Here is a 1,153,433-nt window from a genome sequence, read left to right as displayed (position 1 = left end):
TTTCGGTGACTGATATTCTACCATTTCCGAAAAATGAAAAGTGTCGTAAGAACTAAATCATTGTCAGAGTTGGTGGACAAATTTGCCATTTTATTGCTAATTTCTTCTATTTGCTCTGTTATTTCAATAAAATGTTCAGTGTGCGTATGTTACAAGGTTTGCAAACTTTCTACTTGGGCAGTTACCTTGTCGACCTCTTCCTGTAGTTGTGTGATACGTTACTGTACTTGTTTTACCATTTCATTAGGTACAACGCCTGTAATTTTGCCAAGAATCTCATAGTATTCGCTCTGTTGCCTGTTTTTAATTTAATCGACTTCCGGCTCCCCTTTGAATAACAGGAGTTCATACTGAATGTCTTTTATTCCAGGGGCCTTGTTTCGACTTAGATCTTACAGTGCTCTGTCAAAGTCTTTTCGCAGTATGATGTCTCTCATCTCATCTTCATCTACGTCCTCTTCCTTTTATATACCACTGCTTTCAAGTTCATGGCCATTGTATAGTATCTCTATATTCTCCTTCCACTATTGGTTTTCCATCCAAGCCCTTGATTTCATATATCTGCTTTTCTTGTCTCCAGAGGCCTCTTTAATTTTCTTTTAGGCGACATCTATCTTCGCCCCTTGCGATATAAGCTACATCGTTACATTTGTCGTCTAACCATTCCTGATCAACCATTTTGGATTTTCTGTCAGTCTTGTTTTTTGACGTTTTTATTCCCTTTCGCCTGCTTCATTCACTGAATTTTTATATTATCCCCTTCCATCAGTTACATTTCATATTGCCCGCGATTAACGCATACTCGCCACACACAGTGTTTTCAAGTTTCGTTCACACATCTACACGACTCCCACACTGCAGCAAAAAAATCAATAAATATGTACCATCTGATGATGAACCGCTAGGCGGTTCGAGACCAATAATTGGATAATAAATATGAAATATGCTATTCAATACCGGTCAACCGCACGCGAGCTATGTGTCGGACATCCGTCATGTTGGAAGTACATCGCCATTCTGTCATGCAGTGAAACATCTTGTAGTAACATCGGTAGAACATTACGTAGGAAATCAGCATACATTGCACCATTTAGATTGCCATCCATAAAATGTGGGCCAATTATCCTTCCTCCCATAATGCCGCACCATACATTAATCCGCCAAGGTCGCTGATGTTCCACTTGTCGCAGCCATCGTGGATTTTCCGTTGCCCAATAGTGCATATTATGCCGGTTTACGTTACCGCTTTTGGTGAATGACGCTTCGTAGCTAAATAGAACGCGTGCAAAAAATCTGTCATCGTCCCGTAATTTCTCTTCTGCCCAGTGGCAGAACTGTACACGACATTCAAAGTCGTCACCATGCAATTCCTGGTGCATAGAAATATGGTACGGGTGCAATCGATGTTGATGTAATAGTCTCAACATCGACGTTTTTGAGATTCCCGATTCTCGCGCAATTTGTCTGCTACTGATGTGCGGATTAGCCGTGACAGCATCTAAAACACCATCATTTGTTGCAGGTCGTGGTTGACGTTTTCCATGTGGCTGAACACTTCCTGATTCCTTAAATAAGGTAACTATCCGGCGAACGGTCCGGACACTTGGATGATGTCGTCCAGGATACCGAGCAGCATACATAGCACACGCCCGTTGGGCATTTTGATCACAATAGCCATACATCAATACGGTATCGACCTTTTCGCGATTGGTAAACGGTCCATTTTAACACGGGTAATGATTCACGAAGCAAATACCGTCCGCACTGGCGGAATGTTACGTGATACCACGTACTTATACGTTTGTGACTATTACAGTACCATCTATCACAAAGCGAAAAAAGTGGTCCAACTAAAACATTCATATTTCTTTACTTACTACACGTAATAAAAAATGGGGGTTCCTATTTTTAAAGAAACGCAGTTGATATCCGTTTGACCTGTGGCAGCGCCATCTAGCGGGCCAACCATAGCGCCATCTCGTTTCCCCCTTCAAGCTAGACGAGTTTCGTTCTTTGTAGTTTTTTCGTTTGATGCTTATTTCGTGAGATATTTGGCCCGGTCACTATCAATGTACGACCCTGTATATAAACATTACCCGTCTTTCAATATAGCGTACGCCCGTGTTTTTCACAGTGTCGAGGATATTGCACCGTTCGATATTGTCGATTGCTTTTTCCAGATCAACAAATCATGCGAAAGTACGAAATAAAACCAACACGAGGATTATGGTAGCGTCTGCATGCGACGCCTATAAGGTCAAAACACATACGTTTAGGCGCATAGTGCTCAAATAGTTATATCTAAAACAGACAATCTAGTAAAATGAGCGAATAATATCCTCTCAAACCGCTCATAGTATCATTTTTCACCGTTTTAGACCTCCTTGGATACGAAAAACGAACTAATTCGGCAATGGTGAAGCCCTCAAAGTCAATATACGTATGTTTAGATACATACTGCTCATAACTGCTGTACCCGTAATAGAAAATCTAACGACATAAGTCACTTGCACTCTCCCAAACTTTTCACAGGATTATATTTCACCGTTTAAGCTCCATGGATATGAAAAACGAAGTAATATTGGCAAACGTGCGAATATATCCGAAGACGTGCATACATTATGCAATTGTCAATACCGCTACACAAGAACGATAATATTCAAGCTTCCACCCATGGCGTAAGAAGCTCTCTGACTACCCTCTTGCCAAAAATAGTGGGGGCATGACTTAGGAAAGAGTTGAAAAATGTGACTGTGTGAACTGATATGGTTGTAAAATAATGAGCTATCACTGAGTTAAATTAGTGCGACTCAACTGGCTTAGAAGCTCTCTGATTGGCCTGTTTCCTAGAAAGGAGCGTGGCTAAGGAAAGGCGACGTTGTTTAAGAGGGATGGCGCACGATGACACCAAACGTTTACACCTACCCCTGCAGGTAGGCAACCCAACTTTCGAAAGTCAGATTTGATCTAGAATGCTTGTTTTCCTCCCCCCATTGTCCAGAATTCCCATTTCTGTCCTAGTAACGATCATATAGGCTTAGTCGCAGATAAGGTTGTTCCCAGACTTTAGTTCATTGGCAGGATACTGGAAAAGCATATTGGGCTGCAAAGTAGACCGCTTACAGATCATTTGGCTCCCATCTCTGAATAATGGTCAAGTTCATGGGACGCTTCTCAGGTAGGACCTACAGAGGATGTCGCACGTAGACAGAGAAGGACGAAGCTGATGGTTGCAGGTTTATTTGACTGATATGAATGTTGAAAATTTGAATTTTCAGATACTTGAAGATAGTCGCCAATCAGCCCGCGAAAGCATACTCACAAAGTTTCACGAAAGAGCGTTAAGTGAAGAACTTAGAGATATTCTTCATCCCCTTACATATGGCCCCCGTGGGCACCATGACGACAAGATTATCATAATTACAGCACGCTCGGAGGTATTTAAGCTTTCTTCCCGGACTCCATATGCGATTGGGACGAGAAGTACCCTCCACGGTGTATATGTAGCTGTATATGCAGAGCAGAAAATGGTCACACGGCGGGGTTTAGTGAACTAACATCAACGAAAAAATGTTAGTGGAGCGTTCGTCGCTATGTGATGGAATAATTTCATAATTCGTGACGTAAACTACTGGTAACTGCGATTGTTTCACTAGTATTTGTGCACTAAAAACCTATTTTCGCTTTAAGCCGTAATCTTGACCTAATAAAACGAAAAACCGTTTGTCACACGTACACACTTCTGAATCAAAAAGCAGTTTATGTGGTTTTCAATTGCTGACATAACGTGGTGTGTCTATATTTCCAACTGTTTCTAGTTACCTCGATGTAGACTAGACCTTAAATCCTAATGCCCCGTTTCCAAGTACAAAATTATACGAGTCAGAAATTGTGAGTTTTATTAAATTCTGCTTCTATGTGCAGTTTTATTTGACGTCGTAAAATTCATGCCAGCTCTGTTGAGATACATTCCACCGTTCAGTGTCTTCAGTATAATGTATATAAAGGTCTGGAATGATAGAGGTAATTGAAAGTGCAGCACGTTTTACGTAAATCACAGAGGTTATATGGAACGTTTGCTGAGAAAGCTAAGCGGCGGGTCTGAATTATAACTACTAAAGGATTACAGACCTAGAATTTATAGGTGGCGTGATTAAGAAGAATATGTTGTAATAAAGATCATTTTAATGGATGCGCTACCTCCATTACACCGTTACAAACTGCATGTTATACAGCGAGGGGAGTAAAAATGACCATTACATACTTCCTATCCGCGTAATACAAGATTTACACCGACAGCGAAACGAAATAGCACTTCAATGTGTACCAGTATTTGTTCTACTTTACTGTTCTGCTCCTACACGTATACTCCGCAAGCCACTGTACACTGCACGGTCGAGAGTGCTTTGCACCACAGCTCGCCATTACTTTTCCTATTCCACTGGCAAATGCAACCAAGGACCATCGATTGCCGTATATGCCGGCCGCAGTGGTCGAATGGTTCTAGGCGCGTCAGTCCGGAACCGCGCTGCTACTACGGTCGCAGGCTCGAATCCTGCCTCGGGCATGGATGTGTGTGATGTCCTTAGGTTAGTTAGGTTTAAGTAGTTCTAAGTTCTAGGGGACTGATGACCTCAGATGTTAAGTCCCATAGTGCTTGGACCCATTTTTTTTAATTGCCGTATATCTAGGTACTGGTTCTACACCGAGGTGAAGAAAGTCATGGGATATCTCCTAATACTGTGTCGGAAAAGATTTGCCTGTCGTAGTGCAGCAGTTCGACGTGGCATGAACTCCAGAAGTCGTTCGAAGTCCTCTGCAGAGTTATTCAGCCATGGTGCCCCTACAGCCGTCCGTAATTGAGAAGTGTTGCCGGTACAGAATTTTGTGCAAGAACTAACCTCTCAATTTTGTATCATTTCGGACCATCTGGATGGTCAGATCATTCGCTCGAATTGTCCAGAATATTCTTGAAACGATTCGCCAACAATAGGTGCCCTGTGACATGTCACATTGTGATATATGTAATGTGTCGCTGGCACAAAATGGTTCAAATGGCTCTGAGCACTATGGTACTTAACATCTGTGGTCATCAGTCCCCTAGAACTTAGAACTACTTAAACCTAACTAACCTAAGGACATCACACACATCCATACCCGAGGCAGGATTCGAACCTGCGACCGTAGCGGTCACGCGGTTCCAGACTGTAGCGCCTAGAACTGCATGGCCACACCGGCCGGCCTCGCTGGCACAGAGAATTTTTCCAGACTGATTGAAATACAGAACTGTCATACCTCTCCATAAGAAAGGGAACAAGAGTGACTTAAATAATTATAGACCAATCTGATTGCTGACTTCATTTTCTAAAATATTCGAAAAAGTTATGTATTCAAGAGTAGTCTCACATCTAACTGAAAATAATTTACTCAGCACGTCACAGTTCGGATTCTGGAAGGGTTACTCGACTGAGAATGTTATCTACACATTTACCCATGAAATAGTACAATCCCTAAACAACAAATTATCGCCAGCTGATTTTTTTGTGATCTTTCCAAGGCATTTCACTCTGTGGATCATGTCACACTCTTATAAAAACTCGGGTTTTATCGAATTGAAGGCTATACACACAGCTAGTTTGAATCATACTTAACGAACAGAAAGCAAAAAGTTGTACTGAATAACACAAATAATGTTGGGAGGGTGGTAAATTCTGGTGAATGGGGAGTTATCACAAAGGGAGTCCCACAGGGTTCAATTTTAGGTCCTCTGCTGTTCCTTATTCATGTGAATGATCTCCCACTTAACGTTCAGCAAGCAGAACTAGTACTTTTTGCAGATGACACGAGTGTTATAATAAATCCCATTCCAGAAAAAGCAGCTGGAGATCTTGTTAAGGATGTCTTTCAAAGAATTATTAAGTGGTTCTCAGAAAATGAACTCTCCCTTAATTATGAAACAACTCAGGATATCCAGTTCTGGACACCGAATGGAGTCATACTGACAATTGATGTAGCATATGAACAGGGCTCAGTTAACAGGGTAGATTTCTCCAAATTTTTGGGTGTTCACATTGATGACAACTTGAATTGTAAGAAGCATATTACTGAGCTTCTCAAACAGTTAAGTTCAGCTTCTTTCGCTCTTCGTATAATCGCTAGTCTTGGCAATAAACAGATCAGCCTCCTAACGTACTATGCATATTTCCACTCAATAATGTCTTATGGAATAGTTTTCTGGGGTAACTCACCACTTAGACATAAATTATTGATTGCACAAAAGAGAGCAGTGAGAATAATTGGTGGTGTTCACCCAAGAACGTCACGTAGGCACCTGTTCAAGGAGTTAGGTATTTTAACTACAGCATCAGAGTACATACAGTCGCTAATGAAATTCGTTATAAATAACCCATCTCAATTCGCAAAGAACAGTGATGTCCATACGTACGACACTTGAGGGGAAAAATGACCTTTCCTATCCGTTATTGAAGCTGCCAGTTACTCAAAAATTAGTAGATTATTCAACAACAGAAATCTTCGATCATTTTCCCGACAACATAAAGTGCTTGGTAGGTAGCAGATCAAGTTTTAAATCTAGCTTAAAATAATTTCTTTTGGACAAGTCCTCCTATTCCATGGACGAGTTTCTGTTTTAGAACTGGTAAAAAAGAGAAAAAAAATTGTACCTCTAAACGTAGTTGCATGTGTAGAACTAAAAATGTCAGTAATATTAATATTAGCAAAATTCATGTGTGTATCTATATATCTTGTAATCTGACTTGTTCCACATCATATCGATAAAATAATCGTGAAAATGATCTACGGAACATGACATAACTAAACTAAACTAAACATCCATAAAAATTCCATTGTTGTTTGGGAACATGAAGTCCATGAAAGGCTGCAGATGGGCCCGAGGTAGCCCAACATAACCATTTACAGTTGAAGATCGGTTCCGTCTGACCAGAGGACCCAGTAAATACAGCCCATACGATTATGGACCCACCACAGGCTTGATAACTTGGGTTCATGGCTTATGGGTACTCGAACCACACTGTGAGCTTTTACCAACTGAAACTGGGGCTCATCTGAACAGGCCACGGTTTTCCAGTCATCTAGGGTACAGGGACATGGTCACTAGGCCAGGAGACACGCCGCAGACGATGTGTGCTGTTAGCAAAGGCACTCGCATCGGTCGTCTGCTGCCATAGCCCATCAACGTCAACTTTCGCCCTGTCCTTGTGGACAAGATCGTCATTCGTCTCACATTCATTTCTGCGGTCATTTCACGCAGTGTTGCTTGCCTGTCAGCACTGACAACTACGCGCAAACACAGTTGCTCGCGTTGGTTAAGTGAAGGCCAACGGCCAGTGCATTGTCCGTGGTGAGAGGTAAAGCCTGAAATCTGGCGTTCTCGGCACACTCTTGACACTGTGGATTTCGGATAATTGAATTCCCTACGAATCTCCGAAATGGACTGTCCCATGCGTCTAGCTGCAACTATCTTTCCGCTTTCAAAGTCTTTTAATTACCATCATGCGGCCGCAATCACGTCGACCACCTTTTCACATAAACCACTTGAGTAAAAATGACAACTCCGCCAATGCACTGCTGATTTATATCTTGTATACGCGATAATATCGCCATCTGCACATATGCCTATCGCTGTCTTAGGACTTTTGTGACTTCAGTGCAATCCTCCTTATTTTGTCAGCTGCGCATCCTGACCATGACACGCCACTACATTTTTCTGACTTATGTGCCTTGTCAACAAGAATCGTACCGTTTATTAAATTAATTGTATATACGGTGATCGTGATACAAAAGATTAAATATGTTCTTCACAAAGGTATAAAAATCTCAGCATGGTACTGGTGGGAGTATACAGGGTGGTCCATTGATCGTGACCGGGCCAAATATCTCACGGAATAAGCGTCAAACGAAAAAACTACAAAGAACGAAACTTGTCGAGCTTGAAGGGGGAAACCAGATGGCGCTATGGTTGGCCCGCTAGATGGCGCTGCCATAGGTCAAACGGATATAAACTGCGTTTTTTTAAATAGGAACCCCCATTTTTTATTACATATTCGTGTAGTACGTAAAGAAATATGAATGTTTTAGTTGGACCACTTTTTTCGCTTTGTGACAGATGGCGCTGTAATAGTCACAAGCACATGGCTCACAATTTTAGACGAAAAGTTGGTAACAGGTAGGTTTTTTAAATTAAAATACAGAAAGTAGGTACGTTTGAACATTTTAATTCGGTTGTTCCAATGTGATACATGTACCTTTGTGAACTTATCATTTCTGAGAAGGCATGCTGCTACAGCATGATTACCTGTAAATACCACATTAATGCAATAAATGCTCAAAATGATGTCCGTCAAGCTCAGTGCATTTGGCAATACGTGTAACGACACTCCTCTCAACAGCGAGTAGTTCGCCTTCCGTACTGCTCGCACATGCATTGACAATGCGCTGACGCATGTTGTCTGGCATTGTCGGTGGATCACGATAGCAAATATCCTTCAACTTTCCCCACAGAAAGAAATCCGGGAACGTCAGATGCGGTGAACGTGCGGGCCATGGAATGGTGCTTCGACGACCAATCCACCTGTCATGAAATATGATATTCAATACCGCTTCGCCGTCCGGGGTGGCCGAGCGGTTCTAGGCGCTACAGTCTGGAACCGTGCGACCGCTGATGTCCTTAGATTAGTTAGGTTTAACTAGTTCTAAGTTCTAGAGGAATGATGACGTCAGAAGTTAAGTACCATAGTGCTCAGAGCCATTTGAACCATTTTTTTCAATACCACTTCAACCGCACGTGAATTCTGTGGCGGACATCCATCCTGTTGGAAGTACATCGCCATTCTGTCATGCAGTGAGACATCTTGTAGTATCACTGGTAGAACATTACGTAGGAAATCAGCATACATTGCACCATTTAGATTGCCATCCATAAAATGTGGGCCAATTATCCTTCCTCCCATAATGCCGCACCATACATTAATCCGCCAAGGTCGCTGATGTTCCACTTGTCGCAGCCATCGTGGATTTTCCGTTGCCCAATAGTGCATATTATGCCGGTTTACGTTACCACTTTTGGTGAATGACGCTTCGTAGCTAAATAGAACGCGTGCAAAAAATCTGTCATCGTCCCGTAATTTCTCTTCTGCCCAGTGGCAGAACTGTACACGACCATGCATTTCCTGGTGCATAGAAATATGGTACGGGTGCAATCGATGTTGATGCAATAGTCTTAACATCGACGTTTTTGAGATTCCCGATTCTCGCGCAGTTTGTCTGCTACTGATGTGCGGATTAGCCGCGACAGCATCTAAAACACCATCATTTGTTGCAGGTCGTGGTTGACGTTTTCCATGTGGCTGAACACTTCCTGATTCCTTAAATAAGGTAACTATCCGGCGAACGGTCCGGACACTTGGATGATGTCATCCAGGATACCGAGCAGCATACATAGCACACGCCCGTTGGGCATTTTGATCACAATAGCCATACATCAATACGGTATCGACCTTTTCGCGATTGGTAAACGGTCCATTTTAACACGGGTAATGTATCACGAATCAAATACCGTCCGCACTGGCGGAATATTACGTGATACCACGTACTTATACGTTTGTGGCTATTACACCGCCATCTGTCACAAAGCGAAAGAAGTGGTCCAACTAAAACATTCATATTTCTTTACGTACTACATGAATATGTAATAAAAAATGGGGTTCCTACTTTTAAAAACACAGTTGATATCCGTTTGATCTATGGCAGCGCCATCTAGCGGGCCAACCATAGCGCCATCTGGTTTCCCCCTTCAAGCTAGACGAGTTTCGTTCTTTGTAGTTTTTTCGTTTGATGCTTATTTCGTGAGATATTTGGCCCGATCACTATCAATGGACCACCCCGTATTATTCAAGCGCAAAGCTGTACAATATACTTCCATTTCATGTCAGATCTGTCACTGGGGATCTGACTGAATTCATTGACGAGCTAAAACTTTGTCTTTTGGATAGCTCTTTTTATTCTTTACTGGAAATTTTTGACGGTGTGTAATAGTTTAAAAACTTCGTTTTAATTTTAAGCATTTTAATGTGAATTTACTATGTAGCACTTTTACATCACTTATTCACAGAACGCTTTACATATTAATTGCAGAAATTGTTATCTGAACACTTGGACCTCACTTTTCATTTCTATGTTTACATATAACTTAGATTGTTAAGCCTTATGATCATTTACGTACGGTTATTACTGTAATGATCTGCCACATTCTACATCCTTGCGTACACTAGCCTCAAGGATCCGTTGAAGTCGAAAATAAATAAAACAGAAAATAAATGTCCTTACGGGCCTTACGCCGGATGAATGTTAGCAGTATCCTTCTCCAGTATATAGCACATGCTGGTCCTCTAAACTTTTTCAATAGCGTTTTGCAAAAATATCGTTTTCTTTCCTCCTACGTTACCCATCTAAGCTCGCGGAGCATACCCGTAATATTCCCACACTGATCGCACCGGCCAGTAAGAAGTCTAGCGGCAGGCTTCAGAATTGTTTAGCCGCCTTTCCTAAATCCGAGCTAGTGCGGATCCTAAACTTGCTTGGAGCTCCTATGGATGCTGTTTAACAGTCACGTGATGACACTAGGATCCTCTCCCGCCTCCTACTGTTTCCTCCAACCAGAAGAACACGAACACTTATCGATATTGTGTATAGACTCATAACCGTCACCGTTTGCCTTTAACATTTACACTCGACGTACTTCCTCACTGATATTCCACCACAAAAGCTAGCAACTTCTTTCCTGTCCTGAGCCCTTTATGCCGCGAATGTCCGGTAGGTCTGGTATGGCATTCCATCAATCTCTTAGAGAACCTATTATACCCGCGTATACACTATTATTATGCCACTCCCTAGCGCATTTTATATCTACTGCCAGCTCTCCCCTACCCCTCCCCTCCCCGCGAGAATGGAGGAATCTGGGTAGCCTTTCTATCTGTATCTTGTGTAATAGCTTGGTCATATTTGACATCGTCGTTCAGAGTGTTTGCTCATTGTGTATCTGAGGCGAAGCGTGGAAACCAGCCCACTATTTACTTAGGTGTATGTGGAAAACCACCTAAACAACAACATTCAGGCTGGCCAGCACACCGGCACCTGTCGTTAACCCGCGAGGCGGATTGGATCAGGGGCCGGTGTTCTTTCCCGTGTTCTGGAAATGCAGGTTTCAATGAACTCGGCTATCCAGGTGGAAACGAAAGCTTGCCAATTGCGAGCGAGAAAAAAAATTTCTTTCTTATTGAGAGTGTGCAGAGTACAAACTTCTTGTTACCATCCGCAGTCGAACGGCACATTGGAAAGGTCGCACCGGACCATAACGGAAATCCTAAGACACTATATCAACAGAAATCAAACAAACTGGGACGACTGGCTTCAATTTGCTGTCCTCGTGTTCAATACCACACCCCATAAAAATGGCTCTGAGCACTATGGGACTTAACATCTGTGGTCATCAGTCCCCTAGAACTTAGAACTACTTAAACCTAACTAACCTAAGGACAGCACACATATCCATGCCCGAGGCAGGATTCGAACCTGCGACCGTAGCGGTCACGCGGTTCCAGACTGAAGCGCCTAGAACCGCACGGCCACACCGACCGGCCCCACACCCCATAGTGCAACCAATTATACACCCCATGAGTTGTTTTTCGGTAGAGAATGCAACATACCTGGAACATTGCAAAGAGATCCCACTTGTGTTATGAATAATTACGATGCTTATGTTCTTGAATTAAACGAGAAAATGAGGCAAATCCACCAGTGCGCAAGGGATCATAACAAACAGTGTAAACAGAGAAATAAGGAATACTATGAAGAAAGAAGAAGAAACAGGTGATCAGGTTCTGTTGTACGATGGAAGTGACAGAAGAGGCAGAAGTCGTAAGCTAGACGCCTAGTGGCGTGGTCCTTTCACTGTATCTGTATCTGTAATGAAATCCTAAACTCAGATTGGAATGTATACCGCAGAGACAGGCTTGACAGTGAAGGGGGAGGCGTGTTTATAGCGATAAGAAGTGCAATAGTATCGAAGCAAATTGACGGAGATCCGAAATGTGAAATGATTTGGGTGAAGGTCACGGTTAAAGCAGGCCCAGACATGGTAATTGGATGTCTCTATAGGCCCCCTGGCTGAGCAGCTGTTGTGGCTGAGCACCTGAAGGATAATTTGGAAAATATTTCGAGTAGATTTCCCCACCATGTTATAGTTCTGGGTGGAGATTTTAATTTGCCGGATATAGACTGGGAGACTCAAACGTTCATAACGGGTGGCAGGGACAAAGAATCCAGTGACATTTTTTTAAGTGCTTTATCTGAAAACTACCTTGAGCAGTTAAACAGAGGACCGACTCGTGGCGATAACATATTAGACCTTCTGGTGAGAAACAGACCCGAACTATTTGAAACAGTTAACGCAGAACAGGGAATCAGCGATCATAAAGCGGTTACGGCATCGATGATTTCAGCCGTAAATAGAAATATTAAAAAAGGTAGGAAGATTTTTCTGTTTAGCAAAAGTGACAAAAAGCAGATTACAGAGTACCTGACCGCTCAACACAAAAGTTTTGTCTCAAGTACAGATAGAGTTGAGGATCAGTGGACAAAGTTCAAAACCATCGTACAATATGCGTTAGATGAGTATGTGCCAAGCAAGATCGTAAGAGATGGAAAAGAGCCACCGTGGTACAACAACCGAGTTAGAAAACTGCTGCGGAAGCAAAGGGAACTTCACAGCAAACATAAACATAGCCAAAGCCTTGCAGACAAACAAAAATTACGCGAAGCGAAATGTAGTGTGACGAGGGCTATGCGAGAGGCGTTCAATGAATTCGAAAGTAAAGTTCTATGTACTGACTTGGCAGAAAATCCTAAGAAATTTTGGTCTTATGTCAAACCGGTAGGTGGATCAAAACAAAATGTCCAGACACTCTGTGACCAAAATGGTACTGAAACAGAGGATGACAGACTAAAGGCCGAAATACTAAATGTCTTTTTCCAAAGCTGTTTCACAGAGGAAGACTGCACTGTAGTTCCTCCCCTAGATTGTCGTACAGATGACAAAATGGTAGATATCGAAATAGACGACAGAGGGATAGAGAAACAATTAAAATCGCTCAAAAGAGGAAAGGCCGCTGGACCTGATGGGATACCAGTTCGATTTTACACAGAGTACGCGAAGGAACTTGCCCCCCATCTTGCAGCGGTGTACCGTAGGTCTCTAGAAGAGCGTAGCGTTCCAAAGGATTGGAAAAGGGCACAGGTCATCCCCGTTTTCAAGAAGGGACGTCGAACAGATGTGCAGAACTATAGACCTATATCTCTAACGTCGATCAGTTGTAGAATTTTGGAACACGTATTATGTTCGAGTATAATGACTTTTCTGGAGACTAGAAATCTACTCTGTAGGAATCAGCATGGGTTTCGAAAAAGACGGTCGTGTGAAACCCAGCTCGCGCTATTCGTCCAAGAGACTCAGAGGGCCATAGACACGGGCTCACAGGTAGATGCCGTGTTTCTTGACTTCCGCAAGAAGTCGATACAGTTCCCCAAAGTTGTTTAATGAACAAAGTAAGAGCATATGGACTATCAGATCAATTGTGTGATTGGATTGAAGAGTTCCTATATAACAGAGCACAGCATGTTATTCTCAATGGAGAGAAGTCTTCCGAAGTAAGAGTGATTTCCGGTGTGCCGCAGGGGAGTGTCATAGGACCGTTGCTATTCACAATATACATAAATGACCTTGTGGATGACATCGGAAGCTCACTGAGGCTTTTTGCAGATGATGCTGTGGTGTATCGAGAGGTTGTAACAATGGAAAATTGTACTGAAATGCAGGAGAATCTGCAACGAATTGACGCATGGTGCAGGAAATGGCAATTCAATCTCAATGTAGACAAGTGCAATGTGCTGCGAATACATAGAAAGATAGATCCCTTATCATTTAGCTACAAAATAGCAGGTCAGCAACTGGAAGCAATTAATTCCATAAATTATCTGGGAGTACGCATTAGGAGTGATTTAAAATGGAATGATCCTATAAAGTTGGTCGTCGGTAAAGCAGATGCCAGACTGAGATTCATTGGAAGAATCCTAAGGAAATGCAATCCGAAAACAAAGGAAGTAGGTTACAGTACGCTTGTTCGCCCACTGCTTGAATACTGCTCAGCAGTGTGGGATCCGTACCAGATAGGGTTGATAGAAGAGATAGAGAAGATCCAACGGAGAGCAGCGCGCTTCGTTACAGGATCATTTAGTAATCGCGAAAGCGTTACGGAGATGATAGATAAACTCCAATGGAAGACTCTGCAGGAGAGACGCCCAGTAGCTCGGTATGGGCTTTTGTTAAAGTTTCGAGAACATACCTTCACCGAAGAGTCAAGCAGTATATTGCTCCCTCCTACGTATATCTCGCGAAGAGACCATGAGGATAAAATCAGAGAGATTAGAGCCCACACAGAAGCATACCGACAATCCTTCTTTCCACGAACAATACGAGACTGGAATAGAAGGGAGAACCAATAGAGGTACTCAGGGTACCCTCCGCCACACACCGTCAGGTGGCTTGCGGAGTATGGATGTAGATGTAGATGTAGATGTAGTTTGGACAAAAGGACCGAATGTAGTTATCCGTTTAAGAAGAAATAAATTTTTAACAGTATATGCCAACAGATTAAAGTAATTCTACTAAAACCGGGTTTTCTTGTAATTACAGGTAAGGAAACTGATGGGAGTGTTGTACCTAGTGAGCTGTATCACCGCCGTGTACACCCTCTGACACTATCACGATTTTAGTGTGGAAAAGATTCCTTCGTCCCCAGCCTTGTATTATGACAGCAATGGCAAGGTACAGATCTACAGTGTGACGTGGAAATTCGTGAGTTATATTCATTTAGGAGAACTCCAAGCTAAAGCTGATGAAACAGAGAGATTTGCACATTTGTCTATAAGTTATTGTAAACGGAAATTAACCAGTCTGAGAATTGGTGATCGGGAATGCACGGCAGTGGAACAGGCTTTACAATCGCATGTTCGAAAAATACGAATTGCACAAGGTCTAAATGGGCAATTAACAAGGCATGAGACACTTAGAAAAAGAGGTGTCTTGAATTTTGTGGAAGAAATCAGTAAAATTCTGTTTGGAACCTTAGACGAACAGGATGCCTCGATTTTCAAATCAAAGATTGGTTTAACTGAAAGCGAACAGAGGCAGCTGCTTAAGCTGACAAAAGAGCAAGTTACCGTAGTCAAAGCCACTTTGACAAGTTTCAATCACACAGTATCTAGCCTTGCACGTAACGAAGAAATTATTGTCAAGAACATGGAGAAACTTCATAGACACATGAATGAATATGCTAATAGCACAGATCAAAAAATACAACACTTAGCTGTTCTTACTACCATTAACGAACAACTCATACAGTTGGTATCAATATTTATGGAATCAGAACGGGAATACGAGTTGTTAATTGCCGCAATTGTAAATGCACAAAAAGGAATACTGGAACCTCATATAATTAATCCAGTTCAAATAGTTAAATACTTACAATTAATTCGAGGTGACATTAAAGATAAGAAGTTCCCAACTGCGCTCACAGAACGGAGTGGGAACCAGCTGCTACGCACAATTGATGTTGATCCTTTCTTGTCAGGCAATATACTAAGTTATGTACTAAATGTTCCATTAGTGGAAAATGAGTTGTTCAATTTATGCAAAGCGTTACCTTTACCTTCAGAAGTTGATGGAAATCAGAATTTATTCAAGTACATACAACCCGAGAAAGATTATTTGTCAATTGACGAAGCTAAGCGGCACTATGTCAAACTGAGTAGCGAACATCTATTGTATAAGGAAATAGATCGTGTTCGAAAAACTTGTAAACAAAAGTTTGTTTTAATGTCCACGTACGATCATGAAACGTGTGAAGCTAGAATGTTGCAGCCCATACAGGAAATTCCTAGCAACTGCATTAAAAAGTTTGTGAAATTGAATGATAGTATCTGGACTCCCTTGAGTCAGGATCAATGGTTGTTCGCCGGCCTGAGTGGCCGTGCGGTTCTAGGCGCTACAGTCTGGAGCCGAACGACCGCTACGATCGCAGGTTCGAATCCTGCCTCGGGCATGGATGTGTGTGATGTCCTTAGGTTAGTTAGGTATAATTAGTTCTAAGTTCTAGGCGACTGATGACCTCAGAAAATAAGTCGCATAGTGCTCAGAGCCATTTGAACCATCAATGGTTGTTCGTTGCCCCGAAAGAGGAAGGGTTGACAGTTTTGTGTAACGATAACAAGCCCACAGATGTACTAGTAAAAGGTACAGGAAAACTGACCTTTTATGGCAGGTGCAAGGGATACGGAACATTAGTGTTCATACAGTCTGAAAAAATCATAAGAACTAACGTGGCCAGTTAGTATATAGTGCCCGCTCTAAACATGCAGATTGATTGTTGTATAATTAACAAAGAACAAAGAAACGTATCGGAGCTGAAGTCAGACATGCCGTTAGAGCATGTAGTAAAGCATCTAGACGACCTCAAGGTCAATTGTCATAAGATAGCCGAAATAGAGGAAGAGACAGCATTCCAAGAACAGCACAGTTTCTCGGAAATCTCTTGGTATCATTACTCGTTCTGGTCTTACCTAGGAGCTATAATACTGACTATTTTGTTTATATGTTGTTTGTACCGATATTGCAAATGTTTACGAGATTGTTTCAAATACGTGTGGAAAGGCATTGTAGATGATTGTTGTGGTTGAATATGTGTGCGAACAACAATAGTACATATGTGCGAAGGGTCAGAAATGACATGCATCCAGAGTAGACGACCCCTCCGAAACAGCAGTCGAAGTAGTGACGAGCGAAATGAGGACTCTGTTACTTCAGCACGCAATGAGGAAAGTATCCCGCTACCGATGCCAGTTCCGCGTTGGGATCAAAGATAAAACACGACACTGCAGAAAAAAAACCTTAGTACACAAGAAACCAATATTTTAATACATGTCACTCTATATAAACTGAATAATGTAAAAATGTATACTATTTTGATATTGCTTATATTAAATGTAACATACAACTTCTGTATTGTTGTGTATCTGTGATGAAAAAAAATGTTATGGAATGACTAAAAACAATTAACCAAGAATAGCAATTAAGTAAGTAAATGTATTAAATTTTGGATGTGTATGTATATGTGATGTATTTTTAAAGTGAACATTTTGTAAAACAATATGTGACAATGATGTTTTCATGTAAAGTATATTGGACAAAAGAGAACCATTTTACAGTGATGATCTATGTGAGCAGTGAAAAGTGTTTTATGTTGCGACAAGACAATAAAGGACTGTTCATAGACTGAAGTGTTTACAAAAAAGTGAATATAATTAATATCATTTCTAGAGATAAGATGTTTTAAGCACAACAGAAGCCAGTTTACAAATTTGTTGACAAGTTATTGTCAACAAATTTCTTCCACGAGGGGAGGTGTAATATATTGATTATTCCTTGTTACTGTAGTGTTATCTTGAAGCTGTGAGAAAGGAGGACAGGCGCTCCAAGGTGCGGAAGCAGAGACGGTGCTGAGAGCAGACGAAACTAGGAGAGATATTGTTACATCAAGTAAACCGTAAGGGGAGAGCCTTGCGAAAATGCAGACGCCCCCAGATGCGGTCCCAGGGCGCCAATTACTCTTCAAGGAATTAACATATAACTTCATATGCCGTCTAGACGCTGTGGTAGGTTGCCACCGTAGAACTTTGTAACCAATATAGCAATGTAGCATATAAAGCCAGCTTGATGCCAGTCCTGAGAACAGCAACGTCAGTAGGCTCACAAGGTTTAGGAAGAGAGTGAAAACGCGAAAAAACTGCTGACCTAGCAGTCCCTTCTCCGGGGAGCCCGACGGGCGGGGCTAAATGACGTATAACAATAATGTTGCAAGCCTTATTTGGCAGAGCAGTTACGTTTAGCTTTCAGCTGAACAATGTTGATACCAAATACGGACTTAGTGCAACTGCATTAAAACATCCCCGCCTTAGGAGCATTCGAGGGGACCTAACTAATCCGTGATTGGCAGGCGCCTGCAAGAGACCTGACGGATTGGCTGGGTGGCTTTAAGTGGGAAAAGCAGTGCCCCCACGCGACTCTTTAAAACCCCTAGACTCCACATTTTGGTGGAGTTCTCAGTCAGACGATCTGGGCGCCGAATCCGCTTCCGTCGACTCCAGCCTCGGTCCAGCTCCTCGTGAATCTGCTGTCTCACTTGGAGTGCCTCAGTGAACAGTGTCACATTCAGTATGTTTTGTTTTGCAACTAAGTTGTTGCCTTAAGATGCTGCTAGTGTTTGCTACTGCGGTTAGCATCCACTCCTGGAACTTCTGCGCTGGCTTCTGTTGTAACAGTGTTATTCATCTTTTTCTAACCCTAGAACTAGCCTCCAGTGTATTAGTTAGTCCTGTCTGGAATAAACAACTATTTCAAAACCCTGTTTGTCCAAGAGTCTCCACAACGAGTTCCCCAAGTCTCACCACCTGCATTTCTAGTAAATGCCTGTACAAGTGTTGGCTCAGATAGAAGAAAACAATCAAATGCCTTCACTGTGAATTGTCCTTCTGCATTCTGCTCTGTACCGCTCGGGAGCGCATACTCACCAGTAACCCCTTTTCTCCCTCTACCACTTATATCAGGACACGACAAGATATCTCTGACTGTGGTATACATGTACTGGTACTGTCATTGCAAGATTGTAGAATAGGCAACTACAGCGAATAGGCAAAATAATGTGAACACCTCTACTTACTTGAGAATGGTTTATTAATAAGGCGTTGTATCCTCATTTGCCTGTAATACAGCTGCGATTCTTCTTGGAATACTGGCATGTAATCATTGTATAGTCTCCAGTGGGATGTTATGCTACTCTTTTGTCAGAATATCTTCTAACCCCTGTAGTGACGAGGGAGGTAAAAATCTGCTCCAGAGTCTGCGCTCCAATACCGCCCACATGGGATCGATAATGTTCAATTCCGGGGACTGTGCTGCCCAGGGAAGGCGCTGCAGTTCAGTTGCGTGGTCCTCATATCACGCTTGTGCTGTCCTGGCTGTGTGAATGGGTGCATTATCTTCCTGAAATATGGCATCATTGTTTGGAACAATTTTTGAATCATGGCGTACACTTGATCACTTAAAATGTTCACATAATCCTTGGCTGTAACACGGCCTTTGAGAGTAATGATGGTAGCATCAGAATACCATGATATGGCTGCTCATACCATCACAATTCAACCTCCATGCTTAACCGTTGGAATCAAGCAATCAGGAGTCTAGGCTTCTTTCGGCGTTCTCCAGACGTAAAGCCTGCCTGATGTTGGAAACAACGAAAACGTTGACTCGTCGGACCGTATGACGTGTTTCCACTGATCAGCCGTCCAGGATTTATTCTCCTGACAACATGTTTTACGCTTCTTTACGTTGGTTGTCGTCACTAGTGGTTTCGGTATGGCAGCTCGTCCATGAATATTCACTTTATGGAGTTCTCGGCAATGTCGATAGATACGGGGTCTCGAAGATGGCTCTTGAGCTCTGCAGTCACTTTAGCCGCCGTAGTTTTGTGTTGTTTTGACACAGTTCGTGTTAGCCTACGACGATCTCTGTCATTTAGTTTTGATTTCCGCCCAGTATTACGTTTACACGATGATATCTTTCCATGTTTTCGTGTAGGCTGTAATGACTTTTGAAACAGTTGCTCTTGAAACAGTCAATAAGTTGACTGTCGTGGTTACTGATACTCCAGCTAATCGGGCTCCCCACAGTCTGCCCTCTCTGGAACTCCGTTAGGTCTTTCATTGCACGTCGACCTCGGGCTCTGAATGCAAATACGGAATGTGCACTACTCGAAAACAACCTGCACTGATGCCTAGTCTGTACTGAACATGCACAGTCCAGCGCGACACGTGCCTTACCTGCGTTGTTGACCATCAGACACAACCATCACGTTACTACCACTGTCCACATTATTTTGCCTATCCCCTGCATCAGAGGTGGTAGTATGGGCCAAAACAACAAAACAATGTCCAATAATTATGGGCTCTAAAATGTACACCTTGGGAGGTACGAGCAATTATTCACTTTCGCTACTGTGAAACACATTCCTTCTATTGGACAAATGTCCATAGGTCTTAAAGTACACATTTTAGAGGCCATATTTACTGGACATTTTTACTTGTTTTGGTACGTACTACCTTCTCCAAAAATATGGAAATCAAAGATTTTGCAGCAGAAGAGATGTGTTTCGCAGTATCGAAGATGAACAAGGGTTCATAGCTGTAAACGTATGCATTTTAGAGCCCATATTTACTAGACTCTACTAGAATTTTCTAGATTTTTCTCGTTTTTGTCCAAACTACCATCTCTGAAAGTTGCCTGCCCTACAATCTTAGCAACAAAGGCACCTGTCAGAGGTGTCAGAACGATTTTCGCTCGTAAATTTCGACCCGGTCATTTCTGCACCAGGGTCCCTTATCTCACTTTGATATATTTGCCCATCTCTTTCAACCCCGAAAGTTTGCAACATTATCAGGAATCACCCTGCATGCTGAAGAGAAGGTCGAGGGAGGATATGGAAAACTATTGCCCCATTCCCACTCTACCAATCCTGTCAAAAGTCCTGGAAAAACTAGCTGCCGTCCAGATTCAAAATATTATTTTCAAAAAATTAGATTATTATAAGTAACCAATTTTGCTTTCCATCAAGGCAAAAACGCTGGATACAGTGAACAAATTTATTGAAAAGAAAAACAAAGCATTATACTATAAGAGAAAAGTTGCAGATATCTTCTGCCACATTATAGGATACGTTGATTCAGTGAACCAAGCCTTTCTTGTCGACAAATCAGAAAATATTAAATTAATAGCAATGTTCTGAAATAGCTTACATCATTTCTGCATAACTCAAAACAATGCATAACTGTCACTTCAAATGCAGCGGATTATTATTCTAAATAGAGTATAGCATAATAAGGTACTTCTAAAGGATCTATTCTAGGGCAAATACTTCTCATGTTCTTTGTAAACGACTTACCCAAAAATATAAATTATCCGTCAGTTATGTTCGCAGGTGGGACATCTGTTTTAATTGCATCTGATAATGTAGAAAAAATTCCGAGCTCTACTGTAAGTGCACTCAGTGCACCAAAAAAATCGGTTCCGTTTAAATGAGTTGGTACAAAAACTAAAGTGGTAAATTTCAAAATCAAACATTCGCAATATGTGAAACTTAAAATATAACATAACAATGAACTTACTGAAGAACCGGATACGATAAAATTCCGTGGATCAAATGCGGGCAAGAAATTGAGCTGAAATATTCAAATTGATTTCCAGTCAAATAAATTAAACAGTATTGCGTTTTCAGTGCAAACAAGCTTACTAGCAAATATTGCAGGCATGAGTACACGAAATACAGAAAATCGTAGCCATTTTGAACCCCGCATTAGGAACAATATAGCTTTCTGGGGAATTTCAAGTAGTGTATCTCGAATACTGAAGCTACCAGAAGAAATTGTTAGATACATGTTTATTACACAGCAAATAGAATCTTGTCGTCCATTACTTCGGAAACTACAAAATTTTAACTTTTCCCTTCCCATACATTTACGAGATTAAAATTTTTGCACACATAGACTAAAATTTAGAAAAATCATTTTTTCCATACTTGTAACACAAGAAGTAGACAATTTTATGATTCCCACCCACCTATTCAAATTATATGCAAAGTCTCTGCAGTACATGGGGATGAAAATCATCACCATCTTCTTCTTCTTCCTATTTCATCCCTCCTCGTCCCATGTGGGGTAAGATATTTGCAAGTGAATTTAAAAAAAGTTAAATGTGAAATTAATTGACATTTTTATATACAGAAAAATAGCTATCTTCATTATTTAATTTGAAACAGAATAAAAAAAATGGTTCAAATGGCTCTGAGCACTATGGGACTTAACTACTGTGGTCATCAGTCCCCTAGAACTTAGAACTACTTAAACCTAACTAACCTAAGGACATCACACACACCCATGCCCGAGGCAGGATTCGAACCTGCGACCGTAGCAGTCGCGCGGTTCCAGACTGCGCGCCTAGAACCGCTAGACCACCGCGGCCGGCAACAGAATAAAAGGTAAAACTAAAACAATAAGATCACATTTCAAATATTTAAAACACGAGGTAGAACACTGATCTCAAAAAGAAGCACTTCACAGTCACTAAAACTAGAAGGACTTGCCCTAGGAACGATCGTCTGTTGTTGAAGGGGGAGAGTGTAGGGCGTGGGTGCCGGTGGGGGGGGGGGGGTGTACCGCATCGCACCCAGTCTTTGAAGAAAATACACACATAAAACAATGGGGAAATAAAAATTTTATTATATATTACAGTCGTGTTCAGAAAAAAACAGAACACATTGAACGACGAGATATAGAACGTTCATATTTACAGAATAAGTACTGCGTCCTGTTGCCTGGTAGAAACAGGGTCCGTCATGGGCTCTGGAAACTTGTTCCATGCGTGATGGCATCGACGCGTATAAGGCGCGAATTGCACCCTATGGCATAGCCATACATGCTGCATTCACCGGTTCCAAAGTTCATCTGTGGTGGTTGGCACTGGGTAACAGCGCTGCACCTGTCGTTTCGTTATATCCCGGACATTTTCGATTGGCAACAGGTCTGATGATCTGGTAGGCCACGGCAGAAGGCCGTGACCCGAAGATGGCACGTGATCGTGCATCAGTATGTGGTAGTGCATTGTCTTGCTGAAAAATTGCGTCTGGGGTGTTGTGCAAAAAGGATATGGCTACGGGTCGCAGGGTGTCATTCACGCAGGTCAAAATTGTCAAAGTGCCCTGGACACGCGCTAACTGTGATTTGTGTCTGTACCCAATAGCACCCCATACCATAAGGCCTCGAGTTGGTACTGTATGTCTTTCGCGAATGCAGTCACTGTGCTGCTGCTCCCCGTGTCTGCGGCGAACAAAATGCGGGCATCATTTTCAAACAAACAGAACCTAAATTTGACGGAAACACTGGCATGGCATGTTTCTGTACATTCGTCAAAGGTAGGCGAAGAAGTGGACGACTAGCACGTAATCCATGCCGCAATAAACAGCGACGGACTGTCACCCTTGATAATGTACGATGTGTTATACTGTTGCACCAGAGCCAAGGAGGTCGCAAATCTGTACAGCAATGCCATTCGAATGGGGTATGGAGCTTCTCGGGGGTTGTCTGGGCGGTGCGATCTGATTCGTCTCGTCGTGTTCTACCGCCTTTCGTGAACCATTCTGCACACACTTGTTGCAGTACAGAAACACTTCGTACCACAAGAGCGGCAATTTCCCGGATGACAGCTTCATGTTCTCTCAAGCCAATAATACGACCTCTTTCAAACTCACCTCACTGATCTGACGGTATGGTTCGCGCATACGTCTGCGAGGCATCCCACATGTCTGCTCAAATCACACTGATCCACTACGTTCGGTTTATAGTAACAACGAGAGGCAGAGGTACATTTTACCGGTAGATGGTGTTGCGCCGCGATATCGATGTTGATCTTGAATTTGAGGGCCGATATAGTTCAAATTCTGATCATTTCTGCAGATTATACTTATGTACATGTTCTCTGAATATGAACGTCCTATCTCTAGTCGTCCAAGGTGTTCTGTTTTTCCTGAACACGAGTGTATCAAAGAAATAATTATTTCCGCTACGGTCGCAGGTTCGAATCCTGCCTCGGGCATGGATGTTTGTGATGTCCTTAGGTTAGTTAGGTTTAACTAGTTCTAAGTTCTAGGGGACTAATGACCTCAGCAGTTGAGTCCCATAGTTCTCAGAGCCATTTGAACCATTTTGAAATAATTATTTCAGTATAAGCTTTGGGGACAATCATCGTGCGAATAGAAACTTCAGGCGCCAAGGCTGTCGTCCAAAACTGTTCATCTACATCTACATCTATACTCCGCGAGCCACCTTACGGTGTGTGGCGGAGGGTACTTATTGTACCACTATCTGATCCCCCCTTCCCTGTTCCATTCACGAATTGTGCGTGGGAAGAACGACTGCTTGTAAGTCTCCGTATTTGCTCTAATTTCTCGGATCTTTTCGTTGTGATCATTACGCGAGATATATGTGGGCGGTAGTAATATGTTGCCCATCTCTTCCCGGAATGTGCTCTCTCGTAATTTCGATAATAAACCTCTCCGTATTGCGTAACGCCTTTCTTGAAGTGTCCGCCACTGGAGCTTGTTCAGCATCTCCGTAACGCTCTCGCGCTGACTAAATGTCCCCATGACGAATCGCGCTGCTTTTCGCTGGATCATGTCTATCTCTTCTATTAATCCAACCTGGTAAGGGTCCCATACTGATGAGCAATACTCAAGAATCGGACGAACAAGCGTTTTGTAAGCTACTTCTTTCGTCGATGAGTCACATTTTCTTAGAATTCTTCCTATGAATCTCAACCTGGCGCCTGCTTTTCCCACTATTTGTTTTATGTGATCATTCCACTTCAGATCGCTCCGGATAGTAACTCCTAAGTATTTTACGGTCGTTACCGCTTCCAATGACTTACCACCTATGGCATAATCGTACTGGAATGGATTTCTGCCCCTATGTATGCGCATTATATTACATTTATCTACGTTTAGGGAAAGCTGCCAGCTGTCGCACCATGCATTAATCCTCTGCAGGTCCTCCTGGAGTACGTACGAGTCTTCTGATGTTGCTACTTTCTTGTAGACAACCGTGTCATCTGCAAATAGCCTCGCGGAGCTACCGATGTTGTCAACTAAGTCATTTATGTATATTGTAAACAATAAAGGTCCTATCACGCTTCCCTGCGGTACTCCCGAAATTACCTCTACATCTGCAGATTTTGAACCGTTAAGAATGACATGTTGTGTTCTTTCTTCTAGGAAATCCTGAATCCAATCACAAACCTGGTCCGATATTCCGTAAGCTCGTATTTTTTTCACTAAACGTAAGTGCGGAACCGTATCAAATGCCTTCCTGAAGTCCAGGAATACGGCATCAATCTGCTCGCCAGTGTCTACGGCACTGTGAATTTCTTGGGCAAATAGGGCGAGCTGAGTTTCACATGATCTCTGTTTGCGGAATCCATGTTGGTTATGATGAAGGAGATTTGTATTATCTAAGAACGTCATAATACGAGAACACAAAACATGTTCCATTATTCTACAACAGATTGACGTAAGCGAAATAGGCCTATAATTATTCGCATCTGATTTATGACCCTTCTTGAAAATGGGAACGACCTGCGCTTTCTTCCAGTCGCTAGGTACTTTACGTTCTTCCAGCGATCTACGATAAATTGCTGATAGAAAGGGGGCAAGTTCTTTAGCATAATCACTGTAGAATCTTAAGGGTATCTCGTCTGGTCCGGATGCTTTTCCGCTACTAAGTGATAGCAGTTGTTTTTCAATTCCGATATCGTTTATTTCAATATTTTCCATTTTGGCGTCCGTGCGACGGCTGAAGTCAGGGACCGTGTTACGATTTTCCGCAGTGAAACAGTTTCGGAACACTGAATTCAGTATTTCTGCCTTTCTTCGGTCGTCCTCTGTTTCGGTGCCATCGTGGTCAACGAGTGACTGAATAGGGGATTTAGATCCGCTTACCGATTTTACATATGACCAAAACTTTTTAGGGTTCTTGTTTAGATTGTTTGCCAATGTTTTATGTTCGAATTCGTTGAATGCTTCTCTCATTGCTCTCTTTACGCTCTTTTTCGCTTCGTTCAGCTTTTCCTTATCAGCTATGATTCGACTACTCTTAAACCTATGATGAAGCTTTCTTTGTTTCCGTAGTACCTTTCGTACATGATTGTTATACCACGGTGGATCTTTCCCCTCGCTTTGGACCTTAGTCGGTACGAACTTATCTAAGGCGTACTGGACGATGTTTCTGAATTTTTTCCATTTTTGTTCCACATCCTCTTCCTCAGAAATGAACGTTTGATGGTGGTCACTCAGATATTCTGCGATTTGTGCCCTATCACTCTTGTTAAGCAAATATATTTTCCTTCCTTTCTTGGCATTTCTTATTACACTTGTAGTCATTGATGCAACCACTGACTTATGATCACTGATACCCTCTTCTACATTCACGGAGTCGAAAAGTTCCGGTCTATTTGTTGCTATGAGGTCTAAAACGTTAGCTTCACGAGTTGGTTCTCTAACTATCTGCTCGAAGTAATTCTCGGACAAGGCAGTCAGGATAATGTCACAAGAGTCTCTGTCCCTGGCTCCAGTTCTGATTGTGTGACTATCCCATTCTATACCTGGTAGATTGAAGTCTCCCCCTATTACAATAGTATGATCACGAAACTTCTTCACGACGTTCTGCAGGTTCTCTCTGAGGCGCTCAACTACTACGGTTGCTGATGCAGGTGGTCTATAGAAGCATCCGACTATCATATCTGACCCACCTTTGATACTTAACTTAACCCAGATTATTTCACATTCGCATTCGCTAATAACTTCACTGGATATTATTGAATTCTTTACTGCTATAAATACTCCTCCACCATTGGCGTTTATCCTATCCTTGCGGTATATATTCCATTCTGTGTCTAGGATTTCGTTACTGTTCACTTCCGGTTTTAACCAACTTTCCGTTCCTAATACTATATGCGCACTATTTCCCTCAATAAGAGATACTAATTCAGGAACCTTGCCCTGGATACTCCTGCAGTTTACCAACATTACGTTGACTTTTCCTGTTTTTGGTCTCTGAGGACGGACGTTCTTTATCAACGATGATAATGTCCTCTCTGGTAAGCCGTCAGGTATTTTATCGTTTCGCCCAAGGGGGGGTCCCTCTAACCTAAAAAACCCCCGTGTGCACGCCACACGTACTCTGCTACCCTAGTAGCTGCTTCCGGTGTGTAGTGCACGCCTGACCTGTCTAGGGGGGCCCTACAGTTCTCCACCCAATAACGGAGGTCGATGAATTTGCAACCATTATAGTCGCAGAGTCGTCTGAGCCTCTGGTTTAGACCCTCCACACTGCTCCAAACCAGAGGACCGCGATCGACTCTGGGCACTATGCTGCAGATATTAAGCTCAGCTTGCACTCCGCGTGCGATGCTGGTTGTCTTCACCAAATCAGCCAGCCGCCGGAAGGAACCAAGGATGGCCTCAGAACCCAAGCGGCAGGCGTCATTCGTTCCGACATGTGCTACTATCTGCAGCCGGTCACACCCAGTGCGTTCAACAGCTGCCGGAAGGGCCTCCTCCACATTACGGACGAGACCCCCCGGCAAGCACACCGAGTGCACACTGGCATTCTTCCCCGACCTACCCGCTATTTTCCTAAGGGGCTCCATAACCCGCCTAACGTTGGAGCTCCCTATAACTAATAGGCCCGCCCTCTGTGACTGTCGGGACCTTGCCGGAGAATCGGCCACTGGCCCAACAGGCGAGGCATCCTGTGGTGGCTCGGAAACGATGTCATCACCACTAGGAAGCACCCCGTACCTGTTGGAAAGGGGTAAGGCAGCTGCCACGCGGCCAGATCCCACCTTCGCCTTTCGGCCAGGCACGCGCGAGCCCACCACTGTCCGCCATTCACCCTGGAGTGATGGCTGACCGGTAAGATGCTCACTGCCGGAAGACGCAGCGACATCAGGGGTTCCATGCGATTCCAAGGCCACCGAAGTAGGCATAGGTCTCACCACAGTTGCCCCAACGCCACTACGAGCCGACGCCTGCGCCTCGAGCTCGATGAGCCTAACAGACAAAGCCTCCACCTGCCCCCGAAGAGTGGCCAATTCTCCTTGCGTCCGCTCACAACAACCACAGTCCCTACACATGACTATGTTTACCCTACAAGCGAACGGTGTACTCGCCTTATTAGCAGCAGGAAATCGAAGTGCTCTCTCATTGACGGTCTAACCGACACTGAGCTGTTCTAACCAAACAAACAAAAGCCTGTACGATACGAGGGTCGATAGCAACGGCGATACTGTACACTACACTGTTATTAAAATAAAAGGTTGTGTCTAGTAGGCACTCAAACACGCAAGAAATTACAAAAATAAAATAGTAACTACCCAGATAACTGAAAATAAGTTGTACCTGTTTGAAGCTCGTAAAAATGTGTAACAAGCGAACGGTGTACTCGCCTTATTAGCAGCAGGAAATCGAAGTGCTCTCTCACTGACGGTCTAACCGACATAAATCACTTTGTCAATTAATTCCATCTCCTTCGCCGTTTTCCTGTGAACACTGATCACTCCGGGCCTCTGCGCCTTGCCTCTCTCATCGCAGACCGATCCCACAGCCGGCCGCGGTGGTCTCGCGGTTCTAGGCGCTCAGTCCGGAACCGCGGGACTACTACGGTCGCAGGTTCGAGTCCTGCCTCGGGCTTGGATGTGTGTGATGTCCTTAGGTTAGTTAGGTTTAAGTAGATCTAAGTTCTAGGGGACTGATGACCTCAGAAGTTAAGTCCCATAGTGCTCAGAGCCATTTGAACCGATCCCACACCTTAACACTTCGTAACGTACTAAATGAACGTTCAGTACTACATGTTGTCGCTGGAATAGTGAGGCCGATCTCGAATGCCTCGCACACTGATGGGTGAAACGGAGTAGCTTGGTCGATCAAATCTGCGTACACCATGGATTTATTTAAGGTCACATCACTCGCATGGTATTAGAGGGATCTGTAGAAGCTAAAAACTGTAGAGGAAGACAGAAATTGGTCTAAATCCAGCAAATAATTGAGGACATAGGTTGCAACTGCTACTCCGGGATGAAGAGGTTGGCACAGGAGAGGAATTCGTGGCGGGCCGCATCAAACCAGTCAGAAGAGTGAGTACTCAAAACAGACAACACTCGCATTATTTGCCTTAAACGTTTCTTAGCACGTGGTAGTCTCGGGAATAAAATTCTGTAAAAAGCCTCTTTAAAAATTCTGTGTGTCTTCCGCAACGAACAAAAATGAATATTTGTCAAATTTTGTTCTATTTTCGGAGTGGAACTGCTTCAACGAAAATAATTTTCTGTGTGCAGAAGAAAATCGATCTCTCAAAGAGGAAATTACAGAGTGTAATTATGGGATGAAGACAGAAATTCTGAATAATTCCTCTGCATTTTCAGATGATTGATTTGCCTGTAAGTGTGCCTTGCCACCAATCAAGGGCGTTTAAATTCGACATTCAGTTCTTCGTAATTTTTTTTCCTTTTTTCTTGTTTTCTTTCTTCTTTTTTTGCATTCTCGAAGCTGTGTCTGAAATCCGACAAGGCATTATCGCGGTGTGATTTGAAGCACATTCGTTAATTTATTTACGTGGTCGTGAACTGCTTTTGTGTTTATATTTACTTGTTTTTGCTGGTTGCACGCGGGTTCGAGTTTGGCTTAACAGGTAGCAGTGACTAAGAGCGTCACAATATATGCAATATATGTTAGACTTGTTGCTGTCGTGTAGGGCTGATACGCTTTGATTTTCGTTTTCGAGTTTTGATGCATTATGCGAAATCTCTTCTAGAGCTCGTACAATATTAATAAAGTTCTCAGAAAATTTTCTAATACTCTTGTACTTTGCTGTTCAACGTGTTTCACAGAAGAGAGAGATATTTGGGGGTTAATGTTGCCCCATTGTGCTGTTTACCAGAAGATATGTCATCCGGTCGTGAAAGCCTTCATACTATGATCTTCACAAACTATTAGCGTTTTGTTACCTTGATGACAAAGCATATAGCGCGCTCTAATCGCTAACTGTTGTGTACCACTAACATCGTTACAAGTTTCGATCAGTTCATTTTGAGTTTGATTGGATATGTACGAGGAGCTCTTACCACCACCTCTGAATGTTTATTCAAGATCTCGTCGCCAGAGTCAGCTCGAGAGTGTTGCAGACCTGTGAAAACAGAACCGTCATCGACCTTCTCGCGAAGTGGAAGATCATGTTGTGCGCAGTATGAAATTGTTGATACGACTGACCGAAGTTTCGCATGATTTTCTTCAACGTCCTTGTGATATGCTGTATTTAATCGTTGGTGAACACTCAGTCCCTTTTTGTCCATGGCCTGTTCAAATGTTTTTGAAGAAGCCAAAGCGTCACGACTCACCATAGCCCGTTCACACTTTTTAAAGTAAAACCAGTATACTAGGAAACCAAACATGACAGTGGCAAACAGTCAATACGCGTGATATACATCGCGTACACGACGCCCGTCAAATTACCAACTATTTCACTAATAAATATTTGGAGAGAAGACGTGAAGAAACAACAAAACACACAGGAATTTGTTTGGGTACAAATACAAACATACCTGGACTGGTACTGCAATATGAGAAGTACCGCCGGCCGGTGTGGCCGAGCGCTTCTAGGCGCTTCAGTCTGGAACCGCGCGACCGCTACGATCGCAGGTTCGAATCCTGCCTCGGGCATGGATGTGTGTGATGTCCCTAGGTTAGTTAGGTTTAAGTAGTTCTAAGTTATAGGGGAAGTACCTTCATTATCAATGTTGATCTTGAGCTTTTTACACAGAAAAGTCTTATATCACTCATAATTAAGAAACCGAACGACTGTACACAAAAAACTACACGCAGTCACTAGGCCGAGCAACGTATTGTTCAGTTCTTGTGGAGTGCCCTCCTCTAACACCACCTCCCCCCCCCCCCCCCCCCACACACACACACAAACACACACACACTGCGCATCGCGCGAGGCACTAGCAGAAACGTGTTCGAGAGATACAGATTCAAATACAAGATAGAGATGCATACTCACATTCATACTGGAATATCACGGGATTTAAACTCAGCATACATGCCTAATTTTATGCACTGAAGCGCCAAAGAAACTGGTACAGGCATGCGTATTCAAATACAGAGACAGGTAAACAGACAGAATACGGCGCTGCGCTCGGCAACACCTATATAATACAACAAGTGTCTGGCGCAGTTGTTAGATCGATTACTGCTGCTACAATCGCAGGTTATTAACATGTAAGTGAGTTTGAACATGGTGTTATAGTCGGCGCACGAGCGATGGGACACAGCATCTCCGAGGTAGCGATGAAGTGGGGACTTTCCCGTACGACCATTGAAAGGTGGCTACACTGAGTCACGTCGCCTCCACTGGCAGTGCTTGTTCAGAAGTGGTGGTGGTTAGTGCTTTGCTGAGAGGATGTTGATAGCTGTATTATTTGAGGCCATGTCGTGTACAGTTGTTTTGATGGGCTAGACAGCAGATGTTGTTCGAATGGAGATCTTGTAGTGATCAGAGTGTATTTTTAGTCAATATATATATGAAGGTAAAAAACATTTTTTTAGATTGCCTAACTAACTATGCCTCTTGGTCACAGGTTCAGTCAACAAAGCATCTGGCTTGTGTTCATGTATTAGACTGTAATTCGGGTTTCTATGTGCAATTATAGTATTTCAGTTTTATTTAGTTAATTCAGTTTAAATGGTATTTAAAATATCTTGTCTTATTGAGGAAGAACCGTGCCAGATGTGTACGTTGAATCACACTTCCACACACAGAACAGTTACACTTCTCCTTGTTGTTCGTAGTTTTTGTTTCGTAGCTTTTATAGTTGCTGGGGACTTAATTAATTAATTGTGGTAACGGAAATTTCCTTTCATTCTTTGTTGTTATTCTATGCAGTCAGATTGCGTACTAATACTAATCAGGGCCAACCGGTTACGAGACTTCATAATCGGACAGTCAGCTACTAAAATTAAAATTATTTGCATTGTAGTTAATTAAGCCCCCATGCACCATTTCACGAGCCGCGCGGGGTAGCCGTGCGGTATAGTTCGCCTCGTCACGGTTCGCTCGGCACCCCCCGTTGGAGGTTCGAATCCTGCCTCGGGCATGGGCGTATGTGTTGTCCTTAGCGCAAGTTAGTTTAAGTTAGATTAAGTAGTGTGTAAGCCTAGGGACCGATGACCTCAGCAGTTTTGTTCCATAGTCCTTACCACAAATTTGCAAAATTTTCATTTCACGAATGTACCATGAATATCACCAATCCGGTAAAACATCAAATCTCCCACCTCCTGCAAGAATGGAACCTACGACGACTGAAGAGAATCGTTCAACGCGGCAGAAGTGCAACCCCTCCGCAGATTGCAGCAGAGTTCAATGCTGGGCTATCAAGAAGTGTCAGCGAGCGAACCATTCAACGAAACATCATCAATATGGGCTTTCGGAGTCGAAGCACCACTCGTATACCTTTGACGACTGCACGACTCAATGCTTTACGCCTCGCCTGGGCCCATCAACACCGACATTGGACTGTTGATGACTGGAAACGTTTTGCTTGGTCGGACGAGTCTAGTTTCAGAATGTATCGAGTGGGTGGACGTGTGCGAGTATGGAGACAGCTTCATGAATGCATGGACCCTGCATGTCAGCAGGGGACTGTTCAAGCTGGTGGCTGGTGGAGGCTCTGTAGTAGCGTGGGGCATGTGCAGTTGGAATAGTACCGCTGATACCTTTAGATGCAACTCTGACAGGTTACATGTACGTAAGCATCCTATCTGATCACCTGCATCCATTCATGTCTATTGAGCATATCTGGGATGCCTTGTAACGTGCTCTTCAGAAGAGATCTCCACCCCTTGTACTCTTTCGGATTTATGGACAGCCCTGCAGGATTCATCGTGTCAATCCCACGCAGCATTACTTCAGACATTAGTCGAGTCCATGCCCCGTCGTATTGCGGCACTTCTGTGTGCTCACTTGGGCCCTGTACGATATTAGGCAGGCGTACCAGTTTCTTTGGTTCTTCTGTGTATTATTCGGTACAAGAAAGCTACTTTGGGTAGACATTAATGCTGCTTTACCCGAAACACACTATGCATAGTGGAACCGTTATAGGAAAATGATGAGTTAGACACAGCATCATTTGGTAATAGGTACATACTAACGATTATAGTTCATTTCTCAACATGTCTAACCATGGTAAGTGTCCCTGATCAAGAGACCGCGGAAACGGAAGACTGCTGATCCACCAACACAGAACACGTACTCGGCCCCATATAACCTTTGGCCACGAGAAGCCAATTACGCATCCACAATACGAAATCTACCATTATAACGTAAATGCAAATAAGCTTTATATACTACAGATTCTAGCGATAATGTACTAACGGGTAATCAGGTACAGAAAAGGGAATTAGCAAAGTACAAAAAGGGGAATTCTGGGTTTTAAGTAATAGGAAGTATCGACATATTATTAGACCCCCTGTGCTAAAATAAATATAAGTCGTTCAGTGGAATATATTGATAAGGTTATCTAGGTCATACGAGGGTTGGAACTTAAATAGTGCCGGTGGTCTCGCGGTTCTAGGCGCTCAGTCCGGAACCGCGCGACTGCTACGGTCGCAGGTTCGAATCCTGCCTCGGGCATGGATGTGTGTGATGTCCTTAGGTTAGTTAGGTTTAAGTAGTTCTAAGTTCTAGGGGACTGATGACCGCAGCTGTTAAGTCCCATAGTGCTCAGAGCCATTTGAACCAACTTAAATAGTGGCAACTATTTATTCACAGCCGATACATAACAGTTACATGTTTGCACCTGTTACTGTCCTTCAAAGTAGTCACCAGCGTTGTGTAGAACCCGTTGACAGCGATTTGGAAGGCGTAGTATATAGTTAGCAGAGCCCGTTCTGTTGATGGTGCGAAAGGAGCGGTCTACTGCCTGTCGAATCTCTGGAACAGTTCTGAAGCGAATGCTACGAAGTGGTTCCTTCAGATTCGGAATCAAATCAAAGTCACAAGGACTTAAGTCCGGGGAGTATGGTGGATGGTGCAGTACTTCCCAGTTCCATCGCCCGAACAGAGCAGCCACAGCTTGCGCAGTATGCGCCCGCCCATTGTCGTGCAAAATGATGGGAGGGTTGCGCAGAAAGTGTCGCCGCTTCTTTCGCAAAGCTGGCCACAGGTGATGCTCCAAAACCGAACAGTAATACTGTGCATTGACGGTCTGCCTTGGAGGAATGTAATGCGTAAGGATAACACCATCACAGTCGTACAAGAGAATCATCAGAACTTTCACCATACTGGGGCTCTGACGCACTTTCGACTTTCGCGGCGACCCATAATGACGCCATTCGTTGGATTGACGTTCCTGTTTTGGGTCGTACGATATGGCCCATGTCTCATCCAGTGTTACGATACAGCTAAGAAAGCCTCACAGCGCTCCAAGTATGAATGAGCAGCGTCGTAACGCATCCATTTCTGCATTTCCGTCAAGTCATGCGGAACCCATCGTGATGCAATTTTTCTTTCAGGATACGAAGCACAGTCGTATGCGCTAATCTGGTTTCGTGGGCGAGCTCACGAATCGTATGGCGTCGATCACTGTCCACTAACGCGGCAACAGCATGCACTTCTTCTGCGCCGGCCGGTGTGGCCAAACGGTTCTAAGCCCTTCAGTCTGGAACCGTGCGACCGCTACGGTCACAGGTTCGAATCCTTCCTCGGGCACGGGTGTGTGTTGAATCCCATAGTGCTCAGAGCCATTTGAACCATTTGAACTTCTTCTTCAGAGACGCTAGGACGACCTGCCCGATCCATGTCTGCCACAGTTTGCCGACCGTCGTTAAAGGCTTTTACCCAACGTGCCACTGTTCTGTACGGCAATGCCGATTCCCCGGACGCCTCTTGAAGACCTTGATGACACTGTCGTGCGGTACGACCACTGGCGCATTCAATTTGATCCAACTCCGTTGTTCCTGTTTCGAAACCATAGTGACACCGTTACGTTAGACCGCTCGCTCACAAGTGATTGTGTTTCCCTCGATTGTGCGCACGCCTGTGACTTGGGACAAGCGAGTCCATTTGCTCGGAGGTAAGGTAGGTAAGTAAACAACGTGTGCTATCAGAGACAATAGTAGATTCCATTGCATAGTGTCTCCACAGCAGTGTTGCCACTATTTAAGTTCCAACCTACGTACAAAGTGCTCAATAATTTTTCTTTTGCCATGAAATCACAATTATGTAAGATGCGCATAGCAATATTAATTTCCATATTACAGGTATCACCTTCTATCACAGTGGGGTCCTACATCATTGCAGCACTGCTTTCCTCGTTTGCAGGTATGAATAACATGAGCTGTGGATTACAGGAGCACCAGTTGAGGAGTGGCGTCATTATTGTTAGACAGGACATGGTAGTACTAACTTATCATCAGTGGACAATTGTATTGGAATATAATCTGTGGCAGATATGCAATGAACTTAGAGTTTACAGCTAGAATTTAGTACCTTAAACTCAGCAGCAAAAAAATTGGAAATAATGATGAGGTAGCAAGGGAATATAAAACTCTGCAGTACTCATATGGCCAGTTACGAGGTCAATTGCGTCAAATTAGTGCCAGATACAGTCAAACGATTAAACGAGAGTGGATGAATGCACGTGGTAAATCATTTAAAACATTTTTCAGCACGGCAGACGATGACGATATGAAGCAGTTAAATAATACATTACAGGATGTTACAGTTAGAACAGGTCTCAACAAGGCCACTATTGCCTGGCACACCACGAATTTGAATGACTTAGAACAAGCAGTACTCAATAACACTAAGGCCATTAGGAATATTACACAGGAATTGAACAAGCATCTCCAAGCTACCACCGCGGCATCGAATACCAGTTTAAAGACAATACAAACCAGACTAGATATAAAGGATAAGATCTCAGTAGCGATGTTACTTTGATTACTCACAGATCAGTTAGTGGATGCATGGTTAACAGGAGAGGATCTCAAGGTAGCCATCCACCACGCAGCATAGGGATGTTTGTTGCCAATTTTACTGTCGCTGACAAACTTTATATTCGTACTGACTTATATCCATAAACAGTTACCGGAGTCACTACAGTTAAACTTCCCTCTGGATAAGCAACACATGCCGCAGTACTACTACTTACCTAAGGCACTTATGGACACAGATGATTTAAGATTATCAACTCATATTTCCTTCCCGGTGACTGGCAAAACAGATGTCTATGACTGTTATACAATGCATTCCTTCCCAGTGAAATGGGTCCAACTTCAGAAATTTGTACAATTTCGAACAAGTCAAGTATTCCTAATCTCCAAAACTTCGAATGCTACTGCAGTAATGACAGCTGCGGAATTAAGTAATTGCATACATGAGCTGTTTACCGTATGCCCAACATGTGTCACTGAAGTGAACACCGATATTTGAGAATCCCAGCTATTTTTTTGAGAAAAACAAAGCCAGAAACGTTCTGCGGGACATTCTAGCTGATATACCATACTTTTTCGAGCAAGCAGGAGAACACTGGCTTTATACAGGGTGGTCCATTGATGGTGACCGGGCCAAATATCTCACGAAATAAGCATCAGACGAAAAAACTACAAAGAACGAAACTCGTCTAGCTTGAAGGGGGAAACCAGATGGCGCTATGGTCGGCCCGCTAGATGACGCTGCTATAGGTCAAACGGATATCAACAGCGTTTTTTTTTAAAAAATAGGAACCCCCATTTTTATTACATATTCGTGTAGTACGTAAAGAAATATGAATGATTTAGTTGGGCCACTTTTTTCGCTTTGTGATAGATGGTGCTGTAATAGTCACAAACATATGGCTCACAATTTTAGAGGAACAGTTGGTAACAGGTAGGTTTTTTAAAATAAAATACAAAACGTAAGTACGTTTGAACATTTTATTTCGGTTGTTCCAATGTGATACATGTACCTTTGCGAACTCATCATTTCTGAGAACGCATGCTGCTACAGCATGATTACCTGTAAATACCACATTAATGCAATAAATGCTAAAAATGATGTCCGTCAACCTCAGTGCATTTGGCAATACGTGTAACGACATTCCTCTCAACAGCGAGTAGTTCGCCTTCCGTATTGTTCGCACATGCATTGACAAGGCGCTCATGCATGTTGTCAGGCGTTGTCGGTGGATCACGATAGCAAATATCCTTCAACTTTCCCCACAGAAATAAATCCGGGAACGTCAGATCCAGTGAACATACGGGCCATAGTATGGTGCTTCGACGACCAATCCACCTGTCATGAAATATGCTATTCAATACTGCTTCAACCGCACGAGAGCTATGTGCCGGACACCTATCATGTTGGAAGTACATCGCCATTCTGTCATGCAGTGAAACATCTTGTAGTAACATCGGTAGAACATTACGTAGGAAATCAGCTACATTGCACCATTTAGATTACTATCCATAAAATGGAGGCCAATTATCCTTCCTCCCATAATCCCGCACCATACATTAATCCGCCAAGGTCGCTAATGTTCCACTTGTCGCAGCCATCGTGGATTTTCCGTTCCCCAATAGTGCATATTATGCCGGTTTACTTTACCGCTGTTGGTGAATGACGCTTCGTCGCTAAATAGAACGCGTGCAAAAAATCTGTCATCGTCCCGTAATTATTTCTTGTGCCCAGTGGCAGAACTGTACACGACGTTCAAAGTCGTCGCCATGCAATTCCTATTGCATAGAAATATGGTACGGGTGCAATCGATGTTGATATAGCATTCTCAACAACGACATTGAGATTCCCGATTCTCGCGCAATTTGTCTGCTACTGATGAGCGGATTAGCCGCGACAGCAGTTAAATCCCTACTTGGACGTCATCATTTGTTGCAGGTCGTGTTTGACGCTTCACATGTGGCTAAGCACTTACTTTTTCCTTAAGTAACGTAATTATTCGGCGAACGGCCCGGACACTTGGATGATGTCGTCCAGGATACCGAGCAGCATACATAGCACACGCCCGTTGGGCATTTTGATCACAATAGCCATACATTAACACGATATCGACCTTTTCCGCAATTGGTAAACAGTCTATTTTAACGCGGGTAATGTATCACGAAGTAAATACCGTCCGCACTGGCGGAATGTTACGTGATACCACGCACTTACACGTTTGTGACTATTACAGCGCCGTTTATCACAAAGCGAAAAAAGTGGTCCAACTAAAACATTCATATTTATTTACGTACTACACGAATATGTAATAAAAAATGGGCGTTCCTATTTTAAAAAACGCAGTTGATATCCGTTTGACCTATGGCAGCGCCATCTAGCGGGCCAACCATAGCGCCATCTGGTTACCCTCTTCAAACTTGACGAGTTTCGTTCTTTGTAGGTTTTTCGTTTGATGCTTATTTCGTGGGATATTTGGTCCGGTCACTATCAATGGACCACCCTGTATAGTTATCGAACCGACCGATATCTTTGCACTCTGTTTCGACCACGGTGCCGCTGTTACAATTGAAAATGTTGAACACCACGGTAGTGGACTGATATTTAATGGTCCATTTTGTTCTCTCTCAGGCACGAAATTTTACTTATCCGCTACCGTAACCTGTTCGACCATTGTCACCTCATTGTACCCACTGATTTACTGGCCAGAAACACCTATGCAACTACTGGCTCCTCAAACTTTGTGTTACCTAAACAACTCCCTTGTTTCCTCCACCCTGCAGTCATTAGCTGTTCTTATCACTGCACAACAAGGCAAGATTGATTTCAACGCTTTGATGCAGCATATTGTACGGTTGTAAGAGGAACGTAAAACACGAATTATGATTTTGGTTACTGGTATTTCTGGAACCTTTTTGTTCATAAATACACTTTGTATTGATTATCTATGTATCAGACGAAAACCCAAGACACACAATAACATCACTACATCAAATTACAGGTAAATAGCTACAAAATTCCTGAGCATACATGTGTACTGCTAAAATGTACATAGAGATAATTGTTGCTTGGTAGCTAATTGTATTGTTAGTAATCGTCGTTCTACCATATTTCTAACATTACCTCCAGAAGTTTTCTTAATGCTGATGTATTTTAAGCTATTACGGAATCGATGTATTATATAATTTTCCTGACAGACTAAGGCTTCCACTTTGTTTTTGTTTCTTGTTTGTTAGTCATTTATAGATGGACACAGACAAAAAACAGAAGAAAAATTTTTCTGGAGGGCAGAGGAATGTAGGATGTATAATAATTATGTGTTACTTATGGTTGTGTATAATAATTATATCTTATTTTGATTGTTTAAAGCAGAGGGCCAATAGAAAAATACGTAAAGACTTATTATAGGATAAGTGAACATTTTAGAGACTTCGACATGTTAAGCCACAATATTCGGAAGTGGCAGCAGTCGAACAAGGAGTCCAGTGACCAGCGGAGTTTGTGCAGCAGCACTCAACACTTCCATAGATCAATTACCGAGCAGATGGGCAATGCTTCCAAGGCGAACAACGACCAGCGTATTTCGCACATCAGCTGTCAATGCTCCAGGAACTGTCAGCATACTGAATTAACGTGCGTGATGAAGCTGGCGATGCGGTGGAAGACGACAGGGCAATGCCCGACCACTCCAGCATAGAGGTAAAACAAGGAAAGCCGCCACATGTGTCGACATTGGTCGCGTTTCTATCCAACGTGAGAAGCATAGATCAACGACCGAAGAGTCAGTCGCCTCCCTAGAAACTTCGCGACATTGGCAAAAACACTGAATAAATACCTCCGACAAGTGGGCATGATGTGGCCTTTCGAGGGGAGAAAGAAGAGACGAAGAAATGTCGCCTGGACAGACGAACCGTCATATTTCGCTGCAACGAGTTAGCTGCTACGCTGCTCGACAGAAGATATCGGTACCTCGCCAGTAGGTCAACACGAAAATGCCATCCCAGATGTTACCAGAAAGAAGTTCGTCTGGTACTTACCCAGGTGGCTGGTGAGGACGAAGGGACTGCAGCCTCACCAAATGGGTCACCTGTGAACCTAGAGGGTAATAAACTCTGACAGAAGATGCCAAACCTGAGGGTCGCTGGTTCGATTACGGGACGAAGCACTCGGCGCCACGCCATAGCCGCTTCATTCTAACACAACGAGCGAATTCACTAGGAGACGACAACCGCTGCAACACGACCATCGCCGTATCAGCGGTCACTGCAATCTACCTGTTATGACTGCGCCGCACCACTGCCACGAGGAAGTGACCGAGATAAACACAATGTATTGCTCTGTTTGTTTAAAGGGTCTTACATGTCAACAAATGACTGATCGTGGAACCTCCAGTTTTTCACTCACGCCTCACCCACTGAGCTAATGGAAGAAACCCATGAGGAACCCATTTCACTGCCCACAAAGTTTCGCATTCCCTCCCGCCATCGCTGACAAAAGAATGACCTTTGTTCCTTTCTGTCATTGAGCTCAGTGTCTAGTGTCACAAAATCCCAACCCGCTACACAACTACTACCGCTGTCCGCCCTTTCACTTGAGCTGTGATTACCTGCTTCTTGGTTACTGTAGCAATGACATGTCTGACTGCTCCTCCTCGAACAGTTTCTCGCATGCCATACATCTACTTCTACATTTCCATCCACATTCATACTCTGTAAACTAGTTACATGCATGCACAGAGCGCTTTCAATTCCACCGCATTCTAAGATTTCATCCCTTTCCATTCACATATGGAGCATGGGATAAATTGCATCTTAAATGCCTCTGTCCAAGCTGTAATTAGATCAGTCTTATATTCGCGATCACTGCAAGAGTGATACATAGAGAGACATCGTGTGTTCCTAGATCTCTGACTTAATAATGGTACTTGAAATTTTGTAAATAGTCTTTGGAGAGATAGTTTGCACCTACTTGTTGCTCTGCATCTCCATTATTCAGTCTTATGGATCAAACAAATATGTAACCATTGATGCTATCTTTCTTCATATACTTTAAATATCTGTTGATGGTCTCATTTGGTATGGATCCCACATACTTGAGTGATATTCTAGGATCGTCGCGTGAGTGTTGACTAACTTCATTTTCCCAATTCCCAGTATCCTACGGATGAAACCCCCATACACAGACATTCATGTTTTGAGAACTAGAAGTGATGATTTTAAAAACGTACTTCTTTCAGATGTTTTTGGACACAAAGCTATCTAGGACGCAGGCATACAGATCATAAATGCTTCAAGATGGGATAGTATTAGGTGTAATAAATTTTGGATATTAGTTCCTCTGTTACACTTAATTTATCGTCGCCAGCTCATGGCCTTTTGATTAGTACTGAGAACGTTCGAGCACGTGGTTCCAGGTTCGATTCCCGACTACATTGGGGACTTTCTCTGCTCGGAACTGGGTGTGCGTGTTGTCCTCGTCATCATATCATCATAATCAACGCACAAGTCGCTAAAGTGGCGTCAAATAAAACAATATGCACCACCCTTTTTTTTAAAAAAAAATATCATTAAGAAAACCTACAAGTGGGACATGCAGTACATGGAGTAGATGACGACAAAAGTTCACGAAATGTTACCTCAGAATGAGTATGCTTACAAAACACTCTTCACCTGAAATTATATTAATACACACATCAAAAAACATTTTGCATCACCCCGGTTCCTAGAACTCCTGAAGATAGACGTTAACTGTGGATAATGTATCACAGACACAATTCCTTTGACTCTTCACAAATTCACTAAACCCGCCTAAGGATGTAAACAACCATGCATGAGTAGCGCCTGTTAGACGGAGGGGGTCCGACAGCCGATTAGTTCCAGTCATTCCACCAAGAAGGAGTCCGCCCCCAGTAGCTGAGTGGTCAGCGTGACAGAATGTCAATCCTAGAGGCCCGAGATCGATTCCCGTCTGGGTCGCAGATTTTCTCCGCCCAGGGACTGGGTGTTGTGTTGTCCTAATCATCATCATTTCATCCCTATCGACTCGCAAGTCGCCAAAGTGGTGTCAAATCGAAAGACTTGCAGCGGCGAACGGTCTACACGACTGGAGATCCTAGTCACACGGCATTTTATTTACCAGGAAGGAGGTACACGGCTCGTGTTGTCTGTAGTTCAACCATGCCTAGTCGGTCAATACCGCGCTTCGATCGCGTCCGCATTGTTACTTTGTGCCAAGAAGGGCTCTCAACAAGAGAAGTGTCCAGACGTCTCGGAGTGAACCAAAGCGATGTTGTTCGGACGTGGAGGAGATAAAGAGCGACAGGAACTGTCGATGACATGCCTCGCTCAGGCCGCTTCACTCCAGATGTCCATGGCGAGGTCCGTCTTTGCAACCACGACACCATGCAGCGCGGTACAGATGGGCCCAACAACACGCCGAATGGACTGGCTAAAAATGGTTCAAATGGCTCTGAGCACTATGGGACTCAACTGCTGAGGTCATTAGTCCCCTAGAACTTAGAACTAGTTAAACCTAACTAACCTAAGGACATCACAAACATCCATGCCCGAGGCAGGATTCGAACCTGCGACCGTAGCGGTCTTGCGGTTCCAGACTGCAGCGCCTTTAACCGCACGGCCACTTCGGCCGGCCCGAATGGACTGCTTAGGATTGGCATTACGTTCTCTTAGTGTCTCATATGCCTTCCACCAGACGATCGTCACAGACGTGTTTGGAGGCAACCCGGTCAGGCTCACACACATTGTTCAGCGAATGCAGCAAGGTGGAGGTTCCCTGCTGTTTTGGGGTGGCATTATGTGGGGCCGACGTACGCCGTTACTGGTAATGGAAGGCGCCGTAACGGCTATACGATAGAGGAGTGCCATCCTCTGACCGATAGTAAAACCATATCGGCAGCAGATTGGCGAGGCATTCGTCTTCATGGACGACAATTCGCGCCCCCATCGTGAACATCTTCTGAATGACTTCCTTCAGGCTAACGACATTGCTCGACTAGAATGGCCAGCATATTCTCCAGACATGAACCCTAACGACAGGCCTCGGATAGATTAAAAAGAGCTGTTTATTGACGACGTACCCACCAACCTCTCGGAGGGATCCACGCCAAACCGCTGTTGAGAAGTGGGACAGTCTGGACCAACAGTGCCTTGATGAAACTGGGGATAGTATGCGACGACGAATACAGGCATACATCAATGCAAGAGGACGTGCTACTGGGTATTAGAGGTGCCGGTGTGTACAGCAATCTGGACCACCACCTGTGAAGGTCTCGCTGTATGTTGGTACAACATGCAATGTATGGTTTTCATGAACAATAAAAAGGGTGGAAATGATGTTTACGTTGATCTGTATTCCAATTTTCTGTACAGGTTCCGGAACTCTCGGAACCGAAGTGAAGTAAAACTTTTATTGATGCGTGTAATTTTGCGTCGAATTTTCATGTTTTCAACTATTCTGGTTCGATAACATTTAAAATAATATGGAAAATTTGTTGTGATATTCAAAAAGTGGTCGTGATAGTTGTTAAAACGTGAACGTGACTGAACTGTGTGCAGTCTACATTCAAAGGATGCATCCATACCTCTTCTTCTTTCTCGATATCAATAATCACATTTCTTTGTGCGGATGAAACACAACTATCGTCATCAGACGATGCACAGAACATATTTTTAGCTTCACGCACCGCACATAATCCATTCAAATTGCGATGTGAACAGCTGCAGCAAGAAGCGAGATGCCTTCCATGACCAGCGAGATGCGATGTGCGATGTGCTGGCAGCAAGACGGAAGCCTCAAATGTAGTAACGCTCCTGGTGAGCAGCTAAGCGCATTGTGCCCGCACGGAGGAGTGAGGTGACAGCAACGAGCTGCTATATAAGCATACCGCAATTAGAATCAGCTGCTGACGGGTGTTGATATATATCAACGGGGACAGGTGAATATGTGTGCCCCGACCGGGACTCGAACCCGGGACCTCCTGCTTACATGACAGACGCTCCATCCATCTGAGCCACCGAGGGCACAGAGGATAGTGTGACTGCAGGGACTATCTCGCGCACGCCTCCCGCCAGACCCACATTCTGACCTTGTATGTCCACACACTACATCCGTAGTGTCCCACCCCAACACACTCATTACTTGTGGAAGACATTCTTACCAAGTTCCGCAAGAGTTCGGGGAATACGTGTGCATCCGCACAGAAGAAGAAGGTCATGGCTGGTATTGCCAGAACTATGTACTGATATGGAAAAGGTGTCTGTTCTTTCGGACATGTCCGAAAGAACAGACACCACATCCTTATAAACATACCGTAAGTCTCACATCGAGCCAGAAGGACTAGACCATCTACGAGCCTTGGCATTGATACATCTTCTCCTTTCACTTTGATTCCTCTTCTGAAAACTTCTTTCACTTTGTTTATTGCTTCTTTGATGTAAAAGTTGTACAACAACATTTTGTAAACATTTGAGATCATGTCTCACATTTAGAGTTGTAAAACTACCGTCGGATAGACTCTCACAAGTAAACTTTGCCCAAGGTAGTTACCTAGTAGCTTTCGTCAGTTAAGGTTGGGCCCACATTATCCTTACATTAAGTGTGTTGCATACCTATCGGATGTTACCTCATAATGATAGTTTTCTTTATGTATGCGATCAGTGACCTGAATGAGGATATATAAAGGCCTGTATAATCTACAGAACATTTTTGTTCTGGATGGTTATCCTCATTTCTATTACTCAAAAATAAACAGTATTCATTGCAAAAGTGAATTTGTAAATGTTTAATTTTTGGTAATGTGAAACAGAGGGATGCTGTAGCAAAAATAAAGAAAACATTACAGATTTATCATATAGCGCTAGAAAATGCAACTCACTCAACAAAAAGGTAAAATAAGAGAAACCGGAAAACAAAAATAAATTAAACACCGCTTCAATACTTCCTCAAACGTATGAAAAACATGTTTCTGTAATTCATAAACAACTTTCGCATTTATCAATAATAGTAGAAAATCCTTTCCTTTGATCATGATGAAGAACGTTCTATTCAGTAGAACGCAACAATATTAATTATATATATTTATATGTTTGCGCATATAAACTGTACTTGCATCAAAAGTTATTGCTTTGCTTACATAACAGCGCAGAAGTTACGCGATTTTTATTGCTTACAAAGTGCAATTTGCAGTCTGTAAAGATACACAACGGACGAAAACTGAATTATGTGCAGAACAAACAAACAACCAAACAAACAAAAACAGAGAAAAAGTCAGCGTACAGTTTCTCTCTCACACACTTATTTATGTTTCTTTCCCTACAAATCCTACCAAGAGTGCCGGTAATCTTACTCTTTACTACGTCATTTATGTACTGGTAGAGCGCAAGCATTTAAATATAGCTATGATTACTGTTATTAATCAATCAATCATCCGCTCATGTACACAAAACAACAACACCTCATCGGGCAATTACAGTCTCACAACTCTTGCATCACAGGGTGGTAGCAACTTGAAATAAGGGAACAGTTGACACTAAATGTTCTGAGTGGCGTTGACTTTTAACGATCAATTAATAATAAAGAATACTCTGTTCAAGAATCACAAGAGGAGAAGGCATACTTGGAAAAGGCCGGGAGGTACGTGTAGATTTCCGTTTGATTACGTCATGATCAGGCAGACATTCCGAAATAAGATACTGGTTTGCAAGGCATACCCAGGAGCAGATATAGACTCAGATCACGATTTAACAATGATCAGGAGTAAGCTGAAGTTTAAGACATTAGTCATGAAGAATTAATGCACAAGGAAGAGGGATACAGAAGTATTAAGGAATGAAGAGACACGTTTAAAGTTCTCTGAGGCTATAGATACTGCATTAATGAATAGCTCAGAAAGCGGTTCACTTGGAGAGGAATGGACACCTCTAAAAAGGACAATAACAGAAGTAAGAAAGAAAGCTGTAGATATATGGAAGGTAACTGCAAAGAAACCATGGATAAGAGAAGAAATACTTCAGTTGCTGGACGACAGAAGGAAGTACAAAAATGTGGAGGGAAATTCAGGAATACAGAAATACACATCACTTAGGAAAGAAATATATAGGAAGCGCGTGGAAGCTAAGGAAAAATGGCTGCATGTAAAATGTGAAGAAATCGAAAAAGAAATGTTTGTCGAAAGGACTGACTAAGACTATAGAAAATTCAAATTAAGAGGAAGGGCGGCAACGTTAAGAGTGTAATGGGAATTCCACTGTTAAATGCAGTGAAAGAACAGATAGGTAGAAAGAGTATATTGAAGGCCTCTACGAGGAGCAACACTAGTCTGTTGATGTGATAGAAGGAGAGACGGGAGTCGAGAGGGAAGAGAAAGTAGATCTGATATTAGAATCAGAATTTAAAAGTCCTTTAGACAACTTAAGATCAAATAAGGCTGAGTGGATAGATGATATTTCATCGAAATTTCTGAAATCATTTGGAGAAGTGGCAGCAAAACGACTATTCACGTTGGCGTATAGAATGTATGAGATTTCCGATATACCGTCAGACTTTCGAAGAAACATCATCCATACAACTCCGAAGATAGCAAGAGCGAGCAAGCGCGAGAATTATCGCTCAATCAGTTTAACAGTTCATGCATCCAAGTTTCTCATAACAACAATATACAGGAGAATGGAAAAGAAAACTGAGAATCTGTTAGATGGCGATCAGTGAGGCAGTTCCGACATTGCGGTTGATAATGGAAGCAGGACTGAAGAAAAATCAGAACACGTTCATAGAATTTGTCAGTCTGGAAATAGCGTTCGACAATATAAAATGGTGCAAGATGTTCGAAATTCTGAGAAAAATAGGAGTAAAGTCGCGACCGTACCTAATACTTTTCTGCTAGGGTAGTGGCTCTTCCGAACAGCATCCCATACGAGCAAACCTGTTGCGTCTTTACCTGTGATTACTCGTACTTTAGGTATCTGGGCTCTGCACAGCTCTGTTTAAAAAGTATACAAGCCCTGCAGCTAATTTGCTGCAAATAATAACCTGTAGCTGTGATCCTTCAGTCAAATAGTCTGTGCATTGCCTAGAACAGCTAGTTAATAAAATACACAGAAATACAAAATAAAAGTTAAATTAATAATTTAATAACATCGGTTCCATTCTAATGTCTATAATTGATGCAGTCGACAGAGAATTATGTTGAATAATGTTTATTCAAGAGAGGACACCTCAGGTAAAGGGGAAGTTGTCCCACGATATTCAGTTAAAACACAGACCTTATCAAATTCAGTAAAGTTACGTTGAGAGCATTGTCAGAATGGTAGCAAAATCCTGAAACTAAATTAAAACCAAAGATACGCAAAACCAATTCCATTTCATAATCACAATACACGAAATATTCACCAGCTCAAAACAGTTCGGAGTTCAAGACGATGATTAACAAATTAACACACATGACACAAAGGACAATAACTCATACCAAGTCTATCTTCAGTTCCGTAATACATGCGGAAAATGTTAAGAGTCCTATCCTGGGCACATTCAGATATCTCGAAACATAGAGACCCTTCAGAATTTAAAGTAAAGTAGCAGCTGTTCACCACCCAGAGTCAAACACATCCACAATTGAATACCACTCCTTACTAGAGACAGGTCTGCCTCCTTCCAGAACTCGTGTAAAAGTGCACCGAATCGCCCCTTGAGCTCTTAATTCAAAAAGTCCCAGTCTCCACTTGACTCCCGTACTGTTCCGCTACTGTCTGCTTTTCCATTGGCTGAAGGCTGTCCACACCAAAGATCATCATTCTTAGGTTTTACAGACGTGATTTGACTTAGCTTGACCACTTCTGATTGGGAATTAATTACATGGGGTGAACAAAATGTTCTCGTGTTTCCAACCGCGTCAATTGCTTAAACCTACACGAGCTTTCGGCCAAGCACTCCTTGGCCATTGTCAAGTGATATGACTGCCAGTGGGCTGTTGGTGCGCCCTTATATACGCTAGCTGCCGGCTGTGACGTCACTGGTGCCTGTGACATTGCCATATATGGGCATGTTTTGAGTCGCGTTCGATGTGCCCTCGTCAATTGCGCGATCGCTGGATCCCATGCAGCGCTGAGCTGCAAGCCACCGTCTCTATTCAGGGTGTTTGCGGTAATTTTTATTTCAATAGCTTCCTGACCTGGAGTCTACGAAATATCTTGTGAGTGTGGCCAGAAGTACATCGGACAAACAGTGGAACAACGCAGGAAAGAACATGAGAGGTATTATCGCCTACGCTATCCAGAGATATCTGCGTTAGCTGAGCATGCGTTACAAAACGGTCACCACATAAAATTTGACGATACCTCTGTCGTGGCTTGCACTAACGGCTTCTGGGACAGTTTAATAAAGGAAGCTATTGAAATAAAAATTATCGTTTGTCAGTTTATGTCTGCAGTTCACTATGGATGTTTGAGTTTACATATTATCATCTGGTTATTTGTAGATAGTGAGTTGAGCTATGGACGCTAGAAAATGAAGTACCAAGAGGATAAATCGGAATATTTCCTACATATTCTTCTGTTTGAGTTCAGTAGAGAGGAGACAGCAACGGAGGCAGAAACATTTGCACCGTTTACCGAGATAATGCCATTGCACATAGTACGGCAAGAAAATGGTTTTCTGGTTTTAAGGAGGATCGTTTTGACATTAGTCACTCTCCACATTCAGAAAGACCTTCACGGTTTGATGCAGACTGTTTAAACGCATTAATACACATCAGTGTGCTCAAGAATTTGCAGATGTGATGAACTGTGATCGTTCTACAGTGGTGCGACATTTGCTTGCAATGGGGAAGATTCAAAAATAGGATGTATGGGTACCGCCTGCTCTATGACAAAATCACAAAAATCAGCAGGTGGCTGTTTGTGTATCTCTAGTTGCACGCCGTCAATTGGCTCGTGAACAACACTGACCATTCCTATCCTGTATCGTTACTGGTGGCGATAAATGGTGTCTTTATGCTAACATAAGGAGAAGGGAGGATTGGATGAGCCCAAACAAAGCGGTAACTCACCATACAAAGACCTGCGTGCATCCACAAAAGATAATGTTATGCGTCTGGTGGAATAGCGACAGTGTCGTGTACTACAAATTGCTTTCCTGAGGTGTAACCATCGTTGCGGACATTTATTGTCAACAACTGAGGCGTGTTGCAGACGTAGTCCAAGAAGTACGTCCAGGAAGACTGCCTGAAACAATGCTACTCCACGGTAAAGCTCACTCCCGTTCTGCTAGACTGACAAGAAACGCTATACCCGAGTTGATTTGAGAAGTCATTCCGCATGCACCTTATTGACTTGATCTTGCGCTCTCAGATTTTCACCTTTACCGCTCTCTATCGAACAGCCTTCAGGGGCCTTCTGCATGCAAATGTGCTCCAAACATGGATCGACGAGTTCTTCGCTCAAAACCACGTGATTTCTTCAGTTGCGGGATTGAAAAGTTACCACAGCGGTGGCAGACTGTTATAAATAGTGAAGGAAAATATATTATTCGTGACTAAAGCTCCTGTTATGTGTGTCTGTTGCGTTTATTAAACTTGCGGAAAAACGCTACAAGCTTAGGCAGTAGCCTAATATTTTTTTGTTTGCTTGCAGGTACATATCTGCAGTCGAAATTTATGCGCAGCAGTACCAAAGCACGCCGTTAGAGAGCCAAAAAAAGATGGCACTGACAATCGATAAAGTGTGATATCGTGTGGTAATTACGAGGCCTGTTCAGAAAGTAAGCTCCGATTGATTGCCAAATTGAAACCACAGTGAACATCAGAAATGTTTTACTTGTAACAATTAGCTACACCTTTCAGCTACTTCTCTACGTAGTCGCCGTTCTGACTTAGACTTTTGTCATAGCGTTGTACCAACTTTTCAATAACCTCATCATAGAAGGCAGCCGCCAGTGCTTTCCGCCAATTCTCCACGCTGCCCTACATCTCGTTGTCTGTATCAAAATGTTGTCTTCAAAGACAGCGGTTCATGTGACCAGAGATGAAACTCAGGGGGAGACAATTGCGGACTGTATTGTGGGTAATCTAACATTTCCATTTGAAAACGATGCAGGAGCATCTTCATTGCCCCTGCAGAATGCGGCTGAGAATTGTCGTGAAGACGAAACAGCACGACAGTTATGTAATGTTAGCTGCATAGCTTCAGGCGAAATTTCTCACCAGGCCCTCGTACTTGGCGGCAGACACTATTTTCTAGACATCTTTACGCACTCACTGCGAGCTCAGAAATGAGAAGAGCGACGTGATGCTAACTGGGGTTATACTAGAGACACTACCCAACACATCTGTGCAAAGCTTTATCGGATTTCCATAGTCGTTTCCATTTCGCGACCGATCGGAGCTTACTTTCTGAACGCCCCTCGTATTTTTGTGTATTTGAAGGGAAAAACGCTGTTACAGTCCATACTGAGTTGATGAGAGTGTACGACAGTAATGCACCATCTTATAATAACAGTGATTGAGCCTCGCAGAGGCTTTTGGTGTGGTCCAATAAGTCTGAATGACGAAGAGCAAAGTGACGGACCATCTCACTGTGAAGAATCGGGACTCTTGAAGAGAAGAGGAGGCCGACGTATCACAATCGAGGCAACAGTGGAATAAAATCAGTCACGCTTCAGTTTTCAACATCTAACACGGCGTTTTGAATTCCTCAAAATTCGCCGCTTGCTGGGTTCCGCAACTGCTTGCAAGTATTCAAAGAGCTCACCTAACTGAGGCAGCAGCAGAAAGGTTCTAGATGAGTCATGACGATTCAGATGGGTTTTTTAGCCACCTAATCACCACTGATGTGGTCTGCACACAGTGGCGGCCATATTAATGTGCTACAGCACACTGTAAATATTGTACCAAAATTAAGCCATTTCTCTTCGAAAACGAGCCTAAAATCGCACTAAAATTACGCAAATAAAACGGACGAAAACATGTTTTGGGGCACTCTCTCTGCGATTACTAGAAACCAGTGCAAGAGTATTAGGGATTCTTGGGAAGCAGTTGGCATTATTGCGCCATAACTGAGTAGTCTGGTATTAGCATAGTCATAATAATAGATACTTACCCTTAATTATGGGACAGTGGGAAGCTGTTCCAATATTACTATTACCCGTCTTTATGTTCCTCCGGCAGCAGCTATTCACTTATCAGCTGTTGGTAGTCTTGTGGTTTGCATTCTTCAATCTGCCTTCGGCAGTAATGAAGCGAGCATGTCTTCCTTGTGTCCGCCTGTTGTGTTGCTTGCGAACGATCGCGCGTTTGTATACTTCCGCGAGGCATCTTGTCTTAAAGTCTGACTTCACCGACCAGCATGGCGTTTTCATTCCGCCACACCACAATTAAATTTACTTTTCCTTTAAATCATGCACGACCGAAGGTGTATGAAGCAGAGCAGTTTAGACGGGACAAAATGCTTTTCGGAGTTCATTTTTCGATCCTCAGTACTAATGTGTACATAAGATTGAGAATGAAGAGCTGTGCGCCGATGTTGTGCAGTGCAATGTTAACGATCTCAAGTTCCGATACTCTGACGAACATATAGGTAGTGTCATGGTTGATCACGCTGGTATTGGCCTCTGAACGTTGAGTCTTTTCGAACTCCCATTTGAGGTATCGTCCAATGTTGTGGTGGCCGCCTGTAAACCTTATGGCAATGTCGTCAGTCACGGTGCTGAAACGTGGAAGACGTTCGAAACCTACCGTATCCTCAAGGTGTCTGTCGCTACTGGTAGTCGAATGGCAATCTCCTCCATGATGGTATCCATGCTTATGCAGTTGCCTATCTCCCTGACACCATAGATAAGGCTCTCATGTTTATTGGTGTCAGAATCATCAACATCTGTGCGCCATCTGATTCTGGTCGCCATCATGAACATTCCACTTCCTTCTACGAGGCCGTTACACCTCTCTTCCTGGGCCAGCAGTATGTATTGGCCTTGGGAGGCGACGTCAACTCCACTTTGGTGCCCAAAGACCAACTGCCACGTCACTCTCCACGCACCGCACAGTAATCTTGGCAGCAGGACACTCCGCTGGCCATTCAGGAGGACGACGGTTCAATCCCGCGTCCGGCCATCCTGATTTAGGTTTTCCGTGATTTCCCTAAATCGCTCCAGGCAAATGCCGGGATGGCTCCTTTGAAAGGGCACGGCCGACTTCCTTCCCCGTCCTTCCCTAATCCGATGAGACAGATGACCTCGCTGTCTGGTCTCTTCCCCCAAAACAACAACAACAACTCCGCTGGCGCCACTAACTACTTGGGTTGCCGATATCGATCTGATCCTATGTCACGAGGTTTATTTACTTATTTTATTTATTTTATTTTTTATTTAACCATCCGTGGACATTTTAAAATGTATGGATGTCGTCAGGTAGGATCTTTGGTCGAGATGTGTGTTGTTGGTTTGGCAGGGCCTGGTATAGGACTTGGCTAGAGGGCACATGGCCAGCATGTTGTTGCTTTTGGAGGGGCCTCCACCTGTCAAGTACAGACCTCAAGAAGCCGCAAGTCGTTAAATTGGTCGAGACAAGCCTTGCCGGCTCGCTTAAGGATTGGTAGTGGCGTTGCGAGAAGAGCAGCTGACGTCACGTGCAACCCGGTCGGCAAGTGTCAGACCTACTCTGCAAGCTTAAATTTTATGGCACCTCGAAGATCACCTGTAAGTATTGGAGGCAATAACACCCCGGCCCGAAATCATTCAAGCCATGGCTCCTTCACATCTGAGGGAGTTAAGTGTTGTTTCCTTATTTTTTGGGTACTCGATATTGCAAGGCCACATCTGTGTTAAAGTCGAATTGGACCTGTTATTTTAATGTGCCTCCGAGTGATTGTACCATCATCAGTCAGTGGGAGTGATTGTACCATCATCAGTCAGCGGAACTGATTGTAATTTTTTGTTTCATGCCATATTCGGTACGAATGTACAAGTATTATCTGTTATAAACTGAATAAACGAAATTAAATTTGTAACATAATCTGTGTCGGAGGCAAAGCACCTTTCGTAGATGATCTTAGTCATTGCGTCAGCAGGAGCCGATATTTCGTCTTTTAAGGAGTGTTAGGCTTGTAAGTCGTATGTGTAGTCACTTTCGCAATACGTTGAGATTTCCTACATCTTAGGTATTCTCGTCTGTAGGCTTATTAGGGACAGATTACTATTCCCTTCTGATGAGTGTTGGCACGGTGGCTTTGGCAGCGGACGATGCATTCCTGTTCTTTGGGCCGAGAGCAGAGACGAGTTTGCTTTCCGCTGTGGTGGCACTTTTGTCGTTGCAGGACGTCTGGGTTGGATTCTACCGGCCATAGCACAGTTGCTCAAGTTAAGTACAGTTGATGGTTTGATGCCTGCCATCGAGGAGTGTAGCTATTTAACCGGGAACCACTAGTCCGTCCTGAATGGTGAATTCAGTAAACTCCTGAAGTTTAAAGCGTTTTCTGCAAGCCCAAAGTTCCTCCTCACTGAACTTGATCTTTAAATACTCGTTAAACCTTGCATCTTAATTGATACTTGTGGAGTGCATTAAATTTTAAGGCCTTTTACTTTTCAGTATAAACTGTTGAACATTTTCTTTGATCTGCAGTCATTAACTAACTCCACTCATTGTGAAACTTGCCTGCTAAATTCTTGTTGGCTGCGATAACCGTCTGCTGTAGTTCTCAGCTTACCTTGTATTTTGGCCAATTGTATATTTATGAAAGGTCAGAGTTAACATTTCTGCTGGTGTGTACCAATTGGCATCACATTTAAACTGTGTGCTTTCCCAGCCGTCCCTGTAGTTTGGGAGTTGTGTATTTTATTGCTTAAACGATTTTTTTTAATGCTCATACATTCTTAAGGGTTTTCCGAGAGGCACAATCAGTGGCGTGTCTTGTTAGCCTTTCTGTATTTTGGAAGGGCGCTGTCCTCTTGCGTAACATGTTATCCATGCCTGGAAATTGTTAGTACATTTAGTGGCTGCCATTGTAATTCATTTTACTGACAAAATTGTTTGTCGAACCCGCTTGCAGCCACGCCTAGTTGGTGTCACTTCTTTCTTGTACTTGGGAACTACACTACTGGCCATTAAAATTGCTGCACCAAGAAGATGACGTGCTACATACGTGAATTTTAACCGACAGGAAGAAGATGCTGTGATACGCAAATAATTAGCTTTTCAGAGCATTCACACAAGGTTGGCGCCGGTGGCGGCACCTACAACGTGCTGACATGAGGAAAGTTTCCAACCGATTTCTCATACACAAACAGCAGTTGACCGGCGTTGCCTGGTGAAACGTTGTTGTGATATCTCGTGTAAGGAGGAGAAATGCGTACCATCATGTTTCCGACTTTGATAAAGGTCGAGTTGTAGCCTATCGCGATGGCGGTTTATCGTATCGCGACATTGCTGCTCGCGTTGGTCGAGATCCAATGACTGTTAGCAGAATATGGAATCGGTGGGTTCAGGAGGGTAATACGGAACGCCGTGCTGGATCCCAACGGCCTCGTATCACTAGCAGTCGAGATGTCAGGAATCTTATTCGCATGGCTGTAACGGGTCGTGCAGCCACGTCTCGGTCCCTGAGTCAACAGATGGGGACGTTTGCAAAAAGACAACCATCTGCACGAACAGTTCGACGACGTTTGCAGCAGCATGGACTATCAGCTCGGAGACCATGGCTGCCGTTACCCTTGACACTGCATCACAGACAGGAGCGCCTGTGATGGTGTTCTCAACGACGAACCTGGGTGCACGAATGGCAAAACGTCATTTTTTCGGATGAATCCAGGTTCTGTTTACAGCATCATGATGGTCGCATCCGTTTTGGCACATCGCGGTGAACGCACATTGGAAGCGTGTATTCGTCATCGCCATACTGGCGCATCACCCGGCGTGATGGTATGGGGTGCCATTGGTTACACGTCTCGGTCACCCCTTGTCGCATTGACGGCACTTTGAACAGTGGACGTTAGATTTCAGATGTGTTACGACCCGTGGCTCTACCCTCCATTCGATCCCTGCGAAACCCTACATTTCAGCAGGGTAATGCACGACCGCATATTGCAGGTCCTGTACGGGCCTTTCTGGATACAGAAAATGTTCGACTGTTGCACCGGCCAGCACATTCTCCAGATCTCTCACCAACTGAAAACGACTGGTCAATGGTGGCCGAGCAACTGGCTCGTCACAATACGCCAGTCACTACTCTTGATGAACTGTGGTATCGTTTTGAAGCTGCATGGGCAGCTGTACCTGTACACGCCATCCAGGCTCTGTTTGACTCAATGGCCAGACGTATCAATGCCGTTATTACGGCCAGAGGTGGTTGTTCTGGGTACTGATTTCTCATGATCTATGCACCCAAATTGCGTGAAAATGTAATCTCATGTCAGTTCTAGTATAATATATTTGTCCAATGAATACCCGTTTATCATCTGCATTTCTTCTTGGTGTATCAATTTTAACGACCAGTAGTGTACGTACCCCTGGTTTCAAGTGCTGCTCTTAATAGCAAAAATTGTCAATGTTTGTTACTAATGAACTAGCCTGTTCAAGTTTTTAAAATGATTGCGAGTGTTGTTATTCTTTTAACAAGGTGTTTTTAAATTGTAATTATAATATTGTTATTAAGCAATAAAGTGTATTCCATGAAACAGCAAATGACGAGATATGTGGGTTTACCTTCCATGAACTTTTTCGTTAAAGTTACGCTAACCCCAGTTATGAAGTATCAAATGGCATCCACAGAGCATCTTTACTTCCTGTGTGGCAGGGAGGGTTAGAGTTCTTTACCCTTTGATATCATTTATTGTTTCTTGTGATTTCTATAGTAATATATTTCTCCTTTTCAAGGTATTGTACTTATATGTTGTCATTGTTTTCAGGGGACCGTTACTTATCACGGATTCCAGGGTGTCCCAGAATTTCGCATATGAAAAAGGAATTCTTACAATATGATAAAAAAGTCCGTAAACATGCAACTGAAGGTAGCGTCCCGGAATTGGCGACCAGGTTGTGTGCGGCGTTGGACAGGCCACTGAGTCTTTCGGTGGATATCATTCCAGGGGTAGATGCCTCTCTTCATATCAATTCAGCTGCATTGGATGAGGTACAGCGAAATCTTTCCTTTCTGGAGGATAGCCAACCCACAACTATGCAGGTCGGTAGGATTCAAGCGCATCTGGTGCATTTAGAGAATCGTTCTTTGGACTTGTGCCGTGTGAGCTTAACGATCATGAGAGACTGAATCTTAAGCAGTTGTGTGATCAGGCAAGAGATTTGTGGGCTATGGCAGCATCCCTTTGTTTAGAAAGCGAGGATGTAGGCTCAGGGCAGGTAATTTCAAGTCATTATCAACTCAGTGACGATAAGCACACTAAGGCCTGAAGTCTAGGTAGTTTGCCCTCTGATCACTTGCTCAGTTACCCAATACGATTATGTGTCTCCTGACGGGTATTTCAGAGCTCTCTGTTGACAGTTTAAATCAAATGGAGCAAAGTTTGTGGCTGCTTGTGCGGTTTGAGTTTCATGCAGATGCTTTACGCATACCGCACGACGTGATTCTATCCTCACTTTATCCTGTATTTAAAGGGACACTGGGTACCTTGGTCTCAGAAACCTTGAGACGTCAGGGCTCTATAGGGCAGTTCAGGGCTCTTATTATATGCAGAAAGTTGTCAGTGTGTACGTCCAGTTAGGTTGAGTGGAAGTATTATTGGCAGGTAAAGGCATCCTCAGAGATGTTGAGCCAATATATGGAGCGAATGCACACGGCCGTGCTAGCCTTTGGTATGACCGTTGCGCAGTTTGATAGGATCTGTAACATCTTTGAGGATATGTGCGCCAAGGGTCAATCACATTTGGTGTTTGCTCGCCTTCCCATCAACTTTGATGGATTGCAAGAACTAGTAGATTCTATTGAGGCTCTCATTTTTGCTAATGAGTAGCACAGGGTAGATGTAGGTTCAGCAACAATGCCTTCTGCCTTCAGTTTTTAGGAGTGACAACCCACCCCCCCCCCCCCCCCCCCACCCCTTAAATTTGATTCAATCGCTTGCAGGCGATATTTTCGTCGTGTCACACACAATCATCTCGTACACGAGTGTCCAGTTTTGAGGGTCCCAAAGCCTGACAGCTGGCGCTATGGGGGAGGGGAAGGGTTCGTATGTGTCAGAGAAGGTCAGCCCCTTGGTTTGCATGTATTCATGCTGCGACAAGATCGACCCTCCCTTACGTTTGTGTGCGTGCCAAACAGGAACCTCTGTGCACATTATTGGACTATGGCAGTTATGCCTCGTTACTTGACTATAAGCGGTATTTGGAGTTCGGAAATTTGTGTAAATTATCTCCTGTGTGCCTCTGCTCTCAGAGATGTCGTGTGGCCAATGGGCAAGAGTTGCCCATGGTTGGGGAGGTGCGTGGTAGCTTGTTCATTTGCAATTTTTCCTGGTCCGTTACTCTCCTGGTTTTAAAGGACCTAGCGGTTAATTTTTTGCTCAGCTGCAGTTTTATTCAAATAACCCCTCTGTTCTTGTCACCACACATGTCTGAGCGTGATTAATGTTAAAAGTTGCGAAACTGGGGAATCTGATGTTGCTCATCTTCAATCGAATCAGTCCACTCATTTGTTCTACATCTACATCTACATACATACTCCGCTAGCCACCAAGCGGTGTATGGCGGAGGGCACAATTCGCGCCAAAGTCATATTCCCTCCTCTCTTCCACTCGCAGATCGCGCGAGGGAAAAACGATTGTCTGAACGCCTCAGTACGACGCTCTTATTTCCCTTATCTTTGAATGATGATCATTACGCGATTTGAAAGTTGGTGGTAATAACATATGCTCTACATCCTCGACGAAGATTGCATTTCGGGATTTAGTGAGCAGCCCCTTCTATTTAGCCCGTCGTCTATCTGCAAATGCGTCCCACTTCAAACTTTCTATGACATTTGTAACGCTCTCGCGAAGGCTAAATGTACCAGTCGCGAATCTTGCCGCTCTTCTTTGGACCTCTCAGACCCAACTGGTAAGGGTTCCATACAGACGAACAAAACTCTAAGACTGGACGAACTAACGTATTGTGAGCTATTTCCTTCAGGATTCTACCAATAAACCGCAATCTAGAGTTCGCCTTACCCGTTACTTGTATAATCTGATCTTCCCATTTGAGATCATTTCGAATAGTCACACCCAGATACTTGACTGGTGTTACCGCTTCCAAAGATTGATAATTTATTCTGTACACATACATAATGGGGATTTTCGCCTTGTTATACGCAGTAGATTACACTTACTAATATTGAGAGATAACTGCCAGTCATTACACCACGCATTAATTTTCTGCAAATCCTCATTGATTTGTTCACAACTTTCGCGTGATACTACTTTCCTGTAGACTACAGCATCATCGGCAAACAGTCTAAAGCCGCTGTCAACACCATCAACCAGATCGTTTATGTAAATCGTAAAAAGCAGAGGACCTATCACGCTGCCCTGAGGCACATCAGAAGTTACTCTTGTTTCTGTTGAAGTTACCCCGTTCAGGACGAAATACTGCTCCCTGTATGTTAGAAAACTTTCTATCCAACCGCATATGTCATTGGGTAGACCGTAAGCGCGCACTTTTTGTAGCAAGTGACAGTGCGGAACTGAGTCGAACGCCTTTCGAAAGTCGAGAAATATGGTATCAACCTGGGAGCTGGTATCTAGAGCCTGTTGTATATCATGCACAAAGAGGGCCGGCTGTGTCTCGCATGATCGCTGTTTCCTAAAACCCTGCTGGTTCCTGCAGATGAGCTTCTCAGAGTCTAGAAAGGTCATTATGTCTGAACACAAAATATGTTCCATGATTCTACAACAAATCGATGTCAGTGAAATTGGCCGGTGTTACGTGCATCCTATTTTCTACCCTTTTTATAGATTGTTATGACCTGGGGCTCCTTCCAGTCCCGTGAAACTTTCCGCCTTTCCAATGAACTCTGATAGATAACGGATAAGAATGGTGCGATATTTGTAGCATAGTCAACATAAAATCTTACCGGGATACCGTCTGGGCCAGATGCCTTTCTGGCGTCTAAGGATGTCAACTGTTTTACAATCCCAGACACACCAAGCACTATGTCAGCCATCCTTTCGTTTGTTCGGTAATTGAAAGGGGTAATGGTGCTGTAGTCCTCTATCGTAAACGAGTTATTGAAAGCTAGGTTTAGAATTTCGGCCTTCTGTTTATCATCATCGGTTACATAACTCATACTGTCAGCAAGAGAAGGTATTGAATTATTTGTAGCGTTCATATTTACGTACTACCAAAATTTTTTGGGGTTATTTTTAGAATCTGCAGGTAAAATATTGCTTTCAAATTCGTTAAAACAGTCTCACATTGTCCTTCTGACAGCTGCTTTCATTTCGCATAATTTCTGTTTGTCAGTGGGGCAGTGACTACGTTTAAAACGACTGTGCAAAATTCTCTGCTTTCTCAGCAACTTCCTAATATGTTTGTTGTACCAAGGTGGATCCTTTCCTTCCCCTATACTCTAGCTGGGCACATACTTCTCTAGCACATGGTGGACAATACCTTTAAATTCCGACCAAAGATGCTCAATATCTTTGTGTCCCGCGGTGAAAGCTTGGAGCTATGAAGATATTCATTAATGACACTTTTATTTGCTTTCCCAAACAAGAAAACTCTACGCCCTATTTTTTTTTTTTTTTTTTTTTTTTTTTTTTTTTTTTTTTTTTTTTTTTTTTTACACGAAGCCACAACGACATTATGGTCGATGATACCTTCTTCTAGATTAACTTCCTCAGAAGGTCAGGTCTGTTTGTCAATAACTTCGCACAAATCTTTGCTTCTGGGTCTGTTGTGGGAGTTTCCTGATGTTTTGTCTAATAAGCTAGGAGTGATTAGTGTGATCCAGTATGATACATGTATGATTGGTGATGTTTCTGTTCGGCAGTCTTCTTATCAACTTTCGCCCCCTGAAATGAAAATCTTGAGGCATAAGCCGGCTAATACGTTACAGTATGGGGTGATCAGGCCTTCTACTTCTCGTTCTGACTCGTCGATTTTCCTTGTCGCGAAGTCTCAGAGTCAGGACTATACGCCAGTCGTGGATTATAGGTCGCTGGATAAAAAGGTTGTTTTAGAGCCAATCCCCTTTCCTGATATTCACAACTGTTTTACGTGGTTCTCGGAGGGTAAGTGGTCACTGTCCTTGACTTGAATCAAGCCTATTATCAAAGCCCTCTCATGGAAAAATCTAAGCACGTCACAGACTTTTGCACTGACTGGAATCTCTAGGAGTTCAGTTGGGTTGAATTTGGGTTGGCCACCAGAACCGTTGTTCTCTCTCGTTTGTTCGATCATACCCTGGGTAATTTGATATTCATCTGTGTATTTAAGTATCTGGATGATGTGGTCATTTATAGGGGTTCATTTGAGGAACACATTTCCCATCTTAGACAGATGCTGTTGAAGCTTCGCAATCCTGGGTTAACTGTTAAGCTGTCTAAGATTACTCCTGGCAGATGTCAGGTTTCATTCTTGGGGCATCTCGTTTCTGGAGATAGCGACCAAGGGCGAACAAAGGACTTGAAGGGGTTTCCCCAACAGAGAACTAGGAAGGAGCTAGCTAGGTTTTTTGGAATGGCCAACTGTTTCCACAGGTTCACTCCCAGTTTTGCTCAGCTTGTTGCTCTCTTAATGATCTGCAAAGGAAATGAGAAAATTTTGTAGGGGGCGAAAGCCAACAGTGCGCCTTTGAAGCTATTAAGACCGCCATCACAAACATCCAGTGTTGGCTGTGCCCAACATTGGCAAGAGATTTGTTGTATAGGCCCCCGCTTCCAATGCAGGGATTGCTGCAGAGTTCCTCTAAGAGGATCACCGTCAAAGACACCCTTTAGTTATTGCGTCAGGAAGGCTGTGAATTATTCTATGTTTGAGTGTGAGGCAAGGGTCATTCTGTTCACCTTAGAAAAATTCCAATTCTATCTCGAACATAGGGAATTTGATTTAGAGACCAGTAATTAGGTGTTAAGTTGGGTCCTGCCCAGGCCCAGGAAAACTGGTAGAATCAGAAGGTGGTTGGTCTGGATGTCGGCATTTCATTTTAAGGTGTGCCACGTTAAAGGCTCCAAAAATCAGCAGGCTAATGCTCTCAGCCACATGTCTGAATAGAAAGATAGCACTGAGGGAGTTCGAGCCCACAGCTCCAATGATTTTGCTTGTACTGTTCTGAATGAAGTACTCCAATTTTTTGCTGACCTTAAAATTAAGCAGAACCAGGATCTGTTGTGGGGACCGATAAGGAGACAATTGCAGTCCAGGAAGGAGGTGCCAAGGTTTTCTTTGAAGAATGATATATTGTGTAAACAATTGGGCAAATCCAGGAAATTCAGGATTTGCTTGCCTCTTGAGTTAGTCCCCTACATCTTTCATTACTTCCACAGTGCGCTGGTGGATGGGCATTTACACTGTACCCAGCCATCATTGTACAGGGTGAGTGCAACTCTTGTAGAAGGGGAAACTCACTAAAACCCCGCCGAAGGCGTTATTGTAGTCCGAGCGCCAACAGTCCCCTATGGATAAAAGCTAGCTTTATTGATTTTGTGGTACCCCTTCCCCATACTAAGACAGGAAACACTTATATCCTTGTGGTCATTTACGAGCTTTCGCGATTTGATTGGCTCGTCCCTAGCCGAGGTTTTACTGCAACTATTACTTCGGTCACGTGACCAACATCTTCTCATGGTCTGGCCCTCCTAAAGCTCTGGTGAGCGATAATATTAAGGATCGTCATCAATGTTTCTGCTGGTGTGTAACAGGTGGGAGTCACATTTAAATTTTATGCCTTCCCTGCTATGTCTGTAGTTTGAGGGATTGTGTACTTTATTGCTTAAGCGATTCTTACTAACACTTATATGATGTTAAGGGCTTTCCAAGAGGCACAAATTAGTAGTGTGACTTGTTAGCCCTACAGTATTATGGATGGGCGCTGTCCACTTGCGTAACTTGTTATCCATGCCTGGAAATTGTTAGTACATTTAGTGGCTGTCATTGTAGTTCATTTTACTGATAAAATTGTTTGTTTGACCTGCCTAGTTGCTATGACTTCTTTCTTGTCTTAGAAACTGCGTACACCTGGTTTCAAGCCCTGTGCTTAATGGTAAAAGTTGTTAAAGTTTGTTATTAATGAACTCAGCGTATTCAAGTCTTTAAAATGATTGTGTTATTCTTTTAACAAAGTTTTTTAAATTGTAATTATAATATTGTTGTTAAGCAATATGTGTATTCCATGAAAAAACAAATGACGAAATATGTGGGTCCACCTTCCATGTGTTTTTTTCTTTAAAGTTATCCCAACCCTAGTTGTGAGGTATCAGGCGCTAGTAGCAATTCTCCAGCACCTCAACCTTGTGGACTCTTGGGAGCATGCTTATGGTGATCATTCAAGTTTACACATTTCACTAGCCATTCTTCCAGTCGTCTCGGCTGTGTTTATAACTCCTGTGATATTTTCAGTGGTCTGAAAGCTGCTGAAGTCTACTCCATTGCATTCTCTGACCATGACATGTATATATTTGCCATCAATCTCTGCCGCCAAAGGGTGTGGCATGCCAGGTACCATGGAAACTGAACATGATTCATCTTACTTCACCCAACTGCCAGCAGTTCATCGAGACCACGTGGACAGCTTGTAAACAACACTGTAATGCACATCAGTCTACCCTGTAATGGTGGGTCCTCTGCATAAAGCCTGACCTCCACAAGGTCTTGATTGGTTATGGAAGGGAGGTTGCAGGGTGGTGGCAATGAACCCAGGATTTCTACTTCACCAGTTTCTGAGTTGGGTTGGATTGATTTGGGGGAAGAGACCAAACTGCGAGATCATCGGTCTCATCGGATTAGGAAGGGATGGAGAAGGAAAATGGCCAACCCCGTCAAAGGAACCATCCCGGCATTTGCCTGAAGCGATTTAGAGAAATCACGAAAAACCTAAATCAGGATGGCCGGACACAGGATTGAACCGTCATCCTCCTGAATGCAAGTCCAGTGTGCTACCACTGCACCACCTCGCTCGATCCAGTTTCTGGAAATGTACTGTGATGGCGTATTTGCCAGAACAACAGGCGTTGGTGAATCAGGCCAAGGCACAGCTCTCAATGTCACCTTGATGGAGCTATGGTCAGGACACACACACATGATAGGTTAGCACAGGAGCATCCATCTACATACCATGTGATAATGGAACTGCGCCACAGTTGGAGGACTTTGATTTTTCTTACAACCGATGATGGGCAGTGATTAGATACCCAATGCGATATTGGATCTGCCCTCCATGAACGTCATATTCTGCTGTACTCTGTGCAACATCACCACCCTGTCAACATCATAGCAGTCTCCCAACTTTCATTTGGCTTGATTCCTGCTGATGCAACAATAGATCTGCTTGCCGACATAACAGAGGACGAAGTCCATGATGCTATCCAGGCAGGTTCTACAAACAAGTCATCTGGCTCTGACGACCTTCCATTAGAGTTTTACCAGACATTTCATTGCCTATTAGAACTGCTGTGGACAGAAATTCGTCGGTATCTTATGTTGCCTCTTGTGCAGATCCCAGACAGTTTCCTTGATGGTTTCACCATTCCCATTCACAAGCCTTGAAGTACATACATCATGGATACGTGATTACCACTCCTTGACATTACTCAACAGCAACACAAAGATATTGACCCAGCTGTTGGCTGCAGAGCTTAAGCAGACGTCCCAGTATGCAGTTTCCCCTGATCAAACTTCTTCAGGTGGTGCCAATAACATCTGCACTGCCCTCTGTCACTATTGGGACTTGCTACCTCTTGCTCACAGTCATCATGTGCCTGGAGTTTTGGCAGCTCTTGACTTCAGATAGGCCTTCGATCAGGTTGATCAAGACTACCTGGAAGGGGTGCTCTGCAGTGTGGGCTTCCCTGACACTACAATCACTGTTGTGACCGTCAAGCCTGTCTGGTACATCTCTCAGTGGTCATGTATTCAGCTGCATTGCTTATGCAGTGATCTCAACATCGTTCTCTGTAGCAGTGCTGAGGTCAGGGTTTCACTGGCATGGATTACCACCTACAGTGAAGCTTCTGGTAGCTGCCTTAACGTCTGTAGGTCAAGCACCATGGCTATAGGTGCAGAGCTTCCTGCGGACAGTGCTGCTCTATTGCATGTAGCTGCTACTATCGATTGTTTATGGCTCAATTTTGTAAGTGATCTGTGGCACATGATTGCCCTCAACTGCCAGTGCCTACTGTCCCAACTAGATCACTGTCTACAAGCACTCGATCTTCTACAGTGGACACAATATTTAAATGTCTCGTATCCCCCATGCAGCACAGACACTTCCTATTCTGCCATCCATGGCTCGCTGCATGCTAGCAGCACTGAGTTCATTTGTTTACCATGGCTTGCTGTTCAAGATAAGGTACAAGACACTCACCCTCCCACAGTGCAGGGGTGGTTTAGATCTCTATCATGTCCCTGACAGAGCAATAACCCTCTTTATCAGCTCTCAAATGATGCTGTGGTGCCATTGTTCCACATGCTTTACCAGCCTGTTGCTGGAGGCCCTTGCACCATGCTCTCTCTCTGCCCCTATACCACTTTCAGATGACCTGCCATCCTTCTTTTACTTCTGCCAGTTTTTCCACAAAATAGGCTATATCCATACTGTGATACTGCCGGTGGGTTTGATATCCATGAAGACAATCTATAGCTTTCTTCAGCGACACGGTTCACCAGGTGTGGTTGAAGGGAAGCATCCCCAAATCAGCTGGTGTGCTGTCTGGTGATCAGTAAGTGCTACTTATTTTGCCACTGACATCCAATCTGCATGGTACCTTATGGTCAACAGGAAGCAAGTATGCTGGTTATACTTTCAAGGGATTCAACTTGCAGACACCCCATTTTATGTTGCCTGTGATGTTCTGGACACAGATGAACATCACCTGGTGTGTGGATCGATGACAGGTGTCTGCTTCTTGGTGCAGTGGATGCTAGCCCTAATTATTCACAAAACATCTCGTCAGATACCCCCTCACTTGCTCCTCTTTCCAGACTCAGGATATTTCCCACAAACGTAGACAAACTCTGTGAAGTGGTTGTTTGCTGATGGCGAGAAAAATGTCCTTGGTTTTTGGTACTTGCTTAGTGAACACCATTGTCTGTAATGCCAAATACAGACAATTTTTCTCCAGTTTCCTTTGTAGTGTCTTCCTTGACCCACCCCAGAGCTAGTGTGTTCTTGAAATGAGGAGCTGAGCCATGTCTGTTCCACTCTCAGAACCAGTATATTCTCTGGACAACAGAATGCTCTTCTCTGAAAAACTGTATGTTGATAGTCTCACTGAGTCTGTCAACTTGCTGTGCCCTCCTCCTCGCAGCTTGATTTTTTTCCGACTTGACAATCAGAACTTTATGACTACACCTCATTACCAAGCCAAGAGTGTCCAAACTTGGAGAGGGGGTGGGTGGTTGCAGCCTACCCCACAGCTCTCAGGGAAAGGGAAAAACATGGTGTAGTCAGGTGTTTTTATTTCAAGAAAATGATTGAAAAGTTGGTCTTATGCAGTTTTTTAACAGGGTCAGAACTTTAAAATTTTTATGGCTACAAGTTGCTATTCATATTTCAAAATATTAAAAATACTCCTTACTCCCAGGTCCTGACCCCGTCCCCACCCCCTACAAACTATCACTATGGGCACCCTTGTACCAAGCATTACATCAGGACAGCTCCTCTGGTATGTCCTCTCCTTTAAGCAAACTGGTCTTTGCCCCTTACATTGCAGTTTTGTTACCATTTCCTCCTAATATTATTCAGATTGGCAGTTATAAAGCGTGACTTTGTTTACTGATCACCTGATAATTTTCACATTTATTCAGTCATGCCTTCTTTTCCAGTGAGACTTTTTCAGAACATGGAAGAGGGCCATATCCTATGGTCACTAATTTCTTATAAGCATATTGCCCACTTCTGAAGATGTTGTAGCATTTACGACATATTTCAGCCCACATTTTATCGTATTTAATCATACAATATATGAAAGTTCAGCCTGCTGTAAGTTAGCAAGCACTCAGGATTGGTAGACCTATGCACCCCACAAAGCAGCAGATGGTCATGAAGCGTGGTGAAGGTGCTGTGAGAACAAGCAATACCATACTGGAAAGAACAGAAAGAGTAATGACTCACCTATTTCACTTGACACCAATCACCTGATAACTTTCACATTTATTCAGTCATGCCTTCTTTTACGGTGTGACTTTTTCAGAGCACAGAAGAGGGCCATATCCTACGATCACTAATTTCTTATAAGCAAATTGCCCACTTTTGAAGATCTTGTATCATTTATGACATATTTCAGCCCACATTTTATCATATTTAATATGGTCATGAAGCATGCTGAAGGTACTGTGAGAACAAGCAATACCATACTGGAAAGAACAGAAAGAGTAATGACTCACCTACTTCACTTGGCGCCAAGCACATAGCTTACTGCTCAAATGTTTCTGGAGAGTTCCAACTCTGCTGGTGACATTGGCTACACTGACAGCTTTCTAATTATGAATACAATAACTCTAAATTCACACCAAAAACTTATTAATTCAATATTTCTATTAACATTATTAACCATTGGCTGACTGAACTGACCAATCATAAGTGTGCACTGAACAAGCAGGCATGAAATGGTACACTAGTTCACTACACTAGTTCAGTTAGTATTCTGACGGGCAATATGTGTGCACTGTGTGAGATTCTCAAGTCAGCATGAAAGTGAATTAATTCTTGAATTGCCTCAGAAAGCATATGTGCAAAATACTGTAAAGTCATCAAAGATGTGTCAAGATACTGTTTGAACTTTTATGCTGCTCAATAAGTGATAATTATAATCCAGGGTCTTTGATGAATTCATTGCTTTCAGACGGGCTTTCAAATGATTTATTATTATAAAAAATCATTTCCCTGATTTTGAGACTGAGGGGGAGGCTGTTTGTCTCTTACTACACTACGGCAGTAACCTTTCACTCATTCACAAACAGTGGTACCAACACATTGTACATCTTCCTTAGGTCCTCAGTTTCAGATGTCGGATGTACGATGTCGAAGTGTTAATGGTGAGATTATTTTAGTGGTAGAAAGTGTTGCTCTTTATGTTAAAATTAAATGGTTATGTTCGCCTGTTCAATTTACCATTATATGGGGGTCGGTTTTGTGTGTCATTCTTGAGTGTGATTTTCTTACAAAAACGGGTTGTCTATTAGATTATGTTGGCACTGCCATTTGGCTTAAATTTCAAGCTAGTGTTAAATATATTTGGTGCTAACATCAGTTCCAACCTGAGTATGTGTAGTGGCCTGTTCTGAAGTTTTGTCCTGGCAAATGTACAGTGGCGTACATATGTTCCATGCAGTGGCAGTTTCAAGCTGTATTGATGCAGTTGCCCTTTGGTTGACTTTTCTGTTTGATATTCCATGCTTTACATTGTGCATGCATTCAAGTTTGTATAACTGTAAGCTGTTATCAAGTATACATGGTAATCAATGTCTTTCTTTCTCCATTACCCACACATGTATCATCTAAACCAGCAATTCCAAATTTGACACCTCGGACTTGGGTCCGGAACAGAGGGAGGCAATTTCCCGAAGTACTGATGGACCATTGTTAGATAAGATGCCAATCTGTCACTCTCCCTATTGTTTATCTCCACCTAAGATGAGGGAACTGAAGAAGCTTATAGATAAGATGCCTGTGGAAGGAGTAATTAGACCATCCGTAACCCCCTATGCCTCGCCAATGTTTTTGGTGGTGAAATCCCAAGGGCAGGGCTACTGGCTGCTGGTGGCCTATAGGGCACTCAACCAAAAGTTTGTTCTCAAGTATTTTCTGCTTCCCGATATGCACAGCTGTTTTGCTTGGTTTTCTGGGGTGAAGTATTTTTCCATCCTTGATTTAAACCACGCATATCATTAAATACCTTTAGCAGAGAATCTAAACCTGTAACTGCATTTACAACAGATTGGAACTTGTTCGAATACAACCAAGTCCCCTTTGTTGTTGCCACAAAAGTAACTCTGTTATCCCATTTGTTGGATTTGGTATTGGGAGATCAGTGTGTGTACAACTACCTCAATGACATTGTTATTTACAGTAGTAACTGTGAGGATCATTTGTTGCATATCGCTCAGGTGCTTGAGCAGCTATGTGAAGATGGTCTTACCATTAAGCCCCAATGTTATCTTAATGTGCACAGAAATTTCATTACTGGATCATGCTTTTTTTCTGCTGAGGGATTGCACATTGATTAGTAATGAACCCTAGAAACAAAACGGCTATTGCAAGAGTCATAGGCATGGTGAATTTTTTTCAGAAATTTGTTCCAAATTCTGTACAATTAGCCACTCTCCTTGATCAGTTGCAATGGTAAGGTGAACCTCTTGGTTTGGGAAGTGTTGCAACAGACTTCATTTGATGCACACATTGCCCAGGCTAGTGTGCCTGTTTTACGGATTCTGAATTTGGACAACCAATTCCTACCACAGACTGAGGTATCAAATGCCAGTATTGCAGCAGTTCAGCTTCAGGAGAATGGAAATGAAAGGAAACATATAGCTTACATCTCTCAGGCATTATATGAGACAGAAAAAAATGTTCATTCTATGATTTGTAGGTTTTGGCAGTTTTTGGCCTTGAAAGGTTCAAGTTTTATTTGGAATATGGGCAATTTTTGTTAAAAAATTTGTTAAAAACTGATAACCAAGCATTATCCTGGGCATTGGCATGTCCTTGGAAGACATGGAGACTGGCAAGGTGGGAGGTTGGAATATGTGCTTTCCATTTTGAGGTTTGGCACATCAAGGGAAGTGATAACCAAGTTGCTGATTCCCTAAGCTGCCTGTCTCATCCTGAGCAGGAACCTGAGGAACTGCAATCCGATGTAGTCAATTAATTTTGTGATGGAGCTGTCCTGTTGAAGTTCCCCAACTGTTTGATAATCTGGGTGCTAAGCAAGATAACGGCCCTCAATTGGGTGTTACTAAGAGTCAACTGGAGCTGGGAGAGGTGATTCCAGGACATCTGCTGACCAAGGGATTTGTGTGTTACAAAAGCAGGTACGACAGGAAACCTAAGATTTGTGTACCACGTGATTTAATTCTAGCTACATGTATGTATTTTCATGAGACTCTTTGCACCTAGATACCTTTAAAACTGTTATGAAAATTAAAGGGAGCTTAATGTGGCCTACCTTAAATGAGGATGCTAGTTGGTTGGTTGATCAGTCGGCATCAGGAGTGTCTCAGAGGTAAGCCTAATCCTAATTCCAAGACAGAGCAGAGCTTCACTTTACGAGGGGGATAACTGACCCATCAAGCTTGCTTTATCAAATTCTTTTTTGGTGGTTTTGCTGCACCTTCTAACTTTTGGGGTAATTTGATTGTTTTAAAGAAAGTTTCCCTTTGGAGGGTTTCTTGTGCAGTGAGCGTGAGGCTACTTGGGCTTTTGTATGTTGCCATGGGCTCCTTTTGGGAGCAGCGCCATGGGTTTTGGGGTCACGATTCATGAAGCTTCACTGGTGATGCAGACTGTGACTGTGACGACAGGTACCATGGCACTCAGCTGTAGTTTGTCTATGGTGTCTGTTACTTGTGTAGTAGCTTCGTCTGGCTTGCCACTGCTAGAGGCATGTATCTATTGCAGGACTCCATTAGCATCCTGAAGAGCAGATCACGAGACAGGCGCCATGGCACTCAGCTGTAGTTTGTCTATGGTGTCTGTTACTTGTGTAGTACCTTCATCTGGCTTGCCACTGCTAGAGGCATGTATCTATTGCAGGACTCTATTAGCATCCTGAACAGCAGATCATGAGACTATATGCTATTTTGGGATTCTGTGGAGCGGACTCTTGTGGAATCTGTAATGAACTGGTGGCATTGTGGCAGATTATTGTGGGAGGTTTTATATAAACATTCCACGTGGGAAAAATATATTTAAAAACAAAGATGATGTGACTTACCATACGAAAGTGCTGGCAGGTCGATAGAAACAAACAAACACATACATACACACAAAATTCTAGCTTTCGCAACCAATGGTTGCTTCATCAGGTGTGTATACCTGTCCTTTTTTCCCCCTAAGGTAAGTCTTTCCACTCTCAGGATTGGAATGACTCCTTACCCTCTCCCTTAAAACCCAAATCCTTTCGTCTTTCCCTCTCCTTCCCTCTTTCCTGACGAGGCAACCGTTGGTTGCGAAAGCTAGAATTTTGTGTGTATGTTTGTGTTTGTTTGTGTGTCTATCGACCTGCCAGCGCTTTTTTTATATATATATATATAAAAAGGCGAAAAAGGGTTGGTTGGGCTGGGCTATGTTGATCCCAGATTTAACCAAACAGCCTTTTTTCACCCCAGATCTCCATTTGCTTTCTAATTTTACCTTTATCTCTCCCCATATATTTTTTCATATTTATTCTCATTTTCATTTCAGCCTCGTGTTCCACTTTCCACCTTCTAGTACCATGTCACCCTCACAACACCTTCACAATGACCCCATTAAGTTTTATTTACATTCCCTCCGCAAACATGCCTTCGCCCTAGCCAGATTACACTCCCATATTTTATTTTCTCAGGCTTGTCTGACATTTGGCATCACCCCCAAAGGCCTCACACTTAAAGTTCCCATCTCTGGCTGCAACCCTTCTTTCCATCAGTCCCTATACCAGTTCCAAACCAAACAATCCATTGCCCTCACCCACCTAATCCTTCACCTACACATCCACTCAGCCAATCAACACGCCCATCAACTCCTATCCTTTATAAAAATCCTCAATCTTTCCTCTCCCACATCCACACCTGTTGTTCAGAGCATCCTCCTACAGGCCAACCGCAAATTAGAGCAGCATGCCACCCTCCACCTTAAAAAACTATCCAATCTCCTGGTTTCCCACCTCCGGAAAGGCAACTCACTCACCCTTCACAACCTTTCCAGCAAACCTCAACCTCCTCTCATTGCACACAAACCCAGTCTCTCCCATCTACTCAATCTCCCACTTCCAGCTCCACTCCCTCCAAAACCTCAAAATTCCAATCAACGCAATCTGGAACCACAACACCCCAATTCAGTAGTTAACCTTTCCTCCAAACCTCTCTCCCAATCCGAAACCTCTGTCCTATCCAAAGGCCTCACCTTCAGCCCCACTCCCAGATTTAACCAAACAGCCCTCGTCAAAGATTTACTGTCCTACACCCGTACTCTCTGCTGGAAATATCACTTTGCCACGAAGAAAAATGATCCTAATCCTACTCCTAAGGATCCAACTCCCCAAGACACTATCCAAATTGAACCATGCCTGGAACAGTTCCGTCCTCCGTCACAGCGGGACCCACCTCCTCTTCCTCAAAATCACCCTCTCCTAACCTTCCAGGAATTTCTGACTTCCAGCCTTGCCTCTCAATCCTTTTTAAAAAACCTTAATCCTACTCCCAACATCACCACTGCTGAAGCCCAGGCTATCCGTGATCTGAAGGCTGACCGATCCATCGTCATTCTTCCGGCGGACAAGGGTTCCACAACTGTGGTACTTGATCGTCGGGAGTATGTGGCTGAGGGACTGCGTCAGCTTTCAGACAACACTACTTACAAAGTTTGCCAAGGCAATCCCATTCCTGATGTCCAGGCGGAGCTTCAAGGAATCCTCAGAACCTTAGGCCCCCTACAAAACCTTTCACCCGACTCCATCAACCTCCTGACCCCACCAACACCCCGCACCCCTACCTTCTACCTTCTTCCCAAAATTCACAAACCCAATCATCCCGGCCGTCCCATTGTAGCTGGTTACCAAGCCCCCACCGAACGCATCTCTGCCTACGTAGATCAACACCTTCAACCCATTACATGCAGTCTCCCATCCTTCATCAAAGACACCAACCACTTTCTCAAATGCCTGGAATCCCTACCCAGTCTGTTACCCCCGGAAACCATCCTTGTAACCATTGATGCCACTTCCTTATACACAAATATTCCGCATGTCCAGGGCCTCGCTGCGATGGAGCACTTCCTTTCACGCCGATCACCTGCCGCCCTACCTAAAACCTCTTTCCTCATTACCTTAGCCAGCTTCATCCTGACCCACAACTTCTTCACTTTTGAAGGCCAGACATACCAACAATTAAAGGGAACAGCCATGGGTACCAGGATGGCCCCCTCGTATGCCAACCTATTCATGGGTCGCTTAGAGGAAGCCTTCCTGGTTACCCAGGCCTGCCAACCCGAAGTTTGGTACAGATTTATTGATGACATTTTCGTGATCTGGACTCACAGTGAAGAAGAACTCCAGAATTTCCTCTCCAACCTCAACTCCTTTGGTTCCATCAGATTCACCTGGTCCTACTCCAAATCCCATGCCACTTTCCTTGACGTTGACCTCCACCTGTCCAATGGCCAGCTTCACACGTCCGTCCACATTAAACCCACCAACAAGCAACAGTACCTCCATTATGACAGCTGCCACCCATTCCACATCAAACGGTCCCTTCCCTACAGCCTAGGTCTTCGTGGCAAACGAATCTGCTCCAGTCCGGAATCCTTGAACCATTACGCCAACAACCTGAAAACAGCTTTTGCATCCCGTAACTACCCTCCCGACCTGGTACAGAAGCAAATAACCAGAGCCACATCCTCATCTCCTCAAACCCGGAACCTTCCACAGAAGAACCCCAAAAGTGCCCCACTTGTGACAGGATACTTTCCGGGACTGGATCAGATTCTGAATGTGGCTCTCCAGCAGGGATACGACTTCCTCAAATCCTGCCCTGAAATGAGATCCATCCTTCATGAAATCCTCCCCACTCCACCAAGAGTGTCTTTCCGCCGTCCACCTAACCTTCGCAACCTCTTAGTTCATCCCTATGAAATCCCCAAACCACCTTCCCTACCCTCTGGCTCCTACCCCTGTAACCGCCCCCGGTGTAAAACCTGTCCCATGCACCCTCCCACCACCACCTATTCCAGTCCTGTAACCCGGAAGGTGTACACGATCAAAGGCAGAGCCACGTGTGAAAGCACCCACGTGATTTACCAACTGACCTGCCTACACTGTGAAGCGTTCTATGTGGGAATGACCAGCAACAAACTGTCCATTCGCATGAATGGACACAGGCAGACAGTGTTTGTTGGTAATGAGGATCACCCTGTGGCTAAACATGCCTTGGTGCACGGCCAGCACATCTTGGCACAGTGTTACACCGTCCGGGTTATCTGGATACTTCCCACTAACACCAACCTGTCAGAACTCCGGAGATGGGAACTTGCCCTTCAGCATATCCTTTCTTCTCGCTATCCGCCAGGCCTCAATCTCCGCTAATTTCTAATTTCAATTTGCCGCCGCTCATACCTCACCTGTCTTTCAACTTCATCTTTGCCTCTGTACATCCGCCCCGACTGACATCTCTGCCCAAAAAATGCCCAAACTCTTTGCCTTTACAAATGTCTGCTTGTGTCTGTGTATGTGTGGATGGATATGTGTGTGTGTGCGAGTGTATACCTGTCCTTTTTTCCCCCTAAGGTAAGTCTTTCCGCTCCCGGGATTGGAATGACTCCTTACCCTCTCCCTTAAAACCCATATCCTTTTGTCTTTCCTTCTCCTTCCCTCTTTCCTGACGAGGCAACCATTGGTTGCGAAAGCTAGAATTTTGTGTGTATGTTTGTGTTTGTTTGTGTGTCTATCGACCTGCCAGCGCTTTTGTTTGGTAAGTTTCATCATCTTTCTTTTTAGATATATTTTTCCCACGTGGAACGTTTCCCTCTATATATATATATATATATATATATATATATATATATATATATGGCTGGAGCAGTAACTACAGGATGGAATCTTCTTGTAGAAATAATAAACAGCTGATCAGTTGCAAAATGGGAGGTTTTAAATCTCTTTACCATGCTTTCAACATTTATAAAACCATCTTTGGAAGGATATATTAACAGCTTGGGTTACCTGTCATGGCAGAGGTATTTTAAAATACAGCCGAAAGGCATCAGTCATGTATAAAAATTTTTCCTCCATTATAAGTACAACATGCACAACATGGTTGTTGTCATTTTGGTATCCAGCTCTACATTGATGGATACCAAATGACAATTACATTGCGCTTGTTGTAATTATACTTGGAGGTGAAAAATTTTATATTTGAATGACTCCTTTCAGTTATGTCACAACATGCAACCCATTTGTCAATATTTCCTTCAGAAGAAGATGCTTTATAACATTGAAAACCTGGTAAAGGGATTTAAACATGAGTAAATCTTCCATTCTGCAATTGATCAGGTATTTATTATTTCTGCAAGAAAATTTTGTGTGAATCTTCTCAGTTCTTCTTTCTGGTGTCCTGTCATCACCATGTTAATTCTAGCTGTTCTAGAGAGCTAAGCTATGTGCCAGTGGTTTCCTTCTACTGAGTCCTCCAGAAAGCAGTGAGAATTTTGGTACTACTTACACCGTTCACATGCCCTAGTTACGTCTGAAAGCAGCATTGCATTCATTTTCATGTCAGTGTTTGAACAGTGCTGTGACCTCACATTGGTTGTATTTTGTTAACATTCTAATAAATAGCTGTGCATGTAACAAATGTATAAGTGTCATCCTTTATGTTTTATGTTGGTTGCTTGTCAGGAAGCAGCCATTCGGCAGTGGGGCTTGTATCTGTGTGTCATTAAGGCTCTTAAGTTCAGTAACCAGGGTTTTAATTTGTCACACTGTAAGTTAGTCATAGCTTTAACTTGTCATGCTGTAAGTTAGTTACAGAAAATTGCAATTTAATTCTAACCTATCACAGCTATTTTCTTGGAATTAACACCATTTCTAATGAGATGCATCAGCTCCTATAGACAGATACTGTTTGAAATGTCTGCATGATTGAGATTTAAATTATTTGGTATTTGTGTATTTAATCTTTAAATTTTAAAGTGTTCACTGGCTGATGTTACGTAATAATTGTTGCTCCTTTTAAAATCTGTTCACTGCAGTGAACTGTACTATTACCCCTTTTACATGTTTTACAAATTTATTTGGTAATTGCACATTCATTCTTCTGGAACTGAATTACATGAAGGCGGAGCTAAGATTTCTAACTCAGACCTTAACTTGTACAGCTATCACCTAAACTGTATGAAACTGATGTCCGTTTTGAACCCTTCTTTTCCTAAGCTATAGATACACGTAAAATTTGTTTCAGCTTACTTTCATGTGGACCACCATCACACTTTTAAACTGTTATTTCTTGCACCACGACGTCATCATAAATTATAATATGAAGTACACAGAATATGTTATTTACCCTGTGAAAGTAAAAACAAAGATTGTTTTTATTTTTAATGTTGAAGTTCAAATTTCTGCGTAACACATTATTTTAAGCAAGATGTGTAATATAATTTTGGACCACCACCTTACCAGTTCCTCCCTGCTCCTACCACTACAAATGGTAACAATCATAAACTGGTCCACACAGCCTTGTCAACAAATGAAAGAAAGTGAGACAGGCAAGAAATGGACAAACTGTCGTGAGCAGAATGTGTACTATGTGAAGAATGTCACTGACCGAATTGGCACACATCTTCATTGGGTTAGTGTCCAGCCACAAGATTCAGGGTGTGCTAGGCTCCACCAAGGACAAAATAAATGCTTTACACACTGCAGGTGTGTACAAGATGAAATGTAGTGTGGAAAAGTATGCACTGATATGAACAATTGGTGAGGCCAATAGCAGTGTGCATATGCAAACACAGCAAATCTGCAGTGGCCAAACACCAGAAAGACTGCAGCTAGGAAAACAAATTAATGAAACCTTCATACTTGTAAAGCAGCCAGATTTGGTAAAATGCGGAATCAGAGTAGTCACTGAAATACGAAAACACACTAACAACATGAATAGAGAGGATGGGCTCAGGCCTGCCCCATCTGACTGCCAGCCCTCAAAATCCAACAGGCCGCATCGACAACATGAGACACGAGTGCTACTGGCAAGTGAAACAGGAACCACACCTACATCTACATCTATGCAAACCACCATGAGGTGCATGGCAGAGGGTACATACTAGTTATCAGGGTTTCTTTGTGTTCCATTCACATACGGAATGTCAGAAAAATGATTGAGTGAATGCCTCTGCTTGTGAAGCAATAATTCTAATCTTATCCTCACAATCCCTATGTGAGCAGTTTATAGGGGATTTTAGTATTTTCCTACACACATAATTTAATGCTGGTTCTTGAAACTTTGTTAACAGACTTCCTCAGGGTAGTTTACGTCTATCTTCAAGAGTCTTCCAGTTCAGTTCCTTCAGTATCTCTGTAACATTCTCCCATGGATTAAACAACCTGTGACCATTCTTGCTGCACTTCTCTTATGTACGTTCAATATCCGCTGTTGGTTCTATTTGGACAGGTCCTACACACTTCTCAATATTTTAAAACTGGTCACACAAGTGATTTGTAAGCAATCTTCTTTGTGGTCTGATTGCACTTTTCCAGTATTCTACCACCTGCTTTACCCATGACTGAACCTATGTGATCATTCCATTTCATGTCCCTACAACGTGTTACACCCATGTATTTGCATGAGTTGGCCGATTCCAACAGTAATTCATTGGTGTTATTGTTACATGATACTACATTTTTTCCTCTTGTCAAGCACATAATTTTACATTTCTGGACATTTAAAACAAGTTGCCAACCTTTGCACCAATTTGAAAACTTATTTGGATCTGACCGAGTGTTTATGCAGCTTCTTTGATGTAAAAGTTCATTACGGATAACGGCATCATCTGCAAAGAGCCTAATGTTACTATTAATATTGTTTGCAACGTCATTAATATACAACATAAATAGTAAGGCACACAACACACTTCTGTGGGGTACACCTGAAGTTACTTCTACATCTCATGATGACTCTCCATCCAAGATAAGTTACTTCTACATCTCATGATGACTCTCCATCCAAGATAACTTGCTGTGTCCTCTGTACCAAAAAGTCCTTAATCCAGTCACAAATTTCACTTGATAACCTATATAATCATACATTTGACAAAAGTGTAGGTTTGGTACTGACTCAAATGCATTTCAGAAATCAAGAAATAATGCATCTTCCTGATTGCCTTGATCCAAAGCTTTCTGTATGTCATGTGATAAAAGTGCAAGTTGGGTTCCACATGATCAATGTTTTTGGAATCCATGCTGGTTGGCATTGAGGAGGTTATTCTCTTCAAGATACCTTATTATGTTTCAGCTCAGAATGTGTTGTAAGATTCTACAACAAACTGACATCAAGGCTATTGGATAGTAGTAGTTGTGTGGATCACTTTTATTATCTTTCTTGTAGACAGGTGTGACTGTACTTTTTTTTCCCCCCAAGAAGTGTGCATGGCTTTTTGTTCGAGGGATCTACATCTACCAACTACAGTTAAGTAATTTCTCTGCTATTCAGAATTAAGTGTCTGGCAGAGGGTTCAATGAGCCACCTTCAAGCTATCTCTAGCATTCCACTCTCGAACGGTGCGCGGGGAAAATGAGCCCTTAAATTTTTCTGTGCGAGCCCTGATTTCTCTTATTTTATCATGATGATCATTTCTCCCTGTGTAGATGGGTGCCAACCAAATGTTTTTGCAATCAGGGGAGAAAACTGGTGATTGAAATTTCATGAGAAGATCCCATCGCAATGAAAAACGCATTTGTTTTAATGATTGCCACTCCAATACACGTATCATGTCTGTGGCACTATCTCCCATATTTTGCGATAATGCAAAACAAGCTGCTCTTCTTTGAACTTTTTCAATGTCATCTGTCAGCCCCACCTGACGTGGATCCCACACCGCACAGCAATACTCCAGAATAGAGCGGACAAGCGTGGTGTAAGCAGTCTCTTTAGTAGATCTGTAACACCTTCTAAGTGGTCTGCCAATGAATCACAGTCTTGGATCTGCTCTACCCATAACATTATCTGTGTGATCGGTCCAATTTAGGTTACTTGTAATTGTTATCTCTAAGTATTTAGTTGAATTTACAGCCTTCAGATTTGTGTGACTTATCGTGTAATCGAAATTTAGTGGGTTTCTTTTAGCACTCATGTGAATAACTTCACAGTTTTCTTTTTTCAGGCTCAATTGCCACTTTTCACACCATATAGATATCTTATGTAAATCATTTTGCATTTCGTTTTGATCATCTGATGACTTTACAAGATGGTAAATGACAGCATCATCTGCAAATAATCTAAGAGGGCTACTCAGATTGTCTCCTATGTCGTTAGAATAGATCAGAAACAACAGAGGGCCTATAACAAATGGTTCAAATGGCTCTGAGCACTATGGGACTTAACATCTGTGGTCATCAGTCCCCTAGAACTTAGAACTACTTAAACCTAACTAACCTAAGGACATCACACACATCCATGCCCAAGGCAGGATTCGAACCTGCGACCGTAGTGGTCATGCGGTTCCCGACTGAAGCGCCTAGAACCTCACGACCACACCGGCTGGTGGCCTATAACAATTCCCTGGGGAACACCAGATGTTATTTCTGTTTTATTCGATGACTTTACATCTATTACTATGAACTGTGACCTTCCTGACAGGAAATAACTAATCCACTCACACAACTGAGGCAATATTCCATAGGCACGCAGTTTGGTTAGAAGGTGCTTGTGAGGAACGTGTCGAAAGCCTTCTGGAAATCTATAAATATGGAATCAATTTGACATCCCCTGTCGATAGCACTCATTACTTCATGAGTATAAAGAGCTAGTTGTGTTTCACGAGAACAACCTTTCCTGAATCCGTGCTGACTATGTGTCAATAAATTGTTTTCTTCGAGGTGATTCATAATGTTCGAATACAGTATATGTTCCAAAACCCTACAGCAAATTGTCGTTAGTGATATGGGCCTGTAATTCAGTGGATTACTCCTATTTCCCTTTTTAGGTATTGGTGTGACTTGAGAAATTTTCCAGTCTTTAGGTACAGAACTTTCTGTGAGCAAGCAGTTGTATATAATTGCTAAATATGGAGCTATCACATCAGCACACTCTGAAAGGAACCTGACTGTTATATAATCTGGACCAGAGGTCTTGCCTTTATTAAGTGATTTAAGCTGCTTTGCTACACCGAGGATATCTACTTCTATGTTTCTCATCTTCGCAGTTGTTCTTGATTGGAATTCATCTTCTTTGGTGAAGGAGTTTCGGAAAACCACGTTTAATAACTCTGCTTAGTGGCACTGTCATCAGTGACTCACCATTGTTATCACGCAGTGAAGGTATTGATTGCGTCTTCCCACTGGTGTGCTTTATGTTTGATCAGAATCTCTTTGGGTTTTCTGCCAGATTCCGAGACAGATTTTCATTGTGGAAATTATTAAAAGCAGCTCACATTGAAATACGTGCATTATTTCAAACTTCTGCAAAACTTTTCTGATCTTGGGGATTTTGCGTTCTTTTAAATTTGGCATGCTTTTTTCATTGCTTCTGCAACAGTGTTCTGACCCATTTTGTGTACCATGGGGGATCAGTACCATCACTTATTAATTTATGTGGTATATATCTCTCAATCTCCATCGATACTATCTCTTTAAAATCATTCCACATCTTTTATACACTTACATTATCAGATTGGAAGGAGTGGAGACTGTTTCTTAAAAAGGTATGAAGAGCATTTTTATCAGCTTTTATAAATACATGTACTTCGCGTTTCTTTCTGATAGTTGTGGGCGTTATGGTATTCGGCTTCGCAATAACTGCCTTGTGGTCGCTAATCCCTGTATTCATCATGATACTCCCTATTTGCCCATGATTTTTTGTTATTAAGAGGTCAAGTATACTTTTGAAACCATTAACGCTTCGAGTGTGCTCATGAACTAATTATTCAAAATAATTTTCTGAGAAAGCATTCAGTACAATTTTGGATGACTTTTTAAGCCTGGGACCAGCTTTAAACATTTAATTTTTCCAGCATATTGAGGGTAGATTGAAGTTGCTACTGACTATAATTCTATGAGTGGGATACCTATTTGAAATGAGACTCAAGTTTTCTTTGAACTGTTCAGCAACTAATCTTCTGAGCCAGGGGTCGGTAAAACAATCCAATTAATAGTTTAGTCTGATTGTCAAGTATAACCTCTCCCCATACTATTTTGCAGGAATTATCTAATTCAATTTCACCACAAGGTAAACTACTTCTGACAGCAATAAATTTTCCACCACCAACCTTTTTGAACACTGTTAGGTCCTTAGAAAAAATTTTGGATGAACTTATTTCCAGCTTTAGCCAGCTTTCCATACCTATAACTATTTGAACTTCAGTCCTTTCTACTAGGGCTTGGAACTCTGGTTCTTTCGCAACACAGCTACGACAATTTACAACTACAATACTGATCATTTCTACAACTACCTCACCTGCCCCCTTTTAGACGGACACTCTTTCTGTGGTTTCCTGAGAGTCTCTAACATAAAAAACTGCCCAGTCCCTTCTACACAGCCCCCACTACCCATGTACCTGCTTCCTGTCTGTAACGGACTCCTGACCTATTAAGCGGAACCTGGAAACCCACCACCCGATGGTGCAAGTCAAGGAATCTGCAGCCTACATGGTCACAGAACTGCCTGAGCCTCTGATTCAGACCCTCCACTCGGCTCTCCACCAAAGGACCACAGTGCGTTCTGTTGATGATGCTGCAGATGGTGAGCTCCGCCTTAATCTCACAAGCCAGTCTTTACCATTTGCGCTAGCTGCCCGAAACCAGAGAGAATCTCCTCTGATCCAAAGCGACACACGTCATTAGTACCAACATGGGCCACCACCTGTAGTTGGCTGCACCTCGTACTCTTCATGGCATCCAGAACCACCCTTTCCACATCTGGAATGACTCCCCCTGGTATGCACACGGAGTGTACACTGGCTTCCTTCCCCTCCTTGGCAGCCATGTTCCTAAGGGGCCCCATTATGCACCTAACATTGGAGCTCCCAACTAACAGCAAACCCACCCTCTGTGAATGCCTAGACCTCGCAGGCTGAGAAGCTACCTCCGGAACAGGGTGGACGATTGCATCCGGCTCAGAGACTTCATCAGCCACAGATAATGCCCGAAACCTGTTCGTCAAATGGACCAGGGAGGCCCAACGATCAGCCCCTCAGAAAGTCTTTCGCTGCCTGCCAGACCTTGGAATGATCTCCCACTCTACCACGGGTGAGGGGTCAACCTCGGTGCAGGCAGTACCCGTGGCGGTCACAGCAGTGGACCAATCTGGGGACATGTGGGTCATGCTCGACGTTCCTCGGATCCCCGCGTCCAAAGCCCCACAGTGATGCCCCTCGGCAGCAGCCTCTAACTGTGTGACGAAAGCCAACACTGCCTGGAGCTGTGAACGAAGGGTCACCAACTCAGCTCGCATCTGTACACAGCAATCACAGTGCCTATCCATTACTGAAGTCGCTCCTGTTTGAAACTCATAAAAATATGTAATAAATGAACGGTGTACTCACCTTATTAGCAGCAGGAACTTGAGCGGCTTTGTCACTGATGGTCTAACTGACAATGAGCTGTTCTAAGCAAGACAAACAATAGCCTGTACAGTATGAGGGTCGATAGCAATGGCAGAACTGTACACTACACTGTTTTTAAAATAAATACAGGTTGTTCCCAGTAAGCATTCAAACACTCGAGAAATTACAAAAAAATACTAGTAACTACACAGGTAACTGAAAATAAGCTCCTTCTCGAAGCTCATACAAATATGTAATAATCGAACGGTGTACTCACCTTATTAGCAGCAGGAACTCACATTGTTCTCTCACTGGAGGTCTAACTGACACTGTGATGGATTTCAGCAACAGGAGGGGCGAACACAGCAAAAAATTCAGTATAGAATCTGACAGGCCCTGGAGCTTTGCCCAGTTTTAACGATTTCAGTTGTTTCTCAATATCACTGACACTAATATTTACTTCATTCATCTTTGCAGTGGCATGAGGATTAAATTTTTCTCCTGGGTTTGAAAACCAATTTCAGCATTTCAGCTTTTGCTTTGTTACCATAAATTTCAGTTACTTATTCGCTGGGGACTGCACACTATCTTTGGTGCCACTTTACATGTGACCAAAATTTATTTGGGTTCTGTGAAAGACCATTTGACAGTGTTCTGCTAAGGTAGTCATTGAAGGCATCATGCATAAATCTCTTGACAGCCAAACACATTTCACTCAACATCTCTCTGTCTATTTCCCTATGTTTGTTTTACTCATATTATGCAGTAATCTCTGCTTCTTTAGAAGTTCCTTTACAGTGACTATATACCATGGATGTTCCCTCCCATTATAGACTGTTCTGCTGGGTACATATCTATCCAATGTGTAATCAACTATTCTTTTAAGCTTGAGCCATAGTTTCATTACATGCTCCTGCCCTGTGTTGAAAGTTTCAAGTTCCTCACTAAGATATGACACCACTGATTTTTCAACTAGTTTACTAAACATATATACCTTTCTGCTTGTTTTAATTGTCCTGTGGACTTTGGTAACCATTGTTGCCACAACTGCATCATGGTCACTGATACCTGTTTCGATGTGGACATCCTCAAAGAGGACAGGTCTGTTTATTGCCATTAGATTCCATATATTTCCATCATGAGTAGGGTTCCTAACTATGTTCTATGTAGTTTTCAGAGAAGGCATTTGGTAATGTTTCACATAATGTCTTATCCCACCCACCACTAACAAAACAGTAAGTTTCCCAACTAATTGTTGGATGATTAAAGTCTCCATCAATGATTGCAGAATCATTGGAGAACTTATGTACAAGTGAACTGAGGTTTTCTCTGATATTTTTGGTTACATCAGAAGATGAGTCTGGTGGGTGATAGGATCCCATTATCATTTACTTTTGTCCAATCAATCTCACATGCAGCTTCAATTTCTATCTCAGTGGTTTGAGTTTCTTGTCTACTGTGACAAATATACCACCTTCATTTCCCATTACAGAACAATTGTTTTGAACGAGGTTAGGCCTACTGTTCTCAAAAATTTTAAAAGAGCTAGTTTAAGCCTATAATTGACAGTAACAGCACAAGTTTATCACAGTTCTCGCAAATGTTCTAAATTTCACAGTAGATCACAATAAAAATGTGTATTAATATAATCAATAACAAATTATGCAGAAGTGATGTGAACAGAAAAATATGCGAATCTAGAACTTCAAATTGGTACACACGAATCTTGTACATGCGGTCTCACATAAAAGGAAAATTCTGAAGTTGGTTTCTATATATAAACAAATGTGTGTGTGCAACAGATTTTTCACTCAGCTGATTCTCTTTGCACATCTACACTAGCATACCGAATAAGAACACTGCAGCACGTGTTTATCTCGGTCAAAATCGCTAAAATGTGCAATGCCCACAAAGCGCGTCTCTTGCCTGTTGCAGCTAACAATGCTTACAATGTTAACAATGCACCTCATTCGCTGATGAACACCAATCATGCACAATGCAAGGAGCAGTAGACAACAGCTGATCCCCTATACCGCCACCGTTATAAGCTATTACGGTAACATTCTCAATCCTCCCACCTTAAGAGGCCAATTATAACAATGATATTTTAGAACTGTAACATAATTTCATGCTCAGTGAGCAGTAATGACAAAATATAAGTGACTCTGCACAGGTAAAATACACCAAAAGACCCAGAGAAATGCCACATTTTTTTACATCTTGAAACAGTACCATAATAAGAAAACTTTCGTGTCAACTTACTCTGGTCCCAGAAGCCTATGCAGTTATCAACAGGTCCCATCCATGCTCAATTCAATTGCATTCATGTCTAGGGGCTGTGCTGGCCAATGAATTCGGCTGATGTTGCATCTTTGAAGATACCGAGACACTGCTAGAGTACAGTGCGGTCTTGTATTGTCATCAACTAGGATGAAGTTGTCACCGACTTCACGTATGTAGGGCATAACAATCATTTGTAGGACCTCTTGAGAGGCATTAGGGAATAGTCAAATTGCTATATATGTGAATTAAGAGGATCCCACCATCGCATCATTATTGCCTCCCAGAACATTACATTGCCACCTGCAAACAAATGGACTTTCTGAATGTATCAACATTCCTGGTGTTGTCTCATGCTTTTCCAAATGCTAATACACCTAGTGTCTGGTCGCAAACCAATCCTGGTCTCATCAACAAACATGACATTACTCTGTCTTGCAATCATCCAATGGTGATGTGCAAGAGTCTAGGTCTTCTCTTGCTTTGGTTCTATTGGTTCAGTACAAAACTTCTCATTCCTCTTTTAGAATGAAGACCGCTTCTGATACAATCTTCTACACACTGTTTGGTCTGAGATACGAATCCCTGCTGCCCGGGAGAAGTCAGTTCCAATATTTCTGGCAGCTGATGATGGGCACCCTCGAGCCGACAGCTGGAGCAAACAATCCTGCATTGGTGTTGTCATATGAGGACAACCGCTGTGATGTCTGCCATTCACACTTCCCATCTCTCTGTACTTTTCTCCACACCTTCAACATGGCACTTTCTGAGTGACTTGTAACCCATTGGCAACATCCTGCTGAAAGTAAAGCCACTATCCTGACTCTATCAAAGTGTTGTCTGCCTCTGTGTGGCACATTACTGCAGTGCTGAACACATGTGGTACTGAATGAAGTTGTTGTTGATACTAGACTGCTCACAGTGTGCTGTTGTGGCAGGGTATGTTTATATGACTGGGAAACAGCCACAAAGCATGCCAGTAGTGAACACTAGAGAGTATATTGGCTCCAAATGAATATGTATGAAGCACCTGGGTCAGTGAGACCTCTAGCATCATAGACTACATTTTACAATATCATTCCAAGCTATTGTTGAACAGTGTGTATGTCATATGACATTACATCACTGAGCGGTTCTAAGCACTTCAGTCTGGAACCGTGCTGCTGTTGCGGTCACAGGTTCTAATCCTGCCTCGTGCATGGATGTGTGTGACGTCCTTAGGTTTGTTAGGTTTAAGCAGTTCTAAGTCTAGAGGACTGATGTTAAGTCCCGTAGTGCTTAGAGCCATTTGAACCATTTGAATTACAATCACCAATGGTTGTAGTTTTGAGAAGAGGATCACCTGAACAATATTCAGAATACTTCGGTATTTTAGCTCTTGCCATGAGAAGAGTTACTGCCAGGAAACAATAGCAGTAGTGTACACCAGAAGATCCTGTGGAAGATTCCAGCAGAGGGATCAAAACATCGATCATTTTAGAAGGAATATGACGCAGCCCAATAACCCAGAAGATTTGAACTTTAGTGACAATGGCTATGAAAGCCTGCAGACTTACAGGAAACAATGTGTTTCTACTATACACCTATCTTTCCAAGCCTTCAAACAGCTTTTCTCACAAAGAGTAGTACTCTGAACACTATTAGTAACTATTAGTCTTGTCTACAATAACCGAGACTAATTACTCTGTGAACAATGTCTGAAAGACTTGTAGTGCACTAGAGTTTTCCAGAAGTATAAGAGTCACACTTGAATATACACGGTAACAAAATAATGAACCATGGTATTCAGTTCCTTCCTGTACCACTAACATTTATCCACAAACTTGTCTTTCTTCACTGGGGGCACATTATTTTCATCTTAATTATTGTTGTCAGTCGTACTTCCTTCCAGAAGATGTGCAATGAGAAAAATGACTTTCTAGTCCCTGATGTATTGAAGGACAAGAATCAAGAGCCACAGTGCCCTCTGTTTCAGACAAAGAAAGAGAAAATTAACTCCCATTAACATTTTCCAAAAGAATACGTTCTATTTCCTCAGCAGACAGCATGAGTTTACACATTTTGAAATACAATGAAACAATACAAAACAAGCCACAAGGTTGATGAACTGCTGCTTCTACCATCTGAGTTGCATCAAGGAACCACTGGTAATCCTACAAACGGCTTGGAGCTCTATAAATGGTGTTGTGTTACTACGATGCTAGCTCTTACTAAGAAAACATCAAAACATATACAAATCTGATATTAGCACTCTTGGCTCCTGTCACAAACATAAATTGTTAGCACTGGAGACGCACTGGGCACAAATCTATATGCTGCAACCAGTTAAAGGGTTAATTGTGGATCTGCCGCAATTGGATACATTCCTCCAACCTTACAATTTAAGAATACATACAGTTACGAATATATGAAGTATAAAACAAAAATACATAAATAAAACATAAAGTTAGTTTTTAATGCCCCATGTAATCACTCAAAAAACTCATAGCACCTGTAATCCCAGGGTCCACAAAACAATCACAGAATGTTACTGTAATTTAAAAAAAGATTTTGATGAAAATTAAAACAACAATTTATAAATACTGAACAAAGATAAACAGCCTTCTTCCAGGATGGATCATCCAAGAGGAATGAAAAACAGATTGCTTGAAGAAATAGACAGTGTAGAAGTTTTTGATCACTAATTTGAAACAGAAAGTTATGTGCAAATAATGCAAAAAGTGTGCAGAATAGACCAATGGGTGTGAACAACACAATTTTAATGTTTCTATTTATTCCTTGCCAATAATTCAAGTTTTTCTTCTTTGTATTTCACTTAAGTGTAATTTAACAGATATATTCTCAAAATAGTTTGATGAAACACATACCATATTTCCCCAAGTATAAGATGACTCCGAATATAAGATGACCCACTTTTTTTTTTTTTCAAAGGCTCCTTGAGAGAGATTTATTTTTAACACATTCTGACTAATCAAAATCCCAAACTTTTTACTGCCATAAAGCACCTGCTTGAAATGACAGCACTATGAGGGGCATTTGAAAAGTCTGTGAAAAGTCCGAGAGATGGCACCACCGGTGCGTATCGAGGTCATGTTTAGTTAGTAGCATCTTTGGAAAGAATGCACACCAAGTTTCAGCCATATTGGTCTATTTTTTTGTGTTTGTCATTCATGTGAATCAAGGAAGTTGAGTGATTGTCAAAAAATGGACAAAAAAGAATTTTGTGTGGTAATTAAACATTAAGAGAAGCTTGATAAACATTACGGTGACTCTGCACCTTCGATTAGAACAGTTTATAAGAGGTTTCAAAATTTTCGGAGTGGCCATAGGGGCACAAGTGATGCTGAACATTCTGGACGCCCTGTGGAGGTTATAACTCCCGAAATCATTGATCAAATCCATGAATGGTGATGGATGACAGAAGAGTTAAGGTGCGTGAGATTGCTAGTGCTATGGGCATCTCAAATGAATGGTTACATAATATTTTGCATAAACATTTGGACATGAGAAAGCTATCCGCAAGATGGGTTCAGAGACTGCTCCCGCTTGAACAAAAACAGAATCATGTGAAGTGCTGCAATGATGGTTTCCAGCTATTCAGGAAGAATCCACAGGACTTTAAGCGTCGCTTCAGCACTGTGGATGAAACATGGATACATTACTATACTCCTGAGACCAAACAACAATCTAAACAATGGTTTACCAAGGGAGAATCTGCACCAAAAAAAGGCGAAGACCATTCCTTCAGCCAGAACGGTTATGGCGACTGTCTTTTGGGATTCGCAAGGGGATAATCCTCATCGACTATCTGGAAAAGGGAAAAACTATTACAGGTACATATTATTCAACGTTACTGGGCCGTTTTAAAACCGAGCTGCAAGAAAAGTGCCGACGATTGAACAGCAAAAACGTCCTTTTCCATCATGACAATGCACCAGCACACACCTCAGCAGTTGTGGTCGCAAAATTAATGGAAATAGGATTCCGACTCATTTCACATCCCCCCTATTCTCCAGACTTGGCTCCCTCTGATAACTATTTGATCCCCAATTCGAAGAAATGGCTGGCGGGACAAAGGTTATATTCAAATGAGAAGGTGATTGCAGCAACTAATAGCTATTTTGCAGACTTCGACAATTCCTGTTATTTGGAAGGGATCAACAAATTATAACAGCGTTGGAAGAAGTGTATAAGTCTAAAAGGAGACACTGTTGAAAAATAAAAAAGGTTTACCCCAAACACGTAAGTAGTTTTTATTTTTGCACGGACTTTTCAAATGCCCCTCATACACACATTCTGAACTTAGGCCATTTATTGATCACCTACAATTTGATAATACAAGGGGAAATAAAATAAACAAAAATAAATGGTTTACAGTAATTTTTATCTTCACTACCTTTAAGCCTGTCGTCTGGGATTTCACTATTTTTACTCACCACCATCATCCTAACAAAACAGCTGTTAAATTTATATCTTTGTTGTCACAAATATTTGACTGTTCCCTCCAAATATATTGTGATTTCTGAGGTTGTGGTTAAGGTGGATCTGAGAATGCAGCTTCCCCCCCCCCCCCCCCCCCCCCCCCCCCCCCCCCCCGCCCCTAATACATATCGGATTTTGCTTCTGTACTGAAGTGAGAATGCAAACATCCCATTGGCTGCATAAAACCAGCAGGTGATACACCCTCTTTCTTTCTCATCATACCTCACAGTGAACGTTGAAACACTGCTGCAGGAAACACATTAAGTATGCTACTGGCTCCCATCTAGACTTTTACCACATCCTGCAGAAACGTATACTATTCTTAGATATTTGTCTAATTTTCAAGTCAGTTCAAATGGATTTGGGCAAACTGTATGCAGTATAGATTCCCTTGGTTGGCAGCACAACTAAATTTGCAGCCCACTCACCATTTCCCTTCCCTTTCTGATCTGAGCTGTCGTCACTGTTCCCCCCTCCAACACTTGCACAATTCTTTGCTTGAGCAACTGAAATGCAGACTGCAATGTCTTCTAGGGTGCAGATCACATGCAACAGCACCAACCAATATATAAATAAAAGTTCACAATCACATTCTCAAACTTTTGCTCTTTCGCGATCTAGTGACATCTGTCGGTACTATCTCCAGAACTGGTCTTTGTCATGTTATTTATTCTCACAATAACAATTACAATCAGTTTAATATGATTTGTTTCATTTTTTAGATGTTTAATTCTAGATTAATTTTCTCTCTTACTTCATCTGAATGTCATCATGTTGTTTTAAAGCTGATGAAGTGTCACACTCATGCAAGCTTATTATGACCCCATAGCACTGATACTGGGGATGTGAAGAAACAAGCAAACTGGATAATTAACAACATGTGTAAGTTGGCACCAGAGAATCGAACAAGACAATATGACCGATGACCTATCCCCTCCCCTCCCATCACCACCCTAGCTCTTGTAAGCTAGGCACATGCATTGCTGGGCTGTGATTGCCTTGATATGATTGTGCAACACACAGCAAACATTTCAATAATTTAAAAACAAGCAATTTGTTACAAAATTGTTCACAAACATCTCATCTTGTTGCTCTTTGAAACATGCACGTACACTGTGAGCTGTGTGTCACATTGCATCATCCTGCTGGTAATGTCATAATGCCTAAGAAAAACAAACTGAATGTAGGGTGGACATGGTCCCCAAGGATAAATGCACACATGCGTTAATCTAATGTCCCTTCCACAATAATGATGTCACCCATGGAATCTTACAAAAACATTCCCCAAACCATAATGCTCCCTCTTCCAGACTGGAAACTTCCAACAATTCTTGCAGGGCAGTACATGCCAACAGCCATCTGCCCGATGGAGCATAAAATTGAAGAGGCTGCCTGCCACCACCCATCGGATGATCAGTTTCAGTACTGGCTTGCAAATTCTAGCCTTTTTCACTGCTGAACAGTGGTCAGCATGGGTGCACAAACCAGGTGCCTGCTGCGGAGGCCCATACACAGCAACACTAGGTGAACAGTCTTTGAGGAAACACTGTTGGTACCCCATTGGTTCATCACGGTTGTCAGTTGCTCAACAGTGTGTGCCTGTTCACCCACACACATTCCAACAGGTGTCATTCACCCGTCATCTATGACCCATAATGCATTTCATTTACCTCACTGCCAGTTTTGCATAGCGTCATTTAGCCATGCACAGTACACGTTAACCACAGCAATGCACGAACAGTTTACAGACTTAGTCATTTCGGCAATGCTTCCAATGTTGGCTTGAAAGATAAATCACTGCATTTCTGCATTATGACAGAGACTGCAACTGTTTCGTGCGTCTCCCTGACATGCTTTATACACTCTCCAGTGCTGGTGCTGCCACCTAATATCTGCAAGTGGTTCTTGCATGCTGATGTCAAACATAGGTGATGGTCACATTAACGGGAGTGGACCGTGCATTTAGAAAATCATACAAGTCACACTTATTGGAATAGAAAAAATTTAAAGAGCATATTCTTTAAACATTTGTCTACTGTAGGAAAAAGTCAGGAACTAGACATAATCCCAATACAGAGAGTTATTATGAATTTAATGAGGCAAAGGGTTCTTTTCAAGCACAGAGTTGGGTGTGATGACAGTCAAGAATTGCATGTTCTGTTTACTGTCTGCACCAAGGACAAATAAGCAACCCCGCCTTAGCTGCATTTTACTGACCTCCCACACCTACCCTCCTATCCCTCCCCCTCCCCACCCCATCCTCCTTATCCCCACCCAACTGCCTCTCCCACCACGCACTGCTGCTCATAGTTTGGGTACAGCCGCCAGAGACTGAGGTCTGGTGTGTGTGTGTGTGTGTGTGTGTGTGTGTGTGTGTAACTTAGCATCTCCGCTATGTAGTGCGTAGCAACTATTCTTTTCATAATATTGTTGGCACAAGTGAGATGCTAATAACTTGCAGCTGACTTTTAATCTTGTTAAACACAATTCCTCAACAATGAAGCAAAATTTTAGTGTTAGGTGAATCATGTTGCATAACAGTGCTCATTGAGGATGCATTGTGCCATTGTTAACACTGCAAAAACTCATTTTATGTCCCTCTCTTGTGCCTTTTCCCCAGGTAATATTAACATAATGCAATGCCTTTTATAAACAACTACTACTTCACTGGCATTACTTTGTTTTCTACAATTTGGTGAGAATTTCAAATGGCACTATTAATTTAGAAATACTGCTGTTATAAAAACTGAGAGTTAATAACTATACTGTTGCCAAAGTATATTACTGTTCTCTCATGCATGTTACTGTCACAGAAATTTTATTAAAATGTCGTCAATGAAACATATCTATTAACATCATCTCTTAGCGTGTTTCTTTAAAAGCTGTTGTTCAATGGTATATTTCAAGATCTCTTGCATAAATCTCTCTATTGGAAATATCATCAACTGTATGTGTTTTATTTTTTAGAGAATTTGCAATTTTTAAATAAATTAAATGTCCTTTACTGTTTACAAGACAAGACAATTCCACTGTGATTCATGTTCCTTTTTTAGAATGATCCCTATAAATGTTTGTGAAAGTACTTTCAAACAATGACAAATCATTGACTGCACAAGATTTGATGATGAAGCTTCGTTCCTTGTAAATCTTGGTGTTAGGAGAAAGAAGAGAATGTGCGTAGTAAACAGTAGTAAAAATCTACGCCAATTTATAATCCAAAGCAATTCTTTTTATTGATGAAGAGTTTCTATAAACATATTTTACCAACAGCAATATGTGGGTTAACATTTTCAGTTGAGGGCTAAAGCAATTACAATTGTAAACAAATGCAAATAAAGTACTGGTTACCAAATAATTCAATGTTTTGCAGATATGACTCCAACTGGAATTCAATAATCTCAAAAAATTATGACTAGGGATTATATCCAGTAGTATACAGCAATAATTGCCAAAAATTCATACATGTGTCAAACACCTGAAGAGGAGAAACAAAGTTTAGAAAAATAAATGTGCAAGAACAGGTTATATATTCACACATACATAATTCTTTTCACAGTTTTTATAAATGACAATTAACATCAAAATAAAGATCCAATCATATTACAACTGTTCCCTTTAAAAGGAACAACATCTGAGAACACATAGTTCAAGTTCTTTACATTTTGGAATGTGAAAAAAAAACATCGCTTCTTGGGAAGGAGACTTAAACATCGATAAGTATTTAGCATAAAATTTCACACCCTGTTCGATTTGCCACCTACTGCAAAAGGACACAGCACCCCAAGAGAAATAGGTTTTAGCAGTACAACAATAAACAAGCCCACAATCCCTCCCTATAAACTTTCATCAGATCTTTCTGAATATGGCTAAAAAAATACAATGGCCTTTTAAAGCTTACTCTGCTACATTCTTAAATTAGTATGTAACATAAATTTCACACACATCCACACAATACACATGCAAATCACAAGTTTTATCAGTCAAAATGATGCATCACAATCCAGTAAAACAAAAACAGAATTATCGCCAAATAATTTCTGTTATTAAAAAAAAACCCAAGCAACTCTCACTGTATCAGTGCATTAAAGCCAATTTACAAAGAAAAAAAGGGGGTTATCCCAAAGTCCCAGCTCAGTTGCTATCTGGCGTCACACGCTTCAAATACAATGTAAAGCACACAACTGTTCAAAGCCATCTTCTTGCTACAGGTTTAGTGTGAAGACAACTCAAGCTAGCATCAGTTTATATGCAGCAAAAACAAGATTATAGCACACACATGCACCCACGCATACATTCATTTTGACACTTTCTCACTTTAGTAAAATGTTACACTCAGTGGGCCAGGTAATGTTAGGAACAGAGACCTGATGTAAAACTCTGAACACATCACCAAGTCCTTACACAGAAAGAAGCTAGTTTCCAACAAGTAACAGTAGAGCTGGAAAGACATTTCAAACATCTTTTCATCAAATGCTGCACTCAATGGTTAAGAAGCAGAGGGGAACATATTTTTGCCTTATATCTAAAAATTTCATATTGTAACAGCAGTAAATCAAGAAAATTTAACATGAGAAACTGGGAAAACTTTCCACAATGCATTCCTCAAAGAAATTTCCTTCTCATACACAGAATGCGGATATGTTACACATCCCATTATTACCAAACAACGTTACACCAATAACTTTATAGGAAAACCAACTGCAACTGAGAAATCAGCTACAACAATAGGATTACTATTTTTTGGCTGGAAAACCTCTTAACATGAAAAAAAGAGAGACAATAATGTATTGGCCTCAGCATTCGAAGTGTGTTGTAAGGACCAACACTAACTCTTTCCCAACTCCATAGGCAGTGGTGACGAGTTGCGTGGAGGTTGCTGTGCTTGATTCTGTGCTTGTTGTGCCTGCAACGGAATTGGAGTGGGAGCTGGACCACCGACAGCTACTGTTGGCACAGTCGGGACTGGCACAGCAGGTTTTATAAACCGCTCAGAAGGCCTCCGTCCAGCCTGAAGCACAGAAATAATTTTTAAGTTATTGGGATTTGTAAGTAGGAATTTAAAAACCTGTGGAAGAAACGGAATAATCAATAGCAAATACAAATACCAAGAAAAGAAATGATCAACACGACATACAAATACCAAAACAGTGCTACTTAAAATTAATACTGAACTTGAGGTTATAAGTTGGCTGACCCTACTTCCATAAAGCAAGAATACGAGGAACTGATTAAAAAAAAAAAATGAGGCAGCAATGAACTGTGATGAAGAAAGATAATTAAAATATCACAGCAGACACGTTAACATCAGACAAGCTGTGGTTGTGATTAGCTGTTGTACAATTGTATAAAGATGTTTTATATCTAACTGTAATAATTTAGTTTATTAATAATTTCTGCAGGACACAGTATGAGATTCGGTGCCTCATCTTCAGTTGTACATCGTAGGCTACAAATGAACTGAGGTGATAGTGCTTTATTTAATGTGTGCTCTTGAAATAAACTAACTATTGGCACTAACTCCAGTTTTACATTCCTGGATGAACCAATGTAAACAATAGCATTGCACACACTTAAACTCTGAACACATTTGGCAACAGATTACTTTACCCACAAGAACTTGAGTATGGGAAACTGAATAGTAGTAAGAACACAAAAATTTACACTTCAAATGAAAATAATAGCAAGTTTTCTAAGTGCAGCAACAGTTATAAAATTAATTCCTCGACAAAGTGTCATAGCATTGGTTCGTTGGAAACTTACACAGATTTCAAAGACAATGTATCTGAAACTCCGTAAGATACTTCTGCATAGTAACATGATGAAAATGTAAAGCTTTATGTCTTTCCATCTGTACTCTTTCTTTCTTTCTTTCTTTCTTTCTTTCTTTCTTTCTTTCTTTCTTTCTTTCTTTCTTTCTTTCTTTCTTTCTTTCTTTCTTTCTTTCTTTCTTTCTTTCCATTACTGATATGAAATAATTAAAAATTAAGGAAATTTATGTCTACAATCCCCCCCCATGAACCATGGACCTTGCCGTTGGTGGGGAGGCTTGCGTGCCTCAGCGATACAGATAGCCGTACCGTAGGTGCAACCACAACGGAGGGGTATCTGTTGAGAGGCCAGACAAACATGTGGTTCCTGAAGAGGGGCAGCAGCCTTTTCAGTAGTTGCAAGGGCAACAGTCTGGATGATTGACTGATCTGGCCTTGTAACAATAACCAAAACGGCCTTGCTGTGCTGGTACTGCGAACGGCTGAAAGTAAGGGGAAACTACAGCCGTAATTTTTCCCGAGGGCATGCAGCTTTACTGTATGATTACATGATGATGGCGTCCTCTTGGGTAAAATATTCCGGAGGTAAAATAGTCCCCCATTCGGATCTCCGGGCGGGGACTACTCAAGAGGATGTCGTTATCAGGAGAAAGAAAACTGGCGTTCTACGGATCGGAGCGTGGAATGTCAGATCCCTTAATCGGGCAGGTAGGTTAGAAAATTTAAATTCAGAAGGATGTAGGTTGCAGTAGGTACTGGGAGATGAAAAAGCTTGCACAGGATAGAGTAGCATGGAGAGCTGCATCAAACCAGTCTCAGGACTGAAGACCACAACAACAACAACATGTCTACAATGACATTTTTCCCAAAAGTGTCTACTAGCGAGCTGGCTGACATACATTTGATGACTGTGTTTGGTTTGTGGGGCGTTAAACTGCACAGTCCTTTGCACCCATACAAAGTTCCAATTGTTTCACAGTCCAATTTTTTTTTATTTTTTATTTATTTTTTATTTTTACACAGTCCTATCTAGCCACTGTCACGAATGACGATGATAACAAAAACACCTAGCCCCTGGGCATAGAAAACCCCCAACCAAGCTGGCATATCTACTTTGATCTCTAACTTTCAGGATTACTGTATACATTTGTTTTAATTGGCCAGAAGAAAGACATGAAATAGAAGAGTAACAGTAAGAAAGGTGCAGCTGAGTAAGAAATGTCAATTTAAACTTTGGGCTGTAGGGAAAATGGGTAGGAAATGTTTGAAAAAGTAATGACAACAACGATTCACATTCTGCAGCACCAACATTCTCCACGAGTTGCCTCAGACACCTGATGAACCCACGTGACTTGAGACATTGTGTACCGTGTGTCACGCAACCATGATTTGACCACAATCAACTGGTGATTAGATTTTTTTATCTACACATTTATATTATATTATCAATAATTGATTATTTTCGTTGTTATTACACTCCATATAATGTTATTTTTAGTAGTTCAGCACCGTCAACATCCAAAGATACCAGATTAGCGGGTTTCTACTGTAATACTCATTTGTATGAAGAGAAATAGATATAAAGTGAACTCAACACATATGGAAAAATCTGGTTGACAAGCTGTTAACCTCTTGTTTCTAAATAATTTGGAAAGAGTGCCTGCGTGAAAAAATTACTATTTCGCCACCATATGGCATAACAGTATTCCCTTGCCACATTCTGTGCTAAATTGTGAAAAATCTTTCCCTTTGATCCAGAGTTAAAACAAGTCAGTAAGTTTCAACTATTTTATTTTATTTTCCCTTCCACTGTTAAACACCACTACTATAATGTTGCTATGGTTTTAAATATTTGTAGAAGGTCCCTGAAGAACATGTTGCCAAAACTTTTTGTTTTAGGTTATGGGAAGGAACAATTTCACCGAGAAAACATGGAACAACATTAGCCATTTACAAGATGTAAAACTTTGCTTCGACCGTTCTTCCCCCCCCTCAAAATTTGAGGCTTTAATGAAACAAATTGGTTACACATTTATCATTCAAAGTATTTTTCCATCGCTGGCCACTACTTTCTCCCATCTTTCAGGCAATGCACGAATCCCGCATCGAAAAAATTGTTCATCTTTTGAAGCGATCCACAAATCTATCCAATTTGTGACTTCTTCATGAGATGGGAAGTGTTGGTCAGCCAGGCCATGCACAATTGCTCTAAACAGGTGATAGTCAGAGGGAGCAATGTCTGGAGAATACGGTAGGTAGGCTAGGACTTCCCATTTTAACATTTCCAAGTATGTTTTGATGTTTTGCAACGTGGGCTCAAACGTTGTTGTGCTGCACAATCACTATATTGTGCCTCTCGCTGTATTGCGGACGTTTGTCTTTTAATGCTCTGCTCAAACGCATTAATAGCATTTGATAACGAGCACCTGTGATTGTTTCACTCGGTTTTAACACCTCATAGCACACAATGCTGAGCTGGTCCCACCAGATGCAGAGCATGATCTTGGAGCTGTGATTATTCGATTTGGCCGTCAACGTGGAAGCATGGCCAGGATACCCCATGATATTTTTGCATTTAGGGTTATCGTAATGGACCCATTTTTCGTCCCCGGTCACAATTCGATGCAGAAATCCCATCCGTTTCTGCCTCTGAAGCAACTGTTCACAAACACGCAAACGCCATTCAACGTCTCTTGGTTTCAGCTCACACGGGAACCAAGTTCCTTCTTTCTGAATCATGCCCATAGCCTTGAGTGTTTTTGAAATGGGTTGCTTTGTCACTCCCACTAATCATGCCAATTCTTCTCGAGTTTGATGCAAGTCTTCAATCAGCAACGTCTCCAATTCTGCATCTTCGAAAACATCCTCTCTTCAACCATTACGCCAGTCTACAACGTTAAAATCACCGTTCTTGAAGTGCTGAAACCACTCACAACATGTTCTTTTACTAATAGCATCCTTACCAGACGTACATGATAGCATTCGATGAGACTCAGCCGCTGTTTTCTTCATACTGAAACAAAACAGTAACACATCCCGCAAATGATGAGAATTGGCCTCGTAAACTGACATTTTCAAACAAGAGCAACTTTATGATTCAGACACAAATCGACTAACGTTTGAATGAGATTATGTTGACCAAGGTTGAAGCTAACTGCCTGACATCTGCAATCTGTTTCTTTCGACCACTGCTTACCGTTGTCGCCACCTATTGGCAAACGGCGGAAGTAAAGTTCTACACCTTGTAATAATAATAATAATAATAATAATAAAATAAATAAATAAATAAATGCAAGAAATTCAAATGCAGAAATGGAAAAGAAACTATTCACTTATCACCAAACAGCAGGAAATATTTTTAAGCAGCAGAGTGTTGTTGTTGTGGTCTTCAGTCCTGAGACTGGTTTGATGCAGCTCTCCATGCTACTCTATCCTGTGCAAGCTTTTTCATCTCCCAGTACCTACTGCAACCTACATCCTTCTGAATCTGCTTAGTGTATTCATCTCTTGGTCTCCCTCTACGATTTTTACCCTCCACACTGCCCTCCAATACTAAATTGGTGATCCCTTGATGCCTCAGAACATGTCCTACCAACCGATCCCTTCTTCTGGTCAAGTTGTGCCACAAACTTCTCTTCTCCCCAATCCTATTCAATACTTCCTCATTAGTTATGTGATCTAGCAGCAGAGAGATACTGGAATATCAAGCTTCTAACACAGATGTGGTCATAAGAAGAACAAGTCTCTGACTATGCAGTTCAGTAAATATCCCAGCAAATAGAGAACAAAGAGTTCACATCAAATTCCTTCCAAATTTGAAGAGGATGTTTAGAAGCATATTTCACATTGAACACTGCTTAAGACAACTTTCAGAGTTTAATGAAAGCACAAGAAAGCTAAAACCCCTACGAAAGCCATCTCAGACAGGCTTCAGGCCATCTCAGACAGGCTTCAGTGCATATGAAGGTACTGTGGAAGACTGGGACAGGGTAATTTTCTCTGTCAAAAAGGAGTTTGTGTGGTAGTGATGCTGGCTTATAGACAGGAAAGTATTGTGAGTGTGTTATTCAAATCAAAAAGTTCTGACAGTGTTATAGTGTGGGGTGCCTTTTGTTCCAAAGGAGATGGAAGGATAAAAATATGTACAGGTGCAGTCAGTGGTACACTGTAGTGTAAAATAATTGAAAAGGAAATAATGAAGAATGCTAGGGACTATTTTACTGGTGCACATTTGGGCCATTTAATTTCCAAGGTGACAATGTCAGTTGCCATTGATCAATTATTACATGGTAATGTCTGGATGATCAAAGTTTCCAGAGACAGTAGTGGTCAGCATAGTCTCCCAACATGAAATCTATTGAGAATATCACGTTGGTAATGTCAAAAACAGCTATGCCAATAATACTCTGCATCCAAAATAGAGCTGAAAGAGAAGATAGTTCATGTCTGGCAGCAGACAATTGGGCCTACGGGGTGTCAAAGTTTGGTTCATTTAATGCTGTGTACAATCAACTTTCTCCAAAACAGTGAAAGTCTCTAATTCAAATACTTATGAGTATTTACAAAGATTTATTGAAAAGTAATGCTTCTAAATTTGCTATGTGAAAACTCTCAAGCTTTTTAAATAAAACAAACTTCATTAATATTCTACATCTTTTTACTTCATGCTTACTTGTTTATGTCTCAACATAGTTACCCGGGCGAGGAACACATTTCTACCAACGAGAAACCAGTTTGTTAATACCATACTGCAGATGTCTGACTATTGCCAGAGCCACTTCACCTCTGCCACCTCACTTCTACTTCATCACTATGAAAGCAAAGTCCTCAAAGGTGGTATTTCTGTAAGTTTTGGAAACAGATGAAATAGGATGCGGCCAAGTCGGGACTATAAGGAGGATGGCTGACAATACTGAACCAAATGTGTCCGATTGTTGCAGATGTCTCAGTTTTCATGTGTGGTCCGGCATCGTCATGATGGAGAGGCTGCTCCATGTGTGTACAAACTCTTCAAATTCTTATCTCAATTACAGCACACTGTTTCTCACGCACCAACATAGTTATTCTACACACCGCCATGTTATACACAACAATTCAGAGCCCTCTAGTGGCAGAAGGTTGCAACATGCATCAGCCTAGTTGAAAAGTCAAGCAAGTGATATGCAAGACATTTAATAACTCAACCAATATTGTGAGCAGAAAAAAAAATTCTGAGGTATTACTTTTCGGCTTGCCGCACCCCCCCCCCCCCCCCCCCCCACCTTTTTTTTTATGAAAGGCAATCAGAAAAAACGTTTTACTCTGATTTACAGTCAGACATTTCCACAAGCATGTTGCCTATTGACGTTAATATATTAAAAAATTAAATTTATAAGTGAACCTCTCTCTGGACCCCCTGGAGGAGACCATCTCATCATGTAAGGAAATTTAATTAATATGAAGTGCATGACTACAGGAGAAATTGAGGTATTTTCTCTTCTACCACTGTTCACGTCACACAATTGCTTTTCATTGAATAATCACATTTGTAATCAATTTGATGGACTCGCTATGGATAGCTGCCTGGCTGGGCCGGTTTTCTAATAGACATCCTTGTGAACCACCACAAATGAAAATTTTTTCAGTCAAAAGTCACCAGCGGGTCATAAAATCCTTTTTTATCTGAGCTATGCTGATGATATTATAGTTATCTTTAATGACGGTGCTTCTGAGACTGTTACACTGACCAATGAATTCAATGCGCTCCATCCAAAAATGGTGTCCATCCATGAGAACATAGACCAAGATGAAGTGCTAAATTATCTTCATCTGTGGCTTCATTTAATAGGTAATAAATTTCATGTTGACATTTTGAGAAAATGAACCACGAAGCACTTCATTATTCACGCATCACCCCACCTCCGGCAATATAAACTCAGCTATTTTAAAGCAACGGTTCCCCGGGTATTAGAGTTCTCTCTTAGTGACTAAGCCAACATAAAGGAACGTAAAAAGCTCAAACATATTGTTATTAAGAATGGCTACAGCACTTCCATTGCAAACCAAATCTACGGAGCAAAAATGTGTGAAGATCACATTAGTTATCGTAACAGCCCTTCTGATGCAGATACTATTATGTACACTTGCCCTTTTTAGGAAACTTTTATATGATCTGGCTGGACTCTTCCGGGGGATAGATTTTCGAATAGCTTTCTCTGGAGGTATCAATATTCAGTATATGTACATACGAAATGAGCAAATGACCAGAGATAAATACATAAGCTCAGATGTGTACTTGCTCGAATGAGACTTAATGTCACGCTGTGTACATTGGCCAAAATGGCAGGTTACTGAAAGCCGGATTTCAAAAAGACCTATTAAATAAAAAAGGCCAAACTCTGCCTTTGCAGAACATCTGAAATCCAGTGGACACCCTCTCCCAAGTTGCAAAATTTAAAAATACTCCACTAAGCTCAAACAGGGAAAAAAAACTTAAACAGCCTGGAAGAAAGGGAAATAGCTAAGCACATAGGAGAAACCATATTGCAGTGCCTGTGTTACTCTGATTACAATGCAAAGTTGTTTTGGACATGCAAGGAACAGGCACTGCAGTGACTACAGCCATTATGAAATACATTAAATGCATTTGCAATTGCAAATTAGAACAACCACCAGCTGCAGAATGTAATGACAACAATGAAAATTTCTGCCGAACCAGGACTTTAATCCGGATTTCCCACTTATCGCAAACGGTCCCCTACCATCTGGCTATCTGTGCATGACTCATGGCCAGACCCAAAAGTGCCTGTTCCTTTGGATATGCAGGCACGCATGTCAAAAGGAACTTTGCATCACAATGAGAATAACACAGACACCGAGACATCATATTTATCTGTTGATACCGGGCAAGCAATTTTCAAGTACAATATCTGACCTGTGTGGGAATATACATAATGGATGTATGAGTACGGATTGTAGACGCATGGTTGGTAACATATGGAAGTTCGGGACTGGCCATGACGGCCACTTGCGATAAGCAGGGTTAGAGTCCCGGTCCGGCACAAATTTTCATTGTAATCATTCCATTCTACAGCTGATGGTTGTCCTTATTCACAAGTGCGAATGTATTTAATGCATCACAAAAGGAAAACAGACAGGCAGCTCCAAAATGATCAGTTGGCTGGAAAGACCCAAGTGTATTATGTCACTATGAGAGCAATGTTTAATGATAATAGCTAAGCCCTGGATGCTTTATAATTGAATTGTGCCACCTACTACTTTTTTCAAAAAGTTATCTTTTTAAATTTCTAATTTTCTAAGTTTACTGATTTTTGTATTTACACTCAATGTAAACTGTGACATACAACTGATACTGGCACTCTTGCTCTTGCGCCGATTTAGCTAAGTTTTCAACAGAGGGGTCATACGCATTAGTTTGTAATTTTCATTTGCCCTGATTATTCTGGCTACTAATGTAAGCATTATGTCAGCAAATATTTAGAACACTAGTCATTTATAATAACTGTCATTGATTGTTGTTATGACAAGATTTAGAAACTGAACACTATCTTAGCTTACAGCCTGCAGGCACCATCAGCTAAGAGCTGTGTGCACTAGCCTTAGGGGCCTTCTATGTTTTCATATCCAGTGAGATGTGTGCAACCTGAATATGCACACCTCCAGCATATTTATGATTTAAAGATTTACTGTAGGCCTAATACCATTTGGTTTGCACTGGACTGTGTCACGTGCTGTAATAAGGTAATCTGCTGCTTCATTCTTATTTCCAGTAACGGTTGTCAATTTAGGGACAAAACAGGTGGTTTTTTTTTTTTTTTAATACCCTTCAGTCATCTTCTGTTTTATTCTATTTTGTAGGACACCACATAGTGTTTTTAAAGATTTGACAAGGGGTATTTACTTACCGGAATATTCTATGTGTGATATCTACCAAATACTGCCAAATATCAGTTCTATAATATTTTATTGATAATCAAATCTCACTAAATGGGGTCATGCCACTACTGTGAATTTTTTTTATTTCTTCGCAAGCCAATTTGAAAATGCATAAATAGAGGTGAAATGTGTCAATGGGAAATAATAATAAAATATTCACACTGCAACGAAGACTGCTTGTTTCTTCATATCATGCATACTGGTTGCTGTACCAACCCCGTTATTAACTGGAAAAGTTTCACTGAAATCAAGATTGGGCTGCACGATAAGCTTTTGTCAGCTAATCATGTCACATTATCCTGCCAGCCAATGACAGCAGCTCTTCAGCTCATCGGACACTTTGTGTAGTCAGGCAACCAACACCCCTATAAGTAGTGCGAACATTCAAACGAGAAAAGTTTGTGGCTTAAATTAGTATAGTAGACAATCACCCGTAAGTGGATTATCTGCGGCCTATTTCTCCACACACTTTTGTGTGCACTGTGTTTTGCTGTTTTAAATGGTGCATTTTCTTTGCAACTAACATTTTATTTTTGTATAATTCTCTCATTTATATTTTATTCTGCAGTAGTGAGCTGAAGTAAAATTCTTCGTTAGAGTATCAATTCTTACTGGTCAAAGTAACAAAAATTTCTCAGAAATCTAAAACAATGAAAAATTCCCAAAATTCTAAAAAATTCTTGAGTTTCTCCAAGATTTTCTGTTTTTCCCTGGGCATATACACATTGAACTAACCTGGTCATTTGTAAACAATGTAAATTAAGAGACACATAGCTGAAGTTTATACAAAAAGTTTCAGATTTGATAGATAAAGAACTAGAGAAGGCAAAGCTTCATTGTTAAGAACCAGAAATTTTTTTGTGAGAGGAACTGGGGCCATTTAAATTTTAAATATTGAGAAACTGGAAGTCTACAAGGTTAGGTGACAATTCATTCAAAGACCGTTTTCATTTAATATCAATGCACTTACTACTATGTTTCTCCAATGAATAGAACACATCCTTGGAATGAGATTGTGAGAAGTCTGCAAAGAGTATATAGTAAAACTTCACTTTTACACTTTACAAGGGACTTTAAAGAAATGGTGTAAAATGTGGGAAAATGTAAAATGTGGGAAATAAATTTTTAAACAGTGACTTTTAAACAGTGAAATTGCCATACAAGATCCTCCCTTGCATTTCCACAGTTAATGTATTATATAGTAATAATAATAATAATAATAATAATAATAATAATAATAATAGGCATCAAAATACTAGTTGGGGACACATTTATTATCCAGTAAAGGTTATCTCAATTTTGTACTATGTTTTGCCACTGACATAACTGGAACCGGTAATTATCTGGGAAGTAGAAACATTTGACTTAATTTCATTCATTATCGGTGTTTTGGGAAACCAGATAAAAGAAATAGCAATGTGTCATTCATCATTTAAAAAATGATACGCTACATCACTTATGTATTTTTTCACACTTCGCTTGATGCATTTAGAGAATTTATTCCGATTATCAAATACAAATATATACAGAAGTATTTTATGTGATGTTTGTACATGTGTTGTTCCACGTCTCTACACTGTTGTCATCTTTTTGAGGTTAAAAAGTACTGCGCCTCAGGTGGGAAAAAAAAAACTACCGTAAATATTTGCATTTGAGAGTGGGAATAAATTCTCGAAACTTGCATTGTTATGCATTTAAAAAAAAACAAAAAAAGAAACGTAACTGGTGCAGTGTTTCATCATTTAAACCAGACATCTGACCAACACAACGAGGACCACAGTGTCAACTAGCACAACAAGTGGTCAAACAACAAAACATGGGAAATATGCATTCAATCACAAAGCTGCACATCTGCAGTAGAGAAATCCTGAAAACAGTTGAGATTGGTCATGATACCTTTATTCAAACGAACCTAATTACTCCCATCAGCTGCCACAATGAGTACAACTTAAAGAAAGACTGGAATACAGCTACCTGTCGCAATATCATTGGTTTTTTTTTTTTAATTATTCTTGCATGTCCAGATTGCAGCTACATACAGCCATCTTCAGTGCATTTGAGAGAATTATAATACAACAAACTCTCAGCAATACATGACTCTCTACAACTTCACTGGTGTACAGGCAGTACACAACATATACTGATGAGAGTATACTGAAGATGGCTATTTATAACTGAAATCTGAACTAGAGCCTGGCAGCAGGAGGAGATAACGAATGGTTCTGACTTCTACCAATTCACCTGTAGAGCAGAGCACCCTGGTGTCAAGAAACTAACCACATAATTTTTGTGTACACTACTTGAAGCAAATGCCATGCTAGCATCTTTTTATGCCAGTCCCCCCTCCACAAACACTGATTAATAAAGCAAAATTGGGTGCGAATTAATATTGTGATAATAGCAAATTTCATAGCAGTGATAAAAAAAAAATGTCATAAATGGCAGGAAAACTTTAATTCTGGGAAAATAAAAGTGGGTTTATACTGTATCTGAGGCTAGCACAACCTCTTTTTCGTACTCAAAATGTTTTTCAGTTATGAAGCTCTTTAGATGTAGGAGTAGTTTGAAGTTAAGAGGTTACCATGTTAAATATATAGGGAATATGTTTGCGCACTTCATACATAAAATATCTCAGTTTTGCCAATATTAAAGCACCTTTGCCAAAAAGAGAGCACGTGTTGGAAATTCATCACTTTTTTTTCTTTTACAGTCTAGTCCCCTTCCCCTATTATACTTACCAGTTACCTATACTAGGTGTGTTGAAAAAGTACCATTCATGAATTTTATAATTTCATACAATTTCTTGTCACTGTGTTGTTGGTATACACATCTGAAAAGTATTTGTACAGTGTTAGTTGTATCATGTATTCAGCCTGTTGTCAGCTGCCAAAAAGGTTACATATGTAGTATTATTTTATATAAAAATCAATCACAAAATTTTACTAAATTTTGCAATAATGATGGAATTAGGTGCAGCAAATATTTAGAAATTTTATGCATTGCTTTTGGTGAATCTGGTATGAGAAAAGCAAGGGTTTATGAGTGGTGTACACATTTCAAAGAAGGATGTTTAAGATGATAAGGCACCCTGAATGCTCCAGTACATCATCATCAACATCAAATAAAGGGCCATTGTTTGACAAGCATGGGCAAGAGTAAAAACACATCACAGTGACAGCTAAGAGCTATCACCAATACTTAATTGGGGATTGGAGAAAGCTGTAAGAAGTGAATAATGGCTAATGGGGATTATTTTAAAGGGGACAACACAGAGAAGAATAGACCAAATTCTTTCCAAAAAGCAAATAACTTCATTTTTTTTTGAGCACACGTTGTGTGTACAAAGTAATCAACAAAAATTTCTTTTAAATGCCAGAAGACACTGACCATAACACTTCTAGTCTTTACCATGTAAAGTAACTACTGCTTCTATCGACTGCCTTCACATTTCATTTCTGGTGTTAAGCGGCAGACTCAACTTAGCCATGGCCCACAAAACCGGTGGATTCTTTTTCGAATTATCTGAAGATCTGTTTTAGGTTAGCTTTCAGAAAAAGTGGCACCCTTCATAGACAAAGCTTTATTAGTTATTCTTCAAGTAAACTGTACCATCCTTTTTATTCTGATTTGCTATGGTGTCAGCCATTTCATATCAGTGCTCATTGCTGAATACTACATTGCGCCCACATGTGGTTGCAGTTAAGGGACATCCTTCATGGGCACAACTAAATTAAGTTGTCCATTTCTTAACTGTTTTAAATGAAGGAGCAGACTAATGTACCTTCATCAACTTAAGAATAATTGTGTGATGACTACAAAGTTAGTAAAAACAAGAAACTTTAATAATACAATTCTGATCTCTCTGTCAGGCCAAGAACTTCAACCATACCTTTTAATTTTAAAAGTTCTTAAATAATATAATTCTATGTTTACACTAATAAGTTGTACTAAACAAAGAGAGCTTACCTGGGGTCCACCAGGTACAAGGGGCGTGGATGAGGCTATGACACCTGTTGAGCAGACAGGTAATGGAGCAAATGTGGGCTGGCCACACACGTAGCAGCATCGCCCTGCGGGAGTGGATCCTGTAGTTGAAGTGCCTCCAAAGGAATTGTCATTTCGAGACCCCACCAAACTTGTCACACCTATAGAAACAGCAAATATTTAGAGCCATTCAGAGTGGGTCTTTGGCACTGAAATTAGTCACAATGTCCATAAAAAATCCCCAGATAACACAAAATCTGTGAATGAAAAATTACATAAAATACATGGGAGGCATAAGAGACATCCATGATGTAACCTACTATGACCTGTTCACTTCCAAGAAGCCTCAATATGCAGCTGGCACAAATCACTGACACTTTCAGTCTGTAATAAACAGAAAAAGAACAGCATGTGCAAAGACAATATGATAAAGGATAAGCTACAGCAACTGGAGATGGGAAAGAAGCAAGGAAGAAATACATTTAACTCTTCAGTGGGTACATTGACATATAAACAACAGATTATGTTTAATTTTTGTGAATTTAGATCTATTATTGGGTCTGTGCAAACAGTTATTCCTTCATTAATGCTTTGGATACTTTACTGATAAGTTCTTTTTCCCCATTGTTGAACACCTATAGTGCACCTCGCATCTGTAAGAAGTTTGAAAGTCAATGTGTCACATTTGGCATAAAAAAATACTCCATGTAAGTAAAATTTGTACTTAGTTTTTCTACTTATACTTTCAATAATATAGCTACTGTTCTGCGTCTAATTTTGTGAGCACATGGTCTGTAAATTACATGTGACTCTTCTTCTGGACACACAAAAATGTGACAACAGCCAAACATTATGGGCTATCCAATACAAATTCCGATGCTGAAATAAAGCCACTGAACATAAGAAGATAGCAGGAAGACGATTGTAGTGGACATAATATTTTCTTGTTTATTATAATAAACATAGAAATTGTGATTCTGAACAAGAAAAATTAATTTAAATAATAAGACAAAAATGCTTTATCTCACAAAGTTAGCAGGTTTTTGTATATTACAGACTCCTAAACACAATTCTACTAAAATGGTGTCAGTATCAAAGACTGTCAGTTAAACAACATGAAATAATAATAAAATATTGTGTTGGCACCCAAGTTCGTAGAGTTTTCCAAAAGTTTAATAAACACAACAGATACACATAACAGGGTTTATGTCATCAACTATATACTCTCCTTGACTATTTACAACAGACTGCCAGTGCTGGGGCCACTTTCCAATCCCATAACTGGAGAAATCATGTGGTTTTGAACTCATCGAGCCATGTTCAGAGGGCATTTTAGTTCAAAAAGGAAGTTCCTTGAAGTTGATCGATAGAAAACTGAAAAGATGGAGAGCTAGGTATACAAGATCAGGTCAATAAGGTGCATGTGGAAAGACTTCCCAACCCAACTCCTACGTAGTGCTTATTGTCAGTCTAGCAGAATGCGGCGGGCATTACTGTGGAGTAGCATCACTTAACACAGTCTTCCTGGTTGTTGTTCTTGGACGGAGTCTGCAAGACGTCTCAGTTGTTGACAGTAATGTCAGCAGTGATGGTCACACTTCAGAGAAGCAGTTCAGCAGTGATGGTTACATCTCGGGGATGCAATTTGTAACACACCACACCTTTGCTGTTCCACCAGATGCATCTTTTGTGTATGCACACATGTATTTGTATGGGGAGATGCTGCTTTGTCTGGGTTCAACCATTCCTCTCTTTTCCTTATGTTAGCGTAAAGACACAATTTCTCATCACCAAATAACAATATCGGATACAAGTGGTCAGTGGTATTCAAAAGAAAATTGATTACGAGTAAGCAGAGATGCACATTTGCCCATCCATTTATTTTTGTGATTTTGGCATACAACATGCAGTACCCTTAAAACAGATTTTTGGAACTTTCCCACTGCATGCAAATGTCGCCCGACACTAGAATGATCACAGTTCATCACATCTGACAGTCCTTGAGCACACAGACATGGATCATTGTGGATTAATGCGTTTAAATAATCTTCTTTAAACCCCAAAGGTCTTCCTGAATGTGGAGTGTCACTAATGTCAAAAAGATTCTCCTCAAAATGAGAAACCATTTTCTTGCCATGCTTTCCTCCAGTGGCATTAACCCCCTACATGTCACAAATGTTTCTGCCTGCTTCCAGTCCTGTCATACCTCTATTGAACTCTAACAGAAGAATATGTCAGATATGTTCTAATTTCTCCACTTGGCACTCCATTTTCTAGTACCCACAGCTTCACCCACTATCTCCAAATGACAATATGATAATATGTAAACTCAAATAGCAACAGTGAATTACAGATAAAAACCGACAATCGATAAATAAATCAACAGCAATCTGAATACCTTCATTCAAAACAAAAACACTATGAACTTACGCAGCAAACTAGTGCTAATAAATGAGGTATTCTTCAAATATGGTTCTCTTAAGTTGTGTATATGTGACAGACTGGCGTGGAGTACGAAGAAAGCCACATGCCCGCTACCAGAAAATGACTGCACGCAGGGTCATTCCATGTCAAAGGGACCAATATTAAAACGTTTCCCCACTCTACCATCTCCAAATCTAATGAAATTTGATGTGAAGGTCCCATTTGATGGTTATATACCAAATTTCTGTCCAGTATCTTCAGTGGTTGAATTTTTAAGGGATTTTAAAGAGAGGCTACTCACCTTCGCATCATGTACGAAGTTGCAGATGTGCCAAGTTTGCAAGGCTATTTTTAAAAGTTCTAGCACACATTTGGTCATTTGCTTGAACATACATTGACCCACCACTGCTACTGCTCATATGAACCAACAACACCAAAACTTCAGGTGGTTATTCCTACCTATGATGTCTGTAAGTGGATCATATTTAACTAACACTGGATCCCTAGAAGAAAAGATATGCACCTGGCACAATTTTCTATATGCAAATTTTAAGGGTTTTTTTTTTTTTTTTTTTTTTTGGGGGGGGGGGGGGGGGGGCGCAATATCTCAACTGTGTCTTGTTCAACCTTCTTTTTCTTACAAAAGCTGGAAATAGCATGCTTTAAGCTTTCAAAATCATATTGTTTAATTTCTGGACCTTGCATATTGATGTAAAAATACCTACCCAAAAGTAGGGACAATGGATTATCGGTAAATACAAAAAAAATAATACAATTTGAAGTTTTAAATCAAAAAATGTGTAATTATAGTGTCTTTTAATAGTATAAGATTTTCCTGCAGTTTAGGGAATGTAACTGTGCTAACAAGTGCTTTTACATTTCTTTTTTTATTTTACAGTATAGAATATAAATATAATGTTCTTTCGAAGTACTGCCTCTCTTCAAAAGAACAAAGCCTTCAGAGAATGGTTCGAGACCCGAACAGAGGAAGCTAGGGTAAAATATAAGGGAAGCAAGAAAGCGGCACAGACCATAGTAAGGGTGGAGAAGAAGAAGTGGATGGAAAAATGGACAAGAATGTTAGAAGAGGACAGTGAAGGGAACAAAAAAGTACTTTACACCATGGTAAGAAATAAGAGGAACGACAGAAGCGAGTGCCTGAGGATCATGGATAATAATGGAAGAGTTGTGGAGGAAATGCATGAGCTCAAAAAGATTTGGAAGGAGTACTTTGAAGATCTGTTGAATGCCATCAAGCGGGTAACTAACAGCGATGGAGAGCCTAAGGCAGCAGACGATTATAATAGTGGGGAAATTGATGATGTAACTTGGAATGAAGTGGAAGAAGCCATAAAGAGGATGAAAGGGGGCAAGGCACCAGGTTGGGACGAAGTAACAGTGGATATGATACGAGCAGCAGGAGAAGTAGGAACCCAGTGGCTATACAGAGTGCTGAGGGTGGTGTGGAAGGAGAACAGAATTCCTGAGGATTGGAAGAAAGGAATTATAGTCCCGATCTTCAAGAAAGGGGATAAAAGGAGATGTGAGAACTACAGAGGAATCACCCTGCTGTGCCACTGTGGAAAAATCTATGAAAAGATCCTGGAGAAGAGAATAAGAAGCAGTATTGAAAGTAGACTGCAAGAGGAGCAGTATGGTTTCAGACCAGGAAGATCAACAACGGACCTCATATTTGCGGTAAGGCAGCTGCAGGAAAGGCACTATGAGTACGGGAAGGACTTAATCATGGCCTTTTTAGATATTGAGAAGGCGTATGACAGTATCTATAGGGACAAGCTCTGGGATGTGCTGAACGCAAAAGGGATAGATGAAGAGATAACACGAAAAGTCAGAAAAATGTATGAGGGAAGTGAGAGTTGTGTGAAAGTGGGGAGGGAACGTACTGCATGGTTCAAGCTGGAAAATGGGCTGCGACAGGGAAGTGCACTTTCGCCTTTATTGTTTATTATTGTTATGGATGAAATCCTACAGCAAGTATCAGATGCAATTGGAGATCATAAAATGAAAGCAGTGCTTTTTGCCGATGACCTGATGTTATGGGGAAACTGGGAGGAGGTGGTGCAAGAGCAGTTAGATGTATGGGAGGCAACGGCAGCACAATATGGAATGCATTTCTCTGCAAAGAAAAGTGAAATAATTGTCACAACAAGGAAGAAGAATAGGCCAAATGTGGATATAACTTGTGGAGGGGAAAAACTACAAGTGGTAGAGAACTTCAAGTACCTGGGAAGCATGATTGAAAGTAAGGGGGGAAACGCAATGGAAATAAATGAAAGGTGCAGAAAAGCAGGGCAGTTCTTCAAATGCATTAGGGGGCTTATTTGGAGCAAGGAGGTGCCACAGAAATCAAAGGGAATTATATACCGAACCTACTTTGTCCCCATATTGGCATACAGAAGTGAGACATGGGTAATGCACAAAAGCGACAAAAGTAGAATACAAGCTAGTGAAATGAAGTTCCAGAGGAGCAGGTTGAGTGTAACAAGACGAGACAGATTGCGAAATGTGTATGTGAGGGAAAGACTAAAGGAGGAACCAGTACAGGACAGGATAGAAAAATCAAGACTGCAGTGGTATGGACACATGAAGAGAATGGATGAGGGAAGAATTCCAAAGAGGATGTTTGATCTGCAACTGGAGGGGAAGAGGCCCAGGGGAAGACCAAGAGATAGATGGGTGAAGGGAGTGAAGGAATGTGTGACGAGAAGGGGAGAGAACTGGACGAAGGTGGAAGAGGGGGAATGGTGGAAAGACAGAACACGATGGAGAGGCTTGTGTTCCCGACAGACCCAGCCAGTGGCTGGAAACTGTCCAAGATGATGATGATGATGATGAATATAAATATTATAAAATTTCAGAAAATGCTCTTAAGATAATAAAATCTAAATGATCATAATGGAATGTTATGTTGTCTAGAATGTTTTAACCCTACAATGCTTGGTGGTGTATATATATGCATTGTCACTTCAGTTGCCATTGGCATTGTAAAGCAGCCATAGTTTTTTAAGGCTCTATCCACACAGCAGTGATACATTGCTGAAATACTGCTTTCAGTTGTTGCTTCCATCACTGGCAATTTTCACTGTGTCAGTCTCCTGTGAGGTGTAATCTTTGTTGTTGGCATTGTCCAGTCGTAGTGTTGAGTACTGAGTGTTTGAATAATCAATAATTATTGTTGTTGCTGAAGGTAAGCACTAAATCAATATGTTTTGATGGCCTAATTTGTATACTTTATACACAAACAAGACTGAATCTTCTATGCTTTCAACGTGAATATTCATAAGCTTTCAAAATTGCTTGTTACAGGTTAATAAACTATTGTATAAAATTAACCAAGAGACCCGTTCATCCAGCTACTTTGGTGGATCAGATCGAGCCGATTGTTGTTTTGACTAAAATGGAGTATAAACAAACTCAAAAATTCTATCTCGATGCATCTAAATATGAACAGTTTAGCAGGAAAATGTCCAAATCTAGGTTACTCTAAAACTGATGAACTGCAAGTTATACTTTCTGAACTGGCAAACATAAAGATAGTCTGCTCAAACGAACACTGGCTCACAAAAAATGTGTATATATTCTAAATAGAATTAGTAATTTCAAACCAGCCAGCAGCTTTTGTAAAAATAAGAAATCTCGTGGGGGCTCTTGCATCTTACTGCATGCCTCCTTATACTTTAAAGTGAAAGAAGATTTTAGTTATCTGAATGAAGAATGCATTTTTGAAAGCTGTTGTGTAGAGCTGTGCGATTTAAATACTGTGATAATATCAATTTGCAGAATTCCTGGGAAATCTGCTACTAAATTGTTCTTAGAAAAATTTCAACATATCTTAGATAAACTTAAAAAAGAAAGCAAGAGAAATATTGTGATTGCAGGAGACTTCAACTTAAATACATTAATTGAAAGCAGTGATTACTATGTGCACTAGAGAGAACTTACACTCAGCAACCTGCATAGATAATATTATTACAAATTATCAGTTTGATGATACAAGGAAGTTCTGCCTAGATCTATGGATATCTGATCACTCAATTTTGTTTACAGGGCTCCCCGAAACAGAGAAACTAAAACCTGACTCCTATATAAGAAGGAATTTTAGCAAAGAAAATTTAGAATTGTTTTGTGATAAGTTGTGTTATAAGCTGGCCTTTAGACCACTGTGATTCGAGCAACAAAAATTTTGATAAATTTCTAAATTTTTTTTGGGTGCATTCAATGAAACATTTCCCCCAAAATCTTATCAAAAGCAAGCCAGGAATAAACGAAATTGGATTACACCAGGCATAAAAATTTCAAGTGCCAGAAAAAGACAGCTGCACAATGAGCTCAAAGTAAACAGAAAACCTAATTTTGTAACTTATGTTAAGCGCTATAAGACTATATTTGGAAAAGTGATACTGGCAGCAAATAAGTGGCGAATAGTATAATCATAAACAAACAAAGAAATAAAACAAAGGCAGTCTGGTCTGTTGTGAAATCAGGGTTGGGGGTCAATGTTAAAAGTCAAGACATTTCTCAAATTAGGTTTCAGGGTGATATTATTGTAAATCACGTTCAAATGTCGAACTGCTTCAATGATTTCTTTGTCAATATAGCAAAATCTGATGTAGACATGACAGCCCATCAGGACAATATGATTTTCAGGCACAGAGATGACATACAAAACATTTGTTTCAAAAAATTCAGAAAAATCACTCAAAGATGTGGAAGACACAATATTATCATTAAAAAACAAAAATTTAGCTGGATGGGATGGAATACCTTCCATGGTAATAAAGGCAGTACGCCATATTGCTTCATACCCACTGACTATTATTGTAAATCAGCTCTGTGAACATGGGTCTTTCCCAGATGTCCTAAAATGTGCAGAGAGATGGCATTATTTAAAAAGGGATCACCATATGATGTGGGAAACTACCGGCCTATCTCTCTCCTTTCTCTTTTTTCTAAAATATTTGAAAAACTTGTGGCAAAACACATAGAACAGTTCCTTACAGTAAATAACATTATTTGTAAAAATCAGTTTGGTTTTCAAACAGGAAAAAGCACCATAAATATTTACAGAAAAAATAAGCACATCACTAGACCAGAGTACAAAAGTCTCAGGAATATTCTGTGATCTAACAAAAGCCTTTGACTCTGTTAACCACTCATTATTACTTCACAAACTGAAGATCTATGGGATCGAAGATACTGCATTACAGGGAACCAACTCTTATGTGACAGAAAGTAAACAAAGAGCTATTTCAACATCAAATTCAGTTAACTACCACTCTGAATGGAAAACATTTTCCCAAGGAGTTCCACAGGGTTCAATACTGGGATCTTACCTGTTCTTGCTGTATATAAATGATTTACCATTAAATATCGATGCTCATTCAGTCTTGTTCACAAATGACACCTAAGTCCTGATAGAAAATGATACAATAGGAAAGATTCAGGATAGTACAGAAAATGTTCTGGGGAAACTGGAATTCTGGTTGCATACAAATGGACTAAAGCTCAATGTCACTAAGACTCAGATAATGCAATGTCGAACACTCTAAATTGTCCAGCAATATGTACTGTACAAATAGGCCATAATAATCAACTGATGACAGAAGTGAGCCACATGAAATTCTTGAGCCTAAACCTTGACAAAAGTTTAAACTGGAAGACACACACAGACTTCCTGGCAAATGAATTCCCTAGCTTTTGCAATGTTCATTTTATCTGGTGCCACTGATACGGACACAAGAAAGACAGTCTACCATAGTTATTTTGTATCTGTTATTCGGTATGGGATAATTTTCTGGGGAAACTCTGGAAGCAGTACAAGGCTAATTCTTCAGAAGAAAATCATTAGAAACATGTATGCTGCCCACAAAAGTGGGTCATGCCACTCTTTGTTCAAGAAATTAAAAATACTAACAATTACTTCATTGTACATTTTTGAATTTTTGATTCATTGTACATCTTCGAAATTTTGATTTTTGTACATAATAATCAACATAATCTTGAAAAGTTCCATTTTAAGCATAGCTACAGTACTCATCACAAGGAAAACTTCAAACTTCCTTTGCACCACTTAAAGCTTTATGCTCTGACAGCACTGTACATGGGGCTAAAAATATATAACAAATTAAAAGGAAGAAACATATTAACAATGGACCTTGGTTCATTGAAAAGTTTACTCCAACATATTGTAATAGAGAAATGTTAGTACATCATTGAAGAATTCATGGAAGGCAGTCCGACACTTTGAACAATAAAAATCTATAGCTAATACTGCAGTGCTGTCTGTGTACAACAAAGGAAATTGGTAAACTGTTAATTTATAGTACATACTGCAGTGTTGCATTTATTGGCATTACTCTTAAAAGTGTACAAATAATTTCTGTAAATCATTATACATTACATTTTTGCTAAACTTGACATGTCTCCTGAACAAAAGATCATATGATCTGTACAATGCTTGTAATGAGACTAATAAATCACATTTTACATTTACACAACTCTAGGAAACAAAAGATAGAAGATGGGATTTTGGCAACACATGCAAACTGAAAAGGGAAAAGGCTCAATGATGAAATAAAACAAAATGTCCTCACTTTGTTTTTTGAGATGAGTTTTCTTGTTTATGCCAAAGCTAAAAGGATTGTATTGCAGTAAAAATAAATGGGAAAAAGATTCACAAGCAGAAACATCTCCTCCTTTGAAGCCTGGAAGAAATGTTCATTGGTTATTGTAAGCAATATAGTTATCATCTAAGCTTCTCAAAATTTTGTGAGTTCAGGCTGAAACAGTGAACTACAGTTGGTGCTTCTGGATCACATTCAATGTGTATTTGCAACTCGTCAAAGTGTCAAATTAATGTTGGCTTCACAAACATCCATCCAAGATGACTACAAGGTTTTGAGGGAAAAAAACTGTATGCAGTTTGGAATCAAAAGATTGTATGCTGCAACTTTGTGAGGAATACCCAGAAAAAATACAACTACAGGCTTTTCTCGAAGATGCTTTTAAAGACTATGACCCTGAAGAAACACTGTAATACCAAAAATAGGTCCATACTGATACACACACACACATTGGAGACATGTCAGAACTGTTGAAAATTTCATGGAGACACTGATTTTGAAAATTACTGGTTTAAGAAAAGCCCTCACTTAGTGACAAAACACTAAAGTTTCTATCTTAAACAGCAAAAAAGAAATCTTACATAAAATGAATTAATTGTATTGATGTACTTTGCGGAGAACTATTCATTTGTTGAAGATGCTGTGCAAAGATTTCATTGGGAAACAGTCAGGCCACATTACATCCATTTGTTATCTATTTTGGTGGCAAAGGAATGTCAGAGTATTAGCATTTGTATGATCAGCGACTGTCTCCATCACGATATCGTTGCTGTCCATGCCTTTCAAATAAAGTTAATAGCATATTTCACATGAACAAGAATATGTCCTCATCAGCATTCTGCTCGTTCCTTCCACTGGCCAACTGCTAAAGACACATGCTGGATTCCTGAGCAAAATATTTTCATGTCTTTAGAAGCACAATCACCATCATCACGATGACAATACAGTTTTCCCCAATTTGCCCTTGGCAAAATTTAACCAAAAATGAAACTGGCTATTTAGTGTCTTTGTTTTGTAAATTTGCTGTGTTGTGTATTATACTTGGTTTACAGCACATGTTAATGTTTGAAACTGATTTATGTACTCAAAAAAATTAACTGTGGGACTTAATGAGCAAAATACTGCACTTTTCAATTTTCTTGAAGTGCTAAAATAATAACTTTTGAAATGTATTTTTACCCATCAATATGCTAGAGCAAGAAATTAAACAATACCTTTGAAAGCGCCAAGGATGTTCTTTCAGGTTGCGGCAAGGAAAAGAGGATTGAACAAGACACAGCTGAGGTATTGCCCCCAAAAATACCCTAAAATTTGCATGCAGAAGATTTTGGCCAACTCTGTAGATGCATATCTTTTCTGCTAAGCATCCAATGTTAGTTAAATCAAACCCATATATAGACATCATATATAGGAATAACCCTCTAAAGTTTTGGTGTGGTTGGTTCATATGAAAAGTAGCAGAGCTTAGTCAAACCTTGGCTCTCAGAATATATGGCGAATTTTTTTGCCACTTGAGAGGCTTGTATCTGTATTTAGGTGTGATTAAATCCTAAATTTTTGTCACGGTGTGATTCAGTCTAAAAAGTTGTCACTATATGCTAAAGCAAATGACCACATGTGTGCTAGAACTTAAAAAAAAACACCCTAGCAAACCTGGCACAATTGCACCTGCGTACATGATGCGAAGGTGAGTAGCCTCTCTAAAATCCCCTGAAAACTCAACCACCGAAGATACTGAACTGAAATTTGATATGTAAGAATCAAAGACTATATAGAACCTTCAGACCAAGTTTCATTGGATTTGGAGATAGCTGAGTGGGGACCCCTGGTCCCTTTGATGTGGAATGACCATGCAACCAGAGAGGAGGAGGGGCCGGACAACACCAACACAACAAATGCCCTCCCCTTTCCCAAAGAAGAATCAGTCAAACTGAACCATTCTTGTAGCATGATGACCAACAATTTATTCTATGATATCTTCCCTTCTCAAATACTCCCACCATTTCATGTCCAGCTACTGTAGATATACTTCAAGGTGTGTGCGTGGGGAGGGGGGGGGGGGGGGGCAGATATGGTTTACAGATACTGAAGTGAACTGGTAAGATAGGAAATGTGGAGGTCCTCAGCAGATCTGAGTATTAAACCTGAATGTGCGAAACTCTAACTAGAGGAAATCTGGCATAGGACTGGCTCCAATAGCTGACATAAATAAGTCTCTTTCCAGAGTGCCTGTTTGCTACTCAGTGTCTCATGGTGTGAGGTGAGTAACCATCTATCCATTTCATATTTTAACTGCAAGAATAGACAGGATAAAACAATGGAAACTCCAGGTAGAGCCAACTCCAGCATCTCGGGCCAGAAAGCAACATCGCATGGGATGCAAGCAGCAGTCTGAAGGGGAAGGTGAAGGGGATAGTAGTGTACAGTTGGGGGAGAGAGATGAACGCTGCCTGGTGGAGTGTGCAGGGACTAGACTGCCGACGAGTGCAGTGTCAGGAGTATGTGGGGCAGAGATGGTGGGGTGGAGGGGGGGTAGGGGGGGGGGGGGGGGGGGGAAGGAGAGGAGTGGGGAAAGATGGGCAGATGATTTGGGAGAGGGCTGCAAATAAACAGGGTGGGAGACGCGAATGGGGAGGACATGATAGGACGGGGGGAGGGGGGAACGACTGTTGGGTGGAGGCAGATGGGAGTTATCCTTACAACACATTCTCCATTCCAGTGATTATCCCAGCCTCAACCTACAGTAACGTCTCCTTCCCATTCTCGTCTCCCACTCTATTTGTATCCCTCTGAGAATGCATCCACCTATCTTTCATCACTCCTCTCCTTTTTTCCCCACACCTACCTGCTCCACAATCTCCTGACACTGCACCTGTTGGCAGGCTAGTCCCTTCACCATCCACCAAGCAGCGTCTCTCTCTCTCTCTCTCTCTCTCTCTCTCTCTCTCTCTCTATATATATATATATATATATATATATATATATATTACACACACTTACCGAACAAAAGCACTGGCAGGTCGATAGACACACAAACAAACACAAACATACACACAAAAGTCAAGCTTTCGCAACAAACTGTTGCCTCATCAGGAAAGAGGGAAGGAGAGGGGGAGACGAAAGGAAGTGGGTTTTAAGGGAGAGGGTAAGGAGTCATTCCAATCCCGGGAGCGGAAAGACTTACCTTAGGGGGAAAAAAGGACAGGTATACACTCGCACACACGCACATATCCATCCACACATACAGACACAAGCAGACATATTTAAAGACCAATATGTCTGCTTGTGTCTGTATGTGTGGATGGATATGTGTGTGTGTGTGTGTGCGCGAGTGTATACCTGTCCTTTTTTCCCCCCTAAGGTAAGTCTTTCCGCTCCCGGGATTGGAATGACTCCTTACCCTCTCCCTTAAAACCCACTTCCTTTCGTCTCCCCCTCTCCTTCCCTCTTTCCTGATGAGGCAACAGTTTGTTGCGAAAGCTTGAATTTTGTGTGTATGTTTGTGTGTCTATCGACCTGCCAGCGCTTTTGTTCGGTAAGTCACCACATCTTTGTTTTTTATATATATATATATATCCCACCCACCCATACACTACTATCCCTTCCCCTTCACCTCACCCTTCAGATTGCTGCTACCATCCCACATCATGTTGCATTCCGGCCCGAGATGTTTAAGTTGGCAGTCATGCGTGCATGAGGGGTGTGTGGGTGACAAAGGCTGTGGCTGAAAGCTATAAGTGAGTGAAAGCTATACGTGAGTGTCATTTAATCGTGCCTGTCTGCATCTTGACGTGTCTTCTTTACGGCAAGTAGCAATCTATGTTTTTCTACAGAATAGACAGGATGATAGATTCTGCGAATAATTTCCATGGTACCAGAGGCGAGTAACTTCCATGGTACCAGAGGGAGCTGCAGATGGTAATACTGAACAGGAGGAAAGATTAGAATACATCAAGTGAGTACACTGGGTGTAGTTGTTACCATGAAATGAAAAAAACTGTTACAGAAAAGGAATCTTGGTGGACAACAACAAACCAGTCAAAATAATATGGTTTGTATCTCTGAAAACCGTCCCTTTCATAACTGAATGGATAAGTCACCACAAAAGGTTCCATAACAATATGAGTACAGAGTGGTGTGAAAAACTGTCTTAGAATACCCCAAAATAAAAAGGTACGAGTTTCAGATGGTCTGACGGACTAGTACAAGAGGCATATTGATAGACGAAGGTTTGATGGACTGTTGCCTTGATGGGAAAATTTACCTCTTGATATTCAGTGACTGCCACTAACCTTCAGCAACCCACAACAATGTGGAATGATAATTTCCATGTGATTGGCAACAACAAAAATTTAGATGAAATCTTATGTACAAATGGTTCACTCCCAGTAAAGTCTGCCTCATTTTGATCTTGCACCGATTTATAAAATTCAAATATAAATGAAATTCTCTTTAAGCTGAAAGCTCCTCCAGGCATACACTGTGTTTACTGGAGAACGTTCAACACTATTTGTTGACACCAAGTAGATTTTTTTTTTTTTTTTACAGCTACGACAGCTTTTAATCCACCTGTGTGTTTCCATTTCAGTATGATTTCCGTATTCTCCTCCTGCCCACAATCCTGGGCATTAAATGTAATGTTTAAGTCCCCACATACAGTGAACCATGTCTCTGTCCCCCTTGATTCTCTTACACTGTCACATGCACGTGAGTCACGTTTCTTCCTGAAAGTTGCACTGCAACTGCAATTTTTACTCTGGTGCATGCAGACAAAAAAATCATTATGCATCTTCAATATTTATGAGAAAATCCGAGAACCAAGAAATGACATACGTGTTCTTTGAACTCTAGTTAGCTGGGTCATAGGCTAATTTCATCTTTCAAGTGATGCAATACTTAACCATGTATTAATAACTAGTCACACCACTACACCATCTAATGGCCTAATTTCCTCTTCCTACCGAGTCTCCAGCAAACTTTCTGGTTCCGAGCCCTGAATGGCTGTTTTTCTGCTATAAGCAACTTTACGGATGTTTCTTCCAAAATAGAAGACTGTGTCAATATTGGAAGGCTTATTAACAAATACTTACCACTGCATTCTACACTCACAAAGCTCATGACACCAACATAGCTGCATACAGAAAGTGGAAAGAAAGTAATATAAAAAAGCACCAAATTTAGTTTCTGCAATAGGAAATAGGCATACCTGGACTGAGTGGGCGTGACGAGCTCGGCGAGGGTGTGTACGGTACAGGACTGGACACGGTGCGAGACCGCACGTTGCCTCCCGACATAGCGATCTCGTTGTAGTGCCGCTCTTCCTCCATCTCTAGACTGCAGGATATCCCGATACTTTCATATACATACTTGGTCTATTTTTTTAAACTGCTGCCACACACACACACACACACACACATATGGCAAGGTAAGTATTATACATATTAGCATAAAAAAAAGACTTATTAATGGAAAGTCGAGTGAAATTTAAGGCTGTGATTGTGTCACTATTTCGTAGTAATGGGAAAAATTATATTTGTTATAACATGAACAAGAAGATATTGTTAAAAATGACTTCCAAGTATTAATACTGTACAAAGACCTTTATACTTGTGGAATCTAACACGATGGGCAATGCAGGTAAATTCCCAAGGATAGTAGATATTATGTGGCATTAACTGCAAATACTTTCAATACTGTGTGTTGATAAGGAAACTAAAGAAATCCTTGCTCTGCTGATAACAGAAGCATTCCACACAGGGAGGACTATACAGCAAAAGGTGAAGGCATTGAACAGTTTGCAATAAAAGCAATGCAGAACACACAACACCCACTCACTCACTCACATATTAGAAGAAAAATGCAGGAGATTTGCTCCCAACAAATCTTTTTTTCTAATAATTTGAATAACTCTTTCATTGTTATGTACTTGACTGGACCATATTTTGACCTCTGATGGCCTGAAGACATGGCTCAATATTTCTGAATGGCACTTCCTACAACTCGAGTTCATTTCATGTCAAGTTGTTACACTATGCCAGACAAAAGGAGGTCCAACACAATATTAGGAGATATCTCATAACTTTTATCACCTCAGTATACTTTATATGAAATACAAAATGACCGCTGCTTCAGCAACAAGTTCTCAGTTCCTGGAGAACTACTTTCAATACTTATGATGAAACGTGTCTTAGAAACTATTCCAAAATACCTCACTTAGCTGTAGTATTAATTACGAATATAAATGAAGAAACTCAACTTTCATTTATTTACTGACAGGGAATCCATTCTGAACTTACATTATTACGAAACAGGTAACATTACAATTACAGCAGCTCATTTAACCACACAAAATATATAGCTTTGTTCAAAGTTCAATTACTTTATTTTGTGTTTTCTTTGTAGTTTCAAGGATTTTTTTCTTTTTGAGCATATTGAACATGCTTTTACATCACCATAATTTGCAATGCCTGTTAACTATGAACTACATAATTGACGCACTGAGAAGCAGAAGGGTCTAAAGCACATCATCGTCAATTCTGACAGTATAGCATTTATGCAAGTTTCTGACATCCATGTTTTTATGGTGAGTCAATTATCTGTGCTGTAAGCCCACACTGTATATATGAACATTACAGAAAAGCTGTCTCATTGATTTCTCCGATATTCACTTCAGTATGGGGCTGACAACAGTGCGCTTTAGGTCTCTATGGTGTAAGGTGAGTTATTTTTCCCTCTTGAGCTTCCAAAATTTCTTGCCCATTCAATGAATGTGACTTATTTGTACCAGAATTACAGCAAACTGCAAAATAATGCATAAACACATGAAATTACACCAATGTGATCATATTGACTCATCCATTTGTGACAACAGCTGTTAAGTTCACTAATGTTTGTTTCAAAATAATTCTATAAACTGACAACAGAATGCACCATCCGACAAGGTACAGGTAGTGCGGCATTTATACATTGTTCTCACAATAAATGAGAAAGTTTTCAAGCAATAGGTGGCTCGCACATCGAAGTCGCAGCTCTATAATTGGGTGTGGTCTTTTTAACACAAAGTTTTGGCCCGAGCAAATTTTGGGCTTGGTTGCAAAGTGCTTTTCCCGACCTGGTTGGCACATTGAGCAACAAGTCACGGATTGCACTACATTCTTTTGAGGTATTCCAAGTCAACTATGTACAAGGAAGAAATATCAACAGACCGTTTTCAAATATTTTCACATCACCCCTTCGCATCCTCACCTGCAATCCTATGGGGTAGTGCAGTATTTTATTCACAGTACTGTTGTATAAAAAATGAGCCATGTATATACAAATTTGGTTGAAGTTGCTCCAAGCATTTCTGGTGCATTCTTTTATGTCACCTCTTTTCACCGCCACATTAGCTGTAAGAGTGCTAGAGTTGTCTTTCTGTCACAGTATTTTTTTCCAAATGTCAAGTCTTACAGGTGCCAAGTTTCGTAGAAACCATCAATAGGGCCAACATCAATGAGCCTAGTGACCCCGAAAGTATAAATGCAATATGAATGTTGCCACTGAATATTTGTTTTGTGTCATGGCTTCTCATGACTGCTTCCATCCAAGGGATGGTAGAAGTATACCACCAACACAGCGTTTTCATGCAACTAGTTATAACAATAAGTCATGTATGCTCAAAATTTGGTTGAAATTGCTCCAGATGATCCAGAGTTTTGTTTTACATCACCCACCACTCTCTCCTACACGAGAGAGGACCTACATGTATCCATTCTGAGACGAGCAGAAACTCTTTGGAGTGCTAACGGATTTCCTACACCATATTAAGCTTGATAATGTATTGTGCTTTTGGTGATTCCGTATTTTTGCCCATCTTTTGTACTAGGCAAATCACTTTTTTGGGTTTTTACAATTAATGTAGAAATGCTGCAAAGACAACATTATGTTTTTTCTACTTTCTTGACAGTATTTCATTTTCCTATCTAAGTAAGTTCAGCTACAGTAAGAAAAAGTGTTAAAAAAACAAAAGGACAAATACCTCCCTTTCAACAACCATAATTACAGGCTACAGTGTGATAGCATTCTCTCTCCTGAAATCTTGATGGAGGTGACAGAATGATTTGTAGTATAGTCCAAGGTCTAGGTTATGTTGGAAGTTGACAATGTGATTGTGAGGTAGCAAAGCATAGACACGCGAATGGAAAATAAATGTTGCAGGAACAGACTGATCTGTATTATTCTGCACAATAACACTCATTTGGAAACCAAAGCTATTGTTTTCAGCTGCCACAGCCAACCTCAGATCATAAAACAGATGCCATGGTTCACTACCATCACTGCGGAAATGACTGTTTTCCCCAATGGTGGTAGTGAACCACAGCATCTATTTTATGATTTGAGGTTGATCACTGATGGCTAATTTTGTTTCGAATTCAGAGTAATTGTGCCAACTAATACATTATTTTCAAGGTATACTATCAATGTGTGTCTCCAGTTTGAATGAAATATCATTCTTTTCAAGACTGATCTACAGCACAGCCTAATAGGTATTTTCATACCATACTTGGCTCACTTTTTGTTATAAAAACAAGCTGCATGGTAAATTCAGAACAGCTGCATTATACATGTATCAGAACAACTTGACAGCTACTTGTTTACAGGACCACTACCATAGCAACAACCAGAGCCAGAGTTTGGTCACACCTTCTACCCTGTGCACAGTATTCATTCTCCTACCCTAGCTGTCAGTCACCTGTCAGTTGCTGATGAGATTACAGTCCACAAAATAATTATTGTGATATGACCTTATATGCTTCGTTCCTCAGTGTGGTACGCTTCTTTTATGGAAAATGTGACGAGAACTAAGTTCTTGCAGAGTGGATTCAATACTGCATGTTAATGGGGAATCTATCAACATACTCCGTATGGAATCGCACAGCTGCTGCTATCAGAGCCACTTTGAGCTGGCACATAATGGTGACCTGGTTACCATCCCCTCTCCCCTTTATGCCCAACTATCAATTACTGTTATTCTGATCCTGGTGACGACAGCAGATAAATCTCCAACAATTATCTTGGTATATTTCATGTACATGTATCTCCAATAAACTACAAAAAACGCATGGGAGTGCATTCTTCCTATAACCACAACTCCACAGACACTACAGAAACAATCTGGAATAGAAGATAAAATGATAAGATGGGACAATGTTTCATCTTTTATTATTCACATCAAATAATCACTACAGAAACTATAGATTGGACACCTAGAGTGCTTTACTGAGCTTCATTATGTAAATGAAAAATTCTACCCTCAAACTACTAAGTCACTTTACAAACCTAGTAACTGGGTAGGGAAGGAAGGAGAATTTCAAATGGGGTACATATCACAGTACGACTTCATATTTTCACAAAAGCAATGCTTTAGCAACCGGTATAACATGCCAAATATAGAGCCCCTAATGACATCCCTTTTGACAGCAAAAGATATAAAAATTAGTCATCCTAACCTTGACAGTATCTACTGGCAACAAAATATTAACACTATTGAAAGTTTGACCAACAGAAATTCTAGGGAACAAACATCTATTCCACAGAAGGAACTAAATGAAAGATTATCAGATGATCACTTAATCTACGAAGCATGAAACTCTAAACAAAGAATTCAAAATATATTCTTTACGAAGATTAAACCCCAGGCAAAATAAAGAGATCAGAGATAACATTTATCCAAGAAAAGAGTTGTAGCCGCACCGAGCTGCAAGTTCACTGCGACTGCAATTAAAAACTTCAATGGAGATGTTAATTTGCTCTCTTGTATACACTTTGATAGAAGCACGCTTACTGACCGATACTAGATTGTTTCAGACCGATCTGGAATTTTAAAGTTTTTTCAAGTATTAGTCAAAGTTCTGAAGAAAAGTAGAACATTTACAGTTTTGCCACACAACAGAAAAGATATTATACCTGAGGGAAAACTAACTCTTCTGATACTTAATCAATTCTGGGACTTGGTCGTCATGATCTGTGATCACCACGAACATTGAGCGACACAACAATATACCAAATGTCGACAAAGTCTACAAATAGACTCGAGTAGGAAACATATACACACAATCATGAAGAATTCACAGGTATGCTGTGTTGTTGGAAGCTGTAGTCAATGTCAGAATTGCTGATGTAAATCGTAGCTTCAATTCCTTGAATTGAAGATCGGTGTGCTTTCTAGTGCAGTGGTTAGATAACTCAGAAGTTCCAATAAACTCAGTTATAACTTTAATACTTTGTGTCGTCTACATCATTTAATTGAACTTTATTGTGTAACTGTGAAATAATTATTTTCTTGATAGAAGGTTGAAGCTTAAGGTGATTGAGTGACATTATTAACAGTGAACAGTAATTGAACATTTTATTATGACGCTTTCAGTACTTTATTTAGAGAACACATTATCTCCGGATTTATGACGTAGGAGTTGTTGAATTAGCACCGTAGCGCCGCATTAATGACACTATAATACTTCCCAAATCAACATCCTTGTAGGGCTATAATGTGACATCGGTTTGAATGGTAGAACTTATAATTCAGGATATCATATTATCTAAGTTTGAACATTCATTTGCAAATTTCAGATAAAGGGAGTTGTTGCGGTACCAAGTGGTGCAGTCACTGTGTGTAGCAGTAAAGAAGACAGACATCCTTCGAACACTATTGCTTCAATTATAAGCGAGAGCCGCTTATACATTTCGGCGTGCTGCTCTATCAGTAAGCAGATATCTGTTAAAGGGAGATAGTATCTGAAACTAACCAAACAAAGTGAGAAGTTTGTTTTAACAGTTACAGATCGGAGTTGTCGCGATCGACGGAGGCCAACTTGTGTCAACCAGACTTTAAAAACCATCCCCATCGAGCCGAGCCGAGCCGACACACACACACACACACACACACACACACACACACACACACACACACACACCTGGAGTACCAGCATATTAGTATGGGAAAAATGTTCACACATTGCTTTGAAATTTTATCTTTTGTGACTGCCTTCATGCTTAATCAAAATCCCAAACTTTCTATATTTCTTCTCTGTACTATTCCCTATCTTCAGAGAAAAAGACATTCTAGTTCAAAAAGTTTTACATTTTACCCATTCTGGTTGAGTACGTGTTTATTTGCATTTGTACTAATTTTTTCTACATGGAAATAAACAATGAACCCACTAATGAAAGTTTCTTCTCTGAAAGGAAAAACACAGAAACAGTAAAAAATGAGACGAAATAACATATCCAGATTTTGTAACATGTTCTGCATGAACCTCAAACCAAACAGAAATATTCAAAAATTGTATTTTTACTAATAGCAACACTAGATTTACTGCTAAATCAGTAGAAAAGATTCACAGGAAAGAGAGAGACTGAAATGCTCAGCTACAACACTGCAACATACAAGCAACAATGTTTTTATCATCACTTTAAAGAAGTTACGTAATTCATTTTGCTTGTGGCTACATGTCTGCAACTCAATTCCAGTACAAATTAAAATCCCCACACCACAGCACCATACCATACCAAATAGAGGAGCCAAAACAAAATGCCACAATCCATATCAACTTCAGTACCAGGCTTATTCATTTTCTTTTGGCTCCTCTAGCAGCAACCTACAGTACTGCTGTGTGGTCTTTTTAGTGTACACCACAAATGATGGCATGTACCAAAAATTAATTTGCTCGTATGTAAGACGCACTTTTCCCTTCAAATAAGCTCAAAACCCAGATGCATCTTGCATGTGTGTAGCAACTTAAGTAAGTATAAGCTCTATTTCTTAAAAAAAAAAAATTATTTTTCAGATAGATGCTATTCATTGTTAGCTTCCTTGTGAATTTTGAGCATTCTAGTCGTATAGAGTCCAGCGGATGCATGTTCGCCGTCACTAACAGTTTTTATACTGTTCACTCAAGCTTCAGTTATTGTTGTGTCTAGTGCGGAGATCCACTTGGGTCATACCTATATTGTGGTTTTATTTGTGAACTGTGGCTAAAGCCTACTTACAACTGCCTCTGGATGATGATCCCAAACTTGTCCTCATAGTGAATACTCCCTTCTGTTTATATTAATACCAGCACCTGCCATGTGACTCAGCTAGTGCCCCTGCCCTCTTCCAACAATTTTTGAAGCAGCTCACGGCTTCAGTGCTGGGTACATTAACAGCCTGGATGATACTGTGGTCTCAGGTTCCTCAATAGATGAACATTTGTGGAACCTTCACGCATTGTTCATGACTCGACAGGCCGCCGGTCTGACATGTAACTCTGACAAATCACAATTATTTCAGCCCCCTATCCTCTATTTTGGTTTTGAAGTCTCACATGCTGGCATCAAGCTTCTACACCAGTACATCGATGCCATTAAAGCTTTGCCGCATCCTAGAAAAGTCAAAGAGTTGCAAGCCTCTTGCAGAACAACTGCTTACGACCATAAATTTCTTCCTGGTGTAGACAATGGCCCATTCACTTCACACTCTCTTACATAAAGATGTTCCTTTTCACTGGTTTCCTCACTGTGAGGGTGTTTTTACTTTATTAAGGCCTTGCTTGCTTATCTTCCAACCTGGCAAAAACCTTGTTTCAGCCACAGCTGCCTCCTAGTATGGCCTTTGGACCATTTTCAAACACAAATATGTGGACAGTTTTGAACACACTACAGTGTACACTTCCGAAACTAAATCAGAAGCACCAGTGCAGAGAGAAGAACCCTTGCTATTGTGTAAGTGCTCAAAACATTTCATGTTTTCATAGATACTTCTAAGTTTCATATGATTGCTGATAAAGAGGTGTATTGGAAGAGCTGAGAGTCACGTGTCTGTGGTACCAGTACCTAAAATATCTCAGTATTATCCACTCTTGTGGATCAGTCTCCTCTGCAGAAAGTAGGGATCTGTCATTAGGTTAGGTTAGGTTGGTGTTTAACGTCCCGTCGACAACGAGGTCATTAGAGACGGAGCGCAAGCTCGGGTTAGGGAAGGATGGGGAAGGAAATCGGCCGTGCCCTTTCAAAGGAACCATCCTGGCATTTGCCTGAAACGATTTAGGGAAATCACGGAAAACCTAAATCAGGATGGCTGGAGACGGGATTGAACCGTCGTCCTTCCGAATGTGAGTCCAGTGTGCTAACCACTGCGCCACCTCGCTCGGTTATCTGTCATTACCAATCACTTGGCTGTAAGCAGTGTTTCAATGGTAGATTTAGGTGTCCTGTGCAATGCAGATAGAGACCAGGGAAGACTCAGGGTGTTACACTGACCTCCTAAGCATCAAGTTCAAGGTGCTGTCTCTCACTGAAACCGAGTCAGTGGAACTTATTTCATGTTTTGGGGAAACAACGAGAAATTTTGAAAGTTCTGTGACAAGCTAGACTGAAGTTTCCTGGACTTGTGCCACTGGGTTGAGAGCTGTAGGGCACCCCTAAATTGGTCGGTGTGCACGACACATCAAAGGCTGCTGCCCAAGTAGCTGGCTGCATGTGGGTTACACACGTGGATTTCTTAGGTTAGGTAATTCTCCATCCAATCCAGATATTGACAGCTGTAGGAAACCCAGAGGTATCAATGTAAGACGAAAGAAATGCCTCCCACAGATGAAATCATTAAAATCCTAACCGTTCATTGTCGAGGCATTCACAACAAAGCGTCAAAGTTTGAAGTGCTCCTGAACAGCAGTGAAGCACACACAAAACTAAGTACAGAAAGTTGGTTGAAACCTGAAACTGATACTAGGGAGATTAATGCAAAAAATTTAAGTGAATATTGAAAGGACAGGCTAATGAGGAGTAGAGGTGGTTATATTTGTCACAGCAGGTAAGAAACTCAAATCCACTGAGACAGAAATTGAGGCTACATGTGAGATTGAGTGGGCTAAACTCAGTAGCAGCAGTGGGCAAAATAATAAGGGGATCCTTCTATTGTCCACCAGACTTGTCTCATGTAATCAAAAACTTTACTGAAAACCTCTGTTCACGTGTATGTAGTTCCCAAATCATACTGTAAAATTAGGTGGAGACTTTAATCACTCAACAATTAATTGGGATAATTACAGTTTTCTTAGTTGTTGGTGTGATAAGGCATCTTGTGAAACATTACTAAATGCATTCTCTGAAAGCTACACAGAATACATAGTTCGGAACCCCACTAAGGATGGAAATATATAGGACCTAGTTGCAACAAACAGACCTGTTCTTTTTGGGATGTCCACAATGAAACTGGTATCAATGACCATGACTTGGTTGTGGCAACAATGATTAACGAAGTACAAAGGACAACTGAAACAAGCGAAAGATGTACACGTTCAGTAAACTAGACAAAAAAAAAAATGAGAAGTGTCAAAATCTCAATGAGGAACTTTAAACTTTCAACACATGGCAGGAGCATATAGAAGAACTATGGTTCAAGTTTAAAAGAATAGTAGACAATGTTCGGGTACATACAAGGTAACAATTACTGAATTATATGAAACCAAATTGTTTTAACTTCTGAACGGTTTAATTTAGGACATTCAAACTGCACAGTTGGCCGCAGGACATGATGGGAATTGTATAGTTTGGTTTAGCGAAGAAGCCCACTTTCATCTTGATGGGTTCGTCAATTAGCAAACAATGGGTGACAGTGTGGTGTGCGATGTTCAGCCACGGAATAGTCTGTGCAATATTCCTTGATGAAACGGCGACTACCAATCAGTACATGAAGGTTTTGGAAGATGATTTCAACCCCATTATCCAAAGTGACCCTGATTTCGACAAGATATGGCTCATCTGAGATGGAACTCGACCCCATCGAAGCAGGAGAGTGTTTGATGTCCTGGAGGAGAACTTTGGGGACCATATTCTGGGTCTGGTGACCCCAGAGACCACTAGCATGGGCCTCAATTGGCTGGCATATTCTCCAGATCTGAACACAGGCTATTCCTTTCTGTGGGGCTACATTAAGGACAAGGTATATGCCATTCATCTGCGCCACATCATCGCCAATGATGGCAGGCACATCGAACCTGTCATAACGTAAATCTGAATATCTGTAGTGACATTTACATGTTGAATAAAGTGTGTGCACACCATAGTTTGTAACCAGTTTACGTTTTTTCCATATAGTTCAATAATTTTCATGTCATCCTCAATGTACTCAGCAGAACAATTCATAATGGTAGGTACCCTCCACAGTACACAGGCACTGTAAAGACACTTCAAAAAGAAATGGAGACTACTGTATAACAAATGTAAAACAAAGAATATGACCACAGACAGATGCTAAATGAAATGTGTTTGGCTGTCGAGAAGGCAATGCGCGAAGCCTTCAGTGACTACCCTAGCAGAATATTGTCAAGTAATCTTTCACAGAACCCAAAAAATTCTGGTTTTATGTAAAGGCTGTTGGTTGGTTGATGTAGGGTATAAAGGGGCCAAACTACAGAGTCATCAGTCCCTTTTTCCTCATGCAGACAAAGCTTAAGTTTTGACCAATTCCCAAAAGGAGTAGGGGAAAGAAAAAGAACGGAAAACTAAGAGGAACCACCTGGAACGGAAAAACTGAAGAAGCTAACCAAAAGGGGAAAAACATACACTAAAAAGAAAAGTAGTGGAAGGTATTAAAATACTATAGCAGGTGGCCAAGGCTGGCTGATCACAACAATAAAAAAGGATGAGCCAGCCACTCTGCAACACACTAAAATTTCCAGCCTAAAAGAGAAGGCAAGATGAACACATACAGGGACAAGAAGAACACCAAGGCAAACAAATGGCAAAGAAAGAGTGAGGAACAGAAAAAACAGAGAGGGAGGGGGGGGGGGGGGGAGGGAGATGGAGGTCTGGGAGAGAAGGCCAGGCTCCCACCCTTAGATTGTGCAGTAAACCCCCCCCCCCTTACGAATAAAACGTATAACCCCACTAGCCATTGAGACATTGTTACCCAACACCAGATGCAGGATAGGTTCAAAGACTGCCACAAAGTGGCTAAAATACGTTATTCAAACAAGATGTTGACGACAGTCATGTGGGAGCCACAGCAACACCCAGGTGAATCCTCGCGATGGAGGAAATGACCACGTATTAGCCAAATATGGCGGATGTGGAGCCAGCAAAGGCCAATGGAGTCCCTGTGAGTAGCTTGAATCGATGACTGCCATACATTCGTTGTCTCCTTGATAACGGATGAAGTGAAGGCCTGTCATTCCAAACTGGCACGTAGCTCATCATTGGACTGCAACAGGAGGTCGCGATGAAAAAATTTCTTGGTCCATGTTGAGGCTTTTATGGGGAGTGACCAAAATAGGACTATCATCCTACTCGTCACAGATGAGTAATGCCTGGGACATGGATGGAGATGTCAACTGAATCAAAACCGACCCATTGTGCATTCGGGGCAGCACTGCCACTTCCCCAAACTTGTCCTCCAGATGCTAAAAAAAAAAAAAAAAAAAAAAAAAACACAGAGGCTTCATATCTCAAAGGAGTTCCCACGAGTTCTGTTGCACACTAAATAACAAGGTGAATATGACTCTCTTCACTCTATAGCCCTATGTTCCTCCCATGGTGTTGCTATGGAGGGAAATGATTTAGAGTCATATTTGTCAGCAATGTAATCACCCTTCCCTTTCTCAGAGGCTGCTCGGGTAATTCGGTCCCAAGCGAAAGATGACTTTGTTGCAGGTCATCCGCCCTGATACCACCCCCTCCCATCAAGAGTTTCTCCAACAGGCACCACCCAGCCATAGCAAAGGCCACCTGGCACGCCAGCCATAGCAAAGACCACCTGGCATGATAGCTGTTGCAGTGAGTCCTGATGCCCCACGAAGATGGGCATCTACTCCTTGGCGTACGTGGGCAGTTTGCAGCTCTGACATCAGCAGTGCGAGCCCTGTGTTGTCAGCGGGCTACCACCAAATGGGTACATGGTGGCCCCACCACAACGGACTGGCAAACATGCTGGATATTGAGTGCGGAGAAATCCAGTAGTGTCATGGAGGCGAAAGAGGACAGCAAACAACGGAAAAAGAAGACGTACCCCAGAAGGTACCCTCACCAAAATAGTTGAGTTGCAGGTGGAGATGCATAGCCATGACAATAAGAGGTGCAAGAGATCTAACCTAACAGCACTGTGGATAACTGGTGCACAATACAAGACGTCCTTCCCCAAATGGCCCACACTTCTGTAGAATCTGGAAAGTGGGAAGTCAAACCATAAAATGGGACCTGAACTTATTGGGCTGAAAAGTGGGAGACCCCTTTTAGTTGCATCTTACGACAGGCAGGAAAACCTTGGGCCTATTGTAACCCATGAACCCGTAGGTGGGTATAAAGGCTGTTAGTGGCACCATAAGTTAGCGTCCAGACCCTATCGAATGAGACAGGAACTGAAATTGAGGGTAGCAAAGTAAAAGCTGAAATACTTAATTCCGTTTTCAAATATAACTTTACAGAGCAAAACCCAACAGTATTGCCCCAATTTAATCTTTGTACCACTGAAAAGATGAGTGAAGTAAGTAGTAGTGTCAGCCATGTTGGGTCAGTCCATACCAACTGGTCCAAGAAAAAAAATTGCTTGACCATCTCAGAAAAATTTCATTATTTGCTGGGTGAATTCCCCAATTTTTAGTAGTCACAAATATATTTTTTAAAAAATTTTATTGTTTATTATTTTCAAATGGCAGCCATATTTATTCCAGGCCTCATGCGATTTTTCGTATTTGCAAGCATCTACATTTTTTAGAATTATTTAGTAGTGGATTGTATTAAGCCTTTCAGATAAAATGCATTTAGTTCAACACACTCTGGGCTACAAATTATCATCACCACCACTTAGCTGAACGTATTCTTTAATATATTTTTAATATTTGAAAGTTATCAGCCACAAAAAAAAAAAAAAAAAAAAAAAAAAAAAAAAAAAAAAAAAAAAAAAAAAAAAAAAATTCTAAGCTTTAATATTTTTCTGGTATTACACTGTATAGTTTAGTTACTGTTTATAGAGTATCAATGGTGAGCAGCTTACACTTTAGAAAATACACTATTTTAAAAAATTGATTTTTTTAATTTTTCCATTTTGTGGCCTGTAGTATCTTTGTTGGGGGACCAGATAAAAATCAGAAACTTCACAGTTAATAGACCTTTATGATATCAAACTTCAGTATAATTGCAACTTTGAGTTATGAAAAAAAGATTACAAACACGAGTCAAAAATACGTTTAACATCTGCGATATCTGGTAGGCTAATCAAATAAATTATACCAATTGCATAATGTAACACACCACATTACACTAGCTACTGATTATTTGTCGAAACAATGCTGCGGTAATTGTACCAGCAGGCTAACAATTACATCTGCAAGCCTATACAAGTCTGATTGTTGTCTTCCCCCTTATGCAAACAATTGTCTACTCACACTTATTTAGCTTAAAGTTCTTGAAGTGTGCAGTTGAAAAATGGTGTCTCAGTGTTCTGTTGGTGTTGTTATTAATGAAGCACGTCATAAAAGTGTGTATGGAGTGTACCCTAAAGACATTACTTTAATCGAAGATTACAGTGCAGAAGAGAAAGTGTTGTTTTACTTACAAGTCGGCCCAGAGGTCAAATCAACATGCAAGTACCATGAAATGAAATACTTAAAAAAAATTCATCACCTTTTTGGTCAGTCTTGCATGGACCCTTTTCAGAAACATAAAACACCTATAACAAAAGGTCTGCGAGAAATAACATTTGATCACTATTCTAAAAATAAAAGCCCTATTGTCAATCTCATACCAGGAAAATCATTGTGTCCAACGTGTTATTCTAAGATATTTGTAATTCACAAGAGAGAGGATAGTGAAACCTCAGATACAGAATTTTGTGACTTATCAGCAACCATTAAAAAAGTAGATACAGCTTGTGAAATCCTGAGTATATCACCTGCTAGTAAAATTATAAAACTAAGTCAAGATAAAAGACCAAGTACCTTTAATACAAAAATTGAGAAAATGACATCTACAGTCAAAAAGAATTTGGAAGTTTCAGTTCAAAATACAATTTGTACTAAAACAGATGGAAGTTCTAAAACTTCACCAACCAAATATGATGATTTGATAGGAAAACTAAAAACTAAATGCAGTACTTCAAACAAAGAGAATAAAATTAAGATTATCAGTTTACTGCCGAATTCTTGGAGTTGAGCAAAAGTTAGTGAAGAATTTAATATGTCAGAATGTATTGTTAAGTTAACAAGGCAATTAGTAAAAGAACAGGGAATTTTACCAGCATTACAAAAGAAAAGTGCATCTAATTTGGTAGATGAAAACACAATCATAAGTAATATGAACTATTCACTGAATTTAAAAAAAGAAAATCCTGACATTAAAACTGGAAGATCAAAGTTTTGCAAGTTGAGACCAATATTGGTGTATTGTTGCAGGGGCATCTGGCACCCATAACATTTGTGTTTGTATCATCAGAACGTGAAGTTGATGATAGATGGGGCCAATCTTAGAGTTTACTATAAAGACCTTTAGGAAGTTATGGTATGCAATACTGACAGTTACAATTGTATAATCAAGGGAAAATGTGAAGATTGTCCAGGCAAACAAGCCTTACTTGACATGTTTGAAGAATCCAAAGACGACAATTTGATGCCTGACAATATAAAATACAAACAATGGGTGACAAGACAGAACTGAAATGGTGACAGTCATAATATCATGAGAAGAGTTTTTTGAAGTGTTGGTGGCTAACCATGAAAATCTGAAAATGCATCATTTTATTGCTAAAGATCAAAGCAAATTTTAGAAAGACAAAAAGCAAATCTTGGCAGCTGATGAATGCTTAGTTCTTGCTGACTTTTTGGAAAATTATTCCTTTGTTGTTCAAGATGAAGTACAAGGGCACCACTGGGTAAACAAACAGGCCACAGTTCATCCATTTGTATTCTACTATAAAGACGAAAATAAACTAATGAGCCACAGCTTTTGTGTCGTAAGTGACTACCTTGAACACAACACTACAGCAGTGCACATTTTTCAACTAAAATTAACAAACTACATCGAACAGCACCACCCTTCTATAAAAAAAACTGATTTACTTTTCGGATGGGGCAGCAAGTCAATATAAGAACAAAAAAAGTTATTAACATCTCCTTTCATAAAGAAGATTTTGGGTTTGATGTAGAATGGCACTTTTTTGCTTCATGCCATGGGAAGAATGCTTGTGATGGTGTTGGGGGTACAACAAAGCGAGCTGTCACAAAAGCAAGTCTGCAGCGGACCGATGACAATCATATCATAACACCTCAAGTAATGTTTGAATTCTGTAAAAAAACATATCAAAAGAATTACCTATGTTTTTGTACAGTGCGAGGAAACACTAGAAGTCTATGACAGTGTCTTGGGGGAAAAAAGAGGTACACCACTTGTCTGAAGATTAAAGGCACTATCTTTTCATTGTTTTGTACCCCATTCATAGAACTTACTGAAGTGTAAGATCACATCAACTTCGCCTGATAGTGAACTTCATCAGTGTGGAAAACTTTTACAACTGGTTCTTCAAAATAAAGACATAGTGGCTTGTGTTTACGATGAACAGTGGTGGATTGGCGAAGTTGATAATATTGACTGTCAAAACCAAGATGTACATATTGTATTTTATCACCCTCCAGGACCAAGGACATCTTTCAAAACAATTGAGAAGGATTAAGTTTGGATGCCACTTAAAAATTTACTAAGGAAGCTGTCTCATGGAATTTAGTACTGTGACTGGGTGAACTTATAATTTAACACCCAAACTGAGTGAAAAAATTTCTCAAATGTTCAATGAGCGATATACTAAAAACAAATAACAAGAGAACAATATAATGTAATTAGTAGGCTTATTTTCAATAAAAAAGGTAATCATAGATATGATACTGTAACTGATATATTTTATTCCATAAGCCTAGATATTGCAGATGTTAAAAAACATATTTTTCCCACATGTTTGTAATTTTTTTCCATAACTTCCAATTGAATCTCAAAGTTGAAATTTATACTGAAGTTTGATATCATAAAGGTCTATTAACTATGAAATTTTCTGATTTTTATCTAGTCCCCCAAATAAAGATATTGCAGGCCACAAAATGGAAAAATTAAAAAAATAAATTTTTCAAAATGGTGTATTTCTTAAGTGTAAGCTGCTCACCATTGATACTCTATAAAAAGTAACTAAACTATACAGTGTAATACCATAAAAAATATTAAAGCTTAGAAATTAATTTTTCTTTGGAAAACTACTGTACAAAAATTGAGTTTTTTAAATTTATGGCTGATAACTTTGAACTATTAAAAATATATTAAAGGATACATTCAGCTAAGTGATGATGTTAATTTGTAGCTCAGAGTGTGTTGAATTAAATGCATTTTATCTGAAAAGCTTAGGACAATACACTACTGAATAATTGTAAAAAATGTAGATGCTTGCAAATACGAAAGAAACGCGTGCAGCCTGGGACAAATGTGGCCGCCATTTGAAAATAATAAACAATAAATTTGTTTAAAAAATATTTTGTGACCACTAAGCATTGGGGAATTCACCCAGCAAATATAAAATTTTTCTGGGATGGTCAAGCAACCAATTATTTTTTTTCTTGAACCACTTGGAATGGATTGACCCTGTTGAGAAATGGCTGAAATAGTTGAAATTGAACAAAGCTCCAGAGCCTGATGGAATCCTTCAGATTCTATATTGAATTTGGGATTGAGTCACTCCTCTTCTAAGTATAGCCTATCATAGATCCCTCCTCAAACATAAAACTGTGCCCAATAGTTGGAAGAAAGCAGAGGTAATGCCTGTCTACAAGAAGGGTAGAAGAAATGATCATCAAAACTACCGTCCAATATCTTTCACATCAATTTGTTGCAGAATCTTAGAATATATTCCAAACTCAAGCACAATGCAGTATCTTGAATAGAATGACCACCTCCATGCTAACCGGCATGGAATTCGATAACATTGATCATGTGAAACCAGGTCGAAATCGCCCTTTTCTCACGTGATATACTGAAAGTTTTTGATCAAGACAGTCAGGTAGATGCAGTGTTTCTTGATTTCTGCAAAGCATTTGATCAGTATTGCATCTTTGTCAAAAGTTGGATCATATGGGGTATCAAGTGAAATTTGAGACTGGATTGAGGACATTTTGATAGGGAGGACACAGCAAGTTATCTTGGAAGGAGAGTCATCGTCAGATGAAGTAACTTCGGGTGTATCCCAGGGAAATATGTGTTGTATAATAATGATCTCGGGAACAATATTATTAATAACCTCGAACTTTTTGCAGATGATGCAGACTGAAAAAGGCTGCATAAATAGTCAGATCTTTGTGAGATTTCAAAGTGATGCAAAGACTGACAACTTGCTTTAATGTTTAGAAATGTAAAACTTTGCACTTCACACACACACACACACACACACACACACACACACACACACACACACACACACACAAACCACCATAGTGTCCTATGACTATAATATCAATGAGTCACTGATGGAATTGGGCATCTCATTCCAATACCTCGGTGTAACACTCTGTAAGGTTATGAAGTGGAATGATCACATAGGCTCAAATGCGGTTAAAGCCTGTTTCTTCAGTTTACTGGTGGAACATGGGGGAAGTGCAATCAGTTTATAAAGGACAGTGTTTACGTATCACTCATGCAACTCATTCTAGAATAATCCTCAAGTATGTGGGACCCATACCAGATAGGACTAACAAGGGATATTGATCACATACAGAGAACGGCAACACAAACAGTCACATGTTTGACCCATGGGGAAGTGTTACAGAGATGCTGAAGAAATTGAACTGGCAGACTCTTTAAGAGAGATGTAAACTATCCCGAGGATGTCCACTCACATAGGGATCATGAGGACAAGACCAGTTTAATTAGAGCACAAACACAGAGGCATTCAAACAATCATTCTTCTCACATTCCATATACCCTAATAACTGTTACAATGAGAAGTACCCTCTGCCATGTGACTTGCAGTACTTTGCAGAGTATGGCTGCAGATAAACCTTCGGTTTCTCTTTTCATTCTTTCAGCGTCCTTACTGGACGAAGCAGTCCATTGTCTGCAATGATTGCCTGTGTTTTTGTCATGCTATAACTATTAGATTCATTTCAGACCCACAGTGCAGCATACTAATGCAGATGCTTTTACTCGACTGCCAACTGACACTGATCCAACATCTGATCAGGATGAAGTGCTGCATTTCCAATTACGACACCGAAGCCCAAACACCATGGTTTTCTCATTAGCATTTCTCAGATTTCGGTGGCTGTCACAGCTGATCCTGTCTTATGTCACAGTGTTCAATTTGTAGACCACGGCTACCCAAGCCAGGTAAACCACGAGACTAAGTATCAGACTCTTTGTGTAACTATTATGCGCTCTGCCACTGCCTCTCCATTCTTGATGGTGTGTTAGTGTTGGCTACTGACGAGTCAGCACCCAGGGTTGTGATCCCATCCGTACTGGGGTGGGACATCACACACTTTCTCCACTTGGACCACTGGAGTGTTTCTCGTACAAAATACTTGGCCCGCCGACGCCCGTTCTGGCTTAGTGTGAGCATTGTGATAGCCTTCTCACAGTGCGCCACCAATCAAACATCATCATGGGCCTCTCTTCCCCATGAGCCCCCCCCCCCCTTCCCAGTGCCCCTGAGAGTGTGTTCATGATGGTTTTGCAGCTCTGTCCTTTAATTACTTTTGGCCCTCTGCCCCTGTGGCCACCTTGACCATCTGTGCCGGCCCCTGCAGTGAAATCCACATCTCCTCCGGTTCCTGCGCACTCTTCACTCTGGATGCCATCACCATCGGCTGCCGAGTAGCTAGTGGCGGGCTGCCTCCTTGTCTGTAGACCCTGACACTGCCATGCCATCTCTGCTGCCTCCATCACTTAGTGCCTACCCAGATGTGCACATGCATACAGCACCATCACCATCTGTGCTCCCCTAAGGCCTCTCGCAGGGGAGTGGGTGCTGCACATGTCCATGCCCATGCCATTTCAGATCGTATTCTCCTGTCCCAGCACCATAGCTGCTACAGCTGTCATTGCCTACCAATGAAGACATGAACATCTCCACAGGAGTGTTGCAACCCTATAATGCAAGGTCACAAAAATCAAACAGCGCACAGTACAAGTGCCTCCATGGTCAGGCTAGAGAAGTCATCTTGCAACCTGGACAGATGGTACAGCAAGTGATGTACCGTATGCAGTGACCCAACATAAGCCCGGCACGCTGTGCCTTCGGTCTATCTTATGTTTACTTACTTATAAGTAAGTATGCTCACGTATGAGACTGTATATTGGTATATTCTATTGTTATGAAACTTTGTATCATTCTATACTTCATCCAGTGTTATTGTGAACCCCTTCATGTGGAAGCAGAAGAAAACTTGGTTGGTGTTACTTCTGATACTGCATCTATAGAACATTACAAGATGTATGCTGAAGTTTTATGGATACCTTCGTACTGAGTGAAAAACACACCCATGTCACTATGAATTGGAGTCACATGCATATTTTTTTTTTATTTCACTGTGCTGCTAAACATTTCAGTGCAGTAACTACCTAGTCCCCAATTTAACTGCTAAAGAACAAGAGTTCATGTCCAAGTTAGTGTACAAATAATAAGTATTCCTTATCTTGTGGAAGAAGTCAGAAAACACAGAACTGAACCACCAACTAGCACTGCGTCAGAAATACTTCAAAAGTGTATATGCTGTATACCAAAGCAAATCCTGGAAATTCAGGAGGTTCATTCTGAACAACTGTTTCTCACACAGGAATAATATCTAATCTCACAGAAACAGAAGGAAAGACTATGAACATTACAAAAACTGTGAATTATAGAAAAACTGGAAATAGAATTTGCTATACCTGCTCTCCGATTCTGAAAGATGCCGACATAACGCTTCTCTCCTCTCCACTTCCAACTGCAGCTTCCGCTGTAGTCTTAGGTTCTCCTCACGGATGCTCTTTTCTTCATTTACATACCGCTGCATTTTTTCGGTGTCTGTGTAAAAAATTTAACACTATAAAGACAAAAAATTAAAGTGTTTGGAATCATTGCCAATATTAATATCAATGGACAACTGACAGACACAAACTAATGATTAAAAAACTACCAGACTGACGACTTATGGAAGACATGAAGCAAGAAATTCAGTGACTCACGGAAATGGTATGTTCTATCAATGAAGACATGAACATCTCCATCATCATGAACATCGTTTTTGTAACTTCCAAACTGATCTATTTTGAAAGGTTGTTCTCCAGGGGAACAATTGTCTTACTGGAGAATGTAATTTCAGATGATTATTATGATGATGATGATGATGATGATGATGATGATGACAGCCAATGAGCAGCAGCTACTAATGTGCACGTAACTTACAGTTTTCCAAGATGCCTCGTGCAACAACCATTTAACACAACGTAACTCCCACTGACAAGCACAGTTTTTTGTGTATGTGAAAACGGAACATTGTTAAATGTATATTTATCAGTCTGTTTTCCTCTGAGTAAAAAAGAATCCATTTCAATCACTCCACAATAAGATCACAATATACACAAGCCAAACAAAATTTTAACTACACCAGTAGCTCAACAATGAAAACGGTAGGCAAAGTAATATTACAATTGCTACTCAACATGCTACTCCTGTATCAATTACTCAAGAAGTTCACTTAAACTGCTTAAAAACCTATCAAAGAAGGAGTATGGAAAAGAAGATCAATCGCCGCATGGGCTGGATCCCAGACATCACAACATGAGGGTTCAGGAGGCACTGACCCACTACTGAAAACTTTAATGTGTGGGAAAGGCTGCAAAGGATGGTCTTTTCTAGAAGCGAAATACAATGCACACACTTTTTTTGACACTCAAGTGACATAAGGTAGTACTTGTCAAGAGAATATTCTAGGGCAGCAGCATAGTTGGGGCTTCCACTATCTGCTCCCTATATCCACGTATCCCCCCATTTGATCATGTATATACTTTGAACTTCATCAGGATGCTTTCTAGCCCCTCACTGCTCCAACTACACAGCTAATGTCTCCCACAGCTCTTCACTGCTTTATCAAAACTCCATGTAGCCACATACATAAATATTATAAATAAATTAAGCATAGTGTACTCACTCTCCTGCTGTGCTATGGCCAGCTGATTCCGCAGTCTTGCCACTTCACTACGTAGAGTTTGTATATGGGTGCTCAGATTTGCAGCTGGATCACCGTTGCTTATTTCTCGAGGTGATGCAGGATCTGATACTGGCTGGTCCAGTTTTATCTGCAACATCCTGCACAGCAAACACTTACAAATACACATTTCTTGAAACAGTTTCAAAACCTCAATATTCACATTCATTTTCTGGAAATTAATGAAGCACAAAATTTAACAATTATCCTCCACTTTGAGAACAATGACACTTCCTCACTAACCCTTACACTGTATGTCAACTAATATGGAAAGGATAGAGTGCTAATCACCATAAAGATGACACGATGTGCAGACAGGCACAACAAAAGGACTGTTACCCATCAACCTTTGGCCCAACCCTTCATCAGAAAAGGGGGCGCACGCACATGCACACACAGCCGCTATTTACGGGCACTCAGGCCAGACAAACTTAAGGGGATGACACTGTGGTTCAGGTTGGAGAAGAAACAAAAAAAAAAAAATAATCTGATTTTCGGTCTTCTTCATATTTCGATAAATTAAGGTTTTATTTAAGTACTCTGAAAAGGATTTTGCTGAAAAAAAAATTTTTTTTTTTTTTCGAGCACTTAAAGAGCATTTTGCTACCACATGTGTTTATATGCCACACCCACTTTTCTGCATATGTTTCAGATCTTTATATCCCCTACACTGAACATTAAGGATTTTTTTTTTAGTCCAGTGTGTGTTGGCTATCCTTGGAAAGCAACGGTCGCTATCCTTTTGTTTCTGCTGTTTGTAAACAACACGCTTTCAAACACGCAGTTAGTTTTGTTCAAGTGTGATTGCGAGTAGTTATTATACTTACGTTTGCAGTGCTAGGTTACGTGTGTTTTGTTGTGTTTATTGAATGTGACAAAACGTAAAGGCACTTTCAAGAAACAACAATTTAGAGGAAACAAGTTTAGAAAGCTTTCTGTACACGAGGTTATGTAGCCTGGCAATGATGTTTCTAGCTGAAATTCTTCACCAAGTGCATCATCAAAGAAGCTCTCAGCATTTCAAGAGCGTTACAACAAATTTACTGTAAGTGACAAGTGGTGCAGTAACATTATTAAAAATCTGAGAATATTATCAGATATAATTTCTAAATTGTACAATGTAGACAGTGTGGTGAGTCACAGAGTGTGAAAATTTGTGAGAGTGCCAGTGAGAGAAAAGGCCTGCCAATTGCATTGGGTTTAATTTGCACGAAATGCACAGCTGTGATTTCATTTACGAGTTCTTCAAAACCAAATGCAAGTGGCCCTTATGAAATCAATACTAGATTAGTTTATGCGTTACGATCCATTGGCAAGGGCATGGATGCAGTGAGAACATTTTGTTCAGTGATGAATTTACATCAACCACCACATAAATTTGAAAACCTGACTGCAATATTAGACAAAGCTGTATTTGAGGTCAGTGAGGAAAGCGTGAAACTGGGTGCTAGGGAAACAGTGAAGAAAATGATGAGCGTTCAGATATTGCAGTTGCACTTTATGGAAGTTGGCAGAAAAGAGGACATACTTCTCTGAATGGAGTAGTGACTGCCACGAGTGTAGACACCGGTAAAGTGTTAGATGTGGAGATAACGTCTAAATATTGCAAATGTTGTAAAGTCAATGAACATAAAGAACACAACTGTGTGGCTAATTTTCGAGGAACAAGTGGTGGTACGGAAGTTCATGGAGTACAACAAATATTTCATCGCTCCGTAGAAACAGAAGCGTATGGTACACCAAATATGTGGGTGATGATGGCAGTATGGCATACAACAATGTTGTTAACTCTAAGCCATATGGAGATGCCATTATTAGCAAAATAGAAATGTGTAGGTCATGTTCACAAACATTTGGGAACAAGGCTGAGAAAAGTAACTGCCGATATGAGAGGAACAAAAATTAGAAAATGGAAAATTGTTGACTGGACAGGGTCGGTTAACTAAAACTGAAACATAAAACTTGCAGGTATACTATAGGCAGGCAATTAGGAGAAATAAAGAAAATCTGGAGGCAATGAAGAGACATGTTTGGGCCATATTCCTCCATAAGTCCTGAACTGATGATAAGCAATGTTATGGATTGTGTCCATCAGGAGAAAATTCGTGGTGCAAATACAATAGAGCTCAGGCAACTGGAGACTCTTATTCTCACCAGCATTCTCTTCCAGCTGCTGTTATTACAGCAATTAAACCTAATTTCAGGGATTTGGCTCACCCTGACCGTCTAAGGAAATGTCTGCATGGGCAGACACAGAACCCAAATGAATCTTATAATTTGGAACTGCCTTCCTAAAACTGTATTTGTAGGCATGCATACAATGAAACTAGGAGTTCATGATGCTGTTATTACATTCAATGGTGGTAATATTGGAAAGTGTGGGGTACTGAAAAAGCTAGGAATTAATCCTGGTGAAAATATGATCACTGGGTTACAACACTGTGATAAAATGAGAATAGCAGATGCAGACAGGTCTGCATCTAATATGGCCAAGAAAGCAAGACAATCATCCAGGAAGGTGAACAAGAAGCTGGAAGACCTGCTAGAGGCCAAAGAAGGGCCATCATATGCAGCAGAACAGTTTTAATTAACTGTAAGTAACAAATTTCAAAAGTTTTTTTCTTTAAAGTCAATTTCTCGCAAACTAAAATTTTCAGTACATTTGCCCCATTATATAAGAAACTATCATAGATAAATGAATGAAATTTTCAGTAACTCCGCATAACAAAAAGCCACCTCTGGTACTACATTCACTAATATTTCCCCATTAGGAAGTTCACAAAAATATATTTTCTGCAGAAAAAGCTTAATATTTTTTGTTAATAAATTTAAAAAAAGTATTTCTTAAAAACTATTAAATGGATGAAGTAGATTTTAGTACAATTGACTATTAGCATCATGTAACATACAGTAAAAATATTAAGGTCCTGCGTCCAATAATTTTTTCAGAAATGGATCAAATACTTGCCTAAATTAACATGGGTTAGATGGGCAGGGTGTGGTCCCCTTAAATGAAACCAGCGGGAACAACAATCCTACCTTCGAAGGAAAGGTATACAAACAAATCCGCCATTTTCACCCATATGGCAACCTCCAATGCCAACCTGTTTATGGGTCGACTAGGAGAAACCTTCCTAAGCCACCTAAACCCTGATCTGGTTCACATTTATTATTGACATCTTCATGATCTGGACTATATCTGGACTCAGAGCCGGGGGGGATATCCTATCCCCATTCCTTCATAACCTTAACACCTTCTCTCCCACCTACTTCAAGTGGGCCTTCACAGCCCAGTGTGCCACCTTCCTAGACATTGACTACCTTCTCTGCAAGGGCTCCATCCACACCCTGGCCCTGTTAAACCCAGCAACAACCAACAGCACCTACATTTAGGACAGCTGCCATCCCTTCCACATCAAAAAAATCCCAGGCACACCACATAGCCACTCAGGAATGGCATACCTGCAGTGCCTGCAGCTCCCTTGCCCAGCATGCTGAAGGTCTCACAAATGCCTTCATATACAGACACTATCCGCCAGACCTAGTCCACAAACAGATTTCCTGTGCCGTAGCTCCCCCCCCCCCCCCCCGGCCGAGAAAAAAATAAAAATAAATCCTCCCACCACCCCCACGAACCATCTACAAAGGAGTGCCCCCCCCCCTTTCATCACCTAATAACACCCCAGACTGGAACACCTTAAACACATCCTTTGTCAGGGCTTTAACTATTATGTCCTGATACAAGGTACAGCCTACCTAAGAACCTCCCCAACCATCGTAAGCTGGTGTCCCATTGCCCATCCAATCTCCAAAACATCCTAGTCCATCCCCATGGCACTCCGAATCCTAACATTTTGCCATAGGGATCATATCCCTGTAGAGAATCTGGGTACAAGATATGTCCAACCCACTTGCCCAGTTCCAATCCACAGGCCTATCCTATCAGAGCCGGGCTACCTGTGAAAGCAGCCATGTTCGTGTCAGTTTTGGTACAATCATTTCTCTGCTTTTCATATTGGTATGACTACTGACCACACATCCACCAGGCTGAATGGCCATTGATAAACTGTGGCAAAGAGAGAAGTGGACCACACTGTTACACAGCATCCAGCTGAACATAAAATGCTTTATTTCAATGGCTGCTTCAGAACCCAGGCCTTCTGGATCCTTAGTCTTTTTTATGAGCCATTCTGCAACCCAATGTCTCATTTTTACAGTGAGTATCAATCTGTCCTTTTCCTAATTGCACATATTCCAACCTGTACATTCCACTGTATGTCAACTAGTTACAGTTCTTCCTCGATTAGATCGGTTGACAGATTTTTATTTGCATTTCAAGCACTTTTCTAATGATTAACTCAGTTATATTCATGTGCTGGTTAAAATAAATTATTGAATGACGACATTAACCAAAGGCAGAAGCAAAAATGAGCATACTGAATGACATTACACATTTTAATAATAAAGTCACTTCTAGATAAGTGAAATAACAGAACCTATGGATCACCTTGTATCATTTATTTTCACAAATTTAAAAAAATTGTGGGGGGGGGGGGGGGGGGGGCGGGTGTAAGCAACAAGTTTTAATTGCCTATCAGAAAAGAGATCATTGCACCATAGGGAGTATAACTGTAGAGCATATTTTAGAATCTGTTTGGCACCAGCATTTTCACTTAATGGATAGTTATTGGTGTCACCCTTTTCCCCACAATAACTTGATTGTGCTAACCTTAACCAAAAACAACAGAAAAACATTAGAAGTTTGGGTAACAGTAACTAGTATGTGCGTGCAATCTGATCTAAGCACAGCCTTTCCCCCGTAAGACAAAATCCCATCTTTCAACGACAACTGGGACAGAAAAGTATCAAAGTCAGGCTATTTCGAATCATTACTTTACTTCAGATTGTACCTGCTTGCACTGAGAAAGACTGCCCTATGGTGTGGCATACATTTTTGTGGACAAAGTGCATTTCTGCGAGTGCCACATTTGCTTTTATACAAGCACAACACATGGGTAATGGAATTAGCACTGTGACAAAGAAACGGTGCTGACTTCCCCTCAATGGCCCTAACCCCCCCTCAAGAAGTCCTAATGCGGGGGGCAACACGCATCCATTTCTGTTCTCCGACAGCCACCAAGTGATCGGTCAACTTATGACGGCCAAATAGTATTTCAGTAACTATTTTATGTTTGGAAGTCTGCTTTCCCCATTTTAAATTATTTCACTATATATGTTACTCAATGTATCGACATCTCTGGATGGCAGAAAAGTAAGGAATAGTCAACGATACTTATTAGCACAAATTAGCATGTTCGCTAACCTCTTTTCAGCTTCAAGCTTGTCCATTCGCTTCCACAGTTTATTAACCAGTGCCTCTTGTTCTTGCTCCAAGGTATTCTCTAATTCAACCTTTTCTCGTCTTAGCTGTTCCAAGTTGCTTTGTTTTGCAAGAGTTTCTGCTTCCAATTTTTCAATTTTTCTCATAAGCTTATTAACCAAACATTCCTGCTCTTGCTCCAGAGTCTGTTCCAGTCGACATTTCTCTTGCCGTAACTGAAAAAGAATAGAAATAAATTCCACTTGTAATTTCATGTCTTCTACTACCATCCTTTGTTTTCCCTATTCAATCATTTGAACAAACCAATACATGCACAGTGTGACCTCTTCAGAGCTCAGCAAACATTCAGTAATTTACTTGTCAGTATTTCCTATAACACCACATAAATCAATTTAGCTCTTAATTTTAGTTATCAATTTACAAGTCTTTTCTCCAAATTGCAAATCACAAAAATAAAGTTTACAAACTATTCCCTCACAATCAACTTAATAATATCAACAACAAGGTGGATTCACAGTTAGTCCAATAATTAATTCCCTCCATTTTTGAATGTTCTGACCCCCTTCTATCTTGGCTGTTGAATGGAATACACTCCGACATTCTGAATACAGTAGGGAAAGAATGCAGAGAGTGAAAGGTTCTTTACCAGTTGTACAGAAACCAGACTGCAGCTATAAGTGTCAAAGGACACAAAACAGAGGCAGTACTTCAAAAGAGTGTAATACAAGATTGTAGCCTCTCCCAGATGTTATTCAATCTGTACACTGAGCAAGCAGTAAAGGAAGGAAAGAAGTTTGGACAGGGAAATAAAGGTCAGGCAGAATAAAAAACTATGAGGTTTGCCAATGATATTATAATTGGATAATTTCCAAGAATTATTACCTATAAAAGGTGCAGGCAACTAGTGATATACATCAAAAAAGCGATTTTGGTGGCACGAATTATGGATACTGTTTATAGTGTTCAATCAAGCAATGGCAAAAGATGAATTACTACGTTACAATTAATTACAAATGAGAGTAGTAACTTTACTCACTTTAAATGTCAGCCGCATCATCTTCATACGCTATTCCCCATGTCGTATAACCTTACAGCAGCAATCCTTTTTCCCCATAACCCAGGAACACTTCTTGCTTGTCAGTCAGAAATACTGAGTAACAGGAGGGTCAATTTCTCCATGAAACCTCAAATTGTGGAAATGTAAATATTGCAAGAGGTAGAGTCCGTCCATATCTCCTGGATGTCCATCTCCTCTTATATACAATTTGACAGGTTTGGATCATCCGACAACATAAATTCAACAGACTGATCCACGATTTCATGTTGAAATCACTGCTTTTAAGGTGTTCATGACATCAAGCCACCTGTTACCACTTTTGTGCCTACTAATATACAAACACCAAGAAAAGTTTTGCATCAGATCGGCTCCAAGAGTACCGGAACCTGTACAGAAAATTGGAATCGAGATCAACATAAACATCATTTCTGCCCTTTTTATTGCTCATGAAAACCACACATTGCATGTTGTACCACCATACAGCGAGACTTCAGAGATGGTGGTCCAGATTGCTGTACACACAGGTACCTCTAATACCTAGAAGCACATCCTCTTGTACTGATGCATACCTCTATTCATCGTGGCATACTATCCACACGTTCATCAAGGTACTGTTTGTCCACATTGTCCCACTCCCTTCAATGGCGATTCGGCATAGAACTCTCAGAGTGGTTGGTGGGTCACATCATCCATAAACAGCCCTTTTCAATCTATCCCAGGCATGTTCAATAGGGTTCATGTCTGGAGAACATGCTGGCCACTCTAGTCGAGCGATGTCATTATCCTGAAGGAAATCATTCACAAGATGTGCACAATGGGGCGCGAATTGCCATCCATGAAAACTAATGCCTCGCCAATATGGTTGCACTATTGGTCGGAGGATGGCATTCACATACCGTACATCCGTTATGGCACCTTCCATGACCACCAGCGGCGTACGCGGACCCACATAATGCCACCCCAAAACAGCAAGGAAACTCCACCTTGCTGCACTCGCTGGACAGTGTGTATAAAGCGTTCAGCTGACTGGGCTGCATCCAAACATGACTCCGATGATTGTCCGATTGAAGGCACATGCAACACTCATCGGCGAAGAGAATGTGATGCCAATCCTCAGCGGCTCATTCAGCATGTTGTTGGGCCCATCTGTACCGTGCTGCATGGTTTCATGGTTGCAAAGATGGACCTCGCCATGGACATCAGGAGTGAAGTTGCATATCATGCAGCCTACTGCACACATTTTGAGTCTTAACACGACATCCTGTGGCTACATGAAAAGCATTATTCCACTTTGTGTCATTTCTGTCAGGATTCCTTCGAGCCATAATCCGTAGGTAGTGGTCATCCACTGCAGTAGTAGCCATTGGGCGGAGTGAGTGAGAAATGTCATTGACAGTTCCTGTCTCTCTGTGTCTCCTCCATGTCTGAACATCACTTTGGTTTGCTCAGAGACACCTGGGCACTTCCCTTGTTGACAGCCCTTCCTGACAAAGTAACAATGCAGATGCAATCGAACCACGGTATTGACCATCTAAGCATGGTTGAACGACAGACAACATGAGCCGTATACCTCCGTCCTGGTGGAATGACTAGAACTGATCGGCTGTTGGACCCCCTCTGTCTAATAGGCACTGCTCATGCATGTTTACATCTTTGGGCGGCTTTAGTGATACCTCTGAACTGTCAAAGGGACTATGTCTGAGATACAATATTCACAGTCAATGGTTATCGTCAAGAGTTCTGGGAGCCAGGGTGATGCAAGACTTTATGATATGTATTAAGTGCTTGATCAGAGAGACTAGAGCTTTCTTTCCCCTTGACGGAAAGCACTTGCAGGACTATCTCTCAATGGCACCAAATACCAAAATATGTTCAACTTCATTTTTCCAATGGCCGTCCTCTCTGTTTTGTCCTCCGATTGGAACAATCTCATTCATACTATGACCAACAGACTTCTTGGCAGAGGCCACAGCAGTCTCACACAGTGTTCATGGACAATCGTGCTTCAGAAGCTGTTGCCTGTAGCATACAGTACAAGAAATTAAAATGATGTTCTTCTCAATGGATAACTTTGAATTGTTAAACAATGTGTTCTTTCTTGTTGATGTTCTCTTGTAACACTGTGCACACTACAACGGCGAAGGCAAATAAGCTTCTGCACCTTTCTTACAAAGTTACACATAGCTGACTTCATGACATTCTATACACTTCTTGCTATCCTCATTTGGAAGCAATTTGGGTTCCAACAAAATTTCGAACAACTTCCCACACTACATAACCAAGGAATTAGATTTCATTATGAGACTATCGGCACTTGAAACTGCAACACATTCACTTATTGCTATACAAAAACAAACTAATAAGCTGTGCTCCCCTGCCAATGTACTAATCATTCACCACAATTCATGCACAAAAGTCATGTGGATGACACTGAGTTGCACAATTGATACACATTACTAGGGACCTGCACATTCGGCAGGCAATAATTCCTAGAAATTACTCATAGTTGTGCCAGACACTGCAAAGGGCTTGGAGGATCACAGGAACGGAGTGATGCCTTGAAAAGAGGTTATATGATTTGGTGGTTTATAATGAGAACAATTTCAAGTGGTTATTACACTTCCAGGTAGCGCAATTACTCAGTTTTGTGCAGTTCATAGTACAACTATGGCAAATGAAATAATATAAACTACTTGTCAGCAAATTAGTCGCATGTCAAAATGAAATCATATAAAACATGTCTCTAAAACAGCTTCCAATTGTTTCGTGTATTTCATGAAGATATAAAAATGAAAAATTACACATTATCCATATCCTGAGGAAATATAAGATACCAAAACAGATAACAAAGCTGATATCAAAACATTTCTGAGACACTAGCTTTTATTGCCATACAGAAGAGGGTAGAATTTTACTTATGGCAGCAGGAGATGCAGCAGCGGCACAGTGCAGCGACTTTGGCAATGACTGGCCATTAAGTGAATAATTAATGCTATCCTTGTTCTGTGATTGCCAGGTTCTTGTATGTACCCTTCTCAGCTCAGTAAATTAATCATCATCATAAAGCAACATTTTATAACAAAATGTTTCCGTTAATATGAACAGCATTCAATTCTCAGCATTCAAAAGTCATTGCCCACATCAACGCACCACACCGCCACTGCTGCAAATAAAATTTAAAACAGAATAGTACGGCAGAGCAAGATCAATCAAATCAATTAAAATAGTTTTACAATTTAGGGATGAGCAAAAAGAAGGTTCACGAAAAAATATATATCAAAAACTACGTAAACGCATGTTTGTACTTAGTAATATTATGACTTGGGCTGTGTATATGTTTCAAAACACATAAATTCATATTGACTGTGTCAGGCATTAAAATATATTCAGCTGGTGAGGAGGAAAATGACACTTATAGGCAACAGCTCTACATATCAAGAGAGCTAGAAACCTGAAATGAGAATTACAATATTCGAAATGTGAAAATTTCAAGAAGTTGCTGAACCAGCAGCTTATGCAGAACTGTGCGTACCCTACAACATAACATGGACGTGAAAGGGAACTACCATAGTGCTACTGTAATTACAAGTTGTACTTAGAAACAGATTTTCTCTTTTTTTGTGAACAACTAACACTTATGTACACAACATTGGATTTCTCGTATCTCCAATAACGCACTTTACCACAAGAAGGGAATTTTAAAAGAAACAAAAATATTTTTAGTGTCCCCGTCATGATGCACATTTGCACAAGTAAACAAAGCCAGGACGTGGAGCGTAAGCTATGTCTGCCAACACAGTTAATTAGGCCTACCCCAATAAAAGTTAAAAATTTATGATAAAATGCTTACCTGGAAATCCATTCCGTTTTATGAAGTGAAAACGTACGACAAAACATTTGGTCTGCACTGATTATAACCAAACCCTGCAATACCCTGTGCAATATCTTGACAGAAGACAAACTTAAAACAGTTCGTTGCGTACGTACTTATGAAGTTGGTTGACGTACACAAATATTCTCACAAAATTATTGTTGCTCTTTTGATAACTGCTAGATACAGGCAGCTACCAAATCCATACATTCAGCACGAAACACGTTTATAACCTCACCTGGTTGAGCTTTCTTGACAGGTCATTCGTAAGACACTCTTCTTCTTGTTCATAATGATGCGCCAAAGTCTCTTTCTCCTTCTTCAGGGCCTGAATCTTTTTCAAAAGCGTGTTACTAATAAATTCTTCCTCTTGTTCTGCTTTAGCTTGCTGTGAACATGGATGCACGCCAGAGGTGTTACGACGTAATATTATGGCTAATAACCATTTTACGCCAATAATATGTATTTTCAGTAATGTGCTGCGTTCATAGTACTAGCGCAGACTATCAAACACTAATTCAAAAACGCCAAACTTACGATTATCACAGATGCTTGCCGCAGTCCTCTGTTCTCTTCTTGCAACGCCTTCACTCTTAATTTATAGGTCTCCAATTCCACTTTAAGCACTCTGTTCTGCTGCTGCAACGACTCTATTCTTTTTTGTAACTGTTCCCGTGTTACGGGGGACGGTGGCATCATTATTGGACCTCCATCGATGGAACTTGAGTCACTCTCACTGGCACTATCCGCCATGTTTGCTTAATCTCAACGTGGGCCTGGATCTTAAAGCACATAAAAATGAATATAGTACAATAACACCGCAAAAATACACATATACGGAACAACTTCATTTGTTTGGACATTACTCACATAACTTACATGGCCCAGGGTCCGGTGTTTTTCTTACCTTCAGCTCTATCTTCTAATACCTTGTCGGCTTTTAAACAAACTACAACCTTCGCGTTATTCAAGTTTTTACGTGTTTTTATTCGGGGAGAATAAACGCTATCTGGCAATGACTATAGAAACTACGAGTACTGCTGCAAAGAACTTCACAAGAGTTACATCCAGTTCCAGTGGCAGTAGCGTTGTGGTGACGACTTTAGGGGAATAATTAAACGTTGCCCCTCCCAAAATATTTAAGGCAAAACAATCGCGAGACATTTTATGAAATGAAATTACTGTACTCGCCACGCTACTACTCAGTAAGACATTGGAAACAACGATAACTTGAGAGTACACAGATGTCAATTTAAGTCTTAGTTGTGCGTAATTGTTGAGTCAAATTATATTGAAAATCATGCATAAATAGCGAAGAATTGGAAACAGAAGCAGTCGAATATATTTACGTTTGACAGAGCAGTTATTGTGTAGCTGCAGAAGTTTTCCTTGCAGATTAAACTCAAGCCCGTTTTTGTCTTGGATATGATTTCCGAACACCAATAATTGCACACGGAACGTATGATGTATTCTGTTCTTGGAACATAATTTTCATCTCAAAGACGAGCGGTGCTTGAATCCAACTAGGTATGCATACATTAAGAAATCGCTCGCAGCACTTCAGAAAGTAAAACTTGTATTGAGTTCAATGGCGTATGTGGTTCCACGCAATGTTTATGTTCACCACATAGGCGCCCTCAAAAATTAACCCAAAAGGGCCAAGACTAAAATTGGCATCCTTTTTTAACTGAATTTGGGCATGAGTCATAGGACAAGAATCAAACTGCACAGGAGAAAAAGAAAACTTTTACCCTAGAGAACTGGTGGCTACCCTCTGTGGCTCGTACAGCTCCAAGGCGCCCGTTGGTTTCTAAAGTGTAGGTCAAGAAAAGCGAGTATAATAACAGAATTTTTAATTTACAGCGAGAAAATACCATCTTCTTTATTAGAAAAAAGCAAGAAAGGATGTAACAAGGCATTCAAGCGCAAGCTTTATTTTTTGTGATTTGGTATAAATCATGTGTCACCAAGCTACGGCCCACAGGCCGGATGCGGCCTGTGACATCAGTTGAACCTACCCGCCGACGCTTCTAAATAAGCATGATGAAACGTATGGAAAACAGGACATTGTGATACAATTTGTTTAAATATTATTTTCAGAAGAAAAAGGAGATCTTAAATATTATTTTTTGAATAATAGGAGACCTCCTGGCTGCTGTGTACCTGAAACTTAACATTATCATTTTAAATTATTGTACAAAATAATGGTGCAGTCCGCGCTCGTCATTTTGTCAGTTATCCTGCCAGCTGTGAGAAAACAGTGGTTTATGGTCCAAATGATGGAAGGCTGAAGACAGAAAACAAAGCCACTCTCTTGAGCCATACCGATTTCCATTACTGCCTGCCGGCTGGAGTGGCCGTGCGGTTCTAGGCGCTACAGTCTGGAGCCGAGCGACCGCTACGGTCGCAGGTTCAAATCGTGCCTCGGACATCGATATGTGTGATGTCCTTAGATTAGTTAGGTTTAATTAGTTCTAAGTTCTAGGCGACTGATGACCTCAGAAGTTAAGTCGCATAGTGCTCAGAGCCATTTGAACCATTACTGCCTGCTTTGACGTTATGTTGTTTCAAGGTGACTGCGAGGCGTAATCCAACTGTTGTAGTAGTCATATTACTCACACTGTAAATCGCTAAATAATAATGTAAAACATGCATAGGACCTACATTCTATAGCCTATGCTTTTCTCAGGTATAAGCTGTTGACTGCGAAGGACCCCACAAACGAGCGACGGATCGCAGCGATCTGTCACATGGACGATCGATCGTTCCGCAAATCGGACATGTGTGGACAAATCGCAACCCGGAAAACTTTGACATCACAATTTACAGAATATAAAATTGTGTAGTACTCTTAGCATTATCAGTCTTTCATTTAACCATACGTAACACTATTGTTGTGAACACAGGTGTGTAGACTATAGCTATGCTTCCATGTAGGTGAGGGGAATGCTGACTGATTCTTCCATGGTTTCTTGGCAGAGGAACGTAATTATAAATGAAAAACACAATATCGTGTACCGTTATGCTGTACATGCATATTCCCTCAGCTCTTCCTGCCTAAATTCGGGAAATCACGCGTGGTAGCCGTGCGGTCTAGGCGCCTTGCCAAAGCTGGCGCGGCTCCCATCGTCGGAGGTTCGAGTCCTCCCTTGGGCATGGGTGTGTGTTAAAATTAAAATTTAAAAGAGTCTTGATTGTGATTAAAACTGCTTTAAATTTTAATTTCAATGAATTTTAAGAGCGCTGACTATGTTTTCAAAAATTTTATGCGTTTGTGTGTTGTCCTTAGCGTGAGTTAGTGTGTTAAGTAGTGCGTTAAGTAGTGTGTAAGCCTAGGGACCGATGACCTCAGCAGTTTGGTCCCACAAAACTTACCACAATTTTCCAAAATTTCGGGAAATCAGTTTCTCTGTTATTATTTTCTTAGTGAAGGCCCTTTCCTGTTCCTTCTTGCCTTACCCATCTTACTGGGCCAGTTCTAGCTATAGACTCACTGTGTAGGTTCTTTTTTACTAAGAGCAACAATGGTCAGCATGAGACTATATGTCTTTTCGTGTCAAGAATGCTATCTACAGCCAGTTACACAATACTATCCATGTGGCCAGCCCCTCTTCACTTTCGTTCTGTTTTATTCTACGAAAGTTATCTGTGAAATTGGTAATTTAGATATGTGAAAATATGACCTCCCCCACTCCACACCACTTGTAGGTTGTGCTGAAGATATTGTTTCAAAATCGAGGGACATGAAATGATATCGATCGTTATTAAATGATTTCTGAGTGCTGCCAACGTGAACTTTAGTGCATATACATCTACGGAAGCAGAAGTAATACGTTGACTTAACTATCTAGATTGGTAAAGTGCACACAGAGCAACGTGGCCTATGGCCATTAGATGTGCAGTTGGCAGGGCACATGAGAGCAGAGTGGTAGCAGTGGGGGTTGTAGGCACGCACTGCAGGGGGAAACGCCGAGCACTGGAAGGTAAGTGCCTTCCTAAACCGAAGCCTACACTCACATTTTCGGTAAATATTAAAAGAAACCACTCCACATCCGCACTTGCATGGTGACCGTTCAAAAAGATCTACCGTTAGTATCTGAAAAGAACTCCGCTGAAAATGCAACAAAATCAGCCCTTTGTTTTCCCCTGACTTGTTAATGATTTCTAACTTTTAGAGAAGCATTGTGAGTAGCGAATTTTGAGTAAAACCTACATTTCTCTTGTTGCCATGTTAACAGTTGCTTCTTTTGCCAAAACACAGCGGAGTTTGCACAATGTCACCTCACTGACGTGTTGTGCAGATACTGTTGCTAGAGAATTCTGAAACAGTGGTTTATTTGTTTCATTAAGTAGGGAACTGAGGAAAAGTAAGGTAAGTAACTTATGAAAAAGCACATCCTCAGTACAAAAATAAACGTTTAATATCTGCACTTACTTTATTTCAAAACCCCCAGCGTTTCTCGTTTCACCAGCTATGGATGGTCCTTGTAAATTACATTCGTTCATCGAAAACGTCTGTAGTTAGCGGAATAACATTGTAGAAACGAAGTTTTGCGTAATAACTGTATGCAAAATACTCTTTTCTTTGCGTGCTGTAATTTACCAAAATCTCGTTTCGATATCTCAAACCGTTTATCAAATATGAGCACCGATGTGGTTATTTCATTCTGCCTACATCGCTAGTGCGCGCGATCGCAAATGAATGTGCTACATCAAATTAATTTTCCCGGGATTGGCGACAGACAAGGCGGGACCTCCACCCAAGTCTAAAGAAAATTTCAATATGTTAGCTAAATTTCACATGCAGCAACACATTATGTACTACGCAACGAACGCTAAATCATAGCGGTCCCTATTTTTCAATGCAAACTTTTTCGAACTTTTTACAGTATCTCACTTACATGTAAATATCACAATAACTATGAACATAAACAAAATGATGGTCACGTCATCACGAAGCTAACATATAAAGCTATAAGTACCCAAACATGAATTTTTTTACCGAATATTTTCTGTAAAATCATTTGGAAAGATTTCAGTGTGTGCGCCTCGATTCTGACATCGCAGCTTGTTGCTGACGGGCCAAAAGCGGGCAAGCAATGTCTTCCCCTCCTTCCGAGCAAATGAATGAATTCGCCCAGTTTTGGACGAAAACTGGTCACTGCATCCTGCACGAACTCTGTTAAATAATTTATGAGGGCTGCGAACGTGAACTGTAACAGATCTTAGTGCATATACATCTACGAAAGCAGAAGTAACACCCAGAGTTAACAATCTCGTAAATGTTCCGTTTATCGGTAGTTGATTTAAGCATAATCTTATTAATTAACACGTTGGATTCAGAATGCATAGTTTTGTTTCTTCCGTAAAGTTGTCGCAAGAGAAAAGAACTCTGTCAGATTAAACCAGCATTCGATTTCAATCAGTGCAACTACTTCTGCCAGCAACTACTCTGACAGTCTTCTTACAAGGGCAGGCCCTGACTTACAGGGGCGCCTAGACTACATTAGGTAGCCCTATATTGTTAGTATCAAATGGCTTTAATCTACATCCATGCTCTGTGAATCACAGTGATGTGCGCGGCAGAGGGTACTTCCCATCATGTCAGTTATTATGGCTTTGCGCATTCCATTTGCAAATCGAGCGCTGGAAAAATGATTGCTTAAACGTCTCTGTTGCGCGCTACAGTCTAATATTGTCTCCACGATCCCTACAGGAGCGATACGTAGGTGTTGTAGTATATTCCTGGTTTTCCAGACTTGCCAAGTAAGCTTTCATGGCACAGTTTGCATTTACCTTCAAGCGTTTTCCAGTTCAGTTTTTTCAGTATCTCTGTATTTCTCTCCTGTGGGCAAAACAAACCTGTGACCATTTGTGCTGCCCTTCTTCGTATACTTTCATTATTTGATATTACTCCTCTTTGGCACAGGTCCTATGCACTTGAGCAATATTCTATAATGAGTCACACGCGTACTGTGTAAGCAGTCTCCCTTGTAGGCTAATTGCATTTCCTTAATATTCTATCAATGAACCGAATTCTGCCCAGCTGCTTTACCAACAACGATATGTGATCGTTACTTTTATATCCCCACAAACTGTTACACACAGGTATTTGTAACAGCTGAGATTCCAACTATGACTCATTGATACTGTATTCATAGCGTACTACATTTTTTCGTTTTGTAAAGTGCAAAATTTTACGTTTCAGGGGATATAAAGCAAGTTGCCCATTTTCCCCTCTCTCTGAAATGTTATAAAGATCTGAATGAATGTTTTTGCTTTTTTTCAGGTTGTACTTCCTTATACATAACTAACTGCTATCACATATCAAGAGTCTGAGTTTACTGTTAACATTACCTGCAAGGTCATTAATATACAACCTGAACAGCAAGGGTCCCAGCACACTTCCCTGGAGCATACGTAATGTTACTTCTACATCTCTCAATGACTTTCCATCCAAAGTAACATCATGTACAAGAAATCCTCACTCCAGTCACAAAGTTTGTTTGATACCCCATATGATCATATAACTTCGATAATATGAGTACGTGTGGTTAAATGCTTTCTGAGAACCGAGAAGTATTGCATCTATCAGACTGCCTTGATCCATGGTATTTAGAATGTCACGGCAGAAAAGCAAGAGTTGGGTTTCAGGAGATCAGTGCTTTCGGATGCCATGCTGATTGACATTGAGGAGGTCATTCTCTTCGAATTCTCCTATTACATTTAAGTTCAAAACATATTCTATGATCCTACAACGAATGGATACTATCAAACAGAGGTTTTATCGAAATTACTGTTTATGTCCCAGTTACTGGGCTTAAAAAAGATTAACGAAGACATGGAATACTTTTTGTGCTTAAGTCAGAAAACATAATGAGATCTACCATGGGAACCATCCTCTTATTAGCGTATATGAATAGTACATAAAGCATAAAAATCAAACGATTATACTCTTTTAAAAAGCGAAAACGCCTTAAATATTATACTAAAGCCAGATACATACTGTGGATTATAAACTACATTAAAATGTACTGTATACATATTAAAGTCTCAGAAAATATGTCTTATCTTTTATACGACCGACGATTTTGCAGAAAGACTTTGTTGTAACTGAAGTACGTACACCCACTGTACGTACGACTGCATTCTATAAGGTCCAGTCCAGCGATCTGCCAAGTGAAACTGAATTGTCTCCCCTTGTCGGGTCTGTACTCAATAATAGCATGTATGGGTAATAGACAGAAAAAAAACTGGGGGCTCTGTTTCAGCATCATTCTGCAAAGTTGTGTCTGTCTTGAGCTTAGGTCAGCGCAAAAACACAGCTGGAAAATGGCGTAATTTCCCTTAAGCAGTGTAACAATTACCAAACAAACAAAAGTTACCAGCACATAGAAACTTCTAAGGTCACAGTATTTCTCACTGCGGTCGTCTACGTTATGCTACAACGGCGTAAACCTGTGGTTTATCGTAATCATAGATTATTATTTTTGGGAATATATGAGAATTCTGTAATGAATAAAGAGTCTGTACTCCAGATGCCAGTAGGATGGTGGGGACAAGCACACCCTTTGTCGATGTAAATATTCTACCTTAATGCATTTTGATTTTCAGGGCGTTCCAAAATTAGCTTCAAATTATGATGGCATATATTTTAGAAATCGGGACAGATAAAAAGTTGCAGTTTGCACCATGACTTTGTACATGCTAAAATTTTAGTAGCCATTTAACAGAGTTCAAAATGTGTGGCATCTGTAGCACACATGATAGCTAAGTGATACTCCAGTTCCTCACGTTTCCGGTTATCATGTCCACATGTATTAAAGATCACATTAATGTCTTACCTACTTTTAAATGTAAATTGAGAGAATACCTAATGGTAAATTCCTTCTATTCTCTTGATGAGTATCTACAGATAAAGCAATGATTTCTTATACTGATAAAAATTTGTTTGCTATAGATCACATTAACTGTTTAATTTGGAAAATGTACTATATTTCCTTTTTAGGTATTGTTTTATATTACTTGAGCTATACCTTTGATTTGATTTTAACCTACAAACTTATTCATAATCTTATGGTACATTTTTGTCATTTTATATATGTGTATTATTTGTTTAATTTGGAAAATGTACTATATTTCCTTTTTAGGTATTGTTTTATATTACTTGAGCTATACCTTTGATTTGATTTTAACCTACAAACTTATTCATAATCTTATGGTACATTTTTGTCATTTTATATATGTGTATTATATCTGTTGTATGTAATCATGACTCATTCCACATCCTTGTGATTTATCACAATACGGATTAATGGAATACGAAATAAATAAATAATAAATAAATAAAAACATTAACATGTGGAATTTCTGCTCTAATGCGAGCTTGCAGTTCCTGCGGGTCCTGTACTGGAGCCTGGTAGACAGCATCTGTCACAAAGCCCCAAAGAAATAAATCTAACTGGGTTATGTCTGGAGATCTTGGGGGACAGGAAATGGGTCCTCCACTGCCAATCCAGCGACCTGGAAATCTGTCGTCCAAAAACTTCTCAGTGATCGAGACTCAGTGTGGAGGGGCATCACCCTGCTGCAGCATGATGTTAGGATGTAGTTCTTTGACCTGAGAAAACGCAGACTGTTCCATCACGTCCAGATAAGCAGTCGAGGTTATTGACGCCACTACAAAGAAAACTGCTCCCAGCACATAGTCATGAAGCAGACCACATGACATAGTTGTATTGTACCTTTGGACTGTTGCACTCAGTTTCCATTGCACTCAATTTCTACGCTAAAGTGCTGGTCATCAAAGCCCTAGGCCCTCACAGTGTGTCGGTTTACCTTCCCAGACACATGAAAGTAAGCTCTGTTTGTGAGCATTGCAGTTTTCAGAAATCCTGGGTAATCATCAATGCGATTCAGAATCTTAATTGCAAATACTTTTTGCTTCAGACTGACATCATGTTGAACCACATGCAGCAGCTTCACCTTGTACACATGAAGTTTAGTCTCTTGTGCACCATGGTTGATAGCTGCAACTGTCGAGATGCTTGATGGATTGATTTGGTTGGGCGCCAGATATATGCCTGCTGCATCCATTCCACATATGCAACACTCGTGTGTGGATGCTCAGAATTCGTCCTCTTCGTGACACTTCTGGATTCCTTAAACCTCATGTACCACTGTCTGATTATAGATTGTGATGGTGGTTTGCTTCTGCCATGTATCCAGAAGTTCTGCTGGATCTGGGTGTCAGGCTTGGTCTCTATCAGTCATACCACACAATGTGCTATCTCCTGGGAGTGGCCATTTTCGTGCATAACTAAGCTGCAAAAACGAACTAAGGAAACTATAGGTGTGTGTGAAAATTATGCCACAAATCACACCTTCCTACCTATCCTCACTTCTGAAACATGCATGATCTAAGTTGTAAAGATCATTTTTGGAGCATCCTGTGCAAACTAATGGCAAATATTTGGACAGCAGTTTTCGCAATATTTGCTGATTAATTGTCAGGATTTTCTTTTTGTTGTAAATTTTAGTTTCTTTCCAAAACATCATGGAATCCATTAAGCAGATTTCACAAAATTATCCATGGAATCTCTTCTCGAATGACAGCCTGCGGTTTTTACTACATATCTGAGTAAAACATGATGCAACTAACAAGAAGACATTTTTCCGATGTGCCTGTGAAACAAACAGTGTGTACAAGTTGTTATTCAGTATCATTTCAAGTGTAGATAACGATCTTATCACTTCTGGTGTCGAGTTACACATTTGGCCAACTTATATTCAGATTCACCCCCTACTCCCCTCCCCCTGATGAATCATCAGGAAATGACCAAGATCGCCCAGGGGAACCCTGCCCCATCTCCTGAACCACTGAGATTCAAGCAACCCCTCCCCATCTTCTTTTGTTATATCTGTGGTGTTTGAGCGGGTAGGGTTTATTCTGGAGCTGGCCAGCATAGGGAGAGGATGAGGCTGTGATTATTTGAGATCTATTTGTTAATAACAATTTAATATTATACGATTTTCATCAGTCAAGGCATCAGTAGAGACCACATGCAGGCAGAGGGTTAAGTACTCCCATTTTCTCATATTTTCCACAATTTTACAAAATTTGTCACATTTTCCATATATTTACCAATTTTACGAATATTCCTATATTTTTCACAAGCTTTTGTATTTTCCAGAATTTTGTGTATTTTTCCAAAATTTTATTGAATTACGTGACTTCTACCTCAACTACCCCTAATGTTATGTTGACGTCATGAAGCTCTCAGCCAATCACAGTGCAGCATGTGTTCAAATCATTTATCATCACTAAGCCACAATTACATTACTAATGTGGTGTGTGTGTGTGTGTGTGTGTGTGTGTGTGTGTGTGTGTGTGTGTGACAGAGAGAGAGAGAGAGAGAGAGAGAGAGAGAGAGAGAGATGGATGAAGAGAGAGAATGAGAGAGAGAGAGAGATTATATTATGTGAATTGTAGACGATCACATTGGTGGTAATAATGACATCACAGCAAATTCTATTAGCATTGCAGTATTTTGATTTCCAATGGAAGATACAGTATGTATAGGAAATACCAGGCCATGGTAGATAATCCCTGCTAAGCCAGCACTACATTATTAGGTTGTGTGGCACCATAGCAAAATTCTGATGCTTCCAACAAAGATACTGTATGTATAAGAGCTACACAGCACTCCAAATGTGCATCTAGAGAGCATGACATTGTTCCTAAATTTTATTCTTGCAGATTGTTAGTCTGGTAATGCATCTAGGTGAATTGTGTGCGTTCATCACCTTAGTGAGGTTAGCCTGGTGAGAACACTCAGCAGAAATACCGCAGCTCGATATATAAACTCCCTTAAGTGCTAGGGCAGGTTAAAACAAGCTCGTTCTCATATTAATAACATCAGGAAAAGAACAGATCGCTACTTACCAAACAGAAGATAAGAGAGTTGCAGACAGTCACAGTGGAAAGACTGTAATACATTAAGCTTTCGACCAAACCCTTCTTCAGAAAAGGAAACACACACATTCGTTCACACAAGTAAGCACACCTCACACAAACCTGACCGCCACCTCCAGCAGCTCGCACTGGAATGCAATTGTCATGTAGAACGAATGCAACAATCTGGATGGGGCGTGGAAAGGGGAGGGATAGAAGGGTATGTGTGGGAGGAGAGAAAAACGCTGTTTGGCAGAGCAGGTGGGGACTAGATGGAAGCATGACAAGACAGCCACCAGTCGCAGCATCAGGAGGCTGTGGGGCAGGTAGCAGGAAGGTGAGGGAGAGGGTCATAAATACAGAGTGGAGAAGGAGAGGAGTGGTGAAGAGGAACGACAGGGAGATGCACTGGCAGAGGGTGGCATGCAGTGAGGGTGGGGGATGTGATTAAGGAGGAAGAAGTAGGACAGAGGAGACACGAACTGTCGGGTGAAGGTTGTGGTGACAATAGGTTACCATTGGTTGAGGCTAGGATGATTTTGGGAACAGAGAATTTGTTGCAACGATAACTCTCATCTATGCGGTTCAGAAAGGCTGGTGGTGTAGAGGAGGACTGAGGTGGGCCAAGTTGTGAAGCAGCCATTCAAATCAAGCAGGCTATGTCCACCTGCATGTTGTGTCACTGGGTGGTCTACTTTTGTCTTGCCACTATTGAAATCTACCTTTCCTGACATCTTTCAGACTCCAAATACAGTACTTCATTCCTCACACATAGCCACAGGGACCATATCCCTACAGAAAACCTAGGTGCAAGACCTGCGCAATCAACCAACCCAGCACTTCCTATTAAAGTTCTGTCACAGCCCTATCTTACCCCATCAGAGACTGGGCCACCTGTGAAGGCAGCCTTGTCATTTATCAGCTCTGCTGCAACCATTGCTCAGCTTTTTATATTGATATGACTACTAACCAGCTGTCCGCCAGGATGAATGACCACCACCAAACTGCGGCCAAGAGCAAAATAGACCACTCTTTGGCACAACATGCAGCTGAACATAGCGTGCTTGATTTCAATGGCTGCTTCACAATCCTGGCCATCTTGATCCTCCCCTCCACTGCCAACGTTACTGAAATGCACAGATGGTAGGTATCCTTACAACACATTGTTCAATCCTGAAGTTATCTTGACCACGACCTGTGGTTATCTATTGTGCACACACCATCCACTCACATTCCCCACCCTCGTTGTGTCTCCCCCTCCTCCAGTGCTATTGCCCATCTTTCCCCTTCTCTCTGCTCCTCTCCTTTTCCACTCCCCCCCCCTCCCCCTCCCAACTTTCAACTTACTGCTCCACAGCCTCCCGACACCACAACTGGTCGCAGTCTTGTCATGCCTTGCCTCCATCTAGTCCCTGCACGCTCCACCAGAGAGTGCCCTTTTCTACCCCCCCCCCCCCTCCCCATCCATGTCCTGCTATCTCTTTACCTTCCTCACCCCCTCCAGATTGCTGCTTTCATTGTATGTGACAGTTGCATGTCAGTCTGAGCTGCCGAAGATGGCAGTCATGTGTGCATAAGGTGTGCTTGCTTGTGCGAATGAATGTGTTTGTGTTTTCATTCTGAAGAAGGGCCATCTGTGGATGGCATATCTGCAGTAACAAGAGGTCCCTTGCCCACTGTGCTGGAGGTCTCACCAAGGCCTTAACAGACAGGCATTATCCCATGGAATTGTCCACAAACAGGTCACCTGTGCCATTTCCCCACACACCCTAATCGTCCCACTGTCCCCAAGAACCAGCTACGAAGGAGTGCCCGCTTTAACTCCCAATACCACTGCAGACTGTAGTAACTGAACCACATTATTTGTCAGGGCTTTGATTACTTATCATTATGTCCTGAAATGAGGGACATCCTACCAAAAATCTTTCCCAACCCTCCCAAAGAAGAGTTCCATCACCCACCCAACCTTCACAACATCTTAGTCCATCCTGATACCACTCCCAGTCCCAACCCCGTTCCAAAGGATGATATCCCTGTGGAAGATCGTGGTAGGGGGGGGGGGGGGTAGGGTGGAAACCGGGGTATGTGCCCCCAGTGGCAGTTTCGGTGTGCGCCAAACTCAAACTCTTGAAGAAAAAAACGCTATTTCACGAAATGCCCAGCATCCAGCGCACGTTGGTCTACCGATTTCTCACATGATTTTGAAACGCATCGCTATTGGTCTTTAAACATTTTTGAACACATTCTGAGTTGATGTCTGAACGAATCGTAAGTCGATTTTTGAATGTGTGGATAGTGTACGTGATGTCTCTGCCAGGGGTATCCCCGTCGCGTCTAGAAATTAAAAAAAATAAAAAATAAAAAAAAACTTTCCCGCACACAAAAGGGGACTGGCCTATAAAAGCTGGATGTAAACTTGAGCGGGTGAATGCCTATAGCTGTGTGTTTATGTGGTTGTGTGAATGACAAGCGTTGTTATGATTGTTGCCGAAATCCATAGATTCAGACTACCAGAGCGAAAACAAAGACTTACAGGAGTAACAGGTAAGAAAGATTACGTATTGTCTTCTCGGCATATCCAAGAAAATGAAATTTTGACAAAAAAAGATTTTGCCAGATCGCTATACTACAGTTGTTCAGTCCCCAGTTAGCAGCCGCTTAATTTTGTTCTCGGGATAGCGCGGAAAACGCGTTGTACGAACACGTGTTAACGCTTGACAGGAGAATAAACGCTGGATAAATAAATCTGTGATTATGGCAGGATAAGTTAACCGGGGAATAAGTTTTGACAATGGCAAGAATAGTACAGAATTAGTGATGACAAGATTGTTTGTTGGAACGAGAAAGGAGAAGGAACGGGGACATCCCACAACTTATATGGATTTATATAAAAATATCATACTACTGCTACTTTTAGATCTCATGCTTGAGAAACTGGAGCATGTGAATGAAATGTGAAACTATTTCGTAACATAAACATTTTTGCTTGTAACAGGCCAGATAGGCATTTGATATTGGTACTTCGCGAATTAGGCCTATATTCTGTCGGTTTACTTATTTAAATGAGGTAGATAAACATGATCATTTGTGCCATAACAGTCTCCCTTATTTGGCGTACATTACAACTGCTGTAATATTAAGAGGACAGTTTCGTTTTATCTAGCAGATACACAGTAGACTTAATCATATCAAGAAACAACACCAGTCTTGGGTTCTATTCGTATTAACACGACATTTTGATTTTTCATGGAGCAAAACGTTTGACAAACTTCGATGATGCCGCAGAAAGGAAAGCACGCCGTGTAAAGACTAGAGAGGAAAAAAATGCTGGGACCTAAGGATTGAAGAAATGTGTACTGCCTTGATTGTTTCTTGTCTTTGCTGGTTTTATCCTTCCTATATTTAATTTTATGTCACAGAAAAGAGGAAGTTATTAGCCAACACGCAATAAAGAGTGCAAATTTTTGAAGAGTTCTTATTCACCAGTCACAAATATCCCATTCAATATCAGTTGTGAGATTTTTTTTCAGGAGAGGCACCACAGGACATTCTAATTTCCACTGTCCTGAATATATGTTTGATGGCTTCCCTTACAAAACATACACGTTTTAACTCCATAGAGCGAAATACAGCGACGTGCGACAGAAGAGTGCTGTGTGAAGAGGATTGTCACTGCGCTGTGGCACACTTAAGACCAAATAACATGTCTTACATAACCTCGGACATATATATTTTATATCTCAAACTCTTAAGAAAGTGAACATACCTTTTAAAAATCGATTTTTTTTAAAAAAAATTGTCATCCTATCTCAAATGCTCGAGTGGGAAGGGTGGGGTGGGGTTGGGGGACGCCTCTATCAAGTTTTTGCCACGTTTCGGAATATTGTAGATCCGGGGCTGCACCCACCACTCCCTGGTACAGTTCTATCACAGACTTATTCTACACCACCAGAAGCCAGGCCACCCCGCGAAAGCAGCTATGTCATTTACCAGTTCTGCTGCAATCATTGTTCAGCTTTTTAAGTTGGTGTGTCTACCAATCAGCTGTTCACGAAGATGAACGACCACCACCAAACTGTGGCCGAGAGCAAAATAGACCACTCTTTGGCACAACATGCAGCTGAACATGGCATGCTTGATTTCATTGGCTGCTTCACAATCCAGGCTATCTTGATCCTCCCCTCCACCACCAACTTATCTGAAATGTGCAGATGTCCTTACAAACATTCCCCACTTCTAAAATTATCCTGGGTACAACCCACAATAACCTAATGTGCAGCCGGCCGGAGTGGCCGTGCGGTTCTGGGCGCTGCAGTCTGGAGCCGAGCGACCGCTATGGTCGCAGGTTCGAATCCTGCCTCGGGCGTGGATGTGTGTGATATCCTTAGGTTAGTTAGGTTTAATTAGTTCTAAGTTCTAGGCGACTGATGACCTCAGAAGTTAAGTTGCATAGTGCTCAGAGTCATTTGAACCATTTTGCACGTAATGTGCATACACCCTCCATCCAACAATTTCTGCCCCTTCTGTCCTGTAACCTTCAACCTACTCACATAGCCCACCCGTATTGTGTGCCGTCCTCTGCCGATGCACCCCTTCTGTGCTCCTCTCCTTTTTTGCTCCCCATTCCTCCCTTACCTGCCCCCCCCCCCCCCAGCCCCCCTAGACTTTATGCCCCACAGCCTCCCGACACTGGTTCTTATCATACCTCCAACCAACTAGTCCATGCACACTGCCAGACAGCCTCTTCTCCCCCCAATCCCACCTGTACCCTGCTATCACTTCTCCTTCTCCAGCTGCTCCAGATTGCTTCTTTTACTCCATGTGGCAGTTCCATTCCAGTCTACCTTGCCGAAGGTGGCAGTTATGTGTGCATGAGGTGCGCTTGCTTGTGTGAATGAATGTGTGTGTGTGTGTTTTCTTTCCTTTCCTGAAGAAAGCTTCAGCTGAAAGCTAAGTGTGTAACCTTCTTTTCATTGTACCTTTCTTCAACTCAGTACAGCATCTTTATCGTGAGTAGCAACTTATTATTTTTTTTATTTTGTTGATGTTCCAACCTGGAGCTCCTGTGGTTTGTTCTCATAGTGATAGAAATAATGTCATCACAGCAAAATTTTGATGCTTGCAACTTAAGATATCATGTGTATAAGAATCAGCACAGCTCTCAAAATACACACCTAGAGAATGAGGTCACCAGTATCTGCAACATCCCCAGAAAAAAGTGTGTTGCATGCAGGATAGCCTGCCATTCAAGCATTGACGTTTAGGGTATAGTCGTGAACACTGCACCAGCAATGACTGAGATAGTTGCATTATTTTTATATGCTCTTCACGGACCCAATTGCTGCCACTAAAGACACTACTGGAATATCAAGTGAGGGGCTTCCCACCCACTGTAATAATGAGAAACGGGTCCCAGAATGTCAGTGGAAATATGTGTGCTGCATTCCAGATAACCTCCAGGCACTCCCCTTCCCTTCTTTCTATCTATCTGGACCAATAAGAATGAAAATTTGAAAACTCGTGCTTTTGTGCATGCAGCATAGCAATGTAACAGAATCCAAACTATTGCATTATTATATTAGGGAGTTGGTGACATTGCTAGAAAGCACATAAAAAAATTCAGGTATGAGAGCTACCAATTCTTATGTGTCCTTCACATTGGTAAGGTTAATCTGGAGTTCCCCTCAAATACTGGCACAACTGCTATATTCCCCACTCCTGCGCATGAACCATACTTGACATATCGGAAAAAAATTTAGTGACAAACTAGAGCTAACAATCCTTCTGTCTATCACATTGGTAAGTTTAGTTTGGCAGGACTAGTGCAGCTGCCTCAAAATACAGACACTGGTTGACAGTAATCATCAGAAAATGTCCTAAGTAAACTGGTAAATAAGGGGAAACTCTGACCTGTGTGTCTGCCTAGTTAATAGTCCAGAATTCCTTTCAACAGCTCACAGCATGTGCAGCTGTTTTTGTCAGGTTACTCACCACACTTCTTAAGGCAGTTGCCAGATAGAGGAACCCAAACACTTCTGTAGGGGTGCTTGCGGGCTTCCCGAATGCTGTATGAAGACAATCTTAAAATGTTCTAAAATTATTTTTATTACACATCTCCTGTATGATGTGAAACATGTTTGTGAGCTGCTGGATTTACCCATACGGTATATGTCAGTATCCTGTGTTAAACAAAACTGATTATTTTGTAGCAGTAATGCCGTTAGCTGTATCAGATACAGTAAAATCATTCAGTGAAAAATGTTGAACATTAAGATTTTACCATGGACCCACATCTCTCCTTGTTCTCAGATAGGAGCTCTGCCACTATCCTGGCTATGACATCATCATTGAAGATGAAGCACAAATCAGCTAAGTTCAGAACCTGATGCTTCTGTGAGGAGAAGGCTGTAGATAGTGTGGTGTCACCGCCAGACACCACACTTGCTAGGTGGTAGCCTTTAAATCGGCCGCGGTCCGTTAGTATACGTCGGACCCGCGTGTCGCCACTGTCAGTGATAGCAGACCGAGCGCCACCACACAGCAGGTCTAGAGAGACATACTGGCACTCGCCCCAGTTGTACAGCCGACTTTGCAAGGAAAGGTTCACTGACAACTACGCTCTCATTTGCCGAGACGATAGTTAGCATAGCCTTCAGCTACGTCATTTGCTACGACCTAGCAAGGCGCCGTATTCAATTGATAATTAATATTATGAAGCATGTACCGTAACGAGAGATGTTCTACAATTGTGGATTAAAGTTAAGTATTACAAGATTTTCGTACTTTATTGCAATTCTCAAGATATTGTCCTGTTCCAGACCTCACGCCAGTCAGCGTGTAATTAAACGCATGCATTTCGGCCTCCTCTAGAAAAACAGTGTTGGCTCTTCTGCCAACACTACAGATAGGATGTTAGTAATCTTTAATTTTTTATTCTCTTGCAAGGCAGTAAATACAACAATTCATTTGCAAAATACCAGTAATCCTTGAATGTGATGTTTTCTTCTTATAGCACTCTGCCGGATAATTTGTTTTGGACCATTGTTTAAGACAGGTTCTGTGGTAATTATATCATATATCTATTAATCCAGTGTGGCATGGGTCTCATACTGATGAGAAAATCCTGTAATGTGTTTTTATAAAAGTGCTAGGCACATTTAGTAGCAGTGAATCTTTTGTTGCTTGTGGAAGTGCTGTAATATCCCTCTTACTAAGTAGAAGAAAAAAGCCAACAATGCTGGTCTTGTTATGGGTAGGATCTGTCAACAAGCTAATGTCATGTGAACTCAAACTGGACAACACTCATTTCGCAGAAAGTCTACTGAGAACTGACATTTTTAAACAGTGTAACATGATTGCTACTGGTAGACATTTTCCTACCTCCACTTTTGTGAGTGTCACAAGGTACCATGCAGAATGTGTGTGTGTGTGTGTGTGTGTGTGTGTGTGTGTGTGCGCGCGCGTGCGTGCTTGCTTGCACTCTAAGAGGCCTCATTTAGGTTTCTATGGAAGAGTCACAATATAGTTCTGGCAATAATTATAGCCCATATCATTTAATACAACCTGATAAGCATCTCAGATTGATGAGCAAATCTGGTATATTTGTTGCAACACACTATGAAAACCCTAAACATGTTATGCATATGATAAATAATTACAGATTCGATGAGTAATCATAGGTACTTACTTACAACACCACCCTCGCATTAGTATGGAACTGGAACACATCTGGGAAAGCTATGACTCTGCCAGCGATAGCTGTGAGACCACAATAAAGCATGTTCCCAGTCTTGGTTCTATAGGAAGTAGCTGATTCTGGTAAAATGGCAGATAAATTAATGTCAGTCATCCAGAAGAGTAACTTGGAATTCCACCATTAGATCATCTACAAAACAGGTGCTGGGATTGCTGTTTTGTGTAATCGATTTGCACGTTAAGACTATAAGCATACAGTGCATAAAATCCTCCCCACTCCACCAAGAGTGTCTTTCCGCCGTCCACCTAACCTTCGTAACCTCTTAGTTCATCCCTATGAACCCAAACCACCTTCCCTACCCTCTGGCTCCTACCCTTGTAACCGCCCCCGGTGTAAAACCTGTCCCATGCACCCTCCCACCACCACCTACTCCAGTCCTGTAACCCGGAAGGTGTACACGATCAAAGGCAGAGCCACGTGTGAAAGCACCCACGTGATCTACCAACTGGCCTGCCTACACTGTGACGCATTCTACGTGGGAATGACCAGCAACAAACTGTTCATTCGCATGAATGGACACAGGCAGACAGTGTTTGTTGGTAATGAGGATCACCCTGTGGCGAAACATGCCTTGGTGCACGGCCAGCACATCTTGGCACAGTGTTACACCGTCCGGGTTATCTGGATACTTCCCACTAACACCAACCTATCCGAACTCTGGAGATGGGAACTTGCTCTTCAATATATCCTCTCTTCCCATTATCCACCAGGCCTCAATCTCCGCTAATTTCAAGTTGCCGCCACTCATACCTCACCTGTCATTCAACAACATCTTTGCCTCTGCACTTCCGCCTCGACTGACATCTCTGCCCAAACTCTTTGCCTCTGTATATGTCTGCTTGTGTCTGTATATGTGTGGATGGATATGTGTGTGTGTGCGAGTGTATACCCGTCCTTTTTTCCCCCTAAGGTAAGTCTTTCCGCTCCCAGGATTGGAATGACTCCTTACCCTCTCCCTTAAAACCCAAATCCTTTCGTCTTTCCCTCTCCTTCCCTCTTTCCTGACGAGGCAACCGTTGGTTGCGAAAGCTAGAATTTTGTGTGTATGTTTGTGTTTGTTTGTGTGTCTATCGACGTGCCAGCGCTTTCGTGTGGTAAGTCACATCATCTTTGTTTTTAGATATATTTTTTCCCATGTGGAATGTTTCCTTCTATTATAAAAATATTTTCTTATATATTTTCATCCCCCATATCACCCCCTTATGGGCTGAATTTATGAAAACACTGAAACATTTTTTTTTTTTTTTTTTTTCCAAACAAGAAGTCACATACCAATTTTCATAGATGTAGCTTTAAAAATGTTTTACTAGTTCTTTAACAATGATTTATTTAAAAAAAGCTTTCATCCACTGTTTAACCCCTTAGTGGTTGAATTTCCACCTTTCATCTCCTACTTTACCGCCTTAGGAGTGGAGTTAAGAACAATCCCTTACTAAACGATGTCTATGGTATAAAATCAACACTCCATCCAAATTTCTATTCTTAGCCGTTTCGGGTGGGCAATAATGAGTCAGTGAATCAGTCAGGCCCTGTTTCACCTTCTTAGTGGTTGAATTTCCAAAAACATGTAATTTTCTATTTCTAACTGAGAAGCCAAATACAAATTTTCATAGATTTAGCTTTCAAAATGCTTCCATAATGAAATATTTTCATAGAAGATTTCATCCCCCAATTCACCCCATTAGGGGTTGAATTTGCAAAAACTCTGAAAGATGTATTTTTTTAATTTCTGACTGAGAAGTCAAATATCAATTTTCATAGGTGCTGTAGCTCTAAAAATGCTTTAGTGGTTCTTTAATAATGATCTATTTTCAAAAATATTTTCACCCTCTATTTCACCCCCATAGGGATTAAATTTCCAAAAGTGCTGAAACACATATTTATTTCTTCATTTCTTATCAAGAAGCAACTACATTTTCGTAGTTTTGTAGAAAAGTGTATTTGAATCAAATACAGGATGTTGTTAATACATTTGTTACCAATTTTGCTGTGTAACAGCCATCCTGTTCAGTGCATATGTTTAGCTGTGACACAAACTTCATTACGTCCTCCTCGAAGAACTCCCCTACCAGCTCCTTCCCTCACTTAAGAACCTCTTTCTGCACCTGGCTCTCGGTTGAAAATTTAATTCCACTTATGTGCACCTTCAGGGGAGTTAAAAGATGATAATTTGAAGGTGCTGAGTCTGGGGGATATAGGGACTGGTTCAAAACATCCCAAAAAATTAGTCCAAGATTCTGTTGGTGGCTACGGCTGTGTGAGAAAGAGCATTGTCATACAACAAAAACACTCCTTTTGTGAGCATTCCCCTCCTGTTGTTTGAATGCTCCTTATGATTCTTTTTTTTAGGGGGTTGGCAGGTGGTCTCACAGTATCATTGTGGATTGATGGTGTCCTCCTGAGGCATTTGACCAAAATGATGCCTTTTTGGTTCTGAAACTATGAGGCCATGATTTTTTTGTCTGAAATTGTCTTTTTGAATTTTTTGGAGTATTTGCGTGACACGACTGTAATGACTTTGTTTTTGTTTCAGATGTTTAATGAGCCACCCACGTTTCATCTCCAGTCACAGTAGAGCTCAGAAAATCCTCACCTTCCAGTTCCAGTAGCTCAATAATCTTGCGGGCGTGATTGATCTAATTTTTGTTGTGCTGCTCTATCAGCTGTTCTGCACACTGTTTCTGGTATCCCAGCTTTTCTGTGAGTGTTTCATATGTGAAAGCTCTGGAGAGTTGTGGAAACATTGCATAAATTTCATCCACTGTCAACTGATGGTCTTTACGGACAGTTCCCTCAGTTTTTTACACCAACTCATCAGTAAAGGCGAAAGCTCTTTTCATCATGAACGTTTGTTCTGTCTCCATTGAACTCCCTACAACATTTAAACACACCACACTCATTCTGTTCATAACACCTTTGCTGTAAACTACTTCGAGTCATGAAAAAATTTCAGTGGGTGTTATTCCTTCCGCGAGAAGGAAGCTGATTGTAGCACATGGCTCACACTTAGCGGGATTTCCTACCAGTATCTTTCACACAGTTGGACACTACTACCCGAGTTTATGTGCTTCTGTTTTCTCACAGACATAGCGTTCCTGTGAGGCTCACTCTGTTCAGAGTCATGCAGGTCAGATGTTCCCACCTCAACATCTTTAAACTTACTTACCCAGTGATGCACAGTGCTCACATCAACACAATCACCATAAACTGATTTCATTCTCTGATGAATCTCCTTGGGGTGACACCGTCTGCTGTCAAGAATTCAATGACTGCATGTTGCTTAAATCACATTGCGTAGGGTTCCAAACGTCACACTGTAACAACACAACCGATCAATGCACTGGAGCTGTAGAGAAGAGGCTACGGAACAAGCCAGCACCTGCCGCATACCAATGCTGCCAACTGTTGAAGAGTTAGGTGGAGGCATTACCTTTCAGTCAACCCTTGTACATGCTGTAATGGTTGTGAGCGTTAGTTACCATTGAGACTGGACATGGTGAGTTGATGTTAGTGAAAAATGACTTTTAGGTGTCAAAAGATGACATTATCAACACCTTGAACTAGGTCATGTAATAGAGCTTTGAGAAGCTGGATGTTCCTTCTGTAATATTCCAGAAATACTTGGCAAGAATGTAGCCACTGTACATGACTGCTGGCAGCGGTGGTCATGGGGATGTACACTTAGCAGTGTATATTTGTTGAAGTGTCAGCCCCAATGGCTATAAATATATGTGATGTGTCACTGCCGAAGTCTGACAACCATGTGGAAGGATGTGATAATGCTATCCTAACTTTGAGGGTCTTATATTGTATGGATGACTTTGATATCTTTTTAAGTAGAACTAAGATATGAATTTTGGTAAGATAATATGTGCAATCTAGACTTACAATCTCAATTCTACACCTTTGCATCCTCTATAGTAGGTAGTAGTAGTAGCAGTAGCAGTAGTAAAAGTAAATGTGTCAGATTACATTACTTTATACAAGCACAATTATGGTTTTTCAGGTTAAATATTTAAAATTGAAGACACATAGAGCATAGCTTTATAGCGAGTTATCAGTACAAACTATCTGGAATCTATGTACATCACACAAGTCAACAGTATGTACTTTAACTCTCCAAAAGACACTGGTTTGGACCTCACATCATTCTGCCCTAGTATTTGTAAATGTGCAGGACAAACACCAGAATGTGTCTTAGCATAGTAGTATGAACGGACTGACTTCCAACAGCAAATGCTTTTTACTAATGATGATTATTCATAGTGATAGCAAAAATTTTCGAGTAAAGGTCATGATGACAACACTACAGTCACATGATCTTCTGGCCATAACTTCTTAATGTGATTGGACTTACAATCCAACTACACTACTTTGTGAGTGTGACGTAACGTGGATACCCCAGGACCATGGTGTGGGGTGTGAGTCCACCAATGACAAGCAACATGGGTGCAAGATGGCAGGGCTTTTGGTCACACCCTCTCTCTAAGTGCGGATGTAATCACACACTATTGTGTGTGTGTGTGTGTGTGTGTGTGTGTGTGTGTGTGTGTGGGCGTGCACACGCGCGGGCATATGCACTGCAATGTAGACCCCCCCGGGCCAGGAATAGAGTGGATGTGATCCCTTTTTTTTTCTCTGTGTGTGAAATTATGCAAAGTAAACTCAATTTAAAGCCATCCAGGCCACTTTCTAACAAGAATGTAGTTGCTTATTTAAATAATAATGTATGATGGTAAAATGTTAGATAGAAGTTGTGACAGGAGGTCGTAGACTGGCAGATCGAGCTGTCAGGCGATCCTGACGATTCAGCTGTAAGAGAGAAACGTAACCTATCGCAGCATGACGAAATGTGATATGGACAATATCAGAGCTGACAGCATTTGGACCATCTCTCTCCCCAACATGTGCTCACTTTCCTCCAAAATGGTCGATGTTACACAAGTTGAAAGCAGTATTTATCCCACAGATGATACTGGTACTGCCAGGGAGAACAATAAAAAATGGTTAAAAGCAACATGAGTGTTTTAAAACAATTAGACATGTGCTGAGCTGTAGTATTAAGAGCTAATGTAAGTCATGTAGATAAAATGTATGTTTTCCCTGTTGTGCACAGAGACCTCTTTCCTCTATTGGCAAATTTTAGTAGCATCAATGTATGATCAACATGTATTGCTTTACCCTAAATGCAAATATTTTATGATTCCAAATACTTACAATTTGGAACTCACATGTATTGGGTGGAAATATTGCAGCATTCAAAATAAAGAAAACTTTACTGTTCATTCACACACACAGAACTAGTGAGAGTTTGACAGTGTCATCTTGTGTCGCTATGTCTTCTCTCTCTCTCTCTCTCTCTCTCTCTCTCTCTCTCTCTCTCTCTCTCTCTCTCAAAAAATGATTTGATTTGATTTCTTTTTTTTTATTGGTCCAGTTTTATCACACAGCACAAATTGTACAATTGTTATTGGACGGGTCAAAGATAATTTACAGTAATACATAGTATTAGCAAAATAGTAGGCAAATTAAAAATAGGTACCTATTACAATTAATTTTGTTACATATTCAGAAATTATCTGACAGAATAGAAACAGTGCTTTATTAGAAATGCCTTTACTTTAGCTTTAAATATTGGATGAGTAGCATTTTTTATTTCCTCTGGTACCTTATTGTGTAGTATTACACCAATGTTAATTATGCTCCATGGATAGGTGGCTGTTCTGTGATATTTTTGATGTATATTTGATTTACCTCTGGTACTATAGCTGTGTACATTTTTGTTCTGTGGCAGTTTGCCTGTTTTTGGGAGGTAGTCCCTAGTGAACAAGATAGTTTCATAAATGAATAAACTTGGAACATGTAGAACATCAAGCTCAGTAAAATGGGATTTACAGGACTCCATGTTTTTAAGGCCACAAATTATTCTTAAAGCTCTTTTTTGCATTCTAAAAACCTTTACACTGCGAGTTGAGTACCCGCAGAAAATGATCACATATCTGACAATGCACTGTCTTATTACTGCTGAAGCATATGTGGTGTCATATCCTCTCTTTTATCTTTTATCTAGTTGTTACAGCCCTTCTCTACCAATAACTCCATCTATACAGTGATTTTTAAAAAATCAAACAATGGAAAATCCAGGATGGAATGTAGCAATATTATGAAAAGGAAAGTTGCTACTCACCATATAGTGGAGATGCTGAGTTGCAGATAGGCACAACAGAAAGACTGATTTTTTTTATCTATGTGTATGACACAATGTTTCTCCTTCTTACAAATAACAAACTCCATATATTTTTTCCAAGGGGTGGCTGTGAACACATTCTCAAACAATAGTGCAGATCTCTCAGTCAATTTTGGACCAGATGGTGCTGTGATTCTAATTGTTCTCTTCCTCATAACTTTCAAGGAAAGTGTCCAAGAGATCTCCAGAACTTTAATCTGGTGCTTTTGATACAAATGATTTTTGACTACTTCGTATGTATAAATATAGAGATCTTGTATGACCATTTTTTGTGTTTATTTTTTATATATTTTTCCACATTCCATATGTAAGTGTTCATATGTATGTATGCTTACACCACCAGGTGTAGCTTTATATTTTTTTACCATTAAACTGCAATGCAGAGCCCCTACCCAGTTAAGGTATCTGCAAACTATACTTCTTCCTCCAAATGTCAACTCTAAGTGCTAAATCCTTTGCTAAAACGCATCCAAACATACGTGGTTTGCTGTGGGAGTGGAGTGTTCACATTATCCCAATGTAAACACGCACACACACATGCATCCGCACAAGTGCGCACCCCGCCCCCCCCCCCTCTACACACACACACACACACACACACACACACACACACACACACACACAGCACCGTTACTCTAATTTGTGTGTTGGCTTTCCACAGGGGCCACCATTCCTTCCTCTTACCAACACTGGATGTGGCGTTGGGGATGGAGGGCGACAACAGGCATCAGCAATGTCACAGCATCCTTGGGTGGGTTTGGAGCAGTGTTCAAAAGGTATGGTATATTGTTTGTGGTGGATCCACAACACACTATGATCGGGAATATTATTACAGATGGATCCACCATTTGCTACAGCTGGGATCACCGTTTGGAGTGGATTCACCTGGGCAAAGCCCTAGATAAAATTTGGGGCAGATCCATCTGCACAAAATTAGATAAAATTTGGGGCAGATCCATCTGCACAAAATTACTAACATGCAATCCCCCCTCCAAATCCCTGCCCCCCTCCTCCCCTTTATCAGTTTGTGTAGTATGTTTTCCTGTGGTTACTGTCAACCATTGTCCACACCCTGGATACACACGTGTGGATATAATCACACACTATTGTGTGTACTGGTTCTTCCCTGGTGTAGACACTTCACTTGTGCAGTGAGCACTGTTGTGATGACAGCTGTATTTCACTGACCTACCTTGAGCCATGTGGTGGTGGAGGCAACATTCACTTGATGGGGTTGCAATGATCGAGAAGAAATGGTGGTGCTTCTACTGTTATCAGGTATGCGCAGTCCATTTTTCCAGCAATCATTGTGCATGTATTGTTCATAAGTTAATTTCTGTTTGTGGTGCATCTTTAGAGACTCAATTCATTGACATTGTGTGATCTATGCAAATCTGTAAGGTCACATTTTATGATATGTTGAGAGCTGTGGTGTGACCACCATCAGTCAGTAACTTCACATGTAGGAATATTTTATTTTTTATGCACTGTGGCAAATGCACAGTCTCATATGGGTGACTGTAATCTGTATATATACTCAGTATTTATGTACAGATCATACAGTGACATCACACACAAATATTGCAAAAGTTACACATCTTTTTATTTTGCCTTGGAGCACTGGCAGATCTCATACACCATTAGTATTCTTGCAGGATTATTTTTAGTCGCTAATTTTTTCTGGATGCGCCCAGCATGGTTCATGTGTAGGGGTGGGGAATATAGGAGTTGCACCAGTCCTGCTAATGTTTGAAGGCAACTCCAGACTAAACTTTCCAATGTGATGTGAGATGGACACAGAATAATTGGTAGCTTTCCTACTACTCACCTTTTTTCTTCTTTACCTGTATTCTAGCAATGTACATAGCAATGCCCATACCGAGTGAACTTTGGCTTTCCTTCTAGCCCTGAACGCTGTTTCCCTAAGGGGTCACATAACACGGCTAGTGCTGGAGCTCCTGATAACTAGCCAAGCACTGCTCCCTTGTGCCAGCTCAGATCCTGCTGAAGGAATGGCTACCTGCCCACTCACTCCGCGAATGGTGAGGCCAGGCAGCCAGTCTCCACATTGGTCCTCCACCTCAAGTAATGCGAACACATTATCATTTGCCACTAACCCTGCTGTGAGAGCAGATCCACCATGTTGGGTATTCTAGGAGGTGCCTCAGCAGTAGAGCCCTTGGGCAAAGCATTTGACAACTGAGATGTCATGTGCAATGCACCAGATTCTCCACTTAATAGATCAGGGGCTCACTACACACAGGAAGTGGCTGCATGGATAACAGGGGGTATGTGGAGGGGACTGTGTAGATTTTTTGGTTAGAGGGTCTTCCGGAACTACAGAAAGGATGTCATTATAAAAGGATGCAGGGCAAACACAGACCTAAAAACAATTGGTACTGTAGTCATAAATTCTCGTAGCTGTGTTACAAAAGCACCAGAGCTCTAAGCGCTAATAGAAAGCACTTAAGCTCAAATCATTATAGGTATAGAAAACTGTCGACATACGTGGTTTGCTGTGGGGGTGGAGTGTGCCTGAATTGGCCAGTGTATTTACTGTGATGAAAATTTCACTTGAAGGTTTGGACTGCCACACAAATCAAAATTGAATTGGAACTCTGCACCATCACATGGCACAATGTACATTTGGATTAATTAGTTTAAGTGTGGGAAGACAAGCACTGAAGATGAAGTGAGCTCCAGCCATCCAATGTATTTCCCCACAAAGGAAACCCCTGGCAAAATCCATAATATGCTAATGCAAAAGTGACAAATAAAAATTCATGAGATTGCTGAGACTGTAGGCATCTCAACTGTGCAAGTGCATAATATCCTGCACAGAGCATTGGCTGTACCTACAGCTGGAAATAAGTTCATCCACAATCTTTACAAAGGACCAAACCATGTTCAGAAAGGATGGTTAAAATGCCGTCGGTGATGGAGTGTTTATTGCTGCCAGAGGTAGTTTACCTTGTAGTGAAATTAAAGTAGATTTAATACTGTTTTTCGTTTTACAGACTGCCAACTCAGATGATACAGGTGCTGGACTGTTCTAAGAAAACTTCATTTCAAATCGGTACTGCACTCATACGATTATAGTTGGTGGTGACTTCAATCTACCCTCGATATGTTGGTGAAAATACACTTAAAAAGTCACTGGTAGGCGTAAAACATTACCCAAAAATATTCTCAACCCTTTCACAGAAAATTATTTTGAACAATTAGTTCAGGAGCCCACTCCAAGTGTAAACAGTTGGAAAACATACATACTTGACCTCTTCGCAACAAATAATCATGAGCAAATAGGGAGCATCATAATGGATACAGAGATTAGTGACGTTAAGGTTTTGTAGTGAGACTAAATACTGTAACATCAAAATCCACCTAAAATAAACACAAAATACATCAATTTAAAAAAGCAGATAAAAATTCGCTTGATGTATTCCTACGAGACAGTCTCCATTTCTTCCAGCCTGACTAGTAAGTGTAGATCAGATGTGGTTTAAATGCAAAGAAATAGTATTGACAGCAGTTGAGAGAAATATACCAGAACAGCTAATGAGAGATGGTGCTCATCCCCCAGGGTACACAAAACAAGTCAGAACACTGTTGCAGAAGCAATGGAAAAAGCATGCCAAATGCAAAATTCCAAAGATTGGCAAGTTTTACAGAAGCTTGAAATGTAGCATGAACTTCAGTGTGAGATGCTCTTAATAGTTTCCACAATGAAGCCCTATCTCAAAATCTGGCAGAAAATTCAGACATTCTGGTCATATGTAAAGTATGTCAGTGGAAAGACACAATCAATATCATCACTGCGCAACAAGAGTGATGGTGTTACAGCTGACACTGCCATTAAAGAAGAGTTACTAAACACAGTTTTCTGAAATTTCTTCACCAAAATAAGACGAGATAAATATTTATGAATTCAAATCAAGAACAACTGCCACCATGAGTAACTTAGAAGTTGATATCCTCAGTGTATCAAACCAGCATAAATCACTTAATAAAGGTAAGGGTTGCAGTCCAGATTGTATAGCAGTCAGGTTCCTTTCAGAGTATGCTGTTGCGGTAGCTCCATTCTTAGCAATCATATACAACTGCTCACTCATCGAAAGATCTGTACATAAAGATTGGAAAGTTGTGCAAGTTACACCAATATCCAAGAAAGCAAATAAGAGTTATTCACTGAATTAAAGACCCACATCACTAACATTGATTTTCAGTAGGGTTTTGGAACATCTACTGTGTTTGAACATTATGGGTTACCTTGAAGGAAATGATCTATTGCCAAACAGCCAACATGGATTTAGAAAACATTGTTCTTGTGAAACTCAGCTAGCTCTTGATTCTCATGAAGTAATGAGTGTCATTGACAGGGGATGTCAAATTGATTCCATATTTTTAGATTTCAAAAAGGCTTTTGACATCATTTGCCACAAGCAACTTCTAATCAAATTATATATTCTAAAGAGTATCGTCTAAGCTGTGTGACTGGGTTCATGACTTTCTGTCAGGAATGTCACAGTTCATAATAACTGATGGAAAGTCATCAAGTAAAACAGAATTAGTATCTGGAATTCCGCAGGGAAGTGTTATAGACCATCAGCTGTTTCTGATCTACATAAATGATTTAGGAGACAATGTGACAGCCCTCTTAGATTGTTTCTGGATGATGCTGTCATTTACCATCTTATAAAGTCATCGGATGATCACAGCAAATTGCAAAGTGATTTGAAGAAGATATCAGTATGGTGCAAAGAGTGGCAATTGACTCTAAATAACGAAAAGTGTGAAGTCATCCACGTGAGTAGTAAAAGGAATCTGCTTCAACAGTTGTCTAAAATCACGCCCTAAAATGAGGTCTGTTCTTTTGTCCACCACACCTAGAATAGCTTTTTGTTGCCCTCCCAACCTCCACAATATCCTTGTCAGACCCTATGTTCCTTGCCGGCCGAAGTGGCTGAGCGGTTCTAGGCACTACAGTCTGGAACCGTGCGACCGCTACGGTCGCAGGTTTGAATCCTGCCTCAGGCATGGATGTGTGTGATGTCCTTAGGTTAGTTAGGTTTAAGTAGTTCTAAGTTCTAGGGGACTGATGACCTCAGAAGTTAAGTCCCATAGTGCTCAGAGCCATTTTTTGAACCTATGCTCCTTCTGCATCCATCTTCCTATCCTATGGCTCCTACCCTTTGTGGTCACATAACCTATACCAGCCCTATAACTGGCAAAACATTTACTACCAAAGGGAGAGCCACCTGGGAAACAACATGTCATAAATGTGCTGTTACATAAACACCATTCAGCCTTTTACATTGGCATGACTACTACCAAGTTGTCGGTTACGATGAATGGGCATGGGCAGAGGGTGTATACTGGCAGCACACAATATCCCATTGCAGAGCATGCTCTACAACATGACAGTCGTGGCCTAGGTGCCTGTTTCACCACACATCCCATCTGGGAACTAGTGCTACAAAATGTCCATGGTTCTTGCCACCCACTTGGTCTTAATTTACATTAATTCCTTCCGTCTCAGCATTTATTCACAGTAATTGCTACTTTCTTTACTCCATTTTAGTTTTCTACATCTTTCATTTTCTGACCTGCCTTTTTTCGCCGTCCCCCTCCTACCTCTAGTTACATATGATGAATTTAATTTTTTATTCTTATTATCTTGTGCCCAATGTTAGTAATCTCTGTCTTGCATATTACCCTGTCTTCCACTTTTAAGCTCTCTGCTTTTCAAATCTCATCGGGTGCAGTGTCCAACAGTTGCTCTTTCCTTCTCATCCCACCCGGTAAGTCTTCCCTGACCCTGGGTTGTGAGTGACTTTTCCTAACTCTATCCTTTTACTAAATCTCTCCATTTCTTGTCCTTGACCCCTCTTCATTCGCCTTCAATCTTTCTGCCAGAAGAAGGAGCTATTGGCCGCAAACATTTGCATACATCAAACGTTTTTTATATGTGTGTTCGTCTGCCTCAGGTTGTTGAGTAGATTTTATCTATCCAGTTACAGTATATTGACAGCTAAATACTTAAGGATTAAAATTATGAAAAACTTAAATTGGAACTCTCACATAGATGTTGTTGTAGGGAAAGCAAACCAATGTCTGCAATTTATTGGAAGAACACTTAGAAAATGCAAGTTCAAAGAAGGGCAGCCAACAAAACCACTACAGATCATCTCAATAGACATTACAGAACCTTTACCCTCAGCTAGAGGTGGAGTAAAGTATGTGGTAGCACTATGTGATATTTTTGCAAAGTATGCTTAACTATGCGCTGTAAAGTGTACTGCAGCAGGTCCAATCATTAAAAGAGTAATAATCTGTTATATACCAACACTTGGCAAACCTGCTGCTTCACTGTTAGGTAACATATCAGATTTCACCTGTCAAGTGTGGGAAACATTTTACATTGATATGACAGCATATAAATGGACATCAAGGGAAGACTAGCAGTGGGAATGAAATGCAAGTATTCACTATCAGTGAATATTAAGATGAGAATCAACAACACAGTGATATGCCCTGCAGTCATGTAGGGTTCAGAAACTTGGAGCATGACAAAACGCAAAAGGAAGCACTATTAATAGTTGAAAGAAGAGTAATGAGGAAGATAAGGGGACCAATCCGAGATAAAGGAGAATGGAGAAGGAGGAAGAATGAGGAATTCTATGTCTTAATGCAAGAAACAACAATACTACAGAAGCTGAAGAGCCAAAGAATCCAGTAGGCAGGCCATGTAGCCCGTATGTCAGAAGAATGACAGGTGAAGAAAGTATTTGAGGGGAAACCAAACATCAGATGTCACACAGGATGACCTAGGTAATGCTGGAAGGACAACTTGGTGAATGGTCTGGCAGCCCTAGAGATTGAAGGCAGGTGGAGGAACTGAGCACAAAGCAGGAAGGAATGGAGGTAGTTTGTAGAAGCAACGCGTGGTCTGCAGGGATTGATAGCTGATATGTATATATGTATGTATGTATGTATGGCATTAAAGAGATCCTGGGGGAGATCCCACTGAATGTATCTTTCAAGAATTTAAGCATTTCATCAGAACCTATGCACACAGTATTCTAACAAAATGGATAGAATATTTAGAGCTTTTTGAATAGGTAGTGAACAATTTGCCTCTGTACAACACACAGTTCACTCCAGCTGAATTCATAAGTAGGACAAAGAGTAGAATGAATAGAAAAATCCACTTTCATATCTACAAAGAGAAGAGTATTTCTGGGAAGAGAAGGTACAAAAAAGTCTTAGTCTCACTGATGGAGCAAGATGCTTGAGAAAGATATTTTACGATAGAAGATTTCCATAAATGCAAAAATATCAGTTAGCAGAATATATTCTATTAAAACTTGCCCAAAATCTTCACTTCTTTGTAAAAGAAATTGTAAATGGCAACCTTTGTACACAGATCCTTATAAAATAATGAGGAATCATACAAAGCAAGTTAACAAAATTTCTGGGGATGCACACTGATGCTCAACTAAAATGGACTGAACATATTAATGCCCTTGGAAAGTGAATATCATCAGCATGCTATGCCCTTAGAATAATAAAATCAATGTGTAGTAACTCATCCACCAGAGCAACTTACTTTGCATATGTTCACTCAATCATTTGTTATGGAATAATCTTTTGGGGAACAAATACTCAGAATATGCAAACAATCTTCAAACTACAAAAAAAGAGCCATCCGAGTTATGACAAATAGTAACAAGAGAATGCACTGCACCGAGTTGTTTAAATCTATGGGAATCTTGACTGTTCCCTGTGAATACATTTTTCAAACAGTGATTCACATAAAGAAAAACATCAATCAGTACCCAACGAACAGTTCCCTACACGAACATGAAACCAGATCAAATCACCACCTACATCTGAGCAGAAAAACAAAACGAAAACACAGAATAGTGTACTATACAATGGACTTAACTATTCAACAAACTTCCACAGAATATAAAAGATAGAAGCGAAACACATGCCTTCAGGCATAGCCTAAAAAGTTATTTTTTAGAAAAGTGTTTTTATTCTGTCAAACATTACCTGGAAAGTAGGTAAAATTTTGTCAACAACGTGACTGATTAAGTACTGTAACTGGGGGCTTTCTTTAGTATGTTCAATAATAGAGTGGTACATCATGTACAATCATGAAATACAATAAGACAAATAATTGTAGTTTATATTTAGGAAATGCAATTGTACTTTTATATACCCTTGTTTCTATATCATATATATGTATTTATTGACAATGTATTGTTGACATGTTGACAATATGACTGATTAAGTACTGTAACTAGGGGTTTTCTTTGGTATGTTCAATAACAGAGTGGTACATCTTGTATAATCATGAAACACAGTGAGACAAATAATTGTAGTTTATATTTAGGAAATGCAGTTGTACATTTATATATCATTGTGTCTGTATTATATATATGTATTTGTTGGCAACATACATACAATCTATATTTTCTACCGATGGATAGAAAAAATAAATAAAAATTAATAAATAAAAAAATCTCCTGACCTATCCTAAAACTAACAGAATTAAGGAATTATATGCCCACCAGGACCTAAAGGAATACTTGCATAAATAATTGGTCTTATTTGTATTATATGTGATGTTTTATATTTAAGTGTGATTCTTAATTATGATCTGGAATTGGCTTAAACAGTGTTGTCAGTAGAAATCTTGATGCCATATGCAAGAAAAATATCTGTATGGACTGAAGGTATACTATGAGATCAATACTCTCAATACTTGGACATTCATTAGAAGGGGGAAGTTTAAGATGCTATTATCTAGATGAAGCTAGGGCTTACTTATTAATTATATATTTTGGATGAACTACTTGCTAGGCAATGTACTTCCTTGCACACTCCAATAACTATTGACATATACAAGCATGTAAATAGTTGTTATAAGAAGAGTAAAGCAAAATACACTAAAGCATTAGTTTGGGTACTCTGAAATAGAGAAGCTAAGTGCTGTGGTGATCAAAGAAGAAATACTTTGATGTATGAGCATAATGAGAAAATTTACTACTTCTGATTATTAGGTTAAAATAATATCATACTATCCTATGGGGATTAGTTTACTTGTGTTAGGAGAAGGAAACAAAGATGCTAGCACATTTACATGAGTTAACTTTCATAATGTGAACAGTCTGTTTTGATATTTGCAGTACTAAGAAATTAGCTGAATATGTTACAACTATAATATTTTTTCAGTATTTCTGGAACACACAGGAGGAAAATTTAGCACAAGAAGAAAGTGCTTTGATTGCTAACCTTTTGTAAATTTTAATATGTCATGTTACTAATAAGGTAGCATCAAGAAGTTGGCTTAGTTTCAGTTTTATTCAAAGCCATGTAAATATTAGCTTAGAAATGTAAGCTGGCTTGAATAAGTAGTCTTCCTAGCTCCTCACTAGTCATAAGTATGTGTTCTGCTCAGCCTTGAGCATAAGTTTTTTGTGCTTTCATTTTGCTTTTGCAAGCTCCACGTAAGGATTTGATTTAGCATTCTATGCATAGGTTGAGCTTTTTTTCTATAAATAGACTGTGTTATCAGCCTACAAAATGTGACTTACACAAAGAAGAACAGAGCCGTCCAGAGTGATCCTGCTATTCAGTCCTAGGTAATGATCTTCTTCATTGTGTGTGGGTCCTCTTCCCTGAAGATTGCATGAATTTGTTGGAAAAAGAGCTGATTTCTCTCCTCAAACAACATGAAGCATTCATAACCAGAGTACCATCATTTCTACCATATGATGTCAAATTAACCATTTTCAACCATATATTGTCAAATTAACTATTAATACAATGTACTGTACAATGTGCACCAGGCTCCTCCTTCTGTCTGGTCTAGGTACAATAGAGTAAGTCCAATACATTACATTTTAAATAATGTTCATTTCTAATACAGGCTCTTTGGTTATTCATTGGTGGTCCACCATAACACCTTCCAACAGCGGCTGCATGGAATAACACATCCGCGATGGCCAGTGATGACTTCCAGTCACAACTAATGCCTGTGGGAGCTGCAGCTCCAGTGTATATTCTTGGCTCTGTGTAAAGAATCCCAGTGACAGTGTTTTGCTCCACTCTAGTTCAGTTAACTAGAAATAATAGTTTTTCTCCCTACATTCATGTGAATATCTTACTTCTCAAAGAGCCTAAGAGTGTACACTGGCATTTCCTAACAAAACCTCACGTCACACTATACTATGAGCACTCGAGATCCATGGGGGAGACACAAACACATGGACTGTAAATAGAAGATTAATAACCTCTTATGTTGAGAATAATTTCTAAAGAAAGTGTTACTATGTTAGTGAATATGTGATGAGTATATGGGACAGTGATGAACACACATTGATAACATTAATTGCTCAGTCAAACTAACACTGTATTAGGACATGCTGTCATGGACCACAAACTGAAATGCTAATGCGCACTCTTTGATGAATTTTGTGCTTACATGCGGATGAACTCAGCTACATATTGTCCACTCCTGGTCTAGTGCAGGGTGATGGAGTTTCTGCGTGTGAGATGCAAAGCTTGTTCACATGCTTCGCAAATATTCCTACTTAAGAATTTACAATTCTGACATGCAAGAGTCAACATTACACTGATGTGTTCCAAATGTCCTGTGAGGCGGGACACCAGTCCTGAGTGTCATTGGAAACACTTGGTGCACCATCGTTGTTTAGTTGAACTATGTGTTAAAAAACTGCACAGTAGAGACATTCATATTGTGCATGTTGTGAACATTAATTACAAAAGTGGTGTCAACTTAATACGCTCACTCATCACAACCTTTACTATTTTAAGTCGCCACAGAATGGGCAATCAGTAATGCTTTATAAATGCTAAACTCTGGTCCATTTAATATATTAAAGCTATCTGTTGTAATTTATGTTTATGTAAAATTTTTGCTTGTATCTTTGAGTGTAATCTGTGTAGGTCATACATTACAAAGTAGTAACTCAAATGTATCTGTTTCATGTAAACTGGTAATTCTGAACTAACAGAAGTAAACTTGAGATGCCAGGAGAGCTGATCAGATATTTCCCGCCTGCTGTTATGGTTGATGACCTTCTGTTCAGAAACTGATCACTAACATGGATCCTACCACAGCCAGTGATGTCACGTGCACCCTATCCTTGGATCCACTGGACTTGGTCATCACGTAGCGCAACATCCAACCAGTCCTACAACTCAACATTTAATGAACTGTAACTATTTATTTGACAAAAAAAGCAACAATAACCTTCCTTTTATTGTGACCACTTTGTATGTGTATATGCTGTGTGGTGTGGGATCCACATCAGATAGCACTGATGGAGAACATTAAAAATGTTCACATAAGGGCAGCTCATTTTGCATTATTGCAAAATAAGGGAGAGTGCCATAGATATGATTCATGACCTGAGGTGGCAGATGTTACAACAATGGAATTGTTCACTGCAGAGAGACCTTTCCATGAAATTCAATCACCAACTTTTTCCTCAGATTGTGAAAATATTTTTTTGGTGCCCACCTACTTATACAAAAAATCACATCTCACACAGAAATCTTTAAGTGTTCGTTTTTCCCATGCACTGTTCAAGAGTGGAACGGCAGAGAAGTTGCTTAAAGGTGGTTCAGTGAAACCTCTATCAAGCACTTAATTGTGAGTTGCAGAGTAATCATGTAGCTGTATTTGTAGAGTAGATTTGCATCACAACCCAATGACAATGTTGTTTACAGAAATGGCTGAACTGATAAATACTCTCACCATGATAACAAACCGCATAGAGCATTTGTAGTGAACAAAGATTCACTGCAAGAAATTAAATGGCTAAATTGCAGTGTTAATTTATGTCAATAATTATTAATCGCATATTACAGCAACTTGTCTTTGAAATATTCACCTAAACAATCTCGAGCTCAACTAAAATTATATGAAACCTTGACACCTAATTTTCTATTACCAATGTATTAAGCGATGATTATCATGTTTAACGAAATGTCATAGTAAAAGACACATGTTCTCCATTAATTATCTGAAACTCTTTACATAAAAGAGAAAACTATAATATAACAACTTCCAAATACTTCCAGAATGAGATTTTCACTCTGCAGCGGAGTGTGTGCTGATACGAAGCTTCCTGGCAGATTAAAACTGTGTGCCAGGCCGAGACTCGAACTCCGGACCTTTGCCTTTCGCGGGCAAGTGCTCTATCAACTGAGCTACCCAAGCATGACTCACGCCCCGTCCTTGGGTAGCTCAGTTGGTAGAGCACTTGCCCGCGAAAGGCAAAGGTCCCGAGTTTGAGTCCCGGTCCGGCACACAGTTTTAATCTGCCAGGAAGTTTCATACCAGCCTACACTCCACTGCAGAGTGAAAATCTCATTCTGAAAACGCCCCCAGGCTATGGCTAAGCCATGTCTCCGTAATTTCCTTTATTTCAGGAGTGCTAATCCTGCAAGGTTTGCAGGAGAGCTTCTGTAAAGTTTGGAAGGTAGGAGACGAGGTACTGGCGGAAGTAAAGCAGTGAGGACGGGGCGTGAGTCGTGCTTGGGTAGCTCAGTTGGTAGAGCACTTGCCCGCGAAAGGCAAAGGTCCCGAGTTCGAGTCTCGGTCTGGCACACAGTTTTAATCTGCCAGGAAGTTCCAAATACTTGTTGATAAAGCAATTTTATACTTGATTAAATGTAAGTAAGTAATTACTACTTATGTACTAAAATTGTAATTAAAGAACAGCCCCTGGGCAGTGTAGTTGAATGGCTCCTCCAAGACCTGTATTGCCTTTTTATACACATCTGCTGTGGGTGCTGTGATATTTCCCACTTCGAAACAATTAGCTTTTGGAGGGTTAAAGTTCAGTGCAATGGAATGGCTCTTCCAAGATCTGTATTGTCTTTTTATGCACATCTGCTGTGGGCCCTGTGATATTTCCCACTTCCAAACAATTAGGGTTTGGAGGATTAAAGTTCAATCATTTTATTATACATTCATTCTGTAAAAGATACATTACACAATGTCACTCCATCATTTTTTATTGTTTAGAGAAAGTAATGTACCCTAGGGTTGTTACCCGCCTGTGCAATAATGGGATACTTAACCAGTCACAGTGTCGATTTTGAAAATGTTGCTGCACCGAGTCACCTATTTCAAAAGGGTCTCTTTACAGAGTCAGCTATTTCAAAAGGTGTTTTCTAGTGAGTCAGCTATTTAAACATTTACTGAGGATGTAGTAAAATGTTTAAATGTTAAAATGTCACCAGTTTGGATCTTCTGTGATTTAGATGCAGTTCAGTGCATGCCCGGTTTAGTTTTTATTTGAGAAACAATGCAGAAAATTATCCTAGGCTTTTCAAGTAATACAAAAAGAGATGCCTCATCATCTGCATAGGGAGAAATTACAATGGGAACCCTGTAAGGTTGGATCATTGACCCACTTTCTTCTTGCTTTATGCTAATGATTTGCTATTTTAATTTGAATTGGGAGGCATAATTAGCCCTGTTTGCAGGTGTCACAAGCATTGTTGTGAAGTGGAGCAAAGAAGCATCACTGGAGAAATAGTTAAATATGTTTTTGTGAAAGTTACTGATTGGCTTGGCACAAATGGCCTAGCTTTAAACTCTGAAAAATCACAGCTCATCTAGTTTTGTACATTCAGAAATATCTCACCTCCTCTTAACCTAGTATACCAACATGAAATAATAAACAAGGTAGAAAATTTTAAGTTCTTAGTTGTCCATATTGATGAAAACTTGAAAGGAAAAAAATCAAATAGTATACCAGCTACAAAGTTTGGTTTGCTTTACCTTTGTCAAAAGTAAGGATTTAAAAGACAGTAAGTTGACATATTTTGCGTATTTTAATTACTGATGTTTTATTGGACAATATTCTGCACTAAAAAGAGGAATTTGAATTATGTATTGAGTCCACTCATGTACATATTGCAGGTATCTCTTTAATCAGCTCAGAATATTAACCAGAGCCTCACAGTACATCTATTCATTTCTCTTTGTTTTCAGCAATCCATCTGAGTTTGAAAGTAACAGAGATATTCACAAGTACTGCACCAGAAGGGTAAAGGTCCCACATTACCCTTTAACATATCTACCTTTTCCACAGAAAGCAGTGAAATATGTCGCTATAAAACTCTTTGATAATTGACCAATGGCAGTAAAAGTCTGAAAGACAGCATTAATGTTTTCAGATGTAGATTAAAGATACTTCTCCATGACAAGTTCCTCGGTGTGTGTGTTTTCTGTGTTTGTTCTTTGCTAACCAGCATTATGCAGGGATGGAGGTAACTCTCAATAGTGAACACATAGCTCAAAGCTGTCTCAGTGCCCTTGATTACTACCACAGGTCCTGATGATCCAAGGTGAATGCCCCTATAGCATAGTTTTGTCCACACCAGCTTGTGTATGTGGTATGATGAGTGGTTCTCCACCACACGATGGACAGCTTATCCAGATATGACCATTGATCTGTTATAACACCATGATTCATCTGGCCAATTGGCTCTTTTCCATTGATCCACAGTCCATTCTTGATGATCCCATGCTCACTGCAATTGCTATTGATGATATGTTGGGTTATCATAGGAACATAAAGGGGTCACCTGCTGTGGAGTCCTAAGTTAACACTGTGTGTACCAAACCACTTGTGCCTGCACCAGCATTGCACTACATCATCTGATCTGCCACAGATCACTGCCTATTCTGCTTTACAGAGTGAACAAGACTCAGGCTTTTTTGGCCCTCCCACCATTTCTAACACTCAAACTCTCCTCTCTTGCCAAAATAAATCCCATCACATATTACATCCATCCTTTTTGTAAACATGCTCTTGCACTATCAAAATCATCGTCCCAAATTCTGTTTCCTGAAACCTGCTTGTCTGTTGGAGTTACTCCCAAGACCTAACATTGAAAGTCCCTACTTCTGGATTTAATCCTACTTTATATTAGGCTCTTTTACAGTTTCAAATACAGCAATATCTTGTACTTACCCACCTAATCTATGGCCTAATGGCTCATCTGTCAATTTCCACTCCACCGGGTTTCCCTCCTTCTACAAAATCCTGCAATTATCTGCTTCTCGTTTTCTTGGATGGTATCATCTGTCAAGCCAACTTCAGACTTCTCTTACACATAACTTCAACTGAAAATATCACTTTGCAACCCAATCCCAGAACTTTTCCAACAGCAAACCTGACATTGAACCCTGCCTTGAACAATTCCAGTCATGATCCCAACTTGATCCACCACCGCTACATGAGTGTAATCCCTTACAAGCCCTCCAAAAATTCCTCACATCCTGCATTGCCTCACAATCCTTCCTCAGGTCCCTACAACATGATGCTAACCTGTCCCCTGCAGGCTCTGTGTTCCCTAAAGGCTGATGACTCAATCATTATCCTCCCAGCAGACAAAGGATCTACCACTGTGGTACTTGACCAACAGGAGTATGTTAGTGAAGGTTTACACCAGTTGTCTGACACCTCTACATACAGCATTCACCATCAAGATCCCATCCCTGTGATTCAAACTGACCTGCTATCTTCTTTTTAAAACCTCAAGCCTCTCATAAGGACTAACACCTCAATCCATAGAACTTCTTGTCCCACCCAAACCATGCCCCTCCCCCTTTTTACCTTCTTCTTAAGATCCACAAACCCAATCATCCTGGCCATCCTATAGTTGCTGGCTTCAAAGCACCCAGGAAACATATATCTGCCTTAGTTGATCAGCACCTGCAATCCACAGTACAAAGACATCCCTCCTATGTTAAAGACGCTAATCATTTCGTAGATTGTCTGAAATCTGTGCCGCTCCCAGTCCTACCAAACACCTTGCTTGTTACAATTGATGCCACTTCCCTCTGTACCAACATCCCCCACGTAAATGGTATGTCTGCTGCTAAACACTTCCTCAGACAGTGCCCACCTGATTCCAAATCTATGACATCCTTCCTGCTCACCTTAATCAACTTTACACTCACCAACAAATACTTCACCTTTGAGGGGCAGACATACAAACAGATCAGGAGTACAGCCATGGGAACCGGGATGGCTCCCTCCTATGTCAACCTTTTCATGGATCGCTTGGAGGGGGCTTTCCTGTGATCCATAAGCCTTCAGCCCCTCGCTTGGTTTAGATACATTGATTATATCTTTGCCATATGGACTCAAGGTGAGGCTGACCTGTTAAAATTTCTGGAATCGCTAGATTCCTTCCCCAATTAAATTTAACATGGTCTTATTTCAAATCCCATGTCACTCTCCTTGATGTTGAACTCATCCTCTCCTAAGGCCAGCTACACATTTCTGTCCACATTAACCTACTAACAACGACAGTACTTACAATTTGACTGGTGCTATCCTTTCCATGTCAAACATTCCCTCCCAATACAGCCTTGGCATTCTAGGCAAATGTATTTGTTCGGGTGCAGACTCTTTACATCAATACACCCCCATTCTCATCTCAGCCTTCACTGGATGAAATTGCCCCACTAGCCTAGTTCAAAAATAGATTTTATGGGCCATCACATACAATCCTGGTACTGTTGATCCCTAAAAACCAACTTTGGAGCACATCACTTGTTGTCACTCAATATTATCTTGTCTTGAATTTATTAATCAGCTACTTTGACAAGGCCATGACTTCCTAAAATTAGGCCCTGAAATGGGATCTTTTCTGTCTGAGATTTTGCCCACCACACCTAGAACAGCTTTTTTAACCCTCTCAATCTCTGCAGTGTCCTTAACAGACCCTACACTGCTTTTGCACCCACCTCCCTATCCTATGACTCCTACCCCCAGGATCATCCGTGATGTAGGACTTGCCCTACACACCCTCCTACCACCATCTATACCAGCCCTGTAACCGGCAAAACATATACTATCAGGGAGAGCCACCTGTGAAACAACATGTCATATATGTGTTGTTACGTTCCTGAAGAGGGGCAGCAGCCTTTTCAGTAGTTGCAAGGGCAACAGTCTGGATGATTGACTGATCTGGCCTTGTAACACTAACCAAAACGGCCTTGTGGTGCTGGTACTGCGAAAGGCTGAAAGCAAGGGGAAACTACGGCCGTAATTTTTCCCGAGGGCATGCAGCTTTACTGTATGGTTAAATGATGATGGCGTCCTCTTGGGTAAAATATTCCGGAGGTAAAATAGTCCCCCACTAGGATCTCCGGGCGGGGACTACTCAAGAGGACGTCATTATCAAGAGAAAGAAAACTGGCATTCTATGGATCAGAGTGTGGAATGTCAGATTCCTTAATCAGGCAGTTAGGTTAGAAAATTTAAAAAGGGAAATGGATAGGTTAAAGTGGGAATTAGCGAAGTTCGGTGGCAGGAGGAACAAGATTTTTGGTCAGGTGAATACAGGGTTATAAATACAAAATCAAATAGGGGTAATGCAGGAGTAGGTTTAATAATGAATAGGAAAATAGGAATGCGGATAAGCTACTACAAACAGCATAGTGAACGCATTATTGTGGCCAAGATAGATACGAAGCCCACGCGTACTACAGTAGTACAAGTTTATATGCCAACTAGCTCTGCAGATGACGAAGAAATTGAAGAAATGTATGATGAAATAAAAGAAATTATTCAGATTGTGAAGGGAGATGAAAATTTAATAGTCATGGGTGACTGCAATTCGGCAGTAGGAAAAGGGAGAGAAAGGAAACGTAGTAGGTGAATATGGATTGGAGCTAAGAAATGAAAGAGGAAGCTGCCTGGTAGAATTTTGCACAGAGCACAACTTAATCATAGCTAACACTTGGTTCAAGAATCATGAAAGAAGGTTGTATACATGGAAGAAGTGTGGAGATACTGACAGGTTTCAGATAGATTATATAATTGTAAGACAGAGATTTAGGAACCAGGTTTTAAATTGCAAGACATTTGCAGGGGCAGATGTGGATTCTGACCACAATCTCTTGGTTATGACCTGTAGATTAAAACTGAAGAAACCACAAAAAGGTGGGACTTTAAGGAGATGGGACCTGGATAAACTGACTAAACCAGAGGTTGTACAGAGTTTCAGGGAGAGCATAAGGGAACAATTGACAGGAATGGGGGAAAAAAATACAGTAGAAGAAGAATGGGTAGCTTTGAGGGATGAAGTAGTGAAGGTAGCAGAGGATCAAGTAGGTAAAAAGACGAGGGCTGGTAGAAATCCTTGGGTGACAGAAGAAATATTGAATTTAATTGATGAAAGGAGAAAATATAAAAATGCAATAAATGAAGCAGGCAAAAAGGAATACAAACGTCTCAAGAATGAGATCGACAGGAAGTGCAAAATGGCTAAGCAGGCATGGCTAGAGGACAAATGTAAGGATGTAGAGGCTTATCTCACTAGCAGTAAGATAGATACAGCCTACAGTAAAATTAAAGAGACCTTCAGAGCAAAGAGAAGCACTTGTATGAATATCAAGAGCTCAGATGGAAACCCAGTTCTAAGCGAAGAAGGGAAAGCAGAAAGGTGGAAGCAGTATATAGAGGGTCTATACAAGGGCGATGTTCTTAAGGACAATATTATAGAAATGGAATAGGATGTAGATGAAGATGAAATGGGAGATATAACACTGCGTGAAGAGTTTGACAGAGCACTGAAAGACCTGAGTCGAAACAAGGCCCCGGGAGTAGACAACATTCCATTAGAACTACTGACAGCCTTGGGAGAGCCATTCCTGACGAAACTCTACCATCTGGTGAGCAAGATGTATGAAACAGGCGAAATACCCTCATACTTCAAGAAGAATATAATAATTCCAATCCCACAGAAAGCAGGTGTTGACAGATGTGAAAATTACCGAACTATCAGTTTAATAAGTCACAGCTGCAAAATACTAACGCAAATTCTTTACAGGCGAATGGAAAAACTGGTAGAAGCCAACCTTGGCGAAGATCAACTTGGATTCCGCAGAAATGTTGGAACACGTGAGGCAATACTGGCCCTACGACTTATCTTAGAAAATAGATTAAGGAAAGGCAAACCTACATTTCTAGCATTTGTAGATGTAGGGAAAGCTTTTGACAATGTTGACTGGAATACTCTCTTTCAAATTCTAAAGGTGGCAGGGGTAAAATACAGGGAGCGAAAGGCTATTTACAATTTGTACAGAAACCAGATGGCAGTTATAGAGTCGAGGGGCATGAAAGGGAAGCAGTGGTTGGGAAGGGAGTGAGGCAGGGTTGTAGCCTGTCCCCGATGTTATTCAAACTGTATATTGAGCAAGCAGTGAAAGAAACAAAAGAAAAATTCGTAGTAGGTATTGAAGTCCATGGAGAAGAAATAAAAACGTTGAGGTTCGCCGATGACATTGTTATTCTGTCAGAAACAGCAAAGGACTTGGAAGAGCAATTGAACGGAATAGACAGTGTCTTGAAATGAGGATATAAGATGAACATCAACAAAAGCAAAACAAGGATAATGGAATGTAGTTGAATTAAGTCGGGTGATGCTGAGGGAATTAGATTAGGAAATAAGACACTTAAAGTAGTAAAGGAGTTTTGCTATTTGGTGAGCAATATAACTGATGATCTTCGAAGTAGAGAGGATATAAAATGTAGACTGGCAATGGCAAGGAAAGCGTTTCTGAAGAAGAGAAATTTGTTAACATTGAGTGTAGATTTAAGTGTCAGGAATTCGTTTCTGAAAGTATTTGTATGGAAGTGAAACATGGACGATAAATAGTTTGGACAGGAAGAGGATAGAAGCTTTCGAAATGTGGTGCTACAGAAGAATGCTGAAGATTAGATGGGTAGATCACATAACTAATGAGGAGGTATTGAATAGAATTGGGGAGAAGAGGAGTTTGTGGCACAACTTGACTAGAAGAAGGGATCGGTTGGCAGGACATGTGTTGAGGCATCAAGGGATCACCAATTTGGTATTGGTGGGTAGCGTGGAGGGTAAAAATCGTAGAGGGAGACCAAGAGATGAATACACTAAGCAGATTCAGAAGGATGTAGGTTGCAGTAGGTACTGGGAGATGAAGAAGCTTGCACAGGATAGAGTAGCATGGAGAGCTGCATCAAACCAGTCTCAGGACTGAAGACCACAACAACAACAACAACACGTAAACATCATTCGGCCTTTTACATTAGCGTGACTACCAGCAAGTTGTCAGCTATGATTAACGGGCATAGGAAGAGTGTGTATACCGGTAACTCACAGTATCCTGCTGCGGAGCATGCTCTGCAATGTGACAGTCTGACCTCGATGCCTGTTTCACCACATGCACCATCTGGATTCTTCCCCCAACACCAGTTTCTCAGAACTCCACAAGTGGGAATTAGCGCTACAACATGTCCTTGGTTCTCACCGCACACCTGGTCTTAATTTACATTAATTTCTCCTGTTTCAGCATTTCTTCACAGTAACTATCCCTTTCTTCACTCCGTTTTAGTTTTCTACATCTTTCATTTTGTGATCTGCCTCTTTTCACTGTCCCCCTCCCACCCCTGTTACATGCAATGCAATTAGCTTTTCATTCTTTTTAACTCATGCTCAGTATTTTAGCAGTAATCTCTGTCTTGCATACTACCCTGTCTTCCACCTTTAAGCTCTCAGGTTTTCAGATCTCATCTGGTGCAGTGCCCAACAATCAGTCTTACCTTCTCATTCTGTCCGCTGAGTCTCGTCTGACCGAGTGGGTGACTTTTCTCAACTCTACCCCTTTTCCTAAACCTCTCCATTTTCTTGCCCTTCACCGCTGATCCTCCCACTTCAACCATTCATCTGGAAGGCTCTGAAAGCTTGCATAAGTAAAACCTTTTTTTAAGTGTGTGTGTTCTCCTGATGCCACTTGGTGAGGAGATTTTTTTTATCTATTCAAGTACATTATAAGGGCTTATATACTGTTATCAGAGAGGGTTGTGGCTCAGTACACGAAGGGCTAGTCATGGGAGGGCATTGCATCATGGTACATTCAAGGGCACCCTCTCACTGCTAACAACTTACATCACCAATAGCATCTCTGATTGTGTGGTTATTGATAGAATTGGCAAACACCAAATCTTTCTCTCTTATGGGAGGCACATAGGGCTGGAAGGTTTCAGGTAATGGTGACTCAGGGATGGTAGAGGCACGGGTTCATGGGTGTCCAGCATTAGAGTTTCATCGGGACCATTAGTGTCCAGCCGGCCGCGGTGGTCTAGTGGTTCTAGGCGCTCAGTCCGGAACCGCGTGACTGCTACGGTCGCAGGTTCGAATCCTGCCTCGGGCATGGATGTGTGTGCTGTCCTTAGGTTAGTTAGGTTTAAGTAGTTCTAAGTTCTAGGGGACTGATGACCACAGATGTTAAGTCCCATAGTACTCAGAGCCATTAGTGTCCACATGCATGGCAATGTCATCATGGTATTTACACAACTGGCTAGCAGCCCCACAGGACTGCAGTCCTATAGGACCTACATGAAACATGAAAATTTTCCTGTATGGAAATAAGAGGGTTGGAACTTTAATAGAGGCAACTATTTATTTACAGCTTGTACAAAATAGATACGTGTTTCAAAGTTTTACTGACCTTCAAAGTAGTCACCAGCATTGCGCATAACCTGTTGACAGCGATTTGGAAGTCGTAGGATACTCTTAGCAGTGCCACTGTGCTGACAGTTCAAGCGGCGCGGTGTGTTGCCCAATGAATTTGTAGCAGTTCTGAAGGGAATGCCAAGAAGTGTTTTCTTGAGCTTAGAAATTGAGTTGAACTTAAAGAGGGCTTAAGTCAGGTGAGTGCAGTAGGTGGTATAGCACTTAGCAGCCCCATCAGTCAAACAAATCAGTAATAGCTTGCACTGTATGTGTTTGAGCATTGACCTGCAAAATGATGGCCGGGTCCTGCAGAAAGTGTCATCACCTCTGTCTCTGTGCTGTTCATTTTTGGAACAGAACCTATGACCAGCTTAGAGCTGCCGCTATTCTAGTTCCAACCCTCATACATTGGTTGTATATAGGCTACACTACTTGGTGGCTGTGGTATGCATCATCCATCCACAGATTACCTCCATCATCGCTGATGTCCATTGCAGTGATGTCCCACACATCTGGCCCCATATTTAAGTGGCAAGCCTGAAATGAAGGGTGTTTGGAGTGCAAGCTGGAATGAGCTGGTGGGTGGAAGATGTGTTGTAACATTCTTGGTTGACGCCCATGAAATATCTCTGCGAAATATCTCTGCTGAGTTTTTTCAGTTATTGACATTGTCTAGTGTGTGCTAAGGAACAGGTTCAGTGTTTCTTATGCATGCTCCAGAGGTATGCTCATTTGATACCTGAGTGTTCACACCACTCTCTCTGATTCTCCTTTAATCTGTGGGCAGAACAATGGTGATGTTACGTGTTTGAGTGCAGAATTCTCCGGAACAATTTGATGAACTGTGGTCCATTGTCTTTCAATTGTGACAATATTTTGTGGGGCATGGACTGTGGCATCTATGGTGGTAGATCGCTTGTTAATGACATACAAAAAAGGAGACAGTTCACAATCCTCTCTACGGCTGCTATAAACAGAGTGTCCATAATTAAAGTTCCCAATCTAAAAAGCTGTAGAAAGAGAAACACTGCTCAGAAGGACATCAATCTTGAACAGCTTATTATTGATGCAAGGGGAAACATCATGAAACAAAAAAAGAAAATTTAATTTTTTATCAATAGATGGTAAGCGTCTTAATGTAAATAAGATAAGCTACAAATGACAGATGAATTCCAATATGATGGCTATGGTTTGAGTTGCATATTACATCATTTGCACAGTCCAATGTGCACGACTGAACAAGTTTGTCAATCAACAGTTGTGGCACTGATAGTTAGGTAAGCCCATTCACCACAGCAAGGCCATATAACATCGGATGGCAAAAATCAGTTTTTAACTGTCCTGAGGCCACATAAAAAGTAAAATGACACGAGTTTCTAGTTGTTGTGAGACTGGTGCAAGACATATTCAGTATGCTGTTCACCATTTTCTGCCACAAGTTGAAATCAAGAAACAGCATGTTCCACAGATCAGAGTGTTCAGGGATCATCTTTAGAATGTGTTGTGCATTGTGTGCCTACAATTCAGTTACATTCATAACTGGAGCAATGAAAACATCTTTTAGATAACCCCACAACTAGAAATCACACAGGTTAAGATCAGCTGATCTAGATGGCCAGGCTGCAGGGAAATGATGGCTAATAATTCTAGCAATTTTTAAAATGGCGCTGCAGCTGCTGCTGCACTGGCTGTGTAATTTGTGGAAGAGCACCATCTTGCATAAAAATGATTCTATCCACACACCCATACTGTTGAAGGGTTGGAATGATGATGGTGTGCAAAAGACTCTCATAGTGTTTACCAGTGATGGCATAGGTAACAGGACCTGCAGAACTCATCTCCTTGAAAAAATACAGCCCTTCAATAAATGATGCCATCAACCCACATCCTACAGTCACCGTTGTCAAATTAAATGGTGCCAGTTGATGTGCCTGTGGATTTTCCATTGCCTATATTCTGCAATTCTTCATACTGACATGTCCTTGGAGATAGAAATGGACTTCGTCTCTCCACAGAATTGTCCTTGGCCAGTCATTGTCCACCTCCATGCAAGCTAGAAATTCCAGGGTGAATGTTTGTCTTGCTGGCATATTGGCAGTAAGCAGTTCTGGAATATTGGCGATTTTGTGTGGATAGCAACACGGGATGTCTGGTAGGTTTTTATGCTCCATGCTCACAGGCATGTCCAATGTTTGGGTGATTCCCTTTGCATTGGATGTTTGCACACATATAGGTTACTTGACCCCTCCTACAATGCTGTTGCCACATCTTCAACATACATTAGAGCAACTGTTTTCCTTCCCCTACCACAGTGCACTTCAAAAGGACCTGTGTTTTCAAATTTTTTAATCGTTTTCTCCACACCCTTAGCAGACATTGGACCAAAGTCATTTTTCATACTTTTGAATGTCTGGCAGTTCTGCAGGGTTACTGGTGCACAGTCACTGTTCTAGTGAAATAGCTTTACCAGTACTCAGAAACAAATTGAGGAACAGCCATATGCTGCTTGTCTGTTGGTGTGCATATTCTGATGCTTACAGCACCATCTATTGGCCATTTCCCACCCCCTGTGACGTTTCCCCTTCATCAATGATATACTGTTCAAATTTGATGTTATTCTGAGCAGTTCTTCTCTTTCTTCAGTGTTTTGAAATTGAGACTTTAATTATGGACATCCTTATATGGGCCAGTAAACACACTGCATAGTGAACACTATTTCATCTGGGTCATCTTCCAATGGCTTCGGTGTAGTACTGGATATGATTTGCTGTTGCAGTTAATCTGGAGTGTCCACCTGGTGCTTTTCTTAATCTGGTGACAGCATCAACATTCCAGTAATTAATGACAGTTGGACTCACTGCATGAAGAACGCCTGCAGCACTGCGTTTTTGAACCATCCTTAATACTTCCATTAGGCCCCTGTTGCTAGGCTGGGGTTCTTGACGATAGCTAGAGCAATTTTCTGAGCAGTTACTGGGATGTTAGCTAATGCCTTTTGCTATTCTAATTTGAGAAGTTGCTTGTAATGATAAAACCCAGAAGGCACATTAACATCCACCATATGCTGCAATTCCTTGTCTAAAGGCAACAATTAACATACTGAGTGAGTTCCAAGTAAGCCAACTTCCATTACCTCCAAAAGTTCTCATTACTCCTACTTTTAACTCTATATTGTTGGCCTAGATTTTTTTCTGCCATAAACACATGGTACTGTAACTACCTTGGCATATCCTTGGTCATCTGAGCAAAGATCTTGCTCAGTTTTAACTTGCTACACTTCAAAGTATCATTATATACAAAGAGTTCGAAACAGGCCTTTCCTGAGTGTTCTAAATTGTAATTAATGCCTTTGGCACATTAATAAGTAGAACACAGTTAAAAATGACATGTGTTTTATGATAAAACCATTACTGTTACTGAATCATTGCTATCAGCAGCAACACACAATTGCTATGCTGTAAAATATAGCAACAAATTCCAAAGATTTCAGAGGTAATGCAGACAGGGAATACAATTTCCACAGCCCTATGATGCACACAGCAACTTTTAGAATACATGAACATGAACTGCTGAATACTTGTGCAGATATTAAATACTTTTTTATTGTCACATCTCTTCAACCACTCGTCCTTTCCCACAATCTACATCAGGGTATAGTCGGTGGAGGTTCGACACAAAATTTTCCATAATTTGATATAGTGCTGTTCATTTGTAGCAGATCTTCCAAAAAAGAATACATCCATAATTTATCTTTTAGATACTGGACACAGCATTGTTAACTCTGAAACATAGTTGCATTGGCTCAAATTGTCAGATAAGTAAAATATTCATTATCTTGACTAACATTCAGAATTCACTTGCAAAGCTAGATATTGAAAGAGGTATTTAGTGTGATGCATTGAGGGAATACTGTGTGCATAGACCAGACATGGCCTTTAGCTTCAAATATGTTTCTATCTTATTGTCTTTTTTATTAATACTCTCAACACTCAAAGAATGTGAAAATTTTTTTAAGACTCTCTCTATTCAGAACAATTATCTAAATTGTGGCTCTTAACTGCAATTCTTACTGGAGAATGCTGTATCAAATAATCAGAGCTGCTGGATGTACCCAAAAAAGCTACAAAATGTGCTGGTTTAGCAGTTCTATCTGTTGTGACTCGCTGATCTTTCAAAGTGCCGCCGCGCAGCTACGTGCGTCCTCTCTTGGACTCAGTTATGATTTGACTGTTAAAGTGTACACATGTCTTACTCTGTTTACTTGATCTGTGACTTTCATGTATTGCATCTTCCTTGAAATATAATAGTTCAACTTGAAGTTATTACGATTGGTGACGAGGTAGTGATTTTTCTTTTCCATCGATGAACCACATGTGTCCATGGCTACTTTAGAGCAACTATTGCAAGGTGTCATAGAACAGCAAACGCTTCTCACAAATGCAATTCGTGATTTCATTGCGGCATCAAATGCGGGGCGTCTCTCGTCGTTGTCTCTACCTACTTTTCCTCCTTACGACGAGACAGCGGAAGACTGGTCTGATTACGAAAAACGTCTTCGACAGCACTTCTTGGCATTTCATGTCGCGGGTGAACAAACATGTAAGTCTCTCTTCCTTTCATGGATTTCATCTCAAATGTATCGGTTGTTGTCGCAAGTGGCTCCTTTGAAAGACCCTGTGTCTCTGTCCTTTGCTGAAATATGCTCATTTCTGTCCATCTATTTTCAAAAGCAAACGCATGTGGTAGCCTCTCACGTTGCCTTTTATTGTTGTCAAAAACAACCGAATCAATCCTATCACGCTTGGGCTGCTGAACTTCACGGCCTCAGTAGAAAGTGTCAATTTGTTACTGAAGTTCACAAAGAATCCTACGCCGATTCCATGGTACAGGATGCTATTATCCGATCGGCGCCCGACAAAGAAGTTTGGCAATGTGCCCTTCAGTTGGCAAATCCGACTCTAGATGAAGTCCTCTCCATCGCTCAGTCTTTTGAAATTTCTCACGCTGCTGGAGCGCAAATAGAGGCGTGGGGTGACGTCGGGGAAATACAACCTCTGTGCGATGTTGACGAAGCATGTGGCGTGTCCCCGCCAGCCAATGTGGCCGCAGTATGCTCCCAAACGCAGCCTCGGCCTAACCGTAAACAAACCTCTAAAAAAAAAACTGCAGCAAAACCCACGGCAACTTCCTTCATGTCTGCGGTGTTTTAGGAAACATTCGCGAGAAGATTGTCCACAACGTTGGACCGTGTGTCACCAATGCAAAAAAAAGGGTCATGTGTCATCCGTTTGCAAATCCAACCGCTTACATGATGTTCATGAACATGACGCTGATTCTGATTCTGTGTTGTCTGTCAATTGTACTTCTTCCCTTTCAGGGAAATTATTCCTCACTGTCCAAATACTTGGTCAAGATGTTCGCATGCAGGTGGATACTGGTTGTGCTGCCACTATCATCAATTCTCAGACATATCTTCAGTTGGGTTCTCCAATCCTGCCACCTGTCACTAGGCAATTACGGACTTACAATAAACAGAAGATTTCTCTCTTGGGACAATTTGATGCTGAGGTATCTTACAAATCTGTCGTTCGCACTGTTCCCATATTTGTGGCAGACCATAGTAATGCAGAGAATCTTTTTGGTTTCGATGCCTTTCGCGTTTTTGGGTTCTCCATAGATGACTCTGTGTATATCGTCTCCGATGCTATTCCTTATGCTCAATTGGATTCCTTGTCAACGACATTTTCGTCCCTTTTTTCTCCTGGGCTAGGCCGTGCAAATGACTTTGGAGCTCATATCATGCTCAAACCCGCTGCTCGGCCTAAGTTTTTTCGGGCTCGGGCCATTCATGTGGCCCTTTGTGATCAGGTCAAACGGGAGCTGATCGTCTCACTGCTTCAGGGGTCTTGCTTCCTGTCACTTCCAGTGAGTGGTCCTCTCCTGTCATTGTCGTTGTTAAGCCAAATGGTGATATTCGTCTCTAAGGAGATTTCAAAGCTACTGTAAATGCTCAATGCCTTATCGACACCTACCCTATGCCTCGACCTGAAGAATTGTTCACTAAACTTGCTGGAGGCCAGTATTTTTCTAAACTTGACCTGTCAGAAGCTTATCATCAACTTCCTCTCGACGCTGCTTCCCGGCAGTTGCTGGTCCTTAACACGCCTTTTGGCTTCTATCAATACCAACTATTACCATTCGGGGTTGCCAGTGCCCCTGCTCTCTTTCAGCGATTCTTGGAACAATTATTGCTCACTGTCCCTAGGTGTATAAATTACCAGGACGACATTGTTGTCACTGGCTCTACCACTGACGAACATCTTCAAAATCTCTGCACACTTTTTCATGTCTTACATACTGCCGGTCTTAAGTGTGATCTTTAGAAATCAAAATTTTTTCAGGCATCTATCACGTACTTGGGGTTTCAACTCTCTCGGGATGGTATTTGTCTGCTTCAGCAAACTGTCGCTGCGATCGATGCCCTTCCTCGCCCTACACCTGTTAAGGGACTGCAGGCCTTCTTGGGGAAAATAGCATACTATCACAAATTTTCACTGTCTGCTGCTTCGGTGGCTCAGCCGTTGCATTGCCTGTTGCATAAAAACGCGCCTTTCCGCTGGTCCACATCATGCGATGCGGCTTTCCAGAAATTGAAGACTACGCTTAAACAGACCCCGTGCCTGGCTACTTATTGACCTGGCCAACATTTTGTTCTTGCCACGGACGCCTCTCTATACGGGGTCAGTGCAGTCCTTTTGCACCGTTTTTCTGACGGTTCTGAACAACCCATTGCTTATGCCTCCGAAACGCTCACGGATGCCCAACAAAAGTATTCTCCAATTGATAAGAAGCTTTGGCCATTATTTATGCTCTTCATAAGTTTGGTGTTTTTCTCTATGGATCCAAATTTCATCTTGTTACGGATCACAAACCACTTGTTTCCTTGTTTCATCCATCAACATCACTTCCCGACAAGGCTGCATACCGCCTCCAGCATTGGGCTCTTTACTTGTCTCGTTTCAATTATGAGATTCATTTCTGGCCGACGGCTCAACATGCAAATGCTGATGCACTGTCTTGCCTTCCCATGGGTCCTGATCTGGCATTCGATAGGGACGAACTTTTGTGTTTCCATTTGGATGTTGCCGAGCAGCGGGTTGTGGACGGGTTCCCCATCACCAGGCGGCTGCTACGGGTCCTGACCCTACCCTCTCCTGGGTTTTACGCTGTATTCAGAAGGGTTGGCCAGATCGTCCATCCGCTAAGATTTCTGATCCGTTGCGGAACTACTACGCTTTGCGTTACCACCTCAAGGCTAGGGATGGTGTTCTTCTCCTTTCCACCGAAAATGCTTCGCCGCGTGTTGTGGTATCTGCGTCTTTGCGTGCTTCGGTCTTGCGCCTCCTTCACCAAGGGCACTGGGGTGTCTCTCGCACAAAATCTCTGGAGCGCTGTCTTGTGTACTGACCCAGCATCGACTCTGAAATCGCACACATGGTCGCTGCCTGCAGCCCTTGTGCGTCACAGGCCACCGCCCCGAAGTCATCTTTGTCACCGTGGCCTTCGCCTGAGAAGCCCTGGGAGCGTATTCATGCTGACTTCGCAGGACCTTTTTTAGGTACTTATTGGCTTCTCGTTATTGACGCCTACTCTAGCTTTCCTTTTATTGTCCGTTGCATGTCACCTAACACCGCGGCGACCACCAATGCTCTAGCTCGCATTTTCTCTTTGGAAGGCCTTCCCTCTACACTTGTTACTGATAATGGTCCACAATTTGCCTCTTCTGATTTTGCAGATTTTTGTGCCCGTCACAGTGTCATGCATGTCACGGCCCCTCCGTTCCATCCACAGTCAAACGGTGAGGCTGAACGACTGGTCTGCACATTTAAGGCTCAGATGAGGAAATTCGGGAGGACGACGGTTCAATCCCGTCTCCGGCCATCCTGATTTAGGTTTTCCATGATTTCCCTAAATCGTTTCAGGCAAATGCCAGGATGGTTCCTTTGAAAGGGCACGGCCGATTTCCTTCCCAATCCTTCCCTAACCCGAACTTGCGCTCCGTCTCTAATGACCTCGTTGTTGACGGGACGTTAAACACTAACCAGCACCAGATGAGGAAACTCCTGACTTCTGCTGATGATGCACTTCTCCAATTTCTGGCTTCTTACCGTTTCACCCCCATGGGCGACCACAGCCCGACTGAGCTCTTACATGGCCGACAGCCCCGCACGCTACTTCATCTTCTGCGGCCTTCCACCTGACAGCCGTGGGTGCCTTCGCTTGGCCAGTTCACCGCCGATGACCTTGTATGGGTACGGGGATATGGAAGACGGCCAAAATGGAGTCCTGGCCGCATCTTACGACACCATGGCCGACGCCTGTATGAAATCAAAATGGACACAGGTGTTGCAGTGCGTCATTCGGACCAGCTTCGGCCTCGTGTGCTGGCAACGCCTGTTCCGGATGCCGCTACGCCATCTTCGGCTCTACCTGACGCTTGGGATACTGGAATCTCTCATTACTCACAACGCAGTCATCTCACCACCATATCGGTGCCAGCACAAGAACTGACGCCACCAGGAGGCATGCCCATGCAGGAACCAGATGACCATCATCTGTCGGAGCAACTCTATTCGCCTCCTTCTCTTACGGATGCGGACACATCGCCCATGTCTCCTGTTATAACAACCGGACTTGCCGCAACGGGCAGATTAGTGCACAGGGCCCCAGCAGATTCGACCCCCACGTCTCCTGTCATCTCGACTCGTTATCATCGGGGACACTTCCGTTCGTACGGGAAGCCTCCTCCTTGAGATTTTACAGTCAGTCAAACAACACCTATGGACGTTAGCAATCTACAGGCCACCTCCATCAAGATCTGTGCAAAAAATTCAAAGGGGGGGGGCAGGGGGGGGGGGGGGGGAAGGTGTTGTGACTCGCCGATCTTTCAAAGCGCTGCCGCGCAGTTACGCTCGTCCTCCACATGCGGCGCTGTCTGCCAGCCACGCAGCAGCAGCGCCACCTAAGCGGCCAGCCAGCCAGCGGCCGCTAGACTTGGACTCAGTTATGATTTGACTGTTAAAGTGTACACATGTCTTACTCTGTTTACTTGATCTGTGACTTTCATGTATTGCGTCTTCCTTGAAATATATTTGTTCAACTTGAAGTTATTACACCATCCCTATCCTCAATTACTCAGACACTTCTCAGCAACAAATTATGAGTTCTTACATGGTAGCTGCAAATTCTTTGGGAACCCCGAAAGCTCCTTATCATGGCCATCACTGGTAACATATTGTAACTTTAAATTCTTTACGGCTAAGTAAATTGAATACCAGAAGTAAAGTACCCACACCAAATCATAGCATGTGTCTTGTAGCATTCCTACCTGATAATTGCTCTGAGTTCACTGGCAACATGGATATTTTGCTGTTTTTGACATAATGTTAACTGACATACCACACAATCCACTTATAATAAACTCTATACATGGAAGTTACACTAGGAACTCCTACCCTGTGAAACTCACATTTTAAGTAATAACACAACAGTATCAACCCACAAGTAGGAACACTGAAGCAAACGCTACTACTACATTGTTCCTTACAAAGTTCTTAAGTCTATTGTAGGCAACTACTTCTGAATACTCAGTGTGGTTCAGGGAAACTAAGACTACTCAGGCTACAACAAAAACCTATGATAGATAGCCAACCTGGACAGCAGAGACAACAGTTAAGCTGAACCATTGTTATCATGCAGGTCACCGTTACAGAACTGCAGTGCAGTGTGACGTTCAAAACGACGACATACCTACAGACCACAATGGAAGTACAACTGATGTACATGCTTCACACTGTGTGACTTTTGTGATCAGTATATACTTCTCTCTCTCTCTCTCTCTCTCTCTCTCTCTCTCTCTCTCTCTCTCACACACACACACACACACACACACTCTCTGTCTCTCCTTCTCCTTCTCCATGACATTGTGTTGTGGCTTGAATCGACTATTATATCTCCTTTAGAAAATTGTCTATTAAGTTTGAGTTTTCTTACTGCATTTTCAATAGTAATGTATTCATTTCTTGGTTGTAGAAGCATCTCAGAACAATTGAAATTCTTGATAAACTTCCAGCATACTGGAGTAATTATAGGTCAGAAATTTCTGTTAATCAGTACAACGAGTTATCTGTATGTGCTTTAACTTGCGCTTCATAAAATGTGTTTTTTTTTTTCGTGGTATTTGAACTCTTATGATGGTTTGAAAATGGGTCCCGCCATAAAATAGCCATCAAGTAAATAAAAAAGTGAAATTTGCAACTTTTGGTGGTTTTTCATTCTACTGAAATTCTTGACCCTGTTCTTGCTGCAGTGAAATTATCTCTCTCTGTCACTTACATGATATGATGCCAAATGTAGCATAGACAGTTCAAGAATTCAAGTGTCAGATACAACACACTCCTTTCTACGCACAATTTACCATTCCCTCATTCCATGACAACTGTTCCTCTTTATCCTTTCACACTATATGATCATTTATTGTCACACAGGGTAGATAGATTAAGTGTTCATTTCTTTTGATGGATTGAAAGTAATTCAGCACCTTTAGAATATCATATGTGGTATTCAGGTCAGTATGTTTATCACAGTCTACTGGATTCAACTAGGAGGCACATGTATTTTATCTGAAAGTTGATGGTCACATACGTCCTCTGCAACAACAGAACATTAGAAGAAAAAATTAACAGATTTCTATAAATTCTTTTATTGATAATATTTTTGTAAAAGGCACTACACCATTTTTGACAATAACATGTATTCTGAAATAACAAATATAACACAAGTCATAATTTAATTTGAAATGGCATGTATTGCACGCAGTGGGGAGGATTAAAAATTACATAAAATATACAAACAGCACATAGCACCATAATTCACATTGTTAATACAGATGTCATCCTTCCTTCATGGCAGATGCAATTGTACAGACATATAAGCTGAGAAGTGCAAAGTTAATTTTTCTTAACTAACAGATATCATATGATACAGCTCTTTGGAATGTACAATAAAAATCTGGTGAGTATATGTGCCCCCTTCTTCCCTTCAGCAGCAGTGTGGAGATATACTGTAATGCTTCACAGAAAAGAAAATCTTCTGAGAATCAGCGCAAACCACTCATAGATATTGAGGTTATCTGTCCCAGATACATTGCCTGCCCTTTTCTTCTCTTACCTCAGTATTTCATATCCTTTCAGGTACATGAAACAATGCAGTAGCAACATCCCACAGTCGCTCAATGAATAACAATTGTTCTGTGAGCTTTACAGCTAAATGCAACTTGTTTTGAAATACAGACTTGACAAGTAACATACTTACCAAGTAACTTAAAATTGGTAATGTTACAGTTAAAGGTAAAATGCATATTTTCATTTTAAGATACAGTGAATATCTTACTTGCAGAAACACATGTGTTTGGAATGCTCTTTTTACATTTAACATTAAAAAATAATAATGTGCAGTCATTGTAAGACGTTTGTGACTTTAAGGGAATATTAGGGCTCTACTCCAGTTAACAATATTTACATACATGTGGTTTCCACAATGTTTCTGAATGCAAAAGATCCTTAGTCATACATTTTTGCAGCTGACTGAAACAGCCAGCATTGTACTATCACAGTAATACTGTAGCTCAAGTACTTAATTTAGAATTGAAGCATTAATTCTTTCTTCAAGCAACAGCTACAGTTCTGCACAACAGAACACCCATTACTTGCTCTGAAGTGACTGGTAATATCCTGACAAAACTTTCCATGCTTTTGGGGCCATAAACCCATCTGGTGGAAGCTGTCCAGAACGAGCCAAACCTGTAACGACAGAAAAAATGTATCTGTACCACACAGGATGAGAGAAAAGTGAAAAATGACATGCCAGCAAAAGAACAGATCTGCAAATATGAAAAGTTAAAAGCACCGAAGGAAGAGCTAAAAAATGCATGAAGATATGAAGAGACTGAAAACAGAAATGTAGTTGAGATAAATACAGATGGTGCTGGAAAGAATAAAGGTAGGCAAAAGCAAAGAACAAATTAGATAAGATACAAAGAACATCATCATTCTCATTAGCCAGTTATTTTAAATGAGTACATTATTAAGTGTTATGGCCAATCTCAAACAAGCACCCATTTTCACTTACAGCTAAAAACATAATTTCACATCATAACTACATGGAAGTCAAAAGTCTCTAACACCAAATTGGATGTAGACCCTTTTATGTCTTTTTTACTGCCATTCACTGTAAATGTATTATAATGTTATAAATTTGTAGGTCTTCTTGAAAATGAGCACACACTCAAATGCCTTCTCTGAAACCTAGCTAGAACAGAAAATTTGGAACTCCATTATGGAAACATATTGTATCTAATGGCAACAAACAGACCTGATCTCTTTGAGCATGTCCACTTTGAAACTGGTATCAGTGACCATGATGCAGTTGTGGCTACAATGATTACCAAAGTACGAAGGACAACTAAGCCTAGCATATAAATATGTTCAGTATGTTGTTGTTGTTGTTGTTGTGGTCTTCAGTCCTGAGTCTGGTTTGATGCACCTCTCCTTGCTACTCTATCCTGTGCAAGCTTCTTCATCTCCCAGTACTTACTGCAACCTATATCCTTCTGAATCTGCTTAGTGTATTCATCTATGTTCTATGTTCAGTAAGCTAGATAAAAAAGCAATAGTATCATATATCAATGAGGAACTTGAAACTTTCAGCACAGGGAAAAAGCATGTAGAGGAACTGTGGCTCAAGTTTAAAAGAATAGTTGACCCCGCACTGGATAGATATGTCCCCAATAGAACAGTCCATAATGGGAGGGAACCTCCATGGTATACAGTCACTGTAAGTAAATTTCTAAAGAAGTGGAGATTATTTCATAATAGGTGTAAAACAAAGCATAAGGCTATAGATTGAGAGATGCTGAATGAAACATGTTTGGCCTGTCAAGAGAGCAACGTGTAATGCCTTCAGTGTCTGCCATAGCAAAATAATGTCAAATGATCTTTCACAGAACCCAATGAAATTCCGGTCATATGTAAAGGCCGTTAGGGTCACCAAAGGTAGTGTGCAGTCCCTAGTGAATAAGACAGTAGCTGAAACTGAAGGTAACACAACAAAAGCTGAAATGCTTAACTTGGTTTTAAAATGTTTCTTTACAGAGGAAAACCCAGGAGAATTGCCCAGATTTAATCCTCGTGCCACTGGAAAGATGAATGAAATAAGTATTAGTGTCAGCAGTGTTGAGAAACAGCTGAAATCATTCAGACTGAACAAAGCACCAGGACATGATGAAATCCCTATCAGATTCTACATTGCATTTGTGGCTGAGTTAGCCCATCTGATTATTACAATGTATCATACATCCCTTAAAAACCTGAGGCCAGTCTTTGGAAGAAATCACAGGTAACACCCATCTACAAGAAGGGTAGTAGAAATGATCCATAAAACATCTGTCCAGTATCCTTTACAACAATTTTTTGTGGAACCTTAGAACATATTCTGAGCTCAAACATAATGAGGTATTTTGAACAAATGATCTTTTCAATGCCAGCCAGCATTGTTTCCAAAAACATTGATAAAGTGAAACCCAACTTGCATTTCTTTTCTCACATGACATACTGAAAGCTTTGGATCAAGGCAATCAGGCAGTTGCAGTATTTCTTGATTTCCAATAAACATTGGACTCAGTACGACATCTACACTTATTGTCAAAAGTTCGATCATATAGGGTATCAAGTGAAATTTGTGACTGGATTGAGGACATTTTGGTAGGGATGAAACAGCATGTTATCTTGGATGGAGAGTCATTGTCAGATGTAGAAGTAACTTAATGTGTACCCCAGGGAAGTGTGTTGGGTCCCTTGGTGTTCATGTTGTACAGACTCTGCCCGAACAATGTATACAATCTTTGTCAGGCTCTATCGAGATATCGATATTGTCGTTCAATTTCAATTAAGAGTGTGTTGTAGAATGGTCTTTGGCTCAACAGATATTAGTACTTTCATCTCAGTATTGAGAAAACAAAATGGCTGGAGCATGCTTGACATTTGAGCAACAAAAATTATTGGGAAGTGGTTTTTCAAGTTTGATAATGCCATCGAAGTGCAATGTCAGTGGAGGTGGGAGTTTGAAACAGAACCACTAACCCGACTAACAATTAAGCACATCATTAACAAGTTTGAATTGCATGGAATGATTTGTGATATTCACAAAGGAAGATCAGGAAGACAGTGTACAGTTAGAAGTCCTGCTTCGTTGGCTCTCGTTTTGGAAATGTTTGTTAATTCTCCTCAAAAGTCTTCTATGCAATGAGCACGTGAAGTGGGGGTTAGTAGTACAAGTGTACGAAGAATTCTGAAAGCTGCAAAGTGGAAAGTTTACATTCCATGATTACTGCACATAATTAATGATGATGATCCTCATCACTGATTGCAATTTTGCAAATGGTGTGAGCAAATGGTAACCAATGATGAACAATTTGTGTCAAAGGTAGTGTGGAGTGACGAGGCACAATTTAAACTTAATGGAACCGTGAATCAGCATAACAGTGTGTACTGGGCACTGCTAAATCTACATGTTTATGTGGATAAAGTGGTCAGTCTATCAGGGGTTCAAGTGTGGTGTGGACTATCATCTAGGAGCTTAGTAGGACCCTTTTTCTTTGATGCTACTGTCACTAGAGAAGTGTACCTGGAAATGTTACACACACATCAGTTTTGCCAGATATATGTGTGCTTTATGGAGCTGATGAAGAAGTCTTCTACCAACAGGATGGGGCACCACCAACACTACCACCTAGCTGTACGAGTTTTCCGGGGCATTGGATTGGACAAAGAGGGCCCATTGAGTTTCCTCCACAGTCACCAGATCTAACACTTATCGACTTTTACTTGCGGGGAACTGTGAAAGATAATGTCCATTGATGTAAGCCACACTTGCTGGAGGAACTTCGCCAGGAGATTACGACCGCTTGTTGTTCTTTTATGTGTATAACCACCACTGGTGAACATTTTAAACATTTAAATTAACCATGTGCTAAATTGAAGGTTGTAAAACATGTGATCAATTATTAAATGTAAAATAAACACATAAGTAATACTTTTCATTCCTTAAAGTGTGTATAAGTTTTTCTGGCAGACACTGTGTATTAATGACCTCACAGACAATCTTAATGGTAACATCAAGCTTTTTGCAGATGATGCAGTTATCTATGATGAATTATTACATCAGAAAAGCTGCATAAATATTCAGCCAGATCTTGAAAGGATGCAGTTATCTATGATGAAGTATTACATCAGAGAAGCTGCTTAAACATTCAGCCAGATCTCGGAAGGATTTCAAAATGATGCAGAGATTGGCAGTTTGATTTAAATGCTCAGAAATGTAAAATGGTGCAATTCACAAAACGAAAAATCATAATGTCCTGTAACTATAATATCAATGAGTCACTGTTGGATTTGGCCATCTCATACAAACACCTGGGTGTAACACTCCGTAGGGATACAAAATGGAATGAACACATAGGCTCAGTCATGGATAACGGAGGTGGCAGACTTCAGTTTATTGGGGAAGAGCAATCACTCTACAAAGGACATTGCTTACAAATCATTTGTGTGACCCAACCTAGAACATTGCTAAATCATTTGTGTGACCCACCATAGAACATTGCTCAAGTGTATTGGATATGTACCAAATAGGACTAACAGGGTATATTGAATGCATATAGGGAAGGGTAGCATGAATGGTCACATGTTTGTTTAATCCATGGGAGAGTGTCACAGGGAAACTAAGAAAATGAACTGGAAGACTACTCCAAGAAATTCTATTAACAAAATTTCAAGAATAAGCTGTAAATGGTGACTCTAGAAATATACTATAATACCCTATGTATCACTCACATAGGGATTGTGAGAATAAGATTAGAACAATTACTGCACACACAGAGGCATTCAAACAATCATTCTAAATGGAATAGGAAGAAACCCTAATAACTGATACAATGGGACATAGTCTCTGCTGAGCATCTCTTGGTGGTTTGCAGAGCATAGCTGTAGATGTAGATGTGGACTTAATAAAATACTCATTCAAACTAACAGCTTGATGAGAATGATATTGCTTCTTGAATTTACCAAGGCTCTGGTCCCCACCCAGATGATATCAAGTAGGAACATAAAAATGCAAAACATAAAAATGAATTTACAGTGATCAGGGCAATTCTGAATGGAATGTAAATAATGAAAAAGTGGACAAACTACCACTCATTAACATGACAGAGCATATAGTGGACGGGTACCCGAAAAGTAATGATGTATTCCAGGCTTTCAGATCTTTGTTTTTCTTCATAGGGCTAGTAACGATCACATATACTATGGTGAGCACAGTAACATTTGTTGTCAACTTGATCTTGTAATGTAATAGACTGAGATGCACAAATAGTAGTACAGTGTAAATTAGTACGCAGCTCGTGGTCTATTGGTTAGCATTGCTACATCTGGATCACAAGGTCCCGGGTTCAATTCCCGACGTGGTTGGGGATTTTCTCTGCCTGGGGAATGGGTGTTTGTGTTGTCCTCATCACTGCATCATCATTCATGGGAATGATTAGATTGGACTGTGTACAGATTGGGAATTTGTATGGGTGCTGATGACAGTGCAAGTTGAGTGCCCCACAAGCCAAACATCATCATCATCATCATGTGTAAATTAAGAGAAAGGCATTAATACAGCAGTACTGTAAATTGCAAATACTGTAAGAATTTTACATGAGGGTCAGTGTTAGGTCAAAGCAGTAGCAGTAATAGGAGAACTGTCGACTTGTGGTTTGTGGTGGAGATGACAAGTTGCAACTTTGTTTGGCAGAAATAAATGAAGAAAATTTACAGGATGTGTGTTGATTTATTTTTATTTCAAACTGCAAAAACCAAAAATTTGCTTGGCTCAGAAAATCAAGAAAGATACAACCTCAGACTTCTATAGTGAATGTGAATGATTTAAAATTGCAATAACATCATTTATGGACACCAATAAGTCAAGAATAGTGTCAATGCAATAGTGAATTGTTACATGCTAAAATAACTATTTTCTAAATTTATGTGTTACGTGTGTGAACAGAAATATATCAATCTGCAGAATACTTTTGTTTACATAGGGTGTTTCACAATTCCTATTACGAGCTTGTAGGGATTGTAAAGGGGACTTAATAGATAAAAGTTCTGACAAGAAACCTATGCCCAAAAATCTACCGTTTGTATATAAAACAAGTTTGAAGATCAGATCACTTTCAAATCTCCTGATTCAGAGTAAGCCTAAAAACTGAAAAGAAGGTGTCATCATCAGCCCCTGTTGTAGTTATGATATCACGTACAAAATCATCTGCAAGAAGCTGGTACATTCACAACTAGCAGGATTGGTTGTGGTGCGCCACAGGCGTGCCACATTCTCAATTTTCAAGGTCACACCCTTCATCATTTAGAAGAGAAGCCGACGATGAGTATTCAAAACACTGCTGTAGTGTTTTGAGAATTTCTGTGTAAATTCTACAACTGCTCAGCCTTTTACCATCTCGAACACACAGTATTTCAGAAGTGAGTGTGGGATGATAGAATCCTATCTACTGTGTGTCACATGTTTGTGTGTGCAGGTTTGAGATTCGGTCGGGAGAAGAATGTAGACGCGGCAGTCGAACGGCAATGACAAGTACTTGTCGGGCGATCCATGGAAGTTTTAGTGAAAGTGAACAGAAAAACCATGGAGCTTCTATGTTATTCTGTGCTAATTATGTCAGTGACCATTGTTATAATAACGAGAACAGTTGAGAAGGTAATCTTGAGGAAAAACTCTTGTCTTAGCCTTGTTGAAGGGAAGACATGTATCCTGATTCATGTTGAGACTGGACATGGTGTTTAAGCCAACTTTCTCTTATATGTAAATTAGTTTGTTTCTAAAGTTTGGAGACATGAGAGACATACTAAACAGTATATATTTTTGTGAAGAGTGGGATTTGTAATATGTCTGAAGTTCAAATATACATTGTTAGTTGAAGCAAATGAAACTTTGTATGTCTACTTATTTTTATAAGTAGAAAGAGTCTTAAGAGATTCCTGTACCTAGCAGCATACTTTGGAGAATAATTGAAAGAGAATTTGCAGCAGCAGGCTAGCCAGCAAGGAAGGTCAGCCGAGAATGTCAAGTACGCCATCTCGTACAAGAAGTGGAAGTTAGTATATTTACTTTGCTCTTAAACTGTCATCCAAAGCCGTTAGACTGCCCATGCCATGGGCTCCTGTGGAACACACAGGTCTGAGCTCATTGTGTGGTGATGGTACTCACGATTCCAGAGAGTACTGCATAACAATTGATAAGTCATGCTCAAAACACTTGTAGCATAGCAGCTGTATGGGTTGGCAGCATGTCAGGGCCCACAGTTGCCAACCCAAGGGCATCACACCCCATTAAATACCGGAGCACTAAGCTACAGCAGACCGTTCTCTTCAGTGCACTGAGTCGTGTACAGTCTCGAGTTACTGCCGAGTCATCCATCATCTCCGAGACTTAGTGTCCATAGGCATCTTATGCCAGCTCTGGAGTCTCTATAGGCATCAACAAGAGGCACAGCGACAGGACTGTAATATTTTAGAGAACTTGTAATAATTTCAAATGTCTAATTGTGATGGACATTTCACAAGTAGAAGCACAGTTTAAGTTGAGTATTTCATATGCCAACTAGCTCTGCAGATGATGAAGAAATTGATGAAATGTATGATGAGATAAAAGAAATTATTCAGGTCATGAAGGGAGACGAAAATTTAATAGTCATGGGTGACTGGAATTCGAGAGTAGGAAAAGGGAGAGAAGGAAGCATAGTGAGTGAATATGGATAGGGGCTAAGAAACGAAAGAGGAAGCCGCCTGGTAGTATTTTGCACAGAGCATAACTTAATCATAGCTAACACTTGGTTCGAGAATCATAAAAGAAGGTTGTATACATGGAAGAATCCTGGTGATACTAGAAGGTATCAGGTAGATTATATAATGGTAAGACAGAGATTTAGGAACCAGGTTTTAAATTGTAAGACATTTCCAGGGGCAGATGTGGACTCTGACCACAATCTATTGGTTATGAACTGTAGATTAAAACTAAAGAAACTGCAAAAAGGTGGGAATTTAAGGAGATGGGACCTGGATAAACTGACTAAACCAGAGGTTGTACAGAGTTTCAGGGAGAGCATAAGGGAACAATTGACAGGAATGGGGGAAAGAAATACAGTAGAAGAAGAATGGGTAGCTTTGAGGGATGAAGTAGTGAAGCCAGCAGAGGATCGAGTAGGTAAAAAGACGAGGGCTAGTAGAAATCCTTAGGTAACAGAAGAAATATTGAATTTAATTGATGAAAGGAGAAAATATAAAACGCAGTAAATGAAGCAGGCAAAAAGGAATACAAACATCTCAAAAATGAGATCGACAGGAAGTGCAAAATGGCTAAGCAGAGGACAAATGTAAGGATGTAGAGGCTTATCTCACTAGGGGTAAGATAGATACTGCCTACAAGAAAATTAAAGAGACCTTTGGCGAAAAGAGAGCCACTTGTATGAATATCAAGAGCTCAGATGGAAACCCAGTTCTAAGCAAAGAAGGGAAAGCAGAAAGGTGGAAGGAGTATATAGAGGGACTATATAAGGGTGATGTTCTTAAGGACAATATTATGGAAATGGAAGAGGATGTAGATGAAGATGAAATGGGAGATACGATACTGCGTGGAGAGTTTGACAGAGCACTGAAAGACCTGAGTCGAAACAAGGCCCCGGGAGTAGACAACATTCCATTGGAGCTACTGATGGCCTTGGGAGAGCGAGTCCTGACAAAACTCTACCATCTGGTGAGCAAGATGTATGAGGCAGGCGAAATACCCTCAGACTTCAAGAAGAATATAATAATTCCAATCCCACAGAAAGCAGGTGTTGACAGATGTGAAAATTACCGAACTATCAGTTTAGTAAGTCACAGCTGCAAAATACTAACGCGAATTCTTTACAGGCAAATGGAAAAACTGGTAGAAGCCAACCTCGGCGAAGATCAATTTGGATTCCGCAGAAGTGTTGGAACACGTGAGGCAATACTGGCCCTACAACTTATCTTAGAAAATAGATTAAGGAAAGGCAAACCTACATTTCTAGCATTTGTAGATGTAGGGAAAGCTTTTGACAATGTTGACTGGAACACTCTCTTTCAAATTCTAAAGGCGGCAGAGGTAAAATACAGGGAGCGAAAGGCTATTTACAATTTGTACAGAAACCAGATGGCAGTTATAGAGTCGAGGAGCATGAAAGGGAAGCAGTGGTTGGGAAGGGAGTGAGGCAGGGTTGTAGCCTGTCCCCATTGTTATTCAAACTGTTTATTGAGCAAGCAGTGAAGGAAACAAAAGAAAAATTCGGAGTAGGTATTGAAGTCCATGGAGAAGAAATAAAAACGTTGAGGTTCGCCGATGACATTGTTATTCTGTCAGAAACAGCAAAGGACTTGGAACAGCAATTGAACGGAATAGACAGTGTCTTGAAATGAGGATATAAGATGAACATCAACAAAAGCAAAACAAGGATAATGGAATGTAGTTGAATTAAGTCGGGTGATGCTGAGGGAATTAGATTAGGAAATAAGACACTTAAAGTAGTAAAGGAGTTTTGCTATTTGGTGAGCAAAATAACTGATGATCTTCGAAGTAGAGAGGATATAAAATGTAGACTGGCAATGGCAAGGGAAGCGTTTCTGAAGAAGAGAAATTTGTTAACATTGAGTATAGATTTAAGTGTTAGGAATTCATTTCTGAAAGTATTTGTATTGAGTGTAGCCATGTATGGAAGTGAAACATGGACGATAAATAGTTTGGACAAGAAGAGAATAGAAGCTTTCGAAATGTGGTGCTACAGAAGAATGCTGAAGATTAGATGGGTAGATCACATAACTAATGAGGAGGTATTGAATAGAATTGGGGAGAAGAGGAGTTTGTGGCACAACTTGACAAGAAGAAGGGACCGGTTGGTAGGACATGTTCTGAGGCATCAAGGGATCACCAATTTAGTACTGGAGGGCAGTGTGGAGGGTAAAAATCGTAGAGGGAGACCATGAGATGAATACCCTAAGCAGATTCAGAAGGATGTAGGTTGCAGTAAGTTCTGGGAGATGAAGAAGCTTGCACAGGATAGAGTAGCATCGAGAGCTGCATCAAACCAGTCTCAGGACTGAAGACAACAACAACAACAACAACAACATTTCTTCATATTTAATAAATATCATTTCATTACTCATTATTGGGAATCTTTCTGGTTGAAGATAATCTACGCAGTCGTCCATTCCCAACACATTGTCCCTCTGCGTGCTTATTGTGAAGCCAGAAATTTGAAATTGATCCAATCTTCAAACTTATTTTACACCCAAACATGAGAGCTCTGGATATGGTTACCTTATAACAAGCTTATCTACTTAGCCCCTCGGCAACTCTTAAAAGTCTGTAATCCAAAGTTAGTAAAATTTACAACTCGGTTCGTTCAAGTTCAACAGTTATGAAACATGATACTGTAATTAAATGTGAGCATACTTCCCTTGCAGTTACAGATGCAGACATAAGTAAAAAGCACAATGTAGGACTATCGGATGAGAAATTCAAAGTAGATGTGCCAGGATGGTTATGTCCATAGTTAGTGCTATCTGAACTGCAAAATTAATTCATCTTATTGGTAACAATGCAAGAGGAACAAACATTAACTGACAAATATTGCACAGTTCTTTTCAATGCAATAACCGGAGAAAAAAAAATTGTAAGAAGAGGTCTGGATTCCAAAAAGAAAAGGAAGTATGTCACCATTCATCAGGACAACATAACTGCATTCAAAAGTTTTTTGACAAATGGGAAATTGAGGAATTTGAAGTAAAAACTGTCAGAACATCTACTTTATTCACCATACTTAGCAGACAAAAATTTTTGGAACATTGTTATAGAGAAAACAGCAATTTTATGATATTACAACTTACTTCAGTAAACACAGTTGTGATCACATTTAAGTTGTTTATTTCTTTTTTTAGATGTTTGATTTTGATCTTCTCAGAGATTATCCTCAGATCTTACACTCCTTGATGATCATAGGAACTATTGGCATGGAGCAGGTCTGTCTGTACAGGCATGGAGAACAGCAGTGAGAAGCTCAAAACTGATCATCAAAAAATAAACAATTTTAATGTGATCACAACTGCATGTACTGAAATAAGTTATAATAGTTAGTAGACCTTCTACAGTTAGTAACCCTCCTAGTGCCACTGGGGTCAATATGACCCCATAAGCACACTTTGAAGTAAAATATCTCCCTTGTTTTCAAAACGATTATTTTCAAAATTTGACTTTGTCTCTCTAAGATGCTTGTATGCAATGACATTGTTCAGTTTTACATTTACAACATATTAAAATTTATTCATCAGCTATGCACTGAGTACAACTGAAATCAGCATGACCCCAATCTAAAATTTTTGTTTTGTTTCTTGAATGTAACATTATGAAAACAGTACGGCGAATGTTACGTTGAGCAGATGTTAGACGAAACACCTGCAACAACAAAACTAACATTTCCCACTTATTATTTATACCCATTGTTGCCATTTCTTGCCTCAGTGTGTGCATGTACTACATTATGACTAGAAAACATTTGAGTAGTGCTGAAATACAAGCAATTTTCAATGAAGAAGAGGAATTAGGAGATATGCCATCTGATGACGATGAAGAAATTTATGCTATGATTTCTGGAGGTTAAAATCAACTGAAGATTCTGATGAAGATGGAGATTTGGAAACTCTACTTCCTGAAGTTGCTGGCATCTCAGATCAGAATGTTTTCAAGTAAGTATGCATAATCTACCATAGGTCTGCAAAAACTTTAATAGTAGTACTACTAATAATTTGTAAGTATATATGTAAAATAATAATCCCATTTTTTTCAGGTCAAGAAATGGAAATGAAACATGGGGAAAAATCCTGTTAGATTACATGGGAGACAGCCAGCACAAAATATACTGAAGATGGCTCCAAGTGCCATGAGGTGTACTGTAAGGAACATAAATACTGTGCAGTCAGCATTTGAATTATTTATGAAGTCCAGCATTTTCCAGATAATTCTGAAGTGGACCAACAAAGAAGGTAGCATTACTTTCAGCAACAAGTGGACAGATAGATATTGATAGAGAAGAATTCGAATGCTTTCTTGGCCTGCTTATTCTTGCAGGAGTGTACAAAGGTAACAATGAGGGCATAGTGAATTTATGAAACAAAGAGCATGGCTGACCTATTTTCAATAGTTATATATGTAGGAACTGCTTTACAGAAATATCACGCTGTATTCGGTTTGATGATGCTCAGCACCAGCAACAGAATCGTAGCCCTGATAAATTGGCTCCTATAAGGGATTTATTTGAACAGTGGTTATGCACATTAAATGATGCATATGAACCACATAAGAATACTACAGTTGATGAACAATTGGCAACTTTTAGGAGTAAGTGTCCATTTCGCCAGTACATCCCCTCAAAACCTGGAAAGTATGGTATAAAGATATGGGCTGCATGTGACAGCACTAATTACTACGTCACACACGTGCAGGTGTACACAGGAAAGGGCGAAGGCCAACCTAGAGAAATAAATCAGGGAAAAAGAGTAGTGTTAGAATTGACAGGACATTTATCCAGAGTGGTAGAAATATCACAAAAGATAATTTCTTTACAAGTTTGGAGTTGGTAAAGGAACTAGAATGAAAACAAATGACACTGTTAGGAATGCTAAGAAAAAGTCATCATGAACTACCTACAGAATTTATAGAAGCAAGAGGAAAAACTGTAGCTCCATGTCTTTTTGGAATCCAGGCATCAGCCACAATTGTCTCCTATTGTCCAAAAAAGGGGAAGATAGTGACATTGCTCAGTATTATGCATTTCAGAGAGGAAATAGGTGACAGTGATGTAGCAAAACCTATTATAATTCTAGACTATAATGCAACTAAATCAGGTGTAAACACAATTAGCAAGTTAGTCAGGACCTACGCCACAAAATGTATGACAAGAAGATGAACCATGGTTATTTTTTATAATATTTTGGATAATAGGGCCCTAAATGCTTTCATAATTTGGCTGGACTTAAATCCTGACTGGAATAAGAAAAACCAATTACAGAAGAAGAGAATTTCTTCTGGAACTGGAAAAAAGTCTAGTACAGAAAAACAGAAGTCGGCGCAGCAAAACTTCTCTTCCTCGTCCTCCTCCTTCAGCAGAAGTGCACAAAGGGGCAAAACATGGACGGTGCTCCCCACGCGAATGTTCAGTGGATAGGAAACATTCAGAAACGTGCATAAGATGCTTTCTTTTGTCTGTAAACAACATTCAGAGATTCTTTGTTTTAAATGTAAAGAGTTGCTTTGTTTTAAATGTAAGCATCTATGAGATCAAGGATTAAGACAAGACGTGTAAGTGCTGATGCACGTAGTTCACCTGGTTTCAAAAATGGTTCAAATGGCTCTGAGCACTATGGGACTTAACATCTGAGGTCATCAGTCCCCTAGAACTTAGAACTAATTAAACCTAACTAACCTAAGGACATCACACACATCCATGCCTGAGGCAGGATTCGAACCTGCGACCGTAGCGGTCGCGCGGTTCCAGACTGAAGCGCCTAGAACCGCATGGCCACTGCGGCCGGCTCACCTGGTTTTAATCAGTAATGTATGCTTTTATGTAAATTCATTAAAATAAATAAAATTCTGCCAATATATCCTGGGTTAATTACTTGAGGTGCTATTTACCCCACTCAGTGTAACAAAAAAATTCTGGTAGTAGGAGGGTTAAGTGGCATAATTTTTCCTTTTATTAGACTGCCTAACACAGTCAGCTACATATGCAAAATATGAAATTACTTTAACAGAAAATACACGTCCATATTTAATCACACAGCTACTGGTGAGGCAGCATTCAGATAATGACTCAGCCAGAATCAAATTTCAGAGATGGAATCTACTCCATGATGAAATGACCTGTATGAGACTATGCTGATAAATAAGTGCATCTTTTCATCTAAGATACAGTCTTTCAATGCTGAGTTGATAAATGTCCTCCCTGCCTGTGTAAGTGCCATAAACATATATCACTGACCAGGAATCAAACACTAGGTTTGTAATCAAATACAAAACATTTAGATTTGTGGTGACACTTGCTAAATGGAACAACAAACAATATAGAAAAAAGGAGTGAGGCAATAAAAAGCTGATACTCTTAATACTTAAACTGGATATCATTTACCTCTCATCTTTGTTCCTGAGATGAACTCAAAGTCCTCTTTACGCTGAGGTTCAAAGAACGCCATGCGTCCAGCTTTCTTGTCATATGCAGCTACTCTGAAAGGTATTATTTCAAGTGCAGACAGCCCAGGAGCCATACGCAGCACACGAGCTCCATGTGTTGCATCGTACAGGTCTCCTTTTTCACGCTCTGGATGAGGCATGCCAGCTGGATCTCTGCCAACTATGTAAAAGTTTGCTCCAGCATTCTGAAAAAAGGAAAATACATACAATGGTTAGTGGAAATGTTGACTTTTAAGGAACTGTATCAAAAGGAAAAGTCACCTGAGCAAACTATAAAATTATGACACTGAATTTCTGGTCATTACTTACCTCCAAGATGCAAAACTTTTGATACTGCTAATAAACACTGATAAAAGTATATGAAACTACCCTGGTGTTCAGAACTATAGTTCCTTCCTTGGAGAGGAGAGAGGGCTGGGTTGGGGTCTGAGTGACTTGTCCTTGATTTTTAACCTTCCCTAAACTATACCTACTTCTTTCTGTGGAGGAAACTAATATTTTCATAAGCCAGAATAGTTTGTGGACTTCTATATGTGTCTACCGGCAGTACTAAAAATTTTGACTCATAGAGACAGGTATTGGCTGTAAATTCCCTCACATAGATGTTGAAAAAAAATCTAGATAAGTATTCTGCAAACTGTTCTGAAGTGCATGACTTTTAAAAAACTAACATAGCAGAGATGCTAGGTCATAGATACACAACAGGAAGATAGTCTTTTTGTTGTGGCTATCTGCTACTTAGCATCTCCACTATATGGTGAAGAGCAACTAGCCTTTCCATAATAAGTCAAATCTATTATAATATATAAAAGTGATGAATATAATTGGCAGAACAACTTTTTCTTTCAAAACAGTGTTGCGCTTATAGTTATAAGACTCAAATGCTGTTCACCTATTAGTACGCCACAAGCATTGAAGCCAATTACAATTAACAAGTGCATTTCGGGCTCTAGAGAACGGAGAAACTAAAGAGCTAAATATGAGAAATGCAGCTTTGACAAATATTAAACTGGAAACAGATATGTTGCAAAAGCAAAGAGGAACAAAGGAAACATAATTTCAGGAAACAAGGTAAGTGACAAAGAAGACATGAGATGTGCCATACTGTTATAACAAAACTGGAGACCATACTGAAGGTACCGTTATCTATATAGTACAAGTAAGGAAATGAACACAAAGATTATAGTGTGAGACTGGGCGCACTGTTGAAGTTCTACCACAAGAAGTAGCAGTTAGTTGTATAGAAAGAGATCAATGGGAATGATGGAATAATAAAAGAAATGACAGAATCATGTGAAAGGTGAAGCAAAATGCACCCAGTTGTTCTCATTATATTTGCACAAGGATATGATACCTAACAGTTGGAACAATTCTTTAATTATTATACTTCACAAGAAAGGGAGCTGGGAAGATGTAAAGAACTACAAGTCCATTAGTCCTTTGTACATAAAATAAGATTTTTACAAAAATAATTACTAATTGTCTGGTAAAATCCTTCAGACTTTAGTGATGGAAGAGAAACAAGCTGACTTTAGAGTGGGTATATCAACAGGTTGTCAGCAAAATTACAGAGAGAGTAGCAAATATCAGGTACCATTTTATAGACTGCGAGAAAGCATTTGACTCTGTTACAATAAAATCTGTGCTCACACCATTTGAGAACCAAAGGGTAGAACCCACCTACACCTTTTTTTGGAGAGTATGTAGAATAAGGGTACAGCTTCCATTCAATTACATCCAGAGAGTAAATAGGAATGAGAAAGGAGTTAGGTAAGGTGAATTCATTTCAAATCTAGTTTCTGCTATCTTGGAAAAGGAATCCTAATCAATAAGCTGGGATGAATAACGAATGAACAAAAATTGATCTTCTCTGAATGACCTTCAGTGTGTAGATCTTTCTTTTACTTGCTTGAAATCTAGAACAATTCAGCAAAGGAAGAGGAATTGAACAGAGCAAGTATGACAGAAGGGCTGAAGATGAATTACAGTACAACCAGAATAATGCACAATCAGTACACTGATAGCAAGACAGTAACAATTAATGAAGAAGTTATTGTAATGGTTAGTCAATTTATACTACTCAGATAAATGAAAACATCAAGTCAATAGGCACTTAAAGAAATAAATAGGAGGGTAAAATGGCTTGGAATTCATTTAGGAAACTGAATACTATGTTCAGATGTGTATTCCCAAGGTGCCTTAAACAAAATGTCTGTAACCTGTGTTAGAGACGCCAAACTAGGGCTCCAAACTGAAAGGAGTACTTTAAGATTACTTCATAGGGCATATAATTAGCAGCAGACACTTAGCGCACCAAGCTGTGGGGTGTGCCCAAGTGCAGGATTTGCATACAGTGTGTGTCACAGTTAGTAGCGAAAACTGACAATGGAGAAAGTGTACGAGGGAAAAATAGAGGAGCAGGATAGCACCAAATGATAATTCACTTTTGTGGAAATATGTTCTCGAAGTGTCCAGTACATACATATACATATTCAGATGTATTTTGAGAATAACAACGTACTGAATGACAAACCGTTTGAATTTAGACTACACCAATGAACTATAAAAGCTATTTAAAGCCTGTTAACTCCAATTTACAATGGTTATGAAAAGGGAACTGGCACCTGTGCCGCATTCATAGACTTGGTGAAGCTTTTGATTCTGTATCACATGAGATTATTGCAAAAACAAAAAAGAGAATACTATGACACTGTAGATAAACCACTAAATTAAGTTAGGTTTTAGGTCAACGAAGATAAAGAGAGGAATCCCACAGTGCTATGCTCTTGGACCATTTCTCTGCAATGTTGATGTTAATGGCTTCACAAACTATGTGGCTTGCAAAAATGTCCTATATGCTTATGGTATGACTACGACTTCATCCAGTGAGAATATGCAGATAGTAATAGACAAAAGTACGGAACTATTCGAAGAAAGCAGCCACTGGTATAAAGCTTATCAGATAAGTGTAAATAAAACAAAAACAAAAGAAATTTATTTTAGTCTAGAGGCATGAAAGGAAGGGAGTTAAAGCGTCAAACTGTTGAACCCCATAATAGACCAGACTCTCATGCGATGAGCATTACAGGTAAACTTACATGTGTGATTTATCTACTTTATAAACTAAGAAATTCTAGCACTATAAATTTATTAGTTATCTGTTGCTATGTGTTTTCTCAGTCACAGCTGCAGTATGGGGTTCTATAATGGAGAAATTTATCAGGTACAAACTGTGTATTCTTATGGCAGACAAAGTAATCAGATGTATTCAAGGGTTGGGTCCTAGAGAATCCTGTAAAAAACATTTCAATCAACTCAATATAATGACAGTCTCAAGTCTCTATATGTATAAGTGCTTAATATATGTCTAAGAAAATATATAGAAATATAATAGAGGGAAACATTCCACGTGGGAAAAATATATCTAAAAACACAGATGATGTGACTTACCGAACAAAAGTGCTGGCAGGTCGATAGACACACAAACATACACATGAAATTCAAGCTTTCGCAACAAACTGTTGCCTCATCAGGAAAAAGGGAAGGAGAGGGAAAGACGAAAGGATGTGGGTTTTAAGGGAGAGGGTAAGGAGTCATTCCAATCCCGGGAGTGGAAAGACTTACCTTAGGGGGGAAAAAAGGGGTATACACTCGCACACACACATATCCATCCGCACATGTGTATGTGTGTGTGTGTGTGCGAGTGTATACCCCTTTTTTCCCCCTAAGGTAAGTCTTTCCGCTCCCGGGATTGGAATGACTCCTTACCCTCTCCCTTAAAACCCACATCCTTTCGTCTTTCCCTCTCCTTCCCTTTTTCCTGATGAGGCAACAGTTTGTTGCGAAAGCTTGAATTTCATGTGTATGTTTGTGTTTGTTTGTGTGTCTATCGACCTGCCAGCACTTTCGTTCGGTAAGTCACATCATCTGTGTTTTTAAAAATATATAGAAATTTACTCTGAGAATAAATTGACATTTTCATAGTTCCAGAAACAACTGCATGCTAGGCGCACCATTTTAAAATCTGCCAAAGGCAAACACATAAGACTTAAGACCATTTTACACGAGCGGTTCCCTTAAACACTTTGGCTATTGGAGCATGTGTCCCATCCAACCCAAATCTCCATATACCACACACTACAGAGGAGTGCCCCCGCCCATGCATGGAAGTCCGAAGGAACAGACACCACACTAATTTATATGCACCTGATAGCATAATGATCTTTCAATGCAGATGCACAATTATGTCTGACCACTCATAGGAATACAGTAGTGCTGTGAGCAAAAAGGAATAATAGACAAAGGACATTTCCCTTTAGTGTGTGGCCTAAAGCAGGAAATCTGGGTTTGAATCCCACTCTAGCGCAAATTTTTATCTGACATCACTGAGTTACTCCACTGCCCCATTCCAGCAAAAGTCAGATACTTCTATTGTCAAGTGTCATAATCAGTAAAAATACTTATTCTAAATAAGTTTAAGTTAGAATTAGAGGAATGGTTTAAAAATAAGGCAAGTTATTCAAGTGAAGAATACCTTCAAAGTAACTTGAAGGACGTGTATAATAAGGAAAATGTGGTGACCACTACCATTAAATCTTCATGCCAAGCAGTGGTGCACTCCATTAAGCATGGCCAAGAAATACATCGTTGATGCGCTCATCTGTGTCGGTGCCCCCATGCTAACATCGCATGGCGCCTTCAAGCGCATTCACCTCAAAACACAGTGATTGGCCACCTAGAATATACAACAACCCAGCTCCATTAACTATGGAGCTTTATTTAACATCATTCCTGATGTCTGCAAGCCAGTTCTCATCATGTTGTATTTCTACTCCACAACTCAGAAGCGCTATGCTGCGGTGGACCTGCTGTATGATGTTGATTTGACTGCGCTCTGGACTTGGAATCCGAATGCTATATTGTAACTTGGACTTCAATGTCTACTAGACTTAGTATGTCAATGGAATTGTGATTTCCACCCAAATTCTGCACTTCACTTGCACTTCCTGGACATTGGTACAACCACCATCAATTTATATAGTTTTCCATAAAGTGTTTATCTACAACTTGGCACTTGGTAACAGAATTACACACATCAAAAAAAGTTTTGCATCATCACGGTTCCTGAACTCCTGAAGATAGACACTGACTGTGGCTATTGTATCACAGACACAGTCCCTTTGGCTGTTGAGAGCTGTAAACAACCACGCATAAGCAGCACCTATTAGACGCAGGGTGTCCAAAAGCCGATCAGTTCCAGTCATTCCACCAGGAAGGAGGTACACAGCTCATGTTGTCTGTAGTTCAGCCCAGCCTAATTGGTCAATACCACAGTTTGATTGTGTCCAAATTGTTACTTTGTGCCAGGAAGGGCTCTCAACAAGGGAAATGTTCAGGCGTCTCAGAGTGAACCAATGTGATGTTGTTCGGACATGGAGGGGATACAGAGAGACAGGAACTGTCAATGAGATGCCTTGCTCAGGTTGCCCAAGGGCTACTACTCCAGTGGATCACTGCTACCCACGGATTATGGCTGAGGAACCCTGACAGCAAAGCTACCATGTTGAATAATGGTTTTCGTGCAGCCATAGGAAGTCGTGTTATGACTCAAATTGTGCGCAATAGGCTGCATGATGCGCAACTTCACTCCTGACCTCCATGGTGAGGTCCATCTTTGCAATAACGACACCATGCAGCATGGTACAGATGGGCCCAACAACATGCTGAATGGACCGCTCAGAATTGGCATCATGTTCTCTTCACAGATGAGTGTCGGCCCCATCGTGCACATCTTGTGAATGACTTCCTTTAGGATAATGAAATCGCTTGAATAGAGTGGCCAGCATGTTCTCCAGACATGAACCCTATCGAACATGCCTGGAATTGATTTAAAAGGGCTGTTTATGGACAATGTGACCCACCAACCACTCTGAGGGATCTACGCCGAATCGTCGTTGAGGAGTGGGACAATCTGGACCAAAAGTGCCTTGATGAACTTGTGGTTAGTATGCCATGATGAATAGAGGCATGCATCAGTGCAAGAGGACGTGCTACTGGGTATTAGAGGTACTGGTGTGTACAGAAATCTGAACCATTACCTCTGAATGTCTCACTGTATGGTGGTACAACATGCAATGTGTGTTTTTCATGAGCAATGAAAGGGGCAGAAATGATGTTTATGTTGATCTCTATTCCAATTTTCTGTACCTGTTCCGGAACTCTCGGAATCGAGGTGGTGCAAAACATTTTTTGATGTGTGTATTTATATCAGCGTTGTGTCAATAATCCATAGAAGAGTGATATATTTGTTGTGTTATTCCTAGTTATAACATGATAAAATGCTGATGAGCCAGCAGCCCTCTACAATGGAAGCTCTACTCCTGCAACTTATTCATCAGTAGGACGAGAACCAGAAGCTGCTACAGAACACCTTCCAGCCACTTCTTCAAAGCTTACTGCAGGCGCAAACAACACAGCAAGTGCTGGCTTTTCCTTCCTTTGATGAGGCTTTAGAGGATTGGGAAGCCTATGAATCAAGATCACTGGGGCATTTCCATGCATTCAGGGTAACTGACACTAGGCTCGTGAAATCTTTGTTTATGTCTTGGTCAAAACCTGAGGCTTACCAGTTACTGTGCAAAGTGGCCCCCTTATCTAAGCCTTCAGAGCTAACCTTTTCAAATATTCATTTGTTGCTGACTAAATATTACCAGAGGCCTACCCATGTTATTTCCTCATGGGTAGCATTTCATCAATGCAAGAAACAGCCAGACCAGACTCATAGAGAACGGGAAGAGTTGAAAGGTTTAGGGCAAAAATGTTGTTTTGTTCCCCTAAAAGTGAGGAGTCATATGCAGAAGAAATACTCAGGGACATGATCATCCGGGGTATGCCAGACAGGGATTTCCAGCACAAGGCACTTCAACTTGAAGACCCAGGCGGGATGCCATACTACTAATCAACATCGTCCTCCACCTCGCATGAGCTGATCAAACCGGTCTTGGATTCTGAAACAATTGCCATCATGTCTGGATTGTTTAAAAAAAATCAACGTGAAGACTGTCCTAAGAGATGGGCCTATTGGCAAAATTGTTCTGCCAATGGCCATTTTGCTTCTGTATGCCAGAAGTCCCATGAGGCAAGACAGCCTCCTGCCCAACAGATGGATGTTAATCTGGTAGCCACTATAGACCACCAAGAGACCTCCAATAACCTTTTCATAGAAATGCAAATTACAGAGACACCAGTTCAATTACAATTAGACACCGGCACAGCTGTGAGCATTTTGAATTACGGTACCTATTTGATACTTGGAGCTCCTCCCTTGCAAGAAACGAAGAGATGTCTAATGGGGTATAATAAACAAACAATTCCAGTCAACTGCCAATGACATATAATGTTACCCACCACATTACCTTCTTAGTTGTTTACAGTGATTCCGCTGAGAACTTGTTTGGACTTCTGCTGAGAACTTGTATGGACTTAAGTCTTTTCAGAAATTTGGATTTTCAATATACGATTCTGTGAATTTGGTATCCAAAGATGTTCTATACTCAAACCTAGAGACACTTTGCCAGGGTTATGAGGACCTGTTCACCCCAGAACTTGGCACCACAAAGGATTTTGAGGTGCACATTGCACTGAAACATGATGCACAGCCTCGGTAGTTTTGAGCCCGCACCATTCCATCAGCTCTCAGACACCAAATAAAGGAAAATTTGGATTGCCTAACTGCAATTGGGGTTCTAGAACCTATTCCTTCTAGTCAGTGGGCTACCCCATTAGTCACAGTGCTAAAGCCATCAGGGAAGATTCGCCTGTGCGATGATTTTAAAGTAACTGTCAACGCCCAATCAGAGATTAAGACATATCCTATTCTGAAGCCAGATGATTTACTGTCAAAATTGAAAGGTGGAAGCTTCTTCTCTAAAACAGACTTAGCATATGCATACCTCCAATTTACCCTTGATGCAGAATATCAACAGTTTCTTACACTTACCATGCCACACGGGCTTTGATTCCGCTGAGAACTTGTTTGGTAGGTACACCTTCACAAAGTGAAATCTTTATTCAGCGCCTCCAGCCTGAGATTGAATATCTCAGCCACATCATTTCCAGCTCAGGCATTTGACCTCTGGATAAACATGTTGAAGCCATAATCAAACTTCCCAGACCATCAGTGCTTAAGCAACTTCATTCCTTTCTGGGGAAGATATTGTATTACTGTAAGTTCTTACCCGCAGCAGCAACAGAAACCACCCCCTTGTCCCAGTTATGCAAAAAAGGAGTGTGTTTCCAGTGGACACCAGCTTGCGGGTGCACCTTCCACAGGTTGCAATCCCAGCTGGTGACTGTCTTTTGCGTCGCACGTTTTGATCCAACAAAACAGATAGTTACTGCAATGGACGCATCTGATACTGGCATCGGAGCAGTCCTGGCACACAGGGAGGCAGATGGCTCTGAGTACCCTGTGGCCTATGCATCAGAAACATTGACTGACACTCAGTGCAGTTACCCCCAAACAGGAAAAGAAGCACTGGCTATCATCTTCAAATGAAAAAAATTCCACATTTTTGTTTATGGCCCAAAATTTCACCTCATCACAGACCATAAACCACTAATCTCCTTATTCAGTCCAGCAGCGAAGATTCCAGACAGGACTGCTTACTGTCTCCAGCACTGGGCTTTATTTTTGGCATGCTACCAGTATGAGGTTCACTTCAGCAACATGACTGAGCATGTCAACACTGATGCGCTCTCCCAGCTATCATGGGGACTCAAGCCAGAGTTTGACAAAGAAGCAATTCCGTGTTTTCACATCAATGAAGAAGCAGAGGCTGCTGTAGATTCTTTTCCCATTACCAGTTCCCGGGTTGCAGACACAACCGGTAGCGATGAGGTACGTCAACAAGTCCGGAGTCACAAACTTCATGGATGGCCTGAATGACAAACTCCCAAGACTTCCACTGCCTTTCTCAGACTATGAGACATTGTCCAGTCACCAAACACAAGTAATTCTGGATGAAGATGAAGACATTCCACTGGCTCCTCCTGCTCCACCAGCTCCGTTGCTGAGTTCCACACCATTCAACCTTCACCCTGCAGCTGGGGTCCTGAGTCACCAACTCTGCTGAGGACTCAGGCGAGGACCCCACGGATGTGGCGTTCATTCACAACAGATGCTTCCCTGCTTCCCCAAGGGGAAGGGGTGTGGTACCTGCCACTATTAAATTCCCGCACCAAGCAGTGGCGCAATCCATGATGTGCGGTCAAGAAATGCATCATTGGCCGCACTTGTTCATGCGAGGCCTGCTGCTAATATCGCAGGCCACCTTCACATATGCACACTTCAAAACACAGAGATTGGCTACCCATAACACTCAGCGATTGGCCGCCCAGAATATACACTGACTCCAGCCACCAGCTCCATTAACTATGGAGCCTTATTTAACATTGCTCCTAATGTCCACAATCCAGTTCTCATTGTGTTATGTTTCTACTCTACAACTCGGATGTGCTGTGCTGCGGTGGACCTGCCGTTTAACGCGGATTCAGCTGTGCTCTGGACTTAGAATCTGAATGCTATACTGCAACTTGGCCCTTCACTGTTTACTAGGCTTAGTGTCTCAACAGACTTGTGATCTCTGCCAGAATTCTGCATTTCACTTGCACTTCCTGGACGTTGATGTAATCACCATCAATTTAAATAATTTTCCATGAAGTGTTCATTTACAACTTGGTGCTTGGTAACAGAATTGTTTGTATCACTGTTGCATCAGTAAACCATAGAAAGGTGATACATTTATTGTGTTATTCCTAGTCGTAACAGAAAACATCCTAATTAGAGTGTATTTATTCAAATAACGTGTGTAATCATAATATACTTTCTCATTCATGTAAAATGTAGATACTCACATATAATGTGAAACAGGAAGGAAGCGTGTGTACTTCTGTAATTAATATGGTGATACACAATGGAAGATATGGTGTAATTATTCACTTATAGTTAATATAATAGAGGGAAACATTCCACATGGGAAAAATTTATCAAAAAACAAGGATGATGTGACTTACCAAACGAAAGCGCTGGCAGGTCGAAAGACACACAAACATACACACAAAATTCAAGCTTTTGCAACAAACTGTTGCAGGAAAGAGGGAAGGAGAGGGAAAGACGAAAGGATGTGGGTTTTAAGGGAGAGGGTAAGGAGTCATTCCAATCCCGGGAGCGGAAAGACTTACCTTAGGGGGAAAAAAGGACGGGTATACACTCGCACACACACACATATCCATGCGAGTGTATACCCGTCCATTTTTCCCCCTAAGGTAAGTCTTTCCGCTCCCAGGATTGGAATGACTCCTTACCCTCTCCCTTAAAACCCACATCCTTTCGTCTTTCCCTCTCCTTCCCTCTTTCCTGATGAGGCAACAGTTTGTTGCGAAAGCTTGAATTTTGTGTGTATGTTTGTGTGTCTTTCGACCTGCCAGCGCTTTCGTTTGGTAAGTCACATCATCCTTGTTTTTTGATAAATTTTTCACTTATAGTTATGTAGATGTGTAATGATATATACTATAATGTAAACATGAATGCTTGTGTCTGTATATGTGCGGACTGGGATGACTCCTTACCCTCTCCCTTAAAACCCACATCCTTTCGTCTTTCCCTCTCCTTCCCTCTTTCCTGATGAAACAACCGTGGGTTGCGAAAGCTTGATATTTGTGTGTGTGTGTGTGTGTGTGTGTGTGTGTGTTTTTTTTTTTGCCCCCCCCCCCCCCCCCTATCTACCAGCACTTTCCCGTTTGGTAAGTCACAGCCCTTTTTTAATATACTATAAAGTAAATTATGTAATGAAAATCATCAATTTGCAAATTCCTTAAAAACTGTATGTGTTTAACTAAAAACTACATGTAAATGTATAATTTAAATTGGTGAAGCTAACTGCATGAGGCTGATAAACAAACATATCACTTCTAAACAACTAAATAAATGGATATGAGAAGGACACAAGTTGAGGGCATTATAGCAGCTCTTACAAAACTGAAATAGAGGCAGGATGGACTTACAGTGAGAGAAAATAATGGTTGATGGACTAACAAGATTTTGTATTGGGTTCCTCATAATGAGAAAAGCCTCAGAGAATGATAACATGGAAAATAGATTTACAACATAAAGAAACAAGCAGTTCAAACTTGGCTGCAAAAAGCTGAATATTATAATGCATGGAGAAGTTTGGATGAGGCTTCTATGCAGCAGTGCATGACCATTGGCTTAGGACGGTGACGATGAACAATTTTGAACAGTTTTGAAAGTGTCTCATTTACAACAACTATCAACTTTATTGTGGATGTTCTAAAGGTGCTCAGGCAGTGCAGTTTTACCTCCAACAGATGTCTTCAGATTCAAGCATACAACTCCAAATGCAGTTAAATAAATAGTATAATTTAAGTGTGACAGTTTATCATGTTACTGTGGTGTACTGGGTAAGACATTAAAAGAGCATGCAGGCTTGGCCAACTAACTTTTGTATAAGTTTTGCAACAGATCCGCAAGAGCAGATGATCTCCAGGTGGACAGAAACAGAGTGGAGTGATGATGGTACAGAAAGACAAGTATCAAACATGTAATTAGTAATTTAATTTCTGTCAGTATTTTTCCGCAACACACATTGAAAATTTTATCATGTGTTCATATGTTTTGTCTTTATTGTGTCTGCCAGATTTTGCAGTTAGAAGTAACCAAACTTAACTTATCAACCATCAAATGTAATTTGCTGTGGCCTTTTCCTTTTGGTGACTAGCGTATGTCAAATCATATTCCACTGGCTTGGGGAAGGAAGAGATATGTAAGTCTTCGTATGATAATGAACTGAGATGCATGCAGATAACATGTCTGATAAAGACATAGCTACTGAGGAGTAAAATAGGCTGTTGGAAAGAAACTGAAATTCATGGAGATATAGTGTGACAGGAAGCTGATAAATAACCCAGATAATGGCAAGATTTCACATTTTCCTTGCTGATTGCAGATTAAATGGAGTGATAATGTTGTCATGTCATAAACAGAATCAAGTCCAATTCTGTGTCATCAGTGAAGTACAAACTTGGCACTGAAAGCAAATTTATTATGAACGTGAACGTACAGCCAAAACAGAACCGACATCCTGGCTATAGCTTGCTGGTGGCTGTGTTCGAATTGGTGACCTGCAGCATGCCAGCCAGTGATGCTAGCTGCTATGCCACACTGCATGCAGCACAGCCCCCAGCATTCCACTCTCTGCTGGAGAAACAGTGACCACTATTTCAGAAGTTCTCTTTGGAGCCAGCAGTAGCAACCTGGATCCAGATCTTGTCACTGGTCTTCTGTGTGGCAGTGCTGGTGGGTCTGTGCATCCTGGTCATGTTGTCACATCCTCCTCACTATCATGAGGATCGAAGCTTCATGGTCACTGAGCGGGTCTTCTGTTTGCTTGAACAAGAATTCCACATAGTCAATTTGCAGCTAGGACTGTAATAAGGCTTCAAATGGAGGACATGAACGATTTCTCTGCAGTTTTGTCTTTGTGATGAAGGGTCATAATCCTTGACTTTGTATCTGATCTCTGACAAGTGACAAAGGATACGATATGGTCCAGAATAGCAATTTAGTAGCTTTTATGGTAGTCCCACTTTCTACACAGACATAAAAATCTATACAAAGTTTCCAGGCTGTATCTCACTGACCAGTACTAGGCATTATAACACTCTCAGTTTTTCTTCTGGGCATCCAGGATCCATATGTGAGCCAGGTGTTTTGCTTCTACAGTTTTGATGACAAGACATTTCATGTAATCATCCTGATTATCATCCAGTTGAAACGGGAACAGTGTATCCGTTGTTGCATCAGCATCACAACCGTGGAGCAGAAAGAACAGGGTGGAGCCTGTACTGCCTTGCTTCATTGTTTTGTATGTGAATGTCACAATAGGCAGAATTCTATCCCAATCTCCCTGTTCAACTCCAACATTAGTGTCAGTTAGAAAACTTTTCCATTGTCAGAGATGATCGCATGGAGTGATCCATGCTTGAAATTGATGTCTTCTACAAGGAATCTTGCAAGTTTTTCAGCTCTGGCAGTCAGCACAGCTTTGGTGACAGCACAGTGGGCGAGGTAGTGAGTGCAAATTATTATCCATTGATTCTGATTTGTCAACTTCAGGAACCTCTCGAAGAGGTTGATTCCTATTTGGTGAAATGGTACTGCTGCAGGCAGAACTAGCACTGCAAGCCTTTGAGATAATTGCAGCACATGCATTCCATTGCTGGTATTCCTTACAGTGGCTCGCATAGTATCTAACAGATTGGTAGAGACCTGACCAGTGGTATGTGTGTCTGATTCACTCCAGAGTCTTCATATGCCCCAGGTAAACTGATGTTGCAGCATTGTGGAAATACTTCGGGATAGCTGGCTGTAGATGAGCTGGGATGATAAGCAACCACTTCCACCCCATCAGATCATAGTCCCTCTTATAAAATGTTCCATTCTCCTTTGGTCAGTTCCTCATTCTTCAAGACTGTTGTGGTTTTCAGAAATGCTGAACCTCCTCTTTGTTCAGCAGTAATGTCATGTAATGCAGTGATGACTGAGATTTCATCCACACTGCTGTCTTCCACCAAAGGAACCACTGAAAGGCAGTCAGTGTCCTTGTGTTCGCATTCGTTTTTGTATATCAGTGTGACGCTGTATTCTTGGAGCCTCAGTGCTCACCTTCCCAGCTCACTCAAAGGATCACTTAGGCCAGTCAGCCAGTGTAGATAATGATTGTCTCACATAAAGATGGTTTGCCAAACAAATATGGATATAATGAGTTGATGGCCCAAACAACAGAAAGGCACTCTTTGTTGGTTGTAGAGTAGGTCCTCTCAGACTTGAGGGTACTCTGAAAGTTTAAGCTATCACCTTTTCCTGAATTTGTACAGTAACTACACCTATCCAGTACCTGCTAGCATTGGTGTGAAGGTCAGTCTCAGCATCCTCATCATAAACTGCTAGGGCTGGAGAAGAGGTTTGTGCACCCTTAAGGACAAGAAAAGACATTTAAAAAAATCATTTCAGGAAAATGTGACATCAAAGTCCTGTATGAATTGCTGGTTGTACAAGCACATTCCCAGAAAACTATTGATCATGGATGTGGCAAGGTGTCAGAACATTTGTGCTTGCTCTTATTTTCTCTGGATTGGGACAGACTCTCCCATCTCCACTAAGAAGGTGCCCTACAATTTTCTATTTCTTGAGTAATGAAGAGGCACTTCTTTGGATACATGTGGACACCTTTCAACATAATTTTCAGGTGGCTTAGATGATAATCAAATGTCTTTAATAAAAAATGACAGTGTCCTATAGACAGCAAAGACACAACGTTCATTTAAGGTGTCAAAGGTGTTCATCACACTTTTGAAGCTGGCAGGAGCCTGCAATGCTTATGGTTGTTGCTGGCATGTAAATATTTCCTGTGAGCCTGAGTAGCTTTTTGAAATCAACAAAAACTTCACAGTTTAAATGACTGTAACTTGTCTCGTTGATGATGGGGAAGCAACATTTTCAATACCAAACAACTGCCCAGAGCAGTGTTTGTTACATGTGCTTGTTAAAAATAACTTTTATCAGTCTGGAGATCTAATATTCCAAAGTCTTTGATTGCTTGTGATGCCTGCAAGAAGTACCATCCAAGAATAGCATTATGATTTCACTGGTAGTTACTCTTCCAGTACAAGTTCCTTTCAGCTGCAAGTATTTCCCATTTGTGACTTTTAGTACAATCACTTTCATATAATGGAACACAATCTTTTTTAGCTGTCAATGATAAACATTTGACAATACAGGAAAGAAAGCTCTTGACTCGACTAGTGCTCAGACAGGGTTGCCAGCAATGATAATCGTGATGAGGTTCCTGACATCTTGGTAAGTGTCACATATGAAGGATTTTCATCTGTGGTGGACTCATCTCAATAGATGGTTGCCTCACTAAATCTTCCTGAATTCAGTGACTAGGCGAGAGGCTGGTAACTTTGTACGATGATGGGGAACAGCTATGGCATGTAGGTGAACAGCCTTATCCGGGCTACAGTTGCGATGGTAGTGTAGCAGTTGTAGTCAAAAACTCATCTCCTTTCTCTGTAGTAGAATACAAAGTGTCCAGGACATCCAAAAGTGAAAATATACAAGTGTGTTTTCCTCTGTCCTCCAATATCTCTTCTTCTGTAAGGTCTTATACTTGGCGGAGCAGCTGATTTTACATGCACTAGTTGGGTACGAGGGTGTCATTTGATGGCTGTGGCTTAAGTCTGATCTGGCTGAGTCCATTCTGCCTGGTGTTTTTGACTGCTGGAAGAGATTGATTCTAAAGATATTTACACCTCTTTTTCAACATTCTCTATTACTGCCTGATGTATGAGGTTGACATTCATAGCTGCTACCTCTTGCTTACTCAGTCTGATATTTATAACTGCCAAAAAATGCTGTACCTCTTCTCTTACAATATGGTGTATGAAAGAGATGAGGCAAAAATCATCTTCCATAGCTGCCATAGGGGTCACATTCAGAAATCAGTCATACCCGTTTCATCCAACTCTTTCTGTCGCATTTTCTCAATCTGCTGGCATCTCTTGATGAATATCTCTGTTGTTGTGATATCACTCATCAGAAGAGTTGGGTAAATCTCTTCTGTGACTCCTTTCATCAAATGTGTAATTTTGTCAGCAGTCATATTCAGACTCTCAATGTAGCAGAGGATCAAAACATTCTGTATGTAGGACCAGGTCATTTCTTCATGATGTTGGATCCTTTCTTTCAACTGTTCTTCTGCTAAGCTTACTTGCTGCTGACTTTCACCAAACTTTTCTTCAGTTCAGCATTGAATTTATCCCAGATTTTGGGCTTCTCTTCATTTTTCTCACACCACTACTTGACTGTGATGTCCTGGTAAAATTATAGATTTTCCAAACACACCAAGTCCTCAACCTGTTATATTTGGTGACTCAGGCAAATCTTTTCAGAGATTTCATTGGATTCTGACTGGCACGTCTGGAAAACACTCTAAGGTGCCTAATGTGCAGCTGACTTACTGCTGTTTTAGTATCCGTTAGCCTCCTGAATGTACAGACCTTGAGAACAATATACTGGTTTGTATTCTGGTTCCTCTCCTTGTAGGTGATGCCTTTTACATTGTCTGACTGGAACCATGGTGATGTAGACATTTTGAAGAGCCTGATGTCTCACAAAACAGAATCATGTCGTAACTAAAATCAAGCCCAAACCTGAAAGCAGGGTCGTAAATGGAGTACAACACTTGGCACTGAAAGCACGTTTATCATGAATATGAACTTAAATCCAGAACAGAGCGGAAATGACCTCTTGGATGAATATTTCACAATATACAAACATAAGAAACTTTGAAAAACTTCCAGAAATGATAACTTCTTCTTCTTTTCCTTCAGTATTTGTCCCGCGTGCCTATGGGGTCCACTACATGGGTCCATTGTCTCCATTTTGCTCTATCATGGGTTGCATTTGAGTGGATGTCCACACATTTAAGGTCTTTACGAATCGTGTCAGCCCAACGTTGCTTAGGTCTGCCTTTGGGTCTTCTGCCTACGACTTCAAGTGTGTAACCTGCCTTGGCACTAGAGTCATCACCAGCCTGTAAGACAGGCCCACACCATTGAAGATGACTCTCACACATCTTGTCTTAGATTAGTGCAACACCAAACTGTTTCCTGATGCTGTCATTGGAAACATGATCTAACTTAGTTAGGCCCACTGTCCACCTTAGTATCTTTGTTTCCAGTCTTGACCTCTACGACTGCAATTTCTCTAGCGGGCCCTTCAACAGCATGGGTGATGGGTATTGGTGGATGGGGAAACTCTTCTGTTAAGATCTTCTTGAAGGAGCTGCGCCATCATCCTCTGCCCTTCTTCCAGTCAACTAGCAGATTACTGGTCTCATCACAGACTCTGTAGAACTGATGAACATCTTCTGAATTGTGATGTCATGCTTCAGTGAGTCGATATAAGTCCCGCTCTCCTTCACATGTGTCAAGTTTCGCATGTAGATCTGTTTTGCATCTCTTCAGGCTGTTCTGTATGCATTCCATCGCCCCACAGTTTTATCAGCAAGAAACTCTGGATACAATCATTTCTTTGTGTGTACCGTGTCTTTGACAGTGTAATTCCAAAGCCACATATCTTTATCCATCCTCCGTTGTCCTGGTTTTGTTGTCCCAAGAACTGCCTGTGTTGCCCCAAGAACTGCCTGTGCAGCTTCGTGAGCAGACTCTTTCAGTTTCTCCAAGATTTCTTCAACTGTAGTAACTGGTGGCAAAGTAATGTGGGCTATGATCCTCGAATTTACACCATTTGATTCTTGCAGGTCCTGTGTGATCTAGGTGCTTGTTTGTTGGTAGCTTGATTCGTAGCTTGCAAATAAATGGATCGTGTTGTGTCGAAACTGTTTCATAGGGAATGACCTTTGCATCAAGCTCATCTTTGAGATCACAGTGTCTCATGAGGATGTAGTCAACCTGTGTGGCATGAGTGCTGCTGTAATACGTGATTAGATGTGAGTCACACTTTTTGAACCATGTGTTCGCAATTGCCAGGTTATGAGCTTCTGAGAAATCAAGGATACGCTCACCGTTGTTATTCTTTTCTCAGAATCCATGCCCACTGTGAGCAGTATGTTCTTCCTTTCTGCACCCTATGTGCCCATTCACATCACCAGCAATGATGATGTAATCTTCTGGGGGCACTCCAACGATCTTTGCATCAAGCATCCTCCAAAAGGTGTCCTTGATGGAAGTTGCTTGGCCAGTTTGTGGAGTGTAGGCCCTGAAAAAGTGGATTTTTCTGCCATCTGTGATGTACATGATCTTCATCAGGCAATCATCATATCTTTGCACTTCAGAGACATTACCATCAGACTTGGATGACACTATAATGCCAACGCCACTAGCTGTTCCGCATGTGCCCTTATACGTCAGCTTGTAACCGCATCCAATGTCGTACGATTTGCTTCCGCTCCACCGTATTTCTTGAACCACACAGATGTCTATGCATCGGGTTTCAAGGACTTTAGATAGCTCATTGTACCATCCAGTCATGGTGCCAGTGTTGAGTGTTGCAAGACAGGATGTGAGGGCTAGCTTGTTTAGCCGTCAGCACCCGTGCGATGGTAACACTTGCATATTTCTCATACTGACCAGGCCATGCCAACACGCGTTGCCTACAGGGTATGCCCTAGCCTTTGTACCAGATCCAGAAGACAACATTTTCATAAACGTGACAGAATTTTTATGGTCAGCTCATCACATAGCCTGTCACCAAGCATTTTAGAGCTACTGCCAGCAGAAGGAAAGGTCGCTCATAACATGGAGAACAGATGCCTGTTGCAGCCACTCCTAACATGGAATACAGATGCTGCTGAAGTTGGTTCTTCCACCTTCTTTGCCATTGGGTCTCCAGACCTCATCCACCATTGAAGCTGTTGACTAACTTCAAGAGAAATGGAAAGAGAAAGAGCTCTGACAGTCGAAGAATGAGCTATCAGAAGCACTACTAAACCTTATCATCAGTAATCTGAGAACTATCCTGTGGATGATAAAATTTTGTGAAATACAGATGACAAAGAAATTAGTTTCTTCGTGTCACTATCACATAAGCACTAAGAATGAAAAGATATTCAGCAAAGGGGAAAATATAATACTGACATCAGGACTGGTATAAGAACAAGTAGGATAGCCCCACCTTGCCCTTGCCCTGCTACACACTGTCAATCCAGTATTCAAAGCCAAAGAGAGATTATTCGACAGGACAGAGGGTTATAGCAACTATTCTCAGAGTTCAAAAGTCTTACATAGAAGAAGCGCCACAGTGGGTCGAGTTACCAGCTTCTGCCATGACAATTCCCATAACAAGGATTGAACTGGAGGGAAGATTGTCACTTTTGATATAATGTTATAAAAGTTCCTTGTCCATATTTTAAATGCTTTCAGTCAAATATTATGATGGTTATGGGCCTGCTTTCACCTTTCATACTGGTAAGTGAGGATCTTAACAATCTTTTTCTGTTGAAGAAATATCTGTATTACGTAAAGGACTCTCACACAGTACTTACCATTCGAGCCTTTGCATGCCACTGAACTTCAGTGGGTCCTGCATACTGCATTGGAGATGGGAAAATCGCCAACAGGGTAGACTCTGGATCGAGTACTCCTTCATCTAATACTGCTTTATGCTGCTCCATTCTCACTGGCAGGGGTACATCATCATCCTTTGTCCAACCACCCAAAGGATGCAGAAGCAGCACTGGTTTCCGGAAGCCATGCTCCTCCAAGAGCTTTCGTTTTGTGTCCTTTCACAATGGAAATGACATTATCACATTGTGAATGCATAATACTAAAAGTGTATACAGTTATTGTTTATATGAGAATGGTGTGACTATAGATAAATGATTCTAAACTACTACAATATTTAATGTAAGGAGCCTAGTGTACAATAAGTCAGACAGGAAGGAATCAAATGTAGCACATCTCTATAAAAGACCTAATATAGCAGAAAAACTCTACAGACAGTTCAATATATTGCATAAACTTATTCTTAGATGATACAATGTTATGGTAAAAGGAAGTACAGTGTTTAGTTCATGACAGAACAGTTAGAGAAAAAGTTACTTCTGTATACCTCACTAAAGATGACTGCCGACAATCTGACAGGCACAATACAAGTTTTAAGTCTCACATGATAGAGGATTTTGTGACATGGCAAAGGAGAATATGGAGGTCTGTTAGGTGAAGAATAGAAACTGACAATACAAAATAGGTTACATTTATTATACTCAAATCTTAACTGCTGAGAAGAAAATGGACCCAGAAACCTCTAATTATATGACAGTTGAAAAATCACAGTGTTATAACATGTTTTGCAACAATATATCCTCTCTTCCACATTCTATATCCTCCATTGCATAACCACTGCTTCCAATTCACCATGAATTAAGTAATTCCTCACTAATTTTCCTCCTACACAAATTGATCTTATTTTCCAGACTGTTTGTAGTCATCATGCACTGCCTCACCCTGCCACATAACCCACACTACATCGTTACTCGGTGGAAATTGTCACTGATTCTCCTTATTTATAGTTTTATATCAGCATATTAGGATGTATAACTAGAAAACTGTTTTTAGAAATACAGTTATTTACAAGAGAAATTCAGGAAATTCTGCACAGATGCCTCCCAGTGAGCATCTTTATAGAAAGAAAATTAAGTGACTTATAAGAAAAATAATGTAGAATATTGCTATTTCTAAGCTGCATATGATGTCCCACTAAAATATGTTACATTTTTTGAATGAGCAAAAAACAAAAAAAAGGATTTCTATGTATAAAAATAATAAAAATGAAAGGTTTGCAGTCATAAAGATGTCTACAGTTGCAGTAAAGTAGAATATTTTTATTAAATTATGAAACATACAGCTTTTATGGAAAATCTAATTTACCCCTTAAAACTCTGAATTTGCATATAAAAAATTAAAAGTTGGCATAATATTACAACTATTTACAATCCGATAACTGACAAGTCTTATATTAGAGAAAGAAAGAAAGACATACCTGCATAAGTAATGCATGTCCATTGTGGATTGGGTTTCGAAGCTGGAATGCAAAAACAGCATCTGCACCCATTTCCCTAAACCTTGCTCGAAGTTCAAGTGGCGTTAGACGATAGCTGTCTAGCCCGTCATTCCATCGGATCCTTTCAAGTACCTCCAGGTCACCACCGACTAACCAGTCACCACTTTCATAAATCATCTGCAACGAATTGCTTGCATGATTTCAACATAGTGAGAAAGCTGTTATGTATGCAAAAGACTAATTACACAACAAAAAAAAAAGGGCAAAAGGTTGTGAAAATTCAAGTGATTCAATCTCTTATAAATATCTGTCGTGAAAGACAGATTTTGATGAGTTAAGGTTAACATTAATTGGACAAAATCCTTATATATTACAAAGACATACTACATTTTTAAATCTATGCCATAACATATCTAAAACTGTATGATATGTAATAACATTAGCAATACAGAGAGGAGTGGCCTGCTTCAACGTTCGTTGATGGGTACTGACACTTGTACAGATTTTTGATACCAGCCAAATTTTGAAATATTAAGCAGTGAATTTATGACAATGTTAGAGCAATGACAGCTCTGTGTAAGTAGAAATTACATTGGTAAAGCAGTGGGTAATATTCTGGATGTTTGTTTGGGATGCTGATGACTTCCGATCCTGACATGGTCATATAGACTTATTTTTCTGATAGCTTCTCTTAATGTACCTAAATGCACTCATACAACTGCTGAAATAGTTCATTTTATGATTTCATTCCCATCTGTCAAAATGTAAAAAGCCAGTATGAAGGAGAGGACAGGAGACTCAAATAAGTAATAGGAACATGATAGAGTTACAGAACACAACACAATTAATCACAAATGTCTTCAAGAGAATGTGGGAAAGTAGAACGAGAATCTGATAAGAGAAATTACTGAAAACAAGAATATAAAGAAAACAAATCAGAATCTTGTGTTGAGCAGAAATTGAATTCTGTCATTAAGTTGGCTACTAACACAATGAAAAACATAGAAAGAACTGTACAAGGATTTAAAGATGTCTTTAAATGTTTTTATGCTTCAAGAAATAAATACAAACGTAGATACTGCAGTTAGTAATGAATATACTAACACCCTGAAAGTAATGTCACATGAGTGTGTCGAGTCATTCAAGTTACAAATTAATGAGATATACGTGTACATAGTGTCTCAATAAAAACAGCTTAACATAGAGGAATCCTTATAAAAAAAGGAACTCACAACATTATTTATGGAAGGTTTGCAGAACAAGACAATTCCCCAAAACTGGTACAAAGATGATATTACTCAATAAAATGTTCTCAGTCTTCCAACTGCATCAGGTGGTTAAAATGCCACAGGCTTTTCACCAAGTACTCGACCATTGTCCAATGGAAATGACTGCTGTTGGGCTGCTGGTAATATTCTTATGTACTCATATGTGTCATGACTATTATTCATGGTATTGGCATATGTGTGCATATTGCCTCTGAGCTCACTGCTTGGAATGCTATCTGATAAAATTACAAATTGCATAGGAAAAGTATTGGATTTAAATCAAACAGAGGAACAAACTGGCTTTAGAAGTGGGATTTATGAGGATGAATTACCACTTGCCTGAGATTCACTGATTTTGAGAAAAATTTTAGTTTTCAACCAAATCTATATTGACAGCCTTAGAGAACCCAAATAGTGGAAAATTTAGAATTGAAAGAGGAGTCAGGCAAAGAGATTCTCTCCCACCAAAACTACAGTTTATACACGTCCTTAAACTGAGAATATGTATTAATTGAACATGCCAAAACAACTTTAAGTTTACTGATGACATTGTTCTGTTTGCCTCTAGTCCTGATAAACTACAACAACATATGGAATAACTTAATAGACCAAGTTTGAAATCAGGTCTGAAAAATCAATTAAAAGGAGATTAAAATAATGTACAAACTACACACTGAACAGAAAATGGTACAAGTTTACAATAAGTTATAGAATGAGCTGAAGAATTTTTGTCTCTAGAACAGCTGAAACCAGTTACTAGATAGACAAAATAAAAGAGTAAAAATGATCTAGTTTGCATCTGCAAAAAATTTTGTAGTATGCAAATTTTACTACCAGTGTTCTTTCCAGTCCTGACTTGCAACAATGAGGACTTTTAATGTGAAAACCACTGAAAAGCAAAGGGTTACAAAGCAAGTAGTGGAGTACGCATGTTTGGAATTACTAGAAAACCCCAGAAAGCAGACAGATATATTGGTGAAAGGCTGGAATGGAATAAGTAATTATTTAGATGTACATTTGACTGTAATGAAAATGAAATCTACATATGTGGGACATGTGTGTGCAAATGAATGGTTGATATACCAAGAAAGGTATTCCTGAATTTCAGGAAATATCATAAAAACAACAAAAAGATGGGTAGGTGACATTAGAAAACTTGTTAGAGCAGCAATCAAAATGCATAGCTAAAGACTGCAATGGACAGAAAGCTCAAGGGGGGGGGGGGGGGGCGCTTCCTTAGTCCTTAGCAGTAGTTATTAATGGGTCAAAGATGAAGGTGATGGTGATGGTGGTGGTGGTGATAATGATGATGATCTAATGATATTACCTTTGGAATGTATAGTAATAGCTATAACAAAAGAAATTTGCTATCAATGAAGGAAAAGACAGATCGGTACTTACAGTAAAGAAGACATTTAAGTTGCAAACAGGCACCATTAAAAGACACTTACATAGCTTTCAGCCACAGCCTTCATCAGCAAAAGAAAAACATGCACTGCTCATACACACGAGCAAGCACACCTCATGCACACATGACTGCCATCTCCAGTATCTCAGGCCAGAAGTGTCTTTTAATTGTGCCTGTCTGCAATTTAATGTGTCTTCTTTATGGCAATTAACAATGTGTACTTTCCTACATTGTTGATATCCTGCCTGGAGTTCCATTGTTTGATAAGCAATTTGCTGTAGTTTTGGGAACAGTATCTTACTACTAGTCAAGAGCTGCCCCAATTATAAACCACTTAAATGCCTCGTGCATGTTAGACCTTGTCACAAGGAGTTATTTTGCATACTTCAGTGATTCAGAGAGCCATACCATAGGTGGATCACATCAGAAGGGTATGTGTGGAGGGGCCAGACAACAATATTGCTGCTGAAGAGGAGAAGTACCCTTTTCAGCAATCAGAGGGGCAGTAGTCTAGGTGACTGCCTGATCTGGTCTTGTAAAATGAGCTAATATGGCCTGCAAAGAGTTGAAAGGGCTAACCACAGCTGTTGATTTTACTCAGGACATGTCGCTCTACTGTATGGTACAATGATGGTATCCTCCTGAGTAAAATATTCTAAGAGTAAAATATTCTAAGAGTAAAACAGTCCTCCATTCACATCTCTGAGCAGGAATACTCGGAGGATTCTGTCATGAGAAAAATATCCTGATGCATCAAGGAAAAGTCAGTTTGGTTATGGAGGAAAGTATGGGGGATACAAATTTTAGAGGGAGACTGAGGCTTAATAATAGTAAACAGGTTCAAGTGAATGTAGCATGAAGATAGATATGAAGAGGCCTGCACAGGATAGTCTAACGTGGAGAGCTGCTTTAATTATTAATGGAGAGCTGGCTTCATACAAGGAAGACTGATGCATTAAGTTGCGTAACTGAAAACTGAATACTGGGTGCTGAACAAGAGTCAAATTTTCACTTTTATGATTTTAAGAAATTAACTAAAAGTTGCGCCCAGTGTGGAAAAGATGACATACATAGTGAATTACTCTCTAAAGCATTCCAAGAAACAAATAGTTTAGGGGAATAAATTGATATTACACATTTTTTGTAAGGGACTGAGTTTCTTTGTATTCATAAATAGTGGTTGCCTTGCAAAATAGCTGGTGAAAAATTGTGATTTTGGCAGAGACCAGTTCTGACAATTTCCTTACGTCAGAAATGATAAGTGAACTACCTTGAAACTAATTTAAATGTACTTGTCTCATCCTAAACTGGTTCTGTAATGGATGAAATAAAATTCACTGGAAGCTGACAGCTACAATAACCTCATGATCAGAACATTATAAGAGATACTAGGATGATTGTAACTTGACATTATAGGAATACCTGACCTGGAGAGATGATGTTTCCTGTGCAGTGCCATAATGACAATAAGTTCAAAAAAGATTCAATTTTGTACAACAGAAGAATTCCAAGTGTTATTGCAATTCCAGGATAAGAAGAAATTGGATTTTATAATGGTATTAACATGTGAGTAAATTAATAGCTTCAGTTTTCAAACATAAGCTTTCTTTTTAATGCTAAGTGTCCAAACAGAGGAATACAACTTTTTTATAACTAAGAATTCTCTTGCTGTGATAAAATGAAATGTTTCCCAAGATGTACGGTCAGCAACTAGAGAAACTTCTATGAATTGAGTTTTCACTTACGTCAATGCATAGGGGAAAAAATCCTGTAGCCTTACACAGATCTGACAAAAGTTTATTTTAAGTTAATAAGAAAGTTTTCTGCCTTCCTACATAGTTTCTTCTCGTTACAAAGAACAAAGCCTGAAGCTGAAAATTTTTGTTTTCTGTGTTTGCTAGCAGGACAAGACTTCAAAGGCAAGGATATACCGTACTTTCCCAGCCTGGAGTTTTCTTGCTGCAGTGTAAACGTATATGAAGCTGAACAGCTGGGAAACTGCTAGGACTCATTCAAGGGCACAAGACGGGGAGTAAAAAGAAGTTCCAGTACATAATCTACTGTTTCTGAACAGTATCAAGGGAATCATCAAGCTTTATGTCATGATGTAATGGATCACCATTAACACAATCACATGCCCTCACACCATGATATGTTACAGTGAAGTTTCAGATTTAATGTTGGTCGCTGGTACATGCCCTGGCACTTAAGAACTTTAGGTCTCAACATCTTTTCCCTTTCCAGCCAAATACTGTTGTTGAAAATTTCTTCCACTACAATAAGTTAAATCAGCTATCTGTAAGTACATTAATATGGCATGCTGGTGCGATAATACACTGTAAATCTGTCAGTTCTAGAGATGTACAAAACTAATGCACCGGCTTGCATAAAATGTCCTTTTCTTTAACATTATTATTGTAATTACTTATGTTTTTATTTCCTTACCTTAATGTAAGGGTGTCCTCTGTGGGATGTACCAAACTGACGGCAGACACGTTCCTCCTTACGGTGACCATAGAATTCTGGCTTACGGAGAATAGCTACCCTCCTTCCCTCATAGGATAAAGCAAAGGCTGACATCCCATCAAGTCGTTCCTTGTCTTCTGTATGTACTGGTAGTACAATTACAACAGACTGGTTAATTCCAGCTTTCTCAGGCAGGCAGTTGAAGTGAATGGCCTAAGACATAACAAAAGTGGTAGGTTTTATATTTGGAACACAACTAAGTTTTCATTCTGGCAGCATCAGCATACTTAATTTAAACATTTCAACCTGTATTCAACAATTTTTAAATCATATAAACTGCAGTCAAGTGTGGTTTCTATACTGTCACTATTTATGAAACAAAAGACTACCAAAGATATCAAAGGCAATAAAAATAGCGATTTTATTGCCAAGTTGTTTTGTTATCATTATCACTGTTTTCTATTTTACTATTGATAACTGAATGTCGCAGAAGAAGACAGAACAGCAGAAAATGGCTGGATACATTCGCTCTTTGTAGTTGCCTCACCTTTGTATCCTGTAATTTCTCTACATCAGATCACATTAGGGCAGGATACTAATCTCTAGCTTTTCTTTTTTCCTTTTCCCACCATCACAGCAATTTTTTTATCTATCACAACCCAGTTTTGTTGAGCAGACACTCTTGTCTTTCCACAAGATATACCATTATTTTTTGATTTTGTAATTTTGGTTTACAGTAATGCTAATATATTCTCATTATTCTGTTTGGTAATTCGATTTCCAGTGATCATGGTATCAGATGGTTGACTTTTTTCTTTAGATGTACCTGAAAACTACACAAGTCTGCAAAATTGAGAGTCATGGACAGATAATCAGTGACACAATGAGCTCTTTACAGCTTTAATAATCACTGGTTAAATGGAATGAGCTTATTTGTAAAATGCTCTAAAAGTAAATTCAGCATGTTTTGCCTTAACAGCTATTTCATACTTTGTTGACAGAAAACTGAAATACTAAGCATATTTCCATTCTCTGGTGTCTTTCAAAACAAAAACTGGTATAGTTCTTACACTATGGACCTAGTAAGCAATTCTTCACTTGGTAAGCCTATTGCAATTTAAATGACTTAATTAGATCATCAGATAGGTCTTACAATTAATTACCTAGCACTTGAGGGATTAACCTAAAAATACTTTATGTGAAAATCAACACTTCATGTAGGAAGGACATGGTGCAACATTTGAAACTAATCTGTAACTGATTTGATGTTTTTTTAGACACAGAATTAAACAACAAAATAATTATGCAACAGAGAGCAAAAATAAGTCAAAGAGATATTGTATCAAACATAATCACTGCACGAAGTAATCACTTGTGAGTGTAGCACTACATTTCACTTAATGCTGCACTTCAAAACTCCCCTCTTCAGTCTCAATTATGTTTCCTATTCAATCAGGCATGTTGTCCAGACTCGGTAACAGCATGTTTTGCACATGCTGTGTCATCAGAGGTAGTCTCTAATGTCCATTGTGGCTTATTTGTGACAGATGGTGGAGTGGCTGGTGCATTTGTCAATACCACATTTAGAGTCTCCATGGATGAGCCTGTACCAGTGCAGGGGGCACTGATAGCTAGTTTGAGTCTGTTGGTGGTGATGGTGGTTGGTGTATCCATCACATCAACCTTGAACATCTTCTCCTCCCCACTGATAACACAAGAAGTTTCCCCATAAGGTGGCTGCAGTGGCTTGTGCACTGCATCATGCCATACAAAATCATAATGACATCTTTGTAGCTTGTTCAAAGCAAAGGGGCAACACATCTGCTTGTCTCTCAGAACAACATGACACAGCTGCCAGATTTGTGCATGTAGCTTGTAATGAAGTCTGATGGCTCAATGTGGTTGTCTGCATTGCGCAGTTGTATTGGCTGACCACAAACAAGTTCCAAGGTTGTGGCTTTCAGATCATCTTTCAACAAAGTGCAGAGACCCAGGAGAATGATGGGCAATTTCTGTGTCTGCTGCTATGATTCATGACACTGAGAAGACTCTTTCAATTGTTGGTGCATTTGCTCAACTAAGCCATTTGCTGCCATGTGGTACGTTGTGGTTCTAATACACTTCATATCCAATACGTGTGCTTTGAACAGACATGACTGGAATTGCCTTCCTTAGTCTTTTGTAACTCATAGTGGTACACCAAAATGAGTGCTCCATCCCCAGAAGAACGTGGCCGCTACAATGCTGGTAATGTCGACCATAGGGAACACCTCTGGCTAGAGTGTGAATCAATCATTGGCTGTAAGACATTAGGGATACCTTTCCAATGGTGGGAGTGGCCTGACAATATCCACACGCATATGCTCAAATCATTGGTTTGATGGAACAAATGTGCCAGGAAGTGTCCTGACATGCTGGCTAACTTTGTTCTGTTGGCAGGCCACGCGCTGGAGCACATATTTCTCACAATCTTTGTCCACGTTTGGGCACACAAAAGTTCGCTTCACCATGATGTAGTGCCCCATATTCTAGGGTGTGACAGGTCATGTACAGAGCGGATGCCTGCTGCTGAAAGTCAACAGTCACAAACTTTTGTGGTTTGGTGGTTGCAACACCACAATACAGTAGCATGTTTGATGATGGTACTGTAACATGACAGCACTGTAGGCCTGACAGTTGTGTCAAAAAGACTCACAGCTCACTTGTTGCACTGAAGTGAGAGCTTCGAAATCAACTGCACAGTGATCACATTGATCTGAGAGAGAGCATCTGCTGACATTTTCAGGTCTCCTTTGACATGGACTATGTGAGTGGTGGACTGCCCAATATAGTCTAGATGGTACAGTTGATGCTATGAAGCTCTCTCTGGCCGCTGGCATAAGGGCTGCTATGTCTCTAACATGTGGTGCAACTTCTTAATGGAGGCATATGCAGTGTACAGTTCATGATCATACATGGACCAGTTCAACTGCAATGGTGATAACTTTTGACTGAGAAAGGCCATGGGCTGCCAGTGTTCACCTACTCGCTGCTGCAAAGTAGTACCGACTGAAGAGGCAGACACACTTACCATTAGGGTGAGAGGCACCTGTGGAACTGGGTGTGCTAACACAACAGTTTCTGCAGTTGCAGTCTTCACCTTGGTAAATGCTAGATCAGCCTCATTATCCCACAACAGTTCGTCCTTTGGCCTCAGAATGCTATGCAGGAATTCATTCAGTGATGCACAAGGATGGCAGGGTTATGTACTAAATAATGACAGAAATTGGTGACATCAAGAAATCATCATAATTCTCTAACGACTGCAGGCTTTGACTTTCTCCCGTAGCGGTCATACACCTCGAGCATTGATAGAGTGTAGGATCTGAACCTCAGCAGCACTTAAGGTGCTCTTCAACATGTTAATAAGCAGATTGTGTGCACAAAGATGAGAAAAAAATCTGCTGTTCTGCCTCACAGCTGGACATGACCAAAACATCACTGATATACACATAACAAAAATATAGATCACATGTAACCTCATTCTTGAGTTGTTGAATCATTTGGGCAGCACTAAAAATTGCAAAAGGCATTCTAGTTGTAGGGAAGCAGCCTACTCACACCGTATAAAATTCACATCAGTCTTTCCATTGTGTGCCAGCCTAGTCCGCTGTAACTAGATCTGATGTCATAAATGTTGCGCAATACTTTAACAATCAAGTAAATAACCTGAAACGTTTCTAGCATATCAGGAGAAATACTAAATCAATATATGTTGAATATCAGTTCAATAACTTTAACCATTTTCGAAACTTGGATGTTTTTCTGTACAAATCATTGGCGCAACAGAAAAGAGCTAGAAACTTAAAAATTTGTATTTAGATTCCTTTTGCATAATAATTTAGTAGAAACAGTATTCTGGATCTCACAAATTAAAATTTTAGTTGAAATTTGTGATTTTCTGGTTTTTGTCTTAAAAATTAAGGAAGCAAGATAGATTAAGTAGGTGAATCAATAAAGCTAGGATGTTTAAATTTAAGTAGAAGGGAGATCCGCTATAATGTGAGGAGTTTCAACTGAATAACTATAAAACTATAGTGATAGCGTATCTCCAAAGGGCAAATTCAGAGCTTGTCTACTGTGTGTAGTGTAATTAAATTAATTCTCTCGCCCAAAATATTTGACTCAGCCACGTCAGACCGCAGCTTTATATATAAGAACGCTGCGCGAGAAAGAAAGGCCCCAGTTCTTTCCAGACACTGATTAGCGCACCATCTGTGCCGGAGTCGCGTCGCATCAGTATCATTGCTATAAACAGCCTCGGATGCTGTAATAAGTTACTCGGGATACGCGTAACCGTGAAATCGTTTTCGAGCGAAGTGTTAATTCTGGGATGACTTTAATGATCTATCTTCAATTTGCGTATGTCGTATTTTCAAGTGCCGTCGCGGGACAGACATTCTACCATTATTTAGCGTGGCGTTTGATGAACATTATCATCAAATTATGGCGAGCATTCACTTAAAACTTTAATTTGAACAGTTATAGTTGCATCAGCGCATTAGACTCTGAACTGCTCTGGTAGTTGGATTGTGTGGATTCTTTTTTGCTCTGTGACTTTCAGAATATAGTGAACATTTTAGAGAGAATCGTTTTTGATTATGAATCCCAGACAATCTCCTAATTCCTCAGAGCTATAAGCTGTAGCTATAAGTGTATTTCTCAGATGAAGTGGGCACTAGGAATTCTAATTACAGGCTTCACATTTTGCTAATCACTTTCTGGTTGCCAGTATTGTAGTTAGAGAGCCAGTGTTGAGAACGGCAAACAACAGCAATAAATAGTAGGAACATTTTATAACAAATATTTCCACTCGCCGCCCCACATATGGTGCATCGGCCGGGAAAGCATCTTTTCTACATTACATTCTACAGTTAAGAACAATAACTCTACCCGCCGCCCCACATAGTGAATTCAAATGTCCAAATGGTGTGCAGATGGCAATCTTTGCAACACTGTCTGGTGCCACAGATATCTGGTAAAACTCACATAGTAACTGTGTGCTTACCATGGATGTTCAATTGAAATCTTGGATAAGCGGTATTGGATACCAGTCAGTGATGGTTCTGGCACTGAGCTATCTGTAATCTTCACATTTATTCCATTTTTCTTCTTTGGGACCACATGCAGTGGAGATAACCAATTATTACTCGATGGGTGGCAGATTCCCTATGTGAGGATGAACAAGAATTCCTGCTTCGCTATTTCAGTTTCTCTGGTGTGGTTCACATATAGTCTACCCTCAAGTGCTGCACGAGCACTAGTGTAGGTGTCTGGTATGAAATATCTGAGAACTGCTTAAGGAGCACTATGGATGGAGAGTCACTGTTTATCATCCCCACTGCAGTATCATCCACATGACATACCTGCCTTTTGCTTACCAAGTTGGTAGTGGTATCAAGGAGATGTCGATAACAGAAGTAAGGCAGTAGTCCATAAAATGATAGGAAGTCTGCTCTGAGTACAGAGTATGTTATATCTGCTATGAAGAGTTGCCTCTCAAATTTGCATCGCAGGCGTAAGTTTAATGTTAATGAGGCTTGACCCTGTGTTAAGATCATAGAATCATTGGTGGCAAGAAGGCAGCAGTCATTACAGTTGCAGTACAGCAGATGGGCAGATGGATAAATTGACACATCAACACCTGTGTCTACTAGGAACTGTATCTTTGTATTATGTTCTGTCACAAACAGTTGATGGCTGCCATCTGGAGAGCCAGTGACCATTATCATTCACTTTCTGTTGAGTATTTCTTCTCACATGGTGGACTGTACTTCTGCATCTTGGAGCTGACCTGTCAGTGTCACCAGCAGACTCTTGCTAATCAGAATGAATGGTTATGCTTTCCTAGTGGGTGGTGGTGACAGAATTGGCGACAGGTACTCCGAGCTTGTAAGGCAGCAATTTGTGTGGTGAGCTTCGTGATCTGCACTTGTAATGCACTGAGGGTTTTATCTGCCTGAGGCTACAGGCAAACTGTGGTGATGCTCACGGACGGATACATCTCCACTATGCGATCTACGATTTGCACGAGTGCATCGCATCAGCACACACTGTTAATATCTTCTGTGCATCATCTGGCAGGCATGGTAGCCAAATATTGTGCAGGATTTCTTCATTAACAGCATTGCTCACTAACATATTCGGGGTGGTGCAGTAGCTGTGATGGAGTGTGATCCCCAAACTCTTCAGTTCAGAGTGGCTCTTCCAATCTCTTCACTTCAGATTGAAAGAGGAATGTTACCAGGGCATTCTTGCTAGCTGTGTAGTGCTCAGTACTCAGTGATGACACCAGAGTGCTTTGTACCTCCATGGCCATTTCTTCGCTGAGTTTTGCAACACTGCAACTATAATTCGCCTCATCTGCAGTTCTTTCTAACTGTATGAATCATAGGACATGATTCTGTTGTCGAAATAGTAGTGGTTTTACCAACACACAATTGATTGCTTCACCTTTAGGCACATCTGTGGTTGCTAGCATGTTTGACGTCACAGAGTTACAGTAACAAGGCCACAAAAGGTGCATAACATGATTGGTGCAAGTGCTCCTTTCTTGGCAAAATGCACAGTTCGACATGTCAGTGACCATCAAACATCACATTGCGGTCACCAATTATTGCAGGTTGAATAAATTCACTTAATTGCAAATGAGAAACTGTTCTGTAACTCATTTGATTTTTTTTTTTTTAAACAGAGAATCAAACAATAGAATCATTACAAAACAGAGAACAAACACAAAGCAAAGAGAGAGTGTGTCAAAGTTAACCATTGCAGGGAGTAATCACTTATGTAGCACTACACTTTACTTAAAGCTGCATTTCAGGTGTACAGAACACATTCAGAAAATGTCACAAGCAATTACCTAAGCTGTGGGAAATATTGACAACAACCTACAACACCAAAGGTGCTGTTTGTATGCAAATGAAATTACATTTTCCAGGCATTAGCTATGTGTAGTAGTAGTAATAGTAGTAGTAGTAGTGACCAATATTGATCCACACCCGAGACTTGGGCATGCAGTCATGAGGCGCACCATAGAAGTCATCAGACGCAACTAGAAGTTAGACAGCTGTCAGAAGCCGCCACTCATGTGCACACAGCTTCTTATCTGTGCACTCTACCAGCGACAGCTCTTATAGATGGCCTTGGCCAGCTCTAACTCAGTTACATGTTTACTTCTGCATATGTGTTATTGGACTGTTCTCGTGAGCCACTCTATGGCAAATGTACCTATTATAATAAGTTATTTTCTAGACTTAATAATTTTTATTGTGTCAGTCATTGTGTGGTGTTCTCTCTTCTGGGACTAGAAGATATTGGTGATGAGTAGGCTCATATCTTCATGTGTTTTTTGTTGTGCAGCTGCTTTTCACATTTTGTGGTGATTGGAGTCTCTGAATCAAACACTGGTGCAGCAACAGAAGGATCTCATCATGATGATGCAACAAGCTGTGCTGGAATTGCTCTCCGAAAATTCATCTCGGGCTCCATTTCCTCCAAAGTTCCTGACAAGCAACAAGGCACCAGAAGATTGGGAGGAGTATGAACACCACCTATGGCAGCATTTTCATGCATTCCATGTTACAGTTGTGGAGGTATCTCATGCTCTGTTTTTGTCATGGATTTCTCATATCAGGTGTTGTGGCAGTTGGTCCCATTGCGGGAAGCTTCCTTGTCGTTATTTGTCACCTTATGTTTGTTGCTGTCTTCCTATTACTGCCACTGCATACATATCATGGCCACTAAAGCTGAATTTTACCAACACAAGAAACAGCCCCATCAGTCGTATTACGCCTGGGCCTGAACCCTTGACAGCCTTAGTCACAATTGTCATTTTGTCACAGTCTAGTCAAAAGAGTAATACATGGACATCATGGTTCATGAAGTTATCATCTGCTCCACCTCAGACAAGGATGTCGAGCAATGGACCCTTCAGTTAGAGGCCTCATCCATTGAAAAGGTTTTGTCCATTGCCCAGTTGTATGAGGTCTCACATGCCGCTGGTCAGCATCTGGAAGCCTGTTGTGATGTTACAGTGGCACATGGTGGCACAGTTATGATCACTTCATCTGGGTAGGACAATGTCATAGTGATGCAATCCGGCTGATTCAGCAGTTCCCACACAGTGCTCATGAGTTCAGCTGCTGCTCCCTGTTGACATCATGTTGTGAGCATACAAACTGTGATGGGAGATTAGAGCGGCAGTTTCCCACCACAGAACACATGGCTTGCAGTTGCTATGGGGCTGTGGTGAGTGGCTAGCATTTACGCGGCTTTGGAAAAACCCGAGTGCTTGGCAAGGTTTTATTTCTACAGAAAAATTGATAGAAACAGACCTAAGGGTGACACGAAGGTGTGGGTTGGCACTTATGGACAGAAAAATATGTAAAACTAAATTATCTGGATGTGCCACAAAAATATATAATAATTTAAAAGTTATTGTTGTCTTCAAAATTGTAAATTTATGAAAGTTCCAAAGCTAATATTTCAGTAATGCTTTGGCGATTAATTTAAACATAGTGTCTACGGATGCAGCTAGTAGAGCTGCATCGAGCAATCATAGCTGATTTAGCATAGCACTTACCAATTTGGAATGAGAGGTCAGAATATGGGATTCACTGAGAAAAATTGTGTTTTTGGTAATAAATAAATTTAAAGAGACAAAACTAGTGGCAGCATTCTAAAATTTAAAGAGGTAGATGAGTAATTAAGTATGTATTTTTATTTGTTTATTTATGTTAAATATCAGAAATCTGGGAAAAGCAATATCACGCGCCACAAGAACATTATTTGTGAAAAAATGGTGGCAGATACATAAAATTGGACTTTAAATTGTTATTGCGTGTAAATTTTACATAATTTTCAATGTGTAAGATGTGCTTTTGTGTCTAGTTTTAGAATATTCATAATTCTTCTTCTTCTTCTTCTTCTTCTTTTTTTTTTTTTTTTTTTTTTTTTTTTTTTTTTTTTTTTTTTTTTTGTCAAACATTATTTTGATTTTTGCAGTCATTTTGAGGGTGCATAGGGTGGCCATCTTTGATGATGGGGAGTTGGTTTTGAGCGACACTAAGAGCTGGACGTGCTGCACATCAGGTGGTTGTAGTGGGTTGGTAGCTACTTTCGGGAACAAGTATGTATGTAGCGATGTTCAAAAATGATCAAGTTGAGCACAATATAGTAATTTAGGACAGCAGACAAGAGCGTATTTTGTGAATTGTGAATAGACTGTCGAGTGCCGTGATCGTGACATATGAATTTTATAGTGAAGTGTTGTTGCATCAGTTATTAACGGCCGCCCTTATGTAAGAGCCCCTCAGTCTGCATTTTAAGTGTATAGTGAATATACTGAAGAAAAATAAACTACTTGTTCAAATTATAAATCAACAAGAGTGACTCAGTATTTTAAATTTCACCACAAGACCTGCCTGCATTGTTTTGTTATATTTTATTTCAGCTTACGACAGGTGTGAGCTGGCACCCAATGACGAAAAACATAGCCAAACATTGAGACCAGCCACATCTATGGGCCACTCAATTAAGCTGAGTGTAACACACACACACACACACACACACACACACACACACACACACACACACACACACACACACATACTGTACCGTAGCACGTGGGGGCTCGAGTCAAATTATTCAAACTTCAGCATGTAGTGCCCAGTAGTGTCGTAATGTGTGCTGCATTGCTCCATATATGACAGATCAGAATGTCCCTATTGTTGGGCCGTCTACTGTATATGTTTGAAAAAGGCCATATTGTGGTAGTCTGCCACTCAACTGCACAGAATGCAGCATCAGAGATCACAGAAAGGATATGTAGGAAGTGTTGCCATTAGGGCAGATTACCGATCATGATTCCAATAAGCTTTTTATATAGACTTTCGTTCTCACATGTCAGCTGCACCTGCTTGTAGACACAGGTGCGGCAGTTTCCCTGCTTAAACGCCATTTAGACCTCGGCTCTCCACAGTTGTCACCAGTAAACAGGCACCTTACAGGATATGGGAAACATCAAATCCCCTTGCGTGGCCAATTCATAGCTGAAGTCACCTATAACTCAGTGACTTGACCTATTACCTTTATTGCCATCCTTGACAATAGTTTAGCAAACATTGTTGGGTTTGATACCTTTTAGGCCTTTGGCATTTCGGACATGGGCTCCATACAGATAGTATCTGCTGAGGTCCCCTATCACTCACTGGAATCTCTGGGCTCAAAATTTCTGCAGAACAGCTAGGATGCACCACAGACTTTTCAGCCCACATACCTTGTAGCAGTCAGCTCATCCTAGATTTTTTCGTGCTAGAGACATTTCCTTGGCCCTTCACTTCCCAGTCAAGGTGAAGCTGGACTGGCTCACTCTCCATTTCCTCTAGTGAATGTGCCACACCATGTGTCTTCATTAAGAAACACACTGATGAATTAAGCAATTTTGGCAATTTTAAGGCCCCTGTGAATTCACAGTCCATGGTCAACACATTTCCTTTGCCACATCCTGATGAACTGTTCAGACACACACTCCTGAATAAATTATTCTCCAAAACTGGTCTCTCCAAACCATGTCACCAGTTACGCTGGAATTTGGAATAGGTCACATACAATATTCCACACTGCTTCAACTACCTAGATTACCTCATCATTAAAGGACATACTATGATAAATCACCTGCACAACCTCCAGCACTCTTTCAAAAACTCTGGCCATGGGTCTGCACTGCAGTCTGCAAAAGTCCAAATTTTCCCAACCATCTCTTGAGGACCAAGGCCACATCATCTCGAGGCAGGGTATCTGACCCATGGAGAGTCTTGTCACAGCCATTATTGACTTGCCATGTCTCTTTTGTCATTATGTGAACTGCAGGTTTTTTTTTTTTTAGGTAAAATTGCCTATTACCATCAGTTCATTCCTGGGATGTCCACATTTGCACACCCACTGCATCTCCTTCCATGCAAAGGTCCTCCATTTGTCTGGTCTCCAGGGTGTGACCAGGCCTTCACCATGCTGTTGGAATGCCTCTGGTCAGCACCACATTCCAACATGCCATTGGTTTTGGCTACAGATACCACATAGCATGGCATGGGGGTGGTCCTCTCCCATTGGAATGCGGCAGCTATTTGTGTTTTCATCCAAAACTCTCAGTCCAGTAGAGGTACTGAGAAAGAGGTTCTGGCTGTTGTGTATGCAGTCCCTAATTTCATGGTTTCTTGTATGGCACCAAATTCCAAATAATTAAGGATTTTGTTATTTAGTCCATCTGCATGGGTCCCTGATAAGGTAGCACAAAAGTTGTTGCAGTGGGCCTTGATACCCTCCAAATACAAATATGACATTCACATCTGCCCTATGGTGTACCCCACCAATGCATAAGCCTTATTCCACCAGCCTGTTGGCCTGGACCTCAAGTTTGTTTGGGAGGAGATTGTGTGTTTTCATGGATGTCTCTTCCTGCCAAGCAGTAGATGGTTTTCTGATTACTAGTGCCTGAGTTGCCAAGGCAAAATTGGCCAAGCCTGTTTTCAGGCAGGTAGTCTGCCTCGTCCAACAGAGTTGGTTTTCTTGTCCTCCAGGCACTGTTCCAGTCCAATTTCTAACTACTTTGTCTTGCAGCATCACCTGTCAGTCTTCAATGGGGTCCCCCTCATCTCCACAGATGATGGCATCTCCCTAGGTGGTCAATCCCGGAAGTTTGCTGCTGGGGGTTTTACAGCTGTTACATGAGGCACACAGAACAATGACCTAGTAGCCATGATATCCATCAATAAAGCCCTGGATTGTTGATTTCTTGGGTCCATTTCTGAATGTGTTCTGGCTAATTTTCATTGATGCGTTTTTGAATTTTCCACACATGGTCCAGAGCTCCTTGGCTATTCAAGCTGTCTCAAAATTTTTTTCTGTTGAAGGTCTTGCAGTTACCCTTGTTTCTGGCAATGAACCCAAGTTCCTGTCTCAGGCATTTTGTGAGTTCTGTGTGTAGTCAGGCATTCACCATGTTTGTTTCCTCCAATTCAGTCATAATCTAACAGAGAAACAGAGTGCATGGTCCACTCATTTAAGACCCAGATGCAAAAATAACTGAAAGACTTCCACACTGAAGAGATGTTAAATTTTTTCTAGCGACCTACCTGTGACTCCTACTGGTTCCCTTAGCTCAGAGGAGCTTCTCCACGAGTGCCAGTCTCTTTGGTATTTCCACATGTTCTTTATGGTCAACAAGTTCTTTAAAAATGTTTTCTGTTATTTGTTAATCTAGTAGAATACTGATAGTAATTATTGGGTTTCCTCTGATCTCATTATGCTGTGATTTTCCTGTCTGATCATTGAATGATCCTGTTTATCCCAAAGTTTTCTTCTGTTTTTCATAGATAAATAAAGCTCTGATTCAACTACTTAATTTTCTGTTAATGTTCGTTCACAGACATATTCTCTGTCAACTTCTTAATAGACACCCTTTTTCAGTGATTTTCCTACCTCTAATAGAGCATAGTTCCATGCACAAGGTCATAACATTAATAACTGATTAGGGGCAATCTTCATGCATCCACTAGATTTAAAAATATTAAGAAGAGACATATACAAAATAAAAGTTAACTGTTTTCAGACACTTGCAAATGTCTACTTTACCTGCAAAAATTGGTCTTCGCGCATGAAGCCTTCAAGGGGTGAAGCCCATCCTTCAGATAGAACCTGCAGCCACTGAAGATCTAGTGTTGTGATTTCCAAAGCAGGCAAATGCTCTGCTTCCTCTTTTGCTGCTGCTAGCCTATTCTCAGGTACAAACAGCTCATGGACCTCATCACTCGCTTTTAATGTTGGTGGAATTATACCCTTAAATGTTAACACATTATGTCATTATGCCATTATGTACATATTTAACAAACAACTTAGTGTACTACTATGTTTAACTTACATGCTCCTGCAAAAATTCTACAACTTGCATTGTACTTTCTTCAACACTCGAGTTAACTGTCTTCACTACCAAGTCAGGATTTTCAGGTTTTTCATATGCCTGATCAACTCCAGTGAAACCTACAACAGACAAACAACAAATACATAGTCTCAGTCCCACACTCTGTATCAAATAGTTAATCTTTAAATGTCAACACATTGCAGTTAACTGAAATACAGATAAAATGTCTGTAACTGGTTAGATTATCTGGAATATTTTCTGGGAATATTAATTGATGCAGTTCACTTTTGGCTGATTCTTTAAATATGTTTTGTTGAAAGTACTGTATATCTTAAACTTAATGTTTTATTCACTTTCCTTTTACTTATTTATTGCTGTCAAGAATTTTGCCTACTCTGTCTCATACCTTTTTTCTTTGTGTTAATGCATTTTTGCATATTTATTTATAATTTTTGCACTTGCCTTTACACTAGAGTTATACTTATTGTAATTTTCTCTGTCACTCATCCTAACAGTCTGGAATGAACATAAAAATTGTGTGTTTCGGGACTGAATGAGCCATTTCCACACAAATTATGAGTCATGAAATGGAAAGCCATTGGCAATATCTAGATGAAATACATATCTAAACAAGAAACATAGCAATCAGCTCTTCAAAAAATAGAAAGATGTCTGCCTGTCAGAATACAGTCTTCCCATAGTTATATCTCTAGTTTTTCTGCTCTTTCGTAGCATCCAGTTGGGTAAAGATATTCTAATCCTTCCTAATTAAGGGAGACAGAGTGTTTCCCCTCCAAAAATGGGACGGTGATCAATTCTGGTGTCAAATACTCTCAAAATTAGTGTTAGTGAATATACAAAACTCAGTCACAATTATCAACTATATCTTTCATATTCTTCTTCTCTTTAGTTTTATTTTTTTCTTGTTTACACATTTTTCTCTTATGGTCTCTTTTCATCAATATTCTGTGATTTTTTCTGCTTTTTTGATATCATCTCTGACATATGGTATTCATTATTCACAATTCAATATTAGTAATCTGAAAATTGAAAGTAAACTATGCAATATCATGTTATTCCCAAGTCGTACCCTTGATGTTTTGCCTTCCCTTATCCAAAGTTTAACTTTTTATCCTCCAATTGTAAATCTTTCATCTATCTCTTATTATTTTCCAACAATTTAATAAGACAAAAACTTCAATTTCAAAATGTGTTTATTCCCATTCTCTTTAAGCTGTTTTAGTTTTGGTGAAAATAAAGAAGCATTCTTCTGCTGTCTTATAACTTTCTTCATTTTAAAATGATATAGCTTACATTGAAATACATCAAACAATGGAGAATAATAATGCGACACATGCAGACAGAAAAAAATTGAAGCTGGAAAGTTAAAGTAAACACGTAATTTGATGTATTACCTTTAATGCTTCCCTGTCTAGCTTTCTTGTATAAGCCCTTAACATCACGTTGTTCACATACATTCAGCGGTGTGTCAACAAAGACTTCAAAAAATGGCAAATCACTTTCCTTGTGGATTTTACGTGCCATTTCTCTGTCCTGTAATGTACGGTAAAAAAGATGCTAATATATTTTTTGAAATTTCCACATGAAAAAGTCATGTACTAAACACACTGGTAGAAACTGAATACACCAGACCCTTGCTATGAACACAAAAATTAATAAAAAATAATGCATTTCAGAACTTCACACATAAAAAGAAGTTTTTGATGTCTTCATTGTACCTTTGTCACCACAGAATTGTCTTACAACAATGGAAACAGTATTGTATTTTAATAACATTTTTCCTTTTTATAAAAACTTTTGTTTTAAAAAGAAATTAAGTTTTAAACTTACAGCAGCAAATGGAGAAACAAAACTGCATAGTGCAACAACTCCACTGTCAGCGAACAACTTCGCCACTTCAGCCACCCTACGAATGTTCTCTTCACGATCTTCCTTGCTGAAGCCTAGATCTTTATTGAGGCCTGTTCTCACATTGTCTCCATCAAGACCATATGAAGGTATACCTCGTGAGATGAGGTATGCTTCCAGTTCAAATGCAATAGATGTTTTTCCTGCTCCAGACAGTCCTATGGGAAAGAAATTTATATTAGTGTGACAGCAGACTAAAACTAGGAAAAACTCAACATTAGTAACAGGGTTATTGAAGACATGTTCCTGTATTAAAGTCAGAATATCATTCATGTTCAAGATTAAATTACAACAATAACAGTATAAAGACAACACAGCCAGATTTTTAAATTGAGCTATTTGGAGTGGCTGTTTTTCAATTATGAAGTTCATTTTTGAGGTGAGCAATAGGCTGCTTCTATTACAGCTAAACACATCTCCTACAGAAATCTTGGCTGTTACAAATATGTTATGATGGAGTTGAAAACATGTGAAAATGAAGAAATCATTAATTTGTATGGAATTATTTTGGCAAATGATTAAAATACTAACTAAGCACATTTTATGATTAAAACTTGAAGCCAGCTCATTGGACTACCACTAAGCCAGTACACTCAGCATACAGTACACTCAGCATATCTGTTCTCATTTTGTAAATATTTATTGTATATGCTTCTTTTCGATATGTTCCACATCCCAGATGATCTCTTCACTGTGGATCAATTGAAATGAAAGTACATCTAATCTAATTTTTGAGAAGATATTGGATATGGCATCAAAACCAATTGAGTGTAGTTTTTGTTTAATAATATAGGAGATTTTAACTGGTGTGACTGGATCAAGAAACAATGTTCTGGAAAGTTTTGGGGAACACATAAGACATGCTGAAATATTGCTAAATGCCTTCTCTGGAAACTACCAAGAACAAATAGTTTGGAACCCTGCTCATGATGGAAATATCTTGTATCTAATGGCAACAAACATACCTGATGTCTTTGGGATGTCCACATCAAGAATGGTATCAGTGATCATGACAACAATAATTACCAAAGTACAAAGGATGACTAAAACATTCAGAAGGATACATATGTTCAGTAAACCAGACAGAAAATCGATAATGTCATATCTCAATGAGGAACTTGAAACTTGAACAGGACAGGAGCATATAGAAGAACTATGGCTCAAGTTTAAAAGAATTGTTAATCATGCACTGGATAGATATGTACCCAGTAGAACAGTTTATAACGGGAACAACCACCCATGGTCTAAAGTCACTGTAAAGAAACTTCTAAAGAAACAGGGAGTACTGCGTAATAGGTGTAAAACAAAGCATAGGGCTGTAGATAGAGAGATGCTGAATGAAACATGTTTGGCTGTCAAGGGAGCAACGCATGATGCCTTCAATGACTACCTCAGCAGAATATTGCGAAATGATCTTTCACAAAGCCCAAAGAAAAGTGATCGATGGAAAGGCTGTTAGTGGCACCAAAGTGAGTGTCCAGCTCTACCAAATGAGACAAGAGCTAAAATTGAGGTGAAATGCTTAACTCCATTTTCAAATGTTCTTTTATGAAGGAAAACCAAGGAGAGTTGCCCCAATTAAGTCCTTGTAGCACTGAAAAGACGAGTGAAATCAATTTTAGTGTCAGTGATGTTCAGAAACAGCTGAAGTAATTAAAACTGAAGAAAAGTGTAGGGCCCAATGAAATCCCTATCCGATTCTATATAGAATTTGTGGCTGAGTTAGCCCCTCTCCTAACTACAATCTATCATAGATCCCTCAAACAACAAAATATGCCTAGTGGTTGGAAGTAATCGCATGTAATAGCTGTCTACAAGAAGGGTAGTAGGAGTTATCCACAAAACTACCATCCAATATCTCTCACATCAATTTGTTGCAGAATCTTAAAACGTATTATGAGCTCAAACATAATGAGGTATCTTGAACAGAATGACCTCCTCCATGCCAATCAGCATGGATTCTGTAAACACCGATCACATGAAACCCAACTCACACTTTTCTGACATGACACACTGAAAGTTTTGGATCAAAGCAATCAGGTAAATGCAATATTTATTGATTTCCAAAATGTGGTGTCACCGCCAGACACCACACTTGCTAGGTGGTAGTTTTAAATCAGCCGCGGTCCATTAGTACATGTCGGACCCGCGTGTCGCCACTGTGTGATCGCAGACTGAGCGCCACCACAAGGCAGGTCTCGAGATACGGACTAGCACTCGCCCCAGTTGTACGGACGACGTAGCTAGCGATGCACACTGACGAAGCCTCGCTCATTTGCAGAGCAGGTAGTTAGAATAGCCTTCAGCTAAGTCAATGGCTACGACCTAGCAAGGCGCCATTAGTAACATTGTATGTATCTAAAGAGTCTCACTTGTATCACCACAATCTCCAGATGTACCAAAAGGATGGATTAAAGTTTAGTATTCCAGAAGCTACGTACTTTTCTTTATAGCATTCATTACGTATCCTGTTTCAGACCTCATGCCATCCTGCTTTAGCTTAGCGCGTGCCTTTCGACTTCCTCTCATTGTGTCTAGGCTGTCTTGTCTAGACACAACACAAAACACATTTGACTCACCTATGCTTGTTGTCAAAACTTTGATCTTATGCAGGTGATGCAGTTATCTGTTATGAAGTACTGTCTGAAGGAAGCTGCATAAATATTCAGTTAGATCTAAGATTTCAAAGTGGTGCAAAGATTGGCAACTTCCCTCAAATGTTCAGATATGCAATATTGTGCATTTCACAAAATGAAAAAACATAGTGTCCTATGAGTATAATATCAGTCAGTCAAGTTGGACTTGGCCAACTCGTACACATATCTGCGTGTAAGACTCTGTAAGGATATGAAATTGAATGATCAGTTAAGCTCATTTGTCGGTAACACATGTTGATTTCACTTTATTGGCAGAATACTGGAGCAGTGCAATCAGTCTACAAAGGAGACTGTTTACAAATCACTCATGCGACCCATTCTAAAATATTGCTCAAGGGCATGGGACCAGTACCAAATAGGACTAACTGTGTATATTGAATGTATACAGGCAAGGGCAACACGAATTGCCAAAGGTTTGTTTGACCCATGGGAGAGTGTGTTACAGTGGTGCTGAAGAAACTGAACTAGCAGACTTTTGAAGATAGACTTAATCTACTGTACCCTGAGAAAGTCTATTGACTAAAGTTTCGAGGACTGGTTTTAAATGGCGACTCTAGGAATTTACTATAACCCCCTACATATCACTCACATACAGATTGTGAGGACAAGATAAGAATAATTACAGTGTACACAGAAGCATTCAAACAATTATTCCTCCCCTAGCTCTAAACATAAACGGAATGGGATGAAACCCTAATAACTGGTACAATGGGAGAAACCCTCTGCCATGCACTTCACAGTGGTTTGCAGAGTATGGAAGCAGAAATGGATGTAGATGTAGAGAGGGCACAGGAACTAATAAGAGAAGAAAGCTTGTTGCAAATGTTTATGAAGTGGTTATTGATTACTTCACGTATTTATCTGTGGTCAGAGACAACCCTATCCTCATTCTTAATGTATATTATTGTCTGACCCTTGCTTTTCTTACCAACTGTTCTTTTACTGCTTCCCACATGGCTTTAGGTTTATTCCTAGTGTTGACTATAATTTGCAGGTTGTAGTCTCTTGGCTTCGTGAATAACTTGAGAATTTTTTATACAGTCTGAAATAGTCATGAAATAACTCACTATATGGAACTCTATTGTATACAAGACACTATTTTTTTATTTTTGTGAGTTATTTGTATTTCTAAATTTAATTATTTCTGCACTGGTGCTGTATAGATGTAAATCTGAAAGGAGATGCTACATCATAACGGTACTGCAGAGTACCCATCAGTTCACTTATTTTAATGTCAACATGACAGGCATTGTGAACATCCATCCAGTCAGCAGTGTGAAGCAAATGTGTGAGAGTTGCTAAATATTCTTATTTCCCACTGATACTTGTTTCTATAAATGCTGACATGTCTCTGCTTTCTGTGTTTGGTACGACTATATTCAATATCAAATAGTTACCATCAAATGTACCATTAAAAATAATGTTTAATGTACGTGACAATGAGTTGTCGGTATTAAGAAAACTGTCAATAGTAGAGGAACCAGCAGGTTTTATTCTTCCAGGTCTATGGTTCATATTTTCCATGTTATAGCATTTTAACACATACACTATTTTTTGCCAAGCTGCAGACTATCTTCAATCAAGTATGTTAATGTCACCATATAGCAAAATATTAGGGTACTTTGAGTTGTACACTTGGATCACATGTCTAGTTTTGAAATGAATACTGGTAAGCTACTATCAGGTGATCAATAGAATCATATAACTAAAAGCTTAATGAATTTAATCTCTACTACTACATGTTCAAATGTTTTTGTAGTTCAGTTGTGTGGTTTTGAGTGCTGGATTACAGTCTACACTGTCTCTGGCAAGAGTTAGACAGTCCCCTCCCTTTTTGTCGCCTCTGCAGAAATGATTAGTACAGAGGTAGCCTGGAAGGGAAAAATAGCCAATTTCATCATACCTGAACCAATGCTTAGCTACCCAAAGAAAATCTACAGCTTTTGGATAGTTTCTAAGTATATTTATAAGTTTCAACTTTTGTTTCTTATGATTGGCAGATTTTTGAAGGAAAAAGGCTGTAATATGATAATGGAATTTCAATAAATGTGTTTTGACTGGCATACAAACTAGACACTACTGCTCAGTGGTCAGAGACATTGATTTATGCTGCAGTCTTTGTAAACACCTATAACCATTAATCAAGGGTAAGTGAGAATAGTACATAAAAAGTGCAGCATATTCCAAATAGTATCTTCTGTCTTTAGTACTCCTTTCATCTTCCATGTAGAAGTAAGGTGAAATCATATCTGGAAATATAGCAAGATTATATCCCAATTAATTTTTCTGTGTAACAATACTGCATTGTTTCATTTAATGGGGATGATGTGGATCAATATCTGATTAATAAATTTTATAAATGGTTTTACAGTTGTTTGCCTGTTCAGCAGGCTAACTATTGTATTATTCATGAAAAGTTCGCTCAAGTCCACCACCAGACAGCTTTCTGAGTATTTCTTGTGAGAACAGATGAAGTAAGAGATCTTGCAAATCAAACAATTTGGATTATCTGGAATTTCTACTGTACTCATTAATCTCTTGTTCATCAAGTTTCATTAGGCAGTTGTGAACATACTAGTTTATTCAAAGAAATGTAAAACAGTTACAGAAAATTTTAATGTCGCACATATCCTCATTTGAATTGTATTAATTAACAAAGAATCTGAATAATTAGAAATAGTGATTTACCTAGATCATGAAACAGAATAAAAGCATTAATAAAATCAGTAGCTAAATATTTCAGAAGATTTAGGGACCTAACCTGTATGACATTCACAAATCTAATAGCTTTGAATTCAAAAGTAGTTTACAATGTATTTTTGTCATACCATAAATCAGTATTAATTATACAGTGCACACCAGATAAACAATTCTGAGAATACAGTATACTTGGATAGATAAAAAAATCTACTCATCAAGCAGTAGCAAGAGAAAATACATAGAAGTTAAGGAAGAAGTTAAGGAAAGGTTGACTGTTGTGATGTGCACTGGATGAGATTTGAAAATCAGACAGCTTAAAGGTTGAAGGTAGGGTAATAGGCAAGGTAGAGATTACTGACAAAACATTGTGCAAGAGTTAATAAGAGGGGGAACTCTAAGTGCATAATATGTGGTAGAGGTGGGAGCAGGGAAAAATAGACAGGTCAGAAAATAAAAGATATAGAAAACTAAAACTTTGGCAGAAAATATATATATATATATCAAAGGGAGACTCATCTGTCAAATGAAATATGTCATGTAGCAACTGTTATGCAAACACTGTTCAGCCTTCTACATTGGTGGGACTACTACCAAGTTATCAGTTAGGATGAATGGGCATAGACAGAGGACACATACTGGCAACACAATATTCTGTTGCAGAGCATGCTCTACATAATGACAGTTGTGACCTCAGTGCCTGTTTCAACATATGTGCCACCTGGGTTCTTCCCGTTGACATCAGTTTCTCAGAACTGTGCAGGTGGGAACTGGCTTTACAACATTTCTTGGTTCTTCCACCAACTGGCCTTAATTGACATTCATTCCTTTCTACTCAGTAACAATTCCTTTCTTCACTCCCTTTTTGTTTTCTATATCTTTTATTTGCTGACCTGTCAATTTTTCCCTACCGGCACCTCCACCATGTGTTACACCCTTAGCTTTCTGCTCTTATTAACTCTTGCATGATATTTGACAGTAATTACCTGTCTTGCTTATCACCCTATCTTCAACCTTTAAGCTCTTAAGTTTTCAAATCTTATCCGGTGCAACCTCCGACAATCAGTCTCCCCTAACCTGGAGTTCTGGGCAACTTTTCCATAATTCTCCCCATTTCCCAAACCTTGCCAGTCCTTTTCCTTCTCCTGTTTTCCCTTCAACCCTTCTGCTAGAAGTAGGGGCCACTGGCTTCAAAAGCTTGACAATTTATTAACTTCTATGTGTTGTCTCCTGCCTTCACTTCGGGAGTAGATTTTTTTGCCTATCCAATTACATAACACAACAGATAATAATAAAGTATATTTTAAAAAAAGGAATCAATGTTTATTAAATGGTTGATCACAGATGTATAGGTAGGCATTATATTTGTCTTCCACAGGAGTGTGCACACACGGTGTTTAGGTGTCCCTACAGTCCATTAACCATGTATAAAAGAACAACAACTCTAACTGCCACACACAGTCTATTGTAGAAAATGAGAGGGAATAATTGATGCTGCAGAAGTATAATACCCAGTCACTAAGTCTAAGGCAGTATAATGACATACGTACCAAAGATATGTTTAAAAGAGCATGTAATGAACAGGAATTTTTTGAGAAGCTTTAAACCACACAAGGTGGTGCAGTAGTAAAACACTCTACTTGGATTCAAGAGGATTGCAGTTCAAATCCTCATTGTGCCATTTAAATTGAGATTTTTCCATAATTTCCATAGATCACTTATGGTAGATGCCATGCTAGTTCATTTGAAAAGCCATAGCCAATTTCCTTTCCCAGTTCAAACTAGTGCTCTCTCTATCTCTAATGGCTTCATGATAGGAAGTTTCTCCCTAATCTTTTTTTTTTCTTTTTTGCTTCCCATTAACATTCAATTAAAGGATAAGTATTTTTTTCTATTACAGATACTGCATGTTTCTTGAGGAACAATGGGAAGACTTTAACAAAGATTATGAAGAACTGTGCATCAACACATGATGGAAACATGTATACATCATATTTTGAATCTTTGAATTCCAGTCAGGAGAAGATGTTAAGCGGTTAACAAAAGCAAAACTAAAAATGAACAAAAAATTAGCACAAGGCATTGTCCATAGAGTGTGACTATTGCAAGAAGGATGATATGTTTTGAGTGCTTCATGTCTTAAAGATTTATGCAGAAAGAGAAGAAACTGACTGGAGATCAGAATAAATGAGGTATTTCTGGAATCTTCAAAGAATTAAATATGAAAATCTTACAAAACTTGACTGCAACATAGATACAGCTATGAAGACACCATAGGAAATGACAAATGAAATCAAGAAAATCATTCACCAATTCATCCATTCAAAAACCTGCTTCATAGGAATACAACCATTGAAAATCTAAAAGTAAGCTGTAAAATAAGAAATAATAGGTAAACGCCATGAGTGAATGACATTTCAGTTTGTTTGTTTGAAACAACTGCAATCGAGACCTTTTTTTTGTCAACAGTCTGCAAACTGGTTTGGTGTGGTCCACCACAAATTGCTCTCCTGTGCCAACATTTTCCATCTTGGAGTAGCAGTTGTAACCTACATCCTCAATTATTTGCTGACGTATTCCAATCTCTGTCCTTCTCTACAATTTTTATCTTCTACAACTCTCTCTAGTACCAAGGAGGCTATTCCCCAGTGTTTTAACAGATGTCGTATCATCCTGTCCCCTATTCTTGTCAGTGTTTTCCATATCAAGACTGACATATTTTACATTATTATTTTTGCTTACACTTAGACACACATGCAGCATTCTACACAAGCATGTAAACTGCAGCAAAACTTTGTGCCAAAATACAAGGAACAAAAACTTATAAAAGTGGTAATGTTTATTTGTTTCATATACAACTCAAATGAGTACCAACCTGTGAACCACACAGTGCATCCTCGGAAGCCTCTTAGGTTGCCAAGGATCTGACCGCGCTTGTCCCTTGACACATGATGTTTTTGCTCTGTGACATTTGTGGCCACTTGCAAAGCCTGTGTACATGCAAATAAAGAGAATTATTATAAGCACGTTCCTGCTGTTACATCTTACTGCTACACTCATAGACAAGATCAGATAAGTACGGAGAACACATGGAAAAGAGTAATAATACTGTGCAGAGATTTAATTAATTTTCTATGATATCTTATTTTTTAAGTAACTACATAACACTTTTTATTTAGTACTATGCAAAACTTTGGCTAATCAGATTTTCAAAATGTGTTTCTACCACAAAAGTTAAGAAGTGAATAAAATAGCATGTAAACTATATCTACAAATTTCATGCATCAGGTAGCAATCTGTTTATTTTTTATACAGGGTATGCAGTTTTTGTGATCACAAAAACAGAGTATCTATTTTGGATTAAAGTAGAATAACATAACACAAAGATATTTTGAGCAAGAATAATTGTGGAACTATGGCTTTTAATCAGATCAACTGTTGCTAGAACTTTCTGCAAATTACTTATAGACTGTTGAAGTAAAGGTGTGAAAATTCCACAGGCATCGGTGTGCATAAAAACAAGAAATAAACATATAATAGCCTTGAGTCCTGTTACAATGGATTTGCATTTGGGAGGATGACAGCTCAAAATCACATTCAGCTACTCAGTTTTAGATTTCCTATGATTTTATGAAAAATAGGACACATTTGATTTCTTTCTCCACTCCAAGCTGTGGTCTGTCTGTAAGGATTGTAACATAAGACCCTAACTTTCTTTCTGTTTCTTCTATGAGCAATTGTCTGGTCTAAGTATTCACTGTCATAACCGTTCTTACGGAAGAGCTGCCTTACAATTCCCCATACTGAAGGTTAAAGACATAAAAATAAACTGATACAAAGCATTAACTGGATCTATAACTACAAACTTAAGTACTTCTACTTTTTCTTTTGTTGCTTAGAGACATTCATAGCACATTTTTGTCTGTTGTTATCACATTACTCTAGTTTATTAAATGTATGAACTCTTCCACAAATAATTGTGACCAAAAATTTTATGTGTCAGTCCAGCTAGAAAATAATCATACCTAATATTCCTGACATGCACTAAGAATAGATCTCAAAACCCATTTGATGACAGTTGTGTGGGTAGGTACTGCAAAGATGATGTCATTTGTGTAGAGCAGCAATGAGATTTATGTAAGTGTCAATGATGTTACATGTGCCAAACTAAACAAATCAACAAACATTATTTCACAGTGAGATCAAATGACAACACTTTAGAAATCAAGTGCTGTAAGACACTTATGCATACTATCATCTCTTTTAACACCCTATACAAATAATAGACACCGAAGTGCAACACCGCTGACACACCAGGAGGTACACACATTCATGTTGTTGCTGTACACGGAAGATCAGAAGTTTGTTGGAATTTAGTAAACAAAATACAGTGAAGCCAGTACTGCTTCAACTAACTCCTGTTTCCTCAAAAAGGGAGTCACTGGGTGTTGGTCTCTCCACAATCTAATCACTTGCAAAGATAAGTGACAAAAGGGCCACCTGTCAAACAGTGACTACACACCTTCTTGAACATCTTGCTGCTGCCTCAGAAGCTGCACTGGCTTGCCTGTGAGCAGCCACTAACTGAGTGTAGAAGCTGAGGACACAGCTGGTGTGGCAGGGAGGAGAGGAAGGGAGGGGAGGGAAGAACAGTGGTGGGAGGAGGCTACTGCAGGAGTGACCCACATCAAGGACAGCCACACATATGTGACTAACAGCAGTAGCCTAGGCACTAACATCCTGTCCCTCAGGCCTACAAGTGGCACAAAGCAAAGAGTTTAAATCTAACCTACGCAGATTCAACTTATGTAATTTCAAACACGCAAAAATTACCTGCTGTTAACACTAACAGATGCTAATGGTCATGCATTAAAAAATACAGTATAAGTATGTGCTCCAGCTGGATAATGGAGTGAACACAAAGATCATTTAAAGAAGAAGATCAGCTCAACATATTTTGTACTTAAAAGTACTGCTAATTGTGCTGGCTTTAAGACCAGAGTGCTTGCTTATTTTGTATCCATTAAAATCATTTTAGTGATGGAATTCTTTTTTGCAGGAAATGTAGCTAAAAAAATGTATTTATTCAGAAAAAGTCATGTGTAAGAAATTTGTGAAAACAGATAACTGTACATTTTGCAGAAGATGTATAATGCCTTAGAAGCATTAAACTCACTTCTCAATATGTTGCTTCCTTAACGGTATTCATTGCTACAACAATCTCAATGTGAAAGTGTAAAAAATCTCATGAACCCAATGAAATTTCATATCAATGACTTGAATGGTGTATAAAAAGTGGTAAGCAGACTGTAATAATGTGCTGTTGTCTTTGGGAATCTGTACTGAGAAACCAATGGAAACTCTGGAAGATATATAAAGCTGCATGTTAAGCCAAAACTTATTTTAAAAAAAGCTGTCAATAAACTACATAAGACTGTCATATTACAGAAAGAAGGAAGAAATGAGTTCTAAGAAATTTGCAAACTTAAATAGTCTCTTTTTTACATGGCTATGACAGGATAATTCATCTGTTGAATTAAATGTATCGGTCAATGAAACACTTAACCTTCATCTGCCACACAGTCATTGTAATTTATTATCCTGGTTAATGGCTGGTATGAACTTTCATCTATTTTCCAGTGTCATATGCATGCAGTTAATGAAGAACATTGACAACATCAAAATGAAAAAGAAAGCATCTAATAATCAACTGCCAAAACAAGATACATAAAGACGAAAATGAACAAAGACATGGAATATCAGATTTCCACAAGTGGCATTTCTCACAACAGAAGAAATTGGTATTTATGAAAAAACAAAATAAAGGGAGATTATACCAGTCACATAGGGAAAGAAACTGATTCATACATGTATGTCACTTACAACTGTTTTCTTTTTTTTGAATGATCAGATGTCACTTATCACCTGTGTTTCCAGAGGCACTGTGTGATTGTGCCTATTTTGACAATCTATTGGTAGATGCCTTCCTTCTGTTCTATGCAGTGAATATCCTGAATTCAACAAAAGCAGCACATTTACTTCAACTGTTAGTATGTAACAGTGTTCATGCAAATTATGTTTAGTAGTTATGATGATGGATTAAATTAACTCAGAAGCCAGTAATTGCCTTAAACCATTTTTAAATAAATTTTGACATGCACAAGGTACTAAAAAGAAATTTCTACTATGTCTGAGATATGCTGAGCTACATAAGTAAACCATGGCCTCTCATTCTATTGCATTTTATAAATGTTTTTGCACTGAATACTAACAGAAATGAGATGCTACTTCAGCAAAGATCTGTTCTGGAACATCTTTCTTGTAAGTGTTAAAATAAGCAACAAGACTGCAATGTACAGGAAATTATATTAACTGGGTGATACTATATTTTCTGAGTTCTCCACAGTTTCATGCAAAAAAGGAACTATTTGATATTAATTTTATGTTTCTACTCTTTTATGCAAAAATTTCTTCACTTTTTTTTTTTCAATGATTGCAGGGATGCACAAATGGCAGATACAGGAATAGCTGAGTGCAGAACTGGAAAACAGATAAATTACTCAATAGAATAAAGCCCATAGGACCTGAATGGGTGCCCATTAGGTTCTATTTATATCATGCAGAGGAACTGACCACTCATTTTTACCTTAGGTTAGTGGAACAACATAATGGTGCCATGGGACTAAGAGAGGGCAGTAATGATGTACTATTCACAAAACCATGTGCTATAGCTCTAATTATACAATCTCATTTCAAATTTGCCACTGCTATACCTTATGACAATTCTCACTACTGTTTTTCTATACAAAAGGGTGAAAGAGAAAATTCTACTATACAGCCAAACACCAAACATGCAGCATGCATAGCATAAAATTATATACAGCCACACCTGCATGCTGTGTCATGTCTGGCTTACCCATGCTGAGGTTGATGATGCATAGAACCCCTAGAAGAAAAATAAGCATGTCAGTGAGTTTCTTTACCAGCACTGCACCAATGAACATATCACTCACGGGTTAACACAATTCTGTATTAGAAAGAAATTATAATATGCTACCAATGTAAAACAATAACAAAATTTAAATGACATCAGCAGATGAAGCTTACACATTGAAAACAAGCAATGACTCAGATTGGTGTTTTAATGTAAGTAAGGATCTACATGTATTATCTGCACAGGCAAACTTTCAAAATGCCAGTATCCAGCAAACCAGTACTGAATATTTACATTTCCCAAATCAGAATATGTTTTCTTGGTTCATAATGTCAAGGTATTACTTTCAGACATTATGGAGTTCACACTGTCTCTCTAAGTAAGACAGTGTGTAATAGATTTTCACTGCCAATTATCCTGTCAGAGAAAATTGCCTCACACCACTAGAATGAAAGCAAGATCAGATCAGGGGGAGAAAAGAGAATCTAACCTCAATGGATTTATTAAGTATTTTAGGTAACACTTATGTGACTTAAACACAAATTAATGGGGCAGGAATTAAAGTATGGCTATCAAGTTCACACTCGGTACAGTCTTCATAGTGGACACACGATATTTCAGTGATTCAATTTATGTACTCATCAAATGAACATTTGTGACAGTTTAATGATGTGACAGTTTAATGATGTGACAGTTGGGACTCAAAACGTAGATCCGTGTGTTCTATGAACAGTGTTCTTGCACTGAGAGCATTCTTCATAAAGTGATTAAAGACCTTGTCTATAGTGTAATATATAATATTCACTGACAATATATATGATATTTATTTTTGGAAAGTACGTTAAGCCACTAATTCCTTTTATGAAGTAGAGTACCCAAGTATCTTTGACAAAAGAGCACTCCTGGAGACAGAAGCTGAGAGGAAGACACTACCAGGTTGAAACTTTGAGTAGATCCACAACGTGTGTTTGGAGAGTTGAAACAGAAGAGTGGGCAAGAAGCTGGACCTGAGAGTTCACTCGGCACCTACAATCAGTCAGTCACAAATGCTCAAGGTGATGTGTTCCTTCAGTGAGTGGCTGCTTTATGTCCAAGAACAGATGCATTCTTGTTTCATGAACAATAATTATTAAAACGAAGAAATGAGGATTAGGATATAACATATCATCAGTAATAAGTTCATTCGAGATGTAGCACAAGTTTGGTTTGGATGATACTGGTATACCAAATTGGCAATACCATTGTGAAAGGAACCATCCCAACATGTTTTTTAAGTGATTGAGGGAAACTGAGGAAAACTGAATTTTGATTAGACATGTGGAGATTTGAATCCCTTGCCTCCTGAATGCGAGTCCAGTGTCTCAATTACTGTGCCCCTAATAAATAATATCAAAGTTACACAAATAAGATCTGTGTAACACAGCCCCAGGATTGTCCAATTCATTGGACAATATTCTAGAAAATTTGAAACATCTTAACTTCTACCTTAACTGTCACACACTACAAAACAGCAGCTATTTTTAAGCAAATATCTAGATTTTTTAAGAAAGAAACAGCATTCCCCTTATTTACATGGCCAGCCAGACATGATCTAGAGATCTGTATTCACAATCATAGTGCCGAAACACTAATGACTGTGAGTGTACACTTTAATTTTACATATTGTAAATTATAATGTTACAGTTGTTCAAGTTTGTTCCTATAACAGTTCATAATTCAGTTGCATGGCACATGTACTTCTCAAATTTTCAGACAAATGCTTTCTGAATGATGTGTTTCTCAAAACTGTAATTTCTTGGAAGTTGTGCTAGAGTGATGTGTTAACCACTGATGCAAATAAATTACACTCCTGGAAATTGAAATAAGAACACCGTGAATTCATTGTCCCAGGAAGGGGAAACTTTATTGACACATTCCTGGGGTCAGATACATCACATGAGCACACTGACAGAACCACAGGCACATAGACACGGGCAACAGAGCATGCACAATGTCGGCACTAGTACAGTGTATATCCACCTTTCGCAGCAATGCAGGCTGCTATTCTCCCACGGAGACGATCGTAGAGATGCTGGATGAAGTCCTGTGGAACGGCTTGCCATGCCATTTCCACCTGGCGCCTCAGTTGGACCAGCGTTCGTGCTCGACGTGCACACTGCGTGAGACGACGCTTCATCCAGTCCCAAACATGCTCAATGGGGGACAGATCTGGAGATCTTGCTGGCCAGGGTAGTTGACTTACACCTTCTAGAGCACGTTGGGTGGCACGGGATACATGCGGACGTGCATTGTCCTGTTGGAACAGCAAGTTCCCTTGCCGGTCTAGGAATGGTAGAACGATGGGTTCGATGACGGTTTGGATGTACCGTGCACTATTCAGTGTCCCCTCGACGATCACCAGTGGTGTACGGCCAGTGTAGGAGATCGCTCCCCACACCATGATGCCGGGTGTTGGCCCTGTGTGCCTCGGTCGTATGCAGTCCTGATTGTGGCGCTCACCTGCACGGCGCCAAACACGCATACGACCATCATTGGCACCAAGGCAGAAGCGACTCTCATCGCTGAAGACGACACGTCTCCATTCGTCCCTCCATTCACGCCTGTCGCGACACCACTGGAGGCGGGCTGCACGATGTTGGGGCGTGAGCGGAAGACGGCCTAACGGTGTGCGGGACCGTAGCCCAGCTTCATGGAGACGGTTGCGAATGGTCCTCGCCGATACCCCAGGAGCAACAGTGTCCCTAATTTGCTGGGAAGTGGCGGTGCGGTCCCCTACGGCACTGCGTAGGATCCTACGGTCTTGGCGTGCATCCGTGCGTCGCTGCGATCCGGTCCCAGGTCGACGGGCACGTGCACCTTCCGCCGACCACTGGCGACAACATCGATGTACTGTGGAGACCTCACGCCCCACGTGTTGAGCAATTCGGCGGTACGTCCACCCGGCCTCCCGCATGCCCACTATACGCCCTCGCTCAAAGTCCGTCAACTGCACATACGGTTCACGTCCACGCTGTCGCGGCATCCTACCAGTGTTAAAGACAGCGATGGAGCTCCGTATGCCACGGCAAACTGGCTGACACTGACGGCGGCGGTGCACAAATGCTGCGCAGCTAGCGCCATTCGACGGCCAACACCGCGGTTCCTGGTGTGTCCGCTGTGCCGTGCGTGTGATCATTGCTTGTACAGCCCTCTCGCAGTGTCCGGAGCAAGTATGGTGGATCTGACACACCGGTGTCAATGTGTTCTTTTTTCCATTTCCAGGAGTGTATTATTCCTCATCATCCCCTGCACACATTAGGCTTTGTCTGTTACACCTACTTGTAAATGTTAGTCCCAGCACTTTCATCTGGTTTTGAGACTCGCTATGTTTCTATGAACTGTATTTGTATAGACGTTTGGTAGTCTGTCATCCTCCATCCTACTGATGTAGTTTTGCCATTTCCTTATGTACCCCTCTATTTCTTCATTTATAGATATTAATCCAGATTCTGCTCTTATTTCTTTACTTCAGTTTCAATTTTCTCATGTGTATTGCAGTTTATGTCTGAGAAACAAACACACACAAGCACCATATTATTTACATATATAAAACTGAACCCAGAATCTACACCTGCTGCAGTATGCCGTATTGCTGCAGTATACTGTATTGCATACCAGTATTGTGAATTTGTTTGTGTAGTTGGCAGAGCTAAGTCAAATTAACTATCCCGCTGGCAATTTGACGAGCATATAAAAACATTGCTACACCTTATGGTGCAAGTTATAATAAATGATAATCCTCAGTAATAGGTATCACGAACTAGATACTTGAGTATAGACCAACAGAAAAAAAATGAGTCTACTTACACAATGTGTTAATACACCGGGTGATCAAAAAGTCAGTATAAATCTGAAAACTTAATAAACCATGGAATAATGTAGATAGAGAGGTAAAAATTGACACACATGCTTGGAATGACATGGGGTTTTATTAGAACCACCCATATTGCTTGACATGTGAAAGATCTCTTGCGCGCATCATTTGGTGATGATCATGTGCTCAGCCACCATTTTTGCTTGGCCTCCCAGGTCCCCAGACCTCAGTCCGTGCGATTATTGGCTTTGGGGTTACCTGAAGTCACAAGTGTATCATGATCGACCGACATCTCTAGGGATGCTGATAGACAACATCCGACGCCAGTGCCTCATCATAACTCCGGACATGCTTTACAGTGCTGTTCACAACATTATTCCTTGACTACAGCTATTGTTGAGGAATGATGGTGGACATATTGAGCATTTCCTGTAAAGAACATCATCTTTGCTTTGTCTTACTTTGTTATGCTAATTATTGCTATTCTGATCAGATGAAGCGCCAGCTGCCAGACATTTTTTGAACTTTTGTATTTTTTTGAATCTAATAAAACCCCATGTCATTCCAAGCATGTGTGTCAATTTGTACCTGTCTATCTACATTATTCCGTGATTTATTCAGTTTTCAAATTTATACTGACTTTTTGATCACACGGTATAGAGAACGTTAGGGCGTCAGGGAAACCACATAATCCAGATTGTTTTATTCCATCTGTGAAGGATGGTGGAACATCTGTGATGGTTTTTGGTCAGGGGAAAGACAGATGTCGCCTATAGGAAAATTGTGACAGACCCTTGGAAGAAAGATGTGGTTGTACGAATATCAAGAACTCAGATGGCAAGCCAGTACTAAATAAAGAAGGAAAAGATGAAAGATGGAAGAAATATACAAGGGCTATATAAGGGGAATGAACTTGATTGCGGTATCATAGAAAGGGAAAGATAAACTTTGCGATTTGAGGAAAACTTACACAATGAATATTTGCCCGAATTTTCATATCGAAAGTAAGAATGGGAAATGGAAAATGGAGTATTAAATTGTTCAACGTGAGATCCAGTTTTACAAAAAAAAACATTTAATTGGTTGAAAGTAACGGGGGTAATTAAGAAAAACTTAATTAGTGATCTGAGGGGAAAATGAAATATTTAAGAATAGCTGCTAACATATACGATACGTCAAAATGTTCATCTTTTCAAGGTCTTGCTAATTTGCGTAAAAAAGTTACAGTGATGTGATATTTGATTTTTAATTGGGTTCCTTTGAATCATACATTAAATTCGTGCCCTTTCGAGAACAGGTGATGCTAGAAAAGCAAATGAGATGTCAGTAAGTTCATCTCTTCAAGTCGCAGCTATTAAGTGAAAAAAATTTTGCATCGGTGCGATATCTGATTATTAAATTGGCTTCCTTCACATGAAATACTAACTTTAGGAAATTTCGAGAAAAGAAGACACTATGAAGGCAAATGAGGTGTCAATAAGAACATGCTTTCCGAACAAGACTTATCTTTTAAAAAAATATTTAAAAAAGTGAGTCCAATGTTTTGGGTTGGGTTGTTTGGGGGAAGAGACCAAACAGCGAGGTCATCGGTCTCATCGGATTAGGGAAGGACGGGAAAGGAAGTCGGCTGTGCCCTTTCAAAGGAACCATCCCGGCATTTGCCCGGAGCGATTTAGGGAAATTAAGGAAAACCTAAATCAGGATGGCCGGACGTGGGAGTGAACCGTCGTCCTCCCGAAAGCGAGTCCAGTGTGCTAACCACTGCGCTACCACTCTTGGTCAAATGTTTTCTGCAATGTTTTGCCTAAACGTAGGAAACAAAATAGATTACAGAAACGTTTGATATGCCTTTGAATGATGCTCGAAATTATGTTCTTCAAATGAGGTGTCAAATTTTCTCTATTTTATTTCTTACCTTTAGGCAAAATATTTGATTGATTTTTCTTTCAATTTTTTTTTTTAATGTCGCGTGTTGATCGCGGCGAACCTCGTTCCCGTGGGGGGTGCGGTGCAAACGCTAGACAACGAGTGCTGCAGCTCTGCGCGAGGGCTGAGGCGGCAGTGAAACACGCTGGAAAGTGTGCCAGCAGTTAGCTGCGGGCGCCGCGCGGCCTCCATTCCTCGGGAAGGCCACGGCCAGCGCGGTAGACCAAAGACACAGTGGCGCGAAGCGCGCTGTCGATACGAGGCCCTCAGGGGGACGGTAGTTCAGCCGCCCAGCAGCAAAAGATTTCACTCTCAACCTCTCCTTCGTGCACTGCCTGCTTTTATATTTACAGGACGCCCATAAATTATCTTTACACTTTCAGACTTTAAAACCTACCCTAGACTTATAACTGTACTATATACACTACCTGACCAAATGTGTCAGGACACCCCTATGTAGTACGGAACTGACCACTGGATGTTGCGAGAGACGGACCCGCCAGCGTAAAAGGATGCGGGGAATACTGTGTTGTCAATAGAGGGGCAGTAACAGCTGAATGGGCCGATGTGGAGAGCTCAGTAACTTCGAACGTGGACTACACAGGGTGTTACAAAAAGGTACGGCCAAACTTTCGGGAAACATTCCTCACACACAAAGAAAGAAAATATGTTATGTAGACATGTGTCCGGAAACGCTTACTTTCCATGTTAGAGCTCATTTTATTACTTCTCTTCAAATTACATTAATCATGGAATGGAAACACACAGCAACAGAACGTTCCAGCGTGACTTCAAACACTTTGTTACAGGAAATGTTCTAAATGTCCTCCGTTAGCGAGGATATATGGATCCACCCTCCGTCGCATGGAATCCCTTATGCGCTGATGCAGCCCTGGAGAATGGCATATTGTATCACAGCCGTCCACAATACGAGCACGAAGAGTCTCTACATTTGGTACCGGGGTTGCGTAGACAATAGCTTTCAAATGCCCCATAAATGAAAGTCAAGAGGGTTGAGGTTAGGAGAGCCTGGAGGCCACGGAATTGGTCCGCCTCTACCAATCCATCGGTCACCGAATCTGTTGTTGAGAAGCGTACGAACACTTCGACTGAAATGTGCAGGAGCTCCACTGTGTCGTAATTGTAAAGGCACATGTTCTAGCAGCACAGGTAGAGTATCCCGTATGAAATCATGATAACGTGCTCCATTGAGCGTAGGTGGAAGAACATGGGGCCCAATCAAGACATCACCAACAATGCCAGCCCAAACGTTCACAGAAAACCTGTGTTGATGATGTGATTGCACAATTGCGTGCTGGTTCTCGTCAGCCCACACATGTTGATTGTGAAAATTTACAATTTGATCACGTTGGAATGAAGTCTCATCCGTAAAGAGAACATTTGCACTGAAATGAACATTTGCACTGAAATGAGGATTGACCCATTGTTGGATGAACCATTCGCAGAAGTGTACCCGCGGAGGCCAATCAGCTGCTGATAGTGCCTGCACACGCTGTAAATGGTACGGAAACAACTGCTTCTCCCGTAGCACTCTTATACAGTGACGTGGTCAACGTTACCTTGTGCAGCAGCAACTTCTCTGACGCTGACATTAGGGTTATCGTCAACTGCACGAAGAATTGCCTCGTCCATTGCAGGTGTCCTCGTCGTTCTAGGTCTTCCCCAGTCGCGAGTCATAGGCTGGAATGTTCCGTGCTCCCTAAGACGCCGATCAATTGCTTCGAACGTCGTCCTGTCGGGACACCTTCGTTCTGGAAATGTCTCGATACAAACGTACCTCGCCACGGCTATTGCCCCGTGTGCCCGCATCTCGTGGTCGTGCGGTAGCGTTCTCGCTTCCCGCGCCCGGGTTCCCGGGTTCGATTCCCGGCGGGGTCAGGGATTTTCTCTGCCTCGTGATGGCTGGGTGTTGTGTGCTGTCCTTAGGTTATTAGGTTTAAGTAGTTCTGAGTTCTAGGGGACTTATGACCACAGCAGTTGAGTCCCATAGTGCTCAGAGCCATTTGAACCATTATTGCCCCGTGCTAACCCATACATCAAAGGGGCATCTGCCAACTCCGCATTTGTAAACATTGCACTGACTGCAAAACCACATTCGTGATGAACACTAACCTGTTGATGCTACGTACTGATGTGTTTGATGCTAGTACTGTAGAGCAATGAGTGGCATGTCAACACAAGCACCGAAGTCAACATTACCTTCCTTCAATTGGGCCAACTGGCGGTGAATCGAGGAAGTACAGTACATACTGACGAAACTAAAATAAGCTCTAACATGGAAATTAAGCGTTTCCGGACACATGTCCACATAACATCTTTTCTTTATTTGTGTGTGAGGAATGTTTCTTGAAAGTTTAGCCGTACCTTTTTGTAACACCCTGTATACTGCATCCATCATAAGGATAAACCTGATGGAAACAATACATCATGTATTCTTCCGCGTTTCCTTGAATCTCATTGGATTTCATTTCACGCGGAGCGGAAGCCAAGCTGTGTCCAGTCCAGTCAAGTACGAATATAAGGATGCTGTGTTTCACGCACAACCGAGCGAGGTGGCGCAGTGGTTCGGGAGGACGATGGTTCAAACCCGCGTCCGGCCATCCTGATTTAGGTTTTCTGTTATTTCCCTAAAGCGCTTCAGGCAAATGCCGGGATGGTTCCTTCGAAAGGGCACGGCCGACTTTCTTCCCCACGCTCCCCTAATCCGATGGAACCGATGACCTCGCTGTTTGGTCCCCTCCTCCCAAATCAACCACCACCTCAGAGTAGCACTTCCAACCTACGTCCACTTTCACTCACATGACTAAGCGTTAACGCGGGACAACAGCTTTACCGGCGAATTTAACTTGGACAGCACTGGCCAGTCAGCTGGTCCAACTAACCTGCAATGATGTGAGCAGTTGGAGTTCAGACGTAAAAGAGACGAGCAGAGAAACAATATAGCTTTGAATGTAATTTAATTTTTAAAGAGAATGAAATAATATTCGGCAAAACTCCAGCGCTACCGCACGCTTTTTATATGACCAGACAGAATGTATAAAATGCTCTAATTCTAATTACAAGCAAAAATGATAAAAATTCCTAAACAAATGGCAATTTTCTGAGCGAGCTATGTGGCGCAAAAGCATACCCAGGGATTTCACTGTATTGTTGCATATTGAAGCCAATGAAGGTATTCGTTACAGTCGTCTGTTAATGCTAAACTCTTAGCTCCCAATCCACGAAATAAATTTCAGTTCTAGAAAAGCCATCTATTACGTTGATAACGAGTCATCAACAACAGAATCCACGAAGCTACTCAGGCGCCGTATTTTCGTCCCTATTTTTGTGACGTGCCTTTCTATATTCCGCCAGCGTTCGGCAGTGACATGTGAATAAGTTGCTTGCGTTTGTTCCAGTACCTCTGGCAGCTTAACAGTTGGTTATTTTTTTCCTCAACTTGGCTCCAGATTAGTTCTGTAGAGTTCATATTGTAACGGTACAGTGGCAAATGTAAAAATGTAGCATTTGTATGGTGTTCTCGATGCTGTGAAAGTGATTGTTTTTGATTTTTTTACGACACTTATCAGATCTACTTCGTGAGACATTGCATCTGTGGTATAAAACGATGGATATAGTCCAAATAAAGAGTATTTGGTTTTTCATTTTGTCCCATAAAACTAAATTGTTATGTTTTCGTAATTTAAGTGACTCTTATTAACTATCTTTCATAAAATATCGATAATGAAGAATTTACATTTGAAATGAAAACAGGAATTACGTGTGCAATTTGTAATTAGAAACAGGAAGACGTGCATTATTCATAAAAATGATGACGAATTTTACAGTTTAGGTATTTCAAATTGAACGAAAAAAAGGATGATCAAGGCAACACTTGAACCGTCGATTCATGAACTGCACCAAACCATCAATCTAAGACGCTACCGTTTCCTCTACAGAACCAGTGGGTATTTGTATCTCAATTTTATCAAATGCAATCCCGCGGAAAACTTCAAAGCCGATTTTTTATCTGTAAATTTACGAAAAACATTAAGAACGACCTATATCTCGGCACTTTTAACCGTGTCCCTTACGCGTGTTTCACTACTAATCAGGAAGCAGCTTCAGCCATTTTCATGCTGCGTATTAACAGCGCGACAATCAGAACACAACAGTACACACACTGTGATTATACACGATTTTTGAAATAAAAACAATACAGCTATAGCGTGATTAAGAAAAACTTTGATGGCTGTTAATACATGAGAAAATCTTAAAGTTTCACTTAATGTAACATAGTAATAAAATATCTAATACATAAGTGGGACCTACTACCAAGAGCGTAACAACACCAGTGTACGTTTGTCACAGTTCTGACCGATCACCGCGTTTGTGGTCGTTTACATCAGGTTTATTCTTATGATGAACAGAGTATAAGTCAATGAATGTATCCGGACTGAAACGCCTAGAACCGCTCGGCCACAGCGGCCGGCTTGGTTTAGAGTGATGAATCTTTGAGTATCCTGTGGCAATCTGACGGGAGGGTTTGGGTTCGGCGAACGTCTGGAGAACATTACCCGCCCTACGTGTATTGTCAACAGCGAAATACGGAAGAGGTGATGTTTTTCGTGGTTACAGTGTAGCCCCCTTATGGCGCTTAAGAAAACGCTAAATGTGGAATGTTATCAACACATTTTACAGCATCGTGCAATGCGTAAGTAGAGAAACAGTTCGTAGATGAAGGTTGTTTGTATCAGTGACAGTGCATCCTGGGATGAGTTAGAACGTTGCATTCGCTTCATACCCCAGCGTCCAACATCACTACCTTCTCTGCTTTTGACTCTTGAGGAAGAATTGGCTATCATTCTTCCACATAGACTCAGACACACGTTGAATGTGTCCCCAGTAGAGTTCAAGCCGTCCTACAGGAGAAGAGTCCGCCACTGGTAGCTGAGTGGTCAGCGCGACGGAATGTCATACCTAACGGCCCGGGTACGATTCCTGGCTTAGTCGGAGATTTTCTCTGCTCAGGGACTGGGTGCTGTGTTGTCCTTATCATCGTCATTTCATCCCCATCGACACGCAAGTCGCCAAAGTGGCGTCAGCTAGAAAGACTTGCACCAGGGGAACCGTCTACCCGACGGGAGGTCCTAGCCACACGGCATTTCCGTTACAGGAGAAGAGTGGACACACCGTATATTATAGTCCATTAACACGTGTCCGGATACATTTGATAAAATAGTGTATTAACAACTACACTCATGCTCATAAATTAAGGATAACGCTGATACATGGTGAAACAACGCTCTGGTGGGTGGTTTGCGGGTTTAAATCACCTCGGGGTATGACCGTGCCGTGAAATTTGACCTGCGGTCGTCGCACGGTGGCGCTGGCAGCAGTCCACATACGCAGAGGTGTGTTAGTGCGTGTCAGAGAGTCAGTGTGCAGACGTTTTCAAACGTGCTAATGGTGAGTGTTTGTTGAAAATGGCTCAAAGAACACAGGAGAGCCCGTAAAGCCTGGTGTCAAGAACACAGTACATGGTCATTGGAACAGTGGTTCCAGGTTATGTTCACGGACGAGTCCAGGTATAATCTGAACAATGATTCTCGCGGGGTTTTCATTTGGCGTGAACCAGGAACCAGATACCAACCCCTTAATGTCCCTGAAAGGGACCTGAATGCAGGTCGTGGTTTGATGATGTGGGGTGGGGTTATGATTGGTGCACGTACACCCCTGCATGTCTTTGACAGAGGATCTGTAACAGGTCAGGTGTATCGGGATGTCATTTTGCACCAGTATGTCCGCCATTTCAGTGGTGCAGTGGGTTCCGCCTTCCTCCTGATGGATGATAACGCACGGCCCCACCGAGCTGCCATCGTGGAGGAATGCCTTGGAACAGTCTCCAGACCTAAACCCCGGTCTGCTTGTTCTCCAGACCTAAACCCCATCGAGCATGTCTGGGATGTTCTCGGTCGACGTATCGCTGCACGTCTTCAAACCCCCAGGACACTTGAGGAGCTCCGACAGGCACTGGTGAAAGAATGGGAGGCTATACCCCAGCAGCTGCTCGACCACCTGATCCAGAGTATGCCAACCCGTTGTGCGGCCTGTGTACCTGTGGAAGGTGATCATATCCCATATTGATGTCGGAGTACATGTGCAGGAAACAGTGGTGTTTTGTAGCACATGTGTTTCGGGACGGTTTTCTCAACTTATCACTAATACCGTGGGCTTACAGATCTGTGTCACGTGTGTTCCCTATGTGCTTATGCTATTAGCGCCAATTTTGTGTAGTGCCACTTTGTGTGGCACCACATTCTGCAATTATCCTTAATTTATGAGCATGAGTGTAGTTGATACAAGTGACAAGATAACTCAAAGTTTTATTTTTATCCTCCAGTTGCCGCAGATTTCAGGAAAAATCTGGACACCACAGGAGAAAGCTCACCGTGCAGCAAGAGACGAAGATTAATACCCATGAGCAGCGATAACTTTGATCAAAATATGGAAGGGAACAACCATCCTGGCTAACTGTTCGGGCTTGACAGACGTCATTTGTGGAAACAGATAGCGTTCTTCATAAACAGGCAGCGGGTCACCGATTTGTTTCAGATGCCAACGTGAACGAAGTACGGCAGGTGTTTGCAAGGAGTCCGACAAAATCAGCGCGTACGGCGGTCAGAAACTTATGCACAAAGTCTTGATACGGACTCGAAAGCCGACGAACAAACCTCAGCGCGAACAGTTGGTAGTGGATGCGTTAGGCAACACTGGTGCAAACAGTGGCTTTTTGGAAAAGATTTGTTTCTTCGATGAGTTAGCTTTTTCATGGATCTGGCAAACTGAACCGTCATAACGTTTATCTATGTGTATCAAACTGCCCTCAGTGTGAAATGGAGAGATACAGTGCGAAGGTCACTCTGTGCGTGGACTTATGCACAACTGAATCATTAATCAGTTGTTCATCAGAGTATCTCCGTAATGTTTACCTGGACGCAATGTGGTGTCTTATTCCAGCAGGACAGGGCACCATCTCACTGGTCCCTAAATGTCCGTCATTTTCTGGATGGAAGTGTTCGGCTGAGTAGATCTGAAGAGATGGTCCGATTCGGCGGCCACCACGATCACGTCATTTCACACCACTACACTTCTTCCGTGGGTTTCTGTAAGGAATCAGGTGTACTGAACCAAGGTTACAAAATGGTTCAAATGGCTCTGAGCACTATGGGACTTAACATCTGAGGTCATCAGTCCCCTAGAACTTAGAAGTACTTAAACCTAACTAACCTAAGGACATCACACACATCCATGCCCGAGGCAGGATTCGAACATGCGACCGTAGCGGTCGCGCGGTTCCACACTGTAGCGCCTAGAACCGCTCGGCAACTCTGGCCGGCGAACCAAGGTTACAGCGCTTGAAGACACGCACTCGCAATGCATTTAAAAATGGCGCCTCGGAGTTCCTCGACCGTACATTAAGAGAAATTAAATACCAACTGGACATTGTCAGTGCCAATGGAGGTGCAAACACTGGCGTGTATGAATCAATATTATAAAAATATATGTATGTTCCACATCTCCTCCTAATTCACTGCACCGATTTCAACCAAACGTGGTACACATATCGTTTGTTTACTAGATAGAATCGCTGTGGGGTAAGAACCACATGCCTACGAAAGAGGTCAGGGTGGGGACGAGAAAGGAGCGGAGCCCTAGAATCCCGAATACCCAGATTTTATTCATCCATTATTTGAGAATGAGAGAATTCAGTGATTTGCAACAAACTTTACACATGATTTCAAACCTCTACGAAACTTTTTCTCACTGACAAACAACACAAAATGATGAAAGGAAAAAAGTCTGTCGCTTTCTACGTACATTTTCGTTGCTCATGCAGTAAAACTGCTGCATCGGGCAAGACGTTTTAATTTATTATTTCTTTAGTAAAGCGAGGGTAATCCCAAAAGTAAGGTCTCCTATTTTTTTTTATATGTACATAGACCTGTTTATTTCTACATCAGTTTACAGCTTGAACATTTAGCTATTTTTTGACATAATCACCAATTCTGTCGATGCATTTTTGTAGACGTTGTGGCAGTTTTTGCATGCCCATGTCATACCAGCTCGTCGCCATGCTGTTCTGAAAGTTATGAACCTCTTCTTTCACCTCGACGTCGGAGATCAATCGCTGGGATCACAATTGACGCTGACAGGTACTGTGAGACTCTGAAAAAACTGAAACGAGCAATTCAGAACCGGAGAAGAGGAATGTTGAGCAAGGGTGTACGTATTATCCATGACAACGCACGCCCACACATCGCTCGGCAAACCGTTGTTCTCCTGCAACAGTTTCAGTGGAACACAATCACCCACCCACCCTATAGTCCTGACTTGGCGCCCAGTGTCTATCACCCCTTCCCTAGGTTAAAAGAACATTTGGCCGGAAAGCGATTCAGCTCCGACGACGAGGTGGAAGAAGAGGTTCATAACTTTCTGAACAGCGTGGCGCCGAGCTGGTATGACATCGGCATACAAAAACTGCCACAGCGTCTACAAAAATTCATCTACAGAAATGGTGATTATGTCGAAAAATAGCTAAATGTTTCAGCTGTAAACTGATGTAAACCATTGTAGGAATAAACAGGTCTGTGTACTTATAGAAAAATAGGAGACCTTACTTTTGGGTCTACCCTCGTAACTATGTTCGTGACACACTCTGAGGACAGTATTCACATATACACCACTGAATGTACCTACAACGTTATATCATTGTACAGTGCATAGTTCAGGAGATACGACGCCATAAACAATGAGATGCGTGAAATAAGCCACATCGTGAAAGACGTTGAAATACACTATGTGATCAAAAGTATCCAGAGACACCCAAAAACACACGTTTTTCATATTAGATGCATTGTGCTGCCACCTACTCCCAGGTACTCCATATCAGCGACCGCAGTAGTCATTAGACATCGTGAGAGAGCTTAAGGGGGGGGGGGGGGGGGGGTAGGACATCAAACGGAACGACTTCGAGCAGGAGAGGCACCACAGGACATTTTAATTTCCACTGTCTATACTTTTACCAACAAATTTATAAAACTTTGTCAGCATGACCAGGAAGGATTCAGGATTCACACTCATAGCAGTGGAAGTTCACAAACATGACAAAATAAATTTTCTTTTACATGTGAAATTTCACCAATTTTTCAGTTACTGGTGGCAGAATTTGTTGCTATAGGTACACTTTTCTCCATAAATAGGAGAGACTCTTCGATGAATTTTGTACAGCATACAAACCATAGGTGTATGAAACTCTAGAATTTATTTAATTTATGAAAAAATGAATAAGCTGTTACATTTTAAACTTCATGTTTACAACAATTTTATAGTTAATTATCTCAATTTTTACCACAGTTTTTAATAGATTTGGAAGATTCTAGAGTTTCAGACACCTGTAACTATGGTTTGTATGCTGTGCAAAATTCATCGAAGAATCTCTCCTAGTTATGAAGAAAAGTGTACCTATAGGAACAAACGCAGCCAATAATAAGTGAAAAACTGATGAAATTTCAGATATAAAAAAATATTTTTTTGATTTTTGAACTTCCACTGCTAATCCTGAATTCTTCCTGGTCATGCTGCAAAAGTTTTATAAATTTATTTGTGAAAGTATAGACAGTGGAAACTGAAATGTCCTGCAATGCCTCTCCTGCTCCAAGTCGTCCAGTTTGACAAGGTAGATTTTCGTTTCACATGCCCTCACTACATGAGAGACTGCGGAGAGGTTTGGAATTCAGCTCAGAACTTTGGTGCAAGGTTTGGCAGTCAAGAGTGTGCGCCGACACCTCTCCTCCCCTTGGCGGTCAAATAAATTAGTGGCTGTAAATTTTGCTTCCACCTCCGCGATTCGAATCATCTACCTCCCAGTCACGCGCTACCGCACAAGCGTGCGTTCACGACCTCTGCTACGGAGCGCGGTTGAAGCGAGGTCTTCTTGTGCGGAGGACACTGAACGGGACCAGTCACACCGCACACATGTTCCCCTTTCTCCATTCCTCTCTACGCCACGAAGGCTCCACAACCCGTTATCATCCGCCGGGTCATCGCCGAGTTTTTAGCAAGGAGGTGCAGCGCAACATGCGACCTTCTATAGGGTAGAATAACAAATATGATTAAAAAGGTAAATAAACTTTGCTCATGAAAGAGTTATTTCTTGATATAATCTTCATTTAGCTCATCACAACCGGGCCAGCGGGAGTCCAATTCGTTTTTATTAAAAAATAAATTTTTTTGCAAACATACATAATTCAGTAAATGTAAATCGTCCGCCCCCGGTAGCTGAATGGTCAGCGTGATGGATTGTCAATCCTCTGGGCCCGGGTTCGATTCCCGGCGGGGTCTGGGAATTTTCTCCGCCCAGGGACTCGGTGTTGTGCTGTCTTTATCATCATCCTTTCATCCTCCTCGACTGCAGGTCGTCGAAGTGGCGTCAAATTGAAAGACCGCCACCCGGCGACCGGTCTGCCGGAAGGGGGCTCCTAGCCATACGATTAAATAAAATAAATAAAGTAATCGTAAATATCATAAAAAATAAAAAATAAAAAATGGATACAAACTGCCGTCACGTGGCAAAAAAATACTGTAACGGCATGAGGTATGCATATTTTATCGGCATATTCAATATCACCATCTTTAGTTCATGGAGTGGGCTGCAACAGCCTGTTCCGGAAACCATCTTATCCTCGGACATCCGATACTTCGTTCTCCAGTGAATTTGCAGTTCATGGAGATCTTGGTACATTCTTTCTAAATGGTTGCATCAGTTGGCTTAATAATTATTAATTTTGCTTTCCATATAAAAAATCTGTAAGTATCGTTTTTTTTTTCTGTGTATCGTATTTTATCCAGCAGTGTGCAGACTTTGACTTCCCTGATAAATTTCATCTTAGCTGACGTAATTTTCCCACTGTCTTTCTTCGGGAGTACCTACGTCTCACTTCCATGTAATATTTTCGGAACATCCACTGTTTAGTTTTGTCTTCTAGTTTTAAATTTCAGAATTGTTCCACATACATGTTTAAATTTACAAACTTTTGTTTCTGTGCCGCGCACATTCAAGACAGTTACAGGTATGAAACTTCCTGGCAGATTAAAACTGTGTGCCCGACCGAGACTCGAACTCGGGACCTTTGCCTTTCGCGGGCAAGTGCTCTACCATCTGAGCTACCGAAGCACGACTCACGTCCGGTACTCACAGCATTACTTCTGCCAGTATCCGTCTCCTACCTTCCAAACTTTACAGAAGCTCTCCTGCGAACATTGCAGAACTAGCACTCCTGAAAGAAAGTACTGTGGAGACATGGCTTAGCCACAGCCTGGGGGATGTTTCCAGAATGAGATTTTCGCTCTGCAGCGGCAGATTAAAACTGTGTGCCCGACCGAGACTCGAACTCGGGACCTTTGCCTTTCGCGGGCAAGTGCTCTACCATCTGAGCTACCGAAGCACGACTCACGCCCGGTACTCACAGCATTACTTCTGCCAGTATCCGTCTCCTACCTTCCAAACTTTACAGAAGCTCCTGCGAACTTTGCAGAAAGTTTGGAAGGTAGGAGACGGATACTGGCAGAAGTAAAGCTGTGAGTACCGGGCGTGAGTCGTGCTTCGGTAGCTCAGATGGTAGAGCACTTGCCCGCGAAAGGCAAAGGTCCCGAGTTCGAGTCTCGGTCGGGCACACAGTTTTAATCTGCCAGGAAGTTTCATATCAGCGCACACTCCGCTGCAGAGTGAAAATCTCATTCCAGTAACAGGTAGATACCTACTCCAATATTTTTCCATTCGAAACTGCGATACAGTGGCTAAATATTGGAGCAGGTATCCACCTTTAACTATCTTGCATGTGAAGTATCGCCAACGATAGATCACGATACAGAAACAAACAAAAAAAAAAACAAAAAAAATGGTTCAAAGGGCTCTGAGAACTATGGAACTTCTGAGGTCTTCAGTCCCCTAGAACTTAGAACCACTTAAACCTAACTAACTGAGGACATCGCACACATCCATGCCCGAGGCAGGATTCCAACCTGCAACCGTAGCGGTCGCGGTTCTAAGAAACAAAACTTTTCAAATTCAAACATGAGCGTGGAACAATTATAAAATACAAAACTAGGAGAGGAACTACATTGAAGTTTTATAGAACATTGGCGGTTCCCGTAATATTATATGGAGGTGAGACGTGAGAACTGTGGAACATATACGTCTGCTATGCATGGAGATCCAAAAAGTTGCCTTGTAGCCAGCTGCTTTCTTAGCACCACTCAGGGGTCACTGTGAAATCACAAAGAGATCATCAGCAACAACTCTGCGGACCTCTGCACTGAGTTTGGTGTACTCCTCATCAGAGGATGTGCAGCGACATGGTTGAACAGCGCTCGTGTACATAAAATTAGTGCTCAACTTAACAATACTATGTGTACCATTTGGGGAACAATTAGGTCCACTCCCATCGTCTGAGTGCCTGACGCCACCACTGCTCACCGAAGGAAAGAAGCTTTGATCAGGGAGTACAACAAGTACCTAGCAAACTACGCACTACTAACGCATTCTGAATCAACAGACTTCGTTCAAGACATCCTGCTCTTGTACCTGCAAACAGTCTCATCGGGGTTAACATCACCGTTTACTGAATGAGAAACTGGCTCCAGAGTGCCACAGCAACATACTGGTTATTACTTCGTATTACTGGGACAGTCCCTGGGTTTAATCACCACCAAAAGAAATGATCAACTCTCAAGCGACTAAGAACAGGAGACGGGCAGATTCACTTTTTAAGTGGAGACTGCTGTCCTCACCAGCATGCGACTGCGAGCGAGCGAGGTGGCGCAGTGGTTAGCACCCTGGACTCGCTTTTGGGTGGACGATGGTTCAAACCCGGGTCCGGCCCTCCTGATTTTGGTTTTCCGTGATTTTCCTAAACGGCTTCAGGCAAATGCCGAGATGGTTTCTTTGAGAGGGCACGGCCAGTTCCTTCTCCATCCTTCCCTAATCCGATGGGATCGATGAAGTCGCTGTTTGGTCCCCTCCCCCAAATCAACCAACCACGCGACTGCGGTGCATCGAGGCAGACAATCCAACTCGTGAGGGAAGATTGCAGCGCCAGAGCATACAGTGGGGGCTATGACGGCAACCCGAAATCCCATCAAAAATATTCAAGAACCAGATGTTTGCTTGTGATTAAGTATTAACTGTTTAAAAGTAATATAATGTAATTCAACATTGGAATATACTTAGATTCCATACGCTTAATAAATAAATAATGCATATAACTAGTGTTTATAGATTATGACGAAAATATTTGTGGATTATTGTCACATCTGAAAATAGCAGTTAATAAATGGTTCAAATGGCTCTGAGCACTATAGGACTCAACTGCTGTGGTCATTAGTCCCCTAGAACTTAGAACTACTTAAACCTAACTAACCTAAGACATCACACACACCCATGCCCGAGGCAAGATTCGAACCTGCGACCGTAGCAGCAGCGCGGCTCCGGACTGGAGCGCCTAGAACCGCACGGCCACCGCGGCCGGCAGCAGTTAATATGTCGAACCAGTAATTAATGTATGAGAATAATTATATTTCGTAATTCTGCATGAGAGTGTAACCAGCCATGTACGTACGAACACGGTAACATGCCTGACAATGAGGATGCTCGAATAGAAATTATCTAAAATTGGGGTAATGAAAGACAAACGAAACTAGCAAAATTGTTTGCAGAACGTTTGCGGAGGAAGAAAATTAACGGTACGATGCTATACTTGTTCTACTTCACCAGAAAGGAAATAAATAGAAAACTATGGACCCATCAGTATCCTCGCCGACATTCACAAGAATTGTTAACAGGAAATAAACATTGAACTTTATTCAGCTAAAGGAACAAGTCACTTGGACTATTTGCAACTCGCGAATGAAGATACAGAATGTAGCAATGAATATGAATTACCATTTTGTCAGGGATTTAAAAATTTTAAGAAAGCTTTTGACTTATTTCCAACAAAATCTGTATTACTATCACCTAAGAAATACAGCACTGATCCAATCTACGGTAATATCCCGAAGAAAATGCAAACTCACGTAATTTTATTATACTGAGGACATAATCAGAACTTTATGACTACCCCGCCCGCAGCGTCACGATGTGGGAAATTTAGAACTGAAAGAGGAATGGGGCAAACAGATTTCACACACACTTAGAAACTCTAGAAGCTCTCATGTTCCTGAACTGGGAAAACTAAGAAAAAATCCATGTTAGCTGTACATATCTGATCAGCCTACATTTTACTAATCTCTTTGCACACGGTTCGGTCACATTAATGCGACCACGGCCAACGTTCGACGTCAACGTGCAATAACTACTCGCAGATGGCAGCACTGGCTGTGGAGGGTATATAAACGGTATTTGAGCCACGGGTCGAAGCATTTCTGAAACGGATAAATTTGTAAATTGTTCTCTTGCTGCCTTGGTTAAAGTATAGAGTGCATGGCAAATGGTGTTGTCCAAACCGGCGCCGAGGCAATTATGGTGCACCACGGACCATATATAACAGGGGTGGCAGACGGTTGGGGAGATCTGTACGGGTGAACAGACGTCCAACTACTGTGAGCAGCTGACTGCCCAGATGAACCAAGCGGTTAACGGCAGGGTTTCCTCAACGACTGTCCACCGAATGTCTCTGGGTCTCTGGAGCAGGTACATGGTTCATGTACCCATGCTGACTATCGTTCGTCGCCGGCCGGTGTGGCCGTGCGGTTCTAGGCGCTTCAGTCTGGAACCGAGTGACCGCTACGGTCGCAGGTTCGAATCCTGCCTCGGGCAGGGATGTGTGTGGTGTCCTTAGGCTAGTTAGGTTTAAGTAGTTCTAAGTTCTAGGGGACTGATGACCACAGATGTTAAGTCCCATAGTGCTCAGAGCCATTTGAACCATTTTTTGTTGTTCATCGGCGACGAAGGCTGGAATTTGCACGGACATACCGCAACTGGGCAACTAGTCCTCCACTGAGTGACGACACGTTGACTTTTCATATGATTCTACAGATGACCGTTGGCGTGCATGGCGTGAAGCGTTTGAAAACAAGCACGCTGCAGCAATCGGCGGAAGGGTGGCGACTGGATGAGGGAGCGTTATGGTCTAGGAATGTTTTCGTGGCAGTCCCCTGGTGTTCTTGTCATTCTGGAATGCACAATGAAGCAACACAAGTAAGCATCTGTCCTTGGGGAAGATGTCCACTCCTACATGCTGTTTTTTTTTCCGTCGGCACGAAGGCATCTAGCAGTGGGACAATACAATGTGCCACACAGCTCGCTTGGTTCGAAGAGTAGCAGTATGCGTTTACCATACTCCCCTGCCCATCAAACTTCTCGGATCTAAACCCAGTCGGGAATAAGTGGGACCACCTCGATCGAGCTTACGCTCCATGGATCCTCAACCGAGAAACCTAGCGCAGCTCTCTACGGCAATGGAGTCAGTAAGACTCCATGTCCCGGTCGGTACCTTCCAGAACTTCACTGACTCTCTTCTTGCACGTCTCGCAGCGGTCCGCGCTTCAAAAGGTTTTTGACAGGTCGTCACATTAATATGGCTGGACATTGCACTTCCATGTTTCTACCGCAGATAAGTTTCAATAAGGAATGGAACTACATAATGGAAGCGGAGAGGGATTACATTTAGCCATGCCAGTAGATGGTAGTTGTGCCAAGGTTGCTGGTTTTCAAGAGATGCGAATGCAGACCTAATGGGTGGTTGGAGGAGTGGATGGGAGAAGGAGAAAAAGGGGGGGGGGTTGATGACTGTACAAAACATACAGCTGCAAAAGACTGTAATGCCTGAAGTCTGGTGGACGTTATTATTAAATAGTTGATGTAAAAGGGAGGTGCTGATGAATCTTTCACGGGGTAAATTTAACTTGAACAAAGACAGCATCTCGCTCGCTGTTGCTTATTATATTTAAAGACAAAGTGGAATTATTTCCACACAGCATTTCAAGGTTATTTTTCAGCTTTCGCTTCGAATGCTGTGTCATGTCTCTTCAGTTCTCGTTTCCCTGCTCCAGGTAGTTACAACAACAGAAACGTTGTATGTTATGACAATATCTTACTGTTAGGCTGGCCCCTATTACAATGGAAGAAAAGTGTGTACAACAGTAAGCAAGACGACCATCGAATAAGCCTTACATCATGAGATGCTTCAGCTCTAGAATTTGTGGGAGGACTTTTTTTTTCCACATCAAAAGTTCCGAGAAAGCTTGTTACACACACTGCGAGCCTGTTGTTCACCGAATCGCGATACGACGTTGTGGTCGAGGAGGAGACTTTTACGAGATAACAGACTCAGATAATAAATACTCACAACTACGGAAACGTGTGACGCTCGCGACCTCGTGTCTGTTGTGCTGCAAGGCTGCTTTCTTGGAATAAACGAGATGACGGCAAGGCAGTCATTCACGGTATCTACACATGTTATAAACAAATGTCACTCGGAGCGTTTTTTTTGTCGGTATGTGAAGGCTAATCTCGGGACCTATTGTAGGGGTATTTTCACGAATAGATGAACTGATACATGAGAAATCTTCGTGTATAAAATTTATAATTATAGTAACGATGAGACAGTGCGTAATGTATGTATTGTTACAAGTTCGCAATTAAAAGGGGCTTTCAACAAGCAGGTTGGTTTCATTCACGATTACAATATATAATATTATTCCCCACGCTTTTCGCTACAAAATTATTTTTCAACTTGATCATCATTCAATGCGACGGCCTTACAGAGTGCGTTCTGTAAATAATGCTACCAATTTTTTTTCTGACGCAACGGTACACCACAGCGTGTTGTAACCGGCTGGGCTAAGTGGAGGGGGGGGGGGTGTTGGCTTCAAAAAGGTCTTTTGTCTCATTCGGCTGCGAGCTGCCAGAGAGTCAGGACGTGCGCTTCCGTCAACCCCGTTTTGAGTTTATGTAACACGGCACTATGGATCATTCTGTAGAGCAACGGTACGCTATCAAATTTTGCGATAAACTTGGGAAGTCCGCCTCCGACACGTTTCCATTACTTCAGCATGCCTTTGGGACTGATTGCTTGTCCAAATCACAAGTTTTCCGATGGCACAAGTCGTTCATGGAGGGCCGAGAGGAGATCACCGACGAACCTCGCAGTGGACGGCCATCAACCGCACGAGTCGACGAAAATGTGACCCGTATGCGAGATAGTTTGAACTCTAACAGACGGCTTAGCCTTCAATTGATAGTACAAACTCTAAACATGTCAGAAACAACCGTTTTCCGCATTGTGACCGAAGATTTGAACATGGGAAAGGTGTGTGCCAAACTCGTCCCAAAAGTGTTGACCGACGAACACAAGCAAATGCGAGTGCTTCGGTGCCGAGAAATGGTGGAAATATGTGAAAATGATCATCATTTCTTAAACTCAGTTATCACTGGTGATGAGTCGTGGATTTTTGAGTACGACCCTGAGACAGAAAGACAGAGTTCAGAGTGGCACACCCCATCGTCGCCCTGTCCCAAGAAGGCATGCAGGAAGTCCAGGATCAAAACCATGCCCACTGTCTTCTTTGACGTCAGAGGCATTGTCCGCCACGAATTCGTACCTACCGGGACCACAGTGAACTAAGCTTTCTACTTCGAAGTGCTCAAAAGATTGAAAAGGATGATCTCGTGCTGCCGAAGCGACATCAAGGACATGTGGAAAGTTCACCAGGACAACGTGCTGAGTCACAGTGCCTTCATTGTCAACGACTTCCTGGCCAGGACCAAGACCTCATTGGTTATCCAGCCTCCCTACAGTCCTGACCTGGCTCCCAATGACTTTTTTTGGTTTCCTCAGTTAAAAGGAGTCATGTAAGGAAAACATTGGGACACAATTGAAAGCATCCTGGCGCATGTTACATCAGTTCTAAAGGACATTCCGGAAAAGGAATTCCAGGATGCCTCCCAGGCATGGAAACACCGCCTCCAGAAGTGTACCGACGCAAGAGGGTGCTATTTTGAAAATTTTTGATTATTTGTACGTGTATATTCAATAAATGATTTTTTTATGAATTTGGTCGCATTACTTATGGAACGCACCTTGTATACCACCTTACTGGCAGGGCCTGTATGCCCACTTGATACAACTCTGCTGGTCGGAATTAACGCCTTGCTGCATCAATAAACCCTCTATCAACCACGTACTGCTTCCTGCGGAGTTCGTTCTTCATGACGCCAAACCGGTGGTCCTTTGTTGCTCTTTATGGTCTTCTGTTAGGCGGCGAGGAACCAAACGGGCAAACACCTTCGAGTGCCCCAACTGGTAGACGAATGTCAGCACTAGCTACAGAGACATGCAGTTATGCAGCGATGTGTTTCACTGTGTTCCGGCAATCACTTCGAATGAGAGTGTCCGCACGTTCCAACACTGTAGGAGTCACAGCTGTGCGCGGCCAGCTGGCACGGGGGAGATCGGACAGGTTCACTCGACCTTGTTGCGATGATGGCAAGACGCCTCGCACAGCAACTCACCGTGCTTTTGTTCTCTGCCAGGTCTCCGTTGACATTCTGCAAGAACCTATGACTATCTGCGATGCTCTTGTCTCCCGCCAAAGGAAACTCAAAACACAGCTTTCGACTTTGAACTCACCTCCGTTACAGAAGCCATTCTGAATGTTACGTATAGCGCCGCCACCAATCGGAACTTCATTTAACTATGGGGGCTGAAGGGTGAGTATTCAAGGATGTCCCACAAGAAATTCTGCATTTTTTTAAACCGAAATTGGCTGAGAATAAAGTTTGTTCTATTACTTATTGAACGTCCCTCGTAATTGGCGTTGGGAGTGACGTATCGTGGTAAGGATAGGAGCTACAAGCTGGTCTTCCTGCATGTAAAGGGTACTCTCAGGAACTACTGCAGGGATTTTTGATACGATTTTCAATAACAGATAAACTGATTCACAAAAAGGTGTGCATATACGAGTATATTTTGTTACAGGTACACCAGAAAAGTCATCCGTCCGTCGATTCTTAGTCAAAAGTACAATCACGGGGTATCAAGTGAAATATGTGGCTGGATTGAGGACTTCTTGGTAGAGAGGACACAGCAGGATATCTTAGATGAAGATTCATCGTCAGGTGTAGGAGTCAATACAGGTGTGCCCCAGCGGAAGCGTATTGGGGCCCTTGCTGTTCAGTGACCTTGCAGACAATGTTTTAGTAACCGCAGACGTTTTGCAGATGAAGCAGTTATTACGATTAAGTTCTGACTGAAAGAAGCAGCATAAATATTCAGTAAGATCTTGATAGGATTTCAAAGTGGTACAAAGATTAGCAACTTGCTTTAAAAATGTTCAGAAGTGTAAAACAGTACACTTCACAAAACGAGAGACGATAGAAACCTGCGACTATTTATTGGCAGAGTACTGGCGAAGTGCAGACAGTCTACAAAGGAGATTGCTTACAAATCACTCAAGCGACCGGTTCTAGAATATTGTTCAAATGCTTGGGTCTCGTACCACATAGGACTAACAGGGAATATCGAATGTACAGAGAAGAGTCCAGGGCAGAGCAGCACCAACGGTCACAGATTTATTTGACCTGTGGAAGAGTGTCACAGGGATACTGAAGGAAATGAACTGGCAGACTCTTGAACACAGACATAAAAAACCGTATCCCAAGAAAGTCTATTAAAAAGTTTCAAGAACCAGCTTTAAATGATGACTCTAGGAATATACTACAGTCCCCTATGTATGCCTCACAAAGAGATCGTGAGGATAAGATTAGTATAATTACAGCACGCACAGGGGTATTCAGTCATTCTTCCAGCGCTCCATACGTGAACGGAACAGGGAGAAACTCTAATAACTGGTATAGTGAGACGTACCCTCTGCCATACACCAAACGGTAGTTTGCAGAGGATAGATGTAGATCTAGATGACGATACACACCGAGGCCGTGGCGGGTCTCTAGTTCAGTGTAATGAAATAACCAAGGAGATATAAGTCATGCCTCCGGAGGAAGTTGATTAATCTCTGTAGCATTTGATTTACTAAAAATTAACGTGCATGGCCTAGAATAAGAATAGATAATGTGTAAAATAACGACGGAATAATATCCAGCTTTCAGTTATAGTAATCGCAGTCATACACGAAATTATCCCTGAACATAGTGGTCCAACACTTGTTAAGCTTCGTTTCTCAGTTGTTTAAGCGAGAAATTATAAATATTACAGTCTTCAGCGATTTGCTCCGTGACATTTACAAGCAGAAGACACGTTCTGGAAAACTCAATTTAGAAAGTCTCCCTGTGTTTTCTGTACATAATATAACACCAATATTTAAAAAAAAAAAAAAATTCCTAAGAAGATTTGCGTAATCCAAGACTTCAGAAAAGAATGCAGAGCTAATAAAACTTTTTACTATCAGTTTACTTTTATTTATGTAGCATCACAGCAGAAGATTTAATTCTGAAATAAGTGACAAGAGTCAACCATGGGTTATGTGTCTCTGGTAGATTACGATCCAAGCCATCCGACCAGTCCAATAAAGATTTAGACTGACCATGCATTTATGGAATCAATACCGAACACCATACCTTGTGTACCTGGCAAAACCGTAAATATTCGTAGATTTCTTCCTTCTACTCAGAGAACATGGCAGGTATGGGTTTGAAATCAAGTCACATAATGTGTTTCTTAAAGTTTCCCGGCGGGTAAAATATTCCACTGTCTTTGGGCGTGCATTGGGGCTATTACTAATTCTAGTTCCGATATTTAGGCTGACGACCTTATAGCCATTCTCAAGGTGAGCCTCTTGCAAGATTTTTAAATCACTTTACACTATATTGTGGAGTAAACGCACATGTATCAGAGATAGTTCTGTTGTAAATAAGTAAGAAGGTTAGTAAAAAGAACGTTAGGGACATAGACAAAACTCTATACGTCTGAGAGTAAAACAAAGTAAGCCTAAAGTCAACAAATCCACAGTGCTCACGATGAATTTGTTTCATTATTATGGGTGGCATATATTGGTATATCAAGCAGTGAAGACTTGAAACAATATTTCCTTTGCGAGCGCAGACATGAAAAAAAGTGTTTCCATGATTTGTAGAGAAAGAAACCCTTGTCCCAGTCGAGCAGGTTGTCTGCCAATTGTATTTCCACAGCTTCCTTAACAACTGAATTCCAGTGGGATGTGCCTGTGGTCAGGATCTTAACATTCCCGCGATCCATGTAATAGCTAGTGGAAATACAGCCGCTGAAAATTTATTGGCCTGCAGAAGGTGGGTGTATCACTGGTGATCAACACAATGTTCTTGTACAATGCGCATTTTTTGCCATATGTACCTTCCTGTCTTAAAAAAAATTAAAAGTTTGTACGTAAAGGACTTCATCTTTGGCAATTTCAAAACATCAAACTTTATATGATGATTACCACGATCATATAAATGGATAGCTAAATGACTAGTATCGAAAATGTCTTTTGCATGTGTTTAAAGAAAGCAATATAAATAAGATCCAGAGAAACATTCTGACAGATGAAAATTGTGTGCCGGACAGAGACTCGAACTCGGGACCTTTGCTTAGACGGGCAAAGCCATGTCTCCGCAATAACCTTTCTTCCAGGAGCGCTAGTTCTGCAAGTTTCGCAGGAGAGCTTCTGTGAAGTTTGGAAGGTAGGAGACGAGGTACTGGCGGAATTAAAGCTGTGAGGACGGGGCGTGAGTCGTGCTTGGGTAGCTCAGTTGGTTGAGTACTTGCCCGCGAAAGGTAAAGGTCCGGAGTCTCGGTCCGGCACACAGTTTTAATCTGTCAGAATGTTTCATATCAGCACACACTCTGCTGCAGAGTGAAAATTTCATTCGAGGTCCAGAGAAGATGGGCATGTGACCGATTCTTGTTCATCTGTCAGACAATGAAGTAAGGGACAGTTGCTAGTCTTAGTACCAAACGTTGATCATTTGCAGGTCTTGTATTTCGCAACAATATTCTAATGACACGAGTGCCTTATACACCAGTGCGTCTCCTGTTAACTGCCAAAGAGAACTGCAAACGGCATCTAGCAGTTCATTTACAGATATCGCGAGTAGTAACAGTCCTCTCATTCTTCCTTGAGGTACACCAGAAACCACTCTACATTCTTGCTGTGCCTCCGTACTTGCAATTAAATAATAATTTCAGATTTACAAGACTTGTTGAGTCACATCGCAATCGCATAGCCAGCGCCTTCGTCGGTCGAAAAAAAGAAAAAAAAATCACTGGTCTGACGTAACTAGTATGCATAATTGCATGGTGAACGACACATTCCCGAAGAAGAAAGACTCTCAGTAACCTCTGTACAGTACTCTTATTTTACTGATCCCAGCCACTCGACACGTTCCTTACTCAGGCACTGACGTGGAAGACCTTAACGCACGAAGCACCGTTAGTCTTACCAGGAGATTGCTGCCTACATATTATAATTAAAGTGTTAGGACAGATGGATTCCGCGCGGCAGGTAAAAGGAGGAGCAAGTTAGCGATCTCAAGGAAGAATCAGTGGCATGAGCATCACAGATCACCATCAACGCAACCAGGCGGGTTACGGTCCAAGAATAAACAGCCTCGGCGCAAGAAATGACACAATTCTGTTGTAAACACGACATTTCTAATACCTGAAGGACGTACTGAGATTAGATATTATGAGTGTCTGAAGTGATTTATTGTTCGATGTAAGATAATACCTGTCATCTATTGCTTCCTTATCTCTATACTGATACATTTTTTCTACATTATTCTTTTTGCGTTGTTGTGTCAACAGATTGATCCGATTATCCTCAACGACAGGCGTAAACCATTCTTATACGTTGCGATATCCTCTTCTTCTATTCCGAGTTCTACAAACCTGCTCTGCCTTACCATGCAAAACGAAGCCCACTACGGAGGAATTACGTAATTCAGTCCATCTTACTGATTCCCATTAGGCTGCTTGCATGACTGTCGTCTTAAGGTTATCACAGGAGATTATTGGAAGGAAGGGAAGAAGTAAAAAAGTTGATGTTTGGAGCTACAAGGCGTGTTGTCATAGCGCACGTTGAGTAACACGAACCGCGAAAAGCACGGAGTGAAGTTCGAGTCTCAGCACGTACAGAGATTGTATATTTCAGCCATAAGTATGACCGCTTAGGACGTACAATTTTTCTAATATCCTGGTATTTAGCGGCTGATCTTATCGTTATTCACATATATTGAAATAACAGATTTTTAAGATTAATAATTGGCACTCAATGCTGTACAATCGCAATAAAGTCATGAAATGTCCAATTGACTCTTTTATTAGAACATGTTACGCGTTTCGGGATTACATTCATCTTCAGAAACTTCAACTCCTTCCTAACCAACCAGGCGTACAGCCTTGACAATTCAAAGGAAGTGTCGAATAACATATGACTGCGACACAAGCAGTCTTGAAGCATAGTGTATATCAGATTTTTAAGACATTTAGAAGGTGTTTTTGGATTATTCTCTTCTCCGCTGAAGATATGGATAGTGAGACGCTGCATATGAACGGAAGACAATCAAATAAATTTAAAGAGGAGATGGAAAAAGAGGAAGTTGTCTTTCTTAGATGTTTCGGTGGAACGGAAAGCTGACGGATGACTCGGCCATTCTGTGTATAGAAAACGGACCTTTATCTCAACGGGCGCAGGTTTCTTCAGACAGTTCAGAAGAGAGCTATACTGAACACGTTAGTAGACAGAGAGAGGAATATTTCGGACAACGATTGTCTCGGCTCCGAAATTAATCCTCTGACGACTGTGTTCAGGAGGAGTGAGAGACTTTAGATCAACGACGTCAAGGAAACTAAGCTGCGATGCGTTCATCCAAACCAGAATCGAGTAAGATAAGAGTCCTAAACAGGCAAGAAATCGGACCTATCTTCAGGCCACGCAGAAAAATTAAAGAAGTTGCGACATGTTAAAGATAATTTCGGTCTGAAAATACCCAGGGATTTATAATACTCCTTTCGAGTGCGGCAGCAGTTACGTGCGACAGTTTATACGGACTGTTGCTGATCGCTGTGTTGATCATCGAAGTCATTGTATAAGTTCAAAAATCTTGGAAAATTAGCGGTGGCCGAGCACACTACAGCGAATAAATACAAGGTTATGTTTGAACAGACGAGGATTCGGCCTTATCCTTAATACTACTGGGTCTCTGTGATTCGGAAGGCCGTGGAAATTAAAACTATGTGATAGCACCGTTAACAGAAACACTCGTCATTGTGCGGAAACGTGTGCTTGATTAACAAAGATCACAGAGAAAGATTTCACATAGCTTTCATCATAGTAGTGATGGCGCTGCAAGCGAGTGCAAATGTAATCTATGGACGCAGAGGGCGCCAACGCAACATTTTCCATCTCCATCATGTAGGAATCTAGCCGATCAGTTGGACATAAGAGCGGGAGCCCCGCTACTTTCACGACAATCAGTCTTGGTTCCTGACAATCAGACAGCCCCTGACGACAATGATGAGTTTCTGATGCTGCAAGTTAATCGAGAACTCCTTCGCGAAAGACCTAGTACCCATTGCAAGTACAAGACTGCCTCTTGTCACTGTCAGCTCTCATGTACCAACATAAGGGAAGAAGAAGTGGATGCAACTAATATAAAGGAGGACATATGGAACAAAACTGGCAGCAGTGCCTAACCTGTGACAGAAATGATGACTGGAAAAATGTCTTCGGTTGTTGCTCACACACTTCAATGAATACTTTACAAAGGCTGCGAGAAAAGTTATGACACGTATTTTTTACCTGCCAAAGTTTTTTTTTTGTTTCAACAGGTATGGTCCTTAACATGTCAGTCACATTCTCTTGAATGTTCTCCATAATCCCAAAATGACCTCTTTTTACGACATTTTTTTCAATTTCGAACAAAGAAAAAAGTCATAAGAACCCAGATCAGGTGAACAGGTGAGCTGTGGAACAACAGAAAATTCCGTGACGGAAGTGGCTGCGTGGCATTGGGCGTTGTCAGGATGCAGCATCCACTTGTCTGCAATGTCCAGCCTCACTCGATTTACCCCTTTCCTCAGCTTTCCAATGACATCTTTGTACAACACTTGGCTGACAGTTTGTCCTGGGGGCCTGATCTCGTAAGAGTACGCACACGTTCGACGTTTTCGTCTGCGTTTGAAGTTGAAGGTCTCACAGAGCGAGGTTTATCTTCAACGTGTTCTCCGTGTTCTAAAATGATTTTTGCCAGCGAAAAACTCGTGTACTTGATAAGGAACGTTCCCCAAAGGCCTGTTTAAATTTTTCAAAGATCACACTCGGGGATTCCCCAAATTTAACACAAAACTTGATTGCATATCATTGCTCTACATAAATTCCGTTGTTCCAGTTTCATAACACACAACAAAAACACAACTTCGCTGATGGCGCTCTCAAAAATCACGTGATGGCTGAACGCAGCTGAAACTCGGACTGAGAATCTGCAAATGGATGAACAAACCGGTCTACACAGGGAGAACAACAAAGCGTTGCCAGATCGCTCGCAGTGTTGACAGTTTCTTTGTTTTTCTCACACACCTCGTACGCCTATAACTGAAACGTTGTCGTCACTTCCTTTCGGGTCGTCTGAAATACTACAGCAGAAACTTCTGAACGCAGTCTTTCATCCCGCGATGACTGTAGCGACCTTCGACGTTTCTGAGGTGGAGTGAACGTAGAATCCGACGACAAAATTGTTATTTCACAGCGTTTCCCTCTTTTGGGCATTAAGAAACAAGTCGTGTTCTCGGCAACGAAGGCGAACGGCACTCCGTCATTTCTAAAAGTGGTCGGGGACGGGTTGCCGCTTATCACTCGACATGCTATTGCAAGTGGTCGAGGACGATGCGCAACTGCAAGAAAAGTCTATGGCGGCATCGCAGACGCCCTCCTAAGCTAGCGCAGTTGGTGCTTTTTAACCATAAAACGACCCGTCTCTCTGGGTGGCAAAGTCTGAGGTTTCGATATTCGAATAACTACGTTGTCGATTTATCTTTCCTTATACTTTGACAGGCAATTATTGTTAGTACCCAAGAGACTTGCATGTCGTACTACGCCAAAGCGGAATAGCCATAACAGAAACTACTGACAGAAACAGATGAATTTCTTACGCAGGTGTCAATCAATGTTGTAAACAAAAACTGTTTTTAAAGTAGCCACATCGTTCTGTATGTAATGATACATTGGCACACTTACTATTATTCCTGTTTCTTCTCCCTTTAAGACGAACTGCTGCACTGAACTGCCATCACCACTTAATCCTTGACATTTCGTCCTTGGAGAGTAAAAACCGGCCAATTAGAATACCTTGAAAGCGCAGCCTGCGCCATTATACATCGACTAGCAGTTTAAAGGCAGTAACTCAACAGGCTGACGTGTACAAGTTTTCCGGCATCCAGGATATATGAAACCACCGCTTTATGAGGGTCGACCTATCAGGTTAAGTTGCTCCCTTCGTACCAGCGTTGGTTCAAGTTGAATCGTCTGGAAACTGCTACAGTTCGTTCCTTCTTGATAAAAGCGTAGCTAGATGTTTGACAATTGCCATCCGAGCCTGGGTATTCACTTGGTACAAGCCTTGTTGTGCAATGACTGCGAAAATATGCTTGTGAATCTAACTGACATACTTTCGCTCATCAGCTCTACAGATGATAATGTTCGGCGATCCCAGTCTATGAAAGTTCTCACCTAACAGCATTCTCCGTTGTCTATCTTATAGCGAACGATCTGGTAGCACCTAACTTCATCTCTGTGACAACTGTTTGCAAAAAAGAGAGATCTGAGTCTAACGTGCCAAACTTGTAGTAGACTAAGTCCGTGTAATGCTCTTCTCGTCACTCTGTTTATGCGGTACAAATCTTGAACGGCTCTTTCACTTCCCCGTATCTTCCTCAATGCCCCTGCTAATTTTCATTTTTCTTAGCCTCATAGGCGTTGTCGATGTTGCGCTAGCATCTGCATTACCCCGTTAATTGTGACTCGCGCGTGATAAGCAAACAGTCTTTTTGCATCCCATTAGCGTTATAGCAAATACGTTTCCTGTTCCAAATCTATTAAAAACTGTGATAATTGATATGACTAACTATAAAATTTGAGTTTCTTCTAAACATGAAGCTTAAAATGTAACAGCTCACTCATTTTTTTCATAAATTAAATAAATTCTATAGTTTCATACATTTGTAAGTGTAGTTTGCATGCTGAGAAAAATTCATCGAAGAATCATCTTATGAAGAAAAGTATACTTATAGCAACAAATGCGGCCAATACTAAGTGAAAAAATGATGAAATTACACACGTAAAAAATTTATTTTGTTATGTTTTTGAACTTCCATAGCTATGAGTCTCAATCCTGAATCCTTTCTGGTCATACTGACAAAGTTTATGAATTTATTTGTAAAAGTATAGACAGTGGAAATTAAAACGTGCTATGGTGACTCTCCCGCTCCAAGTCGCCCCTTTTGACGTCCTAACCCCCCCCCCCCCCCCCCCCCCATAAGTTGAACAACGCCAGGTCGATACAAATATCTTGTCGTTTCAAAGTAAAACTGCAACAGCGATTTAAGACTGTTTGTTTTTACTTCTTATTAGCATCTGATTTCCTTTTGGCGAGATCGAAATTTACTCAGCGCATCAGATGTAAGAAAAACACTATATTTGTTTTGAATCGTCTAAAGTTAACATGAGTGACGGTGTAACTTTAACTTAAAATTGAAATTTTAGTCTAATAAGGAATCATTAATCTACATTTTCACACTCCTTACACTCAGTAGCTACGTTTTAAAATGTTACAATTTTTGAAATGAAGCGTAAATTATCTTGTGTTCAGTATTATCAAAAACTGGAAAAAAGTGGTACAAAGTTACTCTTGTTGAACGAATAGGTCAATATGAATAAAACAAAATACGTAGTAATAGGAGGAACAAATCAAGATTTGATATTGGACGAAGGGACAAATACCGAAGAGTGTAAATATCTAGGAGTAAAAATAGCACAAGATTGTATACAAATGGTTCAAATGGCTCTGAGCACTATGGGACTTAACATATATGGTCATCAGTCCCCTAGAACTTAAAACTACTTAAACCTAACTAACCTAAGGACAGCACACGACACCCAGTCATCACGAGGCAGAGAAAATCCCTGACCCGGCCAGAAATCGAACCTGGGAACCCGGGCGTGGGAAGCGAGAACGCTACCGCACGACCACGAGCTGCGGACGATTGTATACAAGATAAGACAATTAATTTTAGAAGAAAAGTTGGGAAATTCACTATTGGAACAATAAATGCTGTTTTATGAGAGAAACAGATTAGAAACGAAACAAAAGAAAAAACCATCGGAACAATTATTAGAAGTATTTGGACATATGGTTCAGAAGTCATGATTAATGAAAAGATTGATGGCACTGAGATGGAATTTTGGAGCCGATCTGCAGGAAAATCCAGACTGGAAAAAGTCAGAAATGAAGTCATCAGGAAGAAAATGGATGTCAGAAGTTCAATTAATGATATTGTGGAAGAAAAACAACTCATATGGTATGGACGGACGAAAAGGGTGTTCAAATGGCTCTGAGCACTATGGGACTTAACATCTGAGGTCATCAGTCCCCTAGAACTTTGAACTACTTAAACCTAACTAACCTAAGCATATCACACTCATCCATGCCCGACGCAGGATTCGAACCTGCGACCGTAGCAGTCGCGCGGTTCCGGACTGAAACGCCTAGAACCGCTCGGCCACCGCCGCCGGCTGAAAAGGGTGTCAGGGGAGAGATAGCCACGACGCATTATGCAATGGGAACCAAACGGAACGAAGAAAAGACCTAGAAACCCAGCGACATTGGTACAAGAAATTCAGACGTTATTTAGAAGGACGAATACCGAAAAAAATTATCGACAGACATGCACAAATGGAGAATGAAAAATTTGATCTATAATCTTGGATTACCGGAAAATAGTTAATACATCGAAAAATCAGGAGTAATAATGATAATTTGGAGAAAGCTAAACATATGCTTGAAACAATATATGATAACACATGCTGTACTTACAGACTAATATTTCATAAAACAGTGATTCCTGATATGCAGCACGTTCTTCCCTTGAAGTGAAAATGTGGAGTTTCAATGAAGTGATTAAAACACAGCCGAATGGAACGACATATTCACTTGATATAGCATCCATGAGAGTATCTGTCAGCAGATACGTTCCGTGGCTACAATGACGACATGTAGGAATGTGCCAGAAAGGGGATGCAGATCTTAGATTGGCGATAGGCGCCGGAAAAGTTCAACGAAGGACAGCCATTTTGTATTATCGCGAAACAAGGGAGAGAGTGCCACGGATGTGATACGTGAATTGGCTTGGAAGTCATTAAGAGAAAGGCAGATGGCGGCAAGGTTTCTGCGTCTTGCAAAACCAAAACTACACACTGGACCATAGTCATACACAGTGAAGCGCTAAGAAAGTGGTTCGAATGTTCAAATGTGTGTGCAATCTTATGGGACTTAACTGCTAAAGTCATCAGTCCCTAAGCTTACACACTACTTAACCTAAATTATCCTAAGGACAAACACACACACCCATGCCCGAGGGAGGATTCGAACCGCCGCCGGGACCAGCCGAAGAAAGTGGCATAGGCATGCTTATTCAAATACAGATACGAGGTGCGGCTAGAAAAAAACCGGACTGATGCTGGAAAAAACATTTATTTACAATTATTTACAATTTCATGTTATCTCCTTCAATGTACTCTCCTCCTCGGTCTCTACACCGCTCCATACGAATTTTCCACTGTTCATAGCAATGCTGCAGATCATTTTCGGTAAGTCCATACATTACTTCCGTCGCTTTTTCTTTTACTGCTTCAACAGTCTCAAATCTAGTTCCTTTCAAAGCTGACTTGACTTTAGGGAAAAGAAAAAAGTCACAGGGGGCCAAATCAGGTCAGTAGGATGGATGATCTAAGATGGGAATGTTGTGTTTTGCCAAAAACGTCTTCACTGACAACGCACTGTGAGCTGGGGCATTGTCTTGGTGAAGGATCCATGACTTTTTTCTCCACAAATCGTTCCGTTTTCTCCGTACTCGCTCACGTAGGGTAGCCAGGACGCTAATGTAGTAATGCTGATTCACTGTTTGTCCCTCTGGTACCCAATCAATGTGCACAATCCCTTTGATGTCAAAAAAAACAATCGTCATTGCCTTGAATTTCGATTTTGACATTCGTGCTTTTTTTGTCGTGGAGAACCAGGAGTTTTCCAATGCATCGATTGGCGTTTAGTTTCGGGATCGTAAGTAAAAAACCACGATTCATCGCAAGTAATAACATTTTGTAAGAAGGTGGGATCACTTTCAATGTTTTCCAGGATGTCAGAACAAATCATTCTTCGGCGTTCCTTCTGTTCAATTGTGAGACACTTTGGAACCATTTCTGAACACACTTTGTTTATGTTGAAACTTTCATGAAGAATCTGCCTAACACTTTCCTTGTCAACTCCTGTTAACTCAGACACTGCTCTGATTGTTAAACGGCGATCTTGTCGAACAAGTTTACCGATTTTTTCAATGTTTGCATCAGTTTTTGCTGACAATGGTCTGCCAGTGCGAGTGTCATCACTGGTGTCTTCGCGGCCATCTTTAAATCGTTTAAACCACTCAAACACCTGTGTTCGCGATAAACAATCATCGCCGTACACTTGTTGTAACATTACAAACGTTTGACTTGCAGATTTTCCTAGTTTGAAACAAAATTTGATGTTAACACGCTGTTCTTTCCGTACACTCAACATTTTCCGACGCACAGACAAAACGTCAACTACTTAAAACAGACCCCACGGGCAGACTGAGTGCAGGAGGCAGATGAAACTCGAGCAGTAGGCGGAGCGAGAGTCAATTCACAGGCCACGCGACTTTCAGCCTTATTGCATTCGTTTTATTGTTTCACCAGTACTAGTCCGGTTTTTTTCTAGCCACACCTCGTATATGTATATACAGGCAGAATACGGCGCTGCGACCGCTACGGTACTCCATGCGTGGACGAACTATTCGAATTGGTGCTTTCAGTTTTCAGAGAGTTTCGCAGCACCTTGCAGAATTTATGGTGATGCCGTTAGGCATGAATTCCATATGCGCCACACCTTGAATATTATGAGAATGTCTTTGCCTGATGATGACATGGTCTTTATAATGTTTTTGGCCTCGGTAATCCTTTGCGGCGGAATTCCACTGATACTCTCTTGGTTTCGGGGTCGAAATGGTGAACCCAGCTATCATCATCCATCACGATGTTCTTAAGGAACACATCAACCCCATGTGCTAAAAACACAAAAAGAAGCTCTTGGCAGATGTCCAGTTTCCTCTGTTTCACGTCTGAAGTGAGCATTCTAGTCCCACACCGTGCTCACTGTTTCCTGTACCGCAGCTCTGCAATAACGGCCTGTATGCGCTCTCATGGTATGCCACACTTACCTGAGAGTTGTGTCTGCGTTATACGACTATTTTGTCTGATGATTTCGTCAACCCGATTCCGATGTCTGTTGTCACACACGTTGAAGTTAGCAACACAGTTTCCTCCATTACAAACACGAACAATCCAAATTCGCGCATTAATGATGTCTATACGATCACCGCCGTACATAATGCTCATTCTCTTATGGATTTCAACTGGCGGTATGTTTTCTGCCGTTATAAACTCGGTTACAGAACGCTGTTTTTCACGCATCGACGTAGTTACGTTATACACCGCCATGTTTGTAAGGTTTGGAGCGCTCTTGCGGCGGAGGGTGCAACTTGCGACAGCGGAGCGGGAAAGTCAGCAGAGTGATATACGTGACTTGTAACACATCAGCTGATATTGAGAACAGAACCAAAAATTGCGATGCATTACTTTTCAGTACTCCCTTGTATATCTCTGTGTACTGAAATCATTTTCATTTGGTTTTAGCCGTTTGAACTGGAGTGTTTTCCTTGCAAGAATTTATGAACTACAACATTGTTTCCGTTATTTAGCATGGAATCTGTAGGTCCTGCGTCTGTTCATGACACATGTTAGCCGCCTCACGAGTTGGGGATAGTATTTCCGTCTATAAGACGTGCAACAGATACAGCGAAGCAGTCTCACTAGTGTAGGCGAATAGTGTCGTTGTGCATTGCGTGATCCTGTGGCAGGGTGCCAGGGACATGCAAACGCTTATGAGCACTGTAGAACTGGTTATATAATACAGCACTAAGCGCTTTATCGCCAAACTACCTGCGAAGGGCAGGCAAAACCTCGGCCTTCTGTAGTACTAGAACGTGCGTTCTTCACTGTGACGGAGGCGCTGTGTACCGAGCTTTTGAGAGAAACGGATAAAGCCAAAGTAAGTTGGGGGGGGGGGGCGATTGCACAGTGGCAACCTGCGACGCTCCATATCCCGCCACTGCGATAACCTGTTGCACTGTCGTTGTGTTACTGAACCGATACGAGGTTGATTAAATGCGATTCTTGTCGGTGATTTATGATTAAGTGCAGATTTACGCTGTAACTATCAATGCATTCAGCGGTTCCCCGAGTATACTTCGAGTAGTTTTCATGGAAACTGATCGTTTTCTGTGCAACCGCGAGTTGTACTAACCACTACAAACAACGGAAAAAGTTGGCATCAAGTACGATTCATTTCCTTAGAACAAATGCTTGTAAACAGGTAAATGCTTGAAACTTCCTGGCAGAGTGAAAATCTCATTCTGGAGGTAAATGCTTGTAAGCGGACCGATTCGTCTTCGTTTGCTAATGCTTGTGTGTACTCAATACATTTTGCTGATGAAAAAGATTTCAAAAGTGAACGAGTCTTCCTCTGAAATGCAAGCTTAAGCCAGATACTGTTCCAACTCCATAAACCCCTCCTATACAGTTGATTTAGAGCAGTGGTTCCCAGCTTGGGATAATTACCCCCTGAGGTGTAAAATGACATTTTCTGAGAGGTAAACACAAAAGGATTCGACTGTTTCCGTCACGAGATTAAATTATTTTTAATACATCATTACCGTTACGCAACTACACTACTGGAAATTGAAATAAGAACACCGTGAATTCATTGTCCCAGGAAGGGGAAACTTTATTGACACATTCCTGGGGTCAGATCACACTGACAGAACCACAGGCACATAGACACAGGCAACAGAGCATGCACAATGTCGGCACTAGTACAGTGTATATCCACCTTTCGCAGCAATGCAGGCTGCTATTCTCCCATGGAGACGATCGTAGAGATGCTGGATGTAGTCCTGTGGAACGGCTTGCCATGCCATTTCCACCTGGCACCTCAGTTGGACCAGCGTTCGTGCTGGACGTGCAGACCGCGTGAGACGACGCTTCATCCAGTCCCAAACATGCTCAATGGGGGACAGATCTGGAGATCTTGCTGGCCAGGGTAGTTGACTTACACCTTCTAGAGCACGTTGGGTGGCACGGGATACATGCGGACGTGCATTGTCCTGTTGGAACAGCAAGTTCCCTTGCCGGTCTAGGAATGGTAGAACGATGGGTTCGATGACGGTTTGGATGTACCGTGCACTATTCAGTGTCCCCTCGACGATCACCAGTGGTGTACGGCCAGTGTAGGAGATCGCTCCCCACACCATGATGCCGGGTGTTGGCCCTGTGTGCCTCGGTCGTATGCAGTCCTGATTGTGGCGCTCACCTGCACGGCGCCAAACACGCATACGACCATCATTGGCACCAAGGCAGAAGCGACTCTCATCGCTGAAGACGACACGTCTCCATTCGTCCCTCCATTCACGCCTGTCGCGACACCACTGGAGGCGGGCTGCACGATGTTGGGGCGTGAGCGGAAGACGGCCTAACGGTGTGCGGGACCGTAGCCCAGCTTCATGGAGACGGTTGCGAATGGTCCTCGCCGATACCCCAGGAGCAACAGTGTCCCTAATTTGCTGGGAAGTGGCGGTGCGGTCCCCTACGGCACTGCGTAGGATCCTACGGTCTTGGCGTGCATCCGTGCGTCGCTGCGGTCCGGTCCCAGGTCGACGGGCACGTGCACCTTCCGCCGACCACTGGCGACAACATCGATGTACTGTGGAGACCTCACGCCCCACGTGTTGAGCAATTCGGCGGTACGTCCACCCGGCCTCCCGCATGCCCACTATACGCCCTCGCTCAAAGTACGTCAACTGCACATACGGTTCACGTCCACGCTGTCGCGGCATGCTACCAGTGTTAAAGACTGCGATGGAGCTCCGTATGCCACGGCAAACTGGCTGACACTGACGGCGGCGGTGCACAAATGCTGCGCAGCTAGCGCCATTCGACGGCCAACACCGCGGTTCCTGGTGTGTCCGCTGTGCAGTGCGTGTGATCATTGCTTGTACAGCCCTCTCGCAGTGTCCGGAGCAAGTATGGTGGGTCTCACACACCGGTGTCAATGTGTTCTTTTTTCCATTTCCAGGAGTGTATTTCGTAAGTATGTAAATCAGATTACATAAATTACCAATAATTACATTTTCCTTTCAAATACTACCATTAACGCGTGGCACAATGTGGTGGAGGTTACAGCTTATGAAAAGTATGCACAAGCAATATGTTCCACAGATAGTCCTCCCACTTTGTGCTTTGCATCACGCATCTATGACGGTAAAAATGAGACATATACATCATGTGTGCTTAGATATCTCATTAAATATCTTCTTCGAGTTCTATGTAGTTCCTAATGGTCCAGACGTCCCTTCATTATTCACTCGCAACAGATTAACTAAGTGACTGACAACGCAAAAAAGCATTATCTATGTAATGGCTACGACACTGCTGTAGGCTCCACATTACTATTATTGTAATGGCAATGAAACTGGTCAGACACAAAGCATTGCCAACCTGAAGTCTTTTAATTTCTGCCAGTTTAGACGTAAGGAGTTCAGCAACCAAGTGATTTACAAAGTATAGTGCAAAAATTTTAACTTGTTTGATTTTAAATGAGAGTGCAGGGTAAGAGTGAAGGAGAAGTGTAGAGGAAATTTACAAGGCAATACAGGGTGTTCGGAAATTCGCGTTACAAACTTCTAGGGCTCGTAGAGGGGAATGAGTACATAATATTTTTAACAGGAACCCATGTCCGGAAACGTCATCCACTGACGCTACACAGCGTCAGATTTTAAGTATGTATATACGGTGTGATTCCGTGATGATGTTATAAACTTTCTAGGATGATGGAGAAGGACGAATGTATCAATTTGAGGGAAGGGTCCCTGTGCCGAAAACGAACGAGCCGAAAGCTATATGCAAAACCGTTCTGATACCTCTGACGTTGGAATACATGTACTGGTACTGTTGTTACTAAGATTGTAGGGTTGGCAACTTTCAGAGGTGGTAGTATGGACCAAAACAAGGAAAAAATGTCAAGTAAGCATGAGGAGCTATGAGCACTTGTTCATCTTCGCTACCGTGAAACACATCACCTCTACCGAATAAGTACCAGCAGATGTATTCCACTGTAAGGCATATCATAACGGCTTTCGCTTATAGCTTTGCCCCGGTCGTTTTCGATACACGGACCCTTGCTTCAAATTGATACAGTTATTCTTCTTCAACGCCCTAGGCAGATTGTAACATCATCACGGAATCACCGGCGCCTATACTCTGACGCTCTGTAGTGTCGTTGGATGGCGTTGTGGAACATTGGTTCCTATTCAAAATATTATGTACTTATTCCCCTCTACAAGTCCTAGAAGTTTGTAACGGTAATTTAGGAACACCCTGTATATTTTCAGCTGAAGACGAAACTACTTCTGGAGCAAAACAATAACTATCAAAACAAACAATTCTGTAAATGCAGTAATGCGTATTTGCGTCAATAATCAGAAATTCTCGAAAATTAAACAAAATAATTTAGGCAAAAGAATACAGCAGAGTCTCTCTCGGGATCATGTTGAGTTTCTTAAAACAAAGCATCTTCAAAAAGTGGCTGAAGATTCTTTTTCCGACCGTCAAGTGGGCATGAAAGGATAGTCTACTAACCGATCATTCCTTATCTAGAAAATATTACTGGGAGCCCCCAGCAGCTTCATCCTCACAGGTTCAACACTGTACTCTTCACCAACATCTCATCAAGCTTATGATCATCGTTTTCATTCCTATCGACGTACTTTTAAATGTTTTATTCAATGTCTGATGCAAGGCGAGATGGCCACTGCCAGATCACCTCCTACTGGCAGAATGCAAATAATAGATACATGGACTGCCGCTGCACCTATTTTTCTCGCCATCCAAACACTGGTGATGCTAATTTCTTCCAGCAGCAGGATTCGAACCGACTGCTCCTGACAATGATGATTATGATGACGATGATGTTTGGGTTGTGGGGTGCTCAACTGCGCAGTCATCAGCGCCCGTACAAAGTCCCAGTTTTTATACAGTCCATTTTTTTTACAGTTCAGTCTAGCCACTGTTACGAATGATGATGATGATGATGATGATGAAGAAATGATGAGGACAACAGAAACACCCAGTCCCCGGGCAGAGAAAATCCCCAACCCGGCCGGGAATCGAACCCGGGACCCCGTGATCCTGACAATGAGGCGGGCGTGAGCACACTAGTGTGCGTATCTGTGCAGCTCCTACTTCCTCCATACGTTTCGCATAAGGATTATAATGCCAACACAAGAGGGATCATGGAAGTTGTTATGACACGACGTCGGGTAAAAACATACCGGATAACGCTAGAGTCCTTCACATCTAACTGCCATTGAAATACGAGTATACACTCGGACTGTCGATCATGTAATAAGCGTAACGAACCTTCACCCAGAAACTCATGTTCCTTAAACAGTATAACTGTACACGCCGTTATACGGCGCAGTTCGACAGGAAAAGGTCACCTCTGGAACTGCCACGGTTCACCAGTCTTTCGTAGCAAACTTTCAAACGCGGCGAGCGCTTTTTGTGCAGTGACTACCGAGGTCGGAAACTTGAACGTGATGCCATTGGTAGGTGATTTAACAATTCCACGGTTGCACAAAAAGAGTGGCAGAATGTTTCTTGGTCGACACGCTCCGCTCGCACGGCTCGCGGTGAAACCGCCAAGGACGCAAAAATTTCCTCTGTCACTTTAATGACACTGGCATATCTAATATCGACTGTATAACCAATTGAGAAATACCTCCTTAATGACTAATGATACAGAACTTTCACTGTCAGAAGTAACGAGTTTGTTAAAGCAACGGACTGAGGAGATGCTCACATTGTTACAGCATGGTGAAGACTTGGTTCGGAAACTGAGCAGGTCGTTGTGGCCGAGCGGTTCTAGGTGCTTCAGTCCGGAACCGCGTTGCTGCTACGGTCGCAGATTCGAATCCTGCCTCGGGCATGGATGTGTGTGATGTCCTTAGGTTAGTTAGGTTTACGTAGTTCTAAGTTCTAGGGGACTGATGACCTGAGCAGTTAAGTCCCATAGTGCTTAGAGCTATTTGAACCATTTGAATTCGGAAACTGATATAGAAAAATAGACTCTTCTGAGAAGAACGCATTACACGAGGCTTTTTCCAAAAAAAAAAAAAAAAAAAATCCAATTTCATTACTTTCTCTGCTACATTCCAAATCTACGTAAGTGTATTATCAAGTTATCGCGCGTAATTCTGCAACACATTTTCTAAACTTCTCCAACTGGAGAGAAAAATGGGTCTTCTTGGAGTAGACAGTCCTTTAGAACCGTTTATTTATTCAGTACTGCCCAAGACACGCTAATCCTTTTACGGATGCCATCTAACTACTGTTATAGGATCTCTTAAAGAAGATCGAAGTTATTGTGCATTTAGCACCTCTCCGAGGTACTTTTCGATCTGTTGTCATATTATTGTTTATTATCATTATTTTTTGATTCTTTCCATTTTGATCAGTTCACTATAAAGGTTTTCCACACAGGAACTTTAAATTGAAAAGGGCATAAAATGCTATGGAACGGAACGAAACTAAACTAACTGGATAGTGCCTGAAAATTTCTTAGGTCAAAAAAGTTCGTGTGCATAACATAATCAAATAACCTATTAAACCGAGCATCTTCAATTCCAGGGACCCACAATAGGTAAAATTCTTTCTCCAAAGTTTCATATTCAGGTTATTACACAGGGTGGTCAGAAACAAAGCTTGTAGGTGTGTTGTAGGTCAGGCTGTACTGAGAAAAATTTCGTACGAGAAAAATTCGATACATCCTCCGTTTCCGAGTTAATTAGCACTAAAGCAACAGGCCGTTGCGCACGCAAATCCAAGCGGCCCGCAAGATACAGTTGGTGTCAGTTGTTCTCATAGTGTAGATAATAAGGCACGAGACTGTTCAGCCTCTGGCTCGGGTTCGATCCTTAGTACCGTGCCAGGTCCAATTTTAGTATGGCCCTCTTGTTCGGTTTTGGGTAATCAAACGAAAAACACATTTGGCGACACCGTCTCTGGAATTTGCGCGCGCTTCGAACTGTGTGGCTAACTTCAACGATAATTAACTTGGAAACGGCGCAACGCATTGATTTCTACGGTTCCATACGTCAGTCGGTAAAACGGAAACCCTTACAGGATCGCTTTGTTGTCCGTCCGCCTAGACGTATGAAGTTGAAATCAATGTTTCTTTAAAGTCAGTACCGCCGTTAGACTGTTGTTTATTTACAGTGATACATTTATACAATCATGATTTCGGCTTCAAAATGGCATACGACAGTACGTCATTTTAGGCAATTTATAACACTTAAAACAATTGATAATGCCACTTTGCAGCCGAAATCGTGATTGTGTAAGTGTAAATGTAACACCTGTAAATAAACAACTGTCTAATGGCGGCACTGACTTAACAGAAATATATTATGACTGCGGCATTATGAAAAAATTATGAAATTAAGATTATAAGATCCACGATCATTTGGCAACGTAGAGAAGTGAAGCTTCTAAGTCAGTGCAATGCATTTATGTCACATATCTTGATACTCGAAAACTCACTCATCAAAACCTACAGGGTACTTTCCGTTGACTTAAAATCGTGAAATTTACAAGAAACAAAGTCTCACACTGTTGTTGTTGTTGTTGTGGTCTTCAGTCCAGAGACTGGTTTGATGCATCTCTCCATGCTACTCTATCCTGTGCAAGCTTCTTCATCTCCCAGTACCTACTGGAATCTAAATCCTTCTGAATCTGTTTAGTGTCTTCATCTCTTGGTTTCCCTCTACGATTTTTACCCTCCGCGCTGCCCTCCAATACTAAATTGGTGATCCCTTGATGCCTCAGAACATGTCCTACCAACCGATCCCTTCTTCTAGTCAAGTTGTGCCACAAACTTCTCTTCTCCCCAATCCTATTCAATACCTCCTCATTAGTTATATGATCTACCCATCTAATCTTCAGCATTCTTCTGTAGCACCACATTTCGAAAGCTTCTATTCTCTTCTTGTCCGAACTATTTCTCGTCGACATTCCACTTCCATACATGACTACACTCCATACAAATACTTCCAGAAACGTCTTCCTGACACTTAAATCTATACTCGATATTAACAAATTTCTCTTCTTCAGAAACGCTTTCCGTGCCATCACCAGTCTACATTTTATATCCTCTCTACTTCGACCATACCCAAAGAAAAATTATGAAAAGTGTTAATTTGTAATTATATAAAAAAAATTTTTTTTTAAATCATTTGTTATCTAACCGTCTATCTCCTCGTTCGTCTGATAGAGTCCTGTTTCTCAGGAATGGGTAAATTTATGTTACACACTAAGGTGTAGCCTGTAGTCGCTTGGCGGTGTAATAAATAATGGCTTCAAAGTCAGAAACCAAAAGATATGGTCATTTATGTTACAAATTTTGATGCTCGCAAACTCACTCTTCAAAGCCTTCAGCCCACTTTTCGTTGACCTAGAATCACGAAATTTTCCAAGAAGCAAGGTTTCACAGTACAGCCAAAAAAACAAATTCGAAAATTTGTAATTATCACACTCGGAAAAATGTTTCTTTTGTCATGTGTTATACGTTTTCAAACTTTAATTCAAATTAAACCATTGTCGAAAGTCTTGGAATTCCTGGGACCGAAATCTTGCTAGTATCTTATCATAACAGGCAAAATTCGTCGAAATCCTAGATTCCTGGAATGGACGAACTGTCCATATACGTAATTATGTTTGTACGGAATCCTCAGTGCGAGAGTCATACTCGCACTTGGTTAATATTTTTTTCTCAACAATTGTTTCTCAGCACAACCTGCCCTGCAACTCCCTTGGGTGTGCTCGTCTACACCATCAAAATGACCTTCTCTGAAAGGAAACGCTGACATGAAACGCGAAGGCTTGTGTGGACCCTTCAATGCTCTACTAGGCATCGACCTGCCAGGGGTGGTATGCTGTTGCCTTCATAAGCCCGTCCGTTACAGGGGTTCGACAAAAATACGGAAACACCGCGAGAAATGCACGCTCAAGTATAAATGAAGATGCTGGCCAAGCCTACAGATTGCGCTGTTGTATTTGACCACCAACGGTCCTCAATACGTGGCACGTGCAAGTCGCCGTCATATCACTGTTCTGTGTAACTGTCAGTGAATTATGTTGGCGATAGGTGAATTTGAACGCGTGTACATTGCTGGTACTCGTATGATGGGCGCTTCTGTAACCAAGGGAGCCGGAAAGTTTGATGGTTCAAGAGGCACCATGTCGAAGATTTACACAACATACAGAAAAAGAGGTAAACCCTATCTGCTAAGTCACAACTGGAACTAAACTGCATGTATTGAGTGATCGTGACGAACGATCAGAGTATTGTGACGAAATATAAGGAGGACGACAGCTGCAGAAGCTACTGCAGAAATGGATGTCGCACTCGCGGACCATCTCAGCAGCAAAATATAAACCTCGAATGGAGCTCCATAAACTGGGAACTACAGGCCGAGTTGGAATTCCAAAACCATTCACAAGTGGTGCAAATGCCCGTAACGGAGGAACGTGGTTCAAATGGTTCAAATGGCTCTGAGCACTATGCGACACAACTTCTGAGGTCATCAGTCGCCTAGAACTTAGAACTAATTAAACCTAACTAACCTAAGGACATCACACACATCCATGCCCGAGGCAAGATTCGAACCTCCGACCGTAGCAGTCGCTCGGTTCCAGACTGTAGCGCCTAGAACCACACGGCCACTCCGGTCGGCGGGAACGTGGTGTCCCAGCCACAAAACCTGGACTATGGAGCTGTGGAAGAAACTCATTTGGTCGGATAAGTCTTGTTTCACACTGTTTCCAACTTCTGGCCGAGTTTATGTCCCAACAGTGAAACATGGCGCGAGTTTGGTGGTGATCTGGGAGAATTACTTGACCATTTTGGAAGATCACTTCCATCCCACGATACAATGTCTGCGCTCCCACTGGTGATGCTCTGTTCCAAGACGACTGGTCCCCCTGATCAACCAGAACCTTATGACCACCTACCTAATAGCCGGTATGCCCACCTTTGGCACGGATAAGAGCGGCGATGCATCGTCGCATGGAACAATGTGCCCTTGGTAGGTCGGTGGAGGGAGCTGACACCGCATCTACACACACACACACACACACACACACACACACAAGTCACTTAATTCCCGTAAATTTCGGGGAGGGGGACAATGAGTACTGACACTATGTTCCCAGATGTGTTCGACCGGATTCAGATCTGACGAGTTGGGGAGGCCAGCCCATCAACTGCCACTCGCCATTGTGTTCCTCGAACCAATCTGTTACCCTCCTGACCTTGTGACAGGGCGCATTACCTTACTGAAAAATGCCACTGCCATCGGATAACATGATCGTCATGAAGGGTGTATGTGGTCTGCAACCAGTGTACGATACTCCTTGGCAGTTATGGCACCTTGCACGAGATCCAGTGCATCCATGGATGGCCACGATAATGTTCCCCAGAGCATAATGGAGCCGCCGCCAGCTTTTCACCGTCCCTCAGTAAAAGTGTCAAGGAGCTTTTAGTCATGAAAACGACGGATTCGCGCCTTCCCATCGGCATGATGAATGAGGTATCGGCAATCATCAGACCATGCAACGCTCTGCCAATGCCGGTGTTCATGTGCACGTTCCAGTCGTATTACCGATGTCGTGACGTTAATATTGAGACATGCATGGGTCGTCGGCTGCGGAGGCCCATCGTCAGGAGTGTTCGGTGCACTTGTACTCTGCCCAGCATTAAAGTCTGATATTAGTCGCTCCACAATTCGCCACCTGTCCTGTTTTAACAGTCTGCCCAGCCCACAACGTCCGACATCTGTAATGAGGGGTGGCCGCTGTAATGGTTCTTTATTTACGTGACCATTACGGCACTCCAACCCCAGTTCTCGATACCAGTAATATCGTACTACTTTTCTGCGAATTAACAGACATATTTTTGAGACAATATTCACATTTGGTTTTATTAATGTATAGGTACTCCGATGTATCGATATATTACAGTGATATGGTTCTTGTGTGTATCCATTTTTGTGAGATTGTCATAATCTTTGACTTACTTGTAGTCCGCCCCCGGTAGCTGAGTGGTCAGCGCGACGGACTGTCAATCCTAAGGGCTCGGGTTCGATTCCCGGCTGGGTTGGAGATTTTCTCCGCTCAGGGACTGGGTGTTGTGTTGTCCTAATCATCATCATTTCATCCCCATCGACGCGCAAGTCGCCGAAGTGGCGTCAAATCGAAAGACTTGCACCAGGCGAGCGGTCTACCCGACGGGAGGCCGTCGTCACACGCCATTATTATTACTTACTTGTAACCGTTTTGGCACGAAAAGCGCACAGAGCAGTCTTTGTTTCACTTTGCAGAAGTTAAGTTGTTATTTCGCTTTGTAAAAGAACAGTCAAGTCTTGTGTTTGGTTAAAGTGGAAATTAAATATATGAAGTTTGATACAAAACTGTTTTCTTGATGATGTGACAATTAAGAAGTAGTATATGTGAATTTACAAGAAGTTTAATAAAAATGTGGATCGTGAACACAAAGTCAAGAATTATTTCTACCATGCCATTGTTCTGTTCTGGGATTGTTTGATCATTAAGAATTTCCTGAAAAACGCATTTGTTAGGTCTTCAAATATTGCTAAAATACAGATCTGGACCTTCTAGCAGTCAAAGTGGAATCACCCTAGAATCAACAAGATAAGCCATAACAACTTCGACGAAATCTACGTGGGAATCCATTCAGGATAAGTGCCAAAATTAATGACTTTTTTACAGTGACTTCATTATATCCATTCTGACGATACCATCCACAGTCAATAACTTTGTTGTTGTCCGATAAAGCGAACATATGCTGCGTGAGCAACATTATTAATCTGATTTCTAACCTACTTTGCAAGTGGTGGTATTGTTCGACCGCCCATCACTACTACGTCTGGATGTGGTTGCACCTCGGTTTCGCTATGCGTTGAAGACACCACAGCTCTCCTCGAACACCCGACAGTCGTGCAGTTTCCGAAATGTTCGTGCCGAGCCTCCGGGCTGTCGCAATCTGCCCTCTGTCAAACTCGGATAAATAGCACGCTCACTGATACTACATGCACCGTGCCGTCATTCCTCGCGACGTAACTCTGTTATCGCCTGGACGGGTTTACATACTTTTATTACAGTATGGCACCAACACATTATACAAATACAAGACCAATCAAATCAATGCGAGTGTTAACTAGTGAAAAGTTACATCATCATAATATTAGTCATGGTTAGTGGGCAACGTATTTTAAGGATTTATTTCAGAAAAATTGACTTGAATTTTCACACAAATGTGAGGTGAGCATGCAACAGGGGAATTATGGTGTTTAGATATAAAAGTTCTTCAACAGGCTGGTAGGAGCTGTAAGATGGAGGAGGCAATGAGATATGGATCAATATGTCCGGAGCTGGTGAAGTTTGGTCTACCGAAATTGTTGGAGACGCTAATGAGGCTTTTTGAAAGAGTATTAAATGGAGAAGATGTAGCATAAGACCGGTGGATAAGAAAGAGACACATAATGATGCTAGTAAACATACGGGATTGGTAGTGATGCCTTTCGTTTGAAGACTGTACTCGAAAGTACTGAAAGATGTGGTAGAGAAATAAGTCACAGGCAGCAAGAAGAGCAAGCAGGATTCCGAGCTGAATCATTGGTAATAAACACATCTTCACAATAAAACTAATATGTGAAAAACGCACGAAGGTTGGACGCTTGTTGCATTGATTGATCTAGAGAAAGCATACGATAATGTACCCAACAGCAAATTGTGGGAAAAATTGAAAGAGATAGAGATAGAACAAAGATTGCTAAAGGCTTTTACGAAACTGTATGAAAATAAAACAGCGAGAGTAAGGATTGGGAACAGGTGGACAGAAGAATTCGAGGTGAATAAGGGACCGAACGCTTCAAGTTGTATTTACGAGCAGTCCTGCAGTTTATGGGAGTGACAGGCGATGATAGCAAGATATTTAGCCTGTATTTTGCAGATGACCAGATTGTACTAGCAGAAGATGAAGTTCTACGCGATAAGAAAGCTTAAAGGGAAATACGATACGGCAGGCCTGACGATGAAATGAAGAAGTATGAGTACTTGGCTGTTGGAACGGAAAAAGTAAATAATTCGGAGGTAGGTGGAGAAGTAACTGTAGGTGTGGAAAAGGCAAAATATTTTGGGGCATTATTTAATAAATAGGGAACACGCAATGATGAAATCTCTAGTAGAATTAATACAAGACGCGCTGTAAAAAGGGCAATGACCTCTGTAATCTGTTCTGTGGAACAAAAAGACAGGAAGAACTAGAAGGGAGACGGTATATATGAGACTATAGTCCAGAGTGTAGTTTTGGTTTTGTAAGGTGCAGAAGCCTGGGAAAATAGCAAAAATACACCTTTGCCACTGAGATGGATTACTGAGACGAAGCTCAAGCTTTACTAGAATGGATAGGATACGAAATGACGTAATCTGTCAAAGGATGAAAATGAATACGGATATCTGTGACGACATAAAAAAACAGCTGACGTGGTTGGCCATGTGAATAGGATGAATGTAGATAGGACACCAGATAAGATACTACGATGGGTATCATCCCGGTGGAAGAAAAGGGGTCGCCCACGGCGCAACTGCCACAATGATGTGGAGGAGGCAGTGCAAGCAGGGACTATGAATATTGAGGACAGTCAAGGCAGAAGAAGATGGTTACTGGGAGCGGAGAAAAGGCGCCACCCGTAGAAACTCCGCAAGAAGAAGAAGAAAAAAGAAGAAGACGGCAGTTGTTGGTCAAAGCTGAAATTCTAGATTACCAACAGAGGGAGGAATTCTGCAACAACCGAGAAGAAGATGGACAGATAAACTAGACCAGTAAAATGAACGTAGTCCACAGTGGGGATGATGATGATGATGATGATGTTGCTGTCCCACTCGCTAACCGGAACACCGAGAGTGTCTGACAACCACGGACGTTGGCCTGGTGTCTGTGAAGCCGGTGCTGTTTGCTTTCCTCCGCGTGCGCCGCCGGAGATGGCTGCTGACCTTGAACTGGCGTTACAGTACTGACTGTCTCCGGGGACGTTTAGCGCCGCCGGTAAGCGCGGTTACTTAACGAGATAGCGGCCACAATCAGCGCTGCCGGAATGGGAACAGGTCGGCGTTGCACAACCAGCCGCGGCAACAGGTGGAGGCTAGTGGGTTAGACTGGAGTGGATGGTCGTCATTGGACAGAAGTAGTCCTCACGCCTACAAGGTGACGGACCTTCACTTGCTAACCCGCTATCAAATTAAACACAGATAAAGTAAATACAAGGGTCACTCCAAAGCAAATGTACAACGACTTTTCACACATCCAGTTTATTTTCCATACTTTTGATACTCTTACAGTATGCTGATACATTTTTGAAAGACGAAGCGTCAGTTTTCCACATAATTTCCTCTCTTACAACTGCCTTAAGCCACCGTGGATCCGATGCCTGTATACCTGGACGGTAGAAGTCGTTTGAGCCACTGTGTACCAGCCTTCAAAAGGGGATCATCATCTTCAAATCTCGTTCTGCAAAAGGATTCCTTCAATTTACTAAAGAGCTGGTGTTATCACACGGTGCCAGACCACGACTGTATGGTGGACGTTTTATTGCTGTCCACCCAAGCTTTGTGATCTCGATGCTGGTTTTCTCTGTGACATGTGGCCTAGTGTTATCGTGCAACAGCATTATTTCACTGCTTCTTTTCCCACTTGGGTTGACAGTTCGTTCACCGTTACGCGTTTGTCAGGAGCCTGTGCAGTATCCGATGGTAGGTCCCGAGTCACTTGTGAATATTTGTCACCGTCTCGTTCCCACAACATAGGAACGCTATGACAGCAGGTTGCTTCAGACGAACAAGTGCAGCAGCCATCTTGATAGGTGACTACAACAGGGTGACTCACGGGAACAGATTCAATTAAATTTGAACATAAGCGAGAGAAGATTACTATGACATTCGTGAATACCAAACATGTAGAAAAATGTGGATTTTCGAAAAAAATGTTGTGAATTTTTATGGAGTGAACATCGACATACAAACATTCCTGTAGCATGTAACTACATGTTTCCTGTCCACCTCCGTAGCGTAGCGGTAGCGTTACCGCCTACCACGCAAGCGGCCCGGGTTCGATTCCCGGAAGGCGACTGGGTGTTGTGTGTCCTTCATCATCCTTTCATCGTCATTGACTCACAAGTCACCGAAGTGGCGTCAACTAAAAAGGACTTGTAATACGGCGGTCGAACCCCCCCGAATGGGGCCTCCCGGCCAACAATGCCATACGATCATTTAATTTACATGTTCTCTGATTAAGTGTACCATTCGTGTAAATTAATCGTCAGGCTCTATGACACAGCGAGATATTTCGAGGATAATCCATGGTACACACAGATAAAAAAGTGTGATGGAATAACATATTAGGATGGGCGAACACCATATTGGATTCCAGAATTACCGATGGAGGGTGCCACGAACTTGTAAGTGATTTTCAGCCAGATGTCCGGATACTTTTGACCACATAGTGTACTACATTTACAAGCGTAGGCCCTGTAACTTGGACGCTCTGTAGCGTCGTTGGACGACGTTTCCGGAAACGAATTCCTATTCAAAGTATTATGTAATCACTCTCCTCTCCAACTCCTAGAAGTTAGTGACGGCAACTTCGAACTCGGGCCCCACATTGCCTTCAGCGCGTGCTCCTTAAGGTCGCCCACAGTACACAGCTACACATGTCACGCAGCTTGACCAAGGCTGAAGGAACACGACGGCCAACCACTAGCATACGGCGTGCGCACTGAGGTACCAGTCACACGTTTCCCCGTTGCCATGCCGAGATTTACTGTAAGAACCTAAGGAAGTGCGCTATCTGAAGTATCTGGACATCCCTATGTAATGCGGAATTGACCGCTAGATGTCATAAGAGGCGGAGCCGTTAGTATAAAAGGAAGCGGGGAGTATTGTGTCGTGAACACAATGGTCGAGAATCTCCTCACATGCTACACATTTCTGGTTTGGTGTCATGAACCACACTATATCATGTGGCAATGCAATGGAAATGTTTGAGTTTGGAGAATGCCTGGAGAACATTGTATAGTGCTAACAGTGAATTACTGAGGAGGTGGAGTTATTATATCCAGTTTTTTCAAGGTTGAGATGTGTTTCCCTTAAGAAAATCCCAAATGAGTAAAGATATGAACACATTTTGCAGTATCCTGTACTGCATATACCACGGGAACAGTTGGAAGATGTTGATTCTTTCAGGATGACAATGCACCCAGTGATAAAACAGCACCTGTGCGTCAATGGTTTTTGAAATGGACCGGCCTGCCCAGAGTCCTGACCTGAACCCAATGGAGCACCTCTGAGATGAGGTGAAGCGTCGACTTCGCTTCAGACCCCACCGCTCAACACTACTTTCTCTGGTTTCGGTTCTTGAGGATAAATGGGGTGTTACTCCCCCACAGACATTGAAACACCTCCCTGAAAGTGTCCCCAGCAGGGTTCAAGCCTTCACAAAGGCGAAGGGTGGTCAAAAACAGTATTAATGTCCACTAATAGAAGTTCAGATACTTTTGATCAGATAATGTATAAGAAGACCGCTTGCTGATCTCCCTTTCAACAAATTTTTGAGTGTTGTTGGCCGGTCTGAGATATTTACCAGGTTGGAATTACGGAAGAGATAGAGAAAACTTAAATAAGAGATGTGCACTTCCTCGCCGGATAATTTACTTATCACGAGAGTGTGACAGAAATGTCGAACAAATTCCAGTGCGAGACTAAAATAAAAGCCATTTGCACCAAGGAAGAATTTATTAACTATATTCCTAGAAACTATACGACAATTTAGTCATTAAATATAAATCTCATCTCATGATCACCGCGATAAAATAAGAGAAGTTTGGGCTTGTAGAGACGGGCGTCGACATCTTTCATCCCACCTGTTATCTCCGAACAAGTTCAAATGGCTCTGAGCACTATGGGACTTAACATCTGAGGTCATCAGTCCCCTAGATCTTAGAACTACTTAAACCTAACTAACCTAAGGACATCACACACATCCATGCCCGAGACAGGATTCGAGTCTGCGACCGTAGCGGCCGCGCGGCTCCAGGCTGAAGCGTCTAGAACTGCTCGGCCACTCCGGACGGCTCCGAACAGGGTAGGGGTATTCTGGTAATGTGTATGCTGGTAATGGGCCATCCACCACACGCGGTATACGATAGATTACCAACACGTGAGTTAACGTTTTTCCTCAGCCTCAATGATTCCCATCTCCAAGAAACGCACTTTATCGACGTACGCGCTGGTTAAAACAGTTTTACAAGTAGGTGAATAGATGTGTTGTATGTCATTATGAATAAGAGATTCATTTAAATAAAAAAAGGAGAGATTGTAATGAGAATAACAAAGAGCTTTGAATTTATGGCGGCAACGTGTCATCTTCCTTCTTCGAGGAGGCGCCCGACCTTTGGTATCACTGAAGACAAACGATGTGAGGGAAATTCTTTAGTGAAGAGCCAGGAAAACCGTCCAAGGAGCCGACTAAGAAGAACTCGAGTTTTCAAGGTCACCAATTTAAATTACGGTGTATGAGTTTAAGATAAAATATGAGTTTAAGATAAAACTGTATCATCTTTTGTGGTATATCAGATGATCATCAGCACATTAACTCGGAATATTTTCTCAACAAATAAGATGCCCAAAGGTCTTTGCCTCTGTATGTCATAATGTTTTCAGATTGATTTAGAAACAGGATACAGATGTCGGTTTCCCTACATATCATACTCATTATTTATTAGACACTGTCCCACCGTTTTGCTAAGCGGGTAAAACAATGATTTTTCGATAATCCAGGTGACCTAAAGTCCAATATCCTTCGGATAAATGAGTTTCCACTGTCTTTAAAAGTGAAAAAGTTAAAAGTATAGGTCTACTACTTAAAGCGACACCTGAAAATTTGTGCCAGACCGGGACTCGAACCCGCTTATCGCGAGCGGTTGCCTTACTACTTAGGCTATCCGAGCATGCTCCCCAGACGGACACAAACTTCCTCCATATACCACACACCCATCTATTTGTGCTCATAGATTAGTAATGAATTACTAATATGGAAGTCTGGGTCGATCCGGCAACCGTTCTCGGATAGCCTAAGCGATAAGGCGACAGTCCGACACAAAATTTTGTATGTCGCTCCAGGTAGTGCATCTGCACACATCAAAAAATGTTTTGCGTCACCCCGGTTCCCACAGCTCCTGAAGATAGACGCTGGCTGTGGATATTGCAACACAGACACAGTCCCTTTGACTGTTCAGAAATATGCCCGCATCTCGTGGTCGTGCGGTAGCGTTCTCGCTTCCCACGCCCGGGTTCCCGGGTTCGATTCCCGGCGGGTCAGGGATTTTCTATGCCTCGTGATGGCTGGGTGTTGTGTGATGTCCTTAGGTTAGTTAGGTTTAAGTAGTTCTAAGTTCTAGGGGACTGATGACCATAGATGTTAAGTCCTATAGTGCTCAGAGCCATTTGCACCATTTTTTTGTTCAGAAATGTCACTAAACCCGCCCACAGATGCAAACAACCATGCATGAGAAACGCCTATTAGACGTAGGGGGGTACGACAGCCGATCAGTTCCAGTCATTCCACCAGGAAGGAGGTACACGGCTCGTGTTGTCTGTAGTTCAACCAAGCCTAGACAATCAATACCGTGGTTCGATCGCGTCCGCATTGGTACTTTGTGCCTGGAAGAGATCTCAAGAACAGAAGAGTCCAGCCGTCTCGGAGTGAACCAAAGCGATGTTGTTCGGACATGGAGGAGATACAGGGAGACAGGAACTATGGATGAAATGCCTTGCTCAGGCCGCTCAAGGGCTATTACTGCAGTGGATGACCGCTACCTCCGGATTATGGCTCGAAGGAACCCTGACAGCAACGCCACCACGACGAATAATGCTTTTCGTGCAGCCTCAGGACGTCGTGTTACAACTCGAACTCTGCGCAATAGGCTGCATGATGCGCAACTTCACTCCCGACATCCATGGCGAGGTCCATCTTTACAACCACGATACCATGCAGCGCGGTAGAGATGGGCCCAACAATATGCCAAATGTACCGCTCAGGATTGGCGTCACGTCCTCTTCACCGATGAGTGTCTTTTATGGCTTCAACCAGACAATCGTCGGAGACGTGTTTGGAGGCAACCCGGTCAAGCTGAAAGCCTTAGACACACTGTCCAGCGAGTGCAGCAAGGTGTAGGTTCCCTGCTGTTTCGGGGTGACATTATGTGGGGCCGACGTTCGCCGCTGGTGATAATGGAAGACGTCGTAACGGCTGTACAGTACGTGAATGCCATCTTCCGACCTATAGTGCAATCATGTCGGCAGCATATTGGCGAGGCATTCGTCTCCATGGACGACAATTCGCGCCCCCATCGCGCATATCTTGTGAATCACTTCCTTCAAGGTAACGACATTGCTCGACCAGAGTGGCCAGCATGTTCTCCGGGCGTGATCCCTATTGAACATGCCTGGGATAGGTTGAAAAGGGCTGTTTATGGACAACGTGACCCACCAACCACTCTAAGGGATCTACGCCGAATCGCCTTGAGAAGTGGGACAATCTGGACCAACAGTGCCTTGATAAACTTGTGTATAGTATGCCACGACGAATACAGGCATGCATCAATGCAAGAGGACGTGCTACTAGGTGTTAGAAGTACCGATGTGTACAGCAATCTGGACCACCACCTCTGAAGGTCTCGCTGTATGGTGGTACAACATGCAGTGTGTGGTTTTCATGAGCAATATAAAGGGCGGAAATGATATTCATGTAGATCTCAATTCCAATTTCCTGTACAGGTTCTGGAACTCTCGGAACCGAGGTGATGCATAACTATTCTTGATGTGTGTATATTTGTTACAGTTTTAGTCGAGTTTTATGAATAAATTTCAATATCTGAAAGGCAGTTCGTCATCGAATATAAAAATTATATAAAAAAGGAAGCCCGGCCGATTGGCCGTGCGGCCTAACGCACGGCTTTCCGGGAGCGCCTGGTACCCGGCGGATTTGTGTCGAGGGCCGATGAACCGGCCAGTCTGTGGAGGTTTTCCATGTGCCTCGGCGAATGCGGGCTGGTTCCCCTTATTCCGCCTCAGTTACACTACGTCGGCGATTGCTGCGCAAACAAGTTCTCCACGTACGCGTACACCACCATTACTCTACCACGCAAACATAAGGGTTACACTCGTCTGGTGTGAGACGTTCCCTGGGGGGTCCACCGGGGGCCGAACCGCACAATAACCCTGGGTTCGGTGTGGGGCGGCAGAGGGCTGAAGTGGACTGCGGTAGTCGTCGTCGGGTTGTGGACCACTGCGGCTGCGGCGGGGACGGAGCCTCTCCGTCGTTTCTAGGTCCCCGGTTAATATACAATACAATAATATATATAAAAGGAAAGTCTGTGGCGCAAGCACGTGACCGGGCTATTGGCACGACTGCAGGCAGAGTCAGCCATTCTTCGATGTGGCACTAGGTGGGGGAGGATGGCGAGTCCATCGCCCTGGTCGTCCTATACCCCGCACCCCCACCTCCGCCCCTTGAGAAAGAACCCCGGCAAAAATTTGATAGCAGGCTGAGAGGATCTCTGGCCATCCCGTAAGAACTAAAACCAGGAAACGTCCCCCGCTTGTGTTCCGGAACTGAACCCGAGAACTCGAGGGGCGGAGTCAGTGCTCTACCCGCCAGACCACTACAGCCACTCCATCTATTGGTGATCCTAGTTTTAGCAGACGCAGCGTGTAAACGACAGAAACTACTCGACTTTGCGGCTAAAATAAAGTCGATGTATTACTGATGACGACCACCTGATGGGGAAGTTGTAATCATCGTAGTAGGTGCAACGAGATCAGCACGACTTCAATGATGCTAAAAGCTGATACACAACAGGAATGGATTAGGAAGCAGCACCCTTTAGAAATGAAGCAAAACAATAACGCTGGTGAACACCTGCCTTCAGCTTCTCCATTTCTCTCTTGTGCCCGTACGTGATCGAGTTCCACGTGGAGAGCTCTACGTCACAGATTAATGATTCGAAAGAACGCTTCCTCGCGCTATCTCCCACTCTCAATACGACCCGCAACTTCAATTGCTTTCACCTTCAGATTATTTACTGCCACTCTCCTCAGATTGATAACGGCTGGAACGTGGATCAGAGTACCGATGTTCAGAATTTCATCTTCAGTATCTACTTATCTTCCTGGCGGCCGCATTGCCTATGCAAAATGTGCTTCCACCTCAGCTAAAATTGTAGCTTTTCAATGTATAACCTTGTTGGTCGTGCATCTTCCAAGAGTTTCCGTTTTTAGACTATTTAAATTTGGCTCTTTTTAATTGTTACTCGAATTGAAGAACAGAACCTTTTAAAAAACGTGTTCCAAAACTAAAATGGCGCTACAGTCTGGAACCGCGCCGCCGCTACGGTCGCAGGTTCGAATCCTGCCTCGGGCATGGATGTGTGTGATGTCCTTAGGCTAGTTAGGTTTAAGTAGTTCTAAGTTCTAGGGGACTGATGACGTCAGTAGTTAAGTCCCATAGTACTCAGAGCCATTTTTGAACTAAAATCACTACAAACTGGTCATGATAAATGGAAATGACTGTTAAAAGTATCTGTTAAAGAAACAGAAACAACCAGGAGAATGCGGGAAGGTGTTAATAATTCGGTATTAGACATTATACACTACCGTATAAGGAAGTTTTATTGCCGGCCGCTGTGGCCGAGCGGTTCTAGGCGCTTCAGTCCGGAACCGCGCTGCTGCTACCGTCGCAGGTTTGAATACTGCCTAGGGCACGGATGTGTGTGATGTCCTTAGGTTAGTTAGGTTTAAGTAGTTTTAAGTCTAGGGGACTGATGACCTCAGATGTTAAGTCCCATAGAGCTTAGAGCCATTTGTACCATTTGAAGTTTTATTGCATACCGTGTATAGGTAGAGTTAGCAGTTCATTTAATGAGCCATGGTACAATCAGCGACTTCAGCGAAATGCAAGGCAAGATGCTAATGTGAGCACTTGACAGCGGATTTTCAATTCCACAGTTTGCTTACAACCAAGCCAACACTCCCCCCCCCCCCCCCCCCCCCCTACCCCTCCAAAATTGGACATAACCAGAGGGAGTAAACTATTTTTAATTTACTGCGGGAGAACATGTCGTAATAAAAAAAATGAAAGCCTAGTGTCTATTAAAGTGTATCTGTGTATTTGTTTATGATTTTACAGAGTTAAAAAAATGGCTCTGAGCACTATGGGACTTAACTTCTGAGGTCATCAGTCCCCTAGAACTTAGAACTACTTAAACCTAACTAACCTAAGGACATCTCACACATCCATACCCGAGGCAGGATTCGAACCTGCGACCGTAGCGGTCGCACGGCTCCAGACTGAAGCGCCTAGAGCTCTGGGCCACACCGGCCGGCTTACAGAATTAAGTCGATGAGTTTCTTGACGTCTATAATTTAACCATGTTGCTCAACGTGCAAGTGAGCTGAAACAAATAACATATGTGCCAAATCGGATAGTAGCAGTGAGACGTCAAAACAAAATAGACATTCAAATGTACCGCAAGTGAAAAAAGGAAAGAGATAAGATTTAATGCAAGCGAACAAGACCGGACTAAGTAGTTTAGGAAAGGAAGGATTTCGGGTCGCCAACGTGTCAGATAATGTTTAAAAACGTTTCTTTTCTGACCACTGAATATTTTCCATTAATTACATTGATGGACAAAAAAAGTGGACGAGGGAAGGAAGAAACGAAATGAAACTTCACAGGTTACGTGGGTTTGCGATATTATTGCAGTGACTACCAAATAGAGTCAAATTTACAAAGAACTTGGCAGTACGATCCCACTTGTCAGTATGACGTTGCGTCTCCTCTGGCCTGGATGCATGCGTTGTTTCGGTTGGAAGGGTGTCATAAAGCCGTTCTATCCTCTTCTGGGGCTAACTGACCCACAAGTGTTATAACTGGACATTAATATCCTGGAGACTTACACTGGGAAGGAAATGACGTCCGAGCTGGTTCCACAAGAGCGTCCATGGGAGTACCCTATCAAGGGGACAAGTGCCATATGTGCACGAGCATTGTTGTGTTGGGAAATGGCACCACGATACAGTTGCATGAGAGGTAACACATGAGGGCGCTGGAGTTCGTGACGTACCGTTGTGCCGTCAGAATTCTCTCAATCATTAACAGCCGTGGCCTGAAGACATATCCCATGATTCTCCACACCATGAAGCCCGGAATACCACCGCTGTGCCTCTCCAAAACATTGGGAGAATGACAGCTCTTTCCAGGTCGCCGCCATGCTAGGGACGATGGTCATCCGAGGTAGTGTACAACCGCAATTCATCGCTAAACACGATCCGACGCGATTCATCAGCAGTCTATGCTTACCAGTCACAGCCCCACTCCAAATGCAGCTATTAGTGTTGTTTCAATGATAGCCTTTGCATCAAACGGTAATTTCCTAGGTCGGCCGCTGCTAATCTCCGGCGAATTGTTCGACACGACATGTTGTCGAGAGTCCATTATATGTTCTCGGATGGCAGGCGTAAATATGAAGCGGTTAGGACGCGGTTGCTGCGCAACACGGCGATCTTCCCTTGCGGTTATCAGACGTGATCGACCGGAACCTTGAAGAAGATGCCTGACCACATGTTCCCAAGCTGTGCGACACCGGGCTCCTGTCACGTCTGAATGCCTCATAAATCTGGATATTGCACGATTTGACCAGCCAGACTAATGGAGATCCACAATGAGGCCTCTTTCAAACTTCGTCATGTGCTGATAAAGCCGTCCCACAGGACTATACGGCACCTCCATTATTACTCAACATTTGACGCTGTTCAAGACCCGTATATTCCTTACCAGGACTATGACAACACTAATGCACTGTGGTGACTTTTCTACTACTCACAGAGAATTGCAACTCTAATCATGTGTGTGTACGTTTACGAAGTTATATTGACAGCTGACCAAATCTTCGCTTTTTTTTTGTCAGGGGTGTCAACTGAAGCATTGGTAGTAATACAAAAATATTTACTGGCCATTCTATAGACCACATTTGAGTGAGTTAAGTAGCCATAAATTAAGCACTACGGCCACGAAACATTACTAGCAATAGTGTTTTCTGAACATCTTTTGTCACGTAAGGTAAGTGTTTCAAATCTCGTCTCATGAAAGACAGAACTCACCTGGGTTTTACAAGGAGAGCGGGGGGACCGACGGTAGCCTAGTTGGAGCAATCATTCTAGGAGTGAGTTTGCGAAGCAACGCAAAATATAAAAGTGGACGAAAAGATAGGGATTTGAACCCTGCTCCTTCGTATTACATTTCCTTCGGCGAAAAGTGATAATGAGAGTGGTAAATTACAAGAACGAGCCGCAAAAGGCAAATTTGAGATGGTACGGGCACATAATGCGGAGTGAATAAGTCGAATAGGAAGAGGAAGCTGTAAGCAGAAGGGAGGGCGATGAAGTAAGGAGCAGTTTAAAATGGAACAAACACACAAAACTAATCATAGGAAAGACTGATGGCAGACTCAGATTCACTGGAAGAATCCGTAGAGGGAGTAACCCCCACAAGAAGAAGGTAACTTACGAAACATATTGAGAACGATAGTTGAATGTTGCTTGTCAGTTTAGGACCGGTACCAGATAGTAGTGACAGAGAACATACGGAAGAGCCAAATAAGAGCAGCGCGTTTCGTCAGAGGTTTTTTAGGAGACGTAAAATCGTCACGGAGATGAGCCTCCAACTCCACTGGCAAACACTACAACAGAGGTGTTGAATATCACGATTCCGAGAGCGTATGTACCTAGCAGAGCCAAAACATTGATATTGTTTCCTCCTGTGTATATTTTGCGAAAGTAACACATTCTCGAAGGGAAAAAAAAGCGATACACCACGAAGGAATTATCCAAATGGAACGGAAATCGTTATATGTACTGTACGTGTACCGCCAAACAAGTAATTACAATTTCAGAAAATTGGATGATTTATTCAAGAGAAAGAGCTTCTGGCCCTTTTGCAAGCAGTTAATCGACTTGGCACTGACTGAAGAGTTCTTGGATGTTCTCTTGAGGGATATCGTGCGAATTTCTGTCCAATTGGCGCGTTAGATCGTCAAAATCCCGAGATGGTTGGAATTCCCTTCCACAATGCTCCAAACGTTCTCAGTTGGGGAGAGAGCGGTGGCCTTGGTGACGAAGTTAGGGTTTGGCAAGCACGAAGACAAACAGTAGAAACTCATGCCGTGTGCAGGCGGGCATTATCATACTGAAATGTTAGCCGACGACGGCTTGCTTGCCTTGAAGCGCAGCAAATGGGAAGTAAAATATTGTCTACCTATCGTTGTGCTATAAGGGTGCCGCGAATGACTAATAAAGGGGTCCTGCTATGAAATAAAATGGCACCCCAGATCGTCACTCCTGGTTGTCCGACCATATGGCGGGCGACATTTAGGTTGGTATTCCTCTGCTGCCTGGGGCGCCTCCAGACACATCTCCGATTGGTCATTAGGTCTCATTTCGAAGTGGAATTCATCAATTAAGGCAGTTTTATCCAGTTAAAGAGATTTCACGCCAAATGTGCCCGACACCAGTGCAAGCGGGCTTGGTGGTGTGCAGAGGTCAGCGGTAATCGGCGCAAGGGGAGCTGCCTACTAATGGCCCTTGTGTTCACTGAAAGCCGGCCGAAGTGGCCGTGCGGTTAAAGGCGCTGCAGTCTGGAACCGCAAGACCGCTACGGTCGCAGGTTCGAATCCTGCCTCGGGCATGGATGTTTGTGATGTCCTTGGGTTAGTTAGGTTTAACTAGTTCTAAGTTCTAGGGGACTAATGACCTCAGCAGTTGAGTCCCATAGTGCTCAGAGCCATTTGAACCATTTTTTTTGTTCACTGAAGCACCATTTGCACGCCGAATCGATGATAATGATGAATCCGAAGATCTAGGTGTTTCACCAACTGCGACATAGTCGCGTATACAAACAGTGATCCAATACTGTCAAATGTTTTTTATTCCAGTCTTTGAAAACAATATCAATTCTTTAGACGATGACCGGTTTCAGTCCGCAATGACCATCCTCAGATCTTTTTTACACCATGTCCTAAAGTGATAAGGCAATTATGGTCATTTTGACCGGTTTCATGGCCTTATCACTTTAGGATACGGTGTAAAAAAGATCTGAGGACGGTCATTACGGACTGAAACCGGTCATCGTCTAAAGAATTGATATTGTGATCAAAGACTGGAATAAAAAACATTTGATCTAGCTGTTTCTCTGATGATTGATAGGTCCTCTCACTCTATCGTCTCTCTAGATCGACCGCTTCCTCCTTGACGCTATGTTCGGCCAACGTTTACCCATTGCTACCAACATCGACGAATAGTGTCGTCGTTCCTATTCCAATGTCGAGCCATGCGCCAATTACTCCAACCGGGTTCTTTGAGCCCAACTACACGCCCTCGCTCAAATGATGACATCTGCGTATCATGTTCATGTGCCTGTCTGCGAGGCGTAGTTAGTCTCCAACCGTATACACGGAATGAAATTCGCAAAGAGTTTATGCTCTGGTATCGACACGTCCACTGTTGACTATGCTTGCCACCTGGGCAGTGAAATTGCGCAGCAGCGTCATACATTCATCCACTGGCCGCCAAAGTTTACAGTTTTGCTTTTTCCGTCGATATCTGTGTAAATATCCGCCTCGATTGCAAATAGAAACCGGATGTTGACCTAGGTTTCGGCGCGGATAACCACGCCTTCTTCGGAACACACTAAAACTACAAACTGCCTAAAGAGGCATGGTCCAGCATTAATACAGAACGCCCAAAAGGGCAAAAGACTAGCATGAAATGTAAAATAAACAGTACCTGTGTACCATGTCAATAGCTGTACTTGGCTCAAACGTCAGAAGCGTGCTTCCTCACCCCAGCCAACGTTCGGTGGGCCGCGGGCTCTCAGGTAAACTGAGGTGGCGCCGGGAGCTAGGCTGTGAGAATGTCGGAAAGGAACGCGCATGTGCAAATTGAGAAATCGTCTTCTTTCAAGTGAGTGGCATAAAATGTGATCCGATGATCAGGTCAAAGGCGCAGGAAGTTAATGCGTTTGTGTGTATCATGTCGTAGATCGAGGACAATTGTATAGAACTATAGAACGTGGATAGGCTGAAACTATATATGTGGGATAGCAAATTTTACGGATGGTCAAAACGCATGCACGCAGGACAGACAAAATACTATCAGCTGAAAGCAGGCTAAAAATATGTGGGATGAATAACCCATTTTTCAGTTACTTCGGTTCGGTGATAGTATTTGATGACTACGCTTGGATAAGCGTGTAAAGTTACTGTATTACATTCTAAGCGCTACTGACCAAAAAAGGGGCAAATTAGTATGACAGGCTTAATTTAATTGCGTGAAAGGACGGACAACGTCGCCTTCATCGTCCTAATATCTAATGACCGACAGAGGTCATTTTGAGTAGTGCTATCGGATATGTACCAAAATAGTGTAAAAAGAACTTTAAGATAAACTCGTTCCTTAAAATCAGGTACTCGAGGTACTGAACCATGAAGCTTAATCAAGTGAGGTCTGTGAACGCATATAGCGTGGAACAGACGAACTACCTTTATGTTCTAATAGCTGTTGACGTGAAACGTCAAATAATGTAACGGGCTTAACATACATGCGTGAAAGGACGTACAACGTCGCTTTCATCGCCATTATTATCTACTGGCCGACAGAGGACAAAGTGATTAGTGCCATCCGATGTTACCACAATGGTATGCAAAGTTATGTGTAGGGCTTATATGCGTGAAGAAACGTACGACTTCAGTTCAACGTTTTTTAAAAAGGTGAAGGATTTATTTCCTAAGTTTAGGCCAGAGCTCGGACTTGGAATGAATATGACTAAAAACATCATTGCATCACCATATTCATCTTGGATAGTTATAACTAAGTGGGAAAGGCTGTTAGGACCATACTAGAAATATTGGAGCTTGCAAGACGTGAGAATACTGTGAATATGAACAAGAATCAATCGTTATAAGGCGTTAAATGAAAGTAAAAAGCGTGTGTATTGTATTAGTGAGTCCAAATGAATACACAGAATGAAATTCGCAACGAGCTTATGCTCTGGTATACACATATCCCCTGTTTACTGTACTGCGCGGTGAAACTGCGCAGCAGCGTCATACATTCACCCACTGGGCGCAAAAGTTTACAATTTTGCTTTTCCCGTCGATATCTGTGTGAATATCAATCTGTGACCAGTTTGCGTAACTCCTTCGTGGTGCATCGGTTTTTCTTCTTAGAGTGCATTAGCGTAAAATTAGAGTGATGTTGCCAAGTTCCAGCTGTTTACAAAAATGAACGCTGGCGACTGTGACTCAAGTTTGGTAGTGGAACTGATATTTCCAGAAGAATAAAAACTAGACTGATTCGAACTCACACGGAGGCTTACGCACAGATGTTGCTTCCGCGCACAGTTGGAGAGTGAGGGAAGCATGTGAGAAAATGTCAGTGGTGCACGTAATACTCTCCACCATGCTTCATAAGGTGGTTTGCGGAGTATTTGTATAGATGTATGTAGAGGGTGGTACAGAAGCGTGCGAACCAGAAGCAGTTGGTCAATGTACAGATTTATTCAAAAGTTGTCCACAAATTGAAGTACCTGACAGAAGAGCGAAATGTAACAATTTTCGAAATGGGTCTTGCGGCTTTTGAAATAAACCTGAGCCTGTGAAATTTTTGGAATGTCAGGAACAACAAGGAAAATTAACGCACATGCTCCTTACTTTCGGCAAAGATACTGTACTGATTACTCAGCAACGCTATAAATTGCAGGCTTCAATGTATTGACCACTACAGTCCACACAGGCATAACTTCTTCGTAGAAAACTCTGGTGCACTTTACCAAGTACGCCAGGCATGGCACGAACCTCATCAGATGCTGCAAGTACTGTGGTCTCGCCAGTGTTTCTTCGTCTGTTACTGGTTTCACGCACACGGCGCTTTTGACATGTCCCCACAGAAAAAGCAATCTAGAGGAGTGGAGTGAAGTGTCCATACAATTGGACCTCCCCTTCCTATCAAATGCCTGGGATTTGTGACACTGACTACGTGTACAGGAAAGTGTGCACGTGCTACATCTACATCTACATGGTTACTCTGGAATTCAGACTTGAGTGCCTGGCAGAGGGTTCATCGATCCATTTTCATACTACTTCTCTACCATTCCACTCTCGAATGGTACGTGGGAAAAAGGAACACGTAAATCTTTCCGTTCCAGCTCTGATTTCTCTTATGTTATTATGATGATCATTTCTCCCTACGTAGGTGGGTGTCAACAAAATATTTACGCATTGGGGAGACAAAGTTGGTGATGGAAATTTCGTAAATAGATCTCGCCACAAAGAAAGCCGCTCTCGTTTCAGTGACTGCCACCCCAACTCGCGTATCATATCAGTGACACTCTCACCCCTATTGCGCAATAAAACGAAACGAGCTGCCCTTCTTTGCAATTCTTCGACGTCCTCCGTCAATCCTATCTGGTAAGGGCCCCGCACCGCACAGCAATACTCCAGCAGAGGACGGACAAGTGCAACGTAGGCTGTCTCTTTGTCGCATCTTCTGCCAACAAAGCGCAGCCTTTGTTTCGCCTTCGCCACAATATTATCTATGTGGTCTTTCCCATTTAAGTTGCTCGTAATTATAATTCCTAGGTATTTACTCGAATTGACAGCCCTTAGATTTGTGGGATTTATCGTATACCCAAAATTTATCGGATTTCTTTTAGTGCCCATGTGGATAACCTCACACTTTTCTTTGTTTAGTGCTAATTGCCACTTTTCGAACCATACAGAAATTCTTTCTAGATCATTTTGTAATTGGAATTGATCGTCTGATGAGTTTACTAGACGGTAAATTACAGCGTCATCTGCAAACAATCTAAGGGGGCTGCTCAGATTATCACCGAGATCATTTATGTAAATCGGGAACAACAGAGGACCCATGACACTACCTTGTGGAACGCCAGATATCGCTTCTGTTCTACTCCGTGATTTATCGTCTATCACATCTAGTTGCCTCCAACCGCTCGTACAAAGAAACAGTCACGGTTCGCGCGGACCCTCCGTCGGAGGTTCGAGTCCTCCCTCGGGCATGGTGCGTGTGTTGTCCTTAGCGCAAGTTAGATTAAGTAGTGTGTAAGCCTACGGACCGATGATCTCAGCAGTTTGGTCCCATAGGAACTTACCACAAATTTCCAAGACCATGTGTTCCTCTTCCAGAGTTGTTGAATTTAGGCTTCTCTATGAGCTCCTTCGATGTGTGCGCAACCTTTTGAATTACCACGTACAAGGCTGGACGAGAAGGACGAGGAGCAGGTGGACTGAGATTCTCTCACTTTCAGTACCCGCATAGCCTTTCCTTGGAAATGGAACCAGGCTACCATATTAACAGTAAATAACGGACGATTTCCGTCACCAATACGGTACACGGTCGACCAGCGATCAGACCGGTCTTTGCCCTCCAACAGCAACGCTGTGCAGCATTGCCGCTGAAAGCAAGGACGAGTCCAGTTGACGACCTTCCATGCCGTAGTGAAGCACGTCAATTTGAACTTGTCAAGTTGCGCACGAAAATACAGAAATCGACTAACCGTAAAGACGTAAAACAGGCAAATTTCATTCAAGAAAACGATTATTTTTTGTTTATGGACCGAGTTACTAATGGTTAAACTTGAGCTAATGGTTAATGTAGCCCATGTGTTCGAAACGCTTTGCATTTTAATCTTGTCATAACTTTTAGCGACTGTTGGTAAAATTAATAAACCATCATTTAATGTTTCAACACAGTCACGGCACTAAAATTCAGCCAACATGGCCAGTCATCAAGCCAGGATTCAGCTAAAAATTTCATGAAGTGCCGTAGCGATATTTCAGAATCGCCTGCGACAGAAGTGCTCCTTCAACGGTCAATGAAGAAAGACATCGTTGAATACAAGTTAAACATCATGATAATTACCACATGTGGTCTTCCTTTCTTCGTATTATCCGGTTATGTTTCTGCGTTTGTCGTCAATTGCGTTTTCGATATTGACGCAAGCAGAGTGGAATACAAAGCGCGTCTGAAAAGTTCGGTGAACGGTCTCAAAAAATAAAAGGAACAAGAGTTAGAAACAAAATACATTTACTGGCCTTCAAAGTAATCACCATTAGCTGTAAAACACTTCTGACATCGGTTGTGGCGGCCGCCGTGGCCGAGCGGTTCTACGCGCTACAGTCTGGAACCGCAATACCGCTACGGTCGCAGGTTCGAATCCTGCCTCGGGCATAGATGTGTATGATGTCCTTAGGATAGATAGGTTTAAGTAGTTCTAAGTTCTAGGGGACTGATCACCTCAGAAGTTAAGTCCCATAGTGCTCAGAGCCATTTGAACCATTTGAACGTCGGTTGTTAAGCTGTTGTAAACTGTCAGCAAACGCTTTTTGTGGAATCATTTGAAGCGTCGCGGTAACGCGTTGTTGGATATCAAAATTGAAGGTAATGAAACATGGTCCTGCCATTACGATCCGACGACCAAGCGACAGTGAATCGCATGGTGCTCATCGTCTTCCCTGCTTCCCTCGGGTGGAAATTAATGATGCATCAAGCCCTTGCTGTCGAAAAAGGTGATCAACGTCACCTTAAAACTGGATTTAGTCTGACGACTTTTTTTTTTGGGAGGCAAGGAAGACGATGAGCACAATGCCACTGACTGTCGCTTTGTCTCTGAGTCGTACTGGTAGCATGAGGTCTCGTTTTCTGCAATGATGCGGATATCCAATAACGCGAGACCTTGGTGCTTTGAGCGATTCCAGAAGACGCGTTTACTGACAGTTTGCAATAGCTTTACAACCGACGGCTCAAACTGGCTCTGAGCACTATGGGACTTAACATCTGAGGTCATCAGTGCCCTAGAACTTAGAACTACTTAAACCTAACTAAGCTAAGGACATCACACACACCCATGCCCGAGGCAGGATTCGAACCTGCGACCGTAGCAGGCGCGCGGTTCCAGATTGAACCGCCTAGAACCGCACGACCACCGCGGCCGGCTTACAACCGACGTCAGAAGTTTATTGTACCTGAAGTTGATAACTTTGAAGTCCAGTAAAGCTGGTTTGTAACTCGTGTTTCCTTAATTTTCTGAGACCATTCATCGAACTTTTCAGATGCTCCTTGCATGATTAAAAAAGTGACATACTAAAAAATTAAAAAAATGCTTTATACACTACTGGCCATTAAAATTGCTACACCAAGAAGAAATGCAGATGATAAACGGGTATTCATTGGACTAATTTATTATATTACAACTGACATGTGATTACATTTTCACGCAAGTTAGGTGCATAGATCCTGAGAAATCAGTACACAGAACAACCACCTCTGGCCGTAATAACGGCCTCGATACGCCTGGGCATTGAGTCAAATAGAGCTTGGATGGCGTGTACAGGTACAGCTGCCCATGCAGCTTCAACACGATACCACAGTTCATCAAGAGTAGTGGCTGGCGTATTGTGATGAGCCAGTTGCTCGGCCACCATTGATCAGACGTTTTCAATTGGTGACAGATCTGGATAATGTGCTGGCCAGGGCAGCAGTCGAACATTTTCTGTATCCAGAAAGGCCCGTACAGGACCTGCAACATCCGGTTCTGCATTATCCTGCTGAAATGTAGGGTTTCGCAGGGATCGAATGAAGGGCAGAGCCACGGGTCGTAACACATCTGAAATGTAACTTCCACTATTCAAAGTGCCGTCAATGCGAACAAGAGGCGACCGAGACGTGTAACTAATGGCACCCCATACCATCACGCCGGGTGATATGCCAGTATGGCGATGACGAATAGACGCTTCGAATGTGCGTTCACCGCGATGTCGCCAAACACGGATGCGACCATCATGATGCTGTAAGTAGAACCTGGATTCATCCGAAAAAATAACTTTGTGCCATTCGTGCACCCAGGTTCGTCGTTGAGTATACCATCGCAGGCGCTCCTGTCTGTGATGCAGTGTCAAGGGTAACCGCAGCCACGATCTCCGAGCTGATAGTCCATGCTGCTGCAAACGTCGTCGAACTGTTCGTGCAGATGGTTGTTGTCTTGCAAACGTCCCCATCTGTTGACTCAGGGATCGAGACGTGGCTGCACGATGCGTTACAGCCATGCGGATAAGATGCCTGTCATCTCGACTGCTAGTGATACGAGGCCGGCGGGATCCAGCACGGCGTTCGGTATTACCCTCCTGAACCCACCGATTCCATATTCTGCTTTCAGTCATTGGATCTCGACCAATGCGAGCAGCAACGTCGCGATACAACAAACCGCAATCGCGATAGGCTACAATCCGACCTTTATCAAAGTTGGAAACGTGATGGTACGCATTTCTCCTCCTCACACGAGGCATCACAACAACGTTTCACCAGTCAACGCCGGTCAACTGCTGTCTGTGTATGAGAAATCGGTTGGCAACTTCCCTCATGTCAGCACGTTGTAGGTGTAGCCACCGGCGCCAACCGTGTGTGAATGCTCTGAAAAGCTAATCATTTGCATATCACAGCATCTTCTTCCTGTCGGTTAAATTTCGCGTCTGTAGCGTGTCATCTTCGTGGTGTATCAATTTTAATGGCCAGTTGTGTACTATTGAGGAGAGAAGAGTTTTATGGAATGGCTTGTCTAAAAGGACGAATAGGTTGATAGAACACACATCAGGCATCACGCAATATCTGTTTTGGTGTGTGTGTGTGTGTGTGTGTGTGTGTGTGAGTGAGTGAGTTCCTAAGGGACCAAACTGCTGAGGTCATCGGTCCCCAGTCTCACACACTACTTAAGCTAACTTATGCTAAGAACACCACACACAGCCATGCCCGAGGGAGGACTCGAACCTCCGGCGGGAGGGGCCGCGCAGTCTGTGACATGGCGCCTCAAACCTCGCGGGCACTCCACGCGGCTCTGATTAGTAAGGGGGAGAAATACTGGTGGTAAAAATTATAGTGGGAGACCAAGGCTTGAATACTGCAAGCAGGTTAGAAAGGAAGTGGAGATGAAGAGGTTTGCTCGGAATAGACCACCATGGACAATTGTATCAAACTAGTCTTAGGTCTGATAACTACAACGCGTAGAAACGCTGCCACAAGACACACCTGCAGCAAGTTTCAAAACCGGTAAAATGCACCTCAGCGTGTCCCTGTTCAAAGTGCGTGCAGTTTCCCGACCTTGCCTGCACAGGTTGCCTGGTGACCTCGTATCCGTGTTTGCGTGTTCATCTGTCGTTAACGCAACACCTGTGCAGTGCTCCCACCGACACGCATATTGGGAACTGCGAGGGAAGCAGTCAAGAGCCAAGACGAGCCAGGATTAGTTTATCGACAAAATTTCCCTCGGTGCCTAAATTTTCCACAAGTCCGCTTAACAGATTTTTGTGTCCCGAATGTCCGATTTAACGACAATATCTGAGGTAGCAGTAACCCGATGGAAATGAACTTTTCCAAATTGGGACAGGTATCGCTCAATGCTTACACTTCTCCCATACGAGGCAGTCAGCATCCGACGGTTAGTCTGACATCGTCTTACAAGTCAGGGTCGTATCGGCGGTGGTTTCCTGTCTTCAACAGTTTAAGATTTGAAGTTTTGCAGTATGATGCTCACTAAGTCACCAGCACACACTCTAATTTACTTGACTACATGAAGTTGTTATCAATATTAGTGACAGTTTGACGGAATTCACTGTACCAGGTACACGGATGAGCCGAAACCTTGTGAGCACCTTCAGGACGCGTTGTAGCAGGTTCTGTGTGGCACGGATTCGCTAAGTCCTTGATAAGTTTCCGGAGGTACGTGGCATCAGGTTGCTACCTCCACGTTCTGTGATGAGGCGCGGACGTTCATGGCCTTGTCGCCTATTCCTGGTTTCATCTTCAACCATTTTCCGTAAATGCTCGCGAAAGCCGAATAGTTTCGGCGTTTCCGAAGTGCTCCTTTCCAGTCGCTGGTCCATAACAATCTGACCTTGTCGAAGGCTCTTATGTCAATGGATGTTCCCATCAGCGGGCCGTATACTCACTAGAATGATTACCCATTCGTCTCTGCTCCGTTTATATTGTTTATTTTATTTATTTAGTTATGGCTACATCACAGACAAATAATATTACAATTATCTCAAACTACAAACTAATATCCATGTCCCGAATACAGTCTACTGGTCCCTCCGTTCACCAGGAATTCTGTTGGATACCTAGGGAAAGCTCCCGGAAGACATTCTTGAATTACAAGGGAAACAGTCTACTTTCCAGCGCTACAGTCACAACTTGCTGAAGTTATTTTCATCCACCTATCCAAAGCGTCGACAGAGCTGCCAGTGTTTATTCGGTTAGGAACAGACCAAATCTCGCGTGGCAATACAAAGCCAGGTGGCTTGGTCGATACGCATGGCATCTTAAGTTCTTCGGTTGTAGCATTAACCTGCCATGTGTGTCTCCAACAGTCATCAGTATTAAAGTAATTTCCAACTAACATTACTGCCGTTTCCAGGGATGTGTGACGAGATCGAAGTCTGATGCTTGGAATGTCTACGTGACAGGGAGGTTAGGATTATTCTGTAGTTTTTTGTACTCTTGTGCACTTTCCCGCCACAGAGGTGGAGATGGTACATGGCTACGTATGGGCAGCCAGAAAGTAGGTGTGAGTCTGATAGTACCGGTACTAAGCCGCAAGGTACGGTTAATTTGTCCGTCAACAAGTTTTGTGTGAGAACTATTCATCCAAGTAAGTGAGCAGTATTCCGCAAAAAGGTAATCCAATCCCAGAACTGTGTTGATGCAGTTGACCCCCATGATGTAGCACAGCGCTTCTGGGTGATGTTATTTCAAGTTCTCATATTGGCACCTGTTCTTAGTAGGCGTTCTATCAAGCGTGACCCCTGGAAATGTTGGGCTTCTGTTACATCGAGTAAGCTTCCATGAAGGTGAACAGTAAGCTCTTTGTTGCCTATCTTGTTAGGCAGGTGTAATGTAGAGACTTCTGGCCGCGCGGGATTAGCCGAGCGGTCTCAGGCGCTGCAGTCATGGACTGTGCGGCTGGTCCCGGCGGAGGCTCGAGTCCTCCCTCGGGGATGAGTGTGTTTGTTTGTCCTTAGGATAATTTAGGTTAAGTAGTGTGTAAGCTTATGGACTGATGACCTTAGCAGTTAAGTCCCATAAGATTTCACACACATTTGAACATTTTTTGGAGATTTCTGTCTGTGCTGCACTTGGCTGCAACCTCAATTTGCGGAAATATTCACCATTAGTAAACAGATCATTGGTCAGTACGGACCTGGTAACTTCAAGGTATCTATGCCTCGTTGCGAGTGTCCAGTCGACAGCATTTCCAAACTTTTTTTGATGTGGTTGCAGGCATATCTGATAGGTACAAACGGAACAGGAGAGGGGCCAGCACCAACCCTTGTGGTAGCCCGCTGTTTAGCTCCATCTATGAACTCATCCTGTTGCCTACTGATACTTGGAAACATCGGCTACTGGGCATATCGTTGACGAAATTTCCAATTTTTAGGCTTGGGATGACCTGCGGTAGTTTCAATATGGCACCTGACATTCAGACAGTGTCATACGCAGCTGTCAGATCATAGAATGTGAAAGATGTTTTCTCTCGATTCTGGAAGCCCACAATATCACCGAAGCAGCATCCAATCCTGCAGTGAACCGTGGTCATAATGTTTTAGGTCATCCGTGTAGGATTCTGTTGTATGTTCCAGTAACAACATCCTATATACAGACCTCCGCATCCAGTAAGACTGTGTTTACCTCCAGGTTTACGTGAATACGACGGAGATAGTACTTTAGCTATCTTTTCCTCGTGTATAGAGCATTGCCACGCTTGAAAATCGCGTTAGGAGCCTGTGAAATTAAGAACAACTAGCCAATAGCGTATTGTATTAACAATGCTAATCTATCTTCGTATACTGTTATAATGAGGACAGTACAGCACGAGCCGGCCGCTTTGACCGAGCGATTCTAGGCACTTCAGTCCGGAACCGCGCTGCTGCTACGGTCTCAGGTTCGAATCCTACCTCGGACATGGAAGTCTGTTTTGTCCTTAGGTTAGCTAGATTTAAGTAGTTCTAAGTCTAGGGGACTGATGACCTCAGATGTTAAGTTCCAAAGTGCTTAGAGCCATTTTAATCATTTAGTACAGGACGGCTACAATTAAACTTTCGCTACTTGCGATGGTCCCCATGAAAAACGAGCGACCGCGGGAGAACGAAACTTTGTGGAAACATTTTTAAGGATATGCAGAAGAGAAATAACGAATAAACCATTGAGAGAAACACATTTTAATTTACGCATGAGAGGGTAACATTTGTTAACTGCGTACCAAGTTTACGTTCCAGGTTACGTGTGACGATCACCTACATCAACGACAGCCTGGACCCGCACTAGAGATACCATTTCACAATCGTTCGCAGCACTTTTCGTACGCTGGACCATGGAATGTTCACCTGGAGTGAACAGCTCGTGCAATGACTGAAGCTCGCGCACTGCGTCCAGCATTCACAGCCATGACAACAGTAACTTCTTCACCAACTTGTGGGGCAATTGGCCGTCGGCCTCTCCCAACAGCAATTTCCAAATCGACAGTAAATTAGAACTCGCGAATAACGTTATTCAACCTCGGTGCGACATGAGGACCTCCCCATATTCCTTTAATGCGTCGGCACTCTCGAAGAGCAGAGGCACTGTTGCTGTTGTTTTGATAAAACAACCTTACGACTAAAGCTCTGCTCACCTTGCGTTACCTAACGGCAAACATAACACTAACTCTACGAACAACGTAAATCTGCAGCGAGTCTGAACATCATTCGTACCATAAATAGTTTTCCGTCTACACTGGCCCAAGTAGAGAAAGTTTAATTACAACTACAGTGTATTTTTCGCGAGGTCTGCTCAGAAAATTACGGAACTTTGCCCACAAAATTTTGCTACGCTTAACTTTTACTTTTTGTGCATGGTCTCCTTCGAGATACTCTCCTCCACAAATGATACATCCTCCCAACGCCCTTTCTACTTCCGGAAGCAGTCTTGGTACGCCTCTTGCTGGATCGCGCGAAGCGCCGGCTGCGATTTTTTTTTTTTTTTTTTCATCTTGTCCACCGTTGCAAATGTTCGTCCTTTCAACGGGGTTTTCAACTTTGGAAATAAAAAAAAGTCCTCGCGATGCAAGAGCCATAAATTGTTTCGGCGCATTTCAGGCCGTTTACTTCTCACATTTTCTCACAAAACATCCCGACACGATTCGATAATACCATGAATTAACAGTTTGTCCCTGTGGCACGAATTCATGGTGAACTAGTCCTTCTAAGTCAAAGAAAACTATCAGCGTAGTTTTGACATTTGACCAGACCTGACGAGTTTTTTTTTTTTTTGGTCTGGGAGAATTTTTTCCGATTTATTGTGAAGACTGAACCTTGATCTCAAAGTCATAACTGTAGACCCACGTCCCATCACCAGTTATAATTCTCTTAAGGAACATCTTGTTCTCATTTGTGCGATCCGAAATTTCTTGAAAGATTGCGAAGCGAAGGTGTTCCTGGTCTTGACTCATGAGCCACGGGACGAGGCGGCAAGACGATGCATTCCAAGACGCTGCGTCAGGATATCATGACATGATCCAACTGAAATGTTACATTCTTCTGCAATCTGTCGGCCTGTCAGCCGTCGATTGGCACGCACAGTTTCGTTAAAGGTCCTGACACGTGTGTCGTCGGTAGACGTCGAGTGACTTCCTGGACGAGGGTCATCTTTAACTTCCGTCCAGCAATTTTTAAACCGTTTGAATCATTCGTAACACCGAGTACGGCTTAAGCACTCAACATCGTAGACTTCGTGCATCATTTAGTCTGTCTCTGTAAAGTTTGTCTGGAGTTTAACACAAAATTTAACGCAGACGCGTTGGTCCTCTAACTCAGCCATCTCTAAATTTGCAAACTGTGTGAGGGGGGGGGGGGGGGCAGAGAGGTTGGGTTGGGTTGTTTGGGGGAAGAGACCAGACAGCGAGGTCATCGGTCTCATCGGATTAGGGAAGGAAGTCGGCCATGCCCTTTCAAAGGAACCATCCCGGCATTTGTCTGGAGGGATTTAGGGAAATCACGGAAAACCTAAATCAGGATGGCCGGACGCAGGATTGAACGGTCGTCCTCTCGAATGCGAGTCCAGTGTGCTAACCACTGCGCCACCTCGCTCGGTACGCAAACTGGGAAACGCAACGTTCCATTCAATACAGCACTGAACACTAACTAGCAGACATACAATACCGAAAATTCCGGCAGTTACACATTAAACACAGGCGCGTGCAGGATGACAATGGTATGTCGCTCCATCGCACCACCGGCGCGAAATCACGAATGTTCCGGAATATTTGAACAGACCTCGTACTGCTGAGTCGTCAGCGTGCAGAGTGCGTCCATACGAATAGATGGCACCAGATTATAAGAGCAAAAAAAAGATTGATTAACCGTGTACCACATTTTACTATTTCCTGTACATTGACGGCTGCGGCGCTGGATGGCTTTTATCTTATTTTACGCAACAGTAAGAACGTTGCCATGTAGACTGTAATAGACAGTTCTATGATCCCTAAATATGATCGAAATACTGAAACCGGTGGTGGATAAAGAATTTTTTATCACCAGCTACTGTAAGTGTGACATATGATTTTTTTTACAGCTGGATCATAAACAAGGAAATCTCCCTCTTATTTGTCGAAGCCAGCTAGTGCGGTCGCTATTATATCGCATATTTACATCTGGTCATGTAGAATTATGTTTAACATGGTTTCTGTACATCATTTAAGGCGAATGTTGGGACGGTTCCTTCAAGAAGGCCACTGAGGTTTCCTTCCTACTTTCGGCCAATTGTATCATTTGTGACGGCACACTGAACACTAATATTCCAACGCTAATATTTCGTGCATTAGTGTGCGTATTGCTCATCATTTGTTGCTGAACACAATAGCAAGTATTTTCTCAGCCACAACGTCAGCATTAGCCAGCGTCGCTCTGAAGAAGAGCGGCGCCCAAGTATCAACTAGTGTGTGATGTCTTATCTGGAACCACTGTTCGGCTGTACAACCGATACGCTTATTGACGCCACATTGTGTTCATACGGTCACGTAGCAGCTTTCCATTTACGTGTACGCCAAGTTTCGCTACACTAAAACTACTAACAAGTAGCAATTCCGTTAGAGAGCAGAAGTTATATGTGCACGCGCCTGGTGTCTCAGCAATGGAATAAAAAAATAAACACACAAGAAACAAAGCTATAAACGGATTGGGATATGAACTGCACTCTCTCCAAATAAGAAATTCGTGGCTGAAATATAGCTCAGCTTCTCTCAGTTGTAGGAGCTCGGCCTGTTGCTTTCCAACCGAAACAGGGTCAAGTAAACAGCTGGAAATTTCTGCAGTCTCCCCACGGCCGAAAGCTGTCGCTGCTCTTCGGTCTTTATCTCTATTTCATGGATCGCCGCTTGGATCAAGAGAACTCAGAAACAGTTAATTTCTTTGCTCTGTTTGGCGTTGAAAAACTTAAACGACGAGAGCAAAGTAGCGCGTCATTTTTGTTACAGTTCTAAGAAACTGATTTGATACACAGAGACAATATAGTTAATACATTAATCACGCAATGGAAAATTTGAGCCTCGTTACGCAAGTTCGAGGAAGTATTTTGTAGACCAGATAGTAAATAGCTCCCACTCTTAGTTTGCATTCCGTTATTCTCTGCGAATTTAACTCCTTTCCCTCTAACGAAAAAAGAAAAAAAATGCTATAGCAAACTAAATAGCTTCTTCTAGTTGCACTCTAAGAAAGTATCTTGCAAGACAGTCAAAATGTCCAGTCCCCTGACCGAACAGGCTGAGCTACCATGCCGGCGGTTGGTTTTATGTTTTCTGGATTTCTTTCGATGCTCCTCGATTTGCAACTACCTCGGTATGTCCCGAGTACCGAGTGGAAAAATCTTCTTTCTATAATTACTGCTCCTGAATACATTCTTTGTATTCTCCTAGTACAAATGGCCTTCCGGTGGGTGCATTGATCCCCAACTCGTGGTAATTACCCCGGAGGATTAAAATGTAATTTTCTGAGGGGTAAAAACAATAGGGTTCAATTATTTTCGATCGTGGAACTAAATTATTCTTGAAAGATCATTACTATTCTCACTTTTTCGTAAGACTGTAATACTGATTACATAAGTTACGAATAATTAATTTTTTTCAAAAACTAGTATTAACGCGTTACGATATGTCGTGGAGGTTACACTTTGTGAAAGAAATGTATGAAGAACATCTTCTGCACACAGTCCGCGTACTTTGTACCACACATCTCTGACAATAAAACTGATATGTATTCATCACTTTAATATCTAATGAAAATGCCTTCTCCGAGTTGTATATAGCGGACCAGAATTTGGTTCATTATTCACTTTGCAACACTAAACGAACTAATTGACAAAACTATGTTATGACTATTACACTCCTGCAGGAGTGGTGCAGTATTATTATTATTATTATTATTATCAGTGATAATGATCAGACACAAAGGACTGGCAGTCTGAAGGCTTACAATTTCCGTCAGTTCAGAAATAAGAAGTCCAGCAATCAAGTGATTTACAAACGGCAATTGATTTTACATAGGGGTGCAGGGCCTGCGTGAATAAAATGTCGCTACGGAGAGAAGTGGTGCAGAGGAAGCATGTTTTATAATAAGTGTCTGCCCTCAATGTGTATTGTCAGCTTTCATTTCTGAGCAGTTGTAGGTAACACTCGAAATGCCCTGATAACAGTTTCATCGTTCTATAAACAGAGGTTGTTAGAAATAAGCAGTGCCAACTCATTGACTCATTAGTTCGTGGTTTAATGACTCAGTTACAAGACTTAAATATCTTTTATAGTTCATTTCAAAAATGAAAGTATGCTAAAAATATTTATCATCCTAAAATTTAGTAAAGCTCTAATGTGGATGATGGTTGGTGAGTTTGGGTAGCACCTAACATCTGACTTCATTCACGGGTAACGATCTCAGAAAGGTTCGGAACCCCTGGGTTAGTGTGTGGCTCGGTAAGTGTCGAGTTAGCACAACTTCGTACGTACTTAGTGTTCGCTGCTACTTACTTAAGAGTGTTTGATACACGCAAAATCCAGAACTTCTGCGTTAATGAAGACCGTACATAGCTACTCGAGCGATGTTGTACTCTATTCAGGACATTAATAAGGGTGCGAATTACAAGAGCATCTATGCAATTTCGGTAGCAAGGTGCAGCTCTAGGGTTTAATTACGTATAAGGTAACGGAAGCGTTGCACATGTCGTTACACCAACATTCAACAGCATTAAAGGTGTTGTCCGCTGAAATATTTGGTAACGCTTTTTTAGGATACCGTAGCAAACCCACGAAGAACACCACCAGTTAAAGCCCACAATGTCACATAAAACATGATCACTATAATCTTACATTAAATATTCTTTATATATGTGATAAGCACAGCATTACTGTACAACCTTTCCGATAACAGAATCACACATTTTTGTAACCTATATTGGGTGACTCTGGGATCTAGGGTTCAAAAATCGTATAGAGCGTAAAACATCGTAAATTATTATTTTGCGACAAGAAATAAATGATCAGAAATAAATATTTCATGCGGTACGCGGCTTGAATGTGGAGTGCGTATGAGGCACTTTTTCACAAATTTTATATGTTTAATAACAAACAACTGACTGCCACATCATGATGACTAACTTCTTAGTGAAGAAATTCCGTCTCTACGACTACATAAAAGACAATCTGGTTGTCAGAAGCGTTTCGCCTCTTTGCTAGCAGCTGATGTTACCTGGATATCTACATTTATTTTGTTATTTACTCAAACATCTCCTTTGAAAGATACAGTAAATCAACTTTTTCTGTGCTTCTTTGGTACCAGACTTCCTTCAACATTTGAGTGTGCCGTTCCTTTCCTTCCGAGGTCCATTTCCTTACATTTATTGACCCCTCTCTTTCCTGAAACCTTGACTCTTGTGTCGCTTCTCAAACAAAGTGTTGTCTGTTATGTCCGTTCTAATTCTAATGTTTCTCGTATCTTTATCAATTTCAGTGAACCATGGTTCAGGATATGTAGGTGTTCAGTAACTTGAAGATCTGCCACTATTCATTTCGCAAATATGCCAATAATACTGTTTCATCTGTAAGCTTTTCCTTTTTCAAACAGAGCTGTCAATTTGATCTTAATTTGTATTTAGCATTACTTTTTTACATTCGTTACAAGCACAGAAGTGATATTTCATCTACATCTACATGGTTACTCTGCAATTCACACTTACGTGCCTGGCACAGGGTTCATTGAACCGTTTTCATACTACTTCTCTACCATTCAACTCTCGAATGACGCGTGGGAAAAAGGAACACCTAAATCTTTCCGTTTGAGCTCTGATTTCTCTTATTTTATTATGATGATCATTTCTCCCTACGTAGGTGGGTATCAACAAAATATTTTCGCATTCGGAAGAGAAAGTTTGGTGAATGAAATTTCGTTAATATATCTCACCGCAAAGAAAACCGCCTTTGTTTCAGTGACTGCCAACCCAACTCGCGTATCATATCAGTGACTCTCACCCCTATCGCGCGATAACACGAAACGAGCTGCCCTTCTTTGCACTTTTTCGATGTCCTCCGTCAATCCTACCTGGTAAGGATCCCCTAACTCGCAGCAGTATTCCAGCAGATGAATGACAAGTGTAATGTATGCTGTCTTTAGTGCGTTTGTCGCATCTTCTAAGTGTTCTGCCAACAAAGCGCAGTCTTTGTATCGCCTTCCCCACAATATTATCTATGTGGTCTTTCCAGTTTAAGTTGCTCGTAATTGTAATTCCCAGGTATTTAGTCGAATTGACAGCCCTTAGATTTGTGCGATTTATGACCTCGCCCTTTTCTTTGTTTAGTGCCGGTTTTCGGTCATTCTGAAAGGTTACGTTCAGAGTCAACACCAATGTCCGATGCGTCATTCGAAGCCGCGCCCTGCGCCTATGCCTGTACCCCCGGATGTCGTCGTCACAGCTTCCTACAATTTCTTTTTGCTCGCCTCTGCGTCAGCAAGGCCGTTGCTTTCGTCCCAGGGATTGCAGATATACTTCTGTAGCTAGCTGCCTAAAACAAAAAAACGTGACGCGCGATGTGGTAGCAAAAGAAACGCTGTAAGCAGCACTCGCCGTATCGCCAAATGCTGGCCGTGCAGTTGCTGCACTTCGCTAACGGACTAGCGGTTGGTTGCTTCTGGTCGGAGTGAATCGCCGGAGGCTTCCGCGTCGCACGTGCTGTGTGTAAGCAAGAGGCGGCGGCCGTATAACTCCACATGGAGACCAGACGGCGCTGGGGAACCAACAGCCTCTGCACAAGCGGCGGCCTGCCGTACTTGGTTTGACGTGCGACCTTTCTAGGATGTGACACATACTGTATACAGGGTGAACCTCAACTCTGATGACAAAATTTCAGGTTTTATAGGATCTGACACAGTATGCACAGTACACGATCTTAATATTCAATATAACGTTTATTTGTATTGACAGCACATTTATAAATGATGACCAGTATCGATTACCCAATCAATCACATTCGCATCTAAAACAGACGGAAGAAATATTGTTCGTAAATATCTGTACGTACTTACGCTACGTAAAAAGAAAGGAAAGAGGCACGAACATAACATTAAAACAGCGTTACAGTGAAGGGACGTCGAACAGATGTGCAGAATTATAGACCTATATCTCTAACGTCGATCAGTTGTAGAATTTTGGAACACGTATTATGTTCGAGTATAATGACTTTTTTGGAAACTAGAAATCTACTCTGTAGGAATGAGCATGGGTTTAGAAAAAGACGATCGAGTGAAACCCAGCTCGAGCTATTCGCCCACGAGACTCAGGGGGCCATAGATGCGGGTTCCCAGGTAGATGCCGTATTTCATGACTCCCGCAAGGCGTTTAATACAGTTCCCCAAAGTCGTTTAATGAACAAAGCAAAAGCATATGGAGTATCAGACCAATTGTGTGATTGGATTGAAGAGTTCCTAGGTAACAGAACGCAGCATGTCATTTTCAATGTAGAGAAGTCTTCCGAAGTAAGAGTGATTTCAGGTGTGCCGCAGGGGAGTGTCGTAGGACCGTTGCTATTCACAATATATATAAATGACCTTGTGGATAACATCGGAAGTTCATTGAGACATTTTGCGGATTATGCTGTAGTATATCGAGAGGTTGTAGCAATGGCAAATTGTAATGAAATACAGGACGATCTGCAACGAATTGACGCATGGTGCAGGGAATGGCAACTGAATCTCATTGTAGACAAGTGCAACGTGCTGCAAATACATAGAAAGAAAGATCCTTTATCATTTAGCTACAATATAGCAGGTCAGCAACTGGAAGCAGTTAATTCCATAAATTATCTGGGAGTAGTCATTAGGAGTGATTTAAAATGGAATGACCACATGAAATTAATCGTCGGTAAAGCAGACGCCAGACTAGATTCATTGGAAGAATCCTAAGGAAATGCAGTCCGAAAATAAAGGAAGTAGGTTACATTACACTTGTTTGCCTACTGTTTGAATACTGCTCACCGGTGTGGGATCCGTACCAAATGGTTCAAATGGCTCTGAGCACTATGGGACTTAACATCTTAGGTCATCAGTCCCCTAGAACTTAGAACTACTTAAACCTAACTAATCTAAGGACATCACACACATCCATGCCCGAGGCAGGATTCGAACCTGCGACCGTAGCAGTCGCGCGGTTCCGGACTGAGCGCCTTAACCGCGAGACCACCGCGGCCGGCGATCCGTACCAGATAGGGTTAATAGGGAATATTCAACGGAAAGTAGCGCGCTTGGTTACAGGATCATTTAGTAATCACGAAAGCGTTACGGAGATGATAGATAAACTCCAGTGGAAGACTCTGGAAAAGAGACACTCAGTAGCTCGGTACGGGCTTTAGTTGAAGTTTCGAGAACATACCTTCACCGAGGAGTCAAGCAGTGTATTGCTCCCTCCTACGTATATCTCGCGAAGAGACCAGGAGGATAAAATCTGAGAGATTAGTGCTACCACAGAGGCATACCAACAATTTTTCTTTCCACGAACAGTACGAGACTGGAATAGAAGTGAGGATCGATAGAGGTACTCAATGTACCCTCCGCCACACATCATCAGGTGGCTTGCGGAGTATGGATGTAGATGTAGATGTAGATTCTTAGTCAAAAGAACAATCACGGGGTATCAAGTGAAATATGTGGCTGGATTGAGGACTTTTTGGTAGAGAGGACGCATCAGGATATCTTGGATGGAGATTCATCGTCAAGTGTAGGAGTAACTTCATGTGTGCCCCAGGCGAAGCGTTACGGTGGCGTGATCAAGCTGAAATTCGTGTCAGCTGTGTGGGACATATTTGGCGTGACGGTCGTTCATGTTTCCCTGGTTCGGGCGGCTGAGTCGTGACTATTTCAGTTTTAAAATGGAAGCTGCAACCGAGTCAGGTCGCATTACACGTAGCGCCCAGCGTTCCTACAACAAAATCGAATCCCTATGTGGAAAGAACCAAACGGAAATAACTCAAGCATTGAGAGAGGTGTGCGGTAATAGTGTAGTGGATAGCAGCACAGTATCACGGCGGTCTGCTTGTTTCGTGAAGGTCGAGTAAGCACTGAGGACAACCCAAGAACTGGAAGGCCATCAACTGGAACAGACTGCACCTTTCAGGTCATTGTTAGAGACATTTTGCGAGAGGATCTACGAAAAACATGCGAGGAAATTACATATGAGGCCAGAATGTCTATCACTTCGCTTTACAGAATCATAACTGAAAAGTTAAGATGAGAAAAGTTTCTGCCAGTTGGGTTCCACATGATCTGAGTGAAGAGCAGGGCGCAGATCGCAGAAGAATAACAGGCGAATTGCTTCAGCGCTATCTAACAGGAGGAGAACGGTTTATGAAAAGGATTGTTGCACTTGCTGAAACCTGGATACCATATTTTGAGACAGAACTGAAGTCTCAGACGTCACAAGAGAAAAGTTCCGACTCTCCACGCCCGAAAAAATGCCATCGCCAACAGTCAAAGGTGAAACTGATGATGACTTTTGCGTATCACATGGAGTCATTGTTACAGACAGTGCCCCAGGGGATGTCTGTAACAGGCGCGTAGTACAAGTTATTTCTGCAAAATGTTTGCGCCCTAAAATTCGTCAAAGAACGCCTGACATGCATGTTGTGTCCTCATTTTGCACGATAATGCAAGACCGTGTATTGCCCTACCAGCGACAGAAACGCTCGACAAATCTGGATGGGAAATATTTCCCCGCCCACCACACAGTCCTGATATGAGGCCACCAGATTTTGATTTGTTTCCCTAACTGAAGGAAGAATTCCGTGGAAAACGTTTTGATACAACTGATGAAGCTTCCAGAGACGTAGTAATCAGACAGCTCAACAATGAAGGGCCCTATCCGGAATATTTAGAAGCTGCCAAACCGTTGAGAAGCTGTCACAGGCAGTAATGGAGGTTATATTCAAGGCTCTAAAGGTATTTTGTAAAATAAATTATTTTCTTCATTTCCATCTTACAGTGTTCACAGCTTCTGAAATGACCCTCGCAGTACAGGGACGCACAGAGTCAATAAAACTACCGTATGTTCGCCGGCCGGGGTGGCCGAGCGGTTCTAGGCGCTACAGTCTGGAACCGCGCGACCGCTACGGTCGCAGGTTTGAATCCTGCCACGGGCATGGATGTGTGTGATGTCCTTAGGTTAGTTAGGTTTAAGTAGTTCTAAGTTCTAGGGGACTGATGACCTCAGAAGTTAAGTCACATAGTGCTCAGAGCCATTTGAACCTACCGCATGTTCTTCGGCGCTTCTATTTAAAATACACGCAAACGCATATCTGCTAGAAGTCACATCAATGTGCACAGTTACTCGATTAAATTTATCGTATTTAAACAAACTGGAACATATTACACTAGAAAAACAACGCTGGCAGTTTAAGTGAGGATAGTAAAAGAACTCCAGTACTGATAATGTTAAAATGGTTCAAATGGCTCTGAGCACTATGGGACTTAACTTCTGAGGTCATCAGTCCCCTAGAACGTGAAACTACTTAAACCTAACTAACCTAAGGACATCACACACATCCATGCCCGAGGCAGGATTCGAACCTGCGACCGTAGCGGTGGCGCGGTTCCAGACCGTAGAGCCTAGAACCGTCGGCTACCCCGGCCGGCATAACGTTAAAATGTGGGAAGAGATATGACACATATTATAAAGAGCAGTCGGCAATTAAATAAGGGCAACGTGCACGTGGTAATTTACGATGTACACGGTACAAAAGGACAAAGTGGAAACGTTGCACCAGCAATTTCAGATTTTGTTTAGTGATATTTTCTGAGTATTTTGGTGTAACGGATCCGTGGTCTGTGGCTCGTTGACAGGGCGATTCTTATTAACGTTTAAAAATCCCCGAAGTGACGTAGACGACATTGACACCTCACCGCACGTACAGCGGTTGAGCTTACCGGTCTGTCGCACCTGATCATCCCAACCCAAGTTTTCATGACGGTGTGACTCCGGGCCTACGGGCAAAGCTGTAGCACGTGAAGCTCAGATTCGAATCTTCCATGTGACAGGAAGTACTTTTTTTATTGGGTTAGAAGTTGTGTGTTTACACTGAGGTAATTTTTATTATTTCATTTACCTGTCTCGCGCCCCTCCCCCTGGTTTATTTCAGTCAGTACAACAAAAAAACTAGCGTATTGCGTCACAACTAAACGAGTATAAGCTTCTGCATTGCGTCGCTACCAGTAAATGACCTATGTTTTACTTACTAAATAAAGTCTGCGAACACACACACACAAAAAAAAAAAAAAAAAAATACAAAATAAGAAAAACTTTTGCTTGGTTGCAACGAGGGCAACCATTTTGTAACTTCTACGTTTGCAACAGATCACATTTACAAAAGTTGTTCGAAAACAGAGTAGCCTAGCGGAGAATGTGCAGCACTGCTCCAAACAGGCGAGTGTAAATGTCTTGTGACTAGGGCCTCCCGTCGGGTAAACCGTTTGCCGGTTGCAGTTCTTTCGATTTGACGCCACTTCGGCGACTTGCGCGTTGATGGGGACAAAATGATGATGATTAGGACAACACAAAACCCAGTCCCTGAGCGGAGAAAATCTCCGACCCAGCCGGCTATCGAACCCGGGCCTTTAGGGTTGACATTCTGTCGCGCTGACCACCTTTTTTATTTATTTTCATTTTGTTCGCATTAGTTCGTTGCATCTGCTCGGGACGGACGTCGTAAGACATCCATTTAAGTTCGTTATTGACCTGTTAACTCAGTTTTTTTATTACAGAGGGCACATTACCCTCTGACCGAACACGCTGAGCTACCGTGCCGGCTGACCACTCAGCTACCGGGGACGGACAATAGGCGAGGGTAAAATCGACAAGCCCAACTGCTCCACGTGCGGCGACGTACGTCATCTGGTGACGTCACATATTCAACACTTGTCACCCATGATTCGGGTATTTCCCGACGTTCGCGGCCCCATGCGTCTTATATTAAATTACTTGTCTGATTGTCATCCACGCCGCTTTGGGGTTTTTAAGCGTTAACAAGAATCACCCAGTAGATCAGTAACGCTGTTGTAGTCTTTGTCACGAAGACTTGTTTGAAGCAGATCTACACACCAGTTTTCCCGTTAAACGCTTCTCCATCCCATAGTAGCTACTGCAAAGTGCATCCCTTCTAACCTCCGTACTGTAGGTCAAGCCTTGGTCTCCCCCTACACTTTTTACCTCACCCCCGCCCCACAAATTGTCAGTTCCTGATACCTGAGGATGTGGCCTATCAACCGTTCACTTCTTTTAGTCATGTCGTGCCATAAATTTATTTTCGCCCTAATCGAATTCAGTACCTCTTAGTTATGCTATCTACCTTTCTAAGCTACAGCATTCTTCTGTAGAAACATATTTCCAAACATTCTGTTCTCTTTTATTCTGTACTATTTGTAGTCAATGTTTCACTTCTATATGACGATACGCTTCCTAACACTTAATTTTATATTCGGTGCTAGCAAATTTCTATTTTTCTAAAACACTTTTGTTGTTCTTGTCAACCTCCATATTCTGTCCCTTCTACATCTGACATACTCCATTTTTGGCTCTCCAAATAAAAAAAACCTCTTCTACTCCTTTTAGTGTCTCATTCCCTAATTACCTCAGCATCATCTGATCCAAATCGAATATGGAACTAACGAATTTGTTACAAATGTCTGCAGAGATAATTGCTGTAAGACGCGGTAACACCTCACCCTTCCGCCCAATAAATTCTAGGAAGCATCCGGTCGCCAGAAAAAGGTAATTACTCGAACTGCCCATCAACGTGGTGGCTAGTCACCAGTAACCTTGATGCTTCGAAGGCCGATCGATTTCTACACCTAGAAACTTTCCTTTATCACGAGATTCGTCACAAGATAACGCGAAGTTCACCTACTTTATAACGCAATATCACTAGCAGAGCCACTCGAATGTGAGTGGTTGGCCATGATCGCGAAGACTGGTGTATTTCGCAACTATTGCAGCATTAATGTTGGTGGCGAAGACAAGCTGCACTAGGAAGACGAAACTAGTGTGGCTCCAAAAGAAAATCCCCCAAAATTCTGCTTAATAATCAGACTGTCAAAACATTAACAGATATCGTTCTGGTCCAGTCTTCGAAACAACTTTACCTACCACGGTACCAATTGCAATGAGAAAGTACAGTATGATGTGGGGTTATGAAGAAGTATGGAACTGACCTATACTTGTTTGAGGGGAATGGTGGACAAAGATACCATTAGCTTCAGCGCGCGAATGAGTAGCTTTAACCGTAATGATGAGCTCTAATTTAGTTTCTAAAATGTTGGCGAATTTACAGCTCACTTTGTGCTATACGTGCTCCACTATGATAGTTAACATGTTAGTTTATGACGTGATGCTTGTTAATGGTTAAGATGTGTCATGCCTCTGATGACGATGTCATATTATATCTGAGGATGGTCCGTTCCTGACCAGAAACGGTCGATTAATAAAGTGGCAATACAGCTGCGTGCAAACCATGATTTTCGAAAAATTTCTAAAAGCTGTAGATCATCGGCTCCTCAAAATAGTGAGGAAGAGAAATTGTCTGAATGTGGTTCTCTGCACCCTCTACTAAAGACTAACTGGAGAGTAATGAAGTAGATGTAGAAAAGAATATATGAATGATTTCTTCTCCACGGATTAACGTAGAATCATTTTCCCATTGTCGATAAAATTAGCTTCGTTTCTTGCTTAACACTAGGCAATGTTACTATCACTTCAGTGCAATGAATAGATTCTTCCTTCAACACGAATACGGTAGATTAGTTGCCCAGTCGACGGCACCCTTAACCCTACAGCGGCTATCAGCGTATTGTTTGGAGAACTCCCCAATTTATTCGGAATGGTACTATTACAAGTACTCGTCGTACGCACTTAGCGTCTTCATCCAATCATTTTTAGTGTTGGCCTACAACGAATTGTCTGATTAGAACAACGATGCCAATTTACATTTTCCTATACGTATATTCACTACAGGAATCGACACAAATGCAAACAACGATCGCGTGGAGCGCAGTTCGCTCTTTTCACCCCCGAGACACCGAAGGAAGCAGATGTCGGCGATCAGGTTGACGCCGAGTTCCTTGACTTCCAGAAAGCGTTCAATAAAATTTCGCACTGTCGTCTACTGAACAAAATATTATACATTATATCAGACCAGCTTTGTGATGCATTAAAGAGTTCTTAGCTAGTGGAGAGAAAATAGCTTCGGTCGTATACCAAGGAGTGTTGTCGGATCATCATTGTTGACCGTACATAGGGTGCAAAAAATTACGTACACAAAATTTTAGAGTATCTGCAGAAGATAAAAAGAGATGTCGCTGATGCACCATTTCCCCTCTCCGGTCTTTGCAGGTTCTGACGCTAGTGATGTTCGGAGACTGTGTTCAGACTGCTGTGTGATGAATATTGTTTTAAGGATGTTGCTGAAAATGTTATCAGTTTCCATTAACACATAACTGGCATCTATGTGCTACTGATTGTCTAACTAGCTTAAAACAAGCGTTTCACGAGTAATGGCTGCGTTGGAGGAAAACGGGCAAACGGCTGTTCCGGAGTGTCTATCGCTGTGTTGGGCATCATCAGCGCGCACATGTCAGTGGTGCATTAATGTAAATGGACCACGTTTTCAAGAACATTTCTAAACCTATATACACCACAGGACAGTTTGAACACCTTCTAGATAACGGCAGGAATTTCGTGGAGCTGCGCGCTGTGATGCTAGAAGTCGAAACGCTAGAAAGTTGTGGCGAAATGCTGAGGGAGTTGTAGTGGCGCTGCTGCTACGGTCGCAGCTTCGAATCCTGCCTCGGGCATGGATGTATGTGATGTCCTTAGGTTAGTTAGGTTTAAGTGGTTCTAAGTCTATGGGACTGATGACCTCAGATGTTAAGTCGCATAGTGCTCAGAGCCATTTGAACCATTTTGAGTTGCAGAGCATCGAAGCTAGGTGCAGCGACTGCCAGTTGGCCTCAACACAAACAGATATACTGTTGTTGCTGTGGTCTTCAGTCCTGAGACTGGTTTGACGCAGCTCTCCATGCTACTCTATCCTGTGCAAGCTTCTTCATCTCCCAGTACTTACTGCAACCCACATCCTTCTGAATCCGCTTAGTGTATTCATCTCTTGGTCTCCCTCTATGATTTTTACCCTCCACGCTACTCTCCAATGCTAAATTTGTGATCCCTTGATGCCTCAGAACATGTCCTACTAACCGGTCCCTTCTTTTTGTCAAGTTGTGCCACATACTCCTCTTCTCCCCAATTCTATTCAATACTTCATCATTAGCTATGTGATCTACCCATCTAATCTTCAGCATTCTTCTGTAGCACCACATTTCAAAAGCTTCTATTCTCTTCTTTTCCAAACTATTTATCGTCCATGTTTCACTTACATACATGGCTACACCCCATACAAATACTTTCAAAACGACTTCCTGGCACTTAAATCTATGCTCAATGTTAACAAATTTCTCTTCTTCAGATATACTATTGCGCATGAATAGGCAGGAAGACCCACTATTATACGATTACACGATTGCAGAACAGTCACTGGAGTCATTCAAATCCGTTAAATATTTTGGAGTACCCTTACGGATCGACTTAAAGTGGAACGACAACTCAACACTAATCACAGGTAAGGCAGATGCCACGTTGAGATTCATTGGAAGAGTCCTCAAGAAGTGTAGTCCACTCACGAACCAACGAAACAGTCATTTGACCGATACCTGAATACTGCTCTAGAGTCTAGGACCCGTACCGGACAGGATTGGTAGAGTTAATAGAAAAGATCCAAAGAAGAGCATAGTGTGATAACTTCAGCTGGTAAACACGAAAGCGTCACGAAGATGTTCATCCAAAGCCAATGGCAGAAGCTACAAGAGAGGCGTTGTGCATTAGTGTGAGGGTAGTTGATAAGATTTCGAAAGTGTACTTTCCTAGAATAGTCAAGTAAATATGTCGCTCCCTCGCCGGCCGGAGTGGCCGAGCGGTTAAAGGCGCTACAGTCTGGAACCGCACGACCGTTACGGTCGCAGGTTCGAATCCTGCCTTGGGCATGGATGTGTGTGATGTCCTTAGGTCAGTTAGGTTTAAGTAGTTCTAAGTTCTAGGGGACTTATGACCACAGAAGTCGAGTCCCATAGTGCTCAGAGCCTTTTGAACCATTTTTTTTTGTTGCTCCCTCCTACACACATGTCGCCAAAATACCATGAAAAAATTAGAGATATTCGAGCTCATATGGAGGCCTAGCACTCGCGACTGAAACAGGACTGTACCCTCCGCCACACACCTTACGGTGATTGTGGGGTACAGATAAATGCATAGAAAAACACAGAAAATGTTACGATGAGCGGGATCTTCTCATGAAATTTCAATCACCAGTTTTCTCCTCCGATTGCGAAAACATTCTGTTGCCACCAACTTACATAGGGAGTAATGATCATCACGATAAAATAAGAGAAATCAGGGCTCGCACGGAAAAATTTAAGTGCTCGTTTTTCCCGCGTGCCGTTCGAGAGTGGAACGGTAGAGAGACAGCATGAAGGTGGGTCATTGAACCCTCTGCCCAGGCACTTTATTGTGAATAGCAGAGTAATCACGTAGATCCATCGAACTACAGACCTATATCATTGACGTCAGTTTGCAGTAGGGTTTCGGAGCGTATACTGTATTCAAACATTATGAATCACCTCGAAGGGAACGATCTATTGACACGTAGTCAGCATGGTTTCAGAAAACATCGTTCTTGTGCAACGCAGCTAGCTCTTTATTCGCACGAAGTAATGGCCGCTGTCGACAGGGGATCTCAAGTTGATTCCGTATTTCTAGATTTCCGGAAAGCTTTTGACACAAGCGACTTCTAATCAAGCTGCGGGCCTATGGGGTATCGTCTCAGTTGTGCGACTGGATTCGTGATTTCCTGTCAGGAAGGTCGCAGTTCGTAGTAATAGACGGCAAATCATCGAGTAAAACTGAAGTGATATCAGATGTTCCCCATGGAAGCGTCCTGGGATCTCTGCTGTTCTATATAAATGACCTGGGTGACAATCTGAGCAGTTCTCTTAGGTTGTTCGCAGATGATGCTGTAATTTACCGTCTACTAAGGTCATCCGAAGACCAGTATCAGTTGCAAAGCGATTTGGAAAAGATTACTGCATGGTATGGCAGGTGTCAGTTGACGCTAAATAACGAAAAGTGTGAGGTGATCCACATGAGTTCCAAAAGAAATCCGTTGGAATTCGATTACTCGATAAATAGTACAATTCTCAAGGCTGTCAATTCAACTAAGTACCTGGGTGTTAAAATTACGAACAACTTCAGTTGGAAAGACCACATAGATAATATTGTGGGGAAGGCGAGCCAAAGGTTGCGTTTCGTTGGCAGGACACTTAGAAGATGCAACAAGTCCACTAAAGAGACAGCTTACACTACACTCGTTCGTCCTCTGTTAGAATATTGCTGCGCGGTATGGGATCCTTACCAGGTGGGATTGACGGAGGACATCGAAAGGGTGCAAAAAAGGGCAGCTCGTTTTGCATTATCACGTAATAGCGGAGAGAGTGTGGCAGATATGATACGCGAGTTGGGTGGAAGTCATTAAAGCAAAGACGTTTCTCGTCGCGGCGAGATTTATTTACGAAATTTCAGTCACCATTTTCTCTTCCGAATGCGAAAATATTTTGTTGAGCCCAACCTACACAGGTAGGAATGATTATCAAAATAAAATAAGAGAAATCAGAGCTCGAACAGAAAGGTTTAGGTTATCGTTTTTCCCGCGCGCTGTTCGGGAGTGGAATGGTAGAGAGATAGTATGATTGTGGTTCGATGAACCCTCTGCCAAGCACTTAAATGTGAATTGCAGAGTAATCATGTAGATGTAGATGTAGATTAACCAGATTCCGAACTCGGATCTTTTGGATGTTTCTCGACACCAACAGCCAACAGCATAAGGTCAGACAGGTGATGGCGCTTCTGTTTCTTTACCAAACGCAGCAAGACGATCGTGTTTGCAGAACTGAATAACAAGTGTCCACTCGCGCTTCGGGGCCCGCCAGCTTCTTGTACGTTACCTGCTGCCAGTATCCGCCGATGGGGTGTATCCGCTTGTTGAAGTTGTTGAGGTTGCTCATGGCGGCCTCCCTGCGGCGTCTCCAGAGACTCGGCGGCGGCGGAGGAAGAAGTGACGGATGGTGCGTCGGACTGGGCGAGAACTGCGCGCGGAGCGACTTTAAGTAACAATTGGAGCGCGGGAGGCAGGGGAACGGCGCGGAGCGGCGCGGTACAAAGAGGCAACCCCCCTCCTCCCACCTCCTTCACCCACCCACCAGGGCGCCGGCTATCACACGATAAGCTCACCAGGTGGCTGCACCCGCGGGAAGATACCGCCGCACAGTGGAAAATGGCCTATTCACCTGTGTCTAGTATACGGATCCCGACGTGCCTCCGACGCTGTTATTGATAGACCAGGGCCTCCCTCGAGCGCCAAGTACCAAATTCGAGTTCCGACCCTGGAAGAAATTTTTACCACGCGGATGTGCCCTTGATCTACAGACCATAAGCGTTCGTTTCGAGACTTATCTGCAGCTTTCTGGGAGTCTGAAAGACTAATGTAGCAACCGCGCTACCGCTAAATTTCACAACATTAGTATATAAATCGAAGGGTTGTCATCTGGTCAAAGTTTGCCGTCCCAGCTCTGGTAGTCGGAGCACATACTAAACCAAACAAAATGGTTCCAAATGGCTCTGAGCACTATGGGACTTAACTTCTGAGGTCATCAGTCCCCTAGAACTTAGAACTAGTTAAACCTAGCCAACCTAAGGACAGATTGAAGCGCCTAGAACCGCTCGGCCACTCCGGCCGGCAAACCAAACAAGAGCCCATGGAGCTGGTAGTGGCAGACAATGCAAATTACCACATACGGTTCGTACAACAAAACCCGGAGGTTAGTTAGAACGTCCGAGTGCTTTAATTGGCATGGCCGGCCGCAGTGGCCGAGCGGTTCTAGGCGCTTCAATCTGGAACCGCGAGACCGCTACGGTCGCAGGTTCGAATACTGCCTCGGGCATGGATGTGTGTGGTGTCCTTAGGTTAGTTAGGTTTAAGTAGTTCTAAGTTCTACGTGACTGATGACCTCAGGTGTTAAGTCCCATAGTGCTCAGAGCCAACTTTAATTGGCATAGTCCTTTTCGGGGTAGTATACCATTGCCTTCCTCCGCTCTTTGAACTGACTTCCCCATCCAGTGATAGGATCACATACAATTTAACGTGGACTCCGAAACACAGTGAATCAAAATCATTTTTCACATTAACAAACATTGCCGAAGGTAGAAAAAGTGGTACGTGACAGGTCAAAATCCTAGGAGTGACCAGAGATCGAAACCGTAATCTTTGGATTTGCATAGAGGTGGTGGTTGGCGGTAAGTCCCTACGGAACCAAACTGCTGAGATCATCGGTCCCTAGGCTTACACACTACTTAATCTAACTTAAACTAACTTACGCACATACACACCCATGGCCGAGGGAGGACTCGAACCTCCGATGGGGGAAGGCGGGCGAAGGCTAGGCGCCTAGACCGCGCGGCTACCCCACGCAGACTTGGATTATTTTACCGTTTTTTTTTTTTTTTTTTTTTTACAATTTAGTCACTGACAAGAAATAGGACTGAAGCGAAGTCAAGCACTATACTATTTATGAAGGAAATAAATTTCTTAAAGAAGTCTGTGGTCATTGGGGATAATTTGTGAATAAAGCTCTCTAGATGTTTGGAAAAAAAAAATGAAGTCCCATGCTTCCTTACAGAGCGTAGGGGAACGATGCGGGAGACCCGCACCGCCATACTAGGCAAGGTCCTAATGGAGGTGGTTTGCCGTTGCCTTCCTCCGACCGTAATGGGGATGAATGATGATGATAAAGACAACACAACAACACCCAGTCATCACGGCAGGAAAAATCCCTGACCCCGCCGGGAATCGAACCCGGGACCCCGTGCTCGGGAAGCGAAAACGCTACCGCGAGACCACGAGGGGCGAACGTTTACTACATTTATTTAAAATGTCGGTTTGATTACTACGATTATCAGATGAAAAGTTAGAATTTGTAAACCATCGTTCATTTTCAGTACCAATGAAACCGATCACCTAGGTTTTATTAACACCGAGCTTTCTAAGTTTTCATCTGATGATGAACCATACCGACGTTACAAAGAAATACATTAAGCAATCTAGACGGGTTTTTTCACAAAAGAAGTCAAGCACAACAATGAGCACTTAACTTGTATAGTGGACTATGAGGAAATTGAAAATCGCAACTGATAAATAAAGCTAGAAATTAATCAAAACAAAGAATAATGCAAAGAATTGCAAACGAGGCACTAGTTTGATGTAAAATAAAAAGTTTTGTAGGATTTGTTCTTCCAGTCAACAGAAATTTGAATTCTAAACTTCTGTTTATCATGTTTAACAAGTTTTGTACCAAGGTCTATTATGAACTTTGGTTGTGACGGAACGAAAGTAATGTTGGTGTGTGTGAATTCTTAAGGGACCAAACTGCTGAGGTCATCGGTCCCTCGACTTACACACTACTTAAACTAACTTATGCTAAGAACAACACACACACCCAAGTCCGAGGAAGGACTCGAACCTTCGGCGGGAGGGACGACACAATCCGTGACATGGCGCCTCAAACAGCGCGGTCACTCCGCGCGGCAATAATGTTGGTTCTCATCTCTTTATTTTATCACGCCGATAGTTGAAAATTGACTTTGGTCAGAAAAATGTTGCATGTGGGAAATAAATATAATGTAGCGACAGGTGTCTAAAGATGCTGCCATTTAAATAGAATAACAAACCTGAATCTGAGCATATATCTCAGCGAATGGTCTGGCTTCATATCACAATTCGCAGAACTCAGCAATCACAAGTTAATAGGTTTACATAAAGCAGTTACAAAAGGTTACCAAGTTTATAATTTCGGCAATATTTGATTAGGATGACTACTCTCGACTATGGGAGCAGCATCTATCCGTAAAGGCACATCCCGCCGAAAACCCACTGCAAAAGTTAGTACTGTACAGCACAGGTGCCTTCAGAACGACAGCGAACTGTAGCTAACTACTGGTAATGCAGACGCTGCTGTAAGACAGCAAACTCAAATTATTGGCCGAAGAAACGAGAATACGATGAAGTAAAAGATGTATTGGGACAAAACGCTTTTAACTAAGTAGATATCAGAAATAGAGATGCGATAAATATGAAACAGACGGCATAAAAAGTCTTTCGTAATACTCGAGAAAGAATGTAACTGAGTTACCTCTAACTAGAGCATGCATTAGTGCACTCTCTGACTGATCTCTGAATGTAAACAGTTTATTATTTACTAGCGAAAAATGCGACATGGGAGTGTGAATATGGTGCCACAACGCTATCGTCACAGCATTTAACGTTCTATTGCCCTAAGTGCGCGGTGACTGTACGACACAAAAGAAAAGAGTTAACACTCTTTCATATATGGCGTTGTTATGAGAGGCGCAGAACTAGTAGTCAAAATTCTATTACATACACCATATCTTCAGAATCCCAAAGATACTTCGACAGACAAACAAAGCCTTTTTGGGGGAAAGATTGCTCCTGGTGACTAAACTAACCAATAATGATAAATCGTCTTTATTTCTTGCAAAAGATTATTTTGACTTTCTTACTTATTAACGAGGTATTTTGGTTGCTTCTATTCTCTTACTGTATTTTATGCTATTGGTTCAAATGGCTCTGAGCACTATGGGACTTAACATCTATGGTCATCAGTCCCCTAGAACTTAGAACTACTGAAACCTAACTAACCTAGTCATTTTTATGCTATTATTTTTGTTATTGTTTCAGTTATATCTTCTATGGTAATACGTTATATTTAGTATATTTACACATACGGATAGTCTGCAGTAGTTGTTAGCTGCTCACTGCACATAAAAAACCCTGTAACTGTGTACATGAGTCCCTGCTTACAGTACGAAATCCACGAGAGGAAACATTAATTTCGGAACCTCCTTAGGGCTACGTATTCGGCGTTAGACTATTCTTTTTCCGTAAATGGATTCATTCATTCCTGCTCTTTCAATTCCATCCAGTTTAGGAGTACAGCACAAAACTTACTGCGCCAATAATGAATTTTTTTCTATTTGTTCCTTCGTTTTCTTCTCTTTTCGATTCAGACATCTATGAAGCACTGTACTTTCATCATTGATCACTGCTCCTTCGTTTTATCCTATTCTCTTGTCCATGGTGTACACACGCTACGAGAATTGCCTCTTCGAAACCTTTGATTACTTTGGAGTTTGGTAATGAAAGCTTCCCTTCGTCGGTATCTATTTTCTGTGATTTTTTATCTGGCAAAGCCTTCTGAACCTCTTTTACCCAATACTAGCATAAAAGCACTTGCCCGCGAAAGGCGAAGGTCAGGAGTTCGAGTCTCGGTCCGGCACACAGTTTTAATCTGCCAGGAAGGTTTCATACCAGCGCACACTCCGTTGCAGAATGAAAAATTCATTCTGGTTACATTCCCATTCCCCAGACTGTAGCTAAGCCGTGTCCCTGGAATATCTTTTCTTCAAGGAGCGTTAGTCCTGCAAGTGCCACAGAAGAACTTATGTGAGGGTTGGAAGGTAGCAGACGAGGTACTGGCAGAAATATAGCTGCGAGGAAAGGTTGTGAGTCGAATTTGGACTTTGAGGATAGGTCGTCAGTCGTGCTTGGGTAGCGCAGGCAGTGGAGCACTTTCCTGCGAAAAGCAGAGGTCTCGAGTTCGCATCACGGTCCGGCACACAGATTTAATCTGTCAGGACGTTACATATCAGCGCACACTCCACTGTAGAGCGAAAGTTTCATTCTCAATACTAGTATAATTTGGCTTTATTCCCCACAAGAAGCGCGAGTGTTTGACATGCGGATCTTCTGCTATTAATTCTCTGCATGTGCGAGCAGTCAAACATTTTTCAATAGTTGTGTCAGAGTTCTTCCTGTTTCGGTATAAAACTCTTGATTTTATTTTCTCATGTATGAACCGCCTCGTTTTTCTCGAGGTTTCAATTTTTTCTCCTTTTTATTTCACCGTCCGCCCAAAAAGTTCCGAGACTGATTTTATTCCTAACGTATAAGTGACGTCAGTGCACAAACTACATTGACAGCTTGAATTAACAATTGAAAGTAACAGATGTACATCCGACCAGACAGCTGAGAAGGCAGTGTTAAGTAGTGTATGTACGGCCGTAGTGTATCAGCTTTGTTGTGTTACAAACTTCAATACAGCAACATCTCTAAATTAAGTGTACAAGACATTCTCTGGAATGTTTTGAAGAAACGAAAAGTATGGGCAAAGTTTGTCCCGTACTGCTTGACCCCTTGACAAAACAACACACTTGGAAGTGTGTCGCGAGTTGACTGAACTGCAAAACGCTGTCAGCTCTCTTCTAGAAAAAAATCTCGATGAGTGACGAGTCTTGTCAGTTCAACATTACCACAAAGCGAGACAGCGCCGAAACTCACATGAACGGTCAACGCTTTGACGACATAACACTCGTTCAGGCCAATACGATGCGTGACCTGAACAGCACCCCAAAAAATAAAATTTGCTGACAGTTTCACATGGTAGTATGAACGTCATCTGTGTTGTACTCGGGTAGATGGAAACTACGTAGAACCACCATCCTAACATTCCTGTTTTTACTAATTCAGTCTTGAAACTCTTTGGATTGATGCGGTCTGTTGCACTTCGATTCCGTATCTCTTTGGATCCATCTTCGATCTACTCTGACCGTATTTCTTGTTCCCTCTTTCCTTGTACGTGGTTCCACTATTCGTTTCTGCAATAGACAATATTTCCTTCGAAGATTCAAATTTTCTACTGCTGTCGCTTGTTCATGTTTCTCGTTCACTACTTCTCGTATAAATCATCTACGAAAAAAGTTACACCAACGTATACATGCGCTGTGAGTAGAAAAATACTTGTGGACGTGAAGCTGTTAACGTACGACACGTCCCTGGCAGTTGCTGGTTGTGTGTCACTGTTAATCTGTCACTTGTTACGTGTCCTTGTAGGAATGTTACTTCCTTTGTTTTATCTTGAGTACGACTGGGTTACGCCAATAGTTTTCCTCTTCACCAGCACGCTGACTACAACTGTACGGTGCCAAAACAAAACGCAAGTCCCGCTCGATTGCCGTTAAACAGTTTACTCAGTGAAATCCGAACGGCGTTGCCGAAAAAAAGGGAGACCGCATTCACTTCCTCGTGATGCAAAAACGGATAGTCATGGCCTTGAATAGAAGTAGAAAAAAAGAAGTGAATGCGGAAGGGCGCTGGTCAGACAAAACCGCGGTCTGCCTGACATTCACAGGCACTTCTGATCTAATGCTGTGGTTCTTACAGTTACTTTGCGAGAAAGCGAACAGGAGGGAATTTATTGTTTTAACTTCACGCCAACGTAGTTTCGTCGGAGGCTAAGAATGCCAAATATTGTAATATTATTATTTTTTGTTGTATGATGCAATTCCTTCGCGCTTTGCGAACTTCTCGTTCGTTGGAGCAAATGTAGGTTGTAATGAATCTGGTGTTATTTTCTACTGACATTCCTCAGTGAGAAACGAACATTACACCTGGTCATCAAGATTATGCAAATACGAGGACCAATACGTTCAACGTGTCACTGAAACAAGTTTGCACTACAATGCAGCAGCTATTCGTTGAAAAAAGTATGCACAGATCTCGTGAATTGCTTGTATATGAATTTTGCACTGTTCGTCAGACGTACAATAATTACTTCTGCCAGCCATGGCGGAGCAGGAAAGATACACCGGATCTTATACTCTAAAAGTGATCAAAGCTGCTGGACGACGTTCAAGGTAGGTTGAGAGGACAGAGGAAGTGTCCAAGTTCCTGAGCACGTTGGTCAAGTGACGCCATAACGGAGTTAACAGCGGAAATGGAGCCTTATTCCCTCGAAGACGCACTTGTTAAGGAATATTTTGTGTATTACATGGTACACCTTTACTCAAAGACAATAATGAAACTGAAGTCATCACGATTTCTGATGGTTTCCTGGACATTACAAAAGGCTGGACAAGGTTTTTAATGGGGTGTGTGACTACCACGGACGGCAGTGTACGCTCTGCAATGTACGAGTGTTGCCCAGAAAGTAATGCACCGCATTTTTTCGTCAACAATTCTTTATTGAACATAATGAGAATTACACAAACGAAAGGATAGTGTTTTATCTACACATCATATTTTTCCACATAATCTCCATCTCGTTCTACGGCCTACCTCCAGCGCGAAACAAGGGCGTGTATGTCCCGTCGGTACCAATCCTTCTGCTGGTGGCGGGGACACACTTCCTTTGCTGATTGACAACTGCCGAGCTGTAATGCGTCTGTTCTCGCGAATGTCAGGTGTGACAGGCGTGGATGGTCTCCCCGGGCGCTGCAAATCTCTCCGCGGCTCTATCGAACCACCTTCTAATGAACTCACCTTCCGTGCCCAGCGACGTACTTCTGTCGACAGCAGGTGCTCCATAGACTATGCACAAGCGTTTGTGAATATTCCCCACAGTTTCTTTCTCTGCAGTGAGAACTTCAATGACGGCACCTTGCTTGTAACGTACATCACCTACAGACGCCATTTTGAAACTGACCTAGAGCTACGCTATCTGTAGGAAGTGACGGAAACTTGGCGCGCTCACTCACGAGGGGACCTTCTGGGAGGTGCATCGAGTTATGAGCTCCCACTTCGCCTGCTTATAGTGCGGATAGGCACCTATCACACCCTAAAATTGTAGGTGCCAATGCGGCCTCGTTTTTGAAATATTGCCTGTTAAAGTTTGGGCAGTTCTTTACATACAGAAAAGTTTCACTGTTGTGGCAAGTGAGCGAGTACCCGAGTGGCAAGCGAGTGAGACTTCCGTCCAGGTGACCCTGGTTCGAGACCCGTCTGTGCTACTTTTGTTTCTTTTTTTTTTTCAAATGCCTGTTTTAATTTATAATTAATCATGAAAATTCCGCAAGGAAACTATTGTGTACGACGAAATAGTTATATGGAGTGACAAAAGAACAATAGTCCACCACAAAAAAGAGCGAGAAACATGGTGAACAGTGTGTGGAAGGTGAGAACACAAAGATGTGATTATATGGCAGTGATAAAAGTGGTAGTGCGACCTCCAGACCAAGTGTGAAGAAACGCAGATCAGCAAATTGTAAGTAATTACTTTTTTTACAAAAAAAATCGCCAAGTGAACTGTTTAATAATCTAAAACTAACAAAACTGTATCGTTATAGATCCCACTGGTGAAGCCTTAGAACAGAAGAAGGCGAAACGCGTATGGGATAAATAAAGCAACTAGCAACAGGAAACGACAGTTTTATTTACAAAACGAGTATTTATATGCTTGCTGCGGAGGATGGCCACACAAACAAATTTGTTGTTCAACATTTTTGATGGTACACAATTTTTTCACGTGTGTAATAACTTGAAAATTGAGTAATAGGCCTACAACTTCTATGTATTTTGTGTAATTAAATGACTAATTTTGACTATGGTGTTGTTTTATGCTTAGAACTTTATGGCTTTTTAAGTCAGTATACATCTAAATGGAATACATTGCATGTAGCAGATGTCAAGCTTAAAAAGACTGAGCACACCGGCCCTAAACCACGCTGGACGGGCCGACCCACAGTACAGGGACTCGTGCTCCATCATTGCCATGCTGATAATCTGTACGGCACAAGCAGAAAGAAGTCTGTCATGACAGGTGCCACACATGGCAAATGGCCGGTTTTCTGTATACCTTGCATCCATATAACTACCTCAATTGTCACAACGTTGCCAAGAACCTTTAAGACACATTTTACACTGAAGGTCGTCCAACTGGATGGTATGCGCTGCTTGCTTCAGACGCTATTCGTTGCTCAGAGCAAGTTTCCCACCCGCTGTAGCTTTGCTGTCGCCTGGTAGCTGAACTGTAAGTGTGCTGATTGGGGAGCCAGTTACTTACATAATGTTCTCCAGAGAGGAAGTGACTACGGCTACTGCAAGTGCTATCTTTATGAATGAATACAAAATACAGAAAGTAAAGTATTGGTGTTACCCAATAACTAGTTACCTCCAGCATATACTAGCTTGGTGCTCACACTCACTGAAACCTTTGCAGTCAGATCTGTGTGAGCACTGGCTACTGTTGTAAAACTACCATAGGCTACCGTAGACACACAGATTACGATAGTTTTTCTAGTAGCTTTGGTCAGTTAAAGTCATACTCACATTACCTGCACATAAAGTTTGTTGCATACCTATGGGCGTTACCTCATAATGATTACTTTCTTTACGTATGCGATCAGTGCCTTACTTTGAGTCATCTGTCTACTGACTGGTTTGATGCTGCCCACCACGAATTCCTTTCCTGCGCCAACCTCTTCGTCTAAGAGTAGCACTTGCAACCTACGTCCTCAATTATTTGCTGGAAGTATTCCAATCTCTGTCTTCCTCTATAGTTTTTGCCCTCTACAGCTCCCTCTAATACCATGGTAGTCACTCCCTGATGTCTTAACAGACGTCCTATCATACTGTCCATTCTCCTTGTCAGTGTTTTCCACAAATTCCTTTCCTCTCTGGTTTTGCAAAGAACTTCCTCATTCCTTACCTTTTTAGTCCACCTAATTTTCAACGTTCGTCTGTAGCACCACATCTCAAATGCTTCGATTCTCTTCTGTTCCGGTTTTCCACAGTCCATGTTTCACTACCATACAACGCTGTGCTCCAAATGGTACAAGATGTTCGAAATTCTGAGAAAAATCGGGATGAGCTAAAGGGAGATACCGGTAATTCTCGTATACAATATGTACTAGAGCCAAGAGGGAATAATAAAGAGTGGGAGACCAAGGATGAAGCGCTCAGATTAATGGGGGTGTAAGACAGGGATGTAGTCTTTGGCCCCTACTCTTCAATCTGTAAATCGAAGAAGCAATAATGGAAATAAAAGAAATTTCTCAGAAATTTAGTTCCAATGACAAGCGATGACGTGTCTAGAGACGCTCCGCACAGCGGTGGGACACTGACCTCAGTGTCGACCTCCATACGGCCCGACAACCGAGAGAGATAGTCTGGGGTTCAATTTCTTTTCACAGCAGAACACCTTTGGTTGCATCCGCGGCACCCTTACAGCACAGCGGTACGTCGACGATATTCTACGCCCCGTACTGTTGCTTTCATGGCAAACCATCTTGGGGTTACATTTCAGTAAGATCATGTCCAGCCGCCACCAGCATATAGCGAGAGTTTCTGCCGCCTGTCTTCGTGCCTGCCAAACCCTCCCTTGGTCGGTAAGATAGCCGGATATATACCAAATTGAGAAGTTTAGAGCATTATGGGCAGGGCCCTCTTAACAGCTCGAAATTTTGGCGATCTAACGCACCAGTTGGACAGAATTGGGCACTATCGCGTTAGTGACATGCTCAATTTGTGTAGCTTCTTCTCTTCAATAAATCATCCCATTTTTCTGAAATTGTAATCATTTGTTTGTCTGTGTATGTACATCACATCCCACCCCGATAACTCCTTTATGATGCGCCGTTTTTTTTCCCCTTAGATTACACTCGTATGTACACGTATATGTTCAGATTATGTGTCTGTATCAGACCTGAGTTTCTCCCCGCGTATACAGTGTTCAAATAACTTACGGATATGCAGCCGGGTGACGTCGTTTGACACTCGTCCATATTTCGAAAAGTCAACACCCTGTTACTTTCAAGGCAAGAGAGTAGGAAGGAAGCTGTCGTTTAATTCTGTTGATTCGATTGGGGTTGTCAGGGGCCTTGAAAATGACAGGACGAAGTCACCTGGCTGCGTTCCCGAGAGCTATTTGAAATTTTGTCATGACTGGCCCTCCCAAGGTTGTCAATAATTCTGAGGGAATGGCGTCTATTCCAGGGGCTTGTTTCCACCTATGGCTTTCAGCGCTCTGCCAAAATCTTCTCGTATCCATCTAGTTTCTCTTCCCTTTCTATCATGTGGCCTTTATTTCCCTCGTATAGCCCCTCTATACGTTCCTTTCACCTTTTGTCTTTCCCTTCTTGCCCCTTACTGACTTATTACCTGAGCTCTTGACAGTCGTCCGCAGCTCGTGGTCTCGCGGTCGTGTTCTCGCTTCCCGAGCACGGGGTCCCGGGTTGGATTCCCGGCGGTCCAGGGATTTTCACCTGTCTCGAGATGACTGAGTGTTTGTGTTGTCCTCATCATTTCATCATCATTCATGCAAGTGGCGAGACCGGACTGAGCAAAGATTGGGAATTTGTACAGGCGCTAATAACCGCGCAGTTGAGCGTCCCACAATCCAAACATCATCATCATCGTCATCTTGACAGTCGTACAGCAAGAAACAGCAAAATAAAACAAGCATCAGTATCTCAGATAAAAGCAGATTCATTTAATTAGAAGACAAAACGAGAAGTGATGTAAGATGGAGATCACACACGAAGAACAGGCACACCTACTTATACCGGCGCCATTCATTGTGAGCTGGTAGTTTTCCATGATTCTAGCCGCAAGGACCGCCGTAATGCTGATTTACTGCAGACAACGACAGCCAGATACAATACAATTCTCGAGACACGTTACGTGAGGTTTCTGAGAACACGCAGTGTAGGAGAAAGTGTTCTACATTCAGAACAGAGGCAGCTCAGAGGTCTTGCTCTTATATGAATGAAGAAGAGCACAAGGGCGTTAGCAAAGTCGCGGTCCAAGAACCTGCAATGGGTGCACACGCACCTAAGCGCGCGCGCGCGCGCACATACACACACACGGGGAGAGAGAGAGAGAGAGAGACAGACAGACGGAGGGGGGGGGGGGGGGCGCACTCAAACACACACACACACACACACACACACACACACACACACACACACACACGGAGAGAGAGACAGACAGACGGTGGGGGGGTGGGGGTGGGGGTGGAGGAAGCCGTCGTTCAATTCTGTTGATTCCATTGATGATGAAATACCGGGTGATCGAAAAGTCAGTATAAATTTGGAAACTGAATAAATCACGGAATAATGTAAATAGAGAGATACAAATTGACACACACATTGACACACCATCATTCCTCAACAATAGCTGTAGTCAAGGAATAATGTTGTCAACAGCACTGTAAAGCATGTCCGGAGTTATGATGAGGCACTGGCGTCGGATGTTGTCTTTCAGCATCCCTAGAGATGTCGGTCGATCACGATACACTTGCGACTTCAGGTAACCCCAAAGCCAATAATCGCACGAACTGAGGTCTGGGGACCTGCGAGACCAAGCATGACGAAAGTGGCGGCTGAGCGCACGATCATCACCAAATGCGTTTTAGACAGGTAAGTGCCGAGTAAAACTGTGAGGGACGGGAAAAACCCACCGTGGCACAACAACAAAGTTAGGAAACTACTGCGAAAGCAAAGAGAGCTTCACTCAAAGTTTAAACGCAGCCAAAACCTCTCAGACAAACGATGTCAAAGTTAGCGTAAGGAGGGCTATGCGTGAAGCGTTCAGTGAATTCGAAAGTAAAATTCTATGTACCGACTTGACAGAAAATCCTAGGAAGTTCTGGTCTTACGTCAAATCAGTAAGTGGCTCGAAACAGCATATCCAGTCACTCCGGGATGATGATGGCATTGAAACAGAGGATGATACGCGTAAAGCTGAAATACTAAACACCTTTTTCCAAAGCTGTTTCACAGAGGAAGACCGCACTGCAGTTCCTTCTCTAAATCCTCGCACAAACGAAAAAATGGCTGACATCGAAATAAGTGTCCAAGGAATAGAAAAGCAACTGGAATCACTCAATAGAGGAAAGTCCACTGGACCTGACGGAATACCAATTCGATTCTACACAGAGTACGCGAAAGAACTTGCCCCCCTTCTAACAGCCGTGTACCGCAAGTGTCTAGAGGAACGGAGGGTTCCAAATGATTGGAAAAGAGCACAGGTAGTCCCAGTCTTCAAGAAGGGTCGTCGAGCAGATGCGCAAAACTATAGACCTATATCTCTGACGTCGATCTGTTGTAGAATTTTAGAACATGGTTTTTGCTCGAGTATCATGTCGTTTTTGGAAACCCAGAATCTACTATGTAGGAATCAACATGGATTGCGGAAACAGCGATCGTGTGAGACCCAACTCGCTTTATTTGTTCATGAGACCCAGAAAATATTAGATACAGGCTCCCAGGTAGATGCTACTTTTCTTGACTTCCGGAAGGCGTTCGATACAGTTCCGCACTGTCGCCTAATAAACAAAGTAAGAGCCTACGGAATATCAGACCAGCTGTGTGGTTGGATTGAAGAGTTTTTAGCAAATAGAACACAGCATGTTGTTATCAATGGAGAGACGTCTACAGACGTTAAAGTAACCTCTGGCGTGCCACAGGGGAGTGTTATGGGACCATTGCTTTTCACAATATATATAAATGACCTAGTAGATAGTGTCGGAAGTTCCATGCGGCTTTTCGCGGATGATACTGTAGTATACAGAGAAGTTGCAGCATTAGAAAATTGTAGCGAAATGCAGGAAGATCTGCAGCGGATAGGCACTTGGTGCAGGGAGTGGCAACTGTCCCTTAACATAAACAAATGTAATGTATTGCGAATACATAGAAAGAAGGATCCTTTATTGTATGATTATATGATAGCGGAACAAACACTGGTAGCAGTTACTTCTGTAAAATATCTGGGAGTATGCGTGCGGAACGATTTGAAGTGGAATGATCATATAAAATTAATTGTTGGTAAGGCGGGTACCAGGTTGAGATTCATTGGGAGAGTCCTTAGAAAATGTAGTCCATCAACAAAGGATGTGGCTTACAAAACACTCGTTCGACCTATACTTGAGTATTGCTCATCAGTGTGGGATCCGTACCAGATCGGTTTGACGGAGGAGATAGAGAAGATCCAAAGAAGAGCGGCGCGTTTCGTCACAGGGTTATTTGGTAACCGTGATAGCGTTACGGAGATGTTTAATAAACTCAAGTGGCAGACTCTGCAAGAGAGGCGCTCTGCATCGCGGTGTAGCTTGCTCGCCAGGTTTCGAGAGGGTGCGTTTCTGGATGAGGTATCGAATATATTGCTTCCCCCTACTTATACCTCCCGAGGAGATCACGAATGTAAAATTAGAGAGATTAGAGCGCGCACGGAGGCTTTCAGACAGTCGTTCTTCCCGCGAACCATACGCGACTGGAACAGGAAAGGGAGGTAATGACAGTGGCACGTAAAGTGCCCTCCGCCACACACGGTTGGGTGGCTTGCGGAGTATAAATGTAGAATGTAGATGTAGACGCGCGCAAGAGATCTTTCACGCGTCTAGCAATGTTTTTTTTGCTTTTTTTTGGGGGGGGGGGGGGGTTCTAATAAAACCCCATGTCATTCCAAGCATGTGTGTCAATTTTTACCTATCTACATTATTCCGTGGTTTATTATGTTTTCAAATTTATACTGACTTTTTGATCACCCGGTAAAATATAAGGGAGTTGTCAGGTGTCAAACGTATTTCCGTCCCTGCTCTGTTATTTATTTCGACGCTTAAATTTCGCTATGCTTAGTTTCGGATACGCAGGGTTCTGTCTTTAAGTTTGAATAAAATACACATTAAAACTCATTTACGAATTCGACACGTATCAGGATCACTACCACATTCCATAAGTAGTAGCCATCCGTAAATGCTTTTATCTTAGCTTGTGAATTTCAAATAAGTGTAGTATAATTTGACCATCAGAATAAACAGCACAACTGAGAGGGAATTTATATTTGGAATAAAAATATGTTGTGGTTTACATTGCAAGTTTGCATCCTGTCAAGGTAGTCAAAAGTAATTCACATATTTCTCTGCTCTCCCCGACAAATAATAAAAGTGAAACATAAATTATTACCTTGTAAGTTGCAATTAAAATTGTCATTGGAAAAAATTCTAATGAAGTTGCAAGTTCGTGAGGATAGTTGAATGAATAATCAAAGAATGAGCATGAAGTGCCTCGTTTTTTTTATCGTGAGATAGTCATACGGCTACTACACTGCAATAGTACTTGGGAAGTCCATACAACAAGTGTTAAATCATTAATATCAGTTGAATAGGATCAATGAAATAATCAGAATGTTAATTAGACTTGTATAGCTCGCCCAACAAGATGAATAATTTTTTGGTAAAATGCAGCTTGTAATAAGACAACAGTTCTATATAGCTTGTATCCTTCCTAAGAGACGTCAGGCGCATTTTCTCTGAAGTTTTGACAGGTACTTGGTTTTTCAGGTTTACAGTGTGTAGTTGGAGTCAGCTAAAACAAAGACTGCTCCTCATGTTATTCAGTCAGCGCCCAGTGGCGAGGGAAAGCGCCCGTTTTTTTCCCGTTACATTCCTTGGAGCAGTCCCAGGGTAGTCTAGTGCGATATTTGTTTTACCAATATGTAGTCACAGGGACAGTAAGAGACAAAGAATATCCAGTACTCCAGCAGCAACCGAGCAGCGCTGCTGCATGTAGTATCAAATCAGTGTGGACCAAGCTGGTGCCGTCGCTGCTGGAGTTTTTTACTGTCCCTGGTAATACTTATACATAAAATTAATATCGCGCTAGACACATGTGGGACTGATACATCGACTGAACACGTAAAATTACGCTTCGAAAGTCATTTTGCTTGTAACGTGAAACAAATGGGCGCTTTCCGTCGACAATGGGTGTCACACGAAAACACAAGAAACTCTACTGAGACAGGTTGAAACGCACAGTGGAACTGTAAGGATGTCGGAACGGACCCAGTTGAAGTTTGCTGAAACTGAAGCTGGAAATGGACAGTTAAAATGAAGTGACAATGAACTACGAAATAAAATGGAATATAGTACACTACAGGCCATTAAAATTGCTACTCCACGAAGATAACGTGCTACAGACGCGAAATTTAACCGACAGGAAGAAGACGCTGTGATATGCAAATGATTAGCTTTTCAGAGCATTCACACAAGGTTGGCGACGGTGGCTACACCTACAACGCGCTGACATGAGGAAAGTTTCCAACCGATTTCTCATACACAAACAGCAGTTGACCGGCGTTGCCTGGTGAAACGTTGTTGTGATGCCTCGTGCAAGGAGGAGAAATGCGTACCATCACGTTTCCGACTTTGATAAAGGTCGGATTGTAGCCTATCGCGATTGCGGTTTATCGTATCGCGACATTGCTGCTCGCGTTGGTCGAGATCCATTGACTGAAAGCAGAATATGGAAACGGTGAGTTCAGGAGGGTAATACGGAACGCCGTGCTGGATCCCAACGGCCTCGTATCACTAGCAGTCGAGATGACAGGCATCTTATCCGCATGGCTGTAACGAATCGTGCAGCCAAGTCTCGATCCCTGAGTCAACAGATGGGGACGTTTGCAAGAAAACAACCAACTACACGAACAGTTCGACGACGTTTGCAGCAGCATGGACTATCAGCTCTGAGACCATAGCTGCGGTTACCCTTGACGCTGCATCACAGACAGGAGCGCCTGCGATGGTGTACTTAACGACGAACCTGGGTGCACGAATGGCAAAACGTCATTTTTTCGGACGAATCCAGGTTCTGTTTACAGCATCATGATGGTGGCATCCGTGTTTGGCAACATCGCGGTGAACGCACATTGGAAGCGTGTATTCGTCATCGCCATACTGGCGTATCACCCGGCGTGATGGTATGGGGTGCCATTGGTTACACGTCTCGGTCAACTCTTGACGGCACTTTGAACAGTGGACGTTACATTTCAGATGTGTTTGATGAAGGCTGCCGGTCTTGCTTACGAGACGAAGGCAGAGCTCACCATCTGCAGCATCGTTGACAGAACCGACTGCGGACCTTTGGTGCAGAGCCGGGTGGAGGGTGTGAATCAGAGCCTCAGACGGTTTTGCGACCGTATTGGCTGCAGATTCCTTGACTTGCGCCATAGGGTGGTGGAGTTTCGGGTTCCGCTGAATAGGTCAGGAGTTCACTACACTCAGCTGGCGGCTACACGGGTAGCGGAGGCAGTGTGGCGTGGACTGGGCGGTTTTTTTAGGTGAGAAGGCCTCGGGAAAGTACGGGGTGGGCTGCAATCTCAAAGAGTGCATGGCAAATACAGGACGTGCTTGGATCAAGGAACAGTCGGAATTGTAGTTGTAAATTGTTGTAGTTGTGCTGGGAAACTCCCTGAACTTCAAGTGCTAATAGAAAGTAAAGAAGCTGAAATCGTTATAGGGACAGAAAGCTGGCTAAAGCCTGAAACAAGTTCTGCAGAAATTTTTACGAAGTCTCAGACGGTGTTCAGGAAAGATAGATTAGGCAGAATTGGTGGTGGAGTGTTTGTGTCCGTCAGTAGTGGTTTATCTTGTAGTGAAGTCGAAGTAGATACTCCGTGCGAATTGGTATGGGTGGAGGTTATACTTAACAGCCGAACTAAGTTAATAATTGGCTCCTTCTACCGACCCCCAGACTCCGATGATATAGTTGCTGAACAGTTCAGAGAAAATTTGAGTCTCGTAACAAATAAATACCCCACTCATACGGTTACAGTTGGTGGGGACTTCAACCTTCCGTCGATATGTTGGCAAAAATACTTGTTCAAAACCGGTGGCAAGCAGAAAACATCTTCGGAGATTGTCCTAAATGCTTTCTCCGAAAATTATTTCGAGCAGTTAGTCCACGAACCCACGCGAATTGTAAATGGTTGCGAAAACACACTTGACCTCTTAGCCACAAACAATCCAGAGCTAATAGAGAGCATCATGACTGATTAGTGATCACAAGGTCGTTGTAGCTAGGCTCAATACCGTTTCTTCCAAATGCACCAGAAACAAACGCAAAATAATTTTATTTAAAAAAGCGGATAAAGTGTCACTAGAAGCCTTCCTAAAAGACACTCTCCATTCCTTCCGAACTGACTATGCAAATATAGACGAGATGTGGCTCAAATTCAAAGATTTAGAGATTCATACCTCATAAATTGGTAAGAGATGGAACTGATCCCCCATGGTACACAGGTCCGAACGCTGTTGCAGAGGCAACGGAAAAAGCATGCGAAGTTCAAAAGAATGCAAAATCCCGAAGATTGGCTAACATTTACAGACGCGCGAAATTTGGCACGAACTTCAATGCGAGATGCCTTTAATAGGTTCCACAACGAAACATTGTCTCGAAATTTGGTAGAAAATCCGAAGAAATTCTGGTCGTATGTAAAGCACACAAGCGGCAAGACGCAGTAAATACCTTTGATGCGCAGTGCCGATGGTACTGTTAGCGACGACTGTGCCGCTAAAGCGGAGTTATTGAGCGCAGTTATCCGAAATTCCTTCACCAGGGAAGACGAATGGAATATTCCAGAATTTGAAACACGAACAGCTGCTAGCACGAGTTTCTTAGAAGTAGGTACCTTACGGGTTTCGAACAACTCAAATCGCTTGATACGGGCAAGTCTTCAGGTCCAGATTGTATACCGATTACGTTCCTTTCAGATTATGCTGATACAACCGCAATCATATACAACCGCTCGCTCACCGATAGATCTGTACCTACAGATTGGAAAATTGCGCAGGTCGCACCAGTGTTTAAGAAGGGTAATAGGAGTAATCCATCGAACTACAGACCTATATCATTGACGTCGGTTTGCAGTAGGGTTTTGGAGCATATACTGTATTCAAACATTATGAATCACCTCGAAGGGAACGATCTATTGATACGTAATCAGCATGGTTTCAGAAAACATCGTTCTTGTGCAACGCAACTAGCTCTTTATTCGCACGAAGTAATGGCCGCTATTGACAGGGGATCTCAAGTTGATTCTGGATGAGGTATCGAATATATTGCTTCCCCCTACTTATACTTCCCGAGGAGATCACGAATGTAAAATTAGAGAGATTAGAGCGCGCACGGAGGCTTTCAGACAGTCGTTCTTCCCGCGAACCATACGCGACTGGAACAGGAAAGGGAGGTAATGACAGTGGCACGTAAAGTGCCCTCCGCCACACACCGTTGGGTGGCTTGCGGAGTATCAATGTAGATGTAGATGTAGATGTATTTCTAGATTTCCGGAAAGCTTTTGACACCGTACCTCACAAACGATTCTAATCAAGCTGCGGGCCTATGGGGTATCATCTCAGTTGTGCGTCTGGATTCGTGATTTCCTGTCAGGAAGGTCGCAGTTCGTAGTAATAGACGGCAAATCATAGAGTAAAACTGAAGTGACATCAGGTGTTCCCCAGGGAAGCGTCCTGGGACCTCTGCTGTTCCTGATCTATATAAATGACCTGGGTGACATTCTGAGCAGTTCTCTTAGATTGTTCGCAGATGATGCGTAATTTACCGTCTGCTAAGGTCATCCGAAGACCAGTATCAGTTGCAAAGCGATTTAGAAAAGATTGCTGTATGGTGTGGCAGGTGGCAGTTGACGCTAAATAACGAAAAGTGTGAGGTGATCCACATGAGTTCCAAAAGAAATCCGTTGGAATTCGATTACTCGATAAATAGCACAATTCTCAAGGTTGTCAATTCAACTAAGTACCTGGGTGTTAAAATTACGAACAACTTCAGTTGGAAAGACCACATGGATAATATTTTGGGGAAGGCGAGCCAAAGGTTGCGTTTCATTGGCAGGACACTTAGAAGATGCAACAAGTCCACTAAAGAGACAGCTTACACTACACTCGTTCGTCCTCTGTTAGAATATTGCTGCGCGGTGTGGGATCCTTACCAGGTGGGATTGACGAAGGACATCGAAAGGGTGCAAAAAAGGGCAGCTCGTTTTGTATTATCACGTAATAGGGGAGAGAGTGTGGCAGATATGATACGCGAGTTGGGCGGAAGTCATTAAAGCAAAGACATTTTTCGTCGCGGCGAGATTTATTTACGAAATTTCAGTCACCAACTTTCTCTTCCGAATGCGAAAATATTTTGTTGAGCCCAACCTACATAGGTAGGAATGATCATCAAAATAAAATAAGAGAAATCAGAGCTCGAACAGAAAGGTTCGGGAGTGGAATGGTAGAGAGATAGTATGATTGTGGTTCGATGAACCCTCTGCCAAGCACTTAAATGTGAATTGCAGAGTAATCATGTAGATGTAGAAGTAGATGTTACGACCCGTGGATCTACCCTTCATTCGATCCCTGCGAAACCCTACATTTTAGCAGGATAATGCACGACCGCATGTGCAGGTCCTGTACGGGCCTTTCTGCATACAGAAAATGTTCAACTGCTGCCCTGGCCTGCATATTCTCCAGATCTCTCACCAATTGAAAACTTCTGGTCAATGGTGGCCCAGCAACTGGCTCGTCACAATACGCCAGTCACTACTCTTGATGAACTGTGGTATTGCGTTGAAGCTGCATGGGCAGCTGTACCTGTACACGCCATCCAAGCTCTGTTTGACTCAATGCCCAGGCGTATTAAGGCCGTTATTACGGCCAGAGGTGGTTGTTCTGGGTACTGATTTCTCAGGATCTATGCACCCAAATTGCGTGAAAATGTAATCACATGTCATTTCTAGTATAATATATTTGTCCAATGAATACCCGTTTATCACCTGCATTTCTTCTTGGTGTAGCTATTTTAATGGCCAGTAGTTTATTAATTAATTGCAAAATGAAATGGAATCCAGTAACAGGGATTTGAAGAGTAATTGAAAGCGTGAACCGGAATCCAGTAATAAAGAAATAAAGGAGAAAATGAATTCAAAACAGGATAGTTAAAATTATAAAACTGATTCCAATCATCATGATTTGAAAATCAAAGCACAGCATTAGTTATTCAGATTGGAAAACATTTTCGAAACTGAAATCAGTCAAGTTCGTAATCAAGTCAAAGAAGTGAATGAATTGTTAAGAACGAGGTTAAAAGAAAGAATAGGTAAGAATTCTAGACTTCGCTCTGATCAGGTTGCAGAAGTAAATTTTAAAGTGAATATTTGCAAAACAGAAATCAAAAGGCAGCAAATGATTTTGTTAAGGTGTGCGAACAGTTATAGAAAAAGACTTCTCACAAAGTAGGAGCATTAGAACTCCAAGTAGTGGATTTAAAGATTGGCACTGCTGACATAGCAAATGGAGTAGCGTCTGGTAGTTTGTGTAACACTACTGTCCATTATGTTTTTCCTGCTGACGCCGCTTTCATTGCATGTCGGCAATTTTTGCATTTTGATCCCAACAAGCAAACATATCCATTGCAATTGTGGAATGATTTTGAAGATATGTTGCCCAATGGGTGGTCTGTGAGAAAATTTTTCCTTTAGAAGCCATTTGTCACAGGATGATCTGCGTTTATCAGCTGGTATCACGTTACATTGTTAAAAACTGAGTGAGTGCTGTCCCGTAATAAACTGAATGATTTTGGAGCAGTAAACAGTACGCTGTCACATTTGACAGAAAAGATGAAACTGGAAATGATAATAATGAGGTTAGAAGGTTAACGAGCCGGCCGCGATGGCCGAGCGGTTCTAGGCGCTTCAGTGCGGAACCACGCGACTGCTACGGTAGCAGGTTCGAATCCTGCCTCGGGCATGGATGAGTGTGATGTCCTTAGGTTAGTTAGGTTTAAGTAGTTCTAAGTTCTAGGGGACTGATGACCTCAGATATTAAGTCCCACAGTGCTCAGAGCTATTTGAACCATTTTGAAGAAGGTTAACTGTCTTGGTACTGGCAGAAAAAAATATGATGATGATCAAAACGATCGAAACCGGTAACTGAGTAATACAAATATTTGCGATCTTAGACTGTGGTTTTTGTATTTTGCCAAACTTTGGATTGCTATTATCTTCAAAGTGTCCATGTCACCCCTCATCAACAACAGAGATTCAAAACTCGCCCGCGGAGCGTCAGAAGAGATTTAATTTGATATTATTCATTTGAGACAAAAAAATGTATTTCGCATAAGAATATGTTGTGGTTTACTGTCCCGTCAACGATGAGGGCAAGAGGAAGTCGATCGTCTTCTTTTCAAAGCAACTATCCCGTCATTTATCTTCATTGATTTAGAGAAACTACGGAAATCATAAATTTAAACTTCCTGGCAGATTAAAACTGTGTGCCAGACCCAGATTCGAACTCGGGACCATTGCCTTCCGTGAGCACGTGCTCTGCTAACTGAGTTGCCCAAGAACGACTCACGACCCATCGTCACAGCTTTGCTTCCGCCAGTACCTCGTCTCCTGCCTTCCGAACTGCACTGAAGTTCTCCAGCGAAACTTGCGGGACTAGCACTCCTGGAAGAAAGGATATTGCTTAGCCACAGCCTGGGGGTGTTTCCTAAACAAAATTTCCACTCTGCAGCGGAGTATGCGCTAGTATGAAACTTCACCAATATTTTTTCTTTCAGTAATGCTAGTCCCGCAACTTCCGTTGGAGAACTTCTGAGAGGTAGAGTCGTCAGTCGTGCTTAGGTTGCTCAGTTGATAGGCAAAAGTACCCTGTTCGAGTCTCATTCCGACACTCAGATTTAATTTGCCAGGAACAGCGCACACTCCGCTGCAGTGTGAAAATTTCATTCTATGAACCATATTGTTTACTTCAACATTCTCGATAACCAGGTGTTGTTCTTTTTTCTGCATTTTCATGATGAGTATGCTGTGGACATTCCCGTCTTCCAATGTGACAACGCCTTTCAAAGGGCTACAAACGTACGTTTCTGATATGACGAACAGTCAGGCACCATATCACATCTCGACTGGTCCGGTAAACCGCCGGATTATTATACCCAGAGAAAATGTTTGGTGGTTTATCACTATCATAATATGGTAGCTCTACGAGATCTAATCTTCAGTGACCGATTTCAGCTGGATATGGCATACGTGATAAAACTTGGAGATCCTCTTCCTCGCCGAATTCGGACCATTGTCATAATGAAAGGCGGTGTTATGCTGCATTAGCATGATTTCTCCTGGGGAAGGGGGAGGGGAGGAGGGACGGGACGGATCAATGTTTTGTCCGGTGTGACTTATCAGAGTTATTATCAGGAAAGGAATTGCCATCCAGAATGTGACACACAAAATGAGGCGTTATACAAAGCTACTGACAAAACAACTGCAATTGAACAGCTTTTCGAGAATACCTCACTGCCAGTTTCAAACGAAACAGATGACAGAGGGATAGAAAAACAATTAAAATCGCTCAAAAGAGGAAAGGCCGCTGGACCTGATGGGATACCAGAGTACACAGTGTACGCGAAGGAACTTGCCCCCCTTTCTTGCAGCGGTGTACCGTAGGCCTCTACAAGAGCGTAGCGTTCCAAAAGATTGGAAAAGGGCACAGGTCATCCCCGTTTTCAAGAAGGGACGTCGAACAGATGTGCAGAACTATAGACCTATATCACTAACGTCGATCAGTTGTAGAATTTTGGAACACGTATTATGTTCGAGTATAACGACTTTTCTGGAGAATAGAAATCTACTCTGTAAGAATCAGCATGGGTTTTGGAAAAGATAATCGTGTGAAACCCAGCTCGCGCTATTCGTCCACGAGACTCAGAGGGCCATAGACACGGGTTCCCAGGTAGATGCCGTGTTTCTTGACTTCCGCAAGGCGTTCGATACAGTTCCCCACAGTCGTTTAATGAACAAAGTAAGAGCATGTGGACTATCAGGCCAATTGTGTGATTGGATTGAAGAGTTCCTAGATAACAGAACGCAGCATGTCATTCTCAATGGAGGGAAGACTTCCGAAGTAAGAGTGATTTCAGGTGTGCCGCAGGGCAGTGTCGTAGCACCGTTGCTGTTCACAATATATATATATATATATATATATATATATATATATATATATATATATATATATATAAATGACCTTGTGGATAACACTGGAAGTTCACTGAGGCTTTTTGCGGATGATGCTGTAGTATATCGAAAGGTTGCAACAATGGAAAATTGATTAATTCAATTGAAGAATTAATCAGTGGAATACGCCGAGAAAGACTGAAATCGCATAAATGGAGAATTGTACTGAAATGCAGGAGGATCTGCAACGAATTGACATATGGTGCAGGGAATGGCAACTGAATCTCAGTGTAGACAAGTGTAATGTGCTGCGAAGACATAGAAAGAAAGATCCTTTATCATTTAGCTACAATATAGCAGGTCAGCAATTGGAAGCAGTTAATTCCATAAATTATCTGGGAGTAAGCATTAGGAGTGATTTAAAATGGAATGACCATATAAAATCAATCATCGGTAAAGCATACGCCAGACTGAGATTCATTGGAAGAATCCTAAGGAAATGCAGTCCGAAAACAAAGGAAGTAGGTTACAATAAACTTGTTCGCCCACTGCTTGAATACTGCTCACCGGTGTGGGATCCATACCAGATAGGGATGATAGAAGAGACAGAGAAGATCCAACGGAGAGCAGCGCGCTTCGTTACAGGGTCATTTAGTAAAAGCGATAGCGTTACGGAGATGATAGACAAACTCCTGTGGAAGACTCTGCAAGATAGACGCTCAGTAGCTCGGTACGGGCTTTTGTTGAAGTTTCGAGAACACACCTGCACCGAGGAGTCAAGCAGTATATTGCTCCCTCCTACGTATATCTCGCGAAGAGATCATGAGGATAGAATCAAAGAGATTAGAGCCCACACAGGGGCATACCGACAATCTTTCTTTCCACGAACAATACGAGACTGGAATAGAAGGGAGAACCGATAGAGGTACTCAAGGTACCCTCCGCCACACATCGTCAGGTGGCTTGCGGAGTATGGATGTAGATGTAGATGTAGAAGAGCAACTACTGTTACCACTACCCACACCTTACCTACTGACGACGATCAGCGTCATACAATGTATATGTCAAGCCACCTCATGCCAATATCCATTTACGTTTCGTTATTAGTCAACGGCCGTGCCGCAGTGGATATACATTTCCCATCAAATCACCAAAGCACGCCTGAGTGGCACATGGGTGGGTGAGCATTCGGGCCTCCAATCGCTGTGTACCTACCGGTGTGCTCTCAACTTCTTGATGCCAAATTGTGGTACTACTCGACCGAGAAGTAGCGGCTCCAGGCCAAGAATACTGACAACAGCCGCGAGAGTGGTGTGCCGACACCACGCCCCTTCATATCCGCATCCGATGGCGTGACGCCATTGGGCTGAGGGTGATACGATGATCGATCGATACTGATGGGGCTACCGAGGCGTGTTCGGACGGAACAGGGTAGAACAGTTCACAACACAAAAGCAGTTGAATAGCTTTTCGAGGCCGGCCGCTGTGGCCGCTACGGTCGCAGGTTCGAATCCTGCCTCGGGCATGGATGTGTGTGATGTCCTTAGGTTAGTTAGGTTTAAGTAGTTCTAAGTTCTAGGGGACTGATGACCTCAGATGTTAAGTCCCATAGTGCTCAGCGCCATTTGAAACATTTTTTAGCTTTTCCAAAATACCTCACGGCCAGCCTCAGACGATGATCCTCACTTTGTACTCTTGTAGCACGGTGAAGAGCTCTCACCTACTGTACACAGGCTAAGAATGAGACTGGTACAACAGTTTGCTGAGACCATTCTGATGTCTGTGTGGTGGACAGCATCCAGTATCTTTAATTAAGACAAAATAGCTGATCCATATACTATGCTGCCATAGTCTAGGAGCGTGCAGACAAAGATTCTACTTAATGAGATCAGACCTGACCTATCTGCAGTCCGCCCCCGGTAGCTGCATGGTCAGCGCGACAGAATGTCAATCCTAAGGGCCCAGGTTCGATTCCCGGCTGAGTCGGAGATTTTCTCCGTTCAGGGACTGGGTGCTGAGTTGTCCTAATCACCATCATCTCATCCCCATCGACGCGCAAGTCGCCGAAGTGGAGTCAAATCGAAAGACTTGCACCCGGCGAACGGTCTACCTGACTGGAGGCCCTAGTCACACATTTATATTTACCTATCTGAATCCTAGTTCTTACCGCTTAGGTATTTTAAGATGTTTAGTGCTTTCAGACATATACATCTCGAATCACGAAACTGTGGCAGCCATGTTTATCTTTGATTAAACATGAGGCCCAAGAACCGCACTCTTAAAATCCAAGTTCTGGTAAGGTAAATGATTCACGTGACCAAGTAAAATGCGCAGAAAGCATTTAAAACCAGTCGTATCAGCCCAATCCTCCATCCTACTAACGGTCAGCTGCAGTTGACGTATACTATTCGTCAGACTGGAGGAAGATCAGAATACCGCTAATTTATCCACAGACAATGGATGTTGGACTGTACTCAGTATTCTGAAAACATACAACTATACAACTGATGGCTATAATGAAAAGGGTGACGCTCAGAATGCTACCCTGAGGAACACCTATTTGCCGAGGGAAGCGGTCGGCGTACGTGTTACTGACTCGATACTGGAAATAGCGTTCAGCGAGGAACGACCGCGGGAATATGGGAAGACGCCCAAGAAATCCCAATCACGCAGTTGTCGGACGATGGCTCCAGGTGGTAGTACTAGTATAAGCTTTCTCCAAATCGAAGAACATACCACGTCGGAAACGGCTGGTTTCGAGAGTTCATATTAGGTGTCTATCATACACTCAACCGTCTTGCCCGTACAGCCAGTGAAGGCAACACTCCTGTAGCTATCTCGAGATAACCTGCCGTTCGCTGGCTCGAGGAGTGGTACCATAATCGCCTGCCGCCATGGAACCGAATAGCAGCATTCAGCCCGGGAGAGTTGTGTCGTAGGCGTATCTTTGGAGTGTGGGTGAGAGTAATGGAAGCGTTTAAAGCGTAGTATTCCTGTTGTATGATGAGGAGAGAAGAGAGAGGGTGAAAGTCGGGGTCGACGCATGGCCTCGAACATCGCTAAGGTGGCCGTCGAGTTTAACAACCCCATCCGGCGGACGGATTACGATCAATAGCGTCACATGTCCTTACTTCATGAGACACTGCGGAGAGCTCTGGGGTTTAATTCAGGACATGGGCGTAAAGACAGGTGATCAGGAACCCTACGCCACCAACTCTACTCCCCTTGTCGGCCAAATACTGGCGGTAAAAGTTTCATCCACCACCAGGATTCGAACTGGCTTACCTCTGAGTCGAGTACCATCGCTCAGGCGGCCGTTAGCGACCTCGATTATGGAGACGGGTTCGAATGAAAATTACCACGAATCCTATATTTTTGAAATAGATAAAAACCACTAAATAACTATGATATCAGAGAGAATCATGAAACAGTTCATTAGAAGGATATATTGCTTCCTCAGCAATTATGCACGAAAATAGCAAACGCAGACAAGCAACACAGTAATACTACTCCACCACCTCGGCGTTGGGTGGTATTTACTGAGTAATTCTCAACGAAATACCAAGGCGGTCGCATTCCGTGCTATACGTGTTGTGCAATGAAACCGCTTACATAGATGATATACGAAAAACGGGAGCAGCCGTAAAACTGTAGACTGCATCAGATGAGGCACGACATGTGTGCGTCTCCTGTTGCGCTGCGCGTCCCTAATTTTCCACTGGACGATGGCCTGATTCTCACAGTGTCGCTGTGACGTCACTCTCGGGACAGCTGAAACGTTCATCACGAACTGTTATCTGTGGTCGCTGCTTCTTGTCCAACGTGCGTTCCCGCTAACGCCTCCGACGTAGCACGTCTTCAACCTACAGAACTTACTAGCATTATACAAAATGTAAGCTTCCGTATGGGTATAAACAAAAATGAAAATTTCTTAGCTGGAGACATCTAAAGTACGACCCTCGCGAAGCTACTTCTCAACATATTCACGCGTCAATGAGACGTCATACAGTGGAATCAATTTTTGCGTTCTTTTGTCATAGCCATCGTATGATAGCCATCTGAAACTTTTCGTCATTCTAAAGGTTTTAGCCACACAGAAAAATCTTCAAGAAAAAAAAGCTGGAAATTGGTGGTAGTACAGTCAGTAAGGTAGGAAGAATAAACAAACGTCTCCCAGAGTAGTTCCTGCAGAGGCTGTGGTTTGCACTGAGCCATATGTAGATCGCCATTGTCATAAATCACCTCAACATTTACAATGAGCATCCTGCGCTTTTGTTTCAAACAGGGATATCTGCGTAGATGAATACTGAATTCCGAGATCGTAAAGTGACAGTTTTGCATTAAAAGCTGCCGGCCCAAAACCACAAAGACCTTTGATGAAGGTCAACTGCCAAAGACGCTTTTCGCCGTGGACGTCCGCGCGCACCGGCAACCCCCTATCTTGAAGTTATGTTCTTGGATATCACGTGATACTCTACAGAACGTCTGGATCCTTTGTTACGACCCTTTCGCTGAGGAAAATAATAAAAGATGTACTAAGAACAACGAAAGATCTGCTACAGACTACTCGAGTATGCGACATTAGGTGCAAGTGTAATAAAGTATACATAGGGTAGGTAAGTCGTGCAGTTAAGGTGCGGCTAAAAGAGCATGAGCGACACGTGCGTCTAGACAACCGAGCAAGTCAGTTGCAAATGAACATCATGTATGCTGTCAAGATACAGACTTTACTAACCATAACATCCAAATAATTTTAATCGTGACGAGAGTTATAGCATGTCAACAGCTGAGAGGACGCCAAGTGCCGGCCGTTGTGACCGAGCGATCGTAGGCGCTTCAGTCTGGAACCGCGCGACCGCTACGGTCGCAGGTTCGAATCCTGCCTCGGGCATGGATGTGTGTGATGTCCTTAGGTTAGTTAGGTTTAAGTAGTTCTAAGTTCTAGGGGACTCAGAGCCATTTGAACCATTTGACGCCAAACGCGAACCAGTCATGAACACTGTACGGAGAAAAATGCAGGATTCAAAGACCTTGAATTTGCGAAGATCTGATTGGAGCCAGTTCCCAGAAGGAGGCATCAGCTGGAGAATCACACAGTCCTATCCAAAGATACTGGAAAGAATAACATGGTAAAAAAAAACCAAGAGCTATTAATTTCGTCGTCACTGACCTCGAAAGTCTACCTTCTTAACTGCCCTACATTCTCGCTGAGGTGTCTGAGCCATTAATAGTCAGACGTAGCTATGAATTTCGATCGGAGCTGGTATCGATATTCGAAGACTGTATTTCAGACTCAACCTCATGGTTAATGAGACTGGGATCAGAGTTGCCAATTTCACTCTCCACAAAGGCGAAAGTGTAAACATTCGGGGCCAACTGCTGTGTACCAAAATTGGTCTGCAATATGTAACGAGCCACAAATGCGGGGAACGTGATTATAAACATCGCACGATTTTAATGTACATAAGGAGACCATGTGCTTTGTCCTTAAGTGATTCAGTATTTGTAACTGGAACTGTTTTAGCTCATTGGCGTGTGGGAGGAAGTATAGAGCTTCCCATAATCTGCCGATGACCTTCACACTTTGCAGAAGAGGATTTACAGCAAATCGCGTGTTAACAGAGGAACGGTGTCAGCCAAAGAGTACACAATATGCGCCCGATCGCTGTCTGACAGTTGTTATTATTTCATAATACGAACAATGCAAAAAGACAATGAAAGCGATATTCATTTTGTATGAAAGTGAGTTATTCGACGGACTCACGGTGAGTGGTCGTGAGTTTATCTGGAGTATCGAGAATTTGTACCTGCTGGAAGTAAGTGTCTATCGACTCTCATAATTACTTGTATTTCCTCAGTAGAAAACTGCAGGGAAATTTCATAGTTATTTTGGTACGGACTGTAGTGGAATTATAGTGGTCATTAAGTAAAGAGCTATCAAGAATAATTAATGTTGAGGCGGTAATATACATTGTAAAGAAGTCTGAAGTGATGGAGGAACGGTTTTAGGCAAGTGCAGTTTCAAAACATGAAAAGCACTTTCATCGTTTCCTGAATTGGGTTGTGATACCATCTAAGTATTGTATGACGTAGGCTGGGAAGCTGCTTAAAACTAACGCCTAAAGTTGTGAAGTGTTATTTTTGTAGTAATAAAAACTGGCGGTAGCGAGTAATGATTTTTGTTTTATTATTGATTACTTCATACCAGGTCAAATGGCTAAGTAACTGAGTTTTATAGTTAATGGTTTGGAAAACCAGGAACTGTAAGCGAAGCGTTAAAACAAGTGATTTTTTTTCTGCAAATGTTCCTCTCGTTATTGTACTCTGCCTTATTGACCCCATTTAATGGAAGAAAATGAAAAAAATGTATTAATAGTGTAGAAAAAGGATGTAAATCAGACGACAAAGTAAAAGGAAGGAAACAGTAGAAAATATTCCTGTGCTACGATCGTATAAGAAAAGTTTACAAAGATAAGGAAAGAATTTATCTCAAGAACAGAGATATAGTAAAATAAGGGAAAATTTAAAGATCGCAATCAGATATGCAAGTTTTTCAGAAATGTTATTTTGAAGACAATTTTGTAAAATGTCTTAGTAGTAATTCTAAAATCAATTAAGACCTCTAGAAATTACGCAGTTGACAGAGATATAATTTAACGCCAGATTATCTGCGGCAATATCAGATAACATTTGACGGTGTATTCACTCCTGCCATGGCATTTTCACAGTGTTACCGCGGCTTAATGCTATTTTTCTTCGTTATTACGACTGAATTATCTGCAGGGAGAACAGAGGTTTAAAATTCAACTCACATACATGTGGGTAAAAGAGTATGTGAGCTGTAAATCGAATACATAAGTATTTACTATGTTGGACGATCTTAATCTGTTACGTTTTCGATGGAACCGAACCTTCATTTACCAGATAAAACGTCGTACAGTAACTCTAATTAACGAATGCAATGAATATAAAAATTAATCTTTGGGAATACAAGCACCACTCCTCATTATGTTATTGAATGAACTGTTTTGGTCTTAAAAATAGATAAACTACTAGACTGTAAATTACAAAAGCTTTGGTGTTGTTAATGAATACAGTCTGTAAGTCAAATCATACCTCAGAAAAATACACAATGGGAGAAAGACGTTTATCACCTCTTCTAATGAATAATGGTATATGTACAGATATTTACGCGGACAGTTCTGACGCATGGGCACTCGGAATTCTCGGTGTCCTACCTTTTGACGATGTGGGAAACTCACTTTCTTAACATCCCGTTTTTTATCGGTATTTAGGGGGCATTGCTTAAAACTTTCAGCCATTTTATTTCGTAAATGGTTCAAGACACCAGAACGAAGTTATATGCAAAAACGAGCAGGCGAAGGGACGCGTAATTTTGTTTCGTTCTGGAGTTAACACCGCAATAGCAAATTCCGGTCAACTGATCTCTCAGCTTCACCTCCCTTTTCAGATACTTTTGCGACGAGTTTCAACGACAACATTAAACAAAGATATATCACTGTACTCGTCCTTTCAAGAGCCTTCGAATTACGGTAAAATATGGCATTTGATTTACAAAAGAAACTTGTTTCAATATCTCGACTGATACAGGAGTTAAGAGAAATAGCCACGCAATAAAATTACGTTCCCCTCTCCGTACTAATACTTGCCGAAAATTTGGATTCGGTATCTTGAACCGTTCATGAAATAATACGGGTGCAGTTTATAGGTGGTACTTCATACGATGTCCAAAGTAAACTTAGAATATCATTCACATCGCACTGAATGAGCAGAGCATAACAAAATAATGTCGCATTCTAAGCACACGGTCAATCTCGAAGCTGCCCTCGAACCCGCGATCTTGGCAACGCTTAGAGTTTTCGCAACCACTACGTTGAAACGAGGCGTTGATACGGTGATTGTAACTCAAGAAAAGGGGTGTTAACTGGAGGAGTAATTTCTCACATCGCCTTCCGACTTTTTTTCGTTTTTAATGTTCAAATAAACAACCGTAGATCACGTATAATTATATTTAATTTCATCTGTTACGCTTGTATCAAACATAGGCCTTAATTCGAGGAAAAAATTTCTCAAAATGTACGTTTGGAGCAGAGTATTGCACAGTAGTGAATCATGGACAGTGGGAAAACCGGAACAGATGAGAATCGAAGCGTCTGCAATGTGGTGATCCAGAAGAAAGTAGAAAATTAGGTGAACTGATAAGGAATGAGCTGATTCTCCGTACTGACAAGAAGAAGGGACAGGATGATAGCACATCTGTTAAGACATCAGACAGAGATTGGAATACACCAAAAAAAAATTGAGGACGGGATGCAAGTACTACCCTGAGACGAAGAGGTTGGCATCGGAGAGGATTTTGTGGCAGGCCGCATCAAACCATTGTGAAGACTGATGACTCAGAAAAAAAGGAAAAATATTGCTCATTAGACGTATTCTAATTAATTACAACAAGCATTCCAAGCAGGATAGGCTTGCGTTTGTTCTTTCATTTTTTGCATAACTGTCAAAAACCGCAGTACCCATGTTTGGTTTGTGACTTCTGCACGTGGCTCCACGTACGAAATAATAAAAAACAAAGTAAAGCGCAGTACTGCTAGACCTGTTACATCTCCATTGATAACAAATAACCCCTGATCTCTTTGCTTCACCATCAAGGCCTGTGATTTTAATCGCACATGTGTCGAGACAGATTGGCTAAGGCTAGTTCATATCTTTATGCAAGCAATCATGGCTACAACTGCCTTATCAGGCAATCACATAGGCCGATCGTGACATTTGCCGGTAAAAACAACTGCCGGCCGAAGTCAAAGAAACCAAGATCAGTTCATTTAGCATTTAGGATCCACAATGGAGTAATCAGTTTAATGATAACGTACATCTCTTATCGGATTGGCCAATTGTGTCTCTAAGCGGTGAGTGCCTTTCCTCGTGGCGGAGAGGTATTTGCTTCGCCTCGGTTCGACACCGGCTTTCAGTCAAGGACACCGGCTGCTCGCTATTCGCTGCTAATGACATTTCGACAAGCTGATCGTAGCGATATCGCGTCTTCCAGACGCTTGTCACTGCCTCACGTAATCTATTCACAGTGGCGGTCACAATCGCGAAGGTCGAACAAGAGGCGAGTCACACATTCTGTGTTCGCTGCCAAGCCGGTGGCCGCATAGGCGTAGCACTCCTCAACATGGTCGCGTTTACGAGCAGGATGACAGCCTGTGGGCCCTACCACAGAAATTTGAAACAAAAAATAATCTTACAAGGGGAACCTGCCACAGGCCACTCTCAGATATAGCCGAAACTTAGCAGCGTGAAGGAAGGGTGAAAATAAAGGAACACGTATTTTGGCTTACAAGGGGAGGCCACCAATTGTGAAATTCAGATTCGATACGTACTGCGCATAATAAAAGCTCATGGCCAGTGGTGTAATGTGGCAAAGCACCAAGATGCACTTCTCAGCAGTTGTCGAGAAAATCGAGTTAAAAGAAACCGTAGCGGTGAAATACTCTCTACGATTAATAATTTCCCACAGCGTCGTGGCGCAGCGGTAAGCGCTCGGGTTCGTAATCCGAAGGTCGCCGGTTCGACACTTGTGGAGATCGTATTATCAACTGGAGGTGGACCAGGGAGAAAATTGCTCAAATAACAAGAACTTCAGCAAACAATGTACCGACTAACATTTTCTTCAGACCAGAGGAAAGTTACTACCCTCAGGCAAAAAATAACGCAGTGATTTGGTTAATGGGCAAATATACAAGTTATGTTTTTAACAATATTGGGAGCGATGAACATATTGAATACAAGATGTATATGGAAAATGAATTCGAGAAAATACTCAAATATCAGAATCACAATAAGAAATATGGTAACATGGTCCGAATTGTCTTCAACCGAATGGGTATAGGTTAGGAACTGGATTCCTAGTAGAGAGGGAATGGATTGGGTCACATTCCCGACCCTAACCTCACCTGCAAGTCACACATGAAAAATAAATCAGCAGTACAGCAGATACAAGAATATGGCGAGAAACATCTGGTGTCTGATATAAAGGAAGATCTTGAACTCCCCATAGATGCGTTTAGAAGGTTGGAACTGACAAAAATAACAAGGCAGTGAAATATTTTGCGATGTCGCTGTTCGGGACTGCTCTTCTGTCCACGTGATTTACCCTGGAAGGAACACACATCAAGGATTTACTGAATGATTAATTTGGGTCTGGGAAATGATGATGAGGAACCGGCTGTAGAAGAAGAAAATGTGCATGCTGAACTGCCACCAGTTGAAGGTGACAGTGAAGGTGCTAAATTGTGCTACTGCTAAAGACTCATTTTTTGAATGTTGAAATTTATGACTGCAATTATCTGTCATCTTATTTATGTCATTTCATTGTAGCCATTTTTGTTACTGTTTTTGGTGAATAAAAAAAAATCTCGCGCTATGCAACCGTTCTTTTTTAGTATTTGTTTTTTGTAATTCAAATGTACACACACACACACACACACACACACACACACACACACACACACACACACATTATGTTTTCCGCAAACAAAGTTGTATTTCCCAAATGTTATTAATTGTCTTCATAATGTTTACCACGTATAGTTAACGGAAGACGTAGAAACGATGTTCCGAAACGAATACGTATAGTGTAAGTCAAACGTTCGAATTAGAATAGAGACCCCACGAACACAAATTTGCTGTGGCATGTATGCAATATAAACTCCTTTACTCGCTCGTTACACTTGAAGGACAGATGTTGAATGGGCCGAAACGAGCCGCCGCATAACACCATAGTTGCCTGCTAACTTCGAAAGAAGGTAGATGCGGTCCCTAGCGCAACTTACATCGTCGAAAATCAGTGCGTACGTGAGAGCTTTGGTACACCCTGTTAAACAAACTGAAAAATGGAGGCGGTACAATTGGAGAGCGATCCAGGCCCTTCGCATGAAAGTGATGTGATCGAAGAAGATTCTATACACAGTGAAGTGGCGAAACAACAATTGAAAGATGCGTTGGTGTATTTTGAAAGCCTCCTTCGTAACAGTAATCTCATCGCAGCAGAACCGTCATCATCAATCAACGAAGAAGCCATGGTAATTGGGCAAGAAATGTTCCAGAATACGCTGCAAATGCTCGCCGAAAAAACCCTCGTTCATGATGCGGAACTGATAGACATTAATGAAATCGACGATAATAATGCCTATGAAGACGTTGAAACGAGTCCCATTGCCAACGAATCATCAGACGAATACGAGCCGGACGAGAAGAAAAATAAAAGGGTACGGCTATATTTTAAAAAAAAATGGCTCTGAGCACTATGGGACTCAACTGCTGAGGTCATTAGTCCCCTAGAACTTAGAACTAGTTAAACCTAACTAACCTAAGGACATCACAAACATCCATGCCCGAGGCAGGATTCGAACCTGCGACCGTAGCGGTCTTGCGGTTCCAGGCTGCAGCGCCTTTAACCGCACGGCCACTTCGGCCGGCTGACTATATTTCGTTGGATTACAAAATTAGAGCTGTCGATCTGGCCAAAGCACATCCAGGTTGGAGTTTCAAAACTCTACAAAAAATGGCGTGCTCTAGTTTGACCAATATGGGCTATTTATCCAAGTGGGAAGAGCAAATCAAACGTGGCGGTAGCAAATTTGATCAATATTGCGCCATCGATTCATGGGTGCATGATCGCTTCGTAGAAGCTCGACAAAACTTCCAGCAAGTAACTACCAGAAACCTGCAGCAGTGGGCCTTGAGCGCTGCAAGTCAGTTCCTAGATTTCAACTTCAAAGCTTCAAAAACATGGGTCACCGAATTTAAAAAGAAGCTTGGGATTCGGCAACGGAAAATCACAAAATTTGTTTCCCGGAAAGAGACGGCTACCCAAGTCGAAATTTTGGCCGCAGCTGACACATTTCGGATCCAGACGCGAACGTTGATAACTAACTTCGACAAAGATTTCATAATTAATACTGATCAAACAGGTACGTAAAGAGTGTTCACAAATGTCATATGACATGATGATAGAATATGATAATCTGATATATGACAGACAACACAGATTTCGTATATTTCTTATATAAACGATATTTTTATATTTTGTTTGTCAGGGTGCCAGTATCAGTCCACGTTCAACAGAACTCTCGCCGAAAAAGAGTCAAAGGCGGTCCTGGTAACCCGACACGACATGAACAAGGTGACGCATTCGTATACGGCACAATATTCAGTCACGATGTCTGGACGAGTCTTGCCTCTTGTTTTCGTATGCCTCCAAGAGTCCAGAGGTACGTTAGGACCCAGAGTACAGAAGACAGTCGACGAGTATGCCAAGAAGTATACCAACGTTGTTATTACATCCTCCAAATCCGGTAAACTAACAACGGGTTTGTTCATGGACTTCTTGCGTAATGCTTTGCAACCATACGTACAAAAGAAAGAATTTCTCCTTCTGATCGACTCTTGGGGTGGGCAAACGAACCCGACGTTATACGATGAGATGTTCCAGGACGATAAGAAGTTACCAACGTGCACTATAAAAGTCATTCCTCCAAAGTGCACTCCTCTCGTCCAACCGTGTGGCGTGTATTTGTACCGGCAGGTAAAAAATTTGATCAAGCGCCTTCAAAATTGTGCTTTTTTAATCGAGCGAAACCGTGACATCAATTCCAGAGACGATTGTATAAAAATCCAATCCATCGTCCACCACCAATCGTCTTCTCCGATTTTTGCCGATATGATACGATACGCGTGATATGCATCAAACCTGAGGAACGATAGAACAATTTTTCAGAATGTCAATCAGGTGTGTTTCCCAACAGATAATTTAAAAACCAATTTTTCTTGTAAAAACGCATCGTTTATCAGATGTGCTCGATGTCATGCTGTTTTCTGCTTTCCATGTTTCTATGATAACTATCACTCTGGTTCGTGCGATACTCCAGCTACTTCTGGTCACTAATTGTTAATTATGTGCGAGTGTATACCGAACTTTTGAATAAATTGTATCCACTTGAATATTATTTGTGATATTGTGTTTTATTTCAAGTATTATTTTTCCACGACAAACGACTTTAACAACTTATTATATGCATAATTGTTGCAACTGATTGCTGGGAATTATATATATAGCCGGCCGGAGCGGCCGAGCGGTTCTAGGCGCTACAGTCTGGAACCGCGAGACCGCTACGGTCGCAGGTTCGAATCCTGCCTCGGGCATGGATGTGAGTGATGTCCTTAGGTTAGTTAGCTTTAAGCAGTGCTAAGTTCTAGGGGACTTATGACCACAGCAGTTGAGTCCCAAAGTGCTCAGAGCCATTTGAACCATTATTTGAATTATATATATATATATATATATATATATATGTGCGTGTGTGTGTGTGTGTGTGTGTGTGTGTGTGTGTGTGTGTGTATACATTTGAATTACAAAAAACAAATAATAAAAAAAAGTTGCATTGCGCGAGATTCGATCCGGCGACCTTCGGATTACGAACCCGAGAGCTTACCGCTGCGCCACGACGCTGTAGAAAATTATGAATCGTAGAGAGTATTTCACCGCAACGGTTTCTTTTAACTGTCGATTTTCTCGACAACGGCTGAGAAGTGCATCTTGGTGCTTTGCCACATTACACCTCTGGCCATGAGTTTTTATTATGCACAGTATGAATCGAATCTGAATTTCACAATTGGCGGCCTCCTCTTGTTAGATGCCAACACTAAATAGTTTCCGGGTAAATGACGTCAAAGTTTCGACGCCACTTCATCAGTCCGCTCGCGCCGGCCGCGGTGGCCGAGCGGTTCTAGGCGCTTCAGTCTGGAACCGCGCGACGCCTACGGTCGCAGGTTCGAATCCTGCCTCGGGCATGGATGTGTGTGATGTCCTTAGGTTAGTTAGGTTTAAGTAGTTCTAAGTTCTAGGGGACTGTGACCTGAGATGTTAAGTCCCATAGTGCTCAGAGCCGTTTGAACCATTTAGTCCGCTCGCGCAGCGTTTTTCTAAGTAAGCTAGTAGCCCAGTGGTTAGCAGCACAGCTTTAAATTTTTGCGCCCTGTGTTCAAGCTTTAAATTTTTGCGCCCTGTGTTCAAATACGGTCTAAGTTCTTTTTTTCTCTTTTGTTCTAGCGGAATTATGTGATACCATTATTTTTTGTTACATCGTGAAAAACATACATAATCTTTTGTAATTAAAAGTAACTTAAAATTGTACACACACAGTATAAATTCAAGTATTTCATTTTTTGATTTGATTTTTACTTCCATGCTTCATGAGAATCAGTGCGTTCCCACGGGGTATCTATCACAAAACATTCAACCTATAAAAGTTCGGGACATCACGAGCAACGTGCGAAAGCACGAATGCCACAGTCACATTTATTAGCCTGAATATAATTGGGAAAGCATCCTCGTTAAAGTAGGTATTACTTCGCGATCTGGAGATAATTTCGCTGCAAACTATGCGCATCGAGAGGTCAGCAAAAGGTTTAGTTCAAGCCGTATTTCTTAATTGCATCACTTCTGCTTGTGATTCCGCTTTGCTGTGCCATGAAAATAGGGCACTTCAGTAACTGGCGAATGTCCATCTTTACCTATCTGTAAAACTATATGTCGCAGGCCTAACATAGAAGCATACGTTGTGGCGGAATTACTGTCGATGAAAATGTCGGTACTCCGATATCATCGACAAGTAGCCCATTGGATAAGAAATGACCGTTTGGCCAACTCACGCTTCGAAAATTTAGAGAAATGGCTCCATTTTTACGAAGGGTCGCAAAATTTGTCCAAAAAATGATTACGGGTTTCTTTTGTGAGCTCTCCTGATCAGGTTGCCGTTCCATCATATACGTAGTTTACGTCTTGTTGGAGTACAGGACCAAATTTGCCACTTTCTTATTAGAGACAAACCAAAACTGTTCGTAAAAATTTTCTGTGAAGTATTAGTCCGTGTCGACTGTGGAAATATAAGCTATTTTCAATATTTGAAACTCTTAGTCATTTTCTCAATAATTCCACTGTATTTCACGATGCCACAACAAAAATATTTGATGGCACATACTTCCGCGACAAGAAAAGAGAGAGAACAAAAGCAATATATGGTTGGATTTTGACACGGGGTACAAATTTTGGTGAAGTGTTGGCACCTGCGTCAAAACAGGTATCCCTTTATTTTCACTCTTTTTTTACCGTGCCAAGTTTCGACTGTATCATAGAGCGTCCTATGGCGTGTTCCCCTCGTTCGTTTTAGTCTCATGAAGGTCCCCTTATAAGACGTAGTTATTTCGTATGGGCTTACTTGGGCGATAGCGGGTATGAACTGTAAAAATTAGCCTCACAGACTTAACGCTCCTTCGCGAACAAATTCCGCACGGAATTTCAGTTGTAAAAGTTGGTAGGACATTTAAAAGAATGGTTTCCAGAATGTTGGCACTACGAAGTAAGTTAGATTTCGCCAAATACCGATTGCTCGCGTACCTCATTTCATCCAACCAGCACCCATCGAGCGTCAAAGGTGTTTTCTAGTATTAAGACAGCTCTTAGAATATATCTGCCACTTATGATCACAAACAGCCAAAACATATTCAAAATTTAGGTCGATCAAAAGACTAGCACCTAATCAAGGCAAGCTCAACATTTTGGCTTCGTTGAGTATTGAAAGTAATATTTTAGAACTACTTAAGTTACGAAGACATTATTACCATAGTAGTTGCCCAGTAACGTTGTTGAATGTATCCATTTCAATGCTGATTATTTGGGAAACCATTGCATTTGAATAAAATATAAGTAACACTTGCTTGGTTGATATATTTCATTTGTTATCTTGCATTTGACCGACAAACATGACTGGTTACAGTTACAAAACGTAATCTTTAAAACAGCAATTTTCCATGGACATGAATCTCAATTTCTTGCTTTTTTTAAATTGTGTTGAATATAGTTTTATAGGAATGTTAATAAATCGCGTTGGATACCTTAATGATTTCAGTTCTATTTGTTTTTTAATGTCATCAGTTCATTAAATCATAGCATTATTTTATACAATTAAGTAATAAAACTTAAATGCTGCGGAATAGGCTTCCAATTTGAAAATTATCCTAAAATGCTATTTCTGCGGATTATTTATCACCAAATTTCTCCTTGTAATGCCCGCACCGAAGGTTAAGCCGAGAGGTCTACAGACATTAAATATAGCTCTGCGCCACAAATTAAAATGTGCTGTATAGACCGTTAGCCGGCCGGTGTGGCCGTGCGGTTAAAGGCGCTTCAGTCTGGAACCGCGTGACCGCTGCGGTCGCAGGTTCGAATCCTGCCTCGGGCATGAATGTGTGTGATGTCCTTAGGTTAGTTAGGTTTAATTAGTTCTAAGTTCTAGGCGACTGATGACCTCAGAAGTTAAGTCGCATAGTGCTCAGAGCCATTTGAACCATTTGTATAGACCGTTAACATGAGTGACTGTTTAGTGGGACGTTCTCACTTCCTTTTGGAGCACTGATTGGCAACAGCAACACTTGGGCGCTTTCGACAACTTTACAATTGTCAAGGTGTGCTGTGTAACAGTTTCTTTTTTTTTTCTTGTTTTAAGAAAATTGTCACAAAGCCAAGTCAGTGTCTCGGTCCACGTCGTGTAGCTCTTTGGAATGCACGTCATTCCAATATGAGACATAATTGCACTTTTCATGGCGAAGAAACTTTGAACAGCGGGCCCGGATCAAGTCTCCGAACTGCTACACTCTTATCTATGAAATCGTTTTTGCTACGGGCACCAGCATCGCTTGAACCCGTTAGACAACTTGGAATATTCTCATTTCTGATACTTATTAACATTGCTCTGTAATAGTACTGTTGCATTCACATAAATTTCCAGATCCGACCACTACTAGACTAGACCGTACTGCGCTAACAACTTCTCTTGGCTCAATACTACTTCCCCGCAACGGCCCCTGCAGTCACGATAAATAGAAGGTCTCCCGCTGCGAGTTGAAAGATATGACCAGAAAGCCGCACAAAAAATCAGTTTCCACGGTTCATTCGCACTTCAATACACGTCACCAAGTCCATTTGACCGACCAGAAACTCCTCCAGCTATTTTGGCTTTATACAAACTAGCAGCTGCCCGCTTCCGGTAGCTGAGAGGTAGCCGGCATGGTAGCTCAGCGTGCTCGGTCAGAGGGTTAGCCGCCCTCTGTAACAAAAAAAACTGAGTTAATGGATCAACGACGAACTGAAACGGGTGTCTTGCGACGTCCGCCCCGAGAAGATACAACGAACGAAAACGAACAAAATGAGATTTAAAAAAAAGTGGTCAGCGCGACAGAACGTCAATCCTAAGGGCCCAGGTTCGATTCCCGGCTGGGTGGGAGACTTTCTCCGCTCAAGGACTGGGTGTTTCGTTCTCCTAATCATCATCATTTTATCCCCATCGACACGCAAGTCGCCGAAGTGGCGTCAAATCGAAAGACTTGCACCTGGCGAAAGGTCTACCCGACGGGAGGCCCTAGTCACACGACGTTTACATTCAGCTAGCAGCTGCTGCTAAATCACCATAGCCGGCCGGTGTGGCCGTGCGGTTCTAGGCGCTTCAGTCTGGAACCGCGTGACCGCTACGGTCGCAGGTTCGAATCCTGCCTCGGGCATGGATGAGTGTGATGTCCTTAGGTTAGTTAGGTTTAAGTAGTTCTAAGTTCTAGGGGACTGATGACCACAGGTATTCAGTGCCATAGCGCTCAGAGCCATTTGAACCATTTTTAAATCACCATACATTCGATTCTGAAAGTCACAACTGCCGACTAGCTAACACTGCAGCAAACCTGCCGCCGTAAAATCAAGTGCACCTGTAGTAAAAAGTCCACCGACGCAACATAGAAGTGGCAACAAAACTGATCCCGCCGGAAATGCCAACTTCCCTACTCCAGGTTCCAGACCATAAACGACGTCAAAATCTCGATCTTTCGGGCAACTCTGAAATTCATTAAGGTTTTAGGCTTCTTAGACAAACCGCGCTGTGGTTGCAGAACGATTGGTGTGGTCACCGCTCGCGGGCGTTTTCAGTGCTGCAGCCGATCTAAAGTTAATAATAATAAAAAAAACCTGTAGTTAGTTATTGATCCCGCCCGGGAGATCGCTAGTGATCGAAATCTGCGAAACAAAAAACCAGATTTGTTTTTGTCTCAGACTGTATTCGCCACTTTCATACGCCCCCCGGTGCTTGGCGTCACGTTAGGCGTTAGGGGGTGCCAATGCATACACGAGTTCACTTGTGGTTCACATTGCAGATAATTTGAACAGTAGGCGTTACAAGGGCAGCAATTGTGTCCTATCTTCGACGTCTCTGTTACGTTACCTTCCAACAAGAGAACGGAAGCCCGCTCGTTGTCCACGCAGTCTTGACTACCTTTATGCAGTGGTTGTTCGACCGTTGCCTTAATCAGTTAAGTTCTCCAGATCTCTCAGCCACTGAAAACATCTGGCCATAAGTTCAGCTCACAAGCAACTACGGTTAATGAATTCTGGGAGAGACATGAAGCAGTATGAAACGACGTAATAAGCATCTGTCATCCAGACTCAGTTGGACTTGATGCATAGGTAGCAGCACTCTGTATTAAAATTGGCGTCCGCAGCTCGTGGTCGTGCGGTAGCGTTCTCGCTTCCCGCGCCCGGGTTCCCGGGTTCGATTCCCGGCGGGGTCAGGGATTTTCTCTGCCTCGTGATGACTGGATGTTGTGTGCTGTCCTTAGGTTAGTTAGGTTTAAGTAGTTCTAAGTTCTAGGGGACTGATGACCATAGATGTTAAGCCCCATAGTGCTCAGAGCCATTTGAACCATCTTATTAAAATTGGCAGCAGTATATTTCCATATCACTTACACACACAATCATGTATTCTTTTTACTCTACTGTATCAGCACAATAATTCAAATTTGTTATTTATTATCCTTTCTAATGTTGCAATCTTTCGACCAGCAATGTATTTTCTTGTGATAGGTGTGAGGGAAGTCTCCTGATAGTTTGTCCATATCTTTTACTTACATCTTACTGCGATATAATTTCATAATAGATTATCGGAGAAAGTCGATCGTGTCACCTGACAATAAACTCTTTGAAACTAACCAAAATTTATATCTTGCGAATTCAGTTTTTTAAATTTTTATAAAAAATGGTTCAAATGGCTTTGAGTACTATGGGACTTAACATCTGAGGTCATCAGTCCCCTAGCCTTAGAACTACTTAAACCTAACTAACCTAAGGACATCACACACATTCATGCCCGAGGCAGGATTCGAACCTGCGACCGTAGCAGCAGTGCGGTTCCGGACTGAGGCGCCTAGAACCGCTCGGCCACAGCGGCCGGCTAAATTTTTATACATATGACATATTTATGACTACATTATAACATTGATCATTGCCCGCTAATTCCATTGATACAAAAACAATTCTTCAAATTGTACTTAAGGATTCCGGTGCGAAATCCATATTTCGAATGTTGAAACCAGCTTAGCTAATCAACCGATATTTTGCTAGCATGAAGAGAGGTTCGATAGGTACTAAAAACTATAGCAATCCACCTTTGTTGACATAGATTTCACATTATAGTTCTAATTCACATCGTTTTGTGGCGTCCTTAAGTTTTCATCTAAAGCTTCTGTCGCTACCACCTTCCTTCTCCATTGATTCCAGTTACGGTGCTGAAGGAATATTTTCTACAATACACATTTTAATACAACAACCGGCGACTAATATAGAAGTAAACTTCCACTACATACTACTTGATTGACGGTTAATGAGTTTAAACGGGTTGCATTTGAAAATTATCGGAAATCTATGTTATTTCTTATGCACAAGACAAGTTTATCCTGAACTGTTGTGACCTTTCTCTGGAACTGTGAGAGAAAGATCACATCAAATATTTTGTGGGCCAGCAGTGCTTACGCAACGAGCCCTTTGCAGTTACTTCGAGTTATTACGAGCACCTTGGTGATAATGACGTGCTGTAGTGGTTTCCGCTGCCCTGCAGCTGAATTTCGGTCAGGGCAAAATGCAATTACGCTTCTCGTTTCAAGAAACCGATCAGATGTTACACAATTTGAACTTACACAACTTCTCGATTTCAAGTTCACATTTATTTCTTTCGTCACAGCGCCAGCATACAGTATACATTCAAATTATATTTTTTTATAACCACACAAGATAAAGAAAACTGCAGTTATAAGCTAGACATCTACCACGAATGACACGAAAGAAGAATGATCAGCAACAATAGTAAAATCAACATTTACAACTTCATTATTAGTATGTGAGAATTATTAAATTATTTCAACTAATAAATTCGCTAGCTCGATGGCATTGTCTGTGGCCAGAAGATTTACCAGGTTACGTTTTCCGCGCGTAATGGCCAGGAGTATAAATGCTGAATAGTATGTGTCTCTCTGCAGTTAGATAAAGTAGCTTGCTCAAAAAATTCGCTACTTACTCTTCCAGGTTTGCAGAAACTTCTTTCAGAGCTGCTATGGAATGCTACTCTTTTTTGGAAGCAAAGAAACTTCGAACATAGCTCTCTGTTATTCATGGAAGAGAGGAGTTCAGAAGCATACATGGAGCTTTGAGCTTTCTGGATTACATACGAGGTGCATTCAAGTTCTAAGGCCTCCGATTTTTTTCTCCGGACTGGAAAGAGATAGAAACATGCGCATTGTTTTAAAATGAGGCCGCGTTCATTGTCAATACGTCCCAGAGATGGCAGCACCGTACAGCAGATGGAATTTTACCGCCAGCGGCGAGAATGAGAACTGTTTTAAATACTTAAACTGGCGACGTTTTCTTTACTTGAACAGCATGCAATCATTCGTTTGCATGAAACCAATTGAAATTCATCGACAGTTGAAGGAGACATGTGGTGATGGAGTTATGGATGTGTCGAAAGTGCGTTCGTGGGTGCGACAGTTTAATGAAGGCAGAACATTGTGTGACAACAAACCGAAACAACCTCGGGCTCGCACAAGCCGGTCTGACGACATGACCGAGAAAGTGGAGATAATTGTTTTGGGGGATCGCCGAATGACTGTTGAACAGATCGCCTCCAGAGTTGGCATTTCTGTGGGTTCTGTGCAGACAATCCTGCATGACGACCTGAAAATGCGAAAAGTGTCATCCAGGTGGGTGCCACGAATGCTGACGGACGACCACACGGCTGCCCATGTGGCATGTTGCCAAGTAATGATGACGCGCAACGACAGCATGAATGGGACTTTCCTTTCATCGATTGTGACAATGGATGAGACGTGGATGCCATTTTTCAATCCAGAAACAAAGCGCCAGTCAGCTCAATGGAAGCACACAGATTCACCGCCACCAAAAACATTTCGGGTAACCACCAGTGCTGAAAAAATGATGGTGTCCATGTTCTGGGACAGCGAGGGCGTAATCCTTACCCATTGCGTTCCAAAGGGCACTACGGTAATAGGTGCATCCTACGAAAATGTTTTGAAGAACAAATTCCTTCCTGCACTGCAACAAAAACGGCCGGGAAGGGCTGTGCGTGTGCTGTTTCACCAAGACAACGCACCAGCACATCGAGCTAACGTTACGCAACAGTTTCTTCGTGATAACAACTTTGAAGTGATTCCTCATGCTCGCTACTCACCTGACCTGGCTCCTAGTGACTTGTGGCTTTTTCCAACAATGAAAGACACTCTCCGTGGCCGCACATTCACCAGCCGTGCTGCTATTGCCTCAGCGATTTTCCAGTAGTCAAAACAGACTCCTAAAGAAGCCTTCGCCGCTGCCATGGAATCATGGCGTCAGCGTTGTGAAAAATGTGTGCGTCTGCAGGGCGATTACGTCGAGAAGTAACGCCAGTTTCATCGATTTCGGGTGAGTAGTTGATTAGAAAAAAAATCGGCCTTAGAACTTGAATGCCCCTCGTAACAGACAATCATCTTTGTGATACACTGAGCGAATCTGTGAAGCTCCTGAAAGCGATTACAATTCCATTTCCAATGGCCACATCAGAAGCAGAACGTTGTTTTTCTTCGCCGAAACGCATCAAAACCTTCTTGCGGAATACTATGGACCAAGAAAGACTGTCAGCACTCGCGATGTTCTCTATTGAACGAAACCTTGTTTCAGGAATTGCAGACTTCAATCAAAGAGTGACTGAAAGATTTGCAGATATGAAGGACAAAATCGAACGGCATTAACATCAGTCCTGCTGAAAAAGGTTAGTAAGGCATGCCTACCATTTTTTGATACATAGAGCTGCAGTTCATTTTAATTCCTTTTATTCTGCAAAAGTAATACACATTTTGGTTTTATTATGAGAAGATGCAGGAGTGACACGAGCGAGCGGTCTGTTTGTATCAGGCATTACAAAAACACGAGCAGTGTACTGATTTTCTCTCTTTTGTTGATGTTTTACTTCGTGAGCAAAGTGCACCACCATCTTCTTTGGTCACGAGCCGCCACTGGGCTAGGCAGTAGCCGAAATCTGGATTTGCGTAATAAAACCTGCAAAAAAGAGGAGACTGATTGCTGAGCTCTACAATTTATAAATCACATATCAGTCGCTGAGTGCACCCACTTTCCAAATGGTAGGTACCTGATTTTTGCAGTAGTTCCCCAATGTAGATAGACTAGAACCGAACGAAATTCTTCCCATGGTCCGTCTGGGATTAACTTTCCATGATATATTGGCCTTCATTATACCACATAGCTATCAAAAATTACACTACTTATCCTTCAACAATTACACTATTTAGCCATCAACAATTACAAAAAAGAGGTTTTTGTAGATAGAATTGAACTACTCTCTACAAACAATTCTATTATTAACCACTAAAAATGATCACCGCACCTTCTCTATAGGTCTGTGGTTAGATTTCGTAAACTGCTTACTAAAAGAAATCTAGTGTGACATCTAAGATCTGCCTTATCATTCTTTTTTAGAAGACCAGTAATACTTGTATCGAATCGTACCCCAAGCTTTCTCAGTTTTGAGATGAATTAATTGATCTCTATATTGCTCTAACTTGGAACAACCAAACATTAAATTATTAATATCACCAACGTCTGAATCATTCTATTCATAAATGTTTGAAGCTATACAAATGAGCGTGGAAGCTGCGGTTTCTGTGATCGTTATGTACCAGCTCCAGTAACATGGACTTTAATTCTAGGTTTTTGGTTGAGGGGCCCAACTGATTGTACGGGGCACAACAGAAATAACTCTCGTGTTTGAAGGGTTCGCTACTCGAACCGTATCTTGGGTACGGTGGTGGAAGGGCTTTGGTTGGTTACCTGTGGCGAAACCACTTTAAATGAAACTCCCCAGACTATCTGACTTCGTTATGGAAACGCTTTCAAGAACAATGAATGTGTAAAAACGAAAAAGTGGGTACTTCACAGGTGCTTAAGTATTGGCCGGCGCAGTTCTGTGTCTGATCGACCTAGCTGTCGGTTTCGCGCGTGAAGGTTACTGGACTACCGTTGAAAAGTAAAACCGCTCTGCAGAACGCGGAGCATAAGGTAGTCTGAAAAAGTGCAGACGCGCAGAGCCATCAATCGAACAGTCTCCAAAGCATTCCGCGTGCAAACGCACCGCTGTCCATGAGATTTCCGATCGAAGTATGTGGAGAATTCTCCGTCAGGGAACGACGATACCCGCCTGCGAAATGAAGTTAGCTCAAGGATTAAGCAGGAGGAACTGCTCAGAATGCGAGGCCTCTTGGCGGGAAGTTCAACATAGCAAGTGGACTTTAACCCAAATGAATACAGACTCATTTACAGACATTTTTCTCTTATTACGAGTATACAAAGACAATGCAGAAGGCAGATTTACCAAAGTTTATAAAACGATCGAGAACATCGAGTTCGCCACAACAGCTGGAGACAAGAAGAACCGCATACCAGTTAAGAGTGATGCTGCTACTGCACTTGTCGACGGACCTTGTGTTTCCTATGGTTGTAGACTTAAGTTTAGTATTGACATTAACGATGAGATCGTCTCTCGTGAGGAGTTAGTAGCGAGCGTCAAAGCAGGTGACCATCACGCAGTAATGGCATGGCTCGTATATTTTTAAGTCAGCAGCCTTGATTGATTTGATCCTGTCAGCCATCTTTCCTAAGCTTTTCATATTCGTATAAATGCTGTGTCCAGCATACTGTAGAATCTGTTTTGCGTATTCTAAAATTTGTCTGCCCTCATGATTATCCCCTGTACTGCACGTTCCAGCACCAAGTTCTCTATAATTGGATGCTGCAGCTGATGTCCCACAAAAAGAAAAAGGTATGCCTTGTTGGGGAAGATGGCCCACGGGGTGTGTTAAGCCGACTATCGGAAACGGTGTTCCACAACGCACGTACGCCCTTTTCCCTGCGGCTATGTGAGAGATGTGTTGTACTCGTATCTGACCAGTCTCTTTAGCAGCGCGCGTTAACACGCGCTTCCGCGATCGGGCAGGCGCTGACCCCGAATGGATTAACGACAAGGCCTCGTGTGGTGGTCAGCCTGGGTGTCGTTTTTAGGCGGTTTCCCTCGTCCGGATCGGTGAATACCGGACTGGTACTCCCGTCCTGCCTCAGTTACACGACTCGCGAACATTTCAAAAATGTTCTCGCACTCTCACATTGGATAATACTAGAAATTTACTGACGGCGTACACACATCCTGTCCCAGGGGAGACGAGGGGATGGGGAGGAGGATGGGCGGCGACAAGAAGTGTATCTACATCTACATCTACATGGTTACTGTGCAATTCACACGTAATTGCCTGGCAGAGGGTTCATCGACCCATTTTCCTACTACTTCTCTACCATTTCACTCTCGAATGGCGCGTGGGAAAAAGGAACACCCAAATCTTTCCGTTCGGGCTCTGATTTCTCATATTTTATTATAATGATCATTTCTCCCTACGTAGGTGGATGCAAACAAAATATTTACGCATTCGGAAGAGAAAGTTGGTGATTGAAAAAATTTCGTAAATAGATCTCGCCGCAAAAAAAACCGCCTTTGTTTCAGTGATTGCCACCCCAACTCGCGTATCATATCTGTGACACTCTCACCCCTATTGCGCGATAATACGAAACGAGCTGCCCTTCTTTGCACTTTTTCGACGTCCTCCGTCACTCCTACCTGGTAAGGATCCCACACAGCACAGCAATATTCCAGCAAAGGACGGACAAGTGTAATGTAGTGGGTTTGTCGCATCTTCAAAGTGTTCTGCCAGCAAAGCGCAATCTTTGTTTCGCCTTCCCCACAATATTATCTATGTGGTCTATCCAATTTAAGTTGCTCGTAATTGTAATTCCTACGTATTTAGTCGAATTGACAGCCCTTAAATTTGTGCGATTTATCGTATACCCAAAATTTATCGGATCTCTTTTAGTACCCATGTGGATGACCTCGCACTTTTCTTTGTTTAGTGCTAATTGCCACATTTCGCACCATAAATTCTCTCTAGATCATTTTGTAATTGGAATTGATCGTCTGATGATTTTACTAGACAGTAAATTACAACGTCATCTGCAAACAATCTAAGGGGGCTGCTCAGATTATCACCAAGATTATTTATACAGGGTGTTACAAAAAGGTACGGCCAAACTTTCAGGAAACATTCCTCACACACAAATAAAGAAAAGATGTTATGTTGACATGTGTCCGGAAACGCTTAATTTCCATGTTAGAGCTCATTTTAGTTTCGTCAGTATGTACTGTACTTCCTCGATTCACCGCCAGTTGGCCCAATTGAAGGAGGGTAATGTGGACTTCGGTGCCTGTGTTGACATGCCACACATTGCTCTACAGTACTAGCATCAAGCACATCAGTACGTAGCACCAACAGGTTGGTGTTCATCACGAACGTGGTTTTGCAGTCAGTGCAATGTTTACAAATGCGGAGTTGGCAGATGCCCATTTGATGTATGGATTAGCACGGGGCAATAGCCGTGGTGCAGTACGTTTGTATCGAGACAGATTTCCAGAACGAAGGTGTCCCGACAGGAAGACGTTCGAAGCAATTGATCGGCGTCTTAGGGAGCACGGAACACCGCGAGCCTATGACTCGCGACTGGGGAAGACCTAGAACGACGACGACACCTGCAATGGACGAGGCAATTCTTCGTGCAGTTGACGATAACCCTAATGTCAGCGTCAGAGAAGTTGCTGCTGTACAAGGTAACGTTGACCACGTGACTGTATGGAGAGTGCTACGGGAGAACCAGTTGTTTCCGTACCATGTACAGCGTGTGCAGGCACTATCAGCAGCTGATTGGCCTCCACGGGTACACTTCTGCGAATGGTTCATCCAACAATGTGTCCATCCTCATTTCAGTGCAAATGTTTTCTTTACGGATGAGGCTCCATTCCAACGTGATCAAGTTGTAAATTTTCACAATCAACATGTGTGGGCTGACGAGAATCCGCACGCAATTGTGCAATCACGTCATCAACACAGATTTTCTGTGAACGTTTGGGCAGGCATTGTTGGTGATGTCTTGATTGGGCCCCATGTTCTTCCACCTACGCTCAATGGAGCACGTTATCATGATTTCATAAGGGATACTCTACCTGTGCTGCTAGAACATGTGCCTTTACAAGTACGACACAACATGTGGTTCATGTACGATGGAGCTCCTGCACATTTGAGTCGAAGTGTTCGTACGCTTCTCAACAACAGATTCGGTGACCGATGGATTGGTAGAGGCGGACCAATTCCATGGCCTCCACGCTCTCCTGACCTCAACCCTCTTGACTTTCATTTATGGGGGCATTTGAAAGCTCTTGTCTACGCAACCCCTGTACCAAATAAAGAGACTCTTCGTGCTCGTATTGTGGACGGCCGTGATACAATACGCCATTCTCCAGGGCTGCATCAGCGCATAAGGGATTCCATGCGACGGTGGATGCATGCATCCTCGCTAACGGAGAACATTTAGAACATTTCCTGTAACAAAGTGTTTGAAGTCACGCTGGTACGTTCTATTGCTGTGTGTTTCCATTCCATGATTAATGTGATTTGAAGAGAAGTAATAAAATGAGCTCTAACATGGAAAGCAAGCGTTTCCGGACACATGTCCACATAACACATTTTCATCCTTTGTGTGTGAGGAATGTTTCCTGAAAGTTTGGCCGTACCTTTTTGTAACACCCTGTATAAATCAGGTACAGCAGAGGGCCTTGCGGAACGCCACATATCACTTCTGTTCTACTCGATGATTTACCATCTATCACTACGAAATGTGACCTCTCTGAGAGGAAATCACGAATCCAGTCACACAACTGAGACAATACTCCATATGCACGAAATTTGATTAATAGTCGCTTGTGAGGAACGGTATCAAAAGCCTTCTGGAAATCTAGGAATATGGAATCGATCTGAGATCCCTTGTCGACAGTGCTCATTACTTCATGGGAATAAAGAGCTAGCTGTGTTGCACAAGAACGATATTTTCTGAATCCGTGTTGGTTATGTATCAATAAGTCATTTTCTTCAAGGTGATTCATAATGTTCGCGCACAGTATATGCTCCAAAATCCTACGGTAAATTGAGGTCAGTGATATGGGTCTGCAATTCAATGGGTTACTCCCATTTCCTTTCTTGAATATTGGTGTGACCTGTGCTACCTTCCAGTCTTTAGGAACAGACCTACAGACCTTTTGTCAAGTGAGCGGTTGTATATGATTGCTAAGAAAGGCGCTATTGTGTCTGCATACTCTGAAATGAACCTGTTTGGTATACGATCTGGACCGGAAGACTTACCTTTCTTAAGTGATTTGAGTTGTTTCGCAACACCTAAGATATCTACTTTTATGTCACCGGCAGTCGTACATTATTACCATCGGAAAATCCATAATGAAATGCCGACAACGTGATATACGGTGTAAGGCCACGAAAAGGAAGGCACACCTTATCTATATTTGAAGAAAGTAGGTGACTGTAACGGAAGCATGCACGGTGTCATGTTTACATAGTATAATACTGATGCCGGATCCCGCGTCCGGCCATCCTGATTTAGGTTTTCCGTGATTTCCCTGAATCGCTCTAGCAAATGCCGGGATGGTTCCTTTGAAAGGGCACGGCCGACTTCCTTCCCCGTCCTTCCCTAATCCGATGAGATCGATGACCTCGCTGTCTGGTCTTCTCCCTGAAACAACCCAACCAACTGATGCCGGTACATAGCCTACTCGTCTCAAATATCACCAAAGGGATCGCCCAGCTTAATGTCCCCATCTGACAGATAGATCACCATCAACAGTAACACATGCCGCCATTTCCTGAGACTTTGAGGACAGTTTCGGAATTTATCCAGGACACTGTTGCAAACACTGGTGATCAGGAACTTACGTCTTCTACCTCTCTTCCCCTTACTGGCCAATTAATGGTAGTGAAAATGTCATCCATTACCAGGATTCGAACCGGCTTACCTCCAAACAGACCGTCACCACACAGACATATGCTAACGACCTCGGTTACAGAGGCAATAATATCCCACTGACCTCTCCCTTCCTCTGGTACGGGTCTTTATGAACTTCCCTCGTTCATTCTTCCTAGCAGTTGTTGAGTCCCTATTTTATTTGTCCACTTCATTTTTCACGTCTTTCGAGAGCACATTTTAAATGCTTGCAAATTCTTCCTTACAACATGTCTTGTAGATCTTCATTACATCTAGTCGGAAGGGCTGCATCATCTGTGAATTCTAATTTTTTGGAAATTTGTGGTAAGATCTTATGGGACCAAACTGCTGAGGTCAGCGCACCCTAAGCTTACACACTACTTAACCTAACTTAAACTAACTTACGCTTAGGACAACACACACACCCATGCCCGAGGGAGGACTCGAACCTCAGACAGGGGAGTCGCGCGAACCGTGACAAGACGCCCCATAGACCGCGCGGCTGCCCTGCGCGGCATGCGAACTCTTGCAGTGACATCTATACCCTTTGCACTTATAATTCTCCTTCTCTTCCTTCATCTCTTTTTTTCGACGTACAAGTTGAATAACAGAGCTTATAAACCACGACATTGAGTCATACCCTTAAAAACTTGCGTTTCTTGAACTTTTACTTTTTTGACCATTAAGACTGTGTGCAAAACCAGGACAAGAAGTAGGATACCTCCGTTCGCTAGACGCATGGTTGTCTATTGATCCATTCGAGCAAGCCTCAGACTCAACAAATTCATCTTGTTATTTTTCTCCCTCTTTTGTTCGTGATACACAGATATTCGGGTTAGAGTTATGGTCAGACAAATATTTTTTATTTGTTACAATTGATAGTCCCCTTTTTCGTTTATATGGAGCAAGTGCAACAACAATGGGTGATGTGACGCCTTTCGACACATTTCACAAAAAAAATAAATATCGGAAAAGACGTTGCTATAAAAATTGCCAGTTATCAACATGTTTTTTATCATGCTTCCTTCCATGATGTAAACCTGCACTTTTGGATATTCATCCGTTTGAAAACCTCACATAAAAGCACTTCTAAATCTTTTCATCATCCCCATGATGGAAATTGATATCATCCTGGGTGTGTGGAATATAAAGCTCGCCACGTCCATGTGATTCGATAACCCACGTGTGCCTCCTGGATCGTCCCAAATGGAGAGCCCTCTGGGAGTCCAGTATGAGTTCAATGGGTACGTGTCTGGTGAATCCGGTTTTCCTGAGCTGGGAACCGGTGAGAGCCACCAGTCCTACGTAAACGTAAGTTCCGGGCATGCTTCAGCGACCACCGTGCAAAGCGACAGTGGAACACTGCGTGTCACGGGGAATGGGGATCTGGATTTAACTGTCCGGGTCGCAAACCTCCCTAAAAAGTATAAGAGCTGCACGAGTCCATTTCAATAAAATTTTTCTGGACATATGATCTCTTCGTGATATGTGATAACACTGCTAACGTTTCGGCTGGTATTGCAGGCAGCCTTCATAAAAGTGACTATAAGAAAATAAAAAATAAAAAAATATAGAAAATGCTTAGCCTCAAGATACGCTGCTCCAAAAAGGTGCATATGATTACTGAGGTGAAAAAGTTGTTAGTGGGCAACCTTTGGTGCTGTTCCTCATCTGCTGTACAAGGCTTATTCAGGATAGAGGGGCTCTGTCTCGGTGGGCTCCTTTTATCCTTGCTGCTTGTGGGGCGACAACTGAATCCATTAATTCTTTAAAAAACACTCCAACTGGACCGTGTGGGCCACTTGAGAGCACTCACGCCCAACCCAACAAGAGAATCCTGAGCACTATCCTATGAAATAAGGAACAGTTACAGTGTCTAGTGTACACAGCATGCCAGGTTGCCTGATACCGTATTTTAGTTCTCGATAACCGGTATTTTTCAGTATTTGTTTGGCCTCGGTTATAACAGGTATTTTTTGTTTTTTACCAACAACCGAGTCAAAATACCGAAATATCAATTAGCCATAGAAGCAGTGCAAAAGTTTTTTTTAAATAAACCTGTTTTCTTAAAAAAAAGATTAATTTTCATTAGTTACATTTGCACTCCTTTGAAATATTGCGTTGTAAGAGAATCGGAAAAGTGATCTGTGCTATTTAATAACAAGGCCGACAGAAACGAGCAATTAACACATGGCATAAGAATTGGTATAGCATTGCTGAGACAATAAATACCATTTTCCCGTGTGTCGTGGCTTAAGGTATGCACGTACGTGCAGTGTGTAAGATCTTCCTCCCGCATGGTCGCTGTCGTCGCCAGATATCGGTTGGATTGTAGAATGACACCAACCCTAGTCTGGAATTTTTTTATGAAGTGACGTAGCAATGGAGTACAATGCTTCATTTCATTTAAAAGAGTAAAGATTTTTTTGCCATTTGTACGAAATAATAAAACAGGAAGGAAATTACGGTAGCAGCAATAAGCTAATTCACTCACAGTATACAATAAAAATAGAAAGTAGCTGATCTGCTTTCTCAGCCTACATAATGTGCCTTTATCTGCTTGTAGCACTTGAAAACGGACAGAGTAGCACGAAAACAGAGTTCTTCGACGCCAATTTTGACGCTGTAGCACTGAATATTCGTAATGCCCAAATTGTGGTATGATCCCATATTAAAACACGAGTTTTTACCAGAGTTTCAAAAAATTAGAATCAATAGGAGAATACTGCCAATTTTTTGTAGCATTCAACCACATATCACACCCGAGGAAAGCAGCGACCGGTAGACGGGCTGTTTTCTTTTATTTGTCTACTTAATTTAATATTTTGATTCTATATATCCTGAAACTCAGAGAGTAAAAATTTTTCAATCTTTGGTCGATTTTTACGTTTCTTACAGGAAATAATAGAAATAAAAAATCGAAAATCGGTTATTTCAAAAACCGGTTATTTTGTACGGTTTTAACACTCAAGGTAAACTGGCATGGAAAAATACAACGCCACCGAAAACCGGTTGTTTCAGCGATAACCGCCATCCCTAACTCAGTGGTCGCCGTGCTTCTGCCACGCAGTAGACGGAGTGTTCACATGGTCGTCCAGTTCCGGACTTCGCCTTTAACGTTATGTAAGATCGTGGTACTAGCGCAACTCTGTGGTTTTTCCTTTTCTTTTTTTTTTTTTTTTTTTTTTTTTTTTTTTTTTTTTTTTTTTTTTTGCTGTTGGGAATGTAACCTGATGCTTTTTTTTTTTTTTTTTTTTTTAATGAAACCGGTCGTAACACGAGAAATGTGCATCAATACAGCTGTGGTAGTTTCTTATTAACATTAGCCAGAACCAGTCGCGGAGCTCAAGATAAATAAGCTTTTCTGGTGGTTAATCATGACCCCTCCAAATATTGAAAATGCTGAAACGCAGCACATTAACAAAACTAAGCAAGTGGAACCGGATAGAACTGCTTAATAAACGACTGGGCGGGATCCAAGGCTGCACCTCTGTGCGAAGAAGATTCTCTGCTCTTTCCTTCCATAAAAAATTATGCTCTTGCTGAAGATTCGCTCTGTAGCATGTGTTCAGTGAAACTTGGTGCTACTTAGTGCAGTAAAACAAACTATCAACAATGCTAACTCTCCAAACTCGCTGCTCCAAGTACACATCTCTTCTGTTATTAACATTCGATTCTTTACGTCTGATACAGCTCCGTTTGACCACTGTAGCAGTTCTCATTTCCACAAAATAACCTTGCAGTTGCTGCTCAGTACACTGCAGATAGTGATTGGCTATATTAATTTAAATTTCCTTCATACTCGAGTCAATCAGTGCAAGTCTTTGAAAGCCAGGAAACTCTACACGTGGTCACAAGTGGTCTGCTACCGCTAACTTGTGGCTATAGGCTTGTGTCTCGAAGTTATTTAACACTAGCCAGGGCACGCCTTTAGCTAAACGAATGCTATGGACGCGAACAGAAAACGCCCACTAGCTTTAGCTCAGCAGCTGTTCGAGGTATACTTTTAACATCAATGCGCGTTAGTGGATAGACTGGAGTGCCGAAAATTTGACGTCTCACTGACCCACTTTCGACTTCAGGCAAAGAACTATAGGCTTCGAACTTTCCCACCTACAACGAAGATCTCTTTAATATAATTTTCGGGCATCACATGGAGTTTTCGAGGACCTTCCATACAAATGGGGCTAAATCTCAAGTCTTTTGTGTGACCGTGATGCTCTGCGCCATAGAATGGGCCATATCAAATGTCGAATCGAAACACCTTCAGCCGTTTAAATTTCCAGTTGTTATTTTATTTTATTTGCACAATCCGTTTCAACGCTACATTACGCCTTCTTCAGGCCCCTGTATAAAGATGACAATGATAACAGCGTGAACACGCATAACAAAACGGGTGGTGTCAGTATTATATACAATGGTAATATCTAGTAAAATATAACAATGCCAAACTGTACAGGGAGTACCATCTCAGCTAAAGTAAGGAACAAAACGAGAGAACAGTTGCACACTCTGTTAATATAAAATAGAGAACGAAATATGTATGACGTATTATAGTAAAAAAGAACTTACTCAACGGTCAATATTGCGTGTTATGCACAGATAACGACGGTGTGATGCTAATATTAATGCCTGTAAGCCGCGCGGGGTAGCCGCGCGGCCTTGGGCTCCTTGTCACGGTCCGTGCTGTTCCCCCCGACGGAGATTCGGGTCCTCCCTCGAGCATGCAAGTGTGTGTTGTCCATAGCGTAAGTTAGTTTAAGTTAGATTAAGAAGTGTGTAGGCTTAGGGTCCGATGACCTCAGCACTTTTGGTCCCACAAGATCTTTTTTTTTTTAAAAAAAAAAAAAAAAAAAAGCCTGTGAAACGTCTGGAGCAAAACGGTCACAGTCATATACTGATAAGAGTGCAAACTAAAAAAACTAAAGCTATAACATTTATTCGTATGTTGTTACATAAAAAAACTAAACTCCTCCCGCGCACGCCATGAAGGCCCAGCGGTACCGACCGGCCGCCGTGTCATCCCCAGCCCACTGGCGTCACTGGATGCGGATATGGAGGGGCATGTGGTCAGCACGCCGCTCTCCCGGCCGTATGTCAGTTTACGAGACCGGAGCCACCACTTCTCAGTCAAGTAGCTCCTCAGTTTGCCTCACAAGGGCTGAGTGCACAGCGCTTGCCAACAGTGCTCGGCAGACCGGATGGTCACCCATCCAAGTGCTAGCTCAGCTCGACAGCGCTTAACTTCGGTGATATGACGGGAACCGGTGTTACCACTGCGGCAAGGCCGTTGGCTGTTGTATACAAGTAAAACATAGAACACTGAGGTTCAACACCATGTTAACTGTCTGTATCACCATGTTCCATATACTAATAATATTTAATAAAACAAGAAAATAAAGTCATGTCAATGCAGTCTGTCAATCACAGATTCATAAGTCGCGCGGAGTGGCCGTGCGGTTAGAGGCCCCTCCAGCCGGAGGTTCGAGTCCTCCCTCGGGCATGGGTGTGTGTATTGTTCTTAGCATAAGTTAGTTTCAGTTAGCTTAAGTAGTGTGTAAGTTTAGGGACCGATGATCTCAGCAGTTTGGTCCCTTAGGACTTCACGCGCATTTGAACAGTTGAACAGATTCACAAGGTGCCACCTATTTAATAAAGAAAAATTTTTAATCATCCAAACTGTGAATCTAATCTAATATGCCGTAAAGGATTCCCACCAAACAGGAAGTACTGAAATATGCGGGATTGTCGTAAGCAACTTTATCATGAAAGTGGAAGGCCTGCTGTTAGGCAGGCGTGTGGCTAGGTGATGTTCCGAACTATGAATTAAGTCTAAAGAAGAGTACTGCAACAGATACGCAGTAAGAAAGACATTCATGTCAATCAGAACACCCAAAGAGCGTAGTCCTATATGACATGTAGCCCTTAAGCAGGGTAAGACAAAGAAAACACGACCAGGAAAACAATTAGAAAACAATGCATAATATGGCAGCTGGTACCTTCATGAGCAGATGATTAATTGAGAAAACAGATGTCAACGAATGCACCAGAACACTATGCCGGGCGTTATCAAGGCAATAGAGGTACAGTGCGCAATCTGGACAACTAATAAAAGTGTAGAGGCGTGTAACTTAACAGCCATCATGTACCATCAATCGACATTTTATACTGAACAGCCGAGACTCCGCAACCATTTGTATAAATATAAACTTACGGGGAATAGGCCATATTGTGAATGGCTGGAATGTCCGATTGTATCCAAGATAAAAATATATACGAACTGAGGGATGTTGCAACTTCCTGAATGAATGGTTTAAACATTAATATTTAAGAATTACGCTTGTTGTCCACATTTCTTAATCCACTGTGAACCTTTTAGTGGAAATTTATTGTTCATTTTATTGTTATTTTTAATATTTTTATAGTCCATTTTAAAGTTATTTGTATTGTTGATTTTAATGTTCGCTCATATGCTTATCTTATTGTTCGCTTTCTTGTTTCTTTTTATTGGCTCTTTTTACAGTTCGTTGCGTTGCACATTGCGCTGTTCATTTTATTGCATATTTCTATTGTACAGCTACTACGTATAAAACGTGATGTACTTGTTTTTCTCTGCCTCTCAGCTGGAGTACCTTGAATGTCCAGTGTACCGTAAATGTCCAAGTGTTAACGAGAAACGATATACATACGCCGGCTCGAATCGTCGGTTCAATATGTATCTTCGGCAACGAGACTTATAGCGGTGTTCAGGTGATGGCTGAGGGTAACTCTCTAGAAGATAGCACGGTAGAACATCCGAGAAGAAAAAATGGCTCTGAGCACTATGGAACTTAACACCCCTAGAACTTAGAACTACTTAAACCTAACTAACCTAAGGACGTCACACACATCCATGCCCGAGGCAGGATTCGAACCTGCGACCGTAGCAGTCGTGCGGCTCCGGACTGAGCGCCTAGAACCGCTAGACCACCGCGGCCGGCCATCCGAGAAGAATTAAAATGACATATTCACTAGAAAAATCTCCGACTGCATAATAACAGATTGGTCACTCACTTGGCTGTTGCATCTGTGAGCGGAGCAGGTGAAGAATGACTGTCTGTATGGCTGCATATGTACTGCTAATTAGGACCGTTGATAAAACATCAATATATCAGTATTCTTTTCACAAAATATCGATGTATACGGCGGTACCTTTCTCAAGGTATACGATATATCAATGCCGATATGGCAATATCGAGTGCCGCTATTTTTGAAAACTGTCGGTAAATATCTCAAAATAATTCTTTTGAAATTGTAGTAGAACATAATTTTACTCTCACTGTGTGAAGGAGTCTAACTACTGTTTGAGCTTTCATAACGTCCAGTCTTTCTCTCTCTGTATGTAAAGCAAGTATAGGTGGCACAAAGTACATGCAGTTACCATTGTTACTAAAGTGATTATTACAAAGAGTGAACGTGCATCGTTTTCCTTTCAGTTCTTCCTGTAAGGGGGATTGGGAGGCCGCTAACTTGTTGATGTACGTAATATCTAATAATTAATTAATACTTAAATACCCAGTTCTACAAGCGGCAGTTTATTTACATTGTGCAGGCGATATTTTTATAGGCCAGTACGTCGATATTTTTTCCGTCGATATATAAATATGCCGGTACTTTATTCGATATGTAGCGGGCCGGGCATTTTTTTTAAATATCGATATACCGGATTTCCTATATTTTTAAAAAATTATCAATAGCCCTACTGCTAGTCTTTTATGGCGATTGCACAAAATTCACTATCGAGTCACATTATTACGACCACTGACTACATGTGATGTTTTGAGGCGACAGCTTACAGAGGCACATGGTGGGTGTGCAGGGAACAAGCTTTGTCCAGTACATAGACTGCAGTGGGTAAGGAGCAAGGCGTGGCAAACTAGTTTCACCTACCTCACGCGGTGCTGACCTTACATAATTACCTTCAGTGAATTTCACATTGAGTGTCAGTACGAAAGTGGAAGTGACGTACTGAGGTACAGAATCTTTAAATTCTATGTGAAGGTGCCTTATTCATACACATGTTTTCCATAATGCTGTTCATTACTATCATTTCCATAACATCTCTAATTATTTTCCATACTTTTACGCGGAATCATAGGTAGCTCCTACATTGGGGCTAGGATTACTTCATCGCACATTTTAAAACGAACAAGCCAGACAGCGTAACATGATATTCACAGCTACTTCGATACTACTCTACTAGACACAGTATTGCTATTGTTAGATCTGCGAAGCTGGCATCGCCAGAGGCAATCACTTGACTCCATTCGGAGAGAAACGATCGCTGAATACCGGCAGCGCAACTGCCAGATACCAACTGCTGTGTGCAGAAGTCTGGCCCAACACTGAATGAAGAACATAGTTGCCTAGAAAAATGGCAACACTGAGGCCTAGCAATAGTAGCGTAAGCAAAATAGAACCAAATGACTGGTCGCGGCAGACGGACCAACACTGGCCAAGTATCATATAGAATCAAAGTCTTCCAATTATTACCCATTCAGAAATGGTGAGCCCAGCGATCAGGTGCGTATGGTACTTGAAAAGCTGGTCGCACGTATTTACTTATTAGCTATCTCGCTCTCACCCGCACCGTCCACTAGCTGTCAAATACCCCGAATATCTTTGGAAATCTTACATCTCCCGTGAATCTGAACAGAAAAAAGTCCTATTTCATCATTTCTTATCACAGATTGCTGTTTCTTGTTTTTACAGTATTTCCCATTCCAAGGTAGCTCTAATAGATGCCCTCTCTGTGACCCAGACTTTTAAGGCGACATTTGACCATATCGTCGCTCACCCCACATTATTCTTTCTATGGATCAAGCTCCCATTATACCACTTCATCTATTTCCACAACTCGGCCATGAGACCACCTCATTCCCAACTCCCACTCACACAATGAAGGATCTCCAAAACCCCACAATCCCCTTTGGAAACACAGAAAGCCATCTATAGCGTTCTCCATCCATTCGTCTTCATTTGCCACTCTTCCTTCGCTATGGAGCCTTACAATAAATCGGTGGGGTTTCCAGACCTGGCGCTTCCAACAAGAATTCCTGGGGATCATACCTGACTGATCCGGAAGCAACATCTCTCAAGGTGCATCAGTCACAGACCCTGGCGAAGAGATGAAGTGTGTCTGCTCTAGTTTTATAAAGCTCTCATGCGATCCCAGCTAGAATGAAAATCCCTGATGTGTGGATTAGCGAGAGCTAAATATCTGAAAATACCGACTGTAACCACTAAGAGGGGTTGGGTTGCCCACAAGCAGCCAGAGGAATGGCCCAATATTTTGTGCAGAGGCTTGTGAATTGCTATTACCCAGGCAGCTCGTTTTACATCTGGCACACGAGTACTCGTTTTTCTTTTGCCATCAGTCTTCCATTAGACTGAAAACCCAACAGTACACAAATGTTTGTAAAACACCGGCCTGTAGAAAACCATTTGGTGCCACGCGAGCCAAGACACTGTGACACCAGATGCAGAGCAGAAATCAGGTCTCGTACAAGTACGGAACCGAATGGCGCCCTAGGGACTGACGATGCTGGAATAATTTTGGAGCAACTGGTGTACAGAAGCCGATATGCTTTATTCTTCTGCAATCGAATCTTGTGCTCAGTCTCTAATTAGCTCATCGCTGACTGGACGTTAAACCTTCGCTCTTCTTTCTCTCTTTCTTTCATTTAATGTGATTAGGTGCTAATGACCATGGTCTTGTGCACCTGTGATCAATCCTCAGATAAACAGCGTGACTATTACAGCACCATACTGTTTTGCAGCATTGACGAATTATGTAAAACTAAACTACACTTACAGCGAAAATGTACTTAATTCATTAGACAAAATATTGAAGGCAACTGGCATATCTTGTGATCTGTCAAAGGCATTTGACTGTGTAAATCACAACATGCTTTTAATCCTTTCATGGATAAAATTCATTTTTTACAGATTTTTAAAATATTAAGGTGATAACAGTTTCTTTTCAGTCCCATTATTACATTTTCACCACCAAAATATTTTTTAAGTTCTCCATTTTTTTTACAACAGGAAGTGGGACACACATGTCCCATGAACCAACGCAAGATACCTTTTCTGCTGACTGACTGATTTTGTAATTTTATTTTTTTTTAGCCATAAACAGGATTTTGCAGAGAATAAAATAACTATAAATTATACATGCATGTAATCTTTTTATTTGTGTAGAGCCAGTGTAAAAAATATTCATTACATTTCAATTTTCATGATACATGATCAATACTTACAAAACTTTACATGCTATGAAACTTGGAAAAACATGGTGTGACACAGCATGGTACACCACAAGCAGTGCAGACAACTTTTGTTCTCTTCTCTTTAGAGTTTGTGCTGCACAATCTGCATCGCTACCTAGTGGTTTGCTTACGTTCACGAGCCGGACGTCATCTGGCACACTAGAGGCTCGTCTCTTTGCTGGGAAGAAAGTGGGCATTGATCCCCTCTTTTTCCTGGATGAATACTCATTAATCAATTGTCTTGCTAATCTTTACAAATAATGTCTGCTGGGACACATGTGTCACACTAATTTTATTTCGATTATAAGATAGTACAGTCGCTGAGAAGTACATTCCACACTGTATTTGTACTAAAAAATGATTATTAAGTTAATAATAAGATGAATTACTTACTTCAGACATCGCTGGAAAGTGAGAAATGATGAAAACTGAAGAATGACACAAATAAGTGGCGTTGCAGCGGCCATATATACACGCCAGTCAACAAAAGTAGTCACCGCTTCTCTATTGCCATTGCAGTGCTGTCCCGATCTTTTTCTTAGGTTCAGTACAGTCGTCCCTAGATGGCAGCACCGTGCAGAGCTGGGTAACGTACATCCCGACACTCGAACTGGCGCTCAAAGTTAGTGGGACATATATGACCCATCAACCACGAAAGGGTTAAGTAAATTAGAATATTATGGTGCAACAGGAAATGCTGCAATATTTCTCTGGCAGGAAACAAAGGGTGTTATTAGGAAAGAGACGTGTATTAAGCTATCAGGCATCATCCAGCTGGGAACTAATTACATGTGGGGTCCCACAAGGTTCCATCTTAGGGCCCTTACTTTTTCTTGTGTATATCAGTGACCTTTCATCAGTAACATTGCTAGGTGCTAGGTTTGTTTTGTTTGCCGATAATACAAACATTGCAATAAACAGCAAGTCAAGTGTAGTCTTAGAAAGATCGGCTAGTAAAATATTCGGTCTAAGGCGCTGCAGTCATGGACTGTGCGGCTGGTCCTGGCAGAGGTTTGAGTCCTCCCTCGGTCATGGGTGTGTGTGTTTGTCCTTAGGATAATTTAGATTAAGTAGTGTGTAAGCTTAGGGACTGATGACCTTAGCAGTTAAGTCCCATAAGATTTCACACACACACACACACACAAATAAAATATTTATTGACATTAATCACTGGTTCCTAGCCAATTCTTTGTCACTAAACTTTGAAAAAAAAAACACACTACATGCAGTTCAGAACTTGTAAGGGGTGTCCCACGAGTATATGCGTAACATACGATGACAAGCAGACAGAAGAAGTGGACAGTGTTAAATTCTTGGGATTACAGGTCGATAATAAATTCAACTGGGAGGAGCGCACCACAGGACTGCCGAAGCGTCTTAACAAGTCTCTATTTACAATGTGGATCGTTTCAGACATAGGGGATATAAAAATGAAAACTCTGGCATACTATACTTACTTTCATTCTATAATGTTGTATGGGATTAATCATTTAGTGTAATACATCAAGCCAAGCTAAAAGTTTCCGGGTACAAATACGTGCAATAAGAGTTATATGAGGTGTGAACTCAGGAACATCCTACAGAAGCCTATTTAGGGAACTACAGATACTAACTACTGCTTCCCAATATATTTATTCCTTAATGATATTTGTCACCAAAAATATATAACTTTTTCAAACCAACAGCTCAATTCACGGAATCAATACTAGAAATAAGAATAATCTTCACAAGGATTTAAAGTCACTTACTCTTGCACAAAAAGGTGTGCATTATTCAGGAACACACATTTTCAGTAACTTGCCAGCACCCATAAAAAGCTTAACAACCAATGAAATTCAGTTTAAGAGAAGCCTAAAGGATTTATTGGTGGCCAACTCCTACTCCACTGATGATTTTCTCAGTAGAACCAACTGATTTGTGTATATACAATCTAACTTCAGCATCATTTCAGTGCAGTAATGTGTTAATTGTAAATAAGTATTTAATAGTTTTATTATATGTTTATTACCTTATAAATAAAAAAAACATTTTTTAATTTTAAATTCAGTGCATTTATGCGATCTTAGTAAATGAGTGTTTGTAAAATGATTCTTTCATATAGTGTTCATTAAAAAAATGACGATCATTCCACTTGGGAGCTGTGGAAGGTACATTAGCTTATTTGTTTCAGTTGTAAATATTTGTCATGTATTATTGTTTTCCTGACATGTTCTACATTCTGGAGGACGTCCTCACTACGGATCAATTGGAATGAAAGTAAATCTAATGTCTAAAACTATACTCTGATTCCCACTTACTCCCCCCATGTATTGTAACGAATTATGACAGCAAGACACAGTATTGGAAATTTCTGCTGTGGCTGTTATGGTGCCCGGCTTGCCACCTCTTGCATTTTCTGCGCGGCAGTCTGCCAACACAAAACCTGCAAACGTAGTGGGCTTGTACGCTATCTCGCGGGAGACTACTCCGCGCTGAAGAGATAGGCACGTCCTCACTCCAAGGTGCCGCGATACGACGCTTCTGCCTGTAGCTTGGAACCGCACCACCGACTTGGAGAAGTACAAAAGACGCGTTCCGAAAACAATGCCTCTGAAACGAAACGATTCATCTGTCATCAGCATGACTCGGTAACATTGTACGTTCTCTCTTTCTCAACTCGCCAGTGTTCCTGACAGTGGCAAACCAGAAAAACAATTTACGTAAGCCACTGATGGATAGATTAACAGACAGAGTTGCTAAGCTTTCCCAACAAAAACAGGTATCCGCTTTAATCGCAGGCTATACTTTAACTGTCAGGATGCAGTTCAATTATTTCATTTTCGCTGGTCATCTAAAGAAGCTCAAGACAAAGACTAATTTTTGCGATTAACAATAACCCATCACCGTACTTAACGTAATCGTGTGATGAGAATTAAAGACATACCGAAGAATAGTAAAACAGGAATGGCTAGAGGAAAAACCAAGACTGTAGAAGCACGTATGACTCTGAAAAAGACAGGTGTTACAGATAGGAAACATAAAGAAACCTTCGGATGAACGAGAAACAGCGTTATGAATATCAAAAACTCAGATTTGAACCCCGTATTAAGCAAATAAGTGAAGGATTAAAGTTGTAAGGAATATATAAAAGAGCAATACAAGGTACAGAAACGTGAAGACAGTATGATAGAAACGGAAGAAGAAATGGTCGAAGGTAAGACGATGGCTGACATGCTGCGAATAATTTGACACAGCACTGACAGACTGAAGTCGAGACAAGACACCTGGAGTATCCTTTGGGATAACGGAACACTATAGAAGCGCTCCACCTGGAATGCGGACGTTAAATACCTTCAGACATCAAAGATAATGTAATGAGCACAGTACGACAGAAGGCAGGTACCGACATGTGTATTGCCTAATCGTCAATGTAATAAGTCGTGGTAGCAAAACACTAATAGGAATTATTTATAGAAAAATTGGAAAGATTGGTAGAAACCGAGCTCGGGGAAAATCACTTTAGTAATAAATATATTGCAGCCAAGTAGCCATAAAAGCTCTAAGACTAAGTACAACTGTAACAGGCCAAGAAAATGGAAATTTTACACATTGTGGTTTGCATAGTCACTTACTGTCAGTGTCCTTTTAATGCAGCAGAGTTCCGTATGGAAACATTGGCATATTCGGTTACACAGGTTACACTTGCACATTGCATTAGGTTCACAACAGTCTTATATTTAGTGGCAAATCAAGAACTGGCTACATTAAACCGGTTCAAGTTGATGTAGATTTTAATTGTTACACAGAAAAGAAGAAATCTGAACAAGGTAGACTACTTTACAGAGCTGTATGAAACTAGTTTTCGAACTGAAGACCACAGCAACAACTTCGCAATATTTCTTAACATTAACAGAGAATGTACTTACATTCAGATAAGAATATGGATGAGTGAGTTAAGGCACCTTTGAATGCATTGCTACTATTCAAACTCCTATCTACACGTGCATCCAAAATTTTAGATAAATTCTGGACTGATTATTAATTCTTGAAAGTTAATTACTTTCGTGATTTGCGTTGTACCCATGGATTTTCAGTGATTAATTTGATTCAAAACAACAGACGCATATTATATTTCAATGCCCTTCTTTGGGCTATGCGACCGCAAATACTTCGAAGCATTGTTAAGTATTCACAGTGACAGTGCGTATTATCAGACGGAGTGTTACGATAAAGAAATGCAGGGTAATCGCGACAACGTGACAGAAATTTGAATGCTGCGTTTTATCGTCGTCTTTAAATCTGACTCCAAGGCGAAGTGGCGCAGTGGTCAGCACAAGCGCCATCCAGATTTAAGTATTCCGTGGTTTTCTTAAATCACGTAAGGCAAGTGATAGGCTGATTCCTTTGAAAAGTCGCACCATACTCCCTTCAACAGTCCATGATAGGGCTCCGTCTCTGATGACCTCGTCGTCGACGAGACATTAAACCCTAACCTTTCTTCATTGTTTTATCTTTTTCGTATTGTGCTCCTACTGCTAATCGATATCACCACACAAATACCAAAAGTTCATTTGTTGAGCTCTAAACAGCTTCCTAGAAGCATCTAAATTTACATATACATACACATACTCACTCTCGAAGCTACAATACGCGGCATGAAGGAGCGTACCTTATACCACTGCTAGTCACTCCCTTTCCTGTTAAGCCGGCCGGAGTGGCCGTGCGGTTCTAGGCGCTACAGTCTGGAGCCGAGCGACCGCTACGGTCGCAGGTTCGAATTCTGCCTCGGGCATGGACGTGTGTGATGTCCTTAGGTTAGTTAGGTTTAATTAGTTCTAAGTTCTAGGCGACTGATGACCTCAGAAGTTAAGTCGCATAGTGCTCAGAGCCATTTTGAACCCTTTCCTGTTACATTCGCAAATGGAGGGTGGAAAAAAACTGTCTATATGCTTCCATACGACCCCTGATTCGTCTTAAAACTGTCTTAGCGGCGCTTACGTGAGATATATGAGGGGCGTTTGAAAAGTCCGTGCAAAAATAAAAACTACTTACGTGTTTGGGGTAAGCATTTTTTATTTTTCGACATAGTCTCCTTTTAGACTTATACACTTCGTCCAACGCTGTTCTAATTTGTAGATCCCTTCCGAATAACAGGAATTGTCCAAGTATGCAAAATAGCTATTCGTTGCTGCAATCACCTCCTCGTTTGAATAAAATCTTTGTCCCGCCAGCCATTTCTTCAAATTACGTGACGAGTAGTAGTCCGAGGGAGCCAAGTCTGGAGAACAGTGGGGATGTAAAACGAGTTGAAATCCTATTTCCATTAATTTGGTGACCACAACTGCTGAGGTGTTTGCTGGTGCATTGTCGTGATGGAAAAGGACGTTTTTGCGGTCCAATCGCCGGCGTTTTTCTTGCAGCTCAGTTTTCAAACGGTCCAATAACGATGAATAATATGCACCTGTAACAGTTTTACCCTTTTCCAGATAGTCGATGAGGATTATCCCTTTCGAATCCCAAAAGACAGTCGCCATAACCTTTCCAGCCGAAGGAATGGTCTTCGCCTTGTGTGGTGCAGATTCTCCCTTGGTAACCCATTGTTTAGACTATTCTTTGGTCTCAGGAGTATAACAATGTATCCATGTTTCATCCACAGTGACGAAACAACGCTTAGTCTTGCGGATTCTTCCTGAACAGCTGCAAACTATCCTTGCAACACTTCAAATGATTCCTTTTTTGGTCAAGCGTGAGCAATCGCGTAACCCATCTTGCGGATAAATTTCTCATGTCCAAATGTTTATGCAAAATATTATGAACTCGCTCATTAGAGATGCCCACAGCACTAACAATCTCACGTACCTTAACTCTTCTGTCATCCACCACCACATCATGGATTTTATCAAGGATTACTGGAGTCGTAACCTCCACAGGGCGTCCACAACGTTCAGCATCACTTGTGCCCACATGGCCACTGCGAAAATTTTGAAACCACTTATAAACTGTTCTAATCGAAGGTGCACAGTCACCGTAATATTTATCAAGCTTCTATTTAGTTTCCTGGGGCGTTTTGCCATTCATAAAGTAATGTTTAATCACCAAACTAAATTCTTTTTCGTCCATTTTTTGATTCATACGAATGCCAAACACAAAGTAATACACCAATATGGCTGAAACTTGGTGTGCGTTCTTTCCAAAGATGCTACTAACTAAATATGACCTCGATACGCGCCGATCGTGCCATCTCTCGGACTTTGCACGGACTTTTCAAACGCCCCTCGTACGTCTGTTGCAGCAGACCCGTTCTGCAGTTCGCAAATGTTCATTCTCTAATCTTCTTCAGTGTTTTGCGAAAGAAAGTCTTCTTCCCTCCAGGGGTTTCCATTCAAGTTGACGGAGAATTTCCGTAATACTCTGATGTTGTTCGGACACCGGTAACAAATCTAGCAACAGGATTATGAATTGTTTCGATTTCTCTCTTTAATCCGACCTGCTTGGGATTCCAGACGCTCAAGTAGTGCTAAGAAATCCGTTGCATTAGTGTTTCGTGAACGTTCATAGCTGAGCTACAGTTTCATAAAATTCTCTCAGTAAACGGAAGTCGCCTTACTTGCAACCGACCTTATTTGTTCATTCCATTTCATGTCGCTTTGCAACATGACGCCTAGATATTTCATCGACGTGACTGCGTCAAACAGCACTCCACTAATACTGTATTGGAACTTTAGAAGATTGTCTTTTCTACTCGTCTGCATTAATTCACATTTTTCCACACGCCATTCACCACACCAACCAGATTTTTTGCCTAAGTCATCTCTTGTGCTCCTTCAGTCACTAAACGACGACACTTTTCGATAAACAATCGCAGACATACTCACCCTATCTGTCAGATGTTTATGTACACATATAACAACTGCGGTCCTATACGCTCTAGTGTGGCATCCCTGACGATAACCTTATCTCTGGTTACTCGCCGCCCAGGACAACGTACTAACGTACTGGGGTCTATTACTTCAAAAGTAACGTGGTTTATTGGTTGGTTAGTGTCGCTGCCTCTGAATCGTGGGACCTCGGTTTTGATTCCTGCTCGAGACGGAGATTTTATTCGCTCGGCAATGGGCGCTGGGTGTTTGTGTTATCCTAATTATTCATCTCATCTTCATCGGATTCGCAAGTCGCCAAAGTAGCGTCAGTTGAAAGACTTGCACCTGGTGGCCGAACAGACCATTAAAACGTTTTCGGGCCAGTCACATGTGTGAGAGCCTATTCCATAAGTTCGGCCTTTCGTCAATCGTTTGATGTGGTACTGTGGCAAAAACTTTCTGGATGTGTAGGACTTTGGAATCTGCACAAGTAGCGCACAAGTAAAGCACTCGTGCAAGCTTCAAGCTATGTTCACGTGACGGAAACCTGACGTGCGTTTTCGAATCGCGCGTTTAGACATCTCTCAACTTACAACTATTCGCAAGAGCGCGCGTTAACGCAGCTTTTACACAAAAAGTCTCTAGACGCAGACAGACGTGCGTTGACGCGTTGTTGGAAAGACAGATGGTGCCCTTATGCTGTTCAGCTGAGCGCGCGTTTTCGTCGTGATCAGACGTATTGTGTGTGTGTTTCTGTTACTTTTGTCTGCTGGACGTTTAGATAAATGAGTGACACCGATGGCGAGAACATAGATGTCGACCTATTGTTTGAAAAGTAGAAAAAGGCAATTTGTAAGATAGCGTCACATAAAAATTAATTCTTGTGACTCCAAGCTCGTGAAGAATTGAGTTTGAACTTCTGTGAGGGAAATGACTCGAGAAAAAATATATAAGAAAAACTTTATCGTTAACAAGTACACCTTCGTTCGTAATCGTCTGCATATTCAAGTCAATCATCATTAACAGAAAAGTTGGTAAATTTAGCCAAAACGTTATCGATTGATGAAGTATGTCGTCCATTGTGGATTTTTATACTTGTTAGATTCCCTTCTAAGAAGTGTTTAAATCCATCTCTCATTTCAACGTGGTTGTGAAGTACTGCAATCGCTTTTACAGTGTGTTCGACACAAGCCACATTGATATCGTTGTAGTATTCTCCATTTATTACACGCTATACACTCAACACACCTAAGAGCTTAAGTTAGCCGAAAGTTAAACAACAGTTCGCTCATAGGTCAGCTGCTTTATGCCGTGGAGTCTCATTAAATTTTCCATCAGCCTAAATACTACTACGGGCACATAAGTAAGTGCCACGTCACGGATTTCTGTTTAAGGTTTTTATTTCGACATGTCGCAAGACTTACCGGTGAATCTCTTGTATAAAAGGGTAATCCCTGAAAATTACAGAGTCGCTGCCTTTTATACGAGCGCGAATGTTTACCCATCTAAAGTGATATTCAGAGTCACATAACGCCAAGAGCACTAGGGAAACAATATTTATAAGCGAAGTATAAGAAGAAAGTTCTGGATTTTGTATTCTAATATGTTTACAATCGAGTGCTCCGATGCAATGATGAGGAAGCATTGCGTACCGTTCAAATCCTTGAGATATTTCAATACATTTTTCTATATGTCGTATTAGCATCGCCATATCTTTTAACACTGTGCCGTCCAGCGACACCACAGTGGTGTCGTGCGCGAAATAGCGGTCAATGGACGGCGACACCGCAGTGATGTCGTGAGCACAGTATTGCGCATTGGCCGGCGACAGCACTTAAGTATCTTTTGCATTCTGTTGGTGATTTGTTTAGGTAACAATAAGTTACACATGTAAACATGTTTTTTTTTATCGGTACTTGTGCCCTTTCATCGTAACAGACGAAAGAGACGATACGATTATTTACGATTAATACGCGGACGCCTTGTCTAACGTTCCGGACGACTTGGCCGACTGAGAAGAAGACACTGGATATCAAAATAATAAAATACGTCCAAGAAGAATTCGACGAACGCTACGGTTGCCAACTGATTCGGATGAATCAGACGAAGAAGACAGTGCACAGTGGTCAGACTTTGATTGACCGAGGACCAATAATAAATCTGAAGGATCCCCGGCTCCGTACATATTTCCCAAAGATACACAGAGTGTCGAGGATATCGTAGAATTATATACTGGGAATGATCTACACTCCTGGAAATGGAAAAAAGAACACATTGACACCGGTGTGTCAGACCCACCATACTTGCTCCGGACACTGCGAGAGGGCTGTACAAGCAATGATCACACGCACGGCACAGCGGACACACCAGGAACCGCGGTGTTGGCCGTCGAATGGCGCTAGCTGCGCAGCATTTGTGCACCGCCGCCGTCAGTGTCAGCCAGTTTGCCGTGGCATACGGAGCTCCATCGCAGTCTTTAACACTGGTAGCACGCCACGACAGCGTGGACGTGAACCGTATGTGCAGTTGACGGACTTTGAGCGAGGGCGTATAGTGGGCATGCGGGAGGCCGGGTGGACGTACCGCCGAATTGCTCAACACGTGGGGCGTGAGGTCTCCACAGTGCATCGATGTTGTCGCCAGTGGTCGGCGGAAGGTGCACGTGCCCGTCGACCTGGGACCGGACCGCAGCGACGCACGGATGCACGCCAAGACCGTAGGATCCTACGCAGTGCCGTAGGGGACCGCACCGCCACTTCCCAGCAAATTAGGGACACTGTTGCTCCTGGGGTATGGGCGAGGACCATTCGCAACCGTCTCCATGAAGCTGGGCTACGGTCCCGCACACCGTTAGGCCGTCTTCCGCTCACGCCCCAACATCGTGCAGCCCGCCTCCAGTGGTGTCGCGACAGGCGTGAATGGAGGGACGAATGGAGACGTGTCGTCTTCAGCGATGAGAGTCGCTTCTGCCTGGGTGCCAATGATGGTCGTATGCGTGTTTGGCGCCGTGCAGGTGGGCGCCACAATCAGGACTGCATACGACCGAGGCACACAGGGCCAACACCCGGCATCATGGTGTGGGGAGCGATCTCCTACACTGGCCGTACACCACTGGTGATCGTCGAGGGGACACTGAATAGTGCACGGTACATCCAAACCGTCATCGAACCCATCGTTCTACCATTCCTAGACCGGCAAGGGAACTTGCTGTTCCAACAGGACAATGCACGTCCGCATGTATCTCGTGCCACCCAACGTGCTCTAGAAGGTGTAAGTCAACTACCCTGGCCAGCAAGATCTCCGGATCTGTCCCCCATTGAGCATGTTTGGGACTGGATGAAGCGTCGTCTCACGCGGTCTGCACGTCCAGCACGAACGCTGGTCCAACTGAGGCGCCAGGTGGAAATGGCATGGCAAGCCGTTCCACAGGACTACATCCAGCATCTCTACGATCGTCTCCATGGGAGAATAGCAGCCTGCATTGCTGGGAAAGGTGGATATACACTGTACTAGTGCCCACATTGTGCATGCTCTGTTGCCTGTGTCTATGTGCCTGTGGTTCTGTCAGTGTGATCATGTGATGTATCTGACCCCAGGAATGTGTCAATAAAGTTTCCCCTTCCTGGGACAATGAATTCACGGTGTTCTTATTTCAATTTCCAGGAGTGTATTTGAATATATTAGCAACGGAACCAACAGGTACTACAGTCAAAATTGCAGTAGAAGGAAACTGGTAAAGGTAATGCCAAATTTGTCGGCCTTACAGGACCCGAACTTAGAAAATGGTTTCAGCTTGCAATCCTGATGGGAATTCCAAAAAAAGCAAGGATCGATCATTATTGGTCAACGAATCCCATGACAAACACACCGATATTTCGCAAAACGATGTCCCGCCACCGATTCAGACAAATATGATCATTTTTACATTCTTCCGACAGCAACTATAAACTGGATAATGCCGACCGCCTTTACAAAGTGCAATTCTTATCATTTTCCCCAAAAGTTTAAAGAAACCTTTGATCCAAGTCAAAACACCTCAACTGACGAAGGAATGATACCGTGGCGTGGACGGTTAAATTTTAAAGTTTACAATACGTCGAAAACCACGAAATATGGCATACTCTTTTGGATGCTGCGTGAGTAGGGATACATTTCGTCATTCAAGATATATTCCGTCGCTGGACAGCCTTTAGCAAAAACAGTGATGTAACTATTGACATCTTCTTATGGAAAGTCGCATCACCTCTAAATAGATTATTATTATAACAGTGCAGAACTTGTAAGAAGTTACTTGAAAATAAAATTCGAGTTTGTGGAACGATACGGCAAAATAGAGGATTTCCGGAAGAATTAAACTGCGCAAGAGTCAATGTGTTTGAAGCTTGTGATCAACGGAAAGGTGAAGTATTCGCACAGGTATGGAGAGCTTCGAAAACTAAAACGATACGAATGATCTCTACAATACATAATGCCACTTTGGCTGGCACTCACAGAAAATGTAGAAAAACTACTTACACAATAAAAACCTGAAAGTGTATTAGACTACAACAAATACACGAACGTATTGGATCGGACAGACCAATATTTCAGTTATTACCCTATATACAGAAAAACGATAAAATGGTCTAAAAGATTTGCATGTACTTCTATCATTGTGCATTATTTAATACATTCCGTACATGCCAATATTTTAATACAGAACACAAGAGTCTCCGATTTCACGATTCTTTATTGAAAGTGTCTGATGCGTGGATAAAAGTCCATGTACCTGCTTCTGAGCAAAACTTGGAGGTTGCCACTGCGTCGCGTACGTCTCATCATGTTCCGGTTGACAGACTTTCTGGTCACATAAACCAACACCAACGAATACTTATTTGCGAAACGAATAAACGAAAACGGAGAAACTGCCATGTACGTTCTAAAAACAAAAAAGAAGAATAACAAACTTACACATTAACTCTTGTGGAGTTGCGTTACATCTTGGAGACTGTTTTGCTGCATGCCATATGAAAGAGAAATACTAAGTACCAAAGACAATGCAAATAAACAAATATATGGAACAAACAAATTTTGTATTTAAATATCTTCGACATTTCATGAAAGTAGGAGACGAGGATTGAGAACTTATGAGAACTAAAGATGAGATTAGTAAAACGAAACAGTTAATAATCTCTCGATAATGTCAAGAACGGCCGGCGACAAGCCAAGCAATCCGAATTAGTGCTGCAGGCGCCAAGCGAATGCATTTGACGTGACGTGCGGACGGCAAAGTGTTAATTCCACCCAGATAACTTTGCATACACTCGATTTCCCAATTGTACATGAGTAGTGTACCTCTGCTACCGTACAACCGCCTGCAAAAGATCTGAAACCGAAACAGACTGCGAGAAACTGCAGCGGCTAACGCCCTCTTCCGCTCATTTCAAATCTCTTGAATTCGATCGCACCTTAGCGTGCGTCAGCGCGCTTTACATCTGACCTTAGCCCAGAGCCATAATAATCTAGAAACTTTTCTCACACTTTCCTTGTAAACATTGAAGCGCGTGGTGCCGAAGTTCTTTCATTGCCTGACCCTAACACCAGAGTTGAAACAACAACGTTCCTGAAAACTGTAACATTAAAAAGGTTATCCGAACAAATTCTGTACGACGGATAAGGTACAGGAGGCGGCTCAGAAGAAACCATGCGAGGAATGTGGCGGGGCTCTGGGAAACAGGAACCCTCGCTCCCATCCTCCCCACTATTGCCCTTCTCCGTATTATTGGCGGCTCGAAAAATATTTCCTTCATATACTACGCAACAAAATTATACAATAACTTTTTCGAAACAATGTAATTGTCACCCATTGTGACAAATACACTCCTGGAAATGGAAAAAAGAACACATTGACACCGGTGTGTCAGACCCACCATACTTGCTCCGGACACTGCGAGAGGGCTGTACAAGCAATGATCACACGCACGGCACAGCGGACACACCAGGAACCGCGGTGTTGGCCGTCGAATGGCGCTAGCTGCGCAGCATTTGTGCACCGCCGCCGTCAGTGTCAGCCAGTTTGCCGTGGCATACGGAGCTCCATCGCAGTCTTTAACACTGGTAGCATGCCGCGACAGCGTGGACGTGAACCGTATGTGCAGTTGACGGACTTTGAGCGAGGGCGTATAGTGGGCATGCGGGAGGCCGGGTGGACGTACCGCCGAATTGCTCAACACGTGGGGCGTGAGGTCTCCACAGTACATCGATGTTGTCGCCAGTGGTCGGCGGAAGGTGCACGTGCCCGTCGACCTGGGACCGGACCGCAGCGACGCACGGATGCACGCCAAGACCGTAGGATCCTACGCAGTGCCGTAGGGGACCGCACCGCCACTTCCCAGCAAATTAGGGACACTGTTGCTCCTGGGGTATCGGCGAGGACCATTCGCAACCGTCTCCATGAAGCTGGGCTACGGTCCCGCACACCGTTAGGCCGTCTTCTGCTCACGCCCCAACATCGTGCAGCCCGCCTCCAGTGGTGTCGCGACAGGCGTGAATGGAGGGACGAATGGAGACGTGTCGTCTTCAGCGATGAGAGTCGCTTCTGCCTTGGTGCCAATGATGGTCGTATGCGTGTTTGGCGCCGTGCAGGTGAGCTCCACAATCAGGACTGCATACGACCGAGGCACACAGGTCCAACACCCGGCATCATGGTGTGGGGAGCGATCTCCTACACTGGCCGTACACCACTGGTGATCGTCGAGGGGACACTGAATAGTGCACGGTACATCCAAACCGTCATCGAACCCATCGTTCTACCATTCCTAGACTGGCAAGGGAACTTGCTGTTCCAACAGGACAATGCACGTCCGCATGTATCCCGTGCCACCCAACGTGCTCTAGAAGGTGTAAGTCAACTACCCTGGCCAGCAAGATCTCCGGATCTGTTCCCCATTGAGCATGTTTGGGACTGGATGAAGCGTCGTCTCACGCGGTCTGCACGTCCAGCACGAACGCTGGTCCAACTGAGGCGCCAGGTAGAAATGGCATGGCAAGCCGTTCCACAGGACTACATCCAGCATCTCTACGATCGTCTCCATGGGAGAATAGCAGCCTGCATTGCTGCGAAAGGTGGATATACACTGTACTAGTGCCGACATTGTGCATGCTCTGTTGCCTGTGTCTATGTGCCTGTGGTTCTGTCAGTGTGATCATGTGATGTATCTGACCCCAGGAATGTGTCAATAAAGTTTCCCCTTCCTGGGACAATGAATTCACGGTGTTCTTATTTCAATTTCCAGGAGTGTAAGTTTGAAATTTGGCTCAAAGGTACCTACAGCCTTCCCCTGTAATGGTGCGAAAGTGTGGCACCCTGAGACGTCACCCTCAGGTACGGCAGCGCTTGAAATAGCAAGGTGTCGACACATGTGAAAAAATTTCCACTGATCGGAAGTTCATGCGCGTTGTAATGTGGGTTAATGATGACACATTGGCAGTAAATGTAACCACAATTCTGCCCAACGCCACAGAGGACGTGTCACATGATGAGAAGGTCGCCACAGCCCCGCTTACCCACATTTCACCCCTTCATTTGATGTCTCTGCGATAGAGACCAGAACCGCGCCACCCACTGCTGCAATAACGCTGCTCAGAATCGACATGAAAAAGCGTCAGGGGTGACATAAAGTGTGTCAATGAAGCGACCCCTTTCTCTTCGGCGTTGATACCCACAAACTTCCCGGTCGAAAACGGCAGTTCGCGGAGCCATGAGCAACTGGAAGATGTCCTTGGCAAATTTGGACACTGCTGACTCATCCGACGTTTCACCCCTTCTCTGAGGACATTGTGGGGCTGTATCCCCACTAAACGTCAAGGCATTCCTTTAGAGTGCAGCGCGACTACAATTTTTGCTTTCGCTACAGGTTGGCACCACTACGGACCGTTCAAAACCATTCGACGAAATTTGACCCTGATCCGAAACAACAAAAGGTACTTGCGTTTTTTCAACCCTCCTATTTTCCACCCACCTGTGACGTGATCATGCATCAGTGCAACTTGAGCGTGTGCGTGAATAAAACGGCAAAGAGTCCATTTAAGACCCCCCCCCCCCCAGGTCGGCAACACCCTCCGTGCCACCCACGCGTCTTTGTTGAGTACTCTTGAATTATACTTCCTGAAATTTCGAAACCATATAGGCCTGGCAGTTGCTCTAACGCCTCAGCGTTAGGCAACCCCTTCGAAACCACTTGGGTGGAGTTTGCCTACCTTCAGGCGCGAGAGCAGCCGTCAGGTTGAATTGGTGTCGAAGTTTCTGACAGGTACGTTTGTAAAGCGCTCAACAAAGCTGCGTAGGTGGTACCAAGGGTGTTGCCAAACTGGAGGGTCGTAGATGGACCCTTTGCCGCTTTATTCATACACATGGTATGTTGCACTCTTGCGTGATCATACAACAGGAGGTCGGGAAAAAGAAAAGCGTAAGTACCCTTTCCTGTTTCTGATCAGGTTCAATTGTATCGAATGTTTTTGAACGGTTCGTAGCGGTTCCAAATGGTACGCTATAGCAAAAATTGTGGTCACGCTCCACTTCAAAGGGATACCTTAGAGAAGTGTTGGAACGTTCGAGTGAATCAGGAGTGTCAAAGGTTGTCAAGAACATCCTCCTGTTTCTCACTGCACTGAGAACTGTCGTTTCCGACCACAAAGAGTCTGGGAATCAATACCCCAGGGAAACGGGTAGTTTCATTGACGCCCTTTATTCTATCTCCTGAGGCCTTTTCGTGTTGTGCAGCGGCGTGTATGAAGTGTGTCGGTCACCCATAAGAAAACCGCCTGATTTCAATGCTGGGTGTCACGTTTCTGACCTCCATAGTAGGGACGTCAAAAAAAAGGGTGAAATGTGGGGAAAAGGGCGGGTGACAACCTTCTCATTGAATGACACGGCCTCGTTGGTTTTGGGCAGAATTGTGGTGAAATTTGATGACAGTGTGACATCATTACCCACCTTACAGCTCACATGAACTTCCGAGCTGTGGCCTGTTTTTCACACCCTGCTGTTTCAAGCGTTGCCGAGCGCCGCGCGGTGTAGCCGCGTGGTCTACGGCGCCTAGCTACGGTTCGCGCGGCTCCCCTCATCGGAGATTCGAGTCCTCCCTCAGGCGCGCGTGTGTGTGTGTGTGTGTGTGTGTGTGTGTGTGTGTGTGTGTGTGTGTGTGTATGTGTGTTGTCCTTAGCATAAGTTAGTTTAAGTTAGATTAAGTAGTGTGTAAGCCTAGGGACAGATGAAAAAAATGGTTCAAATGGCTCTGAGCACTATGGGACTGAACATCTGTGGTCATCAGTCCCCTAGAACTTAGAACTACTTAAACCTAACTAACCTAAGGACATCACACACATCCATGCCCGAGGCAAGATTCGAACCTGCGACCGTAGCAGTCGCGCGGTTCCGGACTGAGCGCCTAGAACCGCTAGACCACCGCGGCCGGCTTAGGGACCGATGACCTCAACAGTTTGGTCACATAAGAACTTACCACAAATTTCCAAAAATTTCCGTTGCCGAGCCCGAGAGTGACGTCGGAGGGTGCCACGCTTTTGCATCATTAGGCATGAATATTGTAGGCACCTATGAGACACATTTCAAACTTATGCGGAATGGGAGCCTATTGCGGGGTCTCGAAAAAGTGACCATTTAATTCCGTTGCGCAGTGTAGTAGACTTCACTGTCAGCTTCGTCGTGTTTCACTGTTCGCCGTTTATAATCTCCCACTTTCTTTTACTTTCTATGTACAGCATCATTGGAGAAACAGGAAAATTCTAGTGAAATGTGCAAGCTAACATGTCATCCTCATTTTGCGCAAGAAACAGACTAGAAATACCACCACAGGCCATGTTTTAACTCAATAAAATAAAACCTGTATCATGTCGAAACAACACATTCCAGTCTTTGCATACACGGTACCAGTATTACGTAAATTACTGATACGGCGTCTACTGATACCATGTGCACACAAATGCAGAATTTGACCGTTTTAATTCCGGAAGCTGCCCTATGAAACATGAACTTTGCCAAGGTGGGGTAGTTTGTGTGACTATGATACAGCTAGTGTGCCCTAGGTGCAAGCATATTGGAGGGGCATCTGTGAGGAGACCAGGCAAATGGGTGGTACCTGAAGAGAATCAGCAGTATTTTCAGTAAATCAAGAGTAACAGTCTGGATGACCCAGTGATCTGGACTCGTAATATTATCCAACGTGGCTTTGCTACGTTCCTACTGCATACACCAGAAAGCAGAGGGAAGTTACAGCCGTAATTTTTTCGGAGGACGTGCGGCTCTACACTGTGACTTAATGATGAGTGCAATATCCCCGAGGGAAAATAGTCCTCCATTCGAATCTACGGGCAGGGGCTACGGAAGAGGATGTTGTCATCAGGGAAAACAAAAGCGTCAGTTACGGGTCAGAGAGTGAAATGTTATATCCCTTAATCGAGTGTCACCGAAGAAGTGTCTTTATTTAACATAGTGTTACTATAAATGATTAATTAGTTTCCAAAGTTCTGTATTTTCCCAAGTCATAGATGTATAAATGTGATCGATGCACGAGTAGAACCGCAAACTCACCATCTTTCTATTTCGCACTTCACAAATGTACAAAGCGGTACTCAGATTCCTTCCATACCTCGTGTAGCAATATTCCACCTCTGGTCAGCACAGCAGCATCGATGTGTTCCATTGTACTTGGCAGTGGAGGTACATAACCATGTCCTTAATGTACCCCCAAAGAAAAAGTCAGAAGGTATTTGGTCAGGGGACTTGGGGGAGGGGGAGGGGCGGCAAGGGAACAGAGCCACAGCATCTTCACCACTACGCCCACCGATGCAAAAGAACGTCGTTTAGGTAGCGAAGAATATCGATGCTTCAATGAGGGAGTGCCCCGCATTGTTGGGAGATGAAATTCTCGGAATCAGCGGTCAGTTGTGAATACAACCACAATAGCAACATATCAATATAAAATTACCTGTCACAATCTTCTCACAGAAGAAAAGGGGCACATACAGCTTCGTCTGTGACACTGCACAGAAAACATTAGCCTTCAGTGAACCTCATTCACATGCCACAACTTCATGAGGATTTTCAGTGCCCCACTCTCTCAAATTGTGGCGATCAATCTTACCAGATAATTGGAAGGTTGATTCGTCCCCGAATATCAACTTGGAGGCGAAATGTTTATTCACAAGTGCTTTCTTCATAGTTAATGATCTTTCCTTCGTGGAGGACCACAGTCATGTAGAATATTATGAAAGAATTTTACGTCATTTGACCGTTAATTACACATTTATTTTACATACTCATGAGTTCAGCTTTGTAGCAGTTCTAAAGTGCACCACGAAATGTTAAAATATGTATGACCTGTCTTATGACAGGTCATTGTCGAATAAACATATTTCTGGTCTTACATATTGCACATCAAAGATATTAAAATGGCTGAGGTTGTACGCAATGAAAAATTATTCACACTCAATATGGCGTACTTAACAGAAAGTATATCCCTGTGACCTGCATTCGTCTCTTCTGTTCATCAAGGTCACAGGAATGTTTTGTCTGTTCAGTGAGCCATACTGTTTGTGAATGATTTTTCACTGTGCACGAAGTTACCCATATTATGTATATTCAATATGTACTCATAGCCCCTAATACGAAAACTGGTCTATAAGACCAGAAATATGGTTTTTTGCCAGTCACAGACAGGTCAAACATATTTTAGCATTTCAACATGTACCTGAGAACAATTATCAGTCAAATGGCGCAAAAAAAAAAAAAAAAAAAACTTTTGCACGATGATGTAAAATTGAATACGCCGGTCATAATTTTCTGTTTTAACTCTTGCACGAGCTGCGGATGATCCAGTTTGAAATGTACCAGCCTCACAAAATCTTCCATACAGTTTGACGTGGTATTCCAAGTTCGTGTCTTGAGCGGACCGTTGATTTTTTTGCACTTCGTACAAAACTTTCCTTCACCCTCTCCACCGATGCATCTGGCGCACTTGGTCGACTGGCATCTTCTGTTTACAGAGGCAACCAGTGTACCTAAATTGTCGATACCATTGTACAGTGCTCTATTTACAAGGAGCTTCTTTTCCATAACTGTTCTTGGATGCGTGCTACACTGTTGTAACAGATAAACATCTCGTATATTCCAACATAAAAAATTCTTTTCTTGCTTTACCGCCATTTTGTCACGGCACTGCGCTCACAGCGGCAACTGGAGTGCACAACACAAACTTGATGAGTTAATGGTTCTATTTACGCATGTCATACTTGCACATCGTAATACTTCGAAAAATATAGAACCTTGAAAGTGAATTGACTCGTTTATGTTACTCGAGAAGTCAGTTACTGTTAAATATTGAGATAATTGCAGTCATGAAAATATCGTTAGAAGGGCACAGCAAGGTTATGAAAAGCTAGAGCACAAACATTTGCACACCTTCGTATGGTGGGAGCAGCTTGACGTCGACCCATGCGCCTTCGTACATGTGCAGTAGAGGCGGCTTCTCTGAAGGTCACGCACGCTACAGCGAGGCAGCGCTGAGCGTAACCATAGTCTGCGGCGGCCACAGCCAATTTACTGTGCTTAACACAGTTGGCGGTGGCTAAGCGAAGGCTTCACTGGATTCCATGTCCAGCCCGACGGCGTTGAATCTTGGATCTGGAGGAGTGTGGTCGTCGGTTGGCTAGAAGAGGCTGTTTGACCCAATACACAGACCGCTGCACTCTTGGTTGACCCCTTCGCTGACTCTTCGCCGAACACCGCTGACATTCGCCCACGAGTGGTGACCAGATGATGACGACAGCTTTCCAGCGGATTCTGAGGCACCCAGCAGTACGGTTGCAGTCTGGTTACAGACGCCGGCATGGAAACGGCTGGTGGCTGGATGTGCACGTCTAATTGACGCCCTGGTAACTGTTTGGCTGTCTGGCGGCAACGGCATGCACCGCCGATTAATGCAATGCTGTGTCGATGAATCGTTACCAGATTCTTTGCACACGTTGACGTAATGTATGGAGTGGTTAGGTCGCTGTGTCTCAGCAGGTCGGCTGCGTGCTTTCTGATTGGTAAGTGGATCATTGCATGCCAAAATTCCACGGCGTCGAGGTATTCCGTCCACACCGCAACAGTTGAAACGGGCTCGTCCTAAAGTACAGTACAGCAGCAATTACCATTCATGTGTAAACTGAGTCCGATGCGATAGGATGCTCGCTACCAGTCTAGCCAGCAGCACTGTACATGTTGGCACTGGACAAAGCTGTGTGGTCCATTATCTGAAACCAGTCAATAAGGCGGTCTTTTCATGATATGATCACACTAGGTTCTCCTGTGCCAACTGTAAGGTGTTCGAGGCACTCGTCTCCAGGGGTTGAATTCACTCAACACTCTCATTGTTACCTGCATTCTATGGGCATAAATGTTTCTGTGAATTGAGTTTCTTGCAGCATATAAAACGTTCACGCAACTTACTGTAATACAGTCACGTGATATCTTCCACAACCACTAATGTTTTAATATTCTCTGTGTCTGTCTTCTTGTTAATCTTCATTCCATATTCTTCTAATTTTGTGTTTACATCATCTAACATTTGTTCCATCTCTCTTGCACTCTCGGCCATCACAACCATGTCGTCTGCAAATCTTATACACTCCACTCTCCCACCCCCTATATTGGAGGAAAGGGGAGAAAATGCCATACGAAAATAGGGGGAGAGGAAACAGAGCAAGTGAATAAACTTCAGTTACTTGCGAAGTGTAATAATGAACTATATATATTGTTCAACAGAAATTAGGAAAAGAATTGCAATGGCAAAAGAAGGATTCAAGAGGAAACAGAAATTACTTTGTGGACCACTAAACAAAGATCTGAGGAAAAGACTTGCCAAATGTTACATCTGGAGCGTTGCACTATATGGTGCGAAGACCTGGACATTGAGGAAGGAAGATGAAAGAAGACTGGAGGCACTAGAGATGTGGATATGGAGAAGAATGGAAAAAATGAAATGGGAAGACCGAGTAAGGAATACCGAAGTATTAAGAACTGGAGAAGAAAGAGAAAACGGGAACTGGATTGGACATTGTTTGAGGAGGGACTGTTTATTGAAAGAAGGAATAGAAGGAATGGTGGAGGGAAAAAGGGAAGAGGAAAACGAAGATATCAAATGCTCGACAATATCACAGGAAGCAAATATTCAGAAATGAAAAGACTGGCTATGGACAGACAAAAGTGGAAGAGGCTTAACCCATGACAAGACCTGCCGTAAGGCAGTATACCATACATACATACATGTCTGTCTCCGTTGTTGCGGGGTCATTGTCACTGGACGCCATCTGAAGAGGCCCGGGTTCGATTCCCGCCGGGTCGGGGACTGGGTCTTGTGTCGTCCCCATCATCGTTTCATCATCATCGACACTCAAGTCGTCTAAATGGCATCACATAGAAAGACTTGAGCGCAGCGGCGAAGACGCCACATGACAGAGAGAGAATATTCACTATTGGTAATCTCACACGCTGGTCATCTTTGGTTTTGTGGAAACGTCATTTGCTTAAGGTGTGTGCTTTCTTTCTGCATATGCCGTATTATGCCATTTGGTTGCTTTAGCGCCGCCTACCGAAGTTTCAAATGTCCTTGCGCAGCGCTCGTTCGGTGCATTTGTGCCTTGAAAATGATGGGATGTTTACCTGTCGAAACATCGGCGGTTATCGGAGACGTCACGCGGCTGTATGCCCGTAAGTTGTGACTATTCTGTCCTGTGCAAACTGCGGCACATGCAGATATTGGCTGCCTACGTCAGCTAGCAACTTACTTTCTAGTTTCCACTTCGCTTCAGGTTCTGGCGTACCGAGAATTGTTACCTGGTCGTCCGCATGGTATTCAGAATACCCGACCTCCTTCCCCCTTTCTCAGCCATATGACAGTCCTTCCTTACACTCGTTAGTTAATCTATCCAATGGTCTAGTCTTTAGATTTATGTATTTCCTCCAGGAAGACGTTCTGGAATCGAGACTTCCTGGAATCGAGAGAGGTGTGGGAAGCTCTAATTATACACTCCTGGAAATTGAAATAAGAACACCATGAATTCATTGTCCCAGGAAGGGGAAACTTTATTGACACATTCCTGGGGTCAGATACATCACATGATCACACTGACAGAACCACAGGCACATAGACACAGGCAACAGAGCATGCACAATGTCGGCACTAGTACAGTGTATATCCACCTTTCGCAGCAATGCAGGCTGCTATTCTCCCATGGAGACGATCGTAGAGATGCTGGATGTAGTCCTGTGGAACGGCTTGCCATGCCATTTCCACCTGGCGCCTCAGTTGGACCAGCGTTCGTGCTGGACGTGCAGACCGCGTGAGACGACGCTTCATCCAGTCCCAAACATGCTCAATGGGGGACAGATCCGGAGATCTTGCTGGCCAGGGTAGTTGACTCACACCCTCTAGAGCACGTGGGGTGGCACGGGATACATGCGGACGTGCATTGTCCTGTTGGAACAGCAAGTTCCCTTGCCGGTCTAGGAATGGCAGAACGATGGGTTCGATGACGGTTTGGATGTACCGTGCACTATTCAGTGTCCCCTCGACGATCACCAGTGGTGTACGGCCAGTGTAGGAGATCGCTCCCCACACCATGATGCCGGGTGTTGGCCCTGTGTGCCTCGGTCGTATGCAGTCCTGATTGTGGCGCTCACCTGCACGGCGCCAAACACGCATACGACCATCATTGGCACCAAGGCAGAAGCGACTCTCATCGCTGAAGACGACACGTCTCCATTCGTCCCTCCATTCACGCCTGTCGCGACACCACTGGAGGCGGGCTGCACGATGTTGGGGCGTGAGCGGAAGACGGCCTAACGGTGTGCGGGACCGTAGCCCAGCTTCATGGAGACGGTTGCGAATGGTCCTCGCCGATACCCCAGGAGCAACAGTGTCCCTAATTTGCTGGGAAGTGGTGGTGCGGTCCCCTACGGCACTGCGTAGGATCCTACGGTCTTGGCGTGCATCCGTGCGTCGCTGCGGTCCGGTCCCAGGTCGACGGGCACGTGCACCTTCCGCCGACCACTGGCGACAACATCGATGTACTGTGGAGACCTCACGCCCCACGTGTTGAGCAATTCGGCGGTACGTCCACCCGGCCTCCCGCATGCCCACTATACGCCCTCGCTCAAAGTCCGTCAACTGCACATACGGTTCACGTCCACGCTGTCGCGGAATGCTACCAGTGTTAAAGACTGCGATGGAGCTCCGTATGCCACGGCAAACTGGCTGACACTGACGGCGGCGGTGCACAAATGCTGCGCAGCTAGCGCCATTCGACGGCCAACACCGCGGTTCCTGGTGTGTCCGCTGTGCCGTGCGTGTGATCATTGCTTGTACAGCCCTCTCGCAGTGTCCGGAGCAAGTATGGTGGGTCTGACACACCGGTGTCAATGTGTTCTTTTTTCCATTTCCAGGAGTGTATAATGATCTTACGCAGCGCACTTTTCCTGTGTACTGTTTGTACCTCCGTCCACACATCCAGTTGGACAACAAAGCAACAAATTTCTACACTAAATTTAACTGAACATAAATCCTGTGTGGCCGAGAGGTTCTAGGCGCTACAGTCTGGAACCGCGCGACCGCTACGGTCGCAGGTTCGAATCCTGCCTCGGGCATGGATGTGTGTGATATCCATAGGTTAGTTAGGTTTAAGTAGTTCTATGTTCTAGGGGACTGGTGCCCTCAGAAGTTGGTGGTGTTGGTGGTTAGTGTTTAACGTTCCGTCGACAACGAGGTCATTAGAGACGGAGCGCAAGCTCGGGTTAGGGAAGGATTGGGAAGGAAATCGGCCGTGCCCTTTCAAAGGAACCATCGCGGCATTTGCCTGAAACGATTTAGGGAAATCACGGAAAACCTAAATCAGGATGGCCGGAGACGGGATTGAACCGTCGTCCTCCCGAATACGAGTCCAGTGTGCTAACCACTGCGCCACCTCGCTCGGTCCTCAGAAGTTGTCCCATAGTGCTCAGAGCCATTTTTTTTTTTTTTGTAAATCCTGTATAGATTAAAATAAAAGAAAGAGGCATCTTTCGCTAAAGCCTAATTGAAATGAATTTCGCTTCAACGTGTTTTGATAATTTAAAAATCCGGTTGAGTAAAACTAAAATAACGAAACAAGAATGAGAATAACCAATTTTTCGTTACAGAACCTGAGACGAGAAACCAAATACACTCCTGGAAATGGAAAAAAGAACACATTGACACCGGTGTGTCAGACCCACCATACTTGCTCAGGACACTGCGCGAGGGCTGTACAAGCAATGATCACACGCACGGCACAGCGGACACACCAGGAACCGCGGTGTTGGCCGTCGAATGGCGCTAGCTGCGCAGCATTTGTGCACCGCCGCCGTCAGTGTCAGCCAGTTTGCCGTGGCATACGGAGCTCCATCGCAGTCTTTAACACTGGTAGCATGCCGCGACAGCGTGGACGTGAACCGTATGTGCAGTTGACGGACTTTGAGCGAGGGCGTATAGTGGGCATGCGGGAGGCCGGGTGGATGTACCGCCGAATTGCTCAACACGTGGGGCGTGAGGTCTCCACAGTACATCGATGTTGTCGCCAGTGGTCGGCGGAAGGCGCACGTGCCCGTCGACCTGGGACCGGACCGCAGCGACGCACGGATGCACGCCAAGAAAAAAATGGCTCTGAGCACTATGGGACTCAACTGCTGTGGTCATAAGTCCCCTAGAACTTAGAACTACTTAAACCTAACTAACCTAAGGACAGCACACAACACCCAGCCATCACGAGGCAGAGAAAATCCCTGACCCCGCCGGGAATCGAACCCGGGAACCCGGGCGTGGGAAGCGAGAACGCTACCGCACGACCACGAGATGCGGGCTGCACGCCAAGACCGTAGGATCCTACGCAGTGCCTTAGGGGACCGCACCGCCACTTCCCAGCAAATTAGGGACACTGTTGCTCCTGGGGTATCGGCGAGGACCATTCGCAACCGTCTCCATGAAGTTGGGCTACGGTCCCGCACACCGTGAGGCCGTCTTCCGCTCACGCCCCAACATCGTGCAGCCCGCCTCCAGTGGTGTCGCGACAGGCGTGAATGGAGGGACGAATGGAGACGTGTCGTCTTCAGCGATGAGAGTCGCTTCTGCCTTGGTGCCAATGATGGTCGTATGCGTGTTTGGCGCCGTGCAGGTGAGCGCCACAATCAGGACTGCATACGACCGAGGCACACAGGGCCAACACCCGGCATCATGGTGTGGGGAGCGATCTCCTACACTGGCCGTACACCACTGGTGATCGTCGAGGGGACACTGAATAGTGCACGGTACATCCAAACCGTCATCGAACCCATCGTTCTACCATTCCTAGACCGGCAAGGGAACTTGCTGTTCCAACAGGACAATGCACGTCCGCATGTATCCCGTGCCACCCAACGTGCTCTAGAAGGTGTAAGTCAACTACCCTGGCCAGCAAGATCTCCGGATCTGTCCCCCATTGAGCATGTTTGGGACTGGATGAAGCGTCGTCTCACGCGGTCTGCACGTCCAGCACGAACGCTGGTCCAACTGAGGCGCCAGGTGGAAATGGCATGGCAAGCCGTTCCACAGGATTACATCCAGCATCTCTACGATCGTCTCCATGGGAGAATAGCAGCCTGCATTGCTGCGAAAGGTGGATATACACTGTACTAGTGCCGACATTGTGCATGCTCTGTTGCCTGTGTCTATGTGCCTGTGGTTCTGTCAGTGTGATCATGTGATGTATCTGACCCCAGGAATGTGTCAATGAAGTTTCCCCTTCCTGGGACAATGAATTCACGGTGTTCTTATTTCAATTTCCAGGAGTGTATTTTAAAAAAAGTTTCTTTTGTACATGTTGGAAATACAGTTAAAAATGACGTAGCTAATAAAAGCACCAGATACTTTTTAAAATAATCACTGACACAAATTCCGATCTGGATGCAAGCTGTTTAAGCAGTCCTCTTAGATTATTTGCAGATTATGCTGTCATTTACCCTTTATTGCAGTCACCAGAAGAGCAGAACCAATTGCATAACGATTTAGACAAGATATTTATATGGTGCGAAAAATTGCAGTTGATTCTAAATAATTAAAAGTGTGAGGTCAGCCACATGAGTTCTAAAAGGATTCCGTTACATTTCCGGTTACACGGTAAATCACAAAAATATAAAGGTTGTCAATTCAAATAATTACCTATGGATAACAGTTGAGAACAACTTAAACCGGAATGATCACACGGATAATGTTGTGAGGAATGCGAACCAAAGATTGTGTTTTATTGGTAGAACACATAGCATTTGCAACAAATCCGCTAAAGAGACTATGTCCACTAAGCTTGTACGTCCTCTACTAGAGTATTACTTACCAGATAGGACTAACGGATAACATCGAAAAATTTCAAAGAACAGCAGCTAGTTTTGTACGATCGCGAAACATGAGAGTGTGTCTTTGATACGCGAGTTGGGGTTGCAATCATTAAAACAAAGGCGTTATTCGTTGCGGCGAGATCCTTTCACGAACGTTCAACCAACTTTTTCCTCCGAATGCTGTAATATTTTGATGATGCCCACACTCACAGGAAGCAATGATCATCGTAATAAAATAAGAGAAACCAGAGTTCACACTGAGCGACTTAAGTATGCGTTCTCCTCTCTCAGCCTATAAACGATTTTTATAATTTTTGTGGAGAAACTAATGAGGCAACCAACATTAATCTTTTTGCCCATTAATTACTGATTATTGGACAACTTTTTCTCATTCTTTAATGAATTTAGTCATCAGTAAGCCTTCCATTCGACGAGTTGAAGTTGCTCGGTCCAAAGTGAGGTGTGTCCAAAGGGAAGTTTGCAAACCTTGAATGAAATCAAAAAACAAATAATTTCCTTAATCTGTAGGATATTGTGCACGGACTAATAACAGTTTTTTTTTTTTTTTGGAAATTTGACAAAATAGTATGGTGAACGTATGAAATAAAGGTGCAGTTTTATCGTGCGTTTCTGGTAACGTTTTTTGCAACAATACAGATTATTTCAAGCTGACGGAATTAATCCTCGGGAACGTCCACGACCAATAATGTACTAATTATTTTATTTTAATTTATTCATTAGTTATTGCAAAAAAACCTGGCCAAAATCACACGATAAAATTGTATCTTTGTTTCAAACGTAAACTATTTTCTTATTTTGTCAAATTTAAAGAAAGGAACTGTGCTATAACCCCGTATTCAGTATCCTGTAGCATAGGAAAACTTTTTTTTTGTGTCAGATGAGATTTGTAGACTGTAGGACTTCCGTCACGGAAACACCTCATTTTGGACGGAGCAATTTTAATTCCTCGATAGGGGGCTTAAGAATGACTCAGTTTATTTAAAAAGACTCAAAAATGTTGTCTTTGAATCAATAAATACTGTGCAAAAAGATTTACGTTGACTGCTTCATTAGTTTCTGCAAAAAGATATCGTAAAAACAGCAAATATAATAGACTGACTGAGGAGAATGGACTCTTAGTGTTTGTTTACCCGCGCCCTGTTCCAGAATGGAAAAGTAGAGCAGTAATGTGGAAGTGGTTCGATGAACTGCCTACGAGGCACTTAAGCGTGAATTGCAGAGTAGTCATGTAAATATAGATGTAGAAGTATAAATAATCGAGCGCTATCTCTAAGACTTGAAATGTGGAAAGGTTCACTTTAAAATGTTCAAGTACTGACCCGTTTAATCTTGCGTCGGTGATATCTTTAAGTAGCACTGAAATTTCTTTGAGTACGACTTGTCCACCTTTCTTAGTACGTTTCAACGGCGTAGGTACATCTTGAAATTCTATGAATAAATATTAAATATAGACGTTCGAAAAAGGCACTGTGGTCGCCGAAGTATTACTTGTTTGCAAACGTTAGTATCTTCTCAAGCAGACACGCGACTTGGTTGACAGACAGCTAGATAGGCGAGACGCAGCGACAGGCCGTGTATACAGTGAGTTCACAGGATGGCTAGGGGCCAGGAGAGTGGACCGCGACACGTCTGCGCGCCCTGCAGTCAGAAAAGCCCGGAAACGTCAGTTCCACCCTCACCGGCAGCCTGGCCGCGTGGGATGTCGGATGGGTTCTGGACCCCTTATTTGTTTCGAAGGACCGGGACTGATTGAAGCCCATACCTTCTGTCTGAGATGTGGGGATTGGAATGATGGGTTTGGAGTGCGTCATGAGTGATGTTGCTTGATAAAGTGGTAGGATGGTAAGGGATGTGTTTGATAATGAATTGAGTAGTGTTTCATGATTGAATGTTAGTCGGATTGTTTGATTTTTTTTAGACGTGAAATTGGCGCGTGAGCGTCATTTTCGGGTATTTTGCTGTGGGGTTGTCGGGAATGATTCCTAAGTTTCTGATGGTTGGATGATTAGAAATGGAGGCTGAGGCAAAGAATTTTTCTGATTTTGTTTTGATTTGTTGGGAGATGGGCTCGATGTTTGCCAAGAGGTACAGGTGTCTGTTTGGCAAATAGCGGGACGCATTTAGTGCCAAGCGCAAGAATCTATTTTGCACTGCTTGAACTTTTTTGATGTTCTTGTTTGAAGCCAGTGACCAGAGTTCTGAACCGTATAGTATGGATGGTAGCACTACTGACTTGTATAGTTTTAACTTGGTATTTACTGATAGTCCTTCTCCTTTGAGGAGGGGGTATAATGTACATATGTGCTGTGACCCTCTGTTACAGATTTGGGTGACATGTTCGCTGAATGTCAGTCTTTTGTCAAATGTTATGCCTAAGTATTTTACATGATCATTCCATTCTAAGTTTACGTTGTTAAATCTAATGGCTATGTTTGGGCTCATTCTCCTGTGGGTGAACATAATAGCCTGTGTTTTGGCACTATTTATGGTTATCTTCCACAGGTTAGCCCAGTTCTGGATTAATTGTAGGTGATCCTGGAGTTTCCTGGCGATGAACAGTAAGTTTTTACTGCTCCTGTACACCGCAGTGTCGTCAGCAAACAGTGACAGGTGGCCCCCTGGTTGCTTTGGTACGTCATTTGTATAGTGAGAGTAGAGAGCTGGGCCCAATACTGAACCTTGGGGCACTCCAGCTTCTATTTGTCTGATGTTACTTTGGGCACCCGATAGTCTTACATAAAAAGTTCTGTTCCTAAGGAAGGATGCCAGGATTTGAATGATGTGCTTGGGACAGCCTTGTAGGCCACGCCCGCATTGCAGATGTGCGCGCAGCCGTATGCGGAAGCGGTGCGTCCAACTCTCTGAGCTCCGCTCCTTGTAGCGCAGAGCTGGGAAGACTCGTTCATTTTTTGGGCCGTACACTGGTGATGACTGTTTTGGAAACCGTTGATTTTTATTCGTTCAATGTTCCTTTTATTATTTATTGGAATTCGATTGCTCGATAAATAGTATAATTCTTAAGGCTGTCAATTCAACTAAGTACCTGGGTGTCAAAATCACGAACAACTTCAGTTGGAAAGACCACATAGACAATATTGTGGGGAAGGCGAGCCAAAGGTTGCGTTTCATTGGCAGGACACTTAGAAGATGCAACAAGTCCACTAAAGAGACAGCTTACACTACACTCGTTCGTCCTCTGTTAGAATATTACTGCGCGGTGTGGGATCCTTACCAGGCGGCATTGACGGAGGACATCGAAAGGGTGCAAAAAAGGGCAGCTCGTTTTGTATTATCACGTAATAGGGGAGAGAGTGTGGCAGATATGATACGCGAGTTGGGATGGAAGTCATTAAAGCAAAGACGTTTTTCGTCGCGGCGAGATCTATTTACGAAATTTCAGTCACCAACTTTCTCTTCCGAATGCGAAAATATTTTGTTGAGCCCAACCTATATAGGTTGGAATGATCATCAAAATAAAATAAGAGAAATCAGAGCTCGAACAGAAAGGTTTAGGTGTTCTTTTTTCCCGCGCGCTGTTCGGGAGTGGAATGGTAGAGAGATAGTATGTTTGTGGTTCGATGAACCCTCTGCCAAGCACTTAAATGTGAATTGCAGAGTAGTCATGTAGATGTAGATGTAACTTTGTAATGCCATATGGGACTTAAAAAGGTCAAAACGGAAAATTGTCCAATCACATTAGTGTGATAATACTACTCGAAAGCTTGAATAACTACCTTTTGCACCACAGACCGCTGCGATACGTGAACGAGAGGTACCGAAAGGGTCGTGGAGCCATGCAGCACAGCTGCAGAGGTCAGTTGCGCTAGGTTTCTCAGTTGAGGATCCATTGATCGAACAGAGATTCTCAAATGGTTCAAATGGCTATGAGCACTATGGGACTTAACATCTGAGGTCATCAGTCCCCTAGAACGTAGAGCTACTTAAACCTAACTAACCTAAGGACATCACACACATCCATGCCCGAGGCAGGAGTCGAACCTGCGACCGTAGCGGTCGCGCGATTCCGGACTGAAGCGCCTAGAACCGCTCGGTCACAACGCCCGGCCAGAGATTCTCGATTGGGTTTACATACGGGGAATTTGGTGGCCAGGGGAGTATGATAAACACATCCTCATGCTCTTCGAACCATGCACATACATTGATAGTTATGTGACACCTTGCGCTGTCAAATGGTAGATGCCATCGTGCCGAGGAAAAACAAACTACGGGTAGGGGTGGACATGTTCCCAAAGGATAGATGCATATTGTGTTGATCCGTTCGCCTTCTAGAATCACGAGGTTATCCATGAAATGCCACGATAACACTCCAAATAATAATTATCCCTCCTCCGGCCTAAATTGTTCCCACGATTGTTGCAGTGCGTTTCCTTTCAGGCGTTTCACGGCGTGCACGCCAATGGCCATTTGTCCAATGGAGCATAAAACGTGATTCATCTGAAAAGGTTACCTGTCGCCACTTAGTGGACGTCGTAACTGGCGTGCAAATTTCAGCCTTCGTCGCTGATGAGCAGCATTGAATAAAGATACATGAAACAGGCGCTCGTGCGGAGGCCCATACGCAGCAATGTACGCTGAGGAGACGCTGTTGGTGGTCCCTTGGTGCATCTGGGCGGTCATTTGCTCAATACTTGCACGTGTGTTCGCCAGCACACACGTCTGCAACCGTCCTTCACTCCTGTCAACTATAGCCCATTGGTTCAACACAGTTGCGGCGCCGCCGGTTTCGGATAGCACCATTTTGCCATGCACGGTATACTTTAACCACGACGGCAAACGAACAGTTTACGAGCTTACCCATTTCGGAAATGCTTCCATTCTTGCCCCATAACCCAATGATCATCCCCTTTCGGACGTCGGATAAACGAATTACGACAAAGGCTGCACTGTTTTCCGCGTCCCCGCCAACACGCTTTATATAACCTCCACTGCTAGTGCTGCCACCTATGGTCTTTGAGTGGTCAATGCAGTTTGACGTCGAACACAGGTGGTGGCCACATAAATATGACTGGACCGAGTAGAAGTACTGTTTGTTTGGTTTGTATCGAAGTAATGTACCCGGTAACTAGAGCATACCCACGATTCGAGATTGGAGTTGGTGTGTCAGGGAGGGCGAAGGAGGTGTTTGGAGGACGGCAACTCATATTAGTTTGACGGTGAACGGCGAAATAGTTCTGGGTACAGTTGTTACTTGTCAAGATCTTTTACATGTAATGACTGCATACTTTGATAATACATCGAAAAGTTTACTGTTGGAGCGTTAAGCTGGTTCGGCCTGTGAAAATCACTTTTTTTTCCTAGGGGGAAGAGGGCATCGTCGCCACCCTCATCCCACCACTCTTCAAGTTGTGTTCCCCCATGTCCGATAAAACAACGTTTTAGAATACTGGACAAAAATCCAGTAGACTTTTTAAAAGTGAAAACTCACAAAATGGTTCTAATGAAACTATTTCTCTCATGAAACATATTCCATTCCAGTAAAAGAAAAGTATATCCAAGCTGAAGGTAGTAAACATTTTAAATATTAAGATAAATTTTGTATAAACGTCTGATTCAAGTGGGATCAGAAATTTTCGAAATTCGAACAAAAAAAGTTGAGGACTTGAGGTTGTCCGGCTGCCCTTTAGTCGCATCAAATAATTTACCAACTGCGTGCAAGAACCTGGAAAGTGAATTTTTTAGGAAAATCTATTCGCTTTCATTTCAATTTTTGTAATAACGTATAACACCTCTTTACTATACGGCTAATTCGAACATGGAGCATGGGCGCAGTCGCAGGCTTCCTATCTACCGCTTCTAGGGGTAACACAATTCTGATTTCCAGTATTTCATATAATTAGTGAACGAATTTAAAAATCAAAAATGCTGACATACACTGAAGAGCCAAAGAACTTGTACACCCGCCTAATATCGTGTAGAGCCCTCGCGAGCACCCAGACGTGTCTCAACACGACGTGGCATGGATTCGTCTAATGTCTGAAGTAGTGCTGGAGGGAATTGACAACATGAATCCTGCAGGGCTGTCCATAAATCTGTACGAGTAAGGGTACGAGGGGTGTAGATCTCTTCTGAACAGCACGCTGCAAGGCATCCCAGATATGCTCAATAATGTTCGTATCTCGGGAGTCTGCTGGCCAGCAGAAGTGTTTAAACTCAGAAGAATGTTCCTTGAGCCACTCTGCAGCAATTCTAGACCTGTGGGGTATCGCACTGTTCTGCTGGAATTGCCCAGGTCCGTCAAAATGCGCAACGGATATGAATGCACAGGATACTGACGTCGTACGTGTCACCTGTCAGATTCATATCAAGATGTATCACGGATCCCATATCACTCCAATTCCACACGCTCCCCACCGTTACAGAGCCTCCACCAACATAACATGAAGAGTCCCCTGCTGACATGCAGGGTCGGTGTCTGCACACCAGTACACGTCCATCCGCTCGGTACAACCTGAAACGAGACTGATCGGACCAGGCAACATGTTTCCATCCATCAACAGTCCACTGTCGGTGTGGACGGGCCCAAGCGAGGCGTAAAGCTTTGTGTCGTGCAGTCATCAAGGGTACACGAGTGGGCCTTCTGCTCCGAAAGCACATATCGATGATGTTTCGTTGAATGTTTCGCACGCTGACGCTTGTTGAAGGCCCAGCACTGAAATCTGCAGCAATATGCGGAAGTGTTGCACTTCTGTCACTTTGAACGATTCCCTTCAGTCCTCGTTGGTCCCGTTCCTTCAAGGTGGCAGCGATGTCGGAGATTTGACGTTTTATGGGATTCCTCATATTCACGGTACACTCGTGTAATGGTCGTATGGGAAAATCCCCACTTCATGGCTACCTCGGAGATGCTATGACGCATCGCTCGTGCGCCAGCAATAACATGTTCAGACTCACTTAAATCTTGATAATCTACCATTGTAGCAGCAGTAATCGATGTAACAACTGCGCCAGACACTTGTCGTCTTATATATGCAGCGCCGTATTCTGCCTGTTTAAATATCTCTGTATTTGAATAAGCATGCCTATATCAGTTACTTTGGCGCTTCAGCGTACGTTTACTCATTACGTTAAAGGTACAACACAATAAGCAAGTATTAAAGTTAGAAACTGTATACATGTCTTGAGGTAGCGTGAAATCACGGCACGCAAATCATCCAGACGATATTCGTCCAGTATTTGAGAATGAGAGCACTAAGCGTCGCCAACGAACTTTACACAAAATTTCAAGGCTTTTCTAAACTTTATCTCGCGGAACACCCTCTCCTACTCAAGCTACAAAATAACTAAAAAGAAAACTTGATCGTCTACAACATTTTCACTGTTCAGACAGTAAAACTTCAGCAACAGGCATGACATTTTAATTTATTATTTCTTTACTGGTAGCTCTGTTCAAATAAATGGTTCAAATGGCTCTAAGCACTATGGGATTAAACATCTGAGACCATCAGCCCCTTAGACTTAGACCTACTTAAACCTAACTAAGCTAGGGACATCACACACATCCATGCCCGAGGTAGGATTCGAGCCTGCGACCGTAGCAGCAGCGCGGTTCCAGACTGAAGCGCCTACAACCGCTCGGCCACAAAGGCCGGCGGTAGCTATGTTCGCAACACATTTCGCAGACAGTGTCCACATGACTTGCCATAGCTGCGCAAGTAATATGAATCAAGAAATCAACATAATATTGTGCCCAAGTACTAGCCAGAATATTAGCCGGACTACTGACTAACAGGCGCAGGGTTCGATCCGCTGTTAGTTCTACGATTTTTAAAAGACACTTATCACAGTTTTTTACAGTAATTTTTAACGTGAAAAATGTCAAATTGCACAGCGACTCGGTGTCCATGTGCAACTTCAGGTTCCCTTATAAGTGGGTATATCGATTTAGACGTCGAAGGAAGGCAACGGCATATCACCTGAAATATGACCACGCCTAGTAACGCAAAATCGTATTCAAACCAGCCTTCGTGGTCGATGACAACATTTACCTTTATACATAAAAGTATGGCAGTGTCAGCCGGTTTAAACAGTTTAAGGACGGCTAGAAATTAACGCCAAGTCGACAACCAGGTCATCCGAGGTGTCGCATAACTTAATTGCTCAGTGAGGCAGGAAAGATTAGGTATGACCTTGTTGGAGAAAGCATTCTATCAAATTTAAAAAGAAGTGATTGTGGGAACACAGACAATCTAAATTAGAATTTGAAGCCATTTTGACTAGTTTTCGTCCGTGACTGTCTCAAGAATTATGTAAAGGTTTTTTTTAAAATTACCGCTACCAGTTACAAACTTTGTCAACTATTGTATTACTTATTTATTTAGCGACATGTTTCGAGGTAATAGCTCATCTTCAGGCTAAATGGCATTACAAAAACAACTTTGCAATAAGGCCATACCGATATTACATAGTCTTTTCGTAAATGCTGTGGTCATCCTGCGGAAGAATAGAAAACTTAGTAAGAGTTTGGAAGCTGGATTGATGTTTGCACGAAAAAGTTTTGTAACGGCCACTCACAAGAAAGAAAGAAGAAAGAAGAAGAAGAAGAAAAAGGGAGTGACCGTTACAAAACTTTTTCGTGCAAACATCAATCCAGCTTCCAAAGTGACATCGCCTCTTACTAAGTTTTCTCTTCTTCCACAGGATGACCACAGTATGTACGAAAAGACTATGTAACATCAGTATGACCTTATTGTAAAGTTGTTTTTGTAATGCCATTTAGCCTGAAGATGAGGTATTACCACGAAACATGTCGCTAAATAAATAAGTAATACAATAATTGAATAAATTAGGATTTATCTGAATTTCAGTTCTTCTCAATACCACTTCATTGTCTTAACTGCGTTCAAACCTCATGTGGAATGAGCTCTCACTTCTACCTAAAAGAAGAAAGGAAGACAGCAATGTAATTATACCGTCCCGGTGGGAATCTTTATGTGTACATCACTGGTTGTTTTGAGCAAATCTACAAGCAATGTGGCTCATTGAACAACAACAGGTGAAACAGATCAAGTTCTCTTTCTGTCCCTTCCTCTCTCCCCAGTTCAATCCCTCTACAACCAAACTGCCAACTCACCAACAGAATGCTCCACATGCAGGGGTTGGACAAAAAAATGGAAACACCGAAAAATGCATCCTTGAACGTAAATGCAAATGCTTGCCACGCCTGCATGTTGCGCTGTCGATTTCACCACTAACGGCACCTGTACAATATAATCAATATGTTGCATGTGTCAGTCGTCGTCAGAAAAGTGTTCTATGTAGTTGTGAGTGCATTATATTTGATATAAGTGAATTCGAACGTGGGAAAAGTGTTGTTACTTCTGTAACCAAGATAACAGATGTGTTTGGAATTTCATCAGGCAGTGTATCGAAGATTTACACTGCATATAGGGAAACCGGAAAAACGTCATCCGCTAAGTCACAACGCGGAATGTGTGTCGAGAGTGTTCGTGATGGACGGTCAACGGAGATGATTGTGACGAAAAATAAGGGGATGTTCGCTTCAAAAGCCACTGCAGAACTTTACTCACGCTCATAAATTAAGGATAATTGCAGAATGTTGTGCCACACAACGTGGCACTACACAAAACTGGCGCTAATAGCATAGGCACGTAGGGAACACACACGACACAGATCTGTAAGTCCACGGTATTAGTGATAAGTTGAGAAAACCGTCCCGAAACACATGTGCTACAAAACGCCAATGTTTCCTGCGTATGTCCCCCGACATCAATATGGGATATGATCGCCTCGCACACATACACAGGCCGCACAAAGGGTTGCCATACTCGGGATCAGGTGGTCGAGCAGCTGCTGCGGTATAGCCTCCCATTCTTGCACCAGTGCCTGTCGGAGCTCCTGAAGTGTCGTAGGGGTTTGAAGACGTGCAGCGATACGACGACCGAGAGCATCCCAGACGTGCTCGATGGGGTTTAGGTCTGGAGAACAGGAAGGCCACTCCATTCGCCTGATATCTTCTGTTTCAAGGTACTCCTCCACGATGGCAGCTCGATGGGGCCGTGCGTTATCATCCATCAGGAGGAAGGTGGACCCACTACACCCCTGAAAAGGCGGACATACTGGTGCAAAATTACGTCCCGGTACACCTGACCTGTTACAGTTCCTCTGTCAAAGACACGCAGGGGTGTACGTGCACCAATCATAATACCTCCCCACACCATCAAACAACGACCTCCATATAGGTCCCTTTCAAGGACATTAAGGTGTTGGTATGTTGTTCCTGGTTCACGCCAGATGAAAACCTGGCGAGAATCGCTGTCCAGACTATACCTGGACTCGTCCGTGAACATAACCTGGGACCGCTGTTCCAATGAACATGTACTGTGTTCTTGACACAGGCTTTATGGGCTCTCCTGTGACCAGGGTTCAGTGGAATGCACCTTGCAGGTCTCTGGGCGAATAAACCATGTCTGTTCATTCGTCTGTAGACTGTGTCTCTGGAGACAATTGTTCCAGTGGTTGCGGTAATGTCCCGAGCAAGGCTACCTGCAGTACTCTATGGCCGTCTGCGGGCACTGATGGTGAGATATCGGTCTTCTTGTGGTATTGTACACTGTGGACGTCCCGTACTGTAGCGCCTGGACACGTTTCCTGTCTGCTTGAATCGTTGCCATAATCTTGAGATCACACTTTGTGGCACACGGAGGGCCTGCTGTGTTTGACCAACCTCCAGTCGCCCTAGTATTCTACTCCTCATAACGTCATCAATATGTGTTCTTTGAGCCGTTTTCAACACACAGTCACCATTAGCACGTCTGAAAACGTCTGCACACTTACTCTCTGCACCGTACTCTGACATGCACCAGCAAACCTCTGCATAAGTGGAATGCTGCAAGCGCCACCGTGCGACGACCACAAGTCAAATGCACCGCTTAGTCATACCCAGAGGTGATTTAAACCTGCAAACCGCCCACCAGAGCGTTGTTTCACCATGTATCAGCATTATCCTTAATTTATGAGCATGAGTGTAGTATCGTACTCACGAACCCTGTCAGCATCAAAACAACGCGAAGGAAAATGGGAAATGCAGGACGAGCCGGAATTCCAAACCATGATGCAAATACCCGTAACAGCAAAACGTGGTGCGGAAGCCATAAAACGTAGACTGTGTAGCGCTGCAAGAAATTCATTTGGTCGAATGAGTCTTGTTTCTCGGTGTTTTTATCTTCCGGTCGAGTTTGCGTCCCGAGAGTGAAGCATGGCCGGGTGTCGGTGGTGATTTGGGCAGCCATATTGTGGTGTTCCATGGGGCTTAGGTTACTCTGCGAGGTTGCAGTACTGCCAAAGATTTTGGCCATGGTACAACGGTGATGCTGTGTTCCAACACGACGGGGTCCCTGTTAATAAATTTTCCATGACTGGTTTTGTGCGTACGAGGATGAACTGTCGCGTCTCTCCTGCGACCACAGTCAACAGGTCTCAATATTATTGAGCGTTTGTCGTATACTCTAGAAAGAAGCTTGCGTGATCTGCTTCCACCTCCACCATCGTTACCTGAACTTGCTACACTTTTGCAAGAAGAATGGTATAAGATCCCAAAGCTTTAAACTTGGCTGCATATAGATCCCCTTGAAAACCACCGCCTCTACTGATCCATTCAGAGACGACTGGAAGCTTTCTCGAATGTCAACGGTTTGGCACTAGACATGTTAAGGGGAGGTTTACTATCTTTTGGTTAAAAAATCGATTTTTTTTTAAATTGCATTTTTGGATCCATAAAAAGTGTTTAGAATCTACCCCCGAAACGGTTTTTCCGAATACGGAACGGAAGTGTTTGTTATTCGCGGTTGAACAAAAAAATTCACCTGCCTGAAATCGGCCTTTTTCACGCACCAGTTTTTTTCTTTCGGAGGACGAGTTATTGTACCGATGTTTGGGAGGAAACACACAAAATCAAATGAAAGTTTGAACGCGTGTGTTTGGAAGTTAGCCCCCAAGCATTTGCATTCTGGTGCGAAGACTGTGGAGATTGCGACTTTCCTGGCAGTGAGCAGCTTCAACGAAGGGTATTCAGCAATTCTGAAGACCATGACTACGATTGACGTCACCCTGGGATTCTATTCGACGCAGTTCGCCAAGCATTGGCGACCACCGGATCCAAGCGGCCGAAAACCGCTTGTCACCGGCCGTACGAGCGGCTCTGGAGCAGCGCAGGATGGCCCAGATCGATCATAACGGATATGGATCCGGAATAGCAGAATATTGCATTTATATGTAGTCAAAACTTCAAACGCGTTTTTCTCGAAATAACTTTTTTTTTATCGCGCGGTATGGTAACTTCAAATCTACTGAACCGATTGGCATGATTCTTTTTTTACAACGAAGCTAACTAAATTGCCTAGGAGTTGTACCACTTTTATTCCGATCCATCAACTATAAATATTTTTACTTGGCCGACGAAATCGAAAAATCGATGAAAAAACACCGTATTTTTTTCAAATGGTCGCCATTTTGTTTCCTATGGTTCAAATAACTTAAACGAGGTACAACTCCTAAAGAATATACTTCGCTAAGGTCAACTCAATTTTGATTTCAGACGAGCCGGCTGACCTGTGACATACCGCGCGTGGAGGTCTACATCGAAATTGTGTTTCGTTCCGACGGCACTTCCGCCTTTGCTCTTCGACATTTCCGGTCGAAAAAATTCCAGTTTGTAGAGGAAATATCAACAAACATTTTGATGAAATCTGACATTCATGTCTATAACACATCCCGAGCAAATTCTCAAAGAACACACTTTTTTCGGGCTAAAGATAGTTAACCTCCCCTTAATGTGTTTTTGGTGTTCAATGGTTCTGAGCACTATGGGACTTAACATCTGAGGTCATCAGTCCCCTAGAACTTAGAACTACTTAAACCTAACTAACCTAACGACATCACACACATCCATACCCGAGGCAGGATTCGAACCTGCTACCGTAGCGGTCGCGCGGTTCCGGACTGAAGCGCCAAGAACTGCTCGGCCACATCGGACGGCGGTGTTCAATGTTTTGTCCATCCCCTGTACATATTATGCCCCATTGTTTTATAGTTAATTTTGCGTTATCATTCCGCGTTCAGACATGCCTGCAGATGAACAAAACTTACTCATCACACAATGGCTTGTACTGAATTAAAATTTAATTTGAAGATGATGTGACTGGATGCAATGTAATACGACTAAACAGAGGTTGGCATGTCTTCGATGGCGTGATCGTTAGAGGGGGAAGAATACCAGTCGACGTCTATTCGGAGGCAGCATCTTTGCATTTACGTAAACCAAGTTGGGTATTTGAAAACCGCTCTACCCGGTTGCGAATTCAGTGTGTGCTACTGGAAGATATTACTTAGAGAATAGTTTCCTGGGAAACACTTTGAAAGACTGTACTTAGAAAAACAGCCTATATCGCACAAATCTCATATATTTCAATCCAAACGCGGACCATCTTCAGACCGTACCCCAAAGTCGATATGTGGAGACAGATCCACAGAGGAGGAACTGCAGAAGCCTCCAGATGTTTTCAGCTGCTCGTAGCATGTACGGACAATTGGTTCCACCAAAGGTCGTTTACCTCGCAGCAGCTGACAGAATCTCGAGGTTTCTTCGGTTCAAGATGAGCCTTCGATACGGCCCTTCGACTTTGAGTCGTGATGTAGAGGTGTTGTGGCGGGTGACGTCATACGCGTGCCGTGCATTAGTTTGTTTTGCTTGGCGGTTCTAATATTATCAGATAAAGCTGTGTTTGTAGTTTGTACTGGGTTTGTAGAAGGCGTTGTGCGTTGCGAAGATGTGGATGTATTTAAAGTCTACAAGTTTAACCGCTTGTACAGAACATACCGATCTTACGCTCCTAATGAGCCAGAGCTTAAATATTATTTTCTTCTTTTGTTTAGCATATTGCCCGTAGTTGCTTTGCAATTATTTAATTATTTAAGGTATTGTAAGGCGCTCTCTGCTGTTACAAGAAAATGCATATTTTTGTCACCAAACGCGTTTCGTTTCGCTGAAATAAAACATCTTCAATGGCCCGTAATGAAAGATATTTACAATTTCGCTCGCTTTCTAGATCGAAAAACAGTTCGTTAGAAAAGACATTTATTTTACTTACTATTTTTTCTGCTTGGTTTTCGCTCACATCACGAAATGCACGGTTTTAAGGAATTCCTTCGTTTGGCGGCGTCGATTCTGGCCTAATCTCACACTGCTTTGCAGAACTACGGATTGATTTTAGTGAAATACAACACACTTTAGCACTACTACCGTTTGTATCTTTCTTGGCACACGAGACATATTTAGCCAGAAAGATGGTTCAAATGATCAAAGCACTATGGGACTTAACATCTGAGGTCATCAGTCCCCTAGACTTAGAACTACTTAAACCTAACTAACCTAAGGACATCACACACATCCATGCCCGAGGCAGGATTCGAACCTGCGACCGTAGCAGCAGCGCGGATCCGGACTGAAGCGCCTAGAACCTCTCGGCCACAGCGGCCGGCCCAGAAAGATGCAAACGAACAGTAGTGGTGCTGCATTGTCTTTCGCATCCTCCTCCTGTTGGTCGAAGATGGAGCAGAACTCGTTATATGAACCTACAGTTATGCCTTTAGCAAGCTGTTTCAACTCAGGCTCATGGGACACAGGCGCATACAAGCGCTCGACAGAGCGCTCGAGGGCAGGAGCAGATATAATATAGGCTGCCAGCCAGGTAAACCCATTACCACATGTAACTCATTCTATGAAGACTGCTTCTGCAAAGGTTTGCGAAAGTGAAGTGGAGTGCGAAAAAAACCGCAAATGCAGCAAAAGAAGAAGCGGGTATGTAAAAGCCAAAAAACGCGCGAAACAGGAAAGGACAGTCAAATTTTTTTCGACTTCAACCTCAGCTACTACAAGACAAAAAGGCGTGGACGTCGGAAAATATAAAAAAACGAAGAATAAACACCAACGACCAGTGAAGACGGATTGTAAATATAAGTGAAATGCCTCTCGTGAGAACCACTCTTCAACTGCAGTAAGCTTAAGACGAAAGAAAAGGAGTAATATTGATATATGAGAGCCGCTGCGGGAGATGGCCATACAAACAAAAATTTTAATGATTCTTCTCTTTAGTCATCTGTCTTCCCCTTTAATTGCCAGATTTAATAGTTCCGGATGTCTCGTTCACTGATAAAGTTTTTATACGGACTGCTTTCGTTACTTAAATATACTAACACCTCCTCTTGCAGATTCTATTGACAGAATCTTTTCCTTTTTGAAAATTACATGTAAAATGCTTCTATACCGGGTGCTACAGGTGTAAGGGCGGATATTTCTATAGATGACTGAGGACAGTGTATTGAACATTACATCAGTATTTACTAATAATTATATCTATTACAAGTAGTATGTTTTTAGGTTGGTTAATACCTCCATGTATGTGTGGCACAAGCAAGCCATTAATGTTTATTTTCCTCTGGTAGCGGTTCAGGCATTGTAGTATGGACACATGGACGCAAAACGGACACTCTAAACTGACAGACGAAGTCCACTTCGTGGCACGGTTGCGATCGTGCAGAAAAAATTCGGTTACTAACTGTGGTGTCACCGCCAGACACCACACTTGCTAGGTGGTAGCTTTAAATCGGCCGCGGTCCATTAGTACACGTCGGACCCGCGTGTCGCCACTGTGTGATCGCAGACCGAGCGCCACCACAAGGCAGGTCTCGAGATACGGAATAGCACTCGCCCCAGTTGTACGGACGACGTAGCTAGCGACTATACTGACGAAGCCTCGCTCCTTTGCCGAGCCGATAGTTAGAATAGCCTTCAGCTAAGTCAATGGCTACGACCTAGCAAGGCGCCATTAGTAACATTGCATGTATCTAAAGAGTCTCACTTGTATCGCCACAATCTCCAGATGTACCAAAAGGATGGATTAAAGTTAAGTAGTCCTGAAGCTACGTACTTTTCTTTATAGCATTCATTACGTATCCTGTTTCAGACCTCACGCCCATCTGCGTGAGCGTAGCGCGTGCCTTTCGGCTTCCTCTCATTGTGTCTAGGCTGTCTTGTCTAGACACAACACTAACTATGCGGTATGTTTGTGGGCAGATTATTAGATGGAGAAAACAAGACAACTAACGCACTGAAGTGGGTATACGAGGTGTGATCAAGAAGTAACGGGAATCTAATTTCGCGGGCTTGTATATATGATTTTCGATTTTTTTCATCTTGTTGGTACATATGTTCCTGATGTATGTTTGCATTTTCAGCTGTTTTGAATACTTAGTTTGTTGTTGACAGTCGAAAAAGTTATACGTATTTTCGAATGCTCTGCGAATTATTACTTTCGAAAAAGATGGATAAAAAATCTGCATTAAAATTTCCTTGAGAAATGGAATAAAGTGCAGCACCGCATTCGAAAAGTTGACTGTGGATTTTGGCGAATTTACTCTAAGACAAGAGTTTATGAGTGGTATAAACATTTCAGAGTCGAGATGTTGAAGATGATAACCGCCCTGAGCGACCCGATGACAATGTAGAAGTAGTAAACAAAATGGTTACGGAAAATTGTCGAATCACCATCAAAGAGAATTCTGATGATATCGGCATATCCTTTGATTCGTGCAAGGAATTTTTTCCGATGTTTTGGTCACGAAACGTGTAGCAGCAAAGTTTATTCCGAAGCTGTTGAACTTCGAACAAAACGGCGTCGCGTAGCCATCGTTCAGAAATTGGTGAATGAAATCGAGAATGATCTAGAACTTCTAAAGAAGGTTACAACATGACGCCGAAACCAGACCTAATCGTCCCAATGGAAACTGCCTGAAGAGCCAAGACCGAAAAGAATTCGACAAATTCGAACACATGTGAAGGTTCTTATCTTTGCTTTCTTCGACTACAATGGGATAGTGCATCGTGAGTTACTGCCCTATGGTCATACGTCCAATAAGGAATATTACCTGGAAGTTATGCGCCGTTTGCGTGAAGCAATCCGAAGAAAACGACCAGAATTATAGCAAAACCACTAGTGGAAATATCGTCGTTCACACCTCAATGTTTGTTCTACATCTACATCCACGTGATTACTCTGCTATTCAAAATAAAGTACCTGGCACAGGGTTCAATGAACCACCTTCAAGCTGTCTCTCTACTGTTCCACTCTCGAACGGCGCGCGGGAAAAACGAGCACTTAAATTTTTCTGTGCGAGCCCTGATTTCTCGTATTTTATCGTGATGATCATCTCTCCCTATGTAGGTGGGTGCCAACAAAATGTTTTCGCAATCGGAAGAGAAAACTAGTGATTGAAATTTCATGAAAAGATCCCGTCGCAACGAAAAACGTCTTTGTTTAAATTATTGCCACTTCAATTCACGTAGCATGTCGGTGGCACCATTACCTATATTTCGCGATAATACAAAAACGAACCGCCCTTATTTGAGCTTTTTTGATGTCATCCGTCAGTACCACCTGATGCGGATCCCACACCGCACAGCAATACTCCAGAATAGCGCGGACAAGTGTGGTGTAAGTAGCCTCTTTAGTAGACCTCTTGCACCTTGTAAGTGTCCCGCTAATTAATCGCAGTCTTTGGTTTGCTCTTCCCACAACATTATCTATGTGATCGTTCCAATTTAGGTTACTTGTTATTGTAATTCCTAAGTATGTAGTTAAATTTACAGCCTTCAGATTTGTGTGTCTTACCGCGTAATCGAAATTTAACGGATTGCTTTTAGTATTCATGTGCATAACTTCACACTTTTCTTTATTCATATTCAATTACGACTTTTCGCACCATACAGATATCTTATCTAAATCATTTTGCAATTAGTTTTGGTCATATGATGACTTTCTGGCGGTAAATGACAGCATATCCGCAAACAATCTGATTTTTTGACAAAAAACAAAACCGTTATGTTGCCTCAGCGACCTATTCGCCAGAGATGGTCCCCTGCAACTTCTTTCTGTTCCCTAGGCTGAAGAGAACCATGAAAGGACGTCGTTTTGCCACCACTGATGACATAAAAACAGAATTGCTGAAGGAGCTGAACACTATAACGAAAAGTGGGTTCTAGAAGTGTTTCCAAGGTTGGAAAAAGCGCTGGAACAAGTGTATCATATCTGATGGAGATTACTTTGAAGGGGACAAAGTTGGTGTTGAAGAATAAATAAAGAATCTTTAAGAAAAACAAAAATTCCCATTAATTTTTGATCGCACTTCGTATATTAAGGTACTAATGATCACAATATGTTTACCTATACCCCCAAACATCCTTGAATTATTGATTTATTGGTTTCCAAGTGCCCTCGTTCCGCAAACTAACGAACACAATAATAAGAGAAAGCACGCAGAGACAGAGTAGGATAGGATGTGGAGTAAATGAACAACTGGACTGGCCTGTAGAGAGCGTGAAGAGGCGTGCAGAATCCATGTCAGGATGAACGTCCACGCGAGGCGAACCCTCCACCTAAGGCGGTCGATGTCCTCATCCTTCAGGGAAACATGAAACGACAACCAAACCGTTAACCAGCCGCCACCAGAACGGCGAGGACCCAAACCCACCCATCCACCCACCCACCCACCCATCCACCAACACACACACACACACACACACACACACACACACACACACACACACATTGAACAATATCGGTCCAGTATATCTCAACATACTCACCTGATAAAAACACAGTTATCCATAACCATATAGAATGTCAGACCACAATCATTCTTGATAAGAAGTTGCTGTGTCATGGACTTGGCAACATGGAAGACATCACTGTTCGAACATGGGAGATATCAACGCCCTGTCATATCTACCATGGTTGACACAGGTAGCTGAGATTGGAGGATACTGTTCTTCACATTTGGACGTTGTTTCACGATATTTTTGGAAATGTCAGTGGCTTCAAAAACGGAAACCAGTCCATATGCGTTAATACACGGTGTTTATAAATGAATATCGGGGTTTTAACGCTTCCCAAACGTTGACAAGTGTGTCTTCAGTGATTGTAGCAACAGCTGCTTCAATCCGGTTTCTTAATTTAGGGAGGTCTGCTGGTAGCGGAGGCACGTACAAACGATCCTTGATGAAGCCCCAAAGGAAAAAATCGCAGGTCGGGTGAACGTGGAGGCCCTGCAAAGCAAACCCTGTCACTGGGCCCCTTGCGGCCTATCCAGCGCTTGGCTATAGACTTGATGTGTTCCGTGTGACAAATGGTGCTCACATTGAACATTTATAAGGTTCTTGGTAAAACTGTTCGAGTTGCTCTTTCATTTGACATATCATTTATAACTGTAAGTTTGATGTAATAAATATTATAAAGCGTTTAAACCCCGATATTCATTTATAAACACTCTGTACTTCTCCTGAATGTTCCCCACGCAAAGTAGCACGGTCTCAGCTGAGGGAGAGCTGGTAACATACCCCTCTTCAAGATGACGGCCAAATGGCAAACGTCAGTTTTCAGTTACCTACGTATAGCCAATCTGATTCAAAATACCTGTTACCTCGCACAGTCAATCCATTTCCGCCATATCAAATTATTTCCAGAACATCCCAGAGCCTCCTCCCCTATCACACTGTATCCCAGCGGGGGAAAGATTGTAACAAACTGCGACCACACCCAGAATCGAATCTTAGATCTGTGCCTGAATCTGTCAAGTACACGACAAAGTGAATAACTCACAGACAAAACCCGCGTACGACAGCTCTCTCTAAATCCATGGTGGCGGGCAAGATTGTGGTCTCAAGTAGGCAAGGGCCCTTACCATGTCACTCCACAGCTAATGTCCAAACGACGCAATTTTCTTCGGAAAGGATAAACTAGCAGGAAAGGACCAACGCTGACGCCCTGCAGATCTTTCTCAAGGCGAAGAGATAATTTTTTCCGCGGTTCGGAAAATTCAACCCATTTTCTGTTCGCCTCAAACTCTTTGTTAAACAGAGTCTAATGTCTGTTGATGACTGATTACTATTCTTTGCTGCGCGGATCGCTGCGCGCTTCCCTTTCAGAACATAAAATCGCAAAAAAATGTTGTCTGATGCAGATAAGATGTTTTCTCTGTAATTTACAAAACAACAAGCGAAAAGATCATTTATTTAGATACGTAAACGTAAGAAACGCCTGGTTAGTTATGAACATAGTGTATTTATTATTTCCCTGGGAGTTATAGCAACGAGTTATATTTTTTAAAATACAACATCACTTTTTTCTATGAGGTACCTGTTTAATATTTAACCAACTATGTACAAGTTTAGTTTGGGAGTTAAAATTCAAAGTTCTAATAGTGAATGCAACACAATGTACAGAAACTACTGGTGTCATAGAGCGACAAGTTCCATCGAGGTGCTGTTTGAAGAAAACTGGGGTTGTGGGTTCTATAACACAAACATCATTCTTTAAATATAAGTACAAAAATAAATTTAGTTGCGTTAAATCGGGGACCGCGCGGGTCATTCCAGAGGACCACGGCTTTCTAACAAGGTTCCAGAATATCAGTTCTTGCACAAAATCGCGCGCAAAACAGACTGATGACCGCTGTGTGGCATCCACATATGGCCTCTAAGGTCTAGGTATGTTATCAAGGAGAGCACCTAAACAGACGACAATGTTGTTGTTGTTGTGGTCTTCAGTCCTGAGACTGGTTTGATGCAGCTCTCCATGCTACTCTATCCTGTGCAAGCTTCTTCATCTCCCAGTACCTACTGCAACCTACATCCTTCTGAATCTGCTTAGTGTATTCATCTCTTGGTCTCCCTCTACGATTTTTACCCTCCACGCTGCCCTCCAATACTAAACTGGTGATCCCTTGATGCCTCAGAACATGTCCTACCAACCGATCCCTTCTTCTTGTCAAGTTGTGCCACAAACTTCTCTTCTCCCCAATCCTATTCAATACTTCCTCATTAGTTATGTGATCTACCCATCTAATCTTCAGCATTCTTCTGTAGCACCACATTTCGAAAGCTTCTATTCTCTTCTTGTCCAAATTATTTATCGTCCATGTTTCACTTCCAAACATGGCTACACTCCATACAAATACTTTCAGAAACGACTTCCTGACACTTAAATCTATACTCGCTGTTAAATCTCGATAAATCTCAGCTGTCAAGAGTACCGATGAAGTAGTTCGGACCGATGATGTCACCTCCAAGGATTCCACACCACTCTTCAATGGATCGCCTACTTAGAAGACTGGCTTGATGTACACACCTAGGATTTTCTGTAGCACTGTACTGCATTTTATGACTTGAGTATGATCCGTCGCAAAAGTACATTCTAAGGGGCAAAAAACCGACGCAGCGTGAAGGAATCATCCAAATGAAGCGGAAATCGGTAGGTGCTATGTACATGTACAGACAAACAAACAGTTTCAGATAAAATGGATGATTTATTGAAGAGAAAGAGCTTCACAAATTGAACAAGTCAACAATGCGTCGGTCCACCTCTGGTCCTTAAGCAAGTAGTTGTTTGGCTATGTGTTGATTGACAGAGGTGTAGGATGCCCTCCTGAGGGATATCGTACCAAATTGTCCAATTGGCGTGTTTGGTCCTCAAAATCCCGAGCTGGTTCGAGGGCCCTGCCCACAACGCCCCAAACGTTCTCAGTTGGGGCCAGTTGCTGGCCAACGTAGCGTTTGGAAAGCACGAATATAGAAAGCAGGAATACAGACTCTTTGCTCATCATCGGGGCTAAGTTCGAAGCGGTACCTGAAGACAGCTCTGTTGCAGTCAATGAAATTCCAGACCGAAGACGTGTTTGGAATGCCTCAGGCAGCGGTAGGATACTAACCTTACCGGCGCCCGCCATACTACCCAACAACCAGGAATGACGGTCTGGGATGAATTTTTTTCTTTTTATAGCAAGACTCCTTTGGTTGTAATCGCGGCATCCTTACAGCAAAGTGGTACGTCGATGATATTCTACGCCCTGTTTTGTTGCCCTTTACTGTAAGCCATCCGGGGCTTGCATGTCAGCAAGATAATACCACCCCGCACACGGCGAGAGTTTCTACTGCTGGCCAAACCCTACCTTGCCAGCGCGGTCGACGGATCTCTCCCCAACTCGGAACGTTACGAGCATTGTGGCCAGAGCTCTCCATCCAGCTGGAGATTTTGACGATCTAATCCACCAATTGAACAAAATTTGACGCCATATCCCTCAGAACGACATCCAACAACTGTACCAATAAACGTCAAGCCGAATAACTGCTAGCATAAGGGCCAGAGGTGGATCGACACGTCACTGACTTGTTCAGTTTGTGAAACTCTTTTTCTTGTACAAATCATCGAATTTTTATGAAACTGTAATCATTCGTTTGTCTACCGATTTCCTTCCCATTCAAGTAATTCCTTCGTGGTGCTTCGTTCTTCTTTTTTTCCCCCCTTAGAATATTCATCGCTCACAAAGGCGCATAACCTTCACGTCTTCAGTGGGGCAAAGAACACAGAATCCGGATAGTATCTGAGGTGTGCAGTATGGTCCGACGAGTCGCTATTTTGCCTATTTCTAAATGATTCAATGTGTCGAGTGCGGAGGCAGTCCAGTGAAGCGTTTAATCCGCAGTTTTATAGAGCATGTCAAAGATAGCTGTGTAATTTTTTGGGGGTGTTTCGTACAATGACTTTGGAGATAATCCAGGTTGTCAAGAAGCTGGAACTGGATATTTATTTCAGCATTCTTGGCTATCAAGTGTTGGATATTTTATTCTACATCGTCATGACGAGTAAACTGCAGACACTTCCATTTTCTAAAATGACATCATTTGTGTTCACAACGCTGCTCGAATACGTTTCTGGTTTGACGGATCCTGTCGCACCTTGACTGGCCCGCAAAATCACCCAGTCTCGAACCATTTGGAAACGCTCTACGAGACCTAATCATCAATAAGTGGCTTCAGTTCTCCTCTCCGCCAAATCGAGGCCGTTATCAAGGCGAGAGAGCGTGTTACGAGGAATTAACTCGATGCCCCTGGGGTTGGGAAATTATTTATCCCGTAGGCTTGGGAGGGATTTGAGCTTGGCTTCGGCTCTCGTGCTGCACACTCCTTTTCTAATAAAGATCTTTCTATCGAAACAAGCACAGCTGCAGTCCGACTGTAAGCTGTTCAAATGCTGTGTCGGGCTTTCCTACTTCCGTTCCTTGGTTACCTTAGGATACGTGATAATTCTCACGTGAAGAACAAAGCTCACGCAAACGCCGCACTTGTCGCTCCTACTTTGATACAGGTGTCTGAGGATGGAACGTGTCTGCTTTAGTGTGTGGCTCCTACGGAACAGCTGCAGGAACATTCACAACCCGACAACTCACAGAGGAGCTGCTGTGACTGGTACTAATTTTATCTGGGCTATTATACCTTACAAAAGCGCTCACAGGCTAAACAAGCACATCACATTCACTTAATACACCACTCCTGACTTTCCAAAGGAAATATACAATCATTTACACTACATTAACACACAACTGATATCAGACTGTACTCCAGGTACCTTTTGTTAATAACTACTCACCTATTATGAGCACGCGATTAATGCAAAAAACCGATACGTCATGTAAAGATGATCTAAAAAATCTGTTGCAACACAGTCCGAATTTACTGTGATTAACGACCCCACTCCTTCACTTTATTATTAAGACTGTGGCGATTTCTTTTCTCCTCTTCGGCAAGATACAAAAAGTAGCAACGAACGAATTGCACATAACAACTTATCGTAATGTTATTTGCTATACAGATGTGATGTTAGCCAGTTTCTTTGATGCTCAAGCTGAATCCTTCGTTTAATGGTGACATGTGTTACTTTGGCGTGCTGAAAAAGCAACGCCTCAGAATTTTTATGTGAAAACTCTCAAAGCCTTTAAATAAAACAAACGTTATTAACATTCTACATCTTTCTTCTTCGTGTACACATACAGGGTGAAAAGTATTTCAACCGACAAATTCTGGGAGGTTGTAGGGGACATCAAAACAAATATTTTTTCCTAATGTCATTTTTTCCTATGAGGATTATTTAAACCGGTGGAGGCCGTATTAAGCTCCTCAGTTGTTAGAGGCCGTATTGCGATCTTCAGTTGTTAGAGGGCGTATTACGCTCTTTAGTTGTAGGCAACTGCTGTCCACCAGTGTAGTAGTGCATTGTCTCTGTTTACTAATGGAGCGAGACACCTGGAGTAAGTACACTAAGGTTGGTGCGTACTACATAGCGCACCACAACGGACGAGCTACACAGCGGGTTTATCAACAACAATATCCTAATCGCCGTATCCCGCATCATACGACCTTTGCTGCTGTGTACTAACGTCTGCGTGAGACCGGGTCATTCAGCAGTTTACCCGGACAGGGATGCCATCGCACGGTAAGAACGCTGCAATTTGAGAAAACTGTCTTGCAGCATGTGGAGCGGGATCCTTCAATCAGCACTCATGCAATTGCACGTCACATGGGGACGAATCAGACGAATGTCAGAACAGTCCTTCGAGAGCAGTTGTTACGTCCATTTCACTTACAGCGTGTCCACAACCTGGAACCAGTTGATTATCCACCCAGAGCACAGTTTTCGCAGTGGTACCTGGAACAGTGTGAAATGCATCCTACATTTCCATCCTCTGTGTTGTTTACCGATGAAGCAACATTCGGGAGTGATGGAGTCTTCAACATGCACAATCCGCATGTTTGGAGTGAGGATAACCCACATGCCACAGTTACTAGCGCTCATTAAGTATGGTTCTTCGTTAATGTGTGGCTCGGTGTTGTTGGGGACTGTGTAATTGGGCCGTATCGGCTACCTAGGCCATTAAATGGCAGGCACTATTACAATTTTCTCGCCAGAGCATTGCCAGAATTGCTGGAAGACGTCCCACTCCCTACAATACAACGCATGTGGTTCCAACATGACGGGGTGCCGGCACATTTCAGTCGTCGTGTGCGTCGATTCCTGGAACGACAGTTCCCAGAAACGTGGATTGGCAGAGGCCTGCTCGATCCCCAGATATGTCCCCTCTGGACTTTTTTGTGTGGGGAGAGATGCGCAACCTTGTTTACGCAACTCCTGTTGCATCAGAAGAGGATCTGGTTGCCCGGGTAGTAGCAGCAGCAGCAGGAATAATTCAGGATACTCCTGGGGTTTTTGCCCGTGTCAGACAGAACATGATCCGACGGTGTAACCTTTGTTTAAGTGTCAATGGAGGCGTTATTGAAAATCTACTGTAACTGAAATTGGGTTGTGTTAATGTGTTGTCCCTTGGTCATAAAAAATGGGAAAGTGTTTGTTGGTTTAATTAATTTGCCGCCAGAGAAATCTTCCTCTACCGGTTTTAAATACTCTTCACAGGAAAAAATGACATTAGGGAAAAATATTTGTTTCAAGTCCCCTACAACCTCCCAGAGTTTGTCGGTTTAAATACTTTTCACCCTCTATTAGCCGCCCTCTGTCGCTAGACGGCTCCGAATTGTAGCGTATATCTTGGCGGTGTGTAACGTAACTTTGCTCGGTGCGTGAGAAACATCGTGCTGTAATCGAATCTTGAAATCGAAGACTTCGTTCATACATGGACCACCCTCTCCTTCAGCAGGACAAGGCCAGACCACACACGAGCGCTGCGACATCTGCACCTGTCCAACGCCTTGGGTTCACAGTAATCGATCATCCTTCATACGGTCCACACTTCGTCCCATCCGATTTTCATCTGTTTCCAAAACTTAAGGGGATACCTTCGAGGACTTTACTTACACAGGGATGAAGCGGTGCAAGTAGATATGAGGTTGTGGCTCTGCCAACAAAGTCAAATATTCTACAATGACGGAATCAACGAACTGGTCTCTCGTTGGGAGAAATTTGTTCGTCGCCGGTACGACTACATCGAGAAATAACTATGTGGACATGAAGAATAAAGATGTAGAAGTTTAATACCTTTTGATTTATTTTAAAAGGTTTAAGAGTTTCCACACAAAAAATTCTGAGTCATTATTTCTCATCATGCCCTTTTAGTTTCAAGGCTGGTGATAGTGTATCTATAACTATACGTAATACTATGTATTGTCTTCTCTCACGCACAGTATGTTGTGTATGTGCTGTGCCAAACACCATTGCTCAAGGAAGAAAGCAGTAGACCTTCAAAAATAATCTTTGACGCACTTTGCAATTCTCAAGGCGACCAAGGTCTTTGAAACGTCAGGTTACATCATAAGCGGTGAAATAAGAATGAAGGGAGGAAGAATAGGATTTAACGTCGCCTCGACGACTAAGTTATCTGAGACGGAGCGAAAGCTCGGATTGTAGAGTGTACAAGTCGTAACAAAAGGATGACACGTACATCTTTCTCAAGTAATTTAATAAAATGGGTCACGAGACGCAGTTCATAGTCAACAGCCTGAATCACGAATGCAAAGAGTGTGTTGAAGTTGTGTTGAAAATTAAAGTACCGCACTTGTAACCTGTTCAGTGGTAACGGGTACTGAATTCAGTAGCATGGAACAGACTGTAAATGTACTGGTATTTACATGTGGATTTAGTGAACACTAAAATTTTGAAGATACAATTACTGAAAAACATTATGAGGACACTCTTCAGCCACTCATTTCATCTGGTCTTTGTAGACTATGGGAACAAGAGGATTTACCAACTAGCCCCTTCACACTACGAATGAAGTATCTGGCATATCTATATATTAATTTACTAGAATAGAGGATGAAAACCTGCAGCAAACCAGCTATACTGCTCACACTTCGGGACCGAATTGAAACGGCCTGTTTGATAGTCCCCCCCCCCCCACCCACCCCCCCACCCCCAAAAAAAAAATTTAAAAAAATTAAAAAAAATCAGCTTCTCTCAAGCAGACGTGTTGTATTCAGAAATTTCTTTAAGAAGGAGGGCATAATTTTAACTATTTATAGTGCATCCAAAAATCTAAGGAATTCGGTTCCAGTTCAGAACTCTGTTAACGAGTAATAGCACTGCAATTACTCACGATTTATTCATCTACATCTATTCCTGAAGACAACTTACTGCGTGTAAGGAAAGGCACGTGGTGCACCAAGACACCCCTTTTCCCTTCTACCACCACCACCACCACCACCACCACCACCACTTGATCCATTCGCGGGTCGCGCACGGGTAAGGACTTGCAATTCACTAATTTTACCGTCATTGTTATTTCATACGGTACATGTGCGACGAAACAACATGTTGGAATTTTCTGGCAGATTAAGGTTGTGTGCCTGATCGGCACTAGATAGCAAAACCTGGTCCTTTGCGCGACATGTTTAGATTTATTCCGATAATGTACACACGATATTTTTAATTTAGTGACGCTGCTATTTGTTGATAGGAGAATCTGAAGAAAAGTTTCAAAGTGAAGAACATAAGTTGAATCAAGTTGCTGCTAGACACGGAATGAGAATACCAACATACAAAACAAAAGTAATGGCATTTCAAGGATTGGAATCCGTAAGGGCCAAAATTATTATAGATGGTCAAAGGATTTAACAAGTAAAAGAGTTTAAATATCTAGGGCGCAATTTTAAATTTACCGACTCAGAATATAAAGGTCTAAAATCGGCCACATTCAGAAATTTCCGAGGACCCATACAGCGTTCACTAAAACATAATGTATGGGAAGAAACATTAATTGGAGCTAAAAAAGTAATAGCCTTGCCTTTACTGTTGTATGTTAACAAAAGCTAGATCCTAATATCGGACGAACTACGACAAATCGAATATCAGAGATGAAGTTCCTCCGCTTCGTAGCAGGATATTCATTACTTTGACCGCAGCAGAAACACCGATATCAGACAAGAACTGACTGTTGAACTCATTACAACTATAATTGAAAAATACAGACTGGACTGGAAAGACTAGTCCGACATATCTTCGTTGATCCATTATGGATCGTGGGACGACCGCTGTCATGAACTTCTTGGTGCAATAACTTACCAACAGTCGTATGTATTGTAGAAATTTATTTTATTTTATGAACGTCTATGTGCCACCAGTTTCGGCATTATATTGGTGCCATCTTCAGGCCCCTGTACAATGATTAGAAGAAATGTACTATAAGACAAACTCTTTTATGCCTTTTATCGTTAATATTGCGGCAGCTGTTTGTCGTACCACACATAATACGACCTAGACCACACATATGTAACTTACGTATTCTGACATGGTTGTCACATTTTCTTGTATTTTAATTTATTTTATTGTCATCTATGTTAGTTAATTATTCTATTAAAAAATTCTTCCACTGTTCCACTGGATATACGACGATTGTATGCAGTACATTTGGTGTGTTGCATGGCCTATTACAACAGTGTGGTATGGATTTATGAATAACAGCGTATACATTGGTAGAGCACTTGCCCGCGAAAGGCAAAGGTCCCGAGTTCGAGTCTCGGTCGGGCACACAGTTTTAATCTGCCAGGAAGTTTCATATCAGCGCACACTCCGCTGCAGAGTGAAAATCTCATTCTGGAAACATCCCCCAGGCTGTGGCTAAGCCATGTCTCCGCTATATCCTTTCTTTCAGGAGTGCTAGTTCTGCAAGGTTCGCAGGAGAGCTTCTGTAAAGTTTGGAAGGTAGGAGACGAGATACTGGCAGAAGTAATGCTGTGAGTACCGGGCGTGAGTCGTGCTTCGGTAGCTCAGTTGGTAGAGAACTTGCCAGCGAAAGGCAAAGGTCCCGAGTTCGAGTCTCGGTCGGGCACACAGTTTTAATCTGCCAGGAAGTTTCATATGTGACCTAATGTTACATATTGTTTTAGTGATATACAATATGTCTTTTTGAGCCACTTAAACAGTTAACATGATATCTGTCAACTGTTAACGTATGTTCAATATTTTTTATAATAGTACATTTCTTCTACTCATTGTACAGGGGACTGAAGATGGCATCAATATAATGCCGAAACTGGTAGCACATAGAAGTTCATAAAATAAAATAAATTTCTACAAGACATACGGCTGTTGGTAAATTATTGCATCAAGTAATCCGACATATGTCTAATAACAGGATAACTAAAGTTGCAATACAATATAACCCAACAGGAAAGAGATCAAGCTGAGTAGCGCAATGGTTAGCACACTGGACTCGCATTCGGGAGGACGACGGCTCATACTCGCGCCCGGCCATATAGATTTAGGTTTTGCTTGTGAGAAAAACTATTTGAGTTGCTCGTTTATTTTTTGTACTGTTTGTAATTGTAAGTAGTATGTAATAAATTCTAAAAAGCCTTAAAACCCCGATCTTCATTCTGAAACACACGGTTTAGTTATTCCAAACATTCATACCGGCTACCGTTTTTTACAATACAGCACGTTGCTGTACTACCTTTCGGTGCATAGTGAGACAACAGGAAGCGTGGTCTGCCAAATAAGTTAGTCAAAATCGATTGTATTGTTGCTGAGATGCAGAAGCAACACACAGAATGCAGCTTCCGCCCGTTTCCCAGCGCTACGCCCTGCGACATTCGCAGACGGCCCGCTGTGCTCCACATTAGCGTGTCCTACTTCATCCTCTAGCGCTATCAACGGGGACAAAGGTCAAACTCTGCAGCAAAAACTCCCCGCCACGCCTTAATTGTCTGTAAAGAGATAGAGGAACATCCCATCAGGCCACTGCAGATAGCTGTGGGAGGTACAGTTTCTGCTGCCGCAACGGCACTGCAGTAACGCAACCGCGGGCGTCCGCAGAAATTAATCAAACAGCGGACAACATGTTAAGACTGCCATTTTTAATATATCTAAATCCGTGAGTCTGAAAAAATACAATGCCCTAAGAACTAAATTTAAAAGACTTTGCACGAAAGATATTGTATGTCAGATGGGTATGCACACATTGTTTTTTACTTATCCTTCCATAATATCGAAATGATAAGCATGTTTAATAACTATGCATTTTTATATTATTAATATGAATATGAATACTACCGTTTTAATTCACGTATCTGAAGTTAGGACTACACTTAGGTGCAGGTGTTATACACAGGCTGCAGCCTATGGGTCTGCAACACAAAAATCTATATGTATTATAAAAATACATGTCTGTATGTGTATTCCACACCTCCTCCTAAACCAGTGGAACTATTTCAACCAAACTCGGTACACATGCTACTTATTCTCTGAAGAGAAGTATTGTGGAGGTAAAAATCACCTCCCACTGGGATGGGATAAAAACGGGGTGACGTAGATGGACAGAGAAAGAGGTGAAGAAGTGAGCGAGAGGGAGAAGAGGGGAGGGATAGAGAGAAGGAGGGTGAGGAGCTGGACAGAAAGATGGGAAGAAGGTGACGGGCTGAGACAGAGGGAGGAGTAAATGAACTGAGTGAGGAGGTAAGGATATACAGAGACGATGGAGGGGAAGATAGCCAAAGCAAGGGGGAAGAGAGGGAGGTGTTGGGAGAGATGAAGAGGGCGAGCGGGCAGGTGGAAAATTAAGAGTACGTGAGGAGACAAGTGGAAGAGCTATAGGTGTAAGACACGCCTACTACACCTAGCGTTGGAGATGGATATGAAAACGAGGTGACAAGTAAAAAACGTTCTGAAAGGACTTGTTGGGATTTCTTTCCTATATATAGTTGACGTGGAATATGTTACAGCTACGAAGTGCAATTTGCCTATTATTTCAGCTGCTCAGCGTGTGCACCACGTCGCTGAATAAGCCATTAATTAATTCTGTCAATATGTTTAAGGACTAAAAATCAGCCACACGGCTGAAAAACTACAGACAAATTATACATCAGCTGTGCACTCATATGGTGTGAGACAGCATTTACACTACTGGTTTAAGGTTTTCCGATCACCTTTCACAATTATGGATTTCTGGTTAAAACAGGGATTTACCTTTGAATATTCAATCATATCCCCATTCTGATAATGAAACAAGAACAACGCCTAAAGACTAAGACCTTCCGTTGTGTATTTGACTACTAGTTCGCATTGAGGGGCGCAGATGAGCATCCACAACACAAGTTCCTTCACCTAAGAAGGTTGCATTCGAATGGGCCTAATTCTTTCTGCTGTCTGTGTAGCAATAAGTTCGCAATAGTTTACAATACATTGTGAGCATCTAGCAGTGTGTTTGCATACCTGACCAGGTTCATACAACGTTACCTCCTAATGGTACGGAAGCAGGAGACTGGAAATGAAAAATGTGCTACAATTGTAGCTCGACATCAAGAGGCTATTCTAATAAGACAATAGCAACAAAAGTTGACGAAGCCCAATCTACAGTGATGTACACGTTGCAGCAGTTCAAGCAAACTGCAACAGTTTCGCGATCTGGAAGAACCCGAGTAACATCTTACAGGGAAGATTAGTTCATACGCTGAAGAGCTAAAGAAACTGCTACACCTGATTATTATCGTGTAGGTCCCCCGCGAGCACGCAAAAGTGCCGCAACACGACGTGGCATGGACTCAGCTAATGTCTGAAGGATTGCTGGAGGGAACTGACAATATGAATCCTGCTGGGTTGTCCAAAAATCGGTAAGAGTACAAGGAGATGGAGGTCTATTCTGAGCAGCACGTTGCAAGGCAGCCCAGATATGCTCAATAATGTTCATGTCTGGGGAGTTTGATGGCCAGCGGCTGTGTTTAAACTCACAAGAGTGTTCCAATAGGCCGGCCGCGGTGGCCGAGCGGTTCTAGGCGCTTCAGTCCGGAACCGCGCTGCTGCTGCGGTCGCAGTTCGAATCCTGCCTTGGGCATGGATGTGTGTGATGTCCTTAGGTTAGTTAGGTTTAAGTAGTTCTAAGTCTAGGAGACTGACGACCTCAGATGTTACGTCCCATAGTGCTTAGAGCCATTTGAAGCCATTTTTAGTGTTCCAGTAGCCACACTGTAGCAATTCTGGACGTGTGGGGTGTCGCATTGTCCTGCCGGAATTGGCCAAATCCGTGGGAATGCACAATAGACATAAATGAATACAGGTGATCAGACAGGATGCTTCCTTGTCACCTGTCAGACTCGTATCTAGACGTATCAGGGATCCCATATCACTCCAACTGCACTCGCTCCACACCATTACAGAGCCTCCACAAGCTTGAACGATCCCCTGCTGACATGCAGGGTCCATGAATTCATGAGGCTGTCTCCATACCCGTACACGTCCATCAGCTTGATATAATTTGAAACGAGACTCGTCCGACTAGGCAACATGTTTCCAGTCATCAAGTATCCAATGTCGGTGTTGATGGGCCCAAGAGAAGCGTAAAGCTTTGTCTCGTGCAGTCATCAAGGGTACACGAGTAGGCCTTCGGTTCTCAAAGCCCGTATGGATAATGTTTCGTTGAGTGGTTCGCACGCTGACACTTATAATTGATGGCTCAGCATTGAAATCTACAGCAATTTGCAGAAGGGTTGCACTTCTGTCACGGTGAACGATTCTCTTCCATCGTCGTAGGTCCCGTTCTTGCAGGATCTTTTTCCTTCCACAGCAATGTCGGAGATTTGATGTTCCAGCGGATTTCTGATATTCACGGTACGCTCGTGAAATAGTAGTCTGGGAAAATCCCCAATTCATCGCCACCTGAAAGATACTGTGTCCCATCGCTCGTGCGCCGACTATAACACAACGTTCAAACACACTTAATTCTTGATAACCTACCATTGCAGCAGCAGTAACCCATCTAACAACTGCGCCAGACACTTGTTGTCTTATATAGGTTTTGCCGACCGCAGCACCATATTCTGCCTGTTTACACATCTCTGTATTTGAATAAGCATGCCTATGCCAGTTTCTTTGGCGCTGCAGTGTATGTGTACAGAGTAAACGTCTGAGAATTCGTACTGCACATGAAATTCGCGATGAAGTGAAGAGCATGCGAGAAGCTCCAATATCTGTTTCAACTGTGCAACGCCGTCTCCGCGGACAAGCTTCGTAGCTACCAAAAAACTTTATTGCGCAAACAAAATATAGTGAAATGATCACAATGGTCGTAGTAACATGAAAACTGGAGCGTCCGGCAATGGTCCAAGGTGTTACTCAGGGACGAATTTACGTCTGAAGTACACTCCTGGAAATGGAAAAAAGAACACATTGACACCGGTGTGTCAGACCCACCATACTTGCTCCGGACACTGCGAGAGGGCTGTACAAGCAATGATCACACGCCTGGACCGTATGTGCAGTTGACGGACTTTGAGCGAGGGCGTATAGTGGGCATGCGGGAGGCCGGGTGGACGTACCGCCGAATTTCTCAACACGTGGGGCGTGAGGTCTCCACAGCACATCTATGTTGTCGCCAGTGGTCGGCGGAAGGTGCACGTGCCCGTCGACCTGGGACCGGACCGCAGCGACGTACGGATGCACGCCAAGACCGTAGGATCCTACGCAGTGCCGTAGGGGACCGCACCGCCACTTCCCAGCAAATTAGGGACACTGTTGCTCCTGGGGTATCGGCGAGGACCATTCGCAACCGTCTCCATGAAGCTGGGCTACGGTCCCGCACACCGTTAGGCCGTCTTCCGCTCACGCCCCAACATCGTGCAGCCCGCCTCCAGTGGTGTCGCGACAGGCGTGAATGGAGGGACGAATGGAGACGTGTCGTCTTCAGCGATGAGAGTCGCTTCTGCCTTGGTGCCAATGATGGTCGTATGCGTGTTTGGCGCCGTGCAGGTGAGCGCCACAATCAGGACTGCATACGACCGAGGCACACAGGGCCAACACCCGGCATCATGGTGTGGGGAGCGATCTCCTACACTGGCCGTACACCACTGGTGATCGTCGAGGGGACACTGAATAGTGCACGGTACATCCAAACCGTCATCGAACCCATCGTTCTACCATTCCTAGACCGGCAAGGGAACTTGCTGTTCCAACAGGACAATGCACGTCCGCATGTATCCCGTGCCACCCAACGTGCTCTAGAAGGTGTAAGTCAACTACCCTGGCCAGCAAGATCTCCGGATCTGTCCCCCATTGAGCATGTTTGGGACTGGATGAAGCGTCGTCTCACGCGGTCTGCACGTCCAGCACGAACGCTGGTCCAACTGAGGCGCCAGGTGGAAATAGCATGGCAAGCCGTTCCACAGGACTACATCCAGCATCTCTACGATCGTCTCCATGGGAGAATAGCAGCCTGCATTGCTGCGAAAGGTGGATATACACTGTACTAGTGCCGACATTGTGCGTGCTCTGTTGCCTGTGTCTATGTGCCTGTGGTTCTGTCAGTGTGATCATGTGATGTATCTGACCCCAGGAATGTGTCAATAAAGTTTCCCCTTCCTGGGACAATGAATTCACGGTGTTCTTATTTCAATTTCCAGGAGTGTATTTGTAAGCCATCGTCGAATGTTTGTTCTTTGACTTCGTCGAGAACTTTCGAAGAGTGTGTGACGCCAATGGTGAACCTTCATGGAGGGTCGGTCATGGAGTGGGGATGTTTTGCGGATGATAAAGGATGTGATCTATCGACAATTAATCGAACACTCAAAAAGGAAAGATACCATAGGATACTGACCAGCAATGCAGTTCATCTGGTAAGAGACTTATTAGTCGTGGGTTTGTTCTACAGCAGGACAATGATCCTAAACATGCTTCTAAATTGTGCAGAGGGTATGTCAGTAGAAAAGGGAATTGTGGGAAACTGAAAAATATGATCTGACCAAGTCAGTCACCGGACGTAAATTCCACTGAACGCTTATGGGGTGAGCTTGACGGGGAGATCAGAAAACTAACGTTACCTGTTGTTGAAGATTTAGAGAATAATTTAAAGACCTGTTAGACTGAAATATCTGCCAAAGCTCTACAAAAGCGACCAGATTTTATGCAGCTGTTCTGAGTGCAAAGGGTGGATACTTTGAAGAGGCTAAAATCTACGCCACACTGTGTTGCAACTAATGATAGAAGGAGAAAATGTGTATTTTGTTGGTCTGTTTAGATTGTACGACGTGATTGTACACTGAAATAAAGTATATAGTTTTATCATGGTTGATAGAAAGCTATTGACGGGTAGTGTATATATGCAATATGTATCACATATATAGTATGCGTGCGAAGTTTAGTTTAGTTTTAGTTTAGTTTACTTTAAAATAAAATGTTTAGTTTTGATAATGTGGCGCGATCCCCATTATAATCGTAAAAGATGTAGACATGATCATTTAGTACGGGATTATTCCGCTCAGTTCTTCGATGAAAAGTTGATATGAATTAAATCAGCATTCACATCTCAAACCCCGTACTCCCTCGCGTCAAATTCTCAATGGCACCCGGGTACACGCGCGGTATTTCAGTTGGGAAAAGCGATAAAACTTTTCTAAGAATGTTTTATGGAATTTTGACATTGTGAAGCGAGATTTCGCGACAGGCTGACTTTTCACCCAAACCATGATCCACGAAACGTCAAAGGCGTTTTGCTAATATCGAGTTTGCTCTAAGAATGTACCTGTCACTTATGGTCACAACAGCAGTGAAAAAAAGGTCTTTCTCACAACTGAAGATCAAAACCAGGCTTCGAACTTTAGTGTCAGAAAATAGGCCAAACATTATCGCTTTGTTCAGTACTGAAAGTAATATTTTAGAACTAAATTACGGTGACACTATTAGTGCGTTTCATCTAAGAAACAGGAAAGGTAAAAGCAGAACATTTCCCCTCCAATAATCTCAAATACACTACTGGCCATTAAAATTGCTACACCACGAAGATGACGTGCTACAGACGCGAAATTTAACCGACAGGAAGAAAATGCTGTGATATGCAAATGATTAGCAAAAAAATGGTTCAAATGGCTCTGAGCACTATGGGACTTAACATCTGAGGTCATCAGTCCCCTAGAACTTAGAACTACATAAACCTAACCAACCTAAGGACATCAGACACATCCATGCCCGGGGCAGAATTCGAACCTGCGACCGTAGCGATCGCGCGGTTCCAGGCTGAAGCGCCTATAACTGCTCGGCCACAGCGGCCGGCAAATGATTAGCTATTTAGAGCATTCACACAAGGTTGGCGCCGGTGGTGACACATACAGCGTGCTGACATGAGGAAAGTTCCCAACCGATTTCTCATACAAAAACAGCAGTTGACCGGCGTTGCCTGGTGAAACGTTGTTGTGATGCCTCGTGTAAGGAGGAGAAATGTGTACCATCACGTTTCCGACTTCGATAAAGGTCGTGTGTAGCCTATCGCGATTGCGGTTTATCGTATCGCGACATTGCTGCTCGCGTTGGTCGAGATCCAATGACTGTTAGCAGAATATGGAATCGGTGGGTTCAGGAGGGTAATACGGAACGCCGTGCTCGATCCCAACGGCCTCGTATCACTAGCAGTCGAGATGACAGCCATCTTATCCGCATGGCTGTAACGATCGTGCAGCCACGTTTCGATCCCTGAGTCAACAGCTGAGGACGTTTTCAAGACAACAACCATCTGCACGAAAAGTTCGACGACGTTTGCAGCTGCATGGACTATCAGCTCCGAGACCATGGCTGCCGTTACCCTTGACGCTGCATCACAGACAGGAGCGCTTGCGATGGTGTACTCAACGACGAACCTGGGTGCACGAATGGCAAAACGTCATTTTTTCGGACGAATCCAGGTTCTGTTTACAGCATCATGATGGTCGCATCCGTCTTTGGCGACATCTCGGTGAACGCACATTGGAAGCGTGTATTTGTCATCGCCATACTGGCGTATCACCCGGAGTGATGGTATGGGGTGCCGTTGGTTAGAGGTCTCGGTCACCTCTTGTTCACACTGACGGCACTTTGAACAGTGTACGTTACATTTCAGATGTGTTACGACTCGTGGCTCTACCCTTCATTCGATCCCTGCGAAACCCTACATTTCAGCAGGATAATGCACGACCGCATTTTGCAGGTCCTGTACGGGCCTTTCTAGATACATAAAATGTTTGACTGCTGCCCTGGCCAGCACATTCTCCACATCTCTCACCAATTGAAAACGTCTGGTCAATGGTGGCCGAGCAACTGGCTCGTCACAATACGCCAGTCACTAATCTTGATGAAATATGGTATCGTCTTGAAGCTGCATGGGCAGCTGTACCTGTACACGCCATCCAAGCTCTGTTTGACTCAATGCTCAGGAGTATCAAGGCCGTTATTACGACCAGAGGTGGTTGTTCTGGGTACTGATTTCTCAAGTTCTATGTGACCAAATTGCGTGAAAATGTAATCACATGTCAGTCCTAGTATAATATATTTGTCCAATGAATATCCGTTTATAATCTGCATTTCTTCTTGGTGTACCAATTTTAATGGCCAGTAGTGCCCACCGTGAAAAAATAAGGGGCCCTTTCGACGTAGGCATTTAGCACCGCTTCTTAGTTGCGCTGTCTACATCTACATCTACATACATACTCCGCGATCCACCATACGGTGCGTTGCGGAGGGTACCTCGTACCACAACTAGCATCTTCTCTCCCTGTTACACTCCCAAACAGAAAGAGGGAAAAATGACTGCCTATATGTCTCTGTACGAGCCCTAATCTCTCTTATGTTATCTTTGTGGTCTTTCCGCGAAATGTAAGTTGGCGGCAGTAAAATTGTACTGCAGTCAGCCTCAAATGCTGGTTCTCTAAATTTCCTCAGTAGCGACTCACGAAAAGAACGCCTCCTTTCCTCCAGAGACTCCCACCCGAGTTCCTGAAGCATTTCCGTAACACTCGCGTGATGACCAAACCTACCAGTAACAAATCTAGCAGTCCGCCTCTGAATTGCTTTTATGTCCTCCCTCAAACTGACCAGATAGGAATCCCTAACGCTCGAGCAGTACTCAAGAATAGGTCGTATTAGTGTTTTATAAGCGGTCTCCTTTACAGATGAACCACATCTTCCCAGAATTCTACCAATGAACCGAAGACGACTATCCGCCTTCCCCACAACTGCCATACATGCTTGTCCCACTTCATATCGCTCTGCAATGTTACGCCCAAATATTTAATCGACGTGACTGTGTCAAGAGCTACACTACTAATGGAGTATTCAAACATTACGGGATTCTTTTTCCTATTCATCTGCATTAATTTACATTTATCTATATTTAGAGTTAGCTGCCATTCTTTACACCAATCACAAATCCTCTCCAAGTCATCTTGTATCCTCCTAGAGTCACTCAACGACGACACCTTCCCGTACACCACAGCATCATCAGCTAACAGAAGCACATTGCTATCCACCCTATCCAAAAGATCATTTATGTAGATAGAAAACAACAGCGGACCTACCACACGTCCCTGGGGCACTCCAGATGATACCCTCAGCTCCGATGAACACTCACCATCGAGGACAACGTACTGGGTTCTATTACTTAAGAAGTCTTCAAGCCACTCACATATTTGGGAACCAATCCCATATGCTCGTACCTTAGTTAGGAGTCTGCAGTGGGGCACCGAGTCAAACGCTTTCCGGAAGTCAAGGAATATGGCATCCGTCTGATACCCTTCATCGTAAACGGCGAACACTGCAGGGATATGAGCGGTTTTACTCGCAGCTACAGCCAATGAACGGTGGCGCTGCTGGCCTTCTCGGTGGTCCGCTTGTACGCGAGTGGTGACCACAAAAAGCGGCTCCACTCGTGACTATACGAGGAACGTAATGGTAGCGTTCAGACTGCGCCACAGCCATACCACTGTTTCAGACGCGTGAGCGCAGTGCTGCTAATGCACGACTCGTGGACCGCTTTGTCCCTAGTGCAGCAGCTGCTGCAAAGAGGAAGTGGTTGGACTGCACTGTCGGAGAAAATGGCGTTGGATACGAGAATAGACGGAACAAACGTCAGTACAGAAATTTTTCTACTGAAATTGAAAAGTGACCTACCATACGGTATCTGAAACACGAACGAGGTCACAAAATGGGTAGTCGATCATAGGGAAATTCGAAACTAATTTCACTTGAAGGTCCACAACAGAAAAATAAATCTGCAAGAGAAATAATTTTCATTTCCAGCACTTACGGGGTGATCAAAAAGTCTCTCCGAAGTGGCGCATGATTGTTCGTCTGCCTGGGTTACTTCCCTTCAAGCGGACTCTCCCAACATTCCACTGTTTCGATTATCTCACCCAGCATCAGTAGTATCGTTGGTGGGTGTCGTTACATCTACATTTATACTCCGTAAGCCACCCAACGGTGTGTGGCGGAGGGCACTTTACGTGCCACTGTCATTACCTCCCTTTCCTGTTCCAGTCGCGTATGGTTTGCGGGAAGAACAACTGCCGGAAAGCCTCCGTGCGCGCTGAGTAGTGATTCTCCAACAGAAAGAGGTTCCTACTCAATGGTCTGAAGATGACCACAGTAGTGGTCGAAACCGGTCACCTTGTTAAATAAATCGTGATCAAGACTGTTTTTAATAGTAATTATTTATAAGACATTGATCACTGCTGTTCCCGTAATGCATTCAAAAGTAATTCTCTAATTTTACATTCATGATCTCCTCGGGAGGTATAAGTAGGGGGAAGCAATATATTCGACACCTCATCCAGAAACGCACCCTCTCGAAACCTGGACATCAAGCTACAACGCGATGCAGAGCGCCTCTCTTGCAGAGTCTGCCACTTGAGTTTGCTAAACATCTCCGTAACGCTATCACGCTTACCAAATAACCCTGTGACGAAATGCGCCATTCTTCTTTGGATCTTCTCTATCTCCTCTGTCAACCCGACCTGGTATGGATCCCACACTGATGAGCAATGCTCAAGTATAGGTCGAACGAGTGTTTTGTAAGCCACCTCCTTTGTTGATGGACTACATTTTCTAAAGACTCTCCCAATGAATCTTAACCTGGCACTCGCCTTTAAAGCAATTAATTTTATATGATCATTCCACTTCAAATCGTTCCGTACGCATATTTTACAGAAGTAACTGCTACCAGTGTTTGTTCCGCTATCATATAATCATACAATAAAGGATCCTTCTTTCTATGTATTCGCAATACATTACATTTGTCTATGTTAAAGGTCAGTTGCCCTCCCTGCACCAAGTGCCTATCCGCTGCAGATCTTCCTGCATTTAGCTGCAATTTTCTAATGCTGCAACTTCTCTGTATACTACACCATCATCTGCGAAAAGCCGCATAGAACTTCCGACACAATCTACTAGGTCATTTACATACATTGTGAAAAGCAATGGTCCCATAACACTCCCCTGTGGTACGCCAGAGGTTACTTTAACGTCTGTAGACGTCTCCCCATTGGGAACAACATGCTGTGTTCTGTTTGCTAAAAACTCTTCAATCCAGCCACACAGCTGGTCTGATATTCCGTAGGCTCTTACTTTGTTTGTCAGGCGACAGTGCGGAACTGTATCGAACGCCTTCCGGAAGTCAAGGAAAATGGAATCTACCTGGGAGCCTGTATCTAATATTTTCTGGGTATCATGAACAAATAAAGTGAGTTGAGTCTCACACGATCGCTGTTTCCGGAATCCATGATGATTCCTACAGAGTAGATTCTGGGTTTCCAGAAATGACATGATACGCGAGCAAAAAACATGTTCTAAAATTCTACAACAGATCGATGTCAGAGATATAGGCCTATAGTTTTGCGCATCTGCTCGACGACCCTTCTTGAAAACTGGGACTACCTGTGCTCTTTTCCAAACATTTGGAATCTTCCGTTCCTCTAGAGACTTTTGGTACACGGCTGTTAGAAGGGGGCAAGTTGTTTCGCGTACTCTGTGTAGAATCGAATTGGTATCCCGTCAGGTCCAGTGGACTTTCCTTTGTTGAGTGACTCCAGTTGCTTTTCTGTTCTTTGGACACTTATTTCGGTGTCAGGCATTTTTTCGTTCGTGCGAGGATTTAGAGAAGGATTGCAGTGCGGTCTTCCTCTGTGAAACAGCTTTGGAAAAAGGTGTTTAGTATTTCAGCTTTACGCGTGTCATCCTCTGTTTCAATGCCATCATCATTCCGGAGTGTCTGGATATTCTGCTTCGATCCACTTACTTATTTAACGTAACACCAGATCTTCCTAGGATTTTCTGTCAAGTTGGTACATAGAAACTTACTTTCGAATTCACTGAACGCTTCACGCATAGCCCTCCTTACGCTAACTTTGACATCATTTAGCTTCTGTTTGTGTGAGAGCTTTTGGCTGCGTTTAAACTTGCAGTGAAGCTCTCTTTGCTTTCGCAGTAGTTTCCGAATCTTAATTTGATTTCTATGCTCTCTCTCTCTCTCTATATATATATATATATATGCGCGTGTGCGCGCTGATTTCGTGTGTGTGTGAAGAGACTGGAAGCTTTTGTAATGTGGTCCTCAAGAAGGTTGTAGAAGATTAAATGGATAGCTCGAGTAACTAATGAAGTGACACTAAAAGGAAATGCGGAGGAAAGTCTTGTTGGACATCTTGACTTAAAAGGGGGATATAATAATAGGATACGTCTTGAAACATCAATGAATAGTTACAGATGTGGGGTCAAGTAGTAATGAAGATATCACAAGTTTTACAAAACATGGACTAGCATGCAGAGTTGCACCAAATCAGTCTTAGATCCGGTAACTACGACAACAAACACGTAAACACTGCGTCAACGCCCGTTCTTCACGCTTGAAGCAGTGTGTGTTGTAGAAAGTTACAAACTCCTCAAGTAATGTCCCTAACGGAACTATGTGGAACCGTGAGACGCTTAAACTCCCTGCTTTCACTTTAAGCGGGTACCACCATTACGAGGCCATATTTACGTGCAGTAAAGTTAAAAGATTTTTCTGTTGTGAATACCTAACACACAATTACACGGTTCTGCACCCGCATCACATACTCTTCTTCTGTGTTCAAGCGAACTGTAGACATTAGTGCTTTAAAAATCTGTTTCGCATATGCCTTTTATAGTTATCACACGTTAGGAGCGTTTGTAAATACAAAAAGTAACATTCCTATAATTTGGAAGACGGAATTTAGTTCAGACTAACACTGCTACACAGTTATAATTTATGAACACACTAGTGAATCAAGCAATGCTTCATATTTGCGAAGTATGTATGGGAACTGGATATAAATCCTATTTTTTTCCTCTCTTTCTGTCTATTCACCTCCTCCTCCCCTCTCTCTTAGTCCATCTCCTCCTCCTCCACCTTTCTTCCTCCTCTCCTTTTCCTCTCCTCCCCCTCACTATGACCTTCAACCTTATTTATTGTTATTGCAAACGAAATTTTGATTGGGAATTGAAGTCACTTAAAATGGGCGGGTAAATCGATGGGATCATTGGCTTACGGGGTATGAGAGACCTCCCCAGCTGTTGGATTTGTGAGGATAGTAGCTTCAGTGACAGTATTTGGCAGAGTCTTAATCTACGAATGAACAAAATTACAAAGTTATCGACGATTCAGATTCCGTAGTAGTATTCTAATCATAAGCCAATAAGCCACATATACAACTTCCCAATTTTTCGTAAAATTGACGGCGAGCAAGAAAATAAAACAGCAGACTGTTGCGTATACAACTAATGTTTAAAATTATAAACAAGGAGAGAGAATATATTTAGGCGAAACAATGATATCCCTAATGGTTTACATGCCCTCCTGTCGTAGTGTCATAGTTTTTGGTTGCATTGACTTAGAAGCCGCCAAGGCCTATGTAACATAAACTTCAATGTGATACGTCTAGCTGTCCCTGACAAAAGGGGCCTTAACAGGCGCACGAACAGACAGACTCAGGTAAGACATGACAAAAATTTTTGTTTCGTGTGATATAATTACAAATTTACAGTTTTTGGATCTTTTCTTTTGGTTGCACTGTGATATCTTCCTTTTTGCCAAATTTCATGGTGCTAGGCTAACGGTAGGTATCGTACAGGTTGTGATGACTGAGTTGGCGTGTATCACAATATTTGACATAAGTGGACGTATCTTTTGACTGCATGACTTAGAAGCTTTAATGTTTTTACACCACCAAGGGACCATAGCCCTCAGTAAGTCACTTACATTTCAACTTGATACGTCAAGCCGTTACTGAGGAAAAGCGTTTTTAACAGTCGGACACACAGACAAACAGATAAACAAACAACAATTGAGGCACAGAACCCTAAAAACAACTTTTCTTAATATATGGGATATTGCGCACTACATAATAGCACAGTTATTTGAAATTTGAAAAAAAATAATAAAATGGCGAAGTTTTCAAACAAATACTAGTTGTATGGCTCTGAGCACTATGGGACTCAACTGCTGTGGTCATAAGTCCCCTAGAACTTAGAACTACTTAAACCTAACTAACCTAAGGACATCACACACATCCATGCTCGAGGCAGGATTCGAACCTGCGACCGCAGCGGTCGTGCGGTTCCAGACTGTAGCGCCTTTAACCGCTCGGCCACTCCGGCCGGCTACTAGTTTTATCGTGTGGTTTATCGTGTGGTTTTGGTCACGTTTTTTGCAGTAACTAATGAATAAATTAAAATAAAAAATGCCTATTAATACTTGTGGACATGCCCGAGAAGTAATTCAGCCGAATTTCAGAAAGATATCTTTATTAGTGTGCCTCCAATCCATAATGACAGTTTGAGATACAGTGTACTTTTTTTAATTTTGATTTATTCATTAGTTATTGCAAAAAAGTGAACAAAAACACACAGCGAAGTACTTTTGTTACAAATGTCCCCCATTTTATTATTTTTTCAGTTTTCTAACGACTGTGCTATTACTCCATGCGCAGCATCCTATAGATTAAGGAAGTGGTTTGTTTTCTGATTTCAGATAAGGTTTGCAGACTGCAGGAGAAAGCAACTTTAACTCCTCGGATGGGGCGCTTAAAAAATCAGAAAAGTTGTCCAAAAATCAATAAATAAAGTGAAAAAAAGATTTACGTAGATTGTTTCATTAGGTTTTCCAGAAAAATAAAAATAAAAAAAAAATTCGTAAGAATCGCTTCTTTATGGGCTGACTGAGGCGATTGGACAATTCAGCTTCCCAATGAAACTAAGATATGGGGCACTTGTAAAAAATAAAAACCTTCTGACTATTTCTATGTGTGCGCAGAGGCCTGTTCAAATGGTTCAAATGGCTCTGAGCACTATGGGACTTAACATCTGTGGTCATCAGTCCCCTAGAACTTAGAACTACTGAAACCTAACTAACCTAAGGACATCACACTCATCCATGCCCGAGGCAGGATTCGAACCTGCGACCGTAGCGGTCGCGCGGTTCCGGACTGACCGCCTAGAACCGCATGACCACCGTGGCCGGCCAGAGGCCTGTGACAATATTTAAAATAACATAACAACAGTAAACCTGTGCAATCACTTCAATCATTTATACTAACATTCTGTTTAATAACAATTCTAACGTCCCAACACTCCAGAGACCTGGAACGCGACTTGGAGATTGGCTCAAATGGCTCTGAGCATTATGGGACTTAACATCTGAGGTCATCAGTTCCCTAGAACTCAGAACTACGTAAACCTAACTAACCTAAGGACATCACACACACCCATGCCAGAGGCAGGATTCGAACCTGCGACCGTAGCAGACGCACGGTTCCGGACTGAAGCGCCTAGAACCGCTCGGCCACAGCGGCCGGCCTTGGAGAGTGTCGGCGATAGTATTTGTGTGGCAGATACTTGCTTTCGGCTGCTGCAACTTCAAGGGAGGTAGTAAACACGTCACATCGGGATGGCTGGTGACCCGCTACAAGAAGTAAGCAGACGTTACGTTAAACCCCTATCTTCCTTCCTTCCGACAAGAAATATAAAAACGCAGGTCGGTGGCTGGATCAGTAGTACGGATCTCCCCATTGAAGCTTACGTTACGTTGATATCTGAATAAAATGGTGAATTCGCTTTTCTGGACCTGGACTATGATTCTGTAACTAATTGTATGTTTCCCTATTACGACCATTCTGACTTTGTTTATCGTTACTGATTTGAGCTCATGTACTTCTGTCGTGACATTAGCTCTCTGCTGCATATCCGGCCTCAGCGTCGATCTTGATTTGGACCTCCTACGTGGTTCGTGGCAGTGACCTGCCTAGTTTGTGTCAGGCTACGAAACAAAGACAGTTGTATGTAATTGTTGAAAAATTCCTTGTCTGCAGTAATCTACCACATCTCTTGACTTGGTCATGCTGTCCTTTCCATAAAAGAAAATGCTATCAATACTTACACAACTATGTGCGTTCGTGTGAATACCTAAGGGACCAAACTGCTTAGGTCATGGTCCCTAAGCTTACACACTACTTAAAGTAAATTAAATTAACTTATGCTAAGAACAACACTCACACCCATGCCCGAGGGAGGACTCGGACTGCCCGCATCTCGTGGTCGTGCGGTAGCGTTCTCGCTTCCCACGCACGGGTTCCCGGGTTCGATTCCCGGCGGGGTCAGGGATTTTCTCTACCTCGTGATGGCTGGGTGTTGTGTGCTGTCCTTAGGTTAGTTAGGTTTAAGTAGTTCTAAGTTCTAGGGGACTGATGACCGTAGCTGTTAAGTCCCATAGTGCTCAGAGCCATTGAGGACTCGGACTTCCGGCGGGAGTACACAACTGTATCTATGTCAATTTTGTTGGTTAAAATACCACCTTCTACTATTTTTTTTTACCAGTATCATCTTTTCTTTCATCACCATTAGTTCAAATTATCGCTAAGCAAGCAGATCCACTCAACGTAGGTTTAACATCGGTTTACTGCAGAATTATTGAGCATATTCTACGTTTGAATATAACAAATTTCCTTTAGACTAAAAGCTTCTGTGCAGAAGTAAGCATATATTTAGAAAGTATTGCTCGTGCGAAACTCAGCTTGCCTTTTTCTCACGCTGTATCCCGCGAACCATGGCTGAAGGGCAACAGGCAGATATTCTTAGGCTTCCGGAAAGCGTTTGACACAGTACCCCACTGCAGACTGTTAACGAAGGTTCGAGCGTAAGGAATAAGTTTCAAATACATGAGTGACTGGAAGACTTATTAAGTAATGGAACCCAGCGCGTGGTCCTGAACGGCGAGTGTTCATCAGAGACATGGGATTCTACAAGAGTGCCCCAGAGACCTGTGATAGAACCTGTGATAGGACCATTGTCAGGCCTCTCTACAAAAAGAGGGACACCACAGATGTCAATAATTATCGGCCAGTATCCTTGCTTACAGCATTTTCAAAAATCTTCGAGAAAGTAATGTACTTAAGAGTGGTTAGCCATCTCAACAGTAATGGAATACTTAGTAAATCACAGTTCGGATTTCAAAAATGTTGTTCCACTGAGACAGCAATATACAATTTCACTGACCACATAATAAAGTAAATAGTAAAATGTCGCCAATAGGAATTTTCTGTGACTAGTTCAAAGCCTTTGATTATGTTACAGAAATTACAATTATATGGTATAAATGGAATAGCATATGAGTAGTTTAAGTCATACCTACAGAACAGGGAGCAAAAAGTTTCCTTATGTGGGTCAAGTGATTTAAATAAGTTTGACACTTCATCTAACTGGGGTGAAATTACATTAGGTATTCCACAGGGTTCAATCATGGGTCCCCTTCTGTTCTTTATATATTTGAACGACCTCCCTTCCTATCTCCAACAGGAACTGACACTGCTGATGATACAAGCACCATTATTAATATAGTAAAAGAAACTCCAATTGAAAATGATACAAATAAGGTATTTGGAAAAGTCATTAATTGGTTTTCTGCAAATGGGCTTGCTCTAAACTTTGAAAAAAAAAAAACACAGTACATCCAATTTTCTGCTGCAAAAAGTACAGTTCCTTCAATAAATATAATGCATCAACAGAAGTCAGTAGACAGGGTAGAGCATACTAAGTTTTTGGGTGTACATATAGATGAGAATCTTAATTGGAAAATTCATATTTTGGATCTTCTAAAGCGACTAGGATCAGCAACTTTTGCAATCAGAATAATTGGCAATTTTGAGGATATAGAAATTAGTAAGCTAACATACTTTGCATACTTCCACTCTCTGATGTCATACAGAATAATATTTTGGGGTAACTCAACATTTAGTCAAAAAGTATTCACTGCTCAAAAGAAAGTGGTTAGAATATTGTGTGGGGTTCATAGTCGCACATCTTGTAGGCATCTTTTTAAAAGATTGGGAATTCTTACAACAGATTCACGGTACATTTACTCACTAATGAAATTTGATCTCAAAAACATGGACCAGTTTAAAAACAACAGTGACATTCATGATTATAATACCAGAAAAAAGAAAGACTTACACTATCCTTTACTCAACCTATCTTTGGCACAAAAAGGGATAAAATATGCTGCTATAAAATTTTTCGTCAAATTACCAGATGGAATAAAATGTCTGACAGGCAGCACCAATAGCTTCAAAAATAAATTGAAATAATATCTCCTTGACAACTCCTTCTATACCATAGACGAATTCTTGAATAGGAATAAATAAATCTATAAATATAGTATATGCATTTTGTGCCATTTAAGGCAATGGGGTAAAAAATAAATATTAATCTCTAACTCTGTAATATATATATATATATATATATATATATATATATATATATATATATATATTAAAAAATCTTGTGTCATAGGTGCATTTCTTGTGCACTTTACACTTTCCACATCATAACGGCTACCGTATCGTCCGATTGATCAATGGAACATGCAACCAACTCACTAACTAGCTCTTGTTCTTGATGTACATACGCGATCTGACGTATAGGGTGAACAGCAGTCTGCTAAGATTTGCTGGTGATGGTGTAGTGTACGGGATAATGTCGTTGTTGAGTGACTGTAAGAGGATACACGGTGACTTACACAGAATTTCTATTTGGTGTGATGAACGGCAGCTTGCTCTAAATGCAGAAAATTGTAAGTTGATACAGATGAGTAGGAAAAACAATCCTCTAAGTTTCGAACACGGCATACAGTATCAGGGATGTGCTGTTTGACACGCTCACGCCGATTAAATATTTAGGCGTAAAGTTTCAGAGCAATATGAAATGGAACGACAACTTAAGGTCGGTTGTAGGGAAAGCGAATGGTCGACTTTAGTATATTGAGAGAATTCTAGGAAAGTGTAGCTCATCTATAAAGCACACAGCGTACAAAACATTTGTGTGACCCAGTCCGAGTATTGCTCGAGTGTTTGGGATCTCCACCAGGTCAGATTAAAGGAAGACATCGGAGTAATTCAGAGGCGTGCTGATAGACTTGTTACCGGTAGGTTCGATCAACACGTGAATATTACGGAAAAGCTACGTGAGTTCAAATGAGTATTCGTGGAGAGAAAACGAAGTTCTTTCCACGAAAAGCTAATGATAAAATTTATAGAACTGTCATTTGCTGCTGATAGCGAAATGATTCTACTGCCGCCAACGTACAATTCGCGTAGACAAGATACAAGAAATTCGGGCTTGCGTGGTTGTATATAGACAGTCCTTTTTCCTTCGCTCTATTTGCTTATCGAACAAGAAATGGAGTGACTATAGTCCGATCCACAAAAGATAGCGGTTCGCGCATGTCGAGGCACGGACCGGAATAGCATTCATACAATGTAGGCTTTCACGGCCGGTGTTGTCTTCAGTTGAAACTTCCGGGCTGAAAGGCCGTGGTCGATGTATAAAATTTCCAATAAAATCCTGACGACAACTTATTTCCAGTATAACAACGAGTTTTACGAACAGATCGACGGGGTGGCGATGGGAAGCCCTCTCAGCCCAGCTGTTGCCAATTTATTTATGGAGATCTTCGAACAGCGAGCGCTGCAGACTGCCAGTAAAAAAAGGCAGCTAGCTAAATGGTACCGCTATGTTGATGGCAAAAAATGTTCAAATGTGTGTGAAATCTTATGGGACTTAAGTGCTAAGGTCATCAGTCCCTAAGCTTACACATTACTTAACCTAAATTATCCTAAGGACAAACACACACACCCATGCCCGAGGGAGGACTTGAACCTCCGCCGGGATCAGCCGCACAGTCCATGACTGAAGCGCCTCAGACCGTGTTGATGACACATTTGTAGTGTGGACTCATGGTGAAGAAGAGTTGGATGTCTTCTTGGTGCATCTGAACAGTATTAACCCGAAGACACAGTTTACGATGGAGAAAGAGAGCAACGGTCAACTCAATTTCCTGGATGTGTCGGTAATTAAACGGGTGGGTGGGACGCTGGGCCACAAGGTACATAGAAAGAACACTCACACGGATCGATATCTCCACAAGGAATCTAACCATCACCCTAGGCATAAAAGAGATGTCATGAAAACCTTGGTGGACAGAGCTAACAAAATCTGCGAGCCGGTTTACTTACAAGATGAACTAAGTCACTTACGGTCAGCCTTCATGAAAAACGGATATACCAGGAAGGAAATTGATCGAGCCCTCTATCAAAGAAAAAAAGGAGCCAGAAGTCCAGAGCAACAATGGTCACCTACTGGAAAAGTTTTCCTACCGTTCATTAGTAAAGTAACGGACCGTATCGGGAAAGTTCTGGCCAAGTATGCGATCGAAACAATCTTCAGGCCCACCAAGAAGATTAAGGAATATTTAAGAACTGCAAAAGACGCCCGACACCCCTAGCAACACCTGGGGTATACAAAATTCCATGCAGTTGTAAGTATAAACTGGAACAACGAAAATAAGTGTGAACACCCGCTTAGCCGAACATAAAAGAAACCGTCGCTTAGGAGACATCGAAAAATCGGCCGTAGCTGAGCATGTTTTTCGAGATGGGAACCACGAAAATAAATTTAATGAGACAAGCGTTCTAGCACATCCCATTATCATGTGCGCATGTATAGAGAAGCAATAGAGATTCACAAACACCAAACAATTTTAATAGAAAAGAGGAAGTTTTAAAGTTAGACAAAATATGGATGTCGACGTTGCTCCAGCAAAATGACAATCGATTACTCTTATTCGAGAATGATGACGCCCTACAAAGATAGGCATACCGTCGGCATCACGTGACAAATGGCGGTGCCCTCTATGCGCTCTATAAATACGAGAGTACCTAGGGCCTCAGTGGCAGTAGCCGGACGACCTCAGAAGATGTCTCCCGCAGATGGAGACGAAACGTTTGGTGGAAATTTTATACATCGACCACGGCCTCTCAGTCTGGAAGTTTCAACTGAAGAGGAATAGCATTGTTGACGATTCCAAGCGATAGTTGCGGTACGCGCATGTGCGTGCTCTCCGCTTGAAGGAAGCGTATATCCTGCAAATTACGTCTCTCGCTTGCTTATGCAGAATTTATCACTTACCACCATCAGCGATGACAACTCGCAGCAAATGAAATAGAAATTCAGTTAATAACTCGCCACGATCACATTTAATACTCGCATTAGCAACAGCATTCAGAGCACACCACTCACTGGTTGTCGGAGTATGCGTGACTGCAACTATAGCAGTGGTACAAGGTACCCTCCGCAGCGCACCCTGTGGTGGCTTGCGGGGAATGTATGTAGATGGAGATGTAGAACAATTCTACATCTACCTTGTGTTTGATCAGATGGACTATGCCTCTTGCAAACCTCAGTACTAGTATCCATTTCATTCCGCACACATTTGTATAAATATCTCCTTTCGGTTTCTTCATTGCTTCTTCGACATTCATGTCAGTCAACATTGGCAATGAGCTGCAAACCAACCTAACGAAGTTGTTTCAGACAAGCTTTTGTTTTTTGCATTCACTACATGTTTACAAGCCTGTCTCTGTACTTTTAACATAATTTTCTTCAGATTTTAAATATCATACATCACTTTACATAGATGAAGGCTTGTTCTAGGCTATCTTGTTTTTCTGCCTTTAGCCTACTACCCTAAAACAAACGAAAGGACTGCCTTCATTTTCCTACTCTATAAAATAATAATCTGTTGTGTCCAGTACACTCACTTCACAGAACACTACACGGGAATTAGGACTGTAAATCAGGTTAGTATTCGAAAGTTTGGCGTAATGAACACGATCTGATAATCAGAAACCATACATCATCATCTCTGCTTTCCTTTAGTCAAAAATTCGACAGCCTTAATTTCTACCATCAGTGGGATTCGATCTGTCATTCTGGCGGGCGGAGCTGAAATTCGCTACAGTGTGATGTCTTCTGTATCGTCTGTTGCGTCGCATCTCTACAGGAAGAGAAACATTTGAAGAGAGCTCGCACTGCTCGTTAACTCGCTAAGCATCCCATTAGAGATAAGAAGCATCGTAAATATGTCCGAATACCGATACGGCGGCAGTAAAGAAGTAAAAGCAATATCCATTCAATGAGGCTGCGAGAACTGGCACGAGAGATTCATGCACTTTTTTGTATCACAGGTTCATAAACAAATATTCTTTCAGGCCCTTTGGGCCGCAAACTAGTCTGTACATCTTTTTTGTTTACGGACAGTTATTTGCACGTTGTTAGCAGCTTATTATGCTTTACCTCTTAAGTGAATTGCAATGCTTCTGCTGCCAAGAAGACAAATGCAGTGTGAACTATAAGATCTATCCGCCTCCACAGCAGAGATCACGAGTGCACTTTAAGCCGTCCTCACACGAGATGAGTTAGTTAACTTTGATGTGGAGCTGCAAGATATCTGCGATGTCACTTCCTGCTATTTCACACTGAGGAGCTATTTTGTCACGTGAAACACAAAATACGCTCTGCGGTATTTCGGCAGTGTACCAACTAAAGTGCAACTAATAAGAAGCAAGAACACATTCTACACCAAACGTAGAACTTGCGAGACTCCATACTGTATTTGTAGTTTCCAGTTTTTTTTTTTTTCCCTCATTACAGCTTGTACCCTATGAGTGTAGCTGTTTCTAATCATCAGCTCACTGAGGATCTCTCGAAAACGATTTGTACGATTTATTGTAAAAAAATGACAGGAGGTCATACTGCTCGCATTTAATTTATTTTTGTGTTATGTTAGCGCGTTATGCGAGTACCATACTTCTGGCCTGGGATGTGCGCGCGTATGTTTTTGTTCATTTGCCCCTCACCTATTGTACCTGCACACGCAGCATCTGCTTTATAAAGGCATTTAAACCTAGTAATACCACAGTATTTTCCATAAAGCGCATTACGAAGGGTAAGGGTAAGATGGTACATTATGCCCACCCTAAAAAAATCTAAAAAAAGGAAAATTCGTTAATTGTTCTTTACTTACATTAACAATAGTCTTTTTATAGAGGTTCTGATGTGTAAGTAAGGTTCAGAACATGAAAATATCATTTAACACACTCTTAGCAATATCAAGAACCTTATTAAAAGCCTACTACCAACTGTACTATGATCACCACAAAAATGTTTTAAAATTCAAATTTCGAGCAAGCGATTCCCCACTAAACGGTCCAACAGCTGGCGCTGTCAACTGTCTGTCACACTGAAGAGCCACTCCCAAATGAAACATGCTGCCAGTTTGTATTAGACGACGTTGACTGTTTCCACTATCACTGGCTCCAATACTTTTCACAGCTTGAGGGGTAACAAATGCACAACCCCAGCCTCAGTTCTCTCCATATCTGAACAGACCCAGAGGCTTATGCTGTCTCCCTCTACAACAGAAGTAGGTTACCTAAATGTTTTGAAACTTCAGATATTACAACATGGGTCAAACAATGCACTAAGGCAGATTACCGTATTAGACTTGAACACGATCAGCCCCAGTTCATACTCACACCCACCTTGGAACATATACTGTGGATGTGTGGCAAGTCACTTCACTCAGTGCAACCTACTCTACAAGTGTCAGCAATTTCTGAATGAAAGATATTTATCCAGTCTACCTGTAACACAATTAATGGTAAAAGAAGTGCAATAACTTTCCGGTCATTCATTAATTCACAACTAAGTGACAATACAATATGCTGTCAATGACAGCAGCAAGATGCCACATTTAAAATCGAATCTCTTCCCCACCAACACTACAAAAGTTCCTGACAACATCACACTCACAAATTATGCACTTCTCAGCCACTGTTTAAAGTAAAGTACTTTATATAAATGATCGCTTGACACCTGCAAATAAGTACTCGTTTAAGGAACGGAAAGTAACTCCACTATATGTGTGGTGTCACCGCCAGACACCACACTTGCTAGGTGGTAGCCTTTAAATCGGCCGCGGTCCGTTAGTATACGTCGGACCGGCGTGTCGCCACTATCAGTGATTGCAGACCGAGCGCCGCCACACGGCAGGTCTAGGGACACTTCCTAGCACTCGCCCCAGTTGTACAGCCGACTTTGCTAGCGATGGTTCACTGACAAATTACGCTCTCATTTGCCGAGACGATAGTTGGCATAGCCTTCAGCTACATTTGCTACGACCTAGCAAGGCGCCATTACCAGTTACTATTGATGCTGTAAAACATGCACCGTCAAGAGCGATGTTCACCAATTATGAATAAAAGTTAAGTATTCCAGTAATTACGTACGTTCTTTGCTACTATAAATTCCTTGTCCTGTTCCAGACCTCACGCCAGCCTGCGTGAGCTTAAACGCGTGCCTTTCGGCTTCCTCATAGTGGCTTGGCTGTCTTGCCAAGCCACAACAGTATGAACACCAGGTGAAAGAAACTTCTTGTCTGCTCATATAAGAGAACAGGATAGGAAATGCTGGGAAGACAGTCTATCTGTAAATTGGAAACCGAGCAGCGCTCATGGTGGGGGAAGTTGATTTTACCGGAAGAACTCTACAACTGCCGTTCAGGATGATTGAAAGTCAGTTTACCGTCTAGCAGTGTAGAACAGTGTTCGGATATTTAGGCACATTCTGTCCATATACACTCCTGGAAATGGAAAAAAGAACACATTGACACCGGTGTGTCAGACCCACCATACTTGCTCCGGACACTGCGAGAGGGCTGTACAAGCAATGATCACACGCACGGCACAGCGGACACACCAGGAACCGCGGTGTTGGCCGTCGAATGGCGCTAGCTGCACAGCATTTGTGCACCGCCGCCGTCAGTGTCAGCCAGTTTGCCGTGGCATACGGAGCTCCATCGCAGTCTTTAACACTGGTAGCATGCCGCGACAGCGTGGACGTGAACCGTATGTGCAGTTGACGGACTTTGACCGAGGGCGTATAGTGGGCATGCGGGAGGCCGGGTGGACGTACCGCCGAATTGCTCAACACGTGGGGCGTGCGGTCTCCACAGTACATCGATGTTGTCGCCAGTGGTCGGCGGAAGGTGCACGTGCCCGTCGACCTGGGACCGGACCGCAGCGACGCACGGATGCACGCCAAGACCGTAGGACCCTAGGCAGTGCCGTAGGGGACCGCACCGCCACTTCCCAGCAAATTAGGGACACTGTTGCTCCTGGGGTATCGGCGAGGACCATTCGCAACCGTCTCCATGAAGCTGGGCTACGGTCCCGCACACCGTTAGGCCGTCTTCCACTCACGCCCCAACATCGTGCAGCCCGCCTCCAGTGGTGTCGCGACAGGCGTGAATGGCGGGACGAATGGAGACGTGTCGTCTTCAGCGATGAGAGTCGCTTCTGCCTTGGTGCCAATGATGGTCGTATGCGTGTTTGGCGCCGTGCAGGTGAGCGCCACAATCAGGACTGCATACGACCGAGGCACAAAGGGCCAACACCCGGCATCATGGTGTGGGGAGCGATCTCCTACACTGGCCGTACACCACTGGTGATCGTCGAGGGGACACTGAATAGTGCACGGTACATCCAAACCGTCATCGAACCCATCGTTCTACCATTCCTAGACCGGCAAGGGAACTTGCTGTTCCAACAGGACAATGCACGTCCGCATGTATCCCGTGCCACCCAACGTGCTCTAGAAGGTGTAAGTCAACTACCCTGGCCACAAGATCTCCGGATCTGTCCCCCATTGAGCATGTTTGGGACTGGATGAAGTGTCGTCTCACGCGGTCTGCACGTCCAGCACGAACGCTGGTCCAACTGAGGCGCCAGGTGGAAATGTAGTCCACAGGACTACATCCAGCATCTCTACGATCGTCTTCATGGGAGAATAGCAGCCTGCATTGCTGCGAAAGGTGGATATACACTGTACTAGTGCCGACATTGTGCATGCTCTGTTGCCTGTGTCTATGTGCCTGTGGTTCTGTCAGTGTGATCATGTGATGTATCTGACCCCAGGAATGTGTCAATAAAGTTTCCCATTCCTGGGACAATGAATTCACGGTGTTCTTATTTCAATTTCCAGGAGTGTACGTTTTTTCCGTTTTTTTTTATAACTTTTATCAGTATTCCATGTAGTATTAATGCAAATTTGTGGAAAATTAACACCTGCCTCGGTCGCAGGTTCGAATCCTGCCTCGGGCATGGATGTGTGTGATGTCCTTAGGTTAGTTAGGTTTAAGTAGTTCTAAGTTCTAGGGGACTGATGACCTCAGAAGTTAAGTCCCATAGTGCTCAGAGCCATTTGAGCCATTTTTAAAAACCTGCCTGGCAAGTCTACACACAGTGTCGCCGGTGTTTCATAACGCTCGCGGCGGAGGATCGGTACAACTTTGTGAAACACTCTGTAATTACTTTTTGTGATATAGCGGTGTAGACAGAGTGGGGAATCGGCTGCCCACTGTTCAACTTGCCGTCATTGAAGAAGGGAAGTGCACGACCACAACCCGGCGACATAAATTCCCTTGCACTTCCTGACCCTGTTACATGCAAGAACATAATTTATCTCTTAATACGGCTCTATTGCACTAAAACATGGTACATATGTTTAATATTTGTTCTTAACCCACTTCATTCAACAGTAAACAATAATTTTATACTACTAAATCACTATTTTTAATAATCTGCGACTTTCTCATCCTCTGCAACGCTGAAAAATCAATAGGTCCTTTTTTATACGAGAGTAAATGTAGTTTAATTTTGCACTAAGAAACATTTTCGCTACAAGTAGTGGTTCTCGTGTTGTTCAAGGAAAATATAAGAAAGTGACCTTTAGAGCTTCCTCTCTCCCATCCTAGGCTCGCACTCCATCGGTGGGTATTTTTAGAATGTTGTTCATGGCATTCCCTCCTACCACCGTACATAAATTGCCGGCTACAGAAACTTTTTCCCTCTAATTTTCCTTCGTTGACTGGACTATAGAGACGGAGCGAAAGTTCGGATGAGCGAAGGAAATCGGCCTTGGTCACTTCATGGGAATGATTCCGGCATTTGCTTTAATACTTTAGAGAAAGAACGGAAAACCTAAACCTGGATAGCCAGACGGGGTGTTGAATACCCGTCCTCTAGAACGCGAGCTTAGAGTCTTAACCAGAGCGCTACCTCTCTACGTACAAAAGTGAAATACAGATGAGGAAAGTATATGGCAGGCACTCTGATTTTGGACTCACTAGAATTGTTTGCTACATTTTTTGTACCAAAAAGCAACCTATACGACGAGTTAATGTAAGATTGCCTACGACGTCATAAAACAGGCAAGACAGACTTAAAAGCGTAGAATAGGAGGTTGTAGTATATGGAAAACTTGGAAAGAGGCTGTCAAACAGTGGTGGATAAAAATGGCCGGTGATGATACGAGAAAACAGGACTGTCATGATTCCAAACTAGATAATATGTAGAATAATGTGTTGTTGGCAAGACCATCTTCCGTAGCAGCTCTCATACATCAATTACCATTATTTTTTCCGTCTTAAACTCCCTGCAATTTGAGAGAGTTCCACCAAACGTGTTCCGCTTTTATCTACAAAGCATCTTCGTGATCATTCTGAAGATACGGTATAAATGGTGTTTCCACTTTTGATTTTTAAGGTTAAAACAGTTTTTTTATAAATTTAGCGTACAGTTTAGTAACAGTGTTTTTCCTTGTTTTTACATGTTCCAAAGACCACTGTGGGTTTGGAAAAAACGAAAAATTGCGGAAGGTGAAAAGAAACCACGTTTTTTCGAATTCAGCATCCGCTAATAACGATAGAAAAAGCAGTGAACTTGAGAACACCTAAAACAGAGAAAAAACTACGTAAGTCGATCGTACGCCAAATTTATACAGAAAAACTGTTTTTTGCCTACGAACAGCAAATCGTAGAAACTTACTATGCAAACCACATTTTCAGAACGACCACAGAAAATACTTTGTTCATAAAAGCGAAATGAGTCTGGTGAAAAACGCTTTTAAACTGCGGTACGCTTCTGACATAAAAAACAATAATTGTTGTATGTAGAATTTTTATGAGTAATACGTGATTTTGAATGCAGAGCGATTGTGCGCATAGTAATAGAAATATGTAGAATGTTTACGAATAATATATGAGTTTCATGCAAAGCGATTGCGTACACATGTACTTTGCAGCGTCCCCGCTTGTGAGAAAGGAAATTTCAAACGAAATGAAGACAGATATTTCCAGCTTGCCTTTTTGACATAAAAGGGGTTAGTAGAAGCAAGTTAATCAATTCGAATGGGACAGAACGACATTTTCCCAAAAAATGTGTTTTACAATGATGTTGCAGCTATTTGATACACCTAGTGATCTCAGCTGTTTTGTATCTAGGGCAATCTGAACAGTAGCTGCCACATTATAAGTTTTCAGAGCCCGAGGAACTACAACCTCCCCACCTCCCCTCCCACCCACCCCCCCTCACCACACCAAATGTACGGGATGATAGCCATGTTGACCGTTCCACTGTAGCGGAATTAGTCCATCAACGTGACTCGACGCTGGATCAGTGCAACATTTGAGACAGATCATTTTGTTATTATTCAGATATCTGGAATATCCGGTGTGATGTGGACATAGAGTAGGGCAGTATTTTCTTTGACGATGCAATGACACTTCCTGGCTGTGATGTAGCAGTTATGCAAGAAACGCGAATTACGAAGATTTTTGGAGGGCATCGTAGAGTAGGAATATCTACGGAATGTACACAACCTACTGCACATGTGGACGACATCAAAACGCAACCAGCAAGTAACTGTAGGTAACACACTGTTGTTTACATTTTCAGCCGATACTACAACACCACACGTATTTGTACTGTTTTTATATATTTACTTAGTATTAACAACAACGGGGAATAACTATTGCTGCTACGGAAGCAAATCGTAATACGTGAAAAGTGTACCATCAGTTTTTCAAAAGTAAGCGCCAGAAAGTTACTTTAGAAGCAATGTTTTTTGGCCACAACGGTTGAATTCTGAGCGTATGAATCCTTACTCCACAGTTACTCCAACTCTTGACCGACACATAGACAGCTGAACTGCTAAATTTTGGGTAATACACGGAAAACTGTGCACAGGGCTTCACATCACATTTATTTCCCAAATATCACGTACGGGGGTTTCAAAAGTACTTTTACAAGCTTTGGGGTCATGTTCCTTACACCATAACAAGAACAAAAGTCTCGAAAACATGCGCTCTAAAATGCTCAGCTTGACAGCAATGAGCACTTGTTCATCTTTTTTTCTTGATTTGGTCTATTCTACCTTCTCCCGAAATATGGAAGGCAAAGAGCTTCCAGTAGATTCACAGTATCGAAGATGAACAAGTGTTCACAGATCCCACGGCATTTATTTTAGAGGCCGAGTTTACTAGACATGTTTTTCTTGTTTTTGTCCCCAAAGTTAATAAAAGTATTTTTAAACATTGCGTAATACGCTGTTATACGAATGACTTGTTTATTCTCATATAGCGAATCCGCTGTGTGAAGTTCATTTCAGTCCCTTATATCCTTGTCTATGAAATTTTTATAAACGTTAATACAGATATCCTGGGTTGCAGATTTGATCTATTCTTCTTTTAAATTTATTAACGATGGTAATTTCTTCTTTCTGCTATCGCAGCAGAGGAAAAGGTAAAAAAAGTAAAGCCAGACGCACTGGGGCGACAGTTCCAGCTCAGTCACGAAGTCACGCTCGGCCCCTTGGCGTGAGATGCAGCTTCCGCGTCTTCATGTCGTAGCCTTGGCATCCATCCCTCCGTCCAGTCGCGCAATTCGTTTCACCCTTGCCTCAGAGTTCTCCACGCTGCAGGGCCTTTGTTGTTACAGAAAACGATTGACAAAATAGCAGCGAACGCCGCTGCTTTTTCATCCCTGACGCCTCTTGGCACTGACCTCCAGGACACTCAATCAAAACCGGTCCCGTCACTTCACCTTGGCACACAGCCCGAGACAATGCTGCTGGCCACGATCGCTGGCAGATATCGGGATTACGTGTTGCCGAGTGGAAAAAGCCTCTGTGGTCAGTCATGGAACGTGGTTAGCTCGCCTTTCCTTTTTTAGTCTGTGTTCGGCGGAATTAAAGAGAATGAGAAAGAGAGAGAGAGAGAGATGCACAGGCGACGACAATCGTCCCGTGTCGTTTGGTACTATGACCAAGTATCCACCGTGCAAAGAATGCACTGGGAAAGAGGGTGCAGCGTGACACGTAACAGTTCGTCATTATTTTTAAACCACCGAGTGTGGTCTTGTGACAGTAACAGGTGTGTTCGGGAGTGATAACGCAAAATTATAAAGATCTGCGTAAGTTTAACGCATTTAAAATGAAATTTGAGACTCCGTCAAATACACTCTAAGAATAAAGAAAAAAAAAGAAATAGATGCACCACGAAGGAATTATGGATGGAACGGAAATCGGTAGATGTGATGTACATGTAGAGACAAACAAACGCTTACGGTTTCAGAAAAATTGGACGATTTATTCAAGATGAAGAGCTTCACGAATTGGAAAGTCAATAACGTTTTGGTCTATCTCCGACCCTTCTGAAAGCAGTTGTTCAGATAGGTATTTATTGATAGAGTTTGTGGATGCCCTCCTGAGGGATATCGTGTCAGATTCTAACCAACTGGCACGTTAGATCAACAAAATCCTAGCTGCTTGAAAGGTCCTGCCCGTAATGCTCCAGACTTTCTCAATTGGGGAGAGATCTAGCGACCTTGGTGTCTGAGGTAGGGTTGTGCAGAGGTCAATGGCAGTCGGCTCAAGGGGGGCCGTTAGCTCAGTTCCCTTTCTGTCAGTTGCCCGTTAATGGTCTGCGTGGTAACTGAAGCACCATTTGCACGTCCAGTCGATGATAATGATGAATCCGGGGCACCGAGTGCCTCTCTGACGATTCCTCGGTACTCACGTTCTGTCACCTCTCGTAAGTAATCGCTTCCTTCTTAACGCTATGTTCGGCCACAGTTCAGCAATTCCTGCCAACATAATCGAATAGTGGCATCGCTCCCACTCAAATGACGAGCAATTCCCCATTACGCCAACCGGATTCTTTGAGACCAACTACAAATCCTCTCTCAAATGCTGTCATCTGTGTATATTGTTCACGCTTCTGCCTGCGAGGTATAGTTGCTGTCCATGCGCTGCAGCGTTACACATTCATCCATCGGCCGCCATAATTAACGATTTAGCATTTTCTGTCGGTGCATTTTTGAACACCAGTTTGTGGTCAGTTTGCACAACTCCTTCGTGGTGCGCCGTTTCCTGTTCTTTTTTTCCGTTTTAGAGCGCATTTCCAGAGCTTACAGTCCTAAATCATTATGGATACACTTGATAAATGCGACAGCCAAGACGTATAGCAGTCGCAGTTCCGATTTTTGGGAGCTGCTGGAGAAATGAAGGAGTACATGGCTGTCACAGCCGAGATGATAAGAAGTGCTTATTTCTTCTACCACGTTCACTCTTCTCATTGAAAAACCAATCTTCTTAAACAGAGAATATTAAAATGTAGTCAAATCCTATGTTTTTTTATTCGTACGCAACTGAACAAGTTTCTACCACCGCAACCGTACATAAAAGAGGTGATGGATCGCGTTGGTAACCGTCAGGACAAAAGTGGAAAAAAAACTCCGAACAAATCAACAACGAAAGTGAAACGACTAGTACCATCCGCGAAATATAAACACGACCCCCTGAAACAGCGAGCGTCTGTAATAACATGCATCGAGCTGTGATCGGGGTAATAGTGGAACTAACACCGGAAGTGGTCAATGCATGGGTAAGTGAACACTAAAGCAAATATAACCACAATATCTTTCAGGACGATTTATTGAACAGTGGGCCTGGAAAGTCGCTGTGTACTTGACAACGGATTACGGACGTAGATTACGTTGAAAGACACAAGTTGGTAGAGTTGCTTTTTCACAGGTACGCAATTGTTTTTCAATTCGTTCTACCGTTGCGTAGCATTCACTTGCCGGCCAATGTGACCAAGCGGTTCTAGGCGCTACAGTCTGGATCCGCGCGATCGCTACGGTCGCAGGTTCGAATCCTGCCTCGTGCATGGATGTGTGTGGTGTCCTTAGATTAGTTAGGTTTAAGTAGTTCTAAGTTCTAGGGGACTGATGACCTCAGAAGTTAAGTCGCATAGTGTTCAAACCCATTTGAATCAGCATTTACTTCTATGTTTACATATGGCTCCCAATACCAGGTTTCGTAAACCGATTTCGCAATACCGTTTCTGGTTGGTCATGTGAACACTCCAAAATCAATTCTGGGAATCCCTTTGCTAGCTGCCAGTTTTCCAATTCCGCAAGAGATTTTCGCTCGCATACAAACGTACAACAGTTTTTGAAAAGTGCTTGGATTGTCAGATTAGGTCGTGTTTTCAAAATACTCGACTAATATGGCCGGATTGACTTATTGTGCAACAAGGATAAGCAGAAATATTAGACTGAGCATGAAACTGTCTACTTTCTCTTTTTAACAAACTTACTTTTGTCGTGTTCTTTTTCATTGCTTTTTATTACTGTAATGCCTTTTATACGTTATAAGCTCATTTCAGACTTCAACTATTGTGTTCCCATTTATTTTCGCTGTTCAATTAATTACTGAAAACTAGTGTATGCCGATATTAGCGACATCTGGTGATCTTACAACACCAACATCTTTTGGCTACCGTACGGCAACTTGTTTTGAACAGTAGCGTTACTGACAACATAACTCGTGCATACGATGTTATTTATATAAATTTGACGATGCTGGTGCTGATTGTGCATTTAACATTTGACGATGCCACTATGGCTGCAGCACATGAGGATTTTGTTTTCAAATTAATGGTTCAAATGGCTCTGAGCACTATGGGACTTAACATCTATGGTCATCAGTCCCCTAGAACTTAGAACTACTTAAATCTAACTAACCTAAGGACAGCACACAACACCCACCCATCACGAGGCAGAGAAAATCCCTGACCCCGCCGGGAATCGAACCCGGGAACCCGGGCGTGGGAAGCGAGAACGTTACCGCGCGACCACGAGATGCGGGTATTTTGTCTTCATAAAACAGGTATGCCTCTTCATACTTAAAGCGCACAAATGCATATATTTGTCAGCAGTACTTTTCATTATGGTCTAGGTATTGTTTTTAAGCTGTAGATAATCTGCGAGTGTATTTATGTTTACCCCACTTTTTGCTGCAGATCTGATGATGGTCGTTATAGACCGAAACCGGTAATCTGTTAACAAAATGTATGTGACCACAGACGGAAATTAAAGGAAACTTAGAGAAATGTAGATTGTGCTAACTAGAACTGAAACTGGAACAACTGTTTTCCAGGTGCCATATTTAACTGGGCTAACAAATCCGCTTCAGACCTTAACATGTAAACATGACAGTGGAAAACGGTTTCCGAAATTCGGTTTTCATTTTTCGGACGATGTTTGATACAGTTAATGAAAGCAATAGAATGCGATGAGTCGTGTTTAGACGTTCAGTTTATTTTTTTTATTAGGGTACAACTGAGGAACACATTTTTCTTGTTTCGACAAGGCTTAAGTGCAGGAGTCATTTGCTGAAAAATTGTCGGAAACAGCTGTTTCTCATTGTAATGCCAAGGAATGTACAGTATACAGAAAGGAAGGTACAAGGCGACTCCGATTTGTATGATGTCAAGTGTTGCCCTCGAGCCCATACTGAAACGGAGTAAACGCAAAACGATAGCTACTTACTACTACGGCTCGAAATGGATATTCTTACGAAAAGGAAGTAATCTAACCAACTAAAGGAAAACTTTCACGAAAGGAAACACTAATGAAATTATCTGTGATAAATGTTTAGCTAAAAATATTTCATATAAGCTTTTGACTTCATTGCTGTGCAAAATACAGGTTGAATCTTTCAAAGAAGAAGACAGCAACCATCAGTGTTGATAATTATATATATTTAAGTAAATAGCGACGTAATCGGCTTCGAATCGACAGGTTCATCTTCAGCTGGCTATTCACATCAAAATGCAAATTTGTTGAAGTTTATATAAATGTTTAAACCTTTATTCTCCCATTGTGGTGAAAGATTCTTGCGACGGTGGTCCCCTACGATAAAAAAAAACTATGTTAGGAACTCGTGCGAACCAATTTCTTGATGCCCTGGTAACGTGCTAATTCGTCGCAAAAGACATCTCCACTTATGCTACTGCCATGCCCTGACACACGATTCTTATCTCGCCTTCACACATTTCTAATGCAGTCCCCCATTGGGAGCTTTTGAGTACACTGGGACAACATGTAAGCGATTTTACAGTGTCAGTCGTTCACTTGGGTAATCGTTTATTAGCAGAAAAGCGAGTACCATTGAGAACGTGAGACGACGCGACGTGAAGATATCCGTGTAGTGGAGTGCTGTCGTTATTGCAGTTCCCTTGCAGACATCGTAGTTCCGGCATTCACTGTCCTACCACAGAGGCCACCTTATGCGGCAACTAACCAGCTGCTCTGTAACGCTCGCGTCCTCGCAATGTGGCTAGTTTTTATTTCGGGTAGCCTTGCGGTTTCCCTGTGTCGACCTCTACGAGCCATGACGTAACACACATCATTCCTCTTCCTAGGCACGAAAGGAACTGGTTTATCACGTTAGTCAGTTTTACGTTCCACGGGTCTTTTGTACAATAAATCGTAATTTTGTGGAACGAATCATTTTACATTCACATCGCAAATTGGGTTGTCCATGCAGAATTTTTATAAGGTTGGTTTTTCTTTCTTTCTTATTTTTAAATATCGGGAAGTGAGTCAGTAATTCCTACCCATCGCATTTACACATTACAATGATAAAAATCCTGCTACGGAACAGATGATATCGTCAAGGTAAAACTTTTTTTCAGTTTGTTTTCAAATTTTCCTTTTGTGTCTGTCAGGCACTAAATAACGTCGGCCTTGGCGTCGGGTAATCAAAAATTGTGAAAGTCTGTGGGAGGAGAGGGGTGGGCGGGTGAAGGGGGGGGGGGGGGGGCGGGGAGACATCCACTTCCTCTAGTCGACTTCAGCGATAGCGCTGCTGGTTATGACGTGCCCGCTGTATTCCGCGAGAGGGTATCGCAGCTGAAGATTCTAATAGCGACAAGTGCGTTTTCTGCTCACCTTGAGGCAGTACCTCCTGGAATCGTTGCCGGCACGTGATGCGGTAAGAGAATTACGCTGGTGTGCAAAACTGAAGAACGAACGTGACTTTCGCACTGCCGAGTAACATAGCTTTATTAAACGTAGACCATACATAGAAGGAACTGCTACAGTATAGTACAGAACGTAACTGAAAGAAATAAGAAGTGAAATGAACAAAATGATATGTCTATTTACAGACAGTTATTACAATGAAGTTACGGTGACTCATGATGGTCCCTGGACATTAGAAAAGGCGGGACATGGTTCTTTATTGTTGTTGTTGTGGTCTTCAGTCCTGATACTGGTTTGATGCATCTCTCCATGCTACTCTATCCTGTGCAAGCTTCTTCATCTCCCAGTACCTACTGCAGCCTACATCCTTCTGAATCTGCTTAGTGTATTCATCTCTTGGTCTCCCTCTACGATTTTTACCCTCCACGCTGCCCTCCAATACTAAATTGGTGATCCCTTGATGCCTCAGAACATGTCCTACCAACCGATCCCTTCTTCTGGTCAAGTTGTGCCACAAACTTCTCTTCTCCCCAATCCTATTCAATACTTCCTCATTAGGTATGTGATCTACCCATCTAATCTTCAGCATTCTTCTGTAGCACCACATTTCGAAAGCTTCTATTCTCTTCTTGTCCAAACTATTTATCGTCCATGTTTCACTTCCATACATGGCTACACTCCATACAAATACTTTCAGAAATGACTTCCTGACACTTAAATCTATACTGGATGTTAACAAATTTCTCTTCTTCAGAAACGCTTTCCTTGCCATTGCCAGTCTACATTTTATATCCTCTCTACTTCGACCATCATCAGTTATTTTGCTCCCCAAATAGCAAAACTCCTTTACTACTTTAAGTGTCTCATTTCCTAATCTAATTCCCTCAGCATCACCCGACTTAATTCGACTACAATCCATTATCCTCGTTTTGCTTTTGTTGATGTTCATCTTATATCCTCCTTTTAAGACACTGTCCATTCCATTCAACTGCTCTTCCAAGTCCTTTGCTGTCTCTGACAGAATTACAATGTCATCCGCGAACCTCAACGTTTTTATTTCTTCTCCATGGATTTTAATACCTACTCCGAATTTTTCTTTTGTTTCCTTTACTGCTTGCTTAATATACAGATTGAACAACATCGGGGAGAGGCTACAACCCTGTCTTACTCCCTTCCCAACCACTGCTTCCCTTTCATGTCCCTCGACTCTTATAACTGCCATCTGGTTTCTGTACAAATTGTAAATAGCCTTTCGCTCCCTGTATTTTACCCCTGCCACCTTTAGAATTTGAAAGAGAGTATTCCAGTCAACATTGTCAAAAGCTTTCTCTAAGTCTACAAATGCTAGAAACGTAGGTTTGCCTTTCCTTAATCTTTCTTCTAAGACAAGTCGTAAGGTCAGTATTGCCTCACGTGTTCCAGTGTTTCTACGGAATCCAAACTGATCTTCCCCGAGGTTGGCTTCTACTAGTTTTTCCATTCGTCTGTAAAGAATTCGTGTTAGTATTTTGCAGCTGTGACTTATTAAACTGATAGTTCGGTAATTTTCACATCTGTCAACACCTGCTTTCTTTGGGATTGGAATTATTATATTCTTCTTGAAGTCTGAGGGTATTTCGCCTGTTTCCTACATCTTGCTCACCAGATGGTAGAGTTTTGTCAGGACTGGCTCTCCCAGGGCCGTCAGTAATTCCAATGGAATGTTGTCTGTCCGCAGCTCGTGGTCGTGCCGTAGCGTTCTCGCTTCCCACGATCGGGTTCCCGGGTTCGACTCCCGGCAGGGTCAGGGATTTTCTCTGCCTAGTGATGACTGGGTGTTGTGTGATGTCCTTAGGTTAGTTAGGTTTAAGTAGTTCTAAGTTCTAGGGAACTGATGACCATAGATGTTAAGTCCCATAGTGCTCAGAGCCATTTGTATAGACCCTCTATATACCCCTTCCACCTTTCTGCTTTCCCTTCTTTGCTTAGAACTGGGTTTCCATCTGAGATCTTGATATTCATACAAGTCGTTCTCTTATCTCCAAACGTCTCTTTAATTTTCCTGTAGGCAGTATCTGTGTTACCCCTAGTGAGATAGGCCTCTACATCCTTACATTTGTCCTCTAGCCATCCGTGCTTAGCAATTATGCACTTCCTGTCGATCTCATTTTTGAGACGTTTGTATTCCTTTTTGCCTGCTTGATTTACTGCATTTTTATATTTTCTCCTTTCATCAATTAAATTCAATATTTCATCTGTTACCCAAGCATTTCTACTAGCCCTCGTCTTTTTACCTACTTGATCCTCTGGTGCCTTCACTACTTCATCCCTCAAAGCTACCCATTCTTCTTCTACTGTATTTCTTTCCCCCATTCCTGTCAATTGTTCCCTTATGCTCTCCCTGAAACTCTGTACAACCTCTGGTTCTTTCAGTTTATCCAGGTTCCATCTCCTTAAATTCCCACCTTTTTGCAGTTTCTTCAGTTTTAATCTACAGGTCATAACCAATAGATTGTGGTCAGAGTCCACATCTGCCCCTGGAAATGTCTTACAATTTAAAACCTGGTTCCTAAATCTCTGTCTTACCATTACATAATCTATCTGATACCTTTTAGTATCTCCAGGGTTCTTCCATGTATACAACCTTCTTTCATGATTCTTAAACCAAGTGTTAGCTATGATTATGTTGTGCTCTGTGCACAATTCTACCAGGCGGCTTCCTCTTTCATTTCTTAGCCCCAATCCATATTCACCTACTACGTTTCCTTCTCTCCCTTTTCCTACACTCGAATTCCAGTCACCCATGACTATTAAATTTTCGTCTCCCTTCACTATCTGAATAATTTCTTTTATTTCATCATACATTTCTTCAATTTCTTCGTCATCTGCAGAGCTAGTTGGCATATAAACTTGTACTACTGTAGTACGCGTGGGCTTCGTATCTATCTTGGCCACAATAATGCGTTCACTATGCTGTTTGTAGTAGCTTATCCGCATTCCTATTTTCCTATTCATTATTAAACCTACTCCTGCATTACCCCTATTTGATTTTGTATTTATAACCCTGTATTCACCTGACCAAAAGTCTTGTTCCTCCTGCCACCGAACTTCGCTAATTCCCACTTTAACCTATCCATTTCCCTTCCTAAATTTTCTAACCTACCTGCCTGATTAAGGGATCTGACATTCCACACTCCGATCGGTAGAACGCCAGTTTTCTTTCTCTTGATAACGACGTCCTCTTGAGTAGTCCCCGCCCGGAGATCCTAGTGCGGGACTATTTTACCTCCGGAATATTTTACCCAAGAGGACGCCATCATCATTTAATCATACAGTAAAGCTGCATGCCCTCGGGAAAAATTACGGCTGTAGTTTCTCCTTGCTTTCAGCCGTTCGCAGTACCAGCACAGCAAGGCCGTTTTGGTTATTGTTACAAGGCCAGATCAGTCAATCATCCAGACTGTTGCCCTTGCAACTACTGAAAAGGCTGATGCCCCTCTTCAGGAACCACACGTTTGTCTGGCCTCTCAACAGATACCCCTCCGTTGTGGTTGTACCTACGGTACGGCTATCTGTATCGCTGAGGCACGCAAGCCTCCCCACCAACGGCAAGGTCCATGGTTCATGGGGGGGGGGGGGCTCTTTATAGAGCGTATGATCGTCACGGGCGGCAATGCATGCCCTGCAACGTGCTTCCATGCTGGCCACAAGGTTGGTAAAGAAGTTCCTGTGACAGGGCGTTCCATTCCTCCAATAGCAACGCTGATAAATGCTGGATGGTCGTTGGTGCTAATGAATGTGCTACAGTACGTCCCCCCAACACATCATACACGTGCTCGATGGGACTTAAATCGGAGGAACGGGCAGAGCAGTCCATTCGCCGAATATCCTCTCGTTTCAAGAGCTTCTCCACCTGCGCTGTTTGATGTGGTTGCGGATTCTCATTCATAGAAATGAAGTCAGTACCAACTGCACCCCTGGAAATACGCACATGGGGTAGGAGCCCAGACTCAATACCGTTGACCGGTAAGTGTGTCGTGTTCAAAGATTTGGATGTCAGTACGTCCACACAAATTTATGCCTAATCACACTATAACAACTTTACCACCAAAACGATCACGTTCAACAAAGCTGGACGTATCCTCACATGGTGAAAGGTGCGAACACGTAATAAACCCAGAAATATTGTCGAACAATATGGTCCAGATGTTATGGTGTAGTATGGCGTAATATTGCATGGGTGAACTCAGTGCCAGGTTAACCCTTGTGGAGGCCTGGAGCTAGAAAAAATGTACGGTCCCTGCTCACTTCATGTAGGCCTAATACATTTCTCTGAAATTTCTAAAGAACAGGGCAAGGGAAAACACGTACTTCTATGACATCAGCCATGCCGTGCTTTAGGTGATATTATACTTAATTGAACTATCCAATTGCATTTTAAATAGACACACAAAGTTGCCGTGTTGTATAAATGCAAAAAATAAAAAATGACTACCTCAAAAATTTCTTTTCCTTGCTTTCGTCCTAGCAAACTCCTCTATCACACCCTGGAAGTCAAGAGAACTGGTCACTTAATGTTCAACTGAAAACAAGGCGAGAGCGGAAGTGCGTTCTTCTTGCACTGTAACAAGAAATTTGTTCTTGGGCTAGATTGGAGAATTCTCTCAGCTTCACAATTCGCAATTGGTATTGAGAGAAAAATTCGGCAAGTAGCCATCACATTTTCAAAAACATCACCATGATCATTTTCAAACATCAATTCATATAATTCGATTGGCGAAATGTTTAGCAGCCTTTCTTTGAGGGAGCACTTCAACTATCCACTAAAATGAAGAATTTTACAAGGAAAACTTTCTTCATCGAGATAACCTCGATATTTTTCACACAGTTTTGACGTTTCTATTCTTTAAGTTCTTGCTTTACTATGTTTTTTGTTAAAGATAGGAGAAGATCGATTACTTCGCAATACTTTTGTTCTCGCTTTTTCAGTTCTGCTTGTAGTTTACCAACAACTGCAACAAGCGCCACAAAAATTTATTACATCCACTCACATCAGGGAATACTCTTATTTTGCGTTTCCTTTTCAAATGGTTCAAATGGCTCTAAGCACTATGGGACTAAACATCTGGGGTCATCAGTCCCCTACACTTTAGAACCACTTAAACCTAACTAACCTAAGGACATTACACACATCCATGTCCGAGGCAGGATTCGAACCTGTGACCATAGCAGCAGCGCGGTTCCGGACTGAAGCGCCTAGAACCGCTCGGCCACAGCGGCCGGTGCGTTTGCTTTTGTCGCTATATTCTTGATACACGTGCTCACTTAAGCTCCTAGCTTTATTTTCATATCCTCAAAATTTTCTCTAACACGGCTGAAAACGGAATCAATGATCGCAACGCTTGACACCCGCTAATTGAGTCCAGTCCAGGCTTTTGGAAATATTTGTTAGTTTTGTCCATTAGAGACGACACGTTAACCCAGGAAACAGCCAATATTTCTGTCTCAAATTCTTTTAGTTTTTTCCGAAGCGATTCTGCTTCATTTCTTGTCGCTGCCTTTCTTCTTTGTTCTCGACAATTTCTTCAAGTGACACGTAAACGGCATCAAAATTCAGTCAAACAGCTGATATTGCTTCCTCGCAGCATGACCATCTAGTATCAAACAATGTCGTAAGTCGCCCGTTATTCGTCACAAGAAAGTACTAACGACGAGTAAAAGCTACAAAAAAGTTATGTAGTCGTCGAAAAACATGAAAAAAATCTAACTGATTCTCACGATTCCTATGCAGTGTTTTGAACCACTGACACCTCTGGAAAACGTTCTCACGCGATGAGATTCCATTTCGAGTCCCTAAAACCAGGAGTAACACACATATCGATGAGTATAAGCAGTGTGACTAACAACAGCCAATCTGCAAATATCTTATACATTACAACGCTCTAAACAATACTGCACACGAATTAATAGTTCAGATCCACAACAATAGACAAGCGATAAAAGCAGTGAACAAAGAAGGAAGGGGCGAGAGGTGAGTTTATCAAACAGCGCACAAAAGTGTTTGAAGCAACTCGCCTATGGCTGTGGTCAAATAATTCTATCCGACTCCACGCGTACGGAGTTTACAAATAGAAGAACTTGTTGACATGAAAGGCATATACGAGGTTGTCCAGAAAGTAAGTTCAGATCGGTCGCGAAATGGGCACCACAGTGAAAACACGGTGAAGTTTTGCACATATGTGTTGTGTAGTATCTCTAGTATTACCGCCGATCGCACTGTGAGCGAGTAAAGGTGCTTCGAACAACGATGTCTCCCGCCAAGTAAGGTGGGCCCGTTGAGAGGCTTCGCCTTAATGAATGCAGTCCACCTAATACAACTGCCACGCACTTCCTTCCTCATGGCAATTCTCAGCCGAACTCTGCAGGGGCAGTGAAAAAACAACGGATATGACTGCCTTCTATGATGACGGTGTTGGAAATTTGGTATAATGCTCCGACAAATGTCTAAGTCGAAGCGGCGACTATGTAGAGAAGCATCTGGGAAGTGTAGCTAACTCTTGCAAATAAAATGTTTCTGATTTTCACTGTGGTTTCCAATTAGCGACCGATCCGAACTTACTTTCTGGACAACCCACGTACATTGGAGCGCCAAAGAAACTGCTATAGGCATGCGTCGTCAAATACGGATGTGTAAACACGCAGAATACGGCGTTGCGGTCGGCAACTCCTATATAAGACAACAAGTGTCTGGCGCAGTTGTTGGGTCGGTTACTGCTGCTACAATGGCAGTTTCAAGGTTTAAGTGAGTTCGAACGTGATGTTATAGTCTCTACACGAGCGATGGGACACAGCATCTCCGAGGTAGCGATGAAGTGGGGATTTTCCTGTACGACCATTTCACGAATGTAACGTGAGTATCACGAATCCGGTAAAACATCAAACTCCGACCTCGCTGCGGCTGGAAAAAGATCCTGCAAGAACGGAACCAACGACGAGTGAAGGGAATCGTTCAACGTGACAGAAGTGCAACCCTTCCGTGAACTGCTGCAGATTTCAATGCTGGACCACTAATAAGTGTCAGCGTGCGAACCATTCAATGAAACATCATCGATATGGGCTTTCGGAGCCGAAGGTCAACTCGTGTACAGCACAAAGCTTTACGCCTCGCTTGGACCCTTCAACACCGACATTGGACTGTTAATGACTGGAAACATGTTGCCTTGGCGGACGGCTCTTCGTTATAAATTGCATCGAGCGGATAGACGTGTACGGGTTTGAAGACAACCTCACGAGTCCATGGTCCCTGCATATCACCAGGGGACTGTTCAAGCTGATGGAGGCTCTGTAATAGTGTGAGGCGTGTGCAGTTGGAATGGTATGAGATCCCTGATACGTCTAGATACGACTCTGACAGGTGACACGTACGTAAGCATCCTCTCTGGTCCCCCGCATCCTTTCATGCCCATTGAGCATTTCTACGGACTTGGGCAATTCCTGCAGGAAAATGCGACACCCCACATGTCCAGAAGTACTAGAGAGTGGTTCCAGAAACACTCTTCTTAGTTTAAACACTTCCGCTGGCCACGAAATTCCCCAAACATGAACATTATTGAGCATATCTGAGATACCTTGCAACGTGCTGTTCACAAGAGATCTTCAACCCCTCGTACTCTTACGGATTTATGAACAGCCCTGCAGGATTCATGGTGTCAGTTACCACCAGCACTACTTGAAAAGTCGAGTAAATGCCACGTCGTGTTGCGGCACTTCTGCGTGCTCGCAGGGGCCCTACACGATATTAGGCAGATGGAACAGTTTCTTTGGCTCTTAGTGTACAGGGTGTTACAAAAAGGCATGGCCAAAATTTCAGGAAACATTCCTCACACACAAATAAAGAAAAGACGTTATGTGGACATGTGTCCGGAAACGCTTAATTTCCATGTTAGAGCTCATTTTAGTTTCGTCAGTATGTACTGTACTTCCTCGATTCACCGCCAGTTGGCCCAATTGAAGGAAGGTAATGTTGACTTCGGTGCTTGTGTTGACATGCGACTCATTGCTCTACAGTACTAGCATCAAGCACATCAGTACGTAGCATCAACAGGTTAGTGTTCATCACGAAGGTGGTTTTGCAGTCAGTGCAATGTTTACAAATGCGGAGTTGGCAGATGCCCATTTGATGTATGGATTAGGACGGGGCAATAGCCGTGGCACGGTACGTTTGTATCGAGACAGATTTCCAGAACGAAGGTGTCCCGACGCGAAGACGTTCGAAGCAATTGATCGGCGTCTTAGGTAGCACGGAACATTCCAGCCTATGACTCGCGACTGGGGAAGATCTAGAACGACGAGGACACCTGCAATGGACGAGGCAATTCTTCGTGGAGTTGACGATAACCCTAATGTCAGCGTCAGAGAAGTTGCTGCTGTACTAGTTAACGTTGACCACGTCACTGTATGGAGAGTGCTACGGGAGAACCAGTTGTTTCCGTACCATGTACAGCGTGTGCAGGCACTATCAGCAGCTGATTGGCCTCCACGGGTACACTTCTGCGAATGGTTCATCCAACAATGTGTCAATCCTCATTTCAGTGCAAATGTTCTCTTTACGGATGAGGCTTCATTCCAACGTGATCAAATTGTAAATTTTCACAATCAACATGTGTGGGCTGACGAGAATCCGCACGCAATTGTGCAATCACGTCATCAATACAGATTTTCTGCGAACGTTGGGGCAGGCATTGTTGGTGATGTCTTGATTGGGCTCCGTGTTCTTCCACCTACGCTCAATGGAGCACATTATCATGATTTCATACGGGATACTCTCCCTGCGCTGCTAGAACATGTGCTTTTACAAGTACGACACAACATGTGGTTTATGCACGATGGAGCTCCTGCACATTTCAGTCGAAGTGTTCGTACACTTCTCAACAACAGATTCGGTGACCGATGGATTGGTAGAAGCGGACCAATTCAATGGCCTCCACGCTCTCCTGACCTCAACCCTCTTGACTTTCATTTATGGGGGCATTTGAAAGCTCTTGTCTACGCATCCCCGGTACCAAATGTAGAGACTCTTCGTGCTCGTATTGTGGACGGCTGTGATACAATACGCCATTCTCCAGGGCTGCATCAGCGCATCAGAGGTTCCATGCGACGGAGGGTGGATGCATGTATCCTCGCTAACGGAGGACGTTTTGAACATTTCCTGTAACAAAGCGTTTGAAGTCACGCTGGTACGTTCTGTTGCTGTGTGTTTCCATTCCATGATAAATGTGATTTGAAGAGAAGTAATAAAATGAGCTCTGACATGGAAAGTAAGCGTTTCCGGACACATGCCCACATAACATATTTTCTTTCTTTGTGTGTGAGGAATGTTTCTTGAAAGTTTGGCCGTACCTTTTTGTAACACCCTGTATATCCTAATGCGCAACTACGCAGTGGCTTCATTTTTCGCTGGATTCGGGCTGGGGATTCTACAACTACATGAGAAGGCAGAACAATCGCATGGGAATGCAATGGGAAAATAGGAACCACGATTATAATGCATTATATTTGACCTTGTTTTTTTTAAAACTTAGGCTACATTATTAGGACGGCGGATGTAACAATCGAGGAAATCTGTTTCAATTTTTTTATCCTTCGGTGATACTGTTATCTTGAACGATTCTTATTAGACAGCCAGTTGAGAACTGGATCAGAGTGGAGGCCCCCGTCCACCTGGAGGCCCGGGTCTAGAGCCCCACCCTCATACAAGACCCCACTCCCTTAATCTGTCCCTGGGTGTGCTGACCTCCAAATCTTTTGAACCCAGTATGTAACCTTCCAAGTGTAACGTTCTTTTGTAAATGATCTGAAACAACGAACTGCACATTTACGTTGAATGAAGTCTGAACAGTGGAAGAAATACAAAACTCGAATTGTCGTGCTGCGTGTTGTAAGTGCAAGTGGTGTGCTTACTCTGTCTTACTGTTAGCAAAAATTACGAATCGTTTGGGCAATGCAACTCCCTTACCAATAAAGAAATACAGTCAGTGCAAAATACATTCAGCCCCTTAGGCAATGAATCATCTGGTCCTGTTCAAAGCTGATAACTTTGGTCCCTGTGCACATAACAAATAAATTAAATTGTCTTACCTCTAGAGCAGCGACGGAGTAATGCGATATAGTCTGGTCTCTCATAAAAAATATGAATATGCTAACTACAGGCTAAGCAGCGTGCAGTGCTGGCCATAATACTTGAAATGCACTTGAAATTCTTTTGGCTGATAAAAGAGAACATTTAAGAAAACTTCAACTTCTTTAAAAAAAATATGAGCTGGACTGGGAGGCGGTACTGATTATGATAAATTACTAACACTCAGTTTTTTATAGCAGAATTATGATGCAAGTTAAGTTTGGCTTTTCAAAAACAGCTGACAATTGAAGTTACATCACTCTCATTTGATTCACAAACAATGAGATTTAAACAGCAAGTATTATCTAACTTCATTAATTCAACATAAATGTAAATCATCAAATTACATACAGCTCTGTCAACAAATCTTAAAAGCATCACAAAAATGAAATATCTAACTAGCCTTTTTACCAAAACCGTTTACGTACATTCTGGGGTTACTCAACAATTACAAATTATCAGTCACCTCATTTATACTAACGCGCTGGCAAGAACAGAATTCATAATTATTTAAATCTTTACCTTATTTGCTTCCATATTCAACAATATTGACATAACCAAATTAATCTAACTCTTGGTGGCTTCACACAGCACAGCACAGAAACTGCCTACTTCCTCTTTCCCTCAGAGACAGCTAGCTACCTACAACTGTGCACCCAGCTCACTCTAACTCCAACAAAGCAGTATCTTTGGCTCTGCGGTCGCGCACTGTCATCCGCATTATCGACCCTATCAGAGACATTCATCATTTATAGTATACTAGTTTCATTTTAACTTATTAGTATTCTTGTCTTATTCTGGTGCCACATACAAGTGTGCCCCAGTATACTCCTTTCGAATACACTCATCGGTCAACGTTGTTGTAGCCCCGTACTCCTTTCCCACGTGCATTTTTCAAGGGTGCATTCGGTCCTGACTTCATTTTTACGGATGACAGTGCGTCACCGCATCGAACTGGTAGGCGGAGGAGTTCGTGGAACGAAGGGATATTCGGCGAATGGACTGGCCTGTTCATTGCCCGACTTACATATCACATCGAACACGTGTAGGATGCGGGGGAAACTTACTGTAGAACGTCCACGTACGCCAACGACTATCCAGCAGTTCTCACACCGTGCTGGTGGAGGAAGAAGAAGAACTCTTTATCGGCCTTATGGGCAACATGGGAGCACTTTGCAGAGCACGCACTGCCGTCCACGTTGACCACACACCCTATTAAGAACCTCATCCCACGTTTTGTAATGTCCAGAGGACCATCATGAATCACGGTGATTGAATAAAAGCTGTAGCAGTTCTTTTTATGTATGGTCCAAGTCTCTTGGAGCTACGTTAGTTGGCCGTGACACAACATGCAGAAGTCAATTTCGTCCTTATATTTTGCACACCAGTGTGTACATGGGAACAGAGTTGAATGTGGAATCATTCTAGCGACGTACACGGGTAAATAATCTCTGACTGAGGCAAACTGTTATGGCCCGGCACCTGGGAACGAACATCTCGCAAACGGCGAAGCTGTTCGGCTGCTTGGCCGTGCGGTTAAAGGCACTGCAGTCTGGAACCGCAAGACCGCTACGGTCGCAGGTTTGAATCCTGCCTCGGGCATGGATGTTTGTGATGTCCTTAGGTTAGTTAGGTTTAACTGGTTCTAAGTTCTAGGGGACTAATGACCTCAGCAGTTGAGTTCCATAGTGCTCAGAGCCATTTTTTTTTGTTCGGCTGCTCGCGTGCTACTATCATCAGCACCTAGTAGTTTAAAGACGGTGAAACCACAAGGCAACCTGACGCAGATAAAATAAGATTAAGAAGTGAGGAACTAAAAGTAGCCTAGTAGAGGAGTTTCGCTATTTGGGTAGCAAAATAGCTAAGACTGCCGACGTAGAGATGTTGTAAAATAACTAGCGAGCGCGGCAATGTTTCGCAATTGCTAAATATGTATGGTAGTCGGATACACATCCTAATGTGCCCCCCCCCCCCCCCCGACCCCGCCTTTGTCCATCTCCTCTTCCCCCCTCCCCTCTCTCTGATCTTGAGCCTTGTTTAACATTATTGCCATCGAAACCTTCTTTGCGAATTGAGGCTGCTTAAAACGACAGGGTAAACTAGTTGGGATCACTGGTATATGGGCTATGAGAGACCTCTCCTGCTGCTGCATCAGTGAGGATAGTAACCTCTGCGACAGTATTTCACATACTTTTAATCTGCAAACGGGCTGGATTACTAAGTCTCAGACGGTTCCGATTCTTTAGTAGTAATCTAATCATTAGCCGTCAAGCCATACATACAGTTTTCCCGTTTTCTGTTGAAACAGACTGCGAAGAAAACAAAACAGCGCATAGTTGTGTATACAACGGGAAAGAATATACTGAATATGAGAGAAACAATTTGTCTACTGTTTAAATTCGGTGCTATCGTAGTTAAAACTGATTGCGAGGAAGAAAACGAAACAGCAAGTTTTTTCAGCACAGTAGAGGGCAGGATTTTGCATTCAGAGTTGGCAACGGAAAAACGGTACATTGTTATTTAAAAAATACGTTGCTGTCTAAATGTTTATTAGAATATCATGTAAACATTTGTAGTGTTGACTACTTTTCGCTGTTACATATTACACATACTAAAAACGTATAGCCTATGTCCGTCCAAATATTCATTAGGGTATCGTATAGAAATTTGAAGTAATCGGTCAAAAACTTTTCAATATTTTTGGTAAAAACGTTATTCTTTTATATATTATGTTTTTATATACCACAAATATTTAAAAAACAGTAACCTATGTCCATCCGAACGTTTATTAGCGGTTCCTGTAAAAAAAATTTCAAGTAAATCTATCTAGAACTTTCCGAGATTTTTGCTAACAACGTTCCCAAATTTCATGACGATTATATTTATGTACTATTATATATCAAAAATATATAGCACATGTCCGATCAAATGTTTATTAGGCTTTCATGTAAGAATTTGAAGCAAATTGGTCAAGAGCTTTCGGCGATTTTTGCTAACAAAGTTTCCTTTTATATATTTGCACTCGAGTGACTCATGTGAAAAAGTTTCCGACGTGAGTATGGCCACACGACGTTAATTAACAGACTCTGAACGCGGACTGGTAGTTGGAGCTTAACATATAGTACATTCTATTTCGGAAACAATTTGTTCGATATTGCGAGATCCACAGTGTCAAAAGTGTGTCGACAATAAGGGTATTACATCTCGCCACGGGCAACGCAGTGGCCGACATCCTTTACATTACGGCCGAAAACAACGGCGTCTGCGCAGAGATGTTGATGCTGACAGTCCAGAAACACTGCTTGAAATAACCGCAGAAATAAATGTGGGACGTACGACGAACGTATTCGTTAGAACAGTGCGATGAAATTTGACGTTAACGGGCTGTAGCAACAGACGACCAACGCTACATCAACTGCAGCGCCTCTGCTTGGCCCGCGATAACATTGGTTGGACCCTAGAAGACTGGAAACCAGTGCCCTGGTCACATGAGTCCTTATTTCAGTTGTTAAGAGCTGATGGTAGGAGTCTGAGTGTGGCGCAGATCCTGCGAAGCCATGGACCCCAGTTGTCGACAAGGCACTGTGCAAGTTGGTGGTGCCTTCATAATGATTTTGGTTGTGTTTACATGAAATTGACTGGGTCATCTGGTACAACTGAACTGATCATTCACTGGAATGTTCGGCTACTTGGAGACCATTTGCGGTCATTCATGGACTTATGTTCCCTAAAAATGATGGAATTTTTATGGATGACAATGCACCATGTCACCGGACCAGAATTGTTCGCGATTGGGTTGAACATTCTGGACAAATCGAGCGAATGATTTTATCACCTAGGTCGCTCGACAGGAATCCCATCGAACTTACATGGGACATAATAGAGAGGTCAGATCGTGCACAGAATCCTGCACTGGCAACTGTTTCGCAACTATGGACAGCTGTAGAGGCAGCATAGTTCCATCTCTCTGCAGGGAACTTCCAACGACTTCGTTGAGTTCGTGCCACGTCGAGTTGCCACACTACGCCGGGGAAAAGGAACTGCGATTCCGACATGATATCAAGTGGTACCCCAGGACTTTTGTCGCCTCAGTATATATACCAAATACATTTAAAAATATATAGCCTATGTCCGTCCGAATGTTTGTTAGAGTATTGTGTAAAAATGCGAACTAAATTGGCAAGAACTTTCGGGACTTCTGCTAACAAAGGTAATCAACGACTTTTCGATTTTATATATCTGTTCATATGTCATATACATTTAAAACACGTAGCCTATGTCCCTCTGAATGTTTATTAGAGTGCAGTGTTAAAAAAATGGTTCAAATGGCTCCGAGCACTACGGGACTTAACTTCTACATCAGTCCCCTAGAACGTAGAACAACTTAAACCTAACTAACCTAAGTACATCACACACATCCATGCCCAGGATTCGAACCTGCGACGGTAGCGGTCGCGCGGTTCCAGATTGTAGCGCCTAGAACCGCTCGGATACCCCGGCCGGCTACAGTGTTAAAATTTCAGGATTTTGCTAACGACGTTTCCCTTTATACGAGGGTTGTCCAGAAACTAATGCATCGCATTTTTTTTTCTCAGCTGAAAACAATGCTACGAATGAGAAACGTTATGTATGTATTACACTGGTCAACACTCATTTTCTTGCCAAGGATATTTGAGTGGCTTTAGGATGGGTTAGTGGTGCTGAGGACGAATATAGCAACCATTTATGCAGTTTGGCTCTAGTTTTTGAGATAATGCATGATTTATTCAAAAAATTAGAAAAAATTGCTAATACTGAACTCGAGCGCTACAAACTACAATGAAAAAAGAAAATAATCTTTATAAATAGCTTCTATGAAAACCTGATAGACATTTGTCCACGTATAAAACATAATTGAAAAGTTTCTCTATAAGTATATCATTTTCCGTCCATGACGAACCGCTTCCTGCACGCTTTCCTTTTATAGGTCTCTTCAGAACAGTCACGTTGCAGATTCCAGCAATAATCTGCCATCATATGCCTGTCCCATCTTCCTTTATATCTTTCCTCTATTCCTTTCATATCTTGATGGAACCGCTCTCCTTGTTCCTCACTGAAATCACCTAGATTACGAGGAAATCGATCCAAGCGGCTGTGAAGGAAGTGCAATTTTATGCTCATGTTAGCTCCTAAGTTTTGAAAGTTAGTGAGCATGTTTTTGACCAGTTCCTCGTAATTGGGAGCTTTATGATTGCCCAAAAAACATTTTACAACAGCGACAAAACTGTTCCAGGCCGATGCTTCAGTGACAGTCATGACACTTGTAAAATTGGTATCGTTGATGAGCCTGCGAATTTGAGGACCATCAAATATTCCTGCCTTAAGTTTTTCACTACTGAGTCCAGGGAACGTATTGCAGATGTATGTGAAGCAATTACCATTTCTGTCTAAAGCTTTGGTGAATTGCTTCATTAGTCCTAACTTAATATGTAATGGTGGAAGAACAATCTTGTCCCTACTAACCAGAGGTTCATTAATGATGTTTGCTTCACCAACAGCCATATGTTCCCTTGGAGGCCATGTTTTCTGCTTCCAATGTTCGTGCTTTGCCCTACTATCCCACATGCAGATAAAACATGGGTGCTTTGTGTATCCACTTTGTTGTCCAAGCAAGAAGTTCACCATTTTCAAATCAACACAAATCAACCACTGGTGCTGCATATACTGAATTTTCTGCAGAACCATCTTGATGTTAGCATATGCTTCACAAAGTTTTGTTGAGTGGGCAATTGGAATAGATGCGTAACGATTGCCATTGTGTAGGAGAACACATTTTAAACTTCTAGTGGAACTGTCTATGAAGAGACGCCAGTCCTCTGGTCTATATTCCGGCAGCCCCAATTCAAGTAAAAGTCCAGGTATATTGCTGCAATACACTATAACCTCTTCTTGGTTGAAGTATGGAAGAAGGTTTTCTTCTCTCGTCCGGTAAGCTGTTATTTTAACACTTGGATGAAGACAGTTCTTTTCCTTAAGCCTGGATGCTAAGAGTTCTGATGCTTGCTTTGAAAGATTGAGTTCTCGTATCAAGTCACTGAGCTCCTTCTGGTCGAACTGCTGGGGTTGTGTCTCACGTCCTTCGTATTCCGAACCACTACTTGTACATTCCTCGCCGTGCACATCGTCATCTGATGATGTTAGCGTGGGTAATGTTGTGAAGGTTGGTACAGGAACATCGTTGCTGTGCACCACCGGTCTTCTTGCTGACTCCAAATCGGGATATTCCCACTTTCGTTTTTTGAACCTATTAAAACCTTTCACATTAACAATACAAAAATAGCAATCATCTGTATGGTTCTTCTGCTCTCGCCATACCATAGGCACTCCGAAGTTTAAGCTTTTCCTTTTTCGTTTTGTCCACTGCCGTAAGCACTCCACACAGCATTCACAAACTTTATGGGGTGCCCACGCCTTGTCTTGATCTCCAAGTTTAATTCCGAAATATGCCAGATACGCTTCCTTCACAAAAGGAGTGATATTCTTCCTGTTCTTTTGAAGAACGTATTTACCACAAATGTAGCAGAACTCATCTGGATGGTTCACGCAAAGACGGCGTGAAGAACTCATGTTTTCCTAAAACAAAATTGCACAAATACTACATATTATGCAGAGCTTTCTTGTATTTGCATGTCAATCACATCCAACAAACATCATTAATTGTTTTGTGTGAAATGAATACTCACCTCTTATTTGCTACTTCACGATGAAAAGCTTCTATCTCCTTGAAGCTGCACTGCACATGTGTGTGACTTTCGACCATCGCCATTTTTCTTGTTTACACTGAACGCTACCTATCGGCTGTTGCGGGGATTACCTCGGCCAACAAATGAATGTCGAGTACCGCCGAATTCAAATCTGCACAACCCTTAATATCTTCAACACACGCACCGCACAACAGGACTGAACACATGCTGACAGTGTGATGTTTGCATGATGTAATCCTCAACCACACAGATGCACTCCCTGAGCACAATTGTTTAATAAAGATAGTACAATATCACTAATTAAAAGACAGGTAGCAAATACATTACACCATATATGGACCCTGCAGTCGATATTATCCACATGAAACTCTCATTTCCACAAATAACCTATATCTCAAAAACCAGAGCCAATTTGGAAAAAGTACAAATATACTCGGAATGAGTATCATAACAATATCCCATTTTCGTTCAAACTTCCCTGGCAACGAAAAAAAAATTTTATTTTGTAGAGCTGTGTTATTTGAAGTCTCCGGAGTGAGCACGCCAAGTTTCCGTCACTTCCGGCAGACAGCGTGTCTGCATGACAGTTTCAAAATGGCGTCTGTAGATGATGTACGTTACAAGCTTCGACCATAGATACTAATAGACTGGGCAAGCAGTGCAGCGGCTATACATCTGGCGTGGCTGCAACATAGAACACGTGATTGTTGGCAGAACGTCGGCGGGAGTTCAAGGCAGCATTCTGATTCCTGATTTCACTTCCAGTATTTCTCAGTGGATCTCCTGCTAACTTCATCACATTAAATGTAGCTTATGTAAATACAGCTAGAAGTGATAAATTATTGCGTAACCACTGTACAAATTTAGTTTTACAGCCATTACTTCACAATGAACTTTGTGAACTGCTGAAACACTTTTGATGTTCGGCAATATATTCGCCGCGAATATTTCAGTGTTACCAACTATGAGATGCATTCTTTACTAACAATGCGCGTATTGCACTGCATAAAATGTAAATATTGCGTGTGTGTGTTTTAGTGCCTTGGTTGTAGAAAGTGTTATAGACTTCATAAATCGGCATAAACAACAAAACCTGTAACGTAAACACACGTGTTCACGTCGAGTGTAACGAACTCAATTGTGTCGTTCACCCACAAAACGTAAAGCAGTTTCATTTGAAAGCTCTTTTTTGGTTTAAACAGTTTGTTTCGTAGATGTATCAAATAAGATATCTACAAAATCAGTACCTACTTACATGAATACTTGTTCCACAGATCATTAATACGATACTTCGCAATGATGTGTCAGTTTAATGAAAGGTAGACCTATCATTACATGACAATTCTTCCAATCACTTATTTATACCTAAAAAATCGTCTACTGAGTAGGAGCTGTCATTCATAGATTCTTTTAGTTTGATTTTAAATGCTGGTTGGCTATCTGTCAGGCTTTTAATGCTTTTTGGTAAATGACCAAAGATTTTTGTAGCAGCATATTATTTATCCCATACATTACAGCTTATTATCTGGAAACTAACATAGGCCATACAACTACCTTTTTGCAAATGGTATTCAGTATTTGTTTCTGATATTCGTATGTTTTGTAACTGGGAAGTACAAAATAAAAATAAACCCTGATGAGAAATCAAACCCCTAACTTGTTTTTGCAAATTGTTCTTTAAAATAATACCAGCATAATTCACCCCTTTTTGTACCAAAGTCAGATTTAATCCAGGATAGTAAAAATCATCCTTTCTTCTTATGTAGTAGCAATGCACATTGCCATTGCTTTTGGAGTGGGAAGGGCTATTGGTAATAAATCTCTCTCTCTCTCTCTCTCTCTCTCTCTCTCTCTCTCTCTCACACACACACACACACACACACACACACACACACACACACACACACACAATATATATATATATAGGTGTGTGTGTATGTGCGGATGGATATGTATGTGTGTGTGTGTGTGTGTGTGTGTGTGTGTGTGCGCGCGCGCGCGCGCGCGCGTGTGTATACCTGTCCTTTTTTCCCCCCTAAGGTACGTCTTTCCGCTCCTGGGATTGGAATGACTCCTTACCCTCTCCCTTAAAACCCACATCCTTTCGTCTTTTCCTCTCTTTCCTTCTTTCGTGACGAAGCAACCGTTGGTTGCGAAAGCTTGAATTTTGTGTGTATGTTTGTGTTTGTTTGTGTGTCTATCGACATGCCAGCGCTTTCGTTTGGTAAGTCACATCATCTTTGTTTTCAAAGTGCTTTGAACAGATGCGTGTGTGCGCAGTAGCCTTGAAATCTTTTCGTTTCACTGCCTGTATCCACATCTGCCTGCACCCTTCATCCTTTGGAAGCCTATACGAAAGAGAAAAAGCAGCTTTGTAGCTTACCATTTCAAGAAATATATACGATTGCAATGTGCCCCTGGAAACACACACAGCACTTCAAACCGCCAATTTACGTAACTGTGGCGTTCTGGGTAAGGATATGATACACACAATAGTTTATCAGCATTCAAGAAATGCCGCTAAATTATACTAATAATACTTACACGTGAAATTTAATGTTACTTCCCTTCACAAAACGCTCGGTACAACCATAAGCACAACAGGATACCACCATTGTTTTGCCAATAGTCACGTGCCAAGCGGTTAAAGGCGCTACAGTCTGGAACCGCACGGCCGCTACGGTCGCAGGTTCGCATCCTGCCTCGGGCATGGATGTGTGTGATGTCCTTAGGTTAGTTAGGTTTAAGTAGTTCTAAGTTCTAGGGGACTGATGACCTTAGCAGTTAAGTCCCATAGTGCTCAGAGCCATTTGAACCAATAGTCACGTGGTATAGCAGTAGAGATGTTGGTGCCACGAAATATACGTCATGACCAGTCTACCAATATCTATGGTCGAAGGTTACAAGGAACATGACGTCATTCAATTTCTCACTGCAGAGAAAGAAACTGTGGGTAATATTCACAAGCCCTTGTGCAAGGTCTATGGAGCATCTGCTGTCGGCAGAAGTACAGTTAGTCGCTGGGAACGGAGGGTGAAGTCATCGGAAGTGTGACAGCCGCGGAGCTCCACGATTTGCAGCGGGCGGGGGCATCATCCACGGCTGACACACTTGACATGTTGGCAGCGAGCTGCTGTTGTCATTCGCCGTTAAAGAATGCCACTCATGGAAGACATTTTGAGGACGATGTGGAGGTGATTCACACAGTGAAGCACTGGCTCCGCCACCAGGACAAGGATTGGTATCCACAGGGCATACACGCCCTTGTTTCGAGTTGGAGGAAGGCCATACATAGAACGAGATGGAGATCACGTGAAAAAGTACGGTGTGTAGATAAAACACCATTCTTTCGTGTGTGTAATTCTCATTATGTTCAATAAAGAATTGTTGAAGAAAAAATGCGGCACATTACTTTCTGGGCAACAAATATGTGATTTACGTCCGTCCGAACGTTTATTAGAGTATTGTGTAAAAACATGAAGTAAACCGGTCAAGAACTCTTCGAGAATTTTGGTAACAAAGTTAAACAACGACTTGTCTTCATATAGTAGCATAGAAGAATGACAGTAGCAAGAAAAGCGTGTATGAGAAAGAGAAAGTTGTAAACATCAAATACAAATTTAAATGTCAAGAGGTCTTTCTGGAAATATTTCTATGAAGTGTTGTAGCACTGTACGGAAGTGAAACGTGGATGATAATAATAACTTAGTGCATCCAAAATGTCTAAGGAACTCGGTTCCAGTTCAGAATTCTAATAACAAGGAATGGTTCAAATGGCTCTGAGCACTATGGGAATTAACTTCTGAGGTCATCAGTCCCCTAGAACTTAGAACTACTTAAACCTAACTAACCTAAGGAGATCACACACGTCCATGCACGAGGCAGGATTCGAACCTGCGACGTAGCGGTTGCGCGGCTCCAGACTGTAGCACCTAGAACCGCTCGGCCACTCCGGCCGGCTGATGATAATCAGTTCATTCAAGGAGGGCACAGAGGCTTTTGAAATGTTGTGTTATAGAAGAATGCTGAAAATTAGATGAGTCCATTGCGTAACTAATGAGGAGGTACTGAAACGAATTTGGGAGGGGGGGGGGGGGGGGGGGGCACAGGCGACACAACCTGACTAAAAGAAAGGATCGGCTGATCGGTTACATCCTGAAGCATAAAGGAATCCTCAGTTGGGTAATGGAAGGAAATGCGGAGGGTAAAAAGCGTAGAGGGAGGCCAATGCTCGAATGCAGAAACATGTTGAAATTGAGGTCACAGTAGTTATACAGAGAAGATTCGCACAGGATCGACTAGCGTGGACAGCTGCATCAAACAAGTCCCTGGACTGAAGACCACAACACTAGCAACAATCGTCCTTTACCAACACGTGACACGCCCGTTTATCTTCCCTCTTCCCTTTACCATTTTACCCTCTCTTTTTCAGTAACATGCTTTGCGCCTCGAGTGAACTACTTCGAGCATTATTCACTGCCCTGCAACGCTCCGTCAGTTCGCCATTCAGTTACAGCAGAATTATCGGTACATATAGAGATGAGAGGCGGCAGTTTTTCTGCGCCGTGATCACGAGGTCGGTGATAACGCGCACCAGGAAGAGGCGTAAACACCGCGGCCAAACGATAACAAAAATGGGGTCGTTCAGGCGAGTGCCCTCTACTGGATTAATTAGCGGTGCTAAGTTCACGAAGGTTGATCTACTGAGAAAATGGGCCGGCCGAAGTGGCCGTGCGGTTAAAGGCGCTGCAGTCTGGAACCGCAAGCCCGCTACGGTCGCAGGTTCGAATCCTGCCTCGGGCATGGATGTTTGTGATGTCCTTAGGTTAGTTAGGTTTAACTAGTTCTAAGTTCTAGGGGACTAATGACCTCAGCAGTTGAGTCCCATAGTGCTCAGAGCCATTTGAACCATTTTTGAGAAAATGGGAGGATGCGTTGGAGGCCGTCCAGAACGGCTTTATAGAAATTCTGTTAAGTAAGATATTATTTTTAAAGATCTGCAATCCTGTGCTTGTTAAAGTGTTCTTGATTTCGTTCATTCGTCAAAAGGTATTAAATTTCTGACAACTATATTTAATTTATTACGAATCCAGTCATGGACCACAAATTTTTATTAATAAACATCTGTGGCCTGTGACTGGATTTACAATAAAATAAATAATTCCTGCATCGCTAAGGAACTTTACTGCGCCTACAACGCAACTCGTGAACTGTGTTTATTCTCCGAGCCCAGACATAATGAGGTATCCCGAAAACATCGATCATGCCAAACCCAAGTTCCGCTCTTCTAAGATGACGTCAAGAAAGCCACTGATCAAGGCACTCATGTGGATTATGAATTTCTTGATTTCTGAAAGGGTCTCACTTTGTACCATACCAATTATAATAAAAAAACGTACCAAGCAAAATATGTAACTGAAATGAGGATGTCTTGGCAATGAGGACGCAGCTTATTATCTTGGACGGAGTGTCGTCGACAGACGTAAAAGTAACTTCAGGCGTGGCCCAGATTAGTTGGTAGGAACCTTTTTATTCATTTTGTATATTAATGACCGGGCAGACAATATAAATGGTAACCTCAGACTTTCTGTAGATGATGAAATTATCCTAATGGTGTATTATCAGAAAAAAGATCTTGATAAGATTTCAAAGCCGTACAAAATTGCTTTAAATTTTCGGAAATGTGAAACAGTGTTCACAAAACGAAACAAAGTACCATTCTAACGCTACAGTATCAATTAATCACAATTAGAAGCAGTCGACTCATACAAATATCTGTGTGTAACAGTTTGTAGGGATATGAAATGGAATTGAATTATCACATAGCCTCAGTAGTAAGTAAAACAGATGGTAGGCTTCGTTTCATTGGCAGGATACTGGGAAAATGCAGTCAGTCTACAAAGGAGACTGAGTACAAGTCATTTGTGCTCTCTACCTCAAAATACTGCTCAACTGTGTGGATCCACATTAAATTGCACTAACAGGGGACGTTCAACGTGTATACAGAAAGGTGGCACGAATGGTTATGGGTTTGTTTGACTCACGGCAGCGTGTCACGAGAATTGTTGAAAAAAATGAATTGGCAGACGTCTTGAAGACCCAGTATCATGTGAAGAATCTAGTGATGTTTTTCGTCCTCCTACGTATCGCTACCGTATCGACCTTGAAGACGAGATTAATAAGAGCATGCACAGCGATTCTTCGCGCACTCCGTACTGACAGATACAGGAAGCAACGCTAACATTTTATACCATGCTCAGTACCCTCTGCCATGCACTTTACGTTGCTTTTGCAGAGAATGTATGCAGATGTAGAGTCTCGAATAGTTAAGTCTTTCTGCGGGGTGAGTTCAACAACATATACAATATTTTCGTATATTTTCAAACACAAAATACCAAAGTGATAAAATATTTAAAGATATAAATATTCAAAAGAAAACAGTGTTTATCGTAAGAAATTATTCATTTCGTTGTAGGACGAGTGACAATACAAAAGAGAAAAGTGTCCAGTAACCAGCACACAAAATGACAAATCTCTTTACCCACACACAGCTTCTGGTGTCTAATCCTAATAAAGAATTCTCAGATGACACTAGGGGCGCAGGATATGCTATGACAGAAAAATGGAAAGCATTTACCGGACGTGGAAATGAGGACATGTCTTAGGACTTCTAAGGTTGGTTAATTTAACAATTAATTCAAGTGGACGATTGGTGTACCTGGGAAGATAAGAAGTACAGTAATTAACTAGGTTTACTAGTAGCAACGGAACAAACAAAAAACGTTTTAAACGATTCGAAAGATTTAACGCACTAGCGAATCGTGTAACAATATGAAAGGTTTCTATGCTCATCTACTTATCTAAGTTCCGAACTTTATTACCTTAATTAATTAAGATACACGCATCCACGTATATTCGTCCATCAACGGCAATCTTTGGAGATAAGCACTGACTTCGTTAGTCCAACATGGCAATGGTCGCTGACTGATGAGCGCTGTTTTATTTAACATGTGGAGTGTGATAATGCACGTTCCGCAACTGTATTACTGATGCCAGCTAGATTGCACGTTTTCCTTTTATTTTAAAAATCCACAACTCATTCTGTGTTCTCTTAGGGCACCTGATATAAGCTAGTGGATAACACACTTGGGCCCAAAACCAGTCGCGGCTCTTAAAACAAAAAGTAAAAATGAGCAACTGGTGGTGGCATTTTATTCAAAGTGATGAGCAATACTCAAGAATGAGAATTGTCCGCCATCAGTCATGGGGGATGAACATTTGACGGTGAAACGCCAGAAAAATCATTAAAGATCCGCCGGTTGAAGTTTCCAAAACGAAAGCAAACAGGCGTTACGTCACTTAAGAATAGGTTTAATAAGTGCTTTGTCAGTCATTTCTTCCTTGGATGAAGTACAGTTGCTTAAGGTCCTTCCACTGAATCTGAGCCTGGCATCTGGCTTTCCAGCAGTTGGTTTTATGTGGTCATTCCACTTCAGGCCGCTCCGAGCAGTTACTCTGAGATCTTTTACGGCAGTTACTCTTTCCAGTGATTTGTTGCCAGTGAATGTCTTCGCCTATTTGTGCAAAATGCATTACATTTACACTCTAAAACAAAAAAAACCCTACACTGATGAACCGAAATATTATCACAACTGCCTACCGCGAGGTAGTAGGCCACCTGGTGGAGTTGTGGGCACGTGACGCGATAAGGAATGAATTACAGCGTAGCAGAGACGAATGGGTACTCATTCTACTGACGATATGGACGGCAAATGGGGAAATACAGTGACATAAGCGACTTTCACAAAGGGCCGATTCCGATTGTTACGGCCGGCCGCGCGACCGATACGGTCGCAGGTTCGAATCCTGCCTCGGGCATGGATGTCCTTAGGTTAGTTAGGTTTAAGTAGTTCTAAGTTCTAGGGGACTGATGACATCAGATGTTAAGTCCCATAGTGCTCAGAGCCATTTGAACCATTTTTTTTTTACGGCCGGCGGCAACGAACATCTCGGAAAATGTCGAAGCTGGTCGACTTTTTGCGTGATATTGTCGTCAGTATCTCTGGAAAATGGTTGAGGTACGGTGAAAACACGAAGGGCGACAAGCTGTTGGATGTCCACCCCTCATCAGAGAACGTGGGGGGCGGAAAAACAGGATAGGAAGCAACCTATTGCTGGTCGGACGACAGACCACAATGCTGGTTCAGGCCAAAATATTTCGTAGCACGCCGTTCAACGGACATAACTGAAGATAGGGCTTTGAAGCAGGTGACCCCTACGTGTTCCAACGTTGACATGATGAATCGTCAATTCCAGTTGCACTGAGTAAGGAGTCATCGGCACTTGGTCGTGGTTAGATGGACACGTGTCACATGGTCGGATGAATCATGTTTATTGTTACATCAGGTCGATGGCACGGTCTGGATACGTCGTCATCCAGCCAAACGGTGCCCGAAACACTCACCGCTTACAGGCCGGTGGGGGCAGTATTACAATATGGGGACATTCACTCTTTGATCCGTGAGACCTATGATAGTAAATGAAAGCAACATGATAGCACAGCGGACAACACGCATTCCTTTATGCTTGATGTCTTCCCCGATGCCGAAGACATCTTCAGCAGACCAAAGTCGTGCGTTAGTGATCTGAGGTGCATGATAAGTGAACTCATATTGATGTCTTGGCCAGCAAATTTATCTGATCTGAATCTGATGTACAGGGTCATCCAAAAGTCTGTAAACATTTGAAAATGCACTAATTCACGGAATAGTGTAGATAGAGAGCTAAAAGTCGATACTGAAATAACATGGGGTTTTATTGAAACAAAAATGGGTGCAAAAACTAGCCAATAAATGGCGCTGTACAGTAACACGTCAGTGACCTCGCATGAGAATAGCGCATAAAACTGGGCTAACGAAAATCTTAGAGCTGTCGTGGAAACACAATTGCATGACGAGAAAAATCATGGTGCGGTTTGGATTTACCACATCAATCATGATCAGACCCTTTTTCTTCGAGGGAATAGGGGGTGTAGCTCTTCAAATTGTCGTGCGAGGCTTGCCTGCCTGATAAACACCTGCTGGAAGGTACGACCTTTGTGCACCCCATATTGATACGCGTGTGTAAGATCTCTTTCGCACATCGTTTGGTGAAATCTCTTGCTGAGTCGCCACTTCCGCCAAGCTTGGCCTCCCGCGTCGCCAGACGTCAATCTGTGTGATGATTGGGTGCTGGGTTACCTGAGGTCGTCAGTCTACCGCGATCGTTCGACCTCATTAGGGATGCAAAAGACTACATACGACAGCCATTTCTCACAATACCTACTGATATGCAGTACAGTGCCGTTCACAACATTGTCCCTCGACTACAGGTATTGTCGATGAATGACGCATTTGCTCAAAATCAATTCTTATGCTCATCATTGATTTTGTATTATACGGGGAAGTCAATTATTATCCGCAAAGTAATTATAAAATTTTATTGTAATCAAATAGTAAACTTACAAGAACATCATTTTTCGACGTAGTCTTCTTGCGTTTAAACGAACTTGGTCCATCGTTGTACAAGCTTCCTGATGGCCTCATAAAAGAAGGTTCTCGGTTGAGCTGCGAGCCAGGAATGCTTCGCTTCTTTCACTGCTTCGTCCGAGGCAAATCGACGGCCCCTTAAAGCCTGTTTGAGTGGACGAAACAAATGGTAGAAGGGGCAAGATCGGGACTATATGGAGGATGACCCAGTATTTCAAATCTGAGTTTCTGGAGCGTTTCAGCAGTGTGGGCAGCAGTATGCGGGCGGGCATTGTCGTGCAACAACACAGCACCTTTTGACAGCAGTCCTCGGCGTTTGCTTAGAATTGCAGGCTTTGGCCTGGCAGTAAGCATCTCACTGTAACGTACACTGTTTATTGTTGTGCCCCTTCCCCATAATGTTCCACTACTGGACCTTGTGCGTCCCAAAAAACCGTGAGCATCAGTTTTCCTATGGACGGTTGGGTCTTGCACATTTTCTTGCACGGCGAATTTGGATGTTTCCATTTCATATTCTGCCGTTTACTCTCCGGCTCGGAATGATGGATCCATGTTTCGTCACCAATAATGATTCTGTCTAAGAAGTTGTCCCCTTCTTTACCATTACTCTCCGGCTCGGAATGATGGATCCATGTTTCGTCACCAATAATGATTCTGTCTAAGAAGTTGTCCCCTTCTTTACCATAGCGATCCAAATGTTTTTTTGCAGATGTCCAAGCGCGTTTGTTTGTACAACTGTGTGAGTTGTTTTGGGACCCATCTTGCACAATCTTTATGAAACCCAAGTCTGTTGTGGATGATTTCGTAGGCAGAACCGTGACTAATTTGCAGACGATGTGCCACTTCGTCAATAGTTAATCGTCTGTCTAAGATAATCATTTCACGTGAACGCTCAATGGTTTCTTCATTTGTCGCAGTAAACGGTCAACCATTTCGGAATGTTTCAATCCATTCGTAGACACTCCATTGTGGCGAAACACTGTTCCCATACTGTACCGAAAGTCTTCCATGAATTTCGGTCCCTGATAAGCCTTCCGACCACAAAAAAACGGGTCACTGAACGCTCTTGTTTGGTGCAAATACATAGCGGAGCAGCCACGATTAACAGCACGGCAGCAATAACGAAACTAACCTAGCAGCTAGAAAATTGCAGAGATATAACAACAAATAAACAAAGCATGCGTCATCAACGTAAAACGAAAGTACTACCAAAATAAACAGAAAATTAAATAAACTGCTGATAATAATTGACTTACCCTCGTGTGAAGCGGCATTTATTGGCAATTTCGTGCACTTTGATGGTTTCAATAAAATTCCATGCCATTTGAACCATGTGTGTCAGTTTCTACTTCTCTAGCTACATTATTCCCTGAAATACTGTATTTTCAAACGTTAAACGACTTTTAGGTCACCCTGTAACACATCTAGAACCCGACTGGGCGCCAGTTCAGCGCCCACAAATCACAGGCCCGCAACTTACGGGAATTGTGTCACCTGTGCATAGACATCTGGTGCGACATACCCTCCGGAAACATACCAAGGCCTTTTCGAACCCATGTCACGCAGAATCTCTGCTGCGTTGCGTTCCAAAGTAGAACCAACATGCTATTGAGCAGGTGGTCGTAATGTTTTGGCTGAGTGTATGAGAGATAGCAGCAAGAAGAGGGAGGAAGAGGAACATGATAAAACACAATTAACGAAGATGTGAGAAAAAGAGTGCCTTGAATGACTGAGAAATAAAAAGTGAAAAAAGTATACCTGGGAAAAGATGGACGCGTTACTTTGTTGTCTGAGTGAGAAAAAACTGGCCATATACGTAATTGTTTGGAGAAAAGGACTGCTTCGGCTTCTTAAATGCAACAGGTTCAAATGGTTCAAATGGCTCTGAGCACTATGCGACTTAACTTCTGAGGTCATCAGTCGCCTAGAACTTAGAACTAATTAAACCTAACTAACCTAAGGACATCACACACATCCATGCCCGAGGTAGGATTCGAACCTGCGACCGTGGCGGTCGCTCGGTTCCAGACTGTAGCGCCCACAATCGCACGGCCACTCCGGCTGGCAAGTGCAACAGGGAACTGTGCTGTGTGCAGAGGGCAGATTAGCTTGCTCGACAGGCGAACAGCAGCTACAGAAAAGGAGTCTGCAGGTGTTTTTGTTTTACGAGGTGCTATCCATAATTTCCGATAACTTGAATATTTCACCTAAACAATCAGCAGTACAAATTTCCGACACTAGATGCCTCTAGATATCTTTCAATTGCCAGTCTGCCACGTGACGTCACTGTGAACGTATTGCTGTGAACGTCGTTGCTGATGTCTTTACAACGTGTTCTACTACATTTGCGAATTTCTAAATGGCAGACGTCGAGGAACGAAGGATCATCATTAAGTACTGTTTTAAGTTCCCCAACACTGTAGCTGGAACTCACCGCATCCTAAGTAAAGCGTTTAGAGATCAAACTGTGAGCCAAGCAAAAAAAAATTTGAGTGATTTAAGCGATTAAAAGATGGCCGGGAGTCTGTGGTGAGTAACACTCGCCCGCCCATTATCATGTATGTACAGCACCGGAAACTATTGCACAGTTGCGCGGAATGATCCGCAAGGACAGAAGGCAAATAGTTCATGACGTTTGATGAAATCATCGGAAATTCACGCAGGGCACGTCAGCGCCTTGTAGCTGGCGAAGTGAACATGAGATGAATTGTAGTGAAGTTCGTTTCTCGTCTTTGAAGGCCCACCAGCTAGACCGTGGGACTCAGGCGTGCAGTGCATTGCAAACAACAGTGCAAGGTCATCCAAATTTTGTCTTGGGTCATAATGGTCAATGAATCAGGGTTGTACGGTAATGGCTCTGAAACAAAACAGCTATTTTTGGAGTGGAAGAAGCTATCATCTCCGCTTTTCAAGGAAGCAAGATCAGACCAACGCTGATTATTCTGTCTTCTTTCTTTTTCTTTCTTTTTTTTCTTACATTCGTGGAATTGTCCATAAGATATTTCTTCCAAGTGGTTAGATAGCTACAGGGAAGTCATACTGCAACGTTTTGGAGAGATTGACGGAAGACGTTAGACGCAAACGGCGTTAGAGATAGGAGAACAAAGACTGATTTCTGCATTATGACAATTCACCTGCACACGGCTCACTCGCTGTGAGGGAATTACTGGATGAAACAGCATGATAACTGTATCCTACGAAGCATACTCGCATGATCTAGCCACTGGCAATTTCTTAGCTTTCCCGAAAATGAAACTGAAGTCGTAAGGGTTGCGTTCTGATTCCATAGAAGACGTGCAAGTCAGTATACTTCTACACTGCTTCCATCAATGGGACAGTGGCTAAAAGCATTGCGTAAAAAATGACGGTGGAACTTGATTTTTACGGCGATGCTCTCAGAAATTTTGGGTGGCTCAGCTGCGATGGTAGATAAGTGATAGCTTGTGTTACGGCTATGAGGTATTTAAATCTCCGATGCCAAGTGATGGGATACATCACTGAGGAGCCGATGAAGTAGCCATAGCGTGTGATACCAAGTAACTTGCCTAGTGGCAACCACCCTAAATTGGAGTTTGAAGTACTGATTTGGTTAAATTGACAGGTGTTGTATATGTAATGTACAGGGCAGTTCATGGTTAGTTCCAACCACCTAGAGGCTCAGCACTCGTGCAGTGTTAAATTTCACTGCAATAGTGGAGGTTCGATAGAACAAGTCATTAAGACACTGAACTCGAATTCTGGGGAGACGGATTCAAATTCCCATCTGGCCATCCAGTCTTAGATACTCCGCGGTTTCCTTATGTCAACCGAGACAAATGCTAGGATGACTCATTTGGAAACGACACGACTGATATCCGTCCCCATCCGTATACCATCCGAGAGTGTGGTTCGTCTCTACCGACCTCGTCGCAGATGGGGTGTTAAACGCTAATCTTTGATGACCTCGGCCTGATACTATTTGTATACTGCCCATTGTTGAGTCTACGGCTGTAAAATTACACTTTATGTTACTCCAGTAGCTTTTGCTGTATCGCCCCGTGATTACACCACTATCATCAAGAACATGTCACGCTCTGTGGTAAATAACATCTCCGGGACATCATCTTCACCGGTAAAGAAAACACCAGCACCGAACATCTATGTTTCTTGGAACTCCCACCCTTGAAAAATTACCCCTTGAGTGTTTGATGTCTAGGTGAGGAAAACGACCCTTTTCTATGTCTGCAGTTCTGTGGTTTGGGACAAGGAATATTATAAACAAATTTACATCGTCGAGGGCAGGAGTCTGGGAACAAAACCCTCACTGCGGGTTAATACGATACCAAAGGCACATGATTTCCTTTGGGTCATTTAATTTTATGAAGTATTTATTATTTTTTCAATCATTTTTTACTAATACTTATTAACAAAATGCGTTTGCGTGGCATGCTGCCGTGTTTAGATACAATATAGTTACATATAAATTACATTAAATTATAATCTGAAGTAAGGCGATTATCCGCTGGGTGTACCAGTAAGGTTGTTCAAATGGCTCTTAGCACTATGGGACTCAACTGCTGAGGTCATTAGTCCCCTAGAACTTAGAACTAGTTAAACCTAACAAACCTAAGGACATCACAAACATCCATGCCCGAGGCAGGATTCGAACCTGCGACCGTCGCGGTCTTGCGGTTCCAGGCTGCAGCGCCTTTAACCGCACGGGCACTTCGGCCGGCTAGTAAGGTTGTGCACCAAAATTTATCCGTTTATGCTGGAATTTTGTTTGTTTGGCACACAGTGATAAACACATCGCCATTGCTTAATACATTCACATTCAGATGTTTACATCATACCAGAGACTCATAACTGGCTAATAAATATTAGTAAAAAGCGACTGAAGAAGTGGAAATTAATTTATAATACAGCCGTAGTTCCCAAACAATTCCATATAATATGCATAAATTTAAGTAAATTTTGTTTATTATTTATCTTTCCTTGAAGGTAAGTGACTACATATTAATAATTCCTGCTGAATGTTAATATTTACCTATGCCGCCGTAATCCGCAAGCTTGCAACTAATGGTGGATTATAATTTCCATTCATTAAATTAACTCTTAAAAAGCGAATGTTTGAACAGCCACCGTCTTCGGAAAGAGGGAGACAGAAGAAAAGAACTCACAGATGAATTATTATTATTATTATTATTATTATTATACATAGCCCAAGTAATTGTAGATTGTATGTACTCATTCCTAATAGCTTCCGAGCCTCGCTGGATGCAGAAAACAAAAAAATATAGCAAAAGCCAAAGATTCATGGTTCATTCCTTCGTTAGAACTAAAATTCTATAGTCACTTAACGCATTTTCCCCTCTGGTAATGTGTCGCGTATGTGACAAATATGTACTTGCCCGGTGGTTTGTAGACTACGTAAACTATTTGTTCCCCTGTAACACGTAGCTATGGCAATTCAAAGGGCAGGAGAATTGACTCCAGGATGTAACTGTTGACTAATCACAAAACTAGCAGCCATGGAAATGTCAGGTCTTGATTAATTTTCGGTTCTTCATTACTCAATAAACAGTGACACCGACTGACCAAACATTTGACGCAACAGTGAAAGGATCCCCTGCGCACTCGGCTACCTGCAAAACATGACAGCAATGAGGAGACGCGTTATCATACGGAACGGTGTCAAAACTACAAGCCTGCAATGGATTCGAAACACTAATAAAGTTATGCCACAAGCCAATGCCCACAGTCTGACAAAAATTGCACACCAAGGTGCTTAGCGAGCCCTGTTACTAACGGAAAGATCTGTATCACTCGAAACTGTCCCCCAGTGTGTCCAATGGCGGATACAGAAAAACCTAAAGGAGGGGGAGTTACCTTTACTTTTACCGTAATAAAAACTGATCAAGTCACATGCAAAGTTTAAGGAAGTTTTATTTAAACTGATTATTTTTAGGAATCTTCTCGAAAGTCACAATTACTAGAGATATACGCGTCAATATTTTCCCATACCCACCTCGTATTACGAGTTAGGTATGGGAAACTATTGTTACGTTATTAGTAAAAATATTGTTACGAGTCTCGTAACAATATTTTTACTGAGAAATTACTATGAGTTACTATTATTAATACTTCACAATCAACTGATCACCTCTTGACTAATCTTCACCCCTGCACCTGCTACAACTAGGACTTTTTGCTTATTCATTCTTCAGTCTTAATATTTCTGCTTCTAAATGTAAACTAGCTTCCTATTCGGCGAATAATCCTTATTTATAACGCTACGTATTGAAGGGTCTCTGTACAAGAAAACAGTAGAATATTCGCAACTTTTCTCGAACAAATGCTAGACGGAATAACGTATCGAGATCACTAGTATGTCAGCGACTTTCCTCGTAGGTAAGTGTTACATATCTATGTGCCAGACAGAAACGTATAAAATACGATAACGCGGACATGTTTCCAGTCATCAACAGTCCAATGTCGGTAATGACGGGTCCAGGCGAGGCGTAAAGCTTTGTGTCGTGCAGTCAAGAAAGGTACATGAGTGGGCCTTCGGGTCCGAAAGGCCATATCGATGATGCTTCGTTGAATAGTTCGCACGCTGACACTTGTTGATGGGCCATCTTTGAAATCTGTAGCAATTTGCGGAAGGGGTGCACTTCTGTCACGTTGAGCGATTCTCTTCGGTCGTCGTTGGTCCCGTTCTTGCAGGATCTTTTTCCGGCCGTAGCGATGTCGGAGATTTGATGTTTTACCGGATTCCTGATATTCACGGTACATTCGTGAAATGGTCGTAAGGGAAAACTCCCACCTGCATCAATTCATGTCCATTGAGCAATCCGACAGACTTGGGCGATCCCAGCAGGACAATGCGGCATCCCACATGTCCAGAATTGCTACAGGGTGGCTCCAGGATCACCTTTCTTAGTTTAAACACTTCGACTGGCCACCAAACTCCCCAGACATGAACATTATTGAAAATATCTGGGATCCTTGCAACGTGCTGTTCAAAAGAGATCTCCACCCTCTCCTACTCTTACGGATTTATGGGCAGCGCTACAGGACTCATGACGTCAATTACCTCCAGCAGTACCTCAGACTCTAGTCGAGTCCATGCCACGTCGTGCTGCGGCAATTCTGCATGCTAGCAGCGACCTTACACGATAGTAGGCAGTTGTACCAGTTTCTTTGGCATGTAGACTGGCAATGGTAAGAAAAGTGTTTCTGAAGAAGAGAAATTTGTCATCATCAGGTATAGATTACGCGTCATGAAGTCTTTTCTGAAAGTACGGCCATGTACGGTTGTGAAACACGGGACGATAAACAGCTTAGATAAGAAAGGAATAGAAGGTTTTGAAATGTGGTGTTACAGAAGAATGCTGAATATTAGATGGGTAAAGCTCGTAACTAATGAGGAAGTACTGAATAGAATTGGGGAGAAAATAAATTTGTTTTACAATCTGATTAGAAGAATGGATCGGACGGTTGCATACATTGTGAGAAATCAAGGAACCACTAACTTTTTACTGGAGGGAAGTGTGGGAGGGTAAAAGTCGTAGGAATGAGTGATTACGGCAAGTAGATTCAAAAGGATGTAGGTTGCAGTAGTTACTCGGAGATGAAGAGGCTTGCACAGGATAGAGTAGCATGGAGAGCTACAACAAAACCAGTCTTCGGACTGAAAACCACAACAGCCGTACAAAAACAAGATGTTGGCAAGATTTCCGATATCAGTACAGTCATCAAGTTGCAGAGTGAATTTTTGGCTCGTGAGGACGTGGAAGTAATTTTTGCCTCGTGTTAGTTACTATTGCATCAGTACGACGAACCACGATATCATGTGAGAGTGGTATCGATTTCAGACTCTCGCCAAACCTTTCTCCTTGCACGATTTTGCACATTTTGACAGCTGCGGGAGGACGTAATTTCACACCAATAATGTGTGGTGATTAGAATTTTGCAATTAAGCACGATACCTCTAGGGATGCTGTTAGGGCTTTCTTAGGAACTGATACCTGTTTTTTAAGGAATCCGACAATTTCTTTTAGTTGTTACTCATGAAGCTTAAAAAATTTGATGGGTTCACCTACGTGGTCTGAACGGTTTGTTTGTAGGCGCATCTTTAGTTTTACAGCCTCGTTCAACAACATGTATCTGCATTAGAGATTGGGAGACGAAGCGTACAAAGAATACTGCACGAATCAGAATTTCCACCCCTATAAGTTACACATTGTGCAGCATTTAAATTCAGGAGACCCTGTGTCGCGCAGGGACTTTAGCAGACGAATGTTGGCTTAAACCAACGAGGGCGCAAATTTCCTCAACAACATACGAATGTCACACGAAGCGCGCTTTCGCCTTAATTGATATGTTAACAATCAGAATTTCCGTTACTGGGCGCAGGAAAATCCATATGAGTTGCACTAGCGTACATTACATAGTGCCAATGTTTGTGGTGTGTTGTATTATGTCATGGCGTCACTAGACCTATCTTTTTTGAAAGTGAAAATAGCTTTGCAACAACAGTAACACGCGCCCGGTATGTTGATATGCCTGAAACATTCTTTACACTGAGACTGCACGATCTTAGCAACGAAGACCTATGGTTCCAGTAGGGCTCAGCCACGTCACATACTATTGGACAATCGCCGGAAGTCGTTCGCCAGTTGTTTGGAAGGCGCGTCATTTCACGTAATGGTGGCATTTCACGGACTGCGAGATTCCCTGATCTTAGTCAATATGTACAGTACACGTGGTGGTGGTTAGTGTTTAACGTCCCGTCGACAACGAGGTCATTAGAGACGGAGCGCAAGCTCGGGTTAGGGGAGGATGGGGAAGGAAATCGGCCGTGCCCTTTCAAAGGAACCATCCCGGCATTTGCCTGAAGCGATTTAGGGAAATCACGGAAAACCTAAATCAGGATGGCTGGAGACGGGATTGAACCGTCGTCCTCCCGAATGCGAGTCCAGTGTGCTAACCACTGCGCCACCTCGCTCGGTACAGTACACGTCCTGCACCTATCTATTAACTGAAACAGATGATTGAAGACATCACTGTCATTCCCCGAAAGAAGCCACAACGACCATTCCGGTATTTCCACAACAGCCTATTAGAACGTGAACGCCGAAAGGGAGCACATCTTTTATAAGTAAAGAGACAGTTTATAATATTTTGTAACGAGAATACAAATAGCATAATGTGTACATCCATTTTCGCTAGTAAAAATATTTTCCTATTTTCATTCGTACAAATTACGTTACATCAAAGTTATCAGTTTCCTCGTGCCATCCTTTACAGATTTGTGTGCTTTCAGATACGACTGTGGCTCGACGTCTGACTGCGTAGGAATGTGAGGGTAGGCATACTCGTCGTCGAAGTCCCAGTCGACTTCATCTGACCATCACAAAGAAGGGTCACTGTATTGTTCGAGGGTGGTCTGAAAACTTCTCGGAATCACCACTAGAGGTTAGCGCTAGCGCAACGAGTTGTTCACTTGATATTCATTGCAGTGTTGCCTGTAAACAGGTGTCACGTCAGTGCTCTGGGAAGAGACCTGTGGCGGTGACTAGGTTCTGTTGTTGTTCCCGCGTAATGATTTGCGAAGATGGAAAAAATCGAGATTCGAGCAGTGATTAAGTACTTCGTAAAAATAGATATGAAAGCAGAGGACATTCATGCTGATTTCCAGAATACACTGGGGGGGGGGGGGGGGGCTCCGCTCCTTCATATTCAGCTGTTGCCAAGTGGACAAATGAATTTAAATTTGGTCGGGAGAGCTTAGATGATGATCCGCGCAGTGGTTGGCCAAGATGTATCACTACTCCAGAAACCATTGAAAGTGCGTGAAATTGTTCACGCTTGCCAGATGTCATCTAAAAGAGTATATCACATTTCAACTGAAGAATTAGAAACGAAAAAAATATCTGCAAGATGGGTGCCGCGACTCTTGACGCTGGATCAAAAACGCATGAGAATGGACATATCAGAAAAATGTTTGGCCCGTTTTAGGAGAAACGAACAAGATTTTTTGCGCCGGTTTGTGACCACAGATGAAACTTGGGTGCACTACTATGCCCTAGAGACAAAACAACGGTCAAAGCAGTGGAAACACGCTGATTCTCCGCCACCAAAGAAAGCAAAGAAATTTCTTCGGCGGGAAAGGTCATGGCATCAGTGTTCTGGGATGCGAAAGGGGATTCTGTTTGTAGATTATCTCCCCACTGCGCAAACAATTACTGGAGGAAAAAAAAAGGTTCAAATGGCTCTGAGCACTATGGGATTTAACTTCTGAGGTCATCAGTCCGCTAGAACTTAGAACTACTTAAACCTAACTAACCTAAGGACATCACACACATCCATGCCCAAGGCAGGATTCGAACCTGCGACCGTAGCAGTCGCGCGGTTCCGGACTGAAGCGCCTAGAACCGCTCGGCCACCGCGGCCGGGTAATTACTGGAGAATACTATGCCAAACCCCTGGACAAACTGCAATAAAAGATACGCGAAAAAGGGCCAGGTTTAGCAAGGAAGAAAGTCATCTTCCATCGAAACAAGGGGCGCCCGCACACATGTGACGTCGCCATGGCAAAATGACATCAACTAAGGTATAAACTGTTGCCACACCGGCCTTATTCACCCGATAGGCTCCGTCAGACTTCCACCTCTTCCCAAAACTGAAAAATTTTCTTGGTGGACGACGATGCACTTCAAACGAAGAAGTGATAGCTGGAGTTGACAACTAATTTGCAGACCTGGAGGAAACTCATTTCTGAGATGGGATAAAGGCACTGGAACATCGTTGGACCAAGTGCATTAATGTACAAGGAGACTAAATTGAATTATAAAAAAAGTGTTTTTTTTCTATTCCATCCCGAGAACTTTTCAAACCACCCTCGTATACCAAGCACATAGTAATCCCATCACAACTGTGCCTGCCTGAATAACGAACTCCCTGCAACATTCTGGAGACTAGCAGCAGCCGGCCTGAGGAATTACCATCCCATGTGTAGGCTGCCGTTAACACCACAACGGAAATGGCTGCATATGGAATGGTAGCGTGGCCGGGAGCACGGACTGCTGATACATGGTGTCACATCGTGTTTCGCGATGAACTGCTGTTCTGCACTAATCCGGATGATCATCGTAGATGAGTATGGCAATGGCCTGGAGCGAAGTTCCGATATCCCAATGTTTTGAAGAGGCATAACGGTACGGGGAGCAATCGCGTATAACTAATAGGTCACAGCTGGTAGTGATTGAAGAAACTGTGACGACATGACAGTACGTAAAAAATGGTTCAAATGGCTCTGAGCACTATGGGACTTAACTTCTGAGGTCATCAGTCCCCTAGAACTTCGAACTACTTAAACCTAACTAACCTAAGGACATCACACACATCCATGCCCGAGGCAGGATTCGAACCTGCGACCGTAGCGGTCACGCGGTTCCAGACTGTAGCGCCTCGAACCGCTCGGTCACCCTGGCCGGTGACAGTACGTCACAGACATCCAACGTCATCCTCTTATGCGACAGTATCGTGGCGCCACTTTTCAACAGGACAATGTTCGTCCACAAATGGTTCGTGTCCCTGTGAAACGTCCGCGTGATTTTGAGGTACTCCTGTGACCTGCAAGATCCCCAAATCCATCGCCAATAGAACACGAGCCGGTGCAGCCAGGATATTAAGGACCAGTTACAACAGTTGTGAGTCAGCTTGCCCCATGAGAGGGTACAACAGCTTTATGACACCTTCTGCAACCGAACCACTGCGTGCATCCAGCCAATAGGAGGTGGAACATCGAACTGATGTGGTGGCTCATAGTACAAGATCTTTGTAAATTTGGCTCGATTTTGTAACACTGCAATAACATGACATACCCTTTCAACCCACAGAGTTTCGTTTCGTTTCCTCCTCCCCATCTGGGCGTTTCACTTCTTTTTGTCTGGCGGTATATTTTACTGTAAATCAGACCAAAAAATAATGCCTGCACCCAAGTATGAACTCTGACAGCAATTGTTCTTGAGATACTTGTGCATTGAATGTATCTTTATTAGTTGAATTACAGTAGATTATTTTTACTATTCTGTTTCTGCTGTGTTTTGTATATGGATGTACTGACACACATTGTTTACTTTTTTCGTATAAATGTAGTTGATGCATAACTGCTGGTAAACCTTTCGGGATGTGGTGGTGGTGGTGCAAGAAACTCTTCTGTTCCTGACGTTTCGTCCAGGACTGCGCTGGACATCCTCAGAGATGCTCCTCTGCTGAGGATGTCCAGCGCAATCCTGGATGAAACGTCAGGAACAGAAGAGTTTCTTGGACCACGACCTCACATCCCGAAAGGTTTACCGGCAGCTGTGTCACTTGGTCGTGAAAACCTTCATTCTAACTAATACATAGTCTTTAAAGATTTGTAACCTTCGTTATCTGTGCTATATTTTGATTATTTGTATTAATGAACTAAAGTAGCAAAAGCAAAAGGTAAGAGAAGTCAGTAAGATAATTGTCCAAGAAAGACAAGCGTCCAGGTTCGAGTCTCGGTCTGGCATACAGCTTTATAATGTCATAAAGTATCAAGATTGCTTGCACTCTGGCGCAGGGTGAAACATCCCGTTTCAGATGGATTTATCTACATTTCATGCTAATGTACAACCACAAGTGATCTTTATGCATTGTACAAACATTCCGGTAGCCCTATTTACGTATAGTTCGTTTTGAATTCCCGGAAACAATACTTAATGTGAACAACCATTGATATCAACTTCACCTGTTTTATGTTAACAGTGAACAAACGATACGTTTCCTGAAAATAAATGAAAGTACGTGGAGCTTTGCAGTCAACCGCCGTGCAGGTCATACGCTGTATGCTGGTGAAATGTCCCGTCTAGTTAAGTGTCATTTCCACCTCCACCCGCGCAGTGAAAGGTAGAGATGAAACACTTATTACGCTTTGATCATAGTGGCACCGATATCGGTGAATTCGTCGACGGCCGATCTTTTCAGATCAGTTCGCCACTACGATCGCGGCTACACTATTGCCGATCTCATCGCCCGAAAGTAGAGACTTCGGACGACAATCGGTGAAATTCAAATCAGTTTGTCTTCTTCGGTCAAATCGACCGATGTTCTCACACATGAGCTGTGAGAAACTGTTGTTGAATCCAAGAAAGAATGAGCCTGTGGCATCCTGAGTATAAAAATATCATAATCGGGATATCGTTCGGAATCCGTCTACTGAAATTGAAAGTTTATTGGCAACCACAAATAGGCAAAATCTTTATCGGAAATATTAGGTGTGAATTATAACCTCAAAAAATAATTTGTTCAAATGAAGAGGATGGCGTATCTTATGCTTAAAGTTACCGTAGCGGATCTTTTTTGTGTTGTGGTCGGTTAGCAACGTTTGGAACACGGCATTGTATGGTAGTGAAACATGGACTGTGGGAAAACCGGAACAGAAGAGAATTGAAGCATTTGAAATGTGGTGCTACTGCCGAATGTTGAAAATTAAGTGGACGGATAGGGTACGGAATGAAGAGGTTCTGCGCAGAATCGGGAAGGAAAGGAATATGTGGAAAACACTGACGAGGTGAAGGGACAGAATGATAGGACATCTGTTAAGGCATCAGGGAATGGCTTTCTTGGTACTACAGGGAGCTGCAGAGGGCAAAAACTGTAGAGGAAGGCAGAGATTGGAATGCATCCAGCAAAGAATTGAAGATTTAGGTTGCAGGTGCTACTTTCAGATGAAGAGTCTGGCACAGGAGAGGAATTTGTGACGGGCCGCATCAAACCAGTCAGAAGATTGATGACTTCGTCACAATTTTCACCGCTTTACGTGTTCGCAGTACATTATTCTAAGCTTTTTTTATCTTTCACACGATGCCAAATGGTAATCATTGAAGGTCAATTACCGTATGCCTGCACAACTTCAAATAAATTCAGCAATACATACGGTAGTGTTTGTAATCTTGCTTTTTAGTATCATTCGAGTATGTAAGGCCGAAGATTCAGAGTGCGTGAAACACTTTTGGATAACGAAAGCTAATTTCGAGAACTTGTGGAGGCGTGATTAAAGCGCAGTTAAGAAAGCCACATTAAAGATGTAATTATGGTTCAAGTGAAGACGTGCCACTCCGGTATTTGACGTCTGGTGATTGCATCTTTCCAATGTTGTTCTTGTTGTGGTCTTTAGTCCTGAGACTGGTTTGATGCAGCTCTCCATGCTACTCTATCCTGCGCAAGCTGCTTCATCTCCCAGTACCTACTGCAGCCTACATCCTTCTGAATCTGCTTACTGTATTCATCTCTTGGTCTCCCTCTACGATTTTTACCCTCCACGCTGCCCTCCAATACTAAACTGGGGATCCCTCGATGTCTCAGAACATGTCCTACCAACCGATCCCTTCTTCTAGTCAAGTTGTGCCACAAACTTCTCTTCTCCCCAGTTCTATTCAATACCTCCTCATTAGTTACGTGATCTACCCATCTAATCTTCAGCATTCTTCTGTAGCACCACATTTCGAAAGCTTCTATTCTCTTCTTGCCTAAACTATTTATCGTCCATGTTTCACTTCCATACATGGCTACACTCCATACAAATACTTTCAGAAACGACTTCTTGACATTTAAATCTATACTCGATGTTAACAAATTTTTATTCTTCAGAAACGCTTTCCCTGCCATTGCCAGTCTACATTTTATATCCTCTCTACTTCGACCATCATCAGTTATTTTGCTCCCCGAATAGCAAAACTCCTGTACTACTTTAAGTGTCTCATTTCCTAATCTATTTCCCTCAGCATCACCCGACTTAATTCGACTACATTCCATTATCCTCGTTTTGTTTTTGTTGATATTCATCTTATACCCTCCTTTCAAGACACTGTCCATTCCATTCAACTGCTCTTCCAAGTCCTTTGCTGTCTCTGACAGAATTACAATGCAATCGGCGAACCTCAGAGTTTTTATTTCTTCTCCATGGATTTTAATACCTACTCCGAATTTTTCTTTTGTTTCCTTTACTGTTTGCTCAATATTCAAGCCTATACCACGCTCTGTTTGATACGTTGGATGCTATTTACTATACCCTAAAGACAAATTCAAAAGCTAATATCTTCACTCTTGCACCCCAAATACTACGAAATGTTAAATTTATTCTGTACCGAATTTTGAAGCTATGCTATGTGCAATGTACTAAAAAGACACGGTGATAAGTTATAGATGATTTCCTTTATTAAAAGCTACACCCAGTCTTAAATAATACTGCCACCAGAAACCTTGTTACTTCCTTTCTCAAATCCAGAGCACGTGTTTAAAGAGCATTGAACTTTCCCATATTAGAATCTGATTATCTGAATATCCTGCCACCATTGCATTAATTTTCACCATTTTTAGAATAAGGTGAGCTGCTGTGAAACCACAAACCTATATTTTATTAGTTAAATAATTCTTCCTTGTATGTATTGTATTGTATGTTAACCAGGGAATTAGAAACGATGGAGAGGCTTCGTCCCCGCCGCAACCGCAGTGGTCCACAACCCCACGACGACTACCGCAGTCCACTTCACCCCTCCGCCGCCCCACACCGAATCCAGGGTTATTGTGTATTGTGCGGTTCGGTACCCCCCGTCCCCCCTCCGCGACCCTCAGGGAATGTCTCCCACCAGACGAGTGTAACTCCTGTGTTTGCGTGGTAGAGTAATGGTGGTGTACACGGAGAACTTGTTTGCGCAGCAATTACCGACATAGTGTAACTGAGGCGGAATAAGGGGAACTAGCCCGCATTTGCCGAGGGAGATGGAAAACCGCCTAAAAACTATACACAGACTGGCCGGCTCACCGGACCTCGACACACGTCCACCGGGCGGATTCGTGCTGGGGACCAGACGCTCCTTCACACTCCGGAAAGCCGTGCATTAGAGCGCTCGGCTAACCGGGCGGGCATTCTTTCTTTCTCTTACACAAATTTTATCTGTGTATCATATAATAGAAACAGCATCTACTTTCACGACGAAACTTAACCATTATGTGCTCATAACCTCATTGGAAAAACCTTTTATTATACAGCAGTCGCACATCCCACCACTGCTGCATAGTAAACCATACTCGGAACAACGTGTTTGGGAGAGAACTTTTATGCGGTGTATCGTCAAAATTATATATTTTCTGCATGTACACTTATAAATATGAAACAATCAAGAACAGCATTTTCGATTCAAAGGTTGCGCTCCTTCTCACGTCTATCAGTGATGGAAGAATAATAACGTTATCACAAAGTTAAAGCATATTTTACTTTAGTAGTATGGCATTTTCCCCTTCATCTCATATTCATAAAACTTGTCTCGTAATTCCAATAACTGGTGACAGAGTGCACAATCCTCGCCACGTTCTTTCCGAGATGGATACGGCTTATTTAAACGCATGCGCTATCTTTTTAATAGAAAACGCTGCAGTGGAGCACTCGTCTCCATGGACAGAGACATTGTGGTACCCACTTCGTCCTTGGAGGTCAAAATCTAACCTATTTCATACATCGAATAGGTTCTAATCTAACCCAACCTCCTCGATCCCATCAAAAACCGACGAATGAGATCGGACGCACAGTGACCAAGCTGTCGGCCGATGTTATCGGGCAACCTTTGGCGACGGCGTCTGACGACCGTCGTCGGTGACACTGAATGTAGCCTTAAAGATCGAATCTTTGCTGCGTTTCTCTCACTGCCAACTTACCCAACTACCACAGGGAATTGATTCACTCCTTTAAATACCCCGAGCTAGCTTTAACTTGTTTTTATGCGTTCTTGGAGACCATCGTATTAATTATTCATTGCACCTAAACTCGTACGAATTTCTCTGTTAATGGTCACAACCAAAAACATAATTGAGCTCCGTAAAACTATATTGATTCGAGTGTCACCGTTAACTTACTCCAACCGTTATGTATATTACAATCCGACTACTGGGAACACGATGTCTGTTTCACGTCTACACTAGAAACCTAGACACTATAAACTCAGATCTGAGATCAAGCAGCGTAAATCCACAGGAAGCATTGGACCTTTAGAAATGGCGTGCATTGACCCAAAAAGCGGACCCTACTTAAACAGGGCGGCGCTAAGAAGTAGCAGTTTTCCATTACCAACAAAAAATCTGATTTAGGTCGAAAAACAGATTTCAGAAGTTGGTCAATATCATGATTGTCTAGTTTTTTTGGTTCCTTGAATGAAGTGGTGTAAAATTCCACTGCTACACTACTGAAAAATTATTGACTTTTGATCTGTTTCTCAGTAACAGTGAACTGAATACGTCTATATTAAAAGAGCTGTATATGTCTTGTAAAATGGCACCAAGCAGACAATGGTCCGAAAGAGGTATTTATTATAACCAGAAATTTGTGAATATTACAATGCTGTGGATGAAGTATAATCACATTTTGTCAGAAATGATTTTAAAGTTTTGTCTCTAGAATACAATTCTTTGAAATGGTAGGTCGATATCTGTATGGTGTGAGAGTTAGCAATTGTCCTTAAATAATGAAAAGTGTGAGGTCATCCACATGAGTGTTAAAAGAAAATCTTTAAATTTCGGTTACAAAACAGATCAATCACATCTACAGGCTGTAAATTGAAATAAATATTGAAATTACAATAATGACCAATCTAAATTTGAAAGGACACATAGAAAATGTTGTGGGGAAGGTGGGCCAAAGACTGTTGTCTATTGCAGAACACTCAGAAGATGCAACAGATCTACAAAAGACACTGCCTACACTTATGCTTGTCTGCCCTCTTTTGGAGTACTGCTGTTCAGGGAGGGATCCTTGCCAGACAGAATTAATGGAGTACATCAGAAAAGTTCAAAGAAGAGTAGCAAGTTTTGTATTACTGAGAAATAGGGGAGAGAGTGTCATGGAACCAAGACAGGATTTGGGGTGAACATAATTAAAACAAAGGTGTTTCTCACTGCAGCGGGATCTTCTTATGAAATTTCAATCACAAACTTTCTCCTTCGAATGCAAAAATATTTTGTTGACACCAACTGCATAGGGAGAAACGATCATCATAATAAAATAAAGGAAATCAGTACTCACATAAATATATAGGTGTTCATTTATTCCACATGTTGTCTGGGAGTGAAATAATAGAGGATTATTGTGAAGGTGGTTCGATGAACCCACTGCCAGGAACTTAAGTGTGGTTTCCACAGAGTACTGATGTAGATGCATACTATTCACGAAGTATAATATGACAAAAGAAAGAAACTGCACCTTGCTTCTAAATCATCCTCAAAAATCAGTAGGTACAAGGAAATCTATGGGTCCATTGAAGAGTTTATGAACCAAGTACATTTCACAGTAATGGCATCTGGCAACCATCCATTACTAGTGAACTTCAGTCTTTAACTCTAGTATGTACTGCCCTATACCCCACTTAAACCATGATGTGCTCCCCCCCCCCCCTCTCTCTCTCTCTCTCCACACACGCACGCACACACCTCTCTCTCTCTCTACACACACACACACACACACACACACACACACACACACACACACACACACAGAGAGAGAGAGAGAGAGAGAGAGAGAGAGAGAGACAGAGAGAGAGAGAGAGAGAGACAGAGAGAGAGAGAGAGATTAATTAATTCTCTTTATTTATCCTAAGCAATGATGTGACCTATATTTTCCATAACACAATTCTTTTTTCTGCTGTCAAATGAATAAATATTAAATAAGCAACATCAAAATATTGTAGAGCCGTTTAACAAGTATCAGGTACTAACTATTTTGCTAGTTTGAGACACGGTGTCTTATGTGCTGCTCTGACTTTCACTCTGGAATTACCTGGATATCAGTTATTTTCTTTCTACTACCCTAAAAAACTCGGATGCTAATTATTGAGCAATTTTGTCTACTATTTCATCATAACTAGTTATTTTCATTTATTTGATTGTTTATAAGTGAGACCTGCACACATCCGATATGCACACATTGGATTAGCCACAACTGGTAATAGACTAATGCACTTAAGCATAAACAACTTAGGTGGAAGAGAAATTGGTTTTGTCCTTTTTAGTACAAGAATATCATTTTAGAATGTTTCATTGAGACTCCAAGTATTGTTTGCCCACAAATAGCTTTTATGCAATAGTCAGCTGGATGTCGGTACCCTACACTACTTGCAGTCTTCTAAATCATTTTTCTTTTTATTATTTTTTGAAAATTTTCTATTTACTTTGATGTCAAAATTACTTACTTGTATTTGAGACTGTGTAACTATGGTTAGATGGAAAGCCTTACAATTGAATATATGCTATGTGCTGCTTCACATAGTTGTTTGAAGTGTACAGTGCTCATTATTCACATTGAAGGGTTAATTAAAGGAATAGTATCTTCAAAATGTGACCACATACATATTGCTCTTATTATCTGTGTCTCTACAATGTGTGTGCTGTCAGTGTCATGTCCCTGCAGCACAAAAATGCTTATGGCTTGTTTTTATTTTCTCACATTTAAGATGAGAATTATTTACAGCAAATGTGTACTTGATGGCATCATTCACAGCACCTTTTCATCAGTGCTTTCTGATTGATATTTGTCATTTTCTGATAAGTTTCTTAAGTTATGTTAAGTATGACAATTCGAATACAGAAGCAACAGGATCTGGCCAGACTTCTTGACTATTTAATAAGATCTAGTTACAATCTGAAAATGTTCTGGATAGTGTCTGATGCATTTTCAGCACACCAGGTCGTCAACGTGGAGGATCCACAAATATCATTTCTGCGCTACTTATTGCCTCAACAACTAGTGAGTAGTAGTGCAATAACGTCCACGAAGTTCAACATGATTCAGCATGGATAAAATAACATTAATGGAATGGGCCCTAGAACAATATTCGAACTCTGATTCAGTCCTTACAAGGAACATGCTCTTTCTATGTCAACACTAGAGTGTATCTTTCGAATTCAAAGCATAAGCAAAATGCGATTTTTTGGTTTCTGTTTTAAGTAGATTTAGACTCACACGGTGTGAACGGCAACTGTAAAACAACGCTTCTTGTATTGCCATAATGATGAGCAGATATGAAATCTTTTCTGGAATTGTGTGTGGTTTACATAATTGCGTTCGATGCGTTGACAGGAAGCACCAATTTAAATGTCAAATATTCCCTGGAGAGTAAAGAAAAATTCAAAACTGAAAGTGGGATTTGAGTGTAATATTACAGGAGGGGAGTAATTTATGTTAAACCCACGTCGGATACCATATGGGAAAATGGAAACATAATATGCGATATATGTAGCACAGAAACTCGACACTAACTTCTTACATTACTTATGCGATGCTCCGAGCACCAGTATTAAATTTATAAGGTACAGTTTCCTTGTTTCTTTCTTCCTTTTTTTTTTTTTTTTTTTTTTTTTTTTTTTTTTTTTTTCGAACTACTGAATCGTCGACTACCGCATTATTTGTACATGCGATAATAATCTTATTCTGAAATGGAATTAAAACGACAGTTACGTTTCCGATAGTATTTAATTGCGGTGCTACGACAATGCGATTGTAGTTGTCTTAAAACACCGGTACTTATTTTCAGTTGACGTGTAGCCTGGTAGGGAAGGTTTCCTATTTTGTTTTCGACAACGTCCCTGATATGGTCAGAGAACCTGACATGCAAAGAATATATTTTTGGCATATATACTTACAGTCTTCTGTTTCTTGATAATTTCCTTCTCCTCGGGCATTCTGCTGTGCCTTGTCGCCTACAAGCTTTCACAACAGAAGTAAAACCTGCCGTCGAATTAACTGCTTAGAAGTTGTTTTCAGACAAAGGTTTACCGTGGTTAAAAAAACGAATCGATGTTGTTTTACAGAAATTTTATTAAGAAAGAGACCAAAAAAATACTGGCAATACAACGTGACAATATCCGCACCATAAACAATGTTACCGCACTTGTTTACTTCACGGAGACTGTCAATTGTTCTATAGTAATGCCATCTTGATAATGGTACCTGTTGAAAGATGACTTTCGAGTTTCGACAGTTAGTTCTGTGTTTTAGAGGTTGTGGGTAGTATTTGTACGTAAACTAGCTGAGGTGTCAGTACATGTTCGCTTACGATGGCAAAGTATTTTAAAGCGTTGCATCCACGTTTATTAAGAGGAAGTTTCAGGATACAGCAAAGATGTATGTCTAAATACTACCCTATTGACGAAAATGTTTACGGCCTTAACGCAGAACAGAGAGAGGTGTGTGTATTTTTTTCTTCGCCTCTAAAACGTGGTGTATGGTGTATGAAACATTCGTTTGCGCGTAAAACCGTACTCAGTGCAATAAATTTAAGTCTACGTATCGTATAGGTCCTACAGCTGTGTAACATATTGTGAAAGGAAATGTCATTATCTGTTTACAAATGCTTGATACCGGTACTTGTATTGAATAAATCCATAACTAAATAGTTTTGTAAGTTCTATATACTAACAACAAATTATGCTTAGTCGTAATCTAGCGGCACTGGTAATTTTAGGGGAATACTTGTATGTGTATTAGAAGCTAACTAAAAGACCAACTGCTTCTTCTTGTATCCTACCCATCTGCCGCTTTTATATAAATACTTGAGCCATTATACAGATTACTATCACCTGTGAATATACTGACGCAGCCAAGAACTAACACAAATTGTAGAGAACACAGAATTTACGTTTTTGAGTCCAACCAGTCTGAAACTTGTAGATAGAGTAGCTACCATACTCTATTCGATTGCACAAAATTTACAATATGGAGCCAAAAAAATTGTAGTAAGAGTGGCTGCCATATTATATGCTAATTTTTTTTTTTTTTTTTTTTTTTTAAATATGTAAGGGATTTTCAGTTTCCTGCCTGATATCTACTGGTAACTTTTAATAGACTTTTACGTTGTAGTACAAAACTCCATTCCATTCCTAGACACAGCTCGTATTTTTGCTGCTATTAGTCCTGTTGTAGTTCTGCATACATACAGAAGCAGAAGAGATGGTAAACAAAATTCTTTTAACTATCATTGATTGGTTTTCTGTGAATGGCCTAGCCCTCAATTTGTATTCAGTTCTGCATATCTAGGGGTACTACACCAATTATAACATGTGGCGAGGAAATAATAAATAGGGTGGAAACTTCAAAATTCATAGATGTCCATATTGATGAGAATTTAAATTGGGTAAAGCACATTTTGGATTTCATAAAATAACTTAGTTTGCCCACATTTGCACTTAGAATCATTGCAAATCTTGAGGGGAGAGAAATCAGTAAGTTGGTATATCGTGCATATTTTGATTCAGTAATGTCATATGGAATGTTGTTCTGGGGCAAATCATCTTTAAAAAAGTAAGTATTTATTGCCAAAAATGTTTTGTAAGAATAACATGTGATGTTCACTCAAAATCATCGTGTGGACGTTTGCACAAAAAGGGGCACACAATAATGCAGCAGAATTTTTTTATTACTTACCTAGTGATATAAAATGTCTGACAGACAGCGAAATAACATATGAAAAAAGTCTGAGAAAGTTTCTCCTTAACAGCTCCTTCTATTCTGTAGAAGAATTTCTATTACCATTATGTAGAAAAGGTGGTGGGTAGGAATTACTAACTACCAGCTGTAAAATGACTCGTTCCACATCATTGTTGTGTATCACAACAAATTATACATTGAACATGGAACTAAGTAGGCCTAACTGTAAATTGCTGAGTCCATCTTAAGCACAAATACCATTGAGTAATGTATGTAAGTCTGTAAAGAGGCCTCAGCAAAATGTTTAGTTATCTTTACCAAATAATCTTTTTGCATTTTTCTGTAGAGTGAATACTTATTGCACATTAGCTGCTTTCCCCCAGAATATTATGCTATAGGACAGTATTAAGTGTAAGTATGCTGTCTTCCCTTGTTTACTTTACGACAACTTCTGGGATATGTTACACTTCAGTTCAAACATCCATGCTGAGAGGCCTTGGTTGAGATGTGAAAATATTGCCTGATATTTCGTCTCAGGCTGCAGAAGACATCTTCAGAAGTCAAATGGCAAGTGCGTCAGGGGCTCCTGAATTTTTGACACTGGATGCTCGATTATCTCTGACTGTTACCATCAGTCCCGATTAAAAGTAATTGATTGTTATTCTGTTGATGCAAAGGTGCCATCCATGTTTTATCCAACTTATCGTCTTCTCTCCTATTAAAAGTATAATGGTGCTTTTAAATTACTGTGTCCTTTCTATATGTGTGCTCATGACAATGTTTTGTCTTTTCTAAAATGCTAGTCTCACTGAATAATATTTTGTTGTTTCCATCTCGGAAAACATTTCGCTGTGTGGCTGATTTGTCAGTTAGACCCCAGACAGTAGTTCCTGTTTGTGTTTTGCAGATGGTGTTGACATGTCTTTTTGTGCTTCCAAAGTGTATTTGTCCGCAACTACACAGAATTTTATATATCCCAGGTAACATTAGTGAATGCTGTACATCTTTTGCTGTTCTTGAGCATTCTTATTTTGTTGGTGAGTAAGATCATTTCAACTCCATGTTTGGCCAATACTTTCTCAACACAATTTGTAATCTTGTTAACAGAAGAGAGAAGAACTTTCCTTGTTGGTGGCTGTTGTTCCTCACTAGTCCTTGCATTTTCTCTTCTGTGACAAAGTGTTTAATCCACCTCCCTACAGGAGTAACTGTTTCTCTGGAAAACCAACTATAAGTGATTCAGCTCATTATGTAAATAAACTGGCTGCAAATTTTTGTTGGTCCTGTCCATGAAGATTTTAATTACACCTCTTTTTTTCCTTGGGTGATGGATGGTTTTCTCATGGAGGTGTCTATCAGTGTGTGTCATTTTCATATACACTTCCTGGCCAAATTTGCCCTATTGTGAATGCAGTAGGCTCACCTTACCATGTCAGCTATCTCACCTTATTGAAGCAACTCTTATGTTGGTAAATCTGTCAGTTGTATTAAAAACTCTTGTGTGTTTTGTTGAAGAGACGTAAACATGGCCCTGAGTGATATTCTAGGCAGTTTTGATATTATGTCCCTCAGCTTTTTGTGATTTCCCCAAATTTTTAAAGTGAATGTTAGTATGGTTCCTCTGAAAAGCTCCAACTTAGACGACGACAACCACCACCACCACCACCACCACCGCAGAGATAACAACAACAACAACAACAACAACTACTACTACTACTACTACTACTACTACTACTACTACATTAAAATTGACACACATCCTTGACACAGAAGAAAGTATCTGAGCAAATCATGCTAAAGAAATCTCTATATACTAGTCTAATATTTAAGCTTATTGCCATCAGCGCTCCTGCTAGGAATGGTATGATCATGCAGAATTTCTTCTTACGGCACTGTTAGAGCATGATCTGACTATAATTACTACTCAAGTAAACAGCAACGCTGAGCTAAATCCGAGATCTCTGTCTGAAATCGTCTCTTTGGGGAATCTAGTTACTGCTTTGTTACTTTGCAGCTGCTGTGTAATACAGTCAAAACTAGTCATTAGGAGAAATGTAACTAGAATTATTATATTTTAGCAACGGTTTTATCATTGCTTTTTTTTTGCAAAATTAAAACTTACATATACATCAATTTCAGATTGGCTACTTCAGCCTCAAAAGTAAAAAAAAATCACGAGGATCAATTTATTGACTTACTCCTTCCATTATAACAAAGACTGAGTATAAATGTGTTTTTTATATAAGTTAAAATTAAAGCATCCTTAGTCACATAAAAACATTTATTACAATGGTGACCAGATTCAGTCTATTTGTAGACCATTTTTAGACTCTTCTCCAGTGGCGGCAACTGGAGATGATGAAGGGAGCAGGTAAACAAGCAATTGGCGTTTGTTGCTCGACGGTTGGTACCTGCTCCGTTCCACGACTGGAAAAGGGTCTGAAGACGGTCTACAAATGGACCGAAACTGGTTACAATTGTAATAAATTTTTTTATGGGATCGAGACACTTTTAATTTGTAACTGTATAAAAAATTTTGCACTGAAATCACAGTTCTTCCGGTGGTGATTGCAACAATTATTAACATACGGATCTGCCTTACAAAATAGTGCTCCATACTCCATCATCATTCTTGAAGTAATCAGTGGGAATGAAGCTAAGAGTTATTTTCCTAGAACAATCATTTACACATTTAACAATAAAATATAGTTAAAAATACTAGTCACTAACAGTTGGTTTAAATTTTATCTAAAAAATTAATAAATAGATTTGTAACAAATCCCAAATAAATATTAATTGTTAATAAAATACATACAAGGTCCAAAATATATTAATACACACTGAGGTGACAAAAGTTGTGGGATGGTTCCTAATATTGTACCTGACCTCATTTTTTCCGGCATAGTGCAGCAACTAGACACATGGCAAGGACACAGGAAGTTGTTGAAAGTCTCCTATAGAAATATTCAGCCATGCTTCCTCTATAGTCATCCATAACTGCGCAACTGTTGCTAGTGTAGGATGTTGCATACAAACTTACCTTTGGATTATATCCCATAAAAGTTTGCTGGGATTCATGTTGGGCAATGTGGGTGGCCAAATCATTCACTCTAATTGTCAAGAATATTCTTCAAACCAATCATGAATGACTGTGGCTTGGTGACGTGGTTATTATCATGGGAACAAGAAGTCTATGAATGGCTGTAAATGATCTCCAAATAGCCAAACGTAACCGTTTCCAGTCAATGGTCAGTTCAGTTGGACCTGAGGACTCAGTCCATTCCATGTAACCACAGCCCACACCATTATGGAGCCATCATCAGCTTACATAGTGCCTTCTTGACAACTTGGAACCGTAGGTCACTGGAGTATGTGACACGTTCAAACCCAAACATCAGCTCTTACCAAGTGAAGTCACGAATCATTTGAACAGGCCCTGGTTTTCTAGTCATCTAGGGTCCAACCGATATGCCCACAAGCCCAGGAAAGGCACTGCAAGTAATGTCATATTGTTAGCATAGCCACTTGTATTGGTCCTCTGCTGCCATAGCCCATTAACGCCACACCACATTTTGCTGCAATATCCTAGCTGATATGTTTATCATATGTTCCACATTGATTTCTGCAGTTATTTCATGCAGTGTTGCTTGTCTGTTATCTCTGACATCTCCAGACAAATGCCACTGGTCTTGGTTGTTAAGTGAAGATAATCGGCCACTGTGTTGACCATGATAGAGGTAAGCCTGAGATTTGGTATTTTTGGCACAGTCTTGACACTGTGGATCTCAGAATATTGAATACCCTAATGATTTCTGAAATGGAAAGTCCCATGTGTCTTGCTTCTACTACCATTTCGTGTTCAAAGTCTGTTAATTCCCGTCATGTGGCCATAATCACATTGGAAACCTTTTCACATGAATCACCTGAGTAGAAATGACAGCTCTGCCAGTGCTCCGCCCTTTTATGCTTCATGTACGTGACACTGCACTATGCATAGGTACAGGTCGCTATCCCTTGACTTTCGTCATCTCAGTATATTCCTTCCATGCAAGAACATATTATTGCCCAAATTGTTCTTAAATGTCGGCAGAGTTCTGCTACATGTGCGCACCATCACCCGACCGTGTCTGCTCCGCTTACATACTTTTGTTACCATGTCAAGTGCACGCAACACCACCACGCGGCATTCAGTGTTGTGTTGGGCAGTGGTCATATTGTTTTGGCTTATCAGTGTGTATTCTTAAGATGGTGTTATTGAGGAACTTTGAATTTTTTTTTTTTTTTTTTTTTATATCATTATCCGTTGCTGAGACCCATAGGTTCAAATTTACCTTATGTACACATGAGGCTTAAATGTAGTTTTAACTGATGTAGAGAGCACATGGCAAAGGTTCTGGGGTCATCGCAAGGGTTCTGAGGTCACTGTACTGTTCTTAGTCGCCATTTTTCCACCAGTGAAACTTTTGACACACTATCTCTCTATAGTGGGCACTTCACACCTATACAGGATGTCTTGACTTGGAAATCATTATATGGTGCCACCTGATGGTGTAAGGACCTTGCAGAAAATTATTTTGTCTTATGAAATTCTTTGTACTTACAAATTAAACACCTCATTTTGTGGTATACTGTAGGCAGAGGCGATTCTAGAAGTCAGTCAAGGGGGGGTGGGCTAATTGGGCGGGGGGGGGGGGGGGGAATTGGAATATCGTTTAACAAAAGGAGAGTCCTCCACTGACAAATTGGTAAAATTTGGAGTTACTTCAAGTAGTTTTTGGTAACTGTCTAGGAGTTCGGGGTTAAAAAAAAAAATAATAATAATAATAAATTACGTAAACCATAAAAAAAGGTGAAATTACAATAAATAAATTTTCATTAATTTTCTGGATACAGAAGATGATGTGACTTCCCAAACGAAAGCGCTGGCATGTTGATAGACACACAAACATACACATAAAATTCAAGCTTTCGCAACCAATGGTTGCTTCATCAGGAAAGAGGGAAGGAGAGGGAAAGACGAAAGGATGTGGGTTTTAAGGGAGAGGGTAAGGAGTCATTCCAATCCCGGGAGCGGAAAGACTTACCTTAGGGGGGAAAAATGGACAGGTAGACACTCGCGCGTTCACACACACACACACACACACACACACACACACACACACACACACACACACACACACACACACACATCTATCCGCACATACACAGACACAAGCAGACATTTGTAAAGGCAAAGAGTTTGGGCAGAGATGTCGGTCGAGGCGGAAGTACAGAGGAAAAGATGTTGTTGAATGACAGGTGAGGTATGAGCAGCGGCAACTTGAAATTAGCGGAGGTTGAGGCCTGGTGGGTAATGAGAAGAGAGGATATACTGAAGGGCAAGTTCCCATCTCCGGAGTTCTGACAGGCTGGTGTTAGTGGGAAGTATCCAGATAACCCGGACGGTGTAACACAGTGCCAAGATGTGCTGGCCGTGCACCAAGGCATGTTTAGCCACAGGGTGATTCTCATTACCAACAAACACTGTCTGCCTGTGTCCATTCATGCGAATGGACAGTTTGTTGCTGGTCATTCCCACATAGAAAGCTTCACAGTGTAGGCAGGTCAGTTGGTAAATCACGTGGGTGCTTTTACCCATGGCTCTGCCTTTGATCGTGTACACCTTCCGGGTTGAGGGACTGGAGTAGGTGGTGGTGGGAGGGTGCATGGGACAGGTTTTACCCTGGGGGCGGTTTCAAGGGTAGGAGCCAGAGGGTAGGTTGGTTGGTTGTTTTTAGGGGAAGGAGACCAGACAGCGTGGTCATCGGTCTCATCGGATTAGGGAAGGATGGGGAAGGAAGTCGGCCGTGCCCTTTCAGAGGAACCATCCTGGCATTTGCCTGGAGTGATTTAGGGAAATCACGGAAAACCTAAATCAGGATGGCCGGACGCGGGATTGAACCGTCGTCCTCCCGAATGCGAGTCCAGTGTGCTAACCACTGCGCCACTTCGCTCGGTCAGAGGGTAGGGAAGGTGGTTTGGGGATTTCATAGGGACGAACCAAGAGGTTACGAAGGTTAGGTGGACGGCGGAAAGACACTCTTGGTGGAGTGGGGAGGATTTCATGAAGGATGGATCTCATTTCAGAGCAGGATTTGAGGAAGTCGTATCCCTGCTGGAGAGCCACATTCAGAGTCTGATCCAGTCCCGGAAAGTATCCTGTCACAAGTGGGGCACTTTTGTGGTTCTTCTGTGGAAGATTCTGAGTTTGAGGGGATGAGGAAGTGGCTCTGGTTATTTGCTTCTGTACCAGGTTGGGAGGGTAGTTGTGGGAGGCGAAAGCTGTTTACAGGTTGTTGGTGTAATGGTTCAGGGATTCAGTACTGGAGCAGATTCATTTGCCAAGAACAGCTAAGCTATAGGGAAGGGACCGTTTGATATGGATTGGGTGGCAGCTGTCATAATGGAGGTACTGTTGCTTGTTGGTGGGTAATATGATTAATGTGAGGGGGGGGGGGCGAGCTAGCTATAGGCGCCCCCCCCCCCCCCCCCCTCCTCCTACCATGGCCCCTGACTGTAGGTGTAGCCTAGAAATGTTGTGCATTTTTAAGTAAAGGTGACTTGTGTTGGACGTGTAATGATTTTGTGTTAACCATATATTATGCGTACTTATTTGTTGGTTTTTATGTGCCAGTGTGTGTCTGTCTGTTGAAATACATAAATAAATTTTTATTCTTCATTGACTTACAGAATTTGTTTTACATGAGCTGCACACCCTTCTGTAACAGGAAATAAAGGGAACAGGATGAAAAAAAAAATCCTGTTTAAGCACAAAAAAAAGGTGAATATGCTCGTCTTTCAAAGGGTGTGGCGGAAAAGTGGGGAATCAGCTGCCTCATTACTCCTTCCGCACCAAAAATTTTGGCATGTGAATGTATTCTCACTTTTTTGTGCTAAAAGAAAGTAGCAGAGAGACAGTGCCAGTGGAAGAACAGGAGTGAGGAGACAGTGATGGTGGGAGAGGGAAAGTGGCAGTGAAAGAGAAAGAGAGGAGGATGAAGACAGTAGCAGTGGGTAGAGATAGTTGCAGTGGGATTAAAAGAGAGAGGGAACAATGGAAATGACAAATAAGATGAGTGGAGACCATATTTAGGCCTGGGCAGTGTCTGGACTCCCACATCCATTCCCCCACCTACCCGCGAGCTTTAACATGAAAAAAAATTTGCCCTCTTTCCTTACACTCGCATGTTAGAGTCTCCAGGTCTAGGTATCAGAACCTCGAGCAAACCTTCCTCAAGGACATGTGTAGAGAAAAGACAGTGGCGTTGAAGAGAAAGACGGTGGACTGTAAGTGAGAAAGAAAGGAATGTGGCAGTGAAAGAGAAAAATGATGGTACAAAAAGAATGGCAGTGGGAAAGAGAGAGAGAGAGAGAGAGAGAGAGAGAGAGAGAGAGAGAGAGAGAGAGAGAGGGGGGGGGGGGTGCGGAGACACATATAGGTGTGGCAGAGAGATGGAGATGCTGAGTATGAAGGCTTCACTATAGACAGAAACTTAGAAGAAAATTTAGAAATTGTGTGCTAAAAGAATGTGAACATCTTAGCATTCCAGAATTTTTGGTGAGGATGGGGAAATGAGGACTGAGGCAGCTGGTCCCCAACTTCATCAGTCTTTTAAAGATGAGCATATTTGGGTTTTTTGTGCTTTGGCAGCTGGTTAGAGCATATGAGTGAATTTTTATGAGGATAAGAATCACACTGCCATTTGCTTGAAATGATTCAGGAAAAACATAGAAACTCTAAGACAAGATGACCACACTCGATGCTTTTGAATATTAAGTCAGTGTGTTAACAGTTGAACTGACTCTTTCAATTGGTCCGTATTGTACAATGTCCTTCTGACCATACACAATTTGCACTAGATAATTTTTAAATTTCAGACAGACCAGTGGTGTGGAACGATACAGAATGCTGCAGGGAGTCCATTACTTGTTCTCGGATGACAGGTGCAGATATGTCTAGGTGTTATAATGTGCTTGGTACACAATATGCCAATTCTGCCTTGTGGTGGTTGTCTATGGTCGTCTGGAACTTTTATGTTGCTTGTGTCTTCCCTCGCGTTCCCATGCAGTCCAAGTCTGATCACTGCCATATTCCAATGCCCCACAAAACTGGATATTGGACGATATGATGAACTCACCAAATCCAGACCCATAATGAGGCCCCTTTCCTGCTCTGTCAGGTGCTGATAATGCTGTCTCACGTGAGTATGTATCATCTCCATGACCTTCAGTGATAATTCAGTATCTAAAGCTGTTCACGTAAATTACGTACCTTATGGGGTCTGATAACAACACTAATGCACTCTGGTGTCCATGTTTACCTGGCACAGAGTTGTAACTCTAATCATTTACATTTCTGCCAATGGTGTGCATCTGTACAAAGTTACATTAACATCCATCCAGGTCTTTCTGTGCTTCACTTTTCTTGTAAGGCAGTGTATATATGCCTTTAATGTTTCCAGGATTTAATGTTATTTCCTAAATAAGTGGATTACTTTGTTTTGTGTATTGATATTTTGTTCATTAATTTAGTCTTCTATAACCAAAAATTAACAAGCCCCTAACCCACACAGATAGTCATATGCGTTAAAGTGCTCACTTCTGGGACATGAGGAGGCATGCTGGCCCCAGATCTGATCTGCCTCATGGAATAACAATGGGAAGTAAGTGTGCCGGCCAGCCTGGATGTGGATTTTAGATGGTTTTCCACATCCATCAAAGTAAGTACTAGACTGGTCCCCACATCCCACCTCGGTTACGTGATGTGCAAACACTTTGAAAAAGTTGTAACATTTGACCATGCAGAATACTAAATGCAGACAGAAGCTGTACACAAATTCTTCCGTGGAGAAGACCTTGCAGTATCTTTAAAATATCTTTGGAAGTGACAATCCCATAATAGCTTACATAAGATACGGTAAGTACCATAGCAGTCCCGACGCGACATTGTCTTGATATAGGGTTCCGGAAAGGAACGAAAGATTAACGAATCTCATACCAGCTGTCAGATAAGTGATGATGGAGTAAAATTATAGATGTGTAAAACTTACAAATCTCTGTTATTTGTAGCTGTTTATCAAGAATATTTTATCACTAAATGATGTGCAAAAAATTTCATCAGTTTAGTTTATTTTCTGCCTTCTGTGATGATTAAAATATTTTTTGTGTTAAGAGTTTTTATTATTCTGTGAGTATCTAAAATTAGTCTTTGATTTTACCCTAGCTTCGCCAGACTGTCTTTAATTTTGTCCAGAAGGAACTTGCACCGAAGGCTGCAGAAATTGACAAGAAAAATGAATTTTCTGAAATGAGGGTAAGAAACAATCATATTTTTTTCAATAGTATGTTATATCAATTTTTGTTGTCCTATTTGTTTATGTGATAATGTTTGTAACCTTAGAGCAGACAGCTGCTTATTTTGCTAGTTTTGAATGTGGACCATTTTGCTTTTGTGTTTTCACTACAAGAAAATAAAAAAAATTATTGTACAGGAATTTTGGAAGAAGCTTGGTGACCTTGGAATGCTGGGTATGACAGTCCCTACAGAATTTGGAGGATCTGACCTGGGATATTTAAATCATGTTGTAGTTATGGAAGAAATATCACGTGGGAGTGCAGCAGTTGCTCTTAGTTATGGGGCACATTCGAATCTTTGTGTTAACCAAATCAACAAAAATGGTACACAAGAACAGAAAGCAAAATATCTTCCTAAGGTAATTATATTTTGCATCTAGGATGGTTTTGTGTTATAAACTGATCATATTTTGACAAGCTTGTAATGACAATCCAAATTGTTAGATATCCACATCTTTTGCTCACCAACATTAACTGATACTATAAGTTTTTTAAAAGAAGTCTTATTTATGTTACTTGTATTTATGACAGAAAATTTAGAGAACTGTTGAGTGGCCCGTTTTTTCATGAGATATGTTCAAAATATTATTTTTTAGGTTTGAATGCATCAACAGTTAGCCATAGAAAGTCAAAATACATGAAAGCTTTTAAGATCCTTTAATGTAGAAAAAGTGAAGAAAAGGTATAATAAAAATGGGATTTTTATAGTATTAGATAGCTAGGTCTTCCTAGGTCCCAAGCCAAGAGAAACACAGCAAGTTAAGATGAAATAGAAATTGAAAACATAATGATAAATTTTGCTTTTTTATCAGTGGATGTAGAATATACAGCAGTTTGGGTAAAGATGTCTGTTAGATGGAGACGGGTGACATGAAATCCAGAAGAAGTGAATTTGTTCTGATGCCCCACGGGATTGGGTCCCTGCCTGAACTCGGCCATCCTATCACTCCGGCCTTCTGAAGTTTAGGATGCCCACCCCCTCAATGTGGACATGCCACAAGGAACTACCCCAGTGGAGGAATAGGGAAGGGGATCCTACCTCCACGGAGCTGGGTTAATAATTGTGTATGGTGCCACAATCAAAGGCCAGGTACACGAGGAAACAGCAAATAATGGAGTAATTGAGAGAAGTTGGAAAGCAGAATTAGGATGAATTACACGGGAAGAAATGGAAATAGCTGTGAAGAAGATGAATGTGGGGCAAAGCCCCAGGACCTGATGAAGTGTCAGTGGACATGATAAGAGCAGCAGGTCCAGTGGGAATGCAATGACTGTATAGAGTACTATCAAGCGTGTGGAGAAATAGTACAATACCTGATGATTGGAGGAGAGAAGTCATTGTTCCCATCTTCAAAAAAAGGCTATAAAAGACTTTGTAAAAACTACAGAGGAATAATCCTTATGAGTCATACAGCCAAGACTTTTGAAAGAATTTTATTACATCGAATAAGTGAAAAGATAGAAAAGGAGCTGAGTGAAGAACAGCATGGGCTTAGGAAAGGAAGAAGCACGATCGACCTGATATTTTCTATCTGTCAACTAATGGTAAAAAGTTGGGAGTATAACAAAAGGGTGATAATGGTTTTTATAGACATAGAAAAGGCATATGACTCAGTTAACAAGGAAAGACTCTGGGAAGAAATGAAGAAGATAGATATAGAAGATGGACATATTAATGTAATAAAGACAATGTACAGAGGACACAATTGTAGAATTAGAACACCACTGGGAACTCTGAATACTTCGAAATAAGACAAGGACTTAAACAAGGAAGTATACTATCTCCTGCACTTTTTAATGTTGTGATGGAGCGAATGAAGAGGACAGTTAAAGATATAGTAAAAGAAGAAGACAAAAATACGATTTTTGCAGATGATATGGTAATATGGGGCAATAAAGAGGTAGATGTACAGTTACAACTTGATGCGTGGAAGGAGATAATGAAAAGGTATGGATTAAAAATAAATAAAGATAAGAGGGAAGTAATGGTAGTTGGAAGAGACAAAGGGATCAACGGAAATATTACTTTGAATGGAGAATCCCTCAAAGTGGTAGACAGTTTCGCTTATTTAGGGAGTGAAATATCTAGTGATGGAAGAATAACCAACGAAATTAATAGGAGGCTACAGAAGGGAGGCAATATCTACCAAACAATAAAACACCTGATTTGGAATAAGGAAGTTTCAGAAAAAGCAAAACTCCTTATGTATGAGCTATTACTTCCCTATTGTAACCCATGGAAGAGAAATATGGACAATGACAGAAAGGGATTGGAGCAGACTGCAATGCAAGCATGGGAAATGAAATTTCTCAGAGCAGTTAAGGAAAAAACGAGAATGGACAGAGTAAGGAATGTAGATATTAGAAAGCACCTTAAACAAGAAAGTATGAGGGGGGGGGGGGGCAGATTAAGATGATACGGGCATGTTAAGAGGATGCATGGGCAGACACTCCCCAAAATTGTGGAAGAACTAAAGATGGATGGAAAAAGACCTAGAGGGCACCCAAGAATACAGTGGAAAACAGGAATGAGAATATCTATGGAAAGGAGAGATGTGACCTGGCAGCAAGTGGAGGAAGAAAAGTGGTGGGAAGACAGAGCCAAATGGAGAGGACTCATCAGCACCCAGACCCGGTACTAGCTGGAGCGGGATCTGGATATAGATAGGTAGATAGATTATAGATCCAGCATCTGTTATGGTTTACTTCACCAAAGACAGTATTTGTGCCACCAAATACTGGTGGTGCTGTTTTGACCAAGTTGTCTACACTTGCCACTCTGGACAGGAAAGTGAATGGCTTGCACTTTACAGGTTTATCATAGAACTTACTTTTACCCCTTTTCAGAATGCACAACAATATTGCTTTGTGGCAGAGAATCTTCATAAAGGATGTTGCTGAAATAATAAAAAGTAATTACGTATATGCTATTTTATTGGTCTTGTTTAAATTCAGCACATCATCACAAGTGTGTTAGCATCTAATTCTAAAAACTACTGTTAGGTTACAATAATCAAGATACCTACCTTGATTATGGAGTGAGGAACATGGCCACTAAAGCATATGAAAGCTCAAAAAGAGACACTGCTTGTGACCATCACATGTAGGGTCTTTCTGTAGTCTCCCAAACTATCACTGCCCTTTCTTATCCACATTTGTAAACAAAGGCATTCTATTTATGAGTAACTACTCTAAAGAAATTATTTCTTGATCATCTTGAATACTGATATAAGTAATGGTATTCTATTTTCGGAGCACAGAATGTTTGATTGATCATCGTACAAATTCATTTGCAAGAGCAGAGATTTGTGGCTGTATGTTTGATGCTCCAACAATACTGATTTGACATTTTCAGCTTCTGACATAAGGAAGGAAGAGGAGTCCTCTGGTAGGTTACTGTCCACTACTTTAGCCATGACAGTGGGGCTTTTTACTGCCACCAACATAGTAAAAACATAACTGATTCAGGTCCACTTTGAGAAGCTGAACTGCTTTCTTTGCATTTTCTGCTTATTGGTTATTAAAGGAAATGTGACATTATATATGTCACAAAATGACTTAACTCTGTGTATGAAAATTTAATTGTTCAGGTTGGCAACAGCTTCATATATGGAGGATGCCATCAGTATATCATAGTAATGTGGAGGACTGATGTCTCCTGAGCTCCAAGAAATCAGTTTTAGTGGAACTGATCAAAAGGTTGGTAAAGTAGGCACCTATCCTGCTTTCCTTGGTCATTATCCTTGTTTGGTTTGTTCGTTTGCAGTTCAGTGTTAATTTATGCTTCATCCTGTCGTGCTGTGGTTTGCATTTTGGGTGTCTGCAGCATAGTTCTTCCAGTTCCAAGTATTACTCTTTATCCTGTCTTTGTGGATGAAGGAGGTTTAGCAATCAGTTTTTTGTTTTGTGATTTATTCTGCTTATACCAGAGTCTCACACACAAGCCTTTTCTTTCATATTCTTACTTAGTTAACATTATTATATAACACTGTAACATCATATCTTCAGAAATTATTAGTTTTGGCACCTGTGCTAACACACTTCCCAGTAATTATATTGTGCCTCTACATTACCCAGAGCAGATACTCTTTAGGGACAGTGAGTATTGAGTAGTATTATTTCTGTTGACTGGACTATAAATGTTAAGTGCATGTCTGGTAAATAAACAGTTTGTATTGTTATAATTCAGTAATTTTATGCCATCATTATACAATAAAATGACAAAGTTACCCTCCATTAGGAATGGGGAATGCACTCAATGACTGTGATAGGACTTTCAAAATGATGGAACACAGCAATCAGTCATCCTTTCCTTTTAGGCTTTATTAAAGCAAATCTAGATTTCAGCTAGTAACTGGCCATTATCAGTTCCCTATTATTGTGGCCCCTAGTACGTCAGTCCCGTGTTATTTGGGCTTCTGTCGCAGTTCATTCAAGACTTTAATGAACTGTAACAGGAACCCAAATAAGAGGGGACTGATGCACTAGGACATGTTTAAGTACTCTGAAATACTACATTGATAATTGCTAGTTACTAGCCAGAATGTTGATTCGCTTTAATAAAGCCTGAAAGGAAAGAACAACTGTTTGCAGTGTTCCATCATTTTGAATGATTTTTTATTGTATGTTTTTTTGTAACATTCTGTATAAATCTGGCACAGCATATAAATTCAAGTAACATTTATCAACAGCTGTGTTCAGGGGAGCACATAGGTGCCCTAGCAATGTCTGAACCTGGCTCAGGGTCTGATGTGGTGTCTATGAAGCTTCAGGCTGTGAAGAAGGGAGACTATTATGTTTTAAATGGCAATAAATTCTGGATTACAAATGGACCAGAAGCAGATGTGCTTGTGGTAAGTATAATTGCTTGCAATAATGCTAGATTAGCAGACAGGCTCATTAGTATTTCCATTTTGTAGGTGCAATTCCCAGTACAGACAGTAGACATGGGTGAAACTAAATTATGTCTGTGCTTAATCAAACAATACAGAGTCCTGTATGAAATAACAATAATATCAAGAAAAGGATAGATTAACAAAAATAACATTTTTGAAAATGTAATTTAATAGATAAAAAAATCCACCCACCAAGCAGCAGCTGGAGAAAGCATGTATAAAGATTAAGGAAATGTGCAAGATTGTGGAGCCAGTGACTCCTTCTTCTGGCAGAGAGATTGAAGGGGAAGGTAGTGAGATGAAAGAAAGGGACTGGCAAGGTTTAGGAAATGGGAGAGTTTGGAAAGGTCTTCCAGAACCACAAATCAGGGGAGATTCACCAGCCAGTGTGACGACATTTCCTGCTGTATTTCTTTGTTGATCATCCTGTGTCAACTAACTGTGTTGCTACACTGGCTGAAAAATGGGATGTGGAAGTACAACATTGACTACTTTAAATGATGTAGCTGACAGGTGTACATTTGCGTTTCACAGTACTTTATTTCCACTGTTCACAACCCCTCGATAATACACAGTTATATGGCCAGTGCACTATTGTTTAACTTTTGATAAGCCTCATTAATAGGTTGCAGGCAAACGTCCACATACTGCTACAATAGTTTCCTGTTGAACATCTACAAGCAGTAAAAGCCTAACCATACAGATCACATTTCTTGAAGAATAAAAAGGTACATATGGAGCACACACTGTCATTGTTTAATACATGGCCCAATTGTGTAACATTTATTTCTCAGTTAAGTTCAAGCATTGTTGTTCTAACCAACACAGGTTTCTTGTCTGAAACTCAGCCGTGGACTGATTGTCTCGGGACCAAAATTCGGGCCCTTATATATCCTCGCAATAATAGATACTGAAAATACACGCCGTTCAAAGTTAAATTTACAGAAATTATAGTTAAATCTTAACTCATTAAATTAACTGAATACATCGAAAAATTGGTTCTTTTTAACAGTTTCTTCTACTACAAGAGTTAGGCCGAATTATTTGTTCAAATCATGAAATTAACAAATATTGTTGCGCAAACAATACTTTTGACAAAACTGTTAATTACTTTGGAGTTAATTAATAGCTGGCTTTGCTAACATGTTTTCAAATAGATCCAAATATATACTTTAAGATTACTAGTATTTAGTCTTCCAAATATTTACAGTTATTACAGAATTTATATTTGTTTATAAGGCAACAATAGAAATTAATTTGTGAAACAATTACTGATTTCACCCTGTAACAGAAGTATTAATTAGAACTAGTGTTAAATTCTTTAAAACTAAGGGCCAACCTTTCTCTTATATGAAAATGCAGATTATACTCATGTATGTTAATGGTAATTAGTACAAAAATGAAAAAAAAATGAATTTTAAGGAGGCAGATGGCAAAAACAAGAGGGGAAGTAAAATTATCCCAGCTTGCTTCATCACATCAGGATGAGAAGGATGGGGATTGCGCCACATGAGATTTGAAAACCTGAGAGCTTAAAGGTGGAAGACAGTGTTAAATAAGACTGAGATTGCTGAAAAACATTGTGCAAGAGTTAATAACAGGAAAGCAAACAGTATTATATGTTGTAAAGTGGGATGTGAGGAAAAATAGACAGGTCAGAAGATACAATACAGAATACAAAAAGGGAGTGAAGAAAGGAATAGTTACTGGGAAGAAATGCTAAGATCGAATGAATTAGCATAAATTAAGGCCATATGGGTGGTGAGGACCAAGGGCATGTTGTAACACTAGTTCCTGCTTGTGGAGTTCTGAGAAACTGGTGTCCGGGGGAAGAATCCAGATGGCTTGTGTGGTGAAACAGGTACCGAACTTATGACTGTCATGTTGTAGGGTAGACTTCTCTCTTTCTACAAAATCTTGCAATTACCTGCCCCTCGTGTTTCCTTGGATGATATCGTGTGACAAACCAACTTCAGACTGCAACAGCAGGTCGGACTTCACTTTGGGAAGCTATCATACCTTCTCCTTCATCTCAACAGCGGTGTTTCCTTCCTGACCCTCTCCAGCTCCCTAAACAGCCAAATCGTCAACCACCACTCCTCTCCTAGAATCTTCACTTGGCCAGCCTTATTAACATAACCCAACCTTCACTACTGCTTTCCAGAGCAATGATAATCCATGATCACAAAACCATCCACAATAGTACAGTGTTCTCAACCTCTCATCTGAGGCACTTGAACCTCCTGAATTATTTGTATTGTCAGAGGGTCCCACTTCCACTCTTAAACTTGTGAAACCTGCAAGTAATCGTGCTGGTGTATGCTGAAGGACCTATTTTCCTTTACACATTGTGTGTACTGGAAATATCACTTTGCAGCCCTATCGCAGAACTTTCAAACAGAAAATCTGACATTGAATCCTGCCTTGAACACTTCTGAACATGATCCCAACATGATGCACCATCGCTACCTCAAAATCACCCCTTGCAATCCTTTCAAGAATTCCTAACACCCAGCATTGCTTCACAATCCATTCTCAGGTACCTACAACATGACTCTAACCTGTCCTCTGCAGAACTCCCAAGTTCTTCATTCCCTAAAAACTGAAGATTCATGATCATCCTCCCGGCTGACTAGGTATATCCTTCATATAGCATCTGCTGTCTATCAAGATTCTATCCTTGTGATACAAACTGGCCTAATCCCTCCTTTAAACCACAGACACCTCACAAGGAGTAACAACTCAATCTGTACTCCCATCTGTTATCTTATTCCCAAGATCACTGAACATATACTGCCTTAGTTGATCATCACCTGCAACATGTAGTAAAAATTCTTCCCTCCCCTGTTAAAGACACCAACCTAGATTGTCTGAAATTTGTGACTGTCCCACTCCCATCACGCACCTTCCTTGTCACCATGGATACTTCTTCTGTCTGTACCAACATCTCCTATGTACATGGTCTGCTTGCTGCTGTACATTACCTCAACCAATGCCCACCTGATACCAATCTGTGATGTCATTTCTACTCACCTTAATCAGCTTAATACTTTCCAACAAAGTACCCATGATCTGGGGGTAGTGTCTTTGATTAATAAGCAAAATGTCCTTGGTTTCGGGTTCAAAACCCGCTGCCACTTAAATTTTGATTAATAATCAGCATCATCAGTCAAAGACTCCTTGGATAACAAGTCACCCTCATTCTGCCAACGGCCTTGTCAAATAGGGCAGAGGAACAGAAAGAGATTCAGAGAACAATGTTGTTCATGGGATGGGGAACTGCCCATAAAGGTGGAAGAATCAGCAATGATCAGCAGCATGAGGATGCAGAAGGCAATGGAAACCATTGCATTAAAGACAAATAATGTTTATCTACAGGACATGTGGCCTGTAACGGGAAAAGTTTCGTGATGATCTCGCCATTGGCAAAAGATTTCAGAATAGTCCCCCATTTGGATTTTCAGGAAGGGGCTGCCAAGGTGGAGATGATCATGAGAAAAAAGATGGAATAACCAATGAAAGGATAACATTCTACGAGTTGGGGTGTGGAATGTCAAAAGCTTGAACATGGTAGGGAAGCTAGAAAATCTGAAAAGGGAAATGGAAAGGCTCAATCTAGATATAGTGGGGCCAGTGAAGTGAAATGGAAAGAAGACAATGATTTCTGGCCAGATGAATATAGAGTAATATAAACAGCAGCAGAAAATGGAAGAATGGGAGTAGGATTCTTTATGAACAGTAAGGTAGGGCAGAGTGTGTGTTACTGTGAACACTTCAGTGATAAGGTTGTTCTCATAAGAATCGACAGCAAACCAACACCGACAACAATAGTTCAGGTATACATGCCGACACCGCTAGCCAAAGATTGAAGAGAGAGAGAGAGAGAGAAAGTATATGAGGATATTGGAAAGGTAATTCAGTGCATAAAGGTAGATGGAAAATCTAATAGTCTCGGAGGGGGAGGGGGGGGGGGAGGCTGGAATGCAGTTATAGAGGAAGGATTAGAAGAAAAGGTTACAGGAGAATATGGGCTTGGGACAAGGAATGATGGAGGAGAAAGGCTAAATGAGGGAGGGAAGAGATTAATAGAGTTCCATAATAAATTTCACTAAGTAATAGTGAATACTGTGTTCAAGAATCGCAAGAGGAGAAGCTATACTTGGTAAAGACTGGGTGATACGAGAAGATTTCATTTAGATTACGTCATGGTCAGGCAGATATTCTGAAATCAGATACTGGAGTGTAAGGCATACCCAGAAGCAGATAATGAAGTAGTGATGAAGAGTAGGCTGAAGTTTAAGAGATTGGTCAGGAAGACCCAATATGTAAAGAAGTGGGATACGGAAGTATTAAGGAATGATGAGATACACTTGAACTTTTCTAAGGCTATAGATACAGCAATAAGGAGCAGCTCAATAGGCAGCACAGTTGAAGAGGAATGGGCATCTCAGTAAAGGGCAATCACAGAAGGAAGTACAAAAGCATTAAGGGAAATTCAGGAATACAGAAATACAGGTCTCTGAGGAATGAAATAAACAGGAAGTGCAGGGAAGCTAAGGTGAAATCGCCGCATGAAAAATGTGAAGAAATCGAAAAAGAAACGATTGTTATAAGGACTGACTCAGCTTATCGGAAAGTCAAAACAACATTTGGTGAAATTTAATGCAAGGGTGGTAACACTAAGATTGCAATGGGAATTCCACTGTTAAATGCAGAGGAAAGAGGTGATAGATGGAAAGGGTACATTCAAGGCCTATGCGAGGGGGAGATTTGTCTGATGTGATAGAAGAAGAAACAGGAGTCAGTTTAGAAGAGATAGGGGACCCAGTATTAGAATCAGAATTTAAGATAGCTTTGGAGGACTTAAGATCAAATAAGACAGAAGGGATGGATAACATTCCACCAGAATTTCTGAAATCAAGAGGGGGAAGTGGCAACAAAATGGATATTCATGTTGGTGTGTAGACTGTATGAGTGTGGCAACATACCACCCAACTTTCAGAAAAATATCATCTCCGCACTTCCGAAGACTGCAAATGCTGACAAGTGCAAGAATAATCGCTCAGTCAGCTCAACGGCTCAAGCATCAAAGTTACTTACAAGAATAATACACGGAAGAATGGGAAGAAAATTGAGGATGGGTTAGATGATGATCAGATTGACTTTGGGAAAGGTAGAGGCACCAGAGAGGCAATTCTGACGTTGCAGTTGATAATGGAAGCAAAACTAAATAAAAATCAAAACACATTGATATAATTAGTCGACCTGGAAAAAGTGTTTGACAGTGGAAAATGGTGCGATGTGTTCAAAATTCGGAGAAAAATAGGGGTAAGCTATAGGGAGAGACAGGTAATACACAATATATGCAAGAGCCAGGAGGGAGTTATAAGAGTGGACGACCAAAACAAGTGCTCAGATTACAGTGGGTGTAAGACAGGGATGTAGTCTTTTCCCATACTATTCAATCTGTAAATCGAAGAAGGAATGGCAGAAATAAAGGAAAGGTTCAGAAGTGAAATTAAAATTAAAGTTTAAAGGATGTCAATGATAAGATTGTCTGATGAAATTGCTATCCTGAATAAAAGTGAGGAAGAATTGCATGATCTCCTTAATGGAGTGAACAGTTTGGGGAGTGTATAATGTGGATTGAGAGTAAATCAAAAAAGACGAAAGTAATGAGAATTAGCAGAAATGAGAAGACTGAGAAACTTAACGTTTGGATTGATGATCACAAAGTAGATAAAGTTAAGAAATTAGACTACCTAGGTAGCAAAATAACCAATGACAGAGCATGGAGGACATCGAAAGCGGATTAGCACTGGCAAAAAGGGCATTCCTGGCCAAGAAAAATCTACTTGTATCAAACATTGGCCTTTATGAGGAAGAAATTTATAAGAATGTAAATTTGGAGCACAGCATTTTATGTTAGTGAAACATGGACTGCGGGAAAACCAGAACAGATGAGAATCAAAGCATTTGAGATGTGGTGCTACAGATGAATGTTGAAAGTTACGTGAACTAATAAGGTAAGGAATAAGGAGGTTGTGTGTGGAATTGGAGAGAAAAGGAATGTATGGAAAACACTGACAAGGAGAAGGGACAGGATGATAGGACATCTGTTAAGACATCAGGGAATGACTTCCATGGTACTAGAGGGAGCTGCAGAGGACAAAAACTGTAGAGGTAGGCAGAGGTTGGAATATATCCAGCAAATAATTGAAGATGTAGGTTGCATATGCTACTCTGAGATGAAGATGTTGGCAAAGGAGAAGAATTCGTGACAGACCACATCAAACCAGTCAGAAAACTGAGGACTCAAAAAAACTTCCCAACAACTAATTTATCTTTGAGGGACAGACATACAGACAGATCTGAGGCAGAGTTTTGGGAACCAGGATGGATCCTTCCTGTGCCAACCTTTCCATGGATTGCTTGGACAAGGCTTTCCTGAAATCCATGTCTTCAGCCCCTGTTTTGGTTTAGGTGCATTGATGACATCTTTGCCATATGGGCTCATGGTGACGCAGACCTGATAAAATTTTTGGAATCTTTAAACATATTGTCCCAATTAAATTTCATGCAGTCCTATTCTAAATCCTATGCCACTTTTCTCGATGTTCACCTTGCCGTCACTGAGGGTCAGCTACACACTTATGTTCACATTAAATCTACTAACAGAGAACAATACTTACATATTGACAGGTGGCATCCTTTCCATGTCAGACGTTGCTGCCCTTACAGCCTTGGCATTCGAGTCAATCATATTTTGTTCAGAAGCAGACTTCTTACAGCAATACACAGCCATTCTCACCTCAGCCTTCACTATATGTGATTACCCCATCAGCATAATTGTGAATCAGAGTTCCCAGGCTGTCACTTCCATATAATTGAAGTCTTTATTCAAAAATAATCATCAGAGGCCTGAGCACAACTATCGCACTGTTTCACAAGCTGGAGGACTCCCTATTCCCAGAAATACTGTGGCTGTAACAGGAGCTATCCCTCCACTATGTCCTTCAGTTCATGTGCAGAGTTGAAGCACTTTCCTTTGAGATGTTTTTAGCAGCCCAACCACATGGAAGACACAGTGTGATATGTCTGGGTTGTAGGGCAGATGCTTAAGCTACTCCCACTTCTACTTGGCGATTACACTCTGTGTGGCCTTGGAGACATGTCGACTCATTTTATCATGGAGCAGAATATCTCCCTCTGTGAGCAGTTTAGGCCATTTACTCTTGACAGACATTTGTAGGCTATGTAGTGTCTCACAGTACACGTCACTGTGAATGGTTTTTCTGTGCTTGAGGAATGCAGTGAGTGTCAGACGCCGGATGTCAGAAAAGACTGATCAGACCCCATATTCTTTCTGCACCCATTTCCCTGCCCTATGATTCCTACCTCTGAAATTATCCCTACTGCATCCTCCTGCCAGCACCTATGACAGCCCTGTAACTGGCAAACCACAAGCAATCAAATGGAGAGCCAAGTGTGAAATGACACATGTTATGTACGTACTATCCGGCCTTCTACATTAGTATGACTACCGAGTTATCACTTAGGATGACTGGGTGTAGACTGAGGGTGTGTATTGGTAACACTACAGTTGGGTGCTGACATTACAACATGTTCTTCATTCTCACCACCAACATGGCCTTAATTTATGTTATTTTCTTCAGTCACAACATTACTACTCAGTAGCTATTTCTTTCCTCATTCCTTTTAGTTTTCTGTATCTTTTATTGTCTGACCTGTCTATTTTTTCCCACCTCTACCACACATAATGCACTTCATTTATCTTCCAGCTTTTAGCTCTCAGATTTTCAAATCTCATCCAGTGCAATCCCCAGCAACCAGTGCCTTCTCATCCCTTCCAGTACGTCTCCCCTGACCTGGGATTCTAGATGAATTTTCCGAACTCTCACTACTTCCCAAATCTTGCCAGTCCTTCTGTCAGAATGAGCCACTGGCTCCAAAAGCTTGCACATTTGTAAAGGTTGTCAGTGACACTAAATTGAGTGTCCATTCTCTAGGGAACGAGACAGGAACTGAAGTTGAGTGTAGCAAAGCAAAAGCTGAAATTCTTAGCTCTTTTTTCACCTGTTCCTTTACAGAGGAAAACCCAGGAGAATTGCCTCAATTAAATCCTCATACTACTGAAAAAAATGAATGAAATCAGTATTAGCATCATTGGTGTTGAGAAACAGCTGAAATTGTTAAAGATGGACAAAACTCCAGGGCCTGATGGAATCACTATCAGATTCTATATAGAATTTGCATCTGAGTCAGCTCCTTTTATAAATATAACCTAACGTAGACCCCTTGATCAAAAAACTGCCCAGTAGTTAGAAGAAAGCACAGGTAACATCCCTCTGTAAGAAAGTGATCCACAAAACTACTGTCCAATATCTTTGACATCAATTTGTTGTAGAAATTTAGAACATATTCTGAGTTCAAAGATAATGAGGTATCTTGAACAGAATTACCTTCAACATACCAACTGGCATGGATTCTAAAAACATTGATCATGTGGAATCTAACTTGCCCTCTTCTCGCATGACGTACTTAAAGCTTTCTCACTTATTATCAAAAGTATGCTCATATGGCATATCAAGTGAAATTTGTGATCAGATAGAGGACTTTTTAGTAGGAAGGACACAGCATGTTACCTTGGATGGAGAGTCATTGTCAGATGTAGAAGTAACTTTTGGTGCGCTTCAGAAACACATGTTGAGACCCTTGCTATTCATTTTGTATATCAGTGGCCTTGCAGACAATATTAATAGTAATCTCAGACTTTTTGCAGGTGATGCAGTTATCTATAATAAAGTACTCCCTGAAAGAATATATCTGGCACACATTTTAGTTTATTGCCTCTGATTCCACTTAATATCTCACTGCAGCTTGGAGCAGGGATCCCCCTTCAATTTACATATAGTGTTTCACAGCTGCTAGATCTGCGTTGTGCTTGTTATTTCGAAGGAACAGACACTGATTCTGCTTAATGTCCTGCTGCTGCTGATAGTAGTGATCCTCCTTCAGTTTGCATACATAATATTCAGTCAGCTCTTGATAAGATTTCAAAGTGATGCAAAGATTTAAATGTTGAAAAATGTAAAATGTTACACTTCACAAAACAGTAAAACATAGTATCCTATGACTTTCATATCAGTCGGTCACAGTTGGAATCGGCGAACTCTACAAATACTTAGGTGTAACACTTTGTAGGGATATGAAATGGGGTGATAATATAGGCTCAGTTGTGAGTGAAGCAGGTGGTAGACGTCAGTTTATTGGTAGAATACTGAGGAATTGCAATCAGTCTATAAAGGAAATTGCTGACATATCACTCACAGGACTGGTTTTAGAATATTGCTTGAGTGTGTGGGACCCGTAGCATATAGGACTAACAGGATGTACTGAATGTATACAGAGAAGGGGGGCACAGATGGTTACATGTTTGTTTGACCCATGGGAGAGTGTTACAGTGATGCTGAATAAACTGAACTGGCAGGCTCTTCAAGATAGATGTAAACTATTTGAAGAAATTCTACTAAAAAGTTTGAAGAACCAGCTTTAAATGACTCTAGGAATATATTACAACCCCCTACGTATTGCTCACATAGGTTTTGTTAGGACAAGATTAGAATAATAACAGAATTTACAGAGGCCATCAAACAATAACTCTTCCTGTGCTCCATAAGTGAGGGGAATGGGAAGAAACCCTAATAACTGGTACCTTGGGACATACCAACTGCCATGCACTGATGGTGGTTTGCAGAATATGAATGAATGTAGACAAATCCTGATTTCCTTAACCTATTTATGTGTTATCTCCCACTGGCCACTGCAGCAAGAGACAGTGGCCATGTGTGTGTGAGTTGTGCTTGTGTTAATGTGTATGTGTTTTCTACTTCAGAAGGAGGCCTTTTCAAGACAAGAAAAAGTAGGGAGATATAGGAGGAGGGAGCAGCAAGTCACCCTTAACCTCTCTGCCTCCTTTCAGTAATCGGTGCTAACATTCAAATCTTGAATATTTCACACATAAGTGCATATGAAACACAAAGAATAGCAGCAGTATCTCCATTCCTAGCAGATAACTTTTTTCCATGTTAGGTTCTTATTTCCATTCATCTTTGGACTTATGAGACGTGATGCTGTCTTAATACTGTTCTTCCCAAATAGTATACTGATAGCCTTGAAGTGCTTTTGTTTTCTGAAACTGCCCCACCAAATCTCATAGACAGCTGTGAATCAGTATAAACTGAATGATGTGTCTACAACGTGGAAAATAAAATTTCTTATACAATATACCAACAATTTGGGGTTGTATTTACAGGCTCTACTTGTAAGCCAAGAGAAAGACTTGGTTAAGCCACACACTGCGAAATGAGTTAAAGTAGGCTGATCCATCAGAAGAGGGAGGGGGTGAATTTACGTGTGTGATCTACCAACTAGCCCGTGAGTTTTATCCAGCATTTTAGGCTTGGTTGCACAGGTGAATTTTAAGCAACCTCCTTTGTAGATTGACAGCACTTCCTCAGTATTCTACCAATAAACCAAACCTTACCATGTGCTTTATGCACAACTGAGCCTTTGTGATCATTCCATTTCATATTCCTACATGTGTTACACCCAGGTAAAGCAAACAGTGACTCATTGATATTATAGTCATAGAATACCACGTTTTTTCATCTTGTCAAGTGCACATTTTTAAATTTCTGAATATTTAAAGTAAGTTGCCAATCATTGCACCACTTTGAAATCTTATCAAGATCTGACTGGATATTTATGCAGCTTGTTCCAGACCTAACTTCATTATAGGTAACTTCATCATCTGCAAAATGTCTGATGTTACTATTAATATTGTGTGCAAGGTCATTAGTATACAACATAAACAGCAAGAGTCCCAACACACTGCCCTGGGGCACATCTGAAGTTACTTCTACATCTTACGATGACTCTCCATCCGAGATAACATGCGGTGTCCTCCCTATCAAAAAGTCCTCAATCCAGTCACAAATTTCATTAGATACCCTGTATGATCATACTTTTGACAATAAGTGTAGGTGCGTTACTGCATCAAATGCTTTTCGGAAATCAAGGAATACTGAAACTACCTGGTTGCCTTGATCCAAAGCTTTCAGTACGTTGTGTGAGAAAAGTGCAAGTTGGTTTTCATATTATATATGTTTTTGAAATCCATGGTGGTTGGCACTGAGGATATCAATACCTCATTATGCTTAAGCTCAGAATATGTTCTAAGATACAACAACAAATCGATGTCAAGGATGTCGGACAGTAGTTTTGTAGATCACTTCTACTATCCTTCTTGGAGATGTGGGTGACCTGTGTGTTTTTCTAAGAAGGGGCATGGTGTTTTGTTTACAGTTAGAAGAGGAACTACCTCAGACGCAAATTCAGTATAGAATCTGCCAGAGATTCCATCGGGACCTGGAGCATTGTTCAGTTTTAACGATTCCAGCTGTTTCTCAACACCACTGACAATAATACTTCTTTCTTTCATCTTTTCAGTGGTACAGGGATTAAATTGAGGCAATTCTCCTGGGTTTTCCTTTGTAAAGGAACATTTGAAAATTGAGTTAAGCATTTCAGCTTTTGCTTTGTTACCTACAATTTCAGTTCCTGTCTCATTCGCTAGGGCCTGGACACCAACTTTGGTGCCAATAACAGCCTTTACATAGGACTAGAATTTCTTTGGGTTCTGTGAAAGGTTACTTGACAATATTCTGCTGTGGTAGTCATTGAAGACTTTATGCATTGATCTCTTGACAGCCAAATGAGTTTCATTCAGTGTCTCTCTAGTATAGCCCCACGCTTTGGTTTACACATATTATACACTAATCTCTGTTTCCAAAAAAGTACTTTTATAGTGACTGTGTACCATTCAGGTCGCTCCGATTATGAACTGTTCTACTGGGAACATATCTATCCAGCGCATGGTCAACTATTCTTTCAAACTTGAGCCATAGTTCCTCTTTATCACCTGCCCTGTGCTGGAAGTTCAAGTTCCTCATTGAGATTTGCACTGCTGATTTTTTTATCTAGTTTATTGAACATATATATCTTTTTGCTTGGTTTAGTTGTCCTTTGTACTTTGGTCATCATTGTTGCCACAACTGTCATGATCACTGATACCAGTTTCAATGGGGACATCCTCAGAGAGGTTAGGCCTATTTGTTGTCATTAGATCCAATATGTTCCCGTCATGAATGGGGTTCCTAACTATCTGTTCTAGGTAGTTTTCAGAGAAGGCATTTAGTGCTATTTCACAGGATGTCTTACCACAGCCACCACTGATAAAACTGTGATTTTTTCCAGTTGATTGTTGACTGATTAAACTCTCCATCAGTGATTTCAGTATAATGGGGGAACTTATGTACAAGTGAACTGAGGTTTTCTCCAGAGCTTTCAGTTACATCAGGAGAAGAGTCTGCTGGGCGATAGAAGGATCCGTTATCATTTTATGCCCACCTCTGATGCTGAGTCTTGCCCAGACAATCACACATGCAGCTTCAGTGTGTATAAAATTGTGGCAAAATGCAAATAATTGAGCTGTATAGATAACAACTCACCCAGTAATAGAGGTATTGAGTCACCATCTGTGTGTGTGTGTGTGTGTGTGTGTGTGTGTGTGTGTGTGTGTGTGTGTGTTTGTGGCGATTTTCATGTGCATGCATGTGCCTGCCCATTGTCTTGTCATCTTCTGTCAAGCATTGATAGAAAATTCACTTCACATTTATTATTGTCTTCGTAGTCTACATTAGAAACTTAAATTTTTCGTTTGCAGATCTTTCCTTGTAATAAACCAAATAAGTTTCAGATTCCTATCCAGGGACCTACACTCTGTTATCAAAAGTATCTGGACACCCCTAAAAGCATACATTTTTCATATAGGTGCATTGTGCTGCCACCTACTGCCACGTACTTCATTTTAGTGTCATCAGTAGTCACTAGACATTGTGAGAGAGCAGAATGGGGCACTCCGTGGAACTCATGGACTTTGTTGTGGTAAAGTGATTGGGTGTCACTTGTGTCATATGTCTGTAAGCAAGATTTACATGCTCCTAAACATCCCTAGGTGCACTGTTTCCGATGTGTCAGTGAAGTGCAAAAGTGAAGGGACACATATAGCATAAAAGTGTACAGGCTGACCTAGTGTGTTGACTGACAGAGATCGCCGACAGTTGAAGAGGGTTGTAATGTGTAATAGGCAGACATCTACCTAAACAATCACACAGGAATTCCAGACTGCATCAGGATCAACTGCAAGTACTATAACAGTTAGGTGAAAAGTGACAAAAACTTGGATTTCAGGTCGAGGGACTGCTCATAAGCCACACATCACGCCAGTAGATGTCAAACGACACCTCGCTTGGAGTAGGGACCGTAAACATTGGACGATTGTGCGGTGGCCCGGTGTAATGTTAAGCTCCCTCTATACAGCTTAAGCGTTTTTGTGGACTTACTTGTTGAAGAATGCTGGTTCTGCTTTCTTGCAGTGCCGATGTCTTCTGCTAGCACCGGATGCTTCTCCGAAGATTTCACTGCTAGGAAGGGGAAATTTTCGCGCTCTCTCTCTCTCTCTCTCTCTCTCTCTCTCTCTCTCTCTCTCCTTATTTAAAAATAGGCTACTCGTGGAATATCATTCAATGCACCGGAACATATTTATTTCCACTTTGTAAAAAAAAAAAAAAAAAAAAAAACACACACACACAACTTTTTGACGTAAGCCCACACATTACCGAGCACCCAAGATCAGTTAATTACACATTTTTGAACACAATTAATACATAAGCTTTTATCGTGGCTGACTATCCACGTCCAGTCCACATACTCTCAACAGCAGTTCAATGTCTACTAAACAGTCACTATCTCGAGTCACTCCATTTGTTTTTCAACAATACAAAGCTACATCTCTCTTTGCAGCCGGCCACGGAGCTTCTGGGCCGTATGTGTTTATTCTTCGCAGGTCACACTGAACACTTGCCAGTGCCGACGAATTTTCTCCCTTCCAGTTTCGCCTGCACAAACAATAAATAGGTGCAGTATCCCATGCTCATCCTTACGCCCTGCTTTAAAATAACATGTGTTCGAAACAGCTGGAACACAAGTGTCTTCAGACTTTCGTAAAATTCTGGGGGCACTACAATTGAACAGTGGAAAAAATGTTGTGTGGAGTGACAAATCACGGCACATAATGTGGCGATCCAGTGGCAGGGTTTGGGTATGGCGAATGTCCAGTTGATACCATTTGCCAGCGTGAGTAGTGCTGACAGTAAAATTCGGAAGTGGTGGTGTTATGCTGTGGTCATGTTTTTCATGGAGGGAGCTTGCACCCCGTGTTGTTTAGTGTGGCACTATCACAGCACAGGCCTACATCGATGTTTTAAGCACCTTCTTGCTTCCCACTGTTGAAGAGCAATTCGGGGATGGCAGTTGCATCTTTCAGTATGATCAAGCACCTGTTCATAATACACGGCCTGTGACGGAATGGTTACATGACAATAACATCCCTGTAATGGACTTCCCTTCACGTAGTCCTGACCTGAATCCTATAGAACACCATTGGGATGTTTTGGAATGCTGACTTTGTGCCAGGCCTCACCTACTGATATTGATACCTCTCCTCAGTGCAGCACTCCGTGAAGGATGGGTTGCCATTCCCCAAGAAACATTCGAGCACCTAATTGAACGTATGCCTGCGAGTATGGAAGCTGTCATCAAGTCTAATGGTGGGCCAACACTGTATTGAATTCTAGTATTAGTGATGGAGGGCACCATGAACTTGTAATTCATTTTCAGCTAGACGTCCAGATATTTTTGATCGCATAGTGTATATTTATGTTTTCTGTGGTTACTATGCATTAAGGTAATTCATGTGAAAAGACCATTATATTTTCTGTCGTTACCCAGCTTAGCTCATGCTCAGTTGATAGGTACTTGAATGAGACATTAAATTACAGCTTTCCTTCCTCGTAAGAACTATTGCAGTTTCAGTAAACTAATGTTGTAAAATTACACTTCCTGACTACCTGATACTGTGTTAAAAATAATGAAGAATAGTTAATGAAGAAGTTCCATGCTCAGATTTTTTAGCATGCTGTGGTTTATTAGCTGTACTTAATGCGAGTCTTTAAATCTGTCTTATAATGCAAATAACGGGTGGTAAACGTAACCTCTCGCCATGTTGTTGAAATGTTGGATGGAGGGCAGATGCACAAACAGGACTGAAAAAGTTGCTTCGCTTTTGAACCATCTTTCCATGTCTTGGGTATTTTCCATGTTTTGTTTTCTGTTAGGCGTAATAAAAAGACAGTGGAGTCTTCATCAACAATGTTTGCTGTGCTGATGATACTATATTGGTGATACAGCATTGACTGCAGATAATTTAATTATCTCAACAGCTTGTTAATTTAGTAGGAGGTTACAGTGGTAATCTAGGCCTGAATTTTAACACCAGAGAGATGCATTTTATAACTGTTGCTTGACAGCCCTACTCCTTCACAAATACAGATCTACAATTCTTTGGTTCCTTAATACAAAAGGTAGAGAAGTTTGTATATGTGGTGCTGTGAAGATTGGAGATCAGGCATGGAGATAAAACATCACATAGATAATGGCTAAAATGTTTTCATGAAATTTAAGAAAATTGTCACAAATACAGGCATAGACCAAAATCTTAGAATTAGATGTGCAAGATGTTGCATCTGGTCTCTGACCATCTCTGTAGCTGAATTCCCAATATAGCTGAATGCAATGTGGAGGACCAGGACTCAGTTCTTGGTACTATGATGGATTCATGGATTTTTCCTTGGTGGGAAGACTTGTATGGGGTGCACTCAGCCATGAGAGTCCATCAGAGGAGAGCCACTGATCAAATCCCACTACAATGAATATGCATGCAGGTACAGCAAGCATTCATTTCAACTATTCTCCAGCTCAGAATGCTTTATCTCTAATAGCTGTTTTGATGTGTTTCCAGATCGGCTTTCCTTTGCAACAGAATTTTATTATTGGTGTTGTATGCAGTTACAGAGTCATTGGAAAACCATTACCATGGAAGAATAAAATTGGTGAATTTCTCCAAAAGTCAAATGAAGGTGCCTAATTGTGAACTCACTTTAAATTTGTTCCAATGTATCCATTTTGTCCCTGTAGTTGACAATAATTGAATGCTACACATATTGCAACAGCGGAGCCCACCTATCAATCCAGTAATTGCAAATTGTTCAAACTTGCAAAGTGGATTATCTGTGCTGCTGCTTCTGCGTACCTTTATCGGTAGTTCTTAAACTTTAAGTGTGTCCTTTATAATTGTTAGTGTTTTGTATATCAAATTTTTTCTGGCTTAATTATTACAGTTTAAATTCAATATCGATCTTCTTTAGGTATATGCCCGTACTGATCCAAATGCGGCAAAGCCACAACATGGCATATCAGCATTTATTGTGGAGCGAGGTATGGAGGGTTTCCGTACAGCACAGAAGCTGGACAAACTTGGCATGCGTGGTTCTCCAACAGGGGAATTGATTTTTGAGGACTGCAAGGTTCCTGCTAGCTCAATGCTAGGAAAACTGAATGGTGGCATCTATGTCTTGTTTAGTGGACTGGATCTTGAGCGACTTGTTCTTGCGGCTGGTCCTGTTGGGTATGTGGTTTGTTTTGTTTTTTGTTTTGTTTTGGTTTTTTCCCCCACCCACAGTCACTTCATAAGCATTTGTTGTGCATAATAATCGCTTGACACCTATTTGTTATGACAGTAATTGGTAAAAGAACTGTCACACACACTATGACTTTGTCATTTTCTGTTTTGCTCATTTTCTTACTAAGAATATCTCACTTTTCACCTCATAGAGTAGGGCTGTAGCTTCAGTCTTTGATTTGATGTGTAATTTGCAATACCCCTACCACTTCTTATAGCCTCTGACAGTTTTGGGCATTATTGTTACACCAGAAAGCCCAAGTTTGGTATTTAAGTGATACAAAAACACTCAGCATTATACCTCTCTCTTATTGTTCCTCTTGTTAATGCACAGTACCTATGATCCATGTTTATGACAACATTTGTTATAGGGCATTGGAACATGTTAAAAGTCTAAACAGTGAGACTGCAAGAAATACAAATAAACCACTAATCACAAGTAGAGCATCCCTACCCAACTTACGTAAATTTACTGACTGCCTATGAAGGAACATTCTGCCTATCTTTCGTTTCCACTTTCTCTGTTGTACTCCTTTCTGTTTGTTTCCATTCAGTTTAGTTTACTTATCTGCATGCTGTATAAGTTATGTTTGTGATCTCACTGTAGTGTGTAATGATTCAGTTGATCTAAAGTGTATTGCTTCTATTCCATCACAGTATTGTATTTCATCACAGTATTGCAACCAGTACCAGCTTGTAAGGTGAATTGCCAATAAGACAATTGAATCATTGTTGTTCACAATAAGTAGAGGAAATAGGTTATGATTTGAATTGGATGCATTGTTGGAAGTATAAAAGAAATCCTGACCATTGAATATAGATAGCTAAAGATTTTTTAATTCAAAAGTGGGAACTAAAGTGTGGTGGCCATGTATAAATACTGTAAACACTCGTTGAAAGGAGGCAAAATTAACTCTCCATCTTGTTATCTATGCTTATAGATTTAACGTTTTTGTGGTATCATTAAATATCTATATGATTTAAATGGGATATTTTTATATACAAGCATGGATTTATACTACCTCATAGTCATTGTACTGAGTCATTGCTCCGTCTGTAATGACCTGCATGTAAAACACAAACCACATGTGGTTTCTGTGCTTTTGAGATAGTGGTGTTAATTATGTTCATAAAATGTGCGTTGTTGGCCATCCATCTGCTGCTGTTTTTGACTTCAGCTTTTACGTCTTGGAGCAAACAGAAAGTGTGCCTCAGTGTTTAGACAGCAATCTATTATTTCTGCCACAGGAGGAGGATCTTATTTTGGATTTACTATTTGTTTGTGACACTTGTTTCTAGAAGAAGAAGAAGAAGAAGAAGAAGAAGTGCAAAAGCAAAAGCTTAAGCTTTAAACCTAATTTGAATTTATCATTTAAATTTACCTATATGTTACTGATCATCCATCCTTCTTGGTTGTTTCCATACAGGAAATACCACATTGTAACCGTATCACCATGTGATACACAGACATGGTCATTCTGAAACTTGCCCTATTTTCCACATAGTTCTACAATATGCTAAACCCTGCGCATTTTCAATCTGTCTAAACTCTCTCCAAACAGAAATGATATTCAAGGAAGTTTGATCAAGAGGATGTATCATGTAAAACTGTCCACTTTGTATTTCTGTGTTGATTGCACTTGGCAAGAAACTGGCACTGGCTAGTCATCGTTGCAGTACATAGTGACAAAGACAAAGTATTTGCTATTGCTCCTATGTTCTTTCTTAGCACTCAGTTAAGTAAGCATTTTTCTTAGCATTGAAAGTAATGCATACACATGATAATTTAGGCATTTTAGCCAAATAGCAAATGCAGTTTAATTTATTGCATTAGCTGTTAAGGGGAGGTTTACTATCTTTTAGTTTAAAAAATCGATTGTTTTAAAATTGCATTTTTGGTTCCATAAAAGTGTTTAGAATCCACCCCTGAAACGTTTTTCCGAATACAGAATGGAAATGTTTGTTATTCACTGTTGAACAAGAAAATGCACCTACCTGAAATCGGCTTTTTCCAAGTACCAATTTTTTTCGGGAATTTCGACGTTGTAGCCACGAAAAATTATTCTGTGTGCTTGCCCACGACTAAAACTAATTAAATGATCAAGGAGCTTATGACGTACTACGGGTTGGCAATCCGATGACATCCCAATTCGGTGGAACAGATGAAGAAGGCAATTTGGACAACGTATTTCCACAAGTTCTCAACGGATGGCCACCCACAACACCAAAATTGTCCGGCTGGGGAAACTAGTTGGTGCAAGTGGTGCATTGCAGAGGCTACTGGACATCTGGATGAATATAAACACGACCAGCCACTCTCCAAAGTAGTTCAAAAAGTGATTCATCCGATCCAAGAGGCCCTTTCAGAGGACGAGTTATTGTATCAGTGCTTGGGAGGAAACACAGAGAATTCAAATGAAAGTTTGAACCCGTTTGTTTGGAAGTTAGCCCCCAAGCGTTTGCATTCTGGTTCGAAGACTGTGGAGATTGCGACTTTCCTGGTAGTGAGCAGCTTCAGTGAAGGGTATTCAGCAATTCTGAAGACCATGACAATGAGGGACATCACCGTGGAACTCTATTCGACGCAGTTCGCCAAGTATTCGGATGACCACCAGATTCAAGTGGCCGAAAACTGCTTGCCATCGGCCGTACGAGCGGCTCTGGAGCAGCGCAGGATGGCCCAGATCGAGCATAATGCCCTCTATGAGGAAGAGGAAGGACTAGTTTATGGACCCGGAATAGCAGATTGAACGTAAGTTGCGTAGTATTGCATTTATATGTAATCAAAACTTCAAACACGTTTTTCTCAAAATGACTTTTTTTTAATCACGCGGTATGGTAACTTCAAATCTACTGAACCAATTGGCATGATTCTTTGTTTCCGATGAAGCTAACTAAATTGTCTAGAAGTTGTACCACTTTTATTCCGATCCATCAACTATAAATATTTTTTACTTGGCCGACGAAGTCGAAAAATCGATGGAACCCCCCCCCCCCCCCCCCCTTTTTTTTCAAATGGCCGCCATTTTGTTTCCTATGGTCCAAATAACTTAAGTGAGTTACAACTCCTAAAGAATCTTATATACGTCAACTCAATTTTGATTTCAGACGAGCCGGCTGACATGTGACATACTGCTCATGGAGGTCTACATCGAAATTTTGTTTCGTTTCGACGGCACTTCCACCTTTGCTCTTCGACATTTCCGGTCAAAAAAATTCAAGTTTGTAGAAGAAATATCAATAAAAATTTTGACCAAATTTGACATTGATATCTATAACACATCCCGAGGAAAAATTCTCAAAGAAAATGCTTTTTTCGGGTCAAAGATAAACCTCCCCTTAAGCTTATGTGCTGTTGCTCTCCCATATGCACAGTGGTAGTGGCCTCCCTTTCTTGTAATGAGGTCTAAGATATATTTGTCAATTAGTGAAATTTAGGGCAAGAATGCTCACCTTATGGTAGTTTGTTCAGAAGTGCGTACCATTGAGCAGCTGGCCATAAAATCCTGCGGAAGTACTAGGACTAAGTGCTGCAGGTGCACATACTTCTTTCTGCACATACTTGTTACAAATTTGCTGTCGGTTGACAGAAGGAAGTGGAGGAGACAGAAATTGGAAATCCTCTCTCCTCTGATGAAGAATCGTCTCAAACAGAAAAAAAGGAGAACAACATAAATAGAAGAGAGATGGGAAAAGAAGACAATATCATCTAGATCAAAAAAGTCTGCTAAAAGAAAATTGCTCATAGCACCTCAGAAAACAGGTTCTGCAGAAAGCATGCATTTGCTTAGGGTGTGGCTGTGATTTTGATGATGATTAGCCATAAATAAGCATCTGATCCCCGTTTGCAAAATAAACAATGTTTTGTAAACAGAGGTGTGTTTCAGATAACAATTACTGCTGCTCTCTTGCAGTTAAATAATTTCAAAGGTTTTCTGCTCTTGTGCAGTTATTGGAACAAATTAAAATGAACTTACATTCCCTAAGTACCAATTACAGTAGAGTCCCGTTAATACAAACTAATTGGGACCTGACCTTGTTCAGACTACCGGTTTGTTCAGACTAGCCGGAATTACGGTGATGAGTTTCTAGAATGAAGTATACCAAGCAGATAAGTAGGTACACCATGTTAACCAATGGGAACAGGTTTGGGAACAGTGGCTCACTCTCACTCTCTGCCCTAATTGTTGTTCATTGTTGAGACCCTTGTAGTGTCTGAGGTCAGTGCACTACCAGTTGGCTCACAGAGGGCTTGGTTATGTTAGTTATCTATCGCTGGCATGCATAACAGTGAGGTGTAGTGGTGTGCGTATTTTCGTCATGAGTAAACTGAAACTTACAATGTTAACTCTCAAAGAAAAACTGAATGCTTTGAAGCAGATAGACAATGGTGAGAATGTACCTAAACTGGAAACAGAACTGGCTGTTGGTAAAGCAACCATTTGTAATTGGAAGAAGAACTGAATGAAGCTACTACAAATGATACAGACAATCCCTGGATGTGAAGAAGATACAGATGAGTGGCTGGCAGTGGGTGGGGCATGTGTGGAGAACCTTACCAACACTGCTGTGACTCAAGACTAGGAAGAAGGGAACTGCTGTGATGGAAGTGACAGTGAGCTTGAAAGTGACAAAGGCGAGCTGGTGCCACACAGTGATGCAGCAGCAGCCCCTGATCTCATTATTTGGAGCAACAGCCCACTGCTACACCTGCTGATTTGATGTTTGAGACAATGATGCAACTATGTGTCATATAATAGACTGTCTTCATTACGCCAAAAAACGATGACTGAGTTTTTGTCATCTAAAAAGTAGGGATAAAATATCCGCTGTATTTTAGTAAGTTTGACAGCTTTTCTTTCATTGTTATGCATTGTTTAAACCTAATGTTTTCTTGGCAATTTTTTCAGTACATGTTTACTGTACTGTGTAAATTAAAATAGTGTGTATGTACAGCAGTTTACTGCACAGTTCTCCATACTTAGACTAAAATTTTTCATGTTCGGATTAACCGAACATTGGGACTAGCCGAACATTGGGACTAGCCGAACATTGGGACTAGCCGAACATTGGGACTAGCCGAACATTGGGACTAGCCGAACATTGGGACTAGCCGAACATTGGGACTAGCCGAACATTGGGACTAGCCGAACATTGGGACTAGCCGAACATTGGGACTAGCCGAACATTGGGACTAGCCGAACATTGGGACTAGCCGAACATTGGGACTAGCCGAACATTGGGACTAGCCGAACATTGGGACTAGCCGAACATTGGGACTAGCCGAACATTGGGACTAGCCGAACATTGGGACTAGCCGAACATTGGGACTAGCCGAACATTGGGACTAGCCGAACATTGGGACTAGCCGAACATTGGGACTAGCCGAACATTGGGACTAGCCGAACATTGGGACTAGCCGAACATTGGCACTAGCCGAACATTGGCACTAGCCGAACATTGGCACTAGCCGAACATTGGCACTAGCCGAACATTGGCACTAGCCGAACATTGGCACTAGCCGAACATTGGCACTAGCCGAACATTGGCACTAGCCGAACATTGGCACTAGCCGAACATTGGCACTAGCCGAACATTGGCACTAGCCGAACATTGGCACTAGCCGAACATTGGCACTAGCCGAACATTGGCACTAGCCGTTCGGATTAGTGGGACTCTGCTATATTCTTAGTGCTGTTATGTGCTGTGTCTGGAACCACAATAATGGTCATTTAATGTGTTCTGAGTATAGACGAAAGTTTGCTTTAATAATTTTCTTTAATGATATCTAATCACAGAATGAGATCAACTGAACTTCATTCTATTTTCAGCTGGACTAGGCTGTACCATTTTTTGCAGGTCAAGGAGGAAAGAAGGGCAAACTCTAACATTAAAAATCAGTAAACTAATTTATTCTTTTTTATTGTACAAGAACACAATTGGCCATTGGTCTCTACAATTATGCTCTGTACAGCAAAAACCCCTCCGATCCCTAGCTATAGTGGCATGCACATCAGAAGGGGGCAGTGCAATGTGTTCTGTGCAGATAGAGAAGGAGAATATTTGATGGTGTCGCCAGTGTGCTCATTGCCTTTGTTCCATGTCTCACATTCCAGCAGTTGCCTACCCTGGTAACTGGCTGTGCTGGGGTGATTGCTACACCGGGCCATTGTTTCTGTTCTCACCCTCCTAGAAAACTACTGTTGTTGCTTCTTAGTATAATAGTTGTTGTGTGTGCTTTATGCCACTAACAATGAACATTATAAATAACATCATGATCCCTAAACTAACTTAGAAAACAGCACTAAATGTTCTGCTACAGGCATATGCAGCAAAATGATGGTATTGGCTGGAGCTTCACTGACCCTTGCCATTGTGCATCGCCCCACCACCCACTTTTTTATGTGCACACAGCTATGGCTGGGATGCAAGCAATACAAAAAGATAAATAAATGCTTTGTTGGCTAACTGGCACCATATTTTAAACTTTCTACACAAAAAAAAAATTCACACTTCTTGTATTGGCCAACCTAAACTAAAACCCATACACTAGCAAATTTTCTTTCTGTTTTGTGTGAGCCTGTCAGTGACTCGACATTTCTGGTATTCAGTAAGCAGTATCCTTTATTTCCAAATTATTCAGAATAATATTGTTTTCAGATGTAATTTCTGCTTCTCAGTCCAACTTTCAAACGGTGAATCACTGGAAGCCTGTTGTCTGTATCAAAGTGACTGCTTTGTATCATTTCTCAACATGGACTCTCGACAAACAAAAATGATCTCACTCCTTTACAGTATAGAAAATGGTTTATTGTTGTTGATCTCCTTTCTTATTCATAAGTGGTGCACGCATGCGTGCACTCCTCCCCCCCCTCCTCCCCCCCCCCCCACATACACACACAAAAACAAACAGCCAGATCACTGAATTCTGTTCAGTCGCACTGGTACAACTTATCCAGAGTTATGTTTCTTGCACATTCTAATATATGATTGCAATTCCTCAGTAAGTAACTTTTGGTTACCTATTTACCAGGTGGCAATAGATTACAAAATGTTCATTGTTAAAAAGTTTTAATGTCCCCTTTCTTTACCCTATTCTTCTCTTTTCATTTGATAGGCAATCTACATGTTCCAAAAGCTAAAGAATTTTAAACATTTGCATTTGACTGTAGTGCTATTGTGGAAAATCGATTGTATTTTTTTCTGTATTTGTTTGTAACTCAGTTCCTGGAAGTTCATTTTCATGTAGATGATTGAACCAACTCAGATCTTTGTCTCCCTGCACGAGGCATCAGCTGAGTCGCTAACAGGATTGTATCATTTTATCCTGATCAATTGTTGTCTGCTAGATATTGAAACAATCTTTTTGTTTACTGTTTAATACTTATAGTATTGTTATTTTAGGAAATGTGTACTGCTGTTCTTCAAGTTGTTAGTATTATGTACTGGGTGATTATTTACTTCTGTAATTTTAACTTCCATAAATTTCAATGTTTCAGAATAATGCAAGCTTGTTGTGACATTGCATTTGAGTACTTGCATGAGAGAAAGCAGTTTGGGCAGAGAATTGGAGAATTCCAGCTTATGCAGGTAATTTAATTCTCACTTCTGAATTTCACTGGTTCACAAACATAACTGAATGTTAGCTTAGATTTAATTTAGACTTATGGAGGGACATCAGAAAGTAAGTTAGAAATATCATCCTATGTTAAGACCACTGTGGAATGAGTGGTGCATTGTCAGAAAAGCATACATGTTACAGGTTTCCTGCAGACATAGTTGTTCTGTGGTACAAATAACAGGTGCACCACATTGTGAGGGTGAAATGGTGTGGCAGCAGGAAACTTACTCCGAAGATGAAGTACACATGACAGTAAAACTCTTGTGGGCAAGATGTCTAAATTGCACACAGATTCACTGTGAAATCCTGGCAGTAATGGAATGAATGCAGTGTTGCACCTAGCCTAGTGAAGTTGTGCAAACAATTTGAACATGGCCACACAGATGTGGCTGATGCTGCTCCACCATGCAGTCCAGTTCTTGTAGCAGGCAATTTCTATCCTGTTGGGCAAGCTGAAAGAATGTCTGGGGGAGGGAACCAGAGATTTTCCAATGATGAGGACACTCACACAGTGGTTCCTGAGGGGCTCTGTGATTGGGGTGTGTATTACTATTTCCAAAAAATTAGACAACTCGTAGAGTACTTCAGCTGTTGTTTATAGATATGGTGACTATATTGAAAAATAGTTATCTGTCTGTGTCATTTCGAAGTGTAGTGCAGTATTCAGCAAAAGTTCCTTGTCAAAAGAGAAATTGCAACATCAGCTGCAGTTGGGCATTCAAATAAATCTACAAGTGAAAATTTATTCCGGACTTGGACTTGAATCTGTGGATGCACTCTTCATTCAAGCTCTTATATTGGATGGGAGCTTGTTGAATGTCTTCCCTTCAGAGTACATACATCCACTCCAAACCATAGACAACGAAACAAATTCTATATTGAAATTAGTTTTGTGTTTTGTATTGTGTCTTTATAAATCACAGTTCATCTGAAACCGATTTTTTTCATCAGAAACTGATTTTTATTATCTGCAATGAAAGCCATTAACAGTGAATACATTAAGAAGTGAGAGTAAGAGTTTCCAAGATCTTTAAAAAGGCGTCTTCTGTACACAGTAATCTTACTACTCACTTCTGCGAATAAATACATTTTTCACTGTAGGTTCAGTGCCGTAGAAGATAGTTTCATGACAACAGGTAGTGAAAATATGTAAAATAAGCCAACAATCTTGTCTCAAGGTGAACACAATCAGAGCTGCTTCTAAGGGCACAACTGAAATTCTTGATTAGTTTATATATGTGTTGGCTTCATTTTAAATAATTCAGCTGGACCACAAGGAAGTTGACACAATATGTTTCTTTTAGTTTATGGTCATTACTGTCTTTTTCTAGTGCTAAAAAGTCATTATTGCTGGTCTGAAATTGCTTAATGTGGGTCTTTGTGGTGTAAACTGTTCACAGTAAATCCCTTGTAGTAAAGCTCAGCTGTCATCTGAGATGTGTCTGCTAAGGTTGAGTTTGAATCCTCAGTTACTAATTCTGTTATCAGCAAACATTTCAGCTTCACAGATCATTTATTCTGAGGTTACTTAAATGAATGTGAAACAGCCTGTTAAAGAGACAATCTTCTTTCTATTACGAAAGTAAAACTTCATCCATGAAAGAGGCATTGCATCATTACCACAGTATTTGAATTTTCAAAAATTTTGTGATCCACATGATTAAAGGCTTTGGCAAGGTCACAGAATACACAAACATGATAATTTTTCTTATTTTGCTCTACTAGTACATTGTTTGTGAGATCTTGTATTGCTTTCTCTATGGAGTATCCTTTATTAAAGCCAAACTGAGAGTTGGTTAACAAGTTCTACTCAGAATGAGATTTTCACTCTGCAGCGGAGTGTGCGCTGATATGAAACTTCCTGGCAGATTAAAACTATGTGCCCGACCGAGACTCGAACTCGGGACCTTTGCCTTTCGCGGGCAAGTGCTCTACCAACTGAGCTACCGAAGCACGACTCACGCCCGGTACTCACAGCTTTACTTCTGCCAGTACCTCGTCTCCTACCTTCCAAACTTTACAGAAGCTCTCCTGCGAACCTTGCAGAACTAGCACTCCTGAAAGAAAGGATATTGCGGAGACATGGCTTAGCCACAGCCTGGGGGATGTTTCCAGAATGAGATTTTCACTCTGCAGCGGAGTGTGCGCTGATATGAAACTTCCTGGCAGATTAAAACTATGTGCCCGACCGAGACTCGAACTCGGGACCTTTGCCTTTCGCGGGCAAGTGCTCTACCAACTGAGCTACCGAAGCACGACTCACGCCCGGTACTCACAGCTTTACTTCTGCCAGTACCTCGTCTCCTACCTTCCAAACTTTACAGAAGCTCTCCTGCGAACCTTGCAGAACTAGCACTCCTGAAAGAAAGGATATTGCGGAGACATGGCTTAGCCACAGCCTGGGGGATGTTTCCAGAATGAGATTTTCACTCTGCAGCGGAGTGTGCGCTGATATGAAACTTCCTGGCAGATTAAAACTATGTGCCCGACCGAGACTCGAACTCGGGACCTTTGCCTTTCGCGGGCAAGTGCTCTACCAACTGAGCTACCGAAGCACGACTCACGCCCGGTACTCACAGCTTTACTTCTGCCAGTACCTCGTCTCCTACCTTCCAAACTTTACAGAAGCTCTCCTGCGAACCTTGCAGAACTAGCACTCCTGAAAGAAAGGATATTGCGGAGACATGGCTTAGCCACAGCCTGGGGGATGTTTCCAGAATGAGATTTTCACTCTGCAGCGGAGTGTGCGCTGATATGAAACTTCCTGGCAGATTAAAACTATGTGCCCGACCGAGACTCGAACTCGGGACCTTTGCCTTTCGCGGGCAAGTGCTCTACCAACTGAGCTACCGAAGCACGACTCACGCCCGGTACTCACAGCTTTACTTCTGCCAGTACCTCGTCTCCTACCTTCCAAACTTTACAGAAGCTCTCCTGCGAACCTTGCAGAACTAGCACTCCTGAAAGAAAGGATATTGCGGAGACATGGCTTAGGTAGGAGACGAGGTACTGGCAGAAGTAAAGCTGTGAGTACCGGGCGTGAGTCGTGCTTCGGTAGCTCAGTTGGTAGAGCACTTGCCCGCGAAAGGCAAAGGTCCCGAGTTCGAGTCTCGGTCGGGCACATAGTTTTAATCTGCCAGGAAGTTTCAAGTTCTACTCAGTTACATGATCCATTATTCTGTCACAGGCTACTTTTTCAAACACTTCTAAAAAGACTAGAAACAGTTAGATAGATCTGTAAGTGGAAGTGGTTCAGTCATTTTTAGTTTTGTAGATGGGTATTAACACAGCATACTTAAGTCTGTCAGGAAATATGCCTGAAGTCATACACATTAGTATTTATCGAGTAAACCCCATCTCGACTTCGTAAAGAATTAAACTCCAAAGTATAAAATTCAGTAGCTCCCAAGGTATGTGTTGTACAGTGATATAGTTTTGTAGAAACATTCAGTGGTATATTTGGATGGTGTCTGCAAAATATGTTGCAAACAGAGTTAGTAGTAAAGAAGTAATAAATTAAAATGTTGTTCCTGATGAGACAGTTTTTTTGCTGCATGAACAGTAAAAATGGTGTGAGTGATAAATTTTTTTCCTTTCATCGTACTGTGGGGCTTGTCAGTAAGAAAGTGTGTCATCAAGGTCTGAAATAATCTGTAATGTTTGTTGGAAGTTGTTAAGTGTTCTCATTCTCAAAACTGGATAATTTCGCTCATGACATTGTGTTAAACATTTAACAGAAGGTTATAGCTCTTAGTGAATAGGTTATGACATCATTTTAAATTTTTAAATTTGGTCAGTGACTGTGTGAAATACGGGGAAAAAAAAATTTGTTGCTGCTAGAAGCTGTTAGATAAGCAACCTGCAACTGGGTTTGTGCCGTGGGTTAGCCATTTAATTGTAGGTTACATATGCATTGCCCATAATGATTAAAGGCATTTGCAAGTATTGAAAATTTATTTTTATTTTACCATACACATACTGTTTTATTTATTCCAAACATTGTCAGTGACAGCATTTTTATGTGATTTTGGTTTACATCTAGCAATGTCATCTGCTTACACATTTTCCTAGATTTAGTGTTCATATTGCTAACCTAATTTGACATTAGCTTGTGGCGCTAGACATTTTCATGACATAAAACATCACAAAATTATCGTAAATATTGCACCATAAATGATTGTTTACATTCTTGTGGAAAGCTGTCTCCATGAAAGATGAGCCTTTGCTTGAAAAGTTATTCCAGTTAAGCACAACTTCAAACAAATAGTAATTACTGTTCAGTTATTTTCCCATGACAATTCTTGTAAATGCTTTACACACTTTCTGGTATTCTGAAAAATTCTACATTGTACTTACCCTGAATAATAAGCACATGTGAGGTGGTTGTTGCTGCTGTCACACTGCAGTCTGCATGTAAACTCTCTGTGTGTTGTAAAAACTTGGCACTATTGTTCATCTGATTTATCTGAATCTCAACAGATGTAATGGAGTCAGTCACACCCACAAGCATTCTGCAGCCAATGCTGTTTCTCAGTCATGTTTCCCATAGTTATTTTGAGTGAACCTCTGATACCTGTGATGTTGATGAATCAGTAGTACAGCTCATCAGATAACTGAGCTTGTAAGATTGATATATTGTTAAATAACATTCCATGGTAGAAGGAACTTTCTTGATCTGCTCTTAACAAGGATTGTTCAAGTAAAGATCCATTAAGTTAGGATGCTGAGTTGCAGATAGGCACAACAAAAAGACACACACACACACACACACACACACACACACACACACACACACACACACGTGTGTGGGCGCGCGCACGTGTGTGTGTGTGTGTGTGTGTGTGTGTGTGTGTGTGTGTGTGTGTCTATTGTTAACAAAGGCCATTGGCCAAAAGCTTTAAGTGAGAATCTTTTTGTTGTGCCTATCTATGACTAAGCATCTCTGCTATGTGGTGAGCAGCAACTCTCCTTCTCATAATATTGTTACATTCCATCCTGGATTTTCCACTGTTTGATTAAGATTCATTAAGAATATTTGAAATTTTTACCAGGATTCCCATGTTCTCTATTTCTTACAGATGACCATCCCAATTTGTAGTTTCTGTGTTGCTCTCCGGGGTACTCACCTTGCAGCTTTAGAATCTATGTACAGTCACAATATTGCTATTCAGCTATGAAAGTAGGATATCACTGAACCAGAGCATGTCTATAAGTAATATTTTAATTAATGTGAGTGGCTATTCTTGCTGACGTACCTCCGAGGACATTAAGCTTGCCACTGTTCGTCAGCCATTTATTTCAATGAGCCACACAGGCACATTTGATGAAGTAATATATGGGGAATGGTTCATTAATTAACCTAAGATTGAAACTGGTGGTGGGTACTACCACAGTGTCCTTCATGCCTGTACTGCTGTCGAAGAAAAGAGGATTTTCATAAGTTCTGAATGACTCGTTTGCTTAACACTTTGGAGACCAAGCCTGAGCATGACTGGAGCCAAAACTTTGTGTCAAAAAGACCCCACCCAAATATAGGTCAGGGCGTGTGATTTTCTTGACATACGAGCCATGTGTCATCTGAAAACTGGATTCATTTTGTATGAGAAAAATGTACATACATGTCATTACCTGTTCTTTGACTGGTGTTGCCTTATAAGATCAATTTCTAGAATTATTCTGAAAGAAACATTAGCGAACTTAACAGCTGCTGTCGTGAATGGCTGAGCCAGTATTATCACATTGGGGTAATTTTGTGCATATACTTATTAGTTTTCACAGTTTGCTGTAATTCTGCTACAAATATGTCATGTTTGTTGCATGAGCAAGACATTTTGCAAGCTCAAGAGGAAGAAGTTGCTCAGTAACTCATCTTCCACCTCTTTCTTGCGAGGATAATTATACTTTTTGTCATAATTATTTTAAAATTTGTAACCTATCAAAGAACTAAAGTAAATGTGAGAAATAAATCTTGGAGCTTGGTCCTTTTGTAGCAAGTATTACTTTTGAAGATACGTTAATTACATTTGTGATGGTAACACTTTAAATAGCAGCATAAATGGCCAGTTTCCTAGGCCCTGTACTCTTCTAAGTGGCCGATCTCCAGAGTGTTAAATATCATGCTCATGTTGACTCCACCCATTTTGCTCCAGTATTTATGATGAGGAGGCTTCTGTTTCTGATTAATTTTTAGCATTCATAACTTAACCATATGTTATGTATGTCTTTGCGCTATAGATATTAAAAACTTGTTTGGAGACTTTTGTGAATTGTACCATTGAAAGATGAATATATTGTTGTAGTGAATAGTTTATGAAACATAATCTCCTGCACATGACAATTTCTGTTGCATGTTTAAAACTAATTTGGTTTAATGTGATTGTTATGACATTGTAATTATGGTAAATTTTAGAAAGATTACATTTTCAAAAAACATTTTTTTAAGGTTACATTGTGGAGAAAGTGTCTCAAGTGTTTGTTTTCTTGATCATACAGGCCAAGATTGCAGACATGTATACTTCCCTCAGTGCCTGTCGCAGTTACGTGTACAATGTGGCTCGCGCTTGCGATAGTGGCAGTGTCAACAGAAAAGATTGTGCTGGTGTAATTCTCTACTGCAGTGAAGCTGGTACACGTGTTGCACTTGATGCAATTCAGTGTCTTGGTAAGTGTTAGACAGTGTGGTCCAATTCTGTACCTATGCAGACATTTACTGGGATTATTAATTAATTTCCTACATTTAATCACAAAAAAGAAAGGGAGCAAAGTCTGTAGTTACATATTTTTGATACTCTTTCTCTACAGTGGGAGGGCCACCCTAGTTCATCTGATAAACACGTTTCATGTGCTATCTGTGGCTGATGAAGTCCTTGATCCAGGTGAAGTTCTAGAGGAAGCCTCTCAGCTCGCAAGGACTGCACATTCTCAGAGGGTGGGTTTACTGGTAGTTGGGAGCTCCAGTGTTGGGCACATAATGAGGTCTCTTTGGGATGTGGCTGCCCATGACAGGAAAGAATCCAGTGTGTGCTCCTTGTGCAGCCCAAAAGAAGTCGTTTCAAACATTGAAAGGGCACTTCCAGATGCCATGAAGAGCACAGGGAGCAACCAACTGCAGATCGTGGCTATTGTCAGAACTAATGACATTTGTCACTTTGGATCAGGAGAGGTCATCTCTGGTTTTGGGCAGCTAGCAGAAGCAGTAAAGACTGCCAGTCTTGTTTGCCAAGTAAAGGCAGAGCTTGCCATCTGTAGCACCATTGACAGAACCAACTGTGGTCCTTTGGTACAGAGCCAAGTGGAGGGTCTGAATTAGAGGCACAGGCGGTTCTGTGGCCATTTAAGCTGCAGATGCTCGACTTGCACCATAGGGTGGTGAGTTTCTGGGTTCTGCTTAATAGGTGGGGGGAGTCCATTACACACAGGATGTGGTTACGTGGGTGTGTGGAGGAGACTTGAAGGTTTTTCAAGTTAGAGGGTCTTTGGAAACTACAGAAAGCATGGCAGTCTAAAAGGGGTGCAGACAAACACAGCAAAGTAGACCCATAAATAATCACTATTAAATGTATTTTATTGACAATGGAGACTGTTGATTTCTATGACTGCTCCTTTATAGGGTGTTTAATAAGAATGGCTACCAATCACAACAGAAGATGATTTTATTTAACACACAACTGGTTTTGGGCTTGTGTTTCCATACTCAGTGCCGAAGATCACTGTTTAACAAATAATGTGATGATGACTAAACAGACACAAATGAAACATTTGGAAGTGACTGTGTGATGTGTTGGAAAATATTATCATACATTAAGCTGGTATATCCATATTGTTTTCGTATTACATTTATCACATTTTTGTACAAAAATATTTACTTTCTTTCTATATTAACTGTACATTAGTCACCAGGTTAATTGTTTGTGCATCCATATTATGTCTTTGGTAAAGTAGTGGTACTTTAGATGTTGGCAACTTCAGACACACATGCATTCACAATGTGCTTCCACTTAAAAAAAAACCAGAGGTTATGGTCAAAGAGCTTAAGTCGAAGAAGTACAGAATGTTACACATGAAGCTACATAACATATTACAAATTATGAAAATGAAATTGTTATAACAGTTGTTGAACCACACTGTCATGAGGTGAAGTAGACTCTCTCTCTCTCTCTCTCTCTCTCTCTCTCTCTCTCTCTCTCTCTCTCTCTCTCTTGTGTGTGTGTGTGTGTGTGTGTGTGTGTGTGTGTGTGTTTTCAAAAAACTGCCATAAACAATTTATCCTATCACCCAATACAATATAAAATGGTATTCTTCAGATCTACACTTAATCATGTACCCAAAGTCCCACTCTGTTCTCTTGATGAGCAAAAAGAAAGTAACATTATGAAACAAACTGCAGACAGAGATGGATACAATCCAGGTATAACTTATAAACTACACAACAAAAGGAAAGTGTGTACCCGTTCCTAAATCAGATTCACTACAACACACACACACACACACACACACACACACACACTTACTCGCATCCCATGTAAATGAAAAATTTCAAACCAAATAGCTATCCTTTAATGTAACAGTGGTATTCAAATATCCATCAGTAGTAACACTAAGCTACATTAACACATCATTCATTGCAACAGGACAGACAGTCAGTGTCACAGCAAATCAGGCATTGCAAACATTTGTGGACAATTGCCCACAATTCTACATAAGCCAGATAGGAAGAAGTTTCGCTACAAGAAATCAGGAACACATGGATGCCTCCTGGCTCAATAATTTTGATAAATCTACTTTTGTAACACATCTAAAAGAATATGACCGCTCGGCCACATCCATTAAAGTCAACCTACAGATGCTACACACTGTTTGCAAAGAAAAGAAAATGAGTGTTCTTGAAGAGCTTGAAATTTATATCCATAGCTACAAATCCCCACATCTAATTCTCGATGAACAAGTAGATCTTGCAAACAAATCATTTCTACACATCTCTAATGAAATACAGGGTGTACATAAAGTCCGGGAACACTTTCAGTTATTTATTGCACAAGAACCAAACATTATACAGATATCATACATATATCATTTTGAAGAAAAACCCGGAAAGTTTTTTCCCCGTCATGTATACCGCCACAGCATAGTTTGGTAATTTGCCAATAGTCAGCACTAGTCGCAAACGTGGCACGTTCAGGTGCAGAGCGATCTTTCAGTGTGTTGGAGTTTGACAAAAACAAGTGTGCTACAGCTGTTCAATGGATGTTTAGAACCAAGTACAGTAAGAAGCCACCAACAAGGAAGGCCGTTTATCATTGGCACAACAAATTCGCTACGACAGGTTGCTTGTGCGTGGTGAAGAGAAGCAGACGTGCCAGTGTGAGTGAAGTGAATGTGGAGCGCATACAAGAGACACTCGTGAGTCCAATGAAATCGGTGCATCGTGCATCCCGTGAACTCAAAATGGCTCCAATGACAGTGTGGAAAGTCCTGTGATGGAAGCTGTCTATGAAACCATTCAAACTGGAGCTGGTGCACTGAACAAGGAGCTGCCGCATCGATGGATTGGCCATGCTACAGAAGGGGACAACTGTTTCATGAAATTGCATCCCTGATTACCAGATCTCACTCTGTGAGACTTTTTCTGTGGGTACGCATTAAAGATCTGGTGTATGTACCGCCTCTACCACGTGATGTAACAGAGTTCCGGGAGATAATACGGAAGCGACTGGCACAGTCAACGATGCCTTGCTGGGACGGGTATGGTATTGACGTCTGCGGGGTCACTCATGGTTTGCTTATCAAGTGTTTGTAAAAAAAACTGTGAGTTTCTTTTCAAAATGCAATATGTATGACATCTGTTCAATGTTTAGTTCTTGTGCAATAAATAAGTGAAAGTGTTTCCGAACTTTATGTACACCCTGTATTTTAAAAATAAAAAAAACTGTAATTCATGGCCCCCCGCAACTAGCAGCTTTTTGAACACACACACACTCTCACACACTCACTCACACTCTCACTTCATTTTCATAATTTGTAACATGTTATGTAGCTGTATGTGTAACATATCTGTACTTCTTTGACTTAAACTCTTTGACCATAACCTCCGTTTGTCAAAAGTAAACACATTGTGAATGTGTGTGTGCATCTGAAGTGCCACTACTTTATCAAACACATAATATGGAAGCACCAATAATTAACATGGTGGCTAATATACAATTAAAATGCAAAAAATTAAATATTTTTGTAAAAAAGTTGTTAATGTACTGTGAAAACAATATGGATACACCAGCTTTATGCAAGTATGATGTTATTTTAATCAAACAATGGAAAATCCAGAATAAAATGTAAAATATTATGAGAAGGAAAGTTGCTACTCACTATATAGCGTAGATGCTGAGTCACAGATAGGCACAACAACAAAAAGACTCCCACAATTAAATCTTTTGGCCATTAAGGCATTTGTCAACAACAACCACACACACACACACACACACACACACACACACACACACACACACACAAATGCAAATCACACACAATTGCAGTCTCAGGCAACTGAAACCACACTGGGAGCAGCAGGGAAAGGGCTGAATGAGTGTGGACAGTGACTAACCAAACTTCGTTAGGCACTGTCCTCACCCATTGAGCCCCTTCTTTGTTCCCCTTCCAGCACTACACAGCTGTTTTTCCACCACCACACCCAGTCTCTTTATTTCTCCCCTTTTCCACTACCCCCCCCCCCCCCCCATCCTTCTCCACCTCCCCCCTGCCCTCCGTCTAACCTGCAGCAATTCACTGTCTGCCACCCCCACCATACTATCCCTCCCCCTCCCCGCTCCAGCCTCCTCCTTACCCCCACCCAGTCCCCACTCCCATCATCCACTCGTGCTGCTACTTCCAGTGTGGTTTCAGTTGCCTAGGACTGCAGTCGTGTGTGAGAGTCGTGTGTGAGAGTCGTGTGTGAGAGTCGTGTGTGAGAGTCGTGTGTGAGAGTCGTGTGTGAGAGTCGTGTGTGAGAGTCGTGTGTGAGAGTCGTGTGTGAGAGTCGTGTGTGAGAGTCGTGTGTGTGAGTCGTGTGTGTGAGTCGTGTGTGTGAGTCGTGTGTGTGAGTCGTGTGTGTGAGTCGTGTGTGTGAGTCGTGTGTGTGAGTCGTGTGTGTGAGTCGTGTGTGTGAGTCGTGTGTGTGTGAGAGAGTCGTGTGTGTGTGAGAGAGTCGTGTGTGTGTGTGTGTGAGAGAGTCGTGTGTGTGTGTGAGAGAGTCGTGTGTGTGTGAGAGAGTCGTGTGTGTGTGAGAGAGTCGTGTGTGTGTGAGAGAGTCGTGTGTGTGTGTGTGCGCGCGAGTCGTGTGTGTGTGCGCGCGAGTCGTGTGTGTGTGCGCGCGAGTCGTGTGTGTGTGCGCGCGAGTCGTGTGTGTGTGTGTGTGTGTGTGTGTGTGCGCGAGTCGTGTGTGTGTGTGTGTGTGTGTGCGCGAGTCGTGTGTGTGTGTGTGTGTGTGTGCGCGAGTCGTGTGTGTGTGTGTGTGTGTGTGTGTGTGTGTGCGCGAGTCGTGTGTGTGTGTGTGTGTGTGTGTGTGTGTGTGTGTGTGTGCGCGCGCGCGAGTCGTGTGTGTGTGTGTGCGCGCGAGTCGTGTGTGTGTGTGCGCGCGCGAGTCGTGTGTGTGTGTGTGTGCGCGCGAGTCGTGTGTGTGTGTGCGCGCGAGTCGTGTGTGTGTGTGTGTGCGCGCGAGTCGTGTGTGTGTGTGTGTGTATTGTTGATGAAGGCCTTAATGGCTGAAAGCTTTAATTGTGAGAGTCTTTTGTTGTGTGCATATGCGATGCACATCTCTGCTATATGCTGAGTTATGATAATTTTACAACACCTGTCACTTAGCCACTTCCGAATGTTTCATTTGTGTCTGTTTAGTCTTCATCACGTTATTTGTTTTTTATTTAAACAGTTGTTTCTTAATACTGAGTATGGAAACATGTACCTGAATGTAAACCATCAGAAGGTGGGCACAAGTTGAAAAGCAATCATGTGTTAAACAAAATCACCGTCTGTTAACTTGTATCGGTTATTGTTCTACATCATACAGTTCGTATTGTAGTGGTAAATTGTCATAGCCTTGTTGGAAAAGAACCAGAGCTACAACACTAATAGAAAGCACTGAAACTCAAATAGTTATAGGTATGGGAAGCTAGCTAAGCCGGAAATAAGTTCAGCCAAAATTTTTACAAAGGAGTTAACTGTGTTCAGAAATGATTGATTAAATACAGTTTGTGGTGGAGTGTTTATTGCTGTCAGGAGCAGTTTACCTTGTAGTGAAATCGAAGTTGATACTTCTTGTGAGCTAGTATGGGTAAAAGTTATACTTGACAACCGGTATAAATTAATAATTGGTTTCTTGTATCGACCCCCCCCCCCCCCTTTCCCCTGCCAAAACTCAGATGATACAGTTGCTGAGCAGTTCAAAGAGAACTTGGGTCTCATGTGAATTAGGTACCCCACTCATACAGTTGGTGGTGACATCAATCTGCCCTCAATATGCTGGTGAAAATACCTGTTTAAAGTCAGAGGTAGGAATAAATTTTTGTCTGAAAATGTTCTGAATGTGTTCTAAGAAAATTTTGGACAATTAGTTCAGGAACCCACTGAAAGGGTAAATGTTTGTCAAAACATACTTGATTTCTTAGCGACAAATAATCCTGTGTGGATATTGAGCATCATGATGGATACAGGGATTAGTGACCACAAAGCTGTTGTATCTAGATTTAATGCCATAACATTCAAACCCCCAAAAATAAACACACAATACATCTATTAAAAAAGCAGATAAAGATACTCTTGAGGCCTTTCTGAGAGACTGTCTCCACACCTTCCAACCTTAATATGTAAGCTTAGATCAGATGTGGTTTAAATTCAAGAAATAGTATCAATAGCTGTTGAGAGATACACTATGTGATCAAAAGTATCCAGACACCCCCAAAACCATACGTTTTTCATATTAGCTGCATTGTGCTGCCACCCACTGCCAGGTACTCCATATCAGCAACCTCAGTAGTCATTAGATATTGTGAGAGAGCAAAATGGGGCGCTCCACAGAACTTACGGACTTCGAACGTGGTCAAGTGATCGGGTGTCACTTGTCATATGTCTGTATGCAAGATTTCCACACTCCTAAATATCCCTAGGTCCACTGTTTACCATGTGAAAGTGAAGTGCAAATGTGAAGGGACACACACAGCACAAAAGCATACAGGCCGACCCTGTCTGTTGACTGACAGAGACCTTTGTCCAGTGGATGCCATTTGCCAGCATGAGTAGTGCCGACAATAAAATTCGGAGGCGGTTTTGTTATGCTGTGGTCATGTTTTTCATGGAGGGGGCTTGTACCCCTTGTTGTTTTACATGGCACTACCACAGAACAGGCCTACATTGATGTTTTAAGCACCTTCTTGCATCCCACTGCTGAAGAGCAATTCGGGGTGGCAATTGCATCTTTCAACATGATTGAGCACCTGTTCATAATGCACAGCCTGTGATGGAGTGGTTCATGACAATAACATCCCTATAAAGGACTGGCCTGCACAGAGTCCTGACCTGAATCCTATAGAACACCTTTGGGATGTTTTGGAATGCTGGCTTCATGCCAGGCCTCACCGACAGACACAGGTACCTCTTCTCAGTGCAGCACTCCATGAAAAATGGGCTGCCGTTCCCCAACAAACCTTCCAGCACCTGACTGAATGTATGACTGTAAGAGTGGAAGCTGTCATCAAGGCTAAGGGTGGGTCAACTCCATACTGAATTCCAGCATTACCGATCGAGGGCACCATGAACTTGTAAGTCATTTTCAGCTAGGTGTCTGGATACTTTTGATCACATAGTGTATATATAAAATAAATTAATAAGAAATGGTATTGATCCCATGTTGTCAGAGCACTGTTGCAGAAGCAACAAAAAAATCATATCAAATTTAAAAGAACGCAAAACTGTAAAGATTGGCGAAGTTTTACACAAGCTTGAAATGTATAACTTCAATGCAAGATGTTTTTAATATTTCCCACAATGAAACTCTGTCTTGAAATGTGGCAGAAAATCCAAAGAGATTCTGGTCGTATGTAAAGTACACCAGTGGGAAGACAGTCATCTCCACTGCATGATAACAATGGTGATCTTACTGATGACAGTGCCACTAAAGCAGAGTTTTTCTGAAATTCCTTCACCACAGAAGACGAAGCAAATATTCCAGAATTTGAACCGATAACAATTGCCAACATGAGTAACTTAGAAGTAGGTATCCTTTATGTAACAAAGCAGCTTAAATCACTTAATAAAGGCAAGCCCTCTGGTCCTCAGTGTATACTGATCAGGTTCCTCTGAGTATGTTTATAAAATAGCTCCATGTTTAACAAAAATATACAGCCAATCCCTCACTGAAAGATACGTACCTAAAGACTGGAAAGTGTCACAAATCACACCAATACCCAGGAAAGGAAATAGGAATAATCTGACAAATTACAGGGCCATATTGCTAACATTGATTCACAGTAGGATTTTATAACACGTACTGTGTTCTAACATTATGAGTTATCTTAAAGGAAATGGTTTATTGACAAACAGCAAACATGTATGTAGAAAATTTTGTTCTTGTGGAACACAACTGGCTCTTTCTTCTCATGAAGTAGTGAGTGCTATTGACGGGGGATGTCATATTGATTCCATCTTTTTAGATTTCCAGAAGGCACTTGACAGCTTATGTCACAAGCAACTTCTAATCGAATTGTGTGACTGGTACTGTGACTTCCTGCCAGAGAGGTCACAGTTCATAGTAATTGACGGAAAGTTATAGAGTAAAACAGAAATAATATCTGGCATTCTCCAAGGAAGTGTTGTAGGCCGTCTGCTGTTCCTGATCTACAGAAATGATTAAGGAGAGAATCTCAGTAGCACTCATATTATTTGCAGATTATGCTGTCATTTACTATCTATAAAATCACCAGATGATTTAGACAAGATATCTGTATGAAGTGAAAAGTGGCAATTGACTCTAAATAATGAGAAGTGTGAAGTCATCTACTTGAGTACTAAAAAGAATGTGCTAGATTTCAGTTACACAATAAATCTCACAATTCTAAAAATTGTGAATTCAACTAAATACTTAGGAATTACAATTACGAATAACTTAACTTAGAATGATCACATAGATAATGCTATGGGCAAAGCAAACCAAAGACTACAATTTGTTGGCAGAACAGTGAGAAAATGTAACATTTCCACTAAAGAGCCTGCCTACACTTTACTTGTATGCATTATTTTGGAGTGTTGCTGTGTTGGGTGGGATCCACATCAGATAGGATTGATGAGGACATAAAAAAAAGTTCAAAGGAGCACACTCATTTTGTGCTATTGTGAAATAGGGGAGAGAGTGCCACAGATATGATACGTGAATTGGGATGGAAGTCATTAAAACAAAGGCATTTTTCGTTGCAACAGGATCTTCTCATGAAATTTCAATCGTCTGTTTTCTTCTCAGAATGTGAAAATATTTTGTTGGTGCCCATCTGTCTAGGGAGGAATGATCATAATAATAAAGTAGTTGCTACTGCTGCAGTTGTGCACAATGCCTACACCAATTATTTCATAATATTGGATGCAATAGATTTTGTGGCCTAAACTTAATTGAAAGGCCGCAGTTGCTTGGGCATAATAAAGTGTGTATTATCAAGGAAGATTTTGAATAACTTTTGAAAACATTCTTCACCACTACTGTATGTTGTGTGATGTGATACAGCTATTAGTAGTTCTTCATAAAACTGTGCAATATTCTGCCTGCACCCCTTTTCTTTATTTTTATTTTGCTTAGTATGGTTACTACGTTGTGCTGGCACTCTAGTATGTGCCTTACGACGTCTTAACACTCCATCTACTCAATGAGCTGTTCCCTTTACTATATATCATTTCTGCAAACTTTTCACTGCTCCTTTTTCAGTCTGTGGTGACAAGTGAAAGGATGCATTACGTTGAAATGTGTCATGTTTAGCCCGTCATGTGTGACCTCATTGACTAGCTGTAAATGCTGTATGAGTTGTCATGTTGGTCACAAAGATTTGCTCAGGAATCTTCTCAGAGAGGGCCCCCTAATGTTGGGGCCCACATTTAAACAGCTTTTTCCTATACAGTCATGATTTCACCCTTAATTGCTTTGCTGATGAACAAAATCATAGTGTGTGACAACCATACTGAACAAAATTGCTGTCCTGTTAGTTTGTGCTATAGGTATACCATTACATGACAACAGTAGAAACTGTCTGCATGAATAATGGACGATCCCTTTGTGCTTTCATGACATGAGCAAAGATTTTGGTTATTAGGTGTTATCTGTCGAGAGCTGACTGCAATCTAATTAAAAAGAATTACACCAGATGCATTTTGCTTTTATTTACAAAGCATCTTCTGTATTATTAGTGTTTCTTTGCATAATCTGCTCCTTCCCTTCTTGCTAGCAGTGGTTGGTGTTGACAGGGTTCATGATTTTGGTATTCATTCTTTATAAAATCTTGTCTTAATGAGATGATGCAGCTGTCGTAATGAGATGATGCAGGTGTCTGATGGGGAGTTTAACTTACCTATTGTATGCCAATTGGATTCTGTGAATTTTTACGTAGCATAGGTCATAGCAAGTAGTTACTCATTCACATGGGACATGGGGCATGTTGATAAATGAATGTAATGGTTTTCACTAAAAATTTTATCTTTGTGTTCTCCCTGCACTGCAGATTTATGCTAATGTTTGCGCAAAGTTTTGTTTTGAAAGAGTCAAAGGATCAACAGAAGTATTTAAATGTTAAATCAAGCCTTTAACAATGATACTTACAGACAGACAGCAAACAAAAATATAGGGAGCCTGAACATACAGAAAGTTTATTGACTAAGATGTCACCAAAAAATGTAGGATTGCGGATTACATGTGGTAACATGGGGCTGTAGAATGTTAAATACTCCAAACTTTTGATGCACCAAGGTTCCTTGCTAAGAGTAGACAACATTGTGTTCAGTTATAGAGTTGTGCGTTGTAAAGCAGGGAGGAATTCTTAGCAGCAATGCAGGCAGCAGTAGTACTTATTCACATTTACCATTTAGTTTGTATCAGGATCAGAATAACAAAGTGATTGTTTACAGTGCAGCTACCATAACAACCAATCAGAGAATGAATTTCGTCACACTTTCTGTTGTATCCACCATTGTCGTATCTTTCCGCTATCGCAGCTGCCAGTTGTAGGCAATGCTTGTGGCAGTATCTTGATAATTGTTTTTAGTTTTCATTGTTGCTTGGTTATTTTACGTGACAAAACGTCCTGAACCAGTAACAAAAGTGAGCAAAAAAGTGGCAGGCTTATTGCCAGCCTCCTAAACAATCAAGTACTGTTTGTTAATGGGCAGCATGTGAATGTATTCAGAATGGAAACACCTTGCTGTTGCTGCCACAGCCATACTGTGTCCACGGACAAATGTGTACCAACGACACTCCCTCCAATGCTCGACTGTGTAGCAGTTATCTTAAGTACTGACAAGAAGTAAACAGTAACAGTTTGTAGTTGTTTTATTTTTTTTTTCTAAGAGTCTGTGTATTTTACAAACATATTTTACAAACATATTTTATGTGCATTGCAATTTTGGCAGTTTAAATTGACTCCACCTACAGTTCCACAGTTGAATAAGTTTGTTTATTGTTGCAGTCTTCTTGTTCTTTCTTAATTAGTCCTTGACTGCTTTGGTTAGTAACTTATTTTGGGATTTATTTTAGTGTTGCATAATAGGGTATGTGCTTGTTGACACAAGGTGAATTGATTGCTATCTATCCAGCAGTGAGTGGTGGACATTGGTGGTTTCAAGTGTTTCTAGAAGGAAGGTGAATGATGTAGAAACTGGCTTTATCACAGCCCCCTTATGACTAACCACAAATTATGACATGCAGGTATGACAACACATCTGGATCAGCAAAAGACATTTTGCCTGTTAGGGCTGTGACCAGTTTTCCAGCCAAGTCCAGACGAGCATGGATAGTGGGCATGTAGGTCATTGGAAGCCTAGTGTTAGGTGGGTAACGGAGCTGCTAAGAGAAATAGCACACAGCTCAGGAAGGGAGGTCAGTATGCAGTTTAGATATTTGCCTGGAGACCTCACTGAGATATGGAGGAGACTGTCAGTAGCTGCTGTGTATGCTAGGTGTAAGTATCTGCAAACCGTAGCTTGTCCTGAGGCCGTGCGTGGTTTCTTGAAACAGTTGACTGGATTGGTGAAGATAGATAGCTTCACAGGCAGGGTGGAAGGAGCCTTACTGGAGCACCATATTCGAGAGTTGACTGTGGTTCTCTGGTTTGGAAGGTCTAAACCAGAGGCTCAGATGATTCTGTGACAATTTTGAATGTAAACGTCTGGACCTCTTTGAGGTGGAGAATTGAAGAACTCACCCAATAGGTCAGGTGTGCAATACACAAAGTAAGCAGCTACTTTGATGACAGACTATGTGTGGTGTGCGTATGGAGTGGGGTTTTTAAGGTAAAAGGAACACCAGACGGCAACAATTACCACATAGTACAGGATGCCCCATGTAAAACTGGTACGCCTCACACCCGTGATTCAACTAACAATAAACTAACCAAAAAAGAATAGATAATATTACTGTTAAAAAAAAAAAAGCTTATTACCTGTTTGTGAGAGATGCTGGGAGTGGTGGGTTTGGGCGTCCAGGCATCGCTGACATCGTGTGATGACATCACCAGCAACACACTGTAACTCTGCAGGCATGTTGTTGTCCATTAATCTACTAATGTTCCATTTAAGATTGTCTGTTGTGTGAGGATTGTCAGCATACACTTTGCCTTTTTGGTGTGCTCATAAATAAAAATAACACAATGTTAAGTCCAGAGATCTTGGTGACCAGAGATCTCTACTGGCAGGTCTTTCTTTTCAGAGAACATGTTGGTGATGTGGACCATACTTTTGTTGGCAAGAGTTCAAGTAACATTAGTACTAGATATTAATAGCCAGTTACAATAATGAATTCCTGATCCTCAAATTTCAACTCTTTAGGATACTCACATAATAGGCTTTTAATTTCATACCTTTTAGTACACAATGACATGATGTATGAGAGGTACCAACCTGCTACAATAAGCTGCTTACCAAAACCAACTTGCAGGGACTTATAATGTTGATGCAAATTCTGTCTGTAGATTCAGGGGATGTGACTGTTGGTCATCTATTCCACTGCTTATTCTGAACAGGTCCTACAGCCTTCCATTTCTTTTGCATATCTTGAATAGAACTGGTCGTGATGAGTTTCCTACCAGTATACCTCGCTTGAAACATTTCTCTGCATTCTTTCATGGAGCATGTCTTTATATAACACACCACAATATCAATTCGTTTTTCGATAGCAGGCTGTCTTCGTGTTTCTGTAACAACTTAGCAATACGAGCTTCTCACAATAACTGATGCCCAAACACACAGCTGCACTCAACTTTCCAGTAAAATACAGTTTTGAGACAGTGTTGCCACTTCATAAGCAGTTGGACTAGAGATGATGTGTACTGCTTTTATGTGGGACAACCTGTAGGAGGAAGAGAAAGTGGGCTGAAACTAGAAGTAAATAGCAGCAAATTCTAAATTAAAATTTGAATGTATGTCGCAAGCATAGACAAATTGCCACTAATTATGACAAATTTATTGCCATAAAGAACTCTATACTGTCTGTTCGGTTTATTACAGATTCAAAAAGTGAAATACTTTGGGCATATTTAATCATCAAAGGTGGGTCAAACATAGTAATAAGTTGCTTTTATAGACCATCTGCCTCAAAGTATATAATGAGAGATCATTTCAGAGAGAACTTGGAGAATTGTGAGAGTGATGTTAGGAAGTCGCTACAAAAGGAAAGAGAGCCTCGTTACAAATTTAAGTTACGTCAAAGCCTAGTTGACAAACAGAAGCTGGACAAAAACAAAAGGAATGTAAAAACAACAATGCGAGAAGCAGTCAATGAATTCAGAAGTAAAATTTCTCTATGTAGTGTGGGCAAAATTCTAAGTAGTTCTGGTTGTACGGAAGGTTCATAAGCAGATAAAAATCATCTGTTCAGTCATTCTGTGACCACACAGACACGAAAGCAGATGACGATTAAGAGAAGGCTGAAATACTGACGGTTGTCTGAAATTGTGGAAAGGAAAATCAACTAAAGTCACTTGAAAATGGAAAGTGTTCTTGACAGAATGAGACACCTGTGAGATTCTACAGAGATTATGTGCAAGAACTCTTTCCTCTTCTCCTGTCAGTTTACTATAGGCAATTGGGGGAAAAAAGCACAAATCATTTCTGTTTCCAAAATGGGTCGTCAGACAGATACACATAATTGTACACTCTATTGCTGACATCAAAATGTTGAATTCTGGAGCAAGTTATATGCTCATGCATTAGGACATTTTTGACAGACAAAATTTTTCTTAAGCAAAGTCTGCGTAGGTACTGCAGACAGGCATTGCAAAACAGCTCGCTACGTTCATCGATGAGATATGGAATATCAGGTCAAAGACTATTAACAGAACAAGAAACTGACAGATGTAAAACAGCTTTGAGTGCACTCCAAGGAAGTGTCCCATTTAGTGAACTGCAGGAGGACCTGTAGAAGAGATCCAATACTTTTCAGTTACACTATTGGTGACAAATCACTGAAAACAGTAACTACCTTGAGATACCTAAACATAACAATGTGGGGCAACGTGAAGTGGAATGACCACTTGAAGCAAATTGTAGGAGAAGTTGATGGCAAGCTGAGATACGTTGGGAGAATATTAAGAAAATGTAATTCATCCACTAAAAAAGTGGCTTACTAAAAGCTTTTAAGAAGATGACCCTTACCGAACTGGATCAGTACAACAGAGGAAGAAGGTCCACCAGTTTTTGCCACATGATCACTTAGTCAGTGCAGGATTGTTATGGAGACGTTCAACAAACTCTTGTAGCAGTTTGTTTAGTTGTCATGAATTTCTTGGTCTGACCCTTAGCATATTTCTTTCTAGTTATTGTGGCATCTAAAGCATCAAATGTAGAATGATTTCCCTGCACTCTATTGTTTTGTTTAAGGCAAATGTAATATTCTTTATCTTGTTCCAATGTGTTAGATGATTTTTCATTATTAACTTTTTTTGTCATTTACTATTAAACTTGTTGTTTGCCTCATATATGTGTCTTATTAATTTTGAAAGTTATTTCTTTAAATGTGCTTAAGCAGGTAAAACTGTATATAATAGTTGGATGATAGTAATCCAGAAAAGTTATATAATTGTAATTGCTTCACATCCAAGTGTCTCACTTATGAAATAAGGTGGACAAAGAAAAATATGTAATGTGATAAATGTCTGATAAATTAGTAAAAAGAATAAGATGATCAAATTCCTGATTCAGATGGAGCATTAAGTTCAACACAGGTTTTATTAGAATAGTGTACGATAAAGAGATTGCACAGATACTCTTTACCCCATAGATATTAACAGAGGAGTAATGGACAGTATGGAAAATTCTCTGCAGAAAGTGCTAGATTCCCACTAGGATTAAAGTCTTTCCGTAATACGTGTCTAGGCAATATTCCTCAGTAACTCTTCAAATTTGTTTTCCACATTCTGTCCAGTTGTTCTGGGAATACTGTCTTTAAATTACTTGTGGTGGGGGAAATGATCTTCCTAAAAAAAAAACACTACACATACTGTACAGGAACACTGTGAAATAAGCTTTCCATCAATATGTAATGCAACATGTGAAGATTTATGTAGGCACTGTTTGTGCACATTTCTTGCAATAGTTGCTGTTTCTGTATTCTGTATAGTGTTCGTGCTTTTAATGAAAAATAAACTCGCTCTCTAGGAATGTCTGCATGCTGCATAGCCACTGATTTCAGAGTTGTAATGTGGAAGCACGAGTATAAGCTTTGGCCGCAGTCAGTAGATACTATATGTGATATATTTGGGTCGAGAGAGTGGGGATCTTCCTGTTCGCTCTTCAGTTTACAGATTGACAAAATGTGAAGGAATTTGAAAGGTAGCACAGTCGTGCTTCCTGCTCTCTAATAAGGCACAGTTCCTTGTTTCGTCTTTTATTAGACCTGACAACGAATACTGGTTTAATTTTTACCTTGTCCATCTTATCTTTTCATCAGTGTTGCACCATAATAAGCCTCATAACAGAGTTGAATGTATTGTTGTAATTGGATAAGATGAATATTATTAATCTGAAGATGGCTGTTGATCACAGCTGAAATGAGTCACTATAAAAACAAAACCAATGGTTTCACCAAGTGTAATAAAATAAGAAAAGAATATTTTTCAATCGTGGTCTCTCCAAACTGGTAATTGTCATATCTTATGAAAGGAAGGGGTCTTTTGTATCTTCATTTTATTGTAACATCTACAGAAAGTGTACAAGTAGCTTGTATAATGCTGTTGTTAAAATTCCAGTGTGATGATTAATTTTCATGCTGCTGCAGGTGGAAATGGATATATAAATGACTATCCAACTGGCCGTCTTCTGAGGGATGCAAAGCTGTATGAGATAGGAGCGGGCACTACTGAAATCAGAAAACTTGTGATTGGCAGAGCTATCAATGCTGAATACAAATAACAGACAAGCCGTATAACCATATCAGATTGTGCTTTTTATCTGTGGTGGTTTTTCAATTAAGAATTTGTACAAATTTATTTTATATGCCATGTATATTTTTATCATTTACTGTATCTTGACAATAAGTTGTGATATATGGAACCATAAAAAGCTTCTCTTTACTTATGGCTATTGTTTTAAGAAAAATATATGTTGGAAAGTTTACATAATTATATAGAAAGAGAAAAATGTATATAATTCAGATGATAAATCATGGAGAAAGATTTCAAAGATCAGGCCATTGTTATGAAATAGCTAAGTGATATATTTGAATATCCAACTGTGGTTACGAGACTCAAGAAAACAATTATTAAAACAGAACAGAAATTTATTAACGGAAACTATTTTGTGGCAGGATATACAAAGCTGACCAGTACAGATTTATAAGCAAAACATTCCACTGCGTTAAAACTATTTTCACAGTTCATATTTTTATACAGACATTGATTATAGTTTCAGCTCACTCAATAAACAAAAATATATCATTCATCCAGAAAAAGATCAGATGTGTCTCATTGCTCCACTTCTTTACTGTTTCCATTCCTCATATCCAAGCCAGACTGACCTCTCTCCCAACAGGTATATGCCAGATATGATTACTCACATATTGAGAAATACTAGCATATGTGCATAGCATTTTCCCCCTCATTTACTGACTAGAATGTACACTCATTGACATATGTGCAGGCGGGATAGTTTAGTGCTGAGGACCACAACACAGATTGGTTATGTAGGCAAGTCTAAATCTAGCCATATCAAATATTTGAACACAATGGCTTTATATAAAAAGAAGGATATTTTCATTGATGTGAAATCTCTGTGGTTGTCGCACAGTGTCATTTATGTTTTGAGTTAAACTGATGTGCACAGAATGGATTTCACTTAATTTGTATCTTACAATATTGCAGTTAAAAGTCTGACTGTCCCAAGACCTGGTACATCAATCTCTTGAAGCTTCCACTTTGTTGTATTGTTTCTTCATAATTGCCAAGAGAGTTGACCTGCAAAAGTGATAGATCAACTAATTAATTCATTAATAGTATTATCATTTGTGAGATGTTGAAGAGCATTATAAATAATGTACATGCGAAGCAAATTTTTTGCAAACAGGAATACCACACAGTCGGGACAATTTCACTGATCAATTTTTAGCAGTGGAAAATATCAGTTACACTTATATCAACAGTAATCTGGTTACCACCACCACCACATTATTATGGAGTCTAAATGTTTTAAAGTTTTAAGGAATTTTTGGTGACTTGAAGCCTTGCAGTTGATGGCACCTCAGCATCTTGGGTGCCAGGAAACTAAATCAGTTTCCATCGAGAGAATAAGTGGTCTCAAATCAAGGGCACATGTTCCAGATAAGTCACACACATCTACTGATTCATAAATAGGAGCAATGTATGAATAGATATGAGTATTAAATGGATGTGATTACTAAAATGTAAGAAAAGACAGATTTCTGTCAAAATTGTAGTTCTGTCAGTACTGGTGTGTGAACCTTATTTTGTGTGACAGGCAGTCAAATGACACAAAAGCAAGCAGACACATTTGGTGGTGACGTGTATTAAATGAAGAGACCTCACACTGTGCCAAAGCAACCTTACAGACAGTTTGGTAGCTGTTATGCTGATGTAAGAAGCAGGAGGATGTCATATTTTGAGCATTATATGACATACATTGTTAAAATTGCTGGTCTACTTGTAATGAAACATGTTTTACCAGTGGTGGAACAAGTCCCTTCTCAAATCCCTTGGTCTCCCCCAGAACCTCAGGGTACTAAATTAAGGCTGGGTACTGTCTCCTTTTAGAGAGAATTTCTGCAGTTGTTGCACACCATATTCAGCCGATTACCCATAACGTACCCTCCTAAATTAAGGACACTAACCATTTCCTTTAACAACTCTCCATATTTCCTGTCCATTCACCACCCAATGCCCTGTTTGTCACGGTCAGTTCCTCCTCCCTCTATATTGGCACCTCCAATGCTGAACTTGCCATTGCTGAACCTGCCTTTCCCATAATCCAATTGACTTCAAACACACAACCTTCTTCCTGGTCACCATGGCCAATATATCTTAACCCATAATTAGTTCTCTTTTGAAGACAAATCTGCCACTTGGATGTCTCCATCAGTACGTCCATCGCACCTAACCTACAAATGGCCAACAATACCACCATTTTGACAGCTTGCACCCAATCCACATCACGATGCTCCTAGCATGCAGCCTAGGCCCCTGTGGTCAACGTATCTGGAGTGATGAAAAATTCATCTCCAAATATAGTGAGGATCTTGCTAACCGAGGCATTTGAAGACTGAAATTATCCTCTCCACCTTATCCAGAAACAAGATATCCAGCACATTGTCTACCCAGTCTCCAAGCATCCCCCTAATGCCCAATGATCAGCTGCAAACGAGCAACCCTTTGTGACTCAATCCCACCCAGGACTGGAACAACTGTATCATGTTCTCCACTGGGGCTTTGTCAACCTCAGATTGTGCCCTGAAATGAGAAATATCCTCCCTACCCCTTTGAAAGTGGTATTCCATCACCCACCCAACCTGTGCAATATCCTTATCTGTCCTTATTCTACCCCTGCTCCCAACCCCTTGTCCCATGGCTCACATCCCTGTAAAAGACGTAGATGCAGAACTTCTCCCATACATCCTCCCACTACTACCAACTTAAGTTCAACCTCTATGCAGCAATTTACCAGAGCATGACCACTAACAGGCTGTCTGTCTGCATGATAGGTCACTGTCAAATTGTGGATAGAGTCCATGTAGTTGCCAAGCATGCCAAATGCAACATGACCTATTTGACTTCCATGGCTTCTTCACAGCCCATGCCATCTGGATCCTTCGTATCAATGCCAGTTATTCTGAAGTGTGCAGATGAGAACGTTCCCTCGATTTCCATAACACCACTTGTCTGTGTCCTCCACTTTCCTCTGTTCCCTTCTGTGCTTGCATCCTAGCCTCACACATGCCTTCAAATGCCCCTCCCCCCTCTCACCTGTATATTCCTTTCTGTGTCTCTCCTATTCTCTCCCCCCCCCCCCCCCCCCCCCCTCCCTCCACAACCCAAGTCTCACAATGTAGCATCTAGCAGTCCACCATCCTGCCACTGCCATGTCTCTGTCTGTACACTACCACAAGCAGCATTACTGTATCTTCACACACTCCTGTCCTGCTATTCGTCCCCTTCTCCACCCCTCAACTCTTCCATACCTCCTACCAGGCACTGCAACCAAGATCACTCTTGCTTCAGTGAGTCTATAATGTTCTTAGAGACAGCAGTGGCCATGTGTGAAGGGGCTTTGTCAGATAGCTAAAATAAATCTGTATTGTCACAAAATAAATGAGGCTGTTAGTCAAGATGTCTTATTGCTTGACTTTTCCTTGATCTCAAACCACTTCTTGATGCTATGAAAAATCCTCATCAAAACTGATCAACTCTGAGGCAGTGAATAGGTAGTTTACTAATTTTTGTTCTTGTTCTGAACTGGAAGATTGTTGTATATAAAGACTGCCTCAGAAAATTGGATTTTTGCAGCTAATTTGTGTGCCTGTCTAATATGCTGGTGTGCAAAAATTAAGGATGAGAGCAACTTTTGTATTGTGTGTCACTGTCAACGTAACACTGCTCTATGAAAGCTATAGTATATATGACGGTAGTATCTGTTCCCGAAAGAACAGTTACTGTTGATGACCATGCAGCTTTGCTAGAAATGAAATGATAATTAAATGGACACCCTAGCTGCAAACAGGTGTTGAAGTACTTCATGTATATCTACACTCCTGGAAATGGAAAAAAGAACACATTGACACCGGTGTGTCAGACCCACCATACTTGCTCCGGACACTGCGAGAGGGCTGTACAAGCAATGATCACACGCACAGCACAGCGGACACACCAGGAACCGCGGTGTTGGCCGTCGAATGGCGCTAGCTGCGCAGCATTTGTGCACCGCCGCCGTCAGTATCAGCCAGTTTGCCGTGGCATACGGAGCTCCATCGCAGTCTTTAACACTGGTAGCATGCCGCGACAGCGTGGACGTGAACCGTATGTGCAGTTGACGGACTTTGAGCGAGGGCGTATAGTGGGCATGCGGGAGGCCGGGTGGACGTACCGCCGAATTGCTCAACACGTGGGGCGTGAGGTCTCCACAGTACATCGATGTTGTCGCCAGTGGTCGGCGGAAGGTGCACGTGCCCGTCGACCTGGGACCGGACCGCAGCGACGCACGGATGCACGCCAAGACCGTAGGATCCTACGCAGTGCCGTAGGGGACCGCACCGCCACTTCCCAGCAAATTAGGGACACTATTGCTCCTGGGATATCGGCGAGGACCATTCGCAACCGTCTCCATGAAGCTGGGCTACGGTCCCGCACACCGTTAGGCCGTCTTCCGCTCACGCCCCAACATCGTGCAGCCCGCCTCCAGTGGTGTCGCAACAGGCGTGAATGGAGGGACGAATGGAGACGTGTCGTCTTCAGCGATGAGAGTCGCTTCTGCCTTGGTGCCAATGATGGTCGTATGCGTGTTTGGCGCCGTGCAGGTGAGCACCACAATCAGGACTGCATACGACCGAGGCACACAGGGCCAACACCCGGCATCATGGTGTGGGGAGCGATCTCCTACACTGGCCGTACACCACTGGTGATCGTCGAGGGGACACTGAATAGTGCACGGTACATCCAAACCGTCATCGAACCCATCGTTCTACGATTCCTAGACCGGCAAGGGAACTTGCTGTTCCAACAGGACAATGCACGTCCGCATGTATCCCGTGCCACCCAACGTGCTCTAGAAGGTGTAAGTCAACTACCCTGGCCAACAAGATCTCCGGATCTGTCCCCCATTGAGCATGTTTGGGACTGGATGAAGCGTCGTCTCACGCGGTCTGCACGTCCAGCACGAACGCTGGTCCAACTGAGGCGCCAGGTGGAAATGGCATGGCAAGCCGTTCCACAGGACTACATCCAGCATCTCTACGATCGTCTCCATGGGAGAATAGCAGCCTGCATTGCTGCGATAGGTGGATATACACTGTACTAGTGCCGACATTGTGCATGCTCTGTTGCCTGTGTCTATGTGCCTGTGGTTCTGTCAATGTGATCATGTGATGTATCTGACCCCAGGAATGTGTCAATAAAGTTTCCCCTTCCTGGGACAATGAATTCACGGTGTTCTTATTTCAATTTCCAGGAGTGTATTAGGTGCGCTACGAATGTTGTGGTGTGGACATGTTGGGAATGTGGGGCTCACAGGGAGCGTGCAAGGGATAAGTCCTTGCAGGCACACTATCCTCTGTGCCCTTGGTGGTTCAGATGGCTAGAGTGTCTGCCATGTAAACAGGAGATCCCGGGTTCGAGTCCCGATCGGGGCAGACATTTTCAACATGTCCCTAATAAAGTACATCAATGCCTGTTTGCAGCTAAGGTGTCCATTTAATTATCATTTCATTCGAAAGCTATAGTATAGTATAGTACAGTAGGTAACTGAAAGAAATAAGCAATGGGATGAACAGAAATGACACTTTTATTGAAAGACAATAATTACACTGAAGTTACTGCGATTTACGATGGTACCCTGAGCATTACAAAAGGGTGGATTTGTGTGATCACAGTGGACAGTAATGCACGACTTCCAGCTACTTCCATGTTGGCCACAATGTAGGTAAGCTGTGTTTGGGTGTTCCATTCCTCCAACAGCACTGTTGACAACTGCTAGATGATTGATGGTGCATGTGGACATGCTGCAGTATGTGTCTGCAACACATCCAACACGTGCTTGAAGGGGCTTAAGTCAGGGAAACAGGTATGGCAGTACATTCACCAAATATCCTCTTATTCCAAGAGCTCATGCACCTACACAGTTGATGCGGTTGTGCATTTTCATCGATAAAAATTAAGTCAGTCTGAATGAACCCCTGAAAAGATGCACATTGAGGAGGAGTACAGCGTTGCAATAACATTGACTGGTGCACATTCAAAGATTTGAGGGTCAGTGCACACATACAACATTATGTCTCCCCCACACCATAACACCTGGACCACCAAAATGATAATGCTCAGCATAGTTCCTGGGTGCATTATGACCTTCATACGGTGACAGGCAGGAATGTGTAATGCATCTGGTGACATTGTTGAACATCATAATTTCCTGGTGTTTCGTTGCGGATGGGCATAACGTTGCATGAGTGTACTGACTCCCAAATCTTTGAACACAGTACACTCACTGGCCAATGTAATTATGACACTGGCTTCATTTTTACGGATGACAGTGCATGCTCACATCGAAGTGTGCAGGTGCACGAGTTCCTGGAATGAGAGAATATTCAGTGAATAGACTGGTTTGCCTATTTGCTCCTGACTTAAATTCCATTGAGCATGTGTGGGATGTTTTTAGAAGATGCACTGCAGCACATCAACATCCACATGCACCAACAACCATCTAGCAGTTGTCAACCGTGCTGATGGAGCAATGGAACATCTCACCACAAGAACTCCTTACCAACCTTGTGGCCGGCGTGAGAACATGTTGCAGAGCATACATTGTCATCCCTTGTGATCACAGACCCTATTAAGAAACATGTCACATCTTTTGTAACATCCGCCCCCAGTAGCTGAGTGGTCAGCATGACAGAATGTCAATCCTAAGGGCCCGGGTTCGATTCCCGGCTGGGTCGGAGATTTTCTCCGCTCAGGGGCTGTGTGTTGTGTTGTCCTAATCATCATTATTTCATCCCCATCATTACGCAATTTGCCTAAGTAGCATCAAATCAAAAGACTTGCACCCGGTGAATGGTCTGCCCAACAGGAGGCCCTAGTCACACGAAATTTACATTTATTTATCTTGCGTAATGTCCAGGGGACCATTGTAAATTATGAATGACTTCAGTGTATTTATTGTCTTTAAATAAAAGTGTCTTTTTTATCCTTCTCATTGCAAATGTCTTTGTTACCTTCTGTACAATAATATAGCTACTCTTTCTATGTATGGTCCAAGTTGTTTCAAGTTATTTTACTTGGCAAGTGACACATCCTACTATAATTACTTTTATACCAAGTTCTGCACAACAGTGTATGTTCAGTTATTGGATGTTGCTTTTAAAGTAGGACCCACTTGAGTCCACACATGCTGTCTGCAGTCTTTCCTTCCACTGCTCAGAAAATTCTGTTAGACTGTGCAAGGGCTCCAGCTGTATTTGCCTTGCTGTGGAGCATAAAGGGCATATCTGTAGTAAACTGCTTGTTCTCTGTCACTGAGTTGAATGAATGTGATGGAACCATCACCACTTTAAGGCAATTTAGGGTGGAAAAACAGCTGCATTACAAGAAGCCACAACAGTCGACAATGTGAGCACTCTGGTCTGTTTTCTTTCAGAATAGAATATGCCATCAGTAACACAGGAAATGTTGCACTTGTAGCCTACATAGCCAGTTGCCATACTTCAACACATCTTAAGTGCCTATCGATAAATATAGCAGTTTCGGTTTGAAAATAGCCATGCTTTTCATTGTGAAATATACCTTTTCCCGTTGTCTTAGAATCTATGGTAAATGTAAATGAATGGGAAAGGGATAGCACTTGTATATTATTCTACTTTATTATTTAACCAACTTGTTTTCTATTGTTAGGCAATCATCAGATGCATAAATTTTGAGAGATCAAAGATTTTTAAAGCAAGTGGATCCGACGATTCTTTCAATTGGTTTTTAAAGTTGACAGTAATAATGTTTGATGTAAAACTAAAGTGAAAAGAATTATTTTGATAAAAATATGAAAAATAACTATTTAGCTTAGATAAAATATATAACATATGATTTAATGAACGACATGACAAATTACAACAATTGTTCAGAGACTAAAATAAACTGAACAAAATACAGTAAACTTTGTTGACGTGTTTCAAAGGCATGACTTGACAAATCAATACTGTCTTCAAGTATAGTATTACAAATGGGACCAAAATGGTAAATGAGATAACAGTAATAATGCGATGTGAAATTACAGTGAAATCACCATAACTGAAATAAAGTAAAATATGGAGCATGCAAGTAGGAGCTGTAATATGTGATGTAATTGGATGGGTTTACCTTTTCTTTCTTTCTTTTTTTTTTTAAAAAAAGGGCTTGGAATTCAAAGACATGTAACTTTTATTTAACATATAAATGGTGACAAGAACCTTTCTGCAATTTTACACCACTATTGAGGCAGTTTGATCTGCATCTATAACTGCTTGATCTCCACATTAATCTCTCAGCTCACCATCCAGTCAAACTACTGCCGCAGCACAGTTTCTTGCAATTTTATTGCACTGATGAGGCTCTCTTATCTGCATCTGCTTCAGCTCCCACAGGTAGTGAATCTCAGTTTCTCTTTCATTCCACCACCCAGTTGATCTACTTTACATTTAGTTCCCCACACACATTATTTAGTGCAGTACATAACCTTCCTGCAGGTGCCAAAATTTTGCAGATAGACTTCCGTTCCAGATTTCTTTCAACTACTACTTCGTAAATAGCATTTAATTCAGCAATGGTACTTTCCATAACCAACTACCACACACTAGCACAAAATGACAAAAATGAAGCCGTACTAGCTGTCAGGTGCCAATGATGACACTTTAAAAGTAATTTACTTTGCCACCACACACATGGTTACACTTGGAGCAGCTGCTGATAGAAGTTCCAAATTTGGGCAAGTAGTCATACATTTATTACTTTCCATTATTTCAAGATGGTTCATATGCCTCCCTTTGTGGATGTCATGTGGGATTTCCTGTTGCACCTTGTAACTGTGGCCTTCATTAAGAAGGTGGTTTGTAATGATGGAGTCTTCTTTTCTGTTTCCAACTTCTGTCATGTTTCTTCAAGTGAGTGGATTGCTGTGCCAGACTGGCATACATAGAATTCGCCATAGCTACAAGTGATTTTATATATTCAACCCTTTTACCAAAGCAGATGTGGTATCCTGCTATCAGGCAAAATTTTTTCAATAGTGTTGTGGAAATCGGCCCTTGCACGAAAGCTGCCCACAAAAATGCAATTTTTCAAGGAGTCATAGCTCAGGATCTTAATGATCACAGAGATAAGGGGTCAAGTGTTTTGTATAGCCCTTGGTGTCATGACCACTTTTCTACCTATCAGAACAATGGGCATATTGTAGCTATCCTATAGTACAGTGTCAAAATTCAAACATTATACACTTCCTCCCCCTCTCCCACACCACTAAGGCAAACTGAGCAAATTGGTTGGCTCTTTTGCATTAGGTGTGTTCTAGGAAGGACCTTAGCTGCTGCTAACAGCACGATTTGTTTGTGGCCAGTTCCTGAGGAAACATCGAAACCAGTTGTGGGGATAGCCACTTCCTATAATTTCTATTTATGGCAGTGTCAAAATTTTTAGCTTATACTGTTCTTGGGGAGCCTTGAAACTTTTTTTATCATTATCTGAGATAGAGAGGTTCAAAGTTTCCATACTTATGCATGTAAAATGTGTGTATAATATCTGGTCAGAGGCATTAATGTAGTTTTAGCTGACATTTTGAACGCTTGGAAAGGGTACTAAGGTCATCAAAACTATGTTTCTATTCAATTATATTATGAAAATCACAGTTGCTACTCACCATATAATGGAGGTGCTGAGTATCAGGAAGTGAGCTTTCGGCCAACAAGGCCTTCGTTGAAAATAATCATCACACACACACACACACACACACACACACACACACACATGCAAATGCAACTAAGGTACGCGTGACCAAAGTCTTTGGCCACTGAAGCCAGACTTCAGCAGCCAGAGACTGTGTGTGTGTGTGTGTGTGTGTGTGTGTGTGTGTGTGTGTGTGATGATTATTTTCAATGAAGGCATTGTTGGACGAAAGCTCACTTTCTGATAGTCTTTTTGTTGTGCTGTCTGCAACTCATCATCTTCACAGTATGGTGAGTAGCAACTATCCTTTTTATAATATTGTTACATTCCATCCTGGATTTTCCTATGTTTCTATTCAGCATTTTTCACCAATAAAACTTTGGCACATTGCTTCTGTCTAACAGGCTCTCCACACTTGTACATATATGCCCAGAGTGGTACACCAGTGACAAAAATGGGCTATAAAAGATCTTAACATGTGTGAAAAGAACTTGAGATGACTTCCAAAAATTATGTAAAACTGGAAAGACTGCAAATTCAGTAAAATAATTTAAGATACAAATCATTAGCTGGGCATCTTCTATGAGTTGTGATAGATGAGCAAAGTATCCATAAAAAATGTTAAGCAAATGATTTTGTGTTAACCACACTTACTTGTTGGTTATGTGTGTCAAAGTATGTAAATGTGTTAAAGTATATAAATGAAACGTAAAAATTTACTGAACCTTAGAATTTGTTTTATATCAGCAGCACACCCTGCTGTTGACAGGAAATGAATAGAATCAGCAGAAAAAGGCTCCTGTCAGGCCACAAAAAAGGTTAATGCATTCCTCTTCAAAAGACTCTGACAGAAAAGTAGGGAACTAGCTGCTTCGATTATTATTCCACTTTTGTCACCTAACATTTTGCCATGCTAACAATTTCACGTTCTTTTGTGCTGAAAGAGATTAGCAGAGGGGCAGTGATGGTGGAAGAGTGAGTGAGAGAGAGAGAGAGAGAGAGAGAGAGAGAGTTGGATGAAGGCAACAGCAGTGGTAGCCAAAGAAGCAGGAGATGTTACTGCTTGTGGAGAGTGTGCCAGTGAAATGAAAGGTAGCTGGATGTAGATAGAAGCAGTGGGAGCAAAAGAGAAAGGACACAATGGAAATGGAAATACAGGTGAGTGGAGACCATACTTAGGCTGGGGAGGGGGGGGGGGGGGGGTTTGGACCCTTCCCCAGATAAGTAAACCCTTTTAACATGTAGGTAGAGAGGAGGGTGTATTTTTGATGGAAATTTTAAACAAATGGGTATAGGGGAAAAGATGATTTGGACCCCACAGAATTTTTAAGCTGCTGAGGTATGGGGGAGACAGTGGCAGCGAGGAAGAAAGACAAAAGGAGATGGTGTAAGTGAGAGAGGAGACAGCAGCACTGGGATTTGTTGCAAATCGGGGAGGGGGGGGGGGGGGGGCGAAGGAGACAGTGTCAGTGAGAGGAAGATGTTGAGTATGAAGAGAGACTGGGTAAAAGGATTTCGATTGTTATATGTTAAAGAGTGTGAATACAATGGGCTTTCAATAAGAAGTGCAAAACATTCTTTTCTGAAGGAATATGGTATTATTCAGGATTATACAGTACACCATCTTGCTCCCTACTCTTTTAGCTACAAAACCCTATTTTTCAACACAATCTTCATTCAATGTGATGGCCTTATGCCACCTTACTGGGAGAGCCTACATGTCTGTATGGTACCACTCTACTTGTTGACCTCAGAGCTAACATCTTGCTGCATCAGTAACCTCTGCATCATCCATGTACTGCTTTTCATTAACTGCATCTTTTATTGGGCTAAGCATATGGAAATTGGGATGTGTGAGATCCAGTCTATACGGTGGATGAGCAGGAACATTCCAATGAAATTTTGTGAACTCCTCGTGGGTGCGCAGACTTGAGTGTCAGCACTACCAAGAGGGACGTCCAGTTGAGCAGTGACTTGTTTGATTGTTATCCATTGATATCTTTGAATGAGTGTGTCCACGTGTTCCAGCATTGTAGGAGTCACAGCTGTGTGTGGCCAACCAGCGCATGGGAGACTGGACAGGTGAACACAACCTTACTGCAATGATGAAAGGTGCCTTGACCAATGACTCACCGTGCTTTTGTTCACTCCCAGGTGTCTATGGAGTTTCTGAATAACTGCAGTGCTCTGATTTTCCACCAAAAGAAACTCGATGACAGCTATCTGCTCGGAACGTACCTTCACAGACGCCATTTTGTCTTTTAAAGAGGAACATATTCATCTTTTCTTGTACTCCAGTACGAGCTTGTTCCTGGTGGTAAAGTTATGTTTCAGAGATCCTAGAACTTTGTGACGACATTCTGGGACTTTACCTAAATCTGGAACTGTGCACCATTTAATGAGGTGGTGGAGGAGGAGGAGGAGGAGGAGGAGGAGGAGGAGGAGGATTAAGCTCAGAATAAAGAAAAGTGGAGACCTGTTTTCGTTTTTTATGCAGTATGGAGTCCATCAAGACAAGATTGTAACCATTATAATTTTTATGGCATGTCAATGTTTGTTTAATTGTGTTTAATTCTGCTTGGAAGTCGTCATCACTCATGGGGATGGTCAATGATATTGAAATTCTTACTAAAGAAATGGTTAATTGTACCAGTGAAACACTGTATAAACCAGCTGACACTGAATTTACTGTTAATAAACTACTCAGTTTGCAGAACAAAAATACACAGATTGTGATGAGTAATTTCAACAGTCATATCAAGTTATGGGGTATGATAATGAAATGAGAATGGGGCAGCAGTGCAAGAATGGACACAAATGCATCATCTTACTCTAGTCAATGGTGCAAAACTAGCTGCATCATTCAACAGTGGCAGGTGGATGTGCAGATACAACCCTGATCTCATAATCATTAGTAGCAGTATTAGTCCATAATGTGTAAAATCTATTTGCACTTCAATACCCAACTGACAGTATAGGCCAATAATGTGAAAAGTATTTGCTGTAGTTAGACCTCAGAAAGTACCTTTCTGCAGAAGGTACAATTTAACAAATCAGAATAGTTGAAATTTGCAGAATTATTGGATGTTAAAGTATGTCCAATGGCATCTATTCCAGACACCTTCACTGCAGTTATAAAGAGATGGTCCTGAATGTTTATACCTTACCAGTGCTGGACATCTTGTCTACCCAGTCTCACATCAGACCAAGCTGCTCTACTTACAGAACACCGCAATTTAGTTAACGAAAATCCTTTTAGTGAAGCAACTGTGGAAGCTGTAAACAAGGTCATTTGCACTATAAAAGAGACCTAAAGGGATCGATGGATTAGAACTATAACAACATTCAGCTTGGCTGATTTAGAGAAAGCTATCAAACAGAATAAAAATGGAAAATCAGCTTGCTTGGATGATATTCAGAGCAATTTAAGCATTTTGGCCTAATAACAAAGAAATGGACCATCCAGCTCTTTAACAACTATATGACCAGATACCAAATTCTACAGATATGGCAGACGAGTTGAGAACAGATATGGCAGAGCCAAGTAGTTGCCTGTCAAAAGATGGCAAAGAAGGAGACAATCTGAATATCTTATGCTAGTTGTGTCACTGGTGTTACCATTACAACTGCTAGAAAGATTGATCTCATATTCTTATGCATGTAGTTGATCCCTTACATATATTTGTTAAAAACTTTCTAAAGGCAAGATCACATAAAAATTTCCTCTGTTTGTAAACAGCTGGTTTTGACAGACATTGCTGTTATCTTCAAGTCTTCAAAAACTTTTGTTATAAATTGTGTTCATTATGAGTTGAACCTTACATCAAGTTGTTGTATAGATAAGATGTAGCACATTATATAAAGGTCTGTAATAAATAAAAGCCGGCCGCGGTGGTCTCGCGGTTCTAGGCACAGTCCGGAACCGCGCGACTGCTACGGTCGCAGGTTCGAATCCTGCCTCGGGCATGGATGTGTGTGCTGTCCTTAGGTTAGTTAGGTTTAAGTAGTTCTAAGTTCTAGGGGACTGATGACCACAGCTGTTAAGTCCCATAGTGCTCAGAGCCATTTGAACCAATAAATAAAACATTTAAAATCATAAAAAAACAGTATTCAATGAAACGCACACTAGCACATCTGTTTACATTGTCCTGACATGGTCTAATCATTGGAGATCCACCTTAGATGCCTTATAATTTGTAACCTCCCACTCTTCCTTCTGTTACTGAGCTGAGAATTCATTGATGCCTAAGGATGTGTCGTACCAATTGCTACTCTTTGTCAAGTTGTGGCGCAAATATTCCCCATTTCGATTCGGTACCTCCTCATTAGTTATTTAATCTACCCATCTAATCTTCAGCATTTTTCTATATCACAGCATTTCAAAAGCTTCCTGTCAGAACTGCTTATTTTCCATGTTTCACTTCCATACAAGGCTACACTCCAGAGAAAGACCTTCAGAAAAAACTTCCTTTTGAACTGATATTAAATGTTAAATATCTCTTTTTCAGAACTAGTTTTCTTGCAATTGGCACTCTTCATTTCATATCATATGTTCTCCAGCCATCATCATTTTCATCTACTACTTTTAGTATCTCATTTCCTAAACTAATTCCCTCAGCATTGCCTGACTGAATTTAGTTATCTTCGATTACCCTTGTTTTACTTTTGTAGATGTTCATCTTATAATCTATTTCTGACATACTATCCAGTCCATTCAAATGTTCTATCAAATCCTTCGCAATCTCTGACAGAATTTCAATGTCATTGACCCCTTAAATTTTTAGTTTCTTCTCCCTGAACTTTTATTACCTTTCCAAATTTCACTTTGGTTTCCTTTCTGCTTGCTGTGTGTACATACTGAACAATATAGGGATAAACAGCCTTTCATTCCACCTATTTTATCCCTCCTACTTTCAAGTGTGTAATCCAGTGAACACTTCAGTTTTCCCTAAAACTGCAGATGCTATAAATGTATTTTGCCTTTCTTCAACCTGTCTTCTAGGATAGGTTGTAGGGTCAGTATTGCCTTGGATGTCCTTGCATTTCTCCAGAACCCTAACTGATCTTCCCTGAAGTTGACTATTGTCAGTGTTTCCATTCTTCTGTAAATAATTTGTATTAATATTTTGCAAACACAACTTATGAAACTGAAGTCATACATTACTTTCAAACAATTCAGCTGTTATGTATTGTATATTTCATTAGTTGTCACACATGTTCATAGATAAAAATAGTTGTATGAGTAAAGACAACAACTCATTCTATAGAAGCATTATTGAGCAACCCACAGGTGCACAAAAAAGGTGATGCAGCAGTAAGGTGGGATGGTAGGAACAAGAAAAGACATAGTATCTGTGTGCAGCTGATATTTGTGTACACCTCAATGTATACAAGTTTGTTAGCTGAATTTTATTTAAGAAAAAACCACGTCTGCTTCAATCCATTGCTCAATGCTATTTTAGTGCTGTGAGTTGCTGTACTTGCTCATATGATTCACCCAGAATTTTTTATTCTCTGTTGTATTGAACTCATAGCCATGATGTGTTGCCATTCTGTTTCCATGTGGTTATAAAACTCAAACATACACTCAATTTTTGCAAACTATGTTAGCACAGAGGTTTACAAAGGAAAATTGAAATACATGTCCTGTTTTTTCTTTTTAGCTCCAACCATCAGTCTATTTTAGTAAAAAAAAACTTGGTCTTAGAATTATATGGAACAGACCTCATTAGAATTACAAGGAAATGCTGTCAAACACAGTGTTAGATGTAAGAGAAGTTTGCTATTTCATGGACATTGTGCAACACGTAACATAAATGTACACAGAAACATTCCTACTTACAAAAGTACGTTGCTGTTCAGGCTGTGGTTTCTGTGGTGAAAGAAAAGATACATAAGTTCTTAACTGCAATAAATCCCAAATCTCTTTAAAAGCTAATTTTGCAAAAATTCAACTTTTATCCCACAGCCAGTCAATTTTACTGTTAATAATCACTAGTTCTGCATTCAGGTTGACTATGTCACAATGGTAAAAGTCAAACACCAGGCAAAGAATGACTTTATTGCTCATATACCATATTTCAGAATTTATTCACCATCAGATTTCTACAGAAAACCACTTATAAATATATTTTTTTAAAACATGACAGTGGGTAGCTACAGCACTCCACTTTGAAATCACTTGGCATAAACTGTGTTTCAATTTGCACGTGAATCAAAGATTCACAGACTACAGTCATAATTGTGCTGAGTGCATACCAAGAACACATTTTTGCTACCAGATGGCATTGACAAATGTATAGTGGCACCAAGGCACATCAATTAATGTACACTTATTATACTGTGTGTCTGATGGTTGTGAATCAACTTATTATAAAAGAAATATTTTCTTTATACAATTGGTAATGATGACTTTACAATGTTAAGAGGCCACACAAAATATTTGTTTAAATTCAGGAGTGTTACAGGGTGCCACTCATCATCAAAAGCCACAATCAATCACAACCATGAGATATAACAAGCAAACTAAGATTAAAGTCTAAAATAGCAGTACAAACATCTGCCACAAATTTAAATACAGAAAGTAAGATGGGGGAAGGGGAATACAATATTTTTGTTAAAATTAGGACAGCCCATCTGTCAGCCTCAAATCTGGTGCCAGAAAGTATCCAATATGCACTAATGTGCCCCATCAAATAGAAGAAACATTTTCTGCCAGTGAACACAACCAGTTACTTTATCAAGCATAGGTTAGACTAAAATGTTGCTTATACTAAAATATTTCCAATGTTTCATAAAAAACTGGTTGTGCTCATTAGCAGAAAATGGTTCTTCTATTTGATGTAAGTGCAGTAGTGCATGTTGGGTACTTTCTGATACCAGATTTGAGTCTGACAGATGGACTGTCTTAATTTTTGCAAAAATATTGCATTCCCCTTCCCCTGTCTTACTCCCTGTATTTAAAATTGTGGCATGTTTATATTGCTCTTTTATATTTTAATTTTTGCCACTTGTCATATCACACAGTTATTGTGATTTTAGCTTTCGATGATGTGTGACACCATGCAATACTCCCAAATTTAAACAAATATTTTGTGCAACATTTTATCATTGTAAAATTATCATTACGATTTGTATAAAGAAAATATTTCTTTTATAAGTTATCATTGTAAAATTATCATTACCATTTGTATGAAGAAAATATTTATTTTATAATAAGTTGGTTTACAACTATTAGCCACATGATGTGATAAATTTACATTAGTTGATGTGCCTTGGCACCACTACACATTTGGTAATTCCACCTGGTGACAAAAATGTCATCTTGATCTGCACTCAGCAGAACTGTGACTGTAGTCAGTAAATGTTTGTATCACTCACAATTTTAAACTCATATGGATCTGCAGCAATTGCTCCTGAGTAGGTATAGTACAGTTTATGCTAGGTGATGTCAATTAAAGTGGAGTGCTGTAGCTATCCATTACCATGTTTTATAAAATATTTTTGTATCAGATTTTTTGTAGATGTTTGATAATGGATACATTCTGAAACACATTCCTTACCTGATGTTTGAAATTTACCATTGTGAGCAGTCAGCCTGAATGCAGAACTACTGATTATTATAATAATAGTCACCTGCCTCCTGCATGACTTTGTCACATTTATATTAATTTTACTGTTATTCATTTGTGTGTTATGGTCTTAATTGAAAGCTCTTCTTCAAGAAGTGTTTCTTGTCCTTGAAGGCTACTTACTAGTAACGGAAACATTAAGAACTAAAATACAATATTTATTCATTTTCTTTACGGTGTCCAGTGTTATATTTAGCTGTATAGACATCATATAAATTTTTATCATTAAACATATGAATATAATAGAGGGAAACATTCCACGTGGGAAAAATATATCTAAAAACAAAGATGGTGTGACTTACCAAACAAAAGCGCTGGCAGGTCGATAGACACACAAACAAACACAAACATACACACAAAATTCAAGCTTTCGCAACCAACGGTTGCTTCATCAGGAAAGAGGGAAGGAGAGGGAAAGACGAAAGGATGTGAGTTTTAAGGGAGAGGGTAAGGAGTCATTCCAATCCCGGGAGCGGAAAGACTTACCTTAGGGGGAAAAAAGGACAGGTACACACACACACACACACACACACACACACACACATATCCATCCGCACATACACAGACACAAGCAGACATTTGTAAAGGCAAAGAGTTTGGGCAGAGATGTCAGTCGATGCGGAAGTAAAGAGGCAAAGATGTTGTTGAAAGACAGGTGAGGTATGAGCGGCGGCAACTTGAAATTAGCGGAGGTTGAGGCCTGGCGGATAACGAGAAGAGAGGATATACTGAAGGGCAAGTTCCCATTTCCGGAGTTCTGACAGGTTGGTGTTAGTGGGAAGTATCCAGATAACCCGGACGGTGTAACACTGTGCCAAGATGTGCTGGCCGTGCACCAAGGCATGTTTAGCCACAGGGTGATCCTCATTACCAACAAACACTGTCTGCCTGTGTCCATTCATGCAAATGGACAGTTTGTTGCTGGTCATTCCCACATAGAAAGCTTCAAAGTGTAGGCAGGTCAGTTGGTAAATCACGTGGGTGCTTTCACACGTGGCTCTGCCTTTGATCGTGTACACCTTCCAGGTTACAGGACTGGAGTAGGTGGTGGTGGGAGGGTGCATGGGACAGTTTTACACCGGGGGCGGTTACAAGGGTAGGAGCCAGAGGGTAGGGAAGGTGGTTTGGGGATTTCATGGGGATGAACTAAGAGGTTACGGTTAGGTGGACAGCGGAAAGACACTCTTGGTGGAGTGGGGAGGATTTCATGAAGGATGGATCTCATTTCAGGGCAGGATTTGAGGAAGTCGTATCCCTGCTGGAGAGCCACATTCTGAGTCTGATCCAGTCCCGGAAAGTATCCTGTCACAAGTGGGGCACTTTTGTGGTTCTTCTGTGGAAGGTTCTGGGTTTGAGGGGATGAGGGACTGGTTACTTGCTTCTGTACCAGGTCGGGAGGGTAGTCGCGGGATGCGAAAGCTGTTTTCAGGTTGTTGGTGTAATGGTTCAGGGATTCCTGACTGGAGCAGATTCGTTTGCCACGAAGACCTAGGCTGTAGGGAAGGGACCGTTTGATGTGGAATGGGTGGCAGCTGTCATAATGGAAGTACTGTTGCTTGTTGGGGGGTTTGATGTGGACGGACGTGTGAAGCTGGCCATTGGACAGATGGAGGTCAACGTCAAGGAAAGTGGCATGGAATTTGGAGTAGGACCAGGTGAAACTGATGGAACCAAAGGAGTTGAGGTTGGAGAGGAAATTCTGGATTTCTTCTTCACTGTGAGTCCAGATCATGAAGATGTCATCAATAAATCTGTACCAAACTTTGGGTTGGCAGGTCTGGGTAACCAAGAAGGCTTCCTCTAAGCGACCCATGAATAGGTTGGCGTACAAGGGGGCCATCCTGGTACCCATGGCTGTTCCCTTTCATTGTTGGTATGTCTGGCCTTCAAAAGTGAAGAAGTTGTGGGTCAGGATGAAGCTGGCTAAGGTAATGAGTAAAGAGGTTTTAGGTAGGGTGGCAGGTGATTGGCGTGAAAGGAAGTGCTCCATCGCAGCGAGGCCCTGGACGTGCGGAATATTTGTGTATAAGGAAGTGGCATCAATGGTTACAAGGATGGTTTCCGGGGGTAACAGTTTGGGTAAGGATTCCAGGCGTTCGAGAAAGTGGTTGGTGTCTTTGATGAAGGGTGGGAGACTGCATGCAATGGGTTGAAGGTGTTGATCTACGTAGGCAGAGATACGTTCTGTGGGGGCTTGGTAACCAGCTACAATGGGGTGGCCGGGATGATTGGGTTTGTGAATTTTAGGAAGAAGGTAGAAGGTAGGGGTGCGGGTTGTTGGTGGGGTCAGGAGGTTGATGGAGTCAGGTGAAAGGTTTTGTAGGGGGCCTAAGGTTCTGAGGATTTCTTGAAGCTCTGCCTGGACATCAGGAATGGGATTACCTTGGCAAACTTTGTATGTGGTGTTGTCTGAAAGCTGACGCAGTCCCTCAGCCACATACTCCCGACGATCAAGTACCACGGTCGTGGAACCCTTGTCCGCCGGAAGAATGACGATGGATTGGTCAGCCTTCAGATCACGGATAGAGGTTTTTGTTTACCTCTGTCCTATCCAAAGGCCTCCCTCTTTCCTGATGAAGCAACCGTTGGTTGCGAAAGCATGAATTTTGTGTGTATGTTTGTGTTTATTTGTGTGTCTATCGACCTGCCAGCACTTTTGTTTGGTAAGTCACATCATCTTTGTTTTTAGATATATTTATCATTAAAGAGTTATTTTGGCCACATCTGAATAGACGAGGACTGTTCAATAAAGAATGATCATAATTTTTTATGGTCATAATTTCTCACATTAAAGTTTAATCTTATGATATTCTGTTAGCTTAATGTGCAATAAACACGCCATAGTAATTTCATTGTGGGAACTCCTGGTTTCCGCCTGTGAGAGGCAGGCGAGGTCAGACATGCTCAGTATCGCCTACCACTGCAATGGAGGTAAGACGCGAGGAACAATATGTGGCTTTGAAATTCTGCTTTTGCCTCAACAAATCTTCAGCTGAGGCCTATACAATGTTACAGGAGGCCTACAGAGAGATTGATCTTCCCTACAGCACAGCTCAAAGGTGATTTAAAATGTTTAAAGAGGGGAGACAATCAATTTCAAACAAAGGTGGACCCGATGCTCCAGTTACTGCTCTTACGGAAGAAAACATCAACAGTGCTGCTGTCATTGTGAGATAGAATTGACGAATTACCTTAATGTTACTTTCTGAAATACTGAACATTTCATTGGGTGCCACCCACACATTTGTGGCAGAAAAATTACACGACACATGTCTATGCGCGATGGGTTCCAAGATTGTTTATTCGCGAACAAAAGGACATTTGCTTGCTGGTCTGTATGCCATTTAAGTTGATGTCAGAGGAAAATCCGGAGTTTCTTTCAAATGTAATCAATGCTGATGAAACTTGACGTCATCATTTTCATCCTGAGAATAAACAGCAAAGCTCAGTGTGGAAATCTCCTTCATCATGAACCCCCCCCCCCAAAAAAAAAAAGATAATTCTTTATTGAACAGCGCTTGTAAATGCTGGTTTTACACTCTTAACATAGGAAGCTGTCATTTCTTTGATTTGTTGGTTATTCTGGTGTATAAAATATGTTCTATAAACATCAAATACAGCTACACATTAGTTACAAAAATTGTGTTGCCATGCAACTTAATACTCTGATTGCATTAACAATGGCAGACATAAGCTATACCAAATAATGATGGTACATAAAAGCAGATTTCCTCTAAGTCTACAATCATTTCAAGAACAGAGGAAGGTATACCTTCAAAATTAATTCTGGACCAGAGCAGTTGATCAAACTATCCTCGAGCTACTCAACTTAATTTTATTTGTCAAGCTGTAGGTACATGTAAAATAAGTAACACATAAATTTTTGCTATCTTGAAAGTTGTTGGCAGTGATATTGGACAGCCTGGCACTTAAAAAGTGTTTGTGAGATATACAGTACAGGTTGAATAGCTGCTGTATGTCCCTATTGTTTTGTTAATGGTAAAAAATATTGCATTCAGTCACTGCAGTGTTATTTTATGTTGGTTCAACATTATTCAGAAAATAATCTCAACTGTATTGACCCATTGTTACTGCTTTCTTCGTGACATTCATTGCCACAAAAGTTTGCTATAATATTTGAAGATATTAACACAGTCTGTAAAATATATTAAAATAATCTGTAAAAAAACAAACAGTTCCCATATTATAGTGAGAAAAAACCTTTTTTTAGTATTTGTCATTTTATTTCATCCTCTCTCTTCAGTGCCCTAAGAAACACAATTCATTTAGCATGTAAATGAATAAAACCAAACTATTGTCACAACAACAAAATGGAAAAGATAGATTGCTTCTAATCAGCATGAAGGAGGCATTAAGCTGCAGACATGCACAATGCAAAAGAAAAAGAATACAAGAAATATTTAAGCTTTTAGGCAAAGTCATTCCTGAGAAGTAGAACTCGCACAACCACTTGCTCTCTCTCTCTCTCTCTCTCTCTCTCTCTCTCTCTCTCTCTCTCTCTCTCTCCCCCTCTCTCCCTCTCTCCCTCTCTCTCTCCCTCCCTCCACCCCCCTCAAACAAACACACACACACACACACACACACACACACACACACACACACACAGAGCTGCTTCTCCAAGTGGTTGGGTCTTGGCACCCAGATGAGTCGCTGTTGCATAAATGTGTGAGAACTCTACTTCTGAGAAGCACTTTATATGAAAGCTTAAGTATTTCTGGTATTCTTTTGCTTTTGTGTTGTGCCTGTCTGAACTCAACACCTTCTCTATGTGCTGAGTAGCAGCCTATCCTTTCCTTATTGCTGTTATTCCATCCTAGACAAACTACTGTTATCTAATAGAAGAGTTTTCATGTTATTTATTTATATCCCATACACTTAGAATTCAGAACAAAAAATATATGCACTGTGTCACCGCAGAAGATGAGGTTGGAGCAAATATTAGGAATACTAAGTTAATCAACAGGGAGGTATGGCAATGACCATCAGTTATTACTTCTTATGATAAGGAATATTACGGTGAAAAACATGAGTATGGTACTGAGTATGAATAGCACTCATAAACCACAGATGTGCCTGGAAACCCAAACAAAAATATCTAAATGTCACTTGGAGATGATAAATCATTACGTAGATGTGAGATGGAAATACTGGAAGTAGTCTGCCACTGACTTAAGGATTCTTTGGCGGGCACTGCAAACAATGTTACCTATAAAACAAGTAGCAGGAGAGAGAGAGAGAGAGAGAGAGAGAGAGAGAGAGAGAGAGAGAGACCCCATGGTGAAATGAAACTCTCATAGTGGCACTCCATTGCTTCCATATGTGAATGCAGCAATGTTATTAACCATCTGCACTACCTTTATTATGAAATTTTCTGTTTGGGTTCACAACTAAACAACTGTCTAGGGGTGTTTGAATGACCATCACTAAAATGTTGATAGCCAGAAATTCAACCACCCAGTTCTTGAATTCGGTGCATACCTGTGTGGCTACTCAAACTATTTCAGAGTTCTCTGAGAATTCCAGGTTGATGATGTCATAAGAAGATCCTAATATGTTAAAGAGGTTGGGAAGTACCTCAGATTACAATAACTATTTTTGCCATTTACTTCCCTTGTGGCTAAGATATACTGACCAATAAACAGTAGTTTAAATGCATTTTTAAACATCAAAAATTTATATAGAATAATATTCATTTAATTAACACAACTTATAAAGCTCAATAAAAATTAAGTTACAGTGCTGGGTTAAAAATGTAGAATTTCTGAGATTTTTTGAAATTCCCTGGGATTTCCTTGATTTTTCCATATAAAATGTAATTCCCTGAAAATTCCACATTTTCCAGAAAAACTGTCATCCTGATAACACAACACAGTCAGTGACAACAGCTACTATAGTACCTGTGCCACTTGTATCCTCCCCATCACCAGCTCCAATGATAGATGTAGATGAGAATCATCCCTCCCGCATTTTCTCTGGTCCCCCTGGCCTAAACCTCCAGTATTCTTCTTCCCACTTGCTTACTGTCACTCTTATTTTCCCTCTCCTCTCACTTTACACACCACACTATCATTTTCTATGCCACTACTCCTCTGTTGAAGTTGTCATTTCCCCACCCCCCTCACTCTCTCTCTCTCTCTCTCTCTCTCTCTCTCTCTCTCTCTCTCTCTCTCTCTCTCTCTCCCCACACACACTAAAATGAAATGTAAGTGTTGGTGTCACCGATATATCACATCGCGAGGCTCCAGGTAGTTATCACCACAGACACTGTTACCAGTGCAATCAACCACAATGTGGCTGAGAGCCACATCTATGAAGCAAGTTTGCAATGCTACCATAGCCGGCTGCTATTTGTGTCTGGCCTCAGAGCTCTATGCTCAGTCTGTGTTCAGATGCCAGTCTTTTACCATGGAGTTACTGGAGTGTATCAAGTATCAATGGATACAGTGCTGTTCATGTAGTCTATGTAGAGTTTCTCTACCTAATTACTGTATTGTACTGCCAGTGAACTGGACACTGAGTTGTATGGTAATAGTGGATGTACACTTATTGCTGTACTAAGCACAGGTCAAATCTGCTATACAAGTGAAGTGTTTGTCTTCATTAATAGTATGTTTAGAATTGTGTCACCACTATTTATTGCTTTAGGACTGAGTGTTCCTATCCTTTAGATCTGAAACAACAATGGTGATGAGTTGCTTCAGACCCTATGGTTCCCTGTTCTTCTGCTAACATTTTATGACGTTTGGGTTACTGTGTCTGTATTCTCTTTTTGAATAAACATGTCTGTTCCATCCCTGGAACTTTTTCTGACACAAGCTGTTCAGTTACGGGGGCACCAGATTCAACTATTACTGCAGAGCATCATGCAACTAACACAGATACTATCTTTGACAGTCGTGCCACAACAAGCTACTTCTGCACCCAAGTTTCAAGAATTTGTCGGCCAGAAAAAATACCATGCACTGCTTAAGATGCACTTCTCTGAATTCTACAACAAGATTTGCAATACGATGCTCATTTTATTGCTAATGAGAATGTCAAAGTATTTCATTTGTGTCTTATATTATTTCTGCACACTAGTCTGGAGGACAATGATTAAGAGTCATTAAGGGAGTGACTAGATGCTCACATTGAATCTCAGATGCAAGTTGCAGCTGCCAGTTACAAGTTCTTTCCATTAAAAAAGCAATGTGATCAAACAAACGAATGAAAAGTGGGTAGCCAAATTATGGGGTGTTATCAGACATTTTAAATTCAAGTTTTCTCACAGACTGTCATATGGTGACACTATGCTCCATGATGCTTTTACACAAAATATATCTGATGCATACACGTGCACCACAATTTTGAGGTTACCTAATCCTTCTCTGGAATCTGACTCTCCGTTATAGATTCACAGGACATTTTAGATGTGATAGAAACTGACTCACAAGCTCTTGCCACTCCGGTAGTTAAAAAGTGCACAATGCAATCAGTCCACTCATCAATCATATAAAAACAATAGTAAGTCATGCTGTGTGCACACTACTTTTCAGTCTAATGCTAAGAAGTCATCCCCACAGTGCTTCAGTGTGCATGACCATCAACAGTATCCATTTTCTTGTGCCAAGTGGGGCCACATTCACACTGTGCATTTACAACAGTGTTGTGCCAGGCAACAGTCAGATTCCTTACTTTTGAATACATCGTGGGAGCAGACAGTGACCTATGTTATTACTGATAGTTACTATTAAAATCAGTCTTGATCACAAATTTATTTATTCTGGTAACCAGTTTTGACCACACTGCTGGTAAATCACTGCAGTGATTTACCACCAGAAGGAGGCTCCTGCTCATACAGTATTTTGGCCTGAAGATGACCACAGGCGTGATCGAAACCGGTTACCAGAATAAATAAATTTGTGATCAAGACTGAGTTTAATAGTAACTAACAGTCAGATTCCTGTTCACAGCTTTCTTCAATGGAAGTTAATGCTGTTTCCACTGAGCCTGTACACATGACACCATCATGGCTCGACCTCCATCAAACAAAAGTGTTCAGTACTGATTCATTGACAGTTGAACAAACTATGTGTACATTTATGAGTGCCTCAGCCTACAGTGAAAATGCAGTTAGATACAGGTGCTTCTGTTACATTACTGAATAAAAATATTTATGAATTGTTAGGAAGCCCATGGTTACAGCAGCCTCATGCCCCGCTGTCAGCATATAATTGAAATCATATTCGTGTATCAGGCATTTGCAGTGTGCTGGCTACGTTCTGCAATGTAACCAGAACTGTGTCTTTTCATGTACTGTGCTCCTGGGACAGCCCATATCTTTTTGTCTTGATTCTTTTGATTTGTTTGATCTTGCTCTTGAAGATAACGTCTTGCAAGTGAATGCTACAAGTGCCTCAAGACAGTGTCAATGAACTGTGCAATAGGTATACTGTATTATTTCAAGAAGGGCTAGGGGAAGCTTAGAATTTTGAGGCTCATATAAGACTTAAGGAAAATGCTCAGTCAAGCTTTCATATTGCTGGTCCTGTTCAACATACATTTGTGATCATTCAACCTGTTTCTGCAAATCAGTGGGCATCCTCCCTGGTTGTTCTAAAAAAGCCTTCAGGCAGATTACAGCTTTGTGTCAATTTCAAATTTACAGTTAATTCTGTGACAGTGGTAGACTCATTACCCCCGCCTCAGCCCTATGAGCTCATGGAAAAATTGAGACAGGGCCATTTCTTTTCAAAAATAGACTTACAAGAAGCATATTTGCAGGTGCCGCTATATGAGCAGTCAAAACAATACAAACTTGGTGATATTCCAATGTCAATGCCTAACATTCGGCAGTGCATCAGCTCCCACCACTTTGAAGTGGTTTTTGGAACACTTAACAGCAACAGTCCATTTGTCTTCTAACTACCTGGGTGATATTGTGGTTTCTGGTCACAAACCAGTTGGACATTTGTACAACTTAGAGTGTCCATTCAAAGTGCTATCAGAAGTGGGTCTCAAGTATAACAAGACAAAGCGTTCATTTTTTTTTTTTTACACGGAAATTGAATATTTGGTCATGTCATTAGTGCCCAGTGTATTCAGACAGCACAGTTAAATTTTTTGCCAATCAAAGATTTGCCAGCATCTTGTAACGTTAAGGAGCTGCAGGTGATGATGGGCAAAACTCACATATTTTATCAACTCTATCCCTAATGCAGCACTGACTGCTGCTCTGTTGAGTCAGCCACATTGGAAAGGTGTTCCATTTGTGTGGTTCAAGGAATGTTGGCAATCTTCTCAGCATCTTAAGGATATGGTTTGCAGTGTTCTCTGTCTTATTCATTTCAACCCACATAAGCCAGTTGTTCTGCAGTGGATACATTGTCCTACAAGATTGGAGTGATGTTCTTTCACAGGATAGGTTCTATTGATACACCCATTGCCTTTGATTTAAAATCTTTGAACAAAACATAGTGCAACTGTAATCAGATGGAAAAAGAGGCACTTGTCATTATTTATGGAATTAGCAAATTTCATTCGTACTTGTATGAGTGATACTTTTGTCTTATTATAGACCACAGGCTGTTCTGTTTCACCCCCTTCTGCCATGTACAGCACTAAAGTTGCAATGGTATGCTCTGCTGTTTTCCAAGTACCAATAAGAGCTTCTGTACAAGCCCACAGCTCAGCATTTCAATGCTGAGTTTGTTGCCTTAGTTACCAGTGAGTATCAGTTCCACATTTGATTCATCCGGGGATTCGTGTTTTCACATAGGGTCTCAGGATTTGAATAAACTTCACGAGTTTCCTGTCAGCTACTGATGAACTGCATATAAAACTGCATCTGGCCCAGCTCTTTGTGTGATTCTGCAGCGTGTCTGCAATGGATGGCCTTGAGTCTAAAGGAAATACACCACCCCCCTGGTGTGTCATTATCTTGTGCACAGGCTTACTATTTCTGTGCACGTGGACATTCTCCTCCTCCACACAAAAATGATGATGCACGAGTAATAGTCCGTGAGTCCCTCTAGTTGCTGCAATTGCTCCACCAGGGTCACTGGGAAGCAGTGTGTGCCAAGCAATTAGCTCAGTGCCACTATACGTGATTGGGTATGGACACTTAAAACAGATGACCACCCTCTGTGTAGCATGTGTGGAGCATCAGTCCATTCAGCTGCAATATTTTTTTAATTGGTCACAACAATGGGACCATGGCAATGTCTTCATATTGATTTTGTCGAAGTCTTTTGGAATATCATGCAATGACATCTAGCACATCATGACAGCACCATCTCGCCTCCAGTCCAGCGGAGAATCTGAATGTTCTGGAGCACTTTTAAGACATAAGTGGACAAGCTGTGCTCCTCTCACACACAATATTAGGCCTTCAAGAAGTTTCTCCTGTCCTATCGCTCCTTGCTATGAGATAGCAATCACTGGTGAAGCAAGTTACCAATGGAGCTCCTGAATGGTCATTGACATTGCATACTTCTACATTTTCTTCATCTACCACAGAAGCCCTATGTTCCACCATACCTCAAAAAGTTTCAACCACAGAAAACTGTTTTTCTGGGTGTTCAGTAAGGGTCGGTAGTGGGGAAAAAAGTGTTACTACTGATGTGTTAGGCAGATCTTTGTATACTGTCCAGGGCCTGAAAGGGCTGCATCATTGTCGAGTACTGCAATTTCTTTGTCTGCAGTTCCAGTGCTCCACAGGGGTCAGCAGCTGTAGCAATCTTCTCGATGTCCTCACTCAACATGGTTGACGCTTTTGGTTGATGCACTCATGGAAATTAGTGTGGAGCAGCTTCCTCCACCACTGCCAGCAATCCACAGCCCGAGGTGATGTCCAGCAAGGGTTCATGTCTAGCTGCCTCAGAGGGTTCAGCTGCCATCTTGGATGGCCCTTCAATAGTATCCACATCTTTGGATGTAGATGTGCACCCTGTGGCTGTATTTTTGGCTGGTGTTCCTGGCCACTTTCAAGGTGGATACTGGGCTGCAGAAAGGGACCAGCCATTGACCTTTGTCAAAGAATCTGTCCCCTCAAGCAATATCTGTATCCAGACCTTACCCCTGTTGTCATTCCTTGCCTCAGCAGTACATGATGACAGTGTGAAGGTTTGTGGGAGAGGAATGTTGTGTCATTGATATCTTGCATTGTGAGGCTCAAGGTTGGCACCACCACAGGCTCTATAAGAGGCATAGCAGGCAGCTGGTGTGGTCAACCACGATGTGGCCAAGGGCCGTACCTACAAGGAAACTTTACTGCAGTGCTGCAACCTGTTCCTGTTTATGTTGAACATCAGGTCTCTACTTTCAGTCTGCACTTGGCATTTAGTCTTTTTTCACAGAGCCACTTGAATGTGTTGACACATCAGTGTTCAAAGTACTGTCCTTGTAGTCTACATAGAGTGTCTCTGCCTAATTACTGTACTGTACTGCCAGTGAACTGAATGCTGCATTTTGTGTTAATAGTACATTTATGCTCATTGGTGTACCATTTCGTGTGTGGGCCAAATCTGTTATACAAGTTAAGTGTTTGTCTTCATTAATAGTTTGTTTAGAATTGTGCCATCATTCTTTGTTGTTTTATGGCTGAACAGCTCTACTCTCTAGATATGACACAACACTAAATATGTTATGAAATGTGTAATAAGATTTAAATGATGCATAATAAACACACTGATTATAACATACAACAAATTAACAAAGCAGTCTTTATTTTTGACAAAATCAGCAGCTTTGTTTATTCATTTGTCAAAACATAGTTAAAATATTTACTGTTTGAATAGTTACCATTTCAAATTTAAAGACTATCCCTGCATCACAGTTTGAATTTCCTCATTGGAGAGATAATGAGTTTGACATTGAAAACACTGCACTCATAGTCTGGAGGAGGAGGGATCAAATCTGTGTCTAGTCATGCAGATACAGTTTTTTTTTTTTGTTTGATAATGGTTCTTTTAATAATGTCATGGGCAAGTCGCTTCTCCACTCTTTGTTTAACTGAGATTGTACTCTGTGTCCTAAGATCTTAATAACAATCAGGGTATAATTTTTTGTGCCTTTTGTATAATGATATTCTTACTTCAAAAGTTGTTATTTCAAAGGCATGTGACAATTGCATAGCACATTTAGGACATGTAGAGAGAATCCTCATACCTTTTGTGTTGATTGTCAAATGGGTTTCTTCAGTACATGCACTGTGGAAGCTTGGCACCACCTCCAGAATTCCTAATTTCTTTGGCCAGTGAATGCTAAAGGCTTTACTCATTTTTAATATTTCAGAGTATAGATATGTTTTGCTATGTGGTTGGGTGGTAGTAGCAAATCTTATCTAACTGTCTACATTTGTGCAAATAATTGAGATAGACTCATGAATGATGCCTATTCAAATTTATAGTGTGAGCAATGGTGGCTTGTTTTGAGTCAACCCTCACTGCTTGCATACCTTTGGTTTGCTGGTGCATCATGTGGCTAGGTGGCACTCCAGGATCAGGAGGTAAGCTAAGCAAGGGAGAGGTGGCGTGGCAGCACTGAAGCTGGTGCACTGAACTTGGGTGTTTTGTGCACCGGTGGTAGCTCCACAGCCTGTGTGGGCTGGCAGCATTTTTACAGTGGTCACTACCCTGGTGGTTGTGCTGTATTTTGCTTGTACATAGGCTGACGGGTGGAACTGCTTTTTGGTGCTTTCCGTTTGTCCACTGTAGATGTATTTGTGGAGAACGAAGCTGGTCTTTTGGAAATAAAGGCATTACTGTTATGAACTCTGGATCCAAGTATTGTAATTGCTTCCTTCTGGATTTGTATTGGCAGCATGGCTGAGAGCTGGTTTGAGATTGTATTTCAAATGACAGCCTTCACCTGCTTTGGCTCCAGCTATGTGTAATGTGACACTGTTTTAGTTTGCAGGTGAGTAATTTGTTTTAAATTCATGCATTTATTTGTACTGAAAATTGATGGAAGTCATGGTGTGTTGTAGTATTGCCCACATCGTGGACTGCTAAGTTTGAAGTGTGGTTACATCACTGGGTCTATATGACCTATTATTTACTCATGGGCTCACTGCTGGAACTGTGGTAAACTGTAAGCTATTGAAGCTTAATTAGCTTATTGCAAAATTATTGATAACCATTAATTATTCTTGTGATTTTGATCCGGCTGATTTTCTTAAAGGGTTGCTAGCTGTTCTTAGTGGGCTGGTTCTCCCTGGTAAATGAATTTGATTTTTTTCTTTTTTTAAGAAGTTATATGCTGAGCCTCAGCTAACTGATGGGCCTCAATTTTAATATTATTAATTAGAGTGACACTACATAGTCTTGAGATTAGTAAAGCAAATTCTGGATTAACTGGTGCTTAAAATCAACCTTCTTTTAACTGATTAATTGTTTAATCAAATTCTTGTTTTCTGAAAGGTTATGATAAATATATATTTGTGTTTAAAATTAAATGGTAGATACTGTTGAACAACCTTGGGTCAAGTCCTTCCATGTGAGTGTTTTCCTAGAAATTCTTTGGGGTGTAATTTGCCCATTTCATAGTGATTTAATAAATATTTAGACAAAAATCTCAATGGTGGGTCTAGCCTTAAAAATCTCTCTCTCCCTCTCTTGTTTTTCTATATGTAACTCCTGTCTTTAGCAGAAGAGAAACAAAAGATCACACAGCAACTAATAGCCTCTCATAATTATTAGCTCACATGCTCTGATGTTATGATGTACTCTTCCACATGAAATTACTAATGTTGCCACAATGTTGCTTGTTTTTGGTAATAATTTCTCAAGCTTTTTAAGTCATGAAAACTTATTGTCTCTGGGAATGATAATCATCTTCAATGACCTAAGATGATATGAAATAGCTTTACTGAATTGCAATTTGTACAGTTGGTGTTAACTGTTATTGAAATTGTTTAGGCTTTCATGATCACTTCCTTGTATGCTGCCTACTGGTGTTGTTCTCAGGATCTCCAGCTGACTGTTATTTAACTCTCTTCAGTGGCTAAGATGGACTCTTCATTAATAATAGTTGACTAGAATTGAGCCTGCAGTCAGAGATTATATTTAACCATAGTGACACTGCCTAAGGGGCTTTCTCTGAGTGATACTGTTATAGTTTCCAGATGGCTTCTTGCAACAGAAGCCGTTTAACATTCTGAATTGCACCATTGCAGTGAACTTCCATTGCAGGTAACCTGTTGGAAATGGTGCCAATATACAATTCCAATGTGGCTACATACACTCTCTGTCCATAATCTCAATTTCATCCCGCTATCACTTGTGGAAGCTACATGTTTAAAAAATGCAACCCATTCACAATCCCAAAACATCAGCAACATTGTTAAATCATTATTGATGAAAAATTCAGGAGATAATGTGAGGTACACATCAACAGGCAGTATATCAATTTTCAGGGGCTACAACATTGTGCCTACAAAATGAATGACTGTTCACAGTTCCAACTCAGATTTTGTTTGTAGCTGATGACATATTTATTGTTTAAAGGACTTTTATTTCAATTGGCAGAGCAAATATTTTCTTAGAGCTTTGTAATAAAAGTAAATCTTTCTTGTCAGAAATAGTACTCAAAATGTTCCATTAAGTTTCGGGTGTACAGCCACAAGAAATCTCCTTCTTCTTCTGATTATTTCGGCTGTATAACGTTCAGCCATCTTGCAGCTTACTCTGAAGATGGCTGAACGTTGTACAGCCGAAATATTGGAAGAAGGAGGAGATTTCTTGCGGCTGCACACCTGAAACTTAATGGAACAGTCTTTGCACCACCAAAACCTGAAGATTCACATCAAGTACTCAGAATGTTTCATTTATGGACCATTAGCTCTTAGCATTTATATGTTCTGGGCTTGTTCTTGTATTAAAACAAGCAGCCACATTTCTAATACTATTGAACTGTCTTAGCCAGTATTGTACTCTAGAAATTTGCTTGTGGTACCCACCTTCACCCATGCTGGCTTTTCAGGAACTGCATTGGGCCTGTTTGTGGGGTTGAAGACCTTGGGCGTCACAGGTACTGTCACTTCTTGCAAATGTCCTCCCAGTTCCTCTTCTTGCAGCGCCTTGAATGTCTCGGACTGTGATGGGTCATATTTGACTGTCTTCTTCATGCTGCATGTGTTGTGTTATATTTTATGGTGTTGTTCATTTATGAGGGACAACTCATTATTATGTGTGTTCATTATTGTACAAGAATTTTTTGTGTTGTTTGATATGAGTTGGGTAAGGTGTGATATGCCATTAATGGATAGTATGTGTAAATATTAAAAAAAGAAATGGGATAAGAAAATGGTTTAAGCATTATTTGCAAGATTTGTGTACAAATACATGTAGTTTATTGCAAAAATTGGAGGTGACATAAGTTTAAAATATTATGCAACTTAAAGAGAGTCAGTGCAAAAAAGTTTGCATTTTAATCAAAGTGATTAAAGTTAAGTATTATTGGTGCATTACTCATATTATGTAAAAAAAAGATGTATCCATAGGTGGCCACACAGTGTTAATTTATCATGTTTGAGGATGTTAGAGTTGTTGTTATGTTGAAAGTTTTATTGTTGCCAAGGAGGCCGGGCAAGTGTGTTTTGTTGTTGTTGTTGTATTTGTATTTTTTGTTTTAGGAAAGAAAGGTCAATAAAAATACTATGATTAGAGATGCAGTAGCAGTTCTATACAGAAATGATTATATTGACAATGTAATTAATGTTCCAGCACTTCTAAAATTACAGATCCAGTTTTACACTTTATGCATTCAATAAATATACTTGAATCTCACCAAGAAATAACTTAGATACTTATGACTATTGTAGAGGAAAGTGGAGGAAAGTGAAGCAGACTCACTCATATAGAAGATGAAGCTGTAATACATTTTTGAAGTAACACAGCAAATTTTACGATTTTACCAGTTTTTATTCGATCAAAACACAGGCAGTGTAAAGCATTCAGTACTTTTTCTGACATGGTTAATACTATCAAAATATTCTGATTTTTAAATGCTAATGGGAAACCATCTGCTCATCACACACAAAATGTTCTTCAACATTATAGTAGAATAGTGTCTATCTACAACAGATGTGTTCTATAAAATTTCAAGAGAACTGTCAGATGTCTGTAACTTGCTGGTATGACATTTTGGTATATTCTGCCCATCTCCAGATAAATACTGATGAGCAGTACACTAATCTTCCATATTTAAGATCCTACCGGCACATACGTGGTGTCCTAGTTAGCATTGCGCATGCATTGCCAGAGTGAACGCACTTCTGCTGTAAGTCTGTGAATGGCTCTGTGTGCCTTCCATGAAGGCTAGCCTCTTAGATATCAAAATGAATTGTCTTCACGTGGTAAGATTTCAGGATGATGATGGTTATGCAGAGCATGGAGTTTTTCTATAATCGGGTCCCATGCAGAATTTAATTGGAAACGACTGTCTTGATTCATAAGGGAATCAGACAATCATATTTCAACTGATCCATTGATGATTGTGCTACAAAATTTTGACATATGGGCCACAATTTTTGTTTCATTATATTTAATCAAATGACCAGTGGAATTACAGTGTTCAGCGTGATAGTGGACTTATTTGCTGGGAGAAGGCAAGTATGCTGCTAATGTTCTACAATGAGATATGCACTGTACACATCGTTTACCCTGTACAAGATTTGCCGCATTCATGTGAAATCCTGTAAGCACCTGCTTGTGATGTTCTGTAATGTTATCCTGCGATGTGTGCATCCTTTGCCCTATATAAGATTTTCTGCATTCACATGAAATCCTGTAAACACCTACTTGTGAGTGTGGCAAATCTTATATAGAGAAAATGACATGCAAATTGCAGGATGGCATTATAGAAAATCACTGTCACACTTGCCTTCTCCAAGAAAATAAATCCACTTCACTGAATACTGTATTTCCACTGGTCATCTGATGAAGTATAATGAAACTAAAATCATGGCCCATATGTCAAACTTTTAGGACTCAATCATCAATGAATCAGTGGAATTATGACTGTCTTATGAATTGAGATGGCGGTTTCCACTTAAATTCTGCATGGGAATCAATTACAGAAAAACTTCATTTTTTGCATAATAAGCATCATCCTGCGACCTTACGAAACTAAGACAATTATTTTGATATCAAAGAGGCAAGCTTTCACCATGGAGGGCACACAGAGCAGTGCATAGACATAAAGCAGAAACACCTGTATTCAAGCAACGCATGCACAGTGATATCCATCTGACCACAACCTTAGCCTTTTGACACCTTCAGCTTTGTATCTGATGAACCACTTCTCTTTCAGTTCAGAGTCATTTCAAATCTAAGATAACTACAATGTAAGGAAGACATTCAGAAAATGATGTTTCAGTCTGTAAGCCTTATACTGTAACTTGACAATGGGATGAAAAAACTCCACTACTTCTTTTTGGTCTCTTGGTGAGATACAGCAGTCCATAAGCACTGCAAGATGGCACAAGCTGTCTTTACACAACCGTCTTCTTGTGATGTTTTGAAGCCTTCTATCTTTACTTTCTAAATGTCTTTCATGTAGGATGATTACAAGATTATACTACCATTTTTTTACATATACACAAGAATAACTTAACAAATACATTTGACCCAAGACACAAATAAAAAAACAATTTTGAAAGTAAGTCTCAGATTCATATTATAATCAGGAGAAGCTTTGTACTTTGCTACTGCTAGTTTTTTTACTAAAATAGACAGTACACAAATAAATCCTGGCTTATTTCAGTAGCTATTGATAAGCCAGTGTGCTACCTGCTATTATGGTTACCAGTGTTAAAACTATGCACCATGAAACATGCAGACTAAAAATGCGACAGTGAAAGATACTACTCTACTGTACAACTATTCTTTTTTTTTTGAGAGAGAGAAGTTTCATGCCTGACATCCCTGTATGTTATTACTGAGTACCGAACATGGACTGAGAAAGTAGATGTATATACAAGTTATTGGTGTTCAACATGTCAACCATGCTAGTGTTGTTTTTAGTTATGATTTGAGACCTATATACTTCATTGAATAATCACAAAAGTAATCCAATGAGTAATTTTAAATGTCCAAATCCTCATTAAAAAATTATTTGTTTAAAGGTCTTTTCCCATCACACATCTGCACCTACTTTATACGGTGCTCCTCCTGAACTCCCCCTGCAGTGATGTTTAATATATTTGAGTGACTTGAAGCTGGTGTAGATGATAAGAAAATTACAAAATGGACACTATTTTCCAATTCAGTATGCCTTGTCTGTGGAAGTAGTTGATAAAATCATTTCTTTTCTTTCTCTTTGTTGCCACATTTCTTTCGAAGGAAATTGTAAATACTGAATATAGAAAGTGACTAAGGGCAAAGTGGACCTTTTTGAAACAATAAAATAACCTTATTGTTATATTTTATATTCACATAATGCAAATTTTTCGAATCACTTCAACTAATTTTCCTCCTCTGTTTACAAATAAAACAATGTGTTGTTGTGCCTATCTGCAACTCAGCATCTCTGCTATATGGTGAGTGGAAACTTTCCTTTTCATAATATTGTTACATTCCATCCTGGATTTTCCATTGTTTGGCAGTCATTTAAACAGTCGATAAATTTCTGTAACTTGCAGTGTCTTCAGACCATGAATAAATATTATGAAATTTTGTGTCATGGTAATATAATATTTGGTTAAGATGTGATAGTATTTCACATCTCAGATCTGTATTTTGATATCAATTGTTACTTAAATTCACGACATAAAAACTAGCTTCTCTCCCCATTCATATAGTCACAAGAGTTGAGCTTACAACAGAATGAATATGAATGCTTTCTCTTCATTTTTGTGTCATTTCTTGCACATATTTAATCAGATCTATTTAAAAATTAACTGTGCTATTACAAACAGCATTCCTTAGTAGTATGTCTGGAACTTAGTCCAATATTATTACTTGAATCAGCTGAAAGAAAATTCTAAAGAGTTCTGAAAAAGTTTTCTTTTGGTCGAACATAACTTATACCCATAATTTGTATTATACTACATTTGATTTGATTTGATTATTGAATAAGAATTTCAATGAAGAAATGTACGTTTGTTCTTATCTAATAGGTGACTTTGGCATAAGCATATACAAAGAAAATTGCTACAGCTTATTTGTTTGGTGCATTATAATCCTAGATTAATCTGAAATGCAGCAAGATACAAAGACTGACAGATGATCCAATGAATTATTTTAAAAGTTCTCACCAATATCATTTTGAAACTAAAAGCATCAGCATCATTCCACAATTTTCATTCACACAAGACTGTATGCAGGGGAGTCACAATTAGTAACTAGGAACCTAGAAGTAGTGAAATGAGAAATTAAATGGCGAAAAACATAGTGGAAAATTTCTATACATTCACAGAGACAATGACTGTTATGGGAATCTACTCGTCCCAGTGAAGTTCGTAGGAAACATGCAAGTAGCATTCACTTCTCCCTACAAATACATTGTCATATTACATGAGGTAAACACAATACAAAAGTGGCACAGTGCCTCTTGTCTGTCAGCTACAGCTACATACACTACAATTTCCATTACGATAATGAGCAGTGTCACACAATCTAAGTTAATGGTTCACAACAAGTTTAACAATAGATATTAAAGCAACATCTACAATGAAAATTTACTTGGGGCTCAGATACTTGGCAAGAGAAAATATATCTCAGTCTTGAAGTACCAAATGATCTATGTTAAACTATGAACAAAATGGGAAAAGCCTGAACTGTAGATACAGAGACAGAAACATTAAATCAAAATGAAGTGGAGATAGGAATGAAGACAAGGTGCCAGACAAAAAGGAAATGACCAACATATGAAAACCAGGCAACAGAAATATTTAAGGAGTAAAGTAATAACCCATCAAATAGTTGAGGCACTGAATTGTTCCGAAGCAAGGAACCAGACTGAGCACCCTGCCACCTTTAAGATGAACCCTCTTTTGGAGCTTGACCAGTCAAGAAGCAATACCAGCCCCCCCCCCCCCCTCTCTCCTCTCTCTCTCTCTCTCTCTCGCTTTCTCGTGTGTGTGTGTGTGTGTGTGTGTGTGTGTGTGTGTGTGTGTGTTTTCAGAAACTATTGGTGAGTTGTTATCTTTACTCCTTCAATATCTATATACCATTGAGGAGCAAGAAAATAGTTCTGTGGTACTCAAAGAAAACTGAGTAGTTGGAGAGAAAGACAAGTGCAGATGACACGATGACACACACAACAAAAAGTGAAAAGAGGGGGGGGAGGGAGAGAGAGAGAGAGAGAGAGAGAGAGAGAGAGAGAGAGAGAGAGAGAGAGAGAGAGAGAGAGAGAGAGGGGGGGGGGGGGGGGGGGAGGGAGAAAGAAATGTGAAATAGAAATAAACAGTTACGTGACAGAACAGCAAGCAGAACTTATTCTATAGCATGGGCTCATTATGATGCATGATCAAAAGTATAAGATTATCAACTATGGAAAAGAAATTTAACACAAATGTAACATACAATAAAATTGCACAAGAGAGTAGACTCTACAATGGTCACGGTGAACTGACTGGGTAGAACGCGTATACAAGTCAGTGTGAGATATTTCAAATCATTACAGTGTTATGCCATCAGTTGCTTCTGATGTTAGTGTTAAGTGGAAATTTTGAACCTGATGAGTCTGACATCACATCTGAATGAGATGCGGCAATTTAAATTTGGTCATCCACAGTGCCCATAAAACAAATTCCAGAATGATAGGTGGCACCTCATATGGTTAATGAAATGAGCTGCAATAACAAATTACTGTTTCTATGTAGTATTCTGGTGGAAGTGTGTGAGCCTATAGAATTTCATAGTGGCTTGTGAAATTAAAATGTTGTATAAATGTTACAATGTTAGCTTATTTCTTTTGAGAGGCCATGACAGTGTTACAAAGATGTTGTTATCTTTCACTTGCTAACTAACATGAAAGGCCATGATGTGGATCACATACACAACATTCATTATATTGCACTGCTTTAGGAGAAAATGGTTTTGTGACACTATCATATTGGTAACAGATTAATAAGAATGCTGATTTCTATCTGAATGAAAATTTATAGAATTTTGAAGGAATGAAGATTTTCAAAATGCTAGTCTCATCATGCATTGATAACAGCATTCATTGCAGCACTGTAAAAATTGTTTGTCATTTCCAAGGCAGTGGTTTGCTATATTATTCACAATTATAATTGAAAGAGTGAAACCCACCCCTATGAAGTGAAGGCTGACACCTCCTCCAACAACTGGCTAATGTTCTGTCTTTGTCTGTATCCATCTTGTCTTAATTTCTTGCCATCTTGTTACTATGCACTCAGATTTCTGAAACCATCCGTCTTTCCACCCTTCTCTTGTTTCTTTTAATATCTGTGTTCATCTCTCTCTTTCTTTTTCTCTCTCTCTTTATTTTGTTTTGGACTGGCAAATGTTTGTTGCAATTTGTTATTATTTCCTTTTAAATTCATTACAGCCTCAGTTACATTCAATTATCATTCATTACCAAAAGTAATAAATATTACTTTTGTTTTATACTAGCAACTTAGTTAGTTTACAGTTTCTTGTATGTTTTATGTGTTTCATTGGGCTCTCATAGCAGATGGCATTGGGTTTCTGAGAATCTTTTTGTTATGAAGACATCTTCCCTATAGATGTATATAGCCAATGAATAATGTACATAAGTGTTTACTAGTCAACTGTCTGCTTTACTTTCATACCTATGAAGTAAACTGTTCCTGTCACAATTTAATTAATTTGTTTAGTACAGTGACAATGACACAAAATAGCAAAGAGTTTCCTCCATCTTACCAAATGTTAGTAAAAGGAGAGTGAGGAGGGGAATAGCTGATCATAGAATGAAAACCAATTACAGAAAAGACAACATGTCACTTACTGGTATTAGATTGAAAGGAAGACAGAAATAAATAAATACAGTAGACAGAAAGCTGAGCACTACACTGATTCAAACTACCAAGCTCTTCCTTCCATCTCCAGAAACTTGTGATACTTTCTGCCATGTCTCAAAGGAATCCATGTCTAACTACCTCATTGTTGATCGAATTAAATCCTAACATAATTTCCTTTCTTACTTACCAAGACTTCAAATGAGATTGTTATATCTTGAAAGCCAAAGATGATTATAACTGACCTTCTGAAGTGGTTCTTAGAATTGTCATTCATGTCTGACATTGTAACTGGCATGTTTCTTAACTTGCCAGTTAGCAAAGTTGGAAGAAAGTTTAAAACTGAACAGTCACAGAATTCTAAGTACTGTGCTAGGCAGCAACACATTTCGACAAGCGACCATGCCATTAGTGTAGACAACTGTGCGACATCTCCCACAGAGGATGCAGTTTAATTCATCAGCTATTAATATTAAGAGATGCAGTTTTGTTATTAACCTGAGCATGTATTCTAGGCAAAAAATGTGAAGAATATATAAAAATAGGCCTGCTAGCAAAAAATAAAGCAGTGACTGTGAAAAGAGACATTTATCTGCAGCCAGTAGAAAAGATGATTCCATTTCCTACTTGCCTCACAGGTACTTGATTTCGCCGATCCAGCGTGGGAGCTCTTACTATGGATTTCCTGAGATTTTGTAAATGAAAACGGGGAACACATTAACACTCATGACTTTGACTTGCAGCACACTATGTTTACAATGAATGGGATTTTATAATTTGTTATTTGAAATTATTTTTGCATGAGCATCTCAAAAGAGGGCAAACTTGGACTGATGTTTTACATATAATTCCACACACAATAATATCAGTAAGTACTACTGCAGTGAATGGCCAGAAAAAATTATCCTGGACACACATAAGCTCATATCAAAATTTAAACTATACATAAACATGATTAATACAACTAAATCTATCACTAGAATCTTACAGTAACTATACAACAATAATTTGGTTCATACAAACAATCAATAAAGAAAGTAATATTTTTTCAGACAGAATACATCTTTTACTAAACCAGATAGGACAACAGAAGCAATTGTAATGGCTATTGTGTGCAAACAAATCTGTAGCTCCTATGTCTCACACTTCCATAAATCTATCAGTGCCTAATTATGGTGGGTCTTTGTTCTGCAATAAAGATCCACCACAACTAGGCAATTTGTTTGCACAAGAGTGTCTCATTAGGAAGGAATTTAGCTCACATTACAGACAGATTTCAATAAATTACTTGCTAAACATAAATTATTTTTTATAGTTACAATCTGAAAGCTAACTGTATTAAAATGAAGTGATATTTTAATTCTTTCTGTGAGTAAAATGCAGAAGTATTAGGAACAACCAAATGAAAAAGACCTGTCTCTAAGGATGGTGAGTTGCTTTTTTGTTGAAGTCTGTAGGTCAAGAGCAGAATCACAGTCAAACCTGATTACTTATGTTCTAGTCCACTTCAAAAATACATCCGTGTATGTCTGTCTTTCGTGTTGGCTGTTATGTGAAAATCCTGCAGTGCAAAGTCTGACCAACAGAGCAGATGTTGGAATGTTTCCCATTTTATATCTATTAAGTATATTCCTCATGGGTGCCAAAATGTGAGTGCAAGCATTATCATGGTGAAGGTTTATGCCATTTAATAGAATTCCAGGATGTTGACTGCACAGCATGGCTCAGTTCATACTGCTTGCATTTATGGCAATGGGCACTGGTTCTGGCCCCTTGCTCCAGAGAACTGATTTTGGTTCTTCATTAGAAGAAGTCTGAGCACAACATTTTATGTAATGCAGAGATCAGTGAATCATTCTTTTCTCTTTAGCTTTGCTCGTCTGGATGTTTGATTCAGAAGAAATACATTGATTATGAACTTCACTTTGGATAAAACTAACAATTTTCTGGCACTGAATTCTAACTGCTCTCATAGATTCCTGTGTATGCCAATATTGACAACAAATTCTATTTTTACCATCCTCTGAGAGACCTGAGATTGTTTCACTGCCACCAATCTAGAGATAAAGATTCATATGCAGAAGATCCATCTTCAATACTTGAGAACATCTAATGTATTCAGATTTTAAAAGGTTTACCTTAGAAATTACAGATAAATACCAACACACTGTGTTGAGAGTATTCACTCTAGTACATGTTTCAGACAATGAATGCATTTTAGCTAGTGGTAAAATAACATATAATACCAATGGCATCATGAATTTTCTTTCTTACTTCCTGTGTGATACAGGAAATAATCTACTGAAGTATGACAGGGAGTTTTTTCTTTCTTCTTTCATGGGGATCATAGCTGTCAACCAGTGTCAGAAATAAGAAATGTCTCAGTTTTCTTTTGTTTAAGACCACATCTATGCAGTGATATCAATTAAAATCAGTACATAGAGTGTGAGTGATTTATGCATAGCTCTTACATAATACTTACGGTGTTACTCCAGTTTGTTTCTGAATAGTCTCAGCTATGTTCTGGTCAGAATACAAGCCAATTGGAGAGTTGAACTGTTTGTGCACAACCTGAAAAATAGTCAGTGTTCAAGAAACAGCACTCTGTTGCTGGTATCAGAGACCAAAAAACATCAATATTAAGATTTGCTGAACTGTTGTTGTGTATATGCAGTGTTTCAGGAAAGTTTTGATCTTCATAACATAAACTGTTGAATTTAAAATCAGTGTAGCTACCTCTCGTCTTAGTTAATCAATCCACTAACTTGTCAAATATGAATCAAGAATACTTTGATAGAGCAACAGATTTCAGAATATCTTGAAACAATCTGTTTTTTTATATATATATTCACACCACACCACAGCAGAGCACACCACAGCACACTGCACAACACACAAACATTTTAATCATTAGCCAGTGATTAACTTGAATATTGTTTATTTCTATAAACACACAAACAACTCTGAACTCTGGTCAGGAAATGCAGGATGTTATATTATAATTAAGTAGTATCTTAGATGTGGTATCATGGATTAAAACAAGAACTAAATGTGAAATGGACATTGTCCATACAACATATGCTTTCTGAGACAATCATTTGTTCATTAGACAGTGTGTCATTAATATTCTAGGCAGCCAATCAGAACTATGCCATCTAAAATGCCCCAAATGAAAGAGAAAAGATCTAACATTGTGCTGATACATTCAAAACTCTTACCTTTCACATTACTGTAGAATCAGTGCCACAAGCATTCTTCTTTCATTTTACTGAACACTTACTCTGTTCACTATATTACAAATCAAATACTCAAACTGATTCTTAATCATGTGTAAACTTGGTTTTTCTAGCTGCATCGTTTGATGCTGCACGCATGACAGAAAATTACTAATACAATACTTTTTCATAGATCAGTAAATAAACTTTATGTTTCAAGTGTGCAGCCTCTCCTAAGACAATACTATTGTTCACGTGCCAAGAATATTACAACATAAATTCTCTCTACATATTGTAATCCTGTAGGATGGTAGTTCATTAAGGTATACACCATCTAAGAAGAACTGCTCTTAAATCAGAAAGAGTTTGTTGTGGTATCCACTTGGGACCTATTTTTCTTGTTTTGACATGTAATCATATGTTAAAATATTACCCATTTTCAGCTTAGCTCTCCATGTGTTTCATTTATGTAATGGAAAGGCCATCCCTTGTGTGTTAACAAGGATATGAGCACAGAAAATAGAACAATAACTATGTTACAATATGATGGTTTCTTTCTGACTGGATTTCTGTAAATAAATTATTGAATTGAGTGGAAAATAAATGGAGGAAAGGAAATGTAGTTTAATGAAGTGTAGTAAAGGAATTTATTGCAGGATGAAAATGTGCAGTCTCATCCACTCCCATTTTGGGAGGTCTTTTGAAGGAAGGGATTGAGACAAAGGAGGGTCGTTGGAGAAGGGAAGGAGTGAGAAGAGCATTAAACTCAGACAAACATGAACTTTTGCCTTATGTTCAAATACATAAACCTACAGCAATGCTTAGGTAAACCACAGGCATTCTGTATCATGTAGGTTTTACAATTGTCACTTGTTATTGCATGAAACATGTATTTGTTTGAGCTGTCTCCACTACATGTTGCAAATACAAAACTGCAAATATCTGATAAAACACCAAGGAAAATGTGCCATATGACACATAGAAGACAGACCATTGTGAACCAGCCACTCTTTCCTAAGTTATTATTCTGGTTGTTACTCTGTTACAGACAGTTACAGATTGCCAGTTACAAGTACCAGAGTAATTGGGTAAGTGAAAATGCAAGAGAGTGAGTGCACTTTTAACTTAGTTTGTATTTTAAGCATTTCTAGTTTTAAGAAATCTGATGTTGACACTTGAAGGTTGACAGCAAACTTGAAATGATTGAAAAGGCCCTTCATTTCATTCTTTAATCACTTAATTCTAGTCTCTAGTGACTGGAATAAAGAGCCTTTCATTTTTAGTTTTATCTGTTTTAATGATCTGTCTCTTTTTTTTTTTTTTAGTTTAGGAGGCTAATAACCTTGATGTTGAACTGTCTCCCCAATAGGGAAATGTGGACACAAAAACACACACTCACAAACACACACACACACACACACACACACACACACACACACACACACACACGCCAGAATGAGCTTAAAATCAAAATATATAAAACTAGAAAGTTTTTGTTTATTAGGAATGTAAATTTGTGGAAAAAAAGGGAAAGGAGAAATGTTTCCAATTTTTATGCCTGCATCTGTGGAGGTTATAGTATGTCCTACTTGTTGCAACAAAATCCTTTTCTCATTTGTAGAAACTACATGTCCATGCATAGAGCTGTCATCTCTGCTCATGTTAGAAGAATAGAATTTATAGTTGTTTTGTTAACAAACACAACCACCCAACACAGACCTGTTTTCCTGCTCCTGCTTCTTCTCCGACGACTTTCTGAATGACAGTATCTGCCACCTGGACAATAAAAACTTGCACTAAGCCCTCACATGAGCAGATTTGGTTATTCTGTGATATGGTATTTGTACTTCATTGTGTGCAGATTCTGACATAAATACAACAACATGATTTGCTGTAAGGTACTCTGTGATTACTATTTGTAACAAGCATAACTGTTATTAAATTTAACTTTCTACTGTGAAATTAGTCATTCTACAGCATTTTGATTTGTAAATTAGTTACAGCTTGTTAAATTCACCATAAATATTTTAAAGGCATTTCACTAGTGGTTGAAATTTCGAGAGGGCCCTAATTAGCCCATTTTGATCATAGCATTTTTTTATCAAATTATAAAAAGTGATTTCCATTAATTTGTATTTGACTAATAATTTGCTGTCAATGGATGTGTACTAATACCTACACAGTTGCATAGAGCTTGCACAAAAAGTATGTTAACAAACACAGTAAGTGGCAAACAATTACTTGAAACTTTATTATAGCAGGTTAAAACCACATTAGACGAAGAACTGTTGCCTTTCACAGGCAAATGCTCTATGCACAGAACTATCCAGGTGCAACTCGCAACCTAATCTTACAGCTTTACTTGCACCAGGCTTTCTCACACTTTCCAAAACTCCACCCAGAAGTTCTCCTGCGTAACTGATGGGACTAGCACTCCTGGAAGAAAGGATTTTGTGGAGAAATGGCATAGCCATAGACTAAAGGCCTGTTTCCAGAACGAATTTTCACTTTGCAGTGGAATGTGCACAGTGGAATGTGCATTGCTTTGAAATTTGTTATTGTGCTATCTTACTTATGATTTACATTTCACTTGTTGATAAATGCTGCAGTGCTTTCCTTTAATGAAATGCATTATGTTTGTTCATTTCTGTTCTGTAACTATATCCATGTTGGTTATCAACTCACATGCTCTTAAAGTCATATGTCACCACTAACATTGGAGGTGACTTAACATATAATTTCAGCTAGAGAGGAACAATCTTAGTGTATGCTGACCTTCTGCTTCATTAACACTTCTGTTGCAGATGGAGCAGGTGGAGCCCTGAAGTGTGGGTTGGGATGGTGACGCAAATATGACTGAGTCGCGACTGGAGTGTCCTTCTTCACTTTAGCACCAGGCAATACCAATGGCGTTGTGCGGTAGGGCTGAAAAAGAATAACCCATTACATTTGTGCTATAAGAACATGGAAAAGAGCTAGCTATTACATGTTGGTGAAATTAAAATCTGTTAATTTAATCCCCAAGTAAGCAGGCAGGTGATATGCTAAAACCTCTGTAAAGGTTGTAGAGTGTCTAACAGATTGTGTACATGATGGTATGGGATATATTTGTAAAATCAACAAAGGATAGTCATTTGATATGTAACTTCTACGAAACAGTGAATCAGATGCTCATACAAAGTTAGTAAGGTTTATTATAATTATAATTCCTTCATTTTTTAATATTTAAGAGATGGGCAGATGAATTCAAACTTTATAATGTTTCTTTTAAAGGTAAAACCTGCAACCATTGATGAAAGTATTGAGAAAGTACAAACAACTATTCTCAAGGATGGAAGATTTGAGTAATTTCTCATTGACAACAAAGTAATGTGAACACAATATGGAGGTGAATGAGGTGGGAGAAGAACATTAGTCTTATATTTTTCAAGGAACCATGATGGCAATAATTTTAATTGAAATAGAGAAACCACACAAACCATAGTCGAGTGGGGATTTGAACCCAATGAAGGAAAGGATGGACCACCTTCAATAGGACCATACTTAGTAATGCACTGTGACTTTTAATAATGTGGTTGGTGTGGGTCTACAACAGCAAAGTGTTTAGTACTGCAATGTTCAAATCAACTTTTGTGCTGTAGACAGGTCTACTTCTACTTTCTGAAGTTCCTTCCACCATCTTAAATGTAGAGATACCTTGCTTGGTGACAAAGGTTTTGAAGCAACATAATTAAATGTTTACAAAATAGCTGTTGCCTTAGGCAATCACAAGAAAGAGTGTGACATGTTTTATAAGAAAAATTAGGTATGAGAAAGTTTTGTGCAGGATGCACTTGTCAAATTCTGATCAAAAGCTAATGCAAACTGAATTCCGCAGAAACGTTTTAACTATGTTAAAAATAATACAACTAATTTTGCTTGCTGCCACTTCACTTCATAAATGAAAAAAAAAAATTAATGGAATGTTTGCAAATCAGAGATCTTCCACTGTAAGACATAATTTCATCTATTGGGGAAGTTGTAGCCAGTGCTTCCTAGGGTACTAAAGGGATTCATCTTACTGGTTACCTTGGAAAGGGCAAAACAATAACAGATAAGCACTATATATATGTTTTCTGCACAAATAACATGAGAAGAAGTGTGCATTAAAAAATAAATAAAAAATTATCTTACACCTTGACAATGCACATCGCCATATATATGCATTGCCATTGGGAAAACTGAGTGTTGTGAAATATGCCTTGCTGAAATACTCATTCTGTTCATGAGATATGGTACCATTTGACTTCCTCCTAGTCCCACTTTAAATAAACTGGCGGTTGTCCAACATCCTAAATACATTATCACAACTGAAGATGTGTATTTTGCAGATCTTTTGGGTAAAGAATCTGCTCACTGTATAAATGAACATCTTTCGCTGCAATAAGCTGAGAAATTTGCTATTTTACCATACACTATAAAACAGGAAGATATTTGCCACAGTATGAACTCACACTCTTAACAACCAAATCTTTGGCCTTGTCAATCCAATTTCTTATCTTTGTCATTGTTGGAAATTATTGATTTTTCACTTGTCAAAACTCATTTTGTGTACCCTTGGGATCGTAATTTAATTAGTGGAGCTTCTGTACATGTGATATCGAAAAAGTTTATTTTTCATTCACTTGAGGGGCTCAAGATGTGATGGAATTCTTTCCTGTTGATGCCACTTAGGCATACTATCTTGTTGAAGATGACTGATTATTGTATGTGCAGTAGTATAGTGTTGCATTTTTTGGGTATAATGAATTTTCTTGAGACGTAAAAGCTTTTGCCCACAAATCAGCCTGGATTTAGAAAGCATCATCCATGAAATACTCAGCTTGCCCTTTCTTTGCACGATATCCTGCAAAACATTGATGACGGCTACAGGTAGATTTCAAGAAAGCATTTGACATGGTGGCCCACTGCAGACAGTTAACAAAGGCATGAATGTGTGGAATAGGCTCCCATATATGTGAGTGGCTTGAAGACTTCTTAAGTTACAGAACCCAGTATGTTGTCCTCGAGGCCGAGTTTTTGTCAGAGACAAGGGTATTGTGAGGAATGCTGCAGGGGAATGTGACAGGTTTTTTCTTATTCACTATGTACAGACAGGGTGAGCAGCAATGTATGACTGTTTGCTGATGACACTATTGTGTATGGGAAGGTGTCATCATTGAGTGACAGTAGAAGGAGACAAGATGAATTAGACAAAATTTCTTGTTTATGTAATGAGTGGCAGCTTCTTTAAATGTAGAAACATGTAAGTTAATCCAGAGGAATAGGAAAAACAATCCCACAATCTTGGAATACAGTGTGCTGCTTGACATGGTAGCAGTAGATGTAGAGATGGTAGCAGGGATAATTGTAGGAAAATGTGGTTCATCTGTAAAGAAGACTATGCAGAACACTAGTGTGACTATTCTTGACTACTGCTTGAGTGTTTGGGATCCCCAACAGTTTGGATTAAAGGAAGATATTGAAGCAATTCAAATGTGAGCAGCTAGATTTGTTACCAGTGGGTTTGGTCAGCATGCAAGTATTATGGAGATACTTTGTGAACTCAAATGGGACTCCCTGGATGAAAGGCGATATTCTTTTTGCAAAAAACTTTTGAGAAAATTTAGAGACCTGGCATTTGAAGTTGACTGCAGATATGATTCAGCTGTTGCCAATGTACATTTCATGTAAGGACCATGAAGGTAAGATAAGAGAAATCAGGGCTTGTATGGGGGCTTATATACGATCATTTTTTCCTAACTGTATTTATGAGTGGAACAGGAAAGGAAATCATTGGTATTGGTCCCAGATATCCTCTGCTATGCACCATATGGTGGTTTGTAGAGTATGCATGTAGATGTTGATGTTCTGTTGGTGGTAGTGATAATGAGGATGAGAGCAAGGAAAGGGTGAAACCAAAAGCTGGTACATAGTCTCAAATGAGCATGCAGTGAAGTATCGTATGAACAAAAAAATACACATGTCACACTCATACAGACTAAGTCTAGTCTGATCAGTCAAAACTTATAACTTGTGAGTAAGATAGTTTCATGGCAATTGAACAAGGAATGTTTAGAGCGACCATCTCAGTAATGCAGATATAAATTATCAAGAAAATTTAATCTGTGCAGTAGGCCTGTACTTCTGGTTGCTTGCTTGCAGTAGATTTCATTATTCTAAGATCATGACATACTGATGGAAGTTTATTTGAAGTATTAGTTACATGTGCGTCCCATTTCCACAGACCCAAAATTTTGCTAGATTTATGTTTTGTAGAAGCAGATGCAGATCCAGTGGGCAGGGGGGGGGGGGGGGGGGAGGGGGGAGGGCAGCAGAGGGGGGATGTCACACAGATTATGACACCACACTACCCCAATTATGAATATTTTAGTATGTGTTTATGTTTTTACATACATATCAGTTTCCGAATTCCTCAGATAGCTTTTGGAGGATAATGTCGCATGAGTACTGAAAATAGCAATGAATTCTAAAAAAATTACGACCTTTGTTTAACACTGGATACTCTTCAGTTGCTTGTGTGAGGGTCTGTCCAAGTGGATGGGCTTTTGCCAGCTAGGAAAAGGCTCTCATTCACAGGCTGACCATACCTGCTCACAACAGCAAATTTAGCTTGATTCATCATCCACATGTATGACTGGCAAGCCACAAGAAGTTGAGTAAGACAAGACAAAAAGGGAAAGACTGTCTACTAAGAAAAAAATAACACAGTGACTTACTTCCCAAATGCAAGCAAAATCAGCTAAAAGAAACAGCATACCTCCCCCATTCGCCCATCTCCCCATTTACACACTTGTAAAGACTAGTCTGTAGGCCTGCATTCACATTAGTAGTTCTAAGTGAAGCATCAGTAACTCTGAGTGTATGCTTTGATATGATATTGTGTGAATTGTGTAACGTACGAGACTGTGAAAGTTGTGATTTTGTTGCAGTTACACTTTGTAATCAGTTGCCTGACTCATGGGTGTCTCAAATTTTTAGAGGAATGCTTTTCAAATGATGTATTTTTCTGAATTGTAAGTTCTTGGAATTTTTGCTGAAGTGGTGTACCAACCATCAGAATTGACAAATTATTAATATAATTATTATATTAAAACATTTCATCTGTGTTATTTTTATTAACTTATTATTATTATTATTATTATTATTATTGTTGTTGTTAGGATGGTCAATATTCAGGGATATGTCAGGGACAATCATTTGAAGCAAAAAAGTCTAGTAATCAAGTGCTCTAAAATGCATACCTTACAAGCTTTGAGCATTTCTTCCTTTCGATATGGTGAAGTAAATCTCCTCTACTGCAAGCTCTTTATTTTCCATATTTTGGGAGATGGCAGTATGGGCCAAAACAAGAAAAAAAGGGTCTAGTGAATATGGACCGTAAGGTGCTTACCTTAACAGCTATGAGCACATGTTCATCTTTGCTACTGTTTTTTCTTGTTTTGGTCCATACTACCTCCTCCCAAAATATGGAAAACAATGAGCCTGCAGTAGAAGAGATTCATTTCACACTATCGAAGATGAAGAAGTGCTCATAGCTCTTTCCACTGGGACACCCTGTTTACCCTGTTCTTCTGCTGTTATTATTAAAATGCTAGGGATCCATGGCACATTAAAAATGAGGATGGCGCCAAGTTTTATTCTGGGAGTGGGAGGATGTTGGGGGAGAGGGATGAAAGACCTTGAGCCTGCATTGTACAATCAGACAGTGACCTTAAACTGAACCCAGACTTGTCACAGAATTTTTTCCAGCTAGCTGCATGCGTTTTGGGCCAGATCCAGCGAGTAATGCACTGAGAGTTATCATCAGCTGCACCTGCATGTGTGTGTGTGTGTGTGTGCGTATTCTCTCAGACAAATAACATAGTTGGATGGCGAGAGAAAGCCAGCTGCGAGAGTTTCCCCGGTATGTGCGCCGGTGTCACGAAGGACGTGTGCCCGTCGGAGACACGGGCAGCTGAGGCATGGAAGCCGTTCGCAAACGCGTGGGCGGGTGGCGGTGGCGGCTGCGGCTGCGGCGGCGGCGCTAGGTTTTGACAGAGCCGGCTGGGGCCCAGTTGGCGCGCTATCTATAGCTATGGCCGACCCTTATAAGATGGCCGCCAGGCCCAGCAGCTCTAGGATTACAGCTGAGGACTCGGCTCCTACGCAGCTTTGCAATTTACCACGCTAATAAAATATAATCTTCGCCATCTGTAGTGCTTTTCATCGGTGGCTATCAGTGTTTTCTCTTCCTTTTTCAATAAGGAATGAACTCCTACTGCTTAGCGAATTACGAACTGAGAGAGAGTACAGTCTAAAATCTCAAACACTGATGTAAAGGCCATCGGACGCGAGATGAAATAAGACACTACGAACGTAAGTCCGAAAACAAACGCAAGAAGAAAGTCATGTCATGAAACTCTAGAGACCTGAATCAGGAGCATATACGTTGTGAATTACATTGGATACAGGCTGGCGACAAAAATTAGACACGCAAAACACAGCTTACATAGTAAACAGACCCGAAACTCCGTCCACCATGCACTGTGAAGAACGTGTAAGAGTTAATACGCGACTTTAGTGAACTACCATAATCCCGCAGAATCATTTATCAGTTATGTTATTAGCTACTGGCGATGTTATGATCCCGAGATTCACAAATTCTGATTTACTGAAGAAAGCGGTATGTTTACGTTTGCGCTACTATGATAATTATATATCTCAAATTTCCTTTTTAACCCAGTCCACTTTCGATGCAGCTTCGTCTCAGCGTGAGACAAATGTTTCCCGTCTACGAGAAGCAAAGAAGTGATTTTGAGCATCTACGAGTATGTAATACTATATGCTGAAATGCCCTCTTTTTGGTAGTGGAGCATTCTTGCTGTAAGCGAAGCCATAATTTAACAAACGGTAAAACGATACTTCATTGCTAGAGAAAATATAGAAAACTTCAGCGATTTGCTATTTCTTGAAAGACTTTAGCTAGTTTGTGGCGGGATGATGTCTAATTTGTGTAACTGGATACGTTCGGATAGTTTCACTTTCCTCTATCTGTCAAAAAAGATGGAGCTACACGTTTCCCTAACAAAGGATTTCTATTTACTTGTACGGTGCGCTATGCAGGTAAATAAATGTCTTGTGACTAGGGTCTCCCGTCGAGTAGACCGTTCGCCGGGTGCAAGTCTTTTGAATGACGCCACTTCGGCGACTTGCGCGTCGATGGGGATGAAATGATGATTAGGACAACACAACACCTAGTGCCTGAGCGGAGAAAATCTCCAACCCAGCCGAGAATCGAACCCGGGCCCTGAGAATTGACATTCTGTCGCGCAGACCAATCAGCTACCGGGAGCGGACGCTATGCAGGTGATAATCACGATAAACGTTATTATGTTGAACTTTTCACATCAAATGACAATAATTTCTGACCATTCAGAATTGTAACTGTCACAAGGGAAACAAGAAAACCTCCTTGTGACGATTTGATAGCCATAATACTTCCCCTGAACAACTCGTGCGTGTTTAGGTTGTCAATATTTATTGATTTTGAAGTCATTGTCTCACTGACATCTGCTGAAGAAATTATGTTCACGTGGAATCTCAGCCAGAAACCGTAGGCTATTACATTTACGATTTCTTGAAATGAAGTACACAGTACTTTATCTTGGCTGAGGAATCATCGAAAGAGCAGTAACTTCCGGTCTGCATAATGTTAGAAGTATGATTTGGCAGATAATGTTTGTAATCTTATAATTAGACTTTTCATATATGAGGCAGGCACCGCAAATTAACGTTTTCGAAAGCAAATTTCAAAAACGTCTGTATAGGTTTTTTAATTATTTTGGCTTCTCGCGTAATTGGTAAATTTCCTAAATTATCCTCTACAGCGTTTCTCGACAATAATGTCGCCTTTGTTATTACTATTCTGAGGCAAATTAGTTTTACGTCTGTTACATTTTCCTGGCGATATACAACCTGCTACCGTTACAGTAGAGCCATACGGTGGCAATGTCTTCTTCCACGACAACTACATAGCAAATTCAAACAATGAAAAAAGGTCACAGAAATCGGATAGCCCAGTCTGTAGAGCATTAAATTTTTCACCGAAAGGTCCAGGGTTCAAATCCCAGTTCAGACGGTAATTGTATTTCATCGATTTCGCCCCAGATATTAATGTGATGTAATGACACTATAAATAATTGACAACACGATTTATGGTACAGTTCTACGACATTTGCACATGAATTAGGCCTTTTTGTATGTCTAGGAAATGGCGTTACCAAAAAGTTGATCCTGAGTAATTAAAAAAGATTTAGCAACGCACAACATAAAACAAGAAGAAGCAACAGCAGAAAGAAATAATCCTAAAGGAAAGCGTTCATAATAGTAGGTTCGCAAGGCAAACTATGGTACAGTGGATCTATGGGGAGGTGCTATAAAGGTTCAGAGTTTTATCTGTAGTTGATTGTACGATATTTTCTGTCGCATATTCGTTCTTTCACCTCTGAAAAGGTTTGTTAATGTGAAAAACGCCAAGCTGCAACATGGTTAAAGTATAAATACCCCTATAACTGGATAACTGGTTGGACAAGTCATTTCAAAGGTCGGAGGAAGGGAAGAGTACCACCTCCAATAGGATCATGACTAATAAAGCATTATGATGTTGAAACCGACTTTCGAGCCTGCGGATAGCTTTACTTTACCACAGTGCATGTGATATGAGAACAGGTGGGAAATAGTGTGCGTAGAGCGAAAACGAGACATGGTGAAAAGATGAAAGAATATTGGAGGAAGAGAAAAGAGCAAATGAGGTGGAACTGAAATTGGCGTATGGTCCGCAGCTACTCATAATGCAAAGAAAAGAACGATTGGCATTCCCTTACAATCGTCTAGTGGTGTTACTTTCCTGTAGACAACACCGTCGTCAGCAAACAATATGACTGATCTGATAAATCGTTTACGTATGTTGAGGCAGCAACCTGTCTCGGAGCACTCACAATGTTACTAGTGATTTCGTTGCTGCTGAACATTCTCCGTGAGGTTCTGTGTTGTACTAATAAGAAACTCTTCAAGTCTATCACAAAGCATTATCTTATCAAAAGTGTCCGAACCCCCCCCCCCCCCCCCCTCCACCCCATGTAACGCGTAATTGACCACTAGATGTCACGAGAAACGGATCGAGCAATACAAAAAAGTTGGGGAATACAGGGTGATTCAAAAAGAATACCACAACTTTAGGAATTTAAAACTCTGCAACGACAAAAGGCAGAGCTAAGCACTATCTGTCGGCGAATTAAGGGAGCTATAAAGTTTCATTTAGTTGTACATTTGTTCGCTTGAGGCGCTGTTGACTAGGCGTCAGCGTCAGTTGATGCTAAGATGGCGACCGCTCAACAGAAAGCTTTTTGTGTTATTGAGTACGGCAGAAGTGAATCGACGACAGTTGTTCAGCGTGCATTTCGAACGAAGTATGGTGTTAAACCTCCTGATAGGTGGTGTATTAAACGTTGGTATAAACAGTTTACAGAGAATGGGTGTTTCAAAAATGGTTCAAATGGCTCTGAGCACTATGGGACTCAACTGCTGAGGTCATTAGTCCCCTAGAACTTAGAACTAGTTAAACCTAACTAACCTAAGGACATCACAAACATCCATGCCCGAGGCAGGATTCGAACCTGCGACCGTAGCGGTCTTGCGATTCCAGACTGCAGTGCCTTTAACCGCTCGGCCACTTCGGCCGGCAGAATGGGTGTTTGTGCAAAGGGAAAAGTTGTGGACGGCCGAGAACGAGTGATGAAAATGTAGCACGCATCCAGCAAGCATTTGTTCGCTCAGCTCGAACAAGAAGCACAACAATTCATATTTCAGCAGGATGGAGCGCCACCACATTAGCACTTATCTGTCCGTAATTACCTGAACGTCAACTACCCGAGGCGATGGATCGGCCGCCAGGCAGCCCGTGACAGAGCACTTCATCACTGGCCTCCAAGAAGCTCTGATCTTACCCCCTGCGATTTTTTCTTATGGGGGTATGTTAAGGATATGGTGTTTCAGCCACCTCTCCCAGCCACCATTGATGATTTGAAACGAGAAATAACAGCAGCTATCCAAACTGTTACGCCTGATATGCTACAGAGAGTGTGGAACGAGTTGGAGTATCGGGTTGATATTGCTTGAGTGTCTGGAGTGGGCCATATTGAACATCTCTGAACTTGTTTTTGAGTGAAAAAAAAACCTTTTTAAATACTCTTTGTAATGATGTATAACAGAAGGTTATATTATGTTTCTTTCATTAAATACACATTTTTAAAGTTGTGGTATTCTTTTTGAATCACCCTGTATAATGTTGTCAGTACAGAAACAGTGACAGCAGAATGGTACGGTCAGGAGACCTCAATGATTTCGAATGTGGACCAGTCATTGACTGTCACCTGAGTACCGGTAAGTTCAACCTTCTGAAGGTGCCCAAGTCGACTGTTGATGATATGATTGTGAACTGGGAACCCGAAGGAATAACCACAGCTACATCAAACCAGGCAGCCCTTATGTACTAACAGAGAGGGACCGCCGAGCATTAGTGAGGGTGGCTGTAAAAATCGCAGTCAGCGGAAGGAATCACTCGCGAGGTCCGAAATGCCGTCAGCAGTCCAGCTGGCACAACGACTATGTGCAGGGAGCTAAAAAGAACGGGATATAATAGTCTAGCAGCTCCTCATAAGCCACACAGTTCTGTAGTCAGACGCTTGAGGTGGTGGAACGAGTGTCTTGGAGTGATGGATCACACTATACCCCTAGGCAATGGGATGGGTTTGGCGAATGCCTGGAGAAACGTTACCTGCCATTGAGTGTCGGGTGTGTAGTGCCAGGAGTGAAGTAAGGGGGAGGTGGTACTAGGTACGCCGGGGTTTTCGTGTTAGGGTCTGGTCCTCTAACTGTAGTTAAGAAAATGCTAAATGCGGAAGGATACGAACATATTTTACAGCAGAGTGCACTGTGTACAATAGAGGAAGAGTTCGGAGACTTTGGTTGATTGTATTAGCACGATAATGCACACTGCCATGAAGCAACATCAGTGAGGCAGTGGTTTGTGGGCAGCAGAATTCCTTAAATTGACTAGTCTGTCCAGAGTAGCGAAATGAAACTAATGGAACACCTTTGGAATAAGTTTGAACGCTGACTTCACCTGCGGATCCGAGCGTCCAACATTGCTACCTTCTCTGGTTTCGGTTCTTGAGGCAAAATGGGCTCCATTCCCCAACAGCCTTTCAGACACTTCACTGAAAGTGTCTTCAGCAGAGTTCAGGTCGTCATAAAGGCGAGGGGTGGGTACATCCCGTATTAGTGTCCACTGATAGGTGTCCGGATGGTTTTGATCAGATAGTGTATTTGGGAAGATACCTTGTATGATCGTATGTTTATTATCAGCGAGGGCCTTTTAAAGATGTAGAAGGAAACTACCAGTTCAACTGTGTCGACTATTTGCAAGACATTGTGTTTGAAAATAGCTACTACGAGGGCTGATCAACAGAGACTGAGGCTGATTTTTTCCTGTAGCTTCCCTGATAATTTCCCATCTGTATCACGAATGTTTGAAAGAGTGGGTTTTCACGCGTAATGTTCATAGGCGACATCACTCTCGTACCTGTAGGTTGGTAGTAATGCTCTGTTCTGTAGATGCTTTCTGCATTTCGCATACCAAACAATGGAGGTGACCCGCGAACAGCACTACGGCGCAATAAAATTCTATTTTCGTTTAAACCATACAGCCATTGAAACTTACGAAAAACTGCAGCAAGTTAGTTGAAGGACTTGAAAGAAGGCCGAATTGTACGCTTGGTGTTTCGGCTGGTGCTGTGACTGAAGTCAACATCAATATAGCTGCTGTGATTGACCGAGAGAACAACCTGAGTGAAGTGTTGAGAATTTCGTATTGCAGTGTCTTTAGGATTATGCAAGATCATCTCCGTATGACCCTTGTTTGTTCCAGTTGGGTGTCACGTCTGTTGACCCCCGAACCAAAGGCATTGCGAATGAAGACAAGCCATGAGGTGCTACCTCTCTTTGTTGATGAAGGCGATGCGTATCTGGAAACTATTATCATCGGTGATGAATCATGGCTGCACCATTACGATCCTGAAGGAAAACTAGCAAGCACAGTGTGGAAGCCGTCAGGTTTCTCCAACACCAAAACAAGGCGAAAGTTGTTCTATTTGCAGGGAAAGTGATGGTAATCACATTTCCTGACTATCATGGAATGGTTTACTAGGATACCGTCCTCCCTCACGCAACTGTTACAGCAGCATATTACACGTCAGTACTGACTAAACTGAGGAAGCACATTCCAAGGAAACGACCAGAACTTCCTCGGACTGGGTGGCGACTTCATCATGACAATGCTTGGCCCCACATCGCAGACCGAGTTATCGCAGTTTCTGGCTCAATTTATCATTACCTGTGACATCATCCGCCTTGTAGCCCCGATCTCGCACCCTGTGTGTCTTTTTTTATTTCCGTCACTAAAGGCAACGCTTCGATTTGAGAAATCAGCAACAGAGCTCAAGAAAAGTGAGGTGCATCTCAAGCACCTGACAAAGAATGATCTGCACAGTGTGTTCTAGGTCTGCAGAGGCGCCATAAAAAGCGCAGTCAAGTAGGAAGGGAATACCTTGAAAGAGATCATGCAAACACGGGAATGGAGTAATAAACATCTCAGTCGTTGTTGATCAGCCCTCGTAAGTATGACAGGGGTGGTGTTTCCTGAACCTGTCTTATTGTTTGAGAGAAGCTTCTTGCCCTCGATGATTGTCAGTTTGTCAGGATTTGAGTTATTGCGACAAAATTTGAGATCAGTGGGCTAGTGCAGTGTCTCGCTGAATGTACATATTTTCGGAGAGGTATTTTATTCGAATATAATGGTGCACGTGATCTGTCTCTGTACGGTCCGGTCGCAGAAATTGCCGTGTCTGTGTATCAATTCACGTAAACGTCCCCACAAGAGATCATCACCCTCTTGCTAGCAACGACGAGCTACCGCCTTCTGTATCTTGCCGTCGGCCTGAGGCAGTAGCAAACTATACTCTCTAGGCCAACTGTTCTTTTTATAGTTTTTAAGCACTCGAGAGAGATGTTCCGCTAATCATACAAATCTCAGTGTTCTGCGAGGCGCAGTTAGCATAAGTACTCGGGCTCTGTTGTATGCGAATGCCGTACCCCTGACAAACTCGGCTGCATCGCAGTACAGTGAAACTGCCGGCGACGGTCTCGCCGCAACTCGATCGCCAGTAATAAACACTGGATCAGCGGAAGAGTCCGCGTCGCGTCCACTGCCGGTAAACTTCAAAACATATTTACCGGCAGGCCTACAGGAAGTTCCGCACAACACCAAATCTTCGACGTCGCCCACGCGGCGCCACCACCGCAGAACTATTTTCCTAGACCAGTCACGTGCCGCCTGTGTACCGATCGTTTAAGCTTCCCAGCGCGTTTGTAACCAACCGTCCGACGCATAGCCAGAGCTCAAGGTCAATCCTTCAAAGACCCAGGCGATCGTTGTAGGCAAAACCAGCCCTTCCTTCCGTCTCCTCGATTTCTATCTCACCATCTACGGCCGTCCTATCAACCTCACCCCCACCTTCAAGTATCTTGGCGTCACCCTTGACCGTCGCCTCTCCTGGACCCCCCTTCCCCCCCCCCCCCCCCCCCATCTCTGGACAACCCAAGCCAAGACACGTTCCCGACTCCGCCTCCGCAAGCACCTTTCTGGCCACACATGGGGTCTGGACCCCTTCACCATCCTCCACACTTATAAATCCCTCATCCGCCCTATCCTCTGCTATGCCCATCCCGCCTGGATCTTCCTCTGCTACGCCCATCCCACCTGGATCTTCTGCCCCTCCTACCTTCTACAAATCCCTTCAAATACTGGTATGCCAGGCGCTCCACCTCGCCTATCGCATCTGCCTCCCCTCCCCCACGCGGATCCTGTATGACCTAATTCCGTTCCCACACCTCCTCCTTTTCCTCGAACAGATACAGATCCTCTACACCTCCCGCAAACTTGATCCCCCTCACCCACTTGTCTCTCCCATCCTTCCCCACCCCCGTCTGCTGCTGCGCCTGTACTCCCACTTCCCACCCGCTCTCCATCTCTCCACACTCCAAACCAAAGGTGGCTTCCGTCAACTCCCCCTCCCTGATGATGCTCTCATCCCCTCCATTTACCCCTCCTACCTACTTTGATCCTCCCCTTCCTCCCTTTGTGTTTTTCCCCGAGGGCACCCTCTCTCCCTTCTCTCTTCCTCCCTCCCTCCTCTCCCCCCGGGCTTCCCCAACCCTCCCTTCCTTCTTCCCTCCCCCTTCCTTCTCCTCTGCCACTGGCATCTACACCCTCTCCCTCCTACCCACACCCTTTCCCTATGGCAGGTCCCCGGCTTTGTGCGTGAACAGTGAATATTCGTGCGCCGGAGATCGTCCCCAGTGTTTGTGTGTGTCTTCGGTTAGTGCTTAAGTGTCTCACCGTTTGTGCTCCACCGCTCACATGTTTAATTTCTGTCTCCTCTGTTTGTGTACAAGTGCTAAACGTTTTTTTATTCGGATAATGCGCCTGTGAACGGCTACATGTATTTATATATGTCTGTGTCCATTTGTTCCCCACCGTGTTTATTTTGTTTTTTCTATGCCTCTTTATATACTATTTGTGTTATCTGTGGCCGAAGAGCGGCATCGATAGGCCGCTGCCGGCCTCCCTTAAAGGTGTTCAAATAACAATAAAAGGAAAAAAAAAAAGCCGAGCTCCACTGCTGGACACAAGCCATCTCTAGCAGCGGTCAAGCTGTCCCAGGATGGAGGCACAGCTCTGGCGACCACAGCCCCGTGTAACGCTGCCTGCAGGACATCCCGAGCCGCCTCGCCGTCGCCCGTGCGGTCACCGCTTGTCACCGACTACAGTCTCATTGGACTCAACTTCTCCGTTCGCTCCACGAGCCGCTACGGAGGCGCCGTGTGCACTGTGCAGAAGCTGCCGCTCGCTGCACGCCAGGCCTCACCGGACGCTACCTTTCGTACGTTCTTCGAACCGCTCAACCGTCGCAGGTGCAGCCACCATTCATCGCTGACCACTGCCTCATTGGGACTCGGCATTTCTAGATACCATTAAAAACTTCCTATTCCACTGATCGAACTTAGACGCTGGAGAACTTCCTATTGATCGGATGCAGTGTTAGCTACAAAAGGCGGACCTTGTCAAGCAGTGACTCGTAATTTCTTGTGTCGAGCAGTGACCGTTAGTTCCTTGCGTAGACCAGTTCCATTGTTCAGTGACATAATAAAACATCGTTCATCACTAAAGGTGGAGTCTACTATTTCCACCAAGACAGCTAATACAAAGTCTGGTGACATTGTGCTTAGGTGCCACACAGAACCATTCAACTTTGCCGAAACAAAAGTAACTCTCTTTCATCAAGGTGAGATCAACACTGTAACCACTCTCCACTGCCAGACTGAACGTCGGCTGATGGCGTTGTGCAAACGTGGCGCGTTAAGAAAAGTATGCAAAAGGAGCAGAGACGATTGGGGAAACAATCTAACGATGATACGGGTCGCAAATGGAAAAATCCAATGACTTATGCGACGCTGACAAAGCGCAAATTGTCATGGCTCGACGTCTAACACACTCTTGTGTGGTGATGCTCGGCCGGCCGTTGTGGCCGAGCGGTTCTAGGCGCTTCAGTCTGGAACTGCGCTCCTGCAACGGTCGCAGGTTCGAATCCTGCCTCGGGCATGGATGTGTGTCATGTCTTTAGGTTAGTTAGGCTTAAGTAGTCCTAAGTTCTAGGGGACTGATGACCTCAGATGTTAAGTCCCATAGTGCTTAGAGCCATTTGAACCGGTTTTTTTTTGTGACGCTCGACTTGCAGGTAGTCGGTTCGAAATTTGGTATTTTAGGCTGCCAGAGGGTGGGAAGAGGTGGCGAGAATTTCCTGACCATAGGCTAAACGTTAACTCACTGAGTTGATTAACAAACCAGTCTGCATTGTCTCAAAGAGTGAGGATGTACCACACTGTTGATGGTGACGGGTTGAGTCCATTACGCTAAGTGGGTTTCGAGAGGATTAGGCTATGAGCCTGCACCGTGTATCACCACTTGTGTTCTCTCTCTAGCCGCGCGGTCTAAGGCGCTGCAGTCATAGACTGTGCGGCTAGTCCCGGCGAAGGTACGAGTATTCCCTCGGGCGTGGGTGTGTGTGTTTGTCCTTGGGATAATTTAGGTTAAGTAGTGTGTAAGCTTAGGGACTGATGACCTTAGCAGTTAAGTCCCATAAGATTTCACACACACGTTTTGTTCTCTCTCATCGCCAAGGTGTTTTCTCTCATCGCCAAAGGCAACACAATAACATCGCTACACTCCATACGCATTCAACAGTCACTCTCTCTATACAGTTAAGCAACTGAAAAGTCGTCACGCATGCTAACAAAATGGCGTCCAACTGACATGCTTGTATGCGGAAGCAAGTCATACAAAACGTCAAAGTAAATACGAGAGCAGAGTGTCACTCGCAGACTTGCTCCATACCGTCCACAGATGGAACAAAGGACTTCAATTTATTATAAAACATAGCATGCATCCATTCCACGAGGAAACGCAGCTATGAAACTAGTCAAAGGTGGTGCAATACTCTTTTAATGGCGTTCCATTTAGATATATCCAGTACCGCATTATTACAGCCATCGTCATCATCAGCGTAGATAAAGGTCACCACCAGATCTCACCGTTAAAAAATATATCGGTTCAACCACTTGTTTATAGTGGTTGAGCCGATATATATTTTTTAACATTGACATTCACAACCACGACCTCTCATCCAGTATGGATAAAATCAAACCACCAGATCTCTCTATGCATTCTGGTCTTCGGCTGAAAGCATCTACGTTGATCTCGCATGTTTTCAACAACAATCTGTTTACCTTCGATTTGGCCATCTTGGCGGTCTTTCCTGATCTCTTGAAATCCGGCAGTGTACGTCATTGGTCCGTCCAACATCCGTCTGTATGGTTACATGTCCTATTCGCTACAATTTCAATTTAATTATAGTAGTAATTACGACTTCAACTCGAATTAAGGTGACCATATTTCCTAGATCGAAATTTGGGACACATTAAAAATGTTAATTAAATATAATAAATGCGAAATATCACTTTAATTTGTTACAAACAGTAAATTAATTTATAATTTATACCTATACATACCTATATAGGTGAAATAAGTATCAAATGTGGGATAAATCGTTTCATAATTTTAAATTTGGAACAAATGCGTATGCATAATTCGAGACAGAGCTAAAAAAAATGAGTCTTGACTGTCCCTAAAGCAATGGGACGATTGGTCACCTAAACTTCAATATGTCACCTGAACAATTTGTTTGTCTGTCTCTTATAGTAATTCCGAACACGCATCTCTCCATTGCTCATTGGCGAACTGAAGTTTTTCAACGGCTTTCGCGTTGGAAATCCGTGCTTCACTGTCACACACGTCAGAGTCAAAAACTGATTATACAAAGTGATCGTTAACTTTCCGTCACATCGGGTGCTAAGTTTTTGCTGTTCATGCAGGCGTCGTTTTCAGCTCTTCTAAATGCAAATAGTCGTTGACAGCTTCTACTACTTCGTTGTTAATTTGTTTCATTTTGTTCTCGACGTGCTGATCGTATGTTATAAATAGACATTTGATGACAGACTGAACCACAAGTTTTATTACGCTCTCGTTAAGGCTCCAAGGTTTCGTAAATGTGTACATGAGTGCAAGTCCAGTACCAAGATATCACTCACCTCCACGAGGGTAAACAACAAAAAGTTACAACTGGGCTCTAAGGAGAGTTGATGGTGACTTATTTGTTCTCCACTTTATTTAATCCCACCACCGTCAAAAAAGTGACGGTTTCGCACGAAGCCACTAAACGTTGACTTTCCGGAGTCCCTTGAAAATTGGATAATTTAGAACAAACTAAGAGACAAAGATGTAATATCTCTTTAGTTTGCACTCCCCTCTCCCCCTCCCAGTGGTTATGAATCAAGTCAGTAATTTTGAAATAAATAAGGCTATTAGCAGTGAGTAAATACAGCCTCTGATGACACAGGCAACAATAATAATTAATTCATCTATGGATTCCTTTCTTTTGTATAACTTTTCCCGAAGACGGAGACAACGAACAAAGACAGTTCTAGTACGTTGTTCAAACGATAATTTAATGAATGGGCCAATACGTACAAGCCTACGAGACGGGGCGGCGGCGTGTGTGAAGATTAATATGTAGAAGAAACTATTAATATGCGGTCACGTACCTGTGAGGAAGGATATATAATAAAAGTAACCATTAAATTCTATTCATTGTGTTCTTTACATTATTAATCCCTTTTGAGATTTTTGTTCCCATTCTCCCATGTTTTAAGGGACATAGATAACAGAGCCACATAATAATACGTAAAGGAGAAAGTACGTTACAAAGAGATACGGGTTGCAAAGCAGGCTCGTCGTGTTGTTCGTGGTTTGCGCCTTCTTCTCGGCAGCTCGTACACTTTCGACATGTCGTAACCGTAACCTATAGGTGCCACATTTTCTGCTGACACTGAAGGAGAGGTATTTTACGGTTGAATAAGAGCTTTCCGTCACAGCTTGATGTGCCAGAAACAGTTTTATCGTTTATCTCTCGCCGAGTCGTGACGTTAGATGAGTCACGGAACAACAGACATCAGAGTTTAACGTTCTGCCGACATTAAGGCCGTCGTAGACGGAGTACTAACTAGTCAAGTTGGGCAGAGTGGCGGAATGAAACAGCAGCGTCCTCGTCCAGACAGTCACAAAATATTCCGCCTATAGACACAAATTGGGCCCTCGGCAAAAACTCATGGGCTGTGTCACTCAATAAATTTCCAGTGCGCTAGAGCGACTGCGGCGGACGAATGAATGAATAATTCTTCGAATAAAAAGCTTTTTAATACAACATGTTTTTAAAGCTGGTGGTCCTGAAAATGTGTGATTGTGAATCTTTAATAGCTATAAAAATACTTGTAAAATTTAGAAAGAAAAACGGGGCGCGCATGCAGTATATAGTAGTAGTAATGAGGTGAACTATTCATGCATCAATTATGTATTCCATGGTCCCACGCTTTTCGTTTTAAATTCTACAAGTATTTTCAAAGCAGCTAAAAATTTACAAGCACAGATTTTCAGGACTATCTGTTGGGGGTTTGGCATTGTATGGGACCAGGAGAAATTATTTTATACTTTTTAGTCCTTTTTAAAAACAAGTTACATTAAAAAGCTTTTATTTACACAATTATTTTTTGCTTTTTAGTCTTGGGTGTGTAAATTTTTTCAATCGATTTCAAACAGTTTGACGAGATTACAGCAAAAACGTATGGTAAATTTCAGGGTTATTTCAGTTTCTCTTCACCTGACTGGAACATTACATTGCTCGCTCCTACGACTATTCCAAGAAAAGACCTCGAAGCCAAAAATTAGAGAGAATCGGGCTCTTACCACGAAACATTCGCAAGTGAAGCAGGAAAAGGGCGGAAATAGCAGTGGTACACAAAGTTCCCTCCGCCACACACCAGACTCTAAAGTGGGTAAATATTGTACTGTCATCCAGTTCTGAGCTGTGTTAACAGTTGCAAGCTTCTGGCTCATTGGGAAGTTAGTTCAGCAACAACTGAAAAATTTTATCGAACGACCAGAAAGGAATGCAGGCTAATAAAAATGTGTTAAAAATCATATCCAATAGGCATACAGCATTATCTTTACTCCTTAAAATGGGATAATAGCTTCAGCTACAGGATCTAAAGGCGTTTACGCAAACGACAGAAGAAGACCGTTATGATGTCGAAAAACTGCAATTACGGGCCGTCTTCCCCTCCATGTTCCACTGCCCACGAAAAAAGAGAACATTTTGTCGTGCACGAGGTTGTGTTAAACTACCTTTAGACGTTAGTCTAATTAGAAAGAAGATGGGATGGAAACTTCTGACAAAGAGGTGATTGGTCGGTAGCTTCCTCTGTCAGAACGTGTACTTGGTTTTATGGAGAAACTGATGTGATGTGATGAAAAAGTTATTTTTGTTGCTTAATAAATAAGCAGAAAGAATAATGTAACGTGACGATTACTTAACTGTGTGAGATAATATCAAAAGATGTCATCAGATATACAAGAGATTACGGCACGCTGTGTGACACGTTGCATTGTCCTGTTGATAGACGCCATCGTGTCGAGGAAAAGCAAACTGTACGTAGGAGTGGACATGGTCCCCAAGGATAGATGCATGCATGTGTTGATGCATTGTGCCACCCAGAATTACTAGATCATCCAGGGAATGCCACGAAAACATTTCCCAGACCATAAAATGTTCCTTCCTCCCACCTGGACCCATTCCGATGATTGCTGCAGAGTGTTCGCTTTCAGACGTTTCATGCTGTACAGGCCAGCGTCCACCTGTCGGATGGAGCATAAAACATGGTTCATCTGGTAAGGCCATCCGTCGCCACTCGGTGGGTGTTCACTTGCGGTACTGGCGTGCAAATTCTAGCCTTCGTCGGCAATGAAGGCGGCCAGCATGCGAGCATGGACCAAGCGCCTGCTGCGGAGTTGGTCACTTCTCAACAGTTGCACTTCTGTTCGCCCGTACACACGTCTGCAGCTATCGCTCACCCGTGTCATCCACGGACCGTGGCCCACCACAGTTGCCTCGGCGCCAGTTGTAGCTAGCGCCATTTTGTCATGCAAGATATGCTTTAATCACGGCGGCATGCGAACGTTTTACAAACTTTTTGTAGTTCCATCATGTATAAATGGAACAGGACTGCGGCTAGTCAAAGACTTGAAGAAAAGCGGTGTGGAGAGCCCACGTCTACAGAGAAGCTTCAGAAATCTGTGGTAGCCAGTTGAAATTAGTGACCTGTATAGTAGCGTGGAAGTTTAAATGACCTATCTATCCATGTGTATAGGGGCCTGAAGATGCTGCCAGTGAGGCACCGAGACTAGTAGCCTAATAAAATAATTAATAAAATTACAGCTGTCGGTATTTAATTTATTCAATTTTACGAACTTAGGCGTTTCGGAAATTCTTCCTCCCTTGGCCCGAAAGCCAACGAACATTCCTTTTTGGGCATCAGATAAATCGCTCCATATCCACATTACGACGACTGCAATGTTTTCCGCGTCTTCCCAGCACGCTAAATACAGGGTGAGTCACCTAACATGACCACTGGAAACACCTCCCAAACCAGAACAAACACTGAATAAGCAATTCCACAGACCGAAAGTGATGGGAGGGGTTAGTGGAACTGGTTAATACAAACCATTGAGAAATACACGGAGGTAGTATTTTCAACACATACTTACGTTTTTTAAATGGAAACCTGTTATTATTTTTAGCACAACTGAAAATAGAAACAAATACTTAATCAATAACGTTTGTTTCATTGTAGAATGTTAAGTACATCCGGAGTAATTTGTAGCGTAAAGGTGACGCTTGAAATCTTAGACGTTCAGTCGCGTGTTGTAACAAACTAGATCTGTAGGGGTATGTTGACGAAGACTACGATGTTTAAGAGTTTGGCTGTCTCAGAGTCTGCATGTAGCGCTTGCTTAATTACTCCCTGTACTCTGAATAACTGTTGTACACTGTGTTACCGGACGTCTGCGAGAGTGTACTGGACACAAGTAAGAACAGAAGTACACGCAGTAGGAACGCGTGGGGGTCGCAAGTACAACAGTGTGTACAGTGTTGTAAGAACTGTGAAAATGGTCTATGCTAACTCTGAAAAGGCAGGATGATACTCTTTTAGACAAAATGCAGCTGCAGTCTGCAGGTTGTATGCAGAAAAGTACCCGGACAGAGATCATCCAACGCACCGCACTTTTGAAAACACCTACAAACAACTGTACGCAACAGGTACGGTCCTAACACGCAAACGGGTCCGTAACAAACCCATCACAGGAGAAGCAGGTGCAGTTGTGCGTTAGCTGCTGTTGCCGCGAACCCACACATGAGTTAACTTGACATCGCAAGAGGCAGTGCAATAAGTTTAAGCAGTGTAATACGCGTACTTCATAGTCACTAATTTCACCCACATCATGTGTCGCTGAATCAGCAATTAAATGGAGATGACTTTAATAATCGAGTGAATTTCTGTCAATGGGCATTAACAGAGAATGCGTTGCAGTTCTACCTGTTTACTGATGGAGGAGGTTTCGCAAACCACGGTGCAGTGAATTTACGAAACATGCATTACTGGTCCGTGGATAATTCTCGCTAGCTTCGACAGGTAGAGCGACAGTGGCCGTGGAATGTAAATGTGTGGTGCGGAGTAATTGGTCCTCACTTCATTGAAGGCACAGAGACACCTGCAAAATACGTCTAGTTTCTACAAAATGATCTGCCAACATTGTTAGAAAATGTCCCGCTGGAAACGCATAGATGTATGTGGCACCAACATGATGGTGCTCCTGCACATTGTGCAGTGAACACTAGGTTGAATCTTGACAGAATGTTCGACAGACGTTTCATAGGACGTGGCGGACACACAAACTGGCCACCCCTTTCCCCTGATCTTGCACCTTTAGACTTCTTTCTGTGGGGTACGTTAAAGGCGAATGTGTAACGTGATGTACCTACAACCCCGAAGGATATGTAACATCGTATTGAGGAGCCTGTGGCAACATTACACCAGATGTACTGTGGTAGATTGCAAATTTGTGCAGCAGATGATGACCAACACTTTGGTCATTTATTGGCTTGAAATGTCAGGACACACTCTTTTACATTCTGTAATCGAAAACAAAAAACAAATTTGCAAGTTTAACTACATTCTCGTGTCAATGTACATTTTCTTCTAACAAATCAGTGCCGCACAGTATTCTTCAGCGAAAAATACTAATAAAAATGTTAGCATGTGGACGTAAAGTGCTCTTCATGCCTCTTCTGTACCTACGTTACATCACTGTTCTTTTTGTAGCCCTAACTAATTCGTTTCTCTTCGATATACACGACTGAACTGCTGAGGAGTTACTCAAGCGTCAACTTTACGTTACAAATTACTCCGTATTTTTTTCTATTTTCAGTTGCGCAAAAATAATAACAGGTTTCCATTAAAAAAAAAGAAAAGTATGTGTTCAAAATCATACTTCCGTGCATTTCTCGATGGTCTGAGTTAACCAGTTCCACCATCCCCTCTCCTCACTTTCGGTCTGCGGAATTGGTAATTAGTGTATGTTGTGGTTTGGGAGGTGTTCCCAGTGGTAATATTAGGTGACTCACCCTGTACACCCTCCATTGCTAGTGCTGCCACCTCAGGTCTGTGAGCGATTATTGCCCGTTGCCGTCGAACATACGCAGTGAACACGTTTATGTGACTGAGCCGCATGTGTAATCAGTGATAACAAAAAAATGGTTCAAATGGCTCTGAGCACTATGGGACTCAACTGCTGTGGTCATAAGTCCCCTAGAACGTAGAACTACTTAAACCTAACTAACCTAAAGACAGCACACAACACCCAGCCATCACGAGGCAGAGAAAATCCCTGACCCCGCCGGGAATCGAACCCGGGAACCCGGGCGTGGGAAGCAAGAACGCTACCGCACGACCACGAGATGCGGGCAGTGATAACATTACACAAAGTGGTAGCGAGATTAAGTATGCATAAGGAATTATTGGAAAATTCAGAAAAATTTTTCTCACTAATATTCTCAATATTATTGCGCAACCACTCAATCTCAACTTTACATGTTCAATACTATTGCACATCAAAAAACATTGCGCAGTATTACTGACCTCGTAGGAGGCGCTTAATCTTTAATCCTTGTAAAATTTACGGTTGCAGTTGGTATCAATTCGCGGTTTCCGCCAATCTGGTATTGTCAGTGTAGGGTGTAAAACAGGACATTTTGTACTTATTTTGTATGTGACATACTACTGGAAACCTTACTGCAATAATGTAGCAATCCGCTAATCATTAGGTCGCAACATTTGATTGATTGATTGATTTTCATTTCTTCAGTTATAATTCGATTACATCTGAAAATCTGATAATTTCTGTATATTCTGAATCGCCTTATCAATAAAGCTTCTCGTAAGATAGTTATTTGGAAAGAAAGGAGTCAAATTCCAACCTGGCCGTCGTGATTTACGTTTTTCGTGGTTGTCGTAAGTCACGTGAGGTGAACCACCAGCAAGTTTCCTTCAGAAAGGCCACAGTCGACTCGTTTCGCCATATGTGTCCAAATTGTCCAAGTTCCAAGTTCCTACTGGCCGCAACTGTCGCGCTCCACACTTTGCTTACTTACAGCATGTACGGAAAACGCCTACACTTATTTGACAGATTACTAAGTTATCACAGCGAATGGGTTCACCTAACGAAGCCTATAGTTGCGATGATCTCCGAAAACACTACGTTAGTCAATTTTTTCCGGCGTACATCATTTACACAATTTTATTTGATAACACTTAATACAAAGCAACATAGACAATTATAAAGTTAATTAATTCATATATAGGACCGTATTGTTACAAACAGGGTGAGCTGATGAAGGATTTATATATCGTGTACAATGATTTTTTTTTTGTATGTACCGTACATATTTCTGAGAAAGGTTTATTTCTGAGAAAGCTTATCCAGTAATCTCAAAAAAGGCTGACACATTATTTATTCCACCGGTCACTGCTTACCCTGCACTACACCATAATACAAGCATGCACGCACACACACACACACACACACACACACACACACACACAGACCCACGCGCTTTTCGTTGAGATCAGGACTACAATTATACATCTATCTTTCTAACACGTTCTCCGTGTTTTCTCAACAGCCTTTCAGAAGAACTAGGTCACAGTCCATGTGAACACGTTGTTGAACTCAAGAAAACTGTTAAAGGATACACGTATATTATCCGTCAAGGATCTTGGGCATACAGTAAGATATACTGCAGTTTGACTGTATACTACAGTATGGCAAATATGTTTATTATTAATTTAAGTTAACTTTTTACCAGTCCCTATTCTGTGTTCTATAAACAATAATTAACGGTGTAGTATGTTATTTAAGAGGTATGATTTAACAGGTTTCCGTTGTCCCGTTAATCTCCTTGCACAAAATAATATGCAATTTCATTCCCCGGAAAAAATGGTATTTTGTGCATTTTTTTCAGTAAATGTAAATTTGGCTGTTACACTATAATCAGAATACTGAGATTTGTGAATAATCTATTATCTGGTGATAACAAACTGGTTGAAGTACTCACATGGCGTGCTTATAATTCGTCGCTGTTGAAATATATCTTTACAGTGAGACCAGTAAATTGTTTTCTCTTGGTAGCTCATCCTATTTCCTACAGGTATTCTTTCAATGAGTGTACTTAAAAGTGTTGCTACAAATTAGTGAAATAAATGATAAAATAGGAAAATTCTGTCGGTATAGGTCCACCTGAACGATTTAGAGTTATTGTAACTAACTGGAAAAAATTGAAACGCAAGTAAAGTAAATGGATAAATAAAATATCTCAATGTTGCCTTACACACAACTACAATAACGTCACTCTCGTATGCGAACCAATATAGCCAAATGTTACTTCCACAGTATGATTGTGGAACTGGTGCCAGATGAAGTGTAAAAAAAAAAGCCACAGGAGGTACGGAGAGAGATTGTACACAGATTGGGCATACTACATAGGCTGAGACAGTGAAATATTGTACTCAGATATAATAATAATATACAATAAGAGAAACTGTGCCTAGAGAATGTGATATTTCAAGAGACAGTGAAATATTGTACCCAGATATAATAATAATATACAATAAGAGAAACTGTGCCTAGAGATCGTGATATTTCAATAGAAGTGGTTAAAGATGGAGGAAGTGTTGTTCAGAAATAACTAGTAAAATTATTTCATGATATACAGGTTACTAAAAGCAGGAGGAGTTTGAGAAACTAAATAAGTTTAATAACCAACTTTCCACTGTGTGTGAAATGGAAATCTTACGTGAGCTTTAACTTATGGTAATGAAACGCGTACTTTCAACACGAAAACATTCAAGAACTAGAGGTTGCACAACAGGAAAAGGAGAAACTGAAAAACTACTAGGGGAGAGGGATAAAAATTGATCAAGGGACAGACTGATATTTAGGATGTAAATTATGACTGCAATGACAATGACACTGAGGTGTTCGCGAATTGTGGTCAGGCGAAGGGATGTAGAGAGGCCAAGGAAGTTCCGTGCTGAATTCCAAGAGGTAAAATGAGACTAAGAGGATGACGTAATGGGAGCAGGCAGACGACAAATGTTCAAACGCGTGTGATTTCCTAAGAGACCAAATTGCTGAGGTCATCGGTCCTTAGACTTACACACTACTTAAACTAACTTATGCTAAGAACAACACACACACACCCATGCCCGACGGAGGACTCGAACCTCCGGCGGGAGGGGGCGCGCAATCCGTGACATAGCGCCTCTAACCGCGCGGCCACTCCGCGCGGCACCGACGACATGAAGAAACATGAAACATGGATGCGTACACTTTCCAGAGGTTATCCAGCAGAAAATGTGAAATGGCAGACGACGACGACGATGATGATGTCGTTGCTGCTGCTGATGATGATAATCCATTCATAGCGATATTTGGATAAGAAGAAACAAGGAAAGCACCAGAATTTGGGAGACTGACACGAAATTTCTCAAAGAAGTTGATGGATGCACTGTATTTGAATCAAATTGCCCTTTGAAATTGTGAAGGTAACAGGGATAAAATACATAGAGCGAAAAGTTATCGACAACTTGTGCAGAAACCAGACTACAGTTATAAAAGTCGAAGGACATGAAAGAGAAGCAGTAATTGAGACGACAGTAATAGACAGAGTACTAGCGTGTGCCCGATGTTGTTCAATCTGTACGTTGAGCAAGCAGTAGAGGAAACCAAGGAGAAATTTGGAAATAATATTAAAGTTCAGGGAGAAGAAATAAATACTCTTAGATTCGTCGAAGACAAGGTAATTTTGTCAAAGACGCCAAAGAACTTTGAAGATTAGTTGAACGGGAAGGATAGTGTCTTGAAGAGACAGCATAAGCTGAATAAAATGAACTTGAATAAAAAGAAAACAGTAGTAACTAATAGTAATCGAATTAATCCAGGCGATGCTAAGAGAATAAGATAAGGAAATAAGACACTAAAAAGTATATGAGTTTTGCTTCTTGGGCTGCCAAAAGCTGATGATCGAAGTAGAGAGAATATAAAACGCAAACTGGTGATAGCAAGGAAAGATTGTCCAAAGAAGAGAAATTTGTTAACAGAGGAAATAAATGCAGGTATTGGGAGGTCTTTTGTGAAGTTATTCGTTTGAAGTATAGCCTTGTGCGAAAGTGAAACGTTGACGACCAACAATTTAGACAAGAAGAGAACTGAAGCTTCTGGAATGCTGCGTTACAGAAGAGTGCCGAAGTTTGGATGAGTAGATTCCATAACCAATGAGGATGTACTAAATCAGATTGGGGGGGGGGGGGAGGGGGAATGTGTGGTACAACTCGACTAAAAGAAAGAGTCAGTTGATAGAACATAACCTGAGGCATTAAGGAATCACTCGGTTTATCAATGGAAGGAAATATGGGGCTAACAATTGTAAATGGTCACCAAAGCTTGAATGCAATACTGCTTACTTTATATGGATGTACCTTGCAGTAGCTACGTAGGAATGAGGAGGCCGGCACAGGTTACACTAGCATGATGAGCTGCATCAGACCAGTCTTCGGAATGAAAGGCACAACAATAATTCGAGAAAATTTGTAAATATATGGGCTTAAATCATTTGATGAAAATAATAGCCGCTTTCCATCTGAGGGGTGACCAAGAAAAAGTAGTACAATGGACCACAAACGTTTTATATGTAATGAAGGTGAGGATATTATTGAGGGATCAGCATGTTACGACGACACGCACGCTTTTGATCTTAGCTCGCTGGTCGCAGCTGACCACTAGCTGCAGGAGTTGTTAGTCGGACAAGCGGCCGCGTCTGTACGTAATTTGAAGACGGCGAGATCTGCGCATGACGTGCGGACCGCCAGAATTAGTGGCGAACAAATCCGCCGAGTGCGGCGCCGCCCATATCGTCCCCGATTCAGAAATAGCAGGCGTCGTCGTGACGCTGCGTGCGGACTCCATGACGCGAAGCGACGCGCATGCGCATCAAAGCACGCCGTCACGCACGTACGCAGAAATTCGAGACGCTCCCGCAAACGCTGCGCCGCCGCCGCCGGACTCTACTGTATGGCTAGTAACAAACTTCTCTCCCCATCTGATGCAACAACAGAAAGACTTAAACGCAATAAGAAAGTGTTTCATTAATGTACCGTAGATATTTTTGCTTCTGACGTAGTATTGTCGAGTTTTGTAGTCATTCAAGATTTTTGCTACACATTCTCAGTGTATTGTCTCTTGCTGATTCTGTAGTCATCAAGACTCTTAATCAGTTTCATCCGACTCATGCATTTTTACATCTTTACTGTTATTTAATTCCTCATCCTGCAGCCTATAGCACTTACGGCATTCACAATACATATTGTGTGTGGGGCCGAACACAGTCTGATTTCTTGTGTAGCCATGCACGCCAAATGCTACCAGTTTCTCTGATTTCCAACATGACAACGCTTTGCATTTATGCGCTGTTTTACACTAAGTGTGACACCTCAGAAATATATTCCTCCATTCTAGGGCCTTGCATGACAGAATACGAGGGCTATTTGGAAAGTAAGAAACGATAGGTCGCGAAATGGAAACCACAGTGAAAATCAAAACTGTTTTATTTGCAACGGTTAGGTACACCTTCCAGCTACTTCTCTACACAGTCGCCTCTCAGGCTTAAACATCTGTCTTAACGTTGTACCAGCTTTTCAATTCTCTCGTTATAGAAGATAGCCGCAAGTGCTTTTCGACAATTTTCTACTCTGGACTGCAGCTCGTTGTCTGTGTCAAAATCTTGTCTTCATAGCCAGCGGTTCACTTGAGCAGAGATGAACCTCAGAAGTAGCCAATTACGGGCCGTATTGTGCGTCTTCATTGCCACTGCAGAGTGGGGCCGAGAGTTGTCGTGTAGAACGAACCGCATGACAGTTATGTTACGTGAACTGAATATCTTCAGGCGAAATCTTTCGCCAGGCCCTCATACTTGGCGGGAGACGCAAATTTCTAGCCATCTTTACGTTCTCACTGTGAGCTCAGAACTGAAAAGAGCAACATGATGCGATCGACGGGCTTACTAGACACAGTGCCAAACGCATCTGTGCAAAGCTTCATCAGATTTTCACTGTATGTATTTTCCGAATGACCCTCATATAAGCATATCGAACAAAAAATTAATTATGCCAAAGAGACGTCGGATTAATACTGTAAACTTAACAAATGTAAGGCATAACGTTGTGCTAAATGATTCGAACAATGTCGGAAAAATACAAAAATTTAGTGACTGGGGAGAAATCACAAAGGGATTCCCATAGGCTTCAATTTTGGGTCCACTTCTATTCCTTATGATGTATACGTGAATATCCTTCCAGTTAACATTTAACAAGTAAAATTGTTACTTTTTTCACATTATACCAGTGTTATAATAAACCCCATTAGAGAGAATGCGATAGAAGAGATGACAAATGATATTTTCCAAGTAATATACAGTTCTCAGAAAATTGATTCTCCCTAAATTTTGAAAAAACACTCTATATTCAGTTCTGTACAACAAATAGAATTATACAGCAACTGATGTAGCACATGAGCAGGAGTCACTAAATAGGGTAGAATGCTCCAAATTTTTGGGTGCACATATTGATGAAAACTTGAGCTGGAAGAAGCATATTACTGAGCTTCTCAAACAACTAAGCTCAGCTACTTTCGGTCTTCATATAATTGCTAGTCGTGGAAAGAAACGTATCAACCTTCTGGCATACTTTGCGTATTTGCACGTAATAAATTTAAGGGGAAACTCATCACTTAGAAAGAAAGGAAAATATGCCTACAGCTCTTGAACACGGCTGTTGCCTAGAGAGACGGGAATTTCCGCGGTATCGTGAAGCGGAAGAAGAAAGGACAACACTTGATCACCGAGAATGACAAAAAAAGAAGAAACATCCTGGTTTATTTTCACAATACCCAGAATGAGTGGACAGTCACGGTACGAAAAACAGTCTCATAACAACATGGAACAAACTACGGTGTGAACAACACCCTCCACACACTTATCCCCTCATTGGGCCATAGGTGCATTCGACGCCTTGTATCATTTTAAACGAGGGGAAATTTCGACTCGTTGGTTCACACTACACGTCTTCAGTCAAATACAGCCCAGTTTCATTGTTGTTTGGCCCAATGAAGATGCGGAGCTTTCTGTGCCGCTTCCCTTCGCAATGTTCGCTCGGAAACTGGTTGAGATGGAGCTGCGTTCTGACAGAAGCAGTTACGAGGGTCGTTGAATAAGTAATGGCTCAAATGGCTCTAAGCACTATGGGACTTTAACATCTGAGGTCATCAGTCCTCCAGAACTTAGAACTACGTAAACCGAACTAACCCAAGGACATCCATGCCCGAGGCAAGATTCGAACCTGCGACCGCAGCAGCAGCGCGGTTCTGGACTGAAGCGCCTAGAAGCGCTCGGTCACAGCGGCCGGCGATAAGTAATGGGATACTGTCTTTTCTGAAAGCAGGTGTGGCCGAGCGGTTCTAGGCGCTTCAGTCTGGAACCGCGCGACCGCTGCGGTCGCATGTTCGAATCCTGCCTCGGGCGTGGATGTGTGTGATGTCCTTAGTTTAGTTAGGTTTAAGTAGTTCTGAGTTCTAGGGGACTGATGACCTCAGATGTTAAGTCCCATAGTGCTCAGAACCATTTGAAAGTGCCTGTATGCCCTCATGGTACCACTTTATAGGCCGATGTCGGAGCCAAAGTCTTGCTGCGTCAATAACCTCCCCATCATCCATGTACTGTTTATAACAGAGCGCAACGTACATTGCGACAAACAGATGGAAGTCAGGGTGCTAGATACGGGCTGTCGGGTGGATGAGGAAGAAATTGGAAATTTGTGGTTAGGAGTATGGGACCAAACTGCTTAGGTCATCGGTCGCTAGGCTTACACACTACTTAATCTAACTTAAACTAACTTATTCTAAGGAGAACACACACATCCATGCCCGAGGGGGGAGCCTCGCGAACTGTGACCAGACGCCCTAGACCGCACGGCTACCCGGCGCGGTGCATGGGGAAGTCAGCCCAGTGAAGTTCTGTGAGCTTTTCTTGGGTGCGCCAACATTTGTGATATCTTGCACTGTAGTGGAAAAAGAGAAGTTCGCTTGCATTTTTGTGGCGATGAACACATTGCAGGAATCGCAGCTGTGTGCGGCCGGCCGGCACGCTGGAAATCGGACAGGTTTGCGCGGCCTTGATCCGATGATGACAAACACCTCGCCCAACGATTCACGGGCTTTTGTTCACTGACAAGTCTCCGTAGACGTTCTGCAAGCGCCTACGAATATCTGCGATGCTCTGACTTCCACCAAAAGAAAGTCAGTGACAGCTCTGCTTGGAACGCACCTCCGCTACAGACATCACTTCGAAAGCTACGTATAGCGCCGTTACTTATCGAAGCTTCACGGAATTATAGGGCCTGAAGCGGGAATACTTCACCATGTCCCAAAACTAAATCCGCATTTTTCCACCGAAATTGGCCGAGAAAAACATGTGTTGCATTACTTACTGAACGCCTTCGTGTAAGGGTTTGAGTGTGAATGCCTTCACAAGGTGTGGCATTGGGCATTCGCGTCTGATCTCTCTCGGTTAAGATATTTTTACTATCAGTGGTCTACGGTGGAGCGACCACGTCGATACATCAAGGAATCAGGGAGATTTATTCACGTTGTAATCGTGGGATTCTTTCTGTCATTCTGTCATACACTGGAGAACCAAAGAAATTGGTACACCTGTCTAATATCGTGTAGGGCCCCCGCAAGACGACGTGGCATGGACTTGACTAATGTCTGAAGTAGTGATGGAGGGAATTAACACAATGAACCATGCAGAGTTGTCCATAATTCCGTAAGAGTACGAGGGGGTGGAGATCTCTTCTGAATAGAACGTTGCAAGGGTCAATAATGTTCATGTCTGGGGAGTTTGGTGGCCAGCGGAAGTGTTTACATTCAGAAGAATGTTCCTGGAGCGACTATGTAGTAATTCTTGACATTTGGGGTGTCGCATTGTCCTGCTGGAATTGCCCAAGTCCGTCGGAATGCACAGTGGACACGAATGGATGCAGGTGATCAGACAGGATGGTTACGCACGTGTCACCTGACAGAGTCGTATATAGACGTATCAGGGGTCCATATCACTCCAACTGCACACGCCCCACACTACTGCAGAGCCTCCACCAGCTTGAGCAGTCCCTTGGTGACATGCAGGATCCATGATTTCATGAGGCTGTCGCCGTACCCGTACACGTCCATCCGCTCGATACAATTTGAAATGAGACTCGTCCGACTAGGCAACATGTTTCCAGTTAACAGTGCAATGTCGGTAGTGACGGACCTAGGCGAGGCGTAAAGCTTTGTGTCATGGTGTCATCAAGGGTACACGAGTGGGCCTTAAACTCCGAAAGCCCATATCGATGATGTTTCGTCGAATGGTTCGCACGATGACACTTAAATCTGCAGGAATTTGCGGAAGGATTGCACTTCCGCCACGTTGAACGATTCTCTTCAGTCATCGTTGGTCCAGTTCTTGCAGGATCTTTTTTTCCGGGCGTAGCGATGTCGAAGATTTGATCTTTCACCGGATTCCTGTTATTCCCGGTACATTCGTGACATTCGCTGCCTCGGAGATGCTGTGTCCCACCGCTCGTGCGCCGACTGCAACACCACGTTAAAACGCACTTGAATCTTGATAACCTATCACTGTAGCAGCAGTAACCGATGTAACAACTGCGCCACATACTTGTCTTATATAGACGTTGACGACCGCAGCGCCGTATTCTGCCTGTTTACATATATTTGTATTTGAATACGCATGCCTATACCAGTTTCTTCGGCGCTTCAGCGTATCTCCAAAGTGAAACATCAAACAAACAAATGTTCAATTCCTTGTGCTGTGAAAAAGAAATTTCGTATGGCAGAAAGCGGAAAAAGAACATATGTACACCAGCCTGTTTACATATCTCTGCATTTGAATACGCATGCCCACACCACAGTTTCTTTGGTGCTTCAGTGTATCTTCAAAATGAAACATCAAGCAAAAAAATGTTCATTTCCTTGTGCTGTGAAAAAGAAATTTCGTATGGCAGAAAGCAGAAGAACAACGGCTGTAAACCAGGAAAAAGAAAACAAATACACTAGCATCTACGAAATTTGTGACTGAAGATACCTTGCAGAAAAGGCGAAACGCGAATGGCAAGAAAAATTTATTGTATTGAGTTGCGATTCGACGGACCTAAAGTAATAGTTACCAATATAATATCATGCGCAATTGAGGAAGATAGGACAACAAATAGTTAACGATGTAAGGGTATATGTCCTACGTTGCTTGTATAACTGCGAATGCGGAAGAGAGGCCTAGGAAAAAAAAAAAGAAAAAGTGGTCATAATGTTGAATGTAGTCTGTTCAATATACGACACGTTATATTCGCTCAGTACGCAGTACACACGCAGTTCACACGCAGTTCTCTGAGGCCCAGATTACTTTTCATACAGCGTAGTAGACCTTTTAGTTGCGAGAGGCACTCATATGTTCGAGGTGTTACGGCGATATTCTCGGAATTGGTGCAATGGTATGGAATGTATGCGATTCTGGCTCCCCCCCCGCTCTTGATGTAACTTCACTCTGCAGGTGTTGACTTACAATGCACACTTGATATGTTGTTGTTATAAGCACACATTCTACTACGCTGTGTTGAAAACAAAATTTCAGAGGGTAGCCGGGATGACAGGCGAGCTTCCCACTTGGCACTCGGTATCAGCCCATGAAATAACCAGAACTCAGCTGTTCAACTTGTCACTTGCTTCACACAGTTTGCCTCTGACTTGGTGCTTGCCAAATACGTCAACTGATGTAATTTGCGGCACTTAACTGTCAAGCTCGCCGACGACTGTTTACACAAAGCTAGCTGAACTGCGCCGAAGTACAGCTAAGTTAAGGCCGTACGCCTCAGTGGGCGGTAGACCATACAGACGGCGAAGCCATTCCTCACAGGAGTGTCAGGGATATCGCGCCTCACTGTCACTACCCTAGGGTAAGTGGCTTGATGAGTGTACTTTTGTTCTTTTGCAACGATGAGTGAGTACACAATGGAATCATAGGATAGTGTCATAACTGATGCCGGACAAAACCCTTCAACGTAAGCTCTTTTCGTTACTGGCACTACAGTTCTCTATTAGAGGGCGGAGATCAGCTGTGGTTGTTTTATGACACCTGTCAAGAATACAGGAAACCTAATTGTACCGGTATGTTTATGGCATTGTAAGATTAACTGTCACAAATACGAGTACCTCACCATCCGGTATTATGTGTCGCATAAAAAAAGTAATGTTGGCAATGGCATATCGTAGCGGATTTCGTTAGCCTTCCTTCCCCTTTATAAAGAGAATTCACACACTCGAAAGTTCACATTTTTTTTATTTGCGAGTGGGGGGGGGGGATGAGAATTATTTCCAGAGAAGGGTGTGGACATGCTATAATAAATAGAGATTCTTTACGTGTGAACAGAGGGGAAAACATCTTTTTGTGTTAAATATGGATAGCATGATGTGTGGACGATGAAGATACCATTCATTATTCTGTGTTTGTTCTCTAAGAGTACTCGGAGAATATTTTCATATTTTGTTGTGTTTTGTTTCGCTTCGAACTATATATTTAAGAAACAGTGCAGTGGAACAGACTACATAAATTGTAGCATTTCAACTCTGACTGTTGCTAAAACGAAACTTTGTTCTAAATGTAGGTCATATCCTCAGATGTTCACGAATAATATGTGAACGGTTTTGATTACTCTGAAACGTCTCTGTTGTACTGTTCAATCCTCGTGCACGTCGAATCTATTCATAAATGGGAAGTCAGGCTTATTGCGTGTCACGTCAATGCCGAACAACGACGGAAGAGGTGACTGGACAGTGTATTAAAAATTTGAAACACACAATGTATTAATGCTCCCCCATAATATTTATTATACATTTTGTTGTGAGCCGGCTTTGGGCTTTCTAGAATGTAGGGCTTCATCAGACAAGTTAGGACTGGACAGACAGTCCATACACCAGCGAGACCTTCTATTGCTTGTGCAGCTAGAAGCTCTCGCTGACGTTGTGTGGACTGTCTGTTCAATCTCGAGTTGTTAAGCCGGCTCACAATTAAATATGAAGCAACTATTATTGTGGCACTTTAACGTTGTGTCTTTCAGTTTTTAATTGAAATCCTAGTACTTACTGCCAAGTAAAGCTTACTCGATATCAACAACAACGATGACGACGACGATGACACTATCACACAATTCAAAGTGTGTTCCATCATACTCATCGCTCGCAAGATGTCACGTGAAGTAGTTTTGAATCACATGGATCACTTTCTATCGTCTGCCTGTTCAGCTGGGTGGTAACGTGCTTGCCTCCCATGCACTGGACCCGGGTTTGATTCCCGGCCGGGTTGGAGATTTTCTCCGCTCGTGGACTGGGTGTTGCGTTGTCCTCATCATCATTTCATCCTCATCATCGGCCGCAAGTCGCCCAATGTGGCGCCGCCTGACATAAAACTTGCATTTGGGGCCCGAATCCGAATGGGACCTCCCGGCCAACACCGCCATACGATAATTTCATTTCATTTCACTTTCTATCGAGACAAAAGTTCATCACTAAAATATCTGATTTCCACAAATTTCTTGTAACGTAATATCGCACTCTAAAGAAACCTAATGAATGCATATTTAGATCAATAATGTGTCATTTTCCTTGTCAGTGCAGGATCTTCATTGCACGTTCCAACAACCCATCGTACAATACTTCGCCCATGGCAGGTGACCTGTGACACGCAGCTGCACCGCGGGAAGTATAAGCAATAGGCTAACGCAGCTACTCGTGCTAACATGCGGCTAGACTAATTTACAGTCGATTAAATCATCAGCGAGGGGGAAAACTAGTACCCATGTATGAGAAACCACTCTATCGTTCGTCTGAAACGGGTTAGCAAAGTGACAAATATCCTAAATCGGGATTGCTGAACAGTTACTTTGAATCTCACATGTGAATACGATTCATGTCAACCACTTCGTTCACTCATTATATTCCATCGCGCGATTTCACTTGGATGACTCGATATTTGAAATTTTTACTATTCAGAGATTATCAGACATCAGCGTTAAATCTTTAGAATATTTGATAAGCGTGGTATCAGTGACTCCGTTGGGTAAAGACAAATAGTTTATTGCTGTTGCACAAAATTTAGACGTTTCCCGAAGTGTTCAACTGACGCCGACAAAACAGAATTAAGAATATTTCGTCTGCTTATTCCCTGTGATTGACACGAGCTGTTGTCTCCTTCAGACTTCTTTAAATGTACAAGAAAGCGTTTAGTTCTCGGTGTAATAAACGCGTTTGTAGTTCCAACTTAACTACTGCGCTGTCTATACTGCTTGAAATTTTTTGCCTCATAAATAACCTACTTAGAACCGTGAAGGAATCTCAGAATTCTCAAATGAAAATCGGGGCAGTTAGGGAACAGTGAGAGAATTATTCCAGTTCAGATGACCTCATGTGATACAGTCCGCCGGCCGGAGTGGCCGAGCGGTTCTAGACGCTACAGTCTGGAACCGCGCGACCGCTACGGTCGCAGGTTCGAATCCTGCCTCGGGCATGGATGTGTGTGATGTCCTTAGGTTAGTTAGGTTTAAGTAGTTCTAAGTTCTAGGGGACTGATGACCTCAGCAGTTAAGTCCCATAGTGCTCAGAGCCATTTGAACCATTTGATGCATCCCTAAAAGTATGCATGGCAGCTGAAACGAAATTTCTTCTTTCTGTAAGGTCATGGACACCAGAACGTTATTTGAGATATGCAGTTTATTTTGCTAGAGTGGAACGAAAGCATGTTTTGCCGTTCAGCAATTATCTCAAATCTACATGTTCGTAAAAATAGTCACACAAGTGGCCGCCCTTTGCTATTGGTGGATACATACGAAGACGTAATGAATTGGGTTTCTAGCTGTCACCGACGCAACAGGGGACAGTTTTTGATAAATCCAACAGGGAATATAGTTCGCTAATAAGAATGTACAAAATATTCTTATTAGCTGCCATACACTTTCTGAAATCAGCGAAATTTCTTTATCGTTGTCCACCTCCGTAGTCGAGTGGTCAACGCAAGTCCCGATATTGCCACGGATTTTTTTCTTGGTGGGTGGAATGGACCCGGATGCACTCAGCCTTGCAACGCTAAATGAGGAGCTACCTGATTGAGAGTTAACGGCTCCAAGGTCGAAATGTCGACAACAGCCGGGACGTGATGTGCTGACTCCATGTCCCTCCATACCGCATCCAAAGATGAATGACTGACAACGACGCGCCGGTCGCTCGAGTGTCGCGTGGTCTTCAGGGACTGCTCGCGGGGTTTATTTTCCCTTCATTTCTCGTGATACTTCTTCTCTGTCAAAGAAACTGCGTTCTTACCCACAAACCCACAAATAAGAAGTGCAATTACCGGCAATATGACGCTGAAGTTTTTATTTTCATTCAAGATATGTTTGAATTATTTGAATTTCTCCGCGCATGGTTCGATGGTTCTCTTATCTGCTGGCAGAAGAATCTCATCATAAATGTCAGTGACGTAGTCCGAGAAGCTGAACTAATTTATAAAACGTAACTGACTTCTGTATCTGAAGTAGGGTAATTTCAAATCGAAAATGATCTATTCCTGTAAACTAAAAAGGGTAGCAAATCTACTTTTGAAGATGCTTTGGAAATTCGTTCGGAATAGCACCTTATGTAAACGATTGTACTTAGAAATTTAATAAAGAGGCACACGAAACAGTTCTTTTCCTAGTGGAAGTCAACACTACGCTTATTTGTGTACGAATGAAAAACTGAAGCGTAGACAGATTTACTCTTATTTTGGAACCGCTATCCTTGTAGAGGTGATCCAGTAAACCACCTTTGAAATGTGGGTAACACACGAATCACTCATACAGCATAAAATCTCATGGCAAGAGGCTGATTGTGAACTGACGAAATCATTCCCTTACAGCTGCGGTCGGAATGTACGCTGTTCATTAGAACTTCTTTATGAGAACTAAACTGTGAGACAGCCTGACTTTTGTCATCAGGTAAACCGTGATAAAATTGATCGAGAGTATTCTCTGTCATGAGTGGTAAGAGCGACTGAGGTGGTACGGGCTCAATTAGAACATCGAAAGGATGGTAGAGGGAGGAAACAAATTGATTTCATGTCAGTGGAAGCAGTGACCACAGCAATGCAGGAGGAGACAAGTGTTGGAGTGCAAAAGTGTGGGGCACGGGGAATTGCTCGAACACTGGACATACCCATGAGCACGGTGCGTAAAATCCTACGAAACATCCTTCTTTGCTATACATTCAAAATTACGCATGTGCACGAGTTGCTTCCTGTTGACCTGCCAACAAGAGAGACCTTTGTCTTAGAATTTCTTGCTCGCGTGGAAGTGGACTACGATTGGCCGCGGAAGATTTTGTGGACAGACGAAGCCCACTACCATCTGACAGAATATGTCAATACACAGAACTGTAGAACACGGGCTACGGGAAATCCACACGCAAATCAACCTGTACCACTTTATCCTGTAAAGGTCACTGTGTGGTGCGGTTTTACGGCATCATTTATCATAGGGCCATATTTTTTTGAAGAGATAGATGCTTCCGGTCCTGTTACCTGTACCGTCACTGGTAAGCGCTATGAGTGCCTTTTGCGCAACCACTTCATTCCAGCTCTCCAACAGCGTGGATGTGTGGATGGGATAATTTTTTATGCAAGATGGCACAACTCCGCACATTTCAAATCCAGATAATCATCTGCAAAAGCGCCATTTCGGAAATACTAGAATTATCAGCAGCCATTTCCCTAAAGCCTGACCATTCCGATCACCTGATCTTAATCCGTGTGACTTCTGGCTGTGGGGCTATCTGTAAGTGTTCCGATTGCAAACTTAGCTGCATTGAAGGCACGCATTGCGCAACACATTCTGAACGTAGCCCTGGAAACACTTCGATCAGTTGTGGAGCATGCAGTTTCTCGATTTCAACTTGTTGCAGAAACCGGTGGACAGCATATTGAACGTATTTTGCGCCAGTCACACTGAAATTAATAATCCGATTTGATTTTGATTGATGTTTTTTATGCGATTTTTGGCCTCAGGACAATTAAAAAACGATTTTTCCCATACGATGTGATATGACCTTGCCGTGGTGGATAAGCTTACGTAACTAACAGTATCACACCTGTACACCCATGCACACTGAGTAGTACAGTTTGTTTAACGTCAAAGGTACCCCTAAGGCATTGTTGCATGATTCATTTGTCATTTGTAGTCGACCACAATTAAAGTGTGATGCTTACAGCGCCATCAATTGCTACATTTTGTAACTATTTATTTTACTTCAGCCATACGTTTTCTCCCTTCTGCGATAGTATTCCGTTGCAATTTGACGTCATTCTGAGCAGTGGAGTTATTTCTACAGCGGTTTTAAAGTTTAATTATAACCACCCTGTATATAGAGCAAATCTGAAAGGAGGTCTGAAAACTATATATATATATCTCAGAGCCAATTGAACCATCTTTCTTTGTGCTGAGGCCTATAGACGAGTGCTTAGAAACTCCAGAACTGGTCACGACCTGCGAAGCGAAACTAGAAAAGTTTTAAAAATTATGGGTACCACCACGAAGACGATTACCTCACCTTTGTGAAGAGGCATCATGAGAAGTTGCCTATAGGCTCATACAGCGAACACACCAAGGTTAAAATAGTCCGCGCACGTACACGTGAAAGAAGAAAAATTGCACGGCTCAAAAATTTAAGAAGTTGGTTACAGGTCTGACGTTCTTCTGGATTTTTATGCGAACGTTTAGGGTAGTACGGATTCTGTTTATGATATGAATCCCGTTCGATGTTCTGGAGCACTTGGTACGGAGATATTAAATTCTACTATCACCAACGCTATTCTTAAATGCCACGACGTATTTCTTATTAGAGTGAATAATAGTATTCTTGAGCAAAGACATTCAGAATGAATATGAACATCTATTTGCAGATTCATCACTCTTTCTTTCTTTCCTTTGTGCCTTTTCCCGCAATGACGCAGGGTCGGCATGGTTAATCGGATCTGGCAAGGTTAATTTAAGGGGTGGCCGGTTGCCTTTCCTGCCGCCACCCCGTACCCCCTGGGACGGAATTAGTGTATCCCAACTGTCTGTGTCTAGTGTAATCCATGGAATAGTACGAATGTGTGCAGATGTCTGCGAGCCGTGTAACTGTGGCGGGACATGGGGACCAGCCCTGTATTCACCTAGTGGGATGTGGGAAACCGCCTAAAAACCACATCCAGGCTGGCCAGCCCACCGGCCTCCGTCGGTAAGCCGCCGGGCGGATTCGATCCGGGGCCGGCGAGCCTATTCGAGTCCAGGAGGCAGCGCATTAGCGTTTTCGGCTAACTTGGCGGGTTTTTCGCAGATTCAGCATTGACGAGAGTAAATTAGCGATCGCGCAACGCCCGCAAGGAAGGATGACCGCACCTCTGATTCAGAAACCACCCCAGAGAGACGATTTATGAGACCGGCTTTGGTTTCGAGAATCGAAGCAGTGTGCTCCCAAAGAAGAATGCCCGGCGTCCTGGCCAAGGGCACCGGTCGGCCCGCTCGCTGTCTTGGCCAGCGTCACGGCCTTGGCAGCTATTTTCGCTGACACCCTGAGCGCAGCACCTGCAGGCCCGCAACGCCAGGTGGATGGGCCAAGCAGAGGCACGTGTGGATGTCACATACCTGACACAGCTGTCCTCTACAATAAGTGTAGTCTGTGACTGCATTTACCGGGGTGCCCTCAGTTTCGTGATACCAACTGAGGAGATACCTGGTTGAGAGGTAGCGGCTCTGAGGTTGGTCGTCGACAACGATCGGGAGTGAGTTTTGTGGACCTCGTGCAACACCATACCGTACCTGATGATAAATAACTGAGAATGACACGTCGGTCGGTCGTATACCGCGCGGTCTTCAGGGCATGATGGCCGGTTTGCTTTTTTTCCCCTACACTACTTGACGAAGAGTATCCGGGCCTCCAACCAGTCGCGAATCCAAACATTTTAGTAAAAGCGTCGTACTTTTGCGTATGTATCTTTCCATGTTTCTCGCCAACTATCGAAGTTAAAGTAGCATGAAAACTAAGTCTCGGATATGGCAAGAAATTCTAGAAATTTCAAGTTGTGTGTAATACGAGGTACTTTTCGCTTTTTTGCGCTAGAGTCTGCCCAAACAGATTGCCTCCGTGAGGGAACATTCCAGACAGGAAAAGCCGCCCAATCTCGGGCTACCCATACTTGCTGAGATGGTTCATTTAGGGGGACCTTAATCGGAATATTTAACTGGACGGCAGCTGCGAGGGGAATACCTCCCTGGCTAATGGTTGCTGGTGTGGTGAAAGAGGTGTGTATTAGGGCTATTTATAAAATGTCGATATATCGATAATTCTCCAAAAAATGTCAATATAATGCGTTACATCGTTTCACCAATGTATCGATATTGCGGTGGCAATATCGAGAGCCGGTACTTTAATTTTATATTTTTTTCGCAATTTTCGACAAATATTAGAAGCCGTTCTTTTGAAACTGTAGTAGAACATAATTTCACTGTGTAAGGAGTTTTACTACTTTTTGAGCTTTCATTAAATCCAATCTTTCTCTTTGTCTGTGTGAAACAAGTATAGATGGCACAAATAAGAAGTCCGATTGCACCACGAGGTGACGGTGCGAATGGAATGGCAAGATATCTGACGTGAAGAAATAGCACGCCAGTTGCGTTAAAAAACAGTTTTTAACGCAAATAGTGTGCTATTTCTTCACATCGTCATTTTTCAAAAACAGTTGCTGAAACTGATGAACACAAATCTAAATGACAAAATTGGTCTTCGAGGTGCGCGGAGACGTGTGGAGGGGAATGCTGACGTAACCGGCACTCGGTGGTACTATCAGAAACTGCAACGTTTAGCTTCACCACGCAGTTTTGACACTACAACTGCTAGGTCGCTGGCGTTTTCGGAAACGAAGAAACAGGGAAGTAAATATGAAGTGCTCCGTACAAATTCGATATGTGATGGAACCGAACGACGGACCGTCGCACACCTTTTGTTGTGCTACTTACCCGCAGTTACCATAGTTAGCAAGGTCGTTATCGGCTAGCGTGAACGTGCATCGTCTTCCTTTTAGTTCTTACACCGAGTGGGATAAGCAGGCTGGTAACTTGTTGATGTACAGAATATCTAATAATAAATCAAATACCTAAATTTACAGCTCTAAAACTGGCAGTATATTTAGAAAGTGCAGCTGATATTGTTTTTCGGCTGGTACGTCGACATTTTTTTCGCCGAAATATCGATATACTGGTAACTTTTTAGATATATCGAGTACCGATAGTAACATCTGTTTAAATATTGATGTATCGGATTCTAGATATTTTAAAAAATATCAACAGTCCTAGTGTGTATTGCGCAGCAACACGGTGACGCCAGAAGGCAGGCTTTCCTACGAACTCCGTTACAAGAGCCTAGGGATTGCCGATCACAGCAAAGTAAATCCGGAAACGGCAATGTTTGCTACGAAGCCTATGCTAAACCTGGGGTAATGACGGAACTGCAGCGACTCCGGGAACTGCGAGGTGTTTCTCAACGCCAGGCGGATGTTGGTTCTAATTGCAAAGCGCTGCTTTCCTTTTCGTATAAACTGATATCTGAGTTTCCTGCACGACGGCTATATCGGAAATCCAGCTGAGAGGACCTCGCACGGCAGTGGCACGCCAGATATGACTAACAATGATAGCATGTTATATTATGGGTGCGTATTTTTTATTATGAATCACCTTGAAGAAAATGACTTATTGATACATAACCAACACGGATTCAGCAAATATCGTTCTTGTCCAACACAGCTAGCTCTTTATTCCCATGAAGTAATGAGTGCTGTCGACAACGAATCTCAGATCGATTCCATACTCCTAGATTTCCACAAGGCTTTTGATACCGTTCCTCACAAGCGACTATTAATCAAATTGCGTGCATATGGAGTATCGTCTCAGTTGTGCGACTGGATTCGTGATTTCCTCTCAGAGAGGTCACTGTTCGTAGTGATAGACGGTAAATCATCGAGTAGAACAGTAGTGATATCTGGCTTTCCGAAAGGTAGTGTCATAGACCCTCTGTTGTTCCTGATTTACATAAATGATCTAGGTGATAATCTGTGCAGCCCCCTTAGATTGTTTGCAGATGATGCTGTAATTTACCGTCTAGTAAAATCATCAGACGATCAATTCCAATTACAAAATTTTCTAGGGAAAATTTCTGTATGGTGCGAAAAGTGGCAATTGGCACTAAACGAAGACAAGTGCGAAGTCATCCACATGGGTACTAAAAGAAATCCGATAAATTTTGGGTATACGATAAACTGCATAAATCTAAGGGCTGCCATTTCGACTAAATACCTAGGAATTACAATTACGAGCAACTTAAATTGGAAAGACCACGTAGATAACATTGTGTGGAAGGCGAAACAAAGACTGCGCTTTGTTGACAGAACACTTAGAAGATGCGACAAACCCACTAAAGAGACAGCCTACATTACACTTGTCCGTCCTCTACTGGAATATTACTGCGTGGTGTGGGATCCTTACCAGGTAGGATTGACGGAGGACATCGAAAAGGTGCAAAGAAGGGCAGCTCGTTTCGTGTTATCGTGCAATAGGGGTGAGAGTGTCACTGATATGCGAGTTGGGCTGGCAGTCACTGAAACAAAGGCGGTTTTCTTTGCGGCGAGATCTATTTACGAAATTTCAATCACCAACTTTCTCTTCGGAATGCGAAAATATTTTGTTGACATCCGCCTACGTAGGGAGAAATGATCATCATAATAAAATAAGAGAAATCAGAGATCGACCGGAAAGGTTTAGGTGTTACTTTTTCCCACGCATCATTCGAGAATGTAGAGAAGTAGTATGAAAATGGTTCGATGAACCCTCTGCCAGGCATTTAAGTGTGAATTGCAGAGTAATCATGTAGTTGTAGATGTAGTAGATGCAGAGACTGTCATAACAAATATGATATCCGTTACATCGATTTTACACAGTTCATTCATTCACACCTTTTCTTCCCTTCCTGCATCTGCTGTATCTTTACATACACTAAATATAATATATACCTCTCCACCTTGATATTTCAGCTTTGGAGCACGTTTAGGAGGCAATCTTTTTCTTAAAAAGAACATTCACAGCAGAATGTAGATTCTGTAGTATTGACTTTAAGTACGAAATATGCAAAACAAATGGAAAACATTAAGCAGTCATCCATTTCAGAAGTGCAAGAAGTACGTGGACACTTCCTCTTTTAATAATTCCTGTGGTCAAATTCTCGCGCTGACATCGACTGAGTGCATCTCGAAACTTCGTTTTGTTTCACGAAGTTTGCCTAGGATGAAAATCTGCAACAATATCAACGTACATAGGAGGCTGGAAATTCGAAACTGACTTACTAACGCAACATACATAGATATCGTACACTGTATCATACTACGCACCATTATAAACGTATGTCTTGTTCGTTCTGCATAAGTACTCTGTGGAAACATTTATCAATTCCAGACTGAATTTTCACTCTGCAGCGGAGTGCGCACTGATCTGAAATCTCCTGGTACACTAAAACTGTGCGCTTGAACCTGCAACCTTTTCCCTTTTGTGGGTAAGTGCTCTACCGACTGAGGTGTCCAAGCATGTCTCACAACCGACCCTTACCAGTAGTTTGGATGCTAGGAGAAAGGTAAATAATTGATTACGAAGTTTCATTTATTAACTGAGTACCTCCATTGGCAATATCTTGACCCAGATTCCAGGACGTCTCTTCAGTCTATCGCTTTTTTTAAAGAAATAAGAAAATTGCCATTACTGCGGGATTCTAAAATCTTCACAAATTTTCAACATATCTAAATCAAGATACTTCAGTGTCTTCAGATGTTTACGAGTGTTGTACAGGAATCTGATTACAGCATTTATGTCAGTATGCCTAGTACCACTGTTCTGTTGGAAGGTAAAATCGTTTTTCCCTACATCGACAGTAGGTAGCTCCTGAAGTTATCGCAACTAAACGTGGAAATTACGAGCTGAATGAGCTATGTCTCACATTTTGTATTTTATTTGGTTTTACTAACACTATAACTAAAATGGTTCTAATGAAAACAATCACTCGTGACCGCATATGTTGTTTGACATTGTCAAAGTTGTGAGAGTTTGTTGTTATAGCTCTTCAATCAATTTTCGGACGAATACTTTTCCAACTCTGTATTTCTCTCAACTGCAGTTTCTAGGAAGTTATGCCAAATTGGTGAACTAAGCACTGATGTAAATAAGTAATAATAATTATTTTATTGAAACGTTTTACATATTTTACTATAATAAACAAATTGTTATTGCATTAAAATAATTTATATGTTTTAATTATATTATTATTATTATTAAAATAGTAGGTATCTGTTATACGCTAGAAGTTGGGGTGACAACAAGTTATGTTTGGGAGGGGGCGAGAGGCAAACTACACACATGTTCATAAATTAAGGACAATTGCAGATAATTGCACGTAACGTGTCCGTGGCAATACATAAAACTGCCGCTAATAGCATAGGCACATAGGGAACACACACGACACAGATCTGTAAGTCCACGGTATTGGTGATAAGTTGAGAAAACCGTCCCGAAACACATGTGCTACAAAACGCCACTGTTTCTTGGGCATGTACCCCGACATCAGTATGGGATATGATCATCATGCACACGTACACAGGCCGCACAAAGGGGTTGGCATACCCTGGAGCAGGTGGTCGAGCAGCTGCTGGGGTATAGCCTCCCATTCTTACATCAGTGTCTGTCGGAGCTCCAAAAGTGTCATAGGGGTTTGAAGACGTGCAGTAATACGTTGACCGAGGGCATCCCAGACGTGCTCGATGGGGTTTAGGTCTGGAGAAAAGGCAGGCCACTCCATTCGCCTGATATCTTCTGTTTCAAGGTACTCCTCCACGATGGCAGCTCGGTGGGGCCGTGCGTTATCATCCATCAGGAGGAAGGTGGGACCCTTGCACCCCTGAAAAGGGGACACACAGGTGCAAAATGACGTCCCGATACACCTGACCTGTTACAGTTTCTCTGTCAAAGACACGCAGGGGTGTACGTGAAACAATCATAATCCCACCCCATACCATCAAACCACGCCCTCCATACAGGCCTCTTTCAAGGACATTAAGTGGTTGATATCTGTTTCCTGGTTCACGCCACATAAAAACCGGGAACTGCTGTTCAGACTATACCTGGACTCGTCCGTGAACATAACCTGGGACCACTGTTCCAAAGACCATGTAGTGTGTTCTTGACACCATGCTTTAAGAGCTCTCCTGTGAACAGGGGTCAGTGGAATGCACCTTGCAGATCTCCGGGCGAATAAACCATGTCTGTTCAGTCGTCTGTAGACTGCGTGTCTGGAGACAACTGTTCGAGTGGCTGCGGTAAAGACCCGAGCAAGGCTACCTACAGAACTCCGTGGCCGTCTGCGGGCACTGACGGTGAGATATCGGTCTTCTTGTGGTGTTGTACACTGTGGACGTCTGTACTGTAGCGCCTGGACACGTTTCCTGTCTGCTGGAATCGTTGCCATAATCAAGAGATCACACTTTGTGACAAACGGAGGGCCCGTGCTACGACCTGCTGTCTTTGACCAGCCTCCAGTCGCCCCAGTATTCTACCCCTCATAACGTCATCAATATGTGTTCTTTACGCCATTTTCAACACACAGTCACCATTAGCACGTCTGAAAACGTCTGCACATTTACTCGCTGCACTATACTCTGACATGCATCAACACACCTCTGCGTATGTGGACTGCCGCCAGCGCCACCGTGCGACGATCGCAGGTCAAATGCACCGCATGGTCATACCCCGATGTGATTTAAACCCGTTAGCCGCCCAGCATAACGTTGTTTCACCATGTATCAGCATTATCCTTAATTTATGAGCATGAGTGTATTACATCCTGGAACTGAACCCTGGATTCGCGACTAAGCCCAACTGCAATTGCGGCTAAAATTTGCCAGTAGGCCTACTCATGTGTGGTCCTAAGTTCCCCCAAGTTGGTAGGATGTGGCAGTTCGAAAGAGAATAGTATCGTCTGTGTTAATGAAACATATAGTTTCGAACACTTGACTCTGTTTATAAAACGAACACTCGTGACCCTACAAGTGTAACATATACAGTCACGAGCCGCTCTGACCCTGCTTGCCCATCAACCTGTCTGTTCACGCTGACTGACACACGGCGACAGGACGGATCCAGTAGTTTACAAAGCAGTCACCGCGTAGGCTAAATGTCACTAGAAGCGAGGGCGCCGCCATGTTCTAAGCCAGTCCACAACCACAATCTTTCAACGTCTGATGCTTCCAGTATGATATCACTACCTGACACACATCACTCGGGCATTCTCGTTACTGCGATCAACAGGAAACCGCATTCCTTGGCAACAGCCACCTACTCTTTCACGATGTTATGTAATGAGAGTGAGTTTCGATGCAGACGGTCGTGGTCTGGTGCAAATTCGGCGAACCGTAACATTCTATGAACGATAACGTGATGATACTTCAGAGATCGAAGCAAACCATCGTAACGTCCCCCACCACCAAGTTTTGGTGTAGGTCCTATATATGCCGACAGGTGCCGTTCATGAAGTACTCAGTAAACCTACATCTCTCCATGGATCTGTCGCCTAACTCGACATCATTTACGAGACATGAATTAATTTGTCGTTAGGAGGTACACAGGATCGCGTGTGTCCACATTTTTCTTTATTGCAAGAGGATGGATAGGAGCATTGGACGAAATGCCACGTGGAGTCAACGATTTGTCTTTTCAAAACCGTAGCCCTGGGAAATGAGAACGTGTTAGTTGTGTACCAGAAAGATAACGTGTTAGTTGTGCACCAGAAAGATATCGTGTTCTGTTGCTACCCACGGCGGTGTCCGAGAATTAGAAAAAAGTAGAAGGGTTCTATGCTGCTGTGGTGTAAGCCTGTCTGAGGTCAGTTGTCGAGGCATATTGCAGTCGGAGGTCACAATCGGGATAGTTTCCGAAGATAGCGGAGTTGCAAGGTAACAAACCGTGATGCATGTATCGCAGAGAGTCAGTTAAAAGCTGAGCAATACAGTGCTACAATTTCGCGAGTGGTTAGTCTGGTACCACTCAACTGCGAAAAGAAGGAAAGAAGCTTAAGACTGAGAGGTTGAAAGAGATTAAAGAAGATCAATTTCCAATTAACCTAAACTGAAAATTACTAACGAAAGGCAATTTAGTTACGGAAGAAGAGTCAACGTGAATAGCCTAAGACCATCTCAGTGACAAGGAAATTGGTACAAGAAAGGAAAATAGCATAAGAATAAGAAGTTCCACATTTATTTCCTCTATGCCGTCCTACAGAGTCTTTAAACGAAGGTGAAGAAAAATTCAGTGTTACTCGTCAGTGAATGAACCTACGTTAGTCAACAACAAGTAATTATTGTGGTCATGACGTCAGATTTATCCATTGTGTTTCTCGAAAGGAATAGAATGTGCTCGTCTCCGGTTCAGTGCAACGCCTATCCCACGAAATACTAGTAACAGTTTCATAATGGATTTACTTTCTTAAAAAAGATATTGTTAACACTCGCTGTAAATCTGAAACTACGAGCGAAATCATAAATATGCCGCTAACAATAAAATTTATCTCCACGGTTCACGCCCGGGTTCCCGGGTTCGATTCCCGGCGGGGTCAGGGATTTTCTCTGCCTCGTGATGGCTGGGTGTTGTGTGATGTCCTTTGGTTAGTTAGGTTTAAGTAGTTCTAAGTTCTAGGGGACTGATGACCATAGATGTTAAGTCCCATAGTGCTCAGAGCCATTTTTTTCCACGGTTCACAAGGCAACCTCACTCTGGGTCAGAAATATCCAAACTAAACAACCTTAAAAACAATGCTTGGAAACAATAACAAAATTTTAAATTTTCGTACAGAAAGAAATAGATAATACACTGAGGTGGGATACCTCCTAATATCGTGTCGGACCTCATTTTGCCCTGTTAGTGCAGCAGCTCGACTTATCATGGAGTCAAAAGTCGTTGGTAGGCCCCTGCAGAAATATTGAGCCATGCTGCCTCTATAGCCGTCCACAATTGCGAAAGTGTTTCCGGTGCAAGATTTTCTGCACGAGCTGACCTCTAGGTTATGCCCCATAAATGTTCGATAGGATTCATGTCGGGCGCTCTGGATGGCCAAATCATTCGCTCCAATTGCCTAGAATGTTCTTCAAAGCAATCGCTAACAATTGTGGCCTGGTGACATGACATCGGCCGGCCGCGGTGGTCTAGCGGTTCAGGCGCTCAGTCCGGAACCGCGCGACTACTACGGTCGCAGGTTCGAATCCTGCCTCGGGCATGGATGTGTGTGATGTCCTTAGGTTAGTTAGGTTTAAGTAGTTCTAAGTTCTAGGGGACTGATGACCACAGATGTTAAGTCCCATAGTGCTCAGAGCCATTTTTTTTGAACATGACATCGTTGTTTTGGAACATGGTCTCCAAGTAACCGAACATAACGATTTACAGTCAATGATCGGTTCAGCCGGACTAGAGGACCCAGTCCGTTCCGTGCAAAAACAGCGCACACCATTAAGGCGCCACCCCCATCTCGCACAGTGGCCTGTTGACAAATTGGGTCTACAAACACTACCACCACCTCTTGTCAACTTATATAGGGACTCGTCTGAGAAGGCCACTGTTTCCCGACTGGAAAAACCGTGGCCTAGGTTCCAATCGACGTGGTCACAAGTGTATAGCAGAGGCGTTGCAGGTGATGTCGTGCTCTTAGCAAAGGTACGCGAGTCGGTCGTTTGCTGCCATAGCCCATTAACGCCATGTTTCACATCACTGTTCTAACAAATAAGTTCGTCGTATGTCCCAGTTTGATTTTAGTGGTTATTTCAAGCGATGTCGCTTGTGTGGTACGACTGGCAACTCTACGCAAACGCCGCTGCTCTCGGTCGTTAAGTAGAGACCGTCGACCAATTCATTGCGCATGGTGAGAGGTCATGCGTGAAGTTTGGTATTCTCGGCACGCTCTTGACACTGTGGATCTCGGAATATTGAATTCTCTAACGATTTCAGAAATGGAATGTTCAATGCGTCTAGCTCCAACTGTCATTCCGTGTTTTCTAAGTCTGTTAACTCCTGTCATGCGGCCATATTGACGTCGCAAACTTTTTCACCTGGATCACCTGAGTACAAACGACAGCTCCGTCAATGCTCTGCCCTTATACATCTTACGTGTGCGATATTATTGCCATCTGTATATGTGTATGACCTCAAAGTATTTTGTGTGCGTGCGTGTACGTGTGTGTGTGCTTAATTTACACTACGTAAACGTAGATTAAGTCCAGTCTAAATAGACACACACACACAGACGGAATGGTCAGTATTTAGCCATAAAATACTCTTTGAGTTTTTATTTGAGTTTTTGGCAATGAGACAAATTCACAGACTACGTCATACCATATGCAGAACTTATTAAAAGATAAAACTATAGCAGTAAAGCCTCTAACTACGAAACTACAGAATTAAAAATAAAGATACCAGTCGAATTTACTTAGTTTTACAAATCTTAAACACGTGTAAGAAATAGGGGGCAGCTCCTTGTTATGACCTCTTACAATGTCCCATCCCAACACTCTCCTAGGCTGATATCCTAAAACTGCAGAAAATCCAAATTCCGTGTGGGTGAAATAGGTAAATAACTCTGTGCCCTCTTTACAAGAACAGCTTATTTTTCTTTTTTATTCACCGGAGTGGCCGAGCGGTTCTAGGCGCTACAGTCTGGAACCGCGCGACTGCCTCGGGCTTGTATGTGTGTGATGTCCTTAGGTTGGTTAGGTTTAAGTAGTTATAGGTTCTAGGGGACTGATGACCTCAGAAGTTAAGTCCCATAGTGCTCATAGCCATTTATTTAGTGGTTTTTAGTGAGTTACAAGCACCATAACGGAATTGTTGCGACCGGACGGTCCGTGTGTCACCTTTAGGCGTTAAGAGTGGTCAGATCCTTTCTGCTCTCGGTTAATGCTCGAAGTTGAGGTAATAATGTGTCCCACTGCAGTTGATTACGTATAAACACTCAGGCGGTGCATGAGGCCAGCACAAGTTTCCAGTCTTACTGAGGTATAGTGCTGAAGAGAGGCGAGACGCGAGATGCAATGGTCGGGAGATGACCGTCAAAAATGTGTCGAAAATATCCTGCTACCGAATGGAACCGTCAATTTAAAAAAAAGGTACGAGGCTGTATGGGTCACGAAGTCTCTTCTCCATCTTCCTCCAAGGCGGGGACAGGAGAGCAATCATATTTCACAGATTGTCAAGTGCTCCGAGGAACATTGGGAAATTCGTTTGTCTCCGCTAGGGCGTGTCACTGTTCCTTTGTGGTGTAATTAACATCAACAATTGTCATTTACACAGTGATTGGTAGAGCGGGGCGAACAGTTGTTATTTTTCCTCCGATGGACCCCCCTCTTGCATACCATTTCTTAATGTTCCCAAGCCTCAAAAACTGCTGTGCCCTGAAATAGCACAAGTGTAAATTACCCTGAGCACAAGCCAGGCATGACACAACCGTGACACCTCCACGTGACCAACAGAGGCTCCTCGTTTCATGTGACGTCTGCTCTCAGCGGCGACAGGCAGGTCGTGCATTGTACAGGGATGCAGATTTACTCTGTAAGACCAGCGCTTCTCTGTTTCCCCCACGACTCACAGAGATGCAGAGGGATGCCTCACACGGAGCATCCCAGTCTACCCCTGAGAGCTACAACACCAAGAATCGCATCTCGGTTTTTGACATCAATGTGTAGTTTTTTTTAAGGTCACATACGTTATGTACGAAAATTACAGTCAAATCCCTAACAAGAATCACCTTTACACCATACATAAATTTCTTCATCAGGGCCAACCTTACGTATTCTTACAATAAAATGGATAGTGCGTATATTTCTATTTTAAACTTCAAATACATTGAATGTGCGATATGTTATTACATCAAGATCATTAAAACATTCAAGTCCGCCGATTTCACTAATTGAAAGTTTTAATGATAGTGGTGTAGTTACATATCGTGCATTTAATGTATTCGAAGTTATAATAGATGATGACGATGTTTGGTTTGTGGGGCGCTCAACTGCGCGGTTATCAGCGCCCTTACACATTCCCAACCTTTGCAGTACACACTTGTACACAAAGTCGAACGATTGTCTGTAGACATTGTAGAGGAATTGTCTATAAATATGTAACTAGGCAATGTGTGTCTATACTTCAATGCCCCTGCTGTTCTTATTCTGTATAAACGATTTAGATGACAATCTGATCAGCCCTCTTAGACTGCATGCAGATAATACTGTCATTTAGCACTAGTAAAGTAATCAGAAGATCAAAACGAATTGCAAAATTATTTAGACAAGGTGTATATATTGTGTGAAAAGTGACAATTGCCGGTAAATATCGAAAATTTCGATTACACTGTAAAGCACAGAAATATAAAGGCTGTCAACTCAACTAAATACCTAGGTATTTCAGTTAAGAACAACTTAAACTGGAACGATCACATAGATAATGTTGTGGGGAAGGCGAACCAAAAACTGCGCTTTATTGACAGTGCACGTAGAAGATACAACAAATCCCCTACAGAGACTGTCTACACTACGTTTGTCCGTCCTCTTCTGGAGTATTCCTGCGCGGTGCGGGATCCTTACCAGACAGAAGTCACGGAGGACGTAGAAAATGTTTGAAGAACGGCAGCTCGTTTTGTATTATTGCGAAATAGGGAAGAGAGTGTCACGGATATGATACGCGAGTTGGGGTGGCAATCAGTTAAATAAGAGCGTTTTCTGTTGAGATGGAAATCCCCTGTGGCTAGGCCTCCCGTACGGTAGACGGTTCGCCTGGTGCAAGTCTTTCGAGTTGACGCCACTTCGGCGACTTGCGTGTCGATGGGGATGAAATGATCATGATAAGTACAACGCAACACCCAGTCCATGAGCGGAGAAAATCTCCGACCTAGCCGGGGATCGAACCCGGGCCGTTAGGTATGACATTCCGTCGCGCTGACCACTTTTTTTTTTTAATCTCATTTTGTTCGTTTTCGTTCGTTGTATCTGCTCGGGGCGGACGTCGCAAGACACCCGTTTCAGTTCGTCGTTGATCCATTAACTCAGTTTTTTTACTACAGAAGGCAGCTAACCCTCTGACCGAACACGCTGAGTTACCGTGCCGGCTATCCACTCAGCTACCAGGGGAGACATCCGTTGAGATGACATCTCAGATGACACCTTTTCACGAAATTTCGAACTTTCTCCTTCGAACGCGATAATACTTTGTTGATTGCAGCCTACACAGGGAGAAATGTCAATCGTCGTAAAATGAGAGGAATCAGGGATTGTACGATAGTCTGAAAGTGGTTATATGAACCCTCTGCCAAGCACTAAGTGTGAATTGCAGAGTAGTCATGTACCGGGTGATCAAAAAGTCAGTATAAATTTGAAAACTGAATAAATCACGGAATAATGTAGATAGAGAGGTACAAATTTACGCACATACTTGGAATGACATGGGGTTTTATTAGAACCAAAAAAATACAAATGTTCAAAAAATGTCCAACAGATGGCGCTTCATCTGATCAGAATAGCAATAAATAGCATAAAAAAGTAAGACAAAGCAAAGATGATGTACTTTACAGGAAATGCTCAATATGTTCACCATCATTCCTGAACAATATCTGTAGTCGAGGAATAATGTTGTGAACAGCACTGTAAAGCATGTCCGGAGTTATGCTGAGGCATTGGCATCGGATGTTGTCTTTCAGCATCCCTAGAGATATCGGTCGATCACGATACTCTTGCGACTTCACGTAACCCCAAAGCCAATAACCGCAGGACTGAGGTCTGGGGACTGGGAGGCCAAGCATGACGAAAGTGGCGGCTGAGCACACGATCATTACCAAACGACGCGTGCAAGAGATCTTTCACGCGTCTAGCAATATGGGGTGGAGCGCCATCCTGCATAAACATCGTACGTTCCAGCAGGTGTTTATCAGCCAGGCTGGGGATGATGCGATTCTGTAACATGTCGGCGTACCTCTCACCCACCACGGTAGCAGTTACAAAACCAGAATCACGCATTGCCTCGAAGAAAAAAGGCCCGATAACGGTAGATGTGGTAAATCCAACCCATACCGTGACTTTCTCGTCGCGCAATGGAGTGTCCACGACAGTTCTACGATTTTCGGTTGCCCAAATTCTGCAGTTGTGGGCGTTGACAGACCGTCGGAGCGTGAAATGAGCTTCGTCGGTCCATAACACGTTACTCAACCAATCGTCATCTTCTGCCATCTTTTGAAACGCCCACGCCGCAAATGCCCTCCGCTTCACTAAATCGCCAGGTAACATTTCATGATGCCGATGGATTTTGTACGGATAGCATCGGAGGGTACGCCTAAGTGCCAACCAAACAGTAGTGTATGGAATGCCGGTGCGACGTGCGACTGCATAGACGAACCCGCTACAGTCTCCATTTCTTCCTGAACTGTCTCAGCAGCATTACGCCTTGTGCTCGTCCGGCCACTAAGGGGTCTATCGTCTAAACAACCCGTGGCTTCCAACTTCGAAATCATTCTCGCCATAGCTGCATTTGTCAACGGACCTTTACCCGTTCTAATCCCCTTCCTATGCCAATAGGATCGTAACGCTGAACTAGCACATTCCCCATTCTGACAATACAGCTTCACTAAAAGCGCCTTTTCAGGTAACGTCAACATGCTGCGACTGCTGGCGCATCTGATTCTCTCTCTCATTACAGCTCCTTTTACACACGATTGTCATGCGCAGTCACAGACGTTTTGCTGTCCAGCGCCATCTGTCGGACATTTTGTGAACTTTTTTTTGTTCTAATAAAACCCCATGTCATTCCAAGCATGTGTGACAATTTTTACCTCTCTATCTACATTATTCCGTGGTTTATTAATTTTTCAAATTTATACTGCCTTTTTGATCACCTGGTAGATGAAGATATAGATGCAACTGACTATCATTATACGTTGTTGACAACGTGAATTCCGTATTTTGGAGTGAACGTCTGGAGTAGTTCTCGTGGGGAGTGTGTGAGGGTTTCCGCGAAGGGTCGTATGAGACTGACTGGTTAAAGACAGGTTTGCTGCAGCTTGCAGCCAGCTGGCTCCATCCTTCCGGTCAAGGCTGACATCATCTAAGCGGGCGGCGCAGCCCGCAGCCACGTGAGTTATTTGGGTTCCGATAGCGGGCACTCAGGCCTGTGTCAGGGGCTGCCGCTGTTCCTGCAGCCGGCCTGCGCCTGTGGCGGCGTTTGCGCTAAACAGTCCGTCACTGGAAATATACCGAGTGACGGACCGCTATTCTGGGCCGCGGTAGCCGCACGGCTCTCCGCCCTCCGGCCTTGCAACTATGTGGGTCGAAAGAACGCCAGCGTAACAACAGGGAGGATGCAGAATACTACACCGTGTCGGCACTGCAAGCTGCGGCCATTTTCAGATGGCTGCCCTTGCCTTTCTCTGTTTCATCTACATAAATACTCCCCATGCTACCGCGCACGGCGGGGAAAGGAGGCAGTGGAGGGGGGGTGGGAGGGGGAATGAGGAAGAGGAAGCTTACGACTTAACGTTCCGTCGACGTTGATGTAATGAGGGACGCAGCCCAAGTTCGGGTAGGGGAAATATGGGGAAAGAGATCCGCTGAGTCCTTTACAAAGTAAACATCCCCGAATTTGCCTCAAAGCGAAAAATCCTGACGTTGCATGATCGATCGAGGATTTGAACCGCAGTCCACCCGAAACCACTGCGCCACCTCGCTCTGTGTCACTATTCCACATGCGAACAGAACATGCCTCCACGACCACCCGAATATTTATCAAATTTTCTTCTTGTGGTTCCTAGATGCGAAGAAATACGACAGGGATTAAAAATAATCTTACACTCCGCCTCGAATACTCAAATGCCTCTGAGCACTATGGGACTTAACATCTGAGGTCATCAGTCCCCTAGAACTTAGAACTACTTAAACCTAACTAATCTAAGGACATCACACACATTCATGCCCGAGGCAGGATTCGAACCTGCGACCGTAGCAGTCGTGCGGTTCCGGACTGAAGCGCCTAGAACCGCTCGGACACCGCGGCCGGCGCCTCGAATACTCGTTCTTTACACTTGATCAACAGTGTTTTGAGTATGAAAGTGTCTTATCTACAATCCATCATCATCTCTGTCTTACTGGCGGAATCGAAAGATTATACGTATAAATGAACACTTCTGGCTTCCCCTACTTTCACCTTTAATCTAACCTGATTACGGTTATAAACACACAAGCAGTACTCAAAAACAGGTCAAACAAATATAATATTCTCATAATAGATGTAACGCTAACACCAATTAATAACTGTTAGTTCCTTACAACAGGTTTCATGTGTTCTCTCCGGCCGGAGTGGCCGAGCGGTTCTAGGCGCTACAGTTTGGAACCGCGCGACTGCTACAGTCGCAGGTTCGAATCCCGCCTCAGGCAGGTTAGTTAGTTTTAACTAGTTCTAAGTTCGAGGGGACTGATGACCTCAGCAGCTAAGTCCCATAGTGCACAGGGCCATTTGAACCATGCGTTCTCTCTATTCTGTATCGCTTGTATCTAGGTATTTCGTCTGTGTGTTCTATCCGATATTTTGCAACCAACAACATTTCAAACAAGTTACCGTTCATTGCACTATGTAGATACTCGATATAAGTCGTATTTAATATCCCAAAGGTTACTCAACGAGAATTCTTTTCTGTGCACAACTGTCACAAACAATCTCAGCACACTTGTTACACAAACCTCGATATCGTCTATATACTTTCATTCCATTTTTTCTATTAGTATTCTGACCACATCGAAAGGCTGTCTCATTTAATTATCATAGATTATGAATATATGAGGCATTTTACAAAATGTTACACATTTTAGTTGATTTGCTACAATTTCTGACCAGTACTATTAACTGCATATAAAACTGGTTATCAGAACACTTCAGGCACACAAAACAGCGTGGCTAACACGACAATGGACTACTGCTCACCTGTACTAAGCTGTGATACGTTATAGCAATTACCTAAAGCACTACGTCACACGGAATAAGATGGTTCATGCAGAGGTGGCAACAGAACTTTACTTTGCAGAACAAGAGATATCCAAGTCAGAGGAGGTTAATGATATAAATAAACAAGTATACGAATGGTGGTATATCCAATGACTCTTGACTGACCAAAAGATATAATCTCCAACAAAACAAAAATTTTATTGCAACGTTACGTGTGCTTCAACTTGACAGTACCAGAAATATTTTTAGACGTTACTATCAAATCGGCGCAATGTCATGAAGTTGAAGTAGGTTTACCCATTTTCTAAGATAATCCTGGTAACGTCAGATTCGCAGTTGAATTCGTCCTTAAAAGTTTGCTGCGCGGTGTGGGATCCTTACCACGTGGGATTGACGGAGGACATCGAAAGGGTGCAAAAAAGGGCAGCTCGTTTTGTATTATCACGTAATAGGGGAGAGAGTGTGGCAGATACGATACGCGAGTTGGGATGGAAGTCATTAAAGCAAAGACGTTTTTCGTCGCGGCGAGATCTATTTACGAAATTTCAGTCACAAACTTTCTCTTCCGAATGCGAAAATATTTTGTTGAGCCCAACCTACATAGGTAGGAATGATCATCAAAATAAAATAATAGAAATCAGAGCTCGAACAGAAAGGTTTAGGTGTTCGTTTTTCCCACGCGCTGTTCGGGAGTGGAATGGTAGAGAGATAGTATGATTGTGGTTCGATGAACCCTCTGCCAAGCACTTAAATGTGAATTGTAGAGTAATCATGTAGATGTAGATGTAGATTTCACCAGAATTAATCAGCTCTCATCGTTTTCGAGAAGAAGGACTGGTAACAATAGATTTGAAGTTCCTTGCGTATTAATCATCTTTACAATTAGCATCCTCGATAATTTGTGTCACATATTCTACTCTCTGTCTGTTCCTACACTTTTACCCTTATCTAGCAGTCCTTCCAGAACCGGGTAAAGGATTGCTCTAAGCCGTTCAGAGACTTCTTTCTAAGCCCAACATGGTGTAATAGATTTCAACCGTGTTAGTTTAGAGTTTCTTTTAGCTACTGAGATGTCAGAGAGATATCTGAAGATTTACAGATTAAGTGTGGAACGATATCCCAAACGTAGTAATTAGTTAAACAGGACAAAAAAAAGTGCTATCATCTGTAATCTCACGAAAAGATTACGGATCACGAAAGATGATCAACAGCCCATTTTTGATGAGTATTCGTATCAGACTCATGTAATTAGTGTTACTATAATACATTATCAAGTGTGAATCTCTGCTGGTTCATAGTGGATTATACTGCTTTTTCTAGTGGCACGGCCCTCTGTAATATTCTAATGTAATTTAGCACCAGCATCTTACATTCATGACTGACATCACATTTTCCGGTGCACAGCGTCAAACGTGTACAGTCAACGAAACAGATTGCGGTCCTCATTGCTTATGTTAACACGAGACCAACTTGTCACAATTAGAACGGGCATTTGTGTTTCTTTCTTTACTTGTACAGCATAGCAAGAGGAGGAAATAGCTACGTCACGCACACAAATATAGATATGTTGTTACATTTTGAGAAAGCGAATTTTTGTCTATGACTATTTAATCGCTTGATAATCCGCAAACAGCCTCCTCTCGTTCCTAAAACTATGACAGACCACACCTCAACAGTTGACAGAAGCTGAATATTTGTCGCTGTTTGATAAGAAAGAAAGGAAAATCTTTAGTACTGTCAACAAGTTCCGTCGTCGAGTCCGGGTGCCCACCTCTGAGCTGCTCAAAGAAGCAACTCGTAGATGTCAGCGTCATTAGAGGCAGAGCACTGGTTACTTTGCAGAAGAATGGGAGAAAAATGTGATTGTAGTCTGCCAAAGGAACCACCTCAACACGTGCTCTAAATGATTAATGGAAACCACGAAAAATTTTATTCAAAATGGTCGCACGAGAATATTATCTATGTTCCTCACGAATGCGAATTAGTGTGTTACCCAGCGCCGGCCCGGGTTGCCGAGCGGTTCTAGGCGCTACAATCTGTAACCGCGCGACCGCTACAGTCGCAGGTTCGAATCCTGCCTCGGGCATGAATGTGTATGATGTGCTTAGGTTAGTTAGGTTTAAGTAGTTCTAAGTTCTACGGGACTGATGACCTCAGAAGTTAAGTCCCATAGTGCTCAGAGCCATTTGAACCATTTTTTGTGTTACCGATATCGCTACAATATTTGGCGCTGCTCTCCGGTCATCACTAACTTGTTAATTAGTTTCGCATAACTAGGAGCAGACGAAATTAGCTTTGCAAATGAAGAAGGTGAACTTGACGTTCTAAGAACGAATGTGAGAGGAAAAGGCTTACTTTTGGAAAGATACTGTGAATATTTCGTAAAGAAAGCACAAAGGCCTTTGGATGGGTATCACTGTGGCTTCCACAGTTTTCTTGTAGTAGATATAACGGAGAGGTATCTTGGCTAGTATGATAAGAGGGCAATGGATGTTGTTTAGGGAAGAATAAAAAGGCTCTTGAACACGAGAGAGTATATTTTATTTTTAAAAGTTATGCGCGCTCTCTACATCTCAGCACCTGCGTTAAGGAAGAGTTATATGAATACCGTTAGGTTGATGTTCAGCCCGCGTTATATCAGGATTTAGTATGAAGCTATTGTGACTTTCGTGTCTGACAAGCTTCGTCGTAGATTAACCTTAACGTATAGATTCTCTTATAAATTGCAATGAGGCTGATTCACAGACATGACAATGGCAAGGGCATATCACCTGCTATTTATCTGCCTCAAATCTTGCGCTGTAATATATATTCATTACCAGAATTAGCCAGCAAATAGAGGAGAAGTAGTGGAATATGACTTCCAACAACCACGCTTTACGCTAATGTTCTGGATTAAATTGCAAATTACTCCTTAGGGTCTCATGAAGTGAACGTACGTGACAATGCTGGTGGTGATCAGTCCAAAAATGGAAATATTAAGTTCCGCGATCCCATTGGTGCCATTTGGGAGGAGTTGGCTACGTGACGATGCTGAGTTTGACCCTTTGCCTTCTCGCTCTCATTGTCGTCAACAATAGAAGAGCGACGTTATACTGTAACACACAACAAACACACTTAAATCATCCTGACGAGGAACTTCCGTAGTCATGTCATTTAGAAATGCTCACATCACTGCATCAGTCACAACACACCTGGTAAAGTAGCTTGTTAATTGAGTCACAAGAAGTATAATTTCGACATTTACAGGACGCACCTCAGGAACAGCCAGTAGTAGGTACTGATCTCCAAAAAAATGGTTCAGATGGCTCTGAGCACTATGAGACTTAACATCTGAGGTGATCAGTCCCCTAGAACTTAGAACTACTTAAATCTAATTATCCTAAGGACATCACACACATACATGCCCGAGGCAGGATTCGAACCTGCGACCGTAGCGGTCGCGCGGTTCCAGACTGTGGCGCCTAGAACCGCTCGGCCACTCCGGCCGCCGCAGGTACTGATCTCTCTATAAGGTAAATTATAGGTGTCAGTATTTCGAAAGTATGTTTTACTACAGTGCTCTACTAGGTATTGTCCTATCGGTGGTGGAATGCCACATTTTCCCAAAATACTTCATTCAGCCAATTTTCTTTTTAATTTGTGCGTTGAGAGTCTGCTTACTAAGAATTGTTTTCTGAGACACAAAGGCCTGAGAGTGACGAGCCTGAAAATGGTTAAATGAGGTATCCAATGACTAGCTCAAAGATAATTACGTATCTCTTAACAGAATGACCTCCTTCATGCCAAACAGCGAGCATCCTGAGAACATCGTTTATAGATTTCGATATGGTGCAAATATTGCTAGCTTTCTTCAAATGAAGAGGAATATATAATTATGCACTTAATAAAAATGTAGTATTTTATGATTGCAATATCACTTATTCACAATTAGAATCAGTCGATTCATATAAATACCTGAGTGTAACAATTTGTAGAAGTGTGAAATCGAGTGATCACATTGGTTCAGTCACAGGTAAGACAGGTGGCAAACCTCGGTTTATTGGCAGAATACTGGTAAAATGAACCCAGTCTATAAACGGCGCTGCTTACAAATCGATTGTGTATCCCATTTCAGAATACTGACCAAATGTGTGGGACTCGTACCAATAGGATTAACAAGAAATGTTGAACTTAGACAAAGAAGAGCCGCAAGAACGGTAAAAAAAAAAATGTTCAAATGTGTGTGAAATCTTATGTTACTTAACTGCTAAGGTCATCAGTCCCTAAGCTTACACACTACTTAACCTTAATTATCCTAAGGACAAGCACACACATCCATGCCCGAGGGAGGACTCGAACCTCCGCCGGGAGCAGCCGCACAGTCCATGACTATAGCGCCTTAGACCGCTCTGCAAATCCCGCGCGGCAAGAACGGTCACAGGTTAGTTCGACTCACAGAAGAATGTCACTGAAGTGTTTAGAAATTTGAATTGTTAGACGTTTGAATATAGATGGAAACTAGCCCGCGAAAACTGCTTATGAAGTTTCAGAGACCAGTATTAAGTGAAGAATACGGAGCTAGTTGTCAGCCCCTGCGAATCTCTCCCGTGGGGGTCGAGATGGAAAAATTACGCTAATTACAGCACGCACACTGACATTTCATCAGTCCTTCTTCCAGCGCTCCATACGCGACTGAAACGGGGAGAGACGGTAGCTTGTGGCTAAATGATGAAGTTTTCAGGCGGTCTCCCATGCTCGTTTAGGCAAATACTGGGCTGGTTCCTAAATCCGGCAAGGGAGATTGCGATACAGAAACAATTAACATACGGTAAAACACAAAACAAAGTCTCCACGATTCACAGACAGGTGGCGCACACGACTTCTCTCCCTTGGGTTACTTTGATGACTGTGGCGTCAGAAAGACACCAGGTTAAAAATTTAAATAACGAAATAAAGTTTGCCAAATTCTGAAATCGTAGACCCGTACTAGATAGGATTCAGTCACAGAGCTATCAATATAAGCTGCCTTTGGTGAACAGCGAGGCATGGGAAGGAGCGACGACTTGGCACTGGCCACGAATGGGGCAGGAATTGAGCGGTGGCGTATTCAAACCAGAGCGCCACCCGCTCGAAGAGCTTGCCAGAAAGCCCGTGGTAGAGTACTGTGGCCTCACCCAGAACTCTGCGCCCTCGCGGGAGGCGGCGGCGGCGCCGGCGGCGTCCTCCATGTCGGCTGGGAGCGGACTGCCGCCGCAGCCACCAGAACCAGCCACCGGCGCCCCTCCCACCGGCCGCTCAGCTGATGACGGACAAGGGCCGCCCGCCCACAATGGCACGCCTTACGTCACTCTGCGGCCGCATCTTTCGTCCGCAGATCGCAGAAGTGCCGCTCTAATGAATCCGGCGACCTTTGCTTACGCTCTCTGACAAACGAGGCAAATCAAACAACTGCCGCCTCCATTACTCACGCTTTGCGTTTTGAAACGTTCCTTACACCCGCCCTCGCAACTTCCGCGGTGTCGTGCGAAATCCCACTGGCGACCGCGGCCAGAATCCACGAAGTCTCAAAGCGGCCACGGGCTAACCGCAAGATCGCCAAGCATGCACGATCAAACACTCGGTCCAAGCATTTTGACTACAGCGTAATACTGTGCAAGCATTAAGACTGTTCAAACTACTTGACACTTAATCGATTTTCTGTTATGCAGGATTGTGGAAGCACACCAAAGTGCATACGCTTCCGTTTATACAGGGTGAAAAGTATTTAAACCGACAAACTCTGGGAGGTTGTAGCGGACAGCAAAACAAATATTTTTCCCTAATGTCATTTTTTCCTATGAGGATTATTAAAACCGGTAAAGGAAGATTTCTCTGGCGGCAAATTAACTAAACCAACAAACACTTTTCCATTTTTTGATGACCAAGAGGCAACACATTAACTCAACCAAATTTCAATTATTGTAGAGTTTCAAAAATGCCTCCATTGACACGTAAACAAAGGTTAAACCGTTGGATCATGTTCTGTCTGACACGGGCAAAAACCCCAGGAGTATCCTGAATTGTTCCTGCTTCTGCTACTAGCCGGGCAACCAGATCCTCTTCTGATGCAACAGGAGTTGCACAAACAAGGTTGTGCATCTCTCCCCACACAAAAAAGTCCAGAGGGGAAATATCTGGGGATCGAGCAGGCCATGGTACAGGACCACCTCTGCCAATCCACGTTTCTGGGAACCGTCGGTCCAGGAACCGACGCACACGACGACTGAAATGCGCCGGCGCCCCGTCATGTTGGAAGCACATGGGTTCTCTTGTGGAGAATGGGACGTCTTCCAGAAATTCTGGCAATGCTCTGGCAAGAAAATTGTAATAGTGCCTGCCATTTAATGGCCCAGTTAGCAGATACGGCCCAGTTAAACAGTCCTCAACAACACCGACCCGCACATTAACGAAGAACCGCACTTGATGAGCGCTAGTAAGTGTGGCATGTGGGTTATACCCACTCCAAACATGCGAATTGTGCATGTTGAATACTCCATCACACCCGAACGTTGCTTCATCGGTAAATAACACAGAGGATGGAAATGTAGGAAACATTTCACACTGCCGGCCAGGGTGGCCGAGTGGTTCTAGGCGCTACAGTCTGGAACCGCGTGACCGCTCCGGTCGCCGGTTCGAATCCGGCCTCGGGCATGGATGTGTGTGATGTCCTTACGTTACTTAGGTTTAAGTAGTTCTAAGTTCTAGGGGACTGATGACTTCAGAAGTTAAGTCCCATAGTGCTCAGAGCCATTTGAACCATTTTGGACATTTCACACTGTTCCAGGTACCACCGCGAAAACTGTGCTCTGGGTGGACAATCAACTGGTTCCAGGTTGTAGACACGCTGTATGTGAAATGGACGTAAAACTTGCGCTCGAAGGACTGTTCTTACATTCGTCTGATTCGTCCCCATGTTACTTGCAATTGCACGAGCTCTGATTGAAGGGTCCCACTCCACAGGCTGCAAGACAGCTTCCTCAAATTGCAGCGCTCTCACCGTTTGACGGCGTCCCTGTCCAGGTAATCTGCTAAATGACCAGGTATCACGCAGATGTTGGTACACAGCATCAAAGGTCGTACGAGGGTCGGTCAAAAAGTAATGCCTCCCATTTTTTTCTACTTAAAGAAATTAAGTTAAGTGAAAAATTTGAATTTGGCGCCATTCCTCAAACCTTCTTCTGCAATCCACTGCAGTAGTAACTTTCTGTGTCAACAGGTGGCAGCACAGCAGAAGTTTGTAAGATGGCCGACATCGATGTTCGTTTGAGACAGCGTTGTGTGATTGAATTCTTGAATGCAGAAGGTGAAACGCCCATACGCATTCATGAAAGACTGAAGAAGGTGTATGGTGTTGTGACAGTGGATGTCAGCACTGTTAGACGATGGGTTCGTCGTTGTAAGGAAGCTGAAGGGCAAACACCGTTGACTGACGAAAAGCGGAGCGGCAGGCCGGTGAGTGCAGTGACTCCACACAACATTCAGCAAGTTGATGACATCATTCGTGGTGACCGTCGGGTGACTGCAGATGAAGTGTGTCGCATTATTTCTCTTAGTAAAGGCAGTGTGATCACGATTATTAAACAATTGGGGTACTCAAAAATTTGTGCACGGTGGGTTCCAAGAATGTTAACCGATCAGAATAAAGAGGCAAGGAAAACAATAGCCTCCCAACACTTGCAGCGCTTCCGTTTGGAGGGAGATGAGTTTCTGAAAAAAATTGTGACCGGGGACGAAACATGGGTGCATTTTTTTGAACCTGAATCAAAGAGGCAGTCAATGGAGTGGCGTCACACAAGCTCGCCGAGGAAGAAAAAATTCAAAACTGTGCGATCGGCAGGGAAAGTTATGGCAACAGTTTTCTGGGATACAGAGGGTGTGATTCTGGTTGATTTTTTGGAGCAGGGATGCACAATAAATTCTGTTCAATACGTCACAACCCTCAACAAACTTAAAGCACGTCTTCAGCGAGTTCGCCCAACAAAATCAATGGCAGATGTTCTTCTTTTGCATGACAATGCAAGACCACACACCAGTCGTCACACCTCTGACGAGATTGTCAAAATTGGATGGGAAGTTTTGCCTCATCCCCCATACAGCCCTGACCTGGCACCATCAGACTTCCATCTGTTCGGGCCACTAAAAGAAGCTCATCGTGGGATTCATTTTGAAGATGAGGAGGCCGTCAAAACATCCGTGCGTCAATGGCTTAGGAAGCAGAGCTGTGATTTTTACCGTGCTGGGATACATGCCCTTGTTCAAAGATGGACCAAAACTGTAGAGATGGGCGGAGATTACATTGAAAAATGACAAAATGATCCTCAATGTTGTGGTTTTCAACCTATGTAATTGCATTTAAATTTCCTGACAATTGAATGTAGAAAAAAAAAATAGGAGGCATTACTTTTTGACTGACCCTCGTATGTTGCGAGATACGGCGATTAGGGTATTTTTGTTGATAAACCCGCTGTGGAGCTCGTCCGTTGTGGTGCGCTACGTAGTACGCACCAACCATATCAGTGTACTCACTCCAGGTGTATAGCTCCATTAGTAAACACAGACAATGCACTGCTACACTGGTGGACAGCCGTTGCCTACAACTGAAGAGCCTAATACGCCCTCTAACAACTGAAGATCGTAATACGGCCTCTAACAATTGAAGAGCGTAATATGACATCCATCGGTTTAAATGATCCTCATAGGAAAAAATGACATTAGGGAAAAATATTTGTTTTGATGTCACCTACAACATCCCAGAGTTTGTCAGTTTAAATACTTTTCACCCTGTATACGGACACTGTGCAGGCCTGTACCGGCAAATTTCAATTGTGTGACAATCTTCGTAGCGATTCTATGTCGAGTGATATGAAGCAAATCGACAGCAAATTGCTGGACAACCTTATTCGCATATGCGAAAGGTCTTGTTTAAACAGCATTATAGAGAAAAACCTATCGCGGCACAGCAAAAAGCGACATTGTAAATCTTTTACTTTTACCAAAACACGAAGCAATACATCCTGTCATAAACAAACATGTCCTTATTGAAACTATGAACTGAGGTGACAAAAGACATAGCGATATGCTTATATACTGATGGCGCTAGTATCGCGTACACAACATATAAAAGGGCAGTGCGTTGGTGCAGCTGTCATTTATACTCAGGTGATTCATGTGAAAAGGTTTCCGACGTGATTATGGCCGTACCATGAGAATTAACAGACTTTTAAAGCGCAATGGTAGTTTGGGATTCAGTTCCGGAAATCGCCAGGGAATTCAATATTCAGAGATCCACAACGTCAAGAGCGTGCCGGGAAACCAAATTTCAAGCATTACCTCTCGCCACGGACAATTCAGTGGCCGACAGTCACTACTTAACGACCGAGAACAGCGGCGTCTGCGTAGAGCTGTCAGTGCTAACAGACAAGCAACACTGCGCGAAATATCCGCAGAAATTAATGTGGGACGTAGGACGAACGTATCCGTTAGACAGTGCGGCACAATTCTGGCGTTAATGGGCTGTGGTAGCAGACGACTGATGCGAGTGCCTTTGCTAACAGCACAACATCGCCTGAAGCGCCCCTCCCGGGATTGTGACCACATCGGTTGGACCCTAGACGACTGGAAAACCGTGACCTGGTCAGATGAGTGCAGATATCAGTTGGTAAGAGCTGATGGTAGGAGTTCGAGTGTGGTGCAGACCCTACGAAGCCATGGACCCAAGTTGTCAAAAAGGCACTGTGCAACCTGGTGGTGGCTCCATAATAGTGTGGCCTGTGTTTACATGGAATGTATCTGGTCCCTTGGTCCAACTAAACCGATCATCGACTGGAAATGGCTATGTTCGGCTACTTGGAGGACGTTTGCAGCTATTTATGGACTTCATGTTTCCAAACAACGACGGAATTTTTATGGATGACAATATGCCATGTCACCGGGCCACGATTGTTCGCGATTAGTTCCGAGAACATCCTAGGTAATTAGAGCGAATGATTTGGCCACCCAGATCACCCGACAAGAATCCCGTCTAACATTCATGGGACATAATCCTGAGATCAGTTGATGCCCAAAATCCTATACAGGTAACAATTTCGCCATTATGGACGACTATGGCTCAACATTTCTGCAGGGGACTTCCAGCGATACCGGAAATTTCTCAGAGCCGCTGCCAGTCTCACGTCTCTGCCTCTGTAACGTTCTCTGGTAGTACCATATAACAATGGTTTTCATGCATAGATTTACAGCAATCGTAGAGTTTAACTCTCTCGTAATTTTATCACCCGATACGTTGTTGACAAAGTGGGGGCAAACTCACGAATGAAGATCGACAGCGTGAGCCGTCATGCTTTTCTATGTCGTAGAAATTACCACGATGGTTCGTCCACACTGGCTTCCGATAACATGTCACACCCCATGTAAAGCCACCTTTAGATCGACAGTGCACGAAACAAATTACATGATAATTTGCTCTGCAGATTTAATCGGTAACGTTTATTGGCAGACGCGGATTAATTTTCTGCACTTCTACACCTATGAAGTCAGTTTAAACAAGGGTCAGCAGCTTCGCTTTGACCGGTGAAATTGGTAATTAAAGTCGCCTATCTATCTAACTACTCTAAGGAAGATTCAGGAATCCGACAACTGGAGTATGATATGTACATCAGTAAACAGTACCTGCACCGCCTCATCTGGGTCCTAGCAACTTACACCGATTATCTCCACAAAAGCAAACAGAAATATATTTCAAAGTCAATAGGGGAAAGTCACGCGGACCCATCACACCCAAAGTTCCACAGAAACAGACATAATTTATTTACTTCAATTAAACCTCGGCAAGTTCACTTCTCTCAGTGAACACTTAAGTCCATCTAGCTAATCGCTCCACACTCTGCTATGAGCCCTCTTCCTAACGAACAAATCCACATTCACGAAAACGGAGAAGTATATGAGATTGCCAGAATTTGGATGTTCTTGTCTTCTCAGCTACCTCTGATTGTGGATGTTTCAGGTATGGTTCTTGAACGTTCTTGTCTGTTATCTGTAGCACTGATACTAAACGATATGGTGTTTTGAGGTGTATGAAACAGTTCGGGCCACAGCCGTATAAGAGAAATAGCTACGGTACACTTTACTTGAAGAGTTAACAGTGAGAAATAATTATTCAGTTGGGTGCTACATTTATTGAATGATTACGGAAAACAAACGGGAAAATATATTTCTTATCGACGTTTGGACCATTTAAAAAAAATTTATGTGTGCAACTTTACCACTGTGGGTGAGGCGGAGGTCCAAAAGCAAAGAAAGAATTGGGTGAAAGCCGACATTCTAGCACAAAAGATGGACGCAGCCGATGTTGTTCGAGATTCTAAAGAAATTCTGCCTACTGAATACCTCTTATGATAACCTACAGATAACGTAGACTGCAAAAGGGTTACTGCACGTGCCCATTGCTTCGGTAATTGGAATAAAATCTCTGACGGATCTGAAGCAGAGATTACTGCAATATTCATACTGTCTAGGAAATTTGACACCCCCTGAATTCCAGCTATCGCCACATCCGAGCAAATTTGCGACTGGAAAATATTTGGAGAATAAACAGGAGCGTGTGGCAAAAGCAGATGAGTATCTTTCGGAGTACGAGGATCTCTTCAGGGATGGTATTTGCGATGGGGAAATGTTGACAATATGCATTACTCAAAAATGGGAACACGTAAAAAAACGGTGAATGTTTGAAGTAAAATGTAAAGTCTTTGAATGCTAAAAATTTTAAGGTTGCTGGAGTACTGAGTCCTTTACGCTTAATTAACCGTGTTCGATCCTGCTCTGGCCAACCTAATCCAGCCCAGGGTGACGTAGGTAGGCCACGAAATGTTTCGTAGATTTCACGACTTTGTCACAATTAAGACCGTGCTTCCAGATTAGGCAGCTAAAAGCTGATAAATGTATGTGTTGGTAAGTTTCCATGGGACCAAACTGCTAACGTCATCAGTCTCTAGGCTTACACACTACTTAATCTAACTTAAACTAACTTACTCTAAGGACAACACACACACACACACACACACACACACACACACACACACACACATATACACACACACACACACACACACACACACACACACACACACACACACATTCGAACTTCCGATTTGGGGAACCTCGCGGACCGTGGCAAGGCGCCCCAGACCGCGCAGCTACCCCCGGTGGTCGCTGATAAATCATAGACAAAGTTCATTAAGGAAAAAAAACCAAATATTTTGGTGTCGCGGAAGAAAACGATTCCGCAATAGTCCTAGTTACCAATAAACTTGTACAGTGTAACCAATGATGAAGGTCTGCTTTTATATTTTATGACGATCAGGTCACGGCTTTCCACGGTTTCCAAAAAAGGGTTAAGTTGGATTGTGGGGTTGTTCCCTCATAATTAAATTGCCGAATTGCTTTCTCGTCCTTTCCGAGCCAGTGTTGAGAAATCTTTGAAGATCGGACATTAAATCCTAGCCGACTAGAGTGGCCGAGCGGTTCTAGGCGCTACAGTCTGGAACCGCGCGACCGGTACGGTCGCAGGTTCGAATCCTGGCTCGGGCATGGATGTGTGTGCTGTCCTTAGGTTAGTTAGGTTTAAGTAGTTCTAAGTTCTAGGGGTCTGATGACCTCAGCAGTTATGTCCCATAGTGCTCAGAGCCATTTGAACAATTAAATCCTGACATTACTTTTCTGAAAGATAATTAAAACTAAAACGGTTGTGGAGCCCAATTTTTAATTCCTTTAACCGAGCGAAAAGTGAATAGTCAGAAGGTAATCCACGTCTTCAGTTGCCCTCTAAAGCAGGACACATTATCTCTGTAACACCAACGCTGTGCGACAGCCACAAGCAAGGCAGCTGTTGAAATTTATAACTACAGGGGTTGGACAAAAGTATAGAAAATACGAGAAATGTATGTTTGAACATAAACGCAGATGCTAGCCAAACCTTCAGGTTGCTTGCTGCATTCAACCACAAACAACATCTGTGCTATGCACTCAATACGTTACAAGTGTTAGTAGTGATCCGAACGGTGTTCTGTGTAGTTGTGAGTGCTTTATGTCGGAGCTAAGTAAATTCGAACGTGGGCAAGTTGCTGGTTCCCGTACGATGGGTGCTTCCATAACTAAGGTAGCCGAAGTGCGTCGTGTTTCAAGAGGGCCCATATCGAAGATATATACAGCATAGAGGGAATTCGGCAAAACATCATCAACTAAGTCACAACGCGGACGAAAGTGTGTGTTGAATGGTCGCCACAGACGGTCACTGAAGTGGACTGTGACGAAAAGTAAGAGGACTACAGCTGAAAAAGTCACTTCAGAACTAAATGTCATACTCGCGAACTATGTCAGCATCAAAACAAAGCGAAGGGAAATCCAGAAGCAGAGAATGGCAGGGCGAGCTGAAATTCAAAAACCACTCATCGGTGATGCCAATGTCCATAATAAGAAAACACATCATTCCGAAGCCACATGTCCTGGACTATGGGCCAATGTAAGAAAGTCACTGGGTCGGATGAGTCCAGGTGCAGACTGTTTCCAACTTCTGGCAGAAATTACGTCCCAACAGTGGAACAAGGTGGGGGTTTTGCGATGATTTGGACAGCTGTATCGTATTATTCCGTGGACCCCATGATTACTCTGCAAGATCGATTTGGTGTCAAGGATTACGTGACCATTCCAGCTGATCAGGTCCATCGCATTAGTGCAATGTTTGTGCCACAATGGTGATGCTGTGTGCCTTGAGACAGGGACCGTGTTAACACAGCTCACATTGATTTTGTGAGCACGTGGATGAATTGTCGGATCTCTCCTGACCGCCACAGTCACCAAATCTCAATATTATTGACGTCTGTGGTGTACTTTGGAGACAAGAGTGTATGATTGCTATCCACTTCCATAATCAATATCTGAACTTGACTCAGTTTTGTAGGAAGAGTGGTATAGGATTCCCTTGAAAACTACACGGGACCTACTTTTATCCATTCAGAGATTACTGGAATCTGTTTTGAACGCAAACGGTTTTACTACAGCGAGCCAGGCACGGTAATGTGTTTTGTGTTTCAATATTTTTGTCCATCCGCTGTATTGTCCTCTGACCGTGGACAGCAACTTCGCACTGTTTGTATCAGTGCACAACCACAATGAAACGTGATATTCTTGTCTGTAAACAACATCTATAACCATAGATGTTCGGTAGTTGAAATGTTGAGTTAGGATTCATCTTCTTTCTGCAGTGCAGTGTGTCAAACGTGTAGGTGAGATGTGTGGATCACGGTAATAAGTGTTTGTGCACGGTTCTGTTACTGTTCCTGTCATATATACTCAAGAGAATGTAGCGAGGGACGGATTACCATCAGCACTGTTCCATGGCCTCGTTTTATAAAACACAGTGGAGAAGTTAGAAATTTAAGACACAGACTGATGATCAAGAAATGAAGCAGCTCTACTCCCTCTGTCGGACAAATCGAGGCGATAAAAATGTATTTCACCTATATTAGATTAAGAAATCCGCGGCTATAATAAAATATAACAATGAGAAAAAACTGAAACCAATCACGATTTAATTATCTGCAGCCTAATCTCATCGACAGCACCATACATTCCCTAAGAAACGTCATAGTTTTCTCACGGTTGGAAAGTCTTCTTAATCACATATAACTTTCGGCAGATGTTTCTTGCGAGACTGGACAGTATGATCCGTGAGTGAAACTGACGCACAGAAATGAATTCGTACGTTTTTGATATGTTTCTATTGTGCTCTGGTCACTTAAGATGAAAATAGACGTATTTGAGGAATGTGTATTTCGTAACGATTAAGAAGCATACTTAGCAGAAAAGTGGTTCCTGGCAATGATATATATATCGGCCTGTTGTGAACTAGCAGCACCTTGTACCCACTTCTATATACCTAGTATACTGCAACTGAAAAAGAAATACTTCTTCTTAAACTATCCTATACAGTGTTGTGTACTGTGATGGAGAAATTTCGCTGAAATGTTGATGTAATCTGAGTGCATCGAACTCCAAGGGCGCAGAGGAAGCCTTACACGAGCCCTTCAAGGATCCAGACTATCCGTCGAACAAAGCCTTTCAAAGAGCGGTGGGCAAGAAACGGGAACTTTACTTAAGAGACAGATACAATTGTCTTGTATTGAACTGTTATCTCTTGGGCAGCTGCGTCAGTAGCAAACGTGATAAGAGTAACAACGGCCTGTGCGATGAACGTACATAACGTCACGATTTTTCAATTTCTTGTAAATTTGCAGGTACTGTGTCAGGGAATGGCATGGTATGTTGCGGGAGGTAAGTCGTGAGAAAATTATTTATGCCATTTCGTACTTGTTCCTACCCTAGTACTTGATGCATTCTTTAGGAAAAGCGCAGCTGCCCTCTACCTTTTCTTCCTATCTAACCGTACATCTTTTGTCACTATTGACAATACCAATTACCATTATCCTACTGCAGGAGTGCCCTACGTCTCTGTCCTCTCTCCACTCTTACATATTCTTCACACTGACGATATGTCTAAATCAGTACTTCCTGTCCGTTTCCTCAAGTATGTCGATGAAATCCCCTCCCTACACCTCTACCTTATCTCAACACTCCCTCTTGATCCATCTCAACCAGCTAAAATCTTGGTGGAACCAATGGCTATCAAGAGTAGCCTCTCCAAACAGAGGCAATAATTATAGAAAGAAACACCCATACTTTCCGCCTTCAATAGCATTACGTTACCATGTATGACCATCCTATCCAATTAACAATCATACTAAATACCTCGAATTAACCTTCGATCGTTAACTAAGATGGAAACCCCACCTACTAACCTTTCAACAGAACGGTCACAATCGACGAAGCTACTTACCGGTCTAACATGGGGATAGCATCCCTTCACCGTACTCCACACCTACAAAGCCTTGAGCTGACCTATCCTCTCACACACAAATGACACCTGGATATGAGCCGCACCAACAGTCTATCAATCACTCCAAATCCTTGAATGCCGCTCACATGACTTGCTTTCCGAATCCGATTACCCTCCTCCACGACAATGCTTTAACAGCTAATCTCTTCTCCCCACCCCCTCGCGCACATTGAACACCTCCATACATGCTACACCTCCTGTAAACTCGACTTCAACAGCCCCATTGTTTGCCCCTAATTACAAATCCTGGTGTGTTTCCATGCGTATATATAGAGACAACTGGCCGACTCTTCACTTGCAGAGCTCCATTTCTCTCCGAGTGTAATTTTAACAGACCACCACTCCCTGACAACGACATCCAACCTGACATCTATGCCTTCTATCAAACTTAGCTCACTTTTCCCTATCTCTTTCAGAGTTCAGGGCTCCCCTCCCACCCCTTTCCTCCCTTTTCTTTCCTCCTCTTGACTTTGGTGTCACCGCCACCCTAGCTGCATGTATCCCGAATTCGATGTTTTGGTAATAACTATCCACCCATCTTATATCTAACACCACGACCCAACTTACCTGAACCCAGTAGCTGCGTAAACATTTTAATTATCCCAAAGGAGCAATCCACCTTCCCTCGCCTCTTTACTGCTTCTAAATGCGATTTCTTCCCATCAAGTGGTAGTGCATTGTTTACTTTAACTTTCTCGCAGCTCATAGTTTTTAAATGTCATAAATGAAAAGCGGCCTTTTATGTATTTCTAAACACGTGACAGGCAGTTTGAACACCACAGCGCTTTACTTGGCACCTGATTAATGAGAACCTTTAGACATCGAACTAGCTGCTGAGGGCGTACTGTCTGATATGACATTTTATCCCATAGCAGCTAAAACTGTTAATACCCCAGTCGCAACAGTTCTCAGTCTTCGAACAGGAACATATCTCGCCACCTGCACAATCGTTACACAAATCCTTATCCTTGCGTACGGTGTCCGAGTGCGTACGGTGTCCGGGTATGTCTTTCTTCGGAAAACATAGGAGTCACACGGTGGAAAAGTTTGCATTATAGACCAAAATGATGGAACTAAAACATCCAAACATTTCCACGATAACTGCAACAAAATCATGAGGGTCGGCTTTAAAGTAAAAAAAATAAAATAAAAAAATGCATACTTTTTTTTGGCGACTGGCACGTTATAATTTAATTTCATGTATATCTTAGAGAAACAAACTTTAATAAAAACGGCTGTTTAAGAAGTATCTGAAGTCACAGGAAATCTAATGAATAAACAGCTGGTCAACAAGGAAACATGCGAATCAGGGAACGCTCAAATAATAGAAAACAAACTTCGCTACCCTACAACACTTGTTAGAGAAAAGAAGAGATACAAAATGAAACGAAGCACGTTTAGTATTCAACATTCCGTCGACTACAAGGTCATTAGAGACAGAGCTGGGAACTTACGAGGGTGGAGAGGCTTCATCAGTAGTAAAATGTTCCAAAGGAAGAAAATATATGATATTTTTTGAGTACAATAACGGAAGATAAATCATTAGCGTCGATCACGACGGACAAACATTTACAGGTAATCGTCAGAAGCGGCACGAAATGGAATGTGCACGTAACTCTAGCGGCGCTAAAAGCGAACACCAGACTACGATATTAATTGGAGTAATTCTCACAAAGCATGACTCATCCACGTAGGTGGCCTCTTACACAACTTTAGTCCATCCTATTTTTGTGTAGTATAAGGTGACTGAGATCTTTATCAAACTTTGTTAGTGCGTACACCTTCAGCCTCACGGTAGCTCCTGGGGTGATATAACAGTAGGTATGAGGGCTGTGACGATAAATCAGAATGCTCGATCTTTATAAGCGATGTGAGATGTGCAAGGATTGCACTGAGACGCAGAGAAAATGAAACGGTTTTAAGCCGTTACACGAATGAAAGAAAGAAAACAACACGTGTAAAACAATAATAACAATATGATCAAATATTTCCAAAAATGTTTTGTTCATCGTTGACGTTCAGCAGTAAGTAGAATTGAGGTTGGAGTTTGGCAATTATATTTCTACTCAACACGTCAATGGACAGGAAAGAACAATCATCAAACCGGATTCCGCGAAGAAGATGCATTACCGACGCAATTACTGCATACAGTACCCATCTAGTTCGACAAGTACAAAAAAAAAAAAAAAAAAAAAAAAAAAAATCGTGGACAGCTGAAGAAAATGGATATTAGTACAATGATTTCTGTTTATATTTTTAACCTGAGATACCAAATTAAAATTGTTGCTAAATGTCAGTAATTATGCACTGTTATTGAAATTATCACGAAATTCAATAGGGTATAGCAATTTGTCCGGAAAATAAGTTAGCTGCAATAAGCCGACTCTGCTTTTACCATTAGCCAGGAATTCCACACCATGTTAACATAAGAATAGAAAAAAGGCTGTAGTTCACTTTGAAGTTTTGATTAGTTAATATCATTGTATAAACAGTTGTAATTGCCTGTAACTACTGTAACATTATATTTTGGGAATTATGTTAACACCCTTTCAGACTGTAGTATTTGCTCACACATCGATTGTGTTATATGAAAAAAAAAAAACCTGTCTGTGATTGAAGATCTTCGTACCAGTGGTACATCACATGCTGGAAGATTTATCGCGACAATCACAATATACGCGTACTTATATTAATAGTGAAAAGGCAGATAAAAATGAAATGAGCTGCCCTGGAGGCCCCATCTGGGGAAGTTCGGCTGCCAAGTGCAAGTCTTATTTCAGTCGACGCCACATTGGGCGACTTGCGCGCCGGTGATTAGGATGAAATCATGATGAGGACAACAAACACCCAGTCCCTGAGCAGAGAAAATCTCCAACACGGCCGGGAATCGAAGCCAGGCCCGCTTGCATGGGAGGCGAGCACGTTACCACCCAGCTAAGCAGGCGGACAGTGAAAAGTGAGTATCTGTGGCCAATAGGCAATCACAATGGAAACCAAGTATTAAGCCAAGAATAAAGTCGCTGCTGGTAATATAATTCATTTTTCCTTACAACTCGTCGCGTAAGCATTCTCAAGGCGATAAAGTCTTGTTATTTGTTTTACGGTCACGCAGACAGCACCAGACAACAAACTACGGGTATAAACGATGTGACTTCCGTGTGCCCTATCTGAAGGTGAGCCTGAACGGGTTCGGTTCAAAAGCTAGTTAATGGAATAAACGAATATTTTTAAAAAGTGACTGGTTGCAGTTTTCTGGATTTATATTTAATACACAATCACTGGTTCTAGAATATCCGTAATGGAGAAACTTGATAATAATAACAGTCGACATCCACGCAAATTCGGTATAACTGGTCGGATATGAGGAGAGACAAGAAATGCTGGACTGTCCTCCAGCGTGTACTCCAGGCTCCGATGTAAACGAACAAGGTGAGTGATGATTTAGGCCCAACAGTATTTGCTTGGTAGTAGGTAACGTATCCTTCCCTCTTTTGTAGGAAAACAGTTAACACTTGATTGAGAGGTAATTCTTTAGTACTATACATTTCGATCTTTCTTGAAGCAGAGTTATGCGAAGTAGCCGATAGTGGAGAACATTAAAATTTTTCTAATGCCGTATTTATGAGTGTTTTCAGATATTAACAATATATTTGATAAGAACAACAGATGTACTGGACGGCTGATCTCTCAATGCCAAGTTCCCAAAAAGGTTGTTGAGAAGAGATTCAAAGATATACACAAAATATTACTTTAGGGGACGTATACAAGGGTAGATTTTTCTCCGAATACAGTGATTAACAACCGAGTTACAGACACCTATTAGCGCGTAGCAACCACTTTCCCTTCACGACTGCGACGACGCGTCGTGGTATGGAGACGCTGAAAGTACTGGTGAGCCCTCCGAACCGTCAATCAAGGTTTGTAGAGATTGGTCGAGATCGGAACCATGTGGTGATCATCTTCGGTTGATGACATCCCAGATGCACGTAACACTCATGTGCGTGCAGTGTTCCTCAAACCATTCTGAGACAAATGGTTCAAATGGCTCTGAGCACTACGGGACTTAACTTCTGAGGTCATCAGTCCCCTACAACTTAGAACTACTTAAACCTAACTAACCTAAGGACATCACACACATCCATGCCCGAGGCAGGATTCGAACCTGTGACCGAAGAGGTCGCGCGGTTCCAGACTAGAGCCTAGAACCGCTCGACCACCCTGTCCGGCATTCTGAGACAATTAGGGAGCGATGCGTAATACGAGATTGTGCGTATACCGATGCACCAGTCAGTTGATTGTTGTATCACTAGGCAGTGTAAGACGATGGCAGATGTATCAGGAGATGTATTTCTCCCAAAACATTTCACCCCGCCCACCCAAGCGAGGACTCTTCCACCAACTGCCTGAATGATGCACAGATGGAATGCGGGATTCATGACCTGAAGTAGTTTTGGATGTACTCGTACCCTGCCATTGACGTGCATCAAAGTGTCAGTGCAAAAGACTTTTTCAAATGCCTCGAGCACCCAGTGGCAGTATTCTCGCTCTCATACTAATCTCTAAGTTCTGTGGAGTGCAATGAGTGGGACTGTCCCCGGTAGCGAGAAGATGGTTCTGGATGGTATTGCTGCTCACCAGTTCTTGTTATCCAGCAGTGGATTGGTAGGTGGTTTGCTGCACACATTGTTGTCCAAGAGCGTTAGCTCTGATATTTTACTAATGGTTCACTTAACAACTGAAAACTCAATAAAATGTAAATCACAATATAAACACATGCACAGTGAAGACATTTTGTCTGCTCACAGAAGAGAACTGGACAAAAATGGTTCAAATGACTCTGAGCACTATGGGACTTTACTTCTGAGGTCATCAGTCCCGTAGAACTTAGAACTACTTAAACCAAACTAAACTAAGGACATCACACACATCCATGCCCGAGGCAGGATTCGAACCTGCGACCGTAGCGGTCGCGCGGTTCCAGACTTTAGCGCCTAGAACCGGACAGCAAGTGCCGGGGAGATATACGCTCTCAGCAAAATCAAAAGCGAGCAGCGTTCGTGACGGCGAAAACTGCCTTTCCCAGAAGAACAATATAGTTGCCGTACAGGATGACTAACAAATTAATTTCCCCACTATCAGTGTAGAACAGTATACAGAGATTTACGTGGTTTCTGCCCATATGCGTTTCTTGCATTAGTATTTGTAGTAGCCGCGCAGGATTAACCGAGTGGTCTCGGGCGCTGCAGTCATGGACTGTGCGGCTGATCCCTGCAGAGGCTCGAGTCCTCCCTCGGGCATGGGTGTCTGTGTGTTTGTCATTACGATAATTTAGGTTAAGTAGTGTGTAAGCTTAGGGACTGATGACCTTAGCAGTAAGTCCCATAAGATTAAAAAAAAGTATTTGTAGTAACTCACATCTGCAATTCCACGTATTGTTAGTGCACTATGTTGGAAATAAACACCACCCAGGCATGTTTACGCACTGCGATGCCAATGATTCGGCGCGCTGTGGAAGGATCAGTATAATTTTGTGAAACACCTTGTAGATGCTTCTTGCGACGTAGTGAGGCAGACAGAGTGCAGAATCACCTGATCGCACTTCGGTCTGCAGACCTATAAAGGAGGAAAGTGTCTGAGAACAATCCGGCGACCTGCCTTCCCCCCACCCTGTTACAACCCCAGAATATAAATAATCGCCGGCCGCGGTGGTCGAGCGGTTCTAGGCGCTACAGTCTGGAACCGCGCGACCGCTACGGTCGCAGGTTCGAATCCTGCCACGGGCATGGGTGTGTGTGATGTCCTTAGGTTAGTTAGGTTTAAGTAGTTCCAAGTTCTAGGGGACTGGTGACCTCAGAAGTTAAATCCCATAGTGCTCAGAGCCATTTGAACCATAAATAATCCCTTACTAACTGCACTAGAAAGCTAATAACGTTTTTGTTCCGGATATTGTTTAACAGCCCTTTAACTTTCAGTGATTCTTACGGTTTTGTGTTACTGTTTACGTAATTTCAAGAAATTATGACATCATTGAAGCGCGGAATGTGGCGTTGTGAACTGTGACTGATTGATGTGGTGTCGAGTGAATCATATGAGGCCCATTGCAGTAAATGTCGTCTTATGTTGATGATACGGAAATAATGCCGTCACTGTAATCATTATACTCAAGTCCATCAGTTGAGTAACAGAGCAAGTGATATTAAATAAAATTGAAGAAAGAAGAACAAGAAATACGAGTAAACTGTCGGTGAACTTCGTTTAAGGATAGTATGAGAATTTATGTAAGGTGCTGGAAAGTGTTTTAGTCTATCGTTAGTTTCTAACTTGCTACCTAGTAGGCCACTTTACCTAGAGGTAGGTGCTGTAGTGAAGCTACAACGCTTCTGTCGCCGTGGTGAATGAAATAATGCGATATGCCAAGTGCCTGATGTGCCGTAAGACGTTGTACTGGTAGTCAAAGTGTCACGAACAACATATAATTTCCACCTGTGGGGTGTGAGTGTGGGGATGGGGCAGTTAAAATTCACTCACATTAAATTTCCTACACAACATGTCCTACTCATTTTTTCTCTAGAACTAGTAATTTCCGCACTGCAGAGGATGGAAAATCGTAGATTATTAAAATAATATTTTAGTGGCATAAAATTACTGTTTACTGATAAATGAAGTTGGTTAACAACATATAATATTGATGCTAAAAGAAACTCGGAGCACGCAGCTATGAAAATATTTTTCACACCGACTTTTCTAAAGACTTTACAGTCTTATTGCTTACAGAATGTGATAACATGCATTTTAAGCTCATTAAAGCATTTGTTGTATGTTTTCAACTCAGCGGAGTGTACTGTAGTTAGAAGTAACAGTTGTTAATGGTTATGTGTTTTTCTGTTGATCTCATTTTCAAACCATTTCACGTAAACACATTTTATGCTTATTTACGTTTCTCCCATGCATGGGCGCGCTGAGATAACAAACAACTCCCTCATTTCAACAGAGGAGTTTTTTCTTAACGAGTTGTATTTTGCAAGGCCGCCGAAATTACAGTGGCACACCTGATTTTTCTGCTATAGGTTGTAGGCTCTAAATTTAAGTTAGGAACTTCATTAACTGAAAGGTAGTTTTCGCTCATTTAACGAACTCTCAACAGCGTCATAGAAAGTCATCACTGCGTCAAGTGCTTTGTCAAAAAGTAATATTTTTTTGAAGAATTAATAACACATCTCCGAAGTCGGACACGTCGTTAAAACACTGAGAGGTATCTGAGTAAAGTGAAATGAAGTTCAAGTAGAAATCACATGTGTAGAGACAGTGATAGGTCTCTGTGTACTGTGACAAGGCGAACTGCGAATGCGTCTGCATGTCAAACTCAATGCTTTAAAAGAACATTGCATCTGACGTGGGGAGGCAACAGTAGAAATTAGATTTGGAAATCAGGTTCTGTGAGGCTCATATAGTCGCACCGTAAGGGATCACACATGGCCTAAAAACTAAGTAGACTAAAATATAGGGGAAGTGATATATATTTGTTGCGTCAAACTACAGTTTAGCAAAGGGGTTTTCTTGGTAGATATACTTGACTTGAAGTTGTATAGGAAGACAGAGAGACAACGACACTGTGTCTGCGTCACGTAGTGGCACACAAATGCGCATAATGCTAATACTAATCATGGTAGAATTCTGCAGTCCTTTGGTGTGTAAAACGGAAAGTGCATATCGTGTGCGAGGTCACTAAATTTTGAACTGGAATCTGCGTCTGCGCGTTGGAGTCACCAAGCTGTCAAAAGATGACATAGTGACAAGCAGATATAGAAGTCGTAATAGAAAACAGTAATAGGTACAAACAAGAGGCTTACACTCAGATTTAAGACTCTTATGCTCCGATAAATCTGTTCACTAAAGTCCTAAACGGTTATTTCAAAAGCATGACGTCCTTTACCATCTGGAGCATTGTAAAACTGACTTCGCGCTCTATGGGAAATTAAAAACAAAATCAACAATGCGCAAAAATCTTCTACTAAAGTCTTAAGCTCTAAAGAAAGAAGAAATGAAGGAAGACAGGAAGGAAGGGAGGGAGATTACGGTTTAACGTCCTGTCAGCCATAACTTCATCAGGGACGGTAAACAAGTTCGAATGCTTGAGAAAAGAAATCGACCGTATCCTCTTCAAACGAATCACCCGGCATTTGTCTTAACCGAGTCAGGAAAAACGCGGAAAACCTAAATCTGGGCCAGTGCTGGATCTGTATCCTGCCTCCTCTGAATGCCAGTCCAAACATTGTTTGTCTTCTCGAAAGTAACCACAGTCTGTTACGAATGCCCAGATACGAAGATGCGTCTGGCAACATATTCTGACCTTCTGCGATGCCGCCCTCTAGTGTGTTCTAACGTGTGATTTCGCAATACTGACGGAAGGTCAGTCTTCCAGCAAAGTTGATCATCTGTAAGCTTTCGATAAAAAAAACCCTACTTCATGTTGTTAGATGCTAGGCAGAATGGAACTTAGACAATAATAATAGAACAGGAAGAAAGAGCACACGAAAAACAAACGTTTCTAAGAGTACATTGATGCAAACTAGAACTTTCAAACGTCAAAGAGCTTCTTACTCTCTTAAATTTATGTACTCTGCGTGCGATTGCAGATTTCAGCTAACAAAATGTCAATATACAGGTTAATTCTTAAAATAAAGTAAAACCAGCAACCAGTCCTGTTAACGTGATCTGTTTAAACGTGAACAGTCGTCTGGTGATGACGCTATCGGTTGGAAACAAGCGCTGGTGCTATTTGTTCTTATTAAATAGTATTATTAAAAGTGGTTGGTTGTTGGGTTTACTTCATTGTAAGAACTAACTTGTATTTTGCACACAGCATGTCAATTTTTGACAAAACACATTCCGGTGCAATTCTGTACTTGAACAAACCGCATACACTGTACGTTAACGTGCAATAAGGATTACATGTGGCGAAACTTCTCGAGTCTCCACCTGACAACACTTGAAACAACCCAAACGTACTAACAACAGCTTCACAACATATTTACTCTTTTATGCAACTTGCCATTAATAACCGTTGATATTTGTGAAAGAAACTGAAGTGTTCATGGGTATGACACTAGGAATACAAACGGTCTCCACTATTCACGATATAGCTACGGCAGGACAAATAATGCCGAGTAATCTATTAGTGAATGAAAAGAGCCTATAGATAATAATGACACATCCTGCTACGCAGAAGAATGTTCAGATAGAAAATACCTCTCCATGCACCAGTACCTATCATTAAGTATTTTTAACTAGCTTAAAGCAGCATAGGTAAATATAAATATTTAAACAACTCACGGAAACTGTCGATTTTAAGCTACTTTTATCACTGAGAAAATTTTTCATTTCTGTAACACAGATGCCGGCAGGAGTGGCCGTGCGGTTCTAGGCGCTACAGTCTGGAGCCGAGCGACCGCTACGGTCGCAGGTTCGAATCCTGCCTCGGGCATGGATGTGTGTGATGTCCTTAGGTTAGTTAGGTTTAATTAGTTCTAAGTTCTAGGCGACTGATGGTCTCAGAAGTTAAGTCGCATAGTGCTCAGAGCCATTTGAACCATTTGTAACACAGATGACGCTCTACACATCATAGTGACGTATCGTGAAACTGATCCATCGAACATGAAAGAGCCTAAACAATTTAGCATTTTGGAATGTCAGCTTCAGTAGCTGGTGCGAATAGCGAATGCCGACCAAGCGTACGTCTGCCATTTTGCTACAGTATGGTGGACAACAACACTTGCTCGTGTGGGAAAACTTACCAGCAGCCGAAGGGTCTACTAGTCGAGGAAACATTGGCCGGTGGTGATTGTTAGTAAGACGCTACGGCACAGAACATGTATTATCTGCTATCGTTATTGGTGGGGACCAACAGGATTTTAATAGTACATCTAACAGTTGCCAACATATCGGAACAATCTGGTAGTAATTTGCGATGATGTTTGGGCGGCGATACTATGTGGAGACTGTAGACGACAGGGACTTGTGTTAGTTAACAAGGACAGGAACTGGAACTTCTGATGATAAAGCCTACGACTGTTACTACTTTTCTTCAAGCTGTCACAATGTGAACAATTTCTAGATGAGGGTAGATTTCGGCATAAGAAGTGCCAGCCCATCTCCTGGAATTTATACAGCGGTTCTTTCTGATGCCGTTTTCCATATGTACAAAATACCGAGCGAAGTGGCGCGTGGTTAGCACACTGGACTCGCATTCGGAAGGACGACGGTTCAAACTCGCATCGGTCATCCTGATTTACGATTTCCGTGATTTCCCTAAATTGCTTCACGCAAATGCCGGGATGGTTCCTTTGAACGGGCATGGCCGACTCTTCCCCATCCTTCTCTAATCCGATGGGACCGATTAAGTCGCTGTTTGGTCCCCTCCCTCAAATCAGCCAACAAATCAAATTTATGTAATGATTATCCTTTTAATCCGGTGTTTGGTAGACCTGATCACCTTTAATGGATAGAAGAGCTGCAGTATGCGTTAACAACTGCGTTGAAATATCCATGTAATGGCTGGCTAGAAGAGAATTTCAAGCCAGTCGCTTCTTAGTAAGATTATCTCCGAAAAAGTGGTTACCGTTCTCGAACATGAGAGACCCCGCTGCAATAATTACACAGAGTGAAGCAGCCCGTACACTGCAGTGGAATTTATACGTGAAATGTATCGAACGAGGTGGCGCCGTGTTTAGCTTACTGAACTCGCATTCAGCTAGGCGACAGTTCAAATCCCCGTCCGGCCTTCCAGATACAGGGTTTTCGTGATTTCCTTAAATGCTTAAGGCGAATGCTGCGCTGGTTCCTATGAGGACGCGGCCGGTTTCCTTCCTCATCCTTCCCTAATACGAGTTTGTTCTCCGTCTCAAATAGCCTCACTATTGACGGTACGTTTAGGAGAAAACTCTATTCTTCCTTCCTTCTTTTTTTATATATATGAAATGTGCACAGCAGTGACAGCTGAACACAAATAACCTTGAAACAGTAATCATCTCCGATGATCTCCGCAAATACAGTGTAAATACGTAAGTGTTCAACAACGGTGTTTTAACCCAGATTACGAACTAGTCAACGTCCCAGTTCAGCATCCACTTTAAACAATAACAGGCGGCGCCAGAAAGTAATTATGTGTCACTCGGCCGAATCCGCGCGACACCGGGACTCTAAAGACAATGGATGAGAACGCAGCGACCTTGTCACTGTCTCATCTAGAATCGAAGCCAATCGCCACGCCCCTTGGCAAATGACAGTAAACCACTGCTCTAGAAAAATACACTTTATTTCAAGGTGAAACAGTCATTCGTAAGGAGGTAAGGTCATTAACTCTTATTAAAGGAAGGATTCAAATAAAGACCGGTTCCACGCTCAAACGTTTCCGAGGTAGGCCTACAGTCATTTGAAAATCGCATGATGCAGAAGGTAGGCCTGTTCATTGCGCTCATCACTAGCGTATTGGACTTGCCGGAGGAGCTAAGTCAAGATCCTCGCAGGCTTATCCAGATTTAAAGTTACCGTGGGTTCCTCGCATCGGCTTAAAACAAATGCCAACTTTGAGGAAGATGCGTGTTATTTCCTTCCGTACACTGGTAAAACACACCATCGTTGTCGTCGGGAGATATAGCCTTTAGCTTCCTTCCTTTTGTCCTCGTGCAGAGATACGTATACTGATTATGGGAAGCAATGCAGCGATGGTTCTTATCCTTCTGTCTTGACTGAGTTACTACCTGTACCAGTTTACTAGTATAGTTCACAACATTAGCTGCAGAGGCATATCTGCAGAGTATTCCGATATGCCTCACGTCTTAAGTGAAAGCCTTTACAATGGGGGCGCTTCAATAGAAGACAACGAACTACAGTTTTATGGGCACAAACTATCCAATAAGTTTTTTGGAGCCTTCGATACCCTGCGCGAAGGTGGTTCTTTTCCCACTGAGCGAAATCAAATCGGGACTATAGAACCAACAAGATGTAAAAGAATTAGTGAACTAAGGTCGAACAAACACACTCTAAGAAACAAAATAAAACCCTACAAAACTGTTTATTCCGTAAACATGAGTGTGGTGGACGTCCGTCCCCGGTAGCTGAGTGGTCGCCAGCACGGTAGCTCAGCATGTTCGGTCAGAGGGCTGCGTGCTCTCTGTAATAAAACAACTGAGTCAGAGAATCACCTTGAACGGATGTCTTGTGACGTCCGCCCAGATTAAACGCAACGAACTATATCGAACAAAAAAAAAAAAAAAAATGGTCAGCGCGACAGAATGTCAATCCTAAGGGTCTGGGTTCGAGTCCCGGCTTGGTCGGAGATTTTCTCCGCTCAGGAACTGTGTGTTGTGTTGTCCTAATCATCATCATTTCATCCCCATCGACGCGCAAGTCGCCGAAGTGGCGTCAAATCGAAAGACTTGCACCCTGCGAACGGTCTGCCCGACGGGAGGTACTAGTCACACGACATTTACATTTTATTTAGTGTGGTGGACGATACACGAGTAGAACCTGAAGGCTATCTCTGCCACTAGCGCTGTCTTGCTACAGACTGAAGAAGGAGATTGTAACAGGCGATGGGAATATGGTTAACTGCTAAAGCGAACTGATTCTTCAGATTATGTTCAGCGGCAAACCAAATTTTACCAGCAATAGAACCAATACCTTACAAAGGAGCTGGTAAAATCCCAGCAGTACTGTAGGGAGTAACATACAGCATGCTTTCTTAGTTGATAAGTTGACATATTGTGCAGTGTCATTCACTGACAACCCTTCTTATGCGCTTGGACCACTTGTTGAAGATAGATAACTGACAGGTTCACGGTATGTGCTCTTACTACAGAATTTGATGCATTTTTGTTCACCAAAACAACAGGAAGGGAGCCTGAATTTTTCTCACGACCAACAAACCTTATGTAGGACTTTGAAGTATTAGAAGTAGGCCTGTAGTAGACCCGCTAAGACCACTAGAGCCTTCTCAGTCGGATAATGGCGTATACCTTGGTTTAAGACCAGTGTACACATGTAAAAAGTGAAAACGGGGAAAGAACTAATTTGCAAGTTTATGGGTTTCCAGCTAAACTGCGATTCTATGTTTGCGCAAAATATTTCGACGCCTTACCTAGAGGTTTTGTTCAAGTGTTGCGACTGGTGATATGGAGACTGGAGTCTAGAAAAGAGCGCAGGTCTGATCACAGCTCGCAGCACCTGAAGTAGACTATCAGGTCGCTTTGCAGAAATATCGTACGCAAGAACACAACTGCTGTGAATCGTCGAAAATGGAAGAAAGTCGAAAATGTATCAGCAGCTAATCACGCATGTAAAACTTCAGAAATCACAGTGGGGGAAGCGCTTGTTTGCTGTATAGATACTAGTTCACACGTTAAAAGGGGATGCATTTCCGATTAGCAATGGAATATCTATCTTCACGAGCTGCAAAATAAATTCGCTTTCGCATTATTACATACGGGTTGTAACCGGTAACGATCAGCTGATTTATTGTCAACTGCACCAATGCGTTTCCAGACACGTGGTGTATCTCGGAAAGTAATGGGCGCAGGAGATATGTTGACATGACGTTCCGAAGTTTTCCGTTTAGCTTGACTGGGGCCTGGAACGCCCTGCGCCACAGTTAAGCTGCCTCACCCAGAGCCCGGCGGCCTCGCCGACGTCGGCAGCCATGTCGCCTGCAGAGGAGTCGCCGCTCGCGAGTCGCGTCCCGGTGCCGACTGCGGGCGCCCGCCTACCGCAGCAGCCGGCGGACGCCCCGCTCTCCGCCCACGACCACCGACCACCGCGAGGGGACGGCTGGCGCGCCTGCCGGCCGCTTGCGCAGGTCCCGCCACGGGCACGCCGCCGCTCCTTCCGGGAAACACGCCTCCCCACTGGCTTCATCGTAAACTACATTAGTCACCTCACTACCACCCTCGTCCCGCTAGAAGGAGGAAAATGCAGTCGGGATGATGTCCAATCTTAGACCCTGGAGGCCATGGACAAGGAAGACTTCAATAATTATCGTCAAATTCCTTTACTAGATTTCCTTTCCTACACTACTGGCCATTAAAATTGCTACACCGCGAAGATGACGCGCTAAAGACGCGAAATTTAACCGACAGCAAGAAGATGCTGTGATATGCAAATGATTAGCTTTTCAGAGCATTCACACAAGGTTGTCGCCGGTGGCGACACCTATACAACGTGCTGACACGAGGAAAGTTTCCAACCGATTTCTCATACACAAACAGCAATTGACCGGCGTTGCCTGGTGCAACGTTGTTGTGATGCCTAGTGTAAGGAAGAGAAATGCCTACCATCACGTTTCCGACTTTGATAAAGGTCGGATTGTAGCCTATCGCGATTGCGGTTTATCGTATCGCGACATTGTTGCTCGCGTTGGTAGAGATCCAATGACTGTTAGCACAGGATGGAATCGGTGGCTTCAGGAAGGTAATACGAAACGCCGTGCTGGATCCAAACGGCCTCGCATCACTAGCAGTCGAGATGACAGGCATCTTATCCGCATAGCTGTAACGGATCGTGCAGCCACGTATCGATCCCTGAGTCAACAGATGGGGACGTTTGCAAGACAACAACCATCTGCACGAACAGTTCGACGACGTTTGCAGCAGCATGGACTATCAGCTCGGAGACCGTGGCTGCGGTTACCCTTGACGCTGCATCACAGACAGGAGCTGTAGAGTTGTGGATTTCTTTTCCTATGTATGCGCAGTATATTTCAGGGTCAACTGCCAGGGTCTGCAAAAAAATGGTTCAAATGGCTCTGAGCACTATGGGACTTAACTTCTGACGTCATCAGTCCGCTAGAACTTAGAACTACTTAAACCTAACTAACCTAAGAACATCATACACATCCATACCCGAGGCAGGATTCGAACCTGCGACGGTAGCGGTCGCGCGGTTCCAGACTGTAGCACCTAGAACCGCTCGGTCACGCCGGCCGGCCCAGGGTCTGCACCATTCATCAATTCTTTGCAGGTCGTTCTGCAAATTCTTACTTCTTACTATCTTCTGGCGTTGCTACTTTGGTATAAAAACTGCATCATCTGCGAATAGCCTTAAAGAGAGCATCCGACGCTTTCTACTTGATCGTTTGTATATATTGTGAACAGCAGCGGTCCTATCACACTTCCCTGTGGAACTCCGGATATTATCTTTAAATCTATCGATTTAGTACCGTTAAGAGGGACGAGTTGAGTTCTATCTGCAAGAACGTCTTGAATCTAATCTCAGGTCTGCTCTGATACTCCGTAAGCTCGTATTTTATTCATTAAACGGCAATGTGGGACGGTGCCAAATGCCTTCCTGAAGTCAAGGAACACGACATTAGCCTGAGCACCGTTGTCCACTGCGCTGTGGACCTCATGGAGGAACAGAGCGAGCTGAGTTTCGCAGGATCTCTGTTCGCGGAATCCGTGTTGATTTTTATAGGAGAGCTGTTCATTTTCCAAAAACGACATAATTCTTGAGAATAAAACATGTTCCATAATTCTACAACATATTAAAGTCAACGATATAAATCTGTAATCGTGTGGATTTGTCTTGCGGCCTTTCTTAAAAATGGGAATGACCTGCGCTTTTTTCCAATCGTTAGGTACTTTTCGTTGCTCAAGTGACCTACGATAAATTACTGAGATACGAGGTGAACAGTGTTTGCAGCATTCCTTCTAGGTTACAACCACGCTCCACTGACGAGTACGCTCTCCTGTTGAACAGCTTCATCCATTTGAACGGGGTCGCGCTGTGGGCGTGTGGTAAGCTGGATCGAGTCTCGACGGTTGCTGCACATGTTGGGCACCAAGTATCGGTGGTGTGTGCCTGCCTTTAACAGTGGTCTGTAGAAATTCCCACAACTGTAGACCAGGTTGTGCACGTGCGCGTAGTACACAGGCATGTCAAGATCGACGCACTGTGCGAGCAGCGGCGCCGACAGAACATGGAGCCACACGTTACACCAGCTGTGTCATGCAGAACTACAGGGAACAGTCTGCTTGCAGCCAGGGTTAAGATCACGTGTGCCTTTGACAGGCTACCACTGACACCATGACACTGCCAAGCACGGCTACTCAGGTTTCGTGAAAGAGTTTACTGGAAAGTGCAACGGCGCTCTGATGCCTTCGGTAATGAAACTAGGTTCTATCTGTAGCGAGTGATGGACGTACAAGTGTGCGCTGTGGACCTGTTGTGCTGCTTATTCCAGAGTTCATTCGCCCACGACACACTGATCCCAACCCAGGCTTTATGCTATCAGTTCCAATCCGCAGTCATAGTTGATGTTCCCAGAATGAAATTTTCACTCTGCAGCGGAGTGTGCGCTGATACGAAACTTCCTGGCAGATTAAAACTGTGTGCCGGACCGAGACTCGAACTCTGGACCTTTGCCTTTCGCGGGCAAGTGCTCTACCAACCGAGTTACCCAAGCACGACTCACGCCCCGTCCTCACAGCTTCAATTCCGCCAGTACCTCGTCTCCTACCTTCCAAACTTCGCAGAAGCTCTCCTGCATACCTTGCGGAACTAGTTTGCGGAGTTTGGAAGGTAGGAGACGAGGTACTGGCGGAATTGACGGGGCGTGAGTCGTGCTTGGGTAGCTCAGTTGGTAGAGCACTTGCCCGCGAAAGGCAAAGGTCCCGAGTTAGAGTCTCGGTCCGGCACACAGTTTCAATCTGACAGGAAGTTTCATAGTTGTTTTCTCCAGGGTAAAGTAATCATTGCCCGCTACATTACACAGGCTGTTATCCCCGTGCTACTGCCATTTCTCTGACATGAAGGTGATGTGGTTTTTCAGCAGGACAATGCACATCTACGTACAGCTGCTACGACGCAACGTGGTGTTCAACAACTAGCCTGAGCAGATGATGAAGCGGAATCTTACTAGTCCTCCAGTGCTTGCAAGAACCATTGCTGACTTGCAACAAAAGGAGAAAGATGTTTCGGGCAATCTACCGCAGGATGCCACTCGACCCTATTACGATCGTTTTCTTGCGAGAATACAAGCCTGCGTTGCCGCCAGGAAAAATCTGGAGGTTGGTTTTATTTTTTATTTATTTATTTATTTATTTTTATTTTTATTTTTTTTGGGAAGGGAGTATCATATATTCCTACAATGACGAACTACTTGTCACCTCTTGTTCATAAAATGACCTTGTCCATGAATATGTTGCATTTTTTTCCCGACAGTATGGAAAAAAGTGACATTTGTAATCAGATACACTTGATTTCAAAAATACTGTGCGACATAATTCAATCATTTAATTCTTATATTTAGGTAGTCCTAACTTACATTTACCTACATTATATGCGGACAACGCCACAATACTATTGTGAAATGCTGGAAGACCTGACGGAATTGACAGTTGACAATGAACGTAAATAAATGTAACGTACACTATGTGATCAAAAGTATCCGGACACCCCCTAAAACATACGTTTTTCACATTATGTGCATTGTTCTGCCACTTACTGCCAGGTACTCCATATCAGCGACCTCAGTAGTCATTAGACATCGTGAGAGAGCAGAATGGGGCGCTCCGCGGAACTCACGGACTTCGAACGTGGTCATGTGATTGGGTGTCACTTGTGTCATACGTCTGTACGCGGGATTTCCATGCTCCTAAACATCCCTAGGCACACTGTTTCCCATGTGAAAGTGAAGTGGAATCGTGAAGGAACGCACATAGCACGAAAGCGTACAGGCCGACCTAGTCTGTTGACTGACAGAGAGACCTTCGACAATTGAAGAGGCTCGCAATGTGTAATAGGCAGACATCTATCCAGACCATCACACGGGAATTACAAACTGCATCAGGATCGACTGTAAGTACTATGACAGTTGGGTGGGAGGTGAGGAAACTTGGATTTCATGGTCGAGCGGCTGCTCATAAGCCACGCCTCACGCCGGTAAATGCCAAATGACTCCTACCTTGGTGTAAGGAGCGTAAATATTGGACGATTGAACAGTGGAAAAACTTTGTGTGGATTGACGAATCACGGTACACAATGTGGTGACCCGATGGCAGGGTGTGGGTATTTCGAATTTCAGGTGAACGCCATCTGCCAGCGTGTGTAGTGCCAACAGTAAAATTCGGAGGCGGTGGTGTTAGGGTGCGGTCGTGTTTTTCATGGAGGGAGCTTGCATCCCTTGTTGTTTTGTGTGTCACTATCATAGCACAGGCTTACGTTGCTGTTTTAAGCACCTTCTTTCTTCCCACTGTTGAAGAGCAAGTCGGGGATGGCGATTGCATCTTTCAACACGATCGAGCACTTGTTCATAATGCACGTCCTGTGGCGGAGTGGTTACAAGACAATAACATGCCTGTAATGGACTGGCCTGCACAGAGTCCTGACCTGAATCCTATAGAACACCTTTGGTATGTTTTGAAACGCCGACTTCGTGCCTGGCCTCATCGACCGGCATCGATACCTCTCCTCATTGGAGCACTTCGTGAAGAATGGACTGCCATTCCCCAAGAAACCTTCCAGCACCTGACTGAATGTATGCCTGCGAGAGTGTAAGCTATCATCAAGGCTAAGGGTGGGCCAACACCATACTGAATTCCAACATTACCGATGGAGGCAGCCACGAACTTGAAAGTCATTTTCAACCATGTGTCCGGATACTTTTGATCATATAGTGTACACGCAAACTACCCCCTGAAAGCCTACTTATATAGTTTCAAGAATGAATATTCAGTGACGAATCTAGGAGTATGCTACAACCCCCTACGTATCGCTCCCATAGGGCTGGCGAAGGCACGATTACAGCAATTACAGCGCGCACATAGCTGCTTAAGCAATCATTCGTCCCGCGCTGCATACGTGAATGGGACGGGAAAAATCCCTAATAATTCATGTAATGGGACGTACCCTCTTCCAGGCATCTCATAGTGGTTTGCAGTATATAGATGTAGATGTAGTGTACACCTTGCAAATACAGACAACTCCATCTTCAAACCCCAAATTTTTAATCCTGGTACGCTTTCGTCCTAATACCAACATGCTCTCGTACTCTTCACCTATAAACAAATGGCTCTGAGCACTATGGGACTTAACTTCTAAGGTCATCAGTTCCCTAGAACTTAGAACTACTTAAACGTAACTAACCTAAGGACATCACACACATCCATGCCCGAGGCAGGATTCGAACCTGCGACAGTAGCGGTCACGCGGTTCCAGACTGTAGCACCTAGAACCGCACGGCCACCCCGGCCGGCCCTATAAACACTGAAGCGGCATAGAAACTGGTATAGGCATGCATATTCAAATACAGAGATATGTAAACAGGCACAATTCGGCGCCGCGGTCGGGAACGCCTATATGAGACAAGTGTCTGGCGCAGTTGTCAGGTCGGCTAATGCTGCTACAATGGTAGATTATCAAGATTTAAGTGAATTTGAACGTAGTGTTACAGTCGGCGCACGAGCGATTGTAAACATGGGCTCTAAAACGCATACCGTAAGAGCTTTGAGTACTTGTTTAGTAGAAGAGATGTTTTTCACAGTAAGAAGATGAACAAGTGCTCATAGCTCGTAATGCATGCTGTGGTGTCACCGCCAGACACCACACTTGCTAGGTGGTAGCTTTAAATCGGCCGCGGTCCATTAGTACATGTCGGACCCGCGTGTATCCACTGTCAGTGATCGCAGACCGAGCGCCACCACACGGCAGGTCTCGAGAGACTTACTAGCACTCGCCCCAGTTGTACGGACGACTTAGCTAGCGATGCAACACTGACGCAGCCTTGTTTATTTGCAGAGAAGATAGTTAGAATAGCCTTCAGCTAAGTCAATGGCTACGACCTAGCAAGGCGCCATAGCAATTGATAGTTATCGTATGAAGCATGTCTCATCAAGAACGATGTATACGAATGATGGATTAAAGTTAAGTATTCCAGAAGCTACGTACTTTTCTTTTATAGAATTCATTACGTATCCTGTTTCAGACCTCACGCCATCCTGCGTGAGCTTATAGCGTGCATTTCGGCCTTCTCTAGCAATATAACACATGCATTTTAGAGCTCCTGTTTTCTGGACGCTTTTGCTTTGAATGACCGTTTCTGTCGTGTTCCTGTATATTGACCGTTTCTCCTTGGTTACACTGTACACTGCAGGTGTCGGAATGTGCCTGCCGAATTTCTACTTGTTGCCCTACCGTTTACCGCAGAGTTTAAAACTGTGTATAGCAGTCCACAAGAATCTTTGGTAAGAAATACATTGCTGTTAATGACAAGCAGGAAAGGAAATTAGTTTTTACATATTTTGGCCAAAGTCTGTCATGTTTTAAAAAGAGTGTACCAGCTATTTCCCATCGTTTCTCCCTCAATGACTGCACCATTTCTGCATCAACAAACACCGACCGGCGCACTGCTCAGAGATGTGTTCCTTACCAAAGCGAACGACTGATCCGACCGTAGCGGGAACTAACTTGGTCACGTGACTATGTACGGCCCCCTCTTCAGTTAAGTCGTGCAACTATTTCGAATCCTTCAAAACAGATCCTTAACCAACGCTGACACTCTCCGCCCTACCACGAGACACGTGGAGTACACCGGCACCGTTGTTCCTTAACGGCGGTACAAAGTCCAGCGAGCCATAATCGAAGCATCACAATAAATTGATCTAAAACGTCACCTCCACAGCGGATGAGCTAACGGCCCACGAGTTCACAGTCCATCTTAAGATTAAGTAAAGAGTAAGGTACCATTTTATCTACATAGCTACGAAGTCCAACCATAAGATGGTAGCAGTTGGGAAGAACTACTCACAATATAACGGATTGCCGTTAATGCTATTAAATTTATTGACGATGAGAAGTAGAAATTACGGATCGTGCTGACAGATAAGGTGACTAAAAGTGCAAGGAAAGTATTATAGCTGAGTAAATTGATGGTGTGCAAATTACGACAGGATGGGCGTGGTGCTGAGTTGAATGTGATTCAAGTATCTGCCACCAAAGAACATGCAAAATGAACACAATATCACTTTTCGGTACGGGTAAGTGTGTTATTGGGCATTAATTCAGCGACATTATGAATAATTCAAGGGAACAGCTACTTTGTGAAACCTTCACAGATTTTATTTCACAGACCAAGACGAGCAGGAAAACAGAAGAGGTGTTCTGTCCACGCGAACTGGTTCGAATGATGCCAGATTAAACGAGTCATCATATGCAAACAACACAACGCAGTTGCATAAAAGGTATATTCTGCTAGATTTTTACGACAAAAATCAAACATCAGAATGAAAGACGCTAGTGGTTAATTCGGACGAAACATGGATTAATATACATTATGCTGAGAATAAATGTTGCAGTGGTAGTGAATGAGAAATATTGTCAAACAAAATCGCTGATCCACGTTTAACTTCTGCCTTACGCAAGGGATTGGGGTAGAGAATTGCAGCTTCTTGGCACCCTATGTTTAAGAATACGGAGTATACGCTGTTACTGAAGGAGCGCCTGGTCCCCGGCACGAATCCGCCCGGCGGACTTGTGTCGAGGTCCGGTGAGCCGGCCAGTCTGTGGATGGTTTTTAGGCGGTTTTCAATCTGCCTCGGCGAATGCGGGCTGGATCCCCTTATTCCGCCTCAGCTACACTATGTCGGCGATTGCTGCGCAAACAAGTTCTCCACGTACGCATACACCACCATTACTCTAGGACGCAAACATAAGGGTTACATTCGTCTGGTGTGAGACGTTCCCTGGGGGGGGGGGGGGGTCCACCGGGGGCCGAAACGCACAATAACCCTGAAAGAGTGGTTCGGCGTGGGGCGGCGAATGGGTGAAGTGGACTGCGGTAGTCGTCGTGGGGTTGTGGACCACTGCGACTAAGGCGGGGACGGAGCCTCTCCGTCGTTTCTAGGCCCCCGGTTAACATACAATACAATACAATGCAATACGCTGTTACTACCTCTCCTATCTGTTTCTCGGGACAAACACGATGGTGCTGCCAACCAGGTCCGGTTTTCAGTTCGCTTTGCCTGGTAATAATAGCAGACACGTCACGTCAGTTGTGCGTCTCAAACGAATACAGTTATCCCAAAGGATACGCAACAAATGGGTCTGCACAACTTGAAAACAAACCTTTGTTGGCTCAAATGGCTCTGAGCACTATGGGACTTAACTTCTGAGGTTATCAGTCCCCAAGAACTTAGAACTACTTAAACCTAACTAACCTAAGGACATCACAAACCTTTGTGCCTAACCGGGATTTCAACTGGAAGCTTGGCCTTCCAGTGTCAAACGCTCTACCGACTAAGCCGTCGAGGCACGACTCACATGCCGTCCTCATTTTTGCCCTCGAAACGTAAAGGTTCCGAGTTCGAGTCCCCTTTTGAGATACAGTTGTTAATACGCCAGGAAGTTTCAAATCGGCGCACAGTTTACTGCACAGTGAAAATTACGGAAACAATCCCCTAGACTGAGAATAAGGCATTTCTCTGAAATAACCTGTCTTCCAGAAGTGCTAGGACCGCAAGCTAAGGAGGAGTACTTCTGTGAAATATGGAAGCTAGGAGCTGAGGTACTGGCGGAAGTAAGAGCTGTGAAGGCGGATCATGGCGGGACAGATTTGTCGCACCTCACAACAGTATTTCTGGCAGACGGTAAAAAACTGTCAAAGATTTTCCCTCGCAACGCCAGAAGCAGCGTACGAGTGAATGACCGTCGGAATGCTGGCAAGAAGAAAAAAAAAAAAAAAACGCTTATCGAGCACCAATGTGAACGGAATCTCTTGCGACACTCCGAATTGGCCGAGCGCTCAAACAAGCGAACAGAGCGCTACGAAACCGTGGGAAGCGAAGGATGCCACAAGAAAGCCCAGATACCACACACCATTTAAACGATGTGTAAAGTATGTGGTCCAATAAGGTGACGTCCATGAACTGCAGCCGAAACGTTCACCGAGAATCTTACCTGGTAACTTCTCGTACATGAACTGCGTTGATTTTCGATAGCTCAGTGGTGGCTGTAGATAGTTTATGTCACATTTTAAGCTATAGGTCCTGCTATCGAAACGTTCATAATTTCATCCTCTACAATCCCCAAAATTTTTAAAACATCATTCTGTTACACTTTGTACGTACATACTGCCTCATTAAAAAGCGCAGTAGCCCGAAGTGCAGTAAGAAACGAAAGGGAGTTACATGTGTTGAGAGGGTGTGTGATTTTACTGTAGTGATTACAAAATAGAGTCGAACTGACAGAGAACTTAGCAGTATGCGCCCACTTATTAGTACAGTTTGAACATTTTGATTTAAGAAATCTATGGCTGTAAATGTGAAATAAAGTTACTACGGCCGGCTTCAAAAAATACACGCTCTACTTATATGAGAAGTTGCTAGGTGAGGTCCTCAATGAACATTTGGGCTGTGTTCTTTGATATCACTTTATCGGCCCACCATCTTACTTGATCGTTTGAATGGTGTATTATATTTGAACTTTGCTGAACTTTTGGAGGACGTTTCCTTGCAATTGTGCAATAGTTTGTGGTTTCAGAACGATGGTGTTCCAACGCGCATCGATCGTCGGGCCAGAGTATATCCCACAGACAACTTCGGGCAGACAGTAATTGGGAGGGGATGCCCAGTCCCTTGGTCTGTGCGCTCCCATGATCTTACCCCTCTTGACTTCTTTCTCTGGGGTTATGTTAAGTCCTTAATGTTCCCTACGCCAATAGGAACAGTATCTCAGCTTACTAAGAGTGTCTTCACAGCTTTTGGTACCATGAGAGGGGCGCGCGGGACCATAAACTGACAAAAAATGGTTCCATGAAATGTATTCGCAGTTGCGAATATTGACAACTATCAGCTGTATAATGGAATTACGACAATGAAAATTTGTGCCGGTCCGGGACTGGAACCAGGATTTCTCGCTTATTGCGAGTGGTCGCCTTACCATTTAGCTATCCGTGCACGACTCACGGTCAGACCCAAACTACTATATGTCTTCAATCATGCGTCTACGACCCGTATTCGTACATCCGTTATATGTATTCCCGCATGTACGGGGAGGCATTTTACTTGAAAGTCGCTTGCCCAGTGTCGTTGGATCAATACGATATTGTAGCGCCTGTGTTATTCCGAATTACGATGCAATATTGTACTTATCCGCCACCCGCCAGGGTAGCCGAGAGCGCTAACGCGCTGCTTCCTGGACTCGGGTAGCCGCACCGGCCCCGGATCAAATCAGCCCGGCGGATTAACGACGACGGCCGGTGTGCCGGCCAGCCTGGATGTGGTTTTTAGGCGGTTTTCCACATGCTACTAGGTGAATACCGGGCTAGTCCCCACGTCGCGCCTCAGTTACACGACTGGCAGACATTTGAAACACATCCACAATATTTCACGATCTACACTAGACGCAGACAGCTAGGGTACACTAATTCCGTCCCGGGGGTTACGGGGTGGCGGCAGGAAGGGCATCCGGCCACCCCTTACAATTACCCATGCCAACTCCGTACTTAACCCTGCCGGCCCTTCGCACAATGCGGGATAAAGTCGGTAGCAAAGGAAAGAAGAATTGTACACTAATTCCGTCCCGGGGGTTACGGGGTGGCGGCAGGAAGGGCATCCGGCCACCCCTTACAATTACCCATGCCAACTCCGTACTTAACCCTGACGGCCCTTCGCACAATGCGGGATAAAGTCGGTAGCAAAGGAAAGAAGAATTGTACACTAATTCCGTCCCGGGGGTTACGGGGTGGCGGCAGGAAGGGCATCCGGCCACCCCTTACAATTACCCATGCCAACTCCGTACTTAACCCTGCCGGCCCTTCGCACAATGCGGGATAAAGTCGGTAGCAAAGGAAAGAAGAATTGTACACTAATTCCGTCCCGGGGGTTACGGGGTGGCGGCAGGAAGGGCATCCGGCCACCCCTTACAATTACCCATGCCAACTCCGTACTTAACCCTGACGGCCCTTCGCACAATGCGGGATAAAGTCGGTAGCAAAGGAAAGAAGAATTGTACACTAATTCCGTCCCGGGGGTTACGGGGTGGCGGCAGGAAGGGCATCCGGCCACCCCTTACAATTACCCATGCCAACTCCGTACTTAACCCTGACGGCCCTTCGCACAATGCGGGATAAAGTCGGTAGCAAAGGAAAGAAGAATTGTACACTAATTCCGTCCCGGGGGTTACGGGGTGGCGGCAGGAAGGGCATCCGGCCACCCCTTACAATTACCCATGCCAACTCCGTACTTAACCCTGCCGGCCCTTCGCACAATGCGGGATAAAGTCGGTAGCAAAGGAAAGAAGAATTGTACACTAATTCCGTCCCGGGGGTTACGGGGTGGCGGCAGGAAGGGCATCCGGCCACCCCTTACAATTACCCATGCCAACTCCGTACTTAACCCTGACGGCCCTTCGCACAATGCGGGATAAAGTCGGTAGCAAAGGAAAGAAGAATTGTACACTAATTCCGTCCCGGGGGTTACGGGGTGGCGGCAGGAAGGGCATCCGGCCACCCCTTACAATTACTCATGCCAACTCCGTACTTAACCCTGCCGGCCCTTCGCACAATGCGGGATAAAGTCGGTAGCGAAGGAAAGAAGAATTGTACACTAATTCCGTCCCGGGGGTTACGAGGTGGCGGCAGGAAGGGCATCCGGCCACCCCTTACAATTACCCATGCCAACTCTGTACTTAACCCTGCCGGCCCTTCGCACAATGTGGGATAAAGTCGGTAGCAAAGGAAAGAAGAATTGTACACTAATTCCGTCCCGGGGGTTACGGGGTGGCGGCAGGAAGGGCATCCGGCCACCCCTTACAATTACCCATGCCAACTCCGTACTTAACCTTGCCGGCCCTTCGCACAATGCGGGATAAAGTCGGTAGCGAAGGAAAGAAGAATTGTACACTAATTCCGTCCCGGGGGTTACGGGGTGGCGGCAGGAAGGGCATCCGGCCACCCCATACAATTACCCATGCCAACTCCGTACTTAACCCTGACGGCCCTTCGCACAATGCGGGATAAAGTCGGTAGCAAAGGAAAGAAGAATTGTACACTAATTCCGTCCCGGGGGTTACGGGGTGGCGGCAGGAAGGGCATCCGGCCACCCCTTACAATTACCCATGCCAACTCCGTACTTAACCCTGCCGGCCCTTCGCACAATGCGGGATAAAGTCGGTAGCAAAGGAAAGAAGAATTGTACACTAATTCCGTCCCGGGGGTTACGGGGTGGCGGCAGGAAGGGCATCCGGCCACCCCTTACAATTACCCATGCCAACTCCGTACTTAACCCTGACGGCCCTTCGCACAATGCGGGATAAAGTCGGTAGCAAAGGAAAGAAGAATTGTACACTAATTCCGTCCCGGGGGTTACGGGGTGGCGGCAGGAAGGGCATCCGGCCACCCCTTACAATTACCCATGCCAACTCCGTACTTAACCCTGCCGGCCCTTCGCACAATGCGGGATAAAGTCGGTAGCAAAGGAAAGAAGAATTGTACACTAATTCCGTCCCGGGGGTTACGGGGTGGCGGCAGGAAGGGCATCCGGCCACCCCTTACAATTACCCATGCCAACTCCGTACTTAACCCTGACGGCCCTTCGCACAATGCGGGATAAAGTCGGTAGCAAAGGAAAGAAGAATTGTACACTAATTCCGTCCCGGGGGTTACGGGGTGGCGGCAGGAAGGGCATCCGGCCACCCCTTACAATTACCCATGCCAACTCCGTACTTAACCCTGACGGCCCTTCGCACAATGCGGGATAAAGTCGGTAGCAAAGGAAAGAAGAATTGTACACTAATTCCGTCCCGGGGGTTACGGGGTGGCGGCAGGAAGGGCATCCGGCCACCCCTTACAATTACCCATGCCAACTCCGTACTTAACCCTGCCGGCCCTTCGCACAATGCGGGATAAAGTCGGTAGCAAAGGAAAGAAGAATTGTACACTAATTCCGTCCCGGGGGTTACGGGGTGGCGGCAGGAAGGGCATCCGGCCACCCCTTACAATTACCCATGCCAACTCCGTACTTAACCCTGACGGCCCTTCGCACAATGCGGGATAAAGTCGGTAGCAAAGGAAAGAAGAATTGTACACTAATTCCGTCCCGGGGGTTACGGGGTGGCGGCAGGAAGGGCATCCGGCCACCCCTTACAATTACTCATGCCAACTCCGTACTTAACCCTGCCGGCCCTTCGCACAATGCGGGATAAAGTCGGTAGCGAAGGAAAGAAGAATTGTACACTAATTCCGTCCCGGGGGTTACGAGGTGGCGGCAGGAAGGGCATCCGGCCACCCCTTACAATTACCCATGCCAACTCTGTACTTAACCCTGCCGGCCCTTCGCACAATGTGGGATAAAGTCGGTAGCAAAGGAAAGAAGAATTGTACACTAATTCCGTCCCGGGGGTTACGGGGTGGCGGCAGGAAGGGCATCCGGCCACCCCTTACAATTACCCATGCCAACTCCGTACTTAACCCTGCCGGCCCTTCGCACAATGCGGGATAAAGTCGGTAGCGAAGGAAAGAAGAATTGTACACTAATTCCGTCCCGGGGGTTACGGGGTGGCGGCAGGAAGGGCATCCGGCCACCCCTTACAATTACTCATGCCAACTCCGTACTTAACCCTGCCGGCCCTTCGCACAATGCGGGATAAAGTCGGTAGCGAAGGAAAGAAGAATTGTACACTAATTCCGTCCCGGGGGTTACGGGGTGGCGGCAGGAAGGGCATCCGGCCACCCCATACAATTACCCATGCCAACTCCGTACTTAACCCTGCCGGCCCTTCGCACAATGTGGGATAAAGTCGGTAGCGAAGGAAAGAAGAATTGTATTTATCTGCCGACACTGGGCAAGCGACTTTCAAGTGAAATGTGCCGCCCTTACGGGAATATACATAATGGATGTACAAGTACAGGCTGTAGGGATATGGTTGACGACATATGGAAGTTCGGGTTTGGCTGTGAGTCGTGTTCGCATAGCCAGATGGAAAGACGACCGCTCACGATAAGCGGGAAAGCCAGGTTCGTGTGTCAGTCCATCACAAGTATACACCTAATGGTTGTCCACATTCGCAACTGCGAATACACTTCATGTATTTCATAACGGCTGTACTCGCATCGATTCCTGTTCCTTTGGAGATGAATGCATGTCCGATGGAACACTGCAACACAATTCGGAATAACACATACAATGCAAAACGGTTCGTCGTTGCTCATTATGTAACGAAGCTGATGGTCGTCATATTGCACATTTACTCTACGGTAGTGAGCCACAGATTAGGTTCACAGTATCGGGTTGTACTCTACTGTCAATTAACGTTCTCCAAATTAAATTATTCTGGTGTTTCATTTTGAAAGATCCCCTTACAAAAATTTATAAATGACAGTGTTGGAAAACCTTTAAGTTATTTGATTTTAAAACAGCTGAGCAAAACTGAACGTACTCTGATCGACACTAAACTGACACACAATATTTTTAGCGCAACGCAATGTGACTTTCAATAATCCCTACAAAAGAATGGCCCTGACTAACAATAACCTATAACTTTCATGAATCACTTACCTCACAAAAATCTTCGTTACTCAAACTACTGAAATACAGCGTGCGCCAATACTGCCAGCTAAATAAAAGATTTTAACTACTGAAGGCATTAACTACTGATAGGCATAGCAAATGAAAGATTTTGATGGAGAACAAACAACGTATTTACCTTAATAGGCTTGAAAAGTCATATATATCAGTTCATGACATCCAGTCTTACAAATTTCCTTTTTCTGACGGACACACGTCCAGATCGCCCGCTGTCAAAACACTGCCATCTCTCTCCCCACATCCACCACTGCTGGCGGCTCACCTCCAACTGCACAACGCTATGCGCTGTTCATATCCAACTGCCCAACACTAAAACTGCGAATATTTCAAAAATGCAAACTAGCCACAGACTGCACACAGCACAGTCAGTGATTTTCATACAGAGCGCTACGTGGCGTTACCAACATAATAACCTAAACAGCCTACTTACAATTTAATCTACCGAGTGCTTGGAAAGTACACAGTCATGTGAAAACTTTATTTCACGTTTGTGGCTATAGGTTTCTTAGATAAAAACGTTTCAAATTTCATCGTCTACAATCTCCTAAAGTTTTAAAACGTCATTCTGTTACACCCTTATACACAATGGGAGGTATCGTTTCCATAGCAATAGCTGTCACAAAAGAAAAAAGCCATAGAGAACATACGGTATCTAACATCAACAAACAGTTCTAGAGGCACTGCAGAAGCTACTCTTTTTTGCCCTTTCATAGTCTAACGAAAATTATAATATTTGGCTCTCAATGTGAAAAGTGGGCACTAGCAGTTGTGAAAAAAAAAAAGGTAGCAATGAAACCAATACGAGCACAACAGGTGTACGGTCGCTGTTCTGAGTGTGTATGCGTGTAGTTACCTCAGCTAAGGAGCAAGGTGGAGAGGTGACGCCAGCGTTGTGCTCTAAACTGAGTCCGTGGCTTTCGCAAGTGCACAGCTTCCCGCCGAGAACAAAGCAGTCCAGTGAACTACTCTGTGGCGCGTCAACACGCTGGACGCGGACTCGTTTCTGTTTGACTTTCCTCTCTGACAGCCCGTAAACGCAGGAAATACATACGCGTTTAAGACAACATAACGCGGAGGAGTAGAGGACAAGGTGCGCAGGCAAGGCAACAGCACGAGATGCTTTTGTATGGGAACAGCTACATTGTGTTTCATTTCCGACTTATTACCCGTCGATGGTGTTCTCATTTTAGGCCTGCAAGTTTACACAGATGCTTCCAGATTTTACAGCACACGGCGTCATTACACTGGAATAGATCACGAATGAAAGACTAAACTCAGGTACTAACGTTTATCTTACGTTAGTGTTTGGGATTAAGCAACAAGTTTTGTAAATTGCTACATCATCATCAATGTTTATCAATCAATTATCCTTGTAGACGATCGGTTGAAAAGAACGCATGAACCACGAGAAACTCTCAACGGTTCACTATTTATAGATCTACTTCTATACAACTACTTGCCTTTTTGTGGTGCTGTGTTGTTAGTAATGAGAAAGAAAAGACGCTGATATTGTGGGGAATGAGAAGGTTGACACGTTGGCCAAGGACGCAACGACAAATGGCATAGAGGAGCCATACATCCTGCGAATGATCTCGTTGCGATAGTTAGAGACACGGGAATGAATGGAACAAAGCGTGGGGGACCGAAGGTCTGTACAAGAACACCTGGTACAAACAGATCCACCCGCATGTACCGAAGGCCCAATGGTATGCTGAATCGTGGGCTCTGAAATGCAATTCAGCTGCCGTAGGTAATAAGAAAAAGTTTGTGATGTTCACTGGCAGGTTGAAGTTCAACCTCGGATGCCACCGTGAACACCTTTTGTAGGCTATACCTCTTACCACCGCCATTCTGCCACAGTGAGGAGCTGCAGGACATTAACCACATCTTCGGCTGCCCTCGATTGATAGGGGAATCCGACTGGCTGATTACGGAGCTAGTCCTTAGGCATCGCGTATGTACTCCGCTAATTTAGGAAGAATTTAGACGTTAATAAATTACAAGTGGAATCAGTTTTATTGGTTGTGTGTGTGTGTGTGTGTGTGTGTGTGTGTGTGTGTGTGCGCGTGTGTGTGTGTGTGTGTGTGTGTGTGTGTGTGTGTGTGTGTGTGAAATTTGATTGTTAACTTATGAAACCGATGTATTTCTGTCTGTATATTTTTTTGTAGCTGCCCATGACGTTGTATCTTTAGTTTTCTTATATTCAGCAAGGAACTGCAATTTGTTTGAACTTTTTAAGACATTGTACGTTTGAACAGAAACCAGATACAGTTATAAGAGTCGAGGGACATGAAAGGGAAGCAGTGGTTGGGAAGGGAGTAAGACAGGGTTGTAGCCTCTCCCCGGTGTTATTCAATCTGTATATTAAGCAAGCAGTAAAGGAAACAAAAGAAAAATTCGGAGTAGGTATTAAAATCCATGGAGAAGAAATAAAAACTTTGAGGTTCGCCAATGACATTGTAATTCTGTCAGAGACAGCAAAGGACTTGGAAGAGCAGTTGAACGGAATGGACAGTGTCTTGAAGGGAGGATATAAGATGAACATCAACAAAAGCAAAACGAGGATAATGGAATGTAGTCGAATTAAGTCGGGTGATGTTGAGGGTATTAGATTAGGAAATGAGACACTTAAAATAGTAAAGGAGTTTTGCTATTTGGGGAGCAAAGTAACTGATGATGGTCGAAGTAGAGAGGATATAAAATGTAGACTGACAATGGCAAGGAAAGCGTTTCTGAAGAAGAGAAATTTGTTAACTTCGAGTATACATTTACGTGTCAGGAAGTCATTTCTGAAAGTATTTGTATGGATTGTAGCCATGTATGGAAGTGAAACATGGACGGTAAATAGTTTGGACAAGAAGAGAATAGAAGCTTTCGAAATGTGGTGCTACAGAAGAATGCTGAAGATTAGATGGGTAGATCACATAACTAATGAGGAAGTATTGAATAGGATTGGGGAGAAGAGAAGCTTGTGGCACAACTTGACCAGTAGAAGGGATCGGTTGGTAGGACATGTTCTGAGGCATCAAGGGATCACCAATTTAGTACTGGAGGGTAAAAATCGTTGGGGGAGACCAAGAGATGAATACACTAAGCAGATTCAGAAGGATGTAGGTTGCAGTAGGTACTGGGAGATGAAGAAGCTTGCACAGGATAGAGTAGCATGGAGAGCTGCATCAAACCAGTCTCAGGACTGAAGACCACAACAACAACAACAACATGTTTGGACTGTCTGTATGGGTGCAACCGAAGGCCAATAAATGAATAAAAATGTCGCTCTATGTACCAATAGTCACAAAGCTAAAATATTTGCAGGTCTACGCCCGAAATGATACAAAATGAATCACCGAGTAAAGTTAGTAACATTGGACAAACTGGGAGGTAGTCCAGCGCACCTTCGAAGACCATGGATCACAAATATCTCGTCGACATATTCCGAGATACTGCGCAGCGTCTACAATTGTACAACATGAAAAGCTTATTGTTTGTATGCTAAAAATATGTCATTAGGTAGGTGTAAATGGAAGCAATTAGGGCAAGTATGGAAACGCAAGTTCGGCAACCATTCATCCGGTGCCACATTTATGAATGAAAAAGGAATGGGAAATAATGGTACTAGTACCAGCATTCAGTGTAGTATCTCGTCCGAAACTCAGCTTGTCCTTTTCTCGTACGATATCCCGCGAACCACGAATGAATGGCGACAGGCAGATTACATATTCCCAGATTTCCGGTGACTGACACATCGCCACGTCACTGTAAACGGAGGTTTGAGCGTGTGGAAATTGTTCTCAAATATGTGAGTGGCTCGAAGACTTTTTAAATAATAGAACCAGTGTGTGGTCTTCGACAGTGGTGTTTATCACACACAAGGGTTTCGTCAGGGGTCCTCACGAAAGTGTGACAGGACCGATCTTGGTCTTGGTCTCTCTCTCTCTCTCTCTCTCTCTCTCTCTCTCTCTCTCTCTATATATATATATATATATATATATATATATATATATATATATAGCTGACGGACAGGATGAGCAGCAATCTGCAATCTGCGACAGTTCTTTGATGACGCTGTAGAGTTACAGGAAAGTATCGTCTTTGAGTGCCTGGAGAAAGATACAGGATGACTTGAATAGAATTTTTATTTTGTATGATGGATGGCTCCAAACGTGGAAAGACGTAAGGTAATGCACATGAACAGGAAAACGATCATGTAACGTTCGAATGAAGTATTAGTGATGTGCGCTTGATTCAGTTGCTTCGGTTAAATATCTTTACGTAAAGCTGCCAAACGACATGAAATTAAACGAGCACGTAAGGCCGCTTTTAGGGAAGGTGAATGGGCGAATTCGCTTTATGGGGAGAATTCTAGGTAAGTGTAGCTCATATGTCAAGCATACTACTTGTACGACCCATTCTTGAGTACTGCTCGCGTGTTTGGAATCCGCAGATTGTCGGATTAAGGGAAGATACTTAAGCAATTCTTCAGAGGCGTTCTGTTAAAATTTCTTACCGGTAGGTTCGATCAGCGTGCGAGTGTGGCCGCGCGGAGTGGCCGCGCGGTTTAAGGCGTTATGTCACGGACTGCACGGCCCCTCCCGCCGGAGGTTCGAGTCCTCCGTCGGGCATGGGTGTGTGTGTTGTTCTTAGCATAAGTTAGTTTAAGTAGTGTGTAATTTTAGGAACAGATGACCTCAGCGGTTTGGTCCCTTAGAAATTCACACAGATTTGAACATTTCGTGCGAGTGTTACGGAAATGCACGATGAATTCAAATGGTAATCTCTAGAGGGCAGAGGGCGTTCTTTTCGGGAAACACTGTTGGATCAGTCTAGCTATACAGGATTCGCGACAAACTGTGGAACGATCCCACTGCCATCAAAATATATCTCACGAAAATTTCGTGAAGACGAGATAAAAGAATCCAGGGCTCGTAAGAAACCACATAGTATTTTTTCCCTTCACTCCGTTTGGGAATGAAAGGGAAAATAAAACCACTAGCAGCTGTACAAGATGCCCTCCACTATGCATGGCTTTCAGAACATGTATATGGATGTAGCTGCAGACGTGGACTAACAGTGCGGTTTGTAGAACAACACAGGGGATGGTGTCAATGTATTCCACCTTTTTTTCGTAACACATATGAACATGACGTTATCTATTCATCAACCGTGTGGGTCTTCTGAAAATTATCGAGTTTTGACGTCAGCAAATACAGGCGAAATAATGCCGGTATGTAGAGCGCTTTGGCAAATGTACGCAGTGAATTGAGTAAGTGGACAGGCACGGTAGCCGAGAGCGATGAGGTTTGAGTTTCAAACTGGGCCACCTCGAAGCGGCCAAGTGTCGGCAAGTTACGACATCCGGACGGTGGGTCCCGGGCGCCAAATCGCAAGTCCGCGATATGAGTAGCGGCGGCCGCGTTTGTAGCTAATTCTGCGCTCGCCGGCCGACTTGCCCGCCGGCCGCCGGCTCCTCCGAGCGTCGCTTCCTCTATCTCCCGCTGTCACTGCTAAGACACTCTCACTTGGAGTGAATCTGCAAATATTACACCTCACAATAAGGTTAATACAACAACCATCCACTTCACATCCGAATAGCAAAAACAAGGTGCCCCAGGTTTCGAGCCGACAGATTCATCCTCAGACAGCTGTTCTCAATCATAATCGTATTACGCTCAACATATACTGCTGGCTGATTGTGGCGAAGGTTCCTTAGGGTGGTGGTAACCTAAAGCAAAGAAAAAAACGACGTAATTAAACATAACTGCTTTGTAGTAAGTGGACTTGACAATAGATTATAATGAAGGAAACAATTTGCTAAATTAAAAATTGAATTAGTTTTCTGTTTTCGATGTAAGTAACACATAACTTATTCAGTTTTTGCCTCATGATGTTGTTTAAGTAATGCAAAGCTAATATCAGGAAGTTGTTTACCTCATTATAATCCACTGTTAGGTTCATTTACATAAAATTACTTACTTTTACTTCTTTTTTTTCCCACTAGGACTCACCACCCCAAGGAACCTTTGCCACAATCAGCAAAAATCGCATCGAACCCGTAATGTAATTACAATTAGCCGCCCGTTGTGGCCGAGCGGTTCTAGGCGCTTCAGTCTGGAACCGCGCGACCGCTACGGTCGCACGTTCGAATCCTGCCTCGGGCATGGATGTGTGTGATGTCCTTAGGTTAGTTAGGTTCAAGTAGTTCTAAGTGTAGGGGACTGATGGCCTCAGATGTTAAGTCCCATAGTGCTTAGAACCATTTGAAGTCATAATTGTGAACAGCCTCACGAAGATCAACCTGTCGGTTCGAAAATCGTAACGCAGCTTTTGTTCTTCACAGGTAGAATTTTTAATAGTGCCTGGTTGTTGTTTTTACTTTGTCTGAAGAGTTAATGCGTATTATCATACATCCAAGGTCTGTCAGTTTTCGACAAAATAGCATTAGGATTACAGGAATCTCACAGTCTCACATAGAGGGCCAAGGTAGCAGTGAAGGAGCGTGATTTGTGGTTAGAAATGCACATGATAGCCGACAATACTGTTTTATGATAACGCTCTTCATCAAACCTTTTAGTAATTCCGTATCAGAAGTGTCACTGTGGGCGTTCTCCAAATTAACCCGGTTCTAGGCGCTTCAGTCGGGAACCGCGCTGCTGCTGCGGTCGCAGGTTCAAATCCTGCCTCGGTCATAGATGTGTGTGATGTCCTTAGGTTAGTTATGTTTAAGTAGTTCTAAGTTTATGGAACTGATGACCTCGGATGTTAAGTCGCATAGTGCTTAGAGCCATTTGAACCAAATTAACCACCTACTTCAGATGTAGGTCATTTATTGGAGAGAAAATCCGTTTCAGTCAAGTATTTCCTTATCTGTGAGAACACATGCAACTCACAAGCCAAATCTGGTGAATAGTATGGATGCTAGAACAATTCTTACTCTGATTTCCTCGGTTTTCCCATTACTAAAATTCCTTTAATAGTCCTGAAAACTTTTTTTCGGTTGTGGATATCGCGTCGTAGTACGTATTTTTTTACTCAGTTGATCTAGAAGGCTTCTGTACTATTCACGATTATGGCTACTGTTATATCTTTCAGACGGTAATCAATTAAACAATTCCCTAATGCCTCCGAGTATACACCTGCCGTTACCTTATAAGCAGCTGATATTGACATTGCCTATATTGGTGCATGTCCATCAAGTACGCTTCTGCTATAACTTCTGTCTTGTTCTTGTCATGAATTGGTTTGATTGCTGTCTTGTTTCTGTCGTGAATCGGTGGATCTACGTCTTATCCATAGAAACAAACTGGCGCCCAAGATTCGTTGTAATCGTTTCACAACGACCAAAGATGCAACCCTCATTAGCGATTGATCAGCATTCAACAAGTGCCACACGCATCTCGCACAACGTTGTTTGGCAGTTAACTCTTCATGTATGAGGGCGTGCTGTAAAGTAACACTTTCGAATTTTTTATATGAAATCTCTTACAGCTTTTTCAATAAAACAAACCTTACTAACATTCTCCACTTTTTCTTCGTATCTGTATTTTCAGCCGTCTGCCGCTAGAGGGCTCCCGAACTGTAGCGTGTAGCATGCCGGTGCGTGATAAACAGCATGCTGTGATCGATTTTAGAAATCGAAGGTTTCGTCCACACACTGAGCACCCTACTCTTCAGTATGACAATGCCAGACGACACACGAGCGCTGCGACATCTGCAACAATCCGACGCCTTGGGTTCACTGTCGTCGATTCCCTCCATACAGCCCCATCTTGGCTCCATCCGATTTTCATCTATTTCCAAAACTTAAAAAACGCCTTCTAGGACTTCAATTTGATGGTGATGAAGCGGTGCAAGCAGAGGCGAGGTAGCTGCTCCGTTAACAAAGTAAAACATTCCACAGATACGGTACCAACAAACTGGTCTCTCGCTGGGAGAAATGTGTTCGTTGCCAGGGTGTCTATGTGGAAAAATAAATATGTAGCCACGAAGAGTTAATATGTGGAGTGTTAATAACGATTGTTTTATTAAAAACTGTTTAAAAGTTTTCACATAAAAAATTCTGTGTCATTACTTTTCAGCATGCCCTCGTAAAACGCACGGTACATTATCTTTTGATGTGGTTATAGCGACCTTTAATTGTCCGTCATCCAGTACCATAATATATGATATATATTTATCATATTTACAATTTCTTTCTGTTGCTTAAAGAAGAATGGGCAAAAATCTGGTAGAAGCCGACCCCGAGGAAGATCATTAAGGGTTCCGTAGAAATGTAGCAACACGCGAGGCAATACTGACGCTAAGACTTATCTTATAAGATAGCTTACAGAATCTGTAGGTTTAGAGAAACCTTTGACCGTGTTAACTAGAATACAGTCTTTGTAATTCTGAAGGTAACCGGCTTAAAACACAGGGAGCGAAAGCCTATTTACAGCTTGTACAGAAAACAGACTGCATTTGTAAGAGGTGAATGACATGAAGGAAGTGAGCTGGGTTAACCCTACCGCTGATGTTATTCAGTCTTAAATTCAGAGAGATTCAATAAAAATTTTGAGGTATGTTCGATGAATTTGTAATTCTGTCAGAGACAGTCAAGAATTTGGAAAAACAGTTGAACTAAACGAATAATGTCGTCACGGAAGTAAAACAAGGGTAATGGGATGTTGTGGAATTAAATCAAGCAATTCTAAGAAAGATTAGGAAATGAGACACTATAATTAATACATGAATTTTGCTATCGGTGCAGGGTCGAACTAGAGAGGGTAGAAAACGCAAACTGGTAACAGCAAGAAAAGCATTTCTGAAAACAGTAACATCTAATATCAATTTAAGTGTTAGAATGTCTTTTCTGAAGATATTTTTCTGAAGTGTAGCCTTTTACGGAAGTGAAACGTGGACGAAAAGAAATTCAGACAAGAAGAGAATAGATGATGTGAAACGAGGTGCTACAGAAGAATGCTGAAGCGAATTGAGGGAGAAGAAATTTATGGCACAGCTTGACGAAAAGAAGCGTTCAGGTTATAAGACGCATTCTGAGCCATCAAGGGTTCGTCAGTTGGTAATGGAAGGAAGTACGATGTAAAACTAAAGGTAACGTGTGCGGCCTTACTGCAGGTAGAGTGTAAATTTTCTTCGCCGTCCCACTAGGAAGGGGAGAGAACGGTGCCATTGCCCTTGAAGATACTCAGTACTCATTTGATAACAGTCTGGGTGGACCTGGGGCCATCCTGGAGGAACTGGACCGAAGAAAAACTCCCGCTCCCTATCGGGGACTGAACCAAGGACCTCCTCGATAAAAGTCTAGTGCTCTATCCGCTAGTCCTACACAACCAATGTAAGGAAGATGTGGGGAGGGGAAGGGGTAAAATCGTAGAGGAGGAACAATACAGTAAGTAGTGTTATGCAGAGATGAAGAAGCTTGTGCAGTATAGATTAGCGTGGAGAGCTGCATCAAACCAAACTTCGGACTGAAGACCAAAACAACAATAATTCTTAACGTAGTATACGTTCTTCATATCGGATGCATAGTATCCGCATACTCTATCAGTTATGTTATGTTATGTTAACCGAGGACCTAGAAACGACGGAGAGGCTCCGTTCCCGCCGCAGCCGCAGTGGTCCACAACCCCACGACGACGACCGCAGTCCACTTCACCCCTCCGCCGCCCCACACCGAATCCAGGGTTATTGTGCGGTTCGGCCCCCCGTGGACCCCCCAGGGAACGTCTCACACCAGACGAGTGTAGCCCCTATGTTTGCGTGGTAGAGTAATGGTGGTGTGCGCGTACGTGGAGAACTTGTTTGCGCAGCAATCGCCGACATAGTGTAGCTGAGGCGGACTAAGGGGAACCAGCCCGCATTCGCCGAGGCGGGTGGAAAACCACCTAAAAACCATCCACAGACTGGCCGGCTCACCGGACCTCGACACAAATCCGCCGGGAAAGCAGTGCGTTAGACCGCACGGCCAACCGGGCGGGCTATCAGTTATCTTAATAACACTTTCAGCTACATAACATGAACTTTATCTTGCGTCACATTCGGTTTCGGCCTGTAGTTCGATCAGTGACGCCATTGTTTCTACGAGGGACTGTGCTCTCATCGATCACACGGTGAGTCAGACTATTAGTCCTTCAACACAATATAAGTATAATAAGGTGTCAAGTCAGGGATCAGACAAACACAATAGTACAGCTTGTAGAGTTCAGTTACGCGTAGTGCTCAGATAAAATCAAGTGGCACAGTTTAATGTCAAACGCGACATCTCTAGAACAACTGGTACCATGGCATGAGTACAACTGACTCCAATGTAGAGTAATCCCAGGTATTCATTACACGCACCTTGACAGCCACGTGCTTTGTTGACGAGATACGTTCTTGGCCTCTCTCCATGCGGCAAGGTTCCAGGACGCAGAACGCTGATACATTGAAGTAATTTGTCTCCATCTATACGAATAGTTGGAAGGAGCTCACAAAAACATGACCGATGTCTTTTCGATCCAGATTAGTAGCTCCCGATAAGACAAACTTACTGATTTAGCTTCTTCGAGGATCTTATAGAAACTAATTGTATCCATTAAAAATTAGTAATTTTTTCATAAAAAATCTGAGTTTTTCCTCCTTAAGCTTTAGAATCATAAAATCATTATAGAAATCTAGACGTACTTGATTCACTCATCACTCGCACATTATACTTTTTGATTTGATAAATTTTACATTTGATGCTATGTATCTGTGTAGGACAGTAATGGGATATTTAAAATCCATAAATATGCCACAGGCGAGACTCGAATTCATGTCATCCCCTTTCCGAGCCAGCGGCGCTGTTCGGAGTCCATGTTGACCGACAGCAAAGGGAAGGGAGATGAGTGTTTAACTTTCCGTCGACAGCAAGGTAATGAGAGACAGAGCGCACGCTAGTATATCCTGTGCACGCCACTTCATCTGTGTTTAACTATGTCTCGTTGAACATACTGCAGCCACGCCTTGGTATCCCTCTGTAATATTCTCGCACCCCCCCTCTCCTCCCCCATACACACTGATATGCCTGAGTTGGCAAATTTAGTATCGCTTGATGCCTCAAGATGTGTCCGGTATCTCTTTATTATCTGATATACTCATCTAGCGATCAGCATTCTTCTTTAACATTTGAAAGGATCATATTTTCTTGTCGTCTGAACTGTTTATCGTTCATTTTCGCTTCCGTACAAGGCTGCCTTACAGACAAATAGCTTCAGAAAATACTTTTAATACTGAAATTTTTTTCAGATGCTAACAAATTTCTGTTTAGACGTTTTTATTGCAACTACTGAATGTATTTTATCTCCTCTTTGTCTTTGCCATGCCACCAAATAGCAAAATTTATCTACTACTTTTAGTGTTTCATTTCCTAATACAGACCCCTCAGCACCACCCGATTTTATTCGATTACATTCCATTGCCTTCGTTTTACTTTTGTTGACGTTCATCTTATAACCTCTTTTCCACACACTCCGTTCGACTAATCTTCCAAATCCTTTGCTGTCTCTGAAAGAATTTAAATGCCATTGGACAACCTCAAAGTTTTTCTTTCTTCTCCCTGAACATTAATTCACTTTCAAACTTTTTTTCATGTTAATTTCACAGTTTGCTTAATGCACAAACCCCTCGATTACTACTTGTCTTTCGTGTCCGTCGGCTTTTATAACTGCCGCCTGATTTCGCTGCCTGTAATTTTTCTTTATTGCAACCACAATCTTAAAGAGTGTATTCCAATCAATACTGTCAAAAGTTTTCTCTAAATCTATAAATGTTATGAACGTAGGTTAGTTATTTTTCAAACATCTTTTACGATGAATCGTACAGCCAATATTCCTACATTTCCCTGGAACCCAAACAGACTATTAAAATGATTTAAAGCACCATTTTATTTCCTGTCGTAATTCGTTTCGCATAAGCAGACACCACGTTTTAAACGCTTTAAACTACAGCATTCCGATCATCGGCAGAACAAGGATAGACCATTGATGCACTGGATTTCTAAGCTCTGGAAACGGTGTTCGACAGGTAATTTACCTCGTTCCCTTGCAAATAATCTCTGTATATAAAAGGAAATGTCCTGACTGATGCAGTGACTCATCATCGCCCAGCACAAACCGATAAGGATAGAAACTTGTAGTCTAGATAGGGTGTTGACAGAAATTTGAAATCTAGATAGGGTGCTGATCTTATACGAGTACTGTAGGGGGTCATTTAAGAAGGGATTTTTGAAAATTGTACCCCTATGAATGTGAAACAGGGGACGAAACGCTTTTCGAAAATACGTCGCTATTAAAGCTAGAACAACAACGATTGATACTTGGTTTTCCGATCAGAAAAAGAATAAGTGTTTCAGCAAATTTGGTAATTCAACCCGTAAGGTGGTAAAATATGGTATGAAAGTTTTATGAAAATACTTAACTATGAAAACATTTTTGAAGCTAAATCTACGATCATTTTTATTTGGTTTGTCGGAAAAAATACGTGTTTAAGTGTTTTAGGAAATGCAACGCCTAAGGGGATGAAGCAGGAGAGGAAAATTTTTATGAAAATATTTCGTTATATTAAAACATTTTTCAAGCGCAGTCTATGAAGACTGGCATTTCACATCTCGGTCAGAAACAAAGAAATATGTGTTACGGGATGAAAGTTTCTATGAAAATATCACCAAAAGAACTGAGAAGGCAGGATTAACAAAAACCTCCAGCTCGAGCTACCAGAATCGGTTTTTGGTCAGAAGCACAAGGGATTGGCAAAATAATATGAACACCTGTACTTACTTGGGCCCCCATTTGAACGTAATAGCCGGCCGGTGTGGCCGTGCGGTTCTAGGCGCTTCAGTCTGGAACCGCGTGACCGCTACGGTCGCAGGTTCGAATCCTGCCTTGGGCATGGATGTGTGTGATGTCCTTAGGTTATTTAGGTTTAATTAGTTCTAAGTTCTAGGCGACTGATGACCTCAGAAGTTAAGTCGCATAGTGCTCAGAGCCATTTGAACCATTTTGAACGTAATACAGCTGCGATTCTTCTTGGAATACTGTCATATAATTATTATATAATCTCCAGTTGAATGCTATGCCTCTGTTCGATCGGAACCTCTCTAACTCTTGTAGTGACGAGGGAGGCGGAAATCTGCTCCGGAGTCTGCTCTCCAACACCGCCCACAGGGGTTCGATAATGTTCCCAAGGGGACTGTGCTGGCCAGGAAGATGCTGCAATTCAGTTGCATGCTCCTCGTACCACGATTATATTGTCCTGGTTGTTTATTTATTTTATTTATTTACATGTCAAGTTCCGTAGGACCAAATTGAGGAGCAAATCTCCAAGGTCATGAACTTACAACATAAAAGTAATAACAGATATAAATAAATGTTCATGAACCTGAAAGAAAATCAGTCCATAAGTTTAAGCAAACGCTATCATCAATATAATGAGAATCAGCTAAATTTTTCAAGGAACTCCTCGACAGAATAGAAGGAGTGACCCATGAGGAAACTCTTCAGTTTCGATTTGAAAGCGCGTGGATTACTGCTAAGATTTTTGAATTCGAGTGGCAGCTTATTAAAAATGGATGCAGCAGTATACTGCACACCTTTTTGCACAAGAGTTAAGGAAGTCCGATCCAAATGGAGGTTGGATTTCTGCCGAGTATTAACCAAGTGAAAGCTGCTTATTGTTGGAAATAAACTAATATTGGTAACAAGTAACGACAATAAGGAATACACACATTGAGAGGCCAATGTCAAAATACCCAGACTCGTGAACAGAGGTCGACAAGATGTTCGTGAACTCACACCACTTATTGCCCGAACCGCCCGTTTCTGAGCCAAAAATATCCTTCTAGAATGGGAAGAGATACCCCAAAACATAGTACCATACGACATAAGTGAATGAAAATAAGCAAAGTAGACTAATTTACGTGTCGAAATATCACTCACTTTCGATACCGTTCGAATAGTGAAAATGGCAGTATTAAGTCTTTGAACAAGATCCTGAACGTGGGCTTTCCACGACAGCTTACTATCTGAACACCTAGGCATTTGAACTGTTCAGTTTCACTAATCATATGCCCGTTCTGTGAGATTAAAACGACAGGTTGTGTGAGTGGGTATATCATCGTCCTGAAATATGGCATCATTGTTGGGGAACAACTTTTGAGTCATGGCGTGCAACTGATCACCTAAAATATTCACATAATCGTTGGCTGTAACACGGCCTTTGAGAGTAATGACGGGGCCAGCAGAATACCATGATATGGCTGCCCACACCGTCATAATTCCACCTCCATACTTAACCGTTGGAATCAAGCAATCAGGATTCTAGGCTTCTTTTGGCGTTCTCCAGACGTAAACCCAGCCAGATGTTGGAAACAACGAAAACGTTGACTCGTCGGATCATATGACATGCTTCCACTGATCAGCCGTCAGCGATTTATGTTCCGGACACCATGTTTTACGCTTCTTTGCGTTGGTTGTCGTCACTAATGGTTTCGGCTTAGCAGTTCGTCCATGAATATTCGCTTTATGGAGTTCCCGGCGGACAGTGTCGATAGATACGGTGTCTCGAAGATGGCTATTGAGCTCTGCAGTTACTTTACCCGCCGTAGTTTTGTGCTGTTTTGACACAATTCATGTTAGCATACGACGATCTCTGTCAATTAGTTTTGATTTGAACCCGCTATTACGTTTACACGATGATGTCTTTCCATGTTTTGCGTAGGCTGTCACGACTGTTGAAACAGTTGTTCTTGAAACATTCAATAAGTTGGCTGTCTTGGATACTGATGCTCCAGCTAATCAAGCTCCCCTCTTTGGACCTCTGTTATGTCTTCATTGCACGTCGATCTCGGCCTCTGAATGCAAATACGAAGTGTGCACTGTTCGTAAACATTCTGCACTGATGCCTAGCCCGTACTGAACACACAAAGTCCAGTGCGACACGTGCCTTACCTGCGTTGTTGACCATCAAACACAACCATCCCAATACTACCACTGTTCACATAATTTTGCCTATCCCCTGCACATTCTGAAGACCATGTTTCTAAGGCCTTAATTTGCACAAAATGCTTAGAAAGTGTTACAGTTTGCGAACGAAATAAAGAAAGCCGTTTAAATGTTTGCACATTTTGAAGACTTACACATGAACAATGGGCCTAAGAACATACAAAAAAAATAGAAATAAACCTATGCAGACCATACAGTCTACGCGAGCGAAGGAGCGGGCGCTAAGCTAGTACTGAATATAATTTGTAACGCCAGTTATTCTCAAACGTTTCAATCCAAAAATACCGACCAGTCGCACCACTGGAGGTCCGCAGGCCTGGTTTGAGATGTGCATGCCCAGAAGGTGGCGCAACTGTGAGTACGTAGTCTCCATCTGGACAGCACAAACAAAGTGTTGGCATACGGTCTGAATGTCACTGTTTGCTGATTCATTCAACTACCGTCCCACGGCACGTGGAGGAACACTGCGACGACGTATGAATTGTTCCAGGAATATTTTGGCGCCTCCCAAGTACCACAAATATCATACCATTTCACTGACAGACATTAAATGCACAGTTCACCTACGCCACAGCCTGGACAAAAACTGTATTGATTGTCATCAGCGCTAGTGACGCAAAGGTGAACGCTGCAACGTAACTTCTGTTAGTCGTTTGCCACCAGCTGAAAAGCATATCTTCTTATGAAAATATGTCACCGAAACACAACATTCATTTGTGAACGAATGCACAAAAACTAACGTCAATAAATAGTATATTTGAAGGACTTATATTCAATAGTGGTACAAGTCCATTACCTCCACTTTTCTGTCTATAATGCTTCTGAAATTGATGAGCCAAACAAACAGAAAGAAAGGTTCATCTCTAGCAAGAAGCTATATGCTTGAATATTTCTGGTATCTCAACTGCAGATTTTCTGCGCACATTTAACATTAGGACTTGTAAGTAGGCTGTTTAGTTTTTTATATTGGTAACGCCAGGTAGCGCTCTGCATGAAAATCACTGGCTGTGCTGTGTGAAGTCTGTGGCTGGTTACCATTGTTGTAATATTCGCTGTTGTAGTGTTTGGCAGTTGGCTGTTTACAGCGCGTAGCGTTGCGCAGTTGGAGGTGAGCCGCCAACAGTGGTGGATGTGGGGAGAGAGATGGCGGAGTTTTGAGAGCGGATGATCTGCACGTGTGTACATCAGAGTCAGTAAATTTGTAAGACTGGATGTCATAACTGATTTTATTTATATATAAAATGACTTTTGAACACTATTAAGGTAAATACATTGTTTGTTCTTTATCAAAATCTTTCATTTGCTAACTATGCCTATTAGTAGTTAGTCCCTTCAGTAGTTAGAATCTTTTATTTAGCTGGCAGTAGTGGCGCTCGCTGTATTGCAGTTGTTCGAGTAACGAAGATTTTTGTGAGGTAAGTGATTCATGAAAGGTATAGGTTATTGTTAGTCAGGGCCATTCTTTTGTAGGAATTATTGAAAGTCAGACTGCGTTGCGCTAAAAATATTGTGTGTCAGTTTAGTGTTGATCAGAATAGGTAAAGAGCGAAATGTCTGAGTACTGCTCAGCAGTTTGAAAATCAAATAACGTACGGGGTTTACCAGCACAGTAATTCAATAATTTTTCTAAGAGGACGTTTCAGACTCTATATCTCAATATGAAAAAAAAGAAACTTTTTTTTTTTTAAACTAACTTTCGAAGTTACATGATATAAAGTCTGACAAAACAGACATATTGATGCAAGCAGCTCCAACAGTTATCCTGCACAGCTTCACTCATCGTTTCTCAAGTAGCTTGAAGTCGCTATCGGACTTAATACGGCACAAATGAGTTCCATATGAGGCCCAACTACTGATCAGCAACATGCTGCAGTACGAATGAAGGACGAGTAAGGTTTAACGTCCCATTGATATCGAGGTCGTTAGGGACGGCGGCAGTATGAGGGCGACTTCAATCAGTAACTTGCACATTATTATGTCACGGCAAGTAACTTTTATTAAATGCTGCGCTACACCTCAAAGTGACAAAGTTATAAGCCCTTATTTACAACATAGTGACCATGTCTCTGTAAATAACGGTCGAAAAATTCTACCAATCCTTCAGTACATGGGCGACGGGAATCCGCTTAATGGTAAGCCATTTTAGAACAGTGCCCGATTGCGTGGACAATGTCATATGTGATCGAGGCCGCGACATTGTATTTTGTCCCTATACCGCCAGAATTTCACGGTGAACATGCGTACAATTTAGAAGTTTTGTTTACAAGAACCAGTACTGTCCCGCGTGCTTCGCCGTTCGCGTATGTTTCTAGTTGCCGTGCCATTTCACTTCCACACTGTGATTCGTGCCAGGCACCGGCACGCCTTCCCGCCCGGAAAGCAGTGCGTTAGACCTCGATTATGTTACTTTTACCCACAGATTTATTGTCGTACAGTATCATTTAAAGCAGTTTATTTTAGTGCAGCAGATAAACTTCATTATCTCATTTAATATGCAACATAACGAACTGTACAGAACGAAATTTCTTGTGTACATAATTCTGTTAAGTTCATTTTATAGTTTCAATTCCAGGAAGGCAGAAACTGGGTATGTGATGTAATTTTTTAATAAAATATGCTAAATTATTAAAATAGAAGTTTGTTGAAAGCATTGTAAAGGGCTGTAACAAGTTATTCATAATGTAAATTATAAATTAATAGCATTGTAGTGTTAGAATGTTCGTAAATAAAAGTAACGAAAATTTTTAATTAAGTCATAATTTGTACGTTCCTCAAGTCACTTTTCTAAGATAAAACTTCAAAAATTTTTTCCAAGGCAATTTTTTATTTGAAAAAGGTATTGTTTCAGATATTTTATTCGTTCATGCAGAATATATTGCCGTACTTAAAACTTCGTGAACATTCAAGCTTTCATTGTAAGATAGTATACGCAAAAAAACGGAAATAATGAATAACTAGACTGTTATTGTTACTCATTTGTATAAGGACAATGTCAGGTCAGTAGCGGAAGTTGTTGTTTAATACCAGTTAAAGGTAACAGTACTGAAGCAGACTTTTTCGCACAATTTGAGGCAAAAAATGCACTGTTTGTTAATCAGTTTGTTTTGTGAAATATTAAGGGTGCATTTGATTATGTGAATTAGTTGGTTAGTTATTCGTTCCATAGATAAAATTCAGGATGAACGTTATGATGTGGAATGCGTCAACGGAACAAACATATCACACATATACAACTAAAAAAAGTGATAATAATATGTGTATGGTATATGGTAATATCTTTAATCTACATTGAAAACTACTTCTATCTGTCAGATATTTTATTACCATGGGTAGGTGTTCAAAAAGTTTTATAGCTGCATATTTCATCCCTTTCTCTGTCAAACATTCGTTACAAGATAATGCAGATCAATTCTCCATCTAGTGTTATACTTTTGAATATATCTGATACTCTCAAACGTAGATGGATTGTTGATAACAAATTTCATAATAAATGTAGAGTGAGGCTGCAGTTTAAATTCCCAGCTACTTAAAGAGATTCCTGCTCAATGAGTACTCTTTTTTTTAAAGAAAGGAGCTACCTCAGAATATTGTCCCGTACGACATCAGTGAATGCAAATATGCAAAATACGTTACCTTTCTGCCTTCTGTACCCTAAAAGTTGGTAATTATTCCTATTGCAAAAGTAGCCAAACCTAAACGTTTCAGCAGGTCTACTATATGGTTTTTCGAGTTGATGTTTTCATCAACACGCGTGGCTACAAGCTTACAACGTTCTACCCTGTTTGTTATTTCTTGTCGCTACATTAGGTTAATAACAGGTGGGATATTTTTTGAGTACTAAACTCGATGAATTGCGTTTTTTTTCCTTTCGAAGTTTAAATCTAGCCCATTTGTGCAACACCATTCAGTAACTTTCACAAAACATAATTAACTATTTTTTTGTTGATGCTTGTTTGCTGGGCTTCATAAAAAACCTTTTATCATCTGCAAAGAAGACTAATTCTGCTTCAAGACTGCAATAAAATGACAGGTCATTAATATGAAACAAGAACAGTAGCGGATCCATGCTCGAATCCTGTGGTACTCCCAATGTAATTTCTTCCCGTGCAGATGATGTGGCTTTCCTCTTTGTATTACTCGAAAAACGTAGGGTAACTTCCAGCACACTGTTTCTTAGATAAGGAATAAACCATTGATATAATATAACGTGTAATGAGTAATGGTGTTTCATACCGTAGTTCGAATTACAACATGGACCTCTCACCACCTAAGACAACGAGCCAACTTAAACTGCTAAATATTTAATAACTTACGTACACTCCTCCGGCCCTAACATTATGTGTTAAAATAATTGCCTCAAAGGAATGCCTCTGCTGCAGCTGGCTGCATATTTAGCGGTACAATAGGCGGGTGTATCACAACTAGCAAGGGGTATGAAACAAGTAGAAGAAGTACATGACAGATTTGTTCAGTTCACGCGAGAAACGTACAGAAAAATTCAGAGACATGATAAGAGGGTTAGGATAGGAGAAACAACGGTAAACGTAAATCAGAATATCTCTGGTGATTCTTTGTGGAATCGGGACAGCGGCCAGTCAAATATTTACCAATGAAACTCGCTAAACAGCTGTATGTTTTGGGAAATTATTATAGATAGATAACCAGTTTCGGCGTGTCAGTAATGCCTTCTTCAGGCCCTTATGCACTCCATATACAGACAATCAGATATATCGATACTTACGTACAACAAGTCGTCGAAGTAAACACTCTAAAACGAATTCACGGAATCCAGAGTCTGGTGGCTCCAGCATGCAAGTATTGATATCTGATTGTCTGTACATGCAGTGCATAGGGGTCTGAAGATGGCATTACTGATATGCCGAAACTGGCTCTCTAAATAAAATAAGTTCCCGTAACATATGGCTGTTTGGTGATTTTCCTTGGTAAGTAAATTAGAATGGTTGGACGATGTTTTGCGGGGCGATATTCTCGTATACGAGTCCAGTTGAACCATTTCACTTGATTCAAACAGCGAATAGCAAACTATGTAGGCAGCAAAAGAAGAGATGTAAGTCCATCACAGCCGCGCGGGGAAGCCGTGCGGTCTGGGGCGCCTTGCCACGGTTCGCGCGGCTCCCCCCGTTGGAGGTTCGAGTCCTCCCTCTGGCTTGGGTGTGTGTGTTGTCCTTAGCTTAAGTTAGTTTAAATTAGATTAAGTAGTGTGTAAGCCTAGGGACCGATGACATCAGCAACTTGGTTCCTTAGAACTTACCACAAAAAAGTCCATCACAAAAAAAACCATGTCCCGATGGAATGAACGGAAACTATTATCTAACTTCGTGGTCGACTCTATCTTCGCCTAGACCCCAGCAACGGATAAAGGAATAAAACCGTCTTCCAAAACAAATAAGAAAGGGTAGAATGCACTTTCCGTGCCCGTTTCTTCATACAGCGCTCTGACAGTCACCCGACAGCTGGGAGGCAAACGTAAAGAGAGCGCAGGTCAGCACCGGCTGTCTGCCCTGGCATCGCCTCTCGCCGTTGGGCAATGCTGCTCTCCCGCCTCGCGGCGCCGCTATTTACAACGACGGCAGCGAGCGGTGTGTTGGCAGCACCAACCCCAGCCGCCAGTTGCTGGAAACTCCCACTTCCACCAACGAGTCTTCTTAATGGGAGAATGGAAACTGCCACTTCAGGATCCTCCTATATATGACGCAATGCGTAACGAACAGGAATTTGGCATCTTGAATGCAATGGCTTCAGTCTTCTCGCATACAGTCACAAGGCATTCAGACCAACTACTGCATGCCCAGGGCAGAAAGATATGAAGTGCGGTAGGGGAGGGGAATAGGGATAAGAACAAGGAGAAGATGGTTTAGTAGACCACCGACTCTTCTTAGTTTCCGAAGTCGAGTGTGAAAGAGAGACGGAATCTTTAGTAGCCCACCTTCCATATAGGTGGTGAAATGGGAGTAACTGTACTACCTTCATCTCAGGGGGTCGACATTTTATAGTGATGCTGACGACCGAATTATTTATTGCTATTAGTTTTCTAGGGTTTGCTTTAAAGACAACTCAAAGCGATTAGATAAGTATAGGATGGAGCGTCACAAGGTATTCTAAGAAATGAAAACAAAAATGAGTTTCTCTTTTTGTACAACTTTTTAAAAAATGTTATTGCATAAGAAAACGGTCCATTTAGTTAACTAGATGATGAGACATCAAAGAGAAATAAACTTAAAAAATAAACATGTCTCCTGCGGATGTTTGTTACCGATTCCAGATGGCGACAGTGTTTCAGGAAATGGTTTCTGCCGTATCATTCTTGCATGCTTACTGATCTGCTGGTGAAAAGCTCCTGACCGATCACTTATCTATTTCATGACCTTGTTTTTTAATACATGTAACTGAGATTCTCAAGAAACATAGGGACATGTTGTCGCTGTTGTCTTCAGCCCAAAGACTGGTTTGATCCAGCTCTCCACGCTACTTCATCCTCTACAAGCCTCTTAATCTCCAAGTAACTACTGCAACCTACATCCTTCTCGATCTGCTTACTGTATTCATCTCTTAGCCTCCCTCTTCGATTTTTACCCCCACCCCACGCTTTCCTCCTGTACTAAATTGGTGATTCCTTGATGCCTCACAATGTGTCCTACCAAGCGATCGCTTCAGGTTGTGCCACAAATTTCTCTTCTCCACAAATTCTATTCAGTACCTCCTCATCAGTTACGTGAACTACCCATCTAATCTTGAGCATTCTTCTGAAGTATCATATTTCAATAGCTTCTATTCTCTTCTTTTCTAAAGTGTTCATCATCCACGTTTCACTTCCACACATGGCTACACTCCCTATAAATAGTTTTCAGAGAGGACATCCTGACACTTACATCTATACTCAGTGTTAACAAATTTCTTTTCTTCAGAAACGCTTTTCTTACGATTGCCAATGCCATTGCCATTGCCAATCTACCTTTTATGTCCTTCCTTCTTCGATCATCAACAGTTATTTTGCTTCCCAAACAGCAAAACTCATCATACAAACGTATAGCAGTGGTAACAGTAACAGATGAATTTTCTTTAAAATAGAAAACATCACTATCTCCTACATTTGCTTTTCTTTATTTCACGAGTGGTTTTCCTTTTCCATGGTTTTCTTCGTTTGCGGAAGTAACACATTCTCGGACACAATTTTCACAATGTTTCTTTCGTCTGCTAACTGCACAATAAAACAAATCAGTTCCGCGGTTAACAGATCCACCTAGCTCATTAAATGAAACTGTCTTTCCTGATAGAAAGTTCAGAAGTATCTGTAATGTTGTAGAGGTCTCCGAGAAGACTAATTTCGTAATGGGCGGCGCAAAAGTCGGCTCACACCTTAAATTTGTCCACTTGTTTACAGACAAATAAACATTAGATAACAGAAATGGAAGTCGCATACTAGCAGTAGATCATTTTAGGCGTTGGTCAGTACCTGGCACACAACAGAAGAACACTTATTGGTGTGCACTGAAAGAGATCTTGAGAATAGTAATCGCCAGTTGGAGAACAGCTAGTCGTTTCGCACTTAACGATATAGAACATGTAGAAACGACTGGATGTTATTTTTTAAAGAGCTGATAAAAAAGGAAAACTCTGGGATAAACACGATCCATTCGCCATCTACACAAAAACTGCCATTACGCATACATAAACTTTTAGGCGTTTCCCGAAATTTACGACCTCTAAAATCAGTTTATTTGTCTCAGAGAGCTCTACAAAACTGCAATGATACTGACCTACAACATCGCACGTCATTCATTTGATTAGCTGATTCGGCCACTAAACAGTACAATTGACTTGGATTATAGTGCACGGAAGAAATAAGACCTAAGGTGCCTGAATGAACATATTTCTTCCAATAACAAAGAAACCACAGAGAAGAAATATACTTGCGTGCGTGAAAACACTAATGTGATGAATTTTAACCAGCAAATAATGAGAAAGGTATGGAAGACTAGGATTTCACATTCCACAGAGGATGGGGTCAGACGGCGCATAAGCTCTACTTGGGGAAACTGTGGCAAAGGATACAACAGTGTGCTCTTCAAAGATTATTCTCCGCTCTCTACAAGCGGTTTTCGGAAGCCACGGAAATCGGAAATCAGAAAGACGGGAAAATGTTTCAAACCTCACTCATTCCGAAAATGAACCTTATATCCAAATGATTGCGTCAGTGCAGAGACAGAATTCTCATCAAGATCTGTGAGCTCAGTTTTATATGCGGAGTAAAGTCATCTGTGTCGAAGCCTTCTACCGGCTCAGCCAGCAACCAACAACACAGATGGGTTATTTGGGCACAGACCTTGCAGGGGACAGGTGATAGACAAGGGATGGCCATGCTCCGCCCGGCCGTCAGGTGGCAACACAAGCGCTGACAGAGGTCGATGACCCCACGGACATTTTCTCCTCCGTAAGTCACATGACTGGAAGTAGTACCTGCATTACACTGGCGCTCGGGCAGTATTTAGGCCGGTGCCCGGGTTATGCTCGATCAGTTTGGTCTGAGAGAGTTTTCCTGGGCCAGGTGCCGATTGCAAAAGCATTCCTGCAATGAGAATGTCACTCTGGAGCCGCAGTTACGACGACGACGCCGTCCACGTCGATCTTCGCCTTCAGTAGCTGCCAGCTAGGGACCTACACCATGCGTGGCCTGTACATCAAACAGACCTATGTTTGTGTGCAATATTGGTGAGAGGTTCGACAGACCATACAAGTGTATATGCAAATAAATGGCGTTTTGAGTGACAGTTCAGGATTTATGAGTTGAGAAATGCCTCAAAACATTATTTCATTAATGAATGAAAGGCAAAATATTTTCGGATGTATGTTTCTAGACATTTTTTGTCGTGTTTTAGTGCGAACATCACGCCTTCAAACATTGGAAATGTACGACGATAGTCGCTGCTAAACTTATGATTTTTGGATATTTGTGTATACGGAATTTTTTCTTGTTTAGGTGTAAAGAATTCAGTTCCCAAGTTTGTAAAACTATCTATGATACATTACATACGTTACGCATAATGAAGTATTTCATTAATTTCCATTTGTCATATTTCAGTACCCATCAAAAGCGTTGCAAAGGATATTACAAGTGTCTAAAACATCAGTAACACTTGTTTTGGAATAAATGGCTCTGAGCACTATGGGACTTAACATCTGTGGTCATCAGTCCCCTAGAACTTAGAACTACTTAAACCTAACTAGCCTAAGGACATCATACACATCCATGCCCTAGGCAGGTTTCGAACCTGCGACCGTAGCGGTCACGCGGTTCCAGACTGTAGGGCCTAGAACCGTTGGAATAAATCATCACAGGTCATGACAAGGGTACAAGTAACTGCAATGTATTTTCATCAATATATGGCACACTCGGCACAACCAGTACACTATGTCACATCTAAATGTCACCGTACTGCTGTCAACGGTTTGCAACCGGTGACTTACACGCCTAAGTTCAACAGCGAGTCAGTGCCATCTTCTCCTTCGTAAAAACTTTAGCATAGCTTCTACACTTGCGCCCCAAAATTGTACAATGTTTCTTAAAGTCTTTAAACTATCGATTTCGAGAGGTTGCTCACTTAAATGTATCAATACAGAAATAGTTGAAGTTACAGTGAAAGCGAAAAACTGTAAGTTATGCAATGGGCAATAGGAGAGCGCCCCCACAAGAAGGCTGCAAGCTAGAAGACAAGCAAGGTTACGACAGACCGAACAGTTTACACTCACAAATAGATTTCAGGAGACAGCTGAGGCGCGCGCCAAGTGCACTGCAACGTAACATCCTCACAGGAGTTGCGCAAAAGATTTATACACTACAGCCGAATTGCGTGGCGACAAAGCGATTTCACACCCGCTGCCGAAAATCTCGCGACCTTTAATAACAGAGATTGAAAAATCAGAATATCGATTGCGAGAGGTGGCTCATATAAAGGTATCCGTGTCGAAACAGACGACATTATAATGAAAGCGAAAAGACTATAAGTTAAACAGTGAGCAATATGGGCTGCTAACTGCGCCGTCACAATACATATATTCGCTAATGAAATTTGTCATTAATAATGCATCACAATTAGAGAAGAACAATGATGTACATACCTTTACAATACTAGAGAGAAAAATGACCTTTATTAACCATTGTAAAGGCTGTCAGTGGATCCGAGAGGAGTTCGGTATTCGAAACTATTTTTTTTCTTTCATTTGCCCAATAACAAAATGTCTGAGAGGTAGAGAAGCAACTTTTAAATCTAATTTAAAATCATTTCTCCTGGACAGCCCCTTCTATTCCAAAGACGAATTTGTACATAAAACCGGTAGCCACTTAAAAAAAATTAAGTGTAGTTGCCTGTTAGAACTAAAAATAATAATACGTTATTGCGGTGCCTGTGTTGTTAAGAAATACTATGCAATGTTTCATCGGACATGCATGCATGTTCGAAGGAACAGGTAGTGCGGCGACTATAGCCGTTATGAAGTACATGAAGAGTATTCGCAGTTGTGAATATGGACACCATCAACTGTATAATGGAAAGAAGACAATGAAAATTTGTGACAGGTTCGAGTCCCAGTCCGGCACAAATTTTCATTGTCGTCATTCCATTATATAGCTGATGGTTGTCCAAATTCGGAACTGCGAATACATTTCACGTAAAAATAATAACATTAATGTTAACATTACTGATGTATACTCCTGTAAACTAACACGTTCCACATGATTTCGATAAAAGAATCGTTCAAATGATCTATGCAACATGTAACTAACTAACAAACATCACGACACAAACTTGTTTATCAGAGAACAAAGGAATATCTACATATACACACATGAAAAAAGTTTTGTATCACATCGGTTCCAAGAGTTCCGGAACCTGTGCAGAAAATTGGAACAGAGATGAACATAAACATAATTTCCGTCCTTTTTATTTCTTATGAAAACCACACACTGCATGTTGTGCCACCATACAGCGAGACCTAGAGAGGTGGTGGTCCAGACTGCGTAGGTCCCTCAGAGTGGTCGGTGGGTCACGTCGTCCATGAACAGCCCTTTTCAATCCATCCCAGGCATGTTCGATAGAGTTCATGTCTAAAGAACATTCTGGGTACTCTAGTTAAGCGATGTCGTTATCCTGAAGGAAGTCATTCACAAGATGTGCACAATGGGGGCGCGAGTTGTCGTCCGTGAAGACGAATTCCTCGCCAATATGCTGCCGGTATGGTTGCACTATCGGTCGGAGGATGACATTCACATATCGTACAGCCGGTACGGCGCCTCTCATGACCACCTGCGGCGTACGTCGGCCCCACATAATGCCACCCCAAAACAGCAGGGAACCTCCACCTTGCTGCACTCGCTGGACATTGTGTCTAAGGTGTTCATACCGACCGGGTTGCCTCCAAACACGTCTCCGACGATTGTCTGGTTGAAGGCATACGCGACACTTATCGGTGAAGAGAACACGATGGAAATCCTGGGCGGTCCATGCGACCATGTGTACCGCGCTGCATGGTGTCGTGGTTGCAAAGATGGACCTCGCCATGGACATCGGGAGTGGAGTTGCGCATCATACAGCCTATTGTGCACAGTTTGAGTCGTAACACGGCGTCCTGTGGCTGCACGAAAAGCATTATTCAACATGGTGGCGTTGCTGACAGGGATTCTCCGAGCCATAATCCGTAGGTAGCGGTCATCCACTGCGGTTTGGCCGGCCTGAGCGAGGCATGTCATCGACAGTTCCTGTCTCTCTGTATCTCCTCCATGTCCGAACAACATCGCATTAGTTCGCTGGGACGCCTGGCCACTTCCGTTGTTGAGATCTCTTCCTGACACAAAGTAACTATGCGGACGCGATCGAACCGCGGTATTGAACGTCTAGGCATGGTTTAGCTACAGACAACACGAGCCGTGTACCTCCTTCCTGGTGGAATGACTGGAATCGATACGCGCTGCTCATGCATAGTTGTTCACATCTTTGGGCGGATGTACTAACATCTCTGAACAGTCAAAGGGACTGTGTCTGTGATGCAATACCCATAGCCAACGTCTATCTTCAGGAGTACTGGAAACCAGGGTGATGCAACACTTTTTTTGATGTGTGTAATTGTAGGATTCAAGTACAAGAATTAAAAGTAAAATTATAGTGGGTATCGATGTTAGTATGCCAGAGACGCCCACCGTTTCTGCTGTGAAAAATAAGGTCCCGGGCAAGAGGGAAGAGTGGTCGCTTTGTAGCGCTACAGGTGTGTAGAACTGGTACTAGGTGCTAATGTGAGCCTCCAAAGCTCGCGCAAGTCAGGCGGTGAAGTGAAATGAATGTGACAGTCAGTTGTATGGAATCGGCGCATAAGGTTGGTCTACGTGGAGACGTGGCACACTGGCAGAAAGGCTCTATCGTGTTTCGACGTGCCCATGAGCACACAGTGAAAGAAATTTCCCGATTTTTTTGGTGTATCGACGCGGACTGTCAGTCGTGTCTACAGGGAATGATGTTCCAACCGAAGCAAAGTAACGCGGCGGAAGAGCACTGTCCGTAAAAAGATCCTATCGCGGATGAGACAATCACTTCCAAAACTGACAGCATGTGGAGGATGTAAGTTCAGATCTGAGGTGGTTCTGCGAAGGTTTGGGGTTCCTACATACCGCATTTGGGCCCATTTATTGATTATCATGAGCAGGAACCAGGGTATTTATTTCCACATTCTCGATCATAAAGTGGTTCACATTTCTACTACATGTCAAAGGACAATACGCTGTGAACACTTCACAGATCTGCATGCATGCGTTCCTGGTTTGACGAAAACTCACTCACTCTATCGCACCCTGACTAGCCTCCTGAATTACCTTATTGTAATCCCATAGATAATGTCTGGGGCAGCACGTGAAACGTAGCTATGAAGTTTCCCACGGTTTGTTAGCTCTAACGGTTCTAAATACCAATGAGCGGTTTCAGCTGGAAATGGCATACCTGAAGACATTGTGGGCTGTCTTCCTTGCTGAAATGATGACATTATCAAGGATAGAGCCTCGGTTACACGGTATTAGCGCCTTGTCTCCTGGTGACGGGGGAATAATATTCTTTGTCCGGTCGAATCTGACGCCAGCTGCGCAAGTCTTGTATTCTTCTTCTTTCTGTTAATCAGATTTCCTACGGGCAGAGTTAATCATCATTCACTTTTTGTATTTATTTTTGTGTTCAGCCTGTGTCTGTTTTTTAGTTTTTTCAGAGAGGGATTCTCTTGCGAACATTTAGTCCCTGTTTCTCTCCCGCTATATAAGTCTTGGAATTCTTTGATTTGATTTCATGAATGGTTTTCTGTAAAGTAGTCAGTTGTATGATGACTCTTATCTTGTATTGATTTTCGTCATACCACCTTTTAATTCTCTAATTCTCTTCAGTCACAAATTAAGTTTGTATTTTTTTTTAGATGTTCTCTTTTGTGTTCTAATTTAATGTATTTGTAGATGGAAGCATAGTAGTTTCCGCTGCTACTGCTGTAGTGAAGGGCCATTTTAGAACTACATACTAGCAATAGAAATTACTGCAGTTCCATTTGAACAGTGTGTGTGTGTGTGTGTGTGTGTGGTGTGTGTGTGTGTGTGTGTGTGTGCGTGTGTGTTGGGGCTTTTGGGGGCTCAACGTCGTTGTCATCAGCGCCCTGGGAATCACTGTAAATGGTTCAAATGGCTCTGAGCACTATGGGACTTAACATCTAAAGTCATCAGTCCCCTAGACCTAGAACTACTTCAACTTAACTAACCTAGGGACATCACACACATATGTGCCCGAGGCAGGATTCGAACTTGCGACCGTAGCAGCAGCGCGGTTCCGGACTGAAGTGCCTAGAACCGCTCGGCCAAAACGGCCGGCTCATACGTTCTCAAACTTTTGACCAAGTTAATTGTTCGACATTCTACACAAGTAAAATTCAAACATAACCTTCGTTACTGTAAAACAATACATTTTTAATGTTTCAGACAATACAGTGCCACAAGTAACACATATTCTATCTTATTTCTCACTATTCATTGCGCGTTTTTGAAAAAGCTTCTGAATGCGCCACTTAGTTTTAGATTCGAGGACAGAAATGTATACTTTGGTTAAGGGATCAATAAGATCTGCCTCTACAAACTGTGTACAATTTTTATACCTACTTATACACCCAGCAAACCAATTTATGATGTATAACAGAGAGTACTTTGGGCATGGGTGTTATTCCCGCTTTTCATGTCCCAATGAAAAATAAAGTGCGGGAAAATGACGGTCGTAAGTGTCGGTATGAACTCGAATTTCTTTGATTCCCATGTCGGTCTTCTCGCGAAATGTATGTGGTAATAAGTAATATTGGCCCTGGCTCTTCTTAGAAATTCTTCAAATTTTTGTAGTAAACATGTTAGAGATGCAAAACGCCTTTCTCCTAGCGTCTGTCATGTAGGTGCGGTTGAGCAGCTACGAAACGTTCTCGCGCCTTTAAAACAACCCCGTGACCAAACATGCTCCTCTTGTCTCGATCTTCTCTATTTTCTACATTAATTTTAGCTGGTAAGGCTCCCACACTAACGATCAAATCTATAATCATTGTCGAGGGAGGGTGTTTCATGCCTTGTGTGCTTTTCGAAGAACTAGTTTTGTGTGGTTGTTCTACTTTTACTAATTTGTCGATGTCAAATAGTTTCGAACCCCTATTCTAAAGTATAAAAACAAAGCGAAAAATAATACCACCTGCCAGCTGTTATTTAGTGAGTCCATAGAAACGGCAAAGAAGCATGTTGTGTCGATATACCGAGGCGGTTCTACAATCAACCACATTTAGTTAATTTTCGGAGGGATCATACAATGGGAGATTTTTATTAACTAATTCTCTTCCATTCATTCGTTCTTTCATTCAGTAACAAGTAGTATTATCTGATTTTGCCGACTTCATTATTTATTTCTTTGCGCTTGTGGCGTAGATGCGGTCGGAGTGAAGATAAATTTGACAAATTAGAGAATTACGTGGGGAATTTAAGAACTAAGCATATTTTATTGCTTACTACCTTATACTAATAAGGCTCAACATTATAATAAATTGCAAACATCGCAATACTTCTTGAAACAATCTCTACGAATCCGATTTATTATAAATAATCACCCACTCCTTGCGTAAAAGTCCTCTTGCAGGTTTTGAACATATTTTAATTGCCAGCCACGAGACACAAGTAACCGCATTATTCCTGTTCAGAAACAGCCCCTCAAACTGTGCGATTATGACACGATTGCGTTTTCTAGAGTTTCCCTAACGAAGTGCGGAAAAATCTAGTATACAACCTTTATCCTTGGTCCTGCAAGTGTGCGGTGTTGAGCAAACTGAGTGTAAAAGAAATCAGTAAATGAGTCCTTAACTGGAATTTGGATGATGAAATACGGTAACGCGTAAGTTGGCGACTAATAATGAGTATTCAGGATGGTCAGAAACAGTCGGACAAGCTTGTAACGGTGTTGCAGGGTAGGTTGTGGTCTGAGGAATAACTGTTAAGAAAAAATTCGATGCGTCCCCCCCCCCCCCCCCCTTTCTGTGTTAGTTGGCATGAAGTTAGCGCTAACCAGGCCTTTGCGCACCCAGACTGAAGCGGTACGACAGATACAAAAAATGGCTCTGAGCACTATGGAACTTAAAATCTAAGGTCATCAGTCCCCTAGTACTTAGAACTACTTAAACCTAACTAACCTAAGGACATCACACACATCCATGCCCGAGGCAGGATTCGAACCTACGACTGTAGCAGTCGCGCGGCTCCAGACTGAAGCGCCTAGAACCGCTCGGCCACCGCGGCCGGCTACGACAGATACAATTACGTATGTTGTTCTCAGAGCGTAGGTGATAGCGCACGTGATTGCTCAGCCTTTCGCTTGGGTTCGATCCTTGCTGCTGTCCCATGTCCAATTTTCGTATCGTTCTCCTGCACGGTTTAATCAAATGAAGAACACGTTTGGCGACAGCCACTCTAGCGGGCCATTTGAATTTGTCGTGAAGTAGTCTGAGTGGCTATCTTCAATGCTAATTAACTGAGAAACGGTTAATTCTCACCACGACCTACCCTGCAACACCCTTACGGGCTTTTCAGACGGTTTCAGAGCACCTTGTATGAGTTACGCTGCAAATTAATATAAATTAAGAGAAAAAAAGACGATGTGCTACAAAAGAGACGCCCATAGTAAACAATAATGTATGTAGAATTCTAAAATGGGAATTACTCAGCGGTTATCTGGACACATGTATTCGACAAAAAAAGAAATATTCCTTCTAAAGGAATATGGAAGCAAAATAGAAATTTATAACGTATTTTCCAATTCTCTGTCTCCCAAAATAGAGAGCTATTGCCTGATCGTTAAGTGTTTATACCGGTGTTCCTCAGACGCAATAGAAAAACTGGTAGACCGCGTAAACATAAGTTTATTCAGGTAGTAACTGTTTTCATGCACTTTCCCCGTTAATTCTCTACGAATGGTTCAAATGGCTCTGAGCGCTATGGGACTTAACATCTTAGGTCATCAGTCCCCTAGAACTTGGAACTACTTAAACCTAACTAACCTAAGGACATCACACACATCCATGCCCGAGGCAGGATTCGAACCTGCGCGGTTCTAGACTGAAGCGCCTAGAACCGCTCGGCCACACCGGATGGCAATTCTCTACGAAGATCCAAGCTTTACGATATTGCCCATTGCCTCTGCCAGGAAAGCAACTGACTTTTGAAGAACAATCGGAATCACACAGATGTAAGGCAGGTGCACGGAGAACAATTCATAGAACAAAACCGTCGCAAAAGAGTTCGTGATTATATTACTGAGCTGCGACTTCGCGATTTCGTAGACAAATAGTGTGGCGTCATACTGTATTGTAATGCATTTGTTAATACCTTACCGTCGGCAAGAATAGTAAAATATAACTTACTTTTTAAATGCCTCTCATCGACGTGTTGTTGTTCACTGGTTCTATTGCTTTTTGGGGGAAGCTTACTAAAATCACAGACTTAAAATAAACAAAAAATTTACTGAATTTAAAGCGTCTGACAGATACTGGGGCCCTTTTTTACGTGTGGTACACATGTGGGCCATTTTCGTTATTAATAGACCGCTGCGAAGCAAGGGGCCGCGTAACGCGTTCTGAAAATACTTTAAGCCTGTTTACCCAGAGGCGCCTACAGCAGTTCACTCATATTATGGCCAGCACTACCAGCGGAAAGAATGCGACTTCTGGTGTCTGGAGATAACTGGAGCAAGATGAACCCATTTTATTTCCAAATATCACGGGTGATTCCGTGATGATGTTACAAACTTTCAAGCTTGACGGGGAAGAGTAGATGTATCAGTCTGAGGTAAGGGCCCTGGTTCGGAAACGACAGAGTCGAAATTTACTACCGAAAATCGTTCTGAAAAAAAAAATTTGTGTGAAATCTTATGGGACTTAACTGGTAAGGTCATCAGTCCCAAAGCTTACACACTACTTAACCTAAATTATCCTAAGGACAAACACACACACACACCCATGCCCGAGGGAGGACTCGAACCTCCGCCGGGATCAGCCGCACAGTCCATGACTGCAACGCCTTAGACCGCTCGGCTAATCCCGCGCGGCAATCGTTCTGATGCCTTTGACAGAGGAATAAATGTGCCGGTACTGTTTTGCTAAGATTGCACTGCAGAAAACGCCGTCGAGCACTTAATTGTGTAGTTTGGGATGATACTTACCCCATGTTGATGGAGTACTGTGTACTGACATGAGCAACCCTAGCATATAGTGTCGGTACTGTAGTAGACTGCGGTCCGTGTTTAGAAGTTGAAATACTAACATGGTTCAGCCCTAACTAAATGGAATTATACCCAGTAACGGAACTAGCAAATATAATTTTCGTGAATGAGCAAACAAAGCGGAAAAGCGGAAAGGTTGTGCAGGACCAAATATTCGCATAGAAGACATCCGACTCACACCATGTTTCTATGACTGTTCCGACAGTTAAGTGAAACAGGGCAGTTACACTACTGTCCATTAAAATTGCTACACCACGAAGATGACGTGCTGCAGACGCGAAATTTAGCCGACAGGAAGAAGATGCTGTGATATGCAAATGATTAGCTTTTCAGAGAATTCACACAAGGCTGGCGCCGGTGGCGACGCGTACAACGTGCTGACATGACGAAAGTTTCCAACCGATTTCTCATACACGAACAGCAGTTGAGCGGCGTTACCTGGTGAAACGTTGTTGTGATGCCTCGTGTAAGGAGGAGAAATGCGTACCATCACGTTTCCGACTTTGATAAAGGTCGGATTGTAGCCTGTCGCGATTGCGGTTTATCGTATCGCGACATTGCTGCTCGCGTTGGTCGAGATCCAATGACTGTTAGCAGAATATGGAATCGGTGGGTTCAGGAGGGTAATACGGAACGCCGTGCTGGATCCCAACGGCCTCGTATCACTAGCAGTCGAGATGACAGGCATCTCATCCGCATGGCTGTAACGGATCGTGCAGCCACGTCTCGGCCCCTGAGTCAACACATGGGGACGTTTGCAAGACAACAACCATCTGCACGAACAGTTCGACGACGTTTACAGCAGCACGGACCATCAACTCGGAGACCAAGGCTGAGGTTACCCTTGACGCTGCATCACAGACAGGAGCGCCTGTGATGGTGTACTCAACGACGAACCTGGATGCACGAATGGCAAAACGTCAATTTTTCGGGTCAATCCAGGTTCTGTTTACATCATCATGATGGTCGCATCCGTGTTTGGCGACATCGCGGTGAACGCACATTGGAAGCGTGTATTCGTCATCGCCATACTGGCGTATCACCCGGCATGATGGTACGGGGTGCCATTGGTTACACGTGTCGGTCACCTCTTGTTCGCATTGACGGCACTTTGAACAGTGGATGTTACATTTCAGATGTGTTACGACCCTTGGCTCTACGCTTCATTTGATCCCTGCGAAACCCTACATTTCAGCAGGATAATGCACGACTGCGTGTTGTAGGTCCTGTACGGGCCTTTCTGGATACAGAAATTGTTCGACTGCTGCCCTGGCCAGCACCTTCTCCAGATCTCTCACCAATTGAAAACGTCTGGTCAATGGCGGCCGAGCAACTGTATCGTCTCAATAGGCCAGTCACTACTCTTGATGAAGTGTGGTATAGTGTTGAAGCCGCATTGGCAGTTGTACCTGTACACGCCATCCAAGCTCTGTTTGACTCGATGCCCAGGCGTATCAAGGCCTTTATTACGGCCAGAGGTGGTTGTTTTGGGAACTGATTTCTCAGGATCTATGCACCCAAATTGCGTGAAAATGTAATCACATGTCAGTTCTAGTATAATATATTTGTCCAACGAATACCTGTTTAGAATCTGCATTTCTTCTTGGTGTAGCAATTTTAATGGCCAGTAGTGCATAAAGACCGAGGAGGACGACAAGCTACGAGGAAGACGCAGTGCTTGATCCAGTGGATGAGGCGCCTGCAATAAGCACTCGAAGTGAAACTAATGTTTTGCAGAGTATTGTGGGACGAGTATTACAGGAGATGGAGCTGCAACCCTTCCATCCACAGAAGAGCGTGGTTTGACTCCAGCTGACTTAGTATGTCGTATCGTGTTCAGACAACGGTTCTTGCAGCGCCTTACACTCGATCTTCACTTTCCTGTGCATGTACTTTTCACGAATGAAGACTGTTTCACCAGAGACCGACTGCTAAATAGTCGAAATAGTCATGTTAGGGCTGATGAGAATGTCCGCGCTAGAATTGTGAAGAGTCGTCAACAGAGATCGTCAGTCAACGTATAGGCAGGCCTAGTCAATGGTAGCGTACTAGGCCCGTTTTCTCTTCCTGCCTGCTTAAGTGCATCAGTGTACACGGTTTATCAGAGACGTACTATGTAGGTTCCCAGAACATATCCCACTAGTTATTCATCAGTGGGTGTGGTTCCAACACGAAGGATCAGACATTCCCGGAAAAGTGGATAGGCAGAGAAGATCCTGTTTCATCGCCAGCACGTTCACCTGATCTTGATTTATTCTTATAGGGCCATGTAAAAAGGCTTGTGTACCAGATATGCCTGCCTGCGACACTATTCAAACGACACCGTGGGTGGTAGAACGGGCACGACAAAGCTCCAACCTGCGTTGAAGCTGGGGGACACCATTTTGAACAACTGTTGTAAAACTTGTGTACATCAAAAGAATTTGTTATTCCTTTATCGCAGACTTGGGATTTTCGGTCTCTCCGACATGAAGTTACGAGCACCGTTACTAGTCCATCAACACGGGAAATTATCTGAGGGGGAGTATTCAGTGGCGGATTCTGTATGCCATGGCCAGGTTCGGAAGTTGGAGCCCTTAGTTTGACCGCTGCGCGAAGCTACGGCGGAATTTGAATAGATTCCGCCAGAAAATTTGTATCATCATCACGGATCACCCTGTAAGTTTATAAATTTTCTGCGGTCATGACGATTGTGGTTGAGCAGTCAAAAATCTGACGTATTACGGGTAGAGCTAAATAATGAAGTTGAACGAGACGATGAAGTATTTGACCGATGAGATTCGTACTCAGCAAGTGTGGGATCCAGATTCCCCTCCGGTACTCCCGATTAGCACTTTCCGCGATTTACTTAAATCACTCAAGGTCAAACTAATGGCGATTTCTTGCCCCAGCCTCATCTCATCCCAGCTTCTGCTTTGTCACTATATACTCGGCGTCGGTGATGTGTGCTTTTGTGTGTACTCTCACGTTAGTTTCAGTGCTATGGCTACAATGTACGAAGGGTAATCAAAGTCTCAATAATTACTTTGAAAAATAAAGGGGTGCTCTTCCTATGCCTGAGATACTCTCGTTTCCTAGTAAGACTTAGACATCTGTCACTATCGCTTTATGTTCACAACCGTAAAATTAAAACAGATAATTAATGATACGCCAGGTTATCATCGTCCAGCGAACGAGTCCTACACAAACAAATTATACCACACATATCGCCAATAAGCGTAGCATATTGGATGAAGGTTCCACAAGGAATGAAGGTTTCACAACGAAACAGTATTCCCAAACTGGAGACAAACAGCGCTGTTTCATTTTGTTATGCGACTACAGTGTTTAGGCTATGAAAAGGTCATCAGTGCATTGGAGCCTTATTTTGTGTTGGTGCCGACGGGATAGTTTACGATCAGTAGGCTGGATAGATTTCATGGATTATACCATGATGTGGTAGTGCAACATCCACATTTGTGCAGCAGGAAAGAATGTGGAACGTTTGGAGGTGAATGGAAGGTGGAACGTGCAGATAGAGGCCTTGCTGCAGAACATGATGAAGCAGAATTATCTGGGGGCTCTACAACCAGATCTTCGAAATAAGCAATTATTCAAAATGACAGTCATAATGGCATTATTTATTTTGCCGCCAACCGGTTTCAACCCACGATGGCGTCATCTTCAGGGCAATTTACACCATTTGGTCGCTCGCTGGAGTCGTCACCCTGCCTGCGCACGGTTGGTAACTATGATAGTTGGTAACTATCATGGTGTAAATTGCCCTGAAGATGACCCCATCGTGGGTTGAAACCGGTTGGCGGCAAAATAAATAATGCGATTATGACTGTCATTTTGAATAATTGGTTATAAGTAAATTAAACGCTGTTTATCTCCGTACAACTATGTTGTCAAAAAAAAATAAATGGGGGGAGACAGAGAGAGAGAGAGAGAGAGAGATCTTCGATATGTTTAACGTTGCATGACAAGGATCATAAGTAAAGGGGGTGGGGACACAGATGGGTGTTGGGACTGAATTTTATGGCGGACAGGCGAAGGTTTTCAAAATGTTTGATAGGCGTGGGAACTTTGAGTTGGTATGGAAGAACATTGTCAGATGTGGAAAGGAAAGATGGTACTATTGGTTACACTGGCAGAGGAAATTATTGAAACGGAAGTGGGGGCATAGTTGGGATGAATAAAGGATGGGATACACCGTAAGGCAAACGATGTTTTCTCTATACTGGTGTGGACCCATGGGAGGGAAGGGTCTTGGGACATCAGGTGGGTGCAGGAGATAAACGACAGGACGGAATCTGCGTAGAAAATTCGGAAGTAGTAGTTGTTTACGGTTACGTAAGTTAGACAGAAAAGATGAAATTAGATGGATATAATTGATTGGAAGTGCATATAAGTGCAGACTGAATAGCAAAGGCAATAAAATTTACGATTCAAGATTTTTTTTCCATGTATAGCGACAGAAAATGGATGGGTCGCCATTTTTTGTGATGTTGGAATTGTCAAGTGTCGTAAATGTGTCTTAGAGGTAGGAGGCCTGGAAGGGCATATAAAGGACTTGAACATCAGATATCAGATTGTCAGAAAGGGGTTCATTGTATTAAGGCAGTGAAAGGTGTGGAACGTGCTTTTGATTGCTACATAGGTGAAGAAGCTTGGAATATTAACACTAGTTCATGGGTAGTACTCCACTGAATTTGCTGCAACGTTAGGTGGGTGATGGAGACTCTTAAAGAAATTGTGGTATGATCGATGTGTCTTGTACGATATGTGGAGAAATCTCTACAGGCACCTGGCTACAAATTTCGGCACGAATGACGTCTGCCGCCTGGATTCAGAGGCCATCCTCAGCTCCTTCAGGCGGCCGGCTACTTTGGTAAAGACAGGTATCCGGCGAATATACAAATGATTAGAATTGCAGTTCTTTGTGATATGTAGAATGGTCACCAGAATGTATTAGTGCTGTTCATTTTTAGTGTGTTACAAGGGCTGGCAGGGTATATAAAGGACGTGAACATCAGATGTCATTACTGTGAAGGATACAGAAATGCCGCGTAACGATTTGAGACAGCGTTATTTGTACCTGACAGAGTTTCGAATGGGACCTCATTGTGGGTCTCCTTTTCTTGCTTGGCTGGTCGAATAGTGCAATATACACATTTGTGGGGTACTCCGATGTGGCCCGATGCGTTCGACCAATTCTGACTATCTCAAAGGAGGCAGGATCGTCGTGTTGTGCACCAAGCACATCGTAAACCCTTCGCATCTGCACCTGACATCCAAGGACATGTAATGGACTTCCTGCAATGTCCTGTGTCAGCCCGCACCACTGGGCGGAGAACAACAGCAGCTGGTCTAGGGAATTACCGTCCCTTGCATAGGATGCTGTTAACGTCACAACACAAACGGCTAGATTTGGAGTGATTGGGTGACCAGGAAGCGTGGACTGGTGATGAATGGCGTCACATGGAGTTCACCGAACGACTTGCGGTTCTGCACTACCCAGGATGACTGTCATCGCACGTATGGCGTTGAGCTGGGGAGAGGTCCCATTCTTCTTGCAGTGGTTTGGAGACGCACAGCAGTGTTTCTCCTGGCGTTATCGTGTGGGAAGCTATCGGGAACATATCCAAGGCATGGTTGATAATGGGGCACTGTGACGCCACGACGGCAACTCTTGGACGTCCAACGGCAACTCTTGGACGTCCGTCATCCTCATCCTCATGTGTTACCCCTCATTCGACAGTTTAAACAGGACATTGCTCGACCACAGACGGCATAGAGATCTATGAATTGCCTGCGTGTTGTTGAGGTACTCCAGCAACCAGTAATATCCCCAGATCTGACCGCAGTAGAACCTGTCTGGGACCAGATCGGACGTAAATTCTGCCCCAGTTTCAGTATCAAGGATATCGAGGCCTAGTTACGTTGTGGACCACTTACCCTCACGATAGGATACAACAGATTTATGTACATGTTTCCCAACAAAACAGTCATTGCACCCTGGCCAGAGGATCATACTGATAAGTGGTCTCATGGTGCAAAGTTCTCTGTAAATTTGACTCAATTTTGTAATCACCATAACAACATCACTTAACCTCTCAGGCCATGAAGTTCATTTCCTCCTCCCCTTCTAGGTGCCTCACTTTTTTATCAGGTAGTGTAGATTCGATCAGTGTATTCTGAACCGTAGTGGCTAATCGACATGAAATCTAGGCATCTGAATGGTGATAGAATTGGAAAACAGTGGACCTACTTCGGGCGGAAGGGAGGGATGGGGAGGGAGAGGAGATGGGCGAGGTTGAGGAATTATTGGATTTTCAATGTGATTATCACAGTAAGTGCAGTGTCAGTCTATGCAAATTTCGTATCTGAAGGCACTAGTCTAAAGACCGGACAGGTAGCAGGTTAGCTCTCGAGCTACAGGTGAGTTAATATCTCTCTCTAGACTGCACTGAAAACGGAATAGTTGCATAGTACAATGTGTCTCGTTAACTGCACAACAAAACAATTACGTTGCGCAAGCATGAGCGGAATTTTTGCGTTGCTAAACATTCTCGATCGAGTAAAAAGCTGAACATTCGTATAGTTATGGAGTTTACGTTGACAGGGCTTTGCAAAACGTCGCGGCCCAAGCAGTTAGCATTGATTCATTCATGTTACAACACGAGAGAGGTACAGCAGAGCAATACTTGCAACCTACATCCTCCAATCTCCGTCTTCCTCTATAATTCCCTCTAGTACCATGGAAGTTATTCCCTGCTGTCTTAAGAGATGTTCTATCATCCTGCCCTTCTTCTTGTCAGTGTTTTTCGCATATTACTTTCCTCTTCGATTCTGCGCATATCTTCTCATTCCTTACTTTATCAGTCAACCCAGTTTTCATCTCAACATTCGTCTGTAGCACCACCTCTCCATTCTCTTCTGTTTCGGTTTTCCCACAGCCCATGCTGTGCTCCAAACGAATATCTTCAGAAATTTCTTCCTCAACGTAAGGCCTATGGTTAATATTAGTAGACTTCTCTTGGCCAGGAATGCCTCTTTGCCAGTCTACTTCTTAGGTCCTCCTTGCTCCGTCCATCATTGGTTATTTAGGTGCTTAGGCAGTGGAATTCCTTAACTTCATCTACTTCGGGACTATCAATCCTGATGATAAGGTCCTTGCTGTTCTCATTTCTGCTACTACTCATTACTTTCCTCTTTCTTCGATTTACTCTCAGTCCATATTCTGTACTCAACAGACTGTTCATTCCATTCAGCAGACCGTATAATTCTCTGAGGATAGCAACGGCATCACCGAATCGTATCATTCATATTCTTTCACCTTGGATTTTAGTTCCACTCCCAAACCTTCCTCTTATTTCCATCATTTATTCTTCGATGTATAGATTAACGAGTATGGGCGAAAGAATATGTCCCCGTCTTACACTCTATTTAATCCGAGCTCTTAGTTCTTAGTCTTTCACTCTTATTATTCCCTCTTGCTTCTTGTACATGTTGTACACATGTTGTATATTACTCACTTACCCTTATTTTCTTTAGAATTTCGAACAACTTGCACCATTTGACATTGTCGAACGCTTTTTTCAGGTCGACAAATCCTGTGAACGTGTCTTGATTTTTATTTAGTCTTGATTCCAATATCAACCGCAACGTCATAGTTGTCTCTCTCTGGTGCCTATACCTTTCCTGAAGCCAAACTGATCGTCATCTAATGCATCCGTAATTTTCTTTTCCACTCATCTGTATATTATTATTCACATCAACTTGGATGCATGAGCAATTAAACTGATTGTGCCATGATTCTCACACTTACCAGCTCTTGCAGTCTTCGGAATTGTGTGGATGGTATTTTTCCGAAATTAAGATGGTATATCGCCAGACTCATACACTGAAGCGCCAAAAAACTGGTACAGGTATGCGTATTGAAATACAGAGATATGTAAACAGGCAGAATACGGCGCTGTGGTCGGCAACGCCTGTAGAAAACAATAAGCGTCTGGCGCAATTGTTACATCGCTTACTGCTACTACGATGGCAGGTTAAGAAGATTTAAGTGAATTTGAACGTGGTGTTATAGCCGGCGTACGAGCCATGGGACACGGCACCTCCGAGGAAGCGATGAAGTGGGGATTTTTCCGCACGACCATTTCACGAGAGCATCATGAATATCAGTGATCCGATAAAACATCGAATCTTCGACGTCGCTGCGGTCGGAAAAAGATGCTCCAAGAACGGGACCAACGACGACTGAAGAGAAACGTTCAAAGTGATAGAAATGCAACCCTTCAGCAAATTGCTGCAAATTTCAATGCTGCGCCATCGACAAGTGTCAGCGTGCCAATCAATCAACGTAATATCATCGATATGGGTTTTCGGAGCCGAAGGCCCACTCTTGTACCCTTGATGACTGCACAACACTAAGCTTTATGCCTCGCCTAGACCCGTCAACACCGACATTGGGCTGTTGATGACTGGAAACATGTTGCCTGGTCGGACGAGTCTCGTTTCAAATTCTATCGAGCGGATGGACGTGTACAGATATGTAGCCTGCGTATCAGGAGGGGACTGTTCAAGCTGGTGAGGCTCTGTAATGGTGTGGGGCGTGTGCAGTTGGAGTGGTATGGGACCCCTGATACGACTCATTCTGGCAGGTGACATGTACGTAAGCATCCTGTCTGATCACCTGCATCCATTCATGTCCATTGTGCATTCCGACAGACTTGGGCAATTCCAGCAGGACACTGCGACGCCCCCCACGTCCAGAATTGCTGCAGAATGGCTCCAGGAACACTCTTCTGAATTTAAACACTTCCACTGTCCACCACACTCCCAAGAGATGAACTATGTTGGGCATACCTGGTATGCCTTACAACGTGATGTTCAGAAGAGATCTCCATCCCTCGTACTCTTGCGGATTTATCGACAGCCCTGCAAGATTTCCTCCAGCACTACTTCAGACATTAGTCAAGACTATGGCACGTCGTGTTACAGCACATCTGCTCGCGGGGGCTCTACACGGTATTAGGCAGGTGTAGCAGTTTCTTTGGCTCTTCGGTGCACTTTATACACACGAATGTGAATATTCGTTTTGTTGAAACTTCCCTCAACGATTTCAGAAATTCTGACCTAATGTTATCTATCACTTTTGCCTTATCTGATCTTAAGTTTTCCAAAGTTCTTTTAAATTCTGATTCTAATACTGGATCCGCTAGCTCTTCTAAATCGATTGCTGTTTCTTCTTCTATCACATCAGACAAATCATCCCTCTCATATAGGCCTTCACCGTACCCTTTCCACCTACCTGCTCTCTCCTCTGCATTTAACACTGGAATTCCCCTTGCTCTCTTAATGTTGACACTCTTGCTTTTAATTTCACCGAGGACTGTTTTGACTTGTCTATATGATTAGTCAGTTCTTCCAACAATCATTTATTTTTCGATTTCTTCACGTTTTTCTTCCAGCCGTTTCTTCTTAGCTTTCCTGAACTTCCTATTTATTTTATTCCTCGGCGAGTTTTATTGTGTTCCTGAATTTCCCTGAAAGTTTTTGTACTTCGTTCTTTCATCGATAAACTGAAGTATTTTTTCTAGTCCCCATGATTAGTCAGTTACCTTCTTTGCACCTAGGGTTTTCTTTCCAGCTTCTGTGATTTCCTTTTTTAGAGATGTCCATTCCTCTTCAGCTGTACTGTCTACTGAGCTATTCCTTATTGCCGTATCTACAGCTTCAAGTGTATCTCTTCATTCCTTAGTACTTTCGTATCCCACTTCTTTGCATATTCATTCTTCCTTACTAATCTCTTAAACTTCGGTCTGCTCTTCATCACTACTTCATTTTGATATCAGTCTATACCTGCTGCTGGATACACCTTACAATCCAATACCTGATTTCAGGATCTCTGCTTGACTCATTCCGTACTTACCATCCTTATCCAAGTATACCTGCTCCTCTTGTGATACCTGAACAGAGTATTAGGTACTAGGAGCTGAAATTTATTACGTTAATTGTTCCAAGCTCATTTTCCCTGCAAGCATTTCTTCTACTCCTTCCCCCACAGCCACATTCCAGTCACCCGTGACTATTAGATTTTCATTTCCCTTTACGTACTGCGTTACCCGTTCAATATTCTCATATATTTTCTTTATCTCTTCATCCTCAGCTTGCGACGGTGGAATGTATATCTGAACTGTCGTCGTCGCTGCTGGTTTGCCGTCGATTCTGATATAAAAAAAAAAGTTCAAATGTGTGTGAAATCTTATGGGACTTTACTGCTAAGGTCATCAGTCCCTAAGCTTACACACTACTTAACCTAAATTATCGTAAGGAGAAACACACATACCCATGCCCGAGGGAGGACTCGAACCTCCGCCGGGACCAGCCGCACAGTCCGTGACTGCAGCGCCTAGACCGCTCGGCTAATCCCGCGCTCTGATATAACAACCCTGTCACTGAACTGTTCACAGTAACACACTCTCTGCCCTACCTTTCTATTCATAACGAATTCTACTCCTGTTATACCATTTTCTGCTGCTGTTGATGTTATCCTATATCATCTGACCAGATTGGTTCAAATGGCTCTGAGCACTATGGGACTTAACATCTATGGTCATCAGTCCCCTAGAACTTAAAACTACTTAAACCTAACCAGCCTAAGGACATCACACAACACCCGGTCATCACGAGGCAGAATCTGACCAGAAATCCTTCTCTTCTTTCCGCTTCATTTCACTGACCCCTCCCCCCTCCCCAATATCTAGACTGAGCCTTAGCATTTCCTTTTTCAGTTTAGTTTCCCTACCACGTTAAAGCTTCTGACACTTCACACCCCGACTCGTAGAAAGTTATCCTGTCGTTGATTATTCAATCTTTTTCTCACTGTCACCTTCCCCAAAAATCCTCTTACATGCTGTCTTCTTCCACTCTGACCTCGTGCCCTGCCCACCACAGTCTTCTTATTTTAATAGGAGTAACAATGTCAGGTTCTTCAAAAAGGTGTTGTAGTTCTGCATTCGTACGAATGCGCCAATCTTCTTGCTCATATACTGGGCCATATATTTTACGTGCCACATTTCTCTCCCATATGCTAAAGACCCTTTCCTCATTTACAATCATGATCCACGTTTCGGGACCATACATAACAACTGGTCTTGTTTTGTAAATGAGGATTTTGGATTTTCGTGATAGAAGCGAACTCCTAAGCATGGGTAATGCGGCTAAGTAGCATCTGTTACCTGCTGCTATTCTGGTTCACCTCACTGCCAATGTCATTTGTCTCAGTGGTAGTCGAGATAGTCGACCCAAGGTACTTGAGGTCTCTTACCCTTTCAAACTCCCTGTCGGCTATCCTGAGATTTGGTAGGTTTTATTGGTTGGTCATTGCCATATGCTTGGTCTTTTCGATGTTGACTGTCAGGCCAAGTTCCCTTGCACCTTTCTCCAGTTTTTGACAGGCTTCGCCTAGCATGGCAGTGTTCATGTGAGTAACGCCACTTCGTCAGCGTATGCTAGGTACTGTAGTGAACGATTTAAGAAGGTTCCTCCTTTATTTATTTATATGGATTCACATTATGTGTCTTTAATGCAGTGGTTTCTATTGACTTTTGCATCCTCATGCCGTTCATCAATGCTCTTTCGCCTTTAGGGGACCCAGGGCAAGAGAGTGTTCCGAACCTCTGTTAGCTCTCTTTGACAAGGCCGTTGGCAGAATGAGAGGCGACTTCTTATGCGGAAAGTCTTCGGCCACCAATGCTGATTATTATTCAAAATTCAATGATCGGATGGGCTCGAACACGGGACCGACGACGTTTTATTACTACTTAAAGACGTTACCCCTAGACCACGAATGCAGAAGGACCATCCGTAACTATATTAAGTACAGCAACGAAAGTGGGTCGTTAGATTTCGAATTAATAAGTAAGAAGGAAGTATATTTCGTGCAGGAAACTTTCTTTGCCTTAGCCGATTTAATTTCGTGCATCAACCATACTGTGTCATTATGATTCCTAGATACCACAACTGCTTCTGTTCAATATTACAAGTTTAAAAATTTTTAAAGCCACTATTCTCTTTTCCATGCCTCTGTATCAGTGTTGAATCTGCCGGAATCTGTGAGAGTCCGTCTAATCGACACCATTTTTTTCTACGCGTACCTTAGTTTCAGCGGAAGATGAACATGTTTCAGCGAGTAAAAAAAAATAGATTACAACTTGCTCGCGGTACAGGACGTCGTCCATTGAGCGGCTTAAGAAAAGAGACAGGCTGAACACCACCAGACGGTGGAGCGTGTCACCCGATCCGTGTAGCAAGTAACGTGCGGTGGCGAGTGGTAGGAGGCGTACGCCTCTTATTTATAGCTCCGCACGATGACCGCTGCAAGGAGACGCTGCTATGTTTAGGGGCCGGCGTTAATGAAAGTCGCGCAGTGGAGACAGCGTGGCCAGAATAATGCGATTATAGCGGGCCGCGGGATGGCCACTTCAGTCTCTCGTCCGGGATTAACGGCCGACTGTTGCGTTGCGCGACCCGTTATTAATTTCATTCATTCAGAGAGCGAACGGTGCTGCACGTCCTGGCGGATGTCCAGAATAACAGCTGAAACGAGACCGCACAGCATTTACTTGCAGCTCTTGCTTTCGTTATCCCGGAAATTCTCTCCGTTTACGACTAGCGGAGCGCCTGTCAGATTACAGGTCTTTTATACAACAAATGTGACGATGTTAATTTTTAACAGTTCGAAAAAAAATTCGGTCTATACTGCAGACGCCAAGGAATGGTGACATCAACCCCAAATGACGTTATCGTAATACATTGTTCATCTACATCTACATCTACATCGACATACATACTCCGCAATCCACCATACGGTGCGTGGCGGAGGGTACCTCGTACCACACCTAGCATCCTCTCTCCCTGTTCCACTCCCAAACAGAACGAGGGAAAAATGACTGCCTATATGCCTCTGCACGAGCCCTAATCTCTCTTATCTTATCTTTGTGGTCTTTCAGCGAAATGTAAGTTGGCGGCAGTAAAATTGTACTGCAGTCAGCCTCTTAATGCTGGTTCTCTAAATTTCCTCAGTAGCGATTCACGAAAAGAACGCCTCCTTTCCTCTAGAGACTCCCACCCGAGTTCCTGAAGCATTTCCTTAACACTCGCGTGATGATCAAACCTACCAGTAACAAATCTAGCAGCCCGCCTCAGAATTGCTTCCTCCCTCAATCCGACCTGATAGGGATCCCAAACGCTCAACCAGTACTCAAGAATAGGTCGTATTAGTGTTGTATAAGCGGCCCCCTTTACAGATGAATCACATCTTCCCAAAATTCTACCAATGAACCGAAGACGACTATCCGCCTTCCCCACAACTGCCATTACATGCTTGGCCCACTTCATATCGCTCTGCAATGTTACGCCCAAATATTTAATCGACGTGACTGTGTCAAGCGCTACACTACTAATGGAGTATTCAAACATTACGGGATTCTTTTTCCTATTCATCTACATTAATTTAAATTTATCTATATTTAGAGTTAGCTGCCATTCTTTACACCAATCACAAATCCTGTCCAAGTCATCTTGTATCCTCCTAGAGTCACTCAACGACGACACCTTCCCGTACACCACAGCATCATCAGCAAACAGCCGCACATTGCCATCCACCCTATCCAAAAGATCATTTATGTAGATAGAAAACAACAGCGGACCTACCACACTTCCCTGGGGCACTCCAGATGATACCCTCACCTCCGATGAACACTCACCATCGAGGACAACGTACTGGGTTCTATTACTTAAGAAGTCAATTTGAATCATTCAGAGAGTGAATGGTGCGTTCAATCACATTAACGTAACCAACTGTCAATAGCCTAAATAAACCCATTTTGCAGGAGAGAGTCAGTGAGGTTCTAGAAGGTATCGACGCTGATTCCAATACCGCGGCCAGCTCCGCTAGGTTTCTCGGCTGGTGCGAACATGGTCCCACAGATTTTCGATTGGGTTTAAATCCGGGGAGTCTGATGGCCAGGGGAGCGCGGTACGTTCATCTCGGTACTTTTCGAATCACGCCCGTACACTGTGAGCTGTGTGACACGTTTGACTCCCGCTGACCAATTCAGATTTTCGTGGGTAGGAAGGTCTGCAACAGGGTGGCTGGGCCTCGGTAAGACAACTGACCATCTGCTTCAGTAAAAACACGCGCCGAAGTGACGACAGTCCAATTACTTGCGTCAAACTGGGGGTTACGCAACAGTACGATGGTTGCAAGACGTGTATATTTCTATTGTCTATTGTCAAACCACAATTTATGAAAGATGTTTATATTTTATTAATAGGATTAATAGGAATAATTAATATTTGTCATGTTGGAAATAATTGTGGTAGCAGGGAATGCCTGCACCAAAGTATTGTTGGCAGGAGAGGCTGCACAATGATATAATTTTAAAAAGGGCGGGACAGACCGCGTATGGATATATTTTAAGAAAATAGCGGGAAAGACCGCGCATTGATACATTTTGTAGTGGTAGCAGGTATTGTCTGCACCAGAAAGCATTGTTGGCGGGAGAGACCGGACTTTAGCGTTCGTAGGAAGCCAGTAGTAAGCGAGATGTGAAGCGAGTCGGTAGATGGTCTGAAGCGAGAGGTTGAGAGGAGCGGTATGCTGCCAGCCACCTGCTATGATTTACAAAAGATTATAAACGGATGTACAGAGACATCAGCTAACTAGTATCATAAGAGGAACTAATATTATTGAATTATTTTTTTGAGAAACTCATGACTACTGAAGGTATGTTTGCGCATTGCTAGTGGTAAGATTATTGTGAAAAGTAAGTCCCATTTGAACGTTTGTAAAATCATTTCATGCAGAATATAATTAACTTTTGCCAGCAATATTGCATTACTGATTATAATCCATCCCAAAAACCATCAACTTAAAACTTCGCAAAATTTTATTGTTGTCAAGAAAAAGTTTAACTGTGCATTACGTAACTTCAGTTAAATTAATTAAAGAATAACGTCAGCTTTGCTATTAAAGAATAACGTCAGCTTTGGTAATAAATACTGCCACTTATTATGACAGCCCACCAGCAGCTAATAGAGTTTAGTAAAACAGAGTAAGTATATTCATTTCGCAGTTAGATGTAGCAGTCAGATGGCGATCCAGTAACAATTAAAAGAAAGGTAAGATACAGTTTTGGGTTATTGCAGGTAACGACTGAGGGCCACGACGACGACACATTCTATGTTTCGTCGAAATAATCAGAAAATCACTTTTAATAAGCAGCATTTAAATTTGTATGCGAAGATTGAGAATGAAAATTAATTTCAAAGGGAAGATTTCATTTGTTATTATTAAGCATGAGATAGAAATCCCAAGGGAAGGTTTCATAGGTTATTGTAGAAGGGAAGGTTGTGTAACAAAAGAGATATAGAGAAGACGGGAAGGTTTCATGGTGAGCTGCTCTGTCTAGCAGTGAAGCACTGTATTTTAGGTCCACGATGAATATATTTTGACGTAGTCCGTGTCTGTCGATTTACTTCGTCCACTGGTTTTTATCAGTTCAATCCTGGTAGTTTTGCAAAATATAATTAAAGGCAGAGAAACTACTTCTAACAACATTATGGAACAGGTCATTTAATGAGGCTTACATAATTCGAACTTATAGAGTGAAAGCTTCAAGCATAGTGACTTTTTGGTGATTGTTTCAAGGCAGCTCGTATTGAACATGACGCATTTCCAAAACCATTTGGGTAGTAACATCTAATGATAAAGGTGATTTCTTACAGCTTCGCTAAAAGAAGACACATTACTTATAAAAATTATCATACTCTAGCCAAGATCCTAAAGGTGATTTCTTACAGCTTCGCTAAAAGAAAACACATTACTTATAAAAATTATCATACTCTAGCCAAGGTTCTAACTGCATGTGATTTTAGAGAGTTCCTAGATTCAGTATACTCGCTGTTGCAGTGGTTAGGGTCCCATAAAACTGGCAAGGAGGCGCCAACTGGCGGATAGTATTTTGTCCTCCTATTGCGGAAATAAAGAATGAGTTTTTGATAGAGGTTATTTCAGCGCTGCTACACAGGCTCCTACAGTGCTAGTCAGCGTAACATCAAGTGAGAAACGAAACGAGTGCAGGTCCGTCTCAGACTAAGTATTGTGCAGAGATCAAAGTAAGAAAAACTTCGTTATGAGCTTGTTCCGAATTTTGAATTTTCACGAGTTTATCGCCTGTGAGGCTCACATATTAACATGAAAAAATAGTTTCGAAAAATCCTAATTTTAATGCAATGTTATATCTCAAACACTGAAAATTTATATTTGTCATCATATGTCGTCTGAGTACATCCATATGGCGAATGGAACTAATAAAAACTGACTTGGTCGATGTTTCATGTAAAGGTTTCGTCGCAGTTAGACGATTCGTCTGCAAGCAGCAGTGTGGAAAGTCAAAGCGACTCAATTTCATGAACATGGAAGGACTTTTGCATAGCGCAGCAGAGTTGTGAGCGATGGAGCAGAAAGCAAAGGTAATTATTTTGTAGATTTTTCAAATTATCATCGAAATTTAATGACTTTCTCCGTTGAGTGGGCTAAGTAACGTCACAGTTATTCCAATATCGTAAAATATTATGTTAAAGTTGCTTCGCACTTCCTCCATGTTCTCATATATTAATACACTTCTCGTGGATCACGTTCAATATAAGCACGACAACGTTTGACTTGTATCGCCCTATTGTTAGACTAACTGCTGGAACTGGAAGAGCAGAATTCTTATAAGCCTTCATTAAATCTAAGTGAAATTCCGTTGGCGATAATAGGTAGAAAAATGATGACGACACGATATTCCAATTAATGCATTTGCATTTGAAACACTACTGCTGGCCACACAAATAAGACTATTCCACAAGTCATGCTGACACTTGACTTAAGTTAGTGTTTTGTCGTGTACTTACATAACAAAAACTAAATTCATTGATGTCGACTTTATTTCTGTGACAAGTAATTGAGCTTTCAGGTCTTCCTCCCAGAAGTAACAATTTGTGCTTCTTTTGTGTTAACTAAGATATTCATTTTACAAGACAGCATTTGGAGCACACGTACAAGACACTTTCAATTCAAGAAGAATTCTCTGCAATTGAGCTATCAGCCTATGTTCAGACGAGAGCTGAAATGTGAATTAAGATACCTGTCCTTGTAGAGTAATAGCCAATTGGTAACTTGGTACGTATCACGACTCATCATTTCGTTGCAGTCGTTGTTACTTAACAGGAGATAAAATGTGCTGTTCGGCGGAAAGTAACGCAGAAATTAGATTTACTTTCGTATCGCGGCCTACATCCAGATCTAGTAATTCTGAATTCCTTGCTACTTACGTCGCAACGGCACCGTTAGTGTTGATCTCCGTGACACTGAAATGCCCTGCATTAGCTGGACGCAGATTCTGCTTACCTGTAAGAAATATATAAAGTGGATTAATGAGGATAGGGAAAATCAAATATTAAAAACTGTCTTATTTTAACACTTCAACAATAGTCAGATTCACAACATGTGAGACTACAGAAGGAAGCGAAAAAGTATTCTGTAAGTTCAGAATGGTTCAAATGGCTCTGAGCACTATGGGACTTAACATCTGAGGTCATCAGTCCCCTAGAACTTAGAACTACTTAAACCTAACTAACCTAAGGACGTCACACACATCCATGCCCGAGGCAGGATTCGCACCTGCGATCGTAGCGGTCGCGCGGTTCCAGACTGAAGCGCCTAGAATCACTCGGCCACAACGGCCGCCATTCTGTAAGTAACAGTGTAAATACTATTACAGTTGTTAAAGTTATTTTTACAGATTTTTGCAGTTTATAATTTTAAAAGGAAAGTATGAAACTATTACTGTATTATTATAATGTTATTTTTAACCACTTACTTATAATTCACTTAAAATATTTAATGGGTACCGTATATTCTTAAACAGCAACTTCTAAGCACTATTGTATGAAATTTCGTATTGTGTGCCGAAAATAAACAAAATTTTGTACCGAATATGGAACAGAGGAACATTGTGGCTTTTCACATCAGGTTTTAATATCACTATAACCAGTTATTTTTCCAGCATTTCAAATTTTTGGCTGAATTAATAAAACCTCAAAACCAAATCGGAAACGCAGATGTGAAAGCGAGAAACATCGAGAAATCCTAAACTGTTATTGTGTACGAACCGATGTCCCAAATTTGCTGATATTTATATTTTAAGAGAAAATCGTAAGAACAGTGAAGCTTGTGAAAACGTAATGAAACATAATACTTCTTCCACCATACTTGTCGCGTAATGATAACGGCAGAAAAATTACAGATAGAGGTATCAACAGTATTTTATTCCCCCGTATCATCCGTAAATCAAATGGGAAGGACAGAATACAAATCTTCTACAATATTACCCTCCGCCATACGTCTTACCGTGGCTTGCGATGCAGATGTAAACGGAAATACATAGGTACGCACCTGACACTCAAAGTGAGTGTGTTGTACGCTCAACAACGGTGTAGGAAACTACAACATGCAATTCAGCGGCACTGTATTCACTTTGCAGTAGTGATGCTACGAAAGTGAGTAAAAACGGATGGGATGACTTAATTGACCGAATGGCGTACCGACAGTGTACATTCCATGAACTCTGCTGGCTTCCCGTTGACATAATATCGACAGGTCAAATTCAGAGGCGGTGATTTCCAATGGTAGGTTCATTGAGGAAGGACTAACGGCAGAGACACGCGTCAGTGACCAATATATGCTGTAATGAACTAGAAGGCAGAGAACACCTACTCCATCCCATTACGACACCTCTTTATTGCATCCACTGCAACAGCGATAACAACAAAGACTGTTCGGAGGAAATCTCATGAAAATGATATCAGGATAAGTAACATGGGGCGTTTTTCTCTGTAACTTACAAAATGGTAAGTGAAAAGAATATTTATTTCGATAAATAAACGTAAGAAACGTTATTCTTCCAGGAGAGTTACGAATCTAGTTTATTTACGCTGCTTGAAGAATAAAGTGAAGCTCCCAGAAAGGGCAGCGGAAACGAAACGAAACTTCACGGGTTGAAAGGGTATGTGATGTTATTTAAGCGATTACAAATTCGAGTCATATATACAAAGAACTTGACAGTGTAAGTCTAGATACACTATGTGATCAAAAGTGTCCGGACACCCTCCAAAACATACGTTTTTCATGTTAGGTACATTGCGCTGCCACCTACTGCCAAGTACTCCATACCAGCGATCTCAGTAGTCATTAGACATCGTGAGAGAGCAGAATGGTGCGCTCTGCGGAACTCACGGACTTCGAATGTGGTCAGGTGGTTGGGTGTCACTTGCGTCATGCGTCTGTACGCAAGATTTCCACACTTCTAAACATCCCTCCCTAGGTCCACTGTTTCCGATGTGATACTGAAGGGGAAACTTGAAGGGACACGTACAGCACAAAAGCGTACAGGCCATACTCGTCTGTTGACTGACAAAGACCGCTAACAGTTGAAGAGCGTCGTAATGTGTAATAGGCAGGCATCTATCCAGACCATCACACAGAAATTCCAGACTGCATCTGGATCCACTTCAAATACTATGACAGTTGGGCGAGAGGTGAGGAAACTTGGATTTCATGGTCGAGCGGCTGCTCATAAGCCACACATCACGCCAGTAAATGTCAAACGACCCCACTCTTGGTGAAAGGAGCGTAAACATTAGACGATTGAACAGTGGAAAAACGTTGTGTGGAGTGACAGATCACGGTACACGACGTGGCGATCCGATGGAAGGGTTTGGGTAAGGCGAATGCCCGGTGAGGGTAATTTGCCAGCGTGTGTAGTGTCAATAGAAAAATTCGGAGGCGGTGGTGTTATGGTGTGGTTGTTTTTTTCATGGAGGGGCTTGGACCCCTTGTTTTTTAGCGTTGTACTATCACAGCACAGGACTACATTGATGTTTTAAGCACCTTCTTTCTTCCCACTGTTGAAGAGCAATTCGCGGATGGCGATGGCATCTTTCAACACGACCGGGCACCTGTTCATAATGCACGGCCAGTGGCGGAATGCTTCAGTCCGAAACCGCGCGACTGCTACGGTCGCAGGTTCGAATCCTGCCTCGGGCATAGATGTGTGTGATATCCTTAGGTTGGTTAGGTTTAAGTAGTTCTAAGTTCTAGGGGACGGATGACCTCAGATGTTAAGTCCCATAGTGCTCAGAGCCATTTGAACCATTGTGGCGGAGTGGTTACACGACAATAACATCCCTGTAATGGACTGGCCTGCACAGAGTCCTGACCTGAATCCTATAGAACACCTTTGGGATGTTTGAAACGCGGACTTCGTGGCAGGCCTCACCGACCGACATCGATTCCTCTCCTCAGTGCAGCACTCCGTGAAGAATGGTCTGCCATTCCCAAAGAAACTTTCCAGCACCTGATTGAACCTATGCCTGTGAGAGTGTAAGCTGTCACCAAGGCTAAGTGTGGGCCAACACCATATTGAATTCCAGCATTACCGATGGAGGGCGCCACGAACTTGTAAGTCATTTTCAGCCAGGTGTCTGGATAGTTATGATCACATAGTGTATCAGTACGATGTTGGACTGCTTCTGGCCTGGATGTATGCGCTGATTCGGACGAGAAGAATGTCATATAACCGTTGTATCTTCATGAGGCAATCTGGCCGACAACAGTTCTAATTGGTTCTTGATATCCTTGACACTGACACTAGGACGGAGCTGACGTCAGATCTGGTCCCACACTGGTTCTATAAGGGACAGATCTGGGGAGGTGGGAGTATCTGAGCGTGACACAAAGATAATCAAAATATCCGCGGGTGTACTGCCGGTCTACAGTGTCCAACGGGCACAATATTTCGGCGATCATACATGTCGCCATCATCAGGTGAACTGACGGACTGAGCTCCTGTGAACTTGCCGGTACGGAGATACGTACGATATGGCTGCTCAGGGGGAACTGGGTTCGGTCGCGGCGGTGGCCGATTTAAATACCCTCCGCCCGCGGCGCACTCCCCCCGCCGTCCGCGCCCCGCGCCACGGTCGCGCGGTGGGTACTCAGAGTGGCAGATTCGACGTGCTCTCCGCCCAACCACTACAGCACAACCTGTGGAGGTGGATGAAATCACGAGGGAGGAGGTAGGCACTGCGTTTATTCCATACACAGGCGCACTCTCGGGGAAAATCGCACGCGTTTTGAAGAAACACCGGATCCGAACTGTGTTTTGTCCTCCGAATAAAACTCGTGCACTGGTGGGGAGCGCCAAAGATGACCTCGGTTTGAGAAAGGCTGGCGTGTACCAGATTCCGTGTCAATGTGGCAAGTCGTATATTGGTCAGACGATGCGTACCGTCGAGGATCGATGCCGTGAACACCAGAGGCACACTCGACTGATGTATCCGAGCAAGTCGGCGGTCGTTGAACATTGTTTGTCGGAAAATCACGCTATGGAGTATAAACGCACGAGGATTCTGGTACAGACGTCGAGATACTGGGACAGCATTGTTAGAGAGGCCATCGAAATTCGCACCAATGACGACCTCATAAACCGTGACTGTGGCTATAATCTTAGCAAGGCTTGGGAACCAGCGATTGGGTTAATCAAGAGTAAACCGAGCAAACGTATAGTTGTGACGACCACGGCGGACAGAGCTATCACACCGACGTCATCTCAGACGCCGTCGCAATCTGTTCCACCGCGCGACCGTGGCGCGGGACGCGGACGGCAGAGTGAGCGCGCCGCGGGCGGAGGGTATTTAAATCGGCCGCCGCCGCGACCGAACCCAGTTCCCCCTGAGCAGCCATAGCGTACGGATCTCCGTGCCGGCACGTTCATAGGAGCTCAGTCCGTCAGTTCACCTGATGATGGCGACATGTATGATCGCCGAAATATTGTGCCCGTTGGACACTGTAGACCGGCAGTACACCGTGGATATTTTGATTATCAAATACGCCGGGAGAAACTCAAGAATCACGTGACGGAAACAGTTTATAGAGACGTGTGCTATTTGTGGAAGTGCATTGTCCTCTCGGAAACTAGCACCACGATAATGTCGCATGTAAGGTAACGACGCAGGATGTACGTGACGTACAGCTCTGCCGTCTGAATTCCCTTAATCGCTACCAGCCGTGACCTGAAGTCATATCCGATGGTTCCCCAGTCCATGCCGCCAGGAGGAGCACCACTGTGCCCCATTATGGCGGAATGGCTCTCTCCGGTGATCGCTGCTGTACTCGCCGACTTTGGTCATCCAGGGTAGTGCAGTGCCGTGATTTATCGCTGAACACAATACGGTGCCATTCATTCCGTCCGTGATTCCCGCTCACGGCACCTCTTTAAATGTAGCCGTTTGTGTTGTGTCGTTAACTGCAGTCTAATTCCCCAATCCGGTTGCTGCTAGTCTCCAACGAACGGTGTGGGATAACAAGAGAGTGTTGGAGGGAGTCCATTACTTATTCGCGGATGGCAGACGCGTATGTGAAAGGGTTACGAAGTGCTTGGTGCACAGTACGGTGATTCTCCATCGTAGTTGTCCGACGTGGTCGACTGGAACATAGACGATGGCTGCTCCTGCCCTCACATTTCCATGCAGTCCTAAGTCCGACCACTGACACATTCGAATGTCTCATAAATGTAGATACTGCACGATTCGACTAGGCGGTCAAATGGGGATCCCCACGAAACCGTTTCAGACTCTGTGAGGTGCTGATAACGCTTTCTCACACGAGTATGCCGCATCTCCCTGTCCTTCACAGTTAGCACTCAACATCTCAAAAAAATGTTCAAATGTGTGTGCAATCTTATGGGACTTAACTGCAAAGATCATCAGTCCCTAAGCTTACACACTACGGTATCTCCCATTCGGTTCAAAATGGCACTGAGCACTATGGGACTTAACATCTGAGTTCATCAGTCCCCTAGAACTTAGAACTACTTAAACCTAACTAACCCAAAGACATCACACACATCCGTGCCCGAGGCAGGATTCGAACCTGCGACCGTAGCGGTCGCACAGTTCCAGACTGAAGTGCCTAGAACCGCTCAGCCACGAAGTCCTCCTCCGAAGACCCTTTCTGTATAAAACAGACACGTATCCACTTCTTATGACCGATTGAATGGGGTGGAGCAGTAGTAAGTCACTGGAACCGCATTGGGGGGGGGATTGACAGTTAATGCCCACATTTTGAGTTTGCATAATTTTTCTCAATCGTTTAAGGCAAAGTCTGAATAGTTCCTTTTAAAAGGACACACCTAATTCCCCTCCCCCTTTTCTGCCCCAGTCTGAACTTTTGCAGTATCACTAACTAGCAGAGTACATGGCGTTGCCTAGCTATGTATTTACAGGGTGGCGCACGAAATGTGTTACCAATTGTTTCTTTCACAATTTACGACGCACATTAGATATCCCTCTGGGATCTCTATAGCAGTACCAGCAGAGCTTGGAAAAACAAATGAGTTACGAAATGACGTGTAATTCACGATACTGCCGCTAGGAGACTAGCAAGCAGCAATGGATGACAACGACCGGCAATTGTGTTACTTTTTCAGGAAACGAAAAGCCTTGTTGTGACTCAGAGGCGTTTTCGACAACAGTTTAACACACGATGGGTCCCTTGCAAGAAGACCATTCACAGGTTGTACGATAAATTTGTACAGGAAGGAACAGTATTGGAAGCGAAGCGACCTCGGCCTAAGCCTGTTTGTTCGCCGGAGAATATTGAAGCGGTACGAGTTGCTGTACAAAGAAGTCCCGGGAAATCGTGTAGAAAGGCAGCAGTGCAACTGGGAATATCCAGACGCTCCGTTCAACGCATCCTTAAAAGTGACCTCCATATGTACCCATACAAGATGACCTGTGCACAGAAGCTCAATGAGGAACACAAGCAGTAGAGACTACTGTTTGCTCAGTGGCCGGAGGATAGGAAAGAAACTCTCAAAAAGGTTTGGTTTTCAGACGAGGCGCATTTTCATTTAGACGCTGTGGTTAACAAACAAAATGTACGCTTTTGGGCCACTGAAAACCCACAAGTGCTTCATGAACGACAACATTATGCTCCGAGGATTACAGCGTGGGCAGCAATTTCGTCACGGGCTTATTGCACCCTTTTTCTTTGAAGAAACTGTGAACAGCGAGCGTTATTTGAGCATGCTTCGCAATAGCTTCATTCCACAACTTCTTGCTACTGCCTTGCCCTTCAACACGCAGTGGTTCATGCAAGATGGAGCAAGGCCACATACTGCAAACACTGTGTTGGAGTTTTTACACGAGCATTTCGACATGTGGATCATTTCACTCAGGTTTCCAGGTCGCTTCAATGATGGAAAAAATTGTCTCCCCCCCCCCCCCCCCCCCAGTAGTCCAGACTTCAATCTCTGTGACTTTTTTCTTTGGGGGTACCTAAAGGAAAAAAAATTTCCCGAAACGTCCACGTGATTTAATGGAGCTCAGACGACTTATTCTTCAAGCTTGCAGTGAAATTACGGAAGACATGTGCCGTAGGGTAATCACTAACTTCAGTGTTCGTTTGAAGGAAGTTAGGAAACGAAATGGTGGACGTATTGAGCATGTGCTGAGTTAGAACAAATCTCCATGGACGGCTCTTCATTGTAGTATTGTTCCTTTCAAATTGTATTGACAATAAAGTTTATATTAAAAAACAAAATGGTAACACATTTCGTGCGCCACCCTGTATTTCAATCTTCTATTAGTCCATATCTTCCTTCCCCCTCTCTCTGTCACTCTGTTGCCTCCTCTGTCCCCCACACTCTGCATATCTCCTCCTCCCGTCCCCCTCTATATGCTCCTCCCTCTCTACCTGTACATCTCCTCTTTCCTTTCTCCGTCTATCTCTTTCACAACCCTCTCTCCGACCCTGAACTCCTCTTCCTTTTCTCTGTCCATTTACTCTTTCCCTTCTCTATGCTCACCTTCATCCCCACCCCTTTTGTTATTCTCTCTTCCTTCCCTCATCTCTGCCCATCTCCTATTTTTGTCATTTCTCTGTCCATCACATCCTCTCCCATCTCTCTGCTCATTTCCCCCTCCCCTCTTTCCATCAATCTCCACTTCCTTTTTATCTTTGTCTATCTTCCTGTTCCCCCTCGCTGTCTGTCCATCTCCTCCTACCCCTTCTCTCTCCACGTTATCACGCTCAACCCAATAGGACGCTGGTGGTTCTTATCCCCACAGTGTTTCCTTCCAGATCGTAAGTAATACGTACACCAAATTTGGTTGAAATCGTATTGGTGTTCAGAATGAGTTTTTACCAGTGGCTTTGCTCGTTTACATACATACCAGATATGTTTCACATATATTTAACATATTTCACACGTATATGTACACATCTTTCACCTGTACCTCTAGCAAATTTCGTCCAGCAGTTTCATTACTTTCACGAATCTCTATGTTTACGACGTTGTACTCTCGCACTGTGTACTGCACAATGATGTAATTTTGCAGGTATATGCGCCTACTGCCTGCCAAATGTGTTGTGAATAGAGTTAGCACTAAAGAAGCTGTAAATCAAAACATCATGCATGATTCGGCCATTTTTCACGCATCTCAGTGTTTATGATTCCGTGTCTTATGAGCTACGTGTCGTAAAATGGTATATTTTTCTAGGTAAATTCAGAAGTATGTGTGGATACTGTTTGCCAATAGCGTTGCGAATAGAATTAGTAGCAACGAAGCAATAAATTTAAAAGTCTTGCATGCAGCGTCCGTTTTTCACGCTTCTCAGTGTTTATACAATCATATCTCCTGAACTGTGTGTCGTACAATAATATAATTTTGGTGGTACATTCAGTGGTGCACGTGAATACTGTCTCAAGAATGTTTTGCGAATGCAGTTAGTAGTAAATATTTATTTATTTAGGGTATGCTACATAACAAGCACAGTAACATATAAAATACAGTACCACAGACACATTAAAATACAATTTAGATCTTTATATCTAAGCCATTGATCCAATCCACCACTTCGGAAACAACCGGGTTCGAATCCACTAGTTTTCCAGGGAAGGCACGAAGTGGGCAGTCCCCTGCTATATGCTTCATTGTTTGTGGAAAGTCAGCACAGTCACAGTATGGGGTGTCCACCCAACCCCATTTACGAATAATCGAAGCACTTCTTCCCACATCACATCTGAAACAGTTAAGCCTGCTCCAAGTGTGTCTTGGCAAGCTGAAACCATTGAGCCTTACTGTTGGATCTTCAACTTTCAAGATGCCCTGTGGAGTAGAAAATGTCCTTTCTTTCGGCCAGCTGTCTTTGGGGTCGTTTTACATGCCGGTTTACGGGACTTCAACCTGGATGATTCTGGCTGTCTCACGTCTTCGTGAATTGGGAGTGACGAGTTATTCAGTATTCTCGACCACAGATGACCAAGGTGTTTTTGTCTTCTGATGTGATGAGGTGGTATGTTACACAACACCGGCAGCCATTGGACTAGAGTAGCAAGTAATTTTCCAAATATGATACGCATAGTGTGACAAAGTTGAATGTCCACAAGGTGAGTATGGCAGCTAAGTAGTAAAGAATAATAAACTGAAACGTCATGCTTCATGCGGCAGTTTTACAGCACGAACAGTGAAAGTGTAGTAAGCGGTAAACCATTTTCCTTTCGTTTTGTGGGCGTTGTCAGCGAGAGAAAGTTTCATAAAGGTCCGACATTATGTGTAAAGTTTGTTGCAAGTCACCAAGTGCTCACCAAGTGCCCTCATTCTCAATTACTGGATGACTGAAGTGTGGGTGTTCGGGCATCGTGAGCCACACTGCTTTCTCACCCCCATCCCCAACCCTTTGATGAAAGGTAGAGATTTTTCCCGGACAGTAAGTGACATATGTACCAAGTTTGGTTGAAATCGGCGCTGTGATTTAAGAGATGTCTAGGGTGATTCAGGTGCCCGTACCAAAGACGTTTCTGTAACCTGCAATGTTATATCTGGCCTTCATAACTACGTGCGAGATATTCTTATTATTCTGCTCGCTGTACGCGAAGTATTTGCCCTACAGAAAAAATGAACAGGACCTTTTCGTAGAAAACTTTAAGTAGTCAAATTTTTTTACCGGGATTCGTTTTCGCTAGAGTACGTAGTTTTAGAGTTCGTCCATAAAAACGTAGAAAATTGGGCTTCAAACGCACACCAGTTCCCACACTTAACTTCCACCGGTAGGTATTTCTACACTCCTGGAAATGGAAAAAAGAACACATTGACACCGGTGTGTCAGACCCACCATACTTGCTCCGGACACTGCGAGAGGGCTGTACAAGCAATGATCACACGCACGGTACAGCGGACACACCAGGAACCGCGGTGTTGGCCGTCGAATGGCGCTAGCTGCGCAGCATTTGTGCACCGCCGCCGTCAGTGTCAGCCAGTTTGCCGTGGCATACGGAGCTCCATCGCAGTCTTTAACACTGGTAGCATGCCGCGACAGCGTGGACGTGAACCGTATGTGCAATTGACGGACTTTGAGCGAGGGCGTATAGTGGGCATGCGGGAGGCCGGGTGGACGTACCGCCGTACGGGCGTGAGGTCTCCACAGTACATCGATGTTGTCGCCAGTGGTCGGCGGAAGGTGCACGTGCCCGTCGACCTGGGACCGGACCGCAGCGACGCACGGATGCACGCCAAGACCGTAGGATCCTACGCAGTGCCGTAGGGGACCGCACCGCCACTTCCCAGCAAATTAGGGACACTGTTGCTCCTGGGGTATCGGCGAGGACCATTCGCAACCGTCTCCATGAAGCTGGGCTACGGTCCCGCACACCGTTAGGCCGTCTTCCGCTCACGCCCCAACATCGTGCAGCCCGCCTCCAGTGGTGTCGCGACAGGCGTGAATGGAGGGACGAATGGAGACGTGTCGTCTTCAGCGATGAGAGTCGCTTCTGCCTTGGTGCCGATGATGGTCGTATGCGTGTTTGGCGCCGTGCAGGTGAGCGCCACAATCAGGACTGCATACGACCGAGGCACACAGGGCCAACACCCGGCATCATGGTGTGGGGAGCGATCTCCTACACTGGCCGTACACCACTGGTGATCGTCGAGGGGACACTGAATAGTGCACGGTACATCCAAACCGTCATCGAACCCATCGTTCTACCATTCCTAGACCGGCAAGGGAACTTGCTGTTCCAACAGGACAATGCACGTCCGCATGTATCCCGTGCCACCCAACGTGCTCTAGAAGGTGTAAGTCAACTACCCTGGCCAGCAAGATCTCCGGATCTGTCCCCCATTGAGCATGTTTGGGACTGGATGAAGCGTCGTCTCACGCGGTCTGCACGTCCAGCACGAACGCTGGTCCAACTGAGGCGCCAGGTGGAAATGGCATGGCAAGCCGTTCCACAGGACTACATCCAGCATCTCTACGATCGTCTCCATGGGAGAATAGCAGCCTGCATTGCTGCGAAAGGTGGATATACACTGTACTAGTGCCGACATTGTGCATGCTCTGTTGCCTGTGTCTATGTGCCTGTGGTTCTGTCAGTGTGATCATGTGATGTATCTGACCCCAGGAATGTGTCAATAAAGTTTCCCCTTCCTGGGACAATGAATTCACGGTGTTCTTATTTCAATTTCCAGGAGTGTATTATGTTGTTCATGGCACCCCTTTCCTACAACTGCTAAAGAACTGCGACTGCACCAATTATTTCTTACATTCGACCATTTCTTGGTCTTCATTGACTTGCCTTATTATACCACCGGCTTAGCCGAGCGCTCACAAATTGTAAAATTGAAGTTCGTGTAAATTTTACCTAACAATTTTGTTAATTTGAGCAGCATAAATTAAACAATTACATCGCTGTTTTCGTCAAGCTTTCTGAGTGCAAAACTGCTGTGCTTGTAAAGATTAAGTTTGGATCGAAATCGCAGTGTAATTGCTTTTAGCGTAACATTTACAACAGTTACTTTTCTTTCATTACCCTCATAGGCGCATTTAAATTGATAATGTAAACGAAATAACCGACTAAGCTGGTGGTACAATAGCCCAATAAAAAGAGACCAAAAAACGACGAATATCGAAAATAGTTAGTGTAGTCAGAAATTTTTGAACATTCTTTGGAGGGAGTGCCACGAACAATATATTAGAAATCATGACTGGCAAGGGATGAATGTGGAGGTGGACATGCGTTTGAAAGTCACTTCTGTAAATTTTTCTTAAATAAATCGAAAATTGCGGCCTCTAGCGAAAACGTATACCAGTACAAAATTTATATACATTAAATTTTGTACAAAAAGGACCCGTTCATTTTTTCTGTAAGACTACCTATCCGCGTGTAGCGAGCGACAGAATATGAAAATGTCGTGCGTGGGTTATGAAGGGCATATAATATTGTGGGTTGCATAAAACGACTTCGGTAGGAGCAGCTAAATCATACTGTATGTACACGTACATCTGTTTTTATAATATGTTTCGATATGATTTTTATAATATGTGTGGGTGAAATCATTGTCAACAGGATGTTAACCCCCAATCTTGCATTCTTAAAAGATTTTACTTGTGCTATGTGAAACTGACACATGCATATTATGCAGTGTAAACATATTTTTTACGTTCTAACGTAAATTCCTTCTTTAGAACTGTCTTTTCATTCTCCATTCATACCACTTCCAGAGTTTTTTCCGGCAAGAACTGCATCTACATCTACATCGACATGACTACTCTGCAATTCACACTTAAGTGTCTGGCAGAGGGTTCATCGACTCACTTTCCCACTTTTTCTCTCTCGAACAGTGCGGGGGGAAAAAACGAACACTTAAATATTTTCGTGCGAGGAATCATTTCTCTCATTTTATTACGACGATGATTTCTCTCTATGAAGATAAACATTTGGAGGAGAAAGTTGGAGATTTAAGTTTCGTGAAAAGATCTCGCCGCAATGAAAAACGCCTTTGTTTTAGTAACTGGCATCCCAACTCGCATATCATAATACGCGACACTCTCCCCTATCTCGCGGTAATGCAGAACGAGCTGCTCTTCTTTGAACTTTTTCGACGACTTCTGTCAGTCCAATCTGGTAATGATACCTTACCGCACAGCACTACTGTGGCAGAGTAGTCTCCTCAGTAGTCTCTTGTTGCATCTCCTAAGAGTTCTGCGAATAAAACGCAGTCCTTGGTTTGCCTTCCCTACAGCATTTCCAATGTGATCGTTCCAGTTTATGTTGTTCGCCGTTGTGATTCCTAGGTATTTAGTTGAACTGACAGCTTCTAGGTTTATGTGATTTATCACGTAAGCGACGTTTAACTGATTCGTTTTAGTGTTCATGTGGATGACCTCAGACTTTTATTTAGGGTCATTTCCACTTTTCGTACCATACAGATATCGTGTGCAAACAATTTTGCGATTGGTTTCGATCTTATGATGACTTTACAAGAAGGTAAATGACAGCATCATCTGCAGACAATCTAAGATGGTTACTCACATGCCTCCGAAGTCCTTCATTAAGATCAGGAACAGCAGAGAGCCTGTAACACTTCCTTGAGGAATGCCAGATATGCATTGGCAGGCTCTTTCTACGTAAAATCAGAGGTTGTCGAAACTTCGACCCAGAAACGTTCAGCTGGCTGAGCGAGAGTACGTGGCTTTGGTGCCACTTGGCACGCCACACGGAGTCCTTTCGCAACCTGTTTACCGCCGGCGATTACCGGGCTATTGTGTTTGGAAGCGCAGCGCGGCTCCCACGCACCGCCACGTCACACTGCGCAGTCCAACACTGCCTCTTATCTACAGGCGAATCTCACCTGCAGTTCTATTTTACGACTCGCAGCATGAATGTAGCAGTACTACGAGGGGAGCACAATAAGCGACGCAATTCATTTTTTTCTCGTCCAGTTTCAGTTGAGAAAAAAGGGAAATTTGTTTGGGACATAGTAGAATTGTTCCGCTTCTGTCTCTTTAGTTTCATAGAGTTCTGATAGATGGCGGCGCTATATGTAGCCTTCGACATGGTGTCTGTAGCAGAGATGCGTTCCAAGAAGAGAGCTCTCGTTGAGTTTCTTATGGCGGAAAACCAGGTCGTTGCAGATATTCACAGGCGCATGCTGAATGTCTACAGCTATCTGGCAGTAAGCAAAAGCACGGTGAGTCGTTGGGCGAGGCACCTGTCATCATTGCAACAAAGGTCGCGTAAACCAGTCCGATCTCCAGCGCTCCGGCCGGCTGCACACACACAAAAAAAAAGGTTCAAACACCTCTAAGCGCAATGGGACTTAACATCTGAGGTTATCTGTTCCCTAGACTTAGAACTACTTAAACCTAACTAACCTAAGAACATCACACACATCCACGCCCGAGGCAGGATTCGAACCTGCGACCGTAGCAGCAGCGCGGTTCCGGACTGAAGAGCCTAGAACCGCTCGGCCACAGCGCCCGGCACCCTCAGGAAATTGAAGAAACATTTTCAGCGTGTTCGTCGCAATAAAAGTGCAAATGGACTTCACCTTACACAAGTCTGTGCATTCGGGAGCTGCTCACAAAACTTCTTTGGACTGTTCTTCCGCATCCACACTACAGGAAGGTTCCACACCTTTAGAATTCCGCCTGTTTCGCTCAGTGAGGGACGCAGCAAGAAGCAGTAGGCGGATGATGCGGAGGTTATTTATGCAGCAAAACTTTGGCTCCGACGTGGAGCAGTAGAGTGGTACCATGGGGGCATAGAATCACTCCCAGTAAGATGGCGTAAGGCCGTCGCATTGAACGGAGATTATGTTAAAAAATAAGATTTTGTAACGTTGCATGAGAACCTTGTGTAGGGCAATAAAAAGGGTAAAATTTTAAAGTCCCAGAGTGAAGCTATCTACACTACTGGCCATTAAAATTGCTACACCACAAAGATGACGTGCTACAGACGCGAAATTTAACCGACAGGAAGAAGATGCTGTGATATGCAAATGATTAGCTTTTCGGAGTATTCACACAAGATTGGCGCCGGTGGTGACACCTACAACGCGATGGTATGAAGAAATTTTCCAACAGATTTCTCATACACAAACAGCAATTGACCGGCGTTGCCTGGTGAAACGTTGTTGTGATGCCTCGTGTAAGGCGGAGAAATGCGTACCATTGCGTTTCCGACTTTGATAAAGGTCGGATTGTAGCCTATCGCGATTGCGGTTTATCGTATCGCGACATTGTTGCTCGCGTTGGTCGAGATCCAATGACTGTTAGCAGAATATGGAATCGATGGGTTCAGGAGGGGGATACGGAACGTCGTGTTGGATCCCAACGGCTTCGTATCACTAGCAGTCGAGATGACAGGCATCTTATCCGCATGGCTGTAACGGATCGTGCAGCGACGTCTCGATCCCTGAGTCAACAGATGGGGACATTTGCAAGACAACAACCGTCTGCACGAACAGTTCGATGACGTTTGCAGCAGCGTGGACTATCAGCCCGGAGACCATGGCTGCGGTTACACTTCACGCTGCATCACAGAGCGCCTGCGATGGTGTACTCAATGACGAACCTGGGAGCACGAGTGGCAAAACGTCATCGCCATACTAGCGTATCACCCGGCGTGATGGTATGGGGTGCCATTGGTTACACGTCTCGGTCACTTCTTGTTCGCATTCACGGCACTTTGAACAGTGGACGTTACATTTCAGATGTGTTACGACCCGTGGCTCTACCCTTCATTCGATCCCTGCGAAACCCTGCATTTCAGCAGGATAATGCACGGCCGCATGTTGCAGGTCCTGCACGGGCCTTTCTAGATATAGAAAACGTTCGACTGCTGTCCTGGTCAGCACATTCTCCACATCTCTCACCAATTGAAAACGTCTGGTCAATAGTGGCCGAGCAACTGGCTCGTCACAATACGCCAGTCACTACTCTTGATGAACTGTGTTATCGTGTTGAAGCTGCATGGGCAGGTGTACCTGTACACGCCATCCAAGATCTGTTTGACTCAATGCCCAGGCGTATTAAGGCCGTTATTAAGACCAAAGGTAGTTGTTCTGGGTACTGATTTCTCAGGATCTATGCACCCAAATTGCGTGAAAATGTAATCATATGTCAGTTCTAGTATAATATATTTGTCCAATGAATACCCGTTCATCATCTGCATTTCTTCTTGGTGTAGCAATTTTAATGGCCAGTAGTGTAGCTACATTACAGCAATGTCGACACGAGGCGGCCACAATGAAAACATTTCGCCACCGAGGCTGGGTCACGGTAAAACACAACATCGGCGCTTCTGGCGAACCAGGTAGCAGAATGCAGTGGATCAGAGTAGCCAGACAGAGCCATGTCACCTTCGTTATGTGACCAAAAAAGGCTAAGAAGAATGCAACAAACGGTGTCAAGAGCTTTTAATAACCATTTCTATACTATGACTCGATAAGCAAGCATGGCAGAAGGAAAAGTGCTGATACCTTCGTATTGGAAGCCCTATGCAGACATGACGAATGACGTCGGGTAAACATTAGCCACTACTTCTCTCCATAAACACCCCAGAAGTTTAGCTCGTAAGGAATTAAGTACACGGATCGATGGCGTACATGACGTTTCCACTCGATAACCCGATTGCAGTGAAATGATGCCTGGCACAAGTCTTTGTAGCTTTCCTGCAAGCCATAGACATCAACAGCAGCTGCTGGGAGAGATGACAACCTCAGCATAGTCACCAGTTGCAGAGTTCAACGACACAGCCTGCCTCTATGGCAGATGGGAGGACCTAGAGGTCTTTCTGTCCACCCAGGATCAGGGCAGCAGCGTTCCTAACATTCTGGCGGACTGAATAGGGCCTATCAGGACGGTAGGCCAATATCATGGAACTTCAGGGCTACACGTCAACCGTCATCATCGTGGATGATGAAGTGTAGTGAGCGGGAGGGGGCAGAGAACCTCCCAAGTCGGTATGTGTAAGGCATAGACGCGCCGCCGTCGTTCACAGCCGCGCCGTCGCTGGGTGTTCCTGAGGCCACTCTGTAACAATTTTGGACGTATGAGGTGTCCTGCTTGAATTGCCCAAGTCCGTCGGAATGCACAATGTACACTCCTCGAAATTGAAATAAGAACACCGTGAATTCATTGTCCCAGGAAGGGGAAACTTTATTGACACATTCCTGGGGTCAGATACATCACATGATCACACTGACAGAACCACAGGCACATAGACACAGGCAACAGAGCATGCACAATGTCGGCACTAGTACAGTGTATATCCACCTTTCGCAGCAATGCAGGCTGCTATTCTCCCATGGAGACGATCGTAGAGATGCTGGATGTAGTCCTGTGGAACGGCTTGCCATGCCATTTCCACCTGGCGCCTCAGTTGGACCAGCGTTCGTGCTGGACGTGCAGACCGCGTGAGACGACGCTTCATCCAGTCCCAAACATGCTCAATGGGGGACAGATCCGGAGATCTTGCTGGCCAGGGTAGTTGACTTACACCTTCTAGAGCACGTTGGGTGGCACGGGATACATGCGGACGTGCATTGTCCTGTTGGAACAGCAAGTTCCCTTGCCGGCCTAGGAATGGTAGAACGATGGGTTCGATGACGGTTTGGATGTACCGTGCACTATTCAGTGTCCCCTCGACGATCACCAGTGGTGTACGGCCAGTGTAGGAGATCGCTCCCCACACCATGATGCCGGGTGTTGGCCCTGTGTGCCTCGGTCGTATGCAGTCCTGATTCTGGCGCTCACCTGCACGGCGCCAAACACGCATACGACCATCATTGGCACCAAGGCAGAAGCGACTCTCATCGCTGAAGACGACACGTCTCCATTCGTCCCTCCATTCACGCCTGTCGCGACACCACTGGAGGCGGGCTGCACGATGTTGGGGCGTGAGCGGAAGACGGCCTAACGGTGTGCGGGACCGTAGCCCAGCTTCATGGAGACGGTTGCGAATGGTCCTCGCCGATACCCCAGGAGCAACAGTGTCCCTAATTTGCTGGGAAGTGGCGGTGCGGTCCCCTACGGCACTGCGTAGGATCCTACGGTCTTGGCGTGCATCCGTGCGTCGCTGCGGTCCGGTCCCAGGTCGACGGGCACGTGCACCTTCCGCCGACCACTGGCGACAACATCGATGTACTGTGGAGACCTCACGCCCCACGTGTTGAGCAATTCGGCGGTACGTCCACCCGGCCTCCCGCATGCCCACTATACGCCCTCGTTCAAAGTCCGTCAACTGCACATACGGTTCACGTCCACGCTGTCGCGGCATGCTACCAGTGTTAAAGACTGCGATGGAGCTCCGTATGCCACGGCAAACTGGCTGACACTGACGGCGGCGGTGCACAAATGCTGCGCAGCTAGCGCCATTCGACGGCCAACACCGCGGTTCCTGGTGTGTCCGCTGTACCGTGCGTGTGATCATTGCTTGTACAGCCCTCTCGCAGTGTCCGGAGCAAGTATGGTGGGTCTGACACACCGGTGTCAATGTGTTCTTTTTTCCATTTCCAGGAGTGTACATGAATGGATGCGGCTGATCAGACAGGGTGCTTACGTACGTGTCACTTGTCACAGTCGTATATAAGGGTATAAGGGGTCCCATATCACTCCAACCGCACACGCCCCACACCATTACAGAGCCTCCACCAGCTTGAACAGTTTCCTGCTGACATGCAGGATCCATGGATTCATGAGGTTGTCGGCATACCCATACACGTCCATCCGCTCGATACAATTTGAAACGAAACTCGCCGGGGCAACACGTTTCCAGTCATCAACAATCCAATGTCGGTGTTGGTGGACCCGAGCGAGGCGTAAAGCTATGTGTCGTGCAGTCATCAAGGGTTAACGAGTGGATCTTCGGCTCCTAAAGCCCTTGTCGATGATGTTTCGTTGAGTGGTTCGCATGCTGGCACTTGACGGCCCAGCATTGAAATCTACAGTAATTTGCGAAAGCGCTGCACATCTGCCACGTTGAACGTCTCTCTTCAGTCGCCGTCGGTCCCGTTCTTGCAGGATCTCTTTCTGGCCGCAGCGCTGTCGGAGATTTGATGTTTTGCCGGTTTCCTGGTATTCACGGTACACTCGTGAAATGGTTGTACGTCGCTACCTCGGAGATGTTGTGTCCCATCGCTCGGGCGCCGTTTATAACACCACGTTCACACTCACTTAAATGTTGATAACCTGCCATTGTGGCAGCAGTAACCGATGTAACAACTGCGGCCGACACTTGTTGTCTCATATAGATGTTGCCGCCGGGCGGAGTGGCCGTGCGGTTCTAGGCGCTACAGTCTAGATCCGAGCGACCGCTACGGTGGCAGGTTCGAATCCTGCCTCGGGCATGGATGTGTGTGATGTCCTTAAATTAGTTAGGTTTAATTCGTTCTAAGTTCTAGGCGTCTGATGACCTGAGAAGTTAAGTCGCATAGTGCTCAGAGCCATTTTTTAGATGTTGCCGACTGCAGCACCGTACTTTACCTGTTTACGTAGCTCTGTATATGAATACGCATGCTTATACCAATTTATTTGGCCCTTCAATGTATATTACTAAACCGCTAAACAGGTTCCTTGCGTAGTGTCCCAATTGCTGGTTGCCTATCTAGCAGTTTCCAAAGGCGACAAATAATTCATTTTCAGTATTTAATACAATTATTGGCCGAATTCAAAAATTCTACCCGTTAAGAGCTATAATTTATGTTAAAAGTTTAATACAGTAAGACAAATATTACAATTAGGAACGTATATGTCTTCAAGCGGCGCCACTCATGGCGTGCGAATTACCCAGACTGTATTCATCCACTATTCGAGACCGAGAGTTCTTAGCGACCTCTTACAAACTTTACACATACCTTTTCTAATGTTTTTTCTCGTTTACATGCTTAACGTCAAATATTTAATGCATTATCTCATTTGTAAAGCAATCAGGTGTTTGAAGCTGTTTTACACATGGGAGTTCGAGTCTTTAAAGAAATGGGTGTGGGTGGTTTACTGGTATTCCCTAAATGACGAACTTATCTGTGGAGAGAAGCAACGACGTCTAGAACATGGAGCTATTTGAGTGACAAAAAGGCATTATTTCACAATGAGTGGCAACTGGCATGCAAGCCAGACTGGAAGATTCACAATATTTATTTTACGGTAAACAGCTGCTTAGGGAGCGGAGACCAGCATTACTTAGTTTAAACTAGCGTTTCATACATACAGGGTGATCCAGCTGCCCTACCTATGTCGTTTTATGCTACCCGCACTGCGTCTATATGAAGAACGATATTCGCACAGGCGGCAGCTAAGTAATTGATGTAATTTCTCTCTCACAGCTTTGGGCAACTGTTAGAAAACGGGGTCATACTAAAAAGTACATTTGAGGACTGTTCGATCCAGATATATCTTACTTTAGCCACACTTATCCAAGTGCTTCCAATCTTTCTTTGTGTAATTAGTGGTGTAGACATACAAGTTTTAGATGTCTATGTACCTTTATTTCGCATATAGTACTAAATCTTCATAAATGGTTCAGAAACGTTACCTTATAAAGTGTTTTTAACCATCGGAAACAACGAAATTAAAAGGAGAAAGAAAAATGGAAAGCGTAGAAATAACATCTTTTCGGTATGTAACCCAATGAAAAGATTAATACATGACTCACCGTCCCACGTTAATTGATGCAGTAGTTTCATAAATAAAATTTGTATAATAAGTCTAAATTGCTGTTTTGTCGAAAACTGACATTCTGAGCCCGTGGTTGCGTAAAAAACACAAGTTGACTCTTAGGAGACAACAGCAACTAGCTGCTTTTTACAACGCTATTTATTTATTTAAATAGCGCCGTTATTGGTTTAAAACCGAAAGGTTCCTCTTCAGATGGCTAGTTCACGTTACAATAATTTTACATTAGCTTTTTCCCAAATGATGAAATTTCCTTGGGGTGATGATGTCGTTGAAAAAACCGCGCCATTCCGTTCCAGTGCTGACTGCCTGTGATGCTGCATTTAGGACTGTATGATGCTCTTGTTTAAGTATATTTACAGACATAACCTGAAGTACCACTCACATAACAAGAAATTTCACCACATGGAAATATGTAAACAAAGATGTGTGAACCATACACGGCCAACAGCGCAGTTTGAAAGTCCTAACGCAAATCTTTCAGAATTTACCGTAATTTTATTTCATATATTTCAATAATTGTCGCCCTGTATGTTCAGTGGATTACAGATCTAGCGTTCATACTGAGCAGTGGACAGAGACCTTGGATAACACGTTTGTTAAAGGAAAAACTAGATAAACATATCAAAAAAAGTTTTGCATCACAGTGGTTCCCAGAACTCCTGAAGATAGACGTTGACTGTGGATATTGTGTCACAGACACAGTCCCTTTGACTGTTCAGAGATGTTACTAGACCCACCCAAAGTTGTAAACAACCACGCTCCGACAGCCGATCAGTTTCAGTCATTGCACCAGGTGGTGGTACACGGCTCGAGTTGTCTGTAGTTCAACCATGCCTAGACGGTCAATACCGCGGTTCGATCACGACCGCATAGTTACTATGCGCCAAGAAGGGCTCTCAACAAGAGAAGTGTCCATGCGTCTGGGAGTGAGCCAAAGCGATATTGTTCGGACATGGAGGAGATACAGGGAGACAGGAACTGTGGATGACATGTCTCGCTCAGGCCGCCCAAGGGCTACTACTACAGTGGATGATCGCTACCTACGGATTATGGCTCGGAGGAACCGTGACAGCACCGCCACCACGTTGAATGATGCTTTTAGTGCAGCCCCAGAGCTTCGTGTCACGACTCAAACTGTGCGCAATAGGCTGCATGATGCACAACTACACTCTCGACGTCCACAGCGAGGTCCATCTTCGCAACCACGACACCATGCAGCGCGGCGCAAATGGGCTCAACAACATGCTCAGGATTGGCATCATGTTCTCTTCACCGATGAGTGTCGCATATGCCTTCAACCAGAAAATCGTCGGGGACATGTTTGGAGGCATCCCGGTCAGGCTGAACGCCTTAGACACACTGTCCAGCGAGTGCAGCAAGGTGGAGGTTCCCTGCTCTTTTGGGGTAGCACTATGTGGGGCCGACGTACGCCGCTGGTGGTCAATGAAGGCGCCGTAACGGCTGTACGATACGCGAATGCCTGCTCCGACCGATAGTGCAACCATATCGGCAGCATATTGGCGAGGCATTCGTCTTCATGGTAGAGAATTCGCGCCCCCGTCGTGCACATCTTGTGAATGACTTCCTTCAGAATAACGACATCGCTCGACTAGAGTGGCCAGCATGTTCTCCAGACGTGAATCCTATCGAACATTTCTGGGATGGATCGATAAGGGCTGTTTATGGACGACGTGACCACCAATCACTCTGAGCGATCTACGTCGAATCGCCGTTGAGGAGTGGAACAATTTGGACCAACAGCGCCTTGATGAACTTGTGGATAGTACGCCACGACGAATAGAGACATGCAGCAATGCAAGAGGACGTGCTACTGGGTATTAGAGGTACCGGTGCTCACGGCAACCTGGACAACCACTTCTGAAGGTCTCGCTGTATGGTGGTACAACATGCAATGTGTGATTTTCATGAGCAAGAAAAAGGGCGGAAATGATGTTTATGGCCGGCCGAAGTGGCCGAGCGGTTCTAGGCGCTACAGTCTGGAACCGCGCGACTGCTACGGTCGCAGGTTCGAATCCTGTCTAGAGCATGGGTGTGTGTGATGTCCTTAGGTTAGTTAGGTTTGAGTAGTTCTAAGTTATAGGGGACTGATGACCTCAGCAGTTAAGTCCCATAGTGCTCAGAGCCATTTGAACCATTTGATGTTTATGTTGATCTCTATTCCAATTTTCTGTAAAGTCCCGGGACTCTCGGAGCCGAGGTGATGCAAAACTTGTTTTGATGTGTGTTTATGGGTACGCTCCTGTTGGAAGAGCATATCTTTCAGATGAATTTTCATTAATGTCAAGATAACGGAATAGATGGTGCTGAAGACATATCCTGCTCTGTTCAGTGTTTCCTCAACGAAACTAGTTGCAGCCGGCCGGGGTGGCCGAGCGCTTCTAGGCGCTACAGTCTGGAACCGCGCGACCGCTATGGTCGCAGGTTCGAATCCTGCCTCGGTCATGGATGTGTGTGATGTCCTTAGGTTAGTTAGTTTTAAGTAGTTCTAAGTTCTAGGGGACTGATGACCTCAGAAGTTAAGTCCCATAGTGCTCAGAGCCATTTAAACCATTTGAACTAGTTGCAGGATAAGAAGATAAGAGGCTGTGAGTGATGGAGGGAGGGAAACTTAAGGAAACGTAATTCATTCGAGACAGAGCTGGTTTGGGATAGAGTCGATCAAACAAAGGGAACACGGTTCACCACTGATTCATCTGGTAGGCGCAAGAGAGTTACGGAGATGTCCATAAAACTCTAATGACAGATATTACAAGAGAGGCATTTGAAAGACGGGGAAGTTTGCCGTTAAAATTCCGTGAGCGCATAAACCGAGAAGAGTATGGCAATATATTACACAATGAGAAAATCGTCTGAGTGAACAGTCAGTCCGAATACAGGGGCGATTTCGTACACCACTCTCTCTCTCTCTCTCTCTCTCTCTCTCTCGCTCTCTCTCTCACACACAAATAACGAACTCACACGACAGGTAGTTTTATATTGTTAATATCTGCGGTGATTTGTACTCCCTTTCGATGAGCTTTTCTGGTGGATGGGGACAATTATTACTCTTTTACGCAACTGAATTTAATTTGGTTCTTTGAAAGATATGTTTCGCATAAAACTTAACCTCTCTTCTGTGGTATGCTGTATACAAGAGAACTTATTATAATAATTATTTTCAAACCATAGATTTTTGTTATCTAAAGAAATAGTTACCTATTATTATTTACTTACAATAAATTTTGCATTTGCTTGTTTAGTTTCGATAATTGTTAGGTTGAGAGAAACGACGAAGAAATATCAGGGTTTCATGTTCCGTCTAGGACAGGTAGAAGTTCGGTGTGGACACGCATGGGAAGGGTTTCTAAAATGAAGTTACTTTCCTGCGTGGCTGTTCTTTTATTTTGAAATAAACATTTATTGCAGCCTTTAACAATTAGCTAACTGTCACGCTACATTACATTAAAATTCTTCTGATTATAGCATGTTATATTCCTCGCTGCACTGTGGTGAAAAAGCAACATGTGTGGGTGACGCGAAAAGTGTTTCGCACAAACATAGCCTCAATAGTTATTGCTAAAGTATTTTTAATGTGTTTTATATCCTACCACAGCGACATGGCAGGGAATGTGCTTTCCCCATTCTATATGGTGGCTTCTCATCTGTGATGGTTGTGTCTGCACCTAATACGGCTGTGTGAACTCGTGTTAGGGACGCCATTACATGTTGCTTTTTTACCACAATGATCTGTGGATTATATGTTTTATATTGTGAGGTAGCTCGACAGTGCCCAATGGGACGAACTGTGAAATGATAGGATACTATAATGAAGAAATAAATGGTTTGTTTCAAAATAAAAGAAAAAAGGAAAACAACTTCTTTCAAAAAGCTGATTGCTGGTCTGGATCCATAAATAGAAAAGACTATTGATGGTGAAAGAAATTAGCTCTGGTCTGCTCATCGCAATTATCCCCGCATTCCATTGAATCGATTCACGGAAACCACGGAACACCGAAACCTGTATGTGCGGCAGTGGGCTTGAAAAGCCTCCTGTAGTGCGTGATCCAGGTGTTGCGTGCTGTGAACAGTCTAGCGTGTTCCCCTGTGACCATGCGTAGCGAGTCTGGGGAACGGCGGTGTGGCTGGCGGCAGTGTTTGGCGGGGAGCGGGGGACGGCAACGGCGCTGATAGAGCCGGCAGCTGCTGGTCAGGAATAGCGGTCGTTATCCGCCGTGGCCGTTCCGTCCCTCCACAGCCCGTAACCACCACCAGCTACGCACGAGTGCAACTAGCCAACAGCCGAGCTGAACATTCCGTCAAAACTGCAGTGACAGCGCCAATCCCTAGTTTACAATTCCATGCTTTATTGACATACAGAAACTACGTTTCACTTCATTACATCTACATATACAGGGTGGTCCACTGATCGTGACCGGGCAAAATATCTCACAAAATAAGCGTCAAACGAAAAAACTACAAAGAACGAAACTTGTCTAGCTTGAAGAGGGAAACCAGATGGCGCTATGGTTGGCCCGCTAGATGGAGCTGCCATAGGTCAAATGGATATCAACTGCGTTTTTTGAAAATAGGAACTCCCATTTTTTATTACATATTCGTGTAGTAAGTAAAAAAATATGAATGTTTTAGTTGGACCACTTTTTTTGCTTTGTGATAGATGGCGCTGTAATAGTCACAAAAGTATCGCTCACAATTTTGCACGAAGAGTTGGTAACAGGTAGGTTTTTTTAAATTAAAATACAGAACGTAGGTAAGTTTGAACATTTTATTTCGGTTTTTCCAATGTGATACATGTACCTTTGTGAACTTATCATTTCTGAGAACGCATGCTGTGACAGCGTGATTATCTGTAAATACCACAAAAATGCAATAAATGCTCAAAATGATGTCCGTCAACCTCAATGCATTTGGCAATACGTGTAACGACATTCCTCTCAACAGCCAGTAGTTCGCCCTGCGTAATGCTCGCACATGCATTCACAATGTGCTGACGCATGTTGTCAGGTGTTGTCGGTGGATCACGATAGCAAATATCCTTCAACTTTCCCCACATAAAGAAATCCGTGGACGTCAGATCCGGTGAACGTGCGGGCCATGGTATGGTGCTTCGACGACCAATCCACCTGTCATGAAATATGGTATTCAATACCGCTTCAACCGCACGCGAGCTATGTGTCGGACATCCATCATGTTGGAAGTACATCGCCATTCTGTCATGCAGTGAAACATCTTGTAGTAACATCGGTAGAACATTACGTAGGAAATCAGCATACATTGCACCATTCAGATTGCCATCGATAAAATGGGGGCCAATTATCCTTCCTACCATAATGCCGCACCATGCATTAACCCGCCAGGGTCGCTGATGTTCCACTGGTCGCAGCCATCGTGGATTTTCCGTTACCCAATAGTGCATATTATGCCGGTTTACGTTACCACTATTGGTGAATGACGCTTCGTCGCTAAATAGAACGCGTGCAAAAAATCTGTCATCGTCCCGTAATTTCTCTTGTGCCCAGTGGCAGAACTGTGCACGACGGTCAAACTCTTCGCCATGCAATTCCTGGTGCATAGAAATATGGTACGGGTGCAATCGATGTTGATGTAGCAGTCTCAACACCGACGTTTATGAGATTCCCGATTCTCTCGCAATTTGTCTGCTACTGATGTGCGGATTATCCGCGACAGCAGCTAAAACACCTACTTGGTCATCATCATTTGTTGCAGGTCGTGGTTGACGTTTCACATGTGGCTGAACACTTGCTGTTTCCTTAAATAACGTAACTATCCGGCGAACGGTCCGGACACTTGGATGATGTCTTCCAGCATACCGAGCAGCATACATAACATACACCCGTTGGGCATTTTGCTCACAATAGCCACACATCAACACGATATCGACCTTTCCCGCAGTTGATAAATAGTCCATTTTAACACGGGTAATGTGTCACGAAGCAAATACCAAAAAAAATGGCTTGAGCACTATGGGACTTAACTACTGAGGTCATCAGTCCCCTAGAACTTAGAACTACTTAAACCTAACTAACCTAAGGACATCACACACATCCATGCCCGAGGCAGGATTCGAACCTGCGACCGTAGCGGTCACGCGGTTCCAAACTGACGCGCTTAGAACCGCACGGCCACACCGGCCGGCAAGCAAATACCGTCCGCACTGGCGGAATGTTACGTGATACCACGTACTTATACGTTTGTGACTATTACAGCGCCATCTATAGCAAAGTGAAAAAAGTGGTCCAACTAAGACATTCATATTTCTTTACGTAGTACACGAATATGTAACAAAAAATGTGGGTTCCTATTTAAAAAGCTCAGTTGATATCCGTTTCACCTATGGCAGCGCCGTCTAGCGGGCCAACCACAGCGCCATCTGGTTTCCCCCTTCAAGCTAGACGAGTTTCGTTCTTTGTAGTTTTTTCGTTTGATACCACTGTACGGTGCGAGGCGTAGGGTACCCTGTAACACTACTAATCACTTCCTTTCCTGTTTCATACGCAAATAGAAGGTGGGAAAAACGACTATCTATACGCCTCCGTATGATGCCTAATTCTCGTATCTCATCTTCGTGGTCCTTATGCGAAATGTACGCTGTAGGCAGTAGAATCGTTCAAATGACGCTTTCCCTGAGTTTTCTGAATGATCTTCCCTCCATGGATTCCCATCTGAGTTCCTGAACCATCTCCGTAACACCAGCTTGTTGTTCGAAACTACGGGTAAAAGATCTAGGAGCCTGTCACTGTACTGCTGTTTAATCAGACCTGGTGCTGATCTCAGACACTCGAGCAATACTCAAACATAGTAGTTAATTAGCAAAGTAGTTAGCTACAGGTTTAATGCATCACTTGTAATGATGTGGAACGAGTCATTTTACATCCACAACACAATTTAATATGTAAACTGGACTACACGATGATCATTTACAATTGTTTTAGCACTGTGTGGATAAATAATTCCTACCCGTCACCTTTTTCAGAATACAAAAGTAGGAACTATTCCACGGAATAGAAGGCGTTGCCAAAGAGAAACTTTTTTAGGCTGCTTTCATATTTAACTTTGCTGTCTGTCACATATTTATATCAAAGGGTGAGTGATCAAGAATTTAGGTTGCAGCATTGTGCACTGCTTTTTGTGCTAGAGATAACCTTAATGCGGAACAATGAACGTATTTCTTCTTCTCGTATTGTAATTATATGCATCATTGGTACTTTTGAGCGGGAGTGGATTATTTACAACAGATGTCATTTGGTATTAAAGATAGTATGAGGAATTAGTCAAAATGTCTAACTCCTTAAATAGATGTTGACAAGATGATAGGGAGTGTACATCACATATTACTCTTACAACACGTTTTTGACCAAAGAACATTTTATTTCTTTGAGTTATCCCAGAACATTCTATATGACATTATTGAATGAAGATACGCTAATATGTCAACTTACTGATTTGTCCCTCCGCAATGTTTGCATTGCTTCGAAGTGCAAATGTGGCTGATCTAAGATGTTGCTGGTTGTAGACCTAAACAGTGAGGCAGTGCCTCTGCCGAAGTAGACGCTCTCGGCTCTCAATTTCCTAGAGAAACAGCGGTGCGCGACGGGTACGACTGACCACTCCATAAAACTGTCGATAGTGGTACCTCTTACAAATGCCAATATGGTTTCCAAAACGAAGCCACAGTCGATTCTTCTCAAGTATTATGTAATCCGAGGTAGTCCTCAGCTTCCAGTAACCTGGATGACAGGACGCTAGACACTCATCTCTGTAATGTAGTTAGTGGATTAAGGACGAAAAAGATCAACCATGGTTTAAAAAGGAAATTCTGAAAATTCTGAGGGAGTAGACATAGAGTTTTGCACTCCCGGTTCAAAAGAGAGCGCACAAATGACGACAAGCAAAGGTTACTAGAGATTCGTGCGTATGCACGAACCCGGCGGGGTCAGGGATTTTCTCTGCCTCGTGATGGCTGGGTGTTGTGTGCTGTCATTAGGTTAGTTAGGTTTAAGTAGTTCTAAATTCTAGGGGACTGATGACCATAGATGTTAAGTCCCATAGTGCTCAGAGCCCTTTGTATGCACGAAGCATACAACGACAGCCACCGTCATACCTTAGCAACAGCTCTGGACGAGTACCCGAGAAAATTCTGGTCCTATGTAAGATCCTTAAGAGGGTCTAAGGCTTCCATCCTGTCACTCGTTGACCATACTGATGTGGCAGTTGAAGATAACAAATCGAAAAACCAAAGTCATAAATTTCGCGTTTAAGAAATTGTTCGCGCAGGAGAATTGTGAGCGGATGACATTGTAATAAGTACCTCTGGTGTACAGAAACAACTGCAAGAGCTGAAAACAAATACGTCTCCAGATGCAGATGGAATCCCAATTCGGTTTTACAAAGAATACTCTACGACACTGTCGTCTTACTTAGTTTGCATATATCATGAATTTCTCACCCAGTGCAAAGTCCCAATCCACTGGAAAACAGCTCAAGCGACTCTTCTATGTAAGAAGAGCAAAAGAAAGGACTCGCAAAAGTATAGACCAACAACCGTAACATTTGCTGGAGAATCCTCGAGCACATTCTGAGTTCGAATATAGTAAATGTTCTTGAGGTTGAGAAAGTTATGTCCACGAATCAGGCAGGTTTTACGAAGCATCGTTCGTGTGAAACTCAGCTTGCCCTTTTCTAACGTGATATACTGCGAACTATGCATGAAGGACGACAGACAGTTTCCATATTTCTAGATGTCCGGAAAGCATTTGACGCTGTGCCCCATCGCTGACATTTTACAAAGGAACGAGCATATGGAATAGGTTCCCAGACATGTGAGCGACGTGAAGACTTCTGAAGTTACAGAAACCATTTCGTTATACTCGACGACGACTTCTCATCAGAGGCAAAGGCATTGTCAGGACTTCCACGCGGAAGTGTGATAATGTTGCAAGTGCATGCAGTGTTATATGTGGTCACTGTCTGGAAAATGGGTTGGGAATAAAGATGGCAGTAAAGAAGTAATAAGCTAAAACCACCTCTCTTATGCTGAAATTATTCTGTTTAAACATTGAAAATGTAGTACGCGATATTCAATTTTTTTTTGCTTTCATTAGTGTGTGTGTGTGCGTGTGTGTGTGTGTGTGTGTGTGTGTGTGTGTGTGTGTGTGTATGTGCGTGCGTGTATAGAGAGGTGGAGGCGGGAGGATCGATGAGAAAAACATTTGAAATTATGTGTAAAGCTTGTTGGAAGTCACTAAGTGCTCTCATTCTCAAATACTCGAATATCGTCTGGGTAATTTTCACGCCATGAGTTACGCTGCCTCAAGGGATGTACACAGTTTCTAAATTTAATATTGGACTTATTGTGTTACACCGTGAACGTAAGATCATACTTCGTAATGAGTGGATTATGACATATTTAACCTTTTAAATTCGGTCAACAATTATAAGAAGAAAATGTAAGACTATTACTTTTTTTCGGTCTCATTTAAGGTCAGAATCAAAGATATACCTTGGTTTTAATTTACGAAAAGGGTTATCGTTTTATATATGGGTGTGATATATGAGTCTGAATTTAATTCAAATTGGAATTTTCAGTCTTTGGAATATGTGACAGGAAAGAAGTAGGTTAGTGCAATCGTTCACTGACGTCTCCTGAAATCTCAGCCGATGGCACCATGAGATGTCCAGCGTCTGCGATGAAGTACGAAAATAGCTGGCGCACGATTTACACGCTTGGGAACATCTTTATGACGCGTAGTGGACTGTCTTTGACTGCGCGCCCAGTTGGCAAGGCTATACGTGTAGCAAACATAAAGAACACATAGCTTTTATAAGCAAGTAAATGAAACTTGGGCCGCCGTCTCCGTCGTACAGTTCTATTTCTTTTTGGACTTATCTTTATGCTAGAACTAGTGTTTCCTTCGGGGAGAGACTGAATGACAAGATTCACGAGCCGTATTGAAGAGATGCCACTAACTGTCTGCATTGTTTATAATTTGAGAGTGGAGTCATTTGTTTCAGCAGTTTTATGGCTAGTAAAGGCAGGCCACGATAATTCTGAGAAGACGAAGGTTCAGTAAATTTGAGTGAAACATGACTGTGGCTAAAGAACTGATGGATCACATCATTTCTGAAACTCTGTAAACATCTGACGTCCCTCGGTCTGCAGTTTCATGTGCGAAGCGACAATATTATGCTTTATTACTACGAGGGCGTGCTGAAAAGTAATGCCTCCGAATTTTTTATGCGAAAATTCGTAAAGCTTTTTAAATAAACCAAACGTTATTGACACTCTACATCTTTATTCTCCGTGTCTACATATTCGCAGCCCTGTGCCACTAGAGGGCTCCGAATTGCAGCGTCTAACAAGGCGGTGTGAAACGTAACTACGTTGATGCGTGAGAAACAGCATGACAATGCCAGATCAAACACTAGCGACATCTGAGACAGTCCAACGTATTGGGCCACCATCGTCAATCACCTTCCATACAGCCCCGACTTGGCCCCATCTAATGTTCATCTGTTTCCAACACTCAAAGAACGTCTGCGAGGACTTCACTTTGATAATAATGAAGCGGTGCAAGCAGAGGTGATATCGTGCGTGGTTCCGTCAACGAAATCACACATTCTGAAGTGACTGTATCAAGAGACTGGTCCTTCGTTAAGAGACATATGTTCGTCGCCAGGGTGATTATGCTGAGAAACGTGCGGTTCTAGGCGCTACAGTCTGGAACCGAGCGACCGCTACGAACGCAGGTTCGAATCCTGCCTCGGGCATGGATGTGTGTGATGTCCTTAGGTTAGTTAGGTTTAATTAGTTCTAAGTTCTAGGCGACTGATGACCTCAGAAGTTAAGTCGCATAGTGCTCAGAGCCATTTGAACCATTTATGCTGAGAAATAAATATATAGGCATGAAGAATAGAAATGGAGGATGTTAATAACGCTTATTTTATTCGATAAGCTTTAAGAGTTTTGTCATAAAAATTTCTGGAACATTACTTTTGAGCATGCCGTTTCAGAAACCATGAGTAATGCTTGTGTCAGGGATGTTACCAGCCACAATTGGCAACCATCGTTCTAAATATTAAGGATGCCAAAGTGACTGATGGACAGTTGAATTAGATGAGAGTTGAGGCCACTGCATGACTATTGCATTGCTGCCTTGAACAACGTACAAATGGCGGTGGCTTGAACTTTCCTTCTTCTGATCATTTACGAGTGTAAATTGGGTATTTATTTCTTGCGGAAGGTTATATTTGCGCTCTTGCGATGTGGTAAATATGGAATGAAACGACGGGAGATGGAGAAACTCAGTCGATGCAGTTGAGTTTAACGTACCGATTGGAATAACAGACGTTGAACGGTGTGATATCCTTTCATGAGATTTTGCCGAGTGATTTGCGATTTAACACAGTTTGGCAACTAGTAACTGTACGTTCCCATCTCCGCTTCCATTGCCGGTCACTATGAATGATATTTATAGATCCAGTTGAACTCGAAAATGTACGTTACCTTGGCTATGGACGTGAATCAGGCAGTTCACATGACATCAGGAAATAATTTCAAACATGAACCCCACAGAGCAGCGAGATCTTCAAAAGCACTTCTGGAACTTCTGACAGAAGATCCAGAAAAAGACGTTTCTTGAAGTCAAACTGCTACATTTCAGCAGTAAAGTTTATCATTGGATAACATGAAAAAAATCATGTTGATCTCACAGAAAGTCTAAGCACACGTTGTTTCGAGTTGATGTTCGAACTCAGTGTTGCACAGACGACATGATGCAATACATCTTATTTGACAGTTATGCGCCGTGCAGGATGTCTGTTCCTCCCTGAACGTGTAATATCTTTCCTTAGAGAATGCATTAAATGCTCCGAGCCTCTTACACAAGCCAGGTTTTGGGGAGCAGTCTGGAGGCTTTAAAAATTCTACTGTAACCACATACACTCAATGTGGCCACAGTTGAGTTTATACGGTATAAACGAGATATACACCGATCAGCAAGAACATTATGACCACCGACCACTATCGATATAAACACGTCCAGGCGATAGCGGCGTCACCTGGCGATGAACGACTGCTACTCAGACACACGCACGGTGCATGTAGTATCAGTGAGTGTCCTGTCCGTGAGTAGAATGGGGAAGGCGCGCTAACTATCTGAGTTTGACCGACAGCAGATTGTGATGGTCCGGTGCCTCAGCCAGCATAAGCGTTTCAGATACTGCACGACTTGTCGGGTGTTCGAGGAGTGCTGTGGTGAGTGTCTTCAACATGTAGCGAAACCAAACTGAAGCCACGTCCATACGTCGTAGGGTTGAGCCGCTACCGCTACCCCTCATTACAGATGTCAGGCGACGTAGGCTGCTCAGACTGGTAAAACACGACAGGCGACGAAGTGTGGCGGAACTATCATCATACTTCAATGCCAGCCAGAGTACAAGCGTGTCTGAATACACAGTGCACCGAACACTCCTAACGACAGGCCTCCGCTGCTAACGACCCATGCATGTGCCAACGTTAACATCACGACATCGGCAACCACGACTGAAATAGGCACGTGACCATCGGCACTGGACGTTGGCGCAGTGCCCGAGCGTTGCATGGTCTAATGAATTCCGATACCTTCTTCACCTAGCCGATGGGAGGACGTGAATCTGTCGTCTTCCAGGGGAACAGCTCCTTGACATCTGTGAGACGGAGACAAGCTGGCGGCGACTCCATTATGCACTGGGGGACATTCACATGGGCATCCATGGGTGAACTGGAGCTCTACAAGACACCATGGTTGCCGATCACCTACACCCTTTCATGACGATCATGTTTCCCGGGGCCAGTGACATTTTTCAACAAGATAATGCTACACGTGACGAGGCCCGGAGAGTGAACACAATGACGAGAACCAATTGACGTGCTTGCCTCCCAACGCGCCACATATGGCGCGATCGAACACATCTAGAATGATCGTCCCCTCCCCAGAATTTGCGGGAATTGGGTGACTTGTGTGTGCAAATGTGGTGCCAATCCCTTCAGGGGCCTACCAAGGACTCATTGATTTCATGCCACGACTTGTCGCCGCTATTATCCGTGGCAAAGGTGGACATACCGGCTGTTAGGTAGGCGGGCATAATGTTCTGGCTGATCAGTGTACGTTCCCATGAAGCTTACAGCATTAGATATGGTTGAGTTATGCTATACTATAGAAAAAGCATGACATAACCGTTTTCCAGACGTCATGTGCAGAGTAACATGGGTGGAATTCCACCGAATTGATGCACTTTTTCTTGTTATGAATGGATGTACGTGACACTAGGAACTTGTTACATGGTTCTGTGCTACTGACGTCAGAAGTGGAAAACGTTTCTATTTTCTGATATCAAACTGTCGCATTAGTAGCTATTTATTATTATGCTATGTGTTGTTGCTTGCTTCTAGTTCTATGGTCGACGAGTATTTAATTTATTGGAGTTTTTGCCGAAGATTGTTGGGCATTTTTATAACGTTTTATCAACATAAATGTCCGGAGTTTTCAAGAAATTGGCACTTTTAACACTGGTGGCCACCAACTCACTAATGGGAATGCGTTATACTCGTTCACGAGTGATCGCCTTAAATCCATATTAATATTATAAACGCGGAAGTTACTTTGTCCGTTACGCTTGACAAAACGCTGAACCGATTCCGATGGTATGGAACTTTATAAAGTTGTTCGTTCGGAGTATTATTAACATTCTCAAATATGGTTTACGTGAGTGGTATTCAGACGACGCCGGCGCGATGGTCGGCGACTCGTAGTGTCTACAGATTATTACGTGACAGTGCAAATCCAATGTTGCTGCGCGCGTGGTTTGGGGTATTCAGTTCCTACGCTTCCTGGAATAGCTGCAGAGATCTGGTGGTGATACAACAATAAAATCCGACGGTAAGCCCGAGAAAACCATATTTAAAAGTTTTACCACAAGCCTCCCAAACGTAAGTCTGGTTGGAACGTAGTTCTAAGAGAGCTCCAGCAGCGGAAATTACTCGAATCCAACAAACTTCAGAGGAACCTGATGTACGCCGGAACTTTGTCGCAGAACGTCAGACGGCCTTCAAAGCTACAGAGAGAACAGTCACATGCCCGTAGCATTTTAGACGGTTTAAAAGTTTTACCACAAGCCTCCCAAACGTAAGTCTGGTTGGAACGTAGTTCTAAGAGACCTCCAGCAGCGGAAATTACTCGAATCCAACAAACTTCAGAGGAACCTGTTGTACGCCGGAACTGGAGTCTCTCAGCAGTTGCCGAGGTACTTGAAGAGTCACAACGAAGGCGCCATTTAAAGGCTGTACGACAAACAGGGAGTCTCACCTTTACACGTGGAACGTGGAAGGCTTTTGGTGAGGCTATATTTGATGATGATCTGCTAATTGACATTTTTTTTTTGTCATCAGTCTACTGACTGGTTTGATGCGGCCCGCCACGAATTCCTTTCCTGTGCTAATCTCTTCATCTCAGAATAGCACTTGCAACCTACGTCCTCAATTATTTGCTTGACGTATTCCAATCTCTGTCTTCCTCTACAGTTTTTGCCCTCTACAGCTCCCTCTAGTACCATGGAAGTCATTCCCTCATGTCCTATCATCCTGGCCCTTCTCCTTATCAGTGTTTTCCACATATTCCTTTGCTCTCCGATTCTGCGTAGAACCTCCTCATTCCTTACCTTATCAGTCCACCTAATTTTCAACATTCGTCTATAGCACCACATCTCAAATGCTTCGATTCTCTTCTGTTCCGGTTTTCCCACAGTCCATGTTTCACTACCAAACAATGCTGTACTCCAGACGTACATCCTCAGAAATTTCTTCCTCAAATTAAGGCCGGTATTTGATATTAGTAGACTTCTCTTGGCCAGAAATGCCTTTCTTGCCATAGCGAGTCTGCTTTTGATGTCCTCCTTGCTCGGTCCGTCATTGGTTATTTTACTGCCTAGGTAGCAGAATTCCTTAACTTCATTGACTTCGTGACCATCAATCCAGATGTTAAGTTTCTCGCTGTTCTCATTTCTAATACTTCTCATTACCTTCGTCTTTCTCCGATTTACTCTCAAACCATACTGTGTACTCATTAGACTGTTCATTCCGTTCAGCAGATCATTTAATTCTTCTTCACTTTCACTCAGGATAGCAATGTCATCAGCGAATCGTATCATTGATATCCTTTCACCTTGTATTTTAATTCCACTCCTGAACCTTTCTTTTATTTCCATCATTGCTTCCTCGATGTACAGATTGAAGAGTAGGGGCGAAAGGTTACAGCCTTGTCTTACACCATTCTTAATACCAGCACTTCGTTCTTGATCGTCCACTCTTATTATTCCCTCTTGGTTGTTGTACATATTGTATATGACCCGTCTCTCCTTATAGCTTACCCCTACTTTTTTCAGAATCTCGAACTGCTTGCACCATTTTATATTGTCGAACGCTTTTTCCAGGTCGACAAACCCTATGAACGTGTCTTGATTTTTCTTTAGCCTTGCTTCCATTATTAGCCGTAACGTCAGAATTGCCTCTCTCGTCCCTTTACTTTTCCTAAAGCCAAACTGATCGTCACCTAGCGCATTCTTAATTGTCTTTTCCATTCTTCTGTATATTATTCTTGTAAGCAGCTTCGATGCATGAGCTGTTAAGCTGATTGTGCGATAATTCTCGCACTTGTCAGCTCTTGCCGTCTTCGGAACTGTGTGGATGATGCTTTTCCGAAAGTCAGATGGTATGTCGCCAGACTCATATATTCTACACACCAACGTGAATAGTCGTTTTGTTGCCACTTCCGCCAATGATTTTAGAAATTCTGATGGAATATTATCTATCCCTTCTGCCTTATTTGACCGTAAGTCCTCCAAAGCTCTTTTAAATTCCGATTCTAATACTGGATCCCCTATCTCTTCTAAATCGACTCCTATCACATCAGACAAATCTTCACCCTCATAGAGGCTTTCAATGTATCCTTTCCACCTATCTGCTCTCTCCTCTGCATTTAACAGTGGAATTCCCGTTGCACTCTTAATGTTACCACCGTTGCTTTTAATGTCAACAAAGGTTGTTTTGACTTTCCTGTATGCTGAGTCTGTCCTTCCGACAATCATATCTTTTTCGATGTCTTCACATTTTTCCTGCAGCCATTTCGTCTTAGCTTCCCTGCACTTCCTATTTATTTCATTCCTCAGCGACTTGTATTTCTGTATTCCTGATTTTTCCGGAACATGTTTGTACTTGCTCCTTTCATCAATCAACTGAAGTATTTCTTCTGTTACCCATGGTTTCTTCGCAGCCACCTTCTTTGTACCTATGTTTTCCTTCCCAACTTCTGTGATGGCCCTTTTTAGAGATGTCCATTCCTCTTCAACTGTACTGCATACTGCGCTATTCCTTATTGCTGTATCTATAGCGTTAGAAAACTTCAAACGTATCTCGTCATTGCTTAGTACTTCCGTATCCCACTTCTTTGCGTATTGATTCTTCCTGACTAAAGTCTTGAACTTCAGCCTACTCTTCAACACTACTATATTGTGAACTGAGTCTATATCTGCTCCTGGGTACGCCTTACAATCCAGTATCTGATTTCGGAATCTCTGTCTGACCATGATGTAATCTAATTGAAATCTTCCCGTATCTCCCGGCCTTTTCCAAGTATACCTCCTCCTCTTGTGATTCTTGAACAGGGTATTCGCTATTACTAGGTGAAACTTGTTACAGAACTCAATTAGTCTTTCTCCTCTTTCATTCCTTGTCCTAAGCCCATATTCTCCTGTAACCTTTTCTTCTACTCCTTCCCCTACAACTGCATTCCAGTCGCCCATGACTATTATATCTTCGTCCCCCTTTACACACTGCATTACCCTTTCAATATCCGCACACACTTTCTCTATCTGTTCATCTTCAGCTTGCGACGTCGGCATGTATACCTGAACTATCGTTGTCGGTGTTGGTCTGCTGTCGATTCTGATTAGAACAAACCGGTCACTGAACTGTTCACAGTAACACACCCTCTGCCCTACCTTCCTATTCATAACGAACCCTACACCTGTTATACCATTTTCTGCAGCTGTTGATATTACCCGATACTCATCTGACCAGAAATCCTTGTCTTCCTTCCACTTCACTTCACTGACCCCTACTATATCTAGATTGAGCCTTTGCATTTCCCTTTTCAGATTTTCTAGTTTTCCTACCACGTTCAAGCTTCTGACATTCCACGCCCCGACTCGTAGAACGTTATCCTTTCGTTGATTATTCAATCTTTTTCTCATGGTAACCTCCCCCTTGGCAGTCCCCTCCCGGAGATCCGAATGGGGGACTATTCCGGAATCTTTTGCCAATGGAGAGATCATCATGACACTTCTTCAATTACAGGCCACATGTCCTGTGGATACACGTTACGTGTCTTTTATGCAGTGGTTTCCATTGCCTTCTGCATCCTCATGTTGTTGATCATTGCTGATTCTTCCGCCTTTAGGGGCAATTTCCCACCCCTAGGACAAGAGAGTGCCCTGAACCTCTATCCGCTCCTCCGCCCTCTTTGACATGGCCGTTGGCAGAATGAGGCTGACTTTCTTATGCCGGAAGTCTTCGGCCGCCAATGCTGATTATTTATCAAAATTTAAGCAGTGACGGGGATCGAACCCGGGACCGAAGACGTTTTTGATTATGAATCAAAGACGATACCCCTACACCACGGGTACCTAATTGGCTATGTTAATCTTAAATAAGTCATCAGAGGAGGATGGATCACAACTGTAGGCATCATAATGCACTGAAATGGAAGGGAGAAACGGTTGGTATGTGTTGCTCTAGTGGCAAAATCTCACATCCAGTACTAGGTGAGCCAGAGAAACCCCTAAAAATTGTTCTTCTGCACGAATGTAATGAGTGGAGGTATTTTTTAAAATACAATTAGAAAATATAATGCATGCTTTCAGATTCGACATACAGCAAAATGCCGGCCTTGTGGCCGAGCGGTTCTAGGCGCTTCAGTCCGGAACCGCACTGCTGCTACGGTCGCAGGTTCGAATCCTGCCTCGGGCATGGATGTGTGTGATGTCCTTAGGTTAGTTAGGTTTAGGTAGTTCTAAGTCTAGGGGACTGATGACCTCAGATGTTAAGTCCCATAGTGCTTAGAGCCATACGGCAAAATAATAGAAGCATATTCATTATGTACATACATACTGGCACTGCATACATTTTTGATACACATGTCTCCACACTGTTATATACACAGACATCTCGTAAAATTACTAGTTTACTTCCTAACCATCACTCATCGTAACAAAACTGCTGATGTGCGAGCGAAACAGCGGGTAACAGGTAGTGTATAATATTGATAGGGAATGTGGTGAGCACTTGGCTGACCAGACCGTTAATGACTGTTTCTTGGAAATTGGTCGTAAAATCCAGTGGGACCAAACTGCTCAGGTCATCGATCCCTAATCTTAGAAACAACTTACTATAACTTAAACTAACTTACGCTAAGGACAACACACACATCTATGCCCGGGGGAGGACTCGAACCTCCGACGGAGGGAACCGCGCGAACCGTCACAAGGCGCCGGAGACCACGCGGCTACCCCGCGTGGCGACTGTTTCTCCTTTATGTAGTACGACACGGATCTGATGTTACTTGGGAACGAGCCTGGGCATAAAATGTGGTGTGCTGAATTGCGTAAGTGGACTAGCAGGAATTTTGCAAGCAACCTTAGTTATATTCTATACTAGCTGTTCCCAGCCATGCTTTCCTGTGGCTCAGTCTGCTTAAACGGAAAAGAAAGAAAAGAAAAAGCACACGTTTCTAACATGTATGGGAAATACATGTCCCAATCTCTTTCTCTCCGCTGTTTCGGTCCATCTCCACCTCCCTCTCTCTGTCCATCTTCTCTTTCCCTTCTTTCTCTCCATCTCCTCCTGCTCCCTCTCTCCGCCTCTTTCTCAGTCCATCACCTCCTGCCCCCTTTGCCTGCCCATCTTCTCCTTTCACCCCTCTCTCTCCATCTTCTCCTGCACCCTCTCTCTGTCCATCTCCTACTTCCCGTTTTCTATGCCAATTTCCTCCCAACCCTCTGTACATATCTTTCCCCTTCTCTCTAACATTGAGCCTTGTTTATTACTATTCCAAATTCAGTCTGTATTAGTATTTTAATCATAAACCAAATAGCCATAGATACAACATTCCCACTGGCTAACAACATTTCACTATATAGTGAAACATTGTTAGCAAACAGGAGTGTATATATATATACAGGGTGCACACAAAGTCCGGGAACACTTTCAATTATTTATTGCCCTTGAACTAAACATTGTACAGATGCCATACATATTGCATTATGAAGAGAAGCTCTGAAATTTTTTTTACAAATATTCGATATGCGAACCATAAGTGACCCGTCATACGTCAATATGGTAATCGAATTTTTGCCATACCCGGCCCACCAGGGCGTAGACGACTGTGGCAGTCGCTTCCCGTATTCACTCCCGGAGCTCTGCTACATCATGTGGTAGAGGTGGTACACACACAAGATCTTTAATGTGTCCCCACAGAAAAAAGTCACACGGAGTGAGATCTGGTTATCGGAGAGGCCATTTCATGAAACAGCTGTCCCCTTCTGTAGCACGGCCGATCCATGGATGCGGCGGCTCTGTGTTCAGGTACCCACGAATGTCACGATGAAAATGGGGTGGAGCCAAATGGGGTGGAGCCCCATCCTGCTGAAAGATGAACGGATAGTCCGATTGCATTTGAGGCATCAGCCATTTCTGCAACATGTCCAAGTAGAAATATCCAGTGACAGTGCTCTCAGTGAAGGAGAATAGCCCGTACTATTTTTGACGTGACAAGGCACAGAAAAACATTTACCTTTGGGGAATCACGCTCAAATTCAATGCATTCGTGTGGATGCTTTGTACCCTAGATTCGACAATTATGCCTGGTCACTTTCCCATTAGTGTGAAAAGTGGCTTCGTCGCAAAAAATTCATCAATCAACAATTCCATCCCCATCATCATTCAATTGTTGCAACTGCGAACAAAATTCCAAACGCTTGTCTTTTGTCGTCGTCATTGCGCTTCTGCACTAGCTCCAATTTGAATGGTTTCTTGGACGGCTTCTATCGTAGGACTTTCCACACTTTCATTGGAGCCTTTGCGAGTTCATGGGATGCACGATGCACCGTTTTCTTTGGAATCCTTATGAATGTCTCTCGTACGCGCTCCACATTCACTTCACTCACACTCGGACGTCCGCTTTTCTTTGCCGGGCACAAGCAACCCGTCGTAACGAATTTGTCGTGCCAGTGGTAAATGGCCTTCCTTGTCGGTGGCTTCTTACCGTACTTGGTTCTAAACATCCATTGAACAGCTATAGCACACTTGTTGTTGTCGAACTCCAACACACAGAAAGCTCGCTCCGCACCTGAACTCGCCACGTTTGCGACTAGCGCCGACTATCGGCAAATTATATATACAAGGTGGTCCATTGATCGTGACCGGGCCAAATATCTCACGAAATAAATAATCAATCAACAATTCCATCCCCATCCTCAATTAATTGTTGCAACTGCCATCAATCACAAAGCGAAAAAAGTGGTCCAACTAAAACATTCATATATCTTTACTTACTTCACGAATATGTAATAAAAATGGGGGTTCCTATTTTTAAAAAATGCAGTTGATATACGTTTGACCAATGGCAGCGCCATCTAGCGGGCCAACCATAGCGCCATCTGGTTCCCCCTTCAAGCTAGACAAGTTCGTGCAAACGTGTTCAAATGTCTGCGAGCCGTGGAATTGAGGCGGGAATTGGGGACCAGCCCAGTATTCACCTAAGTGGATGTGGAAAACCACCTAAAAACCACATCCAGGCTGGCTGGCACACCAGCCCTTGTCGTTAATCCGCCAGGCGGATTCGAGCCGGGGCTGGTGCGCCTACCAGATGCCAGGAAGCAGTGCATTAGGGCTCTTGGCTAACCTGGCGGGTCGTATTATATGTATTAAAATATATGTACCTAAAAACACGCCCGTAGTAGAACTGAACGTTGTGTCAAAATTTCAAAGCAATCGGTCAAGAACTATCGGAGAGACACGATTTCCAACAAAGGAATATTTAGAACATTTACATTTTTACTTATATAGATTATAACTCCCAAGTGACTGAAATACAGTCTTTGACATTCTGAAGATAGCAGAGATGAAATAGAGAGCGAAAAGTTATCTGGAACTCGTACAGAAACCAGATACAGAAACCAGACTGCAGTTACCAAGGAGGGAAGACATGAAAGTAGTTGAGTGCGAGTGAGACAGGGTTGTGGACTACTCCGCACGTTATCCAGTCTGTCCTCTCAACAAGCAGTAAAGGACGCCAGTGATGTGCACTGACTGAAAAATCTCGCAACAGTAAGGAGGAGTTGCGTGACATAAACGAAAATTGGTAGGCGTGTTCTACATTTGAAAGATGATGTCCATTCAAATTAGTCGCCTGTCGCATAAGAGTGGCGCTATGATGATGCAAATCAGGTTTGCTTTAAATACGCGCTGCAAAGATAGTAGGCATTAGTTACGTTTGAGATTGGACGTGGTGAGTTGATGTTAGTCAAGAATGCTTCTAAGACGACAAAGACGTCGCTGTCATCACCTCGGACAGTTTGAGCGAGGTCGCGTATTGGGGCTACGAGAAGCTGGATGTTCCTTCTGCAGTATTGCAGAAAGACTTGGTAGGAATGTAGCAATTGTACATGATTGTTGGCAGCGATTGTCACGAGAATGTACAGTCTCAAGAAGACCGGGCACCGGGCGGCCTTTGGCACTACCGGGAAGGATGACCATCGTGATCAGCGTATGGCTCTGGCGCATAGTATTGCACCTGCAGCAGCAATTTGAGTAGCAGTTGGCACCACAATGACGCAACGAAGAGTTACAGATAGGTTACATGAAGGCCAACTACGAACATGGCGCCTAGCAGGTGAGAGCCTGCCACCCGCCTGCCTAAGTGCTAGACAGACTGGTTCCACACTTGCAGTTATAGTCTGGAGGGCGATTTCGTATGACACTACGAACACCCCCGTTGTTATCTCACGCATCCTGATTGCAAATTTGTACGTCAATCTGCCGATACGACCTGTTGTCCAGAATGAGATTTTCACTCTGCAGCGGAGTGTGCGCTGATATGAAACCTCCTGGCAGATTAAAACTGTGTGCCCCGACCGAGACTCGAACTCGGGACCTTTGTCTTTCGCGGGCAAGTGCTCTACCATCTGAGCTACCGAAGCACGACTCACGCCCGGTACTCACAGCTTTACTTCTGCCAGTATCTCGTCTCCTACCTTCCAAACTTTACAGAAGCTCTCCTGCGAACCTTGCGGAACTAGCACTCCTGAAAGAAAGGTTCGCAGGAGAGCTTCTGTAAAGTTTGGAAGGTAGGAGACGAGATACTAGCAGAAATAAAGCTGTGAGTACCGGGCGTGAGTCGTGCTTCGGTAGCTCAGATGGTAGAGCACTTGCCAGCGAAAGGCAAAGGTCCCGAGTTCGAGTCTCGGTCGGGGCACACAGTTTTAATCTGCCAGGAGGTTTCACGACCTGTTGTGCTGCCATTCATGAACAGCATTCCAAGGGGTGTTTAACAACAGAGTAACGTTCGTTCACATACCACTGTTGTAACGCGACATGCTCTACAGAGTGTCGACATGTTGTCTTGGCCTGATCGATCACCAGATATGAATCGAAAACATATGGAATGTCATCGGACGACAACACCAGCGTCATCCACAAACAGCATGAACCGTCCCCGTATTAATCGACAAAGTGCTATAGGCATGGAATTCCATTGCACTATCTGACATCCGGCACCTGTACAATACAGTGCACGTTTGCTCGATTTCATTCAACATTCTGGTGTTTATACCGGTTATTAGCATACCAGCATTTCAAATTTCCAATGGCTTGCCTCACGCTTACATTAACCAGTGATCTTGCAATGTTAATCACTTAAAATATATTCCCGAAATTTCGTTACTATATATTAATTGGTTGGTGTCGTGATTTTTTCCTGTCAGTGTAATAGAAACAGAGAGCAGAACTAAAAATTCTGTGGTTGTAGACTTAATTTTAGTATTGATATTAATGATACATTCGATCATGGTAATGGTTGGCTCACTGTAGCCATTGTAATTCTTTTAGAGGAGATGGAAATGGAAATACCGTGTGGCTGGGGCCTCCCGTAGGGTAGACCGTTCACCTGGTGCAAGTCTCTCGAGTTGACGCCACTTCGGCGACTTTCGTGTCGATGGGGATGAAAAGATGATGATAAGGACAACACAACACTCAGTACCTGAGTGGAGAAAATCTCCGACCCAGCCGGGAAGCGTACCTGGGCGGTTGGGAATTGCATTCCGTCACGTCGACCACTCAGCTACCAGGAGCGGACTTCGAGGTTATAAAAGACGGTAGCTTGAATAGGACGAGTGGTGTCCTGGAACCAGGTCATGAGATAAACATCAACTAAAGTAAATCAAGAGTGATCGCGAGTAGTCGAATTCGATCACTTGCTGCTGAAATAATTACATTATTGAATGGAGCACTGACAGTGTAATGGATTTCTGCTCTACAGAGAGAAAATTACTCACTATGGTAGAAGAGGTTATAAAACACACTCTGTGAGTAGCAAGCTTTTCTGCAAAAGATATATACACTCCTGGAAATGGAAAAAAGAACACATTGACACCGGTGTGTCAGACCCACCATACTTGCTCCGGACACTGCGAGAGGGCTGTACAAGCAATGATCACACGCACGGCACAGCGGACACACCAGGAACCGCGGTGTTGGCCGTCGAATGGCGCTAGCTGCGCAGCATTTGTGCACCGCCGCCGTCAGTGTCAGCCAGTTTGCCGTGGCATACGGAGCTCCATCGCAGTCTTTAACACTGGTAGCATGCCGCGACAGCGTGGACGTGAACCGTATGTGCAGTTGACGGACTTTGAGCGAGGGCGTATAGTGGGCATGCGGGAGGCCGGGTGGACGTACTGCCGAATTGCTCAACACGTGGGGCGTGAGGTCTCCACAGTACATCGATGTTGTCGCCAGTGGTCGGCGGAAGGTGCACGTGCCCGTAGACCTGGGACCGGACCGCAGCGACGCACGGATGCACGCCAAGACCGTAGGATCCTACGCAGTGCCGTAGGGGACCGCACCGCCACTTCCCAGCAAATTAGGGACACTGTTGCTCCTGGGGTATCGGCGAGGACCATTCGCAACCGTCTCCATGAAGCTGGGCTACGGTCCTGCACACCGTTAGGCCGTCTTCCGCTCACGCCCCAACATCGTGCAGCCCGCCTCCAGTGGTGTCGTGACAGGCGTGAATGGAGGGACGAATGGAGACGTGTCGTCTTCAGCGATGAGAGTCGTTTCTGCCTTGGTGCCAATGATGGTCGTATGCGTGTTTGGCGCCGTGCAGGTGAGCGCCACAATCAGGACTGCATACGACCGAGGCACACAGGGCCAACACCCGGCATCATGGTGTGGGGAGCGATCTCCTACACTGGCCGTACACCACTGGTGATCGTCGAGGGGACACTGAATAGTGCACGGTACATCCAAACCGTCATCGAACCCATCGTTCTACCATTCCTAGACCGGCAAGGGAATTTGCTGTTCCAACAGGACAATGCACGTCCGCATGTATCCCGTGCCACCCAACGTGCTGCAGAAGGTGTAAGTCAACTACCCTGGCCAGCAAGATCTCCGGATCTGTCCCCCATTGAGCATGTTTGGGACTGGATGAAGCGTCGTCTCACGCGGTCTGCACATCCAGCACGAACGCTGGTCCAACTGAGGCGCCAGGTGGAAATGGCATGGCAAGCCGTTCCACAGGACTACATCCAGCATCTCTACGATCGTCTCCATGGGAGAATAGCAGCCTGCATTGCTGCGAAAGGTGGATATACGCTGTACTAGTGCCGACATTGTGCATGCTCTGTTGCCTGTGTCTATGTGCCTGTGGTTCTGTCAGTGTGATCATGTGATGTATCTGACCCCAGGAATGTGCCAATAAAGTTTCCCCTTCCTGGGACAATGAATTCACGGTGTTCTTATTTCAATTTCCAGGAGTGTATGTTAAACTTTACGACGGCGTGCTGATGTCATAACTCTTAAAGCTTTTAAAATAAAACAAAGGTTACTTACATTCTACATCTTTATTTTTCATGACTACATATTTAGACTTAAGCGCCAAAGTAACTGGTGTAAGCATGTATAGTCAAATACGGAGATACGTATACAGGCAATGGCAACGCTCATATACGACAAGTGTCTGGCGTAGTTGTTAGATCGCTTACTACTGCTACAATGGCAGGTCACCAAGATTAAGTGAGTTTGGACGTAGTGTTATAGCCGGCCGGAGTGGCCGTGCGGTTCTACGCGCTTCAGTCTGGAGCCGCGCGACCGTACCGGTCGCAGGTTCGAATCCTGCCTTGGGCATGGATGTGTGTGATATCCTTAGGTTAGTTAGGTTTAAGTAGTTCTAAGTTCTAGGAGACTGATGACCTCAGATGTTAATTCTCATAGTGCTCAGAGCCATTTGAACCATTTTCGTAGTGTTATAGTCGGCGCACGAGCGATGGGAGCCAGATTCTCCGACTCAGCGCTTAAGCGGGGATTTTACCGTACGACCATTTCACGAGTGAACCATGAATATCAGGAATCCGGTAAAATACCAAATCTCCGACATCGCTGCAGCCGGAAAAAGATCTTGCAAGTCGGCACCAACGACGACTGAAAAGAATCATTCAACGTGACAGAAGTACAGTCCTCCCGCAAATTGCTGCAGATTTCAATGCTGGGCCATCAACAAGTGTCACGTGCGAACCATTCACCAAAACATCATCAATATGGGCTTTCGGAACACGACGTAAAAGCCTTACGCCTCGCCTGGGCCCGTTGACGACTGGAAACATGTTGGAAGAGTCTCGTTTCAAATTGTATAGAGCGGATGGACGTGTTCAGGTGTGGAGACAACCTCATGAATCCATGGACCCTGCATGTCAGAAGGGGGACTGTTCAAGCTGATGGAGGCCCTGTAATGGTATGGGACGTGTGCAGTGGGAGTGATATGGGACCCCCGATGCGTTTAGATACAACTCTGATACGTGACAAGTACGTAAATATCCTGTTTGATCACCTGCATCCATTCATGTCCTTTGTGCATTCCGACGGACTTGGACAATTTCAGCAGGACAATGCGACACCTCACACGTCTAGAATTGCTACAGAGTGGCTCCAGGGACACTTTCTGAGTTTAAACATTTTCGCTGGCCGTCAAACTCCCCAGACATGAGTATTACTGAGCGAATCTGGGATGCCTTGCAACGTGCTATTCAGATGAGATCTTCACCCCCTAGTACGCTTGCGGATTTATGGACAGCCCTGCAGGATTCATGATGTCAGTTCCCTCCAGCACTACTTCAACAGGAGTCGAGTTCATGTCACGTCGTGTTGCGAAACTTCTGTGTGCTCACGGGGTGGCCCTACACGATATTACACAAGTGTACCTGTTTCCTTGGGTCTTCAGTGTATTTCTCAGCATAGTCACCCTGGTGAAGAACACATTGCTTCCAACTAGGCACCAGTTTGTTCATATCATTACTGTAAAATGGCAGACTTCGTTGACGGAGCCACAACCTTACTTCTGTTTGCACCCCTATCAAAGTGAAATTCTCGAAGGATGAAAATCAGAGAGGGCCAAGTCGAGACTGTGTGGAGGATGACTGATGACAGTAAACCGAAGCACCGGAATGTTGCAGATGAAACAGCGCCCGAGTGTAATATGGCACTGTCATGTCAAATGTGTGGATGAACTCTTCGAACTGGAATGTCGATTACAGTAATCTGTTTCCCACGCACTGACATTGTTACGTTAAACACCGCCATGTCGCAAGCTACAATTCGGAGACCTTTATGAATACTTGAAGGACAAAGACATAGGATGTTAATAATGTTTCTTTTCTTAAGAAAGCTTAAAGAGATTTCACATAAGAAATTCGCAGGGGTTACTTTCCAGCATACCCTCGTTACATAAAAGTTGGAGAGTCTTTTCTGGAAGTGTTCTCGGACTGCAGGACTGTGGACGCTAGTGAACACAAAATAAAATGAAAATTTTTCAAATGTGTAGCGATATATAGCGTATAAAAGTTAAAGGTGGGCGATAACCAGTACAGAGAAGAAATGAGGTGCTACAGAATAATGCTGAAGACTGGATGACTAATGAGGTAGTACAGATTCTAACTGGGAGGAAGGAGGAAGAAATTTATTCGAAATTTTAACTAAGTGATAGACATCCCTGGGGTTGTGAAGCAGCTGAATGGGTTGAAAATAAATGAATCGCCAGGTACTGATGGGATTACAATTAGGTTTTACAGAGAGTACTCTACTGTATTGGCTCCTTACTTAGCCTGCATTTATCGCGAATCTCTTGCCCAACGTAAAGTCCCGAGCGACTGGAAAAAAGCGCAGGTGACGCCTGTGTATAAGAAGAGTAGAAGGACGGATCCTCAAAATTACAGACCAATATCCTTAACATCGGTTTGTTGCAGGATTCTCGAACATATTCTCAATTCGAATATAATGAATTTCCTTGAGACAGAGAAGTTGCTGTCCATGCATCAGCACGGCTTTAGAAAGCATCGCTCCTGCGAAACGCAACTCGCCCTTTTTTCACATGATATCTTGCGAACTATGGATGAAGGGTATCAGACGGATGCCATATTGCTTGACTTCCGGAAAGCGTTTGACTCGGTGCCCCACTGCAGACTCCTAACTAACGTATGAGCATATGGGATTGGTTCCCAAATATGTGAGTGGCTCGAAGACTTCTTAAGTAATAGAACCCAGTACGTTGTCCTCGATGGTGAGTGTTCATCGGAAGTGAGGGTATCATCTGCAGTGCCCCAGGGAAGTGTGATAGGTCCGTTGTTGTTTTCTGTCTACATAAATGATCTTTTGGATAGGGTGGATAGCAATGTGCGACTGTTTGCTGATGATGCTGTGGTGTACGGGAAGGTGTCGTCGTTGTGTGACTGTAGGAGGATACAAGATGACTTGGACAGGATTTGTGATTGGTGTAAAGAATGGCAGCTAACTCTAAATATAGATAAATGTAAATTAATGCAGATGAATAGGAAAAAGAATCCCGTAATGTTTGAATACTCCATTAGTAGTGTAGCGCTTGACACAGTCACGTCGATTAAATATCTGGGCGTAACACTGCAGAGCGAAATGAAGTGGGACAAGCATGTAATGGCAGTTGTGGGGAAGGGGGATAGTCCGGTTCATTGGTAGAATTTTGGGAAGATGTGGTTCATATGTAAAGGAGACCGCTTATAAAACACTAATACGACCTATTCTTGAGTACTGCTCGAGCGTTAGGGATCCCTATCAGGTCGGATTGAGGGAGGACATAGAAGCAATTCAGAGGCGGGATGCTAGATTTGTTACTGGTAGGTTTGATCATCACGCGAGTGTTACGGAAATGCTTCAGGAACTCGGGTGGGAGTCTCTGGAGGAAAGGAGGCGTTCTTTTCGTGAATCGCTAATAAGGAAATTTAGAGAACCAGCATTTGAGGCTGACTGCAGTTCAATTTTACTGCCGCCAACTTATATTTGCTGAAAGACCACAAAGATAAGATAAGAGAGATTAGGGCTCGTGCAGAGGCATATAGGCAGTCATTTTTCCCTCGTTCTGTTTGGGAGTGGAACAGGGAGAGAAGATGCTACGTGTGGTACGAGGTACCTTCCGCCACGCACCGTATGATGGATTGCGGAGTATGTACGTAGATGCAGATGTAGATGTAGATGTAGATGTAGAGAGGGGACAGGTTGATACATCCGGAGGCGTAAAGAAAAAGTATATTTGATAATATAGAACAGTGTGAGGGGTGACATTTGTAGTCGGTGACCTAGTATGGACAACAGGAAGCAGGTTCAAATGGATGTAGGTTACAATAGTTATGTAGAGACTAACCCGGAAATCTACATTAAACCAGTCTTTGAACTGAAGATCACACGACAATAATATCGTTCCGATGATAATCTACGATTGAATATAGTCATAAATAAATGTATTTTCGTAGAAGCCTTTAGTGGATTGAAGATGTCTTTGCTGAATCATTTGGGAACTGTGGGGCTCTACTGCAATCAGTACTTTCGACAGGATTCCGATTGGTACGTTTCTCGCGCAGGTACAGTAAGGAGTGCAAGGCAGACGTGGCGCCCCGGGTGGACGGAGTCGGAAAGTGAGGCCTGGCGGAGGACCAGCGGCGGCGGTATTCCGGGCTGTGCGCCGCGCCGCCCACCTCGGCGGTTACGCAACAGGGCGGCGTCCACTGCCTCTGCGGCGGGGGAGGCGGCCACAACAGCACGCCGGCACACAGCTGGGGCAGGCGCGCGTCACGCGGGGCCAGCCGGCAGCCGGGTTACGTCAAGGGCTAGCGCTGTAGCAGGGCGAGACATCCACACCACAGAGCCAACTGTCAGACGGTACAACTCGGCCAGCAACCAACTCAGGTCAACGAATCGTGGACCTAAACAGACCAGATGGATATCTGACGGGGGAAGAGCTATACGACAAGGGGGAGGGAAAGGTAATTACCACTCAGAAAATGAGCAGGGTATGGTTGGAGGCCCGACCAGAAGACGATATGCTGTATATGCTTATACACTGAAGAGCCAAAGAAATTGGGACACCTGCCTAATTTGTATAGGGGCCCCACGAGCATGCAAAGCGCCACAACGCGGCATGGATTCGACTAATGTCTGAAGTATTGCTGGAGGGAATTGACACCATGAATCTTGCAGGGCTCTCCATAAACCTGTAAGAGTACGAGGGGGTGGAGATTTCCTCTGAACAGCACTATGTAAGGCATCCCAGATATGCTCAATAGTGTTCATGTGTGGGGAATTTGCTCGCCAGCGGAAGTGTTTAAACTCAGAAGAGTGTTCCTGGAGCCACTCAGTAGCGATTCTGGACGTATGGGTTGTCACATGGTCCTGCTGGAACTGCCCAAGTCCGTCGGAATGCACAATATGAATGGATGCAGGCGATCAGACAGGTTCATTACGTACGTTTCACCTGTCAGAGTCTCGTCTAAATGTATCAGGGCTCCCATATCACTCCAGCTGCACACGGTCCATACCATTACAGAGCCTCCACCAGCTTGAACGGTCCACTGCTGACGTGCAGGGTCCATGGATTCATGAGTTATCTCCATACCCGTACACGTCCATCCGATCTATACAATTTGAAACGACACCCGTCCGATCAGGCAAATGTCATCAACAGTCCAATGTCGGTGTTGACGTACCCAAGCGAGGCGTAAAGCTTTGTGTCGTGCAGTCATCATGGGTACAAGAGTGGACTTTCGGCTCCGAAAGCCCACATCGATGATGTTTCGTTGATAATTCGCAGGCTGACAATTTTTGATGACCCAGCACTGAAATCGGCAGCAATAATTCTCTTCAGTCGTAGTTGGTCTAGACTTGCAGGATATTTTCCCGGCCGCAGCGATGTCGGAAATTTGATGTTTTACCTGATTCCCGAATTCACGGTACACTCGTGAAATGGTCGTACGGGAGGATCCCCACTTCATCGCTACCTCGGAGTGGCCGTGTCCCATCGCTCGTGCGCCGACTATAGCGCTACGTTCAAACTCACTTAAATCTTGATAAACTGCCATTGTAGCAGCAGTTACGGCATCACCGTATTCTGCCTGTTTACATATCTCTGTATTTGAATACGCATGCCTATACCAGTTTCTTTGGCGCTTCAGTGTATATACTTTACGGCAGTGGTTTCTAACCTGGAGGTTATTACCCTCTGAGGGGGAAAATGTAATTTTATGAGGAGTAAAGACAAAAGGATGCAACTGTGTTTCGGTCACGAAACTAAATTTTCTGTAATGTACGACACATTGTTGTGGCAGATATATTAACATCATCTTTCTCACATAAAACTCCCACTCAACACACATTTTGCAGTTTTTACCTGCATCTGTGGTAGTAAAAGTGAGACATATAAGTCACATACGATTAAATATCTCATGAAATGCCTTCTCTGAGTTTAGGTAGTTTCTGCAATAGATCAGAAATTTTCTCGTTATTCTCTTCGCAACAATAAGCTAACTAACTGACAGCACAACAGCAACTACGTAATGGCTACTGTACTGCTGTTGGTCCTACACTATTACTATTGTTATTATTGGTGGCAGTGGCCAGGCACAAACGTTAGCAGCCAGTTCAGAAGTTAAGTGTCTAGCAGTCGAGCGATCTAAAAACATTAGGCCTAAGTAAAGTGAGCATATTTTAATTAGGTAGATTTTAAATAGAAGTGCAGGAGGTGGGTGAAGCAAGCGTAGCTAGCTGGAGGAAGTATGTTTTGTAACAAGTGTTCACCTCAATGTCCATATTCAGCTTTCTTCTGTGAGAAGTAGTTTTTGGTAACACTCGCAATGCATTGAGAATTTCTCTATCATTCTGTAAATAAGGTTGTTCGAGATAAGTCGTACCTTTAGGCTGGCTGACTCAGTTCGTGGTTTAAGAAACACCTACATAAATCAAATATTATTTATCAACCGTAATTTTAAACCTAAAAGTGTTGAATGAAACTACTGTATTTTTCATGCCAAAGTGTGTTTAGGCAGTAATCTTGATGATGGTGGTGGTGGTGGTGGTGGGGGGGGGGGGGGGGGGGGGCACTATCTAATATCTGATTGCGGTCAGGGTTGGGAATCACTGCGTTACTGTTTATTTCAGAAGGAACTCCGTAAACCACTAACATTCCTCCGCTTTCCCGTTCAACTACTTAACAGCTCATGAATTCAATCTACTGTTGATGATAACACACAGAAGAATGGAAGAGAAAATTGAAGATCCGTTAAACGATGAACAGTTTATCTTAACGAAAGTTAAAGGCACCGCAGAGGCAGTGCTGACGTTGCTCTGGATGACAGAATCAAGATTTTAAAAGAAGCAAGACACCTTCATACGATATGTCGACATAGAGCTATAGGGAAAGGCCTTCTCCCCAACTTGTACCTCGAGGAATTTAAAGAAGGGTTCATAACCGAGATTAAAATTCATAGCGCAAGTATATCAGATGCGTTGACGACATTGTTCTCCCCATTAAATAAGAGAAATGATTACAGGATCTGTTGAATGGAATTAACATCCTAAAAAACACAGAATGTGGACTGCGACTAAATTGAAGAAAGACGAAAGTAATGAGGACAGAAGAAAGGTGATTAGCGACGAACTCAACACTATGACTGCGGACGAAGTAGTTGACGAAGTTAAGGAGTTCTGCTACCTGCGAAGCAAAATAACACAGGACGGATAAAACACGGATGATACAAGAAGCAGACTAACACAAGCAGCACAAGTAAGCAGGGCTATTCTTGGTCCAAATAAGTCGACTAGTATCAAACTTCGTCATTAATTTGAGGAAAAAAAATTCAAGCCAACCAAAAAATAGGAGAATTGAAGCATCTGAGATGTGGTATCGAATAAAGAATAATGATGTTGACTGTCAATAACGTTTGTTTTATTTTAAAACGTTGAAGAGTTTTCACATAAATAATTCGGAAGCATTACTTTTCAGCACTCTCTCGTATGTCAGGGACTGCGAAATTAAAGTTATGTGACTTATATCAGCGCTAAGGGACCTATCATTCTTCCCACTTAGAGTCTCCGAATGGAGACAGAAGAACGCTAAATGTGGTGTATAAATAATTATCGTTCTCTCTACAAGTGATAGTTATGTCGGGAAAATGTAGGTCTGCCCGGCCGGAGTGGCCGAGCGGTTCTAGACGCTACAGTCTGGAACCGCGCGACCACTACGGTCGCAGATTCGAATCCTTCCTCGGGCATGGATGTGTGTGATGTCCTTAGGTTAGTTAGGTTTAAGTAGTTCTAAATTCTAGGGGACTGATGACCTCAGCAGGTAAGTCCTATAATGCTCAGAGCCATTTGAAAATTTAGGTCTACAGCTAGATGTAGATGAATTTCTTGCAGTTACTTGGCAACCTCTCACTTTCGTGACCGCATCTGTGGCAACGCACTCTAGGCGAACATAATGTAGGCTTCAACTAAACTGAATGAACATTACAGGCTGAAAATCGGAAATTAAAATTCGGCTAAACGGACACTAAATATTTCTACAGCACTAACTACTATACTCTATTCGTCATAAGAATAAATCTTATGTAAACAAACACAAAAGCGATGATTGGTCAGAAGCCGTAGCAAACGTACACTGGTGCTGTTATGGTCTTGAAAGTAGATCCTACTTATGTTCTAGATATATTATTACTCAGTTACGTTAAATGGAACTTTATGATATCCTAATGTATTAACAGCCATCAACGTTTTTCTGAATCACGCGTTAGCTTTGTACTTTCTGTTTCAAAAATCGTGTACAGTCACAGTCTCTGTACTGTTGTGCTCTTATTGTCGCGCTGTTAATACGCAGTGTGAAAATGGCTTAGGCTGCTTCCTGTGCCGTAGTGAAACACGCGTGTGGAACACAGTTAAAATTGTACCGATAAATGGGTTGTTCTTAATACTTTACATAAATCTACAGAAGAAAATCGGCTTCGAAGTTTTCCGAGTGATTGTATCTGATACAGTTCAGATTTAAACACACAGAGGGATGTATAGCGGAATCGGTAGTGTAATAGTAATATACAGTTTGTGGACCGCTGGTTTAAATCTCGCCTTAGTCATCTATCTGTCGTTCAGTTTGAAATTCCTACGTTTCGTAATTGTAAAATTCATCGTCATTTTTTATGAATAATGCACGTCTTCTTGTTTTTAATTACATAATGCACGCGAAATTCCTGTTTTCACTTCAACTATAAATTCTTAATTATCGATTTTTATGAAAGTTTGTTAATAAAAGTTGCTTAAATTACGAAAACAATTAAATTTTAGGACAAAAATGAATAACCAAATACTCTTTATATGGACTAAGTCCATTGCCTCATATCACAGATGTAGTTTCACACAAACCAGAAAGATAAGTGTCGTAGAAACATGAAAAACGGTCATATTAATAGCATCGAGCAAACCATATACATGCTGCATTTTTGCTTTTGCCACTGTACCGTTACGATACGAACCCAAGAGAACTGATTTGGAGTCAAGTTAAGGGATTTTGCCTGAGAAATAACAAGACTTTAAGCTGCATGACGTACTGGAACTAGCGCATGTAGCTTTTTACATGTCACTACCGAACGCTGGCGGGATATAGAACGGCACGTCACAAAAGAAGAGGAGAAAATGTAGCGCTTGGGTGGCTTCGTGCATTCTGTTGTTGATCGACGTTATCAACGTAGCAGAGTTCCAGAAATGAAATGTATTTCTCGGATTCGGATAAGGAAGGAACTAAGAGATTACCAGAAGACTGACCGTAAATAGTACCTCCAGTGGCTTCAGTATTCAACAACACGGTGAAATCTATGTCGTATGCTTTTGCATCACACATAGCTCGCTCATAAAAATTACTCTGTTCTTAAGTTAGGAATTTTCGTCACCCTTGTTGTAATTAGAATAGTATATTAGGTGAGAATGAGAGCATTTTATGCTTTCCGTCTGTTCACCTAAGAAGGGTGCGGTAGCGGAGCAGTTTTCCCGATTATTATTTCATTCTCTTTAAAAATTAAATTACATTCGAAGCTTTATTGTTACTTTGCTCGTCTCTTTCTATGTCTGAACTGCAACTTCTCACATCATTACAGGTTAGGTGGACCAGCTGGCTGGCTAGTGCTGTCAAAGCTTAATGCGCCAGTAGAGCTGTTGTCCCGCACTATCGCTCAGTCTATGTGCGCGTAACACAGCATGAAACGTGCCCTTACGATCATACTTGACTGTACTGGACACAGCGTGGCTACCGCTCCACGTGAAAGGAAATCCGATGAGATTCCAGCAAACGCGGGAAGAGCCCATCGTGTAACGTTTACATCAGGTTTATTCTTATGATGAACAGAGCGTAGAGGCAACACTTCTGCTAATTCTAGTAGTATTTGTTGAAATCCTTGATCCCATTACAAAATATCCAGAAGGCAATCGTAGTACATTTTGTATATAACAAAGAAATCAAAGGCACTGTTCCTGCTATCGGGCTGACTAATAGTCCTAGACGTGAAAGTAATTCCTCGTTTAGGTTGTAGTATTTTGTTCGTAACGTCCCTTGATGCACATTAGAAAACTGTCACTTAATTTGGGATCTGAGATTACTGGAGTCAATAGTGAATCGTCAAAGAATGCTGCTCGTGAGCGAAAGCTACAAAGGCAACTGATAATGACACTTAAAGGCCCCTGTAAACGATCGAATGTATTTTTTCAAATTAGTTGCTTTCTTTCTACGGCCCTATCAAACAAGTGTGCTATCATGCAGTGTGTATCGATTTGCGAATTATTTTTTATATTAGTGGGAATAGCTACCACTGTAGACAAAGTTTTTCCTGCACTGAGTGAAGCACTATGTGCAAAGAAGAAAAAAAAAAGAAGAGCTGGTCCAGGGAGTGGCTGCAATTGAGAGATAAGCATGCCCATGACATTCTGCTAAAGGAAATAATAACTCAAAACTTGTTGATTACATCAACTTTCTTCAAATGGACAGTGATAATTTTAATAACTTGGTAGGATTAATTCGCCTTTACGTTGAAAAATACGACACACTTTTGTGAAAATGTATTCTACTTTGTCAACGGTTATCTGTAACTTTGAGGTATCTGGCAACTGTAGAAGATTCCAAATATTTAAAATTGTATCACCACGTACATTGAGTGACACTCTTGTGTAAACATGTGAAGCAATAAAGGAAATATTAAATACACATAATTTTGTTGCACTGCCTCTTGTACGTGGTGCTGAAACGTTTCTTTTTTAGTATAAATAAATTTAAGCCCCAAAACGTAAATAATTTATGTAAGTCTACGACAGATCCACTGTATTTTTTTATTAATTCCGTGTATTGTCTTTAAATCGTCTTATAATGCAAAATTGTTATTAATTATTAAACGTGAGAGAGGTACAGATGTTAAAATTAGCGAAAGAGAGCAACAGAATTTTTTAATTGACAAATAATGCATCAGGCCCAGCGCAAGCGGCGTCAACAATCAAATTTTATGCGATCAGCCGCGCCGTGTAGGAGCGCAAGGAAGCCTCTCGAACGTTTTTCCAAGTAAGAGGCTTACAGAACAGGAAGAGACTGAAGAAAACTGACTGTAGAGTTGCCTTCAGTTGTCTACTTGTACGTAAACACGGGCGACGTCGGGCTCTCTCTCTCTCTCTCTCTCTCTCTCTCCCCCTGAGGCCCACTATTGATATCTCCGCTCTTGTTGATCGCTCTCTCTCAATGATCGCTCTCTCGAATGATTTTATAACAGGCAGTTGTACTTTATAAATATTTTAAAGACGTGTTAAGTATTCATGTACGTAAAAGTATCGTTAATATATGAATAACTGTTATTCTTTACCAATGTTTCATTTCAACATTAACTGCAAGAACTGCAAGACTTCTGACATATCGTTTGCTGGCCGATGCCAAACAGCACTGGTATTCTAATTTGTAGCAGCCGATAGTGCGTTACTGAGATCTTTTAAGCCGATCTGTAAATGCATTCCGGGCAGCACTTCCGTGCTTATCGCGTAATATTAATGATCGGCATGCGGCGAACAAACGATGTGCGGGGTTCAGTCCACTACACGATGTCAAAGCAGGTTAGACAAAAGCTTGAATTATTAATTTTCTCTCTCTTAGTGGTAAAGTTATCTTGCCGTGTAATAATTTAAACTTTTTTTAAAATTTGGCTGCTTCTTTTAATTAACGTCACTTCAGTTACTTTCCTCTTATCAAAATTTGTTTTTCAACTACCAGTAAAGAGCGCCGTACAAAATAGAGAAAACTTTCGTTTTTAAAATAATAATTCAGTGCTTATAATACTGATTTTTATCTTTGCGGCTTTCTTTGTAAATTTGGTATTTCGATTCCACAGATGCAACTTAGTTTCCACAGTTATGGAAACGCAGGATAGAAAAAAAAGATGAACTGCAGAAAAAAGTCTTTTCAGCAACAATTGCGCGACGAAACATCAACAGCCGTACGGACCGTCATTTCGAAGTCCGGCAAGCAACTAGCTTTCGTTTGACAAACGCAAGTGTAAACTGTCAAACAAGTTTATCATATTAGCCGTCGATCAACATTTCTCTCTAGCACATCATACACAGTATTTGTTTGTCAAACACGTCGAATAAAGAAACACGCTGCCAAATAAATTGACAAATACGTGAATCAGACAAAGTATTTTATAGGATACCGGAGCCTTAAAAATTAAGCACTCGCTTCATATCTTTAGAGACAGGGTTGATGAGTTAGAGATTACAATCATTGTATATAAATAGGTGGTTTATCGCAGAGAAACCATGACTTCTAGTGCAAAGACCACTCAAAAACAGAGAGCTTATCAGGGAACAACGGAGAAACATAACGAAGGACAGGAAAACAAAACAAAAAATACGGAAAGGTGAACCAGGTAACAGGGAACAGCTATGACCGTAATGAAAGTGAAAAGCAGGTGGTCGGGACATTAAGCAAGGCGAACGGACCGTACATGAGATGGATCAAGGAAGTTATTGCTGGTTTCGAAGAGGAAAGAAAAGATCGAGACGACAGCCAAATGGAAGCTGGGTAGATGACATCAGAAAGTATACAGGGGCAGCGTTTAGCTGTATACGGATATGCCTGAAAAAGTCTACCAGGAGATTTTATCTAGCAGTGAATGTCAAGATTTTCATGTCAAGACTGAAAATGTTAGAAGTGAAGGTAAAAAAACAAAAACAAAAAACAACAACAACAAAAACGGAAATAGAACAAGATAGAATTGGACAGTGACGAGCAAATCGTTACGACCACTATCCACCACGAGATTGAATGCTGTGCTCTGGCGTTGTGGGCATGTGCTACGGTGAGAAAAGTACACTGCACAACACAATTAAACGATCGCTTCTTTGAATCCCAGTAATTATTTCCCATTGCAACGTATAGGTTTGAAATATGGCTCAAAGGTGCCTACAACCTTCAAGTGTAATGGTGCAAAAGCTTGGTGCCCTGCGACTACAACATCGGACTCGGCCAGGACTAGGACACCTGGAGTGGAGAGGTATCAAGAGGCTGCCCACTGTAGGCACCTAGGACCCTCGTGAAGGGTTTCCTCCGTACACGACATTTTTAGTGCTCAGCATAGGTGGGAGCGTAGTTCTGAGGGTGTCACTGAACTGAGGAGGGACCTTTCGCCGTTTCATTCACCCGTATGTCAACGTCGCACTCCCCCGTGATCACTCCACAGGAGGGCGCAAAACTAGAGGGCTGAAGAAGCGTACGCACCCTTTACTGCTCAGGATCGCGCTCTAATCTCAGGCGTCCATGCGGTATCAGCAGTGTCAAAGACTGTCGTCTTGTTGCTCACCGCACTATGAACTGTCGTTTTGGACAGCAAAACGTGTGGCGATCAACACCTCGATAAAAGGCGTGATTTCACTGATGACAACGTCTGAAGCCTTTTCTTGTCGATTCTGAGCGGCATTATGTCTGAAATGCTTTCCTTGGCCTGACATAAGAAAACCGCGTAATTTCAACGCTAGGCGCCGCGATTCTAGCCCCCATCGCGGAAACAACAAGAGAAGTGGTGAAATGAGGGTAAGAGGGGGCGCGACGACTTCCCATCGTGTGACACGTCCACCTTGGCGATGGGCACAATTGTGACGAAATTTGGTGGGAATGTTAAAATATCTTACACCTCATATGAACTTCTGAGCTCTGGCCTTTTTTTCTTCATGTGTCGACATCTTGCTGTCTGAAACGTCGTCGAGTCCGAAGTTGACTCCACGGGGCGCTAAGCTTCCGCTTCATTACAGAGGAAGGTTGAAGGTACCTTTGAGCTAAATTTGAAACTTATACGTCGCAATGGAAAATAATTATCAGATTTCGAGACAGTGACCCTTTCATTGTAGACGCTTCAGTCCAGAAGCGCGCTGCTGATACGGCCGCAGTTTCGAATCCTGCCTCGGGCATGGATGTATGTGAAGTCCTTAGGTTAGTTAGGTTTAAGTAGTTCTAAGTCTAGGGGACTGATGACCTCAGATGTTAAATCCCATATTGCTCAGAGCCATTTCAACCATTTGTATTGCGCAGTGTTTATGCGGAGAGGAATGATTCTAGTTATGATACGGGCCTCAAATGGGAAATCCAATGAGATAAACGACTTTGACCAAGGACAGACTGTTATTGCCCGGCGCCAGGAAACGAGCACCTCGGAAACGGTGAAGATGGTCTGCTGTCCGTGCGCTACTATCGTGAGCTTTTATGGAAAGTCGGAGAAAGATGGTGAAGCCACGAGTAGACGACACAATGCTGAGCGTCCAGGTATTATCACAGAACGTGAGCGTCGGAAATTTTTACGCTTTGTAACGCAGGATAGGAGACGATCTGTGGCAGACCTGTCATCAGAATATAACGCTAGTGCAGCCACAAGTGTTTCAGAGCACACCGTTTAGTGGAATCGTTTAACATGGAGCTGGAGGAGACGATCCCTACTTGTTGCCATGTTGATGTTGAGCCTGTAACATTGTCAGTTACGACCGTTCTGGGCATGGGGTCATAGGGATTGGACCAGGAATCAACAGAAATATGTTACCTGGTCGGATAAATCACGTTTCTTACAAGCCCACGTCGACGGTTGTGTCCGATATGCAGACATCCCGACGAACAGCTGCTCGAAATATGCACCGCGCCACAGACGTAGGTCGATGCAGACAGTATTATCCTATGGTAGAGTGTCAACTGAGCTTCCATTGGACTTGTGGTAGTTATCGAAGTCATCATGATACATGCGGTCTATGAGAACAATATTGCTGAATATCTGCATCCCTTCATGCTTGATGTCTTTCACGACGGCGGTAGAATTTTCCATCAGGAAACACAAGGCGAGAATCGTGCTACAGTGGTTGATTGGTTGATTGGCTGGTTAATTTGCGGTAGGGGACCAAACAGCAAGGTTTCAACGGTCGTTCTCCCGAATATACAGTGGTCTGAGAAGCAATGTAGTGAACTCAAGGAGATGTCAGGCCACCATATTCGCCTGATCTGATCCCAACGGAATACATATGGAACGCCATCGGCGCCAGTTCCGTGCTGACGCAACAATGGCTCTAATTTGGGAGAATTGGGTGAGCTGTGCATAGACTTCTGGTGCCATATACCTCCGGAAAATTACCAAGAGCTTGTCGACTCTGTCACGCAGAATCGCAGCGGTACTGCGTTATAAAAGTAGGGCAACACGCTGTTAAGCAGGTTGTCATAATGTTTTGTTTCGGAAGTTTATACTAGTGAAAAGATTTATGACAAAAACTAACTATAGGTTTAAAAGCGATAAGATATTGTCGTTAGAGAACTCACAATTGAAAATCTACTGATTATTATTCATATTATTTCTCTTTCTTAGATATTGGGTTGCAGTTCCGATTTGCTGCGAGGATACTAGTGATCACCATGTCAGGAAAGTTGCCTTAGAAGGGAGTATTTTCCACATTCATTCTAAAAATCTTTTGGGAATAAGTTTTCTCGATATAAAGCTCAAATAAACTACATAATAGTCCCACGTCTGCAGGAGATAAAAGACCCAGTGTGATGGCGTACGCAGACCCTGTCTCAGCACGCAAACCAGCCACACACACACCCTTCACTGTGAGCCGATCTATGACCGATCGCCCACTAATGTATGACGACCTTGAACTGTTACAGGGACGCAGCAACTGCAGCAAGCCCCAGAATGAGCTTCCGAAACGACAAAGGTAACGATACACGATACCTCGCACTAACATAACCACACCTTGCATGCACTGTCGCAGCTAGCAAGCCGCTACTGCCCTTCCTACCCGTTCTACTGTCGCAGAGGTTTTTTTTCCCTTGGCGCTTGCCTTGGCACTTTTTTTCCTCTGCCCTTACAACCGCTACCCTTCGGCCGCTCTCGTCCACTTTCTATCTCCTGATGGACCATGTTAATGAGTAATCTTACCCAGACGCATGGATAACATCACAGCCCGCATCCTGTGACTCCTGATTCAAAAACTAATATGTTATACGGAGGTGAAGTAGAACTTTTGGTTTGGTCACCACGTTGGTGTGAGCGTGGAGGGGCCCCATCCTCTTTTTTTAAAAAAATAAAAAATAAAAAAAAAATAAAACGTTGGATGCATTCTGCTGAACAAAACTGGCAAAGCGACAAACATACAGAGCCTGGAGCATATGCACAACCAAGAGTGTACCTGCAGGCAGCTTGTTCTGTAACATATCGATGCCAGGAGGAGGTACAGACTAAAGTACAGGCGCTGCAGCATCGCTAACGTGCCGCGGCGCAGCCCTGTCATTCCGTGTGCGTGACGCGCGTGTTTGTGCGTGGCGGTCGGCCAACGTGTCGCGCGCACATGGCCCGCCAGATACCGCCTCCGCGGGTCACCTCAGGTCGTCGATCCCGTCTGCATTTACAGGAAGGGGCAAAAATAACGGCCCCAGCGCAGACTACCGGCACATTTAATTCCCTGCAACTGACGTACTGCCAAGATACTGTACAGTCGGCCCGTGACGTCTCGTCTCGCATGAGCCTTATTCAAAAACTAAGATATTTCTGGTAATAACGGATTAGTAAATTTTACTTAAGATACATTCATCCTTTCTCAAAGTCCTCCTTCGCGTCACGAGCTCTTTTTTTCTTCTGTCTCCTTAGTTTTCTCTTCCTTTACCTCTCTTTGGTTTTCACTCCCTTTATCTTGTTTGCAGGTTTCTTTCTGACTTTCTCACTCTTCTCCAGGCCAATTAATCTCTCGCTGTTAGATTATCTGTTTAATTTTACCTCGATTTTCTGTTGCGTATCATTCTCTTTACAAAAACAGATTACGAGAAATGTAATGATAGTAATGTTAATATGACAACATTTCTAATAATTCTGATCAGCATTGCAACTATTTGTTTATTGTTACAGCACTAGCTTTTTGCACAAGGCTTCGCCCACATATGTATATCTCACACATATTTATCTCTGTCTCTCTCTCTCTCTCGCTTTCTCTCTCTCTGTCCCTAACTCACACATACACACACACACACACACACACACACACACACACACACACACACACATATTATACATAAAACACGTTTTTGTACACATATTTCATCTGAATGTCTAGCGAATTTCGCCCTGAAGTAACATCTGAAATCTGATGAAACTTGTAACTCTGTATAGGTACAAAATACACTAAAAGTAGTGGATAACGGCTCAACATTTCTGATGTGAAACTGGAATAAACACCTTTTTAGTAAGTATTTTACCTAATTTCTTTACATTCATTCATATTCCATTATTTTATTATTTTGGTTATCGCATTGAACAGTACATGAGAGACAAATTGCGTTTCACACTTGTAAAGTATTGTAAGTCAAATGAATACGGGAAAGAAATACTAGCAGGTTCCCTCTCTAAGCCCTACAGACAGTAGGGCTATTTTACTCCCATAATATTTTATACACATAGTGAGTCAGGTATATACCGAATTTGGTTGAAAATACTCCAAGCTCTCACCATCAGCCATTGCGGTTGTAGGGTGTTTTAATATAACAAAAATATTTCCCAAATAACAAATGATATGCATGTGAAAATTTGGTAGAAATTGCTTATCACCAAAAAAATATGGTTTCGATACAAATATCCGTCGTCATCGAATACCAATTTACCCAATTTTGAGCTCAGATTACATCTACATCTACATCTACATCTATACTCCGCGAGCCACCTTACGGTGTGTGGCGGAGGGTACTTATTGTACCACTATCTGATCCCCCCTTCCCTGTTCCATTCACGAATTGTGCGTGGGAAGAACGACTGCTTGTAAGTCTCCGTATTTGCTCTAATTTCTCGGATCTTTTCGTTGTGATCATTACGCGAGATATATGTGGGCGGTAGTAATATGTTGCCCATCTCTTCCCGGAATGTGCTCTCTCGTAATTTCGATAATAAACCTCTCCGTATTGCGTAACGCCTTTCTTGAAGTGTCCGCCACTGGAGCTTGTTCAGCATCTCCGTAACGCCCTCGCGCTGACTAAATGTCCCCATGACGAATCGCGCTGCTTTTCGCTGGATCATGTCTATCTCTTCTATTAATCCAACCTGGTAAGGGTCCCATACTGATGAGCAATACTCAAGAATCGGACGAACAAGCGTTTTGTAAGCTACTTCTTTCGTCGATGAGTCACATTTTCTTAGAATTCTTCCTATGAATCTCAACCTGGCGCCTGCTTTTCCCACTATTTGTTTTATGTGATCATTCCACTTCAGATCGCTCCGGATAGTAACTCCTAAGTATTTTACGGTCGTTACCGCTTCCAATGATTTACCACCTATGGCATAATCGTACTGGAATGGATTTCTGCCCCTATGTATGCGCATTATATTACATTTATCTACGTTTAGGGAAAGCTGCCAGCTGTCGCACCATGCATTAATCCTCTGCAGGTCCTCCTGGAGTACGTACGAGTCTTCTGATGTTGCTACTTTCTTGTAGACAACCGTGTCATCTGCAAATAGCCTCACGGAGCTACCGATGTTGTCAACTAAGTCATTTATGTATATTGTAAACAATAAAGGTCCTATCACGCTTCCCTGCGGTACTCCCGAAATTACCTCTACATCTGCAGATTTTGAACCGTTAAGAATGACATGTTGTGTTCTTTCTTCTAGGAAATCCTGAATCCAATCACAAACCTGGTCCGATATTCCGTAAGCTCGTATTTTTTTCACTAAACGTAAGTGCGGAACCGTATCAAATGCCTTCCTGAAGTCCAGGAATACGGCATCAATCTGCTCGCCAGTGTCTACGGCACTGTGAATTTCTTGGGCAAATAGGGCGAGCTGAGTTTCACATGATCTCTGTTTGCGGAATCCATGTTGGTTATGATGAAGGAGATTTGTATTATCTAAGAACGTCATAATACGAGAACACAAAACATGTTCCATTATTCTACAACAGATTGACGTAAGCGAAATAGGCCTATAATTATTCGCATCTGATTTATGACCCTTCTTGAAAATGGGAACGACCTGCGCTTTCTTCCAGTCGCTAGGTACTTTACGTTCTTCCAGCGATCTACGATAAATTGCTGATAGAAAGGGGGCAAGTTCTTTAGCATAATCACTGTAGAATCTTAAGGGTATCTCGTCTGGTCCGGATGCTTTTCCGCTACTAAGTGATAGCAGTTGTTTTTCAATTCCGATATCGTTTATTTCAATATTTTCCATTTTGGCGTCCGTGCGACGGCTGAAGTCAGGGACCGTGTTACGATTTTCCGCAGTGAAACAGTTTCGGAACACTGAATTCAGTATTTCTGCCTTTCTTCGGTCGTCCTCTGTTTCGGTGCCATCGTGGTCAACGAGTGACTGAATAGGGGATTTAGATCCGCTTACCGATTTTACATATGACCAAAACTTTTTAGGGTTCTTGTTTAGATTGTTTGCCAATGTTTTATGTTCGAATTCGTTGAATGCTTCTCTCATTGCTCTCTTTACGCTCTTTTTCGCTTCGTTCAGCTTTTCCTTATCAGCTATGATTCGACTACTCTTAAACCTATGATGAAGCTTTCTTTGTTTCCGTAGTACCTTTCGTACATGATTGTTATACCACGGTGGATCTTTCCCCTCGCTTTGGACCTTAGTCGGTACGAACTTATCTAAGGCGTACTGGACGATGTTTCTGAATTTTTTCCATTTTTGTTCCACATCCTCTTCCTCAGAAATGAACGTTTGATGGTGGTCACTCAGATATTCTGCGATTTGTGCCCTATCACTCTTGTTAAGCAAATATATTTTCCTTCCTTTCTTGGCATTTCTTATTACACTTGTAGTCATTGATGCAACCACTGACTTATGATCACTGATACCCTCTTCTACATTCACGGAGTCGAAAAGTTCCGGTCTATTTGTTGCTATGAGGTCTAAAACGTTAGCTTCACGAGTTGGTTCTCTAACTATCTGCTCGAAGTAATTCTCGGACAAGGCAGTCAGGATAATGTCACAAGAGTCTCTGTCCCTGGCTCCAGTTCTGATTGTGTGACTATCCCATTCTATACCTGGTAGATTGAAGTCTCCCCCTATTACAATAGTATGATCACGAAACTTCTTCACGACGTTCTGCAGGTTCTCTCTGAGGCGCTCAACTACTACGGTTGCTGATGCAGGTGGTCTATAGAAGCATCCGACTATCATACCTGACCCACCTTTGATACTTAACTTAACCCAGATTATTTCACATTCGCATTCGCTAATAACTTCACTGGATATTATTGAATTCTTTACTGCTATAAATACTCCTCCACCATTGGCGTTTATCCTATCCTTGCGGTATATATTCCATTCTGTGTCTAGGATTTCGTTACTGTTCACTTCCGGTTTTAACCAACTTTCCGTTCCTAATACTATATGCGCACTATTTCCTTCAATAAGAGATACTAATTCAGGAACCTTGCCCTGGATACTCCTGCAGTTTACCAATATTACGTTAACTTTTCCTGTTTTTGGTCTCTGAGGACGGACGTTCTTTATCAACGATGATAATGTCCTCTCTGGTAAGCCGTCAGGTATTTTATCGTTTCGCCCAAGGGGGGGGGGGGGTCCCTCTAACCTAAAAAATTTACATTACATTAGCTTAGATTAGATTAATACTTGTTCCACAGATCATGAATACGACACTTCGTAATGATGTGGAACGTGTCAGGTTAATAAAAGATGTCTGTACAAGATATTACATTACACAAAATATTGCATGACACTAATGTTTAAGTTTTTTTCCTTAATTTATATCTAAAAATTCAGCCAATGAGTAGAAGGAGTTGTCATCTAGAAATTCTTTTAATTTATTTTTAAATATTAGTTGGCTATCTGTCAGGCTTTTGATGCTGTTTGGTAGGTGACCAAAGGCTTTTGTGGCAGCATAATTTACCCCTTTCTGTGCCAAAGTCAGATTTAACCCTGCATAATGAAGATCATCCTTTCTCCTGGTGTTATAGCTATGCACACTGCTATTACTTTTGAACTGGGTTGGATTATTAACAACAAATTTCATAAGTGAATATATATACTGTGAGGTTACTGTGAGGATCCCTAGATCCTTAAATAGACGTCTGCAGGATGACCGTGGGTGGGCTCCAGCAATTATTCTGATTACACGTTTTTGAGCAATGAATACTTTTCTACTCAACGATGAATTACCCCAGAATATGATGCCATACGAAAGCAGTGAATGAAAGTAGGCATAGTAAGCTAATTTACTGAGATCCTTATCACCAAAATTTGCAGTAACCCTAATAGCATACGTAGCTGATCTCAGACGTTTCAGCAGACCATCAACGTGTTGCTTCCAGTTTAACCTCTCATCAATGGACACACCTAAAAATTTTGAAAATTCTACCTTAGCTACAGACTTCTGTTCAAAGCCTATATTTATTACTGGAGTTGTGCCATTTACTGTACGGAACTGTATATACTGTGTTTTATCAAAATTTAAAGAGAGTCCGTTTGCTGAGAACCACTTAATAATTTTGTGAAAAACCTCATTTACAATTACATCAGTTAGTTCTTGGTTTTTGGATGTTATTTCTATACTTGTATCATCAGCAAAAAGAACTAACTTTGCATCTTCATCAATGTGGAATGGTAAGTCATTAATGTATATCAAGAACAGTAAATGACCTAAGACCGAACCCTGTGGGACCCCGTACTTGATAGCTCCCCAGTTTGAGGAATCAGCTGTTGTTTAACATTACATGAACCACTTATTTCAACTTTCTGCATTCTTCCAGTTAAGTATGAATTAAACCATTTATGCACTGCCCCACTCAAACCATAATGATTTAGCTTATCTAAAAGAATTCCATGATTTACACAATCAAAGGCCTTTGAGAGATTACAAAAAATACCAATGGGTGATGTCTGGTTATTCAGAGCATTTAATATTTGATCAGTGAAAACGTATATGGCATTTTCTGTTGAAAAGTGGCTGTGGATTATATTATTTTAAGAAAGAAAGCAATCAGCCACTTTTCTATCTATTTTTATTTATGCCAATACGCGTTTCGGGCTGTCACCCATCTTCAGATGGCGTAATACATATTTAATCCCCAATTAGCACATCGTTAAAAACATCAACTGCAATTTGGATGCTGCAGCTGCCCTGTACAAATTAATAGTTTGTTTAACTGCTACACTTCGCGAGTTGTATACTTACGGTATATTACTTGTTAGATGTACTTATTTGGTATTCTGCTTTTGGCTGGTCCGATTTTTCCATTTATAATCGTAGCGCAACCATTTTTTCTTTGCATATTGCATGGAGTCAACTGAATATCCGCAATGTTCCCGACTAACATGCTAGGTGGAAAACCTCATATTTCAACCAGTGGTAAGACAGTGAGACGCAATGATCTATATGCTGCGCTGTAGTGAGGAGAAAAAGAAGCCATGTATATTCCTAGGTAGCCAAGTTAAGTGAGAAAACAACGCTTAATTTGTTAAGTGTTTTGGACGTGTTTTTAAGATTTTCAGTAGTTTTCAGCAGCCAAAGCATATATTTATCACCCCTCAGTAAGTACACTAATATTTATTTATCTTCAAGTTGTGATGTTAATCAATAACAGCGATAATTATTTTTCTAAAATGGTATGTTAAATGTACAAACCAAGTTTAAAGGTTTGGAATGAAAAACTGGTGATTTAAATACACATGGTTTACAGATTAATCGAATGTGACTGTTGTGTGTGGTGTGCACACAATGAGAATTGAATAACGTGTTTTCATTACAAACTATTAAGATAAGTTAAAAAGGGCCATTTTCAAATGAGCTTATGGAACCCAAAAGCACATAAATAACAACAAAATACATATAATAGTATAATACTGATACAAAATCTGTTAATTTCTATAACATATGTAGAAAAAACATGTTTCACTTTCTATAATTTTTTTGTATTTTGTTTCTTTTTCATTACTAGCCTACGATATAAAGAATGCCTTAAGGAGCAAATCAATGAATGCCGCTATTTTTGACTTTTTACCTGATAACTACAGTTTGACATGTCTAATCACAGTATTGCTCGGGGAAAAGATAGAACATTATCAGTTTATTTTGCACACTGACAGTATGAAAGTATTGCATCTACCTTCTTCAGGGCACGAGGAAAGGGCACTCGCTGATGCGATGTACCACGTCCTTGTCTCGACATCGTGAGATATCCGCTGACACAGGTTGCTGAAATTTCCACTTCCCGCAATTTGTGGGATAGTATGGTATAACGATGTGTGACGTCACTTTCCGTCTGGAGACAGTGACAGTCCAGCATTTCGACAATTTTTACCATGTCATGGTGTACTGGTTTATACCATCGCTGCTTTTAGTCCATTAACTGGGCCACGTCCAAATGCGGTAAAATGTTCCTGGCTTTATCTTCTGCCATTTGATTCAGTTTAAACTTATCCATGCAACAGTTGTACCAGAAATATTCTCTTTCTCACACCATAAGGTAGGTTGCAGAAAGCGAATGTGCTTGTAGAACTAGTGAGGAACAAGTAGGTTTATTTGACTATGTACTTGTTGAATCTGCATAAAAACACACCATGTTAGCGCTTAGCTTTCCTAGAGCCTATGGATCAACCTGCACTAGATGTGTATTTTTCTTAATGTGTGATTTCGCCTCCCTTCTCCCTCTTAACGGACTGGAGGGCGTGGCTTTGAGATCAGCTACAGATTTATATATATATATATATATATATATATATATATATATATATATATATAACTGGCGCCGCTGTTGTGTTGCGCCGGCCATGGTGGCCGAGCGGTTCTAGGCGCTTCAGTCTGGAACCGCGCGACCGCTACGGTCGCAGGTTCGAATCCTGCCTCGGGCATGGATGTGTGTGATGTCCTTAGGGTAGTTAGGTTTAAGTAGTTCTAAGTTCTAGGGGACTGATGACCTCAGATGTTAAGTCGCATAGTGCTCAGAGCCATTTGAACCATTTTTTTGTTGTGTTGCAGTAGATGGTGGTCGGCTGCTGTTGTTGCATGGTGTTGCCTTTTTTAATGAGTGTTAGCAGCATGTTTTGTGATTTTTGAGGCTAACCTGGTATGATTAGTGAACAATATGTTCATGGTATCCGGCCACGTTCAGGTTTCTTTACATAATTAAATCGACGACTAACCTAAGCCATATTCGTTATGTTTTGGGTACGCCAGTTTTACGATCAAACGTAAGACAATCACTAGCATGATCTCACTAAAACGATGATGCCAGTCATCTAGATGCAACACAGAAAATTATACCGTCCGGTTATATTTTGCTTGAGTACGTGGGCTATAGATTAGGACAAAGGATTTGCGTGTGAAATTGTCGGTAGGTAAGTACTCTGGTATTTGTGGGAGGCTAGCTGATGGGGTGTCTGGAGCGGATGTGAGAGTGAGACTTGCGAGTGGCGTAACGAAGCAGCGGCAAGATAAAGTGGGCCTATAGTGACATTTCATGTGGGAAAGATCCGTTTAAATGCAAGAAATACGTTATGAACTGGGATAGGAATGAATTTTTAAGAGTGTGCACTGCCAGAAATATGGAGACACCACCGTTCAGATTCTGCATCTGGTCACTGAGGCTGCTATTCCGCTACACGAGAGCCAGTGCTGGGGTCCATCCAGAGGAAGAGAAACAGCGAGAAGTTGCAACAGCTGCGTGTCTCCAGCTGAAATAATTCCGTCACAGAGTCACAGAAGCGATTTACAGAGCTAGTATTGCGTCGGTCGCAGCCGGGGTTCTGTAAATTACTCTCCTGTCCCAGTTTAAAGCACTCAGATAAATCGTCCGTTACCCCATCTGCGTCCATCTTAGCATTAACTATCGTTAAACATGAAAAACATAAAACATGAAAAAAATAAACGCTAAATAAAACAACGCTGTTGTTGATCTCGGGCATCCCGTAACAGCCATTCCTTCTTTTTGTCAATGTTCCCTATCATTTTTTTAAACTTGTAAACATATTTCGTGAGTCACCACAAATGTCGTGTTTCTTTACTAGGCTAGTATGTATTCCAAGGTTTGGAAGCTGTTAGACCATATTTTATAACTGTGTCTCGGGTGCGTTATCAGAGCTCTTCGAAATGTGAAATACTAACCGTACTGTCTAGTTTGGCACCCAGGAAACATGCAGTACGCTTTCTTGTATGCTGTCTTAGTTTTTGAATCTGAAAAATCATTTTTTTCATCCAATGATCACCAGTATGCAGAGAATTTGAAATGTTCCGACTGTGCGGCTGGTCCTGGCGGAGGTTCGAGTCCTCCCTCGGACATGGGTGTGTGTGTGTTTGTCTTTAGGATAATTTAGGTTAAGTAGTGTGTAAGCTTAGGGACTGATGACCTTAGCAGTTAAGTCCCATAAGATTTCACACACATTTGCACATTTGAAATGCTCCATTTTGGAACAAACTGATCCTCCCTCGGACATGGGTGTGTGTGTGTTTGTCTTTAGGATAATTTAGGTTAAGTAGTGTGTAAGCTTAGGGACAGATGACCTTAGCAGTTAAGTCCCATAAGATTTCACACACATTTGCACATTTGAAATGCTCCATTTTGGAACAATCTGGTAACGATGGACATTAAAGTCTCTTTTTGGTGGACATCGTACAGAATAGGCTCACATTAAAAGAAAGTGTATTCTTTCAAATACAGTACAATCCATTGTTTTACTATCAATAAATTGTTAAATATCGATCGCGGAAATACCTCTAGGCATTATGTCTAAAACGATCATGTTTAAACTTCGTCGCACAGATTGACGCTTTTAACATTTTGTCGAGATCGTTGGAGATAGATAACTAATTCAAAGGAGATGGTTCAAATGGCTCTGATCACTATGGGACTTAACATCTGAGGTCATCAGTCCCCTAGACTTAGAACTACTTAAACCTAACTAACCTAAGGACATCACACACATCCATGCCCGAGGCAGGATTCGAACCTGCGACCGTAGCAGGAGCGCGGTTCCGGACTGAAGCACCTAGAACCACCAGGCCACCGCGGCCGGCTAGTATCTTTTAACTTCCACCAATGACTTTGTGCATTAACTGGTTTCTTCGCACGAACTGTGGAGCCCAATTCGCTTTACTCATGCAAATTACTGCCAGCATCGATCTCTTCGCCCCAACTCCCATGGTCACATCTACATTTGGCGTCATATCCGTCCACTTCATTTTACCCATTTCTTCCAGTGATTTTTAAATGTTTACTTCTTCGTCAGCGTCCAAGTTTGTCAGGAAAACAGTGTAATACCCTAAATGTAGCAGTCTACGATCTGATTGCACAGAGGAAACGCATAAACTGCATTTAGAGATTTGTCCTCAATAGCTCGTGTTTTACATTGGTAAGATAGGACCCTCGAGTCGTCTCCAACATCGGGACACATTCCTAACTTTTAAGACATGTAGACACACATTTAAGATAAAAATCCATTTCAGATAATAACAACAATACAGAATCATAAATTATATTAAGAAAGAAAGGAAAATGAAAGCGGTAGGGAAGAAGGACAAGATCAAATGGCGTTAAACGTGTCTAAGACGGTACGTAATATCTTTGACGGTGTTTATATTCTGACATTTGGTGACACCGTGACAATTAAGTGATGATCTACAATAATTTAGCGATAAAACATTACTTGCAAAACAGAAGGACGTAGGGTAAACATTTGCGCTGGAATTAGGTCCAGTGAACAGAAAAAAATATAAATTGTCTGTTGTAAATAATAGATTTCAGCTATCATCGTCCTTCGATGAACTGTGAATGAAGCCCGATGAACAGGCATTACATGCATTGATCAACAATGATAGTGTATTGAGAATGGCTAGTTTCTAGCTGAAATCTAGATCTGTCAGTAAATTTCAAAAGGACGACTGATAGCTGAAATCTATTGTTTACAAGTCAATAACAGTCGCTACGTGCAACAACCTCTGAATGGAGGGCAACCTGATAAGGAGAATGCCTTTATTATAGTTTTCACCCTCTAAAATATAATATACAAAACGGGAAAGAGCCGCTTGTTGGAAAATACAAGGTTTCTGTGGTGCAGCCTGGTTTCTGGCGTGTCGCTATTCGAGTCTATGAGCTCACCGTAAAAGTGATCCGAAAGCGGTGGTAAGTGGGGGTCGACTAGGCTGGCACGGGAACGGCAGTTACAGATCGGCGCACTACTCACTGTCGCGGAGAGAGCCCTCAAGAATGCACGGGTTGCGTACAGTGCCGCCGTTGGCCGGTAGCGGCGGCTTGCGAAAACAACGGCCCGGAATAAACGCCACGGCTGCGACGATTGCGAAGTAACCGCCTGCTTAATAGCCTTCGCAGTCTTACACCAGTCTATACTCAGTCACTACTTGCATCTGCCATTCTCAAACAGGCACTCATTTTTCTGAACGTTTACTACTCCACGAAGACTGCTCTGCATAATTATAATAGTCCACGTTCTTTCCGCTTGTTACTGTAATTAGTCAAGGGGTGTTGCTAGTAGAGCAGACGTCAGAAGCGCTGTTCCATCGCGCCCTACACATACAATGGGAAACAAGGATGGGGAACTTGCCCGCCCGGCTAGCCGTGTGGTCTAACGCACTGGTTTCCGGGCGGGAAGGCGTGCCGGTCCCCAGCACGAATCCGCCCGGCGGATTAGTGCCGAGGTCCGGTGTGGATGGTTGTTAAGGCGGTTTTCCATCTGCCTCGGCGAATGCGGGCTGGTTCCCCTTATTCCGCCTCAGTTACAGTATGTCGGCGATTGCTGCGCAAACACTTTCTCCACGTACGCGTACACCATAATTACTCTACCGCGCAGACACTGGGACTACACTCTTCTGGTGTGAGACGTCCCGGGGGGAGGGGGGGGGGGGGAACAGTAACAAAAATGGCTACAATGAAATGACATAAATAAGGTGGCAGATAATTGCAGTCCAAAATTACAGCATTCAAAGAATGAGGAATCATATTCAGTCTTTAACAGTAGCACACATTTAGCACCTTCATTGTCACCTTCAACTTGTTGCAGTTCAGCATGCACATTTTCTTCCTCTGCAGTCTGAGGTTCCTCATCATCATTTCCCAGACCCAAATTAATCATTCATTAAATCCTTGATGTGTGTTCCTTCCAGGGTAAATGACGTGGACAGAAGAGCAGTCCCGACCAGCGACATCGCAAAGTCCTTCGCTGCCTTGTTATTTTTGTCGGTTCCAGCCTTCTAAACGCATCCTTAGCGAGTTCAAGATCTTCTTTTATATCAGACACCAGATGTTTGCCGTCATATTTTTGCATCTGCTTTACTACTGATTTATTTTTATGTGCGACTTGCAGGTGAGGTTAGGGTCGGGGACGTGACCCAACCCATCCCCTCTCTACGAGGAATCCAGTTCCTAACCTACACCGACTCTGTTGAAGACAATTCGGAGCATGTTAGAATATTTATTATTGTGATTCTGATACTTCAGTGTTTTCTCGAATTCATTTTCCATATACATCTTCTATTCAATATGTTCATTGCTCCCAATATTGTTAAAACTTAACTTGGATATTTGTCCATTAACCAAATCACAGCGTTATTTTTTGCCTGAGGGTGGAAATTTCTTCTGGTCTGAAGAATGTTTGCTGAAGTTCTTGTTATTTAAGCAATTTTCTCCCGGGTCCACCTCCAGTTGATAATCCGGTCTCCACATGTGTAACGATGTGGCACACTATCAACGATGTTGCATTTGCTGCAGAGGTTAGTGTCACTTAAACCGATGGCAAAGAGACGCTCATTAGTGGTGATTATGTTACTGACTGCCTTGTACCACGCTGTTCTCACGTCAGACGAAAGGACATCACTACTGATGTTTTTCCAGACCACATTCCATGCTATTCCAGCATATTTAGTTTCTATGTTATTTTTCCTTTCGTGTTTCCGTCATTCAGCTAAAATCGCCTTTGGTGCAACGTTTTTGGATTTTAAAAGCTTTTTGCTGAGATAGTTCAAGATAATACTCCCTAACGTGTTTTCACTTAAAACTTATTTTTTGTATATTTATCGGCGGCTCTGCACTTTCTGGTCTGACAATGTCGTATAGTTTTGCTGTAATGCACCCTGGATCGTTACACATTATGCTCCTTGTTCGTTTGACATACAAATCCATCGCTTTAGGTTTGATGCTGGTTGGTCCCATTCCCCCATTGCTTGGATCCAAAACTGCTGTCTTCACCGGCACTCGAAACAATTCCCCTTTCCACATGAACTTTGCTAAGGTGGACGTGATCGTCTTCGCAACCATTGATGGAATGGGGAGAAGCTGTGCCATGTAGTAGGCCTTGGATAAAATATACGTGTTGACAAACAGTATTCTCTGGAACTGGTCTATGCTACGTTGACCGTTTTAAATCAAAGCTCCCTTGATTTTTCTTGCCACCTCCCGCCAACGTATTGCTATCATCCTTAAAAGGGAAGTTGTCAGTGCTATTCCAAGAGCTTTGTGTTCATTAACATGGTTCGCCCACTCAATTTGCAAGTCGCTTTATATTTAGAAATTCACTTCTGTTTTCATTTACCCTCGCACATGATGCGGAACAGTATTTTGCAAGTATCATCTCTAGTTGTGTCACATCTGTTTGGTCTCTGATGATTACGCCTACATCGTCCGCGTAAGCACCTACCACGGTCTTTGTTCCTTGAATGGTAATGCCTGTCGGCCTGTGCTGTAGCTGTCTCAAGAAAGGTTCCAGCGATATAACGAACAGGAGCAGGGATAAGGGACTTCCTTGGGTAACACCCCTTTTTATTTCAAATTGTTTTGTCAGTTGACAGTTAACGGAGATTTGTGCAGTAACACCCATTGCCATGTTCTTTATGATGTCGATGGTTTTTGGCAGGAAGTCCATTCGGTGCATTGTCTCTATCAGGTATTTGTGATTAATTTGATCAAACGCCTCGTGGAAGTCTGTGAAAAGCAGTCAGGTTTAGTATGGGGCGGCGGTGAGGTGAGTGGACTGCTGTAGCCCGTTGTGGTGTTGTGTACCACTGCGGGCTACGGCGGGGACGAAACCTCTCCGTCGTTTCTAGGTTCCCAGTTTCATACAATACAATGGGGAACTTGCTTGGCAGAGCAAGCGCGTTGAGTAATGCTTGAAGAGAATCTACGGCCATTTCACGGCTGGAAGGCCGCAGCTTCTTGACGTACGACAACAGAAATGGTGGATGATGCACCAAAAGTATCGCAGGTGTTCCCTCAACCATCATGACGGTTCACTGTAACTAATAATTCCGCATTCAATGACGACAAGAGTTGATCTTGTGCGCTCTTCTGATCTGCATTGGACTAGGAAATGGCCATCAATGAATAAGAGAGAAAAGTTTCTATCCAAAAACCAACATTAATTTTGAAAGCACAGCTCTTGAGAAACGCAGCTTACCATTTTCTCACACGTTATCCTGAAAACAATAGATGAAGGGTAAAAGGAGATTCGATAATCCTAGATTTCCAGAAAGTGACAAAGTGCCGCACTGCAGAGTCAACGAAGGTCCAGCCATATGGGATTGTTTCCCAGATAAGTGAAGAATCTTAAGTAATAGAATCCATTACTTGGTCCTGGAAGGTGTGTTCATCGGAGGCAAGGGTATTGTCTGGAATGACCGAGGGAAGGGTGATAGGACCACTCATGTTCTCTAATATCTAAACAATCTGTCGGATAAGGTGAGCAACAATATACGACTGCTGACGATGCTGTAGCGAATGCGAAAGTGTCGTTCTTCAGTGACTTGGATAGAATGTTAATCTATGATGAACGGCAACTTGCTCTAACTTTCGAAGTACACCGTCTAATCAAAAGTACCCGGACATCTATTAGTGGACAAAATATAGAGTAAGTCAACCTTTCACCTTCACGCCGGCCGGAGTGGCCGTGCGGTTCTGGGCGCTGCAGTCTGGAGCCGAGCGACCGCTCCGGTCGCAGGTTCGAATCCTGCCTCGGGCATGGATGTGTGCGATGTCCTTAGGTTAGTTAGGTTTAAGTAGTTCTAAGTTCTAGGCGACTGATGACCTCAGAAGTTAAGTCGCATAGTGCTCAGAGCCATTTGAACCATTTTGAACCATTTGAACCTTCACGACGTCTTGAGCTCCGGTAGTGCCACTTTCAATGAGGTGCCTGAATCAATACGGAAGGGTGGCAGCCCATTCTCCCTCAAGAGCCGATACCACAGAGGGTAACGATGTTGGACGCTGGGTTCCAGAGCGAAGTCGACTTTCTAATCATTTCCATAGGTGTACCATTGGTTTGAGTCTGTCCGGGACAGACCATTTCAGCAATATTATTTTCCACAAACCATAGCGTCACATAAGCTGCTAATTAGTTAGTTAGTTACATTTTCCATAGATCATTTGAACGACTAATCGAGATGACGTGGAACGACTCTGTTTACAGGATACGTATACGTGATTAATGTTAGGCCTGATCATACTTAATATTTTTCTCAGGCTACCAGTTTGTAAATAGAAATTCGTCCCTGGAATAGAAGGAGCTGTCTAGGAGAAATGATAATAAGTTAGATTTAAAACTTGTTTTGCTACTTGCCAGACATTTTGTAGTAATGAGGAAATGATCAAAAACATTCGTTGCTGCATCTTGGAACTCCGTGTGAGTCATCTATATCTTTCATAGTCGGTAACAAAGGTCATTCTCTCCTCTAGTGTTGTAGGTACACACTTTCTTCTCAAATTGTGAGGAATTATAATTATTTCTTACGAATTTCATTAGGGAATATGTATATTGCGATAGTGCAGTTAAACTGCCTAACTCCTTGAAGAGGTGCCTACAAGTCGGTCGAGGTGAATACCACGCATAATTACATAGGAATAATAAGAAAACTAATACACCACCTTCCGTTATGTAGGTAAAATGTATGACAAAATTAACTAGGTTTACGGAAATATTGTTGTGAGAATAGCTCTTCAGACAGAGGAGGAGATAAAAACAAGACTTCAGAATAACTTAGAACAGAAGTCAACACTCGATCAAGCATGTATGTACAGAACCAGCTATGAACATCGGTGGAAAGGGTAGGAAATTAAAAGTAGATTTCAGGAAGATTCCCATAATTCTAGTTCCTCAGTCTTAACGGTACATATGACACATGAAATCTTATGGGCGTACAATGAGCAATGTAGAAGACAATATCAAGTTAATAAACAAAATTGGTAAAGGTATAGAATGAATCTACTAGACTGAGATTTCTTGAAATTTCAAGCAACACTCTGACAATCGGCATGCATGTGACAGCATGCGCTACCTAATACGTTCCAAAATTCCGCGTATAAAAACGATTCTTCCGGGGCTCATACCGCGGGTTCTGTTGGCGACAGAAAGACAGAGTCAAGTGTTTTTGACAGCCCTGGGCGGGATACCATTTTTATCCGCAACAGAAGAATCATCTTAGTCTCACTATCCTACAGTAAAGGGTCAAAGTATAAATATTCCACACTTCCTCCTGCTTAGGCAAATGGAGCAAATCATTTGGTTGTTTTTCACTTGATGTTGTCTACGGTGGAAGATGAAGGAAGAGTTATTTCGTGGTGGTTCCTTAGAAAACCTCAAAAAGGGTTTTTTACCAGTTTTTCGTACGAAAACCGAGACGCAGATTCCAAGACGGCTGTGCACAGCAAACGGCTGAAATTTTGTATTCCTGAGATCCCTATCTCGAAAAAACTAGAAAATTTTATTGATATATTAATCCGTTTCCGAGATACAGAGCTTCAAAGCTACCCTGCTTCTACACATAAAATACGCACGTATAATCCAGTATGAGGCTAAATCTAAATAACAGACAACGAGAACAAATTGCTCAAATTTTAACCGTGTTTCGAAAAATTTTTATCATTTTATAGACGGTTCTTCAGAAAACCCTATAAAAGGCGTTTATTACAATTTTTTCGTACCAAAACCGAGCTGCGCATTCCAACACAGCCGGGCACAGTATATGTCTCAAATTTTAAAGATATTTTCGTAAGATCCCGATCTCGAACTTCAAAAATTTTATTGGTATCTTTATACGTTTTCGATATAGAGACGTTCAAACTTACATTACAAGTACACGTAAAATGCCCATATGGATTCCGGTGTGCGACAAATTCTAAATAATAAAAACCCGCAGCACACTGGTCGTATTTTAACGTTATATTCTCTTCCCATTTTCAAAAATTCTTTATCCGTTACCGAGAAACCCCCAAAACATGGTTCTTGGGTATCAAAACCGAGTCGCATATTCCAAGACGGCTATTCGCAGCAAAGGAGTGTAATTCTTACGATATATTCCTACGACTGCTGTCTTGAGCAACCTTGAACATTTTCTTGATATCTTTATCCGGTTCCGAGATACAGAGGTTCAAAGTTACCCTACCTGTAAACGAAAAACACAGACGTAAAATCCGGTGTGAGGCGAAAATGTAGTTCATAAAATGACGTAGCACGGAGAAATATACTGTAAAGTGCCTTCGTTATCATCAGAAGGATTCTGGGAATTCCATGTTGTATTTAGATCTGAAGCACATGTAATACATTTGTGCACGTTATATCGAGTCTACATACAGTGTTAAATCACTTTTGCGTTCTTTCAATTTCACATAAGTAAGCTATCAAAATTTTACTGGCCATTAAAGTTTCTTAGCTATCGCATTCTGTTTTGGGGAACAAATGCAAAAAATATGAACACAATTTTCAAACTCCAGAAAAGAGCCATAAGAATAATAACCAAAAACAGCTTATTGCAAAGACCTGTTCAAAATATTGGGGGGGGGGGGGGGGGGGGGGGAATTTTAACTGCTCCATGTGAATACAGTTACCAGTCAATTGTACACATCAAAAATAACATTGGTAATTACTGCACAAACAGCTATGTTCATGACCATGGAACAAGAGCTAGACTCAACTTCCATTTACCAAGAAACAATAAACATAAAACTCAAAACAGCATTTTCTACCAAGGAATAAAACTGTACAACAAATTACCAAAAGAGATTAAAGAAATTGCAAAAATACACATATTTAAAAAGGCAGCTAAAAAGTACCTGTTATGCAATACATTTTATACATTGAAGGATTACTTAGATAAAACAGAGTAGGGGTTTGGTAAAAAAAGTTATAGATGACTGGTCAGCGCGGTGGTTTGGCAAGCCAAGAGGCTCCGGATTCGATACCCGGCTGGGTCGGAGATTTTCTCCGCTCAGGGACTGGGTGTTGAGTTGTCCTCATTATCATTTCATCATCATTAGTAGAAAGCAACGGGAAACCACAACTGGAATCACTTCCATAGACGTTCATGTGGTGGACCTATCTGACGAGGCTTCCCCCTGACAAGATCTGCCGTAAGGCAGAACACAAAATTTTGAAGTTTTTTCCTTTTCTTTAAATATTTACCCCCAAGCTATGCATAGTACAACACTAACACCTCTTCCTCTATCTCTTTCTGAACTCAACATCTCACTCATTACAGAGGGATGCAGACTAAGTTTTTCAGGACAGCAAGTGGGAAGTTGTGGTACGGAAAATGGCCGAGAGATCACCGGTGTGTGTGTGTGTGTGTGTGTGTGTGTGTGTGTGTGTGTGTGTGTGTGTGTGTGATAGTGAGATATGAGTGAACAGTGTGGCATTACATTATTTAATAATTTATTTGTGAACAAAGTATTGTACACCAGGAGTTAATCTAATGATTATCTATAACTAGAAGTCTGTAAATGTATATGTATACGAATTAGCTTATTTTAAATTGGTCTAAACTTGTAAATACTTTGACATGACCTATATCCTAGTAAAAAGATATTTGCGGGTGAATAAAGCTGCTCCTGCTTCTACTACTACTACTACTACTAAGTTCTTTTCATATGAGTGACATGCCCTGCAGTATCAGGGAAGAGAAGGGAACCAGAGCAAAAATGCTCTCTGAGCTGAAAAGTGGGGTACCAGCTGCCCTATTGTAAGTTTCTCAGGACCTTTAGAAGTTGTCCCAAAAATTTTGGCACGCGAATATATTCGCACTTTTTTACGTTAAGAGAGAAGGCAACAGTGTCAGTGTGGGGGAGACGAAAAAGTAATAAATACTGGAAGATTGTAGACAAGGGTTATGATATAGAAAGAGCGAAGGACATAATGGCAGTGTGAGAGAAAGAAAGGGACACAGCGGCTGTGGAACATAGTTGACAGTGACAGAACAGTGCTAGGAAAAGAGAGAACAAGACAGTGCCAGGGGGTGAGGAATTAAGAGAGTGAGAAAGTTGAAGTGGGTGAGAGCGACTGATAATGAGAGGCAGAAGAAGAAAGAGATAGTGACAGCGAGGAGAAACAGCAGCAGTGGGGAGGATTGAATGAGACACTAGCAGTAAGAAGGAGCAAGATGGAGACAATTTACAGTGAGAGGGGACAGTAGTAATAGGACAGAACGAAGGAGACTGTGGCTGTGAGAGGTGACAGTGACAGTTAGAGAGACACAAAGAGATAATTACAATGAGTTGTCCTGAATGACTGAGGGAGAGTGGGTAAGTGGGAGTGGATGGGTATGAGAGACTTACGGCAATATACTAGTGGTTGTGAGCGAGATATAGCTACGGGGGCTTGTGTGAATGAGAAATGAGTTGCATGTCAAAAATGCCGCGAATATCTTCGCATGCCAAAATTTTTGTGAAAATTTTTAAAGGCGCTGAGGAAGGTAGGACGAGGTGGCTGATACCCCACTTTCCAGTCACAGTCTTTTAAAGAGGAGCATCTTCACCTTTTTGTACTCTGATATGAGCATTTTTCCACTGGTATTTTAAGCGAACAAAAAGATTTAAAGAATAAAAGCTTTTTAAAAAAATCTTCACTGAGGTCCTACAACTCAACTGATTGGTTTTCTGACCACCCTGATGTCCAAGGTTTAGGTCTATAATAACCTGATGCCTAAGTGGTATGGCGTCCGTAATCCTTAGAGTTGTGGTGTGATGTCTAGGCTTGTACCATAATAAAATTCTTAAACGTTCTCTTATTTGTGTAGCTCATAGTCTTTCTTATCGATTGAACTGATATATGTAATAATGTTTTAGGTATGGATATAAATTGTATTGTTGACGTTGTTTGTTACCTGATGTGTAAACAATTACTATACCTAGGTTTGCGTTTTTGGCATTCATAATGTGACTAACTTGTCCATAGATCTATATTATAAAATAGCTGTTTAATGCCTATCTCCTACGTCGTATCATAAAAAATCTTAATATTGTTGTTGTTTGTTAACATTATGCTTCTTTAGTGATGTAACTGCTCATGTATTGTGTAATAACATCCTGGCGATATTGTACGAGGGCGTGCCAAAAATTAATACCACCAAATTTTTATGTAACATCTTTTAAAACTTTTAAATCAAACGTTTTAAATCTAGCTTAAAATCATTTCTTTTGGACAACTCCTTCTACTCCATGGACGAGTTTCTGTTTCAGAAATGGTAAAACAAAAATTCTACCTCTAAATATAGTTGCATGTGTAGAACTAAAAATTTCAGTAATATTAATATTAGCACTATTCATGTGTCTGTATATATGTATCTTGTAATCTGACTTGTTCCATATCATATCGATAAAATAATCTGGAAAATGATCTACGGTACATGGCATAACTAAAACTAAACATTCTACATCTTTATTCGTCATGTCTACATATTTGCAGCTCTCTGCTTCTAGGGGGCTCCGTATTGTTGAGTGTAACGTGGTGTTTAACGGAACTATGTCTGTGCGCGAGAAAAATCGTACAGTAATCGAGTTTCGAAATCGAAGAGTTTCTACAGACATAGAACACCCTCTCCTTCAGTGTGACAACGCCAACCACACATGAGCGCTGTGACATCTGCAACAATCCGACGCCTTGGTTCACTGTCATCGATCACCCTCCATACAGTCCCGACTTGGCCCCATCCGATTTTCATCTGTTTCCAGAAGTTAAAGAACTCCTTTCATGACTTCACTTTGGTAATGATGAAGCGTTACAGGCAGATGCGAGGTTGTACCTCCATCGCCAAAGACAAACATCCTACAGTGACGGTATCAACAACCTACTCTCTCGTTGGGAGAAATCTGTTTGTCAACAAGGTGACTATGTTGAGAAATAAATACGTAGACATGAAGACTCAAGATACATAATGTTAATAACGTTTATCTTATTTAAAAAACTTTAAGAGTTTTCACACAAAAAATTTAGAGGCATTACTTTTCAGCGCACCCTCGTACTTGTCACGTGATTAAAATACAATAGCTTGAACGGCGAACCGTAAAAATGAAAAATTAATTAATGTTTTATGCGAATAACTGTGAAAATCCGGCCGGAGTGGTTGAGCGGTTCTAGGCGTTTCAGTATGGAACCGCACGACCGCTACGGTCGCAGGTTCGAATCTTGCCTCGGGCATGGATGTGTGTGATATCCTTAGGTCAGTTAGGTTTAAGTAGTTCTAAGTTCTAGGGGACTGATGACCCCAGATGTTAAGTCCCATAGTGCTCAGAGCCATTTTTTTTAACTGTGGAAAACGTAAACTCTGTCCACAGGCCCTAGCGGGCCCACCTGTGCCGAACGGTATGGAACTGTGTGAAGTCTGCACATCGTTCTCCCCTCCATTGTCAGGTTTAGTGACATGGGGCCGCTGCTGCTCGCTCAAGTAGCTCCTCAGTTGGCATCACGAGGCAGAATGCTACCAAAAAACCTTGGCAGTACTGGGAATCGAACGTGGTCTGCATGGCAGTCAGCAGATGGTCGATTTTTTTCCTAAAAGCACCTTTTAGTGCGCCAATGGAGAGACGTGTTTACCAGTAATCTCCATCATTGTCTAAAATAGCCGCACTCAGAATTAGTCTGAAACTGTATGCGTGCTAAATCTATCACAGTCCTTATGTCTAATAGGTAGCATCGAAACGATCAGACAAGATTCCTTATCTGCTGAAAAAAATGGTTTTCATCTTTACTCTGTATGGTTGTCGATAGTGGCCTTAACGCTCACTCGTTCAACTTTTCTGCACAAGTAATCATCTCGGCCGTGAGTAATGCGTGGAGGTTTCAACCAAAGAGTAAATAGAGGTACGATTGATGCATTTATAATTAGAGTAAGTTTTCCGTCTAAATACGTAGAGTCTGAAATGATTCTTTCGAGGTCTCCTTTATTATACTTCTGCTTTATCTCTGCACCTCTGTAGATACACTGTTAGGATGACACATGCAGAATACTTCGGATACCAATACTTAACCTTTGTATGTCAGTATAAGTCAGTTCTTACAAAAAGTAAAACCGGAAACAATCCACATTTGATAATGTTATTTGTTAAAAACAATGTGCGCCGATACTGGTTTCTAACCATTAGGCACATCAGATAGTTATTCACTTTTATAATTTATTTAGCTGCAACTGAACACCGTGCTTTGCGATTTTTTTTTGGTTGCGACGAAAGTTTGTTTGAGTGGGGGTGATATAGAAAATTCTGCGCTATTTTGTGTCATTATTTATTTTGAGAAGGTTCATGTTTAGTGGAGTTGTAGCGTCCTGACATAGGATAGAGGAAAGGAAAGGGCTCAGTCTACAATTCCCGAGCGGTTAGGAGCAATTGCAGAAGGACAAACTCCCACTGATGGCAGGTTAATTACTTGAATCAGCGCTAAATACTGTCTTAGAGTACCTACGAGAGGTGCGGATTTTGGGACTCGATAGGATGGTCTCAGTAGGAGACTTAAGGAAGTCAGCGGTCTGATTAACACTACTTACTTGCAATCAAAGTAACTACTATCCTGGAAGATAATTTTAGACATTAGAAAAAGCAGACGATGCAATTGGTTGCACAACAGAAGTCAGTATCCAAGTCCGTGAGGTGAGGGCTAACAGAAATAGCAGTTACTAGCAGCACTGTGAAGTACAAACATTGAGAGCAGCAGTCCAAGTGAGAGAAACAGACTTGTCAGAGTTTACTCGAGGCTGGTGACGAGGGACACGGATCTGCCGTCCCAACGGTCTGAATGAGAATTCTCATGACTACGAAAACAAAGGTTTTTAAAAGATTGTGGCGGCGCACTATACCTCCCTTCCTATAGTTGGCCAACCAATTCATCGGCATTTTACAGGCTTTGGTCAATCTGATGTAGGACTCTGCACCTTCCTGATGCCTGTAACCAACAACGTCTACGTCCTTTCCTTCCTCCTGTTCTGTAGGTGTGGATATTTCTGGCCTTTAAGTTAACTTACTCCTAGTTTGGTAGCAACAGCGTTCAGCTGAAAGCTAAACGTCAAAACAAAGTGTTTTACCTCACTTGGCCTGTCACTGAAGCTTCTCGTGAGTAGGGACAGCCAATGCAGCATTATTACCCATTTATCATCTCATGTTAATCTGTCTAAACCAACTGAAGTTGCGGTTCTCAGGGGCATGTATCAAGCTTGCTGCCTATGCTAAGACTTTCCTGTATGTGAACAGCTACTACTACGATGCCTTACAGGAGCGGCTTGGCGGAAGATGAAGTTGCCAGTTAATTCCCTGAAGTGAAACTTCTCTCCTGGGACAACCAGCTTCCTCCTTTTGTCTCTCTCTCTTCAGGACCTTATACAGACGTCCATGCTAATCAAAAAATTCCTTACACTGTACGTTACCAAAATTTTTATTGTTATCTAACTTGTAGTTCCCCTTCCAGGAAATTCTCATCACTGTTTCTTTCCTGCTGTTTACTTTCACTCCGAATTATGTGCTAAGTTTCCGTTCAGTTTAATAGTTCTTGCGCCTTTATGGTTCCAGTCAAGAGATCAACACCATGGCCGAATCTTCTTTCCGTCTGAGTTTCACTTCTGTTCTAAAGTTTTCTGTAAGTTGTTTCTTAACGTTGACAACTTATAAGCAAAAGAGACGATATCAAGCAGCTTCTCTATAATTCTTATTTTCTTTAGTATTTGTCACTTGCTTTTGTTCCTCAGTTTCAGTGTGGGTAGGGCACTGACTCTATATTTCCCCACAGATCCCCCCTATTTTCAGAGAATTTACAATACTTCACGTTGCCGAAAACCTCGTCTAGGTTTAAAATTGTCATATCCGCGTCCTAGGCTTTGCAAAGTCTCTCTTCCAAACCCGGAGCTACAGGTAACAACTCTTACAACCTTTATGGTGATAGATGGTGATGTAGACATCAACTGATAAAAATTTCACAGAGGAAAAATACATGGGATGATTTACAATTACTGTTACAGGCTTCCAGGTCTTGCAGAGGGAAAACGTTTTTATGAGAAACCAACGTCCGCAAATGCTTAGTGTGGATATCACATACCTTTGAAAATCCCTTTCAAATACCTCCCTTCAGTGTACGGTGCGTAATGGTAGAGCTGCACAACAGACGCACCGAACATTTTCCAGGTCGCTTCAATCCATCACATACAGATTTCATCACTACAGCAATGGCTGCGAGAAACTGGTGCCCACAACAACGAGGGATGACTTTGGTGCTCAACGGATGCATACCAGGGTATGTGGATCGTGTGTAAGGAGGCATGCATCGAAGATACACGTTGAGCAACAAACAGCAAAGTCGCCACATGGAACAGCTCCTGTAGGGCGCACAGGATAGATCTCATTGTCTCTGTCGTGTGCGAAACGTGAAGCGGGAGATTTGAAACCCATCTGATCTTCGAACTTATTTTACATCCAAACAGTATGTTTCCAAAAATGCGTTCCTTCTCAAAAATTTATGTGCTAAGCCTCCTTCACAAATCCTAGAAGCCTGTAATAGCAACTGTGAAACGACCTGTATATTTTCATTTGCCGCTTTTTAAAAAAATTTCCCACTCAGCTGTGTTCATTGATGTCAAATTTACATGATATTGATTTTAGAGCCAAATGGCTTCATCTTCAGGCACCGTAGAAAGTTGCACAATCAATCTACATACGAAATTTAAGTTTTCCCAAACTCGATAAGAATTAGGAAAGATACTGGTTGTGACTTATGACACTCGCCTAAAGTGATTTAGGGCAACCGCGGAAAACGTAAATCAGGCGAATTGCCGAGGATTTAATACCTGCTCCTCCATAATACAAGCTGAATATATTGGCGAGTATGCAGCAATGGTGGGAAACTTATCAAGGAAAGAGAGAATCGAGCCACGTCATTAAAATTAATTGTGGAGAATTCCGTTTTAGCCGGAGGCAGGCGCTGTGCTGTATTGTTATTTGTGCCTCTTTACAATTGGGGGCAACGGCTCCTGTCAGGTAGTGTCCCAAGATAATGAGAGACCGGTGCCACATAAGCGCCAGCACAAATATTTTAACGAACCCTACCGAGTCTCCGCATGCTACACCAAAGAAACTGGAATTACCATCCGCCTGTTTCGCATACCTGAAAGAAGGAAATATTGCACACGGACGTTCTAGCTAGGTCTTCTTGACAGCGAACAGGAAATTTATGTCCCACACAGCTTATTTACGTGACAGTAATGTCTGATAATTTCTGTATGGGCCTTTCATGAAGGATATCAAGTGCGTTCAAGTCTAGAAACGACAATTACCATTTCATACTACATGTACAACTGAGAAAATTTCAGTGGTCAGATAATTTCGTAACAGGAGTACTACTTCTTCATCTTCGTTTACTTTGAACTTTTGCGTGTTTGGCAAAGATATTTAGACTCGTTGAATAACATGCCTTTGTGTTCTATCAAAGAATTGTCAAAACCATATAGGAGAAAGTACATGTATCGGCCGAATAAGACTCCTGCAAAACAAATGGATGTAGTTCTGAATGGGACACGACATAGCATTATAGGATATCTTCACGCTACACCTGTATATCAGGTCTATCAGATTATGGGTATAATTCCCGTAGAAGTAAGGGGGAAACAGCTGCAGAAGTTGAAAAACAAAAGCAAGACAGAGATCCCAATACCCTTTGTTTGGGCATATTTATCAGCCGCTGAGACTGAAATCAACAAAGAGCTTTTTACAATCAACCGCAGCAACCCATTATCACCTAATACATGTCGAGAGAACTCTGGCGGAGCTCGTCCCCAATAGGCCCATGGAAAAACCCGAAGGAGGAATCTTAGGGGGGGGGGGGGGGTTCGAACTCCCATATACGATTTGAAAAAGGCTGAATCACCTAAGGACTGACCTATCCCGGTATAAAGAAATGGGGCTACATTAATACTGATGAACGCTGTGAATGTGGCAAACTACAATTTCCACTCCGTAGGTGATTAACCTTACATGTCTAGGCTCAACCATACACAAAAACTGCTATTTTCTGGACTAATTTAGGGATCTGAACTCTTGGAAACCTTGTTGGACACCATTTTTCTTACCACATGAGATATAATAGTATTATTTAATAAGTGATTGATGTATGTGTATTACTCACGGATGACCAGTAACTTGCCGTCATCTTCAGGTGTTACCTGTGGATGAAGCGTCTTTGCTACATCGTGCCTCCGTTATCGCTCTCCAACCTGCCTCTCATTTGCCGGCCGCAAGACGCATCTAGTGGAGTGGTAAGGGGACCCGATCGCTGAATACTGGGCAAGAATTACGGTCCTCCAGTGCTTTTGCGGCCCCCGTCGGGCGCAGAAGTCGCTCTCGGTCGACGTTGTGATATTTGCTTTACTGAGAAGCCAGTGTCTCTACTGTTCAGGACATCTGTCAACCTCTAGTATTTCGACAGCCTCCTTTAGGCCACAGTACCAAACCGACGAGGTCTACTTTAGCACTTCCGTTTGATCACATTTCATTGAGTTGCCTACAACTGTGCAGTGTTCCACAACAGCACATTTTGTAGCCTCTTGAGTTTGGTATGCATCCTGTCCTCCTAGCATCCTTCTTCGACTGTCTGCACAGTGTGCCAATGTATGCATTACAACATTCTCGTGGAATAGGTAGAAAACTGGTTTATGAAGCCTCAAGTCCTATTCGCTAAGGCTAATAGGGCATGCCGTTCTCGGAAGTGAACCGAAAACGCATTTAATGTTACGCCGAGCCAGGAGTCTGCCATTTTCTTCTATACTTCAGGCGATGAATAACTGAAAAACTTCTCAACCAGCTGAACGTATATCCGAATAGTATTGGATCTACTGTGGCGGAACTGAAATATGATCGATGGTGTGGAAGATTTTTATTTAAATATGTCATTATGTAGAAAAAACAGTGATCTTAGATTATTGTTGCTAAGGCAAGATTCTGTTAGAAAACTATCATTACACTGAATTAAGCCTCGCATGTATGAAGGTCTTTCGTAGCTCATTGTTGGATGTTAATAATAAATTAATTATTAAAAAATCAGAAACAGTTAGTTAAAAATAACTGAATTATACTCTAGGGATAAACTTAATCTACAAAAATGAAACCATCGATTTCAAAGTTACATTCAGCCCTATGGAAAATTGAATTTTATATATTTCGACGTCGTCTTCGCGTTCTTTTAAGGTCGAAGCTTTGTTTACAATAGAATAAAGCATTCATGTTTGTATTTCCCTACGTTCTCTAGATATCGTCATTCCTCAACCGCGAGGGAAAAAGCATTGTGAAAATTTCAGGAACTCGGTACCAAATCAAACTGAAACCTGAGTCACATGTACTTTGCAGGGAATTTTAGAGTTAGGTAGCAGAACACTTCAAGGATAGTCAGTACAGCGGGTTTGATACAATACAATGACGGGCCCAGCGTCCTGGCAATTTGATGTGAGGCTTTCGATATCAACAGGCCTAATCGAATGATTGTTAATCTAAGAGACATCAAACCTAAACAGAGAAGTTTAATATGTGTCTTGTCGGCATAACGCAGTTTCACGTCAGAAAGTGTGAATAGTTATAACGGGTGATGTCGCGTCCGGTTATTGCACAGTAATAATAATAATAATAATAAAAAGGACTCATTTAGAATGAACCAAAAACAAAACTCCAAATGTCTAGTTCGGTTCACAAGTTTGACACAAAAATGTATACAAAAAGGAAGAGTACTCGTCGAAGGGTTAGCATATATCGAGTGAAGAATTTGCCTTTTCCGTTTGCACCTTAAAAGAAATGTATCTGTAAAACGTAAACTTCCACGGCTGGAAATGTCACAACTAACAAAATGTTCCGGGCTCTTATGCCTTGGTCGATATTCATTTGAAAATTACCTCAACGTTTCGTCTCCATCTGCGGAGGGCATTTGGACACCGGTGCTGAAGAAGATATGTACCAGTCTTCCTCCATGAACGAGGTGGCGCAGTGGTTAGCACACTGGACTCGCATTCGGGAGGACGACGATTCAATACCGCGTCCGGCCATCCTGGTTTAGGTTTTCCGTGATTTCCCTAAATCGCTCCAGGCAAATGCTGGGATGGTTCCTTTGAAAGGGTACGGCCGACTTCCTTCCCCGCCCTTCCCTAATTCGATGAGACCGATGACCTCGCTGTTTGGTCTCTTCCCCCAAATAATCCAATCTTCCTCCATGGGGTGATAGCAACAGTGGACGACACCAGTCGACAACGGCGAAATGCGCTCGTGTATTCAAAATATATGTCGTCACGCCACTGTGCGGAAGCAGACATAAAGAAAATTTTGCTGCAGTCAGTAGCGACCTAGTGTATAAATCAGACACTCTAAGAAGCTACGATACCCCTTGAAAATTTCCTTCGAATATGGGGACGAAATGTTGGATTTAAATGTGAAATCCATTCGACCACGACATAATAACCCGGAATATTTTATTAGTTGAGAAATTTATTTGCTAGTAATAACACAAATGTCAAATTTATTAAAAAAGTTAGTAAATCTCCTTCTTTCCAGTACCCTCCGAGCGTTATTTTCTGATAGAGCAGCAAACAGTGATCCTTTCACAAAATCCGATAACAAATACAACAGCTCGTCGTACTTCCGTGCGATGTGTCGCCTTCAGCGTGACGATATTTACGGGTGAGTTCGATTTCCCATCGCCGAAAGAAGTGTTCCGTATGCGTCTGGTCCTTCGCCACTTTGCAGATATGAAGGATCAGATTGAAACGCTTACGTATTCATTAACGAATACGTACGCGTTTCAAGATTACTGGCGAGACAGTAATAAACTGAGTGGCGGGAAACAGGCTTTGCTTAAACTGAAACAACGCCACTACATATTAAATTTCTCAACAGCCTTATTTCGGGAGACTCCACGTGCCCTCAGTCCTAGCCTCTACTGTTCGTCATTTCGCCAAAGGTGATGGCTGATGAGGGGTTTTGACAGGGTCAGTGTCCATGGATCTCTTGTTGTGCAGTAAATGTGTACCTAGTAGCTAGAGACCCAAAACACGTTCTATCAAACATCGGATAGCCAACAGAACTGACAAAATGAAAGTTGCGTTACCCTAAATAATGAGCTTCCAGGCGTTAAAGTGGTCAACATGGCAATGTAGTTTTTATAATACTATGCATCAATCTGTGTGATTATTTGTGCTATTAATACGAAAAGATGGCGACTAATTAGTAACCAATCAGTCACATATACATTTTATGTCGAATGTTAGCGCAGAGCCGGCCGGAGTGGCCGTGCGGTTCTAGGCGTTACAGTCTGGAGCCGAGCGACCGCTAAGGTCGCAGGTTCGAATCCTGCCTCGGGCATGGATGTGTGTGATGTCCTTAGGTTAGTTAGGTTTAATTAGTTCTAAGTTCTAGGCGACTGATGACTTCAGAAGTTAAGTCGCATAGTGCTCAGAGCCATTTGTTACCGCAGAGACGGTCAGTAATTCAGTCTATGGTTCCTGTATATTCTTAAAAACGCGAAAAACCTTCTAAGGTGTCACAAGAGTGTAGAGCTGAGGCCATTTAAAAATGAATCTGCAGTGCGTAACAACAGCTTAAGCTGCCCTTCAGCACATACCTGAATAACTTGAGATGCTGAGTGGTAATGCACCGCATTTAGATCGAAATGTTTTCTCAGCTGCTAGAAACACGTTTCAAGTAATAGGGATTTAGAATGATAATAGCATTATATTTGTTCATTTCGCGGTGGCAGAGCCTTATCGCCAACATGTAAAACAAAACACACCATAGCGGATGGACTCTACTTTAATTCCTGCAACTGACGCCTCATTTCAAAATACTTGGAAGTTCAGAACTCGGCTCTGATTGTCATGTCCCATACGTGCTCCTGTTCTGGTAAATGTGTTTGACTATGGGTGTGATGCCTGAAAGATATCACACTCGACGGGTGTTAAAGGAACATTCAACATCAGAGGTGGAGTCACTTTTTACACATTACATTTGTACCTCTCACTTATTAATGCCTGCCTTGAAACAGTTCTTCAGAAATGAAAATATCTCAGCACTAGGTTGTGCTGAGTTTTTATTCGGTAGGTACGAATAATGAAAAAAGTGGTTATGTGGAAGATCTGGCACTTCCATAAAGCGTAATGTATTCATTCCATGGTGATATTGGAGAGCTGTTGATTATTAGTCGATATATTTAATTTGAGACGTCTACTTCGTTCCTTTTTTCCAACAACGACAACAAGCATCGCGTTTTCTTATTTCTCGCATTGTCTGATATAAACTCATGAGTCGTTCATTGAATAAAAGTAATATCTTTCAGAAATAATACATTCGATTCTGCATGTACCAACGGTCAACCTACTCTGCCATATTAGTATAATTTCTGTCTCTGAAGCTGAGATGGAAGTTACAGATTTTTCGTGTTAATGTGCCGATATAACATTAACATCTGTGGTAAATATATTTCAGGAATAACATCAAAATATGAACTGTCTTACTCCTTTTCTCCGCTGCATAGTGAACGCCTTCGGATGTGTGCATATGCAACCCGCCTTTCAGTGGTTGGGCGGGTAGCTTGCTTCGTTGGGAGATGGGCGACGTTGTCAACTGAAAACTTGTCTCTGTGATGACATGGCGATCACCGAACTTTGCATCATTATTCAGAGATTACAATGAGAGAGATAACAGTAAGAGAGAAATCTGATCAATGGATTAGGGAAGTCTTCGGTATGTATGTGTTCACATCCGCTGCAAATTTCTTCAGGGAAGTCATTGTCCTATATAGGGCCCCTTTATTTTTGAGATAAACACTTTCTTTTACGGTTTTCCGCTATTAGCTAATTTCATCTTCTTGGAGATTTTTAAGACAGATTTGAATCCTGTCTGTAAAATGATAAAAAGCAACCCTTATGCGAGTTTTCGTCACTTTACCAGCGTCTGCCACATTAAATCATTGGTTTGCATAAGGATTTTTAGAAGTTGAACATGTCATTTGCAGGGTTTTATTTTAATTGCGAAGAAACGAATTTAATGTGGCTGACGCTGGTACGTCGGCAAAGAGCTGCGAAAGAGTTACTTTTATCATTTCACAAACAGGTTCACATCTGTCTTGAAAATCCCCAAGGAGGCGAAACAGGTAACAGCGAAAAATCATAAAGCATTTCGAAAAGAAAAACAGCTTATGCAGGGCAATGACTTCCCTAAAGAAATTAGGGAGGTGCCGGGTTTGAGATTAACGCCATGAATAAACTAACCCGACCTCTCAAATTTCGAAACGAAAGGCACGAAACATCATTTGCAAAATTTTTATTAAAGCGTCTTTCATAATTAAACTCTCTTTACGTTATAGTGTAAATTAGACTAACACCAACTGAAACACTGCTGACTAATTTTAATTAACTTCTGATAATTTAAATATTTCAGTAACTTTTTACTAACAGAAGGTGATGTTCAACTTGGACAGTATCAGACGGAAAATCGCGTCAGTACAAGACTGGCGAATCTGCAATATTTCGCTGTTCCGTCCTCCTAGTGCGTGTTGCGATGTTCACGAGATTCTGAGTTCTGCCGCCAGAGAGCTCCACATGTCTGCGAATGTGTAGTTCTGGCATTCGCCACAAGATTTCTCTGCTTGCCAAACTGCCAGAGCTTCAACCTATCTCTGCTAGATGTCGCATGCTGTTTCTCTTGGCCCCGTATCAGGGGCGTTACAGCACCAAAACAACGTCGAAAGATGAACATGGAAAGCGGTGTTTACACTATAGGCTCATGACTGCTTCCTCATTGTGCTCTGAGAAAACTTGCTTTACAGTTGTAGTAAAAGCTGAATATTTTTATGCTGTAAACTTCATATCTCGAAAGTGTGAAACTGAAGTACTCATAGACAGAAGTGGAGAGATATAAATTATTTTAGTTTTACTACTCTTCTACACTGGGCCTAATTTGACCATGTCTCACAAATAGATACCGTTCAGAATTTTCCAGGTACATCCACTGACAAAACGATGGCTTAGTCTGCCACATTCTTTTATTGTGTCAGCACAAAAAAGGTTGCTCTCTTCTAGTTGATACCATTCCTAGTGTGACTGATATAGCTCGAACATCATCTTCGAAAATCCAATAAATATTTACCATCAAAATGATATTTTCAAGACATCTCGTAGAACGAAGGACATACAAACACTTTATAGCTGAATCTAATCTCTTTAGACCAAAATACGTAGATTGTTCTTAAAAAGACTCCCAGCTGTTTGGCAAAACGTAATTCCTGATAAACACTCATTAAGGGAAACAGATTAGGTTGGACACGAGTACTGCATTGCAGCTTTTGCTATTGAAAACACGGCGTTGCTCTTTCCTCACTTACAGGAATAACCAGACAAGTAAAAGTTATATCACCTACTGGACACGATTCGTGATGAAACTGAAGAGCGAGATTACAAATACTGCACAGCATTCAAATAAATTCAGCAAAAGGGATACATGTCAGCTAATCTTCACTGACTGTCATTCAGCTTACGTGTTAACTGTAAACACAACTCTTAGCCTAAGGTACTCTGAATGCCTAAAGCACTCGAAAGAGGAAATACTTACACCACATTCGCAAACTGCTTCACACAAGATGGCCCAGGAGTAGCCCAATATTCAGGGATATAACAGAATGACCGTTAGAAGCAAAATAGTCTAGTAAACATGGGCTCTAAAATGCGTGAGCACGTTCTCTTTCTTTAATATGAAACACATCTCAGAACAAGTGCTCATAGTTCTTAAGATATGCATTTTAGAGGCCATATTTAACTTACAAGTTTTTGTGCCTATGGTCCATACTACCCCCTCCCAAAATATGGAAACCGAGGACACTGAAGTAAGAGAGATTTGTTTCACATTATCAATGATGGAAAAGCACTCAGAGTTCTTAATGTAGGCATGTAGGCCCATGTTTACTACACTTTATTGCTTCGAATGATCCTTCCTGTCACACCCCTGAATATTGTTCCTCTCCGGAGACCCTCTATAACGGAATCACACCCCACTGGCACTGACACCAGTGAGCAGTAAAAACAATAACAGACAATTAATGCCCACCTACAATAACACAAAAAAGGACAGTTAATGTCCACATAACAAAACCCAAAAAATTCATTGCAGTAAACTCTAAGCAATAGGTACGCTACCCTTCTTACCTGGACAAATTATTTTTTGGGGTTATAATTTACGCCTAGACAGCAATAACTCGTTGGTAGAAAAACTGGACAGCTATCACATCACAAGAAAGATTCACTACAGCAACTGATAGTATTAGATCTGATACCCTTTTCACATACACAAATCATTTTTTGAGGTTATAATTTACGCTGATTCTTTCCGACAAAGATTTTGCCTGCTCGTGGTTTCCAATAAAGTTGCTATCTCACTCGACAGACTCTGACCTATGTCCAAATTATGATATTTTTCACCCTCAGGATGCCAGACACTCCTCCTTTCTTGAACTAAACTTATCAATTTCTGACAGGCCATATTTCATGTGTGAGAACGTCGGACGAAGAAAACCAACTGATTTGAATTTCACCAATTGTTGTCCAAAATCTTTAAGTTCGGGCACAGAGATCGGCTGCATTGCGACCGCGCAAATAATAGCGTGATGATTTGAATATCGGCCGTCGTATGTATGGGAATAGGATATACGTCCTAATGTCCTTCTCCCACCTCCCTGTCCCGGTTGATATCCTCCTTCTCCACGCTTTGTCCATTTCCTCCTCTCCTCCCCCCTACCCTCGTCTATAAATCACCTTCTTCCACTCACTCTCTGTCCACCTTCTACTCCTCCCCCCCCCCCCCCTCACTCTATCTCCTGCGCTCTCTCTCTCTCTCTCTCTCTCTCTCTCTCTCTGACCATCTCTTCCTTTCTGCTCTCGGTGTCCGTTTCCTTCTTCCTCTCTTCCCACCTCTTTTTCCCCTCTTTTTCTCTCTCACCTTGAACCTTGTTTATTGTTACTGAAAATTCACATGCTCTCGTAGTATGCCTATAATATGGTCATAAGTCGTAAAAACAACTTTCCTGTTTCCTGTGAAAACCGTCTGGGAGGAATAAAACGAAACAGCTCATTGTTGTATACACAATTCAAATTTAGAAATAAATATAATGAGACAGAATGTATATGCGAGAAACAATATGTCTAATGAAAGTTCCTGGCAGATTAAAACTGTGTACCGGACCGAGAATCGAACTGGGGACCTTTTCCTTTCGTGGGCAAGTGCAAGTGTAGCTGTGACGAGGGATTGTGAGCCGTGCTTGGGTAGCTCAGTCGGTAGAGCACTTGCCCGCGAAAGGCAAAGGTCCCGAGTTCGAGTCTCGATCCGGCACACAGTTTTAATCTGTCAGGATGTTTCACATCGACGCTCACTCCGTTGTAGAGCAAAAATTTCATTCTGGGAATGTTCCCCAGGCTGTGCCTAAGCCATGTCTCCGCAATATCCTTTCTTCGAGCAGTTCTAGTTCTGCATGGTTTGCAGAAGAGCTTCTGTGATATATATATATCCTACTGTCCGTCTGAATGTCCGTTCGAGTATAGTGTACAATTTTAAAAAATCTGTCAATAACGTTTCGAAATTTTTGGTAGTACGTTAGGGTACTGTGTCAAATGTAGACGTAGATCGGTCAAGATGTTTTTCGAGATTTTTGGTAACAATGGTTCCCCTTTATATATTACATATATATATATATATATATATATATATATATATATATATATATATATATATATACTCCTGGAAATTGAAATAAGAACACCGTGAATTCAATGTCCCAGGAAGGGGAAACTTTATTGACACATTCCTGGGGTCAGATACATCACATGATCACACTGACAGAACCACAGGCACATAGACACAGGCAACAGAGCATGCACAATGTCGGCGCTAGTACAGTGTATATCCACCTTTCGCAGCAATGCAGGCTGCTATTCTCCCATGGAGACGATCGTAGAGATGCTGGATGTAGTCCTGTGGAACGGCTTGCCATGCCATTTCCACCTGGCGCCTCAGTTGGACCAGCGTTCGTGCTGGACGTGCAGACCGCGTGAGACGACGCTTCATCCAGTCCCAAACATGCTCAATGGGGGACAGATTCGGAGATTTTGCTGGCCAGGGTAGTTGACTTACACCTTCTAGAGCACGTTGGGTGGCACGGGATACATGCGGACGTGCATTGTCCTGTTGGAACAGCAAGTTCCCTTGCCGGTCTAGGAATGGTAGAACGATGGGTTCGATGACGGTTTGGATGTACCGTGCACTATTCAGTGTCCCCTCGACGATCACCAGTGGTGTACGGCCAGTGTAGGAGATCGCTCCCCACACCATGACGCCGGGTGTTGGCTCTGTGTGCCTCGGTCTTATGCAGTCCTGATTGTGGCGCTCACCTGCACGGCGCCAAACACGCATACGACCATCATTGGCACCAAGGCAGAAGCGACTCTCATCGCTGAAAACGACACGTCTCCATTCGTCCCTCCATTCACGCCTGTCGCGACACCACTGGAGGCGGGCTGCACGATGTTGGGGCGTGAGCGGAAGACGGCCTAACGGTGTGCGGGACCGTAGCCCAGCTTCGTGGAGACGGTTGCGAATGGTCCTCGCCGATACCCCAGGAGCAACAGTGTCCCTAATTTGCTGGTAAGTGGCGGTGCGGTCCCCTACGGCACTGCGTAGGATCCTACGGTCTTGGCGTGCATCCGTGCGTCGCTGCGGTCCGGTCCCAGGTCGACGGGCACGTGCACCTTCCGCCGACCACTGGCGACAACATCGATGTACTGTGGAGACCTCACGCCCCACGTGTTGAGCAATTCGGCGGTACGTCCACCCGGCCTCCTGCATGCCCACTATACGCCCTCGCTCAAAGTCCGTCAACTGCACATACGGTTCACGTCCACGCTGTCGCGGCATGCTACCAGTGTTAAAGACTGCGATGGAGCTCCGTATGCCACGGCAAACTGGCTGACACTGACGGCGGCGGTGCACAAATGCTGCGCAGCTAGCGCCATTCGACGGCCAACACCGCGGTTCCTGGTGTGTCCGCTGTGCCGTGCGTGTGATCATTGCTTGTACAGCCCTCTCACAGTGTCCGGAGCAAGTATGGTGGGTCTGACACACCGGTGTCAATGTGTTCTTTTTTCCATTTCCAGGAGTGTATATATATATATATTGATGGTAGGCAATGTAAACTTCGTAATTCCAGCTGTCTTTGAAAACCTCGTAATTTCAATAAGCAGAGATTTGAAAGTGCATGAAGTTCTCTAATCTGTCAATAACCAGGCTTCTAACATATAGTTACACATATAGAAATTTTAAGAAACCGTTTTTGCTCACGAGTTTTTCATTATCTACCATCGATATTTAAAAAATAGGTTAATAACAACAAGCGCTTATTCACATGCAGCGTTGTGTAAAAATTTCAAAGCAATCGACGGACTACTTTTCGAACTTTGGGAGCGCAAACATATGCAAGATAAATTCTGATATGTAAAGATTTTTCTGGTGCATAGAAAAGGAACCATACACTTTATTCTGCCTGCAGGACAGCGAGAGTCAATATAATTATTATATAATGTAAGAAACACACAAACTGCCTTTGACGAAAGTAGTGTACGTAAGTCAGTGACAGAAAACAAGTCCAGTAGTCAATGTAATGTAAGATGAAAACTACTTAAAAACGAAACCTCAGTTTAGCGCGTGAGACCCGATCGATTGTGCATGCAACGCACTCATTAGGTCTCGAACTTAGAAACAGTATGTTTCCCCTATTTCTGCCGGTGCACAAACGTGACCTAAGTCAGACTTCAAATCCTGAGTGTTCTAAGGTACTCTTGCGTTTAGTGCTAACGATTTCCTGTTATGACAAAGGCTGCTACTTCTGATCGTGGAAAACCTTTTTACCCATCAGCCATCGTGTCTCCCTAGCGGAAGGGAAGGACTTCTGTCACTTATTAACGACATCCTACTGCTCTTCATCGGCCGCCCACGTGATTGTCATTACTGCTCAAATAGCTTGTAGGTTTGCAAATAACTTAAGGTTGTGCTCTGAGGGAAACCCATATCAGCGATATACAGCCTCGCTCATTCTGTGGACTGTTATAAATCTGGAGTCTATGCTGTCCCCTGTAACATGACTAACTAGCTATGAACATTATCCAGCGGGACGAACGAATTTCCGTATTTTACTGCACATATTTAGCGTCCATTAGTTATTGTCATTGTGAGTCTACTGTTATTCTGACCTTAGAAAAAACATGTATTGTGTCACAAGACTCCGCGAGTTTATATCGTCAGCTGAGGTAATGCAAACCTATAGAAACACTGCGAGTTTGAGAAAAGAATGCCTGCCAGCATGAGTTCTCAACCATAGTTGTCTCTGCATACCAACTTCCTTTGCAGTGAATCTCATGTCTGTCTCGTGTGCGAACTCACCTAACACTTAGTAAGTTAGTTATATGTTCCATAGGTCATTTGAACAATTCTTTTATCGAAATGATGTGGAACTAATCAGTTTACAGGATCAGTTTACATGATTGGTGTTAACATTGATGAACACATTATTCATCTTGTGGTGTTGCAGTTCTTCGGACCTTTTCAACAAATTCCAGAACATAATCATCAAACTTCAAAAACCCATACTCAACATAAAATTCTACAAACAATGTTTAGCCTATAAAATAGTACCCAACTATGGAACTATAAATGTAAAAAACATATCATCTGCAGCACATCAGACAAAATGAAAGCTTGAAATCATGTGGATAAAGCAAGAAATCCAGTCTTTGTATTCCAAAAATCAGGCTCTGAATGCTGAACTATACAGATTGCATATGGATCTTGCAAATCACATAAAGTATGCACCATTTTTGATGAATTAATGTACATGTTTAGAACATACACAGATACCATAATAGGCAGAAAACACACAATCTAACAAAAGAAACTCACCAGAATGATAAATCACACAAACACCTAACAATTCCACCACCAATACAACAAACACACACTTCACAAAAGAGTGATTAATCTAACAGACATAAAATTTTCTGAACAAGAAAGCAGCCTATCTGAAAAGGGTCCCAAACATAACATAAATACAATGGTGTCACACAGGACAATAGAAAATGTAACAGAAACTGAACACATCATAAAGCAACGAGAAAAACTAAACACATGTGAATTCAATGCAAGTCTAACAAGAGAACTAGTTGCTGAGGAAATAAGAAACATAATCAAAGAGAACAAAACCACCATTAAAGAAAACACAAGGACTGCTGAAGAAAAAACCTACAAAAAACTATAGAACAAATTAACACAAGAAAATTCCATCATCACAAAATCTGACAAGGGTAATTCGATCGTTGTCATCAACAAATAGGAATACATTGACAAAACATTAGAACTCATCCAAAGCAACGACATCACAGAATTAAGAATTGATCTAACAATCCGATACCAAAGTAACTTACAAAAAACCAGAAAAATACAGAAACAATTTTCAGGGAAACTCAGAGCAAAAGAGTCATACAGGAAAATCCCAAGGCTCCCACCCTAAAATCATTGCCTAAAGTTCACAAACCTGGGATACCTATACGCCCATTGATAAACTTGACCAAAGCACCAACATACTACTTAGCTAAACACACACACACTCTGCTACACACAATATACAAATACACTGAAAGCAGAAGTCTAAAGGACTCTAATAACTTAACAGAAAAAATAAGAAATGAAAACATACCAAACGCAGCAACATTAGTTTCATTTGCATAATTTCCATGTACACACACATCCCAACAGAAGAAACCATCAACATCATAGAAAGAAACCTCCAACTACAAGGAAACATACCCACAACAAGCATACAAGAAATATCATCCATAGTCTGGCTCATCACAAAGCAAAACTACTTCACATTCAACCGCAAATTTTACTCTCAACAAGGTGGACTACCCATGGGATCCCCGATCAGTGGCCTCCTAGCTTACATTTTCCTCAATCAGATGAAAAACAAATCTTTGACAAAATAGTAATACCAAAGCAGTACAAAATAAAATATTTGTACAGATATGTAGATGACATAATTTTCTTAACAGATGAACCACATGAAAGAACTTAATGACAACATGAACTCCATCCACCCACAAATACAGTTCAGTATTGAAACACAAACAGATGAAAAACTTAATTTCTTAGATCTCACCATACACAAGAGAAACAACAAACATGAATTCACAATCTACAGCAAACCAAGAATCACCAGCACCGTTATTCATAACCAATCCAATCACTCCATAACTCACAAAGAAGCCAGCTTCAGATATTTACTACACAGACGGAACAAAATACCCATGAACAAACATGATTACACAAAAGAACTGAACATAATAAAACAAATTGCGCAGTAGAATGGATATGATGCTAAGAGAGTAGTCAAAATAAACTACAAAATACAAAAGCAAACAACACATAACCATGAAAAACGCACACAAACAAATACAACACACAATAAATCAGCAGATAGTAAGCAACAAATGGCACATAATGAATTACAGCAACAAAGTCACACACAGGGTGGGTAATATACTAAAGAAACAAGGACTCAACATAGCATACAGAACCAACAACACAATATAAAGCACACTTGGAAGAAACACCACCAACACTGACAAATACAGCCAGCCCAACACACACACACACACACACACACACACACACACACACACACACAAACCGAACACCACAAACGCCAAATACACTTCAAACTCGCGCGCCTCACTCATCCAGTCACGCTATGGAACAAATGAATACTACACAGCCACAACACGTAATGGCGGCGAAAACTCCGCCTATGTTTTGAAAAATCGGAGAAAGTGCAATGTCAAGTGACCATAGGTCATGAAATCAGCATATTCACCTCGCCAACAACATATGAAAACGCACTACAACATTAAAGCTGTACGTTTCACACAAAAAACGTGATATATACCCATTTCCATTCGTAAATGCATAATAAACAGAAAAATAAAAATTATGTTTTGCTGTTTGCAGATGACAAGTTGTAGGCTGTGTAGTAGAATAGCTACCAACATAAATGTCTAAAGGCATCATGTAAGGTGTGTAAACTAATGCATACATCCACTCTTTCGCCAATTAAGCTATAACTAGAACTTTAGACATAATGTTATAAACAACACACAGTGCATCAGGTCATAAACACATATCCCAACTTTGAACAAATGATGTATACTATTTTACAATAATTATTCATTCGCAATTGTAAATATTATGTACCAAAAGTTTCGTTAAATATTAATATGTAACAACAATTTTACAGTACGAAAATAAAAAAAATAACCCACTGAAGATAGCACAAAAAGTGCTACCACATGTCTGGGTAAAACAAAACTAAAAAGGTGTCTTGCATAAGGCGGAATTCCTCGTCCTATGAACACATTATTATTTTAGTCCTATTCGTTCAAAAATGGCTCTGAGCACTATGGGACTTAACATCTGTGGTCATTAGTCCCCTAGAACTTACAGCTACTTAAACCTAACTAACCTAAGGACATCACACACATCCATGTCCGAGGCAGGATTCGAACCTGCGACCGTAGCGGTCACGCGGTTCCAGACTGAAGCGCCTAGAACCGCACGTCCACACCGGCCGGCTTGTCCTATTCGTACAACTACACTTAAAAAGAAGGTTTTTCTTCTGGCTATCAGTTATTAAGCCGAAATTCATCACTGAAATAGAATGAATTGTCCAGGAGACACGATTTTAAGTTAGATTTATAACTTCCTTTGCTATCCGACATACATTTTGTGTTATTGGGTCAATGATAAAAAACTTTGTTTGCTGCATAGCGAACTTCTTCCTGAACATTGACAGCGCTAATAATGGGTAAACAGGTCATTTTTCTCTCTAGTGTTGTGGGTATGGGCATCACTGTTCATCTCAGTGGGTTACTTATGACGAATTTCATTAGCGAATGTATGTGTTAAAATGTGTTATTCTTACCACTCGGTTTTGTGCAATCAATACTTTCTTTCCAAGTGATGAATTACCCTACAAAATTATTCCATAAGAAACTTTTGAGTAGAAATACGCAGAATACGTCAGGAGGTCCACTCGTTTGTTTACAAGCTTAGTGATTATACTAAGAGAAAAAGTAGTTCAACTTTACTGTTTCAGAAGATCAGTAACAAGCTTCTTACAGTTCAAGTTTTCATCAGTATGTAACGATGCTCCTCCACTATTCTTAGGCTGTTAAGTTACCCATTGGCCTGTGTAAGTGCAGCGCTGATCTATGGTATGGGTGAAAATTTTATCACAAAAATAGCGGAGATATCGGACGCTTTGTGCTCGAAACATTCTTTTTTGGTGTATGGCATATTACGATTTTATTCGTTAAAATCATTTATCTCTCTAAAAGAGTCTAATTCGCTAAAGCTTCCGTTTGCAATATATCTTCAAATACAAAAAGGGTGATGCTGGTTCCGATGGATATTTCTCGGTCCAAACGGAAGAAGACGTATACATTAGCATCTAATTTTTGTTTGGTCGCCTGAGATACGGGAACGATGAGTCTGAAAATAGTGGGCGATACACATTAAGGAGTGACCATCTGAGATTAAGGCTTCATTAGAGAAGAAAGACAATCTGGCGCGGCGTGCGGTCGACTATTCTGAGTCCCGTTCCTCGTTTTCTGAGGCCCTCGCCAGCCCTGATTTCGCAAACTGTACCGGTGGCCGTGGCCGGCTTAGCCAGGAGTCGTGCGCACACAATGGGCTCGGTCACCTCGAATGTTGGGTAAAGAGGCTGCTGCAACCCATCCCAATTAGTCGGGCGGTCTCCTCGTAATGAGGTAGCAAGCAGAATACATCAGGCAAAACATGCTCTGGGCTAATCTCCAGGAGTGATACGAAAATACGAATGCGACGAAGGAAAGAGGCAACCACCGGGTCACCGATTTTGCCCATCATCCGTAAGACTTTAGTACATGCGTATATGCTGTTCTAGTACGACCCATTTCTCAAGCATTCTCACTGTAGAACCATACATGTCATTCTCTGTAGTCTCGATGCATGTGCTACCATAATGCCCATTCTACCAGTCGGTGTTTTTTATATGAGGGGCGATCGAAAACTTTCTGTTTGAGGGCGTTGCTGCATCTATGCGTAACATAGTGAGACTCCAATGCGGGCACATAAGCACCAACTTGAAGGCAAGGGCTTAGTTTGGCATTCGTGTCTTTCCGACGTGCGTGAGCTACACTACACGCCATTAAAATTGCTACACCACGAAGATGACGTGCTAAAGACGCGAAATTTAACCGACAGGAAGAAGATGCTGTGAAATGCAAATGATTAGCTTTTCAGAGCATTCACACAAGGTTGGCGCCGGTGGCGACACCTACAAAGTGCTGACATGCGGAAAGTTTCCAACCGATTTCTCTTGCACAAACAGCAGTTGACAGGCGTTTCCTGGTGAAACGTTGTTGTGATGCCTCGTGTAAGGAGTAGAAATGCGTACCATCACGTTTCCGACTTTGATAATGGTCGGATTGAAGCCTATCGCGATTGCGGTTTATCGTATCCTGACATTGTTGCTCGCCTTGGTCGAGATCCAATGACTGATAGCAGAATACTGAATCGGTGGGTTAAGGACGGTAATACGGAACACCGTGCTGGATCCCAACGGCCTCGTATCACTAGCAGTCGAGATGACAGGCATCTTATCCGCATGGCTGTAACGGATCGTGCAGCCATGTCTCGATCCCTGAGTCAACAGATGGGGACGTCTGCAAGACAACGATGTTTGCAGCAGCATGGACTATTAGCTCGGGGACCATGGCTGCGATTACCCTTGACGCTGCATGACAGACAGGAGCGCCTGCGATGGTGTACTCAACGACGAACCTGGTTGCACGAATGGCAAAACGTCATTTTTTCGGATGAATCCAGGTTCTGTTTACAGCATCATGGTGATCGCATCCGTGTTTGGCGACATCGCGGTGAAAGCACATTGCAAGCGTGTATTCGTCATCGCCATACTGGCGTATCACCCGGCGTGATGGTATGGGGGCCATTGGTTACACGTTTCGGTCACCTGTTGTTCGCATTGACGGCACTTTGAAGAGTGGACGTTACATTTCAGATGTGTTACGACCCGTGGCTCTACCCTTCATTCGATCCCTGCGAAACCCTACATTTCAGCAGGATAATGTACGACCGAATGTTGCAGGTCCTGTACGGGCCTTTCTGGATACAGAAAATGTTCGACTGCTGCCCTGGCCAGCACAGTCTCCAGATATCTCACCAACTGAAAACGTCTGGTCAATGGTGGCCGAGCAACTGGCTCGTCACAATACGCCAGTCACTACTCTTGATGAACTGTGGTATCGTGTTGAAGCTGCATTGGCAGCTGTTCCTGTACACGCCATCCAAGCTCTGTTTGACTCAATGCCCAGGCGTATCAAGGCCATTATTATGGCCAGGGGTGGTTGTTCTGGGTACTGATTTCTTAGGATCTATGCTGCGAAATTGCGTGAAAATGTAATCACATGTCAGTTCTAGTATAGTATATTTGTCCAATGAATACCCGTTTATCATCTGCATTTCTTCTTGGTGTAGCAATTTTAATGGCCAGTAGTGTAAATGTGGAAACGTGAACTATGGCGACGTTATTACCAGATGCATCCAAACAAGACCAAATGTCCTGTTACTCTCGCCATGGCTGCCCAAGGACGAACGCCGGTTGACATCCATCGGAGAATGAAGAGTGTGTATGGGGCAGCATGTCTACCGAATACCACCTTGTGGAGTTGGTGCGACAATGGCGCTGCTGCTTCCTGATAACGCAAGTATCTATATTGCAAATTTCGTAAAGCAGAAGATACACACTCTCAAGTGAGAGACCCTATAGCCCTGATCTCTCCCCATGCGGTTATCACACGCCTTCGGCCCCTTAAAAAAAGCCTTATAGGGTGGACGGTTCCTGTCAGGCGAGGGTGTGCAGCAGGCAGTGACGAACTTCTTCAAGCAGCAGGACAGTGTTTTACCGAACGGGTATCTTCAATCTCGTGTGTCTGTGTGATGACAGCTTTCCCATACTGCTAGGCCAAAACAACAGACTACACACTATATTATTTACACAAGAAAACGACGTATCTAGTGGACCTAAATGGGCAACATAATGTCTTAGAAGGTTGTCTAAGCATTTCCATGCCATACCTAACATCTTCCAAAGGACTGCAGTAGCTGTTCTTCGACAGGTTTATTCCATATTTTTGCTCAATTCTGCACCAGTATTCTACTGACGTTGATCAGCATGGGACGTGATTAGTCCCTATAATGAGACGTGTGGCGTATCAAGATACGTTTTAATGGGAATGGAGAAGTTACTGAACCCCCGACCAATCAAGCAGACTCGAAGTTCTTCATCAAGGAACTCACGTTCTGAAAGAACAAAGTGTGATGGAACTCCCTCCTGGTGCAGACACTCATGATCGATAATTCCACTGTCTTTGCTCTTTATTGAGGTATTACTCACCTTTGAAACACGTCCAGATAAGAATTTCCACTCACGTATCCTTCAGAAAAGTATTGTGCGAACAATTATCCTAATGACATCTAGGCCCATGTCATAACGTCAAGCGGGTTCCTTTCCTACGTTGAACACAATGGAGATTTTCCTTAGATCATAAAACACATTCATCCTGTGTGAACTGCGAGGTATCGCCCTTCATCAGCGAGCGGGACGCTCTATTTGGAAACTGTCAGCAAAGCACTGGTTCTTGAAAATTTTTAAATAGGTTTTTGCGGGATAATTTACGTCTATCTTCAAGAATCTGATAATTCGTGTTTTTAAACTTTTCTGTGACTCCCTGCCTTGAGACAAACAAACATGTGACCATCCATGTCGGTCATCTTTGTATAAGGTCAATGTGCCCTGCTGGTCCTTTTTTGCAAGGGAGCCATATACTTGAGCGGTACTCAAAGGCGGTGGGCGCTAGCTATTTGTAAGCAGACCCGTTTGTAGATCGACTGCATTTTCTGTCTTCTGCCAATGAACGTATGTCTGCGACACACCTTATGTAGACTGAGCCTATGTTATAATTTCATTTCATTTTATTTACGAGTGGACAGTTTCCAGTCATGATTCACTGATGGTGCAGCCATAGGACAGCCTCTAAAACCCACCAAGGCAACATACTGCATCCTCCCTACTGAGAAATGCTCAACTCAGTCTCAAATTTCGTTACATACCGAACTACACTCTTTTAAATTTTGAAGAACGCAAGGGTAAAATACAGAGACTTTTGAAAGGACATGAGAAGAGAGCAAGCCTTGAAGGGAAGCAAGAATACATTTTGAAAGGAAACTGAAGCCGAGGGAGAATAAATAAAAACTTTGAGGTTTTCTAACGACGTTGTGATTCTGTGAGAGATAGCAAAGACTTGGATGAGTAGTTAACGGAATGGATAATGCCTTGAAAAGAGGTTATAAGGTGAATACCACAAAACTAATAGAATGGTGACTGAGTATAGTCGAATTACATCAAACTAGCTGAGGTAATTAGATTAGGAAATGAGACTCTAAAAATACAAGATGAGTTTTGCCATTTGGGGGGTAAAATAAATGACGATGGCTGAAGTACAGAGAATATAATATGTAGACTGGCAGTAGCAATCAGTTTTTGAAAAAGAGTTTTTAATGTTTTTTAATATAAAATTAAGTGCTAGAAAGTTTTTTAATATCTAATATACACCGAAGAGCCAAAGAAACTGGTACACCTACCTAATTTCATGTAGGGCCCTCGCAATACGACGTGGCATGGACTCAACTAATGTCTGAAGTAGTGCAGGAGGGAAATGATGCCATGAATCCTGCAGGGCTGTCCATAAATCCATAAGAGCACGACGGGGTGAACATCTCTTCTGAACAGCACGTTGCAAGGCATCCCAGATATGCTCAATAATGTTCAGGTCGGGGAGTTTGGTGGCCAGAGGAAGTGTTTAAACTCAGAAGTGTGTTCCTGCAGCCACACTGTAGCGATTCTGGACGTGTGAGGTGTCGCATTGTCTGCTGAAAATGCCAAGTCCATCGGAATGCACAATGGACATGAATGGATACAGGTGATCAGACAGGATGCTCACCTGTCAGAATCGTATCTAGACGTATCAGGGGTCCCATATCACTCCAACTGGACCACCCCACACCATTACAGCGCCTCCTCCAGCTTCAACAGTCCCCTGCTGATATGCAGGGTCCATGGATTCATGAGGTTGTCTCCATACTCGTACACGTTTATCCGCTCGGAACAGTTTGAAACGAGATTCGTCCGACCATGAAACATGTTTTCAGTCATCAACAGTCCAAAGTCAGTGTTGACGAGACCAGGCAAGGCGTAAAGCTGTGTGTCGTGCAGTGATCAAGGGTACGCGATTGAGTCTTCGTCTCCGAAAACCCATATTGGTGATGTTTAGTTGAGTGGTTCGAATGCTGACGCTTGTTGGTGGCCGAGCATTGAAATCTGCAGAAACTTGGGGAAGGGCTGCAGTTGTGCCATGTTCAACGATTATCTTCAGTGGTCGTCGGTTCCGTTCTTGCAGGATCTTTTTCCGGTCGCAGCCGAGTCGGAGATTTGATGTTTTACCGGATACCTGGTATACACGGTAGACTCGTGAAATGGTCGTACGGGAAAATCCAACTTCATCCCTGCCTCGAAGATGCTGTGTCCCATCGCTCGTGCACCGAGTATAACGACACATCCAAACTCACTTAAATCTTGATAACCTGCCATTGTAGCAGCAGTAACAGATCTAACATCTGCGCCAGACAATTGTCGTCATATACAAGCGTGGTCGACCGCAGCGCCGTACATTCTCCTGTTTACATATCCGTGTATTTGAATACGGATGCCTGTAACAGTGCCGCTTCACTGTAAAATTAAGTATTAGGATGTTTTCTTATAAGTTATGTGTAGAGGGAGACCAAGAGATGAATATATACACATCAAAAAAAGTTTTGCATCACCCCAGTTCCAGAACTTCTGAAGAAAGACGTTGACAGTGGATATTGTATTGCAGAGATAGTCCCTTTATTTGTTCAGAGACGTCATTAAAGCCCCCCAAAGATGTAAACAACCATGCATGAGCAGCGCTTATTAGACGCAGGGGGTCCGACAGCCGATCAGTTCTAGTCATTTCACCAAGAAGGAGGTACACGGCTCGTGTTGTCTGTAGTTCAACCATGACTAGACGGTCAATACTGCGGCTCGATCGCGTCCGCATTGTTACTTTGTGTCAGGAAGGGCTCTCGACAAGGAAAGTGTCCAGACGTCTCGGAGTGAACCAAAGCGATGTTGTTCGGACATGGAGGAGATAGAGAGAGGCCGCCCAAGGGCTACTACTGCAGTAGATGACCGCTACCTAAGGATTAAGGCTCGGTGGGCCCTGGCATCAACTCCATCATGTTGAATAATGTTTTCGTGCAGCTACAGAACGTCGCGTTACTACTCAAACTGTGCGCAAGAGGCTGCATGATGTGGAACTTCACTTCCGGCGTCCATGGCGAGGTCCATCTTTGCGACCACGACACCATGCAGCGCGGTACTAATGGGCCCAACAACATGCCGAATGAACCGCTGATGATTGGCATCACGTTCTCTTCACCGATGAGTGTCGCATATACCTTCAACCAGACAATCGTCGGAGACGCGTTTGGAGGCAATCCGGTCAGGCTGAACGCCTTAGACATACTGCCCAGTGAGAGCAGCAAGGTGGAGGTTCCCTGCTCTTTTGGGGTGGCGTTATGTGGGGCCGGCGTAGCCGCTGGTGGTCATGGAAGGCGCCTTAACGGCTGTACGATGCGTGAATGCCATCCTCCGGCCGATAGTGCAACCATATCGGCAGCATATTGACGAGGCATTCGTCTTCATGAACGACAATTCGCGGCCCCATCGTGTACATCCCGTCAATGACTTCCTTCAGGATAACGACATCGCTCGACTAGAGTGACCAGCATGTTATCCAGACATGAACTCTATCGAACATGCTTGGGATAGATTGAAAAGGGCTGTTTACGGACGACGTGACCCACCAACCACTTTGACGGATTTACGTCGAATCACCGTTGAGGAGTGGGACATTCTGGACCTACAGTGCTTTGATGAACTTGTGGATAGTATACCACGACGAATACAGGAATGCATCAATGCAACAGGACATGTTACTGGGTAACAGAGGTACCTGTGTGTACAGTACTCTAGACCACCACCTCTGAATGTCTCGCTGTATGGTGGTAAAACATGCAATGTGTAATTTTGATGAGCAATAAAAAGGGCGGAAATGATGTTTATGTAGATCTCCATTCCGGAACTTTCGGAACCGAGGTGATGCAAAAGTTTTTTTGATGTGTCTAGAAGGAAAAGTCAGAATATTGTGGGTTGCATTAGTTATGCAGAGATGAATGGCTTGCACAGGATAGATAGCGTTGAGAGCTGCGTCGAACCAGTCTTCGGACTCAAGACGACAATAACAACAACCCCGTACTTGATGTGATACGGGGACGTGTCGGATACACTCTATACCTATTCGCATGAGTTCGCGTACACCGCTTGTATTACACCGAGGAGTGTAGCTACGCGCGCTTTTGAGGAAATGTTTGCTAGAGCGAGATTTCCGAAGCGACGCGGTAGGTGTTTGCGGCGTGAGTCAGCCCGCCCCTCTAGCCACCTGCGCGGCATTAGTCAGGCGGTGATAACCCGGGGACCCGGGAATGCGGTCGGCCGTCGTCAACTCGATACGCGGCACGCCGCCAAAAACACACGGCCGCGCCAAAACAGGGTCGCCGCTGCCCACCTTCTCATCTCCGCTGCAACCGACGGGCAGCGCCGTCACGCCGTGGCACGGTGCTACTCAGTGACCTGACAATAGTTACGGCGCCTCACTGGTTAGTATCCTCATTTATTACTTCGTTCCAGCGTCAGCAGCAATGGAACCTCGTAATATACCGGGTGATTGTAATTAAAGTGCAGCTACTCACAGACGTCCAGTGTAGGCTGTAATTATCGTATGGCAGGAAACCTTGGTAGAGGTTATAATGCGTTAATTAGGACCCGATTCACGTTGCTAAAAAAGAAGTTCCAATTTTGGCCACTAGGTGAAAATATGGCGCTGTGAACACAAAAAAGACGTATAAAATATTTCTTTATGTAATGTATTAGCCGGCCGTTGTGACCGAGCTGTTCTAGGCGATTCAGTCCGAGACCGCGCGGCTGCTACGGTCGCAGGTTCGAATCCTGCCTCGGGCATGGATGTGTAGGATGCCCTTAGGTTAGTTAGGTTTAAGTAGTTCTAAGTTCTAGGGGACTGATGACATCCGATGTTAAGTCCCATAGTGTTCAGAGCCATTTGAACCATTTGTAATGCATTAGGAACAGGATGTCGGGAGAAATGGTAAAACGAGCAGGAAAGGGATTATGTTGATTTTACTTTTACATAGTTTATTAAATATAAGCACCGGAGACGTCGACGACATGCTGAGTCTGTAAAATGTCGTGATCAGCAGCTGCTCGCAGCAGTTCCTGTGGAAAATGAGCAAAGTGTTCCTGTATATTGACCTTCGGGTCACGTAGAGATCGAACGTGTCCCTTGTAAACGAGTTCTTTTAGATATCTCCAGCTCCAAAAGTCGAATCGATTCAGATTACGTGATCTTGGAAGCCGTATATCTGGAAAACCTCCGGAACGAATCCTTTGGTGCAGAGGTTGCTTTAAGCAGAGATTTTAATGAGTGAGCAATATGAAAAATTTGGGGTAAGGTCTGATGGCACCAAATTAGTGAGGTCATCGGTCCCTATCCTTACACACTATTTAATATAACTTAAATTAACTTACACTAAGTCGACACACACGCCCATGCCCAAGGGAGGACTCGAACCTTCGGGGGGGGGGGGGGGGGGGGGAGCCATGCGGACCGTGACAAGACGCCCTAGACTGCACGGCGTAGCAATATGAGTTATTGCCACCGCCTAGCACGAAAACAGTGATTTCCACACAGTTGCGCTCTTCCACAGCAGGAACCGCCTGCTCTGCAAGGAGGCCTCGACAATGTCTGGGTGTATTCTTTTCAAAGAAAAACGAACCGAGATTAATGGTGCTTGAGAATCCACAACACACACTCACATATGGCAAGTGCAGTGGCTCTTCATACACAGCACACCTTTTAACAGTATCCCAAATTAGGCATTCTGTAACGTAAAATATGCCTCGTCACTGCATAGAATATGGGCCAGCCACATGTCATCAACTTCGATGTGTGCCAGAAACTGAAGACCAAATTCAGAACGCTGCTCCGGTTCACGAGTTTTCAATTGCTGCACCGCCTGGATCTTGTACGGGTGCCAGCGTAAAATACAGCACATAATTTTCTGTGCTATTGACCATGGGATGGACAATTCTCGTGATACTACACGAACACTGGCACTTTCTGCCTGGTTCACTTGCAGCAATAGCAATCTCGTCAGTATCCTCCACAGGGATAGGATGCCTTCCTCTTCCAGGTGCCACACCACGCTCACCCGTGTTTTCGAATTTCATTATCCTCTTCTTTAAACCATTTAATTAGATCAGGGCTCTCATCAGACCTTTCAATAGGCAATACTCTCTCAGTGCAGCACAGGTAATAGCTGCCGTTCACATAAAACAACTTCACTAACAGCGCATGGTCTCTTCTCTCGATAACCATACTGTTCACTCATTTTATGGCTTGTCAAATGACAGCGTGGATATCATATCATCATAGAAACAGTGTACAACACCAAATTTTCACCTGGTGGCCACAATGTGAACTAATTCTTTTCCAGGATAAATTGGTTCCACTTAATGCATTAGCATACCTACCAAGTTTCGCTACCATACGATAATTAAAGCCCACGTCCTTCGTGAGTTGCTGCGATTGTAGCTGGTACAATTAAATACTTCGTACTTATTTTCGCAGACGCTATAAACTCCATTGAGAAATATTACATTAAAAATGATTGCCGATAAGTCGGATACAAATACCATATCGCCAGAAAAATGCAATTATTCTGTGTATCAAACTGTTAAAATCGTGTGCTGATTCGCCAAGACTATTCTTGGATTATCTTAGCGATCATTTAGTTGTGCGAGGCATACTTCATGACTGCTTAAATTTTCCACGTTAACGCCTATGTACAAAGATACGCTACTGGACATTAATATTGTAATACCACGAAGACAGAATGTAGCAAGCATCAAATTGGCATGAAATGCTTTGATATGCAAATCATTAGTACTGTATCGGGGTTTTTGGTCCATCAACATAACAAGCATGTCCAGCGGGTTGCCGAACTACCGACATGTAGGCGACACATCTTGTGCAGCCACTCATCAACATCCCCTGAGAACAATAACAGCGCCAGTTTGTTTTCATGGACAACTCCGACAGCAGCCGCGACGACAAGGGGCGCTCCTCCCCCCTACAGACAGAGCCCCGTTCATCACTAGGTGCTTCAACCCTTCACACAAGTTCTCCTGCCGCTGCGGCTAACCATGTATCCGTAATATTCTTTCTTTCGGGAGTGGAAGTCCAGGAAGTTTCGCAGGAGAACTCCTGTGAAGGTTCTAAGGTAGTAGCTGCACTGGCCGAGGTATAGCTGGGGTACGGGTCATGAGTCGTGCTCGGGTATCTCAGCTGACAGACCACTTGCACGCAAAAGCAAAGGTCCCAGCTTCTTATCCCGTTCGGCCACACAGTTGTACTCTACCAGGAAGCTTTATATTAGCGCACACACCGCTGCAGAGTGAAAATTCGTTTTGGAACAGCATTACTTGCTTCCGCAGTATCAAGTGTCAGACATTTCGCCACGAGATAAAGCAGCCATCAGTCAGCAACGAGCCTCTGCCTTAATTCCTTGCCTCTGTGGACTCACGCGCAATGACTTGGTATCGGACGTCTCACTGAACTTAGTGCGAGTGATTAACGGAAAGTGGTTCAGTTGTTGTCCTTCTATACTTTGAATTTGATCTATTTTCACTAAACTGTGATACTGGACCGCAACGGGCGTGAAACTTCTGCATTTGTCAGTTTGCCATAAACTAAAATAATGTCGATATTGTTTTATGTCTATCTGGCAACTTTGTTTTGCTTGTGGGGCCTACGTAAGGGCACTATAATCAGCATTTCAGCGGAGCTGCATGAAACATCAGTAACGTCATTTGCATTCTGTGTGTAAAGAAAGATTACGCTTCGGATTTATCAGCAGAAATGTAATTTGAGTGTTAGTTGTTTGTGAGAAGATAGCTTTACGCAACGTCTACGAAGGAGAAATGTCTACCAGCGCCAGGATCGTGGTCTATCAAGACAACAGTTTATTGTCCTCCGGTATTCACGCTCACATTGGGTCGGATCCGACGACTGCCATACGAATATGGAATCTATGGGGTTAGGAGAGCCATACTAACACCTTTCTGGATCTCAGTGTCAATGGCCCCACGCGACATATTATTTGCTCAGCCGTGCAGAACCGTACAGCCACATCTTATACCTTGAGTCAGGAAATGGGCTTATTTGTAGCAAGACAAGTATCCGCACAGACAATAGCACCACGGACTGTCAACAGTGTCAGCATTGTTGCGGCTTACCTTGACGTGGCAACGTAGAAGCCCGACAGTGATACCTCCTAATGACAACACCGCAATAGGAGTGACACCACAGAATGATTTAAAACGCGTCCTGTCAATGTATACCGCATCACTACGGACGTGTCCGTGAGTGAAGGCTACCAGGAGAACGAACATTGCAGACTACATTCGCTGTCGTCATGTGGAACCAGCATCTGCCGCAACTGTATGGGTTGTCGGTGTGTACCCAGTACGGTCACCTGTGGATCGCATAGCTGGTAATGTGGACCGCAGTCTTTACTGAAAGACAATTCTATTTGCCACTCTGTCTGTTAAACGGTTCCTGTCATTTACACCACTGTCAGCTGATATCAGCTGTCTGTCGTCTTCACGCGCGCACTGTCATAATTGTAAACTTATATCATCATTCTTTCGTGTGTGTTTACAAATGTACATGCCTCATTTTAATATGTGGCTGATATAGTAGTAAAGACGAGCAAGAACAACTTTCCACATCCCCCAACGTTTTAAAATACCATTACCGGCACAGTGGCACACGCACGTAAATGTAAGAAATCATAATACATCGCCCACAGCAATGTCCATCCAGTGTTGATGAGACAGACGTCTTTTGTGTTTGTATTAATGAGAGCGACTCGAAAAAAGTGCAGTTGATCCCTGTATATAGGAAGGGTAAAAGAACAAAATAAAAAGGTTCAAATGGCACTAAGCACTATGGGACTGAATATCTGAGGTCATCAGTCCCCTAGACCTAGAACTACTTAAACCTAACTAACCTAAGGACGTCACACACAACCATGTCCGAGGCAGGATTCGAGCCTGCGACCGTAGCAGCAGCGCGGTTCCGGACTGAAGCGCCTAGAACCGCTCGGCCACAACGGCCGGCGTAAAAGAACAGATCCGCAAAATTACAGACCAATATCCCTAACATTGGTTTGCTGCAGAATCCTTGAACATGTTCTCAGTTCCAAAATAATACATTTCTTGAGACCGAGAAGCTTCTGTCCACAAATCAGTATGATTTTAGAAAGCATCGCTCGTGCGAAGTTCAAGTTTTCTCAGACGATATATTGCGAACAGTGGATGAAGGGCTACTGGCAAATTCCATATTTCTATATGGAAAGCACGATGCCCCATTGCAGACTGCTCACGAAGATACGAGCATATGGAGTACATTCACAGATGTGTCAGTGGCCTGAAGACTTCGTAAGTAACAGAAACCAGTACGTTGTCCACGATGGTGAGTGTTCGTCAATGGCAAAGGTATCGTCAGGAGCGCCCCAGAGCAGTGTGATAGAACCGCTATTATTCTCTATATACATAAATGTTCTGGTGGACAAATGGGCAGCAATCCTGCGGTTGTTTGCTGATGATGCTGTGGCGTATGGGACAGTGTAATTGTTGAGTGACTGTAGGAGGATACAATATGACTCAGACAAATTTTGTAGTTGATATTCTGAGTGACAGATAGCTCGAAATATAGTAAAACGTAAGTTAATGCGGATGAGTAGGAAAAACAAACCCGTAATGATCGGATACTGACACAATTGCTTCGTTTTAACACCCAGGCATGACGCTGAAAAGTGATATGAAATAGAACGAGCATGTGATGACTGTGATAGGGAAGGCGGCTGGTCGACTTCGGTTTATTGGGAGAATTTTAGGACAGCATAGTTCATCTGTAAAGGAGACCACAAGTAAGACGCTCGTGCGACTTAATCTTGAGTATTGCTCTAGTGTTTGGGATCCATACCAGGTCGCATTAAGGGAGGACATCAAAGCAATTCCGAGGCGGACTCCCAGATTTGTTATTGGTAGGTCAGAACAACGCGTTGGTGCTACGGAGATGTTTCCGTAACTCTTTTGGGAATCCATGAAAGGAACACGACGCTCTCTTCGAGAAACTCTAATGAGAAAATTTAGTGAATCGACATTTGCAGTTGACTGCAGAACGTTTGTACGGCCGCCAACATATGTTTCGCCTAAGGACCACGAAGTTAAGATATGAGAAATTAGGTATCAAGCGTAGGCGCATAGACAGTCGTTTTTCCCTCGCTCTATTTGCGAGTGAACAGGAAACGAAATGATTAGTAGTGGTACAAGATACCTTCCGCCATCACCGTACGGTGGCTTGTGGAGAAAGTAGTTGTAGATATAAATGTAGATGATTTCTTAGAATGATGTCTCATAGAGGGTATGTTAAAGTACATCTCGGTCAGCATCAGATATTGCGAGCTAGATCTGACTCGACTAATGTCTGAAGCAGTGCTGGAGGGAACTACACCAAAGTCGTCCATAAATCCGAACCAGTGCGACGGGAGTGGAGACCACTTCGGAACAGCGCGTTTTGCAAGGCTTGTCAGACATGCTCAATAATGTTCTTGTCTGGGGGTTTTGGTGGCCAGCGAAAGTGTTTAAACTCAGAAGAGCGTTCCTGGAGCCAGTCTGTAGCAATTCTGGACGTGTGTAGTGTCGCATTGTCCTGCTGGAATTGTCCGAGTCCGTCGGAATGCACAATGGGCATGAATGGATGCAGGTGATAAGACAGGATACTTACGTACGTGTCACCTGTCAGAGTCGTATCCAAATGTATCAGCGGTCGCATATCACTCCAATTGCACACCATTACAGAGCCTTCCCCTTCTTGAACAGTCCCTGCTGACATGTAGGTTCTATGGATTCGTGAAGTTGTCCCCATACCCCTACACGTACATCCGATACACGTCCGACCAGGCAACATGTTTCCAGTCATCAACAGTTAGATGTCGTATTGACGAGCCCAGGCGAGGCGTAAAGTTTTGTGTCGTGCAGTCATCAAGGGTACACGAGTGTGCCTTCGGCTCCGAAAGCCCATACTGATGATGTTTCGTTGAATGGTTCGCACGCTGATACTTATTGATGGCCCAGCATTGAAATCCGCATTAGTTTGCGGTAGGGTTGCACTTCTGCCACGATGAACGATTCGCTTCAGTCGTCGTCGGTCCCGTTCTTGCAGGATCTTTTTCCGGGCGCAGCGATGTCGGAGATTTGATATTTTACCGGTTTCCTGGTATTCACGGTACACTCGTGAAATGGTCGCTAGGGAAAATCCCCACTTCATCGCTACCTCGGGTACACTGTGTCCCATCGCTCGTGAGCCGAGTATAACATGAAGTTTAAACTTACTTAAATGTTGCTAACCTGCCATTGTAGCAGCAGTAACCGATCCAACAACACGGCAGGCACTTGTTGTCCTATATAGGCGGTCTCTCTATTTGATTACGCATGCCTATACTAGTTTCTCTGGCGCTTCAGTGTAACTGTTTCATCAACTTTCGGGCATACGGCTACAGAAACTCTATTTCTTGAACTGATATTTCGGTCTCATACTCTTCGTACATCTTCAAAGTGTGTAGACGGATTGAAACTACAGCGCTCGCACACTTTGTTTAAGAGAGGAGCGTCACTGCGCTTGTGGCCAGGCTATAAAACGCCGCTTTGGGTAAAATATAAGGTGGGCTTAAGGAATGAGACAGATGCAACAGAGAGATTTCCAGCATTTGTGGGAAGTCTGTTGTCAAAAACAGGTCAGATCCACACGTAGTACGAGGAGCGTTCAATAAGTATTGCTACATTTTTTTCTCGACCGATTTCGCTTGAAAAAATGCGGAACTTTATTGTGGGGCGTCTTAGAATATTCCCCTTCAAGTCCTATAGTTTCATGCAGTTCCAATAGCTGGTGGCGCCATAGGTAGCCTTCAAAACGGCGTCTGTGATGGAGATGTGTTCCAAGCAGAGCAATATCACTGAGTTTCTTTCGGCAGAAAATCAGAGCATCGCAGGTATTTATAGGCGCTCGCAGAACGTCTACGGAGACCTGGCAGTGAATAAAAGCACGGTGAGTCGTTGCGCGAGGCGTCTGTCATCATCGCAACAAGATCACACAAACCTGTCCGATTTCTCGCGTGCCGGTCGGCCACACGCAGCTGTGACCCCTGCAGTGTTGGACTTCAGCGTAACGGTACCTCTTTTCCATGAAAACACGAGGCCTCTCACAAGTCTGCGCGTCCAGGAGAAGCTCACAAAACTTCACAGTAATGTTCTCCCTCAGTCACTCTAGAGCCCGGATCTCGCGCCTTCCGACTTCCATACGCGGGAAGTGTTCGTGGATGATGCAACAGGACGTTGGCTCCGGCGTCGACTAGTAGAGTAGTAAAATGCGGGAATAGAGGACCTCTCACTAAGGTGAAGAGATTATGTTTAAAAATAGGGTTTTTTAGTCAGAAGAGTGGGAAATAATAGGGTGTATTGGAGTCCTGAAAAAACCAACATGCTTTTAAGAAAATTTGTGTTGCATTATTTATTGAACGGCCTTCATACAATCTTTCGCTCTCCTCCGAAGCACTTTTTTGTTTTGTGAAAGATGGCTCGAGCTCTGCAAGGCTCAGGCTTGAAAGATCACCTGCGACCACGCCTTTCATAAATCGGGCCAGTGTCCCTTACTTTCCGAGATTAGATTAGATTAGATTAGATTAGATTACTACTAGTTCCATGGATCATGAATACGATATTTCGTAATGATGTGGAACGAGTCAAATTTTCCAATACATGACATAATTAGGTTAATTTAACAACATACTTAAGTTAATATAACAACTTTATTTTTTTTGTTTTTTTATTTTTATTTTATTTTTATTTTTTTTTTAATATTTTTTTTTCTTAATTTATATCTAAAAATTCCTCTATGGAGTAGAAGGAGTTGTCATTCAGAAATTCTTTTAATTTCTTCTTAAATACTTGTTGGTTATCTGTCAGACTTTTGATACTATTTGGTAAGTGACCAAAGACTTTAGTGCCAGTATAATTCACCCCTTTCTGTGCCAAAGTTAGATTTAATCTTGAATAGTGAAGATCGTCCTTTCTCCTAGTATTGTAGTTATGCACACTGCTATTACTTTTGAATTGGGTTCGGTTGTTAAAAACAAATGTCATAAGAGAGTATATATACTGAGAAGCTACTGTGAATATCCCTAGATCCTTAAATAAATGTAAAGAGATGTACGGAACGCTGAAGATACGAACGTCTCTAGCAGGTCCAATAAATCAGCTGCAGCAGGACTTGCATGGACGCTGGTCACTCTATGGCGCACGGCAATGTCCAAATTCAGTGTCGACTTTATAATTATGGGATTCGATAGTGAAAGAAGCAGTGGAAATCCATCAGGCGAAGGATCTACACTACTGGCCATTAAAATTGCCTAACCACGAATATGACGTGCTACAGACCCGAAAATTAACCGACGGGAAGAAGATGCTGTGATATGCAAATGATAAGCTTTTCAGAGCATTCACACAAGGTTGGCGCCGGTGGCGACACCTACAACGTGCTGACATGAGGAAAGTTTCCAACCGATTTCTCATACACAAACAGTAGTTGACTTGCGTTGCCTGGTGAAACGTTGTTGTGATGCCTCGTGTAAGGAGGAGAAATTCGTACCATCGCGTTTCCGACTTCGATAAAGGTCGGATTGTAGCCTATCGCGATTGCGGTTTATCGTATCGCGACATTGCTTCTCGCGTTGGTCGAGATCCAGTGACTGTTAGCAGAATACGGAATCGGTGAGTTCAGGAGGGTAATACGGAACGCCGTGCTGGATCCCAACGGTCTCGTATTATCACTATAGTTCAATTCTTTTATCTTGGCGGCTCGCGCATGCCCGCCCAGACGCTGGAGATTGCTGCGTTGCCAGTTGCACACGACGCACGCGCCAATAGAAGCAGCGCCATAGTATAGCATAGTTCGCAAGCTTACGTGTAGGGGGGGGGGGGAGCGCGCAGTTCATGAAGTAAAGCCACCACGGCCGCATTAACCCTTTCGCTGCTACAAAGACGTGCTCCCTGCTTTCCGCGCTGTGGGCGATTTTGTCACTGCACTGCTCGCCTGTGCAGACACATTGTGTTCCGACTGCTTTGACACTCTTTATCAATCGATTCCACAAAAACTATTTGGCTCAAAAATTAGATTTTTACCTATCTTCTTGACTGATACCTTCCCCCCATAAATGACTTAATTTTGTTTCGATGTTCAACGCAGTTATTATGCAGCATTCAATATAGTAAACCTTTGCACGAAATTTTGAAGAGTTTGCAGAGGTAAAAGTCCATAGAGTATACTTTCCGTATGGTCGATTTTAGTTGCCACAATGTTGAGAATGAAATGTGGACAAGATACCTATATATTTCATTTAATTTAAGTACCACATAAGTGTCGTATGTAATATTGAGAAATATTCCGTCTTTCGCGACTGTAACAAAAGTTTTACTTACATTGGGCACGTTTGGCTTTATTTTAAAGCACTTCAATCAATCAAAAGGAAGTAGACAAAATACATTAAACAAAACTGTGGACTTACAAAAACATTAGGACTTGAATATACCGTCTGTCAGTGAAGTGCTCAGAGCTATGTCAAATATAATTTTGTGTGTGGCACACACAAACAGCATTTATTTGCTAAAACACTGATGAGCCAACACAAACGTTGAATATTGTGCTACCGCAGCACAAAACTACGAAAGGTGACTTGGCAATGGAGGACACAAAATACAGTCCTCTTATGATGCTTCAAAAGAGAGAAACGCGTCTGTTACAGTTGCAGAAGAGGGATATATTTCAATACCATTGGTAAAACTGCGACTGTGGAACAAAAACAAGAAATAGAACATGAATACCATTGTGTATGTGCCATACCTTTCACCGATGGAAGTGCTTTAAAATAAAGCCAAACGTGCCGTGTGTATATAAAACTTTTATTACAATCACGAAAGACGGAATATTTCTCAATATTACATACGACACCTATGTGGTACTTAAATTAAATGAGATATTGTTATACAGTAAATATTATATGAAATTTAGGTATCTTGTCCACATTTCATTCTCAACATTGTGGCAACTAAAATCGACCATACGGAAAGTATACGCTATGGACTTTTACCTCCGCAAACTCTTCAGAATTTCGTGCAATGGTTTACTACATTTAATGCTGCACATCAAAACAAAATTAAGTCATTTATGGGGGGAAGGTACCAGGCAAGAAGACGTGTAAAAATCAAATTTTTTGGCCAAATAGTTTTTGTGAAATCGAATGATAAGTGTGTCAAAGCAGTGGGAACACTATGTGTCCGCACAGGAGAGAAGTGCAGTGATGACAAAATCGCGCACAGCGCGGAATGCGGGGAGCACGTGTCTGCTGCAGCGAAAAAGTTAATGAAGAGGCAAAGCACTAGAAATTTCATTCAAACGAATAAAATTCATGAAGTAAGGCACTCCAATATTGTTTTTAAATAAAGAAAATATTAAGCATCGCATAAGGTTTGAACTCATAACCTTTCACTTGGCAGTCCAACACCTTAACCGTTCTGCTACCTCAGCACCTCGAACAGCAAACTCCATAAGGCCTCTAACATCACACGCAACTACTTATAAACACTGTTGGTATGACTGAATTACTCACGCTTCGTCGAAGTACAATAGGAAATAAACAATTACCGCTGTTCTTTATTGCGAAAAAGCAGTTCGTGAGATTGAAACAAACACCTTTCCTTGCTATCGCCTGAATTAGGAGTCTTATTGCTTGTTTGGTTTAATTAATTAATAGAATATGAAGCAATTGGTATAAAGAATGCTTTTTCCAAACTTTCTGTAAAAGAAAGTGTGCTATCAAGACATTGTTTTTGTTCTATTACTTTATTTATGACTGAAGGTTTCTAAAACTGAAGCCACTCGTCCGTGCTCTGCACTGCTGTCGAGATCTGGCAACATCGTTCTCTGTTCATTGACTGACTGTGTTTTGTGACGTCAGATGCGCATAACGAACCTAAACTCGGCCGCCAAGATATATGACGCGCACTTTAGCAGTCGAGATGACAGGCATCTTATCCGCATGGCTGTAACGGATCGTGCAGCCACGTCTCGATCCCTGAGTCAACAGATGGGGACGTTTGCAAGACAACAACCATCTGCACGAACATTCGACGACGTTTGCAACAGCATGGACTATCATCTCAGAGACCTTGCCTGCTGTTACCCTTGACGCTGCATCACAGATAGGAGCGCCAGCGATGGTGTACACAACGACGAACCTGGGTGCACAAATGGCAAAACGTCATTTTTTCGAACGAATCCAGGTTCTGTTCACAGCATCATGGTGATCGCATCCGTGTTTGGCGACATCGCGGTGAACGCACGTTGGAAGCGTGTATTCGTCATCGCCATACTGGCGTATTACTCGGCTTGATGGTATGGGGTGCCATTGTTTACATGTATCGGTCACCTCTTGTTCGCATTGACGGCACTTTGAACAGTGGACGTTACATTTAAGATGTGTTACGACCCGCGGCTCTACCCTTCATTCGATCCCTGCGAAACCCCACATTTCAGCAGGATAATGCACGACCGCACGTTGCAGGTGTTGTACGGGCCTTTCTGAACACAGAAAATGTTCGACTGTTCGACTGCTGCCCTGGCCAGCACATTATCCAGATCTCTCACCAATTGAAAACTGCTGGTCAATGGTGGCTGAGCAACTGGCTCGTCACAATACGCCAGTCACTACTCTTGATGAACAGTGGTATCGTGTTGAAGCTGCATGGACAGCTGTACCTGTACACGCCATCCAAACTCCGTTTGACTCAATGCCCAGGCGTATCAAGGCCGTTATTACGGCCATAGGTGGTTGTTCTGGATACTGACTTCTCAGGATCTATGCAGCGAAATTGCGTTAAAATGTAATCACATGTCAGTTCTAGTATAATATATTTGTCCAATGAATACCCGTTTATCATCTGCTTGTCCTCTTGGTGTAGCAATTTTAATGGCCAGTAGTGTAACAGAGATAGCAGTTTCAGACTGAGCAAAGCATGGACTCTTCCACTTTCTTCGCTCAACTCGCAAAAGCGCCACAACAGCTCATATTCATGCATCGATATTTCAGCATGGATCGCGCGTCTAACCACACGTTGAGTTCATACACAAGTCTTCGCTGCTACACTGTATCTCTGACAGTTGCGTTCTGTGATTCGGTAGATGGGAGAAAGGTACGGCTGAACTTGATCTTCCTGAGGCAGCGCGCCTGAATTCTGACAGGCCAACACCCGTTCCCTTTTGTGGGCTTAGTGGGGTTTGATCCAGTGCACATCTGATCGCAGTGACACGTTTGTAGCATTTTACTGAATACAGCCTTCTCCACACGAATGGAAAGTCTAAGTGAAGCGTTATATCATGCATCACCTTATCAAAAGCCCTCTCGATGTCAAAAGGGACTTCTTCCGTTCTTACGCCTCGTTCCCCTCTTCCCGCATATGTGCTCAGCCAGACAAGGTTGGATGATGCTGCATTCTGGGCAGCAGCCACAATGGGAAGGCAGTTTGACTGTAGACGTACCTGGTGCGTGATGGCGTTGATGTCGTCGTCCTGGGGCTGGACGTCCGAGGGCAGCGGCGGCGGGAAGACGACCTGCCCCCTGGGCAGCGTGGACGACTGCGTGAATGGCGTTGCGACGCCGCCAGCCACCGGGGGCCTCGGCGCTGCGGACGGCGTCGGCGTCGGCGGAGACACGGGCAGTGGCTGCGTCATGGAGCGCGTCAGGGCACTGCCGCCCACACCCGGAAGCGTCGGCCCCTCCCTGCAGAAAGCAGCGTCAGATCAGTCATCAGCAGCCACAGATAGTGACTGAGTAAAGGATCCAGGAAACAGTCAGCGCTGAGCATCCAGCTCGTTAATACTGAGTTCATGAACCTACACTGCCAGCCGTTAAAATTACATCACCTACAAGGATAACAAATAAAATTTTACTTATGTGCACATAGCAATAAGAGTACGTGACTGAACTTGTGACTGATTTTTGGCGTGTGTGGCGTGAGAAATCTCGTATACGTCTACAAGCAACAATGGACCTAACACCGCTGAGCACCAAGTTGAACTGAGATTGGTTTGCAGATATGGGCACGTCATTACTTGCTGGTTCCATCCAATGCGCAATCTGTAAGTCATAGTGGCTGTCGAGTAGTGGCATGCCAGAAACTTGGTAACCCATGAACAGATGTTTCCAATGGGTAGAGATCTGGAGAACATACTGGTCATACCAAAGCTCTCTTGGGAATCCATGACCAGGTGTTTTCAGTGTGGCAGTTCTGGATAAACTTCTGGCCAGCCCATCTCCTCTCCACAACCCATGACCAGATGTTTTCAATGGTTGAGAGATCTGGATAACCTGCTAGCCAGGTCAGTGCCCTCTTGACAACCCATGACCAAATGTTTTCAATGTGTTAGAGATCTGGATAACCTGCTGCCCAGCCCAATGCCCTCTTGACAACCTATGACCAGATGTTTTCAATGGTTGAGAGATCTGGATAACCTGCTGGCCAGGCTAATGCCCTCTTGACAACCCATGACCAGATTTTTTCAATGGTTGAGAGATGTGGATAACCTGCTGGCCAGGCCAATGCCCTCTTGACAACCCATGACCAGATGTTTTCAATGGTTGAGAGATCTGGGTAACCTGCTGGCCACGACAATGCCCTCTTGACAATCCATGACCAAATGTTTTCAATGGTTGAGAGATGTGGATAACCTGCTGGCCAGGCCAATGCCCTCTTGACAACCCATGACCAGATGTTTACAATGTGTTAGAAGTCTGGTTAACCTGCTGGTCAGACCAAGGCCCTCTTGGCAACCCATAACCAGATGTTTTCAATGGTTGAGAGATCTGGATAACCTCCTGGCCAGGCCAGTTCCCTCTTGACAACCCATGACCAGATGTTTTCAATGGGTAGAGATCTGGATAACATGATGGACAGGCCAACATCTTATGTGTCGTGTTGGATTGGCTAGCACGTTCTCTAGTTCTCTCACCCATTGGAAACAGCTGGTCATGGGTTGCTGAGAGTCTGGCATGGCATTACTGGCCTTACACTACGACTGAGGTAGATCAGGGCAGCATGGGCAAATGTTGTCTTGTTGAAAGATAACGTAACGGAAACATTAGTGATATGGCAAAACCACTGTACTTAATATGGCTCAAATGCAACGCATACTGTCCAAATTACCGGCTATAAGAACCAGAAGAAATGGTGTTGTGTACCCAATGGGACATACTATCATGCAAGGTACTAGGCCAGTATGACGACTCGAATGCAATCCGCCGAAGTTCGTTCTCCACATATGGATACCTCCATCGTGATGCTGTGCACAAACACCGGATGAGGCTGAAAAGATGACGTGATTCCCGTTATTTAAGGGAATTGCTGACCTGTACGTAAACATTTAGTGCCACATAACTCCGCAAACCTATCAAGAACTGTCGAATAGCTGCTAAAATAATGCACAAAATAACCAACGCCACCACTGCCAGCTACAACTTACTCCTGGAGCTGGTAAATTGTACCCCAGTGTAAACCTGATTACCGCTGTGGGCTTCGCAGCAAGTGCTTGGGTGCACAGGCTCCGTCTGATACGACACAGAGCCACGCTATGACGAGGGGTTCTCCTGAGGATGAAAAGAGCATACAGATCTGGTCTAAGGGTGCGTGGATGACAACCAAAGGCGTCCTGCTATGAAATGAATGAGCACCCCAGGCCATCGCTCCTCTGATCTGACGATCTCTCAACTGGCAGAAGCTCTGCTCATCACTCTGAGAATAACGTCCCGTTGACATTACAGTACATCTTGCCGTAACATATTCGTCTTATCGGGATAAGATATATAAAATAAAAGAAATTACACTGTTCCGAATAATTAATAAGATTTTCGTGACTGGACGCTTGACGAATGGCCCTAGGATTGGGACAACGGAAATAGAGGACGCTGGGTATACAGTTCCCTCCAAACATCAAAGAGACATTACCAATAAATTACGTCGTCTTCAGCAGATGTAGATGTTAACACCATTCACGGATTAGACCCTAGACCTGTTTCTACTGACCAACTGAAGCCTGCAAGGCAATACAAGTAGTGATCTACGGTCGTGGGACATGTGAGCAGCATGTGCCAATCCTTCCAGTCGTTATTGCCTGTAACATAATCCTGATGATGGCGTTCCTCATTTGGTATCACGAGGCTGAGAGAATCCCTTACCAGTAACTGAACCCCAGTAATTCTACACCAAATGCACTGACGTTACACTTTTGAATCCGGAGGCGGCCGTCCAGCAGAAGTAAAGTTTATTTTATGACTGCACACGGCCCTTCGGCCTATAAGCTCAGTGACTGGAGTATAATTGACTTCAGTGATGAGTCCTGCTTCGAATCTAGCCCCGACGGTCAGATGAAACGTGTCTGGAGATGCCCTGGAGAGTGGTGTACACCAACCAGACCATCACCCGCCATAATGACCCGACAACAGGGGAGTGATGGCCTGGGGTGCTCTTTCATTTCATAGCAGGACGCCTTTGGTTGTCATCCGCGCACCCCTAGACCACGGCGATACGTCGACGACACCCTACCTCCCATTTTATTGCCCTTCATGACAAACCATCCTGGCCTTACATTTCAGCAAGATAATGCCTGCCCACGCACGGCGACAGTTTCTACTGCTTCTCTTCGTGTTTGCTAAACCCTGCCTTGGCCATCAATGGCGCCGGATCTCTCCCCAACTGAGAGCGTCTGGAGCATTACGGGCAGGGTCCCTGTCCAGCTCGGGATTTTGACAATCTAACACGCCAATTGGACAGAATTTGGCACGATGTCCCCCACGAGGACATCCAACAACTCTATCAACCCGTGTCAAGCCGAATAACTGCTTGCATAAGGGCCAGAGGGAGAGATCTTTCTCTTGAATAAATAGTCCAATTTTTATGAAACTGTAAGCATTAGCACACATACATCGCACCTGCCGATTTCCATCCCTCTCGGATAGTTACTTTGTGGTGCGTTTTTTAATTTTTTTATCTTAAAAGTGTAGTTCTTAAAAGTTCCCCAATATTATTCTAATACTGTGGCTGAAGAAGCTCAAATGTCAGTTTTTAAGTGCTGTGAGACCAATAATTCTTTTTAAATTTTCCTGAAAACGTTCCAGGACGTTAATTCTTCTGCATGAGCAATTCCTCACTTTGCAGCGTCTCCCTCTAAACAACTTAATGTGAAATCAATCCTCTTCTAATATCCCATGTCTTGGGTAAAGATTTAGTAAATACTCTTCAAAATACATAGGATGAACAGTCTCCATCTGGCTTAAATCTATAGAATTGCTTGGATGGACTAATACACTTTCCAGCTCGGCTGACAATCCACTATTTGCAATAAACTTTTTTTCTTTAATTAGTCTTTGGTCTTCGTTAACTCGTCCCAAACTTTCTGTAATTGATTTTCTGTTCTATCTGTTTCCGCATCAAAGTGAGATGTATCTACAGACGAGTCAGTCCTTTTCCGTACTGTATTCTCGACTAGTTCAACTACATGCTCCTCCACACTAGCAAGTGTAGAGCCTGAAATAGCGGCTACATTTGAACCTTTGCTTTCTTCCAACGCTCTCAACTTAAATTGTGTGTCTGAGATTTGATCGTCTATCATGTGTGTTAAATTCCTGCTCTGTCAATCCTTTTAGCTGTCTGATGCCCTCGTTTATACCTCGAAATTGCTCATCCACATCATTTCGAACTAAATTGCACTGTTTCAATATTTCCGAATTTATCTCCTCGAAAGTTTCGTCTGTAACTGAGAGGCGCTCTTTTGTATTTCCTGCTTTTTCCTATGTGAATCACTGATATGCTGTTTTAGTGTGGTGTTTGTTTGCTCGAGTTGTTGTCGTTCCATTCTTTAATTCGGTTTCAGAATTCTCTAGTGTGGCAGTTAATTCGTTGATATCACTAGTCAGCTGCTTACTAAATGTCCTGAATCAGCCCGGGACATCGGCAACCATTCTCCTTGTCACCGTCTTGTCTTCAATAAGACTTGCCTTATAAGCCTCAGCGGAAAAGTGTAACAAGGCTAGATATGCCACTGTAGTACACCCACACGGTCTGCAGTTTACTCCACAAGATAAACACCACCACAAAAGAAAATGTTTTTGGGCACTAATGAACTCGGATTGTATACAGGTTGTATTGCGCCGTAAAAGCGGGAGCGCCATAGAAGCTGCCGCCGCTGTAGGATGACGAGCCGCAGCTGCGATCTGCGACTGCTCCTGTAGATTATGCGCAGGATTATTACGATGGAAAATTTCTTAATTCGCAGTGCTGACAATTGACTTTGCACTTAAGCATAATCTTTGCTGTTGATCTTCTTTACTACTGACAACGGATACCATCTCCCGCAAATCTGCGCATTCAAAATTCACCAGTTCTCTTTAAAATTTCAAATTTATGGTTACTATTCTTGTTGTTCGTAAATTTTATTTATTCCCAGCAGTATTTGTTCGGGTTGTTGGCGACGACCGCCACGTGCGATGTTCCACTGGTTCTTTACCGTTTTATCTGCTGTCGAAGTAAAGCCTGACTGGTAACTAAGACTTCATATTATTCAATCTTGTTCACCTTACCTATTTCTGCACAATTGACATTCTCTTCTGGCTGAACTTAGTTTCTTGAAGTGCTGCGGTTACGACTGGAAGTTAGGAGTATAAATCCAACATTCAGTTTTCAAAACAAATACGATGCTTCTGTTCACCAACGTATCGTATATTGTACTCTTGTTTACATCAATGATGCGAGGCAAAAGTGCTCTGTGGTTCAGAACATCACAATTATATTGATATGGACTAAGCCCAAAAGCGGTCAGTCATAACATACTCCAACTGAATCCATGTATATCAATTTTTTTTCTTTTCCCCGTGATGTCATAGGTATTATCACGAGCGTTACTCCTCTCTGGCGCGCACCATACCTTCAAGGCAGGAACCGACGACACGGAGTAAACCGCCCGACCAGCAGGTACCGCCAACGTGATACGATGTTTATCGTCGTTACGGGTTGCAGATACTCTGCGGCCATCCACTTTACAAAACATGCGCATAAATAATTCATCCAAACAGCACATTATCTAATTCATCAGGAAAATAAACTTTTTATAGTGGCGATCATAATTCATCGGTTCGAAAAATGCTTGTGCAACACTTCACTTCACCAAAGTGGTAAATTATATGCAGATATATCAGTGATATCCTAGAACACAGTGGACCATCTGTTTGTCTTCCTCTTTACTGTATAGTTCACCATAATCTTGTCTAGTGTATCCACAGCTGCTTTCTTAGCAAGGCAGTCTAAAATAATTTGAAGTTTTCTTTTAGAGTCATCACTGACATTTGCATGGTAGTGAAGATTGCTTTGCGGGATAACACGTTTGATTTTAGTTGGGATGTATGACACGCTATGTGATCAAAAGTACCCCGACACCACCCAGAACATACGTTTTTCATATTAGATGCATTGTGCGGCCACCTACTGCCACGTACTCCATATCAGCGATCTCAGTAGTCATTAGACATCGTGAGAGAGCAGAATGGGGCGCTCCACGGAACTCACGGACTTCGAACGTGGTCAGGTGGTTGGGTGTCACTTGTGTCATACGTCTGTACGCGACATTTCCACTCTCCCAAACATTCCTAGGTCCACTGTTTCCGATATGATAGTGAAGTGGAAACGTGAAGGGACACGTACAGCACAAAAGCGTACAGCCCGACAGTTGAAGAGGGTCGTAATGTGTAATAGGTAGATATCTACCCAGACCATCAGACAGGAATTCCAAACTGCATCAGGATCCACTGCAAATACTACGATAGTTACGCGGGAGGTGAGAAAACGTGTATTTCGTGGTCGAGCAGTTGCTCATAAGCCACACGTCACGCCGGTAAATGCCAGACGACGTCTCGCTTGGTGTGAGGAGCGTAAACAATGGACGATTGGACAGTGGAAAAACGTTGAGTGGATTGACAAATCACGGTACACAATGTGGCGATCCGATGGCAGAGTGTGGGTATGGCGAATGCCCGGTGAACGTCATCTGCCAGCGTGTGTAGTGACAACAGTAAAATTCGGAGGCGGTGGTGTTATGGTGTGGTTGTGTTTTTCATGGAGGGGCCTTGCACCCCTTGTTGTTTTACGTAGCATTATCACAGCACAGGCCTATATTGATGTTTTAAGCACCTTGTTGCTTCCCATTGTCGAAGAGCAATTCGGTGATGGCGATTGCGTCTTTCAACACGATTGAGTACCTGTTCATAATGCACGGCCTGTGGCGGAGTGGTTACACGACATTACATCCCTGTAATGGACAGGCCTGCACAGAGCCCTGACCTGAATCCTATAGAACACCTTTGGGATGTTTTGGAACGCCGACTTCGTGCCAGACCTCACCGAACGTCATCGATACATCTCCTCATTGCAGCACTCCGTGAAGAATGGTCTGCCATTCCCCAAGAAACCTTCCAGCACCTGATTGAACGTATGCTTGCGGGAGTGGAAGCTGTCATCAAGGCTAAGGTTGGGCCAACACAATGTTGAATTCCAGCATTACCGACGGAGGGCGCCATGAACTTATAAGTCATTTTCAGCCAGGTGTCCGGATACTTTTGATCACATAGTGTACATGCGTTGTGTCCTTTGCTAAAGAAATGTTGATTTGCAGTTATGAATGGGCTTGGTCTACGATAGTTTTGGTGGGATGGTAGGACTTTTTTTTTCACAGTTCCAATAATTGCGATATTTCTTGTCATCAGCGTTTGTCCTAGATCGTGGGTGGTGAAAAAGTTGTCACAGGCAAAGTTATGCCCTTTCAAGGCGTAAGACAAGTCAACTACAACCATTAGACTTTCAGGGGCGCCCACTGGGCGTTCCTCGGTGTAGGGCAGAATATTCCACAAATAGTTTGTTTCATTGCCATAAAATACCCAAAACTTCACGCTATAATTTCCTGGTTTACTAGGCATAAAGTGGCGGAAAGAGCAGTTTCCCCTGGATACAACACTTTTCTCATCTACTGTAATAAAAATGTTACGATTATGCAACTTAAATAACATTTCTAGCCATTTCTCCCACAAAACCTTTGTAGATGCATCCTATAGTGCAACGTATTCATAGTATGACTCTCGTTCAACAAATCGGAAAACTCTTGTTATCTTTTTGACAATTTCTACCAGCAATGTAACTCTGAAAATTGGGCTACCTTTGTATTCATTCTAAAAACTTTCAGTAAACTCATTTTGTAGCATTTAAAGTCCTGCTAATAACAAGGGAACTATGTGAGCATTGACAAGAGCATAATTTCTTTGGTACGTATCTTGATATAAACGCGTTCCTTCAGCACTGGAATGAATGAATATAGTGTTTTTAATTAAAGAAGGAAGGAGCAATCTGAATGCTGAGTATTCATTTGTAATGCGAGAATTGGCATACCTCGTTAGCCCTGGAGTCAGGTGAACTGTTTTATCTCAGTTGGGGTCGGGGGTTCTGTCTTCCATTAATCCATTCAATTGATTTATATTTTGAAATTAAGATTGCGCTATTTATCACTTGCTTTTCTGGTATGTCATCTGTGTCTTCTAGAGAGCCGGCCGGAGTGGCCGAGCGGTTCTAGGCGCTACAGTCTGGAACCGCGCGACCGCTAGGTCGCAGGTTCGAATCCTGGATGTGTGTGACGTCCTTAGGTTAGTTAGGTTTAAGTAGTTCTAAGTTCTAGGGGACTGTTGACCTCAGCAGTTAAGTCCCGTAGTGCTCAGAGAAATTTGAACCATTTCTTCTACAGAGAAGAGCTGCAGTCCGAAAAATTATCTTCATTCTCTGAAACAGCTTCATCACTATCAAATGTATTTGAGAAATAACCCTTACGAAACATATGAATTCTAAAGGCAGAAAACAAGGACCTTAGCAGAAGTGAATCAATTTATAACCTGATTTGGTTACAGCAGAAGACAGCGACTTGTACTTTCTCTTCCCTCATTTTCACGGAAATAGACACTCCATTGTTCAAAACAACAATGACTTTACTTCTTTCTACCCCGTATTGCTGCAAAATGCCGGTTCAATTGATGACAAACTGGGTATTGTCAAGATTTGCTGTAATAATGAAGTTTAAAATGCGCAGGATCTAAAAAGACCCAACAGCCTGAGAAGTACGTTTTCTGTGAACGCTAAACTAAAGCACCAAATTCTTTTTTCAGCGAGAATATACTTCAGATAAAGTCAATGAATAGAATTTATTAAAATCAAATCTTTTCAAAATGATGCGCCGCCAAGTGTCGTAGTGGATCAAAACAGACGCGAACACCTTTTGTAGATTAAGGGTGCCGTCAACGACCAGCAAGAGGGCATATAAAATTGTCATTTACAACAAAACAGGGTGCTGTGAGAATTTATGAACCAACTGCCAATATAAATAACATAAAACAAAATAAAAGATTTTTCAATTCTTGTAATACCTTACCGGATATGGATGCAGCAGAATAATGCATGCCTCTCTGCATAAGTGTCAGGGAAGTGCGATCCAAATGCACATTTGATTTCTGATTGGTATGAACTGAGTGAAAGCTGCTAATTCGTAGGATTAAGCTCATACAGTTAACACTAAACAACATTAAAGAAAATATATATGGAGAGGCCAATGCCAGAACTGCCAGATTCCTGAACAGGTGTCGACAAGAAGTTCGCAGACTTGCACCACAAATTGCTTGAACCGCATGTTTCTGAACCAATAATGCCCTTCGTGAATGGGAAGAGTTAATCCGGACTATCATTCCTTATTCCATACGCAGAATAGTTTTTGTGTTGAACTGTCACATGCTGTACATAATGTTCTAATAGTAAATGTAGCAGCTTTCAGTTTGTGAACAAGATCCTGAACATGGGCTTTTCATGACAGATCTCGATATATTTGAACACCTAGGAATTTCAATTATTCTGACTCATTAATCATCTGCGCATTCTGTGTAACCAGAATGTCAATTTTTGTTGAATTGTGTTTTAGGAATAACGATAAAGGAAAGAGATATTCCACAACCAGTGAATTGACTTCGGGCACAGGCTGGTACTGAAACGGAGCATAAGAAAGAAGAACGAAATACTAAATTCGGTCTTCACGAAATCGTTTTGTAATACGGCTCCTCCTTTAAATCGTCGTACAAACGTCGAAATGGCAGGTAATGAGCTAATCGACCAAGGGACAGATACTACAGTCGCTTAGTAGTGTAAGGATGTCAGGACCATAAGACATACCTCCAAAAGTCTATAAAGATTATGCAAAAGAACTTGCTCCCCTTCTCGCAGCAGTTTACCGTAGATCGCTAGGGCACGGAGAGTTCCTAACGACCGGAAAAAAAGTCATTGCCGTTTTCAAGAATGGTCCTAGGACAGATCCACACAATTAAAAGCCTTTATCGTTGACTTCAATCTGTTGCAGAATTATAGAATATGTTTTATGTTCAAGAATTATAATGTTTTCTGGTGAACGAAAATCTTCTGTGGACAACGACGCTTAGGGTAATGTCATGTTCGTTGAGTTCAGGAACATTTGACATCTCCCGCACTGCCGTTTAGTGAAAAAACACGAGCTTGTGGAGTATCTAACCATATTTGCGATTGGGTTCGAGACTTCCTTACAATCAGAACTCAACACGCTGCTCTTTACGGAAAAATATCAACAGATGAAAAGGTAATTTCCGGAAATGGTCCTATCACACATCCTTGAGTTATCAAGGAAGTGTGATAGGACCATTTCTGTTTACAGTGTATATTAATGACCTAGCTTCGGAAGCTCTTTAAGACTGTTTGCAGATGATGTGGTTGTCGATAAGAATGTGACAACGTCAGAAGACAGCATTAATTCGGAAAATAACCTACAGAGGATTAGTGAATGGTGTAGATACTGACAGTTGACCTTCAACCTAAATAAATGTAACATATTGCGCATACAGAGGAACAGAAGTCCACTACTGTACAATTATATTATCGATGACAAATTTATGGAAACTGTATAACCGCAAAATACTTAGGAGTAACTATCCTGTTGACCTCAAATGAAATGACCACATAAAACAAATAAAAGGAAGGGCAGATGCCAGACTGAAATTTACAGAAAAAATCTTAAGTGGATGCAACTTACCCACGAAGTAAAGGCGCTTGTTTGACCGATTCTTGAGTAATGTTCATCAATCTGCGATCGTTACCATGAAGGACAGACAGTTGAGATAGAGAAAATCCAACAAGGAACAGAGCGTTTCATCACGGATCGTTTAATCGGCGCGAGAGCGTTACAGAATACTCAACAAGCTCCGAGGCAGACGTTACAAGAGAGGCGTTGTGCCTCACGGAGACGTTTACTATTGAAATTTTGAGAGAGCTCTTTCCGGAAGAGTCGGAAAACATATTACTGCTTCCCAAGTGCATCTCGCGAAGTGCCCACGGCGAGAAAATTCGAGAAATAAGAGCTGATAGAGGGGCTTACCGACAATCTTTCTTCCCGTGCGCCATTCGCGACTGGAGCAGGGAAGGGAGGATCACTTAGTGGTGCCAGAGGTGCCCTCCGCCACACACCATCAGTACTAGAGTATTGATATAGATATACAGTAACAGTGAAGACGACGCCAGCACCTGTCCCTGGCACGAACGTCGGACGGAGAAACTTTGTGGAAGGAGGCGTGGGAGGGGGAGAGGGGGGGGGGGGGAGAAGGGAAGGAGATGTCAGACACATGCCCGCACCTGGGCGCGGATCGCATTCATAACGCCAGATCAGAAGGAGGAGGGGAGGAGATACAAACTTTGTGCCAGCTCCTAGGCGACCAGTTCGTCCGCGCAACTGATGATAGCAACGTGGTGGCTTGCGAAAATATTGTGCCCGTTGGACACCGTGCTATTCACCAGTGAACTATTTCGTAATGAATTACACCGGGAGAAGTTGCAGAATCACAATCTATGAGTTCATTTCTTTGTTGACAGCAGAGTTATTACACATCTGGTGTTCTTTTACTAATGGGAAACTGCTTTGTCAGTCTACTTCCTGATTTTTCATTGATAACTAGAATATCAATCATTCAGAGAGAACTGTAAGGCAGTTGACAGTCTGATATACTGTAAAAGATCTGTTGATGAAATACTAATTTTATTTGATGGTGAAACAGAAGAATTGACGTTGCTGCAAAATAAATTAATGAACTGTATTACAATCTTATCTTTACTGTTGGACACCAGACAGTCAAAGGTTGAAGTTTCCTGTATCTCAGCCTAATTAACTCTAACAATAGACATAGAATTCAGGTACACAGGAAAACACACAGAGATAAAATCAACAAAAGCTCATGTCAAACAAATAAGCACAAAAGGATTAAAATCCCATTATAATCAGCTTACCAAATCGACGAACTAAACACCATTAAAACAATTGCTTACAATATTTGCCTGCAGCCCAAAAATTAATAGATGAGTTAAGCATTAAAATATATTCCCACATAACCAACAACAAAGACAAACCAGTACAATATAATGACACTTCACAGCTTACGATAAGACTGGCCCAATTTAGAAAACTATTCGTATAAAGTAGCCAACCTTTTCCATGGAACGAATACCGAAATCAGGATTACACAAATAACAGAAAAAAATGAAGTCATCCATAATATTAAAAACAACAGCAAGCTATTCAATCGAATAGGAATATAGAAGTTTAGCTGCAATTTATGTCCAAACACATACATAGGCCAAACACAACATACATAAGTTTCACATGTTGCTGGCAGCGATCTGATATCTGGTAAATTAGAATATCTGGCAGCCAAGATCGTGTGTTGTTATATTTTTATTTTATTACCCCAGTGAGCGATTTTAAGAGACTTTAGCTATTATCTTCTGGTCTACAATGTAGCAGGAGAAAAAAATACCTTAGGAATACACCTACAACATGCCTATGTACACTTTGTATGAAGGAATGTATAAATTTTTTGGTATATTCAAATACTATTTGAAAAACAAAATTAACAACAAAAATAAGAAAGAAACATTATAAAATGCTCCAGTTGTTAGCCTATCAAACATAAAAAGAATATATTTAGAAAGTAGTATAAAAGATGGACTGGAAAATATCCAGCCTATCTTTTACATTTCTTTCTAACTATGTTCTTTTTACATTTGATAGCCCATATGTCACAATAGGAACCCTTTCATATCTCTAATATCCTGTGCATAGGTACTTAACACTAGCAGCTGGCATTTGGAGTACATACGATGTTCTTTGTTTCTATTGTTAATTTCATTTTTCCAAGAATAATTGAATATAAAACACTGTATACATCCCTTCGTGCAAAATGTACATTGGCATGTTGCACATGTATTCCTAATGTATTCTCGTCTGCAAGTATCTTCTTAGCCAACTGTTGCTGACATACACTCAGAATGTCAGTATGACAAAGCGTCGGTGTATTCATGTGTTTTATCCTGTAAGTGTAGGGACATTGTCTATGTCATCTTTAACAAATTAACTTACCTGCACGTATAAGCAAGCTATAAATGTAGTAGTGTAGGAGCCAGGCGTGTCTGTGATTCAGGTTTTGGGATATTATTTAAATGCTTGTGGTTGTTTTCACTTGGATTGATAGTTATAACCACTCTTATGTCGATATACTAGCATGTACAATGTTGTATTTCAAAGAATATTTAATAATCGATGAAATGGTTACTTACGCCACTGTTGACCATGCGCGTAACTGTCTATCGGCCAGTTCAGTCATTCCTGATGCGCTGTACTATTACGACTCCTTTGACGAACTCGTCTCCACTCCGGGGCACACTGATGGTGCTATAGACTTTTTATTTGCTCTGTTTTATGTATTTTACAAGTCAACTTGGCTCCTTAGTTTTATAAGTCGAGTGTGCTCTCGTTACGTTTGTCTTATTCATGACCAGTAATATTATTTCCAGAAGGTATGTAAAAAATATGATGACTTGTGGTTATCATAATGTTTCCCACGGTATACTGATTATGCAGTTGTGCGAGTCGTCATAGTAATGTTTTCTCCGGGTACACTGTAGTTTCGAAGACGACAGCTAGACTCTGGTCGAAACCGGCCACGGGGAAAGTAAATTGAAATAAAAATATTAAAACACGCGATTCTGGTTGCCTGATATTCTTATTTACCAAACAGGAAGAGCTTTCAGTTTACAGGTCCGCAGCCACAGGGATGATCTTTTTCTAGAAAAACCTAATCCGCATTTATCTTACAGCTTGGTGATGATGAACGTCAAGCGATAGACATACTGCACAACCTACAAATACTACATCCAGCAAAAAAAGGTAATAAAATGACCTGCTCGAGAAACAGCAATTTATTCCCACAAATGCACATCCCCGTTGACATGCTAAAGACCAAACATAGCGAGAAAAATTTTTCTAAGCAACTTTCTTAAATTACTTACAAACCTACACATTAAGTGCAGACGCAATACAAACATTTATTAATAATTAATGAAAGACCATAACTTTTCTTCTGCTTCCCAATACGGCAATTTAATTACTTTATATAATATAAGTCTTTTGCTTGATTTATTCTAAAATGCTAATCTAACGTGTCAATCTGTTAACTTTGTATGAAACTTGTGAAATAAATCTTTTAAAACTACATGACGTCCGTCTTTCCAACTACACGAAAATGTGTATCTACATAAACGAAGAAGCATAAGTTACTTCAGGAATAGTTTTAGAATGTTCAAGAAGATTGTAACTTTGACTTTAACTGCAGCTCCCGATATAAACAGACACGTTAGTTGGCCACATGGTGAATGTTTTTCTGCATCTCTGTATTTGTGAACATGAAAGTATTTGTGTTATATAAATAAAGGCAGAAAAAGGAATTACAAATAATAGACAAAAGGCAGTTGTAACATTCAGAATGCAGTCAAGAATGATGTTATACTGATTAAGTTCTAAGTTTATTACTTAAGTTGAAGATGGGTGAAAGCTAGAAACGGGTTCTTGGATAAAATAAAACGGAAAAAAGTAGCTAGTTTCTATATTTCTTCAAGTAATAATATAAAGAACTATGTCCTATCATGTGCATTACTCTATTTCTTTGTATATTTCATTACAAGGAGTATTACTAGCGCCTCAAGATATAGTTCGTATCTTTATTAATTACTATACTGTCAAAACATGATTATATATTAGTCGTAAGTATGTAGTATTGTCATATAAACGTAATTCTTGATTTCAAGATAAAAAGGGTTGATTTGGAAGCAAGTAAGTATCGCCAGAAGAGTGGTTTGATAAATCGAGTCTTCCCACTGATGGCCGATGGGATTTGACTTCTGCGATTACTCCTTCTCGAAAGAACATTCTACATTATCTAGTTGTGCACTAACTAGCCAAAACATTACGACCACTTGCTTAATAGCGTGATACTCCACATTTGGAACGCAATAAGCAACGATTCTGAATGTCATCGATTCGACAAGTCCTTGGTAGGTTTCCTGACGTACGATGCACCAGATTTCTACACAAAGATCACGAAAGTTCCGCAAATTAAGGGTCGGTGGTTTGTGGTCGCCCAGTAGCGTCCTAGATATGTTTAACCGTGTTGACAACAGGCGAATTTGGTGGCCAAGACATGAAAGTGAATTGACTATCGTGTTACTTAAAACTCAGTAGCACTATTGTCGCCTTATGACACCGACAGAAATCCTGCTGAAATATGGCATCGCCATCGAGGGAGACATCAAGGTTAAAGGGATGGAGGTGGTTTTCAGTAATGTTCATGTAATCGTCAGTGTCATGGGGCATTTGATTACTATCACAGGTCGCATAGAAGACCAGATTAGTGTTCCACACAGCACACTACCACCCCTGCGGCCTACGTCCATGATGTACGTTCCGTTCTGCCTTTCACCTGGTGAATGGCGTCCCTGAAAACGAACGTCGGTCCGGTGTAACAAGATATGTGGTCCATCCGACTAGGCGACATTTTTCCATTGACCCATGGTCTAGTCTCTATGATCCCGTGCACACTGTAATCGTAATTGACGATGCTGGGTCAACAAGGTAACACGCAGGCGTTCTCTGCAGTGAAGCCAGGTGCTCATTAATATGTATTGAACAGTGTGTCCCGAAACAATTATGTCGGCACCAGAATAGTAAACTATCGTCAGATACGTCACAGACTGCCACCTATGCTATTTGTCGGAGCGTGACCTACTCATGGTTCCAGTGTCCTTCAATAATTTTCCACGGATGATCATGACAGTAACATACGAATAGCGATGCGATGCTCTGTTGTCCCTCTAAAATCTCGAATGTTTTTCGGTATCCAGGAGAAAAATAAACTGCAGCTGGAAACCCATGTCTAAATAAGTCATCCACAAGGATACAAAGCATCGCATTCATAGGAAGCAAGTACTGTCTACGCAGCAGCTAACTCCATTTTCTCCACTGGCGATAGTAGCAATCACTTGGGATCACGGAATAACAAAAAACACTGGAAGACGCTGCGCCTGCGATCCACCAGTGTACGCAGTCATGTTGCTGTCAAAGGGGTGGCCTAATGGCAGACTCCTGAAACAGTGTATTATTAAACTACCAACGAAGGAAAGACGAGTCAATAGTTTATGAAAATGCCTATTCCAAGCATAAAAATAAGCTGTAATTTCTTCACATATATTGTTCCAAACCCACGGCAATCCTCATTTCACCAGCTGTCTATGGCCCTTAAAAATTACATTATTTCATTGAATAAATCTCTAGTTGCTCGAATATCGCGCCAGGTATGGAAGATTCGCGTATTAATCATATGGCACACTGTCATTTGCCGAAATCATGTTTCGATATCTCAAACCATTCATGAAATACGACTAACGTTATGAATATTTCATTTCGGCATTTTCGCTGTCGTGTGACTCCAGGATGAAGCGTTTTGCATACTATCAAACTGATGACTGATATAGATGTCTTTCCAAGTCTAAAGAATAATTTGATATGTTAGCTATATTTCATGCGTAGCAGTATATGACCTAACATGGGTCAACAGCAAATTCAAAGCGACCCCTATTTTTCAAAGCAAATTTTCCGAAATTCTTGCAGCAGTTTACTTAATCTCGAAATATCACAGTATTTATGATCATTAACGAAAATATTGGGGGTTTGTCATAAAGAAGATTAATTAAGCTATGAGATGTGCGAGAATCAATTATTTTACTGAATTGTGTCTTTAGAATTGTCTCAGAAACAATCCAGACGGGGCAGCTTCAACAACCTCCCGTCCATGCAGTCATGCGGGGCTCTTACGAGTAGCTTCCGCCCCGAATATTACACTGTGCAAGAGTTTCAGCATCCGAGATACCGTTACCACTCCCCACTAGCCCGCAGTCAAGCGCGCAATCTAGCAAGTTTACGGCAAACCTTACTCTATGTGACACGGGCCTTACCGTTATTTCGTTAGCACAGTGAGTATATGCTGCGCCACACGAGGGATACGTCAATATACACTCGAGAGCGTTACTGTCGCCTTATAATCCCTTTGCCTTAGTATGTACCGCTTTACTGAGTCGGTTTTCTGTCTGGAGAGTTACTGGCATGTAGGCGATGTAGGAGATCTACTTCTCAGTTTTTTCTGATTGTATGACTCCTTGTCAGAAAAATTGAGAAAGTAGCTATTGTACTGCTTTTTTATGGTGTTACGATTTCTTGTATATATAAGGGACGTTCAAAAAGAAACGAGCAAGAGTCATAATTACAGAAACCAGTACCTGTATGTTAGAAGTATTGACCCTCGCTGTTGAGACACTTGTCCCACTGTGACACAAGGTGGTGAATGGCTGCCTCTTAAAATTCCCGGGACTGCGATGTTAACCAGTTCCGCACGTACAGCTGGACGTCGTCGCCCGAGGTGAATCGTTTGCCCCTCAGCCCCTTTTTAAGGGGACCAAAAATGGCGTAATCACAAGGAGAGGGGTCCGGACTGTATGGAGGGTGGCCGAGAACCTCCATTTGAATTTCTGTACGAGTGCCGCGACTGTTTTGGCTGTAAGAAGCTTTGCATTGTCGTGGAGAAGAATGACCTCACGGGTGAGATGGCCTCGTCGTTTTGATTTGATCCCCTTGCCGAAGGTGGTCAAGGTTTGCGAGTAACGCTGGGCATTCACCGTTGTCGCGTGCTACAGGAAGTGAATCAGAAGGGGGCCACCTTGGTCAAAGAAGAACGTCAGCATAACCATTCCTGCACTCGTGTGAACGACGGAGTCCAGCTGTACGTGCGGAACTGGTTCACATCGCAGCCCCGGGAATTTTATGAGACAGCCATTCACCGCCTTTTGTCACATTGGGACAAGTGTCTCAACAGCCAGCATCAATACTTCTGACATACTGGTTTCTGTAATTATGCCTCCGGCTCGTTTCTTATTGAACACCCCTTATATAAGGGAGAGGGAGTGGATTATAAAAACCGTCTTACTGGGATACATGGAAGAGAAGAGGAGGCGAAGTAGGAAGTGATTTCAGAGCTCGGATGGTATGATGGGTGGCAGCACAACGCTAAGAAGGAAGCCGTGAATCGCAAGAAATGGGGACAAAAAGGACCTGATAATACAGCAGAATACTTATGACAACTTCTTGTATGCATGTTGTATGCAACTTCTTGTACGCATCTGCGTGAACAACCTAAGAAAAGTTATCCAGTACGTGGTACTGACATCACTATGGCCTTCACTAGGTTCCTGGTCACGCGTTTAGATACTGGTGCTGTTCTAAATCCCTGTAACAACATCGCAGGATCTTCTCTGCTGCACCGAATTAGAGCTTTTGTTCCATCATTGATAGCGTTGCGTTGGTGTGGATGCGTTGTGTGTTGCAGTATTGGCGGTATCAAGAACGTTGGTTGGAGGCTCCTATACTGCCTCTATATAATCTGCGTGCCATAACACTATGACTGTTCTTCGCTGCGGGACTGAACGTTGCCTGGTGGCGCAGTGGGCACGTGATGTGGTTAGTAAAGTATACAGGGTGTCCTAGAAATGTTGCGACAAACTTCAAGGGATTGTATAGGGTGTCTTGAGGAACAAATCGATACTAGGAAGCCATGTCCAGAAACGTCATCTAACGACGCTTCGGAGCGTCGACATCATAGGCGCATTAGAATGTTAGTGAGATGAATATTTTTAAATTCTGCTGTGTTTTGACAAAATCAGCACATTTAACGTAGTAATAAGGGAATTTAGGTATTCCTCCAAACTCGTTACTGATAACTTTTATCTGAAGAAAAATAAAGTGCACAAGATATCTGGTGCGGCTGAGCGGTTCTAGGCGCTTCAGTCCGGAATCGCGCTCTGCTACGGTCGCAGGTCCGAATCCTGCACCGGGCATGGATGTGTGTGATGTCCTTAGGTTAGTTAGGTTTAAGTAGTTCTAAGTCTAGGGGACTGATGACCTGAGATGTTAAGTCCCATAGTGCTTAGAGCCATTTGAACAAAGATATCCGGGGGAAAATAAATCGCTGCTACTGTTGAAATTACGGAGGAATCCTATACTCCAGTGTATTTTTAATAACGAATGATATGGACTGAAACTAGTCAAACGATTTTATTTCTATGTCTCAATGATCTGAGAAATATGAAAACATTTTAATTTGCAAAACCCCGTCAACTAACCATCAAGGTGTAAAGCTCCCTGCAAGGTAGCTGGCTAGCATATGACATTTATGATGTGCGAAGGCTGGTGGCTGTGCCGTATCTTCGAAAACGTTGTAACGTTGCCGTTCACCAAGAGAATGCAGGACCATGTGTTGCCCATACTGCCTTGCCTGCCTCGATACATAGCGTCTTAGACTGTTGCTCTGGTCAGCACGATCTCTACATCTCTCACTCAATGTAAACCTCTGGCCATGAATTGCCGAGAACTGACATGCCACCACTCAGTAGCCATTACAACTGATGAACTCTGGCGTGGAGCTGAATCAGCATGACGTACCCTAATCTGTCATAAAAGCTCAGTTCGACTCATTGTCCACCTGATTTAGGGGCATTTTCGCTGCTAGAAGTGGCATCTCTGTGTACTAAAGCACCTACAAATTAAATCATGTGCTCTTCCCACACTGTCATGTTCACTGCCAGCGGTGAATTTCAGATGGTTAAGTATTATAGAAAAATGGCGGACTATCTTTTTTAGTAAACGAGTTCATCGGAGCCTTTCAGCAAGAAGTAATAAGTGCTGCGTTGCTACATAGACACATTCGTCATTTGACCACATGAGGAAGCGGAAATATGCAAGTTTCACCAGCATTTCAACACCTTGTACAGAAACATGTACTACATTCCGGAAACAGAGCGTAATGATGCGATTTATTGTTTGAATCTAGAATTTTACAGAACTGCAAAGGGGAAAACCGGACGTAAGGTTCACTGCTCAACCGGCACACACAAGCAGATATTGACACACTGAGCTACTGAATAAGCGATGCAAACATCATCAAACGTGAGAAAATCTCATAGATAAGGATACGTACAGTGGAGAGCTCTGCAGTTTTGTCGCCTCGAAGAGCCCCGTTGCAAGTTGATCGGAACATAGTTGGTTTTTGTTACAACCTAGTTTCAATGTAGGAGGTTTTTTAATGTTAACGAGGATACTACTTCATTTCAGTGTGGAGATGGTCCACTTACTCCCGTACACACTTTTATGGTCATATAAAAAGAATTAACAAAGGGGAGACCGTCAGCGCATCACTTAACAGCTATTCAGTAGCGACATAACTGAAGTAGTGCCTTCTGGCGTCTCTCTCGGCTTCTCCTTTGGCGCTGCCAACCCGCAACGCGTCTGTACTTACCAGGTTATCGTCAGCTCAACCCTTGCGTTCAGACTGGTTTCCCCAGTATCCGGCTCAGCCTGGTAACCAGCCAGAGGGCGGAGAAGATAGCATTAGGGGTCGCTCCAGACATGCACCGCTTCCTGCATCCGCTGCAACTTCGATACCCTATACGAAAACTGTTACCTTCTGCCGTGCGATTATTTCTACCCCGTTCGCTAGAGTCAGTTCTACTTTCGCCAGCCAGCGACTGATGTTCTATCACCACTCGGACACTGCCTAGGGTCGGACGTCGCCTTCGCCACCCTAGCGGCAGCGCTCCCGCGAGTTACGCTCCGAGCCTTGGTGTTCTGTGCCACGGCCAAGTCGTGGTGCTCGTGCAATAGAGCACTGAATAGGTACTCTGTTTTGAAGATTGGTCAAGAGAACGTAATCTACGCACTGAAGAATCTATTTTCGTTTCGGTGAGCAACAATTGTTTGTGACGGACTTTTGCTACACATTACTAAGAAGATTTTCTAGAGGAAGTTTATTTTCGTTTGTTGTACTGCATCAGAAACAGCAGGCTGTTTGTGTTCGAAGTTTATGTGTTCCAATAGACAAAGTTTAATTACACCTACTTGTGATCTTTTGGAAGTATTACAAGTAAGGAATACTTCACCTACAAACATAATTACTCAAGAAAGAAGGAAGATTAAGGAGTTATTCTTTAATCTTACTTCTTTCTTGAGTAATTATGTTTGAAGATGAAGTATTCCTTACTTGTAATAAGGAAGCTAATCAAGAATTAAAGAAAGACTTATCCTTGGCCGATTGACCTACATCGGTATTCGCATAATGATTGAGAAAAACAATGGAAAACTTAAGTCAGAATTGTGAAAGAAGATTTGAGGCCTGTTTCTGCTTAATACATGTCGACTGCTAGGGGTGCAGTCGGATGATCGTGTCGGTTTAACACAAGTCCATTGGGCAATAATTCACCCAAGACAAGAATTGTAAGTGGGGAATAGGTTCAGTTTCGATTTGTGTCACTAGAAAACTGGATAGTCAACAAAACAGAGATTCCAACAGTAACATAATTTCCATAATTAATAAAAATGAATTACTAAACTATATGAATCTAAAGCCTAGTTTACGGAGAATATTCTCTGACTTTTCTCACTCCACTGAGACGCTATTTTCAAGTGTCAAAATAACAAACATTCTTTGAGATAGCTAAATACGTAACAAATGCAAAATAAACTCCATGTGTTTGATACTACACGATATTATGATAAAAAATTTCCATTATTTTCTGAGTAGTTACCGTATAAGCGCCTAACAGTAAATGGAATAATAAAACTCTGCGTAACAAACGGCGAACTTTAGGTGGAAAAGTTACAAGAGTAAGCAACAGTACATGAATTTGTTAGATATTGTATATCGGAATTTTGTTAGTAATGCTTGCGGACGTAGAAACGAGTTTCACCCAGTGCGTTAGGTTCACTATCGTATCGTAAAGTGCCTACTTACTGCGATAATTCCACTTGCACATACTGCTCGCTATTGGTGCGAGTCGTTCAGATTTTGTACTCAATATTACGCGTACATTATACGTTCACACTTGTCAAAGATGTGTAGGAAGGTTATCGTGCCGCGCGCGATTAGCCGAGCGGTCTTAGGCGCTAAAGTCATGGATTGTGTGGCTGGTGCCAGCGGAGGTTCGAGTCCTCCCTCGGGCATGGGTCTGGGTGTTCGTCTTTAGGATAATTTAGGTTAAGTGTTGTGTAAGCTTAGGGTCTGATGACCTTAGCAGTTAAGTCCCATCAGGTTTGACACACATTTGAACATTTTTTTTGAAGGTTATCCTAGCAATTACTATAATATTTTAAGGAATCCATCGAATGAGCTAAACCCTGTGTAAGAACATGGACTTTTCATTAATATTACTATTCTCATTTGTTCGTTGTTGCTGGAATAGTGAAATATATATATATCACTTCAGATCTCTCGTTTCCAGTCATCCACTATCAACGGGCATCGCTCTTTATACTACCTCAGGCGTCGTTTAGCAATGGTAACAGTAATGTTTGCCTCATGAGGTACAACATTCATTTTAACTCCCTACGCACAGTTATTGTACTACCTAGACTGCTGGTAGCACTTGGGAACTTACGTGTGATTCCTTCTGCCGATTTCATGCGATTTTTTACAGCCACTGTCAGCAACGCTGGACGGTCCCTGTCCGTAAATACGTGACGTCTGTTTCGTCTCGATTTAGCTACGGTTGTTTCTTCGCATTTGCACTTCGCAAGCATATCACTAACAGTTCACTTGGAGAGCCCTAGAAGAACTTGTAACACCGAAAATACAGGTAAAATACCTTCTGCACCATTCAAAATTTTTCGCCATTTAATATCCGTTGATAACTTGTACTTCTGATTCTGAATATGTAAGTTATATCACAGTAACTATATTTAATACGTAACCGATGTAATAGTGTATTTATTTCTGACTTTTTGTAATCGATTGTAATTATAATGAAAATATTGTAAATTGCTGGGTAATAGCCAAGGGAACTTTATTTCAATGTATCGATAGTAACGACAAAATGGCAGTAGCTGTGCCGTTGTTTATCGTTGCATATGAAGAGTTTCTGTCGCGTTGCGAGCAGAGAGACGCAGAGCAGCTTGAGTTATGAAAGAGTGCAGAAGTGTTTGTAGGGCACTCCCATACACGCGGTGCGCAGCTATGCTCACACCAATGTAGACGCGCCTGATTCGTTAACCCGCGAGTATTGGGCGCACGGAAGGAGTGAACAGGCGGAGGAAGCTGCAACTAATGTCTGTTCCATAATTATCTGTGGCTCTGGAGACGGCTGGGGGTTCCCATCGAACAGCAGCAGCAGCAACAACAACGGCAGCTCAGCATTGTCGTTGGCTACATTCTTCATTGTCCGCAGAGCTACAACATCGTAAGACCGTTAAGTGAAAAATCATAAACTTCCGTAGGCATTGCCCAGAAACATTTTTTTTCACGCAGTATGGCTAACCTGAATAATAACCTGCAATAATTAAAACTTCTAGGGCACCGGTGTTGTCATTGTCCTCAGACATTATTACCAAACTGGATCCCTTTGCCGGCCGGTGTGGCCGAGCGGTTCTAGGCGCTTCAGTCTGGAACCGCGCGACCGCTACGGTCGCAGGTTCGAATCATGCCTCGGGCATGGATGTGTGTGATGTTCTTAGGTTAGTTAGGTTTAATTAGTTCTAAGTTCTAGGGGACTGATGACCTCAGATGTTAAGTCCCATAGTGCTCAGAGCCATTTGAACCATTTTTGATCCCTTTTCCTTTCCATGCAATCGCCGAGTATCTTAAGAATATGAAAAGTGATTAACTATTTACTGCCAGTTTTGTGTGTTTGATAAAGCCCAGGTTTTAGTCTAACTTTCTGCCTCAGTAACTTTTCATTCTTGTACTGCATAACAAGAGGCTACTGAAAGTAAATTTCACTGTCGATACTAAAAACTAAAGATACAGCACAATTTTACGAGTGCGCAATTTCATTTATTCTGTATTTAGCTTAGCGAGTGACTTCTGCTGGCTTGGTACGTACAGTAGTTCATTATTGTTGTTTTAAAATTAAAATCAGTTGCTCTTTTGCTTAAAGTAAGTTCACTTCAATCTTTCAATAATCAAAAGTAAATTGCTCGCCATTTTCTAAATGTTGCATTACGTTACACTGATGTTACTAAAAGTAATTTTTACATAACAAAGTTTAACTTAAGCCAGTCATTAATTTAAGCAGTAACTTCATTTAATTTTTCTTTAAAAATTCAGTATTTCAGAATAAGTAACTGCAAATTCAGAGCTGTCTGATTGATTTATTTTCTCGTGAACCTTTGTGCTGTGGAAAAGTGTGACAACCTTCTGTTGCCACGCCAGTGATTATTTGCTTCAACTTCTTTGCTATTACCTTTCTTAATATTCTGCAGACTCACAGATTCATTGTCCTAGTGGGCTGGTGACCGTTTAAAGCCGGCCGGAGTGGCCGAGCGGTTCTTGGCGCTACAGTATGGAACCGCACGACCGCCACGGTCGCAGGTTCGAATCCTGCATCGGGCATGGATGTGTGTGATGTCCTTAGGTTAGTTAGGTTTAAGTAGTTCTAAGTTCTAGGGGACAGATGACCTCAGAAGTTAAGTCCCATAGTGCTCAGAGCCATTTGAATCAGTTTTTGACCGTTTAATAATCCCCTTTTTAGCTAATCAGTGTTTTCTTTATATTATCTGTAAATTTTGTGGTAAATACTACGCGGTACCCTCTTTCTCCCGTGTGGAGTTCGTGAGCGGTTGCTCTATATTCCACCAATTTCAAAATTATCATTAGTATGTAGCATAAGTTTAGAATAGATTCTTTCTTCAGAAGAGTCTGTCGCACACTTTCCTCCAACTAGCCGGCGTTATTTTCCTTCGGTAACGATGACCTTACTCACTATAAGAATTCATTGGGCATATGCGATCACGGTCAGTTATATCGCAATCCTGTAGGCCGATTAGGAAGGGGGAGGCTACAAAATGAAATGTTTCTAATTGACATTTTAGTCAAGTGATATCCACGCACGTTCGGTCACTGAGCTCTCCCTACCGATCTATTCAGCTATTACTGCTTCTGTATCCCTCCGCTCCCCTTCATACTGGGAGGCTCGCCTCTCGTTACATCTATCTGTCAGTTCCGGAATTACAGAGAAGTGTCCGGACATTTTTGATCAGATAGTATAAACATCTTTGTTTATTTCGTTCTCCAAAAATACCTTTCTTGGAGAACAAAAGAATAAGTTAGTATAAAAAGTGTTCCTTATTTCCACAACAGAATGCCATCAGCGGTATAAGCCTATTATTATTATTTACCAAGAAAAGCCGCCAAAACTGCCGTAATTTTGAGAAATTATTTTATTTAGGCAACCAGTTTCGGCATCTCAATAATGTCATCTTCAGCTCCCTGTGCACTCCATGTATAGACATTCTTGATATGTCAATACTTGCATAACTAGAGCTTTGAAAACTTAACAAAACTTCAAAAACTAATTCACAGAATTCAGTTACTGAGGGCTCAAGGTATGCAAGTATCGATATATTTGATTGTTTGTACACGGTGTGCACTGGGGCCTGAAGTTGGCATTATTGAGACGCCGAAATCGGTTGTCTAAATCAAATAACTTCTCCAAATATACGACTGTTTTGGCGGTTTTTCTTGGTAAATATTTGACGGGCCGCTGTCCTTTATCCAGAATGGATCAACAGAGATTATTATTATTGTCCTTCTGCCCGTCGACCATATTTAATACGCAAATTTCTGTGGTGATCAGGGATAACAGCCGCAACTCTCACGACATTTACGATGCGTGGGTCACAGTAGGTGATGCTCGCGCGCTCCGTAGCAGCCTCGCGGGATCATCAGACACAAACCCACACCGCCAGGAGGCGCACCTAGACCTACGGACCAGCGGGTGCGACGCCAGGCATCAGCAAAAGGCCGCTGATCGCACCACAGAATCACACCTCCATCCAGTCATGGCCGATTAGACAGCAGCACGTCTCTGCCTGAAGAGAGACTGTTTAACCCGACCTAGCGACAACTGCAGAGCCACCTTCGCAAATAATGCCCGAATCTAAACCCGCCACCTACCTATAGCATCTGTGACCGACCTCATCCCATCTACTCCGACAAATGGAAATCCAAACCCTCTCCCCAAATGCCTAAGCTCACCATCCCTTTACGCACAGTTGATAGACCACACAAACAACTCCCTTCGTCCTTCGCCCACTATTGACGCTATAATTCGTTTCGTAACATTAATCCTTTAAAACATACATCCTTTTGAAAGAACCCACATCCTCCAACAAATAACCCTCGCTACAGGCGCCATCTTCCATTTCAATACCTACGCCATATATTCCCAAAATCAAGCCCATTTCATTTTCCGTCGTCTCGACACACTAGTGTAACCGGCCCATCAAAGTCCTCTTTGTTTTCTGAAAATTGCGCAGGAGACATACAACGTCCTTTACTAAAATATACGTTCCCTCCGCCGCAATAAATATCTTACTATCCGTAGTCTCCAACAACATGAAATCCATGCCCTCCTCCTCAATGAAATCTTTCTCCAATCCCACCATTCCACACCCCATGTCTCCTTACACCCTACGTCGCACTGATAATCTCAATCCTACTGCCCATGACACAGTAGCCCTCGCCCGTCTCCGAAATATCCCTCCTACTCCCCAACCGCTCCTAAATGATTCAACTGAGCATCCCATCCTCGCCATCTTTCTCCCAAAACTCACATTAACCCTGGGTGCTATCTACACCGCCCTAACCATACCATTCCCTAAGATTTCCCTGCCCATGTAGTCCATATCCTTAAAACATACATAATCACAGACAACCTTAACCTTCACTCCCGCACTGTCGAAGAAAAATGGCGTTGGTGTCAGTTTATCAACATACTCAATGGCAACGATATAAAAATCCCTGTGCACACCTGTCCTGACGTGGACATTACCTCCGATACCATTATTGTCTCCCCTAATCTCTTGAAACGCACCAAAGTAGAAGTCCTCGATCCAAAAAAGAGTGACCACCTACCTATCCTTTCCAGACCTCATACTGTGTACCATACCCAACTTGCACCACTTCTAATCATTCACCCCTACACATCCAGGATTATTACAGTGCTGACTGACACGCATTCCGTGCCCAAATTCATACCATAATCGTAAGTCTTCATTCTAGATTCAAAATCCTGACGGCGTCCAAAGTGGGGCTGATTTCCCCCAACACACTGTCTCGGACGCAATTTCCCACCACAGTCCACTCCAAACGCTCTACTACGACCGTCATGCTCTCTGTCTCTATGTGCTCTTGACCTCGTCCAGGAGTCCTGTCGCACATACAGAGTATTCCTTCACACGCCACCGACAGCTGCAGCAATACGTTTGCAGTTAGCTATAAGCCAAACGGCGCCAGATGTGATACGTGACAAGCATCACTAAACGAAACACATATAGGCTCTACAAAGTATTGGAAACCATTCCATAGACTCCCTGGAAACTACCCTACACCCATCTATCTCATCCTGCATAACAACAGACTACTTCCCGACAACCTCACCAAAACCAACGACTATACATTCTACCTGGAATACACATTCAGGATCCCACATGCTCTCAGCTTTGAGTATACGTAGGCTCTTATGTGTATGAAGATACCAACACAACTACCTCACCCCTCGCATGAAAATTCAAGTACTTCCACAGCGCTCCACGAACAGGACTAAACACACCTTAACAGCAGACGACATTACACAAGCACTCGCTAAAAATCGAAACACTGTGCCTGGTCACGGTACAATTACCGACCACCATCTGAAATATTATCCCAGAGCCTTTCACGAAACCACTGCCGTCCTTAACAATACCATTGTTTACACAGGCTATTATCCAGAGCCGTGGAAAACGTCCAAAGTACTACTTTTCCTGAAACCTGATAAACCACCCTCACATCGTCATATCGATGAATCAGCCTCACGACAGTTTCCAGCAATATCTTTGAAACCATTACTACCCAACTAATCCATCAGCAGATTCCAACTCAGCCATCCATTCCCAGTATCCAACGTGGCTTTCGTCCCAATTATTCCATCTACGACCAACTTCTTTATCTTATCCACCTAATCTTCCACTATCTGAATAAACGGAAGTCTGGCCTATTTGTCTCCCCTGATATCCAAAAAGTCTTCGACCCGGTAAGGCTTTCTGATTTTCAGACTACAAATCGTTGCACTCTCGGTTAACTATGTCGGCCTTATAGCATCCTTTCTTCAACACCGATCTAAATATGTCACTATCAGCCACGCCTGCTCCCCCATCTTTCACTCCACTGCAGGTGTGACTGAAGGCTCTATCCTATCACTCCTCTTTTACATCCTGTATACTGCAGACATTCCCACACCGCAGCCCCCCACATAGTCCTGCAATATCCTGAGGACACCGTATACCTAGCCACACAACACACCTTTCAACTCTCCCATGCCTCCCTCCAACGCAACTTGAATCTCCTATTCGAGGGGTGTAATACGAGGGATCTTCAAGTAAATCCACAGAAAAGCCAAGCCACAAGCTTCGGTCCCACAACTCGGCGGCTCCGTCGTCCAGATTCCCATCTCTCCACCTACAAACAAATCATCCCTCTGACTAACAAAGTAAAGTATTTAAGACTAACCCTCGGCCGAAAATTAACAAGGAGCACACATCTCCTTGCCGTTGAACACAAAGCCGGAAACCGACTAAAGCTACTACAGGCTGCACCTGGGGTCTACAACCTCTCTAAGCCGACGTTTCCTGTGTCTCTGCTTCGGCTAAATCCTACAAGTCCCATGCACTCTTCCTCGCCTTCAACATTGTCCTACCTTCCCCAAGTCGCATCTTGTAACAGCTCATGCATTTCCCACAGCTTCTTGTCCTCCTAAAGCACCTACAGTTTCGATACAGTAATCGCAAAACTCTGTCCCAGCAAAGTAGTCACCAACACAGGTACCTTGCTGCGCCACTACATCCATACTGTACCTTTCATGCACTTGCATGCCTTATCCATCCTCTCCCGCAAGAATTTTAACCACCTCCCACTCCACAACAATGAAACTCCACAACAATGAAACCCGTCTCGGAATATACCCACCTTTCCAACCCTAATCACAACGCTCCACCTCACACCTTCCTTCAATTTTCTCCTCCCCTTTCATAAGCCCTGCTGACTTCTAGTCGCTCCTTGCCTTTCCACAGGGCCCCAAGGTCATATTCATCATCACATCTTCATCATGACAGGTTTTTCAGGTATCATTTAGCATCACCATTATTCCATGCCATCATTCACATTCATCAGCGACTATATTTTAACAGTAAAATAAAATCGTAAGATGAGTTTTAGAAGCCACCATCTATGTGTAGTTTACAAAAATCTAGTTTATTCTCACTTGTTTTTATGCGATACTCGTAAATATCGTCCACCAATTATTTTTTTTTTTTCAAAATCGTCTCTTATTGTCAGCTTTTAACCATCTTTTAAATACAGTTTATATAATCTTTGGCTGAAGAGCGGTTTTTATCCACTGCCATCCCGCCGCCTTTGTGGGGTATTGAAATAAGAATGAAAATAAAAAAAAAACATCTGGGACAGTTCCCGTCAGTAAGAGGCAGCCGAGTCATGCGCCGACCGCTTGCAGTCCGCCACTTAAACGCTAGTCGACGTGCCATCGGAGAAGACTGCGTATCACCGAGAAGTTAGGCTTTGCAGTAGGCAAGAGTTCCCGGTTTAGTACTGGCTCCCGGGACTTAGCTGGAGCCTATACCTTATAACAATACTTAGTTGGAATATCTGAAGAGGCATAGTTAATTTCTTGTCATCCCTATTGGAACCACCAGTTTTTGCATGTTAATAAAGAAGCTGTTTGTAACATCTGTCGGGCCTCTCCTCAGTTAGTAACAAAAAGTAGGTTTTGTCAGTGTACTGCTACCATTTGTCGCTCTAGCTGACTACAATAATCTGTTTCTGTAATGGAATGATTTCACAATAGAATGTAGAGAATCATACAGAAATATCATCAGTTCCACATATCTTTCCTATGTTTTTCCTGAGATGTTAATAGAAATTTTACTTCTCTAACGATTATCTGAAATAACAGAATTAGAGCGACGACTGTAAGGAGGAACCGCAATGAAAAGACTTCACAGTTGCTGTCCGAAGATTCGATTGATGTAGCTCTCCAAAATAGCCTATTCTGCAGAAGCGTCTTCAGCTGTGCGAAAGTACTGCAACCAACATACATTTAAACCCGCTTAGTGCAGTCACGTTTCGGTATCCCTCCACAATTTTTACCCTCCACACTTTCATCCATTACCAAATTTACAACGTATTCATGTCTCAGGATGTGTCCTATTAACTGATCCCTTTTTGTAGTCAGAGTTTGCGATCCTATTTCTATTCTGTACCTTCTCTTTAGTTGTGATTTTTCAATTTCTCCAGGCGTATTTTATGACGAAATAAATCTCGGGTGTCCTATGCACACTCATACCAGGCTGTTCACCCGAGATTTATTTCTCATTAGTTATTAGAGAAGCTCATTACACACCAGACAAATATCTTCAGATCACAATACCTAACTCTTAAAATTTATATTCGATCTTAACGAATTTCATTTTCCAAGAAAGAATTTTCTTGCTACCACTATTCTGCGTTATCCATCATACCTAGTTAGTCTGTCATAAGTTAATTTCCTCCCCCCTCCCCCCCTCCCAAAAAAAACTCACCGACTAATTTGTTAATCTAATTTCCACAGCACAGCCTGATTTAATTCAACTACATTCTATATCTTTGCTTCATTTCTCTTGATGTTCTTCTTATGACCTCTTTTCATGGGGGTGCAGTTTCGTTCGACTGATGATCTAAGTTCTTTGCAATTTCTAGCAGAATTATAATGCAATTAGCAAAGCTCCAAGTTTTACGTTCTTCTATCTGAACTTTAATTTCCTTTCCAAATGTCTGGTTAGGTTAATTTACTGCTTGCTCATTGTACGAGAGTTAGAACTTTAATGGTTCAAATGGCTCTGAGCACTAAGGGACTTGACATCTGAGGTCACCAGTCCTCTGGAACTTAGAACTACTTAAACCTAACTAACCTAAGGACATCACACACATCCATGCCCGAGGCAGGATTCGAACCTGCGACCGTAGAGGTCGCGCGGTTCCAGACTAAAGCGTCTAGAACTGCTCGGCCACGACGGCCGGCGAACTGTAATAGTGGCAACTATTTATTTACAGCCCGTACAAAATAGATACGTGTTTCAAAGTTTTACTGACCTTTAAAGTTGTCACCAGCATTGTGTATAGCCCGTTGCCAGCGCTGTGGAAGTCGTAGGATACTCTTAGCAGTGCCAGTTGTGTTGACATTTCGAGCGGCGCCGTCTATTGCCCGACGAATTTGTAGCAGTTCTGAAGTGAATCCCGTGAAGTGTTTCCTTCAGTTAAGAAATCGAATTGAACTAACGAGGGCTTAAGTCAGAGGAGTGCAGTAGGTGGTATAGCACTTGGCAGCAAGATCAGTCAAACAAATCAGTAACAGCTTGCACTGTAAATGCTTGAGCATTGTCCTGCAAAATGATGGTCAGGTCCTGCAGAAAGTGCCATCACTTTTGTCTCTAAGCTCGTCGTTAGGTTGTGTTCCAAAAATGAACAGCATAGATACAGAAGTGATGACACTTGATGACACTTTCTGCAGGACCTGACCATCATTTTGCGCGACAATGCTCAAGCACGTACAGTGCAAACTGTTACTGATTTGTTTGACTGCTTGGGCTGCTAAGTGCTATACGACTTACTGCAGTCCCCTACTTGATCCCTGGTGAGTCCAACTCGATTTCTAAACTGAAGGAAACACTTCACGGCATTCGCTTCAGAACTGCTACAAAATTCGTCGGACAATAGACGGCGCCGCTCGAATTGTCAACACAACTGGCACTGCTAAGAGTATCCTACAACTTCCACATCGCTGGCAACGGGCTATACACAATGCTGATGACTACTTTGAAGGTCAGTAAAACTTTGAAACACGTATCTATTTTGTACGAGCTGTAAACAAATAGTTGCCAACATTAAATGTCCAACCCTTGTACAAATTGAAGAAAATCGATGATGGGCTACAACCAAGTGTTTTCCATTATCGATCACAGCAGTCGATTCATGCCCTTCGGCTCTTATAACCGCAGTGTGGTTTCAGTACAAGTTCTAAATAAGATTTAGCTCCCTGTATTTTATCCCTGCCATCTTCATAATTTCAGTGGTGTAGCCCGTCAGTCCAAAATGTTTCGAAACTGGGTTGGTAAAAAAAAGAGAAACGTTAAATTTTTGGCTTTAATGCTTCAGGTGTTTACATAATCTCTGACACATTGGTATAAAGCGCAGAACGTTCGAACAACCAAGTGAAACTGTCACACAAGTCCTTCTTTGGGATGTTGTTCAACTCGCGCGTCACATTGGTTTGAATGTCTGTTATGCCGTAAAGGCGCTGAGGCTCCAAGCGAAAATCTACAGTTTGTGGTTTTGTGGAAGGTTCGTACTGATAATATCAAGCCTCGTCACCCGTGATGGCTCCCTTCAGAAAAGAATTTTCCACGTTTTGTATTTCAACCAGTTCACGGCAGACGCACATGCGGCATTGTTTTTGTTCGGGAGTCAAGTTGTGCGGGACAAACTTCGTACATAATTTTGGTTCTGCAAAACAATCCGGAAAAATGTCATGAACACTTGATCTAAAGATGTTGCTCCATTTCGATTTGTGACACAATGTTGACATATTTCGATCGGAAGCCCACAACTTAACACTGCTCGCAACTGACTGATCGACTGCATATCTGTTGTTTACAGTTGTTAGTTGTAGCTGCCACCGTAGTTACTGCGCCGATGTTGGTGCGCCAGTAATAAAATCAGTCTCGAAACATTTTGGACGGACGGTGTATATTGCCTAGTGTTTTCCTATGGTTCTTAAGAACCCCAACTGATTTTCGTCGAGGTCGGCTTCTACCACATTTTCCATTCTCCTGTAAAATATTCGTTTCCGTGTATTGGAACCACTCCTTACTAAACTGATTTTCCGGTAATACAGCAGGTAGCACCTGCTTCCTTTCGCATTGAACTTTTTACATTCTTCTGGGGCTACTTCGTGACGTTCTTTGTGTGCTGTATTGGGTAAATCATAGGAGCGGCTACTCACCGCTGGACGACGACGGAGATGGAGTTGCCGGCGTTCTGGAAGAGCGACTGCGCGTCTTGGTGGCGGAGATCCCGCGCATCGTACTCTGCTATCTTGGTGATCATGTCCCCGCGCTTCAGACGCCCGTCCGCAGGCGACCCTGGCTGCGCCTGCAACACGCAACACACGCACACCTGTGTCAGCAGTCCTACACGCCATTGAATATGGAGCGAGCTTTCAGCTGTGCAAAACAGAATTTTAGCGTCAACAAAATTACATTCACTTCAAAAGTGACGTCGCTACTGTTTCGGTTAAGGTTTTTCCATAAGAGCTCTGCAGATTTTGAATGTCATTCCAAACTTACACGGTAGGTATGAGGCGCAGCTTTGCTTTGAGCGGTAACGTGACTGCTGCGCCTCCCGCCTCACAGCACAGTGCGTAGAACACTGGTTCCCAACTCGGACGTAATTACCCCCGAGGGGGTAAAAACGAAACGGTTTGATTGTGTTTCGGTCAGGAAAGTATATTGTTTTTGTAAGATAATTACTATTATCAGACTTTATGCGATTGTAGTACTGATTGCATAAATTACCAATAATTACATTTTTTAAATGCTAGCATTAACACGTGACACTTTGTGGTGGTTACAGCTTGTGAAACGTATGTCTGAACCGCTTCTTTCTCACGTGGTCAACTCGCTTTATACACACGTTGCATTTTGTGTCACGCAACTTTAACAGTAAATTTGAGACATAAACATCACATGCTTCAATATATCCGAGTTGTAGGTAGTTTCCACAATGGCCCAGTAATTTCATCACTGTTCAATTTGCAACAGATGAAGGAACTAATAAAAAGTAGAACACAACAGTAACTATATAATGACAGCAACATTACTGTAGGATCTACATTGTATTATTATTACTATTATTGGCAAATTATTGGCAGAAAGAGGCCTACCAACTTCTACCAGTTCAAAAGTAAGGAGTCCAGCAATCCAATTATGTACGAAAAGTATAGTTCACACATTTTAACTTGATTGATTTTAAATAGGCGTGCAGAGTGTCGATGAAACAAGTGTCGCATGAGAGAGTAGTGATGCAAGCAAGGCATGTTTTGTAGCTATTGGCTACAATGAGGACAGTTAGGTCTCTTTTTCTGAGAAATTTTTGATAAAACTCAAGATACATCGAGAATTTCTTCGTCATTCTGTAAAAAAGTTTGAAATATTAATACAAATTGTTTCAAATTATCCGATTGGCTTAGTTTTCGGTTTTACGAAACACCTACATAAACAAAATATCAATATTGTTGGATGTGAGGCTCGCCAGTTATGCTAAACACCGTTTTTTCTCAGTATCCAAACAGGTTTCGGCACCATTGTGCCATCAGCAGTGGGTTTTCGTTTTTATTTATTCTGCAATGTGAACATTTTTGTTAAATGATTATAAAATTATATGCATATTTAGTTCAAACAACAGATTGTTTCTTTTTGTAAATACCTTTACATTTAGTGTGCATGAATTTTCTGGATCACTTGTGTGTTAATTACTACATGTAGCTTGATATCTGCAACAAGAATTTCCTCAAGTCTAAACATGTCAGTAAGTGAAATTGAAGAGTTCATCCAGTTGCTCAAGCTGGTTCTCTCTCACAATTACTTTCAGTTCAATAATGAAATCTTTCAACAACAAGACGGGTTAGCCATGGGATATTACTTATCAGGGACACTACCTAACATCTTTTTGAACCATACTGAAATTTTAGCCTTTACACAACACTCAGAGCTAAATGACTTAATACTTTACTAGTTTCGATACGTAGACGACACCATCATATTATACAAAGAAAGGAATAATGGGTTAGATAAACTTTTAAGTATTTTCAATAACCTCCACCATAAAATAGCCTTCACATATGAGCAACAAACTGAGGACAGAATAGATTTTCTCGATATAACTGTGAAAATATGAATGGCAGGCATTGTTTCAACATTTTTAGAAAATCTACAACTTCTGATGCTACTATACCCATCGGTTCTATGCATTTCAATACATACAAAACTCCTTTCTTTTACAGCATGGTTAGCAGAATGAGTAAAACCCCGTTAGAAAACGCTGAAATCGGAAAAGAAAAGAGCATACTAAAAGATAGAACGGTAAGAAATGGATACAAACCTGAGATTATTGATAAGATTCATAGTAAAGTTCTCAGAAAGAAATCCAATGTACTGCACGAAATTGCTCTATCCCGGAATGAAAGCAGTAAAAAGATACATTCTAGCATGGAATTCTTAGGTCCTATATCCTACAGAGTCGCGCAAACGTTCTGTAAAAACAATATAGAATTCGGCTTTAACAGTAAAAACACATTAGCAAACACACTCACTCATTCTATAGAAAAACACGACCTCCTTATGAGATCTGGAGTCTACAAAATTAAACGTAGTGACTGCGACAGAATATATGTTAGTCAGACTAGTGGGGCATTTAAAGAAATGTTCCGTGAACATGCAGCTTTGCATACTATTGAGCACTCCACCTTTAAAGAACATTTGCGAAAAACGAAACATACGATCATAAATATTCATGATAATTTGGAAATACTACATATTGTCGATAAAGGAGGGACGATGGATATACCTGAAGAGTTGGAAATTTACATCCATGCAGAGCAAGAGGATAAAAATCTATTGAATGAGCAAACAGAATCCAAAAATAATTTCTTTTTCGAAATTTTTCACGACCTATTACTCTGATATCAAGAACATTAATAGTCCCTGGATTCGTTAGCCTCCCCATAGCTTGATTTGTAATGCGTCGTCCTCACTAGAGATCAACTAGAAACGACTATACTATTATCGACTCTTACCAGCAACGCTTCCTATAACCTTTGACTCTATGGTTTCATCTTTGACCACACATCGATGTTTGCCAACAGCCTCAGTCTGCGTCGCCTGGCCACCAAGAGCTGCTGCATAACGGTATGTCGATCATAAAACGTAGTGTGTTGATGTCTTCTTGAAACTCCGTCATTTACCCCATTGTTTTGTATTTTAGATTTGACTCACGGATCCAGTTATATGGCTCCTTCCGTGTATATCGTTCTTACGACTATGACGTGTGGTGACTGATATATTTTACTCTATAACACCCTAATTACGATCTTCTTTGATTATGCATCATAATATTGTAGTAATGTATTAGAGAAGGTGCTTGAATGGTTATAACTAGACAGAGAGTTAGATTCTGGTGTACAAATATCTCACCCGATACAAAAAAAATGGTTCAAATGGGTCTGAGCACTATGGGACGTAACTTCTGAGGTCATCAGTCCCCTAGAACTTAGAACTACTTAAACCTAACCAACCTAAGGACATCACACACATACATGCCCGTGGCAGGATTCGAACCTGCGACCGTAGCGGTCGTGCGGTTCCGCACTGTAGCGCCTAGAACCGCCCGACACCTCTCTGGCATACTGGGCAGTAGGAGTACGCAATAATTGCATTTCGTCTGTCAACCTCTTCCTATACGAATCCTAGTAAATGTGTGTATTTATTTTTAATATCACGGCAACGCCTGATGTAGATATAAGTGACAGGATGGACAATATTTAGTAGTTTTGACTAAGGTGTAGGTAGCCATTGACACCTAAGTTAGGTGTTCGTTGTCTGAAGTTAACATATTTTATATTTTTAGCTTTGACTCGTATATGTTGAGTGTTTGTGCTTGGTTCGCATCAGATTTGTATTATTTGAACTTAATCGAACCACTGCGTCACCATCGAATTACTTGGCCTCTGATACATTTGAGGCCAGTGAGTCTTTACACCTATATGGTAACGTTAGGCATAATGTTTTTGACTCACTTCTGATAACATTTCCCTGTTAGTTGTTCGTATAACCTTACTACCATTTAGTTATAAGGGGGCGTTTACCACAGTGAGTATGTTGTAAGCTGGTACCTAGGTGGATGGATGAACAGTTTACAGACACAGCGTTATAGGTGTGTCAAGATTTAATGATATCGGTATGCATAAATAGGCAGTGACTTATATTTTAACTTGTTGGTCCAGATCATCAGTGACGTACCAGCAAAATTACTTATGCTCTGATAGATATTGTTAGGTCAATGTTGCCATAAATCTTCAGATGAAATACTTATAATACTTGAATACTGATGATCATGGGGACTTTCGTATAATACTTTGGAGTTTTGCGTACTATACTTAGATGCTATTTTGATGCTTGCCAGTATAAGGCCCATATGGGTCAATACTACATTTTTCCCCTCCTGTGGAAGTTGTCCACTGCCATAACTTGCATGTGTCCATCATCATTTTCTAACCCCTTTGGATTACTGTACTGTGCACCTGTCGTTGCACTCTTGAGTTGCCAATTAACTAATTTTATACTTGATGTAACATTGCATATCCTTGATACTTAGCTCATGGGTATAAATTCGTTATTGTTGATTTTAGCTAGTCAAATATTTTGACCGGTTTTTAGGTACCGCGACATTTTGACCCATGCAGACAGTTTCCGACTCATTAAGGTCAAGAGACAGAATATGATGACACTGGATGATGTACTTAAGATCCTGATAGTCATCTCGTACGTTACTACCCCCGGCCTTAATGCAACCTTGAGAGTGATTTGACGTGGTTGTAGGTGGTACCCTTAGTCTTAGGGATGGTATACATTTCATTTTGAGGTTTATGTTCGGACTTATAGGCGGCCTCCTATATTTTTCTTTTTCTTCCTTTCCTTTTTATTCGTTCGATTCCACTTGGTATAACCCTATATAATTGTATAGGACTTATATGTAGGGAGATAGACATTTTTTGATACACAGAGATTGAGAATCTTCTTTGTATCTATGACTATATGAGGCAGCTACTGTCGTTGCATTAATCCACTCAGTACAGTGCGGGGTGGTCTTACACAGGGGTTTTAATGAAGTGCCAACGGTGACCAGGTGTTTGATGATTTTTACAGTACGATTGAATTGGTTTAAATCGTGAATGCAACTCTTTTATGCTTTATATCGTTAATATTGCGGCAGCTATTTGTCATACCACACACAATACGACCTAGGCTACACATATGTAACTTATGTAGTCTGACATGGTTATGTCACATTTTCTTGTATTTTAATTTATTTTATTATTTATTTATATTAATTAATTATTAAATAAAATTATTCCACTGGACATATTATTGTATGCAGTAAATTTGATTGTTGTGTTTCATGGCCTATTACAACTGTGTGGTACGGATTTATGAATAGCGTATACATATGTTCATCTGTCATGCTATATTCGAGTAAAACAGTGAATACTATTGACAACAGCATGACATAGGCAGAAGCATATTTGCCCTAACGTTACATATAGTTTTAATGATATACAATATGTCTTTTTGAGCCACTTAGATAGTTAACATGATACCTGTCAATTGTTAACGTATGTTCTATATTTTTTATAATAGTACACTTGTTCTACCTATTGTACAGGGGCCTGAAGATGGCATCAGTGTAATGCCGAAACTGGTAGCACATAAGAAGTTCATAAAATAAATTTCTACAATACATACGGCTGTTGGTAAATTATTGCATCAAGAGATTTCGTTCATGTCACACAGTTCCTTGGCGTTAAGAGTTTTTTCCGTCAGAGTGCAATTCATATTTCTTTTATTAGTCTTGAATTGGGTTATGATTCATTGGCCTTCAAGTAGTTACATTACACATTTTGTTTTGGAAACGCGATGTTTCTATAGAAATGCTGTCAACAGCAGCACCCATGATTATCTTGTTAGACAAGCGGGGAGTGGAAAGTTGCACCAAGGCCGAGAATCGAACCCTGCTTATTCGGCAGCTGCGCTAGGCACTAAGCCATCCTGGCACAGCCGTTCACAGAACTGTTAGTGTGTAAGAGGGAATATAAAGTAGACTGGGGTGGCAGTGAGAATTTGGATCGAGGAGAGAGGCGTGTCAGGTTAATCCGTGCAATTGTGTGAACCGCTGTGGCAGGGTGACTTTGCGACAGTCGGCTCTCAGCCGTATTGTGAAGCGGGCGTGCGTGGGGCTGTGTGTGGCGTTCCGCGAGCGGCCCGTTGCTTACTCGTGCGGGTGCTGGTTTTGCAGTGTAGACAGGTCACCTCGAAAGACGATGGCGCTTTCGTACAGAAAGACCACGATAAAGTGAACGTTCCATGCTCAGTACGAAGCATACGAAGTAGAGCGTTTCTTGCGTGAAGTAACGCACGTCGATCCACAGGAACTTCTCGGTAAACATCTTTCGGTCGTCTCCAGCACAGTTTACCTGAAATTTGTAGATGAAGCAGCGTGCGAAACGCTTATCCGCCGTTCCACCGACGGATATCGTTTCCACCACTCAGACGGCAAAGTGAGCGTAGTCACTATCGACCATGCAAGCCGCGGTGTTCGGAACATACGAGTCTTGGAGCTGCCGTTTGAAGTTCCGGCCACGTTTGTAGTGGACGCACTACGGCCTTACCGGGAAGTACCAAGTCACGTTTTCTGAATGGAGTGCGTCGGGTGCGAATCGAATTGCGCAAACACTTCCCATCGTATGTGACCGTTGGTGGCTGTCAAGCGATCGTCGTTTATGACGGTCAACCGCGGACTTTTTTGGGGTTCGGGAAGGAAGAGCATGTTCGCTCTGAAGAGCTGCAGAGACGCCTAGTATAGATACCACGAGCAGACACGACGCCTACGTCGCCACCGACGAAGCTGCCTTTTACATGCGTTGAGGTAGGGACGAACATGGCGCGGACGTTGTTCCGATACGACGAGGCGGCGGACGTTGTTCCGTTCCAGTTGCAGACACCAGCGGGCCCAGTTTCCGCGCTACGACGCCGCCTCCTGCATCAGGACCGTCGACGTGCTCGACAGCAGCGACCACTTCTGCACTCCATCCGTGTGAGGGAGGAGAACACCAGAAGAACGATTCGAGCTCGAACGCGGAGATGCGAGAGGTAACTACTGTTCTTCGTGATCCACAGGACGCAGACAAGCGTTCCCGAAAGCAGAAGTCGCCCAAACGACGAAAGAAGAAGATGCTGTGCGCAGGAAACGCTTCACGAGATGGTGACAGTTTACAAGAGGACGAGAACAATCCCCCTGCGGCCCATGCTGTGGGCCCCACTCTAACGGTTCCTGGTTCGCTGCTGGCAACGTCCGCCCTAGGATAAAGACAGTTGGACGATGCTCAATGCACTGACGAGCCCCCTGACGATTTTGTGACTGAGATACCAGGTGAACGTCATCCTCGTCTAACGTACCAAACCTCCATTGGTGACTGGGCGTACTAGATGGAAATTGAAAGAATGACGTCGGACTCGAGCGACCACCTGATGCCCGCGGCCCGCGGATCGTCGGACGGACATCTTGTCTCTGCCGATCAGTAATAATATGTTGCGTGTGACCACGACGGTCAGACGGTGACGAGGCGATTACTGGTTTAAACGACTGGAGAATACGTTGTGCTATCCAATGAGCCATGTGTATGGGATAGGTACAGTCAATGTCGACGGCATTAGTTCCACAAGCAAAACCCAGCTGTTAAAGGCCATGATTCAAGCGGCGGACATTGATATCGTGTTTCTTCAAAAGGTACGGTTTGATATGCTCCGTGATGTTTATGGATACACGTCTTACACGACCCAACTACCGACAGTGGTGGTCTTACTGCCATACTCTTACGCGATGTCATAGAACCAATGAATATTCCGTATTTGCCATCAGAGTTGCGATCACCATCGGCCCAGTCCGCTTTGTGAATCTGTATGCCCCGTCTGGCATTGCGAAGCGTTAAGAGCGGACGCTCTGTTACGCTACTGATGTACCTCCATCGTTTCAAGTCGTTACAGAGTACTTTGTGGTGGGCGGGGACTTGAACAGCATCTTACGCCCTGAAGATTAGATCCCTCACCATGTTCCGTGTCCAGCCCTTCATGCTACGGTCGGCGACCTCCACTTGCATGATACATGGACACTAATTTAAAGTGACCGACGCGGATTAACCAGCGACTCGGCCATCAGGTTGGACAGGATTTACGTTTCCCGAGGTCTTCGGGCAGCGACTGTCAGTGCCGAGCCGTGGCCCACTGCATTCACTGACCATCAAGCCTTCATCTGCGTCGTAACTCTGCCACGACAACAGACTAACCATAGTAGAGGACCTTGGACTCTTACGTCAGCATTATTCGAGAAGGGAATTGCCTTGTAGCCGTCACTTATATCTGGTACAAGTGTGAGCGACAACGTCATTCCTACGATTCCGCGACACAATGGTGGACATACTGCGCCAAACCAGCTATTCGACACACGCTCTTGGCGTATGGACGAAACAGGGCACTTTGGAAATGATCGACCTCTGAGTTTTACTACACGGTCTTGAGAGAACTAGCGTCGCAACGACCTTCGCCGGCCGGGGCGGCCGAGCGGTTCTAGGCGCTACAGTCTGTAAGCGCGCGACCGCTACGGTCGCAGGTTCGAATCCTGCTTCGGGCATGGATGTGTGTGATGTCCTTAGGTTAGTTAGGTTTAAGTAGTTCTAAGTTCTAGGGGACTGATGACCTCAGAAGTTAAGTCGCATAGTGCTCAGAGCCATTTGAACCATTTTTTTTAACAACCTTCGCCAGGGCGCCAAACAGCCGTCCACTGGACACAGGCACGGCTTCAGCAGATCACGGTTGCCAGATTGGACGGCATGAATGTTCGAGAGAGCCTGCAACATTTCATCTCAGAGGAACGTGCTTCTCTTTATCAGGTCGTCAGAGAACGGAGACATCATAAGAGGCGACCCATCATGTCAGTTACTGCGGCGGACGTGCAACTTGCAGAGAAACACACACAGCCATCTCCCGTGTCCTCACAGATTATTACCGCACTCTCTATCCAGCAGGTCAACGACCTGACAATCACGTTCTGCACCTTTGGGTTGGGTGCAAGGCGACGCCATTCTTGGAGGCCGTCACTCTGGAAGATATGCGCATGGCCTTGTCGCGGGGCACGAGCAACAAACTCTCTGGACCTCATGGTCTTCCTCTTGAATTTTATAGCATGTTTTCTGATTTGATGAAGGAAGTTTGGTGGCAGATGTACTGCGATCTCCTGGATCCAGACTTTGCCCCCCCCCCTCCTCCCTACGAATTTTGGATGGCATGATCATCTCTGTGCGAAAACCAAACGGTGTGTGCAGAACGCAAGACTTCCGTCGTTGACACTAGTGGATTCAGATTATAAGCTATTCGCATGCGTACTTGGTACTCGCCACTTCGCTACTGTCAAAGATGCCATTAACGTTGACCAAACAAGTCTGGGAGGTGGCAGTAATATACACATGGCATTAAGCTCTTATACAGATGTCGGCATGTCGCTTGGAAGGCACCTTCGTGGTAGTTGACCTAGACTACGCTTCTGACCGATTTGAGCACCATTCTTGCAGGGTGTGTTAGAGAATTTGGGCCTGTCCCAATTATCGGCAAGTGTAGTGTAGTTCTCTGTCTCATCCGCAGTCCGTTAAGTCCAGATATTTAATCGAAGTGACTGTGTCAAGGAGCACCGTACTAATGCTGTATTCGGACATTACAGGAATCTGTTTTCCTATTCATCCACATTAACTTACATTTTTCTACATTTAGAGCAAACTGCTGTTCACCACACCAACTACAAATTTTGTCTAAGCCATCTTGTATATTCCTACAGCCACTCAACGACGACACCTTCCCATACACTACAGCGTCATCACCAAACATTCTCAGACAAAATCGTTGTAAGCTGGTTTGTTAGACATAGCAACTTGCCTACTCTTCATACATTAAGGAATCGATGGAAATTATAATATGAACCGGGAAACAACGTCGTCTTCACGTAAATAGTCTCCACCGTCGCGTCTGTTTCGTCGAGTACCAACGACAACGCTCTGCTCACTAATGGCCGCAACGCTGGCCTTTCTTTGGCCTACGTCCAATCATTCCACAGTTCGCCACGGCAGTTCAAAAGGACAAATACCCCCTGCCAGCCATTTAAGCTGTGTCACTCACGAACGCAACAAGTCACCGTTCAAACACAGTCGTTCTGCAACTAAGTCTAAAAGTGTGACATCTACAATGGGCCAACACTACCGCAAATGCTTCCTCATAGCTATTCAAAATGTATCCACTGGTTTGCACTCGTTCGTTTTTCTTAAACTATTTAGACTGTACTACATGTGCAAACTTGTTAGTTAATCAGTACGGTGTGCAAAGTGACTATTGCAAAGAAAGTCACACAGTTCCGAAATGTGTCGTGGTAGGATGTAATGGATAGAAGACGGCGTGGCACACACAGTTTAAAATGAGGAAAAAGTCTGGCCGACAGCTATCTTTATTAGTCTGCAGTCCGCGAGGAAGAGTCTTTCACCAGTTATGGTGCATAGAATATGCATTTAAATTACTTAACAGCAGCCTCTGCAATGTTCAGAACTAAAAAAAACAAGAAGATTGAACTAACAACCGAGCAGGAGCTATTGAAAATAGTGACGGGCGAAATAATTTAATAAACTGGAAGAGTGGCAGAGTTACTTCAGATAAATACGTCAGAATGGTGTCTACATCTACATCTACATCTACACCCATACTCCGCAAGCCACCTGACGGTGTGTGGCGGAGGGTACCTTGAGTACCTCTATCGGTTCTCCCTTCTATTCCAGTCTCGTATTGTTCATGGAAAGGAGGATTGTCGGTATGCCTCTATGTGGGCTCTAATCTCTCTGATTTTATCCTCATGGTCTCTTCGCGAGATATACGTAGGAGGGAGCAATATACTGCATGACTCCTCGGTGCAGGTGTGTTCTCGAAACTTCAACAAAAGCCCGTACCGAGCTACTGAGCGTCTCTCCTGCAGAGTCTTCCACTGCAGTTTATCTATGCTCTCCGTAACGCTTTCGCTATTACTAAATGATCCTGTAACGAAGCGCGCTGCTCTCCGTTGGATCTTCTCTGTCTCTTCTATCAACCCTATCTGGTATGGATCCCACACCGGTGAGCAGTATTCAAGCAGTGGGCGAACAAGTTTATTGTAACCTACTTACTTTGTTTTCGGACTGCATTTCCTTAGGATTCTTCCCATGAATCTCAGTCTGGCATCTGCCTTACCGATGATCAACTTTATATGATCATTCCATTTTAAATCGCTCCTAATGCGTACTCCCAGATAATTTATGGAATTAACTGCTTCCAGTTGCTGACCTGCTATATTGTAGCTAAATGATAAAGGATCTTTATTTCTATGTATTCGCAGCACATTAAACTTGTCTACATTGAGATTCAATTGCCATTCCCTGCACCATGCCTCAATTCGCTGCAGATCCTCCTACATTTCAGTACAATTTTCCATTGTTACAACATCTCGATATACCACAGCATCATCCGCAAAAAGCCTCAGTGAACTTCCGATGTCATCCACAAGGTCATTTATGTATATTGTGAATAGTAACGGTCCTACGACACTCCCCTGCGGCACACCTGAAATCGCTCTTACTTCGGAAGACTTCTCTCCATTGAGAATGACATGCTGCGTTCTGTTATCTAGGAACTCTTCAATCCAATCACACAATTGGTCTGATAGTCCATATCCTCTTACTTCGTTAATTAAACGACTGTGGGGAACTGTCTTCATAAGACAAGACCACATACTTCGCAGCATCTTTGACTGTAAGAGCAGTGACTGTGTACTGAACAACCTTGATGTCGTCGGCAAAGTGTTAATACAACTTCATTTCATTTCTTCCTCCAACAACGCATATAATTAGCATCAACCTGCGGGACTTCTATAAACGTTAGGACGCAGCATGAATGGAGAGCTCATGGACTGATTCACTGCATCTGTAGTAACACCACTCCCGAAAATCTTTTCACATTGCAAAGAATGACGCAGCAATGGTTAAGACATCGTCTTCGCCTCGTCTTTCTGGATTGTTTTCTGCAATGTCTCTAAATCACTTCTGGCAAAACTGTGCACTGGTTTCTCCAACAAAGCCAAGACCGATTGTCTTCCCCGTAATTAACCAATTGCGATTCTGTCTTATAACCACCAGAGCGTCAACATGAAGTTAAACTCGAAAACTTGTCTTTTCAGTACTTTGCGAGGAACAAATAAATGAAGGAAAGTCTAGCACCTCCTCGACGGCAAGTTCATTAGAGACTGAGAAGTACCTCGATTGGATACTCAGGTGTAAAAGGGATCGGTCGTGCCCTCACTTGAAAGGACCAGTACGTCATTGACAGGAGTGATTATAAAAAGCAACTGAAAGTCGAAATTGGGAAGCTCGGGAACTCTCACCCTCCCAGTGTCTCAATTACTACGCAGTTAGTTTGAAACAAACGTATAGCTTCCAGTGAAGTCATCGCAATGGGTTTACCTATGAACTCTGAAAGAATGAGGAGCTAGTAGAATGTAAAGCCTTGGAATTGACAACCATGCAGTTCCCCTCCGACCGTAGCAGTCTACTCGTCTGGGAGTATTATTTCTGTCCAGGGTTAGCACACGGTCTTTTCTGAGTGTTGCGGTGAATCACGACGACGAAGCCCACGTAGTGTGTGACACGGATGGGCCGAGTACCCACTCACTGCAAGTGTGTGGCTGCGTGGGCTGTCGGCTGACTCACGCGAACTGCCTCCAAAATGTGCGGACGCTGCCCTGTAAACTGAGCCCCGTGAAATTTGCTCCCAGAAAAGTCCGTGGAGACATCCACTAATTGCCCAGTCTGAACTCCGCAACTTAGCTACAGACAGAAGAGAAGAGGGCTCTTAGGTGGTGGTTTACCTTATAATGAAGGGGAATGGAGATGTTCGAACAAGAACTGAAATGCCATGATGTTTATAATCTTAAGTGACCATAATTTAGTTTACTTTTGTCTGACACAGTCAAAAAACTTTTACTTTTCAGCGATTCTTCAGTAACTATAATGCAAGAAATTAAAATCTATTTGCTAACAACGAATTTGAAAATTGTCTCTCTTCTACTTTACATAATATACTTTAAAATAACCATTTGGTGAATAACCTTGGATTAGCATATGTCACATGTAGACTAACATATCTAAGATGCATTGTCATCTTTATTACTAAATGATAACCTGCGGAAGGTAACCCAGTCCCATTCACAGGTTATCTTTGTACCGGCTTCCGAGGGTATTTTTCTTTTTTTTTTTTTCAAAGTTTCATGTAATTATTGAACGAATTTAAAAATTTAAAATGCTCTTATCATCAACACACTAAGAGGTACAATCTTAGCTTAAAGGTTTAACACAGTAAGCAAATATTACAGCTTGACACTGTATATACGTACGTCTTGGGACAGCGAAACTCATGGCGCGCAGGTACCCTAACTATAGTCATCCAGTATTTGAGAATGAGAGCTCATAACGACATTAAAAAAAGCTCTACAGAAAATCTGAAACGTTTACGAAACTTTTCTAGTTGACTCGCGAAAGGAAAAAAGTTACAGATTACATTTTTTGCTGTCGATGCAGTAAAACTTCAACATCACGCATGACGTTTTAATTTATAACTTCTTTTGTATTAATTTTATTCCCATTGAATTTTACATAAATTATCCACATATATCACTGAATGTATGTGCAAAATTGTGTCATTGTACGGCACATAGTTAAGGCGATACGACGTACAAATATTGAGATTCACGAACAACTAGCTTCTGCTCAAAACGGGGCGCAATTTACGACAATATGCTCATCGAGTGTTTAGTAATTAGCGATTTCAAACAAACTTCAAACATAATTACAAACCATATGTAAACTTTCCTCGCTTAGATGCCTACAGTCAAATATTTAACACTTTAACTCAGTTTTAAGCTATCAGAAGTTGGAAGCTGTTTCCACAATGGGAGTTACATTATTTAAAGATACAGGGGTTTACTGGTACTAACTAAAACGCCAGGCGTAGACAAGCATATAAACGACATAAGGGAGCGAGAAACCAAAAGCAGCGAATGAGTTTTACTATGTGGGCAGCAAAATAACTGACGATCGCCAAAATAGAGAGGATATAAAAGGCAGACTCACATTAGTAAGAAAAACGTTTCTGAAAAGGAGAAATTTGTTAAAATTTACACGTATTACTAAATTAGTTCCCCATCACCTGCCCCCCCCCCCCCTACCCGCGTAAGATGACCCAGTGGATAGCACGCCAAGGACTGAACAAGCATGAATACAGGAAGAACGTGTGCTGGACTGTGGAAAAAGAATCAAAATACTGGGTGTCCAGAAAAGGACTCCCTGATTTAAAAATTAAATATCTCGGAAACAAAGATCGATAGAGGAATGCAGTAAACGGTATGTTTATTGTGAAAGCTGTAAGAAGTTTATACAGCAGTTTGAAATAATAGTTACAAAATCTGCTAACAGATGGCGCTGTAATCGCCATACGTAATGCCTAGTAAAAATAGTGATCCGAAGCCCAGAGCGATCAGTTCCACTACTGAAACGTGGAAGGAGGTTAGCGTACCGAAGGAAGAGATTAAAACCACGTACTCCATTGAACAACGCGTTTTTCTGGTGGTAGAGTACCACAGGTTAGAAGAGAGTCCTACGGCAACAAGGCGAAGTTTTCAAGCACGATTTAATGTTCCAAAAGGACCCGATGCGAAAACCATTCGTACGCTCTATGCAAAATTTCAACGAACAGGCAGCGTAACTGATGATCTAGTGGGGCATGTTGGCCGCAAGCAAACCGCAGTTACACCTGAAAATATCGCCACAGTTTCTAGAATTATTCAGCGAAATCCAATGTCGTCCGTCCGTAGAATTGCATCTGAGACTGGTTTGAAGCGTTCCAGCACGCAGAAAATACTGAGAAAGAGCCTACACATCTTTCCATTCAAACTTCAAATGCACCAGGCCATACCCGAACGAGCTGTGCAACAAAGGGTTGCCTTTGCTAATCAGATGCTCACAATGATTGGTAGTGAAGGATTTGATGTTGGCTACATCTGGTTTACAGATGAAGCACACTTCCACCTGAATGGAAACGTGAATAAGCAGAACTGGCGATTTTGGGGTTCCGAAAAGCCATATTGGTGTGAAGCGAAACCCCTAAAGTTACTGTGTGGGCTGCAGTATGCAGCAGAGGCTTTATTGGCCCTTTTTTCATTCGAGAAACGGTCACTGGTGCACGTTTCGTTGCAATTTTGGAACAATTTGTCGCCACACAGCAAGCGTTAGAGGATCGACCAGTAACTGAATGGTTTATGCAAGATGGAGCCCGACCACATCGGACCGAACAAGTGTTTCGCTTTCTTGAGGAATACTTCGGGAATCGAGTCATTGCTTTGGAATATCCCAAATTTACTGGTGCAGGCATGGATTGGCCTCCATATTCGCCGGATTTGACTCCCTGTGACTTTTTTTTTGTGGGGCACAGTGAAAGACATGGTCTACTCGAAGCATCCCGCCACCCTGGACGAGCTTGAATCGGCGATCTCTGTGGCATGTGAATCCATTTCGGTTGAGACACTACGAAATGTGATGGCGAATTTCGTTCTTCGTTTGCGCCACCTCTGTAGTGCCAAGATGAACATTTTGAAAACGTTGTGATGTGATTGTTTGCAAAGATTGTTTTCATACGATTATTTCACTTACGTATGCTGAAAACATTGTGATGTGATTGTTTGCAAAGATTGTTTTCATACGATTATTTCACTTATGTATGCTGATATGAGCTGTACAGCGTACAGCGCCATCTGTTAGCAGCTTTTGTAACTATTATTTCAAACTGCTATTATTTCAAACTGCTGTATAAACTTCTTACAGCTTTCACAATAAACATACCGTTTACTCCATTCCTCTATCGATCTTTGTTTTCGAAAAATTTAATTTTGAAATCAGGGAGCCCTTTTCTGGACACCCTGTAGAAACACTGAACGGACCAAGGGCAAGATGTGCAACCACGAGCGACCTGGCGGAACCACGCGTCTTGGTTGTGCGGTTGCGGTGTTGGACTACAAAACGGGAGATCCATGTTCAAATCTCCGTCAGCCTCCGTTTTTTTTCTTTTTTTTTTTTTTTTTTACTAAATTATGAACTGTCCGTCCGGTCATTCACGTGTCTATTTTCCTTCTGTAGCCTTGGCAATTTTCATACTATACATTGGTTGTAGAATGAGTCATGTGGTAAGAATACATTACCGTCCCAAGTAAATGTGATGAATAGTGACAGCAAGCGAGGTGCCTCATTGACCTTTCACAGAAATGTAAACAACATATAGACGGCTGTGAACAATGTTACAACAAAGGAATACAAGAGTCAAAAAACTTCCAAAACGGAAAGCAAGAGTCGTAACATGTGGTACTTGTGCAGCACAAATAGGAGGTACGTACCTTTAGAGGTCAGTTCATTCCAAATCGCTGTTGCAAACGGACGTTACACCACGATACAGACACAAATTTGAATACAACGGACACGTCATGGCTGGACGAACAGTTCATTATTTGTGAGGAAAAAAAAATCACGCACAAGGGAAATTCGCACACGGGCCTGCCCCTTCACAGTCCAACAACGTGACCACCTAACCACGTCGCCGTGGCTCTCGATGTTGCAAATATTGAGCTTCTACTTCTGTTTTGCTTTTTTTGCACAATTCGGTTCATGTTCTTACGGTTTTCATACTTGATCTGTATTCAGTTTTTGACGGGCTATCCACAGGGTCACTTGTCACTTTACCACTAAATCTGAGGGGGTTGCGATGGTGAGTTTCCCTCGTCAGATATTCCCGCCGGAGGTCGGACACACTTGTGCATCTGCAGTGAAGAAGGTGGATCGATTGACCATCTAGGCGGATTAGTTATATGAATGCGTGGTATCTGTCCGAAAGAACGGACACCACGCATTCGTATAGAAGCATTGTTCTAATGCAAGAGCAAATTTAGACCTATCCTGATCGCGTCTGCTGCAATTCACCTCGTCAATATTCAAATACCGTTGACAGAAAATCCTAAGTTTCTTCATATCTTAAATTAATCAGTAAACGGACCGAAGCCATCTGCCCAAACATTCTGCCACCACAACGACACTGAAACAAAGTACGATACAGAAAATGCCATAATACTAAACATCTTTCTGCAAAACTGCTTCACCGAAGGAGATTCCACTGAAGTAGCTCCTTTAAATCACTGCGCGAACCACGAAGTTGCTGATATTGAAATAAGTGTCCATGGGACAGAAAAACAAACTTAAATCGCTCAACACAGAGAAGGCTTCTGGGCATGACGGAATACCATTACAATCCTACATAGTGTATGTGAAAGGTCTTGACCCCCTTCTAGCAATAGATTACCGTGGGTCTCTGGAGGAGCGAAGTGTTCCTGATAACTGGAAAAACAACAGGTCATTCCGTTTTCAAGAACAGTCATAGAACAGGCGCACAGAAGTATAGGCCTATATCTCTTATGTCAGTCTTTTGTAGAATTTTGGAACATATTTCGCGTTCGCGTATTATGATATATATGGAAGGCGAAAATTTCCTCTAGGAATCGACGTGGATTCCAAAAACAACGATCACGTGAAGTCCAGCTCTATTTGTCCATGAAATACAGAAGGCAGTAGATACGAGCGACCAGGTAGATGTGTTCCTTGACTTCCGTATGGCATTCGGTACAGTTGCGCACTGCTGTCTATACTGAACAGAATGCGAGCGCACCAAATATCAGACCAACTGTCTGATTGGACTGAGAAGTTACTAAGAAACAGAACACAACATATCGTACTCTGTGGGGAAAAGTCCCCATAAGGAGATGTGATTTCGGGCATACCTCAAGAGAGTGATATAAGTCCATTAATTATCACAATATATGTAAATGACAGTAGACAACATCTCAAGCTCCTCGAGCCTTTTTATGGATGATGCCGTTGTATACAGAGAAGTCGCAAAGCTAGAAAATTGTAGTCGAATGCAGGAAGAGCTGCAGAGGGCTGACGCTTGCTCAACATAAACATGTGTAAGGTACTGCGTATACACAGTGCGATTACATGATTTGCAGAACGATCATTGGAAGCGGTTACTTCCATTAAATATCTAAGAGTTGTGTATGGAACGATTTAAAGTGGAACGACCACATAAGATTAATCGGATGAAAATCAGCTGCCAGACAGATTCGTTGGAAGAATCTTCAGGAAATACTGTCCATGAACAAAGGAGGTACTTTACAAAACACTCCTTCGACCATTACTTGAGTATTGTTCGTCATTATGGGACGTAACGTGTAACGTTGGAGTCATGTTTATCTAGACTCCAATAATGACGGCTGAAGGTCTTAGTATTATGATTTAACTTCTCCAAACACTGCGTTTAAACGCTCTTCCATTTGGGATTCTGCTCTGGAGACAGCAAGCGAGGCACAAAACGGACTGTCGGCTGTCTTCGCATGATGAGCTTCTCCGTTCAGGATATTATGTACTCAGTGAAACGAGTTTCTTATCATCTGAGTATCTACGAAATTTAATGCGGTGGTAGTGACGTTATGATTTCAATCGCGAACCCAGAACGTCCCAAAACATTAGTTTTGTGCAACCACGTTTGAATTCACTTATCTGTTAATGAGTATTGGTGCGTTATTTCCATAATATTTGATAAGCCAATTTTGTTACTGTGCTGCCGTCTTCCGTTTTATGTAAAGAAGTTTAATTACTACGCGAGACACATCTTCACACATTTCTACGAATTACGTGGATTATTACAATTTTTTACTTGTAACAGCTAATCGTGGCATTTATGTTTCATTAATGGTGCAAGTTACACTTTCAATCTCATCACATGTCATACTCAAGATATTACTCAGATTTTTACTATAAATGTTATCTGCAAAAGGGACTACGGTTTCTTTCCACGTAAAAGTCGAAGCATAATGTCAATCGTCATTTCTAAGTTATAAACTTCCCTTGTTTTATCACAATACTTCTACTTTCACACAAACGGTTTTTGTTGTTGTTGTGGTCTTCAGTCCAGAGAATGGTCTGATGCAGCCGTCCATGCTACTCTATCCTGTGCAAGCTTCTTCATCTCCAAGTAACTACTGCAACCTACATCCTTCTGAATCTCTTTAGTGTATTCATCTTTTGATCTCCCTCTACGATTTTTACCCTCCACACTGCTCTCCAGTACTAAATTGGCGATCCCTTGATACCTCAGAACATGTCCTAACAACCATCCCTTCTTCTAATCAAGTTGTGCCACAAATTCCTCTTCTCCCCAATTCTATCCAGTACGTCCTCATTAGTTACGTGATCTATCCAACTAATCTTCAGCATTCTTCTGTAGCACCACATTTCAAAAGCCCCTATTCTCCTCTTGTCAAAACTATTTATTGTCCATGTTTCACTTTCATACATGGCTACACTCCATACAAATACTTTCAGAAAAAGACTTCCTGACACTTAAATCTATACTCGATGGTAACAAATTTCTCTTCTTCAGAAACACTTTCCGTGCCATAGCCAGTCTACAGTTTATATCCTCTCTACTTCGACCATCGTCAGTTATTTTGGTCCACAAATAGCAAAACTCATCGACTACTGTGAGTGTCTCATTTCCTAACCTAATTACCTCAGCATCACCCGATTTAATGCTATTACATTCCATTATCCTCGTTTTGCTTTTGTTGATGCTCATCTTATACCCTCCTTTCAAGACACTGTCCATTCCGTTCAACTGCTCTTCCAGGTCCTTTTCTGTCTCTGACAGAATGACAAAGTCATTGGCAAACCTCAAAGTTTTCATATCTTCTCCGTGGATTTTAATTCCTACTCCAATTTTTTCTTTTGTTTCCTTTACTGCTTGCTCAATATACAGGTTGAACAACATCGAGGATATGCTACAACCCTGTCTCACTGCCTTCCCAACCACTGCTTCCCTTTCATGCGGCTCGACTCGTAACTGCCATCTGGTTTTTGTACAAATTGTAAATAGCCTTTCGTTTCCTGTACTTGACCCCTGCCACCTTCAGAATTTGAAAGAGAGTGTTCCAGCCTACATTTTCAGAAGTCTTCTCTAAGCCTACAAATGGTAGAAACGTAGGTTTGCCTTTCCTTAATCTATCTTCTAATATAAGTCGTAGGGTGAGTATTGCCTCACGTGTTTCTACATTTCTACGGAATCCAAACTGATCCTCCCCGAGGTCGGCTTCTACCAGTTTTCCCATTCGTCTGTAAGGAATTCGTGTTTGTATTTTGCAATCGTGACTTATTAAACTGATGGTTCGGTAATTTTCACACCTGTCAACACCTGCTTCCTTTGGGATTGGAATTATCACATTCATCTTGAAGTCTGAGGACATTTCGCCTGTCTCATACATCTTGCTCATCAGATGGTAGAGTTTTGTCAGGGTAGAGAATTCTAAACTGACATCAGAAACTAATGGTCGGAAATGAGTATTTAGCTTTTTTGTTGCTTTTTTTAAAAAAAAAGGTTTAAACAACTTACCTCACATAGCAACGACGTTAGCTTACAGTGACTGTTTAAATTTCGACTGACAGTCTCAGTTACAACAGCCCACTAAACTTTATCGGAAATTTCGTTGTTGCCTGTTGTACAAGGAGATGGGCACTTAGCACACTAACAAACAGTTTCTCTCCAGTTGCTACAGCGATATGATCCACTAACTATTTCACTGAACCCTACGGGAGAAAATATGTATAGGTTTCGGATATGGCAGTTGCATTGCTCGTGGGAGAACATCGCTTATTTGAATCCGACGATATAGTATCTGTTGTTCGGGAGTTCACATATGTTAATTCCGAAGTGGGATGGTGCACCATCGCCCTGAAACAACATCCTCTTGCGATCAGTAAGAAATTTAACGCGTTATCTTAAGTTCCTGTATGGAGTAGTGCTCCGTCTTCGAGGGCCAGTCATGAAATGTAGACAATGGTAAATTCCACAGTGGGCACATCACATACGATCGTCTATTGTTTTTCGGGTAACGAAATCAATGTCGATGCGTCAGAAGTAGCTTTTTATGGAACACAAGCAGTTTTCAGATGCGTACCTCACACGCAATGCTAACTTAACACATCGTAACGCCTGAAATATCTATTTCCGACCATTGCTTCCTAATCTCAAAATACTCAATTTAGAACCCCGTAACGTGTTTGCATAACTTTTACTCTTAACGTTCGGGTCACTCTGTGTAGGATAAACCTACATAACTTCGTGATATTAAGGATTGTAAATGAGAAATTAAAACAAAATTTGCGTGTAAGAAACCAATATATTTTTCTACTGACTCATGAAGTAGAAAAATCAAGAAATGTAAAACTGTTGAATTTATAAAATACAGCTAACGAACAGGCTACCTAATTTCCTTATAGCATACCCAGTTTCGTGACTCCGTATTCTTCGTGATAATGTGCCTAATTCCATCAGAACTTTTCTGTGCATTATTGCAGTTGATTCAAAAAACTTTTCACTCATTTTCAGCGTCGATGTCATTCTCAGGAATAAATGTCCAAATACTTCCTTCAAATTCAGTAGCATCAGCTAAGTCATCGAACCACTACAGGCGGAAATTTATATTCTTACCACAACTGTATCTGTCGTTGCAGGTGGCGCAGCTGTCATCGGTGTTCTCTTCTCAGGTGAGTTTAAGACTGAAACCTATCACAGGCTATCAAAAGATGTTGTGAGACTCGTTGCTGAAATGGATGGCTAATGCGCACCATCGATAGTCCGACATGCTTATTCCACAGATGAGTCGTGAATGAGAGATTCATCGGTAACTGCTTCAGTATTGAGGGAAAATAACCAATTTCACTGAATGCAGGTATTAAGATGTTCTTCACCAAACCGCCTTCATAAAAAAAAAACAGTGTTAAGTAGTGCATGAAAATCATAAGGACCAGGTCTGAACAAAGGGTCCCTTGGAAAGTACTTCACGGTTCTTTGCTAAGCCTGCTTCAGGGACAAAAATATCCAGAGGTAACAGAAAATGGATGGTATGTGTTGGTAGTGTGACACTGATAATTTCATTTTTGGATGCAGTTTCCAGTGTCTGGTGTCACGTGCCTGTCATTGAAATCCACTATCAGAATCAATCGTCTCTCTGAATCACGTCTTCGAACAAATACGTTGAACCAATTTTTAAAAAGTCTATCGCTACTCCATTAGCTATACGAAAGGCTATTGAGACTTTAGGAGAGGTAACTCATTCTTTTCTGCTGCTTCACTTCTTCACACGCTTAGAGTTGGAGCCATTGTTCCCGAAATTGACACGAAACTTAAGAGTAGTTATCGTTTTCCCATACTTTTATTTCTGTAATAATGCATTTAAATCCTTCTCTGATCACTGTAAGTATGTTCCTTAGTTAATACATTTGCATGGAAGTATCTGAATAATTACTTGAACAACTTAATAAACTTACATCACAACATCAATACAGCAAACAGTGGGTTTCCTTCCACACAACACACAGTAAACTACATGACCTGCATCCGGTTACCATTCCGCTCAGAATGTCTTTCCCGTGTGAACACATTCCTGCCATTTGTTGAGGACGGTTAGACACTAGAGAATTCTTACCTTGCTTTAGAGCAAAGGATATATCAGCTACCATGAAATAAAGTAGGTGACGGACGTAGGTAGGTTTACCCTATACAGGATGTTTCTAAATTCACATTAGAAATCGTGGAACAGAAATGAGAGCGTCAGTGTACAAAGAGGCAGACAGTACTCTACTAGCGTTAGGCGTTGTTAACACATTACTTAGTTGATTACACGTATAATTATTTCAGTATACAAGACGGAGAATGTAAGGTATCGTTTCAAATGTTTGTCCTGTAACAAGGACACTAGCAGAACTTAAGCCATCTGACACAGTTTCGGGAGCAGGGACGTTCGAACTACTGTCTGGTCATCCAAACAAAGTTTTCAGCAGTATCTATAAAACTCTTAAGGCGAATGAAAAGGATGCTGTTAAATTTCCTTTCACAACTGTTTCCAATCGGAACCTGTGCTCCATCCTAATGGCTTCTTTGGCGAATGAACGTTAAGCTCTGAGCTTCCCTCCATCTAGACACGGGACTGTCCTCAGTATGTTCCAATCCTCGATACGCTTCGCTGCCGTTTAAGAGAAATTTAGAAATACCGTTTATAAGTGATATGCGCCTATGAAATATAAGTCTCCTTTTTTATTTTGGCGATTTGAGCTACATTAGCTTAAGCACTTCACTTCCTCAAGGACATTTCAGAACGAGCTTTCAAGGTTAACCGTGCTCATTAGATAGGACAGAGGCTAGAATCCTCGGACCTGCGTCATGGTGATGTACCAACTGTCGTAATGCTATTTCCGCGTTTCTACATACGTGCCGACGCGACATATTATCTACGTCAGTTAAAATATTGTTACTACACAAACAGCTGGTATCATCGTTTTACCCAGTTACTGTAGAGTTACTGCATTTCGTTCGTTGCCGGGTGTTAGATCTTATTGTTAGTTAAAAACCATTCCGACAGGTTTTGGGTTAGTACTTATGAAGGGCCGTCACAAGTTCATTCGCAACTGCCACAATTACTATGTCTTACAGCGAGATAGGCCATAAAAGTTTAGGTTCCGTTTATAAGAGTCAGAAACTTGGTGTTCTCCCAGGCCGCTGACAGCCGCTCGTCTGAAACACGGTCACTACCTGTCCTTCAGATTTCTTAGCCGACTGGTCAGACAGCCGCTGCGTCATTCTCAATCTCCACAGCGCCAAATAGTCGCGTGTCATTCCGGCTGAGTGCGCTTGGCACCGGTTACCTGGTTCTCTGGCAGCGTTCGTCGAGTACCTTTCCTGACACTGCTTCCAAGGAAGCTAGCCAGCCTTACTGCAGCATCGTCTAAACCATCGGACGTCGTTCTCCAGTATACTATTATTCAATAAGTACCAACAGAAATCACATTGACTTCAAAGCGAGAAGCTAGAATTAACGACCCTTACGAATATTATAAGCGCAAGTAGAACAGTATTCTGCTAAATGGAAGGCCAGTAATTACCATACGACAGATTATCATAGCTACTTTGGATCGATATTATCTGAATGGGATAAATGAATGAAATCTAGCAGCTAAATGAATAAACTCCATGTTTAAGGTTTAATAATCTTACGACGTAGGACGTAAGTTGCAGGTGCTACTCTGAGATGAAGAGGTTGACACAGGAGATGAATTTGTGGCGGGCCGCATCAAATCAGTTAGAAGACTGATGACAAAAAAAAAAAAAAAAAAAAAAAAAAGAAGGTGACGCGGTTAGAGCCACTAGTGTTCATAATAGGGCATCAAGGTAAACAGAACTCTTAAATATTATTTTGTTACTAATAATTTAAACTGGTTAACAGAGATTTCATTAGGTCCATGACATCGTACAGGGAAGAAAAATTAGATTACGGTGTTATTTTCACCAAAAGACATTCTGACGTGTAAATGTTCTTCTTCTTTATCCTTGCTTCGTACCGTGCTACTTTTGGGGGCGGTACTGTTATATGGATTGAGGAAATGTTAGTGGCAGTTGTATCGTGGATGCAGTTCCTGACTCATAAAAACAAGCGTTTGACCCTGTTGACGAGGCGCCAATGCAACGTCTTTTCTCATTCCTCAAGCAAATTACTTTAGACCCTCCTATGAACAGGTGTTCAGGTTCTTAGAAAGTACGTATTTCCAGATCAATGTGTATTGGGCCTGTTTTTCTTGTTCCAATGATTATTAACATCTTTCAAAATAATCGACACCTATTTTTAACAACTTGTATTATTCTTTCATTTATGAACACTGAACAGGCACACCAGTGACAGAATTAGAAGATACTGCATCTAAACGGTTCAGCGAAAGAACGTATATGTAAATGGCGATGTGTTTTAAAGGAGGAAAGAAGATTGTGGTCTTGTCTCTCGTCGAGGACGATGTTGTTAGAGATACATCAGAAGCTCGGATTGGGGACGGAAAGGGGGGAAATCGGTTGTACGCTTTGAAGAGGAGGGAAATCGGTTGTGCGCTTTGAAGAGAAGCATCTCGAAATTTGCCTTAACCAACTTGCAAAACTCATGGAAAACTGAAGTAATGTTGGCTCAAGGGTGATTTGAACCACCATCTTCCGGAACACGTATCCAGTTTCTTGCCACAGTGTTTTCTAGTTATGGTATGACACAAAAATGAATGAACGTATGTGGTGATGCACGCTGAGACGTGTCAGGTAGTGACGAACACAGTATGACATAGCCGATTCTGCTCCTGCGACTAGTCGAACGTAATGACCTTGGGGACACGTGCCGTATCATGAAATAACAACAAACTCTTGTTACAACGGCGAGAAAGGCGAACGTGTTGTTAGTTTTAGGGTATGGATCAAAAATCGAGAGCAGTGACTAGCTCGAACACTTTCGGGATAGAATAAAAACTTAATGTTGCGCCGCAGAGTGGTCGACCATAAACAAACATAACGAAAGATGACACCGGGCAAGTAGTAATAATAATAATAATAATAATAATAATAATAAATTCGTGAGGCTCAGTGGTGAGGTTCCAGCCCTTCAATCTTTTACCGTTTTACGAAAAATCATTGAACATTAGAAGTGAGACAGACTGTGAGTCTGTGAGTCGTTGCTGATAGCGGCGGGATAGCCTTGGGTCTGTCACTTTTTTGCTAGCAGTATCCACTGCACCAGTTACTGTCGTAAACAAAAATGGCTCTGAGCACTATGGGACTTAACAGCTATGGTCATCAGTCCCCTAGAACGTAGAACTAATTAAACCTAACTAACCTAAGGACATCACACAACACCTAGTCATCACGTACTGTCGTAAACGTTTCGTGAGAATCACGCTGTGGAGAACCTCGTATTCATACGCCGGAAAATATTATTCTGCCACTCTCGAGCAATACTGCTTGCCAAGACATATTGAGGCACAGCTGCGTAATGTTTTATCAGCACTGTGGCATTTGAGAAAAGAAGCAGCAAACGCGCCGCGCAGCCAATGGGCCACGCTCCAGAAGACGTGACTGACGATCACTAATTACTTTCGCTTGAGAGAAAATTACCCATAATTTCTATTTTTCAGACATCCGAGAAGAAATTATTATCTTTGCATTCTGCCAGATGGGCGGCCCCCTGTCGCGTAATGCGGACGATGGTATCCTCCGCTCCAAATGTAAAATATTTTAGACATTTTATCGCCATTTCGATTAGCAGTGACTGAAAAAATAAATATCAAAAACGTTGAAAGGTTGGTCATGGATTTAGTATTTAAATGACGGTGCGGGCGCGGAGAGCCAAATTTTTCGGCGACAACTTTGCGATACTGGTTTACCAGCTGGGGGATTTAGTATTAGTAGTGAAGTACTAACTAGTGATCGATGTATGAATAAAGCTGAATCATTTTCGTCTTTACCCTCCGTTAATATGACTTCGATGTTACTTTCTTTCTGACAGCAAACGAATGGAAGTCTTGAGGGCACAAATACATATTACAGCCAGCGAAGAGGTAAGTTAAAAGTTCTGTAATGTTAAAGGCATAACAGAATTAACAGTACTTGGAGTGAAACTGCAAGAGCGCAGCGGTGCTCTCAAATATGCGTCACTTAATTCCTGAACCGTCTGGGCGTGGAAAAAAGACTTCGTCAAACGATTTTCAGAATAAAATGCTAGTGATTCAGTCTTTGCAGCTGCAGAGATTTTAAAACATAAAACCTTTGTAAAACAAACATTGCATTTTTAAAGACTTTCGGACCTGTTGAAACTGGGAAAACGGGGAACAACACTCGTTAGGGTTTGCAGTTATATAATTCGATTAATTGCTGGAAAATGTGCTAAATGTGAAGCGTACGGGAAGCCACACAGTTCAGTGCCACCTTCAATGTCATATACGTGCACTGTAGTATAGCGGGGCTGAAACTGCGCTATGCAAGCATACTTTGATCTGACTTTTATACGTAATATTATTCCCCGAAAAAACGCGTGTCTTTAACAGCTTATGAAATTTTAGTAATGTCCTCGTTAAGTACTAGTATATTATTATCGCAGTCATAGCATGAACTTCATTTGTGCTGTAACACAATATGACGTAACCGGAAGTCATTCCTAAAAGCATAAATGCCATAAATGATCTGGCGGTCAGTGTGAACAGCAATTTACGGCCATTTACTGACGATGCTGTGATGTATTACGGCAAGGTGGTGTCGTTGAGTGACTGTAGAGAGATGCAAGGTGACGTACATTCTTGTTAGTGTGATGAACGGCAGCTCAAGATAAATGTAGAAAAATGTGTTGACGCGGATGAGTAGGAAAAACAAACCTGTAACGTTCGGATATAGCATCAGTAGGGTGCTGTCTTATACACACACACACACACACACACACACACACAAAAGGGTTCAAATGGTTCTGAGCACTATGGGACTTAACATCTGAGGTCATCAGTACCTATAACTTAAAGCTACTTAAACCTAACTAACCCAAGGACATCACACACATCCATACCCGAGGCAGGATTCGAACCTGCGATCGTAGCGGTCGCGCGGTTCCAGACTGAAGCGCCTAGAACCGCTCGACCACATCGGTCGGACACACACACACACACACACACACACACACACACCACACACACACATCTATTACATATCTAGCTGCAACGCTGTAAAAGGATATGAAGTGGAATAAGCAAATTAGGTCTAGTAGTCGGGAAGGCGAATGCACTTCGTTTTATTGGAAGAAATTTGGGAAGCGTAGCGCATCTATAAAGGAGACGGCGTATACAACGCTAGTGCGACCCTGTTTGGGATCGCCACCAGGTCGGATTAAAGGAAGACAACATCGAAGCACTTCTGAGTCGTGCTGCTAGATTTATTGACGATAGGTTCGATCAGCACACAAGTATTACGGAAATGTTTCGTGAACTAAAATGCGACTCCCTGGACGGAAGACGACGCTCTTTTCGCGAAACACTATTGCAGTAATTTAGAGAATCGCCATTTAAGTCCCACTCAGATAGAGTCTACTGCCGCCAACGTACATTTCGCTTAAGGACTACGAACATAAAATGTGAGAAATTAGAGCACGTACGGAGGCATATAGACAGTCGTCTTTCCATCGCTCTGTTTGCGAGTGGAACACTAAAGGAAATGACTATTAGCGGTACGTGGTATCCTCCGCAATGCACCATCGGTGGCTTCCGGAGTATGTATGTAGGTGTAACATTACCCGTTAATTAATCATTACATTTTCTCCCGTAACCCCACCCTTATTGCACATGTTTACTTTTTCTAGGGTTTGGATGACACGGCAATTCTCGTAATAGCTCTTTACACGTCATTTTTATTTCTTTTGTTTTGTTTTTATTTTTTTATGCAATCAGCCTTCTGAATGTTCCATAAAATTTCGGGCAAGTAGCCGCATGAATTCAGTTTCTTCTCAATGGTTTAACGAGGCTTTTTGCGGCCTTCTCTCCAGTGTGAACCTCTTCATCTCACAATAGCACTGTTACCTAACGTACATTCTACATTCCTTAACATGTAAAAAACCCAAGAAAATCACGTGGCAATCGTTTGTGCATGCGTAACAAAGAAGACTATTCACCTCCTTCAGTTTTTGAGCTCTGTTTCTAGTATCTCTGCATGCACAAACTACTAAACACGTAAGTGGCTTGACAAATTGAACATGTAGTTTGACGAAATTTTTTAATGCAAGATTTCAAAAATAAGCAATGTTAACTGAAAATGTACACTAATAATTAAAACAATGGAATTTATTAAGTAAAAGATTATTAGATTGTTATGTGCTGCTCGACTTTTGCCTACCGATACGGTTGGCTCTGTTATGTTGTTAACGTCAAGATGCCGAGGCGGGCAATGTGATATACGTGGTACAATGTTCGCCCACCCTGATTACGCAGGCGCTGAGAACGAACATTTGATTTGTGACTTATGAAAGTAGATGAATTTTAGAGGAATCGCGCATAGTACGAACACAAATAATTACTTCAAAACTTTTCTTTAAGTTAATAAACGTAACAGATTTGTTCTCGCATCAAGTAATTTTTTTACTTTTCTGATAAGTATTTCTTTTGAGAGTTTAAATTTAGAGCAATCTCAGAATTATATTTTGCGCATATAAAATACATTTTCCCAAATTTACATGATTATCTGCATTTTTACAAGGCTATTTCATATTTCCCGACTATCCCGTATTAGCTCGCTAGTACAAAGTGTTCTTAATGCTTTTCCGGTGATAAGCTTTTTTTTAAAAATTTTGTTGAAGAGAAACACAAATACTTATTGCCCAATAGTTGCAGTTTAAGATAAACGTGTGTTTCAGAGTTATGAATGAGTTCAATTTGCAGTTACAACTACAAAAGTAAATTGTACCCCGTAATACCCGAACTACATCCATCAAAAACACAAATAAATATAATTAATAGAACAAAGGGTTGGTCCTGAGATTCCTTTTCTTCAAATGCCCAAAATTTTATCTTAGGTTTGTAGTCAAAAGGTGTACCCAGATCCTACTGTCACCCATTCCGATGATTACTTAGTCTATCAAATCACACTTGTATGTGAGAGGACGTTATCATCTCCCCGTAGTGCATACATATAATTTTATCGCAATATTATTTATTATACGCTTATTTAGCAGACGATTTACTTCAAGTTATTTACGCACAGATAACTGCGGGGGGCATAAACTGTTTTCTTTTACGAACGATATTAATCGTGATGTTACAAGTATTTATGGAAAATTTGGGCACTGTTTGACTGGTTTTCTGTTGAAAATGGAACATACCTTTTCTTTAAAATTGTGTTTTTGACTGTTCTGGCGTAGAGCGAGTATATCACACTGACATGAATGTTATCATTTTACATACAGCTATTATCATATGCGTTTAGTTATTGCAAGTACTGTCCTCACTAAACATTTGTTATCCATACCTCACATCACGTTCCGTGTAATTTTTTCCACGTATTTCACCTCATTTTCGTCTAAAACATAATATTTGCATACGAAATGAGACCAGACACTTCCAAATTTCTGGCTAGATGCAAGCGTTCATTATGCGATGGGGCCACAAGAACAGCTTGAATTGAGAAGTCTATCACTAACACTTGTCGGCCAATAGCGAATTTACAGCGGATACTGTTTCTAAAGAGTGGATCCATACTTCTCTGATGCAACGTGAAAGGCCGAATTGAGCGCCTTTCATCTTCCTGCCGTGCGGCCTCAAAACCCTGTCAATCACTGAGGCAGTACGTTTTGAGGCTGGCGAAATACAGCGTCGTTCATAAGTACCTCTCGGCTTTCAGTAGACGACTGCGAGAAAATAACAAGACATGTAGAAAATACACACGTATCAGTGTATAGAATAGCTCTACAACTTTTAACTCAAGTTACATGTGTCAGTACGGACATCATTTGTGACGCAACAAACTTCAATACAATAGACTCTTGCAACACGCGTCCCAAAATGTCAACGGTGATGTCAGCGACCATATTAATTATCCTTCCTTGCAACTCTTCGAAAATTAAATGGCAGTGAAGGAAGGAACACACGATCTTTGACATAATCCGGTGAGACGAAATCACACAGAGCTAAGTCAGGTGACCTTAGAGCCCAATGAAGAACAGGGAAAGACGTCCATTTTAACACTGAGGCAGTTAGACATTTGAAGTAATCACGGACGCATCAAACGAAGTATGATGGAGCACCATCTTGTTGCACAATGAAGTCTCCACTGCCTTGCTGTAAATGTGGTATGTTCATGTACACGAAACAGTCACAGTTTTCTCCGCAAAGGAAATCTGTCCATAAACTTTTGAAGAGGGCAAAGCACAAGAAACGTTAATTTTAGGTGAATCGAGAATGAGCTACACAATGTTATGTGGTTGTTCTGCGCCCCAAACAAGCACGTTATGTGGAGTCATCTTTCCAGACACATGAAACGTGGCTTCTGAAATCCTGGAGGTATGAATAACCCTGTAATAAATCTGAGGGGTGGCTGTTTTAAGCCCAAAGTCCTACACTCAGATGTATGCAATTAGTTATCAGCAGAGCCCGACGGCCTGCTCTCATCAAGAGACAGACACGATAGTAACAGACTAAAAGGAGTGAACACGTCGGCGGCGTTGTTGGCGCGCCCTCTAGCTGGCAGCAGTAAGACGCTGGAAGCTGGCCAAGGGCATCACCGGGTGCTCTGCCGCTTTGCAAAACGCATCTCCCGCCATAGGTGTCCGTTCCCACTTCACACCAGTCAGTATCACAAATGTCCTTTCTTAGCGTCCTTGCTTCCCACGCCCGGGTTCCCGGGTTCGATTCCCGGCGGGGTCAGGGATTTTCTCTGCCTCGTGATGGCTGGGTGTTGTGTGCTGTCCTTAGGTTAGTTAGGTTTAAGTAGTTCTAAGTTCTAGGGGACTGATGACCATCGATGTTAAGTCCCATAGTGCTCAGAGCCATTTGAACCATTAGCGTCCTTCTTTTTCCTTTTGGCATTATTAGATATCGTTTGTGGCATTGTTAGTGGCGTTTGGTGCCTGGATGCCCTTCCTCATTCCACTACTCCCCCCCCCCCCCCCCCCACCTACTCACCCCAACTATCAGAAGGATTCTGCGTATCCTATCTGCCCTAGTGCAGTTCAAGTTTGATAGCGTTTTTATTTTTTTATGATTGTTTGGATAGTGTGTATCTGATGTTGTACGTGGCTACCAGCGTGGAATTCACCTAGATGGATGAGGGAAACCGACTAAAAATCACATTTAGGCTGGTCAGCTCCCCACCCTTCGTCGTTAATGCGCGAGAGGGATTCGAATTGGTTCCAGCTCGCCTCTGTGTGTCCCACAAGCGTGCGCTTTACTTACCTCTCTCGTTTTCTAACTGTGCCAAGGCCAGGGCTTTTTTAATTAGTTTTAGGAAGTCGAGCATCAGCTTCAGGCCGAAGGAGGCAGAGTGAGCAGAGGTCGAAACCCGAGGCCTGGCCACGATGCCTCCCTCTTTAACGTGTCCATGGCTCATCCTACCCCACTATTAGGGCCAGATACGTCTTCAGAAAGAAAGAGTTCATATGGTTTTGTCGCCTGCTCTGGTCTGTTTCGTTAAATTGACATATACAATGGGTTAACCTGTCATACTCGACACACCACATCTGTAGCAAAGTATTGGAGGTAGCGCGGGTGGTGCCGTAGACGAGTGAATCATTCCAATAAGAAGCGCAAAAAATCGAGAAATTTTTTGACACCATCACGGTAAAAATGCAACATAATCTAACCCTTGACCCATATCACTGCATTCATCTTAGTACGTGAATAAAACGTCATACCTGGTATAATAAGGGATGTCAGAGTCACTGCTCTAGGGGTCATTCACAGAAAGAGGGCCAACATCAGTCTTATCAACCTCTATACCTCCATGGCAGATCCACAGTGTTCATCTGTATCAGGTAGGTAGTACTGGGGACGCAACAGAGAATCGGCCATAATTACGGATTCATATATTAGTGGTTAATCACCGAATACCAGGCCACTCTGGCTTTGAATTCAAAAGAACGCCTTGCACTGAACGTAAGACCACTGGAAAATTAACCGAGGGTAGACAACTTTCAATCGCATTTTAGGAATGACCTTACATCATGTGGCAATAAACATCATGGGCCCTCTGCAGCCGCTCACTCGCAGGTCAGTGCTGACGTAACTGAAGTGCACAAAAAACTCTTTTAAGGTGAGATATTGTCGGCGAAATGCGCCACACCGCAATGGGTGGTTTGTGAGAGATGTGGCCAATACTTCCATCAGAGTTCCTGTGAAGCCCTGTTGGCGATGGTTCCACCTCCTCATCATCGTGGTGACGTATAGAGCAGCTGCTCTAACCCTCACATTGACCATACCGAGACCATCCTTTGTAGTTGGGAGCGTGAGCGTGTCGTATCACACTTTGATGATCATTCCTGCACTGGCAAAGTAACCAAAGATTGCTTGTAAACTGCACGTTACCATCTTTGGCATTGGGAGGATCATAGCTAGACCATTGACGGTGTTCAACGATCGCAGAAAGTTACTACATACATCCATATGTATGCCTTGTAAGAGATGGGTATAGTTAAAGTGTGCCGTCCCTCGACTGTCACACATAAAGATAACTCCCAAACATTTCATTATATTCTGGAGTGGCTATGGGGCCAAGTTTGTTTCTGAGAGGCCACTGCCAATGACCAAGGGCCCTACAAATTGAAGCCTTTCAGTTGCTACCATGGCTGAGAACAATGAGTCCGCCGGTGTACAGTTGCCCAACGAACTACTTTGAAGGAAACAATATCGTTGTCTAAAAAAAGTTATGTAGATAAAAAATCTGTCTAATTATTTCTCGCAGAAACATCGTATGATTTGGAGCTATGGTTTCCATCGCCCAATGTTCTAAAGGTGGAAAGTCGGGAAATGACACTCTGTGTCTACAGGGTAATACGAGGGTGAGTCAATTGAAAACCTTAAATATTTTTAAATATTATTTATTGTGCAGAAGTGGTACAAAACTGTATCACTTTTCAACATAATCTCCCCCACGCTCAATGCAAGACCTCCAGCGCTTACAAAGTGCATAAATTCCTTTAGAGAAAAATTCTTTTGGTAGTCTGCGCAACCACTCATGCAGCGCGTGGCGTACCTCTTCATCAGAACCGAACTTCTTTCCTCCCATTGCGTCTTTGAGTGGTCCAAACGTAGGGAAATCGCTTGGGGCAAGGTCTGGTGATTATGGTGGATGAGGAGGACACTCAAAATGCAGGTCTGTGATTGTTGCAACTGTTGTACGGGCAGTGTGGGGCCTTGGATTGTCATGTCGCAAAAGGACACCTGCCGACAGCAACCCACGTCGCTTTGATTTGATTGCAGGCCGCATATGATTTTTTAGGAGATCTGTGTATGATGCACTGGTGACAGTGGTCCCTCTAGGCGTCTAATGCTCCAAAATGACGCCTTTTTCGTCCCAAAAGAGAGTCAGAATAACCTTTCCTGCTGATGGTTCTATTCAAAACTTCTTTGGTTTTCGTGATGAGGAATGGCACCATTCCTTGCTCGCTCTCTTCGATTCCGGTTGGTGGAAGTGAACCCAGGTTTCGTCCCCAGTAACGATTCTTGCAACGTCCTTCTCTCATTTCAGGAGTCAGCTGCCATGGTACCCATCTTGCAGACACTTTGTGAAACTGGAGCACATGTGGTGTGCTGACCCATGACTAATCTGTAAACATGCTGCAATGCCATTCAGTGTCACTCGGCGGTTTCCCTTCACTATGGCTATGTACAGACATCCAGCTACAGATAAATTTCGCGTCTAACTGCGTAAAAATGTAAATATTTTACATAAATTAGTCAAAGTAATCAATTCCTTCCAGTTGTACAGAAGCGCAACATAACGTCGATGTTTTAGTAAGGAGTACGAAGTGACTAACTTCGAGTCAGTAATATTATGTGCCAACGAGTTATTTACGCATAGCGCCACATAAACGCATGTAATTCTTCGAGACGAACTGGGCGGATGACTTACATATTTATACACATGGTTTGAAAACCGTAACTGGTCGAGAACGGGTCTTACTTAAAAGTTTCATAGCTCATAGAAACCGTTATTTAAAGAATAGAAATGTTAGCCGTAAAGGAGGCTGTTTGTTATAGCACGACTTTAGGTGAAAAAATTATAGTTTTGACAGATTCTAGAATTTGTTTGCACAATCTAAACCACCGAAAGAGGAGTCTCAAACGGCAAAACAGCTAACCTAATATAGATTAAGACTCACATAGGCAAACAGAACTAATAATAGTTGATCTATTGGCAAAGCAGAGCACTGAGGATGTAAAACAAAGATTTATGAAAATTCCTTACGCCGATTTAGCTCACAGTATATGACATTTCTATCAACGAAGACCGAAACTCTGGATTAGATCATACTGAGAAAAGGGCAGGTACTACGACACTATCGAAAGGTCCATACCTAGACATAACTGGCACAAACAAAATTTTTATTTCTGGCAAAATGATCAATTCCTTGATCATATTTCCATTCGGGAATTGTTCGTTTGCAGCACAACTGTTCAGAACTGGAATTATAAGCTCTAGGTACTGCGATAAGCACTAGTAAGAAATTGCTGATGTGGGATATTTACTCCTCGGGTGCTGAAATTTTCAGAGCAATGCAAGGAAATGTATGCCCCAGCAATGCAAAAGAAAATTCAATTACTAGCCAGGGTTGTGGATATTTTACGCAAGTTTGACGCTTCCATGCATTTAACAACAGTTAAACATGTACTCATCTCTTATTACTGGAAAACAATAATATTTACTCGTCTAAACTATTTTATTAATGAAATATATCTTTCTTCGAAAAATAATTTATATCTGTGATTAAAAATGGTTCATGGAATTTTTCATTGATATATGACTCAAAAATTTATCTTGTTGCATGTTTCTCTAAAAGTTAATGCACAAAAGGTACAAAACTGATGGCATAAAAAAAATCTGTCCCGTTGTGAATATTCACTTTAGAAGTGTAGTATACTTACTCTGTTTGACTAATTCCCCATTTTTTTCCGATCAAGTAGGGTATCACGTGCGTGGATCATATTTAACCAAAAACGATATTCATTTAAAATTTATTTCTTCAGTAATTTCGTTGCAAAAATCTAAAAATACAGATATAATCTGTTTTATATTACATACTAATATCTCTACTTTGTAGAGGCTAAATAGTACAATATAAAAGCAAACAAAACAAGATGGCAGGTCTTTACACGCCGCCCTGATTGTCGTATCACGCACTGGGACTCAGCACAACCTAAGTCAATGCATTGACCAACATTACCTTTTTTTAGCAGTCTAAGACATGTCGCGCATTCGTGCTTTGTGTCATCTGCTTCAACGAAAGTGTAATCTCACTGTAGATTCGTACAATACACATTCATGTTTCTCAGGCATGCTAAACGAAAGCTTGAGCTACTCATTCTCTCCTGGCACAGCAACTTCGCTAACAGAGTATAAGGGAATGTGAAATCTTTTCTGAAATCTCGTTGACAAATTCCTAAATTTATGAGCCACTCACATCATGACACGTTCTCACTTAGTTTTCTCTGTTGATTCATTCAGACAGAAATGTTGCCTACAATGTCGCTGCATCTTTCCTGCACTCACATATGCTTGAATACGTACGTAATTTGGCCTACAGTTGTTGTTCGGATCCTTTTAGGTACATAGTGTAATAATAACAAAAAAACAGACAGGCTAAGATGCAGAAAGCTAAAACTGGTTTTCCAGTGTCAATTTCTGTTTCGCGAACGATCGAAACCTGACTTCGCATATTCTGAATCTCCCGCTGTGACGTCATCGCCTGTGACGCAAGGGCCTTCAGTTATGCAGCCGGATCAGCGGCCAAAATTCTCTCAGACTCTGTGACAAACACCAACGTCACTGTTGCTACGTCTTAGGCTCGTAATCTGTAGTGGAGGGCTGCCAACATGGCGACGCAATGCGAGCGCACAACCGGAAACGGAGAGAATCGAAGCGTTTGAGATGTGGTGCTACAGAGGAATGTTAAAAATTAGGTGGATTGATAAGATAAGGAATGATGCGGTTCTCCGCAGAATTAACGAAGAAAGTATTGTATGAAAAATAGTGCCAAGAAGAAGGGATAGGATGACAGAACGTGTCATAAGACATCAGGTAATAAGTTCGATGTTACTAGAGGGGCTGTAGAAGGTAAAAGTTATATAAGAAGACAGAAATCGGAATACATCCCAGTAATAACTGAGGTCATATGGTGCAAGTGCTTCTCTGAGATTAAGAGAATGGCACAAGAGAAGAATCATTTGCGGACAGCATCAAACCAGTCAGATGACTGATGTAGGTGAAAAACGTTGGAGGAGGAGGTATGACAAAACAAAATCATGAGAAACAATTTTATATGCAGAGCATCCACTGCTGTTGAAGGTCATGATAAATGAAAACACCCCTGACAGCTGATAAAGCTTGGTTTTAATCAACCACACTACCGGTTTCACGGCTTACAGCCGCATCCTGAGGTGCAACAAAAATTATTACACTCATCCATCATAACTGAACCCAACTTTCTTAGTCAAGGTATCACGATTCAGAGAGTATTGGCAGTTGCCTAGTGATTCGTTTATGGTTATCACAATGACCTCGCGTCAGCTACGCGTATGTGTTGTTCAACGCGAAGTTAGTTTTCAGAATGCTTTTGTGTTATAAATCCTCCCTTTAACAAAAAACTGTTATTATTCCTTGTGAGATCCTGGGAAAAGTGTGATTGGTGGTAGAGGCCAAGGACGATGTGCTCATATGTAGAACCTCCTTTTTCCTTTAACACTTCCCCCCTCTTCTCCCCCCGTCACGCTATGCTATCCGGGTGTAACCACATCCTGCGGTAAAAAAAAATTGTGTGAAATCTTATGGGACTTAACTGCTAAGGTCATCAGTCCCTAAGCTTACACACTACTTAACCTAAATTATCCTAAGGACAAACACACACACCCATGCGCGGGGGAGGACTCGAACCTCCGCCGGGACCAGCCGCACAGTCCATGACTGCAGCGCCTTAGACCGCTCGGCTAATCCCGCGCGGCATCCTGCGGTAAGGAACGCTGTGAAAGTGCACTCAGCGGCCAACGTCACATTTTATTTAGACCTTGCAATAATTTTACTGCAAATCCCACTTCTTTACATCCCTCTGACCTACTGTGGGATAAGCACCAGTTTCCAAACAAAAATTACCGAGCGAAGTGGCGCAGTGGTTACCACACTGGACTCGCATTCGAGAGGACGACGTCAGGCCATCCTGGGTTAGGTTTTTCGTGATTTCCGTAAATCGCTTGAGGCACATGCCGGCATGGTTCCTTTGACAGGGCAAGGCCGACTTCCTTCCCCATGCTTCCCTAATCCAATGAGACCGATGACCTCGCTGTTTGGTCTCTTCCCCCAAATCAACCCCAACCCTCTAAAAAAATTAAGTGGTATTATATCTGAACAAAGATGTTTATTGATATAGAAATCTCACGACCGAATGTATGGGGTGTACTGGAGAAAGATTCAACTTAAAAATGTTGTTGGCTAAAAAGCGAACTGCGCTCCTGGCACTATCTGGGACCTAGCACACATGGAAAATGGTAGCATAAAATACCATCGCGGACAAGAGGACATTAACTTCATTAAATACTGTATGTAGTCGACTGAAAGTAGAAAAGGCATCGGTAGCGACGAAGAGGTCTTTCAAGATAAAGTAGAACGATTTAAGGGTGCATAAATTATTCCAAAGGGAATAACACGTGAGTTTGTACTTTAGGAAAGAACGCGTAATAAGCTCACAATAGATATTTCGTTGCCGATGGGCGTAAACGTAAAACTAGACAGCGGTTTCTGCGACAGTAATAAGAATTGTAAAATGTAAACTTTCACGGCCGGAAATGTGACGATCCGGGCTATTATGCCAAAATCGGATGAATTTCATGTCGAACCCCAGTGTTTCGTCCCCTTCTGCGGAAGACGTCTTCGAGGCTAACTCACGAGAAAACACCCGAAAGTGCCATAACCCGATTTCTCAGAAACTCCGCTTAGTGACAGATGGGTCAAAATAATCGAAAACGTGTCTCGACTTGTCCGTTAATACTGGATCGTTTGTGAGAAAACGACCGCCGAAGTTTTACAGGTGCTTTATGTGCCTTTTAGCGAGCAATTGGTTCAACCGAAGCAGTGGCACGGTGGCTAGCGTCGCGGCTTCGTCCCTTTGCGTCCCGTGTTCCAAACCACATTATATTCATTTTTTGTCTGTTTTATCCATCCATGTCCATAGAAGATTCCTACGCGAAAGTTTTCCAGTGTTTACAAATAATGTCATCCTTATTCGTCTAATGATTGTATGGCGAATGATTTAAAAAGAAAAAAAAGACAATAAACGAATAGAAACATTATTTGAAATTGTTTTCGTGAAATTTATGTTGGATTTATAATCAATTGCAAACGACAGTTTTCGGAAAACTGATACGTTATACGCTGCTCGTCGCGAAATTATTGACCTCGGTTAATCTTCAGCAATGTTAATGACGTTTCTCTGCCGAGTGAGATTCATAGGAAGGAATGTCCCTGTCGAAAACATGGCTTCACACGATGCTCGTATTGTTCGGAATTTCTATGTTTGGATCGTGTCTACGATCAGTATCATTCAAGACAATGTATCAAATCTTTCTGAAGAATAAAAATAAAAATAAAAGATAAGGATTAGGAACTAACATAAAAATGAAATACACGATTATGAGAATTTAAAAAGATTGTAACCCATGAAAATACCATAATATTATTATACATAGTGTAAATTTTAAGTTGACAAACCAGGATAACTCGAAAAATAATCTTCACACGAAAAAAGTGTGGAATCCAAAGTTGATTATTTTCGAAGGGGACATCTGCTGGTGCTAAAATTAGCCCGCCACCACAGCCCCTTGGCTGTTCTCATTAAAGTCCATGTTCTCATTAAAATAGTATTTGGGTCAACATTTGTGAAACTGTAATTCCTCTCTATCAAACCCCACCCTAGGGGGAGAGAGGGAGAGTTTTAGTTTCAGAGAATCAAAATTTACGAGGTAAATAGGTATTTTTTATTTATCCGTAACCATTTTCCACGCAAAAATGAGAGCATGGATTTTCTTGAATTACAGCACCAACTACCAAGAACGAAAACAAATGTTTAAGACAAAATGTACGTAGTTTTTTATGTAGAATCTGATTCTGTAATAAAAAATGGAGGTTCCCATTTGAAATTTTAAACTTGCCTCCCACCCCACCCCCAGGAGTGGCGGGCTAATTTTAGCACCAGCAGATGTCGCCCTCGAAAATAATAAACTTTAGATTCTACACAATTTTTCGTGTGAAGCTTATTTTTCGAGTTATTCTGGTTTGTCAACTTCAGATTTACACCCTGTATATTAAATGAGTGACACTTGTTGTGAAACCCAGTTCTAGGCGCTTCAGTCAGGAACCGCAGAGGTACTTCGGTCACAGGTTCGAACCCTGCCGCGGGCGTGGGTGTGTGTGATGTCCATAGGTTAGTTTGGTTTAAGTAGTTCTAAGTCTAGGGGACTGATGACCTCAGATGTTAAGTCCCATAGCGCTCAGAGCCATTTGAACCATTTGCAACCCAAGTGTTATTTTACAATTAGTATAACGCCGTTGTATCCCCTAACTGCCGGCGCTAAGGCCGAGCGGTTCTAGACGCTTCAGTCGGGAACCGCGCTACTGCTACGGTCGCAGGTTCGAATCCTGCCTCGGGCATGGATGCGTGTGATGTCCTTGGGTTAGTTACGTTTAAGTAGTTCTAAGTCTAGGGGACTGATGACCTCATATGTTAACTCCCATAGTGCTTAGAGCCATTTGAACCATTTTATCCCCTAACTTGTTACAAAAATTTCGTGTAGTGTCCTTCTACAGACATGGGAAGAAAACTGAAAAATAAAATAAAATAAAACCAATAAAAACAATAATCAGGTTTTAAAGACGGGACGCAAAAATGAGAGGCTGCGACGCTAGCTTCTGTGCCAGTATTTGGACTAAGATTATCGTACGTTGGAAGGCATTTAAAGTACGTCGAAAGCTTTGACTGTCTCTTTCTCAGAAACTATAAGCCGAGACACGTGTTCGCTTACTTTGGTTTCACTTCCAGTGAGTGAAGTTTCCGGGAAGTCGGGTAATGGTACTCGCCGTGTTCTCCTCGTCAGCCACGCAGTGGTATACAACAAACCAGTGCTTAACAGTAATGATTAAAAACAGTCTTGGTTGCAAGTTGAGTTTTTTATTTTTCAACGACGCGTTTTGCCTTATTTAGGCATCTTCAAGTTATCTTAATTTGGTATTTGTTAACAGAGTCCTTTAGTCAGTGTAGCCAAAGGGCATCGTCGAAAATATCAGGCCAACATCGCCATCTACATCTACATACATACTCTACAATCCACCATACGGTGCGTGGCGGAGGGTATCTCGTACCACAACTAGCATCTTCTCTCCCTGTTCCACTCCCAAATAGAACGAGGGAAAAATGACTGCCTATATGCCTCTGTACGAGCCCTAATCTCTCTTATCTTATCTTTGTGGTCTTTCCGCGAAATGTATGTTGGCGGCAGTAAAGTTGTACTGCAGACAGCCTCAAATGCTGGTTCTCTAAATTTCCTCAGTAACGATTGACGAAAAGAACGCCTCCTTTCCTCTAGAGACTCCCACCCGAGTTCCTGAAGCATTTCCGTAACACTCGCGTGATGATCAAACCTACCAGTAACAAATCTAGCAGCCCGCCTCCGAATTGCTTCGTTAAACTCAGTAAAATGGTGGTGCATTATGCTTACTACCTGAGCCCCCAGCTTATCCTGTTACTCGCTCCTGAGAACGGGAACGCGTTATGCAGACCTTGGTGTCACTCGCGTCCATCTAGAAAATTTTTACAGAGTTTAACGAAGGCGATGTTGGCCTGATACTTTCGACGCTGCCCTTCGGCTACACTGACTAAAGGATTGTTTTAAGAAATACCAAATTAAGTTAACTTGGCCGGCCCGAGTGGCCGAGCGGTTCTAGGCGCTTCAGTCTAGAAACCGCGCGACCGCTACGGTCGCAGGTTCGAATCCTGCTTCAGGCATGGATGTGTGTCATGTCCTTAGGTTTACGTGGTCCTAAGTCTAGGGGACTGATGACCTAAGATGTTAAGTCCCTTAGTGCTCAGAGCTATTTGAACCAAGAAGATGCCTAAATAAGGCGAAACGCGTCGTTGAAAAATAAAAATCTAAAATTGCAACCAAGACTGTTTTTAATCAATAAATGGAAAGAGGTTGATTACAGGTATCGTTTTCGGAGGCCAGGGGGTTTAAAAAAAAATGTTCAAAATGTGTGTGAAATCTTAGGGAACTTAACTGCTAAGGTCATCAGTCCCTAAGCTTACACACTACTTAACCTACATTATCCTAAGGACAAACACACACACCCATGCCCGAGGGAGGACTCGAACCTCCGCCAGGACCAGCCGCTGGGGGTCTCGCGCAGTACCGTAGTATGGCAGTTGTGGTTGCTGCTGTGGATCCAGTAAACACTCAACAGCGCAGCGAGGAGGAAGGTGGCCAGCGCAGAGAGCCGGACACTCACCCTGGTGATGAGCAGCGGCGCGCTGAGGTCGGCGCCGCCGACGAGCCGGATGCCCCAGGGCGTGCGGGGGCCGTCGCGGCGCAGCGTCACGCTCACCGTGTGCCGCCCCATCACAGCCGGCTGCTCCTCTCTGCTGCCTGCCGCGTCACACACCCACTCACGTACACTGCAGCGTGGGGCGCACGCACACACACACAAAGCACACTCACTCTCGCGGTGCACTCCGGGCACGGGAAACAACTTCAACCCAAATTAGACGATATGAAAGTCTCAGTGATGAGACTTCCAAATAGTAGCACTTGTTGACTATAGAAAGTTGCGAAAGCACAGTTCTAATGAAAATGACAGTTAAAACCTGGCTCCGCAGCTCTGCACAGAACTTACTTGATGTCCGTAAAGACTCTCTCTCTGCCCTATCAGCACTTCTACTCGATCTCGTGATGGATATACGACGGTTGGAACTTTAATAGTGGTAACTATTTATTTACAGCTCGTACAAAATAGATACGTGTTTCAAAGTTTTACTGACCTTCAAAGTAGTCACCAGCATTGTGTATAGCCCGTTGCCAGCGCTGTGGAAGTCGTAGGATACTCTCAGCAGTGCCAGTTGTGTTGACAGTTCGAGCGGCGCCGTCTATTGCCCGACGAATTTGTAGCAGTTCTGAAGCGAATGCCGTGAAGTGTTTCCTTCAGTTTGGAAATCGAATGGAACTTACGAGGGCTTAAGTCAGGGGAGTGCAGTAGGTGGTATAGCACTTAGCAACTCCATCAGTCAAACAAATCAGTAACCGCTTGCACTGTTCGTACTTGAGCATTGTCCAGCACAATGATGGTCAGGTCCTGCAGAAAGTGTCACCACTTCTGTCTCTATGCTGTTCTCCGTTGGAACACAACCTACGGCCAGCTTAGAGACAGAAGTGATGACACACTCTGCAGGACCTGACCATCATTATGCAGGACAATGCTCAAGCACGTACAGTGCAAGCTGTTACTGATTTGCTTGACTGATGGGGCTGCTAAGTGCTATACCACCTACTGCACTCCCCTGACTTAAGCCTTCGTAAGTTCAACTCGATTCACACTTCACGGCATTCGCTTCAGAACTGCTACAAATTCGTCGGACAATAGACCGTTCCGATCGAACCGTCAACACAACTGGCGCTGCTAAGAGTATCCTAAGACTTCTACATCGCTAGCAACGGGTTATACACAATGCTGGTGACTACTTTGAAACACGTATCTATTTTGTACGCGCTGTAAATAAATAATTGCTACTATCAAAGTTCCAACCCACGTAGTTTGAGATATCACTGTCGTGTACCCACTTTATAAACTGGACAACAACCGCGCATCCATAAAACATTTTTTCTCATTTATTACGTAAAATAAGAAAGTGATACTGAGTCGACGACTCATAGCTACCAGACAACGCCTGCACATAACACTGCTTTAGGATTTTGAAACATACTTTACACATATAGATAAGTGACCTTAACAACATTACCGATTTATGGAGGATATTTTGCAATATCAAACTGTGTTTTTGTCGTGTCTAATTCATACTTCATGTGCACGTGGGTACAGACGCTTAACGTCGTGAGATTGTTTTTCTTGCGTACGCAGACAAAAGTATTTTCAGTAGTACTCGAATACTTTTAAAGACTTACACTCCAGTTACTTTAAGTATATAAAATACTGAGTACAGAAGTGGATAGATCTACATCTACATCTACATGGATACTCTACAAATCACATTCACAATTCTCTATTATTCAAATCTCGTATAGCGCGTGGAAAGAATGAACGCCTATATCTTTCCGTATGAGCTCTGATTTCCCTGCCGCGCGGGATTAGCCGAGCGGTCTGGGGCGCTGCAGTCATGGACTGTGCGGCTGATTCCGGCGGAGGTTCGAGTCCTCCCTCGGGCATGGGTGTGTGTTTTTGTCCTTAGGATAATTTAGGTTAAGCAGTGTGTAAGCTTAGGCACTGATGACCTTAGCAGTTAAGTTCCCTAAGATTTCACACACATTTGAACATTTTTTCTGATTTCCCTTATTTTACCGCGGTGATCGTTCCTCCCTATGTAGGTCGGTGTCAACAAAATATTTTCGCATTCGGAGGAGAAAGTTGGCGACTGGAATTTCGTGAGAAGATTCCGTCGCAACGAAAAACGCCTTTCTTTTAATGATTTCCAGCCCAAATCCTGTATCATTTCTGTGACATTCTATCCCATATTTCGCGATAATACAAAACGTGCTGCCTTTCTTTGAACTTTTTCGATGTATTCCGTCAGTTCTATCTGGTAAGGATTCCACAGCCTGCAGCAGTATTCTAAAAGAGGACGGACAAGCGTAGTGGAGGCAGTCTCCTTAATAGGGTCTGTTACATTTTCTAAGTGTCCTGCCAATAAAACGCAGTCTTTGGTTAGCCTTCCCTACAACATATTCTGTGTGTTCCTTCCAAATTAAGTTGTTCGTAATTGTAATACCTAGGTATGTAGTGGAATTTATGGCTTTTAGATTAGACTGATTTATCGTGTAACCGAAATTTAACGAGTTCCTTTTAGCACTCATGTGGATGACCTCACACTTTTCGTTATTTAGGATCAAATGCCACTTTTCGCACCATTCAGATGTCTTTTCTAAATCGTTTTGCAGTTTGGTTTGATCTTCTGATGACTTTATTGGTCGATAAACGACAGTGTCATCTGCAAACAACCGAACACGGCTGCTCAGATTGTCTCCAAAATCGTTTATGTAAATAAGGAACAGCAAAGGGCCTGTAACACTACCTTGGGGAACACCAGAAATCACTACTGTTTTACTCTATGACTTTGCGTCATTTACTACGAACTGTGACCTCTCTGACAGGAAATCACAAATCCAGTCACATAACTGAGACGATATTCCATAAGCACGAGCCGCTTGTGTGGTACAGTGTAGAAAGCCTTCCGGAAATCCAGAAATACGGAATCGATCTGAAATCCCTTGTCAATAGCACTCTTCATGTGAAGAAAGAGCTTTGAAATTTTGTCAAAATACGACTGGGTACTAATGCAGCTTTTTTCAGACAGTAGTTCATTATAATTAACGGTAGCATTTTTGGGGTTACTATTCATATTTTCCGTAACAAACGTCATGAATAACAATTGTCATAACTTTTTCCCTGGGCCATGCCTGAACCGACTTCTACATCTGTCGATGACTCTCCGTGCTTTGTTCCCCCTGCCAAGAAACCCTCAAACCAGTCAAAAATTGCGCTTAATACCCCTTCTGCTCGTACTTTACATAATAAGCGTAGGTGTTGTACGGAATCAGAAGTCAAGCATACTGCATCTACTTAACAGCCATAACTCATTGCTTTCAAAATATTAATTTTTTTGTTTCGCATAGCCTTCGTTTTCGGAATACATGCTGTTTGTAATTGAGACCATTCTGCTAGAGATACCTCGTTACCTTCGAGCTCAGAATATGACCTTACCTCGGCGTCCTTCACTTCATGTAAATAAACAAACAACCTGTTGGATCGCGTGTACATCTGCCGGAACTATTTCGCGTTAGGCATCGCAATAAGTACCGCACTGTCGGTGTAAGGTTAACAGTACAAAATTGTGCGTACTCGCAAAGGAGACATTGCAGCAGTGGGAAAACCCCGAGTGTTGCGCAAGCGCTGTAGTAAACAGAGGGCCCGACCAGCCGCTGGCAGAGGTCCTAGCGTGGCGTCTTGCGACACCGTAGCTACCGCCGCCGGCTCAGGCCTGCGCGCTTCGTCTTCGGGAGTCCCGCCCCACTGTTCGGAGTCGGACACACAAGGGCTGTCCAGGAAGAAAACCCGTGTGCATTATGGCTCGCAGCGTTTAAAACAGTGTTGTTTACTTTCTACATGAAACAAATTTGACGAAAAATGTGACTGCCGCAGGTTCATAGAGAGAAACTCAGGCTCCTAGGTGCAACGAAACTTTCCGACACAGTACCGAAGGGAAACACCGTCTCGACCAACTATTCGGGTTTGGTACACACCATTTATGGAAACAGACAGTGTTATACATAAATGTGGGGTGGGTCGCTCCACCGTTTCAGACGCCAATGTGGACAAGACACGGCAGGTTTTTACAAGGAGTCCGACAAAAGCATTGTAAGTAAGCCTACAAGGTGCAGCTGCTTCAGGCATTAAAGCCATCGTAAAACCCTTGGCGTCAGCAGTTTGCAGTTTGATAGTCAAGACTGACCCAAAGAATGACTTTTTGGAAAAGATTTGTTCCTCAGGAGAGTCAAATTTTCATGTATCTGCCAGATTGAATTATCATAACGTTCACATATGGGAATGTGTGTCACCTCATATCAGACGCGAAGTGGGAAGAGACAATCCCAAGGTTACTGCGTGGTGTGGAGCTATGCACTTACGCTCAGCGGCACCATTGGTCCATTGTTTTTTCGGCGAATCTACAGTCAACAGTGATGTTTACCTCAACGTGTGACCGAAATTGCTGTGCCACAGCTGGAACAACTACAAATTGACTTCATATTCCAGCAGGAGGGCCGGCCGGAGTGGTCATGCGGTTCTAGGCGCTACAATCTGGAGCCGAGCGACCGCTACGGTCGCAGGCTCAAATCCTGCCTCGGGCATGGATGTGTGTGATGTCCTTAGGTTAGTTAGGTTTAAGTAGTTCTAAGTTATAGGAGACTAATGACCTCAGAAGTTAAGTCCCATAGTGCTCAGAGCCATTTGAGCCAGCAGGAGGGAACACTGCATCACTGCTTACCAAACTCTCGTCAATTTCTGGATGAAAAGTTTCCGGGTATATGGATTTGACGAGACGGTCTCCTACGGTGGCTGTCACCGACTTCGTACCGCGCACCAGTAAACTTCCTCCTAAGGAAGGAAGATTGGGTTTAACGTTCCGTCGACATCGAGGTCATTAGAAACGGATTGTGTCAAAGGATGGGGAAGAAAGTCGGCCATGCCCTTTCAGAGGCATTAGCCTGGAGCGATTTAGGGAAATCCTGGAGAATCAGGTGCACCGAACCAAGTTTACATACCTATAGGACTTGAAGCCATGTAATCGAAATGCATTTGAACACGTCGCCATGGAATTCCTGGACTATAAATGGAGACAAATTGAATATCGACTGGATGTTGTCCGTGCCACTACGAGTCCACACGATGACATGTATCAGTGGAGGAACCAAAACTTTGAGCATCTTCTCCCAAGTTTAAAACCAGTTATTATCTAGTAGAGTTCAAAAATGATTCAAGTGTAAGTTCATAAAGATAATTTATATGGGCACTTTCTGTTCAAATCTAGAGATAACTCTGTTTCATCTTTACGCTCTTCAAATTCGTAAGCTCGTCTTCAAAGTCGTGTAAGTAACGGAGTTCTTTTGAGGAACGCAAGTCCCTACTGCATCATTTAGCAAACGTAGTCATCTGCATTTGTTTCACAGTCTTCAACAGTTACCTTTTCCGTTATCCGACCTGAATAACGCACCATATGAGGCACCACGTACGAACCTTCTGCCTTTTATTGGATGAGCGGTCCTATACAAATTCCTGTGGACAGCCCCCCCCCCCCCCCCCAACCCTCCGCCCACACATAACGTCCCGTGAGAAAGTGTGATGATGATGACCCTGGCTCTAGACGATATAAAAGGAAATGTCACAGGCTACAGAAGTAGCCTACCATAACCTACACATCCTTTATATCCTGTCCCACAGCAATTTCAAGATGCAACCTATTTCAGGCCTAAAGATCCACCATGACATCTACCCATCCTACTAACTACAGCTCCAGTCCACATATCCTCTCGTCAGATCAAGTCTCCAATACCTCTCCGAACTTCCTCACCGAACCACACACCTTCCGTCTCTGGTGTCAATTTATACATCCCTCTTCCTTGTCCATTTTCATCCCTCCGTCAGTCCTTCCTTTCTGCCAGTAGCTCCTGGAAGCTGACCTTGAGGAGATTACCAAATGTGCCACCATCACGGTCTTAGCATCAGTTACACCACTGCCATTTGTTTTTATAGAAAATCGTTATAACGAATCATTTTATTTTATTTTAAACCAGTTGTTTTAGGCTTGTAACTGCAAAAAGTCAATATATGTAGTATAAGGGGCAATCAAGAAATTTCCGTTTGAGGGCGCTGCTGCAGCGTATATGCAACCCTGCGCGACTCAGGTGCTGGCATATAAACACCGATTTGAAGGCAAGCGGTTAGCGTCGCCTTCGAACGAAAATTTTTTGATATCCTCTTATATTTTAACATTTTTCTGATGAGAAGCGACCTGGCTGCTGCCAGCTCCTCTCACCTCCCATGTGCGGGAATGAAACAATAATAATAAAAAACACCGTCCAAGCAGGCCTTGAAGGCCGAACGGTATCGATCGGCTGCCTTGTCATCCTCAGCATATGGGCGTCACTGGATGCGGATATGGAGGGGCGTGTGGCCAGCACACCGCTCTCCCGGCCAGTACACCGCTCTCCCGGCCTTTATGTTTCCGTGACCGGTGCTGCTACTTCTCAGTCAAGTAACTCCTCAATTGGCCTGAGAAGAGCACCCCGCTTACCAACAGCGCTCGGCAGACGCGGACGGTGACCCATCCAAGTCCTAGCCCAGCCCGATAGCGCATAACTTTGGTGATCTGACTGGAACCGGTGTTACCATTGCGGTAAGGACGTTAGTAATGAAATAATCAATTTAAAAAAATATTCGAAAGTCTCTATTGCTTTCTCTGAACCCTTAACATACTATAAACATCGCTGTACGTTTGTTTCGGACTTCGATTTGGACTGCAACTGGGACCACTACCGCTGCATAAGACGATTTTGGTTTTGTACCCGAACTTTTCAATTCTGTGCTTCGGCAATGGACTCTACCACAGGCTCTTGGCAGGTAGCATCGGTGTAAGGACCGGTAGACAAATGGCTCTGAGCACTATGCGACTTAACGTCTGAGGTCATCAGTCGCCTAGAACTTAGAACTAATTAAACCTAACTAACCTAAGGACATCACACACATCCATGTCCGAGGCAAGATTCGAACCTGCGACGGTAGCGGTCGCTCGGCTCCAGACTGTAGCGCCTAGAACCGCACGGCCACTGCGGCCGGCACCGGTAGACCTTCGGTGGGTTAGTCCAAGAGTCCCTGCACGCTAAGGGTAGTGCTAGAGCGGCCTTACGTTTTTAGTTGTTGATCCGTATGTGTAATATGGGATATGTTCAGTCTCTGTGACTGTAATAAAAGTCTTACTTAGACCAGAAGCGTTTAGATTTACTTCCTAACGTTCCTCCACACAGGTGTTGGATGTATATCACACTTCACTTCTCTGTACGGTATATATTACCGTTTTCAAGTTTGGTAAATCCACATTCACCTCGTGTAATTTGTTTGATCTCGCAGAATGCGATCGCATTTCCACATTTCGTGACTTGATCGCCATATTACAGCTGCGTGTCTGCGAACTGTTATCAGAAACAAATGATTAAGTCAGTACTGTTTTCGACAATATTGTATTATACATGTAGTTCAGTCCCCCATTCAGTAATTTCAATTTCACCGATGTGTTGATACATTTTTCATCAAATAATGCATATCTCCGCACAACACAAATATGAAGTTTTGAATAAATAGCTCATATCTGGTTGCTGTTATAATCAGGCACCGAAAGAGGTGTCGCTTGCCTCATATTAAAGAGGAGATTTTCATTTTTATGTTTCCCCTGATTTACTGACAACATTTAAAATTTCTGAGTGGTTCCTTTTGAAACACCGTGGACGATTTTTTGCCTTCTACTTGTCCAAGGAAAGCTAAATCTCCATTTGTAATGACATCGAAGTTAACTGAAAATCAAATCACAAATTTCAATCTTCCTTTGTAATATTCATCTTGCAAAATTTAGCACTTTATAACTCTGCATTTTATGAAATTATTTATGTAAAATATGTGTATTTTTTCTGCTGACCATGTTGTGATGCATAGATGCATTTGTAAAAGTTTCCAATTGTAAGTTACACAAAATAATGATTGTGATAATGCTGAGAATACGATGCGTTGTCAAGAGTCCATGTAACGGCCGGCATCAGGCCAATCAGATAGTAGCAATGGGATAATTATTGAGTTGTTGTGGTGATTGGGGATGTAAGAATCTGCAGTTTGTTTGACATGAAAAGGGAAGATAATTAACGGGATATATGTGCTGGATATTTTTAAATCAAAGAATTAAAACCAAAAATTTGTATAAGAATTCAGCGAAAAACATGAAAATGCAAGCCTTGGACTTCTGCAACGAACGTTAATGATAAAGTTGGTTTATGAACTTTCATGGACACCTGCAGTACCTAAAGTATCAACACGACAGACTACCGTTTCCTGCTGAAAGGTAGAATCGATCGAATGAGTGTCTTTATAAGGCACTCCTTTCGTGGGTGAATTACCGGTCCTTAAGATTGTTCTAACTAATCTCAGCCTAGTATCTGCTTTCGCTATGGAGGTTTACTGCTAGATATTTTCGGGGGTTACTGTTTCCACTAGCTCATCGCCAATTAAATGCTACGGTCATGGATGCCTTCACTTATTTACATGCAGTGTTAACTCTCACTCCCTGTTTCATTCACCGATCCTCCGCAGGTCTTTCTGTATTTCGCTGCATTGTTCTGGTGTTCGGCAAAAATGACTTAGGGAAAACAGCAAACCTATGTAAGAATCCAGAATTAATATTTCATTTCGAAAAGGAACGCGTTGTGTTTTAAAAAATTCCAGGCATATTAAAACTACATAGATGACCGAGATTCGAACCCGGAATCTCGCTTTTCGTGACCAATGCCCTTACCGACCGAGCTATCCCCGCACGGAAGTCGACCCCTCTCCTCAGAGCTTCACTTGCGCTAGTATTTCTCCCACCACCCAAACTTCACGGACGTTCTCTTGCAATCTTTCTGGACTATCGCTCCTGAAAGAAAGGTTCCGGGTCTGGTCCCAGGTCCAGAACACAGTTTTAATCAGCCAGGAAATCTCTGCATCAGACTGGCTGAACAAGTATTTCCGTTTTGCTCCTGCAGAACACGAATTTCGTCTCTTATGACTGCGTTCCTCGTGCGATAAATTTATCTGAGACTCATCCAGAGGTACTTTATCTGCTGCCTACTTCATCAAGAACAGATTTCTGCATTCGGTTTCACTGGGCGACGCAATAGAATCACCTCTGCAGCATCTCATCTCACTCGTTGGCAGCAATGAGGATTTAGAGACGGGGCGAAGATAAAACGCAGTTATCTGAGCTCTGCAATTTGAAACGCGGCAAATATGTAAAGGTCTGTACCCCAATCGCTAAATTGGCATGACGAGCGTGAAAGTGTGCGTGTAATTCATTGTCGCACTACATTTTCTAGAAGGTATTTATAAAGCAGCTAGCAGAGTTTTACAATACGACGCTATTCATAACAATATCAGGTCTTCAATGGTGGGCTCACTCGCCGTGAAATAGATTGTAGCCAGCACTGTATATACGAGAGAGTCTACTGAAAAGTTATGCTTCCGAATTTTTTGTGTACAAACTCTTATAGCTTTTCAAATGAAACTAACGTTATTAACATTCTACATCTTCATTCTTCGCGTCTACTTATTTGTATCCCTCTGCCACGAAAAAGTTCCTAACTGTAGTGCGTAACACGGCAGTGTGTAACGTAACTGTATCGGTGAGCGAGAAACATCGTGCTGTAATTGAGTTCAGAGTTCGACGACACATGAAGAACCCTCTCTTACAGCATGACAATACCAGATCAGAACCGAGCGCTGCCACATTTGCAATATTCCGACGTCTTACGTTCACTGTCATCGATCACTCACCACAGAGTCCCGACTTGGCCCCATCCGATTTTCATCTGTTTACAGCACTTTAAAAAATACTTTCCAGGATTTCAAAAAAAATGGTTCAAATGGCTCTGAGCACTATGCGACTTAACTTCTGAGGTCATCAGTCGCCTAGAACTTAGAACTACTTAAACCTAACTAACCTAAGGACATCACACACATCCATGCCCAAAGCAGGATTTGAACCTGCGACCGTAGCGGTCGCTCGGCTCCAGACTGCAACGCCTAGAACCGCTCGGCCACAGCTGCCGGATTCCAGGACTTCAGTTTGATATTGATGAAGCGGTGCAAGCAGAGATGAGGCTGTGGCTCCGACAACAAAGTGAAACATTCCACAATGGCGGTATCAACAAACCGATCTCTCGTTGCAAGAAATGTCTTCCTCGCCAGCATGACTATGCTGAGAAGTAAATATGTAAGCATGAAGAATAAAGATATAGAATGTTAATAACGTCTGTTTTATTTAAAAATCTTTAAGAGTTTTCATATAAAAAATTCGGAGGCTTTACTTTTCAACACGCTCTCTTAGCAGACCCTGTCTGTGCGTCAGCTCCTTTTGAACCCAGCGAAAAATGTTTACAATAACATTCCAATCAGAAGGTGTACGGAGCAAATATGCGCTATATCTTTACAGTGGTTAAATGCACGAATACTGAAGAAGATTCTCCCATTTTACGCTATTACTGAGAAGTTCTTAGTCTCACGTTCCTACAGCTAAGTCACTGTGTGAGACGACGTATGGCATGAAAAAACATGTTCCCTTGGGAGGCAATCAACACAGTATTTCACGTGGTGCTAGCAGATGGTTCAAAATTGTTCAATTGGCTCTGAGCACTATGAGACTTAACTTCTGAGGTCTTCAGTTCCCTAGAGCTTAGAACTACTGAAACCTAACAAACCCAACGACATCACACACATCCATACCCGAAGCAGGATTCGAACCTCCGACCGTAGCGGTCGCGCCGTTACAGACTGTAGCGCCTAGAACCGCTCGGCCACACCGGACGGCTGCTAGCAGATGCTTTGAAACTTCCAAAACGGATGATTTGTCTCTCATACTAAAGCGACGCGCGGAAGTATGCCCGAGGAGACATGTTTAGACCTTCGAAATCATCAACTAGTGTAAAGGACAGAGAAGTTGTAGAAAAAAAAAAAACGCCTTTTCGCGTGCTGCACATCAAATTTCGTTTATATACCCAGATGGCGATCCTTTGGAACAAGGAATCGTCAGCAGGTGTCCAGGATTATTACACGATTTTTCGTTTTCACATATTGATTCGTAGATTTAAAATTGTTCACGTAAATATTTTACAAAAAAATGAAAAATTTCTAACAGAAAAATATCTAATTCATCACTATAAGATCAAGCAGTTTTCTCCCATGTGTAAAACCGGTTGCAAGTTGCATTTTTGCGTATAGTGTCACTGCAATTTTGTAACATAACATTAATTCAATAGCTATTTTCTGTCTCCAGTGTGTCATTTGCGATGCCATATTTCTCTTCTTTTGGTTTTTACTTGTTTTCTGTGTGTGTTTTTGCGTGTACACATTTTCTTGCTGACTACTACTATTTATACAGAGCTGTTACAAAAATTGGCCTGCAAGAAACTTGATAAAGAAGTTACTTCTGATGTGTCGACAGAAGTGCCGACACAGTGTGGTTTGAGGAGACCGAAATACACGCTATAAGCTCACGCAGGATGGCGTGAGGTCTGAAACAGGATACGTAATGAATGCTATAAAGAAAAGTACGTAGCTCCTGGAATACTTAACTTTAATCCATCTTTGTGGTACATAGCTCTTGACGATACAAGTGAGACTCTTTAGATACAAGCTATGTAAGGCTAATGGCGCCTTGCTAGGTCGTAGCCATTGACTTAGCTGAAGGCTATTCTAACTATCTGCTCTGCAAATGAGCGAGGCTTCGTCAGTGTGCATCGCTAGCGAAGTAGTCCGTAAAACTGGGGCGAGTGCTAGTACGTCTCTCTAGACCTGCCGTGTGGTGGCGCTCGGTCTGCTATCACTGAAAGTGGCGACACGCGGGTCCGACATGTACTAATGGACCGCGGCCGATTTAAAGCTACCACCTAGCAAGTGTGGTGTCTGGCGGTGACACCACAACTTCTATTCACAACAACACTCCTCGACAATGCCCTCAAACCTGCACCGAATGTTAGATAGAGACCTGTGCTCCATGTGACTTGGACTTGTTAATACCACATGTGAAGAAGTTTGAAAAAGCAGTGTTCCTACAGAAAGGAAACTCAGAGAAAGTATAAAACGGGAACATTAACTTGAAGTATCTACCTCGACTACCGTTTTAGAAAGATGTGGAAGTGCAGGTAGGCCGATGGACAATCTTCTAAGATATTAAACGCCCTATACAATACCATAACTAAAACGAAGATGCTTGCATCCGATAACCAGCAAGTACCACATGGAAATACGGTACAAACATAGTGTTAACATTTTCTGGAACAAAATGTATACAGTAAAACACAAAGAAAGAACCCTTCACTCTACAACGAAGTGTGACTTTTTTTTACTCTTCTCATTCAATCGAACCGTGTAGCGGACTAGGAGTCTAACCCTCATCTTTGCGTTTTGTGGGTACTGCTTTTACCGACCAAGCTATCCAGATAGCTCTCCGCTAGAGCGAGCCCAGAGAGGAATATAGTTAGACATGAGCAGTAATAGCAGCAGAAGGACTCACTGTAAGTGAAACCAGAACAAAATATATCATAATGTCCAACTGTAAGGCCAGCAGAACACCACAGATGCTTGAATTATCAATGTTAAGCAGCAATTAATCTGTCCTAGTTACAGCGAATTATTTCCAGAAGGATGGAGAATCTAGCAGAAATCGACCAGGGGAAGATCAGAGAAATATAGGACCATACAAGGTACTACTGACCCTATGACATATCTTAGAAGGTAGGTTGAAAAAAGGCATACCTACGTTAATAGAATTTTTAGATATAGAGGAAGCTTTTGATAACGTTGGTTGAAAAACTCTCTCTCAAATTTCGTAGGTAGAACCGATAAAAAATAGGGAGCAAAATGTTATTTATAACCTGCACAGAACCCAGACTGCAATTGAAAGAGTCAAAAGACGGGAAAGGGAAGCAGTGGTTGAAAATGAGGGGCGACACTAAACTTGCAGTAAACGAAATCAAACTAAAATTTGCAAAGGAATTAAAGTCCTGGGAGAGGAAATTAAAATATATGTACTGCTGTTCTTTCTAACATTTCCGAAAGAATGGACAACACATATACAGGACGCTTCACAATTCTTGTTACACACTTCTAGGGGTTATAGAGGGGAGGTTGGTTGGTTGGTCTGTGGGGGGTTGAAGGGACCAAATGTAGAGGGGACTTAGTAGATCAAGTATAACATAGGAACCCATGTCGGGAAACGGTTCAACTCCATGTTAAAAAAAAGTACAAATTTCACTCCTATTTATTGTGATACAACAGTTATTCGATATGATAGCCACCAAGTTGGGTGCACATAGTGTACCTGTGCAGTTCGTAAACTCTGTCCAACATGCGTGATGTTTGGCTAATCACTTCTGCTGCAACTGTCATCCGTGCAGCCATATCTTCCTCCCACTAGACAGGAAAAAGTTCAAAGGGGTTAAATCTGGGGATCTTGGTGGCCAAGCATGTGGTCCACCTCGACCGGTCTACCTGTCCCCGAACACTATGTTCAGATGGTTTCGAACGCGAACTGCGGAATGTACCGCCGCGCCATCATGCTGGAAATACAATTCGTGTCGAACGTCCAATGGTACATCTTCCAAAGACTCCGGCAGCACTTACAGCAGGAATATCAAGTACCTGTCACCCGTCAGGTGGGGAGGAAGGATGCACGGCCCGATCGCACGACCATCGCGGATAGCAGCCCAGACACTGATGCCGAAGCTGTGCTGAAATCTGTTGAAATCTTCGTGTACACGTGGCTTTAGTGTTTTCTTGATCCCAAATGTGGCTATTTCGAGCGATCAAACGCGTTCCTTGCTGAAATGTGCTTCGTCGGTGAGCAAAATGCGCCTTGGAAACAGGAAAATCCACACAACGGTGTAAGAACTAAGTACAGAAATTGACACATGGCATAAAATGCACGGCGTGTACATTCTGTACGTGATATGGGTGGAGCTACTGTTCACGCAGTACTCGCCAGACAGACGAGTGAAACACATGTAAATCACATACAATGGCTTGGGTACTAGTCGATGGGTTCTCTTCAACTTGATGACGCACTTCCTCTTCCAATACGACAGTGCGCTGCCTTCTTGGGGCACCACAGTTTCCTCTATCGCTTGTGAATTTTCTACTTTCCCGCAGGAGTTGCTCTGCTCCCCCAAATATGGAACGAGGTAGTCACACGATTTGGAAAGTATGTAGAACTTCTCTTCCGATTCAGCGAGCTTCACCTTAAATTAACGACGTATCGGTGCACTCTGATAACGTGTACACCGGCTAATGTCGACTGACGCATCCTCAGGAAGCATGAAAACAAGGCAGATGGAAGCAGAGGACATCAGATGAAATTGCGTCGTCATACCATTCATGAATGTGGGTAGACGTACCATAACAGGCGAATTGCGTAACAATCTAGCGCGCGACTGAGTAGCTTTCGTTTTCTTTGTAACATGAAAACGAACCGCTTTCCGACATGGGTTCCTATGTAAAACTTGATCTACCAAGCCCCCTCTACAAGTTCTAGAAGTGTGGAGCGTGAATTGTGAAATACTATGTACATAGTTAAGGCGAGAACGGCCAACGATCCTTTCAGTGCAGATGCATACAAAGCTCGAACTATTACGGGAATGGACAAAATCCCGCGAGGATAATGGTCAAGGGCCACTACATCTGCAGAGCGTAGATAAGCTGAGAAATTGGGACGCACAGGAGGCGTGCTAGGACTGTTCGTGGAGTTGCGTTGACCCCTGTGTACGGATGGCGCAGTGGTCAGCGCATCTGCCTAATCATCAGAAGACCCAGATTCGAATCTCAATCTGGCACAGATTTTCAACTTTCCCTTTAATATGCTCACTGGCAGCTAATTTTTTTAATTCCTTTTTTTAAAAATTAAAACGTTGAGGTTTACCAATGATATTGTAATTCCGTCAGAGACAGCAAAGGACCTGGAAGAATATTTAAACGGTTAGTATCTTGAAAAGGGGCTATAAGAGGAACATCAATAAAACTGAAACAAGGGCGCCGGCCGGAGTGGGCGAGCAGTTCTAGGCACTGCAGTGTGGAACCGCGTGACGGCTACGGTCGCAGGTTCGAATCCTGCCTCGGGCAGGTGTGATGTCCTTAGGTTAGTTAGGTTTAAGTAGTTCTAAGTTCTAGGGGACTGATGACCTCCGAAGTTAAGTCCCATAGTGCTCAGAGCCATTTGATCCATTTTTTGAAACAAGGACAATGGAATGTAGTTCAATTAAATCAGGCGATTTTCAAGGAATTAGTTTAGAAATGAAACACTAAAAGTAGTAGGTAAGTTTTGTCATTAACTGATGATGGTCGGAGCTGAGAGGGTATACAATTCAGAGTGGCAGTACCATAAAAGCACTTCTGAAAAGCAGGGTACCGAATAAACATTTAAATTTTAGGAAGTCCTTTCTGAAGCTTTTGACTGAAATGTAGCCTTGTACAGTAGTGAAAAGTGGTCGAAAAACAATTCAGACAAGAAGAGTATAGGAGCTTTTGATATTTGGTGCTACAGGACCCTGCTGCAGTTTAGACAGGTAGATCGGTTAACTAGTGAGGAGATACTCAATGTAACTGAGGAAAATATAAATTTGCGGAATTTGACTAAAAGAAGGGCTCGCTTGATTGCACACATCCTGAGGCCTCAAGGAATCGTGAATTTGGTAACGGCGGGAATTCTTTTATTGGCATGTGGGGTAAAAATAGAGTCCTGAGTACAGTAAGTAAGTTGAAGCGGATGTAGGTTGCAGTAGTTATGCAGAGATGAAGAGGCTTTAACAGGATGAAGCTGATGCTGAGAGCTGCATCAAACCAGTTTTTGGACTGAAAACGAAGACAATAATGTCATTGACAATGTATTAGAGAAATTATACACGCAGGGAATGAGCCCAATTTGCTTACTCTATGGTTCAAGAGTAACAAAGTTAAGAATGTACTTTCCTTTGTACGAGCAATGGTTACAAACATATTAGAAGAGTGGGCGATGACAAAAGCGGATGTAAACAACCTAAGAGAATTTTTCACGAACAATTCTGCAAAATAACTATACTCCTGTGAGAGAAGGAGAGAGGCCTTTCAAGGTCTGTACTGCCAAAAACGAAGGAGGAAAGATAGTCATCAACCTGGAAAATGGTCTGACCATCAAAGTTCTTTTAGAGGCCCTTGTCTTCTTCCTGACTGTGACCTGCTGTGCCCACGCAGTTATGTAGTGACCCACAGAACAAGTACGAGGGTAATCCCAAAAGTAAGGTCTCCTATTTTTTTATAAGTACATAGACCTGTTTATTTCTACAATAGTTTACATCAGTTTACAGCTTGAATATTTGGCTATTTTTCGACATAATCACCATTTCTGTCGACGCATTTTTGTAGGCGCTGTGGCAGTTTTTGTATGCCCATATCATACCAGCTCGCCGCCATGCTGTTCAGAAAGTTATGAACCTCTTCTTTCACCTCGCCGTCGGAGCTGAATCGCTGGGTCCACAATTAACGCTGCCAGGTACTGTGAGACTCTGAAAAAACTCAAACGGGCAATTCAGAACCGCAGAAGAGGAATGTTGAGCAAGGGCGTACACATTCTCCATGACAACGCTCGCTCACACATCGCAAAAGTTTCAGTGGAACATAATCACCCACGCACTCTATAGTCCTGACTTGGCGCCCAGTGACTATCACCTGTTTCCTAGGTTAAAAGAACATTTGGCCGGAAAGCGATTCAGCCCCAACGACGAGGTGAAAGAAGAGGTTCATAACTTTCTGAACAGCATGGCGGCGAGCTGGTATCACATGGGCGCTAAAAACTGTCACAGCATCCACAAAAATGCATCGACAGAAATGGTGATTATATCGAAAAATAGCTAAATGTTCAAGCTGTAAACTGATGTAAACCATTGTAGAAATAAACAGGACTATGTACTTATAAAAAATAGGAGACATTACTTTTTGGATTACCCTCGTACTTCGATCTACTTTGCGCCCGTCACACAATCAGAGCACTGTCAGGTTCTGGATGCCAAAAAACGCTTACATTTACTCTAAAATGACATTAAGGCACCAGTAATTCGTGAGCTGTGGCAGACTTGTACGAAATTACATTTCCGCCGAGTTACAATTGTCCAAACGTCTACTAGCAAATGCGATATTAAGTGCAAAAACTATGCATGTGAAATCATTATCAAAAATCGTTCCAAGAGACTTCCTTGTGACGGCTAGTGCAAAGTGCGCGGCGGTGCTTTAACCTTGCGCGGTTTAAATTTACACGCGCACCGCGGCCAAGGCGCTGTGCGAGCGGAGCCGCAGTTTTAGCACAAGACCCAGCCGCTGTAGCTGCAGCGGGCAGCGGGCAGCAGCAGCCTCGGCCGAGGGCGCCACTGGGCCACTGGGCTACGCAACACGCCCGCCTCATCTCCGACGCCGAATCGCCCTTAGCTCGTAGATGACCCACGACCTCGCTATACTGAAACCAACTTCTTGGTCAGCTGACTGGTGGTGCAGGTCTAACTGTGGTGTATTGAATAAACATTTTCTCTATTGTGGTAAGAGTTTTGTAGTCTAATGACGAAGTATTGTGCAATATTTAGCTGCATCCATAAACTGCAGAGGAAGTAATATTGCGTTGCATTGATAAGGGTGAACAAAATTCGAAAAATTTGCGAAGACCTTTTGGGTATCAAGTCCTTGACTTTTAGCCCGAAGCGTAGGAATGATTTCATTACTGAGCAAATGCGAGTGGTTTCCTGTCTGAGGTAGTTATTGGTGTATAAATATTATTAAAGTAATGAAAACGGCCGTAACGCAGAGTTATTCATAAGTACCTGTGGAGTCTCTGAAGACGACTGTGCAAAAACTACACTACTGGCCATTAAAATAGCTACACCAATAAGAAATGCAGATGATAAACGGGTATTCATTGGACAAATGTATTATACTAGAACTGACATGTGATTACATTTTCACGCAATTTGGGTGCATAGGTCCTGAGAAATCAGTACCCGGAACAACCACCTCTGGCCGTAATAATGGCCTTGATATGCCTGGGCATTGAGTCAAACAGAGCTTGGATGGCGTGTACAGGTACAGATGCCCATGCAGCATCAACACGATACCACAGTTCATCAAGAGTAGTGACTGGCGTATTGTGACGAGCCACCATTGACCAGACGTTTTCAATTGGTGAGAGATCTGGAGAATGTGCTGGCCACGGCAGCAGTCGAACATTTTCTGTATCCATAGAGGCCCGTACAGGACCTGCAACATGCGGTCGTGCATTATCCTGATGAAATGTAGGGTTTCGCAGGGATCGAATGAAGGGTAGAGCCACGGATCGTAACACATCTGAAATGTAAAGTCCACTGTTCAAAGTGCCGTCAATGCGAACAAGAGGTGACAGAGACGTGTAGCCAATGGCACCCCATACCATCGCGCCGTGTGATACGCCAGTATGGCGATGAGGAATACACGCTTCCAATGTGCGTTTACCGCGATGTCGCCAAACACGGATGCGACCATCATGAGGCTGGAAACAGAACCTGGATTCATCCGAAAAAATGATGTTTTGCCATTCGTGCACCCAGGTTCGTCGTTGAGTACACCATCGCAGGCGCTCCTGTCTGTGATGCAGCGTCAAGGGTAACCGCAGCCATGGTCTCCGAGCTGATAGTCCATGCTGCTGCAAACGTCGTCGAGCTGTTCGTGCAGATGGTTGTCGTCTTACAAACGTCCCCATCTGTTGACTCAGGAATCGAGACGTGGCTGCACGATCCGTTACAGGCACAGGAATAAGATGCCCGTCATCTCGACTGCTAGTGATACGAGGCCGTTGGGATCCAGCACGGCGTTCCGTATTACCCTCCTGGACCCACCGTTCCATATTCTGATACGACATTGGATCTCGACCAGCGCGAGCAGCAATGTCGCGATAAGACAAACCGCAATCCCGATAGGCTACAATCCGACCTTTATCAAAGTCGGAAACGTGATGGTACGCATTTCTCCTCCTTACACGAGACATCACAACAACGTTTCACCAGGCAACGCCGGTCAACTGCTGTTTGTGTGTGAGAAATCAGTTGGAAACTTTCCTCATGTCAGCACGTTGTAGGTGTAGCCACCGGTGCCAACCTTGTGTGAGTGCTCTGAAAAGCTAATCATTTGCATATCACAGCATCGTCTTCCTGTCGGTTAAATTTCGCGTCTGTAGCACGTCATCTTCATGGTGTAGCAATTTTATTGGCCAGTAGTGTACAAGACATACAGAAAACAGACATACACATTGAGGTGACAAAACTCATTGGATAGCGATATGCACATATACAGATGGCGGTGTATCGTGCACAAAAGGTGTATTGGCGAAGCTATCATTTGTACTCTGTTGATTCATGTGAAAATGATTCCGCTGTGATTATGGCAGCACAACGGGAATTAAGAGACTTTGCACATGGAAATGATAGTTGGAGCTATATTCCGAGATCCACAGTGCCAAGAGTGTGTCGAGAATACCAAATTTCAGGCATTGTGTCTCACCAGGGACAACGCAGTGGCCGGCGGACTTCACGTAACGACCGAGAGCAACAGCGTTTTCGCGAAAGAACCGCAGATTTCAATGTGGGACGTACTCGAACCTATCTGTTAGGGCAGTGCGGTGAAATTTGGCTTTAATGGGCTATGGCAGCAGACTACCAACGCGAGTGCCTTTGCTAACAGCACGACATCGCCCGCAGCGCGTCTCCTGGGCTAGTGACCATATCACTTGGACCCTAGAGAATTAGAAAACAGTGCCATGGTCAGATGAGTCCCGATTTCAGTTGGTACGAGCTGGCGGTAGGGTTTGAGTGTGGCACAGATCCCACGAAGCCGTGGACGCGAGTTGTCAACAAGTGTGTGATGGCTCCAAAGTTGAGTGGACTGTGTTTACATGGAGTGGATTGGGTCCTATATTCCAAATGAATGGATGATTGGCTGTAAATGGTTGTGTCCTGATACCTGGGGAACATTTTCAGCCGTTCATGGACCCAAACAACGATGTCATGTCACCGGGACACAATTGTTCGCGATTGGCTTGACGAACATTCTGAAGAATTCGAGCTAATGTTTTTGTCAATCAGATCGCCCGATATGAATCCCATCGAACATTCGTGGGGCATAATCGAGAGGTGAGTTCGTGCACAAAATCCTGTACCAGCAACACTTTCGTAATTATGGACGCCTATAGAGGCAGCGTGGCTCGAAATTTATGGGTGGGACCTTCCAACGACTTGCCGAGTCCGTACCATGTCGAATGGCTGTACTAGGCCAGTCAAAAGGAGAGTTGACACGATATTAGGAGGTATGGCTCTGAGCACTATTGGACTGAACATCTGAGGTCATCAGTCCCCTAGACTTAGAACTACTTAAACCTAACTAACCTAAGGACATCACACACATCCATGCCCGAGGCAGGATTCGAACCTACGACCGTAGCAGCAGCGCGGTTCCGGATTGAAGCGCCTAGAACCGCTCGGCCACAGCGGCCGGCTATTAGGAGGTATCCTGTGACTTTTATCACCTCAGTGTATCAGTGATTAGGTCATCTCTCCAATTTCCGATTTGTAATACGAGACGTGGTGATGTTGCAGAGCGCACAACTACGAAGCTGGAATGTCAGAACAAGTAGACATAACATCGGCTCGTACTGTCAAGCTTGCTGGTAGGTAACTCAGTGAACAGATTTTGAAAGCAGGCTGCTGTTTTCACGCAGCAGCGACTTCAGTAAATTGCACGCGTTTACTGTTGGCCCGTTTTTGCCATGTAATATACGGTGCCCATACTGGGCACCTGTAATGTGATTCAAAACTTAGAGAGGTGCTCTTCCACTAATGTGTGTCTGTTTTCTGTATGTATTGTGGTTCCCGAACAATCGTCTTCTGAAAACTCTGTACCGTAAAGATATGAGCGCAAATATATGAAATATTAACTGCACTGTTTTGGTTTTTCTGATCGTAGAGCCTCAGTAGCCGAGGAGGAAGCAGCGCTACCAGTAGCAATTGTTACAGAGCGTGGAATTTAGTGTTTTCTCACGAGCTTCTGTCAGAAAGTGAATAAACTCTATGAATTCGATTGTCCTGATTAATATCATCACATCATACGAAACATTTCTGGTCCGTGTCAGCGGAGAGACACTTCCACAATGCACACCATTTCCTTTTTTTTAAAAAAAAAAGTTATTGGGAAATGACACAACCAAGCACCACGTATTCGCAAAATAATCTAACCGTCTGGACGTATTGGTGTCTAGAGAATATTCTCAGTTCATTCCACGATCGGCATATGGCTGATGACTAAGACATTGTTGTTCAGATGTTCACCCAGATCTTCTGACCATAATTTGCAGCTCCCAATATAACATTTCATGTAGAACGGTTACAGCGAATGTCTCTAATGAACTAAGTTCAATGGTGGTATTACATTTACCGTCTGGACAGACCACTTGTCATTGCACTCTGTTACTTCTTGAAGATAATACACTACAAGCAGCGACGACAATGGAAATATGCTTTGCTGGCTATTGCCAAAGATCGTGTCAATCTAAAAACGTAGATGACACTGCACAGAAATAATTATACCTGACACCTGGTTGATAAAAATATCTGGCTGCTAATAGTACCCACAAAGTCCCAAGTGATGGTGTTTATTCGCAAATACGCACAGCAACTAGCTCCGAGGTAACAGTACAGTACGATAACGATTTCACTAATCATGGGATACATCTACAGTCAATGGCTGAACTGGTAGAGCCGTATCAGTTATCTTCTTCCGAAGTTAAAATAAGGTGAACATCTTGCCGAAATCCAGTTAAGAGCGGCCTGTTTTGTAGCGGAATCGTTTAGCTGGAGCGAGGGCATTACGAAGGGCTCAAGGAACTCCAGTGACAGACGCTAAAAAAGAGGCGACGCGCATCACGGAGAGGTTACTACTGAAATTTCGAGAGGCTATGTTCCGGAAAGAGTTGGACAACATATTACTTCCTCTGACATTCGTGTCGCGAAATGAACACAACTAGAAAATTCGAAAAATCAGAGCTAATACGGGTGCTTACCGACAATCATTGTTCCCACGTGCCATTCTCGAATGAAAAAGTGAAGGGGGGATCAGTTACTGGTGTCATAAATACCCTCCCCCACACACCGTCAAGTGACACGCGGAATATAGATGTAGAATGCTCAGCCCGTAATGTTCGTCGGAGGGGTCTGACTTGCATTACGCTGCTATCTTGTACCACAGTGGCATAAAGTCCGTATTTTCCAAATTTGACAAAATACTGCTCTGAACGATGCCTACGGCACCAATCAACACAAGCTTTCTAAACTCGCGGAAAGCCTTTCCATGTTTAGTGCACAAATTTGTATAGCGCAGAGTCCGAAATCTGGATCCCCACTTATAAAAAAAAATCGTCTGACGTACAGGAACTTCTACGGACCAGTCATGTTTCTACGCTCCAACAACAGGTTCATTGGCAAATAGTAACCGTTGCTTAATAGGAATGCTTCATTACTAACCCAACAAGCACTTCGAATTATTTCTTTATTTACTTTTGCAAGCTTCGAACAACATTCTTTTGCCTTCCAAACCTGAAATACCAAACACATTGGTGTGCAAAACCTTAGGACGAAAGTAACTTTCACATGATGTATCAGTGTCAAGTATGTAACTTAAATCATACATAGAAAGATCTTCTGTAGTGTAGTTCATAAGGTAAGCGAAAGAAATCCCCAATGAGACGATGAGAAATGGCATTTTTATTCAAAGACAAGAATTACACTAAAGTCACCGCGGTTCATGATGGTCCCTTGGAAATTACAAACGTTGGGTGTCTTCTCACCAAGGACGGCAATGCATATCCTGCTACATGCTCCCATCTACATATACATCTACATGGTTACTCTGCCAGGCACACTTAAGTGCCTGGCAGAGGGTTCATCAAACCATTTTCATTCTACTTCTCTACCACTCCACTCTCGAATGGCGTGTGGGAAAAAGGAACACCTAAATCTTTCCGTTCGAGCTCTGAATTCTCTTATTTTATTATGATGATCATTTCTCTCTACTTAGGTGGGTGTCAACAAAATATTTTCGCATTCGGAAGACAAAGTTGGTGATAGAAATTTCGTAAATAGATCTCGCCGCAAAGAAAACTGCCTTTGTACATCAATCCTGCCTGGTAAGGATACCACAACGCGCAGCAATATTTCAGCAGAGGACGGACAAGTGTAATGTAGGCTGTCTCTTTAGTGGGTTTGTCGCATCTTCTAAGTGTTCTGCCAACAAAGCGCAGTCTTTGTTTCGCCTTCCCCACGATATTATCTGTGTGGTCTTTCCAATTTAAGTTGCTCGTAATTGTAATTCCTAGGTATTTAGTCGAATTGACAGCCCTTAGATTTGTGCGATTTATCGTATACCCAAAATTTATCGGATTTCTGTCAGTACCCATGTGGATGACCTCGCGCTTTTCTTTGTCTAGTGCCAATTGCCACTTTTCGCACCATACAGAAATTCTCTCTAGATCATTTTGTAATTGGAATTAATCATCTGATGATTTTACTAGACGGTAAATTACAGCGTCGTCTGCAAACAATCTAAGGGGGCTGCTCAGATTATCACCTAGATCAGTTATGTAAATCAGGAACAGCAGAGGGCCTATGACACTACCTTGCGGAACGCCAGATATCACTTCTGTTCTACTCGATGATTTACCGTCTGTCACTACGAACTGTGACCTCTCTGAGAGGAAATCACGAATCCAGTCACACAACTGAGACGACACTCCATATGCACGCAATTTGATTAATAGTCGCTTGTGAGGAACGGTATCAAAAGCCTTCTGGAAATATAGGTATATGGAATCGATCTTAGACCCCTTGTCGACAGCACTCATTACTTCATGGGAATAAAGTGTTGCACAAGAACGACATTTTCTGAATCCGTGTTGGTTATGTATCAATAAGTCATTTCCTTCAAGGTAATTCATAATGTTCGAGTACAGTATGTGCTCCAAAGCCCGCATCTCGTGGTCGTGCGGTAGCGTTCTCGCTTCCCGCGCCCGGGTTCCCGGGTTCGATTCCCGGCGGGGTCAGGGATTTTCTCTGCCTCGTGATGGCTGGGTGTTGTGTGATATCCTTAGGTTAGTTAGGTTTAAGTAGTTCTAAGTTCTAGGGGACTGATGACCATAGATGTTAAGTCCCATAGTGCTCAGAGCCATTTGACCATTTTGTGCTCCAAAATCCTACTGCAAATTGAGGTCAGTGATATGGGTCTGTAATTCAATGGGTTACTCCTATTCACTTTCTTGAATATTGGTGTGACCTGTGGTACTTTCCAGTCCTTAGGAACAGACCTTTCGTCAAGTGAGGGGTTGTATATGATTGCTAAGAAAGGCGCTATTGTGTCTACATACTCTAAATGAAACCTGGTTGGTATACCATCTGGACTGGAAGACTTGCCTTTCTTAAGTGACTTGAGTTGTTTCGCAACACCTAAGATATCTACTTTTATGTCACTCATGCTAACAGCTGTTCTGGTTTCGAATTCTGGAATATTTACTTCGTCTTCTTTCGTGAAGGAATTACGGAAAACTGTATTTAGTAACTACGCTTTAGTGGCACCATCGTCTGTAACATTTCCATCGCTATCGCGCAGTGACGGTATTGACTGTTTTTTTGCCACTGGTGTGGTTTACATACAACCAGAATCTCTTTGGGTTCACTACCATATTTTGAGACAATGTTTCATTGTGGACAGTATTAGAAGCATCTCGCATTGACGTCCGCACAAAATTTCGAGCTTCCGTGAAACTTAGCCAGTCTTGGGGATTTTGTGTTCTTCTGAATTTGGCATACTTTTTTTCGTTGATTCTGCAACAGTGTTCTGACGTGTTTTGTGTACCATGGTGGATCAGTCCCGTCTCTTATTAACTTATGGGGTATGAATCTATCTATTGCTGTCGATACTGTATCTTTGAATTTGAGCCATATCGGGTGTACACTTATATAATTAGCTTGGAAGGAATGGAGACTCTCTCTTAGGAAGGCATCAAGCGAATTTTTATCTGCTGTTTTAAATAGATATATTTTGCGTTTATTTTTAGTGGTTTTGGTTGATATGGTTTTGAACCTCGCTACAATGACTTTGTGTTACTAATTCGTGTATCCGTCATGAAGCTCTCTATTCTATCAGAATTATTTGTGGCTAAGAGGTCAAATGTGTTTTCGCAACCGCCGGCCGTGGTGGCCGAGCGGTTCTAGGCGCTACAGTCTGGAACCGCGCGACCGCTACGGTCGCAGATTCGAATCCTGCCTCGGGCATGGATGTATGTGATGTCCTTAGGTTAGTTAGGTTTAAGTAGTTCTAAGTTCTAGGGGACTGATGACTTCAGAAGTTAAGTTACATAGTGCTCAGAGCCATTTGAACCAGTTGTTTTCGCAACCATTTACAATTCGTGTGGGCTCATGAACTAATTGTTCAAAGCAATTCTCAGAGAAAGTATTTAGTACAATTTCGGAAGATGTTTTCTGTCTACCATCGGCTTTGTATTTTCGCCAACAAATCGAGGGTAGATTGAAGTCTCCACCAATTATAACTGTATGAGTGGGGCACTTGTTTGTAATGAGATTCAAGGTTGGTAAGGAGTCATTGTGGCAGAGTGACCCATTCCTTCACCAGCGCGGGCGACAGCTGATTGATGGTCGTTGGCGCATGTGAACGTCTCCCCAGCGCAGCCACACATGCTCGATGGGATTTAAGCACCGGATGGGGGAGGACAAGCCAATCCATTCGCTGAATATATTTTCGTGCCAAGACTTCCCCCAGCTGCGCTGTTCGATGCGGACGTGCACTGTCATCCACAAAATCGAAGTCGGGGCCGAATGCGGCGCAGGAAAGAGGCACGTGGGAGGGGAGTGGACAAAGCTGGAGGTACTGTTAAATGCTGAGAGGTGGGAGCACTAATGCACCGAATCACATTGTCGAGCATGGTCGTTTTGGTGGTCTGGGTGTTATGGTGTGTGTGTGGGGGGGGGGGGGGGGGGGCTGCACACCGATCTCCGAAGTTCTGAACACGATGCACTCACCGATCAACGTTTTTGGGACACTATACTCCTTCCCCATTTGCGTCTTTTCAGGGATGTATTCGGCCCAGCCTCCATTTTTATGCATGACAATGCGCGACCGGATCGAACAACGCAGGTGGTGGAGCTCGTGGAACGAAAGGATAGTCAGAAAATGGAGTCGGCTGCCCGCGCCCTTGACTAAAAATTTCTTCGAGGACGAGTGGGACGTGTTGGGGAGACACATGTACATGCACCAACGACCAACCAGCAGTTATCAACCGCGCTGTTGGAGAAATGGAACGTCCTACCACAAGGACCCTTAACAACCTTAGGGATCAGCGTGGGAGCACGTTGCACAGCACGCATTCCGATCGTGGTGATCACGCACCCTATTAAGAATCACGTCCCGAAGTGTCTAATGTCGAGGGTACCATCATGAATAGCAGTGGCTTCAGTGTATTATGGTGTGTCTTTGAATAAAAGTGTCATTGAGTATTCCCTCCAGTTACCTTCCGTACTGTACTGCAGTAGTTCTTTCTATGTATGGTCTAAGTTTCATCGAGCTATGTGACTTGGCAGAGACACATCATGCGATACTTACTTTCGTCTTTAAGTTTTGCTCACCACGGTATTAACACGACATACTCGACAACCTGATAAATGCGGTAGTCAGGTGCGATACATATATTTCATCAATCATACACGGGTAGTGATTTCTTCAGTCCTGGTCTCCAACGGTCACAGTGCGTCACTCAAGATACGCCAGTGGCTGGCTCTGAGCACTATGGGACTCAACTGCTGAGGTCATTAGTCCCCTAGAACTTAGAACTAGTTAAACCTAACTAACCTAAGGACATCACAAACATCCATGCCCGAGGCAGGATTCGAACCTGCGACCGTAGCGGTCTTGCGGTTCCAGACTGCAGCGCCTTTAACCGCACGGCCACATACGCCAGTGTTCATGGCAGTAACAGTGGTCATCATGCCATCTCCCCAGACCATAAGTCCGCTAGGACTGAAAAAGACCTTGAGTATATCTAATTCGTTAAGTGTGCTGTTGACTCTTCGCTATCTAGCAATTCAAAGGCACAAATACGTTCGTCTCATGAACGTAGTCTACTGCGTCATGGACTTTCGGTGAATTTTCTCTGGGTATCGATTCATCAAGGTATCAAGAAATTCTACATAGCAAACTCAAGTCTTGTCGCATTAATGGCATCCCACCTGCGTGGTGGTAATGTGCCTACATAACAAAAAGTAGACGGTATCCTTCACAGACTGTACCTCAGGCATGAAAATAATCTCGGCATGGGGAATGGAGTGATACAAGGCTCAATACTAGGGACGCTCTTTTTTCTAACCTACATAAATGATGTTTCGATTATTTTAAATGACACTTCTTTAACTATAATGTTTGCTAATGACGAAAGCAAACTAACTACGGGGCAAAAGTCACCCCTAGCAGTCAAAGCTCAGGTGATAGCTAAACAGGCTTACAAGTGATTTACAGCTGCCAATTTAACTCGTAACCTCACAAAGACTCATATAACGCAATTCAAAATAAGCAATAATGACTTTTTAGTATCAGAGGTAGACATTAACGGCCATACACTGAATGAAGCACAATTGAGTGCAGCTGGATAATAAGTTAAAACTGACTCTATACATGGATAAACTAATCAAAAGGATCCGTCCTTACAAGCGTTTCAAACTGGGTTGACCTAAAGACAAGAGGTTTTGTTTATTTTGCATATGTTCACTCCCTGTTGTCGTGTGCAGTTATCTTCTGGGGCAGAGCACCTAAAATAAATACAGTTTTTATGCAGCAGAAGTGAGCAGTAAGAATATTGTGTAACGTAGACAACAATGCATCTTGCAGAAGCCTTTTTGAGGGTCTTGGAATTCTTACATTCACTTCTGAATACATTTACTCCCCGAGGGGTTTGTTGCTGAGAGTAAAAATCAGTTTCAACTGATCTGTTACTTACACAGACACAATAACTTCCATGCAGATATGTCCAGGGTTCAGAATGGGGTTGTGTACTCTGGTGGTAAGATATTCAGTAAGCTCCCATTTAACATACAGCACGAAAATGCCAATCCCTAGCATTCTAAAAGAAAATTAAAAACACGCCTCAATAGCTACACTTTCAACGAATTAATCGAATATCTAGATACAGGGATTGAGTATTTCTGGCTATTACAAGGCAAGTAGCAGTGCTTGTGTAAACCAATATGCCAAGTAATAAAAGCACTATAAATAGGACACAGTACAAATAGACGTAAAATATTTTCCTTGAGAAATTGTAATCAAATAAATGTTAAGATTCTAATAAGAGGGTGTTCCAGAAGGAATGGTCAATATTCATGGATATGACAGGACGATCATTCGAAGCAAAAAGGTCTACAAAACATGAATTCTAAAAATGCATACCTTCGATTCTTTGAAACAAATTTCTTCTACCATAAGGTCTTTGCTTTCCATGTTCTGGGAGGAGTTAATATGAACCAAAACAAGAATAAAATCGTCTAATAAGCAAGGGGTCCAAAATTCATATCTTAAGAGCTACGAGAGCTCCTTCCGTAGAAGAGATCATAGCTGTCAAGGTATGCGTTATAGGTCCCATATTTATTAGACTGCCATTTCTCTGAATATTGACCATTCCTCCTGGAACATGCCGTATAATAAAACTGAGAAGCCACCAGATTTTCTTAGTGAAGACTTACTTGCTAATGTAATCGATTAAATTTAGATGGAATGACCGTGCATAGCATTAAACAGTATAATGATACTTCATTGGTAACACAGCTTAACCGGATATGTTATCTTTAATACCGAGCGAGGAGGCGCAGTAGCTAGCACACTGGATTCGCATTCTGGAGAACGACGGTTCAATCCCGGGTCCGGCCATCCTGATTTAGGTTTTCCGTGATTTCCCCAAATCACTCCAGGCAAATTCCCGGATGGTTCCTTTGAAAGGGCACGGCCGACTTCCTTCCCCGTCCTTCCCTAATCCGATGAGACCGATGACCTCGCTGTCTGGTCTCCTTCCACAAACAACCCAACCCCCCTCTTATTATAATGTAGATCTTGACTTGGTCTACGCAACGTGATGTAAGAATGAATGAATGAATTAATCTTTAAAAATCAGTTCGTGGACCTCACCACAAATGCAACGACGCACAATGTACTCTTGCTTATTTCCAACTGCAGTGCATCCAACCTCACCCGTTAACTTAAAGCGAGCAGCTTATAACGTGTGGAATGAAGAATGGGAAGAAGATGGCAGTAAGACCGCCAGTACTATAATCTTTTAGTTTACGCCCTCTTCCGTAAGATCATGGTTGATATTATGAATATGTGGTAGACGGCACCGAACGTCCACCTCAAGGATACACTTTCGTCACGGAAGTTCCTCCAGTTCTCCACACTAGTTCGCGTGACCGAAAATCGACAAGTGAGAACACCAATTTCAGTTTACAGAGAACCATCTCAGGGACTGTTTAAAAAAATTCTTGCTAGTGTACGAGCAATTCATAAACTTCGTAAGACAACGCGAGTGGTGAGAAACGTCGTTCATTTTCCGTGACTCGATCAAACGATCTCTTGTTATGCATGACTGCCTCAGCTACTTTCTGGTCAAGATTAAACTCGTAAGAAACAAAAAAAAAAAAAAAAATAAAATAAGGATCAAAGTCATGTTATCATACAACTGATCCTTTTACATTTGCTTCTGTTCTGTCATTCCCAATCTCTGACTATTTGACAAAGAGAAAACCAAAGAGATAGAAGCAACAACGGTGGAAAATCTTTAACAACAAAGTATATTACAACAAGGCGGAGAATACCACGCGCATCTCTTTATAATTCTGTTCTCGGTGCTGTCATTCCTTGTATCATTAAAAAATCTTGGAGTTTTTGTTCTTGAGGTCTGACTCAAACATTTAGAGATCTCTCAGACTTCAATTATTTGCATCGCCACCATAGCTGCCTCAAAGCCGTATGTTTGCAACAGGTGGTGGAATCAGTCTGATATTCTGCAGCGTGCGCCTTTCCCCGTAAATGACAGCTGCTGAAAGCTGCTGTTAGCGGGTTCACGCTGAGTGTTGGCATAAAAACCGCGCTGTTATCCTTTTTCTGGGGCGAGGGTTCCCTTTCTTTGGCCGCTCTGGCATGCCTTTCTCCTCCCACGTGGATGAATCACGGGCACTTCGATTAAGCCGACCTGTTTCCCCGTAGCTGCACCGTGCCAACTCCAAAATAAAGGGCCCCCTCAAGCGGCGGATAACATAGGCCTTGTTCCTGGGTGTGCGTTATGACTTGAGGTTGCGAACGTGGCTATCAGACACCATTTGTGCGTATGTGTACATTTTTGCGATCAATCATCCTCTAATTCACACACACACACACACACACACACACACACACACAGAGAGAGAGAGAGAGAGAGAGAGACTCGCACACACATTTCAAAAAGTCCAGTTAGAAGCTACCAAACGAATAAAACAGTCAACCACGAAAACTATGTGGACTTTCCGTAGTTTCCCGTTCTTGGTAGCACTTACTATAATAAAGCTTATTATCGGCCACACTACTTACTGCTAGTGATCAAATTAATAAGAATTAATCTATAATCTACAACTGACTGTGTTCTTGTTGTGGTCTTCAGCCAAGAGATTGGTTTGATGCAGCTCTCCGTGCCACCCTATCCTGTGCAGGCCCCTTCATCTTCGAGTAACTACGGCACCTACATCCTTCTGAATCTGCTTAGCTCTTCTCCCCAGTTTTGTACGTTACCTCCTCATTAGTTACGCGATCTACCCATCTAATGTTCAGCATTCTTCTGTAGCACCACATTTCGAAAGCTTCTATTCTCTTCTTGTCTAAACTATTTATCGTCCATGTTTCACTTCCATACATGGTTACATTCCATACATAGACAGGGTTATTACAAATGATTGAAGCGATTTCACAGCTCTACAACAACTTTATCATTTGAGATATTTTCACAATGCTTTGCACACACATACAAAAACTCAAAAAGTTTTTTGAGGCATTCACAAATGTTCGATATGTGCCCCTTTAGTGATTCGGCAGACATCAAGCCGATAATCAAGTTCCTCCCACACTCGGCGCAGCATGTCCCCATCAATGAGTTCGAAAGCATCGTTGATGCGAGCTCGCAGTTCTGGCACGTTTCTTGGTAGAGGAGGTTTAAACACTGAATCTTTCACATAACCCCACAGAAAGAAATTGCATGGGGTTAAGTCGGGAGAGCGTGGAGGCCATGACATGAATTGCTGATCATGATCTCCACCACGACCGATCCATCGGTTTTCCAATCTCCTGTTTAAGAAATGCCGAACATCATGATGGAAGTGCGGTGGAGCACCATCCTGTGGTACGTTTAGCTCTCTGCTTGCTTTATTCGTCGACTTCCGCGGGCTACGCGTGAAATTTGCCCGCACGCGTTCAACTGTTTCTTCGCTCACTGCAGGCCGACCCGTTGATTTCCCCTTACAGAGCCATCCAGAAGCTTTAAACTGTGCATACCATCGCCGAATGGAGTTAGCAGTTGGTGGATCTTTGTTGAACTTCGTCCTGAAGCGTCGTTGCACTGTTATGATTGACTGATGTGAGTGCATTTCAAGCACGACATACGCTTTCTCGGCTCCTGTCGCCATGTTGTCTCACTGTGCTCTCGAGCGCTCTGGCGGCAGAAACCTGAAGTGCGGCTTCAGCCAAACAAAACTTTATGAGTTTTTCTACGTATCTGTAGTGTGTCGTGACGATATGTCAATGAATGGAGCTACAGTGAATTTATGAAATCGCTTCAATCACTTGTAATAGCCCTGTACTTTCAGAAAATACTTCCTGACACTTAAATCTATACTTGATGTAAAAAAATTTCTGTTCTTCAGAAACGCTTTCCTTGCCATTGCCAGTCTACATTTTATATCCCCTCTACTTCTACCATCATCAGTATCTTGCTCCCCAAACAGCAAAATTCGCCAACTACTTTAACTGTCTCATTACCTAATCTAAGGCCGGCCGGTGTGGCCGAGCGGTTCTAGGCGCTTCAGTCTGGAACCGCGCGACCGCTATGGTCGCAGGTTCGAATCCTGTCTCGGGCATGGATGTGTGTGATGTCCTTAGGTTAGTTAGGTTCAAGTAGTTCTAAGTTCTAGGGGACTGATGACTTGAGATGTTAAGTACCATAGTGCTCAGAGCCATTTGAACCATCCTAATCTCTCAGCATCACCTGATTTAATTCGGCTACATTCCATTATCCTCGTTTTGCTTTTGCTGGTGTTCATCTTATATCCTTCTTTCAAGACACTGTCCATTCCGTTCAGCTGCTCTTCCAGGTCCTTTGCTGTCTCTGACGGAATTACAATGTCATCGGCAAACCTAAAAGTTTTTATTTCTTCTCCATGGATTTTAATTGCCACTCCAATTTTTTCTTTGACTAATGTGCCGATATGATTTAATTCAGGATGAACTAGACATGCCCGAAAAGACTGTGAAGTTACTGTTACTTTCCGCTGTAATTATGTACTCTAGCGAGATCCAGAAGACCGCTTCTATTAATGCCTAGCACAGAAGAAAGTCTGAGGTAAATCATAAAGTTATAAAGGGCAATGAATCAGTGAAGTTCGTTATCGAATTTGAAGATAAATGTGATTAGGGTTTAACGACCCTTGGATGGAACACTTATCGGTGTTGTACAAACATGGGGAACGTAAATGGTTGTGTCTTCTGCAGAGTAACCATTCCGGAATCGACTTTAAGCGATGTGGGGAAACTGCAGAAAATACATAGCTGGATGCTTGGACATGGATTTGAACCTTGACCACACCTATCGCGAGTCCAATGCCTAGACTGCGTCGGTCGATCTTCAGAATCGAGTACAGAAAATAGTACCTTATCCCGTTACCTGTGGTTCTCTACTAGGGACCGTTCCTGTTCAAGGCGGTTTCACACCCTGTCGGATATTGCCTCGAGGCGTAGACAATCAGTTGACCTTACTTCACAGCCGAGCCGCTGTGTGATTAGAAACTGTACATTTAACGTACATTCACGATCGCTCTATATTTCAGCAAAACAATAGTAACGCTTCTGAGTGAGTAATATGTAATTTTGTTTTTACTACAAATCTAGAGAAATTTCAAATAATGGTCGTCTAATATGAACTGTGTAAAAGATTTGTGGGAAATTCTAGGCGGTTTTTTTCTCCCCAAGATGAAGCGCCTACAGGAGCGCCTACAGGCGCCAGTTTCTTAGCAGGCATGAGTCAGTACCTTACCAGAAATAAGCCTAATTAGCTATTGTATTATGTCTGCGTTGAGTTCATTAGATACGGAGAAGGAACTCAGGCGTTCATCTTGTTGCGTTTCCTTAGATCTGGGAGCGGCTCAGAAGCAGAGACTTAGATCGCAGACCTGCACATTCGTATGCTATACTGCAAACAAAAGGCAAATCAGAGAGTACTCCTCGAAACAGTGCTGGAGATTTGTGTCATTGTTGTGAATTTGGAAGTATGATAAGTTCATATTTTTAATATAGACTTATTTTTGTTAGCCCAGATGAAAATAAATAATTTAATTTCTTATACTAGCTTGGTTACGTATCATCAAATTCATGTCACAACAGGAAGCATCCCGATTGTTAGACTTAAGTGCCTTTAGTTAAACGAAATATTAAAGCCATGATTATTCCTTGTTCGCATGGTTACGACGCATTTGCCAGGCAACTTCATTATCGTCTTACGGTGTGTCAATTTTTTAAAATAAAAAAAGAAGATATCAGAACTTAATGAAAATCAGTCCCATGTCAACCAGAGTAACAATATTACATCATCAATATTTCAAGAAGTCACCAAATACTACGACATATTACGACAATTTGCGATAAGTTATTCTATATTCACAGCACTGAATCAAATAAATTTTGAAAGTGTTTGGCAGCGATGACATTTTAGATAACTTCTGTATCAGTCTCAGTGTCACCTCTGGGCTCCTGCTGAATCAGTATTACTGTTGAGTGGCTTATGACGAAACTTGCTATATCGTCAGTGGCCGATATGTAGGGAACTGGTATTTGTCTTGCAATAAAAATCTGGACTTTTCTGCAATATGAGACGAATATTATCTTCATGGGGTAGAAATCTATAGCTGTGTTGCTGTGTTGAAGTAAAGGATCCACTTAGATTACGTATCGCTCACTGTACACGTCGAGGGATTCGACAAGCTGCCATCATCCACGATATTTATTGGCGTCTTGGACCATCAAACACGTTTGAAGCCAGGCAGAGCACTCTGGGAGACAACATTCACCTTCAGCTCCTTTTTAACTGTAGTTAAAATTGCAATTGACGCATTAAAAAGCAGTGTGATGCCAAGAGGTACTCCAGGGCCTATACTGACGAACCCTTTCCATCTAGAGTTGGCACCCGAGACCACCTGCGCCAGGGCCAATGTAAATACGAAAGTGTATTTGGCAGACTTGGTACGTTCGACGGTACATTGATCTTTGGTTTTCTCATGGAAAGGAAGGTTAGACCTTCATTATTTCTCTGTTACTAGTGTTGTAGCACGCAACGGCTAGAGCTTAAGGACCGGTCGACGTTGATTTCATTAAGAGACGACTCACAAGGCCAAGAAAAGATCGGCAGTGGCCTTATTTACGGTAGCATACTGGCTCCATTCTTGCGCTACGAGTCTTTCACATAATTTCCGTCAACGGCAACGTAATTTTATGGCATGTGAGGCGCCGACAACAGGTTACATCGTCGAAAATTGGACGGAGCAAAACTGTAATAATGTATATGTACTTCCTGTAAATACACCACTGTTCCAGGACTCAGTAAGATATCACAGATATCACATGTGTACAAATACACTGATGAAAAGAATCGCTACGCCAAAAAATATTTAACGAAGAGAAATGAAACTTCTGGAATACAGTCGTCTAGATAACATAATTTGACTGATTAACATTGCAAGATCACAGGTTAATGTAATCGCGAGATCAGTCATTGCAAGCGTGAAATGCTGGTACATTAACAACCAGAATGTTGAATGCAAGCCAGCAAACGTGGATCATTGTGTTGTACAGGTGCCGGATGTCAGTTTGTGGTTTGGAGTTCCGTACCTGTTGTACTTGGTCGGTCAACGCTGTTTATCGATCACGCTGGAATTGTCGTCTGTCGATGTCCCTTATGTGCGCGACTAGAGAAAGATCTGACGATCGAGCAGGCCAAGGCAACATGTCGACACTCTGTAGAGCAGATTGGGTTACAACAGCTGCGTGTGGGCGAGTATTATCCTGTTGGAAAATACCCCGCGAAATGCTATTCATAAATGGCAGCACAGCAGGTCGAATCAGCAGACTGACGTACAGTTTTGCAGTCAGGGTGCGTGGATAACCGTGAGAGTGCTCCTGCTGTGATAGAAGTCTCACCCCAGACCATAACTCCAGGTATAGGTCCACAGTGTCTAGCAGACAGCCCAAAACTGTCCCCCCACCTTTTAACCAACACACGGCCATCGCTGGCACCGAGCCAGAACCAGCTTTCATCAGAAAACAGAACATTGAGCTCTCGCTTGATACGAGTGAAGTCGCAAATGGTGATGGTTTGGGGTCAACGGAATGCACGCTACAGGGTGTCTGTCTCGGAACTATCGTTGAAGTAACCGATTTCTAACAGTTCTCTGTGTCACTGTGGTAACAACTGCTGCTCAGACTGCTGCTGCAGACGCAATACGATGCAACAGAGTTACAATCCGAGCACGGTGGTCTTTGGTCTTCTCTCTCGGTAGTGCCACGTGGCCGTCCGGAGACCGGTCTTTTTGCGACATTACAATCTCGTGACCACCGCTGCCAGCAGTCCCGTACATTGCCTACATTCCTGCCAAGTCTTTCTGCAATATCGCAGAAGGAACATCCAGCCTCTCGTAGCCCTGTTACGAGACCTCGTTCAAATTCAGTGAGGAGATGGTAATGGCGTCTTTGTCGCCTTAAAGGCCTTCTTGACTAACATCAGCTCACCACGTTCAACCTTAGACTAACGCTCACGACGATAACAGGTTGTATTTAAAGCAAAACTGATTTGTATCCTCATAGTGGTGCTACTAGGTCCATTTGTATACGATTGGAGGTAAATTTGAATAGACATCGTCTGTTAGATGTAGAAACACGTCTACCAACTTTCTTTTATATTGCTCAACTCCTTCTTGGTGTTGCGATCTTTTTCCGTTAGTATATTATGTCTAGACGCTTTCAGCAGCTATCGTTTCTTTGAAACTGAATGACTAATCAATCAAAAAGAAATTTTCCGTCACAGATGCTAACGATATCCCTTAATACGGAAAAAAACCAGCATCCATTGCCTTTCCTGGTAATTCTGTTAGGTTACTAGTGGCATCAAAGCTGTACCTTAGACCAGAACTAAATAAGTGCAGCTGCATTTTTCCTTAGAAAATTCGCTACATGACTGATGGAATTACCACACAGCGAAACTTCCTTGCTAGTAAGTGGCGTAAGTGATATACGAACCATTGTTTTTCTTTGAGTGGCCCTTGTTTTATTTGCGAATTGTGACATGGCAATCTTTTCTCTTAGTGGTTTGCGTCTAACAGGAAATATAAGGTTATGAAACAATAAACATGTAGTGGGTACATGTATTTCTCTGAGAAAAGTAACGGTAAGGACATTACACGGGACTGCTGCATGCTACTGGTCACAGTATTATTGAAGAGCGCATTTTGGTCACATGGTTTCCTTCGTAAATCACTTTCTCATATGTCAGCCAATGTAAGCATAGCACTCCGTTCTATATGTTAGAGAACTTTGCCGAGAAGACTGTTTTTCTTCAGTAGACAGTGAAATAAATAAATGTAGACATATCTACCCGATCCAAAGCAGTTTCACAGCGCTTGAACTTAGCCCGTGTTTAATAAAGGCTGACAACTCAGTTACGATTTCTAACAGATCTCTGTCCCAGATGCAAGAATCATTTTGATCGACGGACCGAAAATCAATGCATGGTGTATGGAACAAAATATTTAACCGTCTATTATGAGTGAAGTTTATTCTTTCTGGTCTGATCTATGTTTGCACCAAGAAGAAAAGGACCTGTATACCTCTCCATGCACATTAGGTAATCTAAACCTGAAATTTAGTAAGTACATTTTTGTAAGGCAACAGCTTCCTCTATTTTGAATTTCGAATTGTTCGCGAGCTTTCTATCATTATCTCGTAAGTTGCGTAAAGATGGTCGTTCTTCGAGCACGTAGGACAGTTTCGGTTAGCCATTCATCTTTGCAATGGACCGACGCACACAAATAAACTTCTATGATAAATTCCGCAAACCTTCTGAAACTAACGTCCTTTCTGCGTACTTTATCATTGGACCGAAGAATGTTGAATACTGTTTCCAACATCTGAGCGTATACAACCATTACATGCCACACTTAACTCTTTATTTAATAGGTTAGTATTTTAGTGAACTGCAACTTCTTCATATTTCTCTGTATTTTGTGGCAGACAGTAGAGTTTTTCTATGACCAATGGTGGTTTCTCACGGCTTTGTAACCTGTTACTCATAAGTTTGAAGCCTAAACTGTCGTTACGGAAATAAATTGTCAAAGTGACAGGGTAAATGGTAGCTTCACGTACAACAGAGCAGTATGGCAACATCGCAGAATTTTAATGGGCAAATAATTAGCGGATGTATATTAAGTTATCATCCTTTACGTAAATATGCGTTTTACACTGCCTTTCCCACCAGTTATGGAAAAGAAATCCGTAAGCAATAAATGAGAGAAAGAAACATTATGGTTTAACGTCCTGCGGACGACAAGGCATTACGGACAGAGAACAAGGTCGAATAGGGGTAGGATGGGGAAGGAAATCGGCCGTGGCTTTCATGGAAACCATCCCAGCGTTTCCCTTAAGGGGATATTGTATGTGAAATTAGAAGATATTTTACTTTTTCTGTTTCCTATTCCTTAATGTACTTTAGACTCTGTTGAACATTTTGGTGTATCATACATTAAAAACAGACTAATTTAAGACCTTCGAATAGTATTTTTAAATTTGACATGCGACAGATAATTTTCGGCACCTTGTATATACTGCCAGATTTGAACAGTCATATCTTCGGAACCATCTACAAGGCTGTGAACTGTCTTTTTTGCATGACACCGCCACACCTCAGAAGTAGGCATTACAAATAAACAAATCATTCTTTGTTTCTGGCACTAGTTTGCATGAAAATAGTGTGCTAGCCAGAGACCTCTGTCATGTATTTGAATTTCTTGATCTTTTATGCGTATATAAAACGGCTAAGCGTTAAAGTGTGTTTAAGAAACGGAAATCTGTCGGTAACAGATACGTTAAATAAGAATTTGCGTCTAAATTTGTAGAAAACATATGTGCATTCAGTGACGGAAATGGAAATAAGCAGAGTAATAGTGCTTGGTGAAAGTAAAGGGGAGCTGAATTTTCTGGTAACTTTTGGCAGTAATGGTGGCAATCAAACCTGTGTTCAACGATATGGTAAATCCAGAGTTACTAAAGAAATGTTTGTATGGGAAGATCCAGAACGTGAATGAATCCTTCAATAATGTCGTGTGGCGCCATGGGCCTAAAACTGTTTTTGCTGGCCTCATGACTCAAAATTTAGCGGTGTCTGATGCTGTAATAACTTTTGACAGTAGGAAATATAAAAGACGGTTCTGGAGAAGGTAGGAGAGAGATTACGGCAGACCACAGCAAGAGTCAGTGAGAACTGGACATGCTTTCAGTAAACCAAGCGGAGACTGCTGCTCAGTAAATAACAAAACAAGCAAGAAAGAAGAAAGCAGTAACTGATCCATTGTGACACTGTGAAAGGGTCAGAACTACAAGTCTGTATAAACGTTCGTAATTGAAAAAATTCTAAGCTCAGTATCTCGGGACGACATTTTTTGCTATAAATGACCAGTTATCTCAAGAAACTACTTAATACTGATTCATGAAATGGCTAGAATACGATTCAACACACATGGAACTAGAAAAATAAAATGAGCCTATGTTCTTCAGTTTTCTGTTAATTTAGTTACAAAATTTTGCCAGAAATATTTAGAGTTTGCAAAAATATCGTAACACGCCTCATGATAAAATTTTTACAATAATTATAATTCAGTATATCTACAAAAGCACATTCATTAATTAGGAAAAATTGGCAGTTGGTCTCTTGAAAACTTGCCAAGATAATGAGTCACAAAAATTTAACATTGGCAGCATAGGGCATACAGTGTCTCCTTACGTGTTTCCGCCATGTACAACCTAAAAGTGGATGTCCGCACGGGGATTTGAACCGACGTTCTCACTAGTGCGATTCCATATTTTTATCGCTGTACCATGTCGCTATGTAAATCCGTAAGTAAATTTCACTCTCGATATTCTTTTAGCTGACAAACTATGTCGGTTTCCGAATCATCTGGATGATCGCCAGTAAATGCTGATTGACCATCCGTAAGTCTTTAAAGACGCTGATCAACTGTCCACGCATTTAGAACTATATTCAGAATTTTTTTGATTTGCATCAGTGCACTGCCAAACGATCAGCTGTTGTTAAAAGTCGGAAAGAGAGAACTATGCAAGGAAGTTTCACCTTCAGACCTCTGATGCCTGCCAGATCTTCAGACAGTACTACAAGGCTATCGCTGCACGGGCGTTTGGCACTCTGTCATGGCCTACGAACTAACACCAAAAAACACTAGTTTTCTTTAGCTGACGGCTCTCAGGTCCGCTAATGAATGATATATATGTACTTGAAACACACTATGAACAATGCAGAACTACAAAGAATGTTAACGTCTTTGTAAACGGCTAAAAGCAGAATATACAGGTCTGAGGACAACCAGGCTGATATCAAGAATTCTGATATAAAAAATGGTTGAACTTACAAAAGTAATTCATCAGTTTTCTTTGTTTCTGGCAACCATTTAACATCGATGTAATTTCTTCTAGTAGATAAACCAGCATATGAATCAGTGGCTTAAGCAGCAGCGAAAGGTTTTCTTTACTAGGTTACAGCGGAATATAACTGCGGAAATTACGTTTCTTTCCTTAAAAAATCTTCAAGCACCATTAGTGAAGCAGGTTATAGTTGGTCTCTACAATTTGAACCTGACTGCACTTCCATAACAATGCGTAGAACAAATATAATTATCCGATACCTTAAACGATTCGTGTCTTTATATCTCGCGACGATGACAAACATGGCTAAATATTTAATTTGCTGTGCTTACTAAGCTGAAGGTTGTCAGACGCTTCTCCGGTCATGTTTATCAACTACTTATATTGTTAAAGCCCATAATAATGCTCTTACTGATATGTTTGCATGTTTCTTTCTTTTGACTTCTCAAGGATATAAACCAAGCGAAACACTCACGATATACGGCGACTAGCTACAGAAATTTACCTTTAAACATTGGAATCTGAATGTGACGACGACGAAAGTGTTGCTATAGACGTATTTCCGTAATCGGTCTCGTAAATAATTACTTTATATGTTTTTATTTATCAAATTTATTCTGCACTCCACGTTTTGGTATTGACGCATCGCCTAGAGCTTTACAACACAAATATTCGCGACTGTAGACTGAAAACTAATCCTAGTTAACTTCACTATCAAATTCAGGTGTTTATAATAACCGGGCAGACAACAACACCTCAGTACAGAAAACAGTGTAAAATAAGTTGGGGTTCATTTTAAAAAATATGCAAATCTGGGTTTAACCTCCCGTTGACGACAAGGTCATTAGACGCCTTGATTGGATTCAAGTATAAATAATAATCTATTGAACTGCGAGCAGAGACGCGGAAACGCACCGGACGGTTTGCGTAAGCCTGCATAGCGTAGTTTAGACTGAATTTAGTACATTGTTCGTGGCAAACAAAAATTTATGACGTCAGTCGTGGTCACATATAAAGCAAATCACGTAAAACATAACATGCGTCATCAGTTCAAGATAGCGAAACGAAATTTTTGGTAGATAACAGCAAAAGTTAACTTTCATTCAGTGAGACAGAGGAAGCTATTGCAGTCCTTTTTGCTGGAGCAACGCTTTTTATTTTACGTCGTTCAGTGTTCGGTAAAACACAAGTGCAGTGATGTGGACGACATGTCATTGTTCACAGAGAAATTTTACGCAAGAAAATTCTGGAACTGGGCAAAATATATTGTTTGCTAGCACAATGCCATTGCTGTTCAGTTTCCTTGTTTACATCGTCTAATAGCGAGGTTGTGATGGCTTGGACTTCTGTACGACTCTATTGTTTACATGTGCTATCTAACGGTGTTAAGTAGAGCACTGCGTCCTTCATGGTCGCAAAAACCTTTTTAGGTCTAAAAGTCTCAAAAAAGTTAGGAGTGCTAATAAAATACTTGCCTCCTCCTATACTATCATTTGCCAAAAACCTGTTTCAGACTCCTTGAAATAAATTGTGCAATATTAGGTATCTCATAAGTTTTGATAAAGTTCTGTTCATGAAGCGTTCAGAGCATTACGTCAGTCTTTATATTCCTTAGGGGCGATCTGAATTTACTAAAGACTTTAAACACGTACATTAATGTACTACAGTACTACCCTCACTGTCCCAATTTTGTAATATTTCTTCCACACCACCAACTTCATGATGCTAATCACACGCTGCAGTGAAATTTTCTGGAGAAACGACCATAGTGGTTGTTATGTTTTGGTTGTTCGTCTGTTAGTAAACTGTTTACATATTAAACCTAATGTTTTACACGATTACGGAAAAGTGTTGCTCGCATTTCCACGTAGGTACTGCAACTATAGCGCGTTTGTTGCGGGACAGGTGCACTGGAAACAACGAGAGCGTCTGCGGAGCGGCCGCAGGTTGCCGCGGCGTCGCGCGGCTTTCGAGGGCCCCGGGCTTTCCAGAGGATCCGGCGCTGCCACCTTTGCGGTGCCGAAGTTCTCCCGGCCCGGAGTGCACACGCTCGCACGCACGCAGGCAGACACACGCACAGGGGCTTACTGGGTGTTGCGGGCTGCGTAGAGCGGTGTGCGGTGTGCGGTCGGTGGTCGGCGGTCGCTGTGGCTGGTCCCGGACACACGGTCAGAAGTCGCCCATGCCACTAGCGGCCGCCGGCGCCGCGCCGCCCCGCGCTTCGCACTTTGCTTTATTTCGAGCCCTCAGCTAAATTTACCGCTACCGGGCGCGGGCGCAGGCCCGGCTGGACCCGGCGAGAGGGCGCGCAGCGCGCCGCCCGCTGGCCTCCAGGCCTGCCAACCACGCGGACAGCGTTGGTGGCCCTATGGCGGTAACACGAACTTCTTCACTGACCGCTACGGTTGCAGGTTCGAATCCTGCCTCGGGCATGGATGTGTGGGATGTCCTTGGGTTGGTTAGGTTTAAGTAGTTCTAAGTTCTAGGGGACTGATGACCTCAGAAGTTAAGTCCCATAGTGCTCAGAGCCATTTTTTTGTAATCATTTCAAAGGTTAAACACAATACAGGGAGACGGCTGCAAAATTTTGCCGACTCCAACACACCATCACGTTGCTGCTTGCAGGGACAGCGCAGGATGCAACAACAAGCAATCAACGAAGAGATGTCACAACAGGTTCACTGATTACTCAACTCCAGTATGTAGGTACGGTGGGCGATGAACTTGGCAGTCCTCGCAGCTAGTGCAACAGAACTCCGACCGCGTGTGCCGCCAGCAGCCCCGGCCTGATGACACGCCGCAGAGACTTTCTCGCTGCTCTGCCGCAACCGACCAACTGCGACACACGTCATGACATAGAATTATAACTGCCACACCAAAGAACTTACAGCAGTGCCGGCCAGTGTGGCCGAGCGGTTCTAGGCGCTTCAGTCTGGAACCGCGCGACCGCTACGGTCGCAGGTTCGAATCCTGCCTCGGGCATGGATGTGTGTGATGTCCTTAGGTTAGTTAGGTTTAAGTAGTTCTAAGTTCTGGGGGACTGACGACCTCAGGTGTTAAGTCCCATAGTGCTCGGAGCCATGTGAACCATTTGAACTTCCTACAGTACTAGTATCGATAAACGCTGCTGCTGCCACTGACGGAGGCAAGAGAGCAACTCGTTCAGATAGTAACTGATAGAGGAATAAGACGCCACGCGATGGTGACAAAATGTCCAAAAGGAAAAACGGTATTAACGCGAGCCGACCACGGCTCAGCTACCTTGAATTACGTCTATGGTCGACAGTTCCATTATCGCCTGGTACCAGTTCTACACTATTCATGGAACTCATATAAGAAAGCGATTAATAACTTTTCCCTTGAGCTTTTCAAACGCCCGCACAATTTTGGGAATGCTGTGTGTCTGACACTTCTAACACCAGCAATCACGTTCCGTTCAAAACATACGGGTTTATGACTCGTTATAATGAGCAGCTAGGCTCGTCCTCCGAGGACGCAACTAACCGTGGCAGGAGTACGCACGCGAAGAGCACTCTGTGATGTATACGTTGGGCGGCTCGTCGCCACTTGACGCTGAGTGGTATCTCGCCGCCTTCCCGAGTGGAGCCGACAGACCTCGCCAGGGCCCTTCGCTTCCCGGCCGCTTGCCATCCTGTCGACGCACTCGTCTCTCATGCCAGAGGGACGACAGGTTCATTGCGGTGCACTCTGAAGATTCGCCGCGCTCACTCTGCTAAATGGCGCGAACCGTCAAGCAACGCGGCACGAACGTAGGCAAACAGACGCGTCTTTCACGAAGCGTAGCCACTCCTAATACTCCATTAGAAGAAGTGGTCGTTTGGTGTCACAGAGTTGACAACGAAGAGTGTGTCGTCGTGACACGCAGACAAAGAGGAGTGCGACAAAGTAATACACTACTGGCCATTAAAATTGCTACACCACGAAGATGACGTGATATAGACGCGAAATTCAACCGACAGGAAGAAGATGCTGTGATATGCAAATGATCAGCTTTTCAGAGCATTCACACAAGGTTGGCGCCGGTGGTGACACCTACAACGTGCTGACATGAGGAAAGTTTCCAACCGATTTCTCATACACATACAGAAGTTGACCGGCCTTGCCTGGTGAAACGTTGTTGTGATGCCTCGTGTAAGGAGAAATGCGTACAATCACGTTTCCGACTTTGATAAAGGTCGGATTTTAGCCTATCGCCATTGCGGTTTATCGTATCGCGACATTGTTGCTCGTGTTGGTCGAGATCCAATGACTGTTAGCAGAATATGGAACCGGTGGGTTCAGGAGGGTAATGCGGAACGACGTACTGGATCCCAACGGCCTCGTATCACTAGCAGTCGAGATGACAGGCATCTTATCCGCATGGCTGTAACGGATCGTGCAGCCACGTCTCGATCCCCGAGTCAACACATGGGGACGTTTGCAAGACAACAACCATCTGCACCAACAGTTTGACAGCGTTTGGAGCAGCATGGACTATCAGCTCGCAGACCATGGCTGCGGTTACCCTTGAGGCTTCATCGCAGACAGGAGCGCCTGCGATGGTGTACTCAACGACGAACCTGTCCTGGCTCCTCTCACATCATCAAACAAGGTGCTCTCCTCTAGGAACTTGGGTGCTAATAGTCGTGCGTAGCAAACAAATCACGCCAAAGTATCCTTTCAACAAAGAAGTAATTCACACGTCAGAAAATAGTGGCCACTAAGGTCAAGTTATAACAGCACTTCCTATCGCCTGCGTAGTATATAGTAACAGTCATGCCATTGTCGTGTACTAGGCTTCACTGATTGCAACTTGTTATCCTGCACTTAATGACCTTTCTTCGCACTGGACAGCCAGTCAGTCTTCCTTTGACTCAGTAGCCGGCCGCGGTGGTCTCGCGGTTCTAGGCGCGCAGTCCGGAACCGCGCGACTGCTACGGTCGCAGGTTCGAATCCTGCCTCGGGCATGGATGTGTGTGATGTCCTTAGGTTGGTTAGGTTTAAGTAGTTCTAAGTTCTAGGGGACTGATGACCACAGCTGTTAAGTCCCATAGTGCTCAGAGCCATTTGAACCATTTGAACTGACTCAGTAGCGATGTCACTACATATTGGGGGTAGTACATTCTGCCACGATGGGTAGTATGGACGCTTCCATATCTGTCACGTCGCTGTTAGGGATTCCTTGACGCTCTTGTATCCAGACAGAACAGCATTTCCTTTCCTCGTTTTTTAAGGAGTGGGAAGGAGTCGTGACGATTTGGAATGATTTTCTTACGGTATATATATATATAATGGACGGTTTGATGTGAAGTCAGAACTTCGGCACAGAGGAGGATGACAAACATGTTTTCCAGTTTTAAGAGTCATTACTGAAATTTCTTTGATGTAAGCTACTATAAAGCGCAGAGGACCTTCTGAAACAACCTTCATAATTAAGAAGAGGTGCTTTAAATTTTTGTCCTTTAATATCAACAAACCTCGGATAAGGCCTACACAACCATCTGCAATATCTATAACAAAAAGAAACCTTACACCGAAAGAAAACTTCGCCACTATCAGAGCTTTGCTCTCACCGATGAACTGGACCCAACTGAGATGTCATCATTAACCATCAATGCCAATGCCATCGAGAAACTGTAACGACAGATACTGAGGATGAAATTCGGATCCAAAATCTGAGACAGTATCTGTATTCCCCGACTGAACGATTTAGTACCGTTGCGCAGAAGAGTCGTTTGAAATTTTATGGATGATTTAACAACGAAAAATTTTCGCATTATAAATGAGACCCGAGAAATCAAATTACGATGTCTAGCAGAAACCCAAAGGACTATAATGGAAGTCGATTTTGGCTCACTGAAAGCTACACATATTACATGCAGACAGAAGATAGACTAAACTCACATCCAAACAACTGGCAGAACTCATTCTGAATCTCAAAAACGTATCGAAAATACAAAGACGACAGAGCCACGGCGAGACGATGAAGAATTTTCGGGAAGGTTAACTAATGGTTCCAACTATCCTTTAACGTGCCAAGCGATATGCACTTCTGGCCGCTAAAATCGCAATACCGTAAAGAATACAAATAACGAACTTTTACTTATTGTGCATATACAGTATGCTAGGAGGAATACATGATTACATTCGTACGTGCTTTGGCGATATACACAGTATGAAATTGAGTGGACAAAGCTGCCACCAGTAGTAGTAATAAAAGCTCAGATCCGGATGGGCATCGAGTCGAACTGAACCTGGATGTCAGTTATCGATACGTCATTCCATGCCGCGTCAAGGCCTTGCCAGCGTTCAGCAATTGTTGAGACTAGTGAGTGATGGTATGACAGTCTCTCGACAACCCATAACCAATGGGTGAGAGATTTGGAGAACGTGCTGGCCAGTGAAACAGCTGAACACCCTCTGTTTGGAAGTAGGGCAAGGTAGCATGCGAAACATGTTATCTGGCGTTATCTCGTTGAAAGATGAGGTCCCAGAGACCTAGAAGCTAGGGCAAAACACCGGGAGTAGCACGTAAGAAATTAGTGTACAAGTTAGACGCTATGCAAGGTCGTATTAAAAGGGCCACGTACCAATACCTTTTGAACCGAATCAGTACATGTGTCCAGGACTCCTGAGCTGGAACCTCATGTTAATAAGTAGACTCATACTCCCAAGTTCTTTGTAACTTTGACTGACTTGTAATCACTGAAATAACATCACGTACTCTCTCAGCCCACCAATTTTCAAGTCGTTTTCTTCTTCACTTCTCGGTACTTCACTGTTTTTGTCAGAGTGCTTTGTGTTGGTCCGTTGAAATGTTGAATCAATCGAATATCCATTGCACGTAGAACATTTAATTACAGTTTGAGGTTCTATACATACCTCCTCCGTGGCCATGTCTTTTTAATGGTCATCATTGTAATAATAATAATAAAGATACTAATAATAACGATGATGATGATGGTAACATGTAACACCTAACCTTCCGATATGAAGGAAAGGAAACGCACTGCACAGGCAGGATGCCGTCGCAGTCGATTCGTTTCACGATCGACGAAGCCCACCCCGGCACTGTCCGCGCACCAGGCGCCCTAACTGCGGAGGTGACGCCATGCTTCCGGAGCGCGTCCGCCGCCGGACGTCGCCAGAGACTGCCGCGATTTCTCCATTGGCAGCTGCTGGAAATAGCGGCACACCGTCGCCAACACTCCCATACAGCGTCTCCGCAGAGCGCTGTATCGCCTTTCACTACACGCTTGCCGGCCTGTTCAGAAGAGACCTGTTTGTCCCTCTCTCTGTCTTCCTCCCTCTCAAGAGGTTGATGAAAGTGTTAAATACTTAGGATTACAACTTCATAAATGTCATTGGGAGAAGCATACCAGATAACTGTTGACAGGCCAAAACAAATCTTTATTTGCAGTGCGGATGTTGTCAGACAAAGGTGAAATAAAAACGCAAATGCTAGCATACTTTTCATATTTTGAGTCCACAATGTCATACGAGATTTTGGTTCAAAATGGTTCAAATGGCTCTGAGCACTATGGGACTTAACTTCTAACGTCATCAGTACCCTAGAACTTAGAACTACTTAAACCTAACTAACCTAAGGACATCACACACATCCATGCCAGAGGCAGGATTCGAACCTGCGGCCGTAGCGGTCGCGCGGTTCCAGACTTTAGCGCCTAGAACCGCTCGGCCACTCCAGCCGCCCGAGATTTTGGGATAAACCATCAACATACGCCAACGTTTCCCGAGAAAGAAAGTATGTAATATGAATTATTCGTGCTGTGAACTGAAGAACCTCCTGTAGAGGCCTGTTCAAAGTACTAGGGACTCTAACTACTGCTTCCCAGTATTTTATTCCTCAATGAAATGAGTCAAAAACAATACATATATTTTTAAGTCAACAGCTCAATTCATGGAACCAACATTAGAAACCGGAAAAACCTTCATAAAGATATAAAGTCACTTACTTTGATCCATAAATGTGCCCATTATTCAGAAACGCACAATTTCAGTAAGATGTCAGTGCCATGAAAAGTTTAGCTACTAGGTGCGATCATGAGGAGTCTAAAAAACGATTTACTGGTGGTCAATTCCTAATCCACTAACTAATTTCTCAGTAGAACCAACAGACTAATAATACTAAATTACGCGAGTGTTATGTCAAATCTTACTTCTACACATCTTCAGTACAGTAATGAGATAAATATGCAGATGTAATGAGCGATTTCCTGTTTCATGGTGCGTGGCCACAATAGCTAAAAAAATTGTAGTATGCAATACAGTACATTATGCATTGAAGAGTCAAAGAAACTGGTACTCCTGCCTAATACCGTGTAGGACCCCGCGAGCACGCAGAAGTGCCGCAGTAAGACGTGGCATGGACTCGACTAATATCTGAAGTAGTGCTGGAGAGAACTGACACCATGAAACCTGCGGGACTATCCACAAATCCGTGAGAGTATGAGGAGGTGGAGGTCTCTTTTGAAGAGCACGTTGCAAAGCATCCCAGATATGCTTAATAATGTCCATCTCTGGGGAGTATGATGACCAGAGGAAGAATTTCAACTCAGAAGAATGTTCCTGGACCCACTCTATAGCAGTTGTGAACTTTGGCGGTGTCACATTGTCCTGTTTGCATTCCTCAAGATCGTCGGAATGCAGAATGGACACGAATGGATGCAGGTGATCATACGCGATGCTTACGTACGTGTCACCTGTCTGACTCGTATCTAGACGTATCAGGGGTCCAATTCAACTCCAACTGCATACGCCCTACACCATTACAGAGCCTCCACGATCTTGAACAGTCCCCTGCTGACATGCAGGGTCCAATGGTTCATGAGGTTGTCTCCGTACCCGTACACGTCCATCCGCTCGATGTAATTTGAAACGAGAGTCGACCGACCAGGCAACAACTTTCCAGTCATCAACAGTCGAATGTCGGTACTGACGGCTCCAGGCGAAGGGTGAAGCTTTGTGTCGTGCAGTCATCAGGGGTACACGAGTGGGCCTTCGGCTCCGAAAGCCCATATCGATGATGTTTTGTTGAACGGTTGGCACGCTGACACCTGTTGATGGCCCAGCGTTGAAATCTGCAGCAATTTGCGGAAGCGATGCACTTCTGTCACATTGAACGATTCTCTCCAGTCGTCGTTGGCCCCGTTCTTGCTGCATCTTTTCCGGCCGCAGCAATTTCGGGGATTTCATGTTTTACCGGATTCCTGATGTTCATGGTACACTCGTGAAATGGTCGTACGGGAAAATCGCTAATTCATCGCTACCGCGGAGATGCTGTGCCCCATCGCTCGTGCCCCGACTATGACACCTCGTTCAAACTCACTTAAATCTTGATGACGTGCCACTGTAGCAGCAGTAACCGATCTGACAACTGCGCCAGACACTTATTGTCTCATAGAGAAGTTGCCGGTTGCAGCGCCGTATTCTGCCTCTTTACATATATCTGTATTTGAATACTCATGCCAATACCAGTTTTTCTGGCGCTTCAGTGTACGTTTACAGGATTTGTGAGATGCTTGCTATTATTTCGTAAATGGAAATCCATTTCACACATTTTTTTACTTGTTAGGTATCTACACTCCTGGAAATGGAAAAAAGAACACATTGACACCGGTGTGTCAGACCCACCATACTTGGTCCGGACACTGCGAGAGGGCTGTACAAGCAATGATGACACGCACGGCACAGCGGACACACCAGGAACCGCGGTGTTGGCCGTCGAATGGCGCTAGCTGCGCAGCATTTGTGCACCGCCGCCGTCAGTGTCAGCCAGTTTGCCGTGGCATACGGAGATCCATCGCAGTCTTTAACACTGGTAGCATGCCGCGACAGCGTGGACGTGAACCGTATGTGCAGTTGACGGACTTTGAGCGAGGGTGTATAGTGGGCATGCGGGAGGCCGGGTGGACGTACCGCCGAATTGCTCAACACGTGGGGCGTGAGGTCTCCACAGTACATCGATGTTGTCGCCAGTGGTCGGCGGAAGGTGCACGTGCCCGTCGACCTGGGACCGGACCGCAGCGACGCACGGATGCACGCCAAGACCGTAGGATCCTACGAAGTGCCGTAGGGGACCACACCGCCACTTCCCAGCAAATTAGGGACACTGTTGCTCCTGGGGTATCGGCGAGGACCATTCGCAACCGTCTCCATGAAGCTGGGCTACGGTCCCGCACACTGTTAGGCCGTCTTCCGCTCACGCCCCAACATCGTGCAGCCCGCCTCCAGTGGTGTCGCGACAGGCGTGAATGGAGGGACGAATGGAGACGTGTCGTCTTCAGCGATGAGAGTCGCTTCTGCCTTGGTGCCAATGATGGTCGTATGCGTGTTTGGCGCCGTGCAGGTGAGCGCCACAATCAGGACTGCGTACGACCGAGGCACACAGGGCCAACACCAGGCATCATGGTGTGGGGAGCGATCTCCTACACTGGCCGTACACCACTGGTGATCGTCGAGGGGACACTGAATAGTGCACGGTACATCCAAACCGTCATCGAACCCATCGTTCTACCATTCCTAGACCGGCAAGGGAACTTGCTGTTCCAACAGGACAATGCACGTCCGCATGTATCCCGTGCCATCCAACGTGCTCTAGAAGGTGTAAGTCAACTACCCTGGCCAGCAAGATCTCCGGATCTGTCCCCCATTGAGCATGTTTGGGACTGGATGAAGCGTCATCTCACGCGGTCTGCACGTCCAGCACGAACGCTGGTCCAACTGAGGCGCCAGGTGGAAATGGCATGGGAAGCCGTTCCACAGGACTACATCCAGCATCTCTACGATCGTCTCCATGGGAGAATAGCAGCCTGCATTGCTGCGAAAGGTGGATATACACTGTACTAGTGCCGACATTGTGCATGCTCTGTTGCCTGTGTCTATGTGCCTGTGGTTCTGTCAGTGTGATCATGTGATGTATCTGACCCCAGGAATGTGTCAATAAAGTTTCCCCTTCCTGGGACAATGAATTCACGGTGTTCTTATTTCAATTTCCAGGAGTGTATAAGGACCATTTAAAGTTAGGAACTGTAAAAGGATCATAAGTATCGTTCTAAATATATATTATGTACTCTTGTCTTCTAAGATAGTCTACATACGTGGTTAGCTTCTAACTACTGATCTATTAAACAAAAGGTATATCTCGTCAGACGCTGTTGTCTGTAGGAAGATGGCAACGTCGAAGACTAGCAGAACGCAAGAACATCTATAGACGATCGGCTGTTGAAGCAAGGGATATCAGTTAATATTTACCGTAAATAAATGTAGTATAATCCATGCAAACAAGTGGAGAGATTTTGTTATTCGATTACACTACTGAAAATAAATCACTGGAAATAGAAATAACTATAAAATAACTAGGAATAACGATCCAGATCGATCTATAGTGAAATGACCGCTTAAAATTATTTGTGTGGAAAGCAGACGCCAGGTTGAGTTTCGATCCAAGAATCTGAAGGAAATGCAAACATTGGTCAAAAGAAATTGCTTCCAAAACAACTGTTGAATGAATTCTTGTATACTCAGAATTATTTGAAACCCTCAGCTGCCGACAGGTGTTGTTGATGTACCTCGATGGGGACAGCTGAAAATGCGTGCCCCGACCGGGACTCGAACCCGAGATCTCCTGCTTACATGGCAGACGCTCTATCCATCTGAGTCACCGAGCACGCAGATGAACAGCGCGACTGCAGGGACTTATCCCTTGCACGCTTCCCGTGAGACCCACATTCCCAACTGTCCACAATCTACATACGTAATGTACCTCATAGAAGATATTTGCACATCCACTCATTACTCGCGCACACGAAGGTGACGATTCCCGTAAGAGTTCGGGCAACCTGTGTGCATTCGCACAGACGAAGGCCAATGGCTGGGCAGCCTTAACTATATATATGAAGATAGTAACTGTCCTCGAAAGAAGAGATACTATTGATGACCGTGCAGCTTCTCTAGGATAACTGATAATTAATTGAAACCCTTAGCTGCCGACGGGTGTTGTTGATGTACCTCGATGGGGACAGCTGAAAATGTGTCCCCGACCGGGACTCGAACCCGGGATCTCCTGCTTACATGGCAGACGCTCTATCCATTTGAGGCACCGAGGACACAGATGAATAGCGCGACTGCAGGGACTTATCCCTTGCACGCTTCACGTGAGATCCACATTACCAACTGTCCACAATCTACGTAAGTAGTGTACCTAATAGATATTTGCCCATCCATTCATTAGGTAGATTACGTATGTAGATTGTGGACAGTTGGCAATGTGGGTCTCACAGGAAGCGTGCAAGGGATAAGTCCCTGCAGTCGCGCTATTCATCTGTGTCCTCGGTAGCTCAGACGGATAGAGCGTCTGCCATGTAAGCAGGAGATCCCGCGTTCGAGTCCCGGTCGGGGCACGCATTTTCAGCTGTCCCCATCGAGGTATGTCAACAACACCTGTCGGCAGCTGAGGGTTTCAATTAATTATCAGTTATCCTAGAGAAGCTGCACGGTCATTAGTGGTATCTGTTCTCTCGAGGACAGTTACTATCTTCATATATCTGGTGTACTCTGCTGCATCAGACTGGGGCTCTTGCAAATTTGTGTTAAAGGGAGAGATAGAGAAGGTCCAGCTAAAAGCGATACGTTTCGTTACGGATTCGTTTATTAAACGCAAGAGCGTTGCAGGGATGTTCAACAAACTCCAGTGGTAAATGCTACATGAGAGGCGTTGAGTCATTGATCTACGAGACATCAGCTAGCCTTAATAATTCCAGGCTTCGAACTGGATTCGCTGATGCGAGGCTGCCCAGCAGGTGCCATCGACTGATACTCTAGCCAGCCTCCAAGGATCCAGGGTTCATCAGGAGGCGGCTGCATTTCCCTGCTATCCACCTTGGGCCACATGCGATGTACGCTAGCCTAACCGGCAAGCCTTGTTTCACCACAGAGCTGAAACCTGGCTCGTGTCAGCGAGCACACTGCCCGCCAACCGTCACCGCTACAGCTGCCACCCAGAACGCAGCCATCGAAGCATCAAATAATAAACGATGCTGTTGTTGAGTAAGCATTCCTGACTCTGTGCTTGACGTGGTACTTAAGTTCCCATCCCACTGCAAGCTTTATACCGTGGGCAACCGCAGCTAAGGAATGCATTCTTGAAAAATAAAGCGCAAAGAGCTGTTATGCGATCCTTTAACAGTACTACCGGTTTCGCAAAGTTAAGAGTTGCATCTTCAAGTACATCTAAATAAAGAACAATAGCTCTAAAGGAAATAAGAAATTATAAAAAATTATAATGTTACAAAAATTATTAGAGTGTCAAGGATCTAGTGAGAAGAGTATAATCTCATGTTCAAAGGGCGCAAGTGACAGAAGGAAATTTAAATATAGAAGTCACTTATTTTAAAATTATTTACACGAAAAAATTGAGCGTACTAGACGTCCCATTATTCCCACTCACGTTGTAAAACTGGAAAATAGTGACAAGAGAGAAAAGTTAAAACGGACAGAATGGATAAGATGGCCACAGCAGTAAGTAGTTCTAAACAGAACAATAAAACTGTAAAACCAGAAAAAAGAGGCTACCGATGAAAGCAAAATTAAATAGTAATCGTGATAAAAGACAGGATGTAGTGAAAAGCACCAAAAACGGACCGTAGAATAGAATTAGAGCAACTAAAGGAAATGATGCAAAATAAGACTTGTTATTTTAAAGCCTTATTGGAACGGATGTGAAACCTGGTAATTGAGGAAGGCAGGATTCGGTTACGATTGTGGATGGGGCCCGAATCAATTACTATTGGTTTGCTTTGAAATTCCACTTATTTGTTTTAGTAAATAATTTTTGAAAACAAACCAATGAGGTCGCAATCAGACTTTTAAGGCATGTAACCACGATCTAGGCTGAAGGACCTTAACGCGAAAAATGGCAATTATTTAAATTTTAAAAAATACATAAAATACAGACGGCCAATAATTTTGGAGACAAGCCAGTCTGGTCGCAACCAGAATTTTAAAGCAAGTAACCACAATCACGGCTGAAAGCCTTTAACGGCAAAATGGCAATTATAAAAAATTTAACGGTTATACTATCAAACGGCGAATGGCATAGCAAAAGTTAATTTAATAAAACAAACAACAGTTCACCAAACAGATGAGACAAATGATGGTAACTTAATAATACAATAATAAAACAAAACACAAGGGCCAGTGACAGACGGTGCTCCAGGAATTGACCTCTGAGTAGGTCATACCAAAAACGCTTTCGCGAGCCGCGCGGGATTAGCCGAGCGGTCTGGGCGCTGCAATCATGGACTGTGCGGCTGGTTCCGGCGGAGGTTCGAGTCCTCCCTCGGGCTTGGGTATGTGTGTTTGTCCTTAGGATAATTTAGGTTAAGTAGTGTGTAAGCTTAGGGACTGATGACCTTAGCAGTTAAGTCCCAGAAGATTTCACACACATTCGAACATTTTTAGATAAGTCCCATAAGATTTCACACACACTTTCGCGGGCGAAGAGAAAGGCAGCCAAGAGTTGCATTCAGATCACAAGATGGTAACTCGGACTAGTGGCAGTCTAACGAGTCACTGATGATAATCTTGGTGAGGCTACCTGACATCCAACGAAACATATGCAAGATGTAAAATTACGCCAAAGCCGGAACCGGTGGTCTGGACTCCGGCCGCAGAATACTGTACTTAGAGCGCCCGGAACAAGAAGCAATGACTCCCACTGAGGTAGAAGGACGCCACCCAACCTGCAATCAAGAAGCTGTCAAACTTACACGCCTCACCGGACAGCGGCGGCAAGGCGAGGAAATGTACACTGCCTTTACATGCACTAACCCCCAGGGCAGGTAACTGAGGCGTTAGCGGCCACAAGACAGAAAAATACCGCTGGTTGAAGTTAACAATGTGAGAAGCTGAAAATAGGAAATAGTAATTAGAAGCTCGGGGAGGCTAATCAGATCTGCCTTCGCCTGGTACTCCAGTCGCTGCTTTTCCGCCTCGGTGACACTATAAGCAGTAACACGAACCCAAGTCACTGGAGAATCGCGAGACATCACAATGGTGGAGGTTTCTCTACTTGGATTGAAATGCACTCATCTTAAAGCTTGCTCGATCCGGTTTACGGCGAGGTCGTGGACCCTCGTGACCACTGCTCTTCCATCCGGCAGTCCATACACGCCGCCAGCGGTCCCGACGTGTTGCCCTGCACGGACCTCGCTGCTCCTGAGTCCCCAACCGAACTCCACACTCACACCACACGGAAGAAGAACGAAGTCGCCCCAAAGATAGGACAGCAGAACTACATATCGATAAGCGCCGCTGCTGCCACTAACGGACAGGCAACGCTTACGAAACAGAGTGGTGCCAGTGAACACGAGAAGAAGACAAACAACGCAACCATGCCAATTAAACGATACGCTCTGGCAGAAACCTACATACGGCACCAACGCGAGCCGCAGAACGGCTGAGCCGGCCGCGGTGGTCTCGCGGTTCTAGGCGCGCAGTCCGGAACCGTGCGACTGCTACGGTCGCAGGTTCGAATCCTGCCTCGGGCATGGATGTGTGTGATGTCCTTAGGTTAGTTAGGTTTAAGTAGTTCTAAGTTCTAGGGGACTGATGACCACGGCAGTTGAGTCCCATAGTGCTCAGAGCCATTTGAACCATTTTTTAGAACGGCTGAGGATGTGATACATGCCGGTGAGAACCATCATGGGCAGATACCGGCAGAGTTTTGAGTGTATACCTGAGTAACAAGTAAACAAGCAAGCCCACATTACGCGGAACAGATCCACTATGCGTGAGATTGTAAATAATCTGAATAGGAATGTTCGGAGGCGCTCAACTTTTGCCTGTAAATGATCCGAACATAAATAAGTTGACTTCTATATTAAAATTTTCTTCTGTCAGTTACTGCCTTTGTGCACGATGTTATGTTCTTCTCTCTAGATCCTTGCCACTTTAAAGACAAATATAATTTTTAATATTTTATAATTTATAATAATACATTATTCCATCATATGCTACTCTTCTTTATGTAGATATACCTAAAAATACAGCTCTAACATTACAAAACTAAATAGTATCATTATAGGGCCATACAACAGCTATCTGAAGTTTATTTTTCAAGAACCCATCCCAGAGCTTACTGCACACGCTGCTCTGGAGTCAGAAGTTGCCGTCCTCCAACAACAGTGACTGGGAGTCGTAACATTGGTAGCCAGCTGTATAGGTAGTGCACAATGGTGAGGAAGTACCACGTGACAACAACTACTTTGTACATGTTTTAATTTAATATGGAGGTGAAATCTTATATCTGACTGATGCCTTTCGGCTATGTTATGACGTATCTCTGCCACAATATGTAATCCAGTTGTCCATATTTCCTTCTGACGAAGACGTTTTTATAAACGTTGAAAGCATGGTAAAGGGGTTTTAATAAACCTTCCAGTTCTGCAAGTGACTGGTTATTTACGATCTCTACAAGGAGATTTCATTACATGGTTGCCGCTCCAGCCATATTAAAATATCACGTGGGAATGTTGATGGCCTAGTCAGACAGTTTGTATTATGCAATGGCTAGGTTCCACCTCTTCAGAGCGACAGCAGGTGCAAGCAGTTGACACAGATTGGAAGCTATTTACAGTGCAATCACAATTCATTGTGCATTATGGAGTGTTATGTAAACACACAAAACGCAGATCTCGTGTTGTGGTACCAGCTATGTTACGAAGTAAAGTGTTGAAAAAGGTCATTGATAATGTATTAGCAGGTCGTAGAGATCATAGAACAAAATAACGATAAGTTGCTGAAGAATGTTTGTGGAAAACAGTAAGTGGGATGTGGAACAGTATGTAAAGAACTGTGTACCATGCACCTAATGAGCCGAATTAAGTCATCATTATATTGCACTGCAAAGATTACCAGAATCTGTTTGACATGATCAGTGTGGACATCATATTTCCTTTGGGCAGATGCTGGTAGGGAATCATTATGTGTTAACGACAACAGACCACTTTTTGCATTTCATATAAATGATAACTATTCCAAGCAATCAAGCAGACAAGTGACACAATCCACAGTCCACAGTTGGTTTTTAAAGTTTGGTACTCCATAGATGTTGATTACTGACCAATCTGGTCTGATACAGAAACTGTCATTTTGTTACGAATTTGTAAATTAAGATCAAATGCATTACTCCTGCAAGCATATGGCAGAACAGAAAGGATTAACAAGGATATAGCGTAGACTCTGACTCATTAAGTCATCATTCAATGTAATGACTGAGATATGTTATTATCTTATATAGTGGCTGTGCACAGATAAGGAGTTGAGATAATGAAACACAGAGTGGGGAAAAGCAGTGTAACTGTGCGGAATTTTGGGGAAAACTTAGAGACTGTATGGTTCCATGTGCAAAAATCGAATATGAAGGCCCTAGAGTGGCAGAAGTTAATGTGACAACGAAATGTCATGTTGCTTACGTACCGCCGGGCGCTGTGGCCGAGCGGTTCTAGGAGCTTCAGTCCGGAACCGCGCGACCGCTACGGTCGCAGATTCGAATCCTGCGTCGGGCATGGATGTGTGTGATGTCCTTAGGTTAGTTAGGTTTAAGTAGTTCTAAGTTCTAAGGGACTGATGACCTCAGTTGTTAAGTCCCGTAGTGCTCGGAGCCATTTGAACCATTTTTTTTTTTTTTTTTTTTTGCTTACATACCGCAAGGGGCAATGGCTGATGTTGATAAGTCCTTTAACTACAAAGGGAAACACTGCAGAATTTTACGTTTGTTACCAAGGTCTGTACCAAAGTGGTCGAGATAATCTCGACAGCAAAGTGAAGTTACTGCTCCCTTCTCGAACAACAGCAGTCCACAATGGGCATATTCGACCGTTTCGGGGAGTGCCAGGGTCTTTAGCACCATTACTGGCATCAGCCTCAAGAAGGGGGGAGGGGGAGGGAGAAATGGGGTGTGAAAGGAAAAGTGGCATGACAAATTGAGCGAGCCATTGCTACACTGTCTGTGTATACCTTATCATATGCACTAAGATCAAGAGATAGACTAATGGATATAAGAGAGGAGGGTGGTTGAAGTAGCAGATGTGAACAGCAAATATGAATGCTATATAGTATTCCTGTATTCAGTGAAATAAAGCTTTAGGGAAATTTGTATATCTACTAACAAGGGTCATTCTGTTAGTTATGCCAAACAGGAAGAGTCGTGGATTGATGACAGTAGAAGAGCTGTGTCAATGCCAGAAATGTTCCAGAGTGTCACAGAGACACGTGAAATGGAACTATTCCTCAGAGGAACAAATTACTCACATTTTCAGAAAGTAGGACCTCACTGTGTTTACTCAGTGCACAGCTCATATGTAAGTGACACCACCTATAAGAATGGACACTCAAATGGAAAAGAACAATTTGAGTTATGGAACTTTGGGATACTGCTAAAAAGAACTCAATATGACGTTTGGGGACCAACCTTCCGTCTTTCAGCAACAATAACAGGGACTACGGCACTAAACATGTCACATCCTCTCCTGCATCTAGCCTATAATCCTTCCTAAATCCTGTCAGTGTGGAACCTAACATACCCTTCATTCCACCTTACTTACAAGGGAACCACCCCATCGCACCCCCCTCAGATTTAGTTATAAGTTGGCCCAGGGATAGGCCTTGAAAAACTGAACACGGATCAATCGAGAAAACAGGAAGAAGTTGTGTGGAACTATGAAAAAAATAAGCAAAATATACAAACTGAGTAGTCCATGTGCAAGATATGCAACATCAAGGAGAGTGTAAGCTTACGAGCGCCGTGGTCCCGTGGTTAGCGTGAACAGCTGCGGAAGGAGAGGTCCTTGGTTCAAGCCCTCCCTCGAGTGAAAAGTTTAATTTTTTATTTTCAGACAATTATCAAAGTTCAGCCACTCACACATAATCAACTTCGCTCTCCAAAATTCCAGGACATTTTCAGATTTGCTTGGACATATGCAGGATTTGACGGTCTACACACGGAAACATTTGAAAACGTAAAAAACGTATGTTTTGACAGAGCACAGGGAAAACTGTGCGACTGTGAAACTGTTGCATTTATTTGTTGCAGTTTATGTGACAAACTCTTATGTTTTCATCACTTTTTTGGGAGTGTTTATCACATCCACAAGAAAACCTAAATCGGGCAAGGTAGAAGAATCTTTTTACCCATTCGCCAAGTGTGCAAGTTAGGTGGGTCGACAACATATTCCTGTGATGTGACGCACATGCCGTCACCAATGTCGTATAGAATATATCAGACGTGTTTTTCAGTGGAGGAATCGGTTGACCTATGACCTTGCGATCAAATGTTTTCGGTTCCTATTGGAGAGGCACGTCCTTTCGTCTACTAATCGCACGGTTTTGTGGTGCGGTCGCAAAACACAGACAGTAAACTTATTACAGTTAACAGAGACGTCAATGAATGAACGGACAGATCGTAATTTTGCGAAAATAAAGAAAGTAAATTTTTAAAGAAAGTAAAGTTTTCATTCGAGGGAAGACTCGAACCAAGGACCTCTGGTTCCGCAGCTGCTCACTCTAACCACGGGACCACGGCGCCCCTCAGTTCAAGTTGTCCATAATGTTGCTTATGTTGCGCATGGACTACTCAGTTTGTATATTTTGCTTATTTTTCCATAGTTCCCCACAACTTCTTCCTGTTTTCTGGATTGATCTGTGTCCAATTTTTCAAGCCTATCCACTGTGTCAATTTATAACTAAATCTGAGGGGGGTGCGATGGGGAGGTTCCCTTGTTAGCACCCTCAAGAAGCTATTAGCAACACATTACATGTGTACGAGCGCAGAACAGTTGTCACATGGTATTCAGCAAAACCACAGTGGGTACCAGCATTGAGTCCAAGGCAATAGGAATTTCGTCTTCAGGAACTTACTTACTCTTCATTGCCATGGCCTTTGTCCATCACTGATGGAGAACCACCCACTCAACCAATCTCCCAGTCCATTACCTACCAATTCAATGAATCAACCACAAGATCTGTCTGAAGTGATAGAAATTCTGAACAGACAATGTGTAAAGAGTAAATAGTGGTATGAAAAACAGAGAATTGCAGGGGCAGAAGAGGTGGGAGAAAACAGAGGCACAGTACTACCATATTGTTCTAATAGTTCAGAAGTTCAGCAGCTACCTGGAATTCCGAGGGCCAAGCTCTCCCAAGGTTGTGGGGGGAAGGGGAGGGGCGAGGTGGGTGGCAGATGTTGTGGCATTAGCTTCAGGCACGCCTTTTCAACCAGCTAAAGGGGTATGCAGACCATCCAATGATGTAATTCTCCAAATGAGCGCTGCAGTAGTACTGTTTCAGCACCATGAAACACAGTTTTATACAGTCGATGGTGGACTGGACTGGTACAGCATGGCGTTTCCACTGCTCGCTATGTAATGGGAGCCTAATCCCTATCATAACACAGCCAACCAGAGTGAGTATAGTTGCTCCCAACTCAAATGGTTGTAGCGTTCCTTCAGTGCCGTGCATTCAATTGGCTCAAACTCCACTCCAGTCACTGGTCGAATCTGCAGCTAAGCTCTGCTAGTCGAGCAGTGTCACCAAGTAGGTGAAGTCAAAATGGCTCTGAGCACTATGGGACTCAACTGCTGAGGTCATTAGTCCCCTAGAACTTAGAACTAGTTAAACCTAACTAACCTAAGGACATCACAAACATCCATGCCCGAGGCAGGATTCGAACCTGCGACCGTAGCGGTCTTGCGGTTCCAGACTGCAGCGCCTTTAACCGCACGGCCACTTTGGCTGGCTAGGTGAAGTCACTGATGTATGAGCCATCAGCTATCCCTGGTGATTGTGGGCTTTGAAGTTGATCCATAAAGGTACGGATGCACCATGTGTGCCATTGTCTGGTAGTTCAGCCAGTCTCTGAGGGCCCTGGGTTTATTTTGTGGCACCTGAACTTTCTTGCCAGTAGCTCTCCTGAGTCACATATGGTCCATGCTAGCCAAGCTGCAAGTCTCGCTCCGCCACACACCAGAAACGTGACTTCAAACAACATGGACACTTCCCGCTGACTGCCAATGCTGTCTCAGAAAATGCTACTTGCTGCCCACTAGCTGTGGTTATCACCTTGCTCTCAACCGGCAATGTAATCTATGGAAGCACTGAATAATACTGGATTTTGTTGTGCTGGCGTAGGTTAGCGCCAGCACTCCAGGCACCAAAGAGGTTGCGAGAAGATCGATAGAGGCCAATGACAGACTCCCAGGAAATACGCCGCCAACGCCCTCTCAGCCACCAGTATTTAGATAACCACCACCGTCTGGAGGCCAGTCTGCCGCACTAATTCCAGTCTGTCATTAGTCGCAGCCCAGTTGGAGTCGCAGCTCAGAGTCAGGCAGTCCATTGTGGACTTGTACTTCACCAGCAGTGAGGCTAATGTGGACTATTACAGACAGCTTGTACCACAACGACTATCTTGAAAATTTTCTATTCTTATGAATAAAGAACCCAGTTAATATATGCATGCAGTTTGTATTATAGAAAGATGATACTGGCCATCAGACATTCTCTCCTCGCTTCCCATGGTACAGCTCTACAGAGACAATGAGATGACATAAAAGATACGATGAGAATGGGATCTTTTCCCTTGCACTACAGAAAAATCGCACAGGCCACGGAAGCAGATCCATACCTCAAGATTTTGTTGCAATACATTTGAACGTCTTGGCCTCGTTCATTGAGCAGTGTCCAGAACTCAGTTGCGCACCAATACTTTGCACTTTGCTTGTCAGCATAGCCTTTCAGTTCAACAAGGTGTGATTCTCGTTCAAAATAGCAGTGGACAGTTGTGTGTGCTTATTTCCAAAGTGTTGCAAAAGGATGTGTTGCGATGGTTCCACTAAGGACATTAGGGAATTGTTCGCACTAAACAGTTAGCGTGACAGCATTACTTGGCAGGGCATAGATGTCCACCTCAGACGTTCTCAGCTTGGCCTAAGACTCAATAGCCACACCAACGAGTGCACATTGACTTTTCAGGACCATTTTGCAACAATCGTTAGCTCATTGTGGTAGACTCTATTAGCAAGTTTCCATTTGTGGTGCCTATGAACTCTACCACATCACATAGCACCATTCAAGCGTTGTCCTCCATATTTTGCTGAGAAGGTTTGCCAGAAGTACTGTGTCAGACAATGGACCGCAGATCACTTCTTGTGACTTTGAACAATTTTGTGAATGAAATGGCATTCGTCATCAACAAGTCATCACCTACAGTCTAACGGAGAAGTAGAAAGCTTCGTGCGCACTTTCAAACAACAAATCGAGCTTCGCACCACCCACATATGGAAACAGGAGCTGCAACTCTTTCTCGCCTCCTATTACTCGCACCCACGAGAGAGACCATCACTGGCGGAACTTCTGCATGGCCGCCGCCGCTGGACGCTGCTACCCTTGCTAGACCCACTGCAGTATCCGGCGCCGACAGTGGTCTGCAAGTATCACTTCACATGGCACAATCTTGTTCTTCTCAGGGTTTATGACTTCCGTAGGTGCTGGGAACAAGACGTGATCAAGGAACGCATTGGCTCCTAAGGGTATTTAATTGCAGGTCCCGATGGTGTGCAGCGCCGCCACCAGAACCAAATTCGCGCATGTCATTTGCCCCGTGATTCCGCGGCTGTTCTTCCCGCCGATTCACGGCTTCACGGGACCACGCAGCTATCGGAGCCGCTCGCTGGTGCGACCAGGGCACCACAGGAGGAATGGATGGACGATGCGCCCTCGCCACCACTGTCCCCGCTCGTCGACGTGATGTACCTGGACCCGCCATCGCCGTCCATGGTGTCATTGCCCCAGCACAAGCCCTCAGGCCTGGACAAGTGCCCTGGCTGCAGTTTTCCAGATGATGTTCCTGTTGCCTCACAAGCCAGATGGTTGGGGTACCATAGGGAGTACGCCATCCTTCACAGTCACAGATCCTGGCCCATATCTACATCCAGCGTCCTGCCTCGCTCCCCGTTGTCATTCACAGCCTCACTACAAGACAACGGTGCGCGGCATTTCGGTCGGGGGGGGGGGGGGGGGCAGGGGAGACGAGTGTGCTGGCGTAAGCTGGTGCAAGCACACCTGGCAGCAAAGAGGTTGTGAGAAGATAGAGGACAATAACAGACTCACAGGAAATGCGCCGCCAATGCCTTCTCAGCCGCCAGTATTTATATCGCCATTGCAGACTGGAGGGCCAGTCTGTCGCACCGAGTGAGTTCCAGTCTGTCATCAGTCGCGTCCCAGTTGTAGTCACAGTCACAGCCTCTAGCTCAGAGTCAGGCAGCCCATAGCGACCAGATTGGTGTACAGTGAGGACTTGTACTTCGCCAACAGAGAGCTTGTACCACAACGACTATCTTGAGTTGACTAATTTTCTATTCTTATGAATAACGAACCCAGTTAATTATTGCATGTAGTTCGTGTTATAGAAAGAGGATACTGGCCACTGAACAACTTCTCCTCGCTTCCTATGGTACAGCTCTACAGAGACAACGAGACGGCATACAAGTTGTTGATTAAACATTCTTAACACCACTCTCGTTAACGTGCTAGATACCATCCCAAAGCTCTGCCTCTGTCACTGAGTGGTCAGCACAGATGGTTGTAATATGGAGGGCCGAGGTTCGATTCCCAGTACTGCCAAGGATGGTTCAGATGGCTCTGAGCACTATGGGACTTAACTTCTGAGGTCATCAGTCCCATAGAACTTTGAACTACTTAACCCTCCTAATATCGTGGGGTCTATAATTTTCTGTAAAATATACCTTATTTCCTATTCCTAAAAATTATGAAAAATTCGTACTTTTCCTGAATTAAGTAATGGGTTCATAATATATTAATATAACTTTTTGAAAATATTTAGTTTTGCAGAAAATCGAGAGAGAACCACTGAATACCACTGGGGTCAAATGCGACCCCATTTCTCTCTTGCAGTATTATTACATGATAATGCTGCATTGATACCGTAACTGTTGTTGTATTTCCTTTGTTTTATTCTTGTAAATATTGTTGTAACATGTGATTGTTGCCAATACTTTATAGGCCGACAATTATTTGTTCCATAGAAGTGGTGACTACTATTGTGTGTGTTGCATTTAGTGGAAAATGTGTCGTCACCTTTCCGAAGACGAAGTGCTTGAAATATTACTGCAGGATAGTCCTCTATCTGGAGAATCAAATAGTAATATCAACTATATAGTTTCTGATCTCATGCAGCGATGGAGAGAATATTCCTCAGTCAGACGGAAGTTCAGAAGAAGATGTGGACAGCGCAGATGTCTAGCCTGAACAGGAAGTAACACATATTTCTGACTGTTATATGTAAGTACACATTGTATTTTTGTAAATGTGCGTTAGGGTCTAGCGCCAAGATATACCCTTAGTATTTTTTTTTATTTTGTGTGGGTCTAAAAACAAATAAGAATTGTGGCACAAACACGAGTTGAGAAGAGCTTGTGGAAGAGAAGAGAGATGTAGACTCCATAGAATCAACTTTTCAGTTGTTTCTTAGGAGAAACATTGTTCATGTAATTCTAAAGTTGACTAACAAAGAGGGTAGTCTTGTTTACGGTAGTAAATGGAAACCAGTAGATGCCATTGAACTGAAGTGCTTTATCGGTGTCTTGATCCTAGTAGGTGCTTACGAGGCCTATAATGAAGCAGTTGCACATCTGTGGAACAAAGAGGATGGTAGACCCATTTTTAGTGAAGCAATGGCTAGAAATCGCTTTACGCAAATTTCAAGGTGCATCCGATTTGATGACGCAGATATGAGACGTCACAACCGTGCTCCTGACAAGCTGGCTCCCATTAGAGAAAGATTTGAAATGTGGGTACACACATTTCAAGAAGCATATGTTCCTCACAGCAATGTAACAATTTATGAACAACTTGTGGCATTTCGTGGTAGATGTCAATTTCGGCAAAATATTCCTTCAAAACCAGGAAAATATGCGTTGAAATTATGGGCTGTATGTGATAGTGCAACGTCTTACGTTCTCAATCTCACTCAGACCAAAGGTCGAGTCAAATAGTCATCTATTTTTGGATTCCAAGAGCATGCTTCAATTGTTTCATATTGTCCGAAAAAGGGAAAAATTGTAACTTTGCTCAGTACAATACATTCAATGAAGGAAATGGAAGATCGTTAAGAATGCAAGCCAGTAATGATTCTGGATCATAATAAAACAAAATCAGGAGTAGATACCATGGACAAGCTGGTTAGAGCGTACACTACAAAGAGGATGAGCAGAAGGTGGCCAATGGTATTATTTTACAACATGATTGATATCAGTGCACCGAATGCATTTGTCATATGGCTACATCTTACACCAGACTGGGCAGAAAAGACCAACTACAAGAGACGGGCATTTCTCATAGAATTAGGAAGGCAGCTCGTCGGAAGAAAGCCAGACAAAATAATTTCTCCAGTACTTCCATCAACAGTACAGATAAAAAAAAAAGAGGAAGGTGTCCATTTTGTAAAAGGTCTGAGGATACAAAATTCACCGATAAATGTTCAAAATGTGGATGTTCTGTGTGTAAAAATAACTCTGCAATTAATTGCTGTAAGTGTAATGCGTCATAAATGTCAATTCGGAATTTAATCAAAACTGTTTGTAGTTTCATGAGAATTGTTTGTAAATTTTACAGAAATAAATAATTTAAAAAATATGCATTTTAATTTAATGTAATGTCACTGACATCATATTTCAGAATCTGGAAAAAATAAGGAATGTGATTTTATTCTACCATTATTAAAATTATCTTTAATAAAAAATAAATTCCGTTGGGGTCACTAAAGACCCCAATGGTACTCAGTGTAACAAAAAATACTCGTTATTAGAAGGGTTAAACCTAACTAATCTAAGGACATCACAGACACCCATGCCCGAGGCAGGATTCGAACCTGCGACCGTAACGTTCGCGCGGTTCCAGACTGTAGCGCTTAGAGCCGCTCGGCCACTCTGGCCGGCCTGCCAAGGATTTTTCCTTGGTGTGAGGACTGGTACAGGGTGCACTCGGCCTCGTAATACCAATATTGAGGAGTTAATTGACCGAGTAGTAGCGGCCCCACGGTCTGAAAAGTCTGCAAAATTGCTGGGAGAGTGGTGTGCTAACCATATACTCCTCCATACCACATCCGCATGACGCCGCAAGTTGGAGGATGACACGGCGGTCGACAAGCATCCCTTGAGCATTCACAGGCCGGACGAGGAGCCAGTTTACTACTATAGCAAAGATCTTCAATATGAAAGAAAACAATATGCTACAACATGTTCAAAAATCTTCCTTGTTGAGTTCTCTTTCACAAAGATGGCACGTAAAAGTAAGGTAAGGCATTAATCACTTTGGACAGATTGCTTTAAACGTCACTATACTTCATTAAGCGTAATGCGACAGTGTATAGCACGGGAATATAGAGCTGACGTTATATTAAGAGGCAGAGGAATTCTCTTGTTTGAGAAGCTGCTCGCTAAATTAGCTACAAGCGAATATACAGTTCAACGTTACATTAAGAGGCATAAAAATTCAGAAAATCTGAGAAAAACAACGGAGGGGTTTAAGAGCTATTAAGGAAGACTTAACTATCAAATCAGGTCTCTACAGGTAGTAACTTGGTCTCGGTAAAGTTGACGAGAGTTGCTTCTATCGCCAATAAAATCAGACACCCGAGTAAAGAAGTCGGATCCGAATAATGTACGACCGGAAGAGCCACCACACTGGTCAAAAGAGAAACAATGCAACAATGTAATATAAAGAAGCAATAGTTTGTAAAAAAATCCGAGATGAAAGTGAGTACCACACTTGGTATTGTGCAAGAAATTAGAACACTCTTGGGACAAATAGCGTGATGCTAAAATGTGCACGCATCAGATTTATTTAGGAACAGCTTGGCTCAAACGGCAGCCCCGCTTTTCGAGGTGTGTGACAGCGCTCCATCCATCTTGCTGCCGTTCCACTTAGCGCTCGTGGGTATTCCTGCCAGCGGCGCTGAAACCTAAACTACGTCCGAGTAAACAGACGCCTTCAGAGCTTTCTATTGGAAACAAGACGACTGTGAGGGTGTTTCTTTCACATTGCGAAGAAGCACCTTCAGTGTTCCACGAACAAATGTAGTTACAAACCGCCTAAATATCTGCCAGTTTTATGGACGTGATAATTTCTCGGTAAAACAGCGTACTCGTAGTTCTACGTTGGACGTCTGTGACAAGTGCTGCTTAATGAGAGCAAACGCTCAAAAGTGGTAATGTACAGAGCACTGAAGACGTAATTTGGGCCGCGTGGGGTAGCAACGCGGTCTGCTTAGGGACCGATGCACTCAGCAGCCTGGTCCCATAAGACCTTACCAACAAAAAAAGAATAACGTAATTTGGTGCATTTTGAAGAATACGTCACCAATTTGGAATGGAATAAAACTAAAACTAAGCACACGGCACAAACAGTTACTTCATTTATGAAAAGTACGCATGACGCTATTTTATCCAAAAGTTTTAAAGTTGACATCGCCCAGATAATCTTGACTATTGACATTACAGTGTGCAAGTCGTTCAAGGATAACTGTCCAGACTTTTACGGGTCACTATGATCGGAATGATGGCAGATTATTCACATACTTCTTCTCGTATTTTAAATACTACCTTGACGACGGAAGGAAACCAGCAGTTAAACATGGTCAAATCAAGTGAATGAATGGCACAATCGATGTCACACAGCACAATCATATGTTTAGTGCACACCTCTATGAAAATCGATAGCGAACAACGAGAACCGTGCACTAGGGTCACTTACTGTTCAAATCACACATCCTTTAAGAAGTCATTCAGTTAGGGTTGCGTAATGTCCGCGTGGCCCCTCCTGTCGGAGGTTCAAGTCCTCCCTCGAGCAAGTGTGTGTGTGTGTGTGTGTGTGTGTGTGTGTGTGTGTGTGTGTGTGTTTTCTTAGCGTAAGTTATTTTAAGTTAGATTAAGTAGTGTGTAAGCATAGGAACCCATGACCTCAGCAATTTGGTCCCATAGGGAAAAAAGTTCTCTTTCCGTTATTAGTTGCTATCTCACCATATTATTTTGTAAAATTATTGACCCATCACGTGAAATTCTGCAGTAGTGTCAAATGCCCTAGACTGTTTCACGAAGGACACATGACGTACAACCACGTATACTGAGGGGCCTGGGCGGAGACCCTTGCGATTTTATGTGGGATAGCAAAACGTGTCGTATGTTGGTGAAGGCCAGTTGACGCTCGGCGCACTAATGAAATAGAATTATTTTACAAAATGCATTACACACTGTTGTCTGTGATAGCAATATTCATTCGCCTACCAGTTTCGGACTTAAACCATCTTCAGCGGCAGCTGTACAACAAACAAAATCGGCAATGTGACAAAGCAAAGCGAAATAAGATCAAAACATAAAAACCGTTGTATACATACCAGTTTCTTTGGCGCTTCAGAGTGTGTGTGTGGGCACGCTTGTGTGTATAGACACACACACACACACACACACACACACACACACACACACACACACACTGAAGTGCCAGAGAAACTGGTGTAGGCATGCGTATTCAAATACAGAGATATGTAAACATGCAGAATAAGGCGCTGCGGTCGGCAACGCCTGTATAAGACAACAGGTGTCTGGCACAGTTGTTGGATCGGTTACTGCTGCTACAACAGCAGGTTATCAAGATTTAAGTGAGTTTGAACGTGGTGTTATAGTCGGCGCACGAGCAATGTGACAGCATCTCGGAGGTAGTGATGAAGTGAGGATTTTCCTGTATGATCATTTCACGGGTGGTCCGTGAATATCAGGAATCCAGGAAAACATCAAATCCCCGACATCTCTGTGGCCGGAAGAAGATCCTGCAAGAACGGGACCGCCGCCGACTGAAGAGAATCGTTCAGTGTGACAGAAGTGCAACCCTTTCGCAAATTGCTGCAGAATTCAATGCTGGGCCATCAACAAGTGTCAGCGTACGAAACATTCAACGAAACAGCATCGATATGGGCTTTCGGAGCGGAAGGACCACTCGTTTACCGTTGATGACTGCACGACACAAAGCTTTACGCCTCGCCTGGGCCCGTGAACACCGACATTGAACTGTTGATGACTGGAAACATTTTGCCTGGACCGACGTGTATCGAGCGGATGGACGTGTACGGGTATGGAGACAACCTCGTGAATCCATGGACCCTGCATGTCAGCAGGGGACTGTTGAAGCTGGTGAAGGCTCAGTAATTGTGTGGAGCGTGTGCGAGCCTTGATACATCTAGATACGATTTTGACAGGTGACACGTACTTAAGCATCCTGTCTGATCACCTGCATCCATTCATGTCCATTATGGATTCCACGGACTTGGGCAATTCCAGCAGAACAATGCGACACCCTACACGTCCAGAGTTACTACAGAATGGCTCCAGGAACACTCTTCTGACCTTAAACACTTCCGCTGGCCACCAAACTCCACATAAATGAACATTATTGAGCAATTTGGGATGCCCTGCAACGTGCTGTTCAGAAGAGATCTGCACCCCCTGGTACTGGTACGGATTTATGGATAGCCCTGCAGGATTCATGGTGTCAGTTCCCTCCAGCACTACTTCAGACATTAGTCGAGTCCATGCCACGTCGTGTTGCGGGATTTATGCGTGCTATATATAATAGGTACTTACACCACACTAAAAATAGTTATATATGCATCATTATCTATTTCCATCAGTGTGACAAAAACACGGATGTGTAGGATACATACCATGCTACATATGTAAAAATGTTTATATGACGTAAATAACTGAGGGATGTGTATTTTCATGTTATTTCTTGTTTTTCTTGAAGATGCTATAATTTTTGGTATTGTTTTTAGCACCTGTAAGCCTGATAATTTCCATGGGGAGAGAAACTAACTATTTACTAAATCGTGTAATGAAGTGTTTACTTCAAAATAAAACAACCACCTGCATTGGAAAGTAACTTCCATCAAGAAATTAACAGCTGATGTGGACCCGTACATACCATTTCCCGTACAAGTCTATTTCTCATAAATTTTGACAACGTCATAAATTATACAATATAAAATCGAAGTGTGCACTCACAGTTATCAGTATTTGACCAAGCTGCGTGTTTGTGAGGGTTGGCTTGAAATCTACGGCTGTACGAAGGTTACTTCTTTTTTCTTTAGTGGGGGTCTTTCGCTTTCTGTCTTACGTTACTTAAGTTTCTATCGTTTTCCGGTTCTAACCGCGATTTCACGAACCGTGTCGGATTTGTTGTTGACAGCAGGTAGTTCAGCCTGTCCATACGAGACTTGACCCATGTGGAATATTACCGGTCACGCCGCAGTTTGATTCACCTGAGCAGCTCCTCGTACAAGCAACTGGAAAGTGTAATATGTTAAACGCAGATTATAAGTTCTAGAATTCTGATTACACCAAGGTTACTGCCAGATACCGTTAACCGAAGGGTCGAAGAGTGTTACCGCTTTTTGCACTAACGACAACCTATTTGAGTTAAATTGTGTGTCCTTCCTCGTGGAACACAGGTTGTGGTTCTGTCCAAATACACTCCTGGAAATGGAAAAAAGAACACATTGACACCGGTGTGTCAGACCCACCATACTTGCTCCAGACATTGCGAGAGGGCTGTACAAGCTATGATCACACGCACGACACAGCGGACACACCAGGAACCGCGGTGTTGGCCGTCGAATGGCGCTAGCTGCGCAGCATTTGTGCACCGCCGCCGTCAGTGTCAGCCAGTTTGCCGTGGCATACGGAGCTCCATCGCAGTCTTTAACACTGGTAGCATGCCGCGACAGCGTGGACGTGAACCGTATGTGCAGTTGACGGACTTTGAGCGAGGGTGTATAGTGGGCATGCGGGAGGCCGGGTGGACGTACCGCCGAATTGCTCAACACGTGGGGCGTGAGGTCTCCACAGTACATCGATGTTGTCGCCAGTGGTCGGCGGAAGGTGTACGTGCCCGTCGACCTGGGACCGGACCGCAGCGACGCATGGATGCACGCCAAGACCGTAGGATCCTATGCAGTGCCGTAGGGGACCGCACCGCCACTTCCCAGCAAATTAGGGACACTGTTGCTCCTGGGGTATCGGCGAGGACCATTCGCAACCGTCTCCATGAAGCTGGGCTACGGTCCCGCACACCGTTAGGCCGTCTTCCGCTCACGCCCCAACATCGTGCAGCCCGCCTCCAGTGGTGTCGCGACAGGCGTGAATGGAGGGACGAATGGAGACGTGGCGTCTTCAGCGATGAGAGTCGCTTCTGCCTTGGTGCCAATGATGGTCGTATGCGTGTTTGGCGCCGTGCAGGTGAGCGCCACAATCGGGACTGCATACGACCGAGGCACACAGGGCCAACACCCGGCATCATTGTGTGGGGAGCGATCTCCTACACTGGCCGTACACCACTGGTGATCGTCGAGGGGACACTGAATAGTGCACGGTACATCCAAACCGTCATCGAACCCATCGTTCTACCATTCCTAGACCGGCAAGGGAACTTGCTGTTCCAACAGGACAATGCACGTCCGCATGTATCCCGTGCCACCCAACGTGCTCTAGAAGGTGTAAGTCAACTACCCTGGCCAGCAAGATCTCCGGATCTGTCCCCCATTGAGCATGTTTGGGACTGGATGAAGCGTCGTCTCACGCGGTCTGCACGTCCAGCACGAACGCTGGTCCAACTGAGGCGCCAGGTGGAAATGGAATGGCAAGCCGTTCCACAGGACTACATCCAGCATCTCTACGATCGTCTCCATGGGAGAATAGCAGCCTGCATTGCTGCGAAAGGTGGATATACACTGTACTAGTGCCGACATTGTGCATGCTGTGTTGCCTGTGTCTATGTGCCTGTGGTTCTGTCAGTGTGATCATATGATGTATCTGACCCCAGGAATGTGTCAATAAAGTTTCCCCTTCCTGGGACAATGAATTCACGGTGTTCTTATTTCAGTTTCCAGGAGTGTAGTTGGATTCGATGCTGAGTAACCTCAAGTTTCGTTGTGTGTATAACTACGTGGTTGATGCAGTTATATACAGTGAAACGTTTGAAGGGCATTTGGGCCATTTTCTCAAGTTTTTGCGAGTCTCAAGGAGGCCAGGTTGACCATCAAGACCTCGAAAGTTAATTTCGTACACAGTCAGATTTCCTTCTTGGGACTCACTGGCCCAATGGTAGTGCTGTGGTCGATCAGGGCTGAAGCGATGCCAATTATGATTTTAAACCGTCTAGGAATGTGAAAAGTGTGGGCCGTTATAAAGGAATGTTAAATGTTTTCCGGAAATGCATTCTCAATTCCGCCCTTGAAGGCCGCCTGTCTCAACCTACTCGGCAAGAAAAATGAGAAGTTTTGTTGGACGTTTTCATTCTCAATTCCGCCCTTGAAGGCCGCCTGTCTCAACCTACTCGGCAAGAAAAATGAGAAGTTTTGTTGGACGTTTACCCATCGGGCAGTCTTTGATTATTTGAAGCAGTAGCTTGCTAGCGCACCAACGCTTGGCATTCCGGATTTTAAAAAGTATTTCGTAGTCCAGACTCCTGCATCTAATACAGGCATTGTTGGGGTCTTGCTCCAAGTAACAGAAGGCGTTTGCCCCTCTTCTACGCATCACACTGTGCATCTGACGCTGAGCGTAAGTACTCTGTGTGTGAATTAGAGGCATCGGCCGTACTCTTTGCTTTAGAAAAGTTCTGCTTCTATCTCGAACAAAAGTTTATGTCCGGCCATTGCCACGTACTAATAAAGAACACCGATGTATTTTTTGGCTGTTGATACCTTCAGTCCTTTTGTTTGGTTAATCTCGTGTAGATCGATTACCACGGTGACCACTATCCAACATATGGATAGTATTTTTTCTAGTTTGGGGCCTACTAAGGTGCTGGTTTCTGATAATGCGGCGGCTTTCCACTCCGAACGCTTTAAGAACTTTTGTTCCCACCATGCCACTAAGCATGTCACCATTGTTCCGCACTTCCCTGAGCTGTCTTTTGCGGAAGGAATCAACCAGAATTTGAAGCCAGCGCTGATTATATATCATGCAAAAAACTGTCGTGTTGGGACAAATCCGTAAGATAGTTGGATTTCGTGGTCAATATGCCCTCCGAACTCATGTTGGGCAGCCACATCTATCGTCATTTGTCAAATTTCTGGACTATTGGCGATCTCCTGCCTCATAAGATTGATTCCTCTGGTATGAGAAATAATCGAATGCGGTTCGCCAGAATATACCTCTTGCGCATCAGAAGCATGCAAAGCGATACAACCAGGGGAGCAGGAAATGTTCCCTTCGCGTCGGTGACCTGGTATATATTAGAAATATTCAGGTGCACGTAATTCAAGTCCTCGTACACTAACCCAGAATTAGGTTTACTACGATTTTCCTAAATCTCTTGCGGCGAAATCCTAGATGGTTCCTCTGAAAAGGCACGGCCAAATCCGAGCTTTTGCTCCGTCTTTTTGGACCTCACCGTCGACAGCACGTTAATCCCTAATCTTCCTTATTTATACTCTGGAAGGATACACAATCTCAGCGCGATCTATCAGTTGGATTCATGGGGATATTGGACGTCAGAGTAGAAGCTCGCACTCTATGGGATTTTGCATCGTCGTTCCACATTGCATACTGTGCTCACAGGATATATGCCATTTCATCATATCTTTATGAGGGAATACAACCTAAGTTTAGAGAGGCTTACGTGTGACAGGCGCCGGCCGCTGTGACCGAGCGGTTCTAGGCACTTCAGTCCGGAACCGTACTGCTGCTACGGTAGCAGGTTCGAATTCTGCCTCGGGCATGGATGTGTGTGATGTCCTTAGGTTAGTTAAGTTTAAGTAGTTCTATCTAGGGGATTGATGACCTCAGATGTTAAGTCCCATAGTGCTCAAAGCCATTTGAACCATTTGTGACAGGCCTACCAGCTATTCGGGAAACAGGAAGCGGTTGCAGAAGGACGAAAGACATAAGCGCTGGTGGAGTATGATGACAGGTGCGAACGTGTCTCTGAAAATAATGTATGGAGGAGAGAAGAAAGTCGACATACGTGAAATGGAGACAAGCGGGGCTGGGTGGACACGCGGCCGGGCCGGCCGAGTGGTCAGCTCTAACATTAGCACTCGTGGCTATTGTCGTCCGCAGCGTACTCCCACGACCGCAACCGTGTCCTCGCTAGCCGCCGTTAAACACTACACATGGCCTTCCAGCCAGCCAGTTTACCTTCGATCCTTCTCAGAAGGTCGCCATTCTCGTTAAGTATCATTATTTCGTTAACGCTGCTCCCTAGGCCGTTGTCATGGCAGCTAATGCACGATTGTGCTGTGGCGTTCGAAGGTCTTTTGAGGGCACGTAAAGTCAGTAAATGGGTCGAAATCATGTATTCATTTGCTCAGTGACCATACTGGCACTGAAACAGAAGACGACAGAAAGAGAGCCAAAGTACTGAGTTTGGTCTCCCTAAATTGTTTCACCGAATATCGTAATACGGTTTCTCCTTTCAGTAATGGGACTAATGTAGAAAGGCCAGACATTGAGATAAGCGATCGCGGAATAGAAATTCAACTAAAATGGCTCAATAGTGGAAGGTATCTGGACCAGGTGCGATATCTGTGAGCTTCCACAGCGATCATGCGAAAGAACATGCTCTCCTTTTAGCAACAGTTTATCGTAGGTTGTTGCAACAAACACGGATACCAAGCTAACGGAAAAAGTCCAGGATATTCTCATTTTCAACAAGGATCATACGTCAGATGCACATAATAAGCCTACACAGCAATCAGTTGTAGAATTATGGAAAACGTTTTATGCTCACGCATTATAATGCTATTGGAGAACAAAGATCTGCCCAATCAAAATCAACACGAATTCCGTAAGCAGAGATCGTGCGAAAAACTAATCGCTCTGTTCGTGCATGAAATCCAGAGCGTCGCTGACAAAGGTGCCCAGGTTGGTGCCGTATTTCGTTACTTATGAAATGTATTCGATATAGTTCAGATCATGAATCAAATAGGATCTTATCGAGTAACGTACAAGATTTGTGATGGGATTCAAGACTTCCTTGCTGAGAGAACTCAACAAGTTGTTCTTAATAGGACAAAATTGGCAAATGAAATTTCGGAAATACTCCCAGAGCGTTACGCGGCCGCTGCTGTCTCCTGTCTACAAGAAATACAAAAAAATGGTTCAAATGGCTCTGAGCACGATGGGACTCAACTGCTGAGGTCATTAGTCCCCTAGAACTTAGAACTAGTTAAACCTAACTAACCTAAGGACATCACACACATCCATGCCCGAGGCAGGATTCGAACCTGCGACCGTAGCGGTCTCGCGGTTCCAGACTGCAGCGCCAGAACCGCGCGGCCACTTCGGCCGGCTAAGAAATACAAATGGTCTTGTGAATAACGTCGGAAGTTTCATGAAGCTGTACGCCAATGCCAGAAAATTGCGACATGCAGGAGGCTGTGTGGGGAATCGATGATTGGCGCAGGAATCGGCAGTTGATCCTGAAAGTAAATAAATGGAACTTATTGCGCGTAAATAAACGCAGAAAGCCATTATTGTTCGATTACGCCATTGGGAACATGCTCCTGAAAAGTCGTCGACGTAATGGATGCGTTGTAAGCGCAAGACTGCTGCGTTTATATTTGCCCGTATGTGTAGATGGCGCACCGAGTTTGTTCATACATTTAACCTAGAATTCGATTATGGTAAAATAGGGGATCAAAGTTCATTTGATACGTATACCAAAAAACATTCCAACGTTTTGCATTACAATATTAGTGATGAATTTAAATTTTATGGTAATAAACACGGAAATTTAATTAAAAGTAAGGCTGCAACATTTGCGTGTAGAATATATGTACGCATAGAGGGGATACCAAATGATTCACAAGCAAAACTAATTAAAAGTAAGGTTGTAACATATGTATGTAGAATGTATGTACGCATAGAGAGGATACCGAATGATTCACAAGCTCAGAAAGAGTTTTTTGAGGAACAAGGTCTTACGGAGAGCATCCTTATTGCATGTAATAATAAACTAGGAGCTTTTAGCATTCCAGGATTTGTTTCGACTGGTGTTCTATGGGGAACACATATGAGGGGAAGAATCTTTAACCGTTTGCTAAGTAGTCTAAGCCTGTCACGTCTGTAGAAGTTGATAAAATTACGGACTGGACTTACTTGGAGACTGTACGTAGAGCAGGAAATAAACAGTTCCAAGGCGCTAATCCATTTTACGCTGAAGCGTCAAACAAACTGGCATAGTCATGCGTATTCAAATAGAGAGATATCTAAACAGGCAGAATACGGCGCGGCTGTCTGCAAAGCCTATATAAGACAACAAGTGTCAGTGTGCGAACCATTCAGCGAAACATCATCGATATGGGCTTTCGGAGCCGAAGGCTCTCTTGTTTACCCCTGATGACTGCACGACACAAAACTTTAGGCCTCGCCTGGGCCCGTCATGACTGACATTGGACTGTTGAGGACTGGAAACATGTTTCCCGGTCGGTCGAGTCTCGTTTCATATTGTATCGAGCGGATGGACGTGTACGGGTATGGAGACAATCCATGAACCCTGCATGTCAGCAGGGGCTGTTAAACCTTATGGAGGCTCTGTAATTGGTTGGTCGGTTGGTTGGTTGGTTTGGGGAAGGAGACCAGACAGCGTGGTCATCGGTCTCATCGGATTAGGGAAGGATTGGGAAGGAAGTCGGCCGTGCCCTTTCAGAGGAACCATCCCGGCATTTGCCTGGAGTGATTTAGGGAAATCACGGAAAACCTAAATCAGGATGGCCGGACGCGGGATTGAACCGTCGTCCTCCCGAATGCGAGTCCAGTGTCTAACCAGGCTCTGTAATGGTGTGGGGCGTGTGCAGTTGGAGCGATATGGGATCTCTGATACGTCTAGATACGACTCTCACAGGTGACACGTACGTAAGCATCCTGTGTAATCACCTGCATCCATTCATGTCCATTGCGCATTCCGGCGGACTTGGGAAATTTCAGCAGGACAATGGGACATCCCAAACGTCCAGAATTGCTACAGAGAGCTCCAGGAATACTCTTCTGAGGTAAAAACTTGCGCTGCCACCGGACTCCCCAGACATGAACATTACTGAGCAATCTGGGATGTCTTGCAACGTGCTATTCAGCTCGTACTCTTACGGATTTATGGACATTTCCCTCCAGCACTACTTCAGACATTATCCGAGTCAATACCACGTCGTGTTGTGGCACTTCTGCATGGTCGCAGGGGCCCTACACGACATTAGGTAGGTGTACCAATTTCTTTGGCTGTTCAATGTTTATTGATGTTCTCGTGTCTGGTTTGGAGCGGAAGAAAGACGACGCTACACAGAGTAAAGATAAATATGTATTACTCATCCTTAAGAATACAGTATATGTGACTTTTTGTAAATGAAAAGCAAACATAACATTCTAAATGAAGGTATTTGTGTTACGTCACTCGTCTGCCGTCGCCTTCTTTTATTCCGTCAAACATATACATACGAATAACTCCTGCAGTGACCTAAAGTGGCGTAACCACATAAAATGAATTGTAAAAAAAGCAGACACCCGCGAAAAATGTAATTTACAAAAACTTTGTAAGACCGACCGATTCTTGAGTATTGCTCTTCTGTGTGCGACCCTTACCAGTTTGCGTTACTACAAGGGGATTTCAAAAAGTTACATATTATTACGGCGGGCTAATTAACTTTTACTGCATGTTACACAATACTTCAAAGTGACACATATACATGAGACTATTTTTCAGCAAAGGCCGCCACGTCTCTGTAAAGAACGGTCGGAACGTTCTGTCAGTCGTCAGCACCTTCACCATAGAAACCCGCTTCCTGGTCGCGGAGGCATTCGAGAACCGTTGTGTGGACGTCCTCATCGATCAAATACCACTTTCCCTCGGATATTTCTGGTTGTCGAAAAACTGGAAACTGCATAGTGTAATATCTGGACTTCCCGATCGCCATCACCCCGTCTGTGCAGTCTTGGTCAAGTTGTTGAGACCACTTCACTAGAGCTGACACGACTGCATTTGGTTCACATACCGGTGAACATGTTTCCAATTTAGACGCTTTGCCCACAAGAATCGTACCGTACCGTGCGCTTCCACTTTCGAAAACATACTCAAAATTCCGCGCCGTTCTACTCCTGCGCTGTGACGCACCTGTCACCAGCAGAATTGTCTCTGAACATGAACTCCCTTCTGAGAATGCCGCACCCTCGCTGCACAACGGGACGACATGTCTAAGTTGCTTTCTGAAGTACCTACGAATAACAGAGAGGCAAGATTCGACGAAGTGCGGCACGTTTCGTCATTATATCGCTGAGAAGGCATGCGAGGTTACAGAGATATTCAAAAGCTTCCATTAGCAGATGCTAAAAGACAGGCGTCATTTATCAAAAACAGCTTTACTGCTGAAGCTTCGAGAGCGTACGTTCGAACAATAGTACGACAACATATTACTTGCTCCAAAATAAGTTACGGAAAATGACCACAAGGTGAAAATCAGGGAAGTTAGTGCTTATACGGAGTGTCATCGGTAATTGTTCTTCCCACACACCATTTGCGAATATAGCTGGGAAGATCCCATGATAGTGGTAGCAGAAATACCTTCCTCCACACGCCGCAAGGTGGCTTTCGGAGTATAGATTATGTGTAGACTGGCGATAAAGAATTCTTCGTCGCCTGTAATTGGCCAGTAGGAATAGAAGAGTTATTCCAGCAAGGATAGAAGGTGTTGAGTGTGTGCCGGCCGTAGTGGCCGAGCGGTTCTAGACGCTACAGTCTGGAGCCGCGCGGCCGCTACGGTCGCAGGTTCGAATCCTGCCTCGGGCATGGATGTGTGTGATGTTCTTAGGTTAGTTGGGTTTAAGTAGTTATAGGTTCTAGGGGACTGATGACCTCAGAAGTTAAGTCCCATAGTGCTCAGAGCCATTTGAACCATTTGTTCTGCCAGTGAAGTAGTCAAATGCCAGTATACTGTCTTATCTTTTCCCTTCCTTTCATCCATAACAACACAACAACAACAACATTACACTGTACAAGGACTCAACAGAATCATCCTCAAAATACATATACAAAATAGATTTCACACTGTCGGAAGATGCCAATGGTAAGCAATCTCCACTATCCCTCTATCCAAAAAGGCTACATGGGATCCCCCAAATCATAATGAAGCACTCCCATTTAACATTTTTTAACAGTTTGCGATTTGCATAAGGCCGCAGTTCCCATTTTTACTATTGACTCTCCAACTGCTGGTAATTACTGTGCAGTTTAAGTTTAATCTAAAGCTGAATATCTCAGTGTGAAAGGAATATGTCAGTACGAACTTTTCTGTCTTTTATAGTCCGATCTGGAACGTACATTAATGAACAAATGATTCAGACATTTGCTTAATAAAGTGTAGTTTCGCATATCGCCCTGAAAAACATCGGTGACGCACCATGTTACTGTTGTACATTAGGCTCATATCGTTGTGGCAAACTAACCGATGACCGCCTAATATCTCCTCACAGATTACAGAAATCGACTTTCCTTTCGACAGAGGTCTGCAGATCCATCTCGACAGCATATCAAATGTTTCCAATCGGGCTGAGGCCGTATGACCCCTTCTGGCAGTGAAACACCCGTGAACACTGTGCGGGCAGTGGCCCTTTCGTCTTGGAACACAGCATGACCAGTGGAACACAGACGTTGAACGATAGGATGGACCTAATCAGCCAAAATTGTTACGTAAGCCTTAACAGTAAGGCCACTTTGCAGTGTACCGACGATGCTCATGCAATACCACACATGGCTATCCATATCATTACCGAAGCCCCGACATGTTTTACTCTTGGGACGTAAACTCGGCAAGAGGTTAGATTTTCCTTCCGTTGCTTCATAGTCCATGTTTTATAACTTCGGAACCATGCTTTCCTGTTACGGGCATTTGCATCACTGATTCTCAGCTTATGGAGCTCCATTGGTGATGTTTTGGTGCTGACGCGGTTGGCCAGCGCGACATTTAGCCCTGCAGTGAATTTTCCAGCTGTCGCCCTCTTTTTTTTGCCCCCCTCTTCAATGACTGTCTGCCTACACATATCACTGTTCTGACCAAGGCTGACACTTGCAACGTATTGAGGACATCGCACAGGTGCCGTTCGTAATCGAATGTTACAGCGCAACTTGCAGGCTTGGCTAGCATCAGCATTTACGTTCAAACGAGCATTTCTCGCTGTCTTTCCATGTATTGCCCAAATCCTGTACGCGGTAATGAAATGTTTCAGTTTCTTAAACATGTGCTGTGGTTTTCCCTCAGGCTCCGAAGCTATTTGTCGTTATTACCTACATTCCTGGTCACAAGATTATATACCAATGTCAAGGATTAAGTTATGGACCCCATCACAATGTCTTATGGAGCGGGGAATTTGATTCTGTCGATGACGATCCAGTCGCATGTGAATGTTATTTTCGGCAATCCTCCTGGTGCAGTTGGGAGAAGTAGGCTAAGTGCTGGTTTTCATCCTATCCTTACTGCTTTTTCGTCTTCATCAGCACTGTACTTATTGTAGTGTACTCCGCACAGCCACTTCACTATCAAGTGAGGTGGCGATTCCGATTTTCTATTTCTATGGTTTCTGTAAATCATTTACAGCAAGAGCTGCGATGACTGTTTTCAAAAGGACAGGCATATTTTCTTCGCTATACTTCCCAGACAGACCTTGTTCTCCATTTACAATAATGTTGCCGTCTATTGGAGCCGGCCGGTGTGGCGAGGGGTTCTAGACGCTTCAGTCTGGAACCGCGCGACCGCTACGGTCGCAGGTTCGAATCCTGCCTCGGGCATGGATGTGTGTGATGTCCTTAGGTTAGTTAGGTTTAAGTAGTTCTAAGTTCTAGGGGACTGATGACCTCAGATGTTAAGTCCCATAGTGCTCAGAGCCATTTGAACGATTTTTGAACCATCTATTGGAATGTAAAACCCTTGCGACGGTATCTAACGGTTATTGCTTGTGTAGCTGCTCTTCCTAACAGAATCCCATACAAGCAAACCAGTTGTACTTTAGGTACTTGGGTTATGGAGGGTTCTTTTTGATAAAGAACAGCTCAATGTAGTCATGGGGTTGAGCCGCAAACGTCTCCTTCCATCCCCCGAAGTTAATCCGCTGCAAATAATAACCTGTAGCTGTGATCCTGCAGTCAAATAGTCTAAGCATTGTCTAGAACTGCTAGTTAATAAAATACATCGAAATACTAATTAAAAGTTAAATCAATAATTTAACAACAGTTGTTGTATTCTGAAATCTGTAAATGATGTAGACGACAGATAATTATGTTGAATACTGTTTATACAAGGATGGATATTTCATATCAATGAAAGGTCATCCTACAATAATCAAGTATAATACAGACAGAAGTAATTTACTAAAATGCAGTGAGGTTACGTTGAAAGTTTTACGAGAATGGTAGCAAAATCCTCAGGCTAAATGGTGTTCGAAGATATGCGAAAACTAAGTCCATTTTGTAATAACAATACACAGATTATTCACCAGTTTACAACAGTTCAGAGCTCAACATGATGGGTGAAGCAAAGAATAACAGCCGACGCTATGGCCGAGCGGCTCTAGGAGCTTCAGTCCGGAACCGCGCTGCTGCTACGGTCGCAGGTTCGAATCCTGCCTCGGGCAAGGATGTGTGTGATGTCCTTAGTTAGGTTTAAGTAGTTCTAAGTTCTAGGGGACTAATGATCTCAGATGTTAAGTCCCATAGTGATTAGAGCAATTTGAACCATTTGAAAGAATAACAATTCATATTCTGTCTATTCTCTGTTCCATAAATCAAGCGGCAAAAGTCATATTCCGAAGCACACTCAGAGCTCTCTAAGTATAAAGTATGGTAGTGGCCATTCACCACCCAGAATCAAACGTCTCCCTGACTGAACACCACTTGTTACCACAGAAGGTCTGCCTTCTTCCAGAACGCGGTTAAAAATGTCCAGAATCGCTCTCCACTCGAAAAGTCCCAGTCTCCACTTGACTCCCATAATTTTCCAGTAGTCTCTATTTTTCCATTGGCTGAAGGCCGTCCCCACAAAAAATACATCGTTCTTACTTTCTTCAAACATGATTTGACTTATCATGAGCACTTTACTGCACTAACCCAATATATTACAACTACATTTAAATAAATGATATATTATAAATATTCAGTCACATTCGGTGCTGTGTAAATGTGGAGAATGCTATGTTCTGACAAACATTTGCATTATAAAAAGGATATAAAATACGTAATAAATCAATGGACAACACTGATGCAGATGTGTGGCTTTCACGGATGATAGCTATCGTGCAATGCTATCACGTGAGATGAAATCGCACGAAGTGTTAAAAGTTGTTAACTCCGAGTTTCATTGTGTACATGTCTATTTGCTATGAAATATTAACTTCTGTAGTTTTAAAGATACTGAAATATTGTTCTGTCATCAAATGCACTTCATTTTTCTGCTGTCGCCAATGTATTCAGATTCCCTTTAATACGTAACTGTGATATGTTGACAAAGTTCAAAGAGCTGTATCTAAGCCATCTTGTGTTTGACTCTCGGCCATTTCTGGAGCCATCGTCTGTCCCGTTAAGCGTCAAAATTCTCCATACCGGGATTTTCCCGTTTTCGGCCACGTGTTCCTTGTCTCTGCAGCCGGACATGCCGCAGCATACCCTGAGTCCTTGCGTCCGCCAGCATTCATCTGACAAATCCGCCTTACCTTACACCAAATCTGGGCGGCTAATCGATCGCCTACATATGCGTAATGCAACACCCTAAACTTCCATTTTCATCTAAACTGAACAAATACACTTATGGCACAACTCTCATACTTCAGGCAGAATAGACATGTGAACAAGGCGTTTCCAATCGAGCCGCTGAGCCCTTGATTCAGGTGTCGTGTTCTGCGACTACAGCCGGCAGTGTTAGAGTAGAGTCAACGTGAAAGTTCTTGCTGTGGGCCCCCATCGACTACAGTTCCATCCCAGGACCTACCTCACTGGCGCGCCGGTTTGGAGCTGCAGAAGACAGTTGTTACCTTAAACCCCTGGACGATGGGACTCTGTTCGTCACGTCGAAATTTATAGTCATACAGTTGTATCAAGCCTAGTGTAAGCAAGTGACTGCTAGCTTCCACTTGTGCAAAGTCCTAGCCCAGTAATTTTCTACACTTAGGAACAATGAACAGGGGCATTCAAGCAGATGGATTCAACCCCAGCAATGGAGAAGTAACTGTCAGCCGCAATGCGACACACGAAGAGTGACGAGCACATTTAGGATAGTTCCACAATGCTCTCGGAAATCCGTCGCACGGGATTGGCCACCTGTCCCCACTTCAGGGGAATGTGGAGAAGAGAGGTCCTAGCCTAGTAAACCTCATTGTGAGTGTTTCTTTTTCTTAAAAAAAAAAAAAGACAGATAGTCCATTGACATTAGTGATTAGTATGCCAAACTGTGATGGTCGATTTCCGACCATTTTCGTTTTTTGCCTGTCCACACTCAGCACTCTCAGTACTATACCTCTGATAGCACATGAAATTTTTGCTCAATCCCTCTGCAACACCACTGTACCTCTAGTACTTATGCTAAAAAAAAAAATACGTCACTAATGAACGTCAATTTTGGTTCGTTGGAATGTTCTCTTCTCCAAAGATTTTCTCAATTAGCGTAAACCAGTAAAGTTGTTCCTACCACAGGACACATAACTACCTTAGCTTGCAGCGTTAACCTTAATCACACGAGATGACTCTCACAACGACTAAACATGGCATTTTTTCGCCTCAGTGGTGCTCTCATTTCTATTAATAGGTCCATTTGCAGCTGTATTTGCTATTTCATATGTCTTTGTAAAAGGAAACTTAAATTTTTGAGGACCTTTTCAAGTGTTTCATTGCTCGCTGGGACACCCTGTGTTGTGACCATCTAATCTGTGTCAGCGGTTTTTTTTATTTTTTATTTTATTTGGTTTCAGGCAGAGCACATTTCTCCAGATAGAAATATGTTACATAATGATCAAAATATGACACTGGTCTGACTTAATTCGTTTATATATACGAGGGTTGAAACTTAAATAGTGGCAACTATTTATTCACAACCGATACAAAAGAGTTACATGTTTGCACCTGTTACTATCCTTCAAAGTAGTCACCAGCGTTGTGTAGAACGCGTCGCCAGCGAAGTGGAATGCGTAGTATACCGTTAGCAGATACTGTTCTGTTGATGGGGCGAATGGAGAGGTCTACTGCCTGTCAAATCTCTGGAACAGCTCTGAAACGAATGCCAGGCAGTGGTTCCTTCATCTTCGGAATCAAATCAAAGTCACAAGGACTTAAGTCTGGGGAGTATGGTGGATGGTACAGTACTTATCAGTCCCATCGACAGAACAGAGCAGCCACAGCTTACGCTGTATGCGCCCGCGATTTGTCGAGCAAAATGATGGGTGGGTTGCTCAGAAAGTGTCGCCGCTTCCTTCGCAAAGCTGGTCGCAGGTGAGGCTCCAAAATCGAACAGTAATACTGTGCTTTGATGGTCTGCCGTGGAGGTACGTAATGCGTTAGGATAACACCATCACAGTCGTACACGGGAAACACCATAACATTCACCATACTGGGGCTCTGACGCACTTTCGACTTTTGCGGCGACCCATAATGACGCCATTCATTGGATTGGCGTTTCAATTTGGCTCGTACGATATGGCTCATGTCTCATCCAGTGTTACGATACGGCGTAAGAAAGCCTCTCCTTCGCGCTCATAGCGCTCCAAGTGCGTCTGAGCAGTGTCGCAACGCATCCACTTCTACATTTCCATCAATTCACGCGGAGCCCATCGTGATGCAAATTTTCGCATGCCCAGGGGTTCCTTCAGGATGCGCAGCACCGTTGTATGCGCTAATCTGGTTTCGTGGAAGAGCTCACGAATCGTATGGCGTCGTTCACTGTCCACTAACACGGCAACAGCACGCACTTCTTCTTCAGAGAGGCTAGGATGACCTGCCCGATGCATGTCTGCCACAGTTTGACCTCTGGCACATTCACTCTTGATCCAAAGCCGTTGTTCCTGTTTCGAAAACATAGTGACTTCCCTACGTTAACCGCTAGCTCACAAGTGACTGTGTTTCCCTCGATTGTGCACACGCCGGTGATGTGGGACGGGCGAGTCAATTTGCTCGCAGGTAAGGTAGGTATATCAACAACGAGAATAGTAATTGCATAGTGTCTCCATAGCAGTGTTGCCACTATTTAAGTTCCAACCCACGCATGCATACACTCATGCCCATAAATTAAGGATAATGCTGATACATGGTGAAACAACGCTCTGGTGGGCGGTTTGCGGGTTTAAATCATCTCGGTGTATGACCATGCGGTGCATTTGACCTGCGGTCGTCGCACGGTGGCGCTGACAGCAGTGTTGGTGCACGTCAGAGTACGGTGCAGCGAATAAGTGTGCAGACGTTTTCAGAAGTGCTAGTGTGACTGTGTTTAAAATGGCTCAAAGAACACATATTGATGACTTTATGAGGGATAGTATACTAGGACGACTGGAGGCTGGTCAAACACAACAGGTCGTCGCACGGGCCCTCCGTGTGCCACAAAGTGTGATCTCAGGATTATGGCAACGATTCCAGTAGACAGTAAACTTGTCCAGACGCTACAGTACCGGACGTCCACAGTGTACAACACCACAAGAAGACGGATATCTCACCATCAGTGCCCGCAGACGGCCACAGAGTACTGCAGGTAGCCTTGCTCGGGACCTTACCGCAGCCCCTGGAACACGCTGTCTATAGACGACTGAACAGACATGGTTTATTCGCCCGGAGACCTGCAAGGTGCATTCCACTGACCCCTAGTCACAGGTGAGCGCGTAAAGCCTGGTGTCAAGAACACAGTACATGGTCATTGGAACAGTGGTCCCAGGTTATGTTCACGGACGAGTCCAAGTATAGTCTGAACAGCGATTCTCGCCGGGTTTTCATCTGGCGTGAACCAGAAACCAGATACCAACCCCTTCATGTCCTTGAAAGGCACCTGTATGGAGGTCGTGGTTTGATGGTGTGGGGTGGGATTATGATTGGTGCACGTAAACACCTGCGTGTCTTTGACAGAGGAACTAAAACAGGTCAGGTGTATCGGGAGGTCATTTGGCAGCAGTATGTCCGCTATTTCAGGGGTGCAGTGGGTCCCACCTTCCTCCTAATGGATGATAACGCACAGCCACACCGAGCTGCCATCGTGGAGGAGTACCATGATACAGAAGATATCAGTCGAATGGAATTGCCTCCCTGTTCTCTAGACCTAAACCCCATCGAGTACGTCTGGGATGCTCTCGGTCGACGTATCGCTGCACGCCTTCAAGCTCCTACGACACTTCAGGAGCTCCGACAGGCACTGGTGCAAGAATGGGAGGCTGTACCCCAGCAGTAGCTCGACCACCTGATCCACAGTATGCCAACCCGTTGTGCGGCCTGTGTACGTGGGCATGGTGATCATATACCGTATTGATGTCGGGGTACATGCGCAGGAAACATAGGCGTTTCGTAGCACATGTGTTTCGGAACAATTTTCTCAACTTATCACCAGTACCTTGGACTTAGAGATCTGTGTCGTGTGTGTTCCCTACGTGCCTCTGCTATTAGCACCAGTTTTGTGTAGTGCCACGTTGTGTGGCACCACATTGTACAATTATGCTTAACTTATGAGCATGAGTGTATTTTAGAATTAAGTCAGACCAGTGTCATATTTTATCACTGTACGATATAATTCTGTCTGGAGAAATGTGCTCTGCCTTAAACCAAATAAAATAAAAACCAAAAGAAAGGTGACACACAGACCTCATGGTCACAACACAGGATGTCCTCGACAGCGACGCCATTTTTAGTGCTAGCGGAAACACCGTGTTACTGACCTGTTGCGTACATAGAGGGAACATAAGTCACAAAACATTGGAAGGAAGCTCAATAAACGGTCGAAGCGTAACAGGAGGCGTGTGTCGTTTTTCGCAGGCGGCTCTCGTATGTGTTTGCTTGTGCAGACCGGGGTCGGGCGACCGGCCCTGGTTTATGCGCGGCTGATAGCAGCCGGTTGGAATGCAGCCAAGCTGAGGGGGAGGGGGATCCGCCAATCTGCCGTCTGCGTACCGCTGCTAATTGCCCGGCGCGACATACTGCTGAGTTTAACACAGATTTACTCTTTTTTTTTTTTTTTTTTGCAAATATAATCGGTACTGCACTGTCAGGGCGTTGTACAAATAATGATTGATTTAGTGATTGTGGTGTCAGCGAATCGGAAAACAACGGATACGTATCCAAGCGTGGAAGTCAAAGAAACAACGTGGTCACACAGTATGCAGGACGGTTGCTGGTTTAAGTCTCATCTTAACAAGGTGGTTTTATGTAGAGCATCTAGAATGTTGAAAGAACTCAGCTAAATCCGTCTACATTGATGTTGATAAACCATGGCAAAGCTAGCTATGGATGGGTGCTTGGAGCTTTTTTTTTCCTACATTCCGCAAATACATCTTCATACAATCTCCGCAAGCTACTATGCATGGCTTTGTACCATTTCTAATTATTCTCTCGTAAACTCAGCGAGTGGAAAATGATATCGTGTCTTCCAGTGTACCAGCCTTAATCTCTCTAGTCTTTTATACCAAATGCACGTTGGAAGCAGTAGATTCTTTCCCAGCCGGTCGCAAATTCCTATTCTCTACATCTCTCAACAGCATTTCTCAAAATGAACATCTTATACCCTTCAGTTTTTCCTGTTTAAGTTCACGCAACACTTCGGTAGCAGCCGTGTATTGTTAATAGAACAGACCAGTAACAAACCTAGCAACACGTTTCTGAACTGCGTCGACAACACAAAACCAATAGTAGGCAAGGCTGATGCCGGAATGAAATGCACTGGATGAATCCGCAAACAATATAGTATAACCATGAAGGAGATACCGTAACTTACAAAACCCTCATTCAACCACTACTTGAATATTGATCCCCAGGCTGGCATCAGGACTGAGAGAGAAAATAGAGAGTATCCGAAGAAGCGGAGCATCTTTCGTCAGCAGTCTATTTGGTAAGCGCGAAAGCGTCATCCAACACCAATGCAGATGCATCACGGTATAGTTTACCGTTAAAGGTTTGAGAGGGAGCGTCCCTAGAAGAATCAACAAATTTATTGCTTCCTCCTACTTACACCTGGCGAAAAGGACAAGGCTTACCAACAATCATTCTTCCCGCATACCATTCGCGATTGGAACAGGCAAGGGGATGCATAAAGTGCCCTCCGTTACTCGCCATCAGGTGTTTTGTAGAATGTAGATAGAGATGTAGCTCTTCATTTAATACCGAAAAACTTGTCTTCTTTATAGGTAAGCGACAGTTCCCGCAATGCTCCCTATATAGTTTACAATTCTCTTTCCCAGGACTGTCCGCAGCTCGTGGTCTAATGACTAGCGTTGCTGCCCCTGGATCACGGGGTCCCGGGTTCGATTCCCGGCCGGGTTGGGGATTTTCTCTGCTTGGGGACTGGGTGTTTGTGTTGTCCTCATCATTTCATCATCATCATTCGTGACAGTGGCTTTAGAATGTGTAAAAAAAATTGGACTGTGTATAAACTGGGACTGATGATCATGCAGTTGAGCGCCTCAAAAACCAAACATCATCATCATTCCATGAACTCTAGACGTTTTCGTGAAGAAGAGACTTTCTGAACTGGGATAGCAGCTACAGACTGAGCTACACAGTGGTATCACTGTAGTAAGACTTTTTGTATTCCAGAGCACTCAATACTTTTCAGCAAAGTCCACCACGAGACATTCACCGCAGCAGCATCGATTAAAGGGGTCTTTCAGCACTATATGTATATATGTGTGTAATGTAGTGCATTCTGAAGGAAGCGAGATATAAGGAAGTTTCAAAGGGTGAATGTAACATTACTCTCTTACTTTGGAATATATTATTCCTAGCCTAGAGAACACTTTAAATGCATCTTCTTAACTGCAGTCGCGTCGCGGTACGGATTGAGGTGTCACCTTACTAAAAAATGGACTTGCACTCTGGAGGACAACGGTCCAAGTCCCCGTTTGGCCATCTAGATTTAAGTTTTCAGTGGTCTTCTTAAATCGGTTAAGGCAGGAGCCTGGATGGTTCCTTTGTAAAAGAAACAGCCAGTTTCCTTCTCCAAATCCGAAATTAATTCAGCGCCTACCGATCTCGTCACTGAGAGGTGATTAAACCCTAATCTTCGTTCCTTTTCCATTATGGTATCATCGTGGCTCGTCAAGAGAACTTATTTTCTGCATGATATAGTATAAAAATTTATTCTTAAATAGGCAACGTGTAACGCCTCTACTTGAAACAAAGACAAATAATAGATCCGGGATAAATTCCATAGATACTGGGAAAAAAATTGTAGCCATATGGATTGTGCCTCACATACAGAAGGTAAGTCGACAATCTTAATCTGAAGTTCTATTTTTTATTTATATGTTGTCTGGAGCAGTGTTAATTTGTGTGGATGCGAACTATATCTGAAATATAACAAGAATTTAAATTTTAATGCAAAGCACTTCTTTCATAACAAAGCAAATGCTGCGTAATATCAAAAGTGTACAAAAAAGAATATCAAATGGCTCTGAGCACTATGGGACTCAACTGCTGAGGTCATTAGTCCCCTAGAACTTAGAACTAGTTAAACCTAACTAACCTAAGGACATCACACACATCCATGCCCGAGGCAGGATTCGAACCTGCGACCGTAGCGGTCTCGCGGTTCCAGATTGCAGCGCCAGAACCGCGCGGCCACTTCGGCCTACCAAAGAATATCAAGTTGGAGTCACGTACAACGACAAATGTATCTAATAAAAGCAACAGACAGTTTATTCAAAAAGTAGCTACAGTCTTTTGAAACTGAAAGAAAGACCGGTTGTATCAACGAGCCAAGATTTGAATGATAGAACGGCTAAAAATAATCTCATAAAGACTTCTCGTACGTGCGCTGGGACGCACGAATGCAGAAATCAGTCTATGACAACATCCACATCTGCTTTACATTGCGATAATTTGATTCTCTGCCTCACCTCAGACATCAGGAACTTATGCAGTTGTTCCCGATTCGTGGTTGGAACACAAATAAGAGACGAGTGTGCATTCACGATGTCATGCTTATAAACTGCCTCGCTCCTCTTCCTCCTCACACTGTGAAGATTAACTTGAAGGAATAAAGGCTAGAGTTTAATGTCCCGTCGAAATCTAGACCTTGAGAGAAGAGGCTGTCATTCGATCTGAAGAACTATAAGGGAAACAAACCCCTGTAACCATGTTAAAGCAAATTTCTCACCCTTTAGGTCAAGCAAGTAAGGAAATCTAATCAGGATGGAGCGAATAGGATTCGTATCACGTCGCAATATTGAATTCTGTGTCATCACGCCTGTATGTTTCTCATTCGTTTTGAGCATACAGTGTGAACCATATGACCACACATAAGCATAATAAAGACTTTTATATTTCCTTTACAATTCGAAATACACTCTAAGATAAATAAAGACGCACCGCGAAGGAAATGACCTAATGGGACGGAAATCGATAGATGTGATGCAGACATACAGACAAAAGGTTTATCACGATTTCAAAAAAATTGAATGATTTATTCAAACGAAAGAGTTTCTCAAATTGAGGAAGTCAATAACGCATTGCTCCATCTCTGGTCCTCGTGCAAGCAGTTATTCGGCTTGTCATTGATTTATAGAGTTGTTAGATGTCCACCTGGGGGACAACGTGCTAAATTCTGTTCTATTGGAGCATTAGATTTTTTTATTTATTCTTCACAATTACAGGCTAAAATTGGCCGTACAAATACTTTTCCTTGGATAGGTATAAGTTATGTATTAATTAAGAAAGAGAGATTAAAAAAGAAAAAAAAAACTATAACTACATCCACTATTAGAAAAGTACATTAAAACCATAAATCAATTACCCAGTTACTAATCTATTACAAACACTAGAATTTATCCTCTATTTGTTCACTTATTTGGTGCATTTAACGTGTACATGGTTGTTTCCGCTACTGGATCCGCCCTCATGGTACCCCGGTCAACAGCCATAGTCTGCAGGTTTTCTTGGGCGTCGGGCAGCACGTCAGCAGTGTTTCAACTGTAGCGAGTAATTCCAACCATTTCTGTTAGTTCTTGAAGTCCACACTTCCAGGATCACTTCCAGCAACGCCGACCGGTGTGGCCATGAGGTTCTAGGCGCTTCAGTCTGGAACCGAACGACCGCTACGGTCGCAGGTTCGAATCCTGCCTCGGGCATGGATGTGTGTGCTGTCATTAGGTTAGTCAGGTCTAAGTAGTTGTAAGTTCTAGGGGACTGCTGACCTCAGATGTTAAGTCCCATAGTGCTCAGAGCCGTTTGAACCATTTTGAACTTCCAGCAACGCAATATTGATTCTTGGGACAATATTTCACTAGATGGTCGTCAACCTCAGTCATCTTCTCTCCATCTGCAGAGTATGTTGTCTAGCCTGGAAGGAAGCGTGATGACTTACGGTTGAATGGGTCGTGATGTCTTTCTTGGCCTTCCTGTATACTACGGCTGCAGTATCTTCCAAGATGCGCCAGATTGACTGGCTCCTTAGTGCTGCTTTGGGATCCCATATCCTTAATACCTGACGTCCATTACCCGCTGCATCTTCACAGAGCACGCAGTCCCACAATGTGTGTTCTGGTGTGTCCACTGGCCGCAGGCGCAGCTATCATTCATTTGTCTTCTGATTTTGTAGAGATACGTGGTATAAAGGCCATGGCCAGTCAGGTAATGTATCAATCCCCGCGATGGGTTAAGAAATTTCAATATTAATTTCTCCCCGATGTTAGAGAGAAATTCGTATGTTCCCCTGCCAGTGCCAGAAGCGTCCCATTCATTTTTCCACAGTTGTAATATGAGATCTCTTATTGCCTCTTTCGAACTGTCCTCAGTTCCAAGAAACCTTCGTACTTCCATCTGAATGCCTGTCTTTAACCTGTAAAAGGCTCCCCTTTTCCAAATTTCTATATCCAGTGGGCATATTCCTAGAATTACTAATAAAGCATAATTCGTGGTAGTGCCGTAGGCCCCCATTAATCTTAGTAGCATGCCTCGTTGAACACTTCTCATTATTGAGGCTGGCTTCACTAGCTGCAGTCTATCAGCCTAGACACTCGTAACATATCCTACGACTGATGCTAATATAGATTGGTGGTGTATTCCAGTTATCTTCAAGGGAAGCCGAAATTGCCTATCTGTAATGGTTATAATTTTATTCATTACGTTGGTAACTTTCCTGCGTGCTTCCTCTACATGATGTGCAAAGTTACGGTGTTCGTCCAGAGATAGTTATATCATTTAATTTTATTTTTGGTTTTCTGATTAGGTTCCCTTTCAGCAGGAAGTACGTTGTTTTTTGAGGTGACAGTTTAACACTTCGACACCAAACCTCAAGTTCGTGGATGGCCGCATTACGTTTGTCATCTATAACTCTTCTGGAGTCACCGCTTACAACGAACAGCACGTCATCAATGCCACCAAACCGCTTATGTTACCACTGTCATGTAACTTCTGTAGTATGGGCTCCAATGCTACAGACCAAAACTCTGGACCACACGCTGGTCGCTGCGGACAGCCTTTTGTTATTGTCTTCGTAATTTTCTTTCCTGGGCATGTTAAAGAAGCAAGTCGCCCGTGAGAGTAATCTCTCAGGCAATTATACAGAACTTCTGGACACTCCAAATCTCTAAGGCGACCAAAGAAAGACAGCCACCATAGGTTATCGAAAGCGCCAGTAATATCAATCATCGTCACTAGAGCATACGTAGAAATAGTATGTGTCTCTAGTGAAATAGCCTTGTTAACTGCGTCTTCAGTTGGCTTGCCTCTTCTAAATCCATGATGGTGGGCGCTCATCCCGTATAGCACTCTGTAATCTTTTGCATACTAGTTTTTCCAAACATCTTGCCGAGAACCTTCAAAAGACAAATTGCTCTGTAGGATTTGGGTGTCAATGAAACTTTATCTTACCCTTCGCTAATTATTGGCTTCAAATCGCTCTGAGCACTATACAACTTCTGAGATCATCAGTCGCCTAGAACTTAGAACTAATTAAACCTAACTAACCTAAGGACATCACACACATCCATGCCCGAGGCAGGATTCGAACCTGCGACCGTAGCGGTCGCTCGGCTCGAGACTGCAGCGCCTAGAACCGCAGGGCCACTCCGGCCGGCCGCTAATTATTACTTCCGCATTCTTCCACGGTGTAGGGACCCTTCCTTGCAAGATACACTCATTGTACAGATTGCACAAGTAATTTTCTAATTGGTCACATAAGGCTTGTATTACTTCGAGATGGATCCCGTCCGGTCCTGGAGATTTGTTCTTTTTGTCTCAGAATTATATGCCTAATTTCTTCTTGCGTGAAGGGGTGCACAAGTTTATTGTTCCCATATTCTTCCCATAACACTTCCCGTAACCGACGCTGATCATATGTCTCGCCTTCTTCTCCATTGTCAGGAAGTAGAGTTTCCATTAGCAGGGCAGCTGACTTTTCCCAACTTCCTGTTACCGTCCTTTTATTCATTCTGAGCGTGGATAAGGCTGTAGGTGATCGTATTTTCTGGCAGACTATTTTATATCGTACACCCCAGGGATCGGTTTCTAAGTTAGCCTCCACGAATTGCTTCCATCGTTTCATTTTTGGTTTCCACAATTCTCCTTAAAACGTTGTCTAAAATACACGTATCTATGCAACCTTCGGACTCTTTCTTCTTGAGTCTTGCTGCTCTGGTATAGCTCCCTGATTCATCTTGTTTTGCATCTTAATATCTGCAGCGTCACGGTCCAGATGCAAGGTACGAGTACTCCTTTAGACTGACCTCTGCTGATAGGTATCGATGCCTCCATTGCTCTATGTATCGCCACTGTCAGTTCTTGCGGTTTAACGTCTACATTATCACCCGGCGATGGACTTCCTGGGCACTCAGGCACTCTTCTTAGCTCTCCCCAGTTAGCGTCCTTGATCTTATACGTATTTGGGCCATATGTGCAGGTTTCCTGTGTCGTATTGGTTTTCCCTTCCAGTGCTGGTATAGTGTATGATATTGTGGTCACTCGATGTCATTACACTCGTAACCTTCCAGTCTTTCACACGGCACGCCGCTGCCACATTTTCTAAAGTGACGTCAATATTTGACGTTGCCCCGACCTTCCCTTCGTACGTCGACGGATTGTGAGGTGCACTCAATACCTATAGGTTAAATTCCACAATGGCTTCTTCTATTTGTCTTCCACGATCATCAGTCAGGCAGCTATGCCACAATACTAACTTCGCATTATATTGTCAAAATACCGAGCTAGCTGAAGGGCCCTGCCTATAATACTCCCAACGTTCTCTACTGGGAAAAGATCCGGTGACCTTGCTGGCCAAGGTTGGGTTTGGCAAGTACGAAGGCAAGCAGTAGAAACTCTAACCGTGTGCGGACGAGCATTATCTTGCTGAAATGTAAATCCAGCAGGTCTTAGAATGAAGGGTAACGTAACGGGGCGTAGAATATCGTCGGCATACCGTTGTACTGTGAGGGTACCGCGGACGGCAATCAAAGGAATCCTGCAGTGGGAAGAAATGGACCGTATGACGGGCGACAGCCGGTGTGGTATCTCGCCAGTGTCCGGGACGTCTCCAGACACTTCTTCGGCCTGGAATCTCATAGACTGGACTATAATTATCTTCAGTGATGAATCCTGTCTCGAACTGAGCCCTGAAGAACGGCGAAGACGTTTATGGAGATGCCTCAGACAGCGGTTGGATACTAACATGACTGTCGCCCGCCATACAGCCCTACAACCATGAGTGATAGCAGGACTCCTTTGCCCTTTGGTTGCCATCAGCCGCACCTTTACAGCACAGCTGTACGTCGGCGATATTCTACACTCCGTTTTTTTTCTTTTTTTTTTTTTTCATCTCGACCTTCCATCTCAGTAAGATATTGACCGCTGACAAACTGCGACAGTTCCATCTGCTTGTCTTCGTGCTTGCCAAAATCTCAAAATCTACATTTGACAGCAAGCCTTTCTGGAAAGAAAGCTAGTGGAGATTGTTTGCCGTTGATATCTTCCGAGCCAGCCGGTGTGGCCGAGCGGTTCTAGGCGCTACAGTCTGGAACGGCGCGACCGCTACGGTCCAAGGTTCGAATCCTGCCTCGGGCATGGATGTGTGTGATGTCCTTAGGTTAGTTCGGTTTTAGTAGTTCTAAGTTCTAGGCGACTGATGACCTCAGAAGTTAAGTCCCATAGTGCTCAGAGTCATTTGAACCATTTTGAACCGGATCTCTCCTCGGTTGGGGACGTTTGCAGCATTATGGGCGAACCCTCTAACCAGCTCGGGATTTTAGCGATCTGACGCGCCAGTTGGCACGATATTCCTCAGGAGGACATCAAACAACTCTGTAAATCAATACCATGCCGAACAACTGCTTGCCTAATGGCCAGAGACGGACCAACTCATTATTGGCTTACCCAGTTTGTGAAGCTCTTTCTCTTCAATAAATCATTCAAAAATGTCCAAATGTGTGTGAATTCCTAAGGGACGAAACTGCTGAGGTCATCGGTCCCTAGCCTTACACACTACTTAAACTAACTTATGCTACGAACGACACATACACCCATGCCCGAGGAAGGACTCGAACCTCCGGCGGGAGATAAATCATTCAGTTTTTCGGAATTTGTAATAATTTTTTTGTCTGTACATATACATCACATCTACCTATTGCCGTCCCATCTGGATAATTCATATGTGGGACGTCGTTTTTCTCTGTTTTAAAAAAAGAATTACATACTGGCTGCTAGAAAACTCTCAGCAACTATATTCCATTTGGAGCGATCAACAAGTAGGAAGTGTTAGCACTTGTGGAATCTGAAAATTGTCGAACATTGAAAGACAAAGCGATGACGTTCAGCGAACAGTGTCCCATTGCTTTCTGGGAGAACAAATAAAACTCTGAGAGCTGGATACAAATTTTCGCCGAGCACCGGTAAACAACGTGTCACGCAGGTCTGCTCCACAGGGACACAAACAGTCCATTTTGGCGCATCGACACTTGGGGGGGGGGATCGGGGATCGAACAGTAGATAAGTTCCGAAAGCCATCAGTCTTTCTACCATGACTCATGACTAGTAGAGTACGGTTGGTTTTATTGAATGGGCTTTCTCACAGTAGACAACGGACGAAGGAACAAATTCTGAAAAATGCAGCACGCTTCCGAATGAAACGAATTTGCGATTCACTGATTTCTGTACAAGTTTTCTGTTTCCTTCCTTCTTATTTATTTGTGTTATGAGGCTCTCGATTCCCGCGCGAGATTAGCCGAGCGGTCTAAGGCGTTGCAGTCATGGACTGTGCGGCTGGTCCCGGCGGAGGTTCGAGTCCTCCTTCGGGCATGGGTGTGTGTGTTTGTTCTTGGGATAATTTAGGTTAAGTAGTGTGTAAGCTTAGGGACTGATGACCTTAGCAGTTAAGTCCCATAAGATTTCACACACATTTGAACATTTTTTTGTCTCTCGATTGGTTTGGAGCTTTTTGTACTCTTCCTATCGTAATTTAATATTTTCATCTCTGTACATCTACCACACGTACGACTTAGTAGTTGAGCGGAGGACCCGAGTTCGGCTCCCGGATATTTCTTTGGCGGGAAGACTGGAAAGAGGACAGCTCAGCCTTGCGACGCCAATTTAGGAACCACTTTTGAATAGGAAGACTGGAAAGCTAATAGCGCCTAGGTAAGCCATGTGCTTATGCACTGACCTTCAATACCGCGTCCAAATGACGCCACTGAGCAGATGATGACACGGCAGTCGGTTAGTATTGCGTGTTCCACTAGGTCTGACAGCGAAGGTAACCTTCATACCTTCTATGAATTACAGCCGTGATAAGCTATTGTGCACGTCCTAATCTCTTTCCTGCCTATGTATTTGCCCTCTGCCACTACTTACAGAAATATGCTTCTTTATAACGAAGAAAATGTCCCACTAACCGATCCCATTTGCTTGCAAAGCATTTCCGACAGACATTTTTCCTTGTCTACCTTTTCCAATACTTCTTCGTTTCGTGCTTTATCTGTCCTTTGAATTCGTAATATTCTTCAGAAGCATCTCATTTAATACAAGAACACATACTTTTGCGAAGAATGTTTTCTAAACATGTAGCAATCTAGTTTTGACATCTTCCTTGTTTTGGACGTTCTGTGTAATCTTGAAAAAGCTCTGTAGCTTCTTCTACTATCAAATTAGCATATTAGTAATCCCCTTATCACTGCTTTTCATCAACTTCAAACAGATTCGTTTATTTTCACACTCTATTCAGTGTAAAACGTATCTGACAAAAATACAGTTTTTCGCTATTTTCTTATGAAGAAACTTTCAAATTGTAAAAACTCTTGTATCAGGAGTAACATATATAATGTCAATGATAAACTAACAAGTTTAATTATAATCCACAGACTACACGCAAGAAAAGTAACATGCGAACTTTTCTAAGAAAGCTAAATTCACCCTTCTAAAGAGAAACAAATGGTTTGTGAAGGAAGTGCATACTTCCTCTTGTAATACGCCATTTTTCTGTTAGCATTCGGTATACTAATAGCGATATTATCGAGATCTCTATGTCGTACATTTTTACGGAATAATAATAATGTTCATTCACAAATACCATTGTCTGTACTTACTACAGTAAACCCTTTAATATCACCACGTTTAATTTGTTTAATGATTTTATCTGTGCCAGGTACACGTATCAGGAAATTGTGCTCACATGCTTTGAAGGCAAAACGAGATTGCTCATCGCGTCGTGTCGCTTAAATATTCTACTCTCCACAAGTTTTTTACGAAGTCCAATCGAATATGTATTACCACCTTTTACATGGAAGTCACAATAGTATTTTTAAGGTCAATAAGCTTTCACACAGTGATGACGCTCAGTAAGCACCAGCGCCTAACATATCGAAAGAATATGACAGCGTTGGGTTAAAGGTTTAAAAGTAATAATGATTCAATATTCTAAAGGAATTAATTATGTATCGATGGGTGTAAAATTTCTAACCACGTAGTGCCAACGCATTAGTAATTTGTCTTTACCGAGGCAAACTCATACTCACGCACAGCATATTTTTGCTAACTTAAGTAACGGCTCTGAGCACTATGGGACTTAACTGCTGAGGTCATCAGTCCCCTATAACTTAGAACTACTTAAACCTAACTAACCTAAGGACATCACACACATCCATGCCCGAGGCAGGATTCGAACCTGCGACTGTAGCGGTCGCGTGGAACCAGAATGTAGCGCGTAGAGCCGCTCGGCCACTCCGGTCGGCTAACTTAAGTAATTCTATCACTTTTATCTGCCATTAAGGAAAGATACGTATCATGAGAAAAATACAATGTCGACTTTATTCAACAGAAATCTGGAGCTGCTAACTTCAGCATTGGTATCCGTTCTCCTCTGAGAACTACCTTGACTCTCTCCATTGATTTTTCTAAAAACAAGTTAAAAAAAACTGTGGTGATAAGATGCGAGGGACTGATCCACAACATAAACCACGATTATTCTTTTCATTGTAGTTAATATACAAATTCTGGAAGGCCGTCTAATACCCTGAAAACACTCCAACTATTGGTTCGCCGGCAGAAGGTTGTGCAGGCGGCGATTTTGATCGAAGCCTTTGAGTTTCGGGGAATGATACAACAGGCGCAAACACTTTTCCTGCCTCCAAAGTAACGACGGTTTATACTATTCGCTCCAATCGTAAAAGTAGCCCTTGAAGCCGGTCCAGCTGGCACTACAGGCTCTGTTAACAACTCATTTTACTCCGCCCTCCACACCTAAGCAGGAGGCAGTGCGAGGCCTGCAAGTTTTATTGTGGAATTTCACAATCCATCTCAGATTAAATCTCCTTAATAATGACCAAGGTGACTAACTAGCCAATTGTCCCTATTGGGGCACCTTGAAACAGATTAAAAGAGTCACCGTCCATTACAAGTCATTCTGCTTGACTGGTAAATGGGAACTGAACTGATGAATTACTAAAAGAAAAGTCCGCGGCTCGTGGTCTTGCGTTAGCGTTTTCACTTCCCGCGCACAGGGTCCCGGGTTCGATTCCCGGCAAGGTCAGGGATTTTTTTCTGCCTCGAGATGACTGGGTGGTGTGTGTCTTTCATCATCATTTCATCCTCATTCACTCGAAAGTCGCCGAAGTGGTGTTAAAGAACTTGTGGAGCGGCGGCAGAACCGCCCCGAGAGGCGCCATACGCTCACTACAGAAAGAAAAAGAGTTTAATGCCCGCCGCTGTCGAAGACATTAGAGACGGAGCAGAAACTCGGAAATAGTAAGAATAGGGAAGCAATTTGGCCGTATCTCTTTCTAACCTATTTTGAGAAACCATGCAAAACCTAAATTTGAATACCTGTAGGGAGATCTTAAACCCCGATAGTCAGTGCCTTAAGCAATGTGTCTCGGTGTTCGGTATGTGTGCGTTCATATGAATTAGTTTACGCCGTAATGCTAAAGATCCGCAGAAGCCGCTTTCATTAGTAACGCAGACTTTCAGCAACGGAATTCGAACATGATATTAGTCGAATGATCGGCAACTATGAGGATCACTCCAAAAGAAATGTAGACTATTTTTGTAAAAATACAGTTTTCATTCTGCATGTGTGAAAGTTTTACATTGTGCAGATGCATCCTTCCCGCTTGTTTTCAAACTTAGTTCAACCTGTTCCCGCGAGTGGCGCCGGCACAGCATGTCTTCAAGATGGCTGCTACACTTGACGTTCGTCAGAAGCAACATGCTGTCATAGAATTCCTGTGCTGTGAAAACGAGACAGTGGGAAACATCCACAAGAGGTTGGAAAAGGTGTATGGGGATGTTATGATCCAGAACATTACGTCATCTTGCTGTTCGCGCGTGTCGCGAGAGATGTATCACATGTTACGAAAATGCCATGAAAACTGTAGCGGGAGTTACGACGACTTCTGTTCCTTATTTACGCATCTGTGAGTGATGGGGAAGTGGTTCTTTTGCGTGTGTGTGTTTTCTGTTGTGTGTTCTTGGTCAGTTCTCTCAGAGCAGTAAAGAGGGTGTTGTTCAAAATGCTTCAAATGGCACTGAGCACTATGGGACTTAACTTCTGAGGTCATCAGTCCCCTAGAACTTAGAACTACTTAAACCTAACTAACCTAAGGACATCACACACATCCATGCCCGAGGCAGGATTCGAACATACGACCGTAGCGGTCGCGCGGTTCCAGACTGTAGCGCCTAGAACCGCTCGATCACCTCGGCCGGCGTGTGTTGTTGCAAAGTGTTGTGTTTTCGTTTATTACAATTTTTCCTTCCACTACAGTCTTTTGTATATAGCAATTTTCTAATATTGTTAGTTGTCGGTGTAGACTGTTGCTGTGTTTGCAACAACACACTCTTTACTGCTCTGAGAGAACTGAGGAAGGACAGAACAGAAAGCACACACACGCAAAAGAACCACCACTTCCCCGTCGTATACAGAGGCATAAATATGGAACAGAAGTCGTCGTAACTCCCGCTATAGTTTTAATGTTCTGGATCATAATCAAAGTGCGAAAGTTTTGTTTTTCTGTGTACTGAATCAGCTACGCGCCTTCGAACGAACGAGAGTACACGAATAACTAAGTAACAGCCCAGTACACTACAAAACTGTATTCGACAACACTGCCGCAACCCCAAGTGTATAAGTCTGACATACGTAAGTTCACCTTTTAGTATTTTTTTACTAGCATCCGCTCACAGAGCTGCAGATGACATGATGTATGCCTAGAAAAACGGCAACAGATAAAGCACAGGAAATATGCTGCAAACAGCGGCAACAATTATTGAAAGCATGCCATAGCATACAATAAATAAGGTAGTATGAAAATATTCATGAAAAGTACATTTCAAAAAACGAACAATAAAAATGTGTTACTGTGTTTGTATAACTATGCTATTTTCTGCATGTTTTAGATTTAAAGAACCCAGTGATGATGGTGATATTTGTCGCCGAAACTAGTTTGGGGAATAAATAAGTAAACAAATAACAAGGTGTTTTGCATCAAGGCGGAGCCACAATTCCGATGTAGTTGTTTTCCTATGCAAACACGGACCAAATGGAAGAGCTTCTAGATAAAATTGTTGATTCACAAGATCATTAAATAACTATATCAACTTTCGCCTGAAGCAATTTAGAGCAATAAAAGTTAATCTAAATCGGAGCCGTCGGATGGGGCTTCGAACCCTGCTCCTCCGGTAGGCAAATGTCGTGTCTCAACCACGTCGTCTCGCACAGTTGACATTGTTACTGGAGGAGCAGTGTCCTGGATTCCACGAGGATGTGGAAACGAACTGGCCCTAGTCTTGTTGAAGGAAGTATCCCGCTACCCGTCTGAAACTCTTTCGCAACACAGTTAGTTCAGTGCCTGTATTTTACAGAGTCTGCATAGTTCGATATAAATATCCTACAGACATGCATGCAGATGTGAAGGAAATTTTGAAACGTACTCGCAGATTGCGAATACGATATTGCATCACCTGTGTGGTTTACTACACACGCATTAAAATTTGTGCCAGTTAGGGACTCCAAGCCGGATTAAGCGCTTATTGCGAGCTGTCACCTTAACAAATTCGGTTATCCGTACATGGCTCTCGAACCGATTCAAACATATGCAAAACATCGCAAACGGACGAGAAAATCATTCTCTTACTCTGTGCTTTAATTAAAATAACATTGTGCGAGCACTATGGGACGTAGACATTATGACATATGGAAGTCTGGATCAAGCCAGGAGGTGTCTACGGATAGCCAAAGTGTTTAATGAGATCGCTCGCGGTTAGCGTGAAATCTTGGTTCAAGTCCCGATATGGCACGAATTTTCATGTGTCCATATTAAACCATACGGCTGATGTAATATATAATTCATAATATATAGTAACACTTAACAGTCGGACGAACGTTTCCTACCTGTTCCTACTAAACACAGCCCCATGCCTTAATATCAGAACCGGCTCTGTGCCCAACTAAATGTTTACCAAAATGAAAAATATTCCTATTATAGCACAAAAAGGCGACTATGTCCTGGACAGAGTTAGTGAAGTGAAAGAAGGGAACTAGCTTTTATACTTATCTGGCAACTCCAAATATACATCTTGACATATTCGCGCTTTTAATCTATCCTCAGAAATCTTATCCATACAGAAAATTTTCTTAGCTATTACATGTACGCTCTTCAGTCATATGATATTTATTGTTCACTACGGCTGGCAATTCTTCTGGATTTTGGGCACAGGATCGTGGACTTCAGCCTATGAAATGCAAGGTACAGATGTACCAAAACCTTGCAGCTACTGGGCAGATGCGAGTAGAACTCGTGCGTGAGGGTTCCGTACAAACTTAATTATGCATACAGACAGTTCACCCATTCCGAGAATCGAGGATCTCGACTATTTTTGCCTGTTGTTGATATTGATATTACCAAGATACCGGTGACAGGTACTCCAAGACTTTCAAGAATATTTTCATTTCAAGTTTGATATCGGATAACAAACGACAAAGACGTACTTTTTCGTGAAATATAATTACAAATCAATAATTTCCTGTTTTTTCCTTCACTTGTGCTGTGAAACCTTGCTTTTGATAAATTTCATGACTCTAGGTCAACGGAAAGAAACCTGCAGGTTTTAATGAGGGAGTTTGCGAGTATCAAAATATGTGACATAAATGGCCGAATCTTTTGATTGCACTGACTTAGAAACCTCATTTTCTTACTCCACTAAGGGATCGTAGCTCTTAATATGTGATATAAACTTCAACTTGATACGTCGAACCGTTCCCGATAAAAAGAGTTTTGAACAGTCGGACAGACAGCCGAACAGAAAAACAGACGTACAACGAAGTGATCCCATAGGATTTCGTTTTTACCGTTTGAGGTACGGAACCCTAATAAGCGCGAGTATGTCAACATGTTTTGATTTATATGTCTCTGAAGCTGACAGATAAGTCGAAAAGCTAATTCCCTCCTTTTGCGTCCCTTACTCTGAACAGGATCGACTTTTTTTCCTACGATAGGAGTTTTTTTCATTCTGGTTCCAACTTTCAGCCTGCCATAATTTTGTCATTAGATCGCCACAGCTTGGCAACAGATGTAGATATTTGTTGATTCGGGCGACGACTGATCCTGTATAGGTTTTTCTATTGTCTTTCGAACCATGTTGCTTATATCGTGGCAACGGATAAAGCTTTCTCAAAATAAAAGGATGTTAATTAATTATGTTTATTTTTCTATCTTCGCGCAAAATTTGAACCGATTCGCACAAGCTTAAAACAGAAGTGACGCGCGTAAGGAAACACTCACAAAAAAACTTGTTTTTGCACGTAAAATCCGAATGAAGCTAAACTTTTGAAAGTACGATTCCAAATTTGTCTTAAGAATGCGCTTCTTATTTATTTGATTCACTTTAAACGGTTGCCGCGAATTCAGTTCACGTAAAAACGAATTTTACGTGCTACATTTAGCTGGAGTTTAAACTGTCGTATCTCGACAACTGAGAAAGATTACTCGGAAAAAAACTTCAAATGGTTCAAATGGCTCTGAGGACTATGGGACTCAACATCTTAGGTCATAAGTCCCCTAGAACTTAGAACTACTTAAACCTAACTAACCTAAGGACATCACACACACCCATGCCCGAGGCAGGATTCGAACCTGCGACCGTAGCAGTCCCGCGGAAAAAAACTTCATTTTGACTTTATCCATTTATCTACATTCGTGCAAGGTCTGAACCGATTCGTACAAGTTTAAAGTATAGAAGTGGCAGGCTTCAAAAGCCTCCCAAAAAAAGTTTTTTTTTGCACGTAAAATCCAAATGAAGTAAGATTTTTTCAAACCGTAAAAATGCATCTTAGACGAACGTCCGATATACCGGTGGCCTAAATTTGAACTATCAGTCTCGCACCAGCCCTGAGTTATTTAAAGGAGACTGTTTTGCACGTAAAGTTCGAACGGTGCACATACAAATGATGCCATTAGCTAAGCGTTAATTTCAACTCAACTAAAATCTTTTGGAAAAGCAATTAATCGGTTTGCCTGGGTGTCAGGACCGGTCCGTTGTTCAAATGTTGCTTAATACACTGTAACGTATCTACAGTAAGACAGATGTTAGTGTGGCTATACAAACTGCCGCTGGTCTGGGCTCAACCAAAAACTTTTTACGCCATATTCCTAGCTCAAAGAGGAACGGAGTACCAAGACCTCCCCTTCCTACAGAAAAACAGCGATTCTGCGCTCGGTATTTACGTACGTATTTGTTACAGCATTGATTAATGTTATTAAGAATTTTATTGCATAACATTTTTTGTGTTTTGAGTATCTCTGGTTCATCTCCCGGTATTAGATCTGTGTGGATGGTTAGGAATGATAGTGGCGTACACTTTCTGTCAAGTTTTGTTTTTTATAATTTGTGTATATTCATATGCTGATTTAAATGTAATTAGATTTTATTTTGGTATTGATTATTTTTCTTTCAGTTTAATTCTGTTGACTTTTTGAATGTGCTCTTTAATAATTGCTGTGCGTCATTGATATGTGTTACAATTCTCGGAGTGACCTTCATTCGCCATTTTATTGCGAGAGGAACATGCACACAATATCAGTTGAGGTCAAATTACAAACAATAGTGTTGAAAATTGTCATTTGTTACTGCACAAATGGGTTTCCATCTGCGGAGAACTTGAACAGTCGCGCGATCTTGCAATAACCCTTCGGAAGCAGCACTTCGGCGCGAGAGTTCACTTTGGCAAGAGGTAGACCAGGCGATTGGCGCGTGCTGCCACCTTTCGGATGAGACGTACACTACGACCATTTCACCCACGTTCGGTGGCAGCCTCAAAATTTGCCACGTACGTCGGCGACTGTAACAGTGTATACAATTGTTTACTTCGAGCTAAAAAAATTTTGAGACACAATAGCTTTTTGATTTACACTATAGGTAACGCGGAATTATACCAATTACTAGCTTCGCATGGGTAGCACTGAGTATCTACGCCGGACGGGTTCTCTGGCTTAGTGGTAACTGTAGCGTTGGGCATTTCCTGGGTGTTGGGTGTTTAATATCTGTCACAGAAAGTGACTGGCCCTGTACCTTGGATACTGATAACGAATGCAAGTCGCATGGAAATCTGCGAATACGCCTTCACCTGCGGCATTCATAAAAATTAGCTTCAAGGCTTCCTGTCCTGACTTTTATACACCAGTTTCAAACCAAAAGTTAATAATAATAATTAAATCATAGATTATGCTTCGATGTCTGTCCAAATGTTCATTAGGGGATCGTGTAGAAATTGAAGTAAATCGGTCAAGAACTTCTAGAGATTTTTGCTGACAACCTTTCCCCTTTATATATTACATACATATCTTTCGAGTCAGATCACAAAATGTTATGTAGACAGTGATTTTCCTCTTGTCTTGAAGGTAACGTGTGCAAAATTTCATCAAGATCGGAATAAAACTCTAGATTTGTATGACTTTAGGCAAACAAATGGCCACTCACATACAGACAGAAAAACGCGGCGGAATGCCGTCTTAACTTTCAGATTTTCTTTCCCGAACTTTAGTAAGTAAAATATCTCCCTTTTTCCACTTACTCCCTTTCTTCCTCATGTTAGGTCAGAGGAGAGGCAGCATAGACCAACGTTTGACGCATATCTGTTGACATAATGATAAATGCCTCTTGCGGCTAATTCTAATTAGTGAACCGCAATAAGTTGTAGGTCCAAAGACTTTTTTAGCTTTCAAACAACATTTATGCGGTAGATGGGTCTTTAAGGACACAAAGTAAGTAGATACATTCCTGAACAATTTTCACTTTGAGATCGTTCGTTCCGCGGACTGTGACTTTAGGGCTTACTGCATAGTGGTTCGGAACTCGCTGCCGGCCTAATCAGGGTCGCATTTAGGCGCCATCTGTCCAAGCTCCGGTGTAGAGTCCTGCACCACAAAACTTTAGAATTAAAGCTTTATTTAATACTTTGGTGGGGTCTTCCTGTAAAAAGAATACATGTAATTCTTTTGTACGGACTTATTTAGCTGAATTTTTCAGTGGTCTGTTGATGTGAATCAAGTCAGCGTTCACCTCCCAAACCCTGCGTTGCTTCGCATCAAATTCCCAGTGGCTCCCAGTCGAACGCATGGTGCTTAATTTGGGAAAACCGCTAAGAATTTCGAAAGACTTGTTAACAGAATTTTGTCAGTTTGAAACTGGGTTCGATTTCGCAGGAAGAAGACGTTTTTCATAGTTCACTTCATGCAAACTAAGACCTATACATCTTTTCTTCTTGTCGGCAGGTGCGGATGCGTGAGCTTTTGAAGCTAAGGTGGAACACCTTCAGATAACTTTACACTTTTCCCGTGAAATGCGCATGGTGTCGTAAGAACCATAGCGTGTGACACTTACCGATCCGTGACGTCTTTACAAGGTCACATGAACAAACGTCCCTTATTACCAGGAAATTCAGAAATCAAATAGACGAAGGCGTCAAAATATAGTTTGTAAAAACTGTAATTTTCCTGGCAGTAATCGTACGACTACCAAGTGGAAACAACTTCAATAATTCCTATTACAAAATTATGATTGCTATACCCGCTGTTGTAAGCGAGTAAAATAACGTAACAGCAATGTAAAGGCTACGGTAGCAGGTTCGAATCCTGCCTCGGGCATGGGTGTGTGTGGTGTCCTTAGGTTAGTTAGGTTTAAGTAGTTCTAAGTTCTAGGGGACTGAGCCATTTTTGAGCAATGTAAAGCTACAATGTAATCATAAATTGTGTAGTAAAATTTTATATAAATGAATAATAAACCTTAAACGCTGCTTTATACACATTCAGTTCGAAAACTGCTCTAATTACTTACTTTCACAGAATTTACTCTGGTAGAGCGGGCATCAAGGGTTCACCCTAAAGGTCTACAAGTCCTGCTCATAATTCAGCCACTCAATGAAACAATGTCCTAAGTTTCACAATGAGTGACTTGTTGCTATGATAAACAACAAATTCAAATCCTCGTATAAACCGACGATATCTCACGTACCGAGCGATATGGCGCAGTGGTTAGCACACTGAACTCGCAACCGGGAGGACGACGGTTCAATCCCGCGTCCGGCCATCCTGATTTGGGTTTTCCGTGATTTCCCTAAATCGCTTCAGGCAAATGCCGGGATGGTTTCTTTGAAAGAGCGCGGCCGACTTCCTTCTCCATCCTTCCCTAATTCGATGAGTCTGATGACCTCGCAGTTTGGTATCCGACCCCCCCCCCCCCCCAACCCCAAAAAAAAAAAAAAATAATCAACCCGACATCCAAGACAGTGCAGTACAACTCGCGTACCAGAGAATGGCTATGCCGTCCTCGACTGCTGTATGAACAAAGGAAGAAGCTTCTAAAAAAAAAAAAAAAAAAAAAAAAAAAGGCCGGCCGGTGTGGCCACGCGGTTAAAGGCGCTTCAGTCTGGAACCGCGCGACCGCTACGGTCGCAGGTTCGAATCCTGCCTCGGGCATGGATGTGTGTGATGTCCTTAGGTTTAAGTAGTTCTAAGTCTAGGGGACTGATGACCTAAGATGTTAAGTCCCATAGCGCTCAGAGCCATTCTCCAAAAAATAAATATTTTCCTCGGACCCAGCAGCTTGAAGTTAACATTAGATAGCTTTCTGATAGCAACGTTCGCCACAAGGAACATCAAGATGTGCAGACTATTATCGCGTGATAGGTGCAGGTGTCTGCTGATCGACATCAAAAATGTTACTGTTCCTTCACATTGTGTTACAGCAGTCATTCACGAAAAAACGTGCACATGGACAGTTGGCGCAATCGTCCGCATACAGACAATTGCAACAAACAGTAGTCACAACAAATTCAATGGTGCGATTTCCTGATAGTATGGGTGCAGAGACCCTACATAACGCAAGAAAAAATATTGTATAATAAATATGTTCTAGATCGAAACCTATTCGCAGCAGAGTACATATCTCAGCATCACTGTCATAAGCAAACAGACATCCACTAGTGTAAAAAGGCCTCCTGCAGATTTTTCCATGCATTACAGTCTTTATTGCTACGTATCCATATTGTATTTTCCGTCGCCTACCCAACTTTCATGACATCGTTATCACAGTCTTTTTTTTCTGACTTCTGATGCAGCCTGTCACGATTTTAATTTTGCTCTCTTGTGACAATCTCTTCATCTCTGTGTAGCACTTAAACCCAACGTTCTCAATTAACTGTTGCATACATTCTTTCGCCGCAGTTTTTGTCCTCTTCAGATCCCTCCATTAACCATGCATGATCTTTTCTGACGTCTTAATTCATCTTCTAGTTAGTGTCTATTACATTCTTCTGCGGGAAATATTCATTTATCACCTTATGAATTTACGAGGGTTGAAACTTAAATAGTAGCAACTATTTATTTACAACCGATACAAAAGAGTTACATGTTTGCACCTGTTACTGTCCTTCAGAGTAGTCACCAGCGTTGTGTGGAACCCATTGCCAGCGATGTGGAAGGCGCAGTATACCGTTAGCAGAGCCTGTTCTGATGATGGTGCGAATGGAGCGGTCTACTGGCTGTCGAATCACTGGAACAGTTCTGAAGCGAATGCCACGAAGTGGTTCCTCCGTCTTCGGAATCAAATCAAAGTCACAAGGACTTTTGTATCGGTTGTGAATAAATAGTTGCCAATATTTAAGTTCCAACCCACGTATTTAATTTTCAATATTGTTCTGTAGCGTCACATCTCTAACTCTTCGATTCTCTTCATTTCTAGTCTTCCAACTCTTGTGACCGTCAGTAGCAAACGACACAGGATGGCCGAGTATATAGGCGAAGCGAATCCGCCAGTAAATTCTAGCAGCCTGCTCCAGAATAGAACAGAGTGGAACTATGTTTCGAGAGTGTGCTGCAGAGAGAACGAGTCAGAGTTCCAGTTCCAGTCGCCGTCGCCGTTACGGCTCCAGCACTCATCTCTCTGCAAAATGATCCGCAGCATGCCGCATTTCGAGAACGCACGACACCACGACGTACATGTCTACTCCGATTAGGAGGCTTTAGTGTGCATCAATTGGACTTAGCCTCAGAGTAGGACTGATTAAAGTGCTTTAATGTTTTCGGACTGATGATGGAGAAGAAAAAAAAATGTCGCCGGGCAATGACAATGTAAAAGCAGATTTGATTAAATCTGCGTCTGATCAACTAAAACATAGACTTTTAAATTTTATGAACGCTTTATAGTTGAGTGGACTCTTACCAGATGAATTGGATGAAGTTTGGATACAAAAAAAAACTAGATAAATCACAACGCCCAAATTACCAAGGAGTAACTCTACTAAATTTCTGTTACAAGCTGTATGCTAAAATTATAAATAACAGATTAATGCAAATGTGTAAGCCCTTATTTTAGAGATACAACACTGTTTTTAAAACCGTAAGTCTTTTCCGATTTCCTTTACAATTTGATATAAGTAAGAGAGAACAGAAGATAATTTACATTAACAACCTAATCTGTTTTTACTGATTATGAATATACATATGACAATGTAAACGGAAAATGTTAAGGGAATCACTAAAGGAAACGGAACTTCCAGCACATATGATTAAGACATATGTCTTTACACAAAAACAACGAAATAAGGATCCGCTTGTAAACTATGGGACACAGAATGAGATTTTCATTCTGCAGGGGAGTGTGGGCTGATATGAAATTTCCTGGCAGATTAAAACTATATGTCGGACCGAGACTCGAACTCGGGACCGTTGCCTTTCGCGGGAAAGTGCTCTACCATCTGAGAGATACAATCTGCCGATATTAACTGAGAAGTTAGACGAAGCTGTCCGCTGTCCCCCGCCCTTTAAATGTTTGTATTCATGATATAATCATAAATAGTTCATTATATTACATGACACATTAAGAAGTGATCATTTCGATTTCATGACGCTGCTATTTGCTGCTGATCAACTTATGTCAGGAGAGTCTGAAGAAAAGGTTCAAATTGCAGTACATAAGTTGAATCAAATTGCAGCTAAATATGGAATGGCAATATCGACAGATAAAACAAAAGTGATGACATTTCAAGGACTGGATCTCTTAAGAGCTAAAACTGTAGCAGGTGGACAAAAAATTAAAGAAGTAAGAGAGTGTAAATATCTGAGGCATAATTTTGAACTTCCCAAGTCAGATCATGAAGACCAAAAATTGGCCAGATTCAGGAGTTTCTGTAGAACCATACAAAGTATATTAAAATATAGCGTACGAAAAAAACATTAATTAAACTTTACAAAGTAATATCTTTGCTTTGCTGCTGTGTGGTAACAAATGTTGCACCCTAACATTTGATCAGTTACGACGAATCGAACAATCAGAGATGACGTTCTTACGCTTTGTAGCAGGATAACGCTTTGTAGCAGGATAATCATTAATGTACCATAAAACAAACACCGATATTAGACAAGAACTAAATGTTCAATCCACTACAACTTTAGCTAAAAAATACAGACTTAAAGTGAAAGACCGTGTCCAGCTTACGCCTAATAATTTCTGTACAGAAAAGACAACGTCCCACCTCACTGACTCGCTGACTCATCATCGCGCAGCCCAAACCACTGACGACAAAAATTTGAAATTTGCAACGGGTGTTGATCATGTCTGTAGACGCCGTTTAAGAAGTGATTTTTTTAAAATTCGAGTGATAAGGGGGTGAAATAGAGGATGAAAGGTTTTTTTAATGATGTCACTATTAAGGCGATTTTGAGGCTGGACATACGAAAATTGGCATTTAGTTTCTCGGTCAGAAATAGAGAAACACGTGTTTCAGCTGTTTTGGAAATTTAACCCCCTATGTAAGTGAAATAGCAAGTGACAGCTGTTTTTGAAAATAAATCATTATTGAAGAACTACTAAATTCTTTTTAAAATTACATCAACCAGTATTCGACTTATCGGTTTCAAATTAAAAAAACATCCTTGAATCAGTGTTATTGGAAATTCAACCCCTAAGGGAGTGAAATAAGGGATGAAATGTTTTGTGAAAACATTTCATTATGGAAGCAATTTTAAAGCTAAATCTATTAAAATTTGAATTGGCTTTTCGTTAGAAATAAAAAAACTGTTTCATTGCTTTTGGAAATTCAACCACTAAGGCGGTGAAATAGAGGATGAAATTTTTCATGAAAATATTTTATTATGCACCCATTTTTGAATCTATGAATATTTGTATTTGGCTTCTCTGTTAGAAGTGAAAAAAAATATGTGTTTCACTGTTTTTACAAGTTCATCCACTAATAGAGCTTAAACTGGTAAGGATAGGGACTTGAAATTTGGAAACGGTGTTGATCTTGTACTGCAAGCATTGTTTCAAAAGGGATTGTTCGAAATTCCTCCCCTAACGGGGAGAGAAAGAGGAAAAAAATTTTTAAGAAAATATTTCATTATGTTAAAAAAAACTAAATCTATGAAAACTGGTATTTCACTTGTTAGTTACATATAAAGAAATATGTGTTAGAAGATGACAGTTTCTATGAAAATATCACCACAAGAATGCAAAAGGCATGATAAACAGAAACCTTGGACTTCACCTACTAGAATCGCATTTTAGTCAGAAGTACATTTGGAAATGGCATTAATAGCGTGAAAACTTAGAAGGTGTTGCAATTTGGAAACAACTTAAAAATTCGATTAAAGAAGAAACATCTGTGCAGACCATACATTCTACGAGAGTGAAGCAGTGGACACTAAGCTAGTGGGATATTTAAATCTCCTATACTATACAGGGTGAGTCACCTAACGTTACCGCTTGATATATTTCGTAAACCACATCGAATACTGACGAACCGATTCCACAGACCGAACGTGAGGAGAGGGGCTAGTGTAATTGTTTAATACAAACCATACAAAAATGAACGGAAGTATGTTTTTTAACACAAACCTACGTTCTTTTAAATGCAACCACGTTAGTTTTGTTAGCACATCTGAACATATAAACAAATACGTAATCAGTGCCGTTTGTTGCATTGTAAAATGTTAATTACATCCGGAGATATTGTAACCCAAAGTTGACGCTTGAAACGCATCTGCAGGGACATGTTTACGATGACGACCGTGTTTACGAGTGTGGCGGTAGTGCACTGTTGTGGTTTGGTCTAGCTGTCGCAGTGTCCGCATGCAGCGCTTGCTGCTATTGTTATTCTGATTTCGTCTCCGCACGCAGGCCAACTGTAGTACACCGTGTCACCAGACGTCTGTGATAGTGTAGTGTTGTAGGAACTGTGACCATGGTGTATTCGAACTCTGAAAAGGCGGAGATGATACTCATTTATGGCGAGTGTCGACGAAATGCAGCTGAAGCCTGCAGGGTGTATGCAGAACGGTAACCGGTCAGAGAGCATCCAACGTGCCGCACATTGCAAAACATCTACCGCCAACTGTATGCAACAGGTATGGTCGTAGCACGCAAACGGGTCCGTAACAGGCCCGTCACAGGAGAAGCGGGTGCAGTTGGTGTGTTAGCTGCTGTTGCCTTGAGCCCACACATGAGTACACGGGACATTGCGAGAGCCAGTGGACTGAATCAAAGTAGTGTCATGCGCATACTGCATCGTCACCGCTTTCACCCGTTTCATGTGTCGCTACATCAGCAATTACATGGTGATGACTTTAATCATCAAGTGCAATTCTGTCAATGGGCATTAACAGAGAATGCGTTGCAGTTCTACCTGTTTACCGGTGAAGCGGGCTTCACAAACCACGGGGCAGTGAATCTAGGGTACATGCATTACTGGTCCGTGGACAATCCTCGCTGGCTCAGACAGGTAGAGCGACAGCGACTTGGACTGTAAATGTATGGTGCGGAATCATTGGCGACCACCTCGTTGGTCCTCACTTCATTGCAGGGGCCCAAACAGCTTCAACATATATCGCGTTTCTACAGAATGATCTGCCAACGTTGCTCGAAAATGTCCCACTGGAAACGCGTCGACGTATGTGGTATCAGCATGATGGTGCACCTGCACATTCCGCAATTAACACTAGGCTGACCCTTGACAGGATGTTCGACGGGCGTTTCATAGGACGTGGAGGACGCATAAATTGACCAGCCCGTTCTCCTCATCTTACACCTCTGGACTTCTTTCTGTGGTGTACGTTAAAGGAGAATGTGTACCGTGATGTGCCTACAACCCCAGAGGGTATGAAACAACGTATTGTGGCAGCCTGCGGCGACATTACACCAGATGTACTGCGGCATGTACGACATTCATTACGTCAGAGATTGCAATTGCGTGCAGCAAATGATGGCCACCACATTGAACATCTATTGGCCTAACATGTCGGGACACACTCTATTCCACTCCGTAATTGAAAACGGAAACCACGTGTGTACGCGTACCTCACCCCTCATGGTAATGTACATGTGCGTCAGTGAAAAAAACCAATAAAAAGGTGTTAGCATGTGGACGTAATGTGCTGTTCCAGTCTCTTCTGTATCTAAGATCCATCACCGTTCCCTTTGGATCCCTACTTAATTCGGTGCTCTCCGATACACACGATCGAACAGCGGAGGAGTGGTACTCAAGCGTCAACATATCTCCGGATGTAATTAACATTTTACAATGCAACAAACGGCACTGATTACGTATTTCTTTATATGTTCAGATGTGCTAGCAAAACTAACGGGGGTCCATTAAAAAAACGTAGGTTTGTGTTAAAAAACATACTTCCGTGCATTTTTTTATGGTTTGTATTAACCAATTACATTAGCCCCTCTCCTCACGTTCGGTCTGTGGAATCGATTCGTCAGTATTTGATGTAGTTTACGAAATATATCCAGCGGTAATGTTAGGCGACTCACCCTGTATATCCCACTAGCAAAAAGAAACGTTCGATGTCCCTTAGAGAATTGTCATGAACAATTTTGGGATGAAACAGGCCAGAAGGCCTAATCCTTGAAGACGACGACGACGACGATGATGATGATGAGGATAATGGTAATGATGATGATAGCAGTAACAGCAATAAATACATAATGTAATAATAAAGGAAGTGCTACTTTATCATTGCTGGATCCTGTGAACTTGGTGGCTGTTAATAATTATCGGTGAATAATGTAACCAGTGACAAATACTTTTAACACATTCTTCTTCAGATGGCTAAAGTTCCCAGTTACATAAATGCTCACTGAACTTACATTGCTCCATATTAGTCCAGTCTCTTCTCTATGTACAGGATAATTCTGCTGCCCCTATCGCTTGGTTTCATGCAACCCGCAGTGCCTTCTAAACCCATGCACAAGATGTTCATATTCTCTCACTCGCTATGCGCACACTATTTGTCCTATAGAAATTTAACAGGATCTTTTTTTAGGAAAGTTAATGTAATTAAATTTTATACTGGAATACGATTTCGCTGGAAACCACAGTTTTTAAATTATTCGAGAAAAATGCATTTGACAGTCACTTTAGCACACTTTTCCCTGGATAATTCGAAAACTACAGCCTTTAGTGAAAACATAACCCAGAACATAATTTAATTACGTTAATTTTCTACAAAAAAGGACCTCTTAATTTCTTCTGTAGGACTAATAGTTTGTGCATAGCAAGTGAGAATGAAAATCTTGTGCATGGTACCTGAATGTGTTGCAGGTTGCATACAACCCAGCAGTAGGGGCAGCCGAATCACCCTGTATAAAAACTCAATCGCCTTCTCGCGTCCGTGCAGTCTAATCTCAGGAACTGCTGAAGAGATTTTGATCCAGTTTTCACAAATAGATACACTGATTCATAAGGAAGGTTTTCGTATATAACTTACAAATACTTTATAAAATAACTATTCTTGGTTTACATATAATAATTTCTTTCCGCAGCACAGCAGATGACTCAAATTTCACTTTCTGCTTTCCGTGAATCAAATCTATATTTGAACATTATTCTTTGCTTGGTACGGTGAAGAAGTCTGTCATAAAGAGTGCATGAGAAAGACTTGCGCCAACGAGTCTCAATGATGCACTATAGTACATACCAAGCTTCACAACAGGAGTGCTGTAAGAAAAGTTAACCACCTAGATCACGCGTGATTTTTCTTATTTTTTCTTTTATTTGTGCCACCTCAGCCAGCCTCCGATACATATTGAATCAATCACACATTTACACCCATGATTTGCGTACAGTATTCACATTGGTTGGAAACATATTACTTACCTCACAATGTGCTCCCATCATTGGCATGAGATATCACTCCAAACGCCAATTCAATATGGAACTCATAACATTCGTGCCCCGAGGTAACTTTCTTTCCGTGCACTGCTTGCATCGCTTAAGTTACATTCTTTCTTTTCTTTCTTTTGCTTGTGCCGTTTTTCCCGCGGATACGTAGGGTCGGCAGGGTTAAGTACGGGGTTGGCATGGGTAATTGTAAGGGGTGGCCGGATGCCCTTCCTGCCGCCACCCCGTACCCCCCGGGAAGGAATTAGTGTACCCCAACTGTCTGTGTCTAGTGTAAACAGTGGAATAGTGTGAAAGTGTTCAGATGTCTGCCAGCCGTGTAACTGAGGCGGGACGTGGGGACCAGCCCGGTATTCACATAGGGGATGTGGAAACCGCAAAAAAAACACATCCAGGCTGGCCAGCACAACGGCCCTCGTCGTTAATCCGCTGGGCGGATTCGACCCGGGGCCGGCGCGCCTACCCGATTTCAGGAAGCAGCGCGTTAGCTTGCTCGGCTAACCTGGCGGGTTTCATCGCATAAGTTACATGAAAGTGATGACATTCATTTAGTTAACGTTGACCTATGAATTTTATTCGTGGCATCCAAACGAAATACGCTTCGTCAGCTAAATCGTCTGACCATAGAATTTTATTGCTACTCATCCGAAGCCAGGTCGGATCGCTAATAAGCTGTAAATGAGCAACTGGAGCCACGGAAAAAATAAGTTCTACATAATTCCCTTGAGGTATTCACACGAAATAAACATAATGCGGACCTCCAACAGTCAGAAATCTGAACAAGAACATCCTCACTGCAAGAGAATAACACCTACACAACGTAGCATTATAACAATTATTGTAGAGGAAAAGGAGCAGATACCACAATCAATAAATTAATACACGATCAGAATACCATAATAACAAGTATTTTTAATTTTAAGATTTCGTAAAACATGACTTGCAATACTTACATTTCAAATGACAAATTTACGATGCCAATATGAAGTTAATTAAATTTAAAATCTAATACTGAGCAGCTGTATTGACTTCTTCCCACAGTGCACCTTTTTAATTTTATATTACCCACAACTAATTTACAAATTATAATGGTCGTCAAATGTTCTTTACATAATAATGTCCGTGAGCATACAGAATAATTCTATAATTATGTTACTAACTTTCAGGGATGGTGGAGAAAGTGAAACGTCCCCTTAGAAAAATTATACATGACTGTGCTTAAACTGACACAATATTTTTAGCGCAACGGAATCTGACTTTCAATAATCCCTACAAGAGAATTGCCCTGACTAACATTAACCCATACCTTTCACAAATCACTTACCTCACAAAAATCTTCGTTACTCAAGGTACTGCAATACAGCGAGCGCCACTACTGCCAGCTAAATAAAAGATTCTAACTACTGAAGGCACTAACTACTGATAGGCATAGTTAGCAAATGAAAGATTTTGATAGAGAACAAACAATGTATTTACCTTAATAGTGTTCAAAAGTCATAATATATATATCAGTTCATGATATCCAGTCTTACAAACCCCCGCCATCTCACTCCCCACATCCAGCACTGCTGGCGGCTCACCTCCAACTGCGCAACGCTACACGCTGTTAACAGCCAACTGCCCAACACTACAATAGCCAACAACAATGCAAACCAGCCACAGACTGCACACAGCACAGCCAGTGATTTTCATACAGAGCACTACGTGGCGTTACCAATATAAAAACCATACAGCCTATTTACAAAAGGACCCTGGCCCGGAAGAGACCGAGTCGATAGTTATAGGCGAAAGTCGGTCTGATACATGACAGTGGACCCCTTTCTACTGCAGTCTCTCTGATTCCCATATATTGGGAGGAGATAGTATGGACCAAAACAAAACAAAAATGTCGAGTAAACAGGGGCTTTAAAATCCATACGTTATGAACTATGAACACTTGATCAGTAGAAGAGATGTGTGTCATAGTAGCAAAGATGAATAAGTGCTCATAGGCTTTAAGGTATGATTTTACATGCTGCACCCTCCACGTATATTGCTTTACTTAGCTTAGATCTTTCCACGATAATAAACCAATTATATCTTTGCTTAATGGATGCTCGTTCCTGCTTAAACAAAAACATCGAGTATGAAGCTCAGACTCAGGTGAAGAATATCTGGAAATGCGTTTTAAGTGCAAAAAAGATATTTTTTTTTTAGAATATCTGTTTTATAATGCAACACCTTGTGTACTGCTCTGTAATGGCGCAGAGAGCATTGAAAGACGAAGCGTCGTCCGCTGGAATACATACAAGTGTGTACAACTGTTTCTCCTTATATCTAAATAATTCCCGGAATATTAGCATGATTTTTCCATTGAAACAACGTAAAAATGACACTAAATATACAGATATTCTTGTGTATTTCTGGAGCTGATGACATGATGCTGACGAAAATATTCATGCAACTGGATATGTTAGCCATATGAAGACTGGCAGGAAGACCCGAAACCGGCTAGGCTCTGCAATAAAAGTATTTTGGAAAGATTTCTAGCTGGATGCGTTACTCACCAGCCGTAATTTCAACATTCTTCACACTTTGTTAAGTAATATTCGAATAATATGATGTCCCTTTTAATGGGAATAATAAAATACTAGTTGAAATGAACTCAGGAGGTATGAGAGGAACCAAGTGTCAAGAAGAGGCCTACAGCTTCCGGCAGAAGTGAGAAAATATAGGATAAAGTCAGCAGATCTGTTGAAAACTACATAACAGAAACAGACAGTGATCGCGAAGGGTGGGGTAGTGTTAACAACTGACAGAAAGAAGGCATCTGGGATGTAATAAGAGGGAACCTACACCAGGGATAAGATGTCAAGCGTTATCGCATCTTGAATACAGCACGCTAACGTAATGACCTTTTGCTGAAGCCCCGTCATGGAGCCCTTACAGCTTCCACAGTTACCGTAGCGGTCACAGAGAAAACGAGGATCCCTGACGTGCTTTTGTTCCTGTCAATCTAGTACTTCATGCTGTAGGCTGTCTGAGACTATTTGGTCAGCTGTTTGACCATGACGGCAAATGGGTTGCAGAGAATGGGAATGAACATCAGTAGATCAAACGCCATTAACTTAGCGATAAATGTAATTCCTCAAACAACACATTTGATAAAGTTGTAGATGTAGAAATTTATACCGTGGAGAACGCAGAGTACTTTTTCTTTTCGTAGAACAGTTTTCTTGGGAAATCAGCAATGGAATACAAATATGTTCCAAGCACTACGACTCTGTTATCGACAAGCTATGGGACAACATTTTTCACTATCTTCATAGATACACAAAGCTACATTACGCAAAAATACACTGGTTAAACATTGACATAGTGGTGAGAATCTGTTACAATGAATGGATCAGCTAGCAGGCGTCTCCAGACAAATGAAAAGGAGTCCATAGCTCTTGCCTCCAGAAAACAGTAAAGCCAAAATGTAAACAAAAAGGCTCTTGGGCTAACACGAAGCCATATGGATGCAATTTTCGATCATAAAACTGTAATGATACGGTAGATTGAAGACAATAGTTTCGAGTAGGAGCCCAAGGAAATACCTTGACATAAATATAACGGAATAAACATCTAGACAAGACGTTCGGACGTCTGGCTGAAACAAATTCTAAATGACATTGGAAAAATGTAATGTAATGACGATAGAATTTCTTACGTACTCTTCACGATGGAGTGTGTGAAGAACCCTTGTTTATATGCCTCTGTACGAGCTATTATTAATCTGATTTTGTCTTGATGGTCTCTATGGGAGCTGTACGTAGGATACTTAAGAAAAAAAAATGGTTCAAATGGCTTTGAGCACTATGGGACTTAACATCTTAGGTCATCAGTCCCCTAGAACTTAGGACTACGTAAACCTAACTAACCTAAGGACATCACACACATCCATGCCCGAGGGAGGATTCGAACCTGCGACCGTAGCAGTCCCGCGGTTCCGGACTGCAGCGCCTATAACCGCACGGCCACCACGGCCGGCGAAGAAAATCCGTAGATCCCGCAATGATAATCACTTCTTGGAATTTTCTAATGATGGTTTTGTGCTATATTAGGGATTTTTCAGTTTTTATAAATGTGTTAGAACGGCTTTCCCCAAAAGTATTTATTTCGGGTTTGCAAACAATTCCTGTCACACACTACCACCAATCAAATAAGCCCGCTAATAATTACACTGTGGTTATTTGTATATGCAGCATATTTCGATCCTACAAACATTAATAGGTTGCAGTATTGGCCGCACAAATTTTGTGACAGCAATCACTTTCACGGATAAACTAGAGTTTCTAATATTCTAGCAGTGGCTCTAACGCTGTCATTTTCTTTACCTACTACTGGGCCTATTTTATTTACTCAACATCATATTTCCACTTACTGTTGTTCCAAATACTTATAGGAGATGACTGACTACAATTGTGAGTCCACTAGTCAAAAACAGTTCTATTTTATATCTGGGCGCATGCATCAGCAAGCGCTACCTAATATGTTCCAAAACGCCGCGCATAAAAACGGGATTCTTCCAGGGCTCAAACCTCCGGTTCTGCTGGTGATACAAAGGTAGGGTCAAGTGTTTTGGATAATCCTTGGGCCATTAACCATTTGTATACGCAGCAGAAGGACACTCTTAGCGTCACTCTTCTACAGTACATGGTGGAAGCATGAATATTACACACTTTCTCCTGCTTACGCAAATGGAGCAAACAGCTTGGTTCTTTTCCCATTGGATGTGGTCAACGGTGGGCTTTAAGGGGCTTATGGAGGCACCATTAGTTCATGATTAGTTTCTTAGGAAGCTCCAAAACAGGATTTTTTTACCATTGTTTCGTACGAAAAACGAGCCATGAATTGCAAGATGGCTATGCATAGCAAATGGCAGAAATTTTTACGATATACTCTTAAGATCTCGATCATAGTACAGCGAATGGCTGAAATTTTAACTGCATTTTCCTAAGATCTCGATCTCGAACAACTGAAAATTTTATTTCTATCTTATACGTTTTCGAGATACGGAGGTTCAAACTTACCATATTTCTATACGTAAAATACGCATGTCAATCCGGTGTGAGGCGAAATCTAAATAATAAATAACCGCAGCAAATTTCTCAAATTTTAACAGTATATTCTCTAGTCATTTGTCTAGAAGTGCCATCTTCTCGTTTTTAGGAATCTTTAAACGGGACCTCACCTCTCTGTCAGCCTTTAAACGCGAACATATTCGCTTTTTTATGCTCCGTCAGAAACATTTTTCGGCTGATAATTCTATATTCCTCGACGTTGATAACTAGTTATGTGTCTGTACCAGGCTGATATTTTGTCAAGATCTCGTTAGATATTAATGTAATTTAATTAAATACCACATGCTCTGCAAAAAGTCGGAAATTACAGGTACTTAATTTAACAGTAATTATGTGAGTTGAATGTTGTTGTATCATGAACAGTAGTGGCCCCATTATATTCCCTTGGTGCACATCCTAAATTACTTTTATGTCTGTGGATTGTTCTGCAACCAGTATAACGAGCTAGTCTATAAGCTTTCAGCCTAGCCTCAAACTTGTCAGGTATCCCGTACGAAAAGTGTAAATCCGGTACAGTTGTCGCTCAGGTAAAGATGTTGCGCACGCTGTAGATAAGGTTTTCTACGGTGACTACTAGATGGCAGTGTTTATACTGTATTAGTTTCATTGTAATAACCACGGTGTGAGGGTGTGTTGCAAGTTGCTCCGACATTACGCATATTGTAGCCAATATATGGGGGCGGGTAAGTGTTATCTGCTGAATAAGTTATTTCTTGTGTTCATATAATGTACATTAAGTCGGTTTCAGACGCTTAAATCAGCCATTCTTAGTATAGAAGAAGTCATCAGCGCGACTGTAGTAGAGTAAGAATATTTTCGGCCATATTAGCCTTGGGGTACGGCAACAGCAGTGTACGGCGTCTCTATGTGACACTCGGGAAATTTGCCGCTCAGCCGTTCGATAGAATGCCTCACTGCTATCAGACATAACATACTATTCAAAGGATACCGGTCTTACCTCACGATTTTGTAGATATATAAGTTATCTGTATTTCTTACACTGTTAACGCCGTTGTGACTGTATTCAATTCTAGTATTTAAAAAAATACACTAATATTTATGACATGCCTACTCAGTACAAATAGAAGGGCACTACCAAGAGCCAGCCGAGGTGGCCGAGCGGTTCTAGGCGCTACAGTCTGGAACCGCGCGACCGCTACGGTCGCAGGTTCGAATCCTGCCTCAGGAATGGATGTGTGTGATGTCCTTAGGTTAGTTAGGTTTAAGTAGTTCTAAGTTCTAGGGGACTGATGACCTTAGAAGTTAAGTCCCATAGTGCTCAGAGCCATTTGAACCACTACCAAGAGAACTCAGTGAACAGAGGAAAATTTAAGAGATGTTGTAAAAAGGCTGTAAGCAAAGAAAGTACTATTCAGGGAGGCAGAAGGGCACTGTGGTATTCCGGCACGGACCTTAAAAAGAAGAACGGAGCCCGGCAATTTGGAAAAAGACGCACTGGGGTCCAGTAAGTATAGCTATTTGAATAATCACTCAAGTCAACTTAATAAACAGTAACATTTTTAAATTATTTTTAATCAAATTATATATTAATAACATTTACATAAATGTTAATGGGTATAATTTAGATCGAGAAATTTATTTCTTTATCCTTTCACAATCTTAGATTTACTTGAACCACGAAATGAGAAGAAATTGTTTGCCGATATTAAAGCTCTTGCAGCAGTTGGGTTTGCGCGTGACAGGCTGACAGTGAGAAGAGTTGCATACAGAATGGCAAAGGAAGTGGGACTACCAAACAAATTCAACAACGAATCTGAAACTGCTGGCTGTGACTGGTTAAATTCTTTCCTACGTAGAAATCCAGAACTGAGTTTACGCCAATCTGAGGTTCTTTCCTTAGCAAGAGTGGCGTGTACAAGTACGGAAATTGTTGGTAATTATGATGAAGTACTGGCAGAAGTATTGAAGGAAAATTATTTGTTTGGCAAACCAGAAAGAATTTTTAAAGCAGCTGAGTCCGGAAGCAGGCAAACAACCAGCCTGGTTCTATGATAACTGAAGAAGGTACCAAATTTGTTCGTGTGCTAACTTCAGAAGAGGAAGGCGAAAATGTAACTTTTCTGGCTTGTTATAATGCTGCAGGCCAACGTATGCCTCCTGTTCTCATATTTAATGTGGTAAACAACAAAGCGTAGTTTGCTAATGGCCTACCTCCAGGTTCCGACGTTTACATGAACCTAAAGTCATCGTATATTAGTACAAACTTGTTCTACAGGTGGTTCACGGATAGTTTCCGGAAACACAAACCATCGGGAAAGGCCCTCCACATTTTAGGCGAACACGCCTCACACAGCAGTTCTCCGCAGCTGCTTCAGACAGCTGTTGACACGATATGGTAATTATCTGTCTACCTTGTCACTGCACTCATGCCTTGCGGCCTCTGGACGTGTCATTTTTCAGGCCCTGAAAGCGTGTTTCCAGAAAGAAGCTTCAGCATGGGTTGCACAAAATAATCAAAGGAAAATCTCTCGATATCAAATGGTTCGACTAATCGGTGCAGCTTGGAGAAAGGCTGCGTCTATAGGAATAGCTCTTAGTGGCTTTGAAGCCATGGACATTTGTTCCTGTAACCCAAACGCAGTACTTCAACACATCTACTCAATCTTAACCCCTCACATACTCCTGCTGAATCTGTAAGAGTATTGTCATATCGCTGGCTTGGTTGCGTAGTATCTTTGCAAGCGGCTGCATTGCAGTCAAGCACGGGTCACGGAGCAGCTATTTTGTGTTGTGGGAAGCTCTGCACCGGAAAGCCATTACTGTGGAAGTTCGAGTGTGGCTGCAAGTACTATTATTGTGAAGTAATGAGATATGGAAGTGGATTCAGTGAAAAGTGCGTAAAGAAGTAATTAAGTATGAGCAGTGCGCCGACAACGTATTTGAGTATCCGCCCGTTTGCGTGTCGTACCGTCCAACATCAATCATCCACATCGAGTTCGTCCTCCCAAAATAACAGGAATCGGTAAAATAGCTTACCAAAAAGGAGAGCAAACAAGTGTCAGCGTTTTGTAGCGAGCGTATAACATGCGTTCGGTCATCGCGTTTCCGCATCATCAACAATCAGCCGCGTCGCGACGGTTATGCACACGCTCGTACAAGTGAGAGCTGTGAACTGTAAATTAACTTTTATGAACAGTGTTATATTATTACAAGTATCAAGAAGGACTGGCACCAGATATCTTTGTGTGCGTGCCGAGGGTAAGAACTTCCGTTCGACCATTCGGCTTCAGCATCATCAACAATCACCTGTGTCGTGTCGGTTATGCGTACGCTCGTCCAAGTGATAATTCTGGACAGATAATTATCATAATTTAAGAACTTTCAGCATTCCAGCGCGTCATCAATCGTAAGTATCGAAATAATTATGAAAAATCCGCCTCGATTGCACAAATTACCTGGTGTTTACCTAGGTTTCAGCGTGGGTAACCATACCTTCTTCAGAATAAAAATAAAAGTTATATTTGTTCTGAAGAAGGTGTGGTTGCCCAAGCTGAAACTTAGGTAAACACCAGGTAATTTGTGCAATCGAGGCGGATTTTTCATAATTATTATCATCATTGCCTGTCTATCTATCACCAAAGGTTCGGGCAGAGTAAGACTGTGAAATACGTGTGACGGCGTGAAGTACAATAGTGGCAGACATTAACATCGTCAAGAATACTGTACAATATTAAGAGAATGACAATTATTACCTCTCATCAAATTAGCAAAAATGTTAATTGGCATCAACACTTACGAGTCAGAATGTAAACAAAGCAACCAGCGATTTTCGTATCGTCTCAGAATATAATTGTTCATACCAGACGCAGGGCTATGTTGTGTTTAGTGTTGAGTGGCTTCCCTAAACCCGCTTGCATATTTATAAAATTTCAGACAAGCCAGCATCAGTGTGGAGCAGAAATAATGCGACAACCGCGGAGTACCAGGTACAGGTGGACAGGGCGCACGGTCAAAGCGACAACCAGTTTAAGGGTCCCCCGCCAGTTGTACCCCTGATGTGTTACAAATCTTCCCAGAATTCTCCACAACATTCTACATCTAGAATGAGATTTTCACTCTGCAGCAGAGTGTGCGCTGGTATGAAACTTCCTGGCAGATTAAAACTGTGTGCCGGACAGATATTGGAACTCGGGACCTTTGCCTTTTGAGGACAAGTGTTCTACCATCTGAATTACCCAAGCACGACACACAGTCCGTACTCACAGCTTCAGTTCTGCCAGTACATCGTCTCCTACCTTCAA

General features: G+C 42.4%; 5 protein-coding genes across 18 annotated transcripts; 2 read left to right on the top strand and 3 right to left on the bottom strand.

The window, feature by feature from the left end:
• Positions 1–14,866: 14,866 nt before the first annotated feature.
• Positions 14,867–35,190, top strand: LOC124545762 (the record flags this gene model as incomplete). Its single annotated transcript, XM_047124707.1, has 4 exons — positions 14,867–15,837; positions 16,284–16,387; positions 16,538–16,688; positions 35,124–35,190. Coding segments are annotated over 4 exons (1,293 nt in total), but the record flags the coding sequence as incomplete, so codon positions are not given.
• Positions 35,191–91,349: 56,159 nt separating this feature from the next.
• LOC124545018 (coiled-coil domain-containing protein 6) lies at positions 91,350–152,455 on the bottom strand. 3 transcript variants are annotated; one of them, XM_047123797.1, is made up of 9 exons: positions 152,302–152,455; positions 151,932–152,176; positions 151,633–151,782; positions 146,449–146,681; positions 141,069–141,226; positions 139,807–139,942; positions 120,104–120,231; positions 105,812–105,990; positions 91,350–93,150 (listed from the first exon to the last, which is right to left on the bottom strand). In XM_047123797.1, the coding sequence occupies exons 2-9, from the start codon at positions 152,145–152,147 to the stop codon at positions 92,968–92,970; spliced, it is 1,383 nt and encodes a 460-aa protein (XP_046979753.1). In that variant the 5' UTR covers positions 152,148–152,176; positions 152,302–152,455; the 3' UTR covers positions 91,350–92,967. The 3 variants fall into 3 exon arrangements, with proteins under 3 accessions (XP_046979753.1, XP_046979752.1, XP_046979751.1); XM_047123796.1 differs by having other exon boundaries at positions 152,274–152,430; XM_047123795.1 differs by having other exon boundaries at positions 152,265–152,421.
• Positions 152,456–208,664: 56,209 nt separating this feature from the next.
• Positions 208,665–569,740, bottom strand: LOC124545815 (bifunctional 3'-phosphoadenosine 5'-phosphosulfate synthase). Of its 7 annotated transcripts, XM_047124762.1 has the most exons (13): positions 569,491–569,740; positions 476,593–476,685; positions 276,317–276,346; positions 272,276–272,390; positions 263,969–264,204; positions 263,533–263,671; positions 262,118–262,236; positions 261,832–262,035; positions 249,139–249,372; positions 243,997–244,194; positions 242,501–242,737; positions 223,291–223,537; positions 208,665–209,779 (listed from the first exon to the last, which is right to left on the bottom strand). In XM_047124762.1, the coding sequence occupies exons 1-13, from the start codon at positions 569,527–569,529 to the stop codon at positions 209,682–209,684; spliced, it is 1,989 nt and encodes a 662-aa protein (XP_046980718.1). In that variant the 5' UTR covers positions 569,530–569,740; the 3' UTR covers positions 208,665–209,681. The 7 variants fall into 7 exon arrangements, with proteins under 7 accessions (XP_046980718.1, XP_046980720.1, XP_046980719.1 ...); XM_047124764.1 differs by lacking the exon at positions 476,593–476,685 and having other exon boundaries at positions 569,491–569,739; XM_047124763.1 differs by lacking the exons at positions 476,593–476,685; positions 569,491–569,740 and adding an exon at positions 369,521–369,641.
• A 35-nt stretch (positions 569,741–569,775) lies between these two features.
• On the top strand, positions 569,776–633,083 carry LOC124545824 (isovaleryl-CoA dehydrogenase, mitochondrial). Its single transcript, XM_047124777.1, has 8 exons — positions 569,776–570,033; positions 580,536–580,625; positions 580,804–581,025; positions 585,358–585,519; positions 601,971–602,230; positions 609,784–609,874; positions 616,398–616,566; positions 632,410–633,083. Exons 1-8 carry the CDS (start codon positions 569,905–569,907, stop codon positions 632,541–632,543), a joined length of 1,257 nt encoding a protein of 418 aa, XP_046980733.1. The 5' UTR covers positions 569,776–569,904; the 3' UTR covers positions 632,544–633,083.
• On the bottom strand, positions 632,893–1,070,830 carry LOC124545829 (PDZ and LIM domain protein 3). Of its 6 annotated transcripts, XM_047124780.1 has the most exons (11): positions 1,070,701–1,070,830; positions 1,028,476–1,028,612; positions 986,295–986,443; positions 953,179–953,419; positions 677,821–677,970; positions 676,765–676,821; positions 674,313–674,401; positions 672,462–672,515; positions 664,841–665,009; positions 648,093–648,122; positions 632,893–633,583 (listed from the first exon to the last, which is right to left on the bottom strand). In XM_047124780.1, exons 2-11 carry the CDS (start codon positions 1,028,584–1,028,586, stop codon positions 633,491–633,493), a joined length of 1,143 nt encoding a protein of 380 aa, XP_046980736.1. In that variant the 5' UTR covers positions 1,028,587–1,028,612; positions 1,070,701–1,070,830; the 3' UTR covers positions 632,893–633,490. The 6 variants fall into 6 exon arrangements, with proteins under 6 accessions (XP_046980736.1, XP_046980737.1, XP_046980738.1 ...); XM_047124781.1 differs by lacking the exon at positions 648,093–648,122; XM_047124782.1 differs by lacking the exon at positions 672,462–672,515.
• Positions 1,070,831–1,153,433: the final 82,603 nt, after the last annotated feature.

This window comes from Schistocerca americana, chromosome 8 (assembly GCF_021461395.2).
Source record: "Schistocerca americana isolate TAMUIC-IGC-003095 chromosome 8, iqSchAmer2.1, whole genome shotgun sequence".
Lineage (NCBI taxonomy): Eukaryota > Metazoa > Arthropoda > Insecta > Orthoptera > Acrididae > Schistocerca > Schistocerca americana.
Note: the sequence above shows the minus strand (reverse complement) of the source record. Positions and strands in the feature narration are given on the sequence as shown.

Bases quoted from the DNA above. Each gene is read 5' to 3' on its own strand.
- LOC124545815 (XM_047124762.1), bottom strand. From the start codon at position 569,529: ATGCCCGAGGAGAAGGAAATTATCAAGAAACAGAAGACT. The intron at 272,391-276,316 runs GTAAGCCAGACA...GCATGTACACAG, and splicing joins CATCATCAACCTCAGCATGG to GCTTTGCAAGTGGCCACAAA. The intron at 263,672-263,968 runs GTAAGTTTAAAA...CGTACATTACAG, and splicing joins TTGTTTCTCCATTTGCTGCT to GACAGAGAAATGGCACGTAA.
- LOC124545824 (XM_047124777.1), top strand. From the start codon at position 569,905: ATGGCAAAGTATTTTAAAGCGTTGCATCCACGTTTATTAAGAGGAAGT. The intron at 580,626-580,803 runs GTAAGAAACAAT...ATTATTGTACAG, and splicing joins ATGAATTTTCTGAAATGAGG to GAATTTTGGAAGAAGCTTGG. The intron at 581,026-585,357 runs GTAATTATATTT...ATTTATCAACAG, and splicing joins AAGCAAAATATCTTCCTAAG to CTGTGTTCAGGGGAGCACAT.
- LOC124545018 (XM_047123797.1), bottom strand. From the start codon at position 152,147: ATGGCGGATAGTGCCAGTGAGAGTGACTCAAGTTCCATCGATGGAGGT. The intron at 120,232-139,806 runs GTATAGCAAATT...GATATCCTGCAG, and splicing joins CTTTCAGAATCGGAGAGCAG to TCTAGAGATGGAGGAAGAGC. The intron at 93,151-105,811 runs GTAAGCTCTCTT...TCTGTGCTTCAG, and splicing joins TTGTACCTGGTGGACCCCAG to GCTGGACGGAGGCCTTCTGA.
- LOC124545829 (XM_047124780.1), bottom strand. From the start codon at position 1,028,586: ATGGGGCGGCACACGGTGAGCGTGACGCTGCGCCGCGACGGCCCCCGC. The intron at 953,420-986,294 runs GTGAGTAGCCGC...TGCTTTCTGCAG, and splicing joins ATCTCCGTCGTCGTCCAGCG to GGAGGGGCCGACGCTTCCGG. The intron at 677,971-953,178 runs GTACGTCTACAG...ATTCTTTTTCAG, and splicing joins TCAACGCCATCACGCACCAG to CCCTACCGCACAACGCCATT.